Source organism: Aspergillus ochraceoroseus (assembly GCF_002846915.1).
Source record: "Aspergillus ochraceoroseus IBT 24754 chromosome Unknown P175scaffold_5, whole genome shotgun sequence".
Classification (NCBI taxonomy): domain Eukaryota; kingdom Fungi; phylum Ascomycota; class Eurotiomycetes; order Eurotiales; family Aspergillaceae; genus Aspergillus; species Aspergillus ochraceoroseus.
In genome coordinates, this window is record NW_024468480.1 from 630,975 (window position 1) to 1,619,129 (window position 988,155).

The 988,155-nt window shown below is 40.5% G+C and overlaps 270 protein-coding genes and 8 non-coding genes across 278 annotated transcripts, besides 1 other annotated feature; 140 read left to right on the plus strand and 138 right to left on the minus strand.

The window, feature by feature from the left end:
- Positions 1 to 5,203: 5,203 nt before the first annotated feature.
- P175DRAFT_0547902 (uncharacterized protein) lies at positions 5,204 to 6,040 on the plus strand (the record flags this gene model as incomplete). The annotated part of the gene is made up of 1 exon (XM_040900416.1): positions 5,204 to 6,040. The coding sequence occupies exon 1, from the start codon at positions 5,327 to 5,329 to the stop codon at positions 6,038 to 6,040; it is 714 nt and encodes a 237-aa protein (XP_040751303.1). The 5' UTR covers positions 5,204 to 5,326.
- A 208-nt stretch (positions 6,041 to 6,248) lies between these two features.
- P175DRAFT_0516960 (uncharacterized protein) lies at positions 6,249 to 10,189 on the plus strand (the record flags this gene model as incomplete). Its single annotated transcript, XM_040898946.1, has 8 exons — positions 6,249 to 6,296; positions 6,338 to 7,126; positions 7,151 to 7,971; positions 7,999 to 8,350; positions 8,372 to 8,531; positions 8,592 to 8,889; positions 8,974 to 9,358; positions 9,418 to 10,189. 8 exons carry the CDS (start codon positions 6,249 to 6,251, stop codon positions 10,090 to 10,092), a joined length of 3,528 nt encoding a protein of 1,175 aa, XP_040751304.1. The 3' UTR covers positions 10,093 to 10,189.
- Positions 10,190 to 10,861: 672 nt separating this feature from the next.
- P175DRAFT_0493721 (putative MFS transporter) lies at positions 10,862 to 12,511 on the plus strand (the record flags this gene model as incomplete). Its single annotated transcript, XM_040895982.1, has 3 exons — positions 10,862 to 11,072; positions 11,131 to 11,193; positions 11,253 to 12,511. The coding sequence occupies 3 exons, from the start codon at positions 10,862 to 10,864 to the stop codon at positions 12,509 to 12,511; spliced, it is 1,533 nt and encodes a 510-aa protein (XP_040751305.1).
- A 1,220-nt stretch (positions 12,512 to 13,731) lies between these two features.
- On the minus strand, positions 13,732 to 13,837 carry P175DRAFT_0t96. Its single transcript has one exon. It is a non-coding gene; the product is annotated as a tRNA-Arg (tRNA).
- Positions 13,838 to 13,916: 79 nt separating this feature from the next.
- Positions 13,917 to 14,242, minus strand: P175DRAFT_0439594 (uncharacterized protein; the record flags this gene model as incomplete). Its single annotated transcript, XM_040893971.1, is given in 2 exon segments — positions 13,917 to 14,130; positions 14,145 to 14,242. Coding segments are annotated over 2 exon segments (312 nt in total), but the record flags the coding sequence as incomplete, so codon positions are not given.
- A 2,643-nt stretch (positions 14,243 to 16,885) lies between these two features.
- Positions 16,886 to 19,202, plus strand: P175DRAFT_0439613 (uncharacterized protein; the record flags this gene model as incomplete). The annotated part of the gene is made up of 9 exons (XM_040893973.1): positions 16,886 to 17,146; positions 17,200 to 17,286; positions 17,351 to 17,477; positions 17,539 to 17,805; positions 17,875 to 18,168; positions 18,240 to 18,409; positions 18,467 to 18,562; positions 18,673 to 18,862; positions 18,943 to 19,202. The coding sequence occupies 9 exons, from the start codon at positions 16,886 to 16,888 to the stop codon at positions 19,200 to 19,202; spliced, it is 1,752 nt and encodes a 583-aa protein (XP_040751307.1).
- Positions 19,203 to 20,186: 984 nt separating this feature from the next.
- P175DRAFT_0532872 (uncharacterized protein) lies at positions 20,187 to 20,731 on the minus strand (the record flags this gene model as incomplete). The annotated part of the gene is made up of 3 exons (XM_040900004.1): positions 20,187 to 20,200; positions 20,255 to 20,555; positions 20,627 to 20,731. The coding sequence occupies 3 exons, from the start codon at positions 20,729 to 20,731 to the stop codon at positions 20,187 to 20,189; spliced, it is 420 nt and encodes a 139-aa protein (XP_040751308.1).
- A 1,799-nt stretch (positions 20,732 to 22,530) lies between these two features.
- Positions 22,531 to 23,303, minus strand: P175DRAFT_0509895 (NPP1 family protein; the record flags this gene model as incomplete). The annotated part of the gene is made up of 2 exons (XM_040898466.1): positions 22,531 to 23,029; positions 23,083 to 23,303. 2 exons carry the CDS (start codon positions 23,301 to 23,303, stop codon positions 22,531 to 22,533), a joined length of 720 nt encoding a protein of 239 aa, XP_040751309.1.
- Positions 23,304 to 25,311: 2,008 nt separating this feature from the next.
- Positions 25,312 to 25,815, plus strand: P175DRAFT_0532875 (uncharacterized protein; the record flags this gene model as incomplete). Its single annotated transcript, XM_040900005.1, has 1 exon — positions 25,312 to 25,815. One exon carries the CDS (start codon positions 25,312 to 25,314, stop codon positions 25,813 to 25,815), a length of 504 nt encoding a protein of 167 aa, XP_040751310.1.
- A 365-nt stretch (positions 25,816 to 26,180) lies between these two features.
- Positions 26,181 to 27,583, minus strand: P175DRAFT_0509897 (uncharacterized protein; the record flags this gene model as incomplete). The annotated part of the gene is made up of 6 exons (XM_040898467.1): positions 26,181 to 26,557; positions 26,583 to 26,639; positions 26,674 to 26,721; positions 26,779 to 27,163; positions 27,220 to 27,458; positions 27,565 to 27,583. 6 exons carry the CDS (start codon positions 27,581 to 27,583, stop codon positions 26,181 to 26,183), a joined length of 1,125 nt encoding a protein of 374 aa, XP_040751311.1.
- Positions 27,584 to 28,056: 473 nt separating this feature from the next.
- P175DRAFT_0502082 (Mpv17/PMP22 family protein) lies at positions 28,057 to 28,894 on the plus strand. Its single transcript, XM_040897308.1, has 3 exons — positions 28,057 to 28,295; positions 28,353 to 28,520; positions 28,602 to 28,894. The coding sequence occupies exons 1-3, from the start codon at positions 28,083 to 28,085 to the stop codon at positions 28,752 to 28,754; spliced, it is 534 nt and encodes a 177-aa protein (XP_040751312.1). The 5' UTR covers positions 28,057 to 28,082; the 3' UTR covers positions 28,755 to 28,894.
- A 1,454-nt stretch (positions 28,895 to 30,348) lies between these two features.
- P175DRAFT_0439175 (putative UbiD family decarboxylase) lies at positions 30,349 to 31,553 on the minus strand (the record flags this gene model as incomplete). The annotated part of the gene is made up of 3 exons (XM_040893947.1): positions 30,349 to 31,290; positions 31,358 to 31,443; positions 31,502 to 31,553. The coding sequence occupies 3 exons, from the start codon at positions 31,551 to 31,553 to the stop codon at positions 30,349 to 30,351; spliced, it is 1,080 nt and encodes a 359-aa protein (XP_040751313.1).
- Positions 31,554 to 32,673: 1,120 nt separating this feature from the next.
- Positions 32,674 to 34,600, plus strand: P175DRAFT_0502085 (purine-cytosine permease family protein). Its single transcript, XM_040897309.1, has one exon. It carries the CDS (start codon positions 32,765 to 32,767, stop codon positions 34,364 to 34,366), a length of 1,602 nt encoding a protein of 533 aa, XP_040751314.1. The 5' UTR covers positions 32,674 to 32,764; the 3' UTR covers positions 34,367 to 34,600.
- A 686-nt stretch (positions 34,601 to 35,286) lies between these two features.
- On the minus strand, positions 35,287 to 37,177 carry P175DRAFT_0516966 (uncharacterized protein; the record flags this gene model as incomplete). Its single annotated transcript, XM_040898947.1, has 5 exons — positions 36,676 to 37,177; positions 36,052 to 36,619; positions 35,971 to 36,011; positions 35,664 to 35,888; positions 35,287 to 35,591 (listed from the first exon to the last, which is right to left on the minus strand). The coding sequence occupies exons 1-5, from the start codon at positions 37,154 to 37,156 to the stop codon at positions 35,287 to 35,289; spliced, it is 1,620 nt and encodes a 539-aa protein (XP_040751315.1). The 5' UTR covers positions 37,157 to 37,177.
- A 618-nt stretch (positions 37,178 to 37,795) lies between these two features.
- P175DRAFT_0532881 (uncharacterized protein) lies at positions 37,796 to 38,461 on the plus strand (the record flags this gene model as incomplete). Its single annotated transcript, XM_040900006.1, has 3 exons — positions 37,796 to 38,088; positions 38,151 to 38,244; positions 38,300 to 38,461. 3 exons carry the CDS (start codon positions 37,796 to 37,798, stop codon positions 38,459 to 38,461), a joined length of 549 nt encoding a protein of 182 aa, XP_040751316.1.
- Positions 38,462 to 39,271: 810 nt separating this feature from the next.
- P175DRAFT_0532882 (uncharacterized protein) lies at positions 39,272 to 40,295 on the minus strand (the record flags this gene model as incomplete). Its single annotated transcript, XM_040900007.1, has 4 exons — positions 39,272 to 39,488; positions 39,552 to 39,589; positions 39,637 to 39,804; positions 39,993 to 40,295. The coding sequence occupies 4 exons, from the start codon at positions 40,293 to 40,295 to the stop codon at positions 39,272 to 39,274; spliced, it is 726 nt and encodes a 241-aa protein (XP_040751317.1).
- A 1,807-nt stretch (positions 40,296 to 42,102) lies between these two features.
- Positions 42,103 to 43,070, plus strand: P175DRAFT_0547930 (uncharacterized protein; the record flags this gene model as incomplete). The annotated part of the gene is made up of 2 exons (XM_040900417.1): positions 42,103 to 42,398; positions 42,488 to 43,070. The coding sequence occupies 2 exons, from the start codon at positions 42,103 to 42,105 to the stop codon at positions 43,068 to 43,070; spliced, it is 879 nt and encodes a 292-aa protein (XP_040751318.1).
- A 600-nt stretch (positions 43,071 to 43,670) lies between these two features.
- Positions 43,671 to 43,886, plus strand: P175DRAFT_0440239 (uncharacterized protein; the record flags this gene model as incomplete). The annotated part of the gene is made up of 1 exon (XM_040894012.1): positions 43,671 to 43,886. The coding sequence occupies one exon, from the start codon at positions 43,671 to 43,673 to the stop codon at positions 43,884 to 43,886; it is 216 nt and encodes a 71-aa protein (XP_040751319.1).
- A 60-nt stretch (positions 43,887 to 43,946) lies between these two features.
- P175DRAFT_0439760 (serine/threonine protein kinase) lies at positions 43,947 to 44,738 on the minus strand (the record flags this gene model as incomplete). The annotated part of the gene is made up of 1 exon (XM_040893980.1): positions 43,947 to 44,738. A coding segment is annotated over one exon (792 nt), but the record flags the coding sequence as incomplete, so codon positions are not given.
- Positions 44,739 to 46,641: 1,903 nt separating this feature from the next.
- On the minus strand, positions 46,642 to 47,238 carry P175DRAFT_0439331 (YbhB/YbcL family Raf kinase inhibitor-like protein; the record flags this gene model as incomplete). The annotated part of the gene is made up of 2 exons (XM_040893956.1): positions 46,642 to 47,039; positions 47,118 to 47,238. The coding sequence occupies 2 exons, from the start codon at positions 47,236 to 47,238 to the stop codon at positions 46,642 to 46,644; spliced, it is 519 nt and encodes a 172-aa protein (XP_040751321.1).
- Positions 47,239 to 47,707: 469 nt separating this feature from the next.
- P175DRAFT_0558125 (uncharacterized protein) lies at positions 47,708 to 48,086 on the minus strand (the record flags this gene model as incomplete). The annotated part of the gene is made up of 2 exons (XM_040900819.1): positions 47,708 to 47,992; positions 48,048 to 48,086. The coding sequence occupies 2 exons, from the start codon at positions 48,084 to 48,086 to the stop codon at positions 47,708 to 47,710; spliced, it is 324 nt and encodes a 107-aa protein (XP_040751322.1).
- A 39,088-nt stretch (positions 48,087 to 87,174) lies between these two features.
- P175DRAFT_0439052 (uncharacterized protein) lies at positions 87,175 to 87,339 on the plus strand (the record flags this gene model as incomplete). Its single annotated transcript, XM_040893939.1, has 1 exon — positions 87,175 to 87,339. A coding segment is annotated over one exon (165 nt), but the record flags the coding sequence as incomplete, so codon positions are not given.
- Positions 87,340 to 87,456: 117 nt separating this feature from the next.
- On the minus strand, positions 87,457 to 89,381 carry P175DRAFT_0509907 (aminoglycoside phosphotransferase family protein; the record flags this gene model as incomplete). The annotated part of the gene is made up of 4 exons (XM_040898468.1): positions 87,457 to 88,346; positions 88,409 to 88,780; positions 88,851 to 89,135; positions 89,207 to 89,381. The coding sequence occupies 4 exons, from the start codon at positions 89,379 to 89,381 to the stop codon at positions 87,457 to 87,459; spliced, it is 1,722 nt and encodes a 573-aa protein (XP_040751324.1).
- An 801-nt stretch (positions 89,382 to 90,182) lies between these two features.
- P175DRAFT_0502088 (uncharacterized protein) lies at positions 90,183 to 91,014 on the plus strand. Its single transcript, XM_040897310.1, has 2 exons — positions 90,183 to 90,658; positions 90,747 to 91,014. The coding sequence occupies exon 1, from the start codon at positions 90,200 to 90,202 to the stop codon at positions 90,560 to 90,562; it is 363 nt and encodes a 120-aa protein (XP_040751325.1). The 5' UTR covers positions 90,183 to 90,199; the 3' UTR covers positions 90,563 to 90,658; positions 90,747 to 91,014.
- Positions 91,015 to 117,272: 26,258 nt separating this feature from the next.
- Positions 117,273 to 118,957, plus strand: P175DRAFT_0558128 (uncharacterized protein; the record flags this gene model as incomplete). Its single annotated transcript, XM_040900820.1, has 6 exons — positions 117,273 to 117,301; positions 117,353 to 117,953; positions 118,019 to 118,091; positions 118,172 to 118,506; positions 118,619 to 118,773; positions 118,833 to 118,957. Exons 2-6 carry the CDS (start codon positions 117,565 to 117,567, stop codon positions 118,955 to 118,957), a joined length of 1,077 nt encoding a protein of 358 aa, XP_040751326.1. The 5' UTR covers positions 117,273 to 117,301; positions 117,353 to 117,564.
- An 876-nt stretch (positions 118,958 to 119,833) lies between these two features.
- P175DRAFT_0t77 lies at positions 119,834 to 119,944 on the plus strand. Its single transcript has one exon. It is a non-coding gene; the product is annotated as a tRNA-Leu (tRNA).
- A 74-nt stretch (positions 119,945 to 120,018) lies between these two features.
- P175DRAFT_0t78 lies at positions 120,019 to 120,128 on the plus strand. The gene has a single exon. It is a non-coding gene; the product is annotated as a tRNA-Leu (tRNA).
- A 2,815-nt stretch (positions 120,129 to 122,943) lies between these two features.
- On the plus strand, positions 122,944 to 124,710 carry P175DRAFT_0439989 (uncharacterized protein; the record flags this gene model as incomplete). Its single annotated transcript, XM_040893999.1, has 3 exons — positions 122,944 to 123,449; positions 123,511 to 123,992; positions 124,046 to 124,710. 3 exons carry the CDS (start codon positions 122,944 to 122,946, stop codon positions 124,708 to 124,710), a joined length of 1,653 nt encoding a protein of 550 aa, XP_040751327.1.
- Positions 124,711 to 125,185: 475 nt separating this feature from the next.
- On the plus strand, positions 125,186 to 125,884 carry P175DRAFT_0416071 (uncharacterized protein; the record flags this gene model as incomplete). Its single annotated transcript, XM_040893075.1, has 1 exon — positions 125,186 to 125,884. A coding segment is annotated over one exon (699 nt), but the record flags the coding sequence as incomplete, so codon positions are not given.
- Positions 125,885 to 126,043: 159 nt separating this feature from the next.
- Positions 126,044 to 127,312, minus strand: P175DRAFT_0440097 (FAD-dependent oxidoreductase; the record flags this gene model as incomplete). Its single annotated transcript, XM_040894005.1, has 1 exon — positions 126,044 to 127,312. The coding sequence occupies one exon, from the start codon at positions 127,310 to 127,312 to the stop codon at positions 126,044 to 126,046; it is 1,269 nt and encodes a 422-aa protein (XP_040751329.1).
- Positions 127,313 to 127,732: 420 nt separating this feature from the next.
- On the plus strand, positions 127,733 to 129,639 carry P175DRAFT_0516975 (FAD-dependent oxidoreductase). Its single transcript, XM_040898948.1, has 2 exons — positions 127,733 to 129,060; positions 129,191 to 129,639. The coding sequence occupies exons 1-2, from the start codon at positions 127,810 to 127,812 to the stop codon at positions 129,479 to 129,481; spliced, it is 1,542 nt and encodes a 513-aa protein (XP_040751330.1). The 5' UTR covers positions 127,733 to 127,809; the 3' UTR covers positions 129,482 to 129,639.
- On the minus strand, positions 129,631 to 130,893 carry P175DRAFT_0460120 (pectate lyase family protein). The gene is made up of 3 exons (XM_040894714.1): positions 130,766 to 130,893; positions 130,292 to 130,693; positions 129,631 to 130,230 (listed from the first exon to the last, which is right to left on the minus strand). Exons 1-3 carry the CDS (start codon positions 130,868 to 130,870, stop codon positions 129,763 to 129,765), a joined length of 975 nt encoding a protein of 324 aa, XP_040751331.1. The 5' UTR covers positions 130,871 to 130,893; the 3' UTR covers positions 129,631 to 129,762.
- Positions 130,894 to 133,008: 2,115 nt separating this feature from the next.
- Positions 133,009 to 133,729, plus strand: P175DRAFT_0409176 (glycoside hydrolase family 18 protein; the record flags this gene model as incomplete). Its single annotated transcript, XM_040893044.1, has 2 exons — positions 133,009 to 133,169; positions 133,222 to 133,729. Coding segments are annotated over 2 exons (669 nt in total), but the record flags the coding sequence as incomplete, so codon positions are not given.
- Positions 133,730 to 134,353: 624 nt separating this feature from the next.
- P175DRAFT_0260693 (uncharacterized protein) lies at positions 134,354 to 134,844 on the minus strand. The gene is made up of 2 exons (XM_040892726.1): positions 134,567 to 134,844; positions 134,354 to 134,510 (listed from the first exon to the last, which is right to left on the minus strand). The coding sequence occupies exons 1-2, from the start codon at positions 134,737 to 134,739 to the stop codon at positions 134,438 to 134,440; spliced, it is 246 nt and encodes an 81-aa protein (XP_040751333.1). The 5' UTR covers positions 134,740 to 134,844; the 3' UTR covers positions 134,354 to 134,437.
- Positions 134,845 to 135,667: 823 nt separating this feature from the next.
- P175DRAFT_0493742 (uncharacterized protein) lies at positions 135,668 to 136,624 on the minus strand (the record flags this gene model as incomplete). Its single annotated transcript, XM_040895983.1, has 3 exons — positions 135,668 to 135,730; positions 135,809 to 135,859; positions 135,953 to 136,624. 3 exons carry the CDS (start codon positions 136,622 to 136,624, stop codon positions 135,668 to 135,670), a joined length of 786 nt encoding a protein of 261 aa, XP_040751334.1.
- A 402-nt stretch (positions 136,625 to 137,026) lies between these two features.
- P175DRAFT_0439380 (SGNH/GDSL hydrolase family protein) lies at positions 137,027 to 138,238 on the minus strand (the record flags this gene model as incomplete). Its single annotated transcript, XM_040893958.1, has 3 exons — positions 137,027 to 137,254; positions 137,324 to 137,956; positions 138,041 to 138,238. 3 exons carry the CDS (start codon positions 138,236 to 138,238, stop codon positions 137,027 to 137,029), a joined length of 1,059 nt encoding a protein of 352 aa, XP_040751335.1.
- Positions 138,239 to 139,406: 1,168 nt separating this feature from the next.
- Positions 139,407 to 143,833, plus strand: P175DRAFT_0516979 (uncharacterized protein; the record flags this gene model as incomplete). The annotated part of the gene is made up of 7 exons (XM_040898949.1): positions 139,407 to 140,033; positions 140,128 to 140,508; positions 140,564 to 140,836; positions 140,906 to 141,068; positions 141,126 to 141,448; positions 141,504 to 141,829; positions 142,246 to 143,833. The coding sequence occupies exons 1-7, from the start codon at positions 139,758 to 139,760 to the stop codon at positions 143,831 to 143,833; spliced, it is 3,330 nt and encodes a 1,109-aa protein (XP_040751336.1). The 5' UTR covers positions 139,407 to 139,757.
- Positions 143,834 to 144,495: 662 nt separating this feature from the next.
- P175DRAFT_0439979 (NADH dehydrogenase [ubiquinone] 1 beta subcomplex subunit 3) lies at positions 144,496 to 144,807 on the minus strand (the record flags this gene model as incomplete). Its single annotated transcript, XM_040893998.1, has 2 exons — positions 144,496 to 144,652; positions 144,710 to 144,807. 2 exons carry the CDS (start codon positions 144,805 to 144,807, stop codon positions 144,496 to 144,498), a joined length of 255 nt encoding a protein of 84 aa, XP_040751337.1.
- Positions 144,808 to 145,125: 318 nt separating this feature from the next.
- On the plus strand, positions 145,126 to 146,686 carry P175DRAFT_0509919 (CCR4-NOT core DEDD family RNase subunit POP2; the record flags this gene model as incomplete). Its single annotated transcript, XM_040898469.1, has 2 exons — positions 145,126 to 145,611; positions 145,703 to 146,686. 2 exons carry the CDS (start codon positions 145,126 to 145,128, stop codon positions 146,684 to 146,686), a joined length of 1,470 nt encoding a protein of 489 aa, XP_040751338.1.
- Positions 146,687 to 147,438: 752 nt separating this feature from the next.
- Positions 147,439 to 150,152, plus strand: P175DRAFT_0460139 (peroxisomal copper amine oxidase). Its single transcript, XM_040894715.1, has 3 exons — positions 147,439 to 148,003; positions 148,063 to 149,313; positions 149,398 to 150,152. Exons 1-3 carry the CDS (start codon positions 147,547 to 147,549, stop codon positions 149,742 to 149,744), a joined length of 2,055 nt encoding a protein of 684 aa, XP_040751339.1. The 5' UTR covers positions 147,439 to 147,546; the 3' UTR covers positions 149,745 to 150,152.
- Positions 150,153 to 150,285: 133 nt separating this feature from the next.
- P175DRAFT_0t79 lies at positions 150,286 to 150,357 on the plus strand. The gene has a single exon. It is a non-coding gene; the product is annotated as a tRNA-Glu (tRNA).
- On the minus strand, positions 150,351 to 153,129 carry P175DRAFT_0516982 (uncharacterized protein). Its single transcript, XM_040898950.1, has 4 exons — positions 152,645 to 153,129; positions 152,295 to 152,584; positions 151,814 to 152,220; positions 150,351 to 151,299 (listed from the first exon to the last, which is right to left on the minus strand). The coding sequence occupies exons 1-4, from the start codon at positions 152,792 to 152,794 to the stop codon at positions 150,614 to 150,616; spliced, it is 1,533 nt and encodes a 510-aa protein (XP_040751340.1). The 5' UTR covers positions 152,795 to 153,129; the 3' UTR covers positions 150,351 to 150,613.
- Positions 153,130 to 153,284: 155 nt separating this feature from the next.
- Positions 153,285 to 155,024, minus strand: P175DRAFT_0480680 (uncharacterized protein). The gene has a single exon (XM_040895437.1). The coding sequence runs from the start codon at positions 154,945 to 154,947 to the stop codon at positions 153,436 to 153,438; it is 1,512 nt and encodes a 503-aa protein (XP_040751341.1). The 5' UTR covers positions 154,948 to 155,024; the 3' UTR covers positions 153,285 to 153,435.
- Positions 155,025 to 155,780: 756 nt separating this feature from the next.
- Positions 155,781 to 157,205, plus strand: P175DRAFT_0509923 (D-arabinose 1-dehydrogenase (NAD(P)(+)) ARA2; the record flags this gene model as incomplete). The annotated part of the gene is made up of 2 exons (XM_040898470.1): positions 155,781 to 157,059; positions 157,081 to 157,205. The coding sequence occupies 2 exons, from the start codon at positions 155,781 to 155,783 to the stop codon at positions 157,203 to 157,205; spliced, it is 1,404 nt and encodes a 467-aa protein (XP_040751342.1).
- A 379-nt stretch (positions 157,206 to 157,584) lies between these two features.
- On the minus strand, positions 157,585 to 160,675 carry P175DRAFT_0558146 (DUF323 domain protein). Its single transcript, XM_040900821.1, has 7 exons — positions 160,314 to 160,675; positions 159,566 to 160,245; positions 159,288 to 159,503; positions 158,331 to 159,219; positions 157,974 to 158,275; positions 157,839 to 157,920; positions 157,585 to 157,781 (listed from the first exon to the last, which is right to left on the minus strand). Exons 1-7 carry the CDS (start codon positions 160,607 to 160,609, stop codon positions 157,715 to 157,717), a joined length of 2,532 nt encoding a protein of 843 aa, XP_040751343.1. The 5' UTR covers positions 160,610 to 160,675; the 3' UTR covers positions 157,585 to 157,714.
- A 2,203-nt stretch (positions 160,676 to 162,878) lies between these two features.
- Positions 162,879 to 164,393, plus strand: P175DRAFT_0524247 (uncharacterized protein; the record flags this gene model as incomplete). Its single annotated transcript, XM_040899357.1, has 1 exon — positions 162,879 to 164,393. Exon 1 carries the CDS (start codon positions 162,969 to 162,971, stop codon positions 164,391 to 164,393), a length of 1,425 nt encoding a protein of 474 aa, XP_040751344.1. The 5' UTR covers positions 162,879 to 162,968.
- P175DRAFT_0502103 (DUF92 domain-containing protein) lies at positions 164,375 to 165,902 on the minus strand. Its single transcript, XM_040897311.1, has 4 exons — positions 165,617 to 165,902; positions 165,340 to 165,554; positions 164,904 to 165,279; positions 164,375 to 164,832 (listed from the first exon to the last, which is right to left on the minus strand). The coding sequence occupies exons 1-4, from the start codon at positions 165,800 to 165,802 to the stop codon at positions 164,500 to 164,502; spliced, it is 1,110 nt and encodes a 369-aa protein (XP_040751345.1). The 5' UTR covers positions 165,803 to 165,902; the 3' UTR covers positions 164,375 to 164,499.
- A 335-nt stretch (positions 165,903 to 166,237) lies between these two features.
- Positions 166,238 to 168,190, plus strand: P175DRAFT_0502104 (uncharacterized protein). Its single transcript, XM_040897312.1, has 4 exons — positions 166,238 to 166,599; positions 166,653 to 166,784; positions 166,860 to 167,168; positions 167,278 to 168,190. Exons 1-4 carry the CDS (start codon positions 166,326 to 166,328, stop codon positions 168,060 to 168,062), a joined length of 1,500 nt encoding a protein of 499 aa, XP_040751346.1. The 5' UTR covers positions 166,238 to 166,325; the 3' UTR covers positions 168,063 to 168,190.
- A 291-nt stretch (positions 168,191 to 168,481) lies between these two features.
- P175DRAFT_0480696 (uncharacterized protein) lies at positions 168,482 to 170,419 on the minus strand (the record flags this gene model as incomplete). Its single annotated transcript, XM_040895438.1, has 5 exons — positions 168,482 to 168,891; positions 168,944 to 168,979; positions 169,023 to 169,091; positions 169,152 to 169,359; positions 169,415 to 170,419. The coding sequence occupies 5 exons, from the start codon at positions 170,417 to 170,419 to the stop codon at positions 168,482 to 168,484; spliced, it is 1,728 nt and encodes a 575-aa protein (XP_040751347.1).
- Positions 170,420 to 171,282: 863 nt separating this feature from the next.
- P175DRAFT_0558152 (uncharacterized protein) lies at positions 171,283 to 172,751 on the minus strand (the record flags this gene model as incomplete). Its single annotated transcript, XM_040900822.1, has 5 exons — positions 171,283 to 171,982; positions 172,029 to 172,357; positions 172,416 to 172,448; positions 172,505 to 172,537; positions 172,620 to 172,751. The coding sequence occupies 5 exons, from the start codon at positions 172,749 to 172,751 to the stop codon at positions 171,541 to 171,543; spliced, it is 969 nt and encodes a 322-aa protein (XP_040751348.1). The 3' UTR covers positions 171,283 to 171,540.
- A 952-nt stretch (positions 172,752 to 173,703) lies between these two features.
- On the minus strand, positions 173,704 to 176,629 carry xlnR (putative C6 transcription factor; the record flags this gene model as incomplete). Its single annotated transcript, XM_040895984.1, has 3 exons — positions 173,704 to 173,847; positions 173,909 to 176,151; positions 176,302 to 176,629. The coding sequence occupies 3 exons, from the start codon at positions 176,627 to 176,629 to the stop codon at positions 173,704 to 173,706; spliced, it is 2,715 nt and encodes a 904-aa protein (XP_040751349.1).
- A 539-nt stretch (positions 176,630 to 177,168) lies between these two features.
- On the minus strand, positions 177,169 to 181,878 carry P175DRAFT_0460168 (DNA-directed RNA polymerase). The gene is made up of 2 exons (XM_040894716.1): positions 180,757 to 181,878; positions 177,169 to 180,686 (listed from the first exon to the last, which is right to left on the minus strand). Exons 1-2 carry the CDS (start codon positions 181,558 to 181,560, stop codon positions 177,378 to 177,380), a joined length of 4,113 nt encoding a protein of 1,370 aa, XP_040751350.1. The 5' UTR covers positions 181,561 to 181,878; the 3' UTR covers positions 177,169 to 177,377.
- A 180-nt stretch (positions 181,879 to 182,058) lies between these two features.
- P175DRAFT_0558154 (uncharacterized protein) lies at positions 182,059 to 183,366 on the minus strand (the record flags this gene model as incomplete). Its single annotated transcript, XM_040900823.1, has 4 exons — positions 182,885 to 183,366; positions 182,679 to 182,825; positions 182,333 to 182,598; positions 182,059 to 182,274 (listed from the first exon to the last, which is right to left on the minus strand). The coding sequence occupies exons 1-4, from the start codon at positions 183,195 to 183,197 to the stop codon at positions 182,062 to 182,064; spliced, it is 939 nt and encodes a 312-aa protein (XP_040751351.1). The 5' UTR covers positions 183,198 to 183,366.
- A 290-nt stretch (positions 183,367 to 183,656) lies between these two features.
- Positions 183,657 to 188,700, minus strand: P175DRAFT_0558155 (sulfite reductase (NADPH) subunit beta). The gene is made up of 4 exons (XM_040900824.1): positions 188,545 to 188,700; positions 188,316 to 188,455; positions 183,848 to 188,239; positions 183,657 to 183,793 (listed from the first exon to the last, which is right to left on the minus strand). The coding sequence occupies exons 1-4, from the start codon at positions 188,573 to 188,575 to the stop codon at positions 183,767 to 183,769; spliced, it is 4,590 nt and encodes a 1,529-aa protein (XP_040751352.1). The 5' UTR covers positions 188,576 to 188,700; the 3' UTR covers positions 183,657 to 183,766.
- Positions 188,701 to 190,196: 1,496 nt separating this feature from the next.
- Positions 190,197 to 191,132, minus strand: P175DRAFT_0493763 (inositol phosphorylceramide synthase regulatory subunit KEI1; the record flags this gene model as incomplete). Its single annotated transcript, XM_040895985.1, has 1 exon — positions 190,197 to 191,132. The coding sequence occupies one exon, from the start codon at positions 191,130 to 191,132 to the stop codon at positions 190,197 to 190,199; it is 936 nt and encodes a 311-aa protein (XP_040751353.1).
- Positions 191,133 to 192,023: 891 nt separating this feature from the next.
- On the minus strand, positions 192,024 to 193,381 carry P175DRAFT_0516992 (Rab family GTPase YPT6). Its single transcript, XM_040898951.1, has 5 exons — positions 193,267 to 193,381; positions 193,184 to 193,209; positions 193,032 to 193,120; positions 192,523 to 192,925; positions 192,024 to 192,464 (listed from the first exon to the last, which is right to left on the minus strand). The coding sequence occupies exons 1-5, from the start codon at positions 193,317 to 193,319 to the stop codon at positions 192,406 to 192,408; spliced, it is 630 nt and encodes a 209-aa protein (XP_040751354.1). The 5' UTR covers positions 193,320 to 193,381; the 3' UTR covers positions 192,024 to 192,405.
- A 327-nt stretch (positions 193,382 to 193,708) lies between these two features.
- P175DRAFT_0516993 (H(+)-transporting V0 sector ATPase subunit c'') lies at positions 193,709 to 194,780 on the plus strand. Its single transcript, XM_040898952.1, has 5 exons — positions 193,709 to 193,898; positions 193,960 to 193,994; positions 194,059 to 194,150; positions 194,215 to 194,523; positions 194,584 to 194,780. The coding sequence occupies exons 1-5, from the start codon at positions 193,838 to 193,840 to the stop codon at positions 194,687 to 194,689; spliced, it is 603 nt and encodes a 200-aa protein (XP_040751355.1). The 5' UTR covers positions 193,709 to 193,837; the 3' UTR covers positions 194,690 to 194,780.
- Positions 194,781 to 196,133: 1,353 nt separating this feature from the next.
- P175DRAFT_0502112 (uncharacterized protein) lies at positions 196,134 to 197,568 on the minus strand. Its single transcript, XM_040897313.1, has one exon. It carries the CDS (start codon positions 197,307 to 197,309, stop codon positions 196,167 to 196,169), a length of 1,143 nt encoding a protein of 380 aa, XP_040751356.1. The 5' UTR covers positions 197,310 to 197,568; the 3' UTR covers positions 196,134 to 196,166.
- Positions 197,569 to 253,891: 56,323 nt separating this feature from the next.
- Positions 253,892 to 254,140: a sequence feature (Protein overlapping with rRNA (P175DRAFT_0261600, PTU19965.1) was converted to a misc_feature.).
- Positions 254,051 to 255,681, minus strand: P175DRAFT_0558160 (uncharacterized protein; the record flags this gene model as incomplete). Its single annotated transcript, XM_040900825.1, has 4 exons — positions 254,051 to 254,641; positions 254,718 to 254,793; positions 254,847 to 255,015; positions 255,393 to 255,681. 4 exons carry the CDS (start codon positions 255,679 to 255,681, stop codon positions 254,282 to 254,284), a joined length of 894 nt encoding a protein of 297 aa, XP_040751358.1. The 3' UTR covers positions 254,051 to 254,281.
- A 437-nt stretch (positions 255,682 to 256,118) lies between these two features.
- Positions 256,119 to 256,742, plus strand: P175DRAFT_0532930 (uncharacterized protein; the record flags this gene model as incomplete). Its single annotated transcript, XM_040900008.1, has 2 exons — positions 256,119 to 256,518; positions 256,600 to 256,742. The coding sequence occupies 2 exons, from the start codon at positions 256,119 to 256,121 to the stop codon at positions 256,740 to 256,742; spliced, it is 543 nt and encodes a 180-aa protein (XP_040751359.1).
- P175DRAFT_0516994 (uncharacterized protein) lies at positions 256,705 to 258,072 on the minus strand. The gene is made up of 3 exons (XM_040898953.1): positions 257,841 to 258,072; positions 257,369 to 257,776; positions 256,705 to 257,275 (listed from the first exon to the last, which is right to left on the minus strand). The coding sequence occupies exons 1-3, from the start codon at positions 257,886 to 257,888 to the stop codon at positions 257,108 to 257,110; spliced, it is 624 nt and encodes a 207-aa protein (XP_040751360.1). The 5' UTR covers positions 257,889 to 258,072; the 3' UTR covers positions 256,705 to 257,107.
- Positions 258,073 to 258,494: 422 nt separating this feature from the next.
- On the minus strand, positions 258,495 to 262,071 carry P175DRAFT_0480726 (DDHD family phospholipase). Its single transcript, XM_040895439.1, has 4 exons — positions 260,737 to 262,071; positions 259,397 to 260,675; positions 259,199 to 259,336; positions 258,495 to 259,141 (listed from the first exon to the last, which is right to left on the minus strand). The coding sequence occupies exons 1-4, from the start codon at positions 261,766 to 261,768 to the stop codon at positions 258,666 to 258,668; spliced, it is 2,925 nt and encodes a 974-aa protein (XP_040751361.1). The 5' UTR covers positions 261,769 to 262,071; the 3' UTR covers positions 258,495 to 258,665.
- Positions 262,072 to 262,482: 411 nt separating this feature from the next.
- P175DRAFT_0439088 (uncharacterized protein) lies at positions 262,483 to 263,817 on the minus strand (the record flags this gene model as incomplete). The annotated part of the gene is made up of 3 exons (XM_040893942.1): positions 262,483 to 263,091; positions 263,146 to 263,728; positions 263,774 to 263,817. 3 exons carry the CDS (start codon positions 263,815 to 263,817, stop codon positions 262,483 to 262,485), a joined length of 1,236 nt encoding a protein of 411 aa, XP_040751362.1.
- A 1,053-nt stretch (positions 263,818 to 264,870) lies between these two features.
- Positions 264,871 to 265,285, plus strand: P175DRAFT_0502117 (uncharacterized protein; the record flags this gene model as incomplete). The annotated part of the gene is made up of 1 exon (XM_040897314.1): positions 264,871 to 265,285. A coding segment is annotated over exon 1 (206 nt), but the record flags the coding sequence as incomplete, so codon positions are not given.
- A 28,461-nt stretch (positions 265,286 to 293,746) lies between these two features.
- On the plus strand, positions 293,747 to 295,727 carry P175DRAFT_0532936 (putative FAD monooxygenase; the record flags this gene model as incomplete). The annotated part of the gene is made up of 2 exons (XM_040900009.1): positions 293,747 to 294,403; positions 294,474 to 295,727. The coding sequence occupies 2 exons, from the start codon at positions 293,747 to 293,749 to the stop codon at positions 295,725 to 295,727; spliced, it is 1,911 nt and encodes a 636-aa protein (XP_040751364.1).
- Positions 295,728 to 296,078: 351 nt separating this feature from the next.
- On the plus strand, positions 296,079 to 297,092 carry P175DRAFT_0480730 (CXXC motif containing zinc binding protein). Its single transcript, XM_040895440.1, has 5 exons — positions 296,079 to 296,129; positions 296,315 to 296,429; positions 296,540 to 296,605; positions 296,696 to 296,818; positions 296,897 to 297,092. The coding sequence occupies exons 1-5, from the start codon at positions 296,095 to 296,097 to the stop codon at positions 297,038 to 297,040; spliced, it is 483 nt and encodes a 160-aa protein (XP_040751365.1). The 5' UTR covers positions 296,079 to 296,094; the 3' UTR covers positions 297,041 to 297,092.
- A 450-nt stretch (positions 297,093 to 297,542) lies between these two features.
- On the plus strand, positions 297,543 to 298,109 carry P175DRAFT_0532938 (small nuclear ribonucleoprotein F; the record flags this gene model as incomplete). Its single annotated transcript, XM_040900010.1, has 4 exons — positions 297,543 to 297,548; positions 297,645 to 297,682; positions 297,796 to 297,951; positions 298,043 to 298,109. The coding sequence occupies 4 exons, from the start codon at positions 297,543 to 297,545 to the stop codon at positions 298,107 to 298,109; spliced, it is 267 nt and encodes an 88-aa protein (XP_040751366.1).
- Positions 298,110 to 298,886: 777 nt separating this feature from the next.
- Positions 298,887 to 302,825, plus strand: P175DRAFT_0509937 (TPR domain protein; the record flags this gene model as incomplete). Its single annotated transcript, XM_040898471.1, has 7 exons — positions 298,887 to 298,967; positions 298,989 to 300,428; positions 301,029 to 301,293; positions 301,358 to 301,493; positions 301,578 to 302,124; positions 302,183 to 302,679; positions 302,753 to 302,825. 7 exons carry the CDS (start codon positions 298,887 to 298,889, stop codon positions 302,823 to 302,825), a joined length of 3,039 nt encoding a protein of 1,012 aa, XP_040751367.1.
- Positions 302,826 to 303,695: 870 nt separating this feature from the next.
- P175DRAFT_0524265 (uncharacterized protein) lies at positions 303,696 to 305,215 on the plus strand (the record flags this gene model as incomplete). The annotated part of the gene is made up of 1 exon (XM_040899358.1): positions 303,696 to 305,215. The coding sequence occupies one exon, from the start codon at positions 303,696 to 303,698 to the stop codon at positions 305,103 to 305,105; it is 1,410 nt and encodes a 469-aa protein (XP_040751368.1). The 3' UTR covers positions 305,106 to 305,215.
- Positions 305,216 to 305,835: 620 nt separating this feature from the next.
- Positions 305,836 to 306,971, plus strand: P175DRAFT_0460212 (glycoside hydrolase family 131 protein). Its single transcript, XM_040894717.1, has 3 exons — positions 305,836 to 305,983; positions 306,070 to 306,377; positions 306,507 to 306,971. Exons 1-3 carry the CDS (start codon positions 305,884 to 305,886, stop codon positions 306,843 to 306,845), a joined length of 747 nt encoding a protein of 248 aa, XP_040751369.1. The 5' UTR covers positions 305,836 to 305,883; the 3' UTR covers positions 306,846 to 306,971.
- A 201-nt stretch (positions 306,972 to 307,172) lies between these two features.
- P175DRAFT_0502124 (SDR family oxidoreductase) lies at positions 307,173 to 308,483 on the minus strand. The gene has a single exon (XM_040897315.1). The coding sequence runs from the start codon at positions 308,322 to 308,324 to the stop codon at positions 307,524 to 307,526; it is 801 nt and encodes a 266-aa protein (XP_040751370.1). The 5' UTR covers positions 308,325 to 308,483; the 3' UTR covers positions 307,173 to 307,523.
- A 291-nt stretch (positions 308,484 to 308,774) lies between these two features.
- On the plus strand, positions 308,775 to 310,663 carry P175DRAFT_0438461 (putative MFS multidrug transporter; the record flags this gene model as incomplete). Its single annotated transcript, XM_040893914.1, has 5 exons — positions 308,775 to 308,875; positions 308,929 to 309,045; positions 309,097 to 309,150; positions 309,219 to 309,680; positions 309,748 to 310,663. The coding sequence occupies 5 exons, from the start codon at positions 308,775 to 308,777 to the stop codon at positions 310,661 to 310,663; spliced, it is 1,650 nt and encodes a 549-aa protein (XP_040751371.1).
- A 1,212-nt stretch (positions 310,664 to 311,875) lies between these two features.
- P175DRAFT_0509942 (uncharacterized protein) lies at positions 311,876 to 314,014 on the plus strand (the record flags this gene model as incomplete). The annotated part of the gene is made up of 5 exons (XM_040898472.1): positions 311,876 to 312,722; positions 312,792 to 312,942; positions 313,032 to 313,150; positions 313,315 to 313,631; positions 313,727 to 314,014. 5 exons carry the CDS (start codon positions 311,876 to 311,878, stop codon positions 314,012 to 314,014), a joined length of 1,722 nt encoding a protein of 573 aa, XP_040751372.1.
- A 57-nt stretch (positions 314,015 to 314,071) lies between these two features.
- On the minus strand, positions 314,072 to 316,167 carry P175DRAFT_0558172 (MFS transporter). Its single transcript, XM_040900826.1, has 3 exons — positions 315,930 to 316,167; positions 315,612 to 315,863; positions 314,072 to 315,539 (listed from the first exon to the last, which is right to left on the minus strand). The coding sequence occupies exons 1-3, from the start codon at positions 316,090 to 316,092 to the stop codon at positions 314,182 to 314,184; spliced, it is 1,773 nt and encodes a 590-aa protein (XP_040751373.1). The 5' UTR covers positions 316,093 to 316,167; the 3' UTR covers positions 314,072 to 314,181.
- Positions 316,168 to 316,986: 819 nt separating this feature from the next.
- On the plus strand, positions 316,987 to 318,026 carry P175DRAFT_0502128 (YbhB/YbcL family Raf kinase inhibitor-like protein). Its single transcript, XM_040897316.1, has one exon. It carries the CDS (start codon positions 317,168 to 317,170, stop codon positions 317,801 to 317,803), a length of 636 nt encoding a protein of 211 aa, XP_040751374.1. The 5' UTR covers positions 316,987 to 317,167; the 3' UTR covers positions 317,804 to 318,026.
- Positions 317,927 to 318,741, minus strand: P175DRAFT_0532948 (uncharacterized protein; the record flags this gene model as incomplete). The annotated part of the gene is made up of 2 exons (XM_040900011.1): positions 317,927 to 317,952; positions 318,177 to 318,741. The coding sequence occupies 2 exons, from the start codon at positions 318,739 to 318,741 to the stop codon at positions 317,927 to 317,929; spliced, it is 591 nt and encodes a 196-aa protein (XP_040751375.1).
- A 295-nt stretch (positions 318,742 to 319,036) lies between these two features.
- Positions 319,037 to 321,087, minus strand: P175DRAFT_0548012 (Zn(II)2Cys6 transcription factor domain-containing protein; the record flags this gene model as incomplete). Its single annotated transcript, XM_040900418.1, has 2 exons — positions 319,037 to 320,519; positions 320,604 to 321,087. The coding sequence occupies 2 exons, from the start codon at positions 321,085 to 321,087 to the stop codon at positions 319,408 to 319,410; spliced, it is 1,596 nt and encodes a 531-aa protein (XP_040751376.1). The 3' UTR covers positions 319,037 to 319,407.
- Positions 321,088 to 321,652: 565 nt separating this feature from the next.
- Positions 321,653 to 326,542, minus strand: P175DRAFT_0517006 (MFS transporter; the record flags this gene model as incomplete). Its single annotated transcript, XM_040898954.1, has 11 exons — positions 321,653 to 322,357; positions 322,437 to 322,605; positions 323,172 to 323,441; positions 323,552 to 323,975; positions 324,162 to 324,499; positions 324,569 to 324,771; positions 325,015 to 325,071; positions 325,121 to 325,203; positions 325,271 to 326,020; positions 326,078 to 326,275; positions 326,331 to 326,542. 11 exons carry the CDS (start codon positions 326,540 to 326,542, stop codon positions 321,690 to 321,692), a joined length of 3,372 nt encoding a protein of 1,123 aa, XP_040751377.1. The 3' UTR covers positions 321,653 to 321,689.
- Positions 326,543 to 326,969: 427 nt separating this feature from the next.
- P175DRAFT_0509947 (GFA family protein) lies at positions 326,970 to 327,507 on the minus strand (the record flags this gene model as incomplete). Its single annotated transcript, XM_040898473.1, has 3 exons — positions 326,970 to 327,050; positions 327,112 to 327,320; positions 327,387 to 327,507. The coding sequence occupies 3 exons, from the start codon at positions 327,505 to 327,507 to the stop codon at positions 326,970 to 326,972; spliced, it is 411 nt and encodes a 136-aa protein (XP_040751378.1).
- Positions 327,508 to 330,946: 3,439 nt separating this feature from the next.
- On the plus strand, positions 330,947 to 334,129 carry P175DRAFT_0460238 (uncharacterized protein). The gene is made up of 9 exons (XM_040894718.1): positions 330,947 to 331,312; positions 331,405 to 331,456; positions 331,562 to 331,671; positions 331,728 to 331,959; positions 332,107 to 332,210; positions 332,264 to 332,704; positions 332,755 to 333,014; positions 333,082 to 333,618; positions 333,685 to 334,129. Exons 1-9 carry the CDS (start codon positions 331,290 to 331,292, stop codon positions 333,894 to 333,896), a joined length of 1,971 nt encoding a protein of 656 aa, XP_040751379.1. The 5' UTR covers positions 330,947 to 331,289; the 3' UTR covers positions 333,897 to 334,129.
- Positions 334,130 to 337,409: 3,280 nt separating this feature from the next.
- optB (small oligopeptide transporter, OPT family) lies at positions 337,410 to 340,277 on the plus strand. The gene is made up of 2 exons (XM_040895441.1): positions 337,410 to 339,152; positions 339,251 to 340,277. Exons 1-2 carry the CDS (start codon positions 337,451 to 337,453, stop codon positions 339,904 to 339,906), a joined length of 2,358 nt encoding a protein of 785 aa, XP_040751380.1. The 5' UTR covers positions 337,410 to 337,450; the 3' UTR covers positions 339,907 to 340,277.
- Positions 340,278 to 340,631: 354 nt separating this feature from the next.
- On the minus strand, positions 340,632 to 342,361 carry P175DRAFT_0439937 (cytochrome P450; the record flags this gene model as incomplete). Its single annotated transcript, XM_040893995.1, has 3 exons — positions 340,632 to 341,073; positions 341,183 to 341,989; positions 342,060 to 342,361. The coding sequence occupies 3 exons, from the start codon at positions 342,359 to 342,361 to the stop codon at positions 340,632 to 340,634; spliced, it is 1,551 nt and encodes a 516-aa protein (XP_040751381.1).
- A 329-nt stretch (positions 342,362 to 342,690) lies between these two features.
- Positions 342,691 to 346,065, minus strand: P175DRAFT_0532958 (DNA cross-link repair protein PSO2; the record flags this gene model as incomplete). Its single annotated transcript, XM_040900012.1, has 3 exons — positions 342,691 to 343,062; positions 343,502 to 345,073; positions 345,124 to 346,065. The coding sequence occupies 3 exons, from the start codon at positions 346,063 to 346,065 to the stop codon at positions 342,691 to 342,693; spliced, it is 2,886 nt and encodes a 961-aa protein (XP_040751382.1).
- Positions 346,066 to 346,572: 507 nt separating this feature from the next.
- Positions 346,573 to 347,377, minus strand: P175DRAFT_0502136 (Sm-like protein LSM2). Its single transcript, XM_040897317.1, has 3 exons — positions 347,328 to 347,377; positions 347,004 to 347,254; positions 346,573 to 346,900 (listed from the first exon to the last, which is right to left on the minus strand). Exons 1-3 carry the CDS (start codon positions 347,339 to 347,341, stop codon positions 346,869 to 346,871), a joined length of 297 nt encoding a protein of 98 aa, XP_040751383.1. The 5' UTR covers positions 347,342 to 347,377; the 3' UTR covers positions 346,573 to 346,868.
- Positions 347,378 to 347,896: 519 nt separating this feature from the next.
- Positions 347,897 to 349,532, plus strand: P175DRAFT_0509952 (uncharacterized protein; the record flags this gene model as incomplete). The annotated part of the gene is made up of 4 exons (XM_040898474.1): positions 347,897 to 348,010; positions 348,083 to 348,349; positions 348,399 to 348,463; positions 348,560 to 349,532. 4 exons carry the CDS (start codon positions 347,897 to 347,899, stop codon positions 349,530 to 349,532), a joined length of 1,419 nt encoding a protein of 472 aa, XP_040751384.1.
- A 721-nt stretch (positions 349,533 to 350,253) lies between these two features.
- On the minus strand, positions 350,254 to 353,211 carry P175DRAFT_0493792 (uncharacterized protein; the record flags this gene model as incomplete). The annotated part of the gene is made up of 1 exon (XM_040895986.1): positions 350,254 to 353,211. The coding sequence occupies one exon, from the start codon at positions 353,209 to 353,211 to the stop codon at positions 350,254 to 350,256; it is 2,958 nt and encodes a 985-aa protein (XP_040751385.1).
- Positions 353,212 to 354,619: 1,408 nt separating this feature from the next.
- Positions 354,620 to 355,570, plus strand: P175DRAFT_0440022 (ribulose-phosphate 3-epimerase RPE1; the record flags this gene model as incomplete). The annotated part of the gene is made up of 3 exons (XM_040894002.1): positions 354,620 to 354,862; positions 354,957 to 355,208; positions 355,307 to 355,570. 3 exons carry the CDS (start codon positions 354,620 to 354,622, stop codon positions 355,568 to 355,570), a joined length of 759 nt encoding a protein of 252 aa, XP_040751386.1.
- Positions 355,571 to 356,131: 561 nt separating this feature from the next.
- P175DRAFT_0460260 (uncharacterized protein) lies at positions 356,132 to 357,119 on the minus strand (the record flags this gene model as incomplete). The annotated part of the gene is made up of 2 exons (XM_040894719.1): positions 356,875 to 357,119; positions 356,132 to 356,743 (listed from the first exon to the last, which is right to left on the minus strand). Coding segments are annotated over exons 1-2 (828 nt in total), but the record flags the coding sequence as incomplete, so codon positions are not given.
- Positions 357,120 to 361,486: 4,367 nt separating this feature from the next.
- P175DRAFT_0558189 (uncharacterized protein) lies at positions 361,487 to 362,673 on the minus strand (the record flags this gene model as incomplete). Its single annotated transcript, XM_040900827.1, has 4 exons — positions 362,347 to 362,673; positions 362,017 to 362,283; positions 361,773 to 361,961; positions 361,487 to 361,653 (listed from the first exon to the last, which is right to left on the minus strand). The coding sequence occupies exons 2-4, from the start codon at positions 362,195 to 362,197 to the stop codon at positions 361,487 to 361,489; spliced, it is 537 nt and encodes a 178-aa protein (XP_040751388.1). The 5' UTR covers positions 362,198 to 362,283; positions 362,347 to 362,673.
- A 1,089-nt stretch (positions 362,674 to 363,762) lies between these two features.
- On the plus strand, positions 363,763 to 367,621 carry P175DRAFT_0532968 (uncharacterized protein; the record flags this gene model as incomplete). The annotated part of the gene is made up of 4 exons (XM_040900013.1): positions 363,763 to 364,071; positions 364,214 to 365,847; positions 366,291 to 366,513; positions 367,532 to 367,621. 4 exons carry the CDS (start codon positions 363,763 to 363,765, stop codon positions 367,619 to 367,621), a joined length of 2,256 nt encoding a protein of 751 aa, XP_040751389.1.
- Positions 367,622 to 367,796: 175 nt separating this feature from the next.
- Positions 367,797 to 368,720, minus strand: P175DRAFT_0532969 (uncharacterized protein; the record flags this gene model as incomplete). The annotated part of the gene is made up of 3 exons (XM_040900014.1): positions 367,797 to 368,299; positions 368,367 to 368,454; positions 368,643 to 368,720. 3 exons carry the CDS (start codon positions 368,718 to 368,720, stop codon positions 367,797 to 367,799), a joined length of 669 nt encoding a protein of 222 aa, XP_040751390.1.
- Positions 368,721 to 369,909: 1,189 nt separating this feature from the next.
- Positions 369,910 to 372,802, plus strand: P175DRAFT_0558192 (alpha-L-arabinofuranosidase A). The gene is made up of 8 exons (XM_040900828.1): positions 369,910 to 370,408; positions 370,466 to 370,921; positions 370,972 to 371,088; positions 371,138 to 371,327; positions 371,376 to 371,795; positions 371,855 to 372,009; positions 372,070 to 372,177; positions 372,242 to 372,802. The coding sequence occupies exons 1-8, from the start codon at positions 370,286 to 370,288 to the stop codon at positions 372,587 to 372,589; spliced, it is 1,917 nt and encodes a 638-aa protein (XP_040751391.1). The 5' UTR covers positions 369,910 to 370,285; the 3' UTR covers positions 372,590 to 372,802.
- A 1,154-nt stretch (positions 372,803 to 373,956) lies between these two features.
- P175DRAFT_0524285 (pleiotropic drug resistance family ABC transporter) lies at positions 373,957 to 378,977 on the plus strand. Its single transcript, XM_040899359.1, has 6 exons — positions 373,957 to 374,684; positions 374,747 to 375,093; positions 375,149 to 376,314; positions 376,372 to 377,859; positions 377,913 to 378,370; positions 378,430 to 378,977. The coding sequence occupies exons 1-6, from the start codon at positions 374,074 to 374,076 to the stop codon at positions 378,839 to 378,841; spliced, it is 4,482 nt and encodes a 1,493-aa protein (XP_040751392.1). The 5' UTR covers positions 373,957 to 374,073; the 3' UTR covers positions 378,842 to 378,977.
- A 350-nt stretch (positions 378,978 to 379,327) lies between these two features.
- P175DRAFT_0439466 (uncharacterized protein) lies at positions 379,328 to 379,879 on the minus strand (the record flags this gene model as incomplete). Its single annotated transcript, XM_040893965.1, has 1 exon — positions 379,328 to 379,879. One exon carries the CDS (start codon positions 379,877 to 379,879, stop codon positions 379,328 to 379,330), a length of 552 nt encoding a protein of 183 aa, XP_040751393.1.
- Positions 379,880 to 380,721: 842 nt separating this feature from the next.
- P175DRAFT_0502149 (putative GNAT family acetyltransferase) lies at positions 380,722 to 381,998 on the plus strand. Its single transcript, XM_040897318.1, has 2 exons — positions 380,722 to 381,166; positions 381,230 to 381,998. Exons 1-2 carry the CDS (start codon positions 380,740 to 380,742, stop codon positions 381,574 to 381,576), a joined length of 774 nt encoding a protein of 257 aa, XP_040751394.1. The 5' UTR covers positions 380,722 to 380,739; the 3' UTR covers positions 381,577 to 381,998.
- Positions 381,999 to 383,127: 1,129 nt separating this feature from the next.
- Positions 383,128 to 384,354, plus strand: P175DRAFT_0509964 (putative C2H2 finger domain protein; the record flags this gene model as incomplete). Its single annotated transcript, XM_040898475.1, has 2 exons — positions 383,128 to 383,679; positions 383,707 to 384,354. The coding sequence occupies 2 exons, from the start codon at positions 383,128 to 383,130 to the stop codon at positions 384,352 to 384,354; spliced, it is 1,200 nt and encodes a 399-aa protein (XP_040751395.1).
- Positions 384,355 to 384,822: 468 nt separating this feature from the next.
- P175DRAFT_0263053 (trafficking protein particle complex subunit 4) lies at positions 384,823 to 385,912 on the plus strand. The gene is made up of 3 exons (XM_040892728.1): positions 384,823 to 385,008; positions 385,083 to 385,205; positions 385,289 to 385,912. Coding segments are annotated over exons 1-3 (600 nt in total). The 5' UTR covers positions 384,823 to 385,006; the 3' UTR covers positions 385,764 to 385,912.
- P175DRAFT_0558198 (proteasome regulatory particle base subunit RPN10) lies at positions 385,850 to 387,113 on the minus strand (the record flags this gene model as incomplete). Its single annotated transcript, XM_040900829.1, has 4 exons — positions 385,850 to 386,624; positions 386,712 to 386,931; positions 386,992 to 387,030; positions 387,088 to 387,113. The coding sequence occupies 4 exons, from the start codon at positions 387,111 to 387,113 to the stop codon at positions 386,061 to 386,063; spliced, it is 849 nt and encodes a 282-aa protein (XP_040751397.1). The 3' UTR covers positions 385,850 to 386,060.
- Positions 387,114 to 387,397: 284 nt separating this feature from the next.
- P175DRAFT_0460276 (uncharacterized protein) lies at positions 387,398 to 389,266 on the plus strand. The gene is made up of 3 exons (XM_040894720.1): positions 387,398 to 387,663; positions 387,717 to 388,008; positions 388,065 to 389,266. Exons 1-3 carry the CDS (start codon positions 387,516 to 387,518, stop codon positions 388,777 to 388,779), a joined length of 1,155 nt encoding a protein of 384 aa, XP_040751398.1. The 5' UTR covers positions 387,398 to 387,515; the 3' UTR covers positions 388,780 to 389,266.
- Positions 389,267 to 390,185: 919 nt separating this feature from the next.
- On the minus strand, positions 390,186 to 394,125 carry P175DRAFT_0439109 (GTPase-activating protein LRG1; the record flags this gene model as incomplete). The annotated part of the gene is made up of 6 exons (XM_040893943.1): positions 390,186 to 390,644; positions 390,719 to 391,005; positions 391,061 to 392,140; positions 392,205 to 392,855; positions 392,917 to 393,619; positions 393,676 to 394,125. The coding sequence occupies 6 exons, from the start codon at positions 394,123 to 394,125 to the stop codon at positions 390,186 to 390,188; spliced, it is 3,630 nt and encodes a 1,209-aa protein (XP_040751399.1).
- A 1,413-nt stretch (positions 394,126 to 395,538) lies between these two features.
- On the plus strand, positions 395,539 to 398,157 carry P175DRAFT_0524292 (ubiquitin-conjugating enzyme E2). Its single transcript, XM_040899360.1, has 9 exons — positions 395,539 to 396,009; positions 396,092 to 396,125; positions 396,177 to 396,328; positions 396,381 to 396,402; positions 396,459 to 396,555; positions 396,617 to 396,628; positions 396,692 to 396,860; positions 396,911 to 397,782; positions 397,837 to 398,157. Exons 1-9 carry the CDS (start codon positions 395,977 to 395,979, stop codon positions 397,850 to 397,852), a joined length of 1,407 nt encoding a protein of 468 aa, XP_040751400.1. The 5' UTR covers positions 395,539 to 395,976; the 3' UTR covers positions 397,853 to 398,157.
- A 300-nt stretch (positions 398,158 to 398,457) lies between these two features.
- Positions 398,458 to 400,058, plus strand: P175DRAFT_0460284 (C-3 sterol dehydrogenase/C-4 decarboxylase). The gene is made up of 2 exons (XM_040894721.1): positions 398,458 to 399,135; positions 399,199 to 400,058. The coding sequence occupies exons 1-2, from the start codon at positions 398,560 to 398,562 to the stop codon at positions 399,859 to 399,861; spliced, it is 1,239 nt and encodes a 412-aa protein (XP_040751401.1). The 5' UTR covers positions 398,458 to 398,559; the 3' UTR covers positions 399,862 to 400,058.
- A 2,357-nt stretch (positions 400,059 to 402,415) lies between these two features.
- On the plus strand, positions 402,416 to 408,636 carry P175DRAFT_0439992 (protein kinase RIM15; the record flags this gene model as incomplete). The annotated part of the gene is made up of 2 exons (XM_040894000.1): positions 402,416 to 402,991; positions 403,054 to 408,636. The coding sequence occupies 2 exons, from the start codon at positions 402,416 to 402,418 to the stop codon at positions 408,634 to 408,636; spliced, it is 6,159 nt and encodes a 2,052-aa protein (XP_040751402.1).
- Positions 408,637 to 409,341: 705 nt separating this feature from the next.
- P175DRAFT_0263292 (uncharacterized protein) lies at positions 409,342 to 409,880 on the plus strand. The gene has a single exon (XM_040892729.1). The coding sequence runs from the start codon at positions 409,462 to 409,464 to the stop codon at positions 409,783 to 409,785; it is 324 nt and encodes a 107-aa protein (XP_040751403.1). The 5' UTR covers positions 409,342 to 409,461; the 3' UTR covers positions 409,786 to 409,880.
- Positions 409,881 to 409,974: 94 nt separating this feature from the next.
- On the minus strand, positions 409,975 to 412,811 carry P175DRAFT_0439770 (Mechanosensitive ion channel family; the record flags this gene model as incomplete). Its single annotated transcript, XM_040893981.1, has 2 exons — positions 409,975 to 412,140; positions 412,203 to 412,811. 2 exons carry the CDS (start codon positions 412,809 to 412,811, stop codon positions 409,975 to 409,977), a joined length of 2,775 nt encoding a protein of 924 aa, XP_040751404.1.
- Positions 412,812 to 413,590: 779 nt separating this feature from the next.
- P175DRAFT_0502165 (tubulin alpha chain) lies at positions 413,591 to 415,613 on the plus strand. The gene is made up of 7 exons (XM_040897319.1): positions 413,591 to 413,613; positions 413,774 to 413,832; positions 413,911 to 414,064; positions 414,121 to 414,208; positions 414,266 to 414,337; positions 414,412 to 414,915; positions 414,976 to 415,613. The coding sequence occupies exons 1-7, from the start codon at positions 413,602 to 413,604 to the stop codon at positions 415,440 to 415,442; spliced, it is 1,356 nt and encodes a 451-aa protein (XP_040751405.1). The 5' UTR covers positions 413,591 to 413,601; the 3' UTR covers positions 415,443 to 415,613.
- Positions 415,614 to 415,880: 267 nt separating this feature from the next.
- Positions 415,881 to 417,346, minus strand: P175DRAFT_0460297 (thiamine transporter TPC1). Its single transcript, XM_040894722.1, has 4 exons — positions 417,136 to 417,346; positions 417,026 to 417,078; positions 416,778 to 416,931; positions 415,881 to 416,698 (listed from the first exon to the last, which is right to left on the minus strand). The coding sequence occupies exons 1-4, from the start codon at positions 417,166 to 417,168 to the stop codon at positions 415,958 to 415,960; spliced, it is 981 nt and encodes a 326-aa protein (XP_040751406.1). The 5' UTR covers positions 417,169 to 417,346; the 3' UTR covers positions 415,881 to 415,957.
- A 618-nt stretch (positions 417,347 to 417,964) lies between these two features.
- P175DRAFT_0502167 (putative Gamma-butyrobetaine hydroxylase subfamily) lies at positions 417,965 to 419,471 on the plus strand. Its single transcript, XM_040897320.1, has one exon. The coding sequence runs from the start codon at positions 418,001 to 418,003 to the stop codon at positions 419,426 to 419,428; it is 1,428 nt and encodes a 475-aa protein (XP_040751407.1). The 5' UTR covers positions 417,965 to 418,000; the 3' UTR covers positions 419,429 to 419,471.
- Positions 419,472 to 419,773: 302 nt separating this feature from the next.
- On the minus strand, positions 419,774 to 420,995 carry P175DRAFT_0502168 (glutaredoxin family protein). Its single transcript, XM_040897321.1, has 2 exons — positions 419,970 to 420,995; positions 419,774 to 419,881 (listed from the first exon to the last, which is right to left on the minus strand). Exons 1-2 carry the CDS (start codon positions 420,726 to 420,728, stop codon positions 419,813 to 419,815), a joined length of 828 nt encoding a protein of 275 aa, XP_040751408.1. The 5' UTR covers positions 420,729 to 420,995; the 3' UTR covers positions 419,774 to 419,812.
- Positions 420,996 to 421,221: 226 nt separating this feature from the next.
- Positions 421,222 to 423,976, plus strand: P175DRAFT_0502170 (RNA exonuclease). Its single transcript, XM_040897322.1, has one exon. It carries the CDS (start codon positions 421,527 to 421,529, stop codon positions 423,774 to 423,776), a length of 2,250 nt encoding a protein of 749 aa, XP_040751409.1. The 5' UTR covers positions 421,222 to 421,526; the 3' UTR covers positions 423,777 to 423,976.
- Positions 423,977 to 424,070: 94 nt separating this feature from the next.
- Positions 424,071 to 425,838, minus strand: P175DRAFT_0493815 (uncharacterized protein; the record flags this gene model as incomplete). The annotated part of the gene is made up of 2 exons (XM_040895987.1): positions 424,071 to 425,499; positions 425,558 to 425,838. The coding sequence occupies 2 exons, from the start codon at positions 425,836 to 425,838 to the stop codon at positions 424,071 to 424,073; spliced, it is 1,710 nt and encodes a 569-aa protein (XP_040751410.1).
- Positions 425,839 to 426,599: 761 nt separating this feature from the next.
- P175DRAFT_0438689 (threonine aldolase GLY1) lies at positions 426,600 to 427,866 on the plus strand (the record flags this gene model as incomplete). Its single annotated transcript, XM_040893923.1, has 3 exons — positions 426,600 to 426,675; positions 426,756 to 427,709; positions 427,760 to 427,866. The coding sequence occupies 3 exons, from the start codon at positions 426,600 to 426,602 to the stop codon at positions 427,864 to 427,866; spliced, it is 1,137 nt and encodes a 378-aa protein (XP_040751411.1).
- A 1,247-nt stretch (positions 427,867 to 429,113) lies between these two features.
- Positions 429,114 to 432,257, plus strand: P175DRAFT_0439073 (uncharacterized protein; the record flags this gene model as incomplete). Its single annotated transcript, XM_040893940.1, has 3 exons — positions 429,114 to 429,998; positions 430,064 to 430,464; positions 430,514 to 432,257. The coding sequence occupies 3 exons, from the start codon at positions 429,114 to 429,116 to the stop codon at positions 432,255 to 432,257; spliced, it is 3,030 nt and encodes a 1,009-aa protein (XP_040751412.1).
- Positions 432,258 to 432,644: 387 nt separating this feature from the next.
- Positions 432,645 to 434,763, plus strand: P175DRAFT_0502175 (putative alpha-1,6-mannosyltransferase subunit). The gene is made up of 3 exons (XM_040897323.1): positions 432,645 to 433,455; positions 433,508 to 433,793; positions 433,882 to 434,763. Exons 1-3 carry the CDS (start codon positions 433,044 to 433,046, stop codon positions 434,540 to 434,542), a joined length of 1,359 nt encoding a protein of 452 aa, XP_040751413.1. The 5' UTR covers positions 432,645 to 433,043; the 3' UTR covers positions 434,543 to 434,763.
- Positions 434,764 to 435,174: 411 nt separating this feature from the next.
- Positions 435,175 to 435,640, plus strand: P175DRAFT_0558213 (putative NADH-ubiquinone oxidoreductase 12 kda subunit; the record flags this gene model as incomplete). Its single annotated transcript, XM_040900830.1, has 2 exons — positions 435,175 to 435,400; positions 435,558 to 435,640. The coding sequence occupies 2 exons, from the start codon at positions 435,175 to 435,177 to the stop codon at positions 435,638 to 435,640; spliced, it is 309 nt and encodes a 102-aa protein (XP_040751414.1).
- Positions 435,641 to 435,738: 98 nt separating this feature from the next.
- Positions 435,739 to 437,632, minus strand: P175DRAFT_0548071 (pH-signaling protein PalC; the record flags this gene model as incomplete). The annotated part of the gene is made up of 3 exons (XM_040900419.1): positions 435,739 to 436,226; positions 436,281 to 437,502; positions 437,541 to 437,632. The coding sequence occupies 3 exons, from the start codon at positions 437,630 to 437,632 to the stop codon at positions 435,972 to 435,974; spliced, it is 1,569 nt and encodes a 522-aa protein (XP_040751415.1). The 3' UTR covers positions 435,739 to 435,971.
- A 679-nt stretch (positions 437,633 to 438,311) lies between these two features.
- P175DRAFT_0439234 (Bromodomain associated domain protein) lies at positions 438,312 to 438,959 on the minus strand (the record flags this gene model as incomplete). Its single annotated transcript, XM_040893951.1, has 1 exon — positions 438,312 to 438,959. The coding sequence occupies one exon, from the start codon at positions 438,957 to 438,959 to the stop codon at positions 438,312 to 438,314; it is 648 nt and encodes a 215-aa protein (XP_040751416.1).
- A 166-nt stretch (positions 438,960 to 439,125) lies between these two features.
- P175DRAFT_0263639 (transcription initiation factor TFIID subunit 7 family protein) lies at positions 439,126 to 440,881 on the plus strand. Its single transcript, XM_040892730.1, has one exon. The coding sequence runs from the start codon at positions 439,260 to 439,262 to the stop codon at positions 440,727 to 440,729; it is 1,470 nt and encodes a 489-aa protein (XP_040751417.1). The 5' UTR covers positions 439,126 to 439,259; the 3' UTR covers positions 440,730 to 440,881.
- On the minus strand, positions 440,821 to 441,590 carry P175DRAFT_0502178 (uncharacterized protein). The gene has a single exon (XM_040897324.1). The coding sequence runs from the start codon at positions 441,552 to 441,554 to the stop codon at positions 440,967 to 440,969; it is 588 nt and encodes a 195-aa protein (XP_040751418.1). The 5' UTR covers positions 441,555 to 441,590; the 3' UTR covers positions 440,821 to 440,966.
- A 336-nt stretch (positions 441,591 to 441,926) lies between these two features.
- Positions 441,927 to 442,936, plus strand: P175DRAFT_0502179 (enoyl-CoA hydratase/isomerase family protein). Its single transcript, XM_040897325.1, has 2 exons — positions 441,927 to 442,268; positions 442,331 to 442,936. The coding sequence occupies exons 1-2, from the start codon at positions 441,940 to 441,942 to the stop codon at positions 442,845 to 442,847; spliced, it is 846 nt and encodes a 281-aa protein (XP_040751419.1). The 5' UTR covers positions 441,927 to 441,939; the 3' UTR covers positions 442,848 to 442,936.
- Positions 442,937 to 443,218: 282 nt separating this feature from the next.
- P175DRAFT_0493825 (uncharacterized protein) lies at positions 443,219 to 444,069 on the plus strand (the record flags this gene model as incomplete). Its single annotated transcript, XM_040895988.1, has 2 exons — positions 443,219 to 443,467; positions 443,536 to 444,069. The coding sequence occupies 2 exons, from the start codon at positions 443,219 to 443,221 to the stop codon at positions 444,067 to 444,069; spliced, it is 783 nt and encodes a 260-aa protein (XP_040751420.1).
- Positions 444,070 to 444,220: 151 nt separating this feature from the next.
- On the minus strand, positions 444,221 to 444,976 carry P175DRAFT_0439888 (uncharacterized protein; the record flags this gene model as incomplete). Its single annotated transcript, XM_040893992.1, has 1 exon — positions 444,221 to 444,976. The coding sequence occupies one exon, from the start codon at positions 444,974 to 444,976 to the stop codon at positions 444,221 to 444,223; it is 756 nt and encodes a 251-aa protein (XP_040751421.1).
- Positions 444,977 to 445,753: 777 nt separating this feature from the next.
- P175DRAFT_0440230 (oxidative DNA demethylase) lies at positions 445,754 to 447,730 on the plus strand (the record flags this gene model as incomplete). The annotated part of the gene is made up of 2 exons (XM_040894011.1): positions 445,754 to 445,917; positions 445,993 to 447,730. The coding sequence occupies 2 exons, from the start codon at positions 445,754 to 445,756 to the stop codon at positions 447,728 to 447,730; spliced, it is 1,902 nt and encodes a 633-aa protein (XP_040751422.1).
- A 5,450-nt stretch (positions 447,731 to 453,180) lies between these two features.
- On the plus strand, positions 453,181 to 454,875 carry P175DRAFT_0509991 (putative HLH transcription factor (Hpa3); the record flags this gene model as incomplete). The annotated part of the gene is made up of 4 exons (XM_040898476.1): positions 453,181 to 453,394; positions 453,452 to 454,189; positions 454,245 to 454,484; positions 454,562 to 454,875. The coding sequence occupies 4 exons, from the start codon at positions 453,181 to 453,183 to the stop codon at positions 454,873 to 454,875; spliced, it is 1,506 nt and encodes a 501-aa protein (XP_040751423.1).
- Positions 454,876 to 456,427: 1,552 nt separating this feature from the next.
- P175DRAFT_0263818 (uncharacterized protein) lies at positions 456,428 to 461,070 on the plus strand. The gene is made up of 2 exons (XM_040892731.1): positions 456,428 to 456,518; positions 456,599 to 461,070. Exon 2 carries the CDS (start codon positions 456,615 to 456,617, stop codon positions 461,004 to 461,006), a length of 4,392 nt encoding a protein of 1,463 aa, XP_040751424.1. The 5' UTR covers positions 456,428 to 456,518; positions 456,599 to 456,614; the 3' UTR covers positions 461,007 to 461,070.
- A 504-nt stretch (positions 461,071 to 461,574) lies between these two features.
- P175DRAFT_0493830 (uncharacterized protein) lies at positions 461,575 to 462,630 on the minus strand (the record flags this gene model as incomplete). The annotated part of the gene is made up of 1 exon (XM_040895989.1): positions 461,575 to 462,630. The coding sequence occupies one exon, from the start codon at positions 462,628 to 462,630 to the stop codon at positions 461,575 to 461,577; it is 1,056 nt and encodes a 351-aa protein (XP_040751425.1).
- Positions 462,631 to 462,781: 151 nt separating this feature from the next.
- P175DRAFT_0533004 (uncharacterized protein) lies at positions 462,782 to 463,339 on the minus strand (the record flags this gene model as incomplete). Its single annotated transcript, XM_040900015.1, has 1 exon — positions 462,782 to 463,339. The coding sequence occupies one exon, from the start codon at positions 463,337 to 463,339 to the stop codon at positions 462,782 to 462,784; it is 558 nt and encodes a 185-aa protein (XP_040751426.1).
- A 503-nt stretch (positions 463,340 to 463,842) lies between these two features.
- Positions 463,843 to 464,573, minus strand: P175DRAFT_0533005 (uncharacterized protein; the record flags this gene model as incomplete). The annotated part of the gene is made up of 3 exons (XM_040900016.1): positions 463,843 to 463,897; positions 463,987 to 464,254; positions 464,393 to 464,573. 3 exons carry the CDS (start codon positions 464,571 to 464,573, stop codon positions 463,843 to 463,845), a joined length of 504 nt encoding a protein of 167 aa, XP_040751427.1.
- P175DRAFT_0t80 lies at positions 463,879 to 463,960 on the plus strand. Its single transcript has one exon. It is a non-coding gene; the product is annotated as a tRNA-Ser (tRNA).
- A 303-nt stretch (positions 464,574 to 464,876) lies between the features above and the next one.
- Positions 464,877 to 464,958, plus strand: P175DRAFT_0t81. The gene has a single exon. It is a non-coding gene; the product is annotated as a tRNA-Ser (tRNA).
- Positions 464,959 to 465,345: 387 nt separating this feature from the next.
- On the minus strand, positions 465,346 to 466,641 carry P175DRAFT_0439617 (uncharacterized protein; the record flags this gene model as incomplete). Its single annotated transcript, XM_040893974.1, has 1 exon — positions 465,346 to 466,641. One exon carries the CDS (start codon positions 466,639 to 466,641, stop codon positions 465,346 to 465,348), a length of 1,296 nt encoding a protein of 431 aa, XP_040751428.1.
- A 1,184-nt stretch (positions 466,642 to 467,825) lies between these two features.
- Positions 467,826 to 467,907, minus strand: P175DRAFT_0t95. Its single transcript has one exon. It is a non-coding gene; the product is annotated as a tRNA-Ser (tRNA).
- Positions 467,908 to 468,225: 318 nt separating this feature from the next.
- P175DRAFT_0440023 (alkaline phosphatase family protein) lies at positions 468,226 to 470,447 on the plus strand (the record flags this gene model as incomplete). Its single annotated transcript, XM_040894003.1, has 3 exons — positions 468,226 to 468,681; positions 468,777 to 470,043; positions 470,101 to 470,447. The coding sequence occupies 3 exons, from the start codon at positions 468,226 to 468,228 to the stop codon at positions 470,445 to 470,447; spliced, it is 2,070 nt and encodes a 689-aa protein (XP_040751429.1).
- Positions 470,448 to 471,034: 587 nt separating this feature from the next.
- P175DRAFT_0502186 (BCS1 and AAA domain-containing protein) lies at positions 471,035 to 473,037 on the plus strand. Its single transcript, XM_040897326.1, has one exon. It carries the CDS (start codon positions 471,107 to 471,109, stop codon positions 472,952 to 472,954), a length of 1,848 nt encoding a protein of 615 aa, XP_040751430.1. The 5' UTR covers positions 471,035 to 471,106; the 3' UTR covers positions 472,955 to 473,037.
- A 121-nt stretch (positions 473,038 to 473,158) lies between these two features.
- On the minus strand, positions 473,159 to 474,221 carry P175DRAFT_0493834 (glycoside hydrolase family 43 protein; the record flags this gene model as incomplete). Its single annotated transcript, XM_040895990.1, has 2 exons — positions 473,159 to 473,827; positions 473,910 to 474,221. The coding sequence occupies 2 exons, from the start codon at positions 474,219 to 474,221 to the stop codon at positions 473,159 to 473,161; spliced, it is 981 nt and encodes a 326-aa protein (XP_040751431.1).
- Positions 474,222 to 475,539: 1,318 nt separating this feature from the next.
- Positions 475,540 to 477,250, minus strand: P175DRAFT_0263872 (DUF821 domain protein). Its single transcript, XM_040892732.1, has 3 exons — positions 477,091 to 477,250; positions 476,630 to 477,037; positions 475,540 to 476,508 (listed from the first exon to the last, which is right to left on the minus strand). Exons 2-3 carry the CDS (start codon positions 477,029 to 477,031, stop codon positions 475,570 to 475,572), a joined length of 1,341 nt encoding a protein of 446 aa, XP_040751432.1. The 5' UTR covers positions 477,032 to 477,037; positions 477,091 to 477,250; the 3' UTR covers positions 475,540 to 475,569.
- Positions 477,251 to 477,868: 618 nt separating this feature from the next.
- P175DRAFT_0438927 (kinesin-3 motor protein uncA) lies at positions 477,869 to 482,855 on the minus strand (the record flags this gene model as incomplete). The annotated part of the gene is made up of 2 exons (XM_040893932.1): positions 477,869 to 482,721; positions 482,798 to 482,855. 2 exons carry the CDS (start codon positions 482,853 to 482,855, stop codon positions 477,869 to 477,871), a joined length of 4,911 nt encoding a protein of 1,636 aa, XP_040751433.1.
- Positions 482,856 to 490,654: 7,799 nt separating this feature from the next.
- On the plus strand, positions 490,655 to 491,662 carry P175DRAFT_0533014 (uncharacterized protein; the record flags this gene model as incomplete). Its single annotated transcript, XM_040900017.1, has 4 exons — positions 490,655 to 490,756; positions 490,826 to 490,891; positions 491,093 to 491,199; positions 491,440 to 491,662. 4 exons carry the CDS (start codon positions 490,655 to 490,657, stop codon positions 491,660 to 491,662), a joined length of 498 nt encoding a protein of 165 aa, XP_040751434.1.
- hapB (transcription activator HAP2) lies at positions 491,356 to 493,288 on the plus strand. Its single transcript, XM_040892733.1, has one exon. The coding sequence runs from the start codon at positions 491,709 to 491,711 to the stop codon at positions 492,810 to 492,812; it is 1,104 nt and encodes a 367-aa protein (XP_040751435.1). The 5' UTR covers positions 491,356 to 491,708; the 3' UTR covers positions 492,813 to 493,288.
- Positions 493,289 to 494,971: 1,683 nt separating this feature from the next.
- P175DRAFT_0533016 (putative arsenite resistance protein Ars2) lies at positions 494,972 to 497,850 on the plus strand (the record flags this gene model as incomplete). The annotated part of the gene is made up of 3 exons (XM_040900018.1): positions 494,972 to 495,074; positions 495,136 to 497,150; positions 497,212 to 497,850. 3 exons carry the CDS (start codon positions 494,972 to 494,974, stop codon positions 497,848 to 497,850), a joined length of 2,757 nt encoding a protein of 918 aa, XP_040751436.1.
- Positions 497,851 to 498,265: 415 nt separating this feature from the next.
- Positions 498,266 to 499,989, minus strand: P175DRAFT_0502193 (uncharacterized protein). The gene has a single exon (XM_040897327.1). The coding sequence runs from the start codon at positions 499,742 to 499,744 to the stop codon at positions 498,341 to 498,343; it is 1,404 nt and encodes a 467-aa protein (XP_040751437.1). The 5' UTR covers positions 499,745 to 499,989; the 3' UTR covers positions 498,266 to 498,340.
- A 2,625-nt stretch (positions 499,990 to 502,614) lies between these two features.
- Positions 502,615 to 504,354, plus strand: flbB (the record flags this gene model as incomplete). The annotated part of the gene is made up of 5 exons (XM_040898477.1): positions 502,615 to 502,693; positions 502,993 to 503,091; positions 503,158 to 503,245; positions 503,304 to 503,837; positions 503,892 to 504,354. The coding sequence occupies 5 exons, from the start codon at positions 502,615 to 502,617 to the stop codon at positions 504,352 to 504,354; spliced, it is 1,263 nt and encodes a 420-aa protein (XP_040751438.1).
- A 57-nt stretch (positions 504,355 to 504,411) lies between these two features.
- Positions 504,412 to 505,482, plus strand: P175DRAFT_0502196 (uncharacterized protein). Its single transcript, XM_040897328.1, has one exon. It carries the CDS (start codon positions 504,781 to 504,783, stop codon positions 505,189 to 505,191), a length of 411 nt encoding a protein of 136 aa, XP_040751439.1. The 5' UTR covers positions 504,412 to 504,780; the 3' UTR covers positions 505,192 to 505,482.
- P175DRAFT_0264353 (uncharacterized protein) lies at positions 505,435 to 506,431 on the plus strand. Its single transcript, XM_040892734.1, has 3 exons — positions 505,435 to 505,712; positions 505,799 to 505,861; positions 505,924 to 506,431. The coding sequence occupies exons 1-3, from the start codon at positions 505,533 to 505,535 to the stop codon at positions 506,299 to 506,301; spliced, it is 621 nt and encodes a 206-aa protein (XP_040751440.1). The 5' UTR covers positions 505,435 to 505,532; the 3' UTR covers positions 506,302 to 506,431.
- Positions 506,432 to 506,673: 242 nt separating this feature from the next.
- On the minus strand, positions 506,674 to 508,667 carry P175DRAFT_0502197 (eukaryotic translation initiation factor 3 subunit D). The gene is made up of 2 exons (XM_040897329.1): positions 508,360 to 508,667; positions 506,674 to 508,294 (listed from the first exon to the last, which is right to left on the minus strand). The coding sequence occupies exons 1-2, from the start codon at positions 508,563 to 508,565 to the stop codon at positions 506,719 to 506,721; spliced, it is 1,782 nt and encodes a 593-aa protein (XP_040751441.1). The 5' UTR covers positions 508,566 to 508,667; the 3' UTR covers positions 506,674 to 506,718.
- Positions 508,668 to 509,578: 911 nt separating this feature from the next.
- Positions 509,579 to 513,660, plus strand: P175DRAFT_0460371 (putative SNF2 family helicase/ATPase). Its single transcript, XM_040894723.1, has 2 exons — positions 509,579 to 512,869; positions 512,965 to 513,660. Exons 1-2 carry the CDS (start codon positions 509,783 to 509,785, stop codon positions 513,367 to 513,369), a joined length of 3,492 nt encoding a protein of 1,163 aa, XP_040751442.1. The 5' UTR covers positions 509,579 to 509,782; the 3' UTR covers positions 513,370 to 513,660.
- Positions 513,661 to 514,641: 981 nt separating this feature from the next.
- On the plus strand, positions 514,642 to 516,768 carry P175DRAFT_0533024 (serine/threonine-protein kinase; the record flags this gene model as incomplete). The annotated part of the gene is made up of 8 exons (XM_040900019.1): positions 514,642 to 514,717; positions 514,789 to 514,911; positions 514,979 to 515,090; positions 515,160 to 515,364; positions 515,430 to 515,585; positions 515,660 to 516,114; positions 516,166 to 516,195; positions 516,246 to 516,768. The coding sequence occupies 8 exons, from the start codon at positions 514,642 to 514,644 to the stop codon at positions 516,766 to 516,768; spliced, it is 1,680 nt and encodes a 559-aa protein (XP_040751443.1).
- An 824-nt stretch (positions 516,769 to 517,592) lies between these two features.
- On the minus strand, positions 517,593 to 518,080 carry P175DRAFT_0264671 (uncharacterized protein). Its single transcript, XM_040892735.1, has one exon. It carries the CDS (start codon positions 517,939 to 517,941, stop codon positions 517,636 to 517,638), a length of 306 nt encoding a protein of 101 aa, XP_040751444.1. The 5' UTR covers positions 517,942 to 518,080; the 3' UTR covers positions 517,593 to 517,635.
- Positions 518,081 to 518,487: 407 nt separating this feature from the next.
- Positions 518,488 to 519,415, minus strand: P175DRAFT_0493845 (uncharacterized protein; the record flags this gene model as incomplete). Its single annotated transcript, XM_040895991.1, has 2 exons — positions 518,488 to 519,134; positions 519,187 to 519,415. 2 exons carry the CDS (start codon positions 519,413 to 519,415, stop codon positions 518,488 to 518,490), a joined length of 876 nt encoding a protein of 291 aa, XP_040751445.1.
- A 721-nt stretch (positions 519,416 to 520,136) lies between these two features.
- P175DRAFT_0502200 (glycosyltransferase family 31 protein) lies at positions 520,137 to 522,083 on the plus strand. Its single transcript, XM_040897330.1, has 2 exons — positions 520,137 to 521,493; positions 521,602 to 522,083. The coding sequence occupies exons 1-2, from the start codon at positions 520,446 to 520,448 to the stop codon at positions 521,946 to 521,948; spliced, it is 1,395 nt and encodes a 464-aa protein (XP_040751446.1). The 5' UTR covers positions 520,137 to 520,445; the 3' UTR covers positions 521,949 to 522,083.
- A 181-nt stretch (positions 522,084 to 522,264) lies between these two features.
- P175DRAFT_0502201 (glycosyltransferase family 32 protein) lies at positions 522,265 to 524,131 on the minus strand. Its single transcript, XM_040897331.1, has one exon. It carries the CDS (start codon positions 523,677 to 523,679, stop codon positions 522,540 to 522,542), a length of 1,140 nt encoding a protein of 379 aa, XP_040751447.1. The 5' UTR covers positions 523,680 to 524,131; the 3' UTR covers positions 522,265 to 522,539.
- Positions 524,132 to 526,093: 1,962 nt separating this feature from the next.
- Positions 526,094 to 527,820, plus strand: exg2 (putative exo-beta-1,3-glucanase). The gene has a single exon (XM_040892736.1). It carries the CDS (start codon positions 526,197 to 526,199, stop codon positions 527,571 to 527,573), a length of 1,377 nt encoding a protein of 458 aa, XP_040751448.1. The 5' UTR covers positions 526,094 to 526,196; the 3' UTR covers positions 527,574 to 527,820.
- P175DRAFT_0517062 (RidA family protein) lies at positions 527,733 to 528,569 on the minus strand. The gene is made up of 2 exons (XM_040898955.1): positions 528,289 to 528,569; positions 527,733 to 528,221 (listed from the first exon to the last, which is right to left on the minus strand). Exons 1-2 carry the CDS (start codon positions 528,398 to 528,400, stop codon positions 527,887 to 527,889), a joined length of 447 nt encoding a protein of 148 aa, XP_040751449.1. The 5' UTR covers positions 528,401 to 528,569; the 3' UTR covers positions 527,733 to 527,886.
- Positions 528,570 to 529,368: 799 nt separating this feature from the next.
- P175DRAFT_0502205 (uncharacterized protein) lies at positions 529,369 to 530,333 on the minus strand. The gene is made up of 2 exons (XM_040897332.1): positions 530,010 to 530,333; positions 529,369 to 529,930 (listed from the first exon to the last, which is right to left on the minus strand). Exons 1-2 carry the CDS (start codon positions 530,203 to 530,205, stop codon positions 529,614 to 529,616), a joined length of 513 nt encoding a protein of 170 aa, XP_040751450.1. The 5' UTR covers positions 530,206 to 530,333; the 3' UTR covers positions 529,369 to 529,613.
- A 1,261-nt stretch (positions 530,334 to 531,594) lies between these two features.
- Positions 531,595 to 535,957, plus strand: P175DRAFT_0438596 (uncharacterized protein; the record flags this gene model as incomplete). The annotated part of the gene is made up of 6 exons (XM_040893919.1): positions 531,595 to 531,976; positions 532,507 to 533,422; positions 533,476 to 534,184; positions 534,237 to 534,287; positions 534,343 to 535,873; positions 535,920 to 535,957. The coding sequence occupies 6 exons, from the start codon at positions 531,595 to 531,597 to the stop codon at positions 535,955 to 535,957; spliced, it is 3,627 nt and encodes a 1,208-aa protein (XP_040751451.1).
- An 89-nt stretch (positions 535,958 to 536,046) lies between these two features.
- P175DRAFT_0480926 (mitochondrial 54S ribosomal protein bL33m) lies at positions 536,047 to 537,199 on the minus strand. Its single transcript, XM_040895442.1, has 2 exons — positions 536,760 to 537,199; positions 536,047 to 536,636 (listed from the first exon to the last, which is right to left on the minus strand). Exons 1-2 carry the CDS (start codon positions 536,770 to 536,772, stop codon positions 536,467 to 536,469), a joined length of 183 nt encoding a protein of 60 aa, XP_040751452.1. The 5' UTR covers positions 536,773 to 537,199; the 3' UTR covers positions 536,047 to 536,466.
- Positions 537,200 to 545,641: 8,442 nt separating this feature from the next.
- Positions 545,642 to 546,298, minus strand: P175DRAFT_0438600 (uncharacterized protein; the record flags this gene model as incomplete). The annotated part of the gene is made up of 1 exon (XM_040893920.1): positions 545,642 to 546,298. One exon carries the CDS (start codon positions 546,296 to 546,298, stop codon positions 545,642 to 545,644), a length of 657 nt encoding a protein of 218 aa, XP_040751453.1.
- Positions 546,299 to 548,473: 2,175 nt separating this feature from the next.
- P175DRAFT_0t82 lies at positions 548,474 to 548,546 on the plus strand. The gene has a single exon. It is a non-coding gene; the product is annotated as a tRNA-Lys (tRNA).
- A 308-nt stretch (positions 548,547 to 548,854) lies between these two features.
- P175DRAFT_0510012 (uncharacterized protein) lies at positions 548,855 to 550,477 on the minus strand (the record flags this gene model as incomplete). The annotated part of the gene is made up of 3 exons (XM_040898478.1): positions 548,855 to 549,781; positions 549,892 to 550,263; positions 550,319 to 550,477. The coding sequence occupies 3 exons, from the start codon at positions 550,475 to 550,477 to the stop codon at positions 548,855 to 548,857; spliced, it is 1,458 nt and encodes a 485-aa protein (XP_040751454.1).
- Positions 550,478 to 550,716: 239 nt separating this feature from the next.
- P175DRAFT_0502210 (NAD(P)-dependent alcohol dehydrogenase) lies at positions 550,717 to 551,996 on the minus strand. The gene has a single exon (XM_040897333.1). It carries the CDS (start codon positions 551,787 to 551,789, stop codon positions 550,764 to 550,766), a length of 1,026 nt encoding a protein of 341 aa, XP_040751455.1. The 5' UTR covers positions 551,790 to 551,996; the 3' UTR covers positions 550,717 to 550,763.
- A 417-nt stretch (positions 551,997 to 552,413) lies between these two features.
- On the plus strand, positions 552,414 to 555,243 carry P175DRAFT_0533038 (lipase/esterase family protein; the record flags this gene model as incomplete). Its single annotated transcript, XM_040900020.1, has 4 exons — positions 552,414 to 552,482; positions 552,579 to 553,060; positions 553,136 to 553,312; positions 553,362 to 555,243. The coding sequence occupies 4 exons, from the start codon at positions 552,414 to 552,416 to the stop codon at positions 555,241 to 555,243; spliced, it is 2,610 nt and encodes an 869-aa protein (XP_040751456.1).
- Positions 555,244 to 555,455: 212 nt separating this feature from the next.
- On the minus strand, positions 555,456 to 557,337 carry P175DRAFT_0265089 (Mrp/NBP35 family ATP-binding protein). Its single transcript, XM_040892737.1, has 4 exons — positions 556,851 to 557,337; positions 556,657 to 556,792; positions 556,436 to 556,555; positions 555,456 to 556,347 (listed from the first exon to the last, which is right to left on the minus strand). Exons 1-4 carry the CDS (start codon positions 556,908 to 556,910, stop codon positions 555,668 to 555,670), a joined length of 996 nt encoding a protein of 331 aa, XP_040751457.1. The 5' UTR covers positions 556,911 to 557,337; the 3' UTR covers positions 555,456 to 555,667.
- On the plus strand, positions 557,186 to 559,001 carry P175DRAFT_0493857 (AATF family protein; the record flags this gene model as incomplete). The annotated part of the gene is made up of 3 exons (XM_040895992.1): positions 557,186 to 557,243; positions 557,308 to 557,422; positions 557,489 to 559,001. 3 exons carry the CDS (start codon positions 557,186 to 557,188, stop codon positions 558,999 to 559,001), a joined length of 1,686 nt encoding a protein of 561 aa, XP_040751458.1.
- Positions 559,002 to 559,393: 392 nt separating this feature from the next.
- Positions 559,394 to 559,792, minus strand: P175DRAFT_0410923 (uncharacterized protein; the record flags this gene model as incomplete). Its single annotated transcript, XM_040893053.1, has 1 exon — positions 559,394 to 559,792. A coding segment is annotated over one exon (399 nt), but the record flags the coding sequence as incomplete, so codon positions are not given.
- A 1,375-nt stretch (positions 559,793 to 561,167) lies between these two features.
- P175DRAFT_0524340 (uncharacterized protein) lies at positions 561,168 to 562,232 on the minus strand. Its single transcript, XM_040899361.1, has 2 exons — positions 561,728 to 562,232; positions 561,168 to 561,653 (listed from the first exon to the last, which is right to left on the minus strand). Exons 1-2 carry the CDS (start codon positions 562,183 to 562,185, stop codon positions 561,236 to 561,238), a joined length of 876 nt encoding a protein of 291 aa, XP_040751460.1. The 5' UTR covers positions 562,186 to 562,232; the 3' UTR covers positions 561,168 to 561,235.
- Positions 562,233 to 562,607: 375 nt separating this feature from the next.
- On the minus strand, positions 562,608 to 564,100 carry P175DRAFT_0558256 (uncharacterized protein; the record flags this gene model as incomplete). Its single annotated transcript, XM_040900831.1, has 3 exons — positions 563,690 to 564,100; positions 562,802 to 563,630; positions 562,608 to 562,639 (listed from the first exon to the last, which is right to left on the minus strand). The coding sequence occupies exons 1-3, from the start codon at positions 563,825 to 563,827 to the stop codon at positions 562,608 to 562,610; spliced, it is 999 nt and encodes a 332-aa protein (XP_040751461.1). The 5' UTR covers positions 563,828 to 564,100.
- A 784-nt stretch (positions 564,101 to 564,884) lies between these two features.
- P175DRAFT_0502215 (alpha/beta hydrolase) lies at positions 564,885 to 566,485 on the plus strand. The gene is made up of 4 exons (XM_040897334.1): positions 564,885 to 565,306; positions 565,364 to 565,509; positions 565,569 to 566,152; positions 566,224 to 566,485. Exons 1-4 carry the CDS (start codon positions 565,077 to 565,079, stop codon positions 566,356 to 566,358), a joined length of 1,095 nt encoding a protein of 364 aa, XP_040751462.1. The 5' UTR covers positions 564,885 to 565,076; the 3' UTR covers positions 566,359 to 566,485.
- A 238-nt stretch (positions 566,486 to 566,723) lies between these two features.
- Positions 566,724 to 568,001, plus strand: P175DRAFT_0502216 (GNAT family N-acetyltransferase). The gene has a single exon (XM_040897335.1). It carries the CDS (start codon positions 566,975 to 566,977, stop codon positions 567,593 to 567,595), a length of 621 nt encoding a protein of 206 aa, XP_040751463.1. The 5' UTR covers positions 566,724 to 566,974; the 3' UTR covers positions 567,596 to 568,001.
- A 210-nt stretch (positions 568,002 to 568,211) lies between these two features.
- On the plus strand, positions 568,212 to 570,956 carry P175DRAFT_0460422 (putative glutaminase). The gene is made up of 2 exons (XM_040894724.1): positions 568,212 to 568,974; positions 569,034 to 570,956. Exons 1-2 carry the CDS (start codon positions 568,542 to 568,544, stop codon positions 570,755 to 570,757), a joined length of 2,157 nt encoding a protein of 718 aa, XP_040751464.1. The 5' UTR covers positions 568,212 to 568,541; the 3' UTR covers positions 570,758 to 570,956.
- A 308-nt stretch (positions 570,957 to 571,264) lies between these two features.
- Positions 571,265 to 573,827, plus strand: P175DRAFT_0493864 (uncharacterized protein; the record flags this gene model as incomplete). Its single annotated transcript, XM_040895993.1, has 5 exons — positions 571,265 to 571,273; positions 571,478 to 571,628; positions 571,670 to 571,726; positions 571,747 to 571,858; positions 571,976 to 573,827. The coding sequence occupies 5 exons, from the start codon at positions 571,265 to 571,267 to the stop codon at positions 573,825 to 573,827; spliced, it is 2,181 nt and encodes a 726-aa protein (XP_040751465.1).
- Positions 573,828 to 575,480: 1,653 nt separating this feature from the next.
- Positions 575,481 to 577,383, minus strand: yap1 (putative bZIP transcription factor AP-1/Yap1; the record flags this gene model as incomplete). Its single annotated transcript, XM_040894010.1, has 3 exons — positions 575,481 to 575,628; positions 575,689 to 576,851; positions 576,910 to 577,383. The coding sequence occupies 3 exons, from the start codon at positions 577,381 to 577,383 to the stop codon at positions 575,481 to 575,483; spliced, it is 1,785 nt and encodes a 594-aa protein (XP_040751466.1).
- A 1,785-nt stretch (positions 577,384 to 579,168) lies between these two features.
- P175DRAFT_0502222 (tudor domain-containing protein) lies at positions 579,169 to 580,263 on the plus strand. Its single transcript, XM_040897336.1, has 3 exons — positions 579,169 to 579,256; positions 579,317 to 580,052; positions 580,107 to 580,263. Exons 1-3 carry the CDS (start codon positions 579,206 to 579,208, stop codon positions 580,193 to 580,195), a joined length of 876 nt encoding a protein of 291 aa, XP_040751467.1. The 5' UTR covers positions 579,169 to 579,205; the 3' UTR covers positions 580,196 to 580,263.
- Positions 580,264 to 580,752: 489 nt separating this feature from the next.
- Positions 580,753 to 582,411, plus strand: P175DRAFT_0480967 (oxidoreductase, short chain dehydrogenase/reductase family). Its single transcript, XM_040895443.1, has 4 exons — positions 580,753 to 581,012; positions 581,089 to 581,455; positions 581,527 to 581,888; positions 581,960 to 582,411. The coding sequence occupies exons 1-4, from the start codon at positions 580,856 to 580,858 to the stop codon at positions 581,977 to 581,979; spliced, it is 906 nt and encodes a 301-aa protein (XP_040751468.1). The 5' UTR covers positions 580,753 to 580,855; the 3' UTR covers positions 581,980 to 582,411.
- Positions 582,412 to 582,864: 453 nt separating this feature from the next.
- P175DRAFT_0510024 (putative C6 transcription factor) lies at positions 582,865 to 585,895 on the minus strand (the record flags this gene model as incomplete). Its single annotated transcript, XM_040898479.1, has 2 exons — positions 582,865 to 584,425; positions 584,481 to 585,895. The coding sequence occupies 2 exons, from the start codon at positions 585,893 to 585,895 to the stop codon at positions 582,865 to 582,867; spliced, it is 2,976 nt and encodes a 991-aa protein (XP_040751469.1).
- A 1,382-nt stretch (positions 585,896 to 587,277) lies between these two features.
- P175DRAFT_0268545 (calcium/proton exchanger) lies at positions 587,278 to 590,300 on the minus strand. Its single transcript, XM_040892739.1, has 12 exons — positions 589,849 to 590,300; positions 589,214 to 589,771; positions 589,087 to 589,150; positions 588,991 to 589,038; positions 588,896 to 588,937; positions 588,603 to 588,850; positions 588,509 to 588,541; positions 588,154 to 588,455; positions 587,867 to 588,086; positions 587,794 to 587,807; positions 587,596 to 587,738; positions 587,278 to 587,533 (listed from the first exon to the last, which is right to left on the minus strand). Exons 1-12 carry the CDS (start codon positions 589,850 to 589,852, stop codon positions 587,503 to 587,505), a joined length of 1,707 nt encoding a protein of 568 aa, XP_040751470.1. The 5' UTR covers positions 589,853 to 590,300; the 3' UTR covers positions 587,278 to 587,502.
- A 1,998-nt stretch (positions 590,301 to 592,298) lies between these two features.
- On the plus strand, positions 592,299 to 594,105 carry P175DRAFT_0493870 (glycoside hydrolase family 72 protein; the record flags this gene model as incomplete). Its single annotated transcript, XM_040895994.1, has 4 exons — positions 592,299 to 592,376; positions 592,442 to 592,479; positions 592,538 to 592,563; positions 592,634 to 594,105. 4 exons carry the CDS (start codon positions 592,299 to 592,301, stop codon positions 594,103 to 594,105), a joined length of 1,614 nt encoding a protein of 537 aa, XP_040751471.1.
- Positions 594,106 to 594,479: 374 nt separating this feature from the next.
- P175DRAFT_0533054 (putative MFS transporter) lies at positions 594,480 to 595,205 on the plus strand (the record flags this gene model as incomplete). Its single annotated transcript, XM_040900021.1, has 4 exons — positions 594,480 to 594,712; positions 594,789 to 594,858; positions 594,942 to 595,022; positions 595,083 to 595,205. The coding sequence occupies 4 exons, from the start codon at positions 594,480 to 594,482 to the stop codon at positions 595,203 to 595,205; spliced, it is 507 nt and encodes a 168-aa protein (XP_040751472.1).
- Positions 595,206 to 595,750: 545 nt separating this feature from the next.
- P175DRAFT_0510027 (transcription factor domain-containing protein) lies at positions 595,751 to 598,231 on the minus strand (the record flags this gene model as incomplete). The annotated part of the gene is made up of 5 exons (XM_040898480.1): positions 595,751 to 596,575; positions 596,650 to 597,165; positions 597,259 to 597,862; positions 597,954 to 598,082; positions 598,161 to 598,231. The coding sequence occupies 5 exons, from the start codon at positions 598,229 to 598,231 to the stop codon at positions 595,751 to 595,753; spliced, it is 2,145 nt and encodes a 714-aa protein (XP_040751473.1).
- A 412-nt stretch (positions 598,232 to 598,643) lies between these two features.
- Positions 598,644 to 598,966, minus strand: P175DRAFT_0533056 (uncharacterized protein; the record flags this gene model as incomplete). The annotated part of the gene is made up of 2 exons (XM_040900022.1): positions 598,644 to 598,732; positions 598,798 to 598,966. 2 exons carry the CDS (start codon positions 598,964 to 598,966, stop codon positions 598,644 to 598,646), a joined length of 258 nt encoding a protein of 85 aa, XP_040751474.1.
- Positions 598,967 to 599,507: 541 nt separating this feature from the next.
- On the plus strand, positions 599,508 to 602,001 carry P175DRAFT_0533057 (putative C6 transcription factor; the record flags this gene model as incomplete). Its single annotated transcript, XM_040900023.1, has 4 exons — positions 599,508 to 599,902; positions 599,970 to 600,081; positions 600,177 to 600,850; positions 600,936 to 602,001. 4 exons carry the CDS (start codon positions 599,508 to 599,510, stop codon positions 601,999 to 602,001), a joined length of 2,247 nt encoding a protein of 748 aa, XP_040751475.1.
- A 783-nt stretch (positions 602,002 to 602,784) lies between these two features.
- Positions 602,785 to 608,582, plus strand: iml1 (GTPase-activating protein IML1). Its single transcript, XM_040897337.1, has one exon. It carries the CDS (start codon positions 602,946 to 602,948, stop codon positions 608,454 to 608,456), a length of 5,511 nt encoding a protein of 1,836 aa, XP_040751476.1. The 5' UTR covers positions 602,785 to 602,945; the 3' UTR covers positions 608,457 to 608,582.
- A 745-nt stretch (positions 608,583 to 609,327) lies between these two features.
- Positions 609,328 to 612,151, plus strand: P175DRAFT_0269223 (putative sugar hydrolase). The gene is made up of 5 exons (XM_040892740.1): positions 609,328 to 609,421; positions 609,491 to 609,605; positions 609,688 to 609,751; positions 609,825 to 610,752; positions 610,849 to 612,151. The coding sequence occupies exons 1-5, from the start codon at positions 609,389 to 609,391 to the stop codon at positions 612,019 to 612,021; spliced, it is 2,313 nt and encodes a 770-aa protein (XP_040751477.1). The 5' UTR covers positions 609,328 to 609,388; the 3' UTR covers positions 612,022 to 612,151.
- Position 612,152: 1 nt separating this feature from the next.
- On the plus strand, positions 612,153 to 612,477 carry P175DRAFT_0269224 (uncharacterized protein). Its single transcript, XM_040892741.1, has one exon. The coding sequence runs from the start codon at positions 612,210 to 612,212 to the stop codon at positions 612,420 to 612,422; it is 213 nt and encodes a 70-aa protein (XP_040751478.1). The 5' UTR covers positions 612,153 to 612,209; the 3' UTR covers positions 612,423 to 612,477.
- Positions 612,478 to 612,532: 55 nt separating this feature from the next.
- On the minus strand, positions 612,533 to 616,183 carry P175DRAFT_0439602 (uncharacterized protein; the record flags this gene model as incomplete). Its single annotated transcript, XM_040893972.1, has 1 exon — positions 612,533 to 616,183. One exon carries the CDS (start codon positions 616,181 to 616,183, stop codon positions 612,533 to 612,535), a length of 3,651 nt encoding a protein of 1,216 aa, XP_040751479.1.
- Positions 616,184 to 616,814: 631 nt separating this feature from the next.
- On the minus strand, positions 616,815 to 621,882 carry P175DRAFT_0517087 (pre-rRNA-processing protein ESF1). Its single transcript, XM_040898956.1, has 9 exons — positions 621,519 to 621,882; positions 621,302 to 621,429; positions 621,068 to 621,212; positions 620,975 to 621,017; positions 620,811 to 620,924; positions 620,704 to 620,745; positions 620,414 to 620,645; positions 619,978 to 620,345; positions 616,815 to 619,216 (listed from the first exon to the last, which is right to left on the minus strand). Exons 1-9 carry the CDS (start codon positions 621,693 to 621,695, stop codon positions 617,061 to 617,063), a joined length of 3,405 nt encoding a protein of 1,134 aa, XP_040751480.1. The 5' UTR covers positions 621,696 to 621,882; the 3' UTR covers positions 616,815 to 617,060.
- Positions 621,883 to 622,259: 377 nt separating this feature from the next.
- P175DRAFT_0502235 (uncharacterized protein) lies at positions 622,260 to 623,787 on the plus strand. Its single transcript, XM_040897338.1, has 3 exons — positions 622,260 to 622,485; positions 622,669 to 622,861; positions 623,079 to 623,787. Exons 1-3 carry the CDS (start codon positions 622,388 to 622,390, stop codon positions 623,601 to 623,603), a joined length of 816 nt encoding a protein of 271 aa, XP_040751481.1. The 5' UTR covers positions 622,260 to 622,387; the 3' UTR covers positions 623,604 to 623,787.
- A 490-nt stretch (positions 623,788 to 624,277) lies between these two features.
- On the minus strand, positions 624,278 to 626,844 carry P175DRAFT_0502236 (putative NADH-ubiquinone oxidoreductase 64 kDa subunit). The gene is made up of 5 exons (XM_040897339.1): positions 625,896 to 626,844; positions 625,466 to 625,806; positions 625,265 to 625,415; positions 624,460 to 625,191; positions 624,278 to 624,380 (listed from the first exon to the last, which is right to left on the minus strand). Exons 1-5 carry the CDS (start codon positions 626,725 to 626,727, stop codon positions 624,364 to 624,366), a joined length of 2,073 nt encoding a protein of 690 aa, XP_040751482.1. The 5' UTR covers positions 626,728 to 626,844; the 3' UTR covers positions 624,278 to 624,363.
- Positions 626,845 to 627,193: 349 nt separating this feature from the next.
- P175DRAFT_0439863 (putative sister chromatid cohesion protein Mis4) lies at positions 627,194 to 632,730 on the minus strand (the record flags this gene model as incomplete). The annotated part of the gene is made up of 5 exons (XM_040893987.1): positions 627,194 to 630,011; positions 630,071 to 632,081; positions 632,132 to 632,265; positions 632,318 to 632,507; positions 632,568 to 632,730. The coding sequence occupies 5 exons, from the start codon at positions 632,728 to 632,730 to the stop codon at positions 627,194 to 627,196; spliced, it is 5,316 nt and encodes a 1,771-aa protein (XP_040751483.1).
- Positions 632,731 to 633,129: 399 nt separating this feature from the next.
- P175DRAFT_0533066 (DNA-directed RNA polymerase I core subunit RPA12) lies at positions 633,130 to 633,640 on the plus strand (the record flags this gene model as incomplete). The annotated part of the gene is made up of 3 exons (XM_040900024.1): positions 633,130 to 633,244; positions 633,319 to 633,550; positions 633,622 to 633,640. The coding sequence occupies 3 exons, from the start codon at positions 633,130 to 633,132 to the stop codon at positions 633,638 to 633,640; spliced, it is 366 nt and encodes a 121-aa protein (XP_040751484.1).
- A 23-nt stretch (positions 633,641 to 633,663) lies between these two features.
- On the minus strand, positions 633,664 to 634,934 carry P175DRAFT_0502239 (deoxyhypusine monooxygenase). The gene is made up of 2 exons (XM_040897340.1): positions 634,367 to 634,934; positions 633,664 to 634,265 (listed from the first exon to the last, which is right to left on the minus strand). The coding sequence occupies exons 1-2, from the start codon at positions 634,855 to 634,857 to the stop codon at positions 633,737 to 633,739; spliced, it is 1,020 nt and encodes a 339-aa protein (XP_040751485.1). The 5' UTR covers positions 634,858 to 634,934; the 3' UTR covers positions 633,664 to 633,736.
- A 953-nt stretch (positions 634,935 to 635,887) lies between these two features.
- On the minus strand, positions 635,888 to 636,563 carry P175DRAFT_0502242 (uncharacterized protein). Its single transcript, XM_040897341.1, has 2 exons — positions 636,482 to 636,563; positions 635,888 to 636,428 (listed from the first exon to the last, which is right to left on the minus strand). Exon 2 carries the CDS (start codon positions 636,232 to 636,234, stop codon positions 636,010 to 636,012), a length of 225 nt encoding a protein of 74 aa, XP_040751486.1. The 5' UTR covers positions 636,235 to 636,428; positions 636,482 to 636,563; the 3' UTR covers positions 635,888 to 636,009.
- A 543-nt stretch (positions 636,564 to 637,106) lies between these two features.
- P175DRAFT_0517093 (uncharacterized protein) lies at positions 637,107 to 638,280 on the plus strand (the record flags this gene model as incomplete). The annotated part of the gene is given in 7 exon segments (XM_040898957.1): positions 637,107 to 637,181; positions 637,210 to 637,295; positions 637,349 to 637,487; positions 637,520 to 637,610; positions 637,661 to 637,813; positions 637,833 to 637,882; positions 637,936 to 638,280. The coding sequence occupies 7 exon segments, from the start codon at positions 637,107 to 637,109 to the stop codon at positions 638,278 to 638,280; spliced, it is 939 nt and encodes a 312-aa protein (XP_040751487.1).
- A 425-nt stretch (positions 638,281 to 638,705) lies between these two features.
- P175DRAFT_0481006 (ETC complex I subunit) lies at positions 638,706 to 639,921 on the minus strand (the record flags this gene model as incomplete). The annotated part of the gene is made up of 3 exons (XM_040895444.1): positions 638,706 to 639,453; positions 639,520 to 639,630; positions 639,683 to 639,921. The coding sequence occupies 3 exons, from the start codon at positions 639,919 to 639,921 to the stop codon at positions 639,144 to 639,146; spliced, it is 660 nt and encodes a 219-aa protein (XP_040751488.1). The 3' UTR covers positions 638,706 to 639,143.
- Positions 639,922 to 640,124: 203 nt separating this feature from the next.
- P175DRAFT_0460474 (F1F0 ATP synthase subunit f) lies at positions 640,125 to 641,173 on the plus strand. The gene is made up of 6 exons (XM_040894725.1): positions 640,125 to 640,150; positions 640,235 to 640,292; positions 640,368 to 640,382; positions 640,506 to 640,656; positions 640,722 to 640,787; positions 640,847 to 641,173. The coding sequence occupies exons 2-6, from the start codon at positions 640,245 to 640,247 to the stop codon at positions 640,870 to 640,872; spliced, it is 306 nt and encodes a 101-aa protein (XP_040751489.1). The 5' UTR covers positions 640,125 to 640,150; positions 640,235 to 640,244; the 3' UTR covers positions 640,873 to 641,173.
- Positions 641,174 to 641,720: 547 nt separating this feature from the next.
- On the plus strand, positions 641,721 to 645,902 carry P175DRAFT_0493885 (uncharacterized protein; the record flags this gene model as incomplete). The annotated part of the gene is made up of 4 exons (XM_040895995.1): positions 641,721 to 642,008; positions 642,059 to 642,314; positions 642,371 to 642,541; positions 642,604 to 645,902. The coding sequence occupies 4 exons, from the start codon at positions 641,721 to 641,723 to the stop codon at positions 645,900 to 645,902; spliced, it is 4,014 nt and encodes a 1,337-aa protein (XP_040751490.1).
- Positions 645,903 to 646,882: 980 nt separating this feature from the next.
- On the minus strand, positions 646,883 to 651,998 carry cef1 (putative cell division control protein (Cdc5)). The gene is made up of 11 exons (XM_040898958.1): positions 651,853 to 651,998; positions 651,762 to 651,795; positions 651,335 to 651,675; positions 649,339 to 651,281; positions 649,037 to 649,098; positions 648,850 to 648,986; positions 648,730 to 648,757; positions 648,550 to 648,614; positions 648,445 to 648,479; positions 647,241 to 648,394; positions 646,883 to 647,138 (listed from the first exon to the last, which is right to left on the minus strand). Exons 1-11 carry the CDS (start codon positions 651,876 to 651,878, stop codon positions 646,980 to 646,982), a joined length of 3,984 nt encoding a protein of 1,327 aa, XP_040751491.1. The 5' UTR covers positions 651,879 to 651,998; the 3' UTR covers positions 646,883 to 646,979.
- A 213-nt stretch (positions 651,999 to 652,211) lies between these two features.
- P175DRAFT_0460486 (uncharacterized protein) lies at positions 652,212 to 655,126 on the plus strand. The gene is made up of 5 exons (XM_040894726.1): positions 652,212 to 652,396; positions 652,472 to 653,407; positions 653,461 to 653,662; positions 654,025 to 654,344; positions 654,398 to 655,126. The coding sequence occupies exons 1-5, from the start codon at positions 652,263 to 652,265 to the stop codon at positions 655,002 to 655,004; spliced, it is 2,199 nt and encodes a 732-aa protein (XP_040751492.1). The 5' UTR covers positions 652,212 to 652,262; the 3' UTR covers positions 655,005 to 655,126.
- Positions 655,127 to 655,295: 169 nt separating this feature from the next.
- On the plus strand, positions 655,296 to 656,354 carry P175DRAFT_0481025 (ribonuclease H2 subunit C). The gene is made up of 4 exons (XM_040895445.1): positions 655,296 to 655,542; positions 655,598 to 655,675; positions 655,731 to 655,942; positions 655,993 to 656,354. The coding sequence occupies exons 1-4, from the start codon at positions 655,392 to 655,394 to the stop codon at positions 656,020 to 656,022; spliced, it is 471 nt and encodes a 156-aa protein (XP_040751493.1). The 5' UTR covers positions 655,296 to 655,391; the 3' UTR covers positions 656,023 to 656,354.
- A 140-nt stretch (positions 656,355 to 656,494) lies between these two features.
- On the plus strand, positions 656,495 to 657,739 carry P175DRAFT_0460495 (putative mRNA decapping hydrolase). Its single transcript, XM_040894727.1, has 3 exons — positions 656,495 to 656,600; positions 656,721 to 657,377; positions 657,435 to 657,739. The coding sequence occupies exons 1-3, from the start codon at positions 656,522 to 656,524 to the stop codon at positions 657,680 to 657,682; spliced, it is 984 nt and encodes a 327-aa protein (XP_040751494.1). The 5' UTR covers positions 656,495 to 656,521; the 3' UTR covers positions 657,683 to 657,739.
- A 462-nt stretch (positions 657,740 to 658,201) lies between these two features.
- P175DRAFT_0502250 (ubiquitin carboxyl-terminal hydrolase) lies at positions 658,202 to 659,243 on the plus strand. Its single transcript, XM_040897342.1, has 2 exons — positions 658,202 to 658,327; positions 658,425 to 659,243. The coding sequence occupies exons 1-2, from the start codon at positions 658,276 to 658,278 to the stop codon at positions 659,123 to 659,125; spliced, it is 753 nt and encodes a 250-aa protein (XP_040751495.1). The 5' UTR covers positions 658,202 to 658,275; the 3' UTR covers positions 659,126 to 659,243.
- Positions 659,244 to 659,298: 55 nt separating this feature from the next.
- P175DRAFT_0269553 (MT-A70 family) lies at positions 659,299 to 661,008 on the minus strand. The gene is made up of 2 exons (XM_040892742.1): positions 660,498 to 661,008; positions 659,299 to 660,440 (listed from the first exon to the last, which is right to left on the minus strand). The coding sequence occupies exons 1-2, from the start codon at positions 660,943 to 660,945 to the stop codon at positions 659,473 to 659,475; spliced, it is 1,416 nt and encodes a 471-aa protein (XP_040751496.1). The 5' UTR covers positions 660,946 to 661,008; the 3' UTR covers positions 659,299 to 659,472.
- A 130-nt stretch (positions 661,009 to 661,138) lies between these two features.
- P175DRAFT_0269561 (uncharacterized protein) lies at positions 661,139 to 661,523 on the minus strand. Its single transcript, XM_040892743.1, has one exon. The coding sequence runs from the start codon at positions 661,389 to 661,391 to the stop codon at positions 661,170 to 661,172; it is 222 nt and encodes a 73-aa protein (XP_040751497.1). The 5' UTR covers positions 661,392 to 661,523; the 3' UTR covers positions 661,139 to 661,169.
- Positions 661,524 to 661,656: 133 nt separating this feature from the next.
- P175DRAFT_0533080 (putative RNA binding protein Jsn1) lies at positions 661,657 to 665,327 on the minus strand (the record flags this gene model as incomplete). Its single annotated transcript, XM_040900025.1, has 2 exons — positions 661,657 to 665,029; positions 665,092 to 665,327. The coding sequence occupies 2 exons, from the start codon at positions 665,325 to 665,327 to the stop codon at positions 661,657 to 661,659; spliced, it is 3,609 nt and encodes a 1,202-aa protein (XP_040751498.1).
- Positions 665,328 to 666,421: 1,094 nt separating this feature from the next.
- On the plus strand, positions 666,422 to 666,860 carry P175DRAFT_0558292 (uncharacterized protein; the record flags this gene model as incomplete). The annotated part of the gene is made up of 2 exons (XM_040900832.1): positions 666,422 to 666,542; positions 666,604 to 666,860. Exons 1-2 carry the CDS (start codon positions 666,497 to 666,499, stop codon positions 666,858 to 666,860), a joined length of 303 nt encoding a protein of 100 aa, XP_040751499.1. The 5' UTR covers positions 666,422 to 666,496.
- Positions 666,861 to 667,837: 977 nt separating this feature from the next.
- On the plus strand, positions 667,838 to 670,448 carry P175DRAFT_0460507 (putative signal transducer). The gene is made up of 2 exons (XM_040894728.1): positions 667,838 to 669,909; positions 669,969 to 670,448. Exons 1-2 carry the CDS (start codon positions 668,049 to 668,051, stop codon positions 670,367 to 670,369), a joined length of 2,262 nt encoding a protein of 753 aa, XP_040751500.1. The 5' UTR covers positions 667,838 to 668,048; the 3' UTR covers positions 670,370 to 670,448.
- A 3,542-nt stretch (positions 670,449 to 673,990) lies between these two features.
- P175DRAFT_0438524 (uncharacterized protein) lies at positions 673,991 to 675,319 on the plus strand (the record flags this gene model as incomplete). Its single annotated transcript, XM_040893916.1, has 3 exons — positions 673,991 to 674,205; positions 674,404 to 674,463; positions 674,617 to 675,319. 3 exons carry the CDS (start codon positions 673,991 to 673,993, stop codon positions 675,317 to 675,319), a joined length of 978 nt encoding a protein of 325 aa, XP_040751501.1.
- A 616-nt stretch (positions 675,320 to 675,935) lies between these two features.
- P175DRAFT_0533085 (uncharacterized protein) lies at positions 675,936 to 676,367 on the minus strand (the record flags this gene model as incomplete). The annotated part of the gene is made up of 2 exons (XM_040900026.1): positions 675,936 to 676,031; positions 676,182 to 676,367. 2 exons carry the CDS (start codon positions 676,365 to 676,367, stop codon positions 675,936 to 675,938), a joined length of 282 nt encoding a protein of 93 aa, XP_040751502.1.
- A 591-nt stretch (positions 676,368 to 676,958) lies between these two features.
- On the plus strand, positions 676,959 to 677,951 carry P175DRAFT_0517106 (uncharacterized protein; the record flags this gene model as incomplete). Its single annotated transcript, XM_040898959.1, is given in 4 exon segments — positions 676,959 to 677,411; positions 677,478 to 677,785; positions 677,805 to 677,815; positions 677,841 to 677,951. 4 exon segments carry the CDS (start codon positions 677,332 to 677,334, stop codon positions 677,949 to 677,951), a joined length of 510 nt encoding a protein of 169 aa, XP_040751503.1. The 5' UTR covers positions 676,959 to 677,331.
- A 105-nt stretch (positions 677,952 to 678,056) lies between these two features.
- P175DRAFT_0510055 (aminoglycoside phosphotransferase family protein) lies at positions 678,057 to 678,743 on the minus strand (the record flags this gene model as incomplete). Its single annotated transcript, XM_040898481.1, has 4 exons — positions 678,057 to 678,259; positions 678,291 to 678,576; positions 678,610 to 678,693; positions 678,717 to 678,743. 4 exons carry the CDS (start codon positions 678,741 to 678,743, stop codon positions 678,057 to 678,059), a joined length of 600 nt encoding a protein of 199 aa, XP_040751504.1.
- A 1,759-nt stretch (positions 678,744 to 680,502) lies between these two features.
- Positions 680,503 to 680,946, plus strand: P175DRAFT_0533089 (uncharacterized protein; the record flags this gene model as incomplete). Its single annotated transcript, XM_040900027.1, has 2 exons — positions 680,503 to 680,546; positions 680,673 to 680,946. 2 exons carry the CDS (start codon positions 680,503 to 680,505, stop codon positions 680,944 to 680,946), a joined length of 318 nt encoding a protein of 105 aa, XP_040751505.1.
- Positions 680,947 to 681,445: 499 nt separating this feature from the next.
- On the minus strand, positions 681,446 to 683,658 carry P175DRAFT_0269638 (asparagine--tRNA ligase DED81). The gene is made up of 3 exons (XM_040892744.1): positions 683,610 to 683,658; positions 681,780 to 683,478; positions 681,446 to 681,718 (listed from the first exon to the last, which is right to left on the minus strand). The coding sequence occupies exons 2-3, from the start codon at positions 683,375 to 683,377 to the stop codon at positions 681,592 to 681,594; spliced, it is 1,725 nt and encodes a 574-aa protein (XP_040751506.1). The 5' UTR covers positions 683,378 to 683,478; positions 683,610 to 683,658; the 3' UTR covers positions 681,446 to 681,591.
- A 2,355-nt stretch (positions 683,659 to 686,013) lies between these two features.
- On the plus strand, positions 686,014 to 688,509 carry P175DRAFT_0438487 (putative differentiation regulator (Nrd1); the record flags this gene model as incomplete). Its single annotated transcript, XM_040893915.1, has 1 exon — positions 686,014 to 688,509. The coding sequence occupies one exon, from the start codon at positions 686,014 to 686,016 to the stop codon at positions 688,507 to 688,509; it is 2,496 nt and encodes an 831-aa protein (XP_040751507.1).
- Positions 688,510 to 689,378: 869 nt separating this feature from the next.
- P175DRAFT_0558302 (Iwr1 domain-containing protein) lies at positions 689,379 to 693,672 on the plus strand (the record flags this gene model as incomplete). Its single annotated transcript, XM_040900833.1, has 7 exons — positions 689,379 to 689,523; positions 689,660 to 690,961; positions 691,047 to 691,237; positions 691,287 to 691,404; positions 691,951 to 692,199; positions 692,434 to 692,829; positions 692,894 to 693,672. The coding sequence occupies exons 1-7, from the start codon at positions 689,457 to 689,459 to the stop codon at positions 693,670 to 693,672; spliced, it is 3,102 nt and encodes a 1,033-aa protein (XP_040751508.1). The 5' UTR covers positions 689,379 to 689,456.
- A 622-nt stretch (positions 693,673 to 694,294) lies between these two features.
- On the plus strand, positions 694,295 to 694,644 carry P175DRAFT_0270656 (uncharacterized protein). Its single transcript, XM_040892746.1, has one exon. It carries the CDS (start codon positions 694,384 to 694,386, stop codon positions 694,570 to 694,572), a length of 189 nt encoding a protein of 62 aa, XP_040751509.1. The 5' UTR covers positions 694,295 to 694,383; the 3' UTR covers positions 694,573 to 694,644.
- A 72-nt stretch (positions 694,645 to 694,716) lies between these two features.
- On the minus strand, positions 694,717 to 695,400 carry P175DRAFT_0510060 (uncharacterized protein; the record flags this gene model as incomplete). Its single annotated transcript, XM_040898482.1, has 1 exon — positions 694,717 to 695,400. The coding sequence occupies one exon, from the start codon at positions 695,398 to 695,400 to the stop codon at positions 694,717 to 694,719; it is 684 nt and encodes a 227-aa protein (XP_040751510.1).
- Positions 695,401 to 704,226: 8,826 nt separating this feature from the next.
- P175DRAFT_0439174 (uncharacterized protein) lies at positions 704,227 to 705,001 on the minus strand (the record flags this gene model as incomplete). The annotated part of the gene is made up of 2 exons (XM_040893946.1): positions 704,227 to 704,858; positions 704,920 to 705,001. Coding segments are annotated over 2 exons (714 nt in total), but the record flags the coding sequence as incomplete, so codon positions are not given.
- An 898-nt stretch (positions 705,002 to 705,899) lies between these two features.
- P175DRAFT_0502267 (glycosyltransferase family 69 protein) lies at positions 705,900 to 707,889 on the minus strand. The gene has a single exon (XM_040897343.1). The coding sequence runs from the start codon at positions 707,792 to 707,794 to the stop codon at positions 706,220 to 706,222; it is 1,575 nt and encodes a 524-aa protein (XP_040751512.1). The 5' UTR covers positions 707,795 to 707,889; the 3' UTR covers positions 705,900 to 706,219.
- Positions 707,890 to 709,150: 1,261 nt separating this feature from the next.
- P175DRAFT_0558307 (uncharacterized protein) lies at positions 709,151 to 710,359 on the plus strand. Its single transcript, XM_040900834.1, has one exon. The coding sequence runs from the start codon at positions 709,311 to 709,313 to the stop codon at positions 709,911 to 709,913; it is 603 nt and encodes a 200-aa protein (XP_040751513.1). The 5' UTR covers positions 709,151 to 709,310; the 3' UTR covers positions 709,914 to 710,359.
- A 1,732-nt stretch (positions 710,360 to 712,091) lies between these two features.
- Positions 712,092 to 714,134, plus strand: mirC (siderochrome-iron transporter MirC; the record flags this gene model as incomplete). The annotated part of the gene is made up of 5 exons (XM_040893918.1): positions 712,092 to 712,312; positions 712,381 to 712,511; positions 712,561 to 713,295; positions 713,353 to 714,014; positions 714,063 to 714,134. The coding sequence occupies 5 exons, from the start codon at positions 712,092 to 712,094 to the stop codon at positions 714,132 to 714,134; spliced, it is 1,821 nt and encodes a 606-aa protein (XP_040751514.1).
- Positions 714,135 to 716,083: 1,949 nt separating this feature from the next.
- On the plus strand, positions 716,084 to 717,141 carry cdc42 (Rho family GTPase CDC42; the record flags this gene model as incomplete). The annotated part of the gene is made up of 4 exons (XM_040898483.1): positions 716,084 to 716,103; positions 716,272 to 716,391; positions 716,643 to 717,021; positions 717,082 to 717,141. 4 exons carry the CDS (start codon positions 716,084 to 716,086, stop codon positions 717,139 to 717,141), a joined length of 579 nt encoding a protein of 192 aa, XP_040751515.1.
- A 940-nt stretch (positions 717,142 to 718,081) lies between these two features.
- P175DRAFT_0558311 (agmatinase) lies at positions 718,082 to 719,567 on the minus strand. The gene is made up of 3 exons (XM_040900835.1): positions 719,398 to 719,567; positions 719,205 to 719,331; positions 718,082 to 719,111 (listed from the first exon to the last, which is right to left on the minus strand). The coding sequence occupies exons 1-3, from the start codon at positions 719,521 to 719,523 to the stop codon at positions 718,123 to 718,125; spliced, it is 1,242 nt and encodes a 413-aa protein (XP_040751516.1). The 5' UTR covers positions 719,524 to 719,567; the 3' UTR covers positions 718,082 to 718,122.
- An 817-nt stretch (positions 719,568 to 720,384) lies between these two features.
- P175DRAFT_0439824 (putative beta-ketoacyl synthase (Cem1)) lies at positions 720,385 to 722,062 on the plus strand (the record flags this gene model as incomplete). Its single annotated transcript, XM_040893986.1, has 7 exons — positions 720,385 to 720,546; positions 720,635 to 720,742; positions 720,821 to 720,892; positions 720,946 to 721,032; positions 721,083 to 721,349; positions 721,460 to 721,828; positions 721,898 to 722,062. Coding segments are annotated over 7 exons (1,230 nt in total), but the record flags the coding sequence as incomplete, so codon positions are not given.
- Positions 722,063 to 722,616: 554 nt separating this feature from the next.
- P175DRAFT_0517120 (uncharacterized protein) lies at positions 722,617 to 725,967 on the plus strand (the record flags this gene model as incomplete). Its single annotated transcript, XM_040898960.1, has 6 exons — positions 722,617 to 722,644; positions 722,730 to 722,852; positions 722,928 to 723,599; positions 723,664 to 724,051; positions 724,372 to 724,376; positions 724,760 to 725,967. The coding sequence occupies 6 exons, from the start codon at positions 722,617 to 722,619 to the stop codon at positions 725,965 to 725,967; spliced, it is 2,424 nt and encodes an 807-aa protein (XP_040751518.1).
- A 244-nt stretch (positions 725,968 to 726,211) lies between these two features.
- On the minus strand, positions 726,212 to 728,357 carry P175DRAFT_0460548 (dolichyl-diphosphooligosaccharide--protein glycotransferase subunit OST1). The gene is made up of 3 exons (XM_040894729.1): positions 727,875 to 728,357; positions 726,730 to 727,759; positions 726,212 to 726,630 (listed from the first exon to the last, which is right to left on the minus strand). Exons 1-3 carry the CDS (start codon positions 728,228 to 728,230, stop codon positions 726,505 to 726,507), a joined length of 1,512 nt encoding a protein of 503 aa, XP_040751519.1. The 5' UTR covers positions 728,231 to 728,357; the 3' UTR covers positions 726,212 to 726,504.
- A 225-nt stretch (positions 728,358 to 728,582) lies between these two features.
- P175DRAFT_0438685 (pseudouridine-5'-phosphate glycosidase/carbohydrate kinase family protein) lies at positions 728,583 to 731,230 on the plus strand (the record flags this gene model as incomplete). Its single annotated transcript, XM_040893922.1, has 6 exons — positions 728,583 to 728,769; positions 728,818 to 729,026; positions 729,080 to 729,221; positions 729,272 to 729,502; positions 729,552 to 729,852; positions 729,913 to 731,230. The coding sequence occupies 6 exons, from the start codon at positions 728,583 to 728,585 to the stop codon at positions 731,228 to 731,230; spliced, it is 2,388 nt and encodes a 795-aa protein (XP_040751520.1).
- A 45-nt stretch (positions 731,231 to 731,275) lies between these two features.
- On the minus strand, positions 731,276 to 732,735 carry P175DRAFT_0533107 (dienelactone hydrolase; the record flags this gene model as incomplete). Its single annotated transcript, XM_040900028.1, has 3 exons — positions 731,276 to 731,697; positions 731,774 to 732,355; positions 732,450 to 732,735. 3 exons carry the CDS (start codon positions 732,733 to 732,735, stop codon positions 731,276 to 731,278), a joined length of 1,290 nt encoding a protein of 429 aa, XP_040751521.1.
- Positions 732,736 to 732,936: 201 nt separating this feature from the next.
- On the minus strand, positions 732,937 to 733,805 carry fmn1 (riboflavin kinase; the record flags this gene model as incomplete). Its single annotated transcript, XM_040893924.1, has 3 exons — positions 732,937 to 733,293; positions 733,391 to 733,612; positions 733,689 to 733,805. 3 exons carry the CDS (start codon positions 733,803 to 733,805, stop codon positions 732,937 to 732,939), a joined length of 696 nt encoding a protein of 231 aa, XP_040751522.1.
- Positions 733,806 to 733,886: 81 nt separating this feature from the next.
- On the minus strand, positions 733,887 to 736,784 carry P175DRAFT_0271093 (Zn(II)2Cys6 transcription factor domain-containing protein). Its single transcript, XM_040892747.1, has 3 exons — positions 736,158 to 736,784; positions 734,156 to 736,083; positions 733,887 to 734,102 (listed from the first exon to the last, which is right to left on the minus strand). Exons 1-3 carry the CDS (start codon positions 736,423 to 736,425, stop codon positions 734,085 to 734,087), a joined length of 2,214 nt encoding a protein of 737 aa, XP_040751523.1. The 5' UTR covers positions 736,426 to 736,784; the 3' UTR covers positions 733,887 to 734,084.
- A 1,034-nt stretch (positions 736,785 to 737,818) lies between these two features.
- P175DRAFT_0438908 (MFS transporter) lies at positions 737,819 to 740,547 on the minus strand (the record flags this gene model as incomplete). Its single annotated transcript, XM_040893931.1, has 11 exons — positions 737,819 to 737,876; positions 738,158 to 738,230; positions 738,400 to 738,533; positions 738,602 to 738,713; positions 738,789 to 739,201; positions 739,261 to 739,347; positions 739,417 to 739,449; positions 739,523 to 739,767; positions 739,839 to 739,873; positions 739,934 to 740,043; positions 740,117 to 740,547. 11 exons carry the CDS (start codon positions 740,545 to 740,547, stop codon positions 737,819 to 737,821), a joined length of 1,731 nt encoding a protein of 576 aa, XP_040751524.1.
- Positions 740,548 to 741,156: 609 nt separating this feature from the next.
- Positions 741,157 to 743,527, minus strand: P175DRAFT_0460566 (kleisin alpha). Its single transcript, XM_040894730.1, has 2 exons — positions 742,872 to 743,527; positions 741,157 to 742,807 (listed from the first exon to the last, which is right to left on the minus strand). Exons 1-2 carry the CDS (start codon positions 743,133 to 743,135, stop codon positions 741,314 to 741,316), a joined length of 1,758 nt encoding a protein of 585 aa, XP_040751525.1. The 5' UTR covers positions 743,136 to 743,527; the 3' UTR covers positions 741,157 to 741,313.
- Positions 743,528 to 743,867: 340 nt separating this feature from the next.
- pmr1 (Ca(2+)/Mn(2+)-transporting P-type ATPase PMR1) lies at positions 743,868 to 747,577 on the plus strand. Its single transcript, XM_040894731.1, has 3 exons — positions 743,868 to 744,311; positions 744,381 to 746,883; positions 746,945 to 747,577. Exons 1-3 carry the CDS (start codon positions 744,204 to 744,206, stop codon positions 747,517 to 747,519), a joined length of 3,186 nt encoding a protein of 1,061 aa, XP_040751526.1. The 5' UTR covers positions 743,868 to 744,203; the 3' UTR covers positions 747,520 to 747,577.
- A 966-nt stretch (positions 747,578 to 748,543) lies between these two features.
- P175DRAFT_0510076 (ammonium transporter) lies at positions 748,544 to 750,384 on the plus strand (the record flags this gene model as incomplete). The annotated part of the gene is made up of 4 exons (XM_040898484.1): positions 748,544 to 748,652; positions 748,708 to 749,039; positions 749,101 to 749,692; positions 749,774 to 750,384. The coding sequence occupies 4 exons, from the start codon at positions 748,544 to 748,546 to the stop codon at positions 750,382 to 750,384; spliced, it is 1,644 nt and encodes a 547-aa protein (XP_040751527.1).
- A 554-nt stretch (positions 750,385 to 750,938) lies between these two features.
- On the minus strand, positions 750,939 to 753,804 carry P175DRAFT_0517129 (Golgi transport complex subunit COG4). Its single transcript, XM_040898961.1, has 2 exons — positions 752,527 to 753,804; positions 750,939 to 752,470 (listed from the first exon to the last, which is right to left on the minus strand). The coding sequence occupies exons 1-2, from the start codon at positions 753,718 to 753,720 to the stop codon at positions 751,028 to 751,030; spliced, it is 2,637 nt and encodes an 878-aa protein (XP_040751528.1). The 5' UTR covers positions 753,721 to 753,804; the 3' UTR covers positions 750,939 to 751,027.
- Positions 753,805 to 754,038: 234 nt separating this feature from the next.
- Positions 754,039 to 755,707, plus strand: P175DRAFT_0460578 (SIR2 family NAD-dependent protein deacylase). The gene is made up of 2 exons (XM_040894732.1): positions 754,039 to 754,341; positions 754,416 to 755,707. The coding sequence occupies exons 1-2, from the start codon at positions 754,219 to 754,221 to the stop codon at positions 755,388 to 755,390; spliced, it is 1,098 nt and encodes a 365-aa protein (XP_040751529.1). The 5' UTR covers positions 754,039 to 754,218; the 3' UTR covers positions 755,391 to 755,707.
- A 526-nt stretch (positions 755,708 to 756,233) lies between these two features.
- On the plus strand, positions 756,234 to 756,490 carry P175DRAFT_0502289 (uncharacterized protein). The gene has a single exon (XM_040897344.1). It carries the CDS (start codon positions 756,240 to 756,242, stop codon positions 756,441 to 756,443), a length of 204 nt encoding a protein of 67 aa, XP_040751530.1. The 5' UTR covers positions 756,234 to 756,239; the 3' UTR covers positions 756,444 to 756,490.
- P175DRAFT_0502290 (putative hexokinase Kxk) lies at positions 756,405 to 758,295 on the plus strand. The gene is made up of 2 exons (XM_040897345.1): positions 756,405 to 756,919; positions 756,976 to 758,295. The coding sequence occupies exons 1-2, from the start codon at positions 756,515 to 756,517 to the stop codon at positions 757,849 to 757,851; spliced, it is 1,281 nt and encodes a 426-aa protein (XP_040751531.1). The 5' UTR covers positions 756,405 to 756,514; the 3' UTR covers positions 757,852 to 758,295.
- A 337-nt stretch (positions 758,296 to 758,632) lies between these two features.
- P175DRAFT_0524403 (uncharacterized protein) lies at positions 758,633 to 759,720 on the plus strand (the record flags this gene model as incomplete). The annotated part of the gene is made up of 4 exons (XM_040899362.1): positions 758,633 to 759,019; positions 759,269 to 759,290; positions 759,452 to 759,463; positions 759,534 to 759,720. Coding segments are annotated over exons 1-4 (525 nt in total), but the record flags the coding sequence as incomplete, so codon positions are not given.
- Positions 759,721 to 759,763: 43 nt separating this feature from the next.
- P175DRAFT_0502294 (WD40 repeat domain-containing protein) lies at positions 759,764 to 761,893 on the minus strand. The gene is made up of 4 exons (XM_040897346.1): positions 761,551 to 761,893; positions 760,989 to 761,495; positions 760,070 to 760,913; positions 759,764 to 760,002 (listed from the first exon to the last, which is right to left on the minus strand). Exons 1-4 carry the CDS (start codon positions 761,797 to 761,799, stop codon positions 759,851 to 759,853), a joined length of 1,752 nt encoding a protein of 583 aa, XP_040751533.1. The 5' UTR covers positions 761,800 to 761,893; the 3' UTR covers positions 759,764 to 759,850.
- A 368-nt stretch (positions 761,894 to 762,261) lies between these two features.
- P175DRAFT_0416914 (STIMATE family protein) lies at positions 762,262 to 763,289 on the minus strand (the record flags this gene model as incomplete). The annotated part of the gene is made up of 2 exons (XM_040893083.1): positions 762,262 to 762,942; positions 762,996 to 763,289. Coding segments are annotated over 2 exons (975 nt in total), but the record flags the coding sequence as incomplete, so codon positions are not given.
- A 1,363-nt stretch (positions 763,290 to 764,652) lies between these two features.
- P175DRAFT_0517134 (putative pre-mRNA branch site protein p14) lies at positions 764,653 to 765,782 on the minus strand. The gene is made up of 5 exons (XM_040898962.1): positions 765,642 to 765,782; positions 765,536 to 765,559; positions 765,358 to 765,414; positions 765,151 to 765,278; positions 764,653 to 765,074 (listed from the first exon to the last, which is right to left on the minus strand). The coding sequence occupies exons 1-5, from the start codon at positions 765,671 to 765,673 to the stop codon at positions 764,974 to 764,976; spliced, it is 342 nt and encodes a 113-aa protein (XP_040751535.1). The 5' UTR covers positions 765,674 to 765,782; the 3' UTR covers positions 764,653 to 764,973.
- A 425-nt stretch (positions 765,783 to 766,207) lies between these two features.
- On the minus strand, positions 766,208 to 766,500 carry P175DRAFT_0533120 (uncharacterized protein; the record flags this gene model as incomplete). The annotated part of the gene is made up of 2 exons (XM_040900029.1): positions 766,208 to 766,327; positions 766,387 to 766,500. The coding sequence occupies 2 exons, from the start codon at positions 766,498 to 766,500 to the stop codon at positions 766,208 to 766,210; spliced, it is 234 nt and encodes a 77-aa protein (XP_040751536.1).
- A 184-nt stretch (positions 766,501 to 766,684) lies between these two features.
- Positions 766,685 to 771,034, plus strand: jhd1 ([Histone H3]-lysine-36 demethylase; the record flags this gene model as incomplete). Its single annotated transcript, XM_040895996.1, has 2 exons — positions 766,685 to 770,050; positions 770,108 to 771,034. 2 exons carry the CDS (start codon positions 766,685 to 766,687, stop codon positions 771,032 to 771,034), a joined length of 4,293 nt encoding a protein of 1,430 aa, XP_040751537.1.
- Positions 771,035 to 772,537: 1,503 nt separating this feature from the next.
- Positions 772,538 to 774,110, minus strand: P175DRAFT_0493927 (uncharacterized protein; the record flags this gene model as incomplete). The annotated part of the gene is made up of 2 exons (XM_040895997.1): positions 772,538 to 772,933; positions 773,007 to 774,110. The coding sequence occupies 2 exons, from the start codon at positions 774,108 to 774,110 to the stop codon at positions 772,538 to 772,540; spliced, it is 1,500 nt and encodes a 499-aa protein (XP_040751538.1).
- Positions 774,111 to 775,641: 1,531 nt separating this feature from the next.
- P175DRAFT_0439577 (TFIIIC subunit 6 family protein) lies at positions 775,642 to 776,654 on the plus strand (the record flags this gene model as incomplete). The annotated part of the gene is made up of 2 exons (XM_040893969.1): positions 775,642 to 775,749; positions 775,839 to 776,654. Coding segments are annotated over 2 exons (924 nt in total), but the record flags the coding sequence as incomplete, so codon positions are not given.
- A 1,059-nt stretch (positions 776,655 to 777,713) lies between these two features.
- On the minus strand, positions 777,714 to 778,394 carry P175DRAFT_0502299 (uncharacterized protein). The gene has a single exon (XM_040897347.1). The coding sequence runs from the start codon at positions 778,176 to 778,178 to the stop codon at positions 777,948 to 777,950; it is 231 nt and encodes a 76-aa protein (XP_040751540.1). The 5' UTR covers positions 778,179 to 778,394; the 3' UTR covers positions 777,714 to 777,947.
- Positions 778,395 to 785,199: 6,805 nt separating this feature from the next.
- Positions 785,200 to 789,288, plus strand: P175DRAFT_0502304 (glutamate dehydrogenase (NAD(+))). The gene is made up of 4 exons (XM_040897348.1): positions 785,200 to 785,956; positions 786,038 to 788,871; positions 788,963 to 789,063; positions 789,130 to 789,288. Exons 1-4 carry the CDS (start codon positions 785,638 to 785,640, stop codon positions 789,161 to 789,163), a joined length of 3,288 nt encoding a protein of 1,095 aa, XP_040751541.1. The 5' UTR covers positions 785,200 to 785,637; the 3' UTR covers positions 789,164 to 789,288.
- A 229-nt stretch (positions 789,289 to 789,517) lies between these two features.
- P175DRAFT_0558334 (putative mitochondrial respiratory complex I chaperone (Cia84)) lies at positions 789,518 to 792,326 on the minus strand. The gene is made up of 2 exons (XM_040900836.1): positions 789,911 to 792,326; positions 789,518 to 789,812 (listed from the first exon to the last, which is right to left on the minus strand). Exons 1-2 carry the CDS (start codon positions 792,115 to 792,117, stop codon positions 789,644 to 789,646), a joined length of 2,376 nt encoding a protein of 791 aa, XP_040751542.1. The 5' UTR covers positions 792,118 to 792,326; the 3' UTR covers positions 789,518 to 789,643.
- Positions 792,327 to 792,425: 99 nt separating this feature from the next.
- Positions 792,426 to 793,517, plus strand: P175DRAFT_0502307 (mitochondrial 37S ribosomal protein bS18m). Its single transcript, XM_040897349.1, has 3 exons — positions 792,426 to 792,657; positions 792,772 to 793,007; positions 793,084 to 793,517. Exons 1-3 carry the CDS (start codon positions 792,522 to 792,524, stop codon positions 793,288 to 793,290), a joined length of 579 nt encoding a protein of 192 aa, XP_040751543.1. The 5' UTR covers positions 792,426 to 792,521; the 3' UTR covers positions 793,291 to 793,517.
- A 206-nt stretch (positions 793,518 to 793,723) lies between these two features.
- P175DRAFT_0510088 (uncharacterized protein) lies at positions 793,724 to 801,451 on the plus strand (the record flags this gene model as incomplete). Its single annotated transcript, XM_040898485.1, has 11 exons — positions 793,724 to 793,888; positions 793,975 to 795,681; positions 796,206 to 796,640; positions 796,674 to 797,540; positions 797,599 to 797,995; positions 798,062 to 799,126; positions 799,212 to 799,377; positions 799,882 to 800,168; positions 800,271 to 800,545; positions 800,625 to 800,733; positions 800,802 to 801,451. 11 exons carry the CDS (start codon positions 793,724 to 793,726, stop codon positions 801,449 to 801,451), a joined length of 6,123 nt encoding a protein of 2,040 aa, XP_040751544.1.
- Positions 801,452 to 803,004: 1,553 nt separating this feature from the next.
- On the minus strand, positions 803,005 to 806,037 carry P175DRAFT_0533131 (U4/U6-U5 snRNP complex subunit PRP6; the record flags this gene model as incomplete). Its single annotated transcript, XM_040900030.1, has 3 exons — positions 803,005 to 803,151; positions 803,244 to 805,536; positions 805,655 to 806,037. The coding sequence occupies 3 exons, from the start codon at positions 806,035 to 806,037 to the stop codon at positions 803,005 to 803,007; spliced, it is 2,823 nt and encodes a 940-aa protein (XP_040751545.1).
- Positions 806,038 to 806,344: 307 nt separating this feature from the next.
- Positions 806,345 to 808,873, minus strand: P175DRAFT_0502313 (GTPase-activating protein GYP1). Its single transcript, XM_040897350.1, has 5 exons — positions 808,757 to 808,873; positions 808,179 to 808,672; positions 807,235 to 808,118; positions 807,054 to 807,146; positions 806,345 to 807,003 (listed from the first exon to the last, which is right to left on the minus strand). The coding sequence occupies exons 2-5, from the start codon at positions 808,537 to 808,539 to the stop codon at positions 806,842 to 806,844; spliced, it is 1,500 nt and encodes a 499-aa protein (XP_040751546.1). The 5' UTR covers positions 808,540 to 808,672; positions 808,757 to 808,873; the 3' UTR covers positions 806,345 to 806,841.
- A 1,215-nt stretch (positions 808,874 to 810,088) lies between these two features.
- Positions 810,089 to 810,491, plus strand: P175DRAFT_0439241 (uncharacterized protein; the record flags this gene model as incomplete). The annotated part of the gene is made up of 2 exons (XM_040893952.1): positions 810,089 to 810,132; positions 810,203 to 810,491. 2 exons carry the CDS (start codon positions 810,089 to 810,091, stop codon positions 810,489 to 810,491), a joined length of 333 nt encoding a protein of 110 aa, XP_040751547.1.
- Positions 810,492 to 811,739: 1,248 nt separating this feature from the next.
- P175DRAFT_0439411 (RNA-binding protein) lies at positions 811,740 to 813,300 on the plus strand (the record flags this gene model as incomplete). Its single annotated transcript, XM_040893961.1, has 4 exons — positions 811,740 to 811,776; positions 811,854 to 812,017; positions 812,081 to 813,071; positions 813,158 to 813,300. The coding sequence occupies 4 exons, from the start codon at positions 811,740 to 811,742 to the stop codon at positions 813,298 to 813,300; spliced, it is 1,335 nt and encodes a 444-aa protein (XP_040751548.1).
- Positions 813,301 to 814,480: 1,180 nt separating this feature from the next.
- On the minus strand, positions 814,481 to 816,775 carry P175DRAFT_0493939 (transient receptor potential ion channel family protein; the record flags this gene model as incomplete). Its single annotated transcript, XM_040895998.1, has 2 exons — positions 814,481 to 814,818; positions 814,894 to 816,775. The coding sequence occupies 2 exons, from the start codon at positions 816,773 to 816,775 to the stop codon at positions 814,481 to 814,483; spliced, it is 2,220 nt and encodes a 739-aa protein (XP_040751549.1).
- Positions 816,776 to 817,518: 743 nt separating this feature from the next.
- On the minus strand, positions 817,519 to 819,085 carry P175DRAFT_0517144 (telomere length and silencing 1 family protein). The gene is made up of 3 exons (XM_040898963.1): positions 818,598 to 819,085; positions 818,153 to 818,520; positions 817,519 to 818,083 (listed from the first exon to the last, which is right to left on the minus strand). The coding sequence occupies exons 1-3, from the start codon at positions 818,978 to 818,980 to the stop codon at positions 817,839 to 817,841; spliced, it is 996 nt and encodes a 331-aa protein (XP_040751550.1). The 5' UTR covers positions 818,981 to 819,085; the 3' UTR covers positions 817,519 to 817,838.
- A 258-nt stretch (positions 819,086 to 819,343) lies between these two features.
- Positions 819,344 to 820,943, plus strand: P175DRAFT_0533138 (actin family protein; the record flags this gene model as incomplete). The annotated part of the gene is made up of 3 exons (XM_040900031.1): positions 819,344 to 819,386; positions 819,483 to 819,981; positions 820,067 to 820,943. The coding sequence occupies 3 exons, from the start codon at positions 819,344 to 819,346 to the stop codon at positions 820,941 to 820,943; spliced, it is 1,419 nt and encodes a 472-aa protein (XP_040751551.1).
- A 578-nt stretch (positions 820,944 to 821,521) lies between these two features.
- P175DRAFT_0510095 (uncharacterized protein) lies at positions 821,522 to 823,610 on the minus strand (the record flags this gene model as incomplete). The annotated part of the gene is made up of 4 exons (XM_040898486.1): positions 821,522 to 821,563; positions 821,620 to 822,606; positions 822,685 to 823,270; positions 823,324 to 823,610. 4 exons carry the CDS (start codon positions 823,608 to 823,610, stop codon positions 821,522 to 821,524), a joined length of 1,902 nt encoding a protein of 633 aa, XP_040751552.1.
- A 13,525-nt stretch (positions 823,611 to 837,135) lies between these two features.
- P175DRAFT_0440103 (transcription factor domain-containing protein) lies at positions 837,136 to 839,239 on the minus strand (the record flags this gene model as incomplete). The annotated part of the gene is made up of 3 exons (XM_040894006.1): positions 837,136 to 837,875; positions 837,933 to 839,079; positions 839,153 to 839,239. The coding sequence occupies 3 exons, from the start codon at positions 839,237 to 839,239 to the stop codon at positions 837,136 to 837,138; spliced, it is 1,974 nt and encodes a 657-aa protein (XP_040751553.1).
- A 256-nt stretch (positions 839,240 to 839,495) lies between these two features.
- On the plus strand, positions 839,496 to 841,348 carry P175DRAFT_0502320 (uracil-DNA glycosylase). Its single transcript, XM_040897351.1, has 3 exons — positions 839,496 to 840,185; positions 840,276 to 840,735; positions 840,811 to 841,348. The coding sequence occupies exons 1-3, from the start codon at positions 839,821 to 839,823 to the stop codon at positions 841,129 to 841,131; spliced, it is 1,146 nt and encodes a 381-aa protein (XP_040751554.1). The 5' UTR covers positions 839,496 to 839,820; the 3' UTR covers positions 841,132 to 841,348.
- Positions 841,349 to 841,569: 221 nt separating this feature from the next.
- Positions 841,570 to 844,118, minus strand: pdiA (protein disulfide isomerase PDI1). The gene is made up of 4 exons (XM_040899363.1): positions 843,287 to 844,118; positions 842,773 to 843,151; positions 842,232 to 842,671; positions 841,570 to 842,174 (listed from the first exon to the last, which is right to left on the minus strand). Exons 1-4 carry the CDS (start codon positions 843,658 to 843,660, stop codon positions 841,811 to 841,813), a joined length of 1,557 nt encoding a protein of 518 aa, XP_040751555.1. The 5' UTR covers positions 843,661 to 844,118; the 3' UTR covers positions 841,570 to 841,810.
- A 101-nt stretch (positions 844,119 to 844,219) lies between these two features.
- On the minus strand, positions 844,220 to 846,622 carry P175DRAFT_0460639 (MFS transporter). Its single transcript, XM_040894733.1, has 2 exons — positions 846,139 to 846,622; positions 844,220 to 846,080 (listed from the first exon to the last, which is right to left on the minus strand). Exons 1-2 carry the CDS (start codon positions 846,278 to 846,280, stop codon positions 844,450 to 844,452), a joined length of 1,773 nt encoding a protein of 590 aa, XP_040751556.1. The 5' UTR covers positions 846,281 to 846,622; the 3' UTR covers positions 844,220 to 844,449.
- A 799-nt stretch (positions 846,623 to 847,421) lies between these two features.
- On the plus strand, positions 847,422 to 850,801 carry P175DRAFT_0439462 (mediator of RNA polymerase II transcription subunit 14; the record flags this gene model as incomplete). Its single annotated transcript, XM_040893964.1, has 2 exons — positions 847,422 to 848,123; positions 848,195 to 850,801. The coding sequence occupies 2 exons, from the start codon at positions 847,422 to 847,424 to the stop codon at positions 850,799 to 850,801; spliced, it is 3,309 nt and encodes a 1,102-aa protein (XP_040751557.1).
- A 258-nt stretch (positions 850,802 to 851,059) lies between these two features.
- Positions 851,060 to 853,759, minus strand: P175DRAFT_0460644 (DNA polymerase epsilon noncatalytic subunit). The gene is made up of 2 exons (XM_040894734.1): positions 853,710 to 853,759; positions 851,060 to 853,657 (listed from the first exon to the last, which is right to left on the minus strand). Exon 2 carries the CDS (start codon positions 853,584 to 853,586, stop codon positions 851,349 to 851,351), a length of 2,238 nt encoding a protein of 745 aa, XP_040751558.1. The 5' UTR covers positions 853,587 to 853,657; positions 853,710 to 853,759; the 3' UTR covers positions 851,060 to 851,348.
- Positions 853,760 to 853,878: 119 nt separating this feature from the next.
- Positions 853,879 to 855,586, plus strand: P175DRAFT_0460647 (SHNi-TPR domain-containing protein). Its single transcript, XM_040894735.1, has 2 exons — positions 853,879 to 855,088; positions 855,158 to 855,586. Exons 1-2 carry the CDS (start codon positions 854,030 to 854,032, stop codon positions 855,443 to 855,445), a joined length of 1,347 nt encoding a protein of 448 aa, XP_040751559.1. The 5' UTR covers positions 853,879 to 854,029; the 3' UTR covers positions 855,446 to 855,586.
- P175DRAFT_0502323 (yippee/mis18 family protein) lies at positions 855,448 to 856,887 on the minus strand. The gene has a single exon (XM_040897352.1). The coding sequence runs from the start codon at positions 856,461 to 856,463 to the stop codon at positions 855,747 to 855,749; it is 717 nt and encodes a 238-aa protein (XP_040751560.1). The 5' UTR covers positions 856,464 to 856,887; the 3' UTR covers positions 855,448 to 855,746.
- Positions 856,704 to 858,223, minus strand: P175DRAFT_0272686 (ornithine decarboxylase antizyme). Its single transcript, XM_040892748.1, has 5 exons — positions 858,179 to 858,223; positions 857,897 to 858,027; positions 857,423 to 857,820; positions 856,985 to 857,351; positions 856,704 to 856,793 (listed from the first exon to the last, which is right to left on the minus strand). Exons 2-4 carry the CDS (start codon positions 857,927 to 857,929, stop codon positions 857,135 to 857,137), a joined length of 648 nt encoding a protein of 215 aa, XP_040751561.1. The 5' UTR covers positions 857,930 to 858,027; positions 858,179 to 858,223; the 3' UTR covers positions 856,704 to 856,793; positions 856,985 to 857,134.
- A 432-nt stretch (positions 858,224 to 858,655) lies between these two features.
- P175DRAFT_0438636 (cleavage polyadenylation factor subunit MPE1) lies at positions 858,656 to 860,751 on the minus strand (the record flags this gene model as incomplete). Its single annotated transcript, XM_040893921.1, has 4 exons — positions 858,656 to 859,968; positions 860,026 to 860,126; positions 860,180 to 860,480; positions 860,580 to 860,751. 4 exons carry the CDS (start codon positions 860,749 to 860,751, stop codon positions 858,656 to 858,658), a joined length of 1,887 nt encoding a protein of 628 aa, XP_040751562.1.
- An 894-nt stretch (positions 860,752 to 861,645) lies between these two features.
- P175DRAFT_0502324 (imidazoleglycerol-phosphate synthase) lies at positions 861,646 to 863,802 on the minus strand. The gene is made up of 3 exons (XM_040897353.1): positions 863,530 to 863,802; positions 861,995 to 863,443; positions 861,646 to 861,940 (listed from the first exon to the last, which is right to left on the minus strand). The coding sequence occupies exons 1-3, from the start codon at positions 863,650 to 863,652 to the stop codon at positions 861,851 to 861,853; spliced, it is 1,662 nt and encodes a 553-aa protein (XP_040751563.1). The 5' UTR covers positions 863,653 to 863,802; the 3' UTR covers positions 861,646 to 861,850.
- Positions 863,803 to 864,024: 222 nt separating this feature from the next.
- Positions 864,025 to 865,607, minus strand: P175DRAFT_0481195 (deoxycytidine monophosphate deaminase; the record flags this gene model as incomplete). Its single annotated transcript, XM_040895446.1, has 7 exons — positions 864,025 to 864,234; positions 864,295 to 864,345; positions 864,415 to 864,502; positions 864,558 to 864,690; positions 864,740 to 865,101; positions 865,170 to 865,518; positions 865,586 to 865,607. 7 exons carry the CDS (start codon positions 865,605 to 865,607, stop codon positions 864,190 to 864,192), a joined length of 1,050 nt encoding a protein of 349 aa, XP_040751564.1. The 3' UTR covers positions 864,025 to 864,189.
- A 453-nt stretch (positions 865,608 to 866,060) lies between these two features.
- Positions 866,061 to 868,739, plus strand: P175DRAFT_0524433 (putative autophagy ubiquitin-activating enzyme ApgG; the record flags this gene model as incomplete). The annotated part of the gene is made up of 7 exons (XM_040899364.1): positions 866,061 to 866,434; positions 866,522 to 866,630; positions 866,687 to 867,465; positions 867,530 to 867,674; positions 867,726 to 868,193; positions 868,244 to 868,627; positions 868,653 to 868,739. The coding sequence occupies exons 1-7, from the start codon at positions 866,244 to 866,246 to the stop codon at positions 868,737 to 868,739; spliced, it is 2,163 nt and encodes a 720-aa protein (XP_040751565.1). The 5' UTR covers positions 866,061 to 866,243.
- A 208-nt stretch (positions 868,740 to 868,947) lies between these two features.
- Positions 868,948 to 870,024, minus strand: P175DRAFT_0510108 (uncharacterized protein; the record flags this gene model as incomplete). Its single annotated transcript, XM_040898487.1, has 5 exons — positions 868,948 to 869,115; positions 869,165 to 869,581; positions 869,635 to 869,661; positions 869,731 to 869,781; positions 869,842 to 870,024. 5 exons carry the CDS (start codon positions 870,022 to 870,024, stop codon positions 868,948 to 868,950), a joined length of 846 nt encoding a protein of 281 aa, XP_040751566.1.
- A 117-nt stretch (positions 870,025 to 870,141) lies between these two features.
- P175DRAFT_0460674 (uncharacterized protein) lies at positions 870,142 to 872,038 on the minus strand. The gene is made up of 2 exons (XM_040894736.1): positions 871,605 to 872,038; positions 870,142 to 871,548 (listed from the first exon to the last, which is right to left on the minus strand). The coding sequence occupies exons 1-2, from the start codon at positions 871,908 to 871,910 to the stop codon at positions 870,373 to 870,375; spliced, it is 1,482 nt and encodes a 493-aa protein (XP_040751567.1). The 5' UTR covers positions 871,911 to 872,038; the 3' UTR covers positions 870,142 to 870,372.
- Positions 872,039 to 872,284: 246 nt separating this feature from the next.
- P175DRAFT_0510110 (OST3/OST6 family protein) lies at positions 872,285 to 873,459 on the plus strand (the record flags this gene model as incomplete). Its single annotated transcript, XM_040898488.1, has 4 exons — positions 872,285 to 872,629; positions 872,683 to 872,780; positions 872,848 to 873,203; positions 873,278 to 873,459. The coding sequence occupies 4 exons, from the start codon at positions 872,285 to 872,287 to the stop codon at positions 873,457 to 873,459; spliced, it is 981 nt and encodes a 326-aa protein (XP_040751568.1).
- An 803-nt stretch (positions 873,460 to 874,262) lies between these two features.
- On the plus strand, positions 874,263 to 875,930 carry P175DRAFT_0439402 (putative nuclear division Rft1 protein; the record flags this gene model as incomplete). Its single annotated transcript, XM_040893960.1, has 2 exons — positions 874,263 to 875,023; positions 875,081 to 875,930. The coding sequence occupies 2 exons, from the start codon at positions 874,263 to 874,265 to the stop codon at positions 875,928 to 875,930; spliced, it is 1,611 nt and encodes a 536-aa protein (XP_040751569.1).
- Positions 875,931 to 875,932: 2 nt separating this feature from the next.
- dbp3 (RNA-dependent ATPase DBP3) lies at positions 875,933 to 877,785 on the minus strand. Its single transcript, XM_040900837.1, has 3 exons — positions 876,467 to 877,785; positions 876,326 to 876,397; positions 875,933 to 876,241 (listed from the first exon to the last, which is right to left on the minus strand). Exons 1-3 carry the CDS (start codon positions 877,708 to 877,710, stop codon positions 876,085 to 876,087), a joined length of 1,473 nt encoding a protein of 490 aa, XP_040751570.1. The 5' UTR covers positions 877,711 to 877,785; the 3' UTR covers positions 875,933 to 876,084.
- Positions 877,786 to 878,103: 318 nt separating this feature from the next.
- Positions 878,104 to 880,694, minus strand: P175DRAFT_0502328 (replication factor A subunit protein RFA1). Its single transcript, XM_040897354.1, has 6 exons — positions 880,430 to 880,694; positions 880,188 to 880,339; positions 880,032 to 880,122; positions 879,434 to 879,980; positions 878,489 to 879,384; positions 878,104 to 878,432 (listed from the first exon to the last, which is right to left on the minus strand). The coding sequence occupies exons 1-6, from the start codon at positions 880,471 to 880,473 to the stop codon at positions 878,339 to 878,341; spliced, it is 1,824 nt and encodes a 607-aa protein (XP_040751571.1). The 5' UTR covers positions 880,474 to 880,694; the 3' UTR covers positions 878,104 to 878,338.
- Positions 880,695 to 880,895: 201 nt separating this feature from the next.
- On the plus strand, positions 880,896 to 883,895 carry P175DRAFT_0481218 (ubiquitin-specific protease UBP14). The gene is made up of 6 exons (XM_040895447.1): positions 880,896 to 881,132; positions 881,208 to 881,275; positions 881,331 to 881,471; positions 881,539 to 881,812; positions 881,885 to 883,568; positions 883,640 to 883,895. Exons 1-6 carry the CDS (start codon positions 881,102 to 881,104, stop codon positions 883,782 to 883,784), a joined length of 2,343 nt encoding a protein of 780 aa, XP_040751572.1. The 5' UTR covers positions 880,896 to 881,101; the 3' UTR covers positions 883,785 to 883,895.
- Positions 883,896 to 899,374: 15,479 nt separating this feature from the next.
- Positions 899,375 to 900,077, minus strand: P175DRAFT_0502329 (uncharacterized protein; the record flags this gene model as incomplete). The annotated part of the gene is made up of 3 exons (XM_040897355.1): positions 899,375 to 899,488; positions 899,540 to 899,706; positions 899,937 to 900,077. Coding segments are annotated over 2 exons (184 nt in total), but the record flags the coding sequence as incomplete, so codon positions are not given.
- Between the last annotated feature and the right edge of the window lie 88,078 nt (positions 900,078 to 988,155).

Sequence of the window (988,155 nt, forward strand, 5' to 3'; positions counted from 1 at the left end):
TATAAAATAAATATAAAAATATTACTATATTATTATAATTATTACTTAAGTCTATTATAAATACTATATTAATTAAAAATATTATCTTATTAAATATTATATTAAGGACTAATTAATCTAATTAAATATTAAGAATATTATAATCTTATACTCTTAAAAGAAATTAGATTAAAAAAATCTAAGCTTTTTTCTTATTAAAAAAGTTATTAGCCCTTATATTTATAAATTAGATCTATCTAAAAATATAAAAATATATCTAATATTTTATATTAAATTATTATACTTAATTATTAAAAATTTATTATCTAGATAAGAGAAAATTAAATCCCTATATATTAAAATTAATAGTATTAAGAAATAAGAGATTAAGAAAGTAATTAACTCTTATTAGGATTATTATAATTAAAGTAGCTACTTATATTTAAAATATATTATTAAGTAGGTTAGATATTTTATTATTATTAAAGTTCTTACTAGCTACCTAAAGAATATTATTAAGTATATTATTATCTATTATTACTATTACTTTAGAAAGCCTAAATCTTAGGAATACTTTACTAGAGCTTAGCTTAAGAAAGAGAATACTATTATAGTATAGTTATATACCTATCTAGTTAGATTCTGCCCTAATTATCCACCTTTACTCCTATATTTAAGCTATATTACTCCTAATCCTATTATAGCTCTTCAAGCTACATTCTTATCCTAACCTGACCCCTACCTATTATACCTGTACACAGATAGCCTGAATATACACCCTGCTGTTAGCTACACCTACTGCCCGCCTGCTCCCCGTGACAGTTAGTATATATAGATCTTTTAATTCTTAATTATTATATTAAGATAGGTAGTTACTATATTAAATTATACCTATTTTAAATTAAAATAAATAATTATACTTAAAAATAGCTTTACTAAAGTATTTACTATTATTAGAGAGTAGACTTAATTAAAATTTATACTTAATTTTTAAAAATTTCTATATATAATCTATCTTATATAAAATTATAATATATTATTATTTATATTTAATTTTAAATTATATATTTATTTTTCTAGTAAGATTTTTATATCTTTTAATAATAATATAAATTTATAAGTCTAAATAACTTTAAATTTATTAATTTAACTTTATATTATTTATATCTAGTAATCTTTTTATAATAACTTTATTACTTAGGTATAGGTTTATAGGATTCTAACTTTATAAGTCTTTATAAGCTTGATCTCTAGTATAAAACTACTAGAATCTAGTAATATTATAATAATTATATCAAGTAATTCTTCTAGCTTTAGATAGAATCCTAGTAAATAAGGTATTTCTAAAAGTATTTTTAAAGATAATATAGACTAGGATTAAGATTATTATTCTTATTTTACCTCTTCTTCCTATAGTTACTTTACCTGCTTATTTTTAAAGTAAATACTTTAATATTAACCCTTTATAGATCTTAAAGATTATTATAGAGTAGTAATACTACTACTAGTATCCTTACTAGTAAGATTCTATACCTTTACTTAATTAATTATTTTTATATTCTTAATATTAAATTTAATCTACTTTCTAGTCTTTAAATACTTCTTTTTTAGTATATTTATAGATATTAAAGTATAATTATTTTTAGAAGATTCTAAAACTAGTAAGATTTTCCTATATTAGATAAATAATTCTAGAAGCCTTTATATTAGTTATAATATTAATATTCTTTTAAAAATAGGTTAACTAGTATATAAATTATTTATAGTAAAATAGTTAATTATTTCTTTATATCTACCCTACCTAGATTATTCCTTTATATTAGGTCTTACTACTTCCTCTATATTTTTACTAATTATTTAATTATTTTACTTAGAGATTATTTTAGAAATAGCCCTAGAAGTAAGTATCTACTCTAGTATAATAAGTTTAGTAGTTTTAGAGATAGCCCTAGGGGTAGCCCTAGAGATAGATAGCTACTTAGGTATGATAAGTTTAATACCTGCCTTTAAATCAGGTAGGATAGTTTTAGAGACAGCCCTAGAGATAGATATATATAGAAATATTAAGTTAGTACCTGCCTCTAATTCTAGTAGGTTTAGTTTAGGTAAAGCTAGATTAGATATTAATATTTAAATTCTTTTTATAATAACTTTATTATTAGTTACTAATAATAAGATTTAGGGAATAATATTACTTTAAAATACTTTATTATAAATTATTTTTTTCTTTTTAGTATTAATAAGTATAGTTATTTTAAATAAATTATTATTATTTAGTTTTAATCTATTAGAAAGTTATAATTATATTCTATTTATTTTATTAATATTATTTTTATTAAATATTATATCTTTTAACTAAATTATCTTTTCTATATCTAGATACTATACCTTATAGATATAATCTTTATTATATTTAACTAGTTAATTAATTTTTACTTTAAGTAATATTTTTATACTTTTAATCCTATTTTTATATAAAATATTTATAAATACCTTATATTCTTATATATAAATATATTATAGATTAATATTTTTAATTAGAATATTTAATTCTTTATAAAAAAATTATATAAGTAACTTTCCTTTATTATTATCTTTCTTAACTAATCTATTTAAAATATAGATTACTATATTTATATTATATAGCTATATAATTAGTTCTATTTTTATTTATATATATATTATATAGATAGTTTAGATTATATAATTACTAAACTATTTAATAGTATTATTTTTCTTAAGGATTTATAATAATATTAGTTTATATATAGTACTAAAATTCTTACTTTATCTAGTATACTTATTAAATTTAGGAGTAGAATTAAATCTAACCCTTTTAATATAGATACTAGTTATATTTAGCTAATTATTATATATTTCCTTTAATACTTTTAAAAATTTACTTTTTACCTTTAAATATTATATAAAAAGATATCTAGAATAATTATCTAGAACTAGTAAAATATATTTAAGACTATTTTTTCTAATTAGTTTAATTTCTTAGAAATTTATATATATAAATTATAATAATTTTATTATATGTAGTTATAGTTTTTAGGATATTTTTTTCTTTAATTTTAATAATTAATATATTTTATAATATAGTTTAGTATTCTAATTAATAAATAAGTTATTAATAACTAAGTTATTATTATAAAGTATTACCTTATTATATTTTAATTATTTAATAGATAAATAACCTAATTATTAATATAATAAGTCTATTAGTATAATAGGTATGATTACTACTTTATTTAGAACTAAAAATAAGATATTATTATTTAAGATAGTATATTTAATTATCTTATCTATTACTATTTTATAAATATATTAATTTTTTAAGTTAAAATAAATTCCTAATTTTACCTTTATTCTTTTTACTAGTATCAGGTTATATAATATATTTAGATTCTAAAGATATTTTATTTAGTATAATATTAAAATATTATTATCTAATTTAAATTAAATTATTATTTTTCTATAACTTTAGGGATATACTATCTTATTATTAGAGATAATAAAATTATAATTCTTAAAGCTATTTAAATCTTTAATTAGATTATTAAAGAGATTATAATTATTATATACTATATAACCTACTCTAGAATTATATAGTTACTTATTCCTAAAAATAATTAATATTAAATTTATTAGTATATTAACTCTAGATAGTATAAAATTATTAGTATCTAGAATAGTATTAGCCTATATAGCTAGACTAATTTAGTTTTAGGTTAAATTATTCTTATTCTTTAATTTAAGTAGCCTAAAATACTAAAATATAGAAATTAGTTTCTACTCTTTCTTTTATTTATTAATTACTAAATATAGGTAATCCTTAGTATTATATTTTTTTTTCTTATAAAATAGGTATAGTATTTCTAGTTTTTTAAATTATTTTAATTAGTAATTAATATAATCTATAACTATTATATTTTATAGTAATATATATTTTTATTATTATTATTATTTTCTTCTATTATTTATTATTAGTTAAGAATTTAATATATTTATAGTAAGTATTATAGTATTAAATATAATATTAGATAATAAATTCTTCTAAACTTTATTTTTTACTATATTATATATAGTATAAAAATACTTTTATATAGTTATTTTAATAGAATTATTATTTAGATTATTTAAGATTAAATTTATAAAATTTATATTATTTCTTTTAAATTCCTAAAATATTATAATAACTACTTAATAAGATATAATAATTATTTTTAATTTATTAAAAATATTTATTTTCTAGATAAAATCTAATATAAATTTATTAATAATTATATAATTTTTATACTTAATTTTAATAATTTCTCTCTAGATCTAGTATATATATTTTTAATTATTATTAATAATTATTCTTTATAATTTTTATATAAAATTATCTATAAAGATATATAAAGTAATATTTATTAGTAATTTTTTTACTAGTTTCTTACTTATTAAATATAGTATCTAACTAGCTATTATTTATAAAAGAAATTTTTATAATTTATATTTAAAATTATTAAATTATAGTTTAAAAATATTACTTTTAAAAAGCTTATTTATCTTATAAAGCTTTAATTCTATTTATATAAATAAAGTCTAAATTTTAAATTTTAAATTATTTTTTAATATTATTATCAGGCTTAAGTTAAATATACTATTCTTTAGCTTTATTACTTAATTTTAGCTATTAGTAAATAAGGTAGTAGCTATTAAAGGTAGATATAGTAAATTAGGGATATTAGAATATTTACTAGAAGTAAGTTTAGTTACTATTTTAGTTAAATTATAGAAATTTTCTATATACTATTATCTAGGTAGTATAATATAATAGTAATAGGTAATATTTTTACTAGGATCTCTATCTAATTAGGGAGCAGATCTCTAGTACAGGAGTATAATAAGAATTTTAGAGATTTATAAAGTATAAAATAGAATCTTAAGAAGGGCTTATAACCTAATAAAGATTGTCAAACTATAATAGTAGAGAGTTGACTAAAATAAATTTAATTAGGTCTAACTAGGAAAATAGAGAAGGAGAGATGCTTGGAAGAAGTATAAAGATCTAGAAGGAAATAATAGCTTAAATATACTGGGTAGTCACATGTCACTATCTGCTTTATGGTGGTGCTGCTTTATGGTAGTGCTGGTTGCATTCACTAAGTGCAGCACTCCAACATATACTACACAAAACTTGATGGGTTTGCTTGAAGAATAGTCCACTATTAGTGGTTACACAAATTCATTTGTACTTTACAATCTTGACGAGTTCTTGAATTGTGATATCGTAAATCAATAAGGTCCTTTAGTCAATCTTTGCAGGAATACAAAGGAGGAAGATATTTACTAGCTTATGTTCCAGCTTGGTGTACTAGCTTTCCAGAATAGCATTGACATGACGGCTCTACGAGTCATTGTGTCATTCTTCCTCATCAAAGACATAAAGAGCTTAATATACCCTGAGTATTCGTTCTTCGCCCATTTTAGGGCAGATGAAAAACCTACAATGCACACTTTACTTCCAATTATTAAAGGGTCATATCTGCCACATAACCCTTCTAGTATTTCAAAGAAAAAGAGGCGGTTATTTGTTGACGAAAATTTGAGATCGGAATACAATGCAGATTGTGAGAAAGATGGTTTAGAGCTTGTTAGGATATTAATCAGTCAGTGGCCATGTGCAGAACCGTCTGTCGAAGGGTTTGAGACAACATGCCTGGATACCGCGCAGGCTTTGAAAGCCCTTCTTCCCGAATGGCAGCGTATGTATCAGAATATGCAATTATGCGATCATGTTAGAAAGGTCCAAAATATCTTGAACTACTACTTCAAGGGAAAAAATGATGTGCTAGAGTCACCTATGCTTGCTGATTGCCGCCCAGTGGACCTTTTGGGACCACGAGTGAGAAGTTATTATTCCCACCCACGACTCGGAGAAGAGCTGGTGGGAAAGAAAGCACTCAATTTAGCCGACATTATAGAATTAACAGCAGATAATGAAAACCATGAGAACCAGCCAAGGGAGGAGAAAAATTTAGGGAGGGATCCCATTACACCTGATACATAAAATTTCTACAGTCCTGAAATTATCCGGCTTGAAGGTATTGTTAGTAAACTTGCCAAGTCTGAATGCTCAGTAAGGTCTCGGTACGCTCAAGACCTAGAGCACAGCATCGCTTGCTTGAAATCAATCCAGAAGCCGCCGGAGGTGAGGAGCAAGAACAGCTTCAGCTTTCATGAAATGATTAAGCTAGATAAAATTATGGCAGCTCGCAATGTTGTCAACGCGTACTACTCAACCATTACTAAATCTTTCTCAGCTGGTGACCCCAGATATTTTTGGCTTCAAAGGGGCAACCTATAGCCCTGCCTAACACCTATAACAATATTCCAGCAGCTCCGCTCAACATCGCATCATCCCCTAGGGCCTGATATGAAAGAATTGCTCACCTCATATGGCATGGCAATTGTGAAACTGCAGAAATTCCTTCGGCTGAAAGAAGCCTTCTTAAAACAGGACCGCGGTCGACTAAACCAGGAGCAAAATAACCCCGGACATGTTAATTGGGATCCAATTAACTTATCTGACTGGCTATTACTAGAGATTGATGCGAATATTCAGATACGCCAGGATCAGGTCACTATAGCTTTAGAAATGATTTCTCCTACACTGGGCTCCAACTCTGTACTCCAGATAAACATGGGCCAAGGGAAAACGTCTGTTATCATGCCAATGGTTGCAGCTGTGCTGGCCGACAGGGATATGCTCAGTAGACTTCTTGTCCCAAAGGCTCTGTTATCTCAAGCTGCTCAAATTCTTCAGTCTCGCCTTAGGGGTCTTCTCGGACGCGAAATTATACATATTCCTTTCTCGCGGCGAACACAGGCGACAGTTTCTTTAATTCAAGAGTATCGCAAGCTCCATGAGAACATCTTACACAACTCAGGCATAATACTAGGTGTCCCCGAACACATCTTGTCATTCAAGCTCAGTGGACTTCAACGCCTTTCTGATTCAAAAATAAAAGAGGCTGTCGACATGATTGAGATGCAAGAGTGGATGAACAAGGTATGCAGGGACATTCTTGACGAGTGCGATTTTACGTTGGCCGTCAAAACGCAACTGATTTACCCTGGAGGTGCACAACTTGCCGTGGATGGGCATCCCAGCCGCTAGGAAGTTGCCATGACAATTCTAGGTCTCGTCTCCCAGCATCTGAAAGACCTCGCTTGTGATTACCCACAAAGCATGGATGTTATGGAGCGAAACTCTACAGGATTCCCCATAGCCTATATACTCAGAAAGGATGTCGAAGAAGCTCTAATCAGAAAAATCGTAGGCGATATCTGCAGTGGACGTACATCAATATTGCCCCTTCGCGATTGTACAGAGAGGGCTAAGCAAGCAATCAAAATATTCATCTCCCAAGAAAGAGTGGAGGTACCCATTGCTAAGCGTATTGCGAAACTCTTTCCTGACATACCTAACGCACGCAAAAATGTTTATTTACTGCGCGGTTTATTGGTGCATGGTATTTTAATATTGTGCTTAAAGAAAAGATGGAATGTCCAGTATGGTTTACACCATCGTCAAGACCCCATTGCCGTCCCTTTCCATGCAAAGGGAGTTCCCTCCGATCAAGCTGAATGGGGTCATCCAGATGTAGCTATTCTTTTTACTTGCCTCGCCTTTTATTACGAGGGTCTAAGTCCAAGTCAACTCAAACAAAGTTTAGAAGCGGTGTTAAAGTCCGACCATCCCGCAACCGAGTATGACCGATGGACGCATGGTTCTACAAGCCTTCCTGAGGCGCTTCGGCATTGGAATGTTATTACAGTGGACGATGAAGGGCAAGTTGGGGAAATATGGCGCCATTTATGTTTCACAACAACCGTTATAAATCACTTCCTCAGCAATTTTGTATTTCCTCTACACGCCAAGCAATTCGCTACCAAGCTGCAAGCCTCTGGTTGGGATGTCCTTTTATACAACCAGAGGTCTACCTGCAATACACAAGAGACTAGCTTACGGCCAGGGATTACCACGGGATTTAGCGGTACTAACGACAATAGGAGACTACTACCTCTCACTATTGAACAATATGATCTTCCAGGGCTTTCACATACCAATGCTGAAGTTCTGACATATCTCCTCCAAAAACGAAATCGAGAGTATTGTGTCGCTGCCGACAGAGACGGGAGACGGTTGTCAGAAGTTGGACTTCTGAAATACCTCCGAAAATCTGGAATCCGCATCCTCATAGACGCAGGGGCATTCATCATGGAGATGGATAACCTAACAGTTGCGAAGGCTTGGCTGATAGAAGATCCTCACGCACAAGGAGCAGTGTACTTCTCAGAGGACAATAAGCCATGGGTTCAGTATTGAAACGGCAAGAGAGTCCCACTTTTAGCAAGTCCTTTCGCGGATGACATGGGCAATTGTGTGGTCTATCTGGATGAAGCTCATACCCGAGGCACAGACTTGAAGCTGCCGTCAGATGCGAAAGGGGCATTAACTCTTGGTCTCGGCCAAACCAAGGACCACACTGTGCAAGGTAAGCAAGCTTTCGCTTTCTTAAATCTGTCTATTGTACAGTTCCTAACATGCAGACCAGCTGCGATGAGACTACGACAACTCGGAACGACCCAGTCAGTGGCGTTTGTTGCACCACCAGAAGTTCATCAAAGTATCCTAGATGTGTGTAATAAACAAGCCGGTATTATCCTAGAATCATCAGATGTTGTCACATGGCTCCTAGATCAGACGTGTACCAACAATCGCGAATTGCAGGCCCTTTACTTTTCTCAAGGAATGGACTTTTGTCGCCGTATGCAAGCAGCAATGACGCATAAAAAGTTTCTTTCAAGTTCTACTCACAGAAAGTCCTATCTGGATATCTTACAACAGCCTGAGTAGCAAACTCTGGAACAATTATACAAACCGCTCAATGACGACTTTCTAGCCTCCATGTCTGAATCACATCCAGAGTCAACTAGTGGTAAAGTGGGTGTCCTAATGCAAGAATTAAGACAGAGACGCCAGCAGTCGCAGGGATATGAGTCCATTACCAGTTCCGCTCTTGAGGAAGTTGAGCAGGAGAGGGAGGTTGCGTATGAGATTGAGGAAGAGAGAGAGGTGCAGCGACCCCGGCGTCCCAAAGCTCTAAAGTTTGCCGGGCTGCACCCGTCAATTTTGAAATTCGCCCAGGGCGATTTTCTAGCTCTTGATGATGTAACCAAAGCATCAGAAATATTAGAGTCTACGCAGCTTGGCTTGACTTACAAAATTCAAGGGTCTTGCTTAGTGCCTCGCCTTTTCCTATCTGTGGAGTTTACTCGGACAATTAAGCTGAAAAAGGACGAGAAACAGGACTCCTACACGGTAAGCTTCTCATTCCTATTAATAGTGCAGTAACCAGCTAATGTAGCGTCTCCGCATAGCGTCCTGTAAATTGGTTGCTTTTCAACACAAGAATAGAGATAGCACTCGTCATTATCCCAGAGGAGGCCGAAGAATTGATCCCAATCATGCGCAATTTGGTATCTTCAGATGTGCACCTAATAGTTTACGCAGCACCAGTCTCCAGATCCATGTTGAATTTCAATGATCTGACGTATTATGCTCTGCCCAGTCTTCCAGAGGGTTGGAAGCCTCCATCTTGGCTTCCTTTCGAGCTTGGCATACTCGCAGGAAGGCTTTATTTTGAATTCAACGAATACCACGAGTTACTCGATCGCCTACACTCCGTGTCTGAAACTGCCGATGACAAGAATGCTAAATGTTCGAGTGTCTGGGCCATCGCCAAATCTCGTCTGGGTTTCCTGCAGGAATGGTTATCCGTATGTCGCCAGGGACAGGATATTACCCATACACTAATGGGATATGTTTGTCAAGACCTCCAGCTTCGTAGTGACCATCCTTTCTTTGCTTCGACGGTTATCACGGGTCAAGACGCAGACAAGGGAAGTGGGCTCGGATCAATCCGGTATAACTCTCGAAAGGATAAGGAAGAGGATTATTATTCAAGTGATAATGGGGATGAGATGATGATTATGGAGGAGTACGAGGATGAAGGGTCAGACCATGCGGATGATTATGCGGTTGGAATTGATTGACTGGGATTGGTCTTTTGAAGGGGTATTATCATGTCAAGTTATCCAGTAGTTCTATGTCGTTTGGTCTAACGAGAAATGTCATTATTGTTGACTCATTGAGTCCATCACTTGGTACGGAGTAAATGTAAATGTAGTCTAAATCAGGCTGAAAATGGCAACAGCTGATTGGACTAACATGTGACCACTAAGCCGGCTCCAGGAGTCCACTCGAAGCTTCCCTTCCCTTTTAATACTTTACAACCCATCAGCGAGCCTGACCTGAGCTTTATCTACCTAGGTCACTCCAAAAGGACTTTAATCCATCTTATCCAACCCTCTCCTACAGAATTCCGGCCATGCTATCCCCCCTACAGCAAGTTTGCTCTCAATCGGCGGATTCCATCCTTAAACCAACACTCGACCTGCAGCTTGTCTCCGACTTCTAATCCCCGGTCGCTTCCTGCACAGCGTCGCATCGCCCGTCCATGATAAGCTGCCATCAAACCAGCCAATGTAACCACGAGTGTCTTGACGAGGATGGGAAGAGGCGGGGGGTTGGATACTGATGACGGTAGAGACATCGTCCTGAACACGATGGATGAAACGATAAGCTCTCTGTCCATCAGGAAACTCTCCATCCTCTCGACTGGAGCCGGCGCAGTTATCTATCCCTTGCTTCAGCCGCTCTTTTCGCGCCTGATTGTGGTCTTACTTCGCCCTCTCTTCCACCTGGTGTTGTCTCCTCATTCTTGACAGGGAGCCTACCACGGAAGCATTCTTTAACTCAGCTATGGATTACAAGCTGTCTCCTCCCTCATTGACCCCTGTCGATACCCCCAAGTCTGCGGGGAAAGATTCCCTGCCCGAAGAGGACCCTAACAAGAGTGATCGCTATGCTCCCGGAGTGGTCGAGAGTGTCGCCCATGTCGTCGACCATAAGGCTGAAAGGGCGCTGTGTCGTCGGTTCGATTTACGATTGCTGCCCGTATTGGCTGTAATGTGTCAGTGCCGGGATATCAGTTCCTTGACGAACGGGTTCCAACTAATGCAAGTTCATAGATCTCTTCAACGCCTTGGATAAGGGAAATCTCGGTAACGCTGAGACCGGCGGAATGAGCAACGGTGAGTAGACCGGCCCGCCTTTCTCCATTATTACCAGGCCAGTTGTCTAATCAAATCAGACTTACACTTCAAACCAAATCAGTACAACTTGTTACTTTCCATTTTCTTCATTCCTTATGTTCTGTTTGCTCCCCCCATCGCTATGCTCGGCAAGCGCTTTAGCCCAGCTCGCGTGCTGCCTATAGTGATGTTTTGCTTTGGGTCTTTCACTCTGCTTTCATCTGCCACTAAGAACTTTAGCGGCATGTTTGCCCTGCGCTGGTTCCTCGGTACAGCAGAGTCTGCTTTCTTCCCCTTGGTCATCTACTACCTGACCACTTTCTATCGTCGCACCGAGTTGGCCCGTCGCCTAGCGCTCTTCTACGCAGCCTCCAATATCGCCAACGCTTTCTCCGGTCTGATCGCTTTTGGCGTTTTCCAGCTTAAGAACACGCCGTTGTCTCCATGGCGCTACCTGTTTATCATCGAGGGTAGTGCTACTGTGTGCGTTGCTATCTTCGCCTTCTGGTATCTTCCGCGTAGCGCCGCGGAAGCCAAATTTCTGTCGACCGACGAGAAAGCTCTCGCATTTCACCGTGTCCAGGTCGACTCTAGCGCTGTTGTCAATGAGAAGTTCAATCTTCGCGATGCTCTTAAGATTTTTTGTCACCCCTCCACGTATTTTTTCCTCTCAATCGAAATCTGCCTTGGTGTGCCCATGCAGGGTGTGAGCCTCTTCATGCCTCAAATTATCCAACGCTTAGGCTACTCAACGGTCAAAACAAACCTGTACACAGTTGCACCCAATTGTACCGGTGCTGTGATGCTGCTCATACTTGCCTTCAGCTCTGATGCAGTCCGGCTTCGATCCCCATTCATCGTCCTCGGGTTCCTGTTCACTTTCACCGGCTTCATGATCTACGCCTCCATCGACGATGTTCGGGGTAAGATCCAGCTCGCTTATTTTGCCTGCTTCATGATGACCTGGGGTACTGCTGCTCCATCTGTGCTGCTCAGTACATGGTACAACAACAACGTTGCCCATGAAGGACGTCGTGTCCTCCTAACCAGTATCGGCGTTCCCTTGGCTAATCTCATGGGTCTGGTCGCTAGCAACGTCTTTCGTGAGCAGGACAAGCCCAAGTACATGCCAGCATTAATTACTGTGGGTGCATTTGGAGGTGCCGGCGCTGTCCTTGCTGGCTCATTAGGCGCCTATATGTTTTTCGACAATAAACGACGCAATCACCGCGATGGCGTCAACCTTCGTGCCTATGACATCCCAACAGAGCGTTTGCAGGATGGCCCTGCATCGCCTGGGTTTCGTTGGTTTTTGTAGTTGGTGTCTACCTAGTTATGGGGCCACCTCTCTCGAATCATGGCTATGCACAAAAGTGAACGATGAGCAACTATTATCATGATAAATAAATATCTTATGTTATGTCCTTTATGTACTAAAGAATCTTGGTAACTCTCTCATGCTGCCTTGATTCCCACTTGAAAGATGCAACTCGCAGGTATGTTGTAATACCCTTCTCCGGGTTTAAAAGGCTATTCTAAATTCATCCCAGCTTGGCTACATTGTGAACGCCTGATTATGGACATGAAAACTCAGAATAGCACTCCTACTGACTATTTTACCTGGATTAGAATGACAATGGACTCTTTCTGGCAGTAAGAAACTTGCGTCAAGAAATAAATACTTCCCCAGTTCGCGACCCCAGTAATTAATTTTGCAAGACACCTTTCTGAGTCGATGTCAATGATTCATATACACTTGAGTTACACGGAACACACAAACTCGATGGTGCTCTTCGATAAAATCACCGTCTCTCCGCCGAATATCAGCCCGGAAACGTATGTAGATATATGAGGTGTGGTCAAGATTCGAGTCAATCAGTCAGTCAAGTACCGTATTTACCATCTTCCATGTTCAGTCAGTGCTGTGCACCACCAGGAAAATAACGAGACAAAAAAAAATTGCAAGGAAGAAAGGAAGAACATACAAAGGGAATAAGATGGGCAGCGCCAGACTCGAACTTGCAACCTTTGGGGTTCGACGCTCCTTTTCCGGACTAGCCCTAGAATCCCCGTGAATGGAAAATATTTTGCTGAAGCTCTCTCCTTTCTTTGTCGGATGTATATGGTATTATTGAACGCTATTTGAAATGTCAGCTTGAAACCCCTGGTAATTTTGTGAAGTATCTGTCTAGGGTATTGGGAAGTGATGTAATTGCTACCAAGGTAGCTTTGCTGTATTGGAATATTTGTTCTGGGGTACCTGGATTCCAGTGTTATGGAAGCATGTCAAATATATTTTGAGCTCGCATAGCAACTCATCATAGACAAAAGAAAACTACATCAGTTATTTTTATTTATGTAGCTAATAACAAAGTCTATATTGATGTAATGGATGGATGGTAACTAAATATTTGAAGAAAAAAAAAAGGAAAAAAAAAAAGGAAAAAAAAAAAGGAAAAAAAAAAAGGAACTCGTGGTGGGTGGGTGGGTGGGTGGTAAAGAAGAACAAAAAAATAAAATGCAAAAGAAAAAAGAAAACGATCGGAACGAGACTCGAACTCGCAACCTTTGGCGGACATTCCTATTCGGGGTTGCCGAATTGGATAAGCCGAAAACCAACGCGCTGCCATTGCGCCATCCGACCGCTTGTTGAAGAAACCGGCAGAGATCTGACTTATTACAGTCACTAAAAACATAACTTGGAGGTCATTTTAAGATGAGTTCTACATCGCCCGTTTTGTATAATTCAACATCTTTATCTCCTGGTTCCTGAGACACTCATCTGCAAATCCCAATGCGTCATCCATGAGCATCTCAATCTCAAACTTCTCCACAACACCAATCCCCTGCAACACCTCAATTGCATTTCTTGTCCAACTCACACAATTCTTCCCCCTGACCTCTCTCCTTGGTAACGCGATCTCCTCCAGTGTTTTCCTTATATCAACCACAAACTGACGTCCCCAGGGACTTTACCGACCATAACCCGGCCTCGGATCTGAAAGGCAGGAACCGGATCGGACTCTGCTCGCTCCTGAAAACACCAGTCGTGGTTGAGACTGCGCTACATTCCCGTCGTAAGATCAAGATTTATGGAGTCTGTTACATCATAGTGGTAGTGGTTTTTTCTCTCGATCCTCGGATTTACTTGGTATCTTGGGGGAGATTAGGATTCCCCAATGATAGGCTGCGTGGCGGAGGCGCTGGCGGTTTTCCCCCAGGGAGTTCTTCCTTCTTCCCGCGAGGATGGAGGGTGACGAAGACGCGACTTTTGTTTCTCATGGAGCTGGCTGGCTGGCTGGCTGCAATAGGGATGCCTTTTTTTTTTTTTTATTCCTGACTATAATCTGGTGTGTATTGATTGTAATGTGAATTATTTGTCGAGTTTCCGGCCCTTGGTAGTGAGTGATGAAAAGATTTCCCGATCGGCCAAGTGGTAGGTCCTTGTGTACGGAGTACAATGTCGGAGCCATGCATAGGAGGCATATTCCGTAGTGTGATTTGGAAATCTGGAGCTGGGCTTAGTTTTAACACAAACCAACCAGTTAGTTACTGTGTTATATAGGAATATATGGGGTTCAGGGTACTTTAACTCAGCACCCTGGCCACCAGCCAAACAAGAGTTGTAAACCTCCCAATAGGTGGGATATATATATATATATATATTCCGTATACACTTGGAGTAATACGTAGCCATACTATGTAAACCTTAACATGATTTTCTCTGGTACATACGACCATAGGAAGTGGAGAACAGGGCTTCCCGTCCGCTCAGCCGTACTTAAGCCACTTGCCGGCCAGTTAGTAGTATGGTGGGTGACCACATGCGAATCCTGGCTGTTGTATGTTTTTGCAACCTTTTTTACTAGGATTATAGAATGCTAATCTCTGATATAGTTTGCCCTCCAGAAGTATAAAGCACATACGACCATAGGAAGTGGAAAATAGGGCTTCCCGTCCGCTCAGCCGTACTCAAGCCACTTGCCGGTTAGTTAGTAGTATGGTGGGTGACCACATGCGAATCCTGACTGTTGTATGTTTTTGTTAACATGGCTGTTATTTTTAAAAAATAAACCCCTAGTCTTTCCACTAATATTGTCCGGAGTAATAATTTTAGATAAATCCTCTAAGTATCCTGACATGTACGGGGTATTATCTAGAATAAAACTTCTCACCAGCTCGGGATTAGGGCTTGTACATACTCCCTGCCCGCAAGGGTTCGCCGTTGGTTGTCGGGATCCGGACCCAATCGGCACGCCAATACCGACATAGTTCTTCCTGTCCTCCAACACTACCGCAGTTATTGAGCATCCTAAGAAGGTTTTATAATATTATTAGATCCGTCATCTCTACCTTGACCTACTGTGGTGTCCACATCAATACCGATCCCGAGATTGGCGTCGCATTAATCCAGGCCTATACTTCACAAATAGCCTGCATGCTTATGTTTGCCTTGCCTAGTGAGTACAAACAAGAGCCAGCGCCGTATTGATATTATAGAGGGCCTTGACAACATCTCTGAGCAGATTAAAGAGCACCTGAAGCTTGACCAGGAGGTTTGGGTCGTGATAATCAACACGCTACTGTCCTTAAAAGGCAAGTCTCTGTCTTCCACCAAAAACGTCCTCAAATAATAAATGCTAATGATTCTCTAGGTACCCTCAAGATTAAGGAAATCTCCTACTTGTACTCCGAAGACCCTCCAGACCGCAACTTGCTGAGGGGTTTGGATCCAAGAGCGGCAAAAGAGAGTTGCAGTTGGGTGGAGACAGTTTATGAACCCCTCCCTGAGATACAACCCAAGACTTGAAAATTAAAATACTCATCGGGCACAAGCTTATACCTGCGGATCTTTCTGGGCCTATGAGGCAAAAAGGTTGTAAAAAAAAAAAAAAAAAAACGGTATAGTATACTACCTGTTAGAGGTTCTGCTATGAAGGTTAGGGCTTGAGTTTGGCTAAGCCCTGGTATAGGCGGTGGAAGAGAACCTATATACATACATACATACATACATACATACATATTAACCTAACTCAGACCTCACGAATCCTCCCTGTACCTACGACAGGCATACTCTGGGTTAGAATAATCTAGTTGATCTCAAAACATTATACATGGATGGTCAACCCAATTTTGCAAAGGTTTTACCCACAACCATAGAATCCACTCCACTAGGCTGAAGATCCTATCGACACTAAGTGGGATAGGTTTCGTGTATAGTGGCATCTTCCCGCCATATGCATACTACAGTAAAACCTCTTTAAGCAAAACTCCACTTCCATTGTATCTCTATCAATAGAAACATGCTCTGCCGGCTGAGATCTTTTACTATACATACAAATTTTTATCATCATACTCTTATACTAAAACCATGCAACAAACCATTATAATTCTCTATATAGATATTTTCTTAAACAACCCAGAAATAATCTTATTTCAAGACACACACACACACACACACACATATATATATATATACCTACCCAAGGCCTAGACACTAGTAAATCTTATACTCCGGCATCTGCATAATCTTACTAAGAGCATAAGAAACAAAGCTATTGCCGGGATATGTTGCAGGGAGTATTGTGTATATAACGCCCCGATACTCAGAGGACATAAATAGTCTCCATCTGCTGAGCATCAGCTTGCTCAATCAATCTTCAATTATATTCACCTAGGCCTCATCCACAACATGGGCACCTCCTTGAATATGACCGCAGCTCATGCTGAGAGGCAGATAGCCTTGGGTGCCACCGATGATGTCCAAGGCACTCGCATCGTCTATACCCTTGCTGCTGTTGCTCTTGCTGCTACCGTCCTAAGCCGATTTGAGGGAGGACGCAAAATCCTTGAGCGTGTCTACTGGTTTCTCAATAGCCTACTCGGCGGAGCCCCTCGCACCATCTCCATCCCCGGGCCTCGCGGTCTCCCCATTATGGGAAACCTGATCCAGGTGAGTGTCTTTCATGAGAGTGCGGCCGTGGTTCATCTGACCGTTTGATGTAGATGCAAAATAGTCATATCCAAATGATGGCCGAATGGACCAAGAAGTATGGTGATGTGGTCCGTCTCTCCCTCGGTGAGCGCGAGGCCGTAAGTTCTCCATTATCTTGATATAGCTAGAGAAGGAAATTGGAATTGACACAGCCCTTCGCAGGTTTTAATCAACAGCCACAGGGCCCTCGCTCAGACGATCGTGCAGCAGGGTCCCGCCTATCAGTCGCGTCCAACATTGAAGCACTTCCACGGCGACTCTGTATCTTCTGGTATTTGGACGGTTGGCAGTAAGTCTTGCTAGCGATCCATAAGCTTGACCGCAAGGCTCAACCGATTTACTCTCCACAGCTTCGCCCTACAGTAACCGCCTCGTTCGCACCCGCAAAGCGCTTTCATCTCAGATCGCTCCTCGTCTCCTCCCTACCTACACCCCCGTCATTCACCCCAAGCTCAAGAAGCTCCTTGGTGACGTCCTGGAGATAAGCCAGGGCCCGGCAGTCGACATGGCCGACAGGCTTCACCGTTTTGGTACTGGACAGGTCTCTGAGCAGCTCGTGGGCCAAGCCCTTGACGATGACCTTGTGGGAAAGATTGCAGAGAATGAGATCAATATCTGTGAGTACCCTCATTGTTCAATTGATCTAAATGTTCTGCGGCACGGCTAACACTTCGCCTCTTGCCTAGTTCGTCAACGCACCATCGGCTCGCCCCTTGGTGACTATATCGCTCCCTGGCGGATGGCCCTGTCGACCCGCTATATGATCGGCCGGATTCTCGGTATTAAGTCGTGGGCTCTGGATAAGAAGGCGGAGAAAACCAGCGAGTACCGCAATTTGCAGCAGGAATATCTCAACAAGATGATGGGCAACCTGAAGGACCGCATCTCAGCCGGTGACGAGACTCCCTCTATTCTCGGCAACATCCTCCGTCAGAACCTTTTGACTGAAGAAGAGGTTCACCTGGCTTCCTATACCGGCAGTATGTCCTCTCCCCCCCGCCCTCCCTGTCATCATGTTAACTGGTACAACTTACTGACTACTCGTCAATAGTCGCTGCTGGCGTCAACGTTGGTTACTCTCTCACTTGGACCATCGGCTATCTGGCCAACCGGCCTGATCTCCAGCAGAACGGCTACGATGCCATTCGTGAGGTATATGGCAGCGAACCCCCCAAGCCGCACGAATTCGATCGTGTCGAATACGTCAAGGCTCTGCACACCGTGAGTATATATCTCCATTCTCTCGATCTTCAACCACCTCTGACTCGGACAACATAGGAGGGCTCTCGTGTCTTCACGCCCGTTCGTCTCGGTTTCCCGCGCGAGACTCTCAATGGTGCCAGTTATCAGGGTCACAGCATCCCCAAGGATACGGTACGTACATCAGCTGTCAGGCTGTGAACTGCATCCTCTCTCTCTCTCTCTCTCTATCTCTGGACAAAACCCTAACATTCTTTTTTTTTTTTTTCTTTTCTTTTATCTAGATCGTCATCATGAATCTATTCGCCTGCAACCACGACCCCATCGCCTTCGACCACCCGGACGAATACCTCCCCGAGCGGTGGCTGAACGGCCGCAAAGGCCGCACCGATCTGTTCGCCGAGGGAGGCGACAAGCTGGGTGTTCCACACTTGACCTACGGTGCTGGTCGCCGTGTCTGTCCCGGAATCGACAGTAAGTTTCTCCCACTCTCCCTGAGATTCGACTCAGCGTGTCTTCAAAGCCAACTAACCAACTAACCAACCCTTATCTAGTGGCCAACCGCAGTCTCTACTCGACCCTCGTCCTCCTCCTGCACTTCTTCACCTGGGAGCGCCAGCCCCTCGGCGAGGAAGAGAAGAAGCTCGTCTTCCCGCCGTTCCGCGCTGAGCGCGAGTGCTCGCTGGAAATGAACGCCGTCACCGATACTGCGACCCCCACGGAGACGCAGGCTGTTCCATGGTCGGTCGGTATCAAATTCCACTGCCGCGATCCCAAGGGGCTTCGCGCGTGGCTTGAGTCGTCGGAGCACTGAACTCGTTTGCGACTAAAGGGTTGTTGTTGTTGTTGTTGATGATGATGATGATGATGAAAATAGACTGCGTTGGGGTTTAGACTGCTAGCGGGTTGCTGGATCATGTTAGACTATGTATAGAGAGAGAGAGCCTTTCACTTGTCTTATCTTGTCTTGTCTTGAAACTGTCAAGCCATGGATAGGAAGGATATGATTGACTGGTCTGTTAGTGCATTTGAAGGCTCAAAATTGACAGAGGAGGAAAAAGATTGCAATCGATTTATTTCTATTACCGATCACATCATTGTTGAAAGTGAGGTGATCTCGTGCATGTTAGGTTAGCAGAGTAAATCACACTATAATCCTATCATTCTACTGAAGGTGCAGAGTGACTGTTGGTTAACATCGCTCCTGTGCAGGTGCAATAACCCTAATAAAGCCCTCCAGACTATACTTACCCACATACCTACCTATCAAGTAACAGCAAGTCAGATCTGCACTCTCATGCTTGTATTATTAATAAGACCTTCCTGCCAGCCATGTGGACCCACCACCAAGTACGAGGGTGTCTGGTTGAAGCTGTATTGGATGCTCATAGTCTACATCAAGGCGGCAGCTACACACAGATTGAAATAAGGGGCATAGCGATAGCAAGCAAGTTAGACCTGTCATTATAAACTGTTGAGCAACGAACAACAACACTGTATCAGGACGAAATGGTTGTCTAGGCACCTTTTTAGCCGAATGGCAAAGTTGACATAAACTACTTAAGAGGATAATGAAGGTAAGGTTATTCTGTTTTCCAGCCGCCCGGAATGGGCCACAGATGTTTTGCAGTTTCGTACCCTCCGCGGTGGGTATCGGATTATTCGGATCGGGTTTCTCGTGACAAGACCTAAGGTGGACAAATGCTTCTTCTTCGCTGGTAGACATAGATACCCTGGTCCTCTAATTGTTGCATAAGTTTGTGGTTCGCAGCATCATCAAGGATCCGAAGCACGCATCTTATGTTGTCGTTTCTAGTGTAGGTTAGTGGAATCCAGCTGCTTGAATGGAACGGAGACCAGGCTTACTGAGACGGTGGACAATAGAGACAGGACAAGAGTAAAGAGGTATGAACAGTTGAAACTCTTCGAGCTTCTTCTTCTCTTGGAACATCCAGGCGTCTGTTGCAATATCTGCGGCATGCACGAGCATGTTGAACTTGGCGATTTTGTTCTTTTGCGATGATATGGGCTGCCGGAGGAATGTTCTGTATCTCACGTTGAGCCATCTATCACTGTCCGTCTGGAGTATGCGGGTGTGTGTGTATGTGTTAATTGTTTTCTTGACTTCGGCGAGTGCTCGGTTCGTGCTGTCGAACTTTGCCTGGAACTCCTCTCATAATTTCATGAACTGAGCATCATGGTTAGTTTCCACGGCGGTAAAAGCTCAAAGGCATTCACCTGGGGATTATTCACTCCTAGGCAACACCAATGAACAGGAAAAGCCAGAAGCGTAAGCCACTCTAAGCCCCAGCTGAGGCCTGTAAAACGTAAACGTCGACTCATGGCCTGGGGATTATCAAGATCCGAGAGCGGCTTAGCAAAGATCTGTGCCACGGCAGACGCAATATAATGGCTCCAGAGATTGCGTGGGAGTTCGCAGGCCTCAGCCGAGGTCTGGCTTTAAGTGGTTTACGCTTCTGGCTTTTCCTTGATCGTCAGTGTTTCCTAGGGGTGAGTATAAAGTAACCTTGATGACGAATAGGAAACGCGGAATACCGTCCTGCTAGTCGCTTCTGGACAGCGTATCGAGCTTTGGTATCTTCAAGTAGACTTTCCCACACAATCTCTGGAGCTATTGTATCAAGCAGAAGTGTAAGCAGCTTTCGGGATCTTGATAATGATCTTGATAATCCTCAGGCCAATCTATAGGAGTGATTGTAAAGAAACTTTGTAAAAGCTTGATTGATAGTGCAAGGGAGGTGGGGAAGGAAGAAAAGAAAACGAGGGAAGAAGACATGGAAATTAGAGAGATATTAGAGGGCGGGAGGAAGCTGATAATACAAACATCAACAAGAGAGGACATCTAATGCCTTACCCTGGCGTTATTTGAGAGCATTAGATTTTCAATACAAGTTCTATCATATGAAACCTGTAATAGTTATGATTTTGAATAACCTCGCCCGGCTTCACTGATCATGCACACATAATGCTTACTCCTACCATATATTAGGGAAGAGTAACTCATATAATCCTTACTATAGGAGTAATTATCTATATCAACAACAAAAGATTACACAAAGACTTGTCAAGCACATACGACCATAGGAAGTGGAAAATAGGGCTTCCCGTCCGCTCAGCCGTACTCAAGCCACTTGCCGGCCAGTTAGTAGTATGGTGGGTGACCACATGCGAATCCTGGCTGTTGTATGTTTTTGTTTATTAATTTTTTGACTGAACCTGTGCTACGGACTCTAGGTATCTTACCAAAGCCACCAAGCAAACTTTCGATCTCTAGAGCTATTGCATTGTGTCATGGCATATACTCCGTAGGTCTTTGCATTTCTCTGAGAACCCAGTCTGAGTGAGATATAACCGTATGAAGTGGTTCTTGAGCCTCGACCATGCATGCTATATAAAAACGGTTCTGGGCATTTGATTCTCAGATCGGTCAACGTATCAGTGCGAAGCTAACGTCTTAATAGCTCCTCCATTCGACAGGGGTTCGAGGGTGCGTCGAATCTCTATTTCAGGTCATTCGAATGAAGATTTGGCGTCACGATAGGGCAAATCAAGGTAGAAGGTGCAGAGTGCTGCTTGGTAGGTAGTAAGCTCCGTCAATGCCAATTTGGAAAGCTGTCAGGGTGTTACCTACCGAGCTGCGGTGCGTTAGGTGATTTTCTGACGAGCCAGTCTTTGATTTGGAAGAGAATCCACTTGTATAGTTCTTCATGCAAGCCAGATATGCAAAATCTCAAAGCTGATTGATGGAGGAATTCGTGGAGTTTCCTACTTAACCAGTGAGGGTAGAGAGTTCTGTGGGCCACGTCTCGCTAGCAGGTCACGGGATGTCCCCGGCACCCATGTCTATAATGTCGAGCAACAAACAACAATACTGTATCAGGATGAAATGGTTGTCTGGTCACCTTTTTAGTAGGAAGCAAGGGAGTAGTCTGGTGTGGATACAGATACTTGGATTTATTGCAAGCAAGTGTAGCTATTAGTTGAGATATAACCGGCAGAAGTGCTTCTGTGTATAGCAGACAAAAAGAAACTAAACAAATCTCTGGAGGTATAAATACAAGACAGGCGTACATTCCCGGGCAACTAAGCCTCCCAATACCTTCCCTTCCGCCCATAGTACTCTACAAGGCAGCCTTGGCTAGATTGCCCTGGAACGTGGAGTCCTTGAATGGCACCGTGGCGGCACCAAAGTTGGCCTGTTCCAATCCCCTGCGCGCGGCAGGCGACATAGAGTCCCAGGCAATAAGAGGTAGATCCCGACCCAAGGTGTTGGTGAATTGCAACTCGTGGTTGGTGGGGAAGTTGGTGAAGTATTCAACCTTGGGGCGGTCTCCCTGGCGCTGGGGGTTGGTGGTTTTCTTGTACTTGCCATGACCGGAGGCCGCGCCGCCCAACAAGGTTGGGTTACGCACACTGGGGTTATTCACCCAGATAACAACGTTCTCCCAGTCGTGGCGGTGGGCACCCACCGACACACCGCTGTTGGGCATGTCCTTGGGCATGTACCAAGCGTACATAATGCCATAGCGGCCATTGTGCCAGCCACCGCGTACATAGGTCTGGCCCTTGGACTGGTCCCGGCAGCCGCCAGTGGAACTTCCGGTATCCTGGAGACCACCACTGCATTGCATGTTAGTTGAGTCGATTGAACCCCTTGGAGAGAGAGGACTTGCCTGGTACCGCCGTTGGAAGCAACAGCCGGGTAAGACTGGCAACCATGCGCAATATGCAAATACGGCTCGAACTTCTTGAAGGTGTTGCCGACTGCATTATGGGGAACAGTCTCACCCATAGGTTGGATAGAGTCGTGAGGCACCACGCCACGCTTATCCATGGGAGAGGCCTGCACGGCGACAAGTGCCGTCAAGATGGCTAGGAAAGTCTTGGGAAGCATTGTGAGGATTTATAGTAGCTGGAGGATAATCTTTGAATGTGGTTGTATTGACATGCTCGCTCAAACTCGAGGAACCAGGCTTCATTTATAGGACCTTCGAGGACCCTCGTGTGCTCTCTTAAAATTACAAAAAACTTGGCCAAGACCTCATAATGAGGATCTTCTTCTGGAATTTGTGTTCTACAGTGTATTCCCCTTCCACCACGATGGTATAGAGAAAGGCCGCTTTTGGCAGGTTGACAGCTGGAACTAATCCGACCAGTGTCTGAGAACATGCCTGACCCTGAAGAACGCCACCCAGCGGGACGTTGAAGTCTTAACAGGATGGATATCAAAAGTCAACCAACCATAGTTCCCTCTGCCCTTGTAGACTGCCCGGGGATATGTCGGTGAAATCGTGCGATTGGGGATTCCGTCTGGCGGATTCGAATAAATAGAGACACTTGCATTTCTTGGCTCCAGAGACTTTGGGCGATCCTCCTTCCTGGTTTCTTCATGCAATTTACCCTTTGTAGCTGGTTTATATCTGTCCCGAATACGACTATATATGACTGGTTCTCTTGGAACCGGCTGAAACACAACGTGAATCAATCTTGTTGGTTGAACTTGACGATGAATGCAACATACCTAGGTCTCATTGGCGGGACTTTGGAATTAAATAATCTCCTCCCATTGGAAGCACGCGTCAAGCAATGTAACTATCTCATACCCTGCATGGCAAGACCCGTGATCATGTCATATCAGGCTAGGACCAAGCGCCAAATCTGCTGTTTGATATCTCGGAAATTGACCTGCTACTGTGGGGGGATTGTTAACAAGATACTGGGATATTGGCACAAGACGTGTTCTACTCTTATGACTGGTTCACAGAATGCGCTCGACTTGGTAATGAATTCGCCCAAGTGTATCTGGTGCTGTTGCTCGATCCACAGTTTCTAGAGGTCCAGTTCAAAGAGCTGTGCACATATAACGTTTCACGTATTATAGATTGATCTGCGTGCCGCTTCTCTGGTTAATGAATTCAGGAGACCAGAAGACCGAGACATCCCAACAAGGCGAAAAATACGGCCTTGCTGTAAGTACGTACTATCTTCTTCTACCTACTCGTACACTGAACGCTCCAAATCCAAGGCCATTGACCGTGCGTGTGTTCACTGAATTGGACCAGAACAAGATTAAGGGGGGTGACTACCCACTGGAGCCAATCGAACTGAACCACTATACACGGCACGTGTGTGTATTCTCTACACTTTGATGGCATCGGCAGTTATTCTGTATATAGCATTAAGTCCCTGAACGTGAGACAGCCCGCTAAGCGATCATCACTAGTCATTCTACCAACCGAACGGTGCTAATAAAAGGCAGGTTCGTTTCGGATCTAGATTAGGAATCTGAGATCCCTGAACAACTGCAAATGTACTTGAAACAGGATATTAAACCACCCAAACTACATGGACTGATGGTGAGGACAGTATAGCACCACCATTTCTCTATTCGGTAGGGATGGTGAATCGTCGAAGGTTTCGAGTGGTTCTATCCTGCCCTGCTTCGCAAGAGGTGATTGATAGATATCCATCTTCGCGGACTTTGCTGAGCGAGGCGTAGAAAGACCCCATGAGTTCTCCTGGCTAACATTCTTCTCGGTTCCTGTGGTACTCAATCGCTCGAATTCTTGACTGGAAAATCAAGATTTGGGTTGACTGCTCCAATCCTTCTAGCGTATACATACGTATAGGTATAACTAGTCTAGATCCGAGCTGCGTCTAGAGAGTTGAGGTTCAATTACGGAGTAGTTGACTCACCTAATGAATGATTTCTGGTAGCATTGCAAGGGATCTAGGGATAACTTATTCCCTTTATAAATGCAAGGGCTCACATTCCAGGTTAAATTGCACGTACATACATACATATACATAATATATCAGTCAACTGAACCAACAGTTAACCATATAGCATAGACTATGCGCTAAAAATTCATCCACATTACCTAGGTATTTCTTCCCACGCCATGCGTGTTACCGCCATATCAATTACCCTCCTTTCCCTTATCGGCTCGATTTCAGCCCGAACTCTCGATGATCCAGATGAGTTCACGTCGCTCGGATGCCCCGCGACCACGAACGCAAACGCTTCCCCAGCAGAGCAGCTCGCAGCGTGGGAGGATTTCGCGGATCTTTTATACATTCGGAAAAGCCCACGAGATGCCCTGTTGAAATATGCTGCGGCCGGGTACATCAATCACGCGCCGCACGTCCCGGAGAGCGGACGCGACAACGCTATCGACTATCTGTCACGGAATAAAGGTTCGAATACCGTCCAACTACGGCATGTGTATATCGGCTTTGATAAGAATGGGACGACCTATGCGACTGCGCATTTCCAAGCTACACCCGAGAACGGGAATTCCTCAGCATCGGTGGATATCAGTCGGATGGTTGGGAGTTGCTTGGTTGAGCATTGGGAGGCTGGGCAGAAGATGGATCCAAGCGATAACCCGATTGCATACTTTTAGTCTAGATAGTTATTCCAATTGTGATTCTGTATCCCCGAGGTTGGATTTTCGTCTGCGGTGGTCCGACCTGTAGTCACGGGGAAAAGGCGTCTGAGTTGATTATTTAGGAATTAATAGCTCATCACTCCACAAAATAGACTACCAGTGCTTGACAGTTCTCTTAGTGTCAGACGATTTCATAAAGTGGCTGAGACAGACAAGGAGACATGATGATAGGAGCCAGCTTAAAGAACTTGGGATTGTGGGGGGGGGGAAACACTATCAATATTTGACAAGTTATTGACGTAGATAGACATTCGCCTTCATTTCTCTAGGCTTGCTTGATACTCCCTGGTGATAAAGTAGATATTGCTTCCCAATAGAACTCAGTCAAATGGCCAATACCTCTTGTACTCAGCTTTTTCCTCCTCAGTCTCTGCTAATTGCTCTAATATCTGGCATTTGACATTGTCAAGGGCAGCTTTGCAATCATCATATTGCGCATGCTCTATGAATCCTTTATCTGGCCACAGATCACCCAGACTCTCTTTCGCCTCTAAAACAAGATCGGTGCCTGCTACCGCCGCATCACTGTCTAGCTTAATCCGCTCGATATCTGCCTGAGAGAAGTCAAAGGGGGATGGGGTATTACTAGTAACACTAGGCAAGCTTGCCCACGAGTCCTTAAGATCAACTAGGAGTGATTGAAAGTGTGCCTCGCCATCTTCGTACATACGATGGGCAAGAAATATCAATCCATAGGCTGGTGTCTTTCGGAATTCAATTACTTGATATAAGGTCAAGTGTCTCGGGTTCAAGGCCATCCCAGTCAAGGAAGGCCGGATCTGGATTGTGATTGAATAGTGGCGAGATATGAACAAGACTGCCAATCAATAATACCTGTAATATTTTCAGGATTATCTGGGTCTACAAAGAAGTTATCATCATGTAGCTGCATGCAAAAAAATTAAACATCTCACATACATGGCCCCCTATTAATATCCAATAACTTCGATCGGGCCCCATCAAGCCAGTCTCGAGCTATAATAGGGCCAATAGTAAACCCAGAACTTTCAATGGTATTGCCGTCTTTCACATAGTAACTGCTATTACTATATTGTTGAACGTCTCCTGCATAGTATAAGCTGCCATAGTGCGAGAATGAAACACTCAGCCATTTCTTTTGGATTCGTGTTATAGCAAGAAGTACCTTGAGCTTCTGCGGAAGTTTCGTAGTGCCCCATACTTGAGAGAGTGGAACACTCTTGACTTTATCCATAATAATAAACTCAGCCCCAACAGGATGTGATTCTGCTTGTGAGTTCCATAAGTAAACTTGGGGCACTGGTGTATCCAGGACTTTTCTTGCCTGCCACATTATTTAGATGAATAATTCTAGTAATAGAGTTTCCAAGGTAGTCTTACAAAATCCATTGTAGCAACTTCACTAGCTGTAGTAAAGTGTGGAACACCAGCATTCGGATTTGGCACCTTAGAAACGACTTCTTGGCCATTATCCATGGTCATAAGGAATGTTTTATTAAACATGCCATCTGGGTATTTCTTAATAGAAATATATTGACCAGCGCCAACAGAATCTGCAGCGACGCGTGCGAGTTGGTTCAAGTCAAACCTAGTTTCTCGCATTTGCAGATTCTTCGCCTCTTCCACAATAAAGCGACCACGAGTGAATTAAAAAAATTCATCGCTGGAATTCCAATCTGTTCCTGATCAGTGATAGATTCAATCACGCTTGGATAGGGCTCTTACCAGTCTTAGAGGGGCGCATGTCGACGCCAGGAAGGCCAGGAGGCGATGATGAATCTTTGGACATTGAACGGCGGTATTGCTTCGAGATTTGTTTGAGATTTTGAATATCGCACCGGAGACGCGTCGAGAGCGGTCGGCACAGCACATGTTTCGTCAAGGTGAAAGTGCCGATGCTGCCCACAGTCCATGAAGCGCGTAGCACCCTATCATGTTCATGTCCGAGAGGTGAGAAAAGAAAAGGGTGGAGATGGATTTCTTGGGGATAAGCTTCAGGGCTGATGAGCCGTGTAATAATCATGCAGATGAAGTTGACGCAAGTTCTAGTTCTAGCCAGCTAGCCTAGGTCAAATGGACGTGTTCTTTGGGCGGGCTTACAGCTTCATCGTGGGTACATAGAATCTCTACCCACGCCGAGAGTTACTCCGTTCCGGGTTTCTATGTACCTATGATGAGCTTATCTCTACCCACGATGAGCTGCATCCCCGGTATCCCCAACCAAACCATATCCTAAATACACGATGTCATCCCCTGTGTGGACTGCAACCGTGCAAGCTAGTGCCCTGGCAGCTGTTTCTAATGGCATAGGGCAGATTATAACCAACCAACGGACCAAAGGAAAGGCCTCATCATCTATTAGTTTGTCAGCGCTGGTGCGCTTCATGATTGTTTCGGGGCTCTGTACCCCGCCCAACTACAAATTCCAACTGGCTCTTGAAAAGCACTTCCCGAGCGTGAGTCTCGTCGAATAACCCCGGAGAGGAAAGCTAAGCGGCTAATTCAAAACGTAGGATGTCGGCGCGAACGGCTCGATGGATAGAAAATCCATTATCAATACCGTGATTAAACTGGCGATTGATCAAACCGTAGCGTTGGTTCTGAATTGCGTGTTTTATATTGTTGGCATGTGTGTATTGGAGGGGAACAGTTATGCCCAGATCAAAGCAGCATTAAAACAGGTATACCCTTCTTTTCTTTTCTTTCTCGTTCTTCTTCTGCTTCTTCTGCTTTTAATCGGGTGCTGAGAATACTGGTTTCAGGGTCTCGGGCCTATGATCCGTGCATCATACAAATTTTGGCCGGCTGTGACCCTTTTAAACTTAGTTGCTGTCCCTGTTGAGCAGAGAACGCTGGTCGGTAACATTGCAGGCTTCTTCTGGGGTATTTATGTTAGCTTTAGCGATTTCGCATGATTGTTTTGCTATTGGATACCTTCTTGGCTCTGGTTCGGTCCTATTTACATGCCGGACATTTCAAGCCCAGAGAAGAAAGTAGAACGCTTCGGATGAAAGAAGATAATTTATCCAACCTAATTAAAACTGTCCACACGAGGCGCTCGGCTTTACTAATCTATTTCGAGCTGTAAGGCTTTGTCGAAAAGCCAAGAGTACAGCATTACTGGAGAGTATGTGAATGGTATCGAAATTAGGCCAACAGAATTGAGGCTCTGGAATCAAATCCGGGACGGGACGAGATATCAAACCCTGGTATGGCCGGCCCACTTCAGCCTCATTTGCGCTCTGGGCGTGGGGGCTTTCTTTACAGCGCATCGCTAGATCGGCGACAGGCTACCTAAGTATACAAACTACAAAGGTACTGGAATGCGTCAAAAGTGGAGCATTACAGATGCAACCCTTAGGAAGAATCAGCCCACATATAGTAAGCAGCACAATACGGAGTACTCCGTAGTAATGGGGCGAATAATCCGTGAGTACCAGACTACCGATCAGGGGCTCGATGCAAGTAATGAGCCCGTATGGAGTTTCCACTAGCACTATGCATTGCTTGTTACATATGTGTCTGTGCCTACCTAGCCTAGGTAGGTAGAGTCTGTGATGATAACCGTCACTTTCAGCTACTTGACTGAGAGATATTAATGATGAATGATAGTAGAATAAAATCAGGCTCAGGAAACGAACATGATACCTAGGTATGATTACCTATACTCCGTACTCCGTATTCCTCGATATCTTTATTATTTCGATTTAAAAGTGTATGCCATTGTATGGCCAATCGTGGGAGAAGAGCTTATCTTGACGTCCCACACCCAAAAAAAGAAAAGAGAATGACCGCGGCACAAGGCAAGCTCCGCCGCTAACTATGGAGTACATACATACATACACTAAACAGTTGGGTTGCTGGACTGTACGGAGGATTCTGTTATCTATCAATACCCTAGCGACCTATTATAGTATAGCTTAATGGAGGCTAGAGGCACCGGGGCGCATATACTGTAGGTATACAAAGTTATTGCGCGTATTATCGCTATGGCCAGATTATTTCAACAGAGAAAGGGTCGTTAGTCAATTTCCAAGACCACAAATTAACCGGGTTAGATAGAGCACTGCAATCAAGTGGAATAGCTGCATGCACGAGGTTGACGGCCGGCATCCGGAGTACTCCGTAGGATGATTTTCGACCGCCAATCGCGCTACTGCTCCAGGGCCAGGAAGGTACCTGGTGGCACGATCGTGTCTCAAGTTAATCTGGCGGAAATCGAGATGTTGAACGTGGGAAAGAATGTGACCAAGACCAGATCGCTCTGGTAGCAGATGGTCCAGTTCTTTCCCCCGGGTATACTATACTAATATGTACAGAGTATAGTCTGTGTGACTGAATATAATACAGTATAATCTAGCAACTAAAACTAATCTATTACTACATAGCGTTATTTACAAAGTAGGCATGGCATGTACGCCAGCGAGGTAACAGAAGAAAATTCCCATATAGCCTCCTCCAAGTCCAAGAAATTACTTACATAAACATCATCAGGGTCTTGTTCTCTGTTTAATCTGACACAGCAAGGGCTGCGGGACTGTGACTGGCACTTGACGTCGAGCCAGCATGAGCCGTTTCCGAGGTTTCAGAAATATAGAATTGTTTGTGTTCCCAGATTTGCAACGGATCGCTTCTGATGTGTTCTTGACTCTCCGTCCGATCGATACCGCTGCGCAACTGGCTGCGCTCCGTGCGAAGGTTCGACATCGGAAAGGTGCTTCCATTAGGGTAGGCGTAGGCGTAGGCATTGGCACTGGTTTTGCCGCTGCGCGATAGGAAATCACGGGCGTTGAGTAGGCGACGGACGAGGGGCCAACATTGTGGGATGTTTGCGACAAGAACCGCGGTGCCGGCTTCTCGCACGTACCAAGCAATCCACTGGGCACCATAGGGATGGTGCAAACTGTAGTATTTAGACAAGCAGCCGCAGAAAATCACGAAAATACCAAGCGAGAAAATGCCGCACAGCGTAACCTTTTTCCAGATCGAGAGTCGCGCTTGGATGAGAAGCGGGAGCGGAATACCCATCATCAGCAAATCGGTGGTGACGTTGGCTGACAAAACCAGAATCAGATGATCCGTATAGACGGAGCAGTTCATGGATGTTGCTGGGATCGCCCAGTAGTGGTGAAAAGGACGACACCAAACTACAAAGAAACAGATCTGGATCAACAGGTAGGAGAACGCGGTGATGACGCTGATAATCAGCACAAGGCGGCGATGGAGCTCTAACCCTGTTGTGATGCTTTTGTACAACAGCAACAAGCAAGCCTTGCTACCCCAGACTGTCGCTAGAAACATCTGCTCCGTGATAATCACCCACTTGCTACCCAGCACTCGGTCTGCGATTGACGGTGGGCCGATTTCATCTAGAGGCGTTCCCAGTGGGATTTCGTTGGCTCCCAGTCTCCCAACAGTGACCAATCCTGCGGTCATGATACAGAAAGCCACCTGAAGTTGATCGCCGCGGGTTAATATCAGCGTCACAGAGCATCCCGGCTAGGAGAAGTGAACGTACCAATACCCCGACCATGATCGCATCCTCCCACTGGAGCCGCTTGGGCGACCCCAACTGGAGAACTCGCGCCGCCAAACGCATGATAACTGCGGAGAGTTGCTAATCAGCATGTTTAGCGTTCTTCGACTTGAAGGGGCTCCGTACTGATAGTTCCAACCACCGCTACCCACACGTAAAATTCATTTTCGGAAGACATGAGATGGGTTGTCGAGGTAGAAGTCACTTGCGACAATCTTGTTTCCCAAGAACCAGGGTGACTAACTTACCGGGAGAGGGGAGGGTTACTGATAATCCCTTGTGGACTTCCCTGTGCTCCCGACATTATTATTAACGAAGTTCCAGGACAGATTAACTTCTACTCAGAAAGACCTTGTTCCGGTCAGAGGGCTCATATAAGAGATCCAGTGAAAAAACGTGGCTTGGACACTGGCCCTGCCAATAATACCTTGGGACCCAACGATAACCCCTTACACCCCGCTTCACATTCGTTCTATCAAGGGCCCCATATCTAGTCAAGGGGAAAAAAAAAAGAAAAACAGGCTTAAATTGCTTGGAATGGTTGTGCGCGTATCCGCGTGTGCGTGCGTGCGTCCAGTGATGTCCCCGTATTAGAGACGAAATTGGGGGGATCTCTTCGCGAAATGTTTAACCTAGATTTCCACCACCTGGCATGGTCCACTTTTTGCCCAATGCAGCAAATAGTCTCAGGAGCCCGAGTTCCGCTCGAGTTTATATGAAGAGATAAGTGGAATGTCCGGTGCACCAGTAACATAACATGGCAAGGTACCGAAAACTGGGCGTGTCGAATCGAGTATTATTTCCGAGATCCAAGGAAAACAACAGTAAAGGGTAGTAGAATGAATGAATGAAATGAAGTAACTGGGATCTTAATACTTCCTAATCAATTAGTTCCAAGTAGATGATGAGGATGAGGATGAGGATGAGGATGAGGATGGGATGAAGATGAGTTGGTGATTACTAAGTCGCTTTTGTTTTTGTTTACCTAATCTAATCACCTGATGGCTTTGCCTAATTGGGAAGGTGTCAACATACTCAAATATTAGTTAACTAATTAGGAGGTATTCCGTATACTAATTGCTCCTCAAGAAACCACCAATTGGCTAAATATGCCGCTTATCGGGCCCCAGCGCCCTAGATGCCTCTAACACCAGGCTAAGCACATTTCTAAACCCGAAACGTGTTGGTGGTCCGACGCAGATAACCAAAGAAGCTTTTCTTCCTTGTTTCCAAATCGCTTCGGTGGCTTCCGATGCAGAGTGGTCAAGGCAGGAATCGGAATGTAACATTGGGGTTTTGCTTATTCTCGTTGGAAGAACAGATAATAAACATGGCTGTCTCCCTGTCAAGGAGGGAAGTTTTCACACCGTTTGTTAGCGTCGCAATATCATGTCGGACCGTGAAGAGAATTCCTTCTCCGCTAAGGATGTCGAGGCCGCAGTGGTTTCTAGGGAGGCCACGGTTGAAAGACGCCACAATGGGACCGAGAACGGCTCCATCGATGAGATTGCCCACAAGCATCGTATCCTGAATTCCATCCCCGTCCTCAAGAAGCTGAACGATGCAGAGAAATGGATGGATCGTGCTCTGGGTGGGGATGAATTGTTCGAGACACAGGGAATCGACAGAATTACGGATGACCAGAAGAGGCCTCCGTCCATCTGGAATGCCCTGATGATCTGGTCGTCGGTCACAATGCACGTTGGGACAATCCCACTAGGTGTCCTGGGTGCTGAATATGGGTTGTCGTTTAGTGGTGCTATGTCCGCAGCGACTGTGGGTATTTGTCTTGGTGCCCTCTGCCCTGCCTTTACGGCGATATTAGGTCCGCAGTTGGGCCTGCGACAAATTGCGACATCGCGATATTCTTTTGGATTCTGGGGCGCTAAGCTGTGCTCTGTCTTGAACGTTATTGTCGGAGCCGGTTTCGCTGTGGTCAATACCGTTGTGGTCGGCCAAATTTTGGCAGCTGTCTCCGACTATACAATGTCCATTGTCGTAGGATGCGTGATTATTGCCATTATCTCCTACGTGCTTTCCTTCTTTGGGTTCCGCCTCATCCATACCTTTGAAAAGTACTCCTGGATTGCCGCCTTCATCCTGTTCATTGTCTTATACGCCCAGGCGACTCCAAAGGCGCGGCCTTTTGATACCCCAGGGTTTGATACCGGACTTGCGCTGAGTGGAGAATGGCTGTCCTTTATGGCCCTACAATTTTCTAGTGCTTCTGGCTGGTGTTCCATGGCCTCGGATTACTCCTGCAATTACCCTAGTAGCGTTAGCAAATTGAAGATCTCTATTATGACCTGGTTGGGACTTGTCCTGCCCACGTGCTTTACCACCTACCTGGGGATCATCCTCGGCCAGGCCGCTACTCTGAACGCATACCCTCCATACGCTCAAGCCTATACCGATCACGGACTCGGTGGACTCCTTTTTGAGGCTTGGCGACCGGTCGGATGGGCCAAGTTTGCCTGCGTTATCGCCTCTCTCAGTGTCTGTGGGAACAATATTGCTGTGAACTACTCATCAGGTCTCTCGCTCCAGCTGCTCGGAGACTATTTCCACGCCGTGCCGCGTTTCATCTGGTCGTTTCTCGTCGCGTTAGTCGTTGCCCTCCTCGCTATTATTGGCCGCCAGTCTCTCTCGACAATTGTTTCCAACTTTGTATCCTTGTTGGGCTACTGGACAGTCTCGTACACGATCATCCTCCTGATAGAACACGTGTGGTTCCGCCATCGGCGCGACTACCACCTAGCGGCTTGGGACAAGCCTAGCGATCTCCCTATCGGGGCTGCAGCTGTTTTTACCTTACTTGCTTCATACCTTGGAGGGGGTGTCCCCGGCATGGCTCAAGTCTGGTATATTGGTCCCATTGCTGCAAAGTTTGGGCCCTACGGAGGTGACGTGGGTATTTTCATGAGCTTTGCTATCACTCTCCTGCTTTACCCACCCGCTCGCTATTTGGAGAGGAAGTATACCGGTCGCTAGGAAACGACCGGACTCGCTCTCGCGTAGCACTGGGTACTTCTGCGTTCGGTCTATCATTCCGCCTGGGTTTGTGACACTATCCTCTTCCAGGACCAGCCCCCGAAAGCTCTGCCGCTACGGAGTACAGATCGATAAAATCGGATAGACCCACCAATGTTGAATAATTTGAATTTAGCATCTCCTAATGTAGCAAACTAATCGATTAATTTGAACATACCTAATTATAGGGCGGGTGTTTCGCTTGAGACCTACCGTTGGTTTAATCGAGGACATATCAAGCGTACGGTCAACTAACTAGTTAACTAACTAGATAGTAGTAACTAACGAGGAAGGACTTTGTACTACTAGTACATACCAAGTACCTCACTTTGAAAAATTAAAAAAAAAAAAAAAAAAAAAAAAAAGGAGGGGGGGGGGGGGTGAAGCTATCCAAAACCTCCACGCCAGGAGAGCTCCAGTTACATGGGATTTACCTGTATGCCCGTGCAGGATCAATAGCGAATTTTGCCCTACTCCACTGAGTCCACTCATCCCAGACAGCGACAAATCGCATCATGTCTAGGCGAGCGCACTACGGAGATCTCTCGGAAGGATCAAGTGGAGAGACCACCGATATACCTACCTATCTAGGTACGTAGTACTACTAGTAATTAAGAACAGATGCTAGTTATAAAGTTGACGATTCAAGGTACCAGTAACTCTTGGAACAGCCCAAGATATTCAGTACTAGTCCCTGATGATTCGTTAAATAATTCCGGCAGGACAGCGACCCGCGCAGGTAAATCTTGGTAACTGCGTAATCATGGTTGGCGTTATTCTGGCTGATTAAAAAAAGAAGAAGTTGAAGAAAGTGATCCTTCAAATCATAAAAGGCCTTGAGTGCTAGTTACAGCGCATTAGGTAAACTCATCTTCATGGGTTCATTCCATCCCTATCCCCATCCCGTTCAGTATCTCATACAGCGCCCACGCTCCAGGATCAGGCAACGCCCTGTCCTCTCCAACGTAGGTAGCCCGCCCGAATTTTGGTTTGAGAAATCTTGTCCCTTCTGCCTTTTCCTTGGCTACTTGCAAGGCAGCATGAAAGTCCCCCGTCTGCGTAAAGGTTTCTGTAAACGGTAGTAATACGTCCATTACCGTCCGATCCCCCTCGCGTGCACTTGTATGGGCCTTCAATGCCTCAACGGCCCTCGTCAAAGCAGCCGCAAATGTGGCAGCCGTAGGCGCTTGTGCGGAATCTCGCAGCTCTGATAGGAGAGCAGAAAGCAGGATGCCGAAGATGGCGCCGAGCGTGCCACCCATGTCGTCGATGGCATCGATGGCAGAGAAGAGGAAGGAGATGATCGAGCCACGGTGTTGGATGTCCGAATCGAGTTGACGGAGGATGGCTTCGCAAGCGCCTTTAACGGCTTCTCCACAATCTCCGTCGCCCATTACCATATCCCAGTGGGTTAACTTGGGCTCAGCGTCTATGGCGGCTTCGCATCCCTTGCGAATCATACGGTCAAGAAGGAGTGGATCAACTGAATCCGTTAGCGAGAGATTTCAACCTTGGAGTGAGCATGCACCTTACCTTTCATATCCTCATCATCAGGGATAGTTGACCTCGGCGACACGCCTTCGATTTTCGTACACCCATTCGCTGTCTTGAGCGTAAGTCGTCCAGGTGAAGATTTTGGCCAGGACGGCGCTGTCGTCGGCGCATCAAGGAGATCCAGCAGTTCTGATACCGGGGCATTGATGGTCCTGCTGGCTACAGAAAGATTGCACAAAGACACCGAGAATCCAGGCGCGTTAAGAGAAGTCTCAAACGCACCACTAAATATTCTCACAGGAAGAATACCCCATTTCTCTTCCAGCTGAACGAGGACCTCATCGGTCAACGCACCCAATTCCAGGTTTGATAACCCTCCATAGTTATTGATGAGCAGGACAACCTCATCCTCTTTATTCAGGAAGTCGACAAATGCACGCTCAGCATCGTTGGAATCACAAAGAAGGTCGAGGCACCGGTTTACTACATCTTCAACCGCAGGGAATGGCGAGATCTTCATCTGTGCTGGCTCATTATGGATACCCGCGCCAATTGCACATATATCATCACCGAGACGCTCATGATTTTGGCGTCCAGGTACGTGGCAATGGTCGAGTGCGGAGCCGATGGAGACCAGAGCCGCATTGACAGCCGTACCAAGTTCGACACAGCGCTCAAAGCTGTACCGTTTCCCTGCTGCCGCGCAGACTATTTTCATAGCTGTGATCCTCTAAGCAGCCACGGATGGAAATGGAAGGGAAGAACGAAGCACTCACTGATGACATGTCCCGGCATTCCCCTCCTTCCTACTGTCTCGCACTTGCTTCTGCCGATACTCACATCGTCTGTTCCATACAGAATCGCAATGGGGCCGAGTCCATTTGCCTTGGCCTTCTCAGCAGCAAGTCCAAAATGCAGCTTGTCACCGGTATAGTTTGTGATCAGGAAAATGGTCCCAGCGTTGCTCCTCGTAGCATCCACGGCCGCCAGAACCTGCTTGGTGCTGGGGCTCGCAAAAATGTCCCCACATACTGCAGCAGCCAGGAGACCACTGCCTACGAAGCCGGACCAGCTTGGCTCGTGGCCCGACCCGCCACCTGAGATAACGGAGACGGTCGAGGCATCATGCGACGGGTCATAAATCACACGCTCAGAGGATATCCAGTCCAAATGCGGGTTGGCCCTTACAAGTGCGGAGAGATAGCGGGGTACGAGAGATGTCGCTGAAGCGGAGGGGAAGTAGTGTTTCGAAGACATTTTGCAGAAAGCGAAACTATCTGTGTGACCATAAGCTGTGCCTTCCTATAAGCTGGCGATCTCTGAGACCCGTTTATAAGTTTTCGGTTGAGGCTTGCAAGTCGGAGGGACTCCGGGATTCCATCTGTATAAGCGAGAGCGACTCCGCAGTTGGGAGAAACAAAGAGAAGCGTGCAGATGGCGTCGGGCAGCTCGGGATGACCTTTTTGATCAAGCCGGACGGAAGTCCGCTGGCTTATTTCCCAAAATCCAAGCCACGGATTGGGGTTACTAGTGATCTCCTGGGCTTTTCTATGGCGACATGCATGCTTGGTGATGGTGTGTTGAGGCCTGTATAGAGTTTTGAACTTCTCAGCTCTTTGGGCACAAGTAAGCGCTCAACTTAACCCAAGAAGAGCTTCAATATTAGATTGGTTTATTGACAATCCCTTCGGCGACTCTGTGCTCGTCATCTCGTACAAGAGTCTAACTCCATAACTTCATTATCTCCTGCTCCGTGTGCAGGGGACGAACTGAGCCCTAGTATGTATACTCTACTCCCTATAACCTTGTAAGATTTGGCTGCAATATCTGTCTGGTCTTGGGTTCTTTGATCCGAGAACTATCTCCAGAGATTGCTGATCTGGGAATTCGTCAACGATGGCATTCAGAATTGCCAGAAGCTTGGTGAAGACTAAGTATAGTCTGCGCACTGCTTCATCTTTACCCACATTGTCTTATGCTAGTTATGCTTCCGTACGCCGAAACGAAGGGCCTCGTTGGAATCAGTGGATGTGGGTTGCGCGAACCAATCTCGCGAGATATTCCCATCTAATGGCGTGGGGGGAGGAGGGCAGCGAGGGGGCTCGGGAGCTAAAAGCGCTGCTAAAGCTGCACTGGTTCGATGGCAAAGAGCTTGGCTTCCCAGACCAAGATACTTCAGCAGCAAAGAGGTTTGTCAATTCCAAATTGCATGGTTATGGTGGTGCCCAGGTCTTGAGCTAACCACCGATAGACACTTCCGGGAAATCAGCCAATCCAATGAATATGCGAACAAGCTACACCCCAACGTTTTCCTGGTGATTGACGGGTGGAGCGTTGCCTCCTACGTAGAGCCGGATTTTCACCCCAGCTTTAATCAAAATGCTCCCGGGTGACTTTCAGGGACATGTCATGGCTGTGGACGCTAGCTTTGACCCCGATATTCCGAATGACCGCGCAGAGGAGTCCCCAGGTTTTGACGGCCAGATGTGCATCATGGGAAACTTGATCTGGAGCGAACTGTATCCAATGCTAATGCTGCACTGTACATCTTTGGAGGACTGATGGCCGTAGCAGAAGGTGTACACCGGGCCGATAGTGCCAACCCAACAGGCCATTTGGGCGGAACACAATATAATAAAAGCACAGATGATAGAGTCGTTCCTTGATTATTTGAAGCAGAAAAATCCAGAAATGGCCGAAAAGGCCGAAAAGGCGCAAGAATACATAAAGCAGCACAAGATATAAACAGGAGATACACACAGAACATCGCACAGCAAATCCCACTCCAATACAATGTTAATAGAGTGTATTAATGCTGGAGCCTCATAGTATTCTACTAACAACAGTCTACTCTTTCCGTATTAGAATCACTGCAGTGTTCGCGCCATAGCAATAATATCTATCTCGACTAGCCTCGGCCTTGTATCTTAATTGATAGCCTGGAGGTTGACACTTACTCCCCCGAATAGTATAGCTAGAAGCTTCGTGCTAAAGTTTTCTATAGTATAGGTTTATGCTGAACTATGTATCTTACAGTTATTCTAAGCCCTAGCGGTAGAAAGAGGCGAAGAATCTATCTCTTCACTAATTCAATGTAATTAGATTAGTTTTCAGAACAGAAAACTGGAGAGCTTTCACAGGACAAGCGGTTGGTTCGGAATGACTTTGAAAGTCAGCAGAAGATGAGAGTTTCGATCACAAACTCCTAACTAGCCTAGAAAGTAGAAGTACTATACACCATTATTGCTAATATGCTATTACTCAGTGCAAAGAACATGTTCAATCAACACTACAGCCGTATGCGGTGGCGGTCCGCTGTAGTAAGACAACTGAATGCCCGTTGTGCGATACGCGGAGGGGATGGGGCGAGCATCATTCCTGTGGTACGGTCTTGAGGATGATGCTCACAACAATTATGGCGAGCTTAAGGATGCGTTCCCTTACAAGGACGTTCCACGGACCATAGGTTTTCATGTAAAGAAAGCTGTTTGGACCGATGGCCCGTTTACCAGATACTCGCGAGAGCTGGTGGTATATCGGTCCAAGGTCAGCCACACTTGGTGACGATCTTGTGAGAAAAATAATTCGACTATAATGCCGGGTTAGAACAGGCTAGGGATGCTCTATAATGTTGATCTGGGGAAGTACTTACTGGCCATTCAGGTCTAGAAGACACAACTCCTCCTTTTCCTACAGGAAGTCACGAACTTGGTACCCGGATGCATAGTTTAATGCACATTTGACCACCTCAACTTCCGAGCCATTTCTGCCGCCTCCTGCATGCATATATAGTGCTTGGCTTTTGTTTCAATGATGGCAAGGACATCATTCCCACGAACTGCCCTCGTCCGCGCGGTAAAGTCGGTCTTGGCAAAGATGGCTCGGAAATGGAGGTGGTCAAATGCCTATTGATTGAACTTTGTGTCCGGGTACCAAGCTTGTGACTTCCTGTGGGAAAAGGAGGAGTGCAGTCTGGATAGTAATCTCATCGTGATACACCAAGCCAGGCTTCGAGCTTTCTTTAGAATGCTCGCTCTCGGGGGGCGCGGTGGAGCTGTGTTTTGCGGCCCCTCCAGCGGATCGAGTCGCGCACACGCCGAGGAATCAATTGGCGCTTGGGGGGCTTGTCGACGTGGATGCTGCCCTGTATCTCCCTGGTGGCTCTGAACCCATCCGACCAGTCTGGGTCTTCCCTGAGCAATGTCCCTACCCATGTGCATTCATCCACAACTTTCAGATACTTCTGAAAGTCTGTGGCTTGCTCTACCAGTGCCGCTGCTGACCCCATTCTGTGTCCAGTCCTATAACAGGACGCTCGTCTGCGGGTGGAGGTCCCTGAGCAGGACGTATTGCTTTTGGGTAATTTTTGATCCGGAGCCAGGTAGCCGGGGGCCATATCATGAATTCTGGCATTTTCAAGGCCTGCTGACTGAAGCATCCTCTGTAGTTTGGTTGTCGTAGTCGGGATGTTGAAGTTTGGAATCGCTAATTTCTCGGGGTCGATCTTGAGGTTCTTTTCCTTTCTCGTCTTGTCTGTTTTGGGCGTCTCTCACTGCTTCGGCCGCTGGTTGGATGTCGCCATGTCGCTCAGTGTTTGTATGGAGATGTGAGAATGATCCGCTTGCTTGAGAGTGTTGTTTTGTGGACCAAAATAATACATACTGTATCAGCTAGAAATGGAAAACTCTACAACTTTACGGACCATGAAAACCGCGACGACGCCATTGAAAAATGCCTGAGCTATATGGCAAGCACACCGATCGGAGATACAAGTCTCAGGACAGTTGAAGGATCTCTGGGGAATCTCTTCGCATGCTCTCTGGTTTACGGCTGATTATCCTTGTTGACGATGATGGACATTTATCTGGATTTCTTGATTGGGAGTCTGCAGGCTGGTACCCTGAATCCTGGGAATTCACAACAGCCATGCGGTTCGGTAAAGGTAGTTGGTGGTTTCAAGTGGCCTCTTGGATGGGGGGCGATCAATACATACTCCGAGGAGCTAGCTTCTGATGTTGCCTTGAATTCACTGACGGTCGACTCCTACATAGCTATGTAGATGGAACCCGCTGTATCTAAAAATGATATATCATGCTTGTTGAACCAAAACATTATTCCCCTTTATAGTTAGGGGTCTATCCATGGACCGGAGCAGGTAAATGGGAGTTAGAGTCTAGACTGTCGATGCGGATGGAGTAGGTTGGATCCCGCTACTAGTTTGACCAGCTGCATAAAATTGCAGGAACGAGAACCTGATTCCCAATCAATCTCTCTGGTAGTGTGACATGCAGCCAATGAAGCCACTGCTGATAAGCACAGCTGAAACATAGGTACCTGGATTGAATGTAATATATGGCATCCCTGCAGCGCCTAAGGATCTGGCGCGATTCTTGATTGCACTTGTTGCATTCAACACCACCCACCACTCTGGAGCGTGTCCGGATGCAAAATATTTTAAGTCAAGGCAGTGTCTTCAAAATGCCAGGGGGCCTTTAAGACAGCGCTGTATGTTCCTGGGCTTTTATGCTTGCTGCTCGCGAATTGAATAATTTGACATGTCGAAAATTTTCATTTTACATGCATTTGGCAGCGGGCCCGGGGAACGTGCAATACTTTCCGCACCCCTTTTCGTGGTGGCTCTTGCAGCTTTAGTTAAAGTGACCCCCCGCTTGATCGCTTGATAAGGTTAATTGTGGGCCTTTCCGTTAGTTCCCGCACCTTTTGAGGGTCTTTTTGCCGCCGAGGTTCTTCAGAGGGGAAAGAAGCGAAATGTTTGTGTTCGGGGGATTAGTAACTTTGTACTGCAGGGCTTGGTTTGCCTGGGGACCTCCTATTCTTAGCAAACCCAATGCATTTCTATATCTCTCCTGGAGAATCCACCCTATCAGCTCTAGTCAGCGCTAGAACGCCCCAGCACTATGAGCGCCCAAGACTTTCTTTGTCTGCATCCCACCTGTCGTCGGGGGTGAGGGAAAATCCAGTCTTGCCATTCAAGTTTTCTCCTCTTTTGGCCACTTGATCCCCTCAGAGCTTCTAACACATCTCATCTTCTTTGCGGTAGCTTGTTTCCCGCCATGACGGGTTTCAGAACTCGTCGAGCCCAGTGCTTCCAGCTGAAGTCTGCTGTGCAGGTGGCTGGAGTGTTGATGGGGCTTGTTTGGCTACTCAACCTCTTTGCTAAGTACCGTGCGTCGCATATTGTGATGATAACTATTCCTTGGTGGATATATAAGCTAACCAGCAGAAACCCGATAGCAAATGCCAAGAATAATCAACCTCTACCCACAGTCGGCAAGGTAATGATGATATATGGAGGTAATAATACCCTCTACGAGAGGGCCATCGAGACCCATCAGGAACATAGTCGCCGACTGGGGTATCCGTTGTTCATCTTGCAGCGGGAGATTCTCGACGGCGTATGGAACAAATATGCTATTCTTCTTTCGGTGCTATTGCAAGAACTGGCAAAGCCGTCAGACCAACGACTACAATGGCTATTGTGAGTGTAGCCAGCCCTGCTAGAGATTGTGTTCGCATCAACCTAGCGATGAACTTGTAAACAAGTCTAACCTAAGAACCACTCAACAGTTGGTTCGACAGCGACACAGTAGTCATGAACCCGCACATGAAACTCGAGACCTTCCTACCGCCCGTTGAGGCTGACCACGTCCACCTACTCCTCACCAAAGACTGGAATGGAATGAACAACGGCGTCTTCCCGATTCGTGTGCATCCGTGGTCTGTCCAGCTTCTCTCTGCCGCGCTCGCCTACCCCGTTGTGAAGCCAGAGGTGTTCCTCTTCTGGCCTGACCAGTCAGCACTCGCCAACGTCCTGAACGAGAACGAACACTTCGCCCGGTCAGTGGTGTACTGTCCGCTGCGATGGTTCAATGCCTACATGAGATCACCGGACGGCGAATCACTCAATCCGGACTCGCCCGCAGAACTCCAGTTCCACCCTGGAGACCTCCTTGTTCACTTCCCTGGCACTCCCCGTGATCATCTCGCGGAAACATTAGGCCCATATTTGGCCATCGCGGAGGCGCATCGAGCCGAATGGGAGCCCACAGCAGAGAACACTGGATATCCGGAGGAGACGGTGAATTTCTGGAGGAAGCAGAGTAGTATGCCCTCGAATGTTGACAGTACACATTGGCGGGGTGAAAATTAGCAATCTACGCCGGAGATGATATATATGACATGACATATATGTCACTCTATTACAACTACTACAGGATCAACCTGTTCCTATCAATCGCAAAATATACGTGTATTATAGCGACTATCTATCATCTATGTCTGTTTCAATCTCATTTAATGAATTAACATAAGAGCTGTATATAGCAATAAGAGTATAAAGATATATCCCATAAGAATTATAAGCAGTATATCTATAGCTCCCACCTATAACGACGAGAGTTAATTCTTCACAGTAGAACAGGCTAGCCTGATCGTAAAATTATATCCCTTTTCAGGTTTCGTCTTGTGCTACCTGAGGTTATATAGGCATGGTTTTTGCAGAGACGGGCGGTGGAAGAGGGGTAATATAAATATATCAATCAAATGACTCAGTCGAATCTTTTTTTTTTTTTTTTTTTTTTTCCCTATTTCTTGGTTCACCAAAGAAACAATCGTGCGTTCACAAGAACCAAAACCTGTCCGCATCTCAGTACCGTGGCTTGAACAGAACAGTACGTCTGCATGTTGAAAAAAAAAAAAAACGATACGAGTTAGCTTACCGGGTTTCTGACATAGTGGTGTTTTCCTGAAGATGTGCAAAATGCACGTAACTACCACGCGATATTCCAAATGCCCGCCGTGTTGCATTAAGGTGAGGTACATCCTGGTTACGGGTGGGTGTCCGGTCTATGCGGCAACCGGACGAGAATGCAAAAATCCAAAGGAAGTGAACCTCGGGCAAACGACTACTCGGAGCGAGTGCCCAAACCACAGAGACGAGGGATTCGCGGAGCCTGATACTCGATAAAGTCAAGGTTATATTTCCCTAAACAGGTGGCTGAGCTCTGAACAAAAAGGATGGGCCGCACTATAACCGACACTCTCCTTCAATCGTTAAAAGGCAGTCGTGGATAGCTTCAGCCGAAACCACCACCTGCTGCTGCTGCTGCTGCTGCTGCTGCCAACATCGCATGATAAGAGCTCCGCAGACAAGAGCGGATACATCGGGGAATTGCTGAGCTTCATAAAGTCTCTCGACCTCGTTGCTTGCTACCTCCTCATATGGATAAGAGCCCGTCATTATGAAATAAATCAATGACCCTAGACTGAATAGATCATCACTGAATACTGGCGGAACATCCCAATCGTAACCGGGCTGTCGAAATCTTGTTGCCGGAGTAGCTGATGGATCGGAGCCCCCCAATGAAGCCCCGCCGAAGTCCGCGATCCTTAAATTGAGGTGTAAATCCAAGAGAAAGTTCCTCGGCAAAAGATCACAGTGTACAACGTTAAGACTGTGAAGCATCATGAGTGCTTCCGCAGCCTGTCTCCCCCACCGGAGACGAAGCTGAAGGGTTATATTACCGTGGTTCTGTTGAATGTATTCCTTGAGATTTCCGTTGGCCAAATATTCCATGGTCAGACAGCACGTTGCATCTTCCCAGTGGATTAACTTGGGTACGCGTGGATGTTCCCCAATCATGGAATATATTCGAGCTTCGAGACGCATGTTCCGGCGATGGTCCTGCTCTTCCGGTGGGCAGTATGGATTCGGAATGGGGGTCTTCATGACAGCGCCAGAGGGCAACAGTTCGAGAATTGCTGTCCCCCCCCAGGCTAACACCTTTCCTTTGGTGACATATATGACTTCTCCGTAATTGGGCGGGCGACAGCGACCGTCGGAAACGCAGATGTAAGTAATACTCTGGGGGTATCTAGGCGATTGAACATTCTACCCCAGAATGAAGAAGAAGAAGAAGAACAACACCAACAACAACAACGGTAAGACACGAGTCTATACGAGTTGAGCTAAACTTACATACATCTCCGGGTCCTACTTTGACCAGTCTACCGGTGTGTTCTAGCGCCTCCCTTCGTGATTGTCGCTGCGAGAAATTGCCAGGAACCGGGGAAAATATCCGGAGACTATTGAAAGTCGACAAAAGGAGACCGAAAAGGGTCGACCAAAGCGGCAGGAGAAGAGAACGGATTCCGAACATGATTGAGTAAAGTAAGCGTGAAATACCAAGTCGCAGAGCTGGAGAGATATTTTAAAAAGACATGGATGGATCCGCGGCCCGTAGGCCTGGTGGCGTGTGAAAAGGGTTGAGGTCAGTTCTGTGCTGCTGCTGCTGCTGCTGCCACTCAATTCGAAACTGACAGTCTCAGAAATATGCTTGATGCTGATTGCGGCTAAACTGAGTCTGGCTACGCGGTATACTAGCAAGGAGCTACGAGGCTTGATATGCAAACATCCCTGGCTGAATATGCGAACTGTTGTAAGATCAGGAAAGGCCACGTCAGCCGGAGGGCCTTGGCAGCTGAAGATGATTACCTGGGGATGTCTTAGGTACGGAGTATAACTATCTACGGATTATATGCCATTGCATTAGATCTAGACTAGTCCTTTCTGCACACTAGGTACCTAGAGGCTAGTACGGAGTACAGTGTACACTATAAATACTTGAGCGCGGATCACTCCTGAAAGACGACCCTGATCCATGAACTAAACTTGTAAGAACCAGATAAGTTACTTGAAATAAAGTAACTTCTGGAATAGAATTAAACAGGATTACTATAGGATAGAGTGGTTGGATACCAGGGAACAATAACCCTAACGTCTCGAGATGATTCCCGCATCCCTCCTTGATGTAAAGTGTCAAACCAGCAGAATCACTATGTCTCAATGTATTGATCTCTTTATCTACCAAAACAAGTATACTATACTTACAGTATAAGCAAGTGTGGAGGTGAGTGGGTCCGCAGTGACTCTAACCCGGCAATAACCCTTCATCTAGCTGGTGACAGGGGAAAAGTTTCATCTTACGGCTGGCAGGAACAGAGTATATAGCAGGGCTCCGAAGTTGTAGAGGAGATATCCAAGATATCCTGCCAACAGACCCTATCAACTTTGATCCCTTAGGGTTGACTGGATCACACCCTAGAAGTCCTTACGCGCCAGTTCTCTGGAAATAGTCTCACTTCCTTTGTTAATTTTTTAGGTCCAAGTTAAACATGTCTATCATTATCTTAAACCGACACAGACGACGTTTATGATAGGATCATTGTCAATGATGATCTCGAAACGGCATATAAAGAGCTAGAGGAGTTCGTGTACCGACCCGCATCTGCTTGATGCCAGCCGTACTGGTAGTGGCGGCGGCTATATCGTGGATTCATGCAGCCGCAGCTTAGGACCTAAACTTAGAAGCCTAATGTGTGATGCACAAGATAACTCACTGGAAAGAGAAAGAAATGTGTTGGAAGCGACACTCGACAAAAGCACAGCTTTTGATCCCACAATAGTCAAGAAGATCTTGAACGCATAGGGGAGAACATGTTCTAGATAGCATGAGTGTTCAAATTTCCAGTTATCCATTTAGTATGTAATGGGGCAATTAGATCCACTTTTCTTTTTCGCTAGAATTGTTGCCGTAGTCAATTAACTAGAGTTACAACTCGTGCCCTTGAATACAGGAACAACACTCCAGCCCATTTATGGTATCAAGCTAACTGGCGCCAATTAAGTAAATGCCATCCGCGTGTTCGCATTCATTCATGCATCAGTTACTAAGGAAGTAAGTCGCAGCAACAATCTTGCCCAAGCCCGTATCCGTCTCGAACTTATCCAGGTCAAATCTCATCCGATTCAAAATACTAAAGGACCTGCCCCATTTGTTGATGTCGAATCCAGGGCCCTGCTCATAAAGAATGAACAGGTATCGATGAGGTGAACTCCCCGGCGGAGGACCGGCGCCCATATAATTCGCAAGAGCTGGGATGTTGTCCGCGTGCTTCATCTCCCCGTCCACAGTCGCAGTAAGACCTGTCCGGAGCCAGTGCAGAGCAGCGCCGAGGACACTCCAGGAGGGGAAAGGGGGATCAATATCAACACAGACAACGGCATAAGTCACAGTGCTGGAAGAGTTTGGGAAACAGATTTTGGGAGCATTTTGAGTATCTGCATATAATATATATATATATATATATATATTGTTAGTTTGTGCCGTTTACAAAGTAAAATGATTCCCTCACATACGTTTTCTCGGGAGGTATTCCCCCTTGGTAAGCTCTTTTCCATCGACTATCATGCGGAGCACCTTGGACGGATCATTCTCGGTCAATAAGAGGGCCTCTTCGATCGACCTACTTGGCCGCATTCTGTGCAACGCTTGATTTGTTAGGGGGAAGGGGATTGTAGTAGATTCTGGGAGGTGAGGTTTGGCAAGAAGGAAAGGACAAGTAATGAAAGATGTTTTATCTCCATCTGCCATTTGAAGTCGTTTTGGGGGGGGGGGGTTATTGCCGCTACCGAGCCGGTAACGGGAAAGGGCCATTTTATACATATGGTCGTCATCACAGCCTCGCAGAGCCCATGCCGTTAGGAAGGGATTACTGTACTTCAAGGTCTTGATTGCTGATATATCCTGTATTGTAACCCTAATAATACCGTCGAGACGGTCTATTTCTATTATGATGATATTTGGCTGCGCTGCTTACCTATATAGTTCTACTTTCCTTCATTTTAAGCACATACGACCATAGGAAGTGGAAAACAGGGCTTCCCGTCCACTCAGCCGTACTTAAGCCCATTATATTATGCGGCCAATTCTCAATGCGCCCTTAGCTCTAAAATGGCGTTGGTTTTGAACTTAGGGTGAGTGTGGGTGATTTGGGTGAGAAGTTTGGAGACCGGGGTGATAGAGGTGAGAACGGGGTGAGAGTGGGTGAGAACAGGGTGAGAGTGGGTGAGGATAGGGCGAGGATGCTCACCCAGATCACCCACTCTCCCACTTTCACTTGAGTCCGGGCCATAAATATGCGCCCCAGGGCAGCATGTCTGGTCTGCTGTTCTTCTTCTCTTAACACTCGACCATTCGAAAGAAGATGCTCCCAAAGGACTTCCAGAAGAAACTTGATGAAAGAATTACACGTGCTTCATCATGTGGTTTCACCTATGAATACATACCTGCTTTAGGTATGCCACATATTCTTCATGATCACACATTCTTCGCAATTTTTTTAATATTTAAAGCTATATAATAATAATAATACTAGTAATTAAAATAAAAAAACTCTCTAGCTTTTTTAATATATCTTATATTATTAATTCCTATTTAAATTAACTTCTATAAATATAAAGAAAGTAAAGAATTATATACTTTCTTTTTTTACTTTATTAACTTTTTTTACTTATATTTAGTATTCTTTATCTTCTTATCTTTAATTAATTAAATAGTATCATGAATTTTTAGAACCTTATTACTAGATAGACTTTTAATCTAATATTTAGTATAAATCTAGTATTAAGGCTCTTATATAATCCTAATCTTTTAAATTACTTCCTAGATTATTTTTAGCTCTTCTAGCTTCTCTACTTAATATTAAAAAAATTTTAATATATTTTACTTTATTTAGTTAAATACCTTATTAAATTCCTTTATAATTTTTACTTAATTCTTTAGAAGAGCCTTTATTATTACTAGAGAACTATTTTTAATACTAGAGAATAATAATAGTAGTAGAGATAAAGTTTAATAAAGATTAATTAATATATCTAGTATATTTATCTAATTTACTAGTTTTTTAATAATTTTAGTATTATTAACTAGCTAGATATTATATTTTTTAAAGATATCTTAAATAATTTACTATAAAAAGATCTAATTATAGATTAACTAAATAATCTTTAAGAACTCTACTTTTTTATATAGCTTACTGTCATGGCATAGCTGTGTACCTATCTTGCTAAGATTCTGCTTGGACTGTCCGCCTCTACTCATATATTTAAATCATGTTATTCCTGATCCTGATTATAGCTCTTCAAGCTATATCCTTATCCTAATCTAATCCCTACCTATTAGACCTATATATAGATAGCCTGAATATATACCTTATTATTAGCTATACTTATTACTTATCTATTTATTATAATATTATATAGCTCTATCTCTAGATATAGCTATTATTAGTATATTAAAATAATCTAAATTATTCCTAATTATAGATTTAATTAAGGAGTTTATAAATTATATTACTAATAATCTTATTATCTAGATTATTTATTTTAGATTTTATAATAAATATACTAATTTTCTAGAAAAGGAGATATATACTCTCTAAAACTAAGCTAATAAAGCTAGTCTAGAGCTAGCTAAGAAGAAGAGGGTAGTATATAAAATTAATATAAAATAATTATATATAAGTAGGAGACTTAAAAATATCTATTATAAGATATAAAGATATTAGTATATAAGTTATAACTTAAAGAAATAATAGTATAAAATATAGCTATATAATTCTTAAGAATATAGCTTACTATAAAAAAATAATATATAATTTAATATTATTTATATTACTAAATTAAATAGGTATTTATTTTAAAAATAATCCTAATTTTAACTTACTTTATATCTCTAAAGATATAATAGTAGCCTATCTTAATAAAAAATATAGCTAATTTATAATAGAATATAATAATAAACTATATAATATAATAGACTAGGTAATATTCTAAATTATTACTAATATTAGAGATATAAAATAATAATATTTATACCTTAAATATCCAGGACTACAAGTATTAGATTATCTAGTTAAGAATACTAAGGGGGTAAGGATTAAAAAACCTATTATAGTAGAATATAATGCCTGTAGTATAGCTAAAATAAAGTAAAGAATTAACTAAAAGAACTATATTATTATAAAAGAACTAGGTCTATAGTTAGTAATTAACTTTTATAACTTTAAAATAGGGATAGATAATTATTAAGCCCTACTATTAGTTATAAATAGGTAGTTAGATTTTATATAGAATTATTACCTCCTAGACTAATATATAGAGATAATTAAAAATATCTTACTTAATTTATTTACCCTTCTAGAGAGGTAATATAATATTAAATCTTGAGTAATTAAGTTAGATAGTAAGATAAAGGGATAATTAAAAAACTTTATATAATTTAAAGGAGTAAGACTTGATTACTCTACTCTATATATACTAGCCTAAAATAGAGATATAGAATACTTAAGGGGTATAATAAAAGAAAAAATATATATAATAAAATAGAGAATAAAATTACTTGTCATGGCGACCACGTGACATGCAACCACATGCCGAACCACATGCCGAACCACATACCCAGTAATTAAGAGTAATTAGGAGAATAGTAATATTTAAGTTACTTGTACTATACTAGTAACTTAACTAGATAATATAAATAATAATATAATAATTCTTAAAATATTAAGAGGTAAGTACTTTATTTTATTACTTTTAATACCTTTTTACTACCCTTATACTTTATATAGCTTTATTTTCTTTATTAATATTACTTATACCTAAATACCTTACTAGTAAAATACTTATAATTTAAAGTATTTCTTTAATTAAGTAAAGTAATATAATAAGTATAAGAAGGATTACTTATTTCTTTTTCTAAGAAATAGTAGATTTAAATTCTATAAAATTTATAATTATAGTTCTAGAAATTATTATTAAAAAAGATTTAATAATACTAGTAACTCTCTAGTACTAACTTATTAAGTTAATAAAAAATAATAAATTATAATATATAGCTTAATATATAGTATAAGCTATATAAATAAGTAAAGAAAAGATACCTAAATTTAAGTTCTTTAAAATATAAAATTTAAAGAAATTTAATATCTTTTTAAAAGATCTTTAAAATTACTTTAGGTTATAGGAGAAACTTTATAAGAGTAATATAATTAAAATTTATTATATTATAGATTACTTAAAAAATAATATAAAGTAAGTATAATACTTTAAATATAAAGTAAATTTTAAAGAATTTATTTATATAAAGTTTATTAAATTCTTATAAAATTTCTTAGAACTAGAAAAAAATTATAAATAAATAATAGCTTACTAACTTTTATATATAAGATAAGGACTATAATAAAGTATATAAATCTTAATAATCTAGATAGAGGAATTTATCTTAATAATTAAAGCTAATCTTAAAAAATTTCTCTACTAGCTAGCTATTTAAATAGCCTAGCCTAAATTATATAAGGAAATCTAGCAGGATATAATAATATTATAAAGTCTAGCTAAAATTACTAAATTAAGGATAAGATATAAAAAATTTTAGAAATAAAAAAAATAGAAAAGATTAAATAAAATATAATTAAATTAATTTCTAGAATCTTATATATTAAAGAATAATTTAAGAAAAAGAAAAAAAAATAATAATAAAATAATAAATTTTTAACTAAATAAATTTTAGTAAAAAAAGTTAAAGAAAAAGTAATAGAATTATTAAAATTAATAAAAGAAAGGCTAATATTACTAGTATAATTAAATTAATTATATTATAAGAAAATATTCTTAATATAAAGAAGGTATTAAGGGGGTAGGAAAATTAAAAAATTAAGATTAATAATAATTAAATACTTTAGAATTCCTAATACTCTAATAAAATAAAGAAGTACTAGTAGGATTTTTTCTAGCTATTATAGCTATTTTAGTAAATAAGAAATAGATTATAATAAGAATATTTATAAATACTAGAATAAATAAGAATTTTATTTTTTATTATTTCTTAATTAAAGAAGAAATAAACTTTAATAAAATAAAAATAAAATAATTTATATATTTTATTAATAATTTAATAATATTATACTATATAAGATTTTAAATAAAAAATTAAATTATAAATAGTCTTAATAAAATTAAAAAATTTAATATAGAATATTATATAATAAATTTAAAAAAAAAAGAATATTAATTAATTTTAGAGTATAATTAATTAAATCTAGTTAATTTTAATATTTTCTTAGTAGTAAATACCTAGTACTACTAAGAAAAAAAATTAAAAATTAAAATTAAATTACTTAAGTAATTTAAGAGTATAATAAGATAAGGACTTATTATATTAATCTTAAGCTAATTATATAATAATAATAATATAATAAAGGCTCTCCCTAAATATTATAAAGAATAAAAATTAATATTCTTAAAAAAAAAGATAAAAGTACTTCTCTTTAAAAAAATTAATTATAATATATTATTAATTACTAGTATAATATTATTAATAGGCTAGCTATATAATATATTAAAAATAAAGTTAGTAATTTTAAGGAAGTATATTAATTAAATATTAGAAAAAGAATAAATCTAGCTTTTAATAAGTATAATAGGCATGCTAGTACTTTTTATATAAAAGGCTAATAAATTATTATAGTTCTATATAGATTATAGGGGCCTAAATATAATTATTATTAAGAATTAATATTCCCTCCTATAAATTAATAAATTAATAAATTAATTAGTTAAAGCTAAATAATTTATTAAACTAGATTTATAAGATATTTATTATTAGATTTATATTTATTAAGATAATAAATAAAAAATAATATTTTATATAAAATATAAATATTATAAATATCTAATTATATTTTTTAAATTATATAATATTCTAGCTACCTTTTAAGTATATATTAATAAAGTAATAAAGAGAATTCTAGATAAATTTTATATAATATATTTAAATAATATCTTAATCTACTTATAAATAAAGAAAGAATATAAATATTATATTAGTAAAATATTATTATATTTTTAGAAATATAATCTTTATATAAAATTTTTAAAATATAACTTTTATTAGAAAGAAGTATATTTCTTTAACTTTATTATAGGAATTAAAGAAATTTAAATAAATCTTAAGTAAGTATATATTATAGGTAACTAGCTAGAATTATATTTATTCTATAATATTTAAGTATTTCTAGAATTTATAGAATATTTTTAAAAATTTATTTACTAGTATTTTAAAATTACTACCTTATTAAATAATATATTAAAAAAGATAGTAAAGGGGAGAAAGAATAGCTTCTTTAAAATAATAAAGAATAGTTAAAGTATCTTTAAAGTATTAAAGCAAGTATTCTCTAGATCTCTAGTACTATAGTATTTTAACTTAGAATAAAAGATACTTTTAATAATTAATATATTAAATTTTATAATTATAGAAATTTTAATATAATATAATAATATCTAATTTATAAAAATATAATATATTATTTAATAATCTATAGTCTTTTATTTAAAAAAATTAATTAAAATAGAAAGAAGATATAAAACTTATAATTAAAAATTATTAATTATAATAAAATATTTTAAAATATAATATTATTATTTTAAAGATAATTTATATATAATATATATATAAATAAATTATATAAATTTAAAATATTTCTATATTATTAAAACTCTAAATTAATATTAAACTAGATAGATTAAGCTTCTAATAATATATAATTTCTAGATTAAATATTAGTCTAGTAGCCTTAATCTAGCTAATATATCTTTAAGATAAAAGAATTATAAACTTATTTAATAAGATATAGTTAAGGGACTCTTACCTATATTTTAGATAAAGCTAGGAGATTTATAAAATAATTAAAGTAAAAATAAGATAATAATTTTCTAAAAAATCCTAATTATATAATTAAAAAATCTAGAATTTTTAATTTAAAGAATACTAATATAAAGAATAACTAGTAATAAGTAAGTTTATAAAATATTATTAATTATTTTATAAGACTTACTTTAAGAGATATAATATAAAAATATTTATATAAGTTAAATTTAGAGTAATACTAGTAAGAAATATCTAGTATACTAGAGATATACTTAAATAGTAGGAAAATTACCTAAATAAAAAGTAATAAAGTAATTTAGAAATAATATTAAATAAAGATAAATTTATAAGAATAGATAGTATATTAATAGTAATAAATTAATATAATATAATAAAACTATTTATATTTCTTTTAATTAAGTAATATATTAAGAATTATTAAAAATATATTATAATAATCTATATATAGGCTATTTTAATTAAGAAAAGATATTAGATTTTATTAAATAAAAATTTTATTAAAATATTTTATAATATAATATTAAGAAGTATATAAAGAGTTATTTAATTTACTAAAAAATAAAGATATCTAAATAACTTCTACTAGGCTAGCTTATAAAGCTCCTAATACTAGAATATTTTTAGTAAAATCTAATTCTAGACTTTATTATAGGCTTACTATTATTAATATAAAAGGGATATATATATAATACTATTTTAATAATTATAAATTAATATACTAAGAGAGCTAAATACCTTCTAATAATAAGAAATATTAATACTAAAAAGCTAGCTAATATATTTATAAAAAAGATTATACTTAAAATAGGAATATTAAAAAGCTTAGTAAGTAATTATAGCTTATTCTTTACTAGTAAATATTAGATCTAGCTATATTAAGGGCTTTAAGTTAAAGAATAACTAAGTATTATATTCTATCTATAAATAGATAGTTAAATAAAATATTAGAATTAGATATTAGAAATCTATTTAAGGACTTATATTAATTATTAATAAACTAATTAAATAGACTAGCTAAATATAATAGAATTTATATATAATAATATAAAAAATATATTATTAGAAATATTCCCTTATAAAATATAATATAGTTACTAGCTAGTATTACTTAAGCTTATTAATATTAGGGACTCTAGTATAGTTATAATAATAGAAGAATAACTTAACTAATTATAAATAAAATATTATTAGCTAGAAAAGAGTCTATACTATACTATTAAATAATAAATAAAAAACTATAATAGAAAATATTATCTAACTAAATACTATATAAATTAATAAATATTACTATTTATAAAAAATATCTATATATAAAGATCTAGTAAGAAACTAGATATTAAATATAAAGAGTTATTTAAAATAATTAAGATAATAAATTAATAAGTATACTATCTATAATTATCTAGATTATATAGGAAAATCTACCTAGTCTTTTATATATTATTTCTTAAGAAATAAAATATAAAAAATAGTAATTTACTAGTACTACTCTAGCTAGTTATTATTAATAATAAGAAAAAATAAGAAGTAAAATAAATTATTATATAATAAAAGCTATATAGTAAAGATTAATATCTAGTTAAATAAAAAGAATAGCTAATATATAAGAATATTTAATAATTAATAAAAGACTTAAAAAATATATAAGATATTTTAAATAAGTTCTATTATATAAATAAGATATAGATAAGATACTAGTAAAATATTATAAAATAGTAAAATATAAAAATAATAAATTAATAAGATTAAGAAATTAAAAAAATTATAAAAATATATTAATAGTATTACTTTTTTTTTTTTTTTTATTAAATTTTAAGATTTAATAGGAATATATTATAGATATTAAAAAATTTTAAAAAAATAACTTAATTTTATTATATAAAAATAGAAATAATAAAATATTTATACTATAATATTAGTAAATCTTTAATTATTATAATTATTTTAAACCTTTTTATTATTATTCTCTAATTTTATTATACTATCCTTAATATACTATATATTAAGTAGGTAAAATATATTATAATTAATAAATTAAAATAATCTCTTTATCTAGTCTTTAGTCTTAAGATAATAAATAAAAATCTTAGTAATATAAACTTATTAAGTACAGGCTACTATACTTATTACTTTACTAAATATTACCTGAATTTTCCTAAGACTAATCTATATAGGTAAAATAATAAGGAAGTACTTTTTATATAAGCAGGTATATTAAGTATACTACTATCTTAAGTTTAGGTATATATAGGAATAGGCTTTTATAAGATTATTATTTATATATTACTAAGACTTAGTATAATATAGGTAATATAGTATTTATATAATAGTAGCTAGGCTAGTAGAGGTAACTAGAATAGTTAGAGTAACTAGAGTTACTATAGTAAAAGAAATAAAAAGAGAGATAATAGAAGTTATTATAATATTAAAAATAATTATAGAAGATAAAGGAGATATAATTTTACTAGATAATAAAATAATAATAATAGAAATTATAAGAAATATATTAGTAATAATAAAAATTATAAGTACTATAATTAATATAAATATAAGAGGATTTATTATAAAAGTTTATAAATAATTAATATAATAGATTTATATTATTAGAATAAAGGTACTTATAAAAAAAGAAATAATAATAGCTAAATAAGCTCTTTTTTATAAAGATATAGCTAGTATAATACTTAATAAAAAATACTTTAAAGGAGCTATAAAATCTATAATATAATTAATTATTATTATAATATCTAAATAATAATAATCTATCTAGTATAATATATTAACTTATTAGAAGGAACTTTTTAAAATATAGATTAAATTAAAAGAAATATATATAAAAGAATATTTTTTTATAATATTTATATTATAATAATACCTTTACTTATTATTAGTATATCTAGTAAACTATCTACTTCTATTTATTATTTTATTTAAAGTAAAATATAATACTATTTATATTTTATTTAATAAAATATAATTAATAAAAATAATATTATATATATTATTATTATTTCTAGTATTAAATAAAAAAGTAGGTTATATTATACTAATTAGGACTAGCTCCTCCTTAATAAAGTATTAAGCTAGATTAGGCATAGTATATATAATATATAGATATATTATTAAGAAAAGAAAAAATAATTATTATAGTAATTATATAATATATAATTATATATTAAACTATATATTAAATTATATATTTAATAATTAAGAATAATTAAAAAAATAATAATATTTAAATTATTTATATTATACTAGTAATTTAACTAGATAATATAAATAATAATATAATAATTTCTAAAATACTAAGAGATAAGTACTTTATTTTATTACTTTTAATACCTTCCTACTATCCTTATACTCTATATAGCTTTATTTCCTTTACTAATACTACCCATACCCAAGCACCTCGCCAGCAAGACGCTTACATAATTATTATTATAATATTTAAATAATAATAATTTATTTAAAATAATATATTAATTTATTAGAAAAAACTTTTTAAAATATAGATTAAATTAAAAAATATATATATAAAAAAATATTTTTCTATAATATTTATATTATAATAATATCTTTATTTATTATTAATATATTTAGTAAATTACTTACTTTTATTTATTATTTAATTTAAAGTAAAATATAATATTATTTATATTTTATTTAATAAAATATAATTAATAAAAATAATATTATATATATTATTATTATCTCTAGTATTAAATAAAAAAGTAGATTATATTATATTAACTAGAACTAGCTCCTCCTTAATAGAATATTAAGCTAGATTAAGTATAATATATATAGTATATAAATATATTATTAAAAAAAGAGGAGGTAATTATTATAATAATTATATAATATATAATTATATATTAAACTATATATTAAATTATATATTTAATAATTAAGAATAATTAAAAGAATAATAATATTTAAATTACTTATACTATACTAGTAACTTAATTAAATAATATAAATAATAATATAATAACCCCTAAAGTACTAAAAGGCAAGTACTTTATTTTATTATTTCTAATACCTTCCTACTATTCTTATACTCTGTATAGCTTTGCTTCCTTTACTAACACTACTCATACCCAAGCACCTTGCCAGCAAGATGCTTACAGTAATCTTACTCTATCTTTATAAATTCTTTAAATAATAAGTAATTTTTAACTTAGTAATATATCTTTAAGAGGGTTAGTAGCTAATCTAGATAGATCCTAATTAGGCCCTCTAGTTACCTATTTTATTTTTATATTTTTACTTTAGAGGCTAGTATTTTTTCTTATTAGATTAATTATATTAACTTCCCTGCTATAAATATTAATTTCTATATAATTTAGTAGCTTTTCTTTAGTTTAGCTTCTTCTTTAATTTTAGCTATCTTATATTAATAAGTACCTGCTAATATTACTACTAACTATTCTAGGCTACTACCTAGTAATATTAGATAGGCTATTTACTTATTTATATTAGTATTCTTATCCTTATCTATAGCTTTAAGTACTAATCTTAATATTTAAACTAGATAATTAAGTAAGTTAAAGTTACCTTCTAGAATATTTTTTATTATAGGGTAATCTATATTTAATACTCCTTAAATTAGAATATAGATTTTAACTTTAATATCTTTAATTATTTATTTAAATTTATTAATTTTAATTATTAGAAAGTTATTTTTTATTACTTAGATAAATATATTTTTATTACTTAAAAAATTTTTTTTTATTAAATATAATATTTCTTATATAAATAATTTTCCTTTCCTTTCTTAAATTCTATATTTAATAAATATTAATAAATTTATATCTTATTATATATCTTATAAATATTCTTAAATTAAATTATTTTTTATACTTTACTATTATAATTACTTATAATTTAATTATTATAAATATCTTATAACTATATATCTTTAGGTAAGCTTTTTAGGATTTTTTATATTTTATTATTATTTTATCTTAATAGGTAATATAGGTATAGAATTAATTAATTAATATTTTCTATTCTATCTAATATTTAGATATTTAATTATATAAATATACTACTATATAAATATATTTAAGCTATAAAAATATAAGTAATGTAAGTGTCTTGCTGGCAAGGCACTTGGGTATAGGTAGTATTAGTAAAGGAAATAAAGCTATATAGAGTATAAGAGTAATAGAAAGATATTAAAAATAATAAAATAAAGTACTTATCTCTTAGTATTTTAGGAGTTATTATATTATTATTTATATTATTTAATTAAGTTACTAGTATAATATAAGTAATTTAAATATTATTATTTTTTTAATTATTCTTAATTACTAGATATATAGTTTAGTATATAATTTAATATATAGTTATATATTATATAATTATTATAATAATTATCTTCTCTTTTCTTAATAATATATCTATATACTATATATATTATACTTAATCTAGCTTAATACTCTATTAAAAAGGAGCTAGTCCTAATTAATATAATATAATCTATTTTTTTATTTAATACTAGAAATAATAATAATATATATAATATTACTTTTATTAATTATACTTTATTAAATAAAATATAAATAATATTATATTTTATTTTAAATAAAATAATAAATAGGAGTAAGTAGTTTATTAAATATACTAGTAATAAATAAAGATATTATTATAATATAAATATTATAGGGAAATATTCCTCTATATATACTTTTCCTAGTCTAATCTATATTTTAAAAAGTCCTTTTTAATAGATTAATATATTATACTAGATAGGTTATTATTACTTAAATATTATAGTAATAGCTAATTATATTATAGATTTTATAATTTCTTTAAAATATTTTTTATTAAATATTATACTAGTTATATCTTTATAAAAAAAAATTTATTTAATTATTATTATTTCTTTTTTTATAGGTACCTTTATTCTAGTAATATAAGTTTATTATATTAATTATTTATAGACTCTTATAATAAATTCCCCTATATTTATATTAATTATAATATCTATAACTCTTATTATTACTAGTATATTTCTTATAATTCTTATTATTATTATTTTATTATCTAGTAAAATTATATTTTTCTTATTCTTTATAACTATTTCTAGTATTATAGTAATTCCTGCTATCTTTCTTTCTATTTCTTTTATTATAGTAACTCTAGCTACTCTAACTATTCTAGTTACCTCTACTAACCTAATTACTATTATATAGATACTATATTACCTATATTATATTAAGTCTTAATAATATATAAATAATAGTCCTATAAAAGCCTATTTTTATATATATTTAAATCTAGAATAATAGTATACTTAATATACTTATTTATATAAAAAATATTTCTCTATTATTTTATTTATATAGGTTAGTTTTAAGAAAATTTAAGTAATATTTAGTAAAGTAATAAGTATAATAATCTATACTTAATAAGCTTATACTACTAAAATTTTTATTTATTATCTTAAGATTAAGGATTAAATAAAGAGATTATTTTAATTTATTAATTATAATATATTTTACTTACTTAATATATAATATATTAGGAGTAATATAATAAAGTTAGAAAATAATAATAAGAAGATTTAGAATAATTATAATAATTAAAAATTTATTAATATTATAATATAAGTACTTTATTATTTTTATTTTTATATAATAAAATTAAGTTATTTTCTTAAAATTTTTTAATACCTATAATATACCCCTATTAAATCTTAAAATTTAATAAGAAAAAAAAAAAATAATATTATTAATATATTTTTATAATTTTTTTAATTTCTTAACTTTATTAACTTATTATTTTTATATTTTATTATTTTATAATATTTTATTAATATCTTGCCTATATCTTATTTATATAATAAAATTTATTTAAAATATCTTATATATTTTTTAAATCTTTTACTAATTACTAAATATTCTTATATATTAGTTATTCTTTCTATTTAATTAAGTATTAGTCTTTATTATATAGCTTTTATTATATAATAATCTATTCTATCTCTTATTTTTTCTTATTATTAATAATAACTAGCTAGAATAGTACTAGTAAATTACTATCTCTTATATTTTATTTTTTAAGGAATAATATATAAAAGATTAGGTAAATTTTTTTATATAATTTAGATAGTTATAAATAATATACTTATTAATTTATTATTTTAATTATTTTAAATAATTCTTTATATTTAATATCTAACTTCTTACTAGGCCTCTATATATAAATATTTTTTATAGATAGTAATATCTATTAGCCTATATAATATTTAATTAAATAATACCTCTTATTATAATTTCTTACTTATTATTTAGTAGTATAATACAGGCTCTCTTCTAGTTAATAATATTTTACTTATAGTTAGTCAAGTTATTCTCCTATTACTATAATCATGCTAGAGTCCCTAATATTAGCAAGCTTAAATAATACTAGCTAGTAACTATACTATATCTTATAAGGAGATATCCTTAATAATATATTTTTTATATTATTATATATAAATTCTATTATATCTAACTAGTTTATTTAATTAATTTATTAATAATTAATATAAGTCCTTAAATAAATTTTTAATATCTAGTTTTAATATTTTATTTAATTATCTATCTATAAGTAAAATATAATACTTAATTATTCTTTAACTTAAAGTCCTTAATATAGCTAGGTCTAATATTTACTAGTAAAGAATAAATTATAATTATTTACTAGACTTCTTAATATTCCTATTTTAAATATAATCTCTTCTATAAATATATTAGCTAGCTCCTTAGTATTAATATTCTTTATTATTAAAAGGTATTTAGCTCTCTTAATATATTAATTTATAATTATTAAAATAATATTATATATATACCCCTTTTATATTAATAGTAATAAACCTATAATAAAGTCTAGAGTTAGGTTTTACTAAGAATATTCTAGTACTAGAAGCTTTATAAGCTAGCCTAATAAAAGTTATCTAAATATTTTTATTTTCTAATAAATTAAATAATTTTTTATATATTTTTTAATATTATATTATAAAATATTTTAATAAAATTTTTATTTAATAAAATTTAATATTTTTTTTTAATTAAAGTAACTTATATATAGATTATTATAATATATTCTTAATAATTCTTAATATATTATTTAATTAAAAGAAATATAAATAATCTTATTATATTATACTAGCCTATTATTATTAATATATTATTTATTCTTATAAATTTATCTTTATTTAATATTATTCTTAAGTTATTTTATTATTTCTTATTTAGGTAATTTCCCTACTATTTAAGTATATTTCTAGCATGCTAGGTATTTTTTACTAGTATTATTTTAAATTTAACTTATATAAGTATCCTTATATTATATCTCTTAAAATAAATCTTATAAAGTAATTAATAGTATCTTATAAGCTTATTTATTATTAGTTATTCTTTATATTAGTATTCTTTAGGTTAAAAGTTCTAGATCTTTTAATTATATAATTAAGATTTTTTAGAAAATTATTATTCTATTCTTACCTTAATTATTCTATAAATCTCCTAACTTTACTTAAAGTATAGGTAAGAGTCCTTTAATTATATTTTATTAAGTAAGTTTATAATTCTTTTACCTTAAAGGTATATTAACTAGGTTAAAATTACTAGGCTAATATTTAATCTAGAAATTATATATTATTAAAAATTTAATTTATCTAGCCTAATATTAATTTAAAGTCTTAATAATATAGAAATATTTTAAATTTATATAATTTATTTATATATATATTATATATAAATTATTTTTAAAATAATAATATTATATTTTAAAATATTTTATTATAATTAGTGTCACGGCAACCACGTGACATGCAACCACATGCTGAACCACATGCCGAACCACATGCCCAGTAACCAAGGGTAATCAGGAGAATAGCAATATTTAAGTTACCTATACTATACTAGTAACTTAACTAAATAATATAAATAATAATATAATAACCCTTAAAGTATAAAGAGGCAAGTACTTTATTTTATTACTTCTAATATCTTCCTACTATTCTTATATTCCATATAGCTTTGCTTCCTTTATTAATACTACCTATACTTAAGTACCTTACTAGCAAGATACTTATAATTTAAAGTACTTCCTTAACTAAGTAAAGTAATATAATAAGTATAAGAAGGACTACCTACTTCTCCTCCTAAAAAGTAGTAGATCTAAACTCTATAAAATCTATAACTATAATCCTAGAAACTATTATTAAGGAAGATTTAATAGTACTAGTAACTCTCTAGTACTAACCTATTAAGTTAATAGAAGATAATAAGCTATAATATATAACTTAATATATAATATAAGCTATATAAATAAGTAGGAAGAAGGTACCTAAACCTAAGTTCTTTAAAATATAAAACTTAAAAGAATTTAGTATCTTTCTAGAAGACTTTTAAGATTATTTTAGGTTATAAGGGAAACTTTATAAGAGTAATATAGTTAAAGTTTATTATATTATAGATTATCTAAAAAATAATATAAAGTAGGTATAGTATTCTAAGTATAAAGTAAATTTTAAAGAATTTACCTATATAAAGTTTACTAAGTTCCTGTAGAACTTCCTAGAACTAGAGAAAGACTATAAGTAGATAGTAACTTACTAGTTCTTATATATAAGATAAGGACTATAATAGAGTATATAAACCTTAATAATCTAGATAAAGAAGTTTATTTTAATAATTAAAGCTAATTTTAAAGAATTTCTCTACTAGCTAGCTATTTAAATAGCCTGGCCTAAATTATACAAGGAAATCTAGTAGGACATGATAATATTATAAAGTCTAGCTAAAGTTACTAAATTAGGGGCAAGATATAAGAAATTTTAGAAATAAGAAAAGTAGGAAAAGCTAAATAAAGTATAATCTAACTAACCTTTAGGATTTTATATATTAAAGAATAACTTAAAGAAAAGAAAGAAAGATAATAGTAAAATAATAAATTCCTAATTAAATAAATTCTAGTAAAAAGAATTAAAGGAGGAGTAGTAAAATTACTAGAACTAATAAAAAAAAGGCTAATACTACTAGTATAATTAAACTAGTTATATTATAAGAAAATACTCCTAGTATAGAGAAGATATTAAGGGAATAAAAGAATTAAAGAACTAGAATTAATAATAATTAAATATTCTAGAATCTCTAATACTTTAATAGGATAAAGAAATACTAGTAAGATTCTTTTTAATTACTATAGCTATCTTAGTAAGTAAGAAATAGGTTATAATAAAAATATTTATAAATACTAGAGTAAATAAGGACTTTATTTCCTACTATTTCTTAGCTAAAAAAGGAATAAATCTTAATAAGATAAAGATAAAGTAACCTATATATTTTACTAATAATTTAATAATATTATATTATATAAGATTTTAGGTAAAGAGTTAAATTATAGATAATCTTAATAAAACTAGAAAATTTAATATAAAATATTATATAGTAGATTTAAAAAAAAAAGAATATTAATTAATCTTAGAATATAGCTAATTAAGTTTAGTTAATTTTAATATTTTCTTAGTAGTAAATACCTAATACTACTAAAAAAAAAAGCTAAAAATTAAGATTAAGTTACCTAAGTAATTTAAGAATATAATAAGATAAGAAATTACTATACTAGTCTTAAGCTAATTATATAATAATAATAATATAATAGGGACTTTCCCTAAATATTATAAAAAATAGAAATTAGTATTCTTAAAAAAAAAGATAGAGATACTTTTCTTTAAAAAAACTAGTTATAATATACTATTAATTACTAGTATAGTACTATTAATAGGCTAGCTATATAATATATTAAGAATAAAGTTAGTAATCTTAAGAAAGTATATTAATTAAATATTAGAAAAAGAATAGATCCAGCCCTTAATAAGTATAATAGGCACGCTAGTACTTTTTATATAAAAGGCTAATAAGTTATTATAGCTCTATATAGATTATAAAGGCCTAAATATAATTATTATTAAGAATTAATATTCCCTCCTATAAATTAATAAATTAATAAACTAACTAGTTAAAGCTAAATAATTTATTAAACTAGATTTATAAGATACTTATTACTAGATCTATATTTATTAAAGTAATAAGTAGAAAATAATATTTTATATAAGATATAAATATTATAAATATTTAGTCATGTCTTTTAAATTATATAATATCCTAGCTACCTTTTAAATATATATTAATAAAATAATAAAAAGAATTCTAGATAAATTTTATATAATATATCTAGATAATATCCTAATTTACTTATAAATAAAGGAAAAGTATAAATATTATATTAGTAAAATATTATTATATCTCTAGAAATATAATCTTTATATAAAATTTTTAAAGTATAACTTCTACTAGAAGAAAGTATACTTCCTTAACTTTATTATAAAAATTAAAGAAATCTAAATAGATCTTAAGTAAGTATATACTATAAATAACTAGCTAGAATTATACTTATTCTATAATATTTAAGTATTCCTAAGATTTATAGAATATTTCTAAAGATTTATTTACTAGTACTCTAAGATTACCACCCTACTAAGTAATATACTAAAAGAAATAATAAAGGGGAGAAAGAGTAGCCCCTTTAAGATAATAAAGAATAATTAAAATACCTTTAAGGTACTAAAGTAGGTATTTTCTAGACTATCTATATTATAGTATTTTAATCTAGAGAATAAGATACTTCTAGTAACTAATATATTAAGATTTATAATTATAGAAATCCTAATATAATATAATAATACCTAGTTTATAAAGATATAATATATTACTTAGTAATTTATAGCTTTTTACTTAAGAAAATTAATTAAAATAAAGAAAAAATATAAGACTTATAATTAAGAATTATTAATTATAATAAAATACTTTAAAGTATAGTATTATTATTTTAAAAGTAATCTATATATAATATATATATAAATAAATTATATAAATCTAAAATATTTTTATATTATAAAGATCTTAAATTAATATTAGACTAGATAGGTTAAGCTCCTAATAATATATAATTTCTAGATTAAATATTAGCTTAGTAACCTTAACTTAGTTAATATATCTTTAAAATAAAAAGATTATAAACCTACTTAATAAGATATAATTAAGAAACTCTTATCTATACTTTAGGTAAAGTTAGGAAGTTTATAAAATAATTAAGGTAAAAATAAGATAATAACTCTCTAAAAAACCCTAATTATATAGTTAAAAGATCTAGAACTTTTAATCTAAAGAATACTAGTATAAAAGATAATTAGTAATAAATAAGTTTATAAAATATTATTAACTACTTTATAAGACTTATTTTAAGAGATATAATATAGAGATATTTATATAAGTTAAATTTAAAATAATACTAGTAAGAAATACCTAGTATATTAAAAATATACTTAAATAGTAGAGAAATTACTTAAATAAAAAGTAATAAAATAGCTTAAGAATAATATTAAATAAAGATAAATTTATAAGAATAAATAATATATTAATAATAATAGGCTAGTATAATATAATAAGACTATTTATATTTCTTCTAATTAAGTAATATATTAAGAATTATTAAAAATATATTATAATAACCTATATATAGGCTACTTTAGTTAAGAGAAGATATTAGATCTTATTAAATAAAAGTTTTACTAGAATATCCTATAATATAATATTAAGAAATATATAAAGAGCTATCTAATTTACTAAAAAATAAAAATATCTAGATAATTTTTACTAAGCTAGCTTATAAAGCTCCTAGTACTAGAATATTCTTAGTAAGATCTAACTCTAGACTTTATTATAGGCTTACTACTATTAATATAAAAGGGGTATATATATAATACTATTTTAGTAATTATAGACTAATATATTAAGGGAGCTAAATACCTTTTAATAATAGAAAATATTAATATTAAGAAGCTAGCTAATATATTTATAAAAGAGATTATACTTAAAATAAGAGTATTAAAGAGCCTAATAAGTAACTATAGCTTGCTCTTTACTAGTAAATATTAGATCTAGCTATATTAAGGACTTTAAGTTAAAAAATAACTAAGTATTATATTCTATCTATAGATAGATAGCTAAATAAAATATTAGAACTAGATATTAGAAATTTATTTAAAAATCTATATTAATTATTAATAAACTAACTAGATAAATTAGCTAGATATAATAAAATTTATATATAATAATATAAAGAATATATTATTAAAAATATTTCTTTATAAAATATAATATAATTACTAGCTAGTATTATCTAAGCTTGCTAATATTAGAGACTCTAGTATAGTTATAATAATAAGAGAATAACTTAACTAATTATAAGTAAAATATTATTAGCTAGAAGAGAGCCTATATTATACTACTAAATAATAAGTAAAGAGCTATAATAGAAGATATTACCTAACTAAATATTATATAGGCTAATAAATATTACTATTTATAAAAAATATTTATATATAGAGGCCTAGTAAGAAGCTAGATATTAAATATAAAGGGCTATTTAAAATAGTTAAGATAATAGATTAATAAGTATATTACCTATAATTACCTAGATTATATAGAAAAATCTACCTAGTTTTTTATATATTACTCTTCAGGAAATAGAATATAAGAGATAGTAACTTACTAGTACTATTCTAGCTAGTTATTATTAATAATAAGGAAGAATAAGAGGTAAAATAAATTATTATATAATAAAAGTTATATAGCAAGAATTAATATCTAGTTAAATAAAAAAAATAGCTAATATATAAGAATACTTAATAATTAATAGAGAACTTAAAAAATATATAAGATATTTTAAATAAATTTTATTATATAAATAAAATATAGGTAAGATACTAGTAAAATATTATAAATAAATAAAATATAAAAATAATAAGTTAATAAGATTAAAAAATTAAAAAAATTATAAAAATATATTAATAGTATTATTCTTTCTCTTTTTCTTATTAAATTTTAAAATTTAATAGAGATATACTATAAATATTAAGAAATTTTAAAAAAATAACTTAATTTTACTATATAAAAATAAAAATAATAAGTATCTATATTATAATATTAGTAAATTTTTAATTATTATAATTATTCTAAATCTTCTTATTATTATTCTTTAACTTTATTATATTATCTCTAACATGCTATATATTAAGCAGGTAAAATATATTATAATTAATAAATTAAAGTAACCTCTCTATCTAGTCCTTAATCTTGAAATAATAAATAAAAATCTTAGTAGTATAGGCTTATTAAGTATAGGCTATTATGCTTACTACCCTACTAGATATTACCTAAATTTCCTTAAGACTAACCTATATAGGTAGGATAATAGAAAAGTATTTTTTATATAAGTAAGTATATTAAGTATACTACTATCTTAAGTTTAAGTATATATAAGAACAGGCTTCTATAGGACTATTATTCTTATACTATCAAGACTTGGCATACTATAGGTAATACAGCATCCAAATAACAGCAGCTGGGCCAGCAGAGGTAACTGAAACGGGCAGAGCAGCCAGGGCCACAGCAACAATAGGAGCTGGCGCGATGACAGGAGCTGGCGCGATGACAGTAGCGGGAGCAGCTGGAGTCACCACAACACTAGGAGTAGCCACGGAGGACAAGGGGGATATGGTCCCGCCAGACAACAAAGCAGCAACAGCAGGAACCACAAGAGACGCACCAGCAGTAATAGGGGTTGCAGGCGCCATGGTTAGTATAGGTGTAGGGGGGTTCACCACAGGAGCCTATAAATAGTCAGCATAATAGACCTGCACTACCAGAATAAAGGTACCTATAAAGAAAGAAGTAGTAGCAGCTAAATAAGCTCTTTTCTATAAAGACATGGCCAGCATAATATCTAATAAAGAATATTTAGGAGAAGTTATAAGGTTTATAATATAATTAGCTATTATTATAATACTTAAGTAATAATAACCTATCTAGAATAATATATTAACCTATTAGAAGGGACCTTTTAAAATATAGATTAAGCTAGAAAATATATATATAAAGAAGTATTCTCCTATAATATTTATACTATAATAATATTTTTATTTATTATTAGTATACTTAGTAAATTATTTACTCTTATTTATTATTTTATTTAAAGTAAAATATAATACTATTTATATCTTATTTAATAAAGTATAATTAATAAAGGTAGTATTATATATATTATTATTATTTTTAGTATTAAATAAAAAAGTAGGTTATATTATACTAACTAGGACTAGCTTCTCCTTAATAGGGCACCAAGCTAGATTAGATATAGTGCACGTGGCGCACGGACATGCTACTAAGAGAAGGAGAGATAATTATTATAGTAACTATATAATATATAATTATATGCTAAACTATATATTAAATTATATACCTAGTAATTAAGAATAATTAGGAGAATAATAATATTTAAATTACTTATATTATACTAGTAACTTAACTAGATAATATAAATAATAATATAATAACTCTTAAAGTACAGAGAGGCAAGTACTTTATTTTATTACTTTTAATACCTTCCTACTATCCTTATACTCCATATAGCTTTGCTTCCTTTACCAACACTACCCATACCCAAGCGCCTTGCCAGTGAGATGCTTACAATTAGTAATTCTTAATTATAAGTTTTATATTTTTTTTTTACTTTAATTAATTTCCTTAAATAAAAGACTATAAGTTACTAAATAATATATTATATCTTTATAAATTAAATATTATTATATTATATTAAGATTCTTATAATTATAAAATCTAATATATTAATTACTAGGAATATCTTTTATTCTAGATTAAAATATTATAGTACTAGAAATTTAGAGAATATCTACTTTAATATTTTAAAGGTACTTTAATTATTCTCTATTATTTTAAAGAAGCTACTCTTTCTCCCCTTTACTATTTCCTTTAATATATTACTTAATAAGGTAGTAATCTTAAAATATTAGTAAATAAATTTTTAAAAATATCTTATAAATCCTAGAAATACTTAAATATTATAAAATAAATATAATTCTAGCTAGTTATTTATAATATATATTTATTTAAAATTTATTTAGATTTCTTTAATTCTTATAATAAAGTTAAGAAAATATACTTTTTTCTAATAAAAATTATACTTTAAAAATTTTATATAAAGATTATATTTCTAGAGATATAATAATATTTTATTAATATAATACTTATATTTTTTCTTTATTTATAAATAAATTAAGATATTATTTAAATATATTATATAAAATTTATTTAAAATTTTTTTTATTACTTTATTAATATATACTTAAAAAGTAGCTAGAGTATTATATAATCTAAAAAATATAATTAAATATTTATAATATTTATATCTTATATAAAATATTATTTTTTATTTATTACTTTAATAAATATAAATCTAGTAATAAATATCTTATAAATTTAATTTAATAAATTATTTAGCTTTAATTAGTTAATTTATTAATTTATTAATTTATAGGAAAGAATATTAGTTCTTAATAATAATTATATTCAAGCCCCTATAATTTATATAGAGCTATAGTAATCTATTAGCCTTTTATATAAAAAATACTAGCGCGCCTGCTATACTTATTAAGAACTAGATTTATTTTTTTTCTAATATTTAATTAATATACTTCCTTAAGATTATTAACTTTATTTTTAATATATTATATAGCTAGCCTATTAATAGTATTATACTAGTAATTAATAGTATATTATAATTAGCTTTTTTAGAGAAAAGTACCTTTATCTCTTTTTTTAAGAATATTAATTTTTATTCTTTATAATATTTAGGGAAAGCTCTTATTATATTATTATTATTATATAATTAATTTAAGACTAGTATAATAAGTTCTTACTTTATTATATTTTTAAATTACTTAAGTAATTTAATTTTAATCTTTAATTTTTTTCTTTAGTAATATTAGGTATTTACTACTAAAAAGATATTAAGATTAACTAGACTTAGCTAGTTATATCTTAAGATTAATTAATATTCTTTTTTTTCTAAATTTATTATATAATATTCTATATTAAATTCTCTAATTTTATTAAAGCTATCTATAATTTAGCTTTTTATCTAGAATCTTATATAGTATAATATTATTAAATTATTAGTAAAATATATAGGTTACTTTATTTTTATTTTATTAAAATTTATTTCTTTTTTAATTAAAAAATAATAAAAAATAAAGTCCTTATTTACTCTAGTATTTATAAGTACCCTTATTATAACTTATTTCTTATTTACTAAAATAGCTATAATAATTAAGAGAGATCTTACTAGTACCTCTTTATTTTATTAAAGTACTAGAGATTCTAAAGTATTTAATTATTATTAGTTCTAGTTTTTTAATTTTTCTATCTTCTTAATATCTTCTTTATACTAGGGGTATTTCTTTATAATATAATTAATTTAATTATACTAGTAATATTAACCTTTCTTTTATTAATTTTAATAATTCTATTACTCTTTTTTTAATTCTTTTTACTAGAATTTATTTAATTAGAAATTTATTACTTTATTATTATTTTTTTTTCTCTTTCTTAAATTATTCTTTAATATATAAGATCCTAGGAGTTAATTTAATTATATTTTATTTAATCTTTCTTATTTCTCTTATTTCTAAAGTTTCTTATATTTTACCCCTAGTTTAATAACTTTAGCTAGACTTTATAATATTATTATATCTTACTAGATTTTTTTATATAATTTAAGCTAGACTATTTAGATAACTAGCTAGTAGAAAAATTTTTTAAGATTAGCTTTAATTATTAGAATAAATTTTTCTATCTAGATTATTAAGATTTATATATTTTATTATAGTCTTTATCTTATATATAGGAGCTAGTAAGCTATTATTTACTTATAATTTTTTTCTAGTTCTAGAAAGTTTTATAAGAATTTAATAAATTTTATATAAATAAATTTTTTAAAATTTATTTTATATTTAAAATATTATACTTACTTTATATTATTTTTTAAGTAACTTATAATATAATAAATTTTAATTATATTATTTTTATAAAGTTTCCTCTATAATCTAAAGTAATTTTAGAAATCTTCTAAAAAAATATTAAGTTTTTTTAAATTTTATATCTTAAAGAACTTAGATTTAGGTATCTTTTTCTTATTTATTTATATAATTTATATTATATATTAGATTATATATTATAATTTATTATCTTTTATTAATTTAATAGATTAGTACTAGAGAGTTACTAGTATTATTAAATCTTTTTTAATAATAATTTTTAAAACTATAATTATAAATTTTATAGAATTTAAATTTATTATTTTTTAAGAAAAGAAATAAATAATTCTTCTTATACTTATTATATTATTTTACTTAATTAAAGAAATACTTTAAATTATAAGTATCTTACTAGTAAGGTACTTGGGTATAAGTAGTATTAGTAAAGGAAATAAAGCTATATAAAATATAAGAATAATAGAAAAGTATTAAAAGTAATAAAATAAAATACTTACCTCTTAGTATTTTAAGAATTATTATATTATTATTTATATTACCTAGTTAAGTTACTAGTATAGTATAGGTAACTTAAATATTGCTATTCTCCTGATTACCCTTGGTTACTGGGTATGTGGTTCGGCATGTGGTTTGGCATGTGGTTGCATGTCACGTGGTCGCCGTGACAAATTAATTATATTATAGATTTTATAACTTTTTCTAAATATTTTTTATTAGATATTATATTAACTATATTTGTCACGGCATGCACTAGGTGCACTGGTGCCAAGGCAATGATTACTAGGTATATAAGGTGGGATTCGGGCAGATCAGATATCAGGTCTGATCATAGTAACCTTTTAGTCCAATAGTTTAGATATATTGCCCAAATCACATGCTCTTATAAGTATGATCAGACCTGATAGGTAGATGACTATAGTTCGAATCTGGCTATTGTTATTATATGTGCGACAATAATAATTAAGTCCTAGGGTTGGGTAGTCCCGCTAGACCTAAAATGGGTGCTAGGGCTGGGTTGAGTCCCACTAGGCCGAATAGGTGCTAGGGCTGGGTTGGATCCTGCTAGACCTAAGGTGCTAGGGCTTGGTTAAAAATCCTGCTAGACCTGAATAGGTGCTAGAGGTTCCCTGCTAGACCTGGTTACACTACTAGATTTGAACCACGCCTACCTGCTTACAGCCCTTAGCTTAGCCTAGCTGGCTTAGGGCTAGGGGTCCCTACTGAATATATGCTAGTCAGCTTGCGGTCAAGCCTTATCTCAAGGAAGGAGATAGTTGTCACGGCGTGCACTAGGTACACTGGTGCCAAGGCAATGATTACTAGGTATATAAGGTGGGATTTGGGCAGATCAGACATCAGGTCTGATCATAGTGACCTTTTGGTCCAATGGTTTAGACATGTTGCCCAAATCACATGCTCTTACAATATTCCTATAAAAAAAAGTTTATTTAATTACTATTATTTTTTTCTTTATAAATACCTTTATTCTAGTAGTATAAATTTATTATATTAACTATTTATAGACTTCTATAATAAACCTTTTTATATCTATATTAATTATAGTATCTATAACCTTTATTACTACTAGTATATCTCTTATAATTCCTACTATTACTATTTTATTATCTAGTAAGATTATATCCTCCTTATTCTTTATAGCTATTTCTAGTATTATAGTAACTCTTATTATCTTTTCCTTTACTTCTTCTACTATAGTAACTCTAGCTACTCTAGCTACTATTATTATACTAGCTCCTGCTATCATGCTAGCTCCTGTTATTATACTAGCTCTTATTATTATTATTATTACTATAGCTCTAGTTACTCTAGCTATTCTAGTTATCCCTACTAGCTTGTCTACTATTATATAGATACTATATTACCTATATTATATTAAGTCTTAGTAATATATAAATAATAGCTTTATAGAAGTTTATTCTTATATATACTTAAATTTAGAATAATAATATATTTATTATATTTACTTATATAAAAAGTATTTCCTTATTATCTTGCTTATATATACTAGTCTTAATAAGATCTAGATAATATCTAGTAAGGTAGTAGGCATAGCAGCTTATATTTACTAGATTTATATTACCTAAGTTTTTATTTATTATCTTAAGACTAAGGACTAATTAAAGAGGTTACTTTAATCTATTAATTATAATTTATTTTACTTACTTAATATATAGTATATTAGGGGCAGTATAATAAAGTTAGAAAATAGTAATAAAAAGATTTAGAATAATTATAATAATTAGAAATTTATTAATATTATAATATAAGTACTTATTATTTTTATTTTTATATAATAAAATTAAGTTATTTTTTTTTAAATTTCTTAATATCTATAGTATATCTTTATTAAATCTTAAAATCTAGTAAGAAAAAAAAAAAAATAGTATTATTAATATATTTTTATAATTTTTTTAATTTTTTATTTAATTAATTTATTATTTTTATATTTTATTTATTTATAATATTTTATTAATATCTTACTTATATTTTATTTATTTAGTAAAATTTATTTAAAATATTTTATATATTTTTTAAATTTTTTACTAATTATTAAGTATTCTTATATATTAGCTATTCTTTTTATTTTATTAGATATTAATCTTTACTATATAATTTTTATTATATAATAATTTATTTTATCTTTTATTCTTTCTTATTATTAATAATAACTAACTAGAATAATACTAGTAAGTTACTATTTTTTATATTTTATTTCTTAAGAAATAATATATAAAAGACTAGGTAGATTTTTTTATATAATTTAAGTAATTATAAGTAATATATTTATTAATTTATTATTTTAATTATTTTAAATAATTCTTTATATTTAATATCTAGCTTCTTACTAGGCCTTTATATATAAATATTTTTTATAGATAGTAGTACTTATTAGCCTATATAATATTTAATTAAGTAATATCTTTTATTATAGTTCCTTACTTACTATTTAGTAATATAATATAAGTTTTTTTCTAGCTAATAATATTTTACTTATAATTAATTAAGTTATTCTCTTACTACTATAACTATACTAGAGTCCCTAATATTAGTAAGCTTAAGTAATACTAGTTAGTAGCTATATTATATCTTATAAGAAAATATTTTTAATAATATATTTTTTATATTATTATATATAAATTTTATTATATCTAGCTAGTTTATTTAATTAGTTTATTAGTAATTAATATAGATCCTTAGATAAGTTTTTAATATCTAATTTTAATATTTTATTTAGCTATTTATTTATAGATAGAATATAATACTTAATTATTCTTTAATTTATAGCTCTTAATATAGCTAGATCTAATATTTATTAGTAAAGAATAAGTTATAATTACTTACTAGACTTCTTAATATTTCTATTTTAAGTATAATTTTTTCTATAAATATATTAGCTAGCTCCTTAGTATTAATATTCTTTATTATTAGGAGATATTTAACTCTCTTAATATATTAGTCTATAATTATTAAAATAGTATTATATACATGCCCCTTTTATATTAATAATAGTAAATTTATAATAAAATCTAGAGTTAAGTCTTATTAAGAATATTCTAGTACTAGAAGCTTTATAAGCTAGTCTAGTAAAAATTATCTAGATATCTTTATTTTTTAATAAATTAAATAATTCTTTATATATTTCTTAATATTATATTATAGAATATTTTAATAAAATTTTTATTTAATAAAGTTTAATATCTTCTCTTAATTAAAGTAATTTATATATAGATTATTATAATATATTCTTAATAATTCTTAATATATTACTTAATTAAAAGAAATATAAATAGTCTTATTATATTATACTAGCCTATTATTATTAATATACTATTTATTCTTATAAATTTACTTTTATTTAATATTATTCTTAAATTATTTTATTATTTCTTATTTAGATAATTTCTCTATTATTTAAATATATTTCTAGTATACTAGATATTTCTTATTAATATTACTTTAAATATAACTTATATAGATATTCTTATATTATATTTTTTAAAATAAATTTTATAAAGTAATTAATAATATCTTATAAACTTATTTATTACTAGCTATTCTTTATATTAGTATTCTTTAAATTAAAAGTTTTAAATCTTTTAACTATATAATTAAAATTTTTTAGGAAACTATTATTTTACTCCTATCTTAATTATTCTATAAATTTCCTAGCTTTACTTAAAGTATAGGTAAGAATCCCTTAATTATATCTTATTAAATAAATTTATAATCCTTTTACCTTAAAAATATATTAGTTAAGTTAAGACTATTAAACTAATATTTAATCTAGAAATTATATATTATTAAGAACTTAATCTATCTAGTCTAGTATTAATTTAGAGTTTTAATAATATAGAAATATTTTAGATTTATATAATTTATTTATATATATATTATATATAGATTATCTTTAAAATAATAATATTATATTTTAAAATATTTTATTATAATTAATAATTCTTAATTATAGATTTTATATCTCTTTTTTACTTTAATTAATTTTCTTAAGTAAAAGATTATAAATTATTAAGTAATATACTATATTTTTATAAATTAAATATTATTATATTATATTAAAATTCTTATAATTATAAAATCTAATATATTAGTTACTAGGAGTATCTCTTATTCTAGATTAAAATATTATAATACTAGAGATCTAAAGAATATCTACTTTAATATTTTAAAAGTATTTTAATTATTTTTTATTATCTTAAAGGGATTACTCTTTCTCCCCTTTATTATTCTTTTTAATATATTACTTAGTAGGGTAGTAAGCTTAGAATACTAGTAAATAAATCTTTAAAAATATCCTATAAATTCTAAAAATACTTAAATATTATAGAATAAGTATAGTTCTAACTAGTTATCTATAATATATACTTACTTAAGATTTATTTAAATTCTTTTAATTTTTATAATAAAGTTAAAAAAATATACTTTTTTCTAGTAAAAATTATACTTTAAAAATTTTATATAAAGATTATACTTTTAAAGATATAATAATATTTTATTAATATAATATTTATACTTTTTTTCTATTTATAAATAAATTAAGATATTATTTAGATATATTATATAAAATTTATTTAAAATTTCTTTTATTATTTTATTAATATATACTTAAAAAATAGCTAGAGTATTATATAATTTAAAAAATATAATTAGATATTTATAATATTTATATCTTATATAAAATATTATTTTTTATTTATTATCTTAATAAATATAAATCTAGTAATAAGTATCTTATAAATCTAATTTAATAAATTATTTAATTCTAACTAGTTAGTTTATTAATTTATTAATTTATAGAAAGAAATATTAATTCTTAATAATAATTATATTTAGATTTCTATAATCTATATAAAATTATAATAATTTATTAGCTTTTTATATAAAAAGTACTAGCATGCCTATTATATTTATTAAAGGCTAGATTTATTCTTTTTCTAATATTTAATTAATATATTTTTTTAAAATTATTAATTTTATTCTTAATATATTATATAACTAGCTTATTAATAATATTATACTAGTAATTAATAATATATTATAATTAGCTTTTTTAGAAGGAAGTATCTTTATCTCTTTCTTTAAAAATATTAATTTTTATTCTTTATAATATTTAGGAAGAGCCCTTATTATATTATTATTATTATATAATTAACTTAAGACTAGTATAGTAAGTCCTTATTTTATTATACTCTTAAATTATTTAAGTAATTTAATTTTAATCTTTAACTTTTTTTCTTAGTAGTACTAGGTATTTATTACTAAGAAGATATTAAGATTAATTAAACTTAATTAATTATATTTTAGAATTAATTAATATTTTTTTTCTTCTAAATTTATTATATAATATTCTATATTAAATTTTTTAATTTTATTAAAGCTATTTATAATTTAGCTCTTTATTTAGAATCTTATATAGTATAATATTATTAAATTATTAATAAAATATATAAATTACTTTATTTTTATTTTATTAAAATTTATTCTTTCTTTAATTAAAAAGTAATAAAAAATAAAGTCTTTATTTACTCTAGTATCTATAAATACTCTTATTATAACCTATTTCTTGTCTATTAAGATAGCTATAATAGTTAAAAAAGATTCTACTAGTATCTCTTTATTTTATTAGAGTACTAGAGATTTTAGAATATTTAATTATTATTAATTCTAATTTTTTAATTTTCCTACTCTTTTAATATCTTCTTTATACTAGGGGTATTTTCTTATAATATAACTAGTTTAATTATACTAGTAATATTAGCCTTTTTTTTATTAATTCTAGTAATTTTACTACTCTTTCTTTAATTTTTTTTATTAGAATTTATTTAGTTAAGAATTTATTATTTTATTATTATTTTTTTTTCTCTTTCTTAAATTATCTTTTAATATATAAGATTTTAGAGATTAATTTAATTATATCTTATTTAATTTTTCTTACTTTTCTTATTTCTAAAGTTTCTTATACCTTATCTCTAGTTTAGTAACTTTAACTAGACTTTATAATATTATTATATCCTGCTAGATTTTCTTATATAATTTAGGCTAGGCTATTTAAATAGCTAACTAGTAGAAGAATTCTTTAAAATTAACTTTAATTATTAGGATAAATTCCTTTATCTAGATTATTAAGATTTATATACTTTATTATAATTCTTATCTTATATATAAGAGTTAGTAAGCTACTATTTATTTATAGTCTCTTTCTAATTTTAAGAAATTTTATAGAAATTTAATAAATTTTATATAAATAAATTTTTTAAGATTTATTCTATACTTAAAGTATTATATTTATTTTATATTATTTTTTAAATAATTTATAATATAATAAATTTTAATTATATTATTTTTATAAAGTTTCTCCTATAATCTAAAGTAATTTTAGAAATTTTCTAGGAAAATATTAAGTTTCTTTAGATTTTATATTTTAAAAAACTTAAATTTAAGTATCTTTTTCTTACTTATTTATATAGCTTATACTATATATTAGATTATATATTATAATTTATTATTTTTTATTAATTTAATAGATTAATATTAGAGAATTACTAGTATTATTAAATTTTTTTTAATAATAATTTCTAGAACTATAATTATAGATTTTATAAAATTTAGATTTATTATTTTTTAAAAGAAAAAATAAGTAATCTTTCTTATACTTATTATATTACTTTACTTAATTAAAAAAATATTTTAAATTATAAGTATCTTACTAGTAAGATACTTAGGTATAAATAGTATTAATAAAGAAAGTAAAGCTATATAAAATATAAGAATAATAAGAAAATATTAAAAGTAATAAAATAAAATACTTATCTTTTAATATTTTAGGAGTTATTATATTATTATTTATATTATCTAGTTAAGTTACTAGTATAGTATAGGTAACTTAAATATTGTTATTCTCCTGATTACTCTTGGTTACTAGGCATGTGGTTCGGCATGTGGTTCGGCATGTGGTTGCATGTCACGTGGTCGCCGTGACATTTAACTAGAAAGGCTTATAAATTAATCCTACTTAAGATAAGATTTAATATTCTCTAATTTCTAGACTATCCTAACTTATTTAATTATCTAGAAATAATATTTAAAAACCCTAATTAAATTTAAAATACTTAAAATTATCTCTATAATTAGAAATAAAGAAACTTAAACTTTAGTACTTATTTTATAAAGTTTTATTATCTTACTTTAGAAAAAGAAATACTTAATAACTCTCTAATATTTTTTCTAATTTAAAATATTTTAATTAAATTCTAAAATATATTACTTTATAATCCTATCCTATCTTAAGACTTCTAAAAATATATTAATTATCTCTAGTTACTAGAAAATTATTACTACTAATACTAGCTATAAGTATCTTATTCTTACCTAATATCTAGTTCCTACTATTCTAGCCTAGTAATATTAAGAAATCTTTCTAATTCTATTCTACCTAGTTATTTAGTTATACTCCTTGCACCTAGAAAAGATTTAGATATTATAAACCTATTTTATGCCTGCTATATATTATACTTCCTTAAGGAAGAATAATATAAATATAAGAAATATTTTTATTATAAAAATAAAATATACTATATAAAGAATTATCTCTTACCTAATTAATACTTTATATAAATTTAAGAATAAATAAATATACTAGTATATTATTCTAGTCTAATCCTTACTATAATATTACCTGCTCCTTATACTATAGTTTAGAATAATTATTTTATTATTTTAGAGAAATCTAACTAACTATACTTACCTAATACCTTACCTAACTTAGAAAATAGAGTCTACCTAGCTATAGTTACTATCTAGTACTAGAATATATATAGAAGCCCTTATTACTAGATATATTACTCTATCTATCTTATACTATTACTAAATTAACTAATTCTTCTAATTCTTATTATATACATGCTAATCTAATAGTATAGTAAGTATAATTATATTAAGAAAATCTAAAAATACTAATTTATACTATAATTAATTCTAGAGTTAAAGAAGTTAGTTTTATAGATTATTAATAAGTAAAAATATATAAATTAAAGATTATTTTACTTTCTTATTTAATACTCCTATCTAGTTTTTATAGTAAGAAAATAAAAGAAGATATAATAATTTATTATATAAAAACTAATTTATTATTAAATAATTATTATAATTAAAAATCTATCTTCTATATTACTTATCTTTTTTATTATCTAATTATTTTAGGACTAGCCTAGCTTACTATATATAATCTAAAGATATATTTCTCTAATTAAATAATTATATTTAATAGCTAATACTACTATAAATACTATAATATATTTCTTAAGCCTATAAAGATAAGGGCCTTAATAAATATTCTTTAGAAGGATTAACTTAAGTAACTAAATTAATAAGAAAAATTACTAGAGTTAAAACCCTTTATATCTATAAAAATATACTAAATATCTCTAAGAGTACTAGCTATATATACTTACTATCTAATATAGAAACTATACTAGACCTTATTAAATAAAATTAATAAAAAACTAAAGTATAGAGATACTAGTTTTAAATTATTATCTATATTTTTTCTAAAATTATAAGATTTTTAAGATATATTTAATCCTTAAGAAGTAGAGAAGCTATTACTATATTAATTATATAATTATAATATTAAGATTTAAGAAAGAAAATAATCTTTATTTAATAAATTATACTTAATATTATAAGTATAATTAATTATTTTAAAAAAATAATTAAAAAAGAATTTAAAGAAAGATTTTATATATTTTAACTTATTTTTAATTATTTTTTTATCTTATTTATTAATAAATTTAGAGATAGCCTCTACCTATATATAAATTATTAAAAACTAAATATTATATTAATTAAGGATTATTACTTATTACCCCTAATTAAAGAAATTTTAAATAATTTATAAGAAATATAGTACTTCTCTAAGATTAATCTAATAATTACTTTTAATAATATTTATATTAAGAAGGGATTAGAGTATTTAATTATTTTTTAAATCTATTTTAGATTATATAAGTTTTTAATTATATTATTTAGCCTAACTAGTATTCTAGCTATTTTCTAATATTTTATAAATAATATTCTATAATAATATATAAATATATTCTATAATATATTTCTAGATAATATCTTAATTTATAGTTATATAAAAAAAGAATATACTAAATACTTAAAATAAATATTATAAATTTTAAGAGATAATAACCTATATATAAAGATATCTAAGTATAAATTTTACTAATTAGAAGTTAAGTTTCTAAATATTATTATTAGAAGAAAAGATACTTATATAGATTTTAAGAAAATTAAGATTATAATAAATTAAAAGTTACTTAAAATAATTATTAATATTAAAAGTTTTATAGAATTTACTAGATTTTATTAATACTTTATTAAAGAATTCTTATAGATTTTTATGCTTATTACTATTTTAAAGAAAAAAAAAATCCTATTTTTATAAATTTTAACCTGCTAGACTACTTTTAAAATATTAAAAGTAGAATTTATTAAGAAACTAATATTAAGGTTCTTTAATTAAGATTAATTAGCTATTTTAGAAATTAATATCTTAGACTTTATATTTACTAGAGTATTATTATAATATAATAATAATAAAATTCTATATTTAATAAAATTTTACTTAAAAAAAATAATTTTAACTAAATATAATTATAAAATATATAATAAGGAGTTACTAGTAATTATTTATTATTTAGAAAAATAGATTCTAGAACTAGAAAAATATTAATATTTAATTAAGATTATAATTAATTATAAAAATCTAGAGTATTTTATAATAATTAAAATACTAAACTAATAATAAGTCTAATAATCTAAATTCTTATCTTACTTTAACTTTATAATTAATTATTACCTAGGTAAGTATAGGATAAAATTAAATAATTTAACTAGAAGATTATAAGATTTTTCTAAAAAAGAAAATAAATACTTATTATACTAGAGTTAAATAATATTAAAAAAAGAAAATTTAGCAAGCTTCTTGTCTAAATATTTAGAGGAGTTATAGAATTAATAGATATTATAATTAATCTAGCTCTAAACTACTACTAGAAGGAAGTTAGTATATTTCTAGTTACTTAAATTTAAAAAAAAAGAGATTATCTAGCTCCCTAAATAGTTAAGAGAGTACCTAAATAAAGATTATAAATAAGATCTAGCTTTTAATAATATTCTAGAAAGTCTAGAAAAGAACTATAATTATTATTTATTAATTATATTATTTAAATATACTTATTATTCTAAACTTTTATTTTATTATAATTAATTATATATTTTTAATATAGAAGAATTAAAAGTAGAACTAATATATAAATATTATAAGAATATAATTATTAGTTATTAAAATAAATTAAAAATTTATAAATTATTATTATAATTATATTACTAGCCTAGAATATTATAATTTATAAAATAATAAGTTTATAATTATTATATTTATAAATAATCTATACCTTACTAAAATAAGTATTAAAAAATATTTTATTCCTTACTTATACTTAAAAGTCTTTAAAAAGATATATTTATTAATTTTATTATATATTTATTCTAAAGCTTAAGCTTTAATACTATTATAATAATAATTAACTAATTAATAAAGTTTTAATACTATATTCTCTATAATAATACTTATAATATTAAGGAAGCTACCTACCTATTTTAAGACTATATTTAGAAATTTTATAGATTTTCTAAATCTATTATATCTAATTAAGGACCCTAATTTATATTAGTATTCTAGATATACTTAAACTATATTCTAAAAATAAGATTACTCTTATTTATTATTTATTACCCTAAGATTAATAAATAAATTAAATATATAAATATTATTTTAAAATAATATTTATAAATCTATATTAATTATTTATAAAATAATTAGACTAAATAATTATTTATAGTAAAATTTATTACTAATAATATTAATTTTAAAATTACTAGATATTCCTTATTCTTTACTTTATATAATTTTAACCCCTATATAAGATTTAAGCTTATTCTACCTAATTATTATTTATAAACTTATAATACTTATTAATTTACTCTAATTATAAAATAAATATAAAAATATTACTATACTACTATAATTATTATTTAAATTTATTATAAATACTATACTAATTAGAAATATTATTTTATTAAATACTATATTAAGGGCTAATTAATCTAATTAAATATTAAGAATATTATAATTCTATATCCTTAAAAAAAATTAGATTAGAAAAATCTAGATTTTTTTTTTATTAAAAGAATTATTAATTCTTATACTTATAAATTAAACCTACTTAAAAGTATAAAAATATATTTAATATTTTATATTAAATTATTATACCTAATTATTAAAAATTTATTATTTAGATAAGAAAAAATTAAATCCCTATATATTAAAGTTAATAATATTAAAAAATAAGAAATTAAAAAAGTAATTAATTCTTATTAAAATTATTATAGCTAAAGTAGCTACTTATATTTAAAATATATTATTAAATAGATTAAATACTTTATTATTACTAAAATTCCTACTAGTTATCTAAAAAATATTATTAAATATATTACTATTTATTATTATTACTACTCTAAAAAATCTAGACTCTAAAAATACTTTACTAGAACTTAGCCTAAGAGAGGGGATATTATTATAGTATAGCTATATACCTATTTAGTTAGATTTTACCCTAATTATTTATCTTTATTCCTATATTTAAACTATATTACTTCTAATCCTATTATAGCTCTTTAAGCTATATCCTTATCCTAACCTAACTCCTACCTATTGTACTTATATATAGATAGCCTGAATATACACCCTGCTGTTAGCTACACCTACTGCCCACCTACTCTCCGTGACACCATAAACTTATAATACTTACTAATTTACCCTAACTATAAAGTAGATATAGGAATATTACCATACTACTATAGTTACTACTTAAGCCTGCTATAAATACTATACTAACTAGAAATACTACCCTACTAGATACTATACTAAGAACTAATTAGTCTAGTTAAATACTAAGAATATTATAATCTTATACTCTTAAAAGAAATTAGACTAGAAAAATCTAGACTTCTTTTTTATTAAGAGGGTTATTAGTTCTTATACTTATAAATTAGACCTATTTAAAAATATAAAAATATATCTAGTATTTTATATTAAATTATTATACTTAATTATTAAAAATCTATTATCTAGATAAGAGGAAATTAAACTCCTATATATTAAAGTTAATAGTATTAAGAAATAGGAGGTTAAGAAAGTAGTTAATTCTTACTAGAATTACTATAATTAAAGTAACTACCTATATTTAAAGTATACTATTAAATAAGTTAGATACTTTACTATTACTAAAGTTCTTACTAGCTATCTAGAAAATACTACTAAATATATTATTATTTATTATTACTACTACTCTAGAAAGCCTAGACTCTAGGAATACTTTACTAGAGCTTAGCTTAAGAAAGGAGATACTATTATAGCATAGCTATATACTTATCTAATTAAATTCTATCCTAATTATCTATTTTTATTCCTATATTTAAGTTATATTACCCCTAATCCTATTATAATTTTTTAAGCTATATCCTTATTCTAACCTAATCTTTACCTATTATACCTATATACAGATAGCCTGAATATACACCCTGCCATTAGCTACACCTACTGCCTGCCTGCTCTCTGTGACAACTAAGGCCTTTACTAATTCTTAAATATACTTAATAAGATATAAGTATAGACTTTATTATATACTTATTATTAAATAATAACTATAATACTATTCTAGTTATAATTAATTATTTAATAAAGATAAAGTACTTCCTCCCCTATACTAAAATAATTAATATTAAAGGAATAGCTAATCTATATCTTAAGTATATTTAGAAATTCTATAATATCCCTAAAATAATTATATTAGATTATAAAATCTAATTTATTATTATTTTTTAAAAATACTTAATATTTTACTTAAAGATTTATAACTTATTATTTATTATTTATTATTCTAAAATTAATAATTAAATTAAATATATTAATATTATCTTAGAATAATATTTATAAGTATATATATTATATTTATAAAATAATTAATTTAAATAATTATTAATAATTAAATTTATTATTAACTTTATTTATTCTAAGTTTATAGGAGTATTATTATTTATAGTTAATTATAGATTTTATTTAATATTAGGATTTAAATTAAGCTATATTATTATTTATCTTATTAAGAAAAATATTAAGAAATTTATTAATATTATATATAAAATTTATAAATTTATTTATATTAAGATCTTATTTACTTAAGTTTATTATAAAATATAAATTAATTATTAAAAATAACTTATATATTATTATATTATAGAGTAAGAAGTTTAATTAAATATTTATAATATTTAAATACTTTACTTATAAAAAAAATTAAATTAAAAGAATTTTAAATTATATTATATTAAAAAAATTATTAACTTATATACTTATAAATTTAAATTATTTAAAAATATAAAAATCTATTTTATATTTAATATATTTTTACTTTATTCTATTATTAATAATTCTTTATTTAATTAATATCTTAATCTATTACTACCTATTAAAGTAGAAGAATTAAAAAAATAAGAAATTAAAAAAATTTTTAATTTTTAATAAATTTATTAAGACTATAATAAATCTAAATTATAATATATTATTAAATAAATTAAATATAATAAGCTAATTAAAGAATCTACTAAATATTTAAAGAATACTTACTAATTAGTAAATAATTATTATCTTTATTATTTTAAGAAATCCTGGCTAATTTCTTTCTAGTCTTAATAGAACTTAATCCTAAAAAAGAGAATATTATTATAGTATAAAATTATAATATTTATTTAATTAGATTTTATCTTAATTATCTATCCTTATTCCTATATTTAAGCTATATTATTCTTAATTCTATTATAGCTTTTTAAACTATATCCTATTTATTACCTAATATCTACTATTCTGCTGTTCTGTCTGGTTAGCTCCTAGTTAATAAATATCTGAATCTAACTCTGCCCCCTGACAAAAGTACTTATTTCTTAATATTTTAAGAATTATTATATTATTATTTATATTACTTAGTTAAGTTACTAGTATAGTATAAGTGACTTAAATATTACTACTCTCCTAATTACCCTCAGTTACTTGGCATGTGGTTTGGCATGTGGTTGCATGTCACGTGGTCGCCGTGACATAAATCTATAATTAGGGATAGTTTAAATTATTCTATTATACTAGTAATAGCTATACCTAGGGATAAAGTTATGTAATATTATAAAGAATAGGTAGGTAATAAATATAGCTAATAGCAAGGTATATATTCAGGCTATCTATAAATAGGTCTAATAGGTAGGGGTCAGGTCAGGACAAGGATGTAGCTCAAAGAGCTACAATCAGGATCAGGAACAACATGGTTTAAATACATGAGTAGGAGCGGACAGTCCAGGCAGAATCTTAGCGAGATAGGTGCACGGCTACGCTGTGACATTTAAGAATAGTAAAGAGATTAAAATTAATAAATAATTTACTACTAGATATAATTTAAATCTATCTAGAATAAGAATAGTATCTTAAATTACTTTACTATAGGTTTAAACTAGATAAAATCTTTTAAATCTAAAAGAGTATATTAAATTAAAGAGATATCTTATAATATATTTAGTAAGTAAAAGGGGGAATTAGAACCCTATATTAAGGCTTTAAGCAAGCATACAACCCCCTAATAAATACACACATCAATTCATCTGATCACCTGCTTCTATTGAGCTACCCCTAGGATCATCATATATCCGACATGTGCCATAAGAAATTACAGGAAATATCTTACAATACAGGCCCACACGTAGCATAATCAATATTTATAGCTACCCCATCCTTTGAAGGGAGCCGATTACAAAGGACGCAGGCTGTACTCTAGCAGGCCCCATTCGGGGAACCATCTAAGGCATCTGCTTAATAACAGTGTTGAAATCTCCAAATGAGTATGATATGTACCTTCCAGTATCATTATATTATTCCACGGACTTAATCCAATTCCCTATTCGGAATCGAATTAGGCAATCATTGGAATGTTTTGATAATTTCTCACTTTTAATCAATTTAACCAGTAGCATTACCACACATCCAGGATGGAGAAGGCACTTTAAATGCATTTCGCACGGCCGTTGAGGAAAATCTTTGGAAGCAATTCACGAACCCAAACGCAGGTCATGAGAAAACAGCTTTCCCAAAGGCTCAGGGAGACCAGGAAAAGGCTATGACGGAGAGGTCTCCAAGGCAGACGGGGGTCTACCATAAATTCCAGATGTAGCCAAATGCTGGAAAAGTGCACTCTTCTATGAAGAATCTAAACAATAGAATCCCTGTTGTCTGACAATAATACTTCGCAATAAGCTATCAGTAAAGCTTGATTTCAGCGGGATTTCCGTTATCTAGCATCAAATGGCCACAGTTTGTCCGCTTTTGCCACTGTTAGACCCTCGCCACGAGACTCAGATTCTCTGGCCGTCTGCATCCATTGGTCATACGCTGCGCGATGAGCATCTTTCGCGGCGTCCCATTTATCATTCGAAACCCACCCATCGGAGTTTGTATGGAGGGAGTGTTTTAGCCATAATTTAAGTTTTTGGAACGTTTCAAAATCTTCATACTCTCGAGCGTGCTCCTTCACCTCCTTTTCGGTCGGAGAAAATGGGCAAGCTCCCTGTAGTCCCAGTTCTGTCCAGCGAGCTGAAAGCTCAATTAATTCTTGGCGGAGTGCTGCGGCACTGTCCCTCCATGTCGTGTGACAGTATTGGAAGAGTCGAAACAAAGACGGGTCAAGTAGTCTTGCAGGGCGTAACTTAGGTGCAAGTCCCTTCATGCACACATCATATGTCTGATAACAAATTAATGCATCTTTCAACTCTCGTTCCTTACAGCCAGGAGGCTTTTCCTCGGAATGTCCGCTCTTGAATGGGTCTTCGCCCATTTCTTCGGGGAGCGCAGCGAAATCGGGCGTCTCGTTGGCGTAAATAAAAGCAGGCTCAATGCTTGTAGATTGCCAGTCAATTAGGCCAGTAATGAGAGTTGGTTCCTCGGCTGACACAAAAATATTCCTCATGTGAAAATCGGGATGAAGCAGAGTTGGAGTAGCAGCGTCCTGTATGCGTTTGTCTTCAACCAACCTCTGCATCATTTCTTCGCTGATTTTTAATAAACGAATGTGATCTTCAACCGACCCTTGATGAGGAAGCAGCTCGTGGGTGACGGGTTCCTTCGGTAACCGCGAGAAGCCGGTTTCTATCAAGCCTAGATAATAGCTTGTAAGGTCTTTCCCTAAATGTCCCACTTTGCGTTAGTAATGTTGTGGAAGAAAGGATAGAACATCTAGAACTAACAGGGACCGCAGTTAGGGCTTGGACCACCGTAGAGTTCAAGTTCCCCTGGATTCCGATTCCAGAAAACAGGACTGCAATTCGGCCCAATACAGAAGCCTTGCTCGAAGGGGACCTTCCTGTTCGGGTCTATCGGCGCATCTGAGAAGTATAGGCTACCATAAGCTGGGAAGTCCAGGGATGCCATCTTTTTAATTGCCAATGAAAGCGTCTTTGTGCAAAGCATATGTTGTTCTGAATTCATTTTGGGCCACATTTGGTGCAACTGGACACCCATTACATGCTCCTGGATGATATACTCTGCGCCGATTGGATTTGACTGATCATCATTCCAGTCTAGGATTTTCGGTATCGGAAGCGAGAGCTTGGTTTTCACTATATGAAACCACAATCAGTGAGCATGAGGGCTGAATTTTCAAGGATAGGATAGGTGAATCAGGCTTACAATATGTCATAGTTGCGACTTCAGAGTTGGTTGTTAACTTTGGTGCGCCCGAAATACTGGTCGGCAACCTTGCAACAACACGAGAACCATTGTCCATTGCGAAAATAAAGACTCTATTGAACCCACCCTCTCGCTTTTCATACCCAACAACCTTGGTTGCTCCAGGACTTACGCGAATAGCCCTGTCACAGAGCGCAGTGAAGTCGAACTGAATCTGGCGAGAGTTCCGTTCGAGCTCGTCCCGATTAAGCCACCTTCCACCTGTATAAGAATAAAGATCATTGCCTTCGGTATAGAGTCAGCAGGGAAAATGCCTCTTCAGGTCATCACGCTTCGGAGTAAATGATACTACTAACATGGAGTGGGCCCTTTCGAATATGTCCCTTCGGATGAGTCGTCTGGGAGGGTATGTAGTGAAATTGGGCAAGGCTCGTGTGCCATGTCTAATAGCCTGCGCAGAGGGGAGCAGCTGAGTCGGAGAAATATGGTTGCTGGCGAAGGGGATCTCAACTGTCGCCAAAATCGGAGCATATTGCAGATTGTCTGCTGAATAGGTGAAGTTGAACCGGCTCCGAAATCTCCCTTTCTCAAGGCGGTGAGTGTTTTTGCCATCCAGCCACACACCAATAAAAAGGCTCTGTTGCCGCCGATGGTCCAACTTTTGCAGCCGTGAGTTGGACAAACTACCACATGATGTGATTCATCTCATCCTTTACAGAATATTCAAAATCATCTCAAACCAAATATCCGAGTGATTGGTCTCATGCTTGCCGTTGAGTTTTTCGGATTTGGTAAGTGGCGGCTCGCAAAACAAGGTGCTATCTCAAAACCTTTTTGATTGGAGCCCCTGGCGCTAATTGAGACTCCTGGGGACGGACTTTCAGGCTCTGCTGAGTTGAAGTTGAAAGTTGATCAAGGCTTCTTAATAACAAATGTTGGAGTGCTGCACTCAGTGAATGCAACCAGCACCACCATAAAGCAGATAGCGACACGTGACTACCCAGTGTATTTAAGCCACCATTTCCTTCTAGATCTCCATGCTTCTTCCAAGCATCTCTCCTTCTCTCTATCTCCTAGTTAGACCCAATTTGAACCCATTTCGGTCAACTCCTACTGTCATCATTTGACGACCTTCATCAACAAATAAACTATAAATATAGCCCACTTATTCTGTGTTATTGTAGTTGAATTATCAATGCACATCTGTCTTTGAGTCGCACGTCTTCCTGACCATCACGATATACCGGTGACAGTTGTATGGTACACAGGGCCTACTTACCTTGAGGTGCACTCCGTTTCTCGAGAATTCAAAGAATATGCCCTAACAGACACAGCATTATCCCTTCGCCATGTCGAAACAAATCAAAGAATTCTTCTCAAAAGTTAGGAAGAATTACGACGTTGCGAAAAAACTGGGTGCCACATTCACCTCCGGGAGCCGCATCCTTCCGTCCCAGACGACCAAAAACGACGCAGATTACCAGCTGCGTCTTGACGCTGGAGAACTAGTCGACAAACGATACCAAAATATTGTTTTGCAAGTTAACTCTCAAGCTAAAAACACGGGTTTACGGGAATGGGTCAAGAAACAACCGCAGGGTACTCATGCGAAACTAGCTACCGCTCGCTTCGACACTCTCGCTGAGGACCAGGATGCTGAAACAGAAAGGGTCCTGAACGAACTACAAGAGCAAGCTAGGAAGAACCTGTAATAAGGGCTGGGAATACTTACCTCAGGAAATGAGATCAATCCTCAAGCAGTCAACTCGGGGAGGGCAGACATAGCAGAGTGATGACTATTGACTCTGGTATGTTTCCTTTACTAAAGAAGCGTTCTTCTTAAGTTCTATGACTTAACTGAAATATATGTATTGATGAACATATCATGACTACAAGTTCCCTAATTTGTATCTTTTCATTCCATGACATGCGAAGTAGTTCACCCAAAGCCTGGTACATAAATGGGTGTAAGTAGAAGAGGGTGGCGAAAGGCGCACACAAGAAAATTTAAGAAAACAATCAGTGTCCTTAGTCACTAGATTGATTTTTGGAAGGGACATGGCAAGTCAATAGTTAACATGAGTCTATCTCAACTGTAGCTGCCAGACAGAATAAGTTTCCTTGCTCAGAGCTACCCCCTGCCTAGATTAGCCGTGTTTTCGACCCATTCCAAATTGCTGCCTATAGGGGGCTAATTATGCTGCGATAGTTAACTACTTGTTATGAGTGGTGCTGTTGGTATCTAGAAAGCAAGCATCCTTTTGCCCAAGGCGACATTACAGTCAGCATCGCCGTTGATGGCTAATCCTGGGTTGGAATATGATGGTATGTGCAGGTGCCAAGAGATCATGGTTTCAGCCCATTCGAGTGAACCAATAAAGCTGTATCTGAGCTTAGGTAAGGGGGATTGGTGCGGCTGCCGCGTGACTGAGGGTGAGATCTCACCCTCTCTTACCTACTCTTACCCTATCTATTGCGCACTCACCCTCTCTCACCCTGGTCATGTGACTGTAAAGTGGCGCTCACCCTAAACTCACCCAGGCGGCAGCCACCTGACTACAGTCAGTGATTACCTGATGCCTAGTCCCACCTGATGTGTCAGGGGGCAGAGTCGGATTCAGATATTCATTGACTAGGAGCTAACCAGACAGAACAGCAGAATAGTAGGTATTAGGTAATAGATAGGATATAGCTTAAAGAGCTATAATAGGATTAAGAATAATATAATTTAAATATAGGAATAAGAATAAATAATTAAAATAAAATCTAACTAGATAGATATTATAACTTTATACTATAATAGTACCCCCTTCTTTAGGATTAAGCTTTATTAAAATTAGAAAAGAATTAATTAGGGCTTCTTAAAATAATAAAAATAATAATTATTTATTAATTAATAAGTATTTTTTAAATATTTAATAAATTCTTTAATTAACTTATTATATTTAATTTATTTAATAATATATTATAGCTTAAGTTTATTATAACTTTAATAAATTTATTAAGAATTAAGAATTTTTTTAATTTTTTATTTTTTTAATTTTTTTACTTTAATAAATAATTATAGATTAGAATATTAATTAAATAAAAGATTATTAATAATAAAGTAAAATAAAAATATATTAAATATAAAATAAATTTTTATATTTTTAGATAATTTAAATTTATAAATATATAAATTAATAATTTTTTTAATATAATATAATTTAAAATTTTTCTAGTCTAATTTTTTTTATAAGTAGAATATTTAAATATTATAAATATTTAATTAGATTTCTTACCCTATAATATAGTAATATATAAATTATTTTTAATAATTAATTTATATTTTATAATAGACTTAAGTAAATAAGATTTTAATATAAATAAATTTATAAATCTTATATATAATATTAATAAATTTTTTAATATTTTTTTTAATAAAATAAATAATAAAATAATTTAATTTAAATCTTAATATTATATAAAATTTATAATTAATTATAAATAATAATACTTTTATAAATTTAAAGTAAATAAAATTAATAATAAATTTAATTATTAATAATTATTTAAATTAATTATTTTATAAATATAATATATATACTTATAAATATTATTTTAAGATAATATTAATATATTTAATTTAATTATTAATTTTAAAATAATAAATAATAAATAATAAATTATAAATTTTTAAGTAAAATATTAGATATTTTTAAAAAATAATAATAAATTAAACTCTATAATTTAATATAATTATTTTAAGGATATTATAAAGCTTCTAGATATATTTAAGGTATAAATTAGCTACTTTTTTAATATTAATTATCTTAATATAGGAAAGGAAGTATTTTATCTTTATTAAATAATTAATTATAACTAAAATAATATTATAGTTATTACTTAATAATAAGTATATAATAAAATCTATACTTATATCTTATTAAGTATATTTAGAAATTAGTAAAGATTTTAGTACTTTTTACTTTACTTTTTAAAAAGAAATAATTTAGTAATAAAGGTAATAATTCTAGATTTATTAATTAATATACTTATAAATTCTAGGCTAGAAATATTTATATAATATTAATTTATATATTTTAATTTTTCTAAAATATCTAGTAATAAGATTTTTATAATAAAGTTTTAATATTTTAACTTTTATTTTATTATAATTAAGTATATAAAGTTAATCTTAATATCTTAAATATAGACTAGTATATTTATAATTAGTTAGTATAATATTAAGGTATTTTAGTAAATTATTCTTTAAGATATTTAGAATAAACTAAAGCTTTTTATTTTAAAAATAAGCTTTATTAAATAGTAGTTATAATATTAATAGCAGGAAGATTAGTTTATTAATAATAAGTTATTTAATAAAGTATACTTAATATTAGCTATTAATATTAAGTTTTAGATTAATAGTAATTTTAAGTAGTAAGTTTTTAGATTTTAGAATAATTTAGCTCTAGTAAAGAAATTATTTATTCTTCTTCTTAAGTAAATTCTCTAACCTTCTAGTTAATATATTAGGCTTAATACCTAACTTCCTAGAATAGTAGTATATTTAGAAGTTAAATCTTAATAAAAATTTAGACTAGCAGGCTTATTAATAATTTAATAACTTAATTAATATAAAATACTCTAGATTCTAGTAATTTATAATAATTTTTATAGGTAATAAAATTCTTTCTAATTTAAAATATTATTTTTTAAAATAATAATTAATAATTAATAATTCTTTATTATAAATCTTATAATTATATTTTATTATAGAATATTTTTTAGAAAAAAATATAATAAGATATAATATATTTTTATTATTATATTATAATAGTACTCTAGTAAATATATAATTAAAAATATTAATTTCTAGAATTATATTTTTTAACTAGTTAAAAAATTTTAATATTAGGATATTTATAAAAATTATCATGGTGTAGCTATATACCTATCTGGTTAGATTCTGCCCTAATTATCTACCTCTATTCCTATATTTAAGCTATATTACCCCTAATCCTATTATAGCTCTTTAAGCTATATCCTTATTCTAATCTAATCCCTACCTATTATACCTATATATAAATAGCCTGAATATATACCCTATTATTAGCTATACTTATTACCTACCTACCTCTTATAATATTACATAGCTCTTACTCTAGATATAGCTATTACTAGTATATTAAAATAACCTAAACCACCCTTAATTATAGACTTAATTAAGAAATTTATAAGCTATATTACTAATAATCTTATTATCTAGATTATTTATCTTAAGTCCTATAATAAATATACTAATTTTCTAAAGAAGGAGATTTATACCCTTTAAAATTAAGTTAATAAAGCTAGTCTAGAGTTAGCTAAGAAGGAAGGAATAATATTATATTAGAAAAAAGAATTAAAAATAATTTAATAAAAATTAATTAAATTTAAGTATATATTTATTATATTATAGATTATTACTATTTTTATTATATTTACTCTTATTATTACTCTTATCCTTACTAAATATACTCCCCTTATTAAAGCTATAATAACTAATATAATAAGAGTATTTATACTTATTTCTATTAATTTTTTTTTAATATTTATTTTAGTAAGAAACTTCCTAATTTATAAGAATTTAATAATATTTATTTTAATTTTTATTACTTTATATAATAAATCTATAATAAAATAAATATTAATCTAGATTATTTTCTAGCTACTAAAGCTTAATTAACTTATATAATAGGATATCTAATTAAAAAGGCTTATAAATTAATCCTGCCTAAAATAAGATTTAATATTCTCTAGTTCCTAGACTATCTTAACTTACTTAATTATCTAGAAATAGTATTTAGAGACCCTAATTAAATTTAAAATACTTAAAACTATCTTTATAATTAGAAATAAAGAAACTTAGACTTTAATACTTATTTTATAGAGTTCTATTATCTTACTTTAAAAGAAAAAATACTTAATAATTTTTTAATATTTTTCTTAATTTAAAATATTTTAATTAAATTTTAAAATATATTACTTTATAATTCTATTTTATTTTAAGATTTCTAAAAATATACTAATTATCTTTAATTATTAAAAAATTATTACTATTAATACTAGTTATAAATATTCTATTCTTACCTAATATCTAGTTTCTACTATCCTAGCCTAGTAGTACTAAGAAATCTCCCTAGTTTTATTTTATCTAGTTACCTAGTTATACTTTTTATACCTAGAAAAGATTTAGATACTATAAATTTATTTTATACCTATTATATATTATACTTTCCTAGGAAAAGATAATATAAGTATAAGAAATATTTTTATTATAAAAATAAAATATATTATATAAAAAACTATTCTTTATTTAATTAATATCCTATATAAATTTAAGAGTAGATAAATATACTAGTATATTATTCTAGTCTAATCTTTACTATAATATTACCTGCTTCTTATATTATAGCTTAGAATAATTACCTTATTATTCTAAAAAAATCTAATTAACCATACTCCTCTAATATCTTGCCTAACTTAAAAATAGAGTCTATCTAGCTATAATTACTATCTAGTACTAGAATATATATAAAAGCCCTTACTACTAGATATATTATTCTACTTATCTTATATTATTATTAAATTAACTAACTTCCTTAATCTCTATTATATATATACTAATCTAATAATATAGCAGGTATAATTATACTAAGAAAACCTAAAAATACTAACTTATATTATAATTAATTCTAAAGTTAAAGAAGTTAGCTTTATAAATTATTAATAAATAGAAATATATAAATTAAAGATTATTTTATTTCTTTATCTAATATTCTTATTTAGTTTCTATAATAAGAAAGTAAAAGAAGGTATAATAACTTATTATATAAAGACTAACTTATTATTAAATAATTATTATAATTAAAAATCTATCTTTTATATTATTTATTTCTCCTATTACTTAATTATTTTAGAACTAGTCTAGCTTATTATATATAATCTAAAAATATATTTCTCTAACTAAATAATTATATTTAATAATTAATATTACTATAAATATTATAATATATCTCTCAAGCCTATAAAAATAAAGGCCTTAATAAATATTCTCTAAAAAGATTAATCTAAGTAACTAAATTAATAAGAAGAATTACTAGAGTTAAAACTCTTTATATTTATAAAAATATACTAAATATTCCTAAAAATACTAGCTATATATATTTATTATCTAGTATAGAAATTATATTAGATCTTATTAAATAAAGTTAATAAAAAACTAAAATATAGAAATACTAGTCCTAAATTATTACTTATACTTTTTTTAAAACTATAAGATTTCTAAGATATATTTAATCCTTAAGAAATAAAGAAGCTATTACTATACTAATTATATAATTATAATATTAAGATTTAAAAAAAAAAATAATCCTTATTTAATAAATTATATCTAATATTATAAGTATAATTAATTACTTTAAAGAAATAGCTAGAAAAGAACTTAAAAAAAGATTTTATATATTTTAGTTTATTTTTAGCTATTTCTTTTATTCTATTTATTAATAAATCTAGAGATAGCCTTTACTTATATATAGATTATTAAGGACTAAATATTATATTAATTAAGGATTACTATTTATTATTCCTAACTAAAGAAATCTTAAATAATCTATAGGAAATATAGTACTTTTCTAAGATTAATCTAATAGCTATCTTTAATAATATTTATATTAAAAAAGGGTTAAAATACTTAATTACTTTTTAAATCTATTTTAGGCTATATAAGTCCCTAATTATATTATTTAGCCTAACTAATATCCTAATTACTTTCTAATATTTTATAAATAATATTTTATAATAATATATAAATATATTCTATAATATATTTTTAAATAATATCCTAATTTATAGTTATATAAGAAAAAAATATATTAAATATTTAAAATAAATATTATAAATCTTAAAAAATAATAACTTATATATAAAAATATCTAAATATAAATTTTATTAACTAGAAATTAAGTTCTTAAATATTATTATTAGAAGAGAAGATACTTATATAAATCTTAAGAAAATTAAGATTATAATAAATTAAAAGCTACCTAAAATAATTATTAATATTAAGAGTTTTATAAGATTTACTAGGTTCTACTAATACTTTATTAAAGGATTCTTATAGATTCTTGTGCTTATTATTATTTTAGAGAAAAAAAAAACCTTATTCTTATAAATTCTAACTTACTAGATTATTTTTAAAATACTAAAAATAGAATTTATTAAGGAACTAATACTAAGGTCCTTTAATTAGAACTAACTAGCTATTTTAGAAACTAATATTTTAGACTTTATATTTACTAGAGTATTATTATAATATAATAATAATAGAATTCTATACCTAATAAGATTCTACTTAAAGAAAATAACTTTAATTAAGTATAATTATAAGATATATAATAAGAAGTTACTAGTAATTATTTATTATTTAGAAAAATAAACTCTAGAACTAGAAAGATACTAGTATCTAATTAAGATTATAATTAATTATAGAAATCTAGAGTATTTTATAATAATTAAAATATTAAATTAATAATAAGCCTAATAATCTAAATTCCTATCTTACTTTAATTTTATAATTAATTATTACCTAGGTAAGTATAGAGTAAAACTAGATAACTTAACTAAAAGGTTATAAGATCTCCCTAAAAAAAGGAATAAATACTTACTATACTAGAGTTAAATAATATTAAAAAGAGAAAACTTAGCAAGCTTCCTACTTAAATATTTAGAGAAGTTATAAAACTAGTAAATACTATAGTTAATCTAGCTCTAAGCTACTACTAGGAGGAAATTAGTATATTTCTAGCTATTTAAGCCTAAAGAAGAAAAGACTATCTAGCTCCCTAAATAGCTAAGAGAGTACCTAAATAAGGATTATAAATAAGATCTAGTCCTTAATAATATTTTAGAAAGTCTAGAAAAGAGCTATAATTATTATTTATTAATTATATTATTTAAGTATACCTATTATTTTAGACTTTTATTTTACTATAATTAATTATATATTCCTAATATAAAAGAATTAAAAATAAAATTAATATATAAATATTATAAAAATATAATTACTAATTATTAAGATAAATTAAAAATTTATAAATTATTATTATAATTATATTATTAGCCTAGAATACTATAATTTATAAAATAATAAATTTATAACTACTATACTTATAAATAATCTATATCTTACTAAAATAGATATTAAGGGGTACTCTATTTCTTACTTATATCTAAAGATCTTTAGAAAGATATATTTATTAATTTTATTATATATTTATTTTAAAGTTTAAGCTTTAATACTATTATAGTAGTAATTAACTAGTTAATAAAGTTTTAATACTATATTTCCTATAATAATACCTATAATATTAAGGGAGCTGCCTGCCTATTTTAAGACTATATTTAGAGATTTTATAAATTTCTTAAGTCTATTATATTTAATTAAAGACTGTCACGGCGTAGCCATGTACCTATCTGGTTAGATTCTGCCCTAACTATCTACCTCTACTCCTATATTTAAGCCATATTGCCCCTAATCCTATTATAGCTCTTTAAACTATATCCTTATCCTAATCTAATCCCTACCTATTATACCTATATATAGATAGCCTAAATATATACCCTACTATTAGCTATATCTATTACTTATTTACTTCCTATAATATTATATAGCTTCTATCCTAGGTATAGCTACTACTAATATATTAAAATAACCTAAACTATCTTTAATTATAAACTTAATTAAGGAGTTTATAAGCTATATTACTAATAATTTTATTATTTAGATTATTTATCTTAAGTTCTATAATAAATATATTAATTTTTTAAAGAAGAAGATTTATACTCTCTAAAATTAAGTTAATAAAGCTAGCCTAGAGCTAGCTAAAAAAAAGGGAGTAATACTATACTAGAAAGAAAAATTAAAAATAATCTAATAGAAATTAATTAAGTTTAAATATATATTTATTATATTATAAATTATTATTATTTCTATTATACTTATTTTTATTATTATTTCTATTCTTATTAAATATGCTCCCCTTATTAAAGCTATAATAGCTAATATAATAAGAGTATTTATATCTATTTCTACTAATTCTTTCTCTAGTATCTATTTTAGTAAGAAACTCTCTAACTTATAAAAGTTTAATAATACTTATTTTAATCTTTACTATTTTATATAATAAATTTATAATAAAATAAATACTAATCTAGATTATTTCCTAGCTACTAAAGCTTGACTAATCTATATAGTAGGATATTTAACTAGAAAGGCTTATAAATTAATCCTGTTTAAAATAAGACTTAATATTTCTTAATTTTTAGACTATTTTAACTTACTTAATTATCTAAAAATAATATTTAGAGATTCTAATTAAATTTAAAATATTTAGAACTATCTCTATAGTTAAAAATAAAGAAACTTAGACTTTAGTACTTACTTTATAAAGTTTTATTATTTTATTTTAGAAAGAAAAATACTTAATAACTTTTTAATATTTTTTTTAATCTAAAATATTTTAATTAAATTTTAAGATATATTATTTTATAATCCTATTTTATTTTAAAACTTTTAAAAATATACTAACTATCTTTAGTTACTAGAAAATTATTACTATTAATACTAGTTATAAATATTCTATTCTTACCTAATATCTAGTTTCTATTATCCTAGTCTAGTAGTACTAAGGAATCTTTCTAATTTTATCTTATCTAATTACTTAGTTATATCTCTTATACCTAAAAAAGATTTAAATATTATAAATCTATTTTATATTTATTATATATTATACTTCCCTAGGGAAGAATAATATAAGTATAAGAAATATTTTTACTATAAAAATAAAATATATTATATAAAAGATTACTTCTTATTTAATTAATATCTTATATAAATCTAAGAATAGATAAATATATTAATATACTATTTTAATCTAATTTTTATTATAATATTATCTACTCTTTATACTATAATATAGAATAATTATCTTACTATTCTAGAGAAATCTAACTAATTATACTCTTTTAATACCCTACCTAACTTAGAAAATAGAGTCTACCTAGCTATAATTACTACCTAGTACTAGAATATATATAGAAGCCCTTACTACTAGATATATTATTCTACCTATCTTATATTATTACTAAATTAACTAACTTTTCTAATCCTTATTATATATATACTAATCTAATAGTATAGTAGATATAATTATACTAAAAAAATCTAAAAATACTAATTTATACTATAATTAATTCTAGAGCTAAAAAAATTAGTTTTATAAATTATTAATAAATAAAAATATATAAATTAAAAATTATTTTACTTTCTTATTTAATATTTTTATCTAGTTTTTATAATAAAAAGATAAAAGAAAATATAATAATTTATTATATAAAGACTAATCTATTATTAAATAATTACTATAACTAGAAATTTATCTTCTATATTATTTATTTCTCTTACTACTTAATTATTCTAGGACTAGCCTAACTTATTATATATAATCTAAAAATATATTTCTTTAATTAAATAATTATATTTAATAGCTAATATTATTATAAATATTATAATATATTTCTTAAATTTATAAGAATAAGGGCCCTAATAGATATTTTTTAGAAAGATTAACTTAAGTAACTAAATTAATAAGAAAAATTATTAGAGTTAAAACCCTTTATATTTATAAAAATATATTAAATATTCTTAAAAATACTAGCTATATATACTTATTATCTAGTATAGAAATTATACTAGATCTTATTAAATAAAGTTAATAAAAAACTAAAGTATAAAGATACTAATTCTAAATTATTACTTATACTTCTTCTAGAACTATAAGATTTTTAAAATATATTTAATCTTTAAGAAATAAAGAAGCTATTATTATACTAATTATATAATTATAATATTAAGATTTAAGAAAAAAAATAACCCTTATTTAATAAATTATACTTAATATTATAAGTATAATTAATTATTCTAAAAGAATAATTAAAAGAAAACTTAAAAAAAAATTTTATATATTTTAACTTATTTTTAATTATTTTTTCTATTCTATTTATTAATAAATCTAGAGATAGCCTCTATCTATATATAGATTACTAAGAATTAAATACTATATTAATTAAGAATTATTATTTATTACCCCTAATTAAAGAAATCCTAAATAATCTATAAAGAATATAGTACTTCTTTAAAATTAATTTAATAGTTACTTTTAATAATATCTATATTAAAAAAGGATTAGAATATCTAATTATTTTTTAAATCTATTTTAGGCTATATAAGTCTTTAATTATACTATTTAGTCTAACTAGTATCCTAGTTATCTTTTAATATTTTATAAATAATATTCTATAATAATATATAGATATATTTTATAATATATTCTTAAATAATATCCTAATTTATAATTATATAAGAAAAAAATATATTAAATACTTAAGATAAATATTATAAATCTTAAGAAATAATAACCTATATATAAAGATATTTAAGTATAAATTTTACTAGCTAGAAGTTAAGTTTCTAGATATTATTATTAGAAAAGAAGATACTTATATCTAAGAAAGTTAAGATTATAATAAATTAGAAGCTATCTAAAATAATTATTAATATTAAGAATTTTATAAGATTTACTAGATTTTATTAATACTTTATTAAAAGATTCTTATAAATTCTTATACTTATTATTATTTTAAAGAAAAAAGAAACCTTATTTTTATAGATTTTAACTTACTAGACTACTTTTAAAATATTAAAAGTAGAATTTATTAAGGAATTAATATTAAGATTCTTTAATTAAGGCTAACTAGCTATTTTAAAAATTAATACCTTAGACTTTATATTTACTAGAGTATTATTATAATATAATAATAATAGAATTCTATACTTAATAGGATTTTACTTAAAAAAATAACTTTAATTAAGTATAATTATAAAATATATAATAAGAAGTTACTAGTAATTATTTATTATTTAGAAAAATAGACTCTAAAACTAGAAAAATACTAATATTTAATTAAAATTATAATTAATTATAAAAATCTAAAATATTTTATAATAATTAAAATATTAAATTAATAATAAACTTAATAATCTAAATTCTTATCTTACTTTAACTTTATAATTAATTATTATCTAGGTAAGTATAGAGTAAAATTAAATAATTTAATTAAGAGATTATAGGATCTCCCTAAGAAGAGGAATAAATACTTACTATACTAGAGTTAAATAATATTAAAAAGAGAAAATTTAGTAAGCTTTCTATTTAAATATTTAGAGAAATTATAGAGCTAATAAATATTATAATTAATTTAATTCTAAATTACTACTAAAAGGAAGTTAGTATACTTTTAGTTATTTAAATCTAAAGAAAAAAAGACTATCTAGCTCCCTAAATAGCTAAGAAAGTATCTAAATAAGGATTATAAATAAGATCTAGCCCCTAATAATATTTTAGAAAGCCTAGAAAAGAGCTATAATTACTATTTATTAATTATATTATTTAAGTATATTTATTATTTTAGATTCTTATTTTACTATAATTAATTATATATCCCTAATATAGAAAAATTAAAAGTAAAATTAATATATAAATATTATAAGAATATAATTACTAGCTATTAAAGTAGATTAAAAATCTATAAATTATTATTATAATTATATTATTAGCCTAGAATATTATAGTTTATAAAGTAATAAATTTATAATTACTATATTTATAAATAATCTATATCTTATTAAGATAGATATTAAGAAGTATTTTATTCTTTACTTATATTTAAGGATCCCTAAAGAAATATATCTATTAATTTTATTATATATTTATTCTAAAGCTTAGGCTTTAATATTATTATAGTAATAATTAACTAGTTAATAAAGTTTTAATACTATATTTCTTATAATAGTACCTATAATACTAAGAGAGCTACTTACCTATTTTAAGATTATATTTAGAGATTTTATAAATTCTTTAAGTTTATTATATTTAATTAAAGATTCTAATTTATATTAATATTCTAGATATATCTAAATTATATCCTAAAGATAAGATTACTTCTATTTACTACTTATTACCTTAAGATTAATAAGTAAATTAAATATATAAATATTATTTTAGAATAATATTTATAAATTTATATTAATTATTTATAAAATAATTAGACTAAATAGCTACTTATAATAGAATTTATTACTAATAATACTAATTTTAAAATTACTAGATACTTCCTATTCTTTACTCTATATAATTTTAACCCTTATATAAGATTTAAGCTTATCTTGCTTAATTACTACCTATAAATTTATAATACTTATTAATTTACTCTAATTATAAAATAAATATAGAAATATTACTATATTATTATAATTATTACTTAAGCCTGCTATAAATACTATACTAATTAAAAATACTATCCTGCTAGATATTATATTAAGAGCTAATTAATTTAATTAAATATTAAGAATATTATGATCTTATACCTTTAAAAGAAATTAAACTAGAAAAATCTAGATTTTTTTCTTATTAGAAAGATTATTAGCCCTTATACTTATAAACTAGACCTACTTAAGAGTATAAAAATATATTTAGTATTTTATATTAAATTATTATACCTAATTATTAAAGACCTACTACCTAGATAAGAGAAAACTAAACCCCTGTATATTAAAGTTAATAATATTAAGAAATAAGAGATTAAGAAAGTAGTTAATTCTTACTAGGACTACTATAGTTAAGATAGCTATCTATATTTAAAATATATTATTAAATAGGTTAAATATCTTATTATTACTAAAGTTCCTACTAGCTATTTAGAGAATACTACTAAATATATTATTATTTATTATTATTATTACCTTAAAAAGCCTGGACCCTAGAAATATTTTACTAGAGCTTAGCTTAAGAGAGAAGATACTATTATAATATAGTTATATACTTATCTAATTAGATTCTACCCTAATTATCTATCTTTATTCCTATATTTAAGCTATATTACCCCTAATCCTATTATAGCTCTTTAAGCTACATCCTTATCCTAACCTGATCTCTACCTGTTGTACCTATACATAGATAGCCTGAATATACACCCTGCCATTAGCTACACCTACTGCCTGCCTGCTCCCTATAACAAAGACTCTAGTTTATATTAGTATTCTAAATATATTTAAATTATATTTTAAAGATAAGATTACTCCTATTTATTACTTACTATCCTAAGACTAATAAATAAACTAAATATATAAATATTATTTTAGAATAATATTTATAAGTTTATATTAATTACTTATAAGATAATTAGGCTAAATAGCTACTTATAGTAGAATTTATTACTAATAATACTAATTTTAAGACTACTAGATACTTCTTATTCTTTATTTTATATAATTTTAATCTTTATATAGGATTTAAGCCTATCTTATTTAATTATTATTTATAAATTTATAATACTTATTAATTTACTTTAATTATAAAGTAGATATAAAAATATTATTATATTATTATAGTTATTACTTAAGCTTATTATAAATACTATATTAATTAGAAATACTATCTTACTAGATATTATATTAAGAGCTAATTAATCTAATTAAATATTAAGAATATTATAATCTTATATCTCTAAAAGAAATTAAACTAGAAAAATCTAGGCCTCTTTCTTATTAAAAGAATTATTAGTTTTTATATTTATAAACTAGACTTACTTAAAAGTATAAAAATATATCTAGTATTTTATATTAAATTATTATACTTAACTACTAAAAATTTATTATCTAAATAAGAGAAAATTAAATCCTTATATATTAAAATTAATAGTATTAAAAAATAGAAGATTAAAGAAGTAGTTAATTCTTATTAAGATTACTATAACTAAGATAGCTATCTATATTTAAAGTATATTATTAAATAAGTTAGATATCTTATTATTACTAAAATTTTTACTAGCTACTTAAAGAATACTATTAAATATATTATTATTTATTATTATTATTACTTTAAAAAGCCTGGACCTTAAGAATACTTTACTAGAGTTTAATTTAAAAAAGAGAATACTATTATAGTATAATTATATACTTATTTAATTAGATTCTATCTTAATTATTTACCTTTATTCCTATATTTAAACTATATTACCCCTAATCCTATTATAACTCTTTAAGCTATGTCCTTATCCTGACCTAACCTCTACCTATTATACCTATACACAGATAGCCTGAATATACACCCTACTATTAGCTACACCTACTGCCTGCCTGCCCCCCATGACAAAAATAGCTTTTAATTATTTAAATACTTCTTAATAAATAAATATCTAGTTAAAGTTAATATCTTTCTTAATTAAATTAACTAATAGTTTAATAATTTTTAAAAAATTATAAATAAATTAGTAATAAAAGTTCCTAAAGTTAATAAAGACTTAAATATTAATTAAATAAATTAATATTTCTTACTTAATAATTATTTTTACTTTATTAAGATTTATTTAAAAGCTATCTTTATCTATAATTAGTTCTAAAAACTTTATCTTATATATAAAGAATTTATATTTATTAAATTTAGTATAAAGTCTTACTACTTATAGGTATTTTAATATTTATTAGATATAATAAGTATATTTAGTATAAATTTAGTTATAAATTAGAATATTATTTAAATATATAATATAAAAGATATCTAAATAATTATATAAGGCTTTATTAATAAATTTTTAAAATAATACTAGGGTTCTAGTAAGTTTAAATAATATTATTAAGAATTTAAATAGACTTAATTAAATTTAAAAGATAGTAAAATATTCTTATCCTTTTTTAATCTATAAATTATTAAAAGTAGAAATAATATTAATTTTTAAGAAATATTTTATTTTTTTTAGATTATTTAATATTTTTTTTATTAATAGTAATAAGTAATAATCTTTTATAATAATTATATTTAGGACTTAATAATTTATATAGAATTATAAGTCTTTTCTAGATTTTTTTATAAATAAGATAGAAAATATAATAAAAAAAAAACTAGAATAAATAAAATCTTTCTTTAAATTCTCTTTAATTTATTTCTTTAAAACTTTTAGTTTATTTCAGGATATATTATATAGATTTTTAAAAAATAGGATTTTTTTAAATAGTAATTTAATCTTATAATTATTAAATTAGTAAGATAGTAAGTACTTAGTCTTTTTTAATAAGAATATATTATAAAATTTAGTAAATTTAGGAAGTAATTACTCTTATAGCTTAGATTTAATAATAGTAATAAAGTTTAAAATAGTTTTAATATCTATAATAATAATAGTAAATATCTAGTATCTATAGTAGGTATATATAATATAGGTAGTAATTAAGACTCTAATAATATCTTAATTCTTTAGAAGTTTAGGATAGAGATTAAAGTATTAGAAAGAAACTTTTAATAATATATTATATAATATTAAAATCTTTATAAACTTTAGAAATATATTATAGTATTTTCTATAATAAAAACTTTTAAATAAAATAATATAATTAATAAATCTAATCTAAGAATTATAGATTTTTAATTAAAATAAGTTAAGAATAATAAGAAAGTATATAAGTTAGATTATAAGAAAAGTAATATTTTTTTTAATATAGTTATAAATTCTTTAAATTAAATAAATAAAATAAATAATATAATTAAATTTTATTAAAATATTATTAAATTCTTTTAATAAGATAAGATTTCTTAATAATAATATTTTTAATTAATTATTTATAATTTAATTATAATTTATAAAATATTTATTCTTAGCTCTAGAATTAATTATAGTAAAGATTAATAAAATCTTATTAAGAATTTTTAGATTAATAAGTAAAATTATTAATTTAAATTAATAATTTTCTTCCTTTACTATTATTCTAGTTATTATAGCCTTTAATAGGTAGAAGGAGTACTAGAGGTATTTCTAATTATAACTTAAGTTAGGAATACTCTATTTTCTAATTTAGGGAATATAGGGCATTTAATAGATAGGATTCTAGTTAATAAGGAATATAAGTCTAATTTAGTAGTAAATATAAAGATATAGCTAGTTAGTCTTTAATTAAGATATAAATAGCTACCTACTAAGTAGTTAGTACTACTATAGTAGTAATATAGGTATTAGATTTAATAATTAAGATAATAAATAATAGATAGGTCTATTAGATCTTTAGTAAGAGTAATAATAATAATAAGATTAATAAAGTCTATAGGAATTTAAGTAATAAGAATTAGCTTTAAGATAGATTAGGAAGGCTAGAAATTCTTTATAGATAGGGATAGAGTAATACTTATATAATAATAATAATAATTTTCTAGATTTTATAGATAATTAATAAAATTATAATATTATAATAAGATCTTAAAATATATTAATATTTCTTAAAATTCTTAATTAATAACTTATTCTAGAATTATAAATAAAATATCTTTATTTATATTTTTTTCTAATATAAGATATTAGAATTTAGTAAAAAAAATACTAAATTTATAATAAATTTATTAAAGATAAAATAAATTAATATAAATATTAATTTTTAGATTTAAATTTTTAAAAACTTTCTTTAAGATTTTTAAAATCTTAATATAATTATTTAATTTATAGATTTTATCTTAAATATATAATAAGATTTAAATATATAGAATTTCTTTAAAATAACTAGTTATATAAATTATTTTATTATTTAGAATTAGAAAATAATTAAGATTTATAATTATTTTTTAGTAAATTTAAAAAATAAAGTATCTTAAGTTACTTTATTAGTTATTAAATTTATTAAGATTAAGAAGTTATTTAAAGATTTAAATAATAAGAATAAATATAATAAGAGTAGTAATAATAATAAAAAAGATAATAATATTAGTATCTTTTCTAGAAAGAAATAATAATTAAAAAAATATATTATTTTAAATAAGTACTTTAAATAATTTTTATTAAATTTTTTTAACTTATATCTTTTAGTACTTAATTATACTATTTTTTTATTAAATATAATTAAAAAAGTTAGTAATAATAAAATATAAAATAAATAATTTATAGAATTTTTTTATAATAATAATAAAGAATTAATATATTTTAATAATATATTATCTTAATTTATTAGAGATATTATATAAAAGAGTTTTTATATCTTTAAATAATATAAGTAATAAAATAAATATAATAATAATAATTAACTTCTAATAAAGAGGAGTTATATAATATTAGGGAGTAAAGTTAGATTTAGATATTTATTAATTAGGAGCTAATTAGATAAAATAGTAGAATAATAAGTATTAAGTAATAGATAGAATATAGCTTAAAGAGCTATAATAAGATTAAGGATAATATAGCTTAAATATAGGAATAAGGGTGGACAGTCAAGGCAGAATCTAACTAGATAGGTACTACGGCTTCGCGCCATGACATGATACCTGATTTCACCATTACTAGTAATATTAAATATGAAGTAATTTAACTATATATAATTATTATTATTATGTAATCTTTTAGTAGATAAATATAGTTATTATTAAGACTTTATATATAGTTTTTAATTAGTTTAAAAATACTATAGGAACTAGATCTTATAATTTTAATAATTTACTATTAGAGGGGCCTCTAGAATTTCTATAGATATTATTAGCCTGGTTTCTATAGATTTTTACTAGTATAAAGCTTTAGAGATCTTCTTTAGAGATTTTTTTACTTACTAGAAGTTATTTTAAAGCTAGTAATCTACTTCTTTTACTAGATAAGTATTCTTCTTTTATTATTTCTTTTACTTTATCTCTAGTAATTATAATTCTTATTAGAATACTTAATTTTTTTTTTATTCTTTAAGTAAGTATTATTTCTTTTCTTTAATAAGCTATTAATAGACTTTCTCTTACTTTTTTAATATTTTAGTAAGTTATATAACTTTATCTTTCTATATTTAAAAATTATAAGCCTATTAAATCTTTTAAGGAGAGTAAAAAATTATACTATTATTTTTAGAAATTATAAACTTAAACTATAAGAATTTCTTATATTAATATTTTTTCTTCTTATTCTAGAAAATTAATTTAAAGCCTTAATAATATAATTTTAAGATAATATTCTTTATAAAGAAATAATATATTATTAAGTTTAATTTTTTAATATTTTTATTATATATATTAGTAATAATTTAATTTAAAAATTTCTTAATCTTTTACTAGTTCTCTATTTATAGAATAGAATATAAGAAATTATTTAAAAAAAGCTTAGAGTTTTTTTACTTATTAAATTAAATTAGAATTATTTCTAAATTTAATAGCTATATTTTTATAATTTATTATAAAGAAAGAATATTTTTTATTAATAAGACTTATTTCTAGGCCAGCTAGAAAAGATAAAAGAAATCCTATTTAATAATATAATTAAGATTTATTAATTTATATAGAAAGTTCTTAAGATTCTTATTATAAGTAGTAGAGAAAGGGCTAAAGATCCTAATATTAAGTAATTATAATAAATAAGTTAAATAAGATAGATATATTATTAATAAGATCTTATTAATATTATAATAATTAATAAACTTTATAGTAAGGTAAGATTTATAACTATTAAAAATAAAAAATCTTTATTATTTATATATTTTATTTTTAATCTTATAATTAAATATATTAGTTAATTAAATATATTCTAACTTATTATTAGTTTAATTACTTATAGAGAAAATAAAGAAGTAAGAATAAAGTTTAGGATTAAAGTTTTAAAATTAAGAATCTTATATATTACTAGTAGAAGTCTAGTAAATAAGACTTAGTAAAAGAGAGATTTTATTAATATAAATATAAATAATTAAAGTTATTTACTTATAATTTTTATTTTATAAATATTATTTAAGCTCTCCTTTAATTATATATTTCTATTTTAAGAAGATTCTAAGACTTTTAACTAGTATTTTAATAAGAAATTCTTTCTTATCTATATTATAGATATTGTCACGGCGACCACGTGACATGCAACCACATGCCGAACCACATGCCGAACCACATGCCCAGTAACCAAGGATAATCAGGAGAATAGCAATATTTAAGTTACCTATACTATACTAGTAACTTAACTAAATAATATAAATAATAATATAATAATTCTTAAAATATTAAGAAATAAGTACTTTATTTTATTACTTTTAATATTTTCTTATTATTTTTATATTCTATATAACTTTACTTTCTTTATTAATATTACTTATACTTAAGTATCTTACTAGTAAGATACTTATAATTTAAAGTACTTTTTTAATTAAGTAAAGTAATATAATAAATATAAAAAAGATTACTTATTTCTTCTTTTAAAAAGTAATAGATCTAAACTCTATAAAATCTATAACTATAATTCTAGAAATTATTATTAAGAAAGATTTAATAGTATTAGTAACTTTCTAATACTAACTTATTAAATTAATAGAAGATAATAAGCTATAATATATAATTTAATATATAGTATAAGCTATATAGATAGGTAGAGAGAAGATATCTAAACTTAAGTTCTTTAAGATATAAAATCTAAAAGAACTTAATATCTTTCTAGAAAATCTTTAAGATTACTTTAGATTATAGGGGAAACTTTATAAGAATAATATAGTTAAGATTTACTATATTATAAGTTACTTAAAAGATAATATAAAATAGGTATAATATTTTAAGTATAAAGTAAATTTTAAAAAACTTATTTATATAAAATTTACTAAATTCTTATAGAACTTTCTAAAATTAAAAAGAGATTATAAGTAGATAATAGCTTACTAGCTCCTATATATAAGATAAGAACTATAATAGAGTATATAAATCTTAATAACCTAGATAAAGAAATTTATTCTAATAATTAAAGCTAATTTTAAAGAATTTCTTTACTAGCTAGCTATTTAAATAGCCTAGTCTAAATTATATAAGAAAATCTAGCAGGATATAATAATATTATAAAGTCTAGTTAAAGTTACTAAACTAGGGGTAAGATATAAGAAACTTCAGAAATAAGAAAAGTAAAAAAAATTAAATAAAGTATAATTAAACTAACTTCTAGAATCTTATATATTAAAGAATAATTTAAAAAAAAAAAAGAAAGATAATAATAAAGTAATAAATTCTTAATTAAATAAATTTTAATAAAAAAAATTAAAGAAAAAATGGTAAAATTACTAAAATTAATAAAAAAAAGACTAATATTACTAGTATAATTAAATTAATTATATTATAAGAAAATACTTCTAGTATAGAGAAAGTATTAAGGGGGTAAGAAAATTAAAGAACTAGAATTAATAATAATTAAATATTTTAGAATTCCTAGTACTCTAATAAAATAAAGAGGTACTAGTAGGATCTTTTCTAGCTACTATAATTATTCTAGTAAGTAAGAAATAAATTATAATAAGAGTATTTATAAATATTAAAGTAAATAAAAATTTTATTTCTTATTATTTTTTAGCTAAAAAAAGAATAAATTTTAATAAGATAAAGATAGAGTAATCTATATATTTTATTAATAATTTAATAATATTATATTATATAAGATTCTAGATAAAAAGCTAAATTATAAATAATCTTAATAAAATTAGAGAATTTAATATAAAATATTATATAATAAATTTAGAAAAAAAAAATATTAATTAATTTTAAAATATAATTAATTAAGCCTAATTAATTTTAATATCTTTTTAATAGTAAATACCTAGTACTACTAAGAAAAAAAATTAAAGATTAAAATTAAATTATCTAAATAATTTAAGAATATAATAAAGTAAGAACTTATTATACTAGTCTTAAATTAACTATATAATAATAATAATATAATATAAACTTTCCTTAAATATTATAAAGAATAGAAATTAATATTTTTAAAGAAAAAGGTAAAGATACTTTTCTTTAAAAAAGCTAGTTATAATATACTATTAGTTATTAGTATAATATTACTAATAAGCTAGCTATATAATATATTAAGGATAAAATTAGTAATTTTAAGGGAATATATTAATTAAATATTAGAAAAAGAATAGATCTAGCCCTTAATAAATATAGTAGGTATGCTAGTACTTTTTATATAAAAAATTAATAAATTATTATAATTTTATATAGATTATAAGGGCTTAAATATAATTATTATTAAGAATTAATATTCCTTCCTATAAATTAATAAATTAATAAATTAATTAATTAAAGCTAAATAATTTATTAAATTAAATTTATAAAATATTTATTACTAGATTTATATTTATTAAAATAATAAATAAAAAATAATATTTTATATAAAATATAAATATTATAAATATTTAATTATATTTTTTAAATTATATAATATTCTAGCTATTTTTTAAATATATATTAATAAAGTAATAAAGAAGATTTTAGATAAATTTTATATAATATATTTAAATAATATTTTAATTTATTTATAAATAAAGAAAGAATATAAATATTATATTAATAAAATATTATTATATCTTTAGAAATATAACCTTTATATAAAATTTTTAAAGTATAATTTTTATTAAAAAAAAGTATATTTTTTTAATTTTATTATAAGAATTAAAGAAATCTAAATAGATTTTAAATAAATATATATTATAGATAATTAGCTAGAACTATACTTATTTTATAATATTTAAGTATTTTTAGAATTTATAGAATATTTTTAAAATTTTATTTACTAGTACTCTAAGATTATTACCTTATTAAGTAATATATTAAAGAGAATAATAAAAGGGAGAAAAAATAGCTCCTTTAAAATAATAGAAAATAATTAAAATATCTTTAAGATACTAAAGTAGATATTCTCTAGATTTCTAGTACTATAATATTTTAACCTAGAATAAGAGATATTTCTAGTAACTAATATATTAGATTTTATAATTATAGAAATTTTAATATAATATAATAATATCTAGTTTATAAAAATATAATATACTATTTAGTAACTTATAATCTTTTATTTAAGAAAATTAATTAAAATAAAGAAAAGATATAAAACTTATAATTAAAAATTACTAGTTATAGTAAAATACTTTAAAATATAATATTATTATTTTAAAGGTAATTTATATATAATATATATATAAATAAATTATATAAATTTAAAATATTTTTATATTATTAAAATTTTAAATTAATATTAAATTAAATAGGTTAAGTTCCTAGTAATATATAATTTCTAGATTAAATATTAGTCTAGTAACCTTAATCTAGCTAATATACTTTTAAAGTAAAAAGATTATAAACTTATTTAATAAGATATAGTTAAGGGACTCTTACCTATATTTTAAGTAAAGCTAGGAAATTTATAAAATAATTAAAATAAAAATAAAATAGTAATTTCTTAAGAAATTCTAATTATATAATTAAAAGATTTAGAACTTTTAATCTAAAAAATACTAATATAAAAAGTAGCTAGTAATAAATAAGTTTATAAGATATTATTAATTACTTTATAAGATTTATTTTAAGAAATATAATATAAGAATACTTATATAAGTTATATTTAGAATAAAGCTAGTAAAAAATATCTAATATACTAGAGGTATATTTAAATAATAGAGAAATTACTTAAATAAAAAATAATAAAGTAGCTTAAGAATAATATTAAATAAAGATAAATTTATAAGAATAAATAATATATTAATAATAATAAATTAATATAATATAATAAGATTATTTATATTTTTTTTAATTAAATAATATATTAAGAATTATTAAAAATATATTATAATAATCTATATATAGATTACTTTAATTAAGAAAAAATATTAAATTTTATTAAATAAAAGTTTTATTAAAATATTTTATAATATAATATTAAGAAATATATAAAGAATTATTTAATTTACTAAAAAATAAAAATACTTAAATAACTTTTACTAGGCTAGTTTATAAAGTTTCTGGTACTAGAATATTCTTAATAAGATCTAATTCTAGACTTTATTATAAGCTTATTACTATTAATATAAAAGAAGTATATATATAATACTATTTTAATAATTATAAATTAATATATTAAAGGAACTAAATATCTCCTAATAATAAAGAATATTAATATTAAGGAGCTAGCTAATATATTTATAAAAAAGATTATATTTAAAATAGGAGTATTAAGGAGCTTAATAAGTAATTATAGCTTATTCTTTACTAATAAATATTAGACCTAACTATATTAAGGGCTTTAAATTAAAGAATAACTAAGTATTATATTTTATTTATAGATAGATAGCTAAATAAAATATTAGAACTAGATATTAGAAATTTATTTAAAAACTTATATTAGTTATTAATAAATTAATTAAGTAAATTAACTAGATATAATAAAATTTATATATAATAATATAAAAAATATATTATTAAAAATATTTTCTTATAAAATATAATATAATTACTAGCTAGTATTATTTAAACTTACTAATATTAGGGACTCTAGTATAGTTATAATAATAAGAGAATAATTTAACTAATTATAAGTAAAATATTATTAGCTAGAAAAGAGCTTATACTATACTACTAAATAGTAAGTAAGGAGCTATAATAAGAAGTATTATCTAATTAAATATTATATAGGTTAATAAATATTATTATTTATAAAAAATATTTATATATAAAGGCCTAGTAAGAAACTAAATACTAAATATAAAAGATTATTTAAAATAATTAAGATAATAAATTAATAAATATATTATTTATAATTACTTAAATTATATAAAAAAATCTACCTAGTCTTTTATATATTATTTTTTAAGAAATAAAATATAAAATATAGTAACTTACTAGTATTATTCTAGCTAATTATTATTAATAATAAGAAAGAATAAGAGGTAGAATAGATTATTATATAATAAAAGCTATATAATAAAGACTAATATCTAGTTAAATAAAAAGAATAGCTAATATATAAGAATACTTAATAATTAATAAAAGATTTAAAAAATATATAAGATATTCTAAATAAATTCTATTATATAAATAAGATATAAGTAAGATATTAATAAAATATTATAAAATAGTAAAATATAAAAATAATAAATTAATAAAATTAAGAAATTAAAAAAATTATAGAAATATATTAATAATATTATTTTTTTTTATTAAATTTTAAGATTTAATAGAAATATATTATAAATATTAAGAAATTTTAAGAAAATAACTTAATTTTATTATATAAAAATAAAAATAATAAAGTACTTATATTATAATATTAGTAAATTCTTAATTATTATAATTATTCTAAATCTCCTTATTACTATTCTCTAACTTTATTATATTACTTCTAATATATTATATATTAAGTAGGCAAAATATATTATAATTAATAAATTAAAATAATCTCTCTATCTAGTTCTTAATCTTAAAATAATAAATAAAAATTATAATAGTATAGGCTTATTAGATATAGGCTACTATATTTATTACCTTACTAGATATTACTTAAATTTCCCTAAAATTAACCTATATAGGTAGGATAATAGAGAAGTATTTTTTATATAAATAAATATATTAAATATATTATTATTTTAAATTTAAATATATATAAGAATAGGCTTTTATAGGATTATTATCTTTATATTATTAAGACTTAATATAATATAGGTAATATAGTATCTATATAATAGTAGCTAGGCTAGTAGAGGTAACTAGAATAGTTAGAGTAGCTAGGGCTATAATAATAATAGGAATAATAAGAGCCAGTATAATAATAGGAGCTAGTATAATAATAGGAGCTAGTATAATAATAATAGCAGGAATAGCTAGAGTTACTATAGTAGAAGAAGTAAAAAAAGAGATAGTAAGAGTTACTATAATACTAGAAGTAATTATAAAGGATAAGAGGGATATAATCTTATTAAATAATAAAATAATAATAATAAGAATTATAAAAAATATACTAGTAATAATAAAAGTTATAGATATTATAATTAATATAAGTATAAAAAAATTTATTATAAAAGTTTATAAATAATTAATATAATAGACTTATATTACTAGAATAAAGGTATCTATAAAGAAAAAAATAATAATAATTAAATAAGCTCTCTTCTATAGGGATATAGCTAGTATAATACTTAATAAAGAATATTTAGAAAGAGCTATAAAATCTATAATATAATTAATTATTATTATAATATTTAAATAATAATAATTTATTTAAAATAATATATTAATTTATTAGAAAGAACTTTTTAAAATATAGATTAGATTAAAAAATATATATAAAAAAAAGTATTCTCTTATAATATTTATATTATAATAATATTTTTATTTATTACTAATATATCTAGTAAATTATTTATTCTTATTTATTATTTTATTTAAAATAAAATATAATATTATTTATATCTTATTTAATAAAATATAATTAATAAAAATAATATTATATATATTATTATTATTTCTAGTATTAAATAAAAAAGTAAATTATATTATACTAACTAGGACTAGCTCCTCCTTAATAAGGTACTAAGCTAGATTAAGTATAGTATATATAGCGCGTGGACATACTATTAAGAGAAAGAAAGATAATTATTATAATAATTATATAATATATAATTATATATTAAATTATATATTAAATTACATGCCTAGTAATTAAAAGTAATTAAAAAAATAATAATATTTAAATTACCTATACTATACTAATAACTTAACTAGATAATATAAATAATAATATAATAATCCCTAAAGTACTAAGAGGCAAGTACTTTATTTTATTACTTCTAATACCTTTCTACTACTCTTGTATTCTATATAGCTTTGCTTTCTTTACCAATACTACCCATACCCAAGCACCTCGCCAGCGAGATGCTTACAGATATTTTCTAACTATAGCTTATATTATTATATTTTCTAGTTTAATAACTTAAAATATAGAATATATTTATATATAAAATTAGCTTATTTTTATATAATATTAATAGCTATTATATAAGTTAAGATAAGATTATCTTAGTAATACTTTATAAAGTATCTAGACTAGTATTTTCTAGACTTTTTATTAATAATTTTCTTTATAAAATTCTAAAATATTTTATAAAATATAAAAAGGCCTTACTTAGTAAATTTATTAATATAGTTTATTAATTCTTTTTTATATTAATTAATAAGAACTTACTATTACTTATATTAATAATCTTTAGAGTACTATACCTTATAATAATATCTTAATAATATTATCTAATTAATATTAAACTTTTTTATAATCTTAGTATAATTAATTAAATTACTAATCTTTAATAAATTAATTACTTCTATCACAGCTTTAATTAAATCTATATTATTTAAGATATAAGCTGTTAAAAATTATTAAAAAAATAGTTAGTGAGGGGAAATCAGGCATCAGGTGGGACCAGGTATCAGGTGATCACTGACTGTATCTGCCGCACATAAGCCACTTGCCGACCAGTTAGTAGTATGGTGGGTGACCACATGCGAATCCTGGCTATTGTATGTTTTTGCATTTTTTTATTGTAATTATATAATACTAATCTCCTGTAGTTTGTCCTCTAGAGTTATAAAGCGCATACAACCACAGGAAGTGAAAAATATTGGACTCGTGTTTCCAGAGAAGAGGTGAGCGGGTAGTGTTGGGGTCGGGGTGAGGCAGCAAAAAAAACAAAAACAAGTGCAGTCTTCTTGTCAAGTCTATAAAGAACCTCACTCATCTGTCCTGCCTGTCCTGAGCCCATCTCTCCCATCTGTCCCATATCATGCCCGTCCCTACTGAACATCCCGAGAGGAAGGAAATGCGCAAATGGTTGCGTAGCGTTGAGAGGCACATCACAGGGTTGAAGCCAGACCACCGAATAGCTCCATCTGAGATCGATCAAATTCAGTTTATGCCTATGGTTCTGGATGAAAACTCCAAGGATGGACCGGTCTTTTTCGCTCCTTTGGATGAGTCTTTGCTACCGACCCCTGACGATAAATATGATGAAGAGTACGATATGAAATATGATACCCATGATTCAATCCAAGAAGACTGGAGAGATCCGAAAACCTGCGCGCAAGCAATCAACATTTACTGGTCTACCTATATCTCTCACTACTCCCTCGCCAAAAAGCCCCCGGGTGGTGAAGTCGTGTGGTCCCCGGTTGGGTAAGATAGCATACTCACCCACTACCCTTTCGTCCGCTTTTCTCATGATTCTGATGCAATTATAGGATTCGCAGCCGGGGGTATAAGGACCTCTACCGCTATGTGTTTCCGGAGTTTGGCTTCACCGATGTTGAACAGGTCACACATGGGCCACATATGCCCACGTCAAGGCCACTATTTACAATAATCTCAACGCCGACGATGACCACATTCTTCAGGGGGAGCTGCTCCCTATCTTACGCCTGATGATAGCCCACCTGAGAAGGGCCCGCTTTATCGATCATATGGTCGCACCAGTAAGTCTCCCTTGCATTTTTCTCCCTTTGCTTTCAATCCAAGTAGACCTGAAGTTTAATCGCTTGCCGTGTTCGGTGATGGCCTTTTCTTTCATGGGGCCCCAGCACGCTCGCGTCATCGAAGCCTACGTGGAAGGTCATACCGTCGTGGTGCGCCCGACCAAATTGTACGATCTTCGAACCAAAGATGCCGCAGCATTCCAAAGTTTTGCTCAGTGGTACTTTGGAAAACCATGTGCACCGACGGGCCAGTCTCAGTAGGTTCGCAATGATATTTCTGTTTTGTTCTAGGGACAGCTGGAGCTGTGTGGGGTTATGGACGGTCAGGGTTGGCGTTTCGATTACGGTATCTATTTCATTGGCATAAAGATGTATACGGTCAGGAGTTTTTGTATTATGGGCACAGGTTGAGCAGCGAATGATGCTTATTTTCGTGACACTCGAAGCTACGACCTATTGGATATTGACTTTCTTTGGACAAAGCTTAGGATTCAAGCATGTCAATAGCGCGCCAGAAACCTTTGGTGTGGTCAATAGACTCGATAGATTAAATCGAGAAGTTTTGAAAACATGCAAGACCCAGTCACTACGTCTGTCGAAGACTTGTCTACATGCGCACGAAACCCTTCTTTGGTCAAGGAGGCTGCTAAGGAAGTCGAAGTAGACAACGAGACATTGGAGTGGGACTGCCAGGAACTACGTGATTGAAATACTTGATAAGCTGGAAGAGGAGTTCATTTTAGACCAGGATGACGGGCAATGTCGCGAGGCTAAGCAGGTAGCGAAGGGGAGAAGAGGAGCAAGCATCTAGGTGTTTCAGGTCTTCTCCATGGAGGCTTCTTTATTGGGGACCAAGATCATTTCCAGGAAGTTGGCCATACCGGTCTCGCCTCTCGAACCCGATCAAAAAGCCACCAATGCGTATATCTTTGCGGGGGGGGACAGTGTCTGGTAGGGATAGAAACGAATCATTCTCCTTGTATGGCGCCAAACAATTTGTGCACCTGATTGCTTCGTAATATTCATGGTAAAAGCTGCTGTATTCCCAATCAAGCACTGACTGTTCTCCATTTTCACAACAATATTATCTGGATGAAGATCCCTGTGTGTGAAACAAGGCTAGGCGATGGTGATAGAGGTGGGGGAGGAGGCTGGCGAAGTAACTCCAGAAATACATGCATGGCCCCCAGGGTGGGACTTGAACAGAGAAAGGCTTCAGGTGCACTGATGGACATGCTTGAGGTTACAATTCAGGTCACCCTTGTTGAATGTTTATGAAGAGGTACTCTCATAGGGACTCTTGATGCTAAGTAAGGTACTCTGCCAGGTAAAACATATATATCCTCGTCCTTGGTTAATGAAAACGCCCCTGACCTAACTTCTGAAGCCATGCTGAGCGCGAGACCCCAAGTAAGGATTCATTATTTCAAAGACAACCAATTCCAATCTTGATAACTACCCAGGTAATAAAACAATAGGAGGGTATGATTGATCCATAGTAAATAGTTTGGGGTGGGGGATCCTGCCTCGCAGCGAAGCAACCCCTGAATATGAGATCATTTTGGAGAAAAACTCTCCACGGATGGCAAGATGGCCGAGCGGTCTAAGGCGCACGCCTCAAGTGTAAAACACTTCCTCATACCGAGGAGTATGCGTGTATCGCAAGATGCGTGGGTTCGAATCCCACTCTTGTCATATTTTTTGATTTCTTTTCCTGTGTACTGCTAGTGAGTCATAATGTCTTAATTATCTGACTATCACCATCTCCCGGCAAGGTGGCCGAGCGGTCTAAGGCGCACGCCTCAAGTGTAAACACTTCCTCAAAACCAGGAGTATGCGTGTATCGCAAGATGCGCGAGTTCGAATCTCGCCCTTGTCATAATTCTTTTTTTTCCTTCTTGTGTTGGCAAAAAACTCTAGCCCCTACTTTCTACTAAGCTAATAATAGTCGATGCTTTGAACCCAGGTCCTGGGTACATTAATCTGACCTTGGGAGAAAACTTCCTCCGTCCCTGGCTGATAAAGCGACCGCTACCCACAATCGTCCCCGCACTTGAATCTCTACCCACGCCGAGAGTTAATCCATTCCAGGGTTCTTCTACCCACGCCGAGCTGTAAGCACCCGCACTTGCTCTTTGCTGCCATCATCCATGCTTTTGGGTTCCATGGAAGAAATCCATGGATCCGCGGATGCAGTGCGCTAAGAAGCACTGGCACCACGCTCAGCTAATCAATCATACCCATTCCCAGGAAAATGTCCCAATGGCATCGCGCAGAATAATATAGAGGCGTGAGGCGTCAACCGATATCACATTACCCATGTCGCGTGAATTGCAATGGCTCCCATTGAGACTCCGGTGCTTATTATGGGTGGAGGGCCAGTGTGGGCCTGTTGAGCAGCATGCTTCTGGCCAGGAACGGCATTCACAGTCGTCGAGCGCTATGCGAAACGCCGTGACCAGCCGAAATCGCACCTCCTGAATCCGTGGTCGTTGACACTGCCAAACTGCGAACACCGATGGCGGTCTCCTCCGGTTTGAAGGAACTGGATTGGATATCCTTGACCAGTGCATCCATCAACTTGACGCATCTGAAGCCCGGTATTCTGGTCTGGGTCTTTTCCATGCAGCAAGTGGGGACTTTTATTTGTTACGATCGCGCCAAAAGCTAGGTCTACCTACACCATACCTTACGACCTGTACAAGAAGGAATTGTTGGAGCACTACACTAGATTTACACAAATATTCCTACCTTACCTACTACCTTCAAAGCACGATCTTAGTGGATATAATTATAGTAGAACCCCCTGACAGATCTAAATCGAATTAACTGTGACCGCAATGTGCAAATTGACTGATTGACCGATCAGGGATCGATCAACCTATCTCATGACAATTCACGAGAATCCGCGGCCAGACAGGGGCCCTGGTTGAGAAATTAAACTAGATCTCTGGATCAAGATCCATAGTATATAAAGTAAGCCATTTTACTCTACGAATCTTTGGTTGGACTGTTCTACTATATATCCCGTTATTACAATAAATTGTCTCTACCAACCTTTCCACCAGTTCAAAGATGGACGAGCCAGACATGTGAGGCATCATTCCGGGAAAGGACTCTCAGACGACTGACTGTCTTTCTTACCTTGAATATAAGCAAGTATACGATAGTTGAGAAGCACTCACTCAGTCTACCTTTTTTAGACCCAAAAGCCATGTAACTTATTAACTGAAAGTCACTAATTTGCCTTGAGGTTGTTGGTTGATTAATTTGGGCTCCTGGCAACAACTCCAAGAAGAACTATATCAACAACACCTTTAAGCGCCTGCGCTAGGGCAATGCCAGAAACCAGTCAAATCATTGGGAGAGTGCACCTCTTCTTGGCATCTGAGGTTCCGGAGTCATTTCTTTTTCTTTTTTCCCCCTTTTCTTTTCCGATCTGACGTGAGATATTTTAGTTCGTTAGTTCGTTAGTTAACTAGTTAGGGTTGGCATTGCTTAGTACGCCGGTATCAAGCGAGATCTAGATATGCAGCCCCCAACACGACTCTCTTCAAACGTGCCCTGTCATACCGGAATGCGGATGTTTGCTGTCGGGGAGGTTCGCGTATTTCCTGCCTCCGAATTCCACGGACCATGAGATGGTGTGGAGCTGAATTGGGGATGGGTGGCAAGCTCTGTAACCCCCCACCCCCTCTCAGAAGAAATTTCCGCCATGATTCATGAAAAATCTACCTTGTTTCATTCGCTCGTCTTGCCCGGAGGCACTGTCAGCTGTATACCAAGGTCAGTGGCAAAATCAATCCTGCTCTATATGACATGACATGACTATGCTGGTGTTGCTGGTAAGTGAAGGATCATCTCTGGAAATCCAAGATAGTCACAGGACTAGGGGGTGTATATTTCGAGTCGCCTGTAGTTAGCACCCACCCCAAGGGCCTGTGTTCTAGAAGTTTTCCTATGTCCCAACCCATCCCGTTAAGCAGTCCCCGTGGACCTCAGTAGGATCATGTCCAGCGAGTGCCGTCCACGGGGTCAGTTTGATGGTTGAAAATGCGACTGAGATGGATATTGCCAAGGGCTGCTATCTGGTAGGGCCCGACGCCTCGCCAGCCCTAATTGGTGCGCTTTGCCATGGCGGTGCTTGGCAATTTACAACCTTCCAGTCGTCCAATTTCGCGCTCGAGATGGCGGTCTTGGCGGGCTTTGGGCTCTTCAACCGCTCACAAGTCGGCGTTCGCTCATGTTCCTTCAGGGACGGAGCTGATTCGTTGGCCAGACCAGTACTCTGGACAATATCGGGCGCCGGTCGAATTGCCCGTGTTGGCACAGGGCTTGACTTAGCTTGGTCGAAGCTTGACACGCTTGTTCTCGGTCTCGAAGATAATCAATGTTACCGGATTATACGCTGTAAAAAAAAGGGGGGGAGGAGGAGGCATCCCAGCCGAAGTATATTAGATGCCTTCGTACTGCTCAAGGTTGAACTGGGATTCCCTTCCTTTTTTTCTTCTCTCGTGCTCCCCTTTTCAAGTGAAAGGCTCTCTTGTCGTTAAGGACATCTGGGTGCCTTTTTTTCTTCTTCTTCTTCTTCTTCTGTTGGTTCTCTATCTCCCCCGAGGTCTTGGAACTGGGCTAATTTCGGAATATTCAAACACTAGGCATCCTATTTGAAGGTCAATCAATCATCACACCCAATGGCGGGCGTGAACGGATATACCCAGGATCTGGCTACCGTCGAAGATCCCAATGAGCGTCGGCGCATAGCTCTGCAGGAAATCGACAATGCCAAGTTTGGCTGGCACCATATTAGGGCCATCGTCGTGGCAGGCGTTGGTTTCTTCACGGATTCCTACGATATCTTTGCTATCAACCTGGCTTCGAGCATGCTTGGAGTGGTCTACTGGCAGGATGCTGCTTCTAGCGCTGGCAAGATCCCATCCTCTTCCGACACGGCGATCAAGGTTGCCACCTCTGGAGGGACTGTTATCGGACAGCTCTTCTTTGGTTGGCTGGCCGATCGCATCGGTCGTAAACGTATGTACGGGATTGAGTTGATTATCATCATCATGGCAACCCTCGCTCAGTCTCTCTCCTCGGATTCACGTGCGGTCTCGATTGTTGGTATCCTCATCTTCTGGCGGGTGATCATGGGTATTGGTATTGGTGGTGACTACCCGTTGTCCTCTATCATTACTTCCGAGTATGTGATCCTTTTGATTCTGCCTTATATGGTAAACATGTTACTGACCGATCCTGTTTAGATTCGCTACAACCAAGTGGAGAGGTGCCATGATGGGCGCCGTCTTTGCGATGCAGGGCTTTGGCCAATTTGCTGCCGCCATTATTGCCCTGATTGTCACTTCTGGCTTCAAGGAGTCCCTCCTCACGGCCAAGTCTGTTGGCCAGTGCTCCGGAGTGTGCCAGCTTGCTGTGGATAAGATGTGGCGCGTTATCATTGGATTTGGCGCTGTCCCCGCTTGCATTGCTCTTTACTACCGTCTGACCATCCCCGAGACCCCTCGCTATACCTTTGATGTGGCCCGCGATGCCGCCCAGGCTGATGATGATGCGCATGCATACATCACGGGCAAGCGTGAAAACCGTGTCTCTGTTCGCGAATCTACCGGATCACAACTCTCGACCCCTAAGGCTAGCTGGTCGGACTTTGTGAGCTACTACTCCCAATGGAAGAACGGCCGTATCCTCCTCGGCACAGCTGGTTCCTGGTTTTTCCTTGACGTTGGTACGTGCATCCGACCTCTCTCTCTCTCTCTCTCTCTCTAACATCGATTTTAGCCTTCTACGGTCTTGGCCTGAACAACTCTATCATCCTGAGCGCGATTGGGTGGAGCGGTGGTTCTACCGTCTACGAGTACTTCTACCGCAACGCTGTCGGAAACCTGATTCTCATCTGCGCCGGTGCTATCCCGGGATACTGGGTCACGGTGGCGACAGTCGACACGATTGGCCGCAAGACCATCCAGCTCATGGGCTTCACCATCCTGACGATCGTCTTTATCGTGATCGGGTTCGCCTACCACCCCCTGCTGAAGTCGCACAACGGGCTGCTCGGTCTCTACGTCATTGCGCAATTCTTCTTCAACTTCGGCCCCAATGCCACCACCTTCATCGTGCCGGGCGAGTGCTTCCCCACGCGCTACCGGTCCACCTCGCACGGGATCAGCGCGGCCGCTGGCAAAGTCGGGGCGATTATCGCGCAGTGCGTGTTCGGCCCGCTCGTGCACAAGGGAGCCAAGAACTCGTCGGACTCCCCGTGGTTGAACCACGTCATGCAGATCTTCGCGCTGTTCATGCTCTGCGGCTGCTTCACCACGCTGCTCATTCCCGAGACCAAGCGCAAGACTCTGGAGGAGCTTTCCGGCGAGGACTACGAGCCGTCGTACAACGGGTCGTCTAATGGTGGCGTTGTCGAGCAGGCTGTGGAGCAGAAGTCTGTCTAGCGCAGCTTGCGTAGCTAATAGCCTAAATATCGTTAGGATAGTAGTAGAGTTAGTTGATTCTGCGTAGTTTAGAAGTAATGTGTTTCGGACGTTGTTATTTATTTATTTATTTTTGTTAGTGTAGTACGACTCTACACGGACGCACTTGTTAGATAGATAGCTTTAATCAAGCTACCATAAGAATCCAAACCTGACCCGAGAATGAACCATGGGAATAACTATAAAGAAAACCAGTAAAAAAAAGCATGTAATTTGGTGCATGAGCTAGTGGCAATGAGAATCTAGAGTACTATAAGTATCAAGCTCCCTCCCCTCTCTTTTTCTCTTTTCCTCCTCTTCTATTCTTCCCTGCCTACCTAAGCCTACTCTACTCTACTCTACTCTACTCTACTCTACTCTGACTCTGACCCAAACTACAATTCAGACCACACAAAAAGAAGAAGAAAAAGAAGAAGAAGAAAAAGAAGAAGAAGAAAAAGAAGAAGAAGAAGAGAAAATGCCCCCCCCCCCAAACTTAACCACCACCATCGCAACCACCCAAGACGACCTCGTTTCCGCCCTCCGGCTAATCGCCGACAGCGTCGCCCAGCAGCGCCAGATCGCCGCCAACGCCATCATCTTCCACCCGCTCTGGATGGCCGCCGCCGCCGCCACGCTGGCCGTCGTGGCCAAGCTGCTGTACGCGGACCGCGGCGACTGGCCGATTGTCGGGACCACGGGCGCCGGGTGTCTCATGGCCGGGCTGGTTGTCGTGCGGGCCCTGAGCGCCGGGTACATCGAGGAAGCGGAGCGGGTGGGCACATGGGTGTGGTTGGAGGCGGGGGAAGCAAAGCCAGACCGCGACCGCGAGCGCGTGGTGCTGGTGAGTCGGTTCGGGGATAGGGTTATCGGGGCTCTGGTGCTCGAGGCCGGGGTTGTGGAGGGACACGGGCAGGCGAGGACGAGGAGGAGAGCGACGGGGAGGATTCGTGCGTGGACGGTGCTGACTCGGTATCGACGGAACGGCGTGGGGCGGGACCTGCTTGAGCGGGCGGTTTTGGAGTGTCGGGCGAGAGGGTGGGAGGGCCCGGTGTTTGACCGGGACCATGCGAATTCCAAGCGACTGGTGCCGAGGATGTTCCATGCGCCGTTTGAGACGCGGGAGAAGTGGGCGAAGGAGGTGCTGCGCGAGGTGGTGGAGGAGGAGGAGGAGGAGGAGGAGGGTTCTGGAGGGAAGCGTGGTCGTGGTTAGAGATGGGAGTTGTACTTTGGTTCTCTACTTCTAATCAATAACCATTGTCCATTCACTTGATTAGACTCAACGAGAGTAGTAGATATAAGGTCAGGTATAGATCTACAATTTCGCAACGGTCTCCCCCTCGACGAACCCCGATGCAGTCGACTCAGGAGCCAAATCCAAAAGAGCGTCGTGGATCAAATCCAGCACGTCCCCCGCACACCCGAAACACAGACTCCATCCAGCGCCGCCATGCCCATAGTTATGCACAATGCGACTGGGCTTGCCGCCGTGCTGGCGGAGTTCGCGCTCCACGCGAATATTCCTCCCGCGGAACGGACGCAGCCCCTGCGCCAGCGGGTAGTCCGGGTCCACCCGGGCGTTTTGCAGGCCCGGGAGGAAGTCCTCGCAGCGGGCTCGCATGCGCCTGATGACGGGCGACTCGGGCGTGAGATCCAACTCGCCCTCGTGCGGTTCGACGATGCCGCCGAGCAGGAGGATGTGGTCGTTCCGCGGCACGAGGAAGATCAGCTCGGCGGTCGGGGAGAGATTCGGGTCCGTCTCCACGGGCACCGCCATGGCAGCGTCGATTTTGGGGAAATCCGTTCCGTCGTTGAGGAGCCGGATCAGCGCGCCCCGGATCGGGTAGCAGGTGTGGTCGTTGGCGAGATCCGAGGCGCCCAGCCCCGTGGCGTTGACGAGGGCGTCGGCGTGGAAGCGCCGGCGCAGCTGGGCTTCCCCCGTGAAGAGGTCGCCTGTGATGGTCTCGGTGTGCAGGGTGGCCCCTTTGCTCTGGACGAGCTTGGTGAGCCAGGCCATGCAGACGTCTGTGTCGATTACCGGGGAGAGAAGCTGAAAGGCGTCGACAGCCCCGTGGGAGGGGCCGAGACTGCTGTGGCTGCGGATGAGGCCCGGGCCATGCGAGAATCCCCGGACGCCGCTGGTCGTCAGCTCTTGGATTTTCCGAAGCACGTCGGGGGTGTCTGCGATGGGCCGCGGGAAGAAAAACGTGGCAGGCTTCATGCGGATTCCCACCGCGCTGGCCAGCGAGGGCGGATTGGCCAGGGCGCTGAAGATATGGTAGGAGACCATGCACCACCGCTTGGATTTGGTCAAGGAAACGACATCGGTGTGCTGGCCACAGACCGCGGGCGGGTATTCCCAGAGCGCACCGGCAATCTGGGAAGTCAGCCGTGGCTGCTGGTTAAACGAGGCCCATTCCTTCGAGACAACGGTGACTCTGTAGCCGTTGTCAAGGAGAGCCCAGGCGGTGGTGAGTCCAATGACACCGGCCCCAATCACCAGGATATGGGCAGCATTCGAGGATTGAGCATGTCGGGGGCTATCCCCTGGAGAAAGATCCTTCCATGGCCGGAGGGAGGGCATCGTGGGTTTAGGGCATGGTGCGAGGGATGGCGGGCTGTGCGGGGTTTATATTGCAATTGGCGGACAAAACACCGAGTATGGTGTGACAGTTCTTAACTACAGTGTGCTACCATTTATGAATATTCCCTGTTTCTTCAGGAAATTCCAGGGGTATTGTTCATCAGGAGACATTGCTCTGTTGGTAGTTGAGGTGGAAAGCCGTTGAGACGCTTGACGTTTGACATTTGCGCTTAGTGAAGTACTAGCTGTTTAGCGGGAAATCCGCGTCTTTCAATTGGATAGTCGAATCTTTCCTCTCTTTATTATCCTGTAGGATATCTCTTCCATCATCTCCTCTGACTAATAGGGCGCTCTCAAAGAGGCATAAATGGGTTGATAGGAAGCTGTATGTGGCACCATCAGCAAATCTCCACCCGGCTGAAGAATTCTTAAAAAAAAAAAAAACAAACCAGGGTAATTCTTCACGTGCCTCTTTCTTCCAGTTCATCAGCTTCACGATGCAGTCTAATAAGGATCACGAACCCTGGCAAGGCTTCGTCTACCCCGTCTCTATCCCCGATCCTTGTCCTCGTACTCGCAAAATCCTCATTGTCGGTGCCGGGATCGCCGGGTTTGCCAGTGCCATTGCTCTGGCCCATGAGCTCACCCCCCACGAACCAAACCTCCAGATCACGATCTTCGAGCGTCACGATGTGCTGTCGACCTCTGGCGGCGCCATTAACCTGACTCCTGTCGCCCAACGACACCTGGATCGACTAGGCGTCCTCTCTGAGTTGGACCGTTTCGGCTCGGACGGCGGGGCGGATGTGGACGCCGTCGAGCTTTTCTCTTGTCGATCCGGACGATCGCTCGGTTCCATCGACTTCACCGACGGCCATGGGAACGGCATCAACGGGTACAAGGGCCGGAGGGTGATGCGGATTATGCTGTCGCTGGCCTTGCTCGCCGTGGTGGAGCGCCACCCAAACATTCATCTCATCTACGGGAAAAAGCTCACCCACGTTACTGAAGACTGCAAGACGCAACCCATTCTGCACTTTGATGACGGCTCTTCTGCGACCGGAGATCTCGTGCTAGCCTGCGATGGGGTCCACTCGGCCCTCCGGACACAATACGTTGCGCCCGATCGTCCCTCGGAATACACTGGCCTCTCTTTCCTCCAGACCACCATTGATGCTTCTTCTTCTTCTCCTCCTCTTGCCCCGCCTCCTTCACAGCCACGGCCCTCGTCCGCTCGGGGCAGCATCCTCAGCGGAAGATCCAGCACCCCGAGCATTGCCCCAAGCACAACCTTCAGTACCCGAAGCGCCACCTCCGACTCGCCCATCACCATCCTCCGACCACCCTTCCGAACCTCGGGCCTCGCGCTCTCGCGCCACGGCGACCTCCTGACCAGCTACTGCGACCGGGACCACACACAACTGTTCATCGCAGCGATCGTGCAATTCGAAGAATCCCTAATCCCGCGCTTCAAAATCGACTCCATTCCCGCTTCTTCTTCTTCTTCTTCTTCTTCTTCTTCTTCTTCTTTTTCCCGCACCGTACACATCGACGCCCGCGACCGTCTCGCCATCCACCGCGCTCTCCGGAATGAGATGCGCGCCCGGTTCGCAGGCGCAGGACATCCATGGGTTCGAGAGGTCGCAAACCTCCAGACCAATTGGATGTTGTACCCTGTGTACCAGGTTCGGCCGGGAGGACGGTGGTGGAAGGGGAATGTGATTTTGCTAGGGGATGCAGCTCACGCGGTACGTTCTTTTCTTTTCTCTCTCTCTCTCTCTCTTTTTTTTTTTTTTTTTTTTTCTTTGTTCTCGCAAGCCCATTTTCAGAATTCTATTCTTTGTATTATTCCAAGATCAAGTAACTAACAGAAAATAGATGCCCCCCCGGGACGAATCCGCCGCGTACGCCCTGGACGACTCCATCATGTTTGCTCGGATTCTCGCGCACCACCGCGAAGAGCCCCTGGCGCGTGTGTTCCAGCGGTACGAATCCGTGCGCCGGGCCCCCATCGAGGAGGCCTTCCACGCGGCGGGCCGGATATGGTCGAAGCACCGGGATATGGGGTTTCTGGAGGGCCGGTGGAAGGAGTGGACGATGCCGTGGACATTATGGCGCGGCAAGGCGGAGAGGAATGCTGCGTGGAATTTCGATGCTTATGATACTTGAAGGCGGGCATTTTATATCGTCAATCTACATAGCATAGCATAGCATAGCATAGCATAGCACGGCATACGTGGGATAATTCGGGTACGGGACGGTACGGATAGGATAGGATAGGATAGGATAGGGTTAAAAGAGCAAAAAGAAAAAAAGGTATACCCAGCAATACACGAATATATATATATATATATCAAGATTCTCATCCTAGCTAATTGAGAAAGGAAGAATAGGAAACTCAAGAGGCTCCCTCAAAAAAGGCCAGTAATGAATGGCGACCTAAAAGCGATCTAGAAAGTAAGAGTCTGTCCAGCAGTCCCAACAACCGCCGCCTTGACCTTCCCCGATCCAACCAGGCTATATTTATACTCGACGCCGGTCAACGTCCCCGCCAGAGCCTGGTTCCCCCCCCCCTTGCCAAAGTCGTTGTCTTTCGCAACCGCGTAGCCCTTGTCGGTGGAGTAGAGCGGCTTCGTCGCGCCCACGAACTGGTTCGATTCCACGAGCACCTGGGCCCCGTCGCGGGTGTTGACGCCGTGGTTCACGTTCTCGAAGTAGTTGTTGTAGATGTGGGCCGTGCCGAAGCGGATCGAGGGCCCGCGCGAGTTCACGTTGGCCCAGTGGTTGTTGGCGTAGGTGATGTGGAGGTGGCCGGTGTCTTGGGCGCCGTTTTTGTCGGAGTGGCCGACCAGCGACGCTTTCCAGTGGTCGTGGATGAGGGTGTTGGAGATGGTCACGTAGTCGGCTGCGTGGGTGACCTGTTTTTTTTTTTTTTTTTCTTAGTTTACATAGTTGTGATGTGGTGATGATGATACGTACGTCTAGTAACCCGTCGTAGTAATCCTTGTCGTGGTCGCGGTCAGACGAGACATCGCAGTGATCAATCCACACATTGGTAGATTCCTGCACCGCAATGGCGTCTCCATTCGCCGCCAGTACCTTCTTCACGCCCAGGTTCCGGATGATCACGTTCTTCTTCTTCTTGACCAGAAGTCCGAACCCCGTGAGAACGGCCTTGGAGTCCTTGCCCAGGATACTCGTGTTGCTGCCGACCTTGACGGCCTTTGCGGCCTGCGTGATGGGTCCGCCAACAACCACGACCTTGGGCTCGTCGTTGGCCACGGCGGCAGTGAATTGGGCGTATGAGGAAACGGTGGTGGTCGTGCCGCCTGATCCACCACCGGTGGTGCCTCCGTTCAGACTGGCAAAGCCAAAGGCAGCCTTTTTTTTTTTAACAAGTCCCCAGTCAATGCTTTATCCTCGAGAAGGGGGCCATGGAGAGCCACAACTTACATCGTTAGCGGAAGCCCGCTTGTTCATCTGGGTAGTGGCTGTGGGAGCTGCAAGAACCGGTCCTAGGCAGCTAGCCACAGTGAGGAGCCACTTGATGCTAGGCATTTTGAATCAAAAAAAAAAAAAAAGAGTGGAAACTTTTGAAGATAACGAGAGCAATAGTGCAGAAGTGAAATGAGTGTATAAAAGAGTGACAGGCTGGCTGTTGAAGAAATCAAGCCCGATGTTGGCCGGGAATGCTGGGTTATATACTTCGTCCTGATCAACGTGCCCCCCCCCCCCTGAATCTGGGCACCATATAGAACGGAGATTTTCCGGACTCGGACGACGGGTTTGCAGAGGCGAGAGAGTAAACAGAGGTCAGGGCGGGATCCCAAACACAGGTGGTTTGGGATAGACCACTCCAGAACTTCCCCGAATAACAGCGGACGGACTGTTTCACGGTGATCTGCCAAGTGAAACAAGGGTTTTCCCGCCCAAGCCCTTGGCGACATCGAGGCCCGGAAAGCCTACAGATGTCTTCCGACAGGTGGAATCTCTCTGGTCTTCGAGCTTCCTCATACAAAGCTTCTCAGCCGGAAGCAGGCAGATAATCTATCCACCCGCAAGAAAACCTGAAAGACAGTCGAGAACGTCTCACTTACGAGTCAGTAGACTGGAACCGCACGTCATGGCAATGTCCATCTTCCGCGCGGCGGACACCCGAGACACTACATAACAAGAGATATCTCGATGACTTAAATTACCCGTCCGCGAGACTGGCGTCAAGGACATTTGGTCGACTAAACACGGTCGAAGTAGGCATAACTATGTCTCGAAGACGGAAACTAAACTAAAAGCTCCAGTAATTGGCTGTAAGCGGTTAACTATATGAAGATTGTACTATTTCCTACCGGACCCGAGACACTCAGCTGGGCTTTAATGTATTTGGCACTATCCTCCGTGGAACAGTCTTTCTGACCCTTGCGTTCGTGCAACCAGACAGTGCATTGCCGGAATATGCACTACAGTCTTGCGATTGCAGATACAATGATCGATTTATCACATAGGTATAAGACCAGTGATCCTTCCCCGGCATAGTCCTACCAAGTGCAGTCACCCCAGAGCACGTGAAATACTCCGCAGTGCTGTACCTGGAAGAGCCAGGCATCATTGCTTTGTGAAAAGAGATCATATAGATCAACGTTCGTAAATTAATTAGCCTAAACCAGAGTATCGGCTGCGAGATCCTGCATCAATGTGGGACCTGGTCCAAGAAACGGCCCACCAAGGACATATTCTAGCAGCATCGGATAGACCCTTGAAACCCAGGATCATGCCACTGGTGGATAAGCTCGAGGGCGGCTTTCAAGGTCTGGGATGAGACCTCGCTTTCGTCTGAGCGGGAGGTGAGAAAGCCTTATAATTGCGGACGTTGCATCCAAGATGCTGTATTTGGCATCGGGAACATGTTGCTTGGGCTTGCTCTACCTGAACTCTTGTTTCTTTTAGGCAAAAGCCCTCCGATTCAACTTTCGGAATGATTGAAGTTCTTTGGCAGACTTCAATCCAGCCTCGGAGAATGGCTGGTCCATATTGTCGATAATCTTCCTTTGATTTGATCAAGATACCGATGACATGGAGGGATTCGATCGAGGTTTGGACATGGACAAAGGGGAGAGAGCTTATATTTTTTTTACCTTTGTGCCTGAAGCAAGCTTCAGCCAATTGCTTAACCAATTTACGATAGATAGGTCAAGTCGGGGCTTCATGCAGTCGATTCAAGAGGGTTAGGGTCTGGAGACGTGGAAGGAGAGAACTTGCCTAAGTTTTAAATAGCGTAGAAAGTAAAATAGAATAGCCGTACACAGCATCTCAATACCCTGATCAAGCTTCTAGAGGCAATCATGGGGTTGGGGTTTGTGTCAGGGACACAGCTGCGCTGCTGCTGCTCACCTTGGTGCTCGCACCCCAGAAGGAGGCATCATCCCAGTGAGTATGTGGGCCAACACAGTATGTCAGTCCCACGGCTAGCTGGCCATCGCAGTTACTGCCGGATCATAATGACGGTGACCCTGCCAACATCGTACTGGTATCTCCCAGCACTTTGATATCAAATCTCTTGCCAAGCATGTAGATTATTTCAACTACATGTCTTATGACCTGCACGGTGTCTGGGACCAAGGTAAGCCAGTCGGCTCCGAATTATAAACACACGCTGACTCTTGCCTCTCTCTCTCTCTCTCTCTCTCTCTCTCTGCGTAGGCAACAAATGCACTAGTGCTTCCCTTGACAGTCACACCAACTTGACTGAAATCACAAAGTCAATGGATCTACTTTGGCGGAATAATATCAACTCTGATCAGGTCACTCTGGGCATTGCGTTCTACGCCCGTGCATTCACAGTAGCAGATCCTAGTTGCCAGTGAGCTCTTCTTCATCTTTGCCTCGATAAACCATACTGACCCTGTGTCTAGAACGGCAGGCTGTGCTTTTGCGTCCGGTTCCAGAAGCGGTAACTGTAGCATGCAGACCGGGGTTCTCCTGAATAGCGAGTTCGATGAGATCCGGAAAGTATACGGGGTTAAGCCAACCTTGGATAAGGAGGCAGCGGTGGAAGTTCTCACCTGGGACAAGGACCAGTGGGCAACCTATGATGATGCAACAACCTTCAAACTTAAGATTGACTTTGCTAAGCGCTTCTGCCTGGGTGGCATCATGGTATGGGCCGTGAGCCATGACACCTATGATGCAGCCTACTCCTTGATACTACAGGCCCACAGTCCCTCGATCAAGCGATCGCCCATCATCAAATCGCTCGTGACATATCATGACCAGACCGTCACTGTCGTAGAGAAAGCTGAGTCTAAGCAATGTCGATGGACCGGTTGCGGTGCTCTTTGTCCTAGTGACCTGGTAACTGTGTACCGCAGCGATCCTGGAGCCCGCCATGGGGAATTGATGCTTGACGGGACCGGCTGCCCCGATGACTCTGTCCGTACCCTATGTTGCCCTCCGTACCATGCCGTTGAATGTGGATGGTACACGCACCACAATGGCAAATGTGACCAGACGTGTCCGTACGGTGTATGGATGGGACAAACACAAGAGACAGCCTCCATCTCAAAGGGGTTGTGTCACAAAAACTACCGGGCTGTCTGCTGCAGTTCGGGGAGGAGCGGCATGGCACTCTATTCGTATCTCCGTTGGGCTAAGTGGCCACAATGCGCCAGTAGGATGTGCTTGGATTCCTCTGGAGATGACTCGACCATGACTGAATCCACGACTGGATCCGGCGACTCCTTGTGCAAATCTCACCAGCATCGGAAGCTCTGCTATGATAATCCCTACAGCGACGATATAGGCTGGGGCAACTGCTCCTGGTATAATGACCTTGGGCTTCGCCCGAAAGGAGTGTCTTCTCACTATTGCAGCTCTAGGCACTATCCGCGTGGGACGAGTGGTGGTGTGACTGGGTTCAGTACCATTTCAGGCGGTCAAAGGACTGGATATTCGCCGGGCTAACAAATTACAAGGATCTGTGGGAGGGAGAATCAGATCAAGATCCCGCCAGGATTCTTGTCCTGAGCAATTTGGAAACGCTCGAGGCTGCGGCGGGGCATATTGTCAAGCTCGATCCGACCATTTTCGAAAATTGCGTGGCTTGGTAAAGGGAAGGGAGGAAAGAAACCGTCAAATATCATAGAAGGTCGAATTTATCTGGCTGAACGATGAGAGATCGTTGTCTCGAACCATCTTGGTAAAGCTGGAAAATCATGAGTATGCATGCCATGTTTTCTTAATACTACCATAGGGCCTTACCCAAAAACAAACTCTTCTCCAAATCTCGACGGGTAGGCGATCTGCCATAGTATCTTCTTCTTCTTCTTCTTCTTCTTCTTCTTCTTTTGGGCTAAGCAAGGTTTGAGAAGTTGAGAGCACAACAGTTGGAGAAAGAAAAAGAACAAACAATGTGGGCTTAGAATTTGAGACATCACGTGGAATGTAGCTTTCGAGAATTTTAAGTATTAATCAGTAATCTAAACATATCAGATTATGTACTACATAGTACTATATAGATTTGATTTCTACTAGATTAGACCTCGGATATGATGATAATGAGCGGATGAAAGCGCTGGCAGATGGGGACAGACCAGAGGGGCTACAAAGAGCCAGTGTATAACAACAGGTTCCTGTAGCCATATAAATATAGATAGATACCTATATATATGATGGCGGGAGTATGCTCACTCCAAATCCACCAAACATGTTACTTTTCAGTCTATATCAACAAAGATGCTGCTTTGATGAGTGTCCGTCAACGAGAGAAGAAAGGGCCCTCGTCGAAATTCTCTCTAGAAGAACGAGCGAGGATAGCTGAAATACACCGACCGTCTTCTTGGAGGATCTGGGCTGATGATGACAAGATAATCCAGATAGTTATTGTTAGAACGGTTGATGCGTAAGATGTTACCTAGGTAGGCGGCTCCGTTTCATTCTCTTGGGCTTTCCTCCACTCAGATATCGTTAGCAAGTACTACATAGACTTCTCTCTGGTGAGCCCTATCTTGTTGATTCCACGCTGAGTCGAGCCGAAGAGCGCGTCGCATATACAAGTCCAAAGTCATGCACATACAATAAATACCATGCTGTTTCAAAACCCTTGGCTTGGACTATCTTTGCCTACTGGGAAAAGTACTTTGGTGAGAATTCCATCCGAAATTAAAGGATCAAGGGCGGTTCTTACCTTTTGCTAGCTTTAGAATCCTTTGAGCTGCATCTCACTCTAGCAGAATGCAATTCGCGAGCAGATACCTATGATTCTATTTATGGATTTATCTACACAGTACAGAATTTCCAATAAGAATTGTATTAGTACAGATGCAAAGAGGAAACAAGAATAATTAATTATTATACAAGATATTAACAGATGAAGTGGTCAATGAAAGTACTCCTCCATAACCAAGCCTTAGTGTATACATGCATCTAAACAGTTAGAAACAATAGTAATAAAGACAAAAATATATATATAAATAAAAACATACCTAACAATTACCTACTCACAGCCCCAACCCCAGAAACCTGATGGCCCAAAATCACCCCCATCACAGCAACCTACCCAGCCAGTCAGCACCATGCAATCAACATCACACAACAAAGTGCAATAAGAAAAGGAAAAAAAAAAAAAAAAAAAAAAAATCTACTCACCAAGGACAGATCCACCCCCTGCGCAACCCTCACTCTCCACTTCGGCCGGAATCTAAACGGCGGCTTCTGCCCCTCCATCAACTCATCCAGATCCGTAACCCGCTCGATATACGCCACGCGGCGGCCCTCCACAACAGCCACCTGGAGCACATTATCCAAATCCAACGCGCGGATCTCCATGACAGTCTCGTTGTCCTTCGCTGCCAACGCCGGGTGGTGCGATACCCGCGCCGCCGCCGTCATGGTCGGAGTCGGAGTCGTAACCGTCTCCACCATGTTCCGGAAGCGCAGGACCACTCTCGGAGCCTGGATGGCGACTCGACACTTGGCGGAGAGAAGGACGTCGCTGTTCCCGGTGTCTCCTGGGAGCTTTAACTCCAGCATTGACGAGTTGTACCATCGGCCGCGCAGCTCGAAAAGCGGGAGCCCCGAGCGGTCGCGGAAGACGCGGCGGTGTCCCAGGCTCCATGGGTCGCCGTGTACTGTGAACAGGGTGGCTCCGTTCCGGTGGTAGATTGTGTAGTCGAGGGCGTGCCAGGGTTCAGGACGATTGCGGATGGTGAGGATGGTTTCGCCCGGGGTGATATGCTCGGGGCGGATTGCTATGGGATATGCTGGTGTGGTGGGTTGTTGGAGTAGGGGGGAGGAGGATGCTATATTGCCGCCATACATGGTATGGATCCGATGCAGTCCTTGATCGGAGGCGAGATATAGATCTTTTGGTTGAGTTAGAAGGGCGAGGAGTGGTGATGTCCATTGGGTCTTAGGAGGACCATGGAGGCATTAATGAATTCCAGATTCAGGCCATTTCCCCATCTCAGTCAATATACGATCAATCTATATCCAAGGAAATTCACTGGTTGGTTTTCTTTTTTTACCCCCTCCTTCTAGTTAAAGACTGGCAGTCCTCGAGTCTGCCTTGGGGTATGTTGGGTTCCACAGCTTCTTGATTGGTGATGGGTGCTAGTACTAGAATGCAAGCCATGGATCCATTTAATCGGCCCCAGTGTTGCGCTTTTAGCATCGTTATATCTCAATTTCTTCCTTTCCTCGCTTGGGCTCTAACTAGACAGGTCACCAATATGTGGCCCACTCGCTTATTCCTTGCACCACTTTTACAAACTCCTTTCCGATGACTTGGTCGGTACGTTCGGATGGATGTAGTTCATCATACCAGAGAAATGAAGCCGCGTTGGGCAGTTTCTCGCAATTTCCTCCGCTAGTATTACAGTGGTGGATGTATCCTGTCACATTCGCTGGGGCCGCCAGGTACTTGGTGGGATTGTAGTAAATGTGCGAGATCTAGACTGTCAGCAAGCTAATTTGAAAAGAAAAATGAAATGAAAAGAGGAGAAAAGGAGGAGGCCCTACCAAACCATACGTGTCCATCACCGCAAGCTGCGCCCCCGGATAGCGATCCGCTATCACCACCTCATAAGGAGTCTTGTACTGAAACACGTTGTTGACCGTGGTCACAGACTCCCACATGCGGTAGCTTATTTCTGTGAGATTTGACCCCTTATCCGGCCAGTACTGTGTTGCAGCTAGACCACCGTCCGCCGGAGTCGCATACTGCGGAGAGAGCTGCAGGGGGGCTGCATTCATGATCACAAAGTACCGCCCACCATTGGCATAAACCTTGTCCAAGGCATCATAAACACACTCAATGTAGTCTGGGATTGTGGCGTTTTTGACCTGGGAGTCTGTGAGGAAGGCATCATTCCCCAGGTCGTTTGTTCCAATCCAGATCGCGTAAATCGTTTCATCCGACGGGATGTCTAGGAATTTCTTCCCCCGCTGCGTGATATGGTTGCTGTCGGCGACGTACGCAGGAATCTCATACTCTAGAACAGAGGGGAAGTCGGCGTCGATTGAAGAAAACCAGCGCGGGGTGATTTTATTTGAGCACACGGCTCCGCTCACGGCATAGTTGTAGCGGTTGACATGTGCGGTTTGGGCTACATAGTATCCCCATGTATACCCTCCCGAGGCTGAGCTATTACTCTGTTGATATCACACATTAAGTATAAATTCTGTGGATTTGGCGACGGTGAGATCAAAATAGAAGAATGAAACGGAGTAAATTACCACTGGTTCCACCCAGCCTACTGGTGGTGCTTCACCACTGTGACTGGCAAAGTATCCCAACCGCGAATCATCAGTATAACTATCCCCAAAGGTGACCAGGCTCTTCCAATTCCGCGGCCCCCACTGATGAGACTGGCGCGCAAGAGCTCCATCTAGGCCAAGTAGCAAAACCGCCGCGATTCGGTATAGATAGCCCATTTGAGCTCCGGAAGACGTTGAACGTTCACAATTCAAGGCAAAGAACGGAAAAGGAAATAGAAAAAAAAAAGAAGCCACAGGACAGGGACAAGCTATCTAGCAGAAAATACACCAGAGATCTCCCAGGGTTTTATTTCCCCCCCCCCCCCCGGTTGCGTCGGCCCGGTACAATTCTCATCGATTGGTTAAGGTCATGAAATGATCCCTTACAGACTACCTATCTAGTACTACCGACATAATAAGATGTGGGGATAGCTCCCAAATTGGCTAAACGGGTAAATGACTCAAAATTGGGGATTTTAACTATGTCCCTAGCCCCGTACTAAGGGATCTTGATATCTGTTGGTTGTGTCTTGTTATTGGTCATTACCAGCTAAGCTACCTGTAGGTAGTATGCAGCTTTCCCCTCATAATCCGGAGAAATTCGTCCAGGTGATGATGGAGCTGAATGACCACAATTCTCCTGGTCAATAATAACTCCTTGAATAACAGTGAATTGGTCACATAGAATCCGTGCGGTGGCTAATAGTGAGTACAGCCGACAAGCATCTGATCCAGAATTTTAAGACGATTAAGCTGTTAAATCCTTGTCTCGGTTTCCAGCCGAGAGACCAGGGTATATTGTTGAAGAGGAAGAATTTAATCCTTGCCTAAATCTAGCACTTTTATCAGGGTTTCGCCGTGCAGGAGCAACCTTGATTTCTTTTAGATGCTACCAGATTTGTGTTTATAAGGCAATTTGTCTGCTAGGTATTTGTTCTATACTTATCAACAGGCTCAACAACTAGTTACCTAGGTACCTAGTGATAGGTGACTTCATAGCATCTAACAGACTTCAAGGTAATCTTGTTCTGAGAGTTTGCATTGGCAATATGAGTCTAGACGAAGTGACTAGTTGGTGAGTTGGATGGTTAGGGTTCCGTGATCTCTTACCACGCAGTGAAGAGCTTCAATTATGTGATAAATCTGGATTAGTTACCAACTACTATTAGTTAAATAAACGTCATTATCTGACATGGTTCAAACAACTACTCCGTACTAGATAAATAGTAGAAAATGATCAGATCCGAGGCTAGGCCTGGGCGGATCGCAGAGTTACCGACAGCCTTGGTTATACGAAGAAAGCGCCGAATCCGTCGCTGGCTTCTTCCTCGGCTAAAATTTGGACAGTCGACAGAATTCTTGCTTGCCTTTGATGAGCTTCAAATACTATTTCCATTGACTTTTCTTTGCTTTCTTTGTTTGACCCCTTTTGTCCGATCAATAAAGACAAAGCAGAGTAGGAGACTTTGGGTGATTATGCATAAAGTATTTATGTATCGATATACATACATCCCCTATTGATCTTAGTTGCCCAGGAAGCCGAAGAAATATAGAGCTTTCCCCGCACTGAACGATTCCTTTCGAAATCCCCGGTTACTTATTTCTACTTGTAGCGCCTTCTCAGCTCGTTCCTCGATCTTTAACTTTTTGAAAACATTCCTGTCTCCCATCTCCTTGTGCACTCTATTCCATCGCCATGGTATTTACCGCTCCAAGCATTGCAGGCACCCTGCTGCCAATACCAGACGACATCCCAATCAGCCAGTTTATACTGACAGAACAACATGGACGCTTCCCCATGGCCACTTCAAGACACCCATTCACATGCGGACTAACCGGCAAGACCTACTCCACGTTCGAAGTAAAGGAGCGAGTGGAATACCTCACCCGAGCAATCGCACAGGAATTCAATTGGACACCGGGCTCGGGCACAGAGTGGGACAAGACTCTCGCTGTGTTCAGCGTCAACACTGTAAGTCCAGATTCGGACAATCAATCAGTGTAAAACGAGCGTTCGTGGCTGCTTACATCTTCTTCTCTTTGAAAAAAAAAAAAAAACTAAATAGATTGACACCCTTCCACTAGCGTGGGCGACACATGAGTTAGGAGGCATTGTATCACCTGCTAATGCAGCTTATTCGGCGGCAGAACTAAAACACCAGCTACTCGATTCCAAGGCAAAGGCCCTTTTCACATGTATTCCGCTTCTAGCCACGGCCCTGGAGGCGGCTTCTCTGGCTGGGTTGCCAAAAAATCGCATTTACTTGATTGAGGTCCCACCACAGCTCAGCGAGGGTATCAAGCCTCCCGTGGGATATACAACGGTCTCGCAATTAATCCAAGCTGGAAAATCACTCCCAAGAGTGGAAAGGATAAAATGGCGTGCTGGAGAGGCTGCGCGCCGAACCGCGTTCCTATGCTACTCAAGCGGAACATCTGGATTGCCGGTAGGTTACCCCGGAAGAGGGCAATCGATGTAGCTAACAGTGGCTGCGATTCTAGAAAGGAGTCATGATCTCCCATCGAAACGTTATCGCGAATGTCTTGCAAATTACTGCTTTTGAGAAATCCTGGCGCGATGCCCAGTCCACTCCTGGCGGTGCCTACTATACTGATGTTGTTCTCGGATTGCTTCCTCAAAGCCACATCTATGGTCTAGTTGTGATGTGCCATTGTGGACCGTTCAGGGGCGATCAAGTCGTAGTTCTCCCCAAATTCGAGTTGAGGAGTTTTATGGCTGCTGTTCAGAATTTCAGGATCTCTGCTTTGTTTGTGGTTCGTCGGAAACCTATTTTTTTTTGGGACAGTAGTAAAATAGACTGCTAATTGCAAATCATTCAACAGGTCCCTCCAATTATCATCACGATGATTCGCAATCAGGAAATTTGCGCCGAGTACGATTTCAGCTCAGCGATTTCCCTCTTCAGTGGAGCAGCACCTTTGGGCAGAGAGACAGCACTCGACTTCCAAAAAATATATCCACAGGTTTCCATTCGGCAAGGATACGGTCAGTGCTATTTTCCCACTGAATCCACCAAAGAACAAAACGGCTGATACCCGCTAGGACTTACTGAAACTGCGACTGTTGTCACCTCAACCCATTACAGCGATGTCTTCCTAGGTTCCTCGGGATGTCTTCTCCCCGGAGCTGAAGTGCGCATCGTCACCCCAGAAGGCGTCGAGGTCACCGAATATGAGACACCGGGTGAACTTTGGGTCCGCAGTCCAAGTGTCGTCCTGGGCTACTTGAACAACGACAAGGCCACCAAAGAGACATTCGAAGACGGATGGATGCACACTGGCGATGAAGCCATTATCTGCAAGAGTCCACAGGGGATCGAGCATGTGTTTATTGTGGATCGAATCAAGGAATTAATCAAAGTGAAGGTTGGTGGTACCTACAGCCGCGTGTCCAGTGGTTCTGACTAACTTGGCTTTTCAGGGTCTACAAGTCGCTCCGGCGGAGCTAGAAGCTCACCTTCTCATCCACCCTGCCGTTGCGGACTGCGCCGTGATCGCGATCCCCGACCATGCTGCAGGCGAACTTCCCAAAGCCATTGTGGTCAAATCACCGGCCGCAGGATCAGACGATGCAGCGACCATTCAATCCATCATGAAACACGTGCAGGATCATAAAGCCCGCCACAAGTGGTTGAAGGGTGGTGTCCGGTTCGTCGACACAATCCCTAAAAGTCCCAGCGGTAAGATTCTGCGACGATTCCTGCGGGACCAGGAGAAGGAAATCCGTAGACAAGCGGGTGTCAAACTGTAGGCACTATGAAGGCACTGGCCATAATGCGATCGATATATTGTATCTTCAGGGTCTTAGTACGGATATACAGTACCAAGCCAGACTAGACTAGGTTGATCGAAATTAGAATTCCACAATTTAGCCTCATCTCCCCTCTTTCTCCTGATCGACAAAATCGATGATGACAAAATCCAGTTGGTGATGTGGATGTTTGCAATGTTTGATGGAAGCGCGGGGGAAAGAAAAAGAAAATGAATTTCTAAGCGGGGTTCGAATTTGACTACAAGATTCTTGATCTTTGGCTTGTATTCTCACCACACATCTCTCTGATTAAAATCCTTTTTTTACGATAATAGATTTCTTATACCCTTGAAAAAGTTGTTTTGTATTTTTATTTTATTTTTTTTATTTTACTTTTTTTTTTTTGATCCAGTCTCATTACAATGTCCTCCTCCCAATATCCTCACAACGAGGGAGAGGAAGATGCCTATCTCCAAGCCGACGAGGCGGAAGAAATCTTCAACCGGGATGATGAAGACCACCCGATGGACTCAGATGGCGAAGACCAGGATGGAGATGGAGACCACGAAATGGCCTTTGAAGAACAAGAGATCACACTTGAGAACGACTCCGCCGCGCACTTCGACCTGCACAACGACTCCATCTTCTGTGTCGCCCAGCACCCGATTCACAACGCCATTGTCGTGACAGGGTCTGGCGACGACACTGCATATCTCTTCGACTCGACGCCACAGAACGAACGGCCCCTTCTCCCGCAGAGCTACGAGTCCAACCCGCAACCGCGACAGGAGCGGGACTCTCTCAAGCCGCTCGTGAAGATGGATGGACACACAGACACGGTCAACGCGGTGGCCTTCACAGAGCCCCAGGGCGAGTATGTGGTGACCGCGGGGTTGGATGGCAAGTTGCGCGTGTGGCGCGATACTTCACCGCAGCTGACGGGGCTCTCGTGGGCGTTTGTTGCGGAGGCCCAGGAGGTAGAGGAGATTAATTGGGTGGCGGTTTGTCCCTGCGCGAATGGCGACGACGAGGAGAAGAAGAATGTGGTTGCGCTGGGTGCGAATGACGGCAGTGCGTGGGTTTTCCGCATTAATCACAACGATGCCGCCGAGCCTATCTCGATCATTCAGACTTTCTTCCAGCACACCGGTCCCTGCACGGCGGGTGCTTGGACCCCGGATGGGAACATGCTTGCCACTGTTTCCGAGGATGGTAGTTTCTACGTTTATGATGTCTTTGGCCATGCGGCTGCGGCCGGTGTTCCTTACTCTGCTGGAACCAGCGCGGTGGTTGGGCTTACGGCCGAGGACCAACGATTCGCTGTGGAGGGCGGTCTGTACTCGGTTGCGATTGCGCCCACTGGTGGATTCGCTGCTGTTGGAGGAGCAGAAGGTCATATCAAGATCGTGGGTCTGCCTCGTCTCGGTGCTGGCGGTGCTGGCGCGGGCAAGTCCAAGGGCAAGGGTGCTGCTCCGCAGACCTCCGCCGCGACGGCCGGGACACTCCTTGCTGCATTGCAGCCGCAATCCGATAGCGTTGAGACGCTCTCTTTCTCTGCTCCGCCGTTGACTCTCCTGGCAGCGGGCTCCGTGGATGGCTCAGTCGCCCTGTTTGACACTGCCCACCGATTTGCCGTGCGTCGGCACATCAAGGAAGCCCACGAGGGCGCCGTCGTGAAGGTTGAGTTCCTGCAGAGCCGGTCCACCACCGCCACCCCTGCCGCTCGTCCCAATCCTCTAGCCGCTGCTACGGCCGGCCAGGGTCGATCGTATCTTCTCACGTCCGTTGGTATCGATGGCGTTGTGAGACGCTGGGATGCCCGTGGAGGAACCACAGCTGCCGCCCACGGTCTTCTGACAGAGTGGAGAGGACACCTCGGTTTAACTGAGAACGAGGAGGGCGAACAAGCCGGTGGAATCATGGGCTTTGTTCAGGGATTTGATGGAAAGCGGGTAGTAACTGCAGGCGACGACGGGATTTCGCTGATATTTGAAGAATAGGCTCATTAGTACTTTATCCATGATTTGAACAGTTTATATAACAATCAATGATAATGCCCTTGAAACTACGTCAATATTTGTACCACGCATGATACTTTGAATATATTTTTTCTCTTTTTTTTTAGCACATGATCAGTTTGCACATACATTCAGTGCTGCATATGTACCGGGAGTACGGAGTAATATTAGATGATTGATTTATCGAGGCTACGAGTTAAATTCAGTGTGGATTCCCGTTTCGCTCCCAGCGCCTTAACTCTAGGTACAAAGGTTCAGTAAAAGATCTCATGGCGAAGTAAATCATTTTAAAAGATCTCATGGCGAAGTAAATCATTTTAATATAACAATGACAATGCTATGTACATGCACGCGATAAATCAAACCCAAGCGCCGTCTGCGGAGAGAGCTAGACGCTCATCCGTAAGAATCAGACAGATTCCGATGAGGAGCACCCCTTCTATAGTATAGCACACAACCAGAACACTCACCATCCTCGACGCAACGCTTTCTCTTCAGAACAAAATCGGATTTCTTTTCCGTGGAAAGCCGGGGGTATCCTTCATCCTTGTTGCTGCGTGTTGGTCGTGACTATTCTGCCCTTGTATTGGTTTTTTTTTTTTTTTTTCGTTCTTTCTGTTTTTCTTGTCCGATACTGGGGACGTTTAGTGATGGTTGTCACCGTGGTGGTGCTCGTCCTGCAGGAAGAAGTGCTCGTATGCGCAGTAGCCGGCGAACGCAACGCTGGCAATACCGAAGCCAGGGAAGATGCGCTTGAATCGGTTGAAGCGGCTGAAGGGGCCGTTGTACCTCCACGCCTCACTTTGCCCAACAGTCAGTGACAGTCTCCAGATGAATTGAGTAGCGTCGAGGCCTTACTATCGAGCCCAGGGGTCTCTCTTAGCGTAAACCGACCGGGGGGAGGCGGCGGCCTTGAATTCACGGATGTCGAATCCGGTGGGGTGTTGGACAGGCATGGTGTCTGACAGAGAAACAATTGAAATTGAAGGAAGCAATAACCACAGGCACAATGGAAGACAGATGGCTGACTCTCTGTACCTCTGGTCTGGTCTTGTAGTGGAAGGAATGAATGAAGTCGAAGCGATTCCGGCAACGAGCGAAGTTGAGGCTTGGCACGCTAATCCCAAAAGCTCCTCCGCCTTCCGGTTCGTTCGTCACGGGCCTGGAAAGCGCGAAAAAAAGACCAACCAACTGACTTCCTGTCCTCTGCTTCCCCTCCTTCATATCCCACCATTTCAGATGTATGCACAGCCTCCCGTGCTGTACTCATCACCATGCCCCCTCCAGTCGGCAGATATGGGCCTGCGGGTCTAAGCGGTCCCTATTCGCACTTACAAGCTCATCTCCAGCAACAGCAGCAGCAACCCCAGCATCATCCAGCTCACGCTCCGTCTAGCAACACAGCTCTCCCACCTCCCTCCCTCGGTGGCCATCCCGGTTTCGCAACGGGGAATCCGAACACGAATATCAATCCGTTCACGTTATCCGGCGCCGGCATTGCCAACGGAATGTCCGTCGCAGGGTTTGGAGGTACCGATGGCGGTGGTACGGGACTGGCGAGTCATGCCGCCCAGATGGGCTTCGCGAGAGGCGCACAGATGCAACAACAGCAATTACACCAGGTGCATGATGGTCGGTTGACGCTTGATGGCAAGGCAAGTGGCGTGAAGACCCGGATCCGCGACGTATGGAAGCACAACCTGGCCCAGGAGATGGCCGTGTTACGACAACTGGTCGAAAAGTATCCCTATATCAGCATGGTAAGGGTCCAGATCGCTATGTAGCTGTCGAGGATGGGGGGTCAAATTGGCTATTGGCCCATGCGAAGTTCCATTACTAAGACCACTGCAGGACACCGAGTTCCCCGGTATCGTCGCCCGTCCGATCGGATCGTTCACAAACAAAGCAGATTATCACTACCAGACTCTACGGTGTAATGTCGACTTGCTAAAGATGATTCAGCTTGGAATCACGCTCTTCTCGCCCGAGGGTGAGGTCCCACCGCCCAACGCTACCGATGCCAGCGGGAACCCCCTTGGGAACAGCCTAGTACCTGCCCCTTGCACCTGGCAATTCAACTTCCGATTTTCGCTCGAGGATGATATGTACGCACAGGAGTCAACGGCCATGCTGGCTAAGGCAGGAATTGACTTTGCAACGCATGAGAAGAACGGTATTGATCCGTTCGAGTTTGGTGCCCTCTTGATTAGCTCCGGACTGGTGTTGCTGGACGATGTCCACTGGGTCTCTTTCCATTCCGGCTACGACTTTGGTTACCTGATGAAAATCATGCTCTGCAAGCCTCTCCCGGAGAATGAAGAGGAATTCCACGGTCTTCTCAATATCTTCTTCCCCTCGTTGTACGACATCAAGTATCTCATGAAACACGCCGGACGTAATCAGGCCGTCAATGACACCCCGCTAACCCCCGCTGCTGCTCAGATTCTCACCAACCTTGGACAAAAATCCGGGCTTCAGGATATTGCAGATGAACTTGGAGTAAAACGGGTCGGTATCGCCCACCAGGCAGGTTCTGACTCTCTCGTAACAGGAGAAATTTACTGGAAAATGCGTCAACTTGTCTTCAGTGGCACGATCGACGAGGCTAAATACTCGGGCCAGATCTGGGGATTGAACGGTCAAATGCCAGCTTTGACATACCACATGCAACCCCATCAGACTCCAAATCTCAATGGAGCAACAATATACTCGGCTGCTGGTACGCCAAGCACCCCAAATGCTGGCGCTCAAACACCTCAACATCAAGCGGTTGGTGCGCTGACTCCTGGAGCTACAGGTGGAGTCCTCGGACAATTCCAGATGGTGAAGTCATAAAGGCTGCTCGGTGTCAGCCTCTGGCTTGCTTTCTTCATTTTAGAAAAAAAAAAAAAAATTCCCCAATATAGGCTTGTTCAGCCTTACAAGGACCGTCCGACCCGATCTCTTTCTGTCACGGATTCTCCGCTGGTGCGGTTCTTTCCTGTTCGGCCTAGCAAGAAGATAAGACACGGTACGGCTTGATGGATGTACATAGCATGTGATGTCCTAATTGTTGTTCTTTTGGTTGCATTTTCCGTTTCTGTGGCGAGGTCTCTCTTGTCGGGAGTTTCTCTTTCATGGTTTTGGAGGGGTGTTTGCGAAGGGTGTATGGTGTTGTTCTTCGGCTGGAATATGATTTTGTTTTGCTCTCCGGGCGTTTTACGGCTGTCTATTTTGTTTCTCTGATATGTTCCGGCATCAATTCATTATAAATAATCGTAGGTAGAAACGGGTTGGGTTTATTCTACTCTGATGATTCGTAACCACGTTGTGACCCTCACTACGGGTACACTGCAAGGTCGGGGAGGAGTGTCGGTAACGTATTCCAATTTGTACCTGGTAGAAATTCAGATTCATGAATGGCATTTAGAAATCTGTATCTGTATCCTCAGTAGGTAATGGGGTTTCTTCTACCGTTTGGGGGAGAGCAACACGATCAAGGCCGCTAGCCCCAGATTGGCAAAGGAATCCGGGTGGACATGTTATCGCATCCTCTTCAGGTCACATTTGCTATCACCTGTGCATACATGCTGGGGCTTATAAGCCACCAACAATCCCCCCGTGAGGGATTGTATTCTTGCGATATTCTCATCGTTCATCTCTCAGCATTGTGTTGTCCCCTCCATCCCACCACACATCCATATTTAAAAAAAGAAATGGTCCTCGACCGTCTTCAGCAGTTGACCCTGCATGTTAATGCTACTTCTCCTCCTCCTCCTCATCCCTTTGACCCTCTTACAACAACGGAGATCGATGCTGCCGTTGCCCGAGTCCGCAAGGAGCATGGCAAGGTCAACTTTAATGCAGTGACTCTATATGAGCCGCGAAAGGCCGAAATGATGGCCTGGCTGGCAAATCCTGAGAAGGCTCCCCGTCCGACTCGCGCGGCCGATATCGTGGCCATTGCTCCAGGTGGTAAGATTTACGATGGGATTGTCGACCTGGACGCCAACAAGGTCATTCAATGGCAACATACTCCTGGAGTGCAGCCTCTGATTACGATGGAGGATCTGCAGGAAGTTGAGCACATCGTCCGCAAGGACCCCAAAGTTATTGAACAATGCGAAATTATTGGCATCCCCAAGGAAGAGATGCACAAAGTTTACTGTGACCGTAAGTTTGTCTAGCTCCGCGGACCTTGCCGGGATATGGAATTGCTGACATTACACTAGCCTGGACAATCGGATATGATGAGCGTTTTGGCACAGGTGTCCGCCTGCAGCAAGCTCTCATGTACTACCGGCCTCACGTCGATGATTCCCAGTACACCTTCCCCCTGGATTTCTGCCCGATTTACAACGCAGAGACCAAGGAAATCATGCACATTGATATCCCACTTGTCCGGCGTCCACTCAGCAAGGCTGCTCCTAACAACTACCACCCCGCCGCAGTTGAGAAGGACGGCGGCTATAGGACAGATATCAAGCCCATTCACATCACTCAGCCCGAGGGCGTCTCCTTCGAGGTGAACGGGCGCATTATCGACTGGCAGAACTGGAGTATCCATGTGGGTTTCAACTACCGCGAAGGGATTGTGCTCAATAACATCACCTTCAATGACAAGGGCAATGTCCGCCCAGTGTTCTACCGTCTTTCCCTTGCTGAGATGGTTGTGCCATACGGGAACCCCGAACATCCTCACCAGCGAAAGCACGCCTTCGACTTGGGAGAATATGGCGGTGGTTACATGACCAACAGCCTGTCCCTCGGCTGTGATTGCAAGGGAGCAATTCACTACATGGACGCTGCCTTTGTCAACCGTGCAGGTGCTAGCACTATTGTGAAGAATGCGATCTGTATCCACGAGGAAGACGCTGGGATCCTCTTCAAGCACACCGACTTCCGTGACGAGTCCATGATCGTCACTCGCGGCCGGAAGCTGATCATCTCCCATATCTTCACTGCGGCTAACTACGAATACTGCGTCTACTGGATCTTCCACCAGGATGGGACTGTCCAGCTTGACATCAAGCTGACTGGTATCCTGAACACCTATGCCATGAACCCCGGCGAGGACACGCACGGCTGGGGCACCGAAGTCTACCCCGGTGTCAACGCCCACAACCACCAGCATTTGTTCTGTCTCCGGATCGACTCCAACATTGACGGCCCAGACAACACCGTCTTCCAGGTCGACGCCACCCGCGGCCCGGGCGAGGTTGGAAGCGCCGAAAACAAGTACGGCAACGCTTTCTACGCCAAGAAGACCAAATGCACCACTCCTCAGGAGGCCATGTCCGACTACGACGGCTTCACCGGCCGCACCTGGGAAATGGCAAATACCAACAAGCTCAACCCATACAGCAAGAAGCCCGTCTGCTACAAGCTGGTTAGCCGCGAGGTTCCCTCTCTGCTTCCCAAGGAGGGAGGTCTAGTCTGGAAGCGAGCCGGGTTCGCCAGGCACGCTGTCCACGTCACTAAATGTACGTCTGGCCTGTATTTCAATCTCAGTCTCAATCTTAAAAAAAAAAAAAAACCCCCCTCAAAACTAACATTTTACACAATAGATTCCGACGACGAGATCCATCCCGCTGGCCGCCACGTTCCCCAAACCTCCGGCGAGCCCTCGGCAGGTCTACCGGCCTGGATCGAAGCCGCCGGCCCCAACTGCTCCATCGACAACACCGACATCGTCCTCTGGCATACCTTTGGACTCACCCACTTCCCCTCTCCGGAGGATTACCCCATTATGCCCGCAGAGCCCATGACGGTTCTGCTGCGCCCGCGCCACTTCTTCACCCGGAATCCGGTGCTAGATGTTCCTCCGAGTTTTGCCCGGACACCGTCCCAGATTGCTGCAGGCAGTGGTGTTTGCGCATGCAAGAAGGGCGACGGATCCAGTGTACTGGTTTAGATGGATCTTTTTTTTTTGTTCCCTAGCGACGAAGGAGTTTACTTTCGATGTTCATATAATTGTCGATGGGTGGACGATGGCCTTGTGTATAACGCGGCGTTTTTGATTCCAGAGTTTCTCCGATTTTCTTCGATTTTTATTATTATGAGTGTCTGTCCCATTGTACTCCGTATATGCGTGTCCTATTTAATTGTAAATGTGGATTTCGTGTATGTAGGTGGCGTGATTTATGAGTTACCCTCTATCACAGTGCAGGTATGTAAACTGATGGAGGATGCTCTGGTATATATAAATATTTTACAATAAGGGTTGAAATAGACCTAGAATAACCACACGTAATACGTTTACATTGTTGTATAGGAAGGATAGGATAGATATCCTATTCGTATATCAAACATGATGTCCTTGAAAAACAAGCATGCAATATTATATATATATACTTTATTTATATACATACACAAATTTAATGTCAAGTTAGGGCAGAAAATATATTCCTAGTGCTAGGACATAAAGCCAAATTTGTACCCTGCATACATCAACATCCGATATGGTGTAATGGTTAACATCGCCGTCTCTCACACGGCAGCTCGGGGTTCGATTCCCCGTATCGGAATTCTTTTTTTCTTTTTTTTTTTTCTTTTTCCCTTACATATGTCTATCTATCTATAACTAGTTATTTTATTATGTTCCCGTTTACTCATTGTCTATCTACCCCGTATGTCCCAGATATCAAAAGAGAGAGCCAAGTATTCTCCATAACGCCTAACTAAATCAACCGTCCCAGATACAAAGCCACAAGAACAGTGCAGATGTACTCGGGGAATCAAATCATACAACAATGACAAGAACCGCAACAACAACAACAAATCCTAAGCAGCAGCAGCAGCAGCAGCAGCCCTCTTAACCCCCTCCTCAACCTCAGCCAGCAACCCCAACAAATCCTTCGCTCCCTCCGCGACCCTCCCCTCAATATCCAACCCCCGGGTCAAAAACCCCCGGGCCTCATCCCACCTCCCCATCTCACTCAGACACTTGGCCCCCCTCCACCAACCCTTGACATTCCCCACGGGCTTCGCCTCCACACTCGCCCTCGCATCCTGCAGGCCCTCGGCCCACGCCTGCTGCGACATATAGGCCTGCGCCCGGTTCGCATACAGCCCGGCCAGCTCGTCGCGCGCCAGCGTGACCGGCTCCCACCCGGGCCGCGTCAACGCCATCTCAATCGCAAACGTGTACAGCCGCGCCGCCTCGGCGTGGTTGGATTTCCGGAACGCCGCGTTGGCGGTGTCGCGGAGCTTGCTGATCTGCGCGCTGCGCTTGGGGTTGATTGGGAGTGGGGGCGGCGGGATGTTCGGGGGGTCCAGCGAGGTGATCAGCGACCGGTGCAGTTGGTTGAGGGCTTGCAGTTCCTCGGTGACGGCGGCGGTTTGGGCCGGGGGGTAGTGTGCTGCGGCGGAGGGGGGGAGCGAGATGGCTTTGGATTGGGGGTCGAGTTCGAGGGGGTATTGGTTGTAGATGTCGATGCTTTTGGCCATTTTGGGGGCTGTGTGATGTTCTTTTTTTCAATCTTGTTATTTTTATGTGAGGAGGAGGAGGTGGTGGTGGTGGTGATATCCTGATGGATTGATTGATCTGGAGTTGTAAAAGTAGAAGACGTACTCCGTATCCGCAAGCTGTCCACTGCGCAGAGGCGGTGGCAGTACATATTGCCGGCATTACATTTTCGGTACGAATCCGCATAAAGAACAGCAAATTGACTGGATTTATCTATCTATACATTTCATGAACCGCTTGGAATCATATTTTTGGGGTTTCGAGCACAAATCGTCCAATTCATCAATAAATAACAATGCAGACATCCCCTGCGTTGAATCAACCATCCGCAGTAGGCTCCGCTCCGCCCTGGCCAGTTCCCACATCAAGAGAAAAAGCGAGGAAATAAGTAAAACATGAAGTAACAAAAAGATAGGTAGTACAGCACTGACAGGCGCCCGCAAACTCCGCTTCATAGTCGTTTCGAAGGGTCCAAAGAGGGAAATTCTCCAGCGGAGAAATCGTTCTTTAGCGACCGTAGCCGCTGACAGTCGAGTCGTATTCGGACGGCGCGGCGTAGTGCTGTCCATGAGCACCCCCGTAGCCGGTGCTGTTGTAGTCGTGCAGCACAGATCCACTTGAAACTGTAGGGTCGTAGGAGTCATGCATCGCAGAGCGTCCGTTAGGGTTTCCAAGGTCATCCATTTCGCTTTGATGCAGCAGGGCGTAGTCTTCGTCGCCGTCTCGCACCGAAGATCCCATCCCCGAGCGTCCGGAGCGGAATTCATCCTCCTCGTCGAATTCTTGTCCAGGGTTCGAGGAGAAGGCGGCTTTGCTCTGGGCGGCGAAAGTTGGGTCGGAGACAGCATCAGGCAGGGTCCCGGTCCGGCGGAAGTGCATGACGTTGCGGAAGGACATGAATGAGGTTACGATAAACAGGACGCTGGAAACCAAGTATAGTTAGTTAGCAGGCAGTTGGACATCAAAAGTGAATCGCAACCCGGGCACGGCACTGACAAGATAACCACGCCTAAAATAACGGTCGCCGTGCTGATGTTGCATCGGCTGGCGCTGCCGTACTTCCAGTTATCGCAACCGCTCTTCTTACTATCCTTGCTGTCGCTGTCACTTTTGCCCTCGCTCTTGCCCTGGGCGACATAGCTGGCGACAGCAACCCAGGCGCTGAACCACAAGATCGTGTAAAGGCAGTCGACGGTCGCAAAAGCGTAGACGTTCCCGAATCGGCGGGCGCGCGGCCACATGGGCACGGCGACCAGATAAACGAGAGCGGGAATGGTGAGCCAGCACTGTAGAGGGCAGGCAGGTTAGTATCAATGCAGACCTTAAGACTCCTTTGGAAAACTAACCAAGCCAAAGTACCATCCTGATCGTCCATCAATACCGCCACTCTTTGTGAAGACAGCGATGGTCAGAGCCCATGCGAGGAATATGATAAACGCTTGGAGTCCGTGAATAGCATTCTTTGTGCGTCCGGGGTTGAATGACGGTCGCCTCATCCTGCAAGACAATTCCGAGAATTTGCTGGAGAGAAAAAGCGAGTTGCGACAGGGTCGGATGATCAGCACGCCAGGAATGAATGGCCAAAGATACCGTCGGGGGACTTGGGCTGGGCCGCGAAGAATGAAATGGGTGAAAAATGGGTGGACAGCAATTGTTTATGATGATACTTTAGTGAACTTGAAGAGGCTGACAAAGTGGTGGAACGGGGCAACGACCCGATCTCAGCCGCGTAGACACGAAAAGTAGGTAAAAGGAGAACTTTTGATCTCAGCAACCAGATGGTGGCAATTGGGAAGAGAAGGAAATACTGCGTACGTAGGGATGAAAAGGAATTTGAGAAGATGAAACAGGAGGAGATGAGGTGGTGATGACTTGAATGTGGCTCATCCTCACAGCTCGTTAGGTAGGATATCCATAAATAGCAGCACGAGTGAGCAGCCACTTTATATATATATATATATATATATAAATATATGGATACATGCTACTTGGTATATTTTTTTGTCAATTTACAGATACTAGTATAAAATAGTGTACAATTGCCCTAGTCAACGTTGTATACGGAGGATTTATAGGAGATTCGTTCTAGGACATCAATATGGATACATGAGCATGAAACATTCTTTTCATCCGAGAATCAGGATTTCTCCATAAAAGGCGTACTCCTCGAATTCATTATCAAATCCAACTCCCTCAGCGGTTGGTAAATATGAGCATGCCACCACCATGGGAATGGGTCGGAGAGGGAGAATCGCCAGTTTTCCCAACAGAAGGCAAGCTTAATTGCCTCGTCAATTACATAGTCGACTCGCTGGGCAGCAAGAGACATCATCGATGGAAGGGTCTTTTGAATCTCGTATCGCCGGACAAGCTGGTAAAGACGGGGTCGAGAAAGGCGCCTGTACAGGAGGCTCCTGGGGCGAGCATGGGATGATGGGCTGAGGGAGGCTTTTGGCATCCCCCCGTTTTCCGAGGACAGAATCGCGAGATATCCAGCTACTAGAGCGGCAGGGGGAGAGTCCTGCAAAAGATGACTGGCGGCCGTTGCCCCTTGCGTACAGCCTGCGATGTGGACGATATACCGGACGGAATTCACCTCGAGCTCTTCGTCCACCATGAGTCGGACGCAGAAATGTCCAGTCATCTGGGGTCCGGCTCTCGATGCGAACCGTTCCATGAGGTTGTGAATTGCCATCGCTAACCCTCTATGCAAAGGAGAGTCCCCCCAGTCTGATGCCCTGTTTGCTGGACAGATTTTCACAGCGCTGAGCTGCCCGCGGACGACCAAGAGCGCGGCCAGAAACTCCCCCATGCGGGCATGCTGCTGCAGGAGCCAAGGGGTGTCCTGGGAGATTTGGATTTCGCTGACTTCCGAATAAGTCAAGCTGAGGGTTCTCTTGGGCAGAACAATGACCCTAGGGTCGGACACGGTCGAGGGACCTTGGTGCATATGGTATACTTTCGTAGGCGATCGGTGTAAAATCCTATGGATAGAATCGCGCGAGTGAACCTGGTGGCTCTCGACGACCGGGAGATCCTTCCCGACCAGATATTGAACAAACGACTCCGGTCGAGCCCATTCACTCGAAATCTCTGGATCCAAAGTGATGCATTTGCAGCGGGTTCTGCTCTCGATCGCCTGCTTGGCCAACGCATCGTCGAACACCGACGTGCCACTCGAGCAAGGAACCCAGATATCCACTTTCTCCCTCTGAATAATATCCAGCAGCCTCGACACGTATTGCGGTTTCGGGATGCAGTAATAGGCCGCCAGGGACCGTGACTTGCTCGGCCCCGACGCGAGCCTCGAAACGCCAACATCCGCCCCGACCACGCGATGTCCTTCATGATACCAGGATCTCGCTACATTCAGGCCAGCCGGCGTATCAACCCCCGTCACCAGGACCGTCTTGGGATAAAACCGGACATCCTCGAGCACATCCTGGCGTCGACGGACCGACCCCGAGGAAAGACGTCCGAGGACGACAACCACCAGAAAGATGGCATTATCCAGCGGCAAGAGAAATAACGAGATGGCAATCCGACATAAAGGGAAGAACACTCGAGCTTGGAATAAGCGCCGAAGAAACCGGAGAGGTTCACTCCCCGGCATCGATCCGAACGATGGTCGCATCCCGAGCGCGGACATGATTACCGGCAACGTTGCAGGAACCTCGGAAGTTAAAAAAGAAGAAGAAGAAGAGGAGCAAAGGGGAGATCATCCTGTTCTTCTTATTATTAGGAAGGAACTTGAAGTGTTCGCTGGCATGTACGTGTCTGTGTGTCTGCGTGTGTGGTGCAATCCAGCCCCTCTGGAATGAGACCCGCACGTCAGCGTGCATAAGAAGACCAGCCCAAGGCTCGGGTTGGGAGAAGCAAGCTAGAAGTCTTGAAGCTGAAGTCTTGAAGCTGAAGTCTCACTCTAGAATGGGGTCGAATGAATGGAGGAGTTAAGTCTATACAGAGTACTCGGTAGTTAGGGATTCTTCCCCGTTGTTACCCCGAACCAAGGAACTTCTGAGAGATAGTTGGCTTGGTGTTAATGAAGTAAAGAATCTTCTGTTTGGACTGTAGAATTAATGTATATATATTCTGTACTGCGAGATATAGATGGTGGTTATGTAGGATCGTGATCTTGTAACCAAATCCTATGTACATACATTTTCCCAACTTCAGCGTCAACCACAAGATACAACATAATAATATCAAAGAAGAAAGAGAGAAAACACTCTCCACATTCATCAACTCTCATTCCTCATTCGCTCGATCGATTTTAAAGGATCGCGCCATCCGAAGCGGAGCCTGTTAGAAATCAACCGTCCTGACAATCTCTTCTTCTTCTTGTCTACATCCACTGCGGAGGAGAGGTTCACCCTCTCTCCCTTGATTTTATATTCCTCATTTGAAACCGTGTTCTTTACTTTTCTCGCTTTCCAGAGTTATATCCCTCTTTTATTTTATTTTATTTTTTTTATTCACACAATGGACTCTGCAAAGGTTCCGCTATCGGCGACTCTTCCGCCGCTGATAATGGGTACAGCCACTTTCAACTCCCAGTACAACGAAGACCCCTTCGCTCTCCCCACCACGGACCTGGTCCATCGCGCGTTCGCCAGCGGAGTTCGCGCCTTTGATACCTCTCCGTACTACGGTCCTGCCGAGGAACTGCTGGGTCGTGCGCTCGCCACCGACTACGTGCAGTCGAATTTCCCGCGACACACCTACCACCTGCTCACCAAAGTGGGCCGAATTGCCTCGGCATCCTTCGACTACTCCGCGGAATGGGTGAGGACGAGCGTGGAGCGCAGTCTGGGCCGTCTCCGGACCGAATATCTGGACGTGGTCTACTGCCACGATGTCGAGTTCGTCCCCCCCGCCGCAGTCCTGGAGGCCGTTCGCGAATTGCGCCGCATCAGGGACACCGCGGGCACAATCCGCTACGTGGGGATCTCGGGCTACCCCGTTGATGTCCTCTGCGAGCTCGCGGAGATGATTCTCCGCGAGACAGGCGAGCCAGTGGACGCGGTCATGTCCTACGCGAATTTCACGCTGCAGAACACCCGGCTGCTGACCCGGGGCTTGCCGCGGCTGCTCGCGGCCGGGGTGGACGTGGTCCCGAATGCCTCGCCGCTGGGGATGGGCTTGCTCAGGAAGCAGGGCGTGCCGATTGGGAGCATGGGCGATTTCCACCCGGCGCCCGACGGTCTGCGCCGCCGCATCCACACCGCTGCGGAATGGGCCGACTCGCAGGGTGAAAAGCTCGAAGTCATTGCGATTCGCTTCGCGCTGGAGTCCTGGCTCCGGCAGGGGTCCCGGGCGGGCGCGTTAGGTCCGCCTCTGGCGCGTGGCCCCGATGCCGACCCGGGGCTTCTGTCCGTGGCGACCATCGGCACTGGAGAAAGACTCGGGGTCAGTGTTATGGGCGTGAGCAACGTCGCCGAGCTGAATGAGACCCTGCGCGTCTGGCACAGTATTCTCGACGGACTCGAGGTCGAGAACTATCCCGATGATGAACAACCCCCTATCGAGGAGAAGCATGCTGCTGCCCCCCCACCGGTCATTCCCTCCGCCCCGGCTATTATCCTGACCCCCTCGGATGGCATGATCACAGATCATGTGTGGTCCCATAACCGACGCAGTCGCATTGTCTCCCTCGCCCAGCAGATCCAGTCTATCCTTGGGCCCGACTGGGTCGATTACGCCTGGCCGAGCCCAGGCCCCGACTTTGTGAATACTCTTCCCGCAGATCGTGTCGCTAAGGGTGATCAACCCGCCGCCACAGACACAGCCAAAGATACCCAACCCGCTTCTACGACTGAAGACGCTATGATTACACCTCCTCTAGAGGCGCTGGACACAAAGATACCCACCAACACTGTTGTTGTACCCTTGGATACCCCACTGTGAATACTAGTATGGTATACTATTATATTATGCATGCATGCCCATACATGTACGTACGTACATACATACCTTGTCTGACAATGACCACGACGACGACGATGACGATGACAATGTCCTGATGATGACTGCATCACATAATGTTGCTTATGTGCACATAACCAACTACGGAGAACTTGAATTGAATTACTTTAGCTATTCAAGCATCAAGAAAAATGCCCCCCTTTAGAGATATTAGACGGTATAATACACTTGAAAAATGAATAAACCGCCCACGTGGCTTAAAAAAAACTCAATACTACTAGAAATCCTCCAAGAATTATATACCTCTTCTTTTCTGCTCTCACTCTCAAAATTGTTTTTTTTTTTTTTTTTTTTTTTTTTTAGCTTGGCCCTGTTTTCACCCGAGGAGTTGATGGTGGATGATGAACAGTAATAACAATTAACTATACATTGGACGCATGGTCCATCTATCATTGTAGTCGTATGCTATAGATCTATACTATAACTTCTCTTTAGAGGTCGCGTACAAGTCGTGCACCGGCCCAAGTGTAAGGATAGTTTCGCTGATACCAGTTAATGCTAAGGTGAGGTTAGCATGTCGCTATTCAAAACCTCTTAATAGCGAGGAGATCTTACAAAGTTGTCCTCCCGGCAATCCGAGGGTGTGTTGCCCAAGAACCGCCGAGCGTGATGTTATGTTTTCCGTCAAAGAAATCGGCTGCAGTGTGTCAGTGACCGTTGTATACTTTAAGAGGCAAAAGAAAAACTTACAGGTATATCCGGGATAAGTTTCCATGGCTTCGAAACCATCATGTTTTGCTAGCGGCGTGCTCGTCCATTCCCAGACTCCTCCAAATTCACCTTGACCGGTAAGTTTGTCTCCGTTCTGGATAACGGGAGTCGGGTGCCAGTGTTTGAACCCAACGTTGCAGTCTGAGAGATCCATGAATACTGGAGAAGAGGAGGCAATGGGTGGTAAAACCGGTTGATTGCCATTGGCGTGTGTCTTGGCCGGGCTCTTCAAATCTTCATTTTCCCCCGGCTTATCATGCTCTCCATTCGTCTCGTGGCTGCTGTACAAACGGGGGTTAGTAATGCACGAAGATACGCACGGCTCAGGAGACAAACCCAGAGCCATTCAGATCTCCATCCTGTATGGTCTTCTTTAATCGAGCCGAATGAGCATATATGCTTTTGACCTCGGCGAAAGTCGGCAGCCTGCAGTTCGTCCACTTGGCGTATTGAGCTAGCTCGTCATAAGATGCAAGGACAGGCCAGTCCTGGGCAAGACTAAGTGGTACAGGACCAAAAACGGTACGGACGGCAAAGTTGGCCAGAAAATCCTTCGTGGTATGGCAGCCGCATCTTGAAACTTCACTAACAGTAGCCTTGTTTGTTTCTGGATTCATCTGGACCCAAGATGCAGGCCCACGGCGTATCCCATTGGCTTGCAAGTACTCAGCAAATTCTCCATTTGTGATCGGACGACCTTGTGCCTCGAATGCTTGGACGCTTATATTTCTCGTCGGCTTCTCGTTATCCCACCCAAAAGACGTCTCTGGGAGCGAGTCGCTCGGGCAGTCGAGGCCGATAGATAGTGTCTGCTCCGGGATAGTGAACCATTCGTTTGCCTTCTCCTTTTGTCTAGCGTCATGGAATAGCTTTTCAAAATCGGGAACAGGAACCCCAGGGGGCGGGAGAATCTTTTCACTCTGGATCAGCATGTAAAGGAAAGTTTCTAAATGCATAGCTTCATGTTCAAAACCAATCCAAATGGCTTCACCCAAATTTTGGTCTTGGGATAAATCTGGCGTTTCTAGAATAGACCGCACTCTATTTCTGACACGTTCTTCATAACCCAAAATCTCGGAGCGAAGTGGCCATTCGTTAGGAATCTCACTGTGAGAATGACACTTCTCAGGATCATCAACGTCTGGGTCGATGCCCCGTTCAAAGATTTGCTGATATGATTTTGGCTCTGTGGGTTTGCCACCCGAGGCTCGAGTTAAATGAATATCTATTTGCTTCAATCAGTAAGGAATCTAAATCGAGTAAAATGTTGTGGGTGAGAACTGAGTTACGTACCTGAGAAGGTAGGAATGTGCCCTAAATAGAAAATCAAAGCATTTCTAAGTTTAATCGGTTTTGAAAGAAGTTCTTCCTGCGAAACCATGGCCTTGGTGACTATGTCCCAAGCAGTCCACATAGACTGAAATTCTTTCAAGCTAGGAATAGGATGTGCGGCGTACTCGGAGGGTGAAGTCGGAAAGTCTAGTGCGGCTGGGTATAATAAATGGATATCTAAGGCAAAAAAGGTTCCTAGTCAGTAAATCGAAAAAGGAATCCGCTGGTAAAAGACATACGGTATTCTTCAGAACTATTGCCAAACTCCGCGGCTTCAATGAAACCTGCGTCGCGCCACAGGTTTTTACGTGCAGTGGCACCGTGTTTGAATGCCTCTTCAAAGATTAACTTTTCACCTTTGGGAATAACAACATGGTCAATAGTTACGTCCTTCTTCGAAGCATAAAATGCTTGGTGTGTTCCCTGGACGGCGTCGTATTTGGTAACAACTTCCCACTCATTCGGCTTGAAAGCCTCATACCCGAAGATGGTGTTGGCATGAGCCAACCCATTTTGGTAAAACTTTTGAGTAATACCCTCCGAGTCATTGTAGGCGTTGTATACTTTGACTGAATCCTCGCAGGCATCTAAACCCACCACCATCATATCTGATGGATCCAGAAGTCTAGAGTATCGAGCAAGAAACTCTGCCGCATCTGATGGACTAAAATTTCCCAAGGATGAGCCCAATGACAAAACCACAGTTGGCCGCTGCCTATTCTCAGAGTTTCCAAGCCAGGAGATTGCATCGTCGTATGTCCCATGGAGGCCGTGGAAACCGACATGCTTGTAGCTTTCTAAGCAAACATTGGAGAAGGTACGCTGCAGTTCAGAGAGTGAGAGATCCAAGGCGTAGTAATCTACCCGTTTGCCAACGCGCTCAAATTCCTGGAGTAGGATTTCAATCTTCCGAAGGTTCCTGCACACAGAGTTAGTTTCGCCACCGATCCGTCTAGCTGCTCAATGAGCAGAACCGAGGTGACGAACCCACTCCCAAGCTCCAGAAGCTGTGCATTGCTGGGAATCCTTTCAACGAGCCCCCGCGAATGTGTTTCTAGCACCTCGATTTCAGCGTTGGTCAGGTAATATTCGTCCAGGTACGTGATTTTCTCAAAAAGCTTCAATCCCTCCGTATCGTATAGCAGCATTGTCGGCAAAGACCGCCTCGTTCCATCTGGGGGATTGATGCCTCTCCGAATCTCATTGACTAATGAATACTCTACGTCATTCTGACGGATGTCGACGATTCCGACATTCTTAGGTGAGACTGCCAAAGGACTCATCTTTGCGGTATTGGAAGGTTAGAGAAAAGGGGGGAAAAGAAAGAAAGACGTGAAAAAGATATAGCTAATATGGATTAATTATAGTTCGAGAACCGGGGCAAAAGACCCCTTTATATAGGAAACGCAAGTGATACAGTTTCCGTGAAGGAAAGAGGGGTAGGTGAGGAGATCTGCCAATGGAGCATGGCAGTGAAGATGAGAAATCTAAATTGATAGGTTGCTTTGAAATAAGCAGTGCCAGGGGGGAAAGAGGCCTGAGTGAGGAAAACGGGAAAAAGGGCTAAAAAGAAAGCAGGAACCAGCGCGGGCACGCGCGGCAGTGTAGAAATAACGAGGTTGTTGAGGTATCATATGCTCCGAGAGTTGTGGGAATTCTCGACATAGGGCGACCCATAAGCTGCAAGAACAAACATTCCACGTCCCCGGAAGAGGATTTAGATTGGACGAGAATCAGATCTGTCGAATTAAGGATGACATCAGGAGGTCTCGCTTAATTTGCATGTCAAATCGAAATGTCAAAAGAAATGCATGTTGAGAGCTCTAGAGTCAGAGCCATGCAACCTGTACAGGCTTTAGTAGAAGGGGGCGGACCACGGACTGGCCCCATAGCTCTGCTCTGCCCACAATTGCGCAGTGCTAGTCCAATGAAGCTCTAGCGTGGGATAAAAATGACGCGCGCCAGGATCGAATCCCAGGGTCGCTCCCCCACTTTGCTGGATGAGAGACTCGAGAGTGAGTGAGGGAGGAACTCCAGTTTCTGTTGCTGACTTGCAACTTCCTTTCGGAGGTTGCGGTTGGATGCAGGTGACGTGTGGTTTGCACCATTTGCAGCTGTTTGCAGCTGTTTGCGGTCTTTGTCTGTGTTTAGCTGGCTTTGCACTGTTTGTTTAGCCCACCTGATTTGATATCACTGGATCTGCTGCTTGTGTTTTGCTCCACTGCGGAAATCAGACCCTCCACCATCAAGGGCACTTATTTCTCACCATTTGCATCTTTGGGCAGACGACAAGGTGTACATGCGCACTATCTATGGAGCCATCTTAATTTACCAGCATCGAACTTGAACTCTCTGAGTCATACGATGGGATACTCACAGTGGTTACCTATTCCCCGAGAAACACACGAAGCGAAAGGAAGGACCTGGAAACCAAGATTGGTCCTGCATACTGAATTTCAAGGCTGGGGATATCTAAACCGACCTCCGCTTGAGGCATACGTATTATTGACCGGTGTCGAGAGGTAAAGTTGAGTGAGCGCTTAAGCTCTTGCAAGATTCTTGGCCCGGGATGTCCTGATATTTATACCCGACAATCAACCGAAAGTACTCCTTATCTGCTGACATGAACATGGACTGACCATGCATGAGATTCAGAACAATATAACCTCCGATAGGGTTCGCATAGCAAACAGTTGTGGGCTCCCTTTACCTTTCTGGGCACCCGTGGTGTCAAAATACGGTAGCTTCAAGATACAAAACCTATCCCATCAGAATTTATGAACACATGATGACACCGATAGAAGACCGGGTACTCTGAAGAACTTGGTGAAAGGAATCGTCAGTGGTGGCTGGACGGATACTACATGTGGTGTTATGAGAAGTTGACAGCGTATCAAATCACTATATCTGGCATATCTACCCGGGGTAGTGGACTTCATTGACCATGCCATATAGTCTCTGGTCGATGCTATGATTCCAACAGTTCCAACAGTTCCACCTTTGCAGCGCACCTATACTGGATTGAATAGGCGAGCTTTCATGCGAAAAAGTTAAGCCTAAATCAAGGCAATTGGGAAAAGTGGCCGAAATCATGATGGGGACGTAAGTAAGGACGTAGAACAGGGAAATGTTAGGAATACCCTTGACGAAGCCCTATATAATGAAAGGATCTCCTGTAGCAAGACTTGACAGCCACTAACCCCTTGTATTGGGGCCAATATCACCCATACTATTGGTTCTAATTAGCGCCATGATCCTAGATATTTCACTATTGTTACTATAGTATAGTATACCTCTCTTGTCTTCAAGCTTAACACTGAGAGCAGACTACTGAACATGGGGCCAGGGTAGGGAATAACAAAACAAAGACATTCTATAGATATATCACATGGCTTTGTTAGGGTTTTTTTTTTATATTGTATATACTTCAATGAAATTCTAGACCAGCCATACAAAGCATAGTCCCAAGGCTCATTGTTCCCAGAATGAATTGATTCAATCTTGATTGAGATTGTCTCGGAAGTCTCCGCCATCATTCTTCTTTGTTTGTTGCCTATATAAGATAAAGGTTCCCTGCTCTGTTTATAGCTTCATCAACCACACACACACACACACACACACACACACACACAATATCCAAACATGCAAGATTCTCCAGGAAAGCCACGGTCCGCATCCGCATCCACCTTCCCACCCCAAGAATACAGCTCCGAAGACTCCGCCCCTTCATCCCCAGATCCACTCGAGATGACCCTCCGCCAGCTCCGTTCCCGGTCCAAAAACCCTAAAGACGCCAACACCGAAGAAGAAGAGGAAGAGGAAGAGGAAGAAGGAGAAGGAGGAGGAGGAGAAAAGGAAGACTACAGCTATCTCGAACAAAAAGGCTACCACAACTTCGCGCCAGGCCCGTACATGAACGCAGCCGCCCACCGGCCAAACTACACGATTATGAAGCGCCCCCCCGTGAACCCCGTCCTCGCCTCCGTCCAAGAATACATGGCCAAGTCCAAGCCCCTGGAATACACACTGGCTAAATCGGAGGTGTCGCTCAATAAGCTCGAAGCCCTCATTGACCTGTCCAAGACCTCGGGGCTGATCGAGCGCGGAGAGGAAGAGGACGCGGCGGAGTGTGTGCGGCGCGCGATGACGATTGCGAATACGTTAGACGCCAGGGCGCTTGTCATGAGGTGTGAGAAATGGCTTGCGAAGTTCCGGGAGGTGAGGGCAGATCCGCAGTTGTATGCGCAGTGGTCTTCGGGGTTTGGGATGGGTGGGTTCTTTGGTGGGTACGCGAGGAGGACTGGTGTCAATGCAAATGCAAATGCAAATGCAAAACCAAGTGCCAGTGCCAGTGCCAGTGCCAGTGACAATGCCAACGCCAAGTGGCTTTTCCAGGGTTATGTGTCTGAGGCTGGGTCTGGATCGGACTTTGATGAGAAAGCCCAGGTCAAGGCTCAGGCGAAGGGTAGAGATATGAAGGGGAATACAAAAGCAAAGCAAAAGAATCTTTGCTACTATGTCTCTAAAGGGACGCAGACCTCGCCACTTGCTTCTCCCGGTCTGGGCTGCGCGAAACCAACTGAAAAACGCATATGGCCCCAGAACTCGAGTTCCGGTGTCTCATACCGAGTCTCGACGCGGACTCCGCTTAGCAAGGGATCCAAAGGTAGAAACAGAACCCGGGGTAATCCACTCCGACGATTTCCCGCGCGTCCTAAGCCCTGGCTTGTACAAGATATGGAAGATGTGGCTATTGCCACCGGGCACCGGAAAGGCTCATTTATACTCGAAGAGATGGAAGCAGAACAGGACTCGCCCTTCGGTCCGGAACAGAGGGAGTTTACCTTCGCCATGGATGTCACCGAAAGGGCATCGCGTGTGCGCAAAACGGATATCTTCCCTCAGCAGAGCTGGGAGTTTATTGCGGATCCAGGGCAGTGGGACTGGTTCAAAGCGAAGATGAAGAATGAGCCTGTTACGCTGGAGTTTTTGGAGTGGGAGAGGGAGAGGATGATTGTTTTGGTCGAACAGAGATTGTGGATGGATGGTGATGATGAGATGTTTTAGTTCTTGTTTGCCTAGCTAGTTCTTTAGCATTCGGTTTCAGTTTGTATTATTGAAATCGGTATATTTATACACAATCCATCATGGGATATAGGTTGATCAGAACCACTTAGCAAAAATCAATATCCAAGACGGACACGCCCCAAACCCAGCTTGCAACTCCCATAGCTCCTACACTCATAATAAACGCCATCAACAAGTTTACGGCATTGTTATCCAAAATATCAAATCCACTTTCTACACGGCGACTCTCATGAAGCGCATCATTTTGCGTCCCTGTGGTTGTCCCTGCCGATGACCCTGTTCCTTTAGGACCCTTGGGTGCGGCTGCATTAGCTACGGCTTCGGAACTGCGGAGATGGGAGTCACCGGTCGCATCAGAAGAGAACCCAGATGCATCCGCCGTGCTTCCGAGTTTAGTGGATGAGGGATGAATAAGGACCTGTGCAGCATTTATTCGTAAGACAAAAAAAAAAAAAAAGAATTCAAGCCGAGTCGAGTACAGGAGCATACCTTCTGTCCACCCGTTCCCTCAATAATCTTTCCCGTCCTCTTATCAACAACACTAGCCTGAAGCATCCCTCCTAGTACACTATCCAATACACTCCCCAGAGCTCCGCACACAGTCACGGCAAGAATCCATTGAACGCGCTCCTGCAGTGTACCTGATGTGCCATTATGCCCACCACAGAAGGGAATAAGAACAGCAGAGGTGAGGCCAATTGTGAACGCGCCAAAGACTCCAGCCAGCAGCCCCGTCCCGGTAACGCCGCCATTTGTACCCGGAGGAACGGCACGAAGGGAAAGAGAGGTGATAAGACGCGGGTTCGATTTAGATAGGATTCCGAGTTCAGAGGAGAATGTATCGGCTGCGACGGCAGCGTAGTTACTATCGGCAGAATCGTTAGTCCCGGACAATCAATTTTACTTTGGTCACAAGGAGACGCACGCTACAATCCCGACCACGAGCAAATCTGCGGCAGAATGGCCATTCGAGAAACACTTGTTCGTCTCCTTGTTTTTCCAGAGCACCCAAGTGTGCAAAAGGATGAGTATGGTCGCTACGACTGAATTGGCCAGAACCTGGACGTGGGTTCTTGAGCCCTCACCGCCGTGAGAGCCGGTTGCTGAGAGGGTGAGACGAGCTTTAATATCGTGTTTAACCTATCCAATGTTACAAGAATTAGCTGGGGCCAAGTAGAGAAAACGGAAGGCAGGCGACGCACCTTTGTAGCTCTCGTTCCACCCAGATAAAATACCATTAACAGAAATAACGGAGCCGACCAGGGGTGAAGACCATGTGCGCTTGCAGTCAGAGCCGCCACGACGCATCCAAATGGCGTAAGCGACTTTCTCGACCACGCGCGGTGGACGAGCCCCACGATAATCGGGACGGCGATGTAGGGCTTCATTGGAAGTGTCAAGCATCGACTAGGGAGCCTGCCTATGATGATTCAGGAGTATCTGGAGCGAAATGCACGATGGGATCCCAGCATGATGGCGGGGGGTCCGGGGTGGTTGACGAAGGAAAGAGAGAGAGATGAAGCTACAGCTTGGCTTTTGGCCATCACTGGATCCGGTTAGCCTGAGGCACTGTGCCTCCACGCTTCGTCCTTTTTCTTCTACAAACATGTACTCCGGATATATTATGCTAGTGTGGGATATATACAGATCTGATCTTCAATGTACGTAGTAACTACTATGTACATATATCTGACGGACGTTGGGCCTGAAGTCAGAATGAATAGAGACACTCGGGCTCCGGGTTAACTCCGGGAGAAGCTGCCTGAGGCCGAACCCTAGTATAAAAGGTTGGAAATCCCCTCCATCTTAACCGGAGGAGGAGTGTTGATCCAGGTTGAATGAATCAATTCAGTCTCCTCTGTCTTTTTATTTCCTTCCTAGTCTCGTGGATCTCTCACACTTCAGCCCAGCATGACTTCCAAAGCAACCCTTCTAAGGAAAGGCACGGTCCTTTACCACGACGATGACGACAAAGTGACCCCTCTCAAGAACACTGATATCCTCATCGAAGGAGACTCAATCACCAAGATCGGTGTGAACCTCGAAGCCCCCTCCGGTGCAGAAATCGTCGATTGCACCGACAAGATCATCAGCCCGGGATTCATCGACACCCATCACCACCTGTGGCAGACCCAGCTCAAGGGCTGTCATAGTGAGGATTCTCTCTTGGACTATTTCCCCCATGGTAAGCGAACTCTGCTATTCCTTTGAACCGGCGCTTAGTTACTAACAAGCTAGGCTTGCTGCCATCCCACTTCTATGACCCCGAGGATACCTACTGGGGTCAATTGACAGGAGCTTTAGAGGCCATTAACTCCGGAACAACCTTTGTCTTGGACCATGCTCATGGCTGCAAGACCAAAGAACATGGTAGGTACCCATCCCACCTTACCGTGCCATGGAAAGCTCCCCCCCTCCCCCCACCCTGACAATGTATCCCTCTAGTCCGCCAAGCACTCTCTGCTTGTTCTGCCTCCGGAATCCGAGCGGTCTTTGCATACGCAACCGCGCTACGCCTAGAAAAATGGGACACCGAATGCTGTGTGCCGTCCCAGGAGAGCCAACTAGAGGAAAGCATCCAGGACGCAATCGAGCTTGCAGCAGGACACCCACTCGGCGAGGGCCGGATCCAAATCGGCTACGGGTTCGACGCATACTACCTGCCCAAGGAGGTGGTCATTAGCGTTTTCACCCGTCTCCGCGCCGCAGGCGTAAAGCTGATAACGAGCCATGTAGTGAAATCTGCTCTATTCGGTAAACCCCCCCCAGCATTTCCCTTCTTCTTCTTCTTCTTCTTCTTCTTCTTCTTCTTCCTCTCTCTCAAATAAACACTAACATAAAGGGGGGGTAAAAAAAAATCCAGGTTCAAACTCAATCATAACAACCCTTTCCAATTACGGCCTACTAACACCCGACCTCGTCCTCTCGCACTGCATCACCATAAGCGAACCCGAAAAACAACTGCTAAGAAACACCCAGGTGCCCGTCTCCGCCACCCCGGAAACCGAATCCCGAATGGCAATGGGGTGGCCGTTATCCTTCGCCGCAGGGATAAACTACACGTTTGGCGTCGATTGCCACAGCAGCAACAGCGCGTCGCTGATCCAAATGTGCCGGCTGGGGATTTCAATGGCCCGCCAGGAGCGCTTCCTCCCGCTGATCAGCGACGGGAAATTTCCGAGCCGCGTGCCGCCGTCCGGGGCTGTTGCGGAGGGGTTTCGCGCGATGACGATCGGCGGGGCGCGGGCTGTGGGGTTGGGCGAGCAGATTGGGTCGCTGCGGGAAGGGAAACGGGCTGATCTGGTGGTGTTTGATGCGGCCAGCGTGAATATGGCGGGGGTGGCGGAGTTTGATCCGGTGGTTGCTGTCGTGAATCATAGTGAAGGGGCGGATATCCTTTCCGTGATGATTGATGGGAAGTGGAGGAAGAGGGATGGGAAGTTGGTTCCCGTTCCCGTTCCGGGTCCGGTTCAGGTTCCTGGGCAGGTCGAGGGCCAGAGCCAGACGTGGGAACAAGTGAGGGAAGAATTTTTGGAGAGCCAGAGGAAAATCCGCAGGCTGGAGCAAGGTGTGAGTATGGAAAGGGCTCGGGAGATGGTGATGCAGATTTTCCACGCAGATCAGTCTGTTCTTGTTGATGTGGTTTAAGCTGTACTCTGTAGGGGAAGTTTACCGATCTAGGAGGAAAGACAAATTGGGACATACAGAAGCATGAGAAGAAATAGTATGTAATAGATTGATAACAGATTGATTGTAGTTTTGTATGTATGAACAGGTACACCTCCCCAAGCAAAGTCATTCTAGACCAACCTAGTATATCCATGATTTCCAAAGCCCAGACGTACCTTTTCTACGCTCATGTCCTGTCGGTTGGAAAAAGGGCGAGGCGGGTAGTAGTTAATTTATGACTAGATCAGTATCATGAGTCCGGATAAACAGCGTAAAGGGGAGCCCCGTTCGCCAATGTTACTATTAAAGCAAGGTGCAGGTAATACAGAGTAGTTATGTGGTTAATAGGTCTTCTAGCGTGGTAACCAAGTAGCACACAGGAGTTCGTCTGCCAAAATCTAATATCGTATCCCCTCGGGATCGCCGTCATCCCCACTCCAATACCCCAGATCAATTGCCCAATCCGCATACCCCGCAAAATTTAAGCTCTTATAGTACGCGATCCGATTAGCTTTCGTAACCTTGTCCATATAGGAGACCCACTGAGTATCATTGTACACCAAAATGTTCGAGTCGGATCCTGGATCGTAGAAAGACTCATTGATCTCAGAGTCATTAATAAGGTCTTCAATCTCTGCGTTAGCGAGGACCCCGGGCGTCCGTGTGCATATCCCCGGCTTTGCAGTAGACTTTGGGCCCTCAAACCGACACTCTGGCTTAACGCATCCGACTTCACTCATGCCAAAAGACCGTCCATAGCTAGATATGCCCACAGTTATCATGTTGCTCGGAACCCCGGCTTTCGTAACTGTAAAGATCAGCAAGTAAATTATTATCTGATATGGTATATATATATATACTCATGGCGAGGGCGTATTCCGTTTCGGTAAGATTCACTGCTTTATTAGAAATGCCAACTATAGGTACTGGGGTCCTTACCATGACTTCGTAGACAATTTCCTGTCTTGCAATAATCTTGAGCCAAGTAGTAATTGTAATCCCATTGCCCTGTATCTCCGATCTGAATTAGTGTTCATCTAGCTTGCAAATATTTTAAAAAGATATTACCGTGGAGGTCGTATGTCATGTATACAATGTAACTCAGGTGTCGAGACATCGCTTTGATTGGGAACACTTTCAGGTTCCAGAAACAGGCAGGAGCAGCTATAGAGACGCTTTTTTTCCGGGGGAAAACTCCCCAGAGCTTTTCAAGAAACGCAAGATAGTTCGGGCCGTCCGACTCGGAGCCTAGGTGGACGGTCGGGATGCTAGAGAGCTAGTGATTGTTAGCTAGTCCCTTCCATCAGGAAGAGAAAGCGAAAAGAACGTACTCCCGGATATTCCCAATCAAAATCAACTCCATCAAGGCCATTGTCTTCAACAAACTCTAAGATATTCCCGATGAATGTGTCTACATTCTTCGGGTTCATGGCATCGCGAAGTCCATCGTAGCTTCCGGAGTTGAGAGAATATCCCCAGCCGCCAAACGAAAGGATCCTTTTCACATTTTTTAGCGCTAGAAAGCCTTCCCACTGCCCGTAAGTGTCGTTGACCGCAACATTGAATTTATTATCAATGGTAGCAAAGCCCCAGTGAATATGGGTGTACTCGCTCGTGTTGATGCTCCTAGCGCGTAAGTTGAGGCATGGTCGGTCCCAGTTCCAGGATTCATAATATCCAATTCTTATAAGCTCCGAAGGGCCTTCGAGGTTATTGGTGATATTGGTTCCACAATTTGAGATGCATCCCCTGCGAGCGGGGGGTGCTGTTCCAGGGTTTCCAGTCGGTCCATTCTCAGGAGTACAGTATTCTGGGGTGATACCGCACTGGCCTCGAGTATCACAGCAGGCGTTGAGCGGACATGGGTTTAGATTGGACAGTTCTATTCCATATTCAGGGGCCTTTGTCCCCGGCACCGTTGGGCCACAGACTGCATCACTTACCGGAACAGGCATAGGTGGGATACCTTCACTGAGACAGATCCTAAGCTCCCCATGAATGTTGTCACAGCCAGTCCAGCCCCAGGTAGCTCCATCGTTAAAGTAACTGATATCCGACGGCTTCAGGTCGTATTCCGCTGCAATCGAAGAGCACGTGTCATTGTCATTTGTTGTGAGGCTAGCACATGAGCCATTTTCATCCATTATTGGTTTCCTGCTGGGAGTCCGAGGTGTGCAGCATACCAGCTGACCTGGCCTCAGTGACGAACATAACCCACCCTCTGGATTGTAGTCAATAAACTCATCTTGGGATATCCCGCACTTGTATGCCAAAGAGGCACAGGAGTCCCCAAAAACGACAGTCTCAGCCATGCACCTGTGTCGCTTGTTATACATGTGCCGTGTATCCATGGAGTCTGCCATTATTGGCCTCGTGACGGCGCTTTCCCCGACCCGAGTACTGTACTTGCTGTGTTGCAAGCATTTAACAGTGTGGCCTGGGCGGACTTGTCTCCAGACCTCCGTGACGCTTCCTGTGGTATCTACTGTGGTACCAAAGGAAGATTCTTCACGCTCATTGCATATGTGTTTGGTCGCGCTGTGGAGAGCTTGCACGTCTCTAATTTGGTCTTGGAAGTGACGAGCAGTGGGAGGCGCAGCAACAAAGTCATCAGTGGTCGAAGTCCCGCAGTATATACCGACAACAGTACAGTTGAAGCACAGGTAGAGACTGTAGGGGTCGGAATAAAGGTCCATTGGCAGGTAATTTGGTATACGGTCGAGGATGAAATGAAGCGTGTCAGGGTCAAAGGAGGGGTTGCTATCATCCACTGTCAACTCGAGCCAGATGTTGCTGCTGTTAGGAAGTAACTCCCAGTTTAATCCTAAAGACGGATGACCTGAAATAATATCCCTATCTGCGACAACGCATGTGAGTGTCTTGCCCGGGGTCTCAAAAGCGTTGATGGAAGTCTCAGTAGAGGGGTCGAGCACCACAGGCTTATTGCAGGTGCTCAGAGACTCAATGATTGGGAAAACAGTGCAGTTGGCTAATTCCCAAGTACATGAGGCAAGACAGAGATCGGGCCCCGAGTTCAGGCCGCTTAAAATGACATTTATAGCCATTGGGACTGCTGAGATAGTGGCCAAAGACGCGCCCTCAAAGGGCCACATCTTGTCAGAATTTAGGGAGGTAAGAATAGTGGATAACAAGAGTAGTCGAAAAGAATATCCGGATAACAAAATAATATTAGAACTGGGTCAAAATGAAGATATTTTGGACAGGAGAATAGAAGGCCAGAGTCGACTAACGGAGGAAAGAACCATCGTAGGTGAGCTGTCCGAGAAGCCTCATCTGAGGTACGTACACAGTAAATCAGTTTCTACTGTGTCTCGTTCCTCTTCAACGGACAATCACTTCATATCCTAGCATACATCAGACCATATCCTCCAATGGACCTTACTTTCATCCTCCAGCGTGCAACAAGATTGAATCTTCCCTCTACAGAAACAACGATCTAGGCACGACCAGTGTAGATATAAAATCTGCACACAATGTGTCTCTGGGGGTTTTGTTTTTCTTCCTCTTTTCCCTCTTCCTCCTCTTCCTCCTCCTCTTCTTCTTCATCTGCTTCCTCCCCATGATCCTTGACCTGAATATCATACTCCACATCCGGCGCTGGTGTACCCAAAGGTGCCGTCGCCTCTCTATCATCATCATCATCAGCAGCAGCAGCAGAGGCGACGCGCTGGAAAATTTCCTCCTTAACAGTTCTCCGAGCGCTTGACTTCTCTCCTATAGCAGGTTTACTGGTGTTTAAATTGGCAGCCTGGATATCTCCTTCCATCTTTGTTGGCGAAGAAAGAAAAAGCGAAAGAAGATGCTGATGGGAATTCTTCTCGTTGGCGCGAAGTGCCGATAATGCAGTTGCTTCGAGCCGGCGCTTTTTGGCCTGGAAACTAACATTAGCCCGATGATACTGCCTATGAAGAGGGTAATGCTGACTGGAGAGGGAGTTCTGGGGTCTTCTTTTCTGGGCTAATCCCCTCTTTGTCAACGTTTGGTAGGTCAAAAAGCGATAGATGGATACAACTCACATCATTGGAGACAGTGGGAGCTGGAGTCAGTGTCTCACGGCTGTTACCCTTGACTTCGGATAGAAAATCTGCCAGATGACGACCAGGCGAGGGATTTTGGCTGGTAATTCGACCTGCAGCCGAGGGGGGGACAGGAGTTGGAGCGGGTATCACAGGACGGGCAGGCGTAGGCGTTGCTAGGGCTGGAGCTGGAGCTGAAGCTGAAGCTGGAGCTGGTTCAGGATGACGTTTCTTCAACTGTCCCCAATATCAGTAGATTGCTATACCTCATCTCATCCATAACCTGGAGGCATACCCGGTTCAACGTTTCCTCTTCACGTCTTTTTGCCTGTTAACTGTTACTGTCCTGAAGCAGTAAGTAGACCACACTGAGCCGAAGTATACCTCATTCTCCAACTTTACGCGTCTCTTCCTATGCTGCATGACAACAGTCAGAAAACAACACCAGAGCAGAAAATGGAACGAAACCAAAAAAAAAAAAAAAAAAAAAAACACACACCGAAATCCTCGAGCTATTTCGACACGGAAAACACAACTTCAGCATGCGAGTGCCGTTATCAGACCGGAACTGGTCTTCTGGGCAGGATTTGCCACATCGAGGGCAAGTTTTGGTCGGGGTAGGCCTCGCCATAAGAAAAGCAAAGCAGAGAGACACACGAGAAGGGCTCTCTCTGGAGGTGCAAATAGAAGCAAGCCGCGGGGAGATTGGTTGGGATTGTGCAAATGGTGGTGAGAGGTTGTCGAGTGTTTTCTCAGGGAAGCTAAAAAAGTGAATGAGGGAATACATACAGTAGCCTCCATGTGTTGCTAGGTGAGTATCAGATTCTTTCATTCTTTTTTTATCCGTTTAAACAGGACTAATTCCTACCTTCTCAGTGTATATATATAGGGTTACTTGAATGATATTAGTATATCGAGAAGTTAGCACATCAAGTATGGAGTACTCCGTACTCAAATATAGCGTATAACAAATAGGGCATGTATACCTAACCCACATCTCAGAACATCCAACGACGATGACCAAAAAAGAAAGAAAAAAAGAAAGAAGAAAAGTAAATCACTAGAGATGAAATATTCCCTTCTCATTCACCTCCCAAAACCTCCAAAGCCCCCGCATCTCCACTCTCGTTGATTGTAGGTAGTACACTCGTGCTAAGATAACGTGGAAAAGAAGAGCTTGGAGAATCCAAAAAGTATCATTTAGATCCTGATGGTCTGGGTATGAAAACATCTCAGTTATAGTATACAGGGAATCAAAAAAAAAAAAATCACATCAGGGACGCAATCAGGTATAATCAACAAAAACATATGCTCGCTCCCCTGTTATGTTGAATCATCGATACCATCAAAGACCAAAGCCCGATGAAACAAATTCCCATGGAAATCAAGGGAATTGACAAAGAGAGCAGATGGATGGTAAAAAAAAAAAAAAAGGTATAGCTAGAATCAAACACCGTTACTTCGATTTTGAACTCCAAACCCCAGGGCTGCACCCTCCAATCAAATCGCTTCGTGAGATCGTTCACATTATCATATCGGTCGATTGTCTATAACAGAAACATCAATTTATATGGATCGCAGATTTATAATGCGAGGCCACTGCCATCACCGGTCCAGCGGTAGAGAGATAGCACTTCCCGCCGGCGCTGCTGTTGCTCGCCATAGTCTTCGGGGACACGCCCGCGGACTTGAGCGAGAGCCGAGCGCATAACTTTGCGGAATGTTCGCTAAAGGGAATTAGTGGGAAGAAGAAGACAAAATATACCTATCAACAGAGGGATAACATACCTGATACTCGGTATTCAACGTTACGACACACGCCTCGTGAGCGCGGACAATAGTCTCACAAGCCCGAACTACACTAGGGCTTGCATCGGCTTGCAGCTTATCGGCTGCAAGAAGGAGCAGGAAACTACCTTGCAGCAGGTAGATACCGAAGAAAAATGGCATGAAACTAAGATCTGGATCATACTCCAGGATCTCTGCGGCTGCCTCAGCAGCGCCTACGGCATGGCTCATGGCTGCAATGAAAGACTCGGAGGAGATCCACATATCATGGTCCTCTAGCAAATTGATGGGATCCCACTTGCCTGCCAAAAGAATGTACAGGACATGCATAATGTGGGTTCCATAGGCAACCACCATCTTGGTGTGGACGATCGACTCGTTGACCCGGGAGCCGACGGTACTGCTCGAGCGACCGGACGGACTGACGTGGTCCAAGTGGGAATTTTCCAGCGGCTCATTTTCACCGAGCGCGAGGCTGCTAGTATAGCGAGTCTCGAAATCCTTCAAGCTCCGGTCATACGCGTCCAGCTGCTGGGTGATCTCTAAGGTTTGCTGCTCCCATTCGGTACCGTTCCGGAAGGAAAGGCCGTAGCGGGGATGGTCTCGGGCGTGTTGCAAGTCGATAATGGCTCCGAGGATTGTCATTAACGGCAGGAAATATCCAAACATGCTGTGACCGGTGCACTCGACCGGAGGGCCCACTGAACGGTACTTGGAAGCAGAGAAATCTCCAACTTGCCATAGATCGTCGTTCATCGGCTGTAGCAACTGGGAACATTCCTTATCGAGCAGGGTTAGTGGTCGGTTATAACATAGCGCCAAATGGCGATCCGTTGCGTAAAGTAACCACCAGAGGCGTCGACGCTCTTCGCGTTCCTCCTCCGTCACATTGATGCTGGAGTTGCCAGGTCCATGCATTGACTGGGAGTTTCGCTTAGTGGGATCAGCATCCGTATCACCATCACGGTCGCCATCCTGTCCAGATCGGGAGGTATTCGGTGGCAATTCACGGCCCAGTTTCAACTCGCGTGCCAAGGCCCAGGCGGCTGTCCACCACCGCATACTAGCAGCCTTGTACTCACTAGCAGAGATCACTGTGGCCAGATGAACGTAGGTGGCCACATCGTCAACGGCGCCGGTTGCGGTGCTTTGAGCACCAAGCTGGTCCATTGAGACGCCAAAGCCTCCCAGTGCAACGCCATTAATAACCATATTAGCGGCGTAATTCGGTGATGCCTCGCCCAGAGCTGGTCTGTGAATCAGGGGGCGCAGGAGCCCGATGGTCAATTCCAAGAGTTTCTGGCAAACACGGCCTCGAGCTGATGGTGGGGACGTCAAGAACGGAGCATCACTGGTTTGGGCCGCGACCCAAAGCATACTCGCCAAGAGTCCCGGGCTGCATACCCGAGGTTTTGCGGGATGAAGGAAGGATTGTTTTCGGAAGATGTACCCTACCACGTATGGGGACTGTGGCGAAAGATGAGAGGATGAAGAGCTGGTAAAGTAACCGTCTAGCAGGTCGCAAGCGAGAGACTGGGGGATTATGGAGGAAATATGAGGGAGGACAGGATGGAGGACAGGATATCGCAGGCTGCTAGAGAAGGGAGCCATACTAAACGAGGGGAAGTTTGCAGGAGATGGAGAGGGAAGCGGCAGCCACCCTGGCGATTGCGCAGGTGGTGAAAGGCCTAAAAACGGGGCGGAGGGGTTCTCTGCTGAGGTTCCGAGTCGGAACTGGTTGATTGAAGAAGGATTCGGCTCTTGAGAGTTGATCAGAGAAAATGTGCTATCGCCATAGGCGCCATGGAGGCCTTGAGGGGGCAGAGCGGAGGGTGGAGAGCGGGGATTGGTGTTAGTGGGTAGGATCTGCAAGGATTGCAGATCAGGAACCGATATTTGCGGTCGATTCGAGTCATTAAGATGGCTGAACTGGTTCAGGTGTAATGCATCAAGAGCAGCAGGCGTAGGGTGTCCGCTTTGAATACCGTTCATAGGATTTGCATGGGGCATTTGTGATTGCACCGACGTGGACAAGCTACGGGAAGATTCCAACGGATCATATCGTCCGCTGGGTTCTTGCGAGGGGCCGCTGTCCTGAGGCGATGCATCTTCCTTGTCCGCGGTGCTGTTGAGTTGTTGCCCGGGTCCCGAACCGACAGCGGCAGCGGCAGCCGCGAGATCCTTTTTCGATGCCTTACCACGTTTCTTGCGTTCCCGAGCATATTCACATGTCAACCCGAATTCTATGGTTGCTGTTAGTTTGCCGCTCACTTTTTCTTTCTTTTACACACACACATATATATATATATATATATCCCGTTTTTTTTTTTTTTTTTTTTTTTTTTTTTTGGCGGGGTAGCTAAAAGACGGGGGAGAATTACGGGCAGACCTACCAATACAATGGGCGCAGGGGTTCTGGCCATCGCACTTGGTGCGGAGTTGATTGCACTGGTCACAGGCTCGGCTAATTCGTCGGCGGATGGGCGCTGCGGAGGAGTTTTTGCGAATCATGGAACGGGCGTCAGCGAGAGAATCGCGCATGGTCGGGCTTTTAAAGTCATTGGCATTATAGAGCCGGTCCTTGGACTTGGACAGGGAATGTCTGAGACCAGGCACGCTGGTATCACCCGATGCGGGTTCTCGCGACAGCTGCAGTTGGTCGAGGACATACTGAGAGCCTTCCGCGAGGGTGTCGAGGCCAATAGTCTGAGTCTGAGTCATTGCGGCCGACTGTGAGGAAGCAAAGGGAGAGAAAGAAGTGGCGAAATTGTGGATGGAGGTAGTGGTCGACATCCTCCCAGGATCGAGAAAAGCGATAGATTTAAGCAGGCATAGAGGCGGGAAGAGATGACCTAGGTAGACAGAGGAGGTGTGAGTGAGGCAAATCAGAAGAAGGAAGAGGATGAGATGGGAAGGAAAAGAGAGAAGAGAGGGGAGGAGAAGAGAAGTGGGAATAGTTCCAGGGAGAGAAACTCACACTAGTGACTAGCGGACACGAGGAAACCCCAGAAAAGTCGGGGAAAAACCTGCTAGTAGTATATGTAGTTAGTAGTCAGGCCATACTCGTAGTCATACTGATATCCGGATCGTCTTTGTATCTTTCTGAAGAGGGGAAAAGAGAGATCTTGCGAAATTGCCAGGACGCTGATTGACTGTCAGAAATCCTTCTTGTACTTCTTGAAGCTGGGAATCTAGCCTCACAATGCGTTCCGGTTTCCCCACACCGACTGAACTGGACGCTAAAGCACATGGATTATTCTCCCATTGCGGATAAAAATAGATTAAAATAAAAGAAATATATATATGTCAAAGAAAATATACATTGGTAGTCATACATGGATATCATAATATACATACACCCCCGGCTCCTCCTGTCTAATTTAACTTTTGTGTGGCTCCCCATGCTTCAAAACAAATCCAACCAACGCCAATCCAATGCGTCCAACTCCCCCCCGGGCTTCCTGGCATCTTAAGAAAAGAAGTACTGACTGTTGCGGATCCGTGTCAGATCCCATTCACCCTTCTTCGGTACCTCGCGGAACCGCAAGGGGAGCCAGAGCCACACGTATGACCGCGCCTCCTTTTTCTTCTTCGTGGGCGCGGCCCCCTCTGCCTGTTCCCCGTCCGGCCCCACGCTCACGGCTCCCTCACTCGCTTCGGCTTTCGTGCCTAGCACATCGTTAAACCCGCCGAGCAGCGTCTCCAGGGCCGGGTCCGATGGGTCGGCCTCCATCCCCGAAATTTTCCGTTCTGCCGCTGCCAGGTCTTCAGGGACGTGGCCCACAACGGTCTCGCCCAGGGAGCTGGCAATGGCAAGGTCGTGGTCTGTACCGCCAGCTTGCTCAAACACACTACCCGCCGTGACCATAGCACGGCCCTGCGCTTGCAGTTCCGGGTCATCAGCCTTCAGCAGATTTTGCCGCTTGTACTCCTCCAGCAGTTCTTGGGTCTTGCTGGCATTCTTTTGCCCCTTCCTGAACGCCTTGATCACTTTTCCCATCCGGCTCTCGGCGGGGACCTTGGCGTAAAACAGATTCCGCCCGTAGCGAACCTCAAACTCCGCCGCCAGTCTTTTGATCACATGGTCGGAGTGCATGCGAACAAATGCCTCTCGGAGAATCTGATTCATCGAGTCAACGTCGCAGGCGTGGGTCCAGAATGAATCGTGGACCGCCGAAAAGCTGAGTCCTGCCCGGTGGCATGCGGTGGCAGACATGATCATATGGGTGGCATCAAGAGAGTGAATGAAATTAGGAGGGAACGCTTGCAGCTGCTTGCGCTTCGAGACAACATCATCAGCGTTGGGTTCGACAATGCTCAGAGCCTGGAGCGAAGTGGTGATTCGACGAGACACGCGAACCCGGTAAGGCTGAACCACTGGCAATCCTAGTGGTGTGGTCCAGATCACGGTAGATCGAAACGCCTTTGTCGGGTCGTTCGCTTTGGTTTGGGCCTTACCAGAAGCGGTGGGGGTCGTCATGGCTTCCTTGGCGATAGCCTCAATATGCTCGGGAGGAAGGGACTGTGTGATGCGACTAGCACAGTCTCCAAGCCAATACTGAATGTCGTGTGCCCCGTTGAACATCGTGCCTAATGCCTGAAAGATCTTGCGAGCAATATACAACGCACCCTGCTTCGTGTCTTCTCTGGACAGATCGGGATAAAGATCCACCAGTTGCTTGCGTACTTGCTTCATCGCTCCCATGAAGGTCACACCGTAAACATTCGTCATGACTGTCTGTTTGACAACCTTACGAGTAATCTTGCCGTTAAGCATCTTCGCGATGGGGTGACCCTGAGCGGCTTGCGTTGCCACCGTTGTCTTGACGAACTCGGCAACACCACTATACACATCGGATGGGCGGTCAGAGGGCTCAAGATTGACCTGTTGAGCACCAATACTGTCTCCTCCAAGAGCAGCGTAGTGCTGCAAGCCGTTGCAGGAGCCATCCTGGTGGATAGGTAGGCGCGATGCATATTCCGTAGGAACCGCATGTTGAAGAGCATTTCGCAGTTCGCAACAAGCAGCTAAGCATTGCCAAGGATCCTCCGCTTTAAGCCACCACCGGCGGCCGTGGAGACCATTATTTGCCGAATCAAGTACGTCGTCGAGGTGGTCCATCGTAAACTGCTCACGCTCAGACAGGCTAGCCTTGTCATAACCTGAAAGATTCGCAATCTGAATCTTCAGCCACTTTAGGCCGCTATCGCCAAGTGGCTTGGCTTTACTAAACAGCAGTAGACCTCTTGCGTTGTCTGCACCCATTTGGTTAAGGTAGGGAGGAAGGGGATACGCCCTGCCGCGGAAATCCATGTTGTGCGGAAGATAGAATGTCTCGTTGAGATATGCGCGAGCAACCTCCATCTGGAAATTTTGGAAGCATCGCTGGGAATGAAAACCGGATCTGCGGTTTTCAATATCACGCATGAGGTTATCCCACTTTTTCTCAGCTTCGTACCCCTCCTCTGGGGATGGCTTGGTCGGGTGAGGAAGATCGGGTTCGAGTGGTGCAATGTCGGCAATTGGATCACCGGTATTCCAGGCTTCAAGCATCACATTGAAAACGTCATGGTTGATTGTCCATCCAGTACTACCGAGAATATCTAACCCCTCACGGACCTGCTCAAGGCCATTGTTCTCTAGTGCTGCTTTGATGTATGTTGGCTGCAGGCTTTCGCCTGGTGTTGACCGGACAATGTTGCTCTTGTGTAGGAAGTAGGCGCCATCCTTGAAGCCCTTCCAGGGTCTCGGTTTACAGATCATTGGTAGATGGCGGCCCAGGAGATCTCCCATTGGCTCCTTGGTGGCAATCTTGACAATCTCCGGATGTATATGAATGTATCCACTGCGTCTGCCCCAGGCAATTTGATATGAGTGCTGGAAAGCGGGTTGCATGGCCATTTTCCCTTTCTTGGTTGCTGCATCTTCCACATATACCGGGGCTTTCCCAGCATCAAACAGAAGACTCATCAACACAGCTCCAACCTTGGCTTTCACTCCAGCCGACCAAACAGCTTCAGGCTCATCCTTTTCCAGATCTTGAACAATGCTTTGCCATTTAGCTCGGCCATCATTCTGTTTGCGGCCAGCAAGCATTTCTTTCAAAACCTGCATTCGCCGAGCGCTGGCACCAGCCTGTTTGCTAAGAGTTTTCTCGGCCATAAGTTCGTCGTAGAGATCACTTCCGATAGCTGAAACAAGTGTAGAGACCTTAATACCCTTTTCCATTCCTCCGCGGCTCAGACAACCCATGACTGTAAGAATCGTAAGGGCCGCGAGCTTGTCTGCATCAAGGGAGCGCAAATAGACGCCGTATTCGCATCGTTCTTTTTGCTCGACAGTGCGGATGGGATTGGCTTCAGCTTCATCAACAAGTTTCAACTCTTCTTTGATGTTCGCTACCAGCTCCGTATGCCACTGGCTGATCATGGGACCCAATCGCTTTCCTGTTCCAGAGGCATTCAGACCCAGATTTTTTACGCCTTCAGCTTCCTGTCGCCAGCGGTTCAGGGCAGACTGCATCACCTCGGCCTCAAGCTTTTCTTGTCGGCGCTGTTCGTATAACTCCTGATCCTCCACGCATTCTCCGTCCGTAGCCGTTGGTGGGGTAGAGAACATAGAGAGAGATTCTTTAAGCGACGAGAGCCCTAGACCTTTCTGTTCAACTGGCCTAACTTCGGCGGTGGCCTCATGGGCTGTCAAATCTAAATCGTCAAATTTAGTAGTCCTGGCCGCCATACTATCAATTGCAACGCGTTGTAGATCAGAAGAGCAAATCTAGGGAACCCAGGAATTAGTAGGAGCGGGTGGCGAGAAAAAGAATGAAGCCCAACAAAGGCAGACCAACCTCAGAAAGTTCACCAAGCTCGAGTTCTGAGAGAATGGGAACAGCCAAAACTTCCTCCTCAACACCCGCGTTCTTGGCGAAAGCCCAATAGCGACGGACAGATCGATCCCTCTTAGATCCATGGAACATGCGCAGGGCCATGCGGATCATAATAGCGAAAGTCGTAGCATCAGGCTCCACGCCTCCATATGGCATATCTACTTCGAACCATCTCTGCATCTGCAAAACTAGGTCATGCTCCCTTGTTAGGATGATATGCGACACCATTGCTTCCAAATACCGGTTGTGCAGAACGAGATAGCCAGGAGAACCAACGGGGTGGTACTCCCTCAGCCGGTTGATTAGACTCGCCGCGCGGTCAAATCGACTGACTTTGAGAGAAATGTCCAAATTCGCCATCATTTCCTCCTCATCTCCGCCAATACCTCTCATCTTCCTCAGCACTTTTGGCTTGGTTTGCAAAACATCATTGACAATGATGAGAGACGATGGATCGAAATCCCTCGGGGGAGGTGGGAAAAGAGAGCTCCATTGCTGGTTTTGGGAAAATTCGGAGGGATATGGATCGCTTTCGAAGGGAATCGCGGTCTGGTCCGCTGCAGTGGCGAGACTCCGGCTAGATTGGAAGGACGGTCGACGAGGGTGAGCTTGCGGAGAAGAATTCAACGAGGTCGAGTGAATGGACTGTAATCGACTTGAGGAGGAATATAGCCGTACTTTGGTGGATGATTGCAAGAGGGAGCGTCCTCTCAACAAACGGAGATGAGATGCAGGGGTTCTCTGTCGGGCAAATTGGGACAACATGATGGACAACGCTATTCGAACAAAAGGATGATAAATATTACAAAGTAGGAAGGTAAGTAAAACCAATTAAAGAAATAATAAAACACGCAAATGTGAAAATAAATTAGAGGCAAACAAGATGCAGGAGCAAAACCATCAGGCTAGTAAGTATGCAATCCAGGTACAAGGAAACAAGAATCAACAGTGTGGCAGCAGGAAAGCGTCAATCCAGACTCACAAGCCGTCCTGCAGCTCTCCCCTACTCGGATGAGCGATAATAAAGAAGGACAAGGGGGAAGGGGGGATGGAAAGAGGTGAGGAGGTGAAGGAGAGAAAAAGACCGAGAGAAAAGAAAAGAGTTCCTGGAAGAAAAATACGCAACGCCCAAAAAGGGTGATCCATCACGTGATAAAATAACTTTTGCGCCGGGGCCAACTGGTCCCGGATTATCCGGTGCCTTCGTATTAAAAATGATACAAAAAGGACAGTTGGAAAATAATTTAGTATTTCCTAAATACAGCACTATCCTTCCTCAGTACTACTGCCAGAGTCTGTACCCTTCTTCCGATTCTGCTTCATCGCCCAACCCGTCATCTCCGGCCGTGCCGGGTCAATTCGCGGCGCACTCATTGTATCTAAGTAATCCTCACTATTAATTGCAGTCTCCAGCTGCGGCAGGTCTTCTAGGTCCTGATGCATCATGTAGTTCTCGTAAATTGCCCACGATTCCTCGTTCTGTAGGTGTATTGTTAGCCAGGACACTGAGGAGTTGTCCGAGAAGGAGACGACTCACATCGGCATCAACCCAATCATATGTCTTCCACTGTTCATCCTGCATACTCTTCAAGAGGTCAAGGTTACCCGGTTCAATAACCTCTCTGTCCTCTGCAGCCTTGATTTTCACATCAATTGCCCTAGCCTCAGGCTCGGCCCGATCCTCTTCGCCTTCTTTGCGGCTCTTTGCACCGCGTCCTTTCGGAATCTCATCCATGGCATCAAGATGATGCAGCTGTGGATGTAACTGCACCACCGCAGAGACAGGCGAAAGGTGCAGATTATCTATCTATGGTTAGCCCTTCACCAGGTAGAATAACTCATGGAAAAAAAAAAAAAAAAAGAATGAAAAAAGGAACACATACCTCCGCGAAAAGCAGCAAGCATATAAACCGGATCCCCATCCTCCGGACCCTTAATCCTTCCTCCCAAAGTCTGCACCTTCAACAACGAAGCATCCTCCCCACCACCCATTCCACCCATATCAACATCCCCACCAAACTCCCCCTTTACTTTTGCACCACCAGCTCCTCCCGCCCCGGAACCCCCCGAACTAAACCCCCCGCCATACCATACGCGCCTCCCTCCCTCGCACTTCGACTCTTCCTCAACGCATCCCCGTACCTTAAGCCCTTCCCCACATCATAATTCACCCTCGTGTTAATCGGGACATCGACCTCCACGAGACCCGTTTTGGGCTTCAGCCGCAGCGCCGTGGGTTTCTGCCCATTGAGCTCGTCATATGCGTATCCGGTGGGGCGATCGAGGTATTGCAGGACGTATCGTGAGATTTCAGAATCGGTCAGGTAGATATCATAGGAGGCGATTACAGGGTCCGAGTCCTTGTCGGACGGGGATTGTGGTTGCGGGGAGGATTTGGGCATTTCTTTCTGCGCACTCTGTACGGGTGTGAGAGTCTCTCTTGTGGCTGGCAAGTCGGTCTGTGTTTTGAGGTTCGGAGGTAGCGGGGGGGTTTTGAAATTTTGTAAAAAAAAAAAAAAAAAAAATTATAACGGGAATTTGTCTTATAGAGCAGTCATGTCATGGCTTTGAACTTGGGGATATGTGGAAAATCGCGATGCCTTTTTTTTTTTTTTTTTTTTTTCTTGCTTCGACTTGGAGTGATAAGCTGGCAGAAAGATTTTGGGTTTACACCGCTTACTGTTTACTGATAGGCGTGGTGTTCCAGGCCGCCTCCAGCATAAAACACATTCATTACTAAACAACATAACAACTCATGCATAAAATTACGAGAGGCTCTAGGTGAGGGCTTGTTCCAGGTGGAATTATGTAAAGGTGAGGAAATATTTTATTGAAATGTGATTTCGGTCATCATCGGTATCCAACAAGTCAAATCATTATCAGAAACAGAAATTCAATATCTTCACAGCAAAATGTAATCGTTAACATAGACAAGAAAAGAATCTCATAATCCCGCAGCGTCGTCTGATATTTACTCCTCCTCGTCTTCCTCGGCAACCTAGAAACCTGGTCAGAACATGCAGGCAATCAATAGTTAGAATATGTCACTTACACCTTCGTGGAAGTTGCGTCCGTCGGTAGTCTCCTTGATAACCCCAGCACGGATACACCAGTCACCGAATCGCTCGGGGACCTCGCCGTCGGTGTTGCGCTCAAGGGCGTACCGTCTGAGAAGGCCCTTCATAATGTCGAGGATCTCGTCCTCCTTGATGGATGAGCGGTACAGCTTGTTCAGACGCTGACCATGGTATCCACCACCCAGGTACATGTTGTAAGCACCATAGGCCTTACCAACGAAGGCAGCCTCGGCGAGCCAGGGTCTGGCGCAACCGTTAGGGCAACCGGTCATACGCATGACAATGCTGTCGCGAGCAAGGCCAACTTCTTCAAGGGTAGACTCAAGCTTGGAGATAAGCACGGGGAGATAGCGCTCGGATTCGGCCATGGCCAGGCCACAGGTGGGGAAAGCAACGCAGGCAGAAGAAGAAAGACGCATGCCGCTGAAGGAGGTGTTGTCGAGCTTGTATTTGGCCATCAGTTCCTTAATCTCGGGGAGGTCCTCGTCCTTGACGTTGGAGATGATCAAGTGCTGGTTACCAGTGAGACGAAATTCGCCCTTGTCAAGAGCGGCAAGCTCGCGCAGACCGGTACGCATCTGGAACTCCGCGGTATCCTCGATACGTCCGTTCTCAATGAAGAAGGTGAAGTGGTTGAGACCCTTCTCGTCCTTCAGCCAACCAAAGGTGTCAACGTTGGAGTCGAACTTGAAAGGACGGGGCTCAGCGAAGCGCAGGCCCTCAGGAAGAAGAGCCTCGACCTTCTCCTTGAAACCCTCGACAGTCAGGTCATCAATTGTGTACTTGAGACGAGCGTGCTTGCGGTTCTTGCGGTCGCCGAAATCACGCTGGACGAGCATGATCTTCTCACAGACAATGTGAGCCTCGGCAGCGGGAACATAACCGAACATGCGACCGGTCTGAGGATATGTCTTCTTGTTGTTGTGAGTGGTACCCATACCACCACCGGCAAGGATGTTAAATCCTTCCAGGTGGCCATCGGTCCCCTTGATGGCAATCAAGCCGATATCGTGGGCATAAACGTCGGTGTCGTTATGAGGAGGAATGGCGATGGTGATCTTGAACTTGCGAGGAAGGTAGGTGGGTCCATACAAAGGCTCATGGTCAACGATGGCGTCACCAGCGACTTGAACCTTGTTGTCATTCTCATCCTTGAGCCAGATCTCGTGGTAGGCAGTTGTGGAGGGGAGGAGGTGGTCACTGATCTTTTGCGACACAGCATGCACTTCACGGTGGTAGTAGGAGACTTCGGGCAGGGAACTGCACATGACGTTACGGTTAACATCACCACATGCGGCAATAGTGGTCATCAAGGACTTGTTGATAGCGCGCATCGCAGAGCGGAGGTTACGCTTAATAACACCGTGGAATTGGAAGGTTTGTCTGGTGGTTAGCTTCATGGTCTCATTACCATAGGCGCTGCTGATGGCATCCATTTGCAGCCACTGAGAGGGAGTAGCGACACCACTGGGAAGACGACAACGGATCATAAAGCTGTACGCGGGCTCCAGACCCTGAGCTTTACGCTCATCGCGGATATCACGATCATCCTGCATGTAGGTACCGTGAAACTTGGTCAGCTGCTGGTCGCTGGCAGAGATAGCACCAGTGCTTTCATCCAGTAAGCCCTCGGCGATGGTACCACGCAGGTAGTTGGACTGAATCTTGATATCCTCGTTGGTCAGTGGAGCGGGCTCCTCGGGAAGGCCCTCAACCTTGTCCACACCAAGAGCCTGCCAGAGTCGGGGCTCCCAGTCGGAGTAACCAGTCTGGAAACCATCCGGATCCTGGTCATCACCGAGACCAATATCGGCAAGCTTGCGGCCACCAAGGAAGGCAATACGGGCATCGAGGTCCTTGGCGGGCTTGTTGTAATAGATCTTGTCCTCCTTACGTGGCCAGTAGTGGCTATCACCAAGACCGAAGACAGAGTAGTTGATGGTAGACAGGTCCAGATCGCCAGAGTTCTTGACAAATTCCCACAAGGTGCGGCCGTTCTGGGGGAACTCTCCCTGACCGGCTGTACTAGTAACGAAAACGATGTTCTCCTCAGTAGCCAAATCCTCAGCTGGGTAGTCGTCCATAGCCATGACCATGGTCTTCAGACCGCGGGCACGGCCACGGTTGCCTAGACGATTGGCGAGGGTGGTAGCATTGCTGTTATCGGAAGCGTAAAGGATGGTCAAGGGAGCACCGAACAGGCCTTCCAACAGCTTCTCGTAGGAGTCCTTGGCTTTGCGCTTTTGAAGGGAGCGGACTTCAGTGCCGTAAGACTCGGACAGGACCGAGGCGTACTTGGGCTGGCGGTTCATGAGCTGAGTAAGTTGGTTGTCACGACGAAGGAACTCCTCGAGCTCACGCTTGATGCGCTCAGAGTCCAGGGCGAACTTAGCCTCACCGCGGTCCTCGTTGGCAGGGTTCCAGCGGTACAGAGGCCAGTATCCAAGATCAACAGCCTTCTTCGTCTCCTGAAGAACGGTAAGGGCGGAGTCATTCTCCTGATGGTAAGGCAAGTAGGCGACAACAATAGAGGGACCCTTGAACTGCTCAGCTTCAGCCATGGCCTGCAGAACCTGAGTGTAGGAACTGTAGACTGCAACGGAGGCCACGTAGGCGTTGCCGAAGTTCATGGCGTACAGACCAATATCCTTCTTTCTGCGAGTTGGGTCGGCAGCGGTACGCTCAGAGTAAGGCTGGGAATCGATGATAAGCATGTTAACATCAGCTCCGGAAGCAAGGACATGGTGGACGCCAGAGTTTCCGAGATCATAGGACCAGGCATCAGAGCCAATCAACCAGCGGGACTCGTCAAAGAAGAGCTTCTTGGACTCCAGCAGCTGTCTAGCCAGCTTGGATCCATCGTTAGAAAGGCGGGCAATAACATCAGGAGCCAGCTTGTTCGCCTTGGTAGCGTCATTGGCGTTCAAAGCCCAGTTAGCAAGCCAGGTCTTAGGAACGTTAGTAGCAAAGGTGTCCGACTTTGAGGCCTCCTCTACCTCACGAATGAATCGCTGGCGATGCTCCATCCGAGCAATCAAGGAACCGAAGCCATATTCCGGGCTTGCGGAAATGGTGGAGGAAACCCCGGCGTTTTTAGCGCCGAGCTGGTTGGCAACGTGCAGACGCTCACCAAAGAGTTGGTTAAGAATCTTGACGTAAGCATCCTCGACGCGAGGCTGCTCAAGACCGGTCTGAAGGGTGGGGACCTTGCCACTGCCAATCTCAAGATTCTGGATAGGAGCAGGAGAAGTCAAGTTTTGAACAATACCGCGGAGAGCCTGAACAGCAGTGGAGGGCTCAACGTAGCCAAGTCGATAACCAACGATTTGTGGGCTCCGTCCCCCAGCGGCAGCGGGGGTCAAGCTCGACAGGAGGTCCATAAAGGAAGGACCCCACTTGGTGGTCTTGCGGACCTGTTCCAGAACGGCAATTTTTTCGATCGAGTTGGGAATAGAGTTAACAATCTCGGAACCCACCCAGGGACGATACAGACGAGCAGTGATCAACCCAACGCTAGCAAGTTCAGGAGCAACCTCCTCCTTTCCGAGAACATCAACGAACAGGCCGGTCGAGCCAAAGACAAAGATAGCAGATTTAGCATCAGCAGGACCAGTGTATTCGATGGCACGGTAGGTACGCCCCACGTTCTCAGACAAGACTCTCCAGATCTGGCTAGTCCATGCAAAGATATCAGCGGCGCTGACGGGTCGCACGGAGACAGCGTCGATTGTGGTAGCAGCTGAGCTGGTAGCACGGGTATCCACACTGCTATCACGCTTCGAAGATCCCACAGACGAGTTATCGACACTAAGGCTGGAGGGGGTCTGGGAAGGAAGGGCGAGAGTAGCAGAGGACTCAACTGCGGCGCCCGCAGAGGCCTCCGCTGCCTCCTCGGTGACTGTAGCAACACGGCCCGAATCAGTGTACAAAGTATCAACACCGTGCCCAGCAGCATGTGCAACGGTGTTGGCACTGGAGTCAAGGAGAATTCGGAAGACCGTTATGTTCTCCTGCTCAATGGCATCGTCGTTCGCGGAATTAGCGGGGTCGAAAAAGTGGATAACACCCTTTCCAGACTTGCGAGCCAGCGCATGGGCCGTAATAGCCATATCCTGGGCCTCCTGCAGTGTCTCCGAGTGCAAAAATGTGAAGCCGCATTGCCGGATAGAGCTAATGACGGAGTAGTCTGGGAAAGGATACGGTTCCAAAGCGACGTGGATGACAATAGGAGAGTTCGCCAGGCGGTAGAGATGGGGGATGGAAGTAAGCAGAGTAGAGGAGCTAGTCACGGCGGACACAAGGCTTCCATTCTGCAGAGGGTGGAAAGCAGAGAGCAGGGGGTCCTCATTGTAGCGAACAGAAACCACCTATGGGCCATTATTAGCCAGTATTCTCCCGCCTCCCTCTCCCCCAACATACTGTATACAATTAACTGTAACTCACCTCGGGGACACCTTCAGGCGCAATGCTACGAACATTGCTAGCCCTCAAAGCCTTGAGGGTCTTTGTGAACCACGAATCAGCCTGAAGGGAGGGCTGAACAGAGAGGATGACATCGCTAGCCAAGTAGGCGATTCTCGCCACTGAAAATGCGCATTAGTGAACGACTATTACTCAACCAAATAGTAACCACCCAAATGACAATGAGACATCCAAGCAGTACAAAACTTACCAGCCTCTCCAGCAGTTGCAATAGGGGCCATGGTGGCAATTGCTGGCCTTCCTGCGAAACCCGCGGGAAGTAGAATGAATGTATTAGGGTTGGAGAGAAGGAGGATATCACCGCATACGGTGACTCCGCGAAGAGAATCGAGTCAATGGAGAGAAGATGGAAGGGAGAAGAGAGAAGAGAAGAGGGATTGAGTAAGTGTATAAATTTTTTTTTTTTTTTTTAGTTCCCCCTCACTGTCCAGACGAACTCCAACTGAGGAATTCCTCCCCTCCGCCATCGGGATTGGATCATCCATTCGGTGATTGGTTTTCGATCACGACATCGATGCAAACAGGATTTCGCCAGATTGCCAAACATACCAAATGGGGTAAAGTGCGGGGTGCCTATGACTGGCGCTCCAGGTTCAATTATACTATTCTCAATTAGGAAATTCATTAGGAGATAGGGCTCTACCTCTTATTATGTACAGTTAGCAGCACGCAATGAATCTCGAAAGCTACTACCTAGTGGAGGCACCCAGCGCAGAGTTTTGCAAGACATCGTTCCATCGATTAGCTACTTTGAGGTGAGCTTCTATTGGTTATAACTATGACTTACCTAGGTTACCTAGGTAGGTACCTTGTTGGGAAGTCACGCAACTATATAACCTGACCTTGAAGCCTGGAGGCGCCACTGCTCCTGCTTCTGTCCGTGGATAAAAGCTGAGATCTTGGATTGTTCAAGGTTTTCCTTCTTAAAATCACCCTAGGAGCCTGTGTTTAATTAAACTAAATCTGCAGCATTGCGCCACCGACTCTCCCCTCCAAAAGCTGACTCTTCACTCTCTTCCCATTCACTCTATACATTGGCTAGTTCGCGTAATAGTATAACTATATCTAAACAACTTACCCAGTTCTTCGCAATGAGAGAATCCAAGTCAATAAAAGACAAGAGAGACTATAAGGGATAAGAGTTTATCCAGACGGTAAGCTACCTAAGTGCCGACATGTGGTGACTACTACCAGGGCAGTGCATAGCACCAATATAGTCCGCCACAGAAGAAAACATTCGCAAGCATTGTGGAAAGGTTCATGGTTATAGATTCATTATCAGCCATTCAAGATAATGCAGCAAACAAAAAAGTAGATTCTGTGTATACTCCCTCAACACCGGATCAAAAGAAACCACGCCCATATCAATCAATACCATATGCATGTACATGTCCCAGGCGCCAAGGGGTTCGGAGGCTGGAACTCAAATTCAGAGTTCATCCCCCTAATATCCCAGGATATGTTTCGTCTTCTGAGTACCAAGAATGATGAATGATGTTTTCCGTATCCCAAAGCAGCCGCTCCAATTCCAATGAGAACCAACGCCTGTCCCCCTTTCCCAAGAATGACAACCGTGAAAAAGCAGACGGGAGAACAGAAAGGAGATTCTATACCCTCCCATTCTGGCTGATTCGTAAGCAAGGTAAATATGTATGTCTCATCTCGGCGTATAGAAGTGGCAAAAGTAAATCGAAATTTCAAATATGCAGGTGGATATAAGTGGTGCGAACAAAAGTGGAAGGCGATAAATGGTTCAGTCTCCAAACAGCAGCATGCTCTCTAGATTTTGAACATAATATATGCATCCTATTAAATATGAGGGTTGAGTGAACCAGTCACTAGCTACCTGGTTTCTGCCCAGTCGTGAACCTTGACATTCATCCCTGGTGCTGGGGGCTGCAAAGCCGCTTGAACGGTGGATTGAGAAGGTACAGGAGGTCCAGTTCCGGACCGACGTCGTCGCTCTCGTTCAAGGGGGCCGGTAAGTTCAGTGGCTTCCTCACGAGCGCGAAACCGACGGCCCAGGTTGCTCATCCAGTTTCCACCTTCCTCGTCTTCACCGAGCCAGTAGTTGCGATTAATACTGATCATAGCGCGACCAAGTTTTCCCTTCCATCCTTGGCCATCGGGACTATATGGCGAAAACGGTTCGCGGTCGATATCGGCCACGCTGGCCACGCTAGCGATAGAAGTATTGCGGCTGTGAGTTGGGAGCTGGGTGTGGCGGGGCACCGCGACATAACGGCGCAGAGCTTGGCGGGCAAATGCTAACATGACAAAAACAAAGTATGCGCGAATCAGCCATAGGATGCAGATGAAAACAATGCTCTGGAAGCTCTCGGGTTGGGTAACAGCGTTCCGACTTCTCGCATAGTGGTCGCCGCCAGCGCCACTGAGGGGTGTATCGGGCTCGGGGCTCGTGAAGCCTGCGGTTTGGGCCATCGTTTCAGCCCCTGGGCCCGTCGCGTGGCCATTCTCGTAGTGCTGAGAAATTACCAGAAACCACGTCACTCCAAAGGCGGCGGTATAGGCGGCGTTGATCACACTGTCGAACACATAGAGCCATGCAAGAGTGAGACATTGCAGCGGGGATTGTTTTCGGATATGAGGGAAGAGGAGTGCTGTCAGACCAAGCGCGATGAGGGAGTAAAGGTACATGGATAGCTGGACGGGCGATAGATCGTAGCCGGTCAACAAGGCAAGCAAGCCATAAAGACCACTAATTTTGTTGAGCAATAAGGATAATGTAATTAAAGAAGCGCCTGTCTGTAAACTCATGACATAGAGAAAGCTCTGTTGTTGGAAAGCACCGCATGATCGAGGGTAGTAACGGTTAGCGACCGGATGAGCTGACGGAGAAGACCATGAAGTCGAATCCCAAGAACAAACATACCTCTGGCCGCGGAATGCGGAGGCAACGGGTTGACAAACCCATCTTGGATATCGCCAAAGGGAGATATCAGGCAAAAATGGGTCTGAAAGAAGCAGAAGTGGGTGGTGAAGGAATGGAAGGCAGAGGAGGTTTCAGCAGTAGAAGAAAGAGAAGAGAGAGAGAGGGAGAGAGAGGCTGGAGGAATTGGTAAAGACGTCGAGCCGAAGCCTAATGAATGGATTATGACACAGGGGTGCAGTTGTGGTGCGGGCTTTCCGGTCAATCCGCCCTGTCCCTTTTTTCTTTCTTTCTTTCTTTTTTCTTTGCTTTTTCTTTTTCTTTTGTCAGCAGAAGATGATCTTGCAGGTCTCCGCGTGCATTCAGTCTACACATCATTTGATATCTCTATATCTTTGATATTTATATTTTAATATCCTGTTATTAATAATTATTCTTGTTATTGATTTAGCAGCCCTGTTCAAGAATTCTCGAATATCTCCGAACTTTGAAGTAGTGGGTCGTTTTACCAGCAGCCTATCCACGACAACCCATCAGGCGCTAAGAATCCTTCAAAACAAATATGCGTCGAGGATGAAGCTAGCAGAGTTTAGAAGACTTTAAATACCTCTAATTGTTGTCGGGTTGCAAAGTTGCTCAGGATTGTACTGTCGTATTGGGCTCTGGATCAAAGATTCAGTATCGTCCAATACTAAGAAATAAGTAAAGTGAAAAGCTCACTATGTCTGATAAACTCTGTATGCGTAGTTTGGACTTTCTGGACCTATCACATGTCATATGGATGTTTTAATGTGAATATATAATATTATATGTAGGTACATAATGGCTGGCGGGTAGAATTACACTTGACTTGAACACCAAATACATACTCGCACCGTTTAAGTCTGGAATACTATACTTGGGACAAAACACTGAATACTGACATGCAACCAACGCCAACCTCGATTAAGCTTCATTCAACTGGAAGATAGCAGGAGGAGAAGCAGAAGCGAGAAGAGTTCATCTAGGCACGCTAGTCAACTGACAAGCAAAAGGAAAAATGTACATCTTAAGAAAATCAGATATTATAAACAATCTCAAACATCATCATTGAGATCCAAGCAATTACGCTGGCAGAGGTGAGGTAGGTAGTGACCAAGGCGATAGGCTTCCAAATAGCATCTAGCAGGCGCATCCATCATTGTTCGTGGTCTCTTTGGGACTGATATTAACGTCAATCACTGTAGAATCGCAGTCAGTAAACACCATCCTTGCAGCGCAGTATGCAGGGGAACGAACTCTGGCTCTCCCCCCGGGTGGCTTCCCCTTCCATTCCCGGCAGCGCTTGAGCTATCCTCCTGAACAACTGCTTCACGTTATGCCCAACTTTCGCACTAGTCTCGATGAACATAAGACCATTCTTCTTGGCTTCCTCCTCACCCTGTGCTGTTGTCACTTCTCGCTTATCGCTCAAGTCGGTCTTGTTGCCCACGAGCACGATGATAACATCGTTTCCCCGCTCGCCCCGTACGTCATCGATCCACTTGCGGGTGTTCTGGAAAGATTTCGCATTGGAAATATCATACACAACAACGGCTACGCTCGAGTCACGAATATAGGAAGGAATCAAGGATCGGAATCGTTCTTGGCCGGCCGTATCCCAGAGCTGAAGTCGAACGGTTCGATCCTCCAAATACATCGTCTAGAAAGCCATTGTCTCAGCGTGTTCCGACCCCATCTATGAGCGTAGGTAACGGAATGAAGAGGTGATCGAACTGTCCCTCCATTTGGCGGGGTTAGTGGCTCACCTTTGACAAGAAGTCAATTCCAATGGTCGCCTGATATGTGTTGTCGAACGAGTCGTACATGAACCTGGTAATCAACGACGTTTTCCCCACTAAATCTCGGAAATCAGAACGCTGGCAGTCTTGTTATCAGAGATCAGGCGAGGTGTCCGTACCGCTTTGTTCACCCAAGAATACTAGCCTGCGGTCGGATTAGCAATGCACCGTCGGCTGGTTCCTGCGCATGGGAAAGGCATACTTGAATTTTTTCAAAGGGTTCGAATACGACCCTACTCCAGAGGTCGAAGCCATGGCGATAGAGGCAGAGAATGGGAAACTAGGGGTAGTGAAAGTCTACGGTGGGAAATGAGGGCTTGGGCGGTGGGGAGGGAGGTGAAAAGGAGCAGCGGCCTTAAAGAGTTGAAAGGAAGAAACGCATGGGAAGAAGAAATGAAAAAAAAAAAAAAAATTAGGGGGCAGGGGAAGGTGGAAGATATTGAAATTAGCCTAGTAGAGAATGCGACCACCAGGAGGCCAAATGGTGGATTGGAGAGGGAGCTTTTAGTTCATGAGTCTGGGGAACTGGGAACCACACCAGGCAATATCATAACGAACGTCTCTCACTCGCCGCCCCACGGATTAAACACCGGCCCGAATCTCCTTCCGCGAGATGTTGTCCGTCGGTTCTCTGCTCCAACCCCGTTCACGCAAATGAGAGCTCCGACAACGGTTCTCTGCCACTCTTTCTCCATCTTTACCAGCCGTCTCGAGGTTGTGCCGTTTGTTTCAGATATCCTCCAGCTTAGCGGTTGTGTTATAAGTTGGGGGTCATGATGGGTCTCGCGTATCCCGCTGGTGCTGCAACCGTGTCACTCCTGGTGGTAGGAGGGTGTAAGTTCCCCCCCCCCCCCGGCATTCCAAAATGGCACAGGCTAATAATCATCGGGTTTAGACATGCTTTTTCATGGGGATGGTGAAGCTTTTAATGTAGGGACCGCTTGAACGATTTCGCTATCTTCCGGAGCACTCCCGATCTAACTAACTGGTCTAGGTTGGCCAATTTCTCGAGTCCGTCTCTCCATATGCTTGGGCAAATATCGGAATTGCGATGTGTATCGGACTGTCGGTTGTTGGTGCTTCATGGTATGCTCTCTATGATTTGGGTTTGGTGATGGAGACAGGGTGGTTGCTGATAAGGTTATTCCAGGGGTATCTTCCTGACGGGCTCATCAATCGTCGGTGGCGGTGTCAAGGCTCCCAGAATCCGGACTAAGAATTTGATTTCTATTATTTTCTGCGAAGTCGTCGCTATTTACGGTGTTATCATGGCTATCGTGTTCTCTTCCAAGCTCAACCTGATTGACATGGAGGAGATCCAGAGTGGCGCCAGTTACTATACTGGATACGCGCTCTTCTGGGGAGGTATCACTGTGGGCGCATGCAACTTGATTTGCGGTATCTCTGTCGGTATCAACGGTAGCGGTGCAGCACTTGCCGATGCTGCCGATCCAAGCCTGTTCGTCCTCCCCAATCCAATGCCGACTGTTTTGGATAGGTACTGACTAGATACGTCCAGGTTCGTCAAGATTCTCGTCATTGAGATTTTCAGCTCCGTCTTGGGTCTTTTCGGTCTCATTGTGGGCCTGTTGGTGGGAGGAAAGGCGACCGACTTTGGCGCATAAGGCGGTCTTCTCCGCGAGAAGAGCCTGGGATCAGGACGTGGGGTATCCGATTTGTACGACTTCTATTGTTTCTTTTCTTGGCTTTTTTTTTCTTATCTTTCCTCCTTTATATATCGCATTGAGGCGTATGGATCCGATTTAGCTGTCGAGCCTTGTGTCTGCGTGAATTACACGAAACAAAAACAATCCCGCTGGTTAGCCGCGATGATGAGATTGACGGAACGTGGTGTACAGTACAAGGCGCCGGGAATAATGGAAATTTCCTTTCCTATACCATAGATTACTGAATGAGAATACTTTGAGCGTGAGTCTTGTCTATCAAGGTATATATATATCTATATCTCTCTCTCTCTTAACGGGGTGATCCGCGTGTGATGTCCAGTGACCCCGCGGTCAAGTTGGAGGAGCAGGTGGCCTTGAATTCCTAGGGATTGGCGATGGAGGAAGGCAGAGCGCAGGACAGCATCGCTCGAGCGGGATATTTACGGGAAGAAGAGGTCGGTCGTCGTGTTTAGTTAAACCTGTTATTCATCTCATTAGTGCACCTGTATGATCTACCTAGCTTCCTGTCAGGATATTTGAGCCTTGAAATTAAGGCGCCACAATAATTAGTTTAGTAGGTAGTTCTCTGCTCACCTTGCTCACCTCCCCCATACGCTCAGCAACACTTTTTTTTTCTGCACATCGTCTTCCAACCGGTTACATTGTATCCAGATTATGAATATCCGTCAGCAGTTCCCTGATGTTCACTGGGTCTGGAAAGGAGGAATCTCCTTTGTCTATGAGGTTCATCCTCGTACAGCATATCTATCATCATGAAGATTTGACGCAAGCGAGCTGAACGACAAAAAGGGACCGGTGTATGAATATCTCTCAGTTTGAGATCTCACTTAATGCGCATGTTGAACCCATTCAGGAAACGAGTCACAGAGGCACACAGGGGATACCCATCTCGGTCTCCGGAAGGAAGCACGAATAGTTCCTTTCGTATAGCTTCAGCCGAATTAGGGTTTGGAGAGAGTGTATAATATTCCAAACTGATATGGCTACACATTCAAGGCGGAGGGCGGTTTTTCGGGCTAGACATCAAATACTTATCCGGACTCGAGTCTTTAGATACATGGAAGCTATCACAGAAAGTACTAAATGGCCTTGCCAACTAACTGTCTAAGTATGTGCGATCTTGGTGGGTTATGCCATGAGGATGAGGCAAAGCAACGGAAACCCGCCGTCGGTGCGCCTCAAGACACTTCCCTAGGATCGCAACCACTATGGATTTTGATAGAGAGGTGTTGGCCGCGGGATGAGACGCTCCTTCTGTTTGAGAGATCCTTCCCTTGAAGTCATTCTAAATCCATGGCAAGAAGGGCAGGAATATAAATTGGGAAGGGGGGGGGGGGGGGGGGGAGGGCCTACCGTGCCTTCCCCCCACAGGTTCATTTCGGTATCCTCATTAACATCAAGGTCTGAACTGCGGTTACAATAGCGCCCAGTACATGTTACCGAGCTTTGGGGACATCAGGCGACGGTACCGCTTCCCCATCAAGTATGACTGATTCCGTTCTGTCGGATTGCTGGCTTGACCCTCGATGCATGAGGCATCCCGGAACAGTCGCCCAATATCCCCTGAACTCGTGATTAACTGTCTTCTTTCTCTGTATTCTAAAATATCAGGGATAATGCGCTTCCACTTTGGGTCATTGAAGCCCAATCCAGCCCCAAGATCCAGCCATTTAGTCACCAACACTGCCTTTCCATCTGTCCCACAGTCTCGGAGGTCAAATTGGAATTCAATGCCGCAAATTGGACAGCCCATACACTCAAAAGTGTTGCTTTTCTCCAGACGGAAACCCCGCGTTTGGATGGCAGAACGGATATCAAACCCACTGGCATTGCAGTCTAATCTATTGTGCCGACAGATCCATATATTCCCGAGGGTTGACATGACTGTGTTGACATCCGGATCATCATGAAAAAGCACCCAGTTTTGTATCTGGAGGACTAATGTCGAGCGTTCCTCATCCAGCGAGCAGACCCGCCCTTCCACGGAGAGTAATGTGGTGGTCGCTGGATAGAATTTCCAATCCATAACCTCTGTGTAGGCCAATCGCTCGACCGCCCTTCCGTGTGGGTGACCATGATAGTGGTTTTTCATCACAGCCGTTAAATGACAGTGCCGGAAACGATATAAACTTGACATGCCATGGACTTGAAAGAAAAGCAGAAGATAGTTTGGTGAAGGCTTGGTGCGTAATAGCCCTATATCTGGGCACTTGTGATAGATGTCTGTTTTGGTTGATGCCGGGTGATGGATGTCTGCAGTTGGATGCAGCTTGACACAATAGTGGCAGCAAAACATGGTTGGTAAATCGCCGGCTATTCTGGTAAGAATAGCTAGCCTTAATGAACTGTCACCTGTTGGTAAGGCTGGCTTTCTGATAACATTGAGTAGGGTATAGCTGCACAGAGTCAAGCAGATGATATCTGGCTTCTCCAGGAAATCCGTGATGCACCATATGAGTTCAGGCGGCAACTTTTCCAATATTGATAATTGTCTTTGCCGTGGGATGTGCAGTCTCCAGCGTGGGAATTTCTGCAACAACCAATCCAGGAAACCCATGTTGCAGACTGTATGCTGTGACTGCTCAATACCATCGCACCATAGGAGAACAAAAAGTTGGCAGAGGTATGCAACCTGTCATGTGATCCAAATAGAGGCTTCCTGATGAATGCATCTGTCATGCCGGAAATGTTCTCCGAATACTCTCCATCAGCCATAAACCTTAGACCAGTAGAAATGGCACTTAGAGCTGGAGTATATTACTGTAGTGGTGCACCAGGATATGGGCTTCGCTTTAGCTAACCGGTCGACGTACCGCATCTTGGGATACATTCGTTACCCTAGAAGTTGATTTGCATCGCGCTAACTTTGGAACTGCCACTAAGGAGGTACAGTTGGTGATCACCTGATGCACAGCCCCATCTCATGCACATTTTGCCCCTTACTAACTTTCTAGATAGCAATTTTTAACTTCATATATTTCATTTAATATAACTCTAATTAAAGTAGTATTAGAAGTAATTAATTCCTTAGAACTAGGTACTTTAATTAACTATACTAAAATTATAAAATAATTTAGTATTAAGTAATCAACATTATTAAGGTGCTATTATAGGATTTTATATTTAAAAGATTACTAATATAAGTAATAATAAGTTTTTAGTAACTAATATAAAAAAGAACTTATAAAATATATTAATAAACTTACTAAATAAGGTCTCTTTATATTCCATAAAATATTACATAATTTTATAAAGAAAATAAGTAAATAGAAGTCTAGAAAATACTAGCCTAGCTACTTTCTAAAATAATACTAAGATAATCTTATTTTAACCTATATAATTACTATTAATATTATATAAAAATAAGCTAATTTTATATATAAATATACACTATATTTTAAATTACTATACTAGAAACTAGAGAAATATAAGCTATATATAAAGAATATCTATAATATAGATAAAAAAAAATTTCTTATTAAAATATTTATTAAAGGTCTCAGGATCTTTTTTAAGTAAAAATATAAGAATAGGGCCTTTAAGTAGTGCCTATAAGATAGAAATTAAGAGTAGATAATCTTAATTACTTATATTTATACTAATAGAAGCTTGCTCTTACTAGATCTTATTTACTAGGCTACTAGTAGTAATATCTAGGATTCCTAGCTATAAGACTTTAATTTTAAGCTTTATAATTACTTCTTTACCTTCTCTACAAGTAGTTAGATAAATAATAAGCTAAGATATACCTAATTAATAAATATATTTAATTAGGAGATAAAGGAAAAAGTATAGAGATATTAGAGACTTTTAATCCTTAATAATTATAAATTTTATCTTACTATAAAGTTTATTAATTATTATAATATTAATAGGATTCTTTTAATAACTTATCTACCTTATTTAACTTATTTACTATAGCTACTTAATATTAGAATCTTTAGTCCTCTTTCTACTACTTATAATAAGAATCTAGAGAATTTCTTATATAAATTAATAAGTTTTAGCTATATTATTAAGTAGGATTTCTTCTACCTCTTCTAGCTAGCCTAGAATCAGACTTTATTATTAAAAAATATACTTTCTTTATAAAAAATTATTAGGATATTATTACTTAATTTTAAGATTATTTTAATCTAATTTAATAGAAAGATAGACTCGCGGCTATTATCTAGTAATTTTTTATAATTAATCCTATAAGTAGAGGACTAGAGAAAGATTAAAAGACTTTTAAATTATATAATTACTAATATATATAATAAAAATACTAAGAAGTTAAGTTTTATAATATATTATTTTTTTATAGAGAATATAATCCTTAAACTATATTATAAGAATCTTAAATTAGCTCTCTAGAATAAAAAGAAGAAGTACTAGTATAGTAAGTTTTTAAAATTTAAACTTGTAGTACCTAAAAATAGTAATATAATATTTTACTCTCTATAAAAGATCTAGCAAGCCTATAATCTTTAGAAGTAGAAAGATAAGATTATATAATTTACTAAGACCTTAAAGAAGGAAGAAAAGGTTTATTAGTAGCTTGCTAAAGAAAAGAAATAATACTTATTTAAAGAATATAAGAGAAATTAAGCATCTTAATAAAAATTATAATTATTAGAGGTAGAGTAGAAGAAATAATAGAAGGAGAAGGTATACCTAATAAAAAAAATAAATTATTAGCTTTAAAATAACTTCTAGAAGGTAAAGAAGACCCTAAAAAAGATATTTATAGCTTTATACTAGCTAAAATCTATAGAAACTAGGCTAATAACCCCTATAAATATTATTAAGGCCCCTCCTATAGTAAATTATTAAGGCCATAAGATCTAACTACCATACTACTTTTAGGGTAACTAAAAATCATCTATAGACTATATCTAATAACTACTTTTAACTACTAAAAATTTAAGAGATAATATTAATTATATATAGTTAAATTACTTTATGTTAGTTCTTATAGTTAGTAGTAATTTCATGCATCAGGTGGGGCCATGCATCAGGTGATCACCAACTGTAACAGAAAAGCCTTGTTAATACATGAGTGGCTTCGACCCAATCACTCTTAAAGCAGAGATTAAACCCTCAAGAAAATTCCAGATTGAAAGCTTCATTCTCTGAAAGACCTTGTGAATGCATCCTGGCAACAGTGTCAAGTGTAAAAAGACCGCGAGCAACATGGATATAGGGGCCGTGGAATCCAATCACAAAAGTCTCTTGGTCTTACAATACCTTGCTTTCCTTCCAGACAGCCAGGGTTCTCGCAAGCTGTCCCAACATTATACTGAGTGTTTCCCCAAAAAAACTCGCTCCATGTCTGTCCTATAAACCACTATGCGCAAAGTGAGTGGCGACCCTAAAGGAAAAGGGAGATGAAACGTACACCAGTAAAGGAAACTATCGGTAAGCTTTGCTCTCGAGGACCGATAGCAACCTGACCCTCCGATCTAGCCTCGTACTGTGTGCCACCAATAATATACTTCATTTTTGAAGCGGATATATTGGAAACCTTTTCAGCAAAAAGTCAGTGGAAAATAAGGATATATAATGAAGAAAATCAATACACACCAAATTTCAGGGTCTCCTTTTTGTATACTTTCCAGACTTCTGTACACACTCTGCATAAGTAACCTGAGAAGCATGCCCTGTGATTTGATATACTGCAAACAACTCTTTCTCCCCTCCGATTCCCAGTTTTTTTTTTTTTAGCGGTATTGTAACAGTCTCGCTGGCTGTCCAAGTGCTTCCGATCCCGGAGGTATCAAAAGAAAAAGAACGGGCTCTTGACAAGGCACAATGAGAGAGGAGGAGACTGTCGAAGAAAAAGAACAAAGTAGAGTCTTTATCTGGCCAGGACTCCATGTCATCTTCCACTGCAGTATTCTCCATGTCAAAACACCCAAGGTATCAATCGCTCTATATCTTTCTCTGTATAATATGTTGGAGTGCTGCACTCAGTGAATGCAACCAGCACCACCATAAAGCAGCATTACTATAAAGAAGAAGATAGTGATATATGATTACTTTATATATTTAGGCCACTATTTCCTTCTAGATCTTTATACTTCTTCCAAGTATTTCTCCTTCTCTATTTTCCTAGTTAGACCTAATTAAATTAATTTTAGTTAACTCTCTACTATCATAGTTTAATAACCTTTATTAGGTTATAAGCCCTCTTTAAGATTCTATTTTATACTTTATAGACCTCTAAAAAACTCTTATTATACTCTTATACCCCTATATAGAGATCTACTACCTAATTAAATAAAGATCCTTGTCACGGCGCGAAGCCGTAGTACCTATCTAGTTAGATTCTGCCTTGACTGTCCGCCCTTATTCCTATATTTAAGCCATATTGCCCTTAATCCTATTATAGTTCTTCAAGCTATGTCCTGTCTATTACCTAATACCTACTATTCTATTATTCTATCTAGTTAGCTCCTAATTAATAAATATCTAAATCTAACTCTACCCCCTAATATTATATAGCTCCTCTTTACTAGGAGTTAATTACTACTATCATGCCTGTCTTACTACTCATGCTACCTAAAAATATAGAAATCCTCCTGTATAATACTCCTGATAAATTAAGATAATATATTACTAAAATATACTAATTCTCTACTATTACTATAGAAGAACTCTATAAATTATCTATCTTATATTTTATTATTACTAATCTTTTTAATTATATTTAATAGAAAGATAATATAATTAAGTACTAGAAAATATAAGTTAAAAAAATTTAATAAGAATTATTTAAAATACTTACTTAAAATAGCATGCCTTCTTAATTACTATCTTTTTTTAAAAAAGATACTAATATTACTACCCCCCCTATTACTATTATTACTCTTATTATATTTATTTCTACTATTTAAACCTCTAAATAACTTCCTAATCTTAATAAATTTAATAACTAATAAAGTAACTTAAGATACTTTACTTCTTAAATTTACTAGAAAATAATTATAAATCTTAATTATTTTCTAATCTTAAATAATAAAATAATTTATATAATTAATTATTTTAAAAGAACTTTATATATCTAAATCTTATTATATATTTAAGATAAAATTTATAAACTAAATAATTATATTAAGATTTTAGAAATTTTAGAAAAAACTTTTAAAAATCTAAATCTAGAAATTAATACTTATATTAACTTATTCTATCTCTAATAAACCTACTATAAGTTTAATATCTTTTTTACTAAATTCTAATATCTTATATTAAAAGAGAATATAAATAAAAATATCTTATTTATAATTTTAAAATAGGCTATTAATTAAGAATTTTAAAAGATATTAATATATTTTAAAGTCCTATTATAATATTATAACTTTATTAATTACCTATAAAATCTAGAAAATTACTATTACTATTATATAAGTATTACTCTATTCCTATTTATAAAGAATTTCTAGCCTTCCTAACCTATTTTAAAATTAATTTTTACTACCTAAATTCCTGTAGTCTCTATTAATCCTATTATTATTATTATTCCTACTAAAGACTTAATAGACCTGTCTATTACTTATTACTTTAATTATTAAATCTAATACCTATATTACTACTATAGTAGTACTAACTATCTAGTAGGCAGCTATCTATATCCTAACTAAAGATTAACTAGCTATATCTCTATATCTATTACTAAACTAGACCTATACCCTCTATTAATTAAAATCCTACTTATTAAATATTCTATATTCCCTAAATTAGAAAATAGAGTATTTCTAATCTAAGCTATAATTAGGGATACCCCTAGTACTCCCTCTACCTATTAAAGGCTGTAATAGCTAGAATAATAGTAAAGAAGAAAAGTTACTAATCTAAATTAATAATCCTACCTATTAACCTAGAAATCTCTAATAAAACTTTACTAATCTTTATAATAATTAACTCTAGAGCTAAGAATAAATATTTTATAGACTATAATTAGGCTATAGATAATTAATTAGAAATATTACTATTAAGGAATCTTATCTTACTAAAAGAATTTAATAATACTCTAGTAAAATCTAACTATATTACTTATTTTATTTATTTAATCTAAAAAATTTATAATTATACTAAAAAAAATATTACTTTTCTTATAACCTAATTTATATACTTTCCTATTATTCTTAACTTACTTTAATTAAAGACTTATAATCTCTAAATTAGATTTACTAATTATACTATTTTATTTAAAAACTTCTATTATAAGAAGTACTATAATATATCTCTAAAATTTATAAAGATTTTAATATTATATAATATATTACTAAAAGCTTCTCTCTAATATCTTAATTCCTGCCCTAAACTTCTAAAGAACTAAAATATTACTAGAGTTTTAATTATTATCTATACTATATATACCTACCATAAATACTAGATATTTATTACTATTATTACTAATATTAAAGTTACTCTAAATCTTATTACTATTACTAAATCTAAGCTATAAGAGTAACTATCCCTTAAATTTACTAAATTTTATAATATATTCTTACTAAAGAAGGCTAAGTACTTACTATCCTACTAATTTAATAATTATAAGATTAAATTATTATCTAGAAAAATCCTATTTTTTAGGAGCCTATATAATATATCCTAAAATAAATTAAAAGTTTTAAAGAAATAGATTAAAAAGAATCTAAAGAAAGATTTTATTTACTCTAGTTCTTTCTTTACTATATTTTCTATTTTATTTATAAAAAAATCTAGAGGAAGTCTATAATTTTATATAAATTATTAAGCCCTAAATATAATTATTATAAAAAATTATTACCTACTACTACTAATAAAAGAAATATTAAATAATCTAAAAGGAATAAAATATTTCTTAAAAATTAATATTATCTTTACTTTTAATAATTTATAGATTAAGAAAGAATAAGAATATCTTATTATCTTTTAAATTTAATTAGGCCTATTTAAATCCTTAATAATACTATTTAAACTTACTAGAGCCTTAATATTATTCTAGAAATTTATTAATAAAGTCTTATATAATTATCTAGATATCTTTTATATTATATATCTAGATAATATTCTAATTTATAGCTAAATCTATACTAAATATATCTATTATATTTAATAAGTATTAGAATACCTACAAGTAATAAAATTTTATATTAAATTTAGTAAATATAAATTCTTTATATATAAGATAAAATTCCTAAAATTAATTATAAATAAAGATAGCTTTTAAATAAATCTTAATAAAGTAAAAATAATTACTAAATAAGAAATATTAACTTATTTAATTAATATTTAAGTCTTTATTAACTTTAGGAACTTTTATTACTAATTTATTTATAATTTTTTAAAAATTATTAGACTATTAATTAATTTAATTAAGAAAGATATTAACTTTAATTAAATATTTATTTATTAAGAAGTATTTAAATAACTAAAAGTTATTTTTATAAATATTCTAATACTAAAATCTTTTAACTAGTTAAAAAATATAATTCTAGAAATTAATATTTTTAATTATATATTTACTAGAATACTATTATAATATAATAATAAAAATATATTATACTTTATTATATTTTTCTCTAAAAAATATTTTATAATAAAATATAATTATAAGATTTATAATAAAAAATTATTAATTATTATTTATTATTTTAAAAAATAATACCTTAAATTAGAAAAGACTTTATTATTTATAAAGATTATTATAAATTACTAGAATTTAGAATATTTTATATTAATTAAATTATTAAATTATTAATAAGCTTACTAATTTAAATTTCTATTAAAATTTAACTTTTAAATATATTATTACTTTAGAAAGTTAGATACTAAGCCTAATATACTAATTAAAAAATTAGAAAACTTACCTAAAAAAGGGGATAAATAATTCTTTTACTAGAGCTAGATTATCCTAAAATCTAAAAATTTACTACCTAAGATTACTACTAATCTAAGACTAAATATTAATAGCTAATATTAAGTATACTTTATTAAATAACCTATTATTAATAAACTAATCTCCCTATTATTAATACTATAATTACTATTTAATAAAACTTATTTATAAGATAAGAAGCTCTAATTTATTCTAAATATCCTAAAAAATAGTTTATTAAGATACTCTAATATTATACTAGCTAATTATAAATATATTAATTTATATCTAAGATATTAAGACTAACTTTATATATTTAATTATAATAAAATAAAAGCTAAAATACTAAAATTTTATTATAAAAATCCTATTACTAGATATTCTAGAAAAATTAAGATATATAAATTAATATTATATAAATATTTCTAGCCTAGGATTTATAAATATATTAATTAATAGATCTAGAATTATTATCTTTACTATTAAATTACTCTTTTCTAAGAAATAAAATAAGAAATATTAAGATTTTTATTAATTTCTAAACATGCCTAGTAAGATATAAGTATAAACTTTATTATATACTTACTATTAAGTAATAATTATAATACTATTCTAGTTATAGTTAATTATTTAATAAAGATAAAATACTTCCTCTCTTATACTAGAATAATTAATACTAAAGGAATAACTAATTTATATTTTAAATATATTTAAAAACTTTATAATATCCTTAAAATAATTATATTAAATTATAGAATCTAGTTTATTACTATCTTTTAAAAATACTTAATATTCTATCTAAAGATTTATAACCTATTATTTATTATTTATTATTTTAAGATTAATAACTAAATTAAATATATTAATACTATCTTAGAATAATACTTATAAGTATATATATTATATTTATAAGATAATTAATCTAAATAATTATTAATAATTAAGTTTACTACTAACTTTATCTACTCTAAGTTTATAAGAATATTATTATTTATAGCTAATTATAGATTTTATTTAATATTAAAATTTAAATTAAGTTATCTTATTATCTATCTTATTAAGAAAAATACTAAAAAGTTTACTAATATTATATATAAAATTTATAAGTTTATTTATACTAAAATTTTATTTACTTAAGCCTATTATAAAGTATAAGTTAATTATTAAAAATAATCTATATATTACTATACTATAAAGTAAGAAGTTTAGCTAGATACTTATAATATCTAAATATTCTACCTATAAAAAAAGTTAGACTAAAAAAACTTTAAATTATATTATATTAAGAAAATTATTAGCCTATATATTTATAAACTTAAATTATTTAAAAGTATAAAAATCTATTTTATATTTAATATATTTTTACTTTACTCTATTACTAATAATTCTTTATTTAATTAATATCCTAATCTACTACTACCTATTAAAGTAAAAGAATTAGAAAAATAAGAAATTAAAAAAGTCCTTAATTTCTAATAAATTTATTAAGGCTATAGTAAACTTAAGCTATAATATATTATTAAGTAAATTAAATATAATAAGTTAATTAAAGAACCTATTAAATATTTAAAAAATATTTATTAACTAGTAAATAATTACTACCTTTATTATCCTAAGAAATCCTAGCTAATTCCTTCCTAGTCTTAATAGAGCTCAACCCTAAGAAGAGGGGTACTATTATAGCGCGAAGCTATAGTATTTATTTAGTTAGATTCTACCTTAACTATCTACTCTTATTCCTATATTTAAGCTATATTACCCTTAATCCTATTATAGCTCTTCAAGCTATGTCCTGTCTATTATCTAACATCTACTATTCTGCTGTTCTGTCTGGTTAGCTCCTAGTCAATGAATATCTGAATCCAACTCTGCCCCCTGACAATCCTGGTAGATATATTACCTATTACTATTATATTATTCTACCTAGGTAATAATATATAGAAAATCTCTATAATTTAACTAAAATAGTAATTAAACCTACCCCTAATAGATATCTTAATATTCCTAACTTATTATACCTACCTTTAATGGCTACTACCTTATTTACTAATAGCTAAAATCAAGTAATAAAGCTAAAGAATAATATATTTAACTTAAGCCTAATAATAGTATTAGAAAATAATTTAAAATTTGAAATTTAGGCTTTATTTATATAAATAGAGCTAAGACTTTATAAAATAGATAAATTTCTTAAAAGTAATATTCTTAGACTATAATTTAATAATCTTAAGTATAAATTATAGAAATTTCTTTTATAAATAGTAGCTAGTTAGATATTATATTTAATAAGTAAGAAATTAATAAAAAAATTACTAATAAATATTATTCTATATATTTTTATAGATAATTTTATATAAAAATTATAAAGAATAGTTATTAATAATAATTAAAGATATATATACTAGACTTAGAGAGAAGTTATTAAGATTAAGTATGTCATGGCGTAGCCGTGTACCTATCTGGTTAGATTCTACCCTAACTGTCTGCCTCTACTCCTATATTTAAGCTATATTGCCCCTGATCCTGTTATAGCTCTTTGAGCTATGTTCTTGTCCTAACCTAACCCCTACCTGTTATACCTATACATAGATAGCCTGAATATATACCTTACTATTAGCTATATCTATTACCTACCTGCTCCCTATAATATTATATAGCTCCTACTCTAGGTATAACTACTACTAGTATATTAAAATAACCTGAACTACTTCTAATTATAGATTTAGTTAAGAAATTTATAAGCTATATTACTAATAATCTTATTATTTAGATTATTTACCTTAAGTCTTATAATAAATATACTAATTCTTTAAAGAAGGAAATTTATACTCTCTAAAACTAAGTTAATAAAGCTAGCTAGGAGCTAGTTAAGAAGGAGGGAGTAGTATTATACTAGAAGAAAGAACTAGAAGTAATCTAATAAAAGTTAATTAAATTTAAATATATATTTATTATATTATAAGTTACTATTACTTTTATTATATTTATTCCTATTATTATTCCTATCCTTACTAAATATACTCCCCTTATTAAAGCTATAGTAGCTAATATAATAAAAGTACTTATACTTATTTTTACTAGCCCTTTTTCTAGTATCTATCTTAATAAGAAACTTCCTAACTTATAAGAGTTTAATAATACTTATTCTAATTTTTATTATTTTATATAATAGATTTATAATAAAATAAATACTAACCTAGACTATTTTTTAGTTACTAAAGCCTGATTAATCTATATAATAGGATATTTAACTAGAAAGGCTTATAAATTAATCCTATTTAAAATAAAATTTAATATTTCCTAGTTCCTAGACTATCCTAACCTACTTAACTATCTAGAAATAATATTTAGAGACCTTAATTAAGTTTAAAATACTTAGAATTATTTTTATAATTAAAAATAAAGAAATTTAGACTTTAGTACTTATTTTATAAAGTTCTATTATTTTACTCTAGAAAAAAAAATACTTAATAATTTTTTAATACTCTTTTTAATCTAAAATATTTTAATTAAATTTTAAAATATATTACTTTATAATTCTATCTTATCTTAAGACTTCTAAGAATATGCTAATTACTTTTAGTTACTAGAAAACTATTACTATTAATACTAGCTATAAGTATCCTATTCTTACCTAATATCTAATTCCCACTACTCTAGTCTAGTAGTACTAAGGAATCTTCCTAGTTCTATCCTACCTAATTACTTAGTTACACCCCCCATATCTAGAAGAGATTTAAATACTATAGATCTATCTTATACTTATTATATATTATACTCCCCTAGGGAAGGATAATATAAGTATAAGAAATATTTTTATTATAAAAATAAAGTATATTATATAAAAAACTATTCCTTACTTAACTAATACTCTATATAAATCTAAAAGTAAATAAATATACTAGTATACTATTCTAGTCTAATCTTTATTATAGTATTACCTACTCCCTATATTATAGTATAGAATAACTACCTTACTACCTTAAAGAAATCTAACTAACTATACTCTCCTGATATTTTACCTAACTTAAAAAATAGAGTCTGCCTAGTTATAATTACTACCTAGTACTAGAACACATGCAGAAGCTCTTGCTACTAGATATATTATTCTATCTATCTTATATTATTATTAAATTAACTAACTCCTCTAATCCCTATTATATACGCGCTAACCTAATAATATAATAAATATAACTATACTAAGAAAATCTAAAAATATTAATTTATACTATAATTAATTCTAGAGTTAAAGGAGTTAGCTTTATAGATTACTAATAAATAAAAATATATAAATTAAAGACTATTCTACTTCTCTATTTAATATCTCTATCTAGCTTCTATAGTAAGAAAGTAGAAGAAGATATAGTAACTTATTATATAGAGACTAACTTATTATTAAATAATTATTATAATTAGAAATCTATCTTCTATATTACCTATCTTTTTTACTATCTAATTATCCTAGGACTAGCCTGATTTATTATATATAATCTAAAAATATATTTCTCTAACTAAATAACTATATTTAATAATTAATATTATTATAAATACTATAATATATCTCTTAAGCCTATAAGAGTAAGGACCCTAATAGATATTTTCTAGAAGAATTAACCTAAGTAACTAAATTAATAAGAAGAATTACTAGAGTTAAAATCCCCTATATTTATAAAAATATACTAAATATCCTTAAGAGTACTAGCTATATATACCTACTATCTAATATAGAAACTATACTAGATCTTATTAAATAAAGTTAATAAAAAACTAAAGTATAAAGATACTAGTCCTAAATTATTACTTATACTTCTCCTAGAATTATAAGATTTCTAAAATATATTTAATTCTTAAGAAATAGAGAAGCTACTATTATATTAATTATATAATTATAATATCAAGATCTAAGAAGGAAAATAGCTCTTATTTAATAAATTATACTTAATATTATAAGTATAATTAATTACTTTAAAGGAATAGCTAGAAAAGAATTTAAAAAAAGATTTTATATATTCTAGTTTATTTCTAGCTATCTTTCTTATTCTATTTATTAATAAACCTAGAGGTAGCCTCTACCTATATATAGATTACTAAGGACTAAATATTATATTAGTTAAGGACTACTATTTATTACCCCTAATTAAAGAAACTCTAAATAACCTATAGGAAATATAGTATTTTTCTAAGATTAATCTAGTAGCTACCTTTAATAATATCTATATTAAGAAGGGATTAAAGTACTTAACTACTTTTTAAACCTATTTTAGGCTATATAAGTCTCTAGTTATATTATTTAGCCTAACTAGTATCCTAGCTATTTTCTAATATTTTATAAATAATATCCTATAATAATATATAAATATATTCTATAATATATTTCTAAATAATATCCTAATCTATAGCTATATAAGAAAAGAATATACTAAATATTTAAGATAAATATTATAAATCTTAAAAAATAATAACCTATATATAAAGATATTTAAGTATAAATTTTACTAGCTAAAAGTTAAGTTCCTAGATATTATTATTAGAAGAGAAAGTACTTATATAAATCTTAAGAAGATTAAGACTATAATAAATTAGAAACTATCTAAAATAATTACTAATATTAAGAGTTTTATAAAATTTATTAGATTTTACTAATATTTTATTAAAGGATTCTTGTAGATTCTCGCGCCTATTACTACTTTAGAGAAGAAAGGAATCCTATTCTTATAGATTCTAATTTATTAGACTGCTTTTAAAATACTAAAAATAGAATTTATTAAGGAATTAATATTAAGGTTCTTTAATTAGAATTAACTAGTTATTTTAGAAACTAATACCTTAGATTTTATATTTATTAGAGTATTATTATAATATAATAATAATAAAATTCTATACCTAGTAAGATTCTACTTAAAAAAAATAATTCTAATTAAGTATAATTATAAGATATATAATAAAAAGTTACTAGTAATTATTTATTATCTAGAAGAATAAATCCTAGAACTAGAAAGATACTAGTATCTAATTAAGATTATAATTAATTATAGAAATCTAGAATATTTTATAATAATTAAAATATTAAACTAATAATAAGCTTGATAATCTAAATTCCTATCTTACTTTAACTTTATAATTAATTATTATCCAGGTAAGTATAGAATAAAATTAGATAACTTAACTAAGAGGTTATAGAATCTTTCTAAGAAAGGAGATAAATACTTACTATACTAGAATTAAATAATATTAAAAAGAGAAAATTTAGTAAGTTTCTTACTTAAATACTTAGAGGAGTTATAAAGCTAGTAAATATTATAATTAATCTAGCTCTAAGTTATTACTAGAAGAAAGTTAGTATACTTTTAGCTATCTAAGTCTAAAAAAGAAGAGATTATCTAGCTCTTTAAATAGTTAAGAGAGTGCCTAAATAGGGATTATAAATAAAATCTAGCCCTTAATAATATTCTAGAAAGTCTAGAAAAGAGCTATAATTATTATTTATTAATTATATTATCTAAATATACTTATTATTTTAGACTTTTATTTTACTATAATTAACTATATATTCCTAATATAAAAGAATTAAAGATAGAATTAATATATAAATATTATAAGAGTATAGTTACTAGTTATTAAGATAAATTAAAGACTTATAAATTATTATTATAATTATATTACTAGCCTAAAATATTATAATTTATAAAATAATAAGTTTATAATTACTATACTTATAAATAATCTATACTTTACTAAAATAGATATTAAAGAGTATTTTATTTCTTACTTATATTTAAGAGTCTCTAGAGAGATATATTTATTAATTTTATTATATATCTATCCTAAAGCTTAGGCTTTAATACTATTATAATAGTAATTAATTAATTAATAAAGTTTTAATACTATATTCCTTATAATAGTACTTATAATACTAAGAGAGTTACTTACTTATTTTAAGACTATATTTAAAGATTTTATAAATTTTTTAAGTTTATTATATTTAATTAAGGACTCTAGTTTATATTAATATTCTAGATATATCTAAACTATACCCTAAAAATAAGATTACTTTTATCTATTATTTATTATTTTAAGATTAATAGGTAAATTAAATATATAAATACTATTTTAGAATAATATTTATAAATTTATATTAATTACTTATAAAATAATTAAGCTAAATAATTATTTATAATAGAATTTACTACTAATAATACTAATTTTAAGATTATTAGATACTCCTTATTCTTTACTCTATATAGTTTTAACCTTTATATAAGATTTAAGCCTATCCTACCTAATTACTACCTATAAACTTATAATACTTATTAATTTACCCTAATTATAAAGTAAATATAAGAATATTACTATACTACTATAGTTATTACTTAAGCCTGCTATAAATACTATACTAATTAGAAATATTATTCTATTAGATACTATATTAAGGGCTAATTAGTCTAATTAAATACTAAGAATATTATAATCCTACACCCCTAAAAAAAATTAGACTAGAAAAATCTAGGCTCCTTTCTTATTAAGAGGGTTATTAGCCTTTATACTTATAAATTAGACCTACCTAAGAATATAAAAATATATCTAGTATTTTATATTAAATTATTATACTTAATTACTAAAGACCTATTATCTAAATAAGAGGAAACTAAATCCCTATATATTAAAATTAATAATATTAAGGAATAGAAGGTTAAGGAAGTAATTAATTCTTACTAGAACTATTATAGCTAAAGTAGCTGCCTATATTTAAAGTATATTATTAAGTAGGTTAGATATCCTATTATTACTAAAGTTCTTACTAGCTACTTAGAGAATATTACTAAGTATATTACTACTTATTATTATTACTACTTTAGAAAGCCTAGACCCTAGAAATACTTTACTAGAGCTTAACTTAAGAAAGAGAATACTATTATAGTATAGCTATATACTTATCTAGTTAGATTCTACCCTAACTATCTATCTTTACTCCTATATTTAAGCTATATTGCCCCTAATCTTATTATAGCTTTTCAAGCTATATCCTTATCCTGACCTGACCCCTACCTATTATACCTATATGTAGATAGCCTGAATATACACCCTGCTATTAGCTACACCTACTGCCCGCCTGCTCCCCGTAACAAAGTATAAGAATTATATAACTATTAATAAGTTTATATTAAACTTTATCTAGAAGATAAATACTTCTAATAAGTTAAAAATAATTATTATACTTTATTAAGTAATTATTATAATACTTTAGGAGCTTGAAAAGAATAATATAAGCTTTATAAATTTAATCTTAAATAATCTAGATAATAATCTTATTAAAATAATTATATAGAAGTATTTTTATACTATATATAATATAATAAAAAATAAGATTTAGAAGAATTTATTATCTAATATTATATTTAATATTACTATGCCTACCATAAATATACTAAATTCTTAATTAATAATAAATAATAGAAAAAAATAGTAGTAATAGTAGAAATATATATTACTATAAAATATAATAATTATAAATTATATTAATTACTAGTTAAAGTAATTTAAAAAACTAGGAATACTATGCCTATTTTATAAGAAGAAAAAATATAATATTAAGGATTACTTATATTTAGTAATTAATAAGTAAAAAAAAGGGTAGAGGCTAACTTCTATATTTTAGTACTTTAGGCTACTTAAGTTAAAGAATAAAAATAATTTAACCTAAAGCTAAATTAGTCTAGCTATACAGGCTAATACTATTCTAGATACTAATAATTTTATACTATCTAGAGTTAATATACTAATAATTTTAATATTAACTATCTTTAGAAATAAGTAGCTATATAACTCTAGAGTAGGCTATATAGTATATAATAATTATAATCTTTTTAATAACCTAATTAAAGATTTAAATAACTTTAAGAATTATAATTTTATTACCTCTAATAATAAGATAGTATATTCCTAAGATTATAGAAAAGTAATAATTTAATTTAAATTAGATAATAATACTTTAATATTATACTAAATAAAATATTTTTAGAATTTAAATATACTATATAACCTAATACTAGTAGAAAGAATAAAGATAGAATTAGGAATCTATTTTAACTTAAAAAATTAATATATTTATAAGATAGTAATAGATAAGGTAATTAAATATACTATCTTAAATAATAATATTCTATTTTTAGTTTTAAATAAGATAGTAATCATGCCTACCATACTAATAGACTTATTATATTAATAATTAGGTTATCTATCTATTAAATAATTAAAATATAATAAAGTAATACTTTATAATAATAACTTAATTATTAATAACTTGCCTGCTAATTAGAATACTAAATTATATTATAAAGTATATTAATTATTAAAATTAAAGAAAAAGATATCCTAAAAACTATAATTATATATAATAAAATTATTATAATTTATATATATAGATCTCTAAGAAATTAAACTAATTAAAAAAAATAATATTAGATATATCTTACTAGTTCTAGATAATTATTCTAGATGCCTTTTTATATAATATTTAAAGGTAAAAAGTAAATCTTTAAAAGTATTAAAGAAAATATATAATAGTTAGCTAAATATAACTAATATCTATATTAAAAGGGTCAGATTTAACTCTACTCCTAAATTTAATAAATATACTAGGTAGAGCAAGGATTTTAGTATTATATATAAACTAACACTACTATAAACCCCTAAAAAAAATAGTACTATTAAATAATTTAGTAGCTATATAATCCAAACTACCCATATAATATATATATAAGTAAAAATAAAACTAACTATATAACTATATAATATAGATATAGTAGTCTATATTTTAAATAGGTTAGTTAGGGAAAATAATAATAAAGAAAAGCTACTTATATAATTTTTTTATAAAGAATTAAATATCTTATATAAGAATAGAGTTAAAAGTATAAAAATATTATCTAGAGTAAAAATTAATTAATTAGTTAGATATAATAAAGATTATATTGTCACGGCAACCACGTGACATGTAACCACATGCCGAACCACATGCCAAGTAACTAAGGGTAATCAGGAGAATAGTAATATTTGAGTCGCCTGTACTGTGCCAGTAACTTGACTAGGTAATATAAATAATAATATAATAACCCCTAAAGTACTAAAAGATAAGTACTTTATTTTATTACTTTTAATACCTTCCTACTACTCTTATATTCTATATAGCTTTACTTCCTTTACTAATATTATCTATATCCAAGTACCTTACTAGTAAGATACTTATAATTTAAAGTACTTTCTTAACTAAGTAAAGTAATATAGTAAGTATAAGAAGAACTACTTATTCCTTTTTTTAAAAAGTAATAGATTTAAATTCTATAAAATCTATAATTATAGTTCTAGAAATTATTATTAAAGAAGGTTTAATAGTATTAATAATTCTTTAGTACTAACCTATTAAATTAATAAAAGATAATAAGCTATAATATATAGCCTAATATATAGTACAAGTTATGTAAATAGGTAGGGAAAAAATACCTAAACCTAAATTCTTTAAAGTATAAAATTTAAAGGAACTTAATATCTTTTTAAAAGATTTTTAAGACTACTTTAGATTATAAGAAAAATTCTATAAGAATAATATAATTAAGATCTATTATATTATAGATTATTTAAAAAATAATATAAAATAAGTATAGTACTTTAAGTATAAAGTAAATTTTAAAAGACTTATTTATATAAAATTTATTAAATTCTTATAAAATTTTCTAGAACTAGAGAAAGATTATAAATAAATAATAACTTACTAGCTCTTATATATAAGATAAGGACTATAATAGAGTATATAAATCCTAATAATCTAGATAGAGAAATTTATCCTAATAATTAAAGCTAATCTTAAAAAATTTTTCTACTAGCTAGCTATCTAAATAGCCTGGCCTAAATTATGCAAGAAAATCTAGTAAGATATAATAATATTATAAAGTTTAGTTAAAGTTACTAAACTAGGGGCAAGGTATATGTAAGCGTCTCACTGGTGAGGTGCTTAGGTATGAGTAGTGTTGGTAAAGGAAGCAAAGCTACACAGAGTATAAGGATAGTAGGAAGGTATTAGAAGTAATAAAATAAAGTACTTGTCTCTTAGTACTTTAAGGGTTATTATATTACTATTTATATTACCTAGTTAAGTTACTAGTATAGTATAGATAACTTAAATATTACTATTCTTTTAATTACTCTTAATTACTAGATATATAGTTTAATATATAATTTAGTATATAATTATATATTATATAATTACTATAATAATTATCTTCTCTTCTCTTAGTAGTATATCCGCGCGCTATATATACTATACCTAATCTAGCTTAATATTTTATTAAGGAGGAGCTAGCCCTAGTTAGTATAATATAATCTACTTTTTTATTTAATACTAGAAATAATAATAATATATATAATACTATTTTTATTAATTATACTTTATTAAATAAAATATGTCACGGGGAGCAGGCGGGTAGTAGGTGTAGCTAACAGCAGGGTGTATATTCAGGCTATCTGCGTACAGGTACAACAGGTAGGGGTTAGGTCAGGACAAGGATGTAGCTTGAAGAGCTATAACAGGATCAGGGGCAATATGGCTTAAATACAGGAGGAGAGGCAGATAGTTAGGGCAGAATCTAATTAAATAGGTATATAACTATGCTATAATAGTATCCCCTCTCTTAGGCTAAGCTCCAGCAAAGTATTCCTAGGATCTAGGCTTTCTAGGGTAGTGGTGGTAATAGATAGTAATATATTTAGTAGTATTCTCTAGGTAGCTAGCAAGAACTTTAGTAATAGTAGAGTATCTAACTTACTTAATAGTATACTTTAAATATAAGTAGCTACCTTAGCTATAGTAGTCCTAGCAGGAGTTAACTACTTCCTTAACTTCCTATTCCTTAATACTATTAATTTTAACATGCAGGGGTTTAGTTTCCTCTTATCTAGGTAGTAGGTTTTTAATAGTTAGGTATAATAATTTAATATAAAATACTAGATATATTTTTATACTTTCAGGTAAGTCTAGTTTATAGGTATAAGAGCTAATAACCCTCCTAATAGGGAAGAGGCCTAGATTTTTCTAATCTAATTTCTTTTAGGGGTACAGGATTATAATATTCTTAGTATTTAATTAGATTAATTAGTCCTTGGCATAATATCTAGCAGGGCAGTATTTCTAGTTAGTATAGTATTTATAATAGGCTTAAGTAGTAACTATAGTAGTATAGTAATATTCCTATATTTATTTTATAATCAGGGTAAATTAGTAAGTATCATAAGTTTATAGATAGTAATCAGGCAGGATAGGCTTAAATCTTATATAGGGGTTAAAACTATATAGAGTAAAGAATAGGAAGTATCTAGTAATCTTAAAATTAATATTATTAGTAGTAAATTCTACTATAGGTAACTATTCAGCCTAATTATCTTACAGATAGTTAATATAAACTTATAAATATTATTCTAAAATAGTATTTATATATTTAGTTTGCCTGTTAGTCTTAGGGTAATAAATAGTAAATAGGAATAATCTTATCTTTAGGATATAGTTTAGGTATGTCTAGAATACTAATATAAACTAAGGTCCTTAATTAAATATAATAGACTTAGGGAATCTATAAAATCTCTAAATATAATCTTAGAATAGGCAGGTGGCTCCCTTAACATTATAGATACTATTATAGGGAATATAGTATTAAAACTTTGTTAACTAGTTAATTACTATTATAATAATATCAAAGTCTAAGCTTTAGAGTAGATATATAATAAAATTAATAGATATATCTCTCTAGGGACCCTTAGGTATAAGTAAGGAATAGAGTACTCCTTAATACCTATTTTAGTAGAATATAGATTATTTATAAGTATAGTAGTTATAAACTTATTACTCTATAAACTATAGTATTCCAGGCTAGTAGTATAATTATAATAGTAATTTATAAGTCTTTAATCTACCTTAGTAGCTAGTAACTATACTCTTATAGTATTTATATATTAGTTCTACCTTTAATTCTTCTATATTAGGAATATATAGTTAATTATAGTAAAATAGGAGTCTAGAATAGCAGGTATACTTAAATAATATAATTAGTAAATAGTAGTTATAGCCCTTTTCCAGGCTTTCTAGAATATTATTAAGGGCTGGATCTTATTTATAACCCCTATCTAGGCACTCTCTTAACTATTTAGGGAGCTAGATAGTCTCTTCTTCTTCAGGCTCAGGTAGCTAGAAGTGTACTAATTTCTTTCTAGTAATAGCTTGGAGCTAGATTAACTATAGTATCTACTAGCTCTGTAACTTCTCTAAATATTTAGGCAGGAAGCTTGCTAAGTTTTCTCTTTTTAATATTATTTAACTCTAGTATAGTAAGTATTTATCCCCCTCCTTAGGAAGATCCTGTAACCTTCTAATTAAGTTATCTAGTTTTATCCTATACTTGCCCAGGTAATAATTAATTATAAAGTTAAAGTAAGATAGGAATTTAGATTATTAGGCTTGTTATTAATTTAGTATCTTAATTATTATAAAATACTCTAGATTTCTATAATTAGTTATAATCTTAATTAGATACTAGTATCCTTCTAGTTCTAGAATCTATTCTTCTAGATAATAAATAATTACTAGCAACTCCTTATTATATATCTTATAGTTATACTTAGTTAAAATTATTTTTTTTAAGTAGAATCCTACTAGATATAGAATTCTATTATTATTATATTATAATAATACTCTAGTAGATATAAAATCTAAGGTATTAATTTCTAAAATAACTAGTTAGTCTTAATTAAAGGACCTTAGTATCAGTTCCTTAATAAATTCTACTTTTAGTATTTTAAAAGTAGTCTAGTAAGTTAGAATCTATAAGAATAGGATTCCTTTCTTCTCCAAGGTAGTAACAGGCATAAGGATCTATAAGAATTCTTTAATAAAGTATTAGTAAAATCTAGTAAATTCTATAAAATTCTTAATATTAGTAACTATCTTAAGTAGCTTCTAATCTACTATAGTCTTAATCTTCTCAGGATCTATATAGGTATCTTCTCTTCTAATAATAATATCTAGGAACTTGACTTCTAGCTAGTAGAATTTATACTTAAATATCTTTATATATAGGTTATTATCTCTTAGGATTTATAATATTTATCTTAGGTATTTAATATATTCTTTTCTTATATAACTATAAATTAAGATATTATCTAGAAATATATTATAGAATATATTTATATATTATTATAGGATATTATTTATAAAATATTAGAAAGTAGCTAGAGTACTAGTTAGGCTAAATAGCATAACTAGGGACTTATATAGCCTAAAATAGGTTTAAAAAGTAGTCAGGTACTCTAACCCCTTCTTAATATAGATATTATTAAAGGTAGCTACTAGATTAATCTTAGAGAAGTACTATATTCTCTATAAATTATTTAGGATTTTTTTAGTTAGGAGTAATAAGTAGTAGTCCTTAACTAATATAATATTTAGTCCTTAGTAATCTATATATAGGTAGAGGCTACCTCCAGGTTTATTAATAAATAGGATAGAAGAGGCAGCTAAAAATAAGCTAGAATATATAAAACCTTTTTTTAGGTTCTCTTCTAGTCATTCCTTTAGAGTGATTAATTATACTCGCGATATTAGGTATAATTTACTAAATAGGGGTTATTTTCCTTCTTAGATCTTAATATTATAGTTATATAGTTAATATAGTAGTAACTTCTCTACTTCTTAGGGATTAAATATATCTTAAAAATCTTATAATTCTAGGGAAAGTACAGGCAGTAATTCAGGACTAGTATCTCTATACTTTAGTTCTTTATTAACTTTATCTAACAAAGTCTAGTATAGTTTCCATGCTAGATAGCAGGTATATATAGCTAGTACTCTTAGAGATATTTAGTATATTTCTATAGGTATAGGAGGTTTTAACTTTAGTAGTTTTTCTTATTAATTTAGTTACTCAGGTTAATCCTTCTAGAGGACATCTATCAGGGCCCTTATCCTTATAGGCTTGAGAGGTATATTGCAGTATTTATAGTAGTATTAGCTATTAAATATAGCTATTTAGTCAGAGAAATATATCTTTAGGTTATATATAGTAAGCCAGGCCAGTCCTAAGATAATTAAGTAACAGGAAAGATAAGTAATATAGAAGATAGATTTCTAGTTATAATAATTATTTAATAATAGATTAGCCTCCATATAATAAATTACTATACCTTCTTCTACCTCCTTACTATAGAAGCTAGACAGGAATATTAAATAGGGGAGTAAAATAATCTTTAGTCTATATATTTTTACTTATTAGTAATTTATAAAGCTAACTTCTTTAGCTCTAGAATTAATTATAGTATAAGTTAATATTTTTAGGTTTTCTTAATATAATTATATCTACTATACTATTAAGTTAGCGCGTATATAATAAGGATTAGGGAAGTTAATTAATTTAGTAATAGTATAGGATAGGTAAAGTAATATATCTAATAGCAAGGGCTTCTACACATGTTCTAGTACCAGGTAGTAACTATAACTAGGTAGACTCCATTTTCTAAGTTAGGTAGGATATTAAGAGAGTATGGTTAGTTAGATTCCTCTAGAGTAGTAAGGTAGTTATTCTATACTATAGCATAGGGAGTGGGTAATGCTACAGTAAAGATTAGACTAGGATAGTATACTAGTATATTTATCTACTCTTAGATTTATATAGGGTATTAATCAAGTAAGGGGCAGTCCTTTATATAGTATACTTTATTTTTATAGCAGAAGTATTCCTTATACTTATATTATCCTCCCCTGGGGAAGTATAGTACACGGCGGGTATAGGATAGGTCTATAGTATCTGAATCTCTTCTAGGCGCGGGGGGTGTGACTGGGTAACTAGGTAGAATAGAACTAGGGAGATTCCTTAATACTACTAGGCTAGAGTAGTAGGAATTAGATGTCGGGCAAGAATAGGATACTTATAGCTAGTATTAGTAGTAGTAATTTTCTAATAACTAAAGATAGTTAGTATATTCTTAAAAGTCTTAAAACAGGATAAGGTTATAAAATAATATATTTTAGAATTTAACTAAGATATTTTAGATTAAAAAAAATATTAGAGAGTTATCAAGTATTTCTCCTTCTAGAGTAAGGTAATAAAACTCTGTAAAGTAAGTACTAAAGTCTAAGTTTCTCTATTTCTAACTATAGAGGTAGTTCTAAGTATTTTAAACTTAATTAGGGTCTCTAAATACTATTTCTAGATAATTAAGTAGGTCAGGATAGTCCAGGAACTAGGGGATACTAAATCTTATTTTAGGCAGGATTAGTTTATAAGCCTTTCTAGTTAGATATCCTACTATATAGGTTAGTCAGGCTTTAGCAGCCAGGAAATAATCTAGATTAGTATCTATTTTATTATAGATCTATTATATAAAGTAGTAGAGATTAAAACAAGTATTATTAAATTCTTATAGGTTAGGAAATTTCTTACTAAGATAAGTATTAAGAAGAGGGCTGGTAGAAATAGGCATAAGTACTCTTATTATATCAGCTACTATAACTTTAGTAAGGGGAGTATATTTAGTAGGGGTGGGGATAATAGTAGGAGTAAGTATAATAAAGATAGTAGTAACCTATAGTATAGTAAATACATGCTTGGACTTAATTAACTTCTATTAAATTATTTCTAGTTCTTCCTTCTAGTATAGTATTATTCCCTCTTTCTTAGCTAGCTCTTAGCTAGCTTTATTAGCTTGATTTTAGAGGGCATGAATCTCCTTCTTTAGGGAATTAATATATCTATTACAAAACCTAAGATAAATAATCTAGGTAGTAGGATTATTAGTAATATGGCTTATAAATTTCTTGACTAAGTCTATAATTAGGAGTAGTTTAAGTTATTTTAATATGCTAGTAGTAGCCATACCTGGGGTAAGAGCTACATAATATCACGGGAAGCAGGTAGGCAATAAGTATAGCTAATAGCAGGGTGTATATTCAGGCTATCTGTATATAGGTATAATAGGTAGGGATCAGGTCAGGATAAGGATGTAGCTCAAAGAGCTATAACAGGATTAGGGGCAACATGGCTTAAATACAGGAGGAGAGGTGGACAGTTAGGGCAGAATCTAACCAGATAGGTACACGGCTACGCCGTGACAAAATATAAATAATATTATATTTTACTTTAAATAAAATAATAAATAGGAGTAGATAATTTACTAAGTATACTAATAATAGGTAAAGATATTATTATAGTATAAATATTATAGGAGAATTGTCACGGGGAGCAGGCAGGCAGTAGGTGTAGCTAATAGCAGGGTGTATATTCAGGCTATCTACATATAGGTATAATAGGTAAAGATTAGGTTAGGATAAGGATATAGCTTAAAGAGCTATAATAAAATTAGGGGTAATATAGCTTAAATATAGGAATAAAAATAAATAATTAGGGTAGAATCTAACTAGATAAGTATATAGCTATGCTATAATAGTATTCTCTTTCTTAAGCTAAGCTCTAGTAAAGTATTCTTAAGATCTAGACTTTCTAGAATAGTAGTAATAATAAGTAATAATATATTTAATAATATTTTCTAGGTAACTAGCAGGAATTTTAATAATAATAGGGTATCTAACCTACTTAATAATATATTTTAAATATAAGTAGCTATCTTAATTATAATAATTCTAGTAAAAATTAACTACTTTCTTAATCTTTTATTTCTTAATACTATTAATTTTAATATATAGAGGTTTAGTTTCCTTTTATTTAGGTAGTAAGTCTTTAATAATTAGATATAATAATTTAATATAAAATACTAGATATATTTTTATATTCTTAGGTAAGTCTAGTTTATAAGTATAAGGGCTAATAATTTTTTTAATAGAGAAGAGATCTAGATTTTTCTAGTCTAATTTTTTTTAAAGGTATAAGATTATAATATTCTTAATATTTAACTAGATTAATTAGCCCTTAATATAGTATCTAGTAAGGTAATATTTCTAGTTAGTATAATATTTATAGCAGGCTTAAATAATAATTATAGTAATATAGTAATATTCTTATATTTATTTTATAATTAAGGTAAATTAGTAAGTATTATAAGTTTATAAATAATAATTAGATAGGATAGACTTAAATCTTATATAAGGGTTAAAATTATATAAAGTAAAGAATAAGAAGTATCTAGTAATTTTAGAATTAATATTATTAGTAGTAAATTTTACTATAAGTAGCTATTTAATCTAATTATTTTATAAGTAATTAATATAAATTTATAAATATTATTTTAAAATAATATTTATATATTTAATTTACTTATTAATCTTAGAATAGTAAATAATAAATAAAAATAATCTTATCTTTAAGGTATAATTTAGATATATTTAAAATATTAATATAAATTAGGATCCTTAATTAAATATAATAGACTTAAAAAATCTATAAAATCTCTAAATATAGTTTTAGAATAAATAAGTAGCTCTCTTAATATTATAAGTATTATTATAAGGAATATAATATTAAAATTTTATTAACTAGTTAATTATTATTATAATAGTATTAAAGCCTAAGCTTTAGAATAAATATATAATAAAATTAATAAATATATCTCTCTAGAGATTCTTAAATATAAGTAAAGAATAAAATACTTCTTAATACTTATTTTAATAGAATATAAATTATTTATAAATATAGTAATTATAAATTTATTACTTTATAAATTATAATATTTTAGGCTAGTAATATAATTATAATAATAATTTATAGATTTTTAATTTATTTTAATAATTAATAACTATATTCTTATAATATTTATATATTAGTTTTACTTTTAATTTTTTTATATTAAGAATATATAGTTAATTATAGTAAAATAAAAATCTAAAATAATAAATATACTTAAATAATATAATTAATAAATAATAATTATAGCCCTTTTCTAGATTTTTTAAAATATTATTAAGAGCTAGATCTTATTTATAATCTCTATTTAGGTACTTTTTTAACTATTTAGAAAGCTAGATAGTCTCTTCTTTTTTAGACTTAGATAGCTAGAAATATACTAACTTCCTTCTAGTAATAGCTTAAAACTAGATTAATTATAATATTTACTAGCTTTATAATTTCTCTAAATATTTAAGTAGGAAGCTTGCTAAATTTTCTTTTTTTAATATTATTTAACTTTAATATAGTAAGTATTTATTTCTCTCTTTAAGAAAATCTTATAATCTTCTAGTTAAATTATCTAGTTTTATTCTATACTTACCTAGATAATAATTAATTATAAAATTAAAGTAAGATAAAAATTTAGATTATTAAGCTTATTATTAATTTAATATCTTAATTATTATAAAATACTTTAGATTTCTATAATTAGTTATAATCTTAATTAAATACTAGTATTTTTCTAGTTCTAGAGTTTATTTTTTTAAATAATAAATAATTACTAGTAACTTCTTATTATATATTTTATAATTATACTTAATTAGAGTTATTTTCTTTAAGTAAAATTTTACTAGGTATAGAATTCTATTATTATTATATTATAATAATACTCTAGTAAATATAAAATCTAAGATATTAGTTTTTAAAATAACTAATTAATTTTAATTAAAGAATCTTAATATTAATTCCTTAATAAATTCTACTTTTAGTATTTTAAAAATAATCTAGTAAGTTAAAATTTATAAAAATAGGATTCTTTTCTTCTCTAAGATAGTAATAAATATAAAAATCTATAAGAATCCTTTAATAAAGTATTAGTAAAATCTAGTAAATTCTATAAAACTCTTAATATTAGTAATTATTTTAAATAGCTTTTAATCTATTATAGTCTTAATTTTCTTAAAATTTATATAAATACCTTCTCTTCTAATAATAATATTTAGGAACTTAATTTCTAGCTAGTAAAATTTATACTTAGATATCTTTATATATAGATTATTATTTTTTAGGATTTATAATATTTATTTTAAGTATTTAATATATTCTTTTTTTATATAATTATAAATTAAAATATTATTTAGAAATATATTATAGAATATATCTATATATTATTATAAGATATTATTTATAAAATATTAGAAAATAGCTAGAATACTAGTTAGGCTAAATAATATAATTAAAGACTTATATAATCTAAAATAAGTTTAAAAAGTAATTAGATACTCTAATCCCTTCTTAATATAGATATTATTAAAGATAATTACTAGATTAATCTTAAAGAAGTACTATATTCCCTATAGATTATTTAAGATTTCTTTAATTAGGGGTAATAAATAATAGTTCTTAATTAATATAATATTTAATTCTTAGTAATTTATATATAGGTAAAGGCTACTTCTAGATTTATTAATAAATAAAATAAGAAAAATAACTAAAAATAAGCTAGAATATATAAAATCTTTTTTTAAGTTCTTTTCTAACTATTTTTTTAGAGTAATTAATTATACTTATAATATTAAATATAATTTACTAAATAAGAACTATTTTTCTTCTTAAATCTTAATATTATAATTATATAATTAATATAATAGTAGCTTCTTTATTTCTTAAAAATTAAATATATTTTAGAAATTTTATAATTTTAGGGGAAGTATAAATAATAATTTAAAACTAGTATCTCTATATTTTAGTTTTTTATTAGCTTTATTTAATAAGATCTAGTATAATTTCTATACTAGATAATAAATATATATAGCTAGTACTCTTAAGAATATTTAGTATATTTCTATAAATATAAAGAATTTTAATTTTAATAATTTTTTTTATTAATTTAATTACTTAAATTAATTTTTTTAAAGAATATTTATTAGGGCCCTTACTCTTATAAGTTTAAGAAGTATATTATAGTATTTATAGTAGTATTAGCTATTAAATATAGCTATTTAATTAGAGAAATATATCTTTAGGTTATATATAATAAGCTAGGCTAGTCTTAGAATAATTAAGTAGTAGAAAAGATAGATAATATAAAAGATAAATTTTTAGTTATAATAATTATTTAATAATAAGTTAGCCTTTATATAATAAATTACTATACCTTCTTTTATTTTCTTGCTATAGAAGCTAGATAGGGGTATTAAATAAAAAAGTAGAATAATCTTTAATCTATATATTTTTATTTATTAGTAATTTATAAAGCTAACTTCTTTAACTTTAGAATTAATTATAATATAAATTAGTATTTTTAGATTTTCCTAGTATAATTATACCTGCTATATTATTAGATTAGTATATATATAATAGAAATTAGGGGAGTTAGTTAATTTAATAATAGTATAAGATAGATAGAATAATATATCTAGTAGTAAGGGCTTCTATATATATTCTAGTACTAGATAGTAATTATAGCTAGATAGACTTTATTTTTTAAGTTAGGTAGGGTATTAGAAGAGTATAGTTAGTTAGATTCCTTTAAGATAATAAGATAGTTATTTTAAGCTATAGTATAAGAAGCAGGTAATATTATAATAAAGATTAGGCTAGAATAATATACTAGTATATTTATCTATTCTTAGATTTATATAGAATATTAATTAGATAAGAAATAGTTCTTTATATAATATATTCTATCTCTATAATAAAAGTATTTCTTATACTTATATTATTCTCTCCTAGGGGAGTATAATATATAGTAGGTATAAAATAAATCTATAGTATTTAAATCTCTTCTAGGCATGGGAGGTATGACTAGATAACTAGGTAAAATAGAATTAAGGAGATTTCTTAGTACTACTAGACTAGAGTAATAAGAACTAGATATTAGGTAAGAATAGGATACTTATAGCTAGTATTAATAATAGTAATTTTCTAGTAACTAGAGGTAATTAGTATATTTTTAAAAATTTTAAAATAAGATAGGATTATAAAGTAATATATTTTAGAATTTAATTAAAATATTTTAAATTAAAAAAAATATTAAAAAATTATTAAGTATTTTTTTTTCTAGAGTAAGATAATAGAACTTTATAAAATAAATATTAAAATCTAAGTTTTTTTATTTTTAACTATAGAGGTAGTTTTAAATATTTTAAACTTAATTAAGATTTTTAAATACTATTTCTAGATAATTAAATAAGTTAAGATAGTCTAGGAATTAAGAAATATTAAATCTTATTTTAGATAGAATTAATTTATAAGCCTTTCTAATTAGATATCCTATTATATAGGTTAGTTAAGCTTTAATAGCTAGGAAATAGTCTAGATTAATATCTATTTTACTATAGATCTATTATATAAAATAGTAAAAATTAAAATAAGTATTATTAAATTCTTATAAGTTAAAAAGTTTCTTACTAAAATAAATACTAGAGAGAGGGCTAGTAAAAATAGGTATAAGTACTCTTATTATATTAACTATTATAACTTTAGTAAGGGGAGCATATTTAATAAGGATAAGAGTAATAATAAAAGTAAGTATAATAAAAATAATAGTAACCTATAATATAATAAATATATATTTAAATTTAATTAACTTTTATTAAATTATTTTTAATTTTTCTTTTTAATATAGTATTACTCTCTCTTTCTTAGCTAGCTCTAGGCTAGTTTTATTAGCTTAATTTTAGAGGGCATGAATCTCCTTCCTTAGGGAATTAATATATTTATTATAGGATTTAAGATAAATAATCTAAATAGTAAGATTATTAATAATATAGCTTATAAACTTTTTAATTAAGTTTATAATTAAAGATAATTTAGATTATTTTAATATACTAGTAATAACTATATCTAGGATAAAAGCTATATAATATTATAAAGAGTAGGTAGGTAGTAAGTATAGCTAATAATAGGGTATATATTCAGACTATCTATATATAGGTATAACAGGTAGGGGTTAGGTTAGGATAAGGATATAGCTTAAAGAGCTATAATAGGATTAGGGGCAACATGGCTTAAATATAGGAGTAGAGGTGGACAGTTAGGGCAGAATCTAACCAGATAGGTACATGGCTACGCCGTGACAAGAATACTCCTTTATATATACTTCTTCTAGCTTAATCTATATTTTAAAAAGTCCCTCCTAATAAATTAATATATTATACTAGGTAGGTTATTATTACTTAAATATTATAATAATAGCTAACTATATTATAGACTTTATAGCTCCCTTAAAGTATCTTTTATCTAGTATTATACTAGCTATATCTTTATAAAAAAAAGTTTATTTAATTACTATTACTTCTTTCTCTATAAATATCTTTATTCTAGTAATATAAATTTATTATATTAATTATTTATAAGCTTCTATAGTAAACCTTCTTATATTTATATTAATTATAATACCTATAATCTTTATTACTACTAGTATATTTCTTATAGTTCTTACTATTATTACTTTATTATCTAGCAGGATTATATCCCTTTTATCCTCTATAGTTACTTCTAGTATTATAGTAACTCCTACTACCTCTCTCTTTACTTTTTCTACTATAGTGACTCTAGCTACTCCTATCATTATTGTTATACTAGCTCTTGTTGTCACGCTAGCTCCTACTATTGCTGTGGCCCTAGCTGCTCTAACTATTCTAATTACCTCTACTGGCCTGGCTACTATCACATGGATATCATGTTACCTATATTATACTAAGTCTTAGTAGTATATAGATAATAATCCTATAGAAGCCTATTCCTATATATACTTAAACCTAAAATAATAGTATACTTAATATACCTACTTATATAAAAAGTGCTTCCTTATTATCTTACTTATATAGGTTAGTCTTAAGGAAATTTAGGCAATATCTAGTAGGGTAGTAAATATAGTAGCTTATACCTAATAAATCTATACTACTAAGATTTTTATCTATTATCTTAAGATTAAGAACTAGATAGAGAGGTTACTTTAATTTATTAATTATAATATATTTTACCTACTTAATATATAGTATATTAGGGATAGTATAATAAAATTAAAAAATAGTAATAAGAAGATTTAGAATAATTATAATAATTAGAGATTTATTAATATTATAATATAAGTACTTTATTATTTCTATTTTTATATAATAAAATTAAGTTATTTTCTTAAGATTCCTTAATACTTATAGTATGCCCCTATTAAACCTTAAAATCTAGTAAAAAAAAAAGAAAGGGTAATATTATTAATATATTTTTATAATTTTTTTAATTTTTTAATCCTTATTAACTTATTATTTTTATATTTTATTATTTTATAATATTTTACTAGTATCTTATCTATATTTTATTTATATAATAGAACTTATTTAGAATATCTTATATATTTTTTAAATCTTCTACTAATTATTAAGTATTCTTATATATTAGCTATTTTTTTTATTTAACTAGATATTAGTCTTTACTATATAGCTTTTATTATATAATAATCTATTCTATCTCCTATTCTTCCTTATTATTAATAATAACTAGCTAGAATAATACTAATAAGTTACTATCTCTTGCATTCTATTTCTTAAGGAGTAATATATAGAAGACTAGGTAGATTTTCTTATATAATCTAAGTAATTATAGATAGTATACTTATTAGCCTATTATTTTAACTATTTTAAATAGCCCTTTATATTTAATATCTAGCTTCTTACTAGGCCTTTATATATAGATATTTTTTATAGATAATAGTATTTATTAGCTTATATAATATTTAATTAGGCAATACCTCTTATTATAGCTCCTTACTTACTATTTAGTAGTATAGCATAAGCTCTCTTCTAGCTAATAATATTTTACTTATAGTTAGTTAAGTTATTCTCCTACTACTATAATCATGCTAGAGTCCCTAATGTTGGCAAGCTTAAGTAGTGCTAGCTAGTAGTTATACTATATCTTATAAGAGAATATTCCTAATAATATATTTTTTATATTATTATATATAAATTCTGCCATGCCTAGCTAGTTTATCTAGTTAATTTATTAGTAACTAATATAGGTTCTTAGATAGGTCTCTAATATCTAGTTCTAATATTCTGTTTGGCTATCTATCTGTAGGTGGAATGTAGTGCTTAGTTGTCCTTTAACTTGAAGCCCTTGACATAGCTGGGTCCAATATTTACTGGTGAAGAGCGAGCCGCGGTTGCTTACTAGGCTCCTCAGCGCTCCTGTTTTGAGTATGATCTCTTACGCGCCCCTTTCACATTGATGGCGGTAAGCCTATGATGAAGTCTAGAGTCAGGTCCTGCCAAGGGTGTTCTGGTACCAGGAGCTTTGCAAGCTGGCCTGGTAGAAGCTATCTAGGTACCTTTATCTTCTAGTAAATTGGATAGCTCTTTATATACTTCTTAATATCATGTTATAGGGTATCTTAGTAGAATTTTTATTTAATAAGATTTAATATCTTTTCTTAACTAAAATAGCCTATATATAGGTTATTATAGTATATTTTTAGTAATTCTTAATATATTACTTAATTAGGAAGAATATAAATAGCCTTATTATATTATACTAATTTATTATTATTAATATATTATCTATTTTTATAAATTTATTTTTATTTAGTATTATTCTTAAGCTACTTTATTATTTCTTATTTAAGTAGTTTCTCTATTATTTAAATATATCTCTAGCATGCTAGGTATTCCTTACTAATATTACTTTAAATTTAACTTATATAGGTATTTTTATATTATATTTTCTAAAGTAAGTTTTATAAAGTAGTTAATAATATTTTATAAACTTATTTATTACTAGCTATTTTTTATACTAGTATTCTTTAGATTAAAAGTTCTAGATCTTTTAACTATATAATTAGGATCTCTTAGGAAGCTATTATCTTACTTTTATTTTAATTATTCTATAAATTTCCTAACTTTATCTAAAGTATAGATAAGAGTCTTTTAGCTATATTTTATTAGGCAGGTTTATAATTCTTTTATTTTAAAAATATATTAGCTAGGTTAAGGCTATTAGACTAATATTTAATCTAGAAATTATATATTATTAGAAGCTTAATTTATTTAGTCTAGTATTAATTTAGAATTTTAGTAATATAGAAATATTTTAGATTTATATAATTTATTTATATATATATTATATATAAATTACCTTTAAAGTAATAATACTATATTTTAAAGTATTTTACTATAACTAGTAATTCTTAATTATAAGTTTTATACCTCCTCTTTACCTTAATTAATTTCTTTAAATAGAAAGCTATAAATTACTAAGTAGTATATTATATTTTTATAGACTAAATATTATTATATTATATTAGAATTTCTATAATTATAAAACTTAATATATTAGTTATTAGAAGTATCTCTTATTCTAGATTAAAATACTATAATACTAGGAGTCTAGAGAATACCTACTTTAGTATTTTAAAGATACTTTAATTATTCTTTATTATCTTAAAGAGGCTACTCTTCCTCCCTTTTATTATTTCCTTTAATATATTACTTAGTAGGATAGTAATCTTAAAATACTAGTAAATAAATTTTTAAAAATATCTTATAAATTCTAAAAATACTTAAATATTATAGAACAAGTATAGTTCTAGCTAGTTACTTATAATATATACTTATTTAAAATTTATTTAGATTTTTTTAATTCCTATAATAAAATTAAGGAAATATACTTCCTTCTAATAAAAGTTATACTTTAAAAATTTTATATAGAGATTATATTTTTAGAAATATAATAATACTTTACTAATATAATATTTATATTTTTTCTTTATTTATAAATAAATTAAGATATTATCTAAATATATTATATAAAATTTATTTAGAATCTTCTTTATTACTTTATTAATATATACTTAAAAAATAGCTAGAGTATTATATAATTTAAAAAATATAATTAAATATTTATAATATTTATATTTTATATAAAATATTATTTTTTACTTATTATTCTAATAAATATAAATCTAGTAATAAATATCTTATAAATCTAGTTTAATAAATTATTTAGCTTTAACTAGTTAATTTATTAGTTTATTAATTTATAGGAGAGAATATTAATTCTTAATAATAATTATATTTAGGCCCTTATAATCTATATAAAGTTATAATAATTTATTAGCCTTTTATATAAAAAATACTAGCATGTGTCACGGTGCGAAGCTGTAGTACCTATCTAGTTAGATTCTGCCTTAACTATCCACCCTTATTCCTATATTTAAGCTATATTATCCTTAATCCTATTATAGCTCTTCAAGCTATATTCTATCTATTACCTAATACCTACTATTCTACTATTCTATCTAATTAGCTTCTAATTAATAAATATCTAAATCTAACTCTGCCCCCTGATATTATATAGCTCCTCTCTACTAGGAATTAATTACTACTATCATGCCTGTCTTACTACTCATGCTACCTAAAGATATAGAAACCCTTCTATATAATACTCCTAATAAATTAAGATAGTATATTATTAAGATATACTAGTTCTTTACTACTACTATAGAAAAATTTTATAAATTATTTACTTTATACTCTATTATTACTAATCTTTTTAACTATATTTAATAAAAAAATAGTATAATTAAGTACTAGAAGATATAAGTTAAAAAAATCTAATAAAAGTTATTTAAAATACTTACTTAAAATAGCATGCCTTCTTAATTATTATTTTTTTTTAAAAAAGATATTAATATTACTATTCTCCCTACTATTATTATTACTCTTATTATATTTATTTTTATTATTTAAATCTCTAAATAACTTCCTAACTCTAATAAATTTAATAGTTAATAAAGTAACTTAAGATACTTTACTTCTTAAATTTACTAGAAAATAATTATAAATCTTAACTATTTCCTAACTTTAAATAATAGAATAGCTTATATAACTAGTTATCTTAAAGAAATCTTATATACCTAAATCTTACTATATATTTAAAATAAAATCTATAAATTAAGTAATTATACTAAGATTTTAGAAATCTTAGAGAAAGCTTTTAGAGACCTAAATCTAGAAATTAATACTTATATTAATTTATTTTACTTTTAATAAATTTATTATAAGTTTAGTATTTTTTTTACTAAATTCTAATATCTTATATTAAAAAGAAATATAAATAAAGATATCTTATTTATAATTCTAAAATAAGCTATTAGTTAAAAATTTTAAGAGATTTTAATATATTTTAAGGCCCTATTATAATATTATAACTTTATTAATTACCTATAAAATCTAGAAAATTACTACTATTATTATATAAGTACTACTCTACTCCTATTTATAAAGAATTCCTAGTCTTTCTAATCTATCTTAAAGCTAATTCCTACTACCTAAATTCCTATAGTCCTTATTAATCCTATTATTACTACTACTCCTATTAAAGACTTAATAGACCTATCTATTACCTATTACCTTAATTATTAAACCTAATACCTATATTATTACTATAGTAGTACTAACTACCTAGTAGGTAGCTACCTATACTCTAACTAAAGATTAACTAGCTATATCTCTATATCTATTACTAAACTAGACTTATACCCCCTATTAACTAGAACCCTGCCTGCTAAATATCCTGTATTCCCTAAATTAGAAAATAGAGTATTCCTAACCTAAGCTATAATTAGGGATACCCTTAACACTCCCTCTACCTATTAAAGGTTGCAATAGCTAGAATAATAATAGAAGAGGAAAGTTACTAATTTAAACTAATAATCCTGCCTATTAATCTAGAGACCCTTAATAAGACTCTATTAATCTTTACTATAATTAATTCTAGAATTAAGAGTAAATATTTTATAAATTATAATTAGATTATAAATAATTAACTAGAAATATTATTATTAAAGAATTCTATTTTATTAAGAGGATTTAATAGTACTCTAGTAAAGTCTAGTAATATTATTTATTTTATTTATTTAATTTAAAGAATTTATAATTATACTAAAAAAAATATTATTTTTTTTATAATCTAACTTATATATTTTCTTATTATTCTTAACTTACCTTAATTAAAGACTTATAACCTCTAAATTAGATTTACTAATTATATTATTTTATTTAAAAATTCTTATTATAAGAAATACTATAATATATCTTTAAAATTTATAAAAATTTTAATATTATATAATATATTATTAAAAGCTTCTTCTTAATACCTTAATTCTTATCCTAAACTTCTAAAGAACCAAGATATTACTAAAATCTTAATTACTATCTATATTATATATACTTACTATAAATATTAGATATTTATTACTATTATTACTAATATTAAAGCTACTCTAAATCCTATTATTATTATTAAATCTAAGCTATAAGAGTAATTACCCCCTAAGTTTATTAAGTTTTATAATATATTCTTATTAAAGGAGGCTAAGTACCTGCTACCTTATTAATCTAATAATTATAAGATTAAATTATTACTTAGAAAAACCTTATCTTTTAAGAGCCTATATAGCATGTCCTAAGATAAACTAAAAATTTTAAAGAAATAAATTAAAAAAAATTTAAAAAAAGATTTTATTTACCCTAATTTTTTTTTTACTATATTTCCTATCTTATTTATAAAGAAACCTAGAGGAGACTTATAATTTTATATAGATTATTAAGCTTTAAATATAATTATTATAAAAAATTATTACCTACTACTACTAATAAAAAAGATACTAAATAATCTAAAAGAAATAAAGTATTTCTTAAAAATTAATATTATTTCTACTTTTAATAATTTATAGATTAAGAAAGAATAAGAATATCTTACTATTTTCTAAACTTAGTTAAGTTTATTTAAATCCTTAATAATACTATTCAAGCTTACTAGAGCCTTAATATTATTCTAGAGATTTATTAATAAAGTCCTATATAATTATTTAGATATTTTTTATATTATATATCTAAATAATATTCTAATTTATAGCTAAACCTATACTAAATATATTTATTATATCTAATAAATATTAAAATATTTATAAGTAATAAGACTTTATACTAAATTTAATAAATATAAATTTTTTATATATAAGATAAAATTTCTAAAATTAATTATAGATAGAAATAGCTTCTAAATAAATCCTAATAAAGTAAAAATAATTACTAAATAAAAAATACTAACCTATTTAACTAATATTCAAGCCTTTATTAACTTTAGGAACTTTTATTACTAATTTATCTATAATTTTTTAAAAATTATTAGACTATTAGTTAACTTAATTAAGAAAAATATTAACTTTAACTAAATACTTATTTATTAAGAAATATTTAAATAATTAAAAGCTATTTTTATAAATACCTTAATATTAAAATTTTTTAACTAGTTAAAAGATATAATTCTAGAAATTAATATCTTTAATTATATATTTACTAAAGTACTATTATAATATAATAATAAAAATATATTATATTTTATTATATTTTTCTCTAAGAAATATTCTATAATAAAATATAATTATAAGATTTATAATAAAAAATTATTAATTATTATTTATTACTTTAAAAAATAGTATTCTAAATTAAAAGGGACTTTATTACCTATAAAAGTTATTATAGATTACTAGAATCTAGAGTATTTTATATTAATTAAGCTACTAAATTATTAATAAGCTTATTAATCTAAATTTCTATTAAGATTTAACTTTTAAATATATTATTACTCTAGGAAGTTAGGTATTAAGCCTAATATACTAATTAAGAGATTAGAGGACCTATTTAAGAAGAGGAATAAATAATTTCTTTACTAGAGCTAGACTATTCTAAAATCTAAAAACTTGCTGCCTGAGACTACTACTAATCTAAGACTAAATATTAATAGCTAATATTAAGTATACTTTACTAAATAACCTGCTATTAATAAACTAATCTCCTTATTACTAATACTATAACTACTATTTAATAGAGCTTATTTATAAGATAAGAAGCTCTAGTTTATTCTAAATATCTTAAAGAATAGTTTATTAAGATACCCTAATATTATACTAGCTAACTATAGATATATTAATCTATATTTAAGATATTAAAACTAACTTTATATATCTAATTATAATAAAATAAAAATTAAAATATTAAGACTTTATTATAAAAATCTTATTATTAAATATTCTAGAAAAACTAAGATATATAAACTAATATTATATAAATACTTTTAATCTAAGATCTATAAATATATTAATTAATAAATCTAGAATTATTATCTTTATTACTAAATTACTCCTTCCTAAGAAGTAAAGTAAGAAATACTAAGATCTTTATTAATTTCTAAATATACCTAGTAAGATATAAGCATAGACTTTATTATATATTTATTATTAAGTAATAGCTATAATACTATTCTAGTTATAATTAACTATTTAATAAAGATAAAGTACTTCCTTCTCTATACTAGAATAATTAATACTAAAGGAGTAACTAATTTATTTCTTAAATATATTTAGAAATTCTATAATATCCCTAAAATAATTATATTAAATTATAAAGTTTAATTTATTATTACCTTCTAGAAATACTTAATATCCTACTTAAAGATTTATAATCTATTATCTATTATTTATTATCTTAAGACTAATAGCTAAATTAAATATACTAATACTATCTTAAAATAATACTTATAAGTATATATATTATACTTATAAGATAATTAATTTAAATAGCTATTAATAATTAAGTTTATTACTAACTTTATTTACTCTAAGTTTATAAGAGTATTATTATTTATAGCTAACTATAGATTTTACTTAATATTAAGATTTAAATTAAGCTATCTTACTATCTACCCTACTAAGAAAGATATTAAGAAATTTACTAATATTATATATAAGATTTATAAATTTATTTATATTAAGATTTTATTTACTTAAGCCTATTATAAAGTATAAGCTAATTATTAAAGGTAACCTATATATTATTATATTATAGGGCAAGAAGTCTAGCTAGATATTTATAATATTTAAATACTCTACCTATAGAAGAAGTTAGACTAGAAAAACTTTAGGCTATATTATATTAAGAGAATTATTAGCTTATATACTTATAAATTTAAACTATTTAAAAATATAAGAATTTATCTTATATTTAATATATTTTTACTCTACCCTATTATTAATAACTCTTTACTTAATTAATACCTTAATTTACTACTATTTATTAAAGTAAAAGAATTAGAAAAATAAGAAGTTAAGAAAGTCCTTAATTTTTAATAAGTTTATTAAGATTATAATAAACTTAAGCTATAATATATTATTAAATAAATTAAATATAATAAACTAACTAAAGAGCCTATTAAATATCTAGAGAATACTTACTAACTAGTAAATAATTATTATCTTTATTATTTTAAGAAACCCTAGCTAATTCCTCCCTAGTCTTAATAGAGCTTAACCTTAAGAAGGGGGGTACTATCATGGTATAAAGCTATAGTACCTATCTAGTTAAATTCTGCCTTAACTATCTACTCTTATTCCTATATTTAAGCCATATTATTCTTAATCCTATTATAGCTCTTTAAGCTATGTCCTGTCTATTACCTAATACCTACTATTCTGCTGTTCTGTCTGGTTAGCTCCTAGTTAATGAATATCTGAATCTGACTCTGCCCCCTGACAGCATGCCTATTATACTTATTAAGAGCTAGATCTATTCTTTTTCTAATATTTAATTAATATACTCCTTTAAGATTACTAACTCTATCCTTAATATATTATATAGCTAGCCTGTTAATAATACTATACTAGTAATTAATAATATATTATAACTAGCTTTTTTAAAGAAGAGTATCTCTACCTCTTTCTTTAAAAATATTAATTTCTATTCTTTATAATATTTAAAGAGAGCCCTTATTATACTACTATTATTATATAGTTAGCTTAAGACTAGTATAATAAGTCCTTACCTTATTATACTCTTAAATTACTTAGGTAATTTAATTTTAATCTTTAATTTTTTTTCTTAGTAGTGCTAGATATTTACTACTAAGAAAATATTAAGATTAATTAAGTTTAACTAGCTATATCTTAAAATTAGTTAATATTTTTTTTCTTCTAAATCTACTATATAGTATTCCATATTAAATTCTCTAGTTTTATTAAGACTATTTATAATTTAATTTTTTATCTAGAATCTTATATAATATAATATTATTAAATTATTAGTAAAATATATAGATTACTCTATCTTTATTTTATTAAGATTTATTTCTTCTTTAGCTAAGAAATAATAAGAAATAAAGTCCTTATTTACTCTAATATCTATAAGTACTCTTATTATAATCTATTTCTTACCCACTAAAATAACTATAGTAGCTAGGAGGGGTCCTACTAGTGCCTCTTTATTTTATTAGAGTACTAGAAATTCTAGAGTATTTAATTATTATTAGTTCTAGTCTTCTAATTTTCCTGCCCTCTTAATATCTTTTTTATACTAGAAGTATTTCCTTATAATATAATTAATTTAATTATACTAGTAATATTAGCCTTCCTTTTATTAATTTTAGTAATTTTATTATTCTTTCTTTAATTTTTTTTACTAGAATTTATTTAATTAGAAATTTATTACTTTACTATTATCTTTTTTTCTCTTTCTTAAATTATTCTTTAATACATAAAATCCTAGGAATTAGTTAGATTATATTTTATTTAGCTTTTTCTACTTCTCTTATTTCTAAAGTTTCTTATACCTTATTCCTAGTTTAGTAACTTTAGCTAGACTTTATAATATTATTGTGTCCTGCTAGATTTCCTTGCGTAATTTAGGCCAGGCTATTTAAATAGCTAGCTAGTAGAGGAATCCTTTAAAATTAGCTTTAATTATTAGGATAAATTTCTCTATCTAGATTATTAAGATTTATATACTCTATTATAGTCCTTATCTTATATATAGGAGCTAGTAAGTTATTATCTACTTATAATTTCTCTTTAATTTTAGGAAATTCTATAGGAACTTAATAAACTTTATATAAGTAAGTTTTTTAAAATTTACTTTATACTTAAAGTACTATACTTACTTTATATTATTTTTTAAATAATCTATAATATAGTAGACCTTAATTATATTACTCTTATAAAATTTCTTCTATAACCTAAAATAGTCTTAAAAGTTTTTTAAGAAGATACTAAGTTCCTTTAGATTCTATATTTTAAAGAACTTAGGTTTAGGTATTTTCTCCCTATCTATCTATATAGCTTATACTATATATTAGGTCATGTACTATAGCTTATTATCTTTTATTAACTTAATAAGTTAGTATTAAAGAGTTACTAGTATTATTAAATCTTCCTTAATAATAGTTTCTAGAACTATAGTTATAGATTCTATAGAGTTTAGATCTATTATTTCTTAGGAAAAAGAATGTCACGGTGCGAAGCTGTAGTACCTATCTAGTTAGATTCTGCCTTGACTGTCTGCTCTTATTCCTGTATTTAAGCCACATTGTCCTTGATCCTGTTATAGCTCTTTGAGCTATATCCTATCTATTACCTAACACCTACTATTCTACTATTCTGTCTAGTTAGCTCCTAGTTAATAAATATCTAAATCTAACTCTACCCCCTAACATTACATAACTTCTTTTTACTAGGAATTAATTACTACTATCATGCCTACCTTACTGCCTATATTATTTAAAGATATAAAAACCCTCCTATATAATACCTCTAATAAATTAAGATAGTATATTACTAAGATATACTAGTTCTCTATTACTACTATAAAAGAACTCTATAAATTATCTATCTTATACTTTATTATTACTAACTTTCTTAACTATATTTAATAAAAAGATAATATAATTAAGTACTAGAAGATATAAGCTAAAGAAATCTAATAGGAATTATTTAAAGTACTTACTTAAAATAGCATGCCTTCTTAATTACTATCTTCTTTTAAAAGAGATACTAATATTACTACCCCCTTTACTATTACTACTACTCTTATTATATCTATTTTTACTACCTAAACCTTTAAATAACTTCCTGACCCTAATAAGTTTAATAGCTAATAAAGTAACTTAAGATACTTTACTTCTTAAATTTACTAGAAAATAATTATAAATCTTGACTATTTTCTAATCTTAAATAATAAAATAATTTATATAATTAATTACCTTAAAAAAACCTTATATATCTAAATCTTATTATATATTTAAGATAGAATCTATAAATTAAATAATTATATTAAGATTTTAAAAATTCTAGAGAAAGTTTTTAAAGACTTAAATCTAGAAATTAATATTTATACTAACTTATTCTATCTCTAATAAACTTATTATAAGTTTAATATCTTTTTTACTAAATTCTAATATCTTATATTAAAAAAGAATATAAATAAAGATATCTTACCTATAATTCTAGAATAAGCTATTAGCTAAGAATTTTAAGAGATATTAATATATTTTAAGGCCTTATTATAATATTATAACTTTATTAATTATTTATAAAATCTAGAAAATTACTACTATTATTATACAAGTACTACTTTATTCCTATCTATAAAAAATTCCTAGCCTCTCTAACTTATTTTAAAGCTAATCTCTACTACCTAAATTTTTATAGTCCCTATTAATCCTATTATTATTACTACTCCTATTAAAGACCTAATAGACCTATCTACTATCTATTACCTTGATTATTAAACCTAATACCTGTATTACTACTATAGCAGCGCTAATTATCTAGTAGGCAGCTACCCATATCCTAACTAAAGACTAACTAGCTATACCTCTATATCTACTACTAAACTAGACCTATACCCCCTATTAACTAGAATCCTACCTACCAAATACCCCGCGTCCCCTAAATTAGAAAATAAAATATCCCTAACTTAAGCTATAATTAGGGATACCCCTAGTACTCTCTTTACCTATTAAAGGCTATAATAGCTAGAATAATAGTAGAGGAAGAAAATTACTAATCTAAATTAATAATCCTACCTATTAACCTAGAAATCCCTAATAAGATTTTACTAACCTTTACTATAATTAACTCTAGAGCTAAGGGTAAATATTTTATAGACTATAATTAGGTTATAGATAACTAACTAGAGATATTACTATTAAGAAACCCTATCCTATTAAGGGGATTTAATAGTATTCTAATAAAGTCTAGTAATATTACTTATTTTATTTATTTAATCTAAAAAATCTATAATTATATTAAAAAGAATATTATTTTTCTTATAATCTAATTTATATATTTTCCTATTATTTTTAACTTACCTTAATTAAAGATTTATAATTCCTAAATTAAATTTACTAATTATATTATTTTATTTAAAAGCTCTTATTATAAGAAGTATTATAATATATCTCTAAAATTTATAAAAATTTTAGTATTATATAATATATTACTAAAAGCTTCTTTCTAATATCTTAATTCTTATCCTAAATTTCTAAAGAACTAAGATATTATTAGAGTCTTAGTTACTACCTATACTATATATACCTGCTATAGATACTAGATATTTATTATTACTATTACTAATATTAAAGCTACTCTAAACCTTATTACTATTACTAAATCTAAGCTACAAGAGTAACTACTCCCTAAATTTATTAAGTTCTATAATATATTCTTATTAAAGAAGGCTAAGTACCTGCTATCTTATTAATCTAATAATTATAAGATTAAACTACTACCTAGAAAAATCCTACCTTTTAAGAACTTATATAGCATGTCCTAAGATAAACTAAAAATTCTAAAAGAATAGATTAAAGAAAACTTAAAAAAAGATTTTATTTATTCTAGTTTCTCTCTTACTATATCCCCTATCTTATTTATAAAAAAACCTAGAGGAGGCCTATAATTCTATATAAATTATTAAGCCCTAAATATAATTACTATAAAAGATTATTACTTATTACTACTAATAAAAGAGATACTAAATAACCTAAAAAAGATAAAATATTTCTTAAAAATTAATATTATCTTTATTTTTAATAATCTATAGATTAAGAAAGGACAAGAATATCTTACTACTTTCTAAACTTAATTAAACTTATTTAAATCTTTAGTAATATTATTTAGGTTTACTAGAACTCTAGTATTATTCTAGAGATTTATTAATAAAGCTCTATATAATTATTTAGATATCTTCTATACTATATATTTAGATAATATTCTAATTTATAGCTAAACTTATACTAAATATATTTATTATATCTAATAAATATTAGAATACTTATAAGTAGTAGGACTTTATACTAAATTTAATAAATATAAATTCTTTATATATAAGATAAAGTTCCTAGAACTAATTATAAATAGAGATAATTTCTAAATAAATCCTAATAAAGTAAAAATAATTATTAAGTAAGAAATACTAACCTATCTAACTAATATTTAAGCCTTTATTAGCTTTAGGAACTTTTACTACTAATTTATCTATAATTTTTTAAAAATTATTAGACTATTAGTTAATCTAATTAAAAAGAATATTAACTTTAACTAAATACCTACTTATTAAGAAATATTTAAATAATTAAAAGCTACTTTTATAAATACCCTAATATTAAAATCTTTTAACTAATTAAAAAATATAATTCTAGAAACTAATATCTTTAATTATATATTTACTAGAATATTATTATAATATAATAATAAAAATATATTATACTTTATTATATTTTTCTCTAAAAAATATTCTATAATAGAATATAATTATAAAATTTATAATAAAAAATTATTAGTTATTATTTACTATTTTAAAAAATAATACCCTAAATTAAAAGAGACTTTATTACCTATAAAGATTATTATAGATTACTAGAATTTAGAGTATTTTATATTAATTAAGTTATTAAACTATTAATAAGCCTGCTAGTCTAAATTTCTATTAAGATTTAACTTCTAAATATATTACTATCCCAGGAAGTTAGGTACTAAGTCTAATATACTAACCAGGAGGTTAAAGAACCTGCCTAAGGAGGGGAATAAATAACTCCTTTACTAGAGCTAGATTATCCTAAAATCTAAAAACCTACTACCTAAGATTACTACTAATTTAAGACTAAATATTAATAGCTAATATTAAGTATACTTTATTAAATAACCTATTACTAATAAACTAATCTCCCTACTACTAATACTATAACTATTATTTAATAAAGCTTATCTATAAGATAAGAAGCTCTAGTTTATTTTAAATATCTTAAAGAATAGTCTACTAAAATATCCTAATATTATACTAGCTAACTATAGATATACTAGTTTATACCTAAGATACTAAGACTAACTTTACATGCCTAATTATAATAAGATAAAAGCTAAAATACTAAGACTTTATTATAAAAATCTTGCTACTAGATATTTTAGAAAAACTAAGATATATAAATTAATATTATATAAATATTTCTAGTCTAGGATTTATAAATATATTAATTAATAAATCTAGAATTATTATCTCTATTATTAAATTATTCCTTCCTAAGAAATAAAGTAAGAAGTATTAAGACCTTTATTAATTTCTAAATATATCTAGTAAGATATAAATATAGACTTTATTATATACTTATTATTAAGTAATAGTTATAATACTATCCTAGTTATAGTTAATTATCTAATAAAGATAAAGTACTTTCTTCCCTATACTAGGATAATTAATATTAAAGGGATAGCTAATTTATATCTTAAATATATTTAGAAGCTCTATAGTATCCCTAAAATAATTATATTAGATTATAAAGTCTAGTTTATTACTACTTTCTAAAAATATCTAATATCCTGCCTAAAGATCTATAACTTATTATTTACTATTTATTACTCTAAAACTAATAATTAAACTAAATATATTAATACTATTTTAGAATAATACTTATAAGTATATATATTATACCTATAAGATAATTAATCTAAATAATTATTAATAACTAAATTTACTACTAACTCTATTTACTTTAAATCTATAAGAGTATTATTATTTATAGCTAATTATAGATTCTACTTAATATTAAGATTTAAATTAAGCTATTTTACTATCTACCCTACTAAAAAAAATACTAAGAAATTTACTAATATTATATATAAGATTTATAAATTTATTTATATTAAGATTTTATTTACTCAAGCCTATTATAAAATATAAGTTAACTACTAAAGGTAACCTATATATTACTATATTATAGGGCAAGAAGTCTAGCTAGATATCTATAATATCTAAATACTCTACTTATAAAAGAAATTAGATTAGAAAAATTTTAGGCTATACTATATTAAAAAGATTATTAGCTTATATACTTATAAATTTAAATTATTTAAAAATATAAGAATCTATCCTATATTTAATATATTTCTACTCTACCCTACTATTAATAACCCTCTACCTAGTTAATACCCTAATCTGCTACTACCTGTTAAAGTAGAAAGATTAGAAGAATAAGAAGTTAAAGAAGTCCTTAATTCCTAATAAGTTTATCAAGACTATAATAAACTTAAGCTATAATATACTATTAAGTAGATTAGATATAATAAGCTAACTAAAGAGCCTGCTAAGTATCTAAAGAATACTTACTAACTAGTAAATAATTACTATCTTTATTATCCTAAGAAACCCTAGCTAATTCTTCCCTAGTCTTAATAAAGCTCGACCCTAAGGAAGGGGGTACTATTATGGTATAAAGCTATAGTATCTATCTAGTTAGATTCTGCCTTGACTATCTGCCCTTATTCCTATATTTAAGCTATATTATCCTTGATCCTGTTGTAGCTCTTCAAGCTATATCCTGTCTATTACCTGACACCTACTATTCTGCTGTTCTGTCTGGTTAGCTCCTAGTCAATGAATATCTGAATCCGACTCTGCCCCCTGACAAAGAATAAGTAATTCTTCTTATACTTATTATATTACTTTACTTAGTTAAGAAAGTACTTTAAATTATAAGTATCTTACTAGTAAGGTGCTTGAATATAGGTAGTATTAGTAAAGAAAGTAAAGCTATATAAAGTATAAGAATAATAAGAAGGTATTAGAAGTAATAAAATAAAGTACTTATCTCTTAGTACTTCAGGAGTTATTATATTATTATTTATATTACCTAGTTAAGTTACTAGTGCGGCGCAGGCAACTTAAATATTGCTATTCTCCTGATTACCCTTGGTTACTGGGTATGTGGTTCAGCATGTGGTTCGGCATGTGGTTGCATGTCACGTGGTCGCCGTGACAGTATAAGAAACTTTAGAAATAAGAAAAATAGGAAAAGTTAAATAAAATATAACTAAATTAATCCCTAAGATCTTATATATTAAAAAATAATTTAAGAAAGAAAAAAAAAAATAATAGTAAAATAATAAATTCTTAATTAAATAAATTCTAGTAAAAAAAATTAAAAAAGAAGTAGTAAAATTACTAAAATTAATAAAAGAAAAGCTAATATTACTAGTATAATTAAATTAGTTATATTATAAGAAAATACTTCTAGTATAGAGAAGATATTAAAAGGGTAAGAGAATTAGAGAACTAGGACTAATAATAATTAAATATTCTAGAATTTCTAATACTCTAATAAAATAAAGAGATACTAATAAGACTTTTCCTAGCTACTATAACTATCCTAGTAGATAAGAAATAAGTTATAATAAGGGTACTTATAAATACTAGAATAAATAAAGACTTTATTTCTTATTATTTTTTAGTTAAAGAAGAAATAAACTTTAATAAAATAAAAATAAAATAATTTATATATTTTATTAATAATTTAATAATACTATATTATATAAGATTTTAGGTAAAGAGCTAGATTATAGATAATTTTAATAAAATTAGAAAATTTAATATAGAATATTATATAATAAATTTAAAAAAAAAAAAATATTAATTAATTTTAAAGTATAACTAGCTAAGTTTAATTAATCTTAATATCTCCTTAGTAGTAAATATCTAGTATTACTAAGAAAAAAAGTTAAAGATTAAAATTAAATTACTTAAGTAATTTAAGAATATAATAAAGTAAGAATTTATTATACTAGTCTTAAATTAATTATATAATAATAATAATATAATAGGAGTTTTTTCTAAATATTATAAAGAATAAAAATTAGTATTCTTAAAAAAAGAGATAAAGATACTTCTCTTTAAAAAAATTAATTATAATATATTATTAATTATTAGTATAATATTATTAATAGGCTAGCTATATAATATATTAAGAATAAAATTAGTAATTTTAAGAGAGTATATTAATTAAATATTAGAAAAAGAATAAATCTAGCTCTTAATAAGTATAGTAAGTATGCTAGTACTTTTTATATAAAAGATTAATAAGTTATTATAATTTTATATAGATTATAAAGGCCTAAATATAATTATTATTAAAAATTAATATTTTTTCCTATAAATTAATAAATTAATAAACTAACTAGTTAGAGTTAAATAATTTATTAAACTAGATTTATAAGATATTTATTACTAGATTTATATTTATTAAGATAATAAGTAGAAGATAATATTTTATATAAAATATAAATATTATAAATATTTAATTATATTTTTTAGATTATATAATACTCTAGCTACTTTTTAAGTATATATTAATAAAGTAATAAAAAGAATCTTAAATAAATTTTATATAATATATTTAAATAATATTCTAATTTATTTATAAATAGAGGAAGAATATAAATATTATATTAATAAAATATTATTATATTTCTAGAAATATAATTTTTATATAAAACTTTTAAAGTATAGCTTTTATTAGGAAGAAGTATATTTCCTTAACTTTATTATAGAAATTAAAAAAATCTAAATAAATTTTAAGTAAGTATATACTATAAATAACTAGTTAGAATTATACTTATTTTATAATATTTAAGTATTCTTAGGATTTATAAAATATTTTTAAAAATTTATTTACTAGTACTTTAAGATTACTACCCTATTAAGTAATATATTAAAAGGAATAATAAAGGGGAGAAAAAGTAGCCCCTTTAAAATAATAAAGAATAATTAAAGTACCTTTAAGATATTAAAGTAAGTATTCTCTAAATTTCTAATATTATAGTATTTTAATCTAGAATAAAAAATATTCCTAATAACTAATATATTAGATTTTATAATTATAGGAATCTTAATATAATATAATAATATTTAATTTATAAAAATATAATATATTATTTAGTAATTTATAGCCTTTTACTTAAAAAAATTAATTAAAATAAAGAAAAAATATAAAATTTATAATTAAGAATTACTAGCTATAATAAAATATTTTAAGATATAATATTATTATTTTAAAAATAATTTATATATAATATATATATAAATAAATTATATAAATTTAAAATATTTTTATATTATTAAGATTCTAAATTAATACTAGACTAGATAGGCTAAGCTCTTAATAATATATAATTTCTAGATTAAATATTAGCCTAATAATCTTAATCTAGTTAATATACTTTTAAGGTAAAAGGATTATAAATCTACTTAATAAAATATAATTAAGAAACTCTTACTTATACTTTAGATAAAGCTAAAAGATTTATAAAATAATTAAAGTAAGAGTAAGATAATAGCTTTCTAAGAAATCTTAATTATATAATTAAAAAATCTAGAATTTTTAACTTAAAGAATACTAATATAAAGAGTAGCTAGTAATAAATAAGTTTATAAAATATTATTAATTATTTTATAAGACTTACTTTAGGAGATATAATATAAAAATACTTATATAAGTTAAATTTAGAGTAATACTAGTAAGAAATATCTAATATACTAGAAATATACTTAAATAATAGAGAAACTACCTAAATAAAAAATAATAAAGTAGCTTAAAAATAATATTAAATAAAAATAAATTTATAAAAATAAATAATATATTAATAGTAATAAATTAATATAATATAATAAGGCTATTTATATTTCTTTTAATTAAGTAATATATTAAGAATTATTAAAAATATATTATAATAACCTATATATAGGTTACTTTAGTTAAAAGAAGATATTAAATTTTATTAAATAAAAATTTTATTAAAATATTTTATAATATAATATTAAGGAGTATATAAAGAGCTATTTAATTTATTAGAAAATAAAAATATTTAAATAACTTTTATTAGGCTAGCTTATAAAGTTCCTAGTACTAGAATACTCTTAATAAGATCTAACTCTAGACTTTATTATAGGCTTACTACTATTAATATAAAAGAGATATATATATAATACTATTTTAATAATTATAAATTAATATATTAAGAGAGCTAAATACTTCTTAATAATAGGGAATATTAATATTAAGGAGCTAGCTAATATATTTATAAAAAAGATTATATTTAAAATAGGAGTATTAAAGAGCCTAGTAAGTAACCATAACTTACTCTTTATTAGTAAATATTAGATCTAGCTATACTAAGAACTTTAAATTAAAGAATAACTAAGTACTATATTCTATCTATAAATAGATAATTAAATAAAATATTAAAACTAGATATTAGAGACTTATCTAAAGATCTATATTAATTATTAATAAATTAATTAAATAAACTAGCTAGGTATAATAGAATTTATATATAATAATATAAAAAATATATTATTAGGGATATTTTCTTATAAGATATAATATAGCTACTAGCTAGTACTACTTAAGCTTACTAATATTAGGGACTCTAGTATAGTTATAGTAATAGGAGAATAACTTAATTAATTATAAGTAAAATATTATTAGCTAGAAAAGAGCCTATACTATACTACTAAATAATAAATAAAGAGCTATAATAGAAAGTATTATCTAATTAAATATTATATAGGCTAATAAGTACTATTATTTATAAAGAATATCTATATATAGAGATCTAGTAAGAAGCTAGATACTAAATATAAAGGGCTATTTAAAATAGTTAAGGTAATAAGTTAATAAGTATATTACTTATAATTACTTAGATTATATAGAAAAATCTACTTAATTTTTTATATATTACTCCTTAAGAAATAGAATATAAGAAATAATAACTTACTAGTATTACTCTAGCTAGTTATTATTAATAATAAGAAAGAATAAAAGATAGAATAGATTATTATATAATAAAAGTTATATAGTAAAGACTAATACTTAGTTAAATAGAAAGAATAGCTAATATATAAGAATACTTAATAATTAATAAAAAATTTAAAAAATATATAAGATATCTTAAATAAATTTTATTATATAAATAAAATATAAATAAGATACTAGTAAAATATTATAAAATAGTAAAATATAAAAATAATAAATTAATAAGATTAAAAAATTAAAAAAATTATAAAAATATATTAATAATATTATTTTTTTTTTTTATTAAATTTTAAAATTTAATAAAAATATACTATAAATATTAAAAAATTTTAAAAAAATAATTTAATTTTATTATATAAAAATAAAAATAATAAAGTATTTATACTATAATATTAATAAATCTCTAATTATTATAATTATTCTAAATCTCTTTATTATTATTCTCTAATTTTATTATATTACCCCTAATATACTATATATTAAGTAGGTAAAATATATTATAATTAATAGACTAAAATAATCTCTTTATCTAGTTCTTAATCTTAAGATAATAGATAAAAATCTTAGTAGTATAGATTTATTAAGTATAGGCTATTATATTTACTATCCTACTAGATATTACCTAAATTTTCCTAAGACTAATCTACACAGGCAGGATAATAGGGAAGTACTTTTTATATAAGTAGGTATATTAAGTATACTACTATTCTAGATTTAGGTATATATAAGAATAGGCTTTTATAGAATTATTATTTATATATTACTAAGACTTAATATAATATAGGTAATATAGTATCTATATAATAGTAACTAGGCTAGTAAAGGTAACTAAAATAGTTAGAGTAGCTAGGACTATAATAATAGCAGGAATAATAGGAGCTAGTATAATAATAGGAGCTAGTATAATAATAGTAGTAGGAATAGCTAGAGTTACTATAGTAGAAAAAGTAAAGGAAAAGGTAGTAAGAGTTATTATAATATTAAAAGTAATTATAAAGGATAAGGGGAATATAATCTTACTAGATAATAAAGTAATAATAGTAGGAATTATAAAAAATATACTAGTAATAATAGGGATTACAGGTATTATAATTAATATAAATATAAGGGGATTTACTATAGGAGCTTATAAATAATTAATATAATAGACTTATATTACTAGAATAAAGATATTTATAAAGAAAGAAATAATAGTAGTTAAATAAGTTTTTTTCTATAAAAATATAGCTAGTATAGTATTTAATAGAAAATATTTAAAAAGAGTTATAAGATTTATAATATAATTAGTTATTATTATAATATTTAAGTAATAATAACTTACCTAATATAATATATTAACTTATTAAAAGGAATTTTTTAAAATATAAATTAAGCTAGAAAAAATATATATAAAAGAATATTTTCTTATAATATTTATATTATAATAATATCTTTATTTATTATTAATATATTTAGTAAATTACTTACTTTTATTTATTATTTTATTTAAAATAAAATATAATATTATTTATATCTTATTTAATAAAATATAATTAATAAAAGTAATATTATATATATTATTATTATTTCTAGTATTAAATAAAAAAATAGATTATATTATACTAACTAGAACTAGCTTCTTCTTAGTAGAGTACTAAGCTAGATTAGGTATAGTATATATAGTATATAGATATACTACTAAGAAGAGGGAAGGTAATTATTATAGTAATTATATAATATATAATTACATGCTAAACTATATATTAAGTAACTAAGAATAATTAGGAGAATAGTAATATTTAAATTACCTATACTATACTAGTAACTTAACTAGGTAATATAAATAATAATATAATAACCCCTAAAGTACTAAGAGGCAAGTACTTTATTTTGTTACTTCTAATACCTTCCTACTGCCCTTGTACTCCGTGTAGCTTTGCTTCCTTTACCAACACTACCCATACCCAAGCGCCTCGCCAGCGAGACACTTACATATATCTATAAGGTATAGTATCTAGATATAAAGAAAATAATTTAGTTAAGGAATATAATATTTAATAAAAATAATATTAATAGAATAGATAGAATATAATTATAATTTCCTAATAAATTAAAACTAAATAATAATAATTTATCTAGAGTAACTATACTTATTAATACTAAAAGAGAAAGAATAACTTATAATAAAGTATTTTAAAGTAATATTATTCCTTAAATCTTATTATTAGTAACTAATAATAAAGTTATTATAGGAAGAATTTAAATATTAATACTTAATCTAGCTCTACCTAAATTAAACTTACTAGAACTAGAGACAGGTACTAACTTAATATTTCTATATATACCTGCCTCTGGGGCTATCTCTAAACTAATCCTACCTAGACTAAAGGTAGGTACCAAGCTTATCATACTAGAGTAGATACCTGCCTCTAGGCCTGCCTCTAGGGCTGCTTCTAAAATTATCTCTAAGTAAAATAATCAAGTAATTAGTAAAGATATAGAGAAAATAATATAATCTAGTATAAAGGAATAATCTAGGTAGGATAAATATAAAAGAATAATTAATTATTTTATTATAGATAATTTATATACTAGTTAACCTATTTTTAAAAGGATACTAGTATTATAACTAATATAAAGGCTTCTAAAATTATTTACCTAATATAAGGAGGTCTTACTAGTTTTAGAGCTTTCTAAAGATAACTATACTCTAATATCTATAGATATACTAAAAAAAAAGTATTTAAAGACTAGAAAGTAGGTTAAATTTAATATTAGGAATATAGAAATAATTAATTAGGTAAAGATATAAAATCCTACTAGTAAGAATACTAGTAGTAGTATTACTACTTTATAGAGATTTTTAAGATTTATAAAAGGTTAGTATTAAAGTATTTACTTTAAAAATAAGCAGGCAAAGTAATTATAGGAAGAGAAGGTAAAATAGGAATAATAATCTTAATCCTAGTCTATATTACCTCTAAAAATGCTTTTAAAAATACCTTGTTTACTAGAATCTTATCTAAAGCTAGGAGAATTACCTAATATAATTACTATAATATTACTAGATACTATATTACTAGATTCTAGTAATTTTATACTAGAGATTAAGCTTATAAAGACTTATAAAATTAGAATCTTATAAATCTATATTTAAGTAATAAAATTATTATAAAAGGATTACTAGATATAAGTAATATAAAGTTAAATTAGTAAGCTTAAAGTTATTTAAATTTATAAATTTATATTATTATTAAAGAATATAAAGGTCTTACTAGGAAAATAAATATATAATTTAAAGTTAGATATAAATAATAATATATTATAATTTTATATAAGATAGGTTATATATAGAAATTTCTAAAAATTAGGTATAGACTTTAATTAAGTCTACTTCTTAGTAGTAGTAGATACTTTAGTAAAGCTATTTTTAAGTATAGTTACTTATTTTAATTTAAAATAAGTATAATTTAATATAGTAACTACCTATCTTAATATAATAATTAAGAATTAAAAGATCTATATATACTAATTAACTAATTTTAATAAGTAAGATAATATAATATATCTACTACTCTAAGTCCTATATAAATTATAATAGTTAGTATTTCTTTAGTATAAGGAATTTTATAATATTCTAGTAAAAATTAATATAAAGATAATTAATAAAGACTTATATTTCTATTATAATCTAGATTAGTAGCTAATACTTATTATTTATATTAATAATATAATAGTTACTAGCCCTAATAAAGTAAATATTTAATAATTTATAAATAAGCTAGAAAAATATTTTAAATTAAAGTAATTAAGTAAACCTATATAATTTTTAGGATATAATATTTATAGACTACTTAGTAGTCTAATATTAATATTCTAATATATATATATCCAAAAGATGCTTTATAAATAGAATTTCTATAATCTTTAGCCATATTATATACTAATAACTCTAGGATAGAAATTAATTAAAGAAATACTAGAATCTAGTAATATTACCTAAAATACTAGTAATATTATTCCAGATACTATATATGCCTTTACTAATAAAGATATTACTTATTATTAGGAATTAATTAGATTATTAAATTAGATTATTATTTAGACCTAACTAGATATTCAATATGCAATAATATAACTACTATAAAGAAATTATAATCCTAGTAAGTTAGACTATAATATAATTAAACAAGTTTTCTAATATTTAAAGAAGACTTTAAACTATATAATAATCTTAAGTTATTTAGATAAATTATTATATATATATATTAATACCTCCTATATAAATTATAAAGATAAGAAGTTAATAAAAGGCTTTATATTTTTTATATTTAGAATACTAATTATATAAAGATTAATAAAGTAATTACTAGTTACTTTAAATTTAATTATTACTAAATTTATTATATAGGATACTATAATAAAGCTAGTTATATAATTATAAAAACTATATATAGCTATTAAATTAGAAAAATCTATAAAAGATATTATATCTTTATATATTAATTCTATAAATATTATTATTTTAATAAAGAAGCTAAATTATATATCTATACTTTATTAGATAGATATTTACTACTTCTTTATTAAAGAGGTAATTAAAAATAGTAAAATTTAATTATAAATAATTAATAGAGAGGATAATATTACTAATAGGCTAATTAAAATACTACTAACTATAAAATTTAATAAATTTATTAAGAGATTAGATTTTAGTAGATTAGAGATAGACTCTAAATAACTTTATATAATAAATATATTATTAAAGGGGGTATATTAGAGTGCTATATTTAATAAATATAACTAATACTATTATAAAGTAGCATCACTATAAAAAAGAAGATAGTAACACATAACTACTCTATATATTTAGGCTACTATTTCCTTCTAGATCTTTATACTTCTTCCAAGCATCTTTCCTTCTCTATTTTCCTAGTTAGACCTAATTGAATTAATTTTAGTCAACTCTCTACCATCATAGTTTGACGACCTTCATCATAATATGGATGTCAGCACGAGGTTACACCAACAAACTACATAAATAGAAAGCAGTTTGACAATGCTTATACCTTCACGTTCGATACTCACTACCCTAGGTATTAAGACATCCAAGGAAACAATATTGGAAGTCAAGGTAGTTACCGACATGTTATGCTTGAATGCTATTGATAAACCTGTCCTCGCTCCAGGTTGAAAAGAACTAACTAGTTAGGCCATGGAGTACTTTAGTAAGCAAACTTTTTAGTGCCTGCTTAGTTAACTACTACTTTCCTATACATATTAGTTAGATTCTATTCGTATTATCCCGTCTTATCCCGTTCCTGATCCAGATGTATTTAAACCGCCTGTTTTACCTAGGAGTAGGAGAATCAGACCTTCATCTCTCAATGGCAGATTACTAGTGATTTGTTCCAGAATTACTACATGGACTGAACAATTCTGTATTGAGGGAATGCGATTGTTGCCTGGTTTATGAGGCTTCCGAGCTATCGATTTCCTTCATCTTCTCTACTACCGGGCTGGGGGGGGATAAGATGTATGTTTTTGCATTCTTTTTTTTGTGATTATAGAATGCTAATCTCGTATAAAGTTTGTCCTTTAGAAGTATCAAATACATACGACCATAGGAAGTGGAAAATAGGGCTTCCCGTCCGCTCAGCCGTACTCAAGCCACTTGCCGGTCAGTTAGTAGTATGGTGGGTGACCACATGCGAATCCTGACTGTTGTATGTTTTTTTTTTTGACCTCAACCCCCCTCAACCGTCGGTACGAAGACCGACGGCTTGGGGCACAACTTAGTTTCTGGCAGAATCTCGTCCAAAACAGTAGTTCAACCCAGAATATATATATACATTGGCCATTTCAGATAGATTGCAATGAGCCTGGGCAATAATCCAAGTCACGCACACGCTTCCTATCCGACTCCTCCAGCGCCTGAAAAATAGCCTCATCTTCCGAGTTAATCTTATCCGGGGGGGGGGGTTCGGCCCGACGACATTTTCGCATGCCCTTGGGCATTATTTTAACAGACCCCTCATGTCGCTCCTGGGCTTTCTGTCTTGACTCGGCAAAATCTAGGTAATCACACAGGTCCCTTGCAGATATATTTATTTCTTGGTCAAAATCAGGATACCCCTTGGTTTCATGTTCAGTCGCGAAGTCCTTGAGCTTTAATATTAGGGGCGTTGACTCCGTGGGGAGGCCATTGCTTGTGCGAAATACCTACATTTTGAGTAAATGATTAATACAGTCCCTTTCTCTCCACAGATTCCAGCTGCAATATAATCTCCTGGACTACCTTCGCGCAGAATGTTTCGTGGAGGGGAGTCGGCATACGGATCGTTAAACGCGATTTCAAGGGCTCATAATCATATCTATCCCCCATCAATAATGGGCTTCCCGAAGATAAGAGCCCATATAAACCTACCGAATCTTTCTGTATCTGGCCAGGTTGCTGCCCTTTCCCACCTGTCCCTGCAATTCATTATACTCGTCAAGACTCAGAGAGTACTCCGTCCAGGGGTCTTGTTGAAATCCGTGATAATGTTTTTCGAAGATGTTGATGATCCGTGATTTGCTCGACAGGGAGGCTTTCCCTGTCGAAGGGGGGGGTCAGAGGGGATTGAACGAAACTGTTGGGAGGCGTGGTATCGACCGCCATATGTATCAGTTAAGGTCGATCCTGACGATCAATTTTGGCATTTTGGTTCGCAGATTCGACAGCGAAGGGGTCGTCAGGCCTGGGGCTTCAATACAATACTTGGGAGCCGCGGCCTTTCTGTACATACATAGCAGAAGCCTAACTAAAATGGGTACGGCAAGCTAGTATGTATGTACCGCCATTCCGCAACAATCAAAATTCTCACTAAGACCTTTGACCTTCTAGTTGACCTTGTAGTTGTAGAACAGACCGTGGTTTATGATCAGGTATGGCTCTTAAAATCGAGCCAGGTCTTAATGCAGCCGTGCTTACCACGCGGCAAGGACGAGCAGATACTCATGAGTGGACTGCGGACCCCTTCCACTCCCCATTCCTTAGGTATCAAGCAAAGTAGATATCTGCGCCTTGCCTCCCCCATGTTTTGAGCGCAGTCCAGGTCGGAAACGAAGCTCATAGCAGTTTGGCCTGAACTATCCGTTGTAGAGCTTATCCAAACTGAGTCATAGGATCCCAGCAGCCGACCTCTACGGATATGCCAGGTGTAATCATCCTTTGGGCGAATATCTTCAAGAAAAGGAAAGACCGAATTTACCGATGGCATGGAGAAGGCTATGAGATAATGAATAACTTTCTTATAGAAAATGAAGTGGGGATAAACTAACCATCAGGATGGAATTTTACTCGCAGAATTATTAGCTCTAGTGATTCGTCTGAGAGAGGTTGGAAGAGTGCATCTATAATTGCTAATTGAAGTGACCCCAGTAGATTTAATAAGATGAGCACGGGAAGTCTGATTTTTCGGCCCTGGTTAAACTTTAGCTTCCTTTCAATAACATTGCTTTATACTACCTACCGTCTATATATCTGTTGCTTAACCAGGGCCTGTTCATTTTCTGATATATCTTTCAAAGAACGGGGTGGACGAAAACTGATCAAGTAAGGTGTGACAGGGGAGAAAGTGTATGAGTGAGAAAAGTCATACAGGACCGTATCATCAAAGTCTCCTGGTAGTCTAAAATGATCATCTCGTACATCACCATGTGTGATCCCGAGTCTGTGCAATGCTATGATACGGCGGATACGGTCATGGAAAAGACTATGCAGTTAGCTACCTCTTATTCCTTTAACTATGGCAAGCTTCGCGTCGACCTCTTCAAAGATAACTCTCCTACTGATGGTCGAGCTTACTGGCCCAAGAGGGAGCTTTTACCTGAAACAACTGATACATATCTGGCTGGGTTGGATTATCGAGGGCTGCTGGGATGGGCGATTTCAGACTGCCCATTGTGTCCTACAAGCATTGGACAATGTACGGCTCCCTCCTGTAGGCCAATCCCATATCATTCGGCTTGGCCAAGCTATCAAAAATTCCATCAAAGGTCACCCGCTTATGACTATCATTGGCGTGGTTGGTCTGACACTGCTTCTTGGAAGGAGGGTACTTTCACAATTCCGAGGCCTTTGATATATTTCTGGAGTCTATTTCTAATCTTTTTTTTATATATTAATCCCCTCAAAGGGAGCAAGACAACAGACCACTTTTGCGAGCAAATAGTCTCCAAAGCATGGAGTGCCATTCGGCCCATCTGGCTGCCAAGTTCAACTGTAGTCGGGAGGACATCGGCTAGTATCCCACGCTCCGGCCATACTTTTCGCGTGTAATCAACACTCGTCCGTTTAACCTCTCTGATTGTCGTACTGACGTATCCTGGGGTTGTGTACGCCCGTCATAAGGCCAGACCAGAGTCAAAATCCTTTCAAGCTGTCAAATATACTCCTGCGTTGAACGTGGAATGCATGAAAATGTGCCTTCTGCCTTTCAGGTGCTGGACGCCCACGACCAGACTCTGGTGAATACAGTCATAATAAAGTTGTTGTATGTTTTACTTTTTGGTTGTTTGGTTATACTATCTTCAAGTCTTCTCCACCTCAGTATGATAATTTAACCACACAAGACATGTCATGCGAGTCGGGGATCCCCACCCGTTCAAGTATGTACCACCGTAATAGCCCTAACCGGCAAAAACCTAGCAACTGTCCTTGCGAACAATGACATTCCAATTCGTCTTGTGGAAAATTTGGCCGGCAATAGAGAGCCCACTGGGGTTCCAGCCAATTCGACGACAGTGTTTCTCGAGTTCCCACACACCGTCCCCAATGCTACCGAATGATTCCAATGTCTTTGGCTTGGTGTCCTATATTGCGATACATCAGTAAGAGTCGACCACCCGCCATGCAAAGCGAAAAAACGAGAAGACAGAGAAGGAGGGGAGGAGAAGGGGTCGTACATCGTTACACCAGTAGATAGCAGCATTATACGAGCAGCTCACTCGACCACAAGCACCAGGGCCCGGCGAATTGGTCGGTCGACCAGAAAGCCCGAAGAGGTAAGCGCGTCCCTCAGCAATGGCACCCGCATTGCAATACTCCCAGCGTCCGCCGCAGAAGTAGCTTGCATCCGAGAAGTCGGTGCGTTTGGCGAGCTCAGCACGCTTCTCGTGTGCATGAGCCTCCAGCTTGCTGTCGAAGCCGAAGTCCTCGTTCCACTTGGGGTTCCGCGAGAGAAGCTCCCGGTGGACTTCCTGTGCGGTGCCGTTGAGGTACACCTTTTCGCCGCCGGGAGTGAGCTCAAACTCCCATTCGGGGACGAAGATGTCGCGTTTCGCGAAGTCGACGTCGACGGCGGTGCCGAGGGCCTGGAGCGGTCAGTGCCGATACTCGTTCTTGAGCTATGAGAAGGGGGTGCGAAGAGAGGCCTACCGAGGTGCATAACGCACCGAGGGCGAGGATGAGGCGGAAGGCTTTCATTTTGAAAAAAGTTGAAGCAGAATCAGCTCGGAGGGATTGACGAGAAGAAATGATCTTTGATGTTCAAGCTATCTCCCAAGCTATCTCCCCATACTTCACTTCTTATATACCTCTCGTGCGGATGAAGATACATCGCGGCCCCAACCAACGGCCCCAAATGCTGTCGACGAGCGCACGATACAGCCGTATCGAGCCACATTCTGTGCCGGGCAAGTAGAGCTAAGAAACAATGTTGATAGACCTGGTCTGACATAAGAAATTAGGATGTCCAACTCTTGCTACTTTGGTAAGTAATCGATATTTTCAGCCCCAGCCAAGCCTGCAGCGGAAACGCTCTGCGCCGCAGCCATTCTTCACCAGAGTGTCTTGGATAATGTCATGCCACACTGCATGGCAAGACCTGTAGATGCAATCCTGTAGCCTTTGATGGAATAGTATACTAATGATATAACTTGACATGCAACTCACACATAGGATGACGCGAGCTAGGAAGGGTCTCCTTTTGACTCAAGACGAAAATACTAGGGCATACTCCTAGAGCTGGAATGCAAAATGCCATTCAATTCATGGCCATGCACGCTCTATTCTAAAACCCTCGAGACCAATGATAACGGAAATAAATTGTAGATAGCTAGGCACATACCAGCTAACATAACAGCATAAGGGCAGCCCAACGCAAATATGTGGACATAAAAGGGTATTGGCTCCATCTAATCCAAAAAAAAGAGGTAAATCGCTAATCAAAAGCATAATCGTTAGTAGTATCAATAGTCTATATCAGCCTTTATGATATTTCCAGCCCTTTTTTTTCACCGCGCGAAACGCCGGCAACGTACCATCACGGGTTTGCTTGCGAGCAATTTCAATAACCAGGAAACGAAAAAAATCTGCAAGAGTCCAGTAGCTGCTATGTGCACTCAGCATATTGAGGTATTGTATATTTAGTGGCCCACTGCCACCGGAGAGAAAATAATCAATCTGGCCGTTATCGTTCAGTAGGAGCATCCTCTTCTCGGCGATTTCCTCGCGAGTAAAATCATGTGTTTCCATCTCGACATTAGATGGGAGCTTTGCGATGGCAGAGGGCCGAACCGGCACAGAAGTCGCGGAAGCAATCAAACTCTGAGGTGAGTTCCAACGAAAAACGCCGCCAAACGATCGCCAAATAGAGGCAGATGAGCTAGGGATGGAGGCAGTTTTGAGTGAATTAGCGAGATCACTATCGACTGCCGCATTAACACGATACGCGATGGCTATCCAGGAGTTAGTCGCAAAGCCTCAAATTGCCACACTTGGGACGGTGGACTTACGGTCTGTCGTATGCATAATGTTGTACAGATTATCTACGGCTAAACAGCCGTACATGTCCGCTTCACCAGCAACTCCACTGAGTCGATCATCTCCCTCACATCCAGACTTATCTCGGCCCTTTCGAGGCAGAATATTCCCTACAATAAGTAAAGCGTTAGTTGTGTTATGAAAACCGATCCGAGGGATGTTTGTCCAACCTTTGTTGATAAATAGGAACAGTCCAACTGGGCTTCCGCAGATGAAAAGGTTCTTCGTGTCGAACTCGAAGATGTCTCTGTGAATGCTGGTACTAGAGAAGTCGAAGTCGGGAATTTTTGTTGGCTGATGGCTGAGGATATCTATGGCCATTGCGCTTCCGAGGGAGTGTGCAAGCAAATGCACCCGGCCATGTTGTTGAAACCCCGGGTTGTTTTTACACCAAATCCGAAACACTCGGTTGGCTTCCTTGACAACTGCTTCGATCATTTTAGACTTGTGGTGTGACAAATAATAAGGAATGTCAAGGATAACGTCGCTGATCAAAGATCTTACAGCGGGGATGGTCTCTGGTGTGATATCCTTCAAAGTGAAATGATTGGCAGCTGGGCCATCTGTTACTTGGGATTCGAGATGGGCGTCCTCAAGAGACAGGGTCGAGCGCCAATTAATAGGCAGAACCATAATTCCTCCATGGCCATCGCGAACATGTGGCCAGACTGGTTCGCTGTTTAGCTCCAGGTTGACTTGTCTTCGAAAGGCGTTGATTGCATGCGTGAAGTGAAAGCTCTCCATACGTTCCGATAGCTTCTGGCCAATGCCGTGGATGACAAAAAGTAGATCTGTCGGCATAGGTCGGGACTCTTCCATCGCGCAAGCATAGCAGATTTGGCCACCAGTGGGGGTAACGGGTTTAGACTGAGCTCCTCGGAGGTAGTTTCTGACGTCCACAGGGCTAGGTTTCGATGGATGTAATTTCTCCCACGCGCGCTGGCTAAATCCACGCACAACGGGTATCCCGATCTGTCGTCCCTTTCGAACGGCGCTGAGCGGTCTTCTTCCCCGGGACACAGACGGCAATAGACTTGGACGAAGGATCTGTGCATTCTTTCCGTCAACGTAGATGACGCTCGAGGTCATGTATGGCTTTACAGCCGCAGCATGTGCAGTAGAACCACCGGCGGCTCGATTGTCGGTAAAGGTTGAGGGCTCGAGGATATCGTTCCCAGTTCCCTGGCTATTTATTGCCATGGTCGGTGATAAAACATCATCTTTAGACCAGAGCTGATGCACAATTTTCATTTCTGCATCTGCACCATTCTCCACGCAGCTATTGAGTTCATCTTGCCAGGTTTCAGTCCATGGTTTTAAGTAAACGTAACCATCTTCCAGTTTGTTGGCAAGGTCTGTTTCCACTGGTAGCATAGTGTTCTTATAAAACCATGTGGCACGAAGAACATTTGAGATATCATGGAGGGGGCTCCAGTATATAGGTTTCATCTAAAACATGTCAGCGACTTGTATTTATTATAGGTCTAAATGGGCGCGGAGTGCATGTTACCTTGAGGGTTGGCAATTCGACTAGGTGAAGTCGAGATACACCCACAGGGATTTTCGACTGGACCTCTTCTGCGACCTCTGTCTCTCCATCGGTATCTTCCCCAGAGACCCCCGGCGATTGTTCCCGGTAAACACTAGTTCTTAGCCCCGATGGTTTTTGCGTAGTGTAACTTGAGCTGATGTGCTGATGTTCCGCGTGAACCTCCTGGTTCCCGTCCCTTAATGAAACAGACTCGACTGATCGCGCCAACGGACTAGATGAAGCAATAGGAGCCCTTATAAAGGGCGATCCGCTAATGCTTACATCACGAGAATGTCCAAGAGAGCCTATGCTCTCCCTATCAAGACCTGCATCCTCAGTGTTTGGGGACCTATTAGTATTGCGTCTTACGGGATTAATCTTGTCGCTTGGTGATATTTCTCTCCTGCGATGGCTGCCCTGTACATGGCTATCCTCTAGGCTGCTGTTGAGGGATGCTGATTGATCGCGCTGCCGCCCCCAGGATCCACCCGCCTTGCTACCCACACTGCCTAATTCGTCATGGCGAGTTTCGGGGCTCTGTTTGGCCTTCGTTTCCAACGATAAGGATGGAGTAACCGGATGACCACTCCGGCTCCCAGTTAAACTAGAACTCCTCCAAGTACCTGTGTCTCCCACACTGTCCTGCGTCAATGCAGCGTCGCTCCCTGGTACTGCTATCCCTGAATTCCGCTTGGACACATCAGCCCCATATGTTTTCGCCCTTTCAGCTTTTTTTGGTCTATTTTCACGTTGTATCGCTAGCCATGCCTCTTCAAGCGCAATATTATCTCTTACCGAGAATGGCTGTGGTGGCGCTCGCACATCCTCGTTTGCTTGACCGCCAGTTGGAGGCGGTAAGGCGCTCAGGGGGTCATCGATCGGTAACGAGGAGGTGTAGAAGAATTGGGGACGAGGTCTAGGTGGTTTATCCTGGGGATGCCAGGCTAAAGGATCTGGATCGTCATCGGCCAAGAGACACGTCGCTCCGTAGGTATGAAGAGGACCAGCCATCGTAGAGGCACGGTGGGAGCTTCACGGAGCTCTGTTAGTATCGGGGTCGCCGCAAAGAAGCACAGCTGGGACAAATTAGTCAAGATAAGACTAGCATAGTGAGTGAGAGGCCGTAGCTAGATGACTTGGCTGGCTGGAACCTGGAGTAGTAGGTGTCCGGTCAGCAAGGGGGATGACGGCTGTCACAGAGTTTAAAGTACTCCGAAGAGGCGAATCATTCATCGAGCGGCTAGTAAATATAAAGAGCCACGCATCGTAGTGATAGTTATAAGGAGAGAATCTCTCTGCTAAAGCTTCAAAACAAAGGAAGATAGATAGATAGATATAACTATGCCTTGATCCCAAAGATCCGGCGCGTGAACCTATGACGTCGACCCACGTGCTTGGGCGATCCGCCAGAATTCGCCAAACAAACAACAGACCGACTCTCCCCCAATCCTACAACAACATCTGGTTGCAGCAGGCACTACTACTGCAGTAGAGACGCAGCATAGCCGGACTACTTATCTGACACGTAAAGGTAAAGTTAAGCCTAAATGACGATCCCCTGTGTTATTGCCTGATCTCAAGAAATAAAAACTCCGAATATAAAGACAAACTAACTCCCGAAATCAAGATAATATACATTATAAATTATACGAAAGGCTAATTTTGAATGCCACTTCCCGACGCTGGTTTTTTTTTTGGTCGTTCGTTCGTGATGATGGGCTGAATTCAACGCGATTGATGGCCCGACAAGGATGGACTACGTTCGTGTTGAGCAAGGTACTTCTTGGCCCAATGCTCCTTCATTAGACCTAGTGTTCGCACTTGCAGGTCTTCGAACGCGAGGAATGTATCGGCCGGTGCACCTAACATGTCAAGAAGCTTCTGGATGTCGTGCATGTGCTTCCGGATGACGCTGTCGGGAGCGCAGAAAGTCCGAACACTCATCTCTTTGACAATTGCTTTCCAATTGTGTAGGTTCGAATTCAGAAGCACTGGGTTCGTCGAACTCTCGCCGCTGAAGTGCAAGGTTCGAATATTGGACAAGATTAGCCGTCGTTGAGTGGCTTGATCAAAGCGGAATTCCGCGACTTGTGGTCTGTTTTTGGAGCCCCAGAAGTTGGCGACCTTCTTGATTGAGTCTTTGGATATGCGGCCGTCTTTGTATTGCTGGACAAGGAAGTTGTTTGCACTAACACAGATCATGACCTCCATCTCAGAATACAGCTTCGCCTGCACCTCGGGATCAAAAGAAACGGGAATAGTCAATTCCGGTACCACCCTCGGTTCGTAAGAGGTGTGGAATGGATTTGGATATACCCTGGCCATGTCACCAGCCTGCTCAATGTTAGGGCGCTCGATGAATTATGGTGACTAGTGATCGAAACTTACAATTTCTTCGACATGTTGCTTAATCTTCTTTCCTAGGCCCTTCAAGCTCTTGTATCTCAGCCTGTTGGTGGGTGGAGTTCCCAATTCAGCGGTGCAGCCAAGCCAACCGTTCTCTCCAAAGAGCTTCTTGTGCGAGGACCTAGTCCGGCCCAGCGTAAGGTCAACCGGATCAGGCGTCACTGCGTCGTCGTCATCGTGGAAACTGTCACAGTCGTTCATTACAGTCGGAGCCTTTGACGGGTGCCGCTCATCGACCTCCACGACTGCCATCTGGCTGACCTGACGTCCATGGTACTCATCATAGGTAGGTTTGCATTCACTGTGAGTATGAAGAGCCACCCTGAGATTTTCCGCAACTGGAACGGCAGGAAGAGGCTTGATATGAAACAGTGGCGATGCAGGCATTTCGAAAGGAAGAGAAGAAGGGTCAGAACCCGAATAATTGGATTGCAAAGAGGGAGCCTTGGACGAATCATCCGAGGAGAACGAGGTATCGGTAAGACCGGGGGAATCAGTCCAAAAGGCTCTGTACTCTTCATAGAAGGGATTGAGCTTCGCGATATCCTCGTATGTGAGGTTTCTGCTGCCATCTTAGCAACGGGGTCGCGACGATCAGGGCCGAACTTACTCTGGGCTAAGCATAATGGGAACTTCACAAGTTTCACCGCTCATCTTTACTCTGAAAGTAGAATTGAGTCAGATGCCAATTGCAAGGGAATCCGACATAGTTGTGTAAGAAGTCAAAGATAGCACGATCCGTAGCGTTCGAGCAGTCTTGAGGAGTCGAAGTATGCAAGTTACAAGTGTAAAGCAATATGATATCGGCAGGAATATAGGAAGGCATCGAGCTTGAGGTTTGTGATACTCCTGAAATTCTATTGTTGATTGAGGAGATTTCAACAAGGACAATATACTGCATTATGTCTATTGATGGTTTGACATCACTCAATTGAAGAACAATTGATTGATTCTTGCATTGACTCACATATATAGATATAGTGTTTTGTGAATAAGCTATAGAAGACAAAGTGATTCTTCTCTTTTTATACTGACTCATGCTGAACAATGTATGATTGACAACAATGGTATTCTATTTACTATTCATCCATTCTCAGACCTTAAATTCAGATATATACCATGTATATATATATAGACAGAATGGAGAATATCTCAAGTACACAAAGGACCTATTGAGGAGTTCTTCCCATATAATTATGAATAGTTAGTAAAAGTGTTTAAAATTTTAATAAGCATCCTAGTTTTATTGTCTTATGCCTATTTCCTTTGATGCGCATAGAGCAACAATGCATATTAGTATATTTAAGCCTTTTGTGTCACCATCTACCATCCAAGTACACATTACTTCGTACCCATGGGCCTGAACTCGGTACCTTGACAGGATAAACGTGTCTAAGTAAACAGCATCTAGGTATACAGTATACAAACCGTACACAAGAGCCAGTCCAAGGCATGGATGAGATTTCGTCCTGAAGCCAATGGACCCGGGGAACAGCATGGGATTGTTGGGGGCGCTTGGTTCGGAATCTTCCCAGGTGGTCAGAAAAAAGCCGAGATGCAATGCCTGGGGGATGGATATTCGCAGATTCGGGACTAGCCCGCCACTAGCGATGAGAAAAACCTCGGTACGGAGGCGTGCACCAAAAGACTTGGGATTCGCGCTAGTAAGAATGGTATTCAGATCATAATAACACTAGTATTTTATTATGACAATTGATTAGATAGATACATCTAGTTGCTTTTTTCTCTTGAATCCTTCACTTAACCTATTTTGATGCTATTCACACCGCTATTTCACCCATGAAGATGGTCTTCTTGGTGTTTTATATTGCCTACCTGCCTGCCTACCTGCCTGCCTACCTGCCTACCTACCTGCCTGCCTGCCTGCCTGCCTACCTGCCTGCCTACCTGCCTGCCTACCTGCCTGCCTACCTGCCTGCCTACCTGCCTGCCTACCTGCCTGCCTACCTGCCTGCCATGCCTTGCTTAGGATTCCATGGGATTGAAATACGCGCTCAAGTGGTTACTTTATGGGGTCTTGGACATTCGACTCAGGATATCTCTACACGACTAGAGGTTCTTAAGTCAATAGTTTGGAACATTATAAAGAAGGCATAAGAGCGTGGATATGATCCTAAAATAAGCTTTTGCTTGAAAATGGAATATCTTGAAGATAGGAAGTATTCTGGTTGTCCAAAAGAGATATCTGAAGAAGTAGAGTAATCTATTTTAGATAGTATCTGTAAGGATCAAGCAGGACGTGAAAAATCTTCAGAAATGTTAGCTTTTGAAGCTAGTATCTCTCTATCTTCTATTTTACAAATTTTAAAGAAGCATGGCTTTACTACTATAAAACCTTTATATAAACCTGGTCTAACTAAAGCAATGAAGACTGCTAGGTTAAAATTTTGTCTTGATCATTAATTTTGGACCCTTGAAGACTGGAAAAATGTTATTTTTACTGATAAAACTGTCACGGCGACCACGTGACATGCAACCACATGCCGAACCACATGCCAAACCACATACCCAGTAACTAAGGGTAATCAGGAGAATAGTAATATTTAAGTTACCTGTACTATGCTAGTAACTTAACTAGATAATATAAATAGTAATATAATAACTCCTAAAGTATTAAGAGATAAGTATTTTATTTTATTATTTTTAATACCTTCTTATTATTCTTATACTTTATATAGCTTTACTTCCTTTACTAATATTATTTATACCTAAGTATCTTACTAGTAAGATACTTATAATTTAAAGTACTTCTTAACTAAGTAAAGTAATATAGTAAGTATAAGAAGGATTATTTACTTTTTCTTCTAAGAAATAATAGATCTAAATTTTATAGAATCTATAATTATAGTCCTAGAAATTATTATTAAGGAAGATTTAATAGTACTAGTAATTTTCTAATACTAACTTATTAAATTAATAAAAGATAATAAGTTATAATATATAGTCTAATATATAATATAAGTTATATAGATAGATAGAAAAAAGATACTTAAATTTAAGTTTTTTAAGATATAAAACTTAAAGAAATTTAATATTTTTTTAAAAAATTTTTAAGACTATTTTAGATTATAAAAGAAATTTTATAAAAATAATATAATTAAGATTTATTATATTATAGATTACCTAAAAAATAATATAAAATAAATATAATATTCTAAGTATAAAGTAAATTCTAAAAAATTTATTTATATAGAATTTACTAAGTTCTTATAAAATTTTCTAGAATTAGAGAGAGACTATAAGTAAATAATAGCTTATTAATTCCTATATATAAGATAAGGATTATAATAGAATATATAAACTCTAATAATCTAGATAAAGGAGTTTATTCTAATAATTAAAGTTAATCTTAAAAGATTCTTCTTGTCATGGGGGGCAGGCAGGCAGTAGGTGTAGCTAACAGCAGGGTGTATATTCAGGCTATCTGCGTACAGGTATAACAGGTAGGGGTCAGGTCAGGATAAGGATGTAGCTTAAAGAGCTATAATAGGATTAGGGGTAATATAGTTTAAATATAGAAGTAGAGGTAGATAGTTAGGATAGAATCTAACTAGATAGGTATATAACTATATTATAATAGTATTCCCTCTTTTAGGCTAAGCTCTAGTAAAGTATTCTTAAGGTCCAGGCTTTCTAGAGTAATAATAATAATAAGTAATAATATATTTAGTAATATTTTTTAGATAGCTAGTAGGAATTTTAGTAATAGTAAAGTATTTAACTTACTTAATAATATACTTTAAATATAGGTAGCTACTTTAATTATAGTAATTTTAATAGGAGTTAACTACTTTTTTAATCTCTTATTCCTTAATACTATTAACTTTAATATATAGAAGTTTAGTTTTTTCTTATCTAGATAATAAATTTTTAATAATTAAATATAATAATTTAATATAAAATACTAGATATATTTTTATACTTTTAAATAAGTCTAGTTTATAAATATAAGGGCTAATAATCCTCCTAATAAAAAAGGAGCCTAGATTTTTCTAGTCTAATTTTTTTTAAGAATATAAGGTTATAATATTCTTAATATTTAATTAGATTAATTAGCTCTTAATATAGTATCTAGTAGGATAATATTTCTAATTAGTATAGTATTTATAGCAGGCTTAAATAATAATTATAATAATATAGTAATATTTTTATATTTATTTTATAATTAAAGTAAATTAGTAAATATTATAAGTTTATAAGTAATAATTAGATAGAATAGGCTTAAATCTTATATAAAGATTAAAATTATATAGAGTAAAGAATAAGAAGTATCTAGTAATCTTAAAATTAATATTATTAGTAATAAATTTTACTATAAGTAGCTATTTAGCTTAATTATTTTATAAATAATTAATATAGACTTATAAATATTATTTTAAAATAGTATTTATATATTTAGTTTACCTATTAATTTTAGAATAATAAGTAATAAATAAGAATAATTTTATCTTTAAAATATAGTTTAAATATATTTAAAATATTAATATAAATTAGAGTTCTTAATTAAATATAATAAATTTAGAGAATCTATAAAATCTTTAAATATAGTTTTAGAATAAATAGGTAGCTCCCTTAATATTATAAATATTATTATAGAAAATATAGTATTAAAACTTTATTAATTAATTAATTATTATTATAATAGTATTAAAGCCTAAACTTTAGAATAAATATATAATAAAATTAATAAATATATTTTTTTAGGAATTCTTAAATATAAGTAAGGAATAGAATACTTTTTAATACCTATTTTAATAGAATATAGATTATTTATAAGTATAGTAATTATAAATTTATTATTTTATAAATTATAGTATTCTAGGCTAGTAATATAATTATAATAATAATTTATAAATTTTTAATTTACTTTAATAACTAGTAACTATATTTTTATAATATTTATATATTAGTTCTACCTTTAATTCTTCTATATTAGGAATATATAATTAGTTATAGTAAAATAAGAGTTTAAAATAGTAAGTATACTTAAATAATATAATTAGTAAATAATAATTATAGCCTTTTTTTAGATTTTCTAAAATATTATTAGAGGCTAGATCTTATTTATAATCCTTATCTAGGCATTTTTTTAGCTATTTAAGGAGCTAGATAGTCTCTTCTTCTTCAGGTTTAAGTAGCTAGAAGTATACTAACTTCCTTCTAGTAGTAGCTTAAAGCTAGATTAATTATAATATTTACTAGCTCTATAACTTTTTTAAGTATTTAGGTAAGAAGCTTACCAAGTTTTCTTTTTTTAATATTATTTAACTCTAGTATAATAAGTATTTATCCCCCTTCTTAAAGAGATCCTGTAATCTTCTAGTTAAGCTATTTAATTTTATCCTATACTTATCTAGATAATAATTAATTATGAAATTAAAATAGAATAAGAATTTAGATTATTAGGCTTATTATTAATTTAATATCTTAATTATTATAAAATACTTTAGATTTTTATAATTAATTATAATTTTAATTAAATACTAGTATTTTTCTAGTTCTAGAATCTATTCTTTTAAATAATAAATAATTATTAGTAACTTCTTATTATATATCTTATAATTATATTTAATTAGAATTATTTTTTTTAAGTAGAATCCTACTAGGTATAAAATTCTATTATTATTATATTATAATAATATTCTAGTAAATATAAAGTTTAAGATATTAATTTTTAAAATAATTAATTAGTTTTAATTAAAGGACCTTAGTATTAATTTCTTAATAAATTTTATTTTTAGTATTTTAAAAGTAGTCTAGTAGATTAGAATTTATAAGAATAAAATTTTTTTCTTTTTTAAGATAGTAATAGGTATAAAAATCTATAAGAATCCTTTAATAAAGTATTAATAAAATCTAGTAAATCTTATAAAATTCTTAATATTAGTAACTATCTTAAGTAGCTTCTAATCTACTATAATCTTAATTTTTTTAGGATTTATATAGGTACCTTCTCTTCTAATAATAATACTTAGGAACTTAACTTCTAGCTAGTAAAATTTATATTTAAATATCTTTATATATAAGTTATTATTTCTTAGAATTTATAATATTTATTTTAAATATTTAGTATATTTTTTTTTTATATAGCTATAGATTAGGATATTATTTAAGAATATATTATAGAATATATTTATATATTATTATAGGATATTATTTATAAAATATTAGAAAATAGCTAGGATACTAATTAGGCTAAATAATATAATTAGGGACTTATATAATCTAAAATAAATTTAAAAAGTAGTTAGGTACTCTAACCCCTTCTTAATATAAATATTATTAAAGATAGCTACTAGATTAATCTTAGAGAAGTACTATATTTCCTATAAATTATTTAGGATTTCTTTAATTAAGAGTAATAGATAGTAGTCCTTAATTAATATAATATTTAGTCCTTAATAATCTATATATAGGTAGAGGCTACCTCTAGGTTTATTAATAAATAAAATAAAAAAAATAGCTAGAAATAAGTTAGAATATATAAAATCTTTCTTTAGATTCTTTTCTAGTTATTCCTTTAAAATAATTAATTATACTTATAATATTAGATATAATTTATTAAATAAGGGCTATTTTTTTTCTTAAATCTTAATATTATAATTATATAATTAGTATAGTAATAGCTTCTCTATTTTTTAAGGATTAAATATATTTTAGAAATTTTATAATTCTAGAGAAAGTATAAATAGTAATTTAAGATTAATATCTCTATACTTTAGTTTTTTATTAATTTTATCTAATAAGATCTAATATAGTTTCTATACTAAATAATAGGTATATATAGCTAGTACTCTTAAGGATATTTAGTATATTTTTATAAATATAAAGAGTTTTAATTCTAGTAATTTTTTTTATTAATTTAGTTACTTAGGTTAATCTTTCTAGAGAATATTTATTAGGGCCCTTACTCTTATAAGTTTAAGAAGTATATTATAGTATTTATAGTAGTATTAGTTATTAAATATAATTATTTAATTAGAGAAATATATTTTTAGGTTATATATAATAAGCTAGGCTAGTTCTAGGATAATTAAGTAATAGGAAAAATAGATAATATAGAAGATAGATTTTTAATTATAATAATTATTTAATAATAGATTAGTCTTTATATAATATATTACTATATTTTCTTTTACCTTCTTATTATAAAAATTAGATAAGAATATTAAATAAAAGAGTAAAATAATCTTTAGTTTATATATTTTTATTTATTAATAATTTATAAAGCTAACTTCTTTAGCTCTAGAATTAGTTATAATATAAATTAATATTTTTAGATTTTCTTAGTATAGTTATACCTACTATACTATTAGGTTAGCATATATATAATAGGGATTAGAGGAGTTAATTAATTTAGTAATAATATAAGATAAGTAGAATAATATATCTAGTAATAAGGGCTTCTATATATATTCTAGTACTAGATAGTAATTATAGCTAGGTAGACTCTATTTTCTAAGTTAGGTAGGATATTAGGGAAGTATAGTTAGTTAGATTTCTCTAGAGTAGTAAGGTAGTTATTCTAAGTTATAATATAAGAAGTAAGTAATATTATAATAAAGATTAGGCTAGAATAATATACTAGTATATTTATTTATTTTTAGATTTATATAGAATATTAGTTAGATAAGGAATAATCCTTTATATAATATACTTTATCTTTATAATAGAAGTATTTTTTATACTTATATTATTCTTTCCTAGAGGAATATAGTATATAACAGGTATAAGATAAGTCTATAATATCTAAATCTCTTCTAGGTATAGAAGGTGTGACTAGGTAACTAGATAGGATAGAACTAGGGAGATTCCTTAATATTACTAGGCTAGAGTAGTAAGAACTAGATATTAGGTAAGAATAGGATATTTATAGCTAGTATTAATAGTAGTAATTTTCTAGTAACTAGAAATAGTTAATATATTCTTAGAAATCTTAAAATAAGGTAAGATTATAAAATAATATATCTTAGAATTTAATTAAGATATTTTAGATTAAAAAAGATATTAAAAAGTTATTAAGTATTTTTCTTTCTAAAATAAAATAATAAAATTCTATAAAATAAGTATTAAAATTTAAGTTTCTCTATTTCTAATTATAGAGATAGTTTTAAGTATTTTAAACTTAATTAAGGTCTCTAAATATTATTTCTAGATAATTAAGTAGGTTAAGATAGTCTAGGAATTAGGGAATACTAAGTCTTATCTTAAGTAGGATTAATTTATAAGCCTTTCTAGTTAGATATCCTATTATATAAGTTAATCAAGCTTTAGTAGCTAGAAAATAGTCTAGGTTAGTATTTATTTTATTATAGATTTATTATATAAAGTAATAGAAATTAGAATAAGTATTATTAAATTCTTATAAATTAGGGAGTTTCTTACTAAGATAAGTACTAGAAAAAAGGCTAGTAGAAATAGGTATAAATACTCTTATTATATTAGCTACTATAGCTTTAGTAAGGGGAGTATATTTAGTAAAGGCAGGAATAATAGTAAGAGTAAGTATAATAAAAGTAGTAGTAATCTATAATATAATAAATATATACTTAAACTTAATTAACTTTTATTAGATTACTTCTAGTTTTTCTTTCTAGTATAATATTATTCCCTTCTTCTTAACTAGCTCTAGACTAGCTTTATTAGCTTAGTTTTAGAGGGCATGAATCTCCTTCTTTAGGGAATTAGTATATTTATTACAGGATTTAAGGTAAATAATCTAGGTAGTAAAGTTATTAGTAATATAGCTTATAAACTCCTTAACTAAATCTATAATTAGGGGTAGTTTAGGTTGTTTTAATATATTAATAGTAGTTATACCTGGAGTAGGAGCTACATAATATTATAGGGGGCAGGCAGGTAGTAAGTATAGCTAATGGTAGGGTGTATATTCAGGCTATCTATATATAGGTATAACAGGTAGGGATTAGGTTAGGATAAGGATGTAGCTTGAAGAGTTATAATAGGATTAGGGGCAATATGGCTTAAATATAGGAGTAGAGGTGGACAGTTAGGGCAGAATCTAACCAGATAGGTACACGGCTACGCCATGACACTTCTACTAGCTAGCTATTTAAATAGCCTAGCCTAAATTATATAAGAAAATCTAGCAGGATATAATAATATTATAAAGTCTAGTTAAAGTTATTAAACTAGAGGCAAGGTATAAGAAACTTTAGAAATAAGAGAAGTAGGAAAAGTTAAATAAAGTATAATTAAATTAATTTTTAGAATCTTATATATTAAAGGATAATTTAAGAAAAAGAAAAAAAAATAATAATAAAGTAATAAATCTCTAATTAAATAAATTCTAATAAAAAAAATTAAAGGAAGAGTAGTAAAATTACTAGAATTAATAAAAGAAAGACTAATATTACTAGTATAATTAAATTAATTATATTATAAGAAAATACTCCTAGTATAGAAAAAGTATTAAAAAGGCAAGAAAATTAGAAAATTAAGATTAATAATAATTAAATATTCTAGAATTTCTAGTACTCTAATAGAATAAAGAGATACTAGTAGGATCCCTTCTAGCTATTATAGCTATCCTAATAAGTAAGAAATAAGTTATAATAAGGGTACTTATAGATACTAGAGTAAATAAGGACTTTATTTTTTATTATTTTTTAATTAAAGAAGGAATAAATCTTAATAAGATAAAGATAAAGTAATTTATATATTTTACTAATAGCTTAATAATATTATACTATATAAGATTTTAAATAAAGAGTTAAATTATAGATAGCCTTAATAAAATTAGAGAATTTAATATAGAATACTATATAATAAATTTAGAAGAAAAAGAATATTAATTAATTTTAAGATATAGTTAGTTAAGTCTAGTTAATCTTAATATTTTCTTAGTAGTGAATACCTAGTACTACTAAGGGAAAAAATTAAAGATTAAAATTAAATTACTTAAATAATTTAAGAGTATAATAAAGTAAGAACTTACTATATTAATCTTAAGCTAATTATATAATAATAGTAATATAATAGGGGCTCTCTTTAAATATTATAAAGAATAGAAATTAGTATTTTTAGAGAAAGAAGTAGAAGTACTCCTTTTTAAAAAAGCTAGTTATAATATACTATTAGTTACTAATATAATATTATTAATAAGCTAGCTATATAATATATTAAGAATAAAGTTAGTAACTTTAAGGGAGTATATTAATTAAATATTAAAAAAAAAATAAATCTAGTCCTTAATAAATATAATAGGTATGCTGGTACTTTTTATATAAAAGATTAATAAATTATTATAATTTTATATAGATTATAAGGATCTAAATATAATTATTATTAAGAATTAATATCTTCTCCTATAAATTAATAAATTAATAGATTAATTAATTAGAGCTAAATAATTTATTAAACTAGATTTATAAGATACCTATTACTAGATTTATATTTATTAAGGTAATAAGTAGAAGATAGTATTTTATATAAGATATAAATATTATAAATATTTAGTTATATTTTTTAAATTATATAATATTTTAGTTACTTTTTAAGTATATATTAATAAAGTAATAAAGAAGATCCTAGATAAATTTTATATAATATATTTAGATAATATTCTAATTTATTTATAAATAAAGAAAGAATATAAATATTATATTAATAAAGTATTATTATATCTTTAGAAATATAATTTCTGTCACAGCGGGAAGCCGTAGTACCTATCTAGTTAGATTCTGCCTTGACTGTCCACCCTTATTCCTGTATTTAAGCTATGTTGTCCTTGATCCTATTATAGCTCTTTAAGCTATATCCTGTCTATTATCTAATACCTACTATTCTACTATTCTATCTAGTTAGCTCTTAATTAATAAATATCTAAATCTGATTCTGCCCCCTAATATTATATAGCTCCTCTTTATTAGGAGTTAATTGCTACTATTATGCCTGCCTTGCTGCTTATATTACTTAAAGATATAAAAACCCTCCTATATAATGCCCTTAATAAATTAAGATAATATATTATTAAAATATATTAATTCTTTACTACTACTATAGAAAAACTCTATAAATTATTTATCTTATACTCTATTATTACTAACCTTCTTAATTATATTTAATAGAAAGATAGTATAATTAAGTACTAGAAGATATAAGTTAAAGAAATTTAATAAGAGTTATTTAAAGTACTTATTTAGAATAATATATTTTTTTAATTATTATTTTCTTTTAAAAAAAATACTAATATTACTACCTCCTTTATTATTATTATTATTCTTACTATATTTATTCCTACTATCTAAATTTCTAAATAACTTTCTAATCTTAATAAATTTAATAATTAATAAAATAATCTAAGATACTTTACTTTTTAAATCTATTAAAAAATAATTATAAACCTTAATTATTTCCTAATTTTAAATAATAAAATAATTTATATAATTAATTATTTTAAAGAAACTTTATATATCTAAATCTTATTATATATTTAAGATAGAATCTATAAATTAAGTAATTATATTAAGATTTTAGAAATTTTAAAGAAAGTTTTTAGAAATCTAAATCTAGAAATTAATATTTATACTAATCTATTCTATCTTTAATAAATTTATTATAAGTTTAATATTTTTTTTACTAAATTCTAATATCTTATATTAGAAAAGAATATAAATAAAGATATCTTATTTATAATTCTAGAATAAGCTATTAATTAAGAATTTTAAGAAATATTAATATATTTTAAAGCTCTATTATAATATTATAACTTTATTAATTACTTATAAAATTTAGAAAATTACTACTATTATTATATAAATACTACTTTATCCCTATTTATAAAGAATTTCTAGCCTCCCTAATTTATCTTAAAGTTAATTCCTACTATCTAAATTCTTGTGATTCTTATTAATCCTATTATTATTACTACTCCTATTAAAGACCTAATAGACCTATCTATTATTTATTACTTTAATTATTAAACTTAATACCTATATTACTACTATAGTGGTACTAACTACCTAGTAGGTAGCTACCTATATCTTAACTAAAGATTAACTAGCTATATCTTTATATCTACTACTAAACTAGACCTATACCCTTTATTAACTAGAACTCTACCTACTAAATATCTTATATTCCCTAAATTAGAAAATAAAGTATCTCTAATCTAAATTATAATTAAGGATACTCCTAGTACTCCCTTTATCTATTAAAGGCTGTAATAGCTAGAATAATAATAGAGAAAGAAAGTTACTAATTTAAATTAATAATCTTACCTATTAACCTAGAAATCTTTAATAAGACTTTACTAATTTTTATTATAATTAACTCTAGAATTAAGAATAAATATTTTATAAATTATAATTAGACTATAGATAATTAATTAAAGATACTATTATTAAGGAATCCTATCTTATTAAAAAGATTTAATAATATTCTAGTAAAGTCTAGTAATATTATTTATTTTATTTATTTAATCTAAAAAATCTATAATTATATTAAAAAAGATACTATTTTTTTTATAATCTAATTTATATATTTTCTTATTATTTTTAACTTATCTTAATTAAAGATCTATAACTTCTAAATTAGATTTATTAATTATACTATTTTATTTAAAAGCCCTTATTATAAGAAGTACTATAATATATTTTTAAAATTTATAAAGATTTTAATATTATATAATATATTATTAAAAGCTTCTCTCTAATATCTTAATCCCTACTTTAAATCTCTAAAGAATTAAGATATTACTAGAATCTTAATTACTACTTATACTATATATACCTACTATAGATATTAAATATTTACTATTATTATTACTAATATTAAAGCTATTCTAAACCCTATTATTATTATTAAATCTAAACTATAAGAATAACTACCCCCTAAATTTATTAAATTCTATAATATATTCTTACTAAAAGAGGCTAAGTACTTGCTACCCTACTAACTTAATAATTATAAGATTAAACTATTACCTGGAAAAATCCTACCTTTTAGAAGCCTATATAATATATCTTAAGATAAACTAAAAGTTCTAAAAAAATAAATTAAAGAGAACCTAAGAAAAGATTTTATTTACTCTAGTTTTTTTTTTATTATATTTCCTATTTTATTTATAAAAAAACCTAGAGAAGACCTATAATTTTATATAGATTATTAAGTCTTAAATATAATTATTATAAAAGATTATTACTTATTATTACTAATAAAAAAGATACTAAATAATCTAAAAGGAATAAAATATTTTTTAAAAATTAATATTATTTCTATTTTTAATAATCTATAGATTAAGAAAGGATAAGAATATCTTATTATCTTTTAAATTTAATTAGGCCTATTTAAATTCTTAATAATATTATTTAGGCTTACTAGAGTCCTAATATTATTCTAGAGATTTATTAATAAAATTTTATATAATTATTTAAATATCTTCTATATTATATATCTAGATAATATTCTAATTTATAGCTAAATCTATACTAAATATACTTATTATATTTAATAAGTATTAGAATACCTATAAGTAGTAGGATTTTATACTAAATTTAGTAAATATAAATTTTTTATATATAAAATAAAGTTCTTAAAATTAATTATAAGTAAAGATAGCTTCTAAATAGATTCTAATAAAATAAAAATAATTACTAAATAAGAAATACTAACCTATCTAATTAATATTTAAGCCTTTATTAGCTTTAGAAACTTTTACTACTAATTTATTTATAATTTTTTAAAAATTATTAGACTATTAGTTAACCTAATTAAGAAGAATATTAACTTTAACTAGATATCTACTTACTAAGAAATATTTAAATAATTAAAAATTACTTTTATAAATACCCTAATACTAAAATTTTTTAACTAGTTAAAAAATATAATTCTAGAAATTAATATTTTTAATTATATATTTATTAGAGTACTATTATAATATAATAATAAAAATATATTATACTCTATTATATTTTTTTTTAAGAAATATTTTATAATAAAATATAATTATAAGATTTATAATAAAGAATTATTAATTATTATTTACTACTTTAAAGAATAATATCTTGAACTAGAAGGAACTTTATTACCTATAAAGGTTATTATAGATTACTAGAATCTAAAGTATTTTATATTAATTAAGCTATTAAATTATTAATAAGCTTACTAGTCTAAATTTCTATTAAGATTTAACTTCTAAATATATTACTATTCTAGAAAGTTAGGTATTAAGCCTAATATATTAACTAGGAGGTTAGAGAATCTACTTAAGAAGAGGAATAAATAACTCCTTTACTAGAGCTAGATTATCTTAAAATCTAAAAACTTGCTACCTAAAATTACTACTAATTTAAGACTAAATACTAATAACTAATATTAAGTATACTTTATTAAATAACCTATTACTAATAAATTAATCTCCCTACTACTAATACTATAACTACTATTTAATAGAGCTTATTTATAAGATAAGAAGCTCTAGTCTATTCTAAATATTCTAAAAAATAATTTACTAAGATATCCTAATATTATACTAGCTAATTATAAATATACTAATCTATATTTAAGATATTAAGACTAACTTTACATGCCTAACTATAATAAGATAAAAGCTAAAATATTAAGACTTTATTATAAAAATCCTATTACTAGATATCTTAGAAGAACTAAAATATATAAATTAATATTATATAAATATTTCTAGCCCAGGATCTATAAGTATATTAATTAATAAATCTAGAATTATTACTTTTATTATTAAATTACCCCTTTTTAAGAAATAAAGTAAGAAATATTAAGGTCTTTACTAATTTCTAAATATACCTAGTAAGATATAAGCATAGACTTTATTATATATTTATTACTAAATAATAGCTATAATACTATCCTAGTTATAATTAACTATCTAATAAAGATAAAGTACTTCCTCCCCTATACTAGAATAATTAATACTAAAGAGGTAGCTAATCTATATCTTATGTCATGGCGCGAAGCCGTAGTACCTATCTAGTTAGATTCTGCCTTGACTATCTGCCCTTATTCCTGTATTTAAGCTATATTATCCTTAATCCTGTTATAGCTCTTCAAGCTATATCTTATCTATTACCTAATACCTACTATTCTATTATTCTATCTAGTTAGCTCCTAGTTAATAAATATCTAAATCTAACTTTATTCCCTAATATTATATAGCTCCTCTCTACTAGGAGTTAATTACTACTATCATGCCTACCTTGCTACCTATGCTACTTAAAGATATAGAAACCCTCCTATATAATACTCCTAATAAATTAAGATAGTATATTATTAAGATATACTAATTCTTTACTACTATTATAAAAAAACTTTATAAATTATTTATTTTATACTCTATTATTACTAATCTTCTTAACTATATTTAATAGAAAGATAGTATGATTAAGTACTAGAAAATATAAGCTAAAGAAACTTAATAAAAATTATTTAAAGTACTTACTTAAAATAATATACTTTCTTAATTATTATCTCCTTTTAAAAGAAATACTAATATTACTACCCTTCCTATTATTACTACTACTCTTACTATACCTATTCCTACTACTTAAACCTCTAAATAACTTCCTAACCTTAATAAGTTTAATAGCTAATAAAGTAACCTAAGATACTTTACTTCTTAAATTTACTAAAAAATAATTATAAACTTTAATTATTTTCTAACCTTAAATAATAGAATAGCTTATATAACTAGTTATCTTAAAGAAATCTTATATACCTAAATCTTATTATATATTTAAAATAGAATTTATAAATTAAATAATTATATTAAGATTTTAGAAATCCTAGAGAAAGTTTTTAAAGATCTAAATCTAGAAATTAATATTTATATTAACTTATTTTACCTCTAATAAACTTATTATAAGTTTAATATTTTTTTTACTAAATTCTAATATCTTATATTAGAAGAAAATATAAATAAAAATATCTTATTTATAATTCTAGAATAAATTATTAATTAAGAATTTTAAGAGATATTAATATATTCTAAAGCTTTATTATAATATTATAACTTTACTAATTATCTATAAAATCTAGAAAACTACTATTATTATTATATAAGTACTACTCTATTCCTATTTATAAAGAATTCCTAGCCTCTCTAACCTATCTTAAAGCTAACTCCTACTACTCAAATTCCTGTAGTTCTTATTAATCCTATTATTATTACTACTCCTACTAAAGATCTAATAGACCTGTCTACTATTTATTACCTTAATTATTAAACCTAATACCTATATTACTACTATGGCAGTACTAACTACCTAGTAGGTAGCTACTTATATCCTAACTAAAGATTAACTAGCTATATCTCTATATCTACTACTAAACTAGACCTATACCCCTTATTAACTAGAACCCTGCCTACTAAACACCCTATATTCCCTAAATTAGAAAATAGAGTATCCCTAACCTAAGTTATAATTAAGAATACCCCTAGTACTCTCTCTACCTATTAAAGACTACAATAGCTAGAATAATAGTAAAGGAGGAAAGTTACTAATTTAAATTAATAATCCTATTTATTAACCTAGAAACTCTTAATAAAATTCTACTAATTTTTACTATAATTAACTCTAGAACTAAGAGTAAATATTTTATAGATTATAATTAAATTATAGATAATTAATTAAAGATATTACTATTAAGAAATCCTATTCTACTAAGGAGATTTAATAATACTTTAGTAAAGTCTAGTAATATTATTTATTTTATTTATTTAATCTAAAGAATCTATAATTATATTAAAAAAAATATTACTTTTCTTATAATCTAACTTATATATTTTTCTATTATTCTTAGCTTATTTTAGTTAAAGACTTATAATCCTTAAATTAAATTTATTAATTATATTATTCTATTTAAAAGCCTTTATTATAGGAAGTACTATAATATATTTCTAAAGTTTATAAAGATTTTAATATTATATAATATACTACTAAAAGCTTCTCCCTAATACCTTAACCCCTGCCCTAAATCTCTAAAGAACTAAGATATTACTAGAGTCTTAGTTACTATCTATATCATGTATGCCTGCTATAGATACTAGATATTTACTACTATTATTACTAATATTAAAGCTACTCTAAACCCTATTACTATTACTAAATCTAAACTATAAGAGTAACTACCCCCTAAATTTACTAAGTTCTATAATATATTCTTACTAAAGGAGGCTAAGTACCTGCTACTCTACTAACCTAATAATTATAAGATTAAACTACTATCTAGAAAAATCCTATTTTTTAGGAGCCTATATAATATATCCTAAAATAAATTAAAAATTTTAAAGAAATAGATTAAAAAAAATTTAAAGAAAGATTTTATTTATTTTAATTTCTTCTCTATTATATTCCCTATCTTATTTATAAAGAAATCTAGAGAAGGCCTATAATTCTATATAAATTATTAAGTCCTAAATATAATTACTATAAAAGATTATTACTTACTATTACTAATAAAAAAGATACTAAATAATCTAAAAGAAATAAAGTATTTCTTAAAAATTAATATTATTTTTACTTTTAATAATTTATAAATTAAGAAAAGATAAAAATATTTTATTACTTTTTAAATTTAATTAGGCTTATTTAAATCCTTAATAATACTATTTAGGCTTACTAGAACCCTAGTATTATTCTAGAGATTTATTAATAAAATCCTATATAATTATCTAGATATCTTCTATATTATATATCTAGATAATATTCTAATTTATAATTAAACTTATATTAAATATATCTATTATATCTAATAAATATTAAAATACCTATAAGTAGTAAAACTTTATACTAAATTTAGTAAATATAAATTCTTTATATATAAGATAAAGTTTTTAGAATTAATTATAAGTAGAGATAGCTTCTAAATAAATTCTAATAAAATAAAAATAATTATTAAATAAGAAATACTAATCTATTTAATTAATATTTAAGCCTTTATTAGTTTTAGAAACTTTTACTACTAATTTATCTATAATTTTTTAAAAATTATTAGACTATTAGTTAACTTAATTAAAAAAAATATTAACTTTAACTAGATATTTACTTACTAAAAAGTATTTAAATAATTAAAAGTTACTTTTATAAATATTCTAATACTAAAATTTTTTAATTAGTTAAAAAATATAATTCTAGAAATTAATATCTCTAATTATATATTTACTAGAATATTATTATAATATAATAATAAAAATATATTATATTCTATTATATTTTTTTCTAAGAAATATTTTATAATAAAATATAATTATAAGATTTATAATAAAGAATTATTAATTATTATTTATTATTTTAAAGAATAATATCCTAAATTAGAAAGAATTTTATTACCTATAAAAATTATTATAGACTACTAGAATCTAGAATATTTTATATTAATTAAATTATTAAACTATTAATAAGCCTACTAATTTAAATTTCTATTAAAATTTAACTTCTAAATATATTACTACCTTAGGAAGTTAAGTACTAAGCCTAATATATTAATTAAGAGGTTAGAGGACCTGCCTAAAAAGAGGAATAAATAACTCCTTTACTAGAGCTAGACTATCCTAAAATCTAAAAACTTGCTACCTAAGACTACTACTAATCTAAGACTAAATATTAATAGCTAATATTAAGTATACTTTACTAAATAACCTGTTATTAATAAACTAATCTCCCTACTACTAATACTATAACTACTATTTAATAGAGCTTATTTATAAGATAAGAAGCTCTAGTCTATTCTAAATATTCTAAAAAATAGTTTATCAAGACACTCTAATATTATACTAGCTAACTATAGACATGCTAATCTATACTTAAGATACTAAAACTAACTTTACATGCCTAATTATAATAAGATAAAAATTAAAATATTAAGACTCTATTATAAAAATCCTGCTACTAGATATTCTAGAAAAACTAAGATATATAAACTAATATTATATAAATATTTCTAGCCTGGGATTTATAAGTATATTAATTAATAAGTCTAGAATTATTATCTTTATTATTAAATTATTTCTTTCTAAAAAGTAAAGTAAGAAATATTAAAGTCTTTACTAATTCTTAAATATGCCTAGTAAGATATAAGTATAGACTTTATTATATATTTATTATTAAATAATAATTATAATATTATTCTAGTTATAATTAATTATTTAATAAAGATAAAGTACTTCCTCCCCTATACTAGAATAATTAATATTAAAGAGATAGCTAATCTATATCTTAAGTATATCTAAAAGCTTTATAATATCCCTAAAATAATTATATTAAATTATAGAATCTAATTTATTACTATCTTTTAGAAATACCTAATATCCTGCCTAAAAATTTATAATCTACTATCTATTATTTATTACCCTAAGATTAATAACTAAACTAAATATATTAATACTATCTTAAGATAATACTTATAAGTATATATATTATACCTGTAAGATAATTAGTTTAAATAGCTATTAATAACTAAGTTTACTACTAACTCTATCTACTTCAAGTTTATAGAAGTATTACTATTCATGGCTAATTATAAATTCTATCTAATATTAAGATTTAAACTAAGCTACTTTATTATCTACCCTACTAAAAAAAATATTAAAAAATTTACTAATACTATATATAAAATTTATAAGTTTATCTATACTAAGATTCTATCTATTTAAGCCTATTATAAAGTATAAGCTAATTATTAAAGATAACCTATATATTATTATATTATAGAGTAAGAAGTCTAGCTAGATACCTATAATATTTAAATACTCTACCTATAGAAGAAATTAGACTAGAAGAATTTTAGACTATATTATATTAAGAGAATTATTAGCCTGCATACTTATAAACTTAAATTACCTAAAAATATAAGAATCTATTCTATATTTAATATATTTTTACTCTATCCTATTATTAATAATCTTCTACTTAATTAATATCCTAATCTACTATTACCTATTAAAGTAAAAGAATTAAAAAAATAAGAAGTTAAGAAAGTCCTTAATTCCTAATAAGTTTATTAAGATTATAGTAAATCTAAGCTATAATATACTATTAAGTAAATTAGATATAATAAATTAATTAAAGAGCCTGCTAAGTATTTAGAGAATACTTACTAACTAGTAAATAATTATTATCTCTATTATCTTGAGAAACCCTAGCTAATTCCTTCCTAGTCTTAATAGAGCTTAACCCTAAGGAGGGGAGTACTATCATAGCACAAAGCCATAGTACCTATCTAGTTAGATTCTGCCTTAACTATCTACCCTTATTCCTGTATTTAAGCCACATTATCCTTGATCCTGTTATAGCTCTTCAAGCTATGTCCTGTCTATTACCTGACACCTACTATTCTGCTGTTCTGTCTGGTTAGCTCCTAGTCAATGAATATCTGAATCCAACTCTGTCCCCTGACATCTTAAATATATTTAAAAATTTTATAATATCCCTAAAATAATTATATTAAATTATAGAATCTAGTTTATTATTATTTTCTAGAAATACCTAATATCTTACTTAAAGATTTATAATCTATTATTTACTATTTATTACCTTAAGACTAATAGCTAAACTAAATATACTAATACTATCTTAAAATAATATTTATAAGTATATATATTATACTTATAAGATAATTAATCTAAATAGCTATTAATAATTAAATTTACTACTAACTCTATCTACTTTAAGTCTATAAAAATATTACTATTTATAGCTAATTATAAATTCTACCTAATATTAAGATTTAAATTAAGCTATCTTACTATCTACCCTACTAAGAAAGATACTAAGAAGTTTACTAATATTATATATAAGATTTATAAGTTTATTTATATTAAGATCTTGTCTACTTAAGCCTATTATAAAGTATAAGCTAATTACTAAAGATAATTTATATATTACTATATTATAGAGTAAGAAGTCTAGTTAGATACCTATAATATTTAAATACTCTATCTATAAAAGAAATTAGATTAAAAGAATTTTAGACTATATTATATTAAGAGAATTATTAGCCTATATACTTATAAACTTAAATTATCTAAAAATATAAGAATTTATTCTATATTTAATATATCTTTACTCTACCTTACTACTAATAATTCTCTATCTAGTTAATATCTTAATCTATTATTACTTATTAAAGTAGAAGAATTAAAAGAATAAGAAGTTAAGAAAGTTCTTAATTCTTAATAAATTTATTAAAATTATAATAAACTTAAGCTATAATATACTATTAAGTAAATTAAATATAATAAATTAATTAAAGAGCCTGCTAAGTATCTAAAGAATATTTACTAACTAGTAAATAATTATTACCTTTATTATTCTAAGAAATCCTAGCTAATTCCTCCCTAGTCTTAATAAAGCTTAATCCTAAGGAGGGGAGTACTATTACAGCGTGAAGCTATAGTACCTATCTAATTAGATTCTACCTTGACTATCTGCCTTTATTCCTATATTTAAGCTATATTATCCTTAATCCTATTATAGCTCTTTAAGCTATGTCCTGTCTATTACCTGATACTTACTGTTCTGCTGTTCTGTCTAGTTAGCTCCTAGTCAATGAATATCTGAATCTGACTCTGCCCCCTGACAATTTCTATATAAAATTTTTAAAGTATAGCTTTTACTAGAAGGAAGTATATTTTTTTAATTTTATTATAGGAATTAAAGAAATCTAAATAGATTTTAAGTAAGTATATATTATAAATAACTAGCTAGAACTATATTTATTTTATAATATTTAAATATTTTTAGGATTTATAGAATATTTTTAAAAATTTATTTACTAATATTTTAAGATTACTGCCTTATTAAGTAATATATTAAAGAAAATAATAAAAGGGAGAAAAAATAATCTCTTTAAAATAATAAAGAATAATTAAAGTACTTTTAAGATATTAAAGTAGATATTCTCTAGATTTCTAATATTATAATATTTTAATCTAAAATAAGAAATACTCCTAATAACTAATATATTAGATTTTATAATTATAAGAATTCTAATATAATATAATAATACCTAATTTATAAAGATATAATATATTACTTAGTAATCTATAGTTTTTTACTTAAGAAAGTTAATTAAGATAAAAAAGAAATATAAAATTTATAATTAAGAATTACTAGTTATAATAAAATATTTTAAAGTATAATACTATTATCTTAAAGATAATCTATATATAATATATATATAAATAAATTATATAAATCTAAAATATTTCTATACTATTAAAACTTTAAATTAATATTAGGCTAGATAGATTAAGCTCCTAGTAATATATAATTTCTAGATTAAATATTAGCTTAGTAGCCTTAATCTAGTTAATATATTTTTAAAGTAAAAGGATTATAAATCTATTTAATAAAATATAGTTAAGAGACTCTTACTTATACTTTAGGTAAAGCTAGGAGATTTATAGAATAATTAAGATAGGAATAGGATAGTAGCTTTTTAAAAGACTTTAATTATATAGTTAAAAGATTTAGAATTTTTAATCTAAAAAATACTAGTATAAAAAATAGCTAGTAATAAATAAGTTTATAAAATATTATTAATTACTCTATAAGACTTACTTTAGAAGATATAATATAAGGATACTTATATAAGTTAAATTTAGAGTAATACTAGTAAGGAATATCTAGTATACTAGAAATATACTTAAATAATAGGAAAACTACCTAAATAAAAAGTAATAAAATAACTTAGAAATAATATTAAATAAAGATAAATTTATAAAAATAGATAATATATTAATAGTAATAAGCTAATATAATATAATAAGGCTATTTATATTTCTTTTAATTAAGTAATATATTAAGAATTATTAAGGATATATTATAATAATTTATATATAGGCTATTTTAATTAAGAGAAAATATTAAATTTTATTAAATAAAAATTTTACTAGAATATTCTATAATATAATATTAAGAAGTATATAAAAAGCTATCTAATTTACTAGAAAATAAAGATATCTAGATAACTTTTACTAGACTAGCTTATAAAGCTCCTGGTACTAGAATACCCTTAATAAGATTTGATTCTAGACTTTATTATAGGCTTACTACTATTAATATAAAAGGGGTATATATATAATACTATCTTAATAATTATAGACTAATATACTAAGGAAGCTAAATATCTTTTAATAATAAGAAATATTAATATTAAAAAGCTAGCTAATATATTTATAAAAGAGATTATACTTAAAATAAGAATATTAAAAAGCCTAATAAGTAACTATAGCTTACTTTTTACTAGTAAATATTAGATCTAGCTATACTAAGAGCTTTAAATTAAAGAATAATTAAGTACTATATTCTATCTATAAATAAATAGCTAAATAAAATATTAGAACTAGATATTAAAGATCTATTTAAAGACTTATATTAATTACTAATAAATTAATTAAATAGACTAGCTAGATATAATAAAATTTATATATAATAATATAAAAAATATATTATTAAGAATATCTTTTTATAAGATATAATATAGTTACTAGCTAGTATTATTTAAACTTACTAATATTAGGGACTCTAGTATAGTTATAATAATAAGAAAATAATTTAACTAACTATAAGTAAAATATTATTAGCTAGAAGAGAGCCTATACTATACTACTAAATAATAAATAAAGAGCTATAATAAGAAATATTACTTAATTAAATATTATATAAATTAATAAATACTACTATTTATAAAAAATATCTATATATAAAAGTTTAATAAAAAGCTAGATATTAAATATAAAAAGCTATTTAAAATAATTAAGATAATAAATTAATAAATATATTACTTATAATTACTTAGATTATATAAGAAAATTTACCTAGTCTTTTATATATTATTTCTTAAAAAATAGAATATAAAAGATAATAATTTACTAGTATTATTCTAGCTAGTTATTATTAATAATAAGGAAGAATAAAAGATAGAATAGATTATTATATAATAAAAGCTATATAATAAAGACTAATATTTAATTAAATAAAAAGAATAGCTAATATATAAAAATACTTAATAATTAATAAAAAACTTAAAAAATATATAAAATATCTTAAATAAATTTTATTATATAAATAAAATATAGATAAGATACTAGTAAAATATTATAAAATAATAAAATATAAAAATAATAAGTTAATAAAATTAAAAAATTAAAAAAATTATAAAAATATATTAATAATATTATTCTTTTTTTTTTTCTTACTAGATTTTAAGATTTAACAGGAATATATTATAAGTATTAAAAAATTTTAAGAAAATAACTTAATTTTATTATATAAAAATAAAAATAATAAAATATTTATATTATAATATTAATAAATCTTTAATTATTATAATTATTCTAAATCTTTTTATTACTATTCTCTAACTTTATTATATTACCCTTAATATACTATATATTAAGTAAATAAAATATATTATAATTAATAAATTAAAATAATCTCTTTATCTAGTTCTTAGTCTTAAGATAATAAATAAAAATCTTAATAGTATAAGTCTATTAAGTATAGGCTACTATACTTACTACCTTACTAGATATTATCTAAATTTTCCTAAGACTAATCTATATAAGTAGGATAATAAAAAAGTACTTTTTATATAAGTAAGTATATTAAATATACTATTATTCTAGATTTAGATATATATAAAAATAGGCTTTTATAAGATTATTATTTATATACTATTAAAATTTAATATAATATAAGTAATATAATATCTATATAATAATAGCTAGGTTAGTAAAGGTAACTAGAATAGTTAGAGTAGCTAGGGCTATAGTAATAGCAGGAATAACAGGAGCTGGCGTGATAATAGGAGCTAGTGCAATAATAGTAGCAGGAGTAGCTAGAGTTACTATAATAAAAGAAGTAGAAGAAGAGGTGGTAGAAATTACTATAATACTAGAAGTAGCTATAGAGGATAAGGGGAATATAGTCTTACTAAATAATAAAGTAATAATAGTAGAAACTATAAAAAATATATTAATAATAATAAGAATTATAGATATTATAATTAATATAAATATAAGGGAATTTATTATAAGAGCCTATAAATAATTAGTATAATAAATTTATACTACTAGAATAAAGATACTTATAAAGGAAGAAATAATAGTAGTTAAATAAGCTTTTTTTTATAGAAATATAGCTAATATAATATTAAATAAAAAATATTTTAAGGAAGCTATAAGATTTATAATATAATTAATTATTATTATAATACTTAAATAATAATAACCTATCTAATATAATATATTAATTTATTAAAAAGAACTTTTTAAAATATAGATTAGACTAGAAAAAATATATATAAAAAAATATTTTTTTATAATATTTATATTATAATAATATCTTTATTTATTATTAATATATCTAGTAAATTATTTACTTTTATTTATTATTTTATTTAAAGTAAAATATAATATTATTTATATTTTATTTAATAAAGTATAATTAATAAAGATAATATTATATATATTATTATTATTTCTAGTATTAAATAAAAAAATAGATTATATTATACTAATTAGGACTAGTTCCTCTTTAGTAGAATATTAAGCTAGATTAGGTATAATATATACAGCGCGTGGACATGCTATTAAAGAGAGGGAAGGTAATTATTATAGTAATTATATAATATATAACTATATATTAAACTATATACTAAACTATATATCTAGTAATTAAGAATAATTAAGAAAATAGTAATATTTAAGTTACTTATACTATACTAGTAACTTAACTAAATAATATAAATAATAATATAATAACCCCTAAAGTACTAAGAGGCAAGTACTTTATTTTATTACTTCTAATACCTTCCTACTATCCTTGTACTCCATGTAGCTTTGCTTCCTTTACCAACACTACCCATACCCAAGCACCTCGCCAGTGAGACGCTTACAGAAACTAGCATTATTCTAGGCCAATGATGAGGCTCTATTCGGGTATGGCGTATAACTGAAGATCGATATAATCCTACTTGCATTCGAAGGCGTTGGAAAGGATATTTAGATTTTATGGTTTGGGGATGCTTTACTTATGATAAGAAAGGTTCTTTATATATATATGGTCTGGAAATAACTCAAGATAAAAGGCATGCAGATAAGGTTATTGCAGAAATGAATAGCTAACTTGAGCCTATCTTGAAGGAAGAATGGGAGCTTAATTCAGGCCTTTATAGGCTTCATCTTTGACCTAAAGGTGGTAGAAAACCTAGATGGAGGTTTATTGAAAAAACTGGAATGCTTATATGAAAAGGCAAGGGAGGTATTGACTGGTATAGATATTAAATGGTTTGACTTCCTACCTTTCTAATTTTACCTTTCTAATTATTCTTTTAGGAAGTTCTAGTTCCCAAACTTATTTCTTTTGCAAAAGAATGTCAAATTGAGCGATTGAATACTATTATATTGGTGTCACGGCGTGCACTAGGTGCACTGGTGCCAAGGCAATGATTGCTAGGGTATATAAGGTGGGATTCGGGTAGATCAGACCATCAGGTCTGATCATAGTGACCTTTTGGTCCAATGGTATAGTATGTTGCCCGAATCACATGCTCTTACAAGTATGATCAGACCTGATGGGTAGATGGCTGTGGTTCGAATCCGGCTGTTGTCATTGTGTGTGCGACAATGATAATTAAGTCCTAGGGTTGGGTAGTCCCGCTAGACCTAAAATGGGTACTAGGGCTGGGTTGAGTCCCACTAGGCTGAATAGGTGCTAGGGCTGGGTTGGATCCCGCTAGACCTAAGGTGCTAGGGCTTGGTTAAAAATCCTGCTAGACCTGAATAGGTGCTAGAGGTTCCCTGCTATCCATGCCTTTCTGCCCACCTAAACCACTACCTGCTTTAGGTGCGCCACACATTCTTCACGATCACACATTCTTCGTGATTTTTAATATTTTAACTTATTTTTATTATTATTATAACATAACATGCCTAAATCTCTAGATTTTAATAAATCTTACTTACTTGAAGCTATTGCTATAGTTTAAAAGTAAAAAAAACTAAATATTATAAAGATTATATAAGAATTTAATATACCTAACTCTATATTCTAAATATACCTTAAAAAACTAAAAATACTAGTAATATTAATAATAATAAATAAGAATCTTTTATAGCTATATTAGGAGAAGGCCTTAATTAACTAGATTATATAAATATAGAAATAGAATATTCTATTAATTCTTATAGTTATTATAGTATGGGTAAATTAGATACTTACTTGTATAAGGTTAGATAAGCAAGTTAATAAGATATAATTATATTAATTTAAATTATATATACTAGTAGATCTAGGACTTGCTCTAGTAAAGTAGAAGATTAAGGAATTAAGGTAGATATAAATAAAGAATATTAGCTTACTTTAATACTAGTATAATCTTTTAAAATTACTTCTTTATAGGGTCCTAGCTTGTTTTATCTATAATTTTAATAAATATAATTTCTAATTAAGTAAAGATTATAATAAGAAGATTTTTAGAGGTTCTAAATACCTTAATCTTATAGAAAATAAGTAAAATAAAAATATTATTATAATTAAATATATTGCTATAAATAGTTAGGTAATAGATTTATTTTTTATTTTTAAAGTAATAGGTAACTATATAGAGGTCTAGTATTATAATATAAAATAATTATTATCTAAAATAATAATAGTAATATCCTTAAATAGTTAGATAACTAATAAGCTTATACTTGCCTAGCTATATTAATTTAATATTAAAATAAAATATCCTAATTATACTAAGTAAGGCAAGAAATAATATCTAATATTTAATAGTTATAGCTTATATCTTATACTTAAATTTCTATAATATTATAAGAAAAATAATATTATTTTCTTTAATTTTATAGTTTATTTAATATATCTTTACTAATTTCTTAATAGAAAATCTTTTCTTACTTATAAGATTAATTTTTACCTTAAGAATAATAAGCTATTTTAATAAAAGGGTAAGCTATATAAGAAGGTAGAGTTCTTAAAGATTATCTAGCTAATCTATAACTAGATCTTTTGCTAGTAAATTATTTAAGATACCTTTAAAGAATATAGTATCTAGCTAGTTAATAATATTAAAATTATTAAAAAACTAGTAAATTAGATAAATATACTAGATATATTAATTAATCTTTATTAAACCCTATCTCTACTATTATTACTATTCTCTAGCATTGAAAATAGTCTTCTAGTAATAATAGAGGCTCTTCTAAAGAATTAGGTAAAAATTATAAAGGAACTTAATAAGGTATCTAACTAGATAAGGTAGAATATATTAAAACTCTTTTAATATTAGGTAGAAAAGTTCAAGGAGCTAAAAATAACCTAAGAAGTAATTTAAAGGATTAGGGCTATATAAGAGCCTTAATACTGGGTTTATATTAAGTACTAGATTAAAGATCTATCTAGTAATAGGGTTCTAAGAATTCATGATATTATTTAATTAATTAAAGATAGGAAGGTAAAGGATACTAAATATAAGTAGAGGAGGTTAATAAAGTAGAAAAAGAAAGTATATAGTTCTCTACCTCCTCTATACTTGTAGGAGTTAATTTAAAGAGAAATTAATAATATAAGATATACTAAAGAAGCTGGAGAGTTTTTTTATTTTAATTACTAGTATTATTATTATTATATAGCTTCAAATATTAAAAAATCATAAAGAATGTGTGATCGCGAAGAATGTATGGCACACCTAAAGCGGGTAGCGGTTTAGGTGGGCAGAAAGGCATGGATAGACCTGGTTGCGCTACTAGATTTGAACCACGCCTACCTGCTCACAGCCCTTAGCTTAGCCTAGCTGGCTTAGGGCTGGGGGTCCCTACTGAATATATGCTAGTTGGCTTGCGGTCAAGCCTTATCTCAAGGAAGGAGATAGTTGTCACGGCGTGCACTAGGTGCACTGGTGCCAAGGCAATGATTGCTAGGGTATATAAGGTGGGATTCGGGTAGATCAGACCATCAGGTCTGATCATAGTGACCTTTTGGTCCAATGGTATAGTATGTTGCCCGAATCACATGCTCTTACAATTGGAAGATGGAGCACCTGCATATAAACACTATGCCTAGCAGCGAATATATAATATTTATGGTATTTAAAAGCTTCTAGATTGGCCTGGTAATTTACCTGATCTTAATGCAATTGAACCTTGCTGGGCATAGCTTAAGAAGTATATAATTTCTAGAGGTGCTCCTAGGGATAAAAAAACTATAAAAAAGATATGGATTAATGCATGAAATGAGCTATTTCAGGAGAATATTCAAGCATAGATTGAATGTTTAATGCGGTATATTCAAGAGATTATTCAATTAGAAGGTGGAAATGAATATCAGGAAGGTAAAGAATAGGTTAATTCTAGAAATTAGAAAGGCAAGTATTTAAAGGGGCAACTCTCTATACAGCAATTTCATCCACCTCAAAGTACTTTAGGTGGGTGGGAGGACTGTGAATAGCTTCATTTTTTAGATGGGGTCAGGGGTAGCTTGGGGGTGATGTATCTAAACATTTAATTGCTATGGAAACAGCTAGTGTTATTATGATCTGAATACCATTCTTACTAGCGCGAATCCCAAGTCTTTTGGTGCACGCCTCCGTATTTAGTTCACTAATTGCACCGGCGAGAAATCAGTAGCCTAGCACTCCACGTTTGTGGAGCTGCTGGGTCCCCACTCACTATGGGATCGTAGAATCGTAGATAGGCTGCTAATTGCAATCGTCATAGTATATACTCCGTAGCGGGATTCGATTTCAAGGGAAGCAGCCAATGGCAGCCATGGAATTGTGGCTATTCTGAAACTTCGGGATGGGGTGTTGATGAATTTTGGATCCGACATCAGGTAAGTTTTGGTGTTGGATGTGATTGATGCCTGAGGTTGCAGCATGGTCAACCTTTCTAATCCCGTAGTTTGGATCACTTTCCAAGGTTCCAGGTTCCGCCTCGGTCCTGAGGGCTTCGAATTCAGTGTCAATCCTCCATCTTTACCACACCATCACCCTCTCTGTTCAAGACAAACCAAAAATGACGAAAAAATCCCGACCAGGCTGTGGGGTCACGTGCAGCCACTCCACTTGCCGACTTGATTAGCCGCCGCCCGCTGATGGGATCGGAAAATACATTCTGGTTGCTCTTTCATGATTGCCTCCCCGCACAACCCAGAGCTGCTTTGTATCACAGTGGACGTGCACTAGCTTGAGCCCTTGCTTACAAGCTGCTCTTTTCTCCTTCTTTCTCTTCACCATCCAGCCGAAATGATTGCCGTTGTGGCCCTCTACTGGGCCCTCCCACCACATACGTCCAAGAATCTCCAGCTCTCTACAATTATTATATATGGGCGTGTCTACCCTTTTCAAACATGATTCCCCCTCTCTCTATTCCCTCATCTTTATCCATTCCCTCAAGTCTACTTTTCTGCGGGAAGCGGGTAATATTCTGAGCTTGATTCTACCCTTGATATCCACCTCTCTCTGCTCTCTCTCCGAGCTGTAACCTGGGAGTAGTCGATCACCCACTTCCGTACATCTCTTCCGAAAGAGGCTAGTTTCTAGCAATCTACAATACACCACAATGGCGAACGACACATACCCCAGGAAATATGATATTGTCATTGTCGGTGCTGGCCCTGTCGGCATTCTGCTCTCACTTTGCATGTCCCGCTGGGGTTACAAGGTGAAGCACATTGATAACCGCCCTGTGCCGACCGCAACTGGCCGTGCCGATGGTATTCAGCCCCGGTCGACCGAAATTCTGCGCAACATGGGCCTGAAGCGCAAGATTATGGCCTATGATCCTGCTAAGGTCTACGATGTTTCTTTCTGGGACCCCTGTCCTGATGGAAGCGGTATTCACCGCACTGGCAGCTGGCCCAGTTGCCCCCGCTTCATCGACACAAGATATCCCTTCACCACCCTTGTCCACCAGGGTAAGATCGAGACGGTTTTCCTGGATGAGATCAAGAAGGCTGGTACGACTGTTGAGCGTCCCTGGACCATCACTGGATTCAAGAACGATGGCCTGGACGAGGTTTACCCCGTCCAGGTGCAACTCAAGTGCCTTGACACCAATGTGATCAAGACTGTCCGCGCCAAATACCTCTTCAGTGGTGAAGGTGCCCGCAGTTCCGTGCGACAGCAGCTTGGTATCCAGATCCACCACAAGGACCCTATCTCCTACGTGTGGGGTGTCATGGATGGTGTGGTGAGGACCAACTTCCCAGATATTGAGGTGATTATAAGCTCCGTTCCTTTGCTTATTATGGTTGACCATACCGCTAATCTTTGTAACAACCACCTAGACCAAGTGCACAATCCACTCCGATGCTGGCTCTATCATGGTTATCCCCCGTGAAGACAACATGGTCCGTCTCTACGTTCAGATTGCTTCCTCCACCGACCCCGACTTCGACCCCAGGAAGACTGCTACCGCCGAAGAGGTCCAGAATGTCGCCAAGAAGATTCTTTCCCCCTACACATTGGAGTGGGATCGCGTTGAATGGTACTCCGTCTACCCCATTGGACAGGGTATCTCCGAGAAGTACACCTTGGACGAGCGCGTTTTCATGGGTGGCGATGCCTGCCACACGCACAGCCCCAAGGCGGGCCAAGGTATGAACACTGCTTTCCATGACGCCCTTAACATGGCCTGGAAAATCCATGCTGTCGAGTCCGGCCTGGCCCAGCGTTCTATTTTGAGCACCTATGAAACCGAGCGCAAGCACATTGCGGAGACCCTGCTTGATTTCGATAACAAATATGCTGCCTTGTTTTCCAAGCGCCGGCCTACTGCTGGTGAAGTTGGTTCGGCTAGCCACACTGCTACTGTTGCCGGTGGCGAAGAGGACGAATTTATCAAGACCTTCAAGTCCTCTTGCGAATTCACCAGTGGCTATGGCGTTGCGTACCAGCCCAACGTCTTCAACTGGGATTCCACGCACCCTGCGAAATCCGCCTTCTTCGATGTTCCCGGTGTGAAGCTGATTACCGGTAAGGCCTTCACTCCTTCCACTGTTACCCGCCTTGCGGATTCCAACTTTGTGCACCTCGAACAGGAGGTTCCTGCCAATGGAGCATTCCGTATTTTCGTCTTCGCTGGTAGACAGGCGTCTAGCAAAAAGGCTATTGCCGACTTTGCTGCCAACCTGGAGAAGGAGCGCTCATTCCTCTCCGCCTATCGCCGATCTGATATCGGTGAGGTTTCTTACTTTGAGCAGCACGTCCCCCACTCCAAGCTGTTCACTATCTGCGTTATCTACGCTGAGAAGAAGAATGACATCGACCTGGAGGCCGTGCCCCAGATTCTGCGCGACTACCACCACCACCTCTACGCTGATGATATACCCGACGTCAGAGTGCCTAACGCCACTTATGCCGCCCATGAGAAGCTTGGATTCGACCCTGAGAAGGGTGGTGTTGTTGTGACCCGCCCGGACAGTCACGTTGCCTGTACCGTTCAGCTGGCCGAGGGTAGTGGCACCGTTGATGCTCTGAACGCCTACTTCGGCGCTTTCTCTACCAAGCCCCTGGGCCAGGACCAGCAGAGCCGCCTGTAGCCGAAGATGACCTCACGATGACCCTGTATTTTGACGTTGTCTGATGCCATGTAGATACACCATTTGTTTTTTCTACATTTGGAGGATCGATCGATTGTGAACTAGCATTATTGGCGTTTTATGTATGTACCTAGAAATTCAAGAATTCAAAAATGAACAGAACCAACCTGTAGGAATCAATCAAAATTGTGTAGTTCTTTTCGTAGCGACCAGTTCCTTGAGAAAGCTACTCCAAGAATGCCGTGGGTGCGGAATCAAGTCAACCAGCAAAAAACGACATCACCTGCCCCGCTTAGAACAACTTCCGCCTACACCTTACACTTGCAGCATTTACACAAATAAATAACCCATCGCAAGGCCTACGAAAATGCTTTCTCTTATTCTCTCTGCCGAACTTTCAGGGTGAGTCCGCCAGCTCTTAAGTCCATTCCTTTTGCGCCGCCAAAAAGAAAGTCTATACGAGGAACAGCAGCACCCCGCCAACCACACGGGCGCCGTGCGAATTTCCCCCGCACGCTCAACAACATCTAGGAATATGCGTGTGATGATAGTCCTTCGAATTAAAACTAATCTAAGGGTCTGAACAGTGTCACTGGACTATGTCCCCGGGACACAGAGGAGGAGCCCTACTACTATACTTTCAAGGTTCAATGTACCTCGTGCCGCGAGACGCACCCAAACTGGGTGAGCTTCAATCGTTTCGTAAGTTTCCCTTTATATCTTTCCATCGCCATATCCTCTGGTAGTTCAAGAGAGAAAGAGAGAGAGATATATATATATAAATATATTCGTATACTAAGGGTGGAATATAGGAACAGCATGAAATCCCCGGAAGCAGGGGAGAAGCGAATTTTGTGTGGAAATGCAAGCTTTGCCAGGTTGGTTTTTTGAGTCCTACTTGCACACTCTCCTCTCCCCTTTGCTTTGCGGGTGCAGATTGCTAACTATACGGTCAAATGGGAAAAAAGAGAACCCACTCCGCCTCTATTATGACAGGTCCAAAGGCCTACGAGGCTGATGATAAGCGGAAGGGACAGAAGGTGATTGAGATTGAGTGTCGTGGGTTGGAGTTTACCGAGTTCAAGTCTGATGTTTGTCTATCCCGGTCTTGGTTTTGCTAGGGGTATGAAATGAAAGTTGTTGATTTTTATGCTAATGCTGAGATACAGGGAGACTGGGAAGCCAAGGGAACTGAGTCTTCTACGCCATTCACGGGTATTGATCTGTCCGAGGGCGAATGGTACGATTACGACGAGAAGGCTGGTGAGGAAGTTTCCATTAAGGATATTAGCTGGGAAGTGGGAAGAGCGTAAGAAGCTTCGCACCGCTTGTCTTGTTGAGATGGAATCTTCTGCGAACTGGGGGCAGGGTATAGCGATCCCCGTAATAATATTCTGATGTGTCTAAGTATGAAGCTACTGAAATAGAAGGGGGGAAAAAAAGAAAGAGAGAGAATCTTGTCCTGTTTATTCTACTTAACGTAGCTCATCAGTCTGGGGATTTTGTTCTGGATTTTGTTCTGGATTCAAAGGCGGTGATTCTGCACTTGTCCTGATTGGGCCAGAGAGGAACCGCGTCGAGCTGTAGCACATTTTCCCGGCCAGAGATTCAGGTTGAGAACGACCCTTTCAGTAGCAGACAGGATCAGAACGGCAGCTTCCTCTATCGCAGGAGGTGAATCTACCCATTTGAACTGGTAGCTGGGAAGAAAATTTCTTCTGCTGCAATAGGACTTTTTTTGGGAAAGGACTGGCTCCATCCTCCGATTCGCACAGCTTGTGATTTCGATTCCGCAACTCCTCAGAACCTTCCACCATGAGTGTTCGTATCCCTTTTCTTTATCGCAATTTCTCATTTATCTCTGTTATGTGGTTTGATATAGATTCTGGAAGCAATGCTAATCCATGACCGCTACAGCTTCAACCCGTGAACCCTCGGCCGTTTTTGCAGGCTAGGTACGCAGTGCGATTTGTGCCATTCCCCGTCGATCGCTCCGATTCCCTTACAGCCTGACCCTTTTCTGAACGCGCACTAAGTAGTGGTTTCTTTGCTAACTAACGCGCTCTAGGGTCGGTACCGATGTCATTATCCGTCTCAAATGGGGCCAGACAGAGTACAAGGGCAGGCTCGAGAGCATCGATTCGTACATGAACGTGTTGTTGAGGGATACAGAGGAATTCATTGATGGAAAGCCCACAGGATCTCTGGGTCTTGTGCTTATCAGGTGCGTTTAGATGGGTTCTTTTGCAATGCACTTCGATCCTTCACATGTTGCCATTGAAGATATCGGATGACTGACTTGGACGTTGGAATAGGTGTAACAACATTCTCTGGATGGGATCGGCGGAAAATGTTGAAATGACGGATCTGGGATTACGATAAACGCACAGAGAGTTCATCACCCTCCAATGGGACGAGCATCCATATACCAGCTTTTTTTTTTCTTTTTCTTTCTACGTTTCCTTCGCTCGGGTAAAGGCACATTACGGGGAAGATGAAGAGGGCCGGAACACCTTGCGCAAGCGCTACTCAGCGCTACCGTCTATTTTTCTTTGCCTCTTTTCCTGGCGCACGACGTTCATCTTCATGACAGCTTCTTAAATAATACTGATTTGGGGACATGGGAACTCGGGTGGAATCGGGCGTGCTGAAAAGTTTGGACGTGCGTTTTGCCAATAAATAATGACAATTGACAATTTCAGAGGAGAATATATTGTGTGGTCTTTGACATTGCCTCGTCGGGGTTCTGGAAACATGGTGGTGTGTGATCAATGCACTGGGTTTGTGTATTGCGGTGTGTGCGCGTGTGCCTGCTACTATGAAAATTCTAGCCATCTAGACAAATTAGATACTGGGAAGTAAGTCCTATTACCTCTCGGCGTGAGAATTGACTCTTTCGGAATTCCAGTAATTAGTCGGTCTATACTACCTATGATTATCTTGCTTAGAGTACCTGAAGTTGTTTAGTTGTTGTTCCGCTTAAACATGCCAATCATGCTATGGAGTGTAAAGCTTTCAGAACCCCGCCCTCGAATCCAGCATCTTCAAAACATCTACTTTCATCTAATTCCCCCCTCTTCCTTCTAACAACCATCATGATAACGGCCAGCGGTCTCACATCCTAATCGACTGCTTCAAGATAACTTCTACATGAACAAGATGGCCTCTGATACTCAATCAACAGGAGATGTTCCGCCCTATGATGGCGACTATTACAACCTCGGTACTTTCCATCGACCAGTGAGTACCACAAACCCCGAGGCACAGACCTGGTTCGACCGGGGCCTTATCTGGACATACGCATTCAACCATGAAGAAGCTGCCGTTTGTTTTCAAAATGCTATTACGCAAGACCCCCAATGCGCTATGGCTTACTGGGGCTTGGCCTATACATTGGGACCCAACTACAACAAGCCGTGGCCGTTCTTCGAGGACGGTGAATTGGAGACGACGGTACAGCGCACGCACGAAGCTGCCAATAATGCAAAGCAGCACGCACTCAACGCGAAACCGGTCGAGTCAGCGATCATTGATGCTGTTCAGTATCGGTATCCCCAGGGTCAGCCAGTGACGGACTGCTCCGCTTGGAACCAAGGATACGCGGACGCTATGAAATCTGCGTACGAAAGATTTCCGAACGATTTGGATGTGGCCGCATTATATGCAGACTCCATGATGAATCTTACCCCCTGGGGTCTTTGGGATTTGCGAACTGGTCAACCAGCTCGCGGAGCCCGAACTCTCGAGATCAAAGAAGTGCTAGATCGTGCATTAGAATCAGAGGGAGGGCTTACGCACCCGGGTCTACTGCACTTATACATTCATCTCATGGAGATGTCTGGAGCGCCTGAAGAAGCCTTGTCAGTGGCAGACAATCTTCGCGGACTCGTGCCAGATGCTGGACATCTTAACCACATGCCCACCCATTTAGATATTCTGTGTGGTGATTATCGACGCGCGATTGCGTCCAATTCCGACGCGATCAGGTCGGATGAAAAATTTGTTGCCCGTGCCGGACCAGTCAACTTTTATACTCTTTACAGATCGCACGATTACCATTTCCGTATTTATGCAGCTATGTTCGTGGGACAGTCGAAAGTTGCTCTGGACACGGCAGCGGAATTGGAGGCTTCGATTCCAGAGGAGCTGCTTCGTATTGAGTCTCCCCCTATGGCTGACTGGCTGGAAGGGTTTTTATCGACGAGAATCCATGTGCTGATTAGGTTCGGACGGTGGGATGATATCCTGAGCCTTGACCTTCCACACGATCCAGAACTATACTGTGCCACGACGGCCATGATCCATTATGGGAGGGGAGTTGCGTTTGCAGCCACAGGGAAAGTGGAAGAAGCAATTAAGGAACGAGCCTCATTCCAGGACGCGCGGGAAAAAGTGCCGGCCAGCAGAATGCTTTTTAATAATACATGCGTAGACATACTCGCCATTGCGAGCGCCATGCTCGACGGAGAGTTGGAATACCGTCGCGGCAATTTTGAAACTGCCTTTGCGCACCTGCGGCGCTCGATTGAACTGGACGACGGACTTCCCTATGATGAACCGTGGGGGTGGATGCAGCCAACGCGACACGCCTATGGTGCTCTTCTTCTCGAGCAGGGACATGTTGAAGAAGCGGCCGCGGTCTATAGCGCTGACTTGGGAATGGACGATACTTTACCGCGTGCATCCCAGCATCTGAATAACGTCTGGTCGTTACATGGTTATTATGAATGCCTTACGAAGCTCGGACGCACAGGCGAGGCTCGGATTTTGAAACAGCAGTTGAAACTTGCGGCGGCAGCGGCCGATATTCCAATTCGAGCTTCTTGTTTCTGTCGCCGTACATAATGATGCCGCCTAGCCTTTGAGTCCCGAGAGATGCCGCGGAGGATGATAGGAAAAGAAAAACGGGAAGGGGGGGGGGGGTTCTATCAGTTTTCTTTACCAAGTTATCGGAATGGAGTTCACGAGTTAAATGAAGAGAAGAAGACTGCATATAAACGGAGTGAAAGGCAGAAAGTGTCTCCGCTAGTTGATTGGCAACGGTTACTTAATTGAAGCTCTTTCGTGGGATATTTTCCTAGTCTTCAATTTGTGAGATCTGTTTTCTTCTCTTACTCCATATGCAGACACGGGCTAGACCGCCTGCTTTCTTTTCCGCTATGTTCCCTTGAGATAACCACATGGTACTATTCGAGGTTTGTCGAACATCCTAATTGGCATTAAATGAACCTCCAAAATTTCTCCACGTTGCTGGGGGTTGTCGCTGGAACGGGGGCCTTTGGGATGACGGATTTCGTCCAGCAATGCAGCGACTTTCTACCACAGAGTTACTTCCCCAATGCTACAGTCTGGGCTGCTGAGTATCTTTCGGCAGGGACCAACCTATCCTTGCCGGATAATGATCCGTCATGTTCCCCGTCATTCCAGGCTGTATCGGTGGATGTATGTCGCGTGTCACTAGCTGTTCCGACATCTGAGGATTCAGGAATATTGATGGAGCTGTGGCTGCCCCGCAACTGGACTGGTCGGCGCTTCCTGGCTACGGGCAATGGGGGAATGGCTGGATGTAAGTTCATTTCCTTTTGGTGGAATTTAGCATATATACCTTTTGGGGTTTGACTGTATGCAAGGCATCGAATATGCGGATATGGATTATGCCGCGTCGCATGGCTTTGCTGTCACCGGGTCTAATAATGGTCACAATGGCAACTCTGGCAAAGCGTTTTACCAACATCCACAGGTTTTGATTGACTTTTCCTGGAGAGCGTAAGTTAACCCTTAACTATTCACTCTTCCCAATTTCGGCGAGACGTGGAGAAAGGAGTGGCGGGTGATCTGACATTGTTTTAGTCTGCACACAAGTGTCGAGATAGGTAAAGCTCTCACTCATGCTTTCTATGGCCAATCTCATAGAAAGTCGTATTACCTTGGATGTTCCCTTGGGGGACTTCAGGGGATGCGTTCAGCCGAAATGTTTCCGCTTTCTTTTGATGGTATTGTCGCGGGGTCGCCTGCTGTTGACTTCAACGACTTGATATCCTGGAGAGCGCACTTTTACCCAATTACCGGGTCTGTAGACTCGTCAAACTTCATTAGTCAGGAGCAGTGGGAGAAAGTGATCCACCCGGAAGTTCTTCTTCAGTGTGATGGTATCGATAGAGTCAGAGACGGGATTATCGAAGATCCAATGCTTTGCCATTTCCAAGCGAGCGCTTTGCTCTGCCACAAGAGGAAAGGCCGTCAATGTTTGACGCCGCAGCAGGTCGAAATCGTGCAAAAGATTTTCAGCCCGTTCGAGGATGACGATGGCGCGATGATTTACCCCCGCATGCAACCAGGAAGCGAAATCGAAGCGTCCAAGGAGTTATATACAGGGGCGCCATATCCGTACTCTGAGGTAGGAGCCCCTCGAGCTAATTTATATCAGCGGTAATCTGATATGCTCAATCACTTAGGACTGGTTCCGATACGTCGTGTACTCTCCCTCATGGGATCCGGCCACTTTTTGTATTCATGACGCAGAAGTCGCCGACGCCTTGAACCCAGCAGGGATCCGAACATGGCCATGCGACCTTTCCGAGTTCCAGAACGCAGGCGGGAAACTAATTGCTTTCCACGGGCAGCAAGACGGCAAGATCACGAGCTTTAACAGCGCGCGACTCTACGACCGTCTTATGCACGGTATGCACAAGTCACCTTTGGAGATGGATAATTTCTTCCGATTCTTTCGTATCTCTGGGATGGGGCATTGCCAGTCTGGTCCGGGAGCGTGGGTATTTGGCCAGCTCGGTGGATCTCCGTCAGTCGGAATTCCGTTTGAAAAAGAGAGAAATATCCTGGCTGCACTGGTAGCGTGGGTGGAAGATGGAAAGCCACCAGATACGATACAGGGAACAAAATTCATAGATGACAATCCTGAGGCCGGAGAAAAGCTTCGGCGCAGTCACTGCAGGTGAGTCCTGGACACCTTGGTCCACTTATTCATTTTCGCCTGCGGGTTTTTTTTTCTGATGATCGTACTGTAGATATCCACTGCGGAACACGTATGTTGGAGGAGATCCATCGTTCCCCGAGAGTTGGGCGTGTTGGTCTGGTTGATCAGCGAGTGCAGATTCCGATGTAGATGAGCTCCAAAAATCCCGAGGGACGCTGACTTGTTATTGATTTCTCTCGCCTGTGGAGGGTGATCCTTCGCATATGTATACTTCCTTGTACCTAGACACATGCCGAAAACCATCCGTTTACAGCCCGCGGAACGAGCGCTATGCAGGTAACGAATATCTTCCAAAATTTGCCCCTCGCCTGCACCCGCTCATTTTCTTGGGCGGGGAAGCCCATGTTGATCTCCTATCGCGTTCCCGACCGAAAAATCTGTGGCGGGAGATCCACCGACGGCGCTGCAGCTAAGATGCACTTTGAATAGCGTTGAAAATGCGCTCGCCTTGCCTTCCTCAAGTGGTTTTGATGGATTCGGGAGATTGATGGATCTTTGAAAATCTCCGTCACCGCGCTTGACGCGGATCCTTTTTGAAGGGGGTTGCCAAACCCTTGTATCATCACTGGTCTATCATCGGTTTCATGCCTATTATTCGGGGTCAATGCACTGAAAATTCCGGGTTGGTCTTGATACTCCTTCCTATCAGAGACCGACAGATTCACTATCATGGAACATTTGGAACCCCGTTCGCTGATCCGATTGGGGAATCGTGGACGGCGTTAGCCAAACTATCCATATATGTTGAAAAATTCCAAAGCTTCCGTTAGTTCCCGTCTAGAGATCTCTATCTAATTGGCTTATTTGATCTTTTGAACTAAGGCGCTGTAGGGCTGTGGATACAGATTTAAAAAAAAGTTGAACGTTAGCCACTGTCTTTAAGTAAATGCCATATTCCCCATATTCTAAAGCTTCCTTCCCTTCTCCCTCTCTTTTATTCAGTTTGTTTAATTCAATGCTCCCAAGTGGTGGTCATGTTGTCCCTTCCCGATGATATCCTTCTCCAGGTTGGGAACTTCGTAGAAGACCATTGGGATAGATACAAGTTGATTTTTGTCTGTCAGCGTTTTCATAGCTTGTACTTACGCGCACTTTATAGATCAGCATCTTTGAAGAGCTGCTCCCAGACCCAGACGTTCCTCAACGCCCTTATTCTTCGACCCGAGCTGGCCCGGGCCGTGCGATGTCTGGATTTCGAGAACTGGCAACCCAAATTACCATCCCATGCTTGTTCGATCAAGGAAAACCTCACGCCAACTAGCGATTGGGTTCGTTCACTGTGCAATTCGGAGGATGAACATGCACAATGGGAGCAGGATCTCCTTAGCGGCGAGGAGGAGGCCTGGATCGCGCTTCTCTTACCTTTGGTCAACAATATTCGACAGCTTCGCCTTGTATACCCAAGAAATAATCGCTACCTGGACCGCACATTACAGAGAGTCGTGGCAGGGGAGAAGCGTTGCTATGAACAACCCGCATTCCACGCCCTACGGGAGGTGCATTTGAGCCACCTGGTGGATGATGAGGACACCAAGGGCAGCTTTGTCCCTGCTCAAATCATGCCTTTCTTTCAACTGCCTTCTGTACGAATATTCTCTGCAGATTCCGTCGTTGAATCCCGCCCTACGCAGGAAGATGGGCAGAGGCATGCACAGGCACCCGAGGTAACGGCTACAGCCTGCTCGTCTATTTCAGAGATTACATTTAACTCGAGCAGCGGAGCCCAAGGAATGGAGACACTGCTTGCTTCCGGCTCACCATTGAAATCATTCAAATACCAACACTCTGACGCCCACGTCCAATCCGAGGGGTACCGGCCGTCCTCATTTCGCCAATCTCTAGCGCGAAGCCGGGCTACCTTGCAGACCCTGTGGCTGGACACCTGCGGCGAACACCTGCCATTCACTATTGCCGGGATAAATGAAACACACGACGAATGGTTCGGACCACTGGTGGATTTCACCGCATTGAAAGAGTTACGCATTCGTCTCCCGAACCTCCTGGATGTGCGATATCAACCCGAGCCCTCGTCGCCGCTGACTGAGATCCTCCCGCGATCGGTTGAATCGATTTACGTGGAAGGGTGCAAAGAGAATTCGCTAGGTATTCTCATCCAGCAGCTCCAACAACTAGTCCTCAGCGAGCACAAACAGAGGCGTTTCCCCGGCTTGCAGAGGCTAGATATTGAGGGATTCTTCCACGACGACGACGACGACGACGACGAAGGTGCCTCCGGACCCGCGGGCTCGGGCGAGAAGCACGAGAAAGTCATCAAGCCCCGTGTATATGCCATGGTGGAGCCTTTGCAACAGGTCTGCAGTGATCTTGGGATTCGCCTCTTCCTGCGCGACCGAGTGTGTTTGCAGACGATGTTTGGTGGGTGAGAAGATGAGATGACATCCCCTGTAGTTCGTTCCAGCGTGTTTTTTTCTTTTCCTCTTTGGCGATTCCGTATGTTTTTTTTTTCACACATTATTAGACCGTGTATCTAGACAGCGATATGTGTGCCCTCTACATAGATAATATCGGGGTCTACCCCGGATTCAGTTCAGATATCCATGATCCATAGAATCTTTTGCATTACGACGCTGAAAATAGTAGCAATTCACCCTCAGAGTTGGCTACTTGCGACTGACATTCCTCTATGCAACCCAGGTAGCAGCACCCCAGGTGTGTGGGCGGCTATCAGGGCCGTTTCAACAGCAGCAGTTGGGACATTTTACTTGCTACTCGCCGGAGTGACACCTGTCGGGTCCAGCGCAATCTCATACGGGGACTGCCTCATCTCTGCAGTGCTAAACGCCGCCCTCCCCTGTTTACAGCCAGCTAGCTGCATGTGCGAAAGTGGCGTCTATCCGCAGAATGCAACCCACCCTTAACCAAGTCACAAAACAACACCAATCCGGTAACCCAGGGCTAAAAGTAAATGAAATTCAAATCAAAGCCGGGCTCTAAATTCCGAGGACAAGACTCCCTCGAGGAAATGGGCCTCTTAACTTGAAACGCGAGCTAAAGAGTATGAAACTCTCTTCCCCTTCCCCTAAAAGATCCGGATATAAAAGGTGAGTAGAGCAAGAGATATCATGTAAAGTGAGAAGCAGAAGCCATTCATTCATTCATTCATTCATTTTCTTATTCCACAGGGCCAAGCGAAGAAAGAAAATGAAGTCCATCCTGTTTTCTCTCCCCCTAGCATCCGCAGGCACGGTGCTCTGGAGCGGTCTCTTCAACGAGACCTTTACGGTGGACGATTTCGACGACTGTATATATTTCCTTTCTCCTCACTTCTCCCACTGACAATCCTGGTATAAAAAAAACAAAAACAAAAGAAACTAACACTGAAAAAAGGGTCTTGGTCCAACCAAATCGAGCCATACCAATGGTACATCCACGGCTCCAACACCACAAGCCACTACCTGGGCCTCTCCCCGGACTTCAAGAACCCCAATTCCACGCTCGAACACGAGACACAGGGCATCCGGATCACCATTGACGACACCTCTTCGTGGAACGGCCAGCCCATGATGCGTTCCGAGCTCATCCCGCAGACCTCGAAGGATCTGGGCTCCGGCAAGCTCTTCTATCATTTCTCGTTGCAGACCCGGGAAGAGAACTTCCCGACGGCAGACCTGGAGCATCAGATTGCGTTTTTCGAGGTACGCCTTTTTTTTTTTTTTTTCATTATCGCCTGTTCGGGGACTTTTACTTGCTCTAAGGCCAAGCCAGTGTGAAAAAAAAAAAAAAAAAAAAAAAGAACACGTCTAATTAGTTAACGAGTATTTTAGAGTCACTTCACCGAACTCAAATACGGTGGCGCTAGCGCTGGCTCTCTTGCTTGGTTTGCAGGCGGAGCGGCCCACTGGTCGACGACCCTGGAGGCCGGAACATGGTATAACTTTGCGTACGCGATTGACTTTGGCGCGCGCACGGTGGGCTTGTATGCGTCTCTGGGGGCGGATGCGCTCCAGGAAGTGGTTGCGCCGGTAAGTGCGTCGACGTCAACGAACTCGGCGGACTGGCATGTTGGAGAGTTGCGGTTGGATAATGGACCGCATGGACCGGCGGAGGATTGGTACTGGTCTGGGGTTTATGTGGAGAGTGGAGCTATTACGACGGAGGTTTAGCATGTGTTTGCTGCTTACTTGTAAGCTGGTATAAGGGGGTGAGTGAGGTAGGTAGGTGGGTAAGAAGATGGGTATTGTATATATGCTCTGCTATACTATATGTATGCACTAGCTTGGCTGGCCGGGTGGTATGTGTACTGTACATAGATAAGAGTGAATGGTGATCTATCATCTTTGGAGCAGATACCTATTGATCAGTCAAAGACAAGAGGGGAAACCAGACCAATCATTTGAGACTGTTCATAGTTCTTACGAGGTCTTGTGTGTTCTCTTCGTGGATTGTACGTATATTGTCTAGAAGGCTAGCGAACTGCAAGATCGTGCCAACGGCGACTTGCTAAGCTGGAGACTTGAAGAATTCCATGGAAAACTCTCTCTCTAAAGGTGGCGAAGAAGTATATTTCAAGTACAATATAGTCAAGTTGGCGTGGTCCGCATATGTGCAGCAGGTGAGCTCCCCGAATACCGGTTACCACTCAAAGAGCACATGGCAATCAATACTTCCAAATACGATCATATCTGGAAACTAATTGATGGCTTGGACTAGAGCGCGGGCCTAGAACGTGTGATGACAAGGTTTGGAAAGAGGGGCTGGATACAAATTCAAAAAGCGAAAGGGTGCATGATTGGATTTATTATTAATGGATAAAGGACCCAGAGTACATCAGTTCCAATGTATTACCGAACACAGTATCCCCCATCAATCCGGATATCAGCGCCGGTCGTGTATGAGCTGGCGTCACTGCACAGATACACGTACGCGCCCTTAAGTTCCTTTGCATCTCCATTGCGTCCCATGGGGATCATAGACAGCCAGAGGTCCTGAATCTTCTGGTCGACAAAATCCGACAGTCCGGTATCGATATATCCAGGCGAGATACTGTTGACTCGGGCAAAGTCCCTCCACTCGTTGGCCAGAGACCTTGCCAAATGAATGCATCCAGCTTTGGCAACGTTGTATGAGGTTTGCTCCTGTGGGAAATTGGCGATGTGACCGGACATACTAGCCGTAATGACGAGACTGCCAGAGCCTCGCTCCTTGAAGTGTGGGCCGATGGCCTTTGCACAGTGGAAGGTCCCCGTCAGATCGGTCTGCACAACCTCCTCCCAATCCTTGACGGAGCCGTCAAGGATTCCACTGTTTGCCGTACGACCCGCGTTGGCAATGAAGGCGTCGATGCGACCAAATTCCGCCAAAACATCCTTGACGACCTTCTCGACACTCTCGTAGTTGCCCACGTCACACTTGTAGGCCTTGGCCTTGACGCCGTAGGTTTCAGCAAGGTCCTTCGCATTTTTCTCACCACCTTGGGGTCGGGTAGCGTAGGTGATAGCGACGTCTGCGCCCATTTCGGCGCAACCCCGCGCGGCTTCGATGCCCATACCGCGGGGACCGGAGGCGCCGGTAATGACCACCACCTTGCCCTTAAGGCTGAAAAGGTCCGCGAGATGGTTGGCCGTGGGGACTAGTTGAGGCATAGTGGCTTGCTTGGAATAATTATCAAAGAGTATTATCGTGTGTTCTGTTCTTGATCTGGTTGAAACAAAAAAAAGATGATGAGCCGGATACATTCGGCCCTATATAAGACGCGAGTTTGCAGTGACATCAGCATGACCTCACCAGTGAAAGGGTATTGTTAATATGCTTGTAAGCGAGTCCTAAGATCCAGATTCTTTCCAATCAATTACAGAAAAAAAAAAATCAGTCTATTTGGGGGAAAGATGAGGGGAAACCCCAGTGAGGGCGTTCCGGGGGATGTGCTCCGCTTGCGAGCGCTGGTCCATGACGACATGAGATCGGGATATGTCCTTGGATATGGTTGCAAAGCGTTGCCTTAAAAGGTACCTTGCAGCCAGAAGGCTAGACTGACTGGAGCTGATTGAGGTCTGTTGCAATGAATCCGTTGATTACTGGTGAATTTGTCAAGCATGACTCAAGATGAGAATCCTCTTAGCGATAAGCCGCCTGATGTGCTGCGGCGGTCCTCGACTGTCCAGACGAACGACTTTGACGACTCATTTCTAGCAAGGTACGCAACGCACCTTACAATGCGGGAGCTCGAATTGGGCCTGACAGCTGCAGGGTGAGATCGTTTTTCCGACGTGATGACCACATTGGACTTGTCAGTAAACATCGGCTGCGTGACTCTCTCGAGATCGAGGTCCATACGTGGGAGGGAAAGGATGATCCGGATAACCCGTATAGTCTTCTTCCCCGCACATCTGATGGTCCAACACTAATTCTAAGTAGCTTTAATTGGAGTAATCGATACAAATGGACATTGACCATTACAGTTTGCATAATGTGTGTGTGTCCGTCCCCGCGATAGCTTCATTCAGACCCATTCCCGAAGGTTAGCTCATACACCACAGATCCATTCTTACTGGCATTCCCGCAGGTTCTTATGGAGCCGGAAATGAATGGATGGCGCAGCAATTCCATGTTCAGAATGTACCCTTTCCGAATCTTGCCTGGGCTACCGTGTCCTGGAACATGGGGGCTGCCTTCTGGCCGCTCATCTTCGTGCCCTTGACGGAATCCTCCGGCCGCATGCCAGGCTACTTTGTCGCATATTTTATTCTTGTCGTTTCCTTGTTCCCATCGGCTTTCGCTCAGAATTTTGCTACCTTGGTTGTCACTCGGTTTTTCGGTGGTGGCGCGTCCTCTGTTTCCATCAACATCGTGGGAGGCAGTATTAGTGATGTCTGGCAGGGAGACCGGGCGCGGAGTATCCCAATGTCGCTGTTTGGGCTGACCAGCGTGATTGGAATTGCTTTAGGGCCTTTTGTCGGGTCAGCAATCCAGTCGATCCATAAGAAAAGCCCCTGGCGATGGTAAGTAAGCCCGATGTTCTGGCCGACTAGTTAACTATCCACCCTGAATCCGAACTAACCCCAGCAGGATCTTCTACATTCAAATCATTTACAATGCTGCCCTCATCCCCGTCTTTTGGCTCTTACTCCAAGAAACCCGTGCGGACGTCATTCTCAGCAAACGAGCCAAACGCATTCGAAGAGAAACCGGTCGCGCTGTATATGCCATCAACGAGCTGAACCACGAGAGCATCTGGCGACTTCTTCAGGTCTCCTTTGAGCGCCCAACTCGAATGCTCCTCACCGAGCCCGTGGTGGCATTCTTCACCCTTTGGATTAGTTTCGCGTGGGGTATCTTATTCCTATTCTTTTCGAGCGTGGTCCAGACCTTCTCGAGCAATTATGGGATGAACACCCTACAAACCGGCCTGGTCGATTTGGCCATCAGTGTCGGGGCCCTAATCGGTACCCTCGTCAACCCGCTCCAGGATATGATCTACCAGCAATCAGCACGTCGCAACCGCGAGCATCCTGGTCGCCCGATCCCGGAGGCTAGACTATACACCTCCATCCCCGGAAGTATCCTCTTCACGGCCGGCCTATTCTGGTACGGGTGGGCTAGTGTTCCTCCTACGCACTGGATTGTCCCAACCATTGGCATCGCAGTCACCGGTCTTGGGATCTATTCCATCTACATGGCGGTGGTCAACTATCTCACAGACGCGTACGAGAAGTACGCTGCTTCCGCCCTCTCCGCGGCATCGTTGGGGAGAAACACATTCGGTGCCTTCTTGCCTCTGGCTTCGTATCAGCTTTTTGCGAATCTGGGATATGGATGGGCGGGGTCGTTGCTGGGGTTCATCGGACTAGCATTGTCAGTAGTTCCTGTGGTGTTGGTGATCAAGGGACCAGCAATTCGGCGCCGGAGCCCATTTATGCGTGAGGCGACTTTCGCACCCGATGAGACGGACACCAACAATAGCAATGGAGGAAACGGCGATTGAGTGATTTCGGGGAGATGCAGTAAAATTGACACATCTTCTGGCAGGACCCGTATATCTGTTTAAAAAAAAAAAAAAAAGACGAGACGATACAACCGTTTGTTCACATTTATATTTGACTAACAGTTCAAGGGAAGCGTCAACCCCCAAAAAAAACAAACTTATGTCGTTCAATTCATTTGTAGATGGTTATTTGAGAATTGAGAATAATATCATCTCTTCTTTTCGCTTGATGGTCCCAGGGTTCTAATAATATAGTAATATATCGATAATGACGAGAGTATTGCAGAGTCAGCCTTTCTATACGCCTCCAAGCGGAGTGTTTCGAGGATGTGGTGGAGAGATACAAAATGAGGACGAGCATCTTAATGGAAAGAGAACGTCAGTAATTAATTACTTGCTCGATGTATTAATATCATTGGACACTTTATCTCCAATATTTATGGGACGTCTTGCGAAGTCAATAATTCCCGCGGTAAGCCCTAATTATGGACAATTTATACCATATCTCGCTATCTGTCTAGCCCCAAACCCAATTCATATCTTAGATTCCATTACCCCAGAACTAATAGTCATTACTGTGGTAATCAATAGCAGAAGAGGATATTCGCAGTAAACGACTAGGTGTTGGGGGAGATACTGCACTCTGAGGTGATATGTATTCTTGGGATGTCCATGTTAGGTTACGACACAACACGTGACTGGATCCTCAATCACCATCGAAGCATCGTTAGAAGTCATTTCATTAGGATTCTAGCAGATCGAAATAGAAGATCTAGAGCTGTGGTTAGGGTTCTTACTCTATGACTGGCAGTGGAAATATTCCACGTCGTATCGTTGAAGATCACAAGGCAGCCGCTCGCTCAGACATCAGGGGAAAAGGAAAAGAGAAAAAAAAAAAAAAAAAAAAAAATAGCATTAGAGCTCTGGACTTGGCTGTAAAGTACGATGCAGATATTTGAGAGAGAAAATGGCGATGAATGGCATCATCTGCAGGTCGCAAGTCCGATGGTTGATGGTTTACCGTCGAGATCGATCGATCGAATGTTGTGATGCCGCACAATTGACTCTGACAGTCTACTTCGGAGTATGATCTATCGGCGCGCGGAAGAGTTATAAGAACATCACTTCGCCTCCTTCCCCTGTTATGCTCTAGGATTCTTGGTCTTGAATGCTAATCTTTTGTCAATTGGCTTAAAATTCCGGGGGGAAAATATGGACGGCTATACTAGCTTTGACACGGAGTCTCTGCGCTCGTATACCGGCACTCTGAATAGCGTCACGCTCGACCAAAGCGGTAATTATTATGCAGACAGATTCCACGACAAGGATAAAGATGAATTATTTCTCCACAATTTCCCTTCGCCGCCCTCTATAAAAACCCTTCGTCGCAACTGCATTGCCCACGAACTCCCACTGTTACAAGAACTAAACCCCAACGATGGCTCTGAACAATTCCACCCTGTCCACGACCAAACCCTCTCCTACGACCTGATCGCTCCAGGAACAAGCGATGACCACGACGCGCCTCGCTTCCCGCTCGAGCGCCATGCTGAGCGCATGTTCTCCCCCGTCCACATGCGAATTATCCTCACCACCCCGCGCTTCCTCGCTCATTTCCGCGAGTTTCTCATGGAGGAGCGTCCGCGCTCGCTACCAGCGTTAACCTACTATCTGAACGCGATCAAGGCACTCAAAGCGCTTGAATATGCCAATGAGCTTATGCGCAAACTGCCGCCTTCTTCTTCTTCTTCCTCTGCTGAATCATCTCACTCTGGCAGAGATACCGACACCACAACCACCTTCACAACAGATACGGATGCATCCATGTATCACATGGCGATTGAACGTCGTGTGCACGATGCGCTCGATGCCCTCACCGCCGAAGAACTCCCAGCATTCATTACGTCTACATGTATCCGCATCACCAGCACGATAGTCGAGGAGCGAGTGCGCGGAACCCTCCCGGCCAAATTCCAGGGCACATCCGATGCGCTCGCGGAGGTCTTTTGCTTGACTGATCCGTCGCGCCGAGACAACCCAATTATCTTTTCTTCAGAAGGTATTCCCCTCATCATCATCCTGCTGAATCACCAGACTGAAGGGCAAATACTAATCTCACGATGACCAGAATTCCACCGGACAACCCAGTACGGCATGGACTACGTCCTCGGGCGAAACTGTCGTTTTCTTCAAGGACCACATACGAACAGAAACAGCGTGCGACGCATCCGAGAAGCAATTGAAGCAGGGAGACATCACTCGGAGCTATTTCTCAATTAGTAAACCCCCCCCCCCGGTTCTATATTCTATCCTGTATATTGCCATAGACAGGAGAAAAAAAAAGTCTGACAACCTGAAACAAAACTAGTCGTCGCGATGGATCGCCCTTCATGAATCTCCTCCAATGCGCTCCCCTCTGTGACAGCAACGGACGCGTGCGGTACTTTATTGGTGCCCAAATCGACGTCTCAGGGTTAGCCATGGAGGGTATACACATGGACTCGATGCGCGCGCTCATGCAAGAACAACAGCAGCAGCAACAACAACAAACAACAACAACAAACACTACCCGCACCACGAAGACATTGAAAACGAGTCTCTAGCAGCAGCAACCGCAGTAGCAGCAGCAGTCGAAGAACCACACACGGAAGAGAAAGTTGCCCCCAACCACGAGGAAGAAGAATACCAAAACCAAAACCAAGACCAAGAACAACAAGAAGAAGAAGAAACCAAAGCAGTCAACGCCAGAAAATCAGAATTCCATTCACTGTGTGAGCTTTTCTCCCCGCATGAGCTCAACACCGTACAAAACCACGGCGGACACCTCTTCCACCCAGCCGCATCAGCAAGGGCGATACGTCCCGGTTCATCGCTTCGCCAACCGGCCGAAACAGAGGAAGATATCGACGCGGCGATTCGCGCAAGGGATATCAAGTCTTCGGTGTCGTTAACTGGAGCTTATGAAAATGTATGACTTCCCTCCCCCTAAACCTTTCCAAAAAGGGTGAAATGTTTATACCCCAGTTTCAGTCAAAACTAACGAAAGTAAACACCAACCAACAGTACCTTCTTGTTCGACCGTACCCGTCTCTCAGAATCCTTTTTACATCACCCTCCTTGCAGATCCCAGGGATCTTGCAGTCCTCGTTTCTCTCGCGCATCGGGAGCTCCAACGGTGTGCGGGAGGAGCTGATCCAGGCGCTGATGCAGGGACGGAGTGTTACGGCGAGAATCAAGTGGCTGACAAAGTTCAATACCGAGGGGCGCAGTCGATGGGTTCATTGTACGCCGCTCCTGGCGAGTAATGGGGAAGTGGGAGTGTGGATGGTGGTGGTGGTGGATGATGAGTGAGTGAGTGAGGGAGTGAGGGATTAATACCTATGTGTCTATTTTTGGGATGTGACAGGTGCGATTTGGAATGGGATTTGGTTCATCTTTAGCGTTTCAGGGGTCGTTGGCTAGTTCTATATATTCTTATCTATATATGTAATTTTTGGCCTCTAATGAGAGACGTCAGTTTACCTTAGTAAACCTTCTCCCTCTTCGCCAGCGCGTGAATGCTCAGCCATTGAGATGGCATCATGTCGTCCTTGATCCGCATTTACTAGCCAAATCAATGGCATGGGCAGCAGGATCAGTACCGCAATGAATACAAACCCCGATCGTACTGACCCGGTGGCATCGATGAGCACGCCAACGATTGCGGGGCCTACGAACGAGCTGCCTTTGTCTGTCGCAGCGTAGAGGGCATAAAAGGCCGCTTCGCTTCCTGGAGGGATCAACTCGCCAAACAGTGACCGACAGTATGATGAAAGACCTCCTGAAACGACCCCATGGATAACACCAAGCGGGAAGATCTCCCAAGGCTGTTGTAGCCCTAGCACTCCCCATTTCTGTACTACCGGTATGTAAGCCAACATGCCGTATAGCGGGATAATCTCGAATAAAGCCAGACACAATAACACCGTATGGTTCGACGCTAGGCCAAACCACCGCGACACAACCGGCCACAGGAATGCACCAGCCATTCCGGATGTTGTTGCAGTGATGGAGAGCAGCCCAACAAAAGTGTTGCTTAAATGCAACTCAGTCCGCGCAAACAAAATTGCGGTACCAGATACCGTGGCCATGGCGTCCGAGAGCAAGAACCAGGCTGCCAAGAAAATAACCACCTGACGCAGTCTCACAGCTAGCTTCATCGTTTTCCACAGCGACTTCCATGCAAACCCCACCAGGCGTAACCATACACGCCATTTCTGACGGTATCCAGAGCCCGGGGAGATATCTTCCAGCGGGGGGCCAGGACGGTCACGTAGCCAACGCTTGCAGACGAAAGTAAACCCGCACCACCATATTCCGACGAGTAAGAGCACGCACCGAAGAGGGAGCGTTGGGAAAGACTTGGATATACGGGTCTTTGACAGTGTGAATAGAAGCAGAATGCTAAGAATCTGCACGAACACAGCAGCACAATACCCCAAACCTACGCCCCGGGACGAAATACTGGTCGATAGCTGCAGCTCGGGCGATGTTGATGTTGATCCCGACGTCTTTTCGAATCTTGCGGCGGAAGAACGAATGCCAGGTTCCTCGTCATCGGTCCACGACCTGAGCGATGCATCCTCTTCCGCAGTATTAAGGCGATGTAGCTCTTCGCCAGTTTCCCCAGTGGGTTTGGATTTAAGGGAAGGATCATTGGCGACGAGGATAGGTAGAAAGGAATTCAACACCACAAATGATGATCCCAAGCAGGTGACGCCGATTATGACCAAAACAGCGCCAAGAACATATACTGACGGCGCAATCAACATGAATAACATCGAGGTTGCAGAGCCAACATATCCGAAAGTGAGAAGCAAAGTTTTCCGGTTGTATTCTAACGCGAAAGAGCATCAGCATTCAAATCACAGATGCCCTAAAAACCCGAATTGGGGAAGATAAGGCATACCATAATCTGCGAGGGCGCTAAAGGACACGAGTGTCAAGGCCTGGACAAGCACCGCCAGAGAGAAAGTATACATAGCAAAACTCGCCGTATTTATCTCCAATCCCATCAATGGGACCACACAGGCCTCTTTTATCGGTGATGTTCCATTGCCAGAAGTTGCAGGTGCATCCGGGCCGACACAGGGAAGACGGCTGGACTGGAGATAACCTTGTTCGCGAGCCGATTGCTCCAAGGTGAGAGGGAGGAACGAACCTGCAACAATCCCAGAGGATTATCATCAGTCATAAGAATGGCGCGTGTAACAAGTGGTCTACATACCGACACCACAGACAGCAAAAACTTCAGCCGCAATCCCGTAGGCGTACCAGCCCCAGATTTCCCGTTTAGTGGTGGGGGTTCTATCTTCGCCAGGATAGCACGGGCCTCGCTGCCGATCGGAGTCAGCGTCCTCAGGCGAGGATGCTAGCTGAGAGAAGGCCATGGAGGATAAGGAGGGAGAACGAAGATAGACCACTCGAGGCTAAAGAAGAAGTAGGGAAAAAAGCTTTCCAACTTCCATGGCGGACAATAAGCCAGTAGTGGAGCTTCTAACAGCTATTCCTGCTCTCCCTTGGCTACTCTCACATTGATGACTTCCTATTTGGGACGATGACGGAAGGCGCCGGATAAGGCTGGACTCACCGCTTCCCGATTGAAGAGTCAGGTGCAATATGTCCGGCAGAATAATTCTGGCTAGGCGGTATATTCGGATTTGGGATCTCGTTTCTGATTGGTGGATCTCAATCTATATATTTCAAGACACCGACTCTGCATTACCTATTATACACAAGATCTGAGCTGAGACCCGGAACATCCATGCCAAGGACAGAAGTGTATATATCTACATATCTGCGGGGGAGGATAGTGCCGTAATTAGGGTCGTCAAGGCCTCGCAATCTTGGATATGATCATCTAGCGCAAAACTAGGTACTCTCTGCCTCGCCTGGGATTTGCCAGTGCAATAGCTGGGTAAATAACGGGTGTTGATTTAGGCTTTACAAGGGTCAAGGCAATAGAGGTTGCTTGACTGTGACCTTTCTGGCCATTGCGAATATGCCACGACTGAAACTTGAAATCCGAACTGGCAACAGCCATACTTCCCGGCGGGGAGTGTCTAGTCATGAGCTATCCATCAGCATCCTACTATATAACCGTACTATCCCAGATCTATAGGCTCTTGTAGTACAATTGAATCAGTATTTTCAGCTCGTTAAGTACCCGATCGATCGCGTGTGCCTGAGGAACAAACATATACCCGGCACCGGCCCGGTGCTTCGCTCCTTCCCCTTCTGTCCAAATTGTCCAACTCTTCCCATTTTCCTTTCAAAATCTATTCTTCTTCTTCACCTTCTTCTTCTCCTTCTTTTCTTTCGTATTCTTTCTCATAATCTTTCCTCTTGTTCTTTGAATCCTCATCATTCCCTTCCTCCCAGCTCGCTGGGCTGGCCGATCGATCACTAAGTGACGTGCGTCAATCAATCTTTCACCAGCAGCACTGTACTTCGAATATCAAGGTCATGGCGATTGTCATTCATTACATTGCGTACGCCTTAGGCAGACTGCTTTATCCCATTCGTGGCCATGATTCTAGGCAGATAATCAATAGTCCTGCGTTCGTCGACCTTCCAGAAGAAAGCATCATCCTAGAGGCGTCTGAGTGCGGTCATTCCGGCTCTTCGCTGGAACCCCAGCATACCTGTCTTGCTGAGGATGGCAGAGGCAGACTCCCAGAGCTATCCTGGAAAACTCCTTCCGACATCGAAGTCAAGGAATACATTGTGACTTGCGAGGACCTTGATGCCCCTATTCCGTTATATATCATTACTCATGGCCTCTTCTTTGGAATTCCAGCTACGGTCACCAAAATATTCCATGACGATATTGAACACGACAAAGACTCTGCTGGACGACGCACTCTGTCCGGCTGGGGGTACATTCCCAACATGCTCGGTACCCCATACATCGGTGCTGCCGCTCCCTTGGGTCACGGAGCCCACCGTTACGTCTTTACCGTTATTGCTCTGAACGAGTCTCTTCATTTTGACCATCCAGAGCGAGTCAGCAAGAGCCAGATTAAGGAAGCAATAGTTGGCAAAGTTACTGGATGGGGTCAGTGGATCGGAACCTTCGAGCGCCCTTGGCCACATAAATGACCAGTATTCTTCCTTTTATGATAGCTTATGAAGGGCCAGGCTCGAGAGATATTCAATCAAATGGAGACTGGAACACCAATCAGGGAGTTGTTTATTCTTTCTTTTTCATCTTTTTGTGCGCCTTTAATCACCCTCTGCGTCTTCCATCCCTAGGCTAACATGTATTTCTCTATTGACTCGCAAAGAAAGAAGAAAAAGAGCGTGAAACTGATTACTATTCCCTTGACCAAAGTTTATTCTTCTATTCTACACTTAGGGAACCTGCCCCCCCCCCCCCCCCCCCCCCCCAAAACGCAACCTAACCTAGTTTCCTTAACTCGCTTTATACTCTCGTCAGTTCTCAGGTCGCACGCAGGAATAGCCTCAAACTTACCCGATTCCACGTCAATTTGTTCCATAAATACCGCAAGTCGGTGGATAATTGATTCGACAGGTGCTTCACAAGCTCTCAAGCCTGAAACACCGGCCCGGTGCGACTGCCCACACTCCTTATACAATGATCGAAGTGCCTTGAGAAGTTCCAAGAGTTTCATTAGGTTCTTTCCAAGCAGCACCCTCACGAGCACCGTCGTTTCATCATCATCCAACTCCATCTGCCCAAGCTGCATCTTACTTCGAATACATAAAAACTGATGTAAGGATTGCTCAAAGGCTAGGATAGGAGGCTCGAAGAAACTATTTTTCCGGGTAATATTGTACGCCAGACAGAGAGCTTCGAAAAGTGACAGGCATTGTTCTGCCAGTGCGGGAAGAGTCATGAGAGACGACCCTGGGCTTGCGCGACACTCTTTGCATTTCAACATCGTGTGGCCGAGAGCGTGGATACGCTCAACCAGGCCGAGAATGGTTTCCACCTCCACAACAGTATGTACGTTTCGGAGCTCGTTCATGATCTTCAGGGCCCCCACGGAGCATTGACACCCGGTTTCAGTTTCCATGGGCGAGAGAGAGAGGTGGCAAATAATGTTGCTTTGATGTTTTGGTTGGTAAGGGGGTTTGTCGTTACGAGTCTCTCTCCAACAGAAGTCTGCATTGTTAACGATCATTCTTCCCCTCTCGCCCCTGAGCAGAAATTCACAGTACCTGACGAAACAGAAGCCTCGTAGGAAGGTTACAGCAGCCTCCCATGCCCTGGCTTTTTTTTCACGTGCGTGGTTGCGATCCTTGTCTGAGCACTGTAAGAATACAACGCTGGGTTTGCGATTGGATTAACCTAGCAGCCTTACCTCGCCCCCTCAGGGTGCGAGCTCTTCTGGCGTGCATCTTTGTAGCGCCAGAGGATCGTGGAACCTACGTACGTCCTCCCGACCCGCTGAGGGTCACACAGAGTATTAGAGCACGGATGACTCAGGTATATCTGATATTAGCACGTTTAGATATCAAAATATTGGGTTCGGATTGCAATCCTGTTACAGAGCATCTTAGTGTGAATTCATTCTCCAGATGGACCTAAATCAGAAACTACCACTGAGAACTACACTCGATATCTTGTCAGAATATAGACTATATATGCATTCTCTTTTGCCGAAACTATTGTCGAGCAGTTTTACGATTCATTCAACTTCCGCGATAACACGCAACACTTGCAGAAAACAAAATTTCCATCAAGGCTTGGATAGCATTTTCAGCTTCATCATAATCAACTGCAGTCTGCGATCTGTCTCCATCATCATAACCAGTCTTCCACGTGATGCCGAAACTGCGAGGGCTTCTTGTGTGCAAAGCCGAATACGGCGGACAGTTCCCAACAAGCTTGACAGGCGACTATGCAACACCCTTTTAACAAATAAAAACTTCTCGTCCGACGACACATAAAAGTCACCAATGACAAGTGGACAAGAGTCCAGCTGCACCCTAAGCTGGGGACTGCTTCCTTTATATCGCCGACTGTGAGTGGCCAGTTCTGCATCTGATCTGTAATCGTGAAGCAGGGGGTTATAAAATTCCGGAAACATTCTACCAACAAGATCGTTTTCCACCGAAGTGATTGTTTCCAGGGTAGTGATCAAACTATCGATACTGACGACAACGACCATCAGAACATTCACTCTTGCCCGCGAGCAAATACGACATTGAAGGATTGTTTCAGCCAACTGTTGCAGGGCCTTCTGGCAAGTTAATATGGAGTCAATTGCCGCAGAAGGACCGGTATATGAGGCACAGACGTTAATTCGGATGAGGTCTCGGACTGCCTGCTCGTGTGCCTGGCACTGAAAGTTGTCTGCTACCAGACTATTAGGATTCACACTGAAATCATCTCCGAAAATTTTGAAATCGCACGTTCGCTTCGAAGTCTTCATTTGTGGGAAAAGGCATGATGAGTCCGGTGGAAACCCTTCACCAATAGTAGAAAGTGGTTGTGCCCAGGCCCCAGTCTCTTTCATAAGATACTCAGGATAAGCAGGATTACCTGGGAGAGCCCCTTGAGTTCTCCCAGCTCCATCGTCGTTGTGCGCCAAGCATCCACTCGTCGCCGAAAAGTAAGTCGATGACAATGGGGGCTCCTGCATCTCTGAAGCGGAATCGGAGAAGCTCTCAGGATACGTGGGGGGGGGGTCTTTGGCCTCCATAGTAAGAGCTGCATCCCCGTTATCAACTTTAGTCTCATCAGCCGCAAAAGGCTCGAAGAAGCTACGCTCCAGTGCCGGGTCAGTAAATGGATTGGACATGAATTCCTGTAACCAGCTTTCGGACGTGATATCAACGTTGTCTGATACTATCAAAACCAAAAAAAAAAAAAAAAATGGATAAATCAGTTATGCAGGCTATGCGCCTCATAGGGAATTGGAGAAGTACGAACATGAAAATGGAGCCGTTGTAGCAATATCTGCAAGGATTGGACTTTGCATATTTGTATCCTCGACTGAAAGATCATTCATGTGGCCGCTACCGAAAACCATGTAATCCGATGATAGCTTCTCGGTGGGAAGTACAGGATCTTCTCTTGCCATGTGTTCATTCATGGTCTCTTCCTTCGCTTTCCGTTTCTTCGGACACCTGCTTCTCTTATTCAAAGGGGAACCAGGACTCTCATTGCATTCCTGGCCAACAGAAGAATCATTCAGGGCAATATCTTTCTTCTTTGCGGGTCTTCCCAGTCGTCGAGATATACTATAAATGCAGTCGATGTTATGCTTCTGACATCGTCGACAGGACGGTCTTTCATGGCTGCAACGAATCTTGGCCTGTTGGCAAGCATTGCAAGTTGAGCGGATCTTGACGCTCTTGGGGAGTCTCTCGGGCGATATACCGTATTCTCCATCAGGATTAGGAATAGCAGCCATTATCCCACGCAGGGTATGGTTGGATTTTGATACTATCGCCTGGGTTGAGGCTTGCTGGGACTAACTTTTGGGGAGTGTATATAATAAGAATACTGTACCAGCATATCCCATTGCCACCTTCTTGCAGCCGCTCTCGAGCCCATGAGCACAGGATACAGATGGGATCCGAGGTAGTAATGACACCTCATCACCTCTCCTCCATCTACGTTACATGGCCCACGTCCCAGTACCACATGGTGTCAGCAAACCCCTGGATCTTGATATCGTGCCATTCCCTGCGCTATATCACGGTCCGTATTGCAGGCTGTCGCACGGCAGCACTGCTTGACTATGTCGAGTTCTGCATGTTCGTGACCGATAGGCTGGAGTCAACCTCTCCCTAGGTACTGGCGCAGAGTAAAAAAGTCTTTTACAAATGGTAATATGCATGCATTCCTTAGGTATCAGACAATCCCCCAGAGAGGAAAAAGAAAATCGATATCCGAACTAGTTACACCAGTAATTTAGCTACGCACCCCTTTCTTTTTTCCAACCCAGGAAAATACCAGCCCAGGTCCACTACTATCCATTCTTAGCAGTTGATGCCAAATACCATACCTGTCCTACATAACAATCTGCCAGATTCCTTGTCTCTCACATGCTACCGAGTTCACCAAGCCCGTGTGGCGGGGCATACCCGTTGTTGTTGTTGTTGTTGTTGCTGTCTCGCAAGGCGCAGATCTCAACCACGTCGTCGTCGGGTTCAGAAGAGACGTACTAGTAGTAGTAGTAGTAGTAGTAGTAGTGGTAACCGTCCCCGTCCCCGTCCGGGGCTCATCATTTTCCACAAAAAAATAGTTTCCAGCCAGGGGAGCGTCCAGCCCCGCGACCTCGACAAACTGCCGAACATCGAACCCGGCTCTGGCCTGCGGAGTGCGGGGAAAGATATACCCAAAGCAGTCCGGGAATGCGTAGTCCGCGCCCTGGTGGAAAAGCAGGTACACGTAGCGATGGTGGGTGTTTCGCGGGGGCTGCGGGGCGATGTATTCTGCGCCGCCGGAGGTGAGGTTCACCAGGACACCATCGGGCGGTTCGCTTTCTCTGCGGGATACCCGGGGAGGAGGAGGAGGAGGAGGAGTCTGGGGACGACGGATCACCATGTTGGGCTGGTACCAGTGGAGGACTACGGTGGAGGTGGAGCCGTAGAGCACGTCCAGGTCGACGAAGAGGAGAAGGTAGGTCTGGTTTTTGTTGAGGCCGGCGCTGCTGAGCTCGGGTAGGGGGTGGGTGTCTGGAATGATGATTAGGATATTGCTTCCTTAGGGGGGGGGGGTTTCTTTCTTCTTTTGGGGGGTAATTTAAATACATACCCGACATTCTGAGCGTATTACCGGGGGATATCCATTGGGAATGCGGATAGCGCATGTGGAGGATTGGTAGATCATGAGGCAGGAGTTCGGATTGGCACGCAACGAACGGCCAGCGCAAAAGGAACCAGAGAAATGTGGAGAGTAAGTGCATTGAGAGGTTCATTATTGTCTTCACAATAAAGCTAGGGCTGACGATGGACGTTTCCTTCCTTGATAGATCTATTCTTCTACTGACTGTCTCAAGACCACCATGCTTACTTTTATATATGAAGACCACCGCCATCTGCTACAGTTGACATGTGTAACTTGACGAAGACCCCTGGCAAAATATCCTCAGGACAGGATGGAAAGAAAAAAAAAAAAAAAAAAAAAAAGGTATCCATTTAAGAATACCCCGGAAGTATTTCTTTCCAAGTCTGTCTGCTTCTTTGCTGCTCGGATATAAAAATGCTCTGTATTACTAGCGACTTCGTCACGACCAAAAATATAGCTTTAGCATGCGCCCACAAGAAATAGATAGATCGTCATTCATTAGGAATGAAGCTAGTGATATGATAGTCCAAGACCCTTACATCACTCTTAGTATGACAGGACAATCTTGTTCAGAAAGAGACTGGGGAGAAGAGCCTTTTCTGGCGTTACCTACTCTCCTAGTGTCCTTTGTCTCCTCCACTCCGCACCCTTATGGTACACTACACTCAATAACGGACACACAGCCCCTATTGCCCCGGCTACAAAGGCATAGGTGATCCTATTCCCCCATCGCACGATCATCGGATGGACGGCGGCTGTGGAAGCGGCTCCGAGAAAACACCGGACAAGGTTATTCGCTGCCATTGCGGTGGCAGGCGTTGTGTAGTACAAGTCCACCAGAAGAACGTTCATGACGTTGTAGGCGGCTGTGAGGCAGAACGAGACGACAAAGGTTAGGGCTAGTGCGACGGGGAGTGGGGGGTGCGAGTCTATGCAGACCCCATAGATTAGGACTATGCTTGCCGAGGCGATCTGTGCACAGATGCATACATGCATACACCACGTACGTACGTACATCATTAGTGGCATGTTCGTGTGTGTCGTAAAAATTGTAACTTGGGAATGGGGACAGATTCTCGTACCGTCATAGGACCGCCAATCTGCAATCTAGCGCGCTCAATGGGGAAATCTTCTTCTGTTTCCGGGATTGTTGTTGCATGTCCGTTTGGCTGCGGTCTAGGACTTTTTGGTCGGGCTACGTGCGTGGTTCCCGTGGTAGCAAGGATCCGTCTGTAGTTCCAATCCACAATTGCACCGTTGAAGGTTGCACTGATTAAGGATCCCAGGCCTACCGGGATGAACGTGAATCCAATACCTAGGTCCGTGAGTCCATATATCTGTTTGAATTGAGATGGGATTCCGGCCATGACGGCGTAGTAGCTTGCAAAGACGATTCCGTTAGAGAGAAGAATCAGGCCCGTGGGGAGGTGGAATAGTAGCCGGAGTGAAGCGAGGGGGTTTGGAAGCGCTAGCTTTTTCGCGGTGGATGGATTGGGCGTGCCATCGCTCTGAGAGTTTTGTCTTGGTTCTTCTTCTTGCCGATTTCTTTTCCCAAGGTACCACTGTGAGAGTAACGGTTGATTCCATAGGTGCGGTGGCGTGGTAGATCCGTCCCCAACCAGTGCGCGGCAAGTCTCTGGAAAGAAAAGTAAAAGTGGGATGAAGAATGCGGCAGCTGCAATGGCAAGAAACCAGAATATAGCTGGCCAGCCCAAGTATTCGCTGAGAATTCCCCCTAATATAGGGCCGAGGGACGGAGCGAGGATGTTTCCCAGGGAAGTGATGCCCATGTAAACGCCTCGCTCGGCAGATGTGATGATATCCGCAGCTACTGCAGATGCAAGAGCGACAGTGCCACTGCTGCCGCTGCTTTGAACTGCACGGAGCACCAGGAGGGCTACGTAGTTGTGTTGTAGGGCAAGGGCGATATTTCCGGCTATGTAAACGAGGAAGCAAAGGATGTAGGCTGGACGACGACCCGCTCGGTCTGCAAAGGAGCCCAAAAAGGTCGGAGCTAGACCTTGGCAGATCTATCAGTATCCAAATGTCAGCTTGAATATCTATTTCCATGATATTCAGTGGGAATAGATGTACTGTACCATGTAGGTGGTGATCGTGAGGTTGATCTGAGAGCTGGAGACGTTGAGATCTTTGGCTAGCGCATTCAGTGCTGGGTAGTAGATGTTTGCTGATAAGGGGGAAAAGCTGGATGCCAGCGTCGCAGTTAGGATAATGAGTCGTTTCGCCGTGGGAGAGAATACAGAATACGGCTTTTGGGTGGATGCTAGCAATGGCGTTGTTTCTGTGGATATTGTCGAGGTCGTCGCCATGATTCACTCTCTGCAGGAAATAGCTACATGCAATATTACAAAACTGATCATGTAGAAATATTCAATTACATTGGCAAAGAAAAAAAAAAGTATGCAGTTTTTAGCTAGCTTCAAATAATATCGAGACGTACACTTAAGCTACCTATCTTAAATACCCTGGCACCCAGTAAACAGTCAAAACTTCAGACAAGGTCAAATCTTGGGTTGGACTATACCCTCCCCTGCATCGCCTGTGTAGATATGAGATGGTCGAAACAATTTACCGCGTGTGACTACTCATGTCAGAATTGTCCGGTATATCACCGCGACATCGTAACTTACGCATATATTCCCTCCAGTGCGCCATGATTCCTATAATGCGCTGTGCCAGCATCGCTCCAGGGAGAATATCCAGCTCAAACCCTCTGTAACAGTATTAATCAGAAATATCACACTTACACAATCCATATAAGGGCAAAGGAAGTAGCTTACATCCCCGTGAAGACAAAGTTTCCATAAAAGTCGGCGTTAGGGTAAAGACTCCTACTCCGGAAGTATTCATCATTCGACGCGGCCTGTTCAATCGCCTCGGCTAGTTTCAAGAGATCGTTCGGCAGCGGATCCAAGTCATGCAGGATGGACTGAATATGACGCACTCTTGGGTCAGCACCCTTGTAAGAGCGATGGCCATACCCGAACAGCTTCTTGCGTCCCTTTTTGACCTCATCGATGAACCCAGGAATGTTCTCTGGGCTTCGAATTTCCCGGAGCGCCTGTTGGGCGGCTTCAGTGGCACCAAAATGGAGTGAGCCCCATGCTGCCCCCGTGGAAGCAATTAGGCACGAGATAGGGTCAGACAAGGATGATGCTGTGACGAGGGCGGAGAAAACGGCGAGCGCCATACCATGATCAGCGTTTAGCACGGTAAATCGCCGGAAGCAAGACAGCTTCACTGGGTCCGGACGGCGGGTATCTGGGTGGACCAGCCCTGCCATTGTGAAAAGATTCTCACAGTAATTGCTGTCCAGCGAGGGCGGAGAAAATTTGATTCCATTGCGGTGGCTTGCGACAACCCCAAGCACTACTGCGTATGCGGCAATGGTACGGAGGATTGCACCGTCTGTAGCATCTGGATTCCCCAGGTATGAACTGGCAGTCGTGGAAGTGGGAATTATCCCCTGCGCAGATGCCAAATATGCAGAAAGACCTATTGTAATAAGCGGTAATGAGGATGTGGTGCTTCTTCAGCATTTTGTCAGTATGGTGTAAGCATGAAAAGTGCAGAAGTGGGCCTCTCACGGCAGCGCTCGTATTGCTTGGTGGACGCTTTCCGGTACGGCCAACATGAGCTCAGCCAACTGTCGTCGAAGATTCTCCTTTTGGAGGCTGGTTGGATACGAGCCCCATACTAAGAGGTGCACCATGTCTTCGAAGTCACTATCCCACAGCTCTTCCAGGCTATACCCACGGAACAGAAGCAGTCCTCTTTCATGGTCCCTATTCAGCATCAGCTATAGCTCATCTTTTCTGGGGGTATTTCTGGGAGCTTTACGAGAAGCTTATTGCTGTTTTCACCACAGTCGTATTCTGCAATCCCGGATCATGTACTCTTAGTCCAGCTGCAACTTGATCAGCACGGTTCGTACCGGTTCCTGGTGCTTTGATTCTTTTAAAATCGAGCGCGGATACTGCATTCTTCCAAATTGGGATCTCGTATTGCAGATTTGTCCGTGAATCTTTGATGTGCAGTGTACCTGAAGACATTGATTATTCGAGAAGAATGATTCCAACTAACAAACAACCTTATAGATAGCCTCATTGCCGTTAGATTGGTAACTTCATGCTTTTATATTTAACCCCCTGCAGGGTGTTTTAAAACATTCTGTCCGGGATATAGGTCAGAAAGAAACAGCCGCTGTGCTACTAGCGGTACTTGGCCTAAATTGTGCGTCGTTTGTATTCCTCCGCTCGTCTCAAATATCTCCAATACTCTTATTGCGTGGTGTATTTGCGAAGAAGTCCAGTTCAGTTCTGTATTATTTTTATACGGGTTAATAGATTGATGTGATACCGTGAAGGCCAGTGAGGTCATTTAAGATTTCAAGATTGGGTTGTCTCGAATACATGTGTTCCAAATATCATCATTATTCAAATCACATAACAAGTCGTCTCGTACATTACCCCCATTTATCTATTCAGGCATGTGCTCGAAGGGGTGAGCCAAGTTCTCCTGGCAGAAAGGAAGCTTGCCAACCGTCCAGATTTCGGTGTCCTAGTCGCGAAGATATAAGTCAGTAAGACGTCTTAAGAACGATTCTATCAGTGGATCTTACGGGCTTCAGGTTTTTCTTAAGCTCAGTGTCGAAAGTACCAGCCTTAAGAGCAATGATTGGAGGGGCAGCATCGGGATCATGGGCAATGGGAGAGCCGCATTCGGAACAGAAGATACGGTGGACATCTTTGCCAGAGCTTCCAGCCTTTGCGAAGCTCTTGGTTGGGCCGTTAAGGGTCAGTTTCTCCTTGAGAACGACAGCAACAAGAGCTGTATTGCCTAGATTAGCATTTCCATGATCATAGGACATTAGCAAAAATCTAGAAGCTCTCCTACAATAAGTTGAGCCGCTTTGGCGCTGGCAATCATCGCAATGGTCGTAGCCCACCAAAAGGGGCTTCTCCATGTCAACAGAGTACGTGACAGCGCCACACAGGCAGTGACCAGTAATAGCCATTGTGACAAGGAAAAATAATCCGAAGGGACCAAATAGAGAAAAGAGCAGCAAGTATAGAGATCTTGATTGGAGGAGAAACAGAGAAGTTGCGCTCAAGGTGCTCACGAATTGAGGACTCTTGGGAAAGGATGGAAGCGATATTTATAACCTTCTGTCCGCCAGGCTGATTTTCCAGTGGCTCGACAAAGAATCATCCATGGTCTTAATTATTGACGACATGGCTGTCCCCCATCCACCGAAAGAGAAACAGAGCTAAGTGAGGAATTTGTCATGCTGGACGAAGGCTAAAGAAGGGCACAGCGGAGTTGCATCATGGGTGAACTCTGATTGCTATTTCTGTTCGTCCGCATCTCCCCATCTCTTTCATCTTTCTGCTTCTTCAATTGGTTGATTCGGATGAAATCCCTACTTGGTATAGCCTCGACTTTTGGGCTTTTCTTGTCCTATCTCTCCAAGCCTGCGCGTTTCTCCTCGTGTTTTCATAAGACTTGAACGGACTGTCCCGCGTTCTATGGAGGGGTAGACGGACTAGACTGGCTTAGACCTCCAATCCTCCTCTTCCTCCCCAACATCCTCCCCGTCTCCATCAGGATAAGCGAATGGCTCTTCGACGGCTTACGGTCAAAGACCCGGTCAGAAACCTTGTCTTGCAGCTTGCACTCTCGGATTACACTTCCCTGCGGCAAGTATTTGTCAACTTCGATCCTCCGGGCATGGCCGATGAGCGAAGAATGTCCGAGCACATCGTCGATCCGTCGATCTACCCTCACCTTATTCTTGTCCGCAACCTCCCCGCCCGCATCCTGAGCATTGGGAACTTTCAGGAATTGACAGTCCACTAGGATTGTTGACCAGCTATTCTACACAGACAACCGTGAATTTCCCCCAAGAAGTCAAGTCAACTCCTTCATCTCTTGTGTGGAAAGCTGACTGATCCATTACGAATGACAAATCATGGCCTGGTAACTAACTACCTAAGTTAATTAGTTACCTAGGTAGTTACTGGAGAGAAGTCAGAGGCAAGCGCACTAACCATGTGGCTCCCCAGCCCCTTCTCTTAAAATCTCAATACATGACATGATTCCCAGCATCTTACTGACACTAGCCTAGAGTATGCAGTTGATAATACATGAATACATGATATTATCACTGACTTTAATGCGCATAGATTGAACCTCCATGGGGCGAGAGTTAAGGTGCAGTTACTTCCAAATTCAAGGATTCCTGCGTCTAGGGTGAGATGCGTTCTGCCTTTCCCGCGAGATTTCGTCTATTTTAGTTTGGAGCTTTCGCTATCGTATTGCTAGACTCTATGTGGGTGCTATCCGAATCAATATACCATTTGTTTAAGCTGGTCCAAGTCTACCACCATTCCCATCACTTAAGTGCAAAGAACATCAGCCACTATCCCGCTACAAGCGGAATTGTTCGATCTAGACATCGTCACAACTCAGTCACGTCGTTTCGTTCCAGCTTCGGATGTTTAACCCAATACTGCAATACTACATTAAGGTACAACGGCTCCAGATCAACCGAACATGTGAAACCACGGGGAAACAGCATCGCTGATGAACTACTCGTGATGGGCGCACAATCTGCAGCGAGCCCGCCTTGGTTGTCCCAATGTACGACAGCCGCCTAGCCGTTGGGAGCTGTACGACCTCCGTCTGCGAACTCAACCCCGATGTAACCTCGACTGCTACGGCTCTAACCAAGTAATTCTCAAGCGCACACAAATAACTTGCAGATCCGTCAGGGCACAAACCATTCCTCGGCAATTCATACGGCGTCCTGCTTAAATCATGCAGGGTGAGTTGGCAGCGGCTACAGCCATGATACATACCCAGGGTATTGAAGGGACCATCCGATGTCACCTTTGTCATCTGTTACTCAGGGTCAAGGTACCGTTAGCTCGTCGGGCCGTAGTGTAGCATTAATCAAGTACAGCGCTCTCTGAGGCTGTGTTTACAGCCGGGTACCCCAGGTAGGTAAGCAAAAGGAAACGTTCCGGGGGGGGGGGGGGGACATTCGTTGTTATGTAACTCGACAACGTCAAGGAGGCTTCAGCTTACCCCCTGTATCCTTGCTCCTGTTCGGTACAATCACAATACCCGTGTTCGACATGAGGCAGTACTGTTGATCTATGTGACTGTTGTTAGCGATAGCCCCAAGCATGTGTCTATAGTCATAGCATTCGCAACATGTGCATCTAGACGGGGCAGGCGCCTTCGCTTGGTCTCTGGATATAGTTCTCTCCCAGAAACAGCACTAGAGAATGGTGTCCGAGTAGCTGTGGTTTGCAAAGCAGGTCATCTCTTTCATCATGCGCTGAGTAGTAGTAGTAGTAGTAGTAGTAGCAGCAATAGTAATAGCAATAGTAATGAGAACTGCCGCTTTCTAAATGTTATAAACAAACATGATGGACGAAGCACATTCCTAGAGCCTTGTCCAAAATAACAAGTCAAGGTGACTTGGGAGAATATATATTTGCTCCCTTGCGAATAAACACTGGCATGAACGGATTATTTTCAGGTCTTAATAGAACACGTTGTTTCCTCAGGTAAATTCGGTCCTATTTATCTTCTTCACTTTATGTATTTATTTGGCAAAGGTTGCTATCAAAGCCCAAAAGTCGCCAAAATTCCCCAGGATGAAGCAAAGCGGAACCGGCAAGTAGGAACAATACATACCAGGGAAGCCGTTGCCGGCTTCGGAGTTAGCTTGGGGGTGTCAAATAGCCGGTCCCGGTGGTGTTTTTCTCGACATCATCTCGTTCACTCAGCCATTCAAGTTAAATCGGAACATTTCATCAACTCTCTTACCTTAATAATTAGAACCTCTATGATGCTTCGCCAAACACACAGGTTGTTTGTTGAAGGTCAACTGAAGGCTCGTCTTCTTGGGAAAAGCGGCGACTAACTACGTCGAAGCCGGGGTATGACCGACCCTGCTGCTCGAGTCGCATGTAAATTAGGGTAACTAAATGATAATAATCCGGTTTGAATAGCTACATTATAAAACTAAGGTAAACTGAGATTATTTATTTTATGATAGTTTAGTTTCGGGTATTAAATGCTCTGTATGCATATAGTATATCATAGTTGGGCCCTTCGGCCAACCGGGCTCAGTTGCTCCCAAGTAACGATTCCCGAACAAGCACGTAAGCATACATTATTGAAGGCCGGATACCTAGCTATTGTACATATAAGGTACCCTGGAATAGCGAGGGAAAGGAGGCTTTCGTAAATGTGGGGGGGGGGGGGGGTTATAGGATGGATGTCGATTGATTCTTCCTGGGGAGAGTCGAGTCTCCGGCTTGTTCCGGAGCTGAGTTCCAGAGAGGAACAAAGATAATACAAAGAAAATAGATATACCTATTAATAGTCCCTAAATCATTCTAAATCATGAGAGGGATTTGTTTAAACCTCAAGACGTACCAGAAACCGACACTAGCGAGCTATTAAACTGGGCCAATCGAATATGGTATAAGGCTGATGTTGTGACCAGTGGCTGAAAAGCTTGTCCACTTTTTATCCACCTCGATCACATAGGAAACCCTTAGGAACTACCTTATTTTGATGTTCGACTAGCTTTATAGACTGCGGAAAGTTGATCTGAGCAGAGACAAATGAAACCGACTGGCGAAAATGTGTCGGAGATAACCCCGGTACTATTTCCGGGTCCTTTTTGCCTTCACCTCAACATTCGGCTTCTTCCAACTTCCTTATCGACACGCTCATGGTTCATATTCCCATCTTCTTTTCAGTAACGGTTCTTTCGAGATGAGCTCTGCCGGGACTGCTTCGTAAGTTTAATCCTTTGCTTGGTTATGGGCTCGTCCTTGGTATACTATACTAGTTTGGTTGATTGCACGACTAACCCCGCGATCATCGCTAGCCCTCTCTTCAAAAGGGGGAAGAAGGCATGCACGGAGTGTCGGCAGCAGAAGGTAGGCACATCTGTAACGGCTTCCAGGTCCTTATAAGGTTTAGACCTTTTAAATGATCGGGAACCTTTCTAAGGAGTCATGATCCCCCTGCTAACTCGTCGCTAGGCTCGTTGCGATGCGTACTTGATGAGCCCCGGACAGGCATGCACTCGTTGCCAAAAAATGGGCAGCGAATGTATCATATCTGATCCTTTTCGTCGAGAACACAAACGCCAGTAAGTATTCGATCTAGCCATTTCTAGTGTTAAAGGATGGTAACATGATGGCACAGGAAACTCACGGACCTGGAGAAGGAGACCAACGAGCTGAGGAAGAAGCTCGAGTCCTCTCAGACCCCCACTGCACAGGTTGCATCTATAGCGATGTTGACGGCTCCTACAGAGATAGGCTATGATGAGGGCGAGGCTGGCTTGGCATCTAATATAAACCCATCTCTTCCAGTCACTGTTGCTACATTGAACCCTCCCGTACTCACCGATCCAAACTTGCTGCCTCCTATTGCAGTCGCTGTCTCAAAACCGTTCATACACAATACTGCTCCTACTTCTCTTACTGCACCTTATTACCCGCCTTCTGGCCCTTTCCCGAGCTGGAGAATTCGTTTACCTCCTTTGCTCCCCCCGGTTGGCTTAGGTCAGATCCACCCCAAGAAAATGGACTTGGCCCAGGGCTGCCGCGAGCCGGAGCCCACTGAGTGTCGCACATTAAATAATATTCAATTAACTGGAGGAGAAATTGACGAGATATTTAAACTGTGAGTAGGCGCTGACCTCAATCGATGAGATATACTAACCCACTAGCTTCAAGCTTCTTTCACCAATATGCACAGTTTCTTCCCCTTCTCGATCCACAGGTTAGCCCCAATGCATACTACACACAATCTCCATTCCTTTTCTGGGCTATTGTAGGTGTTGCCTGCAGAACATACCCAAAGAACCCGACCCTAATGCAGGCTCTTGCCAAAGGCATTATTGAAATGGCTTTACTTTCAACCGTATCACCTTGTGCCCCTTGGCACTCGATCCAGGGTATTCTGTTAGTCCTCACATGGCCTTTTCCAAAGGAAAATGAACGATCCGACGCCGTATTTCCTCTGAGCGGACTGCTTTTGCACATGGCAATGCAGCATGGGCTTCACATCCCACTCTCTAGCCATGAGTTTTACAAGGCAAACCTGCCCGCACCATCTGAACTCGATATCATTCGTCGTTCGGAGCTTTGGGCACATTGTGTCATTGTTTACCAGAGGTAGGCTTGCCGATCATTAGTTAGGGCTCTTTTCCACTGATATTAGAAAGATCCTGCACAATCAAAGGTCAACTGCCTCGCAGCCTCTTGGACCTGGCGCGAGATTTGGCACCCCGGCAGGTGCTTATGGGAAACATCGTACCGTCGCTTACACTGGAGTTGAAATGCCAGGAACTGGTTACCAGGTGCAGTGCATCGGTGAACGAGTTTAGTGTTTTAGCCATGACTCAACTGCATGAGAGTTTATTTGACGTTCTTATACGCTCGTACGAGGACCAAGCAGCGGAACTTTGTCTCTCTCAACTCTCACGTATGTTCTCTTGCAGTCACGCACAGCTGAATAAAATTGTAGAAACAGTAAGCTTACTGTCTTACAGTGAATGATCGATTCCACACTGCTCTTTGCCGCATGAGCATCCAGATATTCCACCTCTTTAAAACTCACACACTCTTTGCAAACGGCTGTCAACAGAAATTGGTTCTCACGACCTGTAATCTCATTTCAACGATCCAAGCAATTGTTTCATTTCTTGAAAGCCCCGGTGTCTGTCCCAATCAGCTTAGCTTCGGAAACCTTTTAGCTGGCGCTACATTGCTGCGTATCCTAAAAGGACCTGTTTGTCAAGACCTTGATGTTGAGCGAGCCAGAGCGGCGTTTTTCAACACAATTACCCTAGCGCGACAGATGACAACCGCCAGTAATGACGTGTCAGCAAAGACGGTCATCGTCCTGGGTCAACTGTGGAATAGCACCAAATCCTTTCGAAAGGCGGATGGTAGCCCCTGCACAACTCTCCGCATTCGGAGCCGGCTCATCCTTAGCCCCGTAATCGATGCCATGTGGTGGTGGCGAGACGAGTTTGACCCACAATGCCATGCGACGGCCAATGCTCATGGTACCGCGGCAGAAGGGGGTGAGCAACTCATTACAACCAGATTAGACACATAGAAACCCGGTTGGTCGCTAACCAGCTTTCTAGGTGTCGAGAATAACGAGGAAAACCTGGGCGCCACTGGCACGACTACAGGAGCTAGCGACGGACAAAGCTTTTACCTTTTCGATGACCAGTTCCTAGCAGACTTTGAATGGGCCTTAGCGGACGAGGCTTTGGGTCCTGCGGGCGCTGGCGCTGGCACTGGTGTTGGGACTGGAACTGGAACAGGGACAGGCGCCGAACAAGCTGCAGTCTAATGATGGGAAGAAAAGAAGGTTGGAATTAATCCTTGCGCGCTGGTTTGAGTTGGTTAGCTAGATTGTTGGGGTGGGTTGGTTGCGTAGGTTACTACTTGTGGCCACTATCCATGCCTTTCTGCCCACCTAAACCGCTACCCACTTTAGGTGCGCCACACATTCTTCGCGATCACACATTCTTCGCGATTTTTGATATTTCAACTTATTTTTATTATTATTACAATACAACATGCCTAAATCTCCAGATTTTAATGAATCTTGCTTGCTTGAAGCTATTACTATAGTTTAAAAATAAAAAAAACCAAATATCATGAAGATTACATGAGAATTTAATATGCCTGACTTTATATTCCGAACACGCCTCAAAAAACTAAAGATACTAGTAACACCAATAATAATAAATAAGAACCTTCTACAGCTATATCAGGAGAAGGCCTTAATTAACTAGATTATATAAATGCGGAAATAGAACATCCCACTAACTCCTATAGTTATTATAGCATGGGTAAATTAGATACTTGCTCGCGCGGGGTCAGATAAGCAAGTTAGTAAGATGTGGCTATATTAATTTAAATCGCATGTACCAGCAGATCTAGGACTTGCTCTAATAAAGCAGAAGACTAAGAAATTAAGGCAGATATAAGTAGAGAATGCTGGCTTACTTCAATACTGGTATAACCTTTTGAAATCACTTCTTCGCGGGGTCCTGGCTTGCCTTGTCTATAACTTTGATGAATGTGGTTTCCAACCAGGCAAAGGTTATGATAGGAAGGTTTTTAGGGATCCTAAATGCCCTGATCTTGCAGAAAGTGAGCGAGGTGAAAATATTACTGTAGTTGAATGTATTACTGCAGATGGTTGGGTAATGGATCTATAAGCTCGAGGAGCTAAAAATGACCCAGGAAGCAATTTAAAGGATTAGGGCCGTGCAAGAGCCTTAATGCCGGGTTTATACTAAGCGCCAGATTAAAGGTCTATTTAGTGACAGGGTTCTAAGAGTTCGTGATGCTATTTAATTAATTAAAGATAGGAAGGTAAAGGATGCTAAATATGAGTAGAGGAGGTTGGTAAAGCAGAAAAAGAAAGTATATGGTTCTTTATCCCCTCCACGCTCACAGGAGTCAATTCAAAGAGGAATTGATAATGCAAGACATGCTGAAGAAGCTGGAGAGTTTTTTTATTTTGATTACTAGTATTGTTGTTGTTGTATAGCTTCAAATATTAAAAAATCGCGAAGAATGTGTGATCGCGAAGAATGTGTGGCGCACCTAAAGCGGGTAGCGGTTTAGGTGGGCAGAAAGGCATGGATACTCTCTAGAATATACCCCGATTATCGATTATCCGCTATGGTATCTATAGAGTTGGACGGGTAGGTGCGGTGAAGTAGAATCTAGGTTTCGAGGACAGTCAAGGACCTCACCGGGAGACTAGACAAGTCGAGTGAGTGCTAGCCTCTAAGGGACTCAGCTGATACGATTACATGGCACTCTTGGGAGGTTGTTGAAAATTCGGAGAGACGGTCTGACTCTCTGTGTTGATAGGTGCAGGTGGTGGCGTGTTGGATATGACTTGCGGTCTCAAGAAGGTAGCATATCCGAAAGCTAATAGAAGCAGCAATGGTCTGGAAAAAAAAAAATTAATCTAATATTATTATCGAGTATGTAATGGGAAACTTTCGAACACGATTGGGTGGGGGACACGGTGATTTTGTATAACTATGCCATACTCCGTACACAGGACGAGACGATATCGGGAGGGAGAAGAGCGCAGAGAGTGTGGCATGGAGTTGGTGACGAGAAAATAGGACTAACAACTTCAAGGGTTGAGATAAAGAAACGGCTTCAAGTTCCAGAATTCTGAATTCAAGATCCACATCATCTGGATAATGGGAATACTAAGTGGCCATGTTCCAGATGTTTGCTTCTTAAGGCTTCCAGGACGAGAGCAACAATCCTCACCGGCGACATCTTCTTAACTTCACCACTTGAGTTCCCAAACAATTTCCCACTTCCAGCCTCGTGTTTCCATCATCATTATCATCATTATCATCATTATCATCATCATCATCATCGCCGTCGTCGTCATTGTCGTCAATTCTTTCTCCTGCAGCCACCGTAAGGTTCAATTGCAGGCAAGAAATATAAGTTGATTCACATGTGGATAGATCGACACGCCTTCCCTCTCGTTGACTGGCTATACTAATTTAGTTGCTTTTTTAGTGTTCTCTCCAGCGTTACGTTTACTAGGATAAAGTGGGAAGGAGGTTATATGATGGCGTCCATTCAGTTTCATTTGCGCCTCAATTTTGCTGGGTCCGGCACGGCGACTACACCAAACTAGGCCAGTTTCTTCAAATTCCTGCCATTTCTGGTACAGGATCCTGGGCCGAAGTTAGTGCTTCGCTAGCTTATCGACAACAAGCATGAGACCAGAGTGCACCATCTGCTATGTTGAACCAGTTTATGTACCCTACTCCGTGCTCCGTACTCCAAACGCAGTGACTCCAGAGACCTCATTGCTTCTCCTTCGTTAGCCGAACCTGCTAATACTCACTTATCTAGCCACGAGACCCGCCCCGCGGTAACCAGTTTCGTCCGTCTTCCAATGAGCATCATCATCAACCCAAAACACCCCTTGCTCAGCGCACTGATACCCCAGATAAGAGCCAGACACAAGGTGTAAAGACGGGATATGAGAGGCTAGAGCAGTACTTGGGTGCAGCGGCGACTCTTGAGTGGTGCACAAAAGGGGGGGGGGGGGTAAGAAAGGAAGGGGACGAATGGAAACACTCCGCTCGAATTCTTTGATCGAGAATATGAGTGGTCAATAGGATCGATTTTTTTTTTTTTTTCTTTTGGTTCTGTATGACAGAAATGGGTCAGAAAGCAAAATGAATCACAGGCAATTGGCTAGAAACTCTTTCACCCGTTCCCTCTCTGGACCAAATCTCCGAGGTTTCAACGCTATAGAAACATCGTCCGGGGAAACTCAATCGGCCCAGTCTCCATCAAGTTCTGACAACGCATGAGGAACCTGAGAACTGAAGGCATGGAAGATGCTTGTTTTTTATGAAATTTTTATTGATTTTTCTCTGTCACAATTACGATACTCAAACCCCCCAAATCCTCTCTGATGATGAGACCATGTCGACCATCTTGGATTTTGATAAAGGGTTACATCGTGGGCCATGGATTGATAGGCGGAATAATCTACTGCCTTGATAGTAGTCAATCGGTGTCTTGTAATATATATTATCATTATCATTATTATTATTATTATTATTATTATCCCTACTATATTCCCCTATTTTCTGCCTGATAAGGATGAGAGGGTCCGTGTTTTCGGTTACTGGTGAACCGAACAGTGAAAGATTCAGCGGTATTATCATCGTCAGATTGCTTGCTGCTGCTGCCCAGTCGCGTGCTATTGCAGCTTCCTTACTTCCTCCTACTTAAACTGGCCCCTTTCCCCCCTCCGCTTCCACCAGCATCTCCGTTTCTCCTCCTACCTCGTTCGACTCTTCCCTTGTATACCCTCCCGGTTCACATGTCATTATGAACGAGAAGAGCTCTGATCCCCCCGTCTCCGTCGCTGTGGCGGATGACGCCGCCCCTACCGAGGCCGTCAAGCATCTGAAGGAGCTGAAGGAACATCATCATTGGGATCCCAATCTTCCTGAAGAGATCACAGATGAGATTGATGATGCGCTGCAAACTACGGATGAGAAGAATCGAGAGGGCATCGCCCACGAGCTCCTCGAGAACTCTCCTTACCCTGAAGTGCGTGCTGCCGTGCCCAATGTCGACGAGGGTGGACACTCCAACACCATTCGCGCCTGGACTATCGGTATCATCCTCTGCACGCTGGGTTCGGGCCTTAACATGCTCTTCTCCATGCGTCAACCCTACATTGTTATCCCCTCCTACGTCGCCCAGGTTGTTGCTTACCCTATTGGTATGGTCTGGGCGATGGTAATGCCCAACAAGGTACGCAAGGTGTTTGGAGTCGAATTCAATCTCAATCCTGGTCCATTCAGCAAGAAGGAACATGCCATAATTGTCATCATGGCCAATGCCACCTTTGGTGGAGGTGCAGCCTATGCGACGGACGTCCTGCTTGCTCAGCGTGCCTTCTACAACCAACGGTTCGGTTGGGGCTTTGAGCTCCTCATGTGTATTTCCACCCAGATGCTTGGGTTTGGCATGGCAGGCTTCTTCCACCGCTTCCTGGTCAGCCCCGCCGCGATGATCTGGCCTGCTAACCTGATCAACTCCACCCTGTTCACTGCTCTTCATGACCACACCAAACCGGATCCCCGCAAGGTCTCCGGTTGGACCATTGGCAAGTACCGCATGTTCTTATATGTCATGTTGGGATCGTTTTTCTGGTACTGGTTCCCGGGATATATCGCTCCCTTCCTGAGTGTCTTCGCTTGGGTGACCTGGATCAAGCCCCAAAGCCCTGTGGTCAACCAGCTGTTCGGTGGGTGGACCGGTTTGTCACTGATCCCCATGACCTTCGATTGGACCCAGATTTCCGGTTTCAACTTCAGCCCTCTCATTGCCCCCTGGCACGGTATTGCAAACACCCTCATTGGCATGGTGGTCTTCTTCTGGATTGTCACCCCTGCCCTGCACTACTCTGGCGCTTATTTCGGCCAATATTTGCCCATCAGCGATTCCTCCAGCTATGATAACACTGGCCAGGTTTACAATGTCTCTCGTATCCTCACCCCGGAAATGACCTTCGATCTTAAGAAGTACCAAGAGTACTCTCCACTGTTCCTGTCCACCACCTTCACCCTTTGCTACGGCCTGTCGTTTGCTACTATTATCGCGGTCCTCATGCACGCCATTCTCTTCCATGGCAAGGATATCTGGACTCGTTTCCGTCACGTTGGTCGTGAGGAGGAGGATGTTCATGGTCGTCTCATGGCTCGTTTCAAGCCCGTGCCTATGTGGTGGTACGGCGTGATCACCCTCGTCATGATTGGCATGGCCCTCGGTGTCATCGTGGGTTACCCCACTCATTTGAGCTGGTGGGCATTCTTCGTTTCTCTCATCATGGCTGTTGTTTGGTTCGTGCCTTGCGGTATTATCCAGGCCTCTACCAACATCCAGATCGGTCTCAACGTCATCACGGAGTTTGTCGTGGGTTACATGCAGCCTGGTCGCCCTATGGCCATGATGCTGTTCAAGACCTACGGCTATATTAGTATGTACCAGGGTCTGTTCTTCTGCCAGGACATGAAGCTAGGTATGCCTCCTCCCCCTCCTCCCCTTGGGCGTTTTTGCCTTTTCTTTTATTTTTATTTTTTTTTTTTTCAAGAAAAAGGTACTAATATTATAAAATAGGCCATTACATGAAGATCCCCCCAAGAGTTACTTTCTCAGCCCAGATGATCGCCTGTCTATGGTCCTCTGTTGTCCAAATTTGTGTCATGAACTGGGCCCTGGGTGCCATCACAGACGTGTGTAAATCGGACCAGCCTAACCACTACACCTGCCCCAACGGTCGTGTCTTCTTCAACGCTTCCGTCATCTGGGGTACCATTGGGCCCTCCCGTATGTTCTCTCCTGGTCAGCTCTACTCTGGAATGATGTGGTTCTGGCTTGCGGGCTTCCTCCTCCCCCTCGCCATCTACATCGGTGCACGCATGTTCCCCCGCTCCAGGATTCGCTTCCTCAACGCCCCTGTGATTTTCGGTGGCTCTGCCCTCATCCCCCCCGCCACCCCTCTCAACTACCTCTCCTGGGGTATTGTTGGCTTCGTTTTCAACAAGTTCATCCGTGACCGCTGGCGCGGCTGGTGGATGCAGTACAACTACGTCCTGTCCGCTGGTCTGGACGTTGGTCTTGCGCTCTGCACCATCTTGATCTTCTTGACTCTGAACTTGACCAAAACCGACTTCCCTGCATGGTGGGGTACCAATATTGCCGCCAATACCATGGATGCCGCGGATACCGCAATACAGGTTCCCAACGTGAAGTTTGGTCCGGATAGCTGGTAAAACCTCTCCCCCACCACAAAAAAATCAAAAAGAAAATCCCAAGTTTCGCTCAGCCGGTCAGTCAGTTATGTCTGTGCATATAAGCATGCCTTTGTGTCTGTATCTGAGTGAGTATATGTCTGTATGTCAGTGTGGGTGGGTATTTGTCTATGTGTGTGTGTAATCTCTCTTGTACCAAGAGGAATAATGTTTTCTTTTTCAACTCAACTCAACTCAACCGAAATGAGGGAAGGAATAATGTTGTGGTTTTATAATGTCATTACGATTTGATTCTGGAGTTGATGCGTTATGACTATGGTGAAACTCAACATAACTAGTACTAGGCAGTGGCTAGTTCCTAGGTATTCATGCTGTTAGGACCTTCAGGAAAGGCATAATAATAACTTTTTTTTTCTTTCTTTCTTTCTTTCCTTTTGCTAACTACTGTATATTTTACATTTGTTGAACTTGATATACAAGTTTCTATTCTTGGTATAATTGATTTTCAAAACACGAACGATAAGATATGATAGGTGGTATCATGATATGCAAGATGCAAGTTAGGTAGCGAATAAAGCATACTAAGAAGAAGAAAGAGCAAAAAAAAAAAAAATTGCTTCAGCTCAGGCTTATATGATTGTACAAACATGAAAGGGGTAATGAGAAAAAAGGTACATGAAAGAAAGAAAATCCAAAACCAAAACAAAAAAAAATTGTTTCTAGGAGGAACAAACCAAATGATAAATCTAGGTAATAGTCCTCCTCTTAATGCCAACCATCAAGCCTAAAGGCTTGCGCAAGAATCCCTCCCGGGTCTTCATGGGTCCATCCTGCTGCATCTGGAACTCGAAGAGACGGAACACAGTGGCACAGATAACTAGGAGTTCCATTTCAGCAACGTTGCGTCCCACGCAAGCGCGGGGGCCAGTGGAGAAGGGGATAAAGGCTGCCTTTTGACGAGGAGTAAGATGGGCGGGGTCCCAGCGCTCGGGAACAAATTGGTCAGCGTCGGGGCCCCAAATCTCAGTAGAGTGATGGATTGTGTAGCTGGGAACGGAGAGGACATCGCCAGGTTTGAAGATGTGGCCGCAGATTTCGACGGGGGGGTTGCCAGGGGGGATTTCGCGAGGAAGACCCATGGCGGAGGTACTGTGGATACGCATAGTTTCCCAGATGACCCACTGGAGGCTGCGTAGAGGGGTGTTTGGTTAGCTAAACGTATAATGCAAGGGGGTGCTGGCACTATGCATATGGTGATGCATGGTGTAAGGCGGGGGGACGGGAGGGTTATGCTTACTAGGGGATTTCCTTGACCATAGCGTGGGTGGGCACTTCGATGTCCTTAGGGACAGCGGCGTCAAGGGCCTTTTGAAGTTTCTCAATAACACCGGGAGTACACATAGACCAGTAAAGGATAGCACAGCTGGTGTTGGAGGTGGTGTCGGAGCCGGCAATCAATTGGGTCAGCGCCTCAGCGGTAAGTTCCTCACGGCCGAGCTTGTTGCCATTCTGGTCCTTGCCTTCCATCAGATGAGCGAGAAGATCCACACGGGTATTTTTGGCCATGACCTCTGGCCGGAGACGCTCGTTGACACGTGCGACAGCGATCCCAGCCAAGTTCTCAACGGCCTCCATACCATCGCGGAAGAAGCGATCAGGAATGTACTTGGCAAAAGGCTTCAGAGCAGGGTAGCAACCAAGAGTAGCGGAGACTTCGCCACGACGGTTAAGAACCTCGACAGCCTGAACGTAGGAAGGAGGAGAGTCGGGGCTTTTGCGCATCTCAGCGATATCCCGGCCCTTGTCAAGCATACCAAAGGGAGCACCAAAGGCTAGATCACCGATAATGTCAAAGGCCACATAGTTGAACCAATTGAGCGCATTTATGGTAGCATAGCCATTCTTGGGGTTGCGCTCAGCATCCGCAACGCGGCCCCACTGCTTAACAAAGTTCTCAATGTTGCCATGGATGTACTGCTCAAACTGACCGATTGACTTCATTGAGAAGGTGTGCGAGATGGTCTTGCGCTTGCGGGTGTGTTCAGCGCGGTCGCGAGTGTTGAACAACCCGCGGCGAATTGAAACGAAGGCATCGTAGAAATCACTATATAGAGACCATTAGAATAAATATAGCTCGTTAATTGGCTATTTTGCACAGGCAGGATATCACATACGCCTTCAGGAAACCGTTTCCGTGACCATAGACAGCCTGGATAGCCGCATCGTCGGCAATGGAAACATGGCGGGGAGCAACGCGGACGAGCTTGCCATACTTCTTATGGGCATCATTCACAGCGATAAAACGAGAGCCTTTGCGAGCTTGAAGCAACAACCAGAAATTTGTGAAGCCGGCCAAACCGGGGGAAGGAATATCGCTCAGTCTCCATAGCTGCAGATAAGGAACGATATAGTAGACAGCGAGCAGACCCAGTAGGACATAGGAAGCCCCAATGGGGGAGATGAGAGAGGTGATCATGACAAAATGAATTGGATCTATACCAGGCCTAAATTAGCACAAACAGGGTGTCAGCGAGCCTCTAGGCCAAGGGCAACACAAAAGAGCCGAGTTCAGGTGCCGGGAAGCAAATATTGCTAAATAAGTGCCGTCGGTAGAACGCACTAACCTAGTTGGCAGTAGTTCGCGATCGATGTAAGTAGCAACTAGTAACTAACTAGTTAAGTTAACTAGAAGGGGACAAAGGATAAGGCTGTCAACACATAAGGGATGAGCAGAAGTAGATCAACCACACAAGAGTCATAAAGGGACTCAGAAAGAAAAGAAAAGATGGAGGGAAATCAGATAGTTCAGAAGCAGAATTCCACAGATTCGCGCTTCAGCTTAGTCCATGGCTCTCTCAGATAGACAGAAACAAGCAACACCAACATATGGGCATCCTGGCCGGAGTTATTTATGATGGGATTGATGAGAGCATCCCCGAGGCAAAGCAATATAACGGAAGTCAAAGTCGGGAGTCTAGGGTTTAGCTTGCTAGTCAACGCCAGCCGATTCACGTCCCCGACCTTTGTTTCCCCGCCCCTCCTTCTGGTAATGACACAAGTGACAAAACTGCAGAGATTGGGGTGCCTTGTCTGTGATTTGCGAACCGGGGGTGATGGCTTTGTGGACGGGCGAATTGTAACAAGGGCTCTAAGAAAGACTATTGCGGCCCCAGCGCCCTATAGTTAGCGAATGTGGTTTGTTCCCGGGAACCAATAGGATAATGGGACGAGGATAATTTCATTGATTCACTTGGTGTGGAGGGTCAGTGTCAGTGTCAGTGTCAGTCGGTGTCTTGCTTGAATCCTTCGACTTTTTATGGCGTCAAGTATCTTTGTGGGTCTCGTGATTGGATTGTCAGGGGACTGTGCCCCAGGCAATAAGGTATGCTAGTACTACATCACATTCACACTTCTACTCACAGTGGCTTATGAATGCAAGTCCAGTTTCTTGAATTAACTACCCAGTACCTTAGGAGTCTTTTCGTGATGTGCAACTATGGTATGCAAATAGTCTCGCCTACTGTAGACGCATATATGAAAGTATACGCCGCTTTATAGAGTCTGTCCAGTACTCTATAGAGTACATACATAAACTCTACCAATCATCCCCCTCTACCTTGTATAGCCCACTCTTCCGTTTCTCAGCTTCCCACCGTTCAAACCAAGTCTTCATCCGCTCGCGGCTTTTCTGGCTACCAACATTCACCGTTGGAATAATCCTTCCTATCCGCAACGCGCAGCAGAACATAGTCAACTCCCGGAAAGAGCTATGCTCGCTGTATGGCACTCCAAAACAGGCACTCTCCCGCGTGCTCCCACGCTGCGGGGTGAGATCGCGTGCTGAAAACGGAGTCTTCCAATGTGTAGAATGTAGCACCGTTGATACAGGTGGATTTTCTAATGCCCTGCCTGCGGGTGGTCGGTATGTCCACCCCGTTGGTCGAAAACCTACTACCCGTGTGAAATGTGGCCGTAGGGAGTCTAGATACTCGGTTAATGTTTCTGTGCGGATCTCGAACAGCGTCTGCATGTGCACCTGTGCATCTCTTGGGTTACTCGTTAACAGCGAGGACAGTTCGGGGTCTTCCAAGCAGGCGCACACGCGTTGCTTCGCCGCTGTTGCGTATATTTTGCTCTTCAGGGCTCGTGCTATAGCTAGGCATATCCGCTCTTTACCTATGCTATATGTTCCGATCACCACAAGCAACCGGCCTTTGGGCCGCGAGTCTTCTGTAGGCCTAGGAGCACCAGCACTAGAAGAAAGAAACCGAGAAAGCGGGGTTTTTGATATATAACTAGACTTCGCGGACGGCCCTGGTATTTGACTGAGAGCATCATAGTCACCTTGGTCAAAGTGCACACAGAGCTCTGCACACGCATTAATGACATCTGCTTGCTTAGGGAACGCGTATTTAGGACTGAGATATGTAGTATCAAGGTAGCAGACATCAATTCGTTGCTGTCGCTTCTGGCTGGTACCAGGGTCAATGGGATCAGGGCGTAAAAGCGAATGCCGAACATGTTGCGGGGAAGCCCGAAAATCACCACAATGCAGCACTCTCTGCACCTTTTTAGATGATCTGAAGCCAATGACTTTCTCAAAGAGAAACAAAGCACTACCAGGACAATGATTGGCCTCAATCATTGTCACTCCTACACCCCCGGTTCCCGGTACCTCTGCCCTCTTCTCAAATTCGAGATCCACGATCCATTTTGGATCAACTTTGAGCTGTTGACGAACTAGATTCCCAGTCGGTTTGCTGCAATAAATCGGGCCATGGGACCACGATTTTGAAAGTCCAATGTAGTGGTCACTATGAAAATGGCTAAGGAAGTAGGCCTTACAGCCTTCGACTGACCCGTACCGAAATGCATCGACTGAAACGGAGAAGCCGGTGACGATTTTGTAGAATGGACACGTCCTTTGATAAGCCTGTTTACCTCGAGACGCGGCGTCACTCGCTGCTGCTGCTGCCCATGCTGTGTCTTCAGCATTGCCAGCCATAATCTTCGAAAACGCAGATGCTGCAGGGGCGCCACCTGAAACCAAGGGATCCTTTTGTGCTGGTCTTGGTACAGCAGCAAGTTCCACCCGTGTGGGATTTTTCTCCAAGACGTTGACATTCGTCTTTCGGCCAATTATGCTAGGCACCCCATCAAGACAATCATTGACATGGGTGGTAATATCCTAATCGAAGTCAGATACTACACAGCAAGGCCCGGTGTAGAGAGACCTACGGGTTCGCTAAGGCCTCCCAAGCTACCTTGACACACCGGGCATACAGGTGCGTCATCACCAAGATCAACGCTATCTTCATCCAGAGCCGGAGAATCATTTGCATCAAAGTCGAGAGTCCCTTCTTCAGTCATTACCTCTCCGTCAAGGGCATCTAAGGAACACTCTTGCTCTTGGAATTCCTCTTCTCCTGGATCGTCAAAATTCGAACATTCATCATCTTGCATATGGCTGGTGGCTTCTCTTACCAGCGGTGGTACGTCGGCGGTTGAAATTCGCGTGATTTCTATCCGATCATCTTCAATACGAGAACAATCTTCCTTGCTATCCAACTCTACCGATTGCTCCTGAAACTCCTTGAACGCGTCCAGCTCATTCTCACTATCCGACTCATCAATAAACGGACCACTGGCTTTCGGAGATTTTGCAGCTCTCTTCTTTGCCAGCTTAGGGTCCGCTCCCTCGACCGACGGAGAGTCAAGCTTTCGCCGCTTGACCGCTGACCTGTTCTCATGGAACCTCGCCTGCTCTTGTTCCACCTGTTCTTCTTTCTCCGGTCGTAGGCTCTCCGACTCTTCGCCCCATATATCATCCGGCGTTCGCGACCTTTCCCTCGTTTCTGCCCCGCCAGTCGTACTCGTATCTCCGTTCATCGGCGACCGCGAAGCGCCCAAAAACAACCCCCCAACACCATTGCTCGCAGAGCTATCCTCTCTTCGCACAACACGCGGTCGAGGAGTGGTGCTCCCTTGATTCGGACGCTCTCCCTGTGTCGTGAACTGTGTGATTCGAGACTGTCGAGAGGTAGACTTCGGTGGTCCATCTGCCTTTTGAAAGAAGTTCAAAAGACTGGTATTTCGTTTCGTGGTGGATCGCGGTTTGGCGCCATTGGACGACCTCGCGGGTGTAGATGGTACAGATCCCTTTCTGGATGGGACAGGCATTTTAATACAAATATATTCAAAGAAAGAAAGGGTCGTTCGGGCGGCTTCTTAAACGGGGGCAACTGTTAAATCACGGGGGAATATCGGGCAGCGCGGAAGTCGTTCAATATGCATTATCTCAAGCTGTCATGCAGACTTAGGTTCATCATTTATAGAGGCCTTTCTGATAAAATGGTCGAATACAATTCATCCACATATATCCAAACCAAACAGAAAGCGGATAGTCTCGAGGCGCGGCAAAGTTCGGTTTTCGCGTCGCGCGGTCACGTGAGACTTTGACAAATTATACTATTCCTATTTAGGAAATCATCGATATTAGGTAAAGACAGAGACAGTCGGCGAATCTCATTGATTCGAACAGATCTATTTCATCCACAGTGAAGACGAAGATCCATAATAGAGTCTAGTTCCTAAAATGGCTGGATCTACGATTAAGGAAATGTTATGTGCTAAGCGGTAGTCCTGAAGGGACGTAGAATTTATGCGAATAGCTTTTTTAATGTGTAGCGTCAACAAAACAACTGCGTTCGGAATCGCTCCAAATCTGTCGCAGTGGATATTATCATAATCATGAGCCGAACTCATTGGTGTCCTTTGAAAGCAAGAGATTTCTGAATTCTCAATTGCTTGTCTCCCGTCATCTTTTCAACTGGCCTTTGGATCAAATATAGGCCATCATCCATCGTCATACACGTTTCTCTAGTCCTCGGGGTGGAAAGCGATTGCGTCAGGTAGCGCGATGGCGATATCACGTCGTGAAAGCAGATTAATTAGATAGAAAATAGGTCGAGCTTGGGACAAAATCATCGAGCTTTGCCCGCCTGGTTTGCAGCTTCTATAGATCAAGTTAGCATACAATCCTAAAGTACCAGTCATTCACACATGAAAGGCATGTGAAAGCGAAACTGGGCCAAAAGAAAGAAATGGACGGATCTGACCCCTTCTTGTAGCGTCCTCCAGCAGACCAACATCAACTTCTGATCGCGGCAGTATGACATATCGCACGACACTACCACGGATGAACATGTTCTTCACGGACGAGAGATGCGGGTATTTATCCAGATCTAGCACATCAATATCATCGAGCTTGATGTTGAGGTACTGGTCGACCGATTTCAGCGTTCCGCGAATACGGATGTCATTCTTGAGCTCGATTGTGACGACCTGGTTCGTAAGGGTCTTGAAGAAACTGTTCGGGCAAATATTGATTAGCTCAAGATGAAAATTACGGGCAATTCTTTCCCATGCACTGGCTAGCGAACCTGAAGAAGAGCATGTTTCTGGTGGTTGTGACAATAGAGGGGTATTTGAAGGTTTCTGGCATGGAAATGCGCAAGCCATTTAGAGTGCTGACCTGAGGCATCTCCACTGAGCGCGGACTAACAATAATCCATGAGTGCCTTAGGCAGCACACCGTGTATAAGGGGGATTCGGGCATAATCAGCCATGGCAGCTGGTTATGTTCGCTCAAAGCACGCAGGAGGGTCATGTATTCAAAGTTCAATCGATTCTATAAAAGTTCCCGCAGACATAGCATTCTCTGGCTTGATTTTCAATTTCTGGATCAACTGCGGGTTAGTTAATGTGCTCAACGCAGCAGGGTGAGAAGAGAAACGACATCTCGACCAGAACGATAAACTTACCACCAAGGCTCTAGAATTCATTTTAGTGGAAATCTCGAGTTTATCTACAAAGGATTAAGATCATTCCACCATTCAATCTTATGGCCGACAATAATTTACATCCGTAAGCTTGAATTTTCTACATTATATGATGGCTATACTAACATTCTGTTGCACCGTAAAGCGCTGAAACCACCCAGCCATTCAGCATGCAGCGCGAGCTGCCGCTTCTCCATGGACAAATCAGTCTCTCCACGGCCCTAGTCGACGATGACAATGTCCTCCAAGAGCTCTCCTATCCCGATCAGCGATTCGAGTTCTATGTATACCTTTATCAGAGCCGCGCCGTAATCGAGTCGATCGTGTCGTATCACATGAATCTGAACAAAAAGCAGACATGCCATGTCGGGGAAGTCAAAGAGTGGATGACCGGGAGCTTCAACGTATGCATACTAGTTGACATTGATGGGCAGGACGACAATGCACCCAAACGGGTTCTCATCAGGTTTCCTTTGCCCTACAAGGTAGGGGAAATTCAACATCCGGGCAACGCCGACGAGAAGCTTCGCTGCGAGGCTGCAACCTTTATCTGGATTCGGCAGAACTGTCCTTCTATACCAATGCCTCGATTGTGGGGCTTCGCGTTTGCACAAGGCCCGTGTGTGAGTGAATTGCTATTTTGATTTGTGAGTCAATCTAACACTGGCCTAGTTTACCGCGATTCAGCAGACCCCCGTCTTCAGCCGACTGCAATGGTATTTTCGCCGTGTAGTTTCGTCTCTTTTCGGGCATCCGCTCCGACCACCTTACTTAAGTCGAAATTGACCTTTCAACCTGACAACCGGATATCTCATCATGGATCACGTCGGAAGCACCGATACGGTGATGCTTTCTGAATCTTGGGATAAGTTACGCCACGATCAAAAACGCAGAACCAACCTTTTTCGCGGGTTGAGTCAAATCATCTTATCCTTATCTCAGTCTCCTTTCGACCGCATCGGATCTCTAACAATCGATAATCAAGGGACTATAAAACATACCAATCGCCCCCTAACGCTTCGCCTCCACCATCTCGAAAACGAGTCCGTCCCCACCAACATGGACAGGGACCTTACATATTCAACAAGCGACAGCTACTTTATGGACATGCTATCCTATCACGACAGTCGGTTGCGCCACGCCCCGAATTCAATACGGGACAAGGCCGATGGCGAAGCACAGCTGTCAACCCTGACCATCATGCGAGCTCTGTTGCCACATTTCTCCCACCGCGATTACCGGCGTGGGCCCTTTATTATGACCTTGACGGATCTACATCAAAGTAACCTCTTTGTCGACAGTGACTGGAACATCAAGTCGCTCGTCGATCTCGAGTGGACATGTTCACTACCGGTTGAGATGCTCCATCCGCCCTACTGGCTCACTAGTCGTGGGGTGGACCAGTTATATAAAGGAGGGCATCTCGATGCTTTCAGCGAAATTCATGCCGAATTCATGAATGTCTTCGAGGAGGAAGAACAAGCTCGTTCTCGAGTGTGGGGTAAAGCCATCGGTCTCACAAGTATCATGAGGAAAGGCTGGGAAATGGGGAATTTCTGGTATTTCCACGCCCTTGAAACCCCCAAAGGTTTATATAATATCTTCCTAGAGCACATACAACCAAGGTTCTCGAAACTGGATGACGCAGGGATGGTGGAGTTTGAACGGACCATCTCGCCATATTGGGCACCGGACATCCAAAAATTCCTTGATGACAAGATGAAGGATAAAGAGATATACGAAGGTCATCTTCGTGCTGCCTTCACAAGAAGAACCATTAACTCTGGGCCACCTGCTGCGAGTTGAAGTTTGTACGCCCCGTGCCAGCTGCGATCAATTTCACTAAGGTGAGTACAAAACAGGCCAATCAGTAAGAAACAAGAGATCCTTCACTTTCCCCTAACCCTATAACTACCTAAAGGAGGCGAATCAACCTGATTCGTGAATTACCACTATTTTCGCCAGCCAGCATCTATTTTCTATTTGGGGATAGTCTGAATTCAACATGGATGGTGGACAGACAACTTATATCTCATTTTCTAACATTAAGGGATGGGTTTTATAAAGATATATATGAGATTTGTTTTCTCTTTGAGAAATGTTCAATGACCGCAACATAAAATCGGCCTCGCCTTATTATCCTCTTCAAGACTGGATTCAGCTTTTTCTACGGAGTATACCTCCCTATTAATACGAACGTCTACGGAGTATGAGATCCTAATTCAAGTGCTGTATTGGTTACTATTGGTTTCCGTTTCATGTTTCCATATCGTCATATTGCTTCAAGCGCTACTCTTGCGATAAGCAGAGAGCAGTTCCCCCCCATCATCAACATCTTCATTCCACAGTGTGTACCGCAAAAGTAAGAAATTATTAAATCGATCAAATTCTGCGCAAATAAAGACCACCAGGGTAAGACAAAAGGGATAGATAGGAATAGCCGCCAGGGCCGAAAAGAATCGAGTAATTAAAGGAATGAGGTACATAAACACAAATTCAAGACAACAATTTCAAGTCAAACTTAAACTCAAAGCATGCCTGGACTGTTTGGCGTGGCACACTGCTTCATCGGTCTAGGTTTCATGGCCCAGCCCGATAAGCAGGTCCACCCAGATCCATTCTTGCGCCCCTCGTCGAAGACGCTCCCGATACCCTCAAGGAGCTTACCGTTATCTCGACCCATTTCAACTTGCAGCTTAAGTAGCCACTGTTCCCAGATCCAACCCCCAAGAAGACCAGTGATGGAGGCAGCATCCGCAGTACTTCCCACTGGGCCTTGAACCGCTTCATACCCTTCAAGAAGACTCTTGACTCGCGGGTCGGGAGTCTCCCTCAGGGCCTGGGGCTTTAAGGGTTCCGTTCCCATTGGAAGGTAGATCCAACCTCGTTTGATTCCAACGAAATCTTGCTTTCGTAGACGATTGAGGAATTGCTTCGTCGGCATGGGATCATAACCTCGAATCTTGAGATTAAACGAAAACTCAATGGATGTTGCAGAGCCGTACGGTCCAGCACGTGATATCTCAGCGTCCATCACGAGGAACTCTAGATAACCCCCTGGTTTGAGACAACGACGGCATTCTCTTAAACAGAGATCATACTCGTCCTGAAGCTCTCCGACAGGGCGCTCTGTTTTGAGCAAAGCAGGAAGGGAGCGAGCTGAGATCACATCAAACTTGTTGTCAGGGAAGGGCAGTTTCCACAGCTTTGGTACGTGAATTTGTCGATGATTATTAGGGCCCTTGATGCCGTGGTTGACGGCTTGATTCTCGGTATACACAGTATAGACCTTGATATCTGGATAATCATGTGCAATGTGCCACGCCCATTCACATGAAGCATGCCCGCCCAAGTCCAGAACCCGTACCTGCCGATGGTTCAGTTTCTTTTGGGTGGCCATATTTTTGCCAGTTTTGGAAAGCCTCTTCGCTGCGGGGCTGACAAGCAGTTTGCCGCCGTTGAGATACTTCAGGGCTTCCATGGCCCAAAGCGGCTCCATGATTTGGGAAAGAACTAATTGCTCTTTCTCAACCATAGAGAATTGGGCCTTTTCGGCCAAGACTGATGCAATCACCGAGTTGCGGGGAGCCTGGGAGAATGGGCCACTGTACGCGGGACGCTCAGGGCGTGTTAATTCGTAGTTTCCGGACAGACAGTTGGTGTGTAAATTAACCAAACCTAGTCTATTAGACTGGACAGCGTCAAAACGAGTACCACGGTGCACAAAAGTGTCCCAGCTCTGAGATTGCTGTAGCATAGCGCGAAATCCTCGCCAGTAAATCGAGTCTTTGCTTGCTAGAGCAGAAGGAAGCGAGCTAGGTGCCTCGGGAATTGCTGCGGAAAATCTAACAGATTTCTTTCGTTCAAGCTTGGTCGCGGAAACCTCCTGGGTAACCTCATCGGCATTAACTTGCAACTCCCCTTGAGCCCCAGCGGCATTAACAGGATTTGTCTCGCAAAGTGCTGAGAGATATGAAGCTTGTGCTGCCAGCCAAACACTCGTCCTGTCCAAACTTGCTAGTGCCTTCTTTTGAATTTCCTCCGCATACGTTTCCTCCTGCTCTTCCGGATCACACGATGAAATGGGCCGAGAGATTTCTTGCACAACCTCACTCACAGGACTATTTGATGTCTCAGACTCTGGATGCGCCATGTTCGTCGAAAGCCTGATTGCAGTTGGCGGGGCATATATTGCCGTCAACTGTTCATCATTGGATCTCTCCGGAAAATCAATGACATGTTCAACAATCTGCCCCTCACTTCGAGAGAAGGGCAGGTTGTAAAATTTTTCGGCAGCAGCAGATGTAGGGGGTTGGTTGAACTTTGGAAGAGACCAAGTGTGGCGCGCGCGAGGAGCTAACGAATTAAAGAATCCACCAGGGGAAGGTATGCTGAGCCCACTAAAGCTATACTCAGACATTCCAGACACAGGAGTTTCATCCTTAATCGCGCGATGATGTGATGGTGGTCCCTCGAGCTGCCACATCTCTTCATTATCCTCTGATGTCTCAGACCAAGGTTCCGGCGTTCCGTTGAGCGGAATAAAGCTCAAGGTTGCCAGAGCCTCTTCGGGAAGAAAAACTCCTGTATCAGATGGTGTATCCTCCCTTGGAGGCTCGACTTCCATACGGGCAGAGGTCGGCGTTAATTGTCCTGGGATTCGAGGGAAATCTCCAATGAATCGCTGCCAGTCCTCATCAGCGCTCTCTAGGGAAATCTCAATGTTCTGGATATCAGCGGTGGCATCCGGGTCTCCATCTTGCGTATCTTCATCAGGGTCCGGAAGTACATGGACCTCGTGGTGATTCCAGTCAGTGTCTGGAAGTGACTGTAAATCTGGGGTCGATGGAGACGTGATATTGGACATCTGGTCCGACGATATACTACCATCTAGAGAGGGAGGAGCGTGCATAGCTGGAACAGAACGACCAAGCATTGATAAAGCCGCTGGGCAAACAGGGATTTTGGACGGAGGCGTGGGTGGAACAGGTGAGCTCTTGGGCGCGGTGCCATGGAGTGACGGCCATGCAGTTGACGCCGGGATGGTCAGGGTTGGATACCGCTTACGCGTGCTTGGGGACGTTACAGAATCTCTCCCCGTGGTAGGGGTCGACAAGCTCGTAGGCCGGGTGCTGGAGTATGACATGCACTCATCACTAAGATCCGATTCATCATCGCTAGCATCGTACAGATCATCGAAATTCTTCATTTGCTGTTGCCAATCCACATCAGAGCAGGAAGAGGCAGAACCTGCTGATATGGGCGAAAAGAAACATTTGGACCGAGCTGCGGATGACGAAAGACCGGTGGTTCTGAGCTTCAATTGCGGCGTCGGACTCTTTGGACTATTTCCAACTGCATCACTTTCTGGCTTATCTGTAAACTGCGTCTCACGCGAGTCCTCGATTATAGTATTAAGCTTCGTCCCCCGGACCTGCCGAGAGGGTGGGCATCTTGCAGTTGCAGGACGATATGACTCAGCCATCGTGCCTCGTAAGCTGCTAGATATATTATGGTATGTGAGTGGTGCAACACGCTGAAAGCATCAAAAAAACTTCTAGGGGTATCTCAATGGCATGCAACTCCGATCAACGGGGTTTACGCGGGGGGATATGTGATTAAGCAAGAGAATGAATGATGACCTAGCTACCAGAGCCAAAGGCACAATAATTAATGAGCAACAACAAAAAAAATCACAAAAACAAGGTAACTTGCACACCAGAAAGGACAAAATAAAGATGACTATCCATCAGTAGCGCGCTGCTCTGATAAATAGATCGAGAGAACGGAGGAGGGGGGGTAACAAAAGCGCCCTTCACACCCGCCACCAGCCGTGCAGAAACTACTGCAACATTTCGCACGTCCAAGCAGGGATTGATTGGAAAACAAGGTTTGGGCCTACTACCATTGGTGGTGCGCGAGTAGGTGAACGAGTAGGCGCTTCGAAACGGAGGGTCTGGCATTGATCTGAGAGGCAGAACTTGGACATCGTCACACCAGTTAAAGCAAGCAAATGGCATTTGTGGCTGCAACGAACCGCCCATTAAAAACGCAGTACCTTGTCCCGAAGGGAAACCATATTTGATTGGCGTGGTGTGCAGTCCGCAAGCGCCGGCCTGGGCTATCTTTAGAAATGGAGGCTGTGACGAACCCCAGAGCCCAATATAATGAGAGAGGGGAAGACAGTTCAAATATCCAAGATGAGCAATGATCAGCGAGCAGTAACCTATGATAACGAAGGGAATCGGTCATGAACCTCACTAAGTGTAAGTATCTTGCTGGCTGACGGAAGCAGACCAAACACCACAATTAAGGGACTTTGTTCTTGTCTAAATAGCTGTTAGACACTCAAGGAACCATCAAAACAGGATATTCCATCGTGGGAAAACCCATTACGGAAAAAATCGCAGCGGATCTTGAGGAGGGAAGAAGAGGGGGGGTCATCCGACCTGCAGCTTTCGGGAGAGTAAACTCATCTACACAATCAAATCGGGTGAAATTGACGCTCAACGACCAACCATCATCAAATCGGCCTTGACGGTCCCCGTGACCCCACGTGTGTCTCGGCCCAATTCAGGCATCCAGGCCAATTATCTACCCCCACTCAGGCCCCCACATGACCCCACGTGAAAAATAGGCCCTAGCCCTTATCAGCTCATGGTCCCTTCCTGATCGGGTTCTCCGGAGTGACGTCGACCGAGAAATCGTGATATCAATTAATTATTTTGATTTCTGATTGAACCGTCATGGAGCTACTCCGGATACTTTAAAATCGCCTAACCCGACCCTCTGCTCTTCTCCTCTCCTTTCTCACTCTCCTGCCTTCCCTTCTTCCGTATACTCCCATATATACGTCTTCTCAATCACCAACCAAACACGAAAACTCGTCCATCATGTGTCCTCCAGCCATTATAGCACCCTCGATCCTCAGCGCCGATTTCGCGACTCTTGGTAGTGAATGTTCGACCAAGATAGCGCAAGGTGCGGATTGGCTGCACGTTGACATCATGGACGGCCATTTCGTCCCCAACATTACTTTTGGAGCTCCTGTTGTCACCAAGATTCGATCCCATGTTGCCCGTCCGGACCAGGCCCTTGGAAAAGGCACATTTGACTGCCACATGATGATTATGGAGGTGAGAATTCCACGATCTAGCGGAGCAGGAGAGAGCAGGCTCATCCAAAAGTTCCAGGAACACATTTCACTAACCGGTGTTGTTTTAACCACAGCCTCACAAATGGGTCAAGGATTTCAAAGATGCGGGGTGCGATCTCTACTGCTTTCACTACGAAGCGGCCGTGGCATCCGTCGCAGCTACCAGTCCCGCGGACACAACAACAACCCGCAAAACTAGCCCGAAAGAATTGATCCGATATATCCACGAACAGGGAATGCAAGCCGGCATTGCAATTAAACCAGATACCCCTGTTGATGTGCTATGGGAGATTTTGGAGAATGAGAATCCAGAAGAATGTCCAGATGTAAGTAAACTCTCCTGTCTGTGCCCTGGTGGGCGTTGCACTGGCATGCATACCCGAGTCATTGCGCTCCTCAAACCCCGCACTAATGCAGTGCGTAGATGGTCCTCGTTATGACGGTGCATCCCGGCTTCGGGGGTCAAAAGTTTATGGCTTCGGAGCTTCCCAAGGTGACTGCCCTCCGTGAGCGATACCCAGACCTCAACATTGAGGTTGACGGAGGACTTGGAGTGGGGACAATAGATCAAGCTGCTGAAGCAGGTGCCAATGTGATTGTCGCTGGTTCGGCAGTCTTCGGCGCTCAAGATCCCGCCGACGTCATCGCGAAACTGCGCGAGGCCGTAGACAAGCGGAGAAAGCAGTGAAGGAGGCTTATCACTAGATCTCAAGTGACAATTCTATACACTATTTTATGCTTATGATGCAATGGTCTTGCAATTTTCCTTCTGACTTCAACATACGAGTCGCCCCACCCTTGCGATAACAATAACCTCAAATGCTGGATTTTAGATATGCTTACGGAGATACAGTAAAACTCAAGAGTGCTAAATAATGATTCAAATGGACAAAGAGAGCATAACCAGCAAACAGGACCCGGAAATAAAACAGTTGAATTGTACAGCGAACAGCTTGGACTCAAAACAGAAAAAGAAGAATGGACACTGTCCCTCAAACAACCTTGGAGCTTGGTATTTGTACAAACGTAGCAAACAAACATGCGAAACACCGGGTTATAATCATCATTCGTTACCAATAAAGTCGCGTGTGGAAGAAGTTGCTCGGGAAAGATTCATTAACGCTGCTTGCCAGGGAATTCGATCTTCCCAGCTTTCGATAGTTTTCACACGCCTAGTTTTCTAGCGTTCCCCGGTCGCTTCTTCAAGTCGGACACTTGTTATAGGGTTATCCTGCAGGGAATTGGTGGGACCCTGGCGGTCGCCAGAAATAGACTTGCGCAACTCAAGAGCAAGCTTCTCTGCCTCTTCCTTGGACTCGGCCGCGATGTTGGAGCCACGATGGTGTTCAATCAGCCCTAAAGCTTCAGCGTTATCAGCATGAAAATTGGCAGACGACATCGCAGCAACCTCAGGCACCAAAGGCGGCCGTTGGGGACTGCTTTCTGCGATCTCAGGAGCAACCGACAGCCGACGTACAGTATCTTGGCCACTCTCTCCATTCTTTTTTTCGTTAGGTGCTACTGCTGCTGCTGCTACATCTGAAGTTTGCCCTACGACTGCGGGGCTGCTTGGTTTCTTCGTCTCCGCTTGGGCGTTCTCTTTGGCTTTCGCAGCGGCCTGTTCGCCTGCCTGACGCAATGCGACCGTGATAGAGTCGTCCTTCTGGGGTTCCTTTGCGGGAGGATTCTGAATCTTGATCGTGCTTTGCTTCGGAACAGTGGGCTCGGGTTGAGGGGCAGGTGCGGAGGAAGTCTTGTCAGGCGTGCTGGTAGCAGGCATACTGTCGAAATCGTCCACGACGCTGTTGATCTGCATTTTCAGCTCACCGTATTCATTCCATTCTTCGATTTGCTCTAGATCCTGAATTGGTCCGTTAGTTTCGGAAATCATTTCCTACTGGGAAAAGGCTTTGAATTTCTAAGGAATGACATAACCCCTCCTATTCCCCCCACCTGTAAGGGGGGGGAAAGGGTACAGAAAAGGAGACTTACGCCAACGACATTTCCAAATTTCACAAGTCCAGGCAATTTCTTGCCCTTCGAGCGACGGCCCCAAAGCTTTCTAGCTGCGTCATCTGTAGCCACATCAATTGCGCGAAAGGGGAGCCTGTTTGCTTTGAGGATGGTCTCAAGACGTGCGGTGGCGGTAACAATATGAGACGATCCCGCAGTGAGGGAAGTGTAGAGATAAAGCATAGAGTCGGACATTATGAGTAGAGAAAATGAAAAAAAAAAAACGGGGGGTAGGGAAATTTGTGTGCCTGTGGATATGTGCAAGCGAAGAGAGCGAGTGGACGCGAAGTTGCAGAAAGGAGATAGTTATCTAGAGTATCATAGCGTGAGGCCTTCATTAGCTTGCCTTCTGTTTTTGTTCTGGCCGTATGACGTGGCGCCGGATCACGTGGCGATACCCGCGCGGATTGTTTATCAAGTGATGTCATCAATGACTGCATTCCATAACTAGTTATATAGAGCAGGCATTTTGCAGAGTACCAGGTGCTCTTGAAAGATGATTTATTCAAACTGAGACTGATCGTATTCAAGACATAAAACCCTCTCTTGACTCAAGCGAGATTGCCAGCGTGCCAGATGGAGCTAATTTGGCTTGAGCATGAACTCGCAAGGGCCTTCTCCGTCTACTGAAGATTTGGAGACAGGGAATCCGCCATTCTTCTTTGCTCGCTGGACAGTAGCAGAGATTTCTTTGAGAAATAGTAGCCTTTCTCTTGTTGCAGTACTGAGGAACCCGAACAATATCAAATAGAGTTAACTAGCTGAAGTGGTCTCCACATTTCAGATGCAGAACCCGAGCAGAGGAACCAACGATCAACCGCTTTTGCTCTCAGGGACACCCAGAGAAACTTTTTCTCCCTTTGAAATTGTCGCCCTCGCGGTGAACAGTCAGCAGGTACTGATGAGCCCTTCTGTATCATCAGTCTCCACCAATACACTCACGAACAGATATCTAGCCCTGGGAGACCTAAGGAATCACTGTAGTTGTCGAATCTAACGCCTGGGGAGCAAGGGGCAGAAGTTTCTGGACTCTATATGCCAGCCCATGGAGTGGTTATCGGGACGATGAGGTGCCTTGACTTCTAACGCTGGCAATAAACTCACTTTCTAGGACGATTGTGGGCAGTTATATCTTCTATGGGCAGCGTATGCTAGTCCGGTAAGATGATAGCATTGTAGTGCCGGTAGGAAGAGCTATCAGGTCCGTCCTATAGATGAAAAAGTGAACGCGGGTACTAGCAAAGCCTTCAGGAGCGTGCAATAGTATGTTATATCGATTGAAATATATTTTGCTTGGATCAGACAAGCTCATGAAATCTGCGAACATAAATGATGAGCAAGCCAAAACCATATCCACATGAAAAAAAAAGCGCAATTACGTTTCCTTTAGCTTAGCTTAGATCCGGTATCCCCAGTCTATACTTTCACAATATCATGATGTAGACTGTAATGCGGACACTTCAAAATTGGACAGATATATATATAAGAACTGCAAATGCTGTACAATTTCTCTAGTCAAAGGTAAAAAGTAAACGATTAAAAGGACGAAGAGTAAGACCATATAAGTTATAGAGCTATCCCGCCTCCAGAATTATAAATCTACGTAAAGTTTGTATAACTATAGAACGTTATACATAGATAAAGGGTTATATATAGCATGCTCACTTTTGAAACCTCCCGATTGAATATTTCTAATAACCACGGTAAACAATAGCAAATTCTACCCTCAAGAATGTCTGTCTTGAATTCCTACTAGAACTAGTATACACTATAGCGAGTACTTCTAAGTAGGTCTGGACCTGAATCCACCTGGCAGGTCATATCTACGTAGCAGCCCAACATAGCCCGATTCCCCCAATAGAATGTCATGCGATTTCTCATCGAGGTTCCAGGTACCTATGCCATGATCGAATCAATACCTATGTATGTATAGTAGCAGAGCAGCGCACCTCGTGCTTCCCCGTACATAGCAAGTGCATACTACTTAGTACCTAGGTACTAGTACATACATACGTAGCCCCTTGAGTTTCATATCTGCACCTCAGCACCCCCAACGCAAGTAGGCGAACAGGGACAAGAATAAGAATAGGAAAATGGCGAGGGGATAGGGATAGGGATAGGTAGGCTACTTGAATTCCACAGTATACCTTGAACGGTTACTTTTCTTCTTTCGCCGAACTATCTACATCCAGCTCCCGAGAGGCTGTGCCTTCTGGAACCTAGTGGGTGGACCTCAGCAGCCTCACGTTTCCTTTCCAGATAATACCTAATTAGAACAAGGTTCCGCGGTGGGCAGTGTTAGACGTTATCCACCCCAAGTTCTATGTATGCAGGATAACACGGTCTTGCCCGCCCCGAGGGAAAGCTCTGTCGGCTCTCGAATCGATTCTTGGATTGGGCAAGGAGTGATTACGTGACTTCAGGGCTATTTTTCCCGGAGGTCTCCCCATGATATACATTATAGCCGGAAATAAGTTATTCGTATGAGGGGGGGGGTTTGGAAAGTAGGTGCAGTTGGTTCCAAGGGACAATGTAAACTTCATGCAAAAATTCAATCTAGGCCAGCCACTAGAAAGTGAACTCATTCTATAGGGAGAGAAAAAAAAAAAAAAAAAAAAAAAAAAAAACAGCAAAGAAAAGGAAAGAAAAAAGTACCGTGGCTTAACGCGTCATCGGTAGATTCGAATCTAAATCTGGATTTCTCTTTTTTCAATGGTAAGGCCGACATTGGATTGGTGAGTGGTTGAGGGAGGTATAGACTACCTAGGTATGGCGCAAAGGCTTCGAAAATGAAGTGCCCGTGCTCAGACTTGGGTTCCAACTTTCAGCGACCCTGGATCTGCCTAACCTCTATACCTGATATTACCTAAATGACGGACTTAATGTAGCTTGTGTTGTGCGTGCTGGATGGAGGGTTTGATCTCCTCTGGGTTTTTGGTCCAGGAAGACGACCCGGGGTTAGGTTTGTAGGAGCTTGAGCCTGCTCAGTGGGAAATGACCAAGAGATGTTTTCTACAATCTAATTCTTTTCTTTCCGTTCTTTGCCTTTCTCTTGTTTTCCTCCACAGCTATGCGTGTCCTGTTTTCGAGGCAGTGTTTTGCTCTTGTTTCGCCCGGCGGATGTTTTGCAGGATCGTGTTGACTGTCAGTGATGGTGGTCAGAATGGGGCGTTAATGGGCGACGGGGAGCCTGGAGCCTTGGAGAACAACACAGCCTTCTTAGCTAGCTCCTAGCTACCAGGGGGAGGGAGAAAAAGTACTTGGGATTGAAGCGGCTGCTTCGTATTTCGTTTGGTGTGCTCTGGGCCAATTATACACCCTGGAGCTCCATCCTCAGGCCGAGGCATTAGGCGTTTGGTTTTACGCAGGTGGTGGTAAGGCAGAAAACTAGACGGGAATCTTAGACATCGACACCAGCATCGAGCCATCGACATTCAAACATCGCATGGGACTGGGGCACTGGGCGCATGGGATCGGAGAAGGGTGGAGGAGTATATCTAGATGAGGGGCGGGGCATCTTGGGAGATATCAACACTTGGAGTTTTAAGTGGTGGGTTTTGTAGCATGTAATTGTCATAATTATAATATTGTTGAAAAACGGTTCGAATATTATTAAACCAGAGATTTACTGTTTTAAATGTGATATGATTTTGTACAATAATACAATTCGTAGACTGCCAGGTGGAAGAATAAATAACTCATTACCGCAACTCCTGAAAAACGATCATCTGCAACCCAAATGTAAATAATCGAATCTCAACCGGATCATAACTACCAGGGAGCATATCTCCCAAAAACCAGTCAATGTGCCAACTCCGTACTGTGGCATAGAATCACCTCCACTACTCCGTAGGACTAGTAGAAAATACCTAGTAAGCCACGCCCAGTGTACTCCTAGTACGGAGTACTATTTACTCTACCAGGCTACCTAGACCCTCAGAGCCTATCATTGACCCTTTGCATGAAGGAAAGCGACGATCACATCTCTATTGGTAGTGATCCTCCAGCTGTCAAAAATGGGCGCACGTCCTTGTTCGAGGTTCTCCGTACTTTCTTCAAGGCAAATGATTCTCGAATCACTAGTCTAGGCTCTAGCACCGCGACGATCTGTTTTAGTCACCGATTTGCGAGATGGTTTGTACCTTACGTCTACTTGCGTTTTAGTTTCGTTGATTGGGCTGAGAAATCGAGAACCTGATCGGCATGCAATTTCCATGACCTGACTCTTGAGTCAATGATAACGAAAAGTGGCCATTAGCAAAGCAAGACATACTGGTTTGTCGCGGACTCCGAGCTATTCCTACGCTACTGGGACTATCGCTGCTAATAGAAGAGTGACTACCTAACCTAACCTAGGTATGGAATAGGGTAGAGCGGAATGGCTTCCAACTCCTGAGATTAAAAAGCGGTGAAGTTTGGCGGTGATAGTCGTTGGAATCAGTGGGTCCGTTAGCCCGGGAATTACGGAGTAGTCTGTGTCCACTGTCCAATGTCCTCGTCCAACACATGTGAACGGGTTATCTCCATTCCATGGGACTTGGAGCAGACCTGACCTGGCCTACAACTAGAACGAAGGAAAGACATGTCAACTTCACGTGACACCAAAGCCACGTGAGCGACGTATCCCGATTTGGACCTCATTATTGGTGGCGCTGTGATGGCCGGCCCACACCCCAATCATCGAATCGTTAGTATCGTGATCATCCAGCCGCAGGAGTCGATGGGAAGATCCGGAGATTCTCAGGGTAGACGACGAACCTGAGCAGAAGAAAAGAGACGGTTTTTTCTTCTTTTTTTTTTTCTCTGTTTTTCTTTTCTCTGTTTCTGTCCTTTATTTTTTAAGGGTTCGAGGAGGGCAGAAGGCCTCTCTCATTTACAATTGATCAAATCTGGGACCCCCACGCGCAGAAGGCCCGAACCTTGGGAATCTTCCGTTTGGTACCTCCAGTTCGTTCCGGGGGGTGGATTCCGTTGCGACCCGCGATGCCCTGAGAATCCTAATGTAGACGGATGAAACTGATACAGTGGTAATTTGGTCGTGGATTCCCCAATCGAATCCGTTGTGCCTTGTGCTTGAAACATCGGACGGACTTGCTTTGCCTGTCGGACCGGGCTATTGACCCGTGCTAGCGTCGGATTCTCTGCTTTTTGCGCTGCTGGCTCCTGAGTCCACGATTCTTCGTCTATCGCGGCCAGCTAGAGTTATTGCTAGCTTGGATGTCGGCTGGCTCGTCAAGTGTAAAAGATCTAGGAAAATTCTGCGTGATAGCTGAATTAGGCCAGTAAGCGTTGTTGGAACCATTGTGACAATGGAGCAGTAGAACCCCCGAACGGGTGTAGCCCAAACGACGTGGCAGCCGTAGAATCGACAGCAAGAACTAATTCAGTCTGTAGGTGGGAGTAGACAGTCAGTTGAGGACCACTCACGCGGTGACTTCTGGGTATACCTACATAAACTGATAGACTTTGGGGGGAGGGGGGTTAATTTCTGAGTCGTAGGCTTGTAGCAGTATCCCCCCCCGAAGGAAAAGAAAATACGTTGTCGAATAGCAGGACACGGGCGAGGAAGAAATCAAACCAGACCAAGAGTAAGTGACTGATCATGGGCTACTCAGCATTTGAAGATGAGTTTTCGCTGGTCGGGGTTCTCCTAGTGACATCCGTTTGGACGCCTCATTTTTGCCATGATTCTTTTGATTTTCTTTTGATTTTCTTTTCCAACTGACACAGACATATTACCTGTCTTGGGTTTGTCTATCGTGTCACCCTCGTCTTCCCCCCTTTTGGGAACCCTCGTTGGTACCTACCTAAGGCATAAAGGGGGGGGGGGGAACGATGTTGAATATATCGAAATCGGTAACTTGAAAATTCGACCCAGAATTACTTCCTCGTTTTTATTTCCTTTTTTCCCTTTTCAGTCGAATCTTGCGCATCCTCCCCAAAGGTTCTTGTCGTGAGAGTCCAGACCTTTCTGCTGTCACCATCCAATCTCCATTCCCAGTTGCAAGCTTCAGTCTGTTCTACCTACGCTGTATGAACAAAGTTCCTTTTCATTCCTGTGTCCTTTTGCTCACTTGCTGTCTGTCTCTCTTTTTTTTTTATTTTTTTTTTATTTTTTTTTTTATTTTTGAACGACAAAATTCTACTACCTACCAAATAAAAAAAAGAATCTCTTTTACTTTTCTTCTCCCCAATCATTCCTTCATCCATCCATCCATCCATCCATCCATCCATTGATTGATTGATTGATTGATTGATTCGTTCTCTCTACTACTGCCCAGTGCAGTGCCCACCCTCCTAAACCCCCATCATTCATAACACGCTTAGTCCCGTCCCTTAGACATTTCCCTATTTCCTATTTCCTAGGTCTTTTCTGCTGGGCTCCAGTCGACTACACACTATTCCGATTGTGGGTATGGTGGATTTACCATTAAATTGATATTTCCCTCCCTCCCCTCGACAGTCTCCATCGTCATCATCATTCTATCCATTTTATCTCTACTAATCTATTATTACCTCCATCTCCCTATCCTCCTCTGATTATTCCCCTTCTTCTTCGTTCATCTTCTCTGTTACACTCACAATATAACCCCCAGCTCTTCTTCACCTACCTTTATCTCTTCTCACCTCCTCCCAACTCCACCCGCTCTATCTTTCCACCTAATCTGGGGAATATCTTCATACTTAGTCGGTTCCCTCCCCCAGCAACTTCCCACTTTCACGACCTCCATATTCAAACAAATGCTGATTTAGCCTCTCTAGGACCCCATTTTCAAGCCCTAGTACACCCCTGCAATTGACTGCAGTCGTTGATCTCACCCCCCTACAAAGCAGCACCCAAGGAGGATCTCTATCATGCCCGTCACCATGGCCGACGACGAGCTGTTCACCAGGGCCATTTCTAGCTACCGGGATGTCTTTTTGGATCAGTACTCCCATCTTCCGGAATTAGAACGAAATCAGCTTTGGAGTCAGCGATTAAGTCAGTTCATCCCCGACACCGTATCTTCTTCTTCCTCCACCACCATCCCCACGAACTCCGCCTACCGCCCCGTGCCCGGCTCCGGTATCCCTGATCAGGGCAGCTCCACCGAGAAATCTGGGAAACGGACACGACAGGACACTCCCCGGTCCCTACCTGGTTCTGGCCTTCCTCCGACAAAACGACGAGTCACCGTATGTGATCTACCTTGGTCTTCTACTCCCGCCCCGCCTTCTCTGCATGTTTAGTCCCTACCCATTCTTTTTCCACTTGCGCTATCCTATCCTCTTCCTCATCTTCTCTCCCGCCAACAGTCCCTGGATTGACACTTGGCAGACTCCGGATCCATCAGAGAGCGCTCAAATGAAGCGTGAACTGTCTCATGCATCCTCCCCGGCGGCACCGGAAACTACTTGGCATCTTTCGAGAACTATGTCTCAGGCGGATGGCTCAGCTCCTCTCTCCGGTCTCGGATCCGCCTCTCGACCAATAGCCATGGTTCGCTCGCAGAGTCAACAGGTGCCAGTATCGCATCAACACCCACTGGCATCTATGGCGCAACATCGACATTCCTTTGGACCTCAGAGACGGCAACTCCAGATTGTGAGCGAGTTCACTCCCTCTGAGTACGCCAAGCAATGTTTGGGTGACTTTCAGGGTCATATGAATCCGTCCGCGCTTTCGATCGCTTTTTCGGCAGATTCGGCGCAGGCAGGATTGCAGCATAGTGGCTCTTTGCCTGGTCACTTCTCGCAAGGACTCCACGACCTGATGGGAAGCGTCACTGGTCTTGGAAACGACTGTTTGATGGATCCCCCGATTCCACACGCGCTGGCTGCGGTTGAAATGAGTCGGAGCACCACCACAGAGTCCCTATGCGGAAATTTGGGAATGATGCGATTCGATTCTTCGGGTCCAAATCTTACTCCATATTCTTCCTTTACTGCCCCTAATTCTTCCTACACATCGTCCACCTCACCCGTGAATATACCCCTGAGCAACAACCAAGGATCTGGAAGCCAAAGTCCCTTTCCTTTTGTTGAATCATCCTCTCCCCTGTCGTTTTCATGCTCCGCCCCTTCAACTACCTCAATGCCCCACCTCTCTCCCTCCCCTGTCACTGAGATGAAGCACTCAATGTCTACTGGAAGGAACAGTGCCTCCGTCTCCCCACCATCGCGGGCCGCACGACGGACTCAGGAACAAATCGTGCAGGGAGCAAGGCCCATCGCCCCCAAGTCGGAGTCTCAAAATAGCTCTTCTCTCAAAATAACCGAGCCTAAGATGATTCGCATTTCATCATCCGACGGGACTTCCAAAGAGGTCGCCGCTATCCCCAAGGCCTCCATCCAACGACCTCCTCGCCAAAAGACTTACTGCAACATGTGCAATGACCAGCCCGATGGATTTCACGGGGAGCACGAACTCCGTCGACATATCGAGCGTGTTCACGCCGTGGTTCGCAAAGTTTGGGTTTGCGTGGATATTTCCCCAGACAAAAAGTTCTTGCAAAACTGCAAGGCTTGCCGACAAGGAAAGCGTTACGGAGCTAATTACAATGCGGCAGCTCACCTTCGTCGCACGCACTTTAATCCATGCCAACGCGGTCGTGGTGGACGTGGCAAGGACAGCGAGAAAAGAGGAGGTAAAGGAGGCGGTACTCACCCTCCTATGGATGTGCTGAAACACTGGATGGTTCAGAAGGAGGAATTTGTCTTCGAGAACGCTAAGAACCTGACTATTGACCAAGATCTCCTAGTTGACGAGCCGGCCTCAGCGCCGATCAACTCGGCAGACGATTCTTCGTTTTCCGAGGCAGCAGTGACTGCTGAGAATCCTTCACAAGGGATGGAATCGACTCGCGCGAGCGGTTACGATGCGTTTGGCGCATTTCCGACGTTGAGTATGGATTCGTCCTTTGCCAACCCCTGCTACTTTGATTCCCAGCCTCTGGTGCCGGAGATCGGTTCGTATGTTTGATCAGTTTTATTCTTGAAGACTTTTGATGATTTGTGAAATTCTTATTGATGCATTTTGAATTTGTTCTGGGGGTTGTCTCTGGAGACTTTTTTATTGTTGCTTCTCTTCATAATATCCCTGTGATCTGTTGATTGTTTCTATATCCATATTTTACCTGTTTACCTCTACTGTTGATTTCCCCTGTTCTGGGCTGGCTATGTTCCCCCCCCCCCCCCCCCTTTATCTTCAGAGGACTTTGTTTTACCCTTTATCTTGTTACTCTTGTTCCTTTATTACTTTTTCTTCTTTTGTTCTCTATTTTCCCCCACGTTTTTTTTTTTCTTTCCTTCTGTGTTTTTTTAACTCTTACGTGATTCGAGACCCGAGGCCGTTTGAAGCGATCTCTTGCCAAAGCTCGAAGAGGTGATATGACATAATGTGTGATGATGAGCAGTCAATCAGTACGCGAGACAAAGTCTCCTGAATATATTGATTTGGTGAACGTTGTGCTGGAAAGCCATGTCAGTCCCGTTTACGGCCCTACCAAAGGGACCCAACCAGCCCTGTCGGTTCTGGCTTTGGCGGGAAATTCTCCTAAGCCAGCAAGTGAAGGGGCGGCAAAGCGTACTATTTTTGTTGTTGCTAAGTGTTCAGGAAACCTGACAAGAACGCAGGCGGTAGGATGAGAGAATTGGATGACCAGACAACGCGCTGATGAGCGTGCAGTGGGTCTGCAGAGACCCCCCCAGCCACTCATGGCGTAGAAATCTGGGCAGACTGGGTTGTTGTTGGCTAACCACTAACTTGAATTAACCATATTGGAATGTTGAGCCACTCTCTGTGGGCTATAGGGTGCACCCTGAAGCCGCCCACAGCCTCTTGGTGGGCAGTGATTATTAGCCAATGAAACTCATGACAAAAGGGTGGCTAGTGACCTGGACTCTTTACTCTTGTAGGGCTGGGCGTTTGTGGCTGATACTTGGGCTTGCCCACGCTTGTATTGTAATTACCTGAAACTTTGGTCTTCGTAATAATAAGTCTACCCCTTCCTATTAATTCCCACTATGATATTGCAGACTAAAAATAACAATTTCTATGTATAGCCAGCAGGCATCATCACGAGGGATTCGAAGGCTGAAGCAGCTCGTGGCGGTAAAAGAGATGCCAACCTATGTTGTACTAGTTAGTTAAACTAGTTAGTAGTATTGATTATTCATGATGGGGGAAAAAAAAAAAGACAGGGGCTTGGCAGTCCAAGAAAAGGGTTGAATGATGGAAATCTTCCAAGTACGCAGGGAGAGAGCCATCATCGTCATACTACTAGTAGTAATTTCTTTGAGAACTGAAATAATATCATCACCTATTAATATCCCCCGACTCTAGCGCCCTCGTTTCCCGCTCTTCTCTCATAACTACTCTCTCTTTTTCAGCTCTCTTTCTCTTCCCTTTATTCATCCTTCTCTTCCTCTACTCTAAACTCCCTCACGGTCGCTGCTTTCCGCCCTCCCCTGCCTCTCGTTGACCCTTTTAAAACTTGGCATTTTCTTAGGTATCGTCTCCCCCTATTATCATTGGCCCTCACTTCTGCCTCCCAGCGTTCTTTCTCCATCATCATCCTCGACCTGTCGCTGTTTTCTTTGGGTCGATCTCGATTCTTGTCAAGCTTGCTGACCTGGGCCTTCTCCTTCTTGACAGCTTCTCACTCCGTCAGATCTCTTCGTTTCGCGCACAATCATGAGCGCCCAGCAGTACTACAGCGGACCTCCTCCCCCTCCTCAGGCGTAAGCATTCTCCTCTCATCCGATTCTTTTTTTTTTTTATCTTCGTCCCCTATGTATGATCGACTTTGCGACTGGGCCCCAATGGTGGAGTGTACGTCTGGTTTGGTCGGAGTTGGTGATGGTGTCAGCAACCGGCGTCAGCTCGCTCCCTTCCGCCCAAGGGTGACCCAGACTCGCTTTCAACCGCAGTTTTTGTCATAGTCTTCGCTGCTCTGCGCTACTGTACTGATAAACTTGTTCCGATAGCTACCCTCAGCAGGGCTACCCTCAACAGGGATATCCTCCTCCCCAAGCTCCCCAAGGATACGGCCAGCCTTACCCACCTCCGGTATGATACCCCCGGAAACGGATTTCACAGGAGCAAAACATACTAATTGTTTAGATGCAATATCAGCAGCAGCCTCCTCCACAGCAGAAGGATCGCGGATGCCTGGGAGCTTGGTAAGATTATTTTGTCGTCCTTTCCAGTTCAGCTTACATCTCTCCGGAGCATGGCTAACTCTCCCTTTCCTCATAGTTTGGCCACCCTTTGCTGCTGTTTCCTCTGTGAGGAGTCCTGTGAGTGCTGTTTCGATTGCATCGAGTGCTGCGAAATGTGTTAAGCTTTCATGATCGATCGATATGACGCCAATGAGATGAAAAGGTTGCTCCCTTCCAGCTATCCGAGCACCGTTGGATTGGGCTGGGTTGGATGCGGCGCTTTTCAGATATAATTTCCCCCAATCTTCCTTTATCTCCTGCTTGTCTACATGGAATCTGGCTTTCGTTTGCTATCGGGATCTTGAACTGAGTACGAGAATATGTTTGTACGACGTAAGGGGCGGATACTCTCTTGCGCTGGGATAATGTCAATTAGATGACGCTTTTTACTTTCTCGCTGTCTTGCATCGCCTAATTTTTATGCCTTTACATACTATGAGTGAAGTACACACCAGGATACAGTATTTTTGAATACGAATTTAGTACTACAAAAAAAAACAAGGTTATCTTGGTCAAGGGTGCCCCGGAGCAAATTTCCTTCCGACATTCTGTTCGAGAATGAACGTAACCAGGGACACCATGATGGTTGATAAAACCCGACCAATCTCGTTTCTGCGCGTCATGTTAGTTTTGTCCTGCTATTGCTCAGTATTGTTGGTAGACTCCAAGATCTTCCAAGGGTTCTTCCTCCCCGTAACCAAACAGCCTCCTCCAGTCCATTCTTTCATCTCTCCTCCCTCGAAGCCTGATGCAGTTAAAGGGTCTCTGTCGTGTGCTACCTAGGCATATGCCAGGCATAGGAAAAGCAAAGTGAGAGGCAAGCATTGCCTCAAGCTGGGGAAATTATACCAGAGTCAGGGAAAATAGCGGAGATTCAAGAGCCACAAAGCCTGCAGTGCAAGTCTTGTGAAATATGGCTAACCTACTTAAGCCTTGACATACGAAACCCTGGGCAAGGGAAGGAAGAAGCAGTGCAGAAATACCATGGGGTACTCTGGATTGGGGCCGAGGATCCCTTATGTCCTCACCAGTAGACACAATCCTGCTTATACGTGGAAATTCTGGGGAGGGGACGAAGGAAGGATGCTTGTGTCGAAACTCCGGAATAAAACCCTCGGTCCTGCTTGTTCTTTTGCGAGAATTATAGAATGGATTAGTTGGGATTGTTGAATGTTCTGTACACTTGTGAATTGAGTGTTGTGGAATGGAGACTGTTATACTACCTAAGGAACCTGAGATAGGGTGTTTGAAACTCAATTCCAAGAGGCTGGCTAGAATCTTGACTTGAAATATTCCTCCTCCATATTTTCTGTTTCGTATGTTTCTTTTCTTTCTTTCTCCTTTTTATTTTATAGTGAACGCTGTTTTCTTGGATCAGTCAAGGTAAGGGGCTTCATCGCCTGACTCTCTGCTGCTGCCTGAGATCCGACATCCCCGAGAACCGACCATGTTCCTTTTCTTTTTCTCCTTCTCATGCATCGAAACCCTTTCTTCAAACCTATGAATGGCATCATGCACTGTACCATATGGCGAAAGACTATCACATTGACCACCGAAAATGGATGAAGTTTTACCCTGAGCAGGCTCTAGATTGGCCCTGGCGCGGTCTACTCACTCCGCTTTGCTGCCCAGCAGATATCACTGGCACTTCTCTTCTCCTTCAAGATGACGTGCATCGCTGTCTAAATGTAGCGCGGGGTACTCAATTCGCTAACAATACGCAAAAGTATCAGTCTCCGGAGAAATCAGCAGGGTGTGAGTATTAATGAACGGAGAAATATGCTAGTGGTGAAGTGTCCTGCGTCAGCCTAGCGAGGGGGAAGCCATCCCTGGCCTCTTAAGCGACGACAACAAACAGGGGTAATCGTCCCTTGAAGATCCACTCAAAGCTTCCAGCCTGTCCCCCTCAAGGGCTTTTACCAGAACAGGCAAATTCGCAGTATTACGCCCTAGTCAGTCTCGTATACAAGATTTGGCAAAACTGCCCGCCGGAAATCAGACATGGAGAATTGGAGTCACTCCGCATTGGAACAATGGGGAATACCGATTGCATCTCTATATAATATGGACTCTGAGCCGTGCAGAATCCAGGGCAAAGAAACCTGGTTCAATTGACCAGCAGTCGACGATCAGGTAGATCTTTTCTTCTTTGCTTGCGAACAAAACTGTGCGTGGCAGCGGAGACACGATGCGTTTTCGCGATTGTTTTCTGCTACCGTTGCTGGCGGTTAGCTGTGCTGCGGTACAGATCTCAGTCAAATCTTCTGGGGGCAATTTCACCAGCAGTCTGGAATATGGTATCATGGAAGAGGTTAGATATCCCGGAGGTGGGATAAGTGAATAGTATCTGGATCTAATCTTCATTTAGGAAATCAACCATTGCGGAGAGGGAGGTCTCTACGCTGAGTTAATTCGCAACCGAGCCTTCCAGGGAAGTACTACCTACCCATCCAACCTGGACGCCTGGGTTGCAGTAGGCGGTACCACGTTGTCGCTGAAGAACCTCAGCAACCCGCTATCATCCGCTCTTCCTACATCGTTGAATGCTAAGGGAAAGATGGGCAAGGCTGGATTCACGAATTTGGGCTGGTGGGGACTTGCCGTGAGCACGCAGAAGTATTCTGGTTCATTTTACGTGAAGGGCTCGTATAAGGGAGCTTTCACTGCGTCTCTTCAATCTGCCTCGACTGGTCAAGTCTTTGCAAGCACCAATATTGCGTCCAAAAGCGTGGCTAATGGATGGACACAACATCATTTCACTCTTTATCCTCGCAAGAATGCTCCAGATACCAACAACACCTTCTCGATTACTTTTGATGCTTCGGTAAGTAACCCTATATTTTCCCGTGGAGTGTTTGCGCCTAACTATGCTAGAAAACTTCTGATGGCTCTCTTGATTTTAACCTCATCAGCTTGTTCCCTCCTACCTGGAACAACCGTCCCAACGGGCTCCGTACGGACTTGATGCAAGCTATGAGTGACTTCGGCCCAGTACGCCTCTTCCCTACTACTAGGCATGCGTGCATACTGAGTGGAATAGAAATTCCTTCGTTTTCCTGGGGGCAATAACCTCGAAGGCGATACTATTGAAGGCCGGTGGAAGTGGAACGAGACTATCGGGCCTCTTAAGGACCGCCCTGGCCGTGCCACAACCTGGGGATACCAGGAAACTAGCGGCCTCGGTCTAGTGGAATACATGGAGTGGTGTGATGACCTAGATATCGAGCCTAGTACGTACCTTTGCTCGTTTCCCCAGCCAGAGCTAACAAACATTACAGTTCTCGCCGTCTGGGCCGGTCTTGCCCTGAATGGCGACGTGGTCCCGGAAGACGAACTAGAAGTCTACATCCAAGACGCTCTCGACGAGCTGGAGTTCCTCACTGGCTCTGTTGATACCCACTACGGAGCTCTGCGTGCATCGATCGGTCACCCCGAGCCCTGGGTTATCAAGTTCGTCGAAGTTGGGAACGAAGATAACTTGAACAACGGACTTGCTTCATACCAAAGCTACCGGTTCAAAGCCTTTTACGATGCCATCAAGGCCAAGTACCCCGATATTATTGTTTTGGCGTCGACAATTGATATTGATTTTCCCGGCAATGCGGGAGGAGATTACCATCTCTATGATATTCCGGATAACTTTGTGGCGAGGTTCAACTTTTTTGATCAGTATAGCCCTGATCATCCGGTTTTGCTTGGTGCCCACCCCTGCCAGGTGTGTGAAAAAAGTAATTAGACATGCTAATGATGATTGCAGGTGAAATCGCGGTTACAGAATATAACAACGGCGTCGGAATTGACTGGAGCAATACGCATTTCTCCTTGTATCCTTTCTGGCTTGGAACCGTCGCCGAAGCGGTGTTCCTTTTGGGTGCGCAGCGCAACGCAGACAAGATTCTTGGAACTACTTATGTAGGGCTCCTCCCTCGTTCCTCTAGGAAGAAGAAGAGAAAGAAAAGCTAATTGATCCAGGCTCCCTTCTTCATAAACATAGACAACTACGAATGGTCCCCAACCCTTATCGCCTTCAACGCAGACCCATCCCAAACTTCCCGCTCTACAAGCTGGCATCTCTACTCGGTAGCCCCCCCCCCCCCCCCCCCCCCCTCCCTTGATAACCGGAAATTTTATTAATAAATGCTAGCTCTTCTCGCACACCCACATCACAAACACTCTTCCGTCAACCTCCAACACCACTTTCGGACCCCTTTACTACGCGACCGGCCTGGACAACACCACAAATTCCCACATCTTCAAAGCAGCCGTGTACAACAGCACCGCGGATGTCCCGATCTCATTAACCTTTGAGGGCGTGAAGGCCAGCACCAAGGCCCAGCTTACAGTTTTGACCGCGCCCAGTGCTGAGTCAATGAATGCGGTGGGAGGGGCCAATCTGGTGGAGTCACAGGTCAGTACGGTTGTCGCGGGGAAAGATGGCGTGTTTAGTTTTAGTTTGCCGGATTTGAGTATTGCGGTTTTGAAGACCCAATAGATCTCTCTCCTCTCTCTCTCTCTCTCTCTCTCTTTCGCACCTTTGGTTGTGGGGGGGGTGATGAGGACATGCTGATTGGTGGAGGCCTACCCGGGAATAAGGCAAAGGAAAGAAAGGGACATTATTAGGTACCTAGGTAAGGTACGTCGATTGGAATCTACAATTTGTTTCCGATAGACACCTGTAGCGATGTAGAGGATTTTAACCCATGTTCTTCCTCCAAGCTCCTCTCACAGTAGTCAATCTAAATCCGCGAGAGTGGTGTTCTATCTATATTGGGGGGTTCTCCACTGTATGGGCCCTCTAGTGGTCTAGTATCTATTTTCTATGACTCGCACGGAAACGGGGATATACTAATATAGTATAGTACGTAGTATGGAGTCAGTGAACTATGAAAGTGGGACTTGGATAACTAAAATATCTCCGCTCTGTCAAGGAACCTAATTTCATTTAGAGCCTGAGGTATTAAATTAATACAGTACCACATTACACTCCTGGAATTTATTCCAAATGAGAAAGCACTTTCAAGGTCGGTCCTCGTCACTGATTCAAGATTGGTGAAATCCAGATCAAGATAAAACATTTGGCAGCTGAGGCCAAACAATATCATTCCCGATCCATGTGGATTGTTGAGCTCCTCGGTCCGATTACGAATACGATCCAGGATTCCTTCGAGAAAACGTGGGGCCCAAAAGGAATGAATCAGTGAATACGTCGTGAATACGAAACCAATGGGTTTTCTCTTCGACTCCATTGGATCGGAAAGAAAGGCTGGTTCCGGGTGCATATTTATGATGTAGATAGTACTCCGTAGTAGGTACTAGATACCTAGGAACATACGAGACCTTATACGGAGTAATGTCTTCTGTACTCTGCAGGTAGCCCTATGCTCTACTGACCCCACTAGGGAATCAACTGAATCTGGTTAGAATTTCCCATCATCCAGTGTACTTCTTCTCTTCTTATACCTATAAATAAATGAAGAATAATGAACGTCTATGAACCACTGTTATAATACCAAATAAGGTCCAAGGATACTTCTACCTAGCTACCATCGGATCGGCTTCTCCTGATTCCTGTTGGTGATAGCCCAGCACTGACTGTTATTGCCTCCTCGGATGTTTCTCTTCCGTGATCCGTTTGATCTTGTTTCTTGTCCTCCTCCTCCTCCTCCTCCTCTTCTTTTTCTTCTTCTTCTCCTTCCTACCTACTCGGGATTATCATCATCATTAATAGCTGTCGTTGCTATTGATTGATTGCTGCTGTTGTTGCTGTCCTATCCAGATTTGGCCTCCCGGTTTACTCTGCCCCAACTGAGCTGATATCCTTGTCATTCTTCCTCTTCCTCGTATTATTCCCCTGTCCTCCTCCTCCTCCTCCTCCTTCTCCTCCTCCTCTTCTTCTTTTCTTCCCTTTGCAATTCTCTCCCTCGGCTCGAGCTCGGGCATGACTAGCAAAATCCCCGTCGTTTGACCCCAGGTGCGATGTCTTCCCAGACCACGCCTCCTGTGCCATCCGAGGCCTCTGCTGGCTCCTCAGCTGCAGAGCGAGAGGCTGTCAGCACAATAAACAACAAACCAGCTGAAGACCCTGAACCTGCGAGCCGCTCCAGCCCTGCAAAGGAGAAAACAGACAGCTCCGATATCACCTACGCTGATTCGGAGAATGAAATTGACCAAGAAGGCCAGCAGAAAATCACTGCGTTGGCCCGGAGTCTTTCGCGCATCTCCCAGAAGAGTGGCCTCGTCGAGAGTACCAACACTTTCCTCAACCCCACAAGTGACCCGGAGCTCGATCCTGATTCCGATCAGTTCAGTGCACGCAAATGGACCAAGAACTTTCTCTCCATCGCCTCCCGCGATCCGGAACGTTACCCTCGTCGCACCGCCGGCGTGGCCTTTCGTAATCTAAACGCCTTTGGTTATGGAACGGCTGCGGACTACCAGGCCGACGTCGCAAATATGTGGCTCAAAGGATATGGCTGGATTCGCAGACAACTTGGGTTTGGGAACAGAGTCCGAATCGATATCTTGCGCGATTTCGAAGGCTATGTGAGAAGTAGTGAGATGTTGGTCGTTCTTGGTCGACCTGGAAGGTAAGCTGCCAACTCCCTGTCCGTTAGTTCTCGTCTCCATTCTGATCCCCTTTCTCTCCCAGTGGCTGCTCAACCTTCCTCAAAACAATCGCCGGTGAGACGCACGGTTTGTGGTTAGACCAGGGAACCGACATTCAATACCAAGGAATTTCCTGGGACGAAATGCACAGCCGTTTCCGCGGCGAGGTTATCTACCAAGCTGAAACGGAGATTCATTTCCCACAGCTGACCGCAGGCGAAACACTGCTCTTCGCAGCCCATGCCCGCGCCCCAGCCAACCGATTCCCTGGCGTAACTCGAGATCAGTATGCCAAACACATGCGCGATGTAGTCATGGCAATGTTAGGTCTCAGTCACACCATGAACACGCCCGTGGGGAATGAATTCATTCGTGGGGTTTCTGGCGGAGGTTAGTGCGGCGTTCCCCTTGCATCATCATACTTTACATAACTGACGTCTTGCAGAGAGAAAACGGGTCAGTATCGCGGAAACAACTCTATGTGGTAGTCCTCTGCAATGTTGGGACAATAGCACCCGTGGTCTCGACAGCTCGACGGCCCTTGAATTCGTTCGCAACCTGCGCCTGTCGACCGAATACACGGGTTCCACCGCTATCGTCGCTATTTACCAAGCAAGTCAGGCCATCTATGACGTTTTCGACAAGGCCATCGTCTTGTATGAAGGTCGCCAGATCTACTTCGGCAGCGCCCCCGATGCGAGACGTTTTTTCATTGAGATGGGCTTTGACTGTCCCGACAGACAGACTACTGCCGATTTCCTGACCTCTCTGACTAGTCCGACGGAGCGTATTGTGCGAAAGGGCTTTGAGAATTCGGTGCCTCGTACCCCGGACGAGTTTGCTGCTCGATGGAAAGCGAGCGAAGAGCGCATGCAGCTTCTCGCCGATATTGACGCTTTCCAGGACGAATTTCCAATCGGTGGCAGCAAATTGGAGGAATTCAACCGTTCACGCGCCGCAGAAAAGGCCAAAGGCACCCGAGCTGGCTCACCTTACACCTTGTCATACGCAATGCAGATTCGTCTGTGCCTTTCTAGAGGCTTTCTCCGCCTGAAAGGAGATATGAGCATGACCCTTGCCACCGTTATTGGCAACAGTATCATGGCCTTGATTGTTTCCAGCGTTTTCTTCAACCTAGGTCCTACAACTGCCGATTTTTTCTCTCGCGGTTCCCTGCTATTCTTTGCCATTCTGCTCAACGCCTTTTCTAGCTCCTTGGAAATTCTAACCCTATGGCAGCAACGCCCGATTGTGGAGAAGCACTACAAGTATGCGCTCTACCATCCATCGGCCGAAGCAATCAGCTCCATGATTGTAGACTTGCCAGCCAAAGTCCTTGTTTCGATTGTCTTCAACCTCATCCTGTACTTTATGACCCATCTGCGACGGACCCCTGGGCACTTTTTTGTATTCTATCTGTTCTCATTCACTACAACGCTCACCATGTCCAACATTTTCCGCTGGATCGGTGCCATCTCTCGGTCTATGGCCCAGGCAATGGTTCCTTCATCAATTTTCATGATGATCCTCGTTATCTATACCGGGTTCACAATTCCTGTGCGAGACATGCATCCATGGTTTCGATGGCTCAATTACCTGAACCCTATTGCTGTAAGTCTAACCCCCCCCCCCCCCCAAATAGCCAATAACTCCACTAATAAAGAATAGTACGCGTTTGAATCTCTAATGATCAACGAGTTCAGCGAGAAGCAATTCCCTTGCGCCTTGTACTTGCCCGCGGGTCCTGGATATGAGAATGCCCCTCTATCGTCAAAAATCTGTTCCGGCTCTGGGGCTGTAGCTGGCCAAAACTACATTGACGGCGACACGTACCTAAATACATCGTTTCGGTATTTCCGCTCTCACTTGTGGCGGAACTACGGTATCATTTTGGGGTTCATGTTCTTCTTTCTGGCGGCATATATCGTCTGCAGTGAGTTTGTTCGAGCAAAACCTTCCAAGGGCGAGATTCTCGTCTTTCCAAGAGGAAAGATCCCTGCGTTTGCAAAGAAAATCCACCGCGATGAGGAAGTTGCACCAACATCGGAGAAACAAGAGCTCGGTCAAGAAAATCCTGACCACACCGCTGTTCTCGCGAAGCAAACCGCAGTTTTCCACTGGCAGGACGTCTGCTATGATATCAAGATCAAAGGGGAGAATCGCCGGATCTTGGACCATGTTGACGGATGGGTGAAGCCTGGAACTCTGACCGCGTTAATGGGCGTGACTGGAGCCGGTAAGACTTCTCTTTTGGACGTTTTGGCCGATCGTGTTACTATGGGCGTGGTGACTGGTGAGATGTTGGTGGATGGACGCATTCGAGATGACTCGTTCCAACGCAAGACCGGCTACGTCCAGCAACAAGACCTTCACCTTGAAACAAGCACAGTTCGTGAGGCGTTGGTTTTCAGTGCACTGCTTCGTCAGCCAGCCAATATTCCACGAAAGGAAAAAATTGCGTATGTGGAAGAGGTTATCAAGATGCTTGGCATGGAAGAGTACGCGGAGGCTGTTGTCGGTGTTCTCGGTGAAGGCCTGAACGTTGAGCAAAGGAAGCGCTTGACCATTGGAGTGGAAATTGCAGCCAAACCCGACCTATTGCTCTTCTTTGACGAACCGACATCCGGCCTCGACAGTCAGACTGCATGGTCCATTTGCTCTCTGATGAGGAAGCTTGCAGACCACGGACAGGCCATCTTATGTACCATTCACCAGCCTTCGGCTATCCTCATGCAACAATTCGATCGACTGCTATTCCTGGCCAGGGGAGGCAAGACTGTATACTTTGGCGAACTTGGCTCCAACATGGAGACTCTGATCAAGTACTTTGAAAATAAGGGCTCTATCCCTTGTCCCAAGAACGCCAATCCTGCTGAATGGATGCTGGAAGTTATTGGTGCTGCTCCAGGTTCTCATGCCGACCGAGATTGGTCAGAGGTTTGGAGCAAAAGCCCTGAAAGAACCGAGATCCGCGAAGAGCTTGCCCGGATGAAACAGGAACTGTCGCAGAAACCAGCACCTCCGAAGACAGTTGAATATGGAGAGTTTGCAATGCCCCTCTGGTCGCAGTTCCTCATCTGCCTCAAGCGGATGTTTGAGCAATATTGGCGCAGCCCTTCGTACATCTACTCGAAGGCCGCCATGTGTATTATCCCCGTATGTGTCCCACCCAGCCCGACGTCCACCATACCCACTGACATACCACACAGCCTCTGTTTATTGGTTTTACTTTCTGGCGAGAGCCAAACAGTCTCCAAGGAATGCAGAACGAAATGTTTGCCATTTTCATGTTACTTATCATCTTCCCCAACCTGGTTCAACAGATGATGCCATACTTCGTCACGCAACGTGCCTTGTATGAAGTGCGGGAGCGGCCCTCCAAGGCTTACTCCTGGAAGGCTTTCATGATGGCGAGCATCTGCGTCGAGCTGCCATGGAATGTGGTTATGGCAATCCCGGCCTATTTCAGCTGGTATTATCCGATCGGGTTTTATCGCAATGCAGAACCACACGAGGTCACCCGAGGCGGCACCATGTTCTTGCTGATTCTGATCTTTATGCTGTTCACTTCGACCTTTAGTTCTATGATCATCGCGGGAATTGAGCATCCTGATACTGGTAGCAACATTGCCCAGCTTATGTTCTCGCTGTGTCTGATTTTCAATGGGTACGTCTCTTAACGCAAGCACAGTCAAGCTTAATTAGAGTTAGACTGACGGAACACAGTGTATTGGCGTCTCCAAATGCTCTTCCCGGTTTCTGGATTTTCATGTATCGAGTCTCGCCGTTTACGTACCTCGTCTCCTCGGTACTAACCACGGGGTTGTCTGGAGCCGAGGTGCACTGCTCGAGCATTGAGCTACTGAATATTCCACCCCCGGCGGGCCAGAACTGCTCTGCTTATCTGGGGCCGTATGTCGACATGATCCATGGCACATTGCTCAACCCAGCTGACACGACACAATGCCAACTGTGCACGGTCTCGACGACAGATCAGTACCTAGAAAATCTGGGCATGAACCCCAGCGACCTGTGGCGCAACGTGGGGATCCTGTTTGTGTATGTGGTGTTTAATGCTTTTGCAGCGGTGTTTTTGTACTGGTTGATCCGGGTGCCGAAGAAAAAGTCACACAAGTGAGGATGAGTCTGCTTTCTTTCCTGTCTTGATATCTTAATCTATTCGGGATGTCCACTGTGGCTAGGATCCATTTTGTCTTGATATCTTAATCTACTCCGGAGGTCTAGGATGGATCCATCAATTAGATCTAGATAATACACGATCGTTATTCATTAGTACTACTCTCTTTGATGTATACGTATCAATATCTATCTAATTCTACCCAGCGATGACCCTTGACCCACACGCTTTAGCACTGCAAGGGGCCACTAGTTAGTTAGTTAACTAACTACTATTGAAATGATCGCCAGAATAGAATACATACCATACCAACTGGTATAGACAAAATACGGATACAATTTATGGAAAGCTGTACTCGGTATAGACTATCAGCAGTGAACCAGCTCGGACACTAACAATAACACAATATATATATATATACATCCAATCCCAATCCCAATCCCAATCCCAATCCCCTGATCCATTCAATAACCTTACTTCTCTTCTTCACCCAAGCACAAGCAAAACCCCCACCCCAGACGAACAACTATGCGTATCCTCATCATCGGAAACCTGGTACGCGCCCGCGCACCCAGCATCCCCGGCCGCACAAGTCACCGCGACACAACTCGAGTCCGAATCCGAGCCCGAGTCCGGGGTCGCTGAAAAGCCAGCCCCCACGAACGCCGAGTCCTCGCTCAGATCAATGCACGAGAGGTCCCAGAACAGCGTGGCGGCGGGCTCGTCGGTCGTGTATTCGAATTGCAGCACGCTGGCGGTGCTCTGCGCGGTCGTGGACAGCTTTAGGGATACGCCGCTGCCGTCGGGGGTGGGTTGCCAGGTTTCGTGGTGGGTTCCGCCGCTGGCGGGGATGGTGGTGGTGGTGGTGATGGGGAGGTCGTTGGAGGCTGTGGACCAGAGGTAGATTGTTGTGTTGAGGTTGTTGATGATTGTTATGCCGGTGTTGATATTGGTAGCTGTGGTTGGGTGGAATTGAGGAAGCCCCGATGCCGTCAGGGTGAATGTGGCTGCTGCTAGGAGGGCCCTGGAAACGATCATGGTGATGATGATGATGATGATGATGATGAAGTCTTTCTGATCAACAGAATAGAATGCCTATGGTAGAGATAGAGAGAGAGTGTGTGTGTGTGTGAGGTTCCACCTCGACAAAAGAAATGAGTGAGCGTTGGTTTCAAAAGGAGAGTATGCAAGTGAAAGAAAGCAAGACTGGTTGGTGGTTTCTTCCATATGTATTGTAGGGATCGCGGGATATTTGTATCCTTGATGTACCCAGCTAGACGGTATGTGATTTCGGTGAATTATTGGTATCTGAAACCAAGCCCCATAAAAGGATATCGAAAATCACATCCATATATGTATAGATGTATGTAGTTTGGTCTGGCCTTGTCCCCAGCCCTAAAACCTCCTCCACATACGGGGTATTACGTGGACAAGCAAGAATAGCATTCCCAACCTGCTGGTCTTTATCCCTAGATCCGGAGTAACTATCTCAGCGGGTATCTGTCGCAAGGCACTGGAATGAAATTCAAATCTCAATTATCAATCCTCAGGAGAAACAGGTGGCCTATCCATAATGAAGCCGTATCGAACAGGGAGATCCGATTCTGCCGTGTGGAGGGAATGCATATAGACTAAGATGAAGGTTAAAAGCCTTAAAACTGAAGCTTTTGTTCGGTGTACTCCTAGGGCAGGAAAATTGATTGGATATTCGTCTGCCAACGAGGCTGGAGCCACAGTGATCTGATTTCTCACAATTACAACGGATCCAATCAGTTTGATGCACGTTGCTCTCGTCAGCTCGACCTCGAAAGTAAAAGGATGTTCTCAATCGAAAGCTATATAAGGATAGCTGTGAAAGTGAAAAAAAAAAAAAAGGTGAATTTGAAACGTCAGGGAAAATGAGGTTTCAAATACACGAAGTACCTTTTGACGCGGACGACTTCGAAGAGCTAATTGCCTGTGAAGTTGCCAGTTTCGACCGTCCACAGCAGTCAATATTCCGGTTCTTTTACCCGATCTTCGGCGAAGAACCGCAGGAAGCCAAAGATGTCGCCTTTACGAACCTGGTCGAGCTAAAACGGCAGTGGTGTCGAGACGATCCCGACGCCCTGTGGCTCAAGGTCACAGACACCGAGCACCAGGGCAAAATCGTTGGCGGGCTGCTATTAAAGATCCACCAAACGAATCCCTTTGCGCGAAAGAGCAGCAAAGAAACCAGCCAGTCTGCCGTGTGGTATCCCGCGGGGAGCCAGCGCGAGTATATCGACGAGTGTACTCGCATTTTCAGCGAGCCGTACGAAAGATACATGCAGCGACCGCATGTGTGTGAGTGCATGCTCTTTCCCTCTGCTGTGGAGACTAGAGCTCTGGTTAATATGGGGTAGCCAGACCTTTATATCGGGTTTGTTCTCAATGGATATCGACAGGCAGGCCTGGCCGACCTGCTTCTCGTGGCGGCGTGCCAGCGCGCTGATGAACTCGGACTAGAGGCATGGACAGAGGCAGTGCAACCGACGTCGCTGGTAGTTAATATGAGACATGGGTTTATTCCGTACCGAAAACTTCCAATCGAGCCCACGACCGAAACTCCCGATGACGAATGGCTGCAGATGGAGAGAAAAATGCAGCCTTTGCGATTCTGGCCGATGTGGCGCCCGCCATCTGGAAAGATCGTGGTGGGCCACACAATGCCTCCATGGAGGGAGTTTATGACGGGGATGTTTAGCAGGTTATAATAATATTCCACGGCCGGAAATGTTGGTGTATTACGGACAAATGAACATGTTCAGCACAATCATCCGAATACTGTACATGCATTGTGGCACTGCCAGGGAGAGAGGGCCAGTTTTCATCCGGCTTATGCTACTTGGAGGGCTCTCTCATCTCTCGTTGAGGACCGAACTCCTCAGTCGAGACGATGAACTCGAAATGCTGTGTGACTAGACAAGGCAGATTGCAGAATTTGTTTTTCTGGTTCTTTGTTGGAGTACAAATAATAATAATACCTTTTTTAAAAGATGTTCACCTGAGCTACTGTAGATCCTATATGGAGGATAAGGATGTACAGAGTAGTCTTGTCTCCTGCTGTACATCCGGACGAGGCCCCGAACACCTGTAACTAAAGATCAACACGTTGAATAAGTCAAAGTGAAAAAGAAAAAAGAATTCATCATTCATCATTCAAAAGCGCCTTACTCGAGTGACTTATCTCACTATAATGGCGTTAACAAGGATTGGATATGACAAGAACCACCGTCCGTTTGAGAGACCTGTTTCCAGAACACTTGAACAGACTAAAACGAAGTAAAAAACCAATAAAACCAATAAAAATCGCTGAGAACTCAGTAGTGCCAGAGAAATAACAAAAATAACCCATCCTGATGGCGCCGTTATCTCAGCGCCTACGCCGTGCTCCGGACTCGCCGTACTTTGGCCAAACTGACCATCACAATATCTATACGAATCTGTAGCCAACAAAGGCCTGTCTAGTCGTAAGCATCCACCGAGCCGTCAGGGATGGAATCCTTCGCGTTGTTTGGTCACTTTAAGACCTGGAGTGGTTGGGCAAAGGTGTGGTAGCACTGCCCACTCTCCGTACAGACCGGGAGTGCCCGAGTTAAACTTCTCCATACAGAACCTGGGATATCGCGATGCGCCGCTGCCAGGAAAAAAAAAAAAGAAACCATCGGTCCAACGAGGGATTCACAAGGATGAGCCACAGCAGGGAGAAATAGGAGAAATTGAGGCTCTCTCTTTGGTGTTTTCTCCCTTTCTCATCGCCCTGATGCGTAACATTCCTCCCCAATCTATCGAGATGGCGCTTCCACGAGGCCAAATCTCCTCAACAAATCAGCTGGATTGGATTGGATTGGATTGGATTAATTTCTTGCCAGGGTAACAAAAAAAAAAAAGAAATGAAAAAAAAAGGGGGGGAGAGAGGGTGGGCAGGAAAAAGAAACCAGTGGACCAACGCAATGGCCCTGGCAATCTGCCTACCCTAACGCGAAAGGGTCGTTCTCTAGACTATCTGTCTCTCTGATGGAGGGGGGAAAAGGGACTACATAAATGAGGCTCAAAGGGAGATCTTTATGACTTTCCCCTGGTATGTACCCTAAGTGCGGATTGCGCTGCCCCCCTCTCTCTCTTCGTGCCTACTGATCCATAGTCCTCTGCCATCTGGCTGCGAGATATATAAGTGCCACCACGATTCCACATACAACTGCGGAAATCCAATCCACGTTCCAACCTCTTATTCTTTCCTTGTCTACGCGAAACAGCCTTGAACAATGGATGGCACCTACTCATTCTCTGATTTCCCTGGCTTCTCCATGATGCACGAGGGCCAGCTCTACGACCCAGATGAGGCCAGTACAATGGTTTCTTGCCAGGAACCGGTGATGAAAGACGATTACATCTCCCCGTTTGTTGCCTGGAGTTATCCGTACTTTAAACCGTCATCCCCTTTGGACGACAGCCTACGGAGTGACTCCCCCTCGATAGAGAGTCAGAGCAGCCATTATATCTCTCCTTCGCCAGCCAACTACGAAGATGCCATCATGCCTTCGACCTCCCACGTTGTGAGCTCGCCTTCTCCTTCGTACCCCGAACCGCCCGTCGTGGCGCATCTGGAACCGGAAGCTTGCGTGGTTTTCAGCGAGCCAGCCCACTCCATATTCCCAATCAGCCTGCAGACAGTCGCGGAATCGGACGCGAGCACCCCGTTATTCCACACCATATACCCCAGGGATGAAACCCTCGACCTCGCTCGCCCAGCAACACCCGAGCAACCCTCCTCCTCATCCACCAAGAAAGAGAACCCCAGCCGCTCTACCAGCCGCGTTCGAACGCGCACCGCCGTCTCCCAGAACAAGCCGCCCATCCGACCCAAGTCCCACCCGCCATCCCGAACCAGCCGCAAAAGTAAGCCCAGAGAGCAGCGCAGCCGAGTGTTCGACTGCTGTTTCGCGCGCTACGGCTGCCCCAGCACCTTCCCCTCCAAAAACGAGTGGAAGCGCCACGTGAGCTCCCAGCATATCCAACCAGGCTTCTTCCGATGCGACCGGGGCCGCTGCAGCCGCCTGAACAACGTCAAGAAATGCAGCAGGAACCCGCACCCCAGGGAGACGCTCCTCGTCAACGACTTCAACCGCAAGGACCTCTTCATCCAGCACCAGCGCCGCATGCATGCTCCCTGGGCTGCATCCAAGCACCGCAAGACCCAGGTGACCGAGGAGCAGCGCAAGCAGTTCGAGTCGGGCCTGGATGCTGTGTGGAAGCGGTGCTGGCATCCGCAGCGGGTTCCGCCGGAGCGCAGCCAATGCGGGTTCTGCCTGCGGGAATTCACGGGGCAAAACTCGTGGAAAGAACGCATGGAGCATGTCGCGAAACATTTCGAGGAGGCTGACCCGGGGCCTGAAGTTGAGGATGTCCATTTGCGTGAATGGGCTGTCGCGCAGGGGATCGTTGGGTTTGCGGACGGGCAGTGGACGTTGACTTCTCTTCTGGGGAAGTAAATTTTTCCTTTTCCTTTTTGTTTTCCTTCTCTCTTTCTTTAGGTTTAATTTTGCTATCAGGATTTATTCTGGAATGGTATAGACATCGACGGCCGGAAACGATTAATGATAGATAATAATCCTGTACTCGATCTGCTCTTCTCATCCTTTACCTTTAGTTGACTTGTTTAACTTAACGTTGACAACCTCTTACAGAGTACGGTGAGTCCGGAGTATATACCCAAGGAGGAATGATGGCAACAAAATGGGGCCAAATGCTCCATGCATGAAAGAAAGAAAAAGATGAGATAGCGTAATCTGATCTGGTACTGGATTGTAGGCCTCTAGGGACGGGTGTAATAAGGGAATAATATATAGTACTCTGTACTAAGTATAGTTGGTTGGGTGGTTAAATATAGAAATCTATTTCTGATGCCCGTCTAGTACTACATACATACATACATGGTAAACCGTGACTAGTAGTGCCATTTTCTCTTGGCCGGACAGAACCACCTCCGCATTCCGCGATACATAACTATCATGAAGAACTACTCACTCACTTTGGAATTCACACTCCCTCTACTCCGTACCTAGGAGGAGTAATGCTATATCAACCCTGATAAGATCGATTCTCCCCACCCCCGTTCTGTCCTTCCCTCCGCCAACCTGCACCATGTACGTTTTTTGCTTAATCCCATCCGAACAAGATCCCTCCAGAAACACTGACCCCAAGTCTCCAAACAATACAGGCCCGTCTTCTCCCTCATCATTATCAACAAAGCCGGCGGACTGGTCTACCAGCGCGAATTCCAGCCGGGTCTCCGAAAACTCTCCACAAACGATTACCTCGTTCTCGCGGGGACGTTTCACGGGTAAACCCCCCCCTCCCCCCCCCAAGCCAGAGAGAGAGAGAAGAGAAACCATATAGTTAGTTAGTTAGCTAACACTCTCAAAGAGTCCACGCCATCACCCGCTCAATCACACCGAAACTCCCCCTCTCCATACCTCCCTCCGCGTCCACAGCAACCACCTCCACAAGCACAAGCACAAGCACACCTGTCCCCGCTTCATCCTCGCTCGCTTCGCCCTCCGGCACTGGCACTGGCACTGGCACTGGCACTGGCACCGGCACCGCAACGCCAACCCCGGCCTCGTCTGCCTACACATACCCGAACCCAGGCATCCCCGCGACAGGCCTGGATACACTAGAAACAGACAAGTTCCGCCTCACCTGCTTCCAGACCATGACGGGGACAAAGTTCCTTCTCTTCACGGATCCGACGATGGCGAATATCGACGGCGTCATGAAGCAGATCTACGAGATTTATGCGGACTATGTGATGAAGAATCCGTTCTACCAGTTGGAGATGCCTGTGCGGTGTGAGGCTTTCGATAGGCATTTGGGAGGTTGGTTGAGGGGGAGGGCTTGATTTGTTTTTTCTTTCTTACCCTGGGGATAATGGCTGACGAATTTGTATTTTTTTTTTTTTTTTTTTTTTTTCTTTTTTTCCTTATTATTATTTAGGATTTTTATATGTAATTAATGAGCTTGGTGCTTTCGTAGACACTCGCTCCAAAAGATTGATTCTTTCTTTCAAAGCGTCCCCCGGGTTAGATCCCCTTCTACTAGAATTACACGGAATCATCATATTACAATCGCAACGCCGGGTATGCATCAAAATGGTCCATCCTCGTGAAAAATAACGGAATACTCGGTTTCTCCTTCATTACGCAGTGTCCATCTTGTCCGGATCCTCCTTCTTGTCTTGGGCCCCGCTGGACTCGCCAGATGGTTGTCCCTCCTCGGGGATCCCTTCGAGGTTCACCTTCCGCTCTTGCTCCTCAAGCTCGCGCTTCTCCTTCTCCTGTCGGTTTTTCTCTTCTTCTAGTGATAGACGCAAAGCAAATGCTAGCTCCGGGTCATTCTCCGCCGCATCGTCCAGTCCGAAACCGCCAACATCCCCGCTGTCTCCGCCCATACCACCAGCTCCTGCGCCATCCCCGCCTAGAATAGGCGTGGCCTGGAGCTCCTCACTAAGCAAGCTCGGTCCGGGTGGGATGATCGCTAGGTTGGATCCGTCGCCACCTTTAACATTTTCGACAAACGCTTCCAGTTTCTTGGTCTGGTCGGATTCCAGGTCCCCAAAGGCAATCACATCAATCGAAATGTTGTTCTTCTTCATCTTCTTTGCGAGTTTCACCAGGGTCTTCTCGTCTTCCTCGATCGGGGAGCAGGAGAACACGATGATGCGCTGTCTTTGGGACTTTTCGGAACGGTGCTTCAGGGCAAGCTGAATCATCATTATCATCATCCGGTTAGCGATACAAGGTCCAAAAAAAAAAAAAAAAAAAAAAAATAGAATGCAGGGATAACATACACCCGCCACCTGTATACTTGAGCTAAGATGGGCAGTGCCATGGATCTTCGTGCGGTGCAGACCAGCCAGAATCCCGCCAAAATCGGTAGTGAATGTAGACAAGACCTCGGGACCTTTGCCACCCATACTCATTAGTCCCACAGCCGATTGAGGATGTACGCGCATCTTGGCGGTGTGGATGACGCTGACGGCGTCGATCTGAGCTTGCCATCGTGTCGAACTGGGAGCACTGTTAAGGTTGGGGGTTCACGAGAACGTAGCTGAGGCATGAATCACTTACGTGTAGTCACCGTTTCTGCTACTTTCGCTGTTATCAACGCTATAGATGAGTCAGTAAGTTTGCGAGGAGCTTGGAATAGAGGGGGCTAGGACGAACATGATCATCGTAGCTTCGAGCGACATCTTGGCTACTGTCTAGGAATCGGAATCCGGGAGGGAAATTGATCGAGAGAAGGAAATATCAGATAATGAGATATAAACAAAGCTGGTTATAGCTATGAGAAAGATATGAAGGGATAAGAGAGAGAGATGGGGGGAGTTTCGAGGATGGCGGAGAGAGAGAGAGAGAGAGAGAGAGAGAGAGAGGAGGATGGTGGTCCACTTCGCACCGGCCAAGCTAACCACGAAATTAAGTCAGCGCTTGTTTATCCCCCCATCAACCGTAATAATCCATCTCCCACTCTTTCCTCATCCCTTCGCCCCTCTCGACTTGACATAACGCCCTATCTCGCCTTGATAATTTCACCTAACACGTATTGCCTGCCCCATCGAACTCCATCTGCCTTTTTTTTTCTCTCTCTCGCAATGGCTTCTCTCGCGACAAAACGCAAATCTCGCGACAATGACGACGCGTATTCCCAGGACAAGACGCCCGCAAATAGCCCCCCCAGAAAGAAGCCTAGGATTACACGGAGCCAGAAACAGGCCCTGATGGACAATTTACAACTTGAAAGTATGCCAATCCACGCTATTACGTGTCTTTTGATCCCGTATTGACCTTGGTAGTCACCGAACGAGCTCGCAAACTTCGCGCACAATACGCTCTCCAAGCGCAGGACCTACGAGCACGCATCGAACGACGCATTAATCGGATCCCTGTCGCACTTCGCAAGGCCAAAATGGGAGAGTTGCTAGAAAAACAAACTGCCTCTCTCCGAGCCCAACATGAGAACTCGTCGCCAAAAAAATACCGTAGCCCGACTAAAGGCTCGCGCAACTCCACAGCCATCTCTCGCACTTCGGGAATGAAGAAGGCTGCTACTGTCAGCCCAAGTCCTCTCAGAGTGAGGAAACACAGGTAATGGTCCTCAAAGCACCTCTTTTCACATCCAGATTGTCTAATATTTCACCAAGCCCTGCTGGTATCTACTCGGATAAAGAAAATGCCCCTGCAAGCGGCGAACAACTCGACGTTCTAAAGAACCCCAAGACACGTGCCAAACCCGGTGCTGCTGCTGGTACTTCTCGCGTAGTATCTCAAGAAGTGCGCGGAGCCGACTACCGCATTCTCTCCCCCAAGTCTTCCAACTCCAGAACATACCCACAGTCACCCTTACGCGCCTCCCCCGAGAAGGGCCAGGCCTCTTCATATCTTGCTCGAACTATTTCACCCCTCAAGCCATCGAGCCCGCTCAAGTCCACATCCGCTAATGCAGACCATGCTCGCCCCAGCTCAAGAGCCACCACTACCTCATCTCGGGACAACCGCCCCCCATCTCAAGCAAAGAGACCTGTCAGCCGGGCCACCACCGCCCCCAGATCTATCCGCTCTCCCCTCTCACGGCCCGCAACGCGTCAAGCAGAACGCAGAGGGAGCACCTCATCCTCCACATCGTCCGGCACATCAATTGCAAATTCCGCAAAAATCGGTGGCCCAGGTTCGAGAAAGACAACCACCACGTCTTCCACAAGTAGTACAGCCAAGAAAATGGTTGCGGCGAGGAGCCAAGCCCCCTCCGTATCTACAAAAAGGAACCCCGTTCCAGCAGCTAGGAAGGCAACTGGCCCCGCCGCTGGCGAATCCACAACAACAACAGGTGGCCGACGGGTTCTTCGGAAACGCGCTTAAATTCAACTCGGATCAAACGCTTCTCTAATTATATTTCAAACCACCACATCGGTCTGTCCTATTTACACGCCGCTGCATGTTAAATTTACATTAAGCTTGATTGGGCCAGCATGGAGTCGGATATTTTTTTTTTTTTTTTTGCTTTTGCTTTTGCTTTTGCTTGTTGAAAGGAGTTCGAGAAAACCAAGAGTGGGCTCTTGTTTTATTCCATTGATTTGGATTGGAGTTTGGTTCGTGTTCACTTTTCGTCCTGTCTAGTTTATTTGGATTGCTGTATTCTAAAGGTGATATTTCTTGCGTCTTCCTATTTTTCAAAGTTATCTTTGCTTCCTTCATATTGATCCCATTTTGTAGTAAACCCCTGTGGATTGCTTATTCCTGCTTCTTCCTGTTTATTTCAACTGGGCAGAAGTAGTTTAGTTAGGTTCCAATGTCCTATTGAGCAGAATAGACCACAAAGAACAAAATAAAGCTCTACAGTCAAGCTAACCAGCAATATGGAATTTCCATTCACAACTATAAATTACACCACTTGTTTTGAGGAACCAACATCACATGTAAATATGGATGTAAGGGATGAATAGTGCCACCAAACACACATACATCAATGACGCCCGTTCAAGGTGGGTGGGAATAAGAGTAAAATATCGAAGAAGCAAAGGAAAGGACTCAGAGGAAGTAAAAGAAGAAGAGCAAAAAAAAAAGAAAAGAAAAGAAAAGAAAACTTAACTAACTAGTCATAGGTATCTTTGCCGACATATCGACGGGCGGGGAATTAAGAAAAAAAAATAATAAACCAAACAGTGATCAGTACTCTCACATGTCAACAGAGAGGTGGGAAATCTCAACATCACAGGAGCATGAAGGAAAAACAAGGGTCGAAGGATAGGGAGAACATCACTAAAGATTAGGGAGCAATGTTCGTGACTGTCAGATGTAATGCAGAGTTGAAGGAAACCAAATGAGGGATAGAAAACGACACCTAGAGTCCAGGAATGTCTATGAAAACCCATGCCGGAGCAGGAAGACCTGAAAGAAGGGAACACGAGGCCATAAACCAGATGGTGAAAAAAAGATAAGCTAAACTGAACCTCGAGGCCTAATGCAATGCACTTTTAAAAGATGAAATAAACAGAGAAGATGAAAGGTTCCATCCCCTGAAGTAGTAGGAAGCCACGTCTGCGAGCGAGGTGACGGAATTGGTCTTCAACAAGAGATGAAAATTCCCATCCAACCTGTGGCTAGGGAGGAAAAAAAAAAAAAAAAAAGGCCGAATGGGTATTAATACTCAGCAGTACTTGGTTTGAATCCCAAACAATGAAAACGGTAAAATTTCAGCATACGCCCCAGAGTTGTGCAAAAACGAAAATGTAGGTGCCCGTTAACAGAAAGATACAGAACGAAGATTAGCTTGCAACTCCCATCGGTCCCGCGGGAGGGCGGGCTCTGCAGGGCAGTTTCTGGGGCTGTTCGTTAGACTGAATCGAATTTTGTTGGCTGCCGGTACTTGTGCTGCGCTCGCGGTAGTCATTCATCGCGCCAGGAGTGAGCTCGACACCACTCGAGGGAGCGATGCTATTAGAGGGTGCGGGTGCCTGACCGCTAGGCCCCGGGACATGGCGGACCGAGCTCTGCATCTGTGACACGTCTTGTGAGGGCTCTCCTTCGATGCGAGCAGATGTAGGAAGATTATTTCCGCGATTAGCGTTCGTAATGGTAAATGTTTCACCGCCATTGCTTGGTTTTTGCGAGAAGCTCCCTCTTGCGATATCGCCGTATTTTCTCAAAATCTCTTTCGTCGTGACTTCCGAGTTCTCCTTGAAGAAACTGTTGTCGGTAAGGACTGATTGAAGATCTTCAGGGATCTGTGGTGATTGATTAACAATATGATACATTGATAAAAAAAGAAAAGGGGGAAGAAGTTCGGGTTTCAACATACCTCACACATGGTATCGTTGTAGGTAATGAGTGCGTTGATGGCCTCGATTGCGAGGAAGCTCTCGTCTACAGTGCTGTTTTTGGTATTAGGGTATAGAATGTTAGGTGACATGACGGTTGCCAGGTTGTGGATATCCATCTTGCTTCCAGACTCTTCATCCACGTGGGAGAAGGAAGAGGTCCAGTTGAGAAAAGCGAAGAGCACTTCCATGGTATCGCGATGGGGCTTGGGAAGAAGACAGCATGTGAGGTGAAGGACACGCTTCTGTTTTTCCAGATCAGGGATTTCTATCATGACATGTCAGTTGTTAGGCTGAATGGATTGTGAGAATCCCAGACTTACTTTGAGAAGCAACAAACAAGCGATGGAGTTTGAATGTCAGGAGAGGGTCAGGCATTTCGCGGAGAAACTTCTTCAGGAGAGCAGCTATTTGAACAGGGTTCTCCTTCGTCAGATCCACCTGCTCATACTTATTGTCGATCAACTCTGACAGCTCCTTCAGGCGTCTTATGTTGCCATTTTTCCGGAAAACGCCCTCTACAGACATGTCCATCTGGCGCATTGCCGAAACAGCGTCATCAACCAAGGTGGGAATGCGAAGAGCACCAGGACCGATACCGTGAGTCGACTCCGTGCCTTCCTTTTCAACGAGGAAATCCAGGCTAACGCCGAAGATGCCCTTCTTCTTCCCGCCCTTCTTAGCATCTTTGTTGAAAGCACGCCCAAATATATTCCAGATCGTTGGTTTCCGTGATTCAATCAGTGAAAGAAGCTCCTCCAACGTGAAAGCGCCGTCCAATAAGGGCTCCATGGACAAAACTGCAACATGTCTGACAATGAAATATTCGAGCGCAGAGAGCTCTGAGAAGTATTTCTTGGTTCTTCCCGATGGCTCCATGAAAGCTGCGTCTATGCCAGCGCCCGAGAGGTCACGTTGATGTCCACGGTTATACTTGGGTAGAGGTTCAGTTGTACCGACAAGCCTGGTACCGGCATGCTTGTAAGCATTCGGACGCTGCTCTTTGGCTTGCTCTGCGGCAACTATTCTTGGAATATCATCCAATGTTAACGCATCCTGATTACCAAATGTCAACTCTGTCACCGTTTCTCCATTGGCATCCTTTTCTTCAACGATTTGGAAACCAGGACCCCTGGACTCTGAGCCTTCGCCACCAGATGACCCAGGCCGAACACTTCGCCCTTCTGGTCCATCAATGATCCTTGATGCCCTGGCTTTTTTGTAGGTGGTTGAAAGGGTACGTTCGTTGCGAATGGACCGTAGGCGTCGCATTTCACCCACAGTCTGTTCAAGAGAAGACCCGTCGGTACCGTCCTTCTTGGACCTGGTTGCAGAACGACGTAATTCGCCTCCTGGTGGAGCCTGGTTACCTCCAGGGCCCTGTGACTTCATGGCCGGGTCATCTATCCAAATCAGTCAGCTTTCGTGCCCAAATAGAATACCATTGTCGGGTTCCAAAAGACTTACCGGGCGAGAATAGAGTTCCTCCAGCTCTAAGAACAGCCAAAAGTCGTGCAAGAGCAACCTTCAGCAGGAAAACAAACTGTTGAAGCTTTGATACATGCGTGAATCCTTTTTGGGTTTCGTGTACCATACCCCTATGAGCGACACAGTTGACACAGAACGGCTGCTTGTCTTTTGGACTCCACAAAGCATCCTGGGGGGCAGGTGTCAAATCTGTCTGGCATGACGCGCAGATTAAATGTGGAGGTTTTATATGCCATCTACTGTCACCCAACATGGCACACTCATCATCAATTGGCTCTTTGCATGCTGCACAGCAATCGGAAAGCTGATCTGCCAAAATTTCAACACCAACCATCAGATCTGCAGGCGTCTCCTCTTCTTCTTGGGGTCGCAGAGATTCCAGGTCTTCAAGACGATCTAAGAAGTGATGGAGACCCTGAGGAGTTTGCTGTTCCCTCTCCAGTTTCAAAGCCCCTTGGAGTCCAATGCGAATGAGAAGCTTGAGGTAATGAGCGAGACCAGTCACTAAAGACAATAGCTCTTGAGTTACACCAAGCTTCCGAACGCCCGTTTCCTGTGTTTTAGAGAGCAGCGCAAAGAAAGCGACAATCTTTTTGCAGAGTAGTTTGGCTTCGCGACCGAAAGCAAGATCTGGACCAAGGCATTAGCCGATTGTTGAATTGCTGCCAATGACGATGGGTAAAGAGCTCACCTTTCATGCCCTGGGTTTTAATATATCCTGCGAGGTTATCGATGGCGGAGAAGAGTATTTCAACATGCCCAATGAATCTTTTTGCGACAAGGACTCCGTCTAGATAAGCGCCATTGCTAACATGGAGGAGCATGTCCGAGATACAAGCCGCAGAGGACTCTTCGAAAGTAGATAGAGTACTCCAGATCCTATAGACCTTCTCCTCCATAATATCCTCTTCCTCCCGTATTTTGTTACGTTCTTCATCGGTAGCATCCGGCTCCACCTGAGGATATTCCAATGGCTGGCCGGTTGAAGCGAGACGGACGTTCCAGAACTTATGGATCATGTAGCATTCTGGGTGCCAGTGCTGATTCTGGCCATTGCGGAAGATTTCCACAAATTGTTTCAAGATCGCCGTGTGGCAGCCGTGGCATCGTTGGGCAAATTGTGTCGAGTAATGGAAATGACAGTACACCTTGCCCTCGTGCTCATAGTAAGAGTCTTGTGCGCCGAACACGGTGGGACACACTGAGCAGGTAAAGTGTTCAATGTGATACTTGCGATCTAAGGCAGTAATGTAAGAACCACGCAAGGCACCACCACAATCATGGCATAGGAGTTCCAATCTCCGGAAATAATCGGTCTCGCACAGTGGATATTGTCCGCTTCCATCCTCTGCGTCAACCGGGAAGAACTTAGACGCGACAATTTGGCCGCAGTCCTATCAATGCTGTTAGCAGATGAGGGAAATATAGCCAGAGTCGAAGAATAGCTTACTTCACATTTGAAACACTCCAGGTGATAGGTTGCGAGTAAAGCCCGCACAAATTGGCCGGTTAAAGGCTCACCACATTTCTTGCAAATCCTCGAGGAGCTACCGGGGGACTTGGTTGGTTGTCGGCCGTTCGGTCGGGTTCTGTCTACAGGAGTCGACGTTTCCCAATAACCAGTTCGATCCTGGGGTGTTGTTGGATCTGTATCTAGTCGTCGACCCATACGACCATCAGGGTTCTGGGTGCCTTCGAGGCCAGCATTTGCAGGGCCATTCCAACCGCCCGTCCTGGTGCGGGGAGAGTCAAAAGGAACGATGCTATCGGCTGGCGATGTAGGTGTTTGTGACTGAAAGCTGCCGCCGGCACCACCGTAGCCGCTCGTATTCAGGGAGGGACGGGCAGCCCCGTTGCCCGGCACGAGGCTGTCCGGGAATGGAACGTCGCCGGGAGGCATGTCCTTTAAAGAACTATGCCTTGGTGCACTCAATCCAATGTTTCTCCTTCACGAATTGAGCAGAGGTTGCTTCGAGGTATTTTCTTTGTAGTGGGGTATTTCAGGGTCGGGCAGGTGAGCTCGAGGTCGGTAGGTAGGGTTACCGCCAAGGTCAGGTAGGATCGACACTCGAGCACAAGCAATCAAAAGTATTATTGGAGACTATGAATTGCAAGTCGTCGAGACTAGTAATTCAAGCGGTCATGCGGCCTGTGAAAGGGTAGAGCTAGGTTAGAAAGCGTTCTATGTTCTTCGCGCGGGGTTGGTAAGAAGGTATGTTTAGGGTCGTTTCAGTTGCAACTCACCTCACGCCATGGAGGTGAAACTTGCGGGGAAATTTAGAGAATGGGAAGCGCGTGGCCCGTAAAGACTGACGGTCTACCTACTTGGGTGGTAAAAGTGCGTGGAGAAAAGGGTGTACAAGAAGGTAGGCGCCCGTGGGAAGGGAATCGGACTGAAAGGGTTGGAGCTCAAAGCGAGACCAACAAGCGGAGGACGCTGGCCAAGATAACCACCATTCCTAATCCCTTTCAACAGACGGCGTCTATCCACAGCCCAAAGCTAGAGACACATGGACGAAAGCAGGGAGACAAAGAGTAACATGCGGATCGAGGACAGATGGTAAGAGAACAGATAGGAAAGAAGCCAAACAGAGGCAGAAGTGGTATGTTTGGGGCAGTGCGAGTGCTATTGTCAGTTGTTGCTCTGCCCCCCTATGCTTCATGTTGGGTGGTTGCCCGCTAGGGACCATCACGTGGAGTTCTCACCGCTTGTCACACCGCCTGAAGAGAAGGGGCATATGTTTGTGTTTATGTCAGAGGAAATTGTTCCTGATTGTGGAATTCTGCCATTGGAATTTGGAATATCTTCAGGGGATTCCAATATGAAGCTCAAGTGAATACTAGAAATCGACTTGGGAAGAGGGAAAAAAGTCCTTTGGTTGAAGTGTAGGTAAAGGCGAGGATTGACGACTACAGACCACGTGACATTGCGGGTCATCCATTTGGCCTTAGGCACCTAATAAGTCGTGTTCGTACTTCCAATTTATGATTTATTGTGGAGCTTCGAGGACCAATTTCCTGGAGTCAACTTGGCTTAGGGGGAAATTTGTATTTAACACTGTGAACTCGACTTCTTTCTTAGGTAGATGCTTCCAGTTGAAATAATCAGACTCATTTTGAGAGCTTGTTTCCATTAAATTTCCATCGCAAGGGCGAATAAGCTCCGTACACTTTGTCTTACATCGAGTATGTACCGTAGAAAAGATACAACGCGATGGCGGGGAAGTGCCCACCACCCCATGATGATATAATATGAGAGAGAGAGAGAGATTCCATCCCCGTATCCAGGTACTATATAGCATTACCCCGATAGAATACACCTATATGTTCTGAGAAAGTTCCATTCTATCATTATTTGTTCTACAACAGAGTACTAACCCAGGTATGTACATAGGTAGGTGTGCTGTCCCGGCTGGGTGCTGTATGTATGCATCAGCTTGTTTGCATCTCACCTGCGGTGGCCATCACCATACCATCATTCTTTGACAGCCTGAAATTTGTATCATCTCTCACATTTCTATCTCAAAAACACCATTTTCAAACCCTCACATATCATCCCTCTCGTTTAAGATCAAACTTTTCTCTCCCCTCTCTCTCTCCTAAATTGACTTCCCGGCCCAGCCGTCGATCACCTGTCTGCACAACACTTCCTGTTTAAGGGCCAGTATTTGCAGCTCCAGCTTGGTAAACCCCAACTGTCGCATCCGCCTGAAGCTAGCCAAGGGGTTCTGCCTGGCAATTTGTGGTCAGAATGTCTGATCAGGCAATACTCCGCATCACAAGAGTACTGACTGTCATTTCCTACCTCCTGCTGCGCTTCCCCGCCTTACGTCGCTATTATGCTGACAAAAATGCTCCTTCCTCAGGAAATCAAACAGATACAACAGAGTGCAGATGTTTGTAAGTCTTTCGAAGACAATAACTAAACACCAAGATAATCCCAGTTTATAGTCTTGGACACCGGGATGAACATTCCGCTTATGGACTCTTTACTAATCCCTATGCTAGCTATCGCTGTGAGCTATGAGGACTCTGATATTAGGAATGTTCGCGCTGTTATTCTGGGGCCTCCAGAGACCCCCTATCAGTTTGGTTTTTTCGAGGTTGGACTTTCATAATCTTAGCAAATCAGAATACTGACACTGATTGACGTAGTTTCACATTAAGTTTCCAAAAGGTAAGGAAGACATTCTCCGTTGGAAGTAGCCTCGGAGCTCATATTCGGCCGCCTAGATTACCCTGCGAGCCCTCCTACGGTGCGCGCAGCAACTACTAACGGCGGGACAACTCGTTTCAACCCTAATATCTACGCTGGAGGCAAGGTCTGCTTGTGAGTTTGCTCAATGTCCCTTTTCCCTCTGCAAATAGGCTGACGAAGCCGGCAAATCAAGGTCAATTCTAGGGTAAAGAGAGATTAGTTCGAACGTCTTTTTTGCCAGTGAGCTCTAGCTGATAGACGCGTATAGCACTTGGACCGGTGAGAGTGGAGAGCAGTGGTCCTCTGCACAAGGGCTAGAGTCTGTTTTGCTTTCTATTCAAAGTTTGATGTCGTCGAACCCCTACGAAAATGAGCCCGGATATGAGCATGCGAAATCAGATTCAGATCGGGAAAACATGGTGGCTTACACGGAAAAGGTGAGATTTTGTCGGTGACTATGCAAAGCGCATGGCTTACGTTGCCTAAGATACGACACGAAACGCTTCGTCTTGCGGTTATTGAACCACTGGAAACATCCTTGGATATATTGCCGGATGGCTCTACAAAGTCTCCAGGCGTAAAGATATCTGAGGAGGACAGTGAATCTTGGTCGGATGACGAGATTATCGGCTATGAAAATCCGTTTACCGATCTTCGCAAGCGGCGCTTCTTATGGTATTACGAGTCTTACATGCGCCTTATTGACAGAGAGGAGCGATATGGACCTACGTCGCGTAACCGTAAGTTTCAGAAGATGCCTTTCGAAAGTGCTGGCAATACTATGGAAGGTCATTTTGACTACATTGCATTGCGACAGCGGTTGATTCGTATTAAAGAAAGAATCATGGAAGAAACAGAAGGGTGGCATGCACAAGGACTGCAGGCTCAAAAGGAGGAGCTTGGCATCGCAGTAAACTTGCAGCGTCAGTACGAACAGATCGTCGAAGATCTTAAGCACCAGAAGAATTACACGATTGATTTGAATATTGTCGACGGAAACCCTTTCGTATGGATTGTCACATACTTTGGGCGGCCCACTACGCCGCTAGACGGCGGGATTTTCAAGATGAAAATACACCTGAGCCCACGATTTCCGGAAGAGCAGCCTCGAGTGTTCATGGAGACGTCTATTTTTCATATTCGCGTGTCTAAAGAAAAAGTCCTATGCTATCTCCCGAAACGAACGGAGGAAATGCGCTATCACATTGAGGCGATCATTGCGTCTTTGGAGGAGGAATCGCCGCCGTATGACCCACGGGCTACCATCAACCCGGACGCATCCAAGTTGTTCTGGGGTTCTCCTGAAGAACGTAAACAATACAGGCGGACACTTAGAAGGGATGTTGAGAAATCTATCGAGTGAGTCCTTGAACTTCTGAGGAAAAAGCTGCTGCTAATATGTTGCCCAACTAGAGATACATTTGAGTAAGATACTTGAGGGTGTTTAACAATCAGCATTGGAGATCTTAGCACTCACATTCTTACCCCCATGAAGCTCATGAAAGACTGGATTTGAATGAATGTCTTCCCCTTCACATTAAAAAAAAACCCATGACTCCCCGACTCTTCCCATTCCTGGACACCCCTGGAACATGATTAACGATACTACTATGAAGCGCCTTACCCACCATAGTACTGATGATTAGTTATTGAGAGGGCATGAGAGCTCCATAAATGTTCTAACTTTGACGAAATCTTGCGTTGTCATACATCGCATAATGAACCTACATTTCCTATCAGAATTGTGTCTGTAGAAAGGAATTATGTTCCAGCTGTTGTAAAATACCTACCTATGGTCTTCTATGAGCCATTACTATTATCTGCATGCTTTCAGAGGACATTGCCTCGAGCTGTTTGCAAGAGGTACGCTTTGATGGCGTGTGATTGGCAGGACGATATAAATACACACGTGATACAACCTGTCTTAGTAACCCATCACGTGTTGATATCGAGCGGATGGTGGCCCAAGCTTGGCCCCAGAAGATATTCGTAGCGGAGTAGATCCCCGAAATTAATTGACAGATTTCAAACCCCCCCCCCCCTTTTACTTACGACTTAGATACGGGTCGCTCTCATCCACTCATTTTATCGTCCATACCCTGTACATACATTGATATAGGCTGGGCCACCACTACGATGTCTACAAAAAGACCCACTGTCGAATTGGGCACTGTCCTGGTTGTCGGAGGCTGTGGATTCCTCGGCTGGCACATTGTTGATCAATTGCTTAACTTTCCCTCCGAAACCGATCCCAGCGTTATCCTTCCAAAGCCTCAGGGAGACCGTCGATTTGAATATCCCAAGCTAAGCGGCAGGTACCCACGGTATATTGCTAAGGTTGCGGTGGTGGACTTGCGGACGACCCACAACCGATTGCCAGGTGCGGACTACTATGACGGAGATATCACTTCGGTAGAGTCGATGCTCTCTGTCTTTTCCAAGGTCAAGCCCGATGTAGTTATCCACACTGCGACTCCAAACGTTCTGGAGGGCAATAAGCCTCTGTTGTACAAGGTCAATGTCGAGGGAACCAAGACGCTGCTGGAGGTGGCCGGTGGTGCTCAAGGCGAGTGGGGTGGCAAGTGCAAGGCGTTTGTGTACACGAGCTCTGCCTCTGTGGTGCACGATACTCAGAGCGACTTGATCAATGTCACTGAGGATTGGCCATATATTAGAGGGAAGCTGCAACTGGAGTACTACTCCGAGACCAAGGTATGTTTTGGCTGCGACTCGTGCTTCTTCCGTGTTGATATTAACGATAATAATGTTTCCAAGGCCGATGCGGAAGAGCAAGTCTTGAAGTATAACCGAACCTCTCCCTCCTCGATGTTGACGTGCGCCCTCCGCCCGGCCGGCATTTACGGCGAAAAGGATACCTCATTTTCATTCAAGGTCTTGGAACATGCGGCCAAGGCTTCCCCGACCGTGCTCCGAATGCAACTAGGCGAGAACAACAATCTGTTTGACTTCACCTATGTCGGAAACGTTGCATACGCCCACATGCTTGCTGCGTATCGCTTGCTCGCCAGCCAAGAACGGTACGAGTCCGGCCAAGCCGAGCCTCTGGACAACGAGCGCGTCGACGGGGAGGCCTTCAATGTTACCAATGACTCACCGGTCTATTTCTGGGATATGACACACGCCGCCTGGGCACTAGCAGACAAGGTAGTCGAACCGCACCAAGTGTGGGAGCTTCCCGAGAGCGTCCTTGGCCCAATTGGCGGCGCCGTGGAAACCATGATGGGTCTGTTCGGCAAACAGCCACGTCTGAACAGGCGGATGGTCCGCTACTCGTGCATGACACGTTACTACTCGGCTGAGAAGGCTAAGCTCCGACTCGGCTATTATCCTGTTGTTCCCGTTGACGAGGGACTCGCCCGTGCGGTTGGATTTGTGGTTGAACGCCAGCGACAGGAGGGTGCGAAGAAGGGGCAGTGATGGACGAGAGAACTCTAGTATATTTTTATACCTATTTAATGTACGATATGTGATTTGCGTCGTTTCGCTGGAGTTCTATTACATGGATACCTAATTGAATGCCACGGGAAGCAGAATCCCTTGTGGACTTGGACTACTGCATATACATATTATATATATATATATATATATTGTATCAGCTATTGAACAAACTTCGCCCACCTGTACAGGCTGCAGGCGTACTTATCCCCCAATCATTGGAAGGCTGCTATGACGGGTTAGGTACCTTTGACTGGGGCCCCTGCCGCTTGATAAACGGATGTATTGGAAGATGTTGAATATTTACCTATATTGAAGCCGGTTAAAATGAATCGAACCGCTCTATCGCTTTTTACTACGTTCTCTACCTCGGTAAGTAAGTATCTTCCATCTCGAATCTATCCTACCTGGCGAAAACTAATGCCATTTGTGTTCAAATAGACTTAGCCAAAGGTCCCTAAGGGTCTCTAAGAAGCTTTCAGGCACGTTAGAGATATCATCCTCACTGAAAACACGTCAAGAGCACAAGTGAGGTTTAATGGCTTCTAGTACTATAGCTCGTCATTGTGTATATCCAACTGAGAACCGAGATCTTTCTATGTTGGCGACAAACACCATAGAATCTGGGGAAATATAGATCCCTCCAGTTGAATTCTTCATTCCTGAAATCTAATATTCTTGAACTTAATATGAGGAATCCCGACGAAAAGCGAAAGTTAATGGGTAACAGTCGTAAACTCGTCTCTGGATGAGAATCCAGGGCGTCTTAGCCTAGTACTCCGTATAGGCAATTCAAGGAGTAGTCGACCTACTTGGAATCTGGATGCAGGAATGATCGCTGAGCACCGCGTTCTGATAGATCTAGTAGGATGTATGTATGAATCATGGGTCTGGCAGTAAGGAGGAGGAGGAGGAGGAGGAGTGTTCCCAAAAAAGATAAACTAGATCACTGACTGACTGATTGGGCGATCTTCTCCCCACCTTTTTAGTTTTGCTGGTGTACCCCGCAGTCCAACGTTTAGTTCGTTCGTTCTTATTATTTCTGAGGTGGTTAGTTATTAATTGACACAGGATATAACTAAGGGATGATGACATAACCAGGAAATCCAAGTCAAGTGGACAACCTCCCCTTGGGTTAGGGATGCACACTTCCACGGGACAACTAAGCAGCTGATACAAGTTCCCCAAAGTGGCGTTTGGATGCATGAAGGGGTGCATCTAGGCTACCTACGAAGAGGAGGGGAACGAAGAGCGAACGAACGAGAGAGATGGAATGAAAGAGAAGGCAGAACAAGAAAAGGTCTTTCGGTATACTTCTAGAAAATGAAATCGAAAGCCTACCAGTCGTTTAATTCTGAAAATGGAAGGGAATGGTAGCTGTTAAAGGGATTCCAGTGGCGCTGGGTGGTAACATGGAAATGCACGGATCGGATGATATAGAAACAAAAGTACCCCCGAGGGTACTCCATATTTTTAGCTATAGTAAAGACAGAAATTATTGTACTCCGTAGTTACTCCCTAATAATGTTGAGGATGTTCGGTCCAGCACAAAGTAGACATGATCATCATCACCATGCATTATCCCAGTTAATCCGAGGTCAACACCACCAACTTCCTTTTATGTATGGAGTACCTCTCATAATATTGGCTGTGAATAGTTCATTATTATACTTGTACAGAGATATAATAGAAACCAGAAACCAAGATCCTCCCACGTGATCCCCCCCAGTGTTGGCCGTTTTTCCCGCTTCTGGTGTCATTTTGGCTATGATTCGCTGCTGCTTCGGCCGCTCTTCATCATTAATACCGTTACCATACCAAAACACTCCTGTCCCCCAGCAAAGCCTCCCTGTTCGCTGTGCTTTCCACAATGGTACATCCTGCCGTACCAACTGCGTACGAGCTTCTCCTCTCTAGGGACTCTTGCATTGCATTCCCTCACTTTCTAACTACTCACCAACTAACTACAACTCACTCTCTTCTTTTTTTTTTTCTCCCTGTCCTTCTGCCAAATCCACTTTTTGTTCTTTTTTTTTTCTCTTCCTCGATTATCCTCTTGAGCTCTTGTCTCTCTCAACTTCGCGTTGACCGTCGCGCCATTCCAAACCCCCCCCCCGCATAGCCGCTCTCTCTCTCTTTCCCTCAAGTTTCGACATCCTACTTCTTACGTGATCACTCATTATACCTTTTTTTTTCCCTTTCTTGTTTATTTCCTTTCCCTATTCATCAGGAGCAAACTTCTTTTATCTGTTCTTTTTCTTTTATTGATATAATCGAGGCCAGGGCTTCCCTTCGCGGCTGGGTTGTTATTACCAATTCCCCTACAGCCCCCCCCCCCGCGATCTAGCCATGGCCCGTTGATGCTACGAATGAATCCATAGCCAACAACCAAGGGCACCCGCTCTGCCCAGCAGACGGTCCTGCTCGGTCCCGATCGTATCCGTGATTCTTTCCTCGACCCCTTTTCCTACTCCGTCATCGACTCGTTCTCCAGCGGAGGGACTTTGCATTCCCTCCGCGAGATTGTCTCGCCAGCATGGCCGGCAATGACACAGAAAATGCACGGTTCCTCACCCCTCCGGCCGTGACTGCTTTACGGCAGGAGGCTCGGAGCATCGACCCGAAATTCTCTCCTTTAACGCGTGCCTTGAGCGATGATGATATGCGGGAAGAACGTGAGGACTTGAGAGAAGCCGCGGAACAGACCCTGAATGTCATTGTCGACTTGGATCTAGAAGGTCGTGTCAAATGGGTTAGTCCGTCGTGGAAACAGGTTGTGGGAACGCCGTCGGAGTCGATAGAAGGACGAATGATCTCCGAGGTCTTGGTGGACAATCAGAATGCCTTTCACGACGCGATAGAATCTCTCAAAGAGGATGACTCGCGAAGCCGTTTCATTCGTGTCGCGGTCCAGATGGGCCCTGACTCGGTCTTGAAATTCTCCCCAGAACCACGGCCGATGAAGCGGGAAGTGACTGGCACTGTTGGAACGGAGGGTGTGGAGGATCACGAGGAACCCTTGGACACGGTGGAGGAGCACAGCCACGACATTCTTACCCTGGAAGGGCAAGGAATCATGGTTTTTGACCGTACTGCGGATGGAGTTGGACATGTATGCTTTGCGTCTCGATCATCTTAACTCTTCCAGGGAGGCTAACTTGACTTGCACCGCAGACGATGTGGATGTTGCGACCATTCGCGGAGCCACGGGAAGTTACCATTGACCTTCCACATTTGCTCGTGGAATCTTTAGGTGTTGGTGCGGAGGTTTTGGCGAACTATTTAACAGTGCTAGCAGAGGCCGCTGCGAACGAACCCGACCCTTCTAAACACCCTGCCCCGAAACCCGTGCTGTGTCGCATCTGCGAACGTGAGATCACCCCATGGTGGTTCGAAAAGCACTCCGATCTTTGCCTCCAGGAACATCAAGCCGAAATGGACCTCCAGATCGCCCAAGAGAATCTTAATGAACACCGCCATGCGATTGTCAAGGTGTTGGATGCCCTGGAGGCGAGACAAGGTCGGCCTGTGACTCTCCGGGATGGCAATTCTTCAGCGCCACCACAGCCCGAATACAAAGGTCTCCCTATTGGACCATCTCCTGTCGCTTCAACAACGTCATCGGGGTCGGCATCTACTAGCAGCTCGGCACCTGGTACACCACCTAGGTCAAGGGATCAGTCTGTTTCGGGAACGGGTCACTCACGCGCCCGATCCTTCGCAGTCCGGCGGCCCCTGGCTCGAGTGGTCGAGTTGATTCTCGACCTTTGCGACACAGCCTTGGAGATTAATATGCCGGTAATCAGAGAAGCCCGTGGCGAAAACGGAGACGATTTCCGAACTATGTCTCCCCAATCGGAATCACGCATTTCTCAGGTGCTGCAGTGGCAATCACCCAGCTCGAACACCTTGGAACAGGAGCAGGGCCTTGCCGCTCTGTGTGCGGATACGGAGCAGGTCGCCCGAGCAAAGGTGGATGCGGTTGTTCGTCATCGCAAAATCGTGGAATACGCCGAGAGAATTCGTATTGAATATACTGTGCTTGTGGAAGATTGTATTTCAGCTGCTCTTAGAAAGGCTGAGCGTATTGCGGCAGGTCAATTAAGCGATTCAAGTTCCTCGGAGGACGATCCATTAGAGCCATTACCCGAAGACCTTGCCTTCACTAGCACCGATCCCGCTGCGTCGATTCCCGCGTCTATTGGAAGTCAAGTTTCTGTGCCGTCCCCATCAGTTTCTGCGTTGACTATGTCAATGCGCAACTCTCCAGAACGTTTCCAATATTTGGAAGGGAAACCCTCATCTATTGCTGTATCTACGGGATCGAGTAGCCCCATGGAATGTCCGACCCCTCGCTCGCATAAGAGTGCTGCCGGGTTGCTGGGAACCTCTCAACCATCTCGACGGGGCCTTTCCTTGCTCGACTTCGATGCGGGCGAGCAGAGTGATAGCAGCATTCTCTCCTCTACCCTTCCCGGAACCCTGCGAACCGACTCGCCTTCATCTGATCGAAGCATAGATCGCAAACGCAGAAGCCTGGTGCTTCCAGGACTGGCCAGTTCCCCTCGACGACAACATTCACCCGCCCGAGTGTCCGGTCCCCATTCCCCTTTGCGTATGCCGAAACCACGTCTTTCTACTGGAGCCGAAAGTCTGCCATCGCCTATTGTATCGCCGTCAACTAATGCGGGGGAATTGTCCCTTCATCATTATCGTCACCACCGTCGCCAATCGTCAGCAGCGTCTTCCGACGTTCCTCGTCCACCTGTCTCCCCCCATCTGACTACCGCGAGTCAGCCTCAGCCACGACCAGTGCCCCCCTCTATCAAAGATTTTGAAATCATCAAGCCGATCAGCAAAGGCGCCTTTGGCAGTGTCTATTTATCCAAGAAAAAGACAACAGGGGAGTACTTTGCAATCAAGGTTCTGAAAAAGGCCGATATGGTTGCTAAAAATCAGGTGACCAATGTCAAGGCTGAGCGGGCGATTATGATGTGGCAAGGGGAGAGTGACTTCGTTGCTAAACTTTACTGGACATTTTCTAGTAAAGACTATCTTTATCTAGTAATGGAGTACTTGAATGGAGGGGACTGCGCCTCTCTGGTTAAAATTCTTGGTGGGCTCCCTGAGGATTGGGCCAAAAAGTACATTGCTGAAGTCGTTCTTGGTGTCGAACATCTTCATAGCAGAGGCATTGTTCATCGTGATCTCAAGCCGGATAACCTTCTCATTGACCAGACAGGTCATCTTAAACTGACTGACTTTGGGCTGTCCCGTATGGGTCTGGTTGGGCGTCAGAAACGTGTGCTGAAGAGCATGAATGAACAGGGAGTTGATATTCTAAAGCAGGGCTCATTCCCTCGGGCCACCTCAATCGCCTCGTCTCGATCGGCCTCGTTTGATTTCCAGGGGAGCGGATCGCCAGGATCCACCCCTCTGATTACTCCCGATCCTGGTGGTAGCATGCCTCAGCCCTCCTACTTTAGTCTGAATCAAAATGGACTTGGCAGACAAACATCTCGACGAGCATCTGGATATCGGAGCGACAGTGGTGGGAGTGAAAACTTGAACGCAATTTTCCGAAGCTTGTCCCTCAATGATCAAGGAGAAGCGTCTAGTGCTTTTCCTGTTCTGTCATCCGAAAGCGTGCACGAAGAAGAAGAAGAAGGTCAGAGTGAGGCGGGAGAATCTCCTTATCTGCATCCACTCCAACCAACGATCAGCAACCAAGTATTAATAGGGACACCACCCCAGCAGTCCATGATGCCACCCTTGATGGCACTTTTCGACCCCGACGATCACAACAGACGCTTTGTAGGCACCCCGGATTACCTCGCCCCAGAAACGATTAACGGTGTTGGCCAGGATGAGATGGGCGATTGGTGGTCATTGGGTTGCATCATGTTCGAGTTCCTTTTTGGCTATCCTCCGTTCAACGCGGCAACGCCAGATGAAGTTTTCGAAAATATACTTCATCGAAAAATCAACTGGCCGGAAGACCTCGAAGAGTTGGCCTCCCCCGAAGCCATAGATTTGATCAACAAGCTTATGACTATTGACCCACGCGAGCGGATTGGGGCTAATGCCGATGAGAATTTCCCCAACGGAGGAGCTGAAATTCGGAACCACCGTTGGTTTTCCGATATCAACTGGGATACTCTGCTGGAGGATAAGGCTCAATTTGTGCCGAATCTGGAAAATCCCGAGGATACCGAATATTTTGATGCCCGCGGAGCGACGCTCCAGGCTTTTACTGAAGAGCTTGAGGATGAAAGCTCCCCTCAACCTCCACTTACGAGTGGCACGTATGACCGACCGCATGACGCACTGTTCAAGGTCCGCTCACAGGTTAACTCCATGAAGCGGCCATTAATGCCTCTCCACATTCCTCCTCATGTCCGCGAGTCACGCAGCAGGAGGTTGAGTGAACCTTCCTTGGCGGACGACTTTGGAAACTTCGCTTTCAAGAACCTTCCTATGCTCGAAAAGGCAAACAAGGATGTTATCCAAAAACTCCGACAGGAAGCAATGCAAGCACAGCAGCGCCAGTTCGCGACCACAGGGCCTCAGCAACAACCACCGACTCAGGGCCCCACTCCGCCGTCATCCGGCCCTTCACTCGAAGGCAGTCCATTACCAATGCCGCTGCAGCGGACCATGTCCCAAACGAAGGGCAGCAACCGTCCTTCGTCACCTTCTAGTCTGAGTCAAGCGAACTCGTCCCCTAGTCGTCCATCGCAGCCTTCATCTCCACTCCTCGTTCAGTTCAGCACTGGAAATAATCATGAGCGTAGAAAGACGTCCGGATCATCCTCAACCAACTCTCACCAATCCAGTGGATCTTTTGCACCCGCCTCTGCAGATCAGAGTCGCATGGCGAGCATCAAATTCAATTCTGCAGCATCATCTCCGATCAAGACTGGCCGGGTGGCTACACACTCTCCTGATAAAGCGGTCCCAGGTCAACAACGTCAGGGGAGCGCCCCAGCAACAAGGGCTCGGTCACAAACGATTGGATCCCAGGATGGAGATTTGTCTTCATCTCTCGCAAAAGAATCGTACGTGGCTGGCCATTATAAGCGGAGGAGTCAGTTATTTGATGTCTCGCCTTCCTCATCCGACAATGAGGACCCTCGCACGAAGGCTTTGCTCAAAGTGCAACGTCGCCGACAGAGCTCGAGGCGTCTATCCCAGATTAATCTCAACGAGGGCCCATTTTTCCGGCCACTCGACATCCTCATCTGCGAAGACCATCCGATTTCGCGGTTAGTCATGGAGCGCCTGTTTGAAAAGCTTCGTTGCCGCACCATCACGGCTACGAATGGCGCAGAAGCAGTGCGCTATGCGCTTAGTGAGGTCCAATTCGATATCATTATGACGGAGTTCAAACTCCCCCAGGTCAATGGAGCGGATGTTGCCCGCATGGTCCGGGAAACACGCAGTGCCAATCGACACACGCCGATAATTGCAGTCACTGGGTATCTCAAAGATCTTCCGGAGACTCATTACTTTGACGGGCTCATTGAAAAGCCTCCAACGCTGACCAAATTCACTGAAGCACTGTGCAAGTTTTGCCAGTGGAAACCCCCACCAAAGGACTATAGTCCTGCACTTCCATCGGTAATTGCGTCTGTCTTACGCCATCCCCCCCCTCCTACTCAGTCTGAGCACAGCCCAAGCTCCACAATTTCGTCCGGTTTCGCTCCTGTTCCCTCTTCAGGTCGGGGGTCTAGTCGTGAGGATTCGGTTGGCAGCAGCTATTTCGGTGACTTGGATTCGATCAAGGTAGAGGAAATTCCTGTCATTGTGAGCCGCCAAACGGATGATTGGGGCCAGAACCAAGGGGGATTAGGCATATCTGAAGACTCAGCCACTCCACAAGAAACCGCCGATCAGAATCGCAAGGGTCAAAATACAGTGCCCTTCCCGAGTTTACTTCATACTACGTCGGCTCCCGCCGCCCTCAGCCCTTCAGGCATGCTCACCCCGCGAAAGCAGCGGTCTAGTGAAGCAATCCGGGCTAAGAGGGAATCTATGGAACGAAACCGCTACGAATGTGCAGAGTCTGGTGATGATGAAGATGAGGAGCTTGGGAACCTACAGCCGAGAGTGCACAGCCCTCGGAATAGACCGCATCGACCTGGCTCCAAGCTAGGTATTGAAATGATGCGAACCAATAGCCGAGGTAGCGTGGTCAGTACTGGGGAAGAAGCTCTGAGGAAAGAAAAGGAGACCCAAGACCGGGGCAGAAGTGGAGGTTCTGATGACTACAGTGATCTTGGCGAAGATTCGATTCGATCCCCAAGAATGTCTTTGGACAGTAAGTTCGAAGAACTTAACATACCCGAGGAGGTCATCGTGCCGTCGATTGAGGAAGAAGACTTCAGCCCGAAACAACCATCGCCTCTGGCACCCGACTCACGACCGAGTATTTTGACCGCCTATTCCAAACCAGCATTTGCCCGATATGATACGGAAATATTCAGAAAGGCAGACACGCCGGTGAGCACTGGGTCCTCAAAGAGGGGCCAAATTACTCCCCCCATTGTATTCTCGAGAGAAGTTCCGCAGAGCGCCAACCAGGTGTATTCAAATACGCCATCTCTCAGGTTCTTGAATAGTAGCGGGGAATCGAGATTGGCTGATGAGTCTAGTATATTAGACTCATCCGCCGATTCTGAGACCACTCCTCGGCCCATGAATACACCTTCACCCTACTTGGATTTTGATAATACGCCTCGTCCAGCAGGCAGGTAGTTTCAAAAGATCGAACGTGTTATGTTGCTGTCTTTTTCATATACTACAGACAGTCAGTTGGGATATTCATTCGATTTGTGCGCTTCTACTTTCCATGACTGATTCCAAGTTTGCTTCGAAAAATTTATGCATTATGTTTATCTCAAGACCCTCTCGTCTTATTTTTTTAACGACTTGATTTGATTTTTTTTTTTCCCCCCCTCTGTCCTACTACTCCCCTAACCTCTTGTCAAAATAGCTACTCTTCTCTCTCTCTTTTTTTTTTTTCCATTTTACCTATTGATGTGGCTTGTCTTGTTAAGGTTGAGCGGGTGTTTGGCGTGATATCTACTCAACCAGGCTGTTCGAGTTATAACTTGCATTTCAATCCTTTACTTTTTTTCCTTTTTTATACTCTTATCACTTTTTTCATTTACCAGTTCGGATTTCTACTTTAAGAGACTCACCCTTCTTCTTCTCTGCCTCCTTTCCTTTGTGTTTATTCTATCATCCACTTACCTCTTACTTGGCTTCGCTTTAAGACTGTGTATGTACGAGATACAATTATAGGATGTGCCAACAAGCAAAGCCGTGAGAAACAGACGCAGAAACAGAACCGGATTTAGTTTTCCGAACTTGAATGTAATTCAAGTTGTTGTAGGCGTAGTCTACGTATGTATATATATGTATACATATATATAAAATGTGGTGTCTGGTTCAAGTAGTGGCCAGGCAAGTTTCCAAATATCCTACTGGTATAATAAAACTCAGCAGCGATAACAAGGGATGTAATGTAAACCACCCCTGTCAATTTAATTGGTAGATGTCTGTCTCGTTCTATGGAAGATGAGTGTGCATACAAAGGCATTAATTAAATCACAAGAACACAAGAAGTCAAAAAGAACAAATCAGACAGACAATTCAGGGCCATTCTTCTATGTACTATGTATATATATATATATATATATACCCAAGATGAGATTCAATTTGCTTTTAGATGGATGGGTTGGTCAGTGTGCTAAAGAACGAGCACGCGCGCTAGGGTGGCAGAGGATATATAATAAGATGTTCATGTTCCGCCAGATAGAGAAGGGTTCGTTTGCGGCGCAGGGAAGTAATCAAGAAGCCGCCTTTTGGTATGTTGATGTGGAACGTAGTATCGAGGCGTGAGATTAAAAGGGTCGGAATATATATATATATATGTGTGTATATGTGTATGTGTATATGTGTATGTGTACAATGTAATGAAGGGAAAGAATATATATATATATATATATGTGTGTGTGTGTGTGTGTGTGTATGTGGGTGGGAGAGAGAGGACATGGGGATAGATTTTATGGCGCGTATGGCGGAGATCGGTTATTCTTTCTTTTCACCCGGGGATGTCGGTGAGACGGAACGGATAGGGGGTGCTGCTGGACTTGATGTCGAGCCCTGGTCGAACCGTCCCTGCTCCATTAAGTCTTCGTGGCGGTGGGTGCTGTTGGTGCGATGGCGGAAGAATCGGTTGCGATGGATTGAGGAGGAGAGGCTGTGGCCCCCCTGGGACTCGGTGGAGCGACGGCCCTCGCTGGCACCGGGTGGTGGGACGCTGAGGTTGGAACGGCGTCGGGAAGAATCAAGGCTCTCGCGCTCGGCCTCCTCTTCCTGAATCCGTCGCTCGGCGATCACATTTCGCACCATGGTTTCGGCACGGGGGCTGCGGGCTTCAAATACATCGCCCATAATATCGTCGGCGGAGAAATCGCGCATCCCGAGGGAGAAGTCGACGTGTTTTCGGGAAAGCACCGAATCGCCACGGGCACGCGCGGTCGCGGTATTCATGCCCTTGCGCAGGATGGACGGATGGCGAGTTCCAAGATGTTCGGGGTGGGGGTGGGGGTGGTGCTCGTCGACAATCGGGGTGCCTGTCTGAGGATCCCCGTCGTGGCCCGACGATGCAGACTGTGGGTGATATGGTGGGGGGTAGCCCGAAAGGTGGAAGGGAATGTCGACACTGGCGCCCTGGAGGTTCATGCGAGGGCCCTCGATACCGATCTCTTGTAAAGCCATCATGAGCATACAGATGAATTTGTTGCGGCGTTGAAGACGCAGCCCCTCGTTCTGCCAGTTGGACTTGTAGAAGAAGACAATATTGAGAGTCACGGAGAAGTTTTCCGTGACTGCGCGCAGTTCGGTGAGGATATTCGACTGAAATTCGCGGCGTTCACTGCGGACAAACTCGACCAGGCGTTGGCGAAGCGCATCCATCTGTTCGAGAGTGGTGCCGTATTTGATGACGATGGGAACGGCCTCTGCGAGTGCCCCGGATCGCCGCTGGTTGAGGACGAATAAGGTATTCAGATAGCTGTTGGGGGCCTGGACAATGTGGCCTTGCATCTTCTTGAACTCGGTATAGAGGAGCGAAATCTGTTTGACATAATAGTCATCGCCCCGACCGGCATCACCCGAGTTACCATAGATCGTCACCCGGTCGCCCACATCGAATGGATGCTTGACGAAGACGAAGATGACAGACTGGAGGAATTCCTGGGCAGTGGCCGAGAACAACCAAGACAAGGCAAGGATACTAGACCCGGCAGAGGTAAGAACACCGGCCGCCGAGGTCGAGATTAAGGTTAGGAAGACAATGATGGTGATAATGGCGACGAAGAACTCAAAGACGTTGCCAAGACGAGAGACCACGGAATCCAGGTCCTTCAAAGACGCAGTAATGGCCTTGCGTTCCCGACCAATTTCCACACAGACCGCTTCCAGTTCCTCCATGGAGATATCCCCGTTCATATCCTTGTCAAACATGGTGAAGGCGGCGTCGGCCTCTTCGTTGTCGTCAAAGGCCTCCTTCAGGTCGCCAGAGAAAATCGTGTCGAACCCGTCGCGCACAAAGGTTCGGTAGAGTCGACGGGCCAAAACCTGACAACCCGAGGTAGTCCTGAGAAGGGTCAAAACGACTTGATGTGGGTGGTTACTATTGTTGATCTTCCGGCCGGTGAAGTCGGCGGCCACGACACCAGCCACATCGCCCACCTTGTTCAGTGCGCCCTTTGCCACCCGCTGGGCCTTTCCGGCGTAGTGCAAGGGAGTCTTGGTGCCGCTGGCCCTCTTGTGATTCTTTTCTTCAAAGGCATCGTCCGTTTCGGTGATTTTGGAGCGCGAAAAGCCGTACAACTTGGTCAAACTGCCGATCTGGAACTTGTTGATTTCGATGCGGTCGGAGTAGGTACGGCGGTGGAAGCTCATGGCGATCAATTGGGTGATGAATTTTTCGATCAGGTTCAAAATGGTCCAGACGAAGACTGAAATGATCAGCTTGTTGATTGTTCTCTCCCAGCCACGAGTGGCGCTGTTGCCGTCCACATGGTGATTCTTCATGGTAGGCAGAAAGGAGATCTCGATACCCAACCACCAGAAGAACAAGGTAGCCGGTAGTTCCAGTTGCCTTGCGACGTCACGCCACTTCTTGGAGTTGTTGGTGAAGATACTGGAAATCAATCCAATGGGGGTGGGGAGGCATTTCGCCACGATCTGTTACGATGGATTTAGTTTTGATATGCACTTGATTGACAGACGCTGTGGGGGGAACATACTCTACCAGCCCACAGAGTCAACCAGACAATCTCCAGCCAGACCGAGAACCAGAGTAATTTAACACCGCCCACACTGGCATCGGGAAAGGCCAATGCACCGACAAGGAGGGGGATCAGCAGGAGCAGGACGAGTGGCACAATGTAAGTGAAATAACGAACAATAAAGCTTGATTCGTGCAGTTTCTTGATAAATCTCGCAACACTGGTGGTGGGATTTTCCGGAGGGTTATAAACGGCGGCCTTTTCATATAGAGGGTTGGTTGCCTCGTCGAACTCGTCAATATCATGAGCTCGTCGAGTCCGAGAGTTCGACAACGAGTGACTCTCGCTGCGACTCTCCTTTTCGTCATCGTGAGTGGAGCGGGAGGCCACACGCTCTGCTTCCAGCACAATTAGATCATCCTCGAGTCGCATCGCTTTCTCCCGAGTGGCGGAGGGAGAACGCGCAGGATATTTCCCGAGGTCCTCATAGGAGGTATCGACGCGGAGAAAGGACTGATTTTCATTCGGAATACGGGAGCTGTCGGGCACGTAGGTATCTTCATCGGATGTGGTTTCCTTTGGGTGCTCGTATGTTGGGGCGGGGAAGTCGTTGACTGGGGTGGACATGGTGGCACGGGGCCAGATCTGAAGATATAAAGTATATATATATATATAAAGTATAGAAAAGGGAAGTGAGTATGGAGAGAAAGGGGAAAGAGAGAGAGAGAGAGAGAGAGAGAGAGAGGGAGAGGAAGAGATGGGAATATATGAATAGATAGGAGAAAGAGAGATCGCCGATCGAATGCGAAAAGTGACGAGTTGGTGGAGACAGAAAAGACCGAGTGAAGTCAAAGTTGCTTGTTACCTAGGTAGTTTTACCTGGGTAGATGATGAGATATCATTCAGAGAAAAAAGAAAAAGATACTTGAGATCTAATTCTCTATATCAAGTATACTTTAGAGTAAATCCTTGATCTATTCTCTTGATCTATTCTCTTGAATTCTCTTCATATCACAAGTCGTACTCTGAGTCTGTATTCAAAGGTAACCAGCGGGCCAGTTCCAAGACATCTCCATCCACTATAATCTTTCGGAATTCCACTTCAAAGCCAATCAAAACTAGCAAGAAACGCCACTTCAGGATCCTAAAGGTAAATCTATAATCAGGATTTTCTGGCTTTAGAGGTACGTGTCGCGGAGTGGGCCTCATTGGGGCCTGAGGCTAGTGCCAGGACGAACCCTTTTTCCGGCTGCAGTACTTTGTATCTTCTTCTTCTTCTTCTTCTTCTTCTTCTTCCACCACCCGTTCTTCATCTCTTCTTCTTCTCCTCTTCCTTTTCCATCTCTTATTTCACTTCCTTCCTTCCCTTCTGAATTGTCTTCATTAGACAGTCGGACCCTTCCCATCCAGCTTCAAAATGAGAGGCGAGGTATGATCGTCCTGTGCTTTATTTACCTTTCTGTATCCCCCGCACTACCTACCCCCCCCCCCCCCCTCTCTGAACATCAAACCTCCAGAGCACCTGGACTTCTCCTACCGGTCGTATCAATCATATCCCCATTCTAACATCTTCTGCCATCGCATTTTAGATTTGTCACATCCACATCGGCCAGGCTGGTACCCAGTTGGGTAACAGTGCTTGGGAGCTGTGAGTTCTTCACCGCTTCTTGTCCCCGATATCGTCCCACCACAACACCATCCTGATCAAGCTTGCATTTTTACCTAGGTATCTTCTGGAGCATGGTCTTACCCCAGAGGGCCGTGTTGATCCGGAAAAGGGCGAGGACGTCAACCAGGGCGGTTCCTTCGAGACGTTCTTCACGGAGACCGGTAATGGCAAATATGTTCCCCGCTCTATCTTCGTCGATCTCGACCCATCCGTACGAACCCCAAGCCGACGTGCACCATCGTTCTTGTTTTGCTGATCATCCTACAGCCCATTGATGAGATCCGTACCGGAACTTACCGTCAGCTCTTCCATCCGGAGATGCTGATCAGCGGAAAAGAGGATGCCGCCAACAACTGTATGCACTACGTCGTTTCTTTCGTCCGATCAGGGAGACTGAACTAACACCTGGTAGACGCTCGTGGCCATTACACCATCGGAAAGGAGCTGGTTGACCATGCTGTGGACCGTATTCGTCGTGTTGTCGGTAAGTTTTTTTTTCAATCCCATAATAAAATCCAATCCAGTCAAAACAACACCCCTCTAATTCCTTCCTCCTAGACAACTGCAACTCTCTCCAGGGCTTCCTCGTCTTCCACTCGTTCGGTGGTGGTACCGGCTCTGGTTTCGGTGCCCTTCTGCTGGAGCGTCTGTCCACCGACTACGGCAAGAAGTCTAAGCTCGAGTTCTCGGTCTACCCCTCTCCCCGTGTGTCGACCGCCGTGGTCGAGCCCTATAACGCCGTTCTGTCCACTCACAGCACCATCGAAAACTCTGATTGTACCTTCCTAGTCGATAACGAGGCCGTTTACGATATTTGCCGTCGCAACCTGGATATCCCCCGCCCCGGCTACGAGCACCTGAACCGCCTGATTGCTCAGGTGGTCAGCTCCATCACTTCCAGTCTTCGCTTCGACGGTGCCTTGAACGTCGATCTGAACGAGTTCCAGACCAACTTGGTGCCCTTCCCGCGTATCCACTACCCTCTCATCTCGTACGCTCCCGTGGTTTCGAGCAACCGTAGCTCGCACGAAAGCTTCAAGGTCCAAGACCTCACCTTCCAGTGTATGTTTCCCTCCAATTCTCACCTAACTTCCTTGCAGTCCCTGACCCATTATTATGTAGGCTTTGAGCCCAACAACCAAATGGTGGTTTGCGATCCTCGCAACGGCAAGTACATGGCTGTTGCCCTACTGTACCGTGGTGATGTTGTTCCCCGTGACTGCACCCAGGCCATCGCCTCGCTCAAGGCCAAGGCTTCCTTCAACCTGGTCGAATGGTGCCCGACAGGATTCAAGCTCGGAATCAACTACCAAAAGCCCGTCCGCGTCCCCGACAGCGAGCTGGCCCCCGTGGACCGCTCCGTCAGCATGCTTTCCAACACCACTGCCATTGCCGAAGCCTGGAGCCGTCTCGATCACAAGTTCGATCTCATGTACTCCAAGCGTGCTTTCGTGCACTGGTACGTGGGCGAGGGTATGGAGGAAGGTGAGTTCTCGGAAGCCCGTGAGGACTTGGCTGCTCTGGAGAAGGACTATGAGGAGGTTGCCAGCGACGGCCTGGAGGCGGACATTGAAGAGGGCGAATACTAATTGGTCACTCTGTGTGTGTGTGTGTGTGTGTGTTGGTTGGTTCGATTCTGGGTATGCCTGATCTGATGTCTCCTCTGTCTTTTGTGTCCTGCCTCTTTGTCAAAATTAAATGTATCTCATTCTTCTGCTGTTATGCGACAACCCCTCTCTTTTTTTTTTTTCTTTCCTTTTCTTTTTTTTTTTTTGTGGACTTGTAGCGTTCTTTGATATCCTGTCCTTAATTTTCCGATCGCATTCGGTAGATTTCCGAAACTAAACCATGGATATAATATCCCCATACTCTATAAAATCAGAAAAGGGAATTTAATAGTAGATGAGCCGTTCGATTTATATCGGGCTATGCAGCAAGATCCGAAAGATAAGAAGAACAGTATAGTATAGTATAGCAATATTGGGAATCTAAAAAGTTACAATATCTAAAGTCTATATAGTTGGGGGAAAAAAACCAAGAAAAAAAAACGAGAGAGAGAGAGAGAGAGAGAGAGAGAGAGAGAGAGACCTGTTCGTTCATCAAATTATCCAGCCCCAATCTCATATTCTCTTAATAACCCCAACACTCGCTCGTACGTCCACATCGTCACCGCACTCGCCGGTGCAGCCTTGAGCAAACTCACCGTCAACCCGCGATACAGCCCCCTGACTCCCTGGGTCTGGAGCACCGTCCCCATGGTCATAAACACCCCCCGGGACTCGGGAATATTGCGATGCACGTACAGGGCCCGCGTCGGGCCCTGAACCTGCAACCTCTTCCGGACCAGATCCAACGGAAACACGCCGGTTTTCGCAAAGACACTAGCCATGACCCCGGCCGCTGCATCGCTCGCCCCGAGCGGGAGAAGCCCCCCCGAATCGTACTCGTGGACTCGGCCCAGGGCCGGTCGCAGGCTTTCGTACGTGGCGAAGAACAGACCCATGTAAGGGACGATCTGGCCCACTGCGGCGGTGCAGCCGCGGAAAAACCCGGCGCGGCCTTCATGCACGGCGATGTCTCGAATCGAGGCCAACAGCGAGGTGTAGATGCGTTGCGGGCCGGACGGTTGTGCGGCGAAGCGCGTGCGCAGCAGGTCCAGCGGGTATGTGGATGCGGTTGCGATGCCGCCGGCGAAGGCGCCCGCGATGAAGGATTCCATCGGGGGTGGGAGACGGTGCGGATCGAGGTGCGCCAGGAGTTGCGTGACGGTGCGGTAGGTGGTGAATTGGATTGCGCCGTAGCAGACGTACATTAATTCGGCGGGAACGTTGCCTTTCCACAGGCCCTTTTTTTTTTTTTTTTTTTTTTTTTTCAGCTCTTAGTTGATTTTGGAAGGGGGGGGGGGAGATAAAAAACAGACGTACTGTGATTCCCTCCTCTGTGAGGATCGCTTTCATGGTGGACAGAGTCCCCTTGTAAACCGGGCCCTTTACATCGCGGTGGGATGCAGGGTCGGAGAGGGAGTGGACTTGCAGCTGCAGGCGGATTTTTACGACATCGAGAGGTGCAATGCAAAATCTATTTTCCAATTCCATCCATATGTGTTGTCAGTGTTATGATTTCGTATCTTCGCGACGACGAGAAAAAGGATGCGTAGGTCGGTGGAATGTACCGTGAGACAAGACCCGCTATCCCGCCTGCGAGAACGACCTGTCGCCGTGTGCCCTGGGTTCCAATTAGCTGATGATCATACGAGACAATCTATATCCTCCTAACACTCACTTCATCCGTGAGATGCTCGCCCCCAGCCGACATGCATGTGACAGAGGGAGGGGGAGGCTTCGAGAAATCGGAGGATATCGGGGAAGAAGTGGTTGCGATGTGTGATTGCGATTAATTATGCAGGGGTCATTAAGCGGATTTCTTAGTATTGATAAAAATGAGTGTGTGAGGTCAAGAAATAAGAAAGAAAATAGAATGACCTGAAGTAAAAAGAAAGAGAGAGAGAGAGAGAGAGAGAGAAATTCTTATCCAGTGATTTTTCTATAATTATTTTTATTTTTGGGGGAAAAAAAAAACGTTGGTGAAATTACATGACAGTAATATTACACGGTCATTACATGGTCATTACACGAAACAATGACTAAGCTGGACAAGAGACAGTAACTATGTACAAGAAGTACAAGAAGTACAAAAAGTACAAGAAGTACAAAAAGTACAAGAAGTACAAGAAGTATTGGGATATATAACCTCAATCTAACTATACTCAATTTAACCCAATTGCCCAATATCTCAATTGAGTGTTAAATGATTGATAATCTGTGTGGCCCCAGAGAGGAAGGAATGTTGACCACTGTTCACATGCTTGAGAGCAACCTTGAGTTGAGGATAGCAAGCCTGGGAATTATCTATTTGATGATGTTAATATCCAAATTAGAATCTAGTAGTGAATCAAATTAACCACTAGGACTTTTAATGTAATGAAGATTTCCTTTACTAGAAGAGAGAGAGAGAGAGGCTAATAAACCAACCTCGGTGAAACGGAGATGCAGTGCTGTTCCCCCCGCATTATTTCAGCTCTTCCTGTCTTTCCTTCTCTTTCAATCCCTCAGTAATTCTCTATTATCTCCTAGCACTTTTAACTGCAATGGCTCGCCTGCTGAGAGCTCCCTTCCAGCTCCGCAGGCTGGTCACGCCGTTTCCATCGCTACTCTATCGCCGCCGTTACTCAACCCAGGTTGGCCCGGAATCCTTCGTCCCAGGTCACAACACACCCGCCACTACCACTGTTACCCCAGAAATAGACCCCCCTAGCCGGAACCAAACACCAGAGTCTTCCAAGACCGCTGGAGAATGGACGTCTTTCAGAATGGAGGAGACCGCCCTGCGGGTAACAACAACAGGGTCGAAATTCAGCGTCATCCGATACCCGGTTTTGCGCGATGCCTGCAAGTGTCCCCAGTGCGTGGATGTGCACTCTAAGCAACGGAACTTCCGTACCTCGGACATCGACCCCTTTATCCGGGCCCGGGAACTCAAATGGGACGGCGAATCCCTCCAGGTGACCTGGGACAACGATATCCCCGACTTGGGGCGCGATCATGTCTCGACCTTTACGCTGGACCAGCTGCTGACTCCCAGTGAGCACCACAGGCGCGTGGATGGGTTCAGCAATCGCGGCCGACAACTCTGGGGAAAGGAAAGAATGCAGGCGCAGCAGCACTGGATCACCTTTGAGGAGTACATGCAGGACGGGAAGCCGTTTGCGCGCGCAATGCGGGAGCTTGCCAGGGTTGGTCTTCTGTTTGTGAAAGATATCCCGGACTCCCGGGAGATGGTCGAGAAGATTGGCCAGCGGATGGGTCCGATTCGCAACACCTTCTATGGATCATCGTGGGATGTCCGCAAGGTTCCCGAGGCGAAGAATGTCGCGTACACCAGCCAATTCCTCGGCTTCCATATGGATCTCATGTACATGAATGAACCCCCCGGGTTTCAGCTTTTACACTGTCTGCGGAACTCGTGTGAGGGCGGAGAGTCTCTCTTCGCGGATACCTTCAAAGTCGCAAACGATATGTTTACCAGCAGCAGAACAGAGTATGAAACGCTCGCCGAAACTTGGCTGAACTACGAATATCTCCACAAAGACCATGCTTACTCCAATTCCTGGCCCGTTTTCGAAACTCAAAAATTGCGCCACGGTAAACGCCCCATTGTGCATGTCAACTACTCGCCGCCCTTCCAGGCCCCGTTGGGATACCTGAAGAGGAAATCCCCGGGAGAGATCAAGGCCAAGTTAGCCGCCTTGAAAAGTTTCGCCCACCGCCTAGAGGAAGAGAAGAATATTTTCGAGTTGAAACTCAAGCCCGGTGAATGTGTCATCTTCGAGAATCGTCGCATCGTTCATGCCCGTCGTCAGTTCAATACCGCCGAGGGCGAGCGTTGGCTTGCGGGGACCTACGTCGATGAGGATGCTGTGATTTCCCGGTGGCGCACACTGCGTGCCCAAGACCCGACTACTTGGAAGACGGGGGATTTGGGTTCTTCGGAGCTCGAAGATCCTAATAAACAATAGTACTGGATATGTATTTTTTTTTTTTTTTTTTTTTTGAAAACTTATCGCTGATCGCCTGCTATTGCTGTCCGACTCCAGTGAGATATATCCATGTACAGAAGATATTGATGTTCGTATTTTGTACATACATAAATAAATAAATAAATATATATATATATATATATATATATTGATATTGATTCATTTGTATATCACATTACTTACCCATTGGTATAGAAAGAGAAATCTTCACACTTGGGTCGTTGTTAAGAGGTGATATCAAGAGGTAGGTAAATCTAGCAGTAAAACAGTCTGATACAGTGACGGAGAGAAGTCCATGAATTTGACCATCTGGTTTTCCTTGGTTTTTTTTTTTTTTTTTTTTTTTTTTTTTGTTTTCCCCCATTAAGCAGCCACCTGGTTGATAGAGAAACTGTTGAGGAAATCAGGATCGTTCTCAAGTTCTTCCTTGACCTGCATTGGTAATAATCAGCGTGGGTTTGTCATGATGTAAAAAGAAAATGAGAGAACAGCCTGTGAAGGGAAAGACCAGGTCACATACAATATCTAAGCCTCCTACAAGCTCTCCGGCAACCCACAGCTGTGGGAAAGTCGGCCAGTCTGCAAACTCCTTCAACCCCTGCCTCACATCTTCATCCGCCAAAATATTGAAGAATCCGTACTTGACACTCCGCTCCCGCAGAATAGCCACGAGCTGCCGACTGAACCCGCACTGAGGAGCACTAGGAGTTCCCTTCATGAACAGCATCACGGGGGCAGCCTTAACCAATTCCGCAAGACGAGCGAACAACGCCTCCTTGGTCTGTTCCGGGGTCAGCGCGGGGGCAGCGGAATTCACTCCGTTGGATGTGTCTGGAGCCTGGGTAGCCGTGGTAGGTGCATCTTCCCTGGGCACAGCAGTCAATGGCGCAGGGATGTTAGGCTTATTTGCGCCGTCGGGACCAGCGCTTGTTCCGAAACCGGCATATCGTTCCACAGCGGCGCGCACCTCAACGGCCGAGCTTCCACTGATCGATTCCAGTTGCTTACCGTCTCGCACAAAGACAACAAAGGGTACCACGGAGACGTCATACATTTCTGAGATATCCACGAGGTTTTCTGCGTCAATGCTGACAAATGAGACGGTAGGAGGGGAGACGACGGGGTATTGCGATGCGAGGGCCGAGAGGACATCGCGCATTTGCTTGCAGGGAGCGGCCCATGGTGCGTGAAAGTAGAGGACGAGTAGGGTTGAAGGGGGGAGAGATTTCACGTGGACAGAGAAGGCCTCTTCTGAGGTGATTTCGAGGAGAGTCGACATCTTGCGATGGTTTTCTTCTAATTTTTTACCCTTTCCTTTTGCAAAAGGTGGGGGATTTAGTCACAGCGGCGGGTGGACAGCGGGGTTCGATTCGAACGTGTAATAGGTGGAAGAAATGAAGAGAAAAGCAGAGGATATTAGAGAAGTGAGCAAGCTGAGGAAGAAGCGACGTAAATTAATAAACCAAGCGCTGACTTTGATGAAGCGTCTTGAACAAATCGTCAGTTAGAAGACGAGGAAAGAAGAAGAAGAAGAAGAAGAAGAAATGACGCCTCGGGAATTGTGACCGAAGGCGAATTTCGGCCGCTTATCAGATCAAACTATTCCTGTTGGTATTTTTATTACATGGTTCTTACAATCTTTCAAAACCTAAAGTCACGCAATTCACGCCCGGCGGAAAAAGATTAACCCCAGTCACCACTTGGCCCAGATTATTCCTGTGCTTCTTGCGTGATAAATCTGAGTACTCTGTAATCTGTATATATTGGGGGGTTTTTGGTTTAATAGATGCAACTATTGCAGGGGATATTCAGGGAGACTGCAGGTGAACCAATGTACTATAAAACTACATACGACCTGTTACTGTATTGATACACTACGATCGCCGCTTTATCATCACGTGAGCATCTCGAGTGTTGGAAGATTCTTTTGCGTCGGACTTGCACGATCTTTCTCGGATAGGCAGACTTCTTCCCCAGACTTGCACTCGCTTGCCCGAGGTCTTTGGGAGCTATATTGGACTATTGCAAAGCGATTGAACCCTAAGTATTTTACACCCGATTGAGGTGCGTTCTAGATATGGCTCGTGCGAAAAAGCGCAAGCAGCCCGACTCTGACTACGAGGACCCGGTCAAGAACGATGACAATCCACAAGGATTCGGTTTAGGCCAGACGCTTTCACTGCTACAGGATTCAAACGCGCCAACGGGAGGGGACTGTATTGTCTCTCCCACGGCCCTGCCAATCACTGGCTGCGCGGACACCCAACCCACGACCAACGATAATGAGCGACGACCTTCAAAGAAGACACGCGTGAATGGGGAAAAGGGCAAATATCCTGTTCTCACGTGGGTGGAAGGGCAACTTCAGTCCTGCATTCGCATCTCGGACCTTCAAAACCTACTCCTTTACTGTTTCGCAGACGGGCTCGCGCCGCGATGGATTTCCGTAAAACATTCAGGTCACTTTCGCAAAGTGGTTGTGCTGATGGTTCCTGGGTTGGAATTGGGAATGTTCGATGGAACCGTTCGGCTAGATGCCTCGCAAGCAGAGGACACAGGACCCGTGGAGATCCCAGCCAACGACAAAGAAACGGATACAAGGGGGGAGGACTTCTCTCGGTGGAAAGAAGGCCTTCCGCTTGAAGATAGATCGCCTCGGTTTAATCCTCGCCCACTATCGCGCAACGAGATTCCCGAATCCCTGCAGCCATTGGCCGATATGTTCCCTCATGCCTGGCCGGTCCGGGCTCCGGGGGATTCGAAGTACAATAAGATCCATTCACCTTTGCAGGCTCTGCTCATGTCTCCTTTACCTAAGAGCAAAGAAAATGGTGGGTCATCTAAGGGTCCTAAGCCCCCTAAGGTGGATAAAAATTACGTCTCCAAGCGCACCCCAATCACCAAATTCCTGAGCTCTGTCGAGGACCTTCGAGAAAACGACTACCCTCTGCACCCGGCTTTTTTCCCCACCGAGAGTGAGAAGGTGGCTCTGGCAGAGAGCCGCAAGCGGGCTGGCCAAGCCGCGGATGACGGCTGGGTAGATACTCAAGTAGAGAGCCTGGAGTCTGGGAACATACCCGAAATTGAAATCCAACAAGGAAGCATGACGGCTGGTCGCGACGTATTAGCCCTAGATTGTGAGATGTGCATCACTGAAGGTGGCCAATCCGAACTCACTCGCATTAGCTTAGTCCGCTGGGACGGCGAAGTTGTGCTTGATGAGCTTGTAAAACCCGATCGACCAGTAATCGACTACCTCACTAGATTCTCCGGCATCACGCAGGAAATGCTAGACCCTGTTACAACCACCCTCGCCGATATTCAGCAGAAGCTCCTTACCCTTATCACCCCACGCGCGATTCTAGTCGGCCACTCCCTCAACTCCGACCTGAATGCACTCAAACTGACACATCCATTCATCGTCGACACTACGTTTATCTATCCCCACCCCCGCGGCCCCCCGCTCAAAGCCAGCCTCAAATGGCTCACGCAAAAATATCTCGGCAAGGCCATCCAAAACGGCATGTCCGGCCATGACTCGATCGAGGACGCCCGCGCCGTTCTCGAGCTTGTGAAACAGAAATGCGAAAAGGGCGAACAATGGGGCACCAGCGATGCCTCCAACGAAAGCATTTTCAAACGACTCGCGCGGTCCAACCCCGCAGGACGGTCCGTATTTACCTCCACCGGCCGCACCGGAGCAGTGGTCGACTGGGGCAACCCGCTACGCGGCCTGGGCGCACAAGCAACCGTCGCAATCGGATGTAATGACGACGCCGCCGTGGTGAAGGGCGTATCCTCCGTCGTGAACGGTGACGAGAGCAATCCATCTATCCCCGGCGGCGGGGTAGACTTCACCTGGGCTCGCATGCGAGAACTCGAAGTCCACCGTGGCTGGTGCAACCGGATTCCAGACCCCAAGAATGCCAACGAGTCTACAGCTGTCCCTCCTCCCGCTGCTGCTGCTGCTGCTGCTGCTGCTGCTGCTGCTGCTGCAGGCCCTCCGGGAGAAGAACCAAACTCCACGGATGCAACCGGCCCGGACACTGAGAAGCTGCTATCCGAGGTCGTTGCGCGAACTGTTCGGCATATCAAGGAAGTCTACGATGCGCTTCCGGATTGTACACTCTTCATGGTGTACTCGGGGACCGGGGACCCACGGGAAGTCAGCCGGTTACAGACGATGCATAAGAGTTTCCGTGACGAATATCAGTCCCGTAAACCGTGGGATGAGTTGACTGTTAAATGGACAGACACTGAAGAACAAGCCTTGAAACGGGCTTGCGAGCGTGCTAGGGAAGGTTGTGGATTTATGTGTGTGAAATAGATCTATGTATAGAGGCTGTCTGTCATATACCGCCTTAGATATGACCTTGGGCTATCTAATGATGAACTTGAACTAACATCCCTGTGCCTTATTTGGGAGTTGATTACTGGAGAGGGCTATTCTTTTTTATTTTATTTTTTTTTTCCCCTTGGTACGACTACTACCTTGGAATACCCATAAAATTGAACAATACAAGAAAGAATAAACCAGTCTCGTTTACTCTGGAATTGGAAGTATTCCAAAATGTAGACAATACATTTTTGAAACGAAATGCAATTTATATATGTGCAGATGTTATCGAGACTCTTCCGTGTCCATTGCCTCTTCCCGCTGCATGGCGAGTTTCGCCATGATATCCCTTGCAGCAGTTTGTGCCTTACGCTTCTCATCCACATCACTTTTATTCCCACTGTTCATAGCCAACGGCGGGTTTTCTTTCCCAGAGTCGGTATTTTCGGTCGAGTCTAGCACTGTGTTGGGACGGCTTGGATGATCCTGTCTATTCGATCCTGCGAACTGTGTTTCATCCTGTACCGGCATATCATTATCTGTATCCGCTGCTCCCGTTTTAATCCTTGAGTTAAGAGATGGTGGTTTGGATCGACTTCGTAATGTGCGAGAGTGCGTGGGCCTGGCTTCCCTCGAATTGCGAGTTTCAGTAGGGGTTGTGTTTGCCGATGGGGGTTGCGAGTTGCTTCCAGAATTTCCATTTTGCACACTAAGAGGTTTTGGCTTAGGAGTCTGGGAAAGATCTGGGTTTATGGCATTGCTCGTGGACTTGCGTGGACGGCCAGGCCTCTTCTTTTCAAAGTCTGAATTTCCGCTGGAAGGGGGCCTATCTGCCGAATGTGAAAGGCGGCGACGTTTTGTAATAGTTCGACGATGGATATTCATGTTGGTCTCACGATAGTCGCCCAGGGAACTATTGAGTGCTGGCTGTCCGACCTCATTTTGGGGCCTGGACGATTTTGATGACGTCAACTCGTGGGCGGAGTCGTCAATAGAGTCCCTCAGAGGAACCTTAATAGGGGGTACAATTGCATCTTCCAAGGAAAGGTCCGCCATGCTGTCTTCATCGTCGTCATCGAAAGAATCCGCAATGGGTTCATTACGGCCACTCTGAAAATAGTCGGGGAAAGGGCGTTTCCTGCTTCCTTGAAGTAGCCCTGGAGTTCGAACTTCTGGCAAGGCTTCTGGATGCATGGGTGGAAGGAGAGTTTGCTTCGCAGCCTGTTCCTCCATAACCCGATTACGCAACTTCAGCGCCTCGATCTCCAATTTCAGTTTTTCCATCTCATCTGATTTTAGTTTCAGCTCCTTTAGCACAGTTGTCAGCATATTGAATTCTCCACCAGTCATATTCCCAATCTCATTCGGAATGCGATTCGGGTTGTTGAGCTCGATGCGGAGGGTGGTGAACGCCTGCTTTAGCTCGAACATGGTGTCATGGAGATTGCTCACGGAGCTGGAGATATGATCGAGGCTGAGTCCATGGTGTTGTATTTGTTGTTCCACAGAGGGATTAGAGTTATTGATCTCATGAGAGCTAGTTCGGACTAATGCTCCGGGCTGGATAGGTGTTCCGTCTGGTCTTACGCTGGGCTCCTTAGCGGTAGGGAAAATAAGGCTTTCAATCAATCCGTCCTTGAAAGAAGGTTCCACAGTTCGCATAGTGACGATCCCCCTGAAGGAAACCTTTGACATTTTCCAAAAGATATTCGGGCTGAAGAACCATTAGCTGAGATTTGCCCAAAAGATTATACCCTGTTGTCACTACCCACCCACTGTCTAGTGCGCATAAAACTCCTAACTTCTGCTGACAGAGCCTACAGGCAATCTCCTGGATTATGCGACCACGAATCAAGCTCAAATCAGAGGACTGGGGGATCTGCTTTTTCTCCGAGGAAATCGAGATCCGATGGAGCTCAACACTCAACCACCCAGCAGCTATCGCATATGAATTTGACAGCTTTGCCCACTCATTCTCCAGTGCAGCTAAAGAGCTGGAGCATCGAGCGCACTGACAGAGTATAGCCGGCCGTGCAAGTCTCGAGAGATCCATGATGGATGACGCTGGTGGTAGAGCGCGAAGCAATCAGCGTCCTGGTGTACACCACCTGTCTTGGGAGGATTAAAGAACATTTGTGACGTTAAACCTCAAGACGCCCACCAAGTTCCAACGGGGATCTCGACTGCTGACTCAGCTGCCAACTGGGACACGCTCGCGGGCGGGCCTTTCCTTTTCGGGACTATCGATAAGAGCTGCACGCGTCAAAGCGTCGTCACTTTGGCTGAATTCGGTTAGTCCGTTTCAATGCTCCAGCTAAGCAACTGGTAACCGTAATACCGTATGGAGTACCGTTAGTTTACAAATGGATTAGTAGTCGATTACAGAATTCTGCAGCCAACGCTATATACTATCTCCAGCCAAAATGTCGGAAGAATTCAGAATCTGATAAAATAAAATAAAATAAAATAATAAAAATAAACTCATTTGCGCTTGAATATATCCTGGAACTGAGAGAGACCCCTCCTTATCGCTTCGAAAATTAAGAATTGCGGAGGTCTTCCGATGTCACTTGTAATATTCCAAAATACAGGCACAGGTCCATACCCCACATTAAAATACTGTTATCTGTGCAAGATTCAAATTCGCTTCTGATACATACACGGTTTATTCCCAGGCGCCATTGAAGCGTCTTTGACATTTGAGCCTGAATGAAACATATCGTAGGGCCTTTATTCCGGCCTCGAACTTTCCTACGACCTACGTCGTCCCTTCCAAGATCCAGACTCGGCCCGAGATTAGCTATGGCAAGCACCATGACTTCTCCGAACGGGGCTAATGGCAAACCAAGTACATGGCAGGGCGCTGGTGCAGCCGAATTTGATCTGAGAAGTGAGTTTTGCCTTTGGTTCCTAGAATTAAGGCATGCTATGTTGTAGGAATGGGCTAGGCTAAAATTTTGCGACAATAAGGTGACACCATGACCAAGCCAACTCCATCAATGCTGGAGGCAATCTGCCAAACGACCCTTTTGGATGATGTGTTTGAGGAAGACCCAGTGACTAATGACTTACAGAGCTACGTGGCTCAGCGTACGAATCATGAAGCCTCCTTGTTGGTCATGTCAGGAACCATGGGTAATCAAGTAGCCATCCGAACCCACTTGGTTGAGCCTCCGTACTCAATCGTTTGTGACTATCGCGCACACATCATTTGCTACGAGGCTGGTGGCGTTAGCATGTGGACAGGAGCTACTGTTATACCTGTTATGCCTAAGAATGGCAGCTATCTCACTCTAGAAGAAATCAAGAAACATACGGTGCTCAGCGATGACGTGCACGCCTGCCCCACAAAACTGATCAGCTTGGAGAACACTCTGGGGGGTGCAATTATGCCTCTTGAGGAAACTCGCAAGATCTCCGAGTGGGCACATCAAAATGGGATCAAGGTGCATCTGGACGGAGCCAGACTGTGGGAAGCCGTTGCTGCTGGGGCCGGAAGCCTGACGGACTTTACCAGTCTTTTCGATAGCGTGAGCTTGTGTTTCTCCAAGGGCTTAGGTGCACCAATCGGCAGTATTGTGATTGGGTCCAAGGCATTTATCAAGAAGGCGCGATGGTTCCGCAAGTCTATCGGAGGTGGTACTCGTCAAGCGGGAGTGATAGCCGCGGCCGCCAGAGTTGCTCTGGACGAGACTTTTGGAACAGATCCCTATGGTCAGCAGGGAAAACTACGCGAAACACATAGCAAAGCAAACCGAATTGCCGAGATGTGGACAAGTCGTGGTGGCAAGCTGGATTTTGCTGTGGAGACTAACATGGTCTGGCTGGATGTCGAAGCAGCTGGCTTGGGTCCCAACGATCTCTCAGAGATTGGAAGCGAGAAGGGCTTGAAATTACTAGGAAATAGGATTGTGGTTCACTACCGTAAGGCTCTCTCTATATCTTTAGAACTACCGATTTCTAACTCCTCATAGAGGTGTCTGAGGAAGCTCTTAACCGGCTGGAGCAAGTTTTCGATGTCGCTATGAAGGGGCAGTACCAGCGAAGTGCGGATACGAGCAAGGCTTACGGCAGCAGATAGACCCTTTATGCTGTGAAGACGGTTATTAGAGTCCCGGTCATATATATACCTTGGATATTGTGGTATGCAACATTTGAATGGGAACGCTCTTGGTCCTTGGTTGATTACCTCTGCTACAAATTCACACAATCCGTCGGATTTAGATTAATGGGAAATGCTTCACGAGTAAGCACGAAGAAATATCTGAAGGCGACCCTGGTACTTAGCATTAGATCTTAATGGTGTACATTGTAGGCTGCATAATAGAGGGCTTTAAGGTAGCTTCGTGGTTTGTTGACGGTCAATCCATGGGCGGCTCCCGTAGGCCCCATCCGCCTTTCGACCATCGGATTTGATTGGCTTAGTTCCCGCTTGTGGCCTCAGGAACAAATACGTGGATGCCTTGTTGGTGCCTGGGGCTCCCGTCCAGCCTCATAAAGCTGAGCCATCACCCTCGCCTTCCTCTCGTTTCTCGGACGACTTCCTCCCAGACGGCCTCTTGTCTCGTCTCCGTTGCTGGCTCTGCCCCGTCAACCAGACTCCATTGTCACAACCAGCGTACTTGATTGTGTCCTGGATGGCTGAGGCCCGTTTGCTAATTGTGTGAGTTCAAGCTCCCTCTCCGCGCAGTCGAGAAGTATTTAAACTGACCGTTGACGGCTCCCTGCAGAAAGAATTCCTCCTTCCCTTAAGATTCTGTACTCATACGCATCTGCATCTGTCGCTCCTTGTTACATTTATACCAGGCCACAGCCCCGGAGACGGTGTCTCTTAGAACTAAGAGTCTGTCGCTGTCGCTGCGGCGACCTGAGCCATTCTTGTATCACGCCAGGTTATAGTGGATGAACTCCACCTGATAGATTGTGACTGCTATAATCGGACCGCTTTCGAACCCTCTTTTCTTTTCTTTCTGGTACATACTCTGCGTCTCGGGATTCTTGGACAAAATTTTCGCATCACCTAAGGCAGACTCTTTGGAGACCCATAACTATAAACAAAACCCACGCCATATTTGCCTGTATTTTATCAAGGTAAAGTGGCTGGCCATTCATTGTCGTGCCGTCAAGAATTTATATACATCCAGGGGCTTGTACACTGATGTATGACCAGATTTATGATATGGACTACTGCTAGTGATTCCGTTGGGTACTCCAAAAAAAGATTCCCAGAGGCCCTATCCCAGCCCATTCCGTACCCGGCTATAGATTTCCTCTTTTGGGTCCAATTTCAATTGATTTTGTCAATTTTTAATTGTCCACACATTGCCAATGGAGGCAACTCAGGAATCAACCCAGCCATGCACGGATCCTCGCCGTATGGGCCGTAATAACTCTGGATTACTCAATGAAGACCTGTCTGATGTCATTTGTATCCTTCATCCAAATTCCCCTGCCGCCCACGATGCGGTCGCTGCGACAGCCCGAATCGCGCCCGGACATATCCTGCAGAAAGACGAGTTAGAGTATGAAGGCTCAACCGCCGCTGTTTTGGATATCGCTCTAAGGCTATCTTCAAAGGTGCATGATTTGGGGCTAGGTTTTTGTTTTGGGCGTAATATTGCTCGATGTGACATCCTTCTTGCCGCCGACAGTGCCTCAAGGCGTATCTCCAACACTCATTTTCGCATCTATCTCACAGACGATGGTATTCTCATGTTGGAGGATATTTCCACCAACGGCACAATTGTAGACAACTGCCGCCTTCGCAAGAAGGAGAAAGACAATAGCCGGATGCTAACAAATGGCTCTGTTATTCAAGTGATCAATGGCGATCAATCTTCAGACGAGATCCGATTTGTGGTTCGCTTTCCTTCGCGGGACGGCCACGCAATGCAGTACACTGAGAATGTGCTTCGTTATTTCGATCGAGTCCAGAAGCACCAGACGGGGACCGTGCAACCTACACGGCGCCAAACACCAACCCCGGCATTGCAGTGGGCAAATAGTTACGGAATGCACTGGTCAGGCGGTTCAATGTACAACGTCACCGGCCAGATCGGGAAAGGAGCCTTTGCAACCGTTTATAAGCTAGCCACCAAACAACATGGGGCTGTATATGCTGCCAAAGAGCTCGACAAACGCCGCTTCGTGAAAAATGGCATACTAGATCGGAAAGTTGACAATGAAATGAAGATCATGAGGGATCTAAAGCATGTAAGTCCCTCGCCGTTGGTCTAAAATTAGTATGAAAACTTTCCATAACATTCTTGTTTCAACAGCCCAACATCGTTCAATTTATCGACTACCAGGAACACGACCGCTGGATCTATATCATCATGGAGTATGTTCCTGCCGGAGAGTTGTCTACTTACTTGCAAACCGAAGGCAAGATCAATGAGGGCATGGTGAAGGTCATGTCGCGACAAATCCTGCATGCATTGCAGTATCTCCATAAGCGGAAGATTACGCATCGAGACATCAAGCCAGACAACATTTTAATTGCATCTCATGAGCCTCTGAAAGTGAAGCTATCAGACTTTGGTCTATCCAAGGTTGTTCAAGAGGAAACCTTCCTAAAGACCTTCTGTGGAACCCTCCTTTACTGCGCCCCGGAGGTCTATCCCGAGTATGAAAACTATCGACGCGGTGAAGTTAGGAAAAGGCGAAGGTTTGGTGACCCGTAAGTTATTCTGTCTTATCGGTTTCTTCAATTCTGTACTGATGGTTAGACCTCCCAAAACATCTCCTTACGATCAGTCTGTCGATATGTGGTCGCTAGGTGCTGTCATTTATCACCTCCTTGCCGGTATCCCCCCCTATACTGGACGAGGCGACGATCGAGGGACTCAGATGCTGAGAACAATCATGACAACGGATGCGGACTACAACGTCTTACGCAGGGCAGGCGTCTCTGAAGCTGGCATTGACCTGGTTTCTAAGCTCCTAAACCGTGATCCTCACCTTCGCGCAAAGGAACGAGAATGTCTCCGACACCCTTGGCTTGTCGACGTCCCGGATTTAGATGAATACGAGGAGGATATGGTGTCCAATAGTTCGGAGGGTCTCTCTGATATTGGCGAAGATATCGAGGCCGAATTGGATGCTTCCCAGCTCTCCCTTGATGACCACCCGCACCTCGAAGCAGAACAACCCGAAAGCAGTAATGATTTGACTCAGTCAAAACGGCCACGAATCGACTCGCCCCCTGGAGATATCAATTACCCATCACTTCCTAACATTGAAATTTCCCAGGACATCCAGCCGTTGGCTGAGTCAACTCCAAGACGCCTATTTGGAGAAATAACTTCATCGGCTCTCCGCAGCTCCCATGCTTTGGGGGATGGCATTATATCTGAGGATGGCGATTTCAGCGTCCACGATTTTGTTTCTTCAACTGGTGAGTCCATGATCAGTGATGGCCTCAGTCTCAACTCCGTCCTGTCCCTCCCGGAAAACCCTTTCCCTGGATCTGCACCAAGCTTGATGGGCGCTGAGAACTTGGTCCGACAGCTGAACATGAACTCGTGGCATCCTGGCACTTCAAAAAACCCTCTCCTATCCGCCGAGACACCAAACCGTCAACCCAGTGAGGAAATCCCGGCTGTCGGAGGTAAGGCTCTGGGGGGGGAACTGCCGAATAGTCCCAACGCGACCCCCCAGGCAATCCAATTCAGCCGACGCATCGAACTCCCGATACCTGATACTGCTAGTGAACGTTCAAGCCCGGAAACAACCACGCGAAAGACCAGTAGCCATTGTCCTGAGTCTACGACCGCCCCAGGAGAGATTTTCGACGTCGAACTTGCGAACACCATTGACGCCAGAAGCGGACAACCTGTATCTGAGGACCGGGAAACCCAAGGGTTTCAGCCTCCTGCGGACCCCAGTCAAAATCGGGTACCTGCCATTCCAAGACTCCTTGGCCCGCCAAGCAAACCTCGGCCTCTGCTAGGAAAACTCACGACTGTCCCCGGGTCAATATTTGATCTGACCCTCCGGTTAGAAGATCGAATGACCTCGTGGGGCCGTGGGCCCCAAGCGACTATCTGCTTTCCGGACCCGATGGATACTCGGATTCCGGCCTACGCCCTCGAAGTAACCTTCTGGGCGCCGGCAATTGAGGCCCGCGTTGCTTCTGGACAGGATTGGATGACAGTGCCTGGAGTGATGGCGATTCTTTCCACCAAGACCCGCAAGTGTATCTGGGTGAACGATACCGAACTCCGTCGAGGGCCCGAGGGGGATAACAATCGAGAAGGGTTCCATTTTGGTAAACTGTACAGCGGTGACATTATTACGATTTACCGGCAGCGCAGCAAATTCCTGAAATTCCAGTGCGAGTTCTATCATGGAGACAGCGTGCGGCCACGTCCGGAGCATGAAAAAGGATTCAAGGTTCGCAAAGTGTTGATGTCGAAAGAGGTGGTGGCCAATCGACAACCGGTACGGAATGATCGGGGCAGCAAGGAATGATTATACTGTGTACGATGGGATGGGATCATGGAACGATGGATTTGTTATAATACTTAGCGCAGAAATTTACCTCCTGACAGTTTGGATGAAGTTTCTCATCTTTACACCAACAACTCTGAATGTCTTGTCGATTTCTGAAAACGGATGAGGTTGCATTATACCAACTCTTCGCAAGTAATTTCATTCATTCCAAAGCGGGGCGGTTGATTAAGGATTTTAATTACTTTTCCTCCTGCAAATTAATTAATGTCAACCAAGAGTACAAAACCCGTCTTGTTTACTCGTCCCATGGAAAGATCCTCCCTTAACGTTGTCGAGAGTTGTTGACGGAAACGGCGAATCCGTTCACGGTAAGCTTCTTGTTCCTGTTCGGTTCCTGTTCGGTTCCTGTTCTGTTCCTGTTCCTCTTCCTCTTCCTGTTCCTGTTCCTGTATACCGTCATTCAACGCATTTCTTTTCTTTCTTCTAGTTCTGTCGGGCTCGAGGTAATCTCCCGAGACCCATTTAATTTTTGATTAATGCTGTCCTCTTCCGTCGTCTTCATCTCGTCGTCCCAACCTGGCATTCCTTTCCCTATCATATAACTAACCAACCCTCTGTCTTCTTCTTGTCGCCTGGTTCTTAGCTATTTTCTTACTCCCAAATCTCCAGCATCGACCAGGAAATCCATCCACCCCTCTAACGACGCACACGAGCTTCTATCGTACCTCCTCGCGCCATATTCCCCTTAGGTTGTTTCACCGTTCCGCCGTTTCGCCGTCGAGTTTCGACCTTGATCCATTGCCCATGTCCCTGTCACGATCACCCTCTCCCCACCCGGGAGGAGGGTGGTCTAGCCCCAGTTTGACCCCAGGAAGTGGCACTTCAACCCCTCAAAGTGGCTTTTACTCCACGAGTCCCTCGGGCCCCTGGCTAGCCGCGAAAGCGAAAAGCGACGAGGCTCGAGGCTATCCGTCATTTTCGACGAGAAATAATGGTTTCTTTTCACGCTCGAAACGTCAAATTACCGCCACCCTTCCCCGGTTCCGCGTCGGCTCGACGTCTCCGAGCGGATATGTCGACAAGGACGAATATCGGCATGGGCAGGGATGGGGCTGGCACTCGACTGGTGTTGGGCGATCGATATTGCGACGCAGGAGAGCACGCCTGCTCGTGGCCTTGCTTCTGGTCTGGCTGGGGTACTTGTTCTTGTGGACACGTAAGCTGGTCTGGGTCTCTTTTCGTGCCGCGTTGAAACTAATCCATGTTAGCGGTTATCCACAATTTCAGGCGATCGACGTTTGGAGGGGGGCGTAAGTTCGTGATTATCCTGGAATCCAATGTGGAAGGCGGCGTCATGGAGTGGAAAGGCGCAAGGGAATGGGCTATCGAACGCACCAGCACCACCAATAAGAAAGAGTACGCCCAACGATGGGGGTACGATCTCGAGATTGTCAACATGCTGGCAAAGAAGCGATATTCGCATGAATGGCGCGAAGGTTGGGAGAAGGTCGATATTCTGCGCGAAACCATGCGCAAGTACCCCGATGCGGAGTGGTCAGTTAATCATCTTGACTTGGCTGGGTTGTTTTTTTTTTTTTTTTTTTTTTTTTTTTTTTCACATTGCTAATCATTTGAATTATAGGTTCTGGTGGCTCGACCTCAATACGTATATCATGGAGTATTCTTACTCGTTGCCAGACCACATTTTCAATCGTCTAAGCGGAATCGCTTACCGTGACATTAACGAGTACAATCCCTTAAATATTAGCCACCCACCGATAGAACCGTACCTCGATGAAACCTCTCGCTCAGCCAGTGCAGATCAAGACCCGTCGTCGATTCATTTCATCCTATCTCAGGACTGCGCGGGGTTCAATCTTGGATCGTTTTTCGTCCACAGGTCTCTCTGGTCAGAGCGTCTGTTGGACATTTGGTGGGATCCTGTCATGTACGAGCAAACCCATATGCAATGGGAGCATAAGGAGCAGGACGCGCTTGAGTATCTCTACACCACCCAGCCTTGGATTCGCAACAGTATCGCCTTCCTGCCTCAGCGTTACATCAATTCTTTCCCCCCTGGAGCATGCGGCGACGAGCTGGATCCGACTTTTCACTATACGGAGGGATCCCGAGACTTTCTGGTCAATATGGCGGGATGTGATTTCGGCCGCGACTGTTGGGGTGAGATGCATGAGTACCGCGAATACAGCCAATGGCTGAACCGCAGGCTATGGGAGCGCATCAAAGACTGGTTCCTTGATTCTTACGACACCCTATTCAGCAAAGGCCCGCAGCAGTCTTAGGCTACATGAAACATTCGACGAATTTGATGCCGTTTATCTTTCTTGACCTGTTTAACTATTTTTTTTTTTTCTTTCTTTTTTTTATCGTCGGTTTATGGTTTGGTTACAGCAGTGCCAGCCAGAAGCAGTTTCACTTGGCGTGGCGTTGGGGTTTCAGGATGATCTTTAGGTTACTATACATCCACTGCGTACGAATAATAGACAATGTTGTACGTACTCCATCAATGTAGAGAAATCCAATGTACTCGGTATAAGAAGTATTTTTATGTTTGATAGTTATTAACTAATATTTATGCTGCTGAGTAATTATGATAGTAGTCACGTGGTAACACGCACTTTGCGCAAATGGTTTACCCTGGTCTCCGTACACTCTGACCGCCAAGAGACCAACCAATCATAAGCGTTCCATTGAAATCCCAGAACGACATCCGGCATAACCACCGTGAACTTCCAGGACAGCACCTTATCACCACTACACCTCCAGTCCAACCACAAAGCTCAAGTGCAAGTGCCAGCCCAGCTCTCCCTTCTTCCCTGCGCCAGCCAATTCCACGCCCGCAAGAAACCCCCTCGCCCCCCAAAAGAAAAGGCACCGATCAATTCTCCAAATCAGGAAAAACGAATCAGCAAAAATGCCCACCCCGGAATCCGCCGCCTTCCTCGCCAAAAAACCCACCGTGCCTCCGACGTACGAGGGCGTCGACTTCGAAGACACCGTCGCGGTACACAATGCCCGCGATGCGATTATCCGGGAGCAATGGGTGCGCAGCATGATGTCGAGACTTGTCGGGGAGGAACTGGGCAAGTGCTATGCGCGCGAGGGAGTCAATCATTTGGAGAAGTGTGGAAAGTTGAGGGGTGAGTTTGGTTCTTTTTCTTCTTTTCCTAGTTGGATTTTTTTGTTTTGTTTTGTTTTCTCTGTCTCTCTCTCTCTCTCTCTCTCTCTCTGTGTGTGTGTGTTGGAATGGGCAGATTCAATACTAGTGCAAGGTCAATGCTAATCAACCCGATATAGAAAAGTACTTTGAACTCCTGGGAGAACGCAAAGTCAAGGGTTACCTGTTCGAGGAGAAGAACTACTTCTCAAAGTCGACGTAGACGGTTGGGTGGGGGGTTTGTTTTGCTTTACTAGACCTGGTATATAACTGTCGGTAGCCAGTGTGTTGGGTTGGTTGGTCTTTCGGGGATTCTGTTTCATTTATGCATTGTGTTTTTAGCTTGTGAATCAATGTACTACGATTTCTTCTCTTCCCCCCCCCGCCTCCTTTATCTTCTTTGGATTACTGCTGGCTTGGTTGGTATCTACCGAATGAGTATATCAGGGAATAATTATCTAATGAGTTATGTTCCAAGCCACATATATATAGCATGTAGATGTGGTGCAGTCATTATCTGTATCGGAAAAAAAAAATATGCACATATCAGGGTATCAATAATAAGCACTGTCAGTTCGCTCGGGAACTGCCCCCCGCGTGTCTCTTCCACCAGGCACGCACTCCCCGTCGCTCTCTTCAAGATCACTTCCACCGTGTAACTCCGGTTCTGTGGGCGGAGCTCGCATCTGAACGAGATGCTCCTCGTCCAGAGCAGGGAGCTTATACGGAGGCGGCGGAGAGTGGATGTCCCGTCCTGACGGCAGACTGGCCAGTAAATCCGTCGAGGATGGAATCAATTGCGTATTGATCTGTTGATCAGCACAGGTCATCTCAGGTTCAAGCGAACAACAGGCACAACTTACAGTGTCATTCATGCGCACCCACTTGGTCTCCAACATCTCCAGCACGCGACCCTCCTCCTCTCGACCAGCATTATCCCCAGGACCAAACTCTCCCCTCTCAGAACGTTCACGACCGCCGCCCGCATCCTTTTCCATGCGCCGGTCCTCGCGTCTCTCCATCCACCCCTGTTTCAACTTTGACAACCCGCCACGACTCTTGGTCGCAGACTCCTTCGGCCCTCCTCCTCCTCCTGCAGCAGCAGCAGCAGCAACAGCAACAGCAACAGCAACAGCCCCCCTCAACCCCAACACCCCCTTCGCAGCCCGCAACCACGCAATCGCCTCCCCAATCTTCCCGGCCAACTCAGCATCCACTCCAAAAAAGCGACAGGCCCTCGCGCGCGCAACCAGCCCCAGAACACGCGCATACCTCACCAAATCCTCCTCAACCGCTGCTGCTCCCTTGCCATCCGCACCGACAGACCCCAGCCCCGTCGCAGCCTGCTCAGCGTACTCGGCCGCACGGATACAAAGCCTCGCGAAGAGATGCGCCCGCACCTTGGGGATCTCCGGCGCTTTGACCATCCACTCCCTATCATTCGGGTTGCGCGCCTGGATACAAGCCGCCATGTACGAGTCATCCTTCAGGACAGCGAGCAGCGTGGCCTCAGCCAGCGCGAGCGACGAAAGAGCCGCCTGGGTCGCGGGCGCCAGGTCCGGTGGTAGACGCGGAGTCTGCGCTAGCTGGGCCGTGAAATACGACGATGACGACGACGACGACGACGCGAGCAGCGCGTGCACGGCACTCGCCTGGAGCAGGTGCTTTGTTGCCGATTGCACGGCTGCGCTGCGTTGCTCGGGCGTCGGGGTGCACGCGGCGTACAGGGTTCGTGTCACTGCGGCGCGGGCGAGACCGGACACCACGTAGCCCAGGGTGGTGAGGGTGAAGGCGAGTTCATATGGGATGCCGGGCCCGCGTGTGCGGCCGGATGAGGCTGTTGGGCGGGACTTGAGATGGAGCGAGCTGGAGGAGGCCAAGGACGCGCGCCATTCGGGCTCGAGGTCTGTGCATTGGATAGCGGTGATTTGGGCTCCGGGTGCCGGGGGGGGTTCGATGGGTGGCTGGCTGTTTATGTTTAGCCCTTGGGCGATTGCGACCAGGTAAGGGAGGTAGTCGTTGAGTGCGGAGAGCACGGAGGTTAGATGGGCGTCGCGCTGGGGCCGCGGGGTAGTCGGGTGTGGGCTTTGAGAGCGAGGCGGAGAGCGTGGCGGGCTGTCGACGCGGATTGGGGGAGGGATGGGTGGGTATGCGAGGAGATGTGGGCATGGAAGGAGAGGTGTGAGGTGGTCGGCAGTTCAAAGGGATATACCATGATGATGATGATGATGATGATGATGATGATGATGATGATGATGGCTTTGAATATATGGGGGGGGGAAGAAGTGGTGGGTTGAATTACGTTGGGCGTTGATGATGCTGTTGATGTTGAATTCATGTCACCGCCAGAGCAGCCAAGAAGCAGAATCACAAGATGATCATCTCATCTGCACAGCCTTTCTTGTCGCAGTTCTTGGATTTATTTGCCTGGTCTATGGTATTTTGCAGGTGAAGGTACAATACAATTATCAAACATTCACAAAGCAAAGAAGATCCTTCCCAGGCTTGGGGAATCGCATCCGTCTCGGTATCCTGTACTCTCTCTCATCCTCCTCCCTAGCTTTTGTCACTCTCCTCAATTCGGGGCACTTCATGCTCTTTTATCGAGCCTGACATTTCTTCTTTTATTTGCCAGTGTCCAGCTTATCCTCGTTAAGCTGTGGGACGGGTGCTGAGCGAGGAATGGTCGGTCGGTCAGTCGGTCAGCTATCGGGGACCCTAAGACTCCAGCCATACGCAAGAGGCACAGAGGAAGAGGATTCCAAAAAAAAGATATTTTGGGTATTTCGGTCAATCATGGGTCATTTGGTGGTGGCCAAGGTCGAAAGTCGAGACAGGCGAATGTGCTTTATTTATGTTCAAGGCCGGGGCCATCATCCAGCACGAACACATCATCATACATCCATGCCATCCGTGTCGGATAGATTGCTTGGAGCACTGCTAACACCGGACGAATCGCTGTCGGCCATGTACGGTGCTCGTGATCGCATCTGGGAGCTCCAGTCGCGGATGCTGGGTACACCACCTTCGATGACAATAGGATGTTCTTCAGCATCTTTACCCAGCACAGTCCCCGCATATCGGGATTCCTCCCCAGTTTTGCTGTGCTTTTTTTTCAAGGCCGTAAGGTAGTCTTCTTTCTCGAGCGAGTCGGCATCAACCAGGTCGCCTTCGCTGGCAACAAATCCAGCCACCCGTCTTATCTCTTGGTTGGCAGGACCAGTAAACCAGGATAGAAACCCTTCCAGGCCTCGTATATCTTCTTCCCCCTGCGCAAATTCTTCCCATTCTCGTAGTTGAGGTCGCAATGCGCCGGCATCCTGGAGTGCTTGGTAGATGTCTTCCAGGACGGGTACAGGGTCATTGGGATGGGCGTTGGCGGCGTGGGAGGTTGCAGAGGAGGCCAAGAGCATTATGTATCGAGCAGTCAGGTCGGCCATGGTATCTAGAACTGATGGACGCGTTGCGTGGAACCCAGCTGCGCGTAGGATCTGGATAATGGGCGGACGGAGGAGGGCGTTGTGTAGGTTGGGGCCGGACATGACTGGCGAACGGGAAGCACCTAGGATATGATGACGGACTCTGGAGGATCAGACGAGAGATGGATTTGAAGATTCAAAGCGAGACGAAAGTGAGGAAAGAGGCTGTGTTGGGAGGTGGTGTGTTAGAAGAAGTGAGAGGGAGGCCCAACGTGAAGGAGGAAAAGCGGACCGAAACCTCGCCTCCTCTTCTTCTCTACAACACATCTCAGTCTGACTCCAATACACCTCTTGCTCGCTCGCGTTTACATGCCAACCCCGGGCTACATTTTGCTGCCACGCTCGTAGTCACCTCTTTTCATTATGTCAGAGGCTCCTCGCCCGTCTCTTAAGCTCACCTTCTCCAAAAAGAAGAAGGAGCCCGAGCAACCTCAGAGCCAACCTACCGCCCCTCCTCCACCTCCCGCAGAAGCGACACAGCGTCGACTCACCTTGAAGATCGCGCGGAAGCCTTCTGCAGATGAAAATGCAGAGAAGCCGAAGAAGAAAAGGTGCAGCAAGAAGCGACCCGCCGAAGAGCCCGTCCTAAAGGAGCCCGTGGTCGCGATCGCGTCGGAAAAACCAGCAGGACCCAAGCGCTTAAAGCTCAACCCATCCAAAAAGCCCGGAGTGCAGTCTATCCGCATCAAAAACAAGGGCCTTGTCCCGAACAGACCTACCGGGGTCGGATACGATTCAGAAGCGTCCGATACCGAAATCGACCCTGCCATCGAAGAGCAGTTTATCCTACGCATGCTTCCCGGACCTGACTGTGAATATCTCCGAACTGCGATTGCCGAGCGCCGATTCGACAAATCTGAATTCTCTTTCAAACCTTTGACCCGCGAGGGTCGACGAGCTATCCTCAAAATCCGAGACAAACAGTACGCAGCAGCACTCGTGGACTTGCCCTGCATTCTTGAGGGCATGAAGAGTTGGGACCGACGAGGATGGTACAAATCCGCCGATATTTGCCAGATGCTTCTGGTGTTAGGGCTTGTTGCCAATGATGCAGAAGCTCTGGAGTACCCTCTCCCGAGTGATATTCAGCCCTTGGATGACAAAACTTTACAGTATCCACACGGCTTGACGCCTCCTCTTCGTTGGGTACGAAAACGGCGATTCCGGGAGCGCATCAGCACCCGCACGATTGAGCAGGTGGAGAAAGCCGTCGAAGATCTGATAGCGCAAGATGAGGCCTCTCTTGGACATCCCCGGTTTGAGCTGGTGGACAAAGCGTCGTTCAGCCGAGTGGAGGGCCTTGTTCAAAGCGGGGACTATGATTACGATGATGAAGAAGAGTACGACGACGAGCAAGATGCTGAAGGTGAGGTGGATATGGACGACACAGGCATGTTCGACGATTTCGAGGACACACTCGCGGCCGAAATGGAAGCAGCTCTAGCCGCGGGGGCCGATGCTCAAGCGTTCGGGCATGGACAAGCCCTGGAGGAACACGCTGATTCTGCCGTATATCAAGCCGGCACACCTCTGGCGACCAAACCGTCCACACCGGCGGCGGACACGTCGGGCGACGAAAGCGATGCATCAAATGGGGAAGATGGCCCTGGCGAGGAGCTCGACGATGAACAACTGGAACGGCAGCGACAGATACAACAGCAGCGAGAAGAGATTACCGAATTGGAGGCACTCATCCGGGCAGAAACGGCCAAGTGGGAAAAGATGCAGAACGCCATTCTCAAGGGCAAGCTGGCCAAACGAATTCACGATTTGAAGCAGGACCTGTCATTGAAGAAAGTTTCAGTAGGTGAAGGGGACGATGCTGATAACTGATATTTTTTTTTCTTCCTTTCTTTCTTTCTTTCTTCCCTACTATTCGATGACTATTATTCTGATACCCCAGTGCGATATGTGAGAAACTCCACTGAAATCCTGATTTTTGGGTTCTTTTCTAAACTGCATAATAAAAAGAAAGATCAATTGGAATGATTCAAAATACAGACAGCCAGACAGCCAGCCTATTTAGTATTTCCACAGTACAACCTCCAGTATGCATGCATGGCAGCCTTCCTAGCCAACTACAGGATCGCCCGTCGCTTCATGAACCACATCCTGAACATGTAACTCGCGATCCTGCTTCAACCTCCGCAGCCTCAGGGCCTCTCTCTCGGCCGTCTCCCCATCAGGCACAGGCTGCCGCCGTTCCGCCCGCTCCCCCAAAACCCGATAATGCTCCCGCCTCTTGCGCTCCATATTCGCCATCAGGTCGGGCTCCTCGCCCAGCGCCGGCGTCCCGGCACACGCACACGCACACGCATCCACCTGCACATGGCGACTGTGCCCCTCGACCGCGTGCGCAATGTCTCCTTCGTTCGGCTGCTGCTCGACTCCGTACTCCGTGTCCAGGTCGTCGCTTTGCATCTCTTTTAGTTGGTGCTCGTGCCGCAGCCTGATGCCGGCAATGGACTCGTCGCTTGAGGGGCGGGAGTCGTAGGTGCGTCGGGAGACGGAGGAGACCGGGTTTCCGTTGTGTTGGTGTGCATGGGGGGCAGGGACAGGTTGGATGCGCTGCTCGTAGGGAGAGTGCGTTATGGGGTTGAGAGGTTGCAGGTATACGGATTCTTTGGGGGGTTGGGATGGTTGTCCTGGGTTTTTCATTGTGATCCTTTTGGTATTCTCTTCTCTGTAAGAGACGAGGAAGAGAAAGAAAGAAAGAGGAAGAAGGAAAGGGAGTGAGGTTGTAGTATAAGTTTGTATGACGTCAACTATATAACTATGCTTTGGTGAAGGTTTTCACAGCCGAAAAGTGTAAGGAAAGCTAAAGAAAGAAAGAAAAGGCTCTATCTATTGATTCTCATGGTGTAAAACTACATGAATCAGAGTCTCTACCAAGCAGTCCAACTATCCTGAACCGAGGCATTTCCGTTTTGAATTATATCACTTTCCTCTCATCCTAAATTACATGTGGGATTATCCCAGGATAAATATTATCATATATAATATAGTCAGTCTACTCTTCCAACACCTATCTCCAACCAGCAAAATGGCTGCTCCTCATCCTCTCTTCACCATTCCCATTCCCTCCACAGGCGGATCCATCGTCTGCACCAATCCTTCCTCCTCCACAGCGGATGCCAAAACCATCTATATCCTCACCTTCAATTCCCCCAAGGACAACCGTCTCACGCCCACCTTCATCGACGCCCTGCTTCTCGCCCTGGACATAATCGAGCAGCGGTACCCCAGGGGCGTCGTCATAACCACCAGCGGCATACCCAAATTCTACAGTAACGGACTGGATCTCCAGCTTGCCCAGAAAACCGATGGATTTCTCGACAAGTGGCTGTGGAAGTTGTTCCGGCGGTTCTTAACGTACTCTCTCTTTCTCATTCCCCTACTAGGGAAAAAAAAAAAAAACTAACTAATGAATCCAGATTCCCCATGCCGACAATCAGCCTCATAAACGGCCACGCCTTCGCCGCGGGCATCATGCTCGCCATGTACCACGACTACCGCATCCAGAACCCCTCGCGCGGCTTCGTCTGCGTCAACGAGCTAGACTTCGGCGTCCCGCTGCAGTCGCCCATGACGTGCATCTTCCGCGAGAAGCTCAGCGCCGCTACCTTCCGCGACGTCGTGCTCGGCGCGAAACGGTTCGGGGGTCCCGAAGCGCTGGGCGCGGGGATCGTCGACGCTCTCGGCGGGATGGACGAAACCCTGGGGTTTCTTCGGGCGCGCGAGCTGCAGCAGAAGGCCGCCACGGGCATCTACGGCATCATGAAGGAGGAGATGTACAAGCATTCCCTGGCGATTCTGGACGACCATGCGGGGAATTTACGGTGGAGGGGTATGCTGGAGGAGCAGAAGGCTGGGTTGGATGCAGCTTCTGTGAGGGCTGTAGAGGAGTGGGAGGAGAAGGAGAAGGAGAAGAAGGGAAAGGCGAAGCTTTGATTCTTATACTCTATCTTTTTTTTTTCTTTTTTGAGTACTTTATATATATATATTATATTATATTATATAATAATATACATTAGCATGGATAGAAGACTAAGGGACTCTTTTGATACAGTCTGTCTTGGTAGATAAGTAACATAAAAGACTGCTTGTATACCTTTCATTGATTCATTCATGACTTCTTTATCACCCCAGATTCTATCATACACAACTACTCTTTATGTTGAATCACAGAAAATCCCTTTGCCAAATGGATGCGTACATTAAACAGTGTCAAACACGCCGAGAGACCAGTCAGTCACCATCCCCTCTGTATATCTCTGCAGGTCTCTTGTGTTAACCCGTTCTTTCCCTCTCAATCTTTCAGAATGAAACGCATCCCTTCTCCTGGTCCATCCCAGACCAATTCCCCCCAAGCAGAAGTCAAAATCATGCCCAACCCCGACGGAAACCCCCAGCGTGGACCCCCATCAGAACCTGACGAGGAAACATACTACGAAAATTACAAGCTGGGAGTGATCAAGTACTGGGCGGCCAAAGCAGAGGCTCTCAAGCAACCCGTGGCCTTTGGGGCTCCTGTGAAACCCGCTCTTCCTCTCCGGATTGACTATGACGGGGTAAGTCACATTTCTTCCCACCGGCTGCTGCTCCAGAAGAGTTATCCACTGACTCGTGCTCCTCACAGATCATCAAACCTGCTGAAGCCCAGAAGCCCGCCAAATACAAAGACACGGAAAGCTACTCTACTCTGTCTGATGATGCGGTTGCAGACATTCTGAAACAAGCCAAACCGGACTGCGAAAAGGCCCAGGCATGGATCAAGGCCCATGAATCCAGCAAGATAGCAAGGGAGCGCAGAAGGGCGAAAATCCTGGAACGAGAAGATCTAAGAAAACGCATTTTCGAGAAAATGCGGAGCAAGACCCTCGCTGCGATCAAGGCTAACGCACTGAAGAAGAAAGAGGAGGAGGAGGCTCAGGAGGCTGAAGAAAAGGCGGCCGAAGAAGATTCAGTGGAACTCCCCGTTAAGGAACAATTTGAAATCGAAATCGACGAGCATGATACCGAGGAGATCATCTGGGCCAAGGAGGCTAGTGCAAAGCTTCAAGACCTGATTTTCGATGACCAGGGCGCCGGTTCGGAGAGCTTCCTCTCGAAACTCGCCTTGGAAGAGGATGACGAGGAGATGGAATCCGACGAGGATGATTTTGTCTTTTGAAGACTCAAGTTGGCTGACGTAACGAATAAGGCTGTCCGCTCTATGTGTTAAGCAAAAGCAAGAGTGGTTTTTCTTTTTTTTTTCTTTTCGAAGAACTGTACCATAGATGACTAGTATTCTTCCAAATCAATGGCATTCTAAGCCCCTCATCTCATCCCTTCTTGCTCTTGTTCATCCCCTTCGCCTTTGTTGGACTCTCCAGTTTGTCTACTAATGGCCGGTATGGAGAGGCCAGAACATGCTCAGGTGCACGCTGTGTAGAATCATCTCGTCTAGGTTCAGCCGCTGAAGGGCGCCGTCGTTGCTCCTCATGCATCTTATCCAATGACTCCCCCAGCACGTGATATTTGGCCCAGTTGACAGGCGGCATCCGCACCACATTTTGCGGCGTCGGAAGTTTCCCCAGACGAGAAAGATCTGTAGATACCTCTGCGTCATCGTCGTCATCATGTGTAAAATTGATAAACCCTCCCGCATCCTTCGCAGAGAGGTTCCCAGCCGCAAGTTCACGCGCAAACTTCTCGGGATCCGCAGCGGCTGCTTTCTTCATCTTTTCTAGCGTCTGAATATCTCGCAGACTCTGTTGTTTCTGAAGCTGGAGGATGGATATGGCGGAGCGCAATGCAATGGCATCGGGATTCTCGCTTTCCGATATCGGAACCGGAGCGGGTTCTGGAACGAAGGTAGCCGGAGTCGCGGGGGCTGCTGGAGGAGGGAAGGCAGAAGGAGGAACCTGTGATGTTGGCGAAGGTGACGAGGCTGGTGGTACAATAGAGTGGGGTGCTTCGTTGGACGCGACAGAGGGAGTAAGGTGGGCGAAGACGGGAGTCACAGGCGAATAAGGAGGCCGAGGAGGGGTTCCAGGACGAGAGGGCTGGTTGCTGTGGTTTCCCTGTGACGGCTGCATGGCTTCCAGACGTTGGTGTGTGAGTGTACAACCTCCAAGTAGGAATGAGGGGGGTTGATGGGGCGGACGGCTTATGACGTTGGTTGTCTCCGCAGAAGCGATCAAGTCTGAATCATGGCTCTGGTTCCTAACGATGGACCTGTGGGTTGTAGATAAGACCATGAACTGGTAAATAGGAGACCATATTCTGGAGAGATGTAGAATCACACTGAAGCAGAGAGTGTTACACAGGTATGTTTGATGACATTCTGCAGGAGCCGTGTTTCTATATTTGGTCCACTTGGTTAAAGCAGCGACACTACCGAACAACTCGAGTGCGGATTCTACAGAGGTGATAATTGAGGATACTATCGGATACTCGATTGTAAGAGTTACAATTAAGAACCATTTATATAGAATTTCTAGAGAACACCCTTCAAGAAGTTATCTTGTTCAGCGCATGCGCAGTAAATGCTGTTGGTAAAGCGGCAATATTCTCTTATCGCAAAGCTATGAGCACGGAGTACAGGTTAGCATTCAATTTAGATCTGATATACATGTATAATAGCAGACTACTCTGTAACTAACTAACTAACTAACTATTGTCTATTTTTATCAATCTATTAAAATAAATTCCCAGATTTCAACCGGCGCAAAATGGCCTGATTTGGTGGCCTGATCGATGCCTGCAAATTCCTCACCGCCTTGAGCCCCCAAAAAAATCATCTCGAAAGTTAAAGCGACCCCTGGAGAATTCTCCTCCATTCAAGTCATATATCTCTTGCGCACTAGATCAAAATGAAGCGTAAGACTAACGGTCGAGAGTCGCTGGATGGCAATGGCCAGCCCGACACCAAGAAGCGAGCTCTGTCGAGCGAAGAGGTCGCATTGCGCTTCCGCGACGGTCTGTTCGAACCCGCGGAGCTCCAGAAGTATACCAAAGCCTATACCCAATCTGCTCCGTAAGTCCAATCTTCCCGGCAAGGCTATTTACTTCCTGTTGCATGGGGGGAGATGCTGATCCCCCCTGGTTCAAGTTATAAACATGGTGTCATCCATCCTTTGATCGAGCCAACTCTTCTGCGGTCCGTCCGCGACGAAATCCAAGCGCATCTTGATTTCACCGAGAAGGAAACTGATATCTATAAGATCTTCCAGTCCGGAGATCTCGCGAACTTGGACGGACTCGATGATACATCTTTGTCTCGATTACCGTCAATCCTTAAGCTTCGTGATGCCCTGTACTCAGCCCGGTTCCGCGAGTATCTGTCGTCCGTCACTGGCTCGGGGAAACTCAGCGGGCGCAAAACCGATATGGCGATCAACATCTACAATGAGGGCTGCCATCTTCTCTGTCACGACGATGTGATTGGAAGCCGACGTGTCAGCTACATCCTGTACCTGACGGATCCCGATACTCGCTGGCAGGCCGAATGGGGCGGTGCTCTACGACTATATCCTACCTCCACCAAGAAGGATGCGAACGGGGAGGACGTTAAAGTCCCGAGCCCGGACTTCAGCCTTAGCATCCCGCCGGCCTTTAACCAACTGAGTTTCTTCACCGTCCAGCCCGGAGAGAGTTTCCATGATGTTGAGGAAGTCTACCACGCCAAGGAGGGCGACGACAAGACCCAAAAGCGGGTCCGGATGGCGATCAGCGGCTGGTTCCATATCCCTCAAAGGGGCGAAGACGGGTATGAAGAAGGATTAGAAGAAAAACTCGCGGAGCGCAGCAGTCTGGCGCAGCTCCAGGGACGCGCCGATCTCTATGACCTCCCGCAGCCAAAGACCGTGACCTGCGACGATGACCCTGCCGAGGATGATGTCAAGGGCAAGGGCAAAACCAAGATGGAGGAAGAACCCGGCGCCGACTTCACCGAGTCCGATCTTGATTTCCTCGTACAATATATCGCACCGTCATATCTTACGCCGGACATCGCTGAAGAAATGTCCGAGGCGTTCGGCAACGAGTCGTCCCTGAATCTCGAGCATTTCCTATCAGAGAAGTTCGCGGCCAAGGTGCGAGCATATATCGAAGAGCAGGAGAAGCAGACGCTGCCGGGCTCCTCCGATGAAATTCAATCGCAGACCGAGTGGACCGTCGCCCGACCACCCCACAAGCACCGATATCTGTTCCAGGAGCATTCCACCGCCACCCAGGGCCAAGAGACTCCAGTCCAAGCACTCATCAACAATCTCTTCCCGTCCAAGGCCTTTCGCAAATGGCTGGCCTTGATCACAGGCGCAGAACGCATCACGCGCTACAACTTTCTTGCTCGCCGTTTCCGTCGCGGACAGGACTATACCCTGGCCAGCGGCTACGCCGGAGAAGAGCCACGACTCGAGCTGACTCTATGTCTGACCCCAACCGCCGGGTGGGAAAAGGACCACGAGGGCGAGGACGAGGGTGAGGGCGAGGGCAGTGGCAACTCGGAAGAAAATCCCAAGTCCCAGCCCGGCGAGGAGACCTCGGTGGGTGGCTACGAAATCTACATGGCCGGGGACGATGAGGAGGATGGTAGCGGCAAGGCTGATCCAGCTATTTACCGGTCCGCCGCGGAAGACGAGGACGACGGGATTCTTTTCAGTACCGCGGCTGGATGGAACCGCCTCAGCGTTGTGCTACGCGATAGCGGGACACTCAAGTTTGTGAAGTACGTGAGTGCAGCCGCGAAGGGTGACCGATGGGATATTACCGGTGAGATGGGGGTCGAGTTTAATGAGGACGAAGACGAAGACGAAGACGAAGACGATGATGATATGGACGAAGAGTAAACAGGATGTACACCACCCAAAATAGACATACCCAGATGCTCAATTATCCAGCCAAACAAAACCAAGTGAAACCGTGCCCTGCCAAGCGCAACACAGCCCCGAGTCTCTCAAGACATGTATTTATACCGGGCTATTCCAAGCGAGGAAAATGCAACTCCATCCATCCAGGTGATACCGGTTGCCACGTGGTGCGATAACCCATACCTACTAAGTAGAAGCGAGTAATTCTGCGTACGGTCAGGTTATTACCTGATTTGGGTCTTTTCAAAAATACGAGGTATCGTTCCCTTACCCAAGTAGGTAATCCACTCAACTCACTAGGTATTCAGTGTGTCCAATCTCCGAATCTGTGCGGAGAAAAAGATCAACTACACGGAGATCCTTTGATGGTAATCCTTAGGGTTTATGTCTGAGATTCTCCTCGGGGTTATCGGAGAGAATGCTCGCCACTTCCTCCTTTCTGACGTACGGACTTGTTATTATAATTGTATATAAGACTGACCTAACTACAAGGACCTTGTCTATCCCCTGGTCTAGTGAGGGAGGTAATTCGTCACACCGCTGCATGTAGGGAGGTAATCATCATATCATGTACAGAGAGAGTACGAGTCGCGTTATCATTTCTTCAAGGTTGTATAGGACAAACACACAGATAGATAAGACGACTCGTGGCGCCTCAAGCTGCCACCTAAGTAGTTAGTTAGTTAGTGCTCAAGGGCTAGAATTCCTTGCGCAGCTAACGGATTCACAACTTGAACCCCAGAAATTGACCATGTCGTCCAACGTCTTTAGATTACCTCTCCAAGCGGCCCTGTTTTTTTTCTGTCCTATGAGGTTTTACCGACTTCCTTGACATACAGCAAACGCCGGAGTTGGTCTTTCCGATTTTCTCAGCTGGTGGCTGAGGTCATCCTGGATTTGAATCAAATTTGATTACCGGGGAATCCTGGGAGAGAGAAAAAGAAAGGAATATGATTTCTGTGTGCTGGTCTGTACTCCCAAGGATAATTCATTATGTTACTATGGATCTTCTGCAACCTCCTTTCTGGCTATAGGGACAGACGGAATATGTTTGTTTTTAAGTGGGAGGAAATCATGATTGAGGGAGGCGAATAGCATGAACAAAGGAAAGTAACACCAATCATATATGAATGTATTATTATGGCTTATACAACTTTATACAACCAAGAATAACTTGAGATATGCTTGTAGAGTACTCCGTACTCCGTATTGTGTTTCACATGTGGATGGGTGGGTGCATGGATGGATGGATGGATGGAGTCACATTCTTGAAAGCGGGGAATTCCTGCTCATCTCAACAATAACTTGTCTCGAGTATATGTAGGCCGGGTTGTGTGTATAAGAAGAGTTTATAGTGGGCATATGTTTCTTGTTTGCCCTTGAAAATGAAACCCCCAGCCAGAAAATGGCACCCGCGTTGTTGTCTGACTTCGCCACTCCTTACGAGCTTCGGAAAGCAAGACAGAAACCACGCACGCACGCACCAATTTCTACATTCTTGGCGCGTGGTGTGTGGCTGGACAAGTCCAACAACCGCATGTCCAGACCACCGCCAGGACAACTTTCTTAGCGGCGATCATTCCACCATGGATGCCATGTGTCGGTTGCTGGAAAGTCAAATTAAATTATCGTCTGTCACTGTGTCACTTTGTCCAGTTGACCTGGGACCATGCATGACAATACCATACATGGTCACATCCAGCTTTCATTGTCTAATTTTTTTTACTTTGACCGAGTCACTGTTCCAGTGTTCAACTTGTTTGTAAGCGGTTGAATAGTATTAACTAACTAACTATGTCTACCTAATTTTCCAAATTATCGGACTGGTTTGCCATACCTTTTCGGTGTCCGCGGACTTATACCATTATAGTAAGGTACCAGCAAGTGAGACATCTGGTTGATAATAGTGGATTTTCAACGATAATATCCTGAATTCTTCCAGACTGACCTTGATTGCATCAAACACCCTGCAAGGACGCCAGCTGGTGTATTCTATTTCTAGGTGCTTGGCTTGGGTAGGTAGCTTACCCTAGCGTCTCTAGTACCATACCGACAGAAATACAACACCGTTACGACGATTATGACGCTTCCAACGGTAGTTCGCAGCCCTTGGACCCCTGAGGCCGATCGTTCAGTGCGGCCACGTGAATGTAGTCCATATCGAGATCGTTGCCGGTCGAGGGTAGCCTCGGTGAGTTCCACCTCAAGAAGACTTTTACCTACCTAGGTCCTATGTAATGAGGTCGTACTAAATAGTTCATCCATGGTTGATTGATGATGAGGTACTGGATCCTCTTTCGTCACCCATTACATTATTACCAAGTCATCTCAAACTCCAGATAAGACGCATTATTCAAGAAACACCCGCAAGTTAATCCCAATAAATAGGAATAAATGCTCTTCCTCACGTGGGGGGAGGGGCTAGGTCCAGTCCCCAGAAGGTCATGATGGAAATAACCTTCCAAGAACATATCGAGCAAGACACTGCCAGGTGGTAGACTGGTAGGAAGTCAATCCCTTGCCATGACACCTCACGCAAGGAGTGGAATGGCTGGGACGTTTTTTTCCTTGCAACGTGTTCTTCCACCCACCCACGGGACATTATTTTGGCACAGCATGGAGTAGTACATTCTTCTTTCTTTGTTTTGTTTTTTTGGGGGGAGGGAGGGGGGTTCATGGTAATTATTCCCTCTGCCCATGGTAACTTTCCGCCTCATGATTTGCTCACTGGGGACTGGACTGCCCCCCACTTCTTCCCGGAAGCTGATCAAAGCCTAAGCCCAACTCCGCTATTTCTATGAGACAAAGATGGCACCTTGGCCCAGGATAGCCCTCTTCGTTCTCCACCCTGGTCCCAAACTTTTCAGTTGTTACATGTTAGCAGTTAGCCTCGTTCTCGACCCCACCAACTTTTCTGTAAGCACGTACTCCGATAGTGTTCCCAAGAATGCTCTGGACTCCTGGAGTTGTTTTCTCCTCCTTGTTGTGGGGCAGGTGGCGTGAAGGATAAACGACAAACTCAAAAAGGTCCAACTGCCATGAGTATGGGCGCAAGGTTCGCCGGGCGAGATCTACATTGGGATTTCCCAAGATAGATCCCACGTTTGCCCAAGTCAGGCAAAGCTTCTTACGCGGGTGATTTTCTCGGAGAGCTTAGGTAGGTATCAAGACCCTAAATCGGGACATTATCCATCGCGGACTTGACGAGTAGAAAACTCAACAACTCAGCCCAGAATTGGTTATTTTGAAAATATCAAGCTACCCTAGGTAGGGTGATTCTCTAACGGATAAAGGCACCATATTCCGAGAGGTTACAAGAGAGAACAAGTCCAGGGATATTATTAGACCAGTAACTTCTCCGGTCCCTGGCATTCACCGTAAAATGCAACCAGGCTCCTCGGGCCAGCTGTCAGGTCACATGGCCTCTATAGACCTCAAAAAGTGCCTCGTGGCACTCTTTTTGTTCATCCTATGCGGGATGATTTCCGCCCGCAGTAGCGCAACATCTATTTAATGCTTGGCCACCTCCGTTAGGTTTCCAGGTCTCGGTCTTAATTCGGGTTGGAGTCCTTGGTGGTGATTACCTACCTAACTGGATCGTCCAGTTCATAGATGGGATGGATTTGATCGTCAACAATAGTGGATGACAAGCTTAACTCAAAAACAGAGTTCTCTCATTAACTCGAGTATCGACGACTTGGTACCTACTTAGTTAATAGTTCTGGTATCTTGTACTCTGTACTTTCAAGATGTGGATCCACCAAGCACTCAAAATTCTGACATTTGAAGCGATGGCTTTACAACACTCACCACGAACATAGGCAATTCTAATCGAGAATGTCGGGGGATATAGTCAATGTTGCTGCCAAATGGTAACAGGCTTGCGAATAGCTTCAATCTCTGCTCTTTTTTAGTCATCTTAACTTACTTGGGCTCTGTATTGTGAAATTTTCGGGGAAGTGGATCTAGAAATATAATCAAAGTATTATGATAATATAGACATCGATCTCGGACTCCAATAATTGCTCCATTTCCCCACTTTAACCGCCGCCTCTCAATCATGAATTCATCCTGTTGGAATTCCTTTCCTTATCCCCCTTTCGAGTATCATCTTCTTCTCTCGCTTATTACAACTCCTTGTCATACACCATTAACTATTTGACACAGATCTCTCGCTTCTCTCCCACATCCCAGCCTTCGCTAGCCTGGAAATCTTCCATCGATAGCTCCCGCGACTAAACTGAACCTCCCTAAACTCTCTATTATTCACATGCTGGTCTGCTGCTTTGGAGCCAGAAAAATCTTCCCCTCCCTCCGACCCGTCTCTCGTTACATACGATCAAATCTGGCCCTTCCCTGGCTCTTTCGTCGGTCCCCGCAGCTTCGTTTTAGCTGGTCACCTTTATCTTCGCCCTAACGGCTCTTCCTTACTGCCCAATTGTTCGTTCCTTCTGCACCTCATGCCACGTTCTGCGGCACCTCTAAAACGTTTGCACTTCAATTAAAGGTAAAAGACCCATTGCGACAACCCACTCTCCGGCCACTCTCCGGCCAACTGCCCTTTTTGTTTTTTTTTTCTTTACATTTTTGATTCTTTTCTTCTTTTCACCAGTCAAATGACTGACATGGTTAAATTTTTCTACATTTTTAGGGAAAGAAAAATTACCTACGTTTTTTTTTTTTTTTTTTTTTTTTTTTTTTTTTTTTTTTTCGGCTGCCTGTTATTCGATCCCTCGCCGGTATTTACAATACAGCCTGTTCCTGTCGTATTACCACGCTCTGCCCGCCGTTTTCCTACAACCTCCCGACGAACTTGTCCCTTCTCGACGCAACCTCCCTTTCTTCACAACTTCTACGCCTCCCATCCTCGACCGCAGATTGCTTACTGCTCGTTTCTCTGGACCTTCGCCCTTAAATCCACCCTCGTGAGCATTTGCTCTCGATTCCGGACGTTTTTCAACGTTAACCCGCGCCTGTCGTTTGCGGAAGGGATAATTTGCCTAGCCCGCTGAAACACCAGCACTACCTCGACGACCAGATTTCCAATACAACCACTAGGGGAATTAGGAGCTGCGTTTGACAACCAGTTTATCTGAACTTGGCGAATCCGAGAAAATAGCCGGCGACTGATCAAGTCGCAAATTGGCTCGGTGCGACAAGCAGACCAACGAGCCGGGGGCCGGGTATCCACGTGTATGCGAAAGTGCTAAACACGACTCCAACGTCTCATTTACGAAGAACCTATTTCACAGCAACCTGGGAGTTGATCCTGTGACTTGCTTTTCTTGCTCCGGAATATGAGATAGTGCATCCTGAACTTTCCTGCGCAGCGACTCGTTCCACGATACAGACGCTCATTAATCCATCTTACGTTCACTCTCCCCTCTCTTCGGATTGTCTCAACAATCACCTCTATCAAAGACATCGCGATGGAAGCCACTCTTGCCCACCGTCCATGGGAGCCCACGACAACAGGGCCGCAGACCCCTGCGGTCTCGGCCACTTCGCAAACTCTCCCTTCCATATCCACGCTCACCGCAAGCATGGCCAACACTTCAGCTCCGGCAGAGAAGTCACCCGGGAACACATCCTTGAATACAATTGAACGCGACTCGGGGAATTGGTCGATGCCTCAGAGCACACGTAAGTTTAGTAGTCTGCATCTATATCCTTCAGTGTATGTCTAATAGCTGATTATAGGGTCGTCTACTTACTCTACAGCAACGAACGGGACTAGTAACTATCCCTCTCTCTCATTTCTCACGTCCTCTCAGCCGTCCCCCAACCGCGTTTCCTACGTCTCCGATCGATCACCATATCCTAACGATCAATCCAACACGAATACACCCTCTTCGGCGGGACGACAGCCGTCTCCGAACTTTGGCTCCTCCCAGCCCAATCAAGCGCTGCCGTCAATCAATCAAAATTACGAAACCCCTTCTCAACGAGGGAGCATTGTAGAACCGGCGGAATCACGACGGAGTAGCGTGGACAGCAGGATGAATCAGGGCATTAGCTCATTGGCGATAAACCCCGCCTCCCCTTACCACAGTACGAACGCTTCCCAATCTTCCATTGTATCAGGCTTGCAGAGAGAACGTGGTATATCAATGGATGTGAATATGAACAATACTTATCGCGGCCCTCGCTATTCAGGGACCTCTCCTCTCTCTCCCTTGGGACCCCGAGAACATCGCGGATTTGCGGCTGGCCGCACTGCCCCCGCAATTTCGTCAAATCCTCGATCTGAAATCTACAACGCGGAGGCTCCCACCGCGGGTCTTGCATATGCATTCCCAGACCCGGACGTTGCACGAACCAACTCAGTCTCAACGACCAACGACAAGTCAGTTTCCCAGTTCTCTCGCAAGGGTAGCACCGCCGAATCATTAGCCAGCAGTATATATTCCGACTCTCGGTTACCGCACGGCCAGCATGGTTTGTTTCCCAAACTTAGCGCTCAATTCGCTAGAAATGGACTAATCAGTTATAGAACTTCCTCAAAATGTGCATCACCACACTCTGCAGCATAAGCAAGTCCGTGGTTTGATCGGAGACGCTGAATCGCACGCTGGCAGTACTCCATACAGCAGAACACCTGAGCTTAGAGTAACGCATAAATTAGCGGAGAGGAAACGTCGAAGTGAGATGAAAGATTGCTTTGAAGCCTTACGAGTTCGCCTTCCTCAAAGTCAAAACAACAAGTCTAGCAAATGGGAGACTTTGACACGAGGTTAGTTTCTACGCTCCCTTGGCTGATTCCTTTCAATTAACTAAATTTTTTTTTTTTTTTTTTTTTTTGTCTTTCAGCAATCGAATACATTAGCCAATTGGAGAAGTCCTTGAACGGCGCTCGCAGAGAGAATGACGTACTACGGACAGAGCTTGAAGAAATGCGAGCTCAGCTGAATCCCCAGCAATCAAACGGCCAGTCTCGACCAGCATCTATTTTTGAGCATCACCCAATGCCCACGCAAACGAATGGCCAGGCACATGGGCCAATATTTGGGAATTATCCTCCTGGGCCCGGAATAACGCAGGAACAACCACGTACACTGCCTCCTCTGATCAATGGATCAGTAGCCCCCATGCAGGGCGTGCAATATACCGACGAACGACGATAACCACGCGTCAATTCGAGCCACCAGGTGATGCCTAAAGAGTCATCGTTTTCAAGTACATCTCTGATGATTATATCTATTTTCACCAAACCCTATATCTTCTATCATGCTCTGGACATTCAACAAGCTCTTTTCTTTCTCCCGATTTATTTCTATACCTGCGGTACTTGTAGATTTTATCTGGGTGGTATTCTGTTTTCAGCGGGAACTGTTTTCTTATCATTCTTGATGTTATTTTTGACTTTTATTTTCTCATCCTATGACTTTCTGTCTATGAGGGTTACTTCTGCGTTCCCTTTCCCTTTTTTTTTATATATATCTCTCTCTCTTTGCATCATGACATGTCTTGAGCCCGCCCTTGCATTGGAGAAGGCATACCTCACTTGGGATCTGGGTATTGGGATGGAAGGTGCGTGTTTATCGTAACGATATTGCGTCGGCCCTATGGGAGATGGGTACAGGCGTATGCACCCAAAAAGCATCAGATATTTGGTCAGGAGTGTGTATGGGATCTGGTTTGGTATATTGATATTTTGTTGATGACGATGCATGCCCTCAAAATGGAAATTTGGGATTCAGGCGCAACTATGAGCCCTTGCCATATGGGCCCACATATCAACGTATTGAGTAGATGAGCCCTTCTCTGGGAAATCGTATGGATCCCGATTAGGTAGGTTTACGGTGTCGACGCAAGCGTTTCAAGTCTAGTTTTGTCGAGTCAACAACAGGCTACCGGTAGATCTATGGCCCTGGAAGTCAAAACAACTACTATTTATGTATGTCCTGGACAAGGCGAATAAAGTCCGACTACTTCGTATAGAGTCTGGCTGGATTCTTCACACGATTTGACTTATGGAGCTCCTAAGAATAACCACCAACGAGCAGCTCCCGTCGAAGCGCCGACATTCTGCATCCCGTGCGGCGGCGGCTATAGAACTACCACCACTGCTTGTCTCCCAGCCAATCCCTTCATCTTTCCACCTTTCAAGACCTTCGCATGCAGCTTTCCATCGCAACGTTCACCCAATGGAGCAACTTCAGAGAGCTACTAGCGTCTCAGATCCCAGGACTAGCCATCTGTCCCAGAGATTGGATTCTGCACACCAGCCAGCCAAATACTATGGCCCGATGGAGACATCTCCGCTATCTCATCCAGCCTCTGCTGGAGCTTCATCCTTCATGAGATGCTTTTGCTCTTATACCTCTGTTTCTTGTTTTCTTCTTTTCTTCTTTTCCCCGTTCTCTTCTTCCTTGGGTCTCTTTGTTTCGCTGCTTTCTTTCTCGGGTCACAAGTCAGGTTTGTCTGTGATTTTCTTTCATTTTTTTTTTTTTTCACTTCTTTTATCTCTCTTTGACTTACATGTTTTATGGCCTGAGAACAACAATAGCTGGATCTATGGTGGCGTTTGTTGGGGGTTTCATTTTCTATTAGCATTGTTGCATCCATTCACGGTGTTTTCTTCCTTTCAGCTCTTCTTCCTTCTCTTGGAATGTGCTGGTGCTGGATTCATGGATAAAAGCTCTTGACGTGTTCCATTATCTCTTTATGAACTGATTACTCGCCTACATACTCTGGCATAGTTCTCTCACGCGCTGGCCAACTCTTCGTTGAACCCAGCTTGTCTCGTCGTGTTGTGTCTATTTTGGTATGGTTTTCATCCCATCTACCATCATCGCCTCTGCTAGGACTCAACTAATGTATGCTGCTTACGGAGGAGGATATCAGATAAGGTCTACGAAAAATGGTGCGCAACGCAAACAAGCCGCAGATGCAGCTGAAAATCCCTGATATTCCAAAGTTTCCCCTCTCGTCGCCGATTACAGAGGAGATCGTCACTCCCACTTCATCATCCTCGGAAGACAGAGAGATGGAAAAGAATCGGCCGTTCGAATATCTCTCCAAGATGTCTAATCGTAACCAAATAGGTTACAAGCCGGGTGCGGGCCGAATATCCATCCCCTACACCTCAGAAAAGAGCGAGAATAGTTCGAATCCTTACTCTAGACGAAAGAACACAGAGCGCCCGGTAGGGCTGAATCTTGTCACTGATCTTTCTCAGTCAGCTTCCAACCCACGAACGGAAGTGATGGCAGCTCCGTTCGTGGATTTGAATGACCTCAAGGTTCTGTCTCGAGCGCGGGAAGAAGAGAGGTCGGTACAACAAGGGATCAAGGGTATCTTGAAGAAAGGAAATAGGGATGGCTTCCACAGGCTGCCTGATGATTCTTCAGAGCCAGGAGAGCAAAGGAGAACCTCGTGGATTAATGCCATTTCTAAGAGTCCGAAAAGGAAACTCAAGGATGATTTGTCTCCGTCTGACAGGCCCATTATCATCGGAATTACCATGCCATTCGATGACTCCCCACAATCCCAGGATGCAAAATCAAAGGAGCTTGACAGTGCTGGTACACAGCAAACTCCTCTTACACCCTCTATCATTGTGACCCCGGCCAAGGAAGACACCTTTTGGCCTGGTCTGCTGGCCCTGGAAAACGCACGCCCCAGAGCAGCATCAAGTGTTTACTCCCAACCAACACCATATCTTGGAGCAGATCAGCCCGATATACCTCCAGTGCCTGCTCTTCCAGCGTTCTGCTCTACCACCAGCAATGAAGGTAAAAGTCCAGATATTCAAGGGCTGTCGGTGGATTCAGTACGAAAGCGACGTTCGTATTCCACGGGTGCCGTGGACAAGAAAGAGGAGGATCGCCAATCAATAGGGCGATCTCGCTCCTACTCCAATGAGAATATCAATCAATCTTCTGACAGGCTAAGTGTCAACACACAGATGAATAGGCACGCCTCCCATGGGTGGTGGAATTATCTTCTATCGCCTTTGTTGGGTCGTACCAGTACGATACTCAGTCGGAACACACGTGCTGAGACCCCTAGGCCCCCAGTACCTACCATTGCTACCCAGTCTACCAGTTTAACGGACGATTGGTGGGAGGGAAAGGAAGTATCTTATTTCTCGCCAGATACGCCTGACGCAACAGAAGCACGACGCAGTATGATCCCCAGCTGGCAGCCTACCGACGGGAATCCCTTCGCCGACTTCGATTGGAGCATAGAAGACAACCCGAAAAGCTCCCGAGATCCCGGAACACTCTCGTTTATGTCAACAGATCAGAGGGTTCAGGGCACTGCCGCCGAATACTATCAAGCATGTGCCCATGAGCTCTTCAGTGGACGACCTTATTTTGAATGCGTCAATCACGTCTGTTCAATCACCCCGAAGGACAAGGTACCGGCATTGATTACGACTTCCTCGGCAGACGATGCTGCTCAGGGAGAGAGGAATCTCTTAATAGACGTTGATGACATGCCTCGTACTGGAAGCCCTGGCAATCCCGGCAATCCTTGCACATCCAGGTCTTCTGTTACATCGATTAATTCGGGTTCTCCCGATGAGCCAAACCTGACAACCCGAGCGTTGAGCGAATCTTCCAGCAGCCCTCGGCATATAGAGGCACCTATAATGAAAACACCCGAAAGCCCAAAAGCCAATTCCCACATTCCCGATTCCCATGGAAGTGCGAGAGCTCCAGCTCCGCCTTCGGAGGATCGAAGTGAAAACCAGCCAACGTATCCTTCTTTTAGACAACCAAGGGAGGTTCCAGAGCCACCTTCAGAGCCGCCTTCAGGGGATCGAAGTGAAAACAAGTCATCTTATCCCTCTTTTAGGCAACTGAGAGAGGCTCCAGCGCCATTTTCAGAAGATCGAAGTGAAAATCCGTCAACTTATCTCTCTTTTAGACAACCAAGAGAGGTTCCAGCACTACCAGAGGATCGAAGTGAAGACCAGTCAACTTATCCTTCTTTTAGACAACCAAGAGAGGTTCCAGAGCCACCTTCAGAGCCGCCTTCGGGGGATCGAAGTGAAAACCAGTCAACTTATCCTTCTTTTAGACGACCGAGAGAGGCTCCAGCGCCACCTTCAGAGCCGCCTTCAGAGGATCGAAGTGAAAACCAGTCAACTTATCCTTCTTTTAGACAACCAAGAGAGGTTCCAGAGCCACCTTCAGAGCTGCCTTCGGGGGATCAAAGTGAAAACCAGTCAACTTATCCTTCTTTTAGACGACCGAGAGAGGCTCCAGCGCCACCTTCAGAGCCGCCTTCAGAGAATCGAAGTAAAAACCAGTCAACTTATCCCTTGTCATCTTATCCCTCTTTTAGACAACCAAGAGAGATTCCAGAGCCACCTTCAGAGCCGCCTTCAGGGGATCGAAGTGAAAACAAGTCATCTTATCCCTCTTTTAGGCAACTGAGAGAGGCTCCAGCGCCATTTTCAGAAGATCGAAGTGAAAATCCGTCAACTTATCTCTCTTTTAGACGACCAAGAGAGACTCCAGCTCCGATTGCGAACGTTTATGTCCCACTACCCTCTGCCTATCCCACCGCGAATATCTACACAGAACCTGGCCCTTCACCCCCTCCTGCAAATACTGACGTTCAACGTCCTCAACCTGCCGTGGCTCCGGCTCCGATTGCAATATCTTCTCCAGAGCAAGCACCTCCACCAAGCTACGGAGTACAGCCACATCCCCCTTACTCTGCTTCACCGCGAAGCCTACAAGAAGCCACTGAAAGAGTCGGGTCGATACCAATGTCCCAGATGCCAGCTGGTCCCGCGCCAGCGTATACCCCTCATGGCAATTGTTCAGCAGCCTTGCCTCCCCGCGTAATGGCTGTCCCCATCACGAGAGATATAAGGACGCACTCTGTTACCGAAACAGATAGGATCGAAAATCGACGAAGGGTTGAAAGGGAGGACACAGAGGGCGGGAAATCCAGGGGAGTACGGCGAGGAAGGGGTTGTTTTATCAAAAAGGGCTGTTTTGGAAAGCTAGGCAAAAAGGGAAAACTGAAGCGTCGATGGTACTTTGCCATCTTTATATTACTCCTGCTCTCCCTGTTGGGTTCCATTCTTCCTGCTGTTCTCCTGACAAGAAGCGGGGACAATACGCCTGTTCAATCGCAGTGGTTGAATCTAACCGGATATCCACCAATGCCTACTGGTATCTCAACAATCGCTGGAACCGAAGCTCAGGTACAGCAATCGGGATGTATTAATCCTTCGAGTCTCTGGAGCTGTGCCTTGCCTAAGGAGGAACAAGCTGCCAATGCGCCTTACGCTGGCAACCAACCTAACTTTCGAGTAGAAATCCGGTTCAAGAACGGGACCTACGATCACAGCACAGCTGTTGTATCACGATCCTTAGAGGTTCTAGCTTCAAGAAGTACAGACGAATTGTTCAACCCTAGCCCGAGTCCTCCCAGTGTAGCAGAGCAAACGTTCCTGGGAAATGCGACGGACGGCAACTCGGTCCCTTACGCAGGAGAAGAAACGCCTTTTTACATAACGATCATCTCTCCCGTGTCCTCGGGTCGACTGTCACGAAGATCCAGCAGCAACCCCTTCCCCGATATTGCATCCCTCATCCCCTCACCTTCAACGAACTTGGACGGAACCGCTGCGGCAGCAACCCTGTACCCACTTCCCTCTTCCCAGCCCGTCCGACTTTACAACCGCGGAGAGGACAACGAACACTACGGGTTCTATAACTACTTCGACAAATCCATCTTCCTCTCTTCGACCACGCCTCTCACAGGCCACCAAGACACCACAGCAAACGACACCGACGGCGGCTCCACCGAAGCGGACGCCCGTGTCCGATGCACCTGGGCGCAAACTCGGTTCCTTGTCCAAATCTGGACAAAACCCGACAAAGTCGGAAAACAGCTGCTTCCTGCGCCCTCCACCACATCCTCCGCCCGCGCAACATCCACATCTACCACGCAGGCGACCAGCTCCTCCTCCGCTACGGACTTTACCCGCCCCGGTTCATTTCCCTATCCCGTGACCATCACTCTAGACAGACATGGAGGAACTGCGTCCAAGAAGATGGTGTACTGCTACGGCATGGAATCGGACCAGCACATCAATAGCACGGAGAAGAAATTCCAGATCGAAAATCGGGGGTTCGACGGGACGCTGATTAATCCTGCGCCGGGGATATTTAATCTAAGCTCGTGGGAGTCATTGTCGAGCGAGAGTTCAGATTCCGGCGGGTACGATGGTGGCCGGGGGGGGTGTGCTTGCGAGTGGGTGAATTGGATTTCGGCAGTCTGATCTGAGATGTGTCCATTATAATACATAACTAGTCATATGTCATGTATAATGAATGAATTCTTGATGTTCTTCTTTTGTTTTACACAATATACAATGGTACAATGTTACCAGAGAGAGCCTTACATACCGACTACGGAGCATAGCGAGTGCATATATATATAAAAAAAAAAAAGGAATACTACAGCAATATATATAATATAAAGATATGGAATATGCAGTATTTGACATTCGATGAGTGATCTAAATGCAGGAGAATACCTAGCCTAGGTGCATAAACCATTGAAAAGATGCAACCGCACTCAAATCCATACATAACTCTAGTACGTAGTAGTAAATGAAAAAAAAAAAAACCCCTGTATGCGCGCAATGCATGCTAACTCCCAATTCCCCCAGATCCAAACACAAATGCAGATATTATTAAGAAAAGAAAAGAAAGAAAGAAAAGAAAGAAAGAAAGAAAGAAAGAGGGAAGTGAAGAAACCAAACTCCATCCCAAGCCTTTCGTCTATTTAGATCCGATATGTAAACGGCCCCGGGTTGTTGCGACCTCACTATGTACATAAGCAAGCTAAGCCAGGTAAAACAAAGCCAAGGCAAGCGCACCCATGCTCGCCAGCCCGGGCACAATCACCCTGGAGCCAGGGCTCGAGGGCAGAACGGGGGCGGAGGTCGAAGGAGGCTGCTGGGGAGCGTTGGTGGGCTTTGCCGTCTCTTTCCCGCCCTTGGTGGTTCTGGTCGTGGTGGTGGGCTTGATGGCTGCGGAGCTGCGCATGTGCGCCGAGGAGGAGCTCGGGATGACGATGATAGCCTTGGAGGTGGGGTGGGCAGGCGCGACGGTTGGGATCACTGGGGGGGTGCTGGACTTGGTGGGTGCTGGGGGCACTGGCACCTCGTTGCTGGGCTTGACTTCGGGGGCGGGGGCGGGAGCCGGGCCGGAAGAAGGGGTTGAAGTGGGGACTGCGGGCACGGGCACGACGATGGGGATGGAGGTGGGCTTTTCGTGGCAGGTGTCCTTGTCGCAGATGGTCGTGGTGGTTGACACCCAGGTGGTCTCGGGCTGCGGCTGCGGCTTAGGGTGAGGTTTGGGCTCCTCGGGCTTCTGTGTAGGGACAACGATGGGGATCGATGTGGGCTTCTCGTGGCAGGTGTCCTTGTCGCAGATGGTCGTGGTGGTTGACACCCAGGTGGTCTCGGGCTGGGGCTGGGGCTTGGGATGAGGCTTGTGCTTCTCGGGAGTCTGCGTAGGGACGACGATGGGGATAGAGGTGGGCTTCTCGTGGCAGGTATTCTTGTCGCAGATGGTGGTGGTGGTTGACACCCAGGTCGTTTCAGGCTGAGGCTGCGGCTTGGGGTGAGGTTTGGGCTCCTCGGGCTTCTGTGTAGGGACGACGATGGGGATCGATGTGGGCTTCTCGTGGCAGGTGTTCTTGTCACAGATGGTCGTGGTAGTGGTCACCCAGGTAGTCTCGGGGGTGGAGGTCTCGACGGGAGGAGGGAAAGGCGCGTAGATGGTAGTGGTTGCGCAGATGGTGGTGACGGTTTCCTTCTGGTGTGCTGCGCCAGCGTGGGCTGTACCAGCGACGAGGGCCAAGGTGGCCATAGCATGAGATTTGGAGAAATGCATTTTGATTGTGTTTTGAGGTTCTTCGAGAGGAGGAGGCAAAGAGACAGGCTGTTTGCTTGAGCTTTTGAAGGGTATATTGAATGAAATGGAAGACGATGGACGATGTTTTGCTGATGATGGAGGAGTTCAATCTGGGGTGATGGGAGCTTCTTTATAGTTTCTGATGCCCCCCATCTTGGAGCTTGTCGTTAGATTCGATATTGCTTTCGATCCTAGTGGATAGCTTGTTTTCCTCAATGGTTCTATTTTCAACTCCATGATACCTGGAACCGGGGGCATGTTGATCGCGATGATGCCGTCCAGGTTCTGCATTCGGATAAATGTTTGTATACTCTAGGGATGCCCCAGTCTCTCTCCTGCAGGATCGGGTCTCATTCAGCAAGCTATAGGACGATCGATGACAAAAAGCCTTCCCCGTTCCTGTATCGAAGCATTCCTTTCGGGGGCAAGTATGTGTCACGTGATGCTGGCCCAGCCCTACATTTCCGAAATGGGAAGATCCCGAGGTTCTGAACGCAGAAACTCGGCCACCAGGGATGAAGATCCATTCTTGCTGGCGCAGTTCGCTGATCAGTAGGTTTTTCGTCGAGTTCATGCCGATATGGCTATTGTGGGCCGATATGCAGTTCTGCAGCCGAGTAGCTGCCGGCGTTGGAGTTAATCGGTCTAACCTTGATAGATGCGGCCATGCTACAGGTTCTCTCCCCATCTCGGTTATACGTTTATGATCTTATGCAGAGGATCGTCGATATTGGCGCGCTCTGGTGCTAAGTCACTCCGCCATCATATTGGGTTTGTTGTGAATTTGGGAAGAGTTATGGAAGATCCCCAGCAGTTGGTGTCTGCGTAGGGAACCAGATATGAGTATACGACTCATGGGATTTGAAAACAGAGTCAGCTCGTCTCGTTCGTCATGCCTTCTTGATGTATTCGCCGTTGAACCGTATTTTCTTCAGTGTTGAGACATGGACGCCTGGTTGGATAGTTGTCATTGATATAAACGGACACCAAAAATATATAGTTTGAGGTACACAAGGAGAAATCAACTACCCACCAATCAAATCCAAGACTACCAGCGGAATCCATGGCCCCGAGACCAGATCATACAATAATTTGAAAATAGTAACCCACTATAACCACATAACTAGCCTATCTCACTGCCTGTTGTACTTCTTTATCGAGACAAAAAAGAAGAGGGAAATGTCTGTAGACTCATATAGTCAATTCTGGCGGCTTTTTCACAACAAGGGCAAGATGGCCGAGTGGTCTAAGGCGATTGATTAGAAATCAATTCTCTTCGGAGGCCAGAGTTCGAATCTCTGTCTTGTCGTATATTTTTTGTTATTTTTTTTTAACCCGCTCGGGTTGTGATATCCAATAAAGTAATGGCCAGGGGAATTGTGTGGGTCAAGCAATTTGTGAACCGAAATGTAGTTGTAAACCCGAGCAGCAGATTCCTTAGTCGACTTCTTCGCAAGGCGAAGTAACGAAAGGACCAAGATAATGTCACGGCGTGCACCTGGTGCCTGACAATTGATGACTAGAGTATATATGGCGGGACTCGGGTAGATCAGACTATCAGCTCTGATCACAGTGACCTTTTTGTCCAATGGTATAGACATTGCTTGCCCGAATCAGCATGCTCTTACAGATAGTTAAACCCTAAGACAAAGTAAGCTGATTCTGAACTACTCCCACTACGAATACATAACACCCTGAACAACAACTTAATACTATATAACAGGTACAGTAGATGTCCTACAAAGCGCCAGCAAATTGCAAACCGACAGTAGTTCCCGAACTTCTGATATGACTATGTTCTTGTTAACCCGCTGGCCACCAGCGAGGATAGACGACCAGTATCGTGGGAATTGCTTGCTTAGTGCACCATCCAAACCACCATATTTAAATTCGCGGGGACGGTTAACATATCTCCTGGCCATCCTCAATGAAACTTCTGTCCTCCTTGCTTGTAGGTAGTCCCAAGGTAGAGACTCGAAACCAGGTTGTCTTCATGTCCAGCGATATCCATTCACATGTTTTATTTGAACAATATCACGCATGTCTACCGATATTGTGCGTGATGAAGTCATTCTAGTCCCGTCCATGTAATCTTTAAAACACTGTAGAGTAAGAAGTACAGTAGCTTAGAATGCAAAGTCCTGGATACCCAATACATCTAATTTTGGGGGGAAAAAAAACCCCAGACTTATATAGGCAAAAATTCGACGGCTTTCAACAACAAAGGCAAGATGGCCGAGTGGTCTAAGGCGATTGATTAGAAATCAATTCTCTTCGGAGGCCAGAGTTCGAATCTCTGTCTTGTCGCATATCTTTTTGCGTTTTTTTTTTTGGACACCTTGAAGCTCTCAGTAATAATAGGGGCGTTGTGGGTCATCACAAAGAGCTTGAAATTGAATGCGTTGGTAAAGTTCCGTCCTTAACACTACGCAGACTTGGTTAGTACTCCGTTGGTGCAGCTCACTTAGCCCTAGTAACTATTTATTAATCTGCCATGTACGGAGTAACTAGTTAGTTGTCAACAAATTAATGATCTCTTAACGAGGATGCTATGTTGCAGAAAATTACATAAAAACACAGTTGGTGGTGCTATTGAGTTGGTATTCCTGGAAAAGAGAAATGGCCCTTACCATACCTAATCGTTCCACCCTGATAATCTCCATGCTATTGGATCTCAGGGCTGAAAGGATCACACTAAAAAAGCATACAGGACGTGCTATAAATGGGAGCATCCATGGAATAGAGGTCTACCGAGTAGAACTCCGTCACAAATGCAGTGGCATTAAACACAAAGTCACTGGTGAACCAGTACCCATTGCTGCAAGACCCAGTGCCGGAAATCAGCGTGACATTTCCGGGCTCGGTAATGCCTACATCGGCATCGACGGTAAAGACATTCGCAACCGTTGCCTTGGCCTTCACTCCGGACGAGAGGTCTAGAAGCCCATTGAAGAGGGTGATCCCCACCGCTGCTTCCGCGCCAACAAACGGGTCCAGGTCTACGTCTGCCAAGGCAGAAATGGTCGCTGAAGCCGTGGCCTTTGGTGACAGGCCTGACACTGAGCTGCCGGTAGCATTGAGGAGGTCGAGATGGACGAGTCCACTGCTTGAAACAGACATGTTCCCGACAATGTCGGCCGAGCCGCCGATGCCAAAGTCCACGCCGACATCGACATCCAGAATCGGTCCGATGCTCAGGATCCCGGGGATTGTGAATGGGGAAACGGAGATAGGGCTCCATGTGTAGCTATATAGATTTTTGCTGAGCGAGCCGGTGGCGGAGACAGTGAGGTTCAGTGCCGCAGCAAGGTCCAGAGCGATGTCAATCTCGAGCTTGCTGGCCGTCAAGGCGAGGAGGTTGAACTGGATGTAGCCGCTGATATCGACGGTGGCATCCAGGGACGCCTCACCGGCATGGATTTTGAGAGCCGTTGTGTTGATCAGATCGCCCGACCAGTCGAGGTCCACACTGGCTGTGAGATCGCGCTTTCTGGACCCAGATGCCAAGGAACTGCCAAAGGCGATGGCGACATTTTTGGCTTGGGTTTGGAGGTTTGTCTCTGTGGTTGAGGCGGTGATGGTCAGGGTGCGGTTATCGAATGCAAGAGAGCTGACTTGGTAGAGTCCGCGCTCTGCCTCAGCATCGCAGTTTCCGAGATGGTTGGTGACAAGAAGCAAGTCGGAGTGAGGCCAGGTCGAGTAGCTTTGATCATAGGCCGTGGTGGAATTAAATGTGATCGTGACACTTTCGGTAGAACAGACCACAGATGACAGGTCCTGGATGTTTTCAAGGACGACGGAGGGGATTTGCAAGTCGGCCTGGACCAAAGCACCAAGGGAGCTGGAATTGACCGATTGGTAATACAAAGAGATTTCCGAAGTTGGCTTTATATCAGCGGAAGTGCTGTCTCTCCGTATAGCTGGATGTAGCGCCGGATGAGCAGAGACAAGTGCAGATGAAACTGCAACTGTAGCCGCCAAAACCTTCATCATAGGGGAAGTCATTTCGAGATCAGATTGTCCCTGAACGGAGATGGTATTTTTTTTTCCCCCTCTCCCCAGCGGAAGATTGATAGGGAGTTCTGTGGAAATCTACATACCCTAACACGAAGAAGGCATACTTTTATATCTCCCTAACCGCCCACCGTCGTTGAAACGGGCACTAGAATGATAAAAAAAAAAAACCCCGCAAGCACCAATTCCCTGTGATAAAGGGGCAATTCAAGACCAAACATTGTGCCGCGTGCCCGTTAAAACCTGCTTCTGATAATGGCGCAACATCTATAGCTCCTGGACGTGCAGGTGTAGGTATCACGCCGTTATTGCCAAAGAGCCAAAGATATGGAGAATTGACCTAGGTTAATGGATGAGGAAACCTGACGAGGGACCGCCTCAGCAAACCAAAGGTGACAGCGTTCCTGACGATGTCAATCTGACGGGACCATCCACGAGTCATGAGAGACTTGACTTCAAGGCTATTCAACTAGCCTCCGCATTTAGGGTGTATCATAGACTGAATGACCCGTCATTGTCGTCAAGCATGTGTTCTAACGGTGTTTTCTTCTTGGACCTCGGTGACCAGGTTCGGTAACTAATCTAAAGCAATATAAGCGTGCATTAGTGACCGTAACCCTAGTCGATGTTCTTTGCCGATAGTTGACAGCCTGTACACACGCAATGAGGGTTTAGCAGCACGTGTCGTAAAGATTGGCTATCGGTATACATTTGATAGTACCTAGGTAGTTCTTGATGGATATACAGTACCTACTGTCTCCTAATACAGCCCTACTTCCGTGAATGCGTGGGAAGAGGAGTTTGTTAGCGAAGGGTCTGTATATTGACCTTGCCGTGGAAGAAGTATATCGGATGAACACCACAATTGTTTTCCTGAGCGGCTAAAAACCAAAATGAAAACAATGAATGTTTTTAGGGTTAACATTTGAAAGTGCTCAAGGGATATATACATTTGATTCCAATGCTATGAACTAAAAGACGCCCTCACGGAGGGTGATATTATCTCGCGTCTTACTCCATGGCTTTGCAACGCCTTTAGTAGAAGGTCTCCTGGCATACGCATAGTTAAAAAAAAGGCGAAAAAAGGCGAAAATAAAGAAAAAGTATGTGTGATCAAGAAAAGACCCGACGATAAAAAAAAATAAAAATAAAAAGATATGCGACAAGACAGAGATTCGAACTCTGGCCTCCGAAGAGAATTGATTTCTAATCAATCGCCTTAGACCACTCGGCCATCTTGCCCTTGTTGTTGAAAGACAGCCATAAAGTGTTACATAAGCGTGACACAGAATCTGTTCTTACACGGTTGATATTTCCGACAGCCTGATACTCGAAGAACTGACGAGTCCAACCTGGATATTATTTCCATGTTTGTCTAGATTGAATTATTCAACTACTCCATGATGAAATATCCACCGCGGGGTTCTATGCCATGTGGTACCCTCGTGCTCGCGGCCGGACTCTAGTCGACGAGCTCCAGCGCCAAGACGTCCAACGACCTCAAGACAACCATCTTTCATCAATATCACAAACCCCGTACCATGACACCACCTCTTGCCCATGCCCTCACGACGTGATCATTCCCTTCTCTCCCCGGGTGATTACGACGAGGATGCCGAGTCTTTGCGGTCCCCCTCAGAGCAGGACTCTGATTCTGAAGACGACGCATTCCTGCGTAATTCCCGGACAACCCTAGAGCTCGCCCAGCACGATCGATCAGTCCTCGACGACGAAGAGGAGACGGAGAAACTACTCACGAGGACTGGACCGACCCATGGCCTCCGTCGAATCTTTAGCCCGAGTAGCAGCAGCGTTAGGATCGGGAAGAAGGAGCTTAGACGACAACAGCAGAGGAAAGAAAGGAGAGAAGCACGCAGGGCGCGCCGTGAGAAGAGAAAGGGATCCGAGGAGGAAATGTACGAGATGGAGGAAGGCCACCGGGAGGACGAGGCTTCCCTTTTACGTGCGGCGTCATCAGACCTGGATGAGCGGGTAAAGCAGTACGCTGATCTTCAGGTATGCGCAATGAGATGCATTTTTTGGGGGGGGTTAATAATGTCTGTTCTGTTGTCTTCATGGCTAACCTGTACCTGGCTTTTTTTCACGACTAGGATCGACAAAATGTCTCATGGCGAAAACTGTCTCTGGTATTTTCTGCCGTATTCGTTCTCTTCCTTATCCTACTTCTGGGGGCATACAAAGCATCCGCTGGGTTTCGTTCATCGCATACCCCGAGACAACTACTCTCCAACGGCACCGCCTTATTCGCTCCTACTACTATCCTGATATCACTGGATGGGTTTCGGGCAGATTTCCTCAACCGCGGTCTAACGCCGACTCTCAATTCCTTTATCGCGAACGGCGTTTCCCCGCAATACATGCTCCCCAGCTTTCCCAGCGTCACCTTCCCGAACCATTTCACGCTCGTCACAGGGCTGTATCCGGAGAGCCACGGAGTTGTAGGGAACACGTTTTGGGACCCAGAATTGCAGGAGCAATTTTATTACACTCACCCGTCGGTTAGCATGCAGCCTAAGTGGTGGAACGCAGAGCCACTTTGGATGACTGCCGAGAATCGGGGGATCAAAACTGCCATTCACATGTGGCCTGGCTCGGAGGCGCATATCGGGGGCGTGGAACCGACTTATTTGGATCAGTATAATGGCTCGGAGGTGCTTCCTCGGAAACCACAGCGCATCCTGGAGCTGCTCGACCTACCTGGGCTTGAGGACGAGTCCCTGACTGGGCCAGGTCGCCCTCAGTTCATCGCCGCCTATGTTCCCAACGTTGATGCGGACGGACACAAGTATGGGCCAAATAGCACCGAGATTCGGAGTACCATCTCTGCAGTGGATAACATGCTGGCCACTCTTTTCTCAGGCATTCAGGAGCGCAATCTCACTGACATTGTCAATATTGTGATCGTGTCTGATCACGGAATGGCTACAACTGCCACCGAGCGGCTCGTGCAGCTAGATGATTTGATAGATATCAGCCTCACTAGCCGCATTGACGGGTGGCCTCTTCGCGGAATTCGCCCCAAACGACCTGAGGATCTTCAGACCCTCCAAGACCAGTTAGAGCGTGTCGCATCCGAGTATTCCCATGCAATCGAAATATACACGCGCGAATCGATGCCCGAACGATACCATTTCCAGAACAATGATCGCATCGCTCCCCTTTGGGTGATTCCGAAGACCGGCTGGGCAATTGTCGAGAGGCCCGAATTTGACGCCCACAAGGCACTTGAGAATGGCGAGGTCTACCATCCGAAGGGTATCCACGGATATGATCACGAGCACCCGTTGATGCGGGCCATCTTTATCGCTCGGGGTCCCGCCTTCCCCCATGCGCCTAACAGCCGCCTAGAAGTTTTCCGTAAGTTCCAGACAGCTATAGATATATTATCCGCATAGCCCATACTAACCCAGGCAGAAAACATTAATGTATATAATATTTTATGCGATTCTCTGGGCATGCCTCCCCTCCCGAACAATGGAACATTGCGCCTGCCTTTGAAGCCCAAGGGCCTTCATTCGGATGAGAGTGCTCCTGCTGCTGAGAATCCTTCGGATCCTCCAACCACGACATCACCTGTCAATATGCCTCTCGACTCGACTGCGCCGGTTGTTGCTTTGGAGTCATCTTCGCCTTCATCTTCGGCTAGTCCTAAAGAGGACCCCGACGAGGAGCCCAGCGACTCCTGGTTGGAAGCTCTTTGGGACAAGGTGGAGGATTTGAAAGACTGGGCGACCGATCTGATCGACAACCGTCAAGGATAATATTGCGTAAAGCCACCGCGTATGGGTAGGTGTAGACCGTTTGAGGGGTCGAGGCGCAGTCATCAATTTTTTTTTTTTTTTTTTTTTAACTCCTGTTTTTAACACCCATATATAATCAGTCGACTATAGTCACTAGAGAGATAAGCTAGAGATACCCATGTGATTTTTGACGTTGAATTCTCGTGCATAATCAATTGGCTCAATTTAACGAGATTCTATTGACTGGAGAGAGAGAGAGAGAGAGAGAGAGACTCAGCCTCATCCAGTGAGAAGAGAAGTGACTCACCGCCACAAGGAGAGTGGGGGAAGATGATTCATAAATGCACGAACGATTCAGAGATGAAATGAAATGAAATATGTGTATTGATGATGATTTCTCCAGGGCTGACAGGCGATCAACTTGGATGGCTGCCTGGACTGTCAGCCTGATGACTTTCTTTCAAGATCTTCCCCCCACAAGTAACTATAAGTACTGCTCTCACAATACCTCATCTCCCAAGATCCCATTAACCATCATTCTCTTTCCATCTCTATTCCTTTCCTTTCCTTTCCTTTTTATTGTCTTCTTCTTAGCTGTTGCATGAGAGAACCCCCCCCCCCCCCCCCCCCATTTTATGGCGTTAGGGAACCCAGTCTTCGCACCTAATCTGGGAAATATCATGAACACCAACAACAACATGAATTCCACCATGAATTCTACCCCGGGCTTAAACCCCTCTGACACTGCGATGCTGGAGGTGTTCATCCCCGGGTACGCTATGATCTCACGCTTCCTCATCTCATATCTTCACATTGACCTGTCCCTGTACATCCCCTACCTCGTTACTGCGGCTGTCCTGGGCGCCGCAGGACGCTATGTCTTTTACCAGGTTCGAGAGCTGCTAGAAGAACACTGCGTCTCTACAGCCGAAATCCGTCGTGAAGATGAAGTCTACAGCTACCTCATGTTTTGGCTTTCCCAGCAACCCTTCACAAACCACACCACCCATTTCGTCGCCGGAACAAAGATCAGCGGGACATCGAGCTACTACGACTCCGAGGACGATGACGGCTGGGGCGAGTCTGACGAGTACGATGAAGAGGGAAATGTCATTGTCGATTTTGACGAATACTGGGCTAAGGCGGTGGCACGAGACAAGCATAAGCGTCTCCGGTTCACCCCCTCCGAGGGCACCCACTACTTCTGGTTCAATGGACGGCCTCTGGCTTTCATCCGGCAGAAGGACGAGAACAACAGCAGCAATTATTACTCCGCCAGGGTTTCGGAGCGACTGTTTGTCTCCTGTATTGGGCGCGACCCCACGATCCTCAAGGAGCTGCTCCTCGAGGCCCAGCGCACCTACGTCGCCCGGGACAACAACAGCACCGTCATCTACCGCGGCCAGAAGAGCGGCGGATACACGGAGTGGGGACGCTGCATGGCACGCGCGCCTCGGGCTCTCTCCACCGTCGTGCTGGACCCTGCCCAGAAACAGAGCTTTATTGACGATATCAAGGAGTACCTTCACCCCCGCACCCGCCGATGGTATTCCAACCGTGGTATCCCCTACCGCCGGGGATATCTCCTCCATGGGCCCCCCGGCACAGGAAAGACCAGTCTTTGCTTCGCTGCATCAGGCTTGCTGGGACTCCAACTCTACCTGCTTAACCTCAGCTCCAAGAGCCTCGACGAAGACGAACTCATGGCCCTCTTCCAGGAACTCCCTCGCCGATGCATTGTGCTGCTCGAGGATGTCGACTGCGCCGGCATGTCCCACAAACGCAGCGACGAACCCGGGGCCGACTCCGAAGAAAAGAAAGCCGCAACGGCAGGCGACTCTTCCTCCTCTGGCTCCCCCCCTTCTTCTTCTTCTTCATCATCATCCTCAGGGGAGACGACGAGTGTCCTCGAGAAAGTCGGCGTCTCGCTTTCGGGTCTCTTGAACGTCATTGACGGCGTTGCCGCCTGCGAAGGCCGCATCCTCGTCATGACCACTAACCACCCGGAGAAACTCGACCCTGCGCTCATCCGCCCGGGCCGAGTCGATATGTCCATTGCCTTTGGCTACTCCACCTCCGACGACATCAAGGAACTGTTCTCTGCTATCTACTCCACGCTTGAGGGTGACCTGCGCGCGTCCCGCACCAACGGGGCGTCCAAGACGCTGCGCTTTGTGGCGGATAAGAAAGCGCGGTTCTCCCAGGAGCAGGTCTGCGCGTGGGCCTTGGAGTTTGCGGCGGTTGTCCCAGCCGGGGAGTTTACTCCTGCTGAGATCCAGGGGTATTTGTTGAATCACAAGACGGACCCGGAGAGGGCAATTAGCGCCGCGGGGAAGTGGGTTGACGAGCTTCGGGCGAAGAAGCAAGAGGGGGATAAGAAGGAGAAGACTGAAAGTAAGACTGAAAGTAAGACTGAGCAGAAGTCTGACACGGTCGAAGAGAAGACTGAGAAGGCCGAGGAGACTGAGGAGAAGAGCGGAAAAGGTGAAGAAAAGTCTCAAGATGCATCTGAAGACACTTCTACTTGACTAATAATTAGAGACACCTTGCATCAACAAACCTAGATATAGATACCCCAGATGATACTAGTAATACATCATTGCATTTTGATAACAAAAAGCTGCACTGGACCTTGAACTCGATCTAGTATGAATTTAATTCAAGAAGAAAGAAAAAAAAAAAAAAAAAAAAAAGAAGAAGAAGAAGAAGAAGAAGAAACGAAGCCCAAACCCTTACACCAAAACCACCCGATCCCCCTCAATACTGAGATTCGCAGCATAAGTGCACCGCGTATCAGTACCACAGAACCCATGGAAAAGAATCCTATCTCCACAGCCACACACCGTGCCCCCACCAGGCGAGGTCAAGCCAAAGTTCCCAGACTGCAGCAGCTTCGCGCCGGTCTTCACATAGGGACCCGTGATGGACTTGGACGTCGCATACCGCACATCATACCGCGGGTCGGTGAAGCAGTGGGTCGAGTAAAACAGGAAATAAGTGTCCCCGTGCAAGATCAGATTGGGGGCCTCCACGAGCGGTCCGTCGGCGTCGTCGCGGTCGAGGATCTGCACGGCCTCCCCGACAGGAGTGAACCCGTCGGGAGCGACCGGTTGAAGCAGGATCGGGGTGGGCTTGAGCGGTGCAATGCCGTTGTTGCAGTCGCCGCCGTTTCCGATGCTGTTGCCGTCGACTTTGAATACCACGTACCGCGTGCCGTCTTTGTCCAGGAAGCCCGACGGGTCGATGGATCCGCCTTGGTCTAGTCGGCACGATAGCGGCTCGGGGTTGGGGATGTATGGGCCCCTGGGGTCTGTGTCTTTGGAGACTGCGACGCCGACGCAGTGGTGTCTTACCATTTCTTTGGCTTCGCCGGAGTAATACATGACGTATCTTCCGTCATCCTGGGGTTACTGTTAGTTGGGATGGATGGGATATGTGTATGTATGTATGTGTATATAAAGAAGAAGAAGAAAAAAGGCATACTCGTTGTATAACATCCGGAGCCCAGTGATCTATCTCAGTCTCCCAGGGCGCTAACTGAGGGAGTGCCTCGATATCCAAGAGATCCCACGATACGAAGTCGTGAGACACGGCAACCTGGACACGTTTGCCATTCCCGTTGGTACCAAAGGCATACCAGAGTCCATCTCCACCCCTGACAAAGCTGGGGTCGGGGAAATTGGAGTTGATAGCTAGCCAAGGCGCTCCCCCTTGCGCCTTGACGGGGGAAGCAGAGGATGCTGTAGTTAGGGCTAGGCCCAAGGTAAAGGCAGAAAGCGGGTGAATAGGCCACATGATGGATTGATTATACACACTATGCCGGACTGGGAGGCATGCGATGCGGGCTTGGAGGACGAAGAGAGAAAGCAGACGAATATGCGTCGTCGTGGCTTTATATCCGAAAGCCACAGACATCTTGGTAGCCGCATTGGGGTTCCTGAAAGGTGGCATTGATCTCTTTCTTCTTCAACATGGTTTCATTTGGTGGTGTTGGAAGAGGTGGGCTCTTGAGCGGGGATATCACCCGCTGTACTCCGTACAAGCGCATTGTTAGTTAAGATTTCAGTGGAGCCAACCATTGTCCGGTAGAGCAATCAATAGCAGGAAGGAATATCGGATCTTTTCTTGCAGTGACAGTGATGGAGCCCGGCCGCTTTGAGCGATGAGTTTGTCTATGCAAGGGCGTGGAGCTTCGTCTGCACTGGGTCCCTGATCCAAGCATGAAGAAATTTGCTTCCCCTGACATATCAAAAATGGCTTGATGTGACAGCCAGTGCATAAGTGCAGATTGGACCCATTGAACATGAAGGAAAAAAGGTCGAAGTTGGGTTGATAGAGAATACTTCCGAAAGCGGTAATATGAGGGTTTCGCGGCAAATCGTTCGATCAAAAACGGAAAAATGACATTGTGTATGATGATAATCTGCAATTCATACTTTTAATACTCTGTATTTTTGCGAAGAATTTTAGAAATCCAATCCTCCAGTAGGACAGTTGGGTTGCTCTCTCTTAAAATCGCGGGAGACGCAAGGGAGATAGATCAACTGATAATCCCTGAGAGGCTGTGGAAGGCGAGTCAGATACTGGTCAGTCTTGGAAGACATTGCCTACAGAGTATTAGAACCAGACTAATGCATGCCCTTTCCATCTGTGTCGGTTGCATCCCATTGGTGATTTCGTTCCTGACTGCTGTTGTTTGCGAGCTGCTCCGGGTTCGGTGCATGCCGGAATGAGGCATGTCAACTTTTCAAGTCTCTGCAACACTCAAATGCCATACCTAGACGTCTTCGGAACCTGAGCTGTCAGCAAGACCTCAAATACCGTGCTGTATGGTTAAGGATATCTGTGGTTCATTTGAGGTTGCCTGTGGTTCATCTACATTGCATTCTTCATGACCTCTTCTATCGTTAGAGATGGGAGCTAAGATCGTGGAACCACCTTATCAACAGACATGTTTCTATTGCACGGGAGATAGAGCAAGGAAAAGAAAAGAAAAATCAGGGGTCGTTCGCTTTCTCCTGTATAAAAGACCCCAAACGACCAATATCAGCAGGCTCCAGGGCCGGGAGACTAGACGAGTTTGATAAGTAACTGCTCGATGGTCTTTGATATAGTTGAAAGTAGATTGATGAATACTTTGTCGTCATGATTTAAGAATCCAGTTCTCAAAATGAACACCTCGAGACTGCTGTTTCCCATCTCGAGTTTCGCTTAAAACAGGCCCAAAGTCGCACGAAGCGGCATACATGCGAATTAAATGTCGCCAGTAACACGACTCTGCCGCCGGCGTCAGATATCGGTCTCGAAAGGTCTTCACAGCATTATCTGCAATCCGTTCCGCTGCCTCCGGATTATCAATGAGGAACTCGATTTTCCGTTCCAGGTCCGAGAAATCGCGTTCCACCTCGACGTAGTTCGCGTCAGGACCGGAAGATATAAAGGCGGCATGGTGTGCCTCTAGCCAGACCAGCTTGTGCGAGATCACCACAGAGCGACAGTTAAGTAGGTACTTCCCACGGCCCGAGAAGCTCCGCCCTTCGGTATGAGCAAGGAACATATATCGACAGTGCTCCTCCATCGGTAAAAGATTCCTCTGCACGTCGTCGTCGTCGTCGTTACCATCCCAGTTGATTTCCCGAATACTCGCCCAGCTTTTCCCCTTTGCAGCGTCGACGAGTTTCCCGCGGATTTGGCTATTCGTCGCAACGTTGCCCCTCCACGCAAGCTGCTTCTTTTTCTCCTGGAACTGCAGCCCGGAAGTCGTCCTCCCATCAGGGGTCACCGTTCCTTCATCGATTGCGGCAATCCGCCGCCGGATATCCTTATACGACCCGATGTTCACCTCCGGCCACGCCCAGTACCCGAAATCAGGCATTAGCCAGATCCCCTCATCCCCTGCTTGTTTGGAATACGACCAAACCGGCCCTTTCCCATTACTGTAGTCGTCCGTCGAAAGGACAAACTCAATGCTAGGGAGATGTTCTCTCCCCGGAAAAGATTCCAGCGCACGATTGAGTGAGTGGAGCGTCGCTTTGCCTCGAGTAAATGTATACGGCATTGCCGCGAAGTCCACCACATACAACTACCAAAATATAACAACAACATAGGATATGTATTGTCAGAGAGAGAACTCGGGAGTTGCACCAGCTATCCCGCATCCCACGGGAAAGAAAGGGGAGAAAAAAAAAGGATGAAATACTCACCTCGCCTCCATCAACAATACCCCGTACCATGCCATCCTCAATAGACACATCATCCAACTCCTGAAACGTGATTAACTTATCCGCTCGAAACGCAGCGGACTTGTCAATCGCAGCAAAAAGCTTGGGAAAAGCGGATAGACACTGCTCCTCCGACAGGCCGTGGTTATTTCCATCGCGCTGGACGACAAACTCCCACGTGGCATTGCTTGACGGACAAGAATGCGATTGCGAACCGGGAAATCCCTGAGAAGAAGAATGCCTACCAGGCGTCTTCAGAACGTATCCAGTGGCATTGTTCGAGTATCCCTTTCCGACGACCAGGAATGCCGTGAGAATCAGGGATAAAATGGCGCCAGCACCGAGGAAGCGAAACCAGGAGGGTTGGATTTGCATAAACGGCATTTTATGCTTTTGGAATATAAGTACTCCGTACATATATATGCATTAATAGGTGGGCTGGCCTTGGAACGGCCGATATCAGCAGGGCGGTTTAGTTAGGATGTGGCGTGGTAGGCTGGATTGCCATGTCGATCTTCTAGTAATACTTTTTGGCGCTCGAAGGACCGATGCGTGTAGTATTACAGGAAGGAGGAAAGAGTTTGGGTGTAATCTTGAATGATCTTGTGGGCATAGTGATGAGATGTCGGTCCTTTTGGTGTGTACCATGGTGATGGAGTTGAGTTTCCATAGCAACTAACTACCCTGATGGTACTAAAAATATCCGCATGTCGAATTTAGACTGAATAGTTACGGAGTATATTGAAAGGATCGCTTAGTGAAATAGCTAGTATTCTCAGCTATACTAATGATCTATCGAGCGCAGAGAACTCGCCACTATAGAAGGGAAATTATCTGACAAGGACCACTGCCGCCTGCGGACACTGGCCCCTTGCCGACCAGTTGGGTCTATGTGTGTCTTGGGAGGATTTTCGATATGTACATGGGAGGCGCAAGTCTTAGAAAGGGCAGGTGTATTTGGGGGTATCTCAAAGCCAATCAACAAATGGGGTAGAAAAAGAGACATCGTGGTTTAACGAAGAATGACCGGGAATTGAACAGCGAGGCGCGGGAGAATCAAAACATCAAGGGCAATGGAAGGAATACAATGTCAAAAATATTATATATATATGTGCCCAAAAAGAGGGAACATCTTGTGCAAACCCATCGAGTGTATATCGGGTGTGTAAAATACCGGCAAGTTCATATAATTCTTCATCATCGATTAGTTGTGAAACAGTATTAAGAGCTGTTGGCTGCTGGTCGGGCGCCGTTGCTGCTAAAGTAACTTTCGTCAATCTTCAAGATCCATTCAACCTTCTGAGCTTCAGTTCGTGCCGCGAAGAGGAACGTATTCTCTGCCCCGTACACTGCAAATACATTAGGTCGACCCTTTGCAGAACCACCGTCAGACCCGGGCCCTGGACCGCTGAGGAGCCGCGCAAAGTCAGGTGCATGGTCCACTCGAGCATTGCGGAGATTGATAGCATTGATTTCGTCTCCATCAGGCACGGAGTGGATGTGCAGATACGGTCGACGGAGTTCCACAAACCGACGAACCCAGTGGCTATTGGTATCATCAGGTGTTAATAAGTATCCGGACTTCAGCGACGAGGGATTCTTCGGAAGGGTCTGAACAGTCGCGATAAATCGCGGTTTTAAGGATTCCCGGTTAAAGTTACCGTCAGCATTGTCACTTGATGGCGACTTCCCATGAGAAGCGAAAGCTGCACCACGCGCTGGAGGCTCGGTATTGCTTCGAACCAGAATAGCGTCAATGGGATCCATCCTCGTCACCCAGAGAGCAACATATTTTTGCAAGAGCTTGGTTTTCCTATCAGCGACTTCTTGACTGCGAAGTGGTGTCGATCTTCCGCTCCGCGGAGGCGAGGCTATGAGACTAGTAGCACTGAGCGCGCCTTTTGCAGCGTGAAGCTCAGCGACACGCCGGCGTCGTTTGCGGGAGGTGATATAATCGCGCACAAGTGACACCTTCCTGGGGGACCATGTCGTGAGCAGCTCTTCTCCTTTCACATAGTCGTTCTGGGTATTCATCCGCCACAGATCTGCCGCGCGTTTTGCAGACACTGGGCGAACTGCAACAGAAAACATACGGACTGTAGAATGCACAATGCGGGTTGAATTGAAGAACTGTTTGAACATCGACTGTGGGCGCACGTATGTCCGTCCCTGAACCTGAAGCGTAAGGTCCACGTCAAACGAAACCGGATCTTGTAGACGGGAAGAAACGAGATCCCACCGAACGGTTACCTGCACGCGATACTTGTCGGCAGTTACTCGGTCTAAAAGAAGAGACCCGTGTAAACTCGAGTCCCATTGGCCAATTATGGTAACGTTGGACGTCCCATCAGCGTTGTCCTTCACCATTGGCTCTTGAACGAACTTCAAAGGAACGTCAGGGGTACGAAGATCTTGGTCAGGGATCTTACCCCACGGGTCAAGCAACCGGACAGAACCAACACGGATGTTGGTAAGATCATCCCACGGAAGAGTCTCCGTTAAACTATATGTGAGGTTAACCGAGATGCGACGCTGGAGTCCTTGGTGGAGCTGATAAGTGCCAGAATCAAGGGCGTTACTCTGGACAACTTCGACCGGAAGATATTCTCCAGACTCCGCCAGCTCAAGCACCTGAGCCCTTGCAAAAACGTCGTGTCGCTCCTCGGAATAGTATTCGGACTCGGCAATTCGCGGCTGCGTTCGTTCCTGGGGGGGTCCTAATTCTGCTGAGTCGCGCATATCATCCCAACTGAGAAGCTTATCAAGATGCATTTGAGTAACGCGAGCATAAACGCAGATTTTCAAAGCCGCTGTCCGCGGGCTGGAGAGAGGCAAGCTCATACTATGGACGCTCTCAAATCGCACCGGCGTTTCATCAAACCCGCTTATCATTTGTGTGGTAGTGGCCCCGCCCTCGTCCGAGATGCCCGGTACAAAGAGTTGGGCATGCACATCGGTGCCTTCCCACTCGGCAAAGCCCGCCATATCGCGCATTACAACGTTAAATTTGAGGGTAGACGACGGCGCTTGAGCCGACGAGGGCTCCAAAGACAACCGAATAATACCAACCACGCTTTGTGTGTACGGTGAAAGAACCTCAACAGAGAAATCCTGGACTCGAGTCTCGAAAACCGCGGTAAGGGGGATATCGGCATCACCCACAAGGGAATACTGAGGCGAACACGGTTCAGAGAAAGGATTCTCAAGTTTGAAGTGTTGAATATAGTCCGGGCGGTCAATGTACTGATGCAGTTGGCGCATAGCTTGGAGGCGACGCTGGAGTTTCTCAATGGACCAGAGATGAATAACACACTGCTTAAAATCAATGACGCGGACCGCAACACATGGTTTCTTCGCATCGTCTAAGATCACATCTTCATCACCTGAGATGCCGTTAAGCACAAGATCATACGATGAAGCCATATTGTGTCCGTGGTCGATGATTGTAAACTGGAAAACTACGTGCTTGTCCATTATATGGCTCATGACTTGGGCTTCTTTGAGTAATGAAGCATGCTGTAGCACTTTCTCTGCCATGCGCACATAATTTTGCTGGGACCAGTGGCCGAAAACTGAACGCGCGATCTCCAGTTCCTTGGAGTCCAACTTGGGAAAGCCATTCTCGTATATCATGGGAACTGGCTGCCCTATGTCTTTCATATGGGACTCAAATACTTCTTTCTGCTTCCTCAATTGTTCTTCGTATTCTTCTTTCGCAGCCCGAAGAACTTCCTCCATACGAGTCTTTTCAGAACTTGGATCCTCAGATCCTTGAGGAGAAGCTTCAGCATTCCTTAATTTATCCTGGTATTGCTCCTTTTGTCTGTCCAGTTGTTTTTGCATATCCTGACGTACCGACTGAAGGGTTGAATAGCCACCATTTTGACCATCATCCTCGGCATTTTGACGAGGGGTTCCAGGCATTGTGATAGCCGTGTCCAGAGAGAAATTGTCGATTGTGCCATTAGACATGTATTTATCCCGAACGGGAAATGAACTCAACGAGTCTGAATCTTCCTCATTCTCCACCAAGCCACGGCGCGTTGCCCTGACTTTTTGCACATCCTCAAATAAAGCATCCAGCTCATCATCAGGCATGTGAGAGATATGATCGGGTCCTAGAACGGCACTAACAGCTTCGCGACGCGCATAAAACCAATCTGATTCTCTTCCGCGTTGAGAAGGCATCGGCGAATCAGCCCTGTTCGAATCCCACTCGAGATCCGAACCAGCCTTGCTCAAGTTTCGATCATGAGTTTTGTTCAGGGCAGGCGAACCAAGCTGGCTTGTTGTAACAGAATGACGCAATAAGCTTTGCTCTACTCGTTCGGCACGAGCCTCCTGTGGATGGTTGAATCGGAATATATGAAAATCGCCTAAAATGATGCGGAACCCACTTTTTAGGCGCGTGGGCTTGTCGATGCGTAGTCCATTCACCATAACGGCGGCACCTTCGCTGGGAACGATGGTAACCACATTGTCCACATTTTCGAATGTACAATGGCTGGGAAGAATCTTGGAGCCATTCAACCTGATCTCGACGTGGCTTCCTTGATCCATATTTCCAACCATAGTATTTCCCGGCTTGATATTGTACACAAGGCACTCGGTAAGGAGAGGGTCATCGCTCAGGTTGACAAGATGGGGCATCTTTTTGGGAGTACTGAGACCGATAAAGCCTTTTTCGATGCTGATACCTAGTTCTTCCAAGGCGGTTTCGCGCTCTTTGTGAATTTGTTCTGTCTTTGCCATTTTCTCCTCCCACGTTTCATTCAAATCTTTATAAAGCTTTTCGCTCTGATTGAGCTGCTCCATGATCTCCGCTTTACTCACCTTGGTGACAGAGCCATCGGGTTGTTGGATAGAGACCATTTGCTTTTCTAAGGGAGTGTCCGGAGGGTATTGTTCTTCCACCCCCATACTGGTACCTCCAGCAGCTGCACCTCCAGCGACCACCCCGCCTCCCAGTTTCGACCTGAGTTGTGCCAACTCTTCCTTGAGTTCTCGAATCATCCGTGCGTTAGGGTCTTCATTGACGACTGCATGGTTCTTGATGCGTTTGGCAGAGTCGGCATAACGTAATGTACCTAGCGTTTCATCGAAGTTGATATCTGCAGGGGAAATAGCTGCAATCATTGCCGTCATGGAGTTACCTCCAAGAGAGTCCTTTAACAGCCACGTCAGGACCGAATCACGATACGGAACCATTGAAGCATTCTTTTTCTTCCCAGAAGCCAAATCTGCTAGAGCTGCAATCACACGGCCGAGAGTCGAAAGTGATCGATTGATTTCAGCTCCTTCCTTCAGCCTTGCGCCGGTTGCACCAGTCGACGTTGCTCTCTCGGAACCTGCCAAATCGACTAAACTGATTCTCGACACCTTCTCTGTATCCATTGACGTTTCAGCATCATGTCGTTTCTGTGTCAACGTCAGAGTAAAGACGGCGTGCGATCGACTGGATGTCTCATTCATGTTTGTGGCAGCGACGGTTCGAGCTTTGTTACCCTCGTCCATCAGATTTTCAATCTCGTCGAAAGAGCTCACCACTAGTTTGGCGAGATCCTCAACATAAGGACCTGTCGACGGGTGCTCACGGACTTTGAGGTTACCCTTATTGGAAGGGTTAAGCAGGTCGCGCACCCTCTCATTGTAAATTTCAAGATACGAGACCTCCACGGTGCAACTAAGGTTTTTGTCCTGCTGCATGCTTGAAATGCGCTCGAACATAGACTGACAAATCCTCGGGATCACACCGTACTCCTTGCCATATCCCATCATCGAATACGACTTTCCGGAACCAGTCTGGCCGTAAGCAAAGATACAGTTATTGTACCCCTGAAAGGCATTGTCCAAAAGTGGCACACCCAAATCATCAAAGAGGCTATCTTGACTCGCATAGTTGGGAGCATTCTTGTCGAAAGACCAGTACGACCTGTCGAAGGCAAAAGACTTGGGCCCTTCCACCGCACCTTTCCCTCCGGCTTTTCGCGATTTCTCGTCGGCACCTGGTGGGGGGATAAGGACGGTCTGGTTGCCTTTCATTTGCACGATACATTTTGCCCCTCTATCAATTTCTAACGCAAACAACATCCAGCCGTTAGTCGAATTCCCCAGGTAGGTGGAGGAGTCACATTATCCTTTTGAACTCACCTCTGCCGTTAAACGGTCGCACTCTCACCACCACCTTGATATTTCCTCCACCCGCCATTTTGGCTTATTCCCCATAAACCCGGGGTCCGTTTACAGAGCCCTGCCTGCTTGAAAGTGTTGATACCCAGGGGGGTTAGCACCTCTAGCGAGAAACACAACTTGCGAACGCCGCGAGGAGCGCCGCCTTCGGTGTATCGCAAGCTAAGACCCGTATATTTCGCTGTACCGGTCCTAGGTCATAGAATTTCCGCTACTCGTAGAAGATTTCGCAAAAGTCGACGATTCGTACCGAGTATCAACAAAGACGTCATGAATGTAATGCCGTTTGTTGGGGGAGGTGGGATCCCGGATTTGGCGCGTCCAAGGGATTAAATCGCGCGAAAAAGTCGGACTATGCAGCTTTGAAGATAATCCGGCGCGCGGTAAGGACGGTTCCCAGAGTGTCTGAAGGTGTCTGGTTGATAGGGATGGGGGAGGAGAATTGGTACGGTCGACCCGACTCGAGAACCAGCCGGGCTTCTCCCTCTTTCCCCATGCACCGGAAAAAGCCACATGAGATATCAACGGGCGGGATCCCATTAAGGATTAGATAAGCCATCCGCGGCCCGCCTTCCAATCATCTCACCCTATCATACTCAGGTAGAGGAGCTTATAATACTCCGTAGCAATTCTTGCTTGAGAAAATACTGGGAGATCGACAAGTACGATAAGCATACATAGCTTATAGAGTGCACTTAATTACCAGCCTTTTTGTCTTTTCTACATTTTACTCCCTTCTACAACGCATAGATGTGTTCTTCTCACAATCCCAATTGTTGATTCCCCAGGCACTGACACAACCTCCAGTGTACAGACTGCCCAACCACTATCCATATCGATAAATTGCTCAGAGGAAGTATGGAAGCGCGGAGTAGGACCTTCAGAGTCTTATTGCAGGTTGGCAGCACCTAGAGCTAATCACTAGGGGTAGAAACCTACTATATACCCTAGCGAATTTATCCCTATGGGCGCCTCGCCACCGTTGTGAGTTTAAATGCCAACCAATTCTCATAATCCTCTATATCCACGATCAAAGCCAGATGATGAGCAAAATACTGTCTATCTTTATGATCGCGCTTCATAGGGCCGAGGGTTTTCAGTTTAGAGCCTTTCACCCGTGACCAGTAGGTAGAGGTCAAACTATCCTACCTCTGAAACCCGAGCGTATCAGCAGAGTCCTCCTATATCATTCCACGGAGTCTCTCCTCTTAATAGAGCCGAATCCAGGTTAGCCAATGCTGGTTGAGTCGAGTTGAGTCCGCCGCTTCTCGGATCCAACCCCGCTGCTCGTTTCAATATATTCGATCAGGTGTCTGAGTTATCGACGGGGTAGGCGAGGAATTGATCAGTTTAGAGAACTTCGCTTCGCTCGCGGATCTAGCGCAGGCTTATCTACCGACATGGGGTTAAACTCACAACAAAGGTTAGTGAGGCAAAAAGCACGCCTAGTCCAAGAATCTCATGGTCTAACAACAAGAGACAAACATAGAGCCCATGATCTTAGCTCCTACCCCCAAAGCCTTCCATTTCTTGAATCACTCAACCAACATAGCATCCCGTTATTGAGAAAGCATGTTGCTTACTTGTATATCCCTCCACCGAGTGGCACATTCAGACGTGCGAGGACAGCGGCGGAAAGCTTCAAGGCAAATGCAAGAGAAGAGAGAGAGAGAAAGATACACTCTGAGTCAGCGGCATAGAATCATCTAGACAGTTTGTACAACTGGCATTTGCTACTCTACTAGGTACTAACTAGCAACTGCTGCTAGGTGGTGGTGCTAAACACCCTCTAGCCTGTCAGAGACGAACAAGTAGCAGCCAGTAAAAGAGAGGAGGTATAATTTTCTTTATTATATATTATGCTCCGTATACTACACGGAGGAGGCCGAAGTTCTCGCCAGACACGATTTCCTTCTACCCTTTCTCTATTTCAAGGGTACTGGACAACTCAGAAGGGTATGAGAGAGTGCTGCCAGGTGGTTCAGAATGATGTCGTTTTGGAAAAAGGGGGGGGGGTTTGATGCCCAATCAGCAATGCTAAATGTCGAGGGGAGGGCTCAGCCCCTAATTTTGCGTATACAACAAGCAAGACTGAGTTAATGTTTCCTTGCCTTGATTACAAGAAGGCATATTCAAGTGAATTCAATGATATTAATCCTAAATATCAAGTGTGAAATGTGCCATTGCATAGCCAGCTGGAAGTAGTTTGGTTTTGCCCAAGGAGTTGGGCATTGGTACTATCCCATACCCCCACGTCTTTGGCTGATATCCTCCAACATCATCCACTCGGGAAGAAAGACGGACACTGCGAACATTCTGAGAACACCTATTAGAATCAAACTTCGAAACTGGTCCCTCGTTGCTTTCCAAAAAGAATATGACATGCGTGGCTAAATAACGCGTCCAGCCCTATTTTGGTAAACACACTGAGTATACCCTACTTCGGCCTATACTAAACATCACAGAAAGCCTTAAAACTTAGGCTACCAAATCCTTCAGGTGGTTTTACGAAGAAGTACGGAGTACGGAGTACGGAGTAGCTGGTCTGCAAACGTGTAGTTTCCTTTGGGAAAGCTTTCTTGACGTGCCTGCGTGATTTGCGAACTTACGGATCCCTAATCATCTAGGGTCGTGCTGTAACCCCCTTGCGGATGGCGATCATACTCTGGTTAAGGGGCTATAATTTTAGGATTAATATCAGCTTCCGAGTCCTCTTGAATGCCAAATGGCAACCCTAGAGGTTGAAGGTACCGCCTGCTGGGGGGAAAAAGGTGATGGCGGCAAACAAGACCTCGAAACAGCCTATTAAGACCTATGGATGCCTCCTCTTCCGACCTCAGAAAGCCAATGGGATGTTTATGTTGCAAACTCCACACCCCACGCTGCCCCATCCACGTCCGAAATGCTACATGGTGAGTCCGATTGGATATCCGCTCCAAATGCAGCCATCCTGATGTTGGCGCCGGCTCAGCCTTTCGCGACAGCGATGTTGTGATGATATGATGCTGTTAGGACGCCTCTTCCCACGCAGAGCATGCCGCTTTAGTGCGACTTCCGTATTGGTGCCCCTGACCGATGATCCACTAGGTGTCGAGCAAGAATCGATTGTGACAAGCACGTTGATATGCATAATACTGAGTTCCAACCTGTCATTATGCTTTAGTAGTAGCTTAGGCACGGGCTGGACCTAAGCCACACCAAGTATTACATTAATCACCAGCATCAAATGACAATGCAGAAAACGCTCCCAAGCACGATGGCTATTATGTGGCCCGGGTTTGGAGACACATTTCAGAGCATCCCAAGGTCCGCCTAACCCGTTGTGTGCCTCATCTCATATGTTATTCCATTATTCGAGCGATCGGCCCTCATGTAAGGAGGCTAGCATTTCTAGTTTCGTGCAGTTCAATAATGGAAAGAGGAGGTCGACGATTGCAGTTCGAAGGCCCAGAAATAGGAGTTTTTTTTTCCAACACCTGTGTCAGAGTTCCAGGACGCTCATGCTGGTTGATACCGCAAATCACAAAACAAGGCCATTTGTGGATAGGGATACATGCTAGGAGGTAGTCCTTTAATCTTCTGGTAGATGAGTTTCGTGAAATGTAGGCATCGGAAGCTTCAGAACTGCTAATGAGAATCTAAGATTGTTAATTTTTATGCGCGTTTTCTCTATACTCCCTGCTTGTTGTCGCGTATGTGGGACAACATACCTAGGTAGGAACATGTAGCTGCTCGGCAGTATCTGTATCTGGAAAGCTGCTCTGCTCTACCTCGTGTAGGACATTAAGCTCAAATCAGCGCAGCCAACCAGGTCTTGGATTTAGCTATCGAGTAGCAATAATCGGGCTAGAGTAGACATGGCTAGTTCGGAGAGAATGAGGATTACCTCGCCATAAGTAGATTTGAAGGCTGCTCCCTCTCGTCTCGAGGGTCATAAATCACTAGGCGTTTTAGGTTTGCTTAGAGGATATAAATTGTAATTGATAACCTTGGGTTGCAAAAGCCGATGACGCAAGTCTCTGTCTGTAGTTGAGGTCACATCTTGATATCGACATCCTCTTCAAGGTGTTTTTGGGTTCGTGATGTGATCAATTGACATCACCCGAATCGCACCACGAGGATCAAAATAACCTTTGTGGTAGGTTGTTGTGAAGACAGCAATAAGTGTAAGGATGGTAGATACGTGATTCAAGGTCACTCGAAAATAGTATCCAGAGGACGAGGACCATGGTAGTCCACAAAGCATAGGAGCTTGGAGATTCTCGCGCTTGAATCTAACTTTCTACATGGGCTCCACTTAACCATGAAGATACCGATGTCAAATAAAACGAAGAAGATAAGCCATTTTTGGGAAAATAATAGCTTGGATAATCAATGTTTCACACCTCTCATATTTCACAAGGAAAGGCTCTAATGAGACACCGAATTCCTTTTTTAAAATAGTGATAGGACATAAAACTAATACTAATTATTATAATTCTTTCAATAAATAAATAATACTATGTGGAATGGCATAATACAAAAAATACTAAAGAATAGCTCTTTGAGAAGCGGTGAGGGGGCCAAATATCTGACTGACGTCAAGGTAACTGGACCAAGGACAGGCAGGCGGATTGTTTTATTAAATACCGTAAAATATACATATGTTACAACGCAATTTCAGGGGAGGTTCAACTCTCAACAGCTACTTCGAGGCTTGGCTTTAGACGGCATAACGGCGCACGACTTCAGAGTCTAAAGTAAGATACTGAGCTTAAGGCTAACAACCTTACGGCAAAGAGAGGAGTCAACACACTGGGTAACAAATCATGAATCCAGCGGTCAAGCTTCCACACGTGGAGTGGGACAGATCGGCACAGAGACCTGTCCTACTACCCTCGTGCTCAGGAAACCAAGATAATTAAAAATAGTTTGTTGTTTAAAGATTCTCCATATCAAGCGACCTTAAAAGCACGCATCCATAATAGGTAGGTAATATTTCAAGACCAGACTTGATGGAATTGTGTTTTCAACGGGACGCGGGGGCGAGCGACGAGGGGACGAGCCTGACAAGGATATTCAGAGATATTCTCCAAGGAAAAGGACAGAATCAAAAATTCGAAGGCTATCTGTGTGGCTGGCTTCGGAATGGAGTAGCTTCCGGGGTTGCGTCGGCTGCTCAAAATTACTTCGTATTTTCAATGCACAGACAAGGATCTGTCGAAGGCCTGACTGATTTCAAATCGAGGGAGAAGAGAAAAAAGAGAGGGTAACCAAAAAAGGCGCCTAACTTTCATTTTCTGGGTCGGGTAGTAGTAGCTATTTACTACTACTACCTAGGTAGTACATGCGAGTACTTGCGAACTTACTTGGTACATACAATACTCATTATTGATCTGGGTAATTAAGAATGAATCATTACAATAATTAACTATTCGGTGTTCGTGATGAGCCTCATAACAGGGCTAACTTCCCATATATAAAATCTGATACTTAGTTTTTGGCATGGGAAGATGATTGATTCTTTTCATACTGTCATGAAATTTGTTGCAGTGGGGAGTGGTCCAAACTGGGGAATTTAACCGAGGCAGGCTGGTAATAATCTTACGAGATCTGCCGTAAGTTTTGCAAAAAAAAAAACAAAGAAAAAAAAAAAAAAGACTCCGCCTCGCTGCCTAAATACCACTCAATACGGAGCACATGCCCATGAGGGAACATGCACCTTGAGATAGGATTCTCAGTTTTGATGCATTGGGCATGGCTATAGAATAGTCATACTCAAAAATTCAGATTAATTTCTTTTGCTCAAGTTACACATCTTCTACAAGACAGAGTAAGTAAGAGGAGGGAGAGTCCATCCTTTATGGGTTGACAAGGAAAAATAAAAAGAGCCAGTTAGAAAATACAGCAACAAAACAAATCATGATTCGTAAGACAGGTGAATTGCTGGTAATAAACCAATGAGGGGGGCTGGTTGATGTCACTTTCGGCCATTAGCGGGTTAATTCCGAGGGCGGTTCATGAAAGGCCTCGAGTCGTCACACATGACAAACAGGACTTATTCGGGATGGCCGGATTTTTGCCAGGATAAGATAATTTGATCTTTCCGATCTGTATCCCATCAGAATCTCGTCTTTTAGTTATATGATTCCATATGATAAGTATAATGATCATGATAATATTCCGCACCTGACTAGGAATCCCACATGAAGTTCTTCTTGACAGCTCTATTAAAATGATCATAATAATAATAATAATAATAATAATAATAATAGCTAATAATAATTATAATTATAAATATGATAGTAATAATCATAATAATACTGATGTATGGTAATGTACCAAGTGGGGCAGACCCTGTTGTGAATACGGGACCGTACGGTGCTGACCAGTGCTGGAAGTGAATCACTGCCGCCTTGTCCGCTAAACGAGAAAGTCGAACCAGTCAGCTCCCCTCTGAGCGCGTCCGGTACAAATGCCCCATCGCCCGCCCCTTCTCATCGCTGCGGCTTTTCTCTCTCTGCTTCCTCTCGTTGGTCATCCACGCCTCCAGTGACCACAGTCCTTGCCTTTTCCCTCCAGTCAACGACCATCCATCTATTGGGCTTGGGGGGTTTTTTTTTCCTTTTTCTTTTTTTTCCTACTCGTTTCTTTCTTTGCAACGCTGCCTTTAACTCTTAAGACTCTCTGTTTCTTCGTCCAACCGCATCGTTTCCCCCCCCATCTCTCTTTCCCCTCCCCGTGATTGATCCCTTTCCACGGTTGTGGTCGAATCATCATCCCCAGGTACGCCCCCTTACTCGAACAACTTATCATCCTCTCTCCCCGGTATCATAGTATTGCATACTTTATTTCCTCTCTGCCCAATCCCATTACACCCTGTCATACTCTCTCCCAATCACTTCCGTCGCTGTCTCCTCTTCGTCCACTGTCTCCTCCTCTTGTATCTGGAATATTTCCCAACCGGCCTCTCGTTGGCTTCCATCCTATCGATGGTTTAACCTGTACCGAATCTCTCTTCCTCTCTTCCACAAATCAGATTACTTTGCCTCATCCTTAAGCCTTTTTCTTGCCCTTTGGTCTATCCAATTACTCCACTGTATTGTCGTCCCACGCTACCAGCTCTTGTTCTTCGCGCCTAGCTATTGCCCACCTCATTCGCGGTGCAACCTGGGGCTCGACTGACATCAGCGGCAGCAGGCCACTGTCGCGCAAAGGCCGCGTTCGCAAAGAACAGGCGCTTCCTGGGACAAAAGATAGAGCTTCATTTCCTGCGCTCTTCTACTGAATTCGTTGCTCTGAAATCTGAAGTGCATTGGTTCCGTCTCTCTGGAGGGAAATAAACCACCGGTCAAGGTAGTTTGGCAGTTTTTTTAAACCCAGCTAGATGGTTGTTGCTTTCCTCGGCTTCGAACCACCGCGACCGTGATCCATCATCTTCTATCCCCCCCCCTTCCTCCACTTTCATCACGAGAAAATTATTCCCTTCATTAAAGCTGGTGCTGCATGTCCTCTAGGATGTTGCAAATCAGGCTTTTCATCCTGAAATCTTCCCTGTTTCCTTCAAATTTGCGCGTGCTTTTCTTTTGAATGTGGTGATGTTTTGTTTTCTAGTCGCGTCCCTGTCGCTTGCGAGACCCAATCACCACGCGTCAGTCCCTTATACTCTGTTACTGACCTCTCTCTTCTATTAGACGTGCAGTCTGCACTGCTCTAATCTCTTCTTCGTGGACTTTTTCTAATAGATATAAAAAAAGTTCCTGCGTGCAGAAGAGAAACCTTACCCTTGTGTTGGGTCGTGCGTTGCATTTGGACAAAAGGTATGCCACCAGCTGCATCATGATTCCCGCTTGCCAACGCATACATTCCTCGGCCCTGAAGACACTAAACTACCACAATATTGGCCTCCCCCATCCCCACCACCTTCATATTCTCCTCATTGTGACAGCGCACAAATCAAGTGGAAACAAAAAGTTTACCAAGTATGGGACTAAAGCTGATGATCCTTAGCCGTACAAGGCTGTCGAAAGCGACTCTGACATCAGTCTCTCGGACGTCGTATACTCTGGGAACTGTGTACCAGAATAGACCTGGGGAAACAATCGAACCGCTCGAGCAGCACCGCCTCATATCATTGTTTTCTGCCGCGTGGTCCAGCAGCCTAATTGACTCAGAATCTCGATAGAGGTAGCCTGCCACTTGTTGTCTCAAATATACTGCGTAGCTTCTACTCACACCCCGCTCCAGGTTTTTTTTGGTGCCAAAGATAAACAATAGCGCATCTTTATCAAGATCGTGGTTTGTCTGACAACGCATCAAGTACGACATTTAGTCGAGGGCACCCTGGCTTGCTGCATCCGAGCCCAACCACGTTACACTTTGAGGTGAATGTAAAAAAAAGATAGAACCTCCGGAGAAAGTGGTTCGAGTGATTTTTTTTTTTTTTTTTAGCAAACGAGCATTTTGCCTTGCAGCAAATCTCATTCTTGGGGTGAACGACTGATAGAACGGCAAACCATAACCAAAAGGTAAGCGCCCAGATCAAGCGCCCTTCGTCTCCATCCTTCCCCACCACACAGTCCAGTGACCGCTCGCTGCTGTGCCTTGTGCTGACACTGTAACAGGAGTCTGCAGACTTACACGTTCGACTGGTCGAATCACAGGTTACAAGAGGCGACCGCTGCGGTAACTATCTATCAGCGCGACCGTCATAACCTGAGGGTCATCCTCTCGTATCCTATCACCCTTCCCCAACCTCAACATTCTTATCCCACTGCAACATCTTCCTGCCAATCATTTGCCTTGACCGCTACTGTTAATTCTGGTTGGCTGGTTCCTGGCATCTAACGATCGCAAGTCAGAATAGACGCTGCACTGTCGTCGTAACTTCACCATGGAGTATCCTCCGCAATATCAGCAGCCTCACGGGCAACATCCACATGCCTCATCCCATATCACCGCCCCATACCAGACAGGACCGCAAAACGCAGGGTCGGCTGTGGGGTCGATGAGCTCTCCAACCAACCCTCAGGCACATATGCAACAGGGACATCCTACCCATCAAGCCTCCCCTGTTGTTCCATCACAATCGCATTACCAACAGACGCAAAGCACACCAGGACAGGTACACCAACAGATGAATTTTCCGCAATCCTACGGGGTCGCACCTGCTATGCCACAAACATATGGTATTTCTCCCACCCAGGCCGCTGCAATGGCGACTGCCGCTGCATCCGGTCAGTTCTATCCCTTACACCAGGACTCTATGGCGGGTCAAATGCAGCAGGGGCCTCGCGGCTCTCCGCGTATGGCAGGCGTGCAAGTCAAGGCCGACGGACGAAATCCTCGCTCGCCCTCGCAGATGTCCGGCCAAATCCCCTCGATGGGCTCTCAGGTGCCGCTACCACCGAGCGCTCAAATGCAGCAGCGTCGCATGAGCCATGTTAGCAGCCCACATGTGCAGAATGCTCAGCCAGTCATCAATCACGTTGGTCGACCTTCAGTTGCCCCCCCGATGCCGCACCCTCAACACCCCGTCCAGCAGACCCAACCCTCGCCGGACATGGTTGCCGGTGCTGCAGAAGAGTCGCCTCTCTATGTGAATGCAAAGCAGTTTCATCGTATTCTGAAGCGTCGCGTTGCTCGACAAAAGCTGGAAGAGCAGTTACGGCTTACCTCTAAGGGCCGCAAGCCATACCTTCACGAATCGCGCCATAACCACGCAATGAGACGTCCACGCGGGCCTGGCGGTCGGTTCCTTACTGCGGATGAGGTGGCAGCTATGGAGAAGAAGAACACTGGCACAGAGGGTTCTGGTCAGGAAAACACAGAGAGCACCTCGAAGGCCACTGACCCTCCGTCAGCGCAGAAACGCAAGGCTAGCGAGGTGAACGACGAAAACTCGACCAAAAAAGCTAAGACTGGTGCCCCTAAAGCTAGCGCTCCTGAAGATGACAGCGAACAAGAATCTGGTCTGCCTTCTGATGAGGATGGTTGAATGATCTCTTTGCAAACCACCTCCTCCTTTTCTCCCCCCCCCCCATCATCTCTTCAATATTTTTCAAAGCCCGCCGCAAGCAATGTGTACACATTCTGCCACGGGTTCATTGTTATTATGCTTTCTACCCCCTATTTATGTCTGTTTATATTTGTTATGCTGGTACGAAGTTCTGATATCATCCCGTCTATGATGCTCAGTTTGTGAGGGTTTACATGTATGATGTGATTATGTTTTTTATTTGTTTTCTTTACGTTTCTTGGGATGGTGAATGGTCCTGAAATTTTTGATGGGTGACATATCTATACCCCTGCTGATGCTGTGTGCAAACATTTTATAACCTGTTCAAAGCTGAAATACATATTTTCCACTGACACCAGGGTTCTCCCAGCACAGACCTTATCCAATGTTATTGCCACTCCGTATCGTTCCCATGACTGATGACTTTCCGTGTCAGCTACTCCTGCAGCCTTTTGCTTTCTTCGAGTTCTCTCTCGTGTATTGTGTTCTGTGGGGTTTCTACTAGGAACTGGAGAGGAAAGGCTCTCCACTAGTGAAGGTTCCACGGCGAGAGATCTCGAAGCTACACAGTAGTGGGACCGGCTGCGATGGCGATTTGATGATCTGGCGATATGGCGGATGTATATCAGACGTGTCCCCAGAAAGCTATCTGGAGTTGTCTCTTGCTCTGTGTGTGCGCGTGCGCGGTGTTTTGAGTCTGGATATAGGTTTTGGACGGTCTGATGGTGTTGGTTTATTGTCCTTTTGTCTCTGTTGGACGCCAGACTGATACTCACGAGCCATGTATTGCCCAGCTAAAATTCTTAGGGCCAGCTAACTTGGTCTTGGCTTTTTTTTTTTTTTTTTTTTAATTGTTTTCTTTGGATGTTTTATATGCCCCAGTGATTCCCCACGGATGATTCCCCTTTCCCCTTTCAGTCATGTACAAATATTCAGGATATCCTCCTCTGTATCGCTAACTGGACGCGTGCAGCCCAGGACACAATGTAGCTGTTTGTAGATACAGAGCAGATAAGATTGATAGTATTAACTACTGTCATCCTACAAGGTGATTCTTCCCTACTTTCTATGGCGTAGAGAGGTATGTTCTTTCACTCCGGTCTCTCTCGAGTCTCGACTCTTGATCCATTTTTTGTTCTTCTGTGGTTCTCACCCGCCACACGAGTCTCCTTTCAGTTTAGCGGCGGCTGCAGATCTCTCTCTCTCTCTCTCTCTCTGACTGTTCCTTTCGTTTCCGTTTGCTCTCTCTCTCTCTCTCTCTTTTCTCTTCCTCTTCTCTTTCCTCCCTCTCTTCCTCCTCTCGCTTCTGAACCATCTCTCTCTCTCTCTCTCTCCCTATCAACCTGCGCAACTTCCCGGTTCTGTTCCGGCACAGGCTGCATCGTCTTCATCTGATCTCTTCGCATAGGACGTGATCAGAGATTGGCTTCTGTTACCATTGTATTCTATCTATGCTCAAGGCTTCTTGTAGGTCGCCTGCCTTTTGTCACCTTATCGTGTTCACTCGCGTCCTCACCTACCTGCCCACCCTTGTCTCTCTTCTTCCCCTTCCCTGCTTCATATTATCGCTCTTGACCAATCCCCCATACCCCTTTTTATTACTTTCGATTCCCCTGCCCGTCCGAATCTCTTTATTCGCTGCTGTCCCTCCCCTTCCCTCCCCCCAATCATCCCTTCTTTATCCTCGCAGTCGTCACATCGTCGTCGCACTCTCCTTGGCCCTCGAGACTTCTTGGCTCTCTCTCTCTCTCTCTCTCTTTTTAAATATTTTTTTTTCTTTTCTTTTTCCAATTCTTATTGTTTTCGCCATGAGCTTCTTTTTCATTTCTTCTTGTGCCGCGCTGCGGCTCTCGTTCTTGACTCCTTGCACATCTCGTCCCCTCCACCCTCCGTCAGCTCCCGAATGAACGTGGTCTATCACAATCTTTCAATGAACCTGCTCTAATATTTATGATGTCGAATCTTAGCTTGCCTTTACGCGTGATACTTGACCCCCGGAACCAATTCTGCGCATTCCCAGTCTTGACACGAATTGTTCGAGAATTGTACTCTGGGAAAAAAAAAAAAAAAGGACAGCATCGTTGGATCGGATTCTTTGAACTACCGGCGTTGAGGATTGTTTGATCCTCGCTCTTCCAATGGATTCATATGATTCGTACGGGTCCCCAGGGCGAAACCGCGAAGGTGGAGATTCTTACATGTCCAGAGCATCGATGGATTCCTACAGACGCAGATCACCTGGTGAGTAGTTAACTTAGGTAACACCCCCCTGTCCAGGGTGTGAGCTAACGGCTTTCTCTAGTCTCCCAGGATCGACGGCGTGGGCGCCCCCGTTCCCGTTCCCCTGTCGTGATCGATCGATATGAGCCTTCGGACCGCAGAGCTTCCCGAGATGACTATTATGCTGCCGCACGCGAACACACCGCACGAGAACGTGAGGATCGTCGTCGCGTTCCCTCGCCAACCGCTGCAAATATCGACCGTTATGTCCCCGGACAGGATGGCGGCAAACGTCCAATTCCCAGCAACCCACTCCCCAACCCCCTGAGCCTGGATTTTCAAGTCGGGTTTAATTGGTTCGCTGAATGGTGGCGCGCGGAACAATCAATCAAGGAGGAGAAAGATCGCGCAAAGCATGGCGGAAGACGCCCATCGGACCGTGTCAAAGGTGAACGGGAGGCGCGTGAAGATCGTGATCGCGAGAGAGCCCAGATTCAAGCCGCTTACGATGCGTACAAGGTCGACCTGCAGATAAAGATGGCGAGAACATTCGTGCAACATCATCGCAATGAGGAGTGGTTCAAGGAGCGCTACGTTCCTGAAGTCAGAGACCCTCTACGTCGATTACTCATGGATTTTCGACTAAGCGCTTATCAACAGTGGGAGCATGATTTGGAAGGTGGTGTGTTTGATGACTTCACGCTCGAGGGTATCTACAAGAGCGAAAGCGACGGTGCTGGTGGTGTCATTGAGAAGGAAGAAGGAGAGACGACGGCTGTAGGGGAGACGCTCGGTGTTTTGGACCTTTTGCCAGCTAGAGGTGGAGATTTGCGTGATGAAGCCCTGTCGCAACCGGCTTTGCTCATCAAGACATTGGCTCCGAATGTTGGCCACCAAAAAATTGAGGAGTTTTGCAAGGAGCATCTAGGAGAGCAGGATGGCGGATTTAAGTGGCTGAGCTTGAGCGATCCAAATCCTTCGAAGAAATATCATCGAATGGGATGGATAATGTTGCATCCGGCTCCGGATGTTGCAGTCGTTGAAAGAGGCGATGGGAGAGAGGAAGAAGGGGAGGAGATGGACCATGATAATGTTGCCAATGGGTCTGCGACGATTTCGGCGGCCGAAAAGGCCCTCGAGGCGATTAATGACAAGACAATTCATGACCCTGTTCACGGAGATTTTGTCTGCCACGTTGGTGTCCATGTTCCCCCATCCCAATTGCGAAAGAAGGCACTCTGGGATCTTTTCTCTTCTCCGGAACGTATTGAACGCGATTTGGAGCTGGCCAGACGACTGGTGACGAAGCTTGACTCTGAAATGGGTCATAATGCTGATGGCTATACTAAAGTTGAAGACCGTGTTGAGGAACTCCGTGGCAAGGGCTGGCTGCAACCGCCTGTCACTGGCCCTGTCAGTGTGAAGAGGAGGAAGACTGACTTTGACGCCGAGGATATCGATGAGGGCGAAGCAGAAGAAGGGGAGGAAACCGAAGGGTGGGAGGATGATGAAGTCGACGACGAGGAACTCTTGGCTAAGAAGAAAAAGTTGGATTTGATGGTTGAATACCTCCGAAGGGTTTACAATTTCTGCTTTTTCTGCGTTTTCGAGTGCGACTCTGTACACGAACTTACCCGAAAGTGTCCTGGGGGCCATCTCCGTCGGCCCCGGGCTGGCCTGACCACACAGTCCAAGGCCGTGGCACGAGCCAGCGCTCTTGGACAGCCATTCCCGGTTACGAAGAAAGAGCCAAGCGAGGATGGTGAGGAACAGCCGTCGCCTGCAGAGGAAAAACGGCCCCAGAGGCACAGTTCTAGGTCAGAGCAGCAACTTCAACGTGCTTTCAACTGGGTCAAAACCTTCGAGGACAAGCTTCTGCAGCTCCTTGAACCCGAAAATGTGGATATTACTAAACTCGGTGGAAAACCTGTTGACGATGCGCTGGAGGAGGAATTAGCAAAAAATGTGAAGCAAGAGGACGAGTCAAAGTATCGCTGCAAGGTCCCTGAATGCACGAAATTGTTCAAGGCAGATCACTTCTGGCGTAAACATGTGGAGAAACGCCACACAGAGTGGTTTGAAAATATTAAGAGTGATGTAGGTTGCGCCTTAGTTTGCATTATCCCATATCGCGCGCCGTGCTAACCTTTTCCATTAGCTTTCCCTCGTGAATGCCTATGTACTTGACCCTGCTCGCATTGCCCCCTCGAGGTCCGATGCCAATAGCAATGGCCACTTCCCCCTCAGCTCTGGCCAGAACCAGACTGGCACTCCTCGCGGATTCAGCCTGGCGTCGATGCCCACTTACCTCGGCAACACTTCCAACGTCCCGTCAGGTTTCCAGGGAGTTCCAGGCGCTGGGTTACCTGGATTTATGGGCATGAATAATCAAAGTTGGAGCGGAAATGGTATGGTTGCTGGTGAGCACGCTAGCCTGCACCATCCAGGCGTCGTGCGTCGTGGTGGTGGTCGGTACAATAATCGATCTGGACCTTATGATCGACGCGGAAACCGACATGGCGCCTCGGGTGTTGGCCGTCTGAGTCCAGCCCGCAACATGATGAGCATGCATGGACCCGGGGGTCGGCTCCCACCTAGTACCGGTGCTCCGTATATCCCTCCAGGCCATCCTGCCGCTGCTGCATTTGCTGCCGCCGGTGGGTTCCCCGATGCTATGGGATCCGGAACTGGCCAGCAGGCCATGGGTCCGCGAGAGGCTGTCCAAGGCCGTAGCCTGAAGAGCTACGAGGATCTTGATGCCGTTGGGGGAGCTGGAAGTGGCGAGTTGAACTACTAGGCATTTGTACCAATTTTGCGAGCAATTGCTTCGTGGAGTCTCTCGGTTTCGCTTTTTCTTTTTTTTTTCCCCTTCTACTCGTCAAACAAAGTCGCACACCATCTTTGGGTTAGCATTTCTTTCGAATTTTTTTATAGGGGATTTTGCTCGTTCTTTCTGAGTGGGCTTGAGGCTAGGCAAAAGCGAGGCTTTGTACTCCTATTTCTCAATTGTCTTTCCAGGGGCTCCAAAGGTTCCAAAGGTTCCAAAGCGCGGTGATCTGACATAGGCATTACTTTGATGTACCATAGTTTCTTTCTTTTAAGCTTGCGAGATAGGGTCAATGGGCTGTATTTTTCCTCGTTTCTCTCTTCTTCCGTAGGCTTAGTAAATTAGGACTCTGGGGGGTGTACTGGGAGAGTTCATGATTAGTATGGGCAAAGTAAATATTTTATTATGTCTCGTTAATTATCTATCTATCTATCTATCTATATATATATATATATATATATTATGGCATTTCAATAACCACCTCATCCCGAGAATCTCGCCAGTGAGCCCCCATTTTGCGAATCCGTCGTTCGCTCGCAAGAAGCAAGAGTAGGTAGATATGAGATGCGATCTCCCCCCACGCGTAAACCTTCAATGCCACAGGGAGCAGTGATATCCCTGCTGCGTCTTGAGGTAGCGAAGCACGAGCGCGTGGAGACGACTCAGACTCAGACTCCGGCTGTGGCTGTGGCTCTGGCTCTGGCTCTCTCTTATCGAGAAGACACCACACCCCCCATCCAGCACGTCCTTCCTTCGCAATGAAATCGGACAAGAAGGACCAGAAGCGCGTGAGGAAGAAAGGCGTGTCCCAGTTTCTGGGATCCTCCGCTACCTCTACAGCATCTTTGTCTAGCCCTTTCGCTTTCCGCTGTGGTGATGGGGGGAGGACGATCAAATTAATGGGGAGATACCAGTATCCTCGTTCAAGGCGGTCGAGGGCTCTGGTTTGCTTGGTTGGGTTGTATGTTCGTGGGGACTTGAGGCGCTTGGTTAGCATTTCCAGGGTGGGTGTGATGTGGGTTACGAAGGGAGTTGAGGAGACGGGGGGTAGAGCGGGTTTGATCTGTAGGGGGAGAGACGGGAGGGGAGAGCATGTTGGGTGATCTTGCTCTTGCTCTTTCTCTTTCTCTTTCTCTTTTTGTTCTTCTGCTATGGTGATGGGGGGAGGGAGAGAGGAGTCATGGGTGAGGAGGGCATTTGGGTCCGGCTCCCGTTTCTGTTCCTGTTCCTGTTCCTGTGCTTGCTCTTGCTCCTGCTCCTGCTCTTGCTCTTGCTCCTCTGGTACTGCGTCAGGGGTAGAAAGAACCAGGTCAGGATGATGATGATGATCTCCTGTGCTGTGATGTTGGACCTCATCAGATCGGGCCGGTGAGGTGCTACGGATTGCTGGATCGATGGGCAGCGGCGAACCCACTCGCGGGCGTTTAGATGAAGGCGGATGAAATGATAGAGAATGGGGGGTCTCAGAGCCATGCGTGGAGAGTAGAGGTTGGGAATCTGGAATGACACTGACGGGACTATCGAGGGAGTCCTCATCGTGCTGCAGGCGCGGTAGTGGATCTTGCGACGGGGATTTCCGCTTATGTGATGATGATGAAGAGGAGAAGAAGTCGGGGGTTGGTGGTGGGATGCGGGGCGTGACAGTGACAGTGGCAGTAGGAGCAGGCCCACGAACAGAATCCTCGTCTAATAAGGTGCTCGCCGTGTAATCATAATGGGATTGTAGAAATTGAGGGTCGAGCGAGATGACCTCACGTGAGTGAGCCTGGAAGTTCAAAATAGCCTCAACTTGAGCGCGATAACGAGCGTCGTCGACAGCGCCACTGCGAGCGGAGACGTGCACTAGGATTTCCGTATTGTCCATGTGCGTGGAAGGGAACTTAGACCGTAGCTGATAAATTCGATAGTGTGGGTGATGATAATTTCAAGAGCAGCCCAAGTAAACCGTGATTAAATTTCGCTGTCTAGAGAGCCGAAAATTGGCGGCGTATATTTCCTGTTTAGGGAGCGTTGTGGCCTTAGGCTGCCGATCGCCGAGGATAGTTTATGCGCTGGTCCAAAGCCACCATCCGTTTTCTTTATTGTCTGCTCCGTTTCAAAGAAGTTATATACATATAGAGCAGGTAGGTCCCTAAGAACTAAGGATGTTAGGAGTCTACTGAGTATCCGTACTGACTTGAGCAGCCACTACTGCCAGTGATGGCTCGGCCCTTCCTGCAGCAGTTAGCATGAACTGCTATGATACTCGTACTCCCCCTTTCTGTTGCATTTATTTGGAATTCTGTCATGATCCCCACGACCCTCTTGGCCTAAAGATTAGACACTCCTTCCCTTTTCATCGACCCCTGAAGCCTTTTTGTCTCTTTATCGTGGAGCGTGTGTTTAGTGGCTGGGAAATGTGACCGCTGACCCCCCCGGTGCAGGTAACTAACACCACCAAGACTATCGCGCGAGAGAATAATCTCCAGGATATTCATGTCTCTTTATCAATTCGGCCCCGCCTGCATAAGATGAAGAAAGAACAGATTATTGGGAACTTGGGGGATTTGGAAAAGGGATGGACGGAAACGATGGGAGGAACAAGCTTCAGAACGACGACGTGACGAAGACCGGAGAATATCAACCAATTTACATCATTTGTCCATCGATCCCAAAGCCGATGGGATCGAGGGTGCATGTGGACGAGTATGTGATGCTCCACCAGGTGAAATTGGTGTCTCCGTCTTCGCGGTCTTTCCCCGTTAGCTCCTAGGATTGGCCCCGAAATACCCGTCTCAGTAATGAGCGACAGGTGCTAGGTTATGCACTAATTATCACGGTCATGCGCGTCCCAGATGGCATATGTCCCTTTATGCACTAGTCTGCCTGTGCCCCGTTCCCCCTTATCTTTTTGCTGGTGTAGGTACCTTAGCTTAAAGGCTAAGGGTGATCTGATTTACGAGGGCTGAATGGGTCCATGGGATACATCTGCGTGCGCGTTGTTGACAGCGGCCAAGTGGGTAGAGTCATCAAACGTTGGAGGGAGTACTCTGTATGACTCCTCTGTACTCCGGAGTACGGAAGCACTAAAGAACGCATTAACTTCTTCAGTATCTAGCACCATCTCCTAGGCCAGGGTATCCCTGGTGGACACAATGGAGGTTGGTCCCCGTTAACTGGAGAGGGAATAATGGGAGGGAAGCGACGCAGGGTGACCAGTCTGAATGGGAATACCCTCTAAATGGAAACAAGGAATGAGGCCCTGGATAGTTCACGTTACACAAGAGTTCCGTTCGCTGCATTTTATGAGACGTCGTTGTCCCAAGACGGCCACTGTTTTTGCCATCTTCAGGAGTAGGGACCGTGTTATGGAACGAAGCACCACTGGAGATAGAGAGCGACTCCCCGAGAGATGAAGATGAAGAAGAAGAAGAAGAAGAAGAAGAAGAAGTACGCGGAACGGTCTGCTATTGAATGACTGTTGATCCAGGTATAGTCCGAAGAAGTCGAACTATCTTTCAGAATGAAACTGACCATTGCACATTCTTTTCCCCGGGAGATCCCCAAGAATAATGCTAATTTTCTTTTGCCCCTGCTCGCTTCATTCCAAAAAAGCTCACAAAGAACAGCTACCCTGCACCAACCTCGTTTTCTGACAAGGTGCATGAGCGAGTTTACTTTCGCCCTCCAAACAGATGGATGCATTCTCCCCCCCCCCCCCCAAGGACCATTTACATAATTCTTGGGTGCAGGAAACAAGAAAGAGACTTGGGAAATCTTCATTCTTCCATTCTTTTCCTTTTTGAACCGAGGTGTCATCTAAAGATACACTCCCCGTCGCTCTCTACGGAGAAGCCCGGATGAGGTGCCCGAACGGCGTCCTTTGATGGCTACGTGTGGTAGCGATTCGCAGCTAATGCTCCTGTTTCTGGGGCCTGAATCATATTTTTTAGTATTTATTTTCCCGTTTTATTTGACTAGTTCCTCAGTCCTGTCATTGTTCCTTCTGTCTTTCCCCTCCAGGCTCCCCTACTCCGTACAGAGTCACAGACTAGTGGACGGAAAGAGAGGGTCCAGTCTTCCCAAGGCTTTCTCAAGTTCCCGTTCACTCAATGGTTCATCCGGACTAGCTGAAGCAGTCCGTCAAAGACTGCATAGGTCGTGCATTTGGATGTAACAGGACTGGGGCTACCTACCCGACTCTCGATCGATATAACGCGGCCTGGTCTTCCAACCGAGCCCTAGTTCTTCGTGTTAACTACTCCGTACTCCGTACTATCTACGTCTCTCAATCGTCCGGTTCCCACTTTAACCCTCTTCTCAACCCCTTCGGAAAACGACGGGTTTTTACATCCTCTTTTCACCTCCAACCATCTGGAAAAGTCGCCGCATTGAGTGCTCCTTAACGAGCTCGTGCTGCGCCTACCCTAATTCCCCTCCGTGTCTCGTTGCTTCGGGGAGGGGGAAAGACTTCCGGCGTGGCGGGTGCGTATAACTATCATAGGCCAACTGCATCGGCGCATTGACGAAAATAGAATCCATCGCCTTCGGAGACTAACAATGTTCCAGATCTCTAGATCCCCAATTGGATTTTCTTAATTATTTTTCTCTTCAAGCCTCCGTAAATTTACGATCCATTTGCGCCGCTGCGCTCGTTCGATCTCTCGGGCTTCCGCTTTGTCGCGCATTTCGCCGTCCGCCGGTCGCATTCTCCTCTAACCTTCAATTTCGTTCCTTACATTACCGCCGTCAATTATGACTTCGCTGAGCAATGGGCCGATGCCCCTGGAGCACGGCGATTTGAATCGGCAGAGTATGCAGCAGGGCTTACATGGTAAGTGCCCTGGATCTCTCGGGTCATCTTCTGCTGGGGTACCCTTTGTCTTACGATCTATATTGGAATTCGAGCGTGTATTGCGATGTCTACGGCATGGATTTTGGTATTTCTGTTGCTCTATATTCTCCGCTGGATGCTTCGTTTCAGTGGACTTGCCCAATACATAGGAGGGCTCCTTTCTGTAGTATTGGCTTTAAACCAGCGCTTGATAGATGATGATGTTCTATTCCTGGCGGATTCCGTGTTACGAATGGCTTAGTTACTCACCTTGCGATGCTAACCTGATGCCGCGGCAGGTCAACCTTCGCAGTCGAATCTGAAAGGATCGGTAGGAGGCTCGATAGGTACGGAATTTTTCAAGCTTTTCGGGGGAGGACAGAAAAACGTCACTCGAGGTACGATAGATAGATAGACTTGCGCTTCCCTGCCATTGGGGATTCGACCGCAATCTAACTTGTTAGATGGACAACCCGCCAAACGGAGAGGCCCTAAGCCAGATAGCAGGCCTGCTCTTACAAGACGGCAAGAGTTGAACCGACAGGCGCAGAGGTGGGGTTAAATTTGCGTTGTCCATGTCTTGATCGAAGCTCATCTCTTTTATGTACAGAACTCATCGCGAGCGAAAGGAGCAGTACATGCGGGCTTTGGAAACAGAGGTATCACGATTGCGAGAGGCTTACACACAAGAGATTTCGGCTGCGAACCTTGCCGTTCACCAACACCGAGAAATGATCGCTTCTCTTACCGACGAGAACAGCTTGCTAAAGGAGGTTCTGGCCGCACACAATATCGATTACGGGGCCGAATTAGAACGCCGTAAAGCAGAGCGTCCAACCCCGAGATTTCAGTCAAGCCCGTTCGCCGCTGGCGGCAGCGTGGGATCGCAGACTGCAGGTGTTCCATCATCGAGTGGCAATACTTATTATACCACACCACCAACTACGGTCTCGGCCGAACTAAGTCCTCGCCTTAACGGCGTGGATCAGGCTGATTTCTCACCTACCCAGGAGCTGGGTTCGAGTAACCAGGCCATTCCCATTGTGCCGTGTGATGCCCTGGCTGTTATTGACCGTCGTCCGCCTGTTCAAGGAGGGGGGATATTTGAAGATGACCCTCAACTTCAGATAGACTTTATATTAACGTAAAATGCCCCCACTCCTTTCTTTGCGCTTCGGATGGTACTAATGGAAACTAGACTGGAATCTCCCTGTCGAGACCACACGGATTATCTCTGCCGACGATCGATCACTGAAGCTGAAGACGAGGATATGCCGTTTTCCGGGCACGCGCTGATGGCCACCTGCCCACCCCCCAGTTATATTGCCGCTACCACAGATGAGCAAGTGTACCCACACAAAACTTACGATCTCCCACACGCCAACTTGACGACCCTCCTGAACCTCAGCCGGCAGCTGGTGAGTGAAGGGCAAATCACACCGATCATGGCACTGCAAGCGCTGAAAGGCCACCAGGTGTACCGGAAATTGACCCGAGATGATGTGAAGCTGATTATGGAAACGCTCGAGACCAAAGTCCGATGCTATGGATTTGGGGCTGTGATGGAGGATTTCGAGCTGATGGACTGCTTTAGCAGTGTACTTGGGTCCAAGATTGATCGAGGATTTTCCCAAGCGGCCGACGAAATGTTGTATTCATGACCTAATGTTTCTTCTTCTTCTTCTTCTTCTTCTTCTTCTTCTCTTCGTTTCTGTTTGACCTCGGGAGAGGTGTAAATAGAAGCTCCATGAACATGTATTAATTTTTCTTTCCATCTTCTCTATTACAGGTCGGCGTGCCAGGTTCCTTATTTTTTACTACCACTACTTTGTTTCTCTTCTTTCTCTTCTCTTCTTTTATCTTTCATGGTTTCATTTATGCAGCATAATATCCCCCCTATCCCCGGTGAAGCACGGTGTTGATATACCACAAGTACAGTTTATAAAACAGGTAGCTAGATGCCTGTTCATTAATAAGACAACCCATCCTTTATTCACATTATTATCATTTATCATCATTATGAGACATATAAGACACAACTGTTTTAAGAGAAAAAGGAGAAAGAGTAGTAAGTAATAGATAGTACTATGAAGGCCGTTGACCCTCCCTCTCCTCCAATTCCTTCGCATAAGTCACAATCTCCCCCATGGGATCGTGATTTCGAATTCTCGCGAGAATCTGCTGCGTTACATCCACTGAGCCTCGGCTCAGCGCCGTATATAACGCTTCCAGCACCGCGAGGTCATCGTCTCCAGCATGGGCCAGATACTCGTTATATGCCTGGCGCCCTCGCGATTGCGCTCGCGATTGCCGCTCCGACCCCGACCCCGACTCCGGCTGCGGTACATTTATCTGAGGCTGAGCTTGCCCGGGTGTCACCTGCCCCTGTAACCGACTCCGAGTTTCCCTCAGTTCGGAAATCAGATTTGCGAGGCCGATTGCCTGGCGGTCTTCGGTGGTGGTGGCGTATGTGCATTCGGATGTTGTTCCTCGGGTGATGCAGCTGCTGCAGGGGGAGGCGCGGTCGCACTATTTTTTTTTTTTTTTTTTAATTTAATTTAATTTAAAGAAATCAATGTAAATGTGTAGGTATGGGGGATGGGGATAGGGATAGGGATAGGGATGAACTGGGGTATTGTTGGTGGTGAAGGTGCGAAAAAGCAGAGAAGAGAAGGGAAAAGGTACTTTGACTTTCCGCGCACGACAGGCAGAGCACGAGGTAATAGGTCTTGGTTTTGGTCTTGTCTCGGTGCTCATTTTTGTAGTTGGATTGGGTTGATTTGATCTGATCTGAAAGGGCTTGGAATTGGAGGATCCTCTGCGATATAAAAAGTGGAAAATGATAAGTTGGCCTGACCGCCTTTCATACATACATAGTTGTTATACTCCTCCTTCTTCTTCACAACCACCCTTCTTCCCTTCATATGGCATTTCGACCAACTTTCGCCATCATGCAGTCTTATTTATGGTCCTTGCGGTAGTACATGCGAGCCCGAGCCCTTGGAGAAGCTCGCAGAAAGTATTGAACTCCAACCATCCAGCTGTCTCCGAAGCTTAGCTACAGCAGAGATTCCGTGACTAACTATCAAACTGCACCCGACAAAGACAGGACGCGCGAAGAGTTTCTTCTTCTTTCAGATATCCCATCCGATGAAGGCTCGAAATTCAGTAATGACAGACAGCCTTCGAAACAAGCAAATTTACACCCGTTTCTCCTAACTATAATACAGCAACGCAAACTCTTCTTGTCAAAACAAAATCATGCATGGTCAAAGAACACGAGTATGCATCACGAGCGTTGCAAAATTACCATCTATGAGGAAGTTGCTGCAATGCAATTACAAGATGAAATCCGCTCTCTTGGTAGTTCAACCGTACAGATTGGGAACTGGATAAAAGAAGCAGATGAATCCTGGGCACCCCCCCCCCCCGCCCCCCCCCTTCTGCCCGGAATACAATCACAGCTCTCCTGGAGGGTTGGGTTATGGGAATCAGCTTCGAGACTTGCGCTTGACGCCAGGGGATGGTTGGAAACAAGTGGCCTGCACTTTTTAACTGTTTGCCGGGATCTTCCACAGTGGCGGTCCTCTGTTGAAACTCGAGCATGAGCTTCTTGCAGTAGTACAATCAGTATAACTTGGCAAAATAATACAGCTAATGTCTCAGTAGATAACCCTTTAGGAAATTCACCGGCCGGAATATAATCCAAGTAATCCATTAGAGAGAGAGATCTGTTCGTCCGTTGCCCGAAGGTTCGGAGTCTCGCACAGAACATCTGGAGCTTGCAGGGTTTCATTTAGTGAGGCCTAATCTAAGGTTTACGGTAGGTACTAGTTATTATCTGCGAGATACTATACTCAGGTTAAAGGGGAAAAAAAAAAAAAAAAAAAAAAAAAAAAAAGCTTTCGGAAATTACGAGATGTTCAGTGACCCAATAATCATCAGTCATTCATGAGTCTAAACTTTTGAAATATTCACAGACTAGAACATGTCATCATCTCATCTGCACAAAGTGATTAAGAAATTTATGCCTCCTCCTCTTCCTCGCCCTCCTCGCCCTTCTCCTCCTGCTCATCAGCACCAGCAATATCCTCCTCGTCATCCTCCTCGAAGGTGTTTGCGGGCACACTGTACAGGCGGAGGACAGGACGGTTGGGGTCCTTGACCAGGATGTACTTGCTGATCTTGTCTGCCTCCTCATCCGCATCCAAGGCACGGATGCGGTCAACAATGGTGCGCACAATACCCCATCCGTTGCCCAGGTTCAGGTTCATCTGAGCAGCGAACTCACGGGGCTTGTAGCCAACAACACCGAGGACGACGTGCGCAGAGGAGGAGCGGGGATTGGCACGAGACACGAAACCAAGCTTCATGGCGTCGGCCTTGGCGAGGATGGCCTGTGTTGTCCAGCGCGCAAGCTTACAGCTGTTGTTCTTCATCTCGGTGGCGACCACCGCACCACGCTGGGACCACAGCTTGCTGCGCCAGTCCAGGGAGCCACCGGCGCCTTGGGCCTTGCTGTCGAACTCGTTCAGGGCCTTGACGATCAACTGCTGGTCGTCGCCGCTGACGGGGTTCTTCACGAGAGCGTCGATTTCAGTACGGACGATCAGGTTGAGAGGCTCCTCGTCGCGCTCGAGAGAGAGGTCGAAGCGGCGATACTTGTAGCCCTTGGAGGCAAGAGACTCGGTCTCCTCGTCGGCGTTGTAGAAGGGGTTGGGGTGGCTCAGTTCCACCTTGGAGTTCTCAGACTCGACCACCGTCTGCAGAGCGAAGTTGTGGTTGATGAAGGTGGCTTCCATGGCAAGGGCGCTGGGAGTGTTGAGGGACTCTTGCTTGTTAGAAGAATCCGCGAGCTCGAGAGGAGCATCAGCAGCATTCTCGTTGACGGTCACCAGATCCAGAGAGGCAGACTCGCGCTTATCGAAATAGATCTTGTTGCCCTGGTGGACGATGACAATATCCCAAGAGTAAACACTGCGAGGGGCGCACATAAGCATGGAGAGGATGTCCGAGGTAGCGAAAACGGTAGCCTCGTTCTTCTCCGCCAGTTCCTGAATGACAGGATCCTGAGTAGTGGTGACATTGTATGCAGCTCGGTCGAGGGATTGCAGACGGCGCTCGGCGTTCTTGACGGGGGCCTTGTCGTAGGTACGATCATAGTAGTAAAGGAAACCGTAGGAGTCGATATCCTCACCCTCGGGGGCTTCCAGGTTCAGCTTGGACAGACGGTTGAAATCAACCTCCTCCAGCATAGTCCAGTCGGGGCGGACAGTGACAGAGGGCTCGCGGGTGCGCTGGGGCTTGTCATAATCCTTCCACCCGAAGCGACGTCCACGGTTGCCGCGAGCACCGCGGTTGTCATAGTAGCGGTCACCACCCTGGCCACGGCCAGCACCAACACGCTGGAAGCCAGCACGGCCACCTCTCTGTCCTGCGCCGCCACGCTGGCCACGACCACGGAAGACGGTGCCACCGCCACGGCCAAAGGTACGCTTAGCGGAGGTGCGAGTGTTGTCGACGACGGAGAATGAGGATTCATCTTCGGCGGCCTGAACGGCGAACAAGCTAGAGGCACCAGCTCCGTACACTTGTTGGTCTGGATCAAAATAGCTCGTTAGCAGCACGTTCCGCAGGATTGTGTCTCTTTTTCATCTCGCGTACCTCTGTAGTTGCGGTTGTAGGCCTGACGACCACCACGGTCGCGGTCCTTAGAGTCAGCAGTCCAGTCTGCCATGCGGCCCAGCTTGTCACCCTTGGAGAAAGGGGCATATGGGACACCGTTCAACATGTTATCAGCGGAGGACGAGGGGCCCCAGGTGTCCTCGGCGGGGAGGGCCGCCACGATGTCGGCGATGGAAATTGGAGCCATAATGAATTCCAACCTTCTCTCTAAAACGAGTTCCCGAGGGAGAAAAAGAATAAAAGACCCCTATAAATTCGGGGAGGCCCAGGAAATCGGGAGTCGGGGCAGTTCGTTTGGCGGAGGGATATTGAGAGATTCCAAAAGATGAAGTTTTTGTGTCGCGAGTGTGACGGTGGCTGGTGGGCTTGGCATCCGCCACAGGCACTGCTGCACCGCCACACTTCTCCATTTCAAGCCATTCAACTTTGACCTCGCAAACTGCAACTGTTGAACGAGGTTCACTATCAAAATCCAAATTGGACTGCAAAAACCTGCCTGCGCGATATATCTATAGGTACCTATTACGATCTACCCCGCAGTTTATGTGTCTGGGTTGGAAAATGAAGAATGCTTGACTGACTGGTCAAATAACCCAGATTGAATCCCTACCCTTGACTTGAATTACGTCCTGATCTTGGAATACTATTTGGATGGTTTTCAACCGGTTCAGATATAGAATCATAACTGGGTCGTCAGCTCTTTTCATTCTACAAGTAGGGAGGTAGATCAGCTAAGTCATTCAGAATGGCTCTGTCGTGCGTGGCCGTTGGTCATGGGCATCGGAATTGAACATACATAGAGAGCGGGAAATCTCTCTGAAATAAGTCCAATATCATCGGTACCATACTCCGTAGTAAGACCTTGAATATAAGCAAACGATGAGATTTTATCACTTCAAACATTGGCAATGCTAAACCAGAAGTTGCGCTGTAGTTTGGATGGCTATTCTTTTACTAGTATACCTGCACATTTCGAGAAATGTCTTATCTTTTGTGAAATGATATGCCTTAGATACTCCAGATATATATTTTCTATTTATAGCGATTGTATATTGTTGTTATTCCCCAGTTGAATGTTCTGCTCTATAGCGTTGTGGGCTGTTGACCCCTCCCGCGTCCGTTGCTGGGGCACCGATAAAGTGGGCGCGGGTCGATTTGTTTAAAAAGTGGCGGTCCAACTGGATCACACTCGCTCCTCCACTGCTCACTACCCCTCGAATACTATTTCGACATTGACTGACAATCATCCCGCCAATGCAGATGAATAAGAGACGTCGCACACCGACTTTATGAGCCGCAACGATCGTCCAAATCCGCTCTCTTAGTTACAACGCCCTAACACAAGAAACCCAGGAACCCTGAACGTGCACATATCATCGAAGAAAGAAACCGTGATTTGACAAAATGGCGCGAGAAAGCAACGCTCCAACGGATCCTACTACCCCGGGAAAACCAACGGAGCAACAGCAAACCCGTCCTCTATCTCAGCATCCAGAGTTCGGCAAACCCTCGCCAATCCGGCCAAGTTACTCCCAGAACTACCAGTCTAACAGTAATCCCTTCAATATTCCGAAGGCAAACCGGCCTCGACCAGAACATCATCGCTCACAGCAATATAAGCAGCACCAACAGCAACAGCCACGGCCTCAGAGTAATGCCCCGCAGTCGAACTATCGACCAAACCTCCCTCCAGTCGTTGCCGCAACCCCGCAACGACGCGAGCCCTTCGACCCCTTCAAGCCCGTCCGACCCTCCGCGTACAACAACTACCGCCACTCACGCCCTGTCGACGACGATGTCGTTGAGATCCGCCGCCCCGAAAACATCACTTTCAATACCCCGCGAGCCCCGAAGACTTTCTACGGCTCTAAGGCTTCTCCTATCAAGATGACCACGGGAGCAAAAAATCTGCAGAATTTCGTCGATCTAACGAAAGCTGGTGGCTTCTCACCTGCTCCGTCTCGTAATACGGGCTTTGGCTCTATTAGCGGGAGTGACTATGTGGATACGGCCAAGGCGAATGAAAATATTAAAGCCTTGCTAGAGGGGGCATTTGAGGATGAAGATGAAAAACAACAGAAGACCAAGGGAAAGAAAAAGGATAAAAAGAAGAAGTCGAAGAATAAGGGCGATGAGACTCAAAGTGAGCCTCCTAGCGAGGCCCAGAGCCAGCTGAAGGAGAAAGAGAGTTTAGACATTGATGACCTGGCGGCTCAACTGCAGGGTGTGAGCGTTCATGACTCGAAAGCTGATGGGGAAAAGGACGCAAATGAAATGGAAAGCATCAAAAATACACCAAAGGAACGCACTGCAGATCCTTTGAAAGAAAATGACGATGACGACGAGGAGGATACTGTCGATACTGAATTAGAAAGCGTTGAAAATAAAGAGGAGGAGGAAGAAGAAGAAGAGGAGGAGGAGGAGGAGGATGGCACGGTTGAAGGCTTGAAAGTCAAACTGCTCCCTCACCAACGCCAGGGCGTCAACTGGATGTGCGAAAAAGAAATAGGCCCCCGAAATGCTAAAGGAGAAGCCAAGGGAGTACTTCCCAAGGGTGGAATTCTCGCAGACGATATGGGTTTAGGAAAGACTGTCCAGGCAATCGCTTTGATGCTTTCCAATCCCAAGCCAGCAAATGGATATACTCGACAACCTAAATCTGAGGACGAAGATAACTCTGACAGCAGCGATGGCGAAGAAACCGAGCCCCAAAAGCTTCCACCAGGTGTGAGCCAATCTACCTTGGTCGTTGCTCCCCTAGCACTGATTAAACAGTGGGAGTCGGAGATTCAAGATAAAGTTGAGAAATCTCGAAAATTCCGAGTTTTGGTTTACCACGGCAATGCGCGGGCCAAATCGACAGACAGCCTAGAGGACTACGACGTGGTTATTACCACTTTCGGAACACTGACCTCTGAGCACGGTGCAACTAATAAGAATGGTAAAAAGTCGGGGATCTTCTCCGTATACTGGTATCGTATCATCCTGGACGAAGCCCACACTATCAAGAATCGAAACGCGAAGGCTACACAAGCGACATATGCGCTTGATTCGGAATACCGGTGGTGTCTTTCAGGCACCCCGATGCAGAACAATCTCGATGAACTTCAGAGTCTGATTAGATTCCTACGAATTAAGCCATACAACGATCTAGCAGCATGGAAGGATCAGATTACACGGCCATTGGCCAACGGACGTGGAGGACTGGCAATTGAACGACTGCAAGTCGTTCTCAAAGCTTTCATGAAGCGACGAACGAAGGATGTGCTGAGGCTCAATTCTAACCTCAAACCGGGGGAGAAAGAGGGCAAAGGAGGACCGAAGAAATCTTCTGGGTTCCAAATCACCAAGCGTGAAGTGATCAAGGTAGCAGTGGATTTCATGCCAGGCGAGATGAACTTTTACAAACGACTTGAGCAGCGAACAGAGAATAGTCTCGAGAAGATGATGGGTGACTCCAAGATCGACTACGCAGGGGCCTTGGTTTTGCTTTTGCGTCTTCGACAGTCTTGCAATCACCCAGATCTCGTGAAAAGTGATCTTGCAAAGGACAAGGATATCCTGCTGCAGAGCGGGAATACTGACAGTCAATCCTCATCTGGGAAGCAGAATGACTTGGATGCAATGGCAGACCTGTTTGGCGCACTGAGTGTTGTATCTAAGAAATGTGATATCTGCCAAATGGAGCTGAGTAAAGCTGAGGCAGCAGGCGGTGCAAGCAGGTGCAACGAGTGCGAAAATGACTTTGGTTTTACTGCTGACGGGGGCAAAGGGAAGAAGACGACTAAGAAGAAGGGGAACTCTAAGGAATGCATTGATCTAGCGGAGTCCCCATCTAATCGTCGCTCTAAAGCGCAGATTGCCCGTGCCCGCAGAAACAGAAAGGTCGTACTGGATAGCGATGATGAGGAAGAAGAGGAGGAGGAGGAGGAGGAGGAGGAGGAGGAGGAGGACGGTGAATGGATTGTTCCTGAAGACAAACGTACATCCCTCACTCTTGGAAAGGCTGGAGGGTCCGAGGACGAGGATGCAGAGGGAGGTGGTGAATGGATTGGATCCGAGGACTCGGAAACTGATGATGAGCCCGAGTCGCCGAGCCACAGAGCTACTAGAAAGAGTTCCTCAGGGGAGGATGACTCCGAAGACGATATCTACCTGAATCCCGGGGACGATGCTAACCAGGTCCTGCCATCAACGAAGATCCGTCACTTGATGAAGATCCTGCGTCGCGAGGCACCTGATTACAAGTTTATCGTGTTTTCCGTCTTCACCTCAATGCTGGACAAGGTTGAACCATTCCTAAAGCGCGCAGGGATTGGGTTTGCACGATATGATGGAAGTATGCGGAACGACCTCCGTGAGGCCAGTCTTAACCAACTCCGAAACAACCAGGCCACGCGGGTCTTGCTATGCAGTTTACGAGCTGGCGCATTGGGGCTAAATCTGACTGCAGCAAGCCGCGTGGTCATTCTCGAACCATTCTGGAATCCTGTAAGCTGACTGTTTTCCTATTCCCCCCCCCCCCCCCCTTCGTATTGGGTTTTGTGCAGCGACTAATTGTTTGTTTGTTTGTTTGTCCTGGTTAGTTTGTGGAGGAGCAAGCCATTGACCGGGTCCACCGCCTCAACCAGACGCTGGATGTTAAGATCTACAAGATGATTATCAAGGGTACCGTCGAAGAGCGGATTCTGTCTCTCCAGGATCGGAAACGGGAGTTGGCGAATGTCACCATTGAGGGTAAGACGGGTGCTGCCAAACTTACCATGCAGGACATGATGGCCCTCTTTGGCAAGGATGCCGAGCTCCGGTATACGGATGAGCGAGGCAGCGTTGAGCTTGCGCAGAAGGGACGGCTCCTAGAGCCTAGAAGCGAGACGGCCAGCAGCCAGGCCAGCACAGAGGCTAACTGGGACAGCTCTCGCGATCGCAACCGGAAGTTAGAGAAACGGACGCTCGGAACCGAAGATTCCGTGTATGGAAGACGGTGGTAAGCAGGGGTTGATGGCTCGTGAGATATGTCTCATCTCATGTTTTCCCAAGGGGTCTCAGGTTTAGAGACCTGCTTTCATTATTTTTTTTTTATGCAAGATGGTGGAGATTTGGACCGATACATATACTACATACATGCCTGCTTGATGATAGGGATATTTTTACGTCTGGGCGTTGGAGCAGGTCAGGTCAATGATTAGAATCTACCATTAATAGATTGTTGCTATATAAGCCTATCTAAGCTCTGGGGCAGAAAAAACAGGAGTTTCAACCAAATATACAGAGTATTGTACAGGTCATATTTATGAATTTGAGTATTCTTTATATCCTGTTTAGAAATGAGATACATCACCTTCTCCTCCCTATAAAGGAGGGGAATTAATTTCTTTAGGGTTTTGCAGAATCACTGGCAGAATAGGAGATGAAACACTGCTAACTAAGAATTGGACGATCTTCTTCCCTAGTGATATTCTATTATTATTAAATATATTATTCTCTTATGAGATTACCCTATATTACTTTACTGGAAAACGTGGCAGCCACGAGTTCTTTGTACTCTGTATTACTAGTGATATAGTCTCAGAGGTTTCCAGTAGAGATATAGAGATATTATGATAATCATCATCTATCCCCTATAGTTTCTCGACATTCAAAGTAGATAGAAAGTTCTTGACAAGAGGGAAAAGAACAGCTCCTGACAAAGTTCCAAACTAGTTGGTTAACTAACTGCTAACGAAGTACTTTAACTCTTCACTTGTTCACCTAGGGGGTTCCTCTCTTTTCATCATCTCCATTTACAACTTTCCCGACCGTCGACTCAACTCCCCCAGCTCTTCTACTCCTCATCTGCCAATTAGGAGAATTTGATACTTCTCCGTTCGATCGGTGCGAATGCAGTCAACCGTCCCGGCACGCGAGACTGACTTTTGCCGTGTTCTGCTTTAGGTCTGCATCACCGGCATTTGCCCCTATAAACCTCCACCAGCGCCATCACTAGCGCTGCCGCCGCTCTTCTTCTTCTTCTTCTTCTTCTTCTTCTTCTTCTTCTTCTTGTGACGTCTACGAATTTTCCCCGTTTCACCCCCCAATCAACACCCTTCTACTCCTCCTCCTTTCTTGATTTCTCTCTCTCTCTCTCTCTCTCTCTCTCTCGATCCCGGCTTGCGATCCACCGAACCGCTCGCTTCCATAGCTCCGCTCTCGTGTCGAATGGAATGTTGTCGACGGTGACGCAGAAGAAGGATCTCAGCGTCTGTTGTTACACCGCTCTGTAAATGGGGAATTCACAAGGGAGACAGGTGGCCTCCTCCGATGAGGGTGCGTACAACATCTTGGATTTTGGACCCAACCGTGCCATTGCGCCCAGGCCCTCGTGCTCATCGGTTGGGAAAGTGAGCTTAAGTCGCTGACCATTGGGGTAGTGAACCTGAACCAGTTCCGACTCCTTCGGGTGGTCGGAAAGGGTGCTTTTGGCAAAGTCCGTATCGTCGAGAAGAAGGATACCGGCCTAACATTTGCCTTGAAATATATCCGTAAAGAAGAGAGTAAGTTTTTACTTGGTTTCTCCCGCCCGCTGTCTTCACACACTCACTAACTGGGCTCGTGCTACAGTGGTTCGCTCTGAAAGTGTACGCAACATCATTCGTGAACGTCGGATGCTTGAGCACCTCAACCATGCCTTCCTTTGCAATTTGCGATACAGTTTCCAAGATATTGAATATATGTGCGTTCACCCAGCCACAGTTCCCACCCTCCACTTTCAACTCGGAGGATTATACTGACTCGGGACAAGTTATATCGTGGTGGATTTGATGAATGGCGGTGACTTACGCTTCCATATCTCCCGGAAGTGCTTTACAGAAGAAGCAGTAAGGTTCTGGCTGGCTGAACTTGGCTGTGCGTTGAGATACATCCACTCGCAAGGTATTATCCATCGCGACGTCAAGCCAGACAACGTGCTATTAGACTCAGAGGGTCACGTTCATTTGGCCGATTTTGTATGTTCCTTTTCTCCGAACTCACCTAGCCTAGTAATTCGCGCTGACCTTGAATTTTTGCCTAGAATGTGGCTTCAGATTTCCGACCTGGCAAGCCTCTCACGAGTAAGTCTGGAACGCTGGCTTATCTAGCTCCCGAGGTGTACGAGGGAGGAGGTTACTACTGCGAAGTCGACTGGTGGTCACTGGGTGTTACTTTTTACGAGTGTATATATAACAAGGTGTGTACTTTTTTTTTTTTTTTTTTTTTTTTTGCTTTGCGTTCGATGGCTTCGATGGAGTTAATTCTTTATAGCGACCGTTTGACGGTCGGAGCCAGGACGTCCTCAGCGAAAACATCCGAAAAGCGCAACCAAAATACTTTGTCACGAACCCCGCTGTTTCTGTTCCCTGTTTGCGGGCTATGGCAGCACTCATGGAAAGGGACCGGAGTAGACGAATCGGCGCCATCAGCTTTGAGAGTTTCACCGATCATGAATTCTTCGCAGAGATCGACTTTGTGGCACTGGAGCGGAAAGAAGTGCCACCCGTTTTCCGCCCCTCTAGCGACAAGACCAACTTTGACGCAACCTACGATTTGGAGGAGCTTCTGCTGGAAGAAGCGCCGCTCGAAGCCAGAGCCCGTAGGCAAAAGCCGAGGGCGGAGTTGCGGGAGGATGCGACAGCAAAGGAGATCCGGGAGGACGAGCTTCACCGCCTGATTGAAACCTTGTTCGAGCCGTTTGACTATACGATCGTCAATTATAGAGGGTATGTGCCCCTCCAGAATGATTCCGGATAGATTTACTGACCGCCAAAAAGGAATGCTGCGGAAGCAATTGCGGCCTCAAAGTGCGTGCTGCCTCTCGGGATCTGATGGATTTGTCGCTGACTGTTTCCAGAAACCCAGAAGACTGTCTCCCTCTTACGGTGAATTCGACACATTCACGACACTATTCCCAGCCGGACTCTGCGCGAGACTCGCCTGTGCGTACCGATCCTTCGGTTTCTCACCTGCCCCAGCCGGACAACCAACCCTCTATCGGTGAAGCCTTAGAACCTCAACACTCTGGAACAACCCAACCACCGGCGCCCACATCGCAACCGCCTCCCCCCCCCCCTCCTGCTCCTAATTTCCATCGTCCTTTCGTTGCCCCACCGCCTATTCGCCCACGACCAACGGCACGCAAGGCAAGCAAAGGTGGCGGTGTACAGATGGTATTGGAAGAGGCGGGAAGCTGGAGCGAGCTCGCAGATCAAAGCTCGACTATTCCTGCGGAAGGTTTCGATGCCGTGAGCAAAGGAAAGCCTCAAAATAGCGGCATGCTTGCGTTTTTGAGTCGCAAGAAGGGACGTGACAGGAGCCCCAAACCCCAGGAACCTGGTGTGCTTGGAAAAGAGGGTGCCCGACAAATTATCAGCTGAAGAATTTACGACATGAACACTCCCACTGGGTTCTGCCGTGCTAGGAGCTAGATTGCAGTTATGATCGGGCCATCGATATGGTGAATAATGATGGTTGCATTAACTAACTAATGCAAGCACTGTACGCATCGGTTCTAGTGCCCATTTCCCGCTTGCAATGCTATGCTCTTGATGCTTCGAGCCCCAAGTTGCCTAGCCCTGCCTAGCTCCTGCAACCTTACTACGATATTCAATGTCTGATTTGGTACCCCTCGACCTCGACTCCGGTTACTGTGACGATTCGGTGCTTTGGCAATAGAGCCTTGACGGTCCGTTTTGCGTCTGCTTCGGATTAGCAGACACGGAGCAATAAATAAAATTCCTAATTTTGATTGATACTCGATTCCCTGGATTCAGCGCTAATGGATTTTTCGTCCTTTTGTCGTTCATCTCCTTCCATGCTCGTCTCTGTTTGATTCAACTGGGGTGACTCCGGAGTTAAACAGAACGGGTGGCTGACATATGATCCTCTCACATAACTACATAAATAATCTCATCTATCTGGCATATTGATGTTCTTTCAGGTGTATTGTACCCATATTCTTTTCCTTCCTCTCCCATTATATCTCTACTTTGGTCCTTCGTTTACTTTGTGTCATGTTGTTGTTGCTGTTGTCATGCTGGGTTTCGAGTGGTGTTTGCATATCCCCCCCTCCCCCCGGTCATTGATATTTTGCACGGTATGCGTCTTATGGCTCCGCAGTCGAGGCTGCGATTATACTCTCTTTATTCCTGGCTTGTAACTGTAATTAATGATGCCTGTCTATAGATCGAGTGAATAGGATTTGCATTGCAGACCGCCAAGAAAGTACCTACTACCTATCCTTCTTACTGGTCTAGATAGATAATCTCAACAGGAATAATTTCACAACAAGGTGACAACATGTCATTCCAATTGGACTTGCTTGCTTGCTTTCTTTCTTTCTTTCTTTTTGCTTGCTGGGGACTCGAGATTTTTCTAGAAGCCGCTGAAAATCTGTGTCCATCCATCCATCCATCCATCCATCCATCCATCCATATATGTATGTATGTATGTATGTATGTATGCACATGTAGGTAGATATGCACATAGTATAGTATAGTATAGTATAGTATAGTATATAACTGCCCCTGCAGTTGGATTTCTAGAACCATGCAAAGAATCTATCTAGGTAGGGTGTCCGGTTTTCCAGTACATATGCGCGTTTAGAGAGGGGGATACTCCATAAAGATATACGGTGTCAATAGGTAAGTTACCTAGCTAGGTATATGCTCCGGATATCAAGAGTTACTTACTTACCCCCGAGTCCGTGGGTACGGAGTATGGAATGGAAAACTAATATACTCAGTCAGGCAGTCAAGAAAAGCTCGATAAAATAAATATACTATGTGGAAGTGTACCAACTCGTCAAGGGAGTATACTGGGTAGTAAGTAAACTTGAAGAGAAGAGCAGAGAAGAGAAGAAACAGAAATAGAATGTGTGTATATATATTGTACATTAGCATCGTTTTCATCCTTCTATTTTGTTTTGTTTTATTTTTTTTTTCGTCCCCCACTAACCCTTAAAACTAATTAGCATAGCATTCATCCCAACGGTATGGGATTAGCTAGGTATCAAGAAACATTAACATTGCAATAGGACTTAAAAAACTCGATATTATCCCTTTAGATAAACGGAGAATGAACGGGGAAAGTCTTCTTCAACCACTTAGTTCCTGAATCGGATGATGATGCAACATTGATGGCGTCTCCGTTGAATTCGTCACCATCGTATGCGCATGCGACGATTGCCCATCCGCCTCCTGCGACACAGGCGCCGAATAAAACCCGCCGCCACCAAGCTTAAATGGCGACGGGTTGTTCATATCTGCTACGGGCGGCGGGAACGGACCGTTGCCTCCTTGCTGGGCGAGTTGCTGCTCGCGCTGCCAGGCTTCGGATCGCGAGCGGCGATGGAAGTAGAATATTGCGACAGCGCCAAGGGCCAGGAAGGGGATTCCGAGGCCGAGACCGACGCCGAGACCAACTTTGGCGCCGCTGGAAAGGCCGTTGGAATCAGTGGCGACGGTTGAGGAGTTGGAGGAGTCAGAGTTGGGGGTTGTTGTTGTGGAAGAAGTTGAGGAGCCAGTAGGTGTGGTGGTCGTGGTGGTTGTGGTGGTCGTGGTAGTCGTGGTAGTGGAAGAGTCTGTGGCGTTGATTTTGAAGTAGGAGCTGGAAAAGAAGCGTTCCCCGCCTTCATTGGCCCAGTTTTCATTCCATAAGGTGAGGAAGAAGACATCGTTCCAGGTGAGGTTGACCGAGGGAGACATGTTGTATGAGAGTGAGCTCGCGGGGTTCTCAACAAAATCTGATGGATTATTAGCGCGGCGACTTCTTGCGATACAGAGAGATTGACTCACCCATGAGACGAATGTACGAGGAGTTTTCATTTTGGTAGAGGAGCAGACTGATGATTGTCCAATTGGTATTCCAGGTGAAGAGTGTCGTGTCCCCCTCCCGATAGACTGGGTATTCTGATGTTTCGTTGCCGCTGGAGAGTTGGTCGGCCTGGGACCCTGGGCTGATGAAGAAATTCGTATCAGCCGCCCACGAAAGACCCAGAAGAGGGAGCCAGAGTAGAGATTTCATGACTGTCCGTGACTCTGTGTATATATGCGGCTCTGTCTGATTAATTTATGTGCGTATGTTAACTCTGAAGAATCCGAGCTGGAGGGTTGACGATGAGGAGGCGTCGTCGAACTCACGCACCATCCCTCAAGACACTCGAGTCGAAAACCCAGGGGGAAAAAAAGGCCCCCAACCCGATTTAACTGGGCCTTCTTCCCCTGTTATTATAGACTTTTTTTTTTGCCTTTCTGCGGGCTTCCTGTAACCAGCGCGAAAGGGCAGTCTACACTAAGAGAGAATGGGATTAGTATATGTTTGATTTTGGGTATGACAGGGGATAGAATAGGTAGGCTGATGAGAAGGGGTAAGATCCCCCGTCTGACATGAGTTATTACGCCTCGTTGGGATTGCCATTTTACAATGGCATCGACAGCACAGGTTATTGATCCATCCTTGCGAGAGCCCCATCAACGCGCATTAAGACTGTCGCTCAGCATAGACCCAAACGGGCTGGGCCAAAGGGGGCTGAACAGCGTGTTCCATGCAGGAAATTATCGATTCGATCGTTGCAAGAGATTAAGACTTTTAGGAGTAGTTTCTCCATAGCTCTTGTCTTGGGAGAGGGACCGGTGGTATTAGTGTTTTGCTAGCGTGCAGCCGTTCTCTTCAAGGCTCTTTTGACCCTTAGTCTTTGGGGGGAAAATAACGAGCACATAATAATTGAATTGTAACCAGTTATTCTGAGACAGTGAAAAAGGCTTATACCTAGGCTGTACTTGTCTGGTGAAGAAGGAGAGAGATTCATTGGAGGTAGTGTATGTGGAGAGAGAGAGAGAGAGAGAAGAGAATAGTTACCTAGTAGTAGTTGACCCCTCATCATGTTATCCCAGTTGACCTGGTTTTCTTCCTCTCTTTCTCTCTCCCTCACACACACACACTCCCTCTCTCTCTCTCTCTTCTTCTCTCTTCTTCTAGCTCTCCTTTCTGTCTTTTTTTTCCCCTTTTTTTCTTTTTTCCCCTTCAAATCATCCTCTCCTCTCCCGCCTCCTCCATGCGGCTACCAGAGCTCTGGACCAGGCCCAAATCCCGAAAATCCGTGTGGTTGGCGCTGGCTGCCTTCTGCGTGGTATGTTCGTCGCTGGTGCTCTTGTACGTGGTACCGCCAGCATCTTGGGATCATCCTGTGGTTGCCCCAATCCAAGTTCATTCCGATACCACTAATAATAATAATTCCACTGCCAATAATAATACTCTTCCCTCCAATAAAAATCCTGGAAATGCAGTCCTGGGTGACCGCCGCTGCCAGGCCTTTGCCGATCCGGGAAATGTGTTGTTCGTGATCAAAACCGGCGCCACCGAAGTCTACGAGAAGCTTCCCACCCAGTTGCTCACCACCCTGGGCTGTGTTGACGAGTTTCTTATTTTCTCCGATCTCGAAGAGCAAATCGGTCCCTATCACGTCCGCGATACGCTTGCCGACTTCAATGAGACCCTCAAGGCCACCCTCGCGGACTTCGAGCTGTACCGGCTACAGCAGGAGTACCGCCGTACAGGGCAGGATATGGCCCAGCTGAAAGGGGGCTCAGCCTGGATCCTCGACAAGTACAAATTCTTGCACCTTGTTGAGAAAACTTGGAACGAACGGCCCGGTCGCGAATGGTACTTCTTCATCGAAACAGACACCTACGTCGTCTGGACCAACTTTATCCTCTGGCTCCGTCAGATCTCGCCGCCCAAGGATCCGTTGTATCTGGGCTCAGTCGCCTATGTTGCAGGCGAACCCTTTGCTCACGGTGGCAGTGGATTCTTGATATCCGGTAAACTTTTGGAGCGTCTTGTCGGTCAGAATCCGGGCATGGCAAATCGCTACGACGATTCCTTCTCCAACCAGTGCTGTGGAGACTTCGTCCTCGCGCATACCATCCGCACGGAACTCGACATCGGCGTCCGTAACTACTGGCCCCAGATCAACGGAGAGAAACCGTCCACTATCCCGTTTGGGCCCACGCATTGGTGCCAGCCCGTTATAACGATGCACCATTTACACCCGCGTGAACGGGCCACCATATTTGAGTTCGAGCAGGCGCGCCCGGATCTAACTGTACCTCCCTACCCTTCTTCCTTTCCCCCCCCCTTCTTTCGGCGTATAAGCCCACACAGTACACTGACCAACAAACCAAAAACAAACAAAACCAAAAAAAAAAAACAGCAACCCTTTACCTTTCGCGAACTATCTGAAATCACCTTCCCTACAGACCACCTGCGCGTCCTCGAAGAAGACTGGGACAACCAATCGAACGTGAAAATCGAATTCGATAACGGGGCCACCCCCACTCTCGACAGCTGCCGCGACGGCTGCCTGAGTCTCAAGGACTGCTTCCAGTACCGCTACAGCGATGGAGAGTGCCATATTTCCACGCAAGCGTTCCGGTTAGGGATAAAGCGTAAGCCCGAGGAAGGACGGAGATGGTTTTCCGGCTGGAACGTCGAGTATATTCAGCATTGGAGGGATACCCATCCTTGTAAAAAGGTGGAGTGGGTGAAGCCGCATTAATTGAATTACTACCTTCCTTCCCCACCACCTAGCTATTATGGCATTCATTATATTAGATTCCCGGTATCTTGGAAACAAAGAACAAAGAGAAACAAAGAACAAAAGAAAGTGAAAAAAAAAAAAAAAAAAAAAAAACAATAGAGTGAGGCGTCTGTCTGTCTTTCTTTGTCTGCGGGCGGGCAGTTTGGTGGATGGGACAATTCCAAATGGTCTTGATATATATTATATTCTATTTTACACCTTCACATATTCAGATACATACTTAGGAGTCACTGCATCTTCAGGTGACATAATAACCAAATATAGCTTACTGATATTGAGTATTGGAGGTAATTAATTAAAGCTATTCCTATAGTAAGTTAACTAAATATCTCAGGCCAATATTGCTTATTTACTAGTACCCAGTCAGCGAGGTCAAGGGTAGGAAGATCTGTATGTACAACACCAAAGATTCCAGGCATCCAGTCGTTTCTATTTCCAACACACACACACACACCAAAATGAGTTAAAAATATTTTCCAAGGCGCAGTCCATCCAAATAACCGTTAAAGAAGATAATAGTATGATTGCAAAAGAAAAGATATTCATATATTACGAGCTAGGCGGCTTCACACCCTCCTCGCCACCCACATCATTCTTCCATGACCCGGAATAATGGTGAGAGACCAAATAAGGGCCCTGATCCTTGGGGAACCCACCCTGAAGAGCCGCAAAAGCCGCCTGCGGTAAGACCAGGATATCCCCGATCAGAGTGGGCTCCTTCAGGTTCAGGATCGCCTGCTTTTGGATGTCCTGGCCCGTCGCCGCGGATACGGACTGTAGGAGCGCGATCGTGATCGCTTGCGGGCCGGTCACCGCCACGACGTCCGGAATCATGGGTTTTGTGATCGCGGGGATGGACACGTGGTTATCTGCTGCGAGTTTCTGGATCTGGTCGAGCACGTAGCGGATCGTCCGCTCGAAATGGGCGAGACGCGGCTTCGCCATGACGGTCCAGCTCGCGAACTGCCAGCCGTCGAATTCGATCCCCACGACGACGTTGATCGGGTGGAGAGGGTCGTTGGCGAGCTTCTTGGGGATCCATTCGGCGACGGGCACTTCGCAGGCAACGTCCAAGTCGCTCCAGATACCGCCATCGGCGTACATGATGAGGACACGCAGGAAGTCGGCCTTGAGGATGGGGACGGTTAGGGCCATGAAGGTGTCGACGACCTCGGGCCAGTCAGCGTAGTGTTCGCGGACATATTGGTCGCCACTCTCGTCGGTGAGGACTTCATGGCGGAAGTTGGGATTCTTCTCGAGCCATTGATCAATCAGTTTGCGGGCGTCGTCGTTGACGCCTTTGTGGCCACATTTGTGCCAGATCTTTGCGGGGATAGCGGCAGTGGCAGGATTTTGGACGGAAAGAGAGGACGACGAAGAGGAGGAGGAGGAGGATGACCCGTGTCCTTTGACAGGTGGGTTTGCGGGCGTGTCGTTGGGGGTGACCGTTGTAGTTGTAGTGACGATATTGGTAACGGTGACGGTAACAGGTTTGGGAAGAGGGTCTACTGTTGTTGGGGAGGTTGTAACAGCAGCAGTAGGAGGTGAAGTATGTAATGATGTATCACAGAACTCTTCATTTTGTGTTGTAAGGCGGATAACTCGGTTGAAGAGGTACATGTTGAAGATGAGGAGGAAGACAACGATCGCCGCAACATAGCGACTCGGGCTCATAAAGAGCGTACCCATGGTGGAGAGAGTGTGTGAACAGAAAGAAACCTATAAAAACAATACCAATAAAAAAAGAGATTAGATGGAGAAAAAGAGAGGAAGAAGAAGAAGAAGAAGAAGGATAAGACGAGGGTAAAGAGTGTCTTGAAGAGATGGAAGAAAAGGGAAAAGATGAGCAAAGTGGTAAAAGACCTTTTAGCAGGTAAGCATGGCTTGGGACGCTGGAACTAGTTCAGGACTTCAGCTGGTAAAAGTAGCATGGGAAGCAAACGAGCACTCTATGTAGAAGAAGATGATCAGTTCATCTACATTGATTGACGGGAGTAAGATGATGATAATTCAGTGCTCGTCAGCCGCCACAGACCAACGAGCGATGTCTGAGAGTGAAAAAATGGTCCAACAAGAAATAGACGGAGGAATAGTGGAAAACAAGATTTACGGATGAAACTTGAGGGAATCCGGCAGCGTCGGTCTTTTTTTAGGAAGTGAGACCCTGAAAGAGGGAAATTTGGAACAGGGTCAAATTAGTGGGGACTGCAAGTGGCCATACGAAGCAGGAGAAGGGGGCTTCGTTGTATGGTAAATTGATTTATTTAATGATTTTGATTTTGATTTCTTACAGGTATACATGTCTAGTACTTTATAATTTAACCAGAGTATGAAGAACTTATCAAGTAGGTATGGAGTACTCCGTAGGTTACTTGTTAACTAACAGTTACGAGAGTGAGTCTGGGATGTTTTAACGGAATTACTTACTGAATTCGATCCGGAAGTAGGATGTTTCCAGCGATTCGGATTATTATTTTTCCACCAGGAATGCGCCACTTTCCGCCACAGCCACATACAGCCACATACATCCCACATATACACACCCCTTACTAAAAAGAGACTCCGTTATGATATACTCCACATACAATACTTTGGGAATAATAAAAGGAATAATTGATCTGTTTTCCATCTCGCCACATGAATATCATCAAATTCTTTACAAAATCTACATACATTTGTAATGGCAGGTATAAATCAGGAATTACGTATGCGCATGCCAAGACTTTCATCCCGATTAGGAAATAAATACACTGAATGCAGTGCCCAATGGACACAGAATCTCCAAGTAGCCGCTTTCTCAGACAACAACAACAACTTGCTTGGCCTCTCTTTTCCGCGTCAACTCCCTTGGCAGGCCCCTTTCTGGAATTTCCACCAAATGTTTATTTTCCATCCAGGATAAACTTGCACCGGCGCCGCAGGAGAAGTAGCACCTGCCAACCAACACCAAAACATTCCATTCCCCTCAGATTGATCCACGCGAGCTTCTACACACATTCCTTACCAACAAGGTTGCATGCCCAGTCACTCCCGCAGTCGGGACCGGTATGGTCGCGACCGCGAGCGGGATTACACCCGAACCCAGTCTCGTCGAAGATACTCAGACGACGACGACGACGACGACGAGGACTTTGAGGATACCCCACGCGACCGTCGCTACAGACGTGATGGATACCAGCGCCCACGTGCAGATTCAAAAGCCTATGAATCTTCCGACGATCATCAGAGAAGAGAACGATCTAATTCAAAAGCATCCCCGGCAAAGTCGCCGCGCAAATATGAAAGCGATAGACCTCGCGATCGGGGCGATCATCAGCGGCGAAGAGGAATCAGCCACGAGGACGCCAGTCCGGCGCCGCGCGCACCACGGGATCGGGGATCGAGAACAAGAGATGACCGTCGAGAACGAACGAGGGATCTGGAGGCGGAGGAATATGAGGAGGCCGCACGGAGGTACCGACGCAGAGAGCGCGACCGGGATCGCGATCGGGAGAAACGTGCTACGACGTCGAAGCACCAGAGTACCGACTCGTCAAATAGCACGGCGCATTTGCTGAGTGCCAATGCGCTGGCTAGACTCGGGGCGCAATACGAGCAAGAAGATCGCCATGAGAAACGTCTCGCGAAGGAGCAAGCTAAAGCAGAGAAGAAGCGTAGGCGCAAGCGTCCTGTCGTCGAAGACCAATCGCGGGCGCTTGATCCATTTCCTGAGCAGGTTCCTCGGGGTCAGTCCAAGGGTCGCATTGTGTCGGGCGCATTTCTGGAAGAAGGCAGAAGCCCGGAGATGAAAATGAGGCATCGAGGGGGTGGGGGAGCGCCGCTAGCAGAAAGAAAGCGGCAGATGGAGAAGGGTGACCCAGATGCAGACCCGCCATTCTGGAAGAAAAAGAAATGGAGGTGGATTGGCGCTGCTGTTATCCTTGTGCTTCTGATCATCATCATTATCGTGGTTGCTGTTGTGGTGTCGAAAAAGAAAAACAACCACTCCGGCTCTGACTCGACCAGTTCTTCCGACAATTCCAACTCTAATCTAGACGGACTCAGCCATGACAGTATTCCGGTAAGTTGACCTGAGGAAACTGCTAAATTATTTGCTGACAACCGTAGGAATCTGCTCGAGGAACCGTTCTTGACCCGTGGACGTGGTACGACACAACCGACTTTAATGTGACCTACACCAACGCAACCGTCGGCGGCCTCTCTATCATGGGCTTGAATTCAACCTGGGATGACTCTGCGCGGCCGAATGAAAATGTTCCGCCATTGAATGAAAAGTTTCCGTACGGATCGCAGCCCATCCGAGGCGTGAACCTAGGAGGCTGGCTATCACTTGAACCGTTCATCACCCCTTCCCTTTTTGAGGGCTATACGAATGTCATCGATGAGTATACGCTGAGCAAAACTCTGGGAAGTGATGCAGCCTCGACCATCGAAAAGCACTACGCAACTTTCATCACCGAACAAGATTTCGCCGACATTCGCGACGCCGGGCTCGACCACGTTCGTATTCAATTCTCCTATTGGGCCTTCGCGCCCATCGATGGCGAACCGTATGTCCCCAAAATCGCTTGGCGATATCTCCTTCGGGCCATCGAGTACTGCCGTAAGTATGGTCTGCGTGTGAATCTCGACCCCCATGGTATCCCCGGAAGTCAGAATGGCTTCAACCACAGCGGCCGACAGGGCCAAATCGGATGGCTGAATGGGACCGATGGCTCGGCGAACGCCCAGCTCGCACTCGATCTTCACAACCAGCTTTCTCAGTTCTTTTCCCAGGAGCGCTATAAGAATATCGTAGCCATCTACGGTCTCGTTAACGAACCCTTCATGCTGTCATTGGACATTGAGAAAGTCCTGAACTGGACTACTGAAGCCACCGAGCTGGTGCAGAAGAATAATATCACCGCTTGGGTTGCCTTCCACGACGGCTTCCTCAACCTCAGCAAATGGAAGTCAATGCTCAAATCCGGCCCTGCTGGTCTCCTCCTTGATACTCACCAATACACCATCTTTAACACGGCGGAGATTGTCCTCAACCACACCGCCAAGGTAGACCTCATCTGCAACAGCTGGTATAGCATGATTAGTGAGATAAATTCCACTTCTGAAGGGTACTTCCTCCCTATCCTTTTCCTGATTGCATATACTAACCGGAAAATAAGGTGGGGCCCGACAATCTGCGGCGAATTTTCCATGGCTGACACGGACTGTGCGCAATACCTCAACAACGTTGGCCGCGGCACTCGCTGGGAAGGCACTTACTCGACCTCCGACTCGACCGCCTACTGTCCTACCGCCGATGAGACCGATCAACCAGCCTGCAGCTGTTCAAACGCCAACGCTGACGTCTCCGCTTACTCGGACAACTACAAGACTTTTCTGCAAACTTACGCGGAGGCCCAAATGTCTGCGTTTTCTACAGCCTTGGGTTGGTTTTATTGGACTTGGTATACGGAATCTGCACCGCAGTGGAGCTACAAGACGGGCTGGAAGAATGGCTTCTTGCCCGCAAAGGCCTATGCTCCATCTTTCAAGTGTGGTGATACCATACCAAGTTTTGGAACTTTACAAGAGAATTACTAATTTTGGTGCATGATTTGAAATGATTTGAGTTGAATTGAGCTGGATTTTGGTTGTACATATGTGCCAATACTGTTCATAGCTGACAACCACAACAGCAATGTTCTACAAGACTATCTTACTTTTGGATGCTAAAAGGTCAATAATAATATTTAGAAAAAAAAAGAGAGAAAAATATACTTTGCGCGCTACAAGATGGGATAGCAATTAAGTACATAGTAGTTACTTCCTGATATTCACAACTCACTTCTCTCTCTGACCCCATCATGAATAATAGAGTGTACTTAGTTAGGTATCTTCTTCCTCACGAGATAGTCTATTTCAAATTCTGTCTCTTCTCTCGCGCAGCTTGAGCACCTTCTTCATCGTGGGCTGACACTTCAATCTCCACCCTCATATCATCTTCTCCCAGACGTGTCACGCCAACGCAGGTCCAAATTGGCTGGTGGTCGGGCATGTACTTCTTAACGTTGCGAACCATGGCTGCCAGGGCTTCATTATTGATCGGAACGTGGTACGAGTTCATGCGGAAGACTTGAGACCATCCCTTGCCACCGGCATCCTTCAGTGCCAGTTCGACATTGGCAAAGGCCTGATCGATCTGCGCATTGATTTCCGTGCAGATTTCTCCGGTCTTGGGATCCCATCCACCTGGATAGATTAGCCACGCTCCACGAAACCATGTGAATTTTTTTTTCCCCCAGTCAACGCGGCCTACCTTGGCCGGCGCACTCGATCCGATCTCCAACCCGGACGGCCTGGCTGTAGTGGTAGCGGTGTCGCTTCTCGACACCTTGCCCCTCGTAGGCGTAATACTGAAGGTGAGACATGGGATGTGGTGAATTGAGAGCTGATGAAATTCTGATAAGGGGATAGAGACTCCGAGTTCTTTAGAGATTCTTGAGAAGGCGAAATCAAGACTAGATTTATAGCTCTCTCTCTCTCTCTCTCTCTCTCTCTCTCTCTGTTTTAGTCAGCAAAGAGGGATGGATCCCCCCCCCCCCCAGAGAGAGAAGAGAAGAGAAGGCAAGATTTTGCTTTCCCCCTCCTTCATTACATTACATGTGGAATTTGGTCATAGGTCGCTATTGCCAAGTAGAACCCCTCTAGGTCTAGGCCTGGTCTGTGTCTGTGCATAACCTAGCCTGTACGGGCTCGTGCGCATGGGGTCAGGATGGAAGGAAAGAAACCGAGCAAGCAAGTAGTATGTATGTACGACATCCAAGGCATGCCGAAGACGACGAGCAAAGGGGAAATAAAATCCTCACTTCCCCCCCCCCCCCCTGACCTGCACACAGCCAATTTGCTCTTCCTTCTGTTCCGCTATCAAGTGGAATCTAAGACGACCATCTGACGGGCAATGCAGGCAGCCTTTGAAGGCACCGAGTGTACTATGGGCACTTGGGCCAAATACTCGTATATATGTGCAATAACTATCGTCTTTGTGGGACTGGTGTATACTCTGGTAACCTAGACAAAGGTGTGTGGTATGGTATGGTATGGTAGAGATGGATACCTAAAACACCGCACTACCTACTAGTTATTACTGTACATACATACATCTCATTAGAAAAAGACAAAAAGGTGTCATGTAAGCGGGATCTTGTCGGATCAGTTATTGACAAACACTATGCATGGTACATCGTACGCAGCCAGCCCGTGATTAGGTCGTCCGCTGATTTCCTTCTGTGGGAGGCATGGTAGGAGGTGGAAGAGGAGAGAAGAATGATTTAGTTGATCTTCCTATGCAGGGGCAGGAGGGCTAGTGCCTGAGGGTATAATTGGTACTAGATACAGAGTATATTTATATAGATACTGGAAACCCTATAAAGATAGAGTGAAAAGAAGGAAAGTGAAAGATGGCCATCTAAGGGACCAATATAATACTGTATCAGCTAGAAATGGCTGTCTTGACACCTTTTTGGCCGAACGGTATATCTGACATCATCCTACGTCTAGCGTAGGTAGAACAATAACCATTCACCCAGTCACGCACCCTCGGCAGTATAGGTCATTGCTAGAAAGTGAAAGAAGAGATGTAATCTATGAGCGGTTGAAAGAGAAATAAGAGCTCCACCCTCTAATATTCGATCCCGTCTCCTTGGGCGACTCTTTCGCTGTTACCACGGCATCTTTTTCCGGATCCAGTGGGTTTCGATATCGTCTTTCGGTCCTCCTTAGCTCGTTGTCTTCCTCTTCTCGGTCACGAGTAGGCGGTCTTGTGCTTCGTGCACTCTTGGGGAATCTAGGCGTGAGGGGTGTCATTACTGCCTTGACAACTGTTCGAGCAGAGCGACGGAGTGCTTCGCGCATTGCCCACTGGCGCTTCTTGGCGACATAAAATAGGGCAGCCGAGCTGACTATCAATAGTAGAGTTTGTCAGTACCACGTTACTGATGTATGACATATCTGCTGAAATGAAAGTCTGGGACAACGAACTTCCTAGGACCACGACCACTCCAGCAATTACACCCAGAGCGATAATGCCTGCAGTAGAGATTCCCCCTGAGCCTGAATCTGGGCCAGATGCCCCAGCTACATTTGGATCATCTGTGTCGCCGTAGCTGTATTGAGCGGTTACATGGGTGAATAGGATGGCGATCGCGAAAGCGCTGTATGCCGGTATTGCGGACATGGTTTCTTCTATCAGGCTGTTCCGTAGGAATGGGCGAAGATAGAAAGTTGAGAATGCTATTTTTGTAGGACACAAACCCGTTGGAAATGTAGAAAACCCATGTAAATCGGGAGTATAAGAAAATGAACAACAAAGTTATGCTCCTTCAGGGGTACCATGGCGGCTCTCTATATACTACAGTACCAGGCAAATTTGGAGTCACGCAAACCATCAGTCTTCAGATACCTGCAGGATCTAATCCCCAGTTTTTTCAACCAGTTGATAGGCCCGGGGGTAATCGTCACAAACTCTGAAGATATGGACCAAAATATCCATCATGTTGGATTGGAAACAGTTCTGGTCTGAAGGTGCAAGGGAAGATTGAAGGAACGAATCAATGACCGGAAACAGTCTGTCACTTTGTGATATAGGCGCCGGTTGGTGTGATGGTGGTCTTGGCTGCTTCACACGCTCTTGCATAGCTGAGTGCCAGAACCAATAGCCAACGCGCCTGGAGCGCCGGTGCAGATCTTGTCGAGTCAAACCCTTATGGGGCATACAGATGTACCTCTTCAGGGACTCATTTGTTTCTGAGCCTCCAATTTCTTTTTGAACCGGATGGGGACTGCATACACGGTATTTGGGAACGCACGGATGCTGCCCGTTTTCCGTCTGTCACTCGAATTAGAATCATGCGCTTGAATACACCCAATTTCTATTGAAATTTCCCTTGCTGTCTGTCCGTTTTCTGTGATGACAGCCGTTTCTCTCGTAAAACGCTTGTTTCATGAACTATCTTCCTCACCCTGGCTTCTCTGATAAGAATGTGGTTGATTATGTTCCCTATTATCGATTTGGAGGGCTCGTCCACAGGGTGTGTGCTAGCTCCAGTATAAAAAAAAAATATCATCTTCCAACGAGACTAGAGGATATACATTATTAGAAAGATCTAGATGGAACCTGACAGGTAAATTGACCAAATGTTCTCATACCTTCTGTTGTGCCCACAAGTACTGGTACCTAGTATCTATGAAGCTGTTCCCTTTTCGGAGAGGTAGGTGGCAAGGAGGAGAAAAAGGGAAGTTGCGAAGTTCCTGGTTCCTGCCTATCTTGTACAGTCACGTTGCATCAAGTCAGGAGCATTTTTTGACTGTCAATACTCCTGTCATTTCTACCATTTCCCGTGTCATATATATTTGTTCGCTACTATTTCACCGCATTTGGATCTCATCAGCCATCATTCTAGAGAATACTACGTATAGTTTAACCCCTCCTAGCGTTCCTTTTGTGTGTGTGTGTGTGTGTGTGTGTGTGTGGCAGGCTTCTGACTCTCGTTGAATCTAGCTCTTCTTCAACTTCTGCAGGCCACTCGTTTAACTGCAAGGCTCGTTGGCAGCCCCCCTACCCGAGATGGAGGACAACGATGATAGAATTTCCTGTGCAGACTCCCCACTGCCTTCTGATACCAGATATGATAGCAACGAAGAGCTCTTGCTCCTACAGATGATAGAGGCAAATAAAGAGCCTGTCTCGCCAAATCTTCAAGCTGTCATGAATGACAATGCAAACACAGAACAGACTTCAGAAAAAAGACACCAGTCTCCATTACTTATGGCGCGTCCACAGAGCTCGGGGATAGATATGACAAGTTTCAGCTTTTCAAAACCAATGAAAAGCGGAAAACTCTTTTGTTTGCAGCCTGCCATCAATCGTTCTTCTTCTATCCCATTTTCACGAGAAAATTTTAATCCAAACGGGGATCAAATCCTCAAAGCATTAGATCAAAACCGGGGTAGTCAAGAAAGGTATATAATCCCTGGCATCATTTAGAATGGATACTGAATCCCTCCCAAGGCCTGTCACTGTCTCAGGTAACAAAAGAGCGGAATTCAACGCAAAAATCCATGATGAAACAGAATTACCGCCGAGTGCAATTGGAGATACCCGAGAATTGGATGCGCAGAAAGAACCCTCTGCAGAAACAAGCAAGCTGAGGAATATTGATACCTCATGTATTGTGAGATGTCCAATCGAGCAACCCGCTTTCACAGAGCCCTTACGTGAATTTGGCTCCCAACGCTCGCTCTCCGGGGTTGAAGGCACAGGTATGGGTAGAGACTCTAGAATCCTGATTCAACATACTGATATTATTAATAGATACTGGATGTATTGCCCTACCTCAGATGGACGTAGGTTTCCCGTTAAACTCGTCTGTTAGATTAGAAACTCACGCAAAGAAGGAGAATCAGCATCAAGGACTACCAAAGCCTGTTGCGAAGGCGTTGCAGCGGGTGTTATCAGATGAGAATGTAACTTTACAAGAGACGAGGGTTACGGACCTGCGCTCATCTACCAATCAAATGAAAATAGTGAAACGACGACAATCCGAAAAAAAGAAAACTGGGAAAAGGCTGCCATCAGATGCCGGAAACTCACAGTTAACAGAAGAAGCCTTATTTCAACAGTTAATGAATCGAATAAAGGCTCGAGAAGAGACTGAAGCCAATGCGTCACTTCTGAGGACCGAAATGGAGGCCAATTTATACACCTTGAAGGAGGAAAACAGAGCTTTGAAGGGCAAACTGGGAGCCATTGACACAAAGCTCCAGCAGAGAACATCCGAAGCAAAAGCCTATAGGTCCCAAACAGAGGAGTGGAAGTCAAAGCTGAAGAAAGTCAAAACATTCGTAAATGATCTTGGGACTGACTATCAAAACCTTCGAGGGGAAGCTGTTCACCTTAGGGTGACCAAAAGATCCTTAGATCGAGACCGAAAAGAGATAGAAAAAGATATCGCAGATGTTAAAGCGAGCCTTTCACATTTAACTGAGACGTACCATGGAAGAAGAGGCTGTCTTTCGGAATCCGAGAGTGTCATTGTTGCGCTTAACAATAGTCTGAAGCAAACAGAAGAAAAGTCTCAGTATATTCGTGCACAGCTGGCCGATGAAAAGAAAAGATCCAGCCTCCTTGAGTTATATATACAAAATTTCTCACGCTCGCAGGATCGAAAGCTTGATCTCATCAAGATAGGCCAATTTGAAGCGATGAAAACACTTCAATCTGCTATCGTGGCCCTAGGAAAGGATTGCAAATCCTCCCAGAAGGATATCGATTGCTTTTCTCGGCTTATATCCGAAGAGTCTCTCTCTTTGACTAGAAGTCTTTGTGATACGGTTTCGGAGAGCAAAATAGACTTTGAGCGGTGGAAGGAGACTATTCGAGAATTGGAAGATCGGTAGGCATTAGATCTGGTTCTTCATTGAATCGCTAGCTAAGTTATATGCTCAGGATGAACGCAATTGTCCAACAGCTTGCTGGGAATATCGAGCAAAATTCTGATGCTACCAAAAATTTGACAGATTCCTTGAATGAGCAACTTTCTAGCATTAGAGATAGTTTGGGTGATGAATCTGCTCTACTTACGCAGCTTTCGCAAAACGAAACTCGGTGTGTTCATCTAAATGACCGACTTCAGGCCTCCTTATCGACCTTCGAAAAATTAGACACCTCGATCCAAATATTGCAGCAGCAAGAAATCGGTTTAAGCCAGCAAATAGAGCATATTGGAGCCAGTCTCACCGATACCAAAATACCAGAAAGGTTCGAGGAGATGCATGTCCATATCTCAGAAAAAATAGGGCTTGAGAACACGTTACAGCAGCTATCGCTTACGCTGAAGTTGACCGAAGAAAGATTAAAAGCCCAGGAGCTTGACAATACGCAAAAAGGCTACGATGTACGCCAAGCTTTAGCAAAGGCTGCGGAAGCAGAATTACGAGCAACGAAGCTCGAATCCAAAATTTCAGCTCTACAAGATAATATCAAAGCAATAGAGCAGAATGCAAAGGGCGATATCGAGAGAGCAAAAGCCACCTCACTCGAAAGTTACAAGGAGCAACTCGAACAGCAGCGCCAAAGCTGTTGGGAGGAAAAGAGAGGCATTGAGCAAGAAGCCCAGAAAGTCAAGGATCAGCTAACTCAAACCCAGCAAAAACTAGTATGTAAGCCGTTGAGAGTCCAGGGTTTAGTAAACGCACTCATGAAATCAGATTGACCGCGAGTTTTCCATGATAGAAAAGCAGAAAAAGCAGGAATTGCTGGTGCGCATATCGAGTCAATATATACACCTCGGGTCTCTTGTTAATGATTTTCTAGCTTGCGGAAAAACAAGAGCGAATCCATGACCTTGAAAGATCCCACGCTGAACACACTTCAACCTTGGCCAAGCAGCAAATTGAAATCGAGGGATTTAGGAAGGAAGACGTGACGCAGAGATCGCAGCAGACTACTCTACAAAGCCAACTTGATGAAGCGAATGCGAGAATTAGCCTTCTCGACAAAGATCTCCGCAGGGTCACAGAAGAGGCTCAAGAATCAGGCCAAACCATACAAGCTGACCTTGACATAGCCCAGAAACGACTCGAGGAGAAGGGTGAGGAGTGTCGGAGAATCAAAAAGGAGCTAGATGCTGCTAATTCAGCAAAGTTGAGTCTTGAATCAGGTAAAACAAAGGCGAAATCGGAGATTCATGCGCTACTGAGAAGGGTGCAGGTTTCTGAGTTAGGGATGAAACATATCAAACAGTTGCTCCATCGACTGGATATCGCCCCGGCTGATCAGCCATTTCCTGAGACTTTGGCTAAACTTGAAGCCGTCCTAAGTTCAGTGACCCCCAGCAATTCCAACATATGTTTAATGAGTAACGAATTAGCTCAAATTACGACGATAAATCCTGAGACATTACTAGACCACGATATCTGTGAGATGTTTGAACGTCAGAACGAGCAACGACGCTCTCCTTGTCCGGCTCAAGATAATGATAATGCATGTAATCAAGAAAGAGAAATTGAGAGCAAATCTATACGCGTTCCACCATCGACGTTGACACAAAAAATTACCCCCTTCTCAAGTGTTTTGGAAGACCTGTCGCCTTCACCTTGTGTATATCCACAAAATGAACATTTTGACATCTCATTCATGCTAACACAGACACCAGAAAAACAGGCCCCTACTAGTGAGCCTAGCGCTCCGATAAAAGCGCACGAAGAGGCTATAGTCCCCACTAGGCCGCCAGAACATACAAAGCAGGAACTGGATGCCTCTGGCCAAAAGGCTACTACTGGCGCAGCATTGTTGAACGACTCTACATACTGTGCCCGGAATAATATTCGAGAACGCGATAGCCTACCGGAAAGTCTGCAGAAGGAATGCGATCCATCCCGAGCTGCTGGTCCGGTAACCAGGCGTAACGTATCGTTTGAGACAAAGAGTCTTGGTGCAGAGGTCGAGAAGCTTCAGGTTCCAGACTCGCAGGGCAAAGGTTCCCAAGCTACCGATGTAGAGACACCTCTTCTTCAAGAGGATCCTCCGCATACCAATCGATGGACCTATAGCAAACGTCAGCGGGACTCTATGATGAGAACTCCGGAAAAGCCTCCTCTTCGTACCATTTCCTATGTTCAAGAACAGGGGAGTCATGCCGATGTGAGCAGGAGTAAAAAGGCCAAGTTGGCTGACACGTCCCCCTGTCTTTCATCTCAGGCTAGAGCTTCAAGTGACATCCGTGGCCGCAAAAGAAGTCCTGCTAAATTGGCTTCTGGGACTAGCCGGACTCCGTCAAACGGGGTAGTCTCAAGCCAGGATGCTCCATCACGAGGCACAAAAAGGGGCGGACGGAGGACACGAGGTAAGCCCAAATGCAGCACGAACAAGACAGATTCTGAAATCTATAGGTGACAGATACAACGCTCGCTTCAACAAACCCACCTAAGAGCTGAGAGGAACTGACGAACCCGGGGAACAATTCTCTCTAGTATAACTAGCAGCGAGAGGTTATACATACCAGGTGTATCTATAGAAAGGAATCTCTATATTTTCGATCCCGAGGGGGTGACGTGAAAAAAGCATTTGCCTAATCAATGACGAGTATGATCCGAAAGTATATGATATGAAGGATATTTATTGACCAAGTTTGTACTGTTCTTAACGCCAGAATGTAACACCGTGATACTTATACAGCTCAAAAATAAAAGCAGAAAATAAGGGTCCAAATGTAGCCCTCGCTGGTGTGTCTAATGTACATGATCGTCGTTCACTCAACAAGAGGGGAGCAGAACACTGCATGGCTCCGCTTCGGGGTATTGATGGTAATCCGCGTAATCCACGCAATGGATCGAGTCGTAATTGGAATTAAGCTGGACCGGCGGTTGGAGATTCTTCGCGGCGTTCGGATTTGGCCCGATGAAGAGGAAAAAGTTCGGCGAGGAAGGGAAGGGAGAATCACTTTGCTCTTCCACCCTTTGTTGCCTCCAGGAACAGCACCTTCTTCTTAACAACAGGATCGTATTTCAACATGCTGAGGGGACGATGGGTACGAGGGCGAATCATTGTGCGGTAGTAGCCGGTCATCGCCATGGATATCAGGCGGACAATGATGGTACGTGACTTGGCTGGAGAGAATTGCAGTTAGTACGATTGTTTGTTGAGTTCCGGGACGAATGAATGACGGCCTTGAGGTTGGGAGGAAAACTGAGGATTCCGTTATCTAGCAATGAATAGAGGTAATGACATACCTTTCTTTGCCATTTTTGCGGCTGGAACTCTGTGGAAGAATTGGCAATGCGATTCCTTCAAAGATGTTGACTGGGGTTATTTCGGAGAAGAAGTTTGGCGGATGCCGCCACGTGATCTAACTTCCGAAAGTGGAATAGCCTCTCCATCTCCAATAATACTAGCAACTATCCTCGTGATCACCTCTCTGGCAAAGATTTGTGATCCCATGGTTTGTACAGCCGATGATGAAGGTGGTGGTCTGTCCTTTGCTCTAGTGCCGGCATCATCCGTCCACCAAAAGTTCTATGTATGCGAGAACAAACGGGGTACACCACTCCAAGGGAGGGAGGGCAGATCAACGATCTCCTTCCTACCCCATCCTATTTAATTCGGACGTCAAGCCCCTATATCAGTCACATGGAACGGGTCTCATTCGAACGGGGCCTGAACGATACTGATTTCTAACTCTTGGGAGCTGGAAAGCAAGGCTCGCGGGCAGTCTATGAATCTCGACTCTCAAGCTGGGCAGATCCCGAGACACCCGACCCTCTTCTCCCCTCTCAAGGCAGCTTTCTGTTCGACGATCAGGCGACGACTATACCATTGGTTGGTGGTGCAGTGCACTAGCCACAGCCATCAAAATTCCACGCAATGATAAACTATTTCCACCACATAAAGACATACTAAAAGTTAGTACGAATGAGATAGCGAATGAGGGTGTAGACCAGCCCTTCAGTGTATACTTTGTTTTTTTTTTGACTCAGAGTATGACAGACAGGCCTGTTCAAGCTTCAGGGTGTTTGGTCTTGTCCACCCCACAGTGTGAGATATGGCTGTTTATCTCCCACCTTGGACACAAATTGTGTATGGAGACAGCATACCTCGGTTATTCTTTGCTAAGGCAAGAGAAGAGAACCTAAACTCAAACAAGATTTACTCTGTAGCTGGGAACGAGGAGTGACATCTGTTCAAATTCGGTATTTCTTGGTCTTATTAATGAATATCTACAAAGCAGCTTGAAACCCAATCAGACAACACGGGCTTTACAGTCCATAATGGTATATGTATACTTAAGAAGAGAAGTTCCGTGCATTGATTCCTTGGCTGAAGCGAAACCCGAACGACCTAGGGTAGGTATCAGTATTGGGATACTTAGGAAGATGTTGAATTGATTAGGTCTTCTAGTAGTACTAAATAATCATCCTGCATGCAAATTGCTCACAAAATGATATACATAGTAGAAAGACCCAACCTTTCTCTTATCCCCAATAATAGAATATTTCTGAACACCAAGATGCAATCGGGAGCCTATTAGGGCTATTGCCGTCATTACCGTCCTTAGAAAAATATAGCCAACAAAACTCTCTAACCAATACAAGGAGAAACTAGTTAAAAGAAATATGAAACAGAATGAGCTTCCTTCTATGGTATAGATACTACGGTACTAGGTATTTAATGGCTTCCGGTAGGTACTAGTAGTAAGTAAGTAACCTGCAGGATAATCACACACATACATCCCCAACATAAAAGTATATAATTACGCAGCTATGTATATTAGGCGACCTCGACCAGAAAACCAAACTCCAAATTTAAAGAAAAGGACATTCTTTTTCTTTCTTACAAATATAAAAAAGAAGAAGGAGGGGGGAGAGTTATATCAGCTGAAACAAAAGTAACAAGGTCACACAAATACGTACCTACTACCTATTACTTCAGTTATCAGGACATCAAAATCTGCCTTACCTTACCTCTCTCTCTCTCTCTCTCTATATATATATTCCTATTTCTTCTCTTAATTTCTAGTCCCTCGTATTCAAAAATATACTTTATTTTTCTTTTCTTTTCTTTTCTTTTCTTTTCATTCAGGGTAAGGATTTGTTCTGGTACTGTGCTAGACTGTACTTCTAAGCTGCATGTACTACTTAGTACAACCTACCTACACAACAGTACGGAGTACTCTGTACTAATAGTGGGTAGGATATATAGTTGTTTAGATTAAATAACCCACCATGTTAGCAGTATAAACTCCGTGTTGCTGCAGTAGTAAGATCTGGTCTAGGTGCAGTTACTGTAACTATCTGTATCTGCATCACATCATGTAACGCTGCATACATATATATGCACGGCATATCACCACTACAGTACTAGTATCTACCTCAGTTAGGTCGGTACTTATCTTCGTAAAACAGCCAATGGTTGATTTTTTTTTTTCTTTTGATACGAGTCACTGCCCCATAGGATAGATTCCATTCTGTAATTCTAGAGGAGAATCGAATTGAATCAAGGAGGATTGATTAGACTTGGCTGAGGATGGCTAATAGAAAGAAAGAAAAAAAAAAAAAAAAAAAAAAAAAAAGAAGGAGAGAAGAACGCTTGAAGTAGTAGATTATTTCTTCATGGTATATGCTGACTGCATGATTGTTTTCATTGTGCTTATAGCTAGCTAGCTAGCTAGCTAATCAATACAAAGGAAAAGTGTTGTGAAAGTACAGTATGTAAACAGGATAGGATAGATACATGGATCTGTGTGCGGAAGACATGCATAAGTGAGAGTGACTCACACCATAGATTATCTGATGAAGGTCGTCAAACTATGACGGTAGAAAGTTGACCGAAATGGATTCAATTAGTCTAACTAGGAAATAGAGAGATGCTTGGAGGAAGTATGGAGATCTAGAAGGAAACAGTGGCCTTAAATACACAAAGTAGTCACATGTCGCTATCTTCTTCTTTATGGTAATGCTGCTTTATGGTAGTGCTGGTTGCATTCACTGAGTGCAGCACTCCAACACACCCCCCTTAGTAACACATCCATTACATGAAGCTATTCAGAGTCCATCTCTAACCTGCTAAAACCTAACCTCTTAATAAATTTATCAAATTTCATAGTTAGTAGTACCTTAATTAGCCTGTCAGCAACATTATTCTCTCTACTAATTATTTATAGCTAAATTCTGCCATTTTTAATTACCTCTTTAATAAAAAAGTAGCAAATATCTATCTAGTAAAGTATAGATATGTAATTTGGCTTCTTTACTAAAGTAATAGTATTTATAGAATTAATATATAAAGGTATGGCACCTTTTATAGACTATTCTAGTCTAATAGCTATATATAGCTTTTATAGCTATATAGCTAGCTTTATTACTACATCCCATGTAATAAATTTAGTAATAGTTAAACTTAAGGTAACTAGTAATTACTTTGCTAATCTCCATATAATTAGTACTCTAAATATAAAAAATATAAAGCCTTCTATTAATTTCTTGTCTTCATAATCTATATAGGAGGCATTAATATATATATATAATAGATTATCTAAATAGCCTAAAACTATTATATAGTCTGAGGTCTTCTTTAAATATTAGAAAACTTATTTAACTATATTATAGTCTAACTTAGTAGGATTATAATTTCTCTATAGTAGTTATATTATTATATATTAAATATCTGGTTAGGTCCAAATAATAATCTAATTTAATAATCCAGTTAACTCCTAATAGTGGGCAATATTATCTTCATCTATAGAGGCATATATGGTATCTAGAATAATACTACTAGTATCTAGTATCTCTCTAGTTAATTTCCATCCTAGAGTTATTAGTATATGACATGGCTAAAGATCATAAAAATTCTATTTATAGAGCATCTTTTGGATATATATATATTAAGATATTAATATTAGACTACTAAGTAGTCTATAAATATTATATCCTAAGAATTATATAGGTTTATCTAGTTACTTTAATTTAAAATATTTTTCTAGCTTATCTATAAATTATTAAATATTTACTTTATTAGGGCCAGCAACTATTATATCATCAATATAGATAATAAGTATTAGCTACTAGTCTAGATTATAGTAGAAGCATGGGTCTTTATTAATTACCTTTATACTAATTTTTACTAGAATATCATGGAATTCCTCGTGCTAAAGAAATACTAACTATTATAATTTATATAGGGCTTGGAGTAGTAGACATACTATATTATCTTACTTATTAAAACTAGTTAATTAGTGTATATAGATCTTTCGATCCTTGATTATTATATTAAGATAGGTAGTCACCATATTAAATTATACCTATTTTAAATTAAAATAAGTAACCATACTTAAAAATAGCTTTACTAAAGTATCTACTATTACTAGGGAGTAGACTTGATTAAAGTCTATACCTAGTTTTTAGAAGTTTCTATATATAACCTATTTTATATAAAATTATAATATATTATTATCTATATTTAACTTTAAGTTATATACCTATTTTCCTAGTAAGACCTTTATATCCTTTGGTAATAGTATAAATTTATAAATCTAAATAACTTTAAACTTACTAATTTAACTTTGCATTACTTATATCTAGTAATCCTTTTATAGTGACTTTATTACTTAAATATAGGTTTATAGGATTCTAACTTTATAAGTCTTTATAAGCTTGATCTCTAGTATAAAACTACTAGAATCTAGTAATATTATAGTAATTATATTAGGTGATTTTTCTAGCTTTAGATAGGATTCTAGTAGACAAGGTATTTCTAGAAGTATTTTTAGAGGTAATATAAACTAGAATTAAGATTATTATTCCTATTTTACCTCCTCTTCTTGTAATTACTTTGCCTACTTATCTTTAAAGTAAATACTTTAGTATTGACCCTTTATAGATCTTAAAGATTTCTATAGAGTAGTAATACTACTACTAGTATCCTTACTAGCAGGATTTTATACCTTTACCTAGTTAACTATTTTTACTTTTCTAATATTAAATTTAACCTACTTTCTAGTCTTTAAATACTTTCTTTTTAGTATATCTAGAGTTATTAGAGTATAGTTATCTTTAGAAGATTCTAAAATTAGTAAGACCTCCCTATATTAGGTAAATAACTTTAGAAGCCTTTATATTAGTTGTAATACTAGTATTCTTTTAAAAATAGGTTAACTAGTATATAGATTATCTATAGTAAAATAATTAATTATTCCTTTATATTTACCCTGCCTAGATTATTCCTCTATACTAGGTCTTACTATCTCCTCTATATCCTTGCTAATCGCTTGATTGTTTTGCTTGGTGATGATTTTGGAAACAGCCCTAGAGGCAGGCCTAGAGGCAGGTGTCTGCTCTGGTATAATGAGCTTGGTAGTCTTGGAGATAGCCCTAGAGGCAGCCCCAGAGGTAGGTAGCCGCTCGGGTATGATAAGTTCGATACCTGCCTCTAGGTTAGGTAGGGTGGTTTTAGTGACAGTCCCAGAGGCAGGTAGGTGCAGAAATATCAAGTTGGTACCTGCCTCTGGTTCTGGTAGGTTTGGTTCAGGTAGGGCTAGATTAGGTATTAATATTTAAATTCTTTCTGTAATAACTTCATTATTATTTGTTAATAATAAGATTTAGTAAGATATACTATTATAAATTATTCTTCCCCTTTTAGTATTAATAAATATAGTTACTCTAGATAAATTATTATTATTTAATTTTAGTTTATTAGGAAGTCATAGTTATATTCTATCTATTCTATTAATATTACCTTTATTAAATATTATATTCCTTGACTAAATTATCTTCTCTATATCTAGATACTATACCTTATAGATATAATCTTTATTATATCTAACTAGTTAATTAATTTTTACTCTAGGCAATATTTTTATACTTTTAATCCTATCTTTATATAGAATATTTATAAATACCTTATATTCCTATATATAAATATATTATAGATTAATATCTCTAATTAGAATATTTAATCCTTTACAAAAAAGTTACATAGGTAGCTTTCCTTCATCATTACCTTTCCTAACTAACCTATTTAAAATATAGACTGCTGTATCCATACTATATAGCTATATAGTTAACTCTATTTTTACTTATATATATATTATGCGGGTAGTCTAGATCACATAACTACTAAATTATTTAATAGCACTATTTTCCTCAGGGATTTGTAGTAGTATTAGTTCATATATAGTACCAAAATCCTTACTTTATCTAGCATACTTATTAAATTTAGGAGTAGAGTTAAATCTAACCCTTCTAATATAGATACTAGTCATATTTAGCTAACTATTATACATTTCCTTTAATACCTTTAAAGATTTACTTTTTACCTTTAAATATCATGTAAAAAGGCATCTAGAATAATTATCTAGAACTAGTAGGACATACCTAATACTATCTTTTCTAATTAGTTTGATTTCTTGGAGATCCACATGTATGAATTGCAATAATTTTGTTATATATAGTTATGGTTTTTGGGATATCCTTTTCTTTAATTTTAATAATTAATATACTTTATAGTATGGCTTAGTATTCTAATTAGTAGCAAGTAAGTTATTAGTAGCTAAGTTATTACTTTTATTATAAAGTATTACCTTGTTATACTTTAATTATTTAATAGATAGATAACCTAATTATTAATATAATAAGTCTATTAGTATAGTAGGCATAATCACTACCTTATTTAGAACTAAAAATAGGATATTATTATCTAAGATAGTATATCTAATTATCTTATCTATTATTATCTTATAAATATATTAATTTTTTAAGTTAAAATAAATTCTTAATTCTACCTTTATTCTTTTTACTAGTATTAGATTATATAGTATATTTAGATTCTAAAGATATTCTATTTAGTATAATATTAAAGTACTATTATTTAATTTAAATTGAATTATTACTTTTCTATAACCTTAGGGATATACTACCTTACTATTAGAAGTAATAAAATTATAATTCTTAAAGCTATTTAGATCTTTAATTAGGTTATTAAAGAGATTATAATTATTATATATTATATAGCCTGCTCTGGAGTTACATAGCTACCTATTTCTGAAGGTAGTTAATATTAAAGCTATTAATATATTAATTCTAGATAGTATGAAATTATTAGCATCTAGAATAGTATTAGCTTATATAGCTGGGGTAATAGCTTGGTTTTAGATTAAATTATTCCTATTTTTTAACTTATATAGCTTGAAGTACTAAAATATTAAAGTTAGTCTTTACCCTTCTTTCTACTTATTAATTACTAAATATAGGCAGTCCTTAGTATTATATTTTTCCTCCTTATAAAATAGGTATAACATTCTAGGTTTCTTAGATTGCTTTAACTAATAATTAATATGGCCAGTAACTATTATATTCTATAGTAGTGCATGTTTCTACTATTACTACTACCTTCTTCTATTTATTAGTTAAGAACTTAATATATTCATGGCAGGCATGGTAGTATTAGACATGGTATTAGATAATAGATTCTCCCAAATCTTATCTTTTACTACATTATATATAGTATAAAAATGCTTCTATATAGTTATTTTAATAGGATTATTACCTAGGTTATTTAAAGTTAAATTTATAAAGCTTATATTATTTCTTTCAAGCTCCTGAAGTATCACAGTAACTACTTGATAGGATATAATAACTATTTTTAACCTATTAAAAGTATTTATCTTCTAAATAAAGTCTAATATAAACTTATTAATAATTATATAATTCTTATACTTAATCTTAATAACTTCTCTCTATATTTAGTATGCATATCTTTAACCACTACTAATAACTATTCTTTATAACTTCTATATAAAATCATTTATAAAGATATATAGGGCAGCATCTATTAGTAGTTTCTTTACTAATTTCTTGCTTATTAAATATAATATCCAACTAGCTGCTATTTATAAAAGAAGTTCTCATAATTTATACTTAGGATTATTAAATTATAGTCTAGGAATATTACTTTCAAGAAGCTTATCTATCTTATAAAGCCTTAACTCTATTTATGCAAATAAAGCCTAAATTTTAAATTTTAAATTATTTTCTAACACTATTATCAGGCTCAAGTTAAATATGCTATTCTTTAGCTTTGTTACTTGATTTCGGCTATCAGTAAATGGGGTAGTAGCCGTCGAAGGTAGGTATAGTAAATTAGGGATATCAGGATATCTGCCAGGGGTAGGTTTAATTGCTATTTTGGTCAAATTGTAGAAATTTTCCACACACTATTGCCCAGGTGGAGTAACACAACAGCAGTAGGTAATATTTCTGCCAGGATCTTTATCTAATTAGGGAGCAGATCTCTAGTACAGGGGTATGATAAGAGTTTTTGGAGGTCTATAAAGCATAAAATAGAACCTCAAGGAGGGCTCATAACCTGATGAAGGTCGTCAAACTATGACAGTAGAAAGTTGACCAAAATGGATTCAATTGGTCTAACTAGGAAATAGAGAGATGCTTGGAGGAAGTATAGAGATCTAGAAGGAAATAGTGGCCTTAAATACACAAAGTAGTCACGTGTCACTATCTTCTTCTTTATGGTGATGCTGCTTTATGGTGGTGCTGGTTGCATTCACTGAGTGCAGCACTCCAACATTATCCAGTCAACTTGAGGAACCAAGACCCCTCGGTATTATCAAACAAATGCAGATTTTTTTTTTTTTGGGTCGTTTTTTGGGTTATTGACTTTTTGGTTTGTTTTGATCCTTGGTGATTCTCAATCCCATTTTCCGTAGCTGTAGGAGACTGAAGATAGACATGAAAATAGTGGAAAAAAAAAAAAAAAAAAAAAAAAACCCCGCAATTCAAAAGCAAAGCTGGTAGAATTTGCACCAAGGTATGTTGGAGGGGTGACCCCTCCATCGTAAGATAGTCAATCACATGCAGGAATGTCTTATTACTATCCGTCAATTCGCATGGAAAGACTCAACTCCCAAGAATGAAAACGATGAATCCGGTTCATCCTAATCGGGGTAAGCAGTCAGGGCACTGAATTGGCCCCGAAGCTGCGGGGTTGCTCACGGAGAGACAATCGGTGAGATTGGGTGGGGAGCTCCTGGCTGTATGACAGTCTGTAGTGTTTGGATTGGGTCGCATCGACGTGAACTAGGAAAAGAGACCAGCCGCGAGTTTCAGCGGTAGTACTCGGTTGGGCGGTAGATTCGCGAAGACTCCTTGACACGCTCCACTCGGTCAGCTGCGTCCGAGTCGTAGAGAGATCCTCTGCTAGAGGATCCCCGGTTAGGAGAAGGGTAGATGATAACCCGACGGCTCTTGATCGCACGTGGCTCCCTCTCGATGATCTCAGTACAGGTGACAGGCTGCTGCTGCTGCTGCTGCTGCTGGGTGTTTGTGCGTCGCGGAGGGACATGATATGTGCGGTCGTAGCTGATGATCGGTGAGGTGGATTCGTCAGACACCAGGGGGGCAACAGGAGCCCGGGGTTTCTCTCTGCGCTGTGGTCGGAGCCCGGCCTCGATAGCGAGCAAAAGCTCTCGAGTTGCGACACAGTTGCGGGGGATCTTCACCAGTGTGGGTTGGTTGAGGTCACGGTCAACAACAGAGTATGCCTTGCCGTTCTTGGAGTATAGGTAGGCGGCGACGTCGATGGCGTACTGATGTCCACGGTCGCAGAGCGAGTGGCCCTTCTGGTGGACATCCAGAGGGTTCATGCACCGGTAACAATGGTTTGCGTGCCGCTCAAAGGCAGTCATGACATACTGCTCGTCTGCCTCCAGATCTCGCACAGAGAGCACAGGCTCAGCGACAGTCACGATGGGGGCAGGCATAGTGGCAGAGCGCCTTAGAGAAGGACGTCCACGGATTGGAAGGCTTCGAACTTGAGTCTTCCGAAAAGAGGGGAGAGGGGCCCAGAGGAAACGCGACGACCCGTGGTATGGCGACACCGCGAAGGTTGGCCCGGGAGGGTGTGGGACGTGTAAGGAAGCGTTGAGTATTAAAGGCACAAGCAAGTAAACAGAGCGAGGTCCTATCAAGCCGAAATGAAGGCAGTGATGTTTGTTATGGGTTGGAAGTATGGAAAGAAAGAGAGAAAGTAGGGTTGAGGAAGAGGGGGTTGAGGGAACTATATAGATCGACCGGAAGGCACCCATGATTGAGCTACCAGACTGGACACAAGACACTGGGGTGGTCTAAATCAGAATGACCGCATTGGTCACGATCTGAAAGTGGAACTAAAAGGAACAAGACCATCATCATCATCATCATAGAAGCAGCGGCAGGGGAATTCCTACAGTAGTGGCGGATGGCTGCCTGGGGAGGGAAAGGAGGGCAGGATGACTCGATCGCATCCTCAAGCTAGTGCGGGTTTGTAGAGGCAGTGCCGTTGGAAGGGCGTCTTTTGCAACAATACCTGCCACAGAAGATCGCTCTTTGGGGGGGTTCCCGGCTTGCTGATTGGTGAAGCTATTGCAACATGTCGGTCTGGATTTCTCCACAACCATGACTCTGTAGTCTGGATTGATTCTCGCGGTCTTTTGGCATTTGGCAAGGTCATGGTATGGATTTTACAATGGTGTCATCTTTTCCCTTTCCGGTAGTCGGGGTCCGAAAAGGTCATTTTCGATTTCTTTTCCCTCCATTTTTTTACTCACACGAGATTTTTCGACAATATTCTTGTGATGGACTCACTATCTTCGAGAAAGCCTCTGTGGCTTGGTCTCGTATTCCTGCGCCTCATTAGTCCTGTTAGTGGCACACCTGCCACCACCATCATCATCATCATCGTACTGTTCTCACCTCCTTTTAATCTTCTTCTTGGTGCTATTGATCTGATGAAAATGGCAAGCATCAACAAAGAGATCCCCTCTACTGCATGTGTGGTTGATTGCTGCTTATTTGCTTTGTAGCCGCGACTATTATTCTGCGACATGGACTGTCAGATCCCTCCTGTTGGTAACCAATAGATCTCTTCTCTTCTTACCTCTCTCTCTGGGTGGGTGTGTGTCTAGGAGATGGTTTTCTTTTTCGTCCCATTTCCCCTTTCTAAGAATACATAAGTATTTCTCGTGAAATCCAATGAACCAACCCTCCTGGATCCGATCAGGGGCCCTAGTCCACCCCCAAGTGATAATCATCCCAGCTTCCCTCACCACGCATCAGCCTCAAATCTCGATACTAACGGGCTCTGGTTAGTGAACTTCGCACAGTCCCAATCACGTCAAATGCTTCCTCTTGTCATCACTGGAGTGTTCAAGCCACAGTCCCTCGTGTTACGATTGTCCGAGTACTTACAAGCACGCTTCGACCAGGGCTAATGAGGGAATAATCATACCTAGGCTGTACTTGATTGCACACGAGTTCACTGTTTCGAGTTTATCGTCAACTCTCGAGCCTCTCTGCCTGAAGTTGGTGTTGCTATTTTGAAATCCCTCCTGGCGCTGATGGACCCAGCACTCCATGAACTTGAGATCATCGTTCTAATTCTTTTACCAGAACGATATTTCTGGCGCCAGGCTGGTTTCACTCTTGTATTCTGCGACACTGACATCCAATACATGTTGCTGCGCCGTCGTCTTTGGCGATGCGCTCTCTATAGAGGGCTCGCGCTGTCAACAGTGATAAGTGTCTACATACACTGTCTGGTGAGCGCATATCGAATCCTTTTGTTGGCATTGACTCTTTCTTGGGGTCTAGGAAGCTTAATTGGGATATGTTTTATTTTACAGATCGCATGCAGTGCTGTTCAGCCCACCCTACCCCCAAGTGCAATGTGTTCAGATCTAAAAATATATAACTGAGGCACCGAACGGGCCACAGCGTCAACCATCCTTTTTCCTCTCCTTCTCAGAATCCACACAACCCATGATCTTTTTGGGCCCCATTTCCACAGGCTACAAGTTCAAGAAACTGGGATTGTTTCAAGAGTACTCCCAGACCCTCGAGGTTTAGAGTAAACATAACCAGGTTCTATAGCATTCTTCCTTGCAGCTCTTCAACAAGCAGCCGGGCTAGCTCAATCGGTAGAGCGTGAGACTCTTAATCTCAAGGTTGCGGGTTCGACCCCCGCGTTCGGCTCTCAGTATTCCTGCGATTGGAATTTGATTTGATCGGATTCCAATCCTGGGTTGAAAATTTTTTTTTTTTTTTTTTTTGCGGCTCGGAGAGTCGGAACCATACAGAATCACAGATGCATGTGTTGTGTGCTCCACAAGGATCCACCCATCCATACAGTTCTATCAAGATAATTAAACTACTAGGTAGATAGGAGTTTGATTCACTAGATTCCTAGCCAGGTTAGGTACTTTGTATATAGAGAGAGAGAGAGAAAATATATATATAATATATAAGGAAAACCAATGCATTTTCTCCTTAAATACTCATAATCAACCCCTCTTCTCCATCATCACAAACCCATGGCCCGCCATATACTCCTCCAAGGCCCGATCCTCCTCCTCCAGATTCAAATCCCCACTCTCCGGCAAAAACCAATACACAATTACCCCCAAGACCGCCACACCACCTAGCAGATAGAACGTGGCGCTGGCCCCCGCTGTATCCCGCAACGGCGTGAAGCACTCCGTGCCCACGGCGGCACCGGTCCGCCCAAACGCCGTCGCCACACTGTACGCCATGCCTCGCATCGCCGTCGGGAAGGCCTCCGAGGAAACCAAGCCGATCGTGGCGCCGGGCCCCATGTGTCCGAAGGCCTGGAGCAGTCCGTACAGCACGACAAACGCGGCAATGTGTCGGGATAGCCGGGCGTAGGTGCCGCCGATAATAAACCCCAGCACGACGTACCCTGTGAACCCGAGCATGCCGGTGTACCGTCGCCCGAGGGTGTGGGTGAGCCACGCGCCCACGATGACCCCCGGAACCGGGAGGGCGGCGAGAATGACCTGCCAGGTTGCGGTGGTTTGGAGGTTGCCGTCCCGGACCAGGGAGGAGATGATGGTGCTGGACATGATGCTGTTGGGGAAGTTGATGAAGTCGTAGAGGAAGAAGGCGAGGGAGGTGGTGAAGAGACGGGACCGGTAGCGGCGGACGAGGAGCCAGTAGAAGCGGAAAGGTCTGTGTTGGTGTTTGAAATTCGAGTGGTGGTAGAGCGTTGAATCGGTCATGAAGAACCGGAGCACCATGATGATGGCGGGGATGATCGTTGCGATGGAGTAGAGTGCGTGGAAGGTGATTCGGAGATTGTTGTTGCTTGCCTTGAGGCAGATCAGGTAGATGATCATGAGGATGGGAGCGGCGAGCGTCGCCATGAACGTGGTGAAGGAGACGAAGATAGGCCCACGACAGCGGCGTTGGAACTGAGGTTGCTCTTTGTTAGAACCGCATGTGGCTTTTTTTGGTATGGTATGGTATGGTAGACAAAAAAAAAAAAAAAAGGAATTCACTGGGATCGGTTTGGGTGACTCACGTCGTCGGATTCTTCGATGCCGGCCGCTGCACTGGGAGGGTACTCGCCTCCGACGCCAAAGCCGCAGATACCACGGACAATGACGAAGAACCACAGCATGTTGTAGGATGGGTGCACTTGCAGTGCGAGGGCAGCCATTAAGGTGCTGACGGTGACCAAGCCCGAAGTGAAGACCAGACCAGCCCGTCGCGACATCATGTCAGAGACGTATCCCAACGCGAGGACTCCCAGGATGGCCCCGATAATCAGCGAGTTGCTGATCCGCGTCTGCATCTCGGACGGATAGCCGGATTTACCGAGCAGATGCTTGAAGATGATATTGGTAGGGTTGGCCAGCTGGTTCTGGAACCCATCACTGAAGTTGGCGATATACTGCGTTGAATTAGCCAGGAAGATTCCATCGGTAGAGCGCCGTGTATATACTTACACAACTCAAGAGCGTCAGATTGCTCTGCCATCGGGTGGGACGGTAGGGCGTGTGTGGGTCAGTTGGTAATTCGCAGTCTACGACGACGCTGGAGGGGGCCTCTTTAGAGTGATTCTCAGAGGGATGGGGCCCATCCACCGTGAGGGTGTCGTCTAACATGGCTGTGATTGTCTATAGAGTCCAAGAGTCCAATTTTAATTCTGGAGGCTATGACCATTTGAAGGTGGGAGGGAGGTATTTGAAAGAACTATCTGTACGGCGGGGGTTCTGCTTCGTCCTGCTCAACCCTAAGCCGACTAAAATTGGACCGGACCGCCCCATCGGCTGCCCGATCAATATATCATTACGTATATATGATAATTTTAATTTCGTGAAGCAAAAGTAATAAACATTAATCAGACTGCTGTCATTCAAATGTATGTATGTAGGAATTTAAACCCCTCAACTAAGGCCTTTCGGTGACGTGGATAATGAGCTTCCCGCTTGACCTCCCAGAGCGCAGTTTCTCAAACGCCTTGACGGTATCGTTGAAGTCATAAACAGAGTCGATGATCACTCGAATCTTCCCGTCCTGAATCCAGTTGCCAATCTGTACCAAATCCTCCCGCCTATTTTTGAGCCTCAAGGCTACGAACTTCCTCTTTCCACCACCCAGGAAGCTCGGACGAACCAGTCGATCGGCAACATCAAGTATTGACGACGATCCAACCTGGACATAAGCCTTCCCGGGCTTCAAGAACGTATGGGACTCCCGATAAAGCGATTCCGGGGAGCCAATATGATCGATAACATGATCAAATGCCTGCCCCTGGGCTTTGAGGGCGTCTACCACATCCTGATCCGTATAGTCGAGGACTTCGTCGGCTCCCAGCTCCTTACAGAGCTGTACATTGCGTGTCGAACAAGTTACGGTAACATGACAGCCCAACATCTTCGCGAACTGAATCACAAAGACTCCACATCCTCCAGACCCGCCGTTGATAAAGACCTTATCGCCCGCCGACACATACGGCTGGATAGACTGGTAGGCTGTCCGCCCCGCAACACCGATTGTTGCTGCATCGTCGGGGTCTAGACCCTTGGGCAGGGGGGCGAGATTGCTCGCGTACCCGAGTATATACTCTCCTAGAGTACCGAACTGACGCGGCATGGCGAGGCAACCAAAGACCAGTTGGCCAGCGGTGTATTCCTTTGCGGCAGGGCCGGGACCGGTCGCAATCACTCGACCGCAAAAGTCCATTCCTGGACTGGCGGGAGTGGTTGCGATGAGCACTTTCCCAGCGACAGTGCTCTGTTCGGGGACTTTGTAGTCGGCTGGGTTGATGGACGTGGAGATGACTTGGATTAGGACCTGGTCTTTCTGCGGGGCGGCTGGGACGCGCGCATCGGGATGAAAGGTGAGGTTTTTTTCCAGGCCGCCTGTGGTGCCGTTGTAAAGCCAGGCTTTCATCGATTCAGAAAGGGAGGCCATGACCTTTTTGAATTTGAGAAGCTTTAGGGATGTGTTAGATAGGGGATTTGAAATCGTGTTCAGACTCGACGGGCAGATGCTTTACATAACACGTCAAACCCCGCTTGTTAAGGTTATGAGGGAAGAAGATACGAAATGCTTCAGCAGATGCAATATTCCTCCTGGAAAATAGCTTGAACTTCTCATTTGTTCGTGGAGCTGTCTAATGCTTCGGGCTGAAAGATCTAACAAGTCTTGTCAGCCTGCAGGGTCCAGAGAGAGCCACGTTGAATCCAACCAACTTACTGCGTTAGGTGATCTGTGAAGTAAGTAAGTATATGTATATTATTGTGAGATGTTCCTCTCTCGGTCGCAAAAATAAGGAAAATAAAGAGTCTTTTCTTCCTCTACCTATCTAGTCCACTTTGTTTGGTTTCTTATTATTCGTTCTTTCTGGTCGCTCGCCTGTGCCATTCTTCCCGTCATCTCCTGGCGATCCCGCAGCCTTGTCTTGGAACCCAGCCTCGAATTCCCTTCATATTCCGTCTTCCTTTCATCGGCCTTTTTCGTCCATTTCTGCTCTTCTCTTTTGCATCTTTATCTTCTGTATCCGTTATGGCTATGGTTTGAGGCCTCTGGTGCAATATGCCGCTGAATACCGTCGCTCTAGGAGTCGCGCTCACTCCAACGGTTGTATCGACTCTAGTCTCCCATGTGTGTCGCTCACTTCAAATAAGCTGCAATTGCTCCTTTTTCTCTCTGTAATTTCTTGGAATGGTTCAGAGTAGCTAATTGGCCTGATATTTACAGTACTTACATCGCAAATCCCTCCACCACAAACCGAATGTTCACATCTCCTACGATGAAAGTATATCCATTATCCGTGAGTTCATCACGTACAGCTCCAAACGGCCCCTCGAGTACATCCAGGAGTTTACTGCTCAGCGTGTCCCTGCACCGCACTGGGTGAAAACCCAGCATGTCACTATTCCCGAGGAATGCCTGACCTCCGCTGCAACCGCAATTCATGAAGAGCTGGGTCCCCACGGAATCGCCCGTGTTGGAGGCCAAGAATGGTGGCAGTGGCGTGGCCCGTCGGGGGATTTGAAAGGGGAGTGGATCGAGATGAAAAATGACTATAATGAGAGGAAGCATACGAGTAGAGATCACCCGAGTCAGAAGCGGATCATGCTATATATCCACGGTGGTGCGTACTACTTTGGGAGTGTGGAAACACATCGGTATCAGCTTCAGCGCCATGCGAGAAAGCTAAAGGGACGAGTTTTTGCCCGGTAGGTTTCTCCTCTTTATATTCTGCAGTTTGCTAGCTAAATATCGGAGCAGTGAGTTTTGCGAAACCTGTTTAGAGGTTCTAACGAAGACATCACTAATGCCATGATAGCTGAATATCGCCTTGCCCCCCAATTCCCATTCCCCTGTGGTCTTCAAGATTCGTTGGCTGCGTATTTATACCTTTTGAAAGACCATGCGCCCAGTGAGATTCTTTTTGCGGGAGACTCGGCTGGCGGAGGGATGGTTCTCTCGTAAGTTGATGGCTATTCTGGAAGGCATGTGTGGCTAACGTAATTTAAGTATGCTCGTTATATGTCGCGAGCAGGGCCTGCCATTACCCGCGGGGGCCATCTTGATTTCCCCGTGGGTCGACTTGACGCATTCATTTCCGAGCGTTGCAAAAGAAAACCCTGGAGATTATATCCCGCCGCATGGCTTTATTCATAAGCCGTCCGCCGCATGGCCACCTCCGAACGATGACGATATGTTAGAGATTAAGAAGTCCCTTCAAAAGGACTCAAGTGTTGAATTACAGCCGAATACACTGGAGGTAGATGCTTCTCAGCCAGCCATGGGTCATCACCGTCCACCTCCCTCTATTGTCATGAATGGAAAGACGATTGAAGTGAAGGATCAGATTCATATGTATACCACGAACGATCTTCTGTTTCATCCACTTGTTTCTCCCATCTTCCAACCATCCCTTGGCGGACTATGTCCCCTGCAAATCGTCAGTGGCGGCGGGGAGATGCTGCGCGATGAACAATTCTACATTGCTCACAAAGCTGCCAACCCGACGTCTTACCCACCGAGCGATGATTTCCTGGACGAATTCGACCCAAAGCGCCTCCTTCTTCACAAATATCCCGGAACCTATGTTCAGCTGCAGGTCTGGGATGACCTGTGCCATGTGGCCCCGGCTCTCAGCTTTACGCGCCCAGCCAAATTCATGTTTCGGTCCATTGCCCAGTTTGGAGCCTGGGCTTTGGCATGCGCTCAAGACTCGAAGATTGAAATCCTTACTGACGACGAAATCTCCCCAATTCTATCCAGTGATTCAGATAGCCCCCATCCGTCTATCCATGGAGACAACGGGACAGAAGGCCAAAATGTTCCAGTTTCTTCCGTAGGAAGGGCCGGTGATACATTACCGGCCTTCAAGGATCGCATGATACGCCAGAGAGTTGGAAAACGGGGGTATATCTATCCTCTTGAACCTCCGTCGTCATATTCTGTGCTGAGAATTCCATCCGAATCTGTTGGTACCATCAATCCTACACTGCTTATGAAATGGATCTTAGCGAAGGAGGAATTGGATCACAGATTTGCGAAAGAGAAAGCCCGAGTCCAGCAGCAGCTCATCAAAGAACTAGCGTACGGGTTTCAAGAATTTGATGGCGAAACTCCGCCACCCAGCTCATTGGCCGCGCGGAGATCAGCCCCAGGAGTTCTACCACCCAAGGCCCTGCACAAGAGCTATCCCATGTTTATGTGGAGCAGACTGGCAAGCAGACATGACAAGAAGACCATCAAAAGAGAGCATCAAAAAGAGGGTCAGTCTTGTAGAACCAGTGTCGAAGCTGGACGAGCTGGAGCTTCAACCAAGGAGAATGAACCAACCAACGAGCATGCCTCGTCTCTTCTAGTTCATGAACAGAACGGCATCATTCTCGCTGAGCCAGAGCCCACTGCTCTTGATACCGAAAAGTCTAACTATGTGACACCTAACGATAACCCTTCCGGATCTACCCCTGGAATTGCAGCATACCTCTCCGACAAACCTCTTAGTCCGCTGATTGTACTGCCGGATTACGAAAGCCGGCATACCGACGAGGTCGAAAACGCCAGCACGAGGGCGCTTTTCCATGCGCAGGGGACAATCCACTCCCGCTCGACATCGGATTTACGCAATCTGCAGCGCCCCCCGTCTCGTGCCGGTTCCGCCACGATCCGCAGTGGGTTTACCTCTGACCCTGCTGACGACGTAAGCATAACCGGAGACGAACATTCTCTTGCCGTCACCGGCGCAGGTGTCGAAACCGCCAGTACCCAAGCGGTTGTCCATGCAACTGGAGTTGTTGGCATCATCAGTGATGCTAGCCGTCTCCGTCAATCTGTCGACAGCCTCACTGTTACTCCGTACCGAATAGGGAGTGAAAGCATCAAAAACATACAGCAATAGAAACTGTACATATTCTTGGTCTACTGGGAATACGCTGCAGCGGGCTAAACTTTGCTCTTTTCTTTTCTTTTCTTTTCTTTTCTTTTCTTTTCTTTTCTTTTCTTTTCTTTTCTTTCAATTTTCTGATCTAGGGCTTGGATAATATCTTGGGATATATATTGATACCTCACTTTGGTTATTTTCGTTTGTGTGTTCATATGAATCAGTGGGTTGAACTATTTTCATTAAACCGATTATGTACATACCAGTGTTTGATTATTGTATCTACTTTCCTACCTATGTACTATTTTAGTAGTTGCTGATATCAAGTTATGTCAAGTAGAATAGACACAGCTTTCAAAAAAGGTATATATATATATATTAAATGATACAGGGTATATGCATAGTATAGTCAAGTGGAGTCAAAAAAAAAAGAAGAGTCAAACTACCACTCAATACCAACCTTTTTAGCCACCTTCTCCGCCACATCCATAAATGCCTTCTTCCTCGCACTCCGCTCGTCACTCTCCTCGGCCACAACCGTCGGCATACCACGGTCTGCATCCTCACAGACCCTCGCGTCAAGCGGGATATCACCTAAAAACTCCACCCCAAGTCTCCGACACTCAGCCACAACCCCCCACTCCTCCTCTTCATTCCCTGCCCCATCTTTCTTACTGTGGTGCACATGCTCCCCGTTTGAGAATATCCTCGTCTGCGTCCCGCATTCCGGACACGCAAAGAACGCCATGTTCCGCACCATCCCTAGCACGGGCACATCCATGCGCTGGAACATCCCGAACCCACGGACCGCATCCCGGAGCGCGATATCCTGGGGCGTGGTCACGATCACGGCGCCGTCAACCACCACCTCCTGGTTGATGGTTAATTGGACATCACCGGTTCCCGGGGGGAGGTCGAGAAAGAGAACATCCAGGGGACCCCAGGACACGGAGTGGAGGAGTTGGTGCATGGCTTTTGTGACCATGAGGCCGCGCCAGGAGATCGGGGTCGTGTCCATGGGGAGGCGGGTTTGAGTGGGGTCTTGGGATTCAGGTTGCGGGAGGAGATAACCCATAGACATGGATTTTAGGCCGTAGTTTGTTAATGGGAGGAGGCAGTTATCTGGAGGAGAATAGGCAGAGAAGGTTTAGAGAGAGAGTGTTTATTGAATCTTCGGGGGGGAAGGGGAGGGGGGGGGGGGGAGGAATACTTTCGTCTAGCCGGGGTTCGCCGGAGAGATTGAGAAGGGTTGGGATTGAAGGGCCGAAAATATCGGTGTCTAGGATTCCGGTGCGGATTCCACGCCGTGCGAAGGAGAGAGCGAGGTTCACTGGGCTTTGTTAGGGTTGTGTTCGTGTATGTTTTGTTGAAGGATAGATCCAGGGTGTGGCGGATATTTCTGCGGCTCAGGTTTGGGAAAAGTGGATGTACCTGCGATGGTGGATTTCCCTACTCCTCCTTTTGCTGATGATACGGCAATGACTTTCTTTACATCGCGAATCTTGCGCTTCTCGGGGACACCGCGGCGACGAGGGAAAGACGGCGGGGTGCCCGAGCGAGGAAGGCCCTGAAATGGGTTAGGGTAGCGCTTTAGGGTAGGTAATTGACTTATTTTCTGATCTTACTAGAGGGTTCTCATGTTGGAGAGCTCGAAAGGTCGAGAATAGTCTCCTTTTTACAGTCATGGTGCTCTGGATGATGAAGATGAACTGGTTCACGTTCGACGAAGTGGATATAGCAAAGTTGATGTCAGCCTCAGGCCAACCTCTGCCATACTGCCGGAGATAAATATTCACCGCCGGCAGAACACTCCTGATCCAGACAGCCGGCTTCCTATCAAGGTTAGTTCTGCCGACACCGCTTCCCGATTGCCCAGAAAAATATTATAGCGGCAGAAAAATAATTTGCTGCGGTCAAAAAATCAACCAACCCCAGAAATTCGGGGAGACTCAAGCAAAAAATGGCTCCAAAGTCGCTGGCAGAGCAGATTGCTGAATTGGAAGATCTTAATCCTAAAGGTATTCCCTGCCTACCTTAATGCTGTTGTCATTCATAAATATGGGTGTGTAAAATCCGAACTAGGACTAACTGTAACAGATTTTGACCCCGAGGATATCGAGCGCGGCGGACAGTCGAGCGATGAGGAAGAGAACTTGAAGGATGAAAATGCTGGAAGAGAACATTACCAGGCTGTCGGGTTAGTTTATTCTCCTTGTGCTTCTTTGTCTCAACTTGAGATTGGACTGGTACTAATTTTTATTAGCAAAGGAAAGCTCCGCAAAGATGATCCGATTACTCTAGGGAAGCAATATGCTGGATCTCGAGTCAGTAGGGATGCGCTCGAAGCCGAGAGCGACGACGATCCGTTCAGAGTGCGGTCCAGCGACGAGGAAGATAGCGAGGATGAGGATGAGGATGAGGACCTGGAGCTTGGAAGCGCCGACGAGGATGATGAGGACGACGACGAGGAGAGTGAAGAAGAAAAGCCGCGGAAGCCTCGACTCGGGAAAAAAGAACGTCTTGAAGACATTTTGGACGGAATGGACACCGACGGTACGGAGGATAGCGAAGAAGACGACATGGAAGACTTTGACGAGGACGAACTTTCCGACGAAGATGAAGAGGACGGTGACGACGACGACGACGACGAGGATGATGATGAAGAAGAAGAGGAAGAAGAGGAAGAAGAGGAAGCAAAACCCAAGCGCAGAGTTAAATTCGAGGAGAGTGCGAAATCAGATGACCGCGAACAGCTGCGCCAGCTAATGGCATCTGACCAAAAGACCATCGCCGCTACTATTTCGCAAGCAGCCAAAGCCGACGCTACCAAGGGAAAGGCCGTCAAACAACAGCGAGCAACCTTTGACGCCCTTCTCAACACCCGCATTAAGCTTCAAAAGGGTCTGACAGCCGTCAACCAACTTTCCATTGTCGCCCGGGATTCCGAAGATGTCGACGGTGAAGCTATCAAATCTGCGGAAACAGCCGCGCTCACACTCTGGTCTACGCTCGAGGACCTCAGACTCGCCCTTGCTGATGCGCATGCGCAGGATGATTCGAAGAAGCGCAAGCGTCCCGCTGCTGTCTCCCCAACGACATCCACATCCTCCCTATGGAAGCGCATGGTGGATCTCGAATCCGACTCTGTTGCGCATCGTCGTGCCATCCTCGACAAATGGTCGCTAAAAGTCCGCGGCTCCAATGGCGGCCTCGCCAACTCCCGAGGAAAGCTTCTCGGATCCAGTGCCCGTAGCCAGACTATCACGGCTGTGTTGGACGCACATATCGCTTCAGAAGCCGGGGATATCCGCGGTGGAAAACGGGCGCGCAAAGATGGAGCCACCAATGGCGTCGAGGAAGAGCCAATTTACGACGATACCATCTTCTACCAGTCTCTCCTGCGCGACCTTGTTGAGCAGCGCATGTCATCGTCTGATGCTATCACTAACGGGCTTGATACTCTGCACCTCCTGCCATCTCGATCCGTCCACCCGGTTACCGGCATGCGTAAGGACAAGGTGAAGAATGAGATCGACACTCGTGCATCCAAGGGACGCAAGATGAAGTTTGACGTTCATGAGAAGCTGCAGAACTTTATGGCATCCGAGGACCGGGGCAAGTGGACGCAGCACGCTCGGGAGGAGTTCTTTGCATCTCTGCTTGGAAAGACAGCGAGTGGTTTGCTGCGGGAGGAAGACGAGGAGGAGGGCGTTCGTAATGCCGATGAGAGTGATGAGGATCGCGAGGAGGGAGGACTGAGGCTCTTTAGAAGCTAGTTTGTAAGTACATAACATTGGCACATCCGCAACACATTAAAATTGCATATACTACCAACAAAAATGGGGGCCGACGGTCCTTGATAAAGGAGGAGGCACACAAATCAAATGTCAATTGAGCACAATCTGTTCAGCACCTGCACCATTAACGCATCGTAACTCATGAATGATAAGAGCACACACAGGGTTTCCAGATATCATGGCCTATCCAGCGACTCCCCTAGAACCAAGGCCAGAAAGGAACACCTGCCCGAGAAACACAATTAATTACCCCACCAGCATGTCCCACGTATGTACAAAATCAACAAAAAGAAAAGAAAAAAAAAAGAGAAAAAAAAATTCTTGGCCTATTCCTTCTTCTTCTTCTTCTTCTTCTTCGTCTTCTCACAGGGAGACGGCGAAGATCTCTTCTCCTCCTTTGCAGGAGAATACGGCGGCAATATCGGACCCGACGATGGCTCCCAGACAAAATCCGTCCGTCTGGGAAGACCCAGCATCCTCTCCCGAACGGCTTGTTCCAGCTGTATCTTCCTCTCTCGTTCCTCCTGGGGCGAAAGGAACCGCGGATGCCCATCCCAGTCTACAATGACGGCACCGCTGACGTCGTTGTACCCCGGCAACGAGGCGGCCCCGGGGATCGAGGACAAATTGCTGCTCGAGGTGACCATGGTCTTCTCGTCCTGGGGTTGATCGAGGGCGCGGAGGAATTCAGCTGGCGGGTTGATGTCTTCCCAGATGAAGTGTGGTTCTTGTTGCTGGCGGGCGCTGTAGTAAGTGGGCTGTGGTGGTGCGAACGATGGCTGACGAGGTGTGATTGGTTGGTTGGTGCTGTGTTGTGTCTTGCGTGGTTTATGGCCAGAGCGATTGCGTAGGGAGAGTTGATTATTTGCAGGTTTGGTTTCTGTTGATGGTGATGGTGATGGTGATGGTGAAGATGGAGGATTGGGTTTGTGGAGAAAGGGCATATTGGGTGAGAGAAGCTAAGTATTCGACAAAGATGGGAGCTTCTCAAAGCACCTTAGCCACGTCGGAAAAGAAGTAAATTATAAAGCTGTCCCCAGGTGCTCAACTCGCATGCGTCACGACTCTGGTTGGGGGTTTGCTTGCTGGGCTCCGTCTATACAGAGTAGGCGCCTGTAGAACCCGGGAAAGTAACCCCGATCGAGATCGTGGAAGCAGCACGTTGGAGAGAATCAGGAGAGGGATTACAGATTACATACACGTGGGAAGCAGAGACCGAGGTCGACGACGGATTTCAGGTCAGACCTTCTTGCCTTTTGAACAGACATTCATCATTAAGGGGCACTAAACTAAACCATACTTGTTGATATCATTCCCTTAATTCCCTGCATCCCCTGGACGCCACTCCCGTTCTTCATCTTTCCCCGCATTCCGGGCAAGAGCCATTGGCCTCAAGTTCACCGCTCCATCCGAACGCTGAGGTCGCTGCGAATAGAACAACAGTTCTTGATTTGACTTGTCAGAGTCCTGTGTGGATTGTGCATCTCTAAAGACCCAACGCTGCTTAGAATACAACCCAACGGATTTGTAAATCTCAGCGTCGATCAGGGGGAGATCCATTCCACTTATAATCTTGCCGTCTATTTTCATTTTAATACCCCTAGAAGAAGGCTTATGGATTACATGGATCCTTCTCTGCGGATGTACCTGTTTTGAGCCTCCTTACAATAGCTATTTCGATACCTCAAACCGAGTCAATTGGGCGTTGATGCCAGACATGCCGCCAGACAAATGGACTGATCGGGCCTCTAAATGCTAAGCCTGTTTCAGGATATGCGGCCCAGAAAAGAACAAGGAAAAAAAGAGATTTAATAGGTAGGTATCCAAATATCTGATCCTATATTGCAGGTCTATTGATTTATAGGGTTATCAAGACGGTCAGGATCTTCTTACCTTGACATTGAGACTTTGCTATGCCGCAGAGAAGAATGTTATAATTGGAGATCAAGCTATTAATTATTGTTGGATGATAGTGGCGCAGTGTTATGTATAGAATTAATAGTAATACTGAGGATAATACATCAAGAAATATAGGGATTTATCAACATGGTTGAAGTTATGCCTACAGCTCTGCACTCAATATAGGTGATAACCGTTCACATCGAGTAATCTAAAACAATACAAAGCTCCCTACTATAGGTTAGAACTAGACCTGTTTCAAATTTGAAAACTTCAATGAGATAGCTAACATTCTAGAGTGGCGAGTCGTGCAGCTACCCCTGGTTAGACACCAGAGAGGACCTCTTATGAACAGGACATAGCCCCGGACATAAGCCTCCAACGGGGTTCATCTGCACTTGAGTCTTGGAGGCTATATCTAGAACTGGAAGGTTTGCATTCTTCAACGGCTTTATTAAGCCTTCTCTTTCCCACGTGAGTCCGAACATAGGCCGTATAATCACAACTAAGCTTTCAAGTCTATCGAGCCTTTTCAGCGCGCCAACGACCTCTTCCCAACGTTCAAGACAGTCATCTGCTGAGTAATCGCCATAGACTGGGGATTCGAGATATAAATGGCGAAATAGGCGAAGTTGAGATTGTGGGAGATAATTGGGAAGTTCCAGTAAGGTGCGAGGATTCTCGATGTAGAATTCATTTTCTTGATATAGCATGTCGATTGCCTCGGAATATCTGCAAATAGATGAGGAAACGCCTAGCTACCTCTTCAAAAAAAAAAAAAAAAAAAAAAAAAAAAAAAGACATACACTTTCCGGCAGCTTCGTAGAAACGCCAAAGCTCTAGTACACTGCATTTCTGCAGGCTTAGGGCAGGACGCAACTTGTAGACGATCGTTTCGCTTGATCCGTGGCGAGCAGTTATAATGTTTAATCTTGTATCGTGGGCAGTTGCGTTTCTCTGGATCTTTCTCGATGCGTTGCTCTTCTGGAAGCTTGCAGAGAAAGCTGCGGAACGTGCGTTTTCTGCCCGCAACGTAGGCGATGTGGACAGTGGTTGGCGCGATGAAGATCTCTCGATATATCATTTCTCGAATCTCTCGTGGGAGCTGAAAGAAGAGCGATTGTGCTTGATGGCATATTTCAGGTTCCTTGGGGTTCTTTCCCTGGTTTGTTGGCTTCGGATGTACAGTACGTTGTCCTCTAGCTCTCTTGGGAGATTTTGCATTTTGCTGAGTGTTGTTTTTGCGTTTTCGTTTCCCTCCCATTTTAGTTATAGGACGGAAGATGACTGAGTTCAGAGCATGCTGTCTAGGGGATGAGGTTGATATTAACACGGACTATACGTAACTAGTTATATTATATAAGATCTGAATTGCCTGATTAGTACGGCAGAGCATCAATACTCCGTAAAAAGTTCAGTAATGCATGTATTTACCACCTATTTATCTATCTTATACTTAGATTATTATAATCTCCAAGGTAGTAGTATATATAGTCTTTTCTATTATTCTAAATACTGTCCTTCCCTTTTTATATGCTGACTGCAGCTACCCCTCCTGTTGATGTTATGCAGGGTGACTGTGCCGCTTCCTTTTAAGATCTAACATGTAGGGAGAATCTTGAACATTTGGATATGACCTGATGTCCCCTTGACAAGGGTATATTTTGCTAGCATATCGTTGGCGTCTTACCAGGCAGTAACACCCCGCTTTTGGACGCCTATCCCAGACTACAGGAGCAAACCACCAAGAGTTAACAGCTTCTATCCACCAAGCCTTATCGTGGCTGTCCACATCATGCGACATGACGGCCAGAACTTCCAATTAATGCCTCGAAGCAAGACAAACTAGCATTGACTACCCGATTGGTTAATTAACATACCCTGACCAATGTCTAAACCATCGAGATGAGGGATACAGTCAGCGTTGAGCTTGCTGCAAATTATATCTCGGATGAAAGCCTGCACATGTTCGGCTGAATCAACTTGGGACAACCAACACTGCTTGATAATCTTTCCGCATGGAATAGCAGAAATATTAGGGAACTCATTTCTCTTGAAAAGTACTTCTACTTGATCGCTAGGGATCTCCTCGTAGGGGCTGGTTGCTTGAAAAACCTCATAAAGAGTCGACCCGAGTGCAAATAGATCTGTAGCCACGGTAGGTGGGTCTCTCCAATGTCGTGGGAGATAGAATCGAGTTCCCTCGCCAGAGGTTGGTTTAGATCCGTCTAGCGAAGGGCCAGAGAAGTCAATAATTTTGATATCAAGAGTCGCGTCCAAGAGGAAATTTCGCGGTTTAATATCACAATGGATTATGCCGTTACTATGCAGGAGAGAGACAGCTTGTGTAATTTGATATGCCCACTTTAACTTCAGGCCCATCGGAATCGAGCTTTGAGCTTGAATATATGTTTTGAGATCACCGTTTTTCATGTACTCAAGAATAAGGCCATCCCTGGAGTGACCTAATATCCGTACCAGCCTTTCATGTGGGCCAACGCGATCATAGATACTGGCTTCTTTGGCAATGTCCAGGATGTGGTTTTCCACTTCAGCGTCAGGAAATGGTGATTTGAGGATAGTACCATCATCAAGGAGTTCCACAATTCCAGTTAGCCCACCAGAGATAAATTGTCCTTGAGCATCTCTACAAATAGTTTCAACCTTTCCGTGTCCAGTTTCATTTACTTCGCAATCATATTGAAGTCCCTACATATTATAAGTTAGTTAGGAAGCTCTTGCAATAGAAAGGGATGCTTGACTTATACCGCTTCAATATCGTGGCAAGTGGGCCTGTAGATCAGGCGAGATAAAGGAGAAACCAACACAATCTCTATCCAGTCCTTGAGACTATAACATACTGACAGGAATCGCCGCAGTGTCTGCGACAAGAGCATAAAAGCCATTTGAAACGCGGTGGTTGTCAGTGATGCTGCATTGGCGAAGACCGCGTCAAGAGTTGTGTGTGTTGTGTATTCTCGCTAGATACTAATCCCCAGGCATACATAAAGTTATGTATGCTATCTCCCATTTGCATATAACGCAATTTCCAAACGCTATATAACCGCTTCAACTCCACCATTGTTCCCAAAGGAAGCCCATGCCAATTTGAACCTCTTCCAGATTATCCTGGGTATCCACCAGTTCTCTCCACGCGTCTTACATGACTGCTCATTTAACTTGCAGGGCTGCGAGCCATTCTAATAATAGTAGATGAACGGCAATCAAATCATGTTAAACCAACAACCAACCTTCGAACTAACTATGCCGAGTTAGCACTCCTCGAGTCCTCGTTAAGAAGTATGATGCTAGGTGGGGTATGTCGTATTTCCGGAGTAATTCAGGTGCCAGAAGAGACATCGAAACTACCTAGGTACTTTAACTAGTATCCCAACCACTCATGGATTCCGCAGTCACTAGGATCCTGATGATATCCGATAGCCATCTACAGAGTCCACAACTGTCGACCCCTTTGAGGGTGATAGCGAAAGTGCTGCTATGTGGTTTATCAGCTTGCTAAAGCCGGCAGAGTTGGAGCAGCTTGGGGGTTCTCATCCTGCACCTGCACCTCTTGGTTTCTTTGTCTATCGGCGAAGTAGAACCTATGCACCAGAGACCCCGGGATTGCCCGGAGACGGCGCGTAGGTACATTGTTGATGTGGATCCGACAGAATGTCAGAAGTTAATTTGCTAAAATGTACGCCGATATCACAGCGGCGTAGTCGAAATGCATCAGTTGGAAGGGCGACACTTAGGGTTCTAAATCGCGCTATACTAGGTACTTCTTATTCCTTGTACTAACTATCTTCCAGCGACTAGTTAATGATTACCTATCACAATACCCCATGAACACAATTAATGCAAACAGAAGAATTATATCAATTGGCCTGTACCAATCTGTACCTAGGTATGATTTTACTTAGTGTCGGCTGCATCTACTCTGGCCTCCAACAGCTACGCAACCAAGAATGCGCAAAGTACCTCGGTATGCCAAAGGTCCGCGGGGCTGAACTCATTGTCTCGATAATGTGTGATTAGCGCTTACTTGCATGAGATCCTTTAGGAGATATCTATATTATAATCCATCTGCCCCTTCTGATGGGTTATCAAACGTTCTGTGCTGCACAGGGTTGATCTCCCTCGAGTCGTCGCTATATGACCAAGAACGCCATGGGCAGTGCGTCTCAAAATGCAGGCTCCGCAGACCTGAGTGTCTGGGAGAAACTAGATCTCGTTTGCAAAATTGTCCTTATCCTTGTCACGATTCCTTTTCGTCTTGTTGCTGGGCTTTTCCGAGGATCGCGAGGCGCAAAGTCGTATCGAGTCCACGTTGGTCATGGGTTGGTGAGAACGCTCACGGGGCGTTTGACAGCCCGACAAACTCAGTATGCAACATACAAAGTCTCGCATATTCATGATAATATAGACTGATCTTGGCGTAGGTATATGGGCCCTCCTACAAACAAAGGATATGAAGCGTGGGCAAAAGAAAACCGCTTCCCCCCGGATACTGTGGAGTTGAAGCATGGAGGTCTCGGACACTGGCTGGGAAACAAGAAGGCGAAAAAAGTCCTGATCTACTACCATGGTACTTACATTTCCCCTTGGTTATTTGAAGAGAAGACGCTAAAATGAAGAGCAATTAAGGTGGGGGCTTCCAATTGAGCGCGAACCCCTTCTATTTTAAATTCCTCTCAGATCTTATACAAGACCTGGGAAAACAGGGCAAAGATCTGTCTGTCTTCCTCCTCACTTACACTCTGACGCCACATGCTACATACCCAACTCAATTGAGGCAATCTGTCGAGGCCCTTCGCTATATTCTTTCAACCTCACAGTATTCTCCCTCCGACATTTACCTTGGAGGAGACTCTGCGGGCGGAAATATCTGCCTAGGTGTCCTGTCACATCTTTCTCACCCACACCCGGAAATCGAAGCAGTCCAGCTAAATCGCCAGCTGGGTGGAATGTTCATGTTATCTCCCTGGGTGAGCTTCTCGGCAGATTGGCCGTCAGTCCGAGAGCACGAGTACAAAGATGTGGTGGATAAAAAATCCGGCTTGAAATGGGCAGATGATTTCCTTGGGGGTCGAAAGGGCGATAACTACTGCGAGGCGGTTCTTGCGCCTCCCGAATGGTGGGCAAATGCGAAAGTTCGCGATGTCTTGGTTATTGCAGGCTCTGAGGAGCTGTTATTGTCGTCTATTGAGGTGTTTGTGAAGAAATTCAAGGTTCGTTGCATATTCAAAAATTACCTCCCCTATGGGAACTGGTTTCGTCGTTGACCTGGTGATTGGTTTAGGGACAAGTACCCAACACACAATACGTTCTTGTGCCAGATGAGGGCCATGTGTCTGTCATTCTGGATAGCATGATCGGAGTAGAGCAAACCCGCCAGGAAAAGGCGCTCAAGTCTTGGCTCAGTGATGTTATTTAAATCATCGAACAGATTGGGAGAATTATGAGACCTTCTCTTCCGCTGTCTTTACATAATTGACCGCTGACTCCAACGATGTACTGGCTAGTATACATACAGTATACCAATTCACAACCTCTAGAACCACATGCATGACAGTATATCTTCGATGGAGCTATCGCGAAGAAAAGACCTCTGGATCAGTAAAATATTGGGAACATATAAACCCTGAAATCACATTCATAGTGTGAAAGTCCTTTTAATCTGCGCGCTATTCCCGCTCGAGTCCCCGCCACCAGTCGGTCGATCGCACCAAACTCCACATAGTCCTGTTGCTCAGTAACCATGTCGCACATCGTCGATAAATACATTATTACATTGTCTGTTACATCTAGAGTAGAAAGCTTGCTAAAATCCTCACCAAAATTCAGAATCATGGAGTAATTCCAAAGCCTCCCGGATTCCCACTCCTCAACCCTCCATCTGAGCCACCCAACCAAAGCTGAAACGCACGAGATCTGGTCTCCCACGGTCAACGAATGGAAAGACGCACTCACCGTCCCACAGTATCTCGAAGAATACCGTGGCCCTCGCGCGGAACCAGGGCATGACCGAATGGATTCTCGTCGATAGTACCATGGCTCTCCAGACAGAAGGCAAGTGGAACGGGAACCGGGTGATTCTCGCCTCGTGCGAGTCATTCCGCAAGCAAGCCCTAGTGCGCGACGTCAACGGAACGTGCTCGGATGGAATCGCGCACGGCATTGCGAGTGTCTACTGCGACCCTAAACTTCGGGGAAGAGGCTACGCTTCCAGACTGTTGCGGGAACTGAGTCGACCGCTACCTACTACCTGGCAGACGCAAGGCCGCGGGAAGAGATGCATTGCAAGTGTGCTTTTCTCTGACATCGGGCCGAAATTCTATCAGAGTCTAGGGTGGGAGCCATTTCCGAGCTATCAGCTGGAGTTCCAGGCTGGGGAGGGGCAAGGTGCCGCCGCTACGCCGCTTTATGCTGAAGACCTTGCGGCACTTTGTGAAGAGGATGAAGCGGGGGTGAGAAGAGCTATGGCGGTTGCGAGGTCTGCAGGTGATGCGAAGCCTAGGGCAGTCCTCCTCAGAATACGCTCTACATTCTCCGATTGGTGGTGGAGAACAGGTTGCCGGATGCTGAAGCCTTACCGGAGACCGAGAAGAGTTTGGGAGCTGTTCTGCAGGCAGCTCGAGCGGAGGCAGCAGAATGGGGGTTGCACAAGGTGAAGCTGTGGAGTCCGTCGAGCACGCTGGAAGACATGATCAAGCACACGGGTGTTCCATATCGGGCTGAAACGAGAGTGCATCCATCACAGTATACCATGCCTACAGTGGTATGGAGAAGGGGGCGGGAGACCAAGTGAGCTGGAGTGGGCACTGAATGAGAAATATGGCTGGTGTTGACTTGATACTCTAGCTCTATATACAAGAAATGACTGTATCTGGTTTCTGGCCTCATCCTCAACCCTCGCAGTCCACTCATACAAAGCAGCTAGATTCATCCCCTCCGGCCAAACCGGGTTCTTCGTAATCCAGGGAGTCTGTTCCTGCAGCTTAGGTATCAACTTCATATATTTTCATGGAACAGTATACCTCCACTTATCAATCTCATTCGTCAATTCTGACAGAAGGCATCAAGGAGTTGGGGCCAGATGCTTATTTATTTATTTTCTTATTTTTGGTATAAAGATCAGCGAGTCTGGATTGTTACATGTTTCTCGCTACTGCCACGCGTTGTCATCACACAGCAACACATTTCCCCGCATTTTCCATCCCCCTTGGTCTCGTCTAAACCTTTGCATCTCGTTTTGTCAAGATTCCCTTCTTCGATACCTTGAATGATCCTCTCCAGTGGCTCTTCTCCCTGAAACAGGCTCGGTTTGGATCTGACACATGCGGCTGTGCCAGAACTGCACCCAATGACGAAAGTTACCGCTGATAATCGAGCATGTTCAACAGTTATTAACTCTCAAAGACCCAGCCTTGGAAGGTCATAATCGTATTCTTGCTCTCTTTGATACTTTCCCTAGATTCATTGGACTTCATTGTTCTTTCGCGGCTCTGCTGGGTATTTGCTCATCCCTGTGCTGATGGGCGCTTCTACTCCATACGGCGGAGAGCATATATATCCTCTTACTTTCCCAGCGAGAACCTGCAAATAATCTAGCTCATTATGTACCTAGACCTCCGACGCTCTCTAGGAATTGCCTCACTTGCTACGATAGCCCTCGCGACTTTCTCCCGTGAGCGTGACATTGTTAGCCATCTTCCAACGCGGCCACCTTCATACCCCTTAGCTGTCCGCAACCCATATCTCTCAGTATGGATGCCCAGCGACCAAGTGCAGGCATTGCCACACGCAGAACCCCAGTTCTGGGCGGGACAGAGTCTGACGTGGTCTGTGATGGCCCGCGTCGATGAGCAAGCCTACAGCTTGATGAGTGTACAGAGTCCGGGTCCCAGTATACGTCCTGCGGTTGTTCGGAATGCGCAGTATACTGCGACTCACTCGATCTTTACGTTGTCTGCTGGTCCTGTCAACTTTACCCTTGACTTCTTCTCTCCGATTTCTCCATCTAATTATCTCCGACAGTCGCTTCCATTTAGTACGATTTGTCTACCTAGGTTACCATTGTTCCATCCTGGCTAATCACCTCCATCGCAGGTTACTTGACCGTCACGATTTCTGGGGCCTCTTCTAGCGAGATTCAAATATACTCTAGTATTGATGGGAGATGGACAGGGAGACCGCAAAATACCACCCGTAGCTTCCATCAAGAGGGATCTACCTTGGCGTACGCCCTGAAGGTGATGAATGCAACCCCATATTCAGAAGAAGATGATATGGCAACCTGGGGTGAGGCAATTCTAGCATCCCGGCTGACCTCCAAATCGAAGCTCTCCTTCGCTTCTGGTAAGCGTGGAGAGACCCGCTCTCAGTTTGTCAAGAATGGTAGGCTCTCCAGCGACGACGAGCCCTGGGTCCCTGGGGGAATTGTTGCGTTTGCGCACGATCTAGGGACAATAAGTGGGGAGCATTCGGTGAACTTTGCTGTTGGATACGATAGAGAAGCAGCAATCAATTATCTAGGGAAACCGTATACTGGATATTACAGGTCCGAGTATTCTGATACCTATGATGCGTTGGTGCACTTCTTAGACGACTATGAAGATGCTTTGCGCGAATCCGTGATTCTTGACAGAGAAATGGCTGCTCAAGCAACGGCCGCGGCCGGTCAAAAATATGCAGACATAGTCACCCTATCAGCGCGCCAGGCATACGGTGCGATTGACTTGACCATCCCGAATTACTCCCTAGATACAAAGGATATTCTCGCATTTGTCAAGGAGCTTTCCAGCAATGGTAACCTCAACACGGTGGACGTTATCATGCCTGCCTTTCCAATTTACTATGTTATGGATCCGAACTACATCCGTTTGCTACTGGAGCCTATGATGCGGTATCTTGCAGCTGGTCGCTGGCGACAACCGTACGTAATCCATGACATGGGCAAGCACTATCCCAATGCGCTCGGCCACGATGATCAAAAGGCCGAACCGATGCCCATAGAGGAATGTGGTAATCTGATGGTTCTGATGCTGGCATATGTGCGCGCGACGGGCGACACAGCCTGGCCGGCCAGGTACATGGCTCTCCTGAAGAAATATGCGGACTATCTTGTGGATAACAGTATCGAAATCGCAATGCAACTGTCGTCCAATGACGCTGCTGGGGCTCTTGCAAATGAGACCAACCTCGCCATCAAGGCAGCAGTTGGACTCAAGGCATTCGGGATGCTCAGCGGACTTCGTGAATACTCGCGAATTGGGGAAGAGCGGGCCCGTCTTTTCTTTAACCAGGGACTTGGAACCGATGATGCCAAGTCGCACTTCGTACTTCAATACCCTGATAAGCCAAACTCGTGGAAGATCCCTTATAACCTCTTTCCTGATGTGTTGTTCGACCTAAAAACATTCCCGAAAGAAGCGTACCAAATGGGCAATACGTTCTTTAAGAGTGTGCGAGCCGAGTATGGCGTCCATCTAGATAGCCGACAGGACTGGGCCAAATCCGACTGGAATATGTGGCTGGCTGGCACTTTCGACGACCTGAGTACTCGTGACGAGTTTGTGGACGACCTGTGGGCGTTCATGTCCAACGGAAAACACAATTGGCCATTCTCCGACCGCTATGTTTCCACGTCTGCTAAGGGACGGACACCGGGGCACCCTATTTTGTGTCGTGCGCGCCCAACCGTAGGCGGACACTTCGCTTTGATGGCTTTGAAAGGGCCTGGATGTCTCCAGGCCGCTGTATCCCACAAGCTTGGAGCTGAACAAGAACGAGGAGGAGATCCGTTCCCCGAAAAAGAAAGGGGGGATTTGTAGACAGAATCATTGTCCTCGAAGTCTTTTTTGTGTCGAAGTTTTTAGCACCCCCGTATATAGCAACAAAAGGTCTGACTGGTGTTTTTCTGATGGATAAATTGTAGGTACACAGATCGTAGCTAGCCTGGGGCATCCACAACAACGGTGGAAATTTCTAGTTTTCTTCTTTTTCTCTCTGCCATGCCCACAATTTCAATTCATTCAGGAAAGCAATCTCGTACAATTATACTCCATTAAATTCATCCATTTAATAATCTCTGATCCAGGCCGCTACAGCAACACCATAAACACCGAGAGCCTCCTTGCGCCCCCTGGTGCTTACATAATCCCCGCGCTGGTTTGTTCACTCTTCGCCAAACCCGCTGCATTTTTGCTGCTGCTCTTCATCTTCATCGTCTTCTCTCTTGTGTCTCTCTTGTCCTTCTCCTCCCTCACTTGTCGCTTCATCATCTTCGTCGACATTCCTTTCTCCATTCTTCTCCCTACCGTTGAATCGTACCTTACCCCATGGCTTCCGTACGTCTCTGCCTCTGTTGTCCTCATCCTCTTCTTCCTCTCCAAACCCCCCCCCGTTGCTCCCCTTCCCGCATGAGCTTCGTTGTTCAACGTCATCCCCCTCCACCAAGTATCCACGCGTCCGGCAGCTTGAGCACGCGCCGGATGAGATCCCTCTTTTCTGCTTCCGATCGATTTGCTAACATCTCCTATTTCTTCCTCTAGCCCCGTCCTCCGCACAACTTTGGTCCTCAAGGTTATTCGCTTCCTAATGGTGCCTCTGGTCCAGTACCGGGAGCCACCCCTCTCCTCCCCAACAATGGACGAATCATCCAAAACGGTCCTGTAAGAGTGCTGTGTATTGCAGATGTGCGAGGTATGTGTCTGCGGATCTACATCCAATGAATGCATCGTTAGGGGGAAAAAAGCCCACGGAGAATAAGCTAACCGGAGACATTACCTTTTTTTTTGTGTGTGTGTGTGTGTGTACACAGGGAATCTGAAGTCTTTGAATGAACTGGCCAAACAAGCCCGCGCAGACCACATCATTCACACTGGTGACTTCGGTTTTTATGATGACACCTCACTGGAACGAATTGCGGATAAGTGAGTGACCTCAGGCATTCTAGGCACTCGTTTCAGAGTTGAAACGGGGCTTTTCCATTGCACCAGCTTGTGCAAAGTTGATTGGGCCCGCTGACGTTGTATAAATTCCTCCTACAGGACCCTCAAGCACGTGGCCCAATACTCTCCCCTGCTCCCCGAAAGTGTGAAACGCACCATTGCTCAGACACCTCCCCAGCAGTCCATCAAGCAACGCTTCACGCCAGACCAGCTACCCCTCTCAGAGCTTCCCATGCTGCTGGATAAGCGGCTGACCCTCGATGTTCCTGTATACACTGTCTGGGGTGCTTGTGAGGATGTGCGGGTGCTAGAGAAGTTCCGATCGGGCGAGTACAAGGTGGACAAGCTACACATCATCGACGAGGCCAACTCCCGATTGCTGGACATAGGCGGTGTCAAGCTACGACTACTGGGTCTAGGAGGTGCGGTGGTGATGCACAAGCTGTTCGACAATGGCGAAGGCAAGACTACCATTGCAGGAGGCCAGGGTACGATGTGGACGACTTTGTTGCAGATGGGTGAGCTGATTGATACCGCCAACCGGGTATACGATCCGTCCGAAACTCGTATATTCGTTACCCACGCTTCCCCGGCCCGAGAAGGGATGTTGAATCAGGTTTCCGTGACCCTCAAGGCAGATTTCTCCATTTCTGCTGGTCTCCATTTCCGCTATGGTTCTTCCTACAACGAGTTCTCCGTGAACCCCTCTCTAGACCACTACCGGGGCAAGCTGGCTGCCTCGAAGGCTTCTTTCAATGACGTGTGGGAGACGGTGCGAGGTGAAGTTGAGGCTGCTATTTCTTCGAACGAGGCTCAGAAGACACTTCTGGACAATGCACTTGGTGTGGTGGAGAAGATGCCAACTGTTGCCAATGGTGGGAACCCGTTCGGTGGACCTACCAACCCCGGTAGTGCTAGCGGTCAGGTAGATGAGAGCGCTTTCAAGAACATGTGGAACTTCAACCTTGCAGATGCGGCGTTCGGGTTCTTGGTCCTCGAGGTCGAGTCCGGCCGTATTGGTACAGAAATGCGTGCCCAAGGCTTCAACTTCGCTCACCGTAGTGGCAAGCCCCCAGTTGCAGGTGCCGTCCAGCCTGCCGCTCCTGTCTCCGCTGGTGCTCCTGCTGGCATGCCTTCCCCCGCAGCTCGCCCTTCCAGCACAGCTCCTCAGTTTGGCCAGGCTCAGCCCATTCCTACTCGTGCTCCCCCGGCTCAGCAGCCTGTCCCAGTCAAGGGGCCTGCTATCCCAGCTCGCACTTCCCCAGCCCCTGTCATTCCTAAGTCTGTAACTCCTCAGCCTACCAGTGGTGCTGCTTCTCTCCCCGCTGCTTCCCAAACCACAGAGTCGCCCGACATCTCTGTCATAACCGAGGCCAACGGCGCCCCCCAGCCCGAGAAGTCTGCTGAATCGCCTCTACCCAAGACCGAAAGAAAGCAAAGTAACGGTCTCTTCGTGTCAAACGTCGAAAACGAGCAGGCTGCTCGCGAGCTCTTCGCAGAGGAGGACAAGGCCAAGGTGCTTAAAATCGAGAAATGGGGCAAGTATAACCACGTCGTTACCTTCGCAACCGTTGAAGAGGCCAAGGCTGCTCTCGATCGTCTCCCCATCGAATACAAGAAGTCCAGCGGCCCAGGTCAACCCCGTAAACCCAATGTCAAGTTCTTTGAAGACCGTGGCAGCCATCGTGGCAACGCCGGTACCTGGCAAAGCAGCAGCCGCGGCGGCAGCAACACATCACAGCGTGGATATCAAAGCGGAGGGGCTAGTGATAGTGAAACCGGACGCGGACGCGGTTTTGGCGGACGTGGTGGCCGGGGTCGCGGGGATCGAGGCGGGCGTGGTGGACGAGGAGGCCGCGGCGGTTTCGGCAAGACATCAGGCCCATCGGACTCTGCTCCCTCAACATCCACACCCTCTGGCGACAAGCCAGCTGCTTCTGGTGACGTCTAAGGCATGATTTTGACCTATTAGCCTGTTTTGTGTCTATTCCCTTGCTTCTTTTCTTTTTTCTAAATCTATTTCTTTGTGTCTTTTTCCTCTTTTCCAGTGTCGAAATTCTCTTCTCGGCCACCTGTTGTTTTTATTTACCCTCTTCAATGTCCCGCCATGTGTTACCACTAATCTCACGGTCCTCAATATTTTAATTTCTATTCGTGTGATATTCAAAAACTAAAATTTTATGCTTCGACCCCCCCCCCTTTCCAACCATTTCTTTTACCTTCTTTTCTTTAGCGAGATGGCTGTCTGGTATGGAACAGGTCCTTGTTCTTTTTTCTTGACCTTTCCTTTCTCTTTTTATTACTGCTTTTCTTTCTCGCCATTTCTTTTAGTAGGAATGTTTGCTCGCCATTCTTTGGAGACGGCTTGGTAACTGAACTACATTCGCTACAGAGGATGAAGAGAAAGAAGAGGAGGAGAAGGAGGAGGAAGAAAAGGAGAGAAAAAGGGAAGTGAGGTGGAGTGAAACGAAAAGAGAAAAAAAAAAAAAAAAAGGAACAGAATGAAGAAAAGGAGCGTCGGTCGTCAACTACCTAACCTAGGCCTCCTCTGGCTTTTTGTATTCTAAATTTCCTGGAACGCACCAATATCGATACCCTTGTAGTCTGCAATGCTTCCTTGAATTTCTTTTTTCTCTCTCCTTGTCGTTGCTTGGGATTCCCTGCTTGTTTTTCTTGTTTCACGAGGGCTGTGGGAAAAGAGGATAATAACATTCATTATCTCGGGATCACCGAGAGATTCGAGTAGTTGGGTAGGTAAAAGCTGAGACTGAGATTTCGACATCAAGGTTGCGTGTGTCCCTTAATACAATCAATCAATCAAACTTTGAAGAGTATCACAAACAAGACTTGCTTTTTGTGGAAGGAAAGACAGTTTAGTTAACTGTAGGTAGTTGGGCCAAATTATCAAACAGGCGAGAATATCAAGTTCATAGTTACATCCAATAATAGATATAAGAGATAGAGATAGATCATACACCACCCGCAGGCTCCGCGCAAGAAAAATAAAAAAAGGGAAAGACGATGCCCTAAGAGGCATCGGTTCCAACAGCCTCCCGTCAGAACGCAAATGAGCCTGTTCGCTGTTCGCTGTTCGCTGTTCCCTGTCTCCTGTTTCCTGTTCCCTAGGTACTCCGGTTCCTATATGGATGTGATTCCTCCTGTAACGCATAAAAACCAAAGCAAAGCCATGTCCATGTTATTGATGCATTCGCAATGCATGGTGGGTGGGTTGTGTATAATCCTGCGCGAGCCATTTCTGGTGAAACCGTGGGCCCTAAATTCGCCGTAGAGATGATAAAAGGAAAGACCAACCCGATAAGAAAAGATCCGATCCATACACGCATCGGTTTTTTGTACGTCTTCAAAATTAACACAAAAAGAAGGAAATGCTATCGAGAAGAATCTTTTCATGTTTTCGAATTTAAAAGAAAGAGGGGAGGGGGGGGGGGGGACTGAACATCCTGTATCCTAGTATTCCATTACTCCATAATAACGTTAATGAGGTATCGTATCGTAGGGTATTCGTATCTGGATTCGACGGGGAAATGATCATTTGTCGTTATTACTATTCGTCGACTCCTCCCAGAAGGGGTTGGTTCGTTATTCAAACGCGGCCGATGATATCATCCACGTCCTTTTGGTTCACGACGACACCACCCTCAGAGCATCGGGCCTTCGTACGCAGCTCCGAGCATAGGTTATCGACATCAATTTCCCCGTTACGAAACTTCTCCATGGATTGCAGACGATCCCTACCGCAACTATAGTCAATACAGTCGGATTGGACAAAACAGGGAGTGTTCAAATCATACCATATCTTAGTGCACGACAGCATTTGGGACTTATCTTCGCCAGGAACAACCTCCTCGTCCAACTTGCTGTCGATTTCTTCGAGGATGCTCTTTTTGGGTTGCTGACGAGCTCCAACTTCCGTGAGATTATGCGAAGGGCTGCCAAGATCGGGGAGTGGGAAGGCGTCATCAAAGAAGGTATTGAAATCTTGCGACAAGATTGCGTCCTGGGGTTCGCGCCAGTCTCCGAACAGCAACGGATCGAACTGACCGCCATTTTGCTGGGCAAGGAAGTCGAATCCTTGGACATTGTCGTTGGAGGTGGGTTGACTAGGCGTGCTCGTAATGTCTTCACTCTTGTGTCTCACAGCTGGAACAGGGTTACTGATGTTGCCGCACGCCATACCAAGTTGTGCGCAGAAGGACGCCTCACCGTCAATGGTGGAATAAGTGCAAGTGTGATTACTGCTGGCCTCTTTAGGCTTGGTGGCAGGAGACTGCGCACTAGGCTCGGGAGAGGTACCGCTAGAAGAGAGAAATTGGCTCCGGTGGGAATCTGAAGACGACGATGGAGAGTCGGAATTCGACGTATCGTGGAGCGATGCTGTCTGTCGGAACTCGTAGGCCGAAAGGGCGGGAGGAGTGTGTTGCGTGGGGCCGTTAGGAAAAACTGGGGATGCGGCGCTAGATTTAGCAGCTGCAATTCCTTGAAGGGATGGGGAATTAGATTGCTTGACAGGAGAGGAATTCTTCGCGGGTTGGGCAAAAGAATCCCGGTTCAGAACCCCCGGGATCCGAGCTCCTGGTTGATCTTCCTTCGCGTTGTTCTGGTTTGACTTGGCCAATGCGCCGTCATTGAAGATACGGGCACCAGGAAGATCCCCGAACTTCGGGAAATCAAACATGAGTTCATTATTGCTGAGGCGGTTCAGCCGATTGGTGTTCCCTGGATATGAATTAATAGCGGAGAGGGCGTTTCCGCTCGTCACCCAGGAAAGACGCTTGCGATACTCCCGGAGTTCAACCTGCAGCCTCTCCACCTGGGCTCGAAGTAATCCATTCTCCTGATTAGCGCCATCAGACGCCTTTTGTAACTCATCTACTTTGGTTTCCAGGTCCTTCAGGTGCTTCTCCTTCCGCTCGCGGAACGCCCTCTGCGCTGCACGGTTCTGGGCCTTGCGCTTCTACAAAGCTTGTCAGAATTCACAATCGGGCCTAGCATCAAACGCAATTGATACGTACCGAAGTTGGCTCCGAAGTCAGTGGCTTTCTTCCAGGCTTCTTGGCGATTTTGTCGACACTTTCCCTTCGCTTCTTCCCAGACGCCTCATTCTTATCGTCGTCCTCTCCATCAATATCCTTCCTCTTTTCCCCGCCTTCGTATTCCTCGGGTGGGGCACTCTCAGGAAGATCTCCGATTAAGTCCTCAGAGCCTTGAAAGTCCCAATCCAATTCAGGGTTAAAATCGAGAAACGGACTTTCTTCGTACTTTAAACTGTCGAAATGGGCTTGCCGATCAAATCCTGGGGAAGTACTGAAGCTGCCGGAGGAAGCATGACCGGGAGTACTGTCGGGGTTTGATTCGGATTTGGATCTTGAGGTGCTCTGCTGTTGTTTTGAGGGTCGGTTGTTTGATGAAAGAGCAGCCAGAAGAAGGTCCTGTTCACCCGGGGAGAGGTAAAGGCCTTGCTGGTAGAGGGCGTTGAAATCAGTCATGGCGGAATGCTTCTTAACGTAATCCCGTGATATTATTTAATCTCTCACCCAATGAGCGAGAATTGTGGGCAGTTAAGTTGTTAGATAGGCCGGATAGTGAACAAAAGATCGGGAATGACTTCAAGTAGACCGTCAAAATTCTAGGCACTGAGGTCGGGCTTCCCGCCCGTTTACTGCAGCGATAAAGACGGCAAGAGCCAATCTGTACTGTTGGCTATTAGCAATAAAAGAGGGGGTCTGTGATGAAAGACAACTCTCAGGGGGCTCAGGAAAAGTTGCAATGAGCGGATAGGCAGATTCGGCGAGGTGCAATGGCAGGAGATCACTGGACGCAAATCACCAGTTATGGCGAGCTGACGACGATCGAACGAGGTCGTTGAGCTGTTGAGATCCAAAAAATAGGAGGCGAAGGAGGATGCTTGTTTGGAGAAGAGTGGTGGTGAGAACGAGGCTGATATTAACGGGTGGGTGGCTCGTTCTGAGCTGGTAAGAGGGGAAGGTGAAACGAAATGAGGGCGAGGGGTTAGAAGAAAGATATGTCGTCAGAAATAAAAGCTGTAGGGGCAAAATTAGCGCATTAGAGTATCGTCAACGGTTGGTTAGGAGATGAAAGGATGCAGACAGGATCGTGCTGTGGCCGAAGAGGAAGCCAGAGGGAGTCCGGAGGCAAAGGAGGGGGAGCAGGCAGATCACGGGATGTGACGGATAGAAGCGGCAGTATTTTATGATGTGTTTATTGGACAATCCAAGTCCGCAGAAGAGTCAGAACCAATAATATCATTTCTTGTTTCCAGCTGCTTTAAGCCCAACAGAAACGGTCGGCCTGCTTAGAAATCAGCGACTTTCTTCTTTCTTCTACGACCACTTTGCATACGAGACGCTGATAGGTCTCTCTATCAATTACCTATGGAGCCGCCTTGCGCCTTTTTGGTTTTTGAGGCACTCATCTTTTCTCGAGGCTTTCAGTCCGGCATTTCCCTCCGGCCTCCCTCACCAGAGGTCCGGACGGGCCAAGGCAGCCCTGGATACATAAAGAAAAGTCGGGAACCTTAGTAGGAATCCAATCCCCGGTGGCGGAGTTAGGGATCTCGATCTTTGATCACCCTAACTCTGAGTCACAGACGAGACTTAACTAAGTTGAATTGAGGCCTACCTAAGTAACTATGTACATAGGATGTTACGCACATGTCAGCCAAAATGATGAGGGTTCTAACTCTAAGGCTTGGTTCCCCAGGGTTGATGATGTACATGCTATGCGACATCTTCCCTACTCTTGAGCACTATTAATTGGTACCACGGCATCATATTCCTCCGTTAACGACTCGGATGTCACACCATCCGGAACCGAGGAATTCACGCTCGTCTAAGTACTAGAAGTTCCGTAATTCGGAATTATAATTGGAATGGTTCTAGACAAACTTTAGGAAGTGGGAGTAAATATCTCACCCAAATTGATATACTAGGTCCCATCAGTCATGAATATGCACCTTATTCTTGCCAAGCCAGGGGCTAGGATCCATCAAGAGTCAATTCCTCCTTCTAGAGAAGATGTGTCTCCGTGAAATTATATACAGAGAGGTAGAGTCAGATGAGGTCATCCGAAAATTTGGCGTCGTGTGGCGGTCGCTGTGATCACGTGTACATACTGACCAAAGAGGAAATCCACCAAATTGGTCTTGGATTCTCCAACTCCACATCACAATCTATCACCAATAATCAACCACACTCATTACAGGCTGGATCAGACCTATAATATCTTTCTTATCTTCAGACCTGTATCTCGTGTTTTTTTTTTTTTTCTATCCCTCTCTATTATCTAACCATGTCAGACGTTGCGGCCCTGGAGGCTGAGGTCAAGGAATTCAAGCTTCAGGTATACCAACTCCGCCAGCTATCTTCCCAACATACCGTCCAGTTGACTAAATGTTTCTAGCTTGAAACCGTTCAATCGAGTTTGCAGGTAGACCCAGATAACACGGAACTACAAAGTCTCAAGGCTGAGCTGGAAGAACTTATAAACCTCACTGCAACATCCATCGCCGAACTCAAACCGGCCGCACCCCCCGCAAGATCCTCTTCCTCTCTACCAGCGAAGGCGAAAGACGCGAGAGAAGACTACCCCCCCAAATCCAGTTTCCGTGCTCCCACAGTCGAACAAGTCGAGGAACCCTCCGCCCCGGTCTCCTTTTCCGTTAATGAACATGTGCTGGCGCGCTGGGTCTCGGGAGACAACTCCTTCTATCCAGCTCGCATCACCTCCATCACCGGTTCATCTAGCAACCCCGTGTATATTGTCTCGTTCAAGTCATACGGAACGGTGGAATCTCTAACCGCAAAAGACCTTAAACCCATTTCCAACGGTGAATCGCGAAAGCGCAAGGCTGATGGAAGCCCAGGCAGTTCTTCATCCCAGTCCCCCGCTCCCCAACCTCCCCACGCCAGCGTGATTTCTGCCGCAGCGGACATAAACCCAGCATTGGCAAACCAGGCGCGGAAAGAGCCGAGCAAGGTTGGCGATGGACCCCCACGTCCTACGAAAGCACCTCGCAAGGTCAAGGCTTCAAAGGAGCTCGAGGAGGGTAAGATGAAATGGAAGGATTTTGCCAGCAAAAGCAAGTATGGGCGAAAGGAAAGCATGTTCCGGACTGGAGAAGGGTTGAACGCCCGAGGTATATTAACTGCAAGTAAATGAAGTGATCACCAAATGCTAACTGCCTCACTAGTGGGTTTTACCGGATCCGGACAGCAGATGCGCAAAGACCCCACCCGAACACGACATGTTTATCAACAAGGCGAAGAAGAGGGTTATTAAAGCTTCGGCAATGGTCCCGCATCAGGGTGCCCGTTATGACTTACGGCCCGCCTTTTTTTTTTTTTTTTCTCTCCTTTCTTTCTTTCTCTAACTCCAATACGTTCCGTGTATTTCTTCTATTACCGTGTACTGTTCTTATTGCTAACCAGGCTATTGGTAGCAGATAGTTCTCTTCATGATTTCGGTCAGGGAGTGTTATACATAATCCGATTGGAGCTGGTATCATGGTTCCTCACACTCACGAGCTATTTTGCTGTGCGATGGTTTCTAATATGTTCTGTGCTAGGTTGATATTCTACATTCTTGTAGTTTTAAAAGCATCGTAGCTATCAACTTTATATAGTCCAGGTCACCGTGCAGATCGTTGGTAGCATTAGCCGACTGGCAAAGTATTGACTACTTAGAAGCGACATCTTCTCAAATAACAATTAGGTGCAGATTTATAAAAAATATATATATATATATATATATATAGATACATGAAATATAGAATCCACATTCATCTTCATCCGATGCTCGATTCGCCCGCCTACCACCACGTGACGTGATTTTACCGTCTTTATTCAACCTCCATCTTCCCATAGTCTCCCCCAGCTGCCGGGTAACAACCCCGGAAGTTGTTGGGCTATAACCAACCTCTAACAAGGGTAACCCGCCGCCATGGACCCATGCAAGGAGCAGAAAAAGATGCCCTGCATCCGTCTTGGAGAGGCCGATCCAGCAACAACATTGACTCGGCCGCCGGCTCCTTTCCCCACCCATTCTACCGCGGAGCAGAGAGCGGAGATGCGTTTCGGAGTCCATGGAAATGCCGTTTGTATGTACTCGTCGTGCGGATTGTAGCATGCTCTCTCTCTCCCTCTCTCACACACACATCCCTGAATATCCCACAGTCACCGGCGGAGCTGGTGTCCTGGCCCTTGCATCTGCTCGAGCCCTCCTCGAGCATGGTCTTGAAGGAATAGCGCTCCTAGATTTGTCCCGTGCATTTGAACAAAGCGAGGCCAATATCCGTGCCCTGCGCGCAGACTTCCCCGGCGGGAAGATCCTCACTTATCCGTGTGATGTCACCGATGCGAAGGAAATGAGTGGCGTCGCGGAACGGATCCGGGACCAGCTCGGGGCACCCCCTAAAATCCTATGTTGCTTTGCAGGGATAGTGGGGTGTGTGGCCGCAGAGGAAATGGAGATTGAGCAATGGCGACGTCTGATTGATGTGAACACCACGGGGTCCTGGATTGCAGCGCAGACCTTCGGAAAGTATGTTCCCCCCCCCCCCCCCCCCCCCCCCAACCTTACAAGTTTGGGCCACGTTGGTGAATGGTTCGCAGACAGATGATTGCGGCCGCGCAGGGCGGCAGAATTGTGCTGGTTGCTTCGATCAGCGGTCACCGTGTCAATTTCCCCCAGCCGCAGGTTGCATATAATGTCTCCAAAGCGGCTGTCCTGCACATGCGGAGCAGTCTGGCCGCGGAGTGGACCCGTTACGGGATCCGAGTCAACTCGATCTCTCCGGGATATATGGACACGCCTCTCAACGAAGGCGAGGATCTGGAAGCCTGGAGACAGGTGTGGGCGGAGCGTAACCCAATGCGCCGGATGGGATCGCCACAGGAACTCACGGGGCCGGTGGTCTTTCTATGCAGTGACATCGGAGGGAGCTATGTAAATGGAGCCGACATTGTGGTGGACGGTAGGTTGAGCCTTGGGAAAAAAAAAAAAAAAATATCTCTGTACATATGCTAACAACTCCATCCATCCCAGGTGGCGGGTTGGTTTTCTAGTCCATTTTCATATCTGCTTAGTAGACAGACAGACACAACCCGGGGTTGTTCAACATGGAGCATACATACATACATACATAACTTGAGATCATATCCCGCCGTAACAACAACAAAGTTCTACTGTATTTAGGCACCTGGATGGGTTTAATATGGTGTTTAGCATGAAGAAGAGCAAACCCAAAAATAAAGTGAAATCCCACGACACAGCAACGTCTTCTTGGGGTGAAAGATTCTAACTCTCTTGACCTTGCAAGCCGGTATGAGTGAGTTTTGCGCGGGAGGGGGGAGGAGGCCTGGAATCTATCTACCTAATCGACTTTGATCTGATCCGGCCATGATGGGAACTTTTTTATGTGCGAGCGAGCGAGCGAGCGACGCGACTTGACTTTGTTACCCCATACATACATACTAGTAGTAGTAGTAGTAGACCAGAGACAAAACTACAGAGAACGCAATACGAGCAGAAACAAATCTACAACGAGAACCGGAGCAGCAGAAAAAAAAAAAAAAAAAGGCATGCAGCCGTAATTCATCCCATCCTAAATCATCCTGGACGCCGCGCTCAAAAAACATTTCATCCGTGCGCAATCCAAGAGAGAGAAAAAAAAATCCCCACCATTCCCGGCTGCGGGCGATGGTCGTCGACCGTAAGTTCTGTTGTTGAACCACATCACATATTCATACAGAAAGACAGCGCGGGACAGTTATCGTAATAGTACAGACAAACCCAAAACAAAAACAAAATGAAATGAAATGAAATGAAATGAAATGAAATCCGTGCGAGAGTGGGAAACATGGTCCCCTCCCGGGGGGGTGCAAGAGAGAAAGAGAGAAAGAGAGAAAGAGAGAAAGAGAGAGAAAAATAGCTGAAATGACATTTTTCCATTACCGCGTAAACTCCGTCCAAACCGTGCTCAGCCATCCTGCTGGGACGCCTGTTTCAGAAGACATCGTGCTCGGTAATTGTTCGTATTCACATCCTTCTAGGAAGGCAAGTACGTCGTCTCCGATGAGGCTGCTGGCCCACATATTGTTGTATCCCTCCAGGCCGTCCACCGTCATGGGCGGGGATGCGGCCGGGGGTCCCACACATCCCGGGGGCGGGAGCAAAGGCAGGTGGTGGGTGCCTGCCGCAGAAGTGATAGGAGGGAGGGACTGCGAATAGGGAGGGGGTGGCGCTTGCGACCGCGAGTTCAACCACGAATTGAGAGGTTGTAAGCGAGTTGAGGAGGGGGGAGGGCCGGCGCCAGATTGCGCGGATGTGGGGGCTGAATTGGCTAGTGGTCCTCCATACGCACCCGCAGGTCCCAAAGAGGGAAGAGTGGGAGAAGAGTTGGTATAGAGCGGGCCATCGGGGTGGTGTTGCAGAGATGGGAGGGAGAAGGCGGATTGGGATTGGAGGGATCGACTAGGGGGCAGGGGAAGACTAGGCCGGCGTTCTCCGTCAGGGCCGGGCAGTGCGAGTCCAGGACTGTTAACCGGTACCCAGGACTCGCGCCGCCCCCCCGCTCCATCTAGGGACGCCTCGGCGACATCGCCAGGTTCACTGCGGACAGCATTGCTGCCAGCATCGCTCAGGTTTGTCGCTCGATCGCTGACCGCTCCTGGCCCATCTTCGTCGTTTCCGACGCCTTCTGGAAGTTGGTCGTCAAGGGCGCCAAAGTCGAGGAAGAGCTTTTCCAGTAGTTTAAACTCGTCAAACGCACCGCCAGCCCCTCCGCCGCCTCCGCCTCCTTCGCGAGCCGGACGGATACCATTCCCGCTGTGTAGGTCGTCTGGAATCATCATATCGATCCTGCGACAGTGTCGTCGAAAGTCCCGTTTAACTTTCGAGAAGTAGCTGTGCAACCGGTTCAAGGTGCGGAACCAACCCCGGGCCATTTTCAGCCGCGGGCGCATCTTGCGTAGGATATCGAGGACCTGGCGGGCTTGGGCCTGGCCTTGACACGGACGATCCCCCGTCGGTTTCGGGGCGAATACGCCATCAAGGTCCATCTGGGGGAAGTGCGCGGCGTATACTCCAACAAATGCGGCATTGTAGATGGCAAACCCCACGAGCGGGTTCTCCACCAAGACTCCACGGTCCTGGCAGGTGACCACCAAATCCATCATCTGGCGCGCGGCGGCAAAGAGCTCGCGGGCACTCTCCCGCCAGAAACACTCGGGCATTCCCGATTTATCCCCGTGCTCATCCAGCGGTCCAATGGGTTCGGTGCACCGCACGGGCACGAAGGGTAAGTAGGTGCGATGGAGAACAATCACCGACAGGAAATACACCACATGCATCACGGTGTAAGGGGGTAGGGTGTTTTTATACATAATGTGCGTATCAGTATTACGGGGGGAGTATTGTAAGTTGCGAGAAAGCCCATCGCGGAATTCTCCTAGCACGGTCCGAAGACGGAAGAAGCGCGAATCCGGGTGCCATGGGGGAAGCTGTTCATTCCTGTTGTTCACGTTAATGGGGGGTGCCCCGTTAAGAGTGGGAGGGGCATGTATACCTTCGTGGCACTGCGCAAGACCATTTAGCAATGCTTCCCCACACACGAGTGACGCGAATGACCCGACTTAAAACCGACTCTTCCGCACCGACCTCCCATCGGTCAACCTCATCCTCCCCCGAATCCTTTCGCCGGGAGACTGGGGACCATGGTCGATTATCAGAACCATTGTGGGCCAGCTTTTCGTCACCAAAGCCACCAATGCTTTGACGGATGCTGGGAATCTGCACGCCCTGCGAACTAAAGCTTTGGGGACGCCGTCCAACAGGTTCATTGAGACGAGAGGTACGCACGCGCTCGCCAAAGGCAAAAGCATTGTCGCTCGGGAGCTGGATCCCCAGATTCTTGACTCGCACCATGCGTGGGCGGTATTTCCCACTGCTCAGACTGCGGTCGAGGATAAAGCAGGCCCAAAAGGTGCGGCGCTTGGTCTCCTGTGCGATCACATCATCCGATGTCTGCTCATTTTGCTCCACCGGCCGGTGTGACACCCCGAACAGGTCTGGCTCGGATTTAAGGGCTGGGGATCGCGGGCCGTCGCGGGAGAAAACGTCATTCTCGAGCTCAAAGGGCAGGCCCATGGCCTGTGACAAGCGGATAGCCATCCCGACGTATAGCCAAGCGCTTTTACCGTGGCACATACCCCATTCGTGCAGGGCTAGCATCAACAGCGCCTGAATGCGGGTGAGATCGGCAACGGCAAGACTAGCGCCATCCGCGCCGGCCAGCCGGCTGCGCAGCACCTTCGCATAGTATTCAGAGGCGACGAGCGGGTTCGACGGAGTTCCCGAGGACGACGGGGAATGGTAGGCCACCAGTTGCGGGTGGAACCGTGCGGTCAGTGCGAGAACCCCCAGGGGAATCAGGGGATTGGGATCCGGTTTGGAGACGAGTGGAGCGGGGGTCTGATCGTGAGGTAGTTCTGGATGTGTCGGGTTGACGGTGGTGGTGGTGGTGGAGGAGGAGGAGGAGGAGACGGCAGCAGTGGTGGGCTGATTCCCCGAAAGCTGTCGAATCTGCCCCATAAAGGACGCGGGGTGAAGAAAAGGCAGCAGGGTCGCAAAGTGGGACTGGAACAGATCGAAGACGGCCTCCCAAACCTTGACCGTCAAGACAGAGGAATCGAGCACATCGAGGGAGGTCTTGGAAGCATCCTTGGCGGCGGAGGACGCGAGTCCGACGCTCTTCCGGGGGCGTTGTCGCTTGGGGCTGTCCCAGTCCCCATTGCGATCCTCCCCGTCAGCCAACGCAGCAATATCCCGTTTCGCAGTGCCCGCGCCGACCCCGATGGCAGGCGTCGGGTAAACACAATCGCGACCCGAGGATTCACAAGCGCGACAGGTGGTGTCGATGCCGGCATTAACACACTTGATCTTACTTCGCCGGCAGCGCGCACAGGCGATGCTGGACCGCATGATGACGACAGTCGATCAGCACGGGAGACGGGAGACGACCCGTCTCACCTAAGAGAGAGGGAGCAAGGGGGGAGAAAGGTTGATAGGATAGGGGAGAACGAGGGAGGAGGAAGCCCGGTCAGGACTCCAGACAGTGTGTTCGTATTTTTGGCAGCGTATTTCTCCGGTAATTAAAGCCCCGGGATTCCGCGCACGACTTGTAGCGGTCAGATTCAGAATCGGCGAGGAATGAAACAGGGGGAATGATGGATGATGGCTGAGAATGTGGTGTCTGGAGTAATGGAGTCAGTACAGCCCAACACTAAATAGTCCCAAACACAAACCCAGCAGAGGTTCGGAAAGCCGTTGTGTTTTCTTTTTCTTTCTTTTATTCAGTCTGATCCGAGGGTACAGCACTAGATCACAAGCAAGGAGAGCAAGGGACAAGGGACACGGGACAAGGGGATAGGGGAGTGTGGGAGGACAAACAAAAAGAGGGAAATTCCAAGCAAATCCCGAGAAATTGTACAAAGAATAGAATAAATCAAGAAGAATAATTTGTGTATTACCTTTTGATTTTCACAGGAATCCACAGGCACACCCGGAACGAGCGGAGTGTGGGGGAGAAGGAGTCGAGGTGGTCCAGAGGGGGAATGGGGACCGGTCAAGATAAATAGCTGAGTCCCTAGGTAGGAAATAGGGGAGCAAAACAAAAAGAAGAGAAAGAGAAAGAACGAAAGAAAGAAAGAAAGAAAGGGAAGCCCGAGAGTAATAAAGAAGTTGAGCCGAAGATGTTCAGTTCATCCCACAGAATCCTCAATTTGTGGAGGCCCGACAGGTTAGTCCGGAGACGGATTAGACTCGCAGGATTCATCAAAGACCGAGACTAAAGAGGAAGAGGAAGAAGAAGAGAAGAGAAAGAAGTTTCCGATTGCCGAGAATGTGATTTTCGAAGAAGACGGGGAATTACACGGGACGAGGTCATCCGGACGGATTACCAGTAGGTGTCCGTTTCTTAAGTACCCTAGGGTAGTCTAGACTGGCCCTGCATCGGGAGTCTCCCCGCGGGGAACAGATAGGTAGACAGGGATTGAAACCCGACTCCAGATCTATATATATCTCTATCTCTATCTCTATCTATCTAGATGGATAGATAGATAGATAGATAGATAGAGATCGAGGTATATAAACCTAGATATAATATAGAGATGACGTTCCCTGCGCATTTTACCCGGTGGTCCTGGTCTTCCCCGCATACCGAATACCATAGCAGAGGTCCGGGATATCAGACCATACCCTAGGGTTAGGGTCATGGACGGAATAGACTCCGTCCGTCGATTCGGCGATTCTCCGGAAAGCCCCGATACTTAACCCTAGGGTCTGTCCCTCTCCACACCCGGTTTAAATCCATATCCGGGTTAGGATACCTAGAGAGGTCTACGATACTATATGTATGGCTTCTGAATACCACTCTTTTCTCACGAGACTGAGAATGGATGAAAGAAAGGTGGTTTATAATAAATAGGTGTAGGAACGTATATTGGTGGTCAATACCGTATGTTGCAGAATACAGGAACAAGTACTAGTAGTATGATGTGAAGATGTCAGAGGAGAGAAAAAACACATCATCACGCAACATCACCCTTGGCTGGGTAGAACCTGCAAAAACCTCCTGTTAATTCTTCCTCTAACCCCTCACTTGAATGGGATCAAAATCTTACCACGCGGCCACAGCAATGATCAGATACATCATCATGAGTAAAACCCCCTCCAACCAGTGGGATTTCCCATCCGCGATCAAGTAGTTGACCAAAAGCACCGAAACAAAGAGGAGGATCACCTGGAATGCATCGAAATAGAGAGTCTACTGCGCGTGAGCATGGAACAACCCCCTCGCGCAGGGAACGGGCGAAACGAACCATATCATTATTGCCTGGGGTGATCGCGGTTAGCGCAAAGACTGACTGACTGAACGTGCAAGTGCCGACTTACCCATAATCCAACCGATAACCACAATGAGAGGAAGCACCAACAAGGCAATCTGCATGCTCGATCCAACAGCCACGCCGATCGACAGATCCATTTTGTCCTTGGTGGCGACTGTCACAGCGGTAGCGTGCTCCGCTGCATTGCCGACGATCGGAAGAAGAATCAACCCGACAAAGGTTTTCGAGATGCCGCCGCGTTCCGTGAGTGCGTTTACCGAGCCGACCTGTTTTCTTAGCCCTCACTCATCTCCATGGAAGGATAAGGATACAAGGATAGAAGGGGGGGGGTACCATAAACTCGGCACACAGCGCCACAAAAGTCGTAGCGATCGCCAACGTCAAAATCGCAACAAAGATACTCAGTTGAGGCTCCTCCGGCTCGTCTTCGGGCTCCTGGAGCTCCGCGTTATGCAAACCGGCCATGGCGCCCGTCATCTGTCCGATCTGCGCGATTCCTCGACTCGTATCGCCCTCCGACACTTTCTGGTTTCGCTTCTCGGATTTTTTGCTGGGAGCGTTGTACATGTCGATGTGCGTTCTCAGCTGGAAGAACAGATAACATCCGTAAACCACCAGGAGGATAATGCTGGTCCCTGGGAACGTGAGAAACGATCGACTGTTTTTTTTAAGAGTAGATGAGGCTTACCTCGTGAAAGTTCGGCGACTTTGGAACTTTCCGCTGGAGTGATTTAGTTAAGGGTTGGGGAATTTCTAGCCAAAGGGAAGAAAAGGACACTTACCACCAGACCACGCCTGGAATGCAGTAGGGATTATCAGACTCCCCACAGCAAGCGCAAGAAGACTGGCTGCCGTTTGCGCAACAACGGGGTTGAAATGCTGCTCGACGCGGTTGATGCCACCGAAGAAGAAACTCATCCCCATCACCAAGAGGAGGTTTGAGAGCATGCTTCCAATCAGGGAGGTCTGGACGATGAGCACCTCATCGTCCACGAGAGCGATAATCGCCACAATCAGTTCGACCGCGTTTCTGAGTTGGTTAGTCGGGATCCCCAGAAGAGACAAGCAATCCTACCCAAAAGTTGCGTTGAGCAGACCGCCGAATGTCTCGCCAGTTCTAGAGTATAGTTAGTATAGGTAAACTAGATGATGATGGTGGCATTGTCATACCGCAGTGCAATTTCCTCTGTCGCATAGCTCAGCAGAGCTGCCAGCGGACTGTTCTCATTAGCTCGATGGTCCACCGACGAGGGATCGGAAGCATACACGATCGCGATAAAGTTGACGACGAAGACAGCCACAGGGTCAACATTCACGTAATTCAGGGCGACTGACAGCCATTAGTTTTGTATAAGTAAAAAAAAAAGAAAAAAAAAAAGAAAAAGATACTCACTTCCAACCGGAGCAGCAACAAGCAAAACGTTAATCCAAGAGTTCAAAACAGTAGCCTTGAACTGTCCCACGGCGGTAAACTTCTGTTTATCCTCCGGCGCATCATCCAACTTTGCGTCCTGCTTATCCTCCGCTCGACGTCCTAGCTTCCCCAACAGCCCCTTTCTCTTTCGGGGCTTCCCATCCATCTCCGCCTGCTGGCCCTGCTTGCTCACATTGAGCGGCTCACAGCTGCGCATCGACGGCTCCGGCTCCGGCTCCGGCTCCGATTTCTCCAGACTTGCCGCGCGCGGTGCCGAATCAGGACCTGCGCCGTACGCGGGGAAGGACTCTGCATGGACTGGACCCCCCAGACCCGCAGTCATGTCGCGGTGGCGCTGAACATCCTGGGAGAGCGACACCTCGCCAGCGGTGGAGGTGTGAAGGGGCAGCCGGCGCTCCAGTTGGATGGAGTTGGTGCGCCGGGGCGCTCTCCGGAATTTCTTGAAAGGGTTGTGCGAGGTTGGCTCGCCTTCCTGATCGTACCAGGCTTGATACCTAGCCTCACGTCTATACTTGTCTATATTTCTCTCCCCCGGGTGATCGCGCAAGGTTAGGGCGATGTGGTCAAGAGTCGAAAAAGGGGGGAGAACTCACGCATTTTCCTTCTGATTTGATGGTTCACTTCTTCTAAATGATATAAATCTGCATCGATATTAGGACCAAGAATATGGAGGTACTTTTCATATGTATAAATGCAGGTGGGAACCCGGTAACGAGGGAGTGTTGAGCCACAGGGCGCCACGAGGACGCATCAGCCCCGTTCCCCATACAGATGTACCATATTGGCATATAGTGAGAGGAGGACAGCTGAATACCTACTGGGATAAATAAAGATAAGCTCAGCCTCAGCAAAGTGTGGCAGCCTAGAGTTAAAAAAAAAGGGTTTAAATCACACAGTTTTTTTTGGATTGAAGAGAGGGACGGTGACAATAAAAGGAATAAAATTGATTATTGCTTGGGCCAGAATGAAAAACTAAAGTAATAATAAGGAGTAATAAGTGTCAATCAAAGGAATGTGAAGAAGAACAAGCTGAAACAGAACAGGCCCAGATCAGAAAAGAAAGGAGCTGCTTAAGCTTCAAGACAGGTCAGAGAAGAAAAAAAAAAAAAGAGGCAGCGCATGCCACCTGGTCAGTCCTCAACTCGTCACCCATTTTTTCGCTCCTTTTCCAGTCTGGGGAGCAGACGCGCCACATCTCCTTAGAGGGCGTTTAGAGCTCGCTGCAGTATGTGCAGGTGGGAGTGTACCCTTTCCCAGAAGAGGCAATGGTTACGATGCTCAAAGGAACCGCCTAAGATGACCTCTTTGAAGCATAACCAAAACAACCTTAAGAAAGCTCTTCGTTTCGTTCAAATCCCGACAAGATTCCATGGCAAAGCTTCCTGCGCTTGGCTGCAACCTGTTGACTGTTTCGAGGGATCTTGGTAGCACAGCTTGATCTCTTCTGATGGTCAGGAGATGATGACGCATCTGCTAACTATCTACAGGGGTAGTTAGGATCTGAATGCGAATTCTTTCCATAAGCCCCTTTCTCATTTCAAGGAGGACAGTAGAAGGCGTTTATTGGTGTGTGTGTGTGTGTGTGTGTGCTGGGGACTCCATTGTGGCTATGCTGGATTCCCACTTTTTGTGCGGGATGTCGTCAAATTCCAACCTCATCAGGAGGAAGCAATATCCCGAATTTCAGTCCAGAGTATCGCCCTATGTGCTGTCAACACTCTGTATATAACTCACCAACTGGAATCTATAAACAAGGAGGCTTACCTGGCAGTCTTGTTTTCTTTCTTTCTTTCTTTCTTTCTCTCTTTCTTTCTTTAAGACGGTGAGACGAGTTACACCCGTCTGCTGCTTACTGGACAGATGGCTCTTACGTGCTCTCCTCCGAAAAGCAGATAATGAGGTAACTTGAGAAAATTGAACTGGACAACACAAGTCCTCTGCGTCTTTTAACTTGATCTATTCTTTAGTACTCTGTAATGCTGTAGCCTGTTGGACCCTTGACCCTCCGGCATTAACCGTCTGTAATAAAGATGTACAGTACACCACTCCCTTTCCCTGTCCTCACTCCCCCCAGTATCGTATAGTCTCATCAGAACAATTCAAGCTTTCTACCGCAGATAGTTAACTAATATTTAAATATATATAAGCAACAACTGAAGAAGAACGAGCCTTAAAAGGGGGAGACACTGGGATACGGAATGACAGTGTAATGACAGTGTAAATACCACACGTACGGTAAGAAACTCGCTGGGTCCAATTTCTCTTCACCAATGAGCCGTTCAGAAGCCAGACTAGTTTCAGGGCGAGTCCCTCAGCTATTCTTAGTACACCCCGTTAGTGAACCCTTCGGGTCTCCGCGCTTTTGGATTCTTGGTTCCAGGGTCTTAAGGGTCACGATCATGTTAATATAGTCCATAACAACTACAAGACTACAGGAAGTATGAAGTCTACATATGATGGCTATGGTTTGAAATAACTAAATATGTCTACATATATATATGTATATATACGTATCTTCTTGTGGTAACTTGGAACTTGGTTGACTCTCTTGACTCAGATGAAGTTACCTCTACTTACTACCTAGGTAGTATTAATATGATCATGAAATGTAAAATCTTCGTATTACCGTTTCCTTTCAATCTTCGCGTTCCTCCAATCGCTTTGCAGAGGCCTGAGGTTGTCTACTCCTTTCTCCGAGTCTTATCCTCCTCTTCCTCTTCCTCCTCTCTTCCTCTCTCTCTCTCTCTCTCTCTCTCTCTCTCTCTCTCTCTCTCTCTACCCCCCTCATTGTCTCCCCTTTTCTTATTCCATCGCTTTTCTCTATCCCTGCCGCTTCTTCAGACGGTCTCGTTTCCCCGTCAGTCATTCGTTATCCTCTTTCGACCTGTTTTCATTGCTTTTCTCCCATTCGCTAGGAAAAAGTTCATGTCTTGGTAGATCAACCTGATCCATCACCACTGCTTGTCAAATCCGTCGATCCTCCCGAATCTCAATTTTCGATCTTCCGTTCACCACCGTTCTTTCTGGATACCTCTAATCCGCCATGAAGCTTTCTGTCGCCCTCGCTGGCGCTGCCCTCTTGGGCCGTGCCCTGGCGGACGTGCCCGAGATTGTGATCAAGGTAAGGCGGGAAAACCCAGTGGTATCCTCGGAATCGCCCATGTCGTTCTAAACCACAGCATCTAGGGCAATAAATTCTTCTACTCCAACAACGGTACTGAATTGTGAGTCTCCAGTGTCTGGATTTCCCATGTGCCAGTGCTGACATCCTTTGGTTGGTAGTTACATTCGAGGTGTTGCCTACCAGCGTATGCTACCACTTATTCATCTCCAGAGCATGGTGTCTTGAGCGTATCGAGTATTGACCCACATAACTAGAGGATTACAACTCAAACGGTACTGCCGAGGCCAACCAGGACTACACGGACCCCCTCGCCGATGACTCCAACTGCGAGCGTGATATCCCATACCTGAAGCAGCTGCGCACCAACGTCATCCGAACCTACGCCGTGAACCCGTCCGTTAGCCACGACCGCTGCATGGGATTGTTGGCGGATGCGGGTATCTACCTGATTACCGATCTTTCGTCTCCTTCAGACTCCATCAACCGCGCCGACCCCCAGTGGAACACCGATCTTTACACTCGCTACACCAGCGTGATTGATGCCTTCGCCAACTACACCAACGTGATTGGGTTCTTTGCCGGAAATGAAGTCGCCAACAACCAGACCAACACCAACTCCATTGCCTTTGTCAAGGCCGCTGTGCGGGATATGAAGGCCTACATCAAGAAGAACCACCGTTCCTCCCTCGCGGTGGGATACGCCACCGACGACAACGCCGATCTTCGCGCGTCCTTGGCCTCGTACCTGGTTTGCGGCGACGAGGGCAGCCGTATCGACATGTTTGGTTACAACATCTACGAATGGTGTGGTGACTCCAGCTTCAAGACCTCCGGATATCAGGCGCGCACCGAGGAGTTCCAGGATTACCCCGTTCCAGCTTTCTTCTCCGAGTACGGCTGCATTCACCCCCGCCCTCGCAAGTTCACCGACGTCCCCGTTCTGTTCGGCCCCCAGATGAATGACGTGTGGAGCGGTGGTATTGTCTACATGTACTTCCAGGAAGTCAACGACTACGGTTTGATTAGTCTGGATGGCAGCTCGGTTGTCACCCAATCCGATTTCTCCTACCTCTCGTCGCAAATGCAGAAGGTTACTGCCACCGGGGTAAACAGCAACTCCTATACCCCGACTAACACCGCCATCCCCTCTTGCCCCGCCGTGAACGGCAGCTGGGAAGCCGCCGAAGCCCTTCCTCCTACCCCGAATGCCAAGCTTTGCTCTTGCATGCAATCGACTCTGACTTGCCAGGTGAAGGACTCCGTGGATTCCTCTGCTTATGGTGATATCTTTAGTTATCTCTGCGGTATAGATGGTGGCAAGTACTGTGATGGTATCACTGCCGATGCTGTCAACGGCACCTATGGAGCCTACAGCGTGTGCCCTGACAAGGAGAAGCTCTCTTTTGTTATGACCCAGTACTACCGAGCCCAGGGCAATGACAGCAGCGCCTGTGACTTCAAGAGCCGGGCTTCCGTCGTCAGCGCCTCTGGTGCCGGGGATGACTGCACCACCTTGCTTGAGCAGGCCGGCAGCAGCGGTACTGGCAATGTCTCCACTCCTGCAGGTGGTGTTGGTGGTAGCTCTAACTCTAGCTCCAGTGAGAAGACCTCTGACTCTGCTGCTGGTATCGGTGCTACCCCCATCGCTGTTTATGTGGGCAACCTGCAGCTGGGCGTGTACTTTGTCGCCGCTCTTGTTGCGGGACTGGGCATGATTGCCTTGTAAAAGGATGAGGAGATAGAATGATTTGATTTTTTTTTTTTCCTCTCTGGTAGGACTTGCATTGTACTTGACTTGTTTTTATTGATCCGAGGGGGGTACATATTGTTATTTTCACTTGAACTTAATGCTTGACATGTTTTGTAGTTCTTTTGGTGTCCGTTGTAAGTTGATTCGGCTCTGTGCACCGAACGTTCGGCATCCACCAGGTAAAAACAGAGCCAGTTCGGCGACTACGACCGATATGCGGAAGACGGAAATTAATCCGATCAATTTTGTGCGATAACCAAATTCAATATATAACACCGGGGATAATGCATTTGAGATTCAGAATGATTCATTTACTCTCTCTCTCTCTCTCTCTCTCTCTTGATCGAGCCATGGACCCCGACCTCGAAAAAGTCCAGAGCAATCCCATCGCTCCCGCACGACAACCGACACAACCCCAGCACTCCACGGGCTCCGATCTCCCAACCTGGCGGAAATGCATCATCCTCTTCGTAGTCAGCTGGATGACTCTCGCCGTCACCTTCTCCAGCACCTCGCTGCTTTGGGGCCCGCTGATGCATTTCCTCGGCAGACGATTGGCTTATAATCTGGCGATCCTGGTCCTGTGTGGTGGGTGTTCGGTGGGCACGGCGGCCGCGAAAAACATGTCCATGTGTACGGCGTTTCGCATTCCCGGCTAGGGCTTACGGGGACGTATCGTATCGTTTATGGGTTTGGGGGCAGACTATGTTGGCGGATATCTTTGAACCGGTACGCATACATCTATCGATCTGTCTCTGGAAAAGTGGACGGGCTGCGCTGGCTGCGCGGTGTTTTGATATGGATGTATATAGATCTGTCAGAGGAACGGCCGTAGGGTTCTCTTCATGATGGGTACAGTGACGGGGCCTGCAAGCGGTAAGTTTCTCTTCCTGGTGGGAGGTTTCCTAGATCTGATCTTAGAGATAATTGCGCTGCTAACTAATGGAACATAGGCCCTTGTATCGGTGATCGGTGGTGTCATCGTCACCTTTTCCAGCTGGCGTAACATCTACTGGCTACAAACCGTCATGGCTGGTCTCGGGCTTGTTCTTTCTCTGCTTTCTTTTCGTTCCTGAGATTCAACTCGAAGTCAAAGGCGAAGCAGAAGAAGGAGAAAAGAAACAGACCCTCGCCAAAATCAGTTCCGGGGTCAGTGGATTAGTTATACCCATTATTGACGTGATTGGGGTGGGATGGACATTTACAATTTGTACGTTGCGTTGCGTTGCGTTACGTTTGCTTTTTCTTTCTTTTCTCGTCATGTGAAGTGAAGCGACTCATCCAGTACCTACATAGGTGCGTTTATGGCCATCCTAGGCGGCGTCCTAGTCATGTTGATTGCTCGGTGGGGGGTTGAGATGCAGAAATGCGTGGAGAGAAGGCTCCCTCCTTGGTAAATAAGTAGGAAATGAGCGCTGTGCTTGGGACATAATTGCGAGGTTGTTTTAGTAGATTGATGATACCCTATGGCTGGCATGGCTGGACTTGAGACGAGACATGATCTAGAGAATAGATAGATAGATAGATAGATAGATAGATATAGACTAGAGCAATGAAATCAGTAACTAAGAATGTAAAGAAACAAGGCAAAAGTGTAAAGATAGTTAGTAGGTGAGTCTGGCTACATCCCATGAGTGGAATATAAATTCTCGGACTCAGTCATAAATGGGTCCACGGGATGCATCAACCCCAGGTCAAGATCCGACTGGGCAAGGAAATCCTGCATCGTTGGCTCCATGAATGCCATTGCCGTTGTAAACCCACCGGCTAGCTCTCGGAAGGCGATTCCATCTTCCGGGCCTGGCTGTTGGGACCGAGGATGAGGATGAGAGTGAGAGTATTCTCCTACGGGGTTCATGTTTAGTCCGGCTACGGGGCCCAACACTGCGGCCGGGCTATTATTTGCAGCCGCATGGGATGATGGAACGCCTGGATAGCTGCGTAATTGAGACGCAGACGTTGCAGGATTCTGCGTACCCAGGCCGACGGCGGTGCTGGTGAGGGTCTGGTTTCGTTGGGTTGGTTGGTTTGCGCGGCGCTGTCGCTCAGCGCCGTACCGGTCAAGACAATGCTTGACCTGTTCGAGGTTTAGGTAGAATTCCGAGGCGGCGAGGTTCCCGTTCTCGCTCATGGATGAGAGGACTTCGAGGCCCGTTTCGAAGGCCCCCAGGTCTGTGGGGCTGCCGATGGGGACGAAACTGGACATGGCGAGGATCAAGGAAGAGGAGAAAAGGTACTGGGCGTGGAAGTAGCCGAATACAGGGAGCGAGCCGTTGATCCATTTGGAGACGATGAGGGAGTGCGAATGGCGGGCCGCGTAGATGCAGGCTTCTCCTAGCGTGAGCACAGGCTGCGAGATGCTTTCAGGGTTGCGGGCACTTGGAGTGTCGCTTTCGTTGAGTCTGAGGAGATGTAGCAGCGTTGGGCGGGTAGTCAGGATGACGCACTATGGAGATTAGTCGGTTGGGTTTGATTGTTGTGGTCGTTATGTGGGTCAAAAGGGGGGGGGGGGGGTTGTACCTGGTTGAAGGCAAGGTGTAGAGAGGTGATATGCTTGCGGTTCATCTCGGGCTCTTCGACATTGAGTCGCAGATGCTCTGGTAGGGTGTCGACCCAGTTCTTTAATGCTTTGAGGAGTTTCTGTACTCGTTGCAGGAATGTCTCGTTATACCGGCGTCGACTGTATAGTTTGGCGATCGTCTCGCCGACCATCCGGGCCAGCTTGATATTCGCTTTGAGGTACTCCGCGTCTGAGAATTGCTCCTCGTATAGCGCTGTAGACAGGATGCTCGAGGGCATATCAAGATGGATATCATCATCCAGAATCTGGGCTGGGAACCCCATTTTTGACCCCCACATACGGTCGAAGATGTAAATCGTCCACCAGATCCGTATCCGGTGTTGACGCTCCACTGGGTCAATGAGCTGGGACTCGGGAATATTGTGGTTTAAACCAATACATAATCCTAAGCGCAGGGCACTGCCGATCAACACATATGCCGAATGCCGGCGGTTGAGATAGTAGGAAAATAGTGACTAGGTTGCTTAGCTTCAACGGTCCATTTGCAGCCTTTTCATATCGTTCAAGAGCAACAACATACGAGTAGTAATAATGTTTCCAAATGAAACCACACTGGTCCGCTCCGGGAGTACTTGCGCCAAACTCAAGGAGCGGGCGAAGTACGAAGTGCCCGGGACCCTAGATCCCGACGACGGTTCGCTTCGCATGGAATATGCTTCTCCAAACGCAAACAAGGCAAAGAACTTGCACTGGTTCACAGTACACTCGAAATCCTTAGTCCGGTAGATTTCCTCCAGTTTCTCCAGGGTTGACTTGCGGAGCAGAACGTGGTAGATGCAGCCAATCTGTCGAAGCGCAATCTGGACCAGCAAACGTGCCTGCGGGAGACCCGGCCATTGTATCTCGCCCGAATTGGCTACTGCGAGATTCTCCTCTCTGACATACTGCGTTCGCGCGATATGAGCTGTCGCACTACTTCCTGTTAAGAACTGACGAAATCGAGTGGCAAATGCGGTGCAAGCGGCCTCGCCCACAAAGATAGGGGGTGCCGAAGGGCCATAAGCATGAAACCATGCCCTATCCCCAATGAGAGGATTTCGCACACTCGTATTGCTTTCATCTGGTGCTGCCCCATCTGCAGGCCGCGTCGGCCCGGGCTCGGTCACGTTTGCCGAGGATGCCGATTGTTGCTTCGAGCGTCGGTTTTCCGTGCTCTAAAAAGCTAGAATTATGCACTTAGTTTCGAGTGCTAGACGGCAGCGACGTCACATCGAATGGGGTCGGGCTAGAATGCCTCACTAACCTTGCACTGACCTTGACCTGGGGGTCTGGTGAAGGATAGCTACATTCATCTGCACAACCCACGGTGCAACATTTTGCGCAGGGCTGGTCGCCGGAGCACTTGATTTTGTGAGAGTGGCATCGTTTGCAACTATAAAACGACAAGAATTCGATGCCGATCCGGTCAGAAGGTGTGATTTGAAGAAGGGAGGAAGGACTATGAACATACGCGACAATCTTCCTCCGTTTCGACCCCTCGCCAGATGACGGGGCCGTTCTTGTCTGTATTTTGCGATTCATCGATCAGTCGATCATAAGCTGGTCTGATCCAGTAGATAAATTCAGTGACCAGTTACTTTGGGGTTGGGATGCTTCGTCAGGCAGTTCTGTGTGAACGGATGAATGCTGTGCTGTGCTGGGCTGCGTTCGGTGACGCCGTCGGCATTCGGTTCTTTTCGCCGAGCTTCACATCCACCATCTTTTGTAATTCAATGTCAAAAAGAATATGCTTTAACAAGAATACACACGCAAAACAATCTCCAAGCCACGACCGTCTGCAATATCACTGGGTTAAATTCCGAGAATATAGGATTTTGGAATTGGGATCAGGCTAACCTTTGATCTGTGATGTTGAACCACTAGGCCTCTAATCATTCTTGATATCCCGGAAGCTATCGAGACTCATCGTTTACAGTCCCCGGCATGACACCAATTATTCGATTCGGTCCTTGGGGAGCAGAGGGAAAGATTCAAATGACGACGAATCGTCAATTTCCCTGGAAATATCGCTTCGTCTCTCTTCTAAGCCGGACCGTCAACGTCTAGAGAGCAACGCATATGAATTCGCACGCCACTTGGAGCCGAACCATGAGCTTCGAATGCTGAATGCGTGACTCCGAGAAGATCTCGCGCCTCATCGATAAAAGCCTGCTTATCCTGGGATTTACAGGCGTTGGAGTCTGTACTCAAGTTGAGAGCAAGCGCTGCAGCTGGACCGCTACCAGCGGAAGCTATGACAGGAAATGTTGCGGTCATCTTAAAGGAAATCCCAGGATCAGCTAGCATGCAAAAATTCTATCGCTCTTAGCAGCCTCATCCCACAAATAATTCGATAACCCTACAGGGACAGGGGTTCATACATCACTTTTTTGGGGGGGTTCCGGCGGCTAAATCAAATTCGAACTCCAAAGAGAAAAGCAAAACGAAAAGGGAAAAGACAGGCTTGAATTTTGGAAAAGGGGCATTTGACCTCATCAACTAACCTTTGTCCTACATGATATCTGTAGGCTCTGTGCCCAGAAGTCCAGCAGAAGAATTTGGTATTATTGGCGAGGCCCAATCACCCACTTGTGGCGGCCATACAACTCGGCTATCACATCCAGCCTACCACGTCTCAGCAACACGAACGCAAGCGACAATGGCTTTTGTTCTTCATTTTGGACCTTGTCCCTTTTCATATGTCTTAATGCTTGCTGTCTCTCAAATCATTCGGTCTCCTCGTGGTGCTATCGCTCATACATCGCTCACAGTTGGAGCCGAATGAAAGGGTAATGCGACGTTTTAAGCACCCTTTACAATGAGTGGTTCCAACTATCCTTCCCCGTTTCCCTACTCATCATACACGCCTTCTGATTTCCCCGAGACTGGACCTGTTTATGGCTGGTTAGCATCTACCTACACGCATCCTTCTTTTACGGCTCAGGGGCCCTCCGAAGTAACACCAACCCTTGCTGAACCTTCCACAAACGCCCCGACAGCTGCCATCCCGGACCGTTCATTGAATTCCAAAGTTGCCATCCCGCGGTCAGCACACCCAGCGGTAGTTCCTAGCCGGGGTCGCGTCGGTCGTGCGTGCGATCTTTGCCGTGACCAGAAAGTCAAGTGTACCGGGGAACGTCCGACTTGTCAGCGGTGTCAGGAGTCAGGGATCCAATGCTCCTATGGCGATCGAAAACGAGAGAAGATGGCTAGGTATGTAGCCTAACCAGGATCTCCAGGACTTTTCCAGTTACCATTTCTCACAGCATATCTATCCTAGGCGACTGAGCGACCTCACGGCCAGGATCCAAACATTGGAAGCACTGCTGCAAACAATCTACCCTTCCTTGGATTCGCAATCGACTCGGTATGTGGAGCAGATTCTGAGCGAAGTAAGAGTTTACCCCTGTTGGTTTGAAGCTTCACAAGTCCGGTTCGCCTCCATCTCATTTTGGGCTTTGCTTAATGTACATCTATCTCACAACAGCAACCCGAGAACCATCCGTCCTCCAGTCGCCCATCCTCAGAATTCTCCTCGCTTCTTATCCCCACTGAATGGAGCTCTCCTCTAGGGTCAGTCGACTTCACCAACGAGGACTTTAACCGTGATAGGATACAGGCTATGGGATTTGTTGGAGAACACTCAGAGGTTGCATGGATATACAAATTAAAGCAACTTATCAACCAATCCGCCCCCCCAGCGGACGGCACGGACCCGAATCATGGATCATTTACCACGGTGAATTTCTTTCTCGATGACTCTGACGTTGCTGTAGTGGAGGACATCGACCTCTTTCAGCGCCCACTTATCACAGTCGCCGATCGCCTAGTAGACGTATACTTCCAAGCGGTACACCCTTCTTTCCCAATTATCAGCAAAGTGGTCTTTCTGGGCCAGTACAAGTCCTTTTACTCCACCCCGTCCTCACGGCCTGGAAAGCGATGGCTGGCAATTCTTAATTTGATATTTTCCATTGCCGCTAAATATGCCGGCCTTGTGTCGCCTGCTAGGGATGTGGCCGAAGACGATCACCATATTTATTTCTCGCGGGCCTGGAAGCTCAGCATGCGGGACGTTGCCCTGGATCATCCGAATCTCCAACAAGTGCAGGTGGAGGGGCTAAGTGCCCTTTATCTAATGATTATAGGACACTCTAATCGGTACGCTCGTTTCTCGCCGAGATTTCCTTGTCGGCCCCCCCTCTCCCACCAGATAGTTGCAGAGAGCTAATGTATTTCTGACCAGGTCTTGGAGACTTTCCGGCGTTTCAATTCAATCAGCCGTTACAATGGGATTAAATCTGCGCAACGAAAGCAACATTGTTTCCTATAACTCGAGAGAGATTCGTTATAGGGTGTGGTGGTCCCTTTATATTCTCCACATTTCACTATGTGTGATGACAGGCCGCCTACCCAGCAGCAGCGAGGATTCTTGCACAACCCCTCCTCCGGTCCCATTTATCGAGGAAGAATTTCCACGGAGTGAGGTAGAGCACCTGATTGGGGACCACGGAGCACGGGTAATTTTTACGGAGAGCTTGTCCTCTCAAATCTCAAAACAGTCGGTGGAAAATGCAATGATTCCTACGTTTCCCAGGCATCAATCTCGTCGCCCGGATAGGCACAGTGATCGAGTCGCATCCGTTGCTATCAAATCCCTAACGCCAAATACCTCACTTCATTTTCTACATCTCGTTGAACTGGGGTTGATTATGCGAAGGTCTATTGACGCGCTGTACGCTCCGGGAGCAGCGCAGAAATCCTGGCACTCCATCGAAAAGGTTATTTCCTCGCTAAACGGGAAGGCTGATTCCTGGCTCTGCAAACTTCCGGCCGAGTTTCACTTTACACAAGGGACAACCGAGTTTAAGAGGGAAAGGTTAAACCTCGCCTTTTCATTTTATAGCCTGAAGATACTTATCAACCAGCCATGTCTTAGCCGCCTCATTCGAGAGCCCCCTTCAAATGACGAAGCCGAGACCTTCTGTACTACCACGGCTGGTGTGTGTGCTGATTTTGGTGGTCGAATGTTAGAACTACTCCCAGACATTCCAGACCTTACCTGGGCCTCCCATATGTTGCCCTGGTGGTGCATTGTGCATTATATAATGCAAGCCACCACCGTGCTCATGTTAACCATGGTCATGGGAGAGAAAGCAGGCACTGTCCAGTATAGAAATGTTCTCCATAAGGTTTCAAAGGCGGCCGATTGGCTTGCCAAACTTGGCACCAGAGACCTCTCTGCTCACCGAGCTTGGGTCATCTGTAGGGATCTAGTATCCGAACTTCAAACTGGCTTGAAATTGGGGTAGCTTTGAGATTCCAAAAATTTCTAGCTGACGTTTTGACCAAGGTGCAAGAGAGAATTCGATTTCAATTAATCTCTCCCCTTTTCCCAACCCATGTAGCTTTTTCCCCCATTGGTCTTATCGGCACTACGTACACGCATAGGTTTGATGAAGTCCAATATACCGACACTACTCCGTACAGCTAGCCCCTTAGTGCTCAAATGATGCACGGATTCTTAAGCTCTTCGCCACGAATTTTTGCCTTCTCTCCACCCGCGCGTGCCCTCACTCTAGAGTAGACTTCTCCATACAAAGCTGCCCGGATTCGTCAGCACCAGGATGCATGGCACAGGTTTAACAAGATCTGGCCCCATTCGCTGGCAGCGGTATCCGTGGTGGTGAGAAGGTCCCCCGAACCTCTCAGGCTCCTTCGAAGACTACTACTACCTGAACGGATTCCAACCCTATCCAAGGGTTTATTGTTTGCCCATGCATTTCCAATGTTGCTCCTCCTGCTACAACCCAAAATGAACATCAAGATCAGCTATAGTGTAGTTGCATGGGAAAAGGATGAAACAATTTGACTAGAGCGAAGAGAGGGAACTTGCCCTTGGATGCCTCGTGGTACCTTCGCGGTCCTTTCAAATACCTAAGGCCACCTGGACCTTCCAGTGCAGCCATATTGTTTTCGCTCCATTTCCTAGAATCCCAACATATGTTGAATACTAAAGGTCGGCCTTTCCCGAATAGGAAAGACCGGAGGATATTCCCGTTTAGGAAAGGAACTATCACGTGATTCTTTTTGTTCACCGCCTTCCTGCAGTGGATATCCAACCAGCAATCAATCGATCGATAGGGAGCTGGGATGAATTCAACACTCAAGGAATTGATTGGTGTCTTGTCTTTCACAGTCCCTTCAAGCAACGCAATCGCACGTGGACAATGCGATCTTGAAGGCATGAAAGAGAATGTCTTTGCGCGGCCCCATGAAGCGCTCGCACCTCCGGCAGGTCAGCGCCGCCAGCTTGGATACTCTCTCCGCCTCCCGCCCTGTGGACATATCGCATCATGAGGCACGTGGAGACCAACCGTCCGCTCCGGATGAGAGGACCTTTCGGATCTCATCTACCGGCCTAGGTCGACGATCGTGTACTCTCTGGGTTCATGATGAGACCTTCTCCAGGGAGGAAATTCTGTTCAATCAGGCCGCGTTCGCCGACACAGGGGTGCAAGACGGCGATGTTATCGAGATATTGCCCGCTCGGGCTGTGGCGGATTCATCGCACTCCATCAAGTCCGATCTCGGATCGAGGTCGTTGCGCGACGGGCATGTTGAATCTGGGCAGGCGCCTCATTCGGATGCCAACTCGAAGTTCAAAACACCACTACAGAGTCGGTGTTTGTTCGTGGTTAAGCCGCTCCCGCAGGAAACCAAAACTCGACATCCAAAATTAGAGCTCTCGGTGACCAGCAATGTGGCGAACATCTTTGGCTTCAAGACCCGGACGACGGTTTCCATCTCCATTGTGGAGCGTGCGCAGTGCTCTGCATCTCATGTGGACATCTCGTTTCGCGACCAGTTTTTGGTCCGCTCTGATATGTGGAGATTGGTTATGTCGGAGCTGGCTGACAAGATCATCTACAAGGGCCAAAAGATTGTCTTCATGGGCAGTATAAAGGCGACGGTAAAAAATATCTTCATTCGCGGAAAGAAGGTCCTTGCAGGGTTTTTCTCGCCACAGACTATTCCTGTTTTCCGGAGTGAAGCTGCCAAATATGTCTTGTTCATTCAGATGTCGAGGGAGATGTGGGATTTTGATTCCGAAGGCACTGGGGATATCCTCTTCAGCAGAGTGATCAATGGATTTCTACCAGAACTCTTCAAGCGGTGGGCGAACGCAGAGGCGAGACATCTCGTAACCATCGTATTATTCACTCGAGTGGAGTACGATGCGGCGACGACTACTGGGCTTTCATCCACACTCAACTCGGAGAATCTGAAGAACACCTTTAGCCCGAATCATGTACCCACAAGAGATTTTTACCGTGTCGTGGTCAATGATATGGCCAGTGGCCAGTGGACCGCTATTCTTGATGAGTTGAAGAAGGATTTCCGGACATTCTTAAGAGACGTATCAATTCTGAAGATGGCCGATGATTCAGGAGCGCCACCCACTATTTCCGAGCCCCCAAACCCTAGGCCAGCAACCATTGCAGGACGCCCCAGTACCGCCCTTCGTGGGAACATTCTCGAAGCGATCCATCTTGCTTCTTCCCATTTAGCCTTTGACCACATTGACCGGGACATGATTCATACAGGAACCTCCATCATTGTCATAACGCCAGGTAGTGGCGTTTTCGAAGTGTCATCCGAGTCCCTAGCCTCCACAGCTGAGGCGCTAACCAACCGTGGCATTGCGATTGACCTGGTCTGTCTAAGCCCGATGCCTCTTCACTCGGTACCTCTATTCAAATACAGGGAGCCGGCCCGCAGGCAGCATTCCAGCCCCCCATACGGAGACATCCAGAGTGGTGGCTATTCTCCAGAAATGCGCCATTCATTTGCAAGCCTAGCGAGCCGAACTCCCCATTTCTCTCCAAAGTCCGCCATCTCGAGTCCTACCCCAGGAATGAGCCCTCGTGAATCATGGGAGCGCCCTCATGAATGGAGCTACGGAATCCCCCACTGGCTGGATATTTCCTACTGGAATCCCGAAACGTATAGAGAAGCTCGTCGAATTTTAAAGAAGGACCCCAACGCCCCGATTCCGTTTACCGTGACCAAGAAATCCAAGGCGTTTGTACCGCGGGTGCGTATGTATGAAATCCAAATGGGAGGAGTCATGGAGAGCGAGCAATCCAACATCTCCATCCCCTATCTGGCGGAGAGCCAAAGTGCGGCAAAAAGCCTCAGTGCTGCCAGTGTGACGCCTGCGAGATCCTCTTTGAATAGAAACTCCCCGTTCAGGCATCAGCTGAGTGACAGTCTTCGGCCCGAGCCGTTCCTTCACAGCATAACGAGCGCCAAAGATATAATGCTTCCGAAATCAAAGAAGACATCAGGCGCAACTGTTTCCTGGATGGATAATTACGACGACATGATATTCCGGCCATTTCCCCAGCGGCGCCAGCGGCGCAAGCCGCCAAAACAAAAGCGATCCAATGAGCCTGATAATCAGGTTTCTGGCACTCACGACCGGCTTTCTGCTCGGTCAATCACCCACTTGAGAGAGCATGAAAATCACTCCAACTCCAACGAATGGCGTGCAATACCTCGTAAGATAGACTCGCCGTTACCCGTTCCAAAACCTCATGTGTCCTCCAAAGCTGTCTCTCCTAAAAAGCCCGCATTGAAAGTCGCATCGTCAGGTAAAGGTCCTCGCATATCGCGGACAATCAGCTTTGCCCTCCGTGGATTAGGTGTCACTCCGCCAAGAGCCCAAGCAAGCACAGAAGTCAATGTAGCACACGCCACAGGCCTCTCATCATCGAATAAGAAGAAGGTTACCGGAGTTTTGAGGGAATCCCGAAGTATCGAATCCTTAAGCACGTCCGATACAGCTTCGACAGCAACCGTCATCGACGTATCGCCCACCACAAGCACCCCCCCAAGGTCATTAAAAAGCTCTACAATAACCCCTTCAAGGCCCATATCGATAAAGGTCCCCTCAAAACTACCCGCCGAAGATTCAGAGCAACAAGACCGGTCTGCCATTCCCGAGTCATTTTCGACGACCGGTACCGAAATTCCCCTTAATGAGGGAGTGGGCCTGGAAAGTCGGCCTAAGAAGATCACTCCGAAGTTTGAATTAACCGTGAACTCTGCATCGCGGGAGTCTTCAGCCAAAACCCCTCAGAGTAAGGCGCTAGCTCCTTGGGTTAGATCCATCAATCCTTGCAACACCCCCAGGGATATTTCGCGAGATACTAGCTGGTTTGGACGTTGGCAACATGCTTATCCAAGGCCGCCTCATGTTGCCGTCGTCAAGTGGAAAAGCTTAAAATCCCCTGCTGTTCTACCCCTGACGACGGAGGAGTTCCCTACAGCAAGTGAGCTCGCATCAGAATACCTGCAAACTCCATATCGTGTATTCCCAAATGATGATGCAGAGGGTATCGATGTGCCCAAAACAAGAGGTGTTCTTCTAAGAGAAATGATTTCTTTGCGCCTTTCTCACGGGTTTCAAATAGTTGTTGGCAAAAGTGTAGTGGAGGCATCTGGAAGATATAGTCTTGCATCGCCCAACGTTTTTGATACTCAAACCCTGGAGAAAGACGGGACTACCGTTTTCTTATCCAAGGGTCACTCCATCCACCGGCTAATCTCTACAGGCGGTACCGAGATTGAGGTTACTCAGTTCGTGCATCGAAGTCTGTCGGAATTTTCGTCGGAGAGGAAGACCGCATCGGAATCAGTATATTTCCCAGCGATGCGGACGATTCTTAGTCCTGCGTACAACATAAAAGAGATCAAGTTACGCTCAGCAGCAGAAGAATACAATTGGAACTATGCTGACAACTACGTTGCTGGACATCGAGATTATCTCTTCAACCCAGCTCAGCAGCTCCATTTCTGGCGTGTCCGTTACGTATTAATTCCGATGCGTCTACACGTAAACTCCCGGCGTCACATCCAGACTTACAATGAAGACAATGAAGAAGAAATCCACTTGCTTGGTATCAACCAGCTCACGCATATCTGGCAGCGGCACAAATATGTGCCTCCGGAAGAAAAGCGGTTTGAATCCTCCAACAAGAAAAGGGATCAGAACCCATTGAACATCGTGTATCAGACGCGGAATCCTTCTGAAATTGTTGCCGCGGAGTTGGATCGAGTCTTGCTCACTGATCCCGGTTTAGATAGTTCCCCTGCACAGTTGCTGCCAGAGGCAGAATTGCTCGAACGATCCAGCATCAGTTTGACATCGTTGGCTCAAATAATACAAGGAGATAAGGGCGTGCGAATGATGGATCGAAGATGGCACTGGAGATTGCATTACAACTGTTTCATCGGATTCGAACTGACGACCTGGCTCCTTCGGAACTTCCGAGACATCGACAGTCGTGAAGAGGCAGTTGAATTTGGAAATGAGCTGATGAAGCACGGCCTCTTTCAACACGTGGAAAAGCGACACAATTTTAGGGATGGTAACTACTTCTATCAGATCTCTAGCGAATACCGGGTTTCGCGTCCTGAATCTCGAGGTAGCTGGTTTCCTCAGATAAGAGCAGACAAATCGGTTCCGTCCACTCCAGCAACCGGAGAGCATTGGAAAGACTCTCCGATGAGTGCTTCTCATTCCCGGTCCGCTAGTATGGAAGAAAATATGCCGCCAACCCCGAACACTCCGTCAAAGTCAAAGAACAAAGCTGCCATTATGTTGTCGAAGACTATCAGGTACGATGTGGACCCTCGCAAGCGCTCTAATCGGCCGGAAGTTATCGACCTTCACTACGACCGATTGCATAACCCCGGCAACTGCTTCCATATTGAATTAAGTTGGATCAATACAAGTCCAAAGCTCATCGAGGATGCTGTTTTGTCATGGGCTTCGACCGCCGAAAAGTTCGGGCTTAAGCTCGTTCAGGTGCCCATCGCTGAGGCCTGTGCCATTGATGAGACACAACCATTTCGGCATCCCTATAAAGTAACACTGAAAGTCCCTCCCCCCAAGGGCCCGGCGCCTACTATCTTCACGGCGGCGTCATTCACACAACAGGACGCACCAGACCCTCACTACTTTCAAAAGGCCATTTTGCAGAAATATGATTTCGTTTTGGATTTTGAAGCAAGATCCGCCTTTCCCGCAGACGTCGAGGTATGCTACTCGTGGGGACGACCCGACTACCAGCACAACCAGTACATCCATCAATCAGGCAGCCTTCTTAGCCAAATTACCCAGGAAGGAGACTTTCTCTTCCTTGCAAATCGGCTGGTTAGCACCCGACCCGTGTTTAGCAGCCGCGATATGCCTAGGCATGAACGCCTGGATAGGCCAGAACAGTACCGAGCACGCGCAGGAACCTATGATCCTATCGACCGCCTTTCTCCTCGGCTTTCTCCCCTCGTTCGTCCCATTCACGATATAATGTGCTCTCCCAGCCCTCAAGGACATCACAGTATCGATACTACCAACCTCTACCGGGCTCCTGAGCATATCTTGCACGGAATTGAGGAATTCTGCCACGACCCTGTCCGACTGGAGCAGCTATACCGCGAGTCATTTGCACGTCCAGTCTCAGCCAAGGCAGGCCCTACCTCTGTATCGTTCCTGGATTCGTCGATTCCGTCCCTCGAGCTACCGGCGCCGGTTGTCGGCCATGTCTCACCTCCACCAGGTCTGCCATCACGGCCGCCAACCCAAAGTAGCATTATACCCTTTATAGATTCGCGAAGTCGACACCGAGATGAGTCTTCGGTCACGAAAGGCAGCCCCAGAAGTGGAGGGCTGCGACCGCTTAATTTGAGCGGGGCCTAGAATGGAGGCATGTATTAAACGATCTACATGATTTGACGGTGTATGAAAAGCGATATACAATGGGAGGTAATGTCAGGAAGCAAGGAGTTAGTTAGGCGTCTAGTTCACCAGCGAATTGAATTACGCAGTACTCTTTTCCATTGTTATTTGACTGTATGCTTGGTCCTTTGGTGTAGTGTAGGGTAGTGTTGCCTGAGGCCCAGACAATCTCGCATCCAATTTAGGCAAAATATCCTCTTCCTTCATCCTCAATCCACCTCCGACTTACTCTCCTGACTCCTGAGTCTCCTCCTCCTCCCCTCCATTGCGGCATCCTCCCATTCCGAGACAGCCATTGGCGGATATGCCCGACAAGGGTAATTTGCATCAATCACAAAAGCGCCTGGCTACCCACTTACCGGGTCTTTTCCATCACTTAGCTCGAGGGACCACACCTCATTTAACGCATCCATGAGTCCATACTCCGCAAGAAAAACAGCTGCCCCGCCTTCCGGCACCATCAGACCAGGAAAAAAGGGCAAAGAAAACCAACTTACCCTGGCGAATGAAACCCGCTCGTTCAATACGGGACCTAGTCCTTGTCCAAATGAGGAATTTGAGATAGCAATCACTGCTTAACTAGAGAAAATAGAGGGACATTCCGGTGTAACTACTCGGGATATTTGAAGTGGGGAACTACCAGCTTGCATTTGACAGCCCAGCAGGCCAGTTGCCCTCTCAATGACACGGGGGGTTCTCCTCTTCCCCTCACGGCTTGTTTTCTTTCGCAGACCAAGGGTGGGATCTAGTTACCTCCGGCTCTATAAATAAGCAAAGCGTCTGTCTGTCTGTGGACAATTGATTTCGTTTTGCACGGCTTAATTGGATATCCTTTTTTTTTTTTTTTTTTTTTTTTTTTTTTTTACAATTTGCTCATTGAACCTTCTTCCAAGATGAAGTTCACGGAGGGCATGTGGCTGCTCCGGGTGAGAGAACCCCTGAAATTACCCTGCTGGTAGCGTTCACGGTGAGATAAGAAGCTAATGGCGTTGCAGGAGGGTATCCGCATTGACTGGATGAGCAATGTCGAGAGACTGGATATCGAGAAGGATACGGTCAATCTCCTACTCAACAAGTTCCAGAGACATCGTGGTGATACACTGAATTCTCGTGAGTCTGCAGATCCAATCATTATTATTCCTAGTTATTAGGAGAGAGTAGGGTTAATAAGTTGCATGTGGTCGATGATTAGCTACCGTCTCCGCCCAAGTTACATCTCCACTAGAAGGTATAATCGGTGTCAAGTTAGTCCATTGGTATGGAGCCATCCAATGAGAATCAGTTCCAAACTCTCTCAATAAGTGATAGTATTAATTCTCGTGCGTGCAGGGCAGGTGGAGTGGATAAGGGACCCCAATACAAACTCAACTCGGCCTCCGGCCATGCCAAAATCACACACGAAAAGACCAAGAAGCTGAGCTATGCCAGCGGCCCGCTCCGCTTGGATATCAACACAGCCCCGAACGAGATGGGGTTTCTCTTCTCCGGCACAAACGGAAAGCTGACCGGACACTCTTTCCGGTCCATTGGGTATGTTGGAGACCAAACTACAGAGAAATCCCGGTGGGGAGACGGGATATTCTTTGAACGTCAGGGATACATGCTAGCGGAACTGGATCTCGGCGTCGGGGAGAAGCTCTACGGACTGGGTGAACGATTTGGGCCGTTTGTCAAGAACGGCCAGAGCGTCGATATCTGGAATGAGGACGGCGGTACCTCCTCAGAATTGACATACAAGAACATCCCATTCTACATCAGTTCCAACGGTTACGGAGTGTTTGTGAACCACTCCGGAAAGGTAAGCTTGGAGCTGCAGTCAGAACGCACCACCCGAGTCAACATCTCGATCCCTGGTGAAGAACTGGAGTATTTCATTATCCAGGGAAGCACTCCCAAGGAGATCTTGCGCCGATACACAGCTTTGACTGGACAGCCCAGCTTGGTCCCAGCCTGGAGTTATAACCTCTGGCTCACTACTAGTTTCACAACGAACTACGACGAGCAGACCGTGACCAGCTTCCTTGATGGCTTCCGTGAGCGCGATCTGCCCCTTGGTGTTTTCCACTTTGATTGTTTCTGGATGAAATCCTACCAGTGGTGCGACTTCGAGTTTGATACCGAGATGTTCCCCGACGCAACGGGCTACCTCAAGCGTCTGAAGGACCGCGGCCTAAAAATCAGCATCTGGATCAACCCATACATTGGCCAAGCATCTCCGCTGTTCAAGATCGGAAAGGAAAACGGCTACTTCATCAAGGTTTGTCTTTTGTGTCCCACACCCCAACTCGACAGAACAAGAAGAAGAAGAAGAAGAAGAAGAAGCAGTAGCTAACACAACCCGTTTCAACTACAGCGTACCGACGGTTCCGTCTGGCAATGGGACCTCTGGCAAGCCGGCATGGCCGTTGTCGACTTCACCAACCCCGCCGCCTGCGCCTGGTATTCCACACACCTCAGCCGCCTTATGGACATGGGCATCGACAGTTTCAAAACCGACTTCGCCGAACGAATCCCTTACAAAAACATCCAGTACCACGACGGCTCCGACCCCGTCCGCATGCACAACTACTACGCCCTCCTGTACAACAAAATCGTCTACGAAACCATGACCAACCGCTACGGTAAATCCCAAAGCCTCCTCTTCGCCCGCTCCACCGCCCCCGGTGGCCAAGCCTTCCCCGTCCACTGGGGCGGAGACTGCGAAAGCACCTACGAAGCCATGGCCGAGTCCCTGCGTGGCGGGCTCAGCCTCATGCTCTCAGGGTACATCTTCTGGGCCTCAGACATCGGCGGCTTCGAAGGAACCCCACCACCCGCGCTATACAAACGCTGGGTCCAATTCGGCCTCCTCTCGTCGCACTCCCGCCTTCACGGGTCTTCCTCGTTCCGCATTCCCTGGATCTACGGCGAAGACTGCTGCGACGTCCTCCGTGACTGCGTGAAGCGCAAGATTCTCCTCACGCCCTACCTGCTTGCCGAAGCCCTCACGGGCCACCGCGAGGGGACCCCGCTCATGAGACCCATGTTCCTTGAGTTCCCCGAGGACCTGAGCACATACTCGCTCGACACCCAGTACATGTTCGGGAGCAATTTGCTTGTGGCGCCTGTCTTCTCCGAGGAAGGGAAGGTGACTTTCTACGTACCCCGTACCCCCGAGGATACACAAGGCTCCTCCTCCTCCTCCTCCTCGTGGGTGTCGTGGTTCGATCACTCCAAGACCTATGAGTCCGGCCGCTGGTATACGGAAACGCATGGGTTCAACACTCTTCCCATTTTGGTCCGGCCGGGCTCCGTCACGCTGCTTAACCCAAAGCTCAAGGCGCCACAGGATGATGCCTTGGATGGGTTGGAGGTCTTGGTCAACGGCAAGCTGGCTGGTGAGGTCAAGGTTGAGGTGGTTGACCCGGCTAAAACTCATGAGACGCTGCAGACGGTGATTGTTAAGCCTGCTGATAGTGGTGAGGTTGTTGCTGTTTTTTCTGGCCATCATGATGCCAAGATCAAGGTGGTTTGGATCGGACATTAATTTAGTCTCACCAACTAACTTTTTCCTCACTCGATACGAATCTTTTACCCAGGTTGATGGTTGATGGTTGATGATGGCTTCTGAAAAAAATATTTCAAATTCTAGATAAAAAAATGAAATCAACATTACAAAAATTATTCAACATTCATATTCACAATTATAGTAAAAGTTAAGGCCGTCATCGTATCATGTATCTCGCAGGAAAATGTAGATGGAACAAAGCCAGAATCAACTCAAAACATGGGTATCAAGACAGGCAACACAGACAGAGGGAAAAAAAAAAAATAAAAAAAAATAAAAAAAAAGAGCAGAAAAGAAGAGAAGAAAGAAAAAAAAGAAAAATCCAACCATCAAAAGGTGGGCAAGACAGGCTAACATGCCAGAAGGGCTCATCTAGCTGATGCGGGAGAGCATGCAGATGCGCAGAGAGTAAAACAAAATTAAAAGTAGTAATCTAAGTGATCCCCATATCTAGGGGCAATAAATAATCACGGGTCAGGATTTAGAGGACCTACCAAGCCTCTTCGATGTCAAGAAGCCATTTGCGAACACCTTCTCTCAAAGTGTTATCAGCTCCAGTCAGGAGACGTTTACGCTCCCTATCAGTGAGACCAAGCTCCCCTTCAACATCTTCACGACAATGTTCAGCGGTAACACTGCGGACAACTTCTTCAAGTGCGCCTAGCACTAACTTGCGGCATTCGGAGCGGGGAACTTCGAGGGAAGGGATATCTTCACGAGTGACCTCATTTTCAGAAGTGTTTTTATCATTGTCCTTGCGAACTCGCGAGGGTGAGGGAGCCCGAGAGTGCACCAACGATGAAGGCCCACTCTGCGCCAGAACACGCTCGAGAGCATCGACAAGGGTACCGTCCAAATCCATAACAGGCTCCTCTACGAAGCGTTCCTCCACCTCGGCGAGGTCAACCCCGTCCAAACGATAGTTAGGTGGGGTTGCTTTTGTAGAACTCATCGCGTATGAGAAGTAACCACTGAACTGCGAAGTAGACATGGAACCTCCCGATACATGGCGTGGAGTCCCGGGATCAGATGGGTTGGATGGTGACACTGGAGTTCGCAGAGCACTGGCCCCGACAACTCTGCGCCTCAGGCGTAACCGCTTGACTGAGAAGGTCCGAACATCTGCAATCAGGGTTGTGGCAACATCAACCCACCTGTCTAACCCATCTGGGTCTAAAGACAAAGCGCTACTTGGAGTAGGTTCGGCTTGCATCGCACGCTTGATATCGGCCTCCAAGTTCGAGTAAGGACGGACTGCTTGAAGCAAAAAGTCATCATGAAAGTTCTTCAGCCAGCCAGCAACATTGATGTTGGGGCCATCATTATCCTTGGAATGATAATGAAGGCCCGAGCCGCTGCTGTGGGTTGATGCCAAAGCATCAAGACTAGTCACCGATGTTCGTGTCTTCTTTGGTGACGCCGTGGTAGACTCGCCAGACGAAGAAAGAGAAACGAACCCGGGCAAAGGAAGGTCCACATCTACAATTCCATCTTCTCCTCGAACAGACAGTTTGAGCGACAAGTCTTTGGCCTGGTCAGTTGTGGACGACAGGTCGTCTTGAGTATCTGCTTCAAAGGTTCGTTGAGAGTTTGACGGCTGAGGGATGGAGATAGTAGCGCTGGTAGCAATCTCCGAAGGCGCTCCTCCCGAAGTCTCTTTAACCATCTGGGTGAGAGTCGGGGGGGTTCTTTTCTGTGGGACAGCATACACAGACGCCGAGCGTTGGCGAGGCTCCGGTACCGGGCTATTACTGCTATCGTCGGTGGAGGATTCCTGCCGAGAACTCCACAGGCCGGTAAAGAAGAGGTTACCCCAGCGGCCGCCACCGCCAGAAGGAACACTGCTATTGATGCTGAGGGTCGAGCTTTCGCTCCTTTGCAGGTTCTTTAACAGATTCTCCGATGCCAAGCTATCTATGCCATCTCCAGTATTTGAGTCCGAACCTTCCCTTTCGGGTCGGTTTTGTGAGGCAAAATGCGGGACTGGAATGGCGCCACCGGGAGTCGCGGTTGAAGTAGTCGCAGCGCTAATGTTCTTATTTCGTGCATCCCTCGCATTCATTGGAATGCCCAGGGTTCTGGTGGAGCGAGTGTCTGAGCCACGACGGTGGATAGTGAAATCCAGTTGGCCCAAGGGGTCAACGTCATCTGTTGATCGATGGGCAGTCTCGTTGGACGAAGCGCTGATTGATCGGCGGTGCTGATCTCGGTCGGCGAGATTCAAGCGCTGAGCACGAGATCGCCGTTCTATAGCCTTGCGAAGGGGTTCCTGTCGCAAAACGGGAACGTTAGGTGGGCTCTGAGAGATTGCACGCGCTGAGGCAGAGGTGTCTGGTCGAAGTGGTGACGGAAGTGGGTCAAAACGCTGCTTAGCTGGAAGAAACGCGGACAGAAGGAAGATGAGCCGGCGGGCAGTCATCTTGTCAGGAGACACGATCACCGTTCGGTTTGACAGGCTCGGCTCCGAGTCTTGCTGTGCTTTCTGTTGGAGATAGTGCCGTCGTCGGTACCAGTCTGGACCCAATGCGTTCAGCCATTCTGTGTGGTTTCCAAGGAATGCCGTGATCAGAACGAGGAAGAAAAAGCTGTGCTCCTTGTCTCCAAGGTTGCGTGCTATCGAGCGACCCTCTTCACGCCAAACGCCCCAGCGACTCTGTCCCGTTACCACATAAGGGGTTTGCAAGGCGGTACCGATCCGACGTGCACTTCTGAAAGCTTCATCCTTCAGCTTGGAGTTCACCGCCAGGATGTTGGCAGGGAGGTGGAGAAACGTTTGGTTCGTGCGTTGCATATTTGGCGGCTTAGCGGGTTTTGGGTGGATTCCCGTCGAGTCCACTTTCCTTAACAAATACAGGATCTCGTTCCGGGACAGTCTCTCAAGGTGGGAGAGGGTTCGGTTGATGATGTCCCAGTGGTCCACCAACAAGTCAATGCGCTCGTCTAAGCTAGCAGGGGCAGACGCAAGAAAAAGACTATCATCAAAAATGCCGCCACGCCAACGGTAGTCCGAGTCCAAGGAGCAAGCTGTCCCTGGCTTAGGAGAGTCCTGCCCTTGAGCACTGAACCGGGAAACCGGTCGCCCAGCTTGACGAGACAAGACAGGGATCTGGATCGTGATAGCTACCGCATACATTGGCGTTTTCTTCTCCTTGATCTTCTTGCGCTTGCTTACATCAGGAAAGGGAAATCCTGATTCGGGAAGAGATTCTTGGTACGCAGATGATGGAAGCTGCTGCTCATGTCGGTTCGGAGAAGTTTCGCCCGGTTCTGGTAAATTAACGCTGAACATCCTTGTTAAAAGAATGGTGACTTTCGACCGAGGTTTGGGATCGGTCCCACGCTGTGCACTAGCGAATGCGGCGGAGCTTCCAGTCGTGTACGATCGTGTGAAGGAATTCCGCACAGCGGGCGATGTGTTTCCCGTGACACCCGATTCCTCATCGGCAGAGATAATATGCATCTTTGTGGAGGAGCCCCTATAGCTAAACGCGCTACTACCAAATATGCAATTCAATAAACCGGCATCGTTCATATCTGCTGAATGACGTGACTGGCCGGGGTCCTGGAGTCCCCCTACCAAAGCCATTGTCGAGCTTCGGCCGCGAGCCCGGGAAAAGGCACCGGCAGTTACAGGCGAGGTCCGTCGTGTCTCAGCTGCGATAGTGAGCGGACTTTGCTCTGCCATAGACGAATGGGCCAGATAAGCCCGGCGTCCACGGGAGAGGGTTGAGCCGGTACGAACATGTCGAGAGCCGGAGTGCTCAAGAAACTGGGGTTCCAGTCCGAGCCCAGGGGAGGGAGAGGTCGGTTCCGATAGGTCGGCTCGAGTGTCGAGTAGCACACAAGGTTCTCTATCCCCGAGCGAGTTTTGCGCGATTATCACCCGAAAATCCTTCACAGGGTCCAACTCGACGCCGCCCCGATCATCATAGGCACCAGCTGCGGAAGCATTGGGGGAATTGAAAGCAGACTGGAGCGGGAAGGTATGGATATTGGAACGTCGAAGAAGACTCGCATCGGGGAATAAAAGACCGGAAGTATGCTCCTCCTCGGTAACGGACTCGAGTGGTTGGGTATGCTTGACAGAATATGCTGCCGGGTTTAGGGTTGAAGCTGCGGTGTTTAATAGTCGGCCCAGCATTATGATGGTAAAACAGGGGGGGCTCGACAGCCACACAACAAAAATAAGAGAAGAAAAAGAAAGAAAAAGAAGAAAAAGGAGAAGAGAAGGAAGAGGAAAGTCGAGATTCCGCCGCAGAAGGGCCGAGGTTGTGCACAAACACGGCAAGAATAAATTCAACCGAACACGCTACTACAGGGGCGAAGACAGAGAGAGAGAGAGAGAGAGAGAGAGAGAGAGGCCAGTAGGATCAAGCCAGGTAACCGGCAGTCAGACAGATACAAACTAGACTGAACTGCAGTTCCCCATCATTCAATTCCACGGAAGGAGGACCATTCTCAACCGATCCGGCGACCCGGGGAGGGAAGGAGGGGGGCAGGAGAGAGATAGTTATAGCGACGGGGAATGGTGTAGTAGAAGTCAGAACCGCCACTTAAAACTAGCAGGAGGGGTGGCCAGATAGAGAAATGATGCCAGAAGGGAATTGAATTGAGAGGGAAACACTGGATATAAGTAGAGTAAGTAAGAGTGAGAAGGAGGGGAAGGAAGAAGAGAGAGAGAGAGAGAGAAGGTGAAAAGAAAGGGCGGTGAAGAAGTGCCGTCTTCTCGCCATGAGGGAATGGAACGAACTATCCACCATCAAAGGATTTATTCGGAATAGGATAGAAATATAGTTTCTTAGGTGGCTTCATGGATCCTAGAGGTAGTACAGTACCTAAGTAACTCACGGTATTCTGATTATTGGGGAATCTCCCTGGTGTGAATGATTTTTGATCCCCCCATCGCCCATAGACAAGTCTGGATAGTATCAGTCATATACGCCTACTAACTAATATATTCCTATTAAATCCAAATCATAATGGTATACTTGGTAGGGACTGGTTTAAATCACATTAACTTACGCCTTTTGCGTCTTGCGCTTCACCTTTTCCACCAGCTTCCGAAGTTCTTCCGTCGTCTCATTAGTATCATCATCCCGAGACGCTCCCTTCTGCAGCTTGTGTTTCTGCTTCTTAGACTCGCGTCTGTGGTCCTCTTCATCTCCTCGCTCATCCCGATCCCGGCGTCGTTTCCGCCCTTCCTCTAGCAGGGCCTTCATACCCGACGTCGCCTTGAATCGAGGATTGGTGGGATCGATCGCGAATTCGTGGTTCTGGAACAGTCGAGCAAAGCGAGAGTCGGTAACATTCAGCTCGAAATCATCCTCGACTTGGGCCGCAGCCTTCTCCGTACGCTTGCCCTTCGTCGTCGTCTTCTTCTTCTTCTTTCGGGCTTGCTTCTCGGCTTTGTCAATCTCATTCATATCAAAGTGCTTCATTCCGGCCTTGCGGTCATCGTCCATCATCAGGAGCTCCAGTTCTGCTCGTTGGCTTGCTGCGACGGCTTCTTCCGCTTCCCGCTCAGCGCGCTTCTTGCGTTTCTCGTCCTTGCGTCGAGCCGCGGCCGTCGCCTTACCAGTAGGATCATCGAAGAACGGGTCATTGAAACCAAGGTCCTCCTCTGCCTCTTGTGGCTGCTCGGGCTCTGCAGCGCTGCCCTCCTGCTCGTCCGCCGTTTCATCCGGTTTACCCTTGAGTTTGTCCTTTCTTCGCTTCTTCCTCTCGCGCTCTTTGCGCAGATACTTCTCGATCGTGTTCTCCTCCGGGTCGTTTTCGAAGACGGTGTCGCGGTTAGGACCGCCAGCCAGGCCGGATGTGAAGGTAACCTCCATTTCGCCGACAGGTCCATCGGAGGACTTGGATTCTTTGGATGGTTGCGCCCCCAGGCCGAGGAGTGCCCGCATCCTTTGCCTTTCGTCGTCCTTCTTGGAGACCTTGGAGCCCTCTCCCTGGGTTCCAATACCGATATCCACGCCTCCCTCTTCCTCATCATCCGAGCTGTCACTGGCCAAGTAAGCCTTCAGGTCATTCTCGTCAATATCCTTCCGACTACCTCGGAAAGCCCGAGCCTGAGCTTCCTTGCGCGACTTATCCTCCATATCCCACGTCAGTTTCACCTTGCTGTGCTGAAGGGCGTCGGTGACAAATTCATTCGGCTGGTACCCGTCTGGAATCCGCTCGCATTCATCGCGCGGTCGGTCGTCCGAGAAATCCGTCTCATCTGGCACAAACCGAAGGTCGAAGAAGTTGGCGCTAGATAGATACTCGGCGCCGTCCACTTTGTCGTAGACTTGCTTCGCAGCCTCCTTCGAGGAGAAGGTCAGAATCGCATAGAAATAGCGTAATCGGTCGAGTTGGTACTTCCGGAGCTGTGTAGAGTTGAATTCCTCGCCCTTGTCTTCCTTAAGGATCGATTTCTTAATTTTCTCTTCCTCCTCCTCGGAATCCAGCTCCTCGTCATCTTCCTCGTCAAACTCGGATTCCATTTTCGCCGCAAAAATCTCCTTTGGTGGGCCCTCCGTTTCCTCCTTCTCCATTCTCTCCTTTCCAAACTCGCTAGGATAAACCGCAACCTTCAGAACGCGACCCCCAATGGGTGTAAAGCTGGAAAACACAGCCATCAAATCCTCCGCTCGGATATTGTCCCAGTCAAGATTAACCACGGCGATTCGATCCGTCACCTCTCCAACGGGTACATCCACTTGCTGCTTATCAGGGAATTCCAGTTCCTCATCCTCGCCACGCAACTTCTCTTCGTCGTCGTCGTCGTCGTCGTCATCCTCTTCGTCCTCTTCCTCGCTTGACTCCTCCTCGGAAGACGATGACGACGAGAAGCCTCCATCGCGCGCAGGATCGTAATCTTTGCGATCCGCCTTTCTCAACTCCTTAAGAACGACTTCATCATCGTCAATGCTGATATCATCATCTTCTTCTTCTTTTTCTTCTTCTTCTTCTTCTTCTTCTTCCTCTTCCTCGAGTCGATAGAACCGCTCCAGGTGCTTCTTCGTATCATCACGGGCGAGCTTCCGCCCGTAGCGATCCACCGCAGCATTCCTCGAGAAATCTTTATCGTGCAAGATATGCGAGAAACGTTTGTCGAGTTTCACGTGTGTGTGGCGCTTGCTAGGAAGACGATAGCGAGGATTGGTTTGGATATTTGTGAATCTAGGATCGGCTGCAAGCGCCAATTAGTCTCATGATCAAGGTCAATCCAATCAGAGTCTCCCGGTTCCCTTGTATGTTGGGAATGAGAGAAGAAGAAGACAAAAGACCTACTAATCACCGAGCCTGCGTCACGTTTGGCTCCGCCGCCCTTCTTGCCTTTCTTTCTGTCGGACATGGTGGCAGTTTCGCAGGTAATCAAAAGAATGTATATAGAGAAGACTGAAGGATTGACTTCCCGATCGAGTCAAATAGAAAAATGGCGTAAGATGGTTCTTGCGTTGGTGGTCTTGCTGTTTGTAGGGAAAGGTTTTTTGATGCTGGATGGGGGTTTTTTTTTTTTTTTTTTTTTTTGGCGGGCGGAACCACAGAATCTGCGGCCTTGGAGATGGTCCGTGCACTCCCGCCAGATCAAGACGAATAGTATAGCCTGAGGCCTCTATACAAATACTTCTGGTTGAATATGTTGAGGCTACGAGAGGATTTCGAGACATCAGTCTAGATTTAAAAGATGTGCATTCGGTATATCTAATTTAGTAGCAAGAGACTCGTCATATCCTGGATGCTTGATCTCAATATCTCAATGAACGGTGCATTTATATATATATATATATATATAGGAGATGGACATAGATTTACTACATATATGGGCGAGTAGCTAACATCCAAAATATCTCTTCTCCATCCATCGAGGCTCGCGTTCTTCTTCAATACGACCAACAATAACCTTGATGGCACGGTATACAGTGCTCAGCCGTTTAAGGCCGATCTTACCTGCAGCACAGGTCACAAAGACAATTCTCGACTCCTCAACACCGTGGTCAATCAAGACACGGACTGCCATTAACGCGGCTCCTCCACTTGACATTTGAGGATCAAGAAGCATTACTGTGGTATGATTTTCGATTCCCGGCGGCAATTTGAGATAATGTAATTCTGGTTCTTGATTACGCTCGTTGGTCTGAATCAGCACGCGTCCAGTAATGCAATCTGGAATGGTTCGCTTGAGAGCGGTTTCAAGGCAAGACCCTCCTCGTAGAATAGCAACAGCGGATACCGTGCCTTGCTGGCTCAGTCCATGATATGTCGTGTGTTGGGGTGTTTCTACCTCCCTCGGAGTGTACGAGGTGCTGTCAAGAGCCCTAGTCGTTTTGTCTCTGTTAGCTCTACGTGTCCATCGATCATTTGCATTCGTAAAGACGATACGCACTTCTCTATCAGCAAAGCAGCCAGTCGGTCAAAGTAAAACACAAAATCGACCTGCTCCGTTTCTGGATCTTGCAAAATTGTGTTCATTCCGATAAACTGTGGTGTTTCTGGCATGATCACAACGTTGGACGATAACTGTTCCTCCGAGGCGAGAAGCCCTAGTTGATGGAGAGCTGCACTATGCTTCTCAGACTTTTCCTCTAGTTTATGCTGGATGTGTTGCACCACCATGCCTGAAAGGTTAGCATCCCCCCCCCCCCCCCTTTAAAGAATGTGAAAAGAGTTACTTACCAATGGCAGTTTTATTTTCAATTCCACGGGGGATAATGATATCTGAAACTTGGAGTTAGAAGGATGGATCCGGAGATAAGTCGGGCACTGTACTTGTGAGAGCTTACCTGAGACGGCCCTTTGGGGTTCAACGTATCTTTTATATGACGGCTTGACAAAGGTAAACCACTGCTTGACGATTCCGTCGATATCTCTCCCTCTCTCCCGAACATCGCGGAGAACTGCGCCATCAGATTAACATTCCATAGAGAAGAACACCTAGATGACTCACTTCGACGTCCCAAACAGACATCCATGTCTGCCTCTACAAAAATCTGGCCCGGGTGAGTAAGCAACATCAGGGGCAAGAAGAGATCAATCATACTTTGACATCTAGAAGGTCCATGATCCTCGGATCATGTAATGCGAGAATACCCTCCAAGATGATAACATGAGGAGAGTAAAGAGGACTCGTATGGGCCTGACGTTGATGATGAGCGAAAGAATAGACTGGAATTTCTACCTTCTTTCTTCACGGCCATCACGAGTTGTCAGCATACCTGTATCCCAGGCAATAATCAAGAGGATCAGATCGCATATCGAGGAGTGTGAGGAATACCCTTGCTTAAGATCTCTTAGTGTCTGCACCAATGCATCAAAATCGATAGCATCCGGCGAATCAAAATCAAATTCATTCGCATGTGCTTTGGCATGTTGTTCGGGAGACAAACTCTTGTAGAATGAATCCTGTAAATTATTCCATGGTTAGACTTGTCGACTCCAGAGCTGTTCTATCTTGGGGCTGGGTTATGGTTCGGGACGTTGATAAGCCATACCATTACAAGAATGACTACCCACGGCAGGTTTAAGGACTTCACAATTTCCATTGCCACGGAGGTTTTACCAGAGCCGGAACTGCCAGCGATCCCTATAATACTGAGGTCCGTCCATGGTGGGGAGTAGCAGCTTTCTTTTTGGGTGGCGGCTGAAAAAACCGGCGAGATAGACTCCATGTTGCCTACTGTTCCTGGGTTGTCGGCCTGTTCACCTTCACAAAGACCTGTGCTTGTCAACTGTCAAAACAATCACACAGAAGGAGACAAAACAGGAGCAAGTAGGCAACAAGTGTCAGAACTAGTAACGATGATGGGGCTGATAAAGGCTGGAGAGACTCGAGAGAGAGTCATTTACAGTGTGAAATGAAGCCTTGTCCACCCAAAAACGAACGCCAAAAAGTTATTTTAAGTGGTTATAGCTTTCCAAATTGGGTTTAGAGCTGCTGGTCACGGTTTTTTGACTCGATCAGAGCTGTAGAACATGCCTTTCTCTCACCTTATATTTTCAATTTTAACACTGAAGATGAATTTCACTTCCAGATCCAGCTCGAGCAAGCTTTACTGCATCCTCACTGCCCTTTTCTGGCTTGTTTTCTGCCTGCAACTTCCCACAGTGCTGTTGCCCACTTGCACCAATCGGGACTAGACTGGGGGCATGACCTTCGCTTGCCGCTTCGGCCAAAACGTGACCTCGTTTTCTTTTTCTTCTTCTTTTCTTCTTTCCTCCTGCTTTCTTTCTTTCTTCTCTTCTCTCCCCTCTTCTCTTCAGCATCCTCATGGCTCCCGTCTGCGAAGCTCTCCATCTTCACAGACGGCCGGTTCACTATCAGGGCACTTGAGAGTCCTCACAATCCCTTCATCCTTTCGCCATGGCTTCTGCTAATTATTTGTCTCCTACGTCCTCGACAGCAACGCCAACATGGCGCCACTTCGAGCGAAAGGTCGATGAGGTTAAGCCATCCAAAACGTACGTTGTCCCCTTGTTTTTTTTTTTTTTCTTTCTTCAAATGATGTCTTCAAAATCAAGTTGGGAATCTCTCTGAAAAATCGCTGAGGAGAACATTTTAACTTGTCTTTCTGATCTGCAACCCTACCTCACGAGTGTTGGTTTCTAGAGTTCAAGTATTGTTCAACGGCTAACATTCTGAAGTGATATGAACCATCTGGTCATGGACTATTTAGTGACTAATGGCTACCCGGCCGCGGCTCAGAAATTTGCACTGGAAGCCAATATCCAACCAGTGAATATTGCATCTATTCGGGAACGGGTAGAAATTCGCAATGCTATTTACTCGGGAAATATTCAAGCTGCAATTGAGAAAATTAACGAACTGAACCCTGAGGTAAGAAGAAAATTTTTTTCTCTCTTCGGCCCCACACCACTACCCTCTCCCCTCTTGTTATGATTAGACAGAGTTTCATGCACCACTCAGAACGCCCCTTTTGGGGTTTGTTGAAAAACAAACATCTTCAGTCCTCAGTATGAACAACAAGACTCATAATTGCCTCATTGTCGCTGTCGTCATCTTATTCTTGACATATGCTGACCCATCGACACAGATTCTGGATGAAAACCCATCTCTGCATTTCTCGTTGCTGCGCTTGCAGCTTGTGGAGTTGATTCGCTCTTGCACGCTTACCCCTGATGGAGACATCAGTCCGGCTCTTGAGTTTGCCACATCACAGCTCGCTCCTCGCGCACCAACAAATCCTCAGTTTCTGGAAGACCTGGAGAGGACGCTCGCGCTTCTGATTTTCCCCCGTGAAAATTTGACTCCATCGCTTGCTCCTCTTCTGCACTCCGACCTACGTAGGGATATTTATGCTAAGGTCAATGCAGCCATTCTGCAAAGCCAAGGCGCTCGTACCGAAGCCCTGCTGTGCGACTTCGCCAGGCTATACGCCTGGGCGGAGCAGCAAGCACGGGAAGCTAAGAAGGACATCCCCGATAAGCTAGACCTTGGACTTGGGGATTCCAATAGCACAAGTAATACCTCTCAACATGCGAGAGGGCCCAGCCAGAATGGCACCTCTAACGACACTGTAATGACCAATAACGGAGACATTGATCCGATGATTTCGTGACGGGCTGGGCCTGTCGTGTAACCACCAGCGGTATGATGTTGAACTCTAATATCTTAATGGCCTTTGTGCCCTCCATGATTGATGATACGCCTCGGACGTTTTGGCATGGCGTCCGTCAACTAGACATTGGTGCATACGCATGTAATCAATTGCGCTTCGAATGAGATTATTGCTTGAATTTTCCTTTCTCTTTTCTTTTTACATTAAAATACACCCCCCCTCTCCTTACTCGGTATGTGTAGCTCCATGTCGCCCGGCGTCATACGGGTAAAATCATATCAAAAGAGTAGTATACACCTATTCGCGATTTTGTGATCACATCTTCTCAACCCTATTGAAATGGACAGGGTCTATCTAATGTAAAAGTAGCCTCCAATTAGTATCCAACCCGTTGCACTGGCACAATCAAAGAGCAACGTTGCCAAACATTTAGAGGTATATGCACAACGCAACACATAGCCAAAACATATCTATGTACAAATATATCCAAATACCCAACTTCTTCCCTAGTCCTATTGCTCTATGTATTCGAGGTATGTATGAATGAACGCGAAGTAAAACCCCCCGAGTAAGAGCCAACCAAGTCCAGGCAAGGGAAATCCATGCAAAATAAATCCAAAAAGAGAACAAAAGCAAACGAACTTGATAGATGTGAGAGAATATATAATTGGGATCCCCCCCCCCCCCCAAAAAAAAAGATAAGGAAGAAGAAGAAATCTTTCAGTTTGTTCTGTTTCTTTTGGATCTACCGATCCAAAACTTAGAAGCTCATGAGATCTACACAAAGCAAAAGGGTTAGAACGGAGAATATATATATATATATATAGGGAAACGGGAGGAAAAGGCGGGAACGAACCTCTTCCAAAGAGGGCTCTCTTAGCCCAATCCATAGCAAGCATACACCGGGTACGCAAGCTGACACTTTCAGTGAAATAGATACTGCGCCAAATGTACATGGCAAGAACGCCGCCGGCGAAATTCATTCCACCAAAGTCGAAGACGGCAGCGTTGCTGACGTACGCCAGACTACCGAGGTGTTTGTAGTTGAAGGGCTTGTAAACGGCTTCGTCAAGGTCGCCGTGGTTAATATCGTTGACTTGCATACCGGGGAGGGCTGCGGCGATCTTGGTGAGTTTTCGGCCAAGGTACTGGCCTTGCTGGTTAGCACGTTGGGCTGTGGCGGGAAGAGAGGTCAGTTTGGTGTCGATTTGGTGGAGGAGTTCGGAGAGTTCTTCGAAGTCCAGGGTGCCCGAGTGGTCTTTGTCGTACTGTTCAAACAGTTTATCAAGACGACGGAGATGGCTGGATGCCTGAGGGAATCGCTTCTTGACACGCGTGGCGAGGTCGCGCCATTCCCTGAAAGTCAGATGGACCTTCTGGGGGTCCTTGCCCTTTTCCCAGGCAACGGTGCGGAGGAAGGAAATGATATGCTCGGCTATTTTGTGTTGAACCGTTGAGCAGTCACCGATGGCATAGACATCGCCCAGAGGGGCTCCAATTAGACGGAGATGGGCGTCTGTTTCAAGCGCATGCTTGTTGTTCTGTGCATCCAGCTTGTCTGAAATTCTCTTGCAAACATCGGCGGGGGCTGTGAATCCACGAATTAGAAAAAAAAATAAAAAAAATTGCAAGGAGTTGGGCGCCAGAATAGATCGACTTACAGACTCCGGTAGACCACAAACAGAAGCCCATGGGAATCTCCTTAACCACTGTTTTGCCATCTTCCTCCTGGGTAAAAACGACCCTATCATCACGAACTTCTTTCACCCGTGAATTTGTCAGGACATCGACATCATCTCGAGCAAAACGAGCCTGCTGATGTTAGGACGGTGGGTTAATTTGGTGGGAAATGAGAGAATTACCTCTGCATATTTCGAGAGGGCTTCGTCATATGTGTTGAGGATGTGGCTACGGCTCTGGATGATGTGGACGGAAATCTCGTTTCTCAAGATCTTGGGGAAAGAGTGCAGAAGGTCCTCGTTCAGAAGATCGAAAAGTTCAGCAGCGAACTCAACACCGGTCGGGCCTCCGCCACAAATGACGAAGGACAATAGACGTCGGCGTTCTTCATCGTTGGTTGTCGGCAAGCAAGCCAGCTCCATATTGTCCAAAACCTTGTTCTTAACCCGGCGCGCATCGTCAATCGATTTCAAAAAGTGGCAATTCTCAAGGCCTTTGACTCCGTGAGGATTCGTCACGCAACCTGGAGAAATGATGGTGAAATCAAGTAAGTCATCTTCCGACAAATGCAAAGGGAGTGGGTGAGCCTGGAGAGTTCATCAATCGACATACCAACACCTATCACAAGCTTGTCGTAAGGGAGGTAAAAGCTTTGTTTCTGCCCTTTAGAATCCACCTGGGTAATCTCCACCAGCTTTTCCGAGAACTCGATATCCTGTGCCTCACCCTTGATAAAGTGACCGTTAATCCGCTGAACAATCCGTCGAACCGGCTCAACCAGCGACCTCAATCCAAGAGTCCCAACCGTTGCCGACGGCAACATCGGAGTAAACAAGAAATAATTCGTTGGCGAAACCACCGTGACATGGTAATCACCAGGATTAAGCTGCTTGAGTAGGGCAATGCTGCCCCAACCCGTACCCAGAATCACCAGTCTCGGTTTATCCTTTTGGGCCAGCATAGCCTCCGAGTCACTGTCTCCCACAAGAACTTCCGCGATGGGCAGGTTCTTGGGTCCTCCACGGCGTGGGTTGAGCGCCAATTCCGAGACGGGGATGTCCTCCGCACTGAGGTCTTCTCGATAAGTGGACGCATCATAGATAAAGAACGCTACCACGGCCGCACTGCTCATAATAATGAAAAAGCCGCAGTAGGCAAAAGACTTGAAGATCGCATTGCGAAGACGCAGCTTGCGACTCGGTTCACTTACCTCCGCATCTGTTGCTGCGGTGGTGGTCTGGTGTCGGACGGGGAATCGAGGGCTGAAGAAGGCACGCGAAACAAGGCCTTGGGGGATGGGACTGCGACGATTCTGCGATATGGACCGACCGGCAGTGAGCCTAGAGAATACTGGAGACCTGGACGCATGCAATCTCGACGACAAGAGACTGATTCTCCGCAGCGACAGGGCGTCCGCGCGACCCCGGACCAGCACGGCGCTCATGGCTCCACGAGCAGTTGGGGAGGGAGTAGATGACGGGCACTGTCACACCAGGAGGAGATGGCGGTCAACGTCACAGAAAGGGAAATATAACGTGAAGAGAACACAGCGATTGGGAATGATTCAAGCAGAGAGAGAGAGAGAGGGAAAGAAAGAGAGAGAGAGAGAGGAAAATCAAGGGCGGGACATGGAGATACAGCTCACAACGTCATTCTGCCGCCCCAAGCATACAAGCGGCCCACTTGGTCTCAGCCCTTGAGAATTAGGACGTGAAATGGATATAGAAATAAATAAGAGGATTGATTGGATTTGGTATTCTTTTCATCCTCATCGTAAAGAATAAAATTATGAGTCAAATCATACCTACTCGCCATGTGTCTTAGAACGCCGTTTTCCAGTCCCTCCCCTTTCCAAAATGCACCCCCCTCTAGATAATAGACAGCCAAAATACAGCGTAAGAGCCGGACGCTTACTCCCAACCCCCTTCTTCTTCGGGTTCCGTGCTCGCTCTCTTCTTCCCAGACCCAGGTTTCCGTCCACGGGGCCGCTTGCTCGGATTCTGCCCTGAGACCGAACTCTTGCGTTTGGCGGGCCGCTGTCCCGCAATCCAGGGAGCCCCAGGGTCATCCATCTCGCCAACCCCGTCGAAGCCGTCTCCTTCTGCATCCTCATCGTCCCCAATCTTGAACTCGTCATCAATAGAAAGTAACGTAGCAAACTCTCGGCATTTTCCAATCATACTCTGCTCGCTCTCCAAGCATGCCATGTTTCGCGCAATCGCTTCCCAGAATTTATCGCCCGTGATTCCGTGCACCTTGGTTGCAGACTTGTTGAGCTCCTTGGCGCCAGCCTTGCTATTCTTGTTCCGAATATGCGCGGCCACTCCATATAGGCGGCGAAGATAGGTCCGAGCCTCCCAAAGCATAGAAAGGGATGCAGCCGCCACGGTAAGAAGTCGTAAGGTGGCCGGGTTGATGTTGTGGAGTGGCATCGCGTTGACCGGGTTCTCCGCCATAGGCTCCGCGGCTCCATTGACCGGGGGGGGTTCAGATTTGTACGGGAATAGCTCGGTTTCGATGGTGTGAGCTACAATTGTCCCTGTTGCGGAGACGATCCGTTCCATGCAGCTGATGGTGGGCACCAATTCCGCGAGCTGGTGATAATCGAAGAAGGCCAGGTTCTGCGATATAAACCGGGCAAGGAGGAGATGTTCGGGAGGATCCCCGCTGATGTCAAGCTTTTTCAGCTCAAAGTCAACCTTCGCGCATAGATTTGCCAGAAACTTTTTCTGGTACCGGCTATTGCTGATTTTGACAATCTCGAACAATGGCCCAAGCTTCGAACCGTATGGGCGGGCTAGGGCCCCCATGGTATCACCAACAACGTCGCGTTGATAATAGAACGCCTCATGGACCGCACGCATGTATTCCCTCTCAAACATGGATTCATACTGTTGGTGGAGCATCTTATGCGTCTCAAATGCTACCTTGGCAATAGCGGGGACGGTAGATGTCTCTAGCGAAACCAGGACTCCGGCACACTCTTTAGGGTGAACAAGACCTTGTCGGTTGATGCTAGCAATTAATTCAATAGCTGTCAGCGCATATGAATCCTGTCGTGATTGCGCAACTCGCAGCATGTTTTTAAGGAAGTGCTGAGCGATTAACGCGGCGGCGCCATCGTTGTCGCTCGCTTTCAGTGACCCGCCGAGTCTTGTCGTATTCTCGAGGTCCGTAGCTTCGGCCGCTGACAAGACGGTCTTTTCTGCCTTGCCCTCGTGCATGGCGAAGAAATCTGCAAAAGACTTTAACACAATGTTTTGAAGGCTCGGGTTGTCTTCATCGAATACCATCGACAAGACACGTCTCGATTCCTCCCGGCCGAATTGCGCTGGCCACGATTGGCAAATGGAGCCCAAACTTTCAAGCGACATAACGCGCAACTCGAGCGGCTGCGTTTTCAGAGTGAATGGAATAATTGAATCAACCATCAAGCCTGCCACTGATCCGCCTTTCCAGGATGGGAATGCGTTCTTAAAATGCGGCTCATATTTCTCAAGGTCACAGTGTCGACCCACACAACCCGCAATTCGAATATAACTTTTAGCTCTTGCAAGTACAGCAGAATTCGTGCTGCTAGAAAGGTCAATGTTCTTGTAGTGCTGAATGGGTTTCAGAACCGAGATGGTGAGTTTCACAAGCCGGTCGGTATTATGCAGGACCCCGTTAATAGTCCACAGACAAGCCATAACCTCGTTCAGCTCCGAGCGTGCAAGTTTAGCAACGCTCTTGAAGAGGTCATTTTGCACTTCCTTCAGGAGGGTATTGTGAGCGGTAGAAAGAAATGGTAGGACACATCTGTAAATTACCACCACGGACCGGAAGAGAAAGAGATCTTCCGCAGTGGCCAGATGTCCAATATATGGATGAAGAGTCTCCAGTTGATCAGGGCGAAATAACTTTGCATTGGCTTTCGCGAACACTGTCACAGTCTGCAGCAAAGCCTGCTGGAATTCTTTCCCGGAAGACTCGTTATCCTCAACCAACCTCTCGAACATAGTAGAAACCATGGCTTTGCATACTTTGAAATTCAGGGAAGACGACTTGGAAGAATCGGACAAAAGCTTTTTAAGACACGCACCAAGAGTGTCGAGCGCCGTTTCACTCCTTTGAACTAAATTGGCAAATAATGCCACTCGTTCTCCAAGGCCAACCTTCAGTTTAGGGTTATCTTGAGATGAGTCAATTAGTTCGTGGAAAGGCGTAAGCCAAATTTCTTCAAAGGTCTGACGTGCTAAAGCCGCGACGCTCTCTTCAAGATCAACAGTTCGCTGAAGAAAACTATCTAGAATAGCTAGCTTTAACTCCAAGCGCGTTGTCTTCAGATAGATATCTTTGAGCAGCCCGATGCAGCGTTTTCTCACTCCAGCTGTTGGATCGGCGGCACAAGCTAAAATGCTTCGGCATCCATCTTCCTCCAGCTTCGGTTTCAAAATCATACATTTTGCGATCAGAGATAGTGCAGAGTCGCGGACCATAGGGGAGGCGTCCGTCGCACACCGGAGAATTACACGCATGACTGAAGCATCTCGGTCGAGAAGACTAGGGTCTTTCTCAAGCATATAAATTACACTCTTCAAGCTGCGGCTGCGCACCTTAGCTTGATCGCTGGTGATTGAATTGAGAAGAACTTTCAAGATGGTATCGAAAGCCTTGCAGAAACTCGAGTTTAAGACCGTGAGAATGTAGGCAAATCTACCATGAGCAGTTGGTATCTTGTCGAATTGCCTAGAGTAAAATTAGTCTTGAATCCCAATGGTGAGCAGCTGTCAAGATCTAAAACATACCTATGGGTTTCCAGCCAAAGGGGGTCCGAAAACAGGTTTGCAAAGAGCTGGACGAGGTTTTCCGTTGCATCATCATATGTGACCCCATCTTTGTCCTCGGAGTTGTAGTAGATGGAGCAAAATGTTTTAGCCCATTGCGCTAGAAAATAGCCTCTGGCGCTAGTGAGCTGCCAGTTGTCTAGGCTGTGGTCCTGAATAAAGTACTCGAGAGTCATGCGGTAGGGGCCGTCTGAAACAACAAGGTCCTGAGGGTGCAGGGCGCGGTTTGAATACTCATCGAAAAGTTGTTTTAGATAATCGGCGAGCTCGGTGTCAGACTCCTCCATTGCGGGAAGCAGGTGTTGGGCAGTTGAAATAAGGTCAGATATGGCAGAGCCCATCCAGCCCAGAAGTTCAAGGGCCATGCTTTTTGCTGTGGCAGGGCTCTTATCCAGATCAGCAATACTGACCATATGAGATGCCATGATGCGCAGAAGCAACTCTGCGGCAGGCCAATCTGTAGATCCTAAAACCCCGATCAAATCTTCGGTAAAGAGATCAAGGATATTTCGGTATGGTTGGTCGCCGGTTTTTGTAGATGTCATTGCACGTTGGACAATGAATTTCACAATATACTGAGCACTTCGTACTGCATTATCGTACAGGCGATTAACCTTCGCTGCTAGGCGCTCCAAAGACACATCGGGTTCGTCATCATCGTCAATCACTTGGCCATCCCCAGCAGGTTCATCCTCCTCCTCTTCCTCTTCTGATTTGGGAATTTTGCGCTTATGCTTAGCAGACCTCGACAGCGGTGTGTCCAATGCAGTGGTTTGGACAAGCTGCATCACCAACGCCGTTAGAAGCTGAATATTTTTGCCATCGACAAGCTTGAACTGTCTGGCACTCTGACGAGTAGATGGGAGCTTTTCTAGTGAAACCAAGATTTCGTCAAGAATAAACGGACGCTGGGCCGGATATTTTGAAAATATCTTCGCCAACACATCCATCGCCCCACGTCGAACGGACTCATATTTTTGATAGCCGACCGCTGAGTCCTTTTCTGTGTGAGAGTTCTCCACAAAGATCAGTTTTGCAGCGAAGAATTCGATCGCCGTGATGGTTCCTTCCGAGACATCAATCCGGGCAAGAAAATCGGCAAAAAGACTTAGGACGCGTTTGCTTTGCTGAATCACACTACCGATAGCACGTCGTTGCTGGGAAAAGAATTCAAAAAACTTTCCCTCTTTGCCTCCGGGACGAGCTTCCACAGCAGGAATGATACAGTGATCAAAGGCTTGATTAAGAACATTCGGAATGGCTTCAATCAAATCTTCGGGGCAAAGATCCCTCTCTGTCTGGGAACCAGACATTGTCTGAAGCAGAGTGCCAACCGCCAGAAGAGCATTGTGCATGTCATCTAATCTCCTCAACCAATCCTGAGTCACCGACTCGTCAGAAGCATCTTCTAGTTTCAAATCAGGAGATTGTGCGGCAATTATGGGCTTTTCACAGAGCTTTTGTATTCGAGTCAGGTAGTCTGAAGGGATGTCTTGGAGCCTATTAAAGCTCACTACCTTCTTGATAGCCTTCTGGAGACGCGAATGCGCATCTGAGGAGAGAACCGGCCCATTGATCTCTAGTGAGTGTGGGGAACTGAAAATTACGCTTGCTCGATCAGGGCCTGCATCGGAGGATACAGGGTCATATTGATTCTCAGATTCAAAGATATCATGGAGCAGATCTTGCAATTTGACCAAAGCAGCATCTGCTTCCTCCTTTTGATCTTTCAAACGAATCGCGGCTAAGTTACCATCTCCACCGGCGCTCAGCTTCCTCTTCTTTGGTGCAGAGTGGCTGTTGTCGACGTTTGGCAGAGGTTTGATTGGAATAACCACAGACAGTTGGCTCGAGGGTTGTGGTTGCTGGTTGTACGCTGTGGGAGAAGGTTTATGATTTGAGGGTGGCTTCTTGTCAAATGTAATAGATTTTGGGGAAGGCGTTCCGTCGTCAGTCTCTGATGGTGTAGGATCTGTCTCTTGTAAGCTGGAATTGTCCTTTAATGGTATCCAAGTATCCTACATCGAAATGCTATATCCGTGGAGTCCAACATCATTTTGGCAAATGGTCCGAGGGTATTACTGCTGGAAATGAGGCCGTGAGAAGCACCAAAGGAGGGGGGTGGGTTTCGGTTTCGTGTAGGTAGTTTGAATTTGCTTGAGGCACAGGTGAGCGCAGGCTAGAGCCCTTAAGACGAGGTATTCTTACAATTCAGTCAACTGCTCGCCGTCCAGCAGCTGTTGCAGGTATTCCCGGGACGTCTCTAGACGATTTGATTCATGTTGCCCAGATCGAATTTCGATATTAAGATCGTTTAGCGCAATACGGCCGGACTGAAGGATATGATTAATGGAGGTTGTAGTGGGAGGTCGGCCGACATCAGGACGCAGGATGCAATCTAGGAAAAGTAAAGGATCAGTGACGGTTCACATATCTCTCGGGGTATCACCGGGCCTACCCAATCCGAATATTGGCGTGCTGTACATGGGTGAGTACTGTAAGGCCATCTCAACAGCTAATGGCCTATCCCGGTGCTGCAATAGACCCGGAGAACCATTGTCCTGCGCCTGAAGATGGCTATTGATGATGACCTGAACGGCCGGATGCCGGTTTTGGTCCATGGTTGGAGGGCAGCAGTAGTCTGTCTCTATATTAGAGAACTGCAGTTGAAATGAGGGGGTGGTTATGAACGCGGGAAAGACATGCTCCGCTCAGAGACATGGCTATCAGACACAGGAACAAAAACCCATCCCCTTAAACATTCATCCTCAGCTGCTCATGGCAAATGCCTTATATCGGTGCAATAATTCCATGCCAGGCACGGTTGTCTTGCCGCTGCCGTTTCTGACCGCCCGGCACTAATGTACTCCGTGGATTATGGGCCGCCTGTGCACTAGAATTCTTTCCGAGCGGAATCGTTTAAAAAAAAAAAAAAAAGGTGACGAGACGTAACCAAAGACCGCGAAATCAAGAGCTGGGACTTGAATTGTGAATTACTCTTTTACTACGTCTCTATCAATATGTCTACAATTGGATCTCTGGTATTTTGCACAGACTGTGGCTCCCTACTTGATGGCTCAGTTGGTGATCCAACCAGGATTCTGGTTTGCGATGTCTGTGGCACTCGAAACAAAGGTGAGTAGCTCATATTTGAACAAGTGAGAGGAAGGTCAGATGCATCTGGTGCTTACTGACCTCTTCGATTTAAGATACTGTGCCCCAGACTATCATCTCTGAGTCCAAGCCAAGCGCGTTTCCTTCGACTCTGAGAGCCAAGCGCTCCGCCATTCAGACTTTGACCGCTGCGGACAGAAGGACACAGGCTACGATCGAGAAGACCTGTCCGAAATGCGCGAGGAAGGAGATGTACTTTACGGAAGTGCAATTACGTAGTGCGGACGAAGGAAGTACTATTTTCTACACTTGTATTTGCGGTTATAAGTATGCATCCCGTTTCTCGTCACTGGCTTCACTTCGAACCTCTGTGCCTCTTTACTAATGTTCTACCACAGAGAGACTACGAACAATTAAACAACAAGCAAGAAAATCTATTTTGCATTCACAAGTATACATCTATGGGAGTGGAAAACGATTAATTCCCCAATATAACTGTTATCCTTTCGTCAATCAAGCAGCGGGCACTGCAGCAAGGTTTCCCGTGCCCGGAACCAGCGCATATTCTATTTCCCCATTCTTTTCATACTCTGCCATGTCAAGAGCCACAATGATGCTGTCTCGGACCACCTGCTCCGGATCGTTCAGGAATTTCTTCAGAGTCTCCTCCACACCGTCGACATCGCCTAAGCTGCCAAGCGCTTCCGCAGCTTCGTGTCGCACCATACCCAGCTCTTCTTGGTTGCTGAGTGTCTCTGTGAGGCTTGGAACGGAGGCAGGGTGGCAAAGCTGACCGAAAACAAATGCGACTTCGTGACGGAACAAGGCAGAAGGGTCCTTGAGACCCTTGGCCAGCGATTCGACAGCTTGTGTGGCGGTGGGAAGGTCCGGGGGAGACGCAAGATCACGCAAAGCGAACATGGCACGGTATCTCTGGAACAAAGGGAGACTTGTGTCAAGCAATGCTCTCTCCAAGTCAGGGATCGAAGGCTCTTTGGCTGTCAGTGGCATTGGTGGAGCGGGGTCGATCGAAGTGAAGTCACTAAAGCATGTTAGAATATAGAATAGCGATAGAATTAAAAATCCACGCGTATTGGCAGGCGGGAAAAAAAAAGGTGTTAAACTTTAACGACTATAACATACCTAGGCTTCAGCTTTTCAGCCTTCCTCTCCTCTGAATTCTCCCAAATGATTCTGTCCACGGCAATGTCACATGTCTCTCTCACAACCTCAACCTCGTCCTTATTGTCTCGCAGCGTCTTGAGAATCTCCAAGCTACTTTCGTACCCCAGAGCACCGAGAGCCTCAGCGGCCTCATGACGGCACATCGCATCTTCCTGGGGATCCTTCACTACCTCATGGAGGTATGGAAGAGCATCCGGATTCCGAGTCTGGCCTAGACAATATGCGAGTTCATGCTTGAGCAAAGCAGACGGGGACGAGAAAGCGGCAGCGATCGCCTGGATCGCTGGGAGTGTCTTGTCGGTAGGGGGTTGCTGGCACGCGAGATACTTGAGGGAAAAAAGCGCACGGAATCGACGAGCAAGTGGTTGGGTCTCGGAGGTGATGACCGTACGAAGGGTGGAAACAGTGTTGTCCACACCATCCAAGTTATCTGAAGGAGCAGGAGACATATTTTTTTCCCCCTCTTTAAGAGTAATTAGTAGAATAATATAGTAAAAAAAAAAAATTAATCGGTAAGAGGTCAAGTATGAGGGGGAAGGGATATATTGTAAGTTTTTTTTTTTAAGGATCTTATCATGCCCAGATAATAATAAATTTTAAGTGGGGTGGCGGGGTCTTTGTGGCTAGAAGTTCAATTCAATTGCCCTGCTTCATCGTCTACCACCCGATTGCTACTTACACGCTGCAAAGACTGAGGGGTTTGGGACCGCATACGTTTTGACCGTCTACAGATCTCTTATGTCGCAAACTTGACACGGTGGAGAAGCTATACAGAAAAAATGACAGTCCAGCCTCCTCGTATAGAGGAAGGCCTAATGAGTCCCCCGCACTTCCGTGGGAAGATCATCTTCATGAGTAAAACGGAATATAGTACGCATAAAAATACATCAGGATGGGCGGGCAATTGGGTAATGAAGCCCCATCCGATCCCTTCCAGAGCTATGGTGCCCCGTTAGTTGTAGATAATAGCCTTCTGAGGCAGACCTGGACACCTCAGACCAGTAAAACGAGGCTCTAAATACTTCGTACTTTTTTATTGGTGAAAGATATTGCTCTTGTATTCCTCTCAACCTGGTGTGTTAGACCTGCTTCGGCCTTCTTAACAGCTCTGAGTGGCAGGGTTCCCCTCATCAAACACTTATGTTGGACTCATGTACATGCTGCTAAAGGGACGGCAAATCACTCACGCTTCTAATCCAGAATGTGCCAAGTCAACGTTGCTACCAAGATTTATACATGCGGTTGCAGGGTCAAAGAAGACATGAACTTCGTGCCCTGCAAGGATATTGGCACCCCTAAGTGCCCGGGTCGCATTCCCAACCCACTGGCCTCACATAGGGAGAGGGGGAAATGCGAGAGATATGGCTGCCCGAATCCATGATCGATCAGCTCTACGACCAGCATCGAAATTCAAGCTTGCGATGCCAGAAAGGTTTATGAGAAGGGGGTGGTGCGCAGTAGGCGTATGTGGAGGGTTGAGGGCTCCTCTCGAAGGGGCATTGAAGGGCCATTGATTATGACACACTAGTTCAGATGGCATTTTATTTGGTTCAGTATAACCGCACACATCACGATTTCATTGAAATTTGTGTCATTCTTTCTCACCGCATCAGAGTCTCAAACTGCCAACACTGGTCTGCAATCAGTGCGCCCAAATCAGAGTATTCTCCTGCCCAGCATCGTTGAATCACAACTCCGGCTTCCAGTCCGTCAACCGGCGGGCACCTTTTGGAGGCAAACATATCGTCAACCAGTTCTTGGTATTTCTCCATCTCCTCCAGAGACTCGAATGGACCTGCAGGCCGGTAGGGCCAATGGCCAGCCATTATCGTCTAGTAAATGGACCCGAGGCTGAAAATGTCCGTACTTTTCGTCGATTCTGGTGGATTGCAAGGATTAAAAAATCTAGCATCGGGCAAATCTAACTTGGGGAGGAGTAAGATTGGCCTCGTTATAGGCTCCTAATAACGGGGTACTGTCTCGATGCAATTCCAGCCTGTTAGCTGGGGAAACAGGTTGGCTTATTATGTGTTAGGGAAATGACCGGAACAAAGAGATGATAGCCACACCTACCTGAATAATAAGTATCTGATCCTGCTGGAACAAAGATAGAATCTGAGTCATTAACAGCCTCTACCAAAGGGCACTGGTCTGGATACCATTAGTATTAAGTTCTCTAAGTAGTCCCCCCAGCGGGATTATATAGTCAACGAGGGGCCTGTTGCGGGATAGCGTGAGAAGCCATCCCTGATCGGGAGGACGCTAAACCACTCCGGGCCTGTAACGGACACGCACTAAACCCAACGCGGGGGCCTTGTACCTAGGTAGTAAATGTGAATTGTCCTTATACCTAGGTAATCTTATTTTACTTCCTATTAGACATTACTAGATTTTTTAATAGTGTTTATTCTTCTTTATCTACTACAATCTTAATTAGTTATAGTTAGCATGTTCGCGAGGCTCTTTGTAAGAGCATGCTGATTCAGGCAAGCAATATCTATACCATTGGACCAAAAGGTCACCTCTACCCCTATGTATTCAGTTAATCCGCTCCTTCACGTCAGCATCCCTGAGTTAATGGGAAACATGATGCTTTCCAAGCATTAAATCCGAAGAACTGCCTGTACCCCATACTCTGCCTCTAATGTTGGTACTAAGGTCTCCCGCTCTTCTAGCGAGCTGCTTTTGCAAAAGCTCAATGTATTTAAGCCCCTCTCCAGCGTACATTAATCTCAGGATCAAAGCCGCTTTTCCATCGCACAACCAGCACGACGTCGAGCAACCCTCAGCTTTCTATACAGCATACAGGCTTATCTGGTCGCACTTACACTATTGAACAGGTTTTGCAGGAGGAAGTTTCTCCACCGCGTCACGTCTATCGTGCCTCGTGAGTAAACACCAAACCTTCCTAAGGTATTTACATGCTTACACCTCCTTCAGGGCGGATGGTCACGAGTTTACATTAAAGTACATCCATCCTGTCAACTTTAAAGATCTTCAAGACATCAATAATTGCCTGCGTGGCAATGCAAGCCACGTCCGTCTTGCTGTGGATACTATCCCTGACAAGTCTATGTTTGTTTACAGATCATCTCTTAACTCTTGCACCAGAAGGACTTGCCCCTTATGGTGATCAAGAACATCCTCAAGAATGCCCTTACTGGGCTTGCCGAGCTTCATGATCGGGATATCGTGCATACTGGTATTTTTACTGCTATCTTGAAATACTGGTCAACAACTTACTCTTTATAGATATAAAAGCAGACAATATTTTCATCAATTGGCAGAATCACAATGATGGGATTATTATTGACCAAGTTCAACTTGGAGATCTGGAAGATGCAGCTCAGATTCCTCCAGGGTGCGACATGGTCGGGAAACAGGCAGGTAACTGGATGTGGAGGAGTCCTGAAGCCCACGCAAGAGGACCTGTCTGTTAACAAACCTTCTGATATTTTCTCGTTTGCTCTTGTTGTAAGTCCCACATCAGGTAATTTCCCAAGTACAGCTAGTAACTGGCTGCCTAGTGCATCTGCGCTGTCCATAAGCGCATTATTTTCGCAGTTCGAGCAGAAGAGTTGGAAGAGGGTGTTGATCCCCTTGCTGTCGTGATTGAACGGCAGATCTCTTGCTTTGCAGATGAACACGGGCTCAATGGGTTCTTGAAACATCTTGGTGACAATCCCTGGGTTCGCGTTTTCGAAGTGACTCGGGACGGATTCAACCAGGAGACCCCGCGTGAACCATTTGCCTTCTGGAATGGTATTGACGATGACTTTAAAAGCCTTGTATGTGCCATGACACGTTTTGATCCTGGGGAGAGGATCACGGCGCGCCAGGCGTTGGAGCATAGATGGTTTGAGGGCGTTTGATTGGGAGCAGTCAAAGTATTACTACTCCGTTCAATGAAATATTTACTCACATACTGGTATTCAGCAATATAATAGCGCTTATAAAGATCTGGCTACTCTTATAGATCTAAGATCCGCACTAGCTAAATAGCATAACAGATGGTTACTTGTGAATCCTTGGAAGATATGCGGCGAAGCCAGGTTTACTACGCGGAGTACGTAGATGAAAGGGTTTACTTCTGTACACCCATAATACTGCTAAACAAGTCAAATAGGATGCATACTTGGGATCATCAAATTTCAAATTGCCAAAGGCATAAAATAACAAATGAATGGCTTGTTTGGTCTATGAGAGCGGATACATTCTTAGTGATATCTGCATAAGAGGTGCCTATGAAGGGGATACAATTGAACTTGTTAGGAAATACTAGGTGTCATTTTGCTATGAAAAAACCGGCATAATAGACGACAAGACAGAAGTTACAGTCCTATGACGTTGAATAGTTTATTCAAGGCACCATCTATGAATTAATAGGAAACGAAAATGAACCAGTTTTGGGCTGTTCGCTGTAGTGAGTGTCTTTCTTGAATCATATATACCCATGGCCATCGAGAAGCACCGCACTTTCGTTGGTGCAGATGGGGTTTATTCCTGTCTTAGTTGTATCTCAGATTTCAAGACCGCATTGGCACTCGACCTATAGCCATATCATGGACATGATTACGTTTCCTGGCCAGCCATCCCAGCTGGACAAGATATATATGTAGAAATTATTAAAAAAAAAAAAAAGAAAGAAACATCAAAACCACATTTCAAGTCTAGAAATATTCCCACGAGAGCAACCGACAGTTATGTACATACATGATAGAACGACAAAAACGAATTATTTGGTCCTGATGTGCTTAAGCTTCTTGGGCTCATGAACAAAGTTGTTAGCATAAGCCTTGGGAACAAATTTGCGCACATTGGGCTCCTGGACGAAATACTCGTATCCTTGCTTCTGAGCAAAGAGAATGGCATCCTCCTTGGACTTGAAGTTCAGGTGAGTGCCCTGCATGCAATCAGCAGAGGATTGCCAGCCCATCAAGGGGTTCTCCCAGCGGTGTCCCTTCTGCAGAATATCCCAATCCATCCTCCACTGGTGAGAGTGCCAAGTTCCAGACTGTGTAGCAGGCTTCGTGGGACGGTAAATTCTGAATGTTGCGGTTAGTGACTAATACCGACCTCATCGGACCTCATCGGACTTGGGAGGTACATACCTGACCGTACGAGCCTGGAGATCGGTGGGAGCACCAGAGAGAACGGCAGCAGGGACAGTTTCGCCGGGCTCGCTTCCATCCATGACACGCTTGGGGACGGGAGAGAATTTGCTGTGTCTCGGTTAGCCACGATCGTCTGCGTGCCAGTTAAGGGGCTCTGTACGAGGTAGCTTGGTCAATAGTAGCCGCATAATCCGGCTGATGGCGAGCCATTGCCTCAGAGGGTGTTTCCTTCTGGATCAATGAGCTCTCACCATACCGAGTGGTTGGGGCCTCAGAAGGGTTGGTTTTGACGGCCGAGTCGGCTCGGACGGCGGTTGTCGAGACAAAGCGGGCATTGGTGTAGGTGACGAGCCTGCCTGCCCGAGAGCAGGCAAAGTTTCCAGCTCGCATGAGCGACATGATGGCAATTGCGTCTGTGGTGGTGTGGACAGAGCAAGGTGCAGCGGGAGTGAGTTGAGGAAGTGAGGTATGCGACGGTGCCGGTCGTTAACGTAAACCCCAATTTGGCTTAGTGCATCGAGGGCGGCTCCCTGCCTTAGGAACCGCTCATCCGACAACCCGCTTCCTCACGGCACTCCCTCTCATTCTTACAACCATCCATCCTCTTGGTCCATTCACTCACGTCAAGGTAAGAGCGCCCAGCGCACATTGAAATGATGCTCTACTCTTTTCAATTAGCATGTACCTGGCCACGCTAACCGGTTACCCCTAGACCGTCCAAGATGAGTTACATTGCCCGCCGAGGTCTCTCGACCTTGATCCCTCCCAAGGTAAGGAATATCACGCAATTATTCAAAAAAAAATGCATTCTTACTTGGACGTCTTTGTACTGATTTTATCTCTAGATCGCTTCCCCCAACGTGAGACCCCCCCGTTACGCTTCTAAATCCCGATCCCTACACTCGAACAATCTTTTCTCTTCTACATCCCATGACGTTTCATGATTCACGTTCCGTTTCTATGATAACTGACATTGGAAAAAGGCCATTGGCGCTGCTAAGGATGCTGCTCGCATGGATCGCGTTGTGAACTTCTACGCCAAGCTTCCTCGTGGTGCTGCTCCTGAGGTTAAGCCCACCGGCCTCATCGGACGCTATCAGGCTCGCTACTTCGGCAAGAACCCTTCTGCTGCGCGTAAGGACCCCCGTTCCCAATTGAACTGTGGTTAAATTTCTCGCTGACATGTTGTTCCTTGATAGCTCTTGCTCATGCCATCGGTACCATCCTCATCCTCGGTTATAGCATGGAGTACTACTTCCACTTGCGTATGACTCCTCACTCCTGATTCTTGTCTAATAGAGAGATGTACCTAACATAATAATAGGTCACCACAAGAACCACCCTCACTAAACGTCTTGCTTTAAGGTGTCAGGTGCGGAGGATTTGTGTACATACCGCGAGGCCCTAGAATCAAGCAACTGTAAAAGAGAATACCATGTTATTTCATATTTGTGAAATATTCCATCTCCAAGGAGTAGTTTTTGTTCTTTTCAATTCATTTTCTTTTGTTTTATAGGGAGCCTGTGGTTATTGTTGCCATGAATGACTGGAAAATCAGGATGCTAAAATCTGTTTTTAACCGGCGCCATGGAAGTTTATAACAACCTCCTTAGATAGCCAGGTAGTATCAGTAATTAAGAATGTCTAAATTAAATTATACGAACCCCCCTAGAGCATAACTTTAGATATTATCCCTTTTTAATGGCTTTTTCCACAACTCTCTGCGGCTCTCCAAAGTCCAGCCACAGGGTTTTGGCCTCGCAGCCTCCTTCACTTTATGGTCATGCCACGCTAACCAAAAACAGCCACCCTCGTCTCAACCTGAACCATCGCTCATCCATGACTGCAGCCATCACCCGATCACCATCAACCTGAGAAGAGCCACCCTATCGTGACCTCCCTTCCTGGGATTTCGTGGGCAGTTGCCTCTGTGCTCTATCAGCTCTCCCCCCCTGCGCGTAATTTTTCCTTCCAAGTCTCATTTCTTGTGTTCCCGCTAGGCCCTTTTCCTCCCGCCTTCTAGGTCGCTCGGAGCTTTTCACAGGCTCAGACAGTTGAGCTCACAGTTGAACCGTGGCGATTCTTGATACCTGACAATAGGTATTTCACAGACCATCCCTTCTATCTCTCTTCATGGGTTCCGCATTATAGTCGCCGCTTGTTTCCATATTTGCACTTTCCGAACACATGTCTAACAGATGTCGCGACCTGTTGGCTTTACAGACTCGAGAATTGTTATGGCAGAGCAGACCAGCCACGATGTGGTAAATCAAACCCTGTCGGGCGGCGACCCTTCGCCTTCCGACGTTCCTGCGAGCACCACCGACAATCAAACTGCTGGAGGGGACGTGGGGGAGATCAACACTACCGCTACGATACACACCGACGCCGAAACAAAAGTCTCACGAGCAAACCAGAAAACAGGTAACCCAGAACCGCTATCGGGAAGCAACGAGAAGGAAAAGGATACCGAACAGATATTTAGTGTGAGTTTGTCCGTTTAGGCTCTTGCGGACAATACTGAAATTCAGGTTAGGATGTATCGAAGCATGGGCCGGGATCAGTGGCGACAAGGGTGCTCGAGATGAACGGGGTAACGTCAGCGTCAGATGGAGGTGAAGATACGGCATCTCAAGGTGGTTCGGAATCAGACGCCAGTCGACCAGAAAGCAGACTCCACAGCCGTGCTGGGTCAGCAAAACGGCCGACTTCGTTCAAACCGGTCTCCTTTGCCAAATTTTCTGTTCCCAAGGCGCCAGGCACGCCTCCGATAACCAAGACCACTGAAAAGAGTATGCCCCCTTTAGTCTATTTTGTACAGGCGGACGCTAATACTACTATCCCACAGCTCCTCTGCCGTCAGCCGCGACGCTTGGAACCTCGTTACAGAATCCGCGACCCCGTCTCGTTGCGAAAACGGCTAGTAGTTTACGCGACTCATTATCAAAGACAGGCCCAAATGGGGCGAAGCTTGATGGGAGCGGGCCTGATCCAAATCAGGTCTGGAATAAGAATCGACGTAAGCCACAGTGGATGATAAATGGTGGTGCTAGTGATCATCTAACATTTGTTTACCTGCAGCGGTCCAACAGACGCCTCCAAAACACCTTACCGATGAGGAGCTGAAGCAGCAATATGGAATCCATATGACCTCGAGAATTCAAGAGGACGGTGGTGGAACCGAGGCTAAATGGGCAGATATCGATGATGACGAAGATGACTGGGCTCCTGAAACAATCGAGTGGACTGATGGAACAAAAACTAATTTGACTCACCCCGAGCCCGTACCCCCACCGACTATTCAAACAGCGCCAACCAAGTCAACTACAGAGCCCAAAGAGGAATTTCCTCCAGCGGACCAGATTACTACAGTCAAAGAGACCGCGAAATACATCGCAAAGCCCGTCACATCTATTGGACCAAACCCTACTGTTCTCAGGCTAGGAGCTAGTGCGGAACGGCAAGCAAGGACGGCGGGTATTTCGTTGAAAGGGCCAAATGACAAAGTGCCTTCGTCCTCTACGAGCCCGGCTCCTCCCCCAGCCAAGTCACCCTGGGCTCCGATACCACCCATTGAAAGGGCCTCGCCTGTTATGCCTCCCGTCCACGTCCAACCACCCTTACGGCCACCTGCTAGAGAACCGTTTCCAAATGACGGTTTTAGTGGGCCAGCTCCTCCGAAAGAGATTGCTGCGGATGATTTCAACCGTTCGTGGCGGGAATCCCAGCCCGGAACCAGGGAACTTTACAACTCCCGATCAGGACGTTATGAGCCCGTTCCCGAACCGCGAAAAGGAACGTGGCGTGGTAATGAGCAGAATTTCCGCACTCCAGCTGTGTTACAACGACCAGCGCAAGGCGAGAGTGTCAGCCCAGCGGAACCTTCTCCTGCTTTTCAAACTCACAGGTCAAGCGGTCAAGATGGTATGCATTGGACTCGCCGACGAACATCATCGAATGTGAGTGGGGGTAGTGGAAGCTTTGGTCGTCGGATGTCAATTAGCCGGCCTGACGCAGCCCAAAGATCGTTTGAGGGCAGACGAGGGTCTCAAGTGAATGGAATGATGGAACCCTCTGCTCATGGGAGAGAATACCCTCCAAAGGAGACGCAATTTCTAGAAGCATCCACTTCGCGACGCGGTCCTGGTGCGTCCTGGGGCCCCCGAGGGCCAGGCAACGCTCCCGAAAGAGCCACGGCTATTGCAGGTGATGTAGGACAGCCGCCGGCTGCTGCCTCTCTTCCTGATGACGGGGCCGGTGTTCCCCAACCTCCACAAGAAGAGGCTGTCGCGATGCAGGAACGTATCATGAAGGAAAAGCGTTTGGAAGCACGGCAACGAAGACTAGAACAGGAGGAGAAAGAGGAAGCTGCAAAACGTGAACGAATTCGACAGAAACTCGAGGCACTTGGCCCCCCACCGGAGAAACCAAAGACAAAGACCAAGGAAACCTTGGACACAGGCAAGGCCGAGAACACTGTTCCCACAAGTACTGCTCCTGCTCAGTCACCTCCCAAACCCCCGGTGCCAGAACCTACAGGTGCGCCAAAGCAATATGGTATGATGAAAGTACATCATCCGGATAATGTCAAAAAGCTTGTTGAGAGGGAGAGAGCCCAAGAGAAGTCTGCTACCTCGGCTGGCGCCCGGCGTGGTCCTTCTCCTGCTCGCGAGCCAAAACCAGATACTGTGGCAAATGGATACCAACAACCTGCTGAACCTGCCGCTCAACCCGGTGAGAAAGTAACAGAACAAACGCTTGATGAATCACAGTGGAGAGGAAATCTCAATGTGTCTAATTCATACTCGCCTTGGACGGCCAACTCCAAACTCCCTGGTGCCTCCGCTTCCATCACAAATCCTTGGAAGCCACTGAGCAATGATAAGACCCTAGGTAACGGCATATTTGACCAAACTCTTGGAAATTTCCCGTCAAGGGACATAGGCTTGCGGAACCATCTTGGTTTAGACCAACCGTCGATTCCTCCTAACTCGCAGCCGTTCCCGGCGACTTCCCGACCCTCGCAGGAAAGCGCAGCGATATCTCCTTTGCCGTCTCCGGAGACCAGACATGCCGGCTACGATGCCATCAGCCCTATTGCTCGCCCCGGGCCGATTGGCCCTCCAAGATCCCAGCATTCCCACTGGCAGCAGGAAGCCAGAACTGCGGCGTGGAATGAATTCCACTCCGTGACCTCCAAACGAGATGCGGAGGAAAACGAGAAGCTCCGCAATGAGATGAACATTGTTCGTGATGGCCAGCCGTCGCTTCAAGTCACTTTCAACGAAACCTGGCGCCAAGTCCGCACAGGAGACCAGGGTGGGCAGAGACAGGTAGTCAGTATTTCTCGTTCAACGGACGGCAATCCCCCATTGCAAAACCCACTCTCTGGCCTCGACCATCCTGTTGGTACTCTTCCTTTTGCAGAGGCACATGCACGCCCTCTTGGCACCGTTCCTATTCGCAGTTCACGATTTTTCCCTCAGGCAACAGAGAATAAAAAACCAGCATTTGAAGAAGCAGATTTTACCCGAAGCCCTTCGCCGCCACCTCCAGAAGAGGTCTCGAATCATCCGGTATATACAGGGGATTCGAACAGACCTCTCGTACACCTTCCTGCACCCAAGCCCATTGTCAAACTTCCTCCAAAAGTCGCCGGTCCACCACCCCCGCCGCCCACCTTCGCCTCTATGGTTGCTTCCACTCCGCGCCAACCCGTTTCAACTGCTACATCTTGGCAGGAGAAGATCAATACGCTCTTTGGCAAGAAGACAGTACATGAGAAGAAGAACGCGTTGGCAGTTTCGTCGGCTTCCAAAGAGCCACTTGAGGTGCAGCTACATATCGCCGCAGTTTCCGTTTCCCTTCCTTACAACGGGGATACCCAGATCGGAGACGGTGAATTGACTGCCAGGCAAGTGGAAGAGGTGGAGGAAATGTTTGAAGATCGTGAAGTAGGCTCCTTACCTGTTGTGCGAGTGCCCACAATGGCTCCCGCAGCAGCTTGGCGAGCCGCCCCAGCACCTTCGCAATCCCGTTTGCGATCAAAGAATCTCAAACCCATGCAAGTGCACAGTATTGAGCCTTTCGTGTTTAGTTCTCAAGACAAAGACGCCCCCGGAGTAACTCTGATTTCAATTCGATTCCCAGGTGCCGTCCTTGCGAAGTCTTTGGCCATTTCAAAGAAAGCAGGCTCCCATACAAGTTCTCGGTCACGCGGACCCTCGACCTATAAGCCTCGCAAAGGTACCAAGCCACGCGAGGGACCTGGGAACTCGAGTTTCAAAAAGTCTTCCTCTTCGCAGATAAATGGTGGCAGTCCACCACCACCACCACCACGGCGGCAATCCCGAAATGCATCATGGGGTGCGCGTTCTTGAGTAGATCTCGTTCAATTCAAGTTGATTGGACAAAACTACACGCATCCTAATGTCCTCGGTTCATGGGTCCACTTCTCTCATCTTTTGAGTTGGTTTTTCTCCGGGTTTCGGATTTTCGTTGAGCGTTCTTCTAAATAGGGTTTTGATGAGCTACGCCTTGGGGGAAGGGGGAAGAACAGATAGGTTCGGGTTCAGACTTGACTTCTCTTTTTTAGCACTCTTTAATGTTGCCTTTACCGTACAATATCCCCTACTTTCCATCCCCCTTTCTCCCTTTTTCTTTCTTTCTGTACTCGTTTTGAAGTAGCCATTTCTCCCCTGTCTACATAAGCGGGATGCAAGACTTTTCGCAAACACACACGCACAAACACACTCTCACACACTCTCACACTCACACTCATACCGGCTACCATGCTCATAGCTTATATCTATTTGAAAGGATGCAAATGTCGGAATCTGTATACAGCCCATATTATGGTTCTTTTATTTTAACATGCTCTGCAGCAGAGGTGAACTAAGCATTTCAAAGGTGATGTTAAATGGCAGACAGAACATTCAGAATACATGCATGCCTCGGCGCCAGGAGAAATGAACGTCTTCTTCATACTTGGTTTTTCGGTAGTGGTATGTCAAGAGATTGAGCAGACAATAAATTAGTTAAATCACTCTCAGATATCATTTTTTTTTTTTTATCTTCTTCATTATCTCATCGACGACTTAGTAGTGGTAAATATATTTTTCTGTACTTTTTTACTTGCAAACTTGGGAGATATATCTTCATATACAATGTAGGCTATTTGCTATATATGTATACCACCATGCATACAATATATGCTTAACCAAACTGGTACAAAGTAAGCTGGATGATTTGGAGTTAATTATAAAAAAGATTAATTGATTGATCTGATCTCGAGTAAACACTCCCGCTGTTATTCACGCCGCCCAAAAAATCAAGGTATCTATCTCCAGGTCGTCACCCTAAACGCCATAATGCATGCCATCATCTCCTTGCTAATACGCGTAATAAGTGTACAAGAAAAAAAAAAAAAAACAAACAAACAAACCTCCCACAGATGTTCACCAGTTCCATGTTCGGCTGGATGCAGTGAACACGGGAGGCTTCCATTGGAGTCGCGCAGGGTCGATCTTGCGAGATCCCTTGAGCTTCTCCTTTTCTAGTCGCTTCTTTCGCTCTTCCACCACTTGGTCAGTAAGTACGATAACCCAGTTTCCTTTCTAAAAAAAAAAAAAAAAAAAAAAGTCGTTAGTTAGGTTATGTTGTCTATGTGCGAGAGCAGGTGGAAAGAGGGGGAAGAGAGTAGGGGAAGAAGGGCTTACGTGATACCGGAGCATGTTGAAGACGACTAGGGTTTCATGGACGTCCTTTTCCGTCATCGACGTCAAAACGGCCAGTTCGTTTTCACTTATCGATTCGCGACCAGGCTCCATGAGCAACTCGACAAGTGTTTCACGCCAGTACTGTCGGTATCCTAACAGTCCAAGATCACTCAGGGGTTTCTCTGGCGACCCTAGCTTCCCTTCTCGCTTGCTGAGCTCGTAGCTGAAGGAAATGAGGAGTCTTCCGAACCCGCGTCGTTGGTATTGGGGGAGGGTCAAGATACAAGCCAGATTGTAGCCTTCAGCGGAGTCCTTTTCTTTGGAGAAGTAGCCGACTAGGTGGCAGCCGGTTTCGTCGCGGGTGCACATGCAATAGAAAAGGAATGGGTCAACGTCATAGTAAAGGGTCTTGTGGTCAAGGAAGAGTTTGCTGAGGAGACAGAGATTACGGCACCAGGTGCGTTGGCGACGGCCATCCACTTCGAAGAAGGAGATGTAGTCGTCCCGATAGATCTCGTTACCAGGAGGGTGCACAAGCGTACACTTTGCGCGGTGACGCTCAAATGCGCGTTTATCATCAAAGTAGCTTAAGCAGAACTCGTCAATGTAAACCACTTCTGCGTCGGAGTACGATGCAGGGTAAGGCGAAAAGTACCAGGGCTCGACATCAAACTTGCCCATCTGAAGACGATCCAGGTTTCGAACGCGGTGGATTTCTGTGGGATTTTGAGTCATACTACCACTCGTACGCAGCCTTTCAATTTCTTCTTCTCGAGACATGAGGCCAGCCTTCTCTTCTTCCTCCTTCACATCTTTGGCTTCAGAGAAGCTCACGTCAATCATGTCAATATCATCGGAATCGGCTTTAGGTGTTGCCTCTGCAGACACGGCTTCCGAGCCCACGATGGACAAATTCACGGGGGTATCATCGCGATTTTCTTTCCCACCTGCTTTAGATGGCCGCTGGGCTTTACCCACGTTGGTATTCTTGCCAGCGAGAAGATCTGGGGTTGCAGAGACATCACGGCTGCCAGCTTGGGGCCGCTTATTCTTGCTTGGAGCCTTGGCTGGGCCAGTCTTCTTCTTTTCTGGCTTCTCAGGTTGAGGCCATTCAACTTCATAAGACAAGTCAATCCTCGCAGACGGAATCCACTCTATTGGGACCGTTAGCACAGTAAATCCTGAAGAGCTTCGAATTCCTTACCATCAAGACGCTTGTTAAAGTCTACATAATGGACACTGTCGGAATCGATATCAGCTTTGACTGCTTCGTTTGAAAGTCGGGATATAAACCCGTGAGATGACTTACTAGAAAGCAAGACCATCTTTCCGCTGTTTAATGGACAGGATCTCCGCTTTTCGCAATTCCCCGTCCTATACATGAGGTCGTCGTTAGCCATCTGGATGGTATATCATCACGTGACAGACCGCGAAAGAATCCGTGATCGGAGACGAGATGGGATTTTCCGAGGGGGAAGAGAAAACTAACCTTTTGCACCATGGCCTTGACACCGATCCTATCAGCTTAATTAGTATACGCGACCGATAAAACCAGGGTCAAACACCCTAGGGGAATCTTTTTGGTAATATTTGAAGCCATAGATCTTACCTGATGGTGTTGAGGGTGGCGAACCCCTTCTCGACGGGGTCGGGAGTCCCAGTGGCCTCCCCATGAGAATCCCTGACGCCCATCGTATCTAAAGAGGGATTCCCAGCCCGATGGATGAGAAAACCGGGATGAAAAGACTACGTGGGAGGAACTGTGTGATGAAAATGAGCGAGTCTCTTGATGCGACTGGTGAGGAATGTCTGTTGTGCAGGGTGGAAGAGAGACCGACCGCCTTGGTGATTTTTACCTCTACCCAGCTCTCTTTTGCCATCACATCCGCTTCTTTTTGGTTCTTCTTCCCCTATCGTCGTCATCATCAGCATCATCATCATAGCTTTGGAAGGACACAGCTTGTTACATTCTCAAGGGAAAACGTGATAATATATATTTTTTTTTACCAGATTACATTGTGAAGTACAGTATTGGTGCTTTAATGAAGACAGCTACCAGTCTCTTAATTCCACCCATTAACCAGAACTCCAGTTCCACCAACCAGCTCCTCCAGCTCCTCCTTTCGGGATCGATAGAGCTCTTGGGCTTCTCGTTCTCGTCGCATCACAAAGGCCACATCCTCTCGTAGTTTCTCGAGCCTCCTCGAAATCGCCGATTCTTCTGAAATTTGCAGGGTGCGGAAAGCATCCAGCTCATCTGTCGATTTTTCGAGGGCTGCGTGCGCTTCCACAATCTTGGTTCGTAGCGTCTTCGCCCGGTTTTGATATCCACCATAATGAAGCGCCAGCTTCTTCTCCAGCTTATTCCCCCGATCCGCAGTAGCAAGTAAATTGGCTTGCACATTATCAAACGCGCCAATCATCTGCTGCTCTTGTTCATAGACATCCTCTTCCCCATCATCGGCGTAGTTTGAAAGACCCGGAATAGTACTAGAGTGCCTGGACGACCACTGGCTATCAAATTCGTCCGCCCACTCTTGCAGCTTGCCAGCTGATGTGATTTCAGCGGCAATGGCCGCACGAGCTTGCTCCAACAACTGATCATCAAGCTTTTCCAACTTTCGAGGCTTCCCTTCTACTTTCGAACCGGGGACAGGGAATTTGCGTGCATCGTTAGCAATAAGAAGAGCAGCTTCTTTCGTAATCAAGCCAACAACCGGGTCCGTTACATGTGACGCCCGTTCCATTAATGCGTCGATATCCAGAACACTAGGACGGGGTAGTGCACGCTGATAAACCTGGGTTTGGCGTTTGTGCTCAGCTTCAGCAGCTCGCTCTCGAGCTTCTCGTTCCCTTCTATCTCGCTCAGCCGAGTCCTCTTCTACGTATTCAGTGGCCGTACCAGGCTCAGCGGCTTCATCGGGAAGTTCCTCGAGCTCCCACTCAGTTTCCTTGGGTTTGGGGAGAGCAGCCAGCTTGCTGCGGATGCTTTGGCGAGAGAGATTCTCTTGCATCCTTATTTCTTTGGGAGTGCTTCCAACGAGCTGTCCACCTCCCACCTCCTGATTCAGTGCGAAGTGGTCTCGAGGGGTTCGTAGGGGGGTTGCACCAGGACCAATACCGCCTCGCATAGGTGTGGCACCCATTGCACCTCCCTGTCGGAAAGGCGTGGCCATTGGATTTGGAGTCACGATTTGTTGACGTCGGGGAGCGATCCCATCGAAGCCTGTAGAAGATCCTCCTTCGTGTAGAGGAGTATTTTCTCCACCTAACAGGGATGACTGGGTTTCTGTCAATGCTCTGATGTTGCGGATCTCGTTGGCAATGTGATCCTCCTCTGGCGGAGCCCTAGGCGTTCTGATTGGGGTTCCCCCGACAATAGCTGAGTATTTCCCAATCAGGCCACGGGCACCATCTTCATCACCAGCCATTTTACTGGCTCTATCCCCTGCCATCCCCATCTTGATAATATCTTCCATCTCGCTCTCGCTAACTTGAGGGGTGGGCAGAACCAGTGCTCGTCGTTTGCTACTTTGTTCCGCCTCTCGGATCTTCTGCATCTGACCGGCTCGTGCAGCAGCAGCAAAAGCAGCGGAGTTACTATTCTTGTCATTTTTCCTCTTCTTGCGGTCGGCATCCTCGTCTTGATCTCCTTTACGCTTGTTGGCCAGTTGTTGTTTCCGGGGGTCGAACATTTCCCGCTGCCTTTCGTTTCGGGCTTCTTCCTCCATAGTGTCATAAAATCCAGGAGCGGCGGGCTTTTCGAAAGGGATATCTGCGTTGTAGTCCATCTCGCCCTGCTTGCGGGTAACAACCTTGATATTAATGCCCGCATTTTTCAGTTCGCGGCGTTTCTGAAGGACTGCCAGGCGTCGTGATTCTTCTAATTGTCGCTCTCGAGCCTTGCGCTTCGCCTTTTTACCCTGTGTATTCGCTAAACGTGCACGAGCTTCGCTCAGCATTTCCTTCTCATCTTCGTCGAGATCGATTGTATCGGGACGAGCGGGCTTTGACTCTGGATCGGGATCTAATTCACCGGGTCTGTATATAATTAGTAAAAAAGAAGAGCGAAACCCGAGCATCTGAGTGCGTACCGTAACCGCCTGACGTCGTCCGCACTAGGAGCGGAGGATTCCGCACCGGGCCCTCCCAAGCCTAGTTCATCATTTTCACGAGCCTCCGCTTCATCCAGAAGCTTCTGATAGCGCTCCAAACACTGAGTTGCTGTGCGTCCTACAATGGGCGCGATTGTCCGCCACTGTGTCGGCATCAACTTGGCCAAATGTAGCAGCTTCTCATCTTCCTCGCGAGACCACTCGACTTTTCGGATACCGGGATCTAGCCATTCAACCCATCGTGCTTTACACTGCTTTGGCGTTTTTCTAGCCAACAACGAAGATACACGCGCCCATTGGTTGAGACCGTACTTGGATACCTAGAAGAGCAACGGTGAGAAGTTAGCCCCATCGCAAAGGTAAATGTCGTAGCTGGTTACTATATAGCTTGTCTAGATGAGCTTACCGCCGCACGAAGGACCTCGTCCTCGATATTGGTCCTGTATATATGTTAGCTGAGATTAGATCATAGTATTCTGACCTGACAGGGTTCTTACCAAACACCTCCTTTGACGACCGGCATGGCTGGTAAGATTCGGCGAGATTGTCACTAAACCAATCAACTATCTCCGAATAAGTAAATTCCGCTAGTAAAATCAACGGATCTGAATATAGACAAGCAGCTGAGACTGTAATGTCCAAGCTGGCCGGTGTCGACAACCACTCGACGCGGGTGAAAAGCGAAATGATGAAGAAAGCGAAGCGGCGCTCAGCGACTCTCCGTGATAGGCGCGAAAGAGTTTAGCGCGATAGACGCTTTTAGTGTCGCCCCGCTGGTGGCCGTGTTTATGTAAGCGGCTCCAGATTTTTGGTCGAAAATAATCCCGACTTGGAGGAAATTTGCCAATACGAGGAGGTGCCCATTTCTACAACTCGACATTGAATATTCACTGAGAGGATCTTCAGAATGTCGTCTTCAGTCAAGGCCCCTCAGCAATACAGTCAACCTTCCCGTAAGGGCAAGAAGGCCTGGAGAAAAAATGTCGATGTATCGGAGGTTCAAGAAGGCCTCCGTCTTTTAAAGGAGGAAGAAATCAAAGGGTAATGAATATTTTGAATTTCATTTTCCCCCCTCTATATATTATCATATGTCAACTAACTTGTTTTTCAATCTAGAGGTGTCCTGGCAGAGAAACCCTCCGAGGAGCTGTTTACATTTGACACAACCGGCTCATCAGAAATCCGCGACGCATACCGGAAACAGAATAAAAGGGCCCTTAAATCAGAGGAGATTTTGGCCCAGAGATCCGCCATCGCAGCTTTGGACACTCGCAAGCGTGTGAACCCGAAGCTGACAGATGGTGTTATCGAGCCAAAAACCAAGAAGCACAAGAGCGACTGGGTAAGTCGCAAGGAATGGCTGCGCTTAAAACAGGTGGCCAAGGATGGGAACCCAATGAATAAGTCCGGCGGAAGCGGCCTTTATGATCCGTGGGCAGATGAAGCGGATGCAGCCCCTGTGGAAGATCCTCAGTTCGATTTTTTGCCAAAGCCCAAACCGAAAGTCGCGCCAGAAACTTTGAAACATGCCCCGATTTCTCTTGCAGCAAACGGGAAAGCTATTCCCGCCGTTCTGAAGCCGAATGCAGGGACGAGTTATAACCCGACTTTCGAGGATTGGGATCGGCTCCTGCAAGAACAAGGAGCGAAGGCCGTCGAGGCTGAAAAGAAACGATTGGAGGAGGAGCGTAAGGAGGAAGAACGGCAGCGTCTCATTGTGGAAGCCGGAGAGGATGATGGTGGGGTCAGGTCGGATGACGAGAGCGCTTGGGAGGGATTCGAGAGCGAGTATGAGAAGCCAGAATGGCTGAACAAGAAACGCCCTGAGAGAAAGACCAAGACACAGAGGAATAAGATACAGCGACGGAAGGAAGCCGAGAGGCAAGCCAAATGGGAGGCTCAAATGCAGAAGAAAGAAGATCAAGTAAAGAATGCAAAGGCTATCGCAGACCAAATGCAAGAAAACAAGCTGGAAGTCGCACAGCACAGCGAAGATTCTTCTGATGAAGCTGATGATACTGTTCTGCGCCGCAGGCCTCTAGGCAAGCTAAGGTACGTTATTATGTCCACAGCCCCCTTCCTTGCCCTTACTCATATGATACTAGGGCCCCCGAGAAGCCGGTGGAAGTTACACTACCTGATGAACTTCAGGATTCGTTGCGCCTGCTGAAGCCAGAGGGCAATCTTCTTGACGATCGATTCCGGACTCTGATTGTCCAAGGAAAGCTCGAGTCTCGCAAGCCAATTTCCCAGCCAAAGAAGGCGAAGAGAGAGGTAACCGAGAAATGGGCCTACAAGGATTTCAAGGTCCCGGGTCTTTAGGTCTGATTTGTTTGGTGGATCTTTTAATACATTTTTTTTTTCCTGGCGAATATTCCAATAGATATCATCATGTATGTATGTATGGGCGGGTTACATAAAAGTCAGATTCAGATTCATATTCATATTCATATTCCATTCAATCTGTGTAGACTGTATCACTCCCAAAGCCCCTAAATGTTGACAGAGCACAGCAGAACAGGTACCTATGGTTAACATTATAGAGAAAGGATATAAGTGGGCCGTCGGAGGTTGTCCAGATTTTAGCGCGCGGTCTTCGGATCCGCAGCCATCTTTCTTTTCTCTTTTTCTTCGGATTGCAGACCACCTCACTCTGCAAAACCCCTGAGCCTATCACTGGGATGGAACTGAAATCTCTTTCCAGCAATTGGAAGAAACTCCAGGAGACACTGCAAAAAGAAGTCTCCACCTCTACAACAAAACGCAAGCGATCCGATCGGGAGCCTCAAAATGCTCTGGTGAAGAAACAGAAGACCAACAAAGAAGCAGGAAAACGAACCCCGCAAAGTGTACAAATTCTAAAGAAAAGGAAGAGAATGTCCCAAGCAGGTGGAGGCGAAAATGGTACCCAGGACGCTACCGAAAAATCTGTGTTGAGCCGGAATTCTACCGCAACGGTTTCGAAAGTCAACGAGGGCCGTTCACCAACGTGAGTACTCAAATACTTTCTATAGATTCTAACCTCTGCTGATGGACTCGAAGTGCCGAAATAGGTAAATATGTCGCTATGGATTGCGAAATGGTCGGCGTTGGACCAAACCCAGACAACGACTCTGCGCTTGCCCGAGTGAGTATCGTCAACTTCAATGGCGAACAGGTTTACGACTCTTATGTACGGCCAAAAGAGATGGTTACGGATTGGCGGACACACGTTAGCGGCATAGCCCCAAAGCATATGATAGAGGCGCGGACCCTTGAACAGGTCCAGAAAGAAGTCACGGATATTCTGGATGGGCGAATACTTGTTGGACATGCTCTTCGAAACGACTTGGACGCCCTCCTACTCAGTCACCCCAAGCGCGACATCAGAGATACCAGCAAACATCCCCCTTATCGGAAGGTGGCCGGTGGAGGTTCTCCTAGGTTAAAGGTGCTTGCTTCTGAGTTCCTTGGGTTAGACATTCAAGACGGTGCGCATTCTAGTGTGGAGGATGCGAAGGCTACAATGCTTTTGTACCGGCGCGACAAGGATGAATTTGAACGGGAACATTTGAAGAAATGGCCAGTGCGCGTGGCTCCCGAGAGTAAAGAAGGGGGAGCAGACGATAAGAAGAAGAAAAAGAAGAAGAAGAAAACGCGCAAGAGGTAGTAGTACCTAGTCTTGGTTTCACCGGCGAATGCCTTAGATATACCCCATATTCTTGATTCTTTCGATTGTTACGGAGTACATCCCCAGCAAATGGATAGGTAGATTAGAGAAATCATAAATACACACTTAAAATAACCTTTCCATTCAGTGATAGCATAGTTCAATGTCGAGGTTGTAAATCAATCGAGAAATCCCAAATTCGCAGTCTAGTTGCGCTTCAGGGTCTGCTCCCGCTCCCACTTTACGCGGTGAACGCGTCGCGCTTCCAAGATAATAACCCGCAGCCACCATTCCGACACTTCAACCACCAAGACCTCAACCTCAATCTCTCAATTATCAAAGACTTTCCAGGTACTAAGTTTCGCAATTCAAGGCACTGACGGAATCATGTTCGCCATCCAGCCACAGCAACACCCCGAAACCAAGGAAAACAGCGCCGCAGATACTTGCACGCCAAATATCCTCCCTTGCAAAGTCCACTACGATGGCCCTGTGAAATCACTCAAGCGATACTGGACCCCCAGTGCAGACGAAAAAGGTGGGAACGAGCCTTACCATTTACGAATTAACTCATGTGCTGATAAATTTTCCAGATACAAATCTCCAAACTGCCTACTTCCGAGGCCGTAAATTGCGAGGCCGCCGCGTCGCTATCCCAGAGGGATACGAAGGTATGAGACCAAGCATGCCCTGATTTCTATGGATTTTTACCAACACTCTTCATAGGGGTTGTAGTCACGCAAACAGATCGCGTCATGCCGACTCCACGAAAAGACGTGGCCATTGTGGATGAGGACGCCGAACCAGAAGAACCTGTGGAGATTCTAGAGAGGCAGGCTACTTTCGGGGATTATATAGTCTGGGGACATGAAACGATTCCAGCTGCGGATGACCCCTTCGTAAAAGGGGTCGAAGAGTGGGTGAGATTTGCAGAAGCGGTAGGTGTGGCCTCTATGCGAATCATGTCCCCAGGCTAACGGAAGAGTAGATGCACTCCCAACATGGTCAAGAAAAGTAGTTCTCTACTTGAGTGGATAACTCATTCATATTGACGACTTCAAATCCACGCGGCTATAGATGACATCGAGCGCGGTGCGCGATCAAGTCAGCTTCCGGTGTGGACGCGCTTCGATATAGCCAGCTAATTCCCAGCCCTGGGGCCCCTGGAAACACAAGGCCGTCCACAGCGCAAGACATGATACCGACGAGAAAGCCTTCAAGAAACAGTGATGAGCGCTGGCACCTAGTTCGCGGTACTCGGGCTTATTTCCGATTGCCATCTGTCAGACTGCTATCGACGGTAACTAGGCACATATTCTATGTAGACTAAAGCAAATCAATCCTACTCCCCACCTGCTTTTGTTTGACTCCGTATGCGTATTGATCGGTCCTTAGTTGATCTAACTGACCGCCACGGATTCTGCCAGTTTTAACAGATTTGGGAGCCCGACAGTCTTACTCTTTCAATATAGAGAGCTTCATAGGGTCAACTCGCATTTTTTTTTTTTTTTTTAATAATGGAGACAAATAATGAAGTCAAAGCTGCACCTGAAGCGCTCATTGCGAAATTCGAGGTTTCTAGGCTCCTCAAGCAAGGTCTGTCCTGCCGTGCCGTGCCCTACCCACTTCCCCGCAAAAGGATAGACAGGCAACAAATCTAATGAGGCTTTCTTTTGGCTTTTCGCAAGCGACGGGAACTAATTATAAAATTTCTAGATCAGAACGGACGCCGAATTGCCCTTCTCGGATCCATTGATGGAAAACAAGGCATCCTTACCGCCGAACGCGCAGCATTCGCAACCGAATCCCTCGCTTCTCTGAAAGCCTTCCACTCTGCAATCACACGCGTGAACAACCTGGGAGATAACGATATCTACCGATGGTATCTGGCATCCTCGGGGTCAGATGCAGATGGTCAACCATCGCATGATCTCAAGCTGAATCTCATCTGGCCGTGCACAGAGCAACACATCAAGAAGTATTCGGACCAGGTACTCCGCATGGTAACCGAGACACCGGGGATCTACCGTGATTATATCCAGCCTTACATGAAAGCCACGCGAGAGGCGGGGCGATTAAATTGGGTATTTAATATTCTGGAGGGACGCACCGAGCAGGAGGATGTAATTCTGCGAGATCCGGGACATGGACCGGAAGACGGATTCCTGATGCTACCGGATCTCAATTGGGATAGAAAGACCATGGGGTCGCTGCATTTGCTGGCTCTGGTGCATAGACGCGACATTTGGAGCCTGCGGGATCTCAAGAAAAAGCATATCCCTTGGCTGCGGTATCTACGACAGCGGGTGCTTGAGGGTACAGTCAAGATGTATCCTGAGCTGGAGCAGGATCAGTTGAAGCTCTATGTGCATTGTAAGTGGGTTTCCAATCAATTTTGCTGAGATTGATCGTTGTTAATGCGAGCATTAGACCAACCCACATACTATCATTTCCATATCCACATTGTCAATGTTATGCTGGAAGCTGGCAGCACACAGGCAACCGGCAAGGCATTTGGATTGGAGAATATCATCGCTCAACTGGAGACCCTTTCTGGAGACGAAGAGGCGAGCATGGCAGATATCAGCTTGACTTATTTCCTTGGGGAAGCGAGTGAGCTGTGGACAAGCGTCTACTCTCCGCTTAAGCAGGGGACGAAGCCTGGACTAGCCAACTAGACTCTATATTAGATGCTTTGATGAATGCACCAGTGAAATGAAATGAAAACATACAAGAGGTTCAATTCTAAAAGACATAGCTGTAAACCGATCTTGTCAGATATACAATGATGCTGGGCTTACAGCTCGGCGTGGGTAGAACCCCAGAATGGATTAACTCTCGGCGTAGGTAGAGATTCTACCCATGTCTATAATTCATATCTCTATAAGGTCTTCTACAAGGTTATATAGGTACTAGTAGATAAATTTAAAGCTACTATAAAGGTATAATTATGTAAGATCTTTCTCCAAGGAGCCACTAACTAGTTATAGAAATTAGAGAGGTATACAGAGTAATCTATAGATAATCCAGGTACCCCACATAACTACATATTAACTAGCGAGGACCCATACACTAACTATGGTTAGTTAGGTACCCCCCTACTAACCTAAAATGGCTATGCCTTGAGAATGACCGCCGTGAGAATAGCAGCACCGTCTATCTATCTATCTTCTTGAACACATACCTCACCTTCGTATCTCTTCTCTTTCCCCATCCAAAAAAGGACTTTACTCCAGCATTCTAACCCGAGAAAGACGAATCCTTTACAACCATGGCAGAAAACCCCGATGTCCCAAATACAAACAAGGCCTTTGTGCCACTCGGTACGGTCAACCAACGAACCCCACCTCCCCTCCCCCTAGCCAACAAGAAGAAGAAGAAGAAGAATGATAATAATGAATGAATGAACAAATGGATCAGAAAACAACCCTGAAGTAATGTCCCACCTAGTCCACCAACTTGGCCTCGTCCCCACCCTTGGCTTCTCCGACGTCTTCTCAATCGAAGAACCAGACCTGCTCGCCCTCGTCCCGCGGCCCTCGCACGCCCTCCTCCTTGTCTTCCCCGTTTCAAAAACCTACGAATCCTCCCGTATAGCCGAGGACGCGCCTCTTGCCGAATACACCGGCTCTGGACCCGCCGAGCCAGTCATGTGGTTCAAGCAAACCATCCGCAACGCGTGCGGGTTGATCGGTCTGCTGCATGCCGTGTCCAACGGCGAGCCGCGGAGCCATGTTCTCCCCGGGTCGGATCTGGAAGCACTGCTTCGGGATGCGGAGCCGCTCGCGCCAGGGCAGAGGGCGGATCTGTTGTACGAAAGCAAGGCGTTGGAGAGTGCGCATGCGGATGCGGCGCGGTTGGGGGATACAGCGGCCCCGCAGGCGGAGGATAACGTGGACTTGCACTTTGTGGCGTTTGTGAAGGGGCAGGACGGACGGCTGTGGGAGTTAGATGGGCGGAGGAAGGGGCCGTTGGAGCGCGGGAGGTTGGCGGCCGACGAGGATGCGTTGAGTGAGAAGGCGCTGAATCTGGGAGTGAGGCGGTTCTTGGAGACGGAGGCGAAGGGAGGAAATCCGGATTTGAGGTTTAGTCTTGTTAGTTTGGGGGAGGTGTTTGATTGATTGATTGATTGATTTTTTCTTTTCTTTTCTTTTCTTTTCATGTGGTGTTATTGTTTTCTCTTCCTGGGTTTGTGAGGGTTTGCATATCAAGGTCAACAGGATCCTTTGCATCGGATAGGTAACTAACTGTACATGTTGATGGATTTACTCAATACAGGGGGGGGGGGGGGGGGGTTAAAGATGTGGTTATCCCAGGAGACTTGTAATTTAAGGCATACATATGTACGGGACATGGAATTGCATTAGTACGGAGTGTCTACCTGATAAACACTCTTTGGATAGCATGTATAGCGGTTTATAGATATATACACAAGCTCAGCTCTATAGTGATACATCCAAGATTCGGGTCAAATCCACCATTCTTCTGAATTAAACAAAAGCACCTCATCACCACAAGCCCACCATCCGGCTGTCAGATTCCGGGCAAACACCTCCAAAGCAGAGTAAGTACGACCGCGATTAAACGGATTGGGTACATCCTCAGGAGAAAAGAATACCTTTTCGAAGAGATCCCTCAAGTGAGGCTTTCGTGAATGGACATCCGGGACTGCAGCAATGACTCTCTGGAAGATTTGATTAGGTCCCCTGGTTTTCCACTGATTACATGCCCTTTTCCCAATGACAAGAACCTCGTAAGGCTTTCTCCAAAGACCCTCTAACGGTGTAACAGGTTCGCCTTTTGTAGTAGTCTTGATCCATATCCATTCTTCACACACCATAAAACCTGCTTCGTGGAGAGCATTGCACGCTATCTTCTTCGATTTCGCGGAGTTAGTAACCCATATGGCAGCAATAGAGGAATTAGGGGCCCAAATAGTCGTATCTGTAGAATGTATCTTGAGGATATCGCTTATTTTCCGTGAAAGAGAGTCGTCATCAAGATAACATTGCGTGTGGTAATGGCCACTGCGACGAACAGACCTGTTCGACCATGGCGGATCAAATAGAATGAGGTTGAATTTTTGGTCTCGTGGTAGACCGGGGATTGGCTGCATCGGTGGTGATTGCTGTACATTCGTACAGGACGGTGTTATCGGAAGTTTGCGAAGCAGCAAGTTTGACGACGGGGGTACATAAAATGTGTGATAGTGGTGGTGCTGTTGTCCATTCTGACTCAATTCATCTTCGCTGACGATCGACACGGAAGACTCCTCCTCCACATCACAGTGACAACGAACTTGAATCACTGCTTCTTGAAACGAGGTGTTTCTGGCTAGGGTATTCGATATCTCCGACATAGAATCGAACCTATTGACACCCGGCGATAGAATCAGCGGTGGATCGCTGCTAGCATCCTGCCTTTGTGCTTCCTGATCTACTTTTGAATCTCCAGTTAGGAACTGAAACTCATTGCTGAGAAGTTTTGGGACACTTTCTCTCATCCTCTTCTTTCCTCGCTGGGGTTTATCTGGTTTCCCGGAATGTTCGGGATCTGGACACCCATATTCGAACACAGACCGCAAGGTACACCAACTATCTCCAGGCTGGCGGTTTTCCCTAATGTGGTTCAGAGCGTTGACAATGAGAGGCTGAACTTCTGCGTAGAATTCCAATTCGGAGGCCGGGATTCGCCCCAGAACTTTCTCACGCGCAGCTTTTGTTTTGGGCTCTGAGGACCCCGGATAAGGTGTTCCTAATGGTCTTGAAGAGAGAATATGAGTTTTTGTAGCCTTATGCCTAGGGCGTCGTTGGTTCGCGTTGGTCCCACGCGACGAACATTGGGCGGAAGGTTTTTGTGCGGACTCAATCGAGGCCGGGATATCGACTAAAAAGATCGTACCGCCAGAGTTCTCGTAGAGGATTGAAGGTGTTTCTCCCATTTCGAATCATAATGTCCTTGGGTTTACTTGTCAAGGTGGAGTTGGTTGTTTGGAATGTCGACGATGGAGGTTTGGGGAAAGTTATGCGGAGAGATCCCCTCCTCCGTATATCTATCTGGATTTGCATCTCCAACTCGGGAAACAGAAGTCTGAGTCTTGACACCAAAATCTTTGTGTTAAAACATATAAATCTCAATTTTCAAATAACATAAACACAAATTGATTCAACATTTAACTCTATAATCTCCCAAAATCCAGACAGACATCTTGTAGATACAATCAAGCAATGCATCGTAGTCATAATCATGATCATGAGTAATGGTAATAATACTAAACAATAAGAATTGTTTTATATCCAACAGAGCTATGATGAAGGAAAATCCGCAAAAGTAAAGAACCCATAGCCACGAGAAAGGTGTTGGAATCACTTTGGAACTTATTGACATGGCATCACTATGCTCTCAGAAGAAAACAGAAATCGCAACACTTGTTTTTTTTTTTTCCTTTTGTCACTTCTTCCTCCCCCTTTTCCAAGACGATCCAGCGTCGATCTAGGTTTGGTAGTGTCATTCCGTACATATATCCATACTAATCTCTGTATCTCGAAAGATAAGAAAAATAAAAGAATAACTTTATACACAAGGTCGAAGCCAAGATGGATTAAAAAAGATATAAGGGAGAGGTTCAGCGCTGTAGGCAGGTATGTCAGCTTCATGCTCGGACAGGATCGCCTGCATGCAAAAGGTAACTTACACGTCCACGTCGTCCCCCAGCTGACTGTCCTTGAACAGGTGGTGTTTGAGAGTAGAACTGCGAGGGGTACTGATACATCTGAGTCGTCCCCATGACGGGGCTAAATTGTTGGGAAGCGTAAGGAGGCTGGTTAATCATGGAGCCTGGGTTGATCTGCGAGGGGGCCCCGGGTAAAGGTGTAGGTTGGGGTTGCATTCCTCGAAGACTGTCCGATCCTGTTTGGTATCCGAAGTTGGAGTTGCCCAAACCAGGGTAAAGTCCCCCTGGAGATACCCCACGAGACTGAGCAGTGAGATACGCTTGGTACTGAATCGGCTGCTGTGCCATAGGCATCAAAGGGTCCTGGCCAAACCCAGCACCGTTTAACCCGCCCATTCCATTCAGAGAATTCATGGTGCCTGCAGAGCCAAGCCCCCCTACTCCATTGACAGGATACGGCTCGAACGAGGACGCATTTGGTTGCTGATCCAATGGCAAGGAGCGCACATTATCCAACCCCTGGCCCATAGAGGGAGGGAGCTGCCCGCTATATTGCCTTTCCAAGGTTGGCTGCGAGGGATAATTGTTGGAGGTCGTCTGGCGGGATGTGGGGCGATGCTGTTGCTTTTCGGTGGCGGGGGTATGGCTAGTATTATCACGGCCATGATGATTATCCCGAGATCCTCCTCGCGAAGACAAGCCAACCTCATCCATCAAACGTTTGTACCCCTGGCTAGGCGTAGCCTTCAACTTTGTGAGCACCCTAGATACATTCTTGACGACCTCCGCTCGCATGGACTCGTCGAAGAACGGCGTGGTAAGAACCTTGAAAATCAAAGTTGCTCCTGACGTTTGATCGCTGAGGATCTTTTCTAGCACCTCATCACCTGGGCTGAAGAAAAGAGCTTTCAGCACGATTTCCCTGGCTTCGGGCTCGTTTCGCTGATTGATAACCTTGAGCACCGTCAAATAAGCCACCTTGTGGGTGCAGAGATGCACTAGGTGGGGCACAAGCCTAGGAGCAAGCACAGTTCGTCGTCGAGGAAAGGTACAGGTGTCCAGGAACCAGGTAAGCAAAAGAGCACCATTGGCATTGGTGGCAAGCTGTACACTGTGGAGGGCGATAGCAGCTGCGAGCATGCGCTGCTGATCCTTCGTAGCGTGGTGACTTTCAAGGCATGCACGCATAGCCCGAGCTCCGAAACGCCCTTGAGCCACCTCCCACATACGGCTCAGCATAGTTTCAAAAACAAAATCGTTGTACGGAGCGCCAAAACGCAGGCAGCACTGCAGGACGTAGTTTCCATATTGGTCGAGGAAAAGAGAGATAGTGTATGGGCGGAGCGCGTCAACTATCATTCCCATCTGGACCGGGGTCTTGGCCACATCGATTATCTTCTGTGCCGCCCAAGTACCATTCTTGTGAACACCGATCTCAGCAAGATGGGGGGAGATCTGAAGCAACATTTGCTCCTTAGTGGACTCCGAGCAGTATTCAAAGAGCTTCTGGACAACAGTATTGCCTAGGTAATCTGAAGAAAGTTCCGCAATTTCAGGGAGCATTGCCACCGCAGTTTCCTCAATCTCCTGCACGGAGCAGGCGCCATTGTCGATCCTCTTTCGAATATCGCGGAGACGAGGGGCGTCGAAAATCCTAGTTTGGTTGGGCTCTGGAACTGGGGGAATTTCGTCGCTAAACGCCTGGAACGAGACTGCCTGTTGGATATTCGCGGTAATCTTGATGGTATCATCATCTGTCGCTCCGAACTCTTTTACAATCTGCACCATTTCCGGTTGAAGATCGGCAAGTGCAGGAATCTGAGGGACGCTAGTCCCGCTGCTAAATCTCTCAGCATCATCTGGCACATTAGACTTCGCGTTGGGATCAGGAGTAGGAGAAGACTGAGCACCATTCACACCGGGGGTACCGGAATTGGAAGCTCCAGGAACTTTCGCATAACCGATCCTGACAGGGCCGGCCCCGGGGAAGATCTCCTTGCCGTTCAGTAACGACTTGGCTTGAATAGCGCTTTCGATGCGCTCGAAGTTGACGAAGCCGCAGTTCTTGTGGGTCAGCACGCGAGTGGATTCGATTTTACCATACATGCTGAAAATAGCCTCCAAAGATGTCACGGTTGTCGAGACTGGGATGCTGCCGATCCACAAAGCGCGCGTAGGACCGTCTTGGTTATTCTCATCGACCAGCTCCGCACCTGATCGCATCGCAAGATTAGGCCCGTTGCTTCCACCTAGATGCAGCATTTGCACAGCTTCTGCTAGCTCCTCATATTCCCCGCTTTCTGCAATATTGAGGTCTGCAGCGCTAAAGCTATTTTCAAGGCGGGAAGGAGTGGCAAGATAATTCCTGATGGATGAGCGTTGGGGCGGCGCCTCAAGAATACCAGCAGTTCGGGCTCGGGGCCGACTTGCAGACGCATGGCTCGCGAATGCTTGCACAGCTAGGTTGTGCTGATGAATCTGGGCTTGGGTCGCGGCCAGTTGGGCTGCCGTTGCAGCTGCAGAAGGTGTGAGGGTCCCCGAAGGAAGCTGCGAGTAGCGACTTTCATACTCAAGGTCTTCATCATCGGCGTATTTTTCCTTCGCGTTGACGGAATAAGAACGGATTCGGCTGTTGTTTTTGATCATCGCAAGCTCTGCTAGCAGAGGGGGGAGCGAAGAGGTTTGCTGCTGCTGTTGTTGCTGAAGAAGGAGATCGACTGTGGGTCGTACAAGAGTGGCTCGAGCCTGTTGCGGGGTTTCTGCGAGGCCAAGGTAGTCCAGTGTCTTCACGTCGGCATCTGTGAGTCCATCTCGTGAGAAGGAGGACTGGGTAGGGGATGTGGGGCCTTCAGAAGATCTGATGCTGGTAAGTGTGGTCGCCCGATCACGTCCAGTAGCCCAAGTCGTAGAGAACAGCGAAGGACCAAATGGACCGGCTGATCCTAGGAAGCTGGTCCTCTGTGGCATTGAGCCAGCTCGAAGGCGAGAAAGGCTACCTGCACCACTTCCGCCAGCGGTGGTTGCGGGCTTTGAGCCCGTGTCAATACCTGACACGCCAGTAGGTCTAAAAGGGCTAGTTGATGGGGTAGGTCGGGAAGTCTGGGAAATGTAAGGTTGTTGCAAAGTGGCCTCGTTCAGCACGCCGACGGGGGAGAAGCGGGATGGGACTGTGCCGGCTCGGGCCCTGCGCGCCGGACTGTTCAATGCGCCACTCGAGGTAGGCACTAGGTCGGGGAAGCCCTCTTGGCTTGGGGACTCGGGGATGTTTTCACGCAGGGGGGTAGAATGGCCACTGGTTGGGGGGCCCCAGATACTTGGGGAAACTCCTTCCTCCGCTTGAATTTCTCGCGCCCTAGGCAAGACGAATCCGTAGGTTAGTTAAGGGGGGTTTTAACAATCTCTTTGGTCACATACCGTTTCGAGTATAAGCGAGCACCGAGTTCATGAGAAGGGGATCCAGCCCCTAACCTTGCACTTCCGATAGAGCCTGCGGCGCCATTGAGACTGGTGGAAGATCCGAACGGGGGTTTAATGGTAGATGCAGACGGGTCACTAGGAGAGCTGCGACCGGTGGAAGGCCCCGAAATTGGCTGGGTAGCTGGAATGTAGTTGAGGCTCATGTGCCCTTCGGGCCGTGACACGGGCAACATCATCAATTATAGACCTCCGCGCCGAATAGGCCGGTATTAAATTATCCAACGGACTAGTAATAAAGCCGGAGATTTAGGTGCAATGCAGCGGTAGGTCGCTTGTTATGGATTGGTCTCTTGCTTGTGAAAATTCACCGCTGGATAACCATATGTTTTGAGCACTTAATGCGGGGAAAGAGGCGACCTGTATTAATCAAGTGGCCAGCGACACAAATGGAGGTTCGTCTAGGTTGCGTATCCCATATGATTCAGTCAACTTTTGGTGTTTTGCGTTCGAGTTCAAAAGTGAGCGTGGCGGGGTTGCCCGGAGGAATGGCCCCAACAGATACGTAAGCTCGAACGAAGATGAACAACAAGGAGTGTGAAAGAGGAATTGAGTGAGAAACTCGTGCGATGGCCCGTCCGTCAGTTGTGGGTAAAGATTAAGGGGACAGGTGCAATTAGAAAAGGTGCTGTCTGGGGAGTGATGTGACCCGATCTGTCTGCCACAAAAAGGCACCACCAGAGAGTATCAAGTCCCAAGCCAAAATCGTTCTGTATTCCGCAAAGACCCGCTGGAAGATAATACGAGAAATATGCGATGGATAGTCAAGACAAAAGGTCAAGCGAGGGGCTCGAAAGAAGAAAGGCGATGACTCGGAAGTGCAGGAAGCGAAAAGTCGACTCGTGGTGGCTGGAAATACACTGCGCAACTGAGGGCAAAAGCTGGAGAGGAAAAAAGACGACACGGAAGAAAAGATCGAAGGACAGCGTGACTAAAAAGATACTGGATTGAAAGAAATACTGGGAAATAGAAAATTGCAAAAGATGAAGAGGGGGGAGAAGAAAATAGGAGAAGTGAAAGATACTAGGAGAGAGATAGCAGTTGAGGTGAAAAAGAACAGAGAGGGAGGAAGAGAGAAAAAAGACTTTCCGGAGAAAGAAAGAAAGTGAGAGAGAGAGAAAGGCGGTTGGAGGTTGGAGGTTGCCGGCTCTACCACGACTACGACCACCACATCTCTTATGGTTGGTTGGCTGCTGCGAAGAGACGAATTTCGTTCTAGTTTCTTAAAACTACGACGAGTATGATATTATTAGTATCATCATGGATGGTATTGCTTTTCTTTCATTTGACTGGATAAACTGTACCTGGACAGCTTTCATCACTGGTTGACTGGCTGACGTGCTTCATGAAGAGAATCGATCTTGGTCTCTGTCTTCTAGGCTGGGGCTCTTGTAAGCACACTCAGTCATCATTTTCTTCTCTTTTCTTTTTCCCTTTCTTCCCGTTTGCCAGATGGTCAACTTGTACGACATCAACCCATCGAAACTAACGCCCGTCTGCTTCCTCAGTCTTTGGCCGATGACACTAGGTGTTTCAAGACACGATCCAAAGATCTCTGGTGGAGTTCTTCCGAGCTCACAATGGTTATCTGTCGAGTCTGGTCCTCAAAGCCGGCGTCTTTTCGCTTTCATTCGTTGCTCATTCCTTTTCCCACGCCTCCTGATAATCCAGTTCTTCCCGTGGCTCGCAATACGCCAACTACAAATTGAAATGTGACAGGTGGATATCTCTCGTTTCCCACAGGTTAACCTCCCATGAACCAGCCCCTTTCCGAGACGGCGTGTGCCAATGATACGTTAATCACGGCCGATGCTGAAACAGGGAAAGATCTGAGAACTGTGTCGTTTGAATGATTGACACTTTGAAACATCCTTGACCCCACATTCCAACAGCCTTCGTCATCTGCTTGTTGGTGACATGATCTCCTCCTTCAGAAGAAACACTGCATCGTTATAATGATTGAGTAACCCCTGTTGAAGTGAGGTGCATAAGTCGGTTTAGTGGACTCTGTTTAACCCTACTCGAAGTAGAGCCAAGCGTCTCTTACAATGACAGACGGTCCCTAAAAAGTTCAGGGGAACCCCAACCTATTTCCCGGATATATGCGAGTCTTTCAGATGCAAGGGAGGGTAGAAAGATCGCTATTACTCCGTCTGGACCGCAAGGGATAATATTTCTTCTTCTGCGTGCAAAATCAAAGAGCCCGAAGTTTACCTAGGGAATCTACTCCGTACTCCGTAAAGAATTGCACTCGCTCGTCCATCCAAGCGCAATTGGCCTCGGCCCTCCAAAGTGTCCGTGGCACTCTTGGCGGGATGATTATCTACGGGAAAGCAACAATTTGGTGGTAATCCGAGGGAAGCCGTTCCGGAAATACATACTCTGTATAGTTATTTTGCAATTACTCTGGCTTGGAGGCGGTATAAACTTCCGAGTTACGCAGAAACCTGGAGTAACTATAGTTAACTAAAGTAAAGTAGTTCATCTCAGTTAATTAAAAAGGAACACTTGGCATATTTAGCTTACATAAGTGGTGCCTGGCCTCGACACCTCAGGCTATAGATATACCGCCAACGATCTGCCGTTCTTTGTTCACCGCCTTCCAAACTTCTTCCCCAGTCAAGATCGATCCTCAAACATCCATCTCCTTGTTAATTTATGCTAGGATCGTCCCATTATTCCATATATTTTATATATTAAATCATACCTTTATTGCCGTATCATACGGGCTTTTTCAGCAAATCTTTTCTTCTGGATGATGCTGTCCCGCCTGCATAATTGTACAGATGCGTTAACTCGCATCCTGACTTAAATCCGAGTCGAAATTCGAATAATCGAGTTGATTGCCACCTACCCGCTGTCGAATAATTGGAGCGTACAACTTTAGCCATACGAGGATGTCGCACGATGATGAGAGGACCTCTTCTTCTGAGGATGATGCTCCTGTGGAATCTCTCATCGCAGGACGCGCGAAGCGAAGCACGGCAGGGAGTCGTCTGTCTGCTCTTTTAAACGCTGAAGCTGATGACGATCTTGCGCTTCTTTTTGAAGAAGTAGACGATGATAATGAATTCGCGGTCGACGCAGCAGAGGAAGGAGGAGAGGAAGATGACATGGGATTGGACTCTTCTTCGGACGACGAAGATGACCAGGGACCTAATGCCCAGGTAGACGACTTGGAAGGGGAAAAGCAGATTGAGAAAGATGAGAAGGCAGAGAAGAAAAGAAAAAGAGCCCGAGACGACCTTCGCTTCAGAATTGCTAGTAAGAAAGTCAAGGTTGACCCAACGACTATCTCATCATCAACAACAACAACACCAATAACAACGCCTGCTCCCCGCCCGAGAAAGAAATCCGAGCGTGTTTCGTGGATCCCTACGCCGGAAGAAGGGCCTACGCGCTCTTCGTCCCGTCGGCAAACCATGCAGAACAAGGAGCTTACCCATGCACGACTCAAAGACAGTGAGGAAAAGCGTATTCGTCTGATAGCTACTATGGAGGAGGCGGCCAAGCGCAAAGCAAAACTCAAGCCAAAGGAAATGACACAGGCTGAACATCTAGCTGAAGCGGAAAGGGTAGAAAGGCTGAACAGCAAGAGTCTTAACCGATGGGAAGAGATGGAGAAGAGAAAGGCTGAAGAAAGACGGGCAAAAATTGAAGCACTTCAAAACCGCCGTCTCGAAGGCCCCGTGATGTCTTACTGGAGTGGTCTTGCTACGTGGGTTGACGGCCGCTTATCGCGCGTTGGTAAAGTCGATATTACGCCCAAACCAGAGAAGGAAGATAGCACACGCAAGAAGAGCAAGAAGGGAGACAAAGAAGGGAAAAGTACGACAGAGCAGGATTCAAAAGATGCTGCTGCGGGTCCTGCCAAATCTCAGACTGCTCCCGCTGCTTCATCAGAAAACGTTACTACCGAAGGAGTGCCCACTGCTAGTAGCGAATCCAAGTCAGATCAAGCTCTCACACAGCCCCAACCAGCAAAAATTGATCTAGCCACAAAGGATAAAACGACCTCTGAGAGCAAACCACCTAATACTGACGAGATATCGACAGCCGCAACAATCCCTACAATCCCTCCAGAACCCACCGCTAAACCTCCGCCACCCACCCCAGAATCTAGCAATCCACCAAATACAGAGACAACAGAATTAAGTAAGGCCGAAAATGAGAATGTGGACAAATCATCTCAGAGCCAAGCTTCGGAGAAAAGCCCCACTGTCGAAAATGCACCCGTCGCAAACGGAGAGAAGGCATCTGAAGAAACATCAAGCGACACTACAGTTCCTAAAACCGCCGCGGAAGCGTTCAGCGAGACTTTGGCACCGAAAATTGACGAGCAGCCAGAAACTATTGAGAAGCCCAAAGAAGAGCAGCCTGCTAATACAACACAAGAGCCGATTGAGAAGCCATCCCTAGGTCCCCAGGCTGTATCTGAATCTGCTCATTTGACCACTATCCCCAGTGATACTGCCGCACCGAATGTTCCCGCGCCAAATGATACTGTCACGCCCATGCAACTTGACGAGCCAGAAAAGGCGCAATCCCCGGTCCAGCAGGACCAGAAGAAACCTGAAATCCATGAAGATCAAGGAGCTGGCTCGAATGAGTCTGTCCAGCCAACGGTCCCTCCACCTCCTCCGGTCGTTGAGCAAACCGGACGATGTCTCACAGTGCTGGAAAATTTCGATGATAAGACCGCCCAGAGCAAGGAGTTCAGTATTTATTTTAACGCAAAGAAACCTCCTAGGCTCACAAGTATGCAGATCCCTTGGATTTCCCCTTCGTTTGGATTAGACCTCTAACACGCTGTACAGAGATTTCCTCATCCCTCTGTGTCATCACCTCCCTCCCTTCACGGTACCGGGACCCGGATACATCCCTCCCCTTTGCAAATTCTTATGCATATCACGAAATCCGCCACACCTCCGAACAAAAGTATGCCTGGAGCCCAATGCTCGGATGCTATGTTGGGCCTACTGGGGTTGCCGCCCGTGGCGTCCCCGGCAGGTTTTTGGATCCTTCTCATGTTGAAGAGAAGGATCCCAACGAGAAAACGTCTAGCAGCGAGACAAAACCCGCTTCAACAGAAACCAAAAAGGATAGTGTGGAGAATCCGGCCAGCACTAACGCTCCGACGTCCACTCCTGCCCCTGCAGCGCCTGCACCTGCACCTATAGCAACAGGTGCAGGGGACGCCATGGAAATTGATAAATGATTCGCGCCTCTCGTACCCTGCGGCTTCGGTTGGCTATTTCCCCGCTTGAAGATGTACAATACTATTTACGAGATACCCTATGGAAATTTTGATTTTTTTTTTTTTGAACTGGTTACCGTGCTCAAGGCGGGGGCTGCTTTCCATGGCATTAGAATCATTGTAGTTCATTCTATCCGAATACAGGACTACGTAGGTCAATCCCGTAGACCTAGATTAGGCCTGAGTGGTTGGTTACCAAATCAAGCAGACCAACCAAACAACCATTGTCCAAGTTGAAGGATTTCTAAGTCACTTCGGTTCCTCTAGGAATTGGACTCAGATACCGTATCACATCCCTAATCAGGAGGGTCTAATAGGCAATCGACGCGAATCTGAACAAGGTAGTAGTAATAGTTCTAATAAAAGCAACCAATCCAGCAAAGGACAACTCGAAGTGTTGATTCATTACTACTACTTCATCAGACAAATAGTTACCTAAGTTAGTTGCCTACGGACATCGATAACAACAGCAGCTCCATCCATTCTGGCGTCATTGTCCCCATAGCTACCGTGCGATCATAATATCTCAATGAAAAACTCTGATATGTGGAGGCCGGAAAAGATACACTATTTCCGCAGCAAAAAGTGTCCCGTTCAGAGTATCCTCCTCCCTCTCTCTCCCTTCCTACCTACTTACTTACCTACCTCAGTGGTTCTCTCCAGTTCGATGGGTTGGGGTGAGCGGAAGTAGACGGGAACTGGGTTGCAGGCATAAGTATATGTATGTATGTATGTATGTATGTATGTATGTATGTCCCTACCTAAGTATTTATATATATGTATGTACCAATTAGCTGCTAGTACTCTTACCTTGGTAGGGTAAGTTTTTTTTTTTTTTTCATTTTCTTTCTTAACCTTCGCTGTTGTTGGGTTACATTAACCTTGGAATTTGATAAGAATAATACAAACAGATTTAACTACGGAGTATTCCATAACTTATTAAACTAGTTATTGTGTGGACTGCTTAATTAATCAATTACCTACCTAGGTAGTAGTTAATAGTTAATGATACTAATAATAATAACAACACAGGCAGACTGAATTGGTAATTCTACATCCATGGATGCCGTAGTTAACTACCCTGTACAGTATCTAGGTAGGAGATTGATTCTCCCTTGATCAATCCCAGGGTGGTATTTTTATGCATGAATGATGGATATGATATGGTTACTACATAAGTACACTAGGTAACCGTACCTAGGTAGTACTACCGATACTGCGGGTAGTTCTTGATCTATACATTGTATGCAAGGTGTGTGTGTGTGTGTACGCAGTGGCTAGTTATGTATATCAGGGATGGTTATAGTTAATAATGTACGATGACGGCACAGCGCTTCGCATTACGAGCAAGAAACCTTTATTGATGCAAGTCTCAACAGCACTGGAGTCGGAGAGGATATTTCAACCAAGGAACGAGGTAGTATTGAAGTATCTCCTACCGGTTTATCAGCCTTGGTGGGCGGGCCTGAGCAGATCGGTTGACGGTGAGGGAGACTCTATCAAAGTCGAGTATGGATCTGCATGGCAAAGAGTGATCTCTGTCAAAGATCAGATGGTTACTCAAATTACTCCGGAAATGTTGCATAATATCTACCTAGGTACTGTCCCTCCTTCACTTGCCCCACCATTGGACAGTTCTCGACTCTTCCTTAGGTGTCAACATGATTTTGGTCTCTTCGCAGTGATTGGAGTGTTTTATCGAGCGCAAATGAGGATTCTCGTTGATATTCTCCACCTTCAGAGTAGGTAGGTACTAATTTTCGAGGTTCCCGCAACTCCACCGGTTAACTAAGGATTTCTTCCATCGGTGACGATCAGATCGGGTATTTGATTAGGGGACGATTTCCCCCTTGACCGTCACCGTCTGCTCCCAAGGACCGCTAGTTTTCGTAGAATTTCTAGTGCGATTTACAACCGATGAAACGGGAAATCAACAACACCAGAGATGAGGACCGCCCTTGTCTAATTATTTTTCCGTCCATAGGGTTGGTTGGTCCTCTCACCGCAGCGAGAGAAGCTGGAGCTGGTGGCGGTCAGCCCTTCTAGGTTCCTGTCCCATGCGGTTTCGACGCCTTCCGTCATTGGATGCCAGCCAAGGTTCGGACGGGTTTCAACTAGGCTGAGATTCTGGCATCCTGTGTAGAGCCCTCCAGGTGGTTGCAACATGTGTCTAGACCAGGAGGAAGGTGACTGTGGAGCCCAGAAGGTTCCCGGATGTGGCTCAGGTATACCCCGGTCGAAACAGAGGGCTTTGTTGGATGCCCGAATTGGGGATACTGTGTCCAGGCTGGCACAGCTCCGTGCAATCCAGCCAAGAAGACATGTCATGAAGACAAGAGCTGTGATTGGAGGTGGTGGAATTTCTTCATCCGATCAGCGTGGTTCGGTCGGTTATGGGAAAAAAAAAAAAATAATCATAATAAGAATCGGAAAAAAGATCGGGATGAAAGAGGGGGAGGGGCAATTCCCACAGTTGTATTGAATGGGAAAATAGAGAGCACATACGTACGTATAAGAGGAAACTTTGGAATCAATTTCTGTCTTTCATTCATTGTTCTTCAGTTGCCATCCTAAAATTAGCTTCCACTGGCAAAGAAAGAACAAGTGAGTATCCCAAGTCCAAGTCCCATCCATCATTGGTAAATCCAATCGGATTCAATTGGCGCAACTCACTTGCACGTCACACTGGGGACCCTTAATTGTTGCTCTTTGTTCTAGAACCTCTCCCAACTATCCGGCCCTTCCTTCAGCCTGGAATTGCGACTCTAATTCCACCTTCGCTCTTGCGTCGTCCTGTGTGATTGATTTCTATTTATTCTCCTCCTCCCTCCCAAGACCGTACATCTGCGTCTATCAATATTGCCCCTCTGGTGTCTCAACTTCTTCTATTCTTATATCCATCCGCCCTCTTTTTCATCCTCATCCCTGGTTACCGGTGATTTATTCTCCGAGCGATTTTTCTCTCAAGTCTCACCAGCTGCGGTGCGATCATCACCCGTGAAATAATCCCGCATAATTCCCCAAGGAAATAAAAAAAAATTAGTATGTACTCACTACTCCATATCATTACTTCATTATTATTACTACCTTTTGGCACCGCCTTTCGCCCTTATCTCTGTCGCTCCCCCCCGACCAATAATAACCTCGCTTTGGTGGTTGTATCTGACCTGTGATGTGCCACAGATGAAAAAGCTTATCATCGTTCTTTATCAACACCAACAATTTCTCGGCTTCAATTGAACCCCCGAAGGCGTTCCGCTCACATATTTGCCTCGTCACAGGGTTCTGTTTCCGTATTCCCTCAACATTCTTTCTGATTGATCCATCCACCGCATACGTACATAATACTATTGAATCACCATCAAGGAGTTTTGTGAGACAATTGTTTCGTCCTTGGTCCAGCCGATCGGAAATCCCTCGTCTTTTGTCCCCTCAGGGGAACACTCGTGCTCCACCGCTACAAGCGGCGTGCTACTGGCGCAAGGTACCATCATCAGGCTATTCCACATCAATCAACTTGGCCAATTTTTTTTTATTATTTTTTTTTTATTTATAAAACTCCATATATACTCACCGCCATCAATGACTCAAACCAACAACTCTCTCTCATATCATCGTCGGACCCCCTCAGGTTCAAATGGCTCCAAACTGAGAACTGCCCGACCTGTTCTCCATCGGAAAGGTGCATCTCTCGTGAACCATTCTATCTCCAAGCTGGGTTCCGGGCAAGTGAAGAACTTTCAATTTGGAGACGACGATAGGCTACCTGAGATGGCCGCTAGCTTCCTGAACTTTTGGTACGTGTGATCTCTCCGACGCCTTCCTGGGTGTGTTGTTTCGTATATCGTGCCTCACCGCCGTATTCTTCCCGCCTTTCTGGTTGTTCGAGCAACTCTCTTTCACCTGTCGAATTCTTGGCCTTCGTATCATCCTTTCAACCCTTGCTTTTCAAATTCTCTGCTTATCGTAAGTGTGTTATGCTAACCGATTTGCAGTGCCATGTGTGAGAGACAGATTACGGTGCCCGATAATACACTACTTTATTGCAGTGAAAGGTATGAGACCATTCCTTATCATGTTTATCTCCGGGTCTGGGCTGTGTGGGTACAGCCCTCCTCCTCCGCTTGTCTTAAATATGACCAGTCTTCCGGATCTTTCTTTGTTATCCTTCTCTTCGCTCCTGTATACTAACTCTTCTAATTCTAAAGCTGCCGTCGCAAAGATTCCCACAAACCTCTCTCAGCTTCCCTCCCTTCTTACAGCTCCATGTCTATCACAAGCTCGCCTCCTACTTCTCCCCCCATGTCTCCTCGAATAATTGTCGCACCCTTGACTCCCACCAAGGCTCCTCACATGCCCACCACAGCCCTCAGGATACCTGCGGACATGCACGATGCCAAGGTAGATCTTGACCCCACCGAATGGAAGCCCGTGATATCAAAGGATCCTCGATACGCAAGTCTGGTGACTTCGGACGCCTGGAAATACCTGAGTCAATTCCACAACGACGATTCGATGATCCCTGTTCCTCGCTCTCGGGTCCAGCACCGCAGCTCGGCCAGTCTCTCTACTCTGATGAGTGCTACTGCGCCGATTCCTTCTTTGAGCCATACTCCTTCCACTGCTGCCTCCTCCGTGAGCAGCGACGCTTCGGATTATATGAGCTACGTGCCTGATGCGACTCGTCGCCCATTGCCTCCCCGCCGCAACCCATATTTCTCTGGAGCTGGAGGAGCCACCAAGGGCGTGGAGCTGGTTGTTCCACATATTATTGAAGCGACAGATGCCTCGCCCATGGACATGTCTCACCATGGTGGTATCTGGAGCGAGAAGTACGCAGAGAAAGCTTCTGCACTCGCAACTCTGAACACGGCTAGTCCCGGTATCTCCCTTGAATCCAAGGCGAAATAACTTCCTTCCCCATGGGGAGAGCTCCCGACAAAGCCGATGTTCATGGTTGCCTAGTCCGTTGATCTCTTGGATTCACGGATGCTATATGTCATGAATGGCTGGGCCAGCTTCGATTCTTTCTCATCTATTATTAATTTCTTTCATACGACGGAGTTGGGCTGGATTTTTTGCAATAGAATTAACCACGAAACGATATGGCTTGATGGCATGGAAACTCTTGTTTTTGTTAGGTCGCTTCGAATGCGAACTGCTTTGAAATAGAAGTCTTTGAATACCGGGGCCGGAGTGCGTGTAGACTCATGGATACAAACTTAGATAGAGTTTAGCTAGGAATAAACTTGGCATTACTCCAGTGGATTTGGATCAGTCAGTGTAGACCCTACCAAGACAGGAACAAAGAACCAAGGTGAGTTAATGCAAGATTAGGCCCTGCTAAGTCTATGCAAGGTGCTTATGGTACCTAGGTCAATGCATGCTTTCTTGTCTTGACTTTTTTTTTGTTCATATATCTAAGTCCACCCCCTACCGTACCTATCACTGCCGCATAACCAAGTGATTGCCAGTATTTAACCCATACATAATAATATAAACCAGGTATCATCTCAACCTGTAGTACCTAGTTATCCGCAAAGTCATCCGGAATATGATCGGCGAAATCGCCCGCGTCGTCGTCGCTATAACAGCACATATAGCAACCCTGTTGCACCTGAAACTACACCAACCAATTAGCCTTATTAGATGCATGATGATACCTAACATATAGGGATGACCACTGTGTATAGTATAGTATAGTGTAGTGTAGTGTGCAGTGCCCAAGCAAACAAGAAAGGAAAAAAACAAGAAAGGGCAAAAAAAATCTTACCTGTGGATTCTCACAACCAAGCACATGGGGATTCTTCACACATTGTCCAATGCAGGCAATATCCCCAGTATCGATTCCACCAGGTTTCCCGATTAAATCAGGCGCGGCACTAGCGTAGACATGGGAGGAGACGCCAGTGCAGATGGCGAAAGCAGCGACGGAGAGAGTAGAAAGGAAGAACCGCATTGTGAATTGTCTTGATCGAGTATATAATTCAGAACTGTTTTTTTGTTTGTTTTTTTTAGGGACGCGGTATCGGGGATGGATGGAATTGATTGTTGCGGTCGATTGTCCACTGACATGAGTGTGGATGGCTACGTGTATCTATATCTATATCTATGAATGAATGAATGGCTGGATGAATCCCTTCAAGCCAAGGAATAAGCAAGGGGCCCTCCTTGATTCCTCCTCAGTCAACGTGAGCTCCCTCCCTCCCTCCCCTTATTATTCTTAGTCCCGGCGTAGGATGTAACTTACTCTGTAGGTACGGAGTAATCTGTATTATGATTCGAAATAACACGTTCCTGCTTCCAAGTTGTGGAATGGGACTTACTATAAACTACCTTACTGCTTGACGAGTAGTACTACCTCTCTATGTTCTTCTCCATATCGTGTCGTGTTTTGGTCTTGGTTGGAATGGAATCCAAGGGATAGCATACATACTCTGTACATAACTCCACCTAGATCTAGGTGGAGTACTTGTATTACGCTCAAAAAGTATGCATGAAACACATTATTCCAAAAAAGAAGGAAAAACCCAAGAATATCAGATTAAATGGGAATATCAATTGGTTAAATGAACTGTTGGCCATCCCCGGGCCTATCTATAACTACACAACAATTGGTCGAGATGACAAAGAAGGTACAAGGAGAACACCATCCGCCATCTAAAGCATATTCTAAGCTTGATACATGGATTAGGCGCCCACTGGTTTGGTTCACATCATTCCTCATCACATCACACAGCGGCTACGTCTGCTAGTAGAGAGTTCGATAACCAAGCAGACAAATGCATATAAACCCTTTGCAACCACATGCTTGACTTGTAGCCAGCCTCAGACAAAAACACACTACTACCAAGCTTCATTTGAGGAGCACCAGGTCCAATTAGCCACTATATTACCTGCCCTTCATCCAGATCATCTGCACAATGCCATCCAACAAAGATCGTCCATACGCTGCTCTCTATGCACGTGGAGGCAACCCGATAATGCCAGACAAGGAAGACACGTAAGTTGATTATCCAGGAACTTTTTAACGTGTTATACAGAAAATTTGATGTCCTGCCTGAGCTAGATCCCACTGGGCTTTGATCGTTGGGCCAAACGTTAAAGTAGATGGTGGTATGGGCGTCCGTTACCACGCGAAGGAGAGACCAAAATTGGGAGGGGGCTCAGAAGGGCACTTTGAGGAGCGCGACTGTCCACTCGCCCCTACCAACATGCTACTTGTTCGTATCGTTGTTGGAAAGGTAGCTGATGGGAGTCGCTTGGTCGAAATTCTGCGCAGTACGCCTATCCGACAAGGCCAACCAGGATGGAATTGTGTCTCCTGGGTAAAGGAGGCTCTGGAATCGCTTGAGGCTGATGGCCCTAGGGACGAGCGTCACTAAATGGGATAAAGTGCGCAATGAGGTGATGGGTTATTGTCAAAAAAAAGAAAGACCAGCACCGCTTTGACGGTCAGGGCAACTTTGATATGACAAAGGTCCCGACTTATAACTTGATGGAGTTGAAGGAAATCATCATAGGAGCCACTATAGTTGGCTAGAATGACTCACGTACCCCCAAAGTATTCTTGACAGATCCGTTCCATGCCCAGCTCTTGAGGCATTGGTTGTAAGAACTTGTCAATCTCGTTAACCCAAAAGGAGTTTTATGGGTTGACTTGGTGGGCAGATGTGTACTCCCAGTATGATGGATACCAGCCAGCCGTTTCCCAATCAATTATGCCAACAATATCATCTCCATGAATGAGAATATTTAGGCCGCTAAGATCCCCATGAGTGATAAGATTCTGGATATGAGGGTCAAGCCCGGGATTGAACTCCATGCCCATTCGTAAATGCCGATGGAAGTCTTGGACCGTATGTAAGGAACGCCCCGGCACACGACAGTCGATGAGTGTCAACAGAAGCGACCACGATACCATCCGGAGGCTGAAGCTCCCGCATTTCAGCGACCATTTTTGCCAACTGGGAAAGAAGCTTTGCCTTTGACTCCTCATTTCGGTGAACCCAGCCACTACCAATTATGGCCCCCTTAATCCTTTCCATCACAATATACGTCAATCCAGAATGAGTAAATGCACAGAAAACTTTTGGCACTGGTATAGATGTATGCCGTGATATGAAATGCATTGTTGATGCTTCAGACAAATGTACACGGCGCCCGTACTTCACACATCATTTGTCTGTCAACATGAGAACATTCCCGTGGCAAGGTCGAACATGCTTAAGAACTTTGACCGCTAACAGTGTCGAGTATCGATACCAAGTTCCGTTGTTGGCAGGCTTGGATACGTTTTGCGGGGAACGGGTGGACTGCGATGGCTGGGGGCCATTTTGATCGGGCGATATTTAGGAAGAAAAGCCAGTGCCTGACGGAAATTTTATTCGTTATTTGCGAAAAACAACGCTTCAAGTATTATAAAGAGTTGCATCTAGAAAATAACAATTGTAATGGGAAGGGATATAAACATAATATGGGCGGTGATTGACCATAGTTAGTGATAGGGGTTTGGGTTCGTAATTCTCAGAACAGGCTAGTCCTAATTGGTCCTCGAGATACCCACAGTAGCGGATTAACTATAATACGAAACGGAGAAACTAACTATCCGTTGGTCACGTGACCATCACCGATCCCAGGAATATTAATCCGAGGCTAAACCGTTTATAATCTAGCGTTCGTTGGCACGTGCTAAATTAAAAATAGAGTTGCCTGAAAGTATAAGGCTGAACTCGCACTCTACTATAGCACACGCTGGAATAGAGGCGCTCGGAAAAGCACGCATAAAACACAATATTCCAAAAAAGGAGGAAAAGTCAAGGATATCAGAGTGAATAGGAATATCAAGAAAAGACTGGGAGTATGTCAAATTGCTATCTATGCAACACAAGGTAAGTAGGAAACTTACTTTGTATTAACCTAGCTTTGATTACGAATTGAAAACAACTGGTAACTAGTTAAATAAAAGGCATCTTTTGCTAGATCATCCCCTCTTCTAATGGAATCCGACTTTTCCCGCCCTCTTGCTCGGGACACTCCTTCCGCTTGAAATGGGATCAAATCTGTCACCAATCCAAACAGATTTACTTCAAGTTTGTCAAAAAAGGGGGATTAGGTGTCGATCCACTTTCAAGGGCCAACGACACGAGGGTCGTCTCTGCATCGCGCGCAGAGACAGCAATCTTCACTGCTCGGTTCGGTTCGATCTTTGGTTCGATCTTCTGATATAGGGGACTCGAGAGGCTGTGAGAAAGGAAAACGCAGAAAGGGGTCGTCATTGCGGTTTGCACCTGAATATCACGTTCGAAAGAGACACTCTCCTGTTTCCTGCTATCGGGTAGCCGAGGAAGGGCTAGCGCCCATAAGAAAAGACCGAAGGATGACAGGGAAAAAGACTCATCCAAATGCGAAGAGCTGATTGTTTGATGTTCCTTGGTGGCGCAGAAACTGGAGGGCGAAGATTGGCTGGGGCATTTTTCCGAGCACGAAACAACGTTCCACTACGGCGTCCTCCACCTCTAAAATACTGGTTCTGATGGCGCCTTCCCGAGCTGCTCGCCCATAGATGGCCTGGATTCCGACTGCCGGTTTGAGGATCTGATGTTTGGAATGGTACTATGAATCTCCGCAAGCATCATAGTGGCTCCAAGACTAGTCTTTCGTCCCTTCTCGTTCGATAGTCGAACCCCTCCCTGAGCCTTGAGGAGGGAGATCTTCACTGGACTGAGTATTGCGCTACCACTGATGAGTACGTGGTTGAACTCTCTCGCATTCATTGGCGACTAGCACGGACTAAGGAGTACGGCCGCCGCAGATTGGCTCAGTGAAAAGCCCCCGAGAGTCTTACACTGGTGTGGCTATTTTATCAACATATTCCTCCTTCAGCGGGGCTCTCTGGGGTTCTCCCCAGTGCCAACCTAAACTTGTGGCCAGCCGATTCATTCTATCTCCTAGACCCGTCCCCCGCACTATCCCCAAGGCGTTCATCGAACAGTGACGGACATTTTGCATCGGCACGTTGTGTGATCTATCCTGAATTCGTCAGATATTTGAAGCTCAACGGCCCTCAAGAGCAGAAACGCGCGGGAGACACCATGGATCACCGAGGCCCGAATTCGCAACAAAACTCAGGACAAAAGTAGGTGGCTTGTTGTGCTTCTTGACCGTGCTTTGTTTTGTTTCTGCGGGAAGAACTATTCCCCCATATCTCCGTATAAGTCTGGATTATACAGTTGCAGGATTGGTAATAGAAAACCTTCTCTAGCCACCAAACCAACGGAACTGGGAGCCAGGCTCAGAATGGGGATACAACTCCCAACCAGCACGCCTCTGAAATAACTGCCGAATCTCCGGAATATTGTCAGATCTTTCTCGAACGACTTCTTTCCGTGGTCTCGAATGGACAACCGGAGATTGTTGACCAGTTGATCACGACCATTCGCTCTGGAGCTTCACAGCAGGAGATTTTCGCGGCGTTGTCTGCGTCTATGACTGATGACAACCCCTCCGATCCAGGAAATAAGACGCAAGCATCATGATTGTCGGCCTCAGTGCTGCCTCGGCTCAGGCCTGGGCCTTCTCCATTGATTATAATCCGTGTTACTCAGGCTTATTCTCCGCGAAGAAGCTAGGGCAGGTTTCACATAAAAGCGATGTTTTTTTCACCTCCATTTTACGCTAGATAGATGCCCCTACATTCCATAAAATCGAAAACATATGGCAGCAGTACCTAAGTCGATGATCCTGTTCCCCGGGTCTCCGCGTCTTACTCTGCGCCATTAACCCAGCAAAGATAGCAGCACCAACCCGGACCGATGCTGTCAGGTAGTGGCAACGAGGAAAAATCACTTTTCGGGATCCGTCGTCGCGGCTATAGTAAGTTAAATTAGGTAGTAGATCAGATCAGATCAGATCACCTGGGTATACGGCGCTGCGGGGAGAGAGAGTACTTGGGATATGGGGACTGCCTCCTCCTCCTCCTACTCCTACTCTACTACTACTAATACAGTGATATCTTATCGTTGTTATGATTGTTATCATTATTGGAAATTTTTTAATGCTCGTCACGAGAATGAAGTGTATGTTTCATTACTGTCTAGATTATTCCCAATACGATCGCATGAAAAAAAAAAAAAAAAGAATATATGTCTAAGAAACCGAAAGATTCATATCCTAATAACTGTTTAAGGCGTGCAACGTCCAGTAAAGCGAGGGTACAAGCAGCAATCACGGACGGTGTATCGCGCGCACAGCCAAGCGAGGAAACGCTCCAGACCAAGACCGTAGCCTCCATGGGGGGAGGTTCCGTATCTGAGTAAATTGATTAGTCAAGAAACTAGAAAGGGGGTAGGGAAAAAAAAAAGTGACGTACTTGCGCTGGTCAGTGTACCAGTAGTATGGCGAGGGGTCCATGCCCTCGTGGGCGTAGGCCGCCATCAGCTCGTCCCAGTCATCCATCCTCATACTTCCACCGACAATTTCACCAACACCAGGCATCAGGACATCCACACTCTCGGTGACGCGACGATCCTCAGGGTCTTTCTTCATGTAGAAGGCCTTGATTTCCGCGGGGAAGTGAGTAAGGAAGATGGGCTGGTTGATGATATCGGTCATCCTACGCTCAGCGGCTTCAGCGATATCGTCACCAAATTCGTGGGGCTTGCCCTCCTCGTTAGGGATTTCGTGCTCGCGGAGCCATTCAATAGCCTCGGAGTACTTCATACGGCGGAAGGGGCGGCTTGGCATCTTGAAGTCCGGGTTAAGCTGGTCAAGGTTGGCCTTGGCGACGGGGTCAGCCAGAGTCAACTCGAGGACACGGCAGATAATGGTTTCGAGATGGTCAAGAAGGTCGGTAAAAGTGATGAAGTCCAGCTCCGCCTCAATGTGGGTGTATTCGGAGAGATGGCGACGGGTGAGGGACTTCTCAGCACGGAAGGAGGGGCAGACACAGAAGACATCTCCCATCGATGGAAGACAGGTCTCGAGATAAAGCTGCGACGACTGGGTGAGATAGGCGTCCTCGCCGTAGTAGTCAAACTTGAAAAGGGTGCTGCCACCTTCCACCTGGGTTTGCACCATGGCTGGTGGGGTGACCTCCAGCATGCGGGTCTCCTCAAAGGTCTTGCGGAACGCGCGCAGAGTAGCGGCGCGCACCTTCATGATAGCGGAGGCGGTTTCACCACGGAGGACCAGGTGACGGTTGTTGTAAAGGGTTTGTGGGTCGGCATCAGGAGCCACACGGGTGGTGATGGCCTCCTTGTCACCAGCGGCACGGCCAATAACAGTGTAAAAGTCCACATAAAGTTCACGGTTGTTGGGCGCGTGCTGCTTGGGAGGGACAGCCCGCATCTCTCCATGGAGTGCCATGGAAGTTTCAAGGGTGAGAGTCATAGCATCGTATGTCTTAGTCAAATCACCGGTCAGAATACACTGCAAGTAACCATAGCCATCGGCCAGTGTCAGGAAAATCATGTCCTTCTGAGTGCGCAGGCGATGAACCCTTCCCAGGACACGAACTCGGGTGCCAGGCGTCTCAGTTTCTGACGAACCCAGCTTCACAATGGCCGGGTCAGTTTCGTCCAGACGGACCCTGACAGGCTTGGCAAGAGAGGTATCTTCCTTGATGATAACCTTCTTGGCTTCCTCAAGAACAAGCTTACGTTTATCTGCTTCCTCCTTCTCGCGAATGGCAAGTTCCTGCTCTTTTGCAGCCTTTCTTTTCTTTTGCTCGTACAGGTTGGTGGCCTTCTTCATCGCCGATTTAGTAGCTGGCTTCCACTCCAGTTTCGCCGCTGGGTCAGCCCCTTCGCCAGTGGGCTCAGTCTCGGACTTGCGAGTCAAGTACTGCGCACCATCGGAAGGCGCATGTTGCTGGAAAGCATAGAGAAGTGTCTTGTAGGGAGCGGACTCGGAGCCAGTGGCGGTCGAGTCGTCTCTTCCGACGTCTTCGTCAATGTAGATAGACGCCATTGGGACGATCTATGGACAGGAAACAGTATCTAGAAGAGTGTAGATTGTCACACAGTGGTGGGAATGCCAGTCGTGTATGCGTGAGGCAGGGGTGAACTGTGCTGTGGAGGGAGGAAATATTTGGTTAGATAGTCTGAGTCACATAGCGGCGGGGAAGAGGAAAAAGGGGGGGTAGGGTATAGGATAAGGCGAGGGAAGTTACACAAAGAAGTTTGAGGCAGTATTTACTTACTCAATGACCCAATTTGCCCTACAATAGAACGTAAAACTCGACCCACAGAAGATGATGTGAAGAATAAGTCTTTTGGTTATCAATTTCTGGAGGGGTAATTTTCTGGCGCCGAACCGCGATTGTTGCCTCAGGCAGAGAGATAAGCCCAATTTGCCGCTTCCCCTGTATTTCCCGTCCTTATCGGCTTCCATGGCCACTGGATGTGTGATGTGATTCGTCACCGATGGGAAGGAAATCAAGTGAACCACTCGATAGAACCCAAAGAAATGACTCCGGGTTCTAGAGTCTACTTGGATTATTATCCGTACTAGCTGCTAAGAGGGCGTATATTTAAAGTCTATCGTTGGCTTGTTAGGCGCTGTAGTCCGTCCTGTAGTCGGAGCGGAGTATAGTTCGGCCGACAAGAGCCTCTTCTAATTTTTCTGGTCTCTTTTCCCGTTTCTCTTCAAGTTCAGAGTCCGAACCCCACCAAATGTCCTGGAGAGATGCCGGAACGCCTCCTACTAGTCCCGATCTCATCTGACATGAATGACATGGCTAATACTGGATGAATTGTGATGGTTAGCTTTTCATCGGCTCATTGACGCAGTATTGAGCGACCTCAATCGCCGCAGCACCGCAAAGGTAAAATGGTGCCCCCCACCAAATCTACCTCTCAGATATGACATGAAGCACTGGCGATGCCATCTCTGCAGGGCTTTCGAACTATTTATTCATTCCCCGCTCCCTCTTTCCCTGTGATGGAGCTTCTTGACCTTGTGATTCCCCGTAAGTTGAGGGATACCTGAGATTGGAATGATGTTTCGGGACAACAGACGCTCGAGATTACCTGTCCTGCACCCTCGCAGATTTCAAGGGCTCCTTGTTAAGGAGATCATGGTTTTCATCATGTCTGGTGAGGAGATATTTTCCCCCAACTTTTCTCTGGGCCTTCGGAGTTTCAACCAGGGAACCGCAGACTAATCAATTGGTACTCTCCACAGGAAGCGTTACGACTTCTATTATTACCACCTGGTCCATACTATTATTATTACAATGGTTTTATTCTTCTTTTCCCCTGAAAAGTGATGATGGTTCACATTGGATGTACCTGAAGATTTCCTGTCCTTCTCCTGTGGTCCCCCCTTTTTTAACTCTTTCCCTGTAACGATAATAAACCTACGGGGCAGATTATACACTTATTATTGTTGTTATTGTTATTGGTATTATTATTATTATTATTATTATAATTTTTTTCTGGTGAACTCCCTGCTCTGTTATATTTTGCCCTGTTTTCTCCCTTCATAACTTCACTTCATTCTAGTAATTTGTATTCTTTTTTCTCTTAATCTTTATTTCTTACTGTTCTCCTCATTTTGGTACAATTTTCTTTTCCTTTGGAATAAGAATCAGCCCAAAAAAAAAAAAGCGCCCAGGCTGTTGTTACGAGGTATTCTCCATCTATATTTCTTCATCAAGCCCCGATCTCCAAAGAAGCCCCTTTTTTCCTTATTTTTAAGCTCGGTTTTTTTTTTCTCCCTATTTCCCTTTTTCCTCTGAGCATACGACAACTCTCACAACTATCTTTTTAAGTGCCATTTCTTCTCATCCACAGTGGTGCGCGCTTATCCTCATCCAGTCTAACAGCCACAACCTGGCGTGTCTTCGGTTTCCTTCTTGTCTCCATTCTTCGAGTGGTCTGTCTGTCTTTGCGTTCTATCATTATTATTATTCGTGCAGGGGTCGGATTTCAGCTTTTTTTTCGACGGACCCTTAATCCTTCAATTGATGATTATCGACCTGTTTTTCTTTTTTACGCATTCCGTTTTTGAACATATTATTCTTTTCGAGTCTTGAGTCTCTTGACACGCTGAATTGGCTTGACTGGCGTTGCGGCATTCTAACCGCGAACCCCCTAAAATTCACCAGCCAACTAAAACATCTCAAGGTTTGTCTTTCTCCTTTCCATCAACCAACCCCATGCACATTCCAATTGACCACTGGGATCCTTTCTAGACACGTCTCCATTGGGCTCTTCTTTCTCTTATTTCGCGCTGTGACCTTTTTTGATTCTTTTCTTGTTCTCGTTACTCTCTTGATCCTGCAGTTTATTCCTCCTTTTCTCTTCTTTATTCTCTCTTCTTGCTCCCCTGCTTTCCCATTTCCCATTTCCCATTTCCCGCTTCCCTTTTTTCTTTTTTTTTCCGGGGGGGGATCTCCAGACTTCATACTTCATAATATCTTTTTTCTCTCTCTCTTCTACGTTCTTTTTCCTTCTTCAGACCTTCTTTCCTATTAGGTCGATTCCTCCGTTCTGAACGCCCCTCCTGTCATTCGAATCGGTTGCTCCATCCGTCTCAACCTCTCCCGCTCTCTCGCTGTGCCCCAGGAGACGATCGTGTCCCGTTCCTTTACTTTACTCGCCATGCAAACCTCCGATGCCTCTAATATCCCGAGTCGTTTGATCCCTTCCAAATTTTCTCACCTGAACGCGGACAGTACTGGTTTCTCCCACGGAGCCTACAACTCAAACAGCATCTCTTTGCAAGGATTCTCGGACCGGAACCCTCGTCGGGCAAACATTCCTGCCATTAACACCACTGCCATCCCAAGCACATCCGATAGCATGGCAACCTCAGGAACCGCGTTCGACATGAACTTTACCCCCCTCCTTCCTTCCCAGTTGCTGCTCGGCAGTCCGTTCCAGCCCGGGACTCCCTCCGCATTTGCCTCGCCCCAATTCACCAACTTTGGCGGCTTTTCCCAGAACGCGTCCGCACAAGGCCCCCAGAACCAATTAGCTAGCCCAACGCAGGCGTCGCATAATGCTGGTCTATACTCGAATATGATGTCCGTGGACGGTCTAGGAAGCTCGCAGTTGCTGGGAGGCCCCCAGTCCCCTGTTGGTGGACTCGGTGGTTTGGGCACGGCGGCCTTCGGGAGTCCTGCCGCGTCCGTGACCCCTGGTCTTCTCTCGGGCACGAGCCGAACCGTGTATCTGGGCAACATTCCCGCAGAAACCCCTGCGGAAGAAATATTGAACCATGTTCGGAGTGGTCAGATCGAGTCGGTGCGCCTACTCCCAGATAAGAATTGTGCTTTCATTTCTTTTCTGGACAGCAATTCCGCCACCCATTTCCATTCTGATGCTATCCTAAAGAAACTGGCAATCAAAGGAAACGACATCAAGGTAGGCTGGGGTAAACCCTCGCAGGTGCCCACCTCGGTGGCTCTGGCAGTCCAGCAGTCCGGTGCGTCACGAAATGTGTACCTCGGCAACTTGCCGGAGGAGATGACGGAGGATGAGTTGCGGGAAGAGCTAGGCAAGTTTGGTCCTATTGACACCGTAAAGATTGTCAAGGAAAAGGCCATTGGCTTCGTCCACTTCCTCTCTATTACCAATGCTATGAAAGCTGTCTCTCAGCTTCCCCAGGAGGCTAAATGGCAGGCCCCCAGACGTGTTTTCTACGGAAAGGATCGATGTGCCTACGTCTCCAAAACACAGCAACAAAATGCAGCCCAGTTCCTGGGAATCGCCCCAGGATACGCCCACATTCTCAACTCCGCAGACCGCGACCTGATTACCAATGCTCTCGCCCAACAGTCCGTCGCAGCTGCGGCTGTTGCTACATCGGCAGGTGGCGTGAATAATCTCGGTAACCGGACTATCTACCTGGGTAACATTCATCCTGAAACTACCATCGAGGAAATATGTAATGTTGTGCGAGGAGGCCTTCTGCATCATATTCGTTACATTCCCGACAAGCATATCTGCTTTGTGACATTTATTGACCCGACCTCCGCTGCCTCTTTCTATGCCCTTAGTAACTTGCAAGGGCTTATGATTCACAATCGCCGCCTGAAGATCGGTTGGGGTAAACACTCTGGCCCTCTCCCTCCAGCCATTGCACTGGCTGTAAGCGGCGGTGCATCCCGCAATGTGTATGTCGGCAACCTGGATGAGTCGTGGGCCGAGGAGCGTCTCCGTCAAGACTTTTCCGAGTATGGAGAGATCGAGCTCGTGAACACATTGCGCGAGAAGAGCTGCGCTTTCGTTAACTTCACCAACATCGCTAACGCCATCAAAGCCATCGAGGGCATGCGAAACCGTGAGGAGTACCGCCGCTTTAAGATCAATTTTGGCAAAGATCGTTGCGGAAACCCACCGCGTCAAACCGGTACCAACGGACAGCAGAACCGCAACGGAGGCGGCATTGATGGACCACAGTCACCTTCCCCTGCACTCAATGGTTTCCAGAGTCTGAGTCAGTCTGGCTCTCAGTCCAGCCCAACTCGACCCGCCCTGTCACCCGCGCCTGGTTCCACTGGATCGCAGAATGGCCAGCAGAACCGACACCCACTTCAGACAGTCTCCTCCCCATCTGGAATCTTGAACACCGGAGCCAATAACCCCCTCACCATGTATCTAAACCAAATGTCCGCCCAACACGTTCAAGAGCAGGAGAACCGGTTGAATGATCCTATGGCCCTGGCGGCCCTCCAGTCCCAATCCCAGTCCACTTCCCAGCAGCAATCACTTTATAACGCCGCGAGTACCGGTGAACTCGCTAATGGAAGCATCGAAGCCCCACTACATCAGCACAAGCCATCCGCCAATGGTTTTCTGAACGTTACCAGCGGTTCCACGGGGCCTGGGCACCATGCCACGGCTAGCACCAGCAGTCTGAGCGTCCCCCGCGCCCAGCATTCCCGGGCTGTGAGCTTACCATCATTTTCCCAGGAGCCATTTGGTCCCATGGCCAGTCAACCTGGTCGCTCAGGGGTGACCCACCAAGCTCAAAGCAGTTTCTCAAGCTTTACCTCTGCCCTAGGCGGACTCAATCATAGCGGCTTCGGACTAGCCATCCAAAACGAAAGCTCACTACCTGGTTGGGCTGAAGAAGAAATTGGGGCTAAATAACTACATTCGATAAAGCCGAGCATTTATTCCATACCTTCGTTCTAGGGTTGCCGCTATCTTCTTTTTTTTTTTTTTTTTCCCCATTCCATTTTTCTCCGTCATGTGGTTGACTATTGATATTATCATTTACTGAGATGTTTCCCTTCCGATTCTTTTCTATGTATTGGCTTCATTTTTATTTTTAGTTTTTGTCTTCCTAATTTTTTGTCCAAATTTTGTTCTTGGCCAACCCACTTTTATAACATTTTAATTTCCTTTCTTATACCATCCAAATGTATTGCTAGCTGGGTACAATATTTCTTTTCTTCACATCTTCTCTGTTTTCTCCTTTGTTTCCACAACATTTCTTCTTAACTTTTTCACTACGCTTTTTTTTTTTTGGCAATTTCAGTTGGCTATCAGGGCGGGTGAGACCTTGGCTATACCCTAGTTTGGCTTTGCATTTGTGATTCCTTTTCAAGGGAAATAATCCAGAGAACACGACCACTGCTGCACTCTGGACTGTGGATAAGATCTCGACTACTATTGCGGTAATTTTTCAGGATCTTGAAGGCTTCCAATTGCCATCATGATGCATGGGAAAGAAGGGACAGAAAAGCAGAAACGCGAATATCACGATATACATCTGGTTTAATAATGTGTGCAAGACCTGTCTGAGGTTGGCAATCATGTAAAGATAGTTATAGCATATCTAGTCCATGAGCGTATAACAATCATATTTGAAAAACCTCTGCAATTACACTCCGTAGATATTAGTGGTTAAGCTGAATTGATTATATAATATTGTAGTAAGCAGAAGCTACACTAATCTAGTATAGTACGGAACTATTATTTTGGCGACCTGGGGAGAATCCCATCTTTGCTTTATCACCATCATCGTCGCCTCTCCTCTGCTCTTTGCCATCATCCGTTCCTCTTATCTCAGTTAGATACGAATCTCTCAAGACATGGCTTTGCCTCCTGAGCAGATCAATATCAAACGACGTCGGGAGGAAGAGCCAGTGGATACATTGTGTAAGAACCCCCCAAAGCTTGCTTCCTTGATCCCTCGCCTCAATATACATTGAACAGGCTCTGTTCATACTACGGGGATTTATCTTGAGACGCTATTCAACTACATCCAGGGGGTTTTGAGCTGATCAAGGTACAGTTATCCAATCCGAGCTACATCAAACAAAGCGTCGGTTCACGGACTTTGTCTTCCAAAGAGTGACAATTAGTGCAAGCCAGGCTCGTCGAAGTGGCTTACCCAGTCCTTCAGATTTGACAGCTTCACAAAGGACTGTACGAAGCCCCCGTTCTGTGAGCAGCATCCATCTCCCCAAGACCACCAATAAGGAAAATGGAGGTGTCCCTTTGGTGAGAGCTACGTCCCCTGGGGCTGAAATTCGTGATGAAAGGCGAATTGCCGCCGCCCGTAAAGAGGCCGAGGAGCGACTGAAAAAAGCCTTATACTCCTCGCCTACGCCATCGAAGTCGGACTCTGAAAAGGGTACTGCAGCTCCGGAGAGCGGTGAAGCACCAGGTGCCGGAGTATTGGTTTCTTCCACATCGAGCGGACAGGAAAGCCCCCCCGCTTTATCGTCTGCGGGCCTTGCGCCCTCGATACGTCGGTTTCAGATCTCCCGATCGAGCACGCCGGGAAGTCCACTCCGGAGTACAGGCGGAGGCGTCCAAAAACGGAGAGGGGATGGCGCTATTGCCGTTCTGGTGGAGAAGCTCCGCCGTGAACCCCATTCAAGACAGGCGTCTTATGTTGCGGATGCTGTTGTTGGGAGAGCAGATGACGCTGCTTTGGCTGTAAGTCAGGAATTGACGCCTGCTCGGCCGCGTAAGCGGCCCGTGGTGAATCAGGCAGAGAAAAAATGGCGCGAAGAGCGTCAGGGAGCCATCTCTGCAGCCAAAGAACATATCACGCAAGTTCTTGAAAAAGAAGCGCAGGCTCACCAGAGGAACTGGGAAGAAGAATCCGAGCGCCTAGCGCGCGAGCTTGAGCAGATCGCACTGGAGCTTGATGGAGAAATGGAGGGCCTTCCGACAGACACAAAACTGCACTCTCCTACAGCAACTCGTGCAGTTATTCCCAAGCCTCCGCTCAAATATCAACCGCGGACCCCGAATAAACCTCGAGCAGTTACACTCCCCGCTGCCGACATCAAGCAAGGGGACGCCATGAAGCCAGCCACGACGGAACAGGACGGCAGTGATAGCGACGAAGAGTATGTTTACGACACGTATATCCGTCGTCCGCTGTCGGATGAAGGGCTTTTGACAGACCCACTAGTCGATCTAGAATTAGGCCAGGAAGCGTGGTTGAGGCGACACGGGATTGACGCCACTCGCCAAGATATTGGAGTTATCGTCATCACCCCCGAGGACGAAATTTATTGGGCGGATTTTGTGGAGGAAGATGATGAGGATCGGTGGGATAGCGAAGATGGGGACTCAAATGGTAAACCACCCACTTCATCCATTTTCCAAGTAGAAGATGAAACACGACCCATTCTACAACAAGCTAATGGCATTCTATTGGACAGCTGAAAACAATCCTGCGAATGACTATCCAGATGAGGACTTGTCCTGGGACGACGAGGAAGATGATCCGGCAGCGATCTACAGGAAGTACCGACATGGCCGGTCCGACGACGAAGAATTCGACGGGGACGACTCTACTAGTGAGGGTGCCGGTGCTGGCGGATTTGGAAATCGACTTGGGGGCCGGTTGCAGGTGGAGTCAGACGAAGAAAGCTGGTAAATAACAAGTCTAACTCGGGTAGCTGCATTTGCAGGACTTGGGATTTCGAGATCTCTTCGCCTCGAGAGACGGTGTGCAGGCCTCCGTTACTGACCTTTGTGGGAGGGCATATTCTTGTGTTTTTGTACCCAAGATCTTAGGTATGCAAGACTTTGAATCAACTTGGCTTGCAGCAAGGGAACCAAAACAATTGCGCTCAGGGCTGCATCGCAAACCACTGTCAATTGACAAGTCCCGCGCGTTGGCGTGGGTATCAAACCGAGGACAAGTTTTATAAAGTAATCTCAATAATGTGTAAATTGAAAATCCGGTATGGGCAGCATGAAGGGGCTGCTTGCTCGCTTACCGATTACATTAGTTACAGTGAGGACGGAAGCCCGTGCGCGAGGCGGCATCACAGTAACAGCGAGTTTTTCAACTTTACCCAAGGGGACGACGGAGTTAATGTGATTCCGCTTCCGGACTCGCCACTCCCAGCCCTCTTATAATACTCTCTCTTCCCCTTTCCCCATCTTCGTAAATAGTTCCCTTTCTCATTTCACGCTGGCAGGCAACCCCCTTTATACCCACGTAGAGAAAGTATTAGCTGCTTGCCGTACTCGCCGCCAGGCCTGCCATTCCTGTGTTCTCATAGGACTCTCTGATTTCACTGGTTGATTTTGGATTGGGCAGGTACTCGTGACCAGGCCGCAACGGCTTCTACAACTTTACTCTTTCTTCGTCATCTCCATCTTCTGTTAACATTACTCGAGTCAGGGCTGCTTTTATTGTCTCAAAGCCCGGGTGGGAGGGTAACTCGATTCGTCGAGGGGTTCTCTTTGATCTCTTTCCTCGCAACAGCATCATGACCGAATTATCGACAAAAACGCCGTGGGCAACAGGCGTCAAGAAAGTTCTGGTTTCTACTTCTACTCTTGACAATCCCTCTGTGGCTAGTATGCGTCTTGCCTACCATAAATATACTAATCAAGGATGCATTTCCCTCGGTATCAACGCAAAGTCGGGAAATTCGAGCGGCCAAAATTCACTTCTGTTTAGAATCTCTCCGGAGTCAGTCAAAACGTGTAGGTTAATCTTGGTAAGCGACGAAACACTATGTCCAGAATATTTTATTACAAGACTCCAGACAAGGGCAAAGAATGTTCGGGACGTCTCATTACTTATTCTAGAACTTGATCGGGCGCTTGCAGAGGAGACTGTTCTTTGCCCGTCTAATCTGCCGTCTCCACTCCCTGCAGCGCATAGGGACTTGAATTTCGCCGCTTTTGCAAGGGTTTGTGAGTCCAAGTCTCTACGAATCTATTTCGGTCGGCAACAGTTCAGGGATTACGAACTCGGTGTACTGAGGACCTTTGTTCATGGTCTAAGGACAAAAAACCTTAAAGCGGTGTCTTTCAATGAGGCCCGCCAGGGCCGTATTGAAAGACGCTGGAAGGATCTGAGTGTATGGCTTGACAACCCGCCTGATTATGAGGAGTCTGCGTCCGAACGGGTGCAGCAAGTGAATCCACCCCCATATCATGATAAATCTAAGTTAGCCCGTGCGGGTGAGAAACGGCCCCGAGGTACCCTCAATTCCAATATTCTTCTGTACTTTATCTTCTACAATAGTTTGTTAATTGTTTATAGACCACTCTTCATTACCACCCGAGGATGACGGACGAAAACGACCGCTCTTAATATCCCCAGAATCGCCATGCTCTCCTACCGAAGTCAATACACCGAGTCCTCGTCCCCCTTCACCGGCCTCGATCCGAGCAACCGACTTTACGCGTCATTCCTCTCCAAGACGCACGGAGCGTGACACACTTGCGCGTTTTGAGCATATGCTCTATGGTGCTTCCGATGATTTGATCCGCCAATTATTGATTCGCTTAGTATGTCGATGTCTACCGACCGTATCTGATGATTCGGAGGGTCATTTACTCTCTGATTCGGAGAAAGCCATTTTGACCAAGATCGAATTGATCGAACGTCACCTCGAACGTGTCATCGATGCGAAGATCAAATCCATCCTTGAAACACATATCCTGAAGGAAATTGTGCAGGAGACCGTCGACAGTGCTTTAAGCGAGTGTTGTGACAAGGTCTTGGATGTATGCGAAATGCACAAAACTGAATTTAGCGAGCACGTTGACGATAGTAAGACCGACGTACGCATCACAGCCGACGATTGTATGAAGGAGATGGAAGAACAAGCCCAAAAGCATATGGATGAAATAGAAGAGCAAGCGCAACAGTATATGCATAGGATTGAGGATCAGGGACCAGAGGCTGAGATATCTGCGGAGAAAACGGGACCTCATTTAAAGCGATGGTTGGAAACGTCTGCCCAGTCTCTACCTGCGAGCAAATCAAGCCCTCGCCAGGGGGTGCTGAGCCCCAAGGCCAGACGCAGCTCCTTCTAGTGGATTGGTAATAGACACGCAGCTCCTAAATATCACAACATATATATATATATATAAACTAGAACCATGTGCTCTGCTCTACTCTACTCTACTCTACTTGATAGATGGGTAATAGTTAACCGAGACATGAATCTACTCCCTAAGAGGGGTATTATATCATACATATCATATTATCCCTAATCATGTCATGTCATGTCATGTTTATTTGTTTATTTGTTATATATACCTGAATAGTTCTACTCTGCAGATACACATATATACAACAGCTAAAACAAGCTAGGAGAATCAACCAGACTCTGCATGGCCTACCTAGCTGTTGATATGTAATTGAGCTGACGAGACAATATAATATGCATGTTCAGTCGATGCAGCAGGGCTGGGGAGATCACGTGATCGTGATCGTGATCTATTTCATACTCTGCTCCCCCGAGTGTATGATGATAGATAATGTGCATTATTATTATTATATATATATTAGAATAGAACGTTTCTTAGAAGGGATAGCTTATATGAATAATCAATATATCTTGTGAGAATCAAGTTCAGTTTTGAGTTTCCAAACCCGTATGTATGCCAGTATCCAGAAAGCCTCCCGATGAGCATGCCAGCATTTAACACGGAATATAGAGGACCAGTCCAAATCATATCCAAATCCAACCCCGAAGCGATACGCAACCCAGATTTCCAAAGTTATAGACAGAAGAATAGAATATGAAGAGAGGAAGAGAGGAAGAGAGGAAGAGAGGAAGAGAGGAAGAGAGGAAGAGAGGAAGAGAGGAAGAGAGGAAGAGAGGAAGAGAGGAAGAGAGGAAGAGAGGAAGAGAGGAAGAGAGGAAGAGAGGAAGAGAGGAAGAGGAAGAGAAAGTAAGAGGAAGAGGAAGAGGAAGAGGAAGACAGTAAGACAGTAAGACAGGAAGAGAAAGTAAGAGGAAGAGGAAGAGGAAGAGGAAAGAAGAATAGAAAAAGGATCTTGTTGTTCGGCCGTTTTGGGTCAAAGAAAGATATCTCACTGGTGTGTATGAGAAGGTGAGAAGGTGAGAGAGATTATCGTGGTATCCGACGGGTCATGACTTCGTCTTTGTTTTCACGCATCCAAGGATACCATACCCCCATCCATTCTACCACCCCAAAACGTGGACCGTTGGATTCGGCGAGACCAGAGCCCTTGCGGAGAAACTCGCCGTCGCGCATGCGGCGCTGCTGGCGAAGGGTTGGACATTTCTTCTCCCTGATGAATCGGTAGAATTTGCACTGGATGCCCTGGAACCCGCGTCGTTGGCGACTGGGGAACTGGCGGTTGAAGCTTTCCCGGACTTCCTTCCACTCCTGGCACAGGTCGACGCGGTGGTACCAGATGAAATACATCTCCTCTTCTTCGTACTTGGGTCGGGGAGGTCGCCGTCGCTCTGGCGCATTACTCGAGCTGCTAGATACGGAGTCATATCGATCTCGCGAGTAGCCCCCCGGGGAAGACTCTGTGGATCGTGGTCTATAGGGCATGAATGCTTGATCTTGTGACGAAGCAGTGCTTTCTCTGTAGGGGTGGTGGTTTTCTGAGAAGCTGTAGTAGTACTGGTGGGGGCTTGGCGGGTAGCCAGGCGAGTACTGAGGAAGGTGATGATCATAATGGATCTTGGAGGCAGGTTTTTCGACCTCCACTGGGGGATTCAAGAGAGAGTCGATTGCCATACGACCTGGGCGAGAGGGAGACAGGTAGGTTGACTCCATCTTTTGTCTGGGGGGGGGAAGGGTTCAACCCAGAAGAGCTTCCAGTTTAGGTAGAATTGGTACGAAGTAGTTTGAGATGATAAGAGGACGGGTAGGAGGAGGCAACTAAAGGGGGATGGAGGAGGGAAAAGAAAACTAAGAGACGTTGGGAGTACGCTAGTATAAGAAGAAGAAGAAGAAGAAGAAGAAGAAGAAGAAGAAGTAGGAGATCAACCGGAGAGGTTTGGCCGCCCCCCTGCACACACGGCACTTTTGAGAGGGGGGATTGGAAGAATGGAATGGTTCAGGGAGAAGGGAAATTGACGCGTTAAAAGAATCCGGACGAGGTTCTGGAGCTTGGGGTGTCGACCATGACCAACACCTGCACACGAGATTTCTGGTTGGATTCTTAAGAGAGGGTATGGCGGACCAGGGTCTAGTTTAGTTGTGTCGAACCCATGCAGTGAACCGAATCCTTGGATCTCGTTGACCTGTAATAGAGACCGACGGTGACTGCGCCCCCTGTCCGGTCCTCGAGACGGTTGCTTCTACGGGTAAGAGTCTCTCTTCTGTTTATGCACAGTAGCGGCGGCAATAAAAGCGTAGAGGACAGCGGCTAGAGGGAAGAATTGGGAGATGACAGAGCCAAGGGACTAAGATCTATGCAGCGTACAGTCCAGATTTGAAGAGGGAGAAGATGACGGGAGTCGTCAGAAGAAGAATAGAGGAAGGGGACAGGAATGAGAAATAGAAAAGAAGAAGAAGAAGCAGAAATGGCTTATATGCAAGGATCTCGTCTCGAAGGTTCAGAAACAAAAGAATGATTTGCCACAGATTCCATCCAAACGAAGGAGAAGCAGCAGTGAGAGAGAGAGAGCATGAAGCAGCAGGAGGCTTGAATAAGTGGAGATCTCAACCGATGCCAAAGGGTCACGTTGATAGTAGAAAGCCAGCTTGAATCAAAAAATAATCCAGAAGAATAAATTAAATAATCGGAATTCAATATTGATTTATTTTAATAATAGTTAATAATAATTATTATTATTATTAAAAGGTTTGACGGCACCGTTGGATCGGGTAATTTATTAGGTTCCTTCCATTTCACAGATACTACTTCCTTACAGGACGAAAGACTGTCGGAGTCATTATACTCCTACCTAGGGGATCTCTAAACTAATCACTTTCCGGATGAGTGGAAGAGAAGAGACATTGGACCGAAACAACAACAAAGAAACTGAAAGCAGAGACGATGAATTGACTTTATCTGGCTACCAAGTTAAGATCTGGTTTCCGTACTTCCTTGGAAGCAAAAAGGGTAAATGGACTAAAAAACCAAACCATACGAAAAAAAGGAAATCAATAATAATAATAATAATAATAATAATAATAATAATAAATATGACGATCATGATCGGATCACAAAGAACCAAACCCCGTGTCTCTTGATATTCGGATCTCAGACTCCGGAAGTTTCTCTCCCTATTCGCTTTCCTTCTGAGACGCTGTAGAGTCTCGTACGAATATCCGGCTAGTGGATAAGTACCGTTCAATGAACGTCCTCGTTTGTTGTAGGATATATGATTGGTATAGAGCTGTACAGCTTCTCCTGCCCAGGGTCGTGGTTGTGGTCCAGGTACTCAGGAGTCAGGACCTACTCCGGAGGACCTATATCTAGCTCCTCACATGCTTCCTTGTCGCCTACTTGTTGCAGCCCAGCCCTGAAGATTCGGCACCGCAAGCGTGCTTTTTCCAATCCAGTCACAAGCCTTCATGCTTGAGGGAGGGAGAAAATATTCTCATCACTATGTCGATCTTTTATTCGGGATTATTTTACTCTACAGCCCTGCCACTGCATTAGATGATAGGCGGATCCAGCGTTTGAATGAAAACGCGGGAACATCGGATGACATTTAGTATCGTCATCTATCGAGCAGTGGAGCTGTTTAGCCTCGAGTTCCTCTGGAGATCCTACTGGTACCCATCCAGGTAGTATAATGAAGAACGCACTTCCATTCCCAAGTCAAAAAACTACCGGTACCTAGTATTATTGAGGTCTCCACTTCGGATAATGAAATGTAAAACTAGTCTCCCCCCCCCCCAAAAAAATAGGGGACGGCGTTCATCGGGGGATGAATCTTCAGAGCTCAGACCCGCTGATAGGGAGGTATCCTTGAAGATTTTCGTTCAAGCAAGAAGGAAGAAAAAAAAAAAAAAAAAAAAGCAAGTCAAAGCTGGAAAAGTATCCCCCATGTTCAACCTTGGAAACCTGTAGAATGCAAGAACCTGAAGGAATGAAAAAAAAAAAAAAAACCAACAGAAAGAGAGAAAATTCCTGCGCATTTATTGGGTGTGGAAGGCTGACCTCCAACCGGCCAACTTTGCAGTGGCTTTGGCTAGTTTACCGTTCTGCTGGGACGCTGGAGCGAATCATAGCCAGATACCAAATGGCCTCAGATGACAGATAGCACTTTTGGGCCTTCAACTCCAGCCAGCTGAGAACCTGACAGGTGGACAGTTGAAGTTTTAGCGGACACGATGTGGGTGGGTCTGGACCTGGAATGGGGCCAAATCATGTACATTGTACATACCTCAAGAGGAGGGAAGTAGATGAGATTCCTGATTATCTTTGGATTCTGATTCTGATTCTGATTCTGATCCAGGTATTTCTGGATTATAAGATTAGGAACTGAACTGTCTGGTCCAGATAACAATCTGCAGAGGCTGCCAACTCATCATTGCAGCTGTATGACTCCGATATACAAGCTCAGATCCTCGCCACATTGCTAATTAAATGACAATGCTCCCACATAACTCCTTCAGAGGATTTAGTGGATCCTGTCAATATCAGCAGAATTAACATCATTATCGATTCGGACAGTCCATTTCGGATCCGGGTTCTCTTGGGGAAGCTTTGATCAATATGGAAGTAATAATTTACTGTATTACTGACGACGAGTACTGATATAATGTCTCAGTGGGAGCGGCGTCGACGGCATACCAGTCGGAGTTAGGCGTCCGATACGACTCTAGTCGACCCTGGAAGATCTCAGATGTGTCCATCTTGTGGTTGCTCTGGAGCATGTGTCCTGCACCTAATCATGATAGTTGAATGTCATCTGCAGATGTTGAGAACATCCTGCTTGCATCATCCTGACGATCCTTACCTTGTGAATACCCCTCTGGACAAATTTGCGGCACAGTCAACGTGCGCAAGCTTAGCACCACCAAGACGCTCGGCTACTATTAGGTATGATTGCAGGTTATGTATGCCCCCCTTGACTAAGTTCTCCAACCGTCTCCATCCCGCCCACTTGATGAATTCTGTCATATTCACTGTTTCTCCGAGGAAATAATAACCTGTCCTCTGAAAAAAAACCAGGGGAAGTGGATAGCCAGAGATGATCGTCCTCCTGCGTCTGTCTGTCGATCGCACCCTTTTCAGCAATACTTGGTTCGGCTTCGCTGCATCAGTTTTCAAATGTCTTGTCTGTCTGTGTGTTGTATGTACGTGCTTGTAAGTAGCATTAATCTACATATGTCTACAGTCTCATTATCTCCAACCTCGAGCTTCGAACCAAGGTTATTGATCCAAAACTACCTAGGTACTAGACTAGTGTGCCTTGAATAATTCAAAAAAAAAAAAAAGGTCCCATTTCTCCTCATCCACCTTCGCCTACCCGCAGCCGGATTCTGTCACGTGAGCCACTGAGAAAGTGTTGAGTTGGTCGTGGGTGGTTTATGATTTGCTGCCTTTTTTTTTTTTTTTTAACAGAGCACGGAGTAAAATGGGATGATATTCTTTTTTAATAAACAGGGATTATGCCTCATGATTCACGCGGGAGCGGCTTGCTGGTCTCCCCGAATGATATTATACTGGTCCTTGACGCGGCCCGCGGCGGTGATGTGATGTTCATGCCCCATGAAACCGTGCTACCTGGTACTTATGTATAGTATACATCCTACGTGGCTGGACTGGTTTATGCAGGAGGGGGTATGTATGCGAATTTGCCTGTTTTTTTTTTTTTTTTTTTTTTTTTGGATGATATATGGCTTGGTGTAACGGGTTGGTTAGCTTTCTTTCTTAGGTATAGGACGAGATTCTAGCTGAGTTTATCTTGAGGCTCAATTCCACTCTGTTGTCGTTCAACCAAATATTAGTGACTTTGGTGAAAATAAATCAATCCGCCTTTCGTACTTTTGTCTGATGCGCAACGCCCGCCCATTTCCCGCTGGCGCCCGAAATGCAAGCGAGCGAGCGAGCGAGCTCTGAATCTTGACGACTGACTGACTCTTGCAAGTTGCCTGGCTGGCGCCTGGCCTATTGAATCTTGTTTCGATTTATTGAGATGCGGATGAGATCACGGAATGCTGGTTGGTCAATCTCCTTGTTGCCTGCCCCCCCTTACGAGACTATTTGTTATAACATTTCTATATTTGATTTGTTCTCAGAACGGAGTCCGTGGCATACATAGTTAGTTGTGCCTCGTTTATCAAGTCAAGGTAGAATGAAGAATCGCAGAGTATAGTAGGTATCCTGGCCTTCCCGATGCATGTTTTGCATCCTCATGTTTCATTCAGGAAAGAGGCAAACAAACTCTGTCAGGGTCTTGTTTGAGGTTGTTTGCTGACTGACTTTCCAAGGTTGACAGTTGACTTGTTGTGAGTGAGGTTGGTTCTGCAGGATAAAAAAAAGTACAACTGAGATCCGAAGTTCTTCCGTAGACGAGGCAAACTCTCATCATCTTTCGTCAGACTTACCAAGAACTCAGATAACTAGATAGAAGGTCTCTTTTCTTGCTCCGTTTCCAACTCGCCTATCTTCACCATTTTGCCTCCTTTTTTTTTTTGGACCTGATGCGGCCAGATTAACAACAATCCATACATATGGGGAGGGGAGTTCGTCATGTGGAAATCCTTCAGCCAACGCCTGGCGTCAGATTCTTACTTTTTTTTTTTTTTTTTTTTTTTTTAACTTTTGTCCTACAGATAGTACAGAACCCACCTTCAAAACCAATTAGTCTTCCGCGGGTCTATTTTCTAGAAGCATGAGGATTGATTTCGCCCCCAATCCTAACCGATCTTGAAGGATTTTCTTCAGTCGGGAATTCTTTTTAATCCACTTTTACTGTGGACATCCGACTGCGGACAAGAACTTGAAGAAAGAGGTACTCCGGACACCGGACCACCCGGATCTTCAGATAGATACAAGGTTTAGTCTCGGCCGGGCTTAAAGGGTTGAACCGCAAGGTTCTGTGGTTGGAAAGTAGTGAAATCTATCTGGATTCTGGAATTTATTCTGGATACCTCCGAATCATGGCTGTGGCTGTGGCTGTGGCCTGAGGCTGACACACTTAGTTCATATATATACAGATTAATATCACAACAATAGTTAATACTCTGCAATATACCTAATCAACAATTCCACAGGCTGATAAATTAGAAGCTGCCATAGTTAGTTACCAGACAAGTTGTTCTGGAAAGATTGCATTTCTTTATTTGTTGAATCTGTACTTTCAACCCAAACTGAACGGCTGTACCAGGTACCTCTACCTACTCTAGGTGCTAGGTACTAGTATATACAACCAATCACACTAAACTACTCCTGCTACTAATCCAAAGTACTACCAAGTACTAAAATCCGAGTCATGGAGTGCCCTTCTCGATTATTATCATGACTGGTCCACGCTACCTAGGCTAGGTGGTACTCCGTATACTAACATAGGACGTACCGTGGAGCCGGGACCAAGGTCTTGGATTTTTGGCTTGGAGAGTCAGGAAATACCTCAGTCTGACCTGCTGACTACTAGTTAACTATTAACTAGTTAGTTACGGGGCATGGTAGGAGAAGTCTGAGGTAGGAGGTAGGGTGAGACATTCGGTATACAGAGTACCGAATAGTATGATCCGAGTTTCGTTTCTGTTCCTCTCTTTCTTTAGTGTGGGTTGTGAATGGGCAAGGGTGACTTGAAAAAGTCGAGCATTTTGTCGTCCGTCTCGGGGGTATGTATGTGGCACAGTCAGGATACATAAAACCTGGGCATGCTTTCGCGACGTATGTCCCCTATCCTATCCTATCCTATCCTATCCTATCCTATACCTTGGACTGGAAATGGGCTTGCTGGGTCAGTCAGTCAGTGGTCGTGGAGGTAACCTGGAGATGGGCGGCACGGTCTGATTGATTATTTATTGGCCTGAGACAAAAAACCGGCGAATTGTGTCACCTTTCAATATCAAGATCCATCCATCCATCCATCCATCCATTTTATAGTCCAATATACCCAGGTACCCAGGTAACAGCTATGTATACCTAATACCTAGTATAGCTAGCAGCAACAACGTAGGGTAGCATTTTCCTCCTGTCCATGATTATCTAGAAAACATCAACCTAGTCGACTAAGAAAGAAGGGCGAGGTGAGTTTACAGCCAGCCTCGAACGACCGGTAGTAGGTATTCGCTTAACCTCACCTCTTCAGGTCGACCGTTCGAGGCTCAATCTCGGAGGTACTTCCAGGGGGTTATGGTGTGTCCGCGTTTCCACCCTGCATCCCATCCAGCGGATCAACTGTCCTGGCAGCTGCTAAGCAGGGAGGGAGCCTGGTGATTCCATTCCCCCTTGTCATTGACATTCATTTCGCTACAGAAAGGAGGAGGAGGAGGAGAAACCAAACCGATACAAATCATTTTCAGTGGGACGACAACACTGCGCAGGGGATGCCCTCCTGTTTGTGGGATGGATTGGTGTTTTCTCTTTGGATCGTCAAAAAAAAATAAATAAACAAGTGGTCCAGTAATAATCGCTGGACAAGGAGGAGGTGGTTCAGCGCCTTCAATCACATTCACCTCGGCGGCTAGCTTGGTTCTTCTGCAGAGGGAGCTTAGAGAGGTTTAATCTCCCCCCCCCCCCCCAAAAATCCAACACTATCATGGGATTGGTGCCAAGATGGTCAGAAATCTGGAGTTTATATATATAAAATGGAAGCTTAAGTTGGTTGCGTAACTGCAGAGGCTGAATAAGTTTGTCTATTTCTATGGAGTAGGGTTTGAATTTCACTATCAACTTGCTGCTTGGCTGCCTTATTCTTGAACGTCGGCAAGACGAAATCGAAAGAAAAGAAAAGAAAAAAAAGAAAAGAAAAAAAAGAAAAAATCCTGGGTTGGACTGCCTAAAGGTTTACCTACGCTACGGCATGCTAATGCCTGGCTATCACACTCTCATCCAGACTGTCGGGTCAGGATGGTAGTATTCTAGTCGCAGGACAAGGGCAGCGGCGTTGCGCTATTCTGCCAGGAATTCGTATCTTTCATTTAATTCCTCCCTCGCGTGTCGCCGTGATAGGGTAGCTTGAAGCGATACTGGGCTGGGATCAGCTCATATGTGTCAACCTGCGCTGGAGTGGTTGCCCGGAGTTAGAGGAGTCTGGATGCTTTTCTTGGTCCACCAGCCTCGGATTCTCATTTCTGATGGAAATCCAGAGTCGTCATACGGTACCTGCTTTCCGAGGCAGTCCTGTCATGGCATGGGCCAAAAAAATATTGCAGGGAATTGTGGCCGAGACATCCGATTTAGTCGCGACACGAGAGAGCCCCTAAAATTTTAATCAAAGGAGTCAAGTCAGCCAGTTCCCCCTTTCCTAAAACTCAAAAGATGTATTCAAATCCAAGCCAGATGAAACCTTTTCTCTGACATCTGTGCAGGAAAATCCTTTGTTCTTCATCGGGGATCTCCGTACTTGGCCCCTCCCCACTCCCCACCTTAAGTTCCCATAGTTGTCGGGCTATTGCAACCCATGAATTGCCAAAACGGTCGTCCACGTCCATCCACCTGCATCGGAGTATCGTTCTCGGGGGGTATAAAGCAGCCTGTCAAATGACTTTGTCCAGTCAGCAAATCAAAAAATGCACGCTGCCATGCGCATGAAAACTTGGGTTAGACACATTAGGCCCTTTGCAAGAGAGGTACCGCTTCAGTTTTGGAGCTGGTGGGCTGGTGGATTTGCGGGTTATTCTTTCTTTCTCATGAGTCCATACTCGATAGTACTCCGTATGTACCTATTTAGTGAGTGAGCGAGTTGTGCCCCCCACAGGATCCAAACCCAAAACTTATGTAGGTAAGAGAGGGGAGGGGGGGGAATGGAAAAATCACTCATCATCCTCAAGTTAGAATTTGGATCCTCTCTTCGGCTTTCCCAGAGCGGGGGTTTGCAATGGCTGTCTTTGTGTCTAGCTTGGGATCGGGATCTGGGACCTTTGTTTCTGTTCGAGTGGTTGCAAAATTTAGTTGTGTCGGAGAGGAAGAAAGACGGACAAGTCGGGGGTCCAACTTGCTCCGTGCTCCACTTGGGGATTTGTCTGGTTGTGTATTGTCATATATGGTATCGTACTGTCGAGATTTAGAATACAGGAAAGATTCCCAGACCACATCTACATCTACATCTACATCTACATCTACATCTACATCTACATATATATATATATATTTTATTATATTATAGGAAATGCCCAGTCATGAGAGGTTATGAATATTAGAGCTTGAGGCATGGTTTCAACGAATGTGATTGCAAGTGGTAGCATACAAAATGTGAGTTTTCTGGCGTTGGATTGGCCTAGTAGAAGTAAGCATAACAATTACATTCAACTTCCTTGGCTTAAAGTGACATTGCAACATGATAGGCGCTATTCACGGCTTCCCGCTTCAACCGGTTCTTCATAATACCTCTGAGCGAATCCAAACGAGATGGCTCTTATCATTCTGGGGTCATAGGCGATTATGCAAGGTAGAGAGGTCGTCTCAGTCGACCCAAACTCAGTCAGAGTGATATCCGGTAGCGACCTCGCAACTGGAGAGATTTAGTGGGAATGAATGGCGGCTGGGGCGAAGGTAGAACTTGACCAGAACTTACGGGTCAGTAGTGTACTGAACATTGCAATGTTCCCATTCTTCACTACGAACAAGAGCCGCACGGAAACGGACTGCATCGTCGATGCTGCAGAAACGAAAGTTGACGATACGAGGCTGGAGCATATATTAGTATCGTAAGAGATCCGGTCAAGAGCCAAAGGACCTGCACTTACACAACCAGGAACAAACGTATCTACTATCTTTTCGACCCTGCGGTTGTTGGCGCTGGCAATTTCGAAGAGATTCGTCATGGTTATTTCCATATCCACACCCACTGCACGCACAACACGCGTCGAACCGACAGAAAGATTGAAACTAAGGTTTGAGCTCACAACATCAACCTGGGTGCCCATATCCACGAATACAGAGAGCTTTCTCTCCTTGTCTAGAACGATGCCGTTGGGATACTTGTCATAAAACGCCTTACAAGCAGAATGCTCACAGAAAAGCACGTGTGCATTTCCAGAGGGAGTAATGGAAACATTTTCGATCAAACCTCCATGAATCAACGACAAAACCTTGTCGGGAGCACCCCAGGATGGAGGAAGGCCTTTGATGATGATCCGGCGGACTTGGGCAGCTAAAGACAATCTAAATTTAATCTATACTCCAGTCAAGCAAGAGAAAAAGGAGGGAAATACCAGCCTTGTCCCGAACAGCCGGAGTGCCCCAGCTTGAGAAAGTAATCATGTTTTCACGGTCTTCCTCTTGCTTAACATTGCCTTCAGTGACAGGAGTGTGGGCACCCGAAGTTGTCGTACTGTTCTGGGGAAGAATATCAATCGAATCAAGAAACGCGTTTTGAGTGTTGCTGTTGACAGAATTATCAAAGGGTTCTAGCTGCGCGATTCTCGTCTCGCCAGAATCTGCCACGAGGAACAAAGGGGAAAAAAAGTAAGCCCAGTTCGTTCAACAGCTTTGGTACCAACACTTACTTGGAGCTTGCTCGTAATTAGATGTAGAGGCGAAGTCGTCGTTAGCCGTATCGACAGCGGCCTCCTCGGGATTATGTTCGAAGCTGCCCTGATGGCTCAACGTGTTGCTAGGCTGTGCTGCTGAGCCGCCGTAGTTGTTATCCAACCTGAACGCACGAGCAGCCGCCATGAAGGCAGCAGTGTCATCAACATCTGCCACGAAGGCCATGGCGGTTGATGCTTTGCTCAGTCGAGGTTGATGAGGGGAAGAAGGTTGAGGAGAAGGAGTGGGGGGAGTGAGAATAGGTTTAGAGTGAGAGAAGTTTGTGTTGTCCCCAGCAACACTACAGGAGGCCTGTTGTGTTATATGACGTCTCAGTTTCACATTCTTTCATAAAAGTGAAGGGACACCAAGAGGAAATGGAGAATAAAAGAAAGAGGTAAGAAGACTGACCTTGTCTCTTATACTTTTAGGAGCATGACGACTTTCCTCCAGACTATGAGAAGACCTGTCTGCCACAACTCCAACGACACTGTGGATAATGCCTGCAATACTGATACCAGTGAGCTCTTCAAACCGTTTTTCAAGGTCCATTTTTCCCCCCAAGGTCTTAGTACGCATTCAATTGCCTAGCCAGGAACAACCCTAGACTTGATGGGATACACCGAGAGATACAAGGGAGAGGAAAGGAGAGGGGAAAGAGGAAGAGTATAGGCAGACTTGTAAATTAATTAGTGAGAAGTGCTACCCCATGTTTTTACCCTAGAAACACAAAGATTAAGAATAAGTATTGGTGCATATTCACCAGGTGTTTTGTTCAATGTAAAATAGAAAGGCAGACATGGGCTGCGGGAATTGCTGCTAAAATCTGCTGGGCCTGCCAGGGTTGTGAATATAGCCAGAGGTGAGATAATATGTTGCCCAAAAGGCATATTTGCGGTATATATTCCTTGGTGGAGTGAGTATAAGACAAGAATGTGAACTGATAATACATAATACTGCGCAGAACTCGTATTCTGCCACAGCTTAGGAGGGTATAGGGATACTTTCCCAGCCCTTCTGCCCCTCTTGACGATGCTCGACAATCACCTGCAGACCTCGACGGCCACAGAAGCCATCGTTCGCAGCCACTCGTTCAATATCTTGGAAAGAGCCACCTTCGGATTCATTTTCGTTCGGAACCCAAACGTTCTCAGTAACGGTCTGACCGGGGACTTCGGTTCGACGGGGATTGAACCAAGGCAGGCCAACCAAATGGTTCCCCAGATTGTGAATAAAAGAGTAGAGCTTCTCAAATCGACGAGTAGTTCCCAACCAGGAAAGAGTGCGGCTGTCGTAAGCAACGCGGATGAATGGGTTCATATAGATCCCCGAATCTGTGATCTCCTCGACATTGAACGCAGCCGGTTGGATATCTGCATGGATGAGACAGCACTCCGAGGCTTCCCAGAACGTATCCTGTGATGCACGGAAGCGGGCAGGGTGCTGTTCTGCGGGCCCTGATGTCGGAAGTTGGAAGAATCGAGCATCGAAGGCAACCATTCCACCCCAGCAACTGCGAACCCGCACAGCATCCGTCCCAGATAGAACATCCTTCCGACTCTGGCCCTGACCAGAATTGGAGAACCAGGGGAAAAAGGGCAGGCCCATACCGTAGCCCTGCAAATCGCGGGTAGCATAGGTATCGTAGAATTTGAATGGGTTGATGAAATCGACCGCACAGGCCGCGCGATACCGAGCAATTCCATTCTCGTCCACGTTAGTGGAGAACAAAAGTTGAACAGCATCAATAGGATTAAATATAACGTCGTTAAGGTAAAGCAACTTGTCGAATCGCATCTCAGGATGGTCGTCTAATGGTCGTAGGGCTCGGTTCCGGACCTCAGCCAAGTACTCAATGCGTTTAATTCGTTTCGATCCGCCAGGGACAGTCACGACCTGCAGGGTATTCAAATCCAGTTGGTCCTCGAACACAATCGACTTGTTACACTTGACTTTCGCCTCCAGCTCCACTAAAGCGCCAGCGCCAGCGGTTCCGCTATCATTTTCATAGATACTCAGATATACATTCTCTTCTCCAAGCAAGTCGACTAATTGGAGAACCCTCTCACCCCATTGTCCACCAGCAAGATCTCCACTACGGTCATACAAGCTCGCAGCGATGAATATCTTCTCGTTACGGGGGTTGCCTCGACCCGATGTTGTGGATTTGGAGATGCTGTCTTGAAGCGTGCGGTAGTGTGCTGGTGGTCGGGTATATGAAGGTCGGAAAATAGATGTCAGGACTACAAGGGCGAGGATAATGCCACCGATAGCATGGAGATAGAGGCATGCGCGTCGTAACAGTAGGCGTCGGTAGCAGTTTGGCCGCTTCCATCCGGAGAGGAGAAGTCGGGGTCTGGAAGGCTTCAGGCGACGGTACCCGGAGTAAGGCGAAGTGAAAAAGCGTGATAGCAGAGGCACTTTATGTAACAGTCGTCGCGGTCTGGGGATAGATTGTGACTCAAAATCCGCTTCGTCAAGATTGAATGTTCCCTGCGAGTCAATAGAAGACCGAGCATCTAACTCGTACTCATCCGGATGAAGAAGTCGGGACGACATGATGGAGAGATTGACTAGGGCGAGGAAGGGGAAGAAATTAATTCTCCCATTCCTTAGCAGCTTGATTTATCGGTTAATAAGTACCCAGATTCAGCATCCTGGAGCTCCGTCGAAGCAAAATAAATATCTCAGGGAGTTCTATCTTAGCTCAGGGTTAAGCTTATGTCAGCCGGCTCCATCGCCAAGCCACTTTACATTGATCGGCGGACCAACCGAAAGATTTACCATATTATCCTGCACACAGCACAGGCATGCAATGCAGCCTTCAATACGGAGTACTGCTACTCAATGTTTCTTGAACTGGAAGCCTTCAGACCTACAAGTAACGATGGGTTTCTGATTTGTGAATCATATTGCATATTGGGTCTTCACTAATGTATGCTTTAAAGATGCTCTGTCCCATCTTTTTCTGACATCTAAACTTGATACGCTATAGATCCGCCGTCTCATCCCTGAAGAGGGACAACGAGGGATACGAAACTTCAATTCGCTGCAGAATACCAGCTGCTTTGATGTGATGTCTCCACGTGTTACTATAGTCAGTACGGTTTGAGCCCTCCAGCTGGGCGGTTTCGGTACCATGAAGACCTTGCGAATATTTCCCTCGAAGATCCCTTGGCTTTATGCTCTCTAACCGCCGTTGATCGGGATATATATTCTATAGCTGAAATTCGATATCTTGAGGGGGGTAGCCCATCAAGGGAGGGTCTCGCGTCTAGGTACTTCACAACCATCGATGCAATCACATGGCGCTCTGCATTTTATGGTCCTATCGCTAGCTTTCGAATTGCCCAAAGTCAGAAATACCGATTTCTGCAATTGAACAATTTGATCAGTTGGAAATTTATTCCACATGTTGTCTACGGATGGTTCCGCGGAGCTTTAGAGGGCTTGTATACTCATACCAGGCGATAACGCCCTGCTAGGCAAAAGCAGCCGACTAACGGGTAGAATCTAAGACATACTCCATATGTTACAATATCTTGGTATTATAGACTAAGTATTCATGTGACAGTCTTCCCCAACCCGAAGAATTGGGGTTTGGTCTGGTGCCGCCAGACCATAATTAGTATAAATTCTACAGAGTATAGCATGGTAAGAGGTTTGGTGGATTCCCCCCACCCCCGACAATCAGCTAGCACTGTTCGCAGCAGCTGCAATCTTAGAAGAATTGTTTCAAATCCAACCCGCCCTTTTCTTTTGATATTCTTCCTAATCTCACCGAGGCCTCGAAGAGTCCTAACTTCATGTGAGTCGAAAGTCTAACATGAAGGCGGTGGTGGAGCTCTAGTTCAAGTGACGTAGGCGATTGCTTCTTCCGCCCACTTTGAACGCTCTCCCCAACCTTTCTTCTCCCTCTCTTTTTTTTTTTTTTTTTTTTTTTGGCACGCATGCAGTCTCGCTTTGCGGAATTGTTATATTCGGTGGATTGGTGGCTTCCCATTTATTTTTGCACGCCTTTCCCTTCTCGTTTATATAAACACCTCTCAAATTGTGGCCCGAAGTACTGTCCAAAATGACAGACTTCAAGTTCGCCAACTCCTCAGCGAAGGTCCCCGGCAACGGGGCTCTCCCCGCAGAGTTTCCGATAAATGCCCCTCCCTCGACCGACATCTGGTCCAAACCCCCATCGACTGAGCGATTCAACGCCCCCATTCTGTACAGATCTGTCCCGCTAGCTTCGTTCAAGCGTGCTCGAGTCGCTTTCTCCGCTTGCTGGAGGCATCAATATGACCAAGGTGGACTTATTCTCGTCATCAACCACGCCGATGGAACCCGGAAATGGGTCAAGACGGGAATTGAGTTCACCCACGGCAGACCCCATCTTAGCACTGTCGCTAAGGACCGATGGGCGGATTGGAGCTTGTTCCCTGTGCCATCGGGCGGTGGAGCCGCAACGATAGAGATTAACAAAGAGCAGGACAATAGCCTGTGGATATACCTGGTAGAGGGGGTTCAAAAGTCCCCCATTCGCGAGGTCACTTGGGTCTTTGAGGAGCAGGATGTCACCGACTGCTGGATTGGCGTGTATGCAGCAAAACCCTCGAGTGAAGGCGGAGACCTAGTGGTCAATTTTGCCTCCGTGGTGATTGATGTGACCGAGCCCACGAAGATTTAGGTGTCCCTGTTTGCACTTTATTATTGTTATCATGATTCGTAAAATGGATGAGCATTAGTCATGATATGTTGGCTATGCATTTGAATATGTCATATATAGTGAGTGATCTAGGTCTTTTTTTTCTTTCTTGAATAAACAGCGAGAGGTTGAGGAGATTGATCTTTGTTGTTCTGGAACCATTGTCAACAGTATTGATTGAGTGCAGCGTCTTGATTGTACCCAATATAATGTGTAGTGGTGTAACAAATTTGGGGCAATGAAGATGAATAGATGGTGTTCTATTTCAACAGCGCAGAGGTATGTTCAAGTGTGTCCAATCGTATGTGTGCGTATCCTCTACAATGTACAGAGTATGACCCCGAATAATACAAAAGTGAGCCACCATTGGCATGATGAATATTCTCCAGAAAATCGCGCATACAACTGATAGATCTGATACCTCGAAGACGAGGTCTAATACACAGGTCGTGTTGAATTCCCTCACCAGGAATAGGAAGAATTCCCACGCTGGGCATCGCGGCTCTCGCGCTTTCTTTTTGGGTGCAGAACTAGCATAATGTGAGCGAGTCAGGGTACCTCTTAAGTAGGACAGTTTCTTAGTAGGATGAAAATTCCTTAGAAGACTCTAATTAGCGGGAGATCCCGGTGGTATGGAGTCAACAGCATTAGTCTTTAATACGGAGTTACACCAAGCCAACATTCTTGGTTTCGAAATGCGCAACCCCAAGTACAGTACCCGGTCGCTCGCTCTCCTGCAAGGAGGGAACCTCGAGACATACTTTCTTTCTTTTCATTGTTTCTTTCTCTATCTTTTGAATACTGGTTTACATATAGATTTGAATACACTTTTCGATTATATTTATACAATAATTTTGTTGAAGATGGGGCTATCTTTCGACGAGTAGGTGATCTTATCTGATTCTTTTACCCACTGCGCACCCTGGTAACACTAGCGATTTTAGCTTGGATGCCAATGCATCTTCAAGAGTCAGCGTTCTTGGCGTCTGCAAGAATACTTGACTATTTATTTGGATCAATCTATGAGGATGATTTAACGAGTGCAAAACTGGTTCAACACTAAATTCATTCGGATATTTCAACGATGGAGGGTCTTGTATCTTTAGGCTGACATGAGGTGGGCCTAATCAAGGAATCTGGTGTTTTACAGTGGACCAGTAATAGTATCACGTGCCTTGGAATCGCGGGCATTTGGATTGTGGCTTTATGTATCCAGATTACCGAGCCGTATTTAATCCAGTGTGACTCTTCAAGTAATGAGGGATCTCTCGGTGCTTTGCCACTCATCACCACAACCTCTCACAACCAGCTTTTTCGAGTCCTCGCTGCGACCTGCATCGCCCTGCATTCCAACCCGACCATCCAGGCGGCTGAAGGAGGGTTGGTGTTCTCAAAAATTTCTGCAAATATCCCTTCCTTCCCCACCATCATTAGACGTTAAGCTGCTCGAAGCCCTCGATATTACAATACTACCGACTATCCTATCCTAGGTTGCCGGTGCATCGGGTGCCGCACTACCACACTGGGCGTCAAGCCTATAGGCTAATCCTGACTGCCTCCAACGTCGACGTGCATAGGTATTGCTTGTCGATCGTGGGTCTTGACTGGTGTGGTGTGGTGTGAAGACTGGCTGTTCAAAGTTCCAAGTTCCAACCTCTCCCAAATCCGGGTTCCTTTCTTGTACGACAGATCTTCCGATCCACGCATGTCTGTGCACCTCACGCTTCACTAGTCATAGCCTCGTTATATCTCCTCCGTCAATGTACTCTTTCGATACCCGAAACAGCTGAAGTTGACTGCGTGCTCTGCGCTTGGCCTCGTTTCGTCTCCAGTCCGGTTGCTTTTTTGTTTCCTCCTCCACTAAGATATCCCTTTTCGTTGGCTGTATATTCCTTTTTCCTAAAGTGGATCTGGCTGGCTCAGATCTCAAATAGTCCTCTTTGTCCGCTGAGGTATTTCACTGCGTGTCTCCCCTGCTCTGACACTCGGGCGCTACTTCCTTGTTTTTATTATCTCGTCAAATTTTCTAGCGTCTAATATACCTCTCGCACTCCTCTTCGAGGCAAAAACGACTTTGGAACAGCTATCACAATAAATGGACGTTTCTCGAAACCGGTTGATATCGTGCCGTTCCCCGCCACTATTGCTGACCCAGCCGCAATGCCCATACCTGAACCCGGCGGATCCGCATATGGTACATTCGACAACATGCGACAAGATACTGAGGACCAGGGGGAACGCCTCCTTCCCGAGGAGGCTTATGAGTGCGACGATGGTAGTAGCGCGATAACGTCGGTGGATTCGGTACAGGAAGGTGTTAGGAAGATTGAAGCAATCAATCTTACATGGACAACGAAGTCTTTAGTGATCGCCTATGTTAGGTGTGTATATGTAACCTCCGACTGTCCATGGGTGTACTGTACTCGAGGTTGTTCTAACTTGGCTCTAGCATCTTTCTCATGGCATTCTGTACCTCTTTGGAAGGTCAAACCATCATGTCACTCTCCGCTTATGCGACGAGTGCATTTAGTAAACATTCTTTGATTTCTACGGTCCTTGTGGTCCAGAATGTCGTTAACGGTAAGCTGATCTTCCCTGAAGTTGTATATTGTCAACTAATCCTTCTTAGCTGTTATTAAACCCCCGATGGCCAAAATAGCTGATGTATTTGGTCGCTTCGAAGCTTTTTGTGTTTGCATTCTGATTTACGTCCTCGGATATATCCAAATGGCCGCGTCAACGAATGTCCAGACATACGCTTCTGCCCAGATCTTTTACTCTGCTGGCTCTACGGGCTTGCAAATTCTTCAACAGGTGTTCATCGCAGATAGTAGTAGCCTCCTCAACAGGGCGCTTCTTGCCCTCCTTCCCGAGTTACCGTTCCTTGTTACGGTTTGGATAGGTCCCACGATTGCCGACGCAGTGCTCCACCACAGCTCATGGCGCTGGGGCTACGGGATGTGGTCGATTATTTTGCCCGCTTCGTTTCTTCCGCTCGCTCTCTCGTTGCTACTTAATCAACGCAAGGCTAAGCGTCTGAATTTGATAAAGGAGCGGCCGACTCACCGACGCGGATTTTTAGCCATCCTCCGTCGCTCTTGGTACGATCTCGATGTGTTCGGCTTGACCCTGCTCTCCGCAGCGGTCACATTGATCCTAGTTCCTCTCACGCTTGCAGCAAATTCCAAGAATGGGTGGAAAAGCAGTAGCATAATTGCGATGATCGTCATCGGAATTGTTTGCCTTTTCCTTTTACCCCTATGGGAAACCTCGAAAAAGCTCGCCCCGAAGCCTCTTCTGTCCCTCCATCTCCTCAAGCAACGTACAGCACTTGCTGGATGCTGCCTGGCGTTCTTCTACTTTAGTACGTTCCCCCAAGCGTTAGGCTATGCGAACATTGCACCCCGCTAACAATTCATAGTGGCCTTTTACTTTTCGGTCCAACCATACCTCTACTCTTACCTGCAGGTTGTGCAAAACTACGACGTCGCTACGGCTGGCCGTATCACTCAAACGTTCGCATTTACGTCAACTATCGCTGCATTTGGTGTTTCGATCTTGATCAAGTACACCTGTCGGTACCGGATCTATGTGACGGTCGGCTGCGTAATCTATACGCTCGGCTTGCTGTTGATGTTGCTGTACCGCACAGAAGGTAGTTCAATGGTGCAGGTTTTAGGGACACAGGTCATTGTGGGCATGGGCGGCGGGCTCCTCAATGTCCCCGTTCAGCTGGGCGTTCAAGCATCGGCCAGCCACCAGGAAGTCGCTGCGGCAACCGCCATGTTTCTCACAGCCATGGAGATGGGTGGTGCCGTAGGCGCCGCGATTTCTGGGGCTGTCTGGAGCCACAACATCCCACGGAAACTTGAACTTTACCTTCCTGACGGGCACAAGTCTGAAGCTCAGGAAATTTTTGGAAAGCTAACCAAAGCGCTGTCTTATGACATGGGCACGCCAGTCAGGATTGCCATCAACCGATCGTACCAGGAGACGATGAACAAGTTACTGGTCTTGGCTCTAGTCGCTACCGTTCCGCTAATTCCCTTGAGTCTTCTCATGTCCAACTATAAGCTAGATAAGGTGAGTTCATTGAGCTGGAAGAGGGATTCTTGAAGCTAATCGGAGCAGATGAGCGAATCGCCGAATTATGCACCGCTCCCAGTAGATGATGAGACCGACCCTACAGATCAGTCGAAGTGAATTTGAGCGGCGCTGCAGGTCCTCGTCGTTTGTTGATTCAATAACCCTCTACTTGATTTGGCATCGCTGCAGCTCGTATTTCTCTTGCATTGCTTTTCGTGATTCCCCCGACGTATCGTTTATTGTATATATTGCCATTTTTATGACACAATGTCATCCGGTTCGTGCGTACGGTGCATGCTTTGAGATTGATCCCAGATCGTCCCTTGTGACGGGGCTGGGAAGTGACACCTGAACTTATACAGATTTGAGCGGATAATAGCGTTTTACAGGAAGCATTTTTTTTCGGCGTATTTGTTACTTTGCTTTGACGTGGTTTTGAGAAGGGTACATGTGAATATATAGAGAGAGAGAGAGAAGGGAATCGATAGCAAGAATAGACTCATATTCCACGCCCATTTTTACCCGGTGCCAAGGTAGTAGTAAGTAGTAGATAAGTGTATAGGAGTGCACTCATAAATGGGCTTCGTCGGGAGCTCCAAAACGGAAGGCAAGACCCGTCGTTTCAAATGGGCGCCATTCCCCAAACGAATTGCCGGAAGGATGAAACTTGGTGGGGATTTATTTATTACATGGATATGTACGGAGTACCTGGATCGGAATCACTGTGTAGTAGTTAGTTATTAGTTACTATTATAAGTCATCTGTAACCATGGCTGCCTCTCTGGCGCATACGCGAACAAGTAAAACGGCGCCTTTGGACATCCTGAAGATTACTGGTGCGTGGATGTAGTAACTATAAGGGATTGAAATGTTTGACGTTTTCTTTTCTTTTCTTTTCTTTCCCTTCTTTTCCTACTTTAGGTAACTACTTGCTGGGTAAAAAGTGGTAGAAGTCTGTCTGGGGAGACGGGTTCTCGATGATGATTTGAGATCTCTCTCCCCTCTCTCTTCCTCTCTCTCTCTCTCTCTCTCTCTCTCTCTCTCTCTCTCTCTCTCTCTCTATTTCTTCTCCTTCCATCCTTTATTTCATTTCTTTCACACTGTCATCGGCTGTGGTGTCTTCCTTTCATCTTACAATTGAGTCTTCGAGAGTATTTCCTCGTACTCCCGGGTTCCACTGTAGAATCGTGGTTCTCGACCAGTCCTCCGTCCTCCCAGTTCCAGAGAACGTTCTGAACTGGTGCCGCAAACCTTCCATTACCTTTCTTGCCCCTCCTTTTGAGAAATTCATCAGAGGTTTCTCCTAGACGAGATCACTGAGGACGGAATAGAGGAGTTGGAAGATTGACAACAATAAATACGCAAGATTCCAAAGCATTGACTACTTTGTGGTGAGTTCCAGTTCTCTCTCTTCTTCTTGAATACAGAGTCATTAGTCCTGGGCTATCACATCATTATTATTCCTTTTTTTTTTTTTCAAAGTTTTCTGGAAGATTGCAGGGGCAAGTGGAAGTCAGTACATGAAAGAAATGAAAAAGCGAGCTAGTTGTGACTGTGATGAAATGAACAAAAAAGGCCCGGACTAACTAACCCAAGCCAACAGTGCGGGAATCCCACTCCCTCGTCTCTTATCCGCTGGCAAGCAACACCACCAAAACCTAGACTCGGCTTCCTCCAGCAGCTTCCTTCCTTCGACGACCTGGCAATAATTCTGGCCTCCTTCTCCGCCTCGAATCTCCCACATTGGCTGCCTCCTCCGTCCCTTGATCATCACCCATCATCCGCATCACTTTGGTCTCTAACATCACTTCATACACCGCACGATCCACCTTCTCTTTTCCTCATCCACCTCCCTTCATCTCCGTCCCTCCCCCCTAATCTGATTTCCCGTTCCGCCATCTCTTCTCCATCTCTCCTCCCTCCCGACACTCGATCTTGCTCCTCTTCACCGCTCCTGTCTCCTATCCTGCCTGTCTCGGGTTCAGATAGCATTTCGAGCGTCCTCTCTATCTATTCTCAACTCTTTCCCCCCCTCCGAGTGCATCAGTTCCTCCTAGATTCCCAACATGGTTGTGGCAACTATCAAGTACGTCCGTCTCTTTTTGCTTCCGCATCTCATTGTTCTTTCGATCTCCTTCAAACCCCCGTCGTCTCCTCCTCTTCTCCTACACCCCCTTTTTCGGGGTGTATCGACCAACCCTTGCTTCTCTTGTTTATAGGCCGCTTGCTAACCGCGTGAGTATGGTGTTTATAGGTGTGTCGTTGTCGGTGACGGTGCCGTTGGCAAAACCTGCCTCCTGATCTCATACACAACAAACAAGTTCCCTTCAGAATATGTGCCAACTGTGTTTGATAATTATGCTGTGACAGTCATGTAAGTAGAATCTACTGAACTTATCTCTTTTTTTTGTTGTTGTTGTTGTTGTTTTGTTTTTTTGCTGGGCGTGATGCCGCATTTCGCATCAAGCTTCTGGGAGCTCCCCTCCTGGGACCCCCTCAACAACGTTCCGACCGGCTTCACCTTTGATATTTATCCGGACTTGAATACTCGAGAAGATAAATACTAAAGTTCACACTTGCTTGCGACTTGTTCTATTCGTTGCTAATCTGATCCCCCTGCGATAGGATCGGAGATGAGCCTTACACTCTAGGTCTATTCGATACCGCCGGTCAAGAGGATTACGATCGCCTCCGCCCTCTCTCATATCCCCAGACCGACGTCTTCCTGGTCTGCTTTTCCGTGACATCTCCCGCTTCTTTTGAGAACGTGCGCGAGAAGTGGTTCCCTGAGGTCCACCACCACTGCCCCGGAGTTCCTTGCCTGATCGTCGGAACGCAAACCGATCTTCGTGATGACCCCGCTGTTCGCGAGAAACTTTCTCGCCAGAAGATGCAGCCGATCCGCAAAGAAGATGGCGATCGCATGGCTAAGGATTTGGGTGCCGTCAAATATGTAGAATGTTCCGCGTTGACCCAGTACAAACTCAAGGACGTATTCGATGAGGTGAGTGGCTGCGATTGTCGGGTAGCGCTTCAGCACATATACTGACCGATATTCATATAGGCGATCGTCGCTGCGCTTGAGCCTGCCCCTAAAAAGAGGTCGAGGTGTGTTTTGCTGTAATCGAAACAGCTCCCCTGTGGAACGGGTTAGTACACTTCCCCTTAAGTCGCCAACCGCATAGGCGCTCTTTTTTTTTTAACACCTGGCGCTCTTAGCAGATGTATCAGTGATATCCGGCAGCCCGAGATATTTAGATCGTGCTTGATTTGAATGATATGGAGAATTGCGAATCTACTCGGCTTCCCGATTTGGTTGGCGACCCAACTGAGATCTTGCGCTTTGCCCGTGGATGGATCTTTGCATGGTGATTGTTATCTAGGCTTCTAGCCACGTTCGATCCTTGCTTTTTATATGGCCTTTTATTATACATTTTTCTGCAACTGCCACACACAACTGTTGTATCAACAAACACACATCATCCCGCGCCGGCTTCTTCCCCCCCTCCCCCCTTGGGCCCCTTTATCCTGCTTCATGCTCCACCCAATCCCCCTGCTTAGGAACCCTGCCCTATTCCCAATTACCTTGCGCGCTCTTTCCACACCCGCCCTTTCATTCCCTGTCCATTTTCACTTCCTTTCTTAACAACTCTCATCGTCTGAATCGGCGTTGGAAGTCGAGGCGTCCTGTTTTGGTTGGCTTCTGGTTTGATCTGATTCTTTATGCCCTCGATTTGTTGTCATGTCTAACAGATTTACTGTGCCATTTTAAGTTTCCAAGATCCTCCAAGATACGGGACATGGACTAGATAGCACAGATACATGGAATATGATGACCAAAGTATTTGATCCACGGTTTACCACCAGGTGGAGGTTGCTTTTTCGGCTTTACTGAAGGTTGGATGAGATAATTTGGACTTGGTGAAGAAATAACCCACATTATTGAGCGCTATCGCTCTCGAGTGGGGGCGATTGATGGAAAGGGGGCCCCTTTCTTCAGATAGATAGATACCTTGGCGGGTGACGACCGATAATTAAAGAAAAACTTTTATATAATTGATTTTATCGAACATAGATTGGTTGGTCCATATGGTTCATATCTCATTTACAGTTCGTCCTTGTACACCGACTCTGGCACCTCCTTGCGTCCATACCACCCGCCCAGATTCTCAGCAGCTCCGGCCTTGACAATGCTCGTGATGATTTCGTAGGCGATCTGTGCAGCGGCCAGCGCAGTGGTCTCGGCATTGTTATCATAGCTAGGCGACACCTCGACAATATCGGCGCCGACAATGTTCAACTTCTCCAGTCCACGGAGGATCCGAATGAACTCGCGGGTAGTCCAGCCACCGGGCTCGGGGGTGCCGGTTCCAGGGGCAGTGGCGGGGTCCAAGACATCAATGTCCACGGAAAGGTAAACGGGCTGTTCAGGGTCGAGGCCGATCCGCCGGATGATCGCGTCCACGACGCCCATGGGGCCGCCGAGTTCGTCGATGTCGTCGGCATGGATACGCATGAATCCCTGCTCGGGTCCGGGGGCAGTGTAGTCGGCATCATCGACGCCGGTCAACCGGGTGCGAAGACCGGCATGCGCAGAGGTCGCGTTGCAAATCAACCCTTCGCGGCTGGCCCTGTGGAAGAAGCTCCCGTGGTTGAAGGCCGACTGCTCCGATTGCCAGTAGGCCGAGTAGCGCACGGGGTTCCACGTGTCCAGGTGCGCGTCGAAGTGCAGCACCGTGATCGGTTTCTGGTAGATCCGGTACAGTGCCCGAAGCGCAGGCAGGGCCACGCTGTGGTCTCCGCCCAGCGTGACCAGTTTGGCCCTGCCCGCGGAAATGCCCTTGCTGCCGCCTTGCGCGGATGATGTGGCTGCTGGGGTGGTTGTTATGGGCGCGCGCGTGCCCAGCTCCAGGAAGGCTTCGTACATTTGTCGTTCGGCGAGGCCGTTGTCGAACGGTGTGATGGGGATGTCGCCGCAGTCTTTGATCGTGGCCCAGGAGCTGTACGGGTTGATGCCGGCGCGTGTGTTGTATGCGGTTCCGGCCATTTGGCGGGCACTGGCGGCGCGGATGGCACGGGGACCGAAGCGAGCTCCTATATTTGTTACATTAGTATACTAGGTATTTATATATATATATATATATATATATATATATATAGTAGTAGTTTGTTTGGTATAGTACGTACCTGGTCTGTAGCTAACGGCGGTGTCGAATGGAGCCCCGATGATAGCGATATCGTATCGCTCGTCCGGTTCAATCAGACACTTGACAGGCTTCAGATGAGCGAAGCTGGCGATTCCAGAGAACGTCCACTGTGATAGTTAGCTCAAGCTCAATTTCTAGCCCATTGATATTTATTTTCCAGAGCAGGGATTCACCTCTTGATTCCATTTCTGGAGCAACGCTTCTCGGACATGCTGGGGAATGCTTTCGTCATGGTCATGGTGGGCATGGGACAAGGCAGTTCCAGCCAAGGCCAGCACACCAACCGAGGTCAGCTTCATTGTGCAACAGATCTAATAGCCACAGGGATTTCAGTGAGAGGAAGAGAGCGAAAAAGAAGAGAAAGATAGATAGGAATATATATACCGTGGAATAATACATGCTGGATATAATACAGTCAATACCGTCACAGTCGGTATTGCGATCCATCTCTTATCGATAGCAGAGACTCTTCTCATTGGCTGCCTTGGTGCCTGGCTGCATGACATCGCTCGGACTTTCCCTTTCCGGCCATCTTAGTCATCCATCTCCAATTCAACATCTCGTCGTTCTGCTGTTGTATTTTGTTATGACTATTATTAACTATTACATTACTTTGCTATTGTTATTATTATTATTATTCTCCTCATTGCAAGCTGTGCTCTTGCTAACTTGGACCTCGGGTTTGCTTCATATTTTTTTTTCCCCCGTCGATTGGTGTCTCCCGTCCAAGTTCTTCACCTGAATAACCTCAACAACAAGATGCCATGCGGCGAGTTGTTGTAACAGGACTTGGTGCGGTGACCCCTCTAGGAGTAGGTAAGTAAGTATTGATAGCATTTCTTCCGCCTGCAAGATCCCAGATAAGACGATTACTGTTATGGTGCCCTTACGAGAAACGTTGAAAAAAAAAAAAAAAAAACCAAAAATGTCCTCCCAATAAGGCGGGTTCTCCGTCTTCTCCCCCGTCTCGCAAGTCTCCACTTCCAGAAGAGGAAGGTCTGCGACAAAGCTCGCTGGTGTCATGGAGAGATTCCCGGGAAGGTAGCTGGACACGATACCCCGTCATATCACACACACACACACACACACACAATGTACTCGGTTTTTTGATTGTTATTTACCCCCACTCGTTTGCTAAGCTCTCGTGATTGGCAGGAGTGCGGCGGACTTGGAGACGTCTCTTAGATGGCCATTGTGGCGTTGTGAATGTCAAACCGCGTGATGCGAGGTTCGCGGACCTACCGTGTCAGATTGCTGCGGTTGTTCCCCAGGGTTTGCGGCAAGATGGGAAATGGACTGCCTCGGAGTGGTTGAGTAGAGATGTAAGTATACCTATACCTCCTAATCTAATCATAAACTCTGGTTTGGTTGGGGTTATGAGAGTGAGTGCGCTATACTAATGCGTGACAGGACGAGCGGAAAATGGCCCGGTTCGCCCAGTTCGCCTTGGCTGCTTCGGAAGAGGCTTTGGAGGATGCGGGGTGGAAGCCAACCGCGGCTGATCGACGAGAGGCGACAGTAGGTTTTTTTTTTTTTTTTTTTGTTCGAGACTGTTCGATCCCATTTAAAGCTGCCTGCACTAACGAGTCATGGTAGGGTATTTGCTTAGGATCCGGCATCGGGAACTTTGATGAGATTTATGATACGGTCGTAGCATATGAGAAGGGGGTTCGTTCTCAAATCTATTCGAGACGTGGCGAATTAATCTGAACATCCGTTAGGGCTACCGAAAGGTGTCACCCCTGTTTGTGCCAAAGCTGTTGATCAATCTGGGGGCCGGCCATATCTCCATGAAGTATGGCTTTATGGTAGGCTGAATCCTTTGCTTCTTAGTCCATGAGATATTGATTCCCGTTAGGGCCCCAATCATGCCGCCACCACTGCATGTACCACCGGAGCACATTCCATCGGCGATGCCGCTCGCTTCATTGCCTTTGGGGACGCAGATGTGATGCTTGCGGGTGGCGCAGAGTCCTGTATACATCCACTGGCTGTGGGCGGGTTCGCTCGAGCGCGCAGCCTCGCAACAAGCTATAACGATACCCCCGAGAAAGCCTCCCGACCATTCGATGCAGATCGCGAAGGTTTCGTTGTTGGGGAAGGCGCAGCTATGTTAGTTTTAGAGGTACTAACTTGCCTTTTTTTTTTTTTTTTTTTTTTTTTTTTTTTTTTTTTTTTCTTTCTAATAACAACTCAGACGTCAACGAAAGCAGTTTTCGCTAACCTGCTTTTTAGGAACTAGAACATGCAAAAGCTCGAGGCGCTCGTATCTATGCCGAACTAAGAGGCTACGGCTGCTCTGGCGACGCACACCACATGACAGCCCCCAAGGAAAACGGCGAGGGAGCACTTCTAGCCATGAGAAAGGCCTTGAAGCACGCTCAATTCCAGCCCTCGGCTGTTGACTATGTGAATGCGCATGCGACATCGACTGTCGTCGGAGACGCGGCGGAAAACGCAGCGATCAAGGCCCTCCTCCTGGGTCCGGGTGGTAAGCAAAATGCGTCCGATGTGAATATCAGCAGCACAAAGGGAGCTGTGGGGCATTTACTTGGTGGTGCGGGGGCTATTGAGGCGCTGTTCACCGTTCTTGCTATCAGCGAGGTGAGTTTTAAACCGTATACACCATCCTCGCTAGGATGTGCTAGATCTTGGCTGACGTGTTGGTCCTAGAATGCTATGCCCCCAACGATCAACCTAGAGCGCCTTGCGGATGGATTCGACTGCAACTACGCCCCGAATCAAGCACAGGAGCGCCGTATCGATGTCGCCTTGACCAATAGCTTTGGCTTTGGCGGGACAAACAGCAGTCTCTGTTTCTCTCGACCTGACATCTAAGTGTATAATAATATTCACAGTTGTAAAATACATGTACATATATCAAGTTAATTGAGTTCAGCTGAAATGTGTTACTCATTCACTATCGGATAATAATATTCTGTAGAGGAATCAATAAGCTTAAATCAGGACTATATACTTGAGCCATGGTTACACATCACATTACAGGCTCACAATCACTATCTAATATCTATTCAGTAGAGGAGAGCGTATAATAGGGCAAGTAAATAGTAACACATTCACCACCAAACTATGCAGCTGTCATTAGCAAATCCAGGTAATCTCATTCCATAACTAAACCCAGAATTCTTTCAGTTTATATATAAGACCAGACAAGCCTGCACGTGACACCCTGATGCGGACTCTGTATCATCTCTTGGCAACTACAGTTCATCGCGACCGGAAACACCCACCATTTCAACCCGGCTTTTTTTTTTCTTTTTGATTGTCGACTTTACTCTAATAGATCTTGACTCTAGTTTTATTTTACGTTCCTTCTTCCTTTATTTTCGAATCGAGTGTTGGGGGGCACACCCGCCTGTAGCGCTGTGATTATGCCTTCAAACGGTGACGCCGGTCGAGGTATGTACTCCCCCCCCGAGTCCTGGGCCCAGCACCACACCACACCACATCACGAGCTGTGTTAACAAAGTATGGACCGATGTAGCTTCCACGGCCGCGTCGAAGTCGGGCAGCCTCGTGAACGCGTCGGGATACAAGTTCTCCGACAAGGACAGCAAGCCGGGAAAGATCAAGCTGAAGAAATCCGCCAAGATCGGGAAAAAGAAGGGTGAGGATGGGCGGTGGACTTTCCCTTCCCTTCTTTCTGGAAAGATACCTGTCTAACTGGGATCGGGGTTTGCAGCGCAAGAGAAAGATGCCCCTGATTCCCCCGGGTCGTCGCCGATTCTCCCGGAGATCGATGAGAAAACAATGGCGGCGTTTCCTACGGGGAAGCCACGGGAGGAAGATACTCTCGAGACGGTGATTTGTAAGACATGCAAGAGGCCGGTCCTCAAGCAGAACGCCGTCGAGCATATCCGGGGCTGTATCCGGGCGAAACAGGAGAAGGCGCGGCGGAAGAAGGAGGCGCGGGATGCGGCGAATCGCGCCAAGGAGAAGGGGTCCGGCGACAAAGACGGCGATGACGATGATGGTGTCGGTGACAAAGGCGATGGCGAGGAGTCGGTGAAGGCGCAAAAGAGCGCCGCGAAGAAGAGTGCCGTCAAGGGCATGGCGGAGGATGGAACGAAGAAAGGGAAGAAGCGCAAGGCCGAGGGGGACGACGACAACAAGGACAAGGAACCGAAGAAGAAAAAGAAGAAGGAAGAGCCGAAACCGAAAGCGCCCAAGCCCAAGGGTCCGGTTGATGTCGAGAAGCAGTGCGGTGTTACCCTGCCGAATGGCGCTCAGTGTGCGCGGTCGTTGACTTGTAAGAGTCACTCGATGGGTGCGAAGCGTGCGGTTCCTGGACGATCTTTGCCCTATGATATGCTGCTTCAAGCGTATCAGAAGAAGAACCAAGCCCGTCAGCAGAGTATGTTTTTTTCTTCTTTTTTTTTTTTTTTTTGGGAAAGAAAACGAGACTAATATAACTACAGAGGCGGCCATCGACGCAAATGCACCACTCCAGGATGACCTGGAAAATAATGGCCCTGTCGATTCAGACGAAGAGAAAGATTCTGTCATGGCAGCAATTTCCCGTTCCCACCCACAACCCTTGGTCACCCATACTCTGATATCTACGAAGAAAAAGTATCAGTATGTGCGCATCAAAGAGATGATTTCCCATGCACTGGGCGGAGCACGCGGCGGCGGACTATTTTCTACGGGAGACCAGATCAGCAGCCCTATTGAGGGAAACATCTTTCAGCCCCTCAACGAAGTCAATCTAGACATATCGCCGCTTGCTTCGGATGCGCCTGATGATAATAGCGGGACGACTACTACGACAGACGTCGCGAGAAAGACCCCCGTGGTAGCGAGCTCGTAGCAGGCTGACGTCTCCCTGATTCCACTTCTTTTCTACTTTTTCCCTCGTTTTTACAGCATATGATGAGCGATGACGGTATTGCATCTGGTTCCCTTTTCTTGGACAAATGGTTAGGATGAAGGCGTTGGTGGGAGTCCTCTTGGAAGGAGGCCGGTTTGGATTATTCTTCAAATTGTTGTGATGAAGCGATATACCCCAACTCAAATGGCTATGGATAAAACTGTACATGAAAGCCTTATTCATAACCCGAAAATCTATCTTACTCATTCCATCCTTCTCTCCTTGAAGTTGTAATGTGAGGATGCGCCCGAAACAGTAATTGTGTGCCTCAGGCCATCCGAGGTCATCTTCCCCGACAAACCCCCCCAGGACAAAACAACTTCCTCCATTGCTCGAACTTCACCAAGCTCTGTCCTTCTCTACAGAGGCATCTTTTTCAATATCCCTCATAATTGTCTCCCTTTGCAGTCGCCGAATCACCCTCCCTGCGCCTGCGGGCCAGAGAGAGAGAGAGAGAGAGAGAGAGAGAGAGAGAGCTTGTTAAAGGCGAAAGCGAGTCTGGGCCACCCTTGCTTGTCCTCACATCAACTCGGCTCCCGATCCCCTCATCGTCCGAAAATCAGAGAGGCAGAAAGAAAAACGAAAGGAGACAAAAAAGAAAATGGGCAATTCCGTCCCCGATCTCGACGCGGTCGGTATTAAAGCCGAACCCCATCTAGCTGATCAATTTCGCAGGGAGGTCGCGGACTTGCTAGGTCGCAAAAACCTCAATTTCCCCGGGGCTCAACCGGTCAGCTTCTCCAACCGCCACCTCCTCGAACTACAACGGGAAGACTACTACGTATGCGAAAAGACCGATGGCATTCGCTGTTTGATGTACTTTGCGCGCGGAGAACCGGAGTCAGAGACGCCTGAAATCCACTACCTCATCGACCGCAAGAATGAATACCGCTACGTGCCGCAGCTGCACTTCCCCATGCCCGACGACGACACCTTCCAGTCCTTCCACGTGGATACCCTGGTAGACGGCGAGTTGGTGAATGACACCTACCCGGACGGCACGCAGCAACTGAAATTCCTCGTCTTCGACTGTCTCGTACTCGACGGACAAAGCCTCATGCACCGCACCCTCGATAAGCGCCTCGCATACTTCAAGGAGAAAGTCCTCAAGCCGTACAACGCGCTGTACGACCGATTCCCCGAGGAAAAGCAACACCGCATCTTCACGGTCGAAGACAAATCCACCCAAGTCAGCTACGGCATCGAGATGATGTTCCGCGAGATCATCCCCAAGGTGAAGGAAATCCACGGCAACGACGGCCTCATCTTCACGTGTCGCAGCACCCCCTACCGCATCGGCACCGACGAGCACATCCTGAAATGGAAACCCCCGGCCGAAAACACCATCGACTTCCGCATGCGCCTCGAGTTCCCGATCCTGGAGCCCGACTCCGACGACGAGGCCGACGGCCTCACCGATCCATTCCCGGACTACGACGCCCTGCCCATCTTCCATCTCTTCGTCCTCCTCAATGCCAACGAGTACCAGCCCTTCGGCGAGATGTTCGTCACCGCGCCCGAGTGGGACGACCTCAAGGCCCTGCAGGTGCCCCTCGACGACAGCATTGTCGAGTGCGCCAAGGACGACCAGGGCCGCTGGCGCTACCACCGGATTCGCGACGACAAGGCCGACGCAAACCACATCTCCACCGTGGAGAAAGTCCTAGAGAGCATCGAGGACCGCGTCACGGAGGATGATCTCATCCGTGCGGCGCCCGCCATCAAAACCGCCTGGAAGAAGCGCCAGGCCCAAGCGGAGGCGGAAGAGCGGAAGCAGCGGGCTCGACAGGCCGCTCCTCCGCCTTCTCATACGAATGGCAACGGAGTCAAGAGGAAATTCGAGGAGGAGTAAGTTGCAGTACTGGGTGCGGGGTAGTAGTAGCAACAAACCCGCGCTTTCTTTTTTCTTTTCCCCGTTTGTTGATTTGCGATTAGTTTAGGGTTGCTTGCAAGGCGTCTGGAGCTAATCTTTTCTTTCATATACTTTTGGCCAAGTAAAATAAATGGCTTCCCGGGGCCGGGGGGGGGGGGGTTGGGGGGTTCTGGGAGACGGGAGGAAGTTAAAAAAAAAAAAAAAAAAATCGGTTGTTTTGCCTCTCTTACCTACCTACATGGGAGAAGGGAAAGGGGGTTGTACGATTTTTGTATGTATGTATATCTGAGGGTGCAATTGTTATCCATTTGCCTTTTCTTGGGCATCCACGTTATAGTTAGCTTGAAACGGTGAGGTAAGGCAGTGGTAGAATTGCTCTATGGAGAAATGAAACATCAATTTTTATTGTACTGGTATAAGGAAAAGAAAAGAAAAGAAAAGAACACAGCAAAAGAAGAAGAAGAAGAAGAAGAAACAAAAATGGCGATATTCGCACAACAGTTATACACAACTATCCTATCGTTTCTTAATGCTGACGTCAATGTTTCCAATAGCCCACAGAGCTGCGAATACGCTCAGGAGCCCAGCGGTGATCGTCAAGGGCTTGCGCATTCCATCCCAGAAGGAATACTCGTAGGTAACCTGAAAGCACTCGATAAGCTATTCTGTCCGGCGTGATATCTGGGAGGAAAAAAAAAAAAAAAAAAAAAAAGGGGGGGGTAGGGGGTAGGGGGAACTTACGATAAGCTGGGCGTCGCGGGCTTCATCGGTAAGGCTTTCCACGGTCAGAGTCAATGCGGTGCGGCCAAGGGTGTCCATAAATGTCTTGTGGGTGGACAAGGAAGACTGGATCTGGCTGGTGCTAGGAAGACCGTTACTGGAGCTTCCGTCGACAGTCTCGTATCGCACATTGCGGGCTCCTTCGGGGAGGATTACACGCACAACTACCTTCTCATACTGGACACCTTCAGGCATCTTCGGTCCCTCAAGGAAAGGAACCTTGAGAACGTAAGATTCTGCACCCGAGGCCCGGAGGAAGGTCGACAGCTCGTTGTTCCAGCCAAGACGGAAGCTGTAGTTCCAGCCACCGAAGATAGGGAACCGGGGTTTGAGCTCGAGATTGGCTTCCCGGTTGGCTTTCCCGGGGCGGTAGCGGCTGGTAGAGATGTTGCCGATGTCGTCGATGAAGTAGGGGTCCACGGAGCCTGGCTTCAATGGGTATTTGAGTTCCCGGATCGCAGATGAGGGCGACTGCTGGTAGTTGGAGACGGTCCATTCCACACGGGAGAAGTGGTTCAGCAGTTTGGAGCCATTGTTGTGAAGCCAGTAGCGCTCCTCGGTAGCCAAGTTGCCTCCCCAGTGAGACACTTCCAAGTCGCGCTCCAACAGAGACGCGGTGATCACAGGCTTGGTGAACTCGTAACGGACAGTAATGGGGTGGGTAGTTCCTGGTGCAACCTGGGCCGTGTCGTAGGGACCGTATGTGTAGGTCGAGCCGTGACGCTCGGGATCTTCACCGGTTTTGAGATCCGTGGTGGTATAGTCAGGAATGTTGGTGCTGGGGAATTTCAGTTTGGTCTTTTGTGTCACCGTCTGGTAGGCAGAGGGGACGTATGCGGAGAAGGAGTATGTCAGGAACTGGCGATCCGACTGCTCAATGGCAGCAGGGCGAGGATGGAGCGAGTTGAGGAGAGAGTACGAAATGCCGAGAGTGATCTGCGAGGAGGGAGCAAGAGGCTCAGAGAAGTGGACAACAAAGTATTGAACATCGCTAGTGTTCAATTGACATTATTAGCCCATGCATTCCATAGTTGTGTGCTCGATCAAGCAACCGTGGCTTCGTCGTCACCACCACCAGCCATTGGGCGCGACAATGGTCAACCTACCTGGGTGAATCAACTGTCGCAATTTCCACATCAAGCCTTCCTTTCTCTACCTGCTTTTTGTTTCGAACTTCCAATCCTCCCACCTGATTGAATACGTCTGAGGGGAAGGACAGGTAGTATTCACTCCGGGGCTGTTTATCGACATTCTCGACGACGATGTTGACGGTCTCGCGAGCATAGCCCTTTTCCAAGTTGGTATTCCGCACGAGATTCACATTCTTAAACACCTGAGGAGGCTTGAAGTCGGCAGGGAGCAGCACCTGAGAAGGGTGAGAGGTAGAATCGGCGCAAACTATAGAGCTGCTGGACAGGACAAGCCCGCAGAGCGCCGTAACAACGGTAGCAAACGGCCGCATTGTATCGATGGGCAGTTTTGCACCGGACTGCGCTGGAGGTCCCAGTAATTCTCACCAGGAGAAAGATCGAAAGAAGAAGGGAAATGAGGGACGGGCAGGCCGAGGGGAGGGGAGGGGAGGAATTCGGCGTGATGCTGAGGTGTCCCGATGATGCTCGGATTTAGTTCCAATACAGTACATAAAGTACGGCGACCGCCGCGGCCAAATCATGCCGCCTTCACTTCTCTCCTCCCTCTCTCCCCTCCCTACTGGCTCTGTTTTCATCCTTTCTGACATTTTCGCGTTGCAATTTGACTCTTTACGCTTCCATAGTCTATATTGAATTAGGATCTGCTCTGTGTCGCTGCTCACAATGCTCGCATTTAGAGCTACGTCGCGTCAATGCATCCGCAGGACAGTTGGAGAGCCTCGAGCGCTATATGCACGACAGAATCATAGCTTCGCCCAAAGCAAATTCTTCCGGGTTTCAGAAGAGGTTCGAGACGCGGTGGCCACGGGGAAACCGGTAGTAGCCCTGGAGACTACGATCTACACTCACGGTACCAACAGTATCCTTTCTGTCAGTAAGGCTCCGCTAACATACGTAGGCTTCCCGTACCCCGAGAATGTAGCACTGGCATCGCTCCTAGAATCGGTTGTTCGCGTGAATGGGGCAGTTCCCGCTACTATCGGTATCCTCAATGGCGTAGCCCGAGTTGGTCTTCAGCCCGATGAGCTCACTGAGCTGGCGTCAACCGCGGAGAAGAGAAACGCATTGAAAGTTTCTCGTCGAGATTTAGGCTACATATGCGGGCTCGTACGTTTTATTTCTTTATCTATAGTTGTCAAAAAAGTCTCTAATATGAATAGGGCATGGCTGGAAAACCGCTTCACGGTGGGACAACGATTTCTGGTACTATGGTGCTCGCACATTTGGCTGGCATTAAAGTGTTCGGGACAGGTGGTCTGGGGGGTGTTCATCGTGGCGCTGAGTCGTCGATGGATATTTCTGGTATGTGCATTGATTGAGACTGTGGTGAGGGCGCGAACTAACAACACCAGCCGATCTGACTGAGTTGGGACGTACTCCGGTGGCTGTGATCAGCTCAGGGTGCAAAAGCTTCCTAGACATTCCTCGCACATTGGAATACCTCGAAACAGAGGGGGTGTGTGTTGGGACCTTTGCCGACGGCCGTCAAGGTGCCGTGGATCTACCTGCATTCTTTACGCGGGACAGTGGAATCAAAAGCCCCAAGGTTATTCAAGATGAGGCGGAAGCAGCGGCTATTATCTGTAAGATACCGTGTCCCCTTTAAATCAATAGCGATTAACGCGGGTATAGATGCCCAATCACAGCTGCCTGTGTCATCTGGTATCCTTTTTGCCAATCCAGTTTCAAAGGAATACTCAATTCCTAAAAGCGAAATGGATTTTATCATTGACGAAGCAGTCCGTCTTGCGGATGTCGAGGGCTACCATGGTAGCGATAACACGCCTTTCGTGCTGGCCAAGATCAAGGAGCTCAGCGGTGGAAAGAGCGTGACAGCCAACCGGGCCCTAGTCGAAGCCAATGTCCAGCGCGCAACAAGGGTTGCGGTTGAGCTTTCCAAATTAGAACGGTCTAGCGAAACAGTAAACGAACGGTGAGTGCCTTTCAAATTGCGTGAGGCTCGAATGTCCTAATTTCGAGATGCTCCTGGTAGACATATGCCAGCGATTCTCCGGATCGGCAGGGCTGACCAAACGGTTTCATCAGAGGTAGAGCCGGAACTCCACCCAACTAGTGAAATCCCCGTGACGCAGCCAGAAAAGGCGGATGTTCTGGTTGCAGGCTCGCTTGCGATTGACCTGGCATGCGATTTTGTTCCGCGAGCTGGGAGTGGTCTAGTACTACCTGCCTTCCACACATCAAATCCCGCCGTCATTGGACAAAGTCTTGGTGGGGTGGGCCACAATGTTGCTTTTGCTGCAAGCTCCTTGGGAAGCTCTGTTGTTTTTTGCAGTGCAGTCGGTGATGATCTTAGTGGCCGGGCCGCGTTGGCTACCCTGGAACAGGAGAAGCTTTCCATTAGCGGCGTTCAAGTGCTGCCGGCATCGTCTGGCGCGCGTACTGCACAATACATCGCCGTGAACGATGCGAAGAGAGACCTCCACGTAGCGATGGCTGATATGGGTATTATGGAGCTGCCAGACGATGTCTTAGGCTTTGACCGGTTCTGGGAGCCGATTATCGCGCGCACCAAGCCGCAATGGGTGGTTGTTGATGCCAACTGGAGTCCTGAGCTTCTATCTAAGTGGGTTGCAGCAGCTAACAAGCACGGTTCTCGAGTTGCTTTCGAGTCCGTTTCAACTGTGAAATCTCAAGGACTATTCAAATCGAGCGCTGGCGCCAAAGCTGCAGTTGCAGAGTCGGCATGCGTCCCTAACAACACTGTCAGTCTTGCTGCTCCGAACGAGTTTGAGCTTGCTGCCATGTATATGGCTGCACGGGAGAGCGGCCTGTTCGAGTCTGCTGGCTGGTGGCGCATCGTTGATGCAATGGGAATGTCTTCGTCTGGGTCACGAGACCGACTTGTTGCAATGACCTCTGCCGATCTCGTTAACACCGGGATCCCGCAGCAGAGTATACAGCTCCTCCCGTTTCTTCCATGCATCATTACGAAGCTAGGCGCCAGGGGAGCTCTCCTTACGCAGTTGCTTCGACCAGGTGATTCCCGCCTTACAGCGCCTGAGTACAGCCCGTATATCCTGTCTCGCGCCTCGTCTACAGACGAGTTTATTGGGGGGGTGTATATGCGACTGTTCCCTCCTGCTGCTGAGCTAGCAGATGGAGCCATTATCAGCGTCAACGGCGCAGGAGATACCTTACTAGGCGCTGTCATCGCAGGGCTTGCAGCCGGCCATAAAAGAGTGGAGGATGTGATTCCTTTTGCACAAGAAGCCAGTGTTATGACTCTGAAGAGCACAGGCGGTGTCAGCGAAGACCTCAAGAGCCTGCAGCATCGCCTGAGCCAGCTATAATCATTCCTCATACTAGTAATTCAGCCTAGAGTTACACACATTATTCTACGTTAACGGGTCAAAAGTCCTTTCGACAGCTTCTCCTCCGACGACTGGAAGTCTCTCCACAGATTCTCTACCTTCATGATTCGGCCCCGTGGCCTGGAAACCACTCGGAATAAGCGCCGGATCTAACAAGCCAACCTGCACCAGGACACTGGCTTGATCCCAGTAGATGTTGTGACGGGCAATCTTTCCTGCGCAGAAACTCGCCGTCATGACGAGCGGAATTCGAACCGACCGCCCAGTCGGCGGCACCCGAGGCAACAACCAGGGAATCTCCTCTGTGTGGTCAAACGAGAGCAAGAGTTCGTCAACAACACGGTCGACACCAGCAGTCCGAGAGAGCAACCGGATGTTCTGGGACGGCGGACCAACTGGCATAAACTGGGATGTATAAAACGCCGCAATCTTCGCCGGGGTCGATCCTATTCTCGTCAGCCGCCGATACCTAAAACAAATTCAAGGAATCCGCAAAACCAAAAGGCAGGAGGGCATGCCAACCTCCAACAGGGGCAGCAACGCAATTCACAACGGCCTTCTGGGCAGCCTCCAGATTTCCAGCGCCGTTGTAAATCATGTCCAGCATCCTATCTGCATGGTTCTCCATCTCCTCTCGCGTCCGCGCTTCTTTACTCCGCGAACTATCGAAGATCTTCCTCCAATACTCTTCCCAGACAACCTCGGGCTCCGGAATCTTCCAGTTCCCCGCCGGCCACCCAAACCCTCGCTTCAGACAATCCAGCGCACGGCTCCACGCCAAGCGCGCGCTCATGGGGTCGTAGGCCTCGGACGTGGGCTCGGCAAACCCCGGCTCGGACTCGGGGTAGAAAAAGAGATGGCATCTGTGGCGCTTTCTGCTCGGGGGCTCGGCGGATGGGTCCCAGAGAGCATGGCTTTGATACCCGGCTAGATGAATCTGGATCGGGAGGAGGGGAAGCGTCTCGTAGACGGAGGAAGTTGCAGAGGCGGCCGACTGCAAAGGGAGCGGGTAGAAGGCGACGAAAGCACCGAGAAGCGGGAACGGGTTTGTAGTTGATGCTTGGTGATGAGAGAGGAGCAAAAGATAAGCGGGACGGTTATATGCTACTGTATTATCAGCCCAAAAAAAAAAATATATATATATATATATATATATATATATATAATAAATAAATAAATAAATAAAACCACTACATACCCAGAATCGCGTACCTCTCGCCAGGCTCCAGATCATCCTCGCGCTCGCGAATCAGTTTCTCGAGTTCCTTGCGATCTCGCTCGTCGTCCTTACTTGCGAACAGAAAAGGCAGGTACTCGACGCTGAAGCCCTCGGTCTGCAAGCGCCCGAGAAGCGCATGGTCGCATCGCGGCGTGTTGGATGTAATGTAGAGACGCCGGGGCGGCGCGGTCTCCTTGGGACGGGGGGAGGAGGAGGAGGAGGAGCCGAAGCTACTTTTGCGCAGGCGGCCGAAGAGTTTATCCATTTTATTTTCTTATATATATATATATATCCTATATATGTAGATATATATGTAGATATATATATATATATAAGAGGACGGACCAGAACAGTGACGTCGACGAGCCACGCAGTTACATCATATCATCTTCACTCATAAACCCCATCTATTATCTAATTTAACAGCATGATATACTGTATATGATTGATATATATGAATAAGGAGTTAGAACCTCCTCAACCACGCCTTCTCCCTCTGTATCTGCTCCTGCTCCTGCTCCGTCCCCGTAGAGTCGTCTTCCTCTCCCAAATAAACCCGATACGCAGACCGCATCAGACTCCGCCGCGCAACTTCGCAGTCCACCCGGATATCCTCGACCAGAGCCTCCAGCGACACGTAGTCGTATTCCGGCCGGATATACCCCAGCATGAGCAGGTTGAGCGTGGCCCCGTAGAAATCGGGCAGCTTGTTGAATTTCACTTTCGCGCTGGTTGTCTCCGAGTCGTCGCGGGGGTTGTCGGCGGCGGGGTTCTCGGTTGTTCCGGAGGGGGAGGAGGAGAGCGGGGGGAGGATGTGGATTTCCTATTCAACCAGCCACAATCAGAACGAACAAACCCACCCACAATCAATCAGAACAATCTAAAAGGAAGGGAAGGGAAGGGAAGCGCGGGGGCCATACCACCGAACGCCGCTCATTGCGATAAAACGGATTATACCCGATGCTCAAAACCGCCGGGAGGATGCGCGGCGCAGTCGAGGAGGCCACCACGTTCGTCGTCGTCGTCGATGTGGCCGGATCCAGCGCAACCACGCCGTAGTATACGCCTACGTTCAGGTCTGCGGGGAGAATCGAGGAGAGGTTTTCGTCGTCGGCTGGGATGTTGGCGGTGGGGATTCCTAGCTTTTGATTATTAGTTTTTCTTTCTTTCTTTCTTCGCTAGGAAAAAAAAAAAAAAAAAAAAAGGGATACATAATACCTCTTTACTTCCTCGGCCAAAACCCTTGATTACCGGGCCTGAGAGACGGATGGGAAACGGGGGTTCCGGGCCTGAGTCCGGGCCTGAAGTTGTAGGGCGAGGAGAGTCGGGGCGCATGTTTCTTAGATGCTGCAGTGCAGGATTGTGGATGGATATGAAGAAGAGAAGAGGTTGAAAGTGTAAAGGCGGGCCGATCGATAAGAGGCGGGGATTTGATCTACTCCCAACACAACAACACAACACAACCGACATTATCAGACAATAATATTATTATGTTGATTACTCCAGGTAGCTTGATAGTCCAAACGCTATGTTACAGTATCTATCTATACCTTTTGATCCGGGTTATCTCCGGTACTCGTAGCATTCATAATACAACAGAAAAAGGAATTCAAATCAAATGCATGGTAAGAACTGCTCTCGTTAGTATTTAGAAAGAAAAAGGGAACCCAAAAGGTCGGACATACATTCATCACGATCAACATGGGAATGTCGAATACGTCTCGTTTCACTGTCCAGCAGTACGCGCATTCGACTTTGCCGTCCTTAAACCCCAGCTGGTTCATCCCCGCTTCGTTCGCGATCCCCCCCTTGCGCAGGTGGCTGTTCCATCGTTGGCTGTCGTCCGGCTGTGCGTCCATGTCTTCTTGCGTCTTGTACTTGAGCAGTTGGCAGGTCGTCATGACGCTGCCGCGAGAATCGCCAAACGCCAGCCGCGCAAAGTCTTCGTAGAAATCGACCACGCTGTCGTCATCCAGCAACTCGGCCAGGAACACCGGTTGCGGTCGCCCCACGGTGCTCTCCACGGGCCCCCCCCGCGGCGTGTAGCTGCGCGAGCTGGTCCCCGATCCCGAGGCGCTGCCCGTGTTGACATTGAGATTCGGCTCCTTGCCCAGCAGGACTTCTTTCTTCCACCCGGTCAAGATGCTAAACTCCTTGCCCACGGCGGCGATTTCGCCCGTGCGACGGCACACGATCGTCGGGGTGCCGCACGCATTAATAAAATCTTCGTACTCCCAGAGCGTCCGTTGGAAGCACTTCTCCATGAATATCAGATCATCGCGATTCAGCGTTTTGGTCGTCGCAATGAACGACGGCCGGATCGACGCCAGCGCTTTCGCAATCCGCAGCCGCTTCTGCGGGGAAAACCGCCTCTGGATGAACGCGGTCAGGTTGTGAAAGCGACTTGTGTAGGCATAAGGCTCGTTCACGCTCTCGTAGACCGCGGACGGATTGCGCGGCCGTCGTTTGTGCACGTGGAGAGTCCGGTGCTTCAGACTCGGCGTCGAGATCGCGGGCCGGTGGCCATTCGACTTGCTGGCAACAACAGTGCTAAAGGCCGCCGGGTCGTCAAACCCCGGGTTCATCTGGGGGCTGGAGGCGGCGGCGCCCGGGCTGGCGAAATTGGCCGAGGGCCCGCTTTCAATGGCAAAGGCATGGGGCGCATCCGGCTTCGACAGATGCCCCGGGATCACGTTACCCTGGCTCGACTGCGGATACACCGCCGGGACGTTCACATGCGACGGGCCCGACGTCTGTCCGCTGGGCCACTCGTTCAAAAGAGGATCGCCAAACATGAAGGGCTGCTGGCTTCCGGGGCTTTCGCCAAAGGCGGCGGCCCCCGTGATGGGGGTGGAGGCGAACTGGGCGGAACCGCTCCGTCCCATCGATCCGCGCTGGGTCGCCGAATCGGTGGGGGAGTCGCCCGCGCCTGTGGCCATGTGTCCCAGCATGCCGAATTCCAACGCACCGTATCGATTCTCGAAGTTCATGCTCGACAGATCAAAATTGAAGAGCGCGGGATCGCTGGGATCGAAAAACGGACCCGCAAACGGGTTCTGATTCTGATTCGGAGCGCCAGAGACCGCCGGGGACGGCAGGGGGACAGAGGGGGTCATCCCCGCGGCGGCGGCGGCTGCTGCTGCTGCTGCTGCCGCTGCCGCCGCCGCCGCAGCAACAGCATTATTATTATTATTGTTGTTGTTATTATTCATAGCAGTGGTATTACGCGCGGTCGGGTTGGTTTTCAAGCTAAAGGTTGGGGAAACGGGGGATTGCGAGGCAAACGAGTTCTGGTGATTGATCGGGTTTTCCGGATACATGTTATAGGTGCTCGACTGCGGGGTGGGATAGAAATTGGCGCCCGAGTTCTGCGGATTGGTGGTCGCATTCACTGCACTGGCGCTGTTTCTCGACAGGGGGAGGCCGTGTGGAGGGGGGTTATTGGCGGGGTTATTGTTGTTGTTGTTGTTGTTGTAAAAGGTACTTCCGGCCACTCCAGGCATCAGGGCGCCGTCGGGGGCATCGTGCAGATACTTGGCCTTCTTGCGGACTCCGTCATGGCAGGCATCTTGCAAGCCGCGCTTGATGCACCGTTGGCAGGGTCTCTCGTCACCTAGAAACGATCAGCTTCTTCGCCAATACATATGTAGAAGAAGAAGGGGGGGGGGGGGAAATCATTTGGCGCACCACAAGTCAGATGCGCCCGCTGACAGGCAAAGCAGGCGCGACGAGCCTTCTTCCTCCGCGGGCGTGAAGGATCCTTGGGATTCAGTTTCTGGATAGTGGGCGCAGACTGATCGTCACCGTTCGCATTAGGATTAGTAGCGATGGTCGTCTTGGACGGCAGATGGTGGTGGTCTACCGCGACCGCACCGGAATCGTGATCAGCCCCACTGCGGTCAGCCGAGGGCGCTGCAGAGTTCTTGTCAGTGTCCATCATCATCATGGTTTCCATGAACCGGACAGAATAAAGCCTCGAGAGAGTCGTGGGTGGTCTGGTTGAATCGGTTGAAAACAAGTAATGATCACAGTCGAGCGCGCGACTGACACCTTGCCACTCAGTCACTGCTTTGACCGTCTTCGTCGTCACCGTCGTCGTCGTCGAAAACACCCACGAAACGCGACCAACGAGCCGACTGGAAGGAATCCAGATTGCCGGTTTGTTTTTTTTCTTTTTTTTTTTTTGTTTTTTTGAGTTCTTAATTTGTTATTTGTTCAGCTGTGTAATGGTGTGGAGAGAGGAGAAGCCAGAGAAGCGAGAAGGATTGAGAGCGCATAAAGATTCAGCGTGGGGGGGGATTTTAGCAGGAAAGAGGGGCGGAAAAGAATAAACGAGACGAAATGAATTTGAATTGAACCAGAAGAAGAGAAGAAGTATTGAGGAAGAAGTACTTTAGTTAGTTATAGGAAGAAGTTGAGGAAGAAGAAGATTTTCGAGAGAATTCAGAATTCCCAGTTGGAAAAGATGCAGGCGGAGGTTCAGCGGGCGGAGGGAACCCTTTTGCCGCGGGTATGGAAAATATATATCAGATCGTTCAGACAGAAGATCTGGAGAGAGCTAGAATAGATATATACCTAGGTATAATATAAATCTCTCATTGAGGAGGAGGAGGAGGAGGAGGAGGAGAAGGGAAAGAAGAGGGGCAGGATGTGAACGAAGGATATAACTTATATCACTTATAATAACTTATATTAGGGATATATATATATAACTGAGGCATATATATATAGTTATATATATCTATATCAGACACGCGACAGACAGTCAATCAGCCTTATAGTAATTTACTTGTTACATCGTAAGTCTATATTCTGATATATTCTTCTATATATTTGTATATATTCAAGGTATTCAATACGGGTCATCTCGGGTCGTCTTCAATCCCCGTATTCCCCCGACTGAAAATGTCCTGTTTATGCCTCGGTTACTCATAAGAAGAATAGAATCAAATAACTGGTTTCAGGTTGTTATTCTGTTGTGTTCAGATCCAGTCCCAATCTATATTGTGGGAATATATCCCAAATTCATCAGCTACATGCCAATCCATTAAAGCCAGTAATGTAGGAACTCGAATACCCGAAATGAGTCAATATTTATCGAGAAACAGCATTTGGTGAGGCTTTTTCCCTTTCTCCCTCCCAACAGTTCGTCCTGATTCGATGTCGTCGGTCTATGTATGCAGGAGCTCGAGACTTGCATCGCAGGGATTCAAATCCCCGTCACACTCGGTTCCCCCGCGGTAACACGATCTCATCTGAACATTAGGTAGAACATGCGAGGTTTTCCAGTTTCAGTCTCGGGTGTCCGGTGCCTCGATTTCTGGCTGGATTATATGTATGTGAGAGTGCTAAGCAGCAAATCGGCTCCTCTTCCGGATTCGACTGCCGTATCGGAAAAATAAATACCTGTGTGCAGCAAAGATCGTTAGCGTTGTCAGACCTCCTCTATAACTAACTAACTGGACATGCTGGTCCTGGTCGAGATATCCCCTCGTAACCGGAGTTGGGAACTAGCCCAGCACAAAGGCGTTCAAATGCACCATGCCGCCAGACTGCAGGATGGTCCCTGCAAGGGAGGCCCTTTCCTCGTCCTACGGCATCTGTACCTGGTCCAGTTGACAGATATCTCCCTTTTTTTCTTCCAACAGACTGGCGAATGAAAAATAGGGGGAAAAAAAACGACGTACGGAAATGGAACCATGGCAAGTGTCAGAAAAGCCAGCAGTGATGTTGCCCAATGGTATCCTAAGTTGTTGTACACTGTCTTGGATGTTAACAAAACTGGCGGTCAAGATATGCAATCCGGGCTTGGGGATCCTGACGCCGTGGGATCACTGAATGTAGCTAAGTACCGGTAAATGGCGCAGATATTTTACATAGGTCTTGTAAAATATGTCCATCTACAGTTGGAGGGAGAAGGCCATCTTACTTTGAATCCCAAATAAGGGAAAGATTCCACCAAAGCTCGATCGTGCAAAACTATTCGCTGCCAACGCGCTGGCCGCATACGTGGGATATGCATCCACTAAAAAGGTGAAGACGCCCGAGTACACGAGGATAGTCCTAGGCCAGAATCCCGTCAGCGCCAATGCGAGGGCAAAAGAGGTTGGACACAAAAAAAAAAAACTTACCCCGCGCCAAAGAAAGCACTGCCAATGACCGGTACAATCCAGTGGACATGAGGATAGATGGACCAGGCGAAGATAAAGAGTCCGATCGTCACCAGCGGACCGCCAGCAATTGCTGCAATGGGTGAGGTTAGCATGTCTACTTACAGTCGGATCGCAAGGGGAACTTTGTGAAAGTCTGTATGCACACCGGCAGGGAGTCGCCATTCTGGCTGAAAGTCATCAGCCACGATGCCAACAGCGTTTTCGTGGTTGGCTTCGAGCTTAGCGTACACCCGGCGCCAGAACGGATCGGAGAAAATGGCAAAGAGCATGCCCACGAAGAGTCCCAGGAAAGCAAGCCCGCGTTGATAGAGCTCCATGCCGTACACGTTGCTAAACACCAGCTGGAAGGCGCCAAAGAACAGATACAGAATCCCCAGGAGAATGGCAGAGTAGATGCAAAGGTTCAAGCACATCGGTTCCATCGTTAACAGAAGGATAGGTCTATAAACCGATCGCAAAATGGTCTGGGCTACCGAGCGCTGTCTCTTTTCAATCGGCGCTTGCCATCGATCGTCACCGGTATCTTTTCGTAGTTGTTGCGCTTTTCGTTGCAGTACACTAGATCGATTAGCATCATCCCCGATAAATTCCTTAAATCTCTTTTACTTCTCACTTACACTGGATGGTAGGTCTCGGGCACGAAGCAAACGATCAAACCAAGCAGAGCACCTGTCCAGATAAGGAGCACGTAAAATGTCCAGCGCCTATGTATCCCGTTCAATCAGCTGGTTATGATCTTTCTTGTTGTTTAGGACTTGTCAATGACAACTTACCAATTAGTATATTGATTGATAAACCCACCGATCCTAACAGAAAAGAAAAAGAAAAAGGTCAGCTTACGGCGTAGCTAATCTCTTAACTAGCATCACGCAAACATACAAAGGACCCATTTCAGGACCGACAAACGGAGAACTGGTGTATAGCATCATCGGAGCACTCAGCTCGTGGCGATCAAACAGATCACCAACAGTGCCTCCGGCTACGCTGAGAAATGCACTTCCAGCGAGTCCACAGAAGAACCGGGCGATAATCATGGTCTGGATGTTCTGGGCCACCGCGCACGGGATGAGCCATATCAAGAAGAAAGAGAACGAGGTGATGTAGATATATCGTCGACCGTAGAACTACCCGGCGTTAGCAGGTTTCATCATCGAAGAGAGAGCAGAGCCTCTTGTGGTTATCGCAATGTTCGCACCTCTGACAGAGGCCCAAGAACGAGCGGACCAACTCCTTCACACTCTCTGTTAGCTTCAACCTCGTCGCGTTAGACATGGAGAGGCCGATACTCACCTAAACCCCAGATGAAGAAAGACAACCCCAGCGTCGCAACCAGTCGAGAGCAATTGAACTCCGTCGTCAACTGACCATAAGTGGTAGTGTATATTGACGATGTGCAGGTCCTAGCCAGGTCGTTAGACAGAAGAAGAAGAAGAAGAAGAAGAAGAAGAAGAAGAAAAAGCCAACACAACATACACACAGAGAGACCCCAACGAGCAAATAACCACAATGATCCACCTCCTCAATGTATTGAAATTCCGCGGGTTCATCGGGTCATTCTCGTCCCAGCGCACAATAAACCCGGAAGACTCATCTGCATTTGCATCTCGATCTCCATCTCGATCTCCATCGCCAGCAGCACCTTCATCCGCCTCTGCACCCCCCGTATTGCAACTATACCCGTCATTCAACGACCAGCTGCGTTCCATGGCCCGCGACGACGCATTCGAAAGCAACCGTTGGATCTTGTTGTTGTCTGTTCTCGTGGTGGCCGGTTTAATAGGAGCAAACCCTTCTGCTCCCGCATCACTGTGGTCCTCACTGAGCGAGGATTGTCGATCCAAGTGCAGTTCAGCATTCCCCTCTGCGTCTGCGCGACGCTCGTCCTCCTTGATCGCAGGAGACATGATCTATGACCAAATTGGGTGGATTCCAGTCTCTTTTTCCAATATATTACCTCTCTCAACCCACAATCAAAAAGGCAAAAACGAAAGAAAGAAAGAAAGAAGATAACTCACTAACAACAGCGCAATGCTTGATAATGGCAGGTTATTATTGCCTAACCTCCCATGGGAACTTTCTTTGGCCGGTTAGCGAACTAAGTAATTAGGCTGGAAAGCCATGAGTCAGGGTAGAGAAATCAAGATGAAATTCGTTGGTTACTCTATACAAGAAGAAGAAGATGAGAAGAAGAGAATTTTCAGGTCCAGAATTTCTTCCAGAGCCAGCCATCACTCTGTTATTCTCTTTGAAGACCATGGAAGTCAAGCATCAATCGATCATACGGTGGATCAATGCTTGTTCAGTTAGCGTCGGGATTTATGTACCTGCGGCTGAGAGCTCGCCACTGACTCCGTACTCCGTACTCTATAGCAGGACCTTGACAGGAATATTGCCAGTTATCCATTCAATTAAGCCTTCTATGATAATACTCAAAGCTATATCCTATTGTTCGCCCCAGAAATAACCAGCAATCACCACCTTTTCAGTCCCGGGAAAGACAAAAAGCGAGAATACCCCAAACTCCAGAATCATTACATGAGGACCTGTCTCAACCATGACGAAGAGTGGAAATGAAAAGAAGAAGAAGAAAAAGACCCCAAAGATATCACATCAATGTACAAAAAGGGAAAGAAAAAAAAAATTCACAATCAAACCATTATACTCCTACTCCTACGCTACAACCTGGCTCGATTGAGTCGCAACTTCACCATTGGCATGCTCCTCAGCCCAAGCTCCCCAGAGTGCACGCTTACCGCGAATCTTGATGGGTCCGCCCACTGTTTCGCGTCGCTGTTCGACCTGAACAGCGTCCTTGGTCGCTAGAACCAAAACTTCAAAGAACATTTTCGTGGCATCCGCCTTCGAGGCCTGTTTCTCGGGCAGGAGATCCTGGAACCGAACAGCCTTCTTCTGGTCTACATCGCCGAGACAGTCACGCAGGACGTGAACGGCGTGTTTCGTGCCCAATGACACGGGCCCACTGTCCACAGGCTCAAGGGTCGTATCGAGGTCCTCCAATGGCTGGTGAAGCCCTTCATCATCGCTGAGGCGGAGCTGGTCCTCCTCATCCCCAGGAAATTCAATCTCGGAGCGTTGCTGCAGGGTTGTGTCAAGGCCAACTCCCTCGTCGACAGGCACAATGGCTTCCTCGTCTCCAAAGTCCAAGGCAGGAGCAATGGCAGCTTCCACGTCCATGTCCGCAATTCCGCTATCGCGCTTGCGTTTGAGCTCGCCAGACTTCTTCACAGCATCGAAAGAGAGCAAATCACGGATCTCGGGGGCCCAGCCACGTCCACGCCCACCTCCCATTACATTCGCCACAAAATCGCCGTTCTTCTGCATGTTCATCAGCGTCAACAGCACCGGATCCCGAGGAAGGAAGGATGAAGGTCGGAGGATCTCAGCCAGCTGTTCCTGCTGGGTTGCGAAATAAACCTTGGGTTGGTACTCGGGTTTTGCGTCCAGCTCAAGAATCGGGAGCTGCCTGCGTCGCTTTGCACGCTGAGCATGTTGAATAGTAACATCATCCTCGTCAGCTACCTCGTCGTTGTCTTGGTAGAGTTGAGTTTGGTTGTCGGGATCGATTTCCGCCAAACGGTTCTCAGACATGTCAGATAATATACTCTCATTGTCGGCTCGGTCGTCCACTTCATCAACAGCCATATCTCCATCAACACCCAGATCCAGCGTGTCATCCATTGGCAGAAGGTCATCGCCCAGGTCCATCTTGTCCAATGGAGCACCATCCTCGCCAAGGTCCAGAGGCAGGTCGACGTCGTTGAATTTACCAGCATCACTAAACAAATCTTCTTCGACGGGACGTGGGGCTGGGGCGTCTCGACCCGCTTCCATACTGAAGTCATGGCCTAGTGGTAAATCCTCATCTCCCAGGTCCAGATCAAGCAACGTGTGGTCTTCTAGATGCGCAGGTTCCTGAGAGACAGAACGTCGGAGTCCGGTGTCGGGCAGCAGTTGTGATCCAAAATCCATTGAAGAGCCTGGTCGCTTGCCTTCCAGCTCGAGGGAAAGAGGTTGTGGTAAGAGCAGAGATGAATCCAGATTCATGAACAGGTCAGATTCGGTTAAAACATCCGGTAGCGTAATGCCACCAGGAGCAACGACAGCACTGATGGTCAGATCATTGTTGTTAGTCAAACGGAAAGCCTATGTCCTAAAGTTAGTCAAGTTTTCAATTGTAGGCAACGAAGGAATGCAAGTGCACACATACCATTTTGATCTTCATCAAGGCTTCGTTGCAGTCATCGAGCAAGTAGCGCGCCTTCCTGCTGTAAATGCGAACAACACCAAGCAACAGCTGACCGCTTAATCGCAGCGCCATGGGAGCCTGTCCCTGGTCGACGATGGCATTGACACTACTTTCAATATCCGATTGCAAGATATGCGACTTGGAAAGCTTGCGCTCAAGATTGGCCGACAGCCAAACGCGGGCGAGCGGCCCCGTTTTGGACAGCAGCGTTTCTGAGTAGAACATGGCGGAGAGGTGATAATTGTAAAAAATAATCCCAAGAGATTTAAGTAAGGTATTCCCAAAAGAAGTAACCAGAGCCCGCCCAACGCGGGGTGATTCGTGGTGGAAGTCCCTGGCAACCAAAAGGTGGACGACGCGACGAGTCGGAGAAAACAAACGAACGGATGGAGGACCGCTGGGGAGGGGGGAGGTCCTTTCGGGACTCAAGGAGATGTCAAAAAGGGATCGGAAGTATCGCAAAAAAAAGTCAGAACCCTACGGTAAGTCGACCAAAACGATAATCGCGAGCGGAATCAAGACGAAATCAATCCACAGCACAGAGAGCAGAGGGGGGTAAGCGGGTAAAGGAAACGAAACCTCGAAAGGGAGGAGGAGGAGGTTGGGATGAGTAAAAGTGGGTTGGCGGTTTGTCTCCCAAAAGCGCGTCTGGAGTGCCTCAGGAGTGCCTCAGGACGACATTGTCCGCTGACTCAGCACCCAGCCTCCTCAAATCACTGACTAACTTTGGCACCGTTCTGATTGGTCAGACAGGGGGTGGCTGGGATCACGTGCATACAGTAGATTACGTAATAACACCAAATCACATGCATACAGGGAGCGGCACTAGGCCTAATGCGGCCCGTTCGGATCAACTAGTGTCTCCGGGACTAGGCCTAAACAGGGAAAGCATCATCAGCGCCCAGCAAAAGTTATGGTAATCAACATTTCCCCCAGCGCCTTATCCTGAGCGCGCTTCGAGTCTGTGTTCTAGATTCTGTCCGGATTTTCTCCTTGTTGTTAGTTTCTTTGCCCTAATAGACAAGATCTCTGTGTTCTTGAGCGTTATCACTCCTTTCTCCGTGGTGCTCTCATTATCACCTATCTGTCCTGTGGCTCCTGCGGAATCGCGTTCGGAGAACGTGGCTTCTCCCCTGGTTGTACCTCAACGCTTCATCTACGGCTCGAATTCTGTCTTTCCCGAAAGTGCACTGTTTCAGCTCCTGGATCCCATCTCAATTGCTTCCCTGACCACGACGGGATGCGAACAATCGGCGCTCAATCCTACAGGTCCGTTTAATTAGCGCCGGAGAGATGTTAAGCTCCGCTACGCCTGCGCTACCTTTTCATAATGTCCAGACTTCTGGTTCAAGACCTTCCTCGGTAGCACCTCCTGGAGTTCACTCCCAGGCTGCGCCTTCAGTGAGTCGAATGGAATCGCCTGGCTTCTTGATTTATTGATCCGTTTACTGATTGCCCCTTTGTCCATAGAACTCCACCTCCACCTACTCGCAGCTAGACCCGCAGGAAACGGCGCAGTGCCTTCAGACCTCTCTCATCCACGGGTTGAGCCCGGCAGAAGCCGAGCTACGTTTTATACGAAATGGCCCGAACGAGTTACCACATGAAGAGCCAGAACCGTTGTGGCTTCGATTCCTGAAGCAATTCAAGGAGACGCTAATCCTCCTCCTCCTAGCGTCCGCAGCAATCTCGTTCTTCATGGGGAACTTTGACGATGCTGTCAGCATTACTTTAGCTGTCACCATCGTTGTTACGGTTGGCTTTGTTCAGGAATACCGCTCCGAAAAATCCCTTGAAGCCCTCAACCGCCTCGTCCCACATCACGCTCATCTAATCCGTGACGTCCCGTTGAATGTTTCCCCCATTGCTCACCCTACTACCACCATCCCAGACGAAGAGGTCGAGTTGCAAGAGTTTCGAAGCAAGAGTCCGGGATCGGGATCGGTGTCTGCTGCAGTCAAGGCCTCTACCACTGTGCCGGCCAATGAACTGGTGCCCGGTGACTTGGTTCTCTTTACTGTTGGAGACCGCATTCCAGCCGATATTCGAATTACCGCCGCCACAGATCTGACTATTGACGAATCTAATTTGACTGGCGAAAATGAGCCGGTTGTCAAGTTTCCAGACGCGATTCGTAACCAAAAGAATCTCTCAACCCACTCATCCAAGATTAGCCCTCCCCGTTCGCCATTTTATGATGCCCCAGCCAGCGGCGCAGTCGGCGCAGATATCCGTCTGAATGAACAGCACAACATCGCCTTCATGGGAACACTGGTTCGATCCGGATATGGCCAGGGGATTGTCATTGGAACTGGCGCGAAGACCGAGTTTGGAAGCATATCAGCTTCGCTTCAGGAGATCGAAAGCCCACGAACGCCTTTACAGCTGTCCATGGACCGTCTAGGCCAAGAATTGAGTTATATCTCGTTTGGTGTCATTGGTCTGATTGTCGTGGTGGGTTTGATCCAAGGCCGAAAAGTTCTGGATATGTTTACCATTGGCGTTTCGCTCGCGGTTGCTGCCATTCCGGAGGGCTTGCCAATTATCGTCACCGTCACTCTTGCGCTCGGTGTGCTACGGATGGCCTCCAGAGGAGCTATCATGCGGCGGCTCCCGAGTGTTGAAACACTCGGCTCCGTAAACGTAGTCTGCAGTGACAAAACGGGAACACTCACTCTCAACCATATGACGGTTACCAAGATGTGGCATTTCGACTGCCCCGAGCCCTTCGAAATTCACAATGATGTTACCTCCTTGACTCCTGGACCCGCCGCTCGTACTGTACTCCGTGTCGGTAACATTGCTAACAACGCGCGCTTATCGCGTGTTCACGCGAATTCCCCCGCGAGCGCATCCTCCGCTGCAGTACTGTCTTCCACCGATGATAGCGCATCGGGGTCTGTCAAGAGCCGCTGGGTTGGCCAGCCCACGGACGTCGCAATTTTGGATCTGCTAGATGCTTTCGGAGAAGATGATGTGCGTGATCGTATCTGTGCTCGGGTCGCCGAGACTCCTTTTAGCTCTGAGCGCAAGTGGATGGGAGTGATTATTGGTAGCGACTCGGGCTCCACGGGGGGCCCCAACATGGCTTACATTAAAGGTGCTTTGGAACCCGTCCTGAGGCGTTGCGACACGTATCTGACGAAGGATGGCCGGGAGGTCATATTGGATGAGCCGCGGCGTCAGGCTGTGCGGCATGCTGCGGAACAGATGGCATCGGAGGGACTCAGGGTGTTGTCATTCGCCAGCGGAGCCGTGAGAGATGCCGGCAGGGGCAGGGCGGCCTTTGGTAGCCGATCCGGTACTCCCGCGTTGCGTGCCAGCCCAGGTGATGAGGACGACCGCTACAGTGGCCTCGTCTTTGCTGGACTGGTTGGTATGAATGACCCCCCGCGTAAAGATGTCCACAAGTCCATCCGTCGCCTCATGGCAGGTGGTGTACGAGTGATCATGATTACAGGGGATGCTGAAACGACGGCGGTTGCGATTGCCAAGAAGCTGGGAATGCCTGTTAGTGACGCAGCTGGGGCTCGAAACGTCCTCAACGGGGAAGACATTGATCGCATGGGTACCTCGGAGCTGTCCCAGGCGCTCTCGTCCGTTTCCATCTTTGCGCGGACCAGTCCTGACCACAAGATGAAAATTGTTCGCGCCCTGCAGTCTCGCGGTGATGTGGTTGCGATGACGGGTGATGGAGTCAATGATGCCCCCGCATTGAAGAAGGCTGATATCGGCATTGCGATGGGCAAGCTGGGGACGGACGTGGCGAAAGAGGCGGCGGATATGATTCTCACCGACGACGACTTTTCTACGATCCTGCGGGCTATCGAACAGGGCAAAGGGATCTTTTACAATATCCAGAACTTTATTACGTTCCAGCTCAGCACCAGTGTGGCGGCCTTGAGTTTAGTGTTGCTCAGTACGACGCTTGGGTTTAAGAACCCGCTTAATGCGATGCAAATTCTTTGGATCAGTATGTTTTCTTTCCCTTTCTCCCTCTTGGGGGGTTTGTTTCTGTTTCTAACCAAAATTAGATATTCTGATGGATGGACCGCCAGCCCAATCTCTGGGAGTGGAACCAGTTGACCCGACAATCATGGGACGTCCCCCTCGACCCAAGACGGCGCGGGTGCTCACGAAACCCTTGATCCAGCGGGTACTTACGTCGGCGTTTGTAATCATGGTTGGGACTTTGATGATCTACGTTTACGAGATGGGGGATGTGGACGACGCGGGGCAGCCGGGCCAGCGGTCTCGGGTGGTGACGGCGCACGACACGACGATGACCTTTACGTGTTTCGTGCTGTTTGACATGTTCAATGCGCTCACGTGCCGCAGTGAGGGCAAATCGGTGCTCCGGGGGGAACTGGCTCTGTTTGGCAATAAGATGTTCAACTACGCGGTGCTCGGGTCGCTGGCGGGCCAGGCCTGTGTGATCTACCTGCCGTTCCTGCAGCGGGTGTTTCAGACGGAGGCCCTGAACCTGGCGCATCTGTTCAAGCTGGTGTGCATATCGAGCACGGTGTTTTGGGTGGACGAGGGACGCAAGTACTATCAATGGTTGCAGCGACGGCGGGCGGTGGGGGGTGGGTACAGTGTCAATGTGTAGGCTGATGAGATGTATAGAGGGTTGTACAGATATTATATACTACCTAATAATGAGAGACGGATTCAGTATCTTATATTGGTACCCTGCATAAATAAAAGTCAGAGCAAAGTCTCGGTCGGGTACCTGACTGACCCGGATGTGTAACGGTATTACGGTATTATCGATTAAGTTTCTTCTTCGCACCTTCTTTTTCCGAGAATGCGAATCTGATTGGCCAAGAACCTCTTATCTGCAGAACCGACATACTAAGCTCTTTCCGGCGTCAACGGATCCACAGTGGCCAAAGTCTTATCGTGCCCTATCAGCCAATCATTTCGACGACGTGATGACTGAGAGAAACTCGCTGCCCTCCTCGAACTGATAAGCTGGACTTGAAATGTTATTGGAGATATGTCTAACTCTATAAGTAGAGACTTCCTCCCAACTCTGAAGAGGAGCGGTTTCGGACTCTGATTATACCCGACATTGACCATGGTCCTCTTCAGCCTCTAAAAACCTGTCCGGCAATTGATCTTTGCCACTACAACAACCCCAGCTAATATCTAGGAACTAACATGATATGATCGCTACTCCTATCTCATTCATTGGATGGTTGTTTCCTAAGCGCGCCTTGCAGAGCCTGGAACCTTTCCCTTTTCCAGGGCCAACTTGGCACTGTTAACAATGGTCAAATTCCAATATAAATCTGGTCCGTCTCCACAGTTGACATCCGTCGATCTTACTTTACCGTTTGTCCGGTTATCGCTGGGCGATTCTGTTAGTTATTCAATTGCTCACTTATCATTCCTGCTCTGCCTATATTATCTCTCTCTTCCCCGTCTTCTCCATCTTTCTCCATCTTTCCCCTTTACCCTCAATCTCTCTCTCTCTCCACCATTCTCTGTTCCACGTTGATCGAGGCTACTTACATTCTTCATCGCTTCTAATCCTCCCTTGAAACAACCCCCTCAAAACCCTAACCAACCCTAACCAACCTCCGCTTAAACTCAAAAAAAAAAAATCATTGACAACTCTTACCTTCACCATGGCCGACACCAAGGCCGTCTACACCCCCGAATATGCCTCCTACAACTGGACTGGCGCCCCCTCCGACTATTCCGCTCTCGCTACAAATGAATTGGGTGGCGATTCGCGTATGTGACCCTGCGCAGCGTGAATATACGCAAGCTCTGACTTAACTTCCAACAGGAACTGAGAACCTGAACAAATGGTTTCAATCTGGGGATCAGGCCTTCATCATTGTCGCCTCCGCTATGGTCATGCTCATGGTTCCCGGCCTCGGTTTCCTCTACTCCGGTCTCGCGCGTCGCAAGTCCGCGCTCAGTATGATCTGGGCCTGTATGGCCTCGATGTGTGTGGTCACTTTCCAATGGTACTTTTGGGGTTATTCGTTGGCCTTTTCTCCCACCGCGACCAACGGTTACATTGGAAACCTGCGCAATTTTGGTCTGATGAAGGTCTTGGCCGATCCCAGCCCGGGATCGCCTTTGGTGCCTACCCTGCTTTATGCTTTCTATCAGGTGCTTACACTCCAATCTAACCTAGACATATTTTTTTTTTCCCCCTTGGCTAATAATGTAGATGCAATTCTGCGCCGTCACCGCTGCTATCGTCATGGGAGCCGTCGCCGAACGAGGTCGTCTTCTTCCCGCCATGGTTTTCACCTTCATCTGGGCTACGATCGTCTACTGCCCAATTGCCTGCTGGGCGTGGAATGTGAACGGATGGGCATTTAAATACGGTGTCTTGGATTATGCTGGTGGTGGTCCCGTCGAAATTGGCTCTGGTCTGTCCGCGCTCGCCTACTCCATGGTTCTCGGTCGTCGTCAGGAGCGCATGATGCTCAACTTCCGCCCTCACAATGTTTCGCTTATTCTGCTCGGAACCGTTTTCCTCTGGTTTGGATGGCTGGGATTCAACGGGGGCTCTGCCTTTGGTGCCAACATGCGCGCAACGATGGCCTGCTGGAACACCAACCTGACTGCGGTCTTTGGCGCTGCTACCTGGGTGATTCTGGATTGGCGATTGGCCCGCAAGTGGTCAATGGTGGGTTGGTGCTCTGGTACCATTTCTGGTCTTGTGGCTGCCACTCCGGCCTCGGGATTCATCACTCCTTGGGCCAGCGTTGTGCTTGGAATTGTGACTGGAATCGTGTGCAATTACGCGACAAAGGGTATGCTCCTTTATTTCTCTCTCTCTCTCTCTCTCTCTCTCTCTCTCTTCCCGCGAGCTAATATTTTTTTTTCCCCTTTAGTCAAATACTGGATCAGAATTGATGACTCGATGGATGTCTTCGCGGAGCACGGTGTCGCCGGTATCGTCGGTCTAATTTTCAACGCGCTTTTTGCAGACGACGCCATTGTTGGCCTGGACGGCGTCAACACCGGTCTTGGAATGGGCGGATGGGTTATCCACAATTACAAGCAGCTCTATATTCAGATTGCATATATCGTTGCCGCCAGCGCGTATGCCTTTGTTGTTTCCGCCATCATCGCCTACGCCATCAACGCCATTCCCGGCCTGAAACTCCGTGCCTCCGAGGAAGCCGAACTGCTCGGCATGGATGACGACCAGCTCGGTGAATTTGCTTACGATTACGTCGAGGTCCGCCGCGACTACCTCGCCTGGACCCCTCAAAAGCAAGAACAGCTCGCAGACGGCCACGAGATCCCCGCTGCAGCCCGATACGGAATCGGAGAGCACAGCGACATGATGTTGGACGGCCAAACCCCCGTCGGCGGAGACAGCCGCGGTAGCGAACACTCGGGGATTCAAGAGATCAAGGAACAGGCGCAAGCGCAAGCGCAAGCGCCACCGTCGCTCCCGGCACACCCTGCGGAAGATGAGAAGGCCGTTCAGCCTTAGTTTTCTTCTCCTCCTTCTTTTTCTTCTATTGATTGATGTTGATTTCCCATTTCCCTGCTCAAGATATCCCACCTTTGTTCTCTTTCTGGCTGAGCCAGTTCTTTTTTTTTTTTTTTTCCTACTATGTATTATTTCCCATTCCCAGTATGCGTGTGTTTGCCATTAAGCAGGCGTTTCTTTTTTTCTTTTTTTTTTTGTCCTTTCTGATTAAAACCAAGCCCTAGATTGGTTTTTTTTTTCATGTTTTATGTTTTGGATAAAAGAATTGGCATGCGAAGTTGGTTGGTTTTGTATATATAATAATATCTGATACCGCGAAGACTTTCAATTTTGATCTTGATCTTGGTCTGTGGCTTGGAATAGTTAACTAACTACTACTCTATAGAGCTGGAACTTACTTGCTTGCTTTACAGAGCGGGTCTTGTTGTAGTTTACCTAGTATATTCATATACATATATACATATCGGTAATCATTAACTACCCTTTATACTAACTGACTAACTATACTTACTAGGAAAGAAAAGGAAGGAAAGGAAAGGTAACAATAATATATGGAATGAATCTACTTTATGTATCTCTAACATCAACAACAATAATATAATAATATAGGATAGAATAGAATAGAATAGAAAAAAAAAAAAAACTACCGCTTCACAACCATCGCCCTAACTCTCCTCCTCTCGTCCGCACTCAACTTCCCCACTACTTCCACCGTCTCCCCGCCCCGCACCACATCCTCCCACTCATCCTCGTCCATCCCCAGCACAAGCCCCATCTGTAGACATCGCGCAAAGGTTTCGCGGTGCTTGTACCGGCCCGAAACCAAGACCGGCCCGGATGACCCGCCGCCCGCCCCACTACCGTGCCCAGCACCGAGCTTACCCCCGCCCACGTCTACGGCGGCGCTAACAAGCGCGGCGACATCGCGCTCGAGTCGCGTGGCGCCGAGCGCGTTCACTCGGCCGGCGTAGGCCCAGAGACGCTTCTCGAGCAGGCGCGCGAGGTAAGCGGTTGTGACGCCGAGGAGGCGGTCAAAGGCTGGCGGGTTGAGGATTCGCGAGAACGGGAGGAGCAGTTCCGTCCAGCTGAAGCTGAAGCGCGGGCGGACGACCTCGGCGCGGAGATTGTGGGTGTTGTCGTCGTCGTCGTCTGGGTTGTCTGGGTCGTCTGGGTCGTGGTGGTGATGGTGATGGTGATGGTGATGGAGATGGGCGGCGGTGTTGGTTGTTGCTGTTGTGGAGTCGTCCGAATCGTAGTAGTTGTTTGTATTGGCGGACGTAGAGGTCGGGGCGGAGTCTGTGCCGGGTTGGTAGTCGATGTCGCGGAAGGCGTCCGAGAGGATCGGGCGGAGACGGTGCTTGATGAGGTTGTTGAAGACGACTTGGATGCCGTCGGAGAGGAGGTCGGTGACTTTTGCTTCAAAGCTAGAGGAAAGAGATTGGAGGGTTTGGGCGACGAGGGAGGCATCCGCTGCGGAGGGGAAGAGCGTGTGGAGCTGGTCGGTTTCTTCGGATTGGCCGTCTGGACCCGGGATGGTTTGTTTGGCCTCGGTGATATTCTGCACGATGCGCCGGATGTAGTCGACGGCGACGTCGAGGTTGTTGATCAGCACGAGGAAGGAGATCACGATGTGTTCGGGCGGTGGAGCGCCCTGGTGGGTGGCGCGGGGGTAGCACTCATCGCGCATCTTGCGTTGCGTCATGCCGATGAAGTCGGAGCCCAGCACGCGGGAGAGCGTTGGCACGACGCTGGTGACAACGGCGATTTGGGATGTTGCGAGGGACTGCTGGAGGACTTTGTTGACGATGTACATAATATCGTCGACGGCGGAGGTGATGTGCGGCGGGTTTGCCTTCAATGGACGCTGCGGGTTTAAGGTAAGACCGGATGGTTGCTCGTCGAGCTGGAATGCCTTTTCCACAGAGCGGCGGAAGAAGAAAGTCGTCATGGAGTTGAAGGGGGAGATCAGACGGTCTCCAATTTTCTTGGAGAGGGTTGATTCGTGGAGGAACTGGGGGAGCGTAAACTCCTTGTTCTTTTTCTTTTTCTTTTTCTTTTTCTCGTCGTCGCCGGCATCGTCGGTGGACTATATATGTGTAAGTCGTTTAGCAAGGGTCTAGCAGACAAGGGACTGAAACGCACGTTGCATGTTTCTGCCAGGAATCGACAGTAGAGTGACCACCGTCCCAGCATAACGGCCATCTCATTCAGCAGCCCATCTATCTCCTTCATATCAACCCCTTCATCCTCGATACTGTCCCGTGTAGCTGGAGAATTCGACCGCGACGTCGCACTTCGTTGCGGCGGCAGAAAGCTCTGCACCAAGAAGGTAAACGCATAGGATTTGATATCCATTAGCTTGCGATCGACCTGCCTCTCATCACTCCAGGTATCCAGGACGATCCCCCCCTGCACATCAGCCTCCAACTGCAGCCGCTCAATCACGCGATTCATCTTCCTCGGCCCATAGTGCCGCTCCACCAGTCCTCCATGCCCATCAATGATCTGGGCAATATGCTCGAACAGCTTCGTAAGCGTGTTGGCATAGAAGAACCCGTCCTTCTGCACCTGCGCAGCTCCACCAGCAGCTCCTCCCGCAGATGTCGCATTCAAATTCGACCTGGCTCTCGACGCAACACCCTGGCAAACATACCGCCCATAAACATCCAGGCCAACCTCGGAGCGCCCAATCAACGGAAACAACTTGAAAAACCTGGTGATCTTGGCCCCATTATTCTCCTTGACGGCCTTTTCAAACTCCCTCAAAAACAATCCACACAGCGACTCCGCGGCATTCTCCAAAGTCACATTGGGCGGATCCGGCACCTCAGCGGTGGGGACCATCTCGGCGGCAAATTTCCCAGTCACCACTTCGCGTGGCACCTTCGCCGCTCGATTCAAGTAAGTCGCGGCGGTCTCCCAGTCCTGAGGCGCGCCCATGGACCCAGCAACACCCAGCACGCAAGCCTTCAGCTCCGAGACCTGCTCCACGACCTGTAGCGTTGTCTTGACCCGGAACTGTTCCAGATCCAGGCGGCGCACGGCACTCGAGATCCGATCGGCGGTGGTGGCGGCGTCCGCGAGCATCCCGTGGCTGATTGCTCGGGTGGTGCTGGTTTGGGAACCCAGATGGGCGCGGAGTAGGTCCAACCGTCCGAGTTCCCGGGAGAAGTCCTTTTGCGAGGCAACCAGGGCGTCCAGCCGTGCTGTTACCGAGGCTTCTTGATCGTGGAGGTGCGTGAGCGTCGCTCGGATCTCAGCAATGGAGCTAGCATTGTAGATATCTGGGGAAGAGGGGGGGGCGTTGTTGACGGGAGGGGAGGCGGAATGGGTCATATTGCTTTTCAGTCCAGCTGTTCTCTAGCTGTCTGACCTGCTGGCTGACCTGCTGGGGGAGCAATTGATGAATGTTGGGAGAGTTGGCTGTTGTTGGCAGCGAACTGGCGATGTGGCAGAAGCAGAGTAGGCGGTGAGCGTCAGTTGAGTACGGAAGAATTTATGAATGCATTCCTTGATTGAATTCAGATTCTTTGTATATGATAGTTTGAATATAATCATTAGAATACTAGGTACTCTAGTCTAGGATACGTAGATACTTTTTTTTTTTTAGAAATGAAGCAAGAGTACGGAGTAAGGTGTAAATATTATAGATGCCTCAGGCGGAACATTGGGCAAATGAAAAACGTCATGCAAAATAATTCCAATTCAAATCCTCTCTTGACACACACCAACTTTGCTGTCGTTACCGATTATTCTTTGCGTTTTCCACCTGCTGTTATTACTCTTATCCAGACACCAACCAATTCTGACCCAGGTTGATCGCTGCAGCGCAGAATGGGGAATGAATCGTCTACAGTCGTAGATGAACATACCCCTCCATCTGTACTGGAAGCACGGACAATGGAGGCGGTTGCGAAATATATCCAGCAGAAGGAGGTGCGCCGAGTCGTGGTAATGGTATGCTTTTCTATTTTTTTTTTTTTTTTTTCCTACTGTGTGATACTTACTGAACTATTTTTTTACCGATATAGGTCGGCGCTGGGATCAGTACATCGGCTGGAATTCCCGACTTCCGATCCCCTGATACAGGTATCTATTCAAATCTGATCCATCTGGACCTCCCAGACCCTGAAGCCGTCTTCGACATCAGTTTCTTCCGAGAAAACCCCAGACCCTTTTATGCGCTGGCACGCGAGATCGCGCCAGGCCAGTACCGACCTACGATTGCGCACTCGTTCGTGAAACTCCTCTACGACAAGGGCCTGCTGCTGAAGCACTTCACGCAGAACATTGACTGTCTGGAGCGGCTGGCGGGTGTTCCGGGCGACATGATCGTCGAGGCGCACGGCAGTTTCGCAACACAGCGCTGCATTGACTGTAAGACGGAGTACGCGGAGGAGTTGATGAAAGTGGCCATTGCCACGGGGGAGGTGCCGCTTTGCGAGCAGTGCCAGGGGCTCGTGAAGCCGGATATTGTCTTCTTCGGGGAGGCCCTGCCGGAAGGGTTCTTTGACAATCGCACGTTACCGGAGCAGGCCGATCTCTGTATTGTGATGGGCACGAGTTTGTCGGTGCAGCCGTTTGCGAGTTTGCCGTCGATGTGTCGCGACGGGGTGCCGCGCGTGCTGATCAACCGGGAGCGGGTGGGGGGTCTGGGGTCGCGGCCAGATGATGTGCTGATTCTGGGGGATTGTGATGGCGGCGTGCGGAAGCTGGCTCGCGCGTTAGGGTGGGAGGAAGAACTCCTTCGTCTGTGGGAGTCGACGAACCCGGATCAGGCGACTCGTGCGGCTGAGTTGGCGCCTCCTCAAACTCGCGAGGAGCGACTGCAGCATGAGATTGAGCGGTTGACGGCTGAGGTGGACCGGACGTTGGAGATCTCGCATGCTTACCAGGCCAAGGTGATGCAGCATCTAGATGGCCAGGGGGCAGAGGAACCCAAGCCACTCGTTACGGGGTTGGCGCATGTTTTCCCTCATCTGGCGCAGAAGAACTGTTCCTCATAGAATTTTAGCAGGTGAGATTTATGTGGCGTGGCGTATTGTGTTTTGAGAGGCTGTTGGCGTTGACTGATTTTTTTTTTTCTTTTTTTTTCATGAATACATAATGAGGTATGAGTAGAAGCAACCAGGTAGATTTATTTCGATCTGATGAATCTTTGTATTCCATCGAGTTGACTTCCACCTACTTCGTACATACAGCGTGGTTCTACACGGAATGAATCCTTTTAAGAGGAGAGGATACATCATATTGTATAACTATCATACTAATTCTTAATCACGATCAAAATCCAACCTGTCATGATCATGAGACTATTATCAAGATGTTAGATATTATTAGTAGTAGTAGTAGTATTATATTATCCTCTACTTTGTATATTAACTTAGGTATATATATAGTCATATATAATATTGTCATCTGATCAACTATCGGTGTGTCCCAACTCAGGATACAATTCTCTATATTAATTTAGATATATCAACACCCAACTTACCATCAGCTGAAGCTATTATTAACTATTATTAACTATCATTTATTAACTATTTCCTGTGGGGTGACTTGGTCAGACTAGAATCAGAGCTTCCGTCCCCCACATTGTTTTTGCCCCATTTATTTGCTTCTCTTCTTCTTTCCCCCCCTTTCTTTTTCTCCTTCATCTCAATCCTCATCTTCTCACTTCATCTCTTTCATCCGTTTTCTTCGTTCATCAAGTATTCTTTATCTTCCAAAATGGTTGGACTTGGCCCTAAGCGTCCTCCCTCTCGTCGGGGTACGTTGACATCATCATCATCATTATCAACCCCTCCTCTCCTCCAGATGGTTGACCACTCTCTTTCCCAGGGTCCATGTCGGACATGCCCCAGGATCTCCTCGGGCAGATAAAGGAATTCGAAGAGGTCTTTACCGTCGATGCTGCAAAGCTCAAGCAGATTGTCGCTCATTTCATCAAGGAACTTGAAAAGGGTCAGTCTCTTATCATCCCTATATTCAAAACAAAGACTCATCATACGTTATCATTAGGCCTCAGTGTTGAGGGTGGCAACATTGTAAGGCTATAAAGTTCCCTTTTTTTTTGTTTGCTCTTAAAAGGAGGGGAGGAAGGAGGGTTTCATGACTGACCAGCTAGCCTATGAACGTCACCTGGGTGATGGGATTCCCCGATGGTGAAGAACAGGGAACCTTCCTCGCTCTCGATATGGGAGGTACCAACTTGCGGGTCTGTGAAATTACCCTCACCAAAGAAACGGGTGCCTTCGATATCATCCAGTCCAAGTACCGAATTCCCGAGGAGCTCAAGACCGGTACCGCAGATGAGCTGTGGGAGTACATTGTCGATTGTGTTCAGCAATTCATCGAATTCCACCACGAAAACGAAAACCTCCACAAGCTGCCATTGGGCTTCACCTTTTCCTACCCTGCTACTCAGGATTACATTGACCACGGTGTGCTCCAACGCTGGACCAAGGGGTTCGACATTGCCGGAGTGGAAGGCGAGGATGTCGTTCCACCCCTCGAGAAGATCTTCAAGGAGAGAGTACGTGGCCTGACTTCGCTCGGGAGATCGATCAGCTAACTGATGTTTTGCTATAGGGCCTTCCAATCAGGGTCGCCGCCTTGATCAATGACACCACCGGAACCCTGATTGCCTCCGCCTACACCGATCCCCAGATGAAGATTGGTTGCATCTTTGGCACCGGTGTCAACGCCGCCTACATGGAAAACGTCGGCTCAGTCCCCAAGCTGGCCCACATGAACCTTCCCCCCGACATGCCCATTGCCATTAACTGCGAATATGGCGCGTTCGATAACGAACACATCGTGCTGCCCCTGACCAAGTACGACCACATCATTGACCGCGACTCCCCCCGTCCCGGTCAGCAGGCCTTTGAGAAGATGACCGCCGGTCTGTACCTGGGGGAAATCTTCCGTCTGGCCCTGGTGGATCTCTTGGACAGCCGACCTGGGCTCATTTTCCAGAACCAGGATTGCTCCCAGCTGCGCATCCCCTATTTGCTCGATTCTTCCTTCCTGGCTGCCATTGAGGAAGATCCCTATGAGAACTTGTTGGAAACCGAGGAGTTGGTCCGGGCCAAGCTGAAGGTCAAGCCGACCCGTGCGGAGCTGGAAATGATGCGGCGTCTGGCCGAGTTGATTGGTACTCGGGCTGCTCGCCTGTCCGCCTGCGGTGTGGCTGCGATCTGCAAGAAGAAGAACATCGAATCCTGCCACGTGGGCGCTGACGGCTCTGTCTTCACGAAATACCCCCACTTCAAGGCCCGTGGAGCCAAGGCCCTCCGGGAGATCCTCGACTGGGCCCCCCAAGAGAAGGACAAGGTCGTGGTCATGGCTGCTGAGGACGGATCGGGCGTGGGAGCCGCTCTCATTGCGGCGTTGACCTTGAAGCGATTCCGTGCGGGCAACCTGGCCGGTATCCGCAACATGAACGAAATGAAGTCTTTGGTTTAGTTTTTAGAATACTCCGAAACGTATTATTGGAGGGCGCCTATTTTGGATTTCGGTGGATTATCTTATGGTTATGAATGACCAAACATAAGAAATATTCGTACCTGCCTAGGACATCGTGGAGGCTTTATGATTCAGCCGACCAAGTCAATAGACATGTTAGACACTATGATTCTTTTCTCTCCTCCTCGCCATGTAGTCAGCCAGTCGTCGGCTCCGGATTTGAATCCTTCCAGCAGAGGCTTCCTGGAAGGAGCTCTTGCCGGATTGGCCGTTGGGCTGGGTATCGCGGTCTTCATCAAGTGGCGTCACCTTGTATAGCTTGTTCAAAGGTTCCAAACAGGCTACGCTTTCAACTCGATATCTAGGATACTCATCAGCTATCTCAGGAGCGGGTAAATCGGTCTACCGATGGAAAATAATGGAAATAATTCTCGTGATGCGATCAGTAGATAAAAAACCGAGACTATTCATAAATCATTATTTAGATACCCGAGGGCAGCCGGACTTGAGTTGAGGTAATTGGCATTCTTGTAAGAATACCCCCTGCCCACCTACCAAGTCCTTCAGAGTCCCAGAACAACAAGAAGAAGAAGAAGAATACAACCCTCCAAATAATCTTTCCTAGCATGGTGAAATTCATGAACATCCGCATCTAAAATCCCATTTGCGAGCGTTGGCATTTCCCACGCAAACATTCTCCGGGAGCGTCTTGTTGTTGTATAGCCGGAATCAGACGTACGCGCTCGTCTAGCACCACACATGTATACTATAAAGATAAAGATAAAGATATAAATATGATAGCTTCTTCTTCTTCTTCTTCTTGCTATACTCATACATTCTCATATTTCCAATCATAAGCAAAATGCAGCTCTTTTCCCTTCTCTTCCTCGCCCTGACTGCCCTGGCAGCACCAGCGCCAGCACCAGCTCTCGCTCCAGCCCCTACCGACACAAACGTCAAAGTCAATCCCAGTGCAATCGTGGCCTTTGGTTCCTCTGTCTTAGCAAGTACGCCGGTTGCTGCACTGGTCGCGTCTCCGTCATCTACTTCTACGACCTCTGCAACCTCTGCAACCTCTACGTCTTCTGTAGCCTCCTCGCCTACGAGTAGTAGTGCATCTGCTGTTCTCGAAACAAGCCAGGTAGACAGCGAGACCAAGAGTGTATGTTTTCTTCTTCTTCTTCTTCTTCTTCTTCTTCTTCTTCTTCCTCCTTCTGTTGTTGTTGTTGTTGTTGTTGTTGTTGTTGCTGCTGCTGTTGTGTGTGTTCTATAGAATCAGAATCATAGTCATATCATACATATACTAACAGATAAAACAGGATGTGGTGCGTATTTCCTACTTTCTATTTATTAGAGCAGAAGAAAAAGAAGAAAAGCAAGCTAGCTAACCATCTGCTATTAATAACTAACTATAATAGGTCACTGGTCTTCTTGGTACTGTAAGTGCATATACTACCTACCTACCTACCTACCTACCTACCTACCTACCTACCTACCTACCTACCTATACTATACTATACTATACTATACTATACATAGTATATATATACATATATCCTCTTGAAGAACGAGAGAAGTGGCTAACTTGGTTTTTTTATAGCTTGGGCTCAGTGTAAGTTTCCCCTGGCTATCGCTACTATCTCTACGATGGAATGCTGTCGGACTGTTCTGATCTTGTTTAGGGTCTTCTTGGATCTCGGTCTATCGAGTAGGTCTACTAGGTAATGGTATAGAGATGGAGAGAAAGAAAGAAAGAAAGAAAGAAAGAAAGAAAGAGATGGAGTGCTGCTGCTGCTATTGTGATGATGATGTGATATGTTATGTGTGGTTATGTGTGGTTATGTGTGGTTATGTGTGGTTATGTGTGGTATGCGTGTTATCTTGGTTGAAAATTATACTGTATGTCTCGATCAAAAAGACTTCTTCTTTATATTTCCAGTACTCCGTACATATTCAAGATAACATTAAACTTTTTGAATCTAGAAGCGTTACCTGCTCTCTATCCTTGAATCTGCCAGAGACGGATCCGTCCCCGATCATTGCCCGCAGCCAGATACTCCGAGTTCGGCGAGATGGCGACAGACGTAACTCGTCCCAGAGGCGTGTTCTGCGTGGGCCAGTTGCGGTAGACTGTACAGGTTGGAAGGTGAACTAGAGTGATTTGTTGTCAGTGGACAGTGATTAAGGTACCAACAGAGGCAAGGAGGGAAACACGCACCAATTCGCAGAGCATCCTTCTTCGCTTCACTCGCCATCACCATGAATTGTCCATCCGGAGCAATCTCCACCTGGCTGATCGAGGTCACGAGCTGGTCCAGCGCCCGCACCGGCGCCGGGTTGCGCGGGATCGCAGACGCAGCATCCGGCGCTGTGGCACAGGCAGCCGCCCACTCGCCGCGGTCGTATACATTGACAATACCGCTCTTACTTCCGATCACAACCCAGCGGTCGCCGCCGAGCTCGGCGCGTCCCGAGTCACCGCCGAGCCGGAGCACAGTCGTGCCCATCCCACCGGCGTCCTTCCAGCGCGCGACAATACGGTTCAGCTGGCCGTCCCATTCGGAGACTTCGCCGTTGAGGTTGACCACCGTCATTCCCTCGCCGTTTCTCCACCACGCAAAGTCGGCAACACCGCCGCGGCCGTCGATGCGCACCTGCGCGATCCACTGCGCCGTGCCGGAATTATGGATGTTGATCACACCGCCGCCCTTTTTGGTCGAGCCCACCAGGCCAATGTACCGGCCACAGGGCGAGAGCTGGAAGTGCTCCATGGATTTTTGCTCCTCTTTGCGGTCCGCGGAGCCGTTGATCTTGTCGATCTTGCCACTGTTGAGGTCCCAGATGTGGAAGTATCGTCGGCGGCCCGAGGCGTAGATCTGGGTACCAGCCGGCGGGGCAAACGCGGAGGTGGTGATGGGGGTTTCGCGAATATGGAGCGATGTAAGGAGGGGGTTAGGGGCCGGTGCGTCCGGAGCAACATGGTGGATGAACAGCGTAGAGGCTGGTCCGGAGGAGAGAATCAATGGGTAGTGCGGGTGGAACGAAAGGGAGCTCACGGCGGACTGGAAGGGGCCAATTATTAGTTCTATTCGGGGGCCAAAAATCCCTTTCGGGGAGTTATCTTAGCAGCAACTGACCGGCTGGTCCTTCCCAACATCCTTCAACCTCTGAATGCTAATGACTTCCTTACGCAACTTGGGTCTACCGCCTGTTGGTCCCGCAGTTTCAATCTTGGTAAAGTCGATGTTTTGGAGAAGCTTCGCGAGCGGCTGCGTGGACGTTCGATCCTCGTCATCTGTATCCATCTCCTCCGCGCGATCAGAGTCATCATCTTCGTCATCCTTCTCCTGGTTCGCCCTCGGGTTCGCCCAGTCAGGCGTAGGATGTAGCTCAAGGTACTGCCTGCGCAGCCGACGAATATATTCCTTTCCGCCAATGACATCCTCTGATTCCGCAACACGCAACTTTCGCAGTCGATCCTTGCTCGCCAGGGATATGGTCAGTCGCTCGTCATCGCTATCATGCCACACCGCCGGAAGCTCGTCTAATTGCTCATCGCCTTCAGGCTCGATTTCGCCAGGTGTAGCAGGAGATTCGTCGAGTTCTGTAGAAACGGGGCCAGCTCCGGAGTCAAGAAAAAAGAGCTATCAATAGTTAGCGCAGAGATTCAAATAATATATATATATATATTCATCATACATCAGCATCAGCAACATCTTCCAAGTTTTGATCGTAAACATCGTTCGCTTCACCACCCGCTTCCTCGTCTGCACTGTCATCAGGAATAGTTGTAAGAGCAAGGTGACTGAGATCCTGAGTCTTCAATGCGCTCTGGAACCCTTCATCGTCACCAAACAAGAGGCTCTCGAGCTGCTTCTCTGTTTCATCCTTCTCCAGAACCTGCTTCTCCTCCCGGCGCTTCTTCTCCTTGACGGTAGTTTTGGGCATGATGTATGGTAGTTGCGTTGGAACGAGAAGTATAAAAAAAAAGATTTTCTCTAATGAATTGACCAGTCTCTCAAAAGACACTCGGTAAAAGCCAACTTGGTGGCCTTGTCGATAGATTAATATCGCGAAGAAATTGATTCTTGATGGAGTGGGCAAAATAATTTTCTTCGCAAGCGGCAGGAAGAAGGCGGTGTACTGAGCGGTGATAATTTAGCCTAAGGCCTGCAACCATCACTCTTCGCGCACAACTAAATATTTTTAATAGAGATACATGTTTTTTTTTTTTTTTTTTTTTTTTTTTAATTGCAGACAGATCTCGATTTCATTGAGTCTTTTGGTAAATACAAAATAATGAGGGACTGAATCCCATTTGTGATAGGAAAAAATTTCCCAACCTATCCCCGAACGCCAATATAAGACTGCAACAAACAAAAAGATATCATCGTATCATGGTTTTCTCGATTGCGTGCTGGGTTTCGTAGAGGGCGTCATCTCATTATACTGACCCCGGCTACTGCTCGAGGCCGAAGTTGATGCCGGGGACTGGCCGTACTCCCGCTCTATTTCCGGGTTGAATTCGGAGGAATCGAATCGACTCAAGGCTTCTTTCGTTTGTGGGGGGCTACCTAAGACCGTTGGACCTTTGCCTGTCAAGTCTTCATCAAAGTCAACGGTTGCGTCATCCTCCAAACCGGCCAATAAGGCATGGCGGTCATCGTGGTCGTGGTCTTGGAATGCTTGGTGGTCGGCATTGTGGCTCTCTTCTAGGGAATCCGGAGATGACGACAGAGGCTTTTTGATGAAAGTATCGATAATATAATACTGGATAGCGTTCATGATGACCGGGAAGAGTAGCATCACGAAGAAAATCTGAACCGCCGTATTGCCTTCGGTCCAGCGGAGCGCCCAGTCGCCAACTTTCACAATAAAGGGCAACATCTGAATGAGGAAGAAGACACAGATCTTCATTCCCAAGAGGCCGACAAAGTATATGACGGACTGTTTGAACCACCAGCTGGCACGAGGTGGTTGGCCATAATTGCCAGATTCGATAGATTCTGGAGGATTCGCCAATGGTGTATACATGGCCAGACGGTCTAAGACGTTCAGAAGGAAAATAAGGATAGGAATACCAAGGGTAGTCTAATGACAATACGTTAGTTGTTACCCACTTCCGAAGACGCAGGGTGACTCACATCAATCCCCAAATTCAACAAATAAAAGGAACAGGGGTTTGGTTTGTAGCTGCTCGTGATTTCAAACTGCCCCGCAGAAAACATGGACATGAGCAAGTTGGCGAGATGCAGCATTGCCGACCCGAAGACTTGCTTCGAAACATCAAACACCCAAACTTTTACCGGCCGTTGAGGGCGTTCCCTCCATCGCTTGTACACCAAAGATAATAGAGCTAACGCTCCCAAGGCAGCTTGGACGAGAAGTGAGAATGGGCCAAGCAGTCTACATTCTCCGGTGTCTTCATCATCCCGGGGGGCCTCTGGGTCCGCTAGTGCATAAGACGTAGGCTGAGATGATGCTGCTGACGGGGTCACTGCCAGAGTGCTAGTGACAGGTACAGAGGCCTCCACAAGGGAACAGAGGACCACAATGACAACAAGGGTTGTGGCCCAAGATAGAGTCGAAGGGAAAGCCATATCGACTAATAGAGAGAAGGGGGGGGGGGGGGGGGGAATTGACTTCACCCGAGGGCAGATCGTGATGATGTCCCAAGAGTGGTCGTCTGGTGGTGTAGAACGTTGGTCTCTAGCAGGCGGCGATGACGCGCATCTAGATAGCGGCGGTATGGAGTCTGGTATGCATGAAAGAGGAAGCGGAGAGCAGATTTGGAGGGAAGGAAAGCTAAGTGAGAGGCCCTCTTGCCAGCAAGGAGCCTGAACCAGCCAGGTGGGCTTATTGGAATTCGCAAACAGGACCGCAGCAGTGCGTCAAGTTGAGAGCTGGCTTTCTCCAGGGTCTCGAGTCGGCGGTTGTGGCCACTGAGACTAGGGAGTGACTTACTCGATTGGGTTAACTAAATGGATGTGAGGCTGATTAGTCATTGATATATAACTTTGGCACAAAGTACTCCGTACTGTAAGTGTAGTTCTTTATACCTTTTAAGGTGAGGGCTGGAGGAATCAGGGATCAGGAATCAGGAATCTAAGAGACTTTCAGATCCGACACAATTTTTCTGATGATAATTCAAGAGGATTTCAAAGTCCCTGCATGAGGTTATCGAATAAATCAAGTTGTAAAGAGGCTAATGTTGGCCTGGTGGGCCTGAGGCTTGGCATCAACGACTCCGATCCTGAGGCCGTCAACGACCTAAAAAGTAACCGGATCAGTTCTCTGTACAGCAAATAACCCTAGCTAGTGCTTTGGAAAGGAATCTAGAATCTTTGCAGCTCATTCAATTTGTTCAGTTATTCTAATAACTCTAGATGCTGTTCAGGAATCGAAAGTAGGTAATATTCGATGCCAGGGATCCGGGCATCAAACAGGTATACTATAGTCCTCCTTCTCTTCATGACATCTCCCAACACAGGAAATTATATTCGTCGTCAATACGTCAGATCCTACATATCATCCACAGTCAACAACAGTTCCATCTGCAGGAAGATGTCATGCATCAGGCGGTGACATACTTAGCGTCCCCCTCCCCCCCTCTCCTGTCGAGTGGATACACTTCATGTTGGACTTGATGATTCCAGCAAAGCTGCTAGCTCATTTAAGCTTATGTAGATCTTCAAGGGAAAAGAAGGATCCATCTCAAATCAACAAGCTAGTGGCACATCCCAAGCGCGGCCCCTCCCAAAAAGAAATTAATATAAGAAAAAAAAAAGGCAGAGAATTGATCTCATAGGTTTGCCGCACCACTTCAATGGCGGGCGGTCGATGTGATTATATTGATAATGGAAACTGAGCGGTATAACAGAACTGATCCCAGCCTGAAAGATATCCCATCCTGTCCCTAGAGCGAAAAGCCAGAGAAAAGTGTCATTCTACCTACCCACCACCCTCAAAACCCATGAACAAGAGCCATGAAACCCATAGGAGTTAGAAAAAAAAAAAACGCCAAAAACCCCGCAGCCAGCCAAAGATAACACGCATCCCAATGTCTTGCACGGAGCGCAAAGGACACGTCGAGAAAGCGAGAGAAAAAAAGAAATCGTCACGTCATTCTATACCATGCTGCTTTTTGAGACGTTCCAAATTCTCTTGCCTTTCCGCCAAGTCCTCTTTCGACCTAAGCATTTTCTCCGGCTGGTGATATAGGACTAGAAACCGAACAAGAAAGAAGAAAAAATCAGTCTGTATCCTTCATGGGCACAACTTTCTGGTGTCAAAACTTACCAACAAGATATCTGTTCTGGAAATTGAATCCATTGAGCTTATCGCATGCCTGTTTGGCGTCGTGAACGTCTTCGTATACTACAAATGCGGTGCCCTTGGAGTTGTTCGCGATTCCTTGACGTATTTGTCTGGACGAGACTCGATCAGTACCTAGGCGTCACCAAAAACCAAACCAAAAGAAGACCATTTGACACAGCGGGGGCATACCGGATTGGGCCAAATTTCCCGAAAAGGTCAAATAGTTGCTCTGCAGTCACGTTGTAGCTATGAGTTAAAGAAATTATTCCCTGGTTAGCAACTCAATTCTATGCGCTTGTGTCTGTAGGAGGGGTTGAAATAGTTCGGAGGCGAAAACAGCCAACTCGCGGGGGTGGGACGGGCATACTTGAGGTTCTTGACAAAGAGAATCCTAATAAAAGTTAGCAACCAAAAAAATTCGCGACCAGCTTCATACTGTCCAGTCTCCTGCATCAGCAGGGTCTGTGACTTACCGATTGGCTTCGGGGGCGAGCTTCCGGCTCATTCTCAGGCGGAGTCGAAAAAGGGTCCAAAGTTCGATGAGTACGGTGAAAGATAATATCGAATCAAAAACCCAGGTGGGTTTGGGATCGAATAGATAGAAAAGTAAAAGGGAAAGGGGGGAGAAAGTAACAGAGGAACAGGGAAACGAAAGAGACGGAGGAAGAGGAAGATTCGCGATTCAGAAGCAGCGACGTTTGGAGGAGAGCCTGAGTTGCCTATTTGGGTTTAGTCGCTCTTGGGGGGGAGCCTCAGATAGAAGAATATTCAAAGAATATTCGAACTATTTGGGAGGTGTTTCTTTTTTTACTGAGTAAATATAGAAATGCCTATTTGTTTGGAATTCTCCCCTAATCCTCTTTCCCCCCCCCCCCCGTCTTTCTGGTGGTCAACGATATGTCTTCTTTCTTGTTTGGAGTCTGCCGCAAACGATAGCATGCCTCAGGCACCCACCCCTTCGCGCTCCTCCCTCTGCGTTACTTGCGTTACTCTCTCCCCTCCTCTTCTCTCATCCATTCTTCTCCTTCAATTTCCCCTTCTACTCTTGCAATCGCTTGGTTTCTTCATCCAGAAGCTTCTTGGAATTCTTCTGTTGCTCTCTTTCCTCTCCCTGTTGTGTCTCCGCGCTGTTGGCTCGGTGCTGCATCTTTCCGCCGCTCTCGAAGAGCCGGCAGTGAGAGAGAGAGAGAGAGACTGCAACTTCTTGCCCCCCTCAACCTCAGCGCTCCGCCGTGCGACTTCTCCTCCGTCAACCTCCCGGCTCCGCGTTCCTGCGCTCCCCTTCCCATCGAGATTCCATTTCCATCTCATTGTCCATCGGGCGCTTGTCATTCTGTCAGGAATGACTTTCCTTTTCCCTGCCGTCGTCTTTCTCTAGCCCGTGTGGTTCAATATCCCCCTCCCCGCTTTGCGTCCGGCTGCCAACCCTCTCGTCGTCTCTCCTCCGCGGCCATCGGTCACCTTCCTTCACTCTCATCCCCCTCTTCGCTCCTTGATACCATCTTGAATTTCCATCATGATTAGTGCTACGTCCTTTCTAAACCACACCGGCCCCCGTCCGCCGCGTTATCGGACTCCCTCGCCTCCGCGACGCGCCGTCGAACCTATCTCACCTTGCTCGACTATCGACGCTCGTGCCTCCTGGGTCGATCGCAGTTTTTCCAGACCTACAACCGCCGATCATAGCCATTTCTCTTCCACTATTGGGAAATTCTCAGCTCCAGATGCTCCCGCTCCTCCCAGGTCCGGCCATGGTCGGTCCAGCTCGACCATCGACACTCTCGCGACCATCGCACTAGCCACCAGTCCGACTTTTGCTCCTCTCTCCTACCGACCCCCCTCTCAGAATTCTACCTCCCCGGTATCGCTTTTTCCTTCCGAATCTACAGAACTCCTCGAACGCCCTACAAAGCGACCGCGATCAGAGGAAAAAGATTATCATCATCAGGCCTCCTCTTCCTCCTCGTCCTACTTGCAGCCCCGGTCGGGTCCCGCGCCGCCTGCGAATTCCTCATCAAATTTCGACAGCATGAAAACTGACGCAGAACTCCTGCTAAATTTTGCGAGACCCACGAATTTCACCCCTCCCATACATTCCACCAAGCGAATAAGCGTGGATGAATCTTATCATCACCATGCGTTCCATCCTCAGAGTCAAGCGAGAGCTGGGGTTGGAGGCTCATACTGGAGCTCGAATGATGAAAACATGGCTAGCAATGATCTCGGAGGTACGACATTCCCTTCTTCACGCATGAGATCCCAATCCGATGGTTCTGCTGCTATCTCACGACCCGTGATTCCTGGCATGCGACCCAACACAAGCTCCTCGACCCTCCAACCTATAATCTGGCAGGAAGAGGAGGATGGCGGAGAGCATCACTGGGATGCTGTACCAAATGCAGTCGTCAAAAGTGCGCAGGCTGGCCTTCGCGACGCGGGCGAAACAACGCATCTCGGCCCGAGAAGGCAGTCGCCCAAGGTGGAAGACGATACTGAGTCCGATGACTCGAGTCAGGCAAATTGTGCAGCTTGTAACCTCATTCGAATACCAATGGAGACCGAAGATCAACAAGGCGATGTCACTTGGATCAGCTGTGACGGCTGCAAGCGCTGGTTCCATATTGTATGCGCTGGGTTCAAAAACGACCGCGAGATTCGGACCGTCGACAAGTTCATCTGCCGGACCTGCCGTCCTATCCACGGCCAGACCACCTTTGTCCGCAAATCTTCTCGCGCTCGCACTTCTATCGACTATGCGGGCCTTAACCAAGGCCTTGTCAAGGCCGCTACTGATTCTCTAGAGCATCACTACATCGAGCCAATTCGACAAAATAGGATCCGCTTCCTCCCCGAGAGTTTCCCTCGGATGCGCCCCGAATTGGTCTCCGCGGAATACTTCGAGCGCGGCAATGGTATGACCGAGCCCATTGTCATCCCGGCCGAACTGAATACCTGCGACTCCGTCCTAATCCCTAGCCCCGACTTCGACGCTCTCGTTCAGGACGCTAGTTCTCAAGAGATGTTTGATGAACTTCTAGAGCATCTGCCTCAGGAAGGTGAGGACTTTGACACGGTCATCGATTGCGGCCAAGACCAGCTGGACATGGTCATCCCACAAGGGTTGACCGTTAGGACGGTTTCTGAGCTTTACGGCCCAGAAGACCGGGTGGAAGTGATCGATGTCAAATCTCAACAGGGAGAAGATAAAAGGTGGACCATGCAGAAGTGGGCAGACTACTACGAGAACCCCGGTGCCAAGATCGTCCGCAACGTCATCAGCCTTGAAGTGTCCCAAAGTAAACTGGGTAAACTGATCCGCCGGCCAAGGATTGTACGTGATCTGGATTTGCAGGATTCCGTTTGGCCCGAGGAACTCAAGGCAGTGGGGGAATACCCCAAAGTCCAATTCTACTGCCTGATGTCTGTGGCTGACTGTTACACCGACTTCCACATCGATTTCGGAGGATCCTCTGTGTTTTACCACATCATCAAGGGCAAAAAGACCTTCTTTTTCATCCCCCCGAAGGACAAGCACCTGAGGAAGTATGAGGAATGGTGCAACTCGCCTGCCCAGGATTCCACCTTTCTTGGAGATCAGACCAAGGAGTGTTATCGCGTTGACCTTTCCGAAGGCGATACCATGCTAATTCCATCCGGCTGGATACACGCCGTGTGGACCCCTGAAAACAGCCTGGTGATTGGAGGTAACTTCCTGACAAGACTCAACTACGGGATGCAAATCAAGATCGCCAAGATTGAAAAAGACACCAAGGTCCCAAGGAAATTCAGATACCCTTTCTTCCAAAAGATCCAATGGTACACTGCATTGAAGTATCTAGAGGAAGACCCAATCCCCCAAAGCGTCCTGGACTCGTTTGCCCATGACGAAAACTACCGCTTTCATCGAGAGTATCCCATCTACTACGAATTCGGAGAACGAGCCACCGCGGAACCTCCGGGGTCGCCCTACCATAACTCGCGCTTCTACTCCCAAGGTGAGTTAGAAGGGCTTCCAGACCTCGCGAAATATCTACTTCAGACCGCCTTGATCGCAGGTTGTTACCTCGTTGAAGGTGTGACCGTGGATGCCAGAAATGCCATCAAAAAGTCTATCCCCAAGATGTCAGGCGATCCGATTGATACGATCAGGAAATTTGGAGTCTGGCTTGCGTGGAAGCGTGGCAATGAAAAGGCCCCTCAATGGACTCGCCCCGGTGTTGTTGAAAGCAATGCGAAAAACAGCCTCGCCGAGAAGAAACCGGCGGGAAGGCCCAGTCGCCGCTCGGAGCGCAACGTTGATAACCAGCGAATGTATGCCGAGAGGCAGGCTGTTCAGCGCCTACCAGAGCGGTCTGTTGATACCACTCAAAGGGATTCAGCTAGCAACGGGGTCGGGGCGGTGCTTCCGCCGAGCATTCCTCCCGCCGTATCGTCTAGCTCGAGTTCAGCCTCCGTCGTGAAAGAGGAGCCTCCTTCTAAACCTCGCGCTGCTACGCGGGGATCCGGACTCGGCCCTAAGCGCGTTGCATGCGACGCCTGCCGCAAACGAAGGATCCGCTGTCATCATAAAGAAGAGAACAACGATGGAGGGTCGAGCAAACAGATGGCCCCTGGTTCTTTCGGCCTAGGAACTCTCACCCCTACCGCGCACGATGCGGTGTCTGCTCTAAACTCGCTGGCCGCAATCGCATCTGGTGCTGGTCTTCAAACGGGCAATAACAACGCCCACCCACGGGTGGATCGGGTAGATGTCTCTCCAAAGTACACTGCTATTGGTACCCCTCATGGAGCGTCTAGCAGAGCAAATGATGCCAGTCCCGATGGCATGAACCCGGGCAAGAAAGGACGAAGCAAGGCCTGTGACGACTGTCGGAAAAGCAAGGTTTGTATTCGCCGAGCTCCACCGGTATACTTTCTTCATTCACTAACAAACCGTTAGCGGCGGTGCATTCACGATGAGTACGGTAGGATCGACCCGGTGAAGGCTCAAGAACGGGCAAAACCGCGAGCAGCTACGAGCTCTGCGAAACGACCACGCGCCAACGACGAAGGTGCTGGCTCTGTTGCAAATAAACGGTTGAAACAGGAAAGCACCTCGCCCGTGGCAAGGCCAGCGCATCTCAGCTCTCGGGAAGTGGAACAACCCTCTCCCATCCACACTGCCGTTGACCATAGTCCACTTGGAAAGACAACAACACGACCGAATAAACCGACCTCACCACATGCGGAAATGGTCCAAGTGGAGAAAGAAGAAGCTCCCTCGGGCCAAAATTCGTATGCCTCCCCACCAGCTTTTCAGGCGGATACGGTTGTCACTGAGGAAGTAAACGCGGCTTCTGTGTCCAAGCCAGTTGCCACACTCGTGTCGCCACCGACCTCTCTAGCAGACGAGATGGATATGCATGATCATGCTGACGCTGAAGGAGGAGGAGGAGGCCATGCCATCCACACGCCAACCACGGGATCCCGTCATTCCTCTCGTCAGCCGCGTCACGTTGAAAGGTATATGCCGGATGTCCATTTTGTCAAATCGGCGAAGCCTACGACACACTCACAGATTACACGCCGTTCATCCTTCAATGGCACAAGTGGTGTGCAGAAGAACCCCCCGGGCCAGTCATCCGCCCCAAAGAAGTCCGCATCTCGACCGTCCTCGTCCCACGGAAAGAAGAGCTTCTCTCCTTCGGTAGAAAAGAAATCCGACCGGCACGCTATTTCTTCGACGTCCCCTAGTCAGCATGGCAAAGCTCCCAAATCAGATCACGCAAGCGTGGCTGAAAACGACCCGGATGCTGAAAGCTTACGCCTGATTCGTGAACTTCAAGAGCAGGAATTTGGCTTGCGAAGGAGAGCAGGACGAGTATGACCCCAAGATTCATCTGTCCACTGTTCACCGCAATCTTTCTGTTTATTATTCTTTTCTATTCTGTTCTTCTGCTCTCTTCAACCGCTTTGTAGACATCCTAGACAGGGGCAACCGGCGAATTTGGAATTAAGCAAGATCAAACCGCGCGTCGCGTGTTTCTTGCCTGGGAAATTTGGGGAATTATGGAGTTTACTATGAAACGGAGTGCCATGGATATGGGCTTGGAGTTGTTACTTTCCCTTCTATTTCTCTCTCACTGTCCTTTGCCAGTTTCTTTTACTACCTCTTTGGCGTTTCGCTGCTGCTCAGCCGGATCATCTCTCACTGGGGCTCTTTTTCTTCTTTAATTACCTCATTCCCCTCTGCATGATATCAATATCATCATTGCTTCTGTATTTTCTTCCTTTCTCTTTTTTTTTTTTTTTTTTTTCTTTTCTTTTCTTTTCTTTTCTTTTTTCCCCCTCCTCTTTCCTATTTACTTGCTTAGCCTTTTTTTTTTTTTTTCATCTTGGGCGTTCAAGTGTATATGGACTCGCTGTTCGTCTCAATCAGACAAATTTGATTTGATCTTTTGTAGGATGATTGAACCATTTTCTCTCTTCCTTACTTGCTTTTCTCCCCTTCTCCCTATCTATCTTTGATCCTCTTTGTATCATTGTCTCGGTTTCAGTGTAAGCTGAATCTTTGATAATACCTACTCAGGGATGGAGGGAGGGAAGGGATCGGGAATCCTACAATGGCACTAGCTTTTCCCTTTGGGTTGTTTTGCTGCTCGGCTCTATGATGTCTTTGCTTTTTATTGCTTGTTTTTTTTTGGATTGATTATATTATATCCTGTGTTACATGTTTTAACACCGTTATAGTTGTTGACTTTTAGCAGTTTAGAATCCTCAAGAGATTGCCTGCAGGATCCAGCAATGTACATGTAGGAGTGTATGTACGTCTGTATATATTTTATATAAAAAAAAAATAGCCATCTATTCTTCAATGTTGATCCAGTGACCACCATCCAGAGCATCTGATGCGTATATCAAATAAGGAATGATCCAAAAAGGGGGGAAAGAAACAAGATCCATCGACTCCGACTCCCAATGTAACTAAAGAGAAAAGCATTCCATGTCATTCTTCATGGCTCGTGGGCTTCTAGCCCTCTAAATCCGGCCAGGGATCTATATCAAGGAGAGATAACGCGTGGGGTATACCATATGCCCAAAAAATACGAATGCCAACTGCACGAGGATATCAAGTACTGATAAACAAGCGTAATGATAAAATAAGAAATAGAAAGGGTATCAAGGACTGCGGGGGGGGGGAGGCCAAAAGAAAAAGAGCGGGGAGGAGGGGGTTTTGTGATCATAACTTCATCGATAGCTACCAACAAGAGTTGGACCTGCTATCATAAGATGCATGCTAGGCTCTGCGTTAGCCGACTTTGAAGGTATGATGAGGATTTTCTCCTCCAGGATGCTCAGGCCCCATGGTAGACCATCGTTTAGGCCTTTTTTACTCCCCGATATAGTCCTTGATAAGACAAGGATCTTCATCAGGACCTTGGCATACTTTACGACGGTTGAGATGCTTAAACCAAGGCCCTAAAGGTCCGTTCACATAGTGATACTGGCCTGCAAAGCGATACTGTCGACGGTCACCAAGCTGGTAAAACTTATCACCCCACTGTCCCTTGAAGTAAAACCACTCGGTTGGTGAGGCCGGGTTGAGGGTGGATGCGCGAAGGGTATCATTGGCGACATCATATGTGTATGAGTGAGAGTTGAGAAGGGGGTCCCACAGAGGGCCGCGGTCAGTTTGATCATGGAGAAGACCCCATGGTAGAATGTATGGATGCACCCCCGGAGTGGCATACATGGCATGTGTGCCTGTTGCTGAGTATATGACTGGCTATTGATTGGACCAATAATTAGCCTTCAAGGGGATCGTGCGCGCCTGCAAAATCACGTGGATGTAGACTTACTCGTCGTCCAATTTTCTCGACAGCTTCGTAGCTGTACGCTTCGCCCGCAGAGTGAGCACTGAAGAAGAGGGCTTTTGGCTTGCCATGGTGAAATCGCACAAGGCAGTGCTCCCAGTCTCCAATGTGATTCCCAAACCGCACATTAAACACTGCGTTGCCAAGATTGAAGCTGTAGAAGTAGAACCAAAAGGCATCCACAATACCATTACCCTTGTCGATCACTAGCAGAACGGCCGGCGCCTCGCTCCGGCCCCCAGTTCCCTGAATAATAGGTTCTCCACCGTATCGTCTCCTCAGTTCGTTGCGAATCAAGTCTTGGTCGAAGGTGGGGTAGCCAAGCTCCTCAGCTGGGATACCATCGGCGGCCCCATCTCGCAGTGGTAATTCAGTGTCGTACCATTTGACACGATCCTCGGTGGGTTCTTCCGTGAAGGATTCGTCGCCTTCGCTACCCCGGTCTAGCCACAAGTCCTCGGGATTGTCCTCCGGGGGGGTAGGAACATTTTTCTCCCCTTCAATCCAAGGTGGACGTCCTTCTACGTCATCGTTGCTGGTTAGAAAGACATGGCGTCCTCCTTCCCATTGATTCAGCTCATCAAGATCCTGTAAAGAAGGGTGATCATATTCCGACTGGACCGGGGTATAGTTCAGCATCGGGGTGGTATGGTAGAGATGCTCAGCAATGTCGCACGGCCAAAACTGCTCGCCTGAGAAAAGATGAACGAGAGGAGCATATTCGAGTACATAGTCGGGGATCTGTCGCAGACTTCGTTCTGTCGCATCCCACGAATCTTCGGAAGGACCGGTTTCGTTGGTCCAGTAATTCTGCCACGAACGACTGTCGTCTGGCAACTCTGGAGAGGCTGTACGGCGCCCGAAGTGGGGACCGATTACGCGAAAGTGTGCTGTACCGCAAAGCCCGAGCCAACGGCAAGCCTTCCTGTCAAACCATGACGGAGAAGAGGCGATCCAACTTTCCTCGTCACGGTCCTCATCGTACCAGATAAAGGCCGACGGCCTGACGGTACGGAGGATACTGTTGATGGTCACATAGGCGATCAGTGAAGAGAGTGTAACAATTGCGGCAGTAGTCTTCTGAACCATCTGATGACATGGACCGGATGGAGCGGCGATTTCGCAGGCGGTGGAGTTCGGGGGGGATTCAAGAGCGAATTCAACCTCGTTATCCCTAGCAATCGCCGGAGGAGCAGAAAAGCTAGTTATAGCAAAAGTGGTTGGGGTGGTGGGAGTGGCAGATGTGCTGAAGTATGATTTCCTGTTTGGGATAGCAACGCTAGGTGGAGTAGATAAGATTGTGGCGGTCAACGAAGCCTGGTCGGTAGGATTGGCGAGCACAAGGACGGAGGAACCCAAGAAGGTCAGGAAGAGGGGAAAGAAAGAATGAGAACGAGCAGCCAGCCCCGGAAATGAAGGGAAAGATTGGAGAGGAAGAGGAGGAAGAGACACTATAAGAGGACAACGAAAATATTGTTCCGTCAGCGGCGGTCGAGAACATCAGTGATGAGAGTGGTGCTAGCGAGGAGGGGGATGACTGCTACTGCCGGGTCCAGCAATAGGCCATCCGTTGACCCCATCATAAGGAAGCAGCAATTGGTCGAGTGAGAAAGAGAGACCGGGAGCGACGGAATAGGATTAGATAATGAATGATGGACGGCGGAGATGGAGGAGCAAAGAGCAACAATGAGCAACGGGAGTGGACATGGAAGGTGACGGATGCATTTCCATGGCCTCCCTTGCTTCCGCGCAAAGCCGGATTGCTAAGGAAGAATTCCAGCGGTAGACAGAACGAGGGTAGTCCAACAGGAACGGAGGGGAATGATTGGTGAGTTTAAAGAAAAGAAAGTTGGAAATGCTTGACTTACTTTTTGGAACCCAAGGGGAGGTTAGTTTATTTTCTTTTTTCTTTTTCTTCTTCTTCTTTTTCCTTCTTCTTTCTTTTTTTTTTAATTTTTTATTTGTATTTTTTTTTGGTTAGATGGGTAGTAGTGAGGGAGTCATTGGAAATGCTGACGGAGCCTAAAGTGAGGAACAGGGCTGAAAGTGGATCAATCCGGATGGAGGGGATTCAAGATGAGGTCATCTAGTAAAAGGATAAAGAGAAGAGTCAGATTAACTTCTAGTGTGGAAAATAAATAAGGGATATAAGAGAGAGATGGGATGAGAAGTATAATTGATGGAGTTGATGATTGAAAGAATGAAGTTGAAGTGAAGTTGATGAGATGGAGAAAGATTTGAGTTGTTTGATTTTGATGCTTTTGACAGGGCTGAAGTACCTCAGGTATCCACAACAAGATGAGAGCCTGGGAGCCTGAGGAAAAATTACCGTATTGTCATTTATACAGTTCTATTACCACTCATGACTAAGCGACCACACCGCTGCCTGAGGTAACTAACTAACTATCTCCATACAGAACCTGGAAAGCACAAGATAATAATAAATACATCTGGAGCTATCCCAACCCGTGGATTCGGCCGTGCTGCTGATTGGTATAGAGGGCACGACATAAGAACCGGTCAGAAGCTTTTCTAGCCCTCGCAAACCTTCCTGGGACTGGTCTGCAAGAATCCTGCAGAAACACGCACAATCAACGGCTTGCTCGGAGGTTTAATACCGCATTCAGAACCAATGTCGGCCCTCGATCCCGGCATGCCCTCCCATCCTCTCCCTGCAGACGATGAGGACTCCGACTATGAATACGAATATCATGACACCGAAACAGAGGTAAGAGAAGATCTTCTTCTACTGTTTATTTCCCACCTTGGTCAATCGACCCAGCTGATCCATCACCCTTTCTCTTCACACCCTCCCAGACCTTTTATCTCAATATCGACCTCACCACCCATCATGGTCCTATCCGTCCCGCACGCCGTCGCCATGACCCCTCCTCTTCCACTGCAACAGCAACCACCGGGCCCCCCTCTGCTCCTTCCGCGCATACTGATGACCAAGATCCCGCCATAGCCAGCTCTGAGTCCGACAACGTGTCTGCAGAAAGGGTGCAAATCCTCGGCCTCCACACCGCCAACCCGATCATTTCCTACCAGAATCAGATCTTTAGCGGATCATGGGCGGATCAGATTGGCACCGAACTTTTCTTCTCTCGTCCTGGCCAGGATGCATCATTTGACCCGGATGCAGCTGCACCCACGGAGGTTACCCCGTTGAAGCATACCAAGGACTTTGACCTTATCGCTGCCAACAGTGTCAAGATTCTCAGTCGAAAGGCCACCCTCATCTCTAGCTCTAGTTCTGGGGGTCAGGTCCAAAATCACCCGGATCCGCTGCAGCAACCGCTGGAAACCTCCTCCGCACCAGAAACTCCCGGAGTCTACAAACCAGATCACCAGTCAAACCAGGCTCGATTCCTAGGGCGTCTGATGGAACTGAAGAAACGCAGGGGCGAGACCGATACCGTGCGCACTGTTTTTAGCTCAAAACGAGGCTCAAATCTAGAGGAGCGACTCCGCGGCTGGGCTCAAACAGACGAGCAGCTAGCTGCAATCCAGCAGCTTAATGATCGCGCTCTCCAGGGAGATTCCGAAGCGATCATGGAACTAGAGAATCTCTACACTCAACTTGGGAATCAGGGTCTTGGTCCCTCCGAGAACTCGTCGCGCCCCGGCTGAGAGACCTAGCGAGTCTCCCCGAACTTTTTTAACTTTTTTTTTCTCTACGGTTCTTCTCGGTATGCATAACATTCACATGTGTCAATCCTACAGCTTCAAACCCAAGCACATGGTTACCGTGCCAAGGATCATCAAGCAACGCCTACGTTAAAACATGTGGAATCACGTGAGTTACCCCAAGTTTTTCAAGTGTTCTTGAACGGAGGCAGCGACTTCAAAGCTTCTCGCTCTCCTTGCAAAGAAGAAGATTGGGGGGGGAAAGGTCTGAACGAAATCCCCAAAAGAAATGCCTCAGCTATCGCCGCTCGCATGATTACCCTGCAGTAATATCCAACGCTCTAAGGGGGACATCTAGAAGCTGTCTAGAGCTAGACTCTCTCTCTCTCTCTCTCTCCTTCCCGAGGACCCACCTCGTGAAGAAACACCGACCGATCCGGTTTTGATTGCGCCGGGATAGCGTCATACGACCACCGGATGCAGGGACTCCGCATGTCGTGAACAGGTGGTGGTTCTTGTTCGATCGTTCGATCGTTCGAGGATGATTTTCATTACGATGAATAAATGACACATGTGTTGTTGTAGACCGCGGTGGATCTGTATATCTATCTACGTCTCTTTTATGAGAGGAAGCAGAAGAAGAATAATGCCGAATGGAACCTTTGCCACGGAATCACGTACAGATGGATCCTACGTAGATATGATCCTCTCATTTCATACATTTTGATGTATCTATCTATGCTAGGTAACTATAGGTATTCTGCCAAATATGGAAATTCCTACACGTGGTAATCTAGAAACCCCCCCCCCCCAAGCAAACCAAAGAAGAAAAAAAAGCTCAATTTTGCCCAATCCTGAGTATGGATGTATGGATGTACTGTATGCATCCGAAGCTGCCAAAGACCTTGAGAAAAGAAAAGAAAAGAAAACAAGACCCCACAGCCGAACCCAAGCCGAACCGAACCGAACCGAACCGAACTGGACCAGACCAGGCCAGACCAAGTCATTGATTATTAAAGAGGGAGAAAAAAAAAAAAAAAAAAGACAAGTGAATGCTGTAGGCATGTGTTCTGTATATCCATGTATGCAGTTATTTAAGAACCCCATCGTTTGGGAAACAAGTGAAAGACTTGCTTGTTTTGAAGTCCCGGGATTGGTTCCGTTCATGCCAGATGAAATAAACTGTTGTTTTGAGAGAGAGAGAGAGAGAGAGAGAGAGAGAATGTAAAAGGTAAGTATTAACGGTTATCGATTCCCCAATAGAGCGGGAAGAAGAGGAAGAAGAGGAAGAAGAGTCTAGAATGCATGAGGATTTCGCGATTCCACCGGGGACGGAGGAGGTGGGGGCGGATACTCGAATGCCGATGCGGATTGATAGTTTTGAGAATCCGAGCCGTCGAGAGATTTAGGATTCTGGGTTGTGGAGGCCATGATGGCATGGTAGATGTCTTTTTGGCTGTAGGCGGAGGAGGGCCGGGTGGTGAGTGTAGGGCGGTTGCGAGGATGTGTTGGGATTGGGGAAGTCATTTTGTATAATTGGGTCGGAGTGTAGGAGTTTGAGCTTTGTATGTTGGCTGGTATGTATACTCCAGGTTCAATATTGTTTTCTTGACTCTTTTCTGAAGGATGATTGCAGATTTCGAGGGGATGCTGAAAGAAAGGAACTTACCTCTCAATACCTTCTCCAGGCACGGATGTTATATCAAAACTTATATATATATATATCCTGATGTGTTGGATAACGAGAGTGGGAGTATAAAGATCGTATAGTAGATAAGAAAAGGATCCAAAAGAAGCATCGGCAGAGGAAGAGGCCAGGTCTTATGTAGAAGCCTTGAAGGAAAGGAAAGCCCAACGAGATGTGTCGGACGTAGGGTTGTCTCGGGAGAGAGAACAGCTAAAAAAAAAAAAAAAAGGATTCAAGGACGGAGTGAATAAAATAATAAATCATAAAGAAAATTAGGACAATCAGCTAAACCAGTCCGTGTAGAACAAATAATATTAACCCTGCCAAACCGGACACATCCGATCCCTTTGTCGTACGTACGTGTATATCCTTATGGAGCCAAAACACCAGCGAATTTGTTTGTCCCTGGGGGGAGATCTTCGTTCCCAAAAATTCCTTCCCTGAAACTTCAACCCACGCGTCTCACATCGTCTTAGGCAGCTCCGGCCCAGCAGGTCGGGTATCGGTATCTCCTCACTGGGCGTGGAGCCTGGAGAGATTATAGTCCATGGTGTAGCAACTGGAGCAGCTCAGTTGTATGTATACTTGTACGGAAGGGCGGGTGGACACCCCGGGGACGCATCACCTTTAAAATAAAATAACAAAGGTATAGGGATCTGAGGAAGGAGGAAAATCCGGCAAGGTAAAAAAAAGATTTGCCTGATGGAAGGGGGTAGTGGAAATTAACTATGGGGAAGTTGGAACCTACTCCTACATACACATACATAGTACTCCGTACTCCATACTATGTACTTGGAAACTGTGGGGGTAGAAGAGTGAAGAAAGGAACTTAAAAGAAGGGATGTTGGATTGTGGACCCTACTAGTCCCTAATTCCTAGTATTCTTTAATCTAATAGATTAAAATCTACTTAAGGGTTTTTTTCTTTCTTTCTTCGTTTCTGGACCAAAAAGGGACATCGGGATCGACTCCGCGAAATGATGAATCAGGGGTAGGTATAACTAGTATAACTAGTTCGTTTCCGCCGACTACCTGGTGAAGGATCCAAATGAGCCTCCACCGCAATTCTACCGGACCTACAACCTATCTCATAGTTATTATTTGATGTATCGTTCAACCGACTAGTCGCGCCGGGCAAAAGTACAGAACAGTTCGAGAACTATCTTTCCTTAATAGTGTACTCAAGTTTCTTTGTTGCCGCTCAGATCACGGAATCCTGAGCAATGATCTTCTTGACAAGTTCAGCCATCAAAAGATACGGGTTAAGGACGGGAACCAGCTAACTCTCATTTGGCCCCTGTGATTTCGCATTGCTACCTACACAAGGCATGATATTACGCTCTCACCAAGGAATCACTACGGAGTACATTCAAGGAAAGGGGGTTTAAGAGTCAACCTTCTCAAACCACCCATCAGAGCCTCCCGCTTACTTTTTCCACCGCTTCCTCCACCAATAAATAGGGGTAGTTCGGTTTGCAGATGCTGTCAGATTTCGATGACTCTGGGGTTTCAGCCAGGGTTACGGAGTACTCCAGGTTGGAATGGTTTAATTGCCGATGGCTATCCTACTCTAGTATTCTCTCATCTCAGCCCCAGACTCTTTGCTCTGCGTTGACAATCTGACCTAAGAAACCGTCGCAAATACTATCAACACGAGCCCCTAATCCTTTCAAAGCAACCTCGGGTCTAGTTATTTGACTAGAAGCGCTGACGATCACTCCCTAGCCCCTGTCTAGGGAATCCAAACTCAATCATTGGTCCTTATAAGTAAGTAGATGATGCCCTGATAATGGTCCTAACTACGCCCCAAGTCTCGTACCTAGGTATGTACTCCTAAGGTACGTTGAAAACAAAGAAAGCCAAGAACCACCTTTTCCGAGGCTAGATTCCAAGCTCTAGAACTGTGGATGTTAATCTAGACCCTCCCCCGGCGGGCCTTTCACGGAGATGAAGTCCAACTATACCGCTTTTACCTGTACCATTGGCCATCGTTTATCGATACTATTCGTATCGTCGCCTCCGTTGACCACAAACCACGCACACCGCTCCGATAGGAACGTGGCCTAAACTACCTAAAAGTATAGGTTAGCCATGAACTATGCTGGTCTGAATGCCGTAGGAGCGGTGTGCACTATACTATGTATACAAACTCAGCACAACGAGAGTCCAGCTCTTCTATTGGCTGTTGTGTGCTATCTTTAGCTCCCGAGTAGGTATACTGTAGTAACCCTTGAACTACCATAACAAACAGGAAATGCTCGAGCATTGATTATGCAAGTGATTCTTGATCTACCTCGGCTTAGGAGCTTACTTCCTGATTCAGATTAGCGTTGGCTACACAATTTTGCACTGGGCCACTATGTATGTATATTCGGGGAAAAGCAGTCGCGATGTCAAGCACAACCGGGTAAGACCCCGAGACGTGTTCCTTGAGAAGTATCAAGTGGGACAAGACGATAATGCTACTAATAAATAATGGTGTTAGATTTGTACCGATATGTTGTATGTCCACACACACACACATATATATATACATAGCCTTGTTCCTAAATTCTGAAAAGAACCAACATTGTATCTAATGAATAGTCTATAGGGACTTATATCTTCACGTCCAAAAAGTACTATCAAGACAAAAATAACCAACAACTCACCCAGACACTACAAAGACAGGACCATGTCCGTACGTTAAATTTATCATAGAAAGCAAGATAATCGAGTGCCTCACTCTAATTCTACCTAACCCCTACCAGCAATGAACCCACATATTTCGATAGTGATGTTGAATTTAGATTCTTAGATAATAGGAGTTCATAATGGAAATCGTAGAGGGGCAAGCTGGAACTTGGTAGTTGTCGTAGGTACCTCTCTACTGAGTTCTTATCAGTGTGTTGCCTTGCAACATGTTGTAGGGAATCTGTATCATCTGCAGGATAGAGTCTGATTCATCTTTAGTTGAGAAAGACTGTGGTTCCTGTGGATAGAATGTAGTAAGTAGTAGTTGAGGTAAAAGCATAGCATGCATGTAATTGTATTGTAATATCATAATACCATACCTTATCGTTGTTATCTATCATGTCGGTCTGTAATTACGGCACTTGACTCATACCGGTGGATACAAAACCCAGCTTCACCACCATCAACGTGCAGAAAGTGGATAATATTGCATAATGATGGTGTTATCAGGTCCAGATTGCAATGGGGATTGATTGCATTCATTCTTTTCGTTGGCTGGAATCGATGTATCATCTCCCGAAGCACCGAGCACGATACAAAGCCGCAGCGGACTCAAGACTGTGTGCAGTGTATGTGGTTGGAGGTCCAGCACCGAGAAACTGTGGGAATACTCGGGACCCAAACTTACAGAGTGAGTGAGTGAGTATTCTAATTTTCTGGGCAAAAGTTTTCAGCGGGATGCAAGGCAGCAAGTCTGTCTCCTCATACCAATATAGGCATTGTTGTCCGCATCGTGGAATTGATGAAGAATGAAGAAATTGATAATAAGTTTTCCCAATGCAACGTGATTTGTCTGTCTGCTGCAGAGGGGTTTTGACCGCATTGCTTACACTTGACAGATATCAGCCAGGTGCTTTCTAGGAACAGCTCGTGATATTACTGTTTGGTTGAAATAACTTCACTTCCGATCCCAATATCTTAGTCACAAGATGCAAGCTGCAGGATGCGCGTCAGGGGAGTTCTATCAATCACCCACATCTTTGCAACTGCTTTTTTCTTGCCCCTCCTCAATACAATTAAATCCCTTCGAGGTGATTTTGGGGCACCAGTAACTAACTAGCAAGATTACATTGCCAAACCAGGGAGCTGGGGAAGAAGAAAGCCCAAAAAAAATAAATAAATAAATAAAACGAGGATCGAGTCGGATGGCAAGATCCATGCAATCCACGCGACTTCCAAGCGGTGTCCCATCGTCCTCCCCATTCGTCATGGCGCTCATTTATTCGAGATTATATTACAGATATTACCTCATATAACCCATATTTGTTTGAGACGGTGAGTGGAGGTAACCCACACTTGACCAGAGAAATACTAGTCGGGGGCCCTGGAACCCCACCTCTTTTCCTGCGTGGCTGAGATGCACGTTTCAGCAAAGCATTTGGGCGGAAAAAGGTTCTACTGGGGTAATTGGGACCTAGACGGATTGCGAATTGAGCCATTTTATTAATGAGAATTGAGGGTTGTCAGGAGGCGTCCGAAGTTCTGGGGTAATAAGAATAATCATCATCATCATCATTAATTCAGAGTATTTTTCTGGAGAAGTAGTACGGTAGTAGGGTACCTTTCAGGGGGCGATTAAATTTAAAATATTCTTCCTCACCCCGCAAGTCACTAGGAATAATTGAGGATAGCCGGCTTGGATCCAGGTACGGATACATACATAGAGATCGACCAACCCCGCAGTCTCGAGGAAATCATATTATCATAGTGCAACGCCATTTAGATCTCCTGGCGTACTATATGGTAGTTAACACTAGCAATGAATCGCAAAGGTAAGACTAGGTACTTATGTAGGTACTTGGATAGTATAGTATAATAATGAAACGAAGGCCCCCCTCATGCATCCAGCTGGATTGATTCTGATTGATTAGTATCACAGATCATCACCAGACAAGGAACCAACAGGAAACATTGATTGACCCATGATGTTATCAAAATGCGGCATTTTTTTTTTTCACACCTCCTACCTACCTAGAAAACTAGAAAACAAGAAAACAAGAAAACAGGGATGGGGAATTGATACTCCATATGGTATACAGATTACAAGAAGAAAAAGTCTCTCTCTACGTAGGAGGTAGTTACCTATAGCCACCATGACAAACTGAAATTCCCCTTTGGAAAGGCACAGCCCTACTAAGTGGAGGATTCCAGGCCACGGGACTAGAATAATCAGCTGACTGGGGATCCTTCTTATGAATCATGAGGATACAGTGTGACTTTTTTTTTTTTGAAGAGTTATATCATCAGCTCTGTTTCTAAAAAAGGTCCCAAAAGTTCGAGAACAATCGATCAGCCACACACCATGTCTCTCATCGGCCAAACGAGTTGAGGCAATTTTTCCCAATTTTAGCCCCTGATGGCCAATCATATTTTACTGGCGCTACGAAAGTTACCGGGTTAGGTAAGGTACTGACACTGGGGTTGAATGACTGAAACGACGGAAAATCCTGATTAATTCCTAGATTTGATAAGTTAGTATTAGTATTATCCAAGATAGATAGGGAAGAAAAGAAACTTGGATAATTTCTTCATCTTCTGAAGAGGTAGACAAGAAGAAAGTAAATCCTAGGTATATAGTTGTACCTAGTAAGTACGAAGCAGTACCAGTAGTAGGTATCTGATACAGGATACAAAGGATACAGGTAATATACAATACCAAAACATCATGGATCAGTAAGTACTAAGAACGGAGGTTGCGGCTCGCCAGGTCGCCAGGTCGCCAGGTGGCTACCAAATTTGACTAGTTGGGACCAGTAATAACCAAATTTCATTACCATATGTGACAATACTAGTGGTAAGTTAGTAATATATCTTGTAAAGCTGCGGGATTCAAAATCACCTATCTGGTAGTACTAGTTATGACCAGTCATGCCCAATTCAAGTGGTAAAATACCACCTGGCGAGACAAGATTTGGTATGGTATACTTTTCATGGTATATTACAGTAGAATATATATCTAGTTATTACTAGTAATATCTAGAAGTTCTAGTACTACTAGTAATTACTAGTAAAATTAGAAGTTCTAGTTATTACTAGTAGGGCTAGTAGTACTAGAACTTCTAGATATTACTAGTAATTACTAGTAGTACTAGAACTTCTAGATATTACTAGTAATAATTAGAATTTCTAATTTTATTAGTAGTTACTAGTAATTACTAGAACCTCTAGTTATAATTAATAAAAATAAATATATACTAATCTTTTCTAGTAATCTATATCTTATTATCTAGATAGTAGTAATAAAAGATTCTAGTAATTACTAGTAAATACTAATAAAATTAGAAATTCTAGTAATTATAGTATATACTAGGTGCACTAGTACTAAGGTAATTAAATTACTAGGTATATAAGATAGGATTCAGGCAGATTAGATTATTAGGTCTGATTATAGTAATTTTTTAGTCTAATAATTTAGATATATTACTTAAATTACATGCTCTTATAGTAATTACTAGTAACTACTAATAAAATTAGAAATTCTAGTTATTACTAGTAATATCTAGTAATTATTAGAATCTCTAGTTATTACTAGTAATATCTAGTAATTATTAGTAATTATTAATAAGATTAGTTCTTTTTTAAAAATAATTATAATAATCTAATCTAGATATATATTTTACTTAAGTAAGTACTAGTCTTGACTAGTCTTAACTAGAAATAATATACTGTATTATACCATGAAAAGTATACCATACCAAATCTTGTCTCGCCAGGTGGTATTTTACCACTTAAATTAGGCATGACTGGTCACAACTAGTACTACCAGATAGATGATTTTGAATCCCGCAGCTTTATAGAATATATTACTAACTTACTACTAGTATTGTCATGTATGGTAATAGAATTTGGTCATTACCAGTCCTACCTGGTCCCAACTCGTCAAATTTGGTAGCCACCTGGCGACCTGGCGACCTGGCGAGCTGTACATTCCTAAGAACGAGGGCTCCATACAGAGAGTCTCGACTTCGCCCGGGCCGGCACCGTTCCTGGCCGATCGCGCATAGAGCCGGGTCATGGATTCAATTGCAAGTTACCATGTTGGTAACATGGTGTATCAATTTTGTATACTTCTCTTCTCCAGATCCCCATAAATCTATATAAATGTCAGATCTCATCTCTACTCTTACCGATCCAATATCTACATTCCTATCTACTTCCATCTCCCCGATAAGCTTCCCTGAATCACCCGGAAACACTGTTGATTGAGCTTCCATCCTGTGAGTTTATTATCCTCTTTCATCCCTTGAGGAATGAATCAAAAATTCCTCCCCCTATCTCTCTCTCTCTCTCACAATCCCTGCCTCTGTTGTGCATCCTCTCTTATCGGCCCTGATTCTTTGGTTCCTTGGGAATTCCCCAAACTCGGAACCATTTTTGCCTTTCTCTTCAACTGGGCCTTGCCACTCCTTCGATTTGGCTCCTTTATCTCCCTAGTTGTCTTTCTTTCTTTCTCTCTGTCTGTGGATGGTCTTACTCATATAAGTGGTGGCAGTTCCTCTCTTTCTCCTCCTTCTCTTCCCCGCACTGAACTTCTCAACAAAGAGTCGTCTCACTCTCATTCTTCGTCATGGTGTCTCCCGCTTCCTCCCTCCAGTCGCTACCAGACGTTCACATCAACGGCAATGACGCAAATACTCTTCCGGTTCGCCAGGGTCCCAAGCTCTTTGGCAGTAACGATGGCTCCTCGTCGGGTACTGGAACTCCAATTGGCTTTCAAAGACATCCTCACAACAAGCTGTTAGACAATGTAGCTGGCTCGAGTATCCGACACCCATCCCCCCAACCGACTCATTTGGCGATTCCCGGTGGCCCCCGAATTTTGTCTGAAGAGGACCCTGGTTATGTGGCTGCCAAGTTCGAGGGCAAGGAACACCAGATGGAGCAGGGTAAGCTTACTGCAACCCCCCCCCCCAAAAAAAAAGACTCACTTTGGCACCGCTCTGTTCTAAGACTCGCTCGATTTCTAGTCATGGACCAGCTTGAAAAGAAGGGCTTCATCCCTGCCGAATTCGTCGTTGGAGAGACAGAATGGTTCTATAACCAGCTCGGAATTGATGACACATACTTCCAGACCGAGTCGGTTGATGCCATCGTCACTCAGATTCTCTCTCTATATGCTGCCAAGGTCGCCGCGTACGCTCGTGATGATAAGAAGCTTGAGATTCGATTAGACAAGGAAGCTGAAGACCATGCCGTGTATATCGACACCAGCAAGCCCGGTATCTCATCCGTTGACGGCCCTCTCTATGAACAGAGAATTGATAAGAAGTATATCAACGGATCCACTCCAGAAAACAGCTATCGTGTGGAGACCTTCCGTTCTCCCACACCAGTCCCCGGCGATGATGGCCAGCAACTTCGCTGCTACTTCGTCTACAAGTGCCAATTTGTTAACCCTAACCCCAGCCCCAACGAGACGAATATTGACATTATCGGTGAAAAGAGATTCTTGCAGAAAGCAACTGCCAACACCAAGGCCATCTATCAAGAGATCATCACCAATGCGGTGAACCGATCTGGCCCCGTTATTGAGATGTTTGAGCTCGAGAAGAGCCGTGAAAAGCGTCTCGTCATCGCGTACCGCCAGGGTTCCGCGATGGGCCTTTTCAGCGCGCTTTCTGACCTGTACCACTACTATCGCCTGACCAGTTCGCGCAAGTACTTGGAGAATTTCTCCAACGGTATCACTGTCATCTCCCTTTACCTTCGCCCACTGAAGAGCGCTGAGATTGTCGCCAAATACCCTCCCATCGAAGCGGCCATCCACCAGATCATTAAGGAAATCTCCCTCCTGTACTGTGTCCCACAGAACAGGTTCCAGCATCACTTTGCTAGCGGACGTCTCAGCTTGCAGGAGACCATCTACGCTCACTGCGCGTGGGTCTTTGTCCAGCAGTTCCTGAACCGTCTGGGCTCTGAATACATCTCCTTGACTGATCTTCTGGATTCCAACAACAGTGCTCACGCAGAGTTACTGTCCAAGATCAAGAAGAGGTTGCGTACCGAGACTTTTACCTCTGACTATATCTCCGAGATCGTCAACAAGTACCCTGAGCTTATCCACAAGCTCTACCTCGACTTTGCAAATACACACTATGTGCAGACCCGTGGCCCCGCTGAAGATGATTTCCTCCCCACCTTGAGTTACCTTCGCCTCCAGGTCGATCAGGTTCTGGATGGCCCCAAGTTGAAGCAATTGATCACCAGCACAACCGCTAATGAGCATGACGAAATGGTCATGAGCGCTTTCCGGGTGTTCAATGCTTCCATCCTGAAGACCAATTTCTTCACCCCTACCAAAGTGGCTCTCAGCTTCCGTCTTGATCCCTCTTTTCTTCCCGAGCATGAATACCCTCAGCCCTTGTACGGAATGTTCTTGGTGATCAGCTCGGAATTCCGTGGCTTCCACCTGCGTTTCAGAGATATCGCCCGTGGTGGTATCCGTATCGTCAAGAGCAGAAACAAGGAGGCATACAGCATCAATGCCCGATCACTGTTTGACGAGAATTACAACCTTGCCAACACCCAGCAACGCAAGAACAAAGATATTCCCGAAGGTGGAGCCAAGGGTGTTATTCTTCTGGACGTGGACCACCAGGACAAGGCTCGTGTTGCCTTTGAGAAGTACATTGACAGTATCATGGATCTTCTCCTACCGCCAGTCAGCCCAGGAATCAAGGATCCCATTGTTGATCTGCACGGCAACGACGAGATCCTCTTCATGGGCCCCGACGAGAACACCGCCGAGCTGGTCGACTGGGCCACTGAGCATGCTCGCAACCGTGGTGCGCCTTGGTGGAAGTCTTTCTTCACTGGCAAGAGCCCTCGCTTGGGTGGTATTCCTCACGATACATACGGAATGACAACCCTCTCTGTCCGCGAGTACGTTCTGGGAATCTACCGCAAGCTCAACATTGACCCATCGACCATCCGGAAGCTCCAGACTGGCGGACCGGATGGTGACCTCGGCTCGAACGAGATTCTCCTTGCTAACGAGAAGTACACCGCCATTGTTGATGGATCGGGTGTCATTGTTGACCCCCAGGGTCTGGATCGTGATGAGCTTGTGCGTCTTGCCAAGAAGCGTGTGACTATCTCCGAATTCGATCTGTCCAAGCTTTCCCCCGAAGGCTACCGGGTGTTGGTCGACGAGAGCAATGTGCAACTGCCGAACGGCGAGCTGGTCCACAACGGCATGATCTTCCGCAACTTGTTCCACCTGCGCAACCAGCAGACGTATGATATGTTTGTTCCTTGCGGTGGACGCCCCGAATCCATTGATCTCTCCACAGTTGGAAAGCTGATTGACAACGGCAAATCTACCATTCCCTATATCGTCGAGGGTGCCAATCTGTTTATCACGCAGGATAGCAAGCTTCGGCTTGAGAAGGCTGGGTGCATTCTCTTCAAGGATGCTTCCGCCAATAAGGGTGGTGTGACCTCGTCATCCCTGGAGGTTCTGGCCTCGCTGTCCTTTGACGACAAGGAGTTTGCCGAGAACATGTGCGTCCGGGAAAACGGCATTGTTCCCGAATTCTACCAGGCGTACGTCAAGCAGGTCCAGGAAATCATCAAGCAAAATGCTGCGCTTGAATTCGAGGCCATTTGGCGCGAGCATGAAGAGACTGGACTTCCCCGCAGTGTTCTGAGTGACAGACTCAGTCTTGCCATTACTCAACTCGACGAGGAGCTGCAGAAGACGGAATTGTGGGACAATGTCGACCTCCGCAGGTCTGTCCTTGGCGATGCCCTGCCTAAGTTGCTTCTGGACAAGATTGGCCTCGATACCATGCTCCGACGGGTAAGTTCATTTGGTTTTTTTTTTTTTTTTTTTTTTTTTTTTTTTTTTCTTGACATTCCAAATACCGAGATGACAACTAACAACGTGCTAGGTTCCTGAGAGCTATCTGCGAGCCATCTTTGGCAGCTACCTTGCCAGCCGATTCGTGTACCAATACGGTAGCGGCCCCAGCCAGTTCTCTTTCTTTGACTTGTAAGTGGTTCCCTTCCATTATCGTGCCTTTTCTGGTGGCCCTGTCGCTAACGATGATAACTACAGCATGACCAAAAGACTTGCACAGTCCAAGGCGTAAATTTGATATCGACAGCAGTGGATTGAAGACCGTGTCTGGTTTATAATATGCATATTCGGGTTCAGGGTGTTGTTATTCTTGCAGATTTGCAGCGTTACGAGACATTAATTATGTGGATTTTTCCTTCTCTTTCTTTTCTCTTTGGGTGCAAGGGAACACGAAAACCCCCCACAAGAAATACAGCTTTTAATGAAAACATTTCATCTTCTTCATTTTCTTTATACTCCTCATGAGATTCTCTGGGGTATAGATGCATGCAGAGTTATGTGCAGAAAGAATATGTAGGTGGCTTTCCATGACTTGCTTAGTTCTATTGATCGATTATGAGAGAGGGAAATAAATATATGTCTATCTATATATATATATATATATATATATGCTTTTGATGACGTGTATTACAATATAGTTGTTAGAGTTAGAGCTACAGTATTTTTAACATACATATACATACATACGTGTATATATATATTGATGGAACAATCAAAGAGTTGACTCATTTCCGGAAAGGTTGAACTTCAACCCTTCTTCGTACTCTGTACGTTCAATACCCGCCAATCGTTCCCAGAGCTCTGGGAATCTCTCCTGGGCCCATTTCTCGACTTCGTCTTTCCAGTACTGATGGGGAATCGCATTATAGAACAAGCCGAGTCTAAGTAAGAGTCAGCCAGAGGTATTTGCATTAGATGAGAAGGGGAAAGAGGGGAAAAAAAAAAAAAAAAAAAAAAAAAAAAAACTTAAAAAACTTACGAGCTAGGAGCTGGTCGGTACCCAGTCACACTTTCCATTTCCTCCAAGGCCTCCGTGGCAAGCTCGAATTCGCACTGTGCGCCTAGGGCCTCCACATACGCGACGTAGAGGCGGCGGTCAACCACGATCTTAATGTCCTTCAACTTCTCCATCATCTTCAGGGCCTCGTGTGTACCATTGGGGTGATTCTCGCACACTTTGAAGAAGAATGAGATCGTGCGGTGTGACGGCCCCTCCTCGGATTTGAGAATGTCCTTGAAGACCTCCATGCTCTTCTCCGGCTTGCCGCAGGTGGAGTATGCGAGCATTAGCCAGTTCAGTAGCCGGACGCTGAGGTCCACTTCGGTGTCGAGCTTGAGCATGTTGTGAACGAGTTCAAGGTGCTTCAGATCTTGCGTACGCACGAGTCCTTGGAAACATCGCGCATAGGTGTCGGGTTTTGGCCGTTGGGCAAAGTTCTCAGCCTGGCGCATATGGCCGAAGACTAAGAATGCTTGGTCACTTCGATCCCGCTTGAAGAAAGAGGTCATGATATCTGTCCGTGCTTTGACTCCGGTCTCAGGGAAGGCAAGTTGTAGTAGTCCGTAGGCCTCCCAAACATTTTCACTCTCCTGGTTGGGATCAAGAATGAATTTGGTGAGAGAATGGCGGATCTTGGTCCTTTCGGCTGCATCATATGACCCTAATCGGGGACGAAGCAGCTCCGAAACACCCTCCCAGTCGTGGCGGTAGAGAAGCATATGTGTTAGTGCTGCTAGAGTCTCTGCCTCAAGCCGTACGTTATTCTCAAATAACGGATCGAGGAAAGACGAGACTTGATTAAAAATGGCATCGTCTTGGCCTGACAAGCAAAGCAGTGTGATAAGCTTGTTCATGAGAGGGAGATTCTCGGGTGCTGTTAGATCCAAGTCCTCCAGCTCTCCCAGGGATTTTAACGCTTCCGCAACATCACCAGCCTGGATCTGGGCTTCGAGGTGTAGCAGGCGAGTTTGCGGGTCTGGACGAATTCCCCACTCAGGAGCCAATGTTGCAAGTTCAAGGGCCATAGCAGGATTGTTGATTGAATTCGCATACTCCATTAGGGTATCAAGGCAGGAACTGGTGAGGGATGTCGCTACATGAGGGTCCTTGGCCACAAAGAGCTTGTATCTTTCTGCGATAGCGGACGCGTCTTTTCCACCTGCGGCATCCCAGAGCAACCTGACCCCTATCGTCTCCGAGACCGGGACATTAAGAATGGATTCGAAAATAGGCTGCGCCCAAGATGCATCGGATTTAAGGACGGCATATTTGATTACAGCCAATTTGGTAGACAGATTGGGCTCCTCGCCTCCAGAAAGTGGGCATTCGTAGATCCTCTTGACTGCCACCGGAAGATCCTGGGTAATCAGATGCTGGATCAATCCTTCTTGGGAATCCGGATCGAATGTAGTGTCATATTCGACGAATTTCTCGGCGGTTCGCACGATTTGACGGCTATCGTCGATCATCGCAAATCCTCTCATTACCGTAAGCCAGGGAGACGGGCTGGTTTTTCGCAACCTGGGCCAAAACTTTTCGACGACCTGTCTCGCCTCATGAGGGTTGCCATTGAGTGCTTGAATATTGATATAAGCAAGAATCGCAAGTCGATTGACTTGATCGCGCTCGGTCTCATTTTCACCGCAAAGCTCTACAAACGCAAACTTTGCCAATTTCCGTACAACCTCACACGCTTCTGGCAGACATTTTGCTTCTGACAGAACGTAGAGCACTTGTTCCAGATTCTCGACGGCAAATACCATCTGCCACTCCTCCGGCTCCAGCCCCTCTTGAGATCGCAAATGCTCCCATGTCATGCAGAGCAATTGCGCCTGAAAGAGCGTGATGACGCCGGGGTCATCCGTTCGCGCCAGAAAGAAATCCCGGAAAGCCTTTGCTAGAACTTCATTGGAGGGCCCTCTACTTTTATCCTTCAACGCTCTCATCAGATCACGCATTGGTTTAAGCCCGGCTTCTGAAGGCAATAATGAGCCCGGGGGAGCTGTGGGTGGGGTGATGTTGAAGGCAAATAGCCCGCGTTGTTGAACGTACGAAGGGGAAGGTCGTAGCTTTCGGGACCTATAGGGTCGAAGGGTATGGAGAAATCGGTTGCGGCATTGAGATGACGAGAGCGGTTCATTGTTCAAAATAGCCCGAAAGACCCTCCTGGTAAGTTGAGACTGCATATTGCTCGAGATGGCTGCTGGACAAAGATTTGACGACTGGGGGGAAGGACAGGGTGAGGGTAGGGTCTATCGGCTATGCCAGCATGTAGTAAGCTTCGGGAGCTGCGGATATAAGAAAAGACCCTAGGGAGAATCACTGATGAGCCCAAAGTCTTTTGCGACTTGAATGTGCAAGAGATGTAGGTTACAAGTTTCAAGAAGTTGAGGTAAACTTTGTGTTGTGATGGTTGGCGGAAGTCATGCGGCTCTTGGCGCGCCGAAAAGAAATCCGATCGCTCGTAAATCTTTCCGGGACACTACGAGATCCAAATTCCTCGACGACATCTCCTTCCTCTCATCCCTTTTTTTTTTGTCTACTAAAGCTCCTCAATTGCACCCGGAGGAGTCAGGGCTTGTCGAACAATATGTCACTCAACCTTTTTTCTCTGTCCTCGCTGCGCACCTTGGGGTCAACCCTGCAGTCGGCTTGTCGATTTAATTCGACCACTGCTACCAATGCTGCGCTGGAGAATCTCCAACGCCCCCCCCGAGCAACACAAAGTAAGTAGTTAAATACAGTCTACTAGATACTGTGAAGTTAGAATACTGCTGGATAAGGGGGGAAAGCCGGGGTTGATCACTATCGCTGACTTTGTTTTCTCTCCAAATTTCAAGACATCCCGAGAGCTGTCCGTCGTCGAGCACCAAACCGCCTAAAGTTCATTGAAGCCCAGAAGGCCCAGGCCGAAAGTCGAGCTCTGGAAAGATTTCAAACGCGTGAATGGAAGGCTGGTGATATCTATGCGCCCCATGATCTCAGCCCGGCTGAGATGAAGAAGTGGAGGAAGCGCTACAGTCCTGAGACAGATGCCTTTGACTCTCTCAACATGAACCCCTTGGATGTTTATAAGGTACGTTTTTATCAGGTCATGGCGATGGGGTGATTTGAGACGATTGAAGCTGACACGGCCTTTTCCGCCTTTGTAGAACTTCTCCATTCTATCCGAATACATCACCCCCATGGGACGTATAAAGCACAGGAAAGAGACTGGTCTGCGACCGGCCAACCAGCGAAAGATTGCAAAGGCCATCAGACGGGCCATTGGTCTTGGTTTAATGCCCAGCGTTCATCGTCATCCCGAGATTCTGGCTGCGGAAGCAAAGGCGAGAATGGATTCATCTGGTTTCTTTTAAAGCAGGAATAAGACAAGGCTTGCCGGTAAGACTAGACCAGCGTCGGAATCTCGCTTGCCCTACTTGTTCTTTTCTTGTCTTCTTTTTTCTTCTCACTTGTTATTATGACGAATGCTGGCATTAAATTGGGAGCACTGTACAATATCAAACCATGTACCGGGTTAGAAAAACCATGTAATTTATTCGATTTCAGTTGGTTAAATAAAGTCGCAATCAATAACTTTCCCTTTCATTTTTTCTTGAGGTCTCTTCCTTTTCTTCATAATTCCACCGAATGAACCTTGAAGGGAAGGATGACGATCTGTCCCGCCTCCAGGCACCAAGCGGGTAAACAGTGACTACAGCGTCTCTCCCGCTTTCCCCCCGCTTCATCTTCTTGCTTCATCTCACAACCTTTATTCTTTCTTAAAATCTAAACCTGTCGGTCCCGATCATGGCAATTACAAACGGTTCGTGTCCTTCTCTGGGCTTCATTTATTGTGCGATCCTCGCTGACCCCAGGAATCCAGAGTCTATTTGGGCCGCAACCCCCTCCACGACGAGGGGCCAGCCTACCCAGCTCTCCTCTGACGCGAAAGGTGAACGTCTGGCATATGCGGTATGTACCAACACAGCTTTCCAACTGGTATCAATGGTGGGCGTGATGGCATTTCAGAAGCTAATGTCAAAGTTTCGTGTCTATAGTCGAATAAATCCATCTTCTTGCGTTCAATAGATAACCCCGCCATCGCTCGTCAATATACCGAGCATAAGGTCCAGACTACTGTCGCCCGGTTCTCGCCCTCAGGGTTCTATGTGGCCAGTGGTGACTCGAGCGGAATCGTTAGAGTTTGGGACTGCGTTGGGGAGGGAATTACAAAGGGCGAGTACAGCATTGTCAATGGTCGCATCAACGATCTTGCCTGGGATGGCGATTCTCAGCGCATTATCGCCGTTGGAGATGGGAAGCAAAGGTACGGCCATTGTATTTCGTGGGATAGTGGAAACACCGTGGGTGAAATTTCTGGGCACACGCAGCAGATCAACTCCGTTTCTATCCGTCAGCAACGACCGCTCCGTGCTGCTGCTGTGGGTGACGACAAGGCCCTGATCTTCTATCATGGAGCGCCGTTCAAGTTTAACATGGGTGTTCGTGACAAGCACACAAACTATATCTACGGAACTAGTTTCAGCCCTGATGGTTCAACGTTGGTCAGCGTTGGTGCTGATAGGAAGATTTGGTTGTATGACGGCAAGACCGGAGAGACCAAGGGCCAAATTGGAGAAGGAGAACATAAAGGCAGTATTTTTGCTGTTTCGTGGGCCAAGGATTCTCGAAAATTTGTGACTGCGAGTGCCGACAAAACCGTCAAAATCTGGGATGTGGAAGCTGGCAAGGTTACTCAGGCCTGGAACATCGGAGGGGAAGGAAATACAAATGTCCAAGACCAGCAGGTTGGAGTTGTCTGGCCCCAGGGCAGAAGCGACAACCTTCTGATCAGTTTGTCACTGAGTGGTGACCTTAATTATCTTGTCGAGGGCACACCTGAGCCCAGACAAATTATTCAAGGCCATCAGAAGAACATTACATCTTTGACGACGTATGGGTCTAGTAGCGGTGAAGAGACCCTGTGGACGGGAAGCTTCGATGGAAGGGTCTGCAGCTGGGATGTCGCGACTGGCACGGCAGAGGAAATAGAGGGGGATCGTCACTCCACATATATTGCTGGCCTCACCCCTACCCAAGAAGGAGCCGGTAGGATCTACAGCGTTGCCTGGGATGATACCATTCGTTCTGTAGACGTTGGCGCAAAGACCTATACCGGCAGCTCTTCCAAGCTCTCTGGCCAACCTAAGGGCATCGCTACCTCCAACAATACCATTCTGGTGGCAAGCTCGGATAACATTGAGCTCCTTAAGGATGGACAGAAACAAGGCGAGTTCAAGGCGAAATTCTCTGTGACTGCGGTCGCAGCCCATGAGAACGTCGCAGCTATCGGAGGGGATGACTCCACCGTTCAGATTTGCGACGTTTCTGGGTCGAGCTTGACACCGAAGACGGATATTAAAGTATCCCGAAATCCAGTATCTGCTTTGGCATTTTCTTGCGATGGATCACACTTGGCTGTCGGTGACTCTCGCGGTCGTATCCTCGTCTACAAAGTTGCTGACGGGAGCTTGGTCAACGATCGTTGGACAGCACACACTTCTCGCGTCACCTCCATTGCCTGGAATGAGGACGGTAATCGCGTTGTGAGCGGAGCATTAGATACTAACATCTTTGTGTGGAGCCTGAGTAACCCGGGAGACTGGTTACAGGTGTCTAATGCTCACAAAGAGGGCGTCAATGGCGTCGCGTGGATCGCCGGAGGCTCCAAGATTGCCTCTGCTGGAGCTGATGCTGCGGTCAAGGTGTGGCAGGTTGAGGGACTGAAATAGATGGAGGGGCATATATGATTTGATTTGTAGCGTTTTGAGGAGGAAATCTATTTTATCATTATTATTATATTAGTTATGTATGTATATAGTGAGAAGTTGAAAATAAGCGCCAGGTCTACTTCACTCGTTGTTGATGTTCTTCTTGCTTTGATCACGAACGGACGGACCTCTTTCTCCACATGATGAGCGGTCATGTCCATGTCATCTCTACACTGCCTCTCGGATATATGTTCCCTGCAGCAAAACTCGATTCAACTCCTTCGATAGAGTATGGAGCTTGGTTCTTTGCCTGGGAGTCGATAGGTGAAAGTGAACCTGGGATGAGAATATGCCTTTGTTTGGAGACTCCTCAAACAATTCCCGGCGCTTTCTCCGCCCTCAGAAGGTAGGGGGACCTCCAATAACCTTACATGATGATGCATTTTCTCAAGTGGCTCTGTTTCCCTCTGGTGAAAGCTGTTTAAAATTGCCCGCTAACCATTCCCATGGACCTTTAGTTACGACAAGCGACTTTCATCCTCCCGAAAACCGGACAACGTTTGAAGGGTCTCGTGCACCTCCGAAATTCCCAGGTCGAGCCCAACGGCCATGGCGACAATGAAGAACGGCGCGGGCTCCTGTCTGGCGAGCTACCTCCCAGCCCAGAAGGGATTACCTCACGTGTAAAAGGGAGGCTCTTTGAACAGGTGCGTTGGTTGCGGCAGTTCCTCACGTCCGAGCTTGGTATCGGCGTCCTGAAATGTAGTCTCGCCTACCTTCTTGGGTCACTTGCAACTTTCGTTCCTGCAATTGCGGCCTTTCTCGGTCAGCAGGATGGCAAGCATATGGTGGCTACGATAACGGTATATTTCCATCCAGCCAGGTCTCAAGGCAGTATGTACAAAGCCTTGATCTGTGCGTTCCTGGCCTTCCTCTACACTACATTCGTCTCGGTGACGAGCATGTGCGTGTCCATGTTTTTTCAGGATACGTTGCACATGCTTCCCCTCGGCCATGCTGTTGTTCTGATTGTATTCTGTGGGGGTGGTCTGGGATTCATTGGATGGACCAAGCAAAGGCTGGGCGATCCGCTTGTCAACGTCGCGTGCTCCTTGGCTTCGCTTTCGACCATTACCGTATTGACGAAGGAGGGAGCGGTCCAGAGTGGCGATTTATCGTTCGTCAAAATCTCGCAGGTCCTGAAAATGATCTTGCTAGGTGTTACGGCCACCATGGCTGTGTCGTTTCTAATATTCCCAATATCTGCGCGAAAGAAGCTACGGGCGAATCTCACGACTACCACGGAGACTCTAGCGACAATGCTGGCTCTTATTACTGAGAGTTTTCTGAGCGGCTCCGAAGAGGAGCTCCAAACCGCCGAGTTCCTCGATGCAGCTGCGCGTCACAAAAAGGCTTATGCTCAACTTGATTCCTTGGTCAAAGAAGCCAAACTCGAGCATTTGGTGAGAGGGACGGAAAAGGAGTATAGATTGGAGAAGAACCTTGCTCGGTGGGTGCAAGATATCACCCACAATATGGGAGGTCTACGCAGTGCTGCTCTGCTGCAGTTTCAATTGCTGAAGCAGACCAAACCGACTTCGTCAGGGCAAATGCACACACCAGACAACTTCACCCATGGAGCCGATCATGGTGCAGCAGTGAGCCCGTGGTCACTGCACGACGACCGCTCATTCTTGGAACCAATTGTCGAGAGGCCAGAAGAAGAAATTTCAGAGCCCGATGCTACGAGGCCTGCTCTGAGCCGGCGCGAGACATCTGAATCAGATGCCCACATTCCACTTCTGCCAGCGGATATGTTTGCCTTGTTCATTGACCATCTAGGGCCGTCGATGGTAAGTCAGACTTCTGGAAATACCAGTGTAGGTTATGCAAGATGCTCACAGTTGGCAGCGATCGCTGGCTTTTACCTTGAAAGAAATCTTCCGGGAGATCCCGTTTACCCCGGCGCCACACTACAAAGTTTCAATTGACAGCAGATTCCGCATAAGCCTTGACCGTGCTCTTGCACTGTATCAAGAATCCCGTGAACAAGCGCTGAAAGCTATATATCACCAAAAGGATATTTTAAACATTCAAACTTTAGAGGTCGAGGCAGACCTAGAGGAGGTCGCTGCAAGTTGTGGTCATTTCAGTTTCTCGTTGCTGGAGTTTGGTGAGCAGTTGAAACAATTGCTTGCCATTCTCGATGAGCTGCAACTTGAGGCAGAAGAACGTCCGAATGGGAGATCATGGAATTGGTTGAAATTTTGGCGTAAAGGGCCATCGGAGCAAGGGAAGAAGGTCTCCGGTAAGACAACACTACTATCTAGAGGTGCACACCCCGTACTTGGAGATCATAACCAATGTGTAATAGATCAATCACTCATCGAGTCAACCCCTATGCGCTGCGCCAATGGTCCTCATCTTGAACCCAACACTCCAAGCCCTCGCGATATCGCCTCTAATAAGAGAAGCCAATCTGCCAAAGCTAGGTTCGGGTATCGTATTTGGAGATTTTTTGGAGTATTCCGACGAGATGATACGAAATTCGCCATCAAGGTCGGCGCTGGTGCGGCACTTTATGCTTTGCCATCTTTCATTTCATCTACGCGCCCCCTTTACTCTCACTGGAGGGGGGAATGGGGCCTCCTATCCTACATGTTGGTCTGTTCGATGACTATTGGGTCATCTAATACCACTGGCTATGCGCGTTTTCTCGGTACCTCTCTAGGGGCCTCCTGTGCCATCTTATCCTGGTATGCTACGGCTGGAAACGTTTTTGGTCTTGCGTTCTTGGGCTTGTTTATGGCTACGTGGACGTCGTATCTTATTATCGTTAAAAGGCAAGGCCCGATGGGTCGTTTCATCATGTTGACATATAACCTTTCGGTTTTGTATGCCTACTCCCTCACCCAGAAAGACGGGAAGGATGATCAAGATGAGGGAGGGGATAAGCCGATTATCACTGAGATTGCCCTGCATCGAGTTGTAGCGGTTCTATCGGGCTGCATCTGGGGTATTATTATAACGCGCTTGATCTGGCCGATTAGTGCACGGGCGAGACTAAAGGATGGCCTCAGCTTACTATGGTTGAGATTGGGCCTCATCTGGAAGTGCGGTCCGTTGTCCGCAACGCACAGTTTCAAACAGCCGACCGAGTTTATGAGCGCTCGTGAGAAACTTGAGGTGGAACGGTTCCTATCCAACCTCGAGTCCCTGCAAGCGTCTGCGCGCTCTGAATTCGAGTTGAAACACGCGTTTTCCGATGATTCCTATACGAATCTCCTCACTCGCACTCGAAGCATGGTGAACTCCTTTGTTGCTATGCACCTAGAATTGGTCAAAAATATGACGGCCTCAGAGGGGGAACTTGCCATCCTTGAATACACTATCCAAGAAAGACGGCAATTGTCCGCTCGCATCAGTCATTTGTTATCCTGTAAGATTTTTTTTTTTTTTTTTCGACAACCTATCAACCCATTTGACTGCTAGCTCTAGAGTCGACGGCTAACGAATCTCAATAGTTATGGCTTCTTCTATGAAGCTAGAATATCCCTTGAGCGACGGGTTACCCAGTGTTGAGAATGCTCGAGACCGACTGCTGGCCCGTCTCTTCCACTATCGCAAAGATCCAGAGGCCTCGCAGCTATCTACAGATGAAGACTATGCCCTTCTTTATGCCTACGGTATGTTGACCCTTGAGCTCTATTGAAGCCAGCCATGGCTAATCCGAGGAACAGTGCTCGTCACAGGCCAACTATCAACTGAAATTGAAGGAATAGTGGACGAAATTGGACGGCTGTTTGGAGTTCTCAATGAGGATGCAGTTAAACTATATCCCTGAACTTGACCAGGGTTGTAGAATAAATCTCCGAATATATATAGATATACATAGTATTAAAATCCCATTCTTTTTTTCTATTATTATTTCATCTTGTAGTCCATCGAATTGTCGGGAATGAATTTCTCTAGCAACCACTCCTCTTGTTGTAACGAATGAATAAAGTCAGTTTGGCGGGGAGACAAAATCATGCGAACCCAGAAATTCGAACCTCCTTCCATCAACTCATCCAACTTCGGCCATCCACCCGCCGCCCTTTCCATCTCAAATCCATCCATTTTTGCGTGCGTTCATCATCTGCTGTGTCCAGCCGGGCTTGCTTGCTATTCTGGAATGTATTCTCCTTCATGAAGGCCTAATTATCCTCTTCCCCGGCTTCGCGCAGCCCGTCGCGCCTCCGCGAGCCTCAACAGCCCGACCATGCAGATCAACCCAGCGGAACTGAGTCGAGCAGACTCTACGTCGACCGCGATAGCATCATCAAAGAGCACAGCTCCAAGTGCTCCATCGACCCAAAAGTCTATGAAGGCGCTGATTTCCGTCCCGCGACTGGACCTGGAGCCTATCTACACGGAGCTGAAAGCCGCTATCGGCGACAACTGGACTGAGTATAAGGAGGCCACCACCCTGTTTCTTTTAGGTACGCAGATGTCCTAGATGCTGGGGGAAAAAAAAAAACAAGAACAAAAAGAGAAGAGAGCCCTGGAAGGGTATACTAACTGGGTTACTTCTCTTCCTGTAGGACAATTAAACCAAAATGAGCTCTCATCGCGTGTCGACCAGATAATATGCGCCGACCAGAAAATCGAGCACCTTCATAATAATTTCATATGCGCAATTATCGGAAACCTTACAAGAGACCTCCCCGATCATGGAGTCGCAAGCTGGGTCTCAGCGAACGACAAACCGTCCGTGGTGTCCAAGCCGACATCTGGGGACGCGGCAGAACAGCGATTGAAGACGGAGGTCATGCAACTGCCTCCCCGGGATCGTCGACGAATCAAAGCTATCCCAGAGGTATGCTATAGCGCAAAGACTACGCTCTTGCCCTCTTCGAATGTGTGCGAGGATTTTCTAACTGTGTGCTCTCACCTAGCGTGACCCCAATGAGCCCCTACCCAATGAGTTGGAAGAATACCATCTAGCCAAGCAGATCAAACTGCCAAGTCAAGTTCCTACAAGCGGAGCTGGCTTGAATATGACAAGTGAGTCTTACACCCCATGTATTGGGTTGATTCCGTCAGCCGAGGCTGATTATTTCGGGTATTTGCAGATTGGGAGTTGGAGATCCGCAAACGTTACGCACAACCACTCGCATCGGAGACCGGTGAATTCCCAGACTCGGAATCGATACATGCGCGGATGACTCCAATCTGCTACGAGGAATCGGTCGCGAATGGCGCGGGTGCTGCTTGCGCCGAGTTTATGGCGATTGCAACGGAGACGTTTGTCAAGGAGGTACTTTCGGTTGTATTTTCCCGCACGAGGTGCAACGGTCCTTCCGGTACAATCAACGGCATGATGAAACGGACCTACAGACAGCAACTCGAGCGAGAAGAGTTGGCCTTTACTCGTGGAGAAATCGCTAAGGACAGCGCCACAGGATTGCTCCCTGTGGAGGCTAAGGAAGCTAGTGTTCGAAGCCCTCTCGGAGTCAGAGACCTTCGATTAGCCTTGGAGATAGGGAGCGGAGTTTTGAGCCATATGCCTCTTGTTATCGATCACATCATGGGCGGCTACCTTGAGGATGAACTCGAAGCCGACAAACAAGACCGGATTTACGAGATCGACGACACGAAACACATGGACTTTGTGGATGAGATGGAAATCGACGAAGTGGAGTCTGATTGGGAAGGCGCTACAACGGCTGACCGTGACCAACTGGGCGCTTTATTAGACGAGTGTCTATCGATGGCCTCATAAGAACATCCCCTGCCTCTCGTTTTAAGGGGAGAGGTTTATTCTTTTCCTATTCTCTTCATTATCCTTTCTACAGCTTCTCAGCCAACCTACCGTTGGACCGCGGGGGTTCCAACGACTGCAGCATCTCGGAAAGATTATAAGGCGTCTTGGGAGTATTGAAAAATGTCACCGTTGGTGTAACATGGGTGAATTTTTTTTTTTTGCATTTGGGTTCGGAGTTTGACAAGTTTCTCCCTTTTTATCCATTCTCAATTACTACTGTTCTATTTCACTCCCTGCACAAACCAAACACAGCCTCTATGGTGGCTCGGACACCACAAGCATGTGAACAAAACACTGCTGCAAACTAGTGATGTGTTGTTTAACCTCTCTCTGTTTATGGCATGCAACCGGAGACAGGGAAATGGAGAAAGGAGAGGGGGGTTTTTTTTTTTTTTCCAAGAAAGAAAAGACAAGACAGAGAGGTTTTTCTGGATGTGCAGCGATTACTCGATACCCATGGCTCGGTTGGTTTATAGTTCTCTTGACTTCTATTAGAGGGCAACAGTTTATCCAGGAGGCTGGATTGGTTCTGACCCTCACTTTTTTTCTTCTTCTTCTTCTTCTTCTTCTTCTTCTTCTTCTTCTTCTTCTTCTTTTAATTGGATTGATTGAATTCCGCTTTCTGTTATATATAGGGGTGGTAAGCTCATGGGTGATCACGGCTCCGGCTCCGGCTCCAGCGAAAGATCAGGCAGGTTATTTGGTGGACTGTCTGTATCCTGTATAGTTAGTGATGATGATATCCTTCATCACACAAACAGAATAAATCATCATTATAAACGATTGTTTGAACCATCTACTACCTAGTTACCTCGTCAACAATAGCTATGCTACTGTCTCTCTCTCTCTCTCTCTCTCTAGCTATCTTTATTCCCTTTTAAGATCCTTCCAAGAATATCGAATATAAAACCCTAGCTAGGTAGAGAACACACCTCTCCCTGTATACGATAAATTGCATGCATGACGAGGACGAGGAGAACCCCGGTTAGCCCTGAGTAGAGCCGCACGTTTAGAATCCAATCATACATGCCTATCTACCAGGTACTAGGTAGTCATTTATTTGATTTGGTTTGGTCCTGGGGAATGAATTATCTAAACCGTAGCGGGTTGCTGGTTCCATACATACATACATACATCCATACATACATGCCTTGGGATCATCCATTCCCCTTTAGTTCTACTAGTAATGTATCCTTTTGGGCATGTGTACTCGACATGACATGGTATGACATGGTATGGTATGTCTATGAATCCTCCCCCCACGGATGGATATCAAGGATCGGAAACTGGGATTGGATAGATGAACGGAATACTGAAGCTGAAGCTGAAGCTGAAGAAAAGAGTAGCCAGCCGACTTGGCTGCTGATATATTATGTTTCAATAAATCCTCAGCTCGTTGCTTTCCGGTTCCCCTCAACGCCAATCATTGCGAATCTATTAACGAATGCCGTAACATATGTATTGATGGACAAACACAGTTTGAAAGTGAAATCACAAAGCGCTCGCTCCCCTTACTGAGTAAGATTCTCGCTAACGAGCTTGAGAATCTCCTCTGTCGACTTGTATGCATTGGAAGGATCCTTGGATATTGACTGCCAGGCCTCACCATGTTTAGGCTCGGTTAGGGCACACTTTGATATGACGTCGGCTCGTTTTTCCTGTTGCGGGAGGAAAAAAAAAATCAAATGTTAGAAAGATTTTGCCATGATGAGAAGAGATTTGGGGGGGGGGGGGGGAACTGGTAACCTACATCGGTGCCGTGTTGTAACAGAAATTTATAGTACCATGCCCAAGCGTCCCCTAAGTCGCTGTCGGAGACAATGGCCTTTTCGAACCAGGTCATTGCCTTTTCGAGCCTACGCTCCCCCCAAAAAATACGCGCCACAGTAATGAAAAGGATTGGGTCATTATCGACTTTCTTGATCGCCTCCAGACTGCGGGACTTACGCTGTGCCCGTGGCTCAAGATGCCAAATACTCTCACTCCACAGTAATCCGGATGAGGGGACGGCTTGTAAGGCTTTCGCCATGAGGACCTTCGCTTGGGGGATATTGTTGGCACGTCGTTCAACACGCACGCTCTCCGTCCATAGCTCGGGGCTGTTAGGCACGGCAAGACGAGCTCGATCAAGGACGGAGCGGGCGCGGACCACAGCACCGGCCGTCTCTTCTAATCTCGAGGCCAGCAACCAGAGCGGAACGGACTTCGAGCATGCACGAGTCCCGGTTCCGTACGCTTCTCGGGCTTGCGGAAGTTTGTTTTGCGATTCATAGATCTGGCCCTTCATCATCCAGAGCTTATCGGCCTTGGGATACAGCTGGAGGCCCTGGTTCACCAGATCAAGTGCATCGTCAATATTGCCGAGTTGTCGTTCAAACGCGACGCTCTTGATCCAAACACGGTCTGTCCCAGCTTCGCGGCGAGCCGTAGCAAGGAGTTCTCGGGCCTGGTCTGTCTGGCGGGCATCCGCCTCCAGCTTAACAGCGGCCAGCCAGATATCCTCGTTGTTGGGGTTTTGGTTAAACGCGCGCCCGAGGACACGTCTAGCGTCATCAATTTCTCCAGACTGCCATTTCTCCTTTGCGAGTTGAAGCCAGAGTTCTTCGCTCTGCGGGCAAGCTTCAACTGCTTTTTCAAGCACTTGCCACAATGCTTCCTTGGTGCCGTGGTTACGTTCAAGATCTGCAGCAGCAATCCATATCGACCTGCGATTCACAAACACACGTAATGCGTAGGCATAGATCGCCCTTGCAGTCTCATATTTGCCTCTGGCAATACTGGCTTTTGCGTCATCCATCCAGATGTCTTTGCGGTCATCATCTTCATCCAGACCCCATCCCAGAGTTTCACGAATGATCGCGCCGCAGGTAAGAATAGCACCCTCCTCTTCACAGTTTTCGGCTTCTGTTATCCACTCCTCTCGTTTGAGCATAGCGTTTTCGCGCGCAAGTGACTGGACAGCCCTTCTCATCACATTGACCTTTTCAAAAGTGCCCATTTGCTCCTGAAGTCGAGTGGCAGCAATCCAGATTTCATGACTGGCAGGAACGGCTTTGCGCGCAGCGTTCAAAACCTTCTGTGCATTTTCAGGGGTTTCCAGGCGCGCTAGTGCAAGCCATAACTCGACGGAGAGAGGTATAATCTCAACTGCTTTGGCCAACAAAAGACGCGCATCGGCGGGATCTTCTTCGAGATTAACAGCCTCCTTCCAGATAGTAACAGACTGAGGGATGTGGAGGATGGCTTGTCGTAGAACATTCTTCTTTGCCCGGGGTTCTGATTCAAGTCGCATAGCCTCGATCCAAAGTCGTGTAGATCGATCGTTATTTTTAATGGCATTTGCAGCAATGACTTTAGCGTTGTGTCCCTCATTAAGGCGAATATTCTCGAGCCATGCATCTTCGCTCTTTGGGCATAGTTCACAGCCCTTGGCAATAACATTCCGCGCAGTGACGATTCGGCCAGCTAGCTCTTCCAACCGCGAAAGCGCAATCCATCCAGGAGCATGTTTGGGGTTGGTCCTCGTCACGGATTCTAACAAAACACGCACACGCTTGATGTCCCCAACTTCCACTTCACCAGCCTTGAGCTCTGATTGTGTAAGGCTCGTAAGGTACCCCTTCGGATCAATATTGGTCGCACTCCCGGACGCGGCGTCTCCAGACGAGCCCATAGCTGCCTGGTCAAGCTTCACTTTGAGGACCTTGTCGCGAGCAGCGCTAATGTCCGCGAAATTTGTGATCGTTCCGTCCCCAGCCGCCTGGAGCTCGGCTTGAGCACCATCCTCCGCGATTGTAGTGTCAAACTGAGTCGAATCCCTCGCGCTAGCAAGCACGCTATCCGGGACCGCATAGAAGCGCTGTTGCATTCGTAGATTTTGCTTTGTTCGTCGATTTTTGCCGGTCAGATCGCCGACTTCGGGGAGATTCGCCCATTCTTCTTCCGACACCGAGGCTAGAGACCGCTTCAAATCGACAAACTGTTGCTGAATTTTGGGGTTCTTCCGTTCGTAATCTTCGCGTTCCTGAGCTTCTCGGGCTTCCCTATAGGTGGCGAAGGAATCAAGTCGGTCTTCTGTCCAGAGAGCGAACCGGGGGGGGTGAACCCGATGAACAAAATCACTTTTAAAATGAAAGGGGAGGGGAGGGGGAAGGAACTAACCTTCTTGCTTTCCGGCGCCTATCCATCTTCTCATCTACGTCTTTATAGATTCGATCCGCCTCGTCATCTTCCTGGTCAAATTGGCCATATGCGAAGAGCCCAACTTCGTTATCTGGGTCCTGAAACCGATCGTCATCTTCCTCCTCTGCTGCCTTATCTTCTTTTCCACCCTTCTCTCGAGATGCGCCATATGCTGTGGGAGGGGCTGCCCCGAGGAGTTGCGCCCTCTTCGCGAGTGCGGCTTGGATTTGTTCGGGCGTTGGACCTTCTCGCGCAGGTCCTAAATCTGAGCGAGTGGTAAAGCCGGTCGCACCTCGACCCAGACCGGCAACATAGTTCTCGGGCGCGGGTTGACTCAGGAAGTCCTTCCGTCCGGAAGCCATCTTGGCTAAATCGTGTGAAAGACAAGTGAAGGCGAATCAAGGTGAGCTGCAGGGTGACGAGTTCCAGCTTGATGGCGAGAGCTTCCGTTTTATCAAAAGGGCACCTGTCGCAAAATCATAGTTCCGCTCCGGCCAAGTAGATCCTACCTACTATATAATATTCTCCAGCTTGTCGCCCGAACCCTGGAGGATCCTCAGAATGGATCTAAGTAATGGGCTTCTGGATTGTCAGTCTTGAGTAAGGATCAATCAAACTCAGATTACATTTGTAGAGTCGCTGAAGGTCGGTCTTTCCCCCTTTGTTTGACAAGTGGCACCTTTCTAGGAACTATGCTATATTATATGAACATTATTGTCTAAATCGATAATGCTATGCTAGTTACTCTGAACCCATATTTGGTTCTATTATGACATGGGTTTTCTTGCACTCGTCTCATATCCATTTCCTCATTTGACCCAACACGAATAACAACATGAGGGGTGTATAACATTAAGTTTGTGTCATCAAAAGTTCTTAACAACCAACCAGATTATAACGGCGTGATCAAAGCAGCAAAATACATGTGTGGAGGCGGATGGAATGCGTTGTAGAAGATGATATACAAACTTCGCAAATACTTCGCAATGGTATAGGATAGGAGTCGTCTTCTGGAAGGATTACCTGCGCTTAACCAAAACTGACATCCCTTCGATCGAGGAAAAAAAATGAAGGGAGGGGGGATATATGCGTTCCCAACTAGCGATGGGCAAGCATGGTCTCGCGCAGCGGACATTTATGCTGGGTGGGGGAGGGTAGGGTTGTTGTCACTGTAAGCCATTTTCGGGAGAATGGTCTCCAGATGGACGCAGGTGGGCTCTCGAGTCTTGAAACAAACTTTGCCAGATGAATGCCTCACTGAGCAAGAGTTCAATGTCTTTCTCAGTCCAGTCTTTTGTTGGAAGCGCTTGAAGAAACATCATAATTTCCTGCATCTATTTAGCATGTATTTTTCTCAAGCCAAAAAAAAAACCCTTACCTGAAAATCCATTTTCACCAACTGATCTGTCCATTTCACAAGAAACGCAGCACATACATACAAGTGAAATCGGGAGAAGCCCTGCTCCTCAGCCTGGAGAAAAATTTAGTACTCTCGCAAAGCCTCCAGAATAGGTCCGAGAAAAAGGAAAGAGGGGAGATCCTTTGATGATAAAGCATACCATATATGTATCCCACATTCGTATAGTATTCCGCACGCTCATTTCCCGCATGAGCAGACAGTTCATCCATCGGAAGCTGAATTGCATAAACTCAACTCCCTCGTTCTCCAAATGCTTAGCAAGAGTTGAATCGATACGTAAGGTTAAATCGCGCAACGCCCTAACCTGTCTATGGATGCCGGGCTGGGCATAGATGTAGTTATCCTGAATCCCATCTAGGAGTTTTGTCAGGCACCAGAACGCGTCTGCTTCCACGGCATCAAGGACACTTCGAGGGAGTTGACCGGGATCCATTCCTTCTTCAACGTTAAGATCGGTAACATAGACGCCAAGAAATACTTGCCAGAGTGGTGTGACAAGGTCATTTATCCCTTGTACATAACCACTGGCAGGGTGCCTGATGGCCCAGAGGTAAAGGATCCTTTCTAGTGATCGTTGGGTAGCCTCATAACTATACAGCTGGATATGAGGACTGGTGCGGGGAACATCTATGCTGATTTGGTGCCAAACCGCCTCATCTAAGCCCCTGCCACGTCCAGTGCCCGAAGGTGGCGGATTTCCAGCAGTTGCTGCGCTACTACGCTCAAAAGCCTGTCTAACACCATCCAGATACTCCTTTCGTTTTCGTTCGAGAGTTGAAATGCGTCGCTCACTGTTTGTAGGGAGGTACCCCAAGAGGAGTTGCCAAGTCATGGGGCGCACCTCATCAGGAACTCCAGACCACGCAAGGTTTCTTAACTCAGGCAGCGGGACCGTGCTTGTTTGTAGGAGACGTTTAAACTTGTTGATTCGTGATATGCGACTTGTATACATGTCCATCTCCTTTGGCGAAGCATTTTTGGGAGGCGGCGCATGGTTGATGAGATTTAGTGCATTTGCAGGGTCTTTGTGATATTAGCTAGTCGAATTTCCACTGAGAAACAAAGGGGGTTTAATAGGTATACCTCTCAAAATATCTTTGTATTGAGGTCGAAGGATATTTCCTTCACCTTTCCGAGTTGTGGGATATAAGGGAATATCACGTTCCTCTGCAATATCAGAGCTATTCGCTCGTTGTCTATTATTCCCCAGGGCAACACCAAGGGTTGAAGGTTTGCTCTCGGGGCGAACGGATAGATCGATCGTTTTAGGTTGAAAAGCATCAAGATTTCGGTTTTGTCTTTTCCGCATACTCGCAATACTCGGTAACCCAAATTCATCTTCGTCATCATCATAGACGATATCCTCCTCTTCTGCATCATCGTCTTCATCGTCAACCCTTCCTCCGGGTTGGTCGTGACCCCATGATTCAATATCTTGATTCATGATGCCGGAATATGATGTACGGGGAGAGGCGACCCATACCCCTGGTCGATGGGGAGAAGGGGAGATCTGTTGGTGGTTCGTAGAGGAAGACCGGGGCGGAGTCCGGGGCTGCGCATGCTGTTGCGGCAATCCTCTATCGATAAACATCCAGATGTCAGAGAGCAGCCATTTTTTTTTCGATCGTATTCGATTTCCAATTGAGTGAGGGAGAACAAACTGTAAGATATTGACATGCGAGTATGAAGCTCCGACGACTGTGTTGTGGTCAGGTGCTTGGGCGGTTCCTTGGTTCTGTGATACCGATCTCCCTTTCCAAAACGGCGAGCTTGAGTGTCTTCCAGAGCGTCAGTATATAACCATGGCGATGTATATGATCTGTAGAGGGTTTGACGCATAGGTGAATGTAAACATACTCGGAGCGATCTGTGAACGGAAGTGGGGAGCTATATCAGCCACCTGATCCAGGATTAAGACAATATGGGGTTATGAGGCACGAACCAACCTGGACCATTTCCTTTAGAAGATGCGAGCATTGGATCAGCTGCGACTCCAACAACAGAAGATCAAGATGATAAATAAAGGAATCGACCGCAAACATACCTGGCGCTGATTCTTCTTAGCAGCCATTGTGTTGGGCTACTCGTGCGGAGGAAATGATGTCAATCGAACAGGTCATCGGGTCAATGTCGAAGAGGCAGGGGAAGGAGAGAGTAGTGCGGGGTGTTGAATGACACGATGAGGCTGTTGTTCATAGAGATCTCTCTTAAATCTACAGTGCAGACGGTCCCATTATCTCCCAATTCGAACTGTATGAGCTCTCCTGCTACGTCGATCCCAAGAGGAAAACTAGAGTGAACTGTGGAATATCGTCCATGAGAGCACAGCAGACAATTAAGTTCGAGGAGGCAGACAGAGAGAACAAGAGAGAGAGAGATGGCTGGTGCTCATTACGGTACAATACAAAGGTATTGTTTGGTAATTACGTATATAAGACAGTATGTGTTATCTAGATTTCTGGTCTAGGGTATTGGTAATTTTGTCGGGGGGTCCCAGTATAGCTCCCGTATGGAGAAACTCAAATGAAGACGCTAAAGTAGAAAATGGAAGACCCGAGGAGAGGTTAGAGAAGAAATGAAGAAACTGCAATACAGGTATTTACACTGTCAGAACGGTTGGAATTTTTGTTTTGAACGGAAGAACCTCTCATCTCTCTTGAAACATCGTCGCCTCTTCCTTCTTTCCTTCTTCACTCTCACTCTCTCTCTCACACAACTCTCTCTCTCTCTCTTTCTCCCACATTCCCCCTTTAACTACTAAGCCTTCATATTTCACTTCCATCGTTCTCTCTAGATTTCCCTATCTCGACCATAAGAGAGTCCCTTCCTCACTAACCTGACTTGAAGAAGACCCGACCAGTCTTCCATCACCTCGCCCTTGCTCACCTCCATCTCTCTGTCGCATCTGGTATTTCCAGAATTACTTATTGTGATCAGCTCCTCCATCCTAATTCTTTTTTCCCGTCTTTCCAATCATCCCAAGCCTAGTCGCGATGGCTGAACCCGAGGATGTTGAGGAAGATCTTTTCGCAGATCTGTACGACCACCCCCCCCCTTCCCCCGGGGCGAAGCAAGTTCCAACAAGTCTAATATTCTCTGTGTGTTAGGTATGATGCGGATGAAGCGACGAATCAATCGACTGCCGGTGGTGCTGCTCCTGTAGCTCCCAATCCTATAGAACCCGATACACCTGCTCATTATTCTCATATTCCCGCTGCTCAACCTGTCGAGGCATATCAGGAGAGTGAAGCTACGCATGGTGTTTATCATCCCCAGTCTCATGATATTGGCTTCCAAAATGGTATGGCTGCTCACGACCCGGGGTTCAATGGTCAAGCTGCCATTCAAACCGGAGAACCAGAACCGCAGGGAACTGGCATCAAAGAAGACGGGTAAGTTTTCTTCCTTGTTAGATTTATCGAGTTGCATTTTATTCTGTGTCTTGTCCTCGTCATCCTTGGCTACACAACTTGTTTCCCATGAACCCATATGTTGCTTTCACGAGCTGTACACGAGTTATGGAGAGCAACAAGTTGGTGCTGCCTTTTCCACAGGCAAGTCAATTTTACAACATCAAGGGTTCGGTGTTCTGGATATGGTGTCTGCACTACGACTGTTCAATGGCTAAGCTGGTGATCCATGGGAGAGGCACTATTATGGCATGAATAACTTAATTGGGGCGGAAAGAAGGATGAAACTCGAGTCAAGGCTCTCTGGTGGGAACAGTCGTTTTTACTAGAGGAGAGGAAATGTTACAATCAGCCTCTGGACGGTGGCGTCTAGTCTCGTCAGATTGATCTATAGAATTCTGATGCCGATGGAGGTGCAAGCTTTCTCCATCGTACAAGACTCAAGTGAGGATATATTATCAACGAGTGCGCATCAGAGTTACAATCGCGGGGAAACAAATATCGAAATCCTAACTCTACGAGCCCCTATATCGAGCGACTATAGTGCAGCTGATACTATATAGCTTCATGTCGGTATATCTTGATAGATCACGCCCAGCGAGGAATAGAAGCCTCGGCTGGCTAGTTGGGCATTATCGATCAGTTTACCCTACCTAGCTTCGGATTCTATTAGACAGACAGGCAGAGAACTTTTGGTCAGAGAGACAGAGAGAAACAATTGACTTATTCCGCCTGACATATTTCAACTTGTGGTCTGTCTATTCCTCGCATATCCACCCGGTCCCTGGAGCCTATTTCCGCTGGCCTTCAATCTGCTGGGTCGCCTTGTAATCCAGTGGCTGTGACTAGAAATACGATATCCCACTGCGAGTGTTCGGTTACAACGTCTGTTCATGTATACATTTCAGACAGTCCAGCGAGAGCCAATGGCCTTCAGGATACTTCGCATTAGTTCACTCTCGACATCGCGGTTTCATCCGATCATCGCGTGTACCTGAGTGCTCAAATTTGCAGGACCATGCCATTGAATACCGCCAATATTAGAGCTCTCTCATAACAACCCGCGAGGTGTTGTGTGCTTTACTTCAACCCCATGGATCATCAGCTTTGCCAGCCATATCCGCCGTTTTAGATTGTCTTGCCTTTTGATTTCAGCATTTCTAATCCATTCAATACATGTACCGGTGGTGAAACGGGTACAGTTACTAATAATACCTTTTTTTTTGATAGGAAAATGTTTATCGGTGGTTTAAATTGGGAGACAACAGATCGTATGTACCTTGAAACAACTAATCCAATATGTTTTTTTTCCCCGCTGGATTTACGCAGTCCTAACCTCATGATTTAGAATCTTTGAAAGACTATTTCTCGCAGTTTGGAGAAGTACAGGAATGCACTGTTATGCGCGATAGTGCTACAGGCCGATCCAGAGGGTTCGGTTTCCTAACTTTCAGGGATCCAAAAACTGTAAACACCGTGATGGTCAAAGAACACTACCTGGATGGAAAGATTGTAAGTTATAATGAAATTCTCTATACTCCGATTCAAGAATAATTGACTCATTGTGTCTTTAAGATCGACCCCAAACGGGCTATTCCACGTGACGAGCAAGAAAAGACAAGCAAAATTTTTGTTGGAGGTGTCAGTCAAGAGGCAACCGAGCAGGATTTCAAGCAATTCTTCATGCAGTTTGGCCGAGTCATTGATGCTACCTTGATGATCGATAAGGATACTGGTCGTCCGCGTGGGTTTGGCTTTGTGACCTTTGATAGCGAGGCTGCTGTTGAAGCCGCTCTTTCACGCCCTCTTGAGATTCTCGGCAAACCTATCGAAGTGAAAAAGGCTCAGCCAAGGGGAAATTTACGCGATGATGGTGATCGCGGGAATCGCCGCGGCAGAGATGGTTTCCGGGACAGCAATCAGGGTGGAGGCGATGGTTCTCAGCAGCAGCCTGGTGCTCAAGGACAGGGCGGCATGGCTAGTGGTCTTACCCCACAAATGATGGCTCAATATTGGCAACGCATGCAGCAGTACTTTGCTTTGATGCAACAGCAAATGGCCGTCGCCGCTGCCCAGGGCCAAAACATGGGTGGCATGGGCATGGCTGGGATGACCCCCGCGATGATGCAGCAAATGCAGATGAAGCAGATGCAACAGATGCAAATGGGCAATAATCAACAATCAGCAAGCATGAGCCCTCCCTCCCAGAGCGCCACTCCTCAGATGCAGAACATGATGAACCCGGCCATGATGCAGCAGATGCAGCAGATGCAAAACCAAGGACAGGGAGGACAAATGGGGAATGCTATGGGTGGTGGAAACATGAACATGGGCGGTAACTACACCGGCGCACGTGGAGGACCCGGTTACAATGCTCACGAACAGATAGCATTTGAGCAACAAAAGTACGAGCAGCAGCAAGTTCGCCGCGCAATGGAGAATCGAGCCTTCTCCCCATACCAGCAAGGAGGCCCGACCTCGTGGGAAGGCATGTACGACGAAGTGCCCCAGCCCAACATTCCCACCGGACCCCAAGCTATGAACCGTGCCGGCAGCATGGGACGCGGTATGTCTCCCAACCATGATATTTCTTCTCTATTTGGCCAGGCCATCTCTTCTAACCTCCCTTGATGGAAAAAAAAAAAAATCTAGAATCCGGCCCGACCCCCCAACCTCAAAGCGCAGCTCCTGCCAACGCCCCCACAGGCCCCAAGAACGCCGGTAAACCTGGAGCAAACTACCGTGGAGGAGGACGCGGAGGCCACCGAGGCTTCCATCCCTACGCCCGAGGCTAAGTTAATATGTGTGTACATTGATCCATAGCGTACGAACCGACATTATTTTACCTACGGAGTCCTCCCCCCCCCCCCCTTCTGCCCCTTTTTCTCCCCCTTTTCTTTTATACAAACTACCATTTTATTTCATTCATTTTCTTTGTCTTCATTTTCCCTCGCCGCCTTTCCTTAGTTCTATATTGAGCTGTTATTGTTGATGTCCCTGCTCAAAACTCCAATTCTGGTCCTCTTTTTTTTTTTTCTTTTTTTTTTTTTTTTGTTTTCGCTTTTCAGAGTCTGATATTTTATTTTTTACTTCATTAGCTCAACTATCACGTCGGTTGGGTGAGGCTAGCTTCGTGAGGATGTGTCTATCAATCCAAAATAGTGAAATGATGCCAATAATATTATGTACGGAGTACCAATTCAACAATTATTCCTTGCCCTCCTCCCCCTCCCCCTTTTTTTCTTTCAAATATAATATTCTCTCAATGGATAACTAGTGTATTACTTGGTCCTGTGCCTTGCCTGCCTGTTCTACAAAGTATATCCTTCGACTACATAAGAGCACTGAAAAAAAAAAAAAAAAGAAAAAAAAAAAAGAAATAGGGTTTTTATGTATCGTGCATCCATCTGGGAGGACTACTAGGACGAGAATGAATGTCTATCATGAATCGACGGCGTGAAGCTCCTGTAGGAGGTCCGGGTTTGTGTAGTAAAGTACTAAAATAGGGGGTTGTAGCGCTCCTCGCTCACTTTGAATGAATGGTCTATACAGTTCTTCTACGCGCTGTCAACAGACTCCCAAGGATTCCTAGAAAGAATAAGAAGGGTGTTGGTTGATTCAAGGAAGGGAAAAGGAGTCGATAAGAACAAAAGAATAGAAGGGCTATATATGTATATGGTCGGGAGGTGAGTAGGGCGGGGTTTCCAGGACATTTGATGGCCAACGACATACACACACACACACACACACACAAGTTTAAACAAAAGCCCCATCGAATAAACCGCTAAATTCATCAGTCAAGTACGGGGTCCTGGGAGAAAGAAAGGAAAATAAAATAAACATGTCTCTATACACAAGAAGAGGATCTGGAATGGAGGAATTCTTTACAAAATAAGATTTGAAGAAAGGGAATAAAATAAGTAAAATGAAACAGGGCATCAAGAGCTTGTGGAGGGTACGATTGATTTGGACAGCTCAGTAAGCAAAGCCATATCCAGGAGTCGTTGCGGGATGTCCCTCTGGAGAGCTACGACTATCACGGCTGTGTCCACTTTCACGGCTGTGTCCACTTTCACGGCTCATGCTGCGGCCATGGCGGTTATCGTCGTGATATTCAGTATCTACCAACCGCTCTGTGCTGGTGTTAAAGGCCCGAGATGAGTTCAGGGGGTGTTGGCCGCGGTAGGGCTCGTAGGGTCCTGTGAAATTGAACTTGCTCATCTCCGAGAAATCCTTGCGAGGTGGATGATCCATGAGGAGCGATTCACGTGCATCCAAGGGAGTGAGATCGTCAATGTCGCGGTCCAGTTTATCTAGAGTAAAAAAGGATTCCAGGTTAGTACCCAAGGGAGAGATTGAGAAAAACGAGTATTTTTTTTAAGACTTACTAGCTTCTCTCCTCTTCTTCGCGTGAGGGTTCTCACGAACGCAGAGAATAATGGCATTGACCGCAATCAGGACAGCGAGTAGACCACTCAATCCCGACTGCACAGCGATGAGAACAATTCCCGTGACGGTTTTGGTTGTCTGGGAAAGACCGAGTTCTTCGACGAATACCAACACACAAGCGACAGACAAAACGCGCACCACCTGGATGGTGATGTTGATCCATTGGGCCGACTTGGCCACATATGGACGATTCCAGAGCAGAAGAATCAACATGAGTGCTTCGATAATAAGCTGACCTGCAGACTGAATCATTCCATGTCCGTTGGCACCGGCGATGATACATCCTTTGGCAAACATGTAGACAATAGCGGGAATGAAGAGCCACCAGTAGTCCTTTTTGTAACTGTCATAAAACAGACTGTACTTGCGCCAAGTTTCCCTATCTTCGTACAAAGACGATATGTCCCCTTCGGATTGCTTATACTTGCGAGCTAGGTGCATGATGCGGAAGCCAAAGAACACCAGGAGCGCAGTGAAAAGCGCGAGAGTTACGGCGGCGAGAACCTTGGCCGCCCAGGAATCCCCATTTGACAGTTGATAGACACAATACAACACCCAGATTCCATAGAGCACTAGAACCAAGTTGGTGATCGTTCTGGCCAGGAGGCCCCAGTAGTCCTTGCGGAAGTTTGCGAGTTTCTTGGGGAACGAGCCGTACAGCGCCCACAACTCAAGAATGACCTTCAAAAACAAGATCCCGACAGTGATGGCGGCGATCACAATAGCAAAAACCAGCAACACCGTCATAAACGTGTTTGACGCTGGGATGGTCAACTCTTTGGAAACCGTGCCAATTCCATCTTTCACATTTCCAGCGAGAATTTGTTGAAAGCCATCCTCAGTGGAGCTACTGGTACTGTTGCTTGAGGACGATGATGTTTCATTCACAGACGTGGAGATCTCGCGAACCACCAGTTTTCCTGCCCTCAGAACGAGATTGAGCCCCCGCTTGGAGCTGGAGCTGCTGGAGTTGCCGGAGGTACTGGAATCGGTGATATTATGAAGGTAATCATAACTATCCGAGGTAAGATTGCCACCGGTAAGTTTTCGGAAGTTATCGATCGAGTGTTGCATATCAGCCCAGGGGATTAGACCGGTGCTAAATGCAAAATTCTTCGAGAAGCTGCTATAGACAGAAGGGTAGCTGACACTTAGCATGCCGTTAGTGGCCATAGAATGGAACCAGCCCATAACATCTCCGAATCCCGGGCTAGACGAATGGGCGCCAGGGTGGCCGGCGGCGCCCAGGGCAGAGAGACCACTCAGGGCCAATGCAGCTCCAGCGATACCAGCGGCAGCATAAGATACACCGGCAATTTCCATAGACTTGCCATTAGTCAGACTGGACTGGATACAAGCAACCTCCTCCCCGGTGTCTTTGGCCTTCAACTTGAGCTTGGCCATTCCGTCTAGGTCGGGTATTGCGAAGGCAATGGAAGGGATCTCACTTGCATAGTCCTCAGGGATTTCCTGGGACCCAGCGGCTGAGAAAGTGCCGGCCGGGACGGGGCAAAGTTGAGCAATGTAGTTGTCGTCATCACAGGGGTTGAACTCTCTGTCGTAGACATCTCTGCCGTATGCGGTGACAGAGAGGGTGGCTGTAACATTCTGGATCTTCGAATTCGTTCCAGCAACGTCGAATGTGAGTTCTCTTGTTGAGCGGGAATAGGTTATCTGCAGTTTCGTTACTTGAATATCGGAGTCTGCCAGACACGTCGAAACACCGTCGGTGCTGAGAGTGTCAGTAGCATAAATCTGGGCAGGTAGCAACAGGCCCAGAGCCAGACGAAGGGCAAGAGGGGTCGAGAGAAAGTTTCGCATCTTGGAGAGAACGGTTCGTTTTCGGGGGGGGGGGGGGGGGGGGGAAGGGGGACCAGGTGTGGTTGGGTATAGGCGAGGATGATGATAATGATTAAAAAACGGATGTATTTTCTTCTGCAAATTCCGACCCCAATTAACCGCACCAGTCGATTTTGGGGGAAATGGGAAACAGGGTCAACCTGCGTAGAATAGAAAGAAAATGGAGCAACGATCGGTGAGAGGACGCGAGAGAGAGAGAGCGAGAGAGACCTCCTCTACAGCGGAAAAAGGAAAGATGAAAACCACAAAAGCGATGGAAAGAAGGACATCTAGTGGAAGGGAGAGGCTCGGTTCGTCTCTCTTTTCCCACTACTTTCGTCAGACGATGAACAAAGAAAGGAGGAAAAGAGAGAGAGAGGTTGTGAGAGATGGTGTGGTGTGTTTTGGTTATAGCGGCTGGGGCGTACCAGTGCAGGCGGACTCTGGAGGGGGGTTTCTCAACAGAGTGGAAGATTGAAAACGACAGACAAACAGAAGAATATAAAAAAAAAAATAAAAAAAGAATTACAGAAATGAGTGATTATGGGGAGGAGAAAGAAGGACGAACAGAATAGAAGCTGTAACAAGTTGCCCCTGAATGTCTCAAGATGGTCGATAGAAAGGACACTGATTGGCGTCAATGCCCGTCAGCTAGTTCTAGCCTTCTATTAATAAATTTCGATAATCCAAGGATCCAAACACAGTTGAGAAACTTGAAGTCAAGTGGTATAGGACCAGATACATCAGCCTGGGAAACAAAATTAGACCTGGTATTATTTATACAGTAAATTGCCAATCTATTGGGATTTATTTATTATCAATGAAGCCCTTTTCCCCCTACTCCGTCCCTCACATATTTCCACTCAAAGACGGCAAGGAAATGAATGACCTTCTCTTATTAAACACGGCTCATTCTGCACTCCCCATGTGCCATGCGCTTTTTGTCCATCGTAAATCCCCCTGATCCTAAGCCTTGCCTCGGGCTGCATGCTAACGAGGATGGATTTGGGCTGGCAGAAGCTGTCGGGAGGGGATTATACTGTAACTACTTTCGTCCCGCCTTTCCCAGCATTTCACGCATCGCCGCTCTGGCGCTTCTACTACCACCGAGCTTCGGTCCTCTCCGCACTTCCGGCTTGCGCGGTTTCGTAGTTTTGTTTCTCGCCCGGCGACGACGCGATTGAATGGCATCCAGAAAATCTCGCCGAAATTGGTCTGCAACCCGGTCATCGGCAGCTTGATCATCCACCTCCTCCTCTTCCTCCTCTTCTGGCTCATCATATACATCCACTGCGACGAAAGGTTAGTTAGTAAAAGCAGTCAAAAACTCGGTCACGGGGCTGGGATGAGAGCACTTACGTTTGCTTTCACGCAAGACCTCCTCCACGAGCCGGTCTCTTTCGATATCCTCGCTCGTCCGTCGTTTTCGATTTCGATAGGAGTTCTCCTCCTTCTCAAGTAACGACACGCCAGAGAGCGAGAACCCTTCCTCGTCACCATTGAGCCTCCTCGTCGCCGCCGCGGTCCGTGCAATGTTCTGTAGCTTAGTCTCTTGACCAAGATCAATTTCGTGTAGTTTCCCGAGAGAGGCCGGTTGGCGCGGTGGAAGGTTAGACGAGGATAATGAACTGTAAGCTGCACTCGGGGCAGAAGCATCATGACCTGGCGCATCTCCCGGCGCACCCTGCCCGTATCGCTTAGCCATTTCGGATTCTATATAAGCCATCCTTATCTTGTTAGTCTCCATTTCAAACGGTGCAAAATTCAGAGAAATCGCGGGTTGAAAGAAAGGGGCGCTCCGTACATATGTTTATCGACGTCCACAGTTTGCCCTGTATGTGCTGTAAATCGATCACACATAGCCAGCAATCTATCGCCTTCCAAGTCTTCAGCCGTGGCCGATGAAAGGGAAGTCTTGTTGTTGTTTCCCTGCTCCGCTAGCAACCGTGACGTCGTTGAGAACTCGATGCCACCTTTTCGAGAACGATGAAGTCGCCGGAGTCGAGTAGCATCGATAGGTTGTACAGATTCTCCGCCATGCTGAGGGGATCTAGGCGCTGAGCTACCTTCTTCTGAAGCTTGACTTGCCTGTTGGCTGTTTGCTTCCTCTGGCCGGCGTCGCAGGAACTTTCGTCTTTTGACCGGGCGGAAGAGAACCTCAGGATTTGGATCAGCTTGTGTGTCCATTGTTGATTAAGACTGTGTGAGACCGCCCTCGAGAAGAGAAACAGGGAAGAAAGGAACGAGGAAAGGTTGAAAATGGGGGGGAGGTGAAGAAGTGTGGCCACCAACTAGTAGTTAGTTAGTTAGTTAGTTAGTGAGAGGTACTTCTGTAGTCATCCTTGTTGGACCCGCGCGCCAAAAAGCTGTTGCTGATGATTTTCCGGCCGCCGCAACCTCCAAACCACCACCAACAAGCACTCCTCCCATTTATCCCCCATCACTATCTCCCCCGCAACCCTTCAAACTTCATCTCGCGCTTTCTGGAACTGGTTGGTTGGGTGAATTGTTTCAATTTATCGCAACCTTTGGGCTCCCTCAATCTTCACAATGAACCCTTCAGTTCCACCTTCAGCTGCCGAATACGGTGGAGGTACGTCTCTCAGGACCCTGCGCAATTTACATTCCTGGATTCTTCTCAGTATCGGGGTCTTAATGTGCTAAATACTAATTTCTTTCACGCGTGCAGATGAGGTTTCGGCCATCGTCCTTGACCCCGGGTACTCCACCACACGCGCCGGCTTCGCAGGCGAAGATACCCCCAAGTCCCTTATTCCAACATACTACGGAAAGTATTCGTACGAGGATCAAGAAAAGCTCATCTTCGGTGATGATGTCTTTGTCACTCCGCGCCCTGGCCTGTCAATTCACAACCCAATGGGTCGGGATGGAGTTGTGGAGGATTGGGAGATGGCAGAAAAAGTCTGGGAATACTCCTTTACGTCGCGACTTACTGGCGCAAAGCCTGGAAATCCTCTACAAAACGGACTGAACGATGTGTCGGAGGGCGATTTGCCGACGGAGATGGAAGGCGTGGAAACCGAGGAAAAACCTCTCGCAGACAGCCCTATCTTGATGTCCGAGTGCAGCTGGAATCCTACCAAGGCTCGTGAAAAGACAATCGAAATCGCTATGGAGAAGTGGGGTACTCCTGCTTTTTATCTCGCAAGAAGTGGAGTTCTCGCTGCGTAAGTTGCTGAGCCGTTCGTGATTCGGTTTTCCGTCCAGTTTCTAACGGAGTGAACTTTTTTTTTTTTTTTTTTTTTGTTTCAGGTTTGCTGCTGGTAAGGCTTCCGCGCTTGTCGTTGATATCGGTGCCTCCAATATCTCCGTGACTCCGGTTCACGACGGCATGATCCTCAAACGAGGAGTTCAGCATTCTCCTCTCGGTGGAGACTACATTTCCTCTCAGGTTCGCGCTCTGTTCAAGACGAACACACCACAACCCGTTACCATTACCCCCCACTATCTTATCTCCTCCAAAACCGCCGTGGAAGCCGGTCAACCCCCCCAAGCCAAATACAAGACTTTCCCAGCGGACAAGGCCCCTGATGCCTCCTACCGCACCCTCCTCGAAGAACGAACTCTATCCGAATTCAAGGAATGCGTTGTCCAGGTGTGGCCCGGGCCCAACAAACTCTCTGCCAACAATCCCAACGGTGTCCCCAACGAGGAAATGGCCAGGAGCAGCCCCGGCCGACCCTTCGAATTCCCCGATGGCTACAACCAGGTCTTTGGCGTCGACCGATACAGAGTCGTTGAGTCCCTCTTCGACGCCAAAGCCGCAATCCCTGACCCGGACTCGCTCTTCCCCGCACCAACCCAAGCCCAGACCGTACCGGAGCTCATCAAGAGTGCTCTGAACGGCGTCGATGTTGACGTTCGCCCGCATCTACTTAGCAACGTCGTCGTAACGGGCGCGTCGAGCTTGCTCCACGGCTTCACAGACCGCTTGAACCAGGAACTCATGCAAATCTATCCCGGACCGCGCGTCAGGATCTCCGCCCCCGGAAATACTTCCGAGCGAAGATTCAGCTCCTGGATCGGTGGAAGTATCCTCGCGAGTCTGGGAACTTTCCATCAAATGTGGATCTCAAAGAAGGAGTATGACGAACACGGCCCCAATATTGTTGAGAAGCGCTGCAAGTAACCCTTTTTTTTTTTTTTTTTTTCTATTCTACTGCTTCTTTTGGTTGTTATTGTTGTTCTTATTGTCATTCGTGTGTGGCTCTTCGGACATGACGCGAAATTCTATCTATCTTTTCTTTGGCGTTCTTGCGCTTCTTGGATGGGATGAAAAGGCACGCATCTGGGAAAGTAATTTTTTTTAGTTGACGGACAGAGCCGGTTATCTATTAGATTATCTGTACGAGTAATGCCTTTTGTTTTCGAATGGAGTAGCTGTTTTTCTCGCATGATAATGTGTCTTCCTGATAGTTATCCGGAATTAGGGTCCTTTGGCATATTGGGCAAGATATCCCCCCTCCTCGGCAGAACGAGATAAAGTTGAACAGTGGTTTAACATGTTTATTTCATATGAACATTTTATTGTCTCATCGTTAGGTAGCGGTATGTATGTCTATCTTTGAAGATGAAGGGGTATATTGATGATTATTGAGCTGAGTGCAAAGGTGAGTGAGTGGGTATTTGTGTAGTCGGTCGCTCTCTCAAGGTATATATATAATAATAATAATAATAATAATAATAATCGATTGTTGAAGCATACCTTTAGCTAGGAATTTCAGGAGGTGGAGGGAGATGGCGAGTGATCTGTTAATTGATTAGCAACCGCGAAACGTGAAATTCTACAGAGACAAGCCGTTTACCGGAGGGATGGGAAAGACAGGAAGGGCTGTTATAATGGATTGTGCATCAGCCTCGAGAGGTTTAGAATACCCCAAGCTAGTAGTAGTATAAGGCCCTCCCTGCTCGTGTAGCTCCTGATGAAAGCTCATTTGAACCGAAAATGTATGGAGTCCTGGAGCGGTATCTTGTTTCGGCTTCAAAGAATAGGTATTCAATGCCTTGGCTTCTTCTTCTAACCAGACCATCTGCTTCGGTAGATCATCCTGGGAGAGATTCGCTTGCAGCTCTTCAGAGGGCGGACTCGATGGTTTCGCATGGAATTTGCTCCAAAGACCATCTTTCTTTCGTTGCGAGGTATGTCGCTCTAACTTCCCCTTTTCTGTGACGGTTTCCCAAGTCTCAATAACGCGATCTGACTTGAAGTACTGTAGCAGTTGGTTCTTCATGGTCTCCCTCCTTGCTGATGCAGCAGTTGTTGTGCCTGACCGCTTGGGCTGGGGCATTGGTGGCATTGGTGGCAATGGTGGTGGTGGTTCTGGGTGAGTCGTCTGTTGTTGGTTCTGTTGCAAATTTCTGCTTCTGCGAAAGGGCTTGAGCCTGCTTGAAGCAGCTGTAGATGGTCGGCTCTGAGTTTCGTCCGCTAAGCTCTCGGCGGGCTTCTTCGTGGTTAATCTAGCGATCGAGAGTCGCCTGCTAAAGCTCCTCTGGATTTTAGGTATAATTGCTTTGGTATCAAAATCACTCGAAGCACCATTCATCGATTTTGCCCGATTTGTGGCTTTCTCTTCCGCATTGCACTCATCAAACTCTCTGATGGCTCTGAGATTCGGTACACTCTTCTGGGCCAATCGGCGGGCTTGCGCTGATTTCGGTCTCGGTTCTGGCGTCTTCGCACGGGTTGGGTCACAGGGCAAAGGCTTTTCTGTAACTGATGATCTTCTTTCGAATACTCGTTCCTTGAGTGACCTGGATCGGGGAGCTTCACGGGGAGTCTGAATGAATAACACCTGCATTAGTGTTAGATAAATTTACATAGAATAGGTGCCTCTGTGCGTGAATATATATATATATATATATGTACTCACCACATCCTTTCTGCTTGCCACGCCCACACGCCGCTGCATCTCCGTGATGGCCCGGCCTAGTTGAGAAAGTGCATTTTGAAGAGCTAAGCCTTTCCGACGAAGATTTGAAAAGGCTGTGTTCCAACCCTCTGCATTTGCCATCATAGAGTTATAAACGGCAGCCAGGCTGCTTGATAGCGGGGCGCTTTCCTTGGAGGATTGTCCAAGATACTGCCATAGTCCACCAATGGCTTCTTTTCCCTTCTGTATGTCTTTGAGAGAATCACTGACCGCTTCCGTAAATCTTGCAATCGCGTGTTCGATCTTCTCGTTATAGCCTATCATAGAGAGGCGAAAGCTGCGATCTTCCAACATTTCGTCGAAAACGTCAAGGTTTTCGAGGGGTAACCTCAAATACTGAATGCGAGTGCGGACGTCAATTTGTATAATGAGGAAATCCTCCTTTGTCCGCGAGATAAATCCATCCATCTCGTCCACATGCGCCTGGAGAATTCTGAGCACTTCAGCATCTGACTTGGCAATCCTCTTCACAAGGAGGTGAACGCCAAAGGACATTTGAGCAGAAAGCTTCCAAAATGGATGGTACCTACAGCCAATTAGTGCGGGTAGACCTTGGATATCAGATTGCTGGTCTATCACCTTTCGCCGGCTCTCTGGCGCCATTTCCGGCCACAAAGTCGTTCATATTGAGGGTTTTGCAGGAGATTCTTGCGTCGGGTTTGAGCATCGAGATCGACCACCCATTCATCCTCTGCTCCTTGAGCGGCTTCGCTAATAGATTCTTCAAAAGGCCCTTGTAGCTGTGAGATTGGATGTATGGGAGATGCGCTTTTCTTGTTCGGTTCTTCGTGGATTGAAAGTTCCTCCGCTTCCGAGCCAGCGGAAGTAGTTACGGATTGCTCCGAGCTGTCGGATAAAGGCTCCATTAAGGTGATCGTAAGTTCGCAATGAGGTTCGTTGTCTCTCTGGTATGTATAAGGCATATACGGTTGTAGACTGCCCAAAGATTTTGCGGGTCCAAACCCCGGGTAGTGCGAGTCCTGTCCTGTGGCGCAGGATTCAAACTCCATCGGCTTCGAAAACAGAAAGAGAGAGAGAGAGAGAGGTCCGAAGAGCCAGCTCCAGAGCTAAACAGGCTCAGGTCTAGTTCATGGTTCTTAGACAGGGAGCAAAGGGAACCCAGCCCACTTCTTCAAGTACGCCAGCTATCACAGTTTCTGTGATTTATATCCGGGTAAATCACTATGCGTTCTTGAAGAGAATCTGATGCAGAACAATCTGCGCGGGGGTTGTCAGCAGCGGTAGTCCTTGTTCCTTCCCTGCACTTCTGCCAGGGTATAAAAAAAAAAAAAAAGGATGAGGATCTGCTTGATGGGTCAATGGATAAAAACAGATGCTCTTGTCAAAGGATCTAGGTAGTTTAAGAGTTGTGAAGAGGCTAAAGAAGCTAGAAGAATATACACAGTATTAAGGGGGAGGGGAGACGAAGCAGGGAAATTAAAAAAGAAAGAAAGAAAGAAAGCCAAAGGAACGATGAGGAGGCTAGTGTGGGGACATCGGAGAAGCTCAAGGATAATGATGAGCTGTGCAAGTAAAATGAAGCCACCAGGACGAGAGAGACCAGGGATCTTGCTCCAATCAAAAGCATTGCAGTAGCGTCTTGGAAATTATAACATGTTATTATAACATGTTATACTCCGTATTATCTTTGATTATGGCGGGCCGAGACGAGAGGATCGCACATGGTAAGACATTCAAGCCCCATCTACTTCAATGGATCTAATTCTACTGGAGCACATCAGACAGAGTGGTTACGGGTGGACGCTGACATGCGCTCCTAGACACTCATGGTCACAACCCTCTTCATATTCATGCTCGCAGCTCCGATTGTTGATGAATACGAAACTAAGCCTGGGTCGTTCTTCGCGCCGATTCCCGTCCACGCCCACCAAATTTGACTCCACACTAGGCGGATGGAGTGTTGTTGTTGTTGTTGTTGTATTGCTTAACGCCACGTGGCATCCTCGGGCGTGAGCCCGAGGCTCCTGACCTCCCTAGGGGTATAGGGGCGTGCTAAGCTAGTGGGCGTATCTATCTACCTATCTATCTAAATAGATGTTGGAGTGCTGCACTCAGTGAATGCAACCAGCACCACCATAAAGCAGCATCACCATAAAGAAGAAGATAGCGACACGTGACTACTCTGTGTATTTAAGGCCACCATTTCCTTCTAGATCTCCATACTTCCTCCAAGCATCTCCTTCTCTCTATTTCCTAGTTAGACCAATTGAATCCATTTTGGTCAACTTCTACTGTCATAGTTTGACAACCTCTTATCAGGTTATGAGCCCTCCTTGAGGTTCTATTTTATGCTTCATAGACCTCTAAAACTCTTATCATACCCCTGTACCCCTGTACAGTGATCTACTCCCTGATTGGAAAGAGATCCTGGCAGAAATATTACCTACTACTGTTGTAGTACACCACCTGTACTGCTGTTGTGTTACTCTACCTGGGCGATAGTGTGTGGAAAATCTCCATAATTTAACCAAAATGGCAACTAAACCTACCCCTGGTAGATACCCTGACATCCCTAACTTACCACACCTACCTTCGATGGCTACTACCCTGTTTACTAATAGCCAAAATTAAGCAATAAAGCTGAAGAATGGCACATTCAACTTGAGCCTGATAATGGTGTTAGAAAATAATTCAAAATTTAAAATTTGGGCTTTATTTGCATAAACAGAGTTAAGGCTTCACAAGATAGATAAGCTTCTTGAAAGTAATATTCCTAGACTATAACTTAATAATCTTAAGTACGAATTATGGGAACTTCTTTCATAAATAGTAGCTAGTTGGATGCTATATTTAATAAGCAAGAAACTAGTAGAGGAACTACTAATAGATGCTGCCCCATATATCTTTACAGATAATTTTATACAGAAGTTACAAAGGATAGTTATTAGTAGTAGTTAAAGATATGTATACCGGACCTGGAGAGAAGCTGTCGAGATCAAGTATAAGAACTATGCAACTATTAATAAGTTTATATCAGACTTTATCCGGAAGACAAATACTTCTAATAGGTTGAAAATGGTTATTATACTCTATTAAGTAGTTGCTGTAATGCTTCAGGAGCTTAAAAGGGATAATATAAGCTTCGTGGATTTAACCTTGAATAACCTAGGTAACAATCCTATTAAAATAACAACATGGAAGCATTTTTATACTATATGTAACGCGGTAAAGGACAAAGTTTGGGAGAATCTACTATTAAATACTATGTCTAATACTGCTATGCCTGCCATGAATACACTAAGTTCTCAACTAACAAATAGAAGAAGGCAGTAGTAATAACAGAAACATGTACTACTATAGAATATGATAGTTATAGGCTATATTAACTATTAGTTAAAGTAATTAAGGAAACCTGGAATGCTATGCCTATTTTATAAGGAGGAAAAATATGATACTAAGGACTGCCTATATTTAGTGATTAATAAGTAGAAGGAAGGGTAGAGACCAACTTTAATATTTTGGTACTTTAAGCTACATAAGTTGAAGAATAGGAATAATTCAACCTAAAATTAAGCTATTACCCTAGCTGTACAAGCTAATACTATTCCAGATGCTAATAATTTTATGCTATCTAAAGTTAATATACCAATAACTTTAATATTAACTACCTTTAGGAATAGGTGGCTATGTGACTCTGGAGCAGGCTATGCAGTATACAATAATTATGATCTCTTTAATAACTTAATTAAAGACCTAAATAGCTTCAAGAATTATGGTTTTATTACCTCTGATAGCAAGGTAGTATATCCCCAAGGTCGTGGAAAAGTAATAATTCAATTCAAATTAGATGATGGTACTTTAATATCATACTAAATAGAATATCTTTGGAATCTAAATGTGCCATGCAACCTGATGCTAGCAGAAAGAATAAAGGTGGAATTAGGAATCTATTTTGACTTGAAAAATCAATACATTTGTGAGATGGTAATAGATAAGGTAATTAGATATACTGTCTTGGATAACAATGTCCCATTTTTGGTTCTAAATGAGGCGGTGGTCATGCCTACCATACCAATAGACTTATTACATCGACGATTAGGTCATCTATCTATCAAATAATTAAAACGCAATAAGGCAATGCTTTATAATGATGACTCAGCCACTGACAACTTGCCTACTAATTAGAATACTGAACCACACTGCAAAGCATGTCAATTGTCAAAATCAAAGAAAAAGATATCCTGAAAACCACAACCACGTGCGACAAAACCATTGCAATTCATATATATGGATCTCCAAGAAATCAAACCAATTAGAAGAGATGGTATTAGGTATGTCCTACTGGTTCTAGATAATCATTCTAGATGCCTTTTTGCACAATATTTAAAGGCGAAAAGTGAATCTTCAAAGGCATTAAAGGAAATGCACAATAATTGGCTGAATATAACTAGTATCCATGTTAGAAGGGTTAGATTTAACTCTGCTCCTGAATTCAATGAGTATGCTAGGTGGAGTAAGGATTTTGGCACTATATATGAACCAACACCACCATGAACCCCCAAGGAAAACAGCGCTATTAAATAGTTTGGTAGCTATGTGATCCAGACTGCCCGCACAATATGCATACAAGCAAAAATGGAACCGACTATATGGCTGTATAGTATGGATACAGCGGTCCATATTTTGAATAGGTTGGTTAGGAAAGGTAATAATAAAGGAAAGCCACCTGTACAACTTTTTTATAAAGGATTAAATATCCTAATTAGAGACATTAATCTATAACATATTCATGTATAGAGATGCAAGGCATTTGTGAATATCCCATACAAGGATAGGGTTAAAAGTATGAAAATGTTGCCTAGAGCAAAAATTAGTCGACTAGTTAGATATAATGGAGATCACATCTACAAGGTGTGGTATCCAGATATGGGGAAGATAATTTGGTCAAGGGATATGATGTTTGATGAAGGTAATACTAATAGAATAGATAGAATACAACCACGACTTCCTAATAGACTAAAACTAAATAATAATAGTCTATCTAGAGCAACTACATCTATTAATACTAAAAGGGGAAGAATAACTCATGATAGTACATCTCACCAAACCTTATTATCAGCAAATAATAATAAAGTTATTACAGGAAGAATTCAAACATTAATACTTAATCCAGCCCTACCTGAACCAAACCTACCAGAACCAGAGGCAGGTGCCAACTTGATATTTCTATACTTACCTGCCTCTGGGGCTGTCTCTAAAACCACCCTACCTGACCCAGAGGCAGGTATCAAACTCATCATACCCGAGCGGCCACCTGCCTCTGGGCCTGCCTCCGGGGCTGTTTCCAAAACCATCGCCAAGTGAAACAATCGAGCGATTAGCAAGGATATGGAGGAGATAGTAAGACCTAGTGTAGAGGAATAGTCTAGGCAGGGTAGATATGAAAGGATAATTAACTATTTTACTGTGAATAATCTATATGCTGGTCAACCTATTTTTGAAAGGATGCCAGTATTATAACTAATATAAAGGCTTCTAGAGTCATTTACCTGATATAGGGAGATCTTACTAGTTTTGGAACCTTTTAAAGATAACTATGCTCCAATAACTCTAGATATACTAAAAAGGAAGTGTTCGAAGACTAGAAGGTAGGTTAAATTTAATATTGGGAAAGCAGAAACAGTTGACCAGGTAAAGGTATGGAATCCTACTAGTAGGGATACTAGTAGCAGTATTACTGCTTTATAGAGATCTTCAAGATCTATAAAGGATTAATACCAAAGTATTTGCTTTGAAGATGAGTAGGTAAAGCAACTATAGGAAGAGGAGGTAAAACAGGAATAATAATCTCAATCCTGGTCCATATTACCTCCAAAAATGCTTCCAGAAACACCTCGTCTACCAGGATCCTATCCAAAGCCAGGAGAATCACCCAACACAATTACTGCAGCATTACCAGATACTGCATTACCAGATCCTAGTAGTTTTATACCAGAGATCAAGCCCATGAAGACTTATGAAGTCAGAATCCTACAGACCTATACCCAAGCAATGAAGTCACCACAAAAGGATTACTGGATATAAGCAATGCAAAGTCAAATTAGCAAGCTTGAAGCTATTCAGACTTATGAATTTGTGTCATTACTAAAGGATGCAAAGATCTTACCAGGAAAATGGGTGTATAACTTGAAGTTAGATATGGATAATAATGTATTGCAATTCCGTGCAAGATGGGTTGTATATAGAAACTTCTAAAAACCAGGCATAGACTTTAACCAAGTCTACTCCCCAGTAATAGTAGATACTTTGGTAAAGCTATTTTTAAGCATGGTTGCTCATTTTAATTTAAAATAGGCATAATTTAATATGGTGACTGCCTATCTTAATGCAATGATCAAGGATCGAAAGATCTATATACGCCAACTGACTGGTTTTAATAAGCAAGATAGTGTGGTATGTCTACTACTCTAAGCTCTATATAGATTACAATAGTCAGCATTTCTTTGGCATGAGGAATTCCATAATATTCTGGTGAAAATTGGCATGAAGGCAATCAACAAAGACCCATACTTCTACCATGACCCGGACTAGCAGCTAATGCTTATTATCTATATTAATGATGCAATAGTTGCTGGCCCTGATGAAGCAAATATTCAATAATTCATAGATAAGCTAGAAAGACATTTCAAATTAAAGCAACTAGGTGAACCTGTGCGGTTCTTGGGATACGACATTTACAGACTGCTTAGTGGTCCAATATTAATATCTCAACATGCATACATCCAAAAGATGCTCTATAAATGGAATTTCCATGGTCTTTAGCCATGTCATACACCAATGACTCCAGGATGGAAATCAACTGAAGAAACGCCAGAATCTAGCAGCATTACCCAAGACACTAGCAGTGTCGTTCCAGATGCCATGTGTGCCTCTACTGATGAAGACATTGCTCATTATCAGGAATTAACTAGATTGTTGAATTGGATTACTATTTGGACCTGACCAGATATTTAATATGCAACGACACGACTGCTACGGAGAAATCATAATCCTAGTAAGTTAGACTATGATGCAGTCAAACGAGTTTTTCGATATTTGAAGAAGACCTTAGACTATGCAATAGTCTTAGGTTATTCAGATGATCCATTACATGTATATGTTGACGCCTCCCATGCAGATTACGAAAACAAGAAGTCAACAGAAGGCTTCATATTTTTCATATTTAGAGCACCAATTGCATAGAGATCAGCAAAGCAATCACTAGTTACTCCAAGTTCAATTATTGCTGAATTTATTGCATGGGATGCAGCAACAAAGCTAGCTATATAGCTACAAAAGCTGTGTATAGCTATTGGACTGGAAAAGTCTGCAAAAGGTGCCATACCTTTACATACTGATTCTATAAATGCTATTACTTTAGTAAAGAAGCCAAATTACACGTCTACACTTTGCTAGATAGACATTCACTACTTCTTTGTCAAAGAGGCAATCAAAAATGGCAGAATTCAGCTGCAAATGGTGGGTGGAGAGGACAATGTTACTGACGGGCTAACTAAGGCACTACCAACTGCGAAATTTGATGAATTCGTCGAGAGGTTAGGTTTTGGCAGGTTGGAGATGGACTCTGAATAGCTTCATGAAATGGACGTGTCGCTAAGGGGGGTGTGTTGGAGTGCTGCACTCAGTGAATGCAACCAGCACCACCATAAAGCAGCATCACCATAAAGAAGAAGATAGCGACACGTGACTACTCTGTGTATTTAAGGCCACCGTTTCCTTCTAGATCTCCATGCTTCCTCCAAGCATCTCCTTCTCTCTATTTCCTAGTTAGACCAATTGAATCCATTTCGGTCAACTTCTACCGTCATAGTTTGACGACCTCTCATCAATAGATATAGTATATATTTATGCTATTCTAGAAGGTAAATCTAGTATAAGTAGGGGCCTTCTCCTTCCTATTAAGGAGAGGGGCCGTCGTCCCTATATTATCCTAATATATAGCTACTGCTATGGGGTAATCTCTATTAGGGACTACCAGGGCTATTCTAGGTATCTTTAGGTACCAGGCCTTTCTTTATATACAAGAATATAGGGTAAGATTAGTTAGTCTGGAAAGATGGACTTAGTATAGTAGGAATAAAAGAAAGGATTAGAAAGTATAGGTATTAGTTTAGTATTTATTAGAAAGGGAAGGAGGAGAGATTATAGGACTCTAGGTCTTATATTTTACTTTACTTTAGGTTAGTTCCTGGCTTGAGATATCTTAATTCTAGATTAGCCCTAAATTAGTCTAGTATGGGCATATATCCTTGTAGAACCTTATAGTAGCTAGAAGTATAGTAAAGTTTTTAGGTACTAGTTACTTTAGATACTTAATTACCTCGCGCTTGATTATTAGGGGCTATAGTGGTTATTAGAGCTACTAGGTAAAGAGCTACTTACTATAGTAGTAAAGAACTAGGTACTTAGGGCTCTTGTTCCTACTATAGGAGCATGTAAGCTAGGTATTCTTGTACTAGAAGTATTTATAGTACCAGCTAAAGTTCCTGTATAAGGATCTAATTACTAGCTAGTAATAGAGGTTTAGGTACTAGAGATATAATTTTAGGGGTAGGGCTACCTTATATACTCTTACCCTATTTATTAGCTACTACTAGTACTAGCTTAATAGCTTTAGAAATATTTTTACCTACTAGTTAGCCTGTACCTCTTAATAGAATTAGTAGCCTATTATTCTAATCCTGCTAGTAATAGGCATGGCCTCTAGGGAGCTTTATTTTAGGCCCCTAGCCTTAAGAAAGGCTCCTTAGTTAGCTAATTAATCTACTTTCTTATTATCTTTAATCTTTTTATAGCCTGGGGCCTAGTAGAGCTCTGTCTTATATTTCCTAACTAGATAGTATAGTACTTAGAAGGCCTAGTAAGAGGAGATTATAGCCTCCTCCCTACTATATTATATTACTAAGGTACTATCTATGTATAGCTAGTAATAACTAGTATTAAGTAGTACCTTAATAGCTATCTCCAGGCCCTAGAAAGCTCTTATAGACTTTATATTAAATATATATAATTATAAATTAATAGCTACCTTATTATAGGTAACTTCCCTATATCTATTATATACTATATATTTATAGCCTATATAATATTAGCTCTAGTAGCTCCTTTTAAATCTATTACTAAAAATAATTATATCTCCTACTAGTAGTATCTCTTATTATATTTTAAAGGTCTTTATTACCTCCTTCTTTCCTTTTCCTCCTATAGGATCTATTATATATCCTAGAGTATAGTATAGTTAATTTAGGGTTAGTTAGAAAATAGCTAGAAGGAGGGCCCTTGCTATCTAGAGCTTGATCTTTAGTTTCTAAAGCAAGCCTACCCTGTAATCCCTCTATATATATAGGGGCTTGATCCTCCTGACTAGGGGGTTATCCTTATTTACTAATTAGAGATAGAGTATAAAGTGCAGGCATGCTTTCTCTAGGGCTACTATTATAGATAGTAGACTAGTATTCTTAAAAAGAATTACTATTAGTATAGTTCTATAGACTAGGAGAATCTTCTTAATAGCTAGAGCCAAGATCTTTTTTAATATATCTATATACTAGCCTAAGTAGGTATTAACCTCTATATTCTAAGTATATTATTCTAGTTTTATATAGCCCTTATACCATGCTTTTATACTATAGAGTGTACTAGATAGAATATAGATAATAATTATTTTTTATAGTAAGACTACTAGTAGGCTATAGATTATTCTTACTAGATCTTATATATATTATATTACTATTCTTGCCTTAGCAGCCCTCTTTACTATATATCTCTTCTAGGAGAGCTACCTATTAAAATAGATTTCTAATTATTTAAGTACTAGTTACTTCTATTCTAGTACCTCTATAATAGGCTATACTATTAAATAATTACTAATTCTTAAGATAAGTACCTCCCTATATTATTTCCTTATAATATAGATTATCTCTAGTTTTTCTAATATAAAAGTTATTTTATTTTAATTACTCTAGGCTAGTACCCCCTAGATATCTACCTTTAGGTATCTATAGTTATTTTCTAGTATCTAGATAATATAGCTTAGGCAGAGATTATTAGCATATCTAAAGTAAAGAGTTATATTTTATAGGAGTAATTCTACTATATAAAGTAAAAAGAAAACTAGAGATAGAGATAAGCCTTATAATATTTTATAGAGTACTAGATTTGCTTCTATTAATATTATTTCTAGTTAGATCCTAGTAAGCCTGCTGGTTAGAAAGCTATTAATAAGGATAACTAGGGTCTAGGGCTATTCTTATTCTACTATTTATTTTAATAATTTATATTATAGGAGAGTATTAAAGGCCCCTAGTATATTTATTATAATTATAATTACTTTCTTATTCTAGGTAAGAGCTATTTCTATATTATATATATAGGCTATGACTAGATCTATAGTAAAGTATTAGGGAAGTATACTATATTATTATAAGCTTAGGATCTTATATATAAGTATTATATATATAATTCTCTAGACTACTATTCTCTTTAGGCCTTTATTAATTATTAATAGTAGGGTAATTAATTTTTAGGATCTAGAAAATATTCTATCTTATTTATTTATTTTAAGGAGTATAACTATCTCTATAATCTTTTATAGTATAGGGAAGTAGCTTAGCTATAGGTATTTATTATATAATTTATATATTACCTTGCCTATAAATTCCTAGTAGGCTTTTAGAATCTATACTATAACTATATTCTCTCTAGGGGAGATATTACTTATTCTAATTATATTTTTTTTAATTTCTTCCTCTAATATTCTCCCTCCCTAGGGGAGATGCTTATCTCTAGTCTAATAGGCTTTTACTATAAGATTAAACTCTAGATTATTTACTAAATTAAATTATTTAAGAATAGCCTGCTAGAGAACTTTAGCCTTTTTCTAAATATTCTTAATTATATAGCTATTTACCTGGAGGGGTAGTACTTTTATTCTAGATTTTAATTTATACTAGACTATAACCTGGTAGAGCTCCTTATTACTACTAACTTTATTAATAATATCTATCTAATATTAATATTTAGCTTTTTAGATTATATTCTGGAAGTATTTCCTCTCTTCTAGGCTTGGCTCTACTAGCTACCTACTATAGGAGTCTATATATTCTACTATTTACTAGGAGGTAGCCCTCTAGCCTGGGTTAGGGGGTTTCCTAACTACTTTAATAGCTTTCTAGAGTATCTCCCCTAGGTCCCCTATATACTAGTCTAGTGCTAGTTTATCTAGTAGGCCTTTTAAATCTAGAAGACCTGTTATCCTATTTTATACTAGTCCTGCTAGTTATTTTAGGTCCCTATCTAGAATCTAGAGTTATTACCTTTCTAGGGGTACAGGCTTGTGCCCTAGGACTATAGTAATCTATATTTAATAATCTAAGTTATAGTACAGGTCTAGGCAAACCTCTGTATATATAAAGGCTATATTAGAGAAAATTAGGTCTAGAATATATCCTATTATATAGGTAGCTACTTCTGGCTCCCCTATATATTCTATTTTATTATTAACTATTTATTATACAAGCTCCCCTCCCTTATAAAGATTTTATACTCCTAGCTTAAAAATATTATATATAATATTAAAGTTACCCCCTATAATATAATTAGGGGTAAGAATTAATATTACTATATAATTTATTATCTTATATATAGTAGGTTCTTAATATATATTTAGTACCTAAATATTATTTATTATTATCTAGAGTAAGTTCTAGCTTTTAATTAGTTTATATTATTCTGCCCTTAGGCCTGGGTCCTAGTATATATATATAAGTACTCTAGATTACTTCTCTATTTACCCCTCTAGGTCCCCCTAGCTATTAACTAGGGAGTAGTAATTAAATACTAGATAATTTTATATTTTGGTCCCTAGGCCTGTCTATAACTCCTATATATAGGCTATAGTATAGCCCTGCTTATAGGCTAGCTATAAGATTATAGTATAGTTTAATATTAATTTATTAATATTAGCCTAGTAGATCAAGAGATCTTACTAATACTAGGCCTGTTTTATATAGCTCCTGCTATATCTTATCCTAGGTCTCCCTAATATTAGATATTAGGTAATTTATTAATATTAGTCTCTACCTTTAGAATTCACGTACTTACTGCCTACTTAAGGCTTAGAAAGGTATAGAGGCTTTAGGTAAAGAGCTCTTTTAGATTTATATTACCTATATATATAGTAGCCCAGGTTAAGTACTATTCTATAATCTAGAAACCCTTTATATCTATATCTAGTTATAGGGGTACTTCTACTATATACTTATAGGAGTTTAGAAGTTAGGCCCTACTTATTTCTATATATAATTATACTATTACTATTATCTAGTTATAGATATCCTAGAAAGTATATATCCTATAATACCTAATATATACTAGGTCCTATTTAGATAGTTTAATAAGAGAACTATTAACCTTATATAAGGCTATAGGGTAGCTCTTATACCCTGCCTTAAATAATTTAAAGTAATTAGTATAGTAAGGAGAGTTACTATAGTTTAGCCTTATAGACCTAGTATAGTTCTTAGTTAGTATACTATACTAGGTATAGCAGGGCTATCTTATATACTTTAAGGGGTGGTAGTATCCCTAATATTCTAGATTATACTACTCTATAGGGGCCTACTTCTTAATAAATTAAGATTACTAGTTATTATTAAATAGGGTAAAGTTCTTAGTAGGTATTAAAAAAAAGATTATTTAGGTTATATATTTTATTTATATGTCTAGTCTATACCTTAATAGGTAGTAGTTAACTAGCTTTATACCTGTTTATACTAGTACCTTATCTACTATTAGTATATTTATTTCTAGGTATATACTATTATAAGATACTATTATATTAGATACCCTAGATACTATATAATTATACTACTTTTATAAGATATAGATATTAATTATATTTAGTACTTTTTTTATAGTACTTATTACTTTTTCTATTACTAGAAGATCCTGGATAATAAGGTTACTTAAGATAATTATTTATCTAGTCCTAGTTAAGTTAATCTTAAGTATTATACTAATAGTTATAAGCTCTAGAATATACTTTACTAGGGCTTGATATATTATATAGGTTTTAAGGTGTGTAAGAAGAAGCCTCCCTAGTAAAATAATTAGGATTCTATAGTTATCTCTAGTATTTATTAATATGGTTAACTTACTCTAGGCTAATCTTATTATGGTAGCAGGGCTAGTCCTATTTAAATTAGGTATAGGCTACCTAATATTATATACTCTAGCTAGTATGGGTCCTCTTTCTAAGTTTTTTAGGGTCTGTATAGCCCCCTAGGCTATAAACTTGCTAGAGGTCTTGCCTAAGGTTACTAATATTATTATTATAGGCTAGCTATATACGCGCATGGGCATATAATTATCTATAGTAGTATATTTCTTAATAGTAATAAACTAGATAAATCTATTATAGATTATTATTATATAGGCCCTCTTATCCTGACTCTTTTAGGTATTAACAAGCTTGTCTACTATAATAGCTAGCTTGGCCAGTACCTTATAACATGTTTTTGCCTGGCATTTCTCCTTATTAAGGTAACCCTGAAGGGTTCTTGTGGTAGAGCCTAGGTTAGTAGTTAAGGTGCTAGTACCTTTATAGACTAGGGGAGGTATATAGTTTAGTAAGATACTCTTTTTTCTATATCTTTTGGCAGCATGTAAGTTTGAGGGGAATGGAGGTTCTTATGGCCGTGTAAAATTAGCTGTGTTAATACCTCTAGGTAGGTAGTTAGGGGTCAGTACCTCCATCTCAGCTCGCCACGTGTCGAAACATGGTTGGAGGAGGGGGGGAGGGGCGGAATGTGTAATAGTAGGTCAGAAATATATATATTGGTTGGTTTTGTAGCGATTTGGGCCCTTATTCAAAGGTACCCCTGGGTCGCTGAGTGTTGTAAAGGTCCTAGGCGGACGGAGTCATCCTAAGCAGAGTGCATTCATTTCCATACTATACTGGCTTTGGTAGAAACCCGCAAATCTGTGGGCTGAAACAGCTAGCCACGAGTCTCCTGCATAGAGTCGCAGGCTGACGGCGTTTTGATTCAGAGGCTGCATGTTGCCACGCATACGTGCCCAAGCTAGCATTTGGGAGTACCTCCCACAGTCTTGATCGTGCTTCGGGAGATTAGCGAGCAAAACCTGGGAGTCATGAATTATTGAAAAGAGTACGGAGTATCCGCAGTTTCAAGATAACAATCGGCAGCCCAAACCCGGTCCACCAAGGGCTTCCTACGAATGGGAGACCGCAAAGGACGCCAACCCCGACCTTATTTGACATTGTCGGCAGATGTACCAAGCATGAGGTAGTCGTAAAGGTTGTGTCAACAACCTCCACAGGCTTCTTTAATTAGAAGTAATGATGACAAGTCAAACACGATCGTCCGCGGGAAAGAAAACTGGGTCCCAAAAGTTTGTGGGTAGCGACAAATCCAAAAAGTCGTCAAAGAGCGTGTCAATGTTAGCGAAACCGTGGCTGCGGTCTGGGTCCTGGATGTCACTTTGATGCCGGTCCACCGGCAGGGGTGCCTCGTGTTCTGGTATTGCAGCCGCATGAGGCACGTCACTCATGATACGATGGTGATGGTGATGAGAATTACTATCGTAGGATGATACCGGTACATTCGCTATCGATGGTCTTTGGTTTTCTTGCCTTGTCGCATTACTATTATTATGTTCACCATCGTCGTGATCGTCGTCATTAGCGCCCGAAGACGGCCGAGAGCCTTGGCCTTTAAGCGTTATTCCTTGAATATGGCGTAGTGCTTTTCGTCCTAACCGTGCCATTGCTTCTGCCGAATACCAATAAACCCCTAGCTCTTCAAGCAGATCACAGCTCGCTTCCAGGCTAGCCTTAGCACGGTCAAAATGAGTAATCAGCCTACTAGAGCGAAATTGCTGGTAGGAAACACCCATGGAGAGGGCTACTGCGTACGGAACGATGGGGAGAGGAGGTAGATTCCCGGAACATTCGGTAGCCACCAGGGAATAGATCCGAACCGCCGCCAGCCCTTGACGGGCATAAGACGGTTTAGAGTCATCAGGGCGATGAGATAACTGTGACCTGCATGAAAGGATACTAACGGCATAATAGTAGAGTTCCAAACCCCCTGGTTTAGTGTCTGTTAGTGCAGGGGAATGGAAAGGGGGTTTGAAAATAGACACACCAAGTGTAGAGGCATCCAACTCCTCTTGTGCATGAGGATCTCCTATGATTTCTTCGAAAGCCGGGTAATCCGTTTCCCATGCAATTGTCAGATCGGCGAATGGCCTATAAAGAGATATTACTCTAGATAGTAGATCGGAAAGTGCGAACCAAACTTCGAAGGCAGATCTAGATCGCCGCGCTTTCAAGTCAGGTCTTTTGATTCCAATATCGCGGTCCGCAAGAAGAATAGGGCGGCCACCGATGCATGCGTGCATCTTGTCCAGGGTCCAGAGACTCCAGAAAAGGGTTGTTAGAGGGTCTCCCTCAAGACGATCGGGTCGTTCAAGATGTAAACCAACCGTCTGCGCTTGGTGAATGGCCTGGCAGAGATGCATTGACGCTACCTCGGCACCTTCATAACCCTCAGAATGCAAGGACATCAAAGCCAAGACACGAATCCTAGTAAACCTATCAACTTCAAGTCCAGCATCCATAGCAGAAACGAGGCCGGCATATATCTCAGAACAGAATTGCCGCGCTGTTATAGAGGGACCATCGGGAACAAGATGAAGGTGAGCGCTAGCCGCTTTGTCCTTCGCTGCAATGAGACATACTGCCCTCTCTAGGAACACCGACGTTGCTCCTTTTCTAAACGTGGGGAGAAAAGATCCTTGATCAACAAGGGGCAAAATATGATTCACTCTCGAGAAATAGATAGGGATCAGGTGAGCCAGAGTCGAACATGGAAGGCGTTGACAAGCCTTCAAAGCAGACGAATATCGTTGGTGCAGAAGAGAGGTAACGGAAGGGTTCTCAAGAGCATGTTTAGCTGAATATCCCGCCCGAGAATTGGCTGTATCGAAAGTGTCTCTTTCATTTCCTTCACGATCTTGTGGAACAGGAGTATTGATCCAAAGCCCAACCCGGTCCCGAAGGTGAGTCCCACCTGAAGCTAACTGCTCACGAATAACGGCTTCCGGGTTGAGATCTCCTACAAACCGTTCTATCCGTGGGATCTCTAGGGAAGAAGGCATAGCTAATCTTGTTCCAGCCAGTTCATCATCCATTAGCGAACTCGCTGCTGGTTGGTGACCAGAGGAACTCACGACAGTGCTCTGAATCTGGGCGGTGTTCAAGCTGTCAGGACCAAGATGACGGCAGCGTTTCTTCAATCGTTAGAATTTATTATTCTCATTATGATTATTATTCCTTTTGGAGTTGAAAGAAGCAGTACTACACCTTTCTCTTTTGGCAGTTGGAACAGGCACGCAGTGCTCTTGTTCTCCGCCGCGACTGCGGAGTATTGGCTATCCAGGTAAGCTCCATCTTATGGTTTAAACGGTTTTACCTCGAAGATGGATCAAAGGAAAAGGAGGGCATTTTGTATTGTTGACTGAGGATTTTAAGACCTTTTCCTCAGCAGCACCGTAGGATCTTGAAAGAGACCTCTCCGTGTATGTACGGAACGCGCAGCCTTCCACTTTGGTAAAGAACTGATCCCAACTTCTACAAAGTTCAAACATGATATATAATAATGCCTTTACATGAAAATTTACCTAATTCTGGGGAATCCACAAAGACCTTGGAGCTAACTAGTTAACTAACTAGGTAGCTAACTATCTTTAATTGCTTAGGCTCGGGACACGACCAAGGAGACGCGTCAAACGCGTTCGTTCGCTCGTATTCCAAGCAGAGTCAGCCGGCGAGAGCTTCTGGGGATTGGTAACGATGTATTCCTTTCGTCTATTGAATCTCTCTCTCAATTAATTGAAATGCAAATCATAACGTCTTCCATCCCTTTGACAATTAGTCTTCACTCTCATCCATTTGCCGGTTCGAAAACCGTTTCGGGCGGGTCCCTTCTCTTGCATTCATTCAACCCAAGTTAACTCTATCTCCGGGGCAATATGGCGAGTCCAAGCTTGAAGCGAGGAGCCGGCCATTTGGCGGCTCCAGTGGTTGATGCAAAGAAATCGAAATCTAACGGCAGCATCACTTCTTTCTTTGGTGTACCCAAGTCCTCCAGTGCTACCAAGTTGACGACGGCTTCTGCCCCATCTCCCACGTTCAATAAGCAGAAATGGGTGTCCACGCTGACTGCAGAGCAAAAGGAGCTTTTGCAATTAGAGATCGATACCCTCGATGAGACTTGGTTGGCACATCTCAAGGAAGAGATCGTCAAGCCAGAGTTTCTAGCCTTGAAACGCTTCCTTCAGAAGGAGAAGCAGTCGGGAGTCAAGATCTTCCCTCCTGAGAATGAGATATACTCTTGGTACGATCTTTCTTTTTCTTCCCCATGATAATGAAAGCTCTCCTATCTGGTTGTTTCGGTATCTAATGCATGTGTGAATCACCCCTCTAGGTCTCGCCTGACACCACTCAACAAAGTGAAAGTAGTCATCATCGGCCAGGACCCGTACCACAACCACAACCAGGCCCACGGCCTCGCATTCTCAGTTCGCCCACCTACACCTGCTCCTCCATCTCTCGTCAACATCTACAAGGGCATTAAGAACGATTACCCGTCATTCCAGCCTCCTCCCAACAAAGGCGGCCTTCTCACGCCATGGGCAGAGCGGGGGGTGTTACTCCTAAACACTAGCTTGACAGTGCGAGCACACCAAGCTGGTACCCACTCAAAGAAGGGTTGGGAGAATCTGACTCAAAAGGCGATCGAAGTTGTGGCTCGAGTCCGCACCCGCGGCGTAGTTTTCCTTGCATGGGGTGAGAATGCCAAAAAGTGTGTGGCAAAGACCGGCAAGGACAAACATTGCGTGTTGTATTCAGCTCACCCAAGTCCACTGAGCGCATCGAGAGGTTTTGTAAGTATACATCTCCTCCCCTCCAGCAGCGTGTTCCTACGAGCCGATACTAACAAGACGACGCTCTTGCCGCAGTTCACAAACCAACATTTCAAAAAATGCAACGAATGGCTTTCGGAACGCTACGGCGCTGACGGGATCATCGACTGGAGCCTCACAACTGTGACAGAAAAAACAAGTGCGCCTCTGGCCACCATTCAGAGTTCCTCGGTAGTAATTAACTCCAAGGAATCCCTTTCCTCGGAGGATAAACCGTCCCCGTCTAAACCTGCTGCCGAAAAAACAGCGTCTTCAGACAAACCCACTCTGGCAGAAGACGACGATGAATTCGAGGATGACCTCGACGCTCTCGAGCAGCTCGTGGCGTCAGCGGAATCAACAGGGGAAAATCAATAAATGCGTGGTGAAAATGCAGAAAGATCAGTTATCGTCCTCCTCGATTTACTTGGAATTGGCACTGTTGCGGAAAATCCTTTGGTCAGCGGCTTTTTTCAACTTCCTTTTTTTTTCATTCATTCAGTTCTTTTCTTTTCTGTTCTTTGGTCGTTCCCCCTTCCCCTCCAGAGACGGCCTAACTAAAGCTAGACGTGTTTGAGATAATACTTGTTCGGGCAATCTTTTTTTTTTCCTGCTGCTCCCATGATGAGCATTGCGGGTTTTCTTATACGGTTTCTTTGACATGCGGGGAAAATGTTGGACTAGGATTGTTCTATGGATTTGCCGAATGGCGTTTGTGTAGCTAGCAATCAATACATTGATTGGACCTGATACGGAGTACTCAAGTTTGTTCTCGATTTTTTTTTTTTTTTCCTTTTATATCAACCGAGAAGGTATACTTCTTATTGTTCACTCCTTGAGTTCGTCGAGACTACAAAATAACAGACCAGTTTTTAGAGGCGCACACAGTACCTACCTACCACGCCGCACTAAGTCACACTACTTACTATCCAGACAGTCAAGGAACAGGACGAGGTACGAAATATAACAGTCAACCCTGAAAAACAATAACCACACTGTAAACCGATAGTACAACTCATAATATTCGACGATTTATCTTGCTACCAATACATTGAAATTACAATTCGTCATGCTCAGCCTTCTCGCCAGTTGCGGAAGGCTCAGCCTCCTCAGACGTGGCGGAAGGAGTCTCGGTAGCTTCAGCGCTTTCCTCAGTCTCCTCGGGCTGGGCATTGAAAGCATCAATCTTGTACTTGCCGTTGTCCCGGACAAAGTTGGCAAGGTCCTCGATGGTGCGAGAGCCAGAATAGTCAACTGGAGCATCCTTAGAGCCAGCAGGGAACAGCTTGATAGTAGGGAATCCAGTGATAGAATCAGGGACATCGTTGGCAGTGGCGTCAATCTTGGCAATGGTAACCTTAGAATTGAAGTCTTCGTTGCTGGTGTACAAAGCAGCCAACTCATCGTACTTGGGGGCAAGTCTATTGAGAATTCATCAGCGAGCAATTCAGGCACAGAATTAACTGAGGGAAACTTACGACTTGCAGTGACCGCACCAGGGGGCGTAGAATTCAAGGAGAACATCCTTGTCGTTGTCAAGGACAAGATCCTTGTAGGAGTGGGCAACAACCACAGTGACAGGGCCGTCCTGGGTTTCGGGGATAGGTTCGGACTTGATGCTGGGCTCCACTTTACCATCAAGGACATCCTGGATGAACTGGCCAATTTCCTTGGCAGAGAGTTCCTTAGACTGGTCGTAAGGGTACTTGGTGTTCTTCACGGGGTCCTGGATGGCGAATGCGGGGAACTGCTTGGGGTCAAGGTTGAGGTTTCCGGCATGAGCACCAAAGGCTTTAGCATCAATGGTGGCGATGTTGATAGCACCCTTGTGCTGCTCTGCGATAGGCTTGAACTCCTCGGCGTACTGGTCACGCTCTTCCTTAGTTTCAGCGAAGATGTAGGCAAGGGGAATGCCGGCCTGTGATAAAATCAGATCAATCAGTATATTGCAATTCAACCCTGGCAGTTGGATCGAATCCCCTGTGAAAAACCCGCCGGGTTCGTGGAAATGTGACATACAGTAATGTATCCAGAGTAAGTCTCGGGGCCGACTTCACCGACCAGTGGGGTGCTGGCAGTCTTCACCCAGCTCAGGAGAGCCTCGGTCTCGAGCGAGCCATCATAAATAGCCTTCTTCTCATCAAAGTCCTTGTAGAGGATGACGGAAGGTTGCTTCGCACCCTCTGCGTCGGCGATAGCGGCGTCGCTTGACGAGGCAAACAGGTAGTTGTCTCTCTGGGATTCAGCGAAGCTTGTGAAAGCCTCGGTTGAAGCCTTGTCGTCCTCAGCGAAGTAACCAACCACAACAATCTTGTCCAGGCTCTTGACCTCCTCGATATTCTCTGCGGTAACGATGGAAACAGCAGGAAGGGATTGCTTAAGCATGTACGAGACGATACTATAAGAAGCACATGACTTGTTAGTTTTTTGTTTGTTTTGTTTTCAAAATCGATTTGAACAGAGCTGAAGCAAAAACAAACAAACAAACAAAAATGTCGAGCTTTCGGAAAACGGAGGAGAATGAATTACTTACGCCTCCTTCTGGCGGGCTCCAGCGTAGGGCTTGACAGTCTCAGGGCCGCGGAAGACCTTGAGGGTTGGGTAGCCCTCAACTCCCTGACCCTTGCACAGTTCCTCTTCCTCAGTACAGTCCACCTTGACGAGGGGAATGTTCTTCTCTTTCAGCTCCGTGGCAGCTTCTTCGTACTTGGGTGCGAGAGCCTTGCAGTGGCCACACCAGGGAGCAAAGAACTCTGCCAGTACCAAGTCATGTTCCTGCATGAACTTGGTGAAAGTGTCCTTGGTCAGAGAGACGACGTCGGACGAGGCATCAGCTGGGGCATCTGAAGCGGAGACCACTGCAGCAGCTCCCAACAGGCGAATGGCCCATGGCGCGAAGGATCGCATTTTGGTATGGAGGAAATGAAATCAATGCGCACAAAGATGAAACAGTGAGATAAGAGATCGATGTCTGTCGATGACGCGGTAACCCAATAGAGCCCAAGGTTGGCCAGTCAAAGACGTAGTCGAGAGGAGGGGTGTTGGGGGGGGGAGGGGGAGGAGGAGGAGGAGGAAGAAGAAGAAGATGATGATGATGAAGATGAAGAAAAAGAAGGGAAAGGGTCCACGGTTATAGGACGATAAAGCTAGGTGGCCTGTAGAGGAAGGGGCCAGTGAATGGAGGAATGGATACCGTAGAAAGAGGACAGTTTGTTCTTTCTGCAGTCAGGTTGGCGGTGCAGCTTTCTGACTGGTTCTGGCTTGCAAGGGACGGACCACTCGATAATATGCGCCTAGTACTATTATGATGCCCCTGCAGCTTCATTATTTATGGGGGGGAGGGCTGAGCCCACTCAAGCACCCTCTAAACTGATGGGGATTTTTTAATTTTGGTACGTCCCGGTTTCCCTGGAGAGTTACCAGTTACAGGTGGCGTTATATGTATACATAATAACGTAGGTAGGGACTTAATATGTGTGGATTTATTTATACCAATCACGGTGTGGAATAATGCAGTCAAGATATATAACATCTATACCTATATTTTAACAAAGGATCTTTCTTACACAATACACATCCATAACCTAGATCTTATCTCATATTAACCCCGCGGGGTGCGGAATAAGTGTATACATATCCATTGACCCTCTCTAAACCAACCTTACAACTCCTACGTACTCAGTCGAATCTAGCACCTTATTCACAAAATGTCCCATAACTGGGTGTCTCCGGACCTTCGCGCTCCTCCAGCTCCGCTGACAGTGCAAGCGCATCCCGCTTTCCTCTCTCCACATCCACAAGTAGCATAAGCGGCAGAGGTAGAAGGATCAGGATGGCAAGGAAAAGGAATGCAGGTCGTATCTCACCATAGCGATCCGTTATGAACCCAACAATGGCCGGTCCAAATATACTTGACCCCTTGTCTGTGATCGCGTAGAGAGAATAGAAAGAGGCTTCGTATCCTGGGGGAATCAGCTCTCCAAAAAAGCTGCGACAGTAGGACGATAGCCCGCCCATGACAATACCATACACAACGCCAAGAGGAAACATTTCCCACGGTTGTTGTAGACCCAAGTAGCCGAGATCTTTAATCGCGGGGATGAACCCTAGTAGCCCATACAGGGGTACAAGCTCAAACAAAACTATGCATGCAATAATCGTCTGCGATGCGCGAAGATTAAACACCCGCGATACATAGCTCCAGGTAAACGCCCCAAATACTCCGGCCAGCATCGAAATTACATTGATCAACCCTAGCGCGGCAGGCTCCATGTTCAACTGTGTTTTAGCAAATAGAACAGCAGTTCCGCTGACAGTGGCGATCCCGTCGCTCAAAAGAAACCAGGCCGCAAGAAACAATAGGATATCTTTCAGGTGGCGGGTCCGCATTGCAGTTCGACCAAGGGACTTCCAAGCATAAGCCATATAGCCAAACCATGATCGATATTCCTTTCCTCCTTGAGCATGGAGAAGCGGGGGCCCGGGACGAGGTCGCAGCCAAAATGCCGCAGGTATCGTAAATGCGAGCCACCAAAGCCCTATAAGGAATAGGACGAGGCGCAATGAAAAGGTTGTTTGGTTGGTCTTAACAACGACAAGAATGCATATGCACTGCAGCAGCACGGCGCTGATATAGCCAATGCCAATCCCATAAGACGATATTTTGGTGGACAGCGCCAGCTCGTTGGACGTGCTTGTCAAGGTGGCTGGCGTGAGATTTTCTACCTGAGCGGAACCATCAGTCGAGTCTGCCCGAAGGAGTGGCGTAGTCGGGCTAGTGCCGTGATTTGAAGCATCATTTGTCGCTAGAGAAGGGTTACTGTTTGCGGAGGCGGCATGTCTGCTAGCATCTTTGAGCAAAGAAGGATGATGCCGAACCAATAAAGGTAAAAAGGAATTCAAGAGGACGAAAGATGCCCCAAGGCAGGTGTTCGCCACGATAGCTAATAGTGCCCCCAGCAAATAGACTGCCGGAGTAACTGGCAGAAATAGCATCGTGGAAATAGAGCCGATAAAGGCAAATATTACCAACAAAGTCTTACGATAACTTCCGTGGTCTGCAGCACCCGACATGGAAATGATCAAAACTGCCTGGACGAGAACACTCACGGAGAAAGTGTACATTGCGAAGCTTGCAGTGTTGATTTCAGCCCCCAGGATGAAAACAATGCACTGGCTCGAACCGAGTGTATTTTGCTTTGCAAACATCCAAGTTGCAGGGGAAGCGCCTGGTGAATTCCACGATGGGCTGCATGGGGTTGTCTTGTCCGATAGAAGGACGCCACGCTCTCGAGCCATTTGTTCTAGTGTAATGGGGAGGAATGATCCTACGAATCATTAGAAACAGGATAAAAATACCCAAAGAAGTTGCATCAATCTCCATACCCATAGCACAAACGGTGAAAACCTCTGCGGCCCAGCCATAGCTATACCAACCTGCAAGCTCCTTCTTGCTTGTTGGTCTAGTGTCATCGCCAGGGTACTGTGGGCGCAGGGGATTGTATTCAACGGTTGCGTCCTCTTGCATGTTTACCAACGGCGTTTCAGCTCAAACCAAATATGATGAGAACACTGGGAAGTCTGCCTCGCGGCTATTATTTTGAATGCATAGTAAAGGTGACACACAGTGTAGTGGAGGTCTGGAGCTGACTGTATTGAGCACGGCGGGTTAGTGGAATGACAATGATGCAATTCGACCAGGTAAGCTGGGTCGAAGACGATAAGATAACGAGGAAGCAGGGATAATACGGAATCTTGAGTGCTAGTGTTGAGATAGTATGTAGATGGGAATGAGAATGAATTGGATTGATGGAAGACTAAAGAGGAAGATGAGATGGCCAGCAACCCCACCACTATGGTTGAAGAGGAGAAAGGGGGTTGGTGAGAGGAGAGAGAAGTTAAAGCAAGCTCCTTACGGTGATCGGACTCGTCTTGCCAGGCACCAAGGCATAAAGGCACCAAGGCACCAAGGCATCTAGTCGTCTTTCCCCAGCCACTAACAAAGTCCAGTCCCGTGTTCATCAATCATGCATTTGCATCACAGCCGCGGACATTGTCCAGACTATCCTCTCCCCATCAACTTCTTTGAGGTATGCGTATCCTTTGAGGAATCTCACCTTTCAATATATCCCTATACTCTTCCACTGGTGTACTTTGGGCTCTGATGATATACCTGGTTTTCCCCGACCCTTGGTTCTTTTTTCCGACGTCCCCCTTCCAGTCCTTTCTTTATCTTCCAGCCCAGCGCATTTCCCACTCCTGACCAGGAGCGCAAATTCTTATGCCAGAGGCGCTCCAGTTTATTTGATCTATCACACACTTACGACCTTAAAACAACCGAGTTCTATCATCTTCAAGAATCAATTGCGCTCTCTCGTCGTGAATGTTTCGTTGCCCGCCTCGTTGATCATCAAGCTCCTACGCCCGGGTTCGAATTCACGACAAATCCTCGATCCTATTGTTCCAAATAATCCTCAACTTTTTTTGCGCTGCTTTGGGTGGTATATATGGCGCCGCGCTGAAGTTTCCCGATCGACAGGATACTATCGGCTTCCCTTCCTACCCGGCGGACCTGACAGCACCTACACCGAGTCGTTCGCGTCGCGCCGTGCAGAGGGTAAAGGAGGGGAGGGCTGGAATCACTGAGGCTTGAATCCTGTGCTCAGAACATGCCGGGCGTCGTCATGGACAATCACAAAATCGGTGGAGAGAGACGAGCATCCAATATCCATGATCAGATGAATGGTGTCTTATCTGGGCCAGGGAATACTGATCAGACAGCTAACTCTGTGGATTTACAAAATGGATCGCTTCACGTCAATGGTGTCGGGAAATTTTCCGATTCTCGCCAAAATAACAAGCCCGCTTCAATGAAAATGGTACCAGCCACATCCAGAGAACCTCCTCAGTTACTACACATTACGCAAGGGTTCTTTCCCTTTTCGAAGTTGGTTAATAGATCTGTACAACAATGCTGGAACGATTTATCGGATTTAATTGCCGAGCTGGCCGAGATCCAAGTGTCATCGCAAGACTCGGGCACGCCTTCATTATCCGCGAATGGGAAGTTACCTGGAAACCAATCCCCAGAGAATCTGCGCAAAAAAATCCGCGCCATGGAGTTTGCTCAGGCGAAACGCGCAGAGTTCATTAAACTCCTCGTTCTCTCCCAATGGAGTCGACAAGCGGCCGACGTCAGTAAATTAATCGACATCCAAAACTACATTCGTACACAACATCAAGCCTACTCGAGTGCTTTGCAGTGGATGGGGGATATGAAAAGAGACCTGGTTCAAGCACAGGTGGCCAATCCAGATCTCAAAACGGCGTTGGAGGTTTTATCTAAAGGCGAGGTCGTTTCCATGCCCGACGTAAGTCTCCTTACCCCCCCTTCTTTCGGTTGGGGGTTTTTTTTCTCGGTCAACCTAACACCTGTTTCTAGCTTGGATACAAACCTCCGAAGTCTTTGACGCCCAAGTCCACATTGAAGAAGTTGCAAAAGATCAACAGAATCATCAGTGCAAGGCTAGCATTACATGAGACTATTCCCATCCCATTTCAAACATATCGGGTTCACGACGGTCGAGTCACATTCGTCGTGCCGGACGAGTTTGAACTAGACCTATCCGTTGGTGAAGAGAGTGACACATCTCAGTTCTTCTTCGTCGATATCCGCTTCCTTTTTAACCCCTCATCTTCGATTCCGAAGGGCCGAGTCTTTAGTGAACTGGATTTGAAAGTCAATGAGATCCTCCGAACTGGCGGCCTAACGGGCTGTTTCGACTGGCTACATAGTTTGGTACTGACCAATAAAATAAATATACTCACTAAACAGGCTGGAGAATTAGCCAAAGGGTTGTGGTCAAATGTCCTGCGCATCGAATTGTTACATCGAACGCTGGTTTTGCAGTACTGGGCCTCGACGAAGCATGGAACTAAATCCTGGCTTGAAATTGGCATCCAGCGCGGCGGTCAGGCAAAGAAGCCATGGGATCAGCCCTTCCCGACTTTGGGCTTACGCTGGATGAGAGATGGGCAGGAGGTTGACCCGGCAGATGTTGAATTTGATACAGAAAATCTATCTGTGGAATCCCTCCTACGGAGTGTCATTGCCCTGCATATTTCACATATACTCTCTTCGGCATATATGGGGATCAGTGCAAAACTCCTTTTTTCAAGTGGGGTACTATCTCTACGAGCGCATTTGACAAAGACAGAACCAGGAGACTGCCAACTCGATGTGCAGCTGACAGCGTCGAGAAAACTTCGCGTTGCCATTGAGCCAATGTCAGGAGCGATAATTTTATCAGCCACGCCCAGTGCTTTAGACCGAACAGATATGGACCGCAACGTTGATCGCCCAACGGTCGATGACATAATCGCTCGTGTCTCACGCCTTCGTTGTGGTGCTGCGATAGAAGAAGTCGAGTCGAAGGTGAAGATGTTTGGTTTTGAACCTGTTAGCCCCCGGAAGTTACGGTTCGATGCCAGGAGGGTATTTCCAACGGGGGTGCTGCGTTTTAGTTTCTTCTGGAATCATCTTTGGGAGCGCAATTGGATGCTAGCGGCGACGAGCAGCATGGATGGTGACAGCTGGTGGGTGGTTCAAACTCGACCTGCGGAATCTGCCAACAGTTATCCGATTCTCGATGCAAATCTACACCCAGATCAAGCTTTTTGCTCCGCCCAAATTATTTGCAATACACTGTTTCCTCTTCAAGAAACGGGGTATTCGTCACTCGCGGATCTCGGACACTGTTTGTCAGGAGTTTTAGTCATGCATGCCAATGCTCGCTTCCTGGAGGATTTGCAGTTCCTCAAGTTCTTCCCGCCTTTGCATAAACTAAAAATTGACTCTACCCTTCAAGTCCCGGATATCATGATTCGGTATGAAGCGTCAATACTCCCCCAGGCGCTTCAGATAGCCTTGCCTGCTGGCTTTAAGAAGAAGACGCTCATCAAGGACACAATCCGCTTAGCTTTCGGGGGGATAGATCGGCAAAAGAAGGTTGCCATTATGGTGGCTTATGGCAATTTGTGCATACCTTCCCGGGCCTTCAGCGCCCTGATCCCAAAGGAAGACCGCTCTTTGGTCTTTCAAAAAACGGGTACTGGGTTTGCGCTCCGCCTGCTTGCGCCAGTTGGCTATCCTGTCCTGATCGCCCTCCTTGAAAACCTACAGAGACTTGAGTGTGTGCTGTCGATTTGCGAGACACTCCAGCGGAAGAAGATAGAGCCCCTTTCTCTATCTTTGTCGCATATATGTTTTGCTTATGGCCCCAACAAAGATCTATCGGCCCGTCTTGACATCGGAGTCTCCCAGCCTATGTCTCATATGGAAATGGACCCAGTCAAGCTTGCCTCCAGGGTGGATCGTCTATTGCACTTACACCTGGGTATTCGCTTCGAAAACTGTAACCCCCATCGCCGAATCCAAGAAACCCTAGCATCTAACTTGAACCGTCCTTCAGCCGACGTCGGTCTGGACAACATTGCCGAATTACTCTCCTTTACGCTGCCATTGATGCGAGCCTTGGATCGCCGTATGGCAAATCCATCGTATAATGAGGGTTTGAAGATGCAGGTCATCGTGCGCAGCGCAAAGTCTTTCCACATCCACTACCCCAACGACAAATTACGCTTTCAATTAGTGGCTAGCCAGCATTTGAGTCGATCTGTTTGGGTGCTCAAAGATATCGGCAGTACTCAAAATGGAACCGGCGAAGATGAAATCAGACGCCAGCTGCAGGAAAGTCTGTATAAATCTAGGGGTGAGGGCTGGAGAGGCCTCGGCAATGGAGTTGTTGCCGAGCCTGAGTTTGTTGGACACCTTCTGGACGAACTTGACAAACACCTCACTAGTATTGGAACTAGTTTACCCTCGAATCCCCTAGGTATTCAAGTCAATTCGGGCCTTCCTGAAACCGTCACCCAGCTATTGGTTAAGGGACAGGGCAGACCACCAGACCGAGCCGATAACAACAAAGGCATGCAGCAACAGCCAGGTGCCGCAGCAACACAGAATGCGGACATCATTACGATTGACTAGCGAAGTTCTTCTTGGATTCATTCTATTACTCGGGGAAAAGTCTCTTTTTCTTTTGGAGGTTTTCTGCAGGAAACCCCTATATTTTGCATTTTAAGCGGATCTGTCCCTTTTTTTTTTTTTTTTTTCCCCAGCGATCCTTGTGTTCATTAGCCTCCGGAGGTTGGTTTGTGTATTTTATTCTGCATTCGGCAGTTGTAAGTACATGGCAGGTGTTGTATGATGGCTTATATCCCAAGCTGTCTCCCCCCCGGATCTCTTCTGGCTTTTAAAGGTGGGAAAAGGGGGGGAAGATATAATTCAAGTAAACGTTATGAACTTATTTCATGTCATAATTCCCACGGAATTTAGAATTAAAAAGAAAGAAAAAATTTGAGAGTTTGCGGCTCATCTCTATCTTCGTGTCTGCTCTTCTAAATCTTGATCAATAGAGCCTTCCCAAGTGTTTCCAAACGAAGGACTACTCGAATGTTGGCTGTGCTTTCGAGCTGTCGTCCCTCAATGCGTTACGCTCATAATATCCTAGTCCGTTGGGTATCCAGTTGAAAACTCAGAAACGCTCCTCCTTCACCCGACCTCTATTTTTCAATATATCATATTCGATCCATTTCATGCAGGACAAGTCACCTTCTGGTACAAACCTTCCAGGGTTCATCACATGGCAGCCCTCGTAGGTCACGCAAAACGAAACAGCTTCAGAATCCGCTAGAATAAACGCTGTCGGTAGGGGATATAACTGCAGAGAAGATGCGTAATCCCATAACACAGGTCGTAGAGACTGAGGGAATGGCGACATGGTTCCTTGATCGAGTACTGTTTTAACAAGCTTTCGAGCTGAGTGTGTAGCAGGAGAAGCCGGGTTTGACCTATCAGCTCCCGGGTGTCCTTGGGCATCGGCTTGGTCTTCAAGATCAGCTGTACTGTTTAGACCATCTACAGTTGTTGGGTCATTCCGAGCCACGCTCACTGCGCTCCGCCTTAGACGCCCTGAAATATCGTCGCGAAGTACAGCGATGTCGTGAACTGGCCCAAATAGAGTGATGCGTGAAGGGTTACTCGTCCAAATAGCTTCTCCTCCGGGTTCGGATGTTTGGTTCCGGTCTAATTGAGAGTTTGCAGAAGCAAAAGCACGTTTTACCCTTGATGTAAACAATTCAGGGACTTCATGACGCGGTATCGTCGAGGTGGCGCCTGCCGTGAAGGCTGATGACCATGGGTCGTTGTCACCCGGCACAAAGATAAAGGTAGAGCGTTGCAGCAATGACGGAAATTCGGACAATATTAAAGCGAGCATATCAAAACATTCCTTGTACTCGATGCTCCCTCCTTGACCACCGCCATTAATGATGGCTTTCTGCACAAAGTTCCCCATCAGAACGAAAGCCACAGGGCGTTCCTGCAAGGGTAGATCATTGTAAAGAGCGAGAACCTTCCTTAGTGCATCCAACGTCTTCATGTTGTCAAGGTTCACCTCGCCCATAATTACCATCTTGAGCCGACGATGAACTTCTATGCCATCATGAACGTCTCGCAAGCACCTGGTCTGGATTTGTCTCATTCGTGGACCTTGAGCACGTTCGCTCCCAACTCCTAGGAAATCAACCCACCCAAACCCTCCACTAGAGCTGATGTCTCTGCCGTTCTCCTGGTTACTAGTACCAAGTGATGTCTCGCGCCGCTCGCAGGGAGGGCCACAAATTGAAATCCCAACAAATCTACCCCCTATTGCCCCTCCAATTCCACTATTTCCACCTAATGTTGACCCTCTGACATTCTCTTCCTCCTCGTAAATTCCGTCAACAAGCACAAACATGCCGGGAGAGAGCCAAGCACCGTCCGCTGGGATCATACGCGCATGGCTCAATTCCAGAACGATACTGCCCGTAATATCGGTGAGGGATAGCTCGCCGGTGGGAGACACAGACAATAGACCAAGCAGTAAATGCGATGTACCACTTCTCCCGAGCAAATTTGCAACAGGGGTGAGCTTATAGCACTGATTCCTATCGAAGGAGGACGATGCCCGCTGTAATCCGCGTCCGCCAGAAGATGCTAGCGAGACTTGAAATGACTCATTTCGAAGCAAGCGCTGGTAAACAATGTTATAGCGGTCTCTGAATAAGGCGGTCTTATGGGACGGCGGCGGGAAAAGAGAGGGTTTGAATTTCGTAACCTCAAAGTGCTTTTTGTCGGCGTTGTAGGTCAACCTCGGGATATCGAAGGCTTCAATCACTTTGATCCAACGTCTTGGGTGGAGAACATTATCATCGGAATCATCTGGCGCCTGGTCCTCCGATAGTCCGGTTGAATGTGACGGCTGTAAGCTGGGAACCCTGTTGTTTCCATTTGCGCCTGCTGCTTTCGCGAGACCTTCCTTTGCAGCGAGTTTCGCATCAATGACCCTGCCGCCGCTCATGTTCCCTTCTAGAGTCTGTAAGATAGCTTTCAACGATGCTCCCTTGCCCTCTTCCACTATAACACCACCTCCCGCCTTTCTCCAGCTCTTGGCTACCTCATCCAATACACGCTCTGCAAGACCTTCCTCGCGCCATCCTGAGCCACAATTTTTGCCCACAAAGGTTGCTAGAGCCTGGAGTGCAGAGGATGAGATGGTGAGGTTGTGCTTCCGGGTGAAGGTGCGAAATGCGACAGGTCGGAGTGTTGAGGGAGGAAGTAGAATAGGAAGTATAGATGTCCTTGCTGGGGCTGGATTGATCCTATTCGTCCTAACCGGGTGGGCAGGAGTTCCGAATGCTGGCGACGATGAGCGTACAGGGTCTGAATTCATCTTTGTATGGATTGTATGAAATCGGACTTTTCCATACTCGGGGAACGGATTTCCTTTCGGTAGAACTAAAGCTACATTCTCAGTAAGATTGTAAGATTGTAATCTGGTCAGGTCTGTACTCACGGATCGATAAGTGTCCTTTAAATGATTAATTGATTTGAGACAGTATTTACATTGATATCTCTGCAGTGCACAATGCTAGTGAGTGAAGTGACACTCCCAGACGCGTGATGCCGCGCGCCACAACGCGCGACCGCGATTCAGGAAATTTAACTTCTTCATACAATTTCGTCTTTTCTAACCCTCTACTTACTTAACAAGAACCTTAAAACTACTTGGCACTTATAATTCTCACTCAGATACTTAAATTTCGGGAACAGCCAATTTTTCATCTAATTCAGTACTATTCCTGGAGAATCGGGTTGGACTATACTGCCGAAACAATGGGTGCGCAAGATCCAAACGAAGCGAGCGCAACTTCAGAATCAGCCGGCGGCGATACACGAGAGCAGTTAGAAACACTTATCAAACGGGCTGCTGCGAAAGATGCCATGAAAGACTATAATGCAGCTGCTGAACTTTACTCCGAAGCTACGGAACTTCAAGCAAAATTGAACGGCGAACTATCACTTGATAATGCAGACTTGTTGTTCGCTTACGGAAAGGCTTTGTACAGTGTCGCCATAAGCAAAAGTGATGTCCTGGGGTCCAAAGTAGCAGGGAAGACACAAGCGTCATCTGCAGATGCTTCAGAACCGGCTCCGGTTTCTGAGAATCTGATCCAAAGTGCTGTTTCGTCCGGCATGGTTAAGAAAGAATCCAGAGTTGAAAAGCAACAGTCGGAGAATACCGAAAGCAAGCCATATTTTCAATTTACCGGTGACGAGAATTTCGATGATTCCGATTCAGAGGGGGAGGAGGACGAGAACAATGCCGAGGGTGAAGGCGACGAGGAGGATGACGACGACGACTTCGCGAACGCTTTTGAGGTTCTTGATTTGGCTCGAATCCTCTACCACAAGAAACTGGCCACGTTAGAAGACGGTGATGGGAAAGGAAAATCTACGGATTCGGTTGCCGGCCTCAAAGACATTAAAGAGCATTTGGCAGATACATACGACCTCCAGGCCGAAATCTCCCTGGAAGCTGAGAGATTCACGGATGCAGTAACAGATTTGAGAACCGCGCTTGAACTGAGACAATCGCTGTTTCCAATGGAAGATCCTTCCATTGCTGAATGTCACTATAAGCTTTCGCTTGCCCTGGAGTTCGGGGCCGTCAAGCATGAGGACGATGACTCCAACCGCCCGGCAACGGTAGACGAGGAAATGAGGAACGAGGCTGTTACTCAAATGGAGAAGGCCATTGAGAGCTGTCGGGTTAGAATGGCCCAGGAACAGAAGAAAATGGATGGCGATGGTTCTTTGGACGAGGACAAAAGAACAGCCATGAAAAGGAAAATAGCTAATGTAAAGGAAATTGTATCAGATATGGAACAAAGAGTGAGTCTTTACCCCTAACCTCTATCCTCTTATCTGTATGTCTTGCTCACCTATATCCCGTATTTATAGCTTGTTGATCTCCGGCGCCCGCCAGTTTCTGTTGAGCAAGGGACGCATGATGAAAGTGAAACTATGCTAAAAGGTATTTTGGGACAAATTATGGGCCAGTCTCCTAGTGAACAGCAGTCGCGGCTTGATGCTGTCACACAGAATGCGAATGATCTTTCAGCCTTCGTTAAACGGAAACCAGCTGCGAGCAAGACATCACAGCCACCGGCATCTGCTCCCAAACGTTCCGCACAACAAATGGAGGAAGGTGATTCTAAGAGAGCTCGAGTAGATGACAAGGATGAATAAACATGCATAATTCATCTTCAATCTTATTATACCCTTGCTAGCTAATCCAAGTCCTATCTTGAGAAATATCTATCCTATTAACAGGATACCTAACGTGGCGAAGTCGTGTAAAGGGGGCTGAAGTGGGGATGGGATGCTTGGAAGGTAGCGTTATTCCAAGTTGTTATATACAAATATTATCCATAGTCATAAAAGGTCGCAATAAGAGGAGTCATTAAGAGGGAGGATGACTCTCGAGAGTCGCCGAAGGAGGTCGATATTAAGGGGCGATAGCCGTCGTTTGTAAGGGTGATATTATAGTTTAGAGGGCAGTGAGCCCCAGAGCAGGGGCATTTCGGTCCAGCTTGCGGCTTCTGCGACGTATCGCTAGTCCGGGGCTCCAAATCCCGGCAAACAAGTCCTCGCATTCATCCTCATCCTGGCTATCAAACTCGACGCTATCCTGTGGCGGTTTGGGGCCTGTCTCCATGGAATCCGGTGAACCGGGACAAGCCGCCAAGTCAACATATGAGGCGGATTCCCAAGATGACGAGGTGATGATTCTCTTGGTCTCCAGAATAAACTTGCCGACCTTGTACCGTTGCGATTCTTCCTCTGCGGCGACATATTTCCAACCCAGTACCGCTCCACAAAAGGCACAGTTGATATCACTAACTTTATGCGCACCGGTAACCAACTGGCGCGACACGGGACTCTGGATTAATGTATTTGGAAGCGACTCTGTCGGAGAAGATGTTGCATTAACAGATACTGCCGTCGCTATGGGTTCTGCCGACACCAGATAAGCGCGACCATGGCGGCCTGTAAATCCTTTGCTGATAATCTGCGATGTCAAACAGAGGTCCGCCGAGCAATTCAAGCACCGAATGTAAGAGACATGGCCATGAAGGTATTTGTGGTCCGCTGTCTCGTCATTCGGGAGCCCAGATGCTATGCTGGGAGATGATGAGGTTGGACTCCCCGCTTTTCTCTTGTCGGCACGGAAGATAGAGGGCGGGAGAAGAAACTTGGGAAACATGACCGGTTTTGATTCACTGACTAGCTTGAACTTGATAATTTGACATTAAGTATATTAAGCAACAGGAGGATTGTGGTTTATTTTAGACACAGAATTAGTGAGGTAAAGTAGTAGGAATACATGGAGCATTGGTGGGGAGCAATTTGTTACCTATCCCATGACCTACCTACCTTCATTTAACTACCTAGTTATATATAGTGCAGGTTGACATAAACCCTCTCGATTTGTGACAAACAATCTCGGAGGCTCTTCAGCTACTTCTCCCCGATCGCGATAACAAGTAGTAAAGATCATTTCATTTTCTTCTTATTTTTCCTGGTCTTTTTTTTTGGGAGCTGATCATTCCACCATGATTGACGTCACCCGCGTGATACCGAAAGATCGCTCTTATTGGTTGGCAAGCATACCTTAGGCAGGTATTATTGGACTTTGCATGTGAGTGCCCAAGGTACCAAGCAATAACGAGTAGCCTAATATTTACACAGAATCATGAGCGGAAGATCAATTTCCCCCAATATTTTTGTTAATTATTCTTGGGCCTCGTTTTACAAGCTTATCCTGGAATATAGAGAATGGTAGAGCCAGGTTGGGATGCGAAAACACAAATTAAAGAGTGTTGAAAAGCAACCGAAAACGAAAGAAGTAGATCAGTAAGAGTCAGGCCTGCTGGTTTAAACTTCGGCGCTCAAAAAAAGCCATCTGGGACTAATAGAAGATTCAAGGGAACCTCTGGTATCCCAAGGTTGGAGGGTGGTCAGGCTAAAGCCACACCACCCAAAGTTTCTTATGGTTTCAATCTCAGCACCATCCTGAGAACGCGGCGCGCAGACAACTATCTGAGAACACTCAAACGCGGGCATGTCGGCAAGCTCAAATAGTGCAATTAATCTATAATATTGTGTAAGCTTAGTTTAAATATGGAGGTACAGGAAGGAGACACGAATGTAGAATTTACATACCCAGATTTTAAGCCATTTCCAAGGGCTGATTCTGTGAAGAACACGAATAGTGTTCGCTCACCGCTCGTATTGGTTATGAATCCCCGGTATATAGCATCCCCGGTATAATCCAGTACCTCAACCCATTGTTGGATCTGGTTCGGCGGAATTAGGGACGCACCTAACCCAAGTGACTCGTGTCTAGACGATCTCCTCTCACCTAGGAAAATCGCAGACAACTTGTCACAGAAGAGTCTCTCACACTCCCCCGGGATAGTATGCGTTGCCTCCCCCTTCTGGTCCAGTATGTTACATCCTGGAAGGCTGTTCCCCATGCCTAAAGCGATGGAGAGATCGAGGGGAGGACTTAAATGGGGCATTTTTGACCCTGAGGGGACCTCAGGGATACCACTGTACTCCTATTGATCGTAATAGCCACGTTAGTAATCAAACAACTGGATTATACGCCTGCGAAGGAATGGACTGGCTCCTTACCGGCCCCGCTAGTAGTGCAGTAATGAAAGCCATTGACAGCTGAAGTGAAGTTGTCAACACTGTAGCAGCTGGCAAGCACGGTGGTCTGAGGGTTTTTGTCCATAAATTGTTGTAAATTATTGGAGGTACTACTGTTATTATTCGAAAACCTAGCCATGGTCACTGACTGAAGAGGTACAGTACAGGTGTTAATGATGGTGAAATCGGAGGGGTTTGTAAGGGGAATTAAACAGAAAATCGGAAGATTTGATGGAACTGTAGAAAAGGTGAAGGAAGAGATACAGATTTATTGTTAAATTGATGGATTCTCTGGGTTCTTCCTGAATTCATAGGAGGGATGGATGTCAAAGTAGGGGTCGGTGTGGTGAGGAATTAGTCAAGACTCGTTTGCCAATCATCTGACCACGAAGTGTCGTGCCTCAGGCTCCAAAGAAATATTATTCCCTCAAATCCTTGAAACCTTGGCTATGGAGTACAATAATCAATCACTTTTCAGACAATACGAGAATATTTTTTGAAGTTTTAATTTTTATATATTTTTTTGGGGGGCTCTATTGGAAAGACTCTCACTTTCAACATAAAGTGAAGATGACCAAGCTATTTACATATGTAACTATAGAATACATCAATCATGTACACAAGAAAAGTATAGAAGTAATGTAAGAGAAAAGAAAGTCTCTCATCAACCGTTCAAAGAAGGCCTGAAGACCCCAGGGGATACCGGGGAAGTTTGGACAACGATGAAACAAGACCATACACTTAGAGCTCTCGATAATCACTTGGCCTTATCCTTCGATGTCTTGCTTGATGTCGTTGTGGGTTCACAGGCTGTCGAAAATATGGAGAGTCTTCTTCTCGAGCGTATGGCGAGCTGAACGTCGTCCGTTGCTGGTTCGAAAAATGACCGGGTCCCGCTCCTTGCGGAAATCTAGAGTTTGGTTGCATGTTCCCAGGCATTTGAGACATAGGAAACAAGTTCATCGACGGCTCCCCGGCGCCGGGAAACATACCAGGCGCATTGAAACCATTAGGAGCGACCCCATTAGCATGGCTATTATACATTCCATTTTGAAGCGCACTGAAATTCATGGCATTCATCGGATTCCAGGTAGGGTCCAAGTTCGGCGGAAAGCCGTTTCCAGAAGGTAATCCCATGGGGTTCATGAATCCCATACCATCACCAACAAAATTAGGATCAGGGAAGGGCATCCCCGGCATAGCTGGGGTCTGCATAAATCCCATGGCCCCAAAAGGCATTTGCTGAGCGAAAGGAAGTGGTTGAAATCCAGTCAATGAGTCCTTTGCTTGCGGCTGAGATGTGTCAGAGGCTACCTCATTACCATCTTCTGATTTCTGTTTTTTTGCCGAAGAGCCAGAATTTGGGTCTTCAGAAATTGCATGTGGGGGGGAGTCTTCTGCAGGTCGTTTCCGAGAGTTAGCTATAGCCGGCGACTCCTCTTTTCTTTCCATAGAATTCCTGTCAGGAACAGGAACTTTGTTATCAGGTTGGTCTTCTTGAGACGTTGAATGCTTCTCTTTCTCTTTCCTTGAATCCGCCTTTTCAGTTTCGTACGCTTTAATTTGAGCGACTGCTTCGTCATTGACAGTGAGATTATCAAGCAAAACACCTTCTGTTCCACAGCCAGGACATACAAAATCACTTTCAATCAATGCATTCGTAATACAGTCATTGCAATAGGTCTTCTGACAGCACGGTGTTTCGGTAGGTTCTAGAAACATCCGTTTGTCGATTGGGCATTCTAGGCCTCGAGCTTGGAGCTCCTTGCTTTGCTCCGCGGCGGCTGCTTCCGCGGCGGCGGCTGCGTTAGCTTTAACTTTCTCCTGATACAGTTCCCAGGCAGCATTGTCAGGTTTTGTGATGATAAAATCGCCATCGGCATTAACCATAACGCCTGTATTCCGCAAGTCCTCGGCAGAACCATCGAGCATGAGCGACTCTGGCTTTTCAACTTTCGTTTGCAAAGACCGAGGGATTCCAGTCGATCGTTTAACCCTATATTTTCCGTCGAACTTCGGATCGTTGTTTGTAGGGCAGGCCTGAATCCAGTGACCTAGGAGATGGTGAGTCAACTTCCCAAAATCGAACCTAAGCAAATGAAAATGCTTACCTTTTTCCCGACAACGATAGCAAAGATATCCCGGAGGAGGAGGATGGTCTGGAACATTGACTGGTTTGCCTCTACCACGACCAAATTGAACAGGAGTAGCACTATGAGAATCTGATTAGCACTGCAAAGCTTCTAAAGATTTGAGAACACTTACTTTGCCATTTCTTGCTGCTGTTCCCTCCACTGATTGGCCTGCAAATTAAAAAGGGCGTTGATTTTCTCCTCTTCTGTCTGGGCATTATTGAGTTCTAGCACACCGTTGCTGACTGGATGGCTAGAAGTCGCAGCCGCTCGATTCAATGCGGACGGATCATTACGGGGAGCGCTGCGCGCATTGACCGGCATTTTCCCTGACACATATCGAGCAGCACCGCCCTTTCCTGGCCGGGATGCTGGTAGTCTTCGGGCTATGACAGAGGTTGAGCGCGGTATGACACTAGTATCATCGTCATATTCTGGACCGACGCTTGTTAGTCTTCTATTTCGGAAGTGGAGATAAAGTGCAAACGTCGAGGACAGTACAAGGTAGAACAAATAGTATAGGGCGATCTTACCTTCCCCAGTGTCTTCGTTGTAGATAGACAGCTCAAAATCGGTCCCGTCGCCCAGTCTACTCTGATTGATAATTTCTCGCTTCAATTCAAAGACAGAAATACCGGTACCATCAAAAGTCACCCTTGAGGGCTCTTTTTGAGACTTGAACTTGAAGTGAACAGAGGATGACATTGTATTCAATTGAACGTTCAATGAATGCGTTTGCGATGTAATTAGATCAAGGTTTTTTTTTTCTTAAGGGGTACCACTTTCACAGATGAAAGATACAAATGAGAAGAGGTAAAACAAGCAGAAATAGCAAATCAAGAGCAAATAGGGTAGTAAAAAGGGTGTCAGATTAAGAATCAAGAAAAAAATGTCTTTCTTTAAACAACCTTGGAGGTCGAAGGGCTCAATTTATCGATGATATTGCCTGAACTTATGAATTCAAAGACTCTTCATGGATTTGAGTCGCAAGGTTTTAGATCGCTGCATACAAACAAGATAAAACCTGTTCGATACAAAAGCAGAGGAAGCTGCAGTTCTGTAGCAAAATAAGAGGGAGTTGTGAGAGCTTCAAGAGCGCTGCTAGTCCATCAAATTTGAATGAATGCTTCCCTACCCCCTCTAACCAGTACTTGTGACTTGACCCGATGAACAGCAGCTTGTATTTTCCCAGGCAAAGACGAAAATCACTGAAGAACGGGTTATAAGGACGCTCGACTGATATCTGAAGAAATAAGGAGGGGAGATGAGGGATCAAGTTAACTATGAGCCCAAAGGAAAATCTGGCCGATTAATAGCGAAAGGATGCCTGAATCAAGGGCAAGCGTGAAAATGGCTTGGGGGGATGGCAGAGCTACAAGAGGCACTCACAAGGATAATATCAATATCCTAGTTTTCCCTTTTCAAATGAAGAAGCTGCTGTGCTCTGTGCTCGAGATTTGATGAGTTTGACAATGCGATGATTCTGCAACCGGAGTTGGTGTTACGGAAGTTCCAATGCTCATGGTGGCAAACCTTCAATCACGTGCCTCTTTTCCCCCGGTTGAACCACTAGGCCCCTTTTGGAAGTCATGTATATTAGTCAGACAAGGCGGTGGAAGCAGGTAAGGATACGCTAACTATCTAAAAGAAATACATCCTTTTCTAACCTACCTAGGTAGTTAGTTAGAGGAAGAATAACCATTTCTATATACATATTCTATGCTCTAATTTTAGAACAGTCAGCCCAGCTAAAGTAACATTCTTTTCTTTCCTGAATATTACAAAATCCATTCTGCTCCTCTAGTTAAATATCAGGTTCAAATCTACGAACCAGGAAATCCCTACTATTGAGATAGTCCTTCACTTCACCAACAGTGTACTCTCCACGATGGAACTATGACTGTATTAATACAATAGATAAGAACGGGGGAAGGGGATAGTTACGTACCATGCCAGCACCTAGAGCTGCATCAGTAGTGGTCTTCTCAAAAACTTCTGCAAAATGCTGTGGTCTGCCAGCTCCGCTGGAGGCAATCACGGGTATCGTGACTGCAGCTTTGACGTGATTGATGAGTTCCAAATCAAACCCGCTATTGCTTCCATCTTTGTCAATACAATTCAGTAGAATCTCGCCAGCACCCATTGCCTCAACTGCTTTCGCTAGCTGGCAGACATCTATGTCTCGGGTCTCTCTGCCGCCCTTGACCGTGCACTGGTACCAGCAAAAGGTCTGTCCAGCAGCGTTCGGGTATTCCGTTTTGATTGTGCTGTGCTTTGTGTCCTCCGGGCTGTTCACGTATACGCGTTTGGGGTCGACGCTGACAACGACTGCTTGGTTCCCGTACGCCTTTGATATCGATTCGATAGCTGTTTTGCCAGACAAAACTCCACCAGCTGCATAAAACTCCTCGGCAGCAGTTACAGCATCCGAGCCAATGCTGACCTTATCTGCACCGGACTTGAAGTACATGGTTGCCACTTCTAGAGCCAAAATCTGAGTGCCATCCGTGTCCACGGTATCCCTGATCCCACCGCCGATAGTCAGAGGAACAAAGACAGTCTCTGATGTTCTTCTCAGAATCTCAAGCATAGGTAGGTCAGCCACTGGGCAGTTTCTGAACGAGGTAATGTTAAGGAATGTAACTTCATCGGCCCCTTGTTCATAATACTTCTTAGCCATATCAACAGGCTTTCCCAGATTTCTTACTTGCCCTCCAGCATCCGCATCGCTCTTTTCCCGGACATCGTATTGATCGCCTTTTGTGACCACGAGATCCCCGTCGTCGTTTGTGCGGACATCGAGACAAGCAATGATTCGACGAGTGAGCCCACTTTTCTCTGCCTGGTGGGCCGAGTCTTCTGTAGAAAGTGTCTGGAATCGATCACCATCCAAGAAAGCGCGAATTGTCCGGAGTCCAGCCTGACCACTTTTCTCGGGGTGGAATTGGGTTGCAAAAATATTTCCTCGCGCTATGGCACCAATGAACTCCTCCTCGCCGTACTTCGCTGTAGCAACATACCAACCGTCTTGTTCGAGAACGTTGGGTTCGTAAAGAGCGGCATAGGAATGAACATAGTAGTACTTGCTGCTGGGATTCAGTCCGTAAAAGCTCTGACCCCCGGATGAGTTGATGCGGGTGTTCATTGCGGAGTTCCAGCCAATATGAGGTACGCTTTTTGTTTCAGAGTTGAACTTCTGCATGCGCACTGGAATCACTCCCAGACCTGGAACATCGGGGTCCTCCTCTGAACCCTCGAAAAGAGCTTGTAAACCAACGCAAATACCCATAAATGGTTTCCCAGAAGCGATATGCTGTCTAATAGGCTCTAGATAGCCCCCGCTCGAAAGTTGTGAAAGGCAATGGCCGAAATGGCCGACTCCGGGTAGGATAAGTTTCTACCCCCTCAACGTCAGTTACATATGTCGAAAAAAAAAAGGAAATAAAAAATGTGGGTAGTAGGGAATGAAGTAGGAGTACGAACCTCGACATTCTTCAAATCTTCGGGAGATTTCACCCATTCGACTTCGTAGCCGACTTTGTTAATCGCATTCACCAGAGAACGGACATTTCCAGCAACGTAGTCGAGCAAATGGACGGTAGGCATGTTGACAGGTGCTCAATGCGCGGTGCACTGACACCTTCTGGAATATATACTCAATCGATTGAAGAAAATGAATCGGTTCTGTATCCAAATTTTTAGACAAGAGTGACTCAATTGGAATCCCAGAATAATCGTCTTCTCAATTGACCCCACCATCGCGGACTGATGAGCTGAGTCATTATCTAGTGGCACTTTTTTTTTCCCCGCGCCAATCAAGTGTTTAGCGGAACCCCAAGACCGGCCACATACGGACGGGATTGATGTTTTTTGAAGGAGAGTTATAGAGATACTACCTAGAGTAGTAGAGTACTATTGGGTATTTTGAAGCTGGGCCAAGGAGGGTGCCTAAATAGTAACTCATTAGAACTCATTGCTAATGCTATTCATCTTAAAGTTGATGTCTCTACTACATAAGCCATCAATTACACACTGAATCGCCAATACGTAGGCAGAGAGGGTCACGCTCAATCATATTCTATGTACTCATTTAAACGACTGCTGAATGCAATTAGGTTGAATTGGAAGGGTTATATTCATCGCCTATATTTTTTCTGACCCTTCAAGGTAAATGAGTCCATTTCTAGGCTACAAGAAGTTAGTTTCATAAAATTCCAAATTCATCCCGGGGAAGGGGGAGGGCCTCACCGGAGAAAACTGCCTGAGGCGTATTCCAGCTGCTTCCAAAATTGCAGCGCTCTTCCTGCTGTCAGTATGGACTCTGCTAAAGGTCAAACATAAGAGAGAGAGAGAGAGAGAGAAACGTACGTCATTGTCCATATTGTATCCCTGGGAGTAAACAACTTCGGATATCCCAACCTGCGCGATTTTGACAGTACACGTTAAGCAAGGACATCTTTTGAGGGAGGGAGTTAGCATATTTATCAGAGTCAACAAGAAATATATCTTACGTATTGCAATATATAATAGCACCTTCGCGTATCCGCTCTCTTCCAGCCTCCAGCAAGGCGTTCTCCTCAGCATGGAGGCAGAGACAGGTAGATAGCCCCACGCCTCCTCCTTCGCCGCGATTGCATCTAGGGCCTATTCAAGTGTAAGCCCGCATTCTCCTCATGTTTCTAGGGCTTCGTACATCCGCCTTCATTGCAGTTCTTGAGGTGTCGGGGAGTCCCATTGTACCCCGTGCTAATGACCCGGCGCTCTCTAACCAAAACACAGCCTACTCTTCTTTTCATGCAATTGCTTCGCTGCGCAGCGAGTGACGCTAGTTCCATAAAATATTGGTCCCAGTTTGGTCGTAGGCGTTGTTCGTCAGCCAAATTAAGCGCCTTGAGAGCCTCGTGCAGTTCATTCAGTGAGGAAGATGAATTGAATAGCCGAACTTGCGCGCGATCAGTTACAAAGGCACCGCCAGTATCCTTTTGATACAGGTGACGATCATTCCAAAGAACAAATTTCTCCAGAGGAGGGGGCTCAAGCTGTCTCTCTCGACACCTAGGGCTTTTATTAGCGGATATCTTTTAAACTCCGTGGGTTTATGATCAGGCGCGGCGCCAGCTAACCTTTCTGCAAATCGTTTCCATCGCAGGCTGACCGGAGCATCAATGTTCACAAGGAGGAAAAATGGGCGCTGTAGAAAGCGATCCAATGTGCTAATATCCCAGATGTCTGTAGTAACCCAGTTTTCCTGCCATCTTTTTGTTGCAAAGTCAAGAAGTGATTCAGCACTCTCAAAGACTAACCGTGAAGCTTGGTCAACTCCTTGCCCCGTGAATTCAGAGCCACACAGTCGAGCATCATCGCCCGAGTCATCGACATGGTGGTAAAGACGCCTTTCTTTTAATTCCAGGAGCTGGAAATTTTGATGCTGAATGAGGTATTTTGCCACGGCGTGTTTTCCGGCGCAGATACCTTGGCTCGCGCTGTCAGTTCTACGCCAACACGCAAGTTCCCATGGAATTTTGTTTTATCCACTGACCTCCACACAATCCAATAAGCATTGTTCCTGTTTATATAAATTGAACGGGAAGTATAGTTGTGAAGAGTTTATAGGAAGGTCCAATGTGAGGAGGGTTTTACGGGTGGAGATAAATCCTGGTTATGGCGGACTGAGGATAGTGAGTGGGTTACTAGTACTAGTAGCAGTTCCACCGAAATATTGCAGGCCGCCATGACCCAAGCAACCTGAAGAAGTATAAAAACCAGGGCAATAAGAAGCGTATTGGCTACCGCTAGTATAGGTTCTATTCAAGTTCCAGAAACCAGTAGTAATAAATGAGCAAAGATGCTCATCATTATGAATCAATTTATAGGGGCGTCAAGTGACGTAACAGACACGCTAGGCTCTTCTAGGTAGAAAGCTGGGAAAGCCCGCGTACAGGTCACAAGGCACTACGGGATAAGTAGTAACTATTCAGGTACCCCACCAAGATTATTATGTCTGTACTTCGTACCATTCTCAAATATCCTGTCAAAAAGCCTTCCTTTCATATCCCGTACACAGAAGACGCCTTAGCTAGCCGAGAAACTGTTTTACATCTTTACCTGCTTTCTCCAATCAGCTCACCCCATCTGAGGATGCAGAGCGCAACCCCGCTCTAGGTGCAAGAAGACTAGTAGTACTCCATCAAGACACCATGCAGTACGCTCCATTTGCTTCGGATATAGAACTTCCATTCTATACTGCTCTCACCTCGCTCAAGATCAATCATGACAAACTCGATGACTCCGCCCGCAAGATTTTGGGACTCTATGAGGTCCGCCCTACCGACCCTCCGAACACCTCTTGTCGAATGCAAATACACGGGAATGCTCTCACCAGTGATGAGTGAGTTCATCATATCCCACAGTCCACGCACTACTCCCACCTGTTACCCTCCTGAATTAGCCAAAATTCTTATTAGTTGTGAACTAGTGTCCCAGCCAACTATTATCGCGCGGAAGGGATCATAAGAAACGTCAACACAATCGAAGACTATGGAAATACCGACAAAGCCCACATGCTACAACAGTCTGGCAAAACAGTCAGTGCATCGGTAATTGCGGTTCTATGCAGCTGATAGTAACTATTTTGATCTAGATATGGGATGCTATCCACGATGGTTCCATCTATTCATGTCCTTCTCTACTATCATCCTTCATCGTCCTCTCATATGCAGACCTCAAGAGGTATAAGTTTCATTATTGGTTTGCATTCCCGGCACTCCATTCGGATCCTTCGTGGATACCACTGGATACGCAGCATGATACTGCGGGACCGGTTCCTACCGACACAAAACGTTTGCCAACTAGATACTTACCCAGTACTCAAAGTTCGGCTCTTGTTGAAGCGGTCGAAAACTGGAGCTGTACAGTAGATGCTCGCCAACAAGGGTTCTTCTTGGCTCGAAGGGTTGCAAATACTGACTCCGAACACCCTACCGTCAACAGGACAGGCTCTGAAGACGCCGTCCATCCACCGGAACCCAACAATGTCGTCTGGAAGATCGCACCTCTTTCAAGCTACGAAGACGGATTCTTCGAAGGAGCAAACTTTGAGGATTGTTTTACTTGTTTCATTGACCCATCAAATTATGATGATGCACCCGGCTGGATGCTCAGGAATCTCCTCGTCCTTGCGAAGCAGCGCTGGGGCCTCGCAAAAATCCAGGTCCTGCGATATCGCGACGGATCATCTCATCGTGGCCTCGGCCGAAGTGTGATACTAACTTTAGGAACCAAATCCCCACCACCTTCACAGTCGGGCAAGCTGCAGAACGAACCCAGTAAAATGCCCAAGGTGACCGGATGGGAGCGTAATCCAGCTGGTAAATTGGCAGGAAGATTCGTCAATCTGACTGATTATCTAGACCCTAAGAGGTACGGTAGCATGAAGACTAGCGAATATAGATGCTAACCACCGCGCCCTGCACGCGTTCTATAGGCTTGCCGACCAGTCAGTTGACCTCAACCTCAAACTTATGAAATGGCGAATTAGCCCAAATCTAGACCTTGAAAAAATCAAAAGCACCAAATGCCTCCTACTTGGAGCTGGTACTCTTGGAAGCTATGTTGCTCGAAATTTGATGGTAGGGATATTTAAAACCATTTCTACCCGTCTGAAATACTAATCTACTTAGGCCTGGGGGGTCAGAAAGATTACATTCGTGGATAACGGATCTGTGTCATTCTCCAACCCCGTGAGACAGCCGTTGTTTAATTTCGAAGACTGTTTAGAAGGTGGCGCGAAAAAAGCCTACCGGGCTGCCGAGGCTTTGTCCGAGATCTACCCAGGCGTTGAATCCATTGGCCACGTACTATCTGTGCCTATGGCTGGTCACCCAGTACTAGATACAGAAAAGACGAAAGCAGAATTTAAAGTTCTCAAGAAGCTGATAGATGACCATGACGTCATTTTCCTCCTCATGGACACAAGAGAGTCGCGATGGCTGCCAACGGTAATGGGAAAGGCGGCCAACAAAATCGTAATGAATGCTGCTCTAGGGTTTGATACATATGTGGTAATGCGTCATGGCGTTCTGAATGATAAAAAGCCGGAATCAGAGCTTGGATGCTACTTCTGCAATGATGTCGTGGCACCGATGAATGTGAGCGATGACCTGGAACCAAATGCTACTTTCGCTAAAATTTCTTGTAGTCCCAGAAAGACCAGACCCTTGATCAGCAGTGTACAGTCACGAGACCAGGCGTGGCCGCCATAGCCTCAGCTCTTCTTGTTGAGTTACTAGTCTCGATTCTCCAACATCCATTAGGGGCTTCTGCCCCGGCTCCATCAACCCGCGGCGAAGACCAAAACGGCCATCCCTTGGGTCTAGTTCCACATCAAATCAGGGGGTTTCTTTCAACCTTTGAAAACGTCTCTGTAATGGGCCAAAGTTACAAATGTTGTAGCGCATGCTCAAAGAACATTATTGATGAGTACAAGAAGGAGGGGTGGAACTTTGTGCAAAAGGCTTTGAATGAAGTTGGATATGTTGAGAAATTGAGCGGGCTCAAAGAGGTTTGCCAAACACTTCCTTTCGTGTGTAAGATGCTGATTTCCGAAGCTTCAAGAAGCTGCCGAAGCGACGCTTGCCGACATCGAGTGGGACGAGGATTCAGAACTAGAGGAAATAGAGGCAGTCGGGTGCTGAACGGGCTCTTCATGTACGGCGAGGTTCTTGTGTTGTTTTTAGGGGTTTAGGGGTATTATTCCCGTATGCCGGCCCGCTTATAGGCCTTCGAATACTTCGTGTTTTTCTACTTTTGCTTTGCGGCCGAGGCCAATAAAGTATGCCTCTTTGGATTCCTATTAGTTGTGTCAGTTGGGAAATGGTGTATTGGTATGCGAATTGGAGTGGTTCATACACTGCGTGACGATTCTGGTTTGAGTCTGTGCACTTTCTGGAAGAGCGCTTTCAGCTGCATCTCCAGGTCCTTGTCTTCTATTCCTTGGTAGAACTTGCAGACGAAATGGCCACCAGCTCTGAGGACTTCATAACCAAACTGCAAGGCAGCTCGGCAAAGGTCCTAGTGACGATTAGCTAAACAAACGGACTCGAGAATCCAGGAAACTCACCATGCTCCCAGCGTGGTCTTTAAAGCTTACTCCGCTGGTGTTCATCATCCTGTATGGATCACTTAGACTTCTCTTCCAAAATCCTGTTGTTTGATACCAGGGAGCTGACATATCACTGAGGACCACATCTACCGTTCTCAAAATATCTGACCCACCATGAGGGCCATTGTCAGAGGTTTCGCTGAGTCGATGATTGTTGGTGTCCACAACTGATTCGCCGGTCATGTGAGTATCGACATCCGACCCCTTCGAATAGGGCCGACCCCTCTGCGGATCGCGCACAAACTCTTGCACATAGGCTTGAATCTTAGGATCCAAGAAATTTCCTTGTATCGTGGACATTCCTTTTGGTGGTTGGCTTGGGATGATATCGACCCCCAGAACCCTGCCGTTCGGTTGGGTTCTCATCAGTGCGACCTTGGAAGAAGTCAGCTGGAGAAGAGCGTTTGGGGGACTTCCAGTTGACACACTTGAGACCATGATCCAGGAGCATATCCCTATAGCGTATAATGCCCTAGCGTTAATCAAAGATGAGTGTCTTCTGCTGGTTCTGGCGGATTTCATACGAGGTCAACAACAGTCTGCCCGCTTTCAAATATCCGGAACTTATCGTCGATCTGTGGCCAAATTATGGTTAGGTCAAATGACTACAAGGATAATAAATTTGATGGATGTACCTGTAGAAGCTTGAAGGCGGCCCGGCTTTTGAGTCCTTGCACTGCTGCTTCCCGCGTAAAGCGGTCTTTCGATTGGCGAGCTTGCCATCGCTTTGATGACGAAAATCTCTTCAATGTAAGCGATGGGAGTTGGCAAAGATATCGAGTGTGGTTTGGTTGTGCTACAAGTAGTAGTAAAGCCATGGTGTGGGATTATGATAATCGCAAAGATGATAATCGGAGAAGCGTGGAGCAGAGTCCATAGCTTGCTTGCGAGCTCTAGCTCCGAAGGATACATGATTCTCCAGAAAGCTTGGCATTTGTTCGATACCCAAGAACAGGTTTGATCTGCCTTTAGTATACAAATACTCAAGAACAACAACATCTCGAGTTATTGTCAACCTTATGGCATCATTAAAGATTTTCTAAAGTTCTTTTGGTTTTGCAAGATTTACCTCCTACACTCTCTGGGATCAGTTCGTTCAAAAACTACTTGGAAAACAGAAGAAGAAAAAAAACCCATGCTTGAGTGTGATGTGTGTTCACAAGGACCTATGGTCGTTTTTTGTCTCGCTTCAAAGGTGAAAATCCCCCAAGGCTTGTGAATACACGATTTCCAGATACGTTCGTTTGCCCCGTGCCGGCAAGCTTTCGTCCAGGCTTCTTAGTATCCTGTAAAGCAATCATGTCTTCTTCCTCTTCCTCCTCAAATAAGCTCCGATCACGTTGAAGACCTAATTTACGTTTCCTACTAGGGGCTGGTTTTTGACCGGCGAGACGAGATTGGAAAATGGCATGGCCATCAACATCGCCCGTTGGAGGGCTATCCAAGAGTCTCGGCTTTTTTCCGTTTCTTCCTTTCCCTTCTTGACCTGTCTTGCTGGCGCCTTGATTTCCTGTTTTATAGATCTGTCTCGCGACCGGCGATTTGAGCTGAAGAAATTGGGTGGTGGCCCTTTGTGACTGTTCATTGCCGCCAGGTAGATCGATCTGTTGAATGTTTTGACCGACTGTTTGGAGTTCGTCTAGTTCGTCGTCGGAACTCATGGTCGAGTCTTGAAGCCCGGTTGTGCGATTTAAAAATGGTGTGATTGAAAACGACGATATCGCACCAGGCAATGTAGTGTGTCGCTTCTGTTGTTCTTGGGCCTGGACAGCTCCAGGGGTTGCAATAGTTAACTCAGACTGTGGCCGGGTTGCAGGCTTTTGAAGCGGAACAACGCTGGTTTTCCCAGTGAAGCTTTTCTGTTTACCGATGCCCCAGGCCTCCTGTCGTCCCTGGTAATCTTGTGAAGCTTCCTCATGTCGACCTTCGAGGGGCACAGCCTTTTTCCTCACACCTTCAACTGTGTCATCAGTGGTCATCTGCTGAGCCACTATTTCACGATTATTTAGATGACCGGCACCCTTTTGCCGACGTGTTATTTCTAGCTCTCGCCGTATTTCCTCAAGCTTTGAACTTAGGCTCGAAATTTCTTCCATTTGTTGCGATCCTTTAGCCAACGTCCGTTCATGTGCACGCTTCTCATTCTCCAATTGTACTTCAAGTGTGTTGAGCTGTCGGGTCAGAGCTTGTTTCTCTCCGAGAAGGGTCTGGTAAGAGGTATTCTGAGAATTCAGTCTCTCAACTTCCAATTGTGCGTTCGATAGGTCTTTGGAAAGGCGAATATTTTCCACTTGGAGCGTCTTAGACTGAAGCGATGCACCATCGGATGATGCCAGTTCGCGCTATCATCACGCTTAGAGATAATGTTAATCAATCACTACGACTTGGGGGCACATACATGTAAATTGTCTATTTCACGGGACGATACTTGAATGACGCCTTGCAGTCGATCCAGCTCTTTGCTCGTATCAACAAGTTGGAGACGGGTATCGGATTCTGCCTTTATCACGCGAACCAACTCCTGGTTCTTTTGGTCCAAGCGTAAACGAAGACTTTCGTTTTCAATTTGGAGAAGCAGCTGTTCCATACATTGAATTCGGTTGTGCTCAGTGTCGAGAAGCTGTGCTGTGCGCGCAAGAACTCTGTCATATTCCGTTTCGTAGCGCGCTGTCGTCAAAGTCATTCGATACTGGAAACAAACCATGTAAGGCTACTGATGTGGTGTTTATGGATGAGATACCTAACGTACATCCTCCACCGTGAATTCTAGCTCCTCTGCTAAGAGCTCCATGTCGTTATTACTATATCGGGAGACAACAATTATAATGCTCCCCGGGGGAAGAGAGACAAGAAAAGGCGCGCCCAATAAACAAATAAGGATGGCGGAACTCCGCGCAGGTCGGAAGGAAAAACCATAGTGGGCCGGTCTTCCGTAGTGGACACCTAATCTAATGTCCATTAACTAGTTATCGAGTGAAACAGAGACGACGCATGGCCGACTTCATCTTGGGCCATTGATTTTATATCTATGTACCCCTCTTTTCGTTGACAATCCCGTCATATGATTCTCGTGTCAAAATGAAGCTTCTCACATTTATTCTCTCTCTGCTTTCCGTTATTTCCGTCGCCTTCACCGCGACTCCCAATGCCGACAAGTTTGAAAAGTATCAGTCACTTTCGCGCCTGGCACCCATCCAACTCGATGACTCTACTTACAACGAGATAACTTCAACCCCTCGCGATTATTATGCAGCGGTCATCTTGACAGCTACAGACGCCCGCTTTGGGTGCGGCCTTTGTCGTGAATTCCAACCAGACTTCGATCTTATTGCACGGAGCTGGAACAAGGGTTCGAAACCAGATGGACTCAAGCTGCTCTTTGGTGCTCTCGAGTTTGACAAGGGCAAGGGAACTTTCCAAAAGGCATGGGATTGACGGTTCTCTTGGCTTCTTCATCCGCTAATCCATAAGGCTAGTTGATGCTTCAAACGGCCCCCGTCCTCCTCGTTTTCCCTCCTACCATTGGACCCCATGCTCGAGTTGACGATAGCCCATCACGATTCGATTTTAGCGGGTAAGCTGAGCAACTCCCAAGGTCAATTGTATTCGAGAGAACCGTATTAATGGTCAAAATTAAACAGACCGGTATCTGCCGACCAAGTCTATGCCTGGATTAATCGCCAGCTACCTGACGGACCAAAACCGCCGCTTGTCCGCCCTATTAACTACATGAGGCTCGTTTCCGGGATCACAATTCTCATGGGCGCAGTAACCTTATTCACTGTGCTTTCTCCCTACATGCTTCCGATTGTCAGAAATCGAAATATTTGGGCTGCGTTCAGTCTGATTGCTATTCTTCTATTTACCAGCGGCCACATGTTCAATCATATTCGCAAAGTACCCTACGTTGCGGGTGACGGTAGAGGTGGCATCAGCTATTTTGCTGGTGGGTTTTCAAACCAGTTTGGAATGGAAACACAAATTATTGCTGCAATCTGTAAGTCCCTTGCTCTTGATATGTAGATCTACAAGGTTATGTGTTTCACGCTGGATTATAACTAATCTTTGCAGATGCCATCCTCTCGTTTTCCGCCATAGCTTTGGCTATGAAGGTTCCTCGAATTGCGGACAATAAGTCACAGCAGGTTGCTGCGGTCATTTGGGGGGCTGTCCTATTCGGCACGTACAGTTTCCTCCTTAACGTTTTCAAAGCTAAGAATGGCGGCTACCCTTTCTTTCTTCCTCCGTTCTAGGCCTCTGCCACCTCCCCCCCCCCCTTCAAATGGCTACTTGCTCGTATCTGGAATCGGAAAAAAGTGGGAATGAACCCCCCATCTCTATCTCTTATTCCATGCAATCTCCCAAATGTACACATATTCCCAACACTACTGGTCGACCAGATGTGAATATTATGAGGTTACACATCTGTTGCCGTGGCTCCTACAGTCTTGAAATGCACCCATTTGTCCTAAATGGCGTCCATTATGGAGTGGCATCATAGGTGCAATACCCACCTGTCTTTTTATTATTTAGGCCCTTTGGTGTTAGCAATTACAACAGAACTATATCTCAAACTCAAATTCCAAGTCAATGAGGGAATAAAAGGCTCCCAAGATCATTACCACCGTCGCACCATTGATACTTTCATTTCAACTTGACTAGTTTTTACTAGCGACGAAGCTGTTTAGTGATTTAGGATGCACTCTAACTGTATGTGACCAAGGAGGCGTTAGCCCAGACTTGAATCTATGACTGAAAATTAACTTGGATACCATTTAGCACTTTTGATGTCAGTAAACCAATCTAGAAATTTCACGTACAGTAGCAAAACAAATTTCAAATCACCGGTTAAGCGGAGTAGGTACTAATAGGAGGACCTCATAGAGCACTACATCCCGACGGGTATCCATGTCCGATGTGGAATACTGTGTCCTGAAATAGTTACAACGACCAATTTTTCTCATTTAGCCAACACCACCAAATTCACACTCGAATCTAAAAGGCAGGGATTTATTGGGAGGGTTGGAAGAAGGGCAAGAATAATAGAGAACCCCCCATGTCACCAACAAGTGAAAATGCTAGCAGAGTGCTGGCTTCGACCTTGTCGGGAACAACACTCCTGATTTTCGTGCAGCTAGCTTCTAGACTCTTTATTTTTCTTTCGAATCAGATGGTTCTGAGGAGTTTATCGCCATCCATCCTGGGGATTGCAGCTCAACTCGAATTGTTCTTGATCTCAATTCTATATTTCTCCAGAGAAAGCATACGAACGGCAATCCAGCGACAGCCTGCTCAATTTTTTTCCCCCAATTCAGGAGGGAGAGATGCAGATATTAATTCGGCCAATGGGGACCAGAAAAGCTCCCAGGCTCAGTCAAATGCATCTCAGTCAATTGTGAACATGTCGTACCTGAGTCCCGGCATCGGCATCCTATTAGCCACCACATTTGCTGCATGTTACATGCATTTTGCTCCCTATGAGGTTTCGGAGACACCATTTTACCAAATAAGCGTCATAGTCACGGCAATTGCCTCGCTTATTGAACTTAGCACCGAGCCCTTCTTTGCTGTAGTACAGAACTACATGCTATATAAAGAACGAGCGGCTGTTGAAATCAGCGCAGCATTTATGAAAAGTCTGGCTGTATGTGGTGTATCCGTATGGGCTGCCTGGCATAGTTACAGTCTTGGTGCTCTTCCCTTCGCACTTGGTTACCTATCCTATTCATTTACTCTCGTCTGCGGCTACAGCCTAGTTCTGATGCACATGCGTGGAGGCTGGGACTTTTCGTTCAGGCTCACTCGAATAAAATCAAGGTACGTCATCAAGATCAAGATTTCTATCGACCTTCCTCAGCGCTAAATATTTCCCAGCAATATATCAGAGTATTTTGCAGGCAGATTTCCATGGCCGCTAATCTCATTATCAAGCAATGTTTTCTTTCAATCGATCGTGAAACATTTGTTAACGCAAGGCGACTCTATGATCCTAGCGGCTTTGGCAAGTCTAGAGGATCAAGGCATATACTCCCTGGCTTCAAATTATGGTGGTTTATTGGCCCGTATTCTCTTCCAGCCAATAGAGGAGAGTAGCAGAGCGCTTTTTTCGTCACTTCTCAGTTCGAAAGTGTCCGAGAACCAAGGGGCGAATATCAAGGCCGCAAAATCGCATCTGGTTAACATCATGCAGGGCTATATGGTATTGTCAATCTTGATTTTCCCCCTAGGCCCGGCGTTAGTTCCTAGAATACTCCATATATTAGGTGGACAGAGGTGGACGGTTCCTGATGTCGATACCCTACTCGCTCTCTACTGCTATTATATACCATTTCTCGCGTTCAATGGCATCAGTGAGGCATTTGTTTCGTCGACAGCAAGCCCTGCAGAAGTTCGAAAGCAGGCTGGGTGGATGAGCTTGTTTTCTACTTGCTTTGCCCTCGCCGCCTACCTCTTCTTGCAAATCGGAGGCCTCGGTGCCCGAGGTTTAGTATATGCGAATATTGTCAATATGGCTGTTCGCATAATCTGGAGCTTTTCTTTCATTCGGCGGTACCTACGTCAGTATAAACAGGACTTAGCCTTGGCTGAGTTCAGTGTGCGGCCTCACACGTATGTCGCGGGGGCCGTAATTACTGCTGTACTTTATCAAGCAGAGTTCTGGCCCAAATTTAATGGAGCATTAACCCCATTCATCTTTGGAGCTATCTATATACTCTTGGTGTAAGTGAACCAACCATCTTTCGCTTAAGAACAGGCTCTGATCAATATTCCTTCTATAGATTCTATTTCGAAAGAGACTACATAATCCCCCACTACACTCGAGTGTATCAACTTTTAAGGACAAGAGTCAGGAGATCAAAATCAGATTGATGTCAATATCAATCATCAAAAGTGATTTTCGTGGCCGTCTTGCCGGAATCAACATCTTTGAAAAAAGCGCCGTAAGCGTCATGTTGCTTCTTTTTAACGGTAGACCCAAATTTCAATAGATCTTCTGGCACCTCTTGCTTCGCCGCTTTAAGGACGTTGATTAATCTTGTATTATCAGTCAGTAAGATTCGGAGGAAATGCCCTTCGTGCAAGTTGTTTAGACAAGACAGATAGGGAAAGGTCACTTACGCGCCAGATTGAGCTTTGTCGGCCTCTGTAAACAGAGTTATAGCATGACCCGTGGCTCCAGCACGACCGGTTCTGTTGGTGGGGGGAGACAAAAGGCATTAGCTTGAAAACTTCACAATTGACGGGCAGGACTTAGCTTACCGGCCAATTCTATGTACGTAGTCTTCAACCGTGAGAGGGAATGTAACATTGATGACCAACTTTACAGAAGGTATGTCGAGGCCACGAGCTGCCACATCAGTTGCAACAAGAACGGTAGCATTCCCTGTTTTGAAGGCGTCAAGGCTTTTAAACCGCTCTTGCTGGCTTAAATCACCATGAATACCAGCAACTTTGAACCCTTTAACCCGAAGAAGTCTCTCAATACGCATCGCTTCCTTTTTGTACAAACAAAACACGAGAACTTTGTCTGATGTTCCCCGTTGGTGTTTGTTGAGTAGCTGTACAAGTCTCTGCTCCTTTTCCATCTGCTGGACCACCTCAACGACTTGCTTGATCCTGGTATTCGCACGTGGGTCTGCGGAAGGGTCACCCCCAATGGTAACAGTCACTGGGGATTTCATGAAGGACGATGCAAGATCTCTGACAACAGGCGGCCAAGTTGCGGTAAACATCACAGTTTGACGTTTCGATACTGGCATAGCGCGGATAATGTCCTTTATATCCTGTTCAAATCCTTTATCCAGCATACGATCTGCTTCGTCCAAAACAAGATACTTGACTTTACCAAGATCCAGGGAGCCATCATTCTGGAGATCTTTCAGTCTCCCTGGTGTAGCCACGACTATAGCCGCCGACTTAAGAGCCTCACGCTGTTCATCTTTTCTAACTCCGCCAAATATACACGCCACCCGAATATCTACCTGTTCCGCAAACTTCAGGATCTGGTCATGAATTTGCATCGCAAGCTCCCTTGTGGGTGAGATTATCACTGCATTTGGCCGGAAAGGTTTCTGTTTACTCTTGCTCGAGTCGAGTATCTTTTTCAGGCATGGTAGGCCAAACGCAAGAGTTTTCCCACTTCCAGTTTCCGCAATTCCAATCACATCGCGGCCAGAGAATAAGAGCGGCCATGTTGCGGATTGAATAGCAGTAGGGGATGTGAAGGAACTCAAAGGATCATACAACCCGTCATTGCAATGAGGCAGGTGAGCGAACGAAATTATCGGACGAAGAGGGAGTGTATCGGGTAAAGATTCCGTTGTTTTGATGGAGTTCTTAGAGAGGAACTGGTCGATGTCGGCTTGAGGAATATCGTCGAGTGCAGGAGATTGCACGTATGGTGGAGCCTTGCCCTCGTCGTCTTTTGAGGGCTTCGTTTTTTTAGATTTTTTACTCGGCCTGGAGTCCCCTCCCGAGTGATTTTGATGCTCACGTTTCGTCATGTCGAGGCAGCTTCTTACCCTACTAATTCTCAATCAGTAGTTGAGATGAGGCAGGCTGTATGGAGGAGGTATGGAGTATGTTACTAAAAGTTTCTTGTTCCCTTTTTTTTTTTTTTTTCGGAAGCGCAAAGGGGAAAAAAATTCTTCTTTGCCAGCCAATCAAGCTCTGCACTATCTTCCCGAGCGGCTGACCTAACCTTGAGCGCCCTAGCGTGGAGTTTGGAGGAACAGACTTCAGACCGAGAAGTACCTCCAGTTACGGAGTACAGGTATCAATGATAACACTTGGTCTAGACCCTAGTCTCTACACTGAAGTAAAGCTATTCACAACTTTTCTTGGAAAAGACGCAGCTTAGAAAATATAACCGATCTACGGGTTCTTAGAAAGTACTGATACAAGACACCAAGGCTTTGAAATTGCTGAGAAGTATATCACCATGTGCAATATTTCCATTCCCCTTCACTGAATCCCCGCCAGCCAAAACACTCTGATACAGGGCAAACTCCAGGCACAATAGCCACCCCTAAGAATGGCCAAGTTGTATCGAGTAGGGCCTTAAGTTGTACCAGAGATCTGATGGGAAAGATAAGCTTTAATTGATCGAGATTGAAAAGTATAAAATCACAACTAGGAAATATTGTAGGTATCAATTATATCTGCGAGACGTGATGCCTCCTCGGAGTAGTTTACGGGTTTTGCTGATGAGATCTGGTATCGAATGCTGATATCAGGATTAGCATGATAATAAATGTTGTGTGTCCTGGGGGAGTGACTCACCGTTGCTGATCGGCGTAATGTTCGAGTTTCGCCCGACATCTGAAGACCCAGGTTCGACAAGTTGCACTCTGAAACACATCGGCCGCTGCCTTTTCGTCGTTCTGGCGCAATTCCATCAAATTGTCCGCCGTTGTGCCCATCATTAGTTTGCCAACATCATCGAAGCAACTCAGGTACAACTGTCCAGTATGATCACTGACACTAATGAGCATTATGTACCTATACTCTGGTCGTGGGTGAGTCTTGTCGCAGCGTTCGCATCGCCATTGGCCGGGATCCAGTTCTGTGACCTTCTTATTGCAGCCATCTGAGAGACAGGCTGGATAACACATATTGTCCTGCTTGATATAGATGACGGTACCTCTCAGGGAGAAGTAAGTTGCCTCTTCCGACATACCAAGTTGCTCATCATGAACCTGGGCAATGGTCTTGAACTGATCAGACTTTGCTGTGGAGGTCGTGGCCAGAGACATAGACGCATGTGAGGTGAAGTTTTCATCTCTGCCTTGTGCATCATACCAGCCCTTGAGCCTATGAGCTTCCTCGATATCAGGGTCAACGGTCACCGAGCCCGAACTAAGCAAGCTCAAGCTCCGTCCCCCAAAATCAGAAACTTTGGCTCCTTTAAACGCAACTACTGATTCCGGCACAGCACTGAAATTTAATGCTGTAGAGCCCCAGATAGTTAAGCGAACTGAAAACCCGGTATTATCGACCAAAGTAAGCTCACGCTTATCATAAGGCTTATGTGTCGTTTTCGATACAATCTGCGTAGTATCCCCGACCTCTTTCAAGACTCCAATCACGTCGATTGTGGTATCTTTTTCGACAGACTGAAGGTCGCCAATGGGGGTAAAATTGAAGCGAACCTGCGGAACGTCGGCTTGATCCTCTGCCTAATTGAAAATTAGATGGTTGTACTCTGAAGCACACGACCTTACTTACCTTTTCAACAATGGTATCCTTCTCAAATATAAGCTCATAATCGTTGTTGAGGTTTGTAAATTGTTTCTTGGCCATTTGCACACGGCATGGGCTAGTAATATAGTAGACGCCGCCTTCTTGGAAAACGTCATAGAGAGCCGTACATTGGTCATTGAAACTCGTAGCACGAATCTCGCCACTGTCATCCAATAGGTTCACACTAAAAAGTTTACCTTCTCCGCCACCGTTTCTGTTGGGCCAGGTCTTAATATTAGACTTGCTCGTGCAGCGGGCCTTGATTGTCCACTTGTGGGCATACGGAGAGATTGCTTCAATAGGATATATGGTAGCATGTGCTGAAGTATGGGCTGGTTTGACGTGCTGGGCACGACTACTGATTGGGGGTGGCGCACTCTGAATTTTATTACCGTAGAATCCGCCGCTGGAGATTGTTGTAGGTTGTGGTTTGTCGTCCTCTTCTACCCTGCTTTCCAGAGGCTTTGGTTCGCCGATTTTGTCGACCTCACCCAGTTCCTGCAAGACCTCGAGATCGAGAATTATGAGAATTCTTCATCACAATTAGCAAACCAAATCCGACACACCAACATATGCCACTCACTTTTTCCCTTTGACCGAGTTAGCCTGAAAGGATTTCAATCGAACAAAACAACCCTTGCGAAGTAAACCATCTGTGACAAAATGATTGGCTTCTGTACACGTAAGTAGGTTAGAGGGAGTTTGAGCTGGCTTTTAAGTGGTCTTCTACAGAACGTACGAATTGCGAGCATAGTCTGGACATAGTTGGATATATCGCTAAAGACAGCCCTATAGCGTTCTTGTTGGTTTGCCTGAGGAGGCAGTGGCTTGATCTGAACGCATTGGACGATGGGCTCGCGGATCTGGGGCTTTGTGTCGTCAAAAATAGCACTGTAGGATGGTCAATATGAATTGTGGTGTGCAAGAACTGGGATGAAATAGACAAGAAGGAAGATGAGAAAGAAGAAAGAGATAAATTACCTAAGTGCCCCTACAGAGATATGCGATGCCGCTTCTGAAGCCATGGCCTTGGAAATTTGATGCTTCTCTTGTTGTACTTGGCAGTTTGCACTGAAATCAAGTGAGAATCAGAAACGACGCCCAGATACAGCGAATGGTAAATCTGAATGTTGAATGCTGATATTCAAATCCTCGTCAAGGAGGTATTAATGCAGTGGAAATTAAGCAAGAGTGCTCGTACAGGAAAATCTCAGATGTTGTTGAAAGCTTCGAGGTTGTTGTGGACGCGTCTCATCAAATATTATGGACGCGGTGGGCACGCGTTAAGTGGTCACACCCCACTAAAAAATCCCTAGTATGGTATTGTATTTAGGCAACCCAGTATCAGTCTTAGAATAGAAGGCGGTCGGTCGGTGCCCCACCCAAGAGTCCCGGCCCTAGAAACTTGAAGCTCTCTACCCCGCCTACCAATTTATCTTCGAAAGTACCTAGGTAGCTCATTACTATAAGCAACCTACACGTCTCAAGACCGAAGGGGCCATCAAGCAGCTTTCACTTATCACTGACCTTTCTCCAGAACAGGATTTGTTATTCGGACAGTCGCTCAGCTATCGAACTAGCTACTAATTTGCAAATCCTTGCCGGAGCTCCGTTCTGGAACCCTCGTATTATCCGTCTATCATTCATTCTAACATGGCGTCGTGTCCTCATATTCATTCCCAAGGCAGGTTGAAACATGTCTCTCTATTCTTAGGATTTCTGGAAAGACAGCATGTTAATAATATTCTATTTTCTCCAGACCTTCAACCGCCGTCCACTTCACAAGTTGTATACCGTGAAGATTGTACACAATGCTTTGACTCAATTGTGAGTATCTGTCCCAATTCATTCCTTAAACCCTCATTCCTAAACATGGTATCAGGATAGTGAGTCTGGTCTCAATGTTTGCCTTTCCTGCTTCAATGGTGGTTGTGCCGGGTCTGGGAATCATGCACAACTGCACTTTAAACGCTTCGGCCACCCACTAGCGCTTAACATCAGAAGAACTCGAAAAAAGGTACAGGTAGGTTACATCTACTGCATCGCATGCATACTTCCCTGACACTTATACTAATGTAGCGTAAATGCAGCGGGATGAGCCTCCACAGAAGATTTCGAAGCTGGCAATTGCCGCGGAGACCGATGACGACCGCTATGACACAAGCACGCGCATTATCTGCTATTCCTGCTATCAGGATAATATTGATCCAGCAAGTGACAACATTGCCTTTGTTATTGAAGGTGTTATGAAGGCTACAACCTTCTCGAAGAGGGAAGAAATCAAGGCATGGGAGCAGGAGTTCGTTCCTTGTGATCATACCCTGACTTTGATTCAGCAGAAGCGGGAAACCGTTGAATCGAAAGGTATGATATGACTCATAGATACATTCTCTCTCTTTATCTCTCTCGGGCCTGCATATTCTAACCAATTTTAAGACCTGAGCCAGTGTTCAATGTGTGATTTAAAAGAAAATCTGTGGCTTTGTTTGGAATGCGGGAATATCGGTTGCGGACGCAGCCAGTTTGGGGGTATCGGCGGCAATTCACATGCTCTTGCACATTATGATTTAGCATCTCATGCCATTGCGGTCAAGTTGGGCTCAATAACCGCGGATGGTTCAGCGGATATCTATTGTTATAAGTGCAACGAGGAGAGAACCGACCCTAATCTGGCCACGCATCTTGCTCATTGGGGAATTAATCTAGCGGGCCGTGAGAAGACAGAGAAAAGCCTGATGGAGATGCAGGTTGAGCAGAATTTAAAATGGGATTTTTCAATGACCTCGGAAGACGGCCACGAACTCCCTCCTATTTTTGGACCAGGGTTGACTGGTTTGTCCAATCTGGGAAATAGCTGCTACCTGTCAAGTGTTGTTCAGTGCCTCTTTGATATACCGGATTTCCAACAGAGGTATTATCTTCCCGGCGATGAACCACCATTCTCCGAGTTTCCGGCTGCGGATCTCGAAACACAGTTGCGAAAATTGGCCGACGGCACCCTCTCTGGCCGCTACTCTCGGCCTGACGAGAACGCTGTAGCCGCCACGGATAAAACAAGGGTTCCGCATCAAAAGGGCTTAGCGCCGGCGATGTTCAAGTACCTCATCGGCCGTGATCATGCGGAATTTTCAACAATGAGGCAACAGGATGCGTTTGAGTTCCTACTACATGTCTTCAAGCATATCAACCTGTCTAGGCATGCAGCGGGAGCGACTAATCCAGTGGAGTCTTTCAGATTCTGTATGGAGCAGCGCCTCCAATGCCTACAGTGTAAAAAGGTTCGCTATAAGACCGATGAGCAAGATAATATCTCGATGCCTGTTCCTGCCCACCGACTAGCAGGATCGAGCGGGCTTAGCCCTCTGGGCCCGTTTGCACCGGTAACTCTTTTTGACTGCCTGGATGCGTTTACGGCCGAGGAAACAGTTGACCTTCGTTGCCCCTCCTGCGATAGCCAGGAAAAGTTCTCAAAGCGATCCTCTTTCAAAACGCTACCTGCACATCTGGTAGTGAATGCTCGCCGGTTCGAGTTGATCAACTGGGTACCCACCAAACTAGATATTCCTGTGGAGGTGAACGACGATCCTCTTGATCTGAGTCAATATCTTTCTCCCACTCCCAGCGGGCAGGAGGAGCTGCTCCCCGAGGACAAGTCTTCCGAGAGCGCCTGGGAGGCTAATCAGGAGATCTTGAATCAACTCCTTAGCATGGGTTTTCCTCAAGTAAGGTGTGAAAAGGCTCTTTGTTTCACGGGAAACTCGGATGCTGAGGCAGCGATGAACTGGCTTTTATCTCACATGGATGACCCTGATATTGATGAACCCATCAATGTAAAGCAACGCACTGGGACTGCTAGTAATTTGCCGCAAGACCCAGCGAAATTGATCCAGATGTCCGAGATGGGTATCGATGAGCCCCGGGCAAGGAGAGCATTGGCCGCGACGGATGGTGATGTCAGCCGGGCTATTGATTGGGTTTTTAGCCATCCAGATGATGTAGATGTGAGTACCGAAGAGCAGCAGCCAGGTGGGGATGGACAAATTCCTGGAGCCGATGATACTCCCGCAAGATATCAATTAAGGTCAATTATTTGCCATAAAGGCGCTTCAGTACATGCTGGGTAAGACTATCAAAGCCTTGTTTGATTTCTCGTTCCTTGATGTTAACCGAGCGCTAAAATGGGGTTTTTAGGCATTATGTTGCATTTGTGCGAAAGGAGATTCCTGGGAAACCGGGTCTATCGTGGGTGATGTTCAATGATGAAAAGGTTGTCGAAGTTAATGATATACATGAGATGAAAAAATTCGCCTATTTGTATTTTTTCTCACGGGTGTGAATGGGCATGTTTTACAGTCATCGCCATGTGTGCCTAGCCATATGAAAAGGCAATAGATCAATAGCTAAACTAATATATCGAAAATAGCTAATTAACTCTTGTGTTGAAAAGTCTATTAGCATTTAAATGCTTTAGAACTCTATCATATATATGTTAAATTAAGTCAGAGACATCCTGCCTGCATCCCTAAGTATACTGGCGCCCTTTGATCAGCCAATCCATAGTAGCAAGTATACCAACCACCTGCCTCCACCCTGCAGGACATGCCTGTCAATATATTCCTTTGGATATCGTCACATATATTGGACCAAGAAACCTGAAGTGATTCTCAAGGACAGTTCATCATTATCCTAGTTGTGAGCTGCAATATATAGATATTGTCAGGGTGCAGGGTCGGACTCAAGTGTTCATTGACTAGGAGCTAACTAGACAGAACAGGCAGAACAGCAGGTACTAGATAATAGACAGGATGTAGCTTGAAGAGCTATAATAAGATTAGGAATAATATAGCTTAAATATAAGAATAGAGGTAGATAATTAGAATAAAATTTAATTAAATAAGTATTATAATTTTATACTATAATAGTATCTCCTTTTTTAGATTTAAACTTTATTAAAATTTAAGAAGGGAGTAGCTAGAGCTTCTTAAAATAATAAAAATAATAATTATTTATTAATTAATAAATATTTTCTAGATATTTAATAAATTTTTTAATTAAATTATTATATTTAATTTATTTAATAATATATTATAATTTAAATTTATTATAATCTTAATAAATTTATTAAAAATTAAGAATTTTTTTAACTTCTTATTCTTCTAATTTTTTAATTTTAATAAATAATAGTAAATTAAGATATTAATTAAATAAAGAATTATTAATAATAAAATAGAATAAAAATATATTAAATATAAAATAAATTTTTATATTTTTAAAAAATTTAAATTTATAAATATATAAATTAATAATCTTTTTAATATAATATAATATAATTTAAAATTCTTTTAATCTAATTTTTTTTATAAATAAAATATTTAAATATTATAAATATTTAATTAAATTTCTTATCTTATAATATAATAATATATAGATTATTTTTAATAATTAATTTATACTTTATAATAAGCTTAAGTAAATAAAATCTTAATATAAATAAATTTATAAATCTTATATATAATATTAATAAATTTCTTAATATTTTTTTTTATAAAATAAATAATAAAATAGCTTAATTTAAATTTTAATATTAAATAAAATCTATAATTAATTATAAATAATAATATTCTTATAGACTTAATATAAATAAAGTTAGTAATAAATTTAATTATTAATAATTATTTAAATTAATTATTTTATAAATATAATATATATATTTATAAGTATTATTCTAAAATAATATTAATATATTTAATTAAATTATTAATTTTAAAGTAATAAATAATAAATAATAAATTATAAAATTTTAAGTAGGCTATTAAATATTTCTAGAAAATAATAATAAATTAGATTTTATAATCTAATATAATTATTTTAAGAATATTATAAAGTTTTTAAATATATTTAAAATATAGATTAGCTATATTTTTAATATAAAAGATAAAATACTTTATCTTTATTAAATAATTAATTATAACTAGAATAGTATTATAATTATTACTTAATAATAAATATATAATAAAGTCTATACTTATATCTTACTAGATATATTTAAAAATTAATAAAAATCTTAATACTTCTTACTTTACTTCTTAGAAAAGAATAATTTAATAGTAAAAATAATAATTCTAGATCTATTAATTTATATATTTATAAATCTTAAGCTAGAAATATTTATATAATATTAATTTATATATCTTAATTTTTCTAGAATATTTAATAATAAGACTTTTATAATAGAATCTTAATATTTTAGCTTTTATCTTATTATAATTAAGTATATAAAGTTAATCTTAATATCTTAAATATAATTTAGTATATTTATAATTAGCTAGTATAATATTAGGATATTTTAATAAATTATTCTTTAAAATAGACTAGAGCTTCTTATCTTAAGAATAAGTTTTATTAAATAGTAATTATAATATTAATAGCAGGAAAATTAGTTTATTAATAGTAGATTATTTAATAAAGTATACTTAATATTAGCTATTAATATTTAATCTTAGATTAGTAGTAGTCTTAAGTAATAAATTTTTAGATTTTAGAATAATCTAACTCTAATAAAGAAGTTATTTATCTTCCTCTTTAAATAAATTTTTTAATCTCTTAATTAGTATATTAAGTTTAATATCTAATTTTCTAGAGTAATAATATATTTAGAAATTAAATCTTAATAAAAACTTAAATTAGTAGACTTATTAATAATTTAGTAGCTTAATTAATATAAAATATTTTAAATTTTTATAATTTATAATAATCTTTATAAATAATAAAGTCTTTTTTAATTTAAAATATTATTTTTTAAAATAATAAATAATAACTAGTAATTCTTTATTATAAATCTTATAATTATATTTTATTATAAAATATTTTTTAGAGAAAAATATAATAAAATATAATATATTTTTATTATTATATTATAATAGTACTCTAGTAAATATATAATTAAAAAATTTTAATATTAAAATATTTATAAATATTTCTTAATAAATAAGTATTTAATTAAAGTTAATATCTTTCTTGATTAGATTAACTAGTAGTCTAATAATCTTTAAAAAATTATAGATAAATTAATAATAAAAGTTCTTAAAATTAATAAAGACTTAAATATTAGTTAGATAAATTAATATTTCTTATTTAATAATTATTTTTATTTTATTAAGATTTATTTAGAAGCTATCTTTATTTATAATTAATTTTAAGAACTTTATTTTATATATAAAAATTTTATATTTATTAAATTTAATATAAAGTCTTATTATTTATAAATATTCTAATATTTATTAAATATAATAAGTATACTTTATATAAGTTTAGCTATAAATTAGAATATTATCTAGATATATAATATAAAAGATATTTAAATAATTATATAAGATTTTATTAATAAATCTTTAGAATAATATTAGGACTCTAGTAAACTTAAATAATATTATTAAGAATTTAAATAAATTTAATTAAATTTAAAAAATAATAAGATATTCTTATTCTTTCTTAATCTATAAATTATTAAAAGTAAAAATAATATTAATTTTTAAGAAATATTTTTTTTAAATTATTTAATATCTTTTTTATTAATAATAAGAAATAATAATCTTTTATAATAATTATATTTAAGACTTAATAATCTATATAAAATTATAATCTTTCTCTAGACTTTTTTATAAATAAAATAGAAAATATAATAAGAAAAAAACTAGAATAAATAAAATCTTTTTTTAAATTTTCTTTAATTTATTTTTTTAAAATTTTTAATTTATCTTAAAATATATTATACAAGCTCTTAAATAGTAAAGTCTTTCTAAATAATAATTTAATCTTATAATTATTAAGTTAGTAGAGTAGGAGGTACTTAGCCTTCTTTAGTAAAAATATATTATAAAATTTAGTAAACTTAGGGGGTAATTACTCTTATAACTTAAATTTAATAATAATAATAAGATTTAGAGTGGCTTTAATATCTATAATAAAGATAATAAATATTAGTATTTATAGTAAGTATATATAATATAAATAATAATTAAGACTCTAGTAATATCTTAATTCTTTAAAAATTTAAGATAAGAATTAAGATATTAGAAAAAAGTTTTTAATAATATATTATATAATATTAAAATCTTTATAAATTTTAAAGATATATTATAGTACTTTTTATAATAAGGGCTTTTAAATAAAATAATATAATTAATAAATCTAATCTAGAGATTATAGGTCTTTAATTAAAATAAGCTAAAAATAATAAAAAAATATATAAATTAGATTATAAGTGTCATGGTGGGCAGGCTGGCAGTAGGTGTAGCTAATAATAGGGTATATATTCAGGCTATCTATGTACAAGTCTAATAGGTAGGGATTAGATTAAGATAAGGATATAGCTTGAAGAGCTATAATAGAATTAGGAGTAATATAGTTTAAATATAGGAATAAAGATAGGTAATTAAGGTAAAATCTAATTAAATTAGTATATAATTATATTATAATAATATTTTCTTTCTTAAATTAAACTTTAATAAAGTATTCCTAGAGTCCAGGCTTTTTAAAGTAGTAATAATAAAAAATAATAATATATTTAGTAGCATTCTCTAAGTAGCTAGTAAGAATTTTAATAATAATAAGGTATCTAATTTATTTAATAATATATTTTAAATATAAGTAACTATCTTAATTATAATAGTTCTAGTAAGAATTAATTACTTCCTTAATCTCTTATTTCTTAATACTGTCAGGGTGCAGAGTCAGATTCAGATATTCATTGACTAGGAGCTAACCAGACAGAATAGTAGAATAGTAGGTATCAGGTAATAGATAGGATGTAGTTTAAAGAGCTATAATAGAATTAGGAATAATATAACTTAAATATAGGAATAGAGATAGATAGTTAAGGCAGAATCTAATTAAATAGATATTATAATTTTATACTATAATAGTACCCCCCTTCTTAAAATCAAGCTCTATTAAGATTTAGAGAGGGAGTAACTAGAGCTTTTTAAAATAATAAAAGTAATAATTATTTATTAATTAATAAGTATTTTTTAGATATTTAATAGGCTCTTTAATTAATTTATTATATTTAATTTATTTAATAATATATTATAGCTTAAATTTACTATAATTTTAATAAATTTATTAAAAATTAAGGACTTCCTTAATTTTTTATTCTTTTAATTTTTTAACTTTAATAAGTAATAGTAGATTAGGATATTAATTAAGTAAAGAGTTATTAATAATAAAGTAGAGTAAAAATATATTAAATATAAAATAGATTTTTATATTTTTAAGTAATTTAAGTTTATAAATATATAGGCTAATAATTTTCTTAATATAATATAATCTAAAATTCTTCTAGTCTAATTTTTTTTATAAATAAAATATTTAAATATTATAAATATTTAGCTAGATTTTTTATTCTATAATATAATAATATATAGATTATCTTTAATAATTAACTTATATCTTATAATAGGCTTAAGTAAATAAAATCTTAATATAAATAAATTTATAAATTTTATATATAATATTAATAAATTTCTTAATATTTTTTTAATAAAGTAAATAATAGAATAGCTTAGTTTAAATCTTAATATTAAGTAGAATTTATAATTAATTATAAATAATAATATTCTTATAAATTTAAAGTAAATAGAATTAGTAGTAAACTTAATTATTAATAGCTATTTAAACTAATTATTTTATAAATATAATATATATACTTATAAGTATTATTCTAAAATAGTATTAATATACTTAATTTAGTTATTAATCTTAAGATAATAAATAGTAGATAATAGATTATAAATTTTTAGATAAGATATTAAATATTTTTAAAAAATAATAATAAACTAGACTCTATAATCTAATATAATTATTTTAAGAATATTATAGAGCTTCTAGATATATTTAAAGTATAGATTAATTATTTTTTTAGTATTAATTATGCTAGTATAAGGGAGGAAGTACTTTATCTTTATTAAATAATTAATTATAATTAGGATAGTATTAGAATTATTACTTAATAATAAATATATAATAAAATCTATACTTATATTTTATTAGATATATTTAAAAATTAATAAAGATTTTAATATTTCTTACTTTATTTCTTAGAAAAGAATAATATAGTAATAAAAATAATAATTTTAAATTTATTAGTTTATATATTTATAAATCTTAGGCTAAAAATATTTATATAATATTAGTTTATATATCTTAATTTTTTTAAAATATCTAGTAACAAGGCTTTTATAATAAAATCTTAATATTTTAACTTTTATCTTATTATAATTAGGTATATAAAGTTAATCTTAATATTTTAAATATAATCTAATATATTTATAATTAACTAGTATAATATTAAGATATCTTAGTAGACTATTCTTTAGGATATTTAAAATAAATTAAAGCTTTTTATCTTAAGAATAAGCTTTATTAAATAGTAGTTATAATATTAATAATAGGGAGATTAATTTATTAGTAATAAGTTATTTAATAAAATATACTTAATATTAATTATTAATATTTAGTCTTAAATTAGTAGTAGTCTTAAGTAGCAGGTTTTTAAATTTTAAAATAGTCTAACTTTAATAAAGAAATTATTTATTCCTTTCTTTAAATAGGTTCTCTAACCTTCTAGTTAATATATCAGGCTTAATACCTAACTTTCTAGAGTAATAATATATTTAGAAGTTAAATCTTAATAAAAATTTAGATTAGCAGGCTTATTAATAGTTTAATAGCTTAATTAATATAAAATACTCTAGATTCTAGTAATCTATAATAATCTTTATAAGTAATAGAATCTTTTCTAGTTTAAAATACTATTCTTTAAAATAATAAATAATAACTAGTAATTTTTTATTATAAATCTTATAATTATATTTTATTATAAAATATTTCTTGAAAAAAAATATAATAAAATATAATATATTTTTATTATTATATTATAATAATATTCTAATAAATATATAATTAGAGATATTAATTTCTAGAATTATATTTTTTAACTAGTTAAAAGATTTTAATATTAAAATATTTATAAAAGTAACTTTTAATTATTTAAATATTTCTTAATAAGTAAGTATCTAATTAAAATATTTTTCTTAATTAGGTTAACTAGTAGTCTAATAATTTTTAAAAAATTATAAATAAATTAGTAATAAAAGTTCCTAAAATTAATAAAGGCTTAAATATTAATTAAATAGATTAATATTTTTTATTTAGTAATTATTTTTACTTTATTAAAATCTATTTAAAAGTTATCTCTACCTATAATTAGTTCTAGGAACTTTATCTCGCATATAAAAAATTTATATTTATTAAATTTAGTATAAAGTTTTATTACTTATAAATATTCTAATATTTATTAGATATAATAAGTATACTTGATATAAATTTAATTATAAATTAAAATATTATCTAGATATATAATATAAAAAATATCTAAATAATTATATAAGACTTTATTAATAAATCTCTAGAATAATACTAGGACTTTAGTAAGTCTAAATAATATTATTAAGGATTTAAATAAACTTAATTAAGTTTAAAAAGTAATAAGATATTCTTATTCTTTTTTAATCTATAGATTATTAAAAGTAAAAATAATATTAATTTTTAAGAAATATTTTATTTTTTTTAGATTATTTAATATCTCTTTTATTAATAATAGTAAGTAATAATCTTTTATAATAATAATATTTAGGGCTTAATAATTTATATAAAATTATAAGTTTTTTCTAGGCTTCTTTATAAATAGGATAGGAGATATAATAGGAAAGAAACTAGAATAAATAAAACTTTTTTTTAAATTTTCTTTAATCTATTTCTTTAAAATTTTTAATTTATTTTAGGACATGCTATATAAGCTCCTAAATAATAAAATTTTTCTAGATAATAATTTAATCTTATAATTATTAAATTAATAGAATAGTAGGTACTTAGCCTTTTTTAGTAAGAATATATTATAGAACTTTATAAATTTAGGGGATAGTTATTCTTATAATTTAGATTTAATAATAATAATAGAATTTAAAATAGTTTTAATATTTATAATAATAATAATAAATATCTAGTATTTATAGTAGGTATATATAATATAGGTAATAATTAAAACTTTAATAATATTTTAATTTTTTAGAGATTTAAAGTAGGAATTAAGATATTAAGGAGAAATTTTTAATAATATATTATATAATATTAAGATCTTTATAAATTTTAAAAATATATTATAATACTTTCTATAATAAGAGCTTTTAAATAAAATAATATAATTAATAAATCTAATCTAGGAATTATAGATCTTTAATTAAAATAAATTAAGAATAATAGAAAAGTATATAAATTAAGTTATAAAAAAAGTAATATTTTTTTTAATATAATTATAAATTTTTTAAATTAAATAAATAAAATAAATAATATAGCTAGACTTTACTAGAATATTATTAACTTCTCTTAATAAGATAGGATTTCTTAATAATAATATTTTTAATTAATTATTTATAATCTAATTATAATCTATAAAATATTTATTCTTAGCTCTAGAATTAATTATAATAAAAATTAGTAAAATTTTATTAGAAATTTCTAGATTAATAGGTAGGATTATTAATTTAGATTAGTAATTTTCCTCCTCTATTATTATTCTAGCTATTATAGCTTTTAATAGGTAGAAGGAGTATTAAAGATATTCTTAATTATAGCTTAGATTAAAGATACTTTATTTTCTAATTTAGGGAATAAGGAGTATTTAGCAGGCAAGATTCTAATTAATAGAGAGTATAAGTCTAGTTTAGTAGTAAATATAGAGATATAGCTAGTTAGTTTTTAATTAAGATATAAGTAGCTACTTACTAGGTAATTAGTACTACTATAGTAGTAATATAGGTATTAGATTTAATAATTAAGGTAATAAATAATAAATAAGTCTATTAAATCTTTAGTAGGAGTAATAATAATAATAGGATTAATAGAGCCTATAGAAATTTAGATAGTAGGAATTAGCTTTAAAATAGATTAGAGAGGCTAGGAATTCTTTATAAATAAGAATAAAGTAGTACTTATATAATAATAATAGTAGTTTTTTAGATTTTATAAATAATTAATAAAGATATAATAATTTTATAATAAGGCCTTAAAATATATTAATAATTCTTAAAATTCTTAATTAATAACTTATTCTAAAATTATAAGTAAGATATCTTTATTTATATTTTTTTCTAATATAAAGTATTAAAATTTAAAAAAAAAATACTAAACTTATAATAGATTTATTAGAGGTAAAATAAGTTAGTATAAATATTAATTTTTAAATTTAGATCTTGTCAGGGGGCAGAGTCGGATTCAGATATTCATTGACTAGGAGCTAACCAGACAGAACAGCAGAACAGTAGGTATCAGGTAATAGACAGGACATAGCTTGAAGAGCTATAACAGGATCAAGGACAATATAGCTTAAATATAGGGATAAGGGCAGATAGTCAAGGCAGAATCTAACTAGATAAGTACTATAGCTTCGCGCCATGATAGTATCCCCCCCCTTAGGGTCAAGCTCTATTAAGACTAGGAAGGAATTAGCCAGGGTTTCTTAAGATAATAGAGATAGTAATTATTTACTAGTTAGCAGGCATTCTCTAGATACTTAGCAGGCTCTTTAGTTAGCTTATTATACCTAATCTATTTAATAGTATATTATAGCTTAGGTTTACCATAGCCTTAATAAACTTATTAGAAATTAAGAACTTTCTTAATTTCTTATTCTTCTAATCTTTCTACTTTAATAGGCAGTAGTAGATTAGAGTATTAACTAGATAGAGAATTATTAGTAATAAAGTAAAGTAAAAATATATTAAATATAGAATAAATTCTTATATTTTTAAATAATTTAAGTTTATAAATATGCAGGCTAATAATTCTCTTAATATAGTATAGCTTAAAGTTCTTCTAGTCTAATTTCTTCTATAGGTAGAGTATTTAGATATTATAGATATTTAACTAAATTTCTTGCCCTATAATATAATAATATATAGGTTACCTTTAGTAATTAGCTTATACTTTATAATAAACTTAAGTAAACAAGATTTTAGTATAAATAAATTTATAAATTTTATATATAATATTAGTAAACTTCTTAGTATCTTTCTTAATAAGGTAGATAATAAAGTAGCTTAATTTAAATCTTAATATTAGATAAAATCTATAATTAACTATAAATAGTAATACTCTTATAGACTTAGAGTAAATAGAGTTAATAATAAATTTAATTATTAATAATTATTTAGACTAATTATCTTATAGATATAATATATATATTTATAAGTATTATTCTAGGATAATATTAGTATATTTAATTTAATTATTAGTCTTAGGGTAATAAATAGTAAATAATAAATTATAGATCTTTAAGTAGAATATTAAGTATTTTTAAAAGGTAGTAATAAATTAGACTCTATAATCTAATATAATTATTTTAAGAATACTATAGAGTTTCTAAATATATTTAAAATATAGATTAGTTACCCCTTTAATATTAATTATCCTAATATAGGAAAGGAAGTACTTTATCTTTATTAGATAATTAATTATAACTAGAATAATATTATAGCTATTATTTAATAATAAATATATAATAAAATCTATATTTATATCTTATTAAGTATATTTAGGAATTAGTAAAAGTCTTAATACTTCTTACTTTATTTCTTAGAAAAAAGTAATTTAGTAGTAGAGGTAATAATTCTAGACTTATTAATTAATATACTTATAAATTCTAGGCTAGAAGTATTTATATAATATTAGTTTATATATTTTAATTCTTTTAGAATATCTAGTAATAGGATTTTTATAATAGAATCTTAGTATTTTAGCTTTTATCTTATTATAATTAAGTATATAAAGTTAGTCTTAATATCTTAAGTATAGACTAGTATATCTATAATTAGCTAGTATAATATTAGGGTATCTTAGTAGACTATTCTTTAAAATATTTAGAATAGACTAGAGCTTCTTATCTTATAAATAAGCTTTATTAAATAATAATTATAATATTAGTAGTAGGAAGATTAATTTATTAATAGTAGGTTATTTAATAAAGTATACTTAATATTAGCTATTAATATTTAGTCTTAGATTAGTAATAGTCTTAGATAATAGGTTTTTAGATTTTAGGATAATCTAACTTTAGTAAAGGAATTATTTATTTTCTTTTTTAAGTAAGTCCTTTAATTTTCTAATTAATATATTAGGCTTAGTACTTAATTTTCTAGGGTAGTAATATATTTAAAAATTAAATTTTAATAAAAATTTAGACTAGTAGGCTTATTAATAATTTAATAGCTTAATTAATATAAAATATTTTAAGTTCTAGTAATCTATAATAATCTTTATAAGTAATAAAATCTTTTTTAATTTAGAGTACTATTCTTTAAAGTAATAAATAATAATTAATAATTTTTTATTATAAATCTTATAATTATATTTTATTATAGAATATTTTTTAGAGAAAAATATAATAAAATATAATATATTTTTATTATTATATTATAATAGTACTCTAGTAAATATATAATTAGAGATATTAATTTCTAGAATTATATTTTTTAACTAGTTAAAAGATTTTAATATTAGGATATTTATAAAAGTAATTTTTAATTATTTAAATATTTTTTAGTAAGTAAGTATTTAATTAAAGTTAATATTTTTTTTAATTAAGTTAACTAATAGTCTAATAATTTTTAAAAAATTATAAATAAATTAGTAGTAAAAGTTTCTAAAATTAATAAAGGCTTAAATATTAGTTAAATAAGTTAGTATTTCTTACTTAGTAATTATTTTTATTTTATTAAGATTTATTTAGAAGCTATCTTTACTTATAATTAGTTTTAGAAACTTTATCTTATATATAAAGAATTTATATTTACTAAATTTAGTATAAAATCTTACTACTTATAAGTATTCTAATATTTATTAAATATAATAAATATATTTAGTATAAGTTTAGCTATAAATTAGAATATTATCTAGATATATAATATAGAAAATATTTAAATAATTATATAAAGCTTTATTAATAAATCTCTAGAATAATACTAGGGCTCTAGTAAGTCTAAATAATATTATTAAGGATTTAAATAGATTTAATTAAGTTTAAAAAATAATAAGGTATTCTTATCCTTTCTTAATTTATAGATTATTAAAAGTAGAAATAATATTAATTTTTAAGAAATATCTTATCTCTTTTAAATTATTTAATATCTCTTTTATTAGTAATAATAAATAATAATCTTTTATAGTAATTATATTTAGGGCTTAATAATTTATATAAAATTATAGGCCTTCTTTAGGTTTTTTTATAAATAGAATAGGAAATATAATAGGAAAAAAACTAGAATAAATAAAATCTTTTCTTAAATTTTTTTTAATCTATTTTTTTAGAATTTTTAATTTATCTTAAGATATATTATATAGGCTCCTAAAAAATAAGATTTTTCTAGGTAATAATTTAATCTTATAATTATTAGATTAGTAAGGTAGTAAGTACTTGGCCTCCTTTAGTAAGAATATATTATAGAATTTAGTAAACTTAAGGGATAGTTACTCTTATAACTTAAATTTAGTAATAATAATAGGGTTTAGAGTAGTTTTAATATTAGTAATAGTAGTAGTAAATATCTAGTATCTATAATAGATATATATAGTATAAGTAGTAATTAAGACTCTAGTAATATCTTAATTCTTTAGAGATTTAGGGTAGGAGTTAAGATATTAGGAAAAAGCTTTTAATAATATATTATATAATACTAAAATTTTTATAAACTTTAGAAATATATTATAGTATTTTTTATAATAAAAATTTTTAAATAAAATAGTATAATTAGTAAATCTAATTTAAAAATTATAGATTTTTAACTAAAGTAAGCTAAAAATAATAAGAAAATATATAAGTTAAATTATAAAAAAAGTAATATTTTTTTTAATATAGTTATAAATTCTTTAGATTAAATAAATAAAATAAGTAATATAACTAGACTTTACTAGAATATTATTAAATCCCTTTAGTAAAATAGGGTTTCTTAATAATAATATCTTTAGTTAATTATTTATAGTCTAATTATAATCTATAAAATATTTATTCTTAGCTCTAAAATTAATTATTATAAAGATTAGTAAAGTCTTATTAGAAGTTTCTAGATTAATAAGTAGGATTATTAGTTTAGATTAGTAACTTTCTTTCTCTATTATTATTCTAGCTATTGCAGCCTTTAATAAGTAGAGGGAGTGCTAGGGGTATCCCTAATTATAATTTAGGTTAGGGATACTTTATTTTCTAATTTAGGAGATATAGAGTATTTAATAGGCAAGGTTCTAGTTAATAGGAGGTATAGGTCTAGTTTAGTAGTAGATATAGAGGTATAGCTAGTTAGTTTTTAATTAGGGTGTGGGCAGCTACCTACTAGATAGTTAGTATTATTATAGTAGTAATATAGGTATTAAGTTTAATAATTAAGGTAATAGGTAATAGATAAGTCTATTAGGTCTTTAGTGGGAGTAGTAGTAATAATAGGATTAATAGGGATTATAGGAATTTAGGTAGTAGGAGTTAGCTTTAAGATAAGTTAAGAAGGCTAGGAATTCTTTATAAATAGAGGTAGGGTAGTATTTATATAATAGTAATAATAATTTTCTAAATTTTATAGGTAATTAGTAAAGTTATAATATTATAATAAGATCTTAAAGTATATTAATATTTCTTAAAATTCTTAATTAATAGTTTATTCTAGAATTATAAATAAGATATCTTTATTTATATTCCCTTTTAATATAAGGTATTAAAATTTAGTAAAAAAGATATTAAACTTATAATAGATTTATTAAAAATAGAATAAATTAGTATAAATATTAATTTCTAGATTTAAGTCTCTAAAAGCTTTCTCTAGGATTTCTAAAATCTTAATATAATTATTTAATTTATAAATTCTATCTTAAATATATAATAAGATTTAGATATATAGAATTTCTTTAAAATAACTAGTTATATAAGTTATTCTACTATTTAGGATTAGGAAATAATTAAGATTTATAATTATTTTTTAGTAAATTTAAAAAATAAAGTATCTTAAGTTACTTTATTAACTATTAAACTTATCAGGATTAGGAAGTTATTTAGAGGTTTAGATAATAGAAATAAGTATAGTAAGAGTAGTAATAATAATAAAAAGAGTAATAATATTAATATCTCTTTTAAAAAGAAATAATAATTAAAAAAATATACTATTCTAAGTAAGTATTTTAAATAATTCTTATTAAATTTCTTTAACTTATATCTTCTAGTACTTAATTATACTATCTTTCTATTAAATATAATTAAGAAGGTTAGTAATAATAGAATATAAAATAAATAATTTATAAAATTCTTTTATAATAATAATAAAGAACTAGTATATCTTAGTAATATATTATTTTAATTTATTAAAGGCATTATATAGGAGGGTTTCTATACCTTTAGATAGTATAGGTAGTAAGATAGGCATGATAGTAATAATTAACTCCTAGTAAAGAGGAGCTATATAATATCAGGGGGCAGAGTTAGATTCAGATATTTATTAACTAGAAGCTAACCAGATAAAATAGCAGAATAGTAGGTATTAAGTAATAGACAGGATATAGCTTGAAGAGCTATAATAGGATCAAGAACAACATGGCTTAAATACAGGGATAAGGGTGGACAGTCAAGGCAGAATCTAACTAGATAGGTACTACGGCTTCGCGCCGTGACAGATCTTTAAAAATTTTCTCTAAAATTTCTAAAATCTTAATATAATTACTTAATTTATAAATTCTATTTTAAATATATAGTAAGATTTAAGTATATAAAGTTCCTTTAAAATAATTAATTATATAAGCTATTTTATTATTTAAGATTAGAAAATAATTAAGATTTATAATTATTTTTTAATAAATTTAAGAAATAAAATATTTTAAATTATTTTATTAGCTATTAAATTTATTAGGGTTAGGAAGTTATTTAGAGAATTAAATAGTAAGAATAAATATAGTAAAAGTAATAATAATAATAAAAAAAATAGTAATATTAGTATCTCTTCTAGAAAGAAATAATAAATTAGAAGGCATGCTATTTTAAGTAAGTACTTTAAATAACTTCTATTAGACTTTTTTAGCTTGTATCTTCTAGTACTTAATTATAGTATCCTTCTATTAAATATAATTAAGGAGGCTAGTATTAGTAATATATAGATTAGTAATAGTAGAATATAGAATAAATAATTTATAAAGTTCTTCTATAATAATAGTAAAGAACTAGTATATTTTAGTAATATACTATCTTAATTTATTAAAAATATTATATAGGAGGGTTTCTATATCTTTAAATAGTATAAGTAGTAAGATAGGTATAATAGTAATAATTAATTTCTAGTAGAGAGAAGTTATGTAATGTTAGGATATAGAATTAGATTTAGATATTTATTAATTAGGAGCTAACCAGATAGAATAGTAGAATAGTAGGTATCAGGTAATAAATAGGATATAGCTTAAAGAGCTATAACAGGATCAGGAGTAATATGGCTTAAATACAGGGATAGAGGTGGACAGTCAGGGCAGAATCTAACTGGATGGGTACTATGGCTTCACACCATGACAAATACTATTAATTTTAATATACAGGAGTTTAATTTCCTCTTATCTAGATAGTAGATCTTTAGTAGTTAAATATAATAATTTAATATAAAATACTAGCCTTAAATCCTCGCTACGCTCGGCGGCTTGTTGGGGCATATGGCAAACTAATAGTATAGTCTTAATTATAGTATAATAGCTACTATATTAATGTAAGTATGGAAGTTAGAATTAAAATAGGCATTAAAGTAGATATTAAAGGAGGTATTAGCAGGCAATAAAGCAGGTATTGAAGCAGGTATTAGCAGGCATTCAAGTAGGCATTCAAGTAGGCATTCAAGTAGGCATTCAAGTAGGCATTCAAGTAGGCATTCAAGTAGGCATTTAAGTAGGCATTCAAGTAGGTATTAAAGTAGGCGTTCAAGTAGGTATTCAAGTAGGCGTTCAAGTAGGTGTTTAAGTAGGCATTCAAGTAGGCATTCAAGTAGGCATTCAAGTAGGCATTCAAGTAGTCATTCAAGTAGTCATTCAAGTAGTCATTCAAGTAGGCATTCAAGTAGGCATTCAAGTAGGCATTCAAGTAGGCATTCAAGTAGGTATTCAAGTAAGTATTAGCATGATAATAGCTTATAAAAGTAGATATAGGAATCTCCATAGCTAACAGGTTAACCAACATCTCCAGGTTCTATAGCACGGAAAAGCAAGTAGACATTCAAGTAGGCATTCAAGTAGGTATTCAAGTAGGTATTAAAGCAAGTATTAAAGCAAGTATTAAAGTAAGTATTAGCAGGCATTAAAGCAGGCATTAAAGCAGGCATTGAAGCAGGCATTCAAGTAGGTATTAGTATAGTAATAGCTTATAAAAGTAGATAATATAGGAATCTCTATAACTAACAGGTTAACCAACATCCCCAGGTTCTACAACACGGAAAAGATGGCCCTGCAGGCCATAGTTCTTCCGAAGCGCGTGTAGAACTCAGCACGGTGTACGGGTCATACCATGGGTAAAAGGGAGACTTTCATATATTATTTAACTAGATATATTTTTATACTCTTAAATAGGTCTAATTTATAAGTATAGAGATTAATAATTCTCTTAATAAGGAAGGGGCCTAGATTTTTCTAGTCTAATTTTTTTTAGAGATATAGGATTATAATATTTTTAATATTTAATTAAATTAATTAGTTTTTAATATAATATCTAGTAAGATAATATTTTTAGTTAGTATAGTATTTATAGTAGGCTTAAGTAATAATTATAATAATATAGTAATATTTTTATATTTACTTTATAATTAAAGTAAACTAGTAAATATTATAAATTTATAAGTAATAATTAAATAAAATAGGCTTAAATCTTATATAAGAATTAAAATTATATAAAGTAAAGAATAAAAAATATCTAGTAATCTTAAAACTAGTATTATTAATAATAAATTTTATTATAAATAGTTATTTAACCTAATTATTTTATAAGTAATTAATATAAATTCTTAAATATTATTCTAAAATAATATTTATATATTTAATTTATCTATTAATCTTAAAATAATAAATAATAAATAAAAATAATCTTATTTTTAAAATATAATTTAAATATATCTAGAATATTAATATAAACTAGAATCTTTAATTAAATATAATAAACTTAAGAAATCTATAAAATTTTTAAATATAATCTTAAAATAAGTAAGTAGCTTTCTTAATATTATAAATATTATTATAGGAAATATAATATTAAAACTTTATTAACTAATTTATTATTATTATAATAATATTAAAGTTTAGACTTTAAAATAAATATATAATAAAATTAATAAATATATTTTTTTAAAAATTTTTAAGTATAAGTAAGAAATAAAGAATATCTTAATATTTATTTTAATAAGATATAAATTACTTATAAATATAGTAATTATAAACTTATTATTCTATAAATTATAATATTCTAAACTAGTAATATAATTTTAATAATAATTTATAAATTTTTAATTTATTTTAATAATTAATAACTATACTTTTATAATATTTATATATTAATTTTATTTTTAATTCTTTTATATTAGAGATATATAATTAATTATAATAAAATAGGAGTCTAGAATAGTAAATATATTTAAATAATATAATTAATAGATAATAATTATAGTCTTTTTCTAGATTTTCTAAAATATTATTAGGGACTAGGTCTTATTTATAATCTTTATTTAAGTACTTTTTTAATTATTTAGAAAGCTAGATAATCTTTTCTTCTCTAAACTTAAGTAATTAAAAATATACTAATTTCTTTCTAATAATAGCTTAAAGCTAGATTAATTATAATATTTACTAGCTCTATAACTTTTTTAAATATTTAAATAAAAAATTTATTAAATTTTCTTTTTTTAATATTATTTAACTTTAATATAATAAGTATTTATTTCTTTCTTTAAAAAAATCTTATAATCTCTTAATTAAATTATCTAGGGTTTTGTTAACGCCACACCCTGTATTGATCCAACCACACCCCTTCCTGATCCTGCCACACCCCCTAACCTGATAATGCCACACCCATTTATCACATGATGAAAATATTACATGTAGAATTAGATATTTATATTCTATTATAGCATGCATGTTATAGTATGCCTAGGTATACTTATTATAGCATGCTATAAAAGCATGTGATTCAGGTAATATATCTAAACTATTAGACTAAAAAATCACTATAATTAGACCTAATAGTCTAATCTGCCCGAATCCTACCTTATATACCTAGCAATTATTTACCTTGGCACCAGTATACCTAGTACACGCCATAACAACTATCTCCTTCCTTAAGATAAGGCTTGACCGCAAGCTAACTAGCATATATTTAGTAGGGACCCCCAGTCCTAAGCTAGCTAGGCTAAACTAAGGGCTGTAAGCAGGTAGGCATGGTTCAAATCTGGTAGCGTAACTAGGTCTAGCGGGATTCAACCCAGCCCTAGTACCTATTTAGGTCTAGCAGGATTCAACCCAGCCCTAGCACCTATTTAGGTCTAGCAGGATTCAACCCAGCCCTAGCACCTATTTAGGTCTAGCAGGATTCAACCTAGCCCTAGCACCTATTCAGGTCTAGCGGGACTTAACCCAGCCCTAGCACCTATTTAGCCTAGTAGGACTCTCTACCCAACCCTAGCACCTATCTAGGTCTAGTGGGACTATCCAACCCTAGGACTTAATTATTATTGTCACACATATAATAATACCAGCTGGATTCAAACCACAGCCATCTACCTATCAGGTCTGATCATAGTAACCTTTTAGTCTAATAATATAGTATATTACCTAAATTACATACTCTTATAACTAAACCATATATAGTAAGAAAAAAGATCACGTGATAAATAGGTGTGGCATTATCAGGTCAGGGGGTGTGGCAGGATCAGGAAGGGGTGTGGTTGGATCGATACAGGGTGTGGCGTTAACAGTCCCCATTATCTAATTTTATTTTATATTTATTTAAATAATAATTAATTATAAAATTAAAGTAAAATATAAATTTAAATTATTAGATTTATCTTTAATTTAATATCTTAATTATTATAAAATATTTTAGATTTCTATAATTAATTATAATCTTAATTAAATACTAATATTTTTCTAATTCTAGGATTTATTTTTCTAAATAATAAATAATTACTAGTAATTCCTTATTATATATCTTATAATTATACTTAATTAAAGTTATTTTTTTTAAATAAAATCTTATTAGATATAGGATTTTATTATTATTATATTACAATAATATTCTAGTAAATATAAAGTTTAAGATATTAATTTTTAAAATAATTAATTAATCTTAATTAAAAAATCTTAATATTAGTTTCTTAATAAATTCTATTTTTAATATTTTAAAAGTAGTCTAGTAAATTAAAATCTATAAGAATAAGATTTTTTTCTTTTTTAAAATAGTAATAAGCACGAGAATCTATAAGAATTCTTTAATAAAGTATTAATAAAATCTAGTAAATTTTATAAAATTCTTAATATTAGTAATTATTTTAAGTAATTTTTAATTTATTATAATCTTAATTTTCTTAAAATTTATATAAGTATCTTCTCTTTTAATAATAATATTTAAAAACTTAATTTCTAGCTAATAAAATTTATACTTAAATATCTTTATATATAGATTATTATTTTATAAAATTTATAATATTTATTTTAAATATTTAATATATATTTTTTTGTATAGCTATAAATTAGAATATTATTGAAAAATATATTATTAAATAATATATAAAAGTCTCCCTTTTACCTGTGGTATGACCTGTACACCATGCTGAGTTCTACGCGCGCTTCGGAAGAACTATGGCCCGCAGGGCCATCTTTTCCGTGCTGTAGAACCTGGGGATGTTAGTTAACCTGTTAGCTATAGAGATTCCTATATTATCTACTTTTATAAGCTATTACTATGCTAATACCTACTTGAATGCCTGCTTTAATGCCTGCTAATACTTGCTTTAATACTTGCTTTAATACCTACTTGAATGCCTACTTGAATGCCTACTTGAATACCTGCTTTAATGGTTACTTGAATGCCTGCTAATACCTGCTTTAATACCTACTTGAATGCCTGCTAACCTACTTTAATACTTGCTTCAATACCTGCTTTAATACCTATTTTAATTCCAACTTTCATGCTATAATTCAGACTATACTATCTTCTATTTTAGCTTTAGTTTGCCAACCTACAAGCCGCCGAGCGTAGCGAGGATTTAAGGCTAGTAAAATATATTTATATATTATTATAAGATATTATTTATAAAATATTAAAAAATAGCTAGAATACTAGTTAGACTAAATAGTATAATTAGAGACTTATATAGTCTAAAATAAGTTTAAAAAGTAATTAAGTACTCTAACCCTTTCTTAATATAGATATTATGAAAGATAATTATTAAATTAATTTTAAAGAAGTATTATATTCCTTATAAATTATTTAGAATTTTTTTAATTAGGAGTAATAAGTAATAATCCTTAATTAATATAATATTTAGTCCTTAATAATCTATATATAAGTAAAGGCTATCTCTAAATTTATTAATAAATAAGATTAGAAAGATAGTTAGAAATAAATTAAAATATATAAATTTTTTTTTAGATTCTCTTTTAATTATTTCTTTAAAATAATTAATTATATTTATAATATTAGATATAATTTATTAAATAAGAGCTATTTTTTTTCTTAAATCCTAATATTATAATTATATAATTAATATAATAGTAGCTTCTTTATTTTTTAAAAATTAAATATATTTTAGAATTCTTATAGTTCTAGAAAAAATATAAGTAGTAATTTAGAACTAGTATTTTTATACTTTAATTTTTTATTAACTTTATCTAATAAGGTTTAATATAATTTCTATACTAGATAGTAGGTATATATAGCTAATATTTTTAGAGATATTTAATATATTTTAATAATTATAAAAGATTTTAATTCTAGTAATTTTTCTAATTAATTTAGTTACTTAAATTAATCTTTTTAAAAAATATTTATTAAGATTCTTATCCTTATAAGCTTAAAAAGTATATTATAATATTTATAATAATATTAATTATTAAATATAATTATTTAGTTAGAGAAATATATTTTTAAATTATATATAGTAAATTAGGCTAGTCCTAGAATAATTAAGTAATAAGAGAGATAAGTAATATAGAAGATAGATTTTTAATTATAATAATTATTTAATAATAGATTAACCTTTATATAATAAGTTACTATATCTTTTTTTACTTTCTTACTATAGAAGTTAAATAAGAATATTAAATAAAAAAATATAATAATTTTTAATTTATATATTTTTATCTATTAATAATTTATAAAGCTAATTTTTTTAATTCTAGAATTAATTATAATATAAGTTAGTATTTTTAGATTTTTTTAATATAATTATACTTATTATATTATTAGGTTAGTATATATATAATAGGGATTAAGAAAGTTAGTTAATTTAATAATAATATAAAATAAGTAAAATAATATATCTAGTAATAGGGATTTCTATATATATTCTAGTACTAGATAATAATTATAGCTAGGTAGACTTTATTTTCTAGATTAGATAGGATATCTAGTAAGTATAATTAGTTAGATTTCTCTAGGATAGTAAAGTAGTTATTCTAAATTATAATATAGGAAATAGGTAATACTATAATAAGAATTAAATTAAAATAGTAGGCTAGTATATTTACTTACTCTTAAATTTATATAAAATATTAATTAAATAAAAAATAATTCTTTATATAATATATTTTATTTCTATAGTAGAAATATTTTTTATACTTATATTATTCTCTCTTAAAAAAATATAATATATAATAAATATAAAATAAATCTATAATATCTAAATCTTTTCTAAGTATAAAAAATATAACTAGATAATTAAATATAATAATATTAAAGAGATTTTTTAATATTATAAAACTAGAATAATAGGAGCTAGATATTAAATAAGAATAAGATATTTATAACTAGTATTAATAATAATAATTTTCTAATAATTAAAAGTAATTAGTATATTTTTAATAATCTTAAAATAAGATAAGATTATAAAGTAATATATTTTAAAGTTTAATTAAAATATTCTAGACTAGAAAAGATATTAGAGAGTTATTAAGTATTTTTTTTTAAAGTAAGATACTAGAACTCTATAAAGTAAGTATTAAAATTTAAGTTTTTTAATCTTTAATTATAGAGGTAGCTTTAAGTATTTTAAATTTAATTAGTGTTTCTAAATATTATTTCTAGATAATTAAGTAAGTTAGGATAATTTAAGAATTAGGAAATATTAAATCTTATTTTAAATAAAATTAATTTATAAGCTTTTCTAATTAAATATCCTATTATATAGATTAGTTAAGCTTTAGTAATTAGAAAATAATCTAAATTAATATTTATTTTACTATAAATTTATTATATAAAGTAGTAAAAATTAGAATAAGTATTATTAAATTTCTATAAATTAAGAAATTCTTTATTAAGATAGATATTAAAAAGAGGGCTAGTAAAAATAAATATAGATATTTTTATTATATTAGCTATTATAATTTTAGTAAGGGGGGTATATTTAATAGAAGTAAGAATAATAATAGAAATAAGTTTAATAAGAGTAATAATAATTTATAATATAATAAATATATATTCTAATTTAATTAATTTTTACTAAATAATTTCTAATTTTTTTTTTAATATAATATTATTTCTTCCTTCTTAACTAGCTCTAGGCTAGCTTTATTAATTTAATTTTAAAAAATATAGATCTCCTTCTCTAGTAAATTAATATAGTTATTATAGAACTAGAGATAGATAATTTAAATAGTAAGATTATTAGTAATATAACTTATAAATTTCTTAATTAAGTCTATAATTAGGGGTAATTTAGATTATTCTAATATACTAGTAGTAGCTATACCTAGAATAGGAGCTATATAATATTATAGCAGGTAGGCTAGTAATAAGTATAATTAATAATAAGGTATATATTTAGGCTATCTATATATAGGTCTAATAGGTAGAGATTAGGTTAGAATAAGGATATAGCTTGAAGAGCTATAATAGAATTAGGAGTAATATGGCTTAAATATAGGAATAGAGGCGGGTAGTTAGGATAGAATCTAACCAGATCAGTACACAGCTATGCCATGATAATAAGAAAAGTAATATTCTTTTTAATATAGTTATAAATTTTTTAAATTAAATAAATAAAATAAATAATATAATTAGACTTTACTAGAGTATTATTAACTCTTCTTAATAAGATAGGATTTCTTAATAATAATATTTTTAATTAATTATCTATAATTTAATTATAATCTATAAAATATTTATTCTTAGCTCTAGAATTAATTATAATAAAGATTAATAAAATTTTATTAAGGGTTTTTAGATTAATAATTAATAATTTTTCTTTTCTACTATTATTCTAGTTATTATAGCTTTTAATAAATAGAGAGAGTACTAAAGATATTCTTGATTATAGTTTAGATTAGGGATACTCTATTTTCTAATTTAAAGGATAGAGAATATTTAGTAGGCAGGATCCTAGTTAATAGGGAGAATAGATCTAGATTAGTAGTAGATATAAAGATATAGCTAGTTAGTCTTTAGTTAGGGTACAGGTAGCTATCTACTAGATAGTTAGTACTACTATAGTAGTAATATAGGTATTAGGTTTAGTAATTAAGATAGTAGGTAGTAGATAGGTCTATTAAGTCTTTAGTAAGAATAATAATAATAATAGGATTAGTAAGAGTAATAAAAATTTAAATAATAAGAGTTATTTATATAAAAGCAGGCTTTAAAGTAGGTTAGGAAGGCTAGAAATTTTTTATAAATAAGGGCAGGATAGTATTTATATAATAATAATAGTAGTTTTTTAATTTTTATAAATAATTAATAAAAATATAATATTCTTATAATAAGATTTTAAAATATATTAATATTTTTTAAAATTTTTAATTAATAATTTATTTTAAGATTATAAATAATATATTTTTATTTATATTTATTTTAATATAAGATATTAAAATTTAGTAAAAAAAATATCAAACTTATAATAAATTTATTAAAGATAAAATAGTATTAATTTCTAAATTTAGATCTTTAAAAGCTTTCTCTAGAATTTTTAAGATCTTAATATAATTACTTAAATTATAGATTTTATTTTAAATATATAATAAGATTTAGGTATAAAAAGTTTCTTTTAAGGTAGTTAGTTATATAAATTATTTAATTATTTAAGATTAGAAAATAGTTAAAGTTTATAAGAAATAAAGTATCTTAAATTATTTTATTAGCTATTAAACTTATTAAGGTTAGGAAATTATTTAAAGATTTAAGTAATAAAGATAAGTATAATAAGAATAGTAATAATAAGAATAATAGTATTAATATCTTTTCTAAAGAAAAATAATAATTTAGAAGGCATGCTATTTTAAGTAAGTATTTAAAATAACTTTTATTAAGCTTATTTAACTTATATCTTTTAGTATTTAATTATACTATTTTTTTATTAAATATAATTAAAAAATTAATAATAATAAAATATAAAATAAATAATTTATAAAATTTTTCTATAATAATAATAAAGAACTAGTATATCTTAATAATATATTATTTTAATTTATTAAAGATATTATATAAAAGGGCTTCTATATTTTTAGGTAATATAAATAATAAAATAGGTATAATAATAGTAATTAACTTCTAGTAAAGAGGAGCTATATAATATCAGGATATAAAATTAGACTTAAGTATTTATTAATTAGGAACTAACTAGATAGAATAGGCAGAATAGCAGGTACTAGGTAATAAATAGGATATAGCTTGAAGAGCTATAATAGGATTAGGAATAGTATGGCTTAAATACAGGAGTAAAGGTAGATAGTTAGGGCTGAATCTTAGCAAATAGGTACTATAGCTTCACACCATGATACAGGGTTAGACTCAGGTATTCATTAACTAGGAGCTAACCAGACAGAACAGGCAGAATAGTAGGTACCAGGTAATAGATAGGACTTAGCTCAAAGAGCTACAACAGGATCAGGAATAGTATGGCTTAAATACAGAAGTAGAGGTGGATAATTAGGGCCAAATCTTAGCAAATAGGTACTACAGCTTCACACCATGACACAGGGTTAGACTCAGGTATTCATTAACTAGGAGCTAACCAGACAGAATAGGCAGAATAGCAGGTACCAGGTAATAGACAGGACTTAGCTTAAAGAGCTACAACAGGATCAGGAATAGTATAGCTTAAATACAGAAGTAGAGGTGGATAATTAGGGCCAAATCTTAGCAAATAGGTACTACAGCTTCACACCATAACAATAACTATATTTAATAGTTAATACTATTATAAATATTATAATATATTTCTTAAGTCTATAAAAGTAAGAACTTTAATAAATATTTTCTAGAAAAATTAATCTAAATAACTAAATTAATAAAAAGAAATACTAGAGTTAAAATCTTCTATACTTATTAAAATATACTAAATATTCTTAAGAATATTAGCTATATATACCTATTATCTAGTATAGAAATTATATTAAATCTTATTAGATAAAATTAATAAGAAACTAAAGTATAAAAATACTAATTTTAAATTATTACTTATATTTTTTCTAGAATTATAAAAGTTTTAAGATATATTTAATTCTTAAAAAATAAAGAAGCTACTATTATATTAATTATATAATTACAATATTAAGATTTAAGAAAAAAAATAATCCTTATTTAATAAATTATACCTAATATTATAAGTATAATTAATTACTTTAAAAAAATAATTAAAAGAGATTTTAAAGAAAGATTTTATATATTTTAATTTATTTCTAGCTACTTTTCTAGTCTTTGTAAGCGTCTCGCTGGCGAGGTGCTTGGGTATTGATAGTGTTAGTAAAGGAAGCAAAGCTATATGTAGTACAAGGATAGTAGGAAGGTATTAGAAGTAATAAAATAAAGTACTTGCCTCTTAGTACTTTAGGGGGTTATTATATTATTATTTATATTACCTAGTTAAGTTACTAGTATAGTATAGGCAAGTTAATTATTACTATTCTTCTAAATATCCTTAGTTACTTAGTATATAGTTTAATATATAATTATATATTATATAGTTATTATAATAACTATCTCTTCTTTTCTTAGTAGTATATCCGCACGCTATATATACTATACCTAATCTAGATTAGTGCCCTACTAAGAGAGAGCTAGTCCTAGTTAGTATAATATAACTTATTTTTTTATTTAATACTAGAGATAATAATAATATATATAATATTATCTCTATTAATTATATTTTATTAAATAAAATATAAATAATATTATATTTTACTTTAAATAAAATAATAAATAAGAGTAAGTAATTTACTAGATATATTAGTAATAAGTAAAGATATTATTATAATATAAATATTATAGGAGAATACTTCTTTATATATATATTTTCTAGCCTAATCTATATTTTAAAAAGTCCCTTCTAATAGATTAATATATTATTCTAGGTAGATTATTATTACTTAAATATTATAATAATAGCTAATTATTTATAAATTTTATAATTTTTTTTAAATATTTTTTATTAAGTACTATACTAGTTATATTTCTATAAAAGAAAGTTTATTTTACTACTATTACTTCTTTCTCTATAGGTAATTTTATTCTAGTAATATAGATTTATTATACTAACTATTTATAGGCTCCTATATTAAACTCTTTTATATTTATATTAATTATAGTATTTATAATTTCTACTATTACTAGTATATTTTTTATAATTCCTGCTATTATTACTTTATTATCTAATAGGATTATATCTCCTATATCTTTTATTACTATAGCTACTTCTAGTATTATAGTAACTCCTACTACCTCTCCCTCTATTTCTTTGGTTACTGTAACCCCAACTATTATTACTACTATTATTATACTGGCTTCTATTATTCCTACTACTGCTATAGCTCTAGCTACTCTAGCTATTCTAGTTACCCCTGCTAGCTTGTCTATTATTATATAGATGCTATATTACCTATATTATACTAAGTCTTAGTAGTATATAAATAATAACCCTATAAAAGTTTATTCCTATATATACTTAAATTTAGAATAATAATATACTTATTATACTTACTTATATAAAAAGTATTTTTCTATTATCTTACTTATACATGCTAGTCTTGGTAAGATCTAGGTAATATCTAGTAAGATAGTAAGTATAGTAGCTTATACTTATTAGACTTATATTATCTAGATTTTTATTTATTGCCTCAAGACTAAGGACTAGATAGAGAGATTACTATAGTCTATTAACTATAACCTATTTTAGCTACTTAATATACAGCATGTTAGAAGTAATATAGTAGAGTTAGAGAATAGTAATAAGAAGGTTTAAAATAATTATAATAATTAAGAAATTTACTAATATTATAATACTAGTATTTATTATTTTTATTCTTATATAATAAAATTAAGTTATTTTCTTAAGATTTTCTAATACTTATAGAGTGCCCCTGTTAAACTTTAAAATCTAGTAAGAAAAAAAAAAAGGATAATATTATTAGAGTATTTTTATAATTTTTTTAGTTTTTTAATCTTATTAATTTATTATTTTTATATTTTATTTATTTATAGTATTTTACTAGTATCCTGCCTATATCTTATTTTTATAATAGAACTTATTTAAAATATCTTATATATTTTTTAAATTTTTTACTAATTACTATATATTTTTATATATTAGCTGTCACGGCGTAGCCATGTACCTATCTAGTTAGATTCTGCCCTAACTGTCTGCCTCTACTCCTATATTTAAGCCATGTTGCCCCTGATCCTGTTATAGCTCTTCAAGCTATGTCCTTATCCTGACCTAACCCCTACCTATTATACCTATATATAGATAGCCTGAATATATATCCTACTATTAGCTATACTTACTACTTACTTATTTCCTGTAATATTATATAGTTCCTACCCTAGGTATAATTACTACTAGTATATTAAAATAATCTAAACTATCCTTAATTATAGACTTAATTAAGAAGTTTATAAGCTATATTATTAATAATCTTATTATTTAGATTATTTACTTTAAATCCTATAATAGATATACTAATTCCCTAAAGAAGGAGATTTATACTCTCTAAAACTAAGTTAATAAAGCTAGTCTAGAGCTAGTTAAGAAGGAGGGAGTAGTACTATACTAGAAAGAAAAATTAGAAATAATCTAATAAAAATTAATTAAGTCTAAGTATATATTTATTATACTATAAATTATTATTACCTTTACTATACTTACTCTTATTACTACCCCTATTTTTATTAAATATACTCCCCTTACTAAAGCTATAGTAACTAATATAATAAGAGTATCTATATCTATTTCTACTAGCTTTTTTTCTAGTACTTATCTTAGTAAGAAACTTCCTAATTTATAAGAGTTTAATAGTACTTATTCTAATCTTTATTACTTTATATAATAAATCTATAATAAAATAAATACTAATCTAGACTATTTTCTAGCTACTAAAGCCTAACTAACCTATATAATAGGATATCTAACTAGAAAGGCTTATAAATTAATCCTACTTAAGATAAGATTTAATATCCTCTAGTTCCTAGACTATCTTAACCTATTTAACTATCTAGAAATAATATTTAGAGACCCTAATTAAGTTTAAAATACTTAGAATTATCTCTATAGTTAGAAATAAAGAAACTTAGACTTTAGTACTTATTTTATAAAGTTTTATTATCTTACTCTAGAAAAAAAAATACTTAATAATTCTTTAATATCTTTTTTAATCTAAAATATTTTAATTAAATTCTAAAATATATTACTTTATAATTTTACCTTATTTTAAGACTTCTAAGAATATACTAATTATTTCTAGTTATTAGAAAACTACTACTACTAATACTAGCTATAAGTATCTTATTCTTGCTTAATATCTAGTTCCTATTACTCTAGCCTAGTAATATTAAAAAATCTTTCTAATTCTATCTTATTTAATTACCTGGTCACACCTCCCGTGCCTAGAAAAGATTTAGATATTATAGATTTATTCTATACCTACTATATATTATACTCTTCTAGAGAAGAATAATATAAGTATAAAAAATATTTTTATTATAAAAATAGAATATATTATATAAAGAATTATTTCTTATTTAATTAATATCTTATATAAATTTAAGAGTAGATAAATATACTAGTATATTATTCTAGCCTAATCTTTATTATAATATTACCTACTTCTTATATTATAGCTTAGAATAACTACCTTACTATTCTAGAGAAATCTAACTAATTATACTCCCCTAATACCTTACCTAACTTAGAAAATAGAGTCTGCCTAACTATAATTACTACCTAGTACTAGAACATATATAGAAGCCCTTATTACTAGATATACTATTCTACCTATCTTATATTATTATTAAATTAACTAACTTCCTTAACCCCTATTATATGCATGCTAATTTAATAATATAGTAGGTATAACTATATTAAGAAAACTTAAAAATACTAATTTATATTATAACTAATTCTAGAATTAAAGAAGTTAGCTTTATAAATTACTAATAAGTAAAAATATATAAATTAAAGATTATTCTACTCTCTTATCTAATATTCTTATTTAATTTCTATAGTAAGAAAATAGAAGAAGATATAATAACTTATTATATAAAGGCTAACCTATTATTAAATAATTATTATAACTAGAAATCTATCTTTTATATTATCTATTTCTTCTATTATCTAATTATTCTAGAACTAGCCTAGCTTACTATATATAATTTAAAGATATATTTCTCTAATTAAATAATTATATTTAATAGCTAATACTACTATAAATACTATAATATATTTCTTAAATTTATAAGAATAAAGGCCCTAATAAATATTTTCTAAAAGAATTAATTTAAATAACTAAATTAATAAAAAAAATTACTAGAATTAAAATCCCTTATATTTATAAAAATATATTAAATATTCTTAAAAATACTAGCTATATATACCTACTATCTAGTATAGAAATTATACTAGATCTTATTAGATAAAGTTAATAAAAAACTAAAGTATAGAGATACTAGTTCTAAATTATTATTTATACTTCTCCTAAAATTATAAGATTTCTAAGATATATTTAATCTCTAAGAAATAAAAAAGCTACTATTATACTAATTATATAACTATAATATTAAGATTTAAGAAAGAAAATAGCCCCTATTTAATAAATTATATCTAATATTATAAGTATAATTAATTATTCTAAAAAAATAGTTAGAAAAGAATCTAAAGAAAGATTTTATATATTCTAGCTTATTTCTAGCTATCTTTCCTATCTTATTTATTAATAAATCTAGAGGTAGCCTCTATCTATATATAGATTATTAAAAACTAAATATTATATTAGTTAAGAATTATTACTTATTACTCCTAATTAAAAAAACTTTAAATAATTTATAAGAAATATAGTACTTCTTTAAGATTAATCTAGTAGCTATCTTTAATAATATCTATATTAAGAAGGGGTTAGAGTATTTAATTACTTTTTAAACCTATTTTAGGCTATATAAGTCCCTAATTATATTATTTAGCCTAACTAGTACCCTAGCTATTTTCTAATATTTTATAAATAATATCCTATAATAATATATAAATATATTCTATAATATATTCCTAGATAATATTCTAATTTATAATTATATAAGAAAAAAATATACTAAATACTTAAAATAAATATTATAAATTCTAAAAGATAATAACCTATATATAAAGATATTTAAGTATAAATTTTATTAGCTAGAAGTTAAGTTTTTAGATATTATTATTAGAAGAGAAGGTACTTATATAGATCTTAAGAAAATTAAGACTATAATAGATTAAAAATTATTTAAAATAATTACTAATATTAAAAGTTTTATAAAATTTACTATATTTTATTAAAAAATTCTTATAGATTCTCGCGCCTGTTATTATTTTAGAAAAGAAAAGAATCCTATTTTTATAAACTCTAACTTACTAGACTACTTTTAAAATACTAAAAATAGAATTTATTAAGAAACTAATATTAAGATTCTTTAATTAGAACTAACTAACTATTTTAAAAATTAATATCTTAGATTTTATATTTACTAGAGTATTATTATAATATAATAATAATAGAATTTTATACCTAGTAGGATTTTACTTAAAGAAAATAACTTTAATTAAGTATAATTATAAAATATATAATAAGGAGTTATTAATAATTATTTATTATTTAAAAAAATAAATTCTAGAATTAGAAAGATATTAATATTTAATTAAGATTATAATTAATTATAAAAATCTAGAGTATTTTATAATAATTAAGATATTAAATTAATAATAAGCCTAATAATCTAAATTCTTATCTTATTTTAACTTTATAATTAATTATTACCCAGGTAAGTATAGGGTAAAACTAAATAATTTAATTAAGAAATTATAGAATCTTCTTAAGAAAGGGAATAAATACTTACTATACTAGAGTTAAATAATATTAAAAAGAGAAAATTTAGCAAGCTTCTTACTTAAATACTTAGAGGAGTTATAGAGCTAGTAAATATTATAATTAATCTAGCTCTAAGCTACTACTAGAAGGAAGTTAGTATATTTCTAGCTACTTAAGCTTAAAGAAGAAGAGACTATCTAGCTTCCTAAATAATTAAAAGAGTACCTAAATAGGGGTTATAAATAAGATCTAGCCCCTAATAATATTCTAGAAAGCTTAGAAAAGAGCTATAATTATTATCTATTAATTATATTATTTAAGTATACCTGCTATTTTAAATTTCTATTTTATTATAACTAACTATATATCCTTAATATAAAAGAATTAAAAATAAAACTAATATATAAATATTATAAGAATATAGTTATTAATTACTAAAATAAATTAAAAATTTATAAATTATTATTATAATTATATTACTAGCCTAGAATATTATAATTTATAAAATAATAGATTTATAATTATTATACTTATAAATAATCTATATTCTATTAAAATAGATATTAAAAAGTATTTTATTTCTTACTTATATTTAAGAATTCCTAAAAAAATATATTTATTAATTTTATTATATATCTATCTTAAAGCTTAGGCTTTAATACTATTATAGTAATAGTTAATTAATTAATAAAATTTTAATACTATATTCCCTATAATAATATTTATAATACTAAGAGAGCTACCTGCCTATTTTAAGACTATATTTAGAGATTTTATAGATTTTTTAAATTTATTATATTTAATTAAGGATTCTAGTTTATATTAGTATTCTAGATATATTTAAACTATATTTTAAAGATAAGATTACTCTTATTTATTACTTATTATTCTAAGATTAATAAATAAATTAAATATATAAATATTATTTTAGAATAATATTTATAAGTCTATATTAATTATTTATAAGATAATTAGGCTAAATAGCTACCTATAATAGAATTTACTACTAATAATATTAATTTTAAGATTATTAGATATTTTTTATTCTTTACTTTATATAATTTTAATTCCTATATAAGATTTAAGCCTATCTTATTTAATTACTACTTATAAACTTATAATACTTATTAATTTATTCTAATTATAAAATAGATATAAAAATATTACTATATTACTATAATTATTACTTAAGCTTGCTATAAATATTATACTAATTAGAAATATTACCTTACTAGATATTATATTAAGAGCTAATTAATCTAATTAAATATTAAGAATATCATGACTCTATATTTTTAAAAAAAATTAGATTAGAAAAATCTAGGCCCCTTCCTTATTAAGAGAATTATTAGCCCTTATATCTATAAACTAGACCTGCCTAAGAATATAAAAATATATCTAGTATTTTATATTAAATTATTATACTTAATTACTAAAGACCTATTACCTAGATAAGAGGAAACTAAACCTCTACATATTAAAGTTAATAATATTAAGAAATAGAAAATTAAGGAAGTAGTTAACTTTTACTAGGATTATTATAGCTAAGATAGCTACCTATATTTAAAGTATATTATTAAGTAAATTAGATACCCTATTATTATTAAAGTTCCTGCTAGCTACTTAGAGAATACTACTAAATATATTACTATCTATTATTACTGCTACTCTAGAAAGCCTAGACTCTAGGAATACTTTACTAGAGCTTAGCTTAAGAAAGGGGATATTATTATAGCATAGCTATATACTTATCTAGTTAGATTCTACCCTAATTATCTACTTCTACTCCTATATTTAAGCTATATTGCCCCTAATCCTATTATAGCTCTTCAAGTTATGTCCTTATCCTGACCTGACCCCTACCTGTTGTACCTGTACGCAGATAGCCTGAATATACACCCTGCTGTTAGCTACACCTACTGCCCGCCTGCTCCCCGTGACATTAGCTATTCTTTTTATTTAACTAGATATTAGTCTTTATTATATAGCTTTTATTATATAATAATCTATTTTACCTCCTATTCTTCCTTATTATTAATAATAACTAGCTAAGATAGTACTAGTAAGTTACTATCTTTTATATTCTACTTTTTAAGAAATAATATATAAAAGACTAGGTAAATTTTCTTATATAATTTAGGTAGTTATAAGTAATATATTTATTAGCTTATTATCTCTACTATTTTAAATAGTTCTTTATATTTAGTATCTAGTTTCTTACTAGGCCTTTATATATAGATATTCTTTATAAATAATAGTATCTATTAATTTATATAATATTTAGTTAGATAATATCTTTTATTATAGCTCCTTATTTATTATTTAGTAGTATAGTATAAACTCTCTTCTAGCTATTAGTATTTTACTTATAGTTAGTTAAGCTATTCTCCTATTATTATAACTATACTAGAGTCCTTAATATTAGTAAGTTTAAATAGTACTAGCTAGTAATTATATTATACTTTATAAGGGAATATCTCTAATAATATATTTTTTATATTATTATATATAAATTCTGCTATATCTAGCTAGTCTACCTAATTAATTTATTAATAATTAATATAAGTCTTTAGATAAGTTTCTAATATCTAATTCTAATATTCTATTTAGCTATCTATTTAGGAATAAAATATAATATTTAGTTATTCTTTAATTTAAAGCCCTTAATATAACTAGGTCTAATATTTACTAGTAAAGAGTAAATTATAGTTACTTATTAAGCTTTTTAATACTTTTATTTTAAGTATAATCTTTTCTATAAATATATTAACTAGCTCCTTAGTATTAATATTCTCTATTATTAAAAAATATTTAACTTCTTTAGTATATTAATTTATAATTACTAAGATAGTATTATATATATATTCCTTTTATATTAATAGTAGTAAGCCTATAATAAAGTCTAAAGTTAGATCCTATTAAGGATATTCTAGTACTAGGAGCTTTGCAAGCTAGCCTTATAAAAGTTATCTAACCGCCCCTTCCAACCTAGTCTCCAGGGTCGCGCCTTGCGCGCCCCCGACAGCTCAACACTCAGGATAGCTCAATACTCAGTTTTATATAACTTCAATTTCAAAATAACCTAGTATACCCAAATTAAAAGATATTCTAATATAAAATAGATATAAATAAACCTTTATACCTCCTATATCTTCCTAGACTTCCAATATCTCTTTAAAATAATTCCCTAATTCAAGGCATAGGTAATAAGTTCCTGCATGACCTTTGACTATTACCTTTATAATTTAGATAATTCCTTCTCTATATTATAATTCTTTTCCAACTACTTTATTTTAGCCCGCTTTCTTATATATCCAGGATTCTATGAAAGCCATTAGTTAAACCATTTTTTACTAACTTTAGGTGGTTAGGTCTCTGGGTCTTCGTGGGCGGATTATAGGATAGAATTTGCATAATTTATAATTATTTAAGGCTGTAGGTAGACTCCTAGATTATCTAGAGTATTAATATATTGATAAATAGCCATATCCTGAGCTATAGATAACTTTATAGTTACTGGTTGCTGCTGGGATTAAGTTCTATAACCCCTCTAGCGTGCCCTAAGGCGGTGCCTTGACACGTTGAAATCTCGTGTAGTTTTAGAGATATTAGGTTTTTTTTGAAAGTATAAGGCATTAATAGCATTATTAATTTATTTTTGACTTCATGATAGTCTTCTGACATGGTGGTGGTTGAATAAAATAGATTTAAAGTAGGATAGTTGAAATTTTGAAAAACTGAGTGTTGAGCTGTCCTGAGCATTGAGCTGTCGGGGGCGCGCAAGGCGCGACCCTGGAGACTAGGTCGGAAGGGGCGGTTAGATATCTTTATCTTCTAGTAAATTAAATAGCTCTTTATATACTTCTTAATATTATATTATAAGATATTTTAGTAAAATTTTTATTTAATAAGGTTTAATATCTTTTCTTAACTAAAGTAACTTATATATAGGTTATTATAGTATATTTATAATAATTCTTAATATATTACTTAATTAAAAGAAATATAGATAGTCTTATTATATTATATTAGCTTATTACTATTAATATACTATCTATTCTTATAAATTTATCTTTATTTAATATTATTCTTAAGCTACTTTATTATTTCTTATTTAAGTAATTTCTTTACTAGTTAAATATATCTCTAGTATACTAGATATTCCTTACTAGTATTACTTTAAATTTAATTTATATAGGTATTCTTATATTATATTTCTTAAAGTAAGTCTTATAAAGTAGTTAATAGTATTTTATAAGCTTACTTATTACTAATTATCCTTTATATTAGTATTCTTTAAGTTAAAAATTCTAGATCTTTTAACTATATAATTAGAGTCTCTTAAGGAGCTACTATCCTATTTTTATCTTAATTATTCTATAAACTTCCTAGCTTTACCTAAAGTATAGGCAAGTTAAAAATATATTAATTAGATTAAGATTATTAGACTAATATTTAATCTAAAAATTATATATTACTAGAAGCTTAATCTATCTAGCCTAGTATTAATTTAAGATCTTTATAATATAAAAATATTTTAGATTTATATAATTTATTTATATATATATTATATATAAGTTATCTTTAAAATAGTAATATTATATTTTAAAATATTTTATTATAGCTAGAAATTCTTAATTATAAATCTTATATTTTTTCTCTACTTTAATTAATTTCCTTAAGTAGAAAGCTATAAATTATTAAATAATATATTATATTTTTATAGACTAGATATTATTATATTATATTAAGATTTCTATAATTATAAATCTTAATATATTAGTTATTAGGAGTATCTCTTATTCTAGGTTAAAATACTATAGTACTAGGGGTCTAGAGAATACTTATTTTAATATTTTAAAGATACTTTAACTATTCTCTATTATTTTAAAGGGGCTACTCTTTTTCCCCTTTATTATTTCCTTTAATATATTATTTAGTAGGGCAGTAATCTTAAAGTACTAGTAAATAAATTATTAAAAATATTCTATAAATCCTAGAAATACTTAAATATTATAAAATAAATATAGTTCTAGCTAGTTACTTATAGTATATACTTATTTAAGATTTATTTAAATTTCTTTAATTCTTATAATAAAGTTAAGAAAATATACTTTCTTCTAATAAAAATTATACTTTAAAAATTTTATATAAAGATTATACTTCTAAAGATATAATAATACTTTATTAATATAATATTTATATTCTTTCTTTATTTATAAATAAATTAAGATATTATCTAAATATATTATATAAAATTTATCTAGAATCCTTTTTATTATCTTATTAATATATACTTAAAAAATAATTAGAATATTATATAATTTAAAAAGTATAACTAGATATTTATAATATTTATATCTTATATAAAATACTATCTTTTATTTATTATTCTAGTAAATATAAATCTAGTAATAAATATCTTATAAATCTAGTTTAATAAATTATTTAGCTCTAACTAATTAGTTTATTAGTTTATTAATTTATAGAAGGAAATATTAATTTTTAATAATAATTATATTTAGGTCCCTATAATTTATATAGAGCTATAATAACTTATTAGTCTTTTATATAAAAAATACTAGTATACTTACTATACTTATTAAGAGCTAGATTTATTTTTTTTCTAATATTTAATTAATATACTTCCTTAAAATTACTAACTTTATTCTTAATATATTATATAACTAGCCTATTAATAATACTATACTAGTAATTAATAGTATATTATAACTAGTTTTTTTAAAGGAGAGTATCTCTACTTCTTTTTTTAAAAATACTAATTTTTATTCTTTATAATATTTAGGGAGAGCCCCTATTATACTATTATTATTATATAGTTAGCTTAAAATTAGTATAATAAATTCTTATCTTATCATACTCTTAAATTACTTAAGTAACTTAATCTTAATCTTTAGCTTTTTCCTTTAATAGTACAAGGTATTTACTACTAAGGAGATATTAAAATTAACTAGACTTAATTAATTATACTCTAGAATTAATTAATATTTTTTTTTTCTAAATTTACTATATAATATTTTATATTAAATTCTTTAAATTTATTAAGGCTATCTATAATTTAGTTCTTTACCTAGAATCTTATATAGTATAGTACTATTAAATTATTAGTAAAATATATAGGTTATTTTATCTTTATTTTATTAAAATTTATTCCTTTTTTAACTAAAAAATAATAAGAAATAAAGTTTTTATTTACTCTAGTATTTATAAGTACTCTTATTATAATCTATTTCTTATTTACTAGAATAAATATAATAACTAGAAAAAATCTTATTAATATTTCTTTATTTTATTAGAGTACTAGAAATTCTAGAGTATTTAACTATTATTAATCTTAATTTTCTAATTTTCTTACTTTCTTAGTACTTTCTTTATACTAGGGGTATTTACTTATAATATAACTAGTTTAATTATACTAATAATATTAGCCTTCCTTTTATTATTTCTAGTAATTCTACTACCCTTTTTTTAACTTTTTTTACTAAAATTTATTTAATTAAGAATTTATTACTTTATTATTATCTTTCTTTCTCTTTCTTAAATTATCCTTTAATATATAAGATCCTAGAAATTAATTTAATTATATTCTATTTAGCTTTTCTTATTTTTTTTATTTCTAAAATTTTTTATACTTTACCTCTAGTTTAATAACTTTAGCTAGATTTTATAATATTATTATATCTTATTAGATTTTTTTATATAATTTAGGCCAGGCTATTTAAATAGTTAATTAGTAAAGAAATTTTTTAAGATTAGCTTTAATTATTAGGATAAACTCCTCTATCTAAGTAATTAAGATTTATATACTTTATTATAGTCCTTATTTTATATATAAGAGCTAGTAAGCTATTATTTACTTATAATCTTTTTCTAATTCTAGAAAGTTCTATAAAAATTTAATAAACTTTATATAAATAAATCTTTTAGAATTTACTTTATACTTAAAATATTATACTTACTTTATATTATTTTTTAAATAATCTATAATATAGTAGACTTTAATTATATTATTCTTATAGAGTTTTCTTTATAATCTAAAGTAATTTTAAAGATCTTCTAGGAAGATATTAAGTTCTTTTAGATTTTATACTTTAAAGAACTTAGGTTTAGGTATCTTCTTCTTACTTATTTATATAGCTTATACTATATATTAGGCTATATACTATAATTTATTATTTTCTATTAATTTAATAAGTTAGTATTAGAAAATTACTAGTACTATTAAACCTTCCTTAATAATAGTTTTTAGAATTATAATTATAGATTCTATAGAGTTTAGATTTACTACTCTTTAGGAGGAAGAGTAAGTAGTCCTTCTTATACTTACTATATTACTTTACTTAATTAAGGAAGTACTTTAAATTATAAGTATCTTACTAGCAAGGTACTTAAGTATTAATAATATTAATAAAGGAAGTAAAGCTATATATAGTATAAGAATAGTAGGAAGGTATTAAAAGTAATAAAATAAAGTACTTGCCTTTTAGTACTTTAAGAGATTATTATATTATTATTTATATTACCTGGTCAAGTTACTAGTATAGCACAGGTAAGTTAATTATTATTATTCTCCTAAATACCCTTGGTTACTTGGCATGTGGTTCAGCATGTAGTTGCATGTCACATGGTCACCGTAACAGTCTTATTTATTAATAAATCTAGAGATAGCCTTTACTTATATATAAATTATTAAGAATTAAATATTATATTAATTAAAGATTATTATCTATTATTCCTAATTAAAGAGATCCTAAATAACTTATAAAAAATATAATATTTCTTTAAAATTAATCTAGTAGCTATTTTTAATAATATATTTAGAAATTTTATAGATTTTCTAAAATTATTATATTTAATTAAGAATCCTAATTTATATTAATATTCTAGATATATCTAAATTATATTCTAAAGATAAGATTACTTTTATTTATTATTTATTATCTTAAGATTAATAAATAAACTAAATATATAAATACTATTTTAGAATAATATTTATAAGTTTATATTAATAATTTATAGAATAATTAAGTTACATAATTATTTATAGTAGAATTAAATTAAATAATTATTTATAGTAGAATTTACTATTAATAATATTAGTTTTAAAATTATTAGATATTCTTTATTCTTTACTCTATATAATTTTAATCTTTATATAAGATTTAAACCTATTTTATTTAATTATTATTTATAAACTTATAATACTTACTAGTTTACTATAATTATAAAATAGATATAAAAATATTATTATATTATTATAATTATTACTTAAGCCTGCTATAAATATTATACTAATTAAAAATACTACTTTATTAGATATTATATTAAGAATTAATTAATTTAATTAAATATTAAAAATATTATAATCTTATATTTTTAAAAAAAATTAGACTAGAAAAATCTATATTTTTTCTTTATTAAGAAAATTAAACTTACTTAAAAATATAAAAATATATTTAGTTTTTTATATTAAATTATTATATTTAATTACTAAAAACTTATTATTTAAATAAGAAAAAATTAAACTCCTATATATTAAAATTAATAATATTAAGAAATAAGAGATTAAGAAAATAGTTAATTCTTACTAAAATTATTATAATTAAAATAACTATTTATATTTAAAGTATATTATTAAATAAATTAAATATCTTACTACTATTAAAGTTCCTGCTAGCTATTTAAAGAATATTATTAAATATATTATTATCTTTTATTATTATTATTTTAAAAAGCCTAGATTTTAGAAATATTTTATTAAAATTTAACTTAAGAAAAGAAATATTATTATAATATAATTATAAATATTTAAAAAATAAAAATAATAAATTAAAAATTAAAAATTATATATTAATATAAATACTAATATATAATCTATAATAGAGACTTACTTTAAATTTTTAATTCTAATTATTATATAGCTTTTTAAACTATATTCTTATCTTAATCTAACCCTAACCTATTAGACCTATATATAGATAGCCTGAATATATACTATACTATTAGCTATACCTACTGCCAGCCTGCCTGCTATGACACCTAAGGTTCTATTCATACTTTATAGATCTTGAAAAACTCTTATAAAACCCCTATATTAGAGAATAATCTTCTACCTAATTAAATAAAGATCCTAGTAAACTACCTAGTATTATATTACCTTATTTAGATAAAAATATAGTATAAACTAGTAAAAAAGTCTTTATAATTTAATTAAAATAGTAACTAAAATTACTTCTAATAATTACTTTAATATTCCTAATTTATTATATATTTCTTTAATAGTTACTACTCTACTTATTGTAGAGGGAAAGGTGGTTTAGCTACCTTAGGCGAGCTGTGGTGAAATATAGGTGCATGGGTAGAATATTATTCTAGGAAGGTGGTTGGTTATTAGGCCAAGTTTAGAAGGAATAATGTTAATCTAACCTGAATATAGGTAGAAAGGAAAAGTTAAGAAAACAAAATAATAATAATATTTAAATTTCTAAATAAAGTAGTATTTAACTAGATTATATTTATAAATATTATAATACTTTATTATATTTTCTTCTTCTTTTAAAATTTACTCTATTTATTAATTAAAACTTAAAAAAAATATTATAAATAATAAAAGAAATTACTACTATTTATATTTACTAGTAATAATCTAGAATAAATATAACTAATAAGATTATTATTTTTATTAGAATAATAATAGGCTATTGTCACAGCAGGCAGGCTGGCAGTAGGTGTAGCTAATAGTATAGTATATATTCAGGCTATTTATATATAGGTCTAATAGATTAAGATTAGATTAAAATAAGGATATAGTTTAAAAAACTATATAATAATTAGGATTAAGAATTTAAAGTAAGTCTTTATTATAGATTATATATTAGTATTTATACTAATATATAATTTTTAATTTTTAATTTATTATTTTTATTTTTTAAATATTTATAATTATATTATAATAATATTTCTTTTCTTTTTAATTTTTTTATATTAAAGATGTATAATTAGTTATAATAAAATAAGAGTCTAAAATAATAAATATATTTAAATAATATAATTAATAAGTAATAATTATAGCTTTTTTCTAGACTTTCTAGAATATTATTAGGGGCTAGATCTTATTTATAACCCCTATTTAGATACTTTCTTAACTATTTAAGGAATTAAATAGTCTCTTTTTCTTTAAGTTTAGATAACTAGAAATATACTAATTTTTTTCTAATAATAACTTGGAGCTAGATTAATTATAATATTTACTAGCTCTATAACTTCTCTAAATATTTAGATAAGAAACTTACTAAATTTTTTCTTTTTAATATTATTTAACTCTAATATAGTAAGTATTTATCTCCCTTCTTAAGAAAATTTTATAATCTTCTAGTTAAATTATCTAGTTTTACAGATAATAATTAATTATAATCTTAATTAAATACTATTATTTTTCTAATTCTAGAATCTATTTTTGTAAATAATAAATAATTATTAATAATTCTTTATTATATATCTTATAATTATACTTAATTAAAATTATTTTCTTTAAATAAAATCTTACTAGGTATAGAATTTTATTATAAAATAATTAGGCTAAATAATTATTTATAGTAGAATTTATTATTAATAATACTAGTTTTAAGATTACTAGATATTTTTTATTCTTTATCTTATATAATTTTAATTCTTATATAAGATTTAAGCCTATCTTACCTAATTATTATTTATAAATTTATAATACTTACTAATTTATTCTAATTATAAAATAGATATAAGAATATTACTATATTATTATAATTACTATCTAAGCCTACTATAAATACTATATTAATTAGAAATATTACCCTACTAGATATTATATTAAAGATTAATTAATTTAATTAAATACTAAAAATATTATAACTTTATATTTCTTAAAAAAATTAGACTAGAAAAATCTAGATTCCTTCTTTATTAGGAGAATTATTAATCCTTATATTTATAAACTAGACCTACTTAAGAATATAAAGATATATTTAATATTTTATATTAAATTATTATATATAATTATTAAAGATTTACTATTTAGATAAGAAGAAATTAAACCCTTATATATTAAAGTTAATAATATTAAGAAATAAGAGATTAAAAAAGTAATTAATTTTTATTAAGATTATTATAATTAAGATAGCTACTTATATTTAAAATATATTATTAAGTAAATTAAATACTTTACTATTATTAAAATTTTTACTAGCTATCTAGAGAATATTATTAAATATATTACTATCTTTTATTATTATTATTTTAAAAAGCCTAGATCTTAAGAATACTTTACTAGAGCTTAACTTAAGAAAGGGAATACTATTATAATATAGTTATATATTTATTTAATTAGATTCTACCCTAATTATCTATCTCTATTTTTATATTTAAGTTATATTACTTCTAATCCTATTATAGCTCTTTAAGCTATATCCTTATCCTAACCTAACCCCTACCTATTATACCTATATATAGATAGCCTGAATATACACCCTGCTATTAGCTATACCTACTGCCAGCCTGCCCCCCATGATAATTATACTCTTTTTTATTTTCTTACTATAAAAATTAGATAAGAATATTAAATAAAAAAGTAGAATAATCTTTAATTTATATATTTTTATTTATTAATAATTTATAAAATTAATTCTTTTTTTAACTTTAAAATTAATTATAGTATAAATTAATATTTTTAAGTTTTTTTATTATAATTATACCTATTATACTATTAGGTTAGTATATATATAATAAGAATTAAAGGAATTAGTTAATTTAATAATAATATAAGATAAATAAAGTAATATATTTAGTAATAAGGGCTTTTATGTATATTCTAGTATTAAATAATAATTATAGCTAGGCAAGCTCTATTTTTTAAGTTAGATAGAGTATCTAGTAAGTATAATTAGTTAGAATCTTCTAGAGTAGTAAAGTAATTATTCTAAATTAGAGAATAGGAAGTAAGTAATACTATAATAAGGATTAGGCTAGAATAATATATTAATATATTTATTTATTCTTAAATTTATATAAGATATTAATTAGATAAGAAATAATTTTTTATATAATATATTTTATCTTTATAATAAATATAAAATAAATTTATAATATCTAAATATCTTCTAGGTATAGGAAGTATAATTAAGTAATTAAATAAAATAGAACTAGGAAGATTCTTTAATATTATAGGACTAGAATAGTAGGAGCTAGATATTAAATAAAAATAAGATACTTATAATTAATATTAGTAGTAATAATTTTCTAGTAATTAAAGATAATTAATATATTTTTAGAAATTTTAAAATAAAGTTAGATTATAAAATAATATATTCTAAAATTCTATTAAAATATTCTAAGCTAGAAAAAATATTAAAAAAATATTAAATAATTTTTTTTTACAGTAAGATACTAAAACTTTATAAAATAAATATTAAAGTCTAAGTTTTTCTATTTCTAGCTATAAAGATAGCTTTAAATATTTTAAACTTAATTAAAGTCTCTAAATATTATTTCTAAGTAGTTAAGTAAGTTAAAATAATCTAAGAACTAGAGAATATTAAATTTTATCTTAGGTAGGATTAATTTATAAGCTTTTTTAATTAGATATTCTATTATATATGTCAGGGTACAGAGTTGGATTTAGATATTTATTAACTAGGAGCTAACCAGACAGAATAGCAGAATAGCAGGTATCAGGTAATAGACAGGATATAGCTTAAAGAGCTATAATAGGATTAGGAATAATATAGCTTAAATATAGGAATAAGAATAGATAGTTAGGGTAGAATCTAACTAGATAAGTACTATAACTTCGCGCTATAATAGTACCCCTCTTCTTAAGGTTAAGCTCTATTAAGACTAGGAAGGAAGTAGCTAGGGCTTCTTAGAATAATAGAAATAATAATTATTTACTAGTTAGTAAATATTTTCTAGATATTTAACAGGCTCTTTAATTAGATTATTATATTTAATTTATTTAATAATATATTATAGCTTAAATTTACTATAATCTTAATAAACTTATTAAGAATTAAGAACTTTCTTAACTTCTTATTTTTTTAATTCTTTAATTTTAATAAATAATAGTAGATTAGGATATTAACTAGATAAAGAATTATTAATAATAGAGTAGAGTAGAAATATATTAAATATAGAATAAATTTTTATATTTTTAAATAATTTAAATATATAAGTTAATAATTTTCTTAATATAATATAGCTTAAAGTTCTTCTAGTCTAATTTCTTCTATAAGTAGAGTATTTAGATATTATAAGTATCTAGCTAGATTTCTTACTCTATAGTATAGTAATATATAGATTATTTTTAGTAATTAACTTATATTTTATAATAGGCTTAGATAGATAAAATTTTAATATAAATAAACTTATAAATTTTATATATAATATTAATAAATTTCTTAGTATCTTTCTTAATAAGGTAAATAATAAAGTAGCTTAGTTTAAATCTTAATATTAAATAAAATCTATAATTAATTATAAATAATAATACTCTTATAGACTTAGTATAAATAAAATTAGTAATAAATTTAATTATTAATAATTATTTAGACTAATTATCTTATAAATATAATATATATATTTATAAATATTATTCTAAGATAATATTAATATATTTAATTTAATTATTAATCTTAAAATAATAAGTAGTAAATAATAAATTATAAATTTTTAAATAAAATATTAGATATTTTTAGAAGATAGTAATAAATTAGATTTTATAATTTAATATAATTATTTTAAAGATATTATAAAGTTTTTAAATATATTTAAAATATAAATTAATTATATTTTTAATATTAATTATTCTAGTATAAAGGAAAAAATACTTTATCTTTATTAAATAATTAATTATAACTAAAATAATATTATAATTATTATTTAATAATAAATATATAATAAAGTCTATACTTATATCTTATTAAGTATATTTAAGAATTAATAAAGATCTTAGTATTTTTTATTTTATTTTTTAAGAAGAAATAATCTAGTAATAAAGATAATAATTTTAAACTTATTAATTTATATACTTATAGATCCTAAGCTAGAAATATTTATATAATATTAGTTTATATATTTTAGTTTTTTTAGAATATCTAGTAATAGAACTTTTATAATAAAGTCTTAATATTTTAACTTTTATCTTATTATAGTTAGGTATATAAAATTAATCTTAATATTTTAAATATAGTCTAGTATATTTATAGTTAGCTAGTATAATATTAGGATATCTTAATAAATTATTCTTTAGGATATTTAGAATAGACTAGAGCTTCTTATTTTAAGAATAAATTTTATTAAATAGTAGTTATAGTATTAATAGCAGGGAGATTAGTTTATTAGTAGTAGGTTATTTAATAAAATATATTTAATATTAGCTATTAATATTTAGTCTTAGATTAGTAGTAGTCTTAAGTAGTAGGTTTTTAGATTTTAGGATAGTCTAGCTCTAGTAAAGGAGTTATTTATCTCCCTTCTTAAATAGGTTCTTTATGTCACGGCGGGCAGGCTAGTAGTAGGTGTAGCTAATAACAGGGTACATATTCGGGCTATCTATATACAGGTCTAATAAGTAGGGATCAGGTCAAGATAAGAATATAGCTTAAAGAGCTATAATAGTATTAGGAATAATATAATTTAAATATAGGAATAAAAATAGATAATTAAAATAGAATCTAACTAGATTAATATATAATTATACTATAATAATTTTTTTTTTTAAATTAAGCTCTAATAAAGTATTCTTAAGGTCCAGGCTTTCTAGAGTAATAATAATAAAAAATAATAATATATTTAGTAATATTTTTTAAATAGATAGTAAAAATTTTAATAATAATAAAATATTTAACTTAGTTAATAATATATTTTAAATATAAGTAATTATCTTAATTATAATAATTTTAATAAAAATTAATTATTTCTTTAATCTTTTATTTCTTAATATTATTAATTTTAATATATAGGGGTTTAATTTTCTCTTATCTAGATAATAAATTTTTAATAATTAAATATAATAATTTAATATAAAATACTAGATATATTTTTATATTTTTAAATAAGTTTAATTTATAAGTATAAGGATTAATAACTCTTTTAATAAAGAAAAAGTCTAGATTTTTCTAATCTAATTTTTTTTAAAAATATAAAATTATAATATTCTTAATATTTAATTAGATTAATTAATTCTTAATATAATATTTAATAAAATAATATTTTTAATTAATATAATATTTATAGTAAGCTTAAGTAATAATTATAGTAATATAATAATATTTTTATATTTATTTTATAATTAAAATAAATTAATAAATATTATAAGTTTATAAATAATAATTAAATAAAATAAATTTAAATTTTATATAAAAATTAAAATTATATAAAATAAAGAATAAAGAATATTTCATAATCTTAAAATTAATATTATTAATAATAAATTTTACTATAAATAATTATTTAGCCTAATTATTTTATAAATAATTAATATAAATTTTTAAATATTATTCTAAAATAATATTTATATATTTAATTTATTTATTAGTCTTAAAATAATAAGTAATAAATAAGAGTAATCCTATTTTTAGAATATAATTTAAATATATCTAGAATATTAATATAAATTAGGATCCTTAATTAAATATAATAAACTTAAGAAATCTATAAAATTTTTAAATATAGTCTTAAAATAAATAACTTTCTTAATATTATAAATACTATTATAAAGAATATAATATTAAAATTTTATTAATTAATTTATTATTATTATAATAATATTAAAGTCTAGATTTTAAAATAAATATATAATAAAATTAATAAATATATTTTTTTAAAAATTCTTAAATATAAGTAAGAAATAAAGAATATCTTAATACTTATTTTAATAAAATATAGATTATTTATAAATATAATAATTATAAATTTATTACTCTATAAACTATAATATTTTAAATTAATAATATAATCTTAATAATTAATAATTATATTTTTATAATATTTATATATTAATTTTATTTTTAATTTTTTTATATTAGAGATATATAATTAACTATAGTAAAATAAGAATCTAGAATAATAAATATACTTAAATAATATAATTAATAAATAATAATTATAATTTTTTTCTAGACTTTCTAGAATATTATTAAGAACTAGATTTTATTTATAATCATTATTTAAATACTTTTTTAATTATTTAGAGAGCTAGATAATTTTTTCTTCTTTAAATTTAAGTAGCTAGAAATATATTAATTTTTTTCTAGTAATAATTTAAAGCTAGATTAATTATAATATTTACTAATTTTATAATTTCTTTAAATATTTAAGTAGGAAATTTACTAAATTTTCTTTTTTTAATATTATTTAATTCTAGTATAGTAAGTATTTATTTCCCTTCTTAAGAAGATCTTATAATTTTTTAATTAAATTATTTAATTTTACTCTATACTTATCTGGGTAATAATTAATTATAAAATTAAAATAGAATATAAATTTAAATTATTAGATTTATTTTTAATTTAATATTTTAATTATTATAAAATACTTTAGATTTCTATAATTAATTATAATCTTAATTAGATATTAATATTTTTCTAGTTTTAGAATTTATTTTTTTAAATAATAAATAATTACTAGTAACTTCTTATTATATATCTTATAATTATATTTAGTTAGAGTTATTTTTTTTAAATAAAATCTTATTAAATATAAGATTTTATTATTATTATATTATAATAATACTCTAGTAAATATAAAGTCTAAGATATTAATTTTTAAAATAACTAGTTAATTTTAATTAAAGGACTTTAATATTAATTTTTTAATAAATTCTATTTTTAGTATTTTAAAAGTAATCTAGTAGATTAGAGTTTATAAAAATAGGGTTCCTTTTTTTTTAAAATAATAATAAATATAAAAATTTATAAAAATTCTTTAATAAAATATTAATAAAATTTAGTAAATTTTATAAAACTCTTAATATTAATAATTATTTTAAATAATTTTTAATTTACTATAATCTTAATTTTCTTAGAATTTATATAAGTATCTCCTTTTTTAATAATAATATTTAGAAACTTAACTTTTAATTAATAAAATTTATATTTAGATATTTTTATATATAAATTATTATTTTATAAAATTTATAAAATTTATTTTAAATATTTAGTATATTTTTTTTATATAGCTATAGATTAGGATATTATTTAGAAATATATTATAGAATATATCTATATATTATAGAATATTATTTATAAAATATTAGAAAATAACTAGGATACTAGTTAGACTAAATAATATAATTAGGGATTTATATAGCCTAAAATAGGTTTAAAAAGTAATTAAATACTCTAATTCTTTCTTAATTTAAATATTATTAAAGATAGTTATTAAATTAATCTTAGAGAAGTATTATATTTCTTATAAATTATTTAAGATTTCTTTAATTAAGAGTAATAAATAGTAATTCTTTATTAATATAGTATTTAATCTTTAATAATTTATATATAGGTAGAGGCTATTTCTAGATTTATTAATAAATAAGACTAGAGAGATAGTTAAGAATAAGCTAGAATATATAAATTTTTTTTTTAAATCTTTTTCTAATTATTTCTTTAAAATAATTAATTATATTTATAATATTAGGTATAATTTATTAAATAAGAGCTATTTTCTTTCTTAGATCTTAATATTATAATTATATAATTAATATAGTAATAGCTTCTTTATTTTTTAAAGATTAAATATATTTTAAAATTCTTATAATTCTAGAAAAAGTATAAATAATAATTTAGGACTAGTATCTCTATACTTTAGTTTTTTATTAATTTTATCTAATAAGATTTAATATAATTTCTATACTAGATAGTAAGTATATATAATTAATATTCTTAGAAATATTTAATATATTTTAATAGATATAAGAAGTTTTAACTCTAGTAGTTCTTCTTATTAATTTAGTTACTTAAGTTAGTCCTTCTAGAGAATATTTATTAGGGCCCTTATGCTTATAAGTTTAAGAAGTATATTATAGTATTTATAGTAATATTAGCTATTAAATATAGTTATTTAATTAGAGAAATATATTTTTAAGTTATATATAATAAGCTAGGCCAGCCCTAGAATAATTAAGTAATAAGAGAGATAAATAATATAAAAAATAGATTTTTAGTTATAATAATTATTTAATAATAGGTTAGTTTTTATATAATAAGTTATTATACTTTCTTTTACTTTTATATTATAGAAGCTAGATAAAGATATTAAATAAAAAAGTAAAATAATTTTTAATTTATATATTTTTATTTATTAATAATTTATAAAGTTAATTTTTTTAACTTTAGAATTAATTATAATATAAGTTAGTATTTTTAGATTTTCTTAATAATTATACCTATTATATTATTAGATTAGTATGTATATAATAGGGATTAAAGAAATTAATTAATTTAGTAATAATATAAAATAAATAAAATAATATATTTAATAATAAAGGTTTCTATATATATTCTAGTATTAGATAATAATTATAACTAGGCAGACTTTATTTTTTAGATTAGATAAAGTATCTAGTAAGTATAGTTAATTAGATTTCTCTAGGGTAGTAAAGTAATTATTCTAAACTATAGTATAAGGAGTAGGTAGTACTATAATAAGAGTTAGGCTAGAATAATAGACTAGTATATTTATTTATTCTTAGATTTATATAAGATATTAATTAAATAAAGAATAGTTTTTTATATAATATATTCTATTTCTATAATAAAAGTATTTCTTATACTTATATTATTCTTTCTTAAGAGAATATAATATATAATAAGTATAAAATAAGTTTATAATGTCTAAATCTTTTCTAGGTATAGGAAGTATAATTAAGTAATTAAATAAGATAAAATTAGAGCAGTTCTTTAATATTATAAGGCTAGAATAATAAGAACTAAGTATTAAATAAGAATAGAATATTTATAGCTAGTATTAATAATAATAATTTTCTAGTAACTAAAAATAATTAGTATATTTTTAAAAATCTTAAAATAAAATAAAATTATAAAGTTATTATGGTGTGAAGCCATAGTACCTATCTAGTTAGATTCTGCCCTAACTATCTGCCTCTATCCCTATATTTAAGCTATATTACTCCTAATCTTATTATAGTTCTTTAAGCTATATCCTATTTATTATTTAGTACCTACTATTCTACTATTCTATCTAGTTAGCTCCTAATTAATAAATATCTAAATCTAATTTTATACCTTAATATTATATAGCTTCTCTTTATTAGGAGTTAATTATTATTATTATACTTATTTTACTACTTATACTACTTAAAAGTATAAAAATCCTCCTATATAATATCCCTAATAAATTAAGATAATATATTACTAAGATATACTAGTTCTTTACTATTATTATAAAAGAATTCTATAAATTATTTATTCTATACTTTATTATTACTAACTTTCTTAATTATATCTAATAGAAAGATAGTATAATTAAGTCCTAAAAAATATAAGCTAAAGAAACCTAATAAAAGTTATTTAAAATACTTATTTAAAATAATATATCTTTTTAATTATTATCTCTTTCTAAAAGAAATACTAATATTATTATCTTTTTTATTATTATTACTATTCTTATTATATCTATTTTTACTATCTAAATCTTTAAATAACTTTCTAACTTTAATAAGTTTAATAATTAATAAAGTAATTTAAGATACTTTATTTTTTAAATTTATTAAAAAATAATTATAAATCTTAATTATTTTCTAACTTTAAATAATTAAATAATTTATATAATTAGTTATTTTAAAAAAATTTTATATATCTAAATCTTATTATATATTTAAAATAGAATCTATAAATTAAATAATTATATTAAGATTTTAGAAATTCTAAAAAAAAATTTTAGAAATCTAAATTTAAAAATTAATATTTATATTAATTTATTTTATTTTTAATAAATTTATTATAAGTTTAATATTTTTTTTATTTAATTTTAATATCTTATATTAAAAAAAATATAAATAAAAATATCTTATTTATAATTTTAGAATAGGCTATTAATTAAGAATTTTAAAAATTATTAATATATTTTAAAACTTTATTATAAGATTATTATATTTTTATTAATTATTTATAAAATCTAGAAAATTATTACTATTATTATATAAGTACTATCCTATCCTTATTTATAAAGAATTCCTAGCCTTTTTAATCTATCTTAAAACTAATTCCTACTATCTAAATTTCTATAGGCCCTATTAATCCTATTATTATTATTATTCCTACTAAAGACTTAATAGATCTATTTACTACTTACTACTTTAATTACTAAATATAATACTTATATTACTACTATAGTAATATTAATTACCTAGTAAATAATTACTTATACCTTAATTAAAGATTAATTAATTATATCTTTATATTTACTACTAAACTAGACCTATACTCTTTATTAACTAGATTCCTGCCTACTAAATACCTTCTATTCCCTAAATTAGAAAATAGAGTATCCCTAACCTAAATTATAATTAGGGATATCTCTAATACTCCCTTTATTTATTAAAAGCTATAATAGCTAGAATAATAGTAGAGAAAAAAAATTACTAATTTAAATTAATAATTTTATTTATTAACCTAAAAACTCTTAATAATATTCTACTAATCTTTATTATAATTAAATTATAGATAATTAATTAAAGATATTATTATTAAAAAACCTTATTTTATTAAAGAAAATTAATAATATTTTAATAAAGTTTAATTTAATATTTATTTTATTTATTTAATCTAAAGAATTTATAATTATATTAAAAAAAATATTACTTTTTTTATAATCTAATTTATATATTTTTCTATTATTTTTAATTTATTTTAATTAAAGATCTATAATTTTTAGATTAAATTTATTAATTATACTATTTTATTTAAAAGTTCTTATTATAAAAAATATTATAATATATTTCTAAAATTTATAAAGATTTTAATACTATATAATATATTATTAAAAGCTTCTTTTTAATATCTTAATCTCTACTCTAAATTTCTAAAGAATTAAGATATTACTAGAGTCTTAATTACTACTTATATTATATATACCTATTATAGATACTAGATATTTATTATTATTATTATAGATATTAAAGCTACTCTAAATCTTATTACTATTATTAAATCTAAATTATAAGAATAATTACTTTCTAAGTTTATTAATTTTTATAATATATTCTTATTAAAGGAGACTAAATATCTATTATCTTATTAATTTAATAATTATAAGATTAAATTACTACCTAAAAAAATCTTATTATTTAGAAACTTATATAGTATATCTTAAAATAAATTAAAAATTTTAAAGAAATAAATTAAAAAGAATCTAAAAAAAGATTTTATTTATTTTAATTTTTTTTCTATTATATTCTCTATCTTATTTATAAAAAAACTTAAGATAAATTTATAATTCTATATAAATTATTAAGTTTTAAATATAATTATTATAAAAGATTATTACTTATTATTATTAATAAAAGAGATACTAAATAATCTAAAAAGAATAAAATATTTCTTAAAAATTAATATTATCTCTACTTTTAATAATCTATAAATTAAAAAAAGACAAGAATATTTTACTACTTTTTAAATTTAATTAAGCTTATTTAAATCCTTAATAATATTATTTAAACTTACTAGGGCCCTAGTATTATTCTAGAGATTTATTAATAAAGTCTTATATAATTATCTAGATATTCTTTATATTATATATCTAGATAATATTTTAATTTATAGTTAAATTTATATTAAGTATATTTATTATATTTAATAGATATTAGAATATCTATAAGTAGTAAGATTTTATATTAAATTTAGTAAATATAAATTTTTTATATATAAAATAAAGTTTCTAAAATTAATTATAAATAAAGATAGCTTTTAAATAAATTTTAATAAAATAAAAATAATTACTAAATAAGAAATATTAATCTATTTAATTAATATTTAAGCTTTTATTAGCTTTAGAAATTTTTATTACTAATTTATTTATAATTTTTTAAAAATTATTAAATTATTAATTTATTTAATTAAGAAGAATATTATTAACTTTAATTAAATATTTATTTATTAAAAAATATTTAAATAATTAAAAAATTTTTTTATAAATATTTTAATATTAAAATCTTTTAACTAGTTAAAAAATATAATTTTAAAAATTAATATTTTTAATTATATATTTACCAAAATATTATTATAATATAATAATAAAAATATATTATATTTTATTATATTTTTTTCTAAAAAATATTTTATAATAAAATATTTTATAATAAAATATAATTATAAGATTTATAATAAAGAATTACTAGCTATTATTTATTACTTTAAAAAATAATATCCTAAATTAAAAGAAATTTTATTACTTATAAAGATTATTATAAATTACTAGAATCTAAAGTATTTTATATTAACTAAATTATTAAATTATTAATAAGCCTACTAATCTAAATTTCTATTAAAATTTAATTTCTAAATATACTACTACCCTAGAAAATTAGATACTAAGCTTAATATATTAATTAGAAGGTTAGAGAACTTATTTAAAAAAAGAAATAAATAATTTCTTTATTAAAATTAGACTATCTTAAAATTTAAAAACCTACTATTTAAGATTATTACTAATCTAAGACTAAATATTAATAGCTAATATTAAGTATATTTTACTAAATAATCTATTATTAATAAACTAATCTTCCTACTACTAATATTATAATTATTATTTAATAAAGCTTATTCTTAAGATAAGAAGTTCTAATCTATTCTAAATATTCTAAAAGATAATTTATTAAAATATTCTAATATTATACTAGTTAACTATAAATATACTAGATTATATTTAAGATATTAAAACTAACTCTATATACTTAATTATAATAAAATAAAAACTAAAATATTAAGATTCTATTATAAAAGCCCTATTATTAAATATTCTAGAAAAATAAAAATATATAAATTAATATTATATAAATATTTCTAGTCTAGGATTTATAAATATATAAATTAATAGATTTAAAATTATTATTTTTATTACTAGATTATTTTTTTTTAAGAAATAAAGTAAAAAATATTAAAATTTTTATTAATTTTTAAATATACTTAGTAAAATATAAGAATAAATTTTATTATATATTTATTATTAAATAATAATTATAATATTATTCTAGTTATAATTAATTATTTAATAAAAATAAAGTACTTTCTTCCTTATATTAAAATAATTAATATAAAAAATATAATTCATCTATATTTTAAATATATTTAAAAACTTTATAATATTTCTAAAATAATTATATTAAATTATAAAATTTAATTTATTATTATTTTTTAAAAATATTTAATATTCTATTTAAAAATCTATAATTTATTATTTATTATTTATTATTTTAAGATTAATAACTAAATTAAATATATTAATATTATCTTAAAATAATACTTATAAGTATATATATTATAATATTTATAAGATAGTTAATCTAAATAATTATTAATAATTAAGTTTATTATTAACTTTATTTACTTTAAATTTATAAGAGTATTATTATTTATAATTAATTATAGATTTTATCTAATATTTAAAATTTAAATTAAGCTATTTTACTATCTATTTTACTAAAAAAAATATTAAAAAATTTATTAATATTATATATAAAATGTCATGGCGCGAAGCTATAGTACTTATCTAGTTAGATTCTGCCTTGACTATCTACCTTTATTCCTATATTTAAGCTATATTATCCTTAATCCTATTATAGCTCTTTAAACTATATCCTATCTATTACCTAATACCTATTATTCTACTATTCTATCTAGTTAGCTTCTAGTTAATAAATATTCAAATCTAAATCTATCTTCTAATATTATATAGCTCCTCTCTACTAGGAGTTAATTATTACTATCATGCCTATCTTATTATTTATATTATTTAAAGATATAGAAACCCTCCTATATAATACCCCTAATAAATTAAAATAATATATTATTAAGATATACTAATTCTTTATTATTATTATAAAAAAATTTTATAAATTATTTATTCTATACTTTATTATTACTAATCTTCTTAATTATATTTAATAAAAAAATAATATAATTAAGTACTAGAAGATATAAGTTAAAAAAATCTAATAGAAGTTATTTAAAGTACTTACTTAAAATAATATACCTTTTTAATTACTATCTTTTTCTAGAAAAGATATTAATATTACTACCCCCTTTATTATTACTATTACTCTTATTATATTTATTTTTATTACTTAAATCTCTAAATAACTTTTTAACCTTAATAAATTTAATAGCTAATAAAGTAACTTAAGATACTTTATTTTTTAAATTTATTAAAAAATAATTATAAACCTTAATTATTTTCTAATCCTAAATAATAAAATAATTTATATAACTAGTTATCTTAAAGAAACCTTATATACCTAAATCTTACTATATATTTAAAATAAAATTTATAAATTAAATAATTATATTAAGATTTTAGAAATCTTAAAGAAAGTTTTTAAAAATCTAAATCTAGAAATTAATATTTATACTAACTTATTTTACCTTTAATAAACTTATTATAAGTTTAGTATTTTTTTTACTAAATTCTAATATCTTATATTAGAAAAGAATATAAATAAAGATATCTTACTTATAATTCTAGAATAAGCTATTAACTAAGAATTTTAAGAAATATTAATATATTTTAAGGCCCTATTATAATATTATAACTTTATTAATTATTTATAGAATCTAGAAAATTATTATTATTATTATATAAATACTACCTTACTCTTATTTATAAAAAATTTCTAGCTTTTTTAATCTATCTTAAAATTAACTCTTACTACCTAAATTCTTATAGACTTTATTAATCTTATTATTACTATTACTCCTACTAAAGATCTAATAGACCTATTTACTACTTATTACCTTAATTATTAAATTTAATACCTATATTACTACTATAGTAGTACTAACTATCTAATAGGTAGCTACCTATATCCTAACTAAAAACTAACTAGCTATATTTTTATATTTATTATTAAACTAGACCTATATCCCTTATTAACTAGAATCCTGCTTACTAAATACCCCCTATCTCCTGAATTAGAAAATAGAGTATTCCTAATCTAAGCTATAATTAGGGATACCCCTAGTACTTTCTTTACTTATTAAAGATTATAATAGCTAGAATAATAGTAAAGAAGGAAAGTTACTAATCTAAATTAATAATTTTATTTATTAATCTAGAAATCTTTAATAAAACTTTATTAATTTTTATTATAATTAATTCTAGAGTTAAGAATAAATATTTTATAGATTATAATTAGATTATAGATAATTAATTAAAAATATTATTATTAAGGAACCTTATCTTATTAAAGAGATTTAATAATACTCTAGTAAAGTCTAGCTATATTATTTATTTTATTTATTTAATTTAAAGAATTTATAATTATATTAAAAAGAATATTACTTTTCTTATAACTTAATTTATATACTTTTCTATTATTTTTAACTTACTTTAATTAAAGATTTATAATCCCTAAATTAGATTTATTAATTATATTATTTTATTTAAAAGTCCTTATTATAGGAAATACTATAATATATCTCTAAAATTTATAAAGATTTTAATATTATATAATATATTACTAAAAGCTTTTTCTTAATATCTTAACTCCTACCCTAAATTTCTAAAGAATTAAAATATTATTAAAGTTTTAATTACTACCTATACTATATATACCTGCTAAAAATACTAGATATTTATTATTACTATTATAAATATTAAAGCTACTTTAAATCCTATTACTATTATTAAATCTAAGTTATAAGAGTAACTACTCCCTAAGTTTACTAAATTCTATAATATATTCTTACTAAAAAAGGCTAAGTACCTACTATTTTATTAATCTAATAATTATAAGATTAAATTATTATCTAAAAAAATCCTATTTTTTAAAAGCCTATATAATATATCTTAAAATAAATTAAAAATTTTAAAAAAATAGATTAAAGAGAATCTAAAGAAAAGATTTATTTATTCTAGTTTTTTTTCTATTATATTCCCTATTTTATTTATAAAGAAACCTAAAGGAAGCCTATAATTCTATATAGATTATTAAGCCCTAAATATAATTATTATAAAAGATTATTACTTATTATTACTAATAAAAAAAATACTAAATAATCTAAAAAAGATAAGATATTTTTTAAAAATTAATATTATTTTTACTTTTAATAATTTATAGATTAAGAAAGAATAAGAATATCTTACTATTTTTTAAATTTAGTTAGGCCTATTTAAATTCTTAATAATATTATTTAAACTTACTAGAGCTCTAATATTATTTTAGAGATTTATTAATAAAATCTTATATAATTATCTAGATATCTTTTATATTATATATTTAGATAATATTCTAATTTATAGCTAAATCTATACTAAGTATACTTATTATATTTAATAAGTATTAAAATACTTATAAGTAATAAGATTTTATACTAAATTTAATAAATATAAATTTTTTATATATAAGATAAAGTTCCTAAAATTAATTATAAATAAAGATAGCTTTTAAATAAATTTTAATAAAATAAAAATAATTATTAAATAAAAAATACTAATCTATTTAACTAATATTTAAATTTTTATTAGCTTTAGAAACTTTTACTATTAATTTATTTATAATTTTTTAAAAATTATTAGACTATTAGTTAACCTAATTAAAAAGAATATTAACTTTAACTAGATACTTATTTATTAAGAAGTATTTAAATAATTAAAAGCTATTTTTATAAATACTCTAATATTAAAATCTTTTAACTAGTTAAAAAATATAATTCTAGAAATTAATATCTCTAATTATATATTTATTAAAATATTATTATAATATAATAATAAAGATATATTATACTCTATTATATTTTTCTTTAAGAAATATTCTATAATAGAATATAATTATAAGATTTATAATAAAGAATTATTAGTTATTATTTATTATTTTAAAGAATAATATTCTAAATTAGAAGAGATTTTATTACTTATAAAGATTATTATAAATTACTAGAATCTAGAATATTTTATATTAATTAAGTTATTAAATTATTAATAAGTTTATTAGTCTAAATTTTTATTAAGATTTAATTTCTAAATATACTATTACTCTAGAAAATTAGGTATTAAGCCTAATATATTAACTAGAAGATTAGAGAACCTATCTAAAGAGGAGAATAAATAATTTTTTTACTAGAACTAGATTATTCTAAAATCTAAAAATCTACTATTTAAGACTACTACTAATCTAAAATTAAATATTAATAACTAATATTAAATATACTTTATTAAATAACCTATTACTAATAAACTAATCTCCTTACTACTAATACTATAACTATTATTTAATAAAGTTTATTTATAAGATAAGAAGCTCTAATTTATTCTAAATATTCTAAAGAATAATTTATTAAGATATTCTAATATTATACTAGCTAATTATAAATATACTAGTCTATATTTAAGATATTAAGACTAATTTTACATGCCTAACTATAATAAGATAAAAGCTAAAATATTAAGACTTTATTATAAAAATCCTGCTACTAGATATTCTAAAAGAACTAAAATATATAAACTAATATTATATAAATATTTCTAGTTTAGGATTTATAAGTATATTAATTAATAAATCTAAAATTATTATTTTTATTATTAAATTATCTCTTCCTAAAAAATAAAGTAAGAAGTATTAAGATCTTTACTAATTCTTAAATATACTTAATAAGATATAAGTATAGACTTTATAATATATTTATTATTAAATAATAGTTATAATATTATTCTAATTATAATTAATTATTTAATAAAAATAAAGTACTTCCTTCTCTATATTAGAATAATTAATACTAAAAAAATAGTTAATCTATACCTTAAATATATTTAGAAGCTTTATAGTATCCCTAAAATAATTATATTAAATTATAGAGTCTAGTTTATTACTATCTTCTAAAAATACTTAATATCCTACCTAAAAATCTATAACTTACTATTTATTATTTATTACTTTAAAATTAATAACTAAACTAAATATATTAATACTATCTTAGAATAATATTTATAAGTATATATATTATATCTATAAGATAATTAATCTAAATAATTACTAATAGTTAAGTTTATTACTAACTCTATCTATTCTAAGTCTATAAGAGTATTACTATTCATGGCTAACTATAGATTTTACCTAATATTAGGATTTAAATTAAGTTATCTTACTATCTATCCTACTAAGAAAGATACTAAGAAGTTTATTAATACTATATATAAGATTTATAAGTTTATTTATACTAAAATCCTATCTACTTAAGCCTATTATAAAATATAAGTTAATTACTAAAAATAACTAGTATATTACTATATTATAGGGCAAGAAGTCTAGCTAGATATCTATAATATTTAAATACTCTACTTATAGAAGAAATTAGACTAGAAAAACTTTAGACTATACTATATTAAGAAAATTATTAGTCTATATATTTATAAATTTAAATTACTTAAAAATATAAAAATCTATTTTATATTTAATATATTTTTACTTTACCCTACTATTAATAACTCTTTACCTAATTAATATTCTAATCTACTACTACCTATTAAAGTAAAAGAATTAGAAGAATAAAAAGTTAAGAAAGTCCTTAATTTCTAATAAGTTTATTAAAGCTATAGTAAACCTAAGCTATAATATATTATTAAGTAAATTAAATATAATAAACTAATTAAAGAGCCTGCTAAATATCTAGAGAATACTTACTAATTAATAAATAATTATTATCTCTATTATTTTAAGAAGCCCCAGCTAATTCCCTCCTAGTCTTAATAAAGCTTAATCTTAAGAAAGGGGATACTATTATAGTATAAAGTTATAATATTTATCTAGTTAGATTCTACCTTAACTATCTATCTTTATTCCTATATTAAAATTATATTATCCTTAATCCTATTATAGTTCTTTAAGCTATGTCCTGTCTATTACCTGATATCTACTATTCTGCTATTCTATCTGGTTAGCTCCTAGTTAATGAATATCTGAATCTGACTCTGCCCCCTAATATAAAATTTATAAATTTATTTATATTAAGATTTTATTTATTTAAGTCTATTATAAAATATAAGTTAATTATTAAAAATAATCTATATATTATTATATTATAAGATAAGAAATTTAATTAAATATTTATAATATTTAAATATTTTATTTATAAAAAAAGCTAGATTAGAAAAATTTTAGATTATATTATATTAAGAAAATTATTAACTTATATACTTATAAATTTAAATTATTTAAAAATATAAGAATTTATTTTATATTTAATATATTTTTATTTTATTTTATTATTAATAATTCTTTACTTAATTAATACTCTAATTTACTATTACTTATTAAAATTAAAGAATTAGAAAAATAAAAAGTTAAGAAAATTCTTAATTTTTAATAAATTTATTAAGGCTATAGTAAACTTAAGTTATAATATATTATTAAATAAATTAAATATAATAAGTTAATTAAAAAGCCTATTAAATATCTAGAGAATATCTACTAGCTAGTAAATAATTACTACCTTTATTATCCTAAGAAGCCCTAGCTACTTCCTCCTTAAGTCTTGATAGAGCTTGACCTTAAGGAGTGGGGTACTATCATAATATAAAGCTATAGTATCTATCTAGTTAGATTCTGCCCTAACTATCTACCTCTATCCCTATATTTAAGCCATATTACTCCTAATCTTGTTATAGCTCTTCAAGCTACATCCTATCTATTACCTAGTACCTGCTATTCTGCTATTCTATCTAGTTAGCTCCTAGTCAATGAATATCTGAATCTGACTCTACACCTTGACAAAAGTAATATATTCTAAAATTTAATTAAAATATTTTAGATTAGAAAAAATATTAGAAAATTATTAAATATTTTTTCTTCTAGAATAAGATACTAGAACTTTATAAAATAAGTATTAAAATCTAAATTTCTTTATCTCTAGCTATAGAAGTAACTTTAAATATTTTAAACTTAATTAGAGTCTATAAATATTATTTCTAGATAGTTAAATAAGTTAAGATAGTCTAGAAACTAGAAAATATTAAATCTTATTTTTAACTTACTAAAATAAATATTAAAAAAAGGGCTAGTAGAAGTAGGTATAGATACTTTTATTATATTAGTTATTATAACTTTAGTAAGGGGGGTATATTTAATAAAAATAAAAGTAATAGTAAAAATAAGTATAGTAAGAATAGTAGTAACCTATAATATAATAAATATATACTTTAATTTAATTAATTTCTATTATATAATTTTTAATTCTTTCTTCTAGTATAGTACTACTTCTTTCTTTTTAATTAGCTCTAGGCTAGCTTTATTAATTTAATTTTATAAGGTATAATTATTATTATAAAGAAAGATAATCTCCTTTTTTAGGAAATTAGTATAACTATTATAGGACCTAAGATAAATAATCTAGATAGTAAAATTATTAGTAATATAACTTATAAATTTCTTAATTAAATCTATAATTAGAGATAGTTTAAGTTATTTTAATATACTAGTAATAGCTATATCTAGGGTAGAAGCTATATAATATCATGACAGGCAGGCTAGTAATAGGTATAGCTAATAATAGAGTATATATTCAGGCTATCTATATATAGGTCTAATAGGTAGGAGTTAGATTAGGATAAGAATATAGCTTAAAGAGCTATAATAGGATTAGGAGCAACATGGCTTAAATACAGGAATGGAGGCAGATAGTCAGGGCAGAATCTAACCAGATCAGTACACGGCTACGCTGTGACACTCTAACCTCCTAGTTAGTATATTAGGCTTAGTACCTAACTTTCTAGAGTAGTAGTATATTTAGAAGTTAAATCTTAATAAAAATTTAAACTAGTAGGCTTGTTAATAGTTTAGTAGCTTAGTTAATATAAAATACTCTAGATTCTAGTAGTTTATAATAACTTTTATAAATAATAGAGTTTCTTTTAATTTAAAATATTATTTTTTAAAATAATAAATAATAGCTAGTAATTCTTTATTATAAATCTTATAATTATATTCTATTATAGAATCTTTCTTAAAAAAAATATAATATATTTTTATTATTATATTATAATAATATTTTAATAAATATATAATTAAAAATATTAATTTCTAGAATTATATTTTTTAATTAGTTAAAAGATTTTAATATTAGAGTATTTATAAAAGTAGTTTTTAATTATTTAAATATTTCTTAATAAGTAAGTATCTAGTTAAAATTAATATCCTTCTTAATTAGATTAATTAATAGTTTAATAATTTTTAAAAAATTATAAATAAATTAGTGGTAAAAGTTCTTAAAGTTAATAAAAATTTAAATATTAGTTAGATAGATTAATATTTTTTACTTAATAATTATTTTTATCTATAATTAATTTTAAGAACTTTATCTTATATATAAAGAATTTATATTTACTAAATTTAATATAAAGTCTTACTATTTATAAGTATTCTAATATTTATTAAATATAATAAATATATTAATATAATATAAATTTAGCTATAAATTAGAATATTATCTAAATATATAATATAAAAGATATCTAAATACTTATATAAAGCTTTATTAATAAATCTTTAGAATAATACTAGGATTCTAGTAAGTTTAAATAATATTATTAAAGATTTAAATAAGCTTAATTAAATTTAAAAAGTAATAAAATATTCTTGTCCTTTCTTAATCTATAGATTATTAAAAGTAGAAATAATATTAATTTTTAGGAAATATTTTATTTCTTTTAGGTTATTTAATATCTCTTTTATTAATAATAATAGATAATAATCCTTTATAATAATTATATTTAAGGCTTAATAATCTATATAAAATTATAAGCCTCCTCTAGGCTTCTTTATAAATAAGATAGGGGATATAGTAGGAAAAAAATTAGAGTAAATAAAACTTTTTTTTAGATTCTTTTTAATTTATTTTTTTAGAATTTTTAATTTATCTTAGAATATATTATATAGACTTCTAAATAATAAGATTTTTCTAGATAGTAATTTAATCTTATAATTATTAGATTAATAAGATAGTAGGTATTTAGCCTTCTTTAATAAAAATATATTATAAAATTTAGTAAATCTAGGGAGAAGTTACTCTTATAATTTAGATTTAATAATAATAATAAAATTTAAAGTAGCTTTAATATTTATAATAATAGTAGTAAATATCTAGTATCTATAATAAATATATATAATATAAATAATAATTAAGATTTTAATAATATTTTAATTCTTTAGAAATTCTAGGCAGGAATTAAGATATTAAGGAAAAGTTTTTAATAATATATTATATAATATTAAAATTTTTATAAATTTTAGAAGTATATTATAATACTTTTTATAATAAAGACTTTTAAATAAAATAATATAATTAGTAAATCTAATTTAAAAATTATAAATTTTTAATTAGAGTAAGCTAAAAATAATAAGAAAGTATATAAGTTAGATTATAAGAAAAATAATATTTTTTTTAGTATAATTATAAATTTTTAAGTTAAATAAATAAAATAAATAATATAATTAAATTTTACTAGAATATTATTAACTCTTCTTAATAAAATAAGATTTTTTAATAATAATATTTTTAATTAATTATTTATAGCCTAATTATAATTTATAAAATATTTATTCTTAATTTTAGAGTTAATTATAGTAAAGATTAATAAAGTTTTATTAAAAAATTTTAGATTAATAAGTAAAATTATTAATTTAGATTAGTAATTTTTTTCCTTTACTATTATTCTAGCTATTATAGCTTTTAATAAATAAAGAGAGTATTAGAGGTATTCCTAATTATAATTTAGGTTAGAAATATTTTATTTTCTAATTTAGGAAATAAAGAATATTTAATAGCCAGGATTCTAATTAATAAGAAGTATAAGTCTAATTTAGTAATAAATATAGAAATATAGCTAGTTAATCTTTAGTTAGAATATAAATAACTACTTACTAGATAGTTAGTACTACTATAATAATAATATAGGTATTAAGTTTAATAATTAAGGTAATAAATAATAGATAGGTTTATTAGATCTTTAGTAAGAGTAATAATAGTAATAAGATTAGTAGGGCCTGTAGGAATTTAGATAGTAAGAACTAGCTTTAAAATAGATTAGGGAGACTAGGAATTCTTTATAGATAAAGATAAAGTAGTACTTATATAATAATAATAATAATTTTCTAGATTTTATAAGTAATTAATAAAAATATAATAATTTTATAATAAAGTCTTAAAATATATTAATAACTTTTAAAGTTTTTAGTTAATAATTTATTCTAGAATTATAAGTAAGATATCTTTATTTATATTTTTTTTTTTAATATAAGATATTAGAATTTAATAAAAAAGATATTAAATTTATAATAAATTTATTAGAGGTAGAATAAATTAGTATAAATATTAATTTCTAGTTTTAAGTTTCTAAAAGCTTTTTCTAAAATTTCTAAAATTTTAATATAATTATTTAGTTATTTAAAGTTAAAAAATAATTAAGGTTTATAATTATTTTTTAATAAATTTAAAAAATAAAGTATCTTAAGTTACTTTATTAATTATTAAACTTATTAAGATTAGAAAATTATTTAAAAATTTAAATAATAATAATAATAAGAAAAATAGTAATATTAGTATCTTTTTTAAAAAAAAATAATAATTAAAAAAATATATTATTTTAAGTAAGTATTTTAAATAACTTTTATTAAATTTCTTTAACTTATATTTTCTAGTACTTAATTATATTATTTTTTTATTAAATATAATTAAGAAAGTTAGTAATAGTAAAATATAAAATAAATAATTTATAAAATTCTTCTATAATAGTAGTAGAGAACTAGTATATTTTAATAATATATTATTTTAATTTATTAGGAGTATTATATAAGAGGGTATCTATATTTTTAGATAATATAAGTAATAAGGCAGGTATAATAGTAGTAATTAACTCCTAATAAAAGGGAGCTATATAATATTAGAGTATAAAGTTAGATTTAGATATTTATTAATTAAAAGCTAACTAGATAGAATAATAGAATAGTAAGTACTAGATAATAGATAGGATATAACTTAAAGAGCTATAATAGGATTAGGAATAATATAGCTTAAATATAGGAATAAGGGTAGATAGTTAGGGCAGAATCTAACTAGATAGGTACTATAGCTTCGTGCCATGACATTAAGTTTACTATAGTCTTAATAAATTTATTAAGAATTAAGAACTTCTTTAACTTCTTATTTTTTTAATTTTTTAACTTTAATAAGTAGTAGTAAATTAGGATATTAATTAAGTAAAGGATTATTAATAGTAGAATGAAATAAAGATATATTAAATATAAAATAAATTCTTATATTTTTAAATAATTTAATTTATAAATATATAAGCTAATAATCTTTTTAATATAATATAGCCTAAAACTTTTCTAGTCTAATTTTTTCTATAAATAAAATATTTAAATATTATAGATATCTAGCTAGACTTCTTACTTTATAATATAATAATATATAGATTATCTTTAGTAATTAGTTTATATTTTATAATAAGCTTAAATAGATAGAATCTTAATATAGATAAATTTATAAATCTTATATATAATATTAGTAAATTTTTTAGTATTTTTCTTAATAAAGTAGATAGTAAGATAGTTTAACTTAAATCTTAATATTAAATACAATTTATAATTAGTTATAAATAGTAATATTTCTATAAACTTAGTATAAATAAAATTAGTAATAAATTTAATTATTAATAATTATTTAAATTAATTATCTTATAGATATAATATATATACTTATAAGTATTAACCGCCCCTTCTAACCTAGTCTCCAGGGTCGCGCCTTGCGCGCCCCTGACAGCTTAATACTCAGGATAGCTTAACATGTAATTCTTCAAAATTTTAACTATCCTACTTTAAATCTATTTTATTCAACCACTACCATATCAGAAAACTATCATAAAGTTAAAAATAAATTAAGGATACTATTAACATATTATATTATTAAAAAAAACTTAATATCTCCTAAACTACATAAGATTTTAACATGTCAAGGCACTATCTTAGGGCACGCTAGAGAGGTTATAGAACTTAATTCTAGTAGTAACTAGTAATTATAAAGTTATCTATAGCTCAGGATATAGCTATTTATTAATATATTAATACTCTAGATAATCTAGGAGTCTACTTATAGCCTTAAATAATTATAAATTATATAAATTCTATCCTATAATCTACCTATAAAGATCTAGAGATCTAATTACCTAAAGTTAGTAAAAAAATAGTTTAATTAATAGATTTTATATAATCCTAGATATATAAGAAAGCAGGCAAGAGTTATAGAATTAGATAGAAAGAAAGTAGAAAATAAAGATCTTATCTATACTTAGTTTACTTATCTAAAATATATTCTTTTTACTAAAACAGGCCTGCTATAAGTATGCAAAGGCTTTAAGATCCTATTTATAGTAAGGAGATATTATATCTAGTTAAAACTTAGCTAAAATAAAGTAGTTAGAAAAGAATTATAATATAGAGAAGAAATTATCTAAATTATAAAGGTAATAGTTAAAGATTATATAAGAACTTATTATCTATACCTTAAATTAGGAAATTATTTTAAAGAGGTATTAAAAGTCTAGAAAGATATAGGAGGTATAAAGGTTTATTTATATTTATTTTATATTAGAATATCTTTTAATTTAAGTATACTAGATTATTTTAAAATTAAAGTTATATAAAACTAAGCATTAAACTATCCTAAATATTAAGCTATTAGGGGCGCGCAAGGCGCGACCCTGAAGACTAGGGCAGAAGGGGCGGTTATCTTAAGATAGTATTAATATACTTAATTTAGTTATTAGTCTTAAAATAATAAATAATAAATAATAGGTTATAAATCTTTAAGTAAGATATTAGGTATTTCTAGAAAATAGTAATAAATTAGACTCTATAATTTAATATAATTATTTTAGGGATACTATAAAGTTTCTAAATATATTTAAAATATAGATTAGCTATATCTTTAGTATTAATTATTTTAATATAAAAGATAAAATACTTTATTTTTATTAAATAATTAACTATAATTAGGATAGTATTATAACTATTATTTAGTAATAAATATATAATAAAGTTTATACTTATATCTTATTAAATATATTTAAGAATTAATAAAGATCTTAATACTCTTTATTTTACTTCTTAAAAAGAAATAATTTAATAATAAAGATAATAATTCTAGACTTATTAATTTATATACTTATAAATTCTAAGCTAGAAATATTTATATAATATTAATTTATATATTTTAATTATTCTAGAATATCTAATAGTAGGGCTTTTATAATAAAGTCTTAATATTTTAATTTTTATCTTATTATAATTAGGTATATAAAATTAATCTTAATATCTTAAGTATAGACTAGTATATTTATAGTTAGCTAGTATAATATTAGGGTATTTTAGTAGACTATTCTTTAAGATATTTAAAATAGATTAGAGCTTCTTATTTTAAGAATAAGCTTTATTAAATAGTAGTTATAGTATTAGTAATAGGGAGATTAATTTATTAATAGTAAGTTATTTAGTAAAATATATTTAATATTAATTATTAATATTTAGCCTTAGATTAGTAGTAATCTTAAGTAATAAATTTTTAGATTTTAGAATAATTTAATTTAAATAAAGAAATTATTTATTCCTCTCTTTAAATAAATTCTCTAACCTCCTAATTAATATATCAGGCTTAATATTTAGAATAATAATATATTTAGAAATTAAATTTTAATAAAAATTTAGGCTAGTAAGCTTATTAATAATTTAATAGCTTAATTAATATAAAATATTCTAAATTTTAGTAATTTATAATAATCTTTATAAGTAATAAAATCTCTTCTAATTTAGAATATTATTTTTTAAAATAATAAATAATAACTAGTAATTCTTTATTATAAATCTTATAATTATATTTTATTATAGAATATTTTTTAAAGAAAAATATAATAAAATATAATATATTTTTTTTATTATATTATAATAATATTCTAGTAAATATATAATTAGAAATATTAATTTCTAGAATTATATTTTTTATTTAATTAAAAGATTTTAATATTAGAATATTTATAAAAGTAGTCTTTAATTACTTAAATATTTTTTAATAAGTATCTAATTAAAGTTAATACTTTTTTTAATTAGATTAATTAATAGTCTAATAATTTTTAAAAAATTATAAATAAATTAATAGTAAAAGTTTCTAAAATTAATAAAAATTTAAATATTAGTTAGATAAATTAATATTTCTTAATAATTATTTTTATTTTATTAAAATTTATTTAAAAATTATCTTTATTTATAATTAATTCTAGAAACTTTATCTTATATATAAAAAATTTATATTTATTAAATTTAATATAAAGTTCTATTATTTATAGATATTCTAATATTTATTAAATATAATAAATATACTTAATATAGATTTAGCTATAAATTAGAATATTATCTAGATATATAATATAAAAAATATCTAAATAATTATATAAAGCTTTCTTAATAAATCTTTAGAATAATATTAAAATTCTAGTAAATTTAAATAATATTATTAAAAATTTAAATAAGTCTAATTAAGTTTAAAAAATAATAAAATATTTTTATTCTTTCTTAATTTATAGATTATTAAAAGTAAAGATAATATTAATTTTTAAGAAATATTTTATTTCTTTTAAATTATTTAGTATCTCTTTTATTAATAATAGTAGATAATAATCTTTTATAGTAATTATATTTAAGACTTAATAATTTATATAAAATTATAAGCCTTCTCTAGGCCTTTTTATAAATAAGATAGGGAATATAATAAAAAAAAAACTAGAATAAATAAAATCTTTTCTTAAATTTTTTTTAATTTATTTTTTTAAAATTTTTAATTTATTTTAGGATATATTATATAGGCTTCTAAATAATAAGATTTTTCTAGATAGTAATTTAATCTTATAATTATTAAATTAGTAAAGTAGTAGATACTTAGCCTCCTTTAGTAAGAATATATTATAGAATTTAGTAAACTTAAGGAGTAATTATTCTTATAATTTAGATTTAATAATAGTAATAGGATTTAGAGTAACTTTAATATCTATAATAATAATAGTAAATATTTAATATCTATAGCAGGTATATATAGTACAGGCAGTAACCAAGACTCTAGTAATATCTTGGTTCTTCAGAGGTTTAGGGTAGGGATCAAGGTATTAGGGAGAAGCTTTTAGTAGTATATCATATAATACTAAAATATTTATAAGCTTTAGAGGTATATTACAGTACTTCCTATAATAGTGGAAAATAAGTAATATGGCCAGACTTTACTAGAGTACTGTTAACTCCCCTTAATAGGATAGGGTTTCTTAATAGTAATATCTCTAATTAGTTATCTATAGCCTAATCATAGTCTATAAAATATTTACCCTTAGCTCTAGAATTAATTATAGTAAAGGTTAGTAGGATCTTATTAGAGGTTTCTAGGTTAATAGGCAGGATTATTAATTTAGATTAGTAACTTTCTTCCTTTATTATTATTCTTATTATTATAGCTTTTAATAGGTAGAGAGAGTGCCAAGGATATTCCTAATTATAATTTAGGTTAGAGATACTCTATTTTCTAATTTAGGGAATAGAGAGTATTTAGTAGGTAAGGTTCTAATTAGTAGGGGGTATAGATCTAGATTAGTAGCAGATATAGAGATATAGCTGGCTAGTCTTTAGTTAGGATATAAGTAGCTACCTACTAGATAGTTAGTACTGCTATAGTAGTAATATAAGTATTAGATTTAGTAATTAAGGTAGTAAGTAATAGATAGGTTTATTAGATCTCTAGTAGGGGTAGTAGCAGTAATAGGATTAGTAAGAGTAATAAAAATTAGGATAACTAGAGTTATTTATATAGAAGCAAGCTTTAAAAAAGATTAGGAAGGCTAGGAATTCTTTATAAATAGAGATAGAATAGTATTTATATAATAATAATAATAGTTTTCTAGATTTTATAGATAATTAATAAAGATATAATATTTTTATAATAAGATTTTAAAATATATTAATATTTTTTAGAATTTTTAGCTAATAATTTATTTTAAAATTATAAATAATATATCTTTATTTATATTTTCTTCTAATATAAGATATTAAAATTTAATAAAAAAGATATTAAATTTATAGTAAGTTTATTAAAAATAGAATAAATTAGTATAAATATTAGTTTTTAAATTTAGATTTTTAAAGACTCTCTCTAGAATTTTTAAGATCTTAATATAATTATTTAGATTATAGGTTTTATTTTAAATATATAGTAAGATTTAGGTATAAAGAATTCTTTTAAGATAATTAGTTAAATAAGTTATTTAATTATTTAAGATTAAGAAATAGTTAAGATTTATAATTATTTTTTAATAAATTTAAGAAGTAAAGTATCTTAAGTTATTTTATTAGCTATTAAATTTATTAAGATTAAAAAATTATTTAAAGATTTAGATAATAAAAATAAATATAATAAATATAATAATAATAATAAAAAGATAGTAATATTAATATTTTTTTTAGAAAAAAATAATAATTTAAAAAATATATTATTTTAAATAAGTATCTTAAATAACTTTTATTAAGCTTCTTTAACTTATATTTTCTAATACTTAATTATACTATTTTTCTATTAGATATAATTAAGGAGATTAGTAATAATAAAATATAAAATAAATAATTTATAAAGTTCTTCTATAATAATAATAGAGAACTAGTATATCTTAGTAATATATTATCTTAATTTATTAAGCATATTATATAAGAGGGCTTTTATATCTTTAGGTAGTATAAATAATAAGATAGGTATAATAATAGTAATTAATTCCTAATAAGATAGAGCTATATAATATTAGGGTATAAGATTAGATTTAAATATTTATTAATTAGGAGCTAACTAAATAGAATAAGTAAAATAGCAGGTACTAGATAATAAACAGGACATAGCTTGAAGAACTATAATAGGATTAAGAATAATAGAGCTTAAATATAGGAATAGAGGTGGATAATTAGGGCAGAATCTAACCAGATAGGTACTACAGCTTTATACCATGACAAATATATATTATATTTTAAATTATTATACTAGAAACTAGAGAAATATAAGCTATATATAGAGAATATCTATAATATAAATAAAAAAGAATTTTTTATTAGAATATTTATTAAAAGTCTTAGGATCTTTTTTAAGTAAAAATATAAAAATAAGGCCTTTAAATAGTATCTATAAGATAGAAATTAAAAATAAATAATCTTAATTACTTATATTTATACTAATAAAAGCTTACTCTTACTAGGTCTTATTTATCAGGCTACTAGTAATAATATCTAGAATTTCTAATTATAAGATTTTAGTTCTAAACTTTATATTTATTTCTTTGCCTTCTTTATAAGTAGTTAAATAAATAATAAGCTAGAATATACTTAATTAATAAATATATTTAACTAGGAAATAAAGAAAAAAGTATAGAAATATTAAAGATTTCTAAATCTTAATAATTATAGATCTTATCTTATTATAAAATTTATTAATTACTATAATATTAATAGAATTATTTTAATAACTTATCTATTTTATTTAACTTATTTATTATAATTATTTAATATTAGAATCTTTAATCCTCTTTCTACTATTTATAATAAGAATCTAAAGAATTTTTTATATAAATTAATAAATCTTAACTATATTATTAAGTAAAATTTCTTCTATTTCTTCTAGCTAGCCTAGAAGTAGGCTTTATTATTAAAAAATATACTTTTTTTATAAAAGTTTTTTAAAATATTATTATTTAATTTTAAGATTATTCTACTTTAATTTAATAGAAAAAAGGACTTATAATTATTATTTAGTAATTTTTTATAATTAATCTTATAAATAAAGGATTAGAAAAAGATTAAAATACTTTTAAATTATATAATTATTAATATATATAATAAAAATACTAAAAAATTAAGTTTTATAATATATTATTTTTTTATAGAAAATATAATTCTAAAATTATATTATAAAAGTCTTAAATTAACTCTCTAAAATAAGAAAAAAAAGTATTAATATAATAAGTCTTTAAAATTTAAGCTTATAGTACTTAAAAATAGTAATATAATATTTTATTCTTTATAAAAGATCTAGTAAGCTTATAATCTTTAGAAGTAGAAAGATAAGACTATATAACTTACTAAAGTCTTAAAGAAGGAAGAAAAGATCTATTAATAATTTATTAAAGAAAAAAAATAATACTTGCTTAAAAAATATAAGAGAAATTAAATATTTTAATAAGAATTATAGTTATTAAAGGTAAAGTAGAAAAAATAATAGAAAGAGGAAGTATATCTAGTAAAAAAGATAGATTATTAGCTTTAAAATAATTTTTAGGAGATAAAGAAAATCTTAAAGAAGATATTTATAATTTTATACTAGTTAAAATTTATAAAAACCAGGCTAATAATCCTTATAAATATTATTAAGGCCCCTCTTATAATAAATTATTAAAGCTATAAGATCTAATTATTATACTACTTTTAGAGTAACTAAAAATTATTTATAGATTATATTTAATAACTACTTTAAATTATTAAAAATTTAAGAGATAATATTAATTATATATAATTAAATTACTTTATATTAATTTTTATAATTAGTAGTAATTTTATATATTAGGTAGGGCTATATATTAGGTAATTACTAACTATATAATATTATAATAGTTTTATTTTCTTTTTACTTTTTTATTAAGTTAGCTCTATTTATTAGAAGGAATCTATCTATATTATATATAATATAGATTATCTTATTAATAATTATTATTTTTATTATTTCTACTATTATAAGTATTCTTATTACTAAATATTTCTAAATTCTAAGTATATTTTTAGGTCTTACTAGCTAGTCTTTTAACTAGAATTAATTATAATAATTATTAAAAACTTATATATTACTTAAGTTATTATATTTATTATAAAGAAATTAAAGCCTTTCTAAAAATATAATTTTATTAAATTTTAATATTCTTAATCTAAATTTAAATTCTAGTAACTTTATATATATATAATAAATCTATACTTATTTATTTATAATAATTCCTATTTTAATAAGAAATATTATTATCTAATAATTCTTAAATTTCTTACTAATAATAATATTATATATATATTTTATAAAGATATTATAATATTTATAATTATTATTTTTTACTTTCTTAAATTTTTATATTTTTATAAGCTAGCTATCTTACTTTATTAATTTTTTTAATTCTAAATTAGACTTTATAATAGTACTAATATTAGCTATAGCCTGCTATATAATTATAGCTATAATTCTAGTTAATACTTAGTATACCTACTTATTTCTAGCCTATAATCAGCTAGAAGTATTTATGATTATTTATTATTTAATAACTAGTTTATTGAAAATATTTTTTTTATTATTACTTTTTATTCTCTTTCTTACTCTAAAAATCTCTTTTATTAAAATTATTACTAGGTAGGCTATAGCCTTTTATAAACTAGGGATTTATAATACTTCTTTAATTACTTAAGTAATAATAGCCTAGCTAATAATCTTAATAATTTTTATAAATCTATCTTTACTAGAAATCTATACTAGTTTAGAGTATAGCTATAGCTAGCTACTTCTTATATTAAAAAAAGAATTATATCTTTGTTTATTATTATTTATAATTTTTTTAAAAAATTATAATTTAATTAAAAATAGCTTTATTTATAAAGCTCTTAACTCTTTTCTAAGAAATACTAATATTAATAACTTATTTAATTTTTTATATTATATTATATAAGTCTATAATTATAAATATAATATTTTTATTTATTTAATTTTATTATTTTATTATAACTTTCTAAATTTAAATTATATTTTATTTTTTATTCTAAATTTTTATTATAATCTTCTTTACCTTATTCTAGTATTAATTAAAGGTATTATATATAATATTATTATACTAAATAATTATTTTTATATTTTATTTATTTTTTTTTCTTCTTCTTATCTTTTCTATCTCTTTTTTTTTCTAAGAAATTACTACTATTAAATTCTACTTATTAAGAATTTATTCTCTTATTTATTCTTTTTACTCTACTTCTATCTACTTATACTTATTTTCTTACTTTCTTACTATATTATTAGTTTTTTCTCTCTAAATCTAGATATATCTTACTTTATTACTTTATTCCTTAAATAAAAGTACTTTAATTAATTATTATTTATAATTTCTATTATTTTTATTTTATTAAACTTTTTTATCCTATATATTTACTAGAACTTTTAATATTTAGTATAAATTATTTTATTAAAATTATATTTTTACTAGAAATCTAAAATTTATAAATTATTCTATAATAAGACTAGATCTTTTATTTATAAGGACTTACTCTTTAATTAATATTCTTAATTAAAATAATTCTTATTAATTTAATAAATTTATTCTAGATAAAATATTATTTTCTATATATTCTTATTTTTTCTCTTAATTTATCTTACTTATATAACTACTAGATTAGTAATAAATTAAACTAGCTCCTATAAAAGAGTAGCCTATATAAGTATTTCTAGTTTAATAGGAAGAATAGCCTCCTATGTTATAAGTATTTAATAAGATATTATTTCTATACTTTTTCTAATAATAATTTATATAATTAATAAGATAAAATATTAATATATTACTTATTTATAGTTTTCTTCTCTTATAAACTTACTTAAACTATCCTTAATTATATAATAATCTTATTCTATAATTATATTAAATTTTAGATACTATAATAATATATTTAATTTTTTAAATATTATATTTTATTATAAGTACTTGTCAAGGTGCAGAGTTAGATTCAGATATTCATTAACTAGGAACTAACTAGACAGAATAGTAGAATAGCAGGTACTAGGTAATAGATAAGACATAGCTTAAAGAGCTATAATAAGATTAGGAGTAATATAGTTTAAATATAGGAATAAAAATAAATAGTTAGAATAAAATCTAACTAGATAGATATTATAGGTTTATATTATAATAGTACCCCCCTCCTTAGGGTTGAGCTCTATTAAAACTTAGAAAGAAAGTAGCTAGGACTTCTTAAAATAATAAAGATAATAATTATTTACTAACTAGTAAATATTCTCTAGATATTTAGTAGGCTCTTTAATTAGTTTATTATATCTAATCTATTTAATAATATATTATAACTTAAATTTATTATAGCCTTAATAAATCTATTAAAAATTAAGAACTTCCTTAACTTTCTATTCTTCTAATCCTTTAACTTTAATAGGTAGTAGTAGATTAAAGTATTAATTAAATAGAGAATTATTAATAGTAGGGTAAAGTAAAGATATATTAAATATAAAATAGATTCTTATATTTTTAAATAATTTAAGTTTATAAGTATGCAGGCTAATAATCTTTTTAATATAGTATAATTTAAAGTTCTTCTAGTCTAAATTTTTTTATAGGTAGAATATTTAAATATTATAAGTATTTAACTAGACTTCTTATCCTATAGTATAGTAATATATAGATTATTTTTAGTAATTAGCTTATACCTTATAACAGGCTTAAGTAGATAGAATCTTAATATAAATAAACTTATAAATCTTATATATAATATTAGTAAATTTCTTAATATTTTTCTTAATAAGGTAGATAGTAAGGTAGCTTAACTTAAATCCTAATATTAAGTAAAATCTATAATTAGCTATAAATAGTAATACTCCTATAAACTTAGAATAAATAAAATTAGTAATAAACTTAATTATTTTATAAATATAATATATATACTTATAAATATTATTCTAAAATAATATTGGTATACTTAATTTAATTATTAATTTTAAAATAATAAGTAGTAAATAGTAGGTTATAAATTTTTAAGTAAGATATTAAGTATTTCTAGAAAGTAATAATAAATTAGACTCTATAATTTAATATAATTATTTTAGAGATACTATAGAGTTTCTAAATATATTTAAGGTATAGATTAGCTATTTCTTTAGTATTAATTATTTTAATATAAGGGAGAAAATACTTTATCTTTATTAAATAATTAATTATAACTAGGATAATATTATAGCTATTATTTAATAATAAGTATATAATAAAGTTTATACTTATATCTTACTAGATATATTTAAGAATTAATAAAGATCTTAATACTTCTTACTTTACTTCTTAAAAAGGAATAATTTAATAATAAAGATAATAATTCTAGACTTATTAATTTATATACTTATAAATCCTGGGTTAGATTATATATCTTAATTTTTCTAGAATATCTAGTAGTAGAATTTTATAATAAAATCTTAATATTTTAACTTTTATTTTATTATAATTAAGTATATAAAGTTAGTCTTAATATCTTAAATATAATCTAATATATTTATAATTAGCTAGTATAATATTAAAATATCTTAGTAGATTATTCTTTAAGATTTCTAGAATAGACTAAAGTTTTTTATTTTATAAATAAGCTTTATTAAATAGTAATTATAATATTAATAATAGGGAGATTAATTTATTAATAATAAATTATTTAATAAAATATATTTAATATTAATTATTAATATTTAGCCTTAAATTAATAGTAGTCTTAGGTAGTAGGTTTTTAGATTTTAGAATAATCTAACTCTAGTAAAAGAATTATTTATTCCCCTCCTTAAATAAGTTTTTTAATCTTCTAGTTAATATATTAGGCTTAGTATCTAACTTCTTAGAGTAGTAATATATTTAGAAGTTAAATTTTAATAAAAATTTAGACTAGTAAGCTTATTAATAATTTAATAGCTTAATTAATATAAAATACTCTAGATTCTAGTAATTTATAATAATCTTTATAAATAATAAAATCTTTTCTAATTTAAGATATTATTTTTTAAAATAATAAATAATAATTAGTAATTTTTTATTATAAATCTTATAATTATATTTTATTATAGAATATTTTTTAGAAAAAAATATAATAAAATATAATATATTTTTATTATTATATTATAATAATATTCTAGTAAATATATAATTAAAGATATTAATTTCTAGAATTATATCTTTTAACTAGTTAAAAGATTTTAGTATTAGGGTATTTATAAAAATAATTTTTAGTTATTTAAATATTTCTTAATAAGTAAGTATCTAATTAAAATTAATATTTTTCTTAATTAAGTTAACTAATAATCTAATAATTTTTAAAAAATTATAAATAAATTAGTAATAAAAGTTTCTAAAACTAATAAAAACTTAAATATTAATTAGATAAATTAGTATTTCTTACTTAATAATTATTTTTACCTTATTAAAATCTATTTAAAAACTATTTTTACTTATAATTAGTTCTAGAAACTTTATTTTATATATAAAGAATTTATATTTATTAAATTTAATATAAAGTTTTATTATTTATAGGTATTCTAATATTTATTAGATATAATAAATATATTTAGTATAAATTTAGTTATAAATTAGAATATTATCTAAATATATAATATAAAAAATATCTAAATAATTATATAAAGCTTTATTAATAAATCTTTAGAATAATATTAGGGCTCTAGTAAGCTTAAATAATATTATTAAAGATTTAAATAAATTTAATTAAGTTTAAAAGATAGTAAAATATTCTTATTCTTTTTTAATTTATAGATTATTAAAAGTAGAAATAATATTAATTTTTAAGAAATATCTTATCTCTTTTAAGTTATTTAATATCTCTTTTATTAGTAATAATAAATAATAATCTTTTATAATAATTATATTTAGGGCTTAATAATCTATATAGAATTATAGGCCTTTTCTAGGCTTCTTTATAAATAAGATAGGAAATATAATAAAAAAAAAACTAGAATAAATAAAATCTTTTTTTAAATTCTCTTTAATTTATTTCTTTAAAATTTTTAATTTATCTCAGGATATATTATACAGGCTTCTAAATAATAAGATTTTTCTAGATAGTAATTTAATCTTATAATTATTAAGTTAATAAGATAGTAGATACTTAGTCTCCTTTAATAAGAATATATTATAAAATTTAATAAATTTAAGGAGTAGTTATTCTTATAATTTAGATTTAATAATAATAATAAAATTTAAAATAACTTTAATATCTATAATAATAATAGTAAATATCTAGTATTTATAGTAGGTATATATAATATAAATAATAATTAAGATTTTAATAATATTTTAGTTTTTTAGAGATTTAAAGTAAAAATTAAGATATTAAAAAAAAGCTTTTAATAATATATTATATAATATTAAAATCTTTATAAATTTTAGAAATATATTATAATACTTCCTATAATAAAGGCTTTTAAATAAAATAATATAATTAATAAATTTAATCTAGAGATTATAATAAATCTTTAATTAAAATAAATTAAAAATAATAAAAAAGTATACTAGTTAAGTTATAAAAAAAATAATATTTTTTTAATATAATTATAAATTTTTTAAATTAAATAAATAAAATAAATAATATAATTAAATTTTATTAGAGTATTATTAACTCTTTTTAATAAGATAGAATTTCTTAATAATAGTATTTCTAGTTAATTATCTATAATTTAATTATAGTCTATAAAATATTTACTCTTAATTCTAGAATTAATTATAATAAAAATTAGTAAGATCTTATTAAGAATTTCTAAGTTAATAAATAAGATTATTAATTTAAATTAGTAATTTTTTTTCTCTACTATTATTCTAGCTATTATAACTTTTAATAAGTAGAGAGAATACTAGAAGTATCTTTAATTATAGTTTAGATTAGGGATACTCTATTTTCTAATTTAGGAGATAGAGGGTATTTAGTAGGCAGGAATCTAGTTAATAAAGAATATAAGTCTAATTTAGTAGTAAATATAAAAATATAACTAGTTAATCTTTAATTAGAGTATAGGTAGCTATCTATTAGATAATTAATATTACTATAGTAGTAATATAGATATTAGGTTTAATAATTAAGGTAGTAAATAATAGATAGATCTATTAAGTCTTTAGTAGGAGTAGTAGTAATAATAGGATTAATAGGGCTTATAAAAATTTAGATAATAAGAGTTAGCTTTAAGATAGATTAAAGAGACTAGAAATTCTTTATAAATAAGAGTAGAATAGTACTTATATAATAATAATAGTAATTTTCTAAATTCTATAAATAATTAATAAAAATATAGTAATTTTATAATAAAGTTTTAAAATATATTAATAATTTTTAAAATTTTTAACTAATAATTTATTCTAAAATTATAAATAAAATATCTTTATTTATATTTCCTTCTAATATAAGATATTAGAATTTACTAAAAAAGATATTAAACTTATAATAAATTTAATAAAGGTAAAATAAGTTAGTATAAATATTAGCTTCTAGATTTAAGTTTTTAAAAATTTTCTCTAGAATTTCTAAAATTTTAATATAATTATTTAATTTATAGATTCTATTTTAAATATATAGTAAGATTTAGATATATAAAGTTCTTTTAAGGTAACTAGTTATATAAATTATTTAATTATTTAAAATTAAAAAATAGTTAAGATTTATAATTATCTTTTAATAAATTTAAAAAATAAAATATTTTAAATTATTTTATTAATTATTAAATTTATTAAGATTAGGAAGTTATTTAAAAATTTAGATTATAAAAATAAATATAATAAAAATAGTAATAATAATAAAAAAGATAGTAATATTAGTATCTCTTCTAGAAAGATATAATAATTAAAAAAATATATTATTTTAAGTCAGTACTTTAAATAACTTCTATTAAGTTTCTTTAATTTATATCTTCTAGTACTTAATTATACTATTTTTCTATTAAATATAATTAAGAAGATTAGTAATAATAAAGTATAAAATAGATAATTTATAGAATTCTTCTATAATAATAATAAAGAACTAGTATATTTTAGTAATATATTATTTTAATTTATTAAGAGTATTATATAGGAGGGTTTCTATATTTTTAAGTAATATAAATAGTAAGATAAGTATAATAGTAGTAATTAACTCCTAGTAAAGAGGAGCTATATAATATTAAGGTATAGAATTAGATTTAGATATTTATTAACTAGGAGCTAACTAGATAGAATAGTAGAATAATAGGTACTAAATAATAAACAGGATATAGCTTAAAGAGCTATAATAGGATTAGGAGTAACATGGCTTAAATATAGGGATAAAGATAGATAATCAGGGTAGAATCTAACTAGATGAGTACTATGGCTTTACACCATGACAGTACTATTATTATTTCTTCTTAATTCTTAGGACTATTATCTATAATTACTTTTTTAAAAATTTTAAACTTATATATCTAATACTTAAATAGGAAGTAAATAATTATAATAATATTTATTTATATAATTAATTTATCTTCTATCTAATTATTTATATAATTTTAAATAATTATTATATAATTAAAATTCCTTTTTAATAATATATAAATAATATTTAAGTTTATTATCTTAAAAAAATACTAGTCTAAATTAAATAAAGTTCCTTTCTTATCTAGCTAGTATTATATATTTAATATTTTTAATATTTTTAATATAATTTTATATATATTACTACTTTATTATAATTTTTTTTTTACTAGTAATATTATATTAATTAGTAATAAGTACTTTCTTATCTTTTATAACTACTTTTATTATAAAGACTCTAGATTATTCTCTATCTTTTATTTAGACTATTTATTATATATTATATTAGTATATTCTTATTATTTTTTTAAAATAAATATTAATCTTAAATTATATATTTTACTATCTCCTTTAATTATTTAAACTTAGCAGGTATTAAAGTATTTAGTTTTTATAATATTATTAGATAATAAATAATTATTTTATACCTTTTTAAGTATTTCCCTTCTAATATCTTTATTTTATCTAGTATATTATTTTCTAGTAATTTTAATAAAGATATTAATATAAGTATTACTTTTACTAGACTTATTTTTATTTAAATCTATTTATCTATATTAATCTTTTAATTCTACTTTTCTAAATCCTCTCTTATTAATAATCTATAAGATAGAATATTTATAATCTTATTTTTAGCTTCTAGTATATACTTAACTATAAAATTAAAGAATTAAATTTATATAATTTAATTAGTAATAAATATATTTAATAAGTTAATAATTATTTTATTTAACTAGAATATTAATATATTAAGATTAATTTCTGATATAAAATATATATTATATAATTAATATTATAATTTATAAAGATATTTTAATATTATATAATATTCTTTTTTTCTAATATTATATTTTTTCTTAATTTTATTCTATATTCTTAACTTAAATCTTATAATATAATAAATATTATTATACTTTTATATAATATAATCCTCTTATTTTTATATACTAGTATTAATAGCTATTATAATTTTTTATAAATCTTAAGAATAATTAATAAGTATTATATATGAGAAGGTAGTAAGTACTTATTTTAAATTATTAAAATATATTTTTTTTAACTCTAATCTTATTTAAAAGGTATATTCTTTTATAATAGATAGTAAAGTAAGTCTATTATAATAGTATAATTAGAAATTATTAGTGTAAATTTAGTTACTAGACTATAAAATCTTTAAATATTTTTAATATTTTAAGACTAGGGCTACTTTATTACTTTTATAATCTTAAATATTTTAAGATAATAATTATTATAATTATATATTTAGCCTATAATCTTAATTTTTTTTATAATAAATTAGGACTTCTTTATTAATATAATAATTTTTATAACTTTAACTAGGTATAATAAAGACTCTAAATTTTATAAATATTTAAATATAAAGTATTTAACTTTTAAAAAGATATTTTTCTTATTATAATAAATCTTTAGCCTCTTAATTCCTATATTATCTAGAAATATTCTTACTTTCTTAGATAATATTATTTCTAGAATTTAAGTATTTATTTAGCTAAATTATATTATAGAGTTAGTTCTTTCTTATATTATTGTAATCTAGTTTAAGTAATAAATATATAGTTATTATATTTTTATCCTATAAATCTAGAGTAATCTAATTATATTTAAAATATTTAATTAATTAATAAAGTATATACTATTCTACTAAATTTATTAATAAATTTATTATTATCTAATAATAAGTTAATATCTTAAATAATTATATTATTTATTTAAATTATATTATATAATATACTCCTAGAGTCTTCTTTAATATTAGAAATTATTTATTTTAATAAGGACTCTAATATCTTTCTAATATTCTAGTGTCACGGTGTGAAGCTGTAGTACCTATCTGGTTAGATTCTGCCCTGACTATCCGCCTCTATTCCTGTATTTAAGCTATATTATTCCTAATCTTATTATAGCTCTTCAAGTTATATTCTATTTATTATCTAGTATTTACTATTCTGCCTATTCTATCTAGTTAGCTCCTAATTAATAAATACTTAAGTCTAACTCTATACCCTAATATTATATAGCTCCTCTCTACTAGAAGTTAATTACTACTATTATATCTATTTTATTATTTATACTGCCTAAAAATATAAAAGCCTCTTATATAATATTTCTAATAGATTAAGATAATATATTATTAAGATATACTAATTCTTTATTATTATTATAAAAGAACTTTATAAATTATTTATTTTATATTTTATTATTACTAATCTCCTTAATTATATTTAATAAAAAAATAATATAATTAAGTACTAGAATATATAAGTTAAAGAAATTTAATAAAAATTATTTAAGATATTTATTTAGAATAATATATTTTTTAAATTATTATTTTCTATTAAAAGAAATATTAATATTACTATTTTTTTATTATTATTATTATATTTATTATATTTATTTTTATTATTTAAATTTCTAAATAATTTCTTAATTCTAATAAGTTTAATAATTAATAAAATAACTTAAGATACTTTATTTCTTAAATCTATTAAAAAATAATTATAAATCTTAATTATTTTTTAATTCTAAATAATTCAATAACTTATATAATTAATTATTTTAAAGAAACTTTTTATATCTAAATCTTATTATATATTTAAAATAAAATTTATAAATCTAAATTTAAAAATTAATATTTATATTAACCTACTTTATCTTTAATAAATTTATTATAAATTTAATATTTCTTTTACTAAATTTTAATATCTTATATTAGAAAAAAATATAAATAAAGATATATTATTTATAATTCTAGAATAAGCTATTAATTAAGAATTTTAAAAAATATTAAAATATTTTAAAACCTTATTATAAGAATATTATATTTATACTAATAATTTATAAAATCTAGAAAATTATTATTATTATTATATAAATACTATTCTATCCTTATTTATAAAGAATTTCTAATATTTCTAACCTATTCTAAAGCTTGCTCTGATATAAATAACTCCTACTATCTAAATTCTTATTACCTCTACTAATCCTATTACTGCTACTATTCCTACTAAAGACCTAATAGACTTATTTACTATCTACTACTTTAATTACTAAATCTAATACCTATATTACTACTATAATAGTACTAACTACCTAGTAAGTAGCTACTTATACTCTAATTAAAGACTAACTAGCTATATCTCTATATCTACTACTAACTTAGATCTATATCTCCTATTAATTAGAACCCTACCTACTAAATACCCTCTATCTCTTAAATTAGAAAATAAAGTATCTCTAATTTAAGCTATAATTAGAAATATTCTTAATACTTTCTTTATTTATTAAGAATTATAATAACTAGAATAATAATAGAGAAAAAAAGTTACTAATCTAAATTAATAATTCTACTTATTAATCTAGAAACTCTTAATAAGACTTTACTAATTTTTACTATAATTAACTCTAGAGTTAAGAAAAAATACTTTATAAACTATAATTAAATTATAAATAATTAATTAAAAATATTATTATAAAGAAATCCTATTTTATTAAGGAGATTTAATAATATTCTAGTAAAATTTAATTATATTATTTATTTTATTTATTTAACTTAAAAAATTTATAATTAGATTATAAAAAAATATTATTTTTTTTATAATCTAATTTATATATTTTCCTATTATTTTTAACTTATTTTAATTAAAGACTTATAATCTATAGATTAGATTTATTAATTATATAATTTTATTTAAAAATTTTTATTATAAAAAATACTATAATATATCTTTAAAATTTATAAAAATTTTAATATTATATAATATATTATTAAAAATTTCTTTCTAATATCTTAATTCCTGCCCTAAATCTTTAAAGAACTAAAATATTACTAGAATCTTAATTATTACCTATATTATATATACCTACTATAAATACTAGATATTTATTATTATTATTATAAATATTAAAGCTACTCTAAACCTTATTATTATTATTAAATTCAAGTTATAGGAGTAATTACTTCTTAAGTTTACTAAATTCTATAATATATTCTTATTAAAGGAGGTTAAGTACCTGCTACTTTATTAATTTAATAATTATAAAATTAAATTACTATTTAAAAAAACCTTATTATTTAGAAACCTATATAATATATTTTAAAATAAATTAAAAATTTTAAAGAAATAGATTAAAAAAAATTTAAAAAAAGATTTTATTTATTCTAATTTCTCTCTTATTATATCCCCTATTATATTTATAAAGAAGTCTAGAGAAGGGCTATAATTTTATATAGATTATTAAGCCCTAAATATAATTATTATAAAAAATTACTATCTATTATTATTAATAAAATAGATACTAAATAATTTAAAAAAGATAAAATATTTCTTAAAAATTAATATTATCTCTACTTTTAATAATCTATAGATTAAGAAAAGATAAAAATATCTTATTATTTTTTAAACTTAATTAAATTTATTTAAATTTTTAATAATATTATTTAAATTTATTAGAGCTCTAGTATTATTTTAAAGATTTATTAATAAAATTTTATATAATTATCTAGATATTTTTTATATTATATATTTAGATAATATTCTAATTTATAACTAAATATATAAAATATACTTATTATATTTAATAAATATTAAAATACTTATAAATAGTAAGACTCTATATTAAATTTAGTAAATATAAATTCTTTATATATAAGATAAAGTTTCTAGAATTAATTATAAATAAAGATAATTTTTAAATAAATTTTAATAAAATAAAAATAATTATTAAGAAATATGAATTTATCTAACTAATATTTAAATTTTTACTAATTTTAGAAACTTTTACTATTAATTTATTTATAATTTTTTAAAAATTATTAGACTATTAATTAATCTAATTAAAAAAAGTATTAACTTTAACTAGATACTTACTTATTAAAAAATATTTAAGTAACTAAAGACTACTTTTATAAATATTCTAATATTAAAATCTTTTAATTAAATAAAAAATATAATTCTAGAAATTAATATTTCTAATTATATATTTACTAGAATATTATTATAATATAATAAAAAAAATATATTATATTTTATTATATTTTTTTCTAGAAAATATTTTATAATAAAATATAATTATAAGATTTATAATAAAGAATTACTAGTTATTATTTATTATTTTAAAAAATAATATTTTAAACTAGAAAAAACTTTATTACTTATAAAAATTATTATAAATTATTTAAATCTAGAGTATTTTATATTAATTAAGCTATTAAATATTAATAAGCCTGCTAATTTAAATTTTTATTAAAATTTAACTTCTAAATATACTATTACCTTATAAAATTAGGTATTAAACCTAATATACTAACTAAAAAGTTAGAAAATCTATTTAAAAAGGGAAATAAATAATTTCTTTACTAGAGCTAGATTATTCTAAAATCTAAAAACTTACTACTTAAGACTACTACTAATTTAAGATTAAATATTAATAACTAATATTAAATATATTTTATTAAATAATTTATTATTAATAAGCTAATCTCCCTACTACTAACTTTATAACTATTATTTAATAGAGCTTATTCTTAAGATAAGAAACTCTAATTTATTTTAAATATTCTAAAAAATAATTTATTAATATATTCTAATATTATACTAGCTAACTATAAATATACTAGATTATATTTAAGATATTAAGACTAACTTTATATACTTAATTATAATAAGATAAAAGTTAAAATATTAAGACTTTATTATAAAAACCCTATTACTAGATATTTTAGAAGAACTAAGATATATAAACTAATATTATATAAATATTTGTAGTTCAAGATCTATAAATATATAGATTAATAGATTTAAAATTATTATCTTTATTACTAAATTACTTCTTTCTAAGAAATAAAATAAAAAGTATTAAGATTTCTATTAATTCTTAAATATACCTAATAAGATATAAGTATAGATTTTATTATATATTTATTATTAAGTAATAGCTATAATACTATCCTAATTATAGTTAACTATCTAATAAAAATAAAGTACTTTATTCCTTATACTAGAATAATTAATCTATACCTTAAGTATATTTAGAAGCTCTATAATATTCTTAAAATAATTATATTAAATTATAAAGTCTAGTTTATTACTATCTTCTAGAAATACCTAATATTCTACCTAAAGATTTATAATCTACTATCTATTACTTATTATTCTAAGACTATCCCGGAGACTTAGTCGGAGGGTTCAGTTAATAGCTAAATTAAGTATACTAATATTATTTTAGAATAATACTTATAAATATATATATTATATTTATAAAATAATTAATCTAAATAACTATTAATAACTAAGTTTATTACTAATTTTATTTATACTAAATCTATAGAAGTATTATTATTTATAGCTAACTATAAATTCTACCTAATATTAAGATTTAAGTTAAGCTACCCTATTATTTACCTTATTAAGAAAAATATTAAGAAATTTACTAATATTATATATAAGATTTATAAGTTTATTTATATTAAGATTTTATTTACTTAATACAAGCCGCCTAAAGAACCTGACTCTATCCTGACCTAACCTGGGGTTGGACGGGTCGGGTCAAGGATTTAGTAACCTACTAGTAGCCCAGGCTAGCTATCCCAGGCACAGGTTAGATATAGGTAGGTTAATAAGTTAGATAAATAATCTAATAGGTTATTATAATTATAATTTTTAATATAATATAATAAAAGAATAACTAATATAAATATATAAGTTATAAATTTTATACTTATAAAAAATTTAAAAATCTAATAATAAAAGATTTATAAAAATTAAATTAAAATTATATATAAAACTTATTTTTAAATATCTTAAATAATATTTTTATTTCTATTTAAATAATTATATATAGAAATCTAGTTAAAGTCTTAATTATTACTACTAATATATTATTAAGAAGACTTAGGTAGATTAATATTAAATTAAGAAAAGAAATTAGATTATTTATATTAAATATATTTAATAATTCTTTATACTTCTATATAATTATAAAATAATTAATATAAATATAAATTATAATAGCCTTAATAATAATTCATAATTGACTTTAATAATAATAATTTAAAGAAAATCTTATAAAATTTTATTTAAAATTAGAAAGTAAATTATATTTCTCTATTATTAGTTAAGAATATTAAGAGTTATAAAATTCTGAATTCTTAAAGATTATATTATTAAATATAAAATATTAAATAAAATCAAAATAATATACTTTTATTTAAATAAGTCTAAAATTTAATTTTTTATTAATAAAGTATTAAGATAAAGTTATTTAAAATATAAAATAAAAATTATTTTTTTAAATATTTTAAATTATTATTACTAATCTCTAGATATAATTTTATATAGTATTAAAATAATTATTATAAAAAATAAAATATTATTGATCTAGTTAATAATATTATTAATTTAAAAATCTTAAAAAATATTAACTTTTTAGTAGGATTAAAAATAATTATAATAATACAAAGATAGTCTTCTTTCTTATCAATATAATATTAGTACTTAGTTTTATATATATTATTTAGATAATTAAATGGCTAGTTATAAATATTATATACTTAATAAATATATAAATTATTTTTATTAAATAATATTATAGTAAATAAATAAAAAGTAAAAAGTAATTATAAAAAATATTATAAATTTCTCTTATAATAAAAAAATATAATAAAATATTAAGTATATAAGGTTTTTAAATAAATAAAAATATTTTCTCTGAAATATTACTAATAATAAATAGATTCTTCTTAAAATTATTTTAACTTAAAATAATTTCATTATCTTAAGATTTAATCTTTAAATTTATAAGAAGAATCTTAATAATAAATTAAATAATATAAGTAAGGTAAGAAATATAATATTAAGAATTAATAGATTCTTAAATTTATTAATAAATAATAAATAATTTTAAAAATATAAACCCTAATAATTACTTAATTAATTTTAAGAGTATAATAATTATAATTCTATTATTAAAAGTATTATTAAAAGTAATTACTAGAATATGAGATATTAGATTATAATATATTAAAAAATTAATAAGAAATTAATAAAGTACTAGCCTATATATTAAAAATTAAGATACTAGAATACTAATAATATTTTATAATATTAAAAATTATTTAAGATAAAGTAACTAGTAATAGTAAGAAATAACTTTTAATCTAGACTAATTTAATAATTTAAAATAATTAAAGTCTTATTTTTTAAAGATAAGTACTTTAAGATTAAATCTTATATATTATATATATAAAAAAGATAATTTTAAACTTATAATTAAAATAAAATTAAAATATTAAAAATAATTATAAATAATATATAATAAAATTAAAGAAACTTTATAATATAAAAAAATATAATAAATAATAATAATATAAATAATTTATTTTAAAAAATCTTTTTTATAGTAAAATTTTATTTATTAATAAATATAATATTAAATATTTTTATTTTTATTATAAGGTTTAAGATTAAATAATCTTTTTCTATTATAATCTTTTTTATAATTAAATATTATAATTATATAACTCTAATTATTATATATAAAAGTTTAATAATCTTATTAATTATTAATAATAAAATAATTAAGAAATAAATTCTTTAATATAAATTTTATATACTTAATTATTAATAATAAAATAATTAAGAAATAAATTCTTTAATATAAATTTTATATACTTAATTATTAATAATAAAATAATGGAGAAATAAATTCTTTAATATAAATTTTATATACTTAATTATTAATAATAAAATAATTAAGAAATAAATTCTTTAATATAAATTTTATATACTTAATTATTAATATTATTAAATATATATAAGATATTTAATTAAGTATAGACTAGTATATTAAATAATAAGCTTTAAAATCTTTAATTAATAATATTTATTAAAATATATAAGATAATAGGAAGTATTACTTTTTAATATATTTTAATATTTTTTTATACTTTCTTTATATAAAAGTAACTTATTATATTATTAAGGTATAATTTTTCTAGATATAATATTCAATTTAAATCTTGAATTTAAAATATCTTAATATATATAACTAAATCTTTTAGTAAGAGATTATATATTAAGATTTATATAAGTATTAATTTTATATTAAAGATTTTTAGCCTTAATATAATCTTAAATTATAATTATTAATTCTATATTCAATTTTATAAAATCTAATAATAATTAGTTATAAGTAGCTATATTACTAGAGTCTTGCTAAGAGTAGTTATTAAGAATAGAATCTAGAATTAACTTTTTAAATACTAATTTATATATTTATAATAATTATTTAAATAAATAGAAATTAAGTAATATAGTCTTGAAATATTTTTAATTAATATTAAGTTAAAAAATTATATATTTAAGTAGGTTTTTATAAATTTAATTAATATTATAATTTATAATAATTAATTTATTCCTAGTTATAATATATTAATAAAATTAGGATTATTAACTAGCTTATAAAAATATATATATATATTAAATTAGAATCTTTATTTTTATATCTATATATTTTTCATTATTAAATTTAATAAGAAAATTAAGATAATAATATTTAAAAAAATTTATTTTAATAGTATAAGAATTACTTAAAGTAGGTTAATTATTAGAGAATAGCATATATTTATATTATATTCTTAAAAATTATTATATTTAGGGAAAAAAATATAATCTAATAAGATAGATTATAATAACTATTTATTCTAGAATAAAATAAGTTAATATTAATTATCTAATAAGATTTTATATACTTTATTATTAAAGTAGGTATAAATAAAATCTTTTAAATTAGTTAAATTATATAAATTTAATATTAAGAGATTAGATTTATTTAAAATAATAAAATATAAAATTTTAACTTATTTTATTAAATTTAGAGAATATAGTAGCCTCTAGAATACTAAAATTAAATAATTAAATATTCTAGCTCAGATAAGTAGCTATATAATAATAAATCTTTTTATAATTATAGTATTAAATATTTATTTTATAAAGTAATTAAAAATAGTTAGTTTAAATTATCTTACTAGATTAATAAAATTAAATATTTATAGAATTTCTTATATTATATAATATTATTTATTATATATATTAGTCTTATAAATCCTTTCTTAATTTACTTAAAGTTAATATAAGAATTATAGATTAATTATATCTTATAATTATATTATAAGCTTAATAATAATCTTATAGGCTATAATAAATTTCTACTCTAAATCTTATAATAAGAGATTTAGACTTATAATATTTAATAAAGCTAAAATTAACTAGCTATTATTATTAATATCTCAGGTATAAAATATTTTAATTAATATAAGATAATAATATTAGCCTATTTATAAAATAGGTCTAATAAGATTAGGTATAAATTAGTTAATAATAATAAATTAATCTTATTATTTGTTCTTTAAAATGAGTATTTTTAATAAAAAATCTTCTAATTCTTATCTTAAAATTTATTTTAAATACTTTAATATAACTTATACTAATAGTATAATTTTATTTAATAAATTACTTAATTTTTAGATATTAGATATTAAAAACTAGTATATTTAAGAAATATTTATTAAGATTTTTTATTATATTATTTTTAATAAATTTATTAATATTAATAAAAATAATAGATAAAATAGTAGCTAGAGCTAGAGCTAGAACTAGAGAATTAGGGGTAAGTCCTACTTTTATTCCCTTAAGTTTACCTTTTTAAAAGACTATATTAGAGTTACTTAATAATAAAATCTCTTAATAAAAGATTCTAATTTACTTATATATTTAGAATAGAAGTATATACAATATTATTATAGGGAATCTAATAGTAAGAGAGTATAATAAGTAGATAAGAAGCATTTAATAATAATTTTAAATTTAATTATTTTGTTATAATTTTAGTAAAAATAGGGATATTTTTAAAGAAAAGGATTAAAATTTTTATTTAAAAATTATAAAAAATATATTTAATTATTTATTTTTTTATTATTAATTTAAGTAAAATATTATATTAATTTTACTATAAGATTATTTTTATTAAAATTTTTTAAATTTTATATATAAAATAAAATAAAAAATATTAAATTTTTAATTAATTTATATAATTATTATTTTTAATATTTTTAATTTCTATACTATATAGTTTATTTTTTAGCTTAATTATTAAGAGATTAATAAAATATTTATTATTTAAAAATCTAAAATTTATATATTTCTTAATAAGAGATTAGTTTTTTCTTTCTTTATTCTAAGATTTACTCTATATTAAAATATTTATAATTTATTATTTATTTTATTCTTTTTTCTTAATCTCTTCTTAAGAGATTTTATTATTCTTTTATTATATTATATTCTATTAATATTATCTAATTAATTTATTATATTATACATCTAATTTCTAGCTCCTCTATATTATATTAAGATAATAATACCTATTATTAATATTTGAGTTAATTATATAATCCTAATCTTAAAAATTATTTTTATTTTTTATATTTAGATTATTAATTATATAAAGATTAGTAAAGTAATTACTAGTTATTTTAAATTTAATTATTACTAAATTTATTATATATTAATTTTATTAATACTATAGTATTATTTAGAACTAAAAATATATTTTAAATTATAATAAATCTTTAATTCTATCTTTATTCTTCTTATATATATTAGATTATATAGAATATTTAAGTTTTAAAAATATTTTATTTAATATAATATTAAAGTATTATTATCTAGCTTAAATTAAATTATTACTTTATTATAATCTTAGGGATATACTATCTTACTATTAAAAGTAATAAAATAATAATTCTTAAAGATATTTAAGTCTTTAATTAGATTATTAAAAAGATTATTATTATTTATTATATATTATACCTATTTTTAAAAGTAATTAAGATTAAAATTATTAAGATATTAATTTCTAATAATATAAAATTATTAGTATCTAGAATAGTTATAGCCTAGATTTAGATTAAATTATTATTATTATTCCTTAATATTATACTTCTTGTCAGGGTGCAGAGTTGGATTCAGATATTCATTAACTAGGAGCTAACCAGATAGAACAGCAGAATAGCAGGTACTAGGTGATAGACAGGACATAGCTCGAAGAGCTATAATAGGATTAGGAATAATATAGCTTAAATATAGGAATAAGAATAGATAATTAGAGTAAAATTTAATTAGATAGATATTATAGCTTTATACTATAATAGTACCCCCCTCCTTAAGGTTAAGCTTTATTAAGACTAGGGAGAAATTAGCCAGGGCTTCTTAGGATAATAAAGGTAATAATTATTTATTAGTTAGTAAGTATTCTCTAGATATTTAGTAAGCTCTTTAGTTAGATTATTATATCTAATTTATTTAATAATATATTATAGCTTAAATTTATTATAATCTTAGTAAATTTATTAAAAATTAAGGACTTTTTTAACTTCTTATTCTTTTAATTCTTTAATTTTAATAGGTAGTAGTAGATTAAGGTATTAATTAGATAAGATATTATTAATAATAGGATAAAATAAAGATATATTAAATATAAAATAGATTTTTATACTTTTAAGTAATTTAAATTTATAAATATATAAGCTAATAATCTTCTTAATATAATATAATTTAAAATTCTTTTAATCTAATTTTTTCTATAGGTAGAATATTTAGATATTATAGGTATCTAGCTAGACTTCTTACCCTATAATATAGTAATATATAGGTTATTTTTAATAATTAGTTTATATCTTATAATAAACTTAAATAGATAGAATCTTAATATAAATAAACGTATAAATCTTATATATAATATTAGTAAATTTCTTAATATCTTTCTTAATAAGATAAATAATAAAGTAGCTTAGCTTAAATCTTAATATTAAGTAAAATTTATAATTAGCTATAAATAATAATATTCCTATAGACTTAATATAAATAAAGTTAGTAATAAATTTAATTATTAGTAATTATTTAAACTAATTATCTTATAAATATAATATATATACTTATAAGTATTATTCTAAAATAGTATTAATATACTTAATTTAGCTATTAATCTTAAAATAATAAATAATAAATAATAAGTTATAGATTTTTAGGCAAGAAGTTAGATATTTTTAAAAAATAATAATAAACTAGACTCTATAATCTAATATAATTATTTTAAGAATATTATAAAGTTTCTAGATATACTTAAGATATAAATTAATTATATTTTTAGTATTAATTATTCTAGTATAGAAGAGGAAATACTTTATCTTTATTAAATAATTAATTACAACTAAAATAGTATTATAATTATTACTTAATAATAAATATATAATAAAGTCTATACTTATATCTTACTAGGTATATTTAAAAATTAATAAAGATCTTAATATTTCTTACTTCTTAGGAAGGAGTAATCTAGTAATAAAAATAATAATTCTAGATCTATTAATCTATATACTTATAGATCCTAAGCTAGAAATATTTATATAATATTAGTTTATATATTTTAGTTTTTTTAGAATATCTAATAATAGAGCTTTTATAATAGAATCTTAATATTTTAACTTTTATTTTATTATAATTAAATATATAAAATTAGTCTTAATATCTTAGATATAGTCTAGTATATTTATAATTAGCTAGTATAATATTAGGATATCTTAGTAGATTATTCTTTAAGGTATTTAGAATAAACTAGAGTTTCTTATCTTAGGAATAAGCTTTATTAAATAGTAGTTATAGTATTAGTAGTAAGAAAATTAATTTATTAGTAATAGATTATTTAGTAAAATATATTTAATATTAATTATTAATATTTAGTCTTAAATTAGTAGTAGTTTTAGGTAGTAGGTTTAGGATAATCTAATTCTAGTAGAAAAATTATTTATTTTTTTTAAGCAGGTCCTCTAACCTCCTAATTAGTATATTAGGTTTAGTACCTAACTTCCTAGAGTAGTAGTATATTTAGAAGTTAAATCTTAATAGAAATTTTAATTAATATAAAATATTTTAGGTTCTAGTAATCTATAATAATCTTTATAAATAATAGAGTCTCTTCTAGTTTAGAATATTATTTTTTAAAATAATAAATAATAGCTAGTAATTCTTTATTATAAATCTTATAATTATATTCTATTATAAAATATTTCTTAGAGAAAAATATAATAAAATATAATATATTTTTATTATTATATTATAATAGTACTCTAATAAATATATAATTAAAGATATTAATTTCTAGAATTATATTTTTTAATTAAGTAAAAGATTTTAATATCAAGATATTTATAAAAGTAGCTTTTAATTATTTAAATACTTTTTAATAAATAAGTATTTAATTAAAGTTAATATTCTTCTTAATTAGATTAACTAATAGTCTAATAATTTTTAAAAAATTATAAATAAATTAGTAATAAAAATTCTTAAAATTAATAAAGGCTTAAATATTAATAAAGGCTTAAATATTAATTAAATAGGTTAGTATTTCTTACTTAGTAATTATTTTTACCTTATTAAGGTCTATTTAGAAGCTATCTCTACCTATAATTAGTTTTAGGAACTTTATCTCGCGTATAAAAAATTTATATTTATTAAATTTAGTATAAAATCTTACTACTTATAGATATTCTAATATCTATTAAATATAATAGATATACTTAGTATAAATTTAGCTATAAATTAGAATATTATCTAGATATATAGTATAAAAAATATTTAGATAATTATATAGGATTTTATTAATAAATCTCTAGAATAATATTAGGGCTCTAGTAAGTTTAAATAATATTATTAAGAATTTAAATAAATCTTTCTTTAAATTCTCTTTAATCTATTTTTTTAAAACTTTTAGTTTATCTTAGAATATATTATATAAGTTCTTAAATAATAAGATTTTTCTAGGTAATAATTTAATTTTATAATTATTAAATTAATAAGATAGTAGGTACTTAGTCTCCTTTAGTAAGAATATATTATAGAACTTAGTAAATTTAGGGAGTAGTTACTCTTATAATTTAGATTTAATAATAGTAATAAGGTTTAAAGTAGCTTTAATATTTATAATAATAGTAATAAATATCTAGTATCTATAGTAGGTATATATAGTATAGGTAGTAACTAAGATTCTAATAATATTTTAGTTCTTTAGAAATTCTAGGCTAGGATTAAGATATTAGAGAAAAGCTTTTAATAATATATTATATAATATTAAAATTTTTATAAATTTTAGAGATATATTATAATACTTCTTATAATAAAGGCTTTTAAATAAAATAATATAATTAGTAAATTTAATCTAGGGGTTATAAGTTTTTAACTAGAATAAATTAAAAATAATAAAAAAATATATAAATTAAGTTATAAGAAAAATAATATTCTTTTTAATATAATTATAAATTTTTTAAATTAAATAAATAAAATAAGTAATATAATTAGACTTTACTAGAATATTATTAATTTTTCTAAATAAAATAAGATTTCTTAATAATAATATTTTTAATTAATTATCTATAATCTAATTATAATCTATAAAATATTTATTCTTAGCTCTAGAATTAATTATAGTAAAAATTAGTAAAGTTTTATTAAAAATTTCTAGGTTAATAAATAAAATTATTAGTTTAGATTAGTAACTTTCTTTCTTTATTATTATTCTAGCTATTATAGCTTTTAATAAATAAAGGGAGTATTAAGGGTATTCCTAATTATAATTTAGATTAAGAATACTTTATTTTCTAATTTAGGGGATAAGAAGTATTTAATAAGTAGGATTCTAGTTGATAGAAAATATAGGTCTAGTTTAGTAGTAAATATAAAGATATAACTAGTTAATCTTTAGTTAAGATATAGATAACTATCTATTAAGTAATTAATATTATTATAGTAATAATATAAATATTATATTTAATAATTAAGATAATAAATAGTAAATAAGTCTATTAGATCTTTAGTAGGAATAATAATAATAATAGTATTAATAGGGCCTGTAGGAATTTAGATAGTAAGAACTAACTTTAAAATAGATTAGGAAGGCTAGGAATTCTTTATAAATAAGAATAAGGTAATACTTATATAATAATAATAGTAATTTTCTAGATTTTATAAGTAATTAATAAAAATATAATAATCTTATAATAAAGTTTTAAAATATATTAATAATTCTTAAAATTCTTAATTAATAATTTATTCTAGAATTATAAATAAGATATTTTTATTTATATTTTTTTTTAATATAAGGTATTAAAATTTAGTAAAAAAAATATTAAATTTATAATAAATTTATTAAAGGTAGAATAAGTTAGTATAAGTATTAATTTTTAGATTTAGATTTTTAAAAACTTTTTTTAAGATTTTTAAAATCTTAATATAATTATTTAATTTATAAATTCTATTTTAAATATATAATAAAATTTAAGTATATAAAGTTTTTTTAAAATAATTAATTATATAAATTATTTAGTTATTTAAGGTTAGAAAATAGTTAAGATTTATAATTATTTTCTAGTAAATTTAAAAAATAAAGTATCTTAAATTATTTTATTAGTTATTAAATTTATTAAGATTAAGAAGTTATTTAAAGATTTAAATAGTAAGAATAAATATAGTAAGAGTAATAATAATAATAAAAAAGATAATAATATTAGTATTTTTTCTAGAAAAAAATAATAATTAAGAAAGTATACTATTTTAAATAAGTACTTTAAATAACTTTTATTAGAGTTTTTTAATTTATATTTTCTAGTACTTAATTATATTATTTTTTTATTAAATATAATTAAGAAGATTAATAATAATAAAGTATAAGATAAATAATTTATAGAATTCTTTTATAATAATAATAAAGAATTAATATATCTTAATAATATATTATTTTAATTTATTAGAAATATTATATAAGAGGGTATTTATATTTTTAAGTAATATAAATAATAAGATAAATATAATAATAATAATTAATTCCTAGTAAAAAGGAGTTATATAATATTAGGATATAAAATTAGATTTAGATATTTATTAACTAGAAACTAACTAGATAGAATAGTAGAATAGTAGGTACTAGATAATAAATAGGATATAATTTAAAGAGCTATAATAGGATTAGGAATAATATAGTTTAAATATAGGAATAAGAGTAGATAGTTAGGGCAGAATCTAACTAGATAGGTACTATAGCTTTATGCCGTGACACTTCTTTTCTTTATAAAAAGAATATAGTATTAAAAATTTTTAATATTATATCTATCTTTTTTATAAAAGAGATATAATAATATTCTAGATTTTTTAAATTACTTTAATTAATATTTAATATAATCTATAATAATTATATTTTATTATAGTAAATATTATTATTATTATTATTTATTTTATTATTTAATATTAGTAGATTTAATATTAGTATATTTATAATAAGTATAATAATATTAGATATAATTATAAAATTAATATTAGATATTAACTTTCTTAAAATTTTATCTTTTAGTATCTTATATATTATATAGAAATATTTCTATATAATTATTTTAATAAAATCTTTATCTAAATTATTTAAAGTTATATTTATAAAAACTTATATTTTTTTTTGAATTTCTAAAGTATTATTATAAATACGTGATATAATATACCAGCTATCTTTAACTTATTAAAAGTATTTATTTTCCAAATAATATATTTTTTTAATAGTATAAAGATATTAATAGTATCTTTAATTTATTTTTTAACTTTATAATAGTCTTCTAATATAGTAGTAGTCAAATAAAATAGATTTAAAGTAAGATAATTGAAATTTTAAAGAATTATATATTAAGCTATTCTAAATATTAAGCTGTCGAGGGCACGCAAGGCGCGACCCTGGAGACTAGGTTGGAAGGGATGGTTAATATATGGAATTAAATAATTATAAAGTATATACGATAAAAGAGCCTAAATTATAAAATATATTATAAAATTTATAAATTTAGAATTATATATAATAAAAATACTAGACATTTATCAATATAAAAATATTAAAGCTATTAATTTAAGAATAAAATTATAAATAAATAATAAATTATAAGAAATATATATCTTATTAAATAATAATATTATAGTAAATTTTATAAATTAGTATTAAATAAAATAATATAGCTTATAAAGTATAAGACCCTCTAAATATATAAATATAACAGTATATCTTTAAAATAATTAATGTGAAAAAATATAATATAATCCTAGAATAGCTATAATTATAAAAGGCAAATCATAATATTAATTAAATTTAAAAAATATAGGTTTATTATATAATATAAGAAAAATAATTATATAATCTAGTAATTATTTTAATAGTAGAAGAATTTATTATAAAAAATAAAAATAAGCTATATATTTATATAATCTATTTTCTAGAAAAGATTTATAAGATAATACTAGCAATTAATACAATATAAACTAAATAATCCTTATTATTAATATATTCTCAGAAATATAAGTAAATATATTTATATTATACTAAGATTAAGAATATATGATTAAAAGTAAGTAAAAGATTATTATAGAAACTAGTATATTTTCTATTAATTTAAAAGTGCTTAAGGAATATATAAGTAAAGTACTTAAAAAAAATTAAACTAAGTTGTTAAAAAGTCTAGCTAGTATATTAATCTTATTTATATTTAAAATAAATAGAGAATTATATCTTAATATTAATTATTATAAATTAAGTATTATTATAATTAAAAATATATACTTAATTATAAGTATAAAATAAGTAAGTAATAAGTTAAGTTATATAAAATATTTACTTAATTAAATTTATATAATACTTATTATTATTTAAATTTTTATAAAGGGAATAAATAAAAAACTATATTTAAAATATATTATAATTATTCTTTATAATTTATACTTAAAATTAGTAAATTCAGATCTAGAAATATTAATTTTAAGAAGCTTATTTATTTTATAAAGTCTTAACTTTATTTATATAAATAAAATCTTAATTTTAAAATTAATATAATTTTTCAATATTATTATTAAATATAGATTAAATATACTAGATTTTAGTCTAGTTACTTAATTTCTTCTAGTACTGACTAGGATAGTAGTAGTTAAAGAAAGATATAATAAATTAAGGATATTATAGCAATTATTAAGGGTAATTTTAGTTATTATTTTAATTAAAATATAAAGACTTATTTCTTTTATTATAATATTAGATAATTTAATAAAGATTTATATTCTACTTTTACTAAAATCTTTATTTAATTAGGTACAAGATTATTTTCTAATATAGGGGTTTAGTAAGAGCTCTTTAAGATCTATAAAATATAAATAGAATCTTAAGAGAGCTTATAACCTAACAAGTATTATTAATTTAATAATACTAAAATCATAACTAAATTAAACTTAATTTAGATCTAAATTAAATCAAGAGAGATAGATACTTAAAGGAAGTATAAAGGTCTATAAAGGAAATAATAGCCTAAATATATTAGGTTATATGTTACTGAACCTTGCTTAGTAGCAATATTAGTATTCACTGAATCTAGCACTCCAATATATCTTAATAAATAAGATATTTTTTATATATATTTAATAATAATATTTTATAAATTAATCTAATAAAATTTTCATTTTAATAATTCTTTAATTTAATATTTTCTAAAGTATCCTGCTAAGCAATTATAATATAAGCTAAATAACTTTATTCTTAAGCTTTTATTACTAGAAATGTAAAGTTTGCTTTTATATTAAAGGATATTTTAATATTTAAATTTCAATAAATTAGGCTAGTAATTATAATAATTTTTAATTTTTATTCTTAATTTTCTAGATCCTTATCTTAAATCTTTTTAATAAGATTTTTTAAGTTCTTACTAGTTTTAGTAGAATAAATATTTAAAATTATATAAATATAATTTCTAATAGACTAGGGTATAAATCTTTCTTAATTTAGTTAATTCTAGATAGCCTAGTTAACTACTTCTATATCTAGTTCTTAATCTAAAGAATTTAGTATATTTAAGTACTAAATTTAGGATAATCTTATATATATTTTATAAATTTAAATTATAATTTATTATTTAATAACTTTCTAAATCTAATAAAGATTACTCTAGTAATATATTATTTAATTAGTAGAAATAAATTATTCTTTCTTAATTATTCATTAATAATTCCTAGTTTATGGGATAGACTATTTACTAGATTTAATTTTCTACTTTAATACTTGATAATAAAATTATATAGTATTAAAGATATATCTTAATATACTTATTTTTTAATTTAGGTTATTTTATAAATCCCTAGAGATTAGAATAATTGAAAAAAAATTAATAGAAAATTTAGTATCTTTTAAATATTATTTCTAATATTTAAATAAGTAAATTGTAGTAAAAAATTCTTAATCTAGAGTATTATAATTAAGCTTTATACAATTAAATTTCTTAGACTAGAAGGCTACTAGATAATAATATTCTTCTAAATTAGGTTAGTAAAGAATTCTAGCTATGGATTTATTAGAGATATTAGTTTTAAGATAAATATAATTATAAAAATTAAAATATTATAAAAAAGGGGTTAACTAAAAAATAATTATTAATTATTAAAAGACTAGCTTCTCTTCTAATCTAAATTAAATATTTCTAGACTTCTTTCCCTCTTTTCTTTCAAAAGAGAGGTTAAAGATAGTATAATTTTAGAATAATTTTAAATAAATTAATAATAAAAATTATAAAATTTAAGACATATATTATAAAAAATCTTAAGTTCTTCTTATAATATAATATTAGTAATTTTTTATTAATCTATTAATATTCTTTTACTTAAAATAATATAATTACAAAATTCTACTTTTTATTTATAAAAAATATATTTACTAGCCTTAATATATAATTTAGTAATATATATTTTTTTAATACTTATTTAATATAGATAATATTATATAATTAATGATTACCTAATATATAGCCCTATCTAATACATATTTTCTCCCGTACTAACTTTCTAGATAGTAATTTTTAACTTTATATATCTTATTTAATATAACTCTAATTAAAGTAGTATTAGAAATAATTAATTCTTTAGAACTAGGTACTTTAATTAATTATACTAAAATTATAAAATAATTTAATATTAAATAATTAATATTATTAAAATACTATTATAAAGTTTTCTACTTAAAAAATTACTAATATAAGTAATAGTAAGTTTTTCATAACTAATATAAAAAAGAATTTATAAAATATATTAATAAATTTATTAAATAAAGCCTCTTTATATCTTATAAGATATTATATAATTTTATTAAAAACATAAGTAGATAAAAGTCTAGAAGTACTAGCCTAGCTATTTTCTAAAATAATATTAAGATAATTGTCACGGCGGGCAGGCTGGCAGTAGGTGTAGCTAACAGTAGAGTGTATATTCAGGCTATCTATATACAGGTCCAATAGGTCAGGGTGTCACGGTGTGAAGCCATAGTACCCATCTAGTTAGATTCTGCCCTGACTGTCCACCTCTATCCCTATATTTAAGCTATGTTACTCCTAATCCTATTATAGCTCTTTAAGCTATATCCTATCTATTATCTAATATTTACTATTTTACTACTCTATCTAGTTAGCTCCTAATTAATAAATATCTAAATCTAACTTTATACTTTAATATTATATAGCTCTACTTTACTAGAAATTAATTACTATTATTATATCTATCTTATTACTTATATTATTTAAAAGTATAAAAACCTTCCTATATAATACTCTTAATAAATTAAAATAATATATTACTAAGATATACTAGTTCTTTATTATTACTATAGAAAAATTTTATAAATTATTTATTTTATATTTTATTATTATTAACTTTTTTAATTATATTTAATAAAAAAATTATATAATTATATATTAAAAAATATAAGCTAAAAAAGTTTAATAAAAATTATTTAAAATATTTATTTAGAATAGTATATTTTCTTAATTATTATTTTTTTTAAAAAAAATATTAATATTATTATTTTTTTTACTATTATTATTATTCTTATTATATTTATTTTTATTATCTAAATCTTTAAATAACTTCCTAATCTTAATAAATTTAATAGCTAATAAAGTAATCTAAGATACTTTATTTCTTAAATCTATTAAAAAATAATTATAAACTTTAATTATTTTTTAATCCTAAATAATTAAATAACTTATATAACTAGTTACCTTAAAAAAACTTTATATACTTAAATTTTATTATATATTTAAAATAAAATCTATAAATTAAGTAATTATATTAAGATTTTAGAAATTTTAGAAAAAGCTTTTAAAAATCTAAATTTAAAAATTAATATTTATATTAATTTATTCTATCTTTAATAAATTTATTATAAATTTAATATTTTTTTTATTAAATTCTAATATCTTATATTAAAAGAAAATATAAATAAAGATATCTTACTTATAATTTTAAAATAAATTATTAACTAAAAACTTTAAGAATTATTAATATATTTTAAGATTCTATTATAAAATTATTATATTTTTATTAATTATTTATAAAATCTAGAAAATTATTATTATTATTATATAAATATTACTCTATCTTTATTTATAAAGAATTCCTAGTCTCTTTAACTTATTTTAAAACTAATTCCTACTATTTAAATTCTTATAAGCTCTATTAATCTTATTATTACTATTACTTCTACTAAAGATTTAATAGATCTATCTATTATTTATTACTTTAATTATTAAATCTAATATCTATATTATTATTATAATAATATTAATTATCTAGTAAGTAGCTACTTATACTTTAATTAAAGATTAACTAGCTATATTTCTATATTTATTACTAAATTAGATTTATACTCTTTATTAATTAGATTCTTACTTATTAAATACTTTTTATTCCTTAAATTAAAAAATAGAGTATTTTTAATCTAAATTATAATTAAGGATACCCTTAGTACTTCCTTTACTTATTAAAAGTTATAATAACTAGAATAATAATAGAGAAAGAAAATTACTAATTTAAATTAATAATTTTATCTATTAATTTAAAAATTCTTAATAAGATTTTACTAACTTTTATTATAATTAACTTTAGAATTAAAAATAAATATTTTATAGATTATAATTAAACTATAAATAATTAATTAAAGATATTATTATTAAGAAATCTTATTTTATTAAGAAGAATTAATAATATTCTAATAAAATTTAATTATATTATTTATATTATTTATTTAATTTTAAGAATTTATAATTATACTAAAAAAAATATTACTTTTTTTATAATCTAATTTATATATTTTTTTATTATTTTTAATTTATTTTAATTAAAAATTTATAATCTCTAGATTAAATTTATTAATTATATTATTTTATTTAAAAATTCTTATTATAAAAAATACTATAATATATTTTTAAAATTTATAAAAATTTTAATATTATA

What these genes read in the sequence shown, in the direction of transcription:
- P175DRAFT_0502082 (XM_040897308.1), top strand. Translation starts at nt 28,083, where the DNA reads ATGTCATCCCCTGTGTGGACTGCAACCGTGCAAGCTAGTGCCCTGGCA. An exon ending in TTGAAAAGCACTTCCCGAGC is followed by an intron (nt 28,296 to 28,352) that starts GTGAGTCTCGTC and finishes TTCAAAACGTAG; the next exon opens with GATGTCGGCGCGAACGGCTC. An exon ending in TCAAAGCAGCATTAAAACAG is followed by an intron (nt 28,521 to 28,601) that starts GTATACCCTTCT and finishes TACTGGTTTCAG; the next exon opens with GGTCTCGGGCCTATGATCCG.
- P175DRAFT_0502085 (XM_040897309.1), top strand. Translation starts at nt 32,765, where the DNA reads ATGTCGGACCGTGAAGAGAATTCCTTCTCCGCTAAGGATGTCGAGGCC.
- P175DRAFT_0502088 (XM_040897310.1), top strand. Translation starts at nt 90,200, where the DNA reads ATGTCGAAACAAATCAAAGAATTCTTCTCAAAAGTTAGGAAGAATTAC.
- P175DRAFT_0516975 (XM_040898948.1), top strand. Translation starts at nt 127,810, where the DNA reads ATGCAGTCTAATAAGGATCACGAACCCTGGCAAGGCTTCGTCTACCCC. An exon ending in TAGGGGATGCAGCTCACGCG is followed by an intron (nt 129,061 to 129,190) that starts GTACGTTCTTTT and finishes AACAGAAAATAG; the next exon opens with ATGCCCCCCCGGGACGAATC.
- P175DRAFT_0460120 (XM_040894714.1), bottom strand. Translation starts at nt 130,870, where the DNA reads ATGCCTAGCATCAAGTGGCTCCTCACTGTGGCTAGCTGCCTAGGACCG. An exon ending in AGCGGGCTTCCGCTAACGAT is followed by an intron (nt 130,694 to 130,765) that starts GTAAGTTGTGGC and finishes AAAAAAAAAAAG; the next exon opens with GCTGCCTTTGGCTTTGCCAG. An exon ending in ACTACGACGGGTTACTAGAC is followed by an intron (nt 130,231 to 130,291) that starts GTACGTATCATC and finishes AAAAAAAAACAG; the next exon opens with GTCACCCACGCAGCCGACTA.
- P175DRAFT_0260693 (XM_040892726.1), bottom strand. Translation starts at nt 134,739, where the DNA reads ATGTCTCAAATTCTAAGCCCACATTGTTTGTTCTTTTTCTTTCTCCAA. An exon ending in GGAGAAGAGTTTGTTTTTGG is followed by an intron (nt 134,511 to 134,566) that starts GTAAGGCCCTAT and finishes ATGATTTTCCAG; the next exon opens with CTTTACCAAGATGGTTCGAG.
- P175DRAFT_0460139 (XM_040894715.1), top strand. Translation starts at nt 147,547, where the DNA reads ATGGTCCTCGACCGTCTTCAGCAGTTGACCCTGCATGTTAATGCTACT. An exon ending in GCACAAAGTTTACTGTGACC is followed by an intron (nt 148,004 to 148,062) that starts GTAAGTTTGTCT and finishes ACATTACACTAG; the next exon opens with CCTGGACAATCGGATATGAT. An exon ending in CGCTGTCCACGTCACTAAAT is followed by an intron (nt 149,314 to 149,397) that starts GTACGTCTGGCC and finishes TTTACACAATAG; the next exon opens with ATTCCGACGACGAGATCCAT.
- P175DRAFT_0516982 (XM_040898950.1), bottom strand. Translation starts at nt 152,794, where the DNA reads ATGAGGCGACCGTCATTCAACCCCGGACGCACAAAGAATGCTATTCAC. An exon ending in ATTTTAGGCGTGGTTATCTT is followed by an intron (nt 152,221 to 152,294) that starts GTCAGTGCCGTG and finishes CTTGGTTTCCAG; the next exon opens with CGTCCTGTTTATCGTAACCT. An exon ending in CTCGACTGTCAGCGGCTACG is followed by an intron (nt 151,300 to 151,813) that starts GTCGCTAAAGAA and finishes ATTGAAAAAAAG; the next exon opens with AACATCACACAGCCCCCAAA.
- P175DRAFT_0480680 (XM_040895437.1), bottom strand. Translation starts at nt 154,947, where the DNA reads ATGTCCGCGCTCGGGATGCGACCATCGTTCGGATCGATGCCGGGGAGT.
- P175DRAFT_0558146 (XM_040900821.1), bottom strand. Translation starts at nt 160,609, where the DNA reads ATGAGTCCTTTGGCAGTCTCACCTAAGAATGTCGGAATCGTCGACATC. An exon ending in CTTCTGGAGCTTGGGAGTGG is followed by an intron (nt 160,246 to 160,313) that starts GTTCGTCACCTC and finishes CTCTGTGTGCAG; the next exon opens with GAACCTTCGGAAGATTGAAA. An exon ending in GCACATTCCTACCTTCTCAG is followed by an intron (nt 159,220 to 159,287) that starts GTACGTAACTCA and finishes TGAAGCAAATAG; the next exon opens with ATATTCATTTAACTCGAGCC.
- P175DRAFT_0502103 (XM_040897311.1), bottom strand. Translation starts at nt 165,802, where the DNA reads ATGAAGCCCTACATCGCCGTCCCGATTATCGTGGGGCTCGTCCACCGC. An exon ending in GTGGAACGAGAGCTACAAAG is followed by an intron (nt 165,555 to 165,616) that starts GTGCGTCGCCTG and finishes AACATTGGATAG; the next exon opens with GTTAAACACGATATTAAAGC. An exon ending in AGGGAACGGGTGGACAGAAG is followed by an intron (nt 164,833 to 164,903) that starts GTATGCTCCTGT and finishes AATGCTGCACAG; the next exon opens with GTCCTTATTCATCCCTCATC.
- P175DRAFT_0502104 (XM_040897312.1), top strand. Translation starts at nt 166,326, where the DNA reads ATGACTTCCAAAGCAACCCTTCTAAGGAAAGGCACGGTCCTTTACCAC. An exon ending in CTGCAAGACCAAAGAACATG is followed by an intron (nt 166,785 to 166,859) that starts GTAGGTACCCAT and finishes GTATCCCTCTAG; the next exon opens with TCCGCCAAGCACTCTCTGCT. An exon ending in AGTGAAATCTGCTCTATTCG is followed by an intron (nt 167,169 to 167,277) that starts GTAAACCCCCCC and finishes AAAAAAATCCAG; the next exon opens with GTTCAAACTCAATCATAACA.
- P175DRAFT_0460168 (XM_040894716.1), bottom strand. Translation starts at nt 181,560, where the DNA reads ATGTTGTCCCAATTTGCCCGACAGAGAACCCCTGCATCTCATCTCCGT. An exon ending in AGCTTGGTGAACTTTCTGAG is followed by an intron (nt 180,687 to 180,756) that starts GTTGGTCTGCCT and finishes TGGGTTCCCTAG; the next exon opens with ATTTGCTCTTCTGATCTACA.
- P175DRAFT_0558155 (XM_040900824.1), bottom strand. Translation starts at nt 188,575, where the DNA reads ATGGCCCCTATTGCAACTGCTGGAGAGGCTG. An exon ending in TGCAACTGCTGGAGAGGCTG is followed by an intron (nt 188,456 to 188,544) that starts GTAAGTTTTGTA and finishes GCGCATTTTCAG; the next exon opens with TGGCGAGAATCGCCTACTTG. An exon ending in CGCCTGAAGGTGTCCCCGAG is followed by an intron (nt 188,240 to 188,315) that starts GTGAGTTACAGT and finishes AATGGCCCATAG; the next exon opens with GTGGTTTCTGTTCGCTACAA.
- P175DRAFT_0516992 (XM_040898951.1), bottom strand. Translation starts at nt 193,319, where the DNA reads ATGGCTTCGACCTCTGGAGTAGGGTCGTATTCGAACCCTTTGAAAAAA. An exon ending in AACCCTTTGAAAAAATTCAA is followed by an intron (nt 193,210 to 193,266) that starts GTATGCCTTTCC and finishes ATCCGACCGCAG; the next exon opens with GCTAGTATTCTTGGGTGAAC. An exon ending in ATTCTTGGGTGAACAAAGCG is followed by an intron (nt 193,121 to 193,183) that starts GTACGGACACCT and finishes TCCGAGATTTAG; the next exon opens with TGGGGAAAACGTCGTTGATT.
- P175DRAFT_0516993 (XM_040898952.1), top strand. Translation starts at nt 193,838, where the DNA reads ATGATGGGTCTCGCGTATCCCGCTGGTGCTGCAACCGTGTCACTCCTG. An exon ending in TCGGTTGTTGGTGCTTCATG is followed by an intron (nt 194,151 to 194,214) that starts GTATGCTCTCTA and finishes AGGTTATTCCAG; the next exon opens with GGGTATCTTCCTGACGGGCT. An exon ending in GATGCTGCCGATCCAAGCCT is followed by an intron (nt 194,524 to 194,583) that starts GTTCGTCCTCCC and finishes AGATACGTCCAG; the next exon opens with GTTCGTCAAGATTCTCGTCA.
- P175DRAFT_0502112 (XM_040897313.1), bottom strand. Translation starts at nt 197,309, where the DNA reads ATGGGTTTCCTGGATTGGTTGTTGCAGAAATTCCCACGCTGGAGACTG.
- P175DRAFT_0516994 (XM_040898953.1), bottom strand. Translation starts at nt 257,888, where the DNA reads ATGAAAGCCTTCCGCCTCATCCTCGCCCTCGGTGCGTTATGCACCTCG. An exon ending in TCGGTGCGTTATGCACCTCG is followed by an intron (nt 257,777 to 257,840) that starts GTAGGCCTCTCT and finishes TGACCGCTCCAG; the next exon opens with GCCCTCGGCACCGCCGTCGA. An exon ending in CTATCTACTGGTGTAACGAT is followed by an intron (nt 257,276 to 257,368) that starts GTACGACCCCTT and finishes ATCGCAATATAG; the next exon opens with GACACCAAGCCAAAGACATT.
- P175DRAFT_0480726 (XM_040895439.1), bottom strand. Translation starts at nt 261,768, where the DNA reads ATGGCTGGTCCTCTTCATACCTACGGAGCGACGTGTCTCTTGGCCGAT. An exon ending in TCGAATTGCCAACCCTCAAG is followed by an intron (nt 260,676 to 260,736) that starts GTAACATGCACT and finishes GACATGTTTTAG; the next exon opens with ATGAAACCTATATACTGGAG. An exon ending in GTTCCTATTTATCAACAAAG is followed by an intron (nt 259,337 to 259,396) that starts GTTGGACAAACA and finishes TACTTATTGTAG; the next exon opens with GGAATATTCTGCCTCGAAAG.
- P175DRAFT_0480730 (XM_040895440.1), top strand. Translation starts at nt 296,095, where the DNA reads ATGCTTTCTCTTATTCTCTCTGCCGAACTTTCAGG. An exon ending in CTCTCTGCCGAACTTTCAGG is followed by an intron (nt 296,130 to 296,314) that starts GTGAGTCCGCCA and finishes GGGTCTGAACAG; the next exon opens with TGTCACTGGACTATGTCCCC. An exon ending in GGAAATGCAAGCTTTGCCAG is followed by an intron (nt 296,606 to 296,695) that starts GTTGGTTTTTTG and finishes ATGGGAAAAAAG; the next exon opens with AGAACCCACTCCGCCTCTAT.
- P175DRAFT_0460212 (XM_040894717.1), top strand. Translation starts at nt 305,884, where the DNA reads ATGAAGTCCATCCTGTTTTCTCTCCCCCTAGCATCCGCAGGCACGGTG. An exon ending in GGTGGACGATTTCGACGACT is followed by an intron (nt 305,984 to 306,069) that starts GTATATATTTCC and finishes CACTGAAAAAAG; the next exon opens with GGTCTTGGTCCAACCAAATC. An exon ending in ATCAGATTGCGTTTTTCGAG is followed by an intron (nt 306,378 to 306,506) that starts GTACGCCTTTTT and finishes CGAGTATTTTAG; the next exon opens with AGTCACTTCACCGAACTCAA.
- P175DRAFT_0502124 (XM_040897315.1), bottom strand. Translation starts at nt 308,324, where the DNA reads ATGCCTCAACTAGTCCCCACGGCCAACCATCTCGCGGACCTTTTCAGC.
- P175DRAFT_0558172 (XM_040900826.1), bottom strand. Translation starts at nt 316,092, where the DNA reads ATGGCCTTCTCTCAGCTAGCATCCTCGCCTGAGGACGCTGACTCCGAT. An exon ending in TTTTGCTGTCTGTGGTGTCG is followed by an intron (nt 315,864 to 315,929) that starts GTATGTAGACCA and finishes GGATTGTTGCAG; the next exon opens with GTTCGTTCCTCCCTCTCACC. An exon ending in TAGCGCCCTCGCAGATTATG is followed by an intron (nt 315,540 to 315,611) that starts GTATGCCTTATC and finishes CTTTCGCGTTAG; the next exon opens with AATACAACCGGAAAACTTTG.
- P175DRAFT_0502128 (XM_040897316.1), top strand. Translation starts at nt 317,168, where the DNA reads ATGGCGATTGTCATTCATTACATTGCGTACGCCTTAGGCAGACTGCTT.
- P175DRAFT_0460238 (XM_040894718.1), top strand. Translation starts at nt 331,290, where the DNA reads ATGAGCTCTGCCGGGACTGCTTC. An exon ending in ACTTGCTGCCTCCTATTGCA is followed by an intron (nt 331,960 to 332,106) that starts GTCGCTGTCTCA and finishes ATCCACCCCAAG; the next exon opens with AAAATGGACTTGGCCCAGGG. An exon ending in TGGTACCGCGGCAGAAGGGG is followed by an intron (nt 333,619 to 333,684) that starts GTGAGCAACTCA and finishes CCAGCTTTCTAG; the next exon opens with GTGTCGAGAATAACGAGGAA.
- optB (XM_040895441.1), top strand. Translation starts at nt 337,451, where the DNA reads ATGAACGAGAAGAGCTCTGATCCCCCCGTCTCCGTCGCTGTGGCGGAT. An exon ending in CTGCCAGGACATGAAGCTAG is followed by an intron (nt 339,153 to 339,250) that starts GTATGCCTCCTC and finishes ATTATAAAATAG; the next exon opens with GCCATTACATGAAGATCCCC.
- P175DRAFT_0502136 (XM_040897317.1), bottom strand. An exon ending in GGAGGACGCTACAAGAAGGG is followed by an intron (nt 346,901 to 347,003) that starts GTCAGATCCGTC and finishes CTTGATCTATAG; the next exon opens with AAGCTGCAAACCAGGCGGGC.
- P175DRAFT_0558192 (XM_040900828.1), top strand. Translation starts at nt 370,286, where the DNA reads ATGCGTTTTCGCGATTGTTTTCTGCTACCGTTGCTGGCGGTTAGCTGT. An exon ending in AATATGGTATCATGGAAGAG is followed by an intron (nt 370,409 to 370,465) that starts GTTAGATATCCC and finishes ATCTTCATTTAG; the next exon opens with GAAATCAACCATTGCGGAGA. An exon ending in CGATTACTTTTGATGCTTCG is followed by an intron (nt 370,922 to 370,971) that starts GTAAGTAACCCT and finishes TAACTATGCTAG; the next exon opens with AAAACTTCTGATGGCTCTCT.
- P175DRAFT_0524285 (XM_040899359.1), top strand. Translation starts at nt 374,074, where the DNA reads ATGTCTTCCCAGACCACGCCTCCTGTGCCATCCGAGGCCTCTGCTGGC. An exon ending in GTTCTTGGTCGACCTGGAAG is followed by an intron (nt 374,685 to 374,746) that starts GTAAGCTGCCAA and finishes TTTCTCTCCCAG; the next exon opens with TGGCTGCTCAACCTTCCTCA. An exon ending in ATTACCTGAACCCTATTGCT is followed by an intron (nt 376,315 to 376,371) that starts GTAAGTCTAACC and finishes AATAAAGAATAG; the next exon opens with TACGCGTTTGAATCTCTAAT.
- P175DRAFT_0502149 (XM_040897318.1), top strand. Translation starts at nt 380,740, where the DNA reads ATGAGGTTTCAAATACACGAAGTACCTTTTGACGCGGACGACTTCGAA. An exon ending in CATGCAGCGACCGCATGTGT is followed by an intron (nt 381,167 to 381,229) that starts GTGAGTGCATGC and finishes TGGGGTAGCCAG; the next exon opens with ACCTTTATATCGGGTTTGTT.
- P175DRAFT_0263053 (XM_040892728.1), top strand. An exon ending in CTCGCGGGGACGTTTCACGG is followed by an intron (nt 385,206 to 385,288) that starts GTAAACCCCCCC and finishes ACACTCTCAAAG; the next exon opens with AGTCCACGCCATCACCCGCT.
- P175DRAFT_0460276 (XM_040894720.1), top strand. Translation starts at nt 387,516, where the DNA reads ATGGCTTCTCTCGCGACAAAACGCAAATCTCGCGACAATGACGACGCG. An exon ending in GGACAATTTACAACTTGAAA is followed by an intron (nt 387,664 to 387,716) that starts GTATGCCAATCC and finishes TGACCTTGGTAG; the next exon opens with TCACCGAACGAGCTCGCAAA. An exon ending in CTCAGAGTGAGGAAACACAG is followed by an intron (nt 388,009 to 388,064) that starts GTAATGGTCCTC and finishes TATTTCACCAAG; the next exon opens with CCCTGCTGGTATCTACTCGG.
- P175DRAFT_0524292 (XM_040899360.1), top strand. Translation starts at nt 395,977, where the DNA reads ATGTCTGATCAGGCAATACTCCGCATCACAAGA. An exon ending in ACAACAGAGTGCAGATGTTT is followed by an intron (nt 396,126 to 396,176) that starts GTAAGTCTTTCG and finishes CCCAGTTTATAG; the next exon opens with TCTTGGACACCGGGATGAAC. An exon ending in TCACATTAAGTTTCCAAAAG is followed by an intron (nt 396,403 to 396,458) that starts GTAAGGAAGACA and finishes TCGGCCGCCTAG; the next exon opens with ATTACCCTGCGAGCCCTCCT.
- P175DRAFT_0460284 (XM_040894721.1), top strand. Translation starts at nt 398,560, where the DNA reads ATGTCTACAAAAAGACCCACTGTCGAATTGGGCACTGTCCTGGTTGTC. An exon ending in AGTACTACTCCGAGACCAAG is followed by an intron (nt 399,136 to 399,198) that starts GTATGTTTTGGC and finishes AATGTTTCCAAG; the next exon opens with GCCGATGCGGAAGAGCAAGT.
- P175DRAFT_0263292 (XM_040892729.1), top strand. Translation starts at nt 409,462, where the DNA reads ATGAGTGTGCATACAAAGGCATTAATTAAATCACAAGAACACAAGAAG.
- P175DRAFT_0502165 (XM_040897319.1), top strand. An exon ending in GGTAACAGTGCTTGGGAGCT is followed by an intron (nt 413,833 to 413,910) that starts GTGAGTTCTTCA and finishes ATTTTTACCTAG; the next exon opens with GTATCTTCTGGAGCATGGTC. An exon ending in TCGTCGATCTCGACCCATCC is followed by an intron (nt 414,065 to 414,120) that starts GTACGAACCCCA and finishes ATCATCCTACAG; the next exon opens with CCCATTGATGAGATCCGTAC.
- P175DRAFT_0460297 (XM_040894722.1), bottom strand. Translation starts at nt 417,168, where the DNA reads ATGTCGGCTGGGGGCGAGCATCTCACGGATGAA. An exon ending in ATAGCGGGTCTTGTCTCACG is followed by an intron (nt 416,932 to 417,025) that starts GTACATTCCACC and finishes ATTGGAAAATAG; the next exon opens with ATTTTGCATTGCACCTCTCG. An exon ending in TCACAGAGGAGGGAATCACA is followed by an intron (nt 416,699 to 416,777) that starts GTACGTCTGTTT and finishes AAAAAAAAAAAG; the next exon opens with GGCCTGTGGAAAGGCAACGT.
- P175DRAFT_0502167 (XM_040897320.1), top strand. Translation starts at nt 418,001, where the DNA reads ATGGCTCGCCTGCTGAGAGCTCCCTTCCAGCTCCGCAGGCTGGTCACG.
- P175DRAFT_0502168 (XM_040897321.1), bottom strand. Translation starts at nt 420,728, where the DNA reads ATGTCGACTCTCCTCGAAATCACCTCAGAAGAGGCCTTCTCTGTCCAC. An exon ending in TTGTAGGAGGCTTAGATATT is followed by an intron (nt 419,882 to 419,969) that starts GTATGTGACCTG and finishes TTACCAATGCAG; the next exon opens with GTCAAGGAAGAACTTGAGAA.
- P175DRAFT_0502170 (XM_040897322.1), top strand. Translation starts at nt 421,527, where the DNA reads ATGGCTCGTGCGAAAAAGCGCAAGCAGCCCGACTCTGACTACGAGGAC.
- P175DRAFT_0502175 (XM_040897323.1), top strand. Translation starts at nt 433,044, where the DNA reads ATGTCCCTGTCACGATCACCCTCTCCCCACCCGGGAGGAGGGTGGTCT. An exon ending in GTACTTGTTCTTGTGGACAC is followed by an intron (nt 433,456 to 433,507) that starts GTAAGCTGGTCT and finishes AATCCATGTTAG; the next exon opens with CGGTTATCCACAATTTCAGG. An exon ending in AAGTACCCCGATGCGGAGTG is followed by an intron (nt 433,794 to 433,881) that starts GTCAGTTAATCA and finishes TTTGAATTATAG; the next exon opens with GTTCTGGTGGCTCGACCTCA.
- P175DRAFT_0263639 (XM_040892730.1), top strand. Translation starts at nt 439,260, where the DNA reads ATGTCAGAGGCTCCTCGCCCGTCTCTTAAGCTCACCTTCTCCAAAAAG.
- P175DRAFT_0502178 (XM_040897324.1), bottom strand. Translation starts at nt 441,554, where the DNA reads ATGAAAAACCCAGGACAACCATCCCAACCCCCCAAAGAATCCGTATAC.
- P175DRAFT_0502179 (XM_040897325.1), top strand. Translation starts at nt 441,940, where the DNA reads ATGGCTGCTCCTCATCCTCTCTTCACCATTCCCATTCCCTCCACAGGC. An exon ending in TTGTTCCGGCGGTTCTTAAC is followed by an intron (nt 442,269 to 442,330) that starts GTACTCTCTCTT and finishes TAATGAATCCAG; the next exon opens with ATTCCCCATGCCGACAATCA.
- P175DRAFT_0263818 (XM_040892731.1), top strand. Translation starts at nt 456,615, where the DNA reads ATGGTGCGCAACGCAAACAAGCCGCAGATGCAGCTGAAAATCCCTGAT.
- P175DRAFT_0502186 (XM_040897326.1), top strand. Translation starts at nt 471,107, where the DNA reads ATGAACACCAACAACAACATGAATTCCACCATGAATTCTACCCCGGGC.
- P175DRAFT_0263872 (XM_040892732.1), bottom strand. Translation starts at nt 477,031, where the DNA reads ATGCCGTTTATGCAAATCCAACCCTCCTGGTTTCGCTTCCTCGGTGCT. An exon ending in GTATTGTTGATGGAGGCGAG is followed by an intron (nt 476,509 to 476,629) that starts GTGAGTATTTCA and finishes ATATTTTGGTAG; the next exon opens with TTGTATGTGGTGGACTTCGC.
- hapB (XM_040892733.1), top strand. Translation starts at nt 491,709, where the DNA reads ATGGAGTATCCTCCGCAATATCAGCAGCCTCACGGGCAACATCCACAT.
- P175DRAFT_0502193 (XM_040897327.1), bottom strand. Translation starts at nt 499,744, where the DNA reads ATGGACAATACGGAAATCCTAGTGCACGTCTCCGCTCGCAGTGGCGCT.
- P175DRAFT_0502196 (XM_040897328.1), top strand. Translation starts at nt 504,781, where the DNA reads ATGAAGGCCGTTGACCCTCCCTCTCCTCCAATTCCTTCGCATAAGTCA.
- P175DRAFT_0264353 (XM_040892734.1), top strand. Translation starts at nt 505,533, where the DNA reads ATGATAAGTTGGCCTGACCGCCTTTCATACATACATAGTTGTTATACT. An exon ending in CTTGGAGAAGCTCGCAGAAA is followed by an intron (nt 505,713 to 505,798) that starts GTATTGAACTCC and finishes CACCCGACAAAG; the next exon opens with ACAGGACGCGCGAAGAGTTT. An exon ending in CGATGAAGGCTCGAAATTCA is followed by an intron (nt 505,862 to 505,923) that starts GTAATGACAGAC and finishes ACTATAATACAG; the next exon opens with CAACGCAAACTCTTCTTGTC.
- P175DRAFT_0502197 (XM_040897329.1), bottom strand. Translation starts at nt 508,565, where the DNA reads ATGGCTCCAATTTCCATCGCCGACATCGTGGCGGCCCTCCCCGCCGAG. An exon ending in GCCTACAACCGCAACTACAG is followed by an intron (nt 508,295 to 508,359) that starts AGGTACGCGAGA and finishes CTATTTTGATCC; the next exon opens with AGACCAACAAGTGTACGGAG.
- P175DRAFT_0460371 (XM_040894723.1), top strand. Translation starts at nt 509,783, where the DNA reads ATGGCGCGAGAAAGCAACGCTCCAACGGATCCTACTACCCCGGGAAAA. An exon ending in TCGAACCATTCTGGAATCCT is followed by an intron (nt 512,870 to 512,964) that starts GTAAGCTGACTG and finishes TGTCCTGGTTAG; the next exon opens with TTTGTGGAGGAGCAAGCCAT.
- P175DRAFT_0264671 (XM_040892735.1), bottom strand. Translation starts at nt 517,941, where the DNA reads ATGGTTCTAGAAATCCAACTGCAGGGGCAGTTATATACTATACTATAC.
- P175DRAFT_0502200 (XM_040897330.1), top strand. Translation starts at nt 520,446, where the DNA reads ATGCGGCTACCAGAGCTCTGGACCAGGCCCAAATCCCGAAAATCCGTG. An exon ending in GCAGGCGCGCCCGGATCTAA is followed by an intron (nt 521,494 to 521,601) that starts CTGTACCTCCCT and finishes AAAAAAAAAAAC; the next exon opens with AGCAACCCTTTACCTTTCGC.
- P175DRAFT_0502201 (XM_040897331.1), bottom strand. Translation starts at nt 523,679, where the DNA reads ATGGGTACGCTCTTTATGAGCCCGAGTCGCTATGTTGCGGCGATCGTT.
- exg2 (XM_040892736.1), top strand. Translation starts at nt 526,197, where the DNA reads ATGGGCTTGAATTCAACCTGGGATGACTCTGCGCGGCCGAATGAAAAT.
- P175DRAFT_0517062 (XM_040898955.1), bottom strand. Translation starts at nt 528,400, where the DNA reads ATGTCTCACCTTCAGTATTACGCCTACGAGGGGCAAGGTGTCGAGAAG. An exon ending in GATCGAGTGCGCCGGCCAAG is followed by an intron (nt 528,222 to 528,288) that starts GTAGGCCGCGTT and finishes TAATCTATCCAG; the next exon opens with GTGGATGGGATCCCAAGACC.
- P175DRAFT_0502205 (XM_040897332.1), bottom strand. Translation starts at nt 530,205, where the DNA reads ATGTCCGCAATACCGGCATACAGCGCTTTCGCGATCGCCATCCTATTC. An exon ending in AGTGGTCGTGGTCCTAGGAA is followed by an intron (nt 529,931 to 530,009) that starts GTTCGTTGTCCC and finishes TACTATTGATAG; the next exon opens with TCAGCTCGGCTGCCCTATTT.
- P175DRAFT_0502210 (XM_040897333.1), bottom strand. Translation starts at nt 551,789, where the DNA reads ATGGCCTCCCTTTCTGAATCGATGAAAGCCTGGCTTTACAACGGCACC.
- P175DRAFT_0265089 (XM_040892737.1), bottom strand. Translation starts at nt 556,910, where the DNA reads ATGACTGTAAAAAGGAGACTATTCTCGACCTTTCGAGCTCTCCAACAT. An exon ending in AGGGAAATCCACCATCGCAG is followed by an intron (nt 556,556 to 556,656) that starts GTACATCCACTT and finishes AACAAAGCCCAG; the next exon opens with TGAACCTCGCTCTCTCCTTC. An exon ending in CGAACCCCGGCTAGACGAAA is followed by an intron (nt 556,348 to 556,435) that starts GTATTCCTCCCC and finishes ATTCTCCTCCAG; the next exon opens with ATAACTGCCTCCTCCCATTA.
- P175DRAFT_0524340 (XM_040899361.1), bottom strand. Translation starts at nt 562,185, where the DNA reads ATGGGAGGGAAACGAAAACGCAAAAACAACACTCAGCAAAATGCAAAA. An exon ending in CTACGAAGCTGCCGGAAAGT is followed by an intron (nt 561,654 to 561,727) that starts GTATGTCTTTTT and finishes ATCTATTTGCAG; the next exon opens with ATATTCCGAGGCAATCGACA.
- P175DRAFT_0502215 (XM_040897334.1), top strand. Translation starts at nt 565,077, where the DNA reads ATGACCAAGAACGCCATGGGCAGTGCGTCTCAAAATGCAGGCTCCGCA. An exon ending in AGTCCTGATCTACTACCATG is followed by an intron (nt 565,510 to 565,568) that starts GTACTTACATTT and finishes AGAGCAATTAAG; the next exon opens with GTGGGGGCTTCCAATTGAGC. An exon ending in TGTTTGTGAAGAAATTCAAG is followed by an intron (nt 566,153 to 566,223) that starts GTTCGTTGCATA and finishes TGATTGGTTTAG; the next exon opens with GGACAAGTACCCAACACACA.
- P175DRAFT_0502216 (XM_040897335.1), top strand. Translation starts at nt 566,975, where the DNA reads ATGGCTCTCCAGACAGAAGGCAAGTGGAACGGGAACCGGGTGATTCTC.
- P175DRAFT_0460422 (XM_040894724.1), top strand. Translation starts at nt 568,542, where the DNA reads ATGTACCTAGACCTCCGACGCTCTCTAGGAATTGCCTCACTTGCTACG. An exon ending in CCGACAGTCGCTTCCATTTA is followed by an intron (nt 568,975 to 569,033) that starts GTACGATTTGTC and finishes CCTCCATCGCAG; the next exon opens with GTTACTTGACCGTCACGATT.
- P175DRAFT_0502222 (XM_040897336.1), top strand. Translation starts at nt 579,206, where the DNA reads ATGTCAGACGTTGCGGCCCTGGAGGCTGAGGTCAAGGAATTCAAGCTT. An exon ending in TCAAGGAATTCAAGCTTCAG is followed by an intron (nt 579,257 to 579,316) that starts GTATACCAACTC and finishes AAATGTTTCTAG; the next exon opens with CTTGAAACCGTTCAATCGAG. An exon ending in AGAAGGGTTGAACGCCCGAG is followed by an intron (nt 580,053 to 580,106) that starts GTATATTAACTG and finishes CTGCCTCACTAG; the next exon opens with TGGGTTTTACCGGATCCGGA.
- P175DRAFT_0480967 (XM_040895443.1), top strand. Translation starts at nt 580,856, where the DNA reads ATGGACCCATGCAAGGAGCAGAAAAAGATGCCCTGCATCCGTCTTGGA. An exon ending in AGTCCATGGAAATGCCGTTT is followed by an intron (nt 581,013 to 581,088) that starts GTATGTACTCGT and finishes AATATCCCACAG; the next exon opens with TCACCGGCGGAGCTGGTGTC. An exon ending in GCAGCGCAGACCTTCGGAAA is followed by an intron (nt 581,456 to 581,526) that starts GTATGTTCCCCC and finishes AATGGTTCGCAG; the next exon opens with ACAGATGATTGCGGCCGCGC.
- P175DRAFT_0268545 (XM_040892739.1), bottom strand. An exon ending in GTCAACTTTATCGCGATCGT is followed by an intron (nt 589,039 to 589,086) that starts GTATGCTTCCGA and finishes TAATGAGAACAG; the next exon opens with TCCGCTGGCAGCTCTGCTGA. An exon ending in ACAGAGGAAATTGCACTGCG is followed by an intron (nt 588,938 to 588,990) that starts GTATGACAATGC and finishes ACTATACTCTAG; the next exon opens with AACTGGCGAGACATTCGGCG.
- iml1 (XM_040897337.1), top strand. Translation starts at nt 602,946, where the DNA reads ATGTCTTTGCGCGGCCCCATGAAGCGCTCGCACCTCCGGCAGGTCAGC.
- P175DRAFT_0269223 (XM_040892740.1), top strand. Translation starts at nt 609,389, where the DNA reads ATGAAGTTCACGGAGGGCATGTGGCTGCTCCGG. An exon ending in TGGTGATACACTGAATTCTC is followed by an intron (nt 609,606 to 609,687) that starts GTGAGTCTGCAG and finishes GTCGATGATTAG; the next exon opens with CTACCGTCTCCGCCCAAGTT. An exon ending in AAAACGGCTACTTCATCAAG is followed by an intron (nt 610,753 to 610,848) that starts GTTTGTCTTTTG and finishes TTTCAACTACAG; the next exon opens with CGTACCGACGGTTCCGTCTG.
- P175DRAFT_0269224 (XM_040892741.1), top strand. Translation starts at nt 612,210, where the DNA reads ATGTATCTCGCAGGAAAATGTAGATGGAACAAAGCCAGAATCAACTCA.
- P175DRAFT_0517087 (XM_040898956.1), bottom strand. Translation starts at nt 621,695, where the DNA reads ATGGAGTCTATCTCGCCGGTTTTTTCAGCCGCCACCCAAAAAGAAAGC. An exon ending in GGGTAGTCATTCTTGTAATG is followed by an intron (nt 621,430 to 621,518) that starts GTATGGCTTATC and finishes AATAATTTACAG; the next exon opens with GATTCATTCTACAAGAGTTT. An exon ending in TGAAAATAAAACTGCCATTG is followed by an intron (nt 620,646 to 620,703) that starts GTAAGTAACTCT and finishes CTAACCTTTCAG; the next exon opens with GCATGGTGGTGCAACACATC.
- P175DRAFT_0502235 (XM_040897338.1), top strand. Translation starts at nt 622,388, where the DNA reads ATGGCTTCTGCTAATTATTTGTCTCCTACGTCCTCGACAGCAACGCCA. An exon ending in GAGGTTAAGCCATCCAAAAC is followed by an intron (nt 622,486 to 622,668) that starts GTACGTTGTCCC and finishes AACATTCTGAAG; the next exon opens with TGATATGAACCATCTGGTCA. An exon ending in TTAACGAACTGAACCCTGAG is followed by an intron (nt 622,862 to 623,078) that starts GTAAGAAGAAAA and finishes CCATCGACACAG; the next exon opens with ATTCTGGATGAAAACCCATC.
- P175DRAFT_0502236 (XM_040897339.1), bottom strand. Translation starts at nt 626,727, where the DNA reads ATGAGCGCCGTGCTGGTCCGGGGTCGCGCGGACGCCCTGTCGCTGCGG. An exon ending in CAAGCTTGTGATAGGTGTTG is followed by an intron (nt 625,807 to 625,895) that starts GTATGTCGATTG and finishes TCATTTCTCCAG; the next exon opens with GTTGCGTGACGAATCCTCAC. An exon ending in TTTGTGGTCTACCGGAGTCT is followed by an intron (nt 625,192 to 625,264) that starts GTAAGTCGATCT and finishes GTGGATTCACAG; the next exon opens with CCCCCGCCGATGTTTGCAAG.
- P175DRAFT_0502239 (XM_040897340.1), bottom strand. Translation starts at nt 634,857, where the DNA reads ATGTCTCCTGCTCCTTCAGATAACTTGGATGGTGTGGACAACACTGTT. An exon ending in GCTGAAAAGCTGAAGCCTAG is followed by an intron (nt 634,266 to 634,366) that starts GTATGTTATAGT and finishes AACATGCTTTAG; the next exon opens with TGACTTCACTTCGATCGACC.
- P175DRAFT_0502242 (XM_040897341.1), bottom strand. Translation starts at nt 636,234, where the DNA reads ATGGCTGGCCATTGGCCCTACCGGCCTGCAGGTCCATTCGAGTCTCTG.
- P175DRAFT_0460474 (XM_040894725.1), top strand. Translation starts at nt 640,245, where the DNA reads ATGAGTTACATTGCCCGCCGAGGTCTCTCGACCTTGATCCCTCCCAAG. An exon ending in CAAGAACCCTTCTGCTGCGC is followed by an intron (nt 640,657 to 640,721) that starts GTAAGGACCCCC and finishes GTTCCTTGATAG; the next exon opens with CTCTTGCTCATGCCATCGGT. An exon ending in GGAGTACTACTTCCACTTGC is followed by an intron (nt 640,788 to 640,846) that starts GTATGACTCCTC and finishes ACATAATAATAG; the next exon opens with GTCACCACAAGAACCACCCT.
- cef1 (XM_040898958.1), bottom strand. Translation starts at nt 651,878, where the DNA reads ATGCCGGTCGTCAAAGGAGGTGTTTG. An exon ending in GTCGTCAAAGGAGGTGTTTG is followed by an intron (nt 651,796 to 651,852) that starts GTAAGAACCCTG and finishes ACATATATACAG; the next exon opens with GACCAATATCGAGGACGAGG. An exon ending in ACGAGGTCCTTCGTGCGGCG is followed by an intron (nt 651,676 to 651,761) that starts GTAAGCTCATCT and finishes TTGCTCTTCTAG; the next exon opens with GTATCCAAGTACGGTCTCAA.
- P175DRAFT_0460486 (XM_040894726.1), top strand. Translation starts at nt 652,263, where the DNA reads ATGTCGTCTTCAGTCAAGGCCCCTCAGCAATACAGTCAACCTTCCCGT. An exon ending in AAGGAGGAAGAAATCAAAGG is followed by an intron (nt 652,397 to 652,471) that starts GTAATGAATATT and finishes TTTTCAATCTAG; the next exon opens with AGGTGTCCTGGCAGAGAAAC. An exon ending in AGGCCTCTAGGCAAGCTAAG is followed by an intron (nt 653,408 to 653,460) that starts GTACGTTATTAT and finishes ATATGATACTAG; the next exon opens with GGCCCCCGAGAAGCCGGTGG.
- P175DRAFT_0481025 (XM_040895445.1), top strand. Translation starts at nt 655,392, where the DNA reads ATGTTCGCCATCCAGCCACAGCAACACCCCGAAACCAAGGAAAACAGC. An exon ending in TATCCCAGAGGGATACGAAG is followed by an intron (nt 655,676 to 655,730) that starts GTATGAGACCAA and finishes CACTCTTCATAG; the next exon opens with GGGTTGTAGTCACGCAAACA. An exon ending in GGGTGAGATTTGCAGAAGCG is followed by an intron (nt 655,943 to 655,992) that starts GTAGGTGTGGCC and finishes ACGGAAGAGTAG; the next exon opens with ATGCACTCCCAACATGGTCA.
- P175DRAFT_0460495 (XM_040894727.1), top strand. Translation starts at nt 656,522, where the DNA reads ATGGAGACAAATAATGAAGTCAAAGCTGCACCTGAAGCGCTCATTGCG. An exon ending in TTCTAGGCTCCTCAAGCAAG is followed by an intron (nt 656,601 to 656,720) that starts GTCTGTCCTGCC and finishes TAAAATTTCTAG; the next exon opens with ATCAGAACGGACGCCGAATT. An exon ending in GTTGAAGCTCTATGTGCATT is followed by an intron (nt 657,378 to 657,434) that starts GTAAGTGGGTTT and finishes TGCGAGCATTAG; the next exon opens with ACCAACCCACATACTATCAT.
- P175DRAFT_0502250 (XM_040897342.1), top strand. Translation starts at nt 658,276, where the DNA reads ATGGCAGAAAACCCCGATGTCCCAAATACAAACAAGGCCTTTGTGCCA. An exon ending in CAAGGCCTTTGTGCCACTCG is followed by an intron (nt 658,328 to 658,424) that starts GTACGGTCAACC and finishes CAAATGGATCAG; the next exon opens with AAAACAACCCTGAAGTAATG.
- P175DRAFT_0269553 (XM_040892742.1), bottom strand. Translation starts at nt 660,945, where the DNA reads ATGGGAGAAACACCTTCAATCCTCTACGAGAACTCTGGCGGTACGATC. An exon ending in AAAGAAGAGGATGAGAGAAA is followed by an intron (nt 660,441 to 660,497) that starts GTGTCCCAAAAC and finishes ATTCAAAAGTAG; the next exon opens with ATCAGGAAGCACAAAGGCAG.
- P175DRAFT_0269561 (XM_040892743.1), bottom strand. Translation starts at nt 661,391, where the DNA reads ATGTCAATAAGTTCCAAAGTGATTCCAACACCTTTCTCGTGGCTATGG.
- P175DRAFT_0460507 (XM_040894728.1), top strand. Translation starts at nt 668,049, where the DNA reads ATGTCGCACGATGATGAGAGGACCTCTTCTTCTGAGGATGATGCTCCT. An exon ending in GAAACCTCCTAGGCTCACAA is followed by an intron (nt 669,910 to 669,968) that starts GTATGCAGATCC and finishes CACGCTGTACAG; the next exon opens with AGATTTCCTCATCCCTCTGT.
- P175DRAFT_0269638 (XM_040892744.1), bottom strand. Translation starts at nt 683,377, where the DNA reads ATGGCGTCTATCTACATTGACGAAGACGTCGGAAGAGACGACTCGACC. An exon ending in TGGTACACTGACCAGCGCAA is followed by an intron (nt 681,719 to 681,779) that starts GTACGTCACTTT and finishes CAATTTACTCAG; the next exon opens with ATACGGAACCTCCCCCCATG.
- P175DRAFT_0270656 (XM_040892746.1), top strand. Translation starts at nt 694,384, where the DNA reads ATGAAGAGAGGAAGAGAGGAAGAGAGGAAGAGAGGAAGAGAGGAAGAG.
- P175DRAFT_0502267 (XM_040897343.1), bottom strand. Translation starts at nt 707,794, where the DNA reads ATGTCGTCCCGACTTCTTCATCCGGATGAGTACGAGTTAGATGCTCGG.
- P175DRAFT_0558307 (XM_040900834.1), top strand. Translation starts at nt 709,311, where the DNA reads ATGACAGACTTCAAGTTCGCCAACTCCTCAGCGAAGGTCCCCGGCAAC.
- P175DRAFT_0558311 (XM_040900835.1), bottom strand. Translation starts at nt 719,523, where the DNA reads ATGAAGCTGACCTCGGTTGGTGTGCTGGCCTTGGCTGGAACTGCCTTG. An exon ending in TCCAGAAATGGAATCAAGAG is followed by an intron (nt 719,332 to 719,397) that starts GTGAATCCCTGC and finishes TAACTATCACAG; the next exon opens with TGGACGTTCTCTGGAATCGC. An exon ending in CGCCGTTAGCTACAGACCAG is followed by an intron (nt 719,112 to 719,204) that starts GTACGTACTATA and finishes TAACAAATATAG; the next exon opens with GAGCTCGCTTCGGTCCCCGT.
- P175DRAFT_0460548 (XM_040894729.1), bottom strand. Translation starts at nt 728,230, where the DNA reads ATGCGGCCGTTTGCTACCGTTGTTACGGCGCTCTGCGGGCTTGTCCTG. An exon ending in GCGACAGTTGATTCACCCAG is followed by an intron (nt 727,760 to 727,874) that starts GTAGGTTGACCA and finishes ATTGAACACTAG; the next exon opens with CGATGTTCAATACTTTGTTG. An exon ending in CCCGCGACGCCCAGCTTATC is followed by an intron (nt 726,631 to 726,729) that starts GTAAGTTCCCCC and finishes GAGTGCTTTCAG; the next exon opens with GTTACCTACGAGTATTCCTT.
- P175DRAFT_0271093 (XM_040892747.1), bottom strand. Translation starts at nt 736,425, where the DNA reads ATGGAAACCATGATGATGATGGACACTGACAAGAACTCTGCAGCGCCC. An exon ending in GCGGGCGCATCTGACTTGTG is followed by an intron (nt 736,084 to 736,157) that starts GTGCGCCAAATG and finishes GATCGTTTCTAG; the next exon opens with GTGACGAGAGACCCTGCCAA.
- P175DRAFT_0460566 (XM_040894730.1), bottom strand. Translation starts at nt 743,135, where the DNA reads ATGTTCTACTCAGAAACGCTGCTGTCCAAAACGGGGCCGCTCGCCCGC. An exon ending in CCTTGATGAAGATCAAAATG is followed by an intron (nt 742,808 to 742,871) that starts GTATGTGTGCAC and finishes TTTAGGACATAG; the next exon opens with GCTTTCCGTTTGACTAACAA.
- pmr1 (XM_040894731.1), top strand. Translation starts at nt 744,204, where the DNA reads ATGTTAAGCTCCGCTACGCCTGCGCTACCTTTTCATAATGTCCAGACT. An exon ending in ACTCCCAGGCTGCGCCTTCA is followed by an intron (nt 744,312 to 744,380) that starts GTGAGTCGAATG and finishes CTTTGTCCATAG; the next exon opens with AACTCCACCTCCACCTACTC. An exon ending in GATGCAAATTCTTTGGATCA is followed by an intron (nt 746,884 to 746,944) that starts GTATGTTTTCTT and finishes AACCAAAATTAG; the next exon opens with ATATTCTGATGGATGGACCG.
- P175DRAFT_0517129 (XM_040898961.1), bottom strand. Translation starts at nt 753,720, where the DNA reads ATGACCCATTCCGCCTCCCCTCCCGTCAACAACGCCCCCCCCTCTTCC. An exon ending in TCCTGGCAGAAACATGCAAC is followed by an intron (nt 752,471 to 752,526) that starts GTGCGTTTCAGT and finishes ACACATATATAG; the next exon opens with TCCACCGACGATGCCGGCGA.
- P175DRAFT_0460578 (XM_040894732.1), top strand. Translation starts at nt 754,219, where the DNA reads ATGGGGAATGAATCGTCTACAGTCGTAGATGAACATACCCCTCCATCT. An exon ending in TGCGCCGAGTCGTGGTAATG is followed by an intron (nt 754,342 to 754,415) that starts GTATGCTTTTCT and finishes TTACCGATATAG; the next exon opens with GTCGGCGCTGGGATCAGTAC.
- P175DRAFT_0502289 (XM_040897344.1), top strand. Translation starts at nt 756,240, where the DNA reads ATGCCCCAGGATCTCCTCGGGCAGATAAAGGAATTCGAAGAGGTCTTT.
- P175DRAFT_0502290 (XM_040897345.1), top strand. Translation starts at nt 756,515, where the DNA reads ATGAACGTCACCTGGGTGATGGGATTCCCCGATGGTGAAGAACAGGGA. An exon ending in AGAAGATCTTCAAGGAGAGA is followed by an intron (nt 756,920 to 756,975) that starts GTACGTGGCCTG and finishes GTTTTGCTATAG; the next exon opens with GGCCTTCCAATCAGGGTCGC.
- P175DRAFT_0502294 (XM_040897346.1), bottom strand. Translation starts at nt 761,799, where the DNA reads ATGCCCAAAACTACCGTCAAGGAGAAGAAGCGCCGGGAGGAGAAGCAG. An exon ending in AAGATGTTGCTGATGCTGAT is followed by an intron (nt 761,496 to 761,550) that starts GTATGATGAATA and finishes AACTATTGATAG; the next exon opens with CTCTTTTTTCTTGACTCCGG. An exon ending in ATGTTGGGAAGGACCAGCCG is followed by an intron (nt 760,914 to 760,988) that starts GTCAGTTGCTGC and finishes GGCCCCTTCCAG; the next exon opens with TCCGCCGTGAGCTCCCTTTC.
- P175DRAFT_0517134 (XM_040898962.1), bottom strand. Translation starts at nt 765,673, where the DNA reads ATGAGCCGGAAGCTCGCCCCCGAAGCCAATCG. An exon ending in CTCGCCCCCGAAGCCAATCG is followed by an intron (nt 765,560 to 765,641) that starts GTAAGTCACAGA and finishes AACTTTTATTAG; the next exon opens with GATTCTCTTTGTCAAGAACC. An exon ending in GGGAAATTTGGCCCAATCCG is followed by an intron (nt 765,279 to 765,357) that starts GTATGCCCCCGC and finishes AGTCTCGTCCAG; the next exon opens with ACAAATACGTCAAGGAATCG.
- P175DRAFT_0502299 (XM_040897347.1), bottom strand. Translation starts at nt 778,178, where the DNA reads ATGACTTCCCCAATCCCAACACATCCTCGCAACCGCCCTACACTCACC.
- P175DRAFT_0502304 (XM_040897348.1), top strand. Translation starts at nt 785,638, where the DNA reads ATGGTGTCTCCCGCTTCCTCCCTCCAGTCGCTACCAGACGTTCACATC. An exon ending in GGAACACCAGATGGAGCAGG is followed by an intron (nt 785,957 to 786,037) that starts GTAAGCTTACTG and finishes CTCGATTTCTAG; the next exon opens with TCATGGACCAGCTTGAAAAG. An exon ending in CAGTTCTCTTTCTTTGACTT is followed by an intron (nt 789,064 to 789,129) that starts GTAAGTGGTTCC and finishes TGATAACTACAG; the next exon opens with CATGACCAAAAGACTTGCAC.
- P175DRAFT_0558334 (XM_040900836.1), bottom strand. Translation starts at nt 792,117, where the DNA reads ATGCAGTCTCAACTTACCAGGAGGGTCTTTCGGGCTATTTTGAACAAT. An exon ending in TACCGACCAGCTCCTAGCTC is followed by an intron (nt 789,813 to 789,910) that starts GTAAGTTTTTTA and finishes ACTCTTACTTAG; the next exon opens with ACTCGGCTTGTTCTATAATG.
- P175DRAFT_0502307 (XM_040897349.1), top strand. Translation starts at nt 792,522, where the DNA reads ATGTCACTCAACCTTTTTTCTCTGTCCTCGCTGCGCACCTTGGGGTCA. An exon ending in CCCCCCCCGAGCAACACAAA is followed by an intron (nt 792,658 to 792,771) that starts GTAAGTAGTTAA and finishes CCAAATTTCAAG; the next exon opens with ACATCCCGAGAGCTGTCCGT. An exon ending in ACCCCTTGGATGTTTATAAG is followed by an intron (nt 793,008 to 793,083) that starts GTACGTTTTTAT and finishes CCGCCTTTGTAG; the next exon opens with AACTTCTCCATTCTATCCGA.
- P175DRAFT_0502313 (XM_040897350.1), bottom strand. Translation starts at nt 808,539, where the DNA reads ATGAATCAAGATATTGAATCATGGGGTCACGACCAACCCGGAGGAAGG. An exon ending in GAATGTGGGATACATATATG is followed by an intron (nt 807,147 to 807,234) that starts GTATGCTTTATC and finishes ATTTTTCTCCAG; the next exon opens with GCTGAGGAGCAGGGCTTCTC. An exon ending in TGGTGAAAATGGATTTTCAG is followed by an intron (nt 807,004 to 807,053) that starts GTAAGGGTTTTT and finishes AAATAGATGCAG; the next exon opens with GAAATTATGATGTTTCTTCA.
- P175DRAFT_0517144 (XM_040898963.1), bottom strand. Translation starts at nt 818,980, where the DNA reads ATGGACACACAAGCTGATCCAAATCCTGAGGTTCTCTTCCGCCCGGTC. An exon ending in GTGGACGTCGATAAACATAT is followed by an intron (nt 818,521 to 818,597) that starts GTACGGAGCGCC and finishes TAACAAGATAAG; the next exon opens with GATGGCTTATATAGAATCCG. An exon ending in GGTCTTGCGTGAAAGCAAAC is followed by an intron (nt 818,084 to 818,152) that starts GTAAGTGCTCTC and finishes CTTTCGTCGCAG; the next exon opens with TGGATGTATATGATGAGCCA.
- P175DRAFT_0502320 (XM_040897351.1), top strand. Translation starts at nt 839,821, where the DNA reads ATGGCGAGTCCAAGCTTGAAGCGAGGAGCCGGCCATTTGGCGGCTCCA. An exon ending in GAGAATGAGATATACTCTTG is followed by an intron (nt 840,186 to 840,275) that starts GTACGATCTTTC and finishes TCACCCCTCTAG; the next exon opens with GTCTCGCCTGACACCACTCA. An exon ending in TGAGCGCATCGAGAGGTTTT is followed by an intron (nt 840,736 to 840,810) that starts GTAAGTATACAT and finishes CTCTTGCCGCAG; the next exon opens with TTCACAAACCAACATTTCAA.
- pdiA (XM_040899363.1), bottom strand. Translation starts at nt 843,660, where the DNA reads ATGCGATCCTTCGCGCCATGGGCCATTCGCCTGTTGGGAGCTGCTGCA. An exon ending in GGAGCCCGCCAGAAGGAGGC is followed by an intron (nt 843,152 to 843,286) that starts GTAAGTAATTCA and finishes TGCTTCTTATAG; the next exon opens with TATCGTCTCGTACATGCTTA. An exon ending in CTTACTCTGGATACATTACT is followed by an intron (nt 842,672 to 842,772) that starts GTATGTCACATT and finishes ATTTTATCACAG; the next exon opens with GCCGGCATTCCCCTTGCCTA.
- P175DRAFT_0460639 (XM_040894733.1), bottom strand. Translation starts at nt 846,280, where the DNA reads ATGCAAGAGGACGCAACCGTTGAATACAATCCCCTGCGCCCACAGTAC. An exon ending in TTTCACCGTTTGTGCTATGG is followed by an intron (nt 846,081 to 846,138) that starts GTATGGAGATTG and finishes AATGATTCGTAG; the next exon opens with GATCATTCCTCCCCATTACA.
- P175DRAFT_0460644 (XM_040894734.1), bottom strand. Translation starts at nt 853,586, where the DNA reads ATGAATTCAGACCCTGTACGCTCATCGTCGCCAGCATTCGGAACTCCT.
- P175DRAFT_0460647 (XM_040894735.1), top strand. Translation starts at nt 854,030, where the DNA reads ATGGGTGCGCAAGATCCAAACGAAGCGAGCGCAACTTCAGAATCAGCC. An exon ending in TATCAGATATGGAACAAAGA is followed by an intron (nt 855,089 to 855,157) that starts GTGAGTCTTTAC and finishes CCGTATTTATAG; the next exon opens with CTTGTTGATCTCCGGCGCCC.
- P175DRAFT_0502323 (XM_040897352.1), bottom strand. Translation starts at nt 856,463, where the DNA reads ATGTTTCCCAAGTTTCTTCTCCCGCCCTCTATCTTCCGTGCCGACAAG.
- P175DRAFT_0272686 (XM_040892748.1), bottom strand. Translation starts at nt 857,929, where the DNA reads ATGGCTTTCATTACTGCACTACTAGCGGGGCCG. An exon ending in CTGCACTACTAGCGGGGCCG is followed by an intron (nt 857,821 to 857,896) that starts GTAAGGAGCCAG and finishes TACGATCAATAG; the next exon opens with GAGTACAGTGGTATCCCTGA. An exon ending in GGAAATGGCTTAAAATCTGG is followed by an intron (nt 857,352 to 857,422) that starts GTATGTAAATTC and finishes ACAATATTATAG; the next exon opens with ATTAATTGCACTATTTGAGC.
- P175DRAFT_0502324 (XM_040897353.1), bottom strand. Translation starts at nt 863,652, where the DNA reads ATGCCTACCGTCCATTTGCTCGACTACGTTGCTGGAAATGTCCGTTCT. An exon ending in AAGATTTGAAGAATGTCGAG is followed by an intron (nt 863,444 to 863,529) that starts GTTCGTACTCCT and finishes TTGAGGGGGTAG; the next exon opens with AAACTTATCCTACCCGGAGT. An exon ending in CAGCTCTAGGTGCTGGCATG is followed by an intron (nt 861,941 to 861,994) that starts GTACGTAACTAT and finishes ATACAGTCATAG; the next exon opens with TTCCATCGTGGAGAGTACAC.
- P175DRAFT_0460674 (XM_040894736.1), bottom strand. Translation starts at nt 871,910, where the DNA reads ATGGTTTGTTTCCAGTATCGAATGACTTTGACGACAGCGCGCTACGAA. An exon ending in GTGAAATAGACAATTTACAT is followed by an intron (nt 871,549 to 871,604) that starts GTATGTGCCCCC and finishes GCGTGATGATAG; the next exon opens with CGCGAACTGGCATCATCCGA.
- dbp3 (XM_040900837.1), bottom strand. Translation starts at nt 877,710, where the DNA reads ATGACGAAACGTGAGCATCAAAATCACTCGGGAGGGGACTCCAGGCCG. An exon ending in TACGTACATAGAATTGGCCG is followed by an intron (nt 876,398 to 876,466) that starts GTAAGCTAAGTC and finishes CCCCACCAACAG; the next exon opens with AACCGGTCGTGCTGGAGCCA. An exon ending in GACAAAGCTCAATCTGGCGC is followed by an intron (nt 876,242 to 876,325) that starts GTAAGTGACCTT and finishes TGATAATACAAG; the next exon opens with ATTAATCAACGTCCTTAAAG.
- P175DRAFT_0502328 (XM_040897354.1), bottom strand. Translation starts at nt 880,473, where the DNA reads ATGGCTTCAGAAGCGGCATCGCATATCTCTGTAGGGGCACTTAG. An exon ending in ATCTCTGTAGGGGCACTTAG is followed by an intron (nt 880,340 to 880,429) that starts GTAATTTATCTC and finishes ACCATCCTACAG; the next exon opens with TGCTATTTTTGACGACACAA. An exon ending in CATTACGCCGATCAGCAACG is followed by an intron (nt 878,433 to 878,488) that starts GTGAGTCACTCC and finishes TCCTGATATCAG; the next exon opens with CATTCGATACCAGATCTCAT.
- P175DRAFT_0481218 (XM_040895447.1), top strand. Translation starts at nt 881,102, where the DNA reads ATGGCGTCGTGTCCTCATATTCATTCCCAAG. An exon ending in GGAAACCGTTGAATCGAAAG is followed by an intron (nt 881,813 to 881,884) that starts GTATGATATGAC and finishes ACCAATTTTAAG; the next exon opens with ACCTGAGCCAGTGTTCAATG. An exon ending in GGCGCTTCAGTACATGCTGG is followed by an intron (nt 883,569 to 883,639) that starts GTAAGACTATCA and finishes TGGGGTTTTTAG; the next exon opens with GCATTATGTTGCATTTGTGC.